The sequence below is a fragment of the Protopterus annectens genome, chromosome 9.part0, assembly GCF_019279795.1.
Source record: "Protopterus annectens isolate FY-2018-M chromosome 9.part0, PAN1.0, whole genome shotgun sequence".
NCBI classification, from domain to species: Eukaryota; Metazoa; Chordata; order Ceratodontiformes; family Protopteridae; genus Protopterus; species Protopterus annectens.
Genome location: NC_056743.1, coordinates 1,608,414,255 through 1,609,384,254, shown reverse-complemented (window position 1 = coordinate 1,609,384,254; position 970,000 = coordinate 1,608,414,255). Strand labels below are relative to the sequence as shown.

At 41.1% G+C, this 970,000-nt stretch overlaps 2 protein-coding genes and 1 non-coding gene across 3 annotated transcripts in view; 1 reads left to right on the top strand and 2 right to left on the bottom strand.

Moving 5' to 3' along the window:
* The window catches only part of NDUFB7 (NADH:ubiquinone oxidoreductase subunit B7), a 194,294-nt gene extending 133,327 nt beyond the window's left edge, over positions 1-60,967 (top strand). The window contains exon 3 of the mRNA XM_044084550.1: positions 60,785-60,967. Within this exon, the coding sequence (XP_043940485.1) occupies positions 60,785-60,869 (85 nt within the window). The 3' untranslated portion in view covers positions 60,870-60,967. The remainder of the gene's footprint in view (positions 1-60,784) is intronic.
* A 153,071-nt stretch (positions 60,968-214,038) lies between these two features.
* TECR (trans-2,3-enoyl-CoA reductase) lies at positions 214,039-937,016 on the bottom strand. The gene is made up of 12 exons (XM_044084549.1): positions 936,511-937,016; positions 765,409-765,460; positions 697,087-697,131; positions 595,330-595,433; positions 576,422-576,537; positions 550,321-550,426; positions 474,947-475,019; positions 467,743-467,786; positions 349,610-349,667; positions 303,161-303,249; positions 292,294-292,339; positions 214,039-219,236 (listed from the first exon to the last, which is right to left on the bottom strand). Exons 1-12 carry the CDS (start codon positions 936,685-936,687, stop codon positions 219,109-219,111), a joined length of 1,038 nt encoding a protein of 345 aa, XP_043940484.1. The 5' UTR covers positions 936,688-937,016; the 3' UTR covers positions 214,039-219,108.
* On the bottom strand, positions 254,601-254,673 carry TRNAM-CAU. Its single transcript has one exon. It is a non-coding gene; the product is annotated as a tRNA-Met (tRNA).
* Positions 937,017-970,000: the final 32,984 nt, after the last annotated feature.

The window sequence follows — 970,000 nt, the reverse complement described above, 5'->3', positions numbered from 1 at the left end:
CTATACAGTGTAACCAAAGACAACTGATAATGAGCCATTTGCTAGTTCCAGAGCAGTTTAGAGCACGTATAATTAAGTCTGCACAGAGTTGCATTTTGGGTGATCATTTGGGATTGGATAAGATTACAGTTAGGATTTTAACTACATTTTATTCACTTGGTGTAATGAAGGACATTTAAAACTTTTGTGCATTTTGCCTAGAATGTGAGAAGATGGCACCAACTCCTGATATTCTTGCCTGTTGTGGCAGTCCCATTTAAAAGAACAATGGTGGGTAGTGTAGATTAACTTTGCATGTCAGATAAGGGACAGCAGTGTATCCTGACATTCACTGATTATACAGCAAGATTTCTTGAGGTAGTACTCTATGAAGAGCTGATCCAAAGTCAGTAGCAAAATAAATGTACAGCTTTTTTCTTGCTAGGAATTTCCTGAGAATCCGTTCCTAAGATACGCCATTCATGTCCAGAGTGATGCTTGAACCTTGTCATGTTCTTTTAAACTGAAACTGATAAGGATATCTGTATCACCTTCGGGCAGATGAGTTAGTAGTTCAGCACTTTTAGCTTTATGTTACAAAATGTTGTAGAATTGGGTGATATAAATTGGGGTCAGCTACTTCCATATCTTCTCTCTGCTAAAAAGAAGTACCTCATGCTTTAACTGGATTTGCACAATTTGAACTCCTGTATGGCAGACCCCTCCAATGCTTGCTAGATATGGTAAAAGAAACTTAGGAGAAAAACGCCCCTTTTGAAAGTGTGTGTTAACAGCATTTTGCAGACCCACAGGATAGGTTTAGAAAGTACAGCTGTGTAAAATCTCACCATAACAGTAGATGACTTTCTCTTTACTGTTGCAGTATTCTTAACATTAGGAATCTCCCGCCCAGGGCAGTCCAACATTTGGCCAGTATACCAAAGCTTAATGATCTTGTGTGCTCCATATGTCACACGTATGCTCCCTGTAGAGAATGTAGGGCATAAAGTGAGATATGGACACAATAACCCAGGACATCTTTGTCATTGGTCTGAACACCTTGTTGCTGTGCTAAATATCTAGCCGTTAGGTAAGTACCCCGTTGGGGTTGTTTGTATTTTTCCCCCTCTTTTCTTTGGTCTAGTATTTTCTTTGATTACCTAAAGTTCATGTCATCCAAGAAGGAAAATGTCAGTGTGTGAGGCAGATTCCCCATACGGATTGTCACGTACAGTGTCTCTTTTGTTTGGGTGTTTCCCACAACCATATCTGTTGTAGTATCTGTAAGATGTTTGTGCCCAAAATACTCAGAAGCAGTTTGTTTTCCCTGACCATTTATCTTGAAAACCAATGGCTTAAACAGTTAGCCCAGGGTAACATGGCAGAATCCTTTAACCCCGAGATACTCCCACTATGTAAGAAGGTGGCTAAGAAGTCTCGGCTGGATTCTTTAGCTGTCCAACTTTCACTGGATGTCCCTTTGCAAGCAGGTAGTAGTTCTGTAGGCTGTTTGGTGTCTACATCAGATTCCTCTGCCGTGACCCTGTCACAAATAATAAACTAAAAATATCCATCTTTTTGCACATCCTCTGAGGCTTTGCAGGCATCTGCTCCGGACGTCATGGAGGAACCTCATTTGATTATCTTGGAGGGTCCTAGATGGATTACATATATATATCTTGGTCAGGGAGGAGTTTCCGGGTTCTCTTATCCAATATTGCCAAGGGTTGGAACCTCCAGCATTTCTTAGGGCTGATGTCCCTTCTATGAAAAGGAAAAAAAATGAAGCATGTTTTGTTCTGTCCTGAGGACCCTCAAAGGAAATGACAAGGGTTTACGTGGGGCTTCTTTTCTGCATTGATGTCCCCAAAGCCTCCTCAAGGGGTTTCAGTGCCTGCTCCTCCTTGGAGGGGAACTGGATTCCTCAGATGAGGACTCAGTGTCTGATGAGATGTCTGTGTTCTGTTCTTCACAGATTCCTTTGCCATTGTTTTATGGTTCAGATGAGGAGGAGTCTGTTATCCATGAGTCTCCTTTCCTTTTGAGGAATTATCCCTTGGGGGGACAGTTGCTAGGATGATGGAATACTGTAAGTGGGATTCTTCTCAAGTGTCTGATATTCAGAGAAAATGTTATTAATTGCTTCAGGTGGATACTCCTAAACCATCTCCATTTCCTCCTGTGCTGGCTGCCTTGTTAGGCACTTTCATTGCTACTTCCAAGTCTGCTAATTCTCTAGGAAACCAGTTCCATGAGGTCCCTGAGGATTGTCCATTTTTATTTAAATGCCCATCTGCTGATCGTGCTGTGGTGTCAATCTCTTCTGGCAAGCCTTCTAAGCTCTTGCCTTCCTCTACACATTTGCTTTCTGATGAGGATAGTATGGCAGTAGAGAGGAATGTTAAAGTTTATACTGCTTTACTTTGACCTTTAGGACTGTTAATTACCAGAACCACATGACCGGGTATGTTCTGGTCTTGATTGCTCAGGCTTGTCAGGTTATTTCTGACCTCCCTGATTCTAAAACCAAATACTCTGCCTTATCTACTTTAGGTTCTGCTTCTCAAGTAGCTCACCCCTCTAAGTGTAGCTGTGATACCGCTGTTGCTTCTTCAATGGCTGCGGGTTTTGGGTCTGTCATGAGGCATTTGCTTCGACTCCAGTCTTTGCTTGAGGACATTAGGGCCAAACTGTTCGATGCTCCTTTGGGAAATAAACATCTTTTTGGGACTGCTGCTGCTGACTTATTTAAGTCTCTTTAAGAGAAAGGCAAAGCACTGCAGGACATTAAACATATTTTTGTCTCTCATACCACTAAGTTCCAGAGGAATTATCTTTGTAGGTCTTCTTTTGTTCGCAGGCAACCCCACCGGGCCAACAAGGGAAGGAAAGGTGGTAGGTGAGCCCCCTCTGCTAGAGATTCTCAGATTTATGTGGGCCACAAGTCTCCTTTATCTGATAAGCCTGCTTCTCTTTGACAGTTTGCCCCCCCCTCCCCCAATAGACCAGGTTACTTTGCCCCTTCGGATTTCCATTTGTCTTCCAAATTGGCTTCTCATCACTTTAGACTCTTGGGTTCCTTCTGTTATCTATCAAGCCTACTTCATGGTATAGAAGTCTCTTCCTCCTTTTTCAGGGATTCCTCAGCCTTCTCTAGAACAACTTCCTCATTTCCCAGAGGTCCTAGGGTCCCTGGTGAACCAAGGAGCCATTCAACCTGTCCCAGATTCCCAAGAGGGAAAGGATTTTTATTCCAGGATGTTCCTGGAAAGGAGGGCATTTGGAGAACTATTCTGTATGACTCCCTGCTCAAAACCTTTCTCAAGATCCCTTCTTTTCGGATGTTTACTCTTCTAATCCTATTTCCTCTTTTACTGCCCCAGTTTTTTCTGGTGTCTTTAGATCTGAAGGCTACTTAAATTCATATCCCTATTCACCCTCTTTTCAGGAAGTTTTATGTTTCTCTGTTTCTTCCTTTTATATTCGGTTCCCTGCTTTGCCCTTTAGCCTCTCTACTGCCCAAAGGGTATTCATAAAATGCCTGGCTCCTGCGATTGCTTTCTGCAGGCTCTAAGGCATTCAGATTTTTCCATATCTAGATGACCTGTTACTTCAGGCGCCTTTTCCCAGTTGCCTGTTGTAGGATCTGGAGTTCACTGTCTCTTCTTCAGTCTGGGGTTTCCTGTCAACTTCCAAAAGTCTGTCCTGACTCCCTCTCTGAATCATGTGCTGCTGGGATACAGGATTCGGACAGTGCCAATGTTGGCCTTTCTTCCACCTCCAAAAATGTTGCCATTGACAGCCTTCTTTCAGTCTCTTCTTCCTCTGACTGCCATGCCAGCCATAGTTTTCTTCAGGCCCTGAGATTCATGGCCTCTTCTATTCCAGTGCTCCCTCTTGCCAGACTGAATATGCAGAAGCTTCACTGGTACCTGAAGTCACTTTGGCTGCAGCACTGCAGTCCTCTGGATTTCAGTGTACCTCTCTTTTCTTGTCTGAAGAAGGAATGTGAGTGGTGGATTCAACAGCTTACACTCAACCCAGGCCTACCCTTTCAGCTTCCAGTCCCTTCTCAAGAACTGTTCACTGATGACTCAGGCATGGGGTGGGGGGCTTAATTTGGTCACCTGGAAGTTGAGGGTCTCTGCCCTCCTCCTCACAAGTCAGATCACATCAACATCAAGGAGATGAGAGCTCTGATTCTGGCCCTTCAAGCTTTTCACCCTATGCTCTCTCCAGGCCCCTTGAAGGTGTAAACAGACCACATTACAGTGATGTGGCATGTCAACAAGCAGGGAGGCACAAAATCTTACTTCCTCTGCAGGACAGCTTTTCAGGCTTGGGAGGCTGCTCTCGATTATCAGTTAACTCTTCAGGAATTATACATTCCTTCAGAGCAAAATGGCAGACTCTCTGAGTAGGTCCAAAACAGACTTATGAATGGATGCTTTACACAGACGTGTTTTTGGACTTGTCCATCAGTGGGGTATTCCTAGTGTAGATATTTTTGCCTACCCTATGAACAGACAGCTCCTTCTCTTCTGTTCCAGAGTGCCATGCCATCTGGCGTGGAAGATGGAGACAGTTTCTTTTCCTTGGAAGGCGGTGTTTGTTCATGCTTTCCTCCTCCTTCCTCTACTTCCAAGAGTCCTGCAGAAAATTCAGCTGGACTCCTCAAAAATCTTGCTAGTGACTCCCTTTTGGCCAAGAAGACAGCACTGGTTCTCTCCTCTTAATGTATCTGGTCAGGGACAGTCACGATAAGTCCATAAGATGATGTCCTTCATGGATGCATCTGCAGTCATAACAATTGTTTAACCTGTGGGAAACAAATACCTCATAAAGATTTACCTCAACGATTTAACGCTTAGCGCGCCGGTCGGAGTTTGCAGAACAGTTTTTAAACATGAGTCTCTGTTTTCGGCCAAACGAGAAAACTGCTCAAAGTACAGCTGAACCTATTCTTGACTTATCAGACACCATCCCAGCTGCCATGTCCATAAGGCCTTCGCCAGGGCTAAAGCAGCCAAGACTACTAAAACAGTGCCTGTTAAACCCCCACATCCAGGCCCCTCTCTAGTTCTCAAATGCTTGAAGATTTAATTTCTTTAATTAGAGGATCTCAATCTCACCCAGACAGGGCCTCTCAGCCCCAGAGAAGAGTGAGCCAGTGTCTTCTGATGATTCTGCTGATGAATCAGACATAACTGACCAGCCTGAGGCTCCCTTCTCCAATTTTGAAGATTCTGATGCTGAAGAATCCATTCCAGCTGCTTCCCACCAGAAGAATTCTCCTTAACAGTTCCAATGGCAGCAACAGGATTTTTCAGACACCTTTCTGCACCTCCCACAGCACAGGCCCTTAGCTATACCTCCTGTTCTCTGTGGTGGATGATGCTTTCAATGATGTTTGAGATTCTTTACCCCAGCCCCTGCCAAACCAGACAGATTTTACAGGGTGCCAGATACTCATCACCACCTTTACAAGGCCCCACTTGCAGACCCAGACACTATATCCCCCTATTCCTTCTGAAAGGGAAGCAAGGTCACTAGACAGATGGGGTAAAAGGTCTACACTTCAGCTACTAGCTAGAGCTTTAAACTGTCAGTTTCACATGATACAATACCAAGAGTTTATGCTTGATCAGTTAACTAAAAACTAACCACTGATGAATCTCTTGATAAGAAATATGTATTAGAGATGGTAAATAACATACAACAGGTTAGCAACCATTCCTTAAAATGTGGCTATGATGCAATTTAGATCAGCCATGACAGGCACAGTGATAAGAAGGTGCATGGGGCTAAGAAACAAAGCTTTACCGGATCATGTTAAAGCTAAGTTGCTAGATGCTCCTATGGACAAGACAAGTTTGTTTGGTACACCTGCCCAGCAGGTTATGAAGAAAATGGAAGAAAAGGCAAAATCTGTTCAAACTGTTAAAGATTTCTTGCAGGTTCAACCCCAAGGTTTAGGCAGGAACTGGCCTGCCAAAAATTGGTCCTTTCCTGACTCCACAAAATTTCAAAGGGGCAGGAATAGACGCTCCAGAGGCAGAAACCAATCCAGAGGAGGTGCCTAGAGGACATACAGTGGCAAGGTAACAACAGAGGCACAGACACAGCCACTGCCACTACATCAGCACAACCAGGGAACAAATAGCAGCTCCTCTAGGCGGAAAGTTAACCTTATTTTCAAAGAACTGGCACTACATAACAAAAGACAAGTGGATTTTACAAACCATAGATCAAGGTTACCGGTTTCACTTCCACACTTTACCAGTCAAAAGAGGAATGCCAAATCTACTCCAAATCAAAAACAGAGGCTCTACGCCAGATAATGGAGTTAGCAAACATGAGAGCTGTGGAAAGAGTGCCAACAGCAGAACAAGGAAAGGGTTCTACTCCAGACTATTCCTAGTTCCAAGAAAGGAAAAAGTTGGAGACCAATTGTCCACCTTAAATACATACATCATTGTCCCAAAATTCAAAATGCTGGGCAAGGAGTCTTGGCTGGTAACTCTAGATCTCAAGCTGCAGAAGATACCTCAGATTTCTTGCAGGATCAGAGCACTATCAATTCTCAGCATTGACAAAATGCCTGGCAAGCTGACAACAGATTTAGAAAGGGTCATTTACTTGCTACAAGGACTGGGATACACAGTCAATTTACAAAAGTCAAGGCTGATACCATCCCAAACAAGGACATTCTTGGCGCGGAATTGGACACAGTACAACAAATGGCATTCCTGACTACAGAAAACAAAAAGAAACTCTTTTACTTCTTGGCACTTACAAAACTGAACAAGTTAACAGCAAGAAAAGTTCTGCAGGCCTTGGGCTTCATGGCATCATGCATAATCTTGGTCCCATTTGCCAGACTACATATGAGGAAACTACAGTGGTACCTAAAGAATTTATGGTCCCAACACAGACACAGTCTAGAAACAGAAATCCCACTAATTCCATGCTTAAAACAGGAGTTCCTATGGTGGGCTCAGGCATGCCAGTCAACCCACATGCTGGACAAATGCGTGCAAGGATTGTGGACACAGGATCAACTTCACCTGCACATCAATCTAAAAGAAATGCTGGCAGTAAAACTGGCAATCCAAAAGTTCAAACCATTTCTCAAAGAGGGCCAGTTGATAAGGACAGACAACACCACAGTCATGTGGTACATCAACAAACAGGGAGGCACTCATTCATACCCCTATGCAGAATGACCTTGGAGCTGTGGACCCTGGCACTCAGCTACAACATTCAGTTACAGGCAATATTTGTACACGAATGGAAGCTGCACCCGGACATCTTCAAGACCATCTCAAGAAATGGGGAATGCCACAGATAGACCTATTCGCATCACCTCTCAATCACCAGCTCAAAAATTCTGCACAAGGACATTCCACCCACTAGCATGGAAAGTGGACTCACTCTCCTTCAACTGGAAAGGCCTAACAGCATATGCATTCCCACCTCTTCCTTTGATACACAAGGTACTACTAAAAATCAAGGAAGAACGTCCAAGGATAATCCTGATAGCTCCAAACTGGCCAAGACAACACTGGTACCCACTACTGAAGAGCATGTCTCGAACAATATGTGGCCAATACCCTGATGCCTTTGATGTTAACTCAGAACAACTACAGCATCATACATCCAAACCTAAAACGCTGCAACTGACTGCATGGAACATCACATAGCAGCAGCTAATCCAGAACTTTCCCAAAGAGTTAAAGACATTATTCTTGAGACCTTCAACAAGAAGGAACTATGCTGGAAAATGGAAAAGGTTTGTCATTTGGATGGAAAGAGGAAAAGATGTGTCAAACATAGATATGCCTAACATTCTGGAACTTCTTCATTCAGGCCTGTCCTACTCCTCCATCAAGATACATGCATCAGCTATTTCAGCAGAATACAGCTTTGATCCACCTGTTTTTCGCCTTTACCCTTTGCTCAGGCAGTTCCTCAGAGGAATCAAGAATGTAAAACCTCCAAGGAAACCACCATTACCAGCTTGGGATTTAAACTTTGTGCTAGAAAAGTTGACACTATCACCCTTTGAACCAGCAGCAACAGCAGACCTACAACACCTGTCATGGAAAACTGCTTTCCTACTGGCAATTACTTCAGCAAGGAGGGTTTCAGAACTACAGGCCTTAATGGCAGTGCAACCCTTCCTAATCTTCCACCAAGATAGAGTGTCCATGAGGACTAATCCTACATTTATGCCCAAGGTGGTATCCAGAGTGTCTTTAAACCAGGCAATCCACCTACCTACCTTCTTTCCCAACCCACAAAACAGAGAAAAAATACTGCATACCTTTTGATGTACATAGACAGCACGCTTACTACTTGGACAGAACAAAAATAGCAGAAAGACTGACCAACTTTTGTTGCCTATGCAACAGGAAGGGAAGGAAAAGCTATTTCCAAACAGACAATCTCCAAATGGATAGGAAATTGCATACGATACTGTTACTCCTTCCATGGAAAACCAATTCCACAGAACATAAGACCTCATTCTACAAGGGCAACAGCCACTACCACAGCCTTCGTGGCAACCAAAGACATTATTGCTACTTGGACCTCCGTGCATACATTTGCCAAGCATTATAATTTGCCTCTATATTCCAGATCCCGAGCAGGGTTTGCCACTGCTGTACTGCAAGGGATCCTAAACACACCATAATCTACTTTTATCCTCCTCCCTAGTTGGCTATGGTATTCTACCATGACTGCAGATGCATCCATGAAGGACATAGTACAGTTTTGTACCTACCATAAATGTAGATGTCCGAACTGGATAGCATCTGCAGTTCCTTCCCTCTGTGGTACTCCTAGGGTGTTTACCCTCCTAATAGCTAGCTGTTGGGGAGTCTTTATGGTGTATTTGTTTGTATATATGTACATATATGCTTATTGCTGTGTTTACCTCTATCTATTTGGAAACATTGACATCTATCCAAATTTTTAGCCTGCAAGAGGGCTACTGGCATCTGGGGCAAGAAACACTGAGGAAAATGGCATCGGCTGATGCTTTATGCCACCAGGTCCACAGAGACGACTGGTGTGGAGCGGCGACATCAGCGCCGACCCGGACTCTTTCCAATCCCGACTGCAGGGCTGCCTGACGACAGGACAACCCACTTGTTATGACTGCAGATGCTATCCAGTTCGGACATCTACATTTATGGTAGGTACAAAACTGTACTTTCTTCGTGTTTCACTGTTGCAGTCATCACATTTGGGTTATCTGCTTGCAGTAGCCCTCAGTCGACCTGATTATGAAAGTCTTGGGTCCTGTGTCGGTTGCTGTCTCATCTTCTGTGATGTCAAGTAGTCAGGGGTATAAAGCATGCAGTCGACGCCATTACATCAGTCTTTCTTGCCATGCGGTGCCCGAAGCAGAAGCAGTTCGTAATTGCCAATCGTCCGACTCCTGAAATTTTCGTTTTCGAGTTTCAGAACCGAAGTCTTCAACTAAAGCTAAGTACCCTGTTGGGGAAACTTTTTCTTGCTCTAAACCGATGTCATTAAAAGTAAATAATTGTATTTCTTGTGGAAAGCAAATACCCCATATAGATTTTTATTCGTACTGTATTCCTTGCCTAGGCCCTGATCACGGCGTACCTCGCTCTCGGTTTTGTGCCTTATTTAAACCACAAACTATTCGTCGTCGGTACATTTTCGCTTCTAAATATTTTGGTACTCAGTTCAGTTATCCAGATATGTCTTCCGTAAGCCTACCGACATTCCGAAAAAACGCAAAGATAAAGACAGAGACAGGCCGCCTAGGTCCAAAGCTGCCGACGACACTTCTCCTAAGCTAGTCGCCAGTTCGCTGGTACTCAGAGAGGTGCTTTCGCAGCCCCTAATACCCGCTACTTCAGATTGACAGGCCTCTACTGAGACCCCATTCATAGTCTAGTATGCTGCGAGATGCTTCAACTATGGAACCTGCGGATATCTTTACCTTGGATGGGTCCGAAGCTGCTGTGCAGGCACCAGCTTTTGAGGGTGTATTCAGGCCTACTGACTTGGATATTAAACCAATGCCATCTTCTTCTTCTAGGCCTAAAACTCGAACCATGCCTAGGAAACAGACGCCCAGACCGCATGGTCAGGCTTCTATGCCTAAAAAACAAATGATAAGAATGGCTGAAGACCTTATTACTTTAATCAGGGGAAGTCAACCTCTTCCCCCTCTAAGAGACCTAGGACTGAATTTGCTTATGATACTTTTGACCAGGATTCTGAAATTTCTGTCTCCTCTGATGACCAGGATTTACCTTTATCTACCTATGAAGATTCTGATGCAGAGGACTGTATTCCCTCTGCTTCACCCCCAGAGGATTTTTCTTTTGGTGAAACCTTGCATACTCTTAGGGAACATTTTCACTGGGAAAGCCAGAATTACTCTGATTCTAAAAAGAGGCTTAGAGATTTCTTACTCGTGCCCCAGCACAGGCCTTTAGCTATCCCTCCTGTGCTGGACATTGTTGACGATGCCTTTTCGGAATCTAGCTTGGCCCCTGACTCTTTACCTCCTGTTCCCAGAAAACCTGATAGATATTACAGGGTTCCTGATTCTCATAAGTTCCTTTTTAAAAATCCTACTGCAGACCCGGATACCATTTCACAGGGACCCAAGGGCATTAAGGCTACTACTGCCAAAAATCCTACCCCCTCTGATGGAGATTCCAGGGCCCTGGATAGATGGGTAAGAAACTATACACGTCTGCAACCTTGGCCATCAGGGCCTTAAATTGCCAGTTTCATATGTTGAAGTATCAGCAACATATTATTGGATTGACTAAACAGAAAATGATGATGATCCCTGATTTGTGCTGAAAATAAGGATTTACAGGATTTAATGCATTCTGCTGAACAGGTTGGAAAACATACTTTGCAATGTGGTTTTGATTCACTAGAGGCATCTTGCAGGGCTGCTGTCACCGGGTTTGTACTTAGAAGGCATGCTTGGCTTAAGGAGCAATCTTTGCCAGATCATGTTAAAACTAAATTGCTGGATGCTCCCTTAAATCAGGACCGCCTGTTTGGCGACAAAGCAGAAGTAGTTAAAAAGATGGAGTAAAAAGCTAAATCTATGCAAACTGTTAAAGATTTCTTACCAATGCAGCCTCCTAGATTTAGTAGGCATTGGCCCTTTAAGAATTGGTCCTTTCCTGCCTCTTCCACGCCTTTTCAGTTCAAACCCAGAACCAGCAGAACACCCAGGCTTCATTCCCAGGGTACGCACAGGACTAAGCAGTGGGGGGGCTCCCACTTCCAAATCAGGGAGTAGTAAGACCCCCCCCCCCCCATGGTAAGCTGTCTCAATGACTTAACTTTAAAACTTCCAAGCACTTCTCAACTGCCTGCCCCTTTAGGGGGAAAGATTGCTCTGCAAGCAAAAAAACTGGGAACTCATTACCCAGGGCAAATGGGTTTTAAACCGTTTCCCAAGGATACAGATTTCACTTCCCCATACTGCCAACCCCAAATGGTTGGCCAGATCTACCCACAAATCAGTGGGCAGAGGCTCAAAAGCAAATACTCTCTCTCTTAAGATTAAAGGCTATTCAGACTGTACCAGAAGAGGAAAAGGGACCAGGTTTTTGCTCAAAACTTTTCCTGTTACCCAGAAAAGACAACTCATGGCATCCTATCCTGGACCTGTCTATCCTAAGCACCTTTTTGGTGATTCAAAAATTCAAGATGCTAACTCTTCACCAGTTGCTTCCCATGATAGGCAAAGATGCCTGGTTGGCAACACTGGCTTTAAAGGAAGCCTACCTGCGCTTCCCAATCAGGGAATCTTGCAGAAAATACCCACACTTCAAAGAAGGCTGCATGCACTATCAGTTCTCTGCACTGCCCTTTGGCTTATCTACTGTGCCCAGGGTATTCATAAAGTGCCTAGCGCCAGTCATTGCATTTTGCAGGCAAAGAAATATTCAAATATACCCATACCTGGATGATTGTCTAATTCGGGCAGAAAGCCAGGACATGCTTCTGAATCATCTGGCATTTGTACAAAAGGTGTTAACTTGTCTGGGGTACACCATAAATGAAAAGAAATCACATCTAGTACCCTGTCAGCAAATTATATTCCTGGGAGCAAGCTTGAACACAACTTTCCAGATGGCTTTCCTTATGCCAGAGAAACAAATTCATTTGACAACTTACTTTAAACTAGTGACCACAAAAACCCTGCTGTCTGGAAGGCAAATACTGCAATCCTTGGGGTTCATGGCCTCATGCAGTCTACTAATTCCATATGAAAGACTGCATATGAGGAAGCTACAACAGTATCTAAAAAGCCTATGATGTCAACATTCTCAGGATCTAGAAGCAATGATTCCTATCAAACCTTGCCTACAGTTAGAATTCCTTTGGTGGGCAGAGGCCTGCCACCAAAACAAAGGACAACTATTCACTCTACCCCATGCCGCCCAAACCCTAACAGAAGCATCAGACTATGCATGGGGTAGTACACCTGGCTGGGAAGTGCATTCAGTGCCAATGGAACCCAAATCAACTGGACCTGCATATCTTTCCAAAAAGAAATGTTAGCTGTACAGAATGCTCTGACAGCCTTCAAGGACCACACCAGGACAATTAATGGTAAAGACGGACAACACCACTGTTATGTGGTACGTAAACAAGCAGGGGGGTACCCATTCTTACCCCCTCTGCAGACTAACCATGGCTTTGTGGAACACAGCCTTGAGCTACCAAGTGCATCTACATGCTCAATTCCTGCCAGGAAAACTAAATACACTGGCAGACGAACTAAGCAGAAATCTCATGGACCCACATGAGTGGAAACTGGAACCAAAGATTTTCAACATGTTGATCTACAAATGGGGATCCCGGATATAGACCTGTTTGCTTCCCACCAGAACTACCAATTGGACAAATTCTGCACAAGGACTCCCCACAAACAAGCTTGGAAAGTGGATGCTGTGTCCTTCAGCTGGAAAAATTTACCAGTTTATGCCTTTACTCCTCTGCCTCTCCTCTCCAAAGTGCTACTAAAGATCAAACAGGACAAGCCAAGGATGATACTGATTGCACCAGACTAGCCACGCCAACGCTGGTACCTCCTATTGCGCAGTGTGTTCCAGCTGGCCCCATGGCACCTACCTCAGACCCCCTACCCTGCTGTCTTAGCAGGAGAGACAGATTCTGCACCCCCCAACTTCAAACCCTGAACCTGGCAGCCTGGCTAATTACCTAATCTCTCCGTTACCACCCCTCAGTAAACAAGTGTTGGATGTCATTTTGGAGGCAAGGAGGTCTAGTACTAGAAAATCTTATGCTGAAAAATGGAAAAGATTCTGTGCCTGGAACCAAACTCAAGGGATGGCCACAACAGCGCCCAGTTTACCTCAGATTCTTTAATACTTAACTGAGATGCTTCACAAGGGCCTTTCCTTTTCCTCCATCAAAATTCACGCCTCAGCCATTTCAGCTCATTACAACACAGAACCATCCCTCTTTTCTCACCACTGCACAAACAGTTCCTCAGAGGGGCCAAAAACTTAAGACCACCCAGGAGAGCCCCAACTCCAGCCTGGGACCTTAATTTTGTATTGGAAAAATTCAGCCTTTCCCCTTTTAAGCCAGCTGCAACTGCAGAGTTAAAATTCCTTTCTTGAAAAACAGCTTTCCTTTTAGCAATCACTTCAGCAAGAAGGGTAACTGAATTACAGGCCCTTACGGCAGTGGAATCTTTCATGCAGACAGGGTGTCCCTCAGAACCAATCCATCCTTCATGCCCAAGGTGGTATCCAGTGTGGCTCTTAATCAGTCCATTCATTTGCCAACCTTCTTTTCCAATTCACAGAACAAAGGGGAACGATTACTGCATTCTTTAGATGTGCACAGACAACTTGGATATTACTTGGACAGGACTAAACCTCAAAGGAAATCTGAACAACTGCTGGTGGCATTTGTTGCAGGGGCAGAGGGGAAGGTTATTTCAAAGCAAACTATTTCTAATGGATAGGCCATTGCATTCATTTCTGCTATAAGCACCATGGCAAACCTATCCCACAGGGGATTAGATCCCATTCAACCAGGGCTGCATCTACCTCTACAGCCTTTCTCAGAGGTGTCCCTTCCAGAGACGGTCTAAAAGCTGCTACCTGGAGTTCTGTACATTTTTTCACCAAGCATTACCATTTGCCAATTTTCTCTGAATCCAGAGCTGGCTTTTCCACTGCAGTCTTGCAGGGCCTTATTGCTGGTCCTAATGCTATCTAAATTCCTCCTCCCATCCTTAGCTTTGGGAATCTACCCAAATGTGATGACTGCAACAGTGAAACACGAAGAACATAGTACAGTTGTGTACACTTACCATAAATGTAGAGGTTAGAGCATATTCACTGTTGCAGTCCTGGTTACCCTCCATCCAGCCCCCCCTGACTTCCTTTGGCTATACTTCTATTCTCCTTTACTATACTTAAAAGATTTTTGGTGTATTTGCTTTTTTGTTGGAGGTATAACCTTGTGTGTGTGTGTGTGTGTGTGTGTGTGTGTGTGTGTGTGTGTGTGTGTGTGTGTGTGTGTGTGTGTGTGTGTGTGTGTGTATATATATGTATGTATATATATATGTATATATATAGATAGATATATAGATATAGATATATATATATATATATATATATATATATATATATATATATTTATTTATTTAATTGCTTCCCATTAAGGGGGGGGCACCTGATATCTGGGGCAAGAAAAACTGATGTAATGGTGTCGGCTGCATGCTTTATACCCCTGACTACCTGATGTCATGGAAGTTGAGACAGCAGCCGACGCAGGACCCAAGACTTTGATAATCAGGCCGACTGTGGGCTAATGCAAGCAGATAACCTAAATGTGATGACTGAAACAGTGCACTCGAACATCTACATGTAAGGTAAGTGTACACAACTGTGCTTTACCTTACCGGTTGGACCTCCTCACACTTGGACAAGGTATCTCTCATCCATCTTCATTTGTTCAATCTTTAACTGACACTGTGGGTGATAGGGTTATGTTCCCTTTCAGGCGCATCTTTTCTCTGGACCTGCTCAGGGATTTACAGGAGGCATGGAAACCCTCAACCAGATAATCTTATATGTCCAAATGGAAATTATTTTCTGTGTGGTGCCATACTCATAACCAGGACCATTTTTGGTGGAGGGGGGGTCCCCCTGGTCTTCTCTTATTTGTGTGAGTTACTCCAGTCTGGCCTGGTCTGGTCTTCTGTGAAGGCCCATTTGTCAGCCATTTCTGCTAATCTGCCCTTGAATCCTTCTTTGGCTTCTCGCTTTGAGGTCAAACAATTTCTTAAAGGTGTCTTGCATATTAGGCCTCCAAGGAAACATATTCCTCCTCCTTAGGAACTTAATTTTGTTTAGGAAAAATTGACTCTGGCTCCTTTTGAGCCTGCAGATTCTGCTTCTTTGCAACATTGAACCTGGACAACTGTTTTGTTGCTGGCTCTTACTTTTGCTCAGAGGGTTTCTAAGCTCCAGGCCCTTATGGCCATTGCACGTTATTTTTTTTTTTTTCCCCACAGGGACAACGTGTCTGTTTATACTAATCCTTTTTATGCTTAAGGTAGTGAATGAGTTTTCCTTGAATCAGTTGGAACAACTCCCTTCCTTTTCCCCTTCTCCTCAGTCTGTTAATGAGATGGTCTTGCATACCTTGGATTTGCACAGACAGCTCAGGTACTATTTGGATAAAACTAAGGCCATTTTTAAGTCTAACCAGCTTTTGTTTCTTTTCATCACAGGACATTGGGTTCATCTTTTTCTAAGCAAACCATGTCCTCCTGGATATCCAGGGCCAGTTCTTTTTGTTCTTTTCTTGACAAGTCTTTGTCTACTTCTGTTGGAGCTCATTCTCCTAGGGCTGTTGCCTCTTCTGGTGCTTTCTTCAAGGGGGTTGGGCACTAATTCCTCCCTTGAAGCTGCTTCTTGGTCTTCAGTCTATACCTTTACTAAGCATTATAAGTTGGTTATGGTTTCTAGGGCCTCCTTAACATTGATTACATGTATAGAACTTCAGTTGTGGGACTGCATACATATCTTCTGACCTCACAAGACCCAAACAAGTGAAAGTTTTGAAACATGAGGAGAATAAATCTATGATGACTTCATTGCATAGTCTAGCAGAAGCATATCGACGTCAAGTGGAAATGGAAATCAAACTAGTAGTAGATAAAATCAGGCAGCAAATGAATGTGCTGAAAAATAAAAGAAAGAATGTAAGGTGAAGGATCAGATGAGAAGGCAAGAAATGTGGAAAATGCATAAATAGATTTGCAAGTATAAAAAACTCCTGGTACAACTCCATATTGTTGAGGATCGAACGCCGGAATGGTTAAGGAGAAGCAAATTCAAACAAAAAGATGAAGGGTTAATCCAAGATAGTGGAATTGCATACACATTGGTTTACAAAGTCCATTGAACACATGGGGGAAACAGATGTATGTTTTGTAAAACAGAATTGGAAACAGTTGCACACCTTGTTGCTGGTTGCAACATACTGATGGCAGAAATAGTGTATACTGAAAGGCATAATAATGTGACACGACTGTTGCACTGGGGATTGTGCAAAAATTGTACTGAGGTAGCTGAATCACACTAGAAACATGAGCCATGAAGCATCATAGAAAATGAAGTCTACATCACATGGTATCACCCACTACCAGCAGTTCAAAAGATAGATGTGAGAAAACCAGATGTAGTGGTCCATGAAAAGAAGACAAAAGTAGCATTGATCATTGAAATCGCTATACCCAGTGACTACAGTGTCTTGTTTAAAGAGAGACACAAAGTCATAAAATATCAGGAATTGCAGGCAGAAATGAGAGCTATGCGGAAGAAAGATACTCAGTTACAGTAGTAGTAGGAGCAACGGGTCTTCTAAAAAAGAATCTACAATTGTATTTAGATATGTTACCAGTATGTGTAACTCCGTACAAATTGCAGAAGGAGTCATTACTGGGCACTTTGCGGGTTCTAGCTAACATCAAAGATTGATCATACTTTGCGAATGGGGTCCGTTCCTGTCATGGTTTTAGAAACACAAAAGACTTCGAGAAATTAAAAAAAAAGGGTCCAAATGGAGAGAGAAGTCAGCAACCAAAGGAGAGTAGTAGTGCTGGAATTGAATTCATTCTCAAGTCTTGGTGAGTACCTTCATGAGGTGGACCCTGTTTTTCCTCAAAGTTTCACCAAGACAACACTGATATGCAGAGTGTCTTTTGTATAGCATGTATCATGGACAGAAGTAGGTTAAAACACAAAAAAGGCAGCTGGGTGAACAAGACCCAGGATAAAAAAAGTGCCCAATCCTAGTTGGCGCACTGGTGCCAGGACTGGAAACAATGACAGTGTAGAATCCTCAAGACAAGGAAACTTTCCTACAGTGGGGCTGGGCCAGGCCCAGAGAAAGGCTGGCCCCCTTGTTGTAGAAGGAAGTAGCAAGACCACAGAAATCACAAAAACTGATAGGCCAAAAAAGAGCCATAAAGACGATAGTGGACTATTGAGGATGAGAGAGAAATTATGTATTGTTACTATTATGCAAGAAGCCCAGCATTTCCAGACAGAAGATATATAAAGACATTGAGAGAAATTTGAGGAAAGAAAAATAATTACATAAGAAAAACTGTCAGAAGCTTCAAGTAAAAAAAAAAAAATGTGTTCATTAATGCAACAGGTTTATGAAAAACATTATATATGTGGGCCATTTAGAAAAAGAAGTGACCAAGGAAGTGTGAAAATATAAAGAACAAAATCTAGAGACTTTTGAAAGGTATACAAAAGAAATATGAACATGGGAAAGAGCTGATATGGTGCAATATTTATGTTGTTCCTTCGGCTTTTCCCGGTTAGGGGTCGCCACAGCGGAACACCGGTCCGCTAATGATTGGCAGTAGATTTTCACAGTGCTGCAGTGCCAGCTCGATGCCCAACCTTCAACGAAGGCATGCCCATTCACGCATGTCTTTCGAATGTCACTCGACCTCGTGGAGGACATGCAGACTCCACACAGAAGGCGCTCCAGCCGAGAATCGAACGGGAGAACCTCTTGCTGTGAGGCGACAATGCTACCGCTGCACCACCGCGGCTGTAAAGCAAATTAATCAACACACAAAGGCAATTCCAAAGATATTCGAAGAGGAATACAGCCAAAGGCATCAAGATGTGGAAAATTTCACAATAAAAAAATAAGAGCACAAAGTGGGAACGTAGAACAAAAGATTAATAAAGTACAAGTTAAAAAAATAGAAGTTGAAGGAGCAAATATCCATACTATCAGCTCCGTTTAATTTGCAAGAGATTCAAAACGCTATTAATAAACTCAAAATAGGCAAATCCCCGGGCCCGGACGGCTTCACTACTAATTTTTTCAAAACTTTTAACTCAAAAATTGCCCCTATCCTCCTAGAAGTATTTAACTTCATAGTGAATCATGGAATTACTGACATACATTGGAACAATTCAAAAACAATCTTACTACTTAAAAACAATAAAGAAAAAACAGACCCATAACTACAGACCCATCTCGCTTATAAATGTTGATATCAAAATTTTCTCTGCCATTTTAGCCAATAGACTTAAACAGGTATTACCATACTTAATATCACCTGACCAAGCTGGGTTCATGTCCAATAGACATACATGGGACAATACATTAACACTAGACTCTCTTATCCAGTTTACCAAAAAAGAGAAAAACCCGCTATATGCCTTAACCTTAGACGCATCAAAAGCATTCGACAGGGTAAACTGGGAATTCCTCTTCTCACGTTAGCACTTTTTAATATACCCACATCCTTCCTAGTTATGATCAGAACTCTCTATTCAAACTCATACACATATCTCTATATAAATAAAAAAAGATCCAATCCTATCCAGATTACTAATGGCACAAGGCAAGGTTGTCCACTCTCCCCCTTTCTTTAATCTATTTATTGAACCTTTTTCTTATTTCTTACTCAAAATACATTTCATAATATTCCAAAAATCCTAAACACTCAAGTAGCACTTTCAGCCTTCGCTGATGATCTAAATCTCTACTTCCAATACCCTAACACAGACCTGCCAAAAATATTAAAAGCAATCTCCTCCTTCTCTGAGGCCTCTGGCTACCAAGTCAATGATAAAAATCACATATTCTCCCAATAAATCCTGAAGCGCATAAACCCTTTTTTCTTCCCTGAATCCCCTTTCACATCACATACAGCCTCAAGTACCAAGGCCAACTTTGAACACAACCAAGCCTCTATGATACAAAACAATCTGTTAAAATCATGGTCAATCATCTGTCAAGACCTACAAAGGTGGAAGTTATTGAATCTATCATTTCTCTCAAAAGTAGCTATTGTGAAAATGAATGTTCTCCTAGACTCCTATATCAATTTAGTGCGACAAATACAATTATATCCAACAACCTTTTTCACAGATTGAAAAACATTGATCAAATTTCTCTGGTTCCCTAAGAATGTCAGGATCTCTTCTTCCAAGCTAAGTCTTCCCAAGGAGAAAGGTGGGTGGGCCTCCCAAACTTCCAGCTGTACTATCTGATCATTAGCTCTAACAGACTGTGGTCCATTGTGAACATGAACAACAAAACCCAAACCCATAACCCAGCGTGGTTAAAGATATGGCACAAACATATCCTATCTAACAAAATTAATCCTAAGGCTATTCCTTCTTATCATCCACTTCTTTGAATAGCTTAAAATTATTCTCTTTACTGAAACACCAAATAAAACTCTTTCAAAAGCTGATTAAAGACATCAATCTTCAATCTATATTACCCTTTTTCAACCATTACACCTCAACCCAAATCTTAAAATTAACAATAAGATGGTAGACCTTGCTGACTTCCCCACATCAAAGACCTTAAAGTTTGGGATATTCTTAAATACAAATCCCTGTCACTTGCGAACTTGATTAACACTCAAGGTTAACAACAAATACTCAGTAATACTATCAACTCAGGGAACTCATCTCTTCACAAACCATCAATACAGCCCCGACATACAGCTAATGGATAAACTAAATCTAATTATCAATACACTGGCTAGCAATAATAAAACAATTTCTTCGCCCCACAAACTATTACACCCCTACTCTACAAAGGAAACTGCCTACTCTCCAAATATTGGGACAATCAAAACCACCAGATTACGGAGGACCAAAAATACTAGCCATAAAACTAGCATTGAATTATCCCCTTTAAGAAACTTCTCTACACTCAACTGATGTTGAATAACAATGCATACCTTACCCCACAAGAATCCACAAATTCAACCCTAATAGCTCTCCGTTATGTACATGCTGTCCAGGTCAAAGCTGATCTTCTACACATTATGTGGCACTGCAATAACTCTTACAAACTCTGGTGTTCTCTCAAAGTGCTCAAAAATGGGCTACTATAGCTCCACCCTCTCATGGGAAACGGCTATTCTAAATATTCCTCCCCATGGTCTGCCCAAGCTTCATCTTCATATCCTAATAACGCTGTGTTTCCTTATAAAACTCTATATTACCCATAATTGGCTGGATCGCCAAATTATGTTGGCGGGGATTTAAGACTATGGCCACCAAATATATCTCAGCACAGAAGTTCATAATAAACGGACCCAAGAAAAGAGCCTACTTCAGTAAACTTTGGAAAAGCCTGTTCGAAGTAATCTTATGTGACTAAGATATGGTTAACCTACAAACCTCTCTTGTGCCCTTTCCCTTTTTTCTCCTTTTTCTTACCTTCCTACTCTCTCTACATACCATATCCCTTGTTCTGAAGGGTCTATCTATCCTACTACAAGCCAAGTAGGGCTGCTACTACCTAACCGTATAAATAGCTTCACTGCTGCCTCCCTCCCTGTCCAACACTGGTAGCTTTGTAAATAGTGTTTAGTTTGGGTTAAGTTGTTAGTTTGTGTACCATGTATACTGCAAGAGATTGTATTTCTTTTTAAGATCATTATAAACATGTCTTTTTGTCCCTCTCATGTACTTATATTGCTGTAAACCATTATGTGTGTTGTATTGCCGTAACTCTTATTGCTTGTACCATCATAGTATGCATGGTTTTATTTTTATTATAAAAATAAAAAATAAAGTTTTAAAAAAAAAAAAAAAAAATAGAAGTTGAAGTTATGAAATACCTGCGAAGTGAAGGATTTAGTGTAGAAAGTCTAACACAGGTTATATCACAGTGTGATGGAACAAGTTCCCCAAGTAAGGAGAAACAAGAAGAGCAGGAGACATCTGAAGAAGAAATATGGACATGGGAAAGAAAGAGATTTAATATGGGGCAATATTTATGCAAAGGAAAAAGCAAAGCTAAGTAGAAAAAAGCAGCACCAATGATATTTCAAGAGAAATACACGCAAAGGCATCTAGGCATGGAACTTTTTACAATACAAAAAATAGGAAAACAGAGGAAAAGTAGAAAAGAGGATTAGTGCTGGAGAAGTTAAAGAAATAAAAACTGAGGTTATGGATTACCTGTGAAGTGAAGGATTTAGTGTAGAAAATCTAACTCTGGTAACATCACAGCAAGATAGAGCAGTGGATTTCGAAATTAAGGAGAAACTACTGGAGTGGTAAACTGCTGATCAGTTGCCATAAGAAGATACTTTGGAGCCTTCCATAGGAAACAAGTACAAACATTCAGTTGGAGTTGCATAGTAAGGGAAGGAACAGGAAACTGTGTCAACTCTGACCCCCAGTCAGTGTTGTGGAGTGATAGGCCAATGAGTTCCCATATGAAAGAGCAGCAGATGACATAGGATGAAACTGAAGAGAATGTGCACAGGAAGTTGTTCTGGAATTTTCTATAGAATGCCCGCATGAAATGGCGAATAAAGAATGTGCCCTCAGTTTACAAGAAAATGGTCTAAGAGAAGAGTTGCTTGATTTAAGATGGACAGACATACTAGGATCAATTAAATAGACTACAGAAAGTCAATAAAACACACAAAGTTATAAGTTTGATAAAACAAATGAACACAGTAATTGACTGTTTATTGAAAGTCATGCAGTATAACAGAAGTAAATAGGATGTATTGCTGTACAGCTAAATTAATAACATATAAAGACTTACCACAAAAACACAGGGTAGTAAGGGAAAGGAAGGGGAGAAATCGAATGCCCTCATGGAAGTATCAAATAGATAAAACTATAAAGCAATTAAAATGAGAAGTGTCACTGTTAGAAGAGTATAGAAGAGGGAACAGATCAACAAAAATATGCAGAAAGATAGATGTGGTAAAAACAACAAGCAGTATCAGAATAGTTCAGGATCTGTCATGCACTACAGCAAATAAACTAAAAATGTCAGCACAGGCAGAAAAACTTAGAAGATAAGTAGATAAATATAAAGGAAAAGTACAAAATAAGCAATTTATTGCTGACCCAAAAAAGTTTTACAGAGAATTGGGAAGTACGGCAAAAGGAATTGAAATACCACCAAAAAAAGAATAAATAGATAAGTTTTGGAGAAATATATTTGAAAATCCTGTGGAACTTATCAAAGATACTAAATGGAAAGAAGAAGTAAAAGAAAAATAGAAAATTCAAATATACTGGATATGAAATGAGATAAAGTAACGGGAAGCAAGATTGAAACAAACTAATAAAAAAAAAAAACTCCTAGTTGGAGAATCTCAGGCCCAAATGCAATACCTAACTGTGTTTAGTGGTCCAGCTTGGTTAAATTATTATTATTACAAAGTTCCACAACAGTGAGAATGTGTCTGGGTGCACGAGTGTCTCTGTTAAAGAAGGGTGGTTGCACTATCTTACTTTTGTCTTGGAAATACGTGTATAATATTCACATGCATTTTTCATATAATACACTTCCTTAATATGTGAGAAGATAACATGGGCAGCCACTTCTTCAGAAAGTGGCATCAATTTTAAGTGAGTAACGAAAAGGGAAAAGTGACACATGTCAGAGTGGTCCAAACTTGTATCCCCTAGTCCTCACCTGAGAACATCTAAACATGTACCTGGATCTCTAGTGAAAGAAACATTTTCCTATTAAGGGTGGTGGTACACTGGATAAATGAACAGGTGGCTAGTGGGGAACTATTTCCCCCTCCTGTTTACAGTGATGATTCTCTCTGTAGTATTTTCTTTTAAGTCTCATGTCAACCATCAGGTACTGCAGCCTGTATATTATTGAGCAGCCTGAAAGTAAATCTTAATGACCTGGCAGCACATCAGCTTTTAGGTAACTCATTATTTTTGTTTGTTAACTGGGTTGATGAACTGTACAAGACCATTTTTAGCCACTGCTCAGGCCAGCAGAAAGGGGAAAGTGACCCATGGCTGACTGGTCCAATCTTGTATCCCCAGATGTTCATCGTGTTTCACTGTTGCAGTCATCACTGTAGGGTTCTTCCTGCCAGCAGGCAGTCCTCGGTCAGCCAGAATCCCAAAGTCTGGATCTGGCGTCGGCTGTTCAGTCATGCTCCCTGACGTCAGAGCGCCAGGAGTACAAAGCTGCCAGCCGACGCCATGTTCTCCAGTCTTTCTTGCCGTGCGGTAAAAGCAGTTCGCAAGTGCCGGTCGGCTGACTCCTGATATTTTTTCGTGCTTCAGTCCGAAGACTTACTTCTTCTCAAAGCTAAGTACCCCGTTGGGGAAACTTTTTTCTTGCTCCAGTCCGATGTCAGAAAAAGTTAATAATTGCATTTCTTGTGGGAAGCAAATACCTCATAAGGATTTCCATTCTTACTGTATTCCTTGTTTAGGCCCTGACCACGACGTAGCTAGTTGTCGGTTTTGTGCTAGATTTAATCAACATACGATTAAGTGGAGGTACGATTTTGCCTTTTACTACTTTGGTAGGCGATTTAATTATAAAATGTCGTCGGACATGCTTCCGACTACAGGAGTTCACAAGCGACGCAAGGATAAGGACAGGCCTCCAAGGTCCAAATCAGACGACGTTACACAACCAGAGCCAGCTTCAGGTTCGGCTGTCGTCAGTGAGGCGCTTTCGCAGCCCCTGTCGTCAGCCATTTCAGAACCGATAGCCGAAACGGACTCCCACGAGGAGCCAACTAGGCCTTTGAGCACTCCAGCTGCAATACCTTCGGACAGTGCTCCCTCGGATGGGTCCGGAGCCGCTGTGCAGGTACCGGCTTCCGAGGGGGTTTTCAGGCCTACACAGCTTCTGATAAAGGCAAAACCAAGGACAAAGACTCCTTCTAAATCTAAGACACCAGCCCAGGCCTCTTCTGATCCGGGACCCAAAACAGTTACTTAAAATGGCGGAGGACTTGCTAACCATGATTAGGGGTTCACATCCCCCTCCAGACAAAAGGCCAAGGCAAGAGTTGGATTATGAATCTTCTGATCAGGCATCTATTTCTTCAGTGTCTTCCTCTGAACAGGAATATTCTTTCCCTCCTTGTGAGGATTCTGATGCTGATGCTGAGGAATCTATTCCATCAGCTTCTCCCCCTGAGGATTTTTCTTTTGGGGAAAGTTTACATGACATAAGGGAACATTTTCACTGGGAGGGACAGGAGTATTTGGAATCTAAGAGAAGGCTCAGGGATTTCCTTCTTCCCCAACATAGACCCCTGGCTATTCCTCCTATTTTGGATATTGTGGATGATGCCTTTTCTGAGGCTAATTTAACTCCTTTCCTCCAGCCCCTGCTAAGCCCGACAGATATTACAGGGTCCCTGACTCCCACCAGTTCCTTTACAAAAATCCTACTGCTGATCCAGAAACCATTTCTCAGGGTCCTAAAGGGGTTAAGGCTGCCTCTGCTAAAAATCCTATTCCGACAGACAAGGATTCCAGAGCTTTGGAGAGATGGGGCAAAAAAGTGTATACTTCTGTTACTTTATCGATTAGGGCTTTAAATTGCCATTTTCATATGCTGAAATATCAGCAATTTCTACTGTCTGTTATGAAACAAAAGTTCGGTACCATTTCTGCATGTGCAGATAATAAGGAATTACATGATTTGATGCATGCTACTGAACAAGTGGGAAAGCATGGTTTACACTGTGGTTTTGATGCCTTGGAGGCTTCTTGCAGGGCGGCTGCCTCTGGCACAGTCATTAGAAGACATGCTTGGTTAAAGGAACAAAACTTACCTGATCAAGTGAAAGCAAAGTTACTGGATGCTCCTGTTCAGCATAATGTTTTGTTTGGGCCTAAGGCTGAAAAGGTGATAAAGAAAATGGAGGATAAGGCAAAATCCATGCAAACGGTTAAGGATTTCTTACAAGTTCAGCCCCCTAGATTTAGCAAAAATTGGCCAACAAAAAATTGGTCTTTTCCCAGCTCGGACAGGTCTCTGAGGGGTAGATATAGGCGCAGCAGAGGGAGGCCTCAAACACAGACCTCTTACAGACCTAGACAATGGAGTGCTTCCACCTCCAGGGGTGGAGAGGACAGACCTCAGTCATATAGAAAACAGGCTCAATGACTCCCCCTGCATGGCTCCAGGAACTTCTCTCCTGGATGCCCCTCTAGGAGGAAAACTCTCTTTTTCAACAAAATTGGACTTACATAACCCAAGACAAGTGGGTTCTGGATGTAGTTTCAAGAGGTTACAAATTCCACTTTCATACCTTGCCAAGACCAAACGGATGGCCAGACCTACCAAAACACCAATGGTCCGAGGCATTAAACCAGATGGGATCCCTCATGGCTATGAGGGCCATAGAACTGGTTCCACTATCAGAGACTGGGCAAGGCTTTTACTCAAGGCTCTTTCTAGTTCCCAGAAAGCAAAACTCATGGAGACCCATCCTGGATCTGTCAGTCTTAAATACTTTCCTGGAGATACCAAAGTTCAAAATGCTTACTCTGCAGCAGCTCGTGCCAATGTTGAACAAAAATGCATGGATGGTGACATTGGATTTAAAGGAGGCTTACCTACACATCCCTATCAGACAGGAGTGCAGAAAATACCTCCGGTTCAAGGCCGGCTCGAAACATTACCAATTCTCTGCGCTGCCCTTTGGCTTGTCTACTGCGTCCAGGGTTTTCACCAAGTGCCTGGCACCAGTAGTAGCTTATTGCAGACTCAAGGGTATTCAAATTTACCCTTATCTAGACGACTGCCTTATTCAAGCAGATAGCAACGATGTTTTACTCCAGCACCTGGAATTTGTTCAAAATCTTCTCAAGTATCTGGGATTCACTGTGAACATAAAGTCAAATTTGACCCCCACACAACAGATAACTTTCCTGGGTGCTCTTTTAAACTCAACAACCCAGATGGCATTCCTGACATCCGAAAAACAACTACAGCTGACTTCCACTTTCAAAACCTTGGCTTCCATTACTCCGCTAACTGCAAGGAAATTCCTGCAGGCTTTGGGTTACATGGCCTCCTGCATCCTTCTCATACCAAGTGCAAGACTACATATGAGAAAAATACAATGGTACCTAAAAAGTGTATGGTCCCAGCATTGCCACAGTCTAGACACACAGATTGCTGTCTTGCCTTGCCTACAAAAGGAATTCCATTGGTGGACCATGGCATGTCTTCACAACAAAGGCAAAGCCTTCAGTCTACCTCCAGCCAGCCAAGTGTTAACCAACGGACGCCTTGGATTACGCATGGGGAGCCCACTTGCAGGGAAAGGGTCTGCAAGGTTTTTGGACAGAGGATCAGAAGCACCTACATATCAATTTAAAAGAGATGTTAGCTGTTCAGAATGCCCTCTTGGCTTTCAGGGATCTTCTACAACCAGGACAACTACTGACACGAACAGACAACACCACAGTTATGTGGTACATAAACAAGCAGGGGGGCTCGCATTCCTACCCCCTTTGCAGACTAGCCATGACTCTATGGAACACAGCACTAGCTTGCAAAGTGGATCTACAAGCTCAGTTCCTGCCCGGGAAACAAAATACTTTGGCAGACAGCCTGAGCAGGAACCTGTCAGACCCACACGAGTGGATGCTAGACACCCACATATTCAAGACAATTACAGAAGCCTGGGGCTGCCCAGACATAGATCTATTTACATCCCCCCCTCAACCACCAGTTACAGATTTTTTGCACAAGGACTTTTCACAAGCTAGCATGGAAAGTGGATGCATTATCATTCAGTTGGAAAAACCTCAAGGGGCATGCCTTTCCACCACTACCTCTTCTACCACGGGTGATATTAAAGATCAAGCAGGACAAGCCCAAGATGATGGTTCTACTGGCCCCAAATTGGCCTTGTCAATTCTGGTACTCAACACTGAAGAATCTATCTCAGGAACCACCTTGGATTTTGCCTCAGATTCCCAATCTTTTGTCCCAACACCAGGGCCAGGTTCTGCACTCTCATGTCAAAACTCTCAGCCTGGCAGCCTGGCGAATTCAGGATATATTTTTAATCCTTCCCTTCCCAAAAAGGTCATGGATGTTATCTTAGAAGCCAGACGGCCTAGCACTAGAAAATCTTATGCAGGCAAATGGAAGAGATTTTGCACCTGGATGCATGCTCAGGATTCGGATCCTCTCATTCCTAATATCCCTCTGATTTTGCTTTACCTAACAGACATGCTACGTAAGGGTTTATCCTTCTCCATAAAAAATCATGCCTCAGCTATCTCTGCACATTACAGCACAGACCCTCCAATCTTTTCGCATCCACTTCTGAAACAACATCTCCGAGGAGCAAAGAATTTAAGGACCCCTAGGACACCACCCATACCTGCCTGGGACCTCAACTATGTTCTGGAAAAACTCACTCTGCCTCCTTTTGAGCCTGCTGCCACAACTGATATTAAATATTTATCATGGAAGACAGCTATCCTACTGGCTTTGACTTCAGCCAGGAGAGTCTCGGAGTTGCAAGCACTCATGGCTGTGGAACCTTACATTATTTTTCACCAAGATAGGGTGTCTTTAAGGACTAATCCTACTTTCATGCCTAAAGTGGTTTCCAAAGTGGCTTTAAATCAAACTATTCACCTGCCAACTTTTTTCACTAATCCACAAAATAAGGGGGAAAGGATCTGATGTACACAGACAACTTCGTTTTTACCTGGACAGAACCAAGGATATCAGGAAAACAGAGCAACTGTTTGTTTCTTATGCAACAAACTCCCAAGGCAAAGCCATTTCAAAACAGACCATTTCTAAATGGATTGCGCATGGAATCATATTTTGTTACTCTCATCATGGAAAGCAAATCCCAGGAAAAATTAGGACTCACTCTACCAGAGCTGCTGCTACTTCAGCTGGCTTTCTCAGGGGAGTACCTACCAAAGATATTTTGGAAGCTGCAACTTGGAGTTCAGTGCATACTTTCTCTAAGCACTGTAATCTCCCTCTTTACTTTAAGTCTAGGGCAGGCTTTGCTTCTGCAGTCTTGCAGGGCCTTCTTGCCACCCCTTCTTCTCTATAACCACCACCCCTTACCTCAGCTTTGGGATTCAACCCTACAGTGATGACTGCAACAGTGAAACACGATGAACATAGTACAGTTGTGTACAATTACCATAAATGTAGATGTTCGAGTGTCTTCACTGTTGCAGTCTGGGTTACCCTCCCTCCTGTCCCCTCTTATATTTTCACTAGTGTGCTTACCTACTGCTCCTTTCTTCTGAGGTGTATTTGCTACAAGCTATGGGGTTTTTGTGGTATGTTATTTTTTTTTTTTTTTGTTTTTTACTATTGGCCTTCATTTTTAAGCACCTGACATCTGGGGCAAGAAAAACTGGAGAACATGGCATCAGCTGGCAGCTTTGTACTCCTGGCGCTCTGACATCAGGGAGCATGACTGAACAGCCGACGCCGGACCCAGACTTTGGGATTCTGGCCGACCGAGGACTGCCTGCCGGCAGGAAGAACCCTACAGTGATGACTGCAACAGTGAAGACACTCGAGCATCTACATTTATGGTAAGTGTACACAACTGTACTTTCTCACCTGGGAACCTCAAAACACATACTTTGGACCTCACACCTGACTTTTTTTGTGATTATTAGATTATGAAGGCTGAAATACTAGCTTGAGTTGGGACAAACACTGCAATGAGGACCCAACATTTCCACTACCTTTCTTGCAAGAAAACTAATATGGTCTCAGCTGTAGAACATTCTTTACTTTAAGAATGGTTATAACCAGAAACCAACTACGTTTAGTCAAGTAATGGTGCTAGTCATTGAGCCCCACTCACCAGTTTGAACAAGGAGAAGGTTACGGTCAGCTGCTTGTCTGGTGCAAGGATTCACCAGATTGCACATCCACTCAAGTCTCTCAACAACAAGTACCTGTATGACTTTGTCATAGTTCATGTTGGTGTGAATGATTTGAGACGTACTTCTCCGGGCTATATGAAGAGAGACATAATTGAGCTCTCTGAATATGTGCCCTAGGTGGGTATGTCCTTAGTTTTGAGCAGCATTTTAAGCTCGCCTAGGATGATACCATAATGTTGTTGTGTCTTTCGGCTTATCCCGGTTAGGGGTCGCCACAGCGGAACTCCGGTCCGCTAATGTTTGGTAGTGGATTTTTACGTGCCGAGTTACCAGCCCTGACGCACAACCTTCAATGAAGGCACGCCCATTCATGCATGCCTCCACACAGAAGATGCTGTAGCTGAGAATCGAATGTGACAGCGTCTTGCTGTGAGGCGACAATACTACCACAGCACCACTACCGCAAAATGAATGACTTCAGTAATTGGCGTAGTTTCTGGTGTCATTCTAAGGGGATCTAGTTCCTGTCATGGTGGATAGACCACACTGCTTTGCCAGAGATGGTCTTCACCTGGCACCTCTAGGCTTTTAGTTGTGGGCTAAGGCACTTGCCTCCCCCATAATGCCTTTTTAGGCACGGTTACAACAACAAAATTCCTGACGTGAAAATGTTAAACACAAAGAAGCTAAGGGTCATGCTGCTTAACGCTAGGAGCTTAAATCAGAAACTGCACACTCTGGAAACACCCCTCTCCCTGGAAGATGTTGACATCTGTGCAGTCACAGAAATCTGGCTCAAGGTCACAGAAAGTACCCTAGCTTTGCAAGGCTACAATGCCTTCCACACTTTCAGACCGCAAATTGAAGGTGTGAGAACCAAAGGAAGTGGAGTGTCTGTCGTCATTAAAGGCAATTACACATCTAGACTGGTTAGACAAGAACATTCTATGGAGCTACTCCAAGTCCAAATTATTTATTTTTTTATTTATCTATTACATTTGTTAACCGGGGAAAATCTGACTGGGCTATGAGCCGCAGGGAGAAAAGCTCCAAAATATAGTACAATGTAATTCTTTGAGTAAATAGCAGTAATTACAGTTAACAGAATAATAAGTAATTTGAATACACCCGTTTTGTTACAACAAATAAGTACAGGCTAGGTGAACAATTGTTTTATACAAATAGCATGTTACAGCAGTAGTATTGTTAGACCAAAATTGAGTTTAAAACAAAGTTACTATTTTTCAATAGTGACTTAACAGTGGTGCCAAATACTGTAAGAAAGGAGGGTTAAAGAAGGACAAAGTAGACAGTAGGAGATCAGGGAGAAAGAGGTAGTAATAGGATGTAATACTTTTATGGTATAGGAAAAGTGGGATGAGGAAATAGGAGGATTTAACCTGGGGTAAGACAGGAGCAGTTCTCAGCTGGTTCATGCCAACACCCCTTGCACACATCAAGTTTGCACACAAATGTAAACTGGGTGTTATTCAGTTATCCACTGTCTCAAAACTGCTCTAATTGGTATTAGATTCAACAACTATGCAAGGACAATGGTTTCAAACTAAAGACCATATAATAAGATTTATTTTAGTGAACACATTTCCACGTCATATACACAGGCCCCAATCAGGCACAGTTGTTGAAGATTCCTTATGACCGTTTTGTCAACAAAGACAAGTAGTTTGGAGGACTTCTTGTCAGATCCATTACTGAATACAATGTCCCTTTTGTCTGAACATGTCACAAACTTGAGACCTCAGAGATTTATGACTAAAGATCAAATGACTTCAAGACCCTCAATTATTTAGACAGACCAGCAGTCTTCTCACTGTATGTGGTCACTTACAGATGCCTATGCAGTGATTAGTGTCTAGCCTTTAAGTAAAAAGTTCCTCTTATACTTTCTTAAAGGAACTAAACCCTCAGCAAACAACAAGGCACACTAACTGGTGTGTGATATTTATAACCCAACTTATCCCCTCAATTCTAGGGCAAACTTCCACTTTATCGGAGTACCACCCCTTCCATCTACAAAGGTAGACAATTTAAAAGCAACCTCATATTCTTCTCAACCTCTCCATTTCAACTTGTGTTGCCCTTGAGGCTGGAGGAATTTTTGAGCAGTTTATACATAGTGGTTAGTCTACAGACAGTTACAAGACTGTGTTTTTGTTTATAGGAAAAAGTCACCAGTCAAAATGGATACAGTCACAGATCACAGGCATTTTCATGGACAATGGCCTCTCAACTACCTCAAAACTGGTTAGAAAATCTTTCTACCTGACCTTGCTAATTACTAAAGGAATATCTTCCAGGTTAAGAAGTTTGTAGACCCCTTCTAATCTGCTTATTAGACCAAAATTGAATGCAATGCTTCCTTTACCATATAGCTGTCTAAGCACTTGGTTCAACTAAAACCCGAATTTATCACCAAACCTCGGGTATGAGCTTCCTAAGCATGTAATGTCCAATCTTGTGCCATTGAATCATCTAGTGTTTTTTTTTTTCCTTTGGCTTCTATGGAGCAGGCAATCAGTGGCTGCTGTCATATCTCCTCAATCTCTGGACAGTAGGAGTTGCTCCTAATCCCACTCCCAAACCCAGTCTGAACTCCGCACTGCCTGAAAGGAGACTGGTATATACCTATCAACCTGAAAAGAAATCTGGACAAAGCCTAAAATAACAGGGGGGCGGGGGGAAAGAGGCCCAAAATAAGAACAGATTTTAAGTACTGCTCTTACAAACCCATGGGGGGAAAGAGGCCCAAAAATAAGGACAGATTTTAAGTACTGCTCTTACAAACCCTGAAAGTTGCTAGAACAGCAGCATTTGTATTAGCATGCATTTTATTTTCTGAAGGATATGAAGTCTAAAACGTAAATGTATGCAACTTAGTTACTTCAGTCCTCAGTGATTTGCCAGAAAACCACACATTTTGGAGGTACAGACCAAAAGTATGAAGCAAAACTCTGGACATTCTACAGAAGTCTGTACAGTGGAGAGAAATGCTCGGGCATCCTAGTGTAGGGTCATACTCTCACATGGACTTATTGACTCATACGCTTTACCCATTTACCCAACTCAGCCCCTAACATGCAATGAGACAAGGCTGATGTGGCCGGGAACATTTGTCAGTGCATGCCTTCAGTATCTGCAAAAGCAAGGGATGCATACTCCTGGTATCAACGTCAGACCTGCCATCCTGGCTTATGACAACCCCTTCCACGAACAGATAAGCATGTAAAACAGCAGTAGCTTTCCTCTCACCACCCCCCCCCACAGTTACCCTCTCACAGATCTACATTTGTAGAATTGCAACCACCACACTCTAATCTACATCATAATACATAGAAGAGGACTTGCTGGTGAGAGACCCCCCCCCCCCAATATCCCCTTCTTCTAGGGCAAGCCCCCCCCCCCTCACTCCATGTCAAACAAGTACAAGGGTCTCTCAGTCACAGGTACAGTGTGTCAGCACTCTGAGATTTGTCTCCTGTCACTATGACCACCTGGACGCTGGGAGACCTCTTGATAGGACGCCGAGGCCGAGTATCGGGTCGACCTGAGCAGTATGACACCTTACCTCTACAATGATGTCATACCTCCTCAGATGACCAATCAGCACAAATAATTGGATTGATAATTGGAATTGGCTTAAATTTAAATTTTCAATTCTGGGTGATCCACTGTCTCTGCACAAGGATCCGCCTGGGCACAGGCCGGCTTTGTCCTGTGGGCGGCTTGGCTTGCATGCTGGGCGGCTCACCTTTCCCCCCTTAGGCAAAGGCCTTTGCCACCCCATTCAAAACCCCAAGCTTCAACAAACCAAAAAGGAAAAACTAAGGCTAGAAAAAAAAAAAAGGAAAAAACTCTCAAGATGCCAATGCTCGAGGAGACTCACTCTGAATGCAACACTGATGTCTGTGCTGTATTCTCAACTATGTTCAAAAGCCTCTGTCACAAAACCCTGGTCCAGGTTTCACAAGAGCACCAGCACTCGCCCCAAATCATCACAACGGCATGAATCCCAGGACAAACAACACCAAGAGGGTGTCAAATCCATATTCACATATAAAGTACACGCCATTCAAGGTTGATGGCAAACGCCATGATGCATCCCAGACCATCCAGGTGCAATTAAATTTAGGCAAGACTACAGGCCACCCTCCTCAATGTTACAGGCCACTCTCTCAAACGGCACACCACATGGCCTTCCTGAAAACATTGAGGGAAAACACCATCATACAAACACCATCATACTAGGTGACTTCAACTACCCTATACACTACTAGGACTACTACTCCAACCTCTTCTAGCCTCTCAAAGATTCCTTGGAATGCCATCACCCAAATGCCAACCATCCCCACAAGACCCCAAACATACCAAATCTCATCTGATCGTCACATCTCATCAACATGGGATCAAATGTTCAACAACGGAAGTATACCCCTCACTGGTGAGATCAGATCAATAAACTAATCTGGCTGGAGGTCCTCATCCCCGCCCCCCACCTGAAAAAAAAAAACCACAGTGAAAATGATTTCACAAAGCCGATTTCACACTGGTAAAACTAGTGTGGTCTCCTTTAAGGGTAAACACACAAGAAACAGCTGAATCACTTACAAATGCCTTCTACCAGCACCTACAGGGACTGCATGGGACAGGGCAATCCCAAAAAAACTAAGACTCTGTGTAAACAAAAAGGCAGCCGGCAGTCTGGTGGACCCCAGCCATAAACACTCTACAACAAAAAAAAGGAAGCTACTACAAGATATAGAGCAAAATCCTTGAAAGGTAAGACACCCTTGATCATTATAAGTAAAAAAACTAAGAGCTCTCATAAAATCATCCAAGCAAAATTTTGGAGAGAGAAAATCAGGAGGACTCTAAAGACAATCATAAGGCCTTCTCCACTTGTTCTTTTCTTCTTTTTTCTGTACAACAAACAAACACAGGAGGGTTGACATGACAAAGTTTGCAGATGACTGCAACTGGGCCATAGTTTTAAAACACATCTGACACAGATATCCTCCAGAAGGGCCTCACAGAATGTACTTCACCTCATTAGACCTATGATTGCCCTGCTCGAATGTATCTGAATGTATCTGACCAGACACCTGCAGCTTGAAAAAAGTTCAAAGTTCCTCAAAAAAAAAATAAAGGGTCTCAAAAATATGTCTTATGCTGCCCGACTGAAAAGAACTCAGCTTTATTCAGTCTCATACCGCTTGCTCAGAGGTGACCTGTGCCTGACATATAAGGCCATGTCAAACCCAGATTTGATGAATATCAAAAAATCTAGGCAATGAAAATGATAGGCATTTTTTTTTTTTATTCAAAGGTGGCGAAAAGCCACATAACTATGGGCTAGGCTTATAAATGCCCTTGGGCAGATAGCCTAGTATGAACCTATGAACCTATGAACCTAAGTGAACACTTTACTCTTTAAATGTAGATGACTGAACAGATTAACTTGAACTGTCGCACCTAGGCTCCTAACTATCTTTGCAGTCAACTCTAGGATGAACCTTATCCAGTTCAGGATTACAAAGGAAGTATACATAGACTTAGGTCTTTGACACCAAGCAGTCCTAAACCAGCAGCCCCAAGTTACTGTATCCACAGAACAGGACACCACCCCAAGTAGACGACCTTCATGCTGTATTTCTGTACAGATTTTATAAATTCCTTGTGACCACTAAAGAGTTTTGGCATGGAACTACAATGCCTCAGATATATGCGTGCATATGTGTATATTATCCACAAACAAAATTACAGAGGTGGGAACACACACACATTTTTCAGTTTTTTTTTTATTCACGCTTATTAGCCTATAGAAGGCCTTCTAAGAAGTTAAGACCCCCCCCCCCCTTCATGTCATGGTACATTACAGGTCCCCCTTCTATGAACCAAAATGCCCACACAGCTTATGTAGACCTACTTGGGACAATTAAGGGACAACCTTAACTCCCTAGTCATGGGTGACTTCAGCTATCCTTCCATTAACTGGGAAATGTATACAAGCCCAAACTCACTTGCACAAAAGTTCCTGGACTTTAACTCAAATGACCTGGAACAAATAGTGCACCACTCTACAAGGAGCTACCAGTATGAGTGACCGATGCAACGTTTCAAGTGTAAGTACCGCACTTGTTAAATCTGACCATAAATCAGTCATTTTTGAAGTAGTAATAGCACCAGAACTCCCCAAAGGAGAAGTCAGGCTAGAAACCTTCACCAAAGTTAACTATACCCTCCTAATAGAAGGTATAACCAACTTCCAAGCTCTGGTTTCCACAGGTGGCATTGATGGCTATACTAAGGTATACACTGATGCCCTGTATAAACATCTACACAAATGTATAGACACAGCTATGCCATATAGGATTAACACGAGATCAACAAGAGAAACAAACCATCCTGGTGGATGTCTAGCATTAATAAATTACACAATAAGCAAAAGAAGCTGCTGTTTAAAAATACAAGCATGAGATCCCAGAACTGGAAGACCATCCTCCTCAGCCTAAACAAGCAAATAAGACAGCTCGTAAAATTGAACAACCATAGCCAAGGATAACCCTAAGGCTTTCTTCAGCTATGTCTGCAACCTAAAAGTAGGACTCAGATGTGTGCTGAATGAATTGTGAATGGCCTCATACACACACTGACCCTCCGGAAATCACAAAACTGCTAGCAGACAGTTTTGGCGAAAATTTCACCCCCTGTCCCCCCAAAGTGTACCACAAGTCATATCTTTACCATCTCATGATCCCTGCATTTCCTAAGAGCAAGTCATCAATGCTGTCTCCAAGGCTAAGAACATAGCTTCCATGGGACCTGATGGCATTCCAAGCTGCATTCTTAATGTTCTAAAACAAGTGCTAGCTACTCCATTAGGCAGTCTTTTCAACCACAACCCAGGTAACTGTAGACCCATAAGTTTAATCAGCCTTATCTGTATGCCAATGGAACAAATTATTATGGACCTCATAAATAATTATATAGGTGGCCTCCAAACCCTGGATCCATCCCAGTTAGGTTTTGTCAAGGGCAAGTCATGCTTGCTAAACCTGGTGGACTTCAAGAACGTGACCAGAGCCATAGACAAGTGCAAAATCATGCACACAGCCTAGCTTGACTTGGCCAAGGCCTTCAACACCATCTCACATTCGGGCATCATTGACTAACTTGGTTGAATATCAACCCTGTGTTGTCAGTTGGGTTGCAAACTGGCTCACAGATCGACAAAATTTATTTATTTATTTTATTTTTTTTTATTTATTTTGACATTTGTTAATCAGGTATATCTGACTGAACAAGAGCCTATTTTCAGTGGAGGCGGGGGGGGGGGGGCAGGTACATACAGAATCCAAATTACAGACACTTCCAAATTACAAGACATTTTAAGATGCATGAATTTTTAAGTACAAGTTTGACACAGTTAGATTAAATTCACATCAATACCTTATGTAGTGTGTCAGTCAAAGTGGGAGACTTAACCTCTACCAGCAGACCTGTCACCAGTGGGGTCCCACAAGGGTCAGTGCTGGGCCACCTCTTGTTTGGCATGTACTTCTCAGAAGTCCAGGCCAAACGGAGGGGCTGTGGCTAACGAAGTTTGTGGATGACTGCAAATTAGTTGCTATCATTGATTTCCCCTAGCGATGTCAGCTGACTTTAAAATGGGCTTACACAGACCACTGTTTGGTGGCAAAGCCATGGTCTTAAACTAAATGCTAACAAATGCGTCATCATTCTCTTCAGTAAAAACAATGTCCCTGCTGATTATAAAATAAATACCAGAAGTACCAATTCGGTAGTGAGAGACATGGGAACACAAGTTGACTGTAACCTCAACTTTGACCACCATGTGTCTACTGTGGTGAGGAAGGCATTCGACGTTGCTCACCTGATTAGCAAAGGCATCGACTCAAGAGCAAAACAGGTTATAACTCCCATGTACTCGGCCCTCGTCAGGCCTGTTATTGAAAATAATGCTCCCTTTGGTATGTACCGTACCAGACACCTGTAGCAACTTCAGAGTCCTCAGAGAATTTTAACTAAGAAAATTCATGGCCTTCAGCACATGCCTTATATGGCAGACTGAAATCACTGACACTGTATTCAGTAGTGTGTAGATTGCTTAGAGTCGACTTGTGTCTGGTTTACAGGGCTATCTCTGACGCAAAGCTAATGGAAATGCTGCACATCCGTAAGTCAGATTGGTCTAGAGTCACCCATTCCAGGGACATCAGTCTAGCCTGCAACATAAACAGATACATATCTCAGGAGTTTGCCACTCCTCTGGAATAGGCTTCCAGTCTGTATCAAGCAGAGCACCTTTATGACCCTGTTTAAGTGCAGCCTGGACGACTGGATAGGAAATCATAAATTTCTGCTGGATAGGAAATCATAAATTTCTGCTGGGGATTGCCCCGGCTTCTCTCCTGGACATGGGTAGCCCTTGCTAGGAAAACCTTGGGCATAGACGATGTCTCTCATGTAGTATATTGGAATTTAATGACTAGGCTTATAAAGACCCCCTTGGGTCAATAACCTAGTAACATCCTATGAGTCAAGTTAGTAGCATATTCCAGAAATGAGCAAATGTCACTCCCAACAACCTTGGTGAACCTAATAACCCATGTGGAGAGGGGTGTTGCACTGATGCAGCTAAACTCCTTGTCGGTTTCCCAGTCACCGTACAAGAACTGGCAAGACTGTTCTTTTTAAAGAGTAAGTGGCACTCATACACTGTAGTGTAAATAACACTGGATAGGTGTGGTTGTAGCAGTATGTTGACCACCCACCCATGATGTTCTTCGTTCCACATTGCTGCAGTCCTAACTATTGGGTAGTCCGCTGTCCAGTCGGCCCGAATACCAGAGTATATGGCTGACGTCGGTCAGGGCGCATTAGACTGACGTCAGTACGTCAGGGTACTAATGCGCATGACCAACGTCATATCCTCAGTCTTTTTTGCCGCATGGTCCGATGCAGAAGCAGTTTTGCGAGTGCAGGTTGGCGTTCTGAAATTTTCTGAAGTCGGAGTTTCAGACCGAATCAGAGTTGGCTAAGTACCCGTTGGGAACATTTTGGTTTTTCTTGCCTCAGTATTTAACCGGATGTCAGAAAAGTGAATAACTGTATTTCATGTGGGAAACAGATACCTCATAGGGATTACCATACCTTGTGTATACCTTGTTTAGGGCCTGAGCACGACGTTGTTGGATGCCGCTCTTGTGCTAGGTTTAACAAACGCACTATTAAGAGAAGGTTAGACTGTGCCAGGTTAGTGTTTGGGAAGCGTTGTAATTATAAAATGCCGCCGGATGCTCCGACGCCCGCTTCCAAGAAGCGCAAGGACAAAACAGCGAAGCCTAGGGTTGATGAACCGACAGTCCCGGACGCCGGTTCTTTAGAAGGCTCAGTGGAGCCAGAGGTTTTGCCAGGAGTTTCTTTGGAGTCTCAGGCAGAGACTTTACTGTTACAGGATGTGCCTTCTCAGGAGGTAGGCCAGGCTGAGGGGGCTTCTCAGGTAACTGTTCTTCCCTCTCTTCCCAAGGTAGTTAAAGCCTCTCCTTCTGTTTCCAAAACTTCTTTGAGAGGTAGGCCAAGTTTAGCTTCAGTGGGGCTTCTCCTAGCACTTCAGGTTCTGTGCCTAAGAAACATATGCTTAAAATGGCAGAAGATTTGATTACTATGCTTAGAGGTTCTATGCCCCTCCTGATAAGAGGCCTAGGGTGGAACCTGAGTTTGATAGTTTTGAACAGTGTTCAGAGGCTTCTGAGTCTTCATGGAAGATTTGCAGGAGTATCCTCCTTATTCTGATTCTGATGTGGATGATTCCACACCTACAGCTTCTCCTCCTGAGGATTTCTCATTTTCAGAGACTCTGCATTCCATGAGGGAGCACTTTAAATGGGAAGGCCAAGGTTACTCTGATTCCAGGAAAAGGCTTAGGGAATTCTTGTTTTTACCCCAGCATAGGCCCTTAGCTATACCTCCAGTGTTGAATGTGGTGGAAGATGTTTTTGCAGAGGCTTCCCTGAACCCTGTCTCTTTGCCTCCTGCTCCTGTTAAACCTGATAGGTACTATAGGGTGCCCGAAGCTCATAAGTATTTGTTTGAGTCCTAGGCCCCACCCAGAAACTGTTTCTCAGGGGCCTAAAGGTGTTAAGGCCTCTGTGGTTAAAAATCCTGTTCCCACTGATAAAGAGGCAAGGGCTTTGGATAGGTGGGGAAAGAAAGTGTATACTTCTTCCACTCTAGCCATGAGAGCGTTGAATTGTCAGTTTCACATGCTAAAATATCAAAATTATCTCCTTTCACAATTGAAATCTAAGGTGGATGCTTTGGCGGAAGGTATTGAGTGTAAAGAGTTGCTGGATTTAGTTCATGTGTCTGAACAAGTGGGTAAGCATTCTTTGCAATGTGGTTTTGATGCTGTACAGGCCTCCTCGAGGGTGGCTGCCACTAGTTCTGTTCTTCGCAGGCATGCCTGGTTGAGGGATCAGAATTTAGCTGAGCATGTTAAGACAAGGATTTTGGATGCTCCTTTACAGTCTGATGTGTTGTTTGGTTCGCCTGTGGAAGCAGTTTTAAAGAAAATGGAGGACAAAGCTAAGTCTATGCAAACTGTTAAAGATTTTTGCAGGTGCAGCCACCAAGTTTAGTAGAAATTGGCCTGCTAAGGGGTGGACATATCCTGCTTATGATTCTCAGTCTAGGGGTAGGTCTAGACGTGGTAGGGGCAGAGCTCAAGGTTCTTTTAGGCCTAGAACAGGAGTTCACCTGCTCAGACTTCTGGTGAGGGCAGGGGTCATTCTTTTCGTAAACACACACAATCACCTGCCTTTTCAGCTGCCAGTAGATTCTCGCCTGGCAGCTCCTTTGGGAGGAAGACTGTCTCTTTTCAAAGAAAATTGGGATTTAATTACTCAAGACAGATGGGTGTTGGATATCATTCACCACGGTTACAGGTTTTATTTCCATACATTGCCCCTTTGAAAGGCATGCCAGACGCTCCTCCTCCACAAAGAAAAGAGGCTCACAAGCAAATTTCTCAGTTACTCCAGATGGGGCCATTCAGCCAGTCCCTGTATCAGAAAGGGGCCTAGGATTTTATTCTCGCCTGTTCCTAGTACCAAAGAAGGGGAACACGTGGAGACCAATTTTGGATTTATCTCTCCTCAACACTTATCTGGACATTCCCAAGTTCAAGATGTTGACGTTACAACAGCTTTTACCTCTGCTGGGCAAAGATCACTGGATGGTAACTTTAGATCTCAAGGAAGCTTACCTTCATGTGCCTATAAGGCTAAGTTGCAGGAAGTATCTGCGTTTTGAGCTGGAAATTCTCATTATCAGTTCTCTGCATTGCCCTTTGGCTTATCTACTGCCCAGAGTATTCACAAAGGTTCTGGCTCCAGTGATAGCTTACTTCAGGCTACAAGGAATTCAAATCTATCCTTACTTGGACGACTGCCTGATTCTGGCTCAAGACAAGGAAGACCTTCTACAGCATCTGGAATATGTTATAGCAGTGCTAAGATGCCTAGGGTATTCTGTGAACGAAATAAAGTCCAGTCTAGTACCCTCTCAAGACATGTGCTTTCTGGGTGTGAGACTGAATACAGCAGCCCAGATGGCCTTTTTAACCCCGGACAAACAACAGAGTCTATCACTTTACTTCCATCAACTATCTCATCAGTCCGTGCTGACTGCAAGGACAGTCCTTCAAGCATTAGGGTTCATGGCATCTTGTATTCTGGTGCTTCCCAATGCCAAACTGCATATGAGGAAGCTGCAATGGTATCTCACAAATGTATGGACACAGCACTGCCAGGATTTGGACACTGTCATTCAACTAATACCTTGCCTTCAGAAAGAATTTTTGTGGTGGGCTCAGGAATGTCACCTAAACAAGGGACTCTCTGTGACCCGCCAGAGGCGAGTCAGATTTTAACGACAGATGCCTCGGACATTGCTTGGGGAGCTCATCTAAATGGAAAGTGGATACAAGACAAGTGGCCTGCCAGACTACAGCATCTACATATCAACATGAAGGAGATGTTAGCAGTCCAGTTTGCATTAATGGCTTTCAAGGAGTTACTTCTTCCAGGGCAGGTGTTGATTCTAACAGACAACACAACTGTCATGTGGTACATCAACAAACAAGGGGAACACATTCTTATCCATTGTGCAGGCAAGCAATGATTTTATGGGAGACTGCGCTCAGCTTGCAACTAACTCTTCAGGCAAGGTTTCTGCCAGGAGCACAGAACTCCTTAGCAGATGTGTTAAGCAGACAAATCATGGATCCCCACGAGTGGAAACTGGATCTTCATGTATTTCAAAGGTTGACAGTGTCCTGGGGAACTCCAGACATAGATCTGTTCGCTTCTCCACTAAACCACCAGCTGCCAAAGTTTTGCACAAAGAGGTTTCATCACACAGCTTGGAAAGTGGATGCTCTTTCTTTCAGTTGGAAAAATCTTCATGTGTATGCCTTTCCACCTCTGCCTCTTCTTCCAAAGGTGCTCTAAAGGTCAGACAAGACAAGCCATGGATGATTTTAATAGCCCCAGATTGGCTTCGGCAGCACTGTTACCCATAACTGAGGAGTCTGTTAAAGAAGCCACCATGGCCTTTACCTTTGATTCCACATCTGTTGTCTCAGAAGGACGGCCACCTGCTCAATGTCAAGCTTCACTCACTTCATCTAACAGCATGGCATATTCTGTTTTGAAACACAGCAGGTCTCAACTTCCTCAGCAAGTTTTAAATGTGATTATGGAAGCTAGAAGACCTAGTACAAGGAAAGTGTACGAGAAAAATGGAAGAGATTTTTATTTTGGAGTGCAGCAAAGAATTTGGAGATTTCTGAGCCTAATTTGAATGTGGCTCTTCAATATCTTACTGAGTTATTGGACAAAGGTTTGTCCTTCTCTTCCATTAAGATTCATGCTGCAGCAATTTCAGCTCACTATGATTGTGACCCACCATTGTTTTCGCATCCTTTGTTCAAGCAGTTTCTTAGAGGGGCAAAGAATATAACACACCCACGTAGAGCTCCTACTCCTGCTTGGGATCTCAATTTTGTGTTGGAAAACTTACTCTACAACCTTTGAGCCTGCGGCTACTGCTGAATTGAAATACTTGTCATGGAAGACTGCTTTTCTGTTGGCTGTTACTTCTGCAAGAAGGGTGTCTGAGTTGCAGGCCCTTATGGCAGTAGAGCCCTTTTTGATTTTCCATAAGGATAGGGTATCATTACGTACTAATCCTTCCTTTATGCCTAAGGTGGTTTCTAGTGTGGCTTTAAACCAAACTATTCATTTGCCTACTTTTTATGCAGACCCCCAAAATAAAGGGGAAAAGATTTTGCACACTTTAGATGTACACAGGCAATTGCGTTATTATTTAAGCAGGACTAAGGATTTTAGGCAGTCTCAGCAGTTGTTTGTTTCTTTTGCTTTGAGTTCACAGGGCAAGCCTGTGTCAAAACAGACTATTTCTAGGTGGATTGGGTTTTGCATTGCATTTTGTTATTCCCATCATGGCAAGGAGATTCCAGCTGGGATTAGGCCTCATTCCACTAGGGCTACTGCCACTTCAACAGCATTTCTAAGGGGGGTGGCAACAAAGGATATTTTGGAGGCAGCTACTTGGAGTTCAGTGCATACTTTCTCTAAGCATTATCACCTTCCTCTCTACTCTAAGTCTAGGGCTGGTTTTGCCACAGCTATTTTGCAAGGCATGTTGTCAGCTCCTGCTTCTTTATGATTTGCCAGCCTCCCTTACCTCTGCTTTGGGATTCTACCCAATAGTTAGGACTGCAGCAATGTGGAATGAAGAACATAGTACAGTTTTGTACCTACCATAAATGTAGATGTTCGAGGATCCACATTGCTGCAGTCCAATTTACCCTCCCTCCTTCCCCTCTGTGTTTAGGGGTGGTTGTGTAGGTGAGGTTATATGCTGATATTTTTGTATATATTTTTGTATATATTGTACATATTTCTGGTGCAGGTATTTTGGGCCTTGTCTTTTTAGGGTCTTCTGACATCTGGGGCAAGAAAAGACTGAGGATATGACGTCGGTCATGCGCATTAGTACCCTGACGTACTGACGCCAGTCTAATGCGCCCTGACCGACGTCAGCCATATACTCTGGTATTCGGGCCGACTGGACAGCGGACTACCCAATAGTTAGGACTGCAGCAATGTGGATCCTCGAACATCTACATTTATGGTAGGTACAAAACTGTACTTTTGTAAGTGGAATATGTATAGACTTTGTTACTGCGTTTTTGTTTCTTTAAACTGCTTTTTGTTTTTGATGTCATTTGAGACTGTAAAAAAAGTGACTGTAGAAACAAAGTAATTGTGTGTATTCATGAAAGTTGGCTAGACAGTTTTACTACCAAATTTAGAGTGTAGGGAACCTGATAACACTGCAAGTGTTGTAATTAACTTGGTACAAAAGGTAAAAGAAAGTCAATATTTTCTGTTACGACATCCAAAAAAAAGAGAGTAAAGGTTACATAAAAAAATTCAGCAAAAACTACAAGAAAAGTCAGAGTTCACTGTCGCGATACAACAAATCTCCCCAATTTTCTGTATTAGAGTCACAGGATGCAAATGATCTCTTAAGAACATTAAGCATTTTAGCTGTAGAGTTTTTGAATGTCTGTGACTTTTTACTTTTTCTTTAAGTCTTTATGGATACATTCAGGCCATTAAAGCCAAACCCCACTAGCTATGTATGCATGTTTCGTGTTTTTCTTATAATTTTTACTAATTGGTTCTGTGTAACCTTTTTACTCTTTGGTTTGGATGTTGGTTGAGATATTTTGCAGACCATCTTAGTGGTTATGGACATCAGCTGGGTTTGAAGAGCCTGTGTTTCTAAAGTATAGCTAAACAGTCCATTTATGCTGTACTGATTGTCATAAGAAGACCAAAACATGCATGTCAAAAGCTAGGCAGGTTAGGGTTTATTGGCCTGAATGTATCTCTGGACATTCAGAAGCCATATAGCTGAAACTTTTGATGTGCTTAAGGGGTCCTTTGCATATATCCCATGTGCCTCTATTACTGGAGTTTAAAGGCATCACACAGTGGCTAGGTTTTTCATGTAGTTTTTACTAATTGTTACGGACATGATACACTGGGTAAACAGAGATGGCTAGTGGGGAGCTATTTTCTCCTCCCATTTACAGTGAGTATTCCCCCTCCAGTTTTAAACAAAAAATATTCTTGTGTTAACTATTAGGTATTGGAGGCTGAAAGTAGATCTAACTAACGTGATAACATATTACCTTGTGTCTTTCTAATTATTTGCTTGTTTGTTAACCAGGTTGATGGACTGTACAAGACAGTTTTCAGCCACTACCCAGGCCATAAGGCAACAGAATTGTATGGTATAACAGTGATAAGTATTTAAACATTGATAATATACATACTTAACATTAGTAAGTACCATATCCAATAAAGCACTAACTTGTACAGAATGTTGATTTTGACAGATGTAAGGAGAAAGAGTGCAGAGAACTGTGGGAGAAGTAGAGGCAGAAGTTTAACCGTTATAGAAATCAAAAAAACGTAAGAGTACAGATCCATGGTACAAAAGCAGAACGTATAGTAAATGTTTCAAGTCGCAATTTTACACTTGGAACACATCTGGGTGCTTTCATGCTGCATTAATGACATGCTTGATTACTGGCTTTATGGAAAGACAACTTGAGATTTATCTTCCTTTTTTCTACAGCTAAGGGGCCATTATTTGGTGAGCTGTAAGAGGGGGGAGGTTCTGTTTTATAATCTCAGAAGTAATGGCCTCTAGAGCCACCTAGGATGTAGAGAAGAGGAAGAATCTTGACTCTCCTTATCTCCAAATTGGGTTGTTAATACATGCTTTATGTGTGTGAGTTGAATGTATGAAAGATAAGCACCAGGGATTTATTGATGGGTACAGTGTGCCCCATCTGTTGAATTTCCAAGTGCAAATTCATATATGTTTTTCTATGTGCTGTGTGAACATTTCAGATTTATTTAATTAATTAATTAATTTGAAATTTGTTAGCCGGGAAAGTTAATTGGGCCGAGGTGATCCCTTTTTCAATGGAGGCCCGGGGAGAAAAGCTCCACAGTATACATGTAAATAAAAAATACAGTATGTTTAGATGCAAACAATTTATGGTCAGACAGGAAGCATCACAAAATACAGGAATAAGGATAAATACAGTATGTTTAGATACAGACAATAGAGGGTTAGGCAGGAGGTAATGCAAACAATAACAGTACTTCAGTAGAAGATTCCAAGAGGAAATGCACATATACACCCCCTTTGTCTCCCCACCCCATATGTGGCTGGCAGAAAGCATAATTGAGCTAGGGTAGGGCAGTGTGCGAAGAGGAGGAGTGAAGTTGGGGGTTTAGGATGGGTGAGAGCAGGAGCATTCCCATGAAGAGGAGAGATAAGAGTGCAGCTGTGCCTTGAAAGAGGAAAGATTTTGTGTAGTATGGATGAGGGTAAGGAGTGAATTCCATCTACGTGCAAGGGAGAAGCATAAAAGAAGGTGGCCTGGGCTACTTGATGGTTTGTGTACAGCAAGGAGGTTTTGATTGTTAGATCTGAGGATGTGGGTGGAGAGATGCATAGTGAGGCTGGAGGAGAGGGAGGGGCAGTCAGAAGGGTTGAAAATGAGTGTTTGGGCATTGGAGAGTTGAATGCAAGATAGGCAGTGAGGGAGTTCTAGCCAGTGCAGGGAGTAACAGTGGTGTGAGAGGGATTTAGAGTCAATAGCAAATTTGGCAGTTTTGTTGTAGCAGCGTGCTAGTTTGCCTTTGAGTGTTGCTTGCAGGTTAGTGAGGAGAGGAGCCCAGTACAAGGAGGGAAGGAGGTATGTGGTAGAGAGGGTGAGCTTAGTTGATGGTGTGAGGAAGCGATTGCGCTGTTAGAGCATTCCTAGTTTCTTATGGGTTTCTTAATGTTGGCTTGGAGATAAATGTCAAATTTTAACTGCTAGTCAATAATGACACCAAGAAGTTTAGTATGGGAGACTATTTTGATGGGGGTTTTATTACAGCTAACTATAAAAATTGCTTGCGTGTATTTTGGAGTTTTTAGAAGGGGTAAAAATCATGTTTTTTGTTTTGGATGCATTAAGGGCTAAGTGGTTATTTTGCATTCAAGTCTCTCTGCTGTCAAATGCTGATTGTGTTAATTGAGCCAGTTTTTGTAGGGAGTCGGCAGAGCAAATAATGGTAGAGTTGTCTGCATATTGGATGAGTTTGGCTAAGGGGATACATTTAAAGAAGTCATTTATGAAGATATTGAATAGCAGAGGGCCCAGGATAGATCGTTGGGGGACTCCTGTCTGATTGTTAAGGTAAGGTGAGATGGCATTATTTCATTGGACAGCTTGTGTCTGTCACAGAGATAACTGGAAAACCAATTCAGAGAGGAGGAAGAGAGACTGAGTTGGGTGAGCTTAGAAAGAATAAGAGTGTGGGATATTGTGCCAAAGGCCTTGGAAAGGTCTAGAAGAAGAGCAGAGACAATATTAACAGAATCGCAGGGGGTGGTGGTTGTTTTTCGAGAAAGGATAGGAGGGAGGTGGTGGTACTGTGACCAGGTCTAAATCTTGGGATAAGTAGGTGGTTGTCTAGGAGGTATGGTAAGAGTTGAAGGTGAATACATTTTTCGAGGATTTTCGAGTTGGAGGAGAGGATGGTGATCGGGGGGAAGTTAGAGATGTCAGTGTTGTTGCCTCCTTTATGTAAGGGTATGATGTAGGCTTTTTTCCAGAGAAGGGGTACGTAGGATTCTCGGATAGACCGATTGATTGATATGCAGATAGGGAGTGCAATGCCATCAGCAGCTAGTTTGAGGTAGTTGGTTGGAAGATTGTCAGGGGCATTTTAACAGGGTTTTAGTTTTTGAAGGAGTTTTTTATAGTGGATCGTGGGATGGGTTTGAAGGAGAAGAGAGAGGGGTGGGGAGAGAGAGTGTGTCAGGGGGTGGGGAGGGTATGGGAAATAGGAGTTGCAGTACTAGAGTTGTGAGGTAAGTATGTGGTGAGCTTAGTAATAATCTATGAAGAAGTTGTTGAATTTGGAGGCAGTGCAGTAGCCTATGGAGTAGGGGTCATAGCAGGGATTCATTTTTTTCACCAGGAGTTAGGAGGTTGGTGATATTCCAGAAAATTTTTGGAATGAATTTATGGTTGGTTTGGAGTAGGATTTGCGGTCTGACACAATTAGTTATTTTTACTTTATTGCGGAGTTGTTTGTATTTGGTGAGTGTGTGGGGTGTTTTACGTTTTTGATGGAATTTCCATGCTTTGTCACGAGTATACATGAGGGCTAGGGTGCCTTTAGAAAGCCATGGGGCAGTGGTGGATTCTCCTCTTAATTCTGGGAGGGGCACAGGAGTTTAGAAGTTTAGTAAATATAATGTTAGTGAGTGACTGCGTCATCAAAAGGAAGAGTTTTTGAGGGTTCCAGTTTTAGTTTTAGGTTATCTGAAAAGGATTTTCTGTTAATCTTTTCTTTAAGATTACAGGTTAAGATATAGTATTGTTGTAAGTGTATAGGTGAGGGGGTGCAACAAATGAAGGCAGGCAAGTGGTCACTGAGAGAATCAGGCAAAGTGCCACTGTCTGAGATATTTTTAGGGTGGGAAACTAATATCCAGTCTAGGATGTTTCCTGAAGAGTTGTTTTTGTTAGGAGTATTGACTATTTGAGAGAAGTTGTACAAGTTGATGGCATGGGAGCTGGTGCTTGATTGAATGGAAGACCAGTTAATGTTAACATCTCCTAGAATGATAGATGTAGTGTGATCCTATCTCGCCTCTTTCAATACTGATGGGCTCGGAGCCGAGAATCGGCTTCGACTTTGCCGTTCTGACTAGCACGAAGTCTCTCATTGGCTGGGCCAACCCTATATCCCAGGATGCACCACGCCCAGACCCCCAGATCTCGTTTGCCGCTCTTGGGAGTATCGACGTGGTCTCAACTTGGCTGTGGCTAAGTAACCTTTTTGTGAATTTTTCATCTCTTAGTTTTCTGTAGGAGAATTTGTATTCAAAAGCTATTTTCATAGATATGTTGTGATTATTGACATTGTTGTTTGTGTGGGATTGTTGTTTTCTTGTTGTGTGGTGATCCCTCTGTTTGGCGGGCTAGGCCCGTGTTAGTTAGAGGGCCTTTGCCCTGTCTTGTGTCTCGGCGTTTAACTTAGAGCCCCCCCCCCCCCCCCCCCCAGTGTTTAACTTGTGTTTGACTGGTGTATCATGTCTTCCAAAGATAAAGAACATAAGCCATCCGGCTTTAAAAAATGTGCAAGGTGTAGCTATAAGATATCTTTGACAAACGGTCACGCGATTTGCGTATACTGCCTTGACGCCAAACACTTGCAAGAATCTTACAGTGTCTGTCATGCTTTCTCCTCGAGAGTCTTGCAGGAGAGAAAAAATAAACTTATCCTGAAGGGTTTAATTAAACCCTCCTTTGAGGAAGCTGTTTCTTCTCCCTCTGAAAAGTCTAGGGCTAAGTCCAAAAAGAAGTCCCTGGCTCCGTCCTCCTCTTCGGAGCCGCCGGAGAAAAGATCTAGGTCGATGTCCCCTTCCTCGGCTCCACTGGTCTCAGAGCCATTGGGTATGGGGTCTAAAGCTGTCTCTTTCCTCGGCTCCATTGGTCTCGGAACCGCAGGATTCAGGGTCGACAGCAGGGTCCACTGGCTCGGTTCCATTGGTTTCGGAGCCGCAGTTAATACCTTCCCTTTCGGAGACGGCTTCTTCGGTTCCACAGCTTTTGGCGCCGAAGGAGGTCTCGGTGCTTCTAGAGCCTACTTCAGCTCCGATCATCTTGGAGCCGATTCGGAGCCGTTCTCCTAGTAGTGTCTCGGATCCGATGGAAAAGGTTTCTCGACCCCCTTCTGTCTCCTCAAGGTCCTCCAGGTTATCTGATTTGGACGTAGATAGGGTGGTCCAGAGACTCCTACAGTCACCAGTGTTATCTAAATTATTTTTGGCTTCAGCCCAGTCGGCTCCGGAGCCCACCATTGTATCGGTCCCATTTCTTCTTCCTCCTCCGACACCCTTGGTGTTGAAGTCGGAGAGTGCTGAGTCGAGTCCTTGGGTCTGTTCCGAGACCCCCCACCAGTCTTTCGGTTCCGGCCTTGGCTCCAACCTTCTCTGTTCCTTCTGCAGGTTTTGGTACTCGGGGGGGGTCCTCAGTCGGGCCAGAGGGTGATACATCGGGACCACTGACTTCGGTTCCGAGTCTCCCCTTTCAGACTCTAGGAAAAAGGCTTAGAACCTTTTGCATTTGCCATAGCATAGGCCTTTAGCCATCTGCCTCTCAGTACTTCACTGTTGTGGATGATGCATTTAATGACGCTTGGCACTGCTCCTGATTCTCTTTCCTCTCGCCCCTGCTAAGCCCGATAGGTACTACAGGGTTCCGGACCACGATATCATTTGTATAAGGCTCCTTTGCAGATCCTGAAAATGCTATCTCCAGGGGACCCAAGGCTGTAGCAGCTACCTCTGCCACAAAACCCCTCCCTCTGAAAGGAAATCTAGGGCCTTAGAGAGATGGGGTAAAAAGTTTGCACTTCCGCTACTCTTTCAGCTTAGGCCCTTAAACTGTCAAATAATTCCACATGATTCAGAGTATCAGGAATTCTATGTTAGGATCAGTTAATAAAAACTGTCCTCGGATGAACCATTAGACAAAAAATCTGTTCAGTGAAATGGTACATAACATTCCAGCAAGTCAGTAATCATTCCTTTAAAATGCGGCTATGATGCACTGGAGGCTTTTTTTGTGATCAGCTATGACTCAAGGGCTACAGTGACTCAGAAGACATGCATGGTTAAAAGAGCAGTCCATACCAGACCATGTTAAATCCAAAGCTCCTAGGATGCTCCTAAGTGATAAGCTCAATTTGTTTGGCTCCCCCGCACAGCAGGTGCGCTGAATAAGGTGGAAGAGAAAAGCAAAATCTGTCCAGACGAGTCAAGGATTTCTTGCAGGTCCAGCCTCCAAGGTTTAGTAGAACTGGCCTTCCAAGAATTGGTCCTTTTCCAGACACCTCCAGAGCCCAAGAGGTGGGAATAAGGCGCCAAGAGGCAGGGGTCAATCCAGAGGTGCTTCACAGAGGGGCGCCAATGCAGACTCAACAACCAGCGAGGGTGCTGCCACAGATCCAGCCACCACCACTTCCACAGGACAATCACAGTGACTTGGCTCTGGCACCGCCAACCAGGGAACAACTAGAGAAGCACCCTTAGCGGAAAGCTAGCCTTGGCTTTTCAGTAAACTGGCACTACATCACAGGAGACAAATGGATTTTACAGACAATAGACTCCAAGGTTACAGGTTTCCACTTCCATACTCTACCAGGCGAAAGAGAGGAATGCCAAACCTACCTCCAAATCAGAAAAACAGAAGCTCTACAACAAGTAAATCTACTTACTAACATGCAGGAGCTATAGAAAGGGCACCAGTCTATGGAACAGGGGCAAGGATTTTACTCCAGACTCTTCCTGTACTAAGAACAAGAAAACCAATGGAGAGACCTATTCCTAGACCTTGTCCGCTCTAAACACATACCTCATTGTTTCCAAAATTCAAAATCGTTGACCCTATAGCAGCTTCTTCCCATGCTGGGCAAAGGGAGTCTTGGCTGGTAACTCTAGATCTCAAGGAGGGCATACCTGCATCGTCCCCATCACGACCAAATTGCAGAAGGATACCTCAGATTTTCTTTCAGGATCAGAGCATTATCAATTCTCAGCATTGCTTGCTCTTTGAAGCTTATCTACTTTCTGCGCCCAGAGTATTCACGAAATGCCTGGCATCAGTAATGGCCTTCAGTTGCAGGCTTCAGGGAATTCAAATTTACCCTTACCTGGATCACTGCCTGTTACAAGCGGAGGACAAGCAAAACAAATTAATGTAAAATATTTGGAAGGATCCGTTTATCTACTGCAGAAGCCCTGGGATACACAGTCAATATAAAAAAGTCAAGGCTGATACCATCCCAAAGGATAACCTTCTTGGGTGCAGAGCTGTGGACACATCAAACCAAATGGCATTCCTCACAGCAGAAAAAACAGAAGCACCTCCCTCTCTACTTCATGGCATTAACAAAAGCAGAACCAGCTAACAGCAAGAAAAGTCCTGCAAGCCCTGGGTTACATGGCATCCTGCATAATATTGATTCCACATGCTAGACTACATATGAGAAAGTTACAGGTGGTACCAAGGGAATTTAGCGGTCCTCAGCATTTTAAGCTACAGCCTAGAAACTCTAATTCCAATAATTCCATGCCTGAAGCAAGAATTTGCAATGGTGGGCTCAGGCCTGTCAAATCAATTAACAAAGGACTGCCCTTCCACAGACCTCAACCAAGCCAGACCATCACAACGGATGCCTCAAACCTCGGGTTGGGGGCACACATGTTGGACAACTGCACAAGGTTGAGGGACGACAAGACCAGCTGCACCTGCACATAAATCAAAAAGGAGATGCTGGCAGTAAACTGGCAATTCATTGGACAGTACATTTCCCCGACAGGGTCAATTGCTGATAGAGGACGGACAACACCACAGTTATGTGGTACATCAACAAACAAAGGAGGCCGCGATTCATTCACTCCCTTCTATGTCGGATGGCAATGGACCTCTGGAATGTGGCCTGAGCTTCAACATTCAGTTACAAGCAAGGTTTGTACCAGGAAAAGAAAATATACTGGCAGACATCCTAAGCAGAACTACTACGGATGCCCACGCGAATGGATGCTGCATCCAGACATCTTCACGAAACCATTACAGGGAAATGGGGACTACCAGAAATAGACTTATTTGCATCCCCACACAACCACTAATTGAAAAAAATTCATGCTTGCGAGGGCATACCACCCACTTGCTTGGAAAGGTGGACTCCTATCCTTCAGTTGGCAAAACACTGACAGCATATGCATTCCCACCTCTTCCTTTGATGCACAAGGTGCTATTGAAGATCAAAGAAGACTGTCCAAGGATCATCCTGATAGCTCCAGACTGGCCGAGGCAGCATTGGTACCCATTACTGAGGAGTATGTCTCCGGGAACAAATGTGGCCTCTGCCCTAGTTCCCTTTACTGTTAACACAGAACAACTTCAAAACCCTGCATCCAAACCTAAAAACACTGCAGCTGGCTGCCTGGAACATTGCATAAGACAAAATAACCCAGATTTATCTCCAAAGGTGGTTAAAGACATTATCTTGGAGGCTCTCGTAGACCCTCAACAAGAAAAATTATTCAGCAAAATGGAAAAAGATACCTTTCATTTGGAGTACACGAAGCAAAAGGAGAAAATGTGTCACTGGTAAACATAGCTAACATCCTGGAATACTTGGCAGAGCTCTTCCACAATGGCCTGTCCTATTCTTCCATTAAGATTCATGCATCAGCTATTTCAGCAGAGATACAACATGGACCCCTCCAGTCTTCTCACATCCTCTGCTCAGGCAGTTTCTGGAGGAGGAATTAAAATGTAAAGCCACCCAGGAAGCCACCATTGCCGCATGATGGACTTAAACTTTGTGTTAGAAGAAGTTGACACTCCTCCTCCTTCGGAGGCCAGCAGCAACAGCAGAATTACAGTACTTCATCATGGAAAACTGCTTTCCTGCTTCTGCAGTCACTTCCAGCAAGAAGGGTTTCTGAACTACAGACATTAATGGCAGTACAGCCCTTCCTTATCTTCCATCAAGATAGAGTGTCCATGAGAACTAATCCTACTTTTATGCCAAAGGTGGTCTCCAGGGTATCTTTAAAACAAGCTATCCACCTGCCTACATTCTTTCCCAACCCACAGAATAACAAGGGAGAAAGACTGTTGCATACCTTGGATAATACATAGACAATTGCATTACATACCTGGACAGGACCAAGAGCAATAGAAAACTGACCAGCTACTGGTAGCATATGCAACAGGAATGGAAGAGGGAAAAGCAATTTCAAAACTGACAATCTCTAAGTGGATAGGAAATTGCATTAGATTTTGTTACTTCTCTCACCATGGGAAGAAAACTCCAGAAAACATCAGACCTCACTCTACAAGAGCTACAGCCACTACCACAGCTTTTTACGAGGAGTGGCTACTAAAGACATTTTAGAGGCTGCTACTTGGAGTCTCCGTGCATACATTTGCCAAGCATTATAATTCACTGCCTTATACTCAAGATCCCGAGGCAGGTTTTGCCACTGCTGTTTTAAAAGGGATCTTAACTACACCATAATTCCTTATTACTCCTCCTCCCCCAGTTTGGCTATGGTGATTCTACTGCCGATTTTGTAAGGGACGTGCAGATGCATCCTTGAAGGAAGGATAGTACAGTTTTGTACCTACCATAAAATGTAGATGTCCGGAGAGGCATGCATCTGCAGTCAGGATTACCCACCTCCTTCCCCTCTGTGGTACTCCTAGGGTATTGTTGCCCATCTTGTAGCTAGCTGGGGGAATCTATTATGGTTGTATTTGTTTGTATATATGTACATCCATGCTTATTTTTTGTTTGCATCTCTACTATTTGGAACCATTTGTGATTTTATCCAAATTTAGCCTTCCTAGAGGGCACCTGGCATCTGGGGCAAGAAACACTGAGAGAAAATGGCGTAGGGTGATACCTTTATAACCCAAGAACTGTAGGTATGACGCCGGGTAGAAGTGACAATCAGTTTAGGCCAGACCCAGACTTTGGAATCCGGCCCGACGAAGGGCTGCCTGACGGTTATGGTCAACCCATTTGTAAGGACTGCAGATGCATGCCTCTCGGACATCTACATTTATGGTAGGTACAAAACTGTACTATCCATTCTCCCCTTGCTGGAGAAAGGAGTATGGATGTGCTCCATAGATCTCAAGATAAACAAGGCCTCCAGGCATCATTTACGCTTCCGGCTGGGAGCCAGTCACTTTCAATTCCGGGCCCTGCCCTTTGGTCTCACCACAGCCCCCAGGGTGTTTACCAAATGTTTGGCAGTGGTGATGGCTCACCTGAGACGGCTAGGATTCCAGGTGTTTCCTTATCTAGACGAGTGGCTCCTCACCGCCCCCACCAGGCATCTACTTCTTCAAGCCATGAGAGCCACCTTCAAATGGGGACGTCTGTTAGGAATTACCTTCATTTGGGCAAAATCTGTATTGCTGCTATCACAGCGTGTTGCCTTTATCGGCGCAGAGCTAGACTCTGTAGAGATGCGAGCATTCCTACCCTTAGACAGAATAAAGGTGTTACAGGCTCAAGTTATGGCTTTATTGCCCCGCAAGTAAGCTCAAGCCAGAACAGTTCTGCAGTTGCTGGGAACAATGGCGGCTAGCATCCTTCTAGTCCCTCTTGCCAGATTGCACATGCGAATACTTAAATGGCTCCTTTTGGCCCAGTAGTCATATCAGGATCTGCCCTTGTCCCATCCGATTTTCATTACGGAGAGATGCAGACAAGATCTTTGTTAGTGGCTTTTACCCTCCAATCTGAATCTGGGAAGATTGTTCATCCCCCCCCGTCGCCATGGTAACCACGGATGCCTCCCAGATGGGGTGGGGGGGACATTACCTGGGCAGGACGGTTCAAGGTACGTGGCAAGATCACGAGACTGACTTGTATATCAATGTTCTGGAGATGAGAGCAGTGCTTCTAGCGTTGCAGGCACTCCACAGCTTTCTTCCCCAGGGAACTATTGCAATTCTTTCCGACAATATGTCAGTTGTCTGGTATCTGAACAAACAGGGGAGAACCAAGTCCTATCCCTTTTGCAGGGAAGCCATGAGAGTGTGGAACTGGGCTATCGCTTCCCAGCACTTTCTAGTGGCAACGCACATTCCGGGGAGGTCCAACGTGATTGCAGACAGACTGAGCGGAGCTATTCTGATGCCTCATGAGTCGTCCTTGAACGATCGAGTGGCGGCTCAGATATTTTCCAGGCGGGGTCTTCCCTGCTGCGACCTCTTTGCCAGTCCCCTCAATGCGAAGTGCAGAGATTATTTCACTCTAATCCCTCCTCAAGGGGAGCTGCCAAGGGATGCTCTAGTCCACGATTGGCCCTCCGGTCTGCTCTACGCCTTCCCACCGGTCCCTCTCTTGCCAAGAGTGATTCAGAAGGCAATCTACGCGGGAAGCAGCATGATTTTGATAGCACCACTCTGACCCTGTCAAGTTTGGTTCCCCTTCCTTCGGAAATATGCGGTGGATGGGCCTTGGATCCTGGACCCAGCTTCAGACCTGTTGACTCATCAGTTGGGACAGCCTCATCCATCTCTCCGAACTCTCAGACTCGCTGCTTGGCTACTCCACTTCCTTCCTTAGTCAGACAGCATAACCTTACCCCGGAGGTACTACAGATTCTGTCCTCCTCTCATAAGTCGTCTACTAGAAAGATTTACTCCAGTAAATGGAAGAGGTTTGCTATTTGGACTGAGCAGTGTGACCTTAATCCCCTCACAGCCCCTGTGTCAGCAGTGTTGGATTTCTTGGAGATACTTTTTAGACAGGGTTCCGCTGTCTCCACTATAAAGGTCCAATTGGCAGCTATCTCTAATTAATTATCACGTAGCTCATGAGCCTTCCCTCATGGGGTCATAAACTGTGTAAAGCTTTTCTAAAAGGAGCCTGGTTAATTCTCCCCTCGATTTCGCAACCCGTTCTACCATGGGACTTAAATATGGTGCTCGGAGCTTTGACGTCTCCTCCCTTCGAACCTGCAGCCACTTGCGAATTAAAATTCTTATCATGGAAGACTTCATTTTTGGTAGCCATTACTTCAGCTAGAAGGGTATCGGAGCTTCAAGCCCTTTCTGTCAAACCTCCTTCTTTGATTTTTTACAACGACAGAGTATCTGTAAGACTAAATCCTTCCTTTCTCCCTAAGGTATCTTCTACTTTTTGTCTCCAACAGGCTATTGAGCTACCAGTCTTTTTTCCACAATTTTCTAACAAAGCAGAATACATATTTCACCAGTTGGATGTACATAGACAATTGAGGTTTTATTTGAATAGGACACAACAGGAGAGAAAAATCAGACCAGTTGTTTTGTGTCCTTTTCGGATAACAGAAATGGCAGATCTGTAACCAAGGCTACTGTCGCTAGGTGGATTAGAGATTGCATCTCATTCATTTATGCATTGAAGGGTAGGAATCTTCCCTTTCTAGTGAAGGCACATTCTACCAGGGCTATGGCAACTTCAGTGGCCTTTCATACTAGGCTGTCCGTGGATGAGATTTGTGCAGCGGCTACTTGGACTTCTCCACATACCTTTATTTCTCAGTATAAATTGGACATGACATCTAGAGGTCGTGCTTCCTTTGGTTCCACAGTGCTCAGGAGTGTTTTCCAGTGAGCCTCCCAGGATTTAGGTGCTAGGGACGCTGTCCCATCAGTATTGAATGTAGGCGAGATAGGATCACACTACATCTCTTAGTTATATACTTACCATAACGATAGATGTATGTGATCCATCTCGCCTACATTCTTACGAACCCGCCCTCCTTCCCCCTTCCTGTTGGATTTGGAGGAGAGAAGTATTGTTTGATTCCCATGAGGATATTATTTTTTCTCTCCTCTTACACTTGTCTCTGGTGTGTTCTGTGGGTGCAAGAATGTGTTGGGGCAAACTAGATCTGGGGGTCTGGGCGTGGTGCATCCTGGGATATAGGGTTGGCCCAGCCAATGAGAGACTTTGTGCTAGATAGAACGGCCGAGTCTGAGCAGATTCCCTGCTCCGAGCCCATCCGTATTGAATGTAGGCGAGATGGATCACATACATCTATCGTTATGGTAAGTACATAACTAAGAATTTCGTTGAAGATATTAGCAGAGAACCAAGAAAGTATGTCTTCTAGAATGGGAATATTATTTCCTGGAGGGATGTAAAGGGTTGCTATGGCTATATTTTTGTGGTGGTTGATTTTTAAGAGGGCTAGGGTCAATTCGGCTGTACTAAATTTTGGTATAGGGTTAATATGGCTATATTTTTGTGGTGGTTGATTTTTAGGGGGGCTAGGATCAATTTGGCTGTACTGAATTTTGGTATAGGGTTAATATAGCTATATTTTTGTGGTGGTTGATTTTTAGGAGGGCTAGGGTCACTACGGCTGTACTGAAGTTTGGTATAGGGTTAGTATCTGGTGTTACTGTTAGGGAGGAGGAAAAGAGTAAAGCTACTCCACCTCCTTTCTTGTGGGTTCTGTCATTTCTAATGATTTTATAGTTGGGGTGATTTCGGAGTCTTTCAGATGGGGTTTGACCCATGTTTCTGTAACTGCTACTATGTCAGAGAGGTTATGAGAGAGCCAGACATGGAAGGTAGGTAGTTTGTTAAACATTCTTTGGGCATTAATTGTTGTGAGAAGAAGTGATTTATTGGGAGGGGTGTGAGTAGAGGAAGAAGGTTGATAGAGTGTTGGTTTGATGGAAGACCGGGGTTAGAGGAGGGGAATAGTAGAAGTTAGGCAGATAGGTTAGGTGGAGCAGCAGGGAGAGGGGAAGGAGGGTATGCAGTAGAAAGGTTGCAGGACTGATGTGCATGGCTATGGTAGTGGGCTGGAGGAGAGTTGTGTTAAGTTGTTAGTATAGAGAAGGTTGAGGTATGTAGTGGATTGCTTGGCATGGAGCAGGAGGGAGGGGTTGTATGTAGATAGGGAATTTGTGGTTGTAGGGAGTGGGTGGTGTAAGAGGGGGAGTGGGAGAGAAGGAGTGGAGAGATTAGGTGGATTACAAGAGTAGGTGGAGTTGGAAATGATAGGTTAAGAAAGTTGGGGAGTGGATATAAGGGTTTAGAGGGGGTGGGACAAGTGTGTAGGGAGCTGTGTGATAGGTTGAAAACTGTAGTGGGAGTGCTATAGTAGGTATAAATGTAGAGGTTGCTGGGACGGGTGGGGAATGGGGGCAGGGAGGGGAGTGAAGTGAGCCCACAGGGCGAACAGAGTGGGTAGAGCAAACTAGAAGTGAATTGCGATACCAGGATGTCTGTAGAAACTATCAGTGAATAATGTGCCTGTTTTTTTTGCAGGTAAGCTTGAAAAAGAGTGCAGAGAGTGTGAGGCAGTGGGTAGCAGGGTAAGTACACAGTCGAAGAGGAGTGAGGGATATAACAGAAAGTAGAATGCAGAGAGAATCGGGAGCAGGGCAGTAGTACACAGTAAGTTCTTGCTCCTATGAATGGTGGTGTACTGCCATCTAGAGGCTAAAGTATGAAAGGCTAAAATGTGGGTAGAATAAGCAAAATTTCAGGCAGGGAAAATAGATAATTAGTAGGGTAGGGAGATGGCCTTTAAGCAGCCTGTGTGCACACCATATGTTTAAATAAGCAATACTTATAATAGGCTAAGAGTCAAGGAGCAGGAGGTGCAAGAGGAGGAGCAATAGTCAATTTAGTAGTCTGGGATGGCATTTGCTTCCAGAGTTGTTTTGATCTGGAAATTCAGGTTTTTGTCCTGTACGATGGAGAAGCAGGTCAGACCACTGAATAACTGGAGATAGGGAGCACCCACGGTAAAGGCAGTAGCAATAGTCAGTTTAGGAGTTGGTGAACGGCAGTTGCTTCCAGAGTTGGAGAGGATTGAAAGCATCACTTTTATGGAATGAATAGTGGTTATAGACATTTGCAGTAGGCGTTATATGAAATTTAAAGATGAAGTAGCAGTTTTGAAAGTCATATGTGGGGTTTCTTCATTTTGTTTATAAATACCACAGGCACAAGTTTTATTTTCTCTGACTGCTATAATTCACCACTTTTGGTGTACTATACCTAATCTGACTGTGAAAAAAATCACATAAAATGTCCTCAAATATAACCTGTGATTTTTTTTTTTTTTTAATACATAAGATTCCACTGTGCACACATTCACACTGCCTCTGATAAGCCAGAGCAACAGTTAATTGTTTTCTGATTGTCATCCCTTTTGTTTCACTGTTGAAAAGTGGCACAGTGCCTCCTTCCTTGCCCACCAAAAATAACCACTTTGTCTGGGTTTACCTCTGATGTTTGATTGTGTTCATATTAAAGAAGTAACATCCATGGTAATGGCTTCTTCATCTTGTTTCGCAAACACCCCCACTATCCTGTGCTGATAAGCCATATCACTGTTCATTTAACTGTGATCAGGTAAACCTGGTCCTTGGTTTTCATGCACATCCTGTGTCCCAGATCAACCCTACTTTTTATCAAGAGCTATTTTCTGAATTTGTATACCTTTCGTGGTAGACTGTGGCCAGGTGAAGTAATTGATGACCACAGTAGCATGTTTAGGCATGTGCACTGCTCAGACTGACAGGTCATAGCAGTGAATGTGCAACTATGACCAAGTAGGTTGAATGCCTTTTACTGTGATGTACTACCTAGCTTCTCTTCCAAAAACAGCTAGTTTCTAATTAGATACACCTCTGATGTTTGATTCTAAATAATATTTAGTCTCCTAAGCACAGTGTTTGCTGTCCATTACATCTAGTATCCCACATCACTGTTGAAATAAAAGAAGATTCAAGGATAGTTGCTGTGGACAATGTGCACAGTAAACACTGCCAACAGGTTTATCAAGTATTCTGCCAATACTTTTAGTTTGTCAATACACCTGCATGAGAACCTACACCTGAAGATTTGGAGTGCCTGATCTGTATAGCAGTCTGATAGAATGCAGAGAGATGTATGATCAACAGTGACATCGTTTGCATGTAAGCACACATTGGCAGTGCTTACTTCACACTATGACATGCTGTGGATTAGCTAACCGTGACCTGTTACTGAACACGAGTGAAAAAGAAAAGATTGCATGTTAATGAATAGCATGATCCCTCACTTTTGGGTTCATTTACATCATGTGGGAATCAGGTTTGTTTCAGGTATTTACTTCTATACTGCATTATATGTAATAACAAACTATTTAACTGTGACTAATATCTATGGGTAGGAAACAGAAAGTTTACCCCAGGACTGCCACTATACTACGAATGGACAGATGCATCTCCTAAATGCTTTTTCCCATGCATGGGTTCCCTCAAATTATCTGTGGCATTATCAACAGTTAATCTCATTAGGGGTAATATATAATTATCAACCTTGGGAAAGGTAAGGCCAATCTATAACCAAATGTGATAGGTTATTTCGAGTACAAAAAGGAAACTGGCTAAAGTGGCCCGCAAGTCTAGCTAGTCTAGTACTTACCTATGAACCTTTTTCATCTGAAACTGTTAAGATGGAATTTATTTTTATGTCACTTTTTATAATTTTAAAATTAAAATGAAATGGAGGAAGACGGTGTTATCTTGGCTGCAGAGGTTCTGATCTTGAACTTTGATATCATGGCTACTCACCACTCATAGTAAAGTGTTTGTCATTGCTTATTTGTCTTGTGTTGTTGCTGTAGTTATTGAATTAGAAAAGTATTTTATTTGTAAATATAAAGTACTTTTTGGTTATTTGTGCTTCAGGAAATGTGTACACTTCAGTTTTAGTTAGCTGCAGCACATATTTTTTTAATGCATGCTACCACTAAAATTGTCTCTTTATTATCTATTCCAGTTTTGTTATGCGAATGAAAGAATATGAACGTGAGCGTCGCCTGTTAAAGAGAAAGAGGAGGATGGAAGAGTTGCAGTCTTCTTAAAAAAAACTTAAAACTGGAACAACATCAGAATCTAAAGACAGCTGAAAAATAGTTGTATTCTGCTCTCTCGAGAAATAAAGATCATTGTAAATATCAAACTTATTTTTGTGCATTTATACTGCATTTATTTTAGGTGTAATTACTGAAAACAACTAATGTCTTTAGGGTAGCAAAATAAAGTGTAATAAATCATACTTAAAAATATTTTATTTTGCCTAGTCAGTAACTGCAGATGATGACTGTATCCTTGCTAATTATTATTGTTAAAGTGAATTACCATCTTCATCAACTAAGCATCAGTTCGCTCCTGATAAATATTTACTTATGTGTTTGCTTTTGTTTAATTGAAAGGTCCACCTAGGCTATGCAAGACCTCTTTTCAATGGAGGCTTGGGGAGCAGCAGAAGGATCACAGAAGTATAATACAGGTGGAAAGTTCTAAAAGAATTTTGTGTGTGTGTGTATGTGTATGTGTGTGTATATATATATATATATATATATATATATATATATATATATATATATATATATATATATATATATATATATATATATATATATATATACATACACACACATACACACACACACACATTATTAAAGATCTAAAAAAAGACAGTTATAAAATTATGTAATGCCATTGTAGTCAAATTACATACAAGAGGGAGAGACGTGAGTGGGAAGAGGAAATAATTGTAGCAAGTAATGCAGGTATGGGTGTAAGAGCTTATAATATTGGCCAAGGGTAAAAAAAAGTAACAGATGTGGCCAGTTTACATAGTTGAGTATGCACATTATGTGGAGTAGGATATACAGGAATAAGTAATAGAATATATCATGAAGGGTGAGGAGTTAGTCATACGAGTAAATAAGAGAGAAGCATTTGAGTGGTATAGGGGTAATTTGGCGTTTAACTAGCAGGGGATCAGAGTTAGGGGATTGGTTTAAAGTCAGAAAGGAGGTGGGATCTGTACTCAAGTTCAGATATTGGTATAATTGACTCTTATGTAACTTGGGAGAGGATGCTGTTCTGTATTTTGGATACATGGGATGAAGTACAAGAATCACACTGCGAGTCTTGAGATTTATTCTGGTGAGTGTACCATACTGTTGGGTATTTGTGTAGATGGTGAAAAACAAGGGCGAGTAGCACTGTTAGCAGAGTCAACAAACAAACAGATAAATCTTAAAATAAACAGTTTAATGAGCGCTTTCGGTAGGATCTGTATCCTACCTTCATCAGACAACTACAAAACAATTAATTCGGCATTATATACAAAGGAAACACCTCAATTAGTCAATTAGGTTCATAGGTTCATAGGTTCATACTAGGCTATCTGCCCGAGGGCATTTATAAGCCTAGCCCATAGTTTTGTGGCTTACGCCACCCCTTTGAACTATACCCATTATTTTGCTGTGCCTCTGTCTAGCAGTGACACTGAGGTAATCCCTGGAGTATATCTGTGATCTCCCATCCATTGGTCAAGATTTCTCTTGAACAAGGCCAGCGAGGTGCTCTGCCTCACATATACCGGGATTTTGTTCCACAGCATAGGGAGTCTTTGGGTGATGAATCTATCCCTCCAGCACGTCCTATTAATAGCCGTGTCGAGGTTTAAGTCTCCGCCCTTGTGGCTCTGACGGATCTAGATTTTTGAGGTGAAGCATATTCATCAAATCTGGGTTAGACATGGCCTTGTATGTCAGGCAAAGGTCACCTCTGAGCAAGCGGTGGCGACTGAATAGAGCTGGAGTTCTTTCAGTCGGGCAGCATAGGACAGATTTTTGAGACCCTTTATCCTTTTGGTGAGGAACTTTTGTGGCCTCTCCAGCTGCTGCAAGTGTCGGGTCAGATACATTCCGAATGGGGCATTGTACTCAATCATTGGTCTGATGAGTGATGAGTATAGGGAGACTATGACCTCCCTTGATCTAGATGTGAATCCCTTCATGATAAGGTGGGCAGTGTAGAAGGTCTTCCTAACTACTTTAGCTACATGGGTGTCGAATGACAGGCTACTGTCAACCTGGGTCCCCAGGTCCCTGATAACAACTTCTGTGCTCAGAGGATTACCACCTATATGGTAGCTAGGGGTAACCTTGTTTTTCCCGAAGGGTATGACTATGCATTTTTTGGCATTTAACTTTAGGCCATGGCTCTGGCACCAGTCATCCGTTTCTGTGAGACCCTTCTGAAGGATATCTGTGTCAGATGTGTTTTCGACTACGGCGCCCAGTTTGCAGTCATCTGCAAACTTTGTCAGCCATAACCCTCCTGTGTTTGCTTGTACTTCAGAAAAGTAGATGCCAAACAAGAGTGGGCCCAGGACTGAGCCCTGTGGGACACCACTTGTGACAGGCTTTGAGTCTGACATGGCGCCAGCAACTCTGACCCTGTGGGTTATGTCGCTCAGCCAGTTTGCAACCCATCTTGTGATATATGGGTTAACATTTAAGCTGATGAGTTTTTCAATGATACCCGAGTGGGGTATTGTGTCAAGGCCTTCGCCAGATCGAGGTAGGCTGTATGGACTGCCTTTCCCTCATCAATGGCTTTGGTGACTGTTTCGAAGAAGTCAACCAAGTTTAAAAGGCATGATCTGCCTTTGACAAAGCCAAACTGGGTTGGATCCAAAGTCTGCAAATTCCCTATGTCTTTATTTACGAGGTCCATTATGATCCTCTCCATAGCTTTGCAGATAAGGCTTGTCAAGCTAATGGGCGGTAATTTCCAGGGTCTGTGGAGGCACCGCCTTTGTGAAGTGGGACCACAGTCGCAGTGCGCCACCCCCTGGGTACGTATCCAGAGGTGAGACTATGATTAAACAGCTGTCCTAGCTGTGGGTTTAATTCCTCGTTGAGTTCGTGGAGCACACAGCCTGGGACACCATCAGGTCCCATGGATGCTGTGTTTTTGCTTTGGAGAGAGCAGTTCTCACTTGGGCGTTTGAGATGTTTGGGGCTGCAACCATTTGGTATAGATATCTCTCCTTTGGGGAGGAGAGAAGTTTGCACTGAACCTGTCAGCCAGTATGTTGGCAATGTCTGTAGGATCAGTAATCTTCACATCATTTTGAACTAGTTCTGAGCATATCTGGGAGTTTCCTCCCAGGTTTCTAACATAGCTAAAGAAGGCCTTATGATTGTCTTTTGAGTCTTTAGCTATTTTTCTCTCAAAATTTGCTTTGGATGATTTTATGAGAGCTCTTAGCTTTTTACTTATAGTGATCAAAGGTGTCTTACCTTTTAAGGATTTTGCTCTATCTTGTAGTAGCTTCCTCCTTTTGTTGTAGAGTTTGTTTATGGCTGGGGTCCACCAGACTGGACGCTTGCCCTTGGTACAAAGAGTCTTTGTTTTGCTTGGGATTGCCTTATCCATGCAGTCCTGCAGGTGCTGGTAGAAGGCATTTGTAAGTGATTCAGCGGCTTGAGTACTGTTTTCCGCTGGCTCGGGGCCTTAAAGGAGACCACACTAGTCTTTAGAAGTGTGAAGTCGGCTTTAGAAGTTTTACTGTGGTCTTTTTATTTCAGGTGGGGTGGGATGAGGACCTCCAGCAAGATTAGTTTGTGATCTGATCTCACCAGTGAGGGGTATACTTCGGTGTTGAACATTGTGCTCCCATGTTCGTGATGATGAGATCAAGTATGTTTTCTCCTCTTGTGGGGATGGTGACTAGTTGTTCCATGGCATTTGAGTTTATGAATTCCAGGAACTTTTGGGCTAGGGTGTTTGGGCTTGAGTAGTGTTCCCAGTCTATATTAGGGTAATTGAAATCACCTAGTATGATGGTGTTTGGAGATACATTTATCCCCTCCAGTGTTTTCAGGAAAGCCATGTGAGGTTCCTGAGTTTGTGAGGGTGGCCTGTAACATGCTACAATTTGCAATTTAAAAAGAGTAAATACTTGTCCTTAAAGAACTACTAACTTCTTATTGGTATAATGCCAAAAACATCATATAAAATAAGGTAAAAACAGCCTCATTAGCGTTAATCAATGTTAAGAGACTATTATATAGATCTTTAATAAATTATTATATTACTAGTTGGTAAATCAAATGCATATTATTCCATATAAACTTACTTGTATAAAAGCCATAAAATGTTATATATGTGTGGAACCAAAACACTGTATTCAAGACTCTACTTAAATAGTCACTATTATATAGTATTACTATATTAATATGAGCACACATAAAATGGGCGATCTAACAATTAATATCTCTGATAGTAAACAAGCAAAAGCAGCTATATAGTAACTTTTCAGTACAACTATTATATACCTAATATTTTAAAATCAAATAAAATATGCTATACTATGCTATTTGATTAGCAAACTAGAATTTCGAAGCAAGGAAAAATGTATACATAAATATGTAAAAATAGTACTAATCATTACCATTGGTCGACAGAATGTCAAATCATCTATTCAAGGCTAATCGTTTTAAAATACTTTTTATAGACACATATTCATTTAAGCCAGGATATATATGGGCTTCCTATCTGCCACATGATTTCATCAGTCTCTAAATTCAACTGCCAGGGGCCGCCTCTAGGGTCAAGATGCCTTTGTTGCAGCACAGAGAATTTAAAAACATGATCTAGAAAGTCTATAATGTGTCTAGCCAAAGCATTATTTGTGTCATTTTTACCAATGGCATAAAAATGCTCATAAATACGTTGTTTAAGTTTTCTCTCAGTCTTACCAATATAAAATGCGGAACACTAGAACAGGTGGCTACATATGACTCCTCCATTAATATAAAATATATTATTTTTTATTTTAATTTTATTGTCAACACAAATCAGTCTACATTTGTGGCATGCACCACATTTGAACATGCCAGGGTTACCACAAGGTTTAGACTTTGTCTTTGTTTCTAAAATAGATTTTAAATTTGTCCCTCTTCTAAAAATGATTTTTGGTTTTAAACCCAGAAGTTTTAACAAACCCTTGTCCTCGGAGATAATTGCCCAGTTCTTATATAAAATCTCTTTCATTTTGTGATGGTCCAGAGAATAGGTACAGAGAAAACTAACTCTGTAATCCGGTTCTGAATTATTAGGAACCATGTTGTTAGTTGGCTGTACAGTATTGAGCATAAGGGATAAGTTGTTAGCCAGCAAGGGCTTAAAATGGCCTTCATGCCTTTTATTACTCACTTCTAGGCAAATAGAATCAATCAAATGCTCAGGGTAGCCTCTACGAGTGAACATAGTCTTCAGGAGAGAGCATTCAGCCTGAAAGTCATCACAATCAGTAACCATCCTAGCCGCTCTAACCAGATGTCCTTTAACAACCGCTTTCTTTTGATGAAACGGATGGCTACTGGTGAAATGAAGAAAGGAGTTAGAATAGGATTCTATATATAATGCTGTTATATATACCTACAATTAGTGATGTCTTTAAGTAGGTTAACATCCAAATAATTAATAGCCACTTCTGCTTTATACGTAAACTCAAAGAAGTCGGTCATAGATTGTATACTGTCCATAAAAGCAGGAATCAAAGCTTTTGACCCTTTCCATAATACAAACATATCGTCCTGGTAACTGGTATACCAGGCTACGTTATCTATGAAAAGGTCATTTTGGAAGAGTAAAGTTCTCTCCCGATATGCTATGATGCAATTTGCACACAGGGGGAGCCCATGGCTACGCCAGTTTTTTGTAGGAAAAAACGTCCATCAGAGATCATATAATTATTTTTCAGAACAATTTCAAGGAATGTCTCAACTAAATAAATAGTTTTCTCATCAATGCATTTAAGGGTCATGAAATCTCTGATCCATTATAGGCCAAGAGTCTGAGGGATGACCGTATAGAGGTCCTTAACATCAATAGTAAGGAAGCAGGAGTCATTACAATATTTTAATTTATTAATATTTTCTAAGAAACTCCACGAGTCCTTACATATTTGATCTTCCTGCTCAATCAACGGCCTCAAGATACTGTTCCACATATTTAGCACATCAATATGTGATGGAACCTCTCCCATCGACAATTGGCCTAAGGGGGGGGGTCATAACTTTTATGAATTTTTGGGGATCCAAAAAGTGCTGGTATTTTGGGGGCATTCATTGTTAGATAATGATATGTATCCAAATCAATGGTTCCTTCCAGAAAAAGATCACCCAGTATTATGTTAATTTTCTTATATGCCATATTAATTTCATTAATATTGGCTGGAATGTATGCTCCAGTTTGTAAATATTTATCCATACATGACACACACGCTTTTTGGTCCATAAAAACAAGACCACCCCCTTTATCAGGTTTCATGACCCTAATCCCACAGTCCCGTACTAAGTTCATCAGCTCGCTTTCTTGCTCTGTAATATTGGACTTTCTGTTCCTTCTAAGATTATTGTCTTTACATTTGGATCACAGATCCATTTCACAGATTTTTTCAAAAGTATTAAGAATTGTATGTAGTGGGGGATTAAATAGACTAGACACCCTTAGTGCATTAGTTAAAGATGGCATGCCCCCCATACAAACCTGCAAATTGAGCCTACGTACAAATAGTTTTAGGTCCATAATTGTCCTGACAATGTCCATATCTCTGTCTGGGACAAAGGACAACCCTTTGGAAAAAAAAATCAATCATCGCTTCAAAAACCTCCATGGTAGTATAATTATAAAGTCCCCTTTGTGGCTGGTAAGAATTTGGGGCATATACTGGGATGGGCTTGTCATCTCCTCCGCTGGTTCCATTTGTTCCGTTTCTGGCCCTGATTCCTGATCCCCCTGCGGTTGTTGTTCCTGCCACCCTGATTCATCTGAAAATCCTGTGGATGATTTGGCCCCGACTGGTTGTTGTTACTAGTTGGTCCTTGATGTACGAAATTGGTGTTATTATTTCTATTATTATTAGTGTTATTCAGCCTTTCACTCCTACGTACAGGCTGAACTTCATTAATGTTAATATTGTCTGTATTAGAAGGAGGGTTACGAGTAAATAAGCGAGAAGCATTTGAGTGGTATAGGGGTAATTTGGCATTTAACTAGCAGGGGATCAGAGTTAGGGGACTGGTTTAACGTCAGAAAGGAGGTGGGATCGGTACTCGAGTTCAGATATTGGTATAATTGACTCTTATGTAACTTGGGAGAGGATGCTGTTCTGTATTTTGGATACATGGGATGAAGTACAAGGATCACACTGCGAGTCTTGAGATTTATTCTGGTGAGTGTACCATACTGTTGGGTATTTGTGTAGATGGTAGAATTTTATGGACAGTTGAACTTTTTAAATGTTAAACAGTTATGAAATTCCATCAGTTTGTTTGTAGTATAGTGGCCGTTTCTGTAAGGGAAATTGGTAACAGATGTAGCTGATGTTCTTCGTGTTTCACTGTTGCAGTCATTACATTTGAGTTATATGCCTGCAGGTAGCCCTCAGCCAGCCTGAATACCAGAGTCTTGGATCCCTACGTCGGATGCTATCCTTGCACACTCTTAGGGAGCATTTCCACTGGGAAAGCCAGGATTACTCTGACTCCAAAAAGAGGCTTAGGGAATTCTTACTCCTCCCTCAACACAGGCCTTTAGCTATCACCCTGATGTCCTTCAAGGATGCATCTGCAGTCATAACAAATGGGTTGTCCTGTCGTCAGGCAGCCCTTGATCGGCGGATTCCAAAGTCTGGGTCCGGCTCCGGCTGATGTCGCACTTCACCCGACGTCATCTCTGCTGGTCTTCAGGTATAAAGGCATCAGCCGACGCCATTTTCCCCAGTCTTTCTTGCCGCGCGGCGCCCGAAGCAGAAGCTGTTCGCAAGTGCCGGTCGGTCAGATCCAGAGATTACTACTACCGAATACTACTTCGAAGACTTCTAAAAGCTAAGTACCCGTTGGGGACTCTTTCTTGCCTCAGCCGATGTCAGAAAAAGTCAATAACTGTTTAACTTGTGGGAAACAAATACCTCATAAAGATTTCCACTCTTACTGCCTGCCTTGCTTAGGCCCAGACCACGACGTAGCAGCCTGTTCGGCCTGTGCTTCCTTCAACCGGAGCGCTTAGGCGTCGGTCGGAGTTTGCTGAACAGTTTTTCGGCTCAGAGTTTGCGTACATTATGCCGTCGGATCCTCAGACTACCCAAATTGTTAAACGCAAAGAAAAAGACCGACACTCGCGGTCCGCGGTTTCGGCTGAAACCAGGGTTAAGCAAGCCGCGAGTGTCTCGGTTTCGGCTGAAACCGAGAAAACCGGTCAATCTTCAGCCGAATCCATGACTACTACTGAGGCTCCTGCTACCTTAGTTGAATCGGCCTCAGAAGTTTTGCCTACTACTGTGGTTCCTAGTGATTTATCAGACACCATTCCTTTGGATGTCTCTACCCCAGCACGTGGTGCTGCTAGGCCTCCTGCAGCCATGTCTATTAAGGCCTTTGCCAGGGCTAAAGCAGCCAAAACTGTTAAATCAGTGCCTGTTAAGCCCCCTCACACAGGCCCACTTCTAGTTCACAAATGCTTACTCTGGCAGAGGATTTAATATCCTTAATTAGGGGATCCCAATCTCACCCAGACAGGGCCTCTCAGCCCCAGAAAAGAGACCTAGAGCAGAGCCCCGAGCCAGTGTCCTCTGATGATTCTTGGATGACTCAGACATTACAGATCAGCCAGAGGCTCCTTTTTCTACCTATGAAGATTCCGATGCTGAGGAATCCATTCCATCTGCCTCTCCACCAGAGGAATTTTCTTTTGGGGAAACCTTGCATGCCATGAGAGAACAATTCCAATGGCAGGGACAAGATTTCTCAGATTCCAGAAAAAGGCTTAGGACATTTCTGCACTTACCACAACATAGGCCCTTAGCTATACCTCCAGTACTGCCTGTTGTGGATGATGCATTTAATGATGTTTGCACTGCTCCTGATACTTTACCTCCAGCCCCTGCCAAACCAGATAGATTTTACAGGGTGCCAGACACTCATCACCACCTATACAAGGCCCCACTTGCAGATCCTGAGACTATATCCCAGGGGCCTAAGGCAGTAGCCTCGACCTCAGCAAAAACCCTATTCCTTCTGAAAGGGAATCCAGGTCCTTAGAGATGGGGGAAAAAAGTTTACACCTCTGCTACTCTCTCAGCTAGAGCTTTAAACTGTCAGTTTCATATGATCCAATACCAAGAGTTTATGCTTGATCAGTTAACTAAGAAGCTGTCCACTGATGACTCCTTAGATAAGAAATATGTTTTAGAAATGGTGAATAACATTCAGCAGGTTAGTAACCATTCTTTAAAATGTGGCTATGATGCACTGGAGGCTTCATTTAGATCAGCCATGACTGGCACATTGATAAGAAGGCATGCATGGTTGAAAGAACAGGTCTTGCCGGATCATGTTAAAGCAAAGCTGTTAGATGCTCCTATGGATAAGGCCAGTCTATTTGGTACACCTGCTCAGCAAGTAATGAAGAAAATGGAAGAGAAGGCAAAATCTGTATAAACAGTTAAGGATTTCTTACAGGTTCAGCCCCCAAGGTTTAGCAGGAACTGGCCTGCCAAAAATTGGTCCTTTCCAGACTCCTCAAAATCTCAAAGAGGCAGGAATAGACGCTCTAGAGGCAGAAATCAATCCAGAGGAGGTGCCTACAGAGGACGACAGTGGCAAGGCAATAACCGAGGCACAGACACAACCACTGCCATTGCAACAGGACAATCACAGTGACTTGGCTCTGACACCGCCTACCAGGGAGCAAATAACAGCACCTTTAGGCGGAAAGTTAGCCTTATTTTCGAAAAATTGGCACTATATCACAAAAGACAAGTGGATTTTGCAAACCATAGACCAAGGCTACAGGTTCCACTTCCACACCTTACCAGTACCTCCAAATCAAAAAACAGAAGCTCTAAAGCAGATAGCGCAATTAACAAAGATAAGAGCCGTGGAAAGAGTGCCAATAACAGAACAGGGCAAAGGATTCTACTCCAGACTCTTCCTAGTACCAAGAAAAGAAAAGTTGGAGACCTATTCTCGACCTGTCCGTCTTAAACACATACATCATTGTCCCAAAATTCAAAATGCTGACCCTACAGCAACTTCTTCCCATGCTGGGCAAGGAGTGTTGGCTGGTCACTCTAGATCTCAAGGAGGCATACCTGCACGTCCCCATACGACCAAATTGCAGAAGATACCTCAGATTTCTTGCAGGATCAGAGCATTATCAATTCTCAGCATTGCCCTTTGGCTTATCTACTGCACCCAGAGTATTCACAAAATGCCTGGCATCAGTAATCACTCACTGCAGGCTACAGGGAATCCAAATTTATCCATACTTGGACGACTGCCTGTTACAAGCGGACAACAAGAGCAAGCTGACAACAGATTTACAAAGAGTCATTTGCTTACTACAAGCCCTGGGATACACAGTCAATTTACAAAAGTCAAGACTGATACCATCCCAAACAAGAACATTCTTGGGTGCGGAATTGGACACAGCAAAACAAATGGCATTCCTAACTGCAGAAAAACAAAAACAACTCCCTCTTTACTTCTTGGCATTAACAAAGCAGAACAAACTAACAGCAAGAAAAGTACTGCAGGCCTTGGGCTTCATGGCATCATGCATAATCTTGGTCCCACATGCCAGACTGCATATGAGAAAGCTACAGTGGTACCTAAAGAATTTATGGCCTCAACACAGGCACAGCTTAGAAACGGAAATCCCACTAATCCCATGCCTGAAACAGGAGTTCCTATGGTGGGCTCAAGCATGCCAGTCAAACCCAGGCTTGCCCTTCCACAGCTCTCAAGCAAGCCAAACCATCACAGACGCCTCAGACCTAGGCTGGGGCGCACATGTTGGACAAATGCATACAAGGATTGTGGACTCCAGACCAGCTGCACCTGCACATAAACCAAAAGAAATGCTGGCAGTAAAACTAGCAATCCAGAAATTCAGACCATTCCTCAAAGAAGGCCATTTAATGATAAGGACAGACAACACCACAGTCATGTGGTACATCAACAAACAGGGAGGTACTCATTCATACCCCCTATGCAGAATGACTCTGGACCTTTGGAATATGGCTCTGAGCTACAACATCCAGTTACAGGCAATATTTGTGCCGGAAAAGAAAACACCCTAGCAGACATGTTAAGCAGAACCACCTCGGATGCTCACGAATGGATGCTACACCGGACATCTTCAAGGCCATCACAAAGAAATGGGGAATGCCACAAATAGACCTATTCACATCCCCACTCAATCACCAGCTCAAAAAATTCTGCACAAGGACATACCACCCACTTGCATGGAAGGTGGACTCTCTATCCTTCAGTTGGAAAGGCCTGACAGCATATGCATATCCACCTCTTCCTTTGATGCACAAGGTACTACTGAAAATCAAAGAGGCATAAGGATAATCCTGATAGCTCGAATTGGCCAAGACAACACTGGTATCCATTGCTGAGGAGCATGTCTCAGGAGAATGTGGTCAATACCCTGATGCCTTTGATGTTAACTCAGAACAACTACAACATCATGCACCCAAACCTAAAACCTTGCAACTGACTGCCTGGAACATCACATAGCAGCAACTAACCCAGACCTATCCCAAAGGGTTAAAGACATTATCCTTGAAGCCGCAGACCTTCAACCAGAAGGAACTATGCAGGAAAATGGAAAAGATTTGTCATTTGGAGTACTGAAAGAGGAAAAGATGTGTCGAACATAGATATTGCTAACATCCTGGAGTACTTGGCAGAGCTTCTACATACAGGCCTGTCCTATTCCTCCATCAAGATACATGCATCAGCTATTTCAGCAGAATACAGCTTGATCCACCTGTCTTTTCCCATCCTCTACTCAGGCAGTTCCTCAGAGGATCAAGAATGTAAAACCTCCTAGGAAACCACCATTACCAGCATGGGACTTGAACTTTGTGCTAGAAAAATTGACACTCCCTCCATTTGAACCAGCAGCAACAGCAGATCTTCAACACCTATCATGGAAAACTGCTTTCCTACTGGCAATTACTTCAGCAAGGAGGGTTTGAACTACAGGCCTTAATGGCAGTACAACCCTTCCTAATCTTCCATCAAGATAGGGTGTCCATGAGAACTAATCCTACATTTATGCCTAAGGTGGTATCCAGAGTGTCTTTAAACCAGGCAATCCACCTACCTACCTTCTTTCCCAATCCACAGAACGGGGGAAAGACTGCTGCATACCTTGGATGTACATAGACAGTTACGCTACTACCTGGACAGAACCAAAGGTGACAGAAAAACTGACCAGCTTTTAGTAGCCTATGCAACAGGAAGGGAAGGAAAAGCAATTTCCAAACAGACAATCTCCAAATGGATAGGAAATTGCATAAGATTCTGTTACTCCTACCATGGAAAACCAATTCCACAGAACATAAGACCTCATTCTACAAGGGCTACAGCCGCTACCACAGCTTTCTTACGAGTAGTGGCAACCAAGATCATTATTGAGGCGGCTACTTGGACCTCCGTGCATACATTTGCCAAGCATTATAATTTACCTCTATACTCTAGATCCCGAGCAGGGTTTGCCACTGCTGTACTGCAAGGGATCCTAACTACACCATAATTCTTCTTCCTCCTCCCCTAGTTTGGCTATGGTATTCTACCCATTTGTTATGACTGCAGATGCATCCTTGAAGGACATAGTACAGTTTTGTACCTACCATAAATGTAGATGTCCGAACAGGATAGCATCTGCAGTCAGGATCACCCTCCTTCCCCTCTGTGGTACTCCTAGGGTATTTACCCTCCTAATAGCTAGCTGGGGGGGAGTCTCTTATGGTGTATTTGTTTGTATATATGTACATACATTATTATTTTTTGTGTTTGCCTTCTACTTTTTTGGAAACATTGGCATTTATCCAAAATTTTAGCTTACCAAGAGGGCTACTGGCATCTGGGGCAAGAAACACTGAGGAAAATGGCGTCGGCTGATGCCTTTATACCCGAAGACCAGCAGAGATGACGTCGGGTGAAGTGCGACATCAGCCGAAGCCGGACCCAGACTTTGGAATCCGGCCGACCGAAGGGCTGCCTGACGACAGGACAACCCATTTGTTATGACTGCAGATGCTATCCTGTTCGGACATCTACATTTATGGTAGGTACAAAACTGTACTTTCTGGACATTGTACACGATGCCTTCTTGGAATCTAGCCTGGCCCCAGACACTTTACCTCCAGCTCCCAGAAAACCTGACCGGTGTTAGAGTAACTGACTCTCACAAGTTCCTCTTCAAGAATCCTACTGCGGATCCAGAGACCATTTCCCAAGGACCAAGGGACATTAAGGCTACTGCTTCCAAAAACCCTACCCCCTCTGATAGAGATTCCAGGGCCTTGGACAGATGGGGTAAGAAGTTATACACTTCTGCTACTTTGGCCATTAGGGCCTTAAATTGCCAGTTTCATATGTTAAGGTATCAGCAGCGTGTTATGGGACTACTTAAACAGAAAATTATGTTGATTCCTGACTGTGCTGAACATAAAGAATTACAGGATTTAATGCATTCTGCTGAACAAGTTGGTAAACATAATTTGCAATGTGGCTTTGACTCTTTAGAGGCATCTTGCAGTGCTGCTGTCACTGGGTCTGTACTTAGAAGGCATGCTTGGCTTAAGGAGCAAAACTTGCCAGATCCTGTTAAAGCTAAATTACTGGATGCCCCCTTAAACCAAGACCGCCTGTTTGGCAAGAAAGCAGAGGAATTCCTTAAAAAGATGGAGGAAAAAGCTAAATCTATGCAAACTGTTAAATATTTCCTGCAAGTACAGCCTCCCAGATTTAGTAGGCATTGGCCTTCTAAGAATTGGTCCTTTCCAGTCTCTTCCAGGCCTTCTCAGTCCAAACCCAGGAACAGCAGACCACCTACGTTACAATCTCAGGCTACACACAGGCTTAAGCAGTGGGGGGCTCCCACTTCCAAAGCTGGAAGTAGTAAGACACCCCCTACGGAAAAATGTCAAAATGACTTAATCTTAACCCTTCCAAGCCCTGCTCAACTGCCTGCTCCCTTAGGAGGAAAGCACGCCCTGCATGCAAAAAACTGGGAACTCATTACCCAGGACAAATGGGTTTTAAGTATAGTTTCCCAAGGATATAGATTCCACTTCCACACCTTACTAACCCCAAACGGTTGGCCAGACCTACCCCCAAATCAGTGGGCAGAGGCTCAACAGCAGGTTCTCTCTCTAAGTATCAGGGCTATTCAGCCTGTCCCAGCAGAAGAAAGGGGACAAGGTTTTTACTCAAGACTTTTCCTGGTACCCAGATAAGACAGCTCCTGGCATCCTATCCTGGACCTGTCTATTCTAAACACCTTTTTGGTAATCCCAAAATTCTAACACTTTAACAGCTGCTTCCTATGCTAGGCAAAGATGCCTGGTTGGCAACCTTAGATGTAAAGGAAACTTACCTGCATATTCCAATAAGGGAATCTCGCAGGAAATACCTACGCTTCAGAGCAGGTTCCATACACTATCAGTTCTCTGCATTTCCCTTTGGCTTATCTACTGCGCCCAGGGTATTCACAAAGTATCTAGCTCCAGCCATTGCATTTTGCAGGCAGAGAAATATTGAAATATACCCATACCTGGATGATTTTCTGATTCAGGCAGAAAGCCAGGACATGCTATTAAAACATCTGGCATTTGTAAAGAAACTCCTAACCTGGCTGGGATACACCATTGAAATCTCATCTAGTACCCTGCCACACAAATTGTATTCCTGGGAGCAAGCTTGAACACAACTTCCCAGATGGCTTATCTCATGCCAGAGAAACAAGTTTATTTGACAGCCTACTTTAAACTACTGGCCACAAAGACCCAGCTATCTGCAAGGACAGTTCTGCAAGCCCTTGGGTTAATGGCCTCTTGAATTCTACTAATTCCATATGCAGGACTGCGTATGAGGAAACTACAATGGTATCTAAAAAGCCTATGGTGTCAACATTCTTAGGACCTGGAATCAATGATTCCTATCATTCCTTGTATAAAGACAGAGTTCCTTTGGTGGGCAGAGGCCTGCCACCTCAACAAGGGGCTCCCTTTCAATCTACCTGCTGCTGCCCAAACCCTGACTACAGACTCATCAGACTATGCATGGGGGGCTCACTTGGCAGGGCAGTGCATTCAGGGCAAATGGAACCCGAGTCAAATGCACCTGCATATCAACCAAAAATAAATGTTAGCTGTACAGTATTCCCTTACAGTCTTCAAGGACCACATCCTTCCAGGACAATTATTGGTAAAGACATACAACACCACAGTCATGTGGTACATAAGCAGGGGGAAACCCACTCATACCCTGCCTGCAGACTAGCCATGGCCCTGTGGAACACAGCCTTGAGCTACCAAGTGCACCTACACGCTCAGTTTCTGCCAGGCAAGCTAAATTCACTGGCAGACAACCTAAGCAGAAATCTTATGGAACCACATGAATGGAAGCTGGAACCAAAAATATTCAACCTCTTTAGGAACAAATGGGGGACTCCAGAGAGAGACCTGTTTGCCTCCTCCCAGAACTACCAATTGGACAAATTCTGCACAAGGACTCCCCGCAGTCAAGCTTGGAAAGTGGATGCCCTGTCCTTTACCTGAGAAAGCCTCTCAGTTTGTCATTCCCCCTCTGCCTCTCTCGAAGGTTCTGCTAAAGATCAACAATTCTTATTGCACCAGACTGGCCACGCCAGCACTGGTACCCCCTCTTGAGCAGCATGATACTGCTGGATCCATGGCACCTACCTCAGACACCTTTCCTGCTGTCCCAGCAGGTGGGCCGGATTCTGCATCCTCAGCTTCAAACCCTGAACCTTGCAGCCTGACTAATTCCTTGAGCTCTCCAATAGCATCCCTCAATAAGCAGGTGCTAGAGGTCATTCTGGAAACAAGGAGACCTAGTACTAGAAAATCCTATGCTGAAAAGTGGAAAAGATACTGATGTTCTTCGTGTTTCACTGTTGCAGTCAATACATTTGGATAATCTGCTGGCAGGTTGCCCTCAGTCGGCCTGAATTCCAAAGTCTTGGGTCCTGTGTCAGTTGCTTTCTCCTCTTCCATGACGTCAGGTCGTCAGGGGTGTAAAACAAGCAGCCGACGCCATTTTCCTTAGTCTTTCTTGCCGTGCAGTGCCCGAAGCAGAAGCATTTCACAAGTGCCGGTCGGTGACTCCTGAAATATTGGAGTTTGAGTTTCAGAACCGAAGTCTTCACTAAAGCTAAGTACCCCATTGGGGAAACTTTTTTCTTGCTCCATACTGATGTCAGAAAAAGTTAATAATTGTATTACTTGTGGGAAGCAAATACCTCATAAGGATTTCCATTTATACTGTATTCCTTGCCTAGGCCCTGATCACAACGTGCCTGGCTGTCGCTTTTATGCTAGATTTAACCAACGCACTATTATGCATCTGTATATTTTTGCCTCAAAGTATTTTGGAAACAGATTTAACTACCCAGAAATGTCATCGGATAGCAATCCAACTACCAGAGTACATAAAAAGCACAAAGAAAAGGAAAGAGAGAGACCGTCGAGGTCCAAAATCGACGAAGCTTCTCCTAAGCCAGATACCCACTACTTTTTGAGTTGCAGGCCCCTACCGACACCCATATGGAGTCCGGCGTGCCGCGAGATACTCAAAGTATTGGACCCATGGATGTATCTCCCTCGGATGGGTCCAGAGCCGCTGAGCAGGCACCGGCGTCTGAGGGTGTATTCAGGCCTCAACATTTTTACATCAAATCGACGACAGCTGCAAAACCAAAGACAAAAGCAACTTCTAAAACTAAAAAAAACGACGCATGAGCCATGTGCACAGGCCTCTATGCCTAAAAAACAGATGATCAAAATGGCTGAAGACTCTATTACCTTGATCAGGGGTTCCCATCCCCCTCCAGATAAGAGGCCTAGGCAAGACACTGATTATGAATCTTCAGATCAGGTTTCTGTTTTTTCTGATTCCTCTTCTGATCCGGAATTATCTATACCTCCCTATGAGGATTCTGATGCAGAGGAGTCTATACCATTTGCATCACCTCCTGAGGATTATTCATTTGGAGAAATCTTGCATACTTTGAGGGAGCATTTTCACTGGGAGAGTCAAGATTTCTCAGAATCAAAAAAGAGGCTCCGGGATTTCCTCCTCCTCCCTCAACACAGACCTTTAGCCATACCCCCTGTTTTAGACATTGTGGATGATGTGTTATCGGAGTCAAGTTTGACCCCTGATTCCTTACCTCCGGCTCCCAGCAAGCCTGACAAATATTACAGGGTCCCTGACTCAAACAAATTTTTATTTAGAAACCCTGCTGCTGATCCAGAAACTATTTCACAGGGTCCAAAGGGAGTTAAAGCCTCAACAGCAAAAAAATCCTACCCCTTCTGACAGAGATTCAAGGGCACTGGATAGATGGGGGGAAGAAAGGTTTATACATCTGCAACCTTGGCAATTAGGGCCTTAAACTGCCAGTTTCATATGCTCAAGTATCAACAACATGTTATGGGATTTCTGAAACAGAAAATGATGATTTCTGAAAGTGCAGAAAATAAAGAATTGCAGGAATTATTGCATGCAGCTGAACAGGTTGGAAAGCATACTTTGCAATGTGGTTTTGATTCCTTAGAAGCCTCCTGCAGGGCCGCAGCTACTGGATCTGTGATTAGAAGGCATGCCTGGTTAAAGGAACAAAATTTGTCTGATCATGTTGAAGCTAAATTACTAGATGCACCTTTACAGCATGATACTCTGTTTGGTATTAAGGCAGAAGAGGTTTTAAAGAAAATGGAAGACAAAGCTAAGTCTATGCAAACTATAAAAGATTTCTTACAAGTGCAGCCACCAAGATTCAGTAGACACTGGCCAACAAAAAATTGGTCCTTTCCTGTGTCAGACAGAGCTCAAAGGGCCAAATCCAGATGCCCTAAGGGTTCAAGATACCAGGTGCAAGATTCATACAGGTCAAAGCAATGGGGCGCTTCTACCTCCAAAGCTGGAGGAGATAAAGCGCAAACCTACAGAAAACAGTCCCAATTACTTCCCTCTGCTTCACCAAGCTCTTATCTTTTGGCAGCACCCCTAGGGGGAAAGTTAGCACTTTTTGCTCAAAATTGGCAGCTAATAATCCAGGACAAGTGGGTGCTAAACATAGTATCACAGGGGTACAGATTCCATTTCCATACTCTGCCAATAGCATACGGTTGGCCAGATCTGCCAAAAAAATCAATGGGCAGAGGCACAGAAACAGGTTAGGTCCCTCATGGATATGGGGGCCATTCAGCCAGTACCAGAACTGGAAAAAGGACAAGGTTTTTACTCAAGACTGATGTCCTTCAAGGATGCATCTGCAGTCCTAACATATGGGTTGTCCTGCCTCAGGCAGCCCTTCGGTCGGCCGGATTCCAAAGTCTGGGTCTGGGCTCGGCTGATGTCGCACTTCACCCGACGTCATAGCTGCTGTTTATTGGGTATAAAGGCATCAGCCGACGCCATTTTCCTCAGTCTTTCTTGCAGCGGTGCCCAAGCAGAAGCAGTTCAAGTGCCGGTCAGTCAGATCCAGAGATTTCTACTACGAAGACTTCTAAAAGCTAAGTACCCGTTGGGGACTCTTTCTTGCCTCAGCCGATGTCAGACAAAGTAAATAATTGTTTAACTTATGGGAAACAAATACCTCATAAGGATTTCCACTCTTACTGCCTTCCTTGCTTAGGCCCAGACCACGACGTATCAGCTTGTCTAGCCTGTGCTTCCTTCAACCGACGGACACTTAGACGTCGGTCGGAGTTTGCAGAGGAGTTTTGGTCCGCTTTTGCATACAAAATGCCGTTGGAGACTCTGACTACTCAATTAGCTAAAAGCGCAAGGAAAGGACCGACATTCGCGGTCCGCGGTTTCGGCTGAAACCACGGTTAGGCCAACCGCGAGTGTCTCTGTTTCGACTGAAACCGAGCCCCCGGTTCTTCCTTCGGCCGAAAGCAGCTGCCTCTGCCAAAAACCCTCTTCCCTCTGAAAGGAAATCTAGAGCATTAGAGAGATGGGGTAAAAAGGTTTATACTTCTGCTACTCTTTCGGCCAGGGCCTTGAACTGTCAATTTCACATGATTCAGTACCAGGAATTTTTGTTAGACCAGTTAAATAAAAAACTGTCTTCTCCTGAACCTTTAGACCGCAAGTCTCTTCAGGATTTGGTACATAACTCTCAGCAGGTCAGTAACCATTTCTTAAAATGTGGCTATGATGCACTGGAGGCTTCCTTTAGGTCAGCTATGACTGGAACAGTGATTTGAAGGCATGCCTGGTTAAAAGAACAATCCTTACCAGATCATGTTAAGTCAAAACTCCTAGATGCTCCCATGGAGAAACAAAGTTTGTTTGGCTCCCCTGCACAGGAGGTTCTAAAGAAGGTGGAAGAAAAAGCAAAATCTGTCCAAACAGTCAAGGATTTCTTACAGGTCCAACCTCCGAGGTTTAGCAGAAATTGGCCTTCGAAGAATTGGTCCTTTCCAGACAACTCCAGAGCGCAGAGAGGCAGAAATAGATGCCCCAGAGGCAGAGGTTCAATCTAGGGGTGCCTACAGGGGACGTCAGTGGCAACCTACCAACCAGAGAAGTACTGCCGCAGATCCAACTACAACCACTTCCACAGGGCAGACACAATGACTTGGCTCTAGTTCCGCCTACCAGGGAACAACTGGAAGCACCCTTGGGCGGAAAGCTAGCCTTATTTTCCAACAACTGGCATTACATTACAGGAGACAAATGGACCTTACAAACAATAGACAAGGGCTACAGGTTTCACTTCCACACTCTACCAAAAAAAGAGAGGAATGCCAAACCTACCACCAAGCCAAAGAACAGACGCTCTAAGACAAATCAACAACTTACTAAGGATGAGAGCTATAGAAGAGGTACCACCTATGGAACAAGGCCAAGGATTTTACTCCAGGCGTTTCCTTGTACCAAGAAAAGAAAATCAATGGAGACCTATTCTAGACTTATCCGCACTCAACACATACCTCATTGTTCCAAAATTCAAAATGCTGACCCTCCAGCAGCTTCTTCCCATGCTGGGCAAGGAGTCTTGGCTGGTGACTCTAGATCTCAAGGAGGCATACCTGCACGTCCCTATATGACCAGATTGCAGAAGGCACCTCAGATTTCTTGCAGGATCAGAGCATTATCAATTCTCAGCATTGCCATTTGGCTTATCTACTGCGCCCAGAGTATTCACGAAATGCCTGGCATCAGTAATTGCTCATTGCAGGCTTCAGAGTATTCAAATTTACCCATACCTGGACGACTGCCTAATACAAGCGGACAACAAGGCAAAATTAACAAAAGATTTGGAAAATGTCATACAACTGTTGCAAGCCTTGGGATACACAGTCAACATGCAAAAGTCAAGACTAGTACCATCCCAAAGGATAACATTCTTGGGTGCAGAACTGGATACATCAACTCGGATGGCTTTTCTCACAGAAGAAAAACAAAAGCAACTACCAGTCTACTTCATGACATTAACAACACAAACTCGGCTTACTGCAAGGAAAGTCCTGCAAGCCCTGGGCTACATGGCATCCTGCATAATATTGGTTCCACATGCCAGGCTGCATATGAGAAAGCTACAATGGTACCTAAGGAATGTATGGTCTCAACACAAGCACAGTCTAGAAGCCCAGATTCCAATAATTCCATGCCTGAAGCAAGAATTCCTGTGGTGGGCTCAGGCCTGTCAGTTGAACAGAGGCTTGCCTTTCCACAAACCTCATCCAAGCCAGACCATCACCACGGACGCCTCAGACCTAGGATGGGGGGCACACATGGTGGACAAGTGTATACAAGGCCTATGGACCCAAGACCAGCTGAATCTACACATAAATCTAAAGGAGATGCTGGCAGTGAAACATGCGATCCAGGCATTCAGACCACTCCTTCAACAGGGTCATCTGCTGATAAGGACGGACAATACCACAGTCATGTGGTACATCAACAAACAGGGAGGTACACATTCATATCCTCTATGCCGGATGGCAGTGGACCTGTGGAATCTGGCCCTGAATCTCAACCTTCAACTTCAGGCCAGATTTGTACCAGGAAAAGAAAATTCTCTAGCAGACACCTTAAGCAGAACTACCACGGATGCTCACGAATGGATGCTGCATCCAGATATCTTCAAAGCCATAACAAAGAAATGGGGACTACCAGAGATAGACCTGTTAAGCCTTCCCACACAACCACCAATTGAAGAAATTCTGCACAAGAGCATACCACCCACTTGCTTGGAGGGTGGACTCCCTTTCCTTCAGCTGGAAAAACCTGACAGCATATGCATTTCCACCTCTTCCCTTGATGTACAAGGTTCTACTGAAGATCAGAGAAGATCAGCCAAGGATAATCCTGATAGCTCCAGACTGGCCGAGGCAACATTGGTACCCGCTACTGAGAAGCATGTCTCGGACACACGCATGGCCTCTACCTCTATGTCCCTTACTTCTAACACAGGACAACTACAAGATCCTACATCCAAACTTGAAAACACTGCAGCTAGCTGCTTGGAATATTGCATAAAACAAAATAACCCAGGTTTATCTCGGAGGGTTAAGGACATTATCCTGGAGGCACGCAGACCCTCCACAAGGAAGACTTATTCAGCCAAGTGGAAAAGATACCTCATTTGGAGTACAGCAAAGGGAGAAAATGTCTCATTGGCAAACATAGCACACATCCTGGAATATTTAGCAGAACTGTTCCACAATGGCCTGTCTTACTCCTCCATTAAGATTCATGCATCAGCAATTTCAGCAGAATACAACATGGATCCTCCTGTCTTCTCTCACCCTCTACTCAGGCAGTTCTTGAGAGGAATAAAAAATGTAAAACCTCCAAGGAAACCACCTTTACCTACATGGGATCTCAACTTTGTGCTGGCAAAGTTAACACTTCCCCTTTTGAACCAGCAGCAACAGCAGAATTACAGTTCTTGTCTTGGAAAACTGCTTTCCTGCTAGCAATCACTTCAGCAAGAAGGGTATCTGAGTTACAGGCATTAATGGCAGTACAACCCTTCCTTATCTTCCATCAGGACAGGGTCTCTGAGAACTAACCCTACCTTTATGCCAAAAGTGGTCTCCAGAGTATCTTTGAACCAAGCGATTCATTTACCTACATTCTTCCCCAACCCACAGAACAGAGGGGAAAGACTGCTACATACCTTGGATGTGCACAGACAATTACGCTACTATCTGGACAGAACTAAGACCAGCAGAAAAACTGACCAGCTTCTGGTAGCATATGCAACAGGAATGCAAGGAAAAGCAATTTCAAAACAGACAATCTCAAAATGGATAGGAAATTGCATTCGATTTTGCTACTCTTTTCATGGAAAGACAACTCCTGAAAATATCAGACCTCATTCCACAAGAGCTACAGCCACCACTACAGCTTTCCCTCAGGAGTGGCTACCAAAGACATTTTAGAAGCTGCTACTTGGAGCTCCGTGCATACATTTGCCAAGCATTGTAATCTTCCCTTATACTCTAGATCCCGAGCAGGTTTTACAACTGCTGTTTTGCAAGGGATCTTAAGTACACCATCTTTATCTTAGTGCCTCCTCCCCCAGTTTGGCTATGGTATTCTACCCATATGTTAGGACTGCAGATGCATCCTTGAAGGACATAGTACAGTTTTGTACCTACCATAAATGTAGATGTCCGATAGGTATGCATCTGCAGTCAGGATTACCCACCTCCTTCCCTCTGTGGTATTCCTAGGGTATATACCCTCTTTTAGCTAGCTGGGGGAATCTATTATGGTGTATTTGTTTGTATATATGTATATATATATATATATATATATATATATTTATATTGTTTGCTCTCTACTGTTTGGAATTATTTGCATTTATCCAAATGTAGCCTTCCTAGAGGGCACCTGGCATCTGGGGCAAGAAACACTGAGGAAAATGGCGTCGGCTGATGCCTTTATACCCAATAAACAGCAGCTATGATGTCGGGTGAAGTGCGACATCAGCCGAGGCCAGACCCAGACTTTGGAATCCGGCCGACCAAAGGGCTGCCTGAGGCAGGACAACCCGTATGTTAGGACTGCAGATGCATACCTATCGGACATCTACATTTATGGTAGGTACAAAACTGTACTTTCTTGGTACTCAGGGCAAGGCCTGGCGGCCAATACTGGATTTATCGATTTTTGGACACATACCTGGACAATCCAAAATTCAAAATGCTGACTTTACAGCAGCTTCTGCCCATGCTGGGCAAGAATGCTTGACTGGTAACATTAGACCTAAAAGAGGCATACCTGCATGTCCCAGTAAGGCAATCGTGCAGAAGATACCCCCGATTCAAGGCTGGCTTAATGCATTACCAATTCTCTGCACTGCCATTTGGCTTCTCTACTGCGCCCAGGGTCTTCACAAAGTGCCTGGCACCAGTGATTGCATTGTGCAGACAAAGAAGTATACAAATATATCCTTACTTGGATGACTGTCTCATTCAAGCAGAGAACAAGGACATTCTTCAACACCTGGCGTTTGTGAAAAGGCTTCTAACATGCCTAGGGTACACAATAAACAAAAATAAATCACAACTGGTACCCTCTCAAAAGATAACATTCCTGGGTGCAAGCTTGATTACAACTGCCCAGATAGCTTACCTCACGCCAGACAAGCAAAGGCAACTGACTACTTCAAACTGATGGCAACAAAAACCCAGTTATCTGCAAGACAAATTCTGCAGGCTTTGGGCTTCATATCATCCTGCATCCTACTGATTCCATATGCAAGACTGCATATGAGGAAACCTCAAGGTACCTAAAAAGTTTATGGAGTCAGCATTGTCACAGTGTGGAAACAATGATTCCTCTCATTCCCTGCCTACAACAGGAGTTTCTATGGTGGGCAAAGGCATGTCACCAAAACATGGGACGGCCCTTCAATCTACCCCCTGCCAGCCAAACCTTAACAGATGCATCAGATTATGCATGGGGGGGCCCACATGGCGGGAAGATGCATTCAGGGCATATGGACCCCAAAACAAATGCATCTACACATCAACCAGGAGGAGATGCTAGCTGTTCAAAATGCCCTGACAGTCTTCAAGGACTTACTTCATCCAGGACAACTGCTGATAAAGACGGACAACACCATGGTCATGTGGTACATAAACAAGCAGGGGAGTACGCACTCATATCCCCTTTGCAGATTAGCCATGGCACTGTGGGGCACAGCTTTGACTTACCAAATACATCTTCAAGCTCAATTCCTGCCAGGAAAACAAAATACTCTGGCAGACGACTTAAGCAGAAAGCTTATGGATCCTCACGAGTGGAAACTAGATCCACAAGTCTTCAGCATTATAACAAAGAAATGGGGGAGCCCAAACATAGATCTATTTGCCTCTCCTCAAAATTACCAATTAAAAAGATTCTGCACAAGGACATATCACAGACAAACATGGAAAGTGGACGCCCTATCCTTCATTTGGAAAAACCTATCAGTTTACACCTTTTCTCCTCTGCCTCTTCTTCCCAAGGTCCTTCTAAAAGTCAGACAAGAGAAACCAAAGATGATACTAATTGCCCCGGACTGGCCCCGCCAATACTGGTACTCAATCCTAAGGAACTTGTCTCATTACCCAGCTTGGACCTTACCTCAAAGACCTCAACTATTGTCCCAGCAAACCAATCAGGTCCTGTACAATCAACTCCAGACACTGAACCTGGCAGCATGGCTGATCATATAGTTATACAAACAACACCTCTCAGTAAAGCTGTGATGGATGTCATTTTGGAATCCAGAAGGCCTAGTACTAGAAAATCTTATGCTGATAAATGGAAGAGATTCTGTGCTTGGAATCGAGCACAAGGAACTGATACAGCAGAACCAAATATTCCGCAGATATTACAATACTTGACTGAGATGCTTGACAAAGGCCTATCTTTCCCATCAATTAAAATCCATGCCTCTGCCATTTCGGCTCATTACAGTACAGAGCCACCAATCTTTTCTCTTCCTTTACTAAAGCAGTATCTTAGAGGAGCCAAAAATTTAAGGCCTCCTAAAAGATCACCAGTACTTGCATGGGACCTCAATTATGTTTTGGAAAAGCTCACCCTGCCTCCATTTGAACCAGTGGCTACTGCTGAGATAAAGTTCTTATGGAAAACAGCTCTGCTACTAGCAATTACTTCAGCAAGAAGAGTCTCAGAGCTACAGGCCCTCATGGCTGTGGAGCCTTTTATCATATTTTACCCAGACAGGGTGTCTCTGAGGACAGATCCAACATTTATGCCTAAGGTGGTTTCCAGTGTGGCTCTTAACCAAACTATTCATCTGCCAAGCTTTTATTCAAAACCACAGAACAAGGGCGTGCCTTCGTTGAAGGTTGAGCGTCGAGCTGGCACCTCGGCGTTTTGTAAAAATCTACTGCCAATCAATTAGCAGACCGGAGTTCCGCTGTGGCGACCCCTTACCGGGAAAAGCTGAAAGACAAACAAAACAGAACAAGGGGGAGAGAATTCTGCATTCCTTGGACGTACACAGACGGCTAAGATTCTACTTGAGCAGGACTAAAGCTCTAAGAAAAACTGAGCAATTGCTAGTGATATATGCTGCAGGGTCAGAAGGAAAGGCTATTTCAAAGACCATTTCAAAGTGGATAAGCCACTGTATTCGTTTCTGCTACTTACACCATGGTAAACCTGTGCCCAAGGGCATTAGGTTTCATTCCACCAGAGCTGCAACTACTTCAGCAGCCTTTCTCAGAGGAGTACCAAACAAAGACATTCTAGAGGCTGCTACTTGGAGTTCTGTTCACACTTTTACAAAGCGTTATCATTTGCCTCTCTACTCTAAGTCCAGGGTAGGCTTTGCCACTGCAGTTCTGCAGGGCCTTATAGCCGCACCCAATGCTGTTTAGCTCCAGCCACCCAACCATAGCTTTGGGATTCTACCCAAATGTAATGACTGCAACAGTGAAACACGAAGAACGTAGTACAGTTGTGTACACTTATCATCAATGTAGATGTTCGAGTGTATTCACTGTTGCAGTCCAGGTTACCCACCCGCCATCCCCCCTTTCATTCTGGAGTTTAACTTTCCTTCCCTATTTTCTACAACTTGTGTGGTGTATTTGATTGTAGATGAAGGTAAAGTTTATATTGATGCATGTATATATAGGTTTTATATATATATATATATATATTTGCTACCTTTTTGAGGGCACCTGACATCTGGGGCAAGAAAAACTAAAGAAAATGGTGTCGGCTGCTTGTTTTTTTACCCCTGACGACCTGATGTCATGGAAGAGGAGACGGCAACCGAGCAGGACCCAAGACTTTGGAATTCAGGCCATCTGAGGGCAATCTGCCAGCTGATTACCCAAATGTAATGACTGCAACAGTGAATACACTCTAACATCTACATTTATGGTAAATGTACACAACTGTACTTTTCACCAGACCCAGGGTATGGGCACTGTGATGCCCAGTTTACCTCATATTCTTCAGTACTTAACAGAAATGCTGCACAAGGGCCTATCATTCTCGTCAATTTAAAATTCATGGCTCTGCAATTTCAGCACATTATAATACTGAACCACCACTCTTCTCTCACCCTCTGTTAAAGCAATTCCTCAGAGGGGCAAAAATGTTGACCCCCCACCCCAGGCGAGCCCCTACTTCAGCCTGGGACCTTAGCTTTGTATTGGAAAAGCTTACTCTCCCTCAGTTTGAACCAGCTGCAACTGCAGAGTTGAAATTCCTTTCTTGGAAAACAGCATTCCTTCTAGCCATCACTTCGGCAAGTAGAGTGTCTGAATTACAGGCCCTCATGGCAGTGGACCCCTTCATTTTCTTCCATGCAGACAAGGGTTTACCTCAGGACCAGTCCTTCCTTTATGCCCAAGGTGTTGTCTAGTGTGGCCCTAAATCAGTCCATTCATTTGCCTACCTTTTTCCCTAATCCACAAAACAAAGGAGAACGAATTCTGCACTCTTTGGACGTGCACAGACAACTTAGATTTTATTTGGACAGGACTAAGCCTCTCAGAAAATCTGAACAGCTGCTAGTTGGCTTTTCAAAGCAAACCATTTCTAAATAGGTAGCCCATTGCATTCATTTCTGCTATAAGCACCATGGAAAATCTACTCCACAGGGGATAAGATCACATTCCACCAGGGCTGCATCTACCTTTACAGCTTTTCTCAGAGGGGTCCGTACCAGGGACATTCTAGAAGCTACTACCTGGAGCTCTGTTCATACCTTCACTAAGCATTACCACATGCCTATTTTTTTCTAAATGCAGAGCTGGTTTTGCCACTGCAGTATTGCAGGGCTTAATACCTTGTCCTAATGCTCTCTAACTTCCTCCTCCCTTCCTTAGCTTTGGGAATCTACCCAAATATAATGACTGCAACAGTGAAACACTAAGAACATAGTACAGTTGTGTACACTTACCATAAATATAGATATTCACTTGCAGTCTTGGTTACCCTCCCTCCAGCTCCCCCTGACTTCTGTTGGCTCTACCTTTCCTTCTTGTTTGGTGTATTTGAGCTTTCTGGTGTATTTGCTTTTTGTTGGAGGTGTAACATAACATATAATTGCTTCCCATTATGGGGGCACCTGACATCTGGGGCAAGAAAAACTGATGTAATGGCGTCGGCTGCATGTTTTATACCCCTGACGACCTGACGTCATGGAAGAAGAGAGCATCCGACATAGAGATCCAAGACTCTGGTATTCAGGCTGGCTGAGAGCTACCTGCAGGCAGATAACCCAAATGTAATGACTGCAACAGTGAATGCACTCTAACATCTGTATTTATGGTAAGTGTACACAACTGTACTTTTCCTTTATTGTGCTCTGTATAATGAGGTCAAATTTCAAGTGTGAATCAGTGGTCACTTTGAGTAGTTTGGTGCTAGGAAGTCATGTGTAATTTTCCAAGAAGGTAATGTTGACGTCAGTGTTTACATATTTTAGGGGTAAACAACATGAACTTGGCCTTTTAGGATTGAGTATCAGATATCAGTGTTCGATAGTGGAATTTGAGTTTCGAATGTTTAAGTTAGGGGCTGAACGGTGATAGACGCAATGCATGTTAAATTAGTGTGGGTTGATCATATGACCTTTGTAGGTTGAGGCAAATATTAAATGGCAGTGGTCCTAATATTGGAACCAAGAGGGACTCCAACCTTCACTGGGAGGTAGGTAGACATGGTGCTTTGTCATTTGACACAGTGTCCTGTAATTAGGTTGCTGTGGAAATAGTAATAGTAGTGACATATTAAGTTCAACAAATTTGTGAAGCAGCTTTTCGTGTGAAACAATATTAGGGGCCTTAGAAAGATCTACAAAGCAATATTGCACTGACACGTTTGCCTTTGTTTCTGTTAAGGTTGGTAGTATTTATTAGCATAGCTTGCAGAATCTTACTTTCAGAATCTGGGACAACTCCAGAAATCAGGGATACTTCATTAACTTGAGAAGTTGATAGAATAAGAAATGCCATTTAGCATGCATTCTCTGAAGTAAAAGAAGTCTAAAAATGTAATTATTGTCAATATTTCTTAAATGTAATTCACAAACTTTTCTCCCAAAATTGACAGTTTTGGAAGGGATAGAGCAAAAGTTTGAGACAAAATCAGAATTGTCATAGAAAATCGGTGACAGTTGAGAGGTATGTTGAAGGCTAGCAAAGCAGAGTTAGTCCTGGAGGTTGGATGAAAGCTATGTTGAGTTGGGGGGGGTAGATTTAAGGCAATAAAGCACTTTGTGAGGCTTTTTATATCTGAAAGTTGGTGTAGAGGGTTAAGTTTGTGAGCTGTGGTACAGGATTTGATTCCTTCATCCCTCATTTGCCTGCTGGCAGTATGGTAGTGGTATGATGACTTTTTTTCATAGACCAAGGGGATAGTGCACTTGTTAGAATTGAAACAGGACAGGTGAGGGTGTCAGCAGCAAGTTTTTAACATATTCTGTGGGGAGATTGTCAGCAGTTAGGGTAGGTCAGTCTAATCAGTAGTTATTTGATGGTAGATGAAGGAACTGTTTGGAGAGAAAAGGATAAAGAATTTTTGATAATGGAAGGCAGAGTGTGTGTGTCAACAGGCAAATTTTAATTAAGTGATGAAGTGGGATTTGAATGTACAAACATCATTAGTGTCTGTCAGAGGGTATAGGGTTGGTTTGAGAATTTTTTTTCTGGTGTAAGTAAGTTATTAATGCTAGCCCAGAAGTTTTTTTTGTGGACTGAACATTAGGGAGTTCTGTACATTTTAGGAGAATTTTTTGTCAACATTTATATGGACCTTTGCTTGATTGCACAGCTGATGTAAGCTAAAAGTAGTTTGGAGTTGATTTGTCTTTGTACCAGGTTTTCCACGATGTTCTTAGTGTTTCACTGTTGCAGTCATCACACTTGGGTTATCTGCCTGCCAGTAGCCCTCAGTTGGTCCGAATACCAGCGTCTTGGGATTTCTACGTCGGATGCTGTTGCCTTTTCCATGCCGTCAGGGGTATAAAACATGCAGACGATGCCATTACATCAGCTTTTCTTGCCGCGCGGGAGCCCGAAGCAGAAGCAGTTCGCAAGTGCCAGTCAGCCGCTACCTGAAATTTTCATTGTTCGAGTTTCAAACCTGAAGTCTTCTAAAGCTAATTACTTTCTCTTCTCAGTATCAGGGCTATTCATCCTGTTCCATCAGAACAAAAGGGAACAGGGTTTCTACTCCAGACTGTTCCTGGTGCCCAGAAAAGAGAACTCTTGGTGCCCTATCCTGGATCTGTCAATTCTCAACACCTTCCTGGTGGTCCCAAAATTCAAAATGCTTACACTGCAACAGCTTCTTCCTATGCTAGCCAAGGATGCCTGGCTAGTCACTCTCGATTTAAAAGAAGCTTATCTGCACATCCCCATAAGGGAATCTTGCAGGAAATATCTACATTTCAGGGCAGACTCTATGCACTATCAGTTCTCTGCACTTCCCTTTGGCTTATCTACTTCACCCAGGGTGTTCACAAAGTGCCTGGCTCCAGCCATTGCATACTGCAGGCAGAGAAATATTCAAATTTACCCATACTTGGACGATTGCCTGATTTAGGTGGACAGTCAGGAATTGCTACTTCAGCACCTGGCATTTGTAAAGAGACTCCTAACTTCTCTGGGGTACACCATTAACGAAAAGAAATAACAACTGGTGCCCAGCCAAAAGATTGTATTCCTGGGACAAGCTTGAACACAACTTCCCAGATGGCATTCCTCACTCCAGAAAAACAGGCTTATTTGACAAACTACTTCAAACTAATGGCCACCAAAACCCAGCTATCTGCAAGAAAAATACTGCAAGCCCTAGGGTTCATGGCATCATGCATTCTACTAATTCCATATGCAAGACTGCATATGAGGAAACTTCAGTGGTACTTAAAAAGTCTCTACTGTCAACATTCTCAGGACATGGAAACAGTGAATCTGTTATTGTTAATCCTCGTTCATTCCTTACAAGTGGGTAGTCTGTTCTGACCTTGGAACCGAGCCGGCCAACTTCCAAGCTTGCACCAGCTACAAACATGCGAGTTAAACTCTTACCCAGAATTCCCCTCTCCCTGTTACCCCAGATTTTGTTTGCCGCGTCGCCATTCGGTCGTGTCAAGCTACTTCTCTTGAGCTAAGTACAATATTTTCTTCATACCCAAGTTCTAAGATTGCTTTTTTTCACAAAAAAGTTATTAGATCGTAATCTCTTTCCTTATCGCATATAGCGACAGCCTTTTCCGAATTCTTTCCAACCATTCTTCTCTTCTTACCACGAGGCAATTCCTTTTTTTTTTTTTTTTTTTTTTACCATGGTTGGTAAACCCCTTTCCTTTTTACCTTCGGGTATTTCTTGTACCATTGCTGGTATTTTTCTGGTTTCTCCTCCTTTCCTTCTAACCATGGCAGGTAAAAAAGCTAGCCCAGGGTTTAAAAGATGTTTGGATTGTGGCCATAAATTACCTACTTCTCATGCACATTCCCTATGTGTGTACTGCTTGGGTGTGCCTCACTTAACAGTTGACCCGCCTTACGGGATTTGTAAGAACTTCTCTAACAGGACATTAATTGAAAGGAAAAATAAATTAATATTGAAGGGGCTACTTAAATCTCCCTTTTCAGAGGCTATTTCTGGGTCGGAGGCTTCACCCCCTCCAAGATCCCATAAGAAAATGAGTGATGAACAAAAAAAGGCCAAGTCTCGTCCTTCGTCCCCAGCTGGGGACTCTCAGGAACCGAGACCTAAGAAAGCTAAGCTTTCCAATTCAGATTTGAGTTCTTCGGCTCCAGCCCTTTCAGTGCCTAGACCTTCGGCACCGAGGCCATCGGCGACTTCGGCACCGACTAGTGTGCCCCATTCCACATCGGTACCGAGGAGCGCCTCGATTCAGACTCCCTTACCGGCACCGACTGTTCAGTCAATGCAGACAGTTACGACGTCAATGGATGTTTCGATGCCCATTCCTTTCTCTGCTCCGACAACTTACCCAGCACCGACTACCCTCTCGGTACCGACCATTCAGTTTTCGTCACTGATGTTTTCGGCTCAGGCCTTAGCACTGACAACCACTTCAGTACCGACCTCATTGTCGGTGCAGACCATGCCTTCAGCACCAATTTCCTCAGTGTAGACACCAGTAGAAGTTCATTGTGTTTCACTGTTGCAGTCATTACAGTTGGGTTATCCTGCTGGCAGGCTACCCGCAGTCGGCCTGAGTTCCAAAGTCTAGGTCCGGCGTCGGTTGCTGTCACCTCCTCCCTGACGTCAGTGCGCCAGGGGTATAAAAGATGCAGCCAACGCCATTTTCTTCAGTCTTTCTTGCCGCGCGGTGCCCAAAGCAAAAGCAGTTCGCAAGTGCCGGTCGGCCGACTCCTGAGATTTACAATTTCGAATTTCAGATCCAAAGTCTTCATTAAAGCTAAGTACCCCATTGGGGAAACTTTTTTCTTGCTCCAGACCGATGTCAGTAAAAGTTAATAATTGTATTTCTTGTGGGAAGCAAATACCTCATAATAATTTTCATTCTTACTGTATTCCTTGCCTAGGCCCTGACCACGACGTTGCTAGTTGTCTGTTTTGTGCTAGATTTAATCAACACACTATGAAGCGTCAGTACGATTTTGCATTTCATTATTTTGGCAGAAGATTTAACTATATTATGCCATTGGCGCAACCGACTACCGGAGTTTATAAAAAGCACAAAGAAAAGGACAGGCACCCGAGGTCCAAAACAGATGAGGCTTCCGCTAGGCCTGTCGCCGTTTCGCCGGTTATCAGTGAGGCGCTTTCGCAGACCCTGACGCCCGCTATCTCAGAGCCACAGGCCGCTTCCGACTCCCACGTGGAGCCGACTAGGCCACTGGAAACACAAGGTATTGGACTCTCGGAAACTATTCCCTCAGATGGGTCCGGAGCCGCTGAACAGGCATAGGCTTCTGAGGGTGTTTTCAGGCCTACACAGTTATATGTAAAACCAACTTCAGCTTCAAAGGCAAAGACTAAAGCAGCTCTAAAGACAAAGGAACAAGTACAGCATTCTCCTGGACAGGCCTCCATGCCTAAAAAAAACAGATGCTTAAAATGGCCGAACACCTAATTACCTTGATAGGGGTTCCCATCCCCCTCCTGATAAGAGGCCTAGGCAAGAGATAGAATATGCAACTTCAGATCAGGTTTCCATTTCCTCTGATTCCTCTTCTGAACAGGAATATTCTCTTCCTCCCTATGAGGATTCTGATGCTGAAGAATCTATTCCTTCAGCCTCTCCTCCTGAGGATTATTCTTTTGGGGAAACCCTGCATACTGTAAGGAAGCATTGACACTGGGAGAGCCAAGATTATTCAGAAAAGGCTCAGAGACTTCCTTTTATTACCTCAGCACAGGCCCCTTGCCATTTCTCCTGTTTTAGACATTGTAGATTATGTATTTTCAGAGTCCGGACTGTCTCCTGACTGTCTGCCACCAGCTGCTGTTAAAACCAGACAGATACTACAGGGTTCCTAATTCACACAAATTTCTTTATAGAAACCCTGCTGCAGACCCAGAAACTATCTCTCAGGGTCCCAAAGGGGTCAAGGCTTCCACTGCAAAAAACCCAATACCCTCTGATAGGGATTCAAGGGCCCTGGACAGATGGGGGGGAAAAGATTTATACATCTGCTACCTTGGCTGTAAGAGCTTTCAATTGTCAATTTTATATGCTTAAATATCAGCAATATCTAATGTCACTGCTTAAACAGAAAATGTTGACAAATTCAGAATGTGCAGAAAACAAAGAAATGCAGGATTTATTGCATGCAGCTGAACAAGTAGGAAAGCATAATTTGCAATGTGGTTTTGATTCTCTAGAGGCCTCCTGCAGGGCCGCTGTTACAGGTTCTGTCATTAGGAGACATGCTTGGTTAAAAGAACAGAATTTGCCCGATCATGTTAAAGCAAAATTATTAGATGCTCCATTACAACATGATACCTTGTTTGGTGTTAAAGCAGAAGAAGTGTTGAAGAAAATGGAGGATAAAGCTAAATCTATGCAAACAGTCAAGGATTTCTTACAGGTACAGCCTCCCAGATTTAGCAGGAACTGGCCTGCAAAGAATTGGTCCTTTCCAGTGTCAGACAGGCCACAAAGAGGCAGATACAGACGCCCCAGAGGCAGATCACAGCCCCAAGGCTCATACAGGCCTAAACAATGGGGTGCTTCTACCTCCAAAAGCGGAGAAGAAATATCACAGCCATACAGGAAACAGTCTCAATGACTTTCCCCTGCCAGCACCAAGCACTTATCTTCTGGCAGCTCCTTTGGGGGGAAAACTAGCACTTTTTGCACAAAATTGGCACATGATCACTCAGGACAAATGGGTCTTAAATATCGTATCCCAGGGCTACAGGTTCCATTTTCACACCCTGCCAAGGCCAAATGGTATGCCAGACCTGCCACGCAATCAATGGGCAGAGGCACAAAAACATGTTTCATCCCTCATGGACATGAGAGCCATTCAGCAAGTACCACAGCAAGAGCAGGGACTAGGATTTTACTCTTGGTGCCCAGAAAGGACAAAACCTGGAGACCAGTACTGGGCCTGTCTATCCTGAACACATTCCTGGATATCCCAAAATTCAAAATGTTAACTCTGCAGAAGCTTCTGCATATGCTGGGCAAGAAGGCTTGGCTTGTGACTTTAGACCTAAAAGAGGCATACTTGCATGTCCCAATCAGACAATCATGCAGAAGATACCTCAGATTTATAGCTGGCTCAATGCATTACCAATTCTCTGTACTGCCCTTTGGCTTATCTATTGCGCCCAGGGTCTTCACAAAATGCCTGGCACCAATAATTGCTTTTTGCAGACAAAGAGGCATTCAAATATATCCTTACTTGGATGACTGCCTTATTCAAGCAGAGAACAAGGACACTCTACTACAGCATCTGGTGTTTGTAAAAACATTACTAACAGGCCTAGGGTACACAGTAAACGAAAATAAATCAAAACTCGTACCCTCTCAAGAAATAATATTCGTGGGTGCAAGCTTAAATACAACTGCCCAGATGGCTTATCTCATGCCAGACAAACACAGACAACTGACTACTTATTTCAAAATGTTGGCAGCAAAGACCCAGTTATCTGCAAGAAAAATTCTGTAGGCTTTGGGCTTCATGGCATCCTGCATTCTGCTAATTCCATATGCAAGACTGCATATGAGGAAACTTCAATGGTATCTCAGATGTGTTTGGACTCAACATTGCCAAAGCCTTGAAACAATAATTACCCTCATTCCCTGCCTGCAACAGGAGTTTCAATGGTGGGCAAAAACACGGGACAGCCATTCACCTTACCCACAGCCAGGCAGACATTGACAACAGATGCATCAGATTATGCCTGGGAGGCCCATATGGCAGGAAGATGTATTCAGGGCACATGGTCCGCAAGTCAAATGCATCTACATATCAATCAAAAAGAGATGCTAGCAGTTAAAAATGCCCTGACAGCCTTTAAGGATCTACTTCATCCAGGACAACCACTGATGAAGACGGGCAATATCACAGTCATGTGCTGCATAAGCAAGGGGGCACACATTCCTACCCCCTCTGCAGACTAGCCAGTAATTTGTGGGACACAGCATTGACTTACCAAGTACATCTGCAAGCACAATTCCTGCCAGGAAGGATAAATACTCTGGCAGACGAACTAAGCAGAAACCTAATGGATCCCCACGAGTGGAAATTGGATCCACAAGACTTAAGCATGATAACAAGAACTGGGGATGCCCGGACATAGACCTATTTGCCTCCCCTCACAATTGCCAACCACAAAGATTCTGCATAAGGACTTATCACAAGCAAGCATGGAAAGTGGATGCTCTGTCTTTCAGCTGGAAAAACCTAACAGTATATGCCTTTCCTCCTCTGCCTCTCCTCCCCAAGGTACTCCTCAAGGTCAGACAAGAGAAGACAAAAATTATACTGATTGCCCCAGACTGGCCCCACCAGCACTGGTACCTTATCCTAAAGAGCTTGTCTCAATGCCCAGCTTGGACATTACCTCAAATTCCTTACTTGTTGACCTAACAAGACAGTCAGATACTGCACAGCCAACTCAGGACCTTAAACCTGGCAGCATGGCGGATAATTTAGCCATTCAAGACACACCTCTTTCTAAAGCAGTCATGGATGTTATTTTGGAGGTCAGGAGGCCTAGCCACAGAAAATCTTATGCAGAAAAATGGAAGAGATTCTGTGCTTGGAACCAGGCACAAGGTATTGACTTGATTATTCCAAATATTCCTCAGATTTTGCAATACTTAACTGAGATGCTGGATAAAGGCCTTTCCTTTTCATCAATTAAAATTCATGCCTCTGCCATTTCAGCTCATTATAATACAGAACCACCTATTATTTCTCATCCATTACTAAGGCAATACCTGAGAGGGGCCAAAAGCATAAGACCCCCCAAGGAGAGCACCAGTACCTGCATGGGACCTCAACTATGTCTTGGAAAAACTTACACTGCCTCCGTTTGAGCCAGCATCTGCAGCTGATATAAAATTCTTATCCTGGAAAACAGCTCTGCTCCTAGCAATAACCTCCACTAGACGAGTCTCAGAGTTACAGGCACTCATGGCTGTGGAACCTTTTATCATTTTCCATCCTGACAGGACAGGGTTTCTCTGAGGACAAACCCTACATTTATGCCTAAGGTAGTGACCGGTGTTGCCCTTAACCAAACAATTCACTTTCCTACCTTTTACCCAAACCCACAGAATAAAGGTGAGAGACTTCTGCATTCTTTGGACATTCACAGGCAGCTGCACTTCTATTTGGACAGAACCAAAACTTTCAGAAAGACTGAACAACTTCTAGTAGCATATGCTGCAGGATCACAAGAAAAGCCTATCTCAAAGCAGACTATTTCAAAGTGGATAGGCCACTGAATTCGTTTCTGCTGTTCACAGCTTGGCAAATCAGTGCCTAAGGGCTTTAGAACACATTCCACCAGAGCAGCAGCCACTTCAGCAGCCTTCCTCAGAGGAGTACCAACCAAAGACATCTTAGAGGCTGCAACTTGGTGTTCAGTGCATACTTTTACAAAGCATCACTTACCTCTCTACTCTAAATCCAGGGCTTTGCCACTGCAGTTCTGCAGGGCCTGATAGCCTGTCCTAATCCTATTTAGCACCAGCCTCCCAACCATAGCTTTGGGATTCAACCCAGTTGTAATGACTGCAACAGTGAAACACGATGAACATAGTACAGTTGTGTACCTACCATAAATGTAGATGTTTGAGTGTATTCACTGTTGCAGTCCAGGTTACCCTCCCACCATCTCCCTTTTCCTTGCTGGGACTTATCTGCACTTCTGTATTCTATACAACCTATGTGGTGTATTTGCTTGTAGATGAAGGAAAAGTTGTTTTTTGGTTATGCATGCTTATTGGCATTAGTGAGCCTACAATTTTAGGGGCACCTGACATCCGGGGCAAGAAAAACTGAAGAAAATGGCGTCTGCTGCATCTTTTTATACCCCTGGTGCATTGACGTCAGGGAGGAGGCAACAGCAACCGACGCCAGACCTAGACTTTGGAACTCAGGCCGACTGCGGGTAGCCTGCCAGCAGGATAACCCAATTGCAATGATTGCAACAGTGAATATACTCGAACATCTGCATTTATGGTAGGTACACAACTGTACTTTCAGACCATTACAGCTCCGTTGTTTTCAGGCAGACCTCTCCCGTGGTGGGCACCGAGCTTGCTCCGTCCTTGGATAGACCTGACTCTACCTCAGCCATGTCCGTGAAATCCACTAGAAGCCTCTCTGAACATGATGTGTTGCGTCTTGTGGATCATTTGGTTTGACCAGAGGTATCCCACCCCCCCCCCCAGGACCTATCCTTCCTTGGGAGGTGATCACCCTTTACCAAAGACCCCTTCTTATTCTCCTCCTTCATTGCCTTTGAAGCCCCTTGATATAGCACAGTCTTCCCCCACTACGGTTCCCTTTATGAACCTCACTAAGGAGCTGCAGTTGCCTTTGTGGCAGGAGAGTCTTGCCACAGCCCAGGATGTCAGCTGTGGTGTACGTACTTTGGCGTTTCACAGCCATCCAGGGACTCTGGGTTGGCAGGCTGAGCCACTTGGGCGAGGGGTGACCCCTGCCTGGGTCCCCCACCCCTCTTCAGGTGGACCGGCCATACAGCTAATGGAGAAGGCTCTTGCGTCGGTTGGCGATCCTGTGCAATCACTCTCCCTGTCCTCCTCTGGATCGCAATGTACACAAGCCGCTCCTAGCGGATACCGAGCGCAGGGGCCTCAGAACATACTCCCACAGGAGACCCCTTTTGCACCGTCTTCCCCAGCTTCTCCCTTTGAGGAAGATCATCAAAAGAGCTCCTGCAAGAGGAAGCACATGGACTCCACAGCAGAGTCCCTGACTGAAGACACAGACTTTGATGATGGGGAAGGGTCCCCCCGATCATCCTCTGATGTATTCTTTGGTGATATCCTAGAAATCCTTAAACAGAGAGGTGATTGGCAGCCGTCTAACCCGACCTCTGAAGAGTCTGTGTTCCTGCAGGCCTTTCGTGCCTGACCCCCGTACCTCCTGGGTTACTCCACCTGCTGACGAACTGGTCCGGCACATCGTGCAGCGTGCGTGGCAGGCTCCTGACACCATTGAGGCTATTCCCCAGAGGCCAGATAAAATTTTGTCCCCTACTGCTAGTGATCCCCATTGGTCCAAAGGTCTTCCTGTAGATGCCTTGGTGGTGGCAGCCACAACTAAAAAGGACCTGGCGGAAGAAGAAAGCCAGACTGTCCATCCGCCCAACAAAGAGTCCCGGGCTCTGGACAGAATAGGGAAGCGTATCTTTGCATCAGCGACTTATGCAGTCTGGTCCTTGAACTTTGTGGCACATTTTACCAGGCTTCAAAGAGACTTAATTTCTGAGCTCTCTGTAACTTTGGCTGGAGCTGTGTCTGATGAGGTCCATGACAAAGTGGCCTCTCAGCTAGCCACCATCGAATCGATATCTAACTCCATGCACCTGATATCTCATGCATCAGAAGGAGCAGCTAGAGCGGCGGGTTCAGGCATTGTTCTGAGACGCCATGCCTGGATGCGCTTGTGTAATTTCGCGGAACCCTTCAAGGCTTCCTTTCTCAGTGCTCCCATTGAAGCCTCTTCGTTGTTCGGACCCAAGGTTAAAAGCACACTGGCCAGATGTGAACAGGACAGTAAGACCCTTTCTGCTGTGAGTGTCTGTTATTCTTCCCCTCAATGGGCTTTCTCCAGAAACCAGAAGAGTGGGAAGATATGGAACAAAAAGTCTCAAGGTTCTTTCCGTGACACACAGGCCTAGTTCTCCCCTAGAGACAGAGGGGGAAACTCTCAGGGAAGATGCCCCTTTTGGGGCAGAGGGGGTCCACGTAACCAGGGTTCCAGGGATTCTTTCCCTGGCCGATCCTACCAGCGCTCCTGAAGAGCAGCCCAACTGCTTTTCTCTGGAAGTGGTTGGGGGTCGTTTCTCTTTGTACCCTTCTGCCTAGCTAACCATTACCACTGATTCTTGGGTACAAAGGATAACAACCAGAGGTTATCATATCCCCTTCAACCTTTGTCCTGCTGTCCTAACAAGCTTACCTGACGTTCCACCCAGTCAAAGGGAAGAAGCAGCAATAGAGATTTCAAAGCTGCTAAGAAAAAAGAGTCATCCAAATAGCCGCTCCAGACCAGATAGGTTCCAGATTCTACTCGAGACAATTTTTGGTGCCAAAAAAAAACAGGGACTGGAGAACAATTTTGGATTTCAGTGTATTGAACAAGTTTGTAAAGATACAGAAATTCCGGATGGTCACAATACAGTCTATCCTTCCTTTTTTGGAAAAAGATGATTGGATGTGCTCGATAGATCTTCAAGATGCATACTGCCACATAAAAGTGGACAGACCATCAAAAGTATTCCTTCGCTTCTGTGCGGGAGACGGTCATTACCAGTTTAGAGTACTGCCCTTTGGACTCTCTACAGCCCCCAGAGTGTTCACAAAGTGCATGGCAGTCATCACAGCTCACTTGCAACTACAAGGATTCCAGATGTTTCCATACCTAGACGACTGGCTCACCTCCGTCTCCACCAGACATCTATTGGAATATATGCCCTGGAATACTCTCTTCTCACTGCAGAAAGGCTAGACATAACCATAAACTGGCTAAAATCCAGTCTCACCCCATCTCAGTCCACAGAATTCATAGGGGTCAGATTGAACACACAGAATTGTAGAGCATCCATTCCAGAGCACAGAATTGTAAGGATAAAGCAGCAACTGATTCCAATCCTTTCAAGGTAGAAATCCACAGCTCATTCTGTTCTCCGGTTGTTGGGTTCCATGGCAACCTCCATTACTATTGTTCTCCTGGCCAGGTTTCACATGAGGCTTCTACAATGGCTACTGTTCACCCAATGGTATCCCTTTTAGTACCCTCTTTCAGCCAAGATGCAGGTAACTCGCAGGTGCAAGCAAGATTTAAATTGGTGGACGGCGCACAATCCGTCACAATGGTCTCACCCCTTCTCCCCCCAACAGCCCAAAGTTACAGTGACCACGGACGCCTCCCTGATGGTGTTGGGGGGGGGGCTATTCCATGGACAAGACAGTCCAAGGTACTTGGTCTGAAATGGAGGCTCATCTGCATATAAATGTTCTAGAGCTGAGGGTGGTGCTTCTGGCGTTGCAAGCATTCCATCCCCTGCTGTCGTCTGGGACTGTTGCGATACAATCAGACAACATGGCGGTGGTCTGGTACATCAACAAACCAGGTGGAACCAAATCTTACCCACTCTGTCGAGAGGCCATGAGGATATGGCAATGGCTACCAACTGCTTTCTTCTAGCAACGCACATTCCCAGGAGTTCCAACGTGATAGCAGACAGACTCAGCAGGTGTATTCTACAACCTTACGAGTGGTCCCTAAATCCTTTGATAACGGCGGAGATTTTCAACCTCTGGGGTCTTCCTTGCTGCCACCTCTTTGCGTCCCCGACCAACTACAAATGCAGCAACTATTTCGCCCTGATTTCCCCCTCTGGGACAGTCACCCAGGGATGCTCTAGTCCACGATTGGCCCTCGGGTCTACTTTATGCATTTCCACCTCTCCCCCTCATTCCCCAGTTTCTGAAGAAAGCCCGCCGGTTGAAGAAGAAAGTGTAATCCTCATAGCACCATATTGGCCTTATCAGATTTGGTTCCCCTTCCTTTGGCCTCACCTGCTAGATCAACTGTGGATTCTCCATCCAACCCCGGGGTTGATCTCCCATCCGCAGAATCTGATTCACCCCAATTTGAACAGCCTGAAGTTCACAGCTTGGCTCCTCCAATTCCTTTGATTGCCAGGCAGAATGATCTTTCTTTGCTAGTACGTGGCATTCTTATTGCATCTCATAAGTCTTCCACCAGCATTACATATCTCAGCAAGTGGAAAAGGTTTACTATTTGGCTGAAAAAAAAACGGTAAATCCCTTTTCAGCACCAGTGTCGATAGTACTGGAATATCTGTCTACCTTATTTCAATCCGGTCTACCTTATTTCAATCCGGTCTGCCTCTACCATTAGAGTTCATTTGGCTGCAATATCTAATTTTCATGATGGTGTCCAAGACTCTTCTCATGTCACACAAATTATGCAAGACTTTCATAAAAGGTGTGAATCATCTAAAACCCCCTTTTAGAGAACCTACTCAGCCATGGGACCTGTCATTAGTCCTACAAGCTTTGACAATGCCACCTTTCGAACCAGCTTCTTCTTGCGACCTCAAATATTTGTTATGGAAAACCTTGTTTTTGGTTGCCATTACTTCTGCCAGACGTATCGCTGAACTTCAAGCCTTATGCATCAAGACACCATATTTTATTTTTCATAGAGATAGTGTCATTGAGAACTAATCCTTCCTTTCTGCCAAAAGTGATCTCTGAAATGTCCATTAATCAAACCATTGAATTGCCAGTTTTCTTCCCCAGTCATTCAAGTAGAGGAGAGTATTGCCTACATACCCTAGATATTCACAGGCAAATTTGCTTCTACTTGAACAGGACTAAGGCTTCTTGTAAATCAGACCAGTTATTTTTGGCCTATTCTGGACCTAGATTAGGATGTGCTGTTGCTAAGGTCACACTGGCTAAATGGTTAAAAGACTGCATAACCTTCATTTATAGAGAACATAATATCCCATTAACTACTACCATAAAGGCTCATTCTACAAGGTCGGTGGCAACTTCTGCTGCCTTCCATGCCAGAGCCTCTTTACATGACATTTGTGCAGCTGCAACTTGGGCTAGTCCTCATACCTTCATCAATCATTACAAGTTGGATTTGGCCTCCAGGGGAAGAGCATCTTTTGGTTCTATGGTGCTCAGGAATGTCCTTCCATGAGAGCCTCCCAGGAATAAAGGTTGCTGGGGACTCTGTCCCACACATAAGGAATGAACAAGGATTAACAATATCAGATAAAGAAGTTATGTCTTACCATAACGTTCCATCTGTATTGTTGATCCTTGTTCAGTCATTACGACCCTCCCTCCTTCCCCCTCCTAGGGCTTTTAGTGGATCTCACCATCCGGTTCTGTTAGGTCATTTGACCAGAGGTAGCCTCTACCTTCTTTTGACTTGCAAACTCAATCTGAGGTAACAGGGAGAGGGGAATTCTGGGTAAGAGTTTAGCTTGAGAGTTTGTAGCTGGCGTTAGCTTGGAAGATGGCCAGCTCGGTTCCGAGGTCGGAACTGACTACCCACACGTAATGACTGAATGAGGATCAACAATACAGATGGAGCGTTCTTTTTTCTATCATTCCTTGCCTAAGGGCAGAATTCCTTTGGTGGGCAGAGGCATGCAACCACAACAAGGGACTCCCTTTCACTCAACCCCTCGCCACCCAAACTCTGACAACAGACGCATCAGACTATGTATGGGGGGGCTCACATGGCGGGGAAATGCATTCAAGGCAAGTGGAGCCCAGGAAAAATTCCCCTGCATATCAATCAAAAAGAAATGTTGGCTGTACAGAATGCTCCCTTTACTATCTATTATATAGTCAAAACTATATTAATCAAGACAGAATATATTGTTTTTTATTGTTTTGATATCTTTTTATTGTGTAAAGTTTTTAGAGTACAATTTTATATAATTTATTATACAGTATTTATATTTATATATAATAATTTTTTTAATGTTTTACTTTTAAAGAAAATTTACTTATTGCATTTTTCTCAAGGGGATTTGTACATTTGTTATTTAACAAACCAGTAACTTTACAAGGCCAGCCTACTAGATTATGATTTTGCAACTGATTGTTTTATTGTTTAATTGGTTTTAATTGGCTTCCAAATAAATGTAGTGGTGGAAGCATTCACAAATGGATTCTGAAGAGGTCTCCGGTCCAGAGACGAAAGTGCTAAATCTTGTTGTTTTTATACCAAATAAAGGTTACTAAATATTTTTGGAATTTGGATTCGGAATTATTGGTTTGTACTACTGCCTAGGAAGACTGCCTTTATTGATATCGTTCTGCGACTTTTTTTTAGAAATCTACTGGACCCACACGAGTGGAAACTGGAACCCAGCTCATTCAAACTTCTAATCCACAGGTGGGGGACACCAGAGGTGGACCTCTTTGCCTCCCCCAAAACCATCAGTTGAGTAAATTTTGCACCAGAAGCCCTCACAGTAAAGAGTGGAAAGTGGATGCCCTATCCTTTACATGGGAAAACCTCTCAATTTATGCCTTTCCCCTCTGCCACTCCTCTCTCAAGTACTACTCAAGATCAAACAGGACAGACCAAGGACAATCCTTATTGCCCTAGACTGGCCACGCCAGCACTGGTACCCGCTCCTGTGCAGTCTGACAGCAGTGCCACCCTGGCATCTATATCAGACCCCCTCCCTGTTGTCCCAGCAGGAGGGACAGATTTTACATCCACAACTGCAAACCCTGAACTTTGCAGCCTGGCTTATCCTCTGAAAACACCACCAGCAACCCTCAGCAAACAGGTGCTGGATGTCATCCTTGAGGCCAGAAGGCCTAGTATTAGGAAAATCCTGTTTGGAAAAGTGGAAAATATATTGTTTTTGGAGCCAGTCTCAAGGAAAGGACACAGCCATGCCCACCTTACCTCAAGTCCTAGATTATCTAGCAGAGCTGCTCCACAGAGACCTATCCTTTTCATCAATTAAGATTCATGCCTCTGCCATCGCAGCTCATTACAATACTGAGCCACCTCATTTTTCTCACCCTCTCATCAAACAGTTCCTGAGAGGAGCTAACAATTTAAGGCCCCCCGAGGAGAGCTCCCACCCCTACCTGGGACCTTAACTTTTTAGTAGAGAAACTCACGTGTCCCCCTTTTGAGCCTGCTGCTGCAGCAGAGTTAAAATTCCTCTCTTGGAAAACGGCCTTACTGCTAGCCATCACTTCTGCAAGAAGAGTGTCTGAGTTACTGGCACTAATGGCTGTAGAACCCTTCATTATTTTCCATGCTGACCGGGTTTTCCTCCGGACTAACTCATCATTTATGCCCAAGGTGGTATCCAGTGTGGCTTTAAATCAATCCATCCATTTACCAACCTTTTTTCCCTAATCCTCGGAATAAAGGGGAAAGGATCCTGCACTCCATGGACGTGCACAGACAACTCGGATTCTACCTTGACGGTACTAAACCATTCAGAAAATATTGACCAGCTGCTATTCAGCTTTGCTACAGGGTCAGAGGGCAAAGCCATTTCAAAGCAAACCATTTCCAAATGGATAGCACACTGCATCCATTTCTGCTACAAACACCATGGAAAATCTACCCCACAAGGGAATCAGAACTCATTCCACTAGGGCTACCTCTACCTCTACAGCATTTCTCAGGAGAGTCCCTACCAGGGACATCCTGGAAGCTGCAACCTGGAGTTCTGTACATGCCTTCACCAAGCATTACCACTTAGCTACCTTTTCTAATTCCAGAGCTGGATTTGCCACAGCAGTCTTACAAGGCCTGCTAGCCAACCCTAATATTTATTAACTGCCTCCACCCTTCCTCAGCTTTGGGAATCAACCCAAGTGTGATGACTGCAACAGTGAAACATGAAGAACATAGTACAGTTGTGTACACTTACCATAAATGTAGATGTTCAAGTGTGTTCACTGTTGCAGTCCTGGTTACCCTCCCTCCAGCCCCCTGACTTTTTCTATACTTTCTACCGATCCTCTTTTTGGCCATATCCTATGGCAGTGGTATTTACTTTTTACTGGAGGTGTTCCACACTGTGTAATTGCTTCCTTTTTGGGGGGCTCCTGGCATCTGAGGCAAGAAAAACTGATGTAATGGCATCGGCTGCATGTTTTATACCCCTGACGACCTGACGTCATGGAAGAGGCGACAGCATCCGACGCAGAAATCCCAAGACTGTGGTATTCGGGCCAACTGAGGGCTACCTGCAGGCAGATAACCCATGTGTGATGACTGCAACAGTGAATACACTTGGACATCTACATTTATGGTAAGTGTACACAACTGTACTTTCTGTCTGTTCCTTGTTAGTTTTGTAAAGTTGATAAACTAAGGGTCTGAGTTGGTCTTTCCAGGTTTTTTTTCTCCTGATGGGAGCTGTTTGAGAATGTTTAACAAGATGTTGAAATGCTACAGGTATTCTTCAGCCTGCCCTGTTTCAATAAGCTGAACTGTTTGATTTTTTTTTTTTAATTTTAAATACTGTTTACACACTGAAGTGATAGCCTGGTGTAGCTGACAGTAAGTAAACAAAAGCAGTAGATGCAGCCTTATTAAAAAAAAAAGTCAACGAGAATAAAGAACATATGAAAATGACTGTAGTATTTGAGGGGAAAAAAATCTGTATTTTTTATTTCCTAGTTCATTCACTGTGTATGGATTTGAGTAGAATATTGTAACCTAGCATTAAAAACAGAGGTAGTGAAATGTCAGACATCGTTTTTACAGGTTTGTCATTAAAGTGGTATTTTTAAACAAGCTACTTAGATGTCAAAGTAAGGCTTTGCTGTGTGAAGCTGGGCCATCAGTGGATCGATCACATTTGTGTAATGGTGCCTGCGTGTACTAACTTATTCAGAATGGCATCTGTGGTATAGCTTAACACATGCTGTGTAGCATAGTCTACCATTGTGCCTCTTTTCACTGTTATTCCATCTTGGATGAAAAATAGAAGGGTTGTAAAAGCAGTTGCATATGCTTCCTGTTTGTAGGTCTTTAAAGCAGCAGAACAGCTGCATAAGCAAGTACAAGCTCAGATAAACAATTAATCTTTGGGATGTAATAAGCAAGTTGTCCGTTGCCCTTTATCCCTACTTGTACTGTGTCCTTTCCGTAGGGTACAGCCAATACTTTGTGCTGCAAGGATAGGTATAGCAAAGTCATTCATCCAGGTGACCCTACAGTATAGTAAACTAGGTGCTAAAGTTAGCTATTCAGATCCAACCCACATAAATGCAGGATACAGCATGGGAAAAGAGAGTTAAGGTGTAGAATAAAAGCTAATTGGTATTAAGTTCCAAGACACAAAGGAGGAAGGCTTGGAGTGCTAATTAAAGCAAGAATGTAACTGCTAGAGGATGATGGCTAAATTAAAAAAAAGAGTGCTGGGATGTATAGCAAGAGAAACACAATGAATCAAAGAACAGAGAAGGAAAAATTCTAGTAGACAACAGCAGGGAGTAGAAGAGACAAAAATATGGAGACCCGACTATAAGGTTAAGTTATTCTTACTGGACAGTCAGAGTAATGTAAGGGATTGTTGGAGAGTAGAAGTAGGAAGGCATGCAATTTATATCTTGTGAGCCACATTTCCGTGTAGACAAGAAAATGCTGTTTCATTGAAAGCATATTAAACAAAAGGAATGAACTTTGACTGGGTAGCAGAGACAGTTATGAATCCATTTAACCAGGCATTAAGCAGATATAAGACTGGTATGAGAAAGGGTTGCTTGTGAGTGCCACTTAACTGCAACCAGGTAAACTAAGCAGTATAGTAATCTTCTTAAATATTTATTTTGACGATGTGTAGGCCACAACAAACTACCATCAAGGATTGTGCCACTGGTCAGAATGGAACCACAGCTTACATCATAGCACCAGTATGCACAATTACTGCCAGTAGCTTTGTCCCACTCATTTGCACAGCAAAAGTCAGACCTTTGCCAGAATGCTAGCAATAAGGAGCCATACAGCTGTTATATTGTCTGGCACTCGCATATAGCACTGTTAATGAAAACAAATAATGCAGAGAGGATCTTACTGTTCCACTACAGACTACTACAATAGCTTTCACAAATAAATTCTACCTCATCCATCGCAATGCCAAGTGACAGAATAATGCCAAAACAAAGCAGGCTGAAATGTAGTTCAGCCTTTCTGTGGAAATGTGTCATTTTGGTGTAGCACTTCAGTTGTCTATAAATAGCGCTCCCATGTATTTTGGTAGTGTGGGAAAAGCTTGGTAATTAAATTGGCTGATGAGTGGTTACCATGTTACACATAAGGATTATTTGTCATTAAAAGAAGCCCCTTCATTGTGAAAATCAGTATAAGGAGGTGCTTTAGCATTATTGGCACTAATGGTAAGAAATGTTTTAAAAATACTACATTCTACCACAACAGAAATACAACCAGATGCTCTCTTCCCCTCATAAAAAAATCCTGTAACCACAATAGTTGTGTTCTTCACCACTTGACTATAAGAATTGCCCATTGTCTTTCCTCCCCTTAATCATTGAGAGTCATGTAGATGGTACTCGTGCCAAATAATTACATTTTGCGACCTTAATGTAGAGTGCTGCCTTATCTATAGCATTGGACAAAAGGACTACCTGCTGTTATCAAAGGTAGCACAACTGTCACTGCAGTACTGTAGAGCAACATATTACCAAAGATCTAAACACCATTGGGCAGTAGCAGTTATAAAATGCATGTTCTGCCCCCATCATAGTTATCATTACTGAAGGTCAGTATCTTGTCACAGGATTCAGACCTACAAGAATTTATTCAGTGTTTGTTGTAGAAAAGTATACTCTAATCCACTCAGTTTTCATTTTTTACTCTAGCGGATCACACTGAGGAAAAATAAAAGTAACTACAGATGTTCTTCGTGTTTCAGTGTTGCAATCATTACATTTGGGATATCTGCTGGCAGGTTGCCCTCGGTCGGCCTGAATAGTAAAGTCTTGGGTCCTGCATCGGTTGCTGTCTCCTCTTCCATGACGTCAGGTCGTCAGGGGTATAAAACATGCAGCCAATGCCATTTTATTCAGCAGAAGCAGTTCACAAGTGCCGTTCGGCCGACTCCTGAAATTTTCGCATTCGAGTTTCAGAATCGAAGTCTTCAACTAAAGCTAAGTATCCCGTTGGGGAAATTTTTCTTGCTCCTTACCGATGTCAGTAAAAGTTAATAATTGCATTACTTGTGGGAAGCAAATACCTCATAAGGATTTTCATTTGTACTGTATTCCTTGCCTAGGCCCAGATCATAACATGCCTTGCTGTTGGTTTTGTGCTAGATTTAACCAACACACTATTAAGCGTTTGTATATTTTTGCTTCTAAATATTTTGGATCAAGATTTAATTACCCTGAAATGTCGTCGGTTAGCAGTCCGACTACCAGAGTTCACAAAAAAACGCTAAGAAAGAGACAGACCGTCGAGATCCAAAACCGATGAAACTTCTCCTAAGCCAGTCAGCGGTTCGCCGGTACTCAGTAAGGCGCTTTCGCAGCCCTTGATACCCACTACTTTTTAGTCGCAGGCCTCTACCGAGACCCATGCGGAGGTATGCCGTGAGATTCTCAGAGTATTGAACCCACGGATGTCTCTCCCTTGGATGGGTCTGGAGCCGCTGAGCAGGCACCGGCTTCTGAGGGTGTTTTCAGGCCTCAACATTTTTATATAAAACCGACGCCAGCCTCAAAAACAAGATCAAAAACATCTTCTGTGTCTAAAAAAATGACGCATGAGCCACATGCTCAGGACCCTATGCCTAAAAAACAGATGATCAAAATGGCTGAGGACTTAATTACCTTGATCAGGGGTTCCCAACCCACCCCAGCTAAGAGGCCTAGGCAAGGCACTGATTATGAATCTTCAGATCAGGTTTCCATTTCTTCTGATCAGGAATTTTCTATTCCACCCTATGAGGATTCTGATGCAGAAGAATTCATCCCATCTGCATCTCCTCTTGAGGATTACTCTTTTGGAGAAACCTTGTATACTTTAAGGGAACATTTTCACTGGGAGAATCAAGATTTCTCTGAATCAAAAAAGAGGCTTAGGGATTTCCTTCTTCTTGCTCAGCATAGGCCTTTGGCGATACCTCCTGTATTAGACATTGTTGATGATGTGTTTTCGGAATCAAGCATGGCTCCTGATTCCCTACCTCTAGCTTCTAGTAAGCCAGACAGGTATTATAGGGTTCCTGACTCCCACAAATTTCTATTCAAAAATCCTGCTGCTGATCCTGAGACTATCTCACAGGGTCCCAAAGATGCAAAGGCCTCTACAGCAAAAAATCCTACCCCCTCTGATTGAGATTCCAGGGCGCTGGATAGATGGGGAAAGAAGGTTTATACATCTGCAACCTTGGCAATTAGTGCCTTAAACTGCCAGTTTCATATGCTTAAATATCAACAGCATGTAATGGGCTTATTGAAACAAAAAATTATGTTGATTTCTGATTGAGTGGAAAATAAAGAATTACAGGAATTATTGCATTCAGCAGAACAGGTTGGAAAGCATACTTTGCAATATGGTTTTGATTCCTTGGAGGCCTCTTGCAGGGTCGCAGTTACTGGATCTGTGATTAGAAGGCATCCCTGATCATGTTAAAGCTAAATTGTTGGATGCCCCCTTGCAGCATGATACTCTGGTAATAAGGTAGAAGAGGTTTTAAAGAAAATGGAAGACAAAGCTAAATCTATGCAACTGTAAAAGATTTCTTAAGTGCAGCCACCTAGGTTCAGTAGGCACTGGCTTACTAAAAGTTGGTCCTTTCATGTGTCCAACAGAGCCACTCCAGGCAAATCCAGGCACTCAAAAGGCTCTAGATACCAATCACAGGGTTCTTACAGGTCAAAGCAATGGGGTGCCTCCACCTCCAAATCTGGAGGAAACAAAACACAACCCTACAGTAAGCAGTCTCAATGACTTCCCTCTACCTTCACCAAGCACTTATTTTTTGGCAGCCCCCTTGGGGGGGGAATTAGCACTTCATGCTCAAAATTGGCAGTTAATTGCCCAGGACAAGTGGGTATCAAACATAGTATCCCAGGGGTACATATTTAATTTCCATACTTTGCCAATTCCAAATGGTTGGCCAGATCTGCCACAAAGTCAGTGGGCAGAGGCTCAGAAACAAGTTATGTCCCTCATGGATATGGGAACTATTCAGCCAGTACCAGAAAAGGAAAAAAGGACAAGGTTTTTATTCAAGGCTTTTCCTGGTACCCAGAAAAGACAATGCCTGGCATCCAATATTGGACTTATCGATTTCGAACATGTTCCTGGACATTTCAAAATTCAAAATGCTGACTTTACAACAGCTACTGCCTATGCTGGGCAGGAACGCTTGGTTAGTGACTCTAGACTTAAGAGGCATACCTGCATATCCCAATAAGAGAATCTTGCAGAAGATACCTCCGCTTCAAGGCAGGTTTTTTGCATTACCAATTCTCTGCACTGCCCTTTGGCTTATCTACTGCGCCCAGGGTCTTTACAAAATGCCTGGCACCAGTAATTGCATTCTGCAGGAAAAGAAGCATATAAATTTATTCTTATCTGGATGACTGTCTCATTGGAGATGAGGACAAGGGCACTCTTCTTCAGCATCTGGCGTTTGTAAAAAGGCTTCTAACATGCCTAGGGTACACAATAAACGAAAAGAAATCTCAACTGGTACCCTCTCAAATAATTACATTCCTGGGGGCAAGCTTGAATACAACTGCCCAGATGGCTTACCTTACGCCAGGCAAACAAAGGCAATTGACAGCATACTTCAAACAAATAGCAACAAAAAAACAGTTATCTGCAAGACAAATTCTGCAGGCTTTGGGGTTCATGGCATCCTGCATTCTGCTAATTCCATATGCGAGACTGCATATGAGGAAACTTCAATGGTACCTAAAAAGTTTATGGAGTCAACATTGTCACAGTCTGGAAACAATGATTCCTCTCATTCCCTGCCTACAACAGGAGATGTCCTTCAAGGATGCATCTGCAGTCATCACATATGGGTTGTCCTGCCTCAGGCAGCCCTTCGGTCAGCCAGATTCCAAAGTCTGGGTCCGGCTGATGTCGCCGTCAAGCGCTCAGGGTATAAAAGCGTCAGCGCCATCTTCCCTCGGTCTTTCTTGCGGCGTGGTGCCCGAAGCAGAAGCAGTTCCTGTAATTCAGCTACCGAAGACTTCAAACTTACCCGTTGGGGACTCTTTCTTGCCCTCAGCCGATGTCAGATAAAATTAATAATTGCTTAACTTGTGGAAACAAATACCTCATAAGGATTTCCCTCTTACTGCCTCCTGCCTAGGCCCAGACCGACGTCTCGGCCTGTTCAGCCTGTTCCTCTTCAACCGACGACTCTTAGACGCCGGGCGGAGTTTGCAGAGGAATTTTTGGGGCTAGTTTTTTTACAATATGCGCCGAGACTCCGACTTCACATTTAATTAAACGGAAGGACAAGGACCGACACACAGGCGCTGAAACCACGGCCAGGCCTTCATGGAGTGTCTCGGTCGGCTGAAACCGAGTCCTTGGTGCTTCTGTCCGCCTCAACCGACAACCTCGGCCGAGGCCCCCCTGAAGTCGGTTATTGAATCTCCATCAGAAACTGGTGTCCTGGAACCTTCCGACACCATTCCCCTAGACAAGACTACGCCAGCACGTGGTGCAGCCAGGCCTCCTGCATCCATGTCCATAAAGGCATTCTCTAGGGCTAAAGCTGCTAAACACTCAAAAGCTTTGCCTCCCAGGGTTATTCCTCAGGGACCCACTACAGGTTCACAGATCCTAAGTTTAGCAGAGGACCTAATTTCCTTAATTAGGGGCTCACAGCCTCATCCGGACAGGGGCTCTCAACCTCCTCCAGATAAAAGGCCCAGGGTTGAGCCCTCTGATCCCCACTCCTCAGATGAGGCCTCTGATGGCTCTACTGTTTCGGACTACCAAGAAGAGGTTTTTTCGGCCTACGAGGATTCTGATGCAGAGGAATCTTCAGGGCAAATGGAGCCCTAAACAAATGCATCTGCATATCAACCAGAAAGGGATGCTAGCTGTTCAGAATGCTCTGACAGCCTTCAAGGACTTACTTCATCCAGGACAACTACTGATAGACGGACAACACCATGGTTATGTGGTACATAAGCAGGGGGGTACACATTCCTACCCCCTTTGCAGACTAGCCATGGCATTGTGGAACACAGCTTTGACTTACCAAATACATCTTCAAGCTCAATTCCTGCCAGGAAAACAAAATACTCTGGCAGACGACCTAAGCAGAAATCTTATGGACCCTCACAAGTGGAAACTGGACCCACAAATCTTCAGCATGTTAACACGGAAATGGGGGAGCCCAGATTTGGAAAAACCTATCAGTCTGTGCCTTTCCCCTCTCTGCCTCTTCTCTCCAAGGTCTTACTAAAGGTCAGACAGGAAAAAACAAAAATGATCCTAGTTGCTCCGGACTGGCCTCGCCAGCACTGGTACCCAATTCTAAGGAATATGTCTCAACTCCCTCCTTGGTACTTGCCTCACATATCTCATATACTGTCTCAGCAGAACAATCAAATTCTGCACCCTCCGCTCCAAACTCTGAACCTTGCAGCATGGCTGATCATTTAATTATTCAAACAACACCTCAGTAAATCTGTGATGGATTTTATTTTGGAAGCCAGAAGGCCTAGTACTAGAAAATCTTATGCTGATAAATGGAAGAGATTCTGTGCTTGGAACCAAGCACAAGGAACGGACACAGCAAAGCCCAATATCCCTCAGATTTTACAATATTTGACTGAGATGCTTCACAAGGGCCTATCTTTTTCTTCAATAAAAATCCATGCCTCTGCCATCTTGGCTCATTACAACACGGAGCCTCCCCTCTTTTCTCATCCTCTGCTTAAACAGTATCTTAGAGGGGCCAAAAATTTAAAGCCTCCCAGAAGATCACCAACTTTTACATGGGACCTCAATTTTGTGCTGGAAAAACTCACCCTCCCTCCTTTTGAACCAGCAGCTACTGCGGATAAAAATTTTTTTATCTTGAAAAATAGGTTTCCTCTTGGCAATCACTTCAGCAAAAAGGGTTTCAGAGCTACAGGCTCTCATGGCTGTGGAGCCTTTTATTACATTTTACCCAGACAGGGTGTCCCTCAGGTCCAATCCTTCTTTTATACCTAAGGTGGTATTCAGTGTGGCTGTTAACCAAACAATTCACCTGCCAACATTTTACCCAAATCCGCAGAACAAGGGGGAGCGGATTCTGCATTCATTGGATGTACACAGACAACTAAGATTCTACTTAAACAGGACCAAATCTCTAAGAAAGTCTGCACAACTACTGGTGGCATTTGTTGCAGGATCAGAGGGGAAGACAGTGTCAAAGTAGACTACTAAGTGGATAAGCCACTGCATTTGTTTCTGCTACTTGCACCATGGTAAACCTGTGCCCAAGGGGATCAGGTCACATTCCACCAGGGCTGCCTCTACCTCAGCAGTTTTTCTCAGAGGAGTTCCAACCAAAGACATTCTAGAAGCTGCTACTTGGAGCGCTGTTCATACCTTCACAAAGCATTATCATTTGCCTCTCTTCTCCAAATCCAGGGCAGGCTTTGCCACTGCAGGTCTGCAAAGACTTATAGCCACTCCTAATGCTATTTAGTTCCATCCTCCCATCCATAGCTTTGGGATTCTACCCAAATGTAATGACTGCAACAGTGGAACACGAAGAACATAGTACAGTTGTGTAGAGTTACCATAAATGTAGATGTTCGTGTGTATTCACTGTTTCAGTCCGGGTTACCCACTCGCCATCCCCCTTTTCTAGAGCTTCTCTTTCCTTCACTATATTCTAAAGCCTTTGTGGTGTATTTGCTTTTAGATGAAGGTAAAGTTTATGTTGCTAAAAGTGTATTTACATATATTTCTGTTTATTTATGTACATATATATATATATATATATATATATATATATATTTCTCCCCATTTGGGGGGCACCTGACATCTGGGGCAAGAAAAACTGAATAAAATGGCGTTGGCTACATGTTTTATACCCCTGACGACCTGACGTCATGGAAGAGGTGACAGCAACCGACGCAGGACCCAAGACTTTGTTATTCAGGCCGACTGAGGGCAACCTGCCAGCAGATTACCCAGATGTAATAACTGCAACAGTGAATACACTCGAACATCTACATTTATGATAAGTGTGCACAACTGTACTGTATGTAGCCATGTATTTTATTCAGGTTAATAGTTTCCGCTGCTGAAACCAGCTCACCACACTAAGTGTTCTTTCACAGTACACCACTGATGTAATATTCTAAATTGCAGGTGTTGATAAACACATGGCAGTAGACTCATATGTTTTCTTAGAAAAAAAAAAAAAAGCTTTTATCAGGAAGCGATGGGAGTACTCACTCCATTGGATAAGCTTTGAGCAGGCCCCCTACAGTAAGTATTAGCAGGGATGTACTTCTTGAAAACCCTCCCAAGTTAATTCTTCAAACATCTAATTACTGTGCGAAGTGGAGCATGCATACCCTCACCAGTGCAAATATTGTAATCATTCTACTGACTAAGTAGAATATGAAGGAGTCATCTCTTGGAATAATCAGTATAATGTCGTAAACAGATAAGAGAGTGAGGGGATTGATGGGTAGTTGGGAACAATTGTTTCCTATCTAGATAGGATGAATCAGCTAGGCTTGTAAAGGCTCCAGGGCCATTAGCCTAGTACACACCTATGAACCTAAAAGTCCACTGTCCTCTACCCAGCTGGAAAGAGCCTTATTCTTTCTTTCTTTCTTGCAAACGCATTGACTGCTGGAGTGCCTCACAGCCAGAAGTAGTTTGATGCAAAGACATGTTGAACATCCAGTTTTAGGAGATTATTTGAGTTGTGGCTTAATAAGTCTATGATAAGAATGGAGTCCTCCAAATATGAGCTGCTGTTATGAAAGTGCCTCAAGTTGTGGCTTAATGAAAGATATGCACCGAATGTTAAGAAACCAAACCACTGCTCAGTTGTCTAACCTTGCTTGAACAGGCTCTGGCTTCAAGAGGATCTTCAGTGACTGCACTGTGCAGAGAAAGTTGTAGGGCAGCAGTCATAACAGTAGATCTTCAAGAGACAGATTACTGTAGCAGTAAATTATAATATAGTTTCACTCACCACTGAAGCTGCCTCAGTTCCATCTGTTTTTTCAGAGCTTTATGGTCTCCCTTTGAAGGCTAATCTGATCTCTCAAATCACCACCGTGCATTGGTGATCTCAGTGTGCGCATGGTCCCTATTTAAGTAACATTGACTTGTGCACAGATCAGCTTTTGTCAGCTAGAAAACTTTGCAGATAAATGTGTTTGTGATAGACAAATCATGTCCTGGATTAGAGAACAGGCACAGTCTGCTTTATGTGATAACATAAATAGCCAAATTGGTAATAGGAGAATGGTGGGTGGGTACATTTACTACTCCAGTCACCTTTCTCACAAAGATCTGCAGTTGAGTATACTCATACAAGTGTACAGTCTTAGATTTTAGGGAGAGTAAGTGTAGTAATAAACAGTGGCACATGGGTGGAATATCAAGCAGAGAAGAAAAAAAATTATAGTACACCCTCTAGCACAGCCAGGCTAGAATATATCCTACCTTTAGATTGAAAATCTACCAGCTTGTAATGTCCAGTACGTGTGGACAGCAGTCCATGTTTCATCCTCTAATGTACTGAGTAAAATACTCAGTGAAGAGTGCCTTACCAGTGCTTGAAGTATTTTTGTTGCACTTACTATAACAAAGGACAATACAGTGCACTAACCACATGGACCTGCTTTGCGGTAGGGTTTCTGTTCCCTTCACAAGTAGTAAAAAGTTAGTTCAGACTTTCTGTGGAAAAAATGTCTTTTTTAGTCTAGCTATCTAGCACCTCATTTGTCTGTAAACATCAACTTGTGTAAATAGTGCTTCTATGCACATTGGTATTTTGGGAAAAGCATGGTTATTAAACTGTTTGTGGATAAATTTACCCATAAAAGGATTAGTTATTGAGATTCCTTCATTGTGAAAAAACATAAGGAGATTTAGACACCAGTGCTTGAGCAGTTTTGAAATTCTCTTCCCAGAAATTAGAAATGGTTTTCCAGGAAAGGTACAGATCTGCTGTGTCAAATAAATGAATTCCATGTTTTATAACAAAATACCTTAAATTCTAAAGTGGAGAGACTGCTGATATCTGAGACTGTGTTGAAACTTTTGAAGCTTTTAACAAACTGTGTATGCAAATTCTTTTGTATGCTAAAATGGCTAGCACATGAGCCTTGACTGAGCAGCAATCACTTAACTGGTAGTCTGTTAACTTTCTGCTGTCTGTAGCCCAGGTTTTGATTCCCTCAACTTCCATTTGCCTACTGTATGACTCTGAGTAAATCACTTATTCAGACAGTGCTCCCTGGTCATCACTGCAAATGGATATTTGTATTCATTGGACTTACCTGGTTAACAAATGTGTAAATGTTATGGTGGTGCCCAGTGAAAATCTCCCAACATTTGAAAGTACGATTTTCTTGTAGCAGCCCTTTTGATTTCACTGGGGATTGGAAGACAAGTGCAGAATAAAAATTCTGTCTTCCAGTCTGAGAACTTAAGATATTTTGTGTTTTAGTGAAGCACTTTGCTCTCATGTTGACATAAGGTTAGGATAAGCTGAACTGATTGACAGAAGTTAGGTTGTAGTAGTTCAGAAAAAAAGGCTATTCCTGCAAAGCACCCAGCCTTTTATGTTAGATGTACTTTCTGATGTATTAAGAATGGTATAATGGCAGACATCAGTTCCAGAGTCCAAAGAGAGGGGAATAGTCCAGATACCATAGTATGGGTGATTGACAACATATATGGCAGGAGTTTATAGTTAAATCAGACCCAACATCCTCTGGATTAGTTCTCATCCCCCATCTTTTCTTGTGTATGAATGCTGTACCTGTTGCTGTTTTACTGAATCACATGTACTTTTCAAAATGTGTACAATTTTGAGCAGCTGATTTTTTCCAGGATTATTAGTATCTCCATCTAAAAGTTACTGGTTTGTTTCCTGAATCTGGTTTAGTATAGAACACTGAAAAAATCAGTGCATTGGGAAAACAATGGTAACCCCAATATAAATATCTGAAAAATCAAAGACCCTTTTTTTCAAATCTGTGCAGCATTTAAGAGTCACTGGGGGTGCAGGAGGACTAGCAGAAACACTTTTCCTTTGGTATTTTGTCTTTTTAACCTTTATTTTCTTAGCACATTGAGCAGTGACATGTGATGATTACCTGTGCTGTTGTGGAATAGAAAACAAACCATTTTCATTCATTTCAAGCTTTATCCATGTAGTATTAAGGACAATTCTAGCAAGATCTAACTTTACATTATTGAACATGTTCATCCTGTCTGCTTTCTTAGGAGTAGGCGGGGTATTTGATTTGAACTCCTTTAATCTCATCACATAACAGTAATGCTTTTTTTGTGAGATGCACATGAATAAATATTGAATCTATGTAAATAGTCTCTGCAAAAGTGACATCTCTGAGAGGTTAGCCAGAAGACAGGGTTGTTTTATCATGAAAAAAGGTAGTCATGAATGAATAGGTTTGGCTTATGAAATTCTTCTTCATATGAGCAAGTGGAGAGGGTCTGTCTTCCTTTTCCATTCTGGGCTATCAAAGGTACTGGCAAACTTGTGGACAGCAATGATTCCCCATGATTTGCTACTGTTTCGAAAGTCTCAGACCTCCAATATTGGCTTTATTTGATTGAATCCTTTCTCTAGTTCATCTGCAGCTTAACTTTTCCCCCAGCCCTCTCACCCTTTTCCTGTTGTGATTTGAATGGCCTCTGTCTCTGGCTTCCATCCCTTATGGTAATTTGACTTTCAAAGTACATCTCTCCATCCCCTCTTTCATTGCTATTATCAGTTGTGAAAGCCAGTGGTCTCCAAACGTTTTTTGCTCCACGGACCAGTTACATGTAAGACCATTTTTCAGGGACTGGCCATTGCGAGTGCATTATATGCAAGCAATAATGCCGTGTGTGTTCTGTGTAATTAATGCCTGCCCAGGGGTGTTGAGGCCCGACGCCAGAGGGGAAAGGCCTCTACAGCCCTGTAAGGATGTTAATTACACATTAACACACACCCTGTCAGGCATTATTGCGCTTAGAGAATGGGCTCTCTGTAAAATTGTTGTGTTGTACTTAAGTACTATATTTTTGATGTAAAATAGTTCCTCCGCCTAATGTTGTAGAATATGTTAATGGTGTTGGAGGAAGCATTTTACATCCAAAATATAACACTTAAAAAAAATATCCGGGCATTTGCTGTGTATTTTTTGTTCCCTTCTAAAACGTTTGGTTTGTTGCCAGTCATTGGAGATTGAAGTTGGTAAATAATGGCATACATTTGAGTTTCAGACTATTATTTTATTCATGTGCAAAATGGGAAAAAGGGTTGAGGATGGATGTTCTTCAGAAAATGCATACTGACAGAAATCTTTTTATTTAAGCAAGTTTGTCATTTTATAAGAGCTGTAATTAAAATCTGTCCCTATTTTTGAGCCTTTGTTCCTTTATTTTAAGATTTATCCAGATTCTTCAGCTGAAAGATCTTATAGGTATGCAAACACTTCAGTGCTGATCTCACTTACTCTCTCATGCACATCTCAGTTTCAGAAAATTTACAAATCCTAATAATCAAGTAAAGTATGTTCCTATTTTGAGTCTTTGTCCCCCCGCTTATTTTAAGTTTATCCAGATATCTTGAGCTAAGAGGCAACAAGAGTATACCTTTCAACTGTCCATATTTTTGGCTCGTATGTTTGGTCCCATCCTCAGGTAGGTGTAGGTTTCTGGCAAATGACTTGAGGATTGACGTCATTAAATAATTACACGCATTTGAGTTTCAGACTTCATATTCAGATAATACATGCTAATGGAAATCCTGTTCTAGTAACTTTCTAAGCTAAAACCAGTATTTCAAATCTGTCCTTATTTTTGGTTGTTTGTCCCGTTATTTGTGACACTTTTTTCAGTTTAATTTATTTTTATTTTACACTTGCTGAACAGCAAAAGCGCTGCTTAGCAAGTGTAAAATAAATGCTTGATCGATCTCATTGTTCACTCTCTCTCATATACACATACACAGTCACTTCTGCTTTCACACATGCATACATTCTACTTTCATAACACACATTTATTCACACAACGCTCTCAATCCCTCTCACGCACAGTCTCCTCCCTCTGCTTTCATACATGCATTCACTCACACAAGACTGCTGTCACACTTCGTCTCAATCTCTTACACACACACACACACACACACACAGAGTCTCTTCTGCTTTCGTACACACATTCACTCACACACTCAGACAGAAACATAAACACTCATACACATACATACATGTCCACACTTTTTTCGGAACAGTTGGGCGTTCAACATAAAAAGTGTTTTATTTTTTGTGTGGCCAGGTGGTTGGGGACTAAGCTATTTCCCACACATTGTTTTCCATTGTTCTTTGAGTGCCCCCCAGCAAACAAGTATTGCTCTTGACTAAACCTCCCTTACTACACATGGTCTCCTGCTCATTTTCCCTAAGCTCCCATCTGCTTGGCATCCTCACCACATTCTGAGATTTTCCTGAATTAATCCTACTCCATCATTTGCAGAGATTTATTTTATTGTTCTGTAGTTCAATGCTGGGAGTGTAAACAAGAAACTCCACTTCCTCCAAGCTGCTCTCACCCTCTAAAATGCAGACATCTGTGCAGTTACCACAATGTGGTTTTAATGTCACTGAGAGCACCCCCACTCTGGCAGTGCAAGGCTACAATGCTTTCTACGCATTTAGGCCAGTTACTAAACAGGCAGGGACTAAAGGTGGAGGTGTCTCAGTCTATATCAATAACAAGGTCACCTCAAGGCTGCTCAAACAGGATGATGAGTTTGCCTGTGGTAATTTGGATGTGTCGAAGTTCAAAGTATCATCCTTCCCAGCTGTAGGTTCCCCTCTGACTCAGGAAACCCATAACTCATACTTAAAATGTACTGGAGACGCACACTGTTCAACCCAATACTATATTCAGGGGCTGACATTAACCACCCCACTATAAACTGGGAATTGTACATAGTCCGACAGATTCCTGGATTTTGTAAACACTAACAACCTGAACTAGAAAGTCCACACACCCTAGGGGAGCAAACATGCTACATCTGGTCCTCAGTAAAAAGTGAAAATTCTGCACCACCAAGTGTATTGCCCTGTCTGGTAGGGTTGGACTATATATAAAGCGGTCTCCTTTGAATTGGAAATAAAACCAGTGACCCCAGCTAACCCTACAGCATTTAGAAACTATTCTAAGGAAAACTTCCTATTATTAAATGGCAACTTGAGAACACAATTGCCTATGCAGAATTGTTCATAAATAGTCTATACAGTTATGCTAAATGCATAGAAATAGCTGTGCCTACCAGATATAAGCTCAGAACAAACTAAAAAAAAAGCCATTATGATAGAATCCAAATATCAATAGGCTATACAATATAAGGGAGGAAGAAAGTTATAGTAAAAGTCTTGAAATACAATGCCCAGCAGGATAAAAACTCTCTCATCAATCTATACAAACAACTCAGAGGGCATATCAGGTCTACGAAATCCAGTTTTGAGGTAAAAATAGCCTCCCAGGTCAAGGACAGCCTCAATGTCTGTACACATCAATGTCCAGAGACAATTGTGAATGAGCCACTTACATGGAGCTGGAAGATTTATCAAATCTACTGGCCACCATATTCTGAACCAGTTTTAACCCTTGCCTCTTGATCAACCCTCAGGAATTACAATTGAACATGACCCGCCCCCCAGCCAACAATAGGGAAAAGGTCCTAAATGCACTCTTCAAGGCCAATAACCACATTGCAGGATACCTCCTAAATAGCATGAAACACAACCTAGCAGGACCACTGGAGTCACTATTTAACCATAGTCTCCAGTCAGGCTTCATGCCATGTGAAAGTAGCACTGCAATAGTCATCCCTCTGCATAAGGGCGGTCCTTCAACAGACCCATTAGTCTGACTAGTTATATATGCAAAGCAATAGAAATGATTAGCAATGACATTGGAAACCTCTAGACACTGGATCCAATCCAGCTCGGTTTGTCAGAAGGTCACCAAGGCAATGAATGAGGGAAAAATGATGCATACTGCATATGATATTAGTCAGACTCCTATGTTACATTCTGGATTGCCAGCTGGCTCACAGATGGGACCCAAGAAATAAGGATCGGAAAGTCCTTCAGGGCTCAGTGCTGAGTCCTGTCCTTTTTGGCATTTATTTCTCAGAAGTCAAGACTAATGTTATGGGCCTCTTGCTGACCAAGTCTGCAGATGATTGCAAACTGGGAACCATCATAGAATCCCCCCAAGACATTAGTATCCTGCAGGAAGGGCTTATACAGGCAAATAACTGGTGTCATAGAAACTGTTTAAAATGCAATGCTAAGAAGTGCATAATAGTACCCTTCCGAAGTCAGCTACACTAGGAAACTACACACCTTTAAAAGTAGACCCAGTAGTTAGGGATTTGGCAACATGTGTAAACAGTAACCTAGCCATTGACCATAATTTGTCTAATGTAGTAAGAAAATCATTCTATGTTGTTCAACCTTTAAGTAAGGGTATGGCATCTAGGTCGAATAAGCTAATCATTCCACTTTACTCAGCCATCATCAGACCCATCATTGAGTATAGTGTCCCTTTCAGTATGTACCTGAACAGACACATGAAACAAATGGAATTTCCACAGAGGTTCCTCACAAAAGAATACAGGGAATTAACCTGTCTATGCAGAACACTGTAAATTCCTATCCCTATTCCTGTATTGTCTCCCACAGACACAGGGGTGAACTAGGTCTGGCATACAAGGCATCCCAGGGTCTCATGCTGATGAACCTCTTGCAAATTAACAAACAAACAAAAAACAGAGCTACTCTTCTAGGGAATTAAACCTTGTTTGTGATATACATAGGACAATACTGGAGGGACAGGTATGTCTCAGAGAATACCTTTTCTCTGGAACAGGCTTCTCATCTATGTGAATCAGAGTTCATCCTTGAACCTCTTGAACCATAACAGAGACCACTGGATGGTAAATCGGAAATTCACCTCGCTTTGGCATCAAGGTCTTGAATGGATAAAGGCAACCTATAAATGACCACTAGCTTACATATAACTCTACAATGACCTCTAGGGAATCAAACTTGGATACATTTAGGATGCGTGGCTAGGCTTAAAAAGGCACTTGTGGGCATTAGCGTAATGTATGATATGTTGTCCTATCTCGCCTTAATTCTTGCGGGTTGGGTTCGGAGCTGATCTCGGCCCCGACTCGGCTGAATACTAAAGCTTCCACTGGCTCGAGGCTAACCCCTATCCCATGATGCTTTAGGCCACATCCTCAGATCTCGTTTTCAGCTACAGTTATCGAGAAGTGTTCCTGCTGGCTCGTTGGCTAAGTATAGTTTTTTTTTTTTTTGGTTTAACCTTTCTAAAACTCTTTCCTTCTACTCTTTTTATCTCTAGAGAGTTAGTTTGTCGTGTTGTCTGGGTTAGGTAACGGTAGTTTGTAGTTAAACCCTTTCCCAAACCCGGTGAGAGTTTCCATTTAACTTAGAGGGCTCTCGCGGCTCATTTAAGTCAGAGGGCTGCTTCCCCCATGTTTCCTTGTCCTGTAACTCTAACAGAATCCATTTAAGTTAGAGGATTCTTATTCTTCCTTTCCTTTTTCTGCTTGTTGCTGAATAAAAATAATAAACAGATTTAGAGGTAGTTTCCCCTTAGGTAGTTTTGCCTATTGTGTAGTTAAACATTGTTCTATAGTGTTGGCCTTTTTTCATATTGCACAATGTCCAAAGACAAGGATAGAGAAAGGTAACTCAAGGAGCATAAGCAGTCAGGGTTCAAAAAGTGTGATAAATGCACACAGATGATGTCATGGGCACACGAGCTGTATTTATTGCCTCTGTGCCATCCACTTACAGGACCCCTGCACCATATGTTACGGGTTCAGTAGCAGGGTGCTCCAAGAGCGTAGAAATAAATTATTGGAAAGAGGTTTGTTGAAAGGGCCTTTCAATAAACTTTAGACAGCTCTCAGAGCTCCAAATCATCCTCCCCTTCTTCAGCCCAGTCAGAGTCAACCAAACGACCAGCTACAATAGCTCCATTTTCAGAGCCACCTAAAAAGATGGTGTTGGAATCGAGGGCTGTCGATTCCGATAGACCCGGAACAACTTTGATGCCAAAAGTGTCCATTGAGCCAACAGAAATATCGAGGAGTTGGTCTCCTTTATTCACGTCAGTATCCCCAACGTTGAGATCTCCTGTCCTGGAGAGAGATACCTTCTTTGTCTACCTGTTCTTCCAGGAGTTTATCTGATGAAGATGTGGAGCGGGTGGTGAAGAGATTGCTTCGGACACCAGCCCTGGCAAAAATGTTGTCTCCAGACCCAAAGCAATTCAGAGCCATCCCATATGAAGCCTACTTCATCAATTCCTCCTCCGATCACTCTGGAGTCTTCAGAGCCAGAGAGTTTGGATCTGATAGTGGAACTGTCGGTGCCGAGACCACCTTTGAAATCTTTAGTTCTGACTTCGGCTCTGATGTCCTCGACTCCTTCCGATGTCGAGGAGTCTAGGAGCCTATGCTCTCCAGTCGGGTCCGGGGAGGGGATCCGGTGCAGGCAGTCATCCGACCCGACTGTACCCTTCGGTGCCTCGGCTAGGTTGAGCTCCGCTCTTACCTCTGTTTAGGAGCCACCTGCTCTGCCTCGGAGTTGGCCTTCTGTCTCTCTGCAGCATAGGGTCTGTTCGGAGCGGGGCAGGGAGGCCTTTGAACTGATGGAGAGAGTGCTGTCTCCTCAGACAGCCCCGCTCTCGGAGCAAACTTCTCGCCCCACCCAGGTGCAAATGTCTGTCTTGTCACCACCGCTCCCTCCCAAGCACAGAGACCCAGAACCTCAGGAAACCCCTGCTGGTGGCATTGTCCCTTCCGAAACTTCTCTGGATTACCCCTCTGAGGAAGTCCCTCAGAAGCGACTGTGCAAGAGGAAGCACATAGACTCCCTGAGTCTGTCACTTCTGATACTGATTTGGATGACTGTGAAGGGTCCCCACAGTCCCCCTCTGAGGATGTCTCATTTACGGACATCCTTGAGATCCTGAAACAGAGGGGGTGGCTGGAAGCCCACCAACACTTTATATGATGAATCGTTATACCTGGAGGCTTTTGGGTCTCGCCCTTCCACTTCCTGGGTGACTCCCCCTTTTGACCAACTGTTAGGCATCCTATCTCATAAGGCCTGGACATCGCCTGATACAGTGGAGCCTGTTCTGATGAGACTTAACAAATTTATCACTGCTCCTTCAGAGAAGGAATTTTTGACTAAGGGTGTCCTTGTAGATGCGATGGTTTTGGTGGTGGCGGCCACCAAGGAGAAGATATCTGAGACCTCCTCGCCTGTTCATCTTCCTAACAATCCAGGACTATGGACAGATATGCAAAGCGTGCTTTTTCTTCAGCAGCCTTCACCCTCCGGTCACTGAATTAACTTACCCATTTTATGAGACTTCAAAGGGATTTCCTCAAAGAACTTGGAGATACCCTTCAGGATACCGTAGCTTCATGGTCCATGGACAAAGTATGCTCTCAGCTATTTACCCTCAGTTCCATTGTAAACTACTCCATGTGACCGATTTCATATGCAGCTGATGGAGCGAGCAGCTGCAACAGGAATTTCCTGAGAAGATATTACTGGATGCAGTTTTGCCGAACCCTTCAAGTCTTCCTTCACCAACACCCCATTTGATGGTTCATCCCTTTTTGGACCAAAGGTGAAAGATACTTTGACCAGGTGCGAGCAGGATGGAAAAACCTTGTTTGCAATTGGAGTCCATTTTTCTGCCCCATCTAGACCTTATCCCAAAGGTCAAAAGGGTGAAAAGATGTGATTCTGCAAGTCCCAAAAAGTGTTTTCAGATGCACATGGTGACTCTTCCTCCAGGGGCAGAGGGGTAAGTTATAATGGAAGATGCCAACCTCGCTGCAGAGGGGGTCTGCAGAATCAGGGAGACAGAGATACGTTCTCTGACAGGCCCTTCCAGCGCTCCTGAAGGAAGGCCCGCATGCTCTTCTCTGGAGGCAGTTGGGGGTCAATCGTCACTGTATCCAAGCACCTGGCAGGAAATTTCCCAAGACAAATGGGTACAAACAATAAGATCCAGAGGCTATTACATACCGTTTTCCATTCCCCTACCGCTAAACTGTTCCTTACCAGATGCCCCACCTGGTCAAAAGGACTATGTAACACGAGATTCTCTCGTTACTAGAAAAAAAGAGTCATCCAAAAGGTCCCCGCAGACCAAATTGGGTCCGGAACTTACTCAAGATTCTTTTTAGTACCAAAAAAGACAGGGGACTGGAGATCCATTCTAGATCTCAGCAAACTAAACAAAGCAGTGAAGAAATCAAAGTTCCGGATGGTCACTCTGCAGTCAATATTCCCATGTATCTGGAAAGATGATTGGATGTGCTCAATAGATCTCCAGGATGCGTACTACCATATAAAGATAGACAGGCGATACAGGAGACATTTAAGCTTTCGGCTGGGAGCCAGTCATTACCAATTTTGAGCCCTGCCCTTTGGTTTCACTACAGCCCCCAGAGTGTTCACCAAATGCATGGCAGTGGTCACGGCTCACTTGAGATGCCGGGAATTCTGGGTGTTTCCATACTTAGACGACTGGCTCTCCTCCACCACCACCATCAAGCATCTACTACTACTAGAGAGAGACGAAACAATGTCACTTTGTGCCAGACTAGGCATCACAGTAAATTTTAAAAAATCTGCCTTTTCGACATCTCAGCATATTACCTTCTTATGCGCTGAACTGGATTCAAGAAATATGACTGCAAAGCCCCAGATAGAATACAGTAACTTCATCAGCAAGTCAGAATTTTGATATCAAAGAAGAAAGTTCAGGCCAGATTATGTGATGCAAGTTCTGGGTACGATGGCAGCAGCTATTCTTGTAGTTACCCTAGCATGCCTACACATGAGGGTCCTACAGTGGTTACTATTTGCTCAGTGGTCAGTGCAAGATCTTCCTCTTTCACATCAGATTATCATCATGGAATCTTGCAAAAAGGATCCTCTTTGATGGCTGCAGATAAACCAATTGTATCAGGTCCACCCTCTTGTCTTTCACCAACTGAATGCAGTACTGACCCACAGACACTTCTCAGATTGGGTGGGGGACATTATCTGGGGTGACAGTCCAAGGCTAATGGCAAGAACACAAAAGCCACTTGCACATCAACATCCTGGAGATGAGAGCGGTACTTTATGCATTGCAGGCATTTCAGGACTCTACCCATGGGAACGGTTGCAATTCAGACAGAGACAGTATGTCAGTAGTGTGGTATATAAACAAGCAGGGAGGAACCAAATCTTACTCCACTATGTCGGGAGGCACAACGAGTTTGGCAATGGTCGATCACTTCTCAACATTTTCTGATAGGAATGCACATCCTGGGGAAATCCAATGTGATAGCAGACAAACTCATCAGAACTATTCCGTTGCCTCATGAGGGGTCCTTGAAGACAGAGATTGGGGAAAAGATCTTCCAGAAATGGTGCCCGCCTTGCTGCGAGCTTTTAGCCACATCCATGAATGCCAAATACAGCAACTACTTTTCCCTCATTCCCCCTCCGGGGAAGTCACCCAGGGATGCACTGGTTCATGATTGGCCTCTGGAACTCCCACCCCCTCTTCTTCTAATTCCCAAAGTACTGCAGAAAGCCTGCTTGTCAAAAAGCACTGTGATTCTCATTGCTCCTTACTGGCCTCTGCAAGTTTAGTTCCCCTTTCTTCGGACCCATTTACTGGAAGAATCTTGGATTCTGGATCCATTTCCAGACCTCTCTTTTGGGGGGGTTCCAGACAGCTATCCGAACCCTCAAATTGACAGCATGTCTGCTCCAATTACATGCTTAGCCAGGTGTTACTCCCTTTTCCCTGCAGTGAGTCATATTCTCGCCTTTCCCACAAACCATCCACAAGGAGACTGTATTCCAGTAAGTGGAAGAGATATTCATGCTGGACTGCGGGACAGAACATAGAACCTTTAACAGCTCCTATTTCTGCAATTCTAGAATTTCTTTCTAAACTTTTTGATGAAGGAGCTGCAGCAGTTACCATCAGAGTTCAGTTGGCAGCCATTTCTAATTTCCATACAGGAGAAACGGGAGTTCCTATTATGTCTCATAGACTGTGTAAAGCTTTCCTCAAAGGAACCTTTCTTCTCAGACCCCCGATCAGAGAACTCCCAGTTCCTTGGGATCTGCATCTCGTTATAACCTCACTGATTTTACCACCCTTTGAGCCCACATCATCTTGTGATTTGAAGTGTTTGTCATGAAAGACTGTCTTTTTAGTAGCCATAACCTCTGCCAGGAGGGTATCGGAACTACAGGCTCTTTCTGTTCATATCCCTTATATCATTTTTTACAAGGATGGGGGTATCCTTGAGAACTAATCCCTCATTTCTCCCAAAAGGCTGTTCAGAGAATAATATAAACCAATCCATTGAATTGCCGGTATTTTTTCCGAACTACAGCGACAAGGCAGAATATAAACTGCATCAGTTGGATGTACATAGGCAGTTACATTTTTACCTGCATAGGACAAAGGACCTCAGGAAATCCGACCAACTTTTTGTGTCCTTTTCTGATAAAAAGACAGAATTGCCAGTTTCCAAAGTAACTTTGTCAAAGTGGTTTACTGACTGCATTTCCTTCTCTTACAATAAGAATAATAAACAACTACCAGGGAAGATAAGCGGACATTCCACAAGTTCAGTTTCAACATCCTCTGTTTTTCAGGTCAGACTTCTGTTGATTGTATTTGTGCAGCTTCCACATGGGTGAGACCTAATACCTTCATCACTCATTACAAAGTGGATGTGTCCTCCCAGAACAAGTCTTCCTTTGGATCCACTGTATTGAAGAGTATTTTTTCCTGAGCCACCCAGGGATAAAGGTGCTAGGGACGCTGTCCCAACCTACAAGAATTACAGCCAGATAGGACAACATAACATTAACAAGTTATGTACTTACGTAACTTTCCATGTTTGTTGTCCATCTCACCTACATTCTTGCATCCCTCCCTCCTGCCCCATCCTGTATTCCAGGAGGAACTGGTGGACAACTCTTTACTTATGTACATAGTTGATGATGATTTGGAGTCTGTGTTTTTCCTTTTGGTTTCCTGCCAAAACATCTGTGTATGTGTGTGTGTATAAATATATATATATATGTATATATATATATATATATATATATATATATATATATACATATATATATATATATATATATATATATAGATATATATATAGATATGTATATATGTATATATGTATATATGTATATATATAGATATGTATATATGTATATATATAGATATGTATATATGTATATATATATATATATATGTATATATATATATATATATATATATGGGTCTACTTCTTATGACCTAAATTTCATATGATCAAAATTCATTTGATATGCCCTGTTCCCCACTGTAGTGCGACCCTGGAATTAGAATATATAGTTATGGGGTGTAGGGGCACAGCCCCCCACATTCGGGAGTTGGGGGGTGTAGCCCCCCACAAAGTTTAGTTTTTACTGAACAATATAAAATCAAACCACAGAATATATACTCAAACTAGGTGGGGGGCTATGCCCCCCACACCCCCATAACTATATATTCTAACTCCAGGGTTACACTACAGTGGGGAACAGGGCATATACTTTTTACTTGCTTTACGGTGCTGTACTGACTGCCAGTGCTCATTGTCAGTGAAATGAGTTTTAGGTCAAGTATAATTAACGTCAAATGAAGTTTAGGTCATTTGGTCTCAGTCAAATGAATTTCAATCATATGAAATTTAGGTCATATGAAGTAGACCCATATATATATATATATATATATATATATATATATATATATATATATATATATATATATATATATATATACACGTCTGGCATACTGATTGGGTTGTTCTAAATCTCGCTTGCAAACAAGATCTGGGGATGTGGCCTAGAGCATCATAGGATGGGGTTAGCCTCAAGCCAGTGGAAGCTCTTGAGCTTTAGTATTCGGCTGAGTCGGAGCTGGGATTGGCTCTGTACTCAACCTGCAAGAATGCAGGCGAGATTGACAACAAACATGGAACATTATGGTAAGTACATAACTTCTTATTTCTGAGCCTACTGTCTTCTAAGGGAGAGCTATCAATAAAACCTGAACAAGACTGTGACACCCACCATTGCTACCATTATGTGATGGGCACCATTATATTAATTGGTGACAGTGATGGGATTGTCACATGCTCAGAAATTGATGAGAAGTGGTGTGGATATTGAATTCCTGTAGTCTGTTAGCAGTGGTCACTAAAGAAGGTGTTTGTACTCTCAAGCAGCCACACGGTAGACATTCAGAGTTTCATAGCACAATAGTTTTATTTATTTTCTTTTTGTTAGCTTAGATAGTCAGAGAGAGAAGGCAAGGATGTCAGCAGAGGATTATGGCAAGCTGACAAGGAACCAGTTGGCTGAGATGTGCCAAGACGAAGGACTGAGGCATGCCAGCCTGACTAAAAGGGAAGGGAATGCAGCCCTAATCACAGCTACAGCATGGACTAGCAACCAGAAGGATAACCAGGCTGTTGATGGGGACTTGCAGCTGTCAGAAACAAGACAGTTTAACTTTTTCTCAGAGGACTTAAAAATCCATTTGGAGTTAAGACACCTGAACTGGAGGCCAAATATTTGGAACTAGAATCAGCAGAAAGACTGCAGCATTTGGAGCCTGACGAGAGAGAGACAGACGTCCGGAAGCCGAAGAAAATGAGAGGCAGAGGCAACATGAAAAGGAAATACTGACTCTTCACCAGGGTCATGGAGATAATGGGGAAGGGAGTAACTGTATCCCAGAAGCAATAAAGGTCAGAAAATGTTATACTCAATACCAAGAAGGTGAATTTTTAAAAAATGTATTTATATATTTAACAGTATGCAAACAATATAATGTTCACCAAGGGCTCTGGGTACAGTCCCTCACACCCTTACTCCACGGTCAATCTGTAACTGTTGATGTTCTTCGTGTTTCAATGTTGCAGTCATTCACACTTGGGTTATCTTACTGAAGGTAGCCCTCAGTCGGCCCGAAAGCCAGAGACTTGGTACTTCTGCATCAGTTGTTGTTGCTCCAGGACTAATGTCAGGTCATCAGGGGGATAAAAACAGGCAGCCAACACCATTACATCAGTCTTTCCTGCTGAGGAGCCCGAAGTAGAAGCAATTTGCATGAGTGCCGGTCGGCCGCTACCTAAGATGTCCTTCAAGAATGCAACTGCAGTCATAACATATGGGTTGTCCTGCCTCAGGCAGCCCTGATTCCAAAGTCTGGGTCTGATGTCGCATTTCTCTCCGACGTCAGAGCGGCTGGAGTACATAAGCATCAGCCGACGCCATTTTCTTCAGTCTTTCTTGCTGCGTGGTGCCCAAAGCAGAAGCAGTTGGTCAACTCCTGTATTTTAAGTCATCAAAAAAGCTAAGTACCCCATTGGGGACCTTTTCTTGCCTCAGCCGATGTCAGAAATTACTGAAAAAGTTAATAATTGTTTGTCTTGTGGTAAACAAATACCTCATAAGGATTTCCACTCTTACTGCCTTCCTTGCCTTGGCCCAGACCATGACGTCTCGGCCTGTGCCGCCTGTGCTCACTTCAATAAGCGCACTCTCAGGCGCCGGGCGGAGTTCGCTGAAGACTTTTTCGGCGAAAAATTTGATTATACAATGCCGTCGGAACTACTGACATCACAGACTCCTAAGAAACGTAAAGACCGGGACCGACATCCTCGGCCCGCGTCTTCCACCGACTCCACGCCAAAACCTACCACGAGTGTCCCGGTTCCCTCTGAGGCGGTTATTTCACCGCTCCGAACCGAAGACACCGCATTACCGATACCTCCGATACCGGAGACCACACCGCCGCCAGTTATTGATTTTCCTCCGGATACTGAAACCAAGGAAATGCCCGAGACCATTGCTGTGGATAAGGTCACTCCTGCACGTGGAGCTGCTAGGCCTCCCATGTCCATGTCTATTAAGGCCTACACATGTGCTAAGGCTGCCAGCAAGACCAAGCACCTTACTGCTAAAGCCTTACCTCAGCCTACTCCTGAAGCACAAATCATGACTATGGCTGCAGACTTAATTTCCATGATCAGAGGTTCCCAGGCCCATCCTGAGAGAGGATCCCAGCCTCCTTCTGATAAGAGGCCCCGGGTTGAACCCTCTGACCCTCTCCCTCCAGATGAAGATTCTGAGGACTCTGTCCACTCAGCCTGGAAGAGGCCTTCCAGATCTATGAGGACTCGGATGCAGAGGACTCCATCCCCTCGGCCTCCCCTCCTGAGGATATTTCTTTTGGGGAAGTTCTGCATTCCATGAGGGAACATTTTAAGTGGCAAGGCCAGGAATATTCTGATTCCAGAAAGCGCCTTCGAACCTTCCTTAAAAAGCCCCAACACAGGCCCTTAGCTATACCTCCTGTGCTTGATGTTTTGGATGATTTATACTCTGACTCCAGTGTTACCCCTGATACTCTTCCTCCTGCTCCTGCCAAGCCAGACAGATACTATAGGGTCCCGGAAACCCATTCTCATTTCTTTAGGGCCCATGCTGTTGATTTAGAAACTATTTCACAGGGACCTAAAGGGGTTTCAGCAACCACCTCCAAAATCCTTTGCCTTCCAACAGGAAGCTAGGTCATTAGAGATGGGGAAAAAGGTCTACACCTCCACTACTTTATCTATGAGAGCTCTGAATTGCCTCTTTCATATGTTTCAATATCAGGATTACCTGTTAGATGATTTACAGAAAACATTGGCCTCTCCTGAACCTTTAGACAGGAAGTCTTTGCAGGAGGCTGTACATAATTCTCAGCAAGTTAGCAATCACTTTCTGCAGTGTGGATATGATGCATTGGAAGCTTCATGTAGGGCAGCTATGACAGGGCGGTCATTCGTAGACATGCATGGTTAAAAGAACAACCTCTACCAGATCATGTTAAGGCAAAACTTCTTGATGCACCCTTGAAAAGAACAAGCTTTTTGGTGCTAATGCTAAAGATGTGTTAAAGTCCATCGAGGAAAAAGCCAAGTCAGTTCAGACAGTCAAAGATTTCCTCCAGGTTCAGCCACCCAGATTCAGCAGGAATTGGCCTTCTAAAAACTGGTCCTTTCCTAATCCTGAAAGATTTCAAGGCGAGGAAGAGGGCAATACAGAGGTTCCTACAGGGGACGACAATGGCAACCAGCAAACCAAAGAAGTGACACAGGGGTCTCTCCTGCCCCACAGGAACAATCTCAATGACTTTCCTCTACTTCTGCTGACCAAGGAGCAAATAGAAGTTCCATTGGGTGGAAAATTATCTCTGTTTTCAGACAATTGGCACAGATTGACAAAGGACAAATGGATTTTGGACATTATAGACCAAGGTTACAGGTTCCACTTTCATACCTTACCAAGAAAACAAGGCATGCCAAACCTACCACAAAACCAGAGGGCAGAGGCTATCAAGCAAATTTCTCTGCTTGCTCAGATCAAAGCAATAGAAAGAGTTCCACAACAAGAACAAGGCCAGGGGTTCTACTCAAGACTGTTCCTTGTTCCAAGAAAAGAAACTCAATGGAGACCAATACTGGATTTGTCCGCATTAAACACTTTTCTCATAGTTCCAAAGTTCAAAATGCTGACTCTACAGCAACTCCTTCCCGTGCTGGGCAAGCTGTCTTGGCTGATTACTCTGGACCTCAAGGAGGCATACCTGCATGTCCCTATCAGACACAGCTGCAGAAGATACCTCAGATTTCTTGCAGGGCCAGAGCATTATCAATTCTCAGCATTGCCATTTGGCTTATCTACTAGAGTATTCACAAAATACCTGGCTTCAGTAATTGCTCATTGCAGGCTCAGGGGATCCAAATTTACCCGTACCTGGACGACTGCCTGACGACAAACTGATTTTGACAAAAAACTTGAACTATGTCATACAATTGCTACAGGCTCTGGGATACACAGTCAACTTCCAAAAGTCAAGACTTCAGCCGTCCCAGCAAATAACCTTCTTAGGAGCCAAACTAGACACAGCCTCTCAAATGGCTTACCTGACAGAAGACAAGCAAAAGAAGTTAACTCATTATTTCAAAGGTTTGGCAAAACTCACCCAGATGACTGCAAGGAGATTCCTACAGGCCCTGGGTTACATGGCATCCTGCATTCTCCTGGTTCCATTAGCAAGGCTACACATGAGGAAGCTTCAATGGTACCTAAAAAGCTTATGGTCTCAGCACAGCAACAACCTAGAGACAACCATACCACTCATTCCATGCCTACAAAAGGAATTTCTATGGTGGGCCTCGGTAAGCCAGGCAAACACAGGTATGTCATTCAAAAAACCTCAAATAACACAGACCATGACCACAGACACCTCAGACCTTGGATGGGGGGCGCACATGGAGGGCAGATGTATTCAAGGCCAATGGTCTCCAAAGGAAACACATCTGCATATCAACCAAAAAGACATGCTGGCAGTAATGCATGCCATCGAGGCCTTTCGACAACAACTTCAGCAAGGCCACCTGCTAATATGGACAGACAACACCACTGTGATGTGGTACATAAACAAGCAGGGGGGGCACCCATTCCTACCCCCTTTGCAGACTGACAATGAATCTTTGGGAAAAATGACTGAGCCTAAACATACAGTTGCAATCCCAGTTTGTTCCAGGTAAAGACAATGTGCTGGCAGACAGCCTAAGCAGGAATTTCATAGACCCCCACGAGTGGAGGTTACATCCAGAAATCTTCATACGACTCACCTCGACATGGGGCAGGCCAGAAGTAGACCTATTTGCCTCCCACCTCAACCATCATCTACAAAAATTCTGTTCAAGGACATATCATCCACAAGCATGGAAAATAGATGCTCTTTCATTCAACTGGAACTTCCTGAAAATCTATGCATTTCCACCTCTGCCACTGATGACCACAGTATTACTAAAGATCAAAGCAGAGAAGCCCAAGGGGATCCTAATAGCTCCAGACTGGCCAAGACAACACTGGTACCCACTGCTACGGAGCATTTGTCACAACAAAAAATGGGCCCTCCCACAATGGCCCCAACTTTTGACTCAATACAACTTCAAGACAGTACATCCCAACCTTCAGACGCTGCAGCTAACAGCTTGGGAGATCCCATGAATAACCTCAATCTATCTCTCTCCAAGGAAGTTCAGCGGATGTTAACAGAGGCCCGAAGACCATCCACCAGAAAGGTTTACTCAGCAAAATGGAAGAGATTCAGCATTTGGAATACCAGCAAGGGTCATGATGCATCATTATTGAACATCCCACTCATTCTGGAATATTTGGCAGATATGCTACAGAATGGACTCTCATATTCTTCCATAAAGATACATGCTTCAGCTATTTCAGCTAGATATAACACTGATCCACCTGTGTTTTCACATCCTTTGTTAAGGCAATTCCTTAGGGGAATCAAGAATATTAAGCCACCAAGAAAGGCTCCAGTACCAGCTTGGGACCTCAACTTTGTCCTAGAAAAACTGACTCTACCTCCCTTTGAGCCAGCAGCTTCTGTGGACTTACAATTTCTCTCATGGAAGACAGCTTTCCTGTTGGCAATTACCTCAGCAAGAAGGGTTTCGGAACTACAGGCCCTAATGGCCATACCACCATTCATAATCTCTCACAGAGACAGAGTCTCCTTAAGAACCAACCCCACCTTCATGCCAAAAGTGGTATCTAGGGTTTCTTTAAATCAAGCTATTCACCTGCCTACCTTCTTTCCCAATCCTGACAGCAAAGGGGAAAGACTGTTGCATACCTTGGACATTCACAGACAACTTTGCTACTACCTGGACAGAACCAAGACCAGTAGGAAGTCTGATCAGCTTTTGTAGCTTGGAGTACAAGGAAAAGCAATTTCCAAACAGACTATTTCAAAATGGATTGGACATTGCATCAGATTTTGTTATTCCTTCCATGGAAAGAATGTGCCAGCCAACGTCGGACTACACTCCACCAGAGCTACAGCCACCTCTACAGCATTCTTAAGAGGGGTGCCTACAAAAGACATTCTAGAAGCTGCTACATGGAGCTCCGTGCATACATTCTCCAAACACTACAACCTCCCTTTATATTCCAGATCCAGAACAGGCTTTGCTTCGGCAGTCCTGCAGGGTTTGATAGCCACTCCATCTCTTTCCTAGAGCATTCCACCTCACCCAGCTAAGCTATGGTATTCTACCCATATGTTATGACTGCAGTTGCATTCTTGAAGGACATAGTACAGTTTTGTACCTACCATAAATGTAGATGTCCGATAGATATGCAACTGCAGTCGATCCCTCCCTCCTTCCCCTCTATGCCTTGGGTCCACTCCTATCCCTGTTACTCTTAGCTGGGGATATCTGTTATGGTGTATCTGTTTATTGCTTACTTATGTGTCTGGAAACCTGTTTTTGTCTTACAATTTGATTACAGCCTTCCTTGGAGGGCACCTGGCATCTGGGGCAGGAAACACTGAAGAAAATGGCGTCGGCTGATGCTTATGTACTCCAGGGAGAGAAATGCGACATCAGCGATGTTGGACCCAGACTTTGGAATCGAGGGCTGCCTGAGGCAGGACAACCCATATGTTATGACTGCAGTTGCATATCTATCGGACATCTACATTTATGGTAGGTACAAAACTGTACTTTTTCATTTCCGAATTGAATCATACTGAAGTCTTCTAAAGCTAAGTACCCCGTTAGGGATCCTTTTTTCTTGCTCTAACCGATGTCAGAAAAAGTTAATTGTCTTGCCTGTGGAAAGCAAATACCACACCAAGATTTCCATTCTTACTGCGTCACCTGTTTAGGCCCAGACCATGACGTACCTCTCTGTCAGTTTTGTGCTTTGTTCAATGCCTGAACTATTTGTCGTCGAGCCCTTATTGTCACTAAATACTTTCACTCTCGATCTCTGTATTCCGAAATGGCTTTGGTAAGCCATCTGACTACTGATCTTCTGAAAAAACGTAAGGATAAAGACAGAGACCGCACAGGTCCAAAACTGCAGGCGATGCTTCCGTTAAGCTAGTCACCAGTTCGCTGGTACTCAGTGAGGCACTTTCGCAGCCCCTGATGCCCGATTTGATGGATTTGCAGGCCACTACCGAGACCTGTTCGGAGTCCGGTATGCAGCGAGACTCTTCTTTGACTACGGAACCTTCAGATGTCTCTACCTTGGATAGGTTCGGTGCTGCTGTGCAGGCACCAGCTTCCGAGGAAGCTCTTCGCATTACCGATTCTCGACACAAACCGAAGACTTCTTTTGCATCTTCAGTACTGTCTAAAGCTACCAAGTTTCTAAGGCCAAGAGTACAAGCTACGCCTAAATAAACGGCGACCCTAACTTGAGCACCTGCTTCCTTGCCACAACATCAAATGCTTAAAATGGCAGAAGATCTGATTATGCTGATTAGGGGAAGGCAGCCTTCTCCTGCTAAGAGAAAAAGAAACCTGTCCCCAGCAGCTTTCACTGACCAAGAGTACAACGATTCCGAGGTTTCTGAATATGAAGACATGCCTTTATCTGCTTATGAGGATTCTGATGCAGAGGACTCCATTCCCTCTGCTTCCCCGCCAGAGGATTTTTCTTTTGTTGAAACCGTACATACCTTAAGAGAGCACTTCCATTGGGAATGCCAGGATTATCCTCAGTCCAAAAAGAGATTCAGAGAATTTTTAGATTTGCCATAACATAGACCTTTAGCTATCCCTCCTGTTCTGGATGTTGTGGATGATGTCTTTATGGAATCCAGTCCAACTCCTGATACTTTATCCCCTGCTCCAATGAAACCAGACAGGTACCACAAGAGTCCCTGACTCACACAAATTCCTTTTCAAAAATCCTATTGCTGACCCAGAGGTCATTTCCCAGGGGTCTAAAGGTATAAAAGCAACCACAGCCAAGAATCCCACCCCTTCAAACAGGGATTCCCGAGCTTTAGATAGATGGGATAATAAAGTATAGACCTCTGCAATTCTCGCCATTAGAGCATTGAATTGCCAGTTCCACATGCTGAAATACCAGCAACGTATTATGGAACATATTAAACAAAACATTCTGCAAGCCAAGTCCGCAAGCTTACTTTGCAACGTGGCTTTGATGCCCTGGAAGTATCTTGCAGGGCAGCAGTCACTGGATCTGTACTGAGAAGGCATGCTTGGCTTAAGGAGCAGACCTTGCCAGACCATGTCAAATCAAAATTACTAGACACTCCTTTGAACAAGGGCAATCTGTTTGGCACCAAAGCAGAAGAGCTTCTAAAAAAAAAAAGATGGAAGAAAAGGCTAAGTCAATGTAGACAGTCAAAGATTTTTTGCAAATGCAGCCTCCAACATTCAGTAGGCATTGCCCCTCGAAACATTGGTCCTTTCCAGCCTCCTCAAGGTCCTCTCAACCTAGACCCAGGGGAAGCAGACCCACCAAATTACAGTTTCAGGGTATGCAGAGATCTAAGCAGTGGAGTACCTCCACTTCTAAAACAGGGAGTGCTAAGCCACCCCTTTATGGAAAGAATTCACAATGACTTAATGCCACTCTTCACCACTGCCCAAGTGCTCATGCCTGTAGGAGGAGAACTTGCCCATTATGCAAAAAACTGGACCTCCATCACCAAAGACCGATGGGTCCTCAACACTGTATCCCAGGGGTACAAATTTTACTTCCACTCTCTGCCAACCCCAAAAGGGTTCCCAGACCTTCCTCCAAACCACTGGGCAGAGACACAAAACCAAGTTCAATCCCTGCTCTCCATAAGGGCTAGTCAACCTGTTCCTGCAAAACAGATAGGTCAAGGGTTTTATTCCAGACTTTTATTGGTACCCAGAAAAGAGGGTACTTGGCGCCTAATCCTATATCTCTCAGTTCTAAACACCTTCCTGGTGGTACCAAAATTCAGAATGCTAACCCTTCAGCAGCTTCTTCCTATGCTGACCAAAGATGCCTGGTTAGCCACCCTAGACCTAAAAGAAGCCTATCTGCACATCTGTGTCAGAGCAGGATCTATGCAGTATCAGTTCTCTGCACTTTCCTTTGACTTATCCACTGCTCCCAGAGTCTTCACAAAATGCCTGGCTCCAGCCATTGCCTAATGCAGACAGAGAAAAATTCAAGTTTACCATTATTTGGGCAATTGCCTGATTCAAGCAGACAGGAAATGCTGTTACAGCACCTGACGTTTGTAAAGAACCTTGTAACTTCCCTGTGGTATACTATCAGTGTAAAGAAATCAAACCTAGTCCCCAGTCAAAAGATTGTATTCCTGGGCGCAAGCTTGAACACAGCATCCCAGATGGCATGCCTCACTCCAGAAAAGCAAGCCTATCTAATAGACTACTTCGCTCAAATGGCCACCAGAACCCAGCTATCCGCAAGGAAAATCCTGCAGGCCTTCGGGTTTATGGCCTCTTGCATTCTGCTAATTCCATATGCCAGACTGCATATGAGGAAACGTCAGTGGTACTTAAAACGTCTTTGGTGCCAACATTCTCAGGACCTGGAAACAGTCATACCTTGTCTAAGGACAGAGTTTCTTTGGTAGGCTGCAGCATGCAACCATAACAAGGGACTTCCATTTACTCAACCACACACCACCCAGACCCTAACCACAGACACACCAGACTATGCCTGGGGGTCACATCTGGACGGCAGGTGCATTCAGGGCCACTGGAGCCCAAGTCAAATTCAGCTGCACATCAGCCAAAAAGAGATGCTAGCTGTTCAGCATGCTCTGAAAGCTTTTGGATCCGTACTCTCACCAGGACACCTGCTAATAAAGACAGACAACACCACAGTTATGTGGTACATCAACAAGCAGGGGGGGAACCCACTCTTACCCCCTCTGCAGACTAGCCATGGCCCTGTGGAACACGGCCTCGGACATGCATATTCATCTGCAAGTTCAATTCCTGCTTGGCAAACAAAACTCTCTGGCAGATGACTTAAGCAGAAATCTCCTAGACCCACACAACTGCCAGCACTTTCAGCCTTCTAACCCAGAAATGGGGGACCCCGGAGGTGGATCTCTTTGCCTCCCCCTACAATCACCAGCTCAGCAAATTCTGCACCAGGGCACCTCACAGCAGGGCCTGGAAAGTGGATGCCCTATCCTTCCAGTGGGTAAGCCTGTCAATCTATGCATTTCCCCCTCTGCCTTTGCTCACAAGAATATTACTCAAGATAAGACAGGGCAGACTGAGGGCAATCCTGATTGCCCCGGACTGGCCACACCAGCACTGGTACCCACTACTGCGCAGTCTGTCACCAGTGCCACCATGGCACCTACCCTAGATCCCAACCCTCCTCACTCAGCAGGAGGGGCCGATCTTGCATCCACAACTGCAAACCCTGTATCTTGCAGCCTGGCTTATTCCTTGAATTATCCACCAGTGACCAGCCTAAGCAAGCAGGTGCTGGATGCCATTCTTGAAGCCAGAAGACCCAGTACAAGGAAATCTTGCTGATAAGTGGAAAAGGTATTGTTCCTGGAGTCAGTCTAAAGGAGAGGACATAGCACTACACTCCTTACCTCTAATCCTGGATTACCTAGCAGATCTACTCCATAGAGGCCTATCCTTCTCTTCCATTAAGATCCATGTCTCTGCCATCTCGGCTCATTACAACACTGAGCCACCTCTCCTCTCACCTTTTCATCAGACAGTTCCTGAGAGAGGCAAACAACTTAAGGCCACCAAGGAGAGCCCCCCTGCTTGGGACCTTAACTTTGTACTGGAAAAGCTCACACTTACCTCCCTTTGAGCCTGCAGCATCAGCAGAGTTAAAATTCCTCTCTTAGAAAACAGCCTTGCTTCTGGCCATCACTTCAGCTAGATGAGTGTTTGAGTTACAAGCAGTTATGGCTGTGGAACCCTTCATTATTTTTCATGCTGACAGGGTTTGCCTCAGGACTAAGCCTTCCTTTATGCCTAAAGTGGTGTCCAGTGTAGCTCTAAACCAATATATCCATTTGTCAACCTTCTTCCCTAATCCTCAAAGTAAAGGGGAAAGGAATCTGCACTCCTTAGATGTGCACAGACAGCTCAGATTTTACCTTGATAGGACTAAGCCCTTCAGAAAATCTGATCAGTTACTAGTCAGTTTTGCACCGGGACAGAGGGCAAGCCATTCAAAACAAACCATTTCCAAATGGATAGCACACTGTATCCATTTCTGCTACAAACACTATGGGGAAACCATCCCCTCAGGGGGTCAGAACGTATTCCACTAGGGCTACTTCTACCTCTACAGCATTCCTCAGGGGAGTCCCTACCAGGGACATTCTGGAAGCTGCTACCTGGAGTTCTGTTCACACCTTCACCAAACATTACCACATGCCTATCTTTTCCAAATCCAGGGTGGGTTTTGCAACAGCAGTCCTGCAGGGCATACTAGCCAGCCCCAACTCTTCTTGACTGCCTCCACCCTTTATTCAGCTTTGGGAATCAACCCAAGTGTGATGACTGCAGCAGTGAAACACGAAGAACATAGTGCAGATGTCCTTCATGGATGCATCTGCAGTCATAACAACTGGGTTGTCCTGTCGTCAGGCATTCCAAAGGCTGATGTCGCACTTCACCCTACGTCATCTCTGCTGGTCTTCGGGTATAAAGGCATCAGCCGACGCCATTTTCCTCAGTCTTTCTTGCGGTCAGATCCAGAGATTACTACTACCGAATACTCGCCGAAGACTTCTAAAGCTAAGTACACTCTTTCTTGCCTCAGCCGATGTCAGAAAAAGTCAATAACTGTTTAACTTGTGGGAAACAAATACCTCATAAAGATTTTCACTCCTACTGTTTGCCTTGTTAAGGCCCAGACAGCAGCCTGTTGCTTCATTCAACGCTGAACAGTTTTGGCTCTGATTTGGATCCTCCGACTACCCAAATTATTAAAAAACCATGGTTAACTGAAACCGAAAACTGATCAGAGTACAGCGAATCAATGACTACTACTGAGGTTCCTCAGAAATTTTACCTACTACAGTGGTTACTAGTGACTTATCAGACACCATCCCTTTGGATGTCTCTGCAGCCATGTCTATTAAGGCCTTTGCCAGGGCTAAAGCAGCCAAATCTACTAAATCAGTGCCTGTTAAACCCCCCTCAACCAGGCCCTCTTCTAGTTCACAAATGCTTACTCTGGCAGAAGATTTAATATCCTTAATTAGGGGATCTCAATCTCACCCAGACAGGGCCTCTCAGCCCCCAGAAAAGAGACCTAGAGCAGAGCCCCCCGAGCCTGTGTCCTCTGATGATTCTGTGGATGACTCGGATATTACAGACCAGCCAGAGGCTCCTTTCTCCAATTATGAAGACTCAGATGCTGAAGAATCCATTCCAGCTGCTTCTCCACCAGAAGAATTCTCCTAAACCTTACATGCCATGAGAGAACAATTCCAATGGCAGCAGGATTTCTCAGATTCCAGAAAAGACTTAGGACTTTTCTGCACCTACCACAACACAGGCCCATTTAATGATGTTTGCACTGCACCAGATTCCTTACCTCCAGCACCTGCCAAACCAGATAGATTTTACAGGGTGCCAGACACTCATCATCACAAACTATATCCCAGGGGCCTAAGGCAGTAGCCTCGACCACAGCAAAACCCTATTCCTTCTGAAAGGGAAGCCAGGTCTTTAGACAGATGGGGCAAAAGGTTTACACCTCTGCTACTCTCTCAGCTAGAGCTTTAAACTCTCAGTTTCACATGCTACAATACCAAGAGTTTATCGTTGATCAGTTAACTAAAAAGCTATCATCTGATGACTGTATAGATAAGAAATTTCTATTAGAAATGGTAAATAACATACAACAGGTTAGTAACCATTCCTTAAAATGTGGCTATGATGCACTGGAGGCTTCATTTAGATCAGCCATGACTGGCACAGTGATAAGAAGACATGCATGGCTGAAGGAACAAGTCTTACGGATCATGTTAAAGTTAAGTTATTAGATGCTCCTATGGATAAGACCAGTTTGTTTGGTACACCTGCTCAGCAGGTAATGAAGAAAATGGAAGAAAAGGCAAAATCTGTACAAACGGTTAAAGATTTCTTGCAGGTTCAGCCCCCAAGGTTTAGCAGGAACTGGCCTGCCAAAATTGGTCATTTCCTGATTCCACAAGATCCCAAAGGGGCAGGAATAGAGGCAGAAATCAATCCAGAGGGGTGCTACAGAGGACGACAGTGGCAAGGTAATAACAGAGGCACAGGCACAGCCACTACCACTACAACAGGACAATCACAGTGACTTGATTCTAACAAATAGCAGCACCATAAGAACTGGCACTATATCACAAAAGACAAGTGGATTTTGCAAACCATAGACCAAGGTTACCGTTTCCACTTCCACACTTTACCAGTCAAAGGAATGCCAAACCTGCCTCCAACTCAAAACAGAAGCTCTACAGCAGATAATGCAATTAACAAAGATGAGAGCTGTGGGAGGAGTACCAATAACAGAACAAGGCAAAGGATTCTACTCCAGACTATTGCTAGTTCCAAGAAAGGAAAAAAGTTGGAGACCTAGTGTTGGCTGGTAACTCTAGATCTCAAGGAGGCAGCAGAAGATACCTCAGATTTCTTGCAGGATCAGAGCACTATCAATTCTCAGCAGAGTATTCACAAAATGCCTGGCATCACTGCAGACTACAGGGAATCCAAATTTATCCATACCTGGACGACTGCCTGATACAAGGGGACAACAAAAGCAAGCTGACAACAGATTTACAAAGGGTCATTTACTTGCTACAAGCACTGGGATACACAGTCAATTTACAAAAGTCAAGGCTGATTCCATTCCAAACAAGGACATTCTTGGGGCTGAATTGGACACAGTAAAACAAATCGCATTCCTAACTGCAGAAAAACAAAAAGAACTCCCTCTTTACTTCTTGGCACTAACAAACCAGAACAAGCTATCAGCAAGAAAAGTTCTGCAGGCCTTGGGCTTCATGGCATCATGCATAATCTTGGTTCCACATGCCAGACTGCATATGAGAAAACTACAGTGGTACCTAAAGAATTTATGGTCCCAACACAGGCACAGCCTAGAAGCAGAAATTCCACTACTCCCATGCCTAAAACAGGAGTTCCTATGGTGGGCTCAAGCATGCCAGTCAAACCCAGGCCTACCCTTTCACAACTATCAAGCAAGCCAAACCATCACAACAGACGCCTCAGACCTAGGATGGGGGGCTCACACGCTGGACAAATGCATACAAGGATTGTGGATGCAGGACCAGCTTCACCTACACATCAACCTAAAAGAAATGCTGGCAGTAAAACTGGCAATCCAAAAATTCAGACCATTTCTCAAAGAAGGCCATTTGATGATAAGGACAGACAACACCACAGTCATGTGGTACATCAACAAACAGGGAGGCACTCATTCATACCCCCTATGCAGAATGACTTTGGACCTTTGGAACCTGGCACTCAGCTACAACATCCAGTTACAGGCAATGTTTGAAAGGAGAACACTTTAGCAGACATGTTAAGCAGAACCACCTCGGATGCTCACGAATGGATACATCTTAAAGAAATGGGGAATGCCACAGATAGATCTGGACATTCCATCCACTTGCATGGAAAGTGGCTCCTTCAGCTGGAAAGGTCTGACAGCATATGCATTCCCACCTCTTCCCTTGATACACAAGGTATTACTAAAAATCAAGGAGGAATGTCCAAGGATAATCCTGATAGCTCGAACTGGCCGAGACAACACTGGTACCCATTGCTGAGGAGCATGTCTCGGGACAAAATGTGGTCAATACCCTGATGCCTTTGATGTTAACTCAGAACAACTACAGCATCATGCATCCAAACCTAAAACGTTGCAATTGACTGCATGGCACATCACATAGCAGCAACTAATCCAGATCTCTCCCAAAGGGTTAAAGACATTATCCTTGAAGCCGCAGACCTTCAACTAGAAGGAACTATGCAGGGAAATGGAAAAGGTTTGTCATTTGGAGTGCTGAAAGAGGAAAAGATGAATATAGATATTGCTAACATCCTGGAGTACTTGGCAGAGCTTCTGCATACAGGCCTGTCCTATTCCTCCATCAAGATACATGCATCAGCTATTTCAGCAGAATACACCTTTGATCCACCTGTCTTCTCGCATCCTCTACTCAGGCAGTTCCTCAGAGGGATCAAGAATGTAAAACCTCCTAGGAAACCACCACTGCCAGCTTGGGATTTGAACTTTGTGCTAGAAAAGTTGACACTCGCACCTTTTGAACCAGCAGCAACAGCAGACCTACAGCATCTATCATGGAAAACTGCTTTCCTACTGGCAATAACCTCAGCAAGGAGGGTTTCTGAACTTCAGGCCCTAATGGCAGTACAACCCTTCCTAATCTTCCACCAAGATAGAGTGTCCATGAGGACTAATCCTACATTTATGCCTAAGGTGGTATCCAGAGTGTCTTTAAACCAGGCAATCCACCTACCTACCTTCTTCCCCAACCCACAAAACAGAGGGAAAGAATACTGCATACCTTGGATGTACACAGTACCTGGACAGAACAAAAGTAACAGAAAAACTGACCAGCTTTTTGTAGCCTATGCAACAGGAAGGGAAGGAAAAGCAATTTCCAAACAGACAATCTCCAAATGGATAGGAAATTGCATACGATTCTGTTACTCCTTCCATGGAAAACCAATTCCACAGAACACCTCATTCTACAAGAGCAACAGCCACTACCACAGCCTTCTGGACATTATTACTTGGACCTCCGTGCATACATTTGCCAAGCATTATAATTTACCTCTGTATTCCAGATCCCGAGCAGGGTTTGCCACTGCTGTACTGCAAGGGATCCTAACCACACCATAATCTATTCTTCCTCCTCCCCTAGTTGGCTATGGTATTCTACCCAGTTGTTATGACTGCAGATGCATCCATGAAGGACATAGTACAGTTTTGTACCTACCATAAATGTAGATGTTCGAACTGGATAGCATCTGCAGTCACTCTCCCTCCTTCCCTCTGTGGTACTCCTAGGGTATTTACCCTCCTAATAGCTAGCTGGTGGGGGGAGTCTCTTATGGTGTATTTGTTTGTATATATGTACATACATGCTTATTTTTGTGTTTGCCTTCTACCTTTTTGGAAACATTGGCATTTTACCAAAAATTTAGCCTTCCAAGAGGGCAACTGGCATCTGGGGCAAGAAACACTGAGGAAAATGGCCTGATGCCTCCAGCAGAAGGGTGAAGTGCGACATCAGCACAGGACAACCCAGTTGTTATGACTGCAGATGCTATCCAGTTCGGACATCTACATTTATGGTAGGTACAAAACTGTACTTTGTGTACACTTACCATAAATGTAGATGGCTGTGTATTCACTGTTGCAGCCTGGTTTCCCACCCTCCAGCCCCCTTGTCTCTCTCTCTCTCTCTCTCTCCTTTCTCTGTCTATTGCTCACACCTTACAGGGCTAGTGGTATTTACTTTTTACTGGTGGTGTTTTTCCCAACATAACTTAGCTCCCTACTGGGGAGCTCCTGACATTTGGGGCAAATAAAACTGTTGTAATGGCATCGGCTGCCTGTTGTTATACCCCCGACGACCTGATGTCAGTCCTGGAGAGACAGCAATCGATGCAAAAATACTAAGTCTCTGGTATTCAGGCCGACTGAGGGCTACCTGCAGGCAGATAACCCAAGTGTGATGACTGCAACAGTGAATACACTCTAACATCTACATTTATGGTAAGTGTACACAACTGTACTTTTCTAAATTGTCTGATTGTTTAGATTATGATCAAGTTAAGTGCTGTTTATTACAATGTTTTAAGTTAACACCTGAAGCTTACAGAAAAAAGTTTCATGAGCATAGACTCAAGGCAAATGAAAGTGTCTATGATTATATTGCTGAACAAGGCACTTATTTTCATAGGTGGGTGAGTGGGTGTCAGGCCACCACTTTTGAAAAGCTGGCAGACCTTTTGATGAGGGAACAAGCCCTTAACACTTTGCCTGAGACATGAGACTCTAGTTCGCAGACAGGAAATGCAACTCTGCAGATGAGTTTGGGAAAAAAAGGAGATGAATACCTAGCAAGCAGGGCATCACTGCACAGGAAAGGGATGCCCAGTGCTGCGCATGGATATAAGGGAACCCATGGTGGACAGCCTAAACTGCCCCAACAGAGTCTGCCAGTAACAGGGGAAGTCACTAGTTGAGGTACATGGTCAGGATCAAGGGTTAAAAGTTTTAAATGTAACCAGTGGAGCCATGTAGCATATAGATTTGTACAGAGGCAAGGTGGAGAACAAAAGGTGAGGGAGCCAGCAAGTGGAAATAACAGAATGCCAGTGATACATTTTCTGGAGAAAACAGGGGAACCAAACTACCAGCAGAGTTTATATCCAGTGCTGGTAGATGGAAAACACGCCATTGCCAAGAGAGAGAGACAGCTTCTGATATAACTATTGTGAAGCCTGCAATGGTTAAAGAGTAGCAGTACTTGCTTGGGCAGTCCACTCCAGTCAGAGCTTTAGGAGGGATCCCATTCCGGATGACTTTGGCAAGGGTTCACCTTGACTGGGAGGTGGAAACGAAACAAGCAGGTACATTTGAGGATATCCCTACAGATGTATTGGTAGGGAAATATTTTGATAATGCAGTACATTGTGTGCATGCAGTGACAGTCAGGCCTGGAGACAGGGATGTGGGTCTGGTAACCTGGGGGGAGAGACAGACGGACAGCACACCTGAAACTGATTGATGATGTGGCTTCTTCAGTGGGGCTGCTACCTGTAGCAGTGAGACTTAGTTTGCCACAGCTGCTGGTGACTACTGATGTTCCTTGGACAATGTGACTACAAGGGCAGAGGTGAGTAGTAGTACCCAGGCTGACAGCAAGGCACCACTGTCAGAAGATACAGACTTCTGTGGAAGAGGATTTAGGAAGGGTTGCAAAGAGAGAGTTGACAGGCTCAGATGTCAGATCCTACATTACAAGGCTTGAGGGAGGTAGGTAGGGAGGCACCTGATTCTCAAGGAAAAGAGGAATCTGTATACTGGAACAATGGGTTACTGTATGGAAAGTGGACCTCTGAGGGAGGGCTAGAAGGTGAGGTAATACAGCAGTTGGTAGTGCCTAGAGCCTACCATCTGGCACTTCTAGTCATAGCCCATTATATTCCCTTTACAAGTCATATGGGCATAAGTAATACCATTGACGTATTATGCAGAACTTTTATTGGCCTGGGATTTCCAGGGATGTAACAAAGTATTGCAGGACCTGTGAGCAGTGCCAAAAAGTAGGCAAGGCAGGAAACAAGGTCAAAACTCCTTTGATGCCTTTGCTTGTGATAGAAGAGCCATTTCAGAGGGTAGCTGTTGATATTGTGGGGCCTCTGAGCACCCCAAGTTCCACAGGGAAGTATATCCTAGTGGCAGTAGATTATGCTACTAGATACCCTAAGGACGTGGCTCTATCTTCCATTGAGGCAGAAAAGGTGGTAAATGTTTTGCTAGAGATTTTCAGCAGGGTAGGTTTCCCAAGAGAAATATTGACAGGTGCCAATTTCATGTCAGACTTACTGGCTTGTCTGTGGAAGCACTGTGGGGTGAAGCACCAAAATACCACCCCCTAGCACCCCCAGACTAATGGAGATGTAGAGAGGTTAAATACTACACTAAAGACCATACTACAGATATTTGCAGACCACTTGAAGAGGGAGTGGGACAAATATTTGCCCCATTTATTTTTTGTTTACAGAGAGATACCCCAGGAATCCACAGGTTTTTACCCTTTTGAGTTGCTGTATGGGCATAGGGTGAGGGGAGCTCTAGATCTTATTCGTGATGAGTGGGAGAGTGAATGTGAATCCCAGAAGGAGTCTGTTGGTGCATATGTCCTAAACCTCAGGAAAAGGCTTAGGGAGCTGAGCTCCCTGAGAATCTGGCAGGAGCCCAACAGCAGAGAAAGGTCTGGTTTGACAGGAATGCTCGAGCCAGAATGTGCACTGTGGGACAGCAGATGATGGTACTCATTCCTGTCAGACACAGTAAACTGCAGGCAGCTTGGGAGGGACCCTTCAAGATGGTAAGGAAGGTCAGTGATGTTAACTACATGGTAGAACTGCTAGGCAGGAGGCAGGTGTGCAGATTGTGCCATGTTAACATGATGAAGTCTTACCATGATAGAGAGGCCATTATGCTGAGTATTTGCAATGGATGACAGGAGGAGCCTGAGGGGGATCTAATGACTGATGATCTCAGTGAGGCTATTGACTGACACCTCAGTAGAAGGGGTGGCAATGTCCCAGTGGCTATCCCATATCCAAATTTTAGAAATTCAAGCAGTGTTACAGGAGTTTGGGGACATGTTCACTGGGAAACCAGGGTGCACCACTATGTGGATACAGGGCCCCAAAGACCTACATAGCAGGCCCTTCAAATGGTGCCTGAGTGAGTCAGACACGCTCTGAGGGTGGAGATACAGTAGATGTTGGATCTGGTAGTAGTCTAGGAGTCCGGTAGTCCCTGGGCCTCCCCAGTGGTGCTGGTACCAAAGAAGGATGACAGCACCAGGTTCTGTGTGGACTACAGGAAACTAAATAGTCACACAGCATCAGATACTTACCCCATGCCTAGGACAAATGAATCCCTAGAGCAGCTAGGTGAGGCTAAGTATCTGAACACTATTGATCTTACCAAGAGCTACTGGCAGGTGTGCTTGACTCCCAACGCTAGGAGATGTCCACTTTTTTTTACTCCTTTCGGCTTGTATGAGTTCATGAAAATGCCATTTGGGATGGAAATGTCCCAGTGACTTTCCAAAGGCTGGTAGATCGTATTCTAGCAGGAGATTATGCCCTTGATTACCTGGATGGTTTTGCCATTTACAGCTTTACCTGACAAGAGCATCTTCAGCATGTCAGGGAGGTGCTGGGCAGACTGCAGAGAGCAGGATTGACCATTAAGCCCAGTAAGTGTCAGGTGGGTATGGCAGAGGTCCCTTACCTGGGACATAGAGTGGGGAGTGGTAAGATCAGGCCAGAACCTGCCATAGTGGAAGCCATTCAGGCATGGTCTGCCCCATTACTAAAAAACAGGTGAGGGCATTCTTAGAGACAGTGGGATACTATAGAAAGTTTGTCCCCAATTATAGTACCATAGCTGTTCTCCTCACAGACCTGACTAGACAAAACAAGTCATATAAGGTAGTGTGGACCCCAGCATGTGAGCAGGCATTTTAGAAGCTTAAAAGAGCTTTGGGAGGACCCCTTGTGTTAGCCACTCCAGATTACAGCAAATAATTTGTAGTGCAGGTTGACTCTTCAATCCATGGGGTAGAGGCTGTACTTAGCCAGGTTTCCTCAGAGGGAGAAGAGCACCCAGTGGTATATTTGAGCCATAGACTCCAGCCCAGGGAGGAATGCTATCCACCTGTAGAAAAGGAATGTCTAGTCATAATAGGGGTGCTGCAGAAACTTCAGCCTTATCTGTATGGAAGGAAATTCACAGTAGTTACAGACCACAATCCCTTAACATGTCTACAGAGAGCCAGACAGGAAAATGCCAAGTTATTAAGGTGGAGCTTAGGTTTGCAGCTATATGACATGACAGTACAACACTGTAGTGGGGTCAGCAATGCCAATGCAGATAGGGTGTCAAGACAGGGAAAACATATTCCCAGATAGGCTTATTTTTCTCAAGCCTCATTTTGCTTGAGTCTTCAAACTGGGAGAGATGTGACAATAAGAGGTACTGCTAGCCATGCCAGGTAGAAGTATGGCAGTAGATGTAAGACTTGTGCCTGCACAGCTAGCTGGAATTTATAAATAATTGTATGTCATCAGTATATCAACCTGATCTGTACAGATGTGCTGAAAATGTATTTGTGAGCTCTGCTTGTGTTGTGTTAAAATATATCAACAGTGCACCCTGCTTAAATGAAGAGAAATATATGTGTTTTATAGTAACTGAATTAAATGTATATGTTTCGATAGAGGACACTGGCACAGCAATGTTAAACCAGCTAACTTATTTTAAGAAGAATAAGGGAAATGTACACGAGCTGTTAAATCATTAAACATCACCCCACAGTGTTGAGTAGGCCTGGAGCTAGTAGGTCTGGGAGCAGCCATTATCTGTTAGCTTTTGTAAAGAAGGGCGGAAGTGACTCCAGGAATTGACATAAAAGCTGTAAATGTGTATTGTAACAGTCTGCTAAAGTCCAGTCTCAAACGTCAAAAGGAGATATTCTGAGAACCTAGAGTCAGGTGACCAGATGAGGTCATTCTGCAGCTCATCTTGGATATTATATTTTACAGGAAGTAATCTCAGACTATAGAGTATTCTGTTTGGGGCCTAAATAGAAAGACTGCTCATGTATTTCATCTTGCCTTGCCCAAGTAAGTAACAACTAGGGGAACAGTAAAATTCTCCTAGATTCAGTCAGAAATATAGTGAAGCTTAATTTAGATATTGTTTTTCTTTATTTGTCTGTTCTTTGCAATATTTCCTATGATTTGAACTCCATGGTTTACTGTGAATATATATATAAATTTCAATTCACCTAACTGTCATTTCGTCTAAACTTCATTACATCGACAAGCATTTGCCCCCGTCCCCAATGTTGTGCGACCCTGGAGTTGATATATATAGTTAGGGGGGGGGCACAGCCTAAAATGCTTGTCGATGTAATGAAGTTTAGACGAAATGACAGGTGAATTGAAATTTCGACGAAGTCATAGGGACCTATATATATATATATATATATATATATATATATATATATATATATGAAATATGTTCGTGTTCTTTTATTAGTTATTATTACATATATTTAATAATTGTATTATGGCAGGTTCTTGTAGAGAATATCTAACCTTTTATTTGGTGACACTGTGTGGGCCACTCCAGAAGGCCTAGCCATCTTGGTGAACTACTGCCATTTGTATTAATATTAATATTACAGAGTATAACTGGACACCTTTGTTAAGAGCCTCAGAGTAGCTGATTGTGAAGTGTCTGGTGGCAGTGATGCTGAACTCTGGTGTCACTGTGCATATGTATTTAGTATTGTCTTGTTCTTTTATTATTAAATATATTTAAACCTTTCATTATGGCTGATCTGTGTAGAAATATTTAAGTTTTGAGTGTACTTGTATTATTTATTTGGTGACTCCGTGTGGGCCACTCCTAATAGCCTTGCTCTTGGTCAAACTACCATTTGTATTCATAATAATATTGCACAGTAAGATTGGACACCCTTTGTTAAAGGCCCTAAAATAGCTGATAAGGAGTGACTGGTGGCAGTGGTAACTACCTTATAGTTTGGGCAGAAGGGGACATAGCTAGTAAACCTGTGCTAGCCTTTCCCAGGTGTGTGAAAATTAAATGTGTGTGTGTCAGCTATTTGGGACATGGACACAAAGCACTGGGTGCTGGAGGACTTGGTTTGGACACTTGGCTGAGGACGTAACCCTACAGTTGTACCAATGAAGAGTCTTATCAGGGATCTGGAGGGAGACCAGTATAGAGACATCCAGACCCCAGGCTGAGTGTGTTCTATGTGTGTGCTTAAGGGAAATTGTACTTGATGCAGAGAGGTCTACATCTGAAAATACTGAGTGTATCCATTTGTATTCTAAGTCCACGTCCCTCTCTAGTGTCAGTGCTGAAGATTCAGGCTCCTTGATTACTGGCCCAGTGTGGGGATGACACATAGTGGTGCCCATCACACATTGGTAGCAGTGTTGGGTGTCACAAGGAGTTGCTCTTTTTTAGGAATTTTTTTTCACTTACTCTTTCAGTTCATGCACTTTCATGAGAAATTTTTTCTGTTTCATGTTTTGAAAATAGTTTCTCACATTTGAATACTGTATTCTAACTTAAGCAGGATGGTAGTGTCTTTAAATATCCAAGCTGTGGAACTTCATTCAACATTTTGCAAAGTTGACAACTCATAATTACAATCTGCTTTAGATTAAAAAAAAAATACCAAAAGTAAAAATCTAGTGGGGCATTTGATCGCACAAGTACATTAATATGAATATATCTGTTGAGAATTGAATTAGCTTCCAAGTATCCCTTTTGACAAATGGGGAGAAGCTATGAAATAAACTTAATGTCCTACAGTACAACTGCAAATACCAATTTTAAAATTTAAAAAAATTTAAAATCTGATAAAGATTTAAGGGATTTTATTACTGAAAAACCCATTGTTTACAGGAAAGGGATGAATCTGAAAAATGTGTTTGAGAAACAGGTGGTTTCACAGACCAATGGTACTATGAAAAAGAGGTATAGGGTGAAACTGCAAGTAAAATATTCTTGTTTGTCAGAGAGGGTAGTGTATTGTGCCTTATGCTGTTATTGTGCATGTTTTTATATAGGTAAAACTGACAGGAAGCTTAAGTCACTTATATATGAACATTTGAGAGATATTAAACTTAAAAAAGAGAGAAATTCCCTGTCAAAACACTGTGCAGAAAATGAAGTACATTGTTTTAAATTTATAGTATTTGAAACTTTACAGCTAAATGAAAGGGGTGGAGCATGGTCTTTATTATTAGAAAAATGTGAACTGATCTGGCAGCTATGCTTGAATACTACATGCTGGCCTGGTTTGAATGGGCAGGTTTCAGTTAGCAGTATTTTGAAACTTAAAGTATTGGAGAGATGACTTGTTTGACTATTGAAATATGAATGAATACATATGTAACTTTTTAAAGATAAACGTGCATATATGTATACATTTTATTTTATGTAGAGTTGCTGTAACAAAAAAAGGATTTGTATGGCATTTTTAATCATGACTGGAATGGGGGGGTGTGTCTTAGTATGCTTTTGTAATGATTGACAGTTTTAAGGGGTGTATATAAAGCTGAAGTTTTGGTGCTGATACTTTTATCTGATGAAGTTTCTTTTTGTATGAAACAAAAGTGCTTATCTTTTTTTTTTCAGAATAAATAGTGATTTGTACTTGCCAAGGTCACTGTGGATTTGTTCAGATATAACATCTGTGTGGAAATACTAAGTTTTGTTTTCGCAGTCTGTTTCTAACAGGAGAGACTGAATCAAACTACTTTCTTTTCCTGGAGGCAGCTAGACTCTTCCATTTTGTGAATGAGTGTTCTTAATTTTAATAGGAGAATGGAATGTGAGACTGTTTTGAAGGCTTTGGAAAGGTCTAGAAAGAGAGCAGATTATAGTTTTCCTTCATTCCTATGGGTATGTACAGTATTAGTGAAATGTAGGAGAGCTGTAGTAGTACTATGATGGAGGCAGAAGCCATGTTGAGAGGTGGAGAAGAGGTTGTTTTCAGTGAGGAGCTGGGCATGAATGCATTTTTCAAGAATTTTAGATAAGGACGACAAGATAATAGGGCAGTAGTTACTAAGTTCAGTGTTATTTAATCCTTTATGTAGTAGTAAGGCACAACTTTCTTCCATAGTGTTGGAATGTATGCTTCTGTTTTAGAGGGTTTATGAGTATAGAAATAGGTAGGCTATAGCCTTGGTAGCCATTTGTAAATATTTGGCAAGGAGACTGTCAAGTGCTAGGGTGAAGGGTTTTCGTTTTAATAGAATTTTTTTTAATGTTTGTGGTGGGAAATGGGTGCAATGAGAAGGAGACAGAGTCACAGATGCTGACAAGGATTAAAGGTCTCCTGAGAGGAGTGTTGTGTTTAATTAGGGATTTGACAGTGTTCCTGAAGTGCATGTTAAAGAGAATAGCAGTGCTTTCTGTGCTGTTGGGCACTGTCGGTTTGGGTTGAGTGGCATGGCGTGGTTTGAGGATTTTGTTAATAAACTGATCAGAATGCCTTTGGGTTTTGGAGATTTTGGACTGTAGATTAGAGTAGTATATTTTTAAATCTATTTTGATTTAGTATTTACTGTAATTTCTAAGTTGACAAAATATTTGTAGGTTGTTCTGTGTTTTATTTTTGATCTAGTTATTGCAGGCCTTGTCTCTGAGATTCATTAGATGTTTTGTGGTTCTGATCAGCCAAGGGGTTGGTATGGCTATTACATGTTTTGTTCTCAGAGGGAATAAACTGTTTGTTTTGTTAAGGAAGGTTATGGAGAATTCAGTAACACCATCATCTAAGGGGAGATCCTTTATAGGTTGCTAGTTACAAACTTGTAGGTTCTGGAGAAATATCCTTTTTGAAAGTGTGAGAGACTGTGTACTTCATTAAGGAGGTGTGGTCTGGTGGTGTAGTTTTGAACTCTGGTGACAAAGGTAGGATAACAGTCACTTAGAGCATTAGAGAAAGAGCCATAGGATAATATGCTGTTAGCAGAGTAGATGAGTATCCAAGTATTGAGCCTTTGTTGGTGTTATGTAATGACTGCGAGAGGTAATTAGCTGGGTGTGGCCACAGAGATTGATGGTGTTTTGAGAATAATCACAATTGACGAACAACTAGTCTATATTGAAATCTCTTAAAATGATTTTTTCTTGTGAAATATTAGAGGTGACCCATGATATAAATTCTTTGGTGGCGGTGATGTTACTCCTAGGAGGGATGTAAATTCCCATTATGGATAAGGTTTTGTGTGGGTTTACCTTCAGTAATGATTACTAATGACTTTGGCGTTACTAAAGGCTGGGATGTGGAGAGGGTTGAGAAAGTGATTGTCTGTGGTGTGAGTATATAGGTTGTATGGATGAGCTTGGGAAGGAAGGTCAAGTGAGCTAGGAAAGAAAGAGTTATCAGGATTAGTAGGTGTAGAAAGGCATGGTTGAATGAGAGTGAGGGTGTAGTAAAGGTTAGTTGATAGCTGAGAAGGGAGTTTTAAGTATATGCCGTATAGATGTTGATTTAATTGGTTAGTTGCCTAAATGGGTATTGCCTTTGATGTAGAAGTTTTGGATATGTGGGGGTGGGTGGGAATTAGGGATAGGGTGGGGAGAGGAATGAGCCCAAGCAGGAAGGTAAAGTCACAGAAAACAATCAGTAAGGTGACTTTGGAGCATAAGGAGGTGCTTCCTTTCAGATTATACCAAATGTGTTCATTATTTTATTTGTATCATTAGTCTGTAACTTAAATTAGCTACCACACTGTTAGTCCAGTATCAGGTTATCCTGACTAATAGTGATATGCTACATTAAAAAGCACTTGACTGTTTAGCCAATTGTCTAATGGTAAGGAGGTTTTTATGGACGTCGAAGCTGCCCTCCCCAAAGAGTATCAAAACAATGAGAAAAATACAATACCCAAAATACAGGACTGCAGCTCAAGAAAAAAAACTGTCACAGAACTGAAAGTGGAGGATTGGTATAATGGTTAAGATGTTTATCTAACATACACAGGGTACAGGATTTGATTCTCACCTTTGGAAGGGAAATTGGCTTGGCTTAAAATGGCCTGCAAGGGCAGTTAGCCTAGTACTTACCTATGAACCATGTAGCCCAGTAACTACTTTCAAAGTAACTAGAAGTAAAGTATTAGCCAACACTTTTTATGTAGGAAAGTTGTTGGAGGGGGGCTGCCAGCACTGCCCAGCTTCACTTGTGAATAAACCAAATGTTATTGTTCACTGCTGTAGTAACTCTCCTTCAAATAATATCTGTTCTCAACTCTAGAAGGTGTTTGAGACTGCTCATCTTTTCCTGAAAGAGGCTGACCTGAGTTGAACTCTTCACCCTGTTAAAATAGCATCTTTTGACACTATTTGATGGTCTGGCTGAATAAAAACTGTACACCAACATTCATAAGGATTAACACCCCCCCCCCAAAAAAAAAAAAACAACCTGCACACCATTTTAAGTTCTGGAGAAAAGCCCTTACTGAAATTAAAAGCTCAAGCAAAAAAATAGTCAGCCTCAGTTATGGAGTTGGGAAATGTTTAGCAAAATCTATAATTTTATAGAATAAAAGTACTGCAAATATGTGTGAAACTTGTTTAAGACTAACAATTTTAGTACATTTCACTGCAAAAAAGTGTTTAGTATGGCACAGGTGGAATATGCCTGTTTGTGCCCTTTGTTCAAGTAGCTGTTCTAGGAATTGTGTCAAGGATATGTCACTAGGATCCAATCTTGATGAAATGATTACTTTGTACCCAGTGAAGCACCACTGCATTGATGTGTGTCAGGGAGATTGAGAAAGTTGTGGTCTGAAGGACCATTCCAACAGGCTTAGCAGAGTACAGGTAACCATTTAGCTCTGTGACATTACGCAGGAGGTTAGAGCTCTGGGCTCCTTGGGCCTGTCTTAGGAAAGAAGGGATAATTCGAAAACACAGTCCAATTTCATAACAGGGAAGGATATTTTAAGCAAAATAGGAGCAAAAGTTTTTCCCAAGTGACAGTCATCCCTCTTGCTCCAAATAAAGCAAAGTGCAAGGTAGAGCTTTATACCTACTGAGAAGGAGTCACAATCTCTAATAAAACAGTTCAATTATGCATAATATTCCCAGAGGGCATGAAAGAGGGTTCCCTGACACCTCCTTGAAGATTTATTGGCTGATCTACACTGCCAATGGTCAGCATGATCAGCACTTCCCTGACGTTATAAATGCTAACTCTCTTTCACAAACAGTTCACCATCCTGGTAGGGGCACTAATATTCTGCTTGTCCTCATAAATATGACCACTTATTGGACATTTCCATAAGTATCATGCATTATTAAATCTGGCCATACTTTATGCCTCTGACTTGTACTCCCATTTAAATAGTTGTATTGATAAGGCAGTTCCTTTCTGCAACAAATATAATTAGAAGTTTAATAACCCCCAACATGCAATACCTGTATAAATAAATTATATAATGAGAGGAAGAAACTGTTTAATGCTTATAAAAGGTTTCTATTCTACTCACCTTAAGACTACACTTTAGCAAACTAACAAAGAACTTAAGGGTACCATTAGGAAGTTCAAAGTTGAGGATGAACTTAAAATAGCCACAAAAAAAAGAGCCGTGCATTTTACTTTAACTATGTCAGGAAGCTAAGAATAGACACGCAACAATGTTTGGAGCTATTCCCCAACAATACTACATTCTCTGACAGAAAGGAAATAGCTAATATCCAATAAATATAGTGCAAACATTTACTCTACATACACTTGTAGCTGTTCCACAATCCCTGCCGCTTCCCTTAATTAATATGGAACAAGTTGTTTCAGCCCTTTCAGAAACTAAAAATACTTCATCCATGGGCCCTGACAACATACCAGATTGCGTGATTATCACTGACAAATGTGGCCCTTCTGATCCTCTACTTAGCCTCTTTAAGTTACATTCATGAAGCTTGGAAAACATTGTAATGCCATTACACAAGACGGACCCTCGTAACTACAGACTCATTAGTCTTGTGTCTAAAACTATCGACATTAGTCTAGGCATTTAAAATATCTTAACCCCTGGACTCTCATCAACTTGGCTTTAAGAAAGGAAGGTCCTACCTCTTTTTAACATCATTAATTTCTTTGAAAACGTAAATGAAGGTGGGGATAGTAGTTATACAGAAATCTAGACTCATTGGACCTCGCCTAGGACTTTGACACTATCTCAATGCAGGCATTATTTATAGACTTGTAAATCTGAATATAAACCTTTATAGTGTGCAATGGATAGAAAACTAGTTGACAGAACCTGTGTGGTTAGATTAGCAAGTGCCACTTCTAAAAACAAATAAAGTGACCAGTGGTGTACTATAGGGCTCAGTTTTGGACCCTCTCCTATTTGGTATACATTTCTCAGACCTTAATGCCAGCACCCTGGCCTGTGGTTAACTAAATCTGTAGATGACTGTAAACTGGGTGGTGGTGTTTGATTTTCAACTGACTCACAATTGCTCCAACACAGGTTAAAACATGCTAACAACTAGTTCAAGGAAGATGGTCCTAAATTAATCATTTTGGTAAACAAAATAGTTTAACTTCCCATGTAGGAGATGCACTTCTCCATTTTAATACTGTTGTGATAGCTCTAGGTAGTCTTGTTGATAATTTCTTATCATTTGACCATCATTCCTCAGTAGTTTTAAAAACCTTTTATCTGGCCCACCTAATTAACAAAGCCATCTTCTCTAGATCCAAAGAGGTCTTAATTCCCCTTTACTTGTATCTTATCAGATCCATTAATGAGTATAATGCACCTTTTGGCATTTATTCAGAAAAAAGAGGTTATAACCACCTGTCTTCTTTCTTCATCAGGCCAATAATAGAGTACAATGCTCCCTTTGATATGTTCTTTTTCAAACACCTGCAGCAATTGGAGAGACCACAAAGGTTCCTTACAAAGAAAATTCAGGGTCTTCAAGATCGGTCCTTTGTGGACAAATTGAAACGGTCACTTACCTGTGTGTTATACAGACTGCTAAGAGGCGACCTGCACCTTGCATACAGAGCAATCTCTGACCCAGCTTTAATGGAAATGCTGCACATTCGTAAGTCAAATGGCACATGGGTCACTCGTTCAAAGTCCTTAAGCTGGTATGCAGTATCAACAGAACATGCTAGAGGCACAGATTTGTCTCACAGAAGTTGTCCCACTTTTGGAATAAACGTCCTATTCATGTTAAAGCCCATCACTGGCCCTATTTAAGCATAATTTGGAAGACTAGATGAGCAACTGGAAATTCACCCTGGGGGTTCCACCTGTATCTCTCTCGGACAAGAGCAGCAGGTGCTGATTTTAGTGTCTGCTTGAACCAGACACCCTTGGGAACATGGGTTGAACTTGGCTTGGGTTGCAAGGGCCCTGAGGCTGTCATCCTAGTAATCTCCTGTGATCTATGATTTATCTTATAGGTTCATAGGAAGTTACTAGGCTAATGGCCCTAGAGCCTTTACAAGCTTAGCCTTGTTACACCCATGTCCTCTAAATGACATTGGTTAGATGATCATTATTTGCAGAGTGAGTCTATGATTAGCACCGACTGCCACTGTCCATGATAGATGTAGGTGCCACGCCCAGGGTGAATTTACTATCTCCCATCCAGTTGTCTAGGTTGCACTTCATTGAAGAGCCCTACTTTAAGTGAACTGGGAGTTTACTCCAGCATGTTCTGTTTCTGTCACAGGCTAGGTTGAAATCCCTGGAGCGAGTGACTCTTGTCCCATTTGATTTGCGGATGTGCAGTCTTTCCATTAGGGCAGGGTCAGAGACTGCACTGTAGGCCAGGTACAAGTCGCCTGTCAGCAGCCTGTAGGATACAGAGTACAGTGGCGTGGCTTACAGTCTTTCCATATAGGTCATGTTTTGGAGGACCTGAATTTTCTTGGTGAGAAACTTCTGTGGTCTCTCCAGCTGCTGCAATGCCTGGTGAGGTACATGCAAAAGGGAGCATTGTACTCTATTAGTAGTCTGAAGGTCGATTACAGAGGACTTATAACATCAGTAGTCTTGGATGGGATGCCCTTATGAGAGGAGCAACATAGAAGGCTTTCCTTACCACTGTGGACACATGGTGATTGAAGTTTAGATTGCTATCAATCTATGTTCCCAAATCTTGTACCACTAGGTTTGAGCTTGGGCGGGTGCTGTCAATATTGTAATTTGCAGTGACTTTCTGTTTGCCATAGTGGATAATAATGCACTTTTTTGCATTTAGTTTAGTCTATTGCATTGGCACCAGTCATTTGTCTGTGTTAGCCCCTTTTATAATATGTTAACATCGTTTGAAGACTCGTGATTGCGCCCAGTTTGCATTCATTAGCGAATCTGGTAAGCCACAGGCCATCTACTTTCACTTAGATTGTTTTGGATTGTTTAGTTAGCTGCCTGGGATGTTGTCTGCTGCCACAGAGGCCATATTTTTGGCATTGGAGTGTGCAGATATGACTTGCACTTTGGAGATACTAGGTAGAGGACTGGTGTCAGGTATACTTTGGAGTGTGGCTGGTGGGGACAGGGAGTGAAGTTTGCTCCAAATCTGTCATCTAGCAGGTTGGCAATTTCCTCAGGTTCAATATGAGAGGTACCATCCACTATAAGTTTGGCATTCCCTTTTAAAATTTGGATGTAGTTAAATAATGCCTTATGATTATCTTTAGCTAGGGATGCTAATTTAGCTTTGTAACCAGCTTTAGAAGACTTTACAAGATATCGGATTTACTTATTCCAACTGAGAAGGGTATTCTTCTTCTGCTGAGTAAGTTTCGTCTTGTTCTTAGACATCAGTTTCTTCCTTTTCTTATATATCCTATTTACACTTGAGGTCCACAAGGCCTGTTTTTTTTCTTCTTCCAGGAGGACTTGGTTTTGATCCAGTCAGGTACAGCAATGTGTATACATTTGTTTAGGTGTTTATACAGGGTGTGACAAAAGGGGGGTACTGCCAGCGCAGCTAGCTAGAATTTTGTAAATAATTACATGTCATTTGTAAATATCAAACTAATTTATATAAGATACTTGTGCTTCAAATGTATTAGAACTGTACGTCATGTGTATATCAAACTTTCTGTACAGATGTTTGTGTTGAAAAGGTATTTATAAAGTACTTAAAATGTGTCCACAGTGTGCCCTACTGGAAGAGAACATAAATGTACATGCACTATTGTAACTGTTTAAATGTATATGTTATAGGAAAATGGAGGGTTAACCTCAGTGTAGCAAAGTTTAGAAAAATATTTGAAATGAAATTACTTTATAGGCTAGGCCATAAAGAGGCTATCTCTCAGGTTTCAATACAGCTAAAGCCACAAAGTCTGTACTAGGAAGGTTTCTGTTTTGTCTTTAGGGTGAACTAATCACTACTGTGAAAGCATGAAGGAATGCAGTTGTTTTATGACTTCCAGCATCTGCCAACGATCTGAGCAAAAGCTCTTGTATGAGTATTTTATAGGTAGATACTAAATACTGCCAGATTCAGCAACGGAGAAGTCAGATGACAAGAAGTGATGTCATCGTGCAAGCTATCCCAGCACTAGTATTTTAGATATTATTTTGAGAAGTCTCTTAGTGAGACAGAACATTCTGTCTTGGACCTGACAACAAGAACCATTCACCACATCTGCCTTGCTCTAATGAACTAATTCTCTAGGGAACAGTATAACTCTCTTAGATACAGCCAGGAATGTAGCAAAGCTTAATCTAGATTTTGTTTTTCTTTATTTATGTGAGCCTGTACTGCAATGTTATAAATATTTCATGTGATTCTGAACTCTGATATCACTGTGAATATATATTTAGTATTGTCTTGTTCTTTTATTATTAAATATATTTAAACCTTTTATTGTGGCTGATATGTGTAGATATTTAAGTTTTGAGAGTACTTGTATTATTTATTTGGTGACGCTGTGTGGGCCACTCCTAATACCCTTGCTCTTGATCAAACTACGATTTGTATTAATATTACACAGTAAGATTGGACACCCTTTGTTAGGGGCCCTAAAGGAGCTGATAAAGGAGTGACTGGTGGCAGTGGTAACTACTTTATAGTCTGGACAGAAGGGGCATAGCTAGTAAACATGTGTCTGCCTTTCCCAGGTGTGTATGTGTGTGTGTAAATCTAACCTCAAAGTGTGTGTCAGCTACTTGGGCAGGGACACAAAGCTCTTGTTGGACAGAGAGGGTGATGGAGGTCTTGGCTCAGTTAATCTGCTGAGATCTCAGCTGTATAGCTGTGCCAATGGTGAGTCTTATTGGGATCTGGAGGAAGAGGGAGAAACCAGCCCAGACTGACTGTGGTGTCTGTGTGCTTTTAAGAGAAACTGCACTTGATACAGAGGGCTGCATCTGGAAATACTGTGTATGTAATTGTTATCCTCCCAGTGAACATCCTGCACAGATGCCAGTGGTGAGGAGTGAGGCTCCTTGATTACTGGTTGGCAGTGTGGGGGATCACCACATCACATCACATGTAGGGATTCAGTGGTGTGGATATTGAACTCCTGTAGCCTGTGAACACTGGTCACTAAAGAAGGTGTCTGTATCATCAAGCAGCCATATGGTAGGCATTCAGAGCTTCATATCACAATAGTTTTATTTATTTTTTTGTTAGCTTAGTCAGGGAGAGCAGGCAAGGATGTCAGCAGAGGATTATGGCAAACTGGCAAGGAGCCAGTTGGGTGAGATGTGCCAAGCCAAAGGACAGGTGCATGCCAACCTGACTAAAGTAGAAGTGATTGCAGCCTTAGTCGCATCTGCATCACAGACCAGCAGCCAGTCAGACTGGCCTTGGGGATGTACAGCTCTCAGAAAGTGGACAGTTCAACTTTTCCTTAGAGGACTTAAAAATCCATCTGGAGTTAAAGAGGGAGGCCATAAGTTTGGAACTAGAATCAGCAGAGAGACTGTAGTATTTGGAGGTTGAAGCAGAATCAGCAGAGGGACTGCAGTGTTGGAAATTAGAATCAGCAGAGAGACTGAGATGTCTGGAAGTTGAAGAAAATGAGAGTCAGACACAACATGAAAAGGAGATGCTGACTGTTCGCCAGGGTCATGGAGGTTATGGGGAATGGAATAACTGAACCCCAGAGCAGTAAAGGTCAGTAAATTTCTTCCACAATTTGAAGAGGGTGATAGTTTTATTCATATGTTTGAAATAGTATGTAAACAATATAATGTTGACCAAGGGCTCTAGGTACGGTTCCTGACCCTCTTACTCCATGGTAAAGCTGTAACTGCTGTTTCTAAATTATCTGATATTGATTGCCTAGACTAGAATCAAGTAATGAAATGCCTATTACAGTATTTTAATGTAACACCTGAAGTTTATAAAAAAATGTCATGAGCATAGACGCAAGACAGATGAAAGTATGCATGATTATATTGCTGAGTCAAGCACTTATTTTCATAGGTGGGTGAGAGGGTGCCATGTCACCACTTTTGAAGGGCTGACAGACCTTTTGGTGAGGGAAGAAGCCCTTAGCACTTTGCCTGAGGACATGAGAATCTGGCTTGCAAATAGTGAATGCAACACCATAGATGAGATGGGGGAAAAAGGGAGACCTATACCTAGCAAGCAAGGCATCACTGCACAAGAAAGGGATACCCAGTGCTGCACATGGGTATAAGGGAGCCCATGGTGGGCAGCCTAAACCACTGCAACAGAGTCTGCCAGTAACCGGGGAAGCCACTAGTTCAGGTACACTGCCAGGATCAAGAGTTAAATGTTTTAAATGTAACCGGCAGGGCCATGTAGCATGTAGATGTCCACAGATGGGGGAGCCAGTAAGTGGGAATAAAAGAATGCTAGTAGTAAGTTGACTGGAGACACAGATGGGGGAGCCAGTAAGTGGGAATAAAAGAATGCAAGTGGTAAGTTTACTGAAGACAGCAAGGGTACCAAGCTATCCTATCTTAGTAGATGGGAAACTGGCCACTGCTAAGAGAGATGCAGCCTGCGATCTAAACATTGTGAAGCCTACAGTGGTTAAAGAGGAGCAGTACTTGCTTGGGCAGTGTACTTCGGTCACAGCTTTAGGAGGGGACCCCATTCCAAATACCTTTGGCTAGGGTTCACCTTGATTCTGAGGGTGGAAAAAGGAAGCAAACAAGTAGGTATGTTTCAGGATAACCCTGCAGATGTCCTGATAGGGAATGATTTTGATAATGCAGTACCTTGTGTGCATGCAGTGACACGCAGTCAGGGTTGGAGACAGGCATGTGGGTCTGGTAAGAAGAACAATAGGTCTGGTAGCCTGGGGGGTCCTGGCAGGCTGCACGCACACTTGAAGCCAGGACTGGTGAGGTGGTTACTTTAGAGAGGGAGCTACCCTGTAGCAGTGAGACTGAAGGTGAGCCACAGCTGCTGGTGGGTACTGATCTTCCCATGGACAGAGTAACTGCAAGGGCAGAGGTGAGTAGTAGTACCCAGCCTGATAGGGACCACTGTCAGAGGATACCAGACTTTCTGTAGAAGGGGAACTGGGAAGGGTTACAAAGAGAGAGTTAAGACAGGCTCATCTCTCAGATCCTACATTACAAGGCTTGATCAAGGAAAGAGGAAATCTGTATATTGGGACAAAGTGTTACTGTATAGAGAGTAGACTCCAGAGGGTGGGCTAGAAGGTGAGGTAATACAGCAGTTGGTAGTGCCCAGAACCTACCATTTGTCACTTCTAGCCATAAGCCATGCCATTTCCTTTGCAGGTAATATGGACATAAACCGTACAAAAAGATGTATTATGCAGAACTTTTTTGGCCTGGGATTTCCAGGATTGTAACATGGTACTGCAGGACCTATGAGCAGTACCAAAAAGTAGGCAAAGCAGGAAACAAGATCAAAGCTCCTTTGATGTGTTTGTCTGTGATTGAGGAACCATTTCAGATGGTAGCCATGGATACTGTGGGGCCTCTGAGTACCCCAAGTTCCATAGAGAAGAAATATATCCTAATAGTAGTAGATTATGCTACTAGATACCCTGATGTGGTGGCTCTGTCTTCCATTGAGGCAGAAAAGGTGGCAAATCCTTTGTTAGATATTTTCAGCAGGGTAGGTTTCTCAAAAGAAATACTGACTGACAAAGGTACCGATTTCATGTCAGACTTGCTGTTTTGTCTGTGGAAGCACTGTGGGGTGAAGCATCTAAAGGCCACCCCCTACCATCCCCCGATTAATGGCCTTGTGGAGAGGTAAACTATACAATAAGACCATGCTACGGGCATTTGCAGACCAATTTAAGTGGGAATGGGAAAAACATTTTCCCCATCTGTTTGCTTACAGAGAGGTGCCCCAGGAACTCACAGGTTGTTCACCCTTTGAGTTGCTGTATGGGGATAGAGTGAGCCTCTAGATTTGATTCATGATGAGAGGGAGGGTGAGTGTGAATCCCACAAGGAGTCTGTTTTGGCATATGTTCTAAACCTCAGGACCAGGCTCAGGGAACTCATGGGCTTGGCCCAGGAAAAAGGTCTTGTATGACAAGAATGCTCAATCCAGAGAGTATGCTATGGGTCAGCAGGTTATGGTTCTCACTCCTGTCAGACACAGTTAGTTGCAGGCATCTTGGGAGGGACTGTTCAAAGTGGTAAGGAAGGTTAGTGCCATTAAGTACATGGTAGAATTGCTAGGGAGGAGGTGGGGATGCAAATTGTACCATGTTATCACAGTGAAACTTTACCATGATAGGGAGGCCCTGGTGGCATGTTTTTGCAGTAGAAGGCAGGAGAAGTCGGAGGGGGATCCATGGCTACAGGGAGACAGCCAGCAAAATCCCAAATCAGTATGGTGGAGCCTAGGATTGCAGGCATATGACAGGACAGTGCAGCACTATACTGGGTTCAGCAATGCTAAGGCAGCTGGGAATCTCAAGACAGGGTATGGGGTAAGGTATTCCTAGATATGCTCATCCCTCTCAAGCAAAGTTTCTCATGGGTCACTTGAAAAACTAGCTTGAGCCTCCAAAGGGGAGAAGAATTATGACAAAAGGAGGTACTGCCAGCACACCTAACTGAAATTCATTTGTGAATATCAAACTCATGTATTTAAGATGCTCATGTTACAAATGTATTAAAACTGTATGTCATGTGTATATCAAACTGCTCTGTACATGTGTTGTGTTGAAAAGGTATTTGTAAAGTGCTTGTGCTTAAAATGTATCCACATTGTGCCTTGCTGGACGAGAACAGAAATGTATAGGCACTCTTGTAACAGTTTAAATGTGTATGTTTTAAAAACCTCAGCTTTGGCCAGCTAAGAACTTGGTTATATTCAACTGGACGTATAAGAGAATTTAAGTACCTTTATCTGCACTTTTTAAAAAAAAAATACAGTATTTAATTTGATTTAAACTGTGTTGAAGGAATATTTAACTGAACTGGCAGTTATTCTACTCTTTAGTAACTTGAACTGAAGCTAGTGTTTGCTGAATTTTGTTATTTGCTAGTAATTACAGGTGTGGGGGTAGCCACATTCTTTGATTTCCTGTCCTTTCCTATTTAAGTGGTGCATTGTGAAATATTTTCTGCTTAAAAACCTCAGCTTTGGCCGGCTAAGAACTTGGTTATATTCAACTGGACGTATAAGAGAATTTAAGTACCTTTATCTGCACTTTTAAAAAAAAATACAGTATTTAATTTGATTTAAACTGTGTTGAAGGAATATTTAACTGAACTGGCAGTTATTCTGCTCTTTAATAACTTGAACTGAAGCTAGTGTTTGCTGAATTTTGTTATTTGCTAGTAATTACAGGTGTGGGGTAGCCACATTCTTTGATTTCCTGTCCTTGCCTATTTAAGTGGTGCATTGTGAAATATTTTCTGCTTAAAAACCTCATCTTTGGCCGGCTAAGAACTTGGTTATATTCAACTGGACGTATAAGAGAATTTAAGTACCTTTATCTGCACTTTTTAAAAAAAAATACAGTATTTAATTTGATTTAAACTGTGTTGAAGGAATATTTAACTGAACTGGCAGTTATTCTGCTCTTTAGTAACTTGAACTGAAGCTAGTGTTTGCTGAATTTTGTTATTTGCTAGTAATTACAGGTGTGGGGGTAGCCACATTCTTTGATTTCCTGTCCTTGCCTATTTAAGTGGAGCATTGTGAAATATTTTTTGCTTAAAAAACTCAGCTTTGGCCGGCTAAGAACTTGGTTATATTCAACTGGACCTATAAGAGAATTTAAGTACCTTTATCTGCACTTTTTTTTTTAAAAAAATACAGTATTTAATTTGATTTAAACTGTGTTGAAGGAATATTTAACTGAACTGGCAGTTATTCATTCCTCTCTTTGGTAACTTGAACTGAAGCTAGTGTTTGCTGAATTTTGTTATTTGCTAGTAATTACAGGTGTGGGAGTAGCCACATTATTTGATTTCCTGTCCTTGCCTATTTAAGTGGTGCATTGTGAAATATTTTCTGCTTAAAAACCTCAGCTTTGGCCGGCTAAGAACTTGGTTATATTCAACTGGACGTATAAGAGAATTTAAGTACCTTTATCTGCACTTTTTAAAAAAAAAATACAGTATTTAATTTGATTTAAACTGTGTTGAAGGAATATTTAACTGAACTGGCAGTTATTCTGCTCTTTAGTAACTTGAACTGAAGCTAGTGCTTGCTGAATTTTGTTAGTTGCTAGTAATTACAGGTGTGGAGGTAGCCACATTCTTTGATTTCCTGTCCTTGCCTATTTAAGTGGTGCATTGTGAAATATTTTCTGCTTAAAAACCTCAGCTTTGGCCGGCTAAGAACTTGGTTATATTCAACTGGACGTATAAGAGAATTTAAGTACCTTTATCTGCACTTTTTAAAAAAAAATACAGCATTTAATTTGATTTAAACTGTGTTGAAGGAATATTTAACTGAACTGGCAGTTATTCTGCTCTTTAGTAACTTGAACTGAAGCTAGTGTTTGCTGAATTTTGTTATTTGCTAGTAATTACAGGTGTGGGGGTAGCCACATTCTTTGATTTCCTGTCCTTGCCTATTTAAGTGGTGCATTGTGAAATATTTTCTGCTTAAAAACCCCAGCTTTGGCTGGCTAAGAACTTGGTTATATTCAACTGGACGTATAAGAGAATTTAAGTACCTTTATCTGCACTTTTTAAAAAAATACAGTATTTAATTTGATTTAAACTGTGTTGAAGGAATATTTAACTGAACTTGCAGTTATTCCTCTCTTTAGTAACTTGAACTGAAGCTAGTGTTTGCTGAATTTTGTTATTTGCTAGTAATTACAGGTGTGGGGGTAGCCACATTCTTTGATTTCCTGTCCTTGCCTATTTAAGTGGTGCATTGTGAAATATTTTCTGCTTAAAACCTCAGCTTTGGCTAAGAACTTGGTTATATTCAACTGGACGTATAAGAGAATTTAAGTACCTTTATCTGCACTTTTTAAAAAAAAATACAGTATTTAATTTGATTTAAACTGTGTTGAAGGAATATTTAACTGAACTGGCAGTTATTCTGCTCTTTAGTAACTTGAACTGAAGCTAATGTTTGCTGAATTTTGTTATTTGTTAGTAATTACAGGTGTGGGGGTAGCCACATTCTTTGATTTCCTGTCCTTGCCTATTTAAGTGGTGCATCGTGAAATATTTTCTGCTTAAAATCCTCAGCTTTGGCCGGCTAAAAACTTGGTTATATTCAACTGGACGTATAAGAGAATTTAAGTACCTTTATCTGCACTTTTTTAAAAAAAAATACAGTATTTAATTTGATTTAAACTGTGTTGAAGGAATATTTAACTGAACTGGCAGTTATTCTGCTCTTTAGTAACTTGAACTGAAGCTAGTGTTTGCTGAATTTTGTTATTTGCTAGTAATTACAGGTGTGGGGGTAGCCACATTCCTTGATTTCCTGTCCTTGCCTATTTAAGTGGTGCATTGTGAAATATTTTCTGCTTAAAAACCTCAGCTTTCTAAAAACTTGGTTATATTCAACTGGACGTATAAGAGAATTTAAGTACCTTTATCTGCACTTTTTTAAAAAAATTCAGTATTTAATTTGATTTAAACTGTGTTGAATGAATATTTAACTGAACTGGCAGTTATTCTGCTCTTTAGTAACTTGAACTGAAGCTAGTGTTTGCTGAATTTTGCTATTTGCTAGTAATTACATGTGTGGGGGTAGCCACATTCTTTGATTTCCTGTCCTTGCCTATGTAAGTGGTGCATTGTGAAATATTTTCTGCTTAAAAACCTGAGCTTTGGCCGGCTAAGAACTTGGTTATATTCAACTGGACGTATAAGAGAATTTAAGTACCTTTATCTGCACTTTTTTTAAAAAAAAAATAATACAGTATTTAATTTGATTTAAACTGTGCTGAAGGAATATTTAACTGAATTGGCAGTTATTCTGCTCTTTAGTAACTTGAACTGAAGCTAGTGTTTGCTGAATTTTGTTATTTGCTAGTAATTAAAGGTGTGGGGGTAGCCACATTCCTTGATTTCCTGTCCTTGCCTATTTAAGTGGTGCATTGTGAAATATTTTCTGCTTAAAAACCTCAGCTTTGGCCGGCTAAAAACTTGGTTATATTCAACTGGACGTATAAGAGAATTTAAGTACCTTTATCTGCACTTTTTAAAAAAAAAAAATACAGTATTTAATTTGATTTAAACTGTGTTGAAGGAATATTTAACTGAACTGGCAGTTATTCTGCTCTTTAGTAACTTGAACTGAAGCTAGTGTTTGCTGAATTTTGTTATTTGCTAGTAATTACAGGTGTGGGGGTAGCCACATTCCTTGATTTCTTGTCCTTGCCTATTTAAGTGGTGCATTGTGAAATATTTTCTGCTTAAAAACCTCAGCTTTGGCCGGCTAAGAACTTGGTTATATTCAACTGGACGTATAAGAGAATTTAAGTACTTTTATCTGCACTTTTTTTAAAAAAAAAATACAGTATTTAATTTGATTTAAACTGTGTTGAAGGAATATTTAACTGAATTGGCAGTTATTCTGCTCTTTAGTAACTTGAACTGAAGCTAGTGTTTGCTGAATTTTGTTATTTGCTAGTAATTACAGGTGTGGGGTAGCCACATTCTTTGATTTCCTGTCCTTGCCTATTTAAGTGGTGCATTGTGAAATATTTTCTGCTTAAAAACCTCAGCTTTGGCCGGCTAAGAACTTGGTTATATTCAACTGGACGTATAAGAGAATTTAAGTACCTTTATCTGCACTTTTTAAAAAAAAATACAGTATTTAATTTGATTTAAACTGTGTTGAAGGAATATTTAACTGAACTGGCAGTTATTCTGCTCTTTAGTAACTTGAACTGAAGCTAGTGTTTGCTGAATTTTGTTATTTGCTAGTAAATACAGGTGTGGGGGTAGCCACATTCTTTGATTTCCTGTCCTTGCCTATTTAAGTGGTGCATTGTGAAATATTTTCTGCTTAAAAACCTCAGCTTTGGCCGGCTAAGAACTTGGTTATATTCAACTGGACGTATAAGAGAATTTAAGTACCTTTATCTGCACTTTTTTTTTAAAACAAATACAGTATTTAATTTGATTTAAACTGTGTTGAAGGAATATTTAACTGAACTGGCAGTTATTCTGCTCTTTAGTAACTTGAACTGAAGCTAGTGTTTGCTGAATTTTGTTATTTGCTAGTAATTACAGATGTGGAGGTAGCCACATTCTTTGATTTCCTGTCCTTGCCTATTTAAGTGGTGCATTGTGAAATATTTTCTGCTTAAAAACCTCAGCTTTGGCCGGCTAAGAACTTGGTTATATTCAACTGGACGTATAAGAGAATTTAAGTACCTTTATCTGCACTTTTTTTTTAAAAAAAATACAGTATTTAATTTGATTTAAACTGTGTTGAAGGAATATTTAACTGAACTGGCAGTTATTCTGCTCTTTAGTTATTCCCACCCACCATCCCTGTTTTTGTTTTGGTGTTAATCTTACTGGCCTTGAAACTGCCCGCCCCTCAGCCTGCCTCTGGGTTCATCTCATTTGCTCACTCAACTGAGTGCAGTGAGATCATATTCTGATTTCAGGCACTCCTACTGTGTACAAAGAGAGCATCTGGGAAACAGACAAAAAAAATTAAGCTTATTTCCTGCCTTTCCTGTTAAGTGGTATAGACTATTTGTAGACTTCTGAGCCCCCAAACCCATCTGTGTTTGAGGGAAGCCTTCTAGCTTGTTTTTTTTTTCTTATAACTAGCCAGTTTTCTAGTTTCAACACTTGTTCAGATTAAAAAAAAAATGTTTTCATCTGCTTTTACTGTACTTGTGTTTCTACCTACTTCATTTTACTTTTGCATCATCTTAAAAATACTCAATTGTATTTATTACTGCTTGGTGTAACTCATTCTAAGCCTTTTGGTTTAAACACTTGGGCTTCGGACCAGTTGTTTTGCACTGAGAGGGTTTGTGGTCTGCACTGTTGTCGCAGAACAGGTAGCTTACATCCTTCTAGGTTGGAAACTGCTGATTGAGGTCTCAGTGTCTGTTATTCTAAAAGCTGGTTTAAGCACTTGGGCTTTCAGGCTAGTTATTTTACATTAAGAGGGTTCGTGGTCTGCACTCTTGTGGGAGGAGAGGCTGGACTCTGCCCTTCTGAGCTGGGAATTTCTGGTTAAAGGCTTATAGTCCATGCATATCTGAACTGCTTCTTACTGAAGTTGGTGCGCCTTGTTTGCTGTGGCATAGACTGGATTCGGGCCTGCCGGATCTAGCTTTGTTTGTGTAACTTGAGCACTAATCCAGACATTCTCTAAAGTATTCAATTGTATTTATTACTGCTTGGTTGTAACTTGATTAAAGTGTAGCTATCATTCTAAGTCTTTTGGATTAAGCACTTGGGCTTCAGACCAGTTGTTTTACATTAGGAAGGTTTGTGGTAAGCACTGTGGTGGCAGGACAGGTAGCTTTCATCCTTCTAAGTTGGGAACTGCTGATTGAGAGCCCAGTGTCCAAGTGTATTAGTTCTGGTTTAGGCACTTGGGCTTCAGGCCAGTTATTTTACATTAAGAAGGTTCGTGGTCTGCACTCTTGTGGGAGAGGAGACTGGACTCTGCCCTTCTGAGCTGGGAATTTCTGGTTAAAGGTTTATAGTGCCTGAATATTTGAACTGTATCTTACTGAAATTGGTACACCTTGTTTGCTCTAGCATAGACTAGATCCAGGCCTGCTGAATCTAGCTTTGTTTATATGCTTGTTGTTTGTTTGCTTGTTATTTCCCTGGAAGCTAATTCCACCTAATACGACTTCTCAGCGCTTCTGTGGATCACTAGTGATATCTGCATTGCTTACTGTACTTATTTCCTTATTTCACTTGAAAGAAAGTTACTGTTTGTCATTTTTGCATTTAGTTACTTGTAACACATTGCACTCAAGTTACCTGGCACTTGCTCACTAAAGCAATTATATAAGTCAGCACTAAAAATTAAAAGCACTACACCCTCACTCCCCACTGGCCCTTGTTTTCAATTATAAAGGAATTCCCAATATTATTCTAGCATGTCCAAAGGTCAGTTGTCAATCTCCTCTCCGGTCCAGCTGGTGAATCTGGGAATCTTGAGGCAATCTTATAACTGCCTCATGTACACAGACAACCCTCTCCTCCTCCCACATAACACAAATACTTGCGAGAGATGCAGCTATTTAGCCAAACTGGAGGCTGAGCTCTCTCAACTCAGGACTGGCAAGACCAGACAGGAGGAGAAGGCAACTACACACACCACAAATCCAGCCTCACATAATGCTACCACACCACTGAATCAAACACAAATACACAAAGATATACTCGGAGGCTCTGAGTAAAAATATACCTAAACAGCAGAGGCCTCCAAAGCAGACACCCAAACAACTGCTACCTCAAGACACCCCACAAGCAACACATAAACCACAAAAGCAGTGTGCAAAGCAGTCACAGCCCTTAAGGCCAAATACAACACCAAACATACTTGTCATAGGTGACTCCATAGTCAGACACACTGATGTCCCACTCACCAGGCTGAGCAAGGAGAGGGTCACAGTAAGCTGCCTATCGGGCGCTAGAATCCGCCACATAACACAAGCACTCGGGTCACTCCACGGCAAGTACAAATATGACACAGTCATTGTCCATGCTGGTGTGAACGACCTGAGACGTACCTCCCTGGACTACATGAAAAGAGACATAGAGGAGCTCTCTGATTATGTAGCCCAGGCAGGTATGACCCTAACCCTGAGCAGTATCCTTCCTTCACCAAGAATGATGCCACAATATAGAGACAAGATGATCAGCTTTAACAATTGGCTTAATGTCTGGTGTCATTCAAAGGGGATCCAGTGTCTGCCTGGGATGACATGCTTGACAAGCCACGCTGCGTTAAAGGACGGCTTGCACCTGTCACCCTGGGATTCCGGATATTGGCTAAGGCTCTTGCCACCCCCATAGTGCCTTTTTTAGGCAAGGCTCAAATTCTAAACCTACCACCCTAGAAAACAAAAATTGGAAGAAATTGAGGGTAATTGCTGCTCAATGCCAGAAGTCTAAATCTCAAAATGCACGCACTCGAGGCCCTTCTCAGTATGGAGAACATCGATGTCTGTGCTGTAACTGAAACCTGGTTCAAGGCTCCTGAGAGCACCCCGGCACTATTAGGTTTTACCTCATATCATGCGTTCCAGCCCCAAAACCCGGACCACACCACAAAAGGAGGGGGTGTATCCATATTCATAAAGGATACCCACACCTCCAGGTTGGTGGCAACGCACGAAGCTTCGGAAACCATCCAGGTGCAACTAACCATAGGCAAAACTGCTCTACAAATTGTAGCATGCTACAGGCCACCCTCTCAAATTCAGGAACCCCACACAGCCTTCCTGAAGACACTGGAGGGTATAAATGTATCTCCAAACACCATCATATTGGGTGACTTCAACTACCAGAATATAGACTGGGAACATTACTCAAGCCCTAACTTTCTAGCCCATCGGTTCCTGGAGTTCATAAATTCAAATGCCATGGAACAGCTAGTCACTGTTCCCACAAGAGGAGAAAATATACTAGATCTCATTATCACAAACATGGGGACAAAATGCTCCACACTGGAAGTATATCCCTCATTGGTGAGATCTGATCATAAACTAATCTCACTGGAAATCCACATCCCCCCACCCCAAACAAAAAGACCACAGTGAAGAACTTCTCTAAAGCAAACTTCACACTACTCAAGACTGGTGTGGTATCCTTCAAGGCCCCTGAGCCAGTGGAAACCACAACCCAAGCTGCGGAAGCCCTTACAAATGCCTTATATGAACACCTCCAGGACTGCATGGATCAGGCAATCCCAAATAAAACCAAGACTCTTTCCACAAAGGGCAAACGTCCAGTCTGGTGGACCCCAGCCATTAACAAACTTTACAATAAGAGGAGAAAGCTATTACGTGGTAGAACAAAATCCATAAAAGGGAAGTCACCCCTGATCATTATTAGTAAAAAAATACGAGCACTCATAAAATCAACTAAGGCCAATTTTGAGAGAAAAATTGCCATGGATTCAAAGGACAATCATGAGGCCTTTTTCAGCTATGTTAGGAACCTGGGTGGAAACTCTCAGATATGCTCAGAATTAGTCCAAAATGCTACAAAAATCACTGAACCCAGAGACATTGCCAACATACTGGCAGACAGGTTCAGTGCAAACTTCACCCCCCCTTTCCCCCCCTAAAGGAGAGATAACTATCCCAGCGGACTGTAGCCTGCCAGACATCTCAAATGCGCAGGTGAAAGCTGCTCTCTCTAAAGCTAAAAACACAGCATCAATGGGACCGGATGGTGTCCCCGGCTGTGTGCTACATGAGCTAAATGAGGAATTAAACCCGCACATAAGGCAGCTGTTTAATCTCAGCCTTACCACAGGATATGTGCCCAAGGAGTGGCATACGGCAACTGTGGTCCCACTCCACAAAGGCGGTGCCTCTACGGACCCTGGTAATTACCGCCCCATAAGCTTAACAAGTCTGGTCTGCAAAGCTATGGAGAGGATCATAATGGAGCTCATAAACAAAGATATAGGGGACTTGCAGACATTGGACCCGACCCAGTTTGGCGTCAAGGGAAGATCATGCCTTTTGAACTTGGTCGACTTCTTCAAAACAGTCACCAAGGCCATTGATGAGGGAAAGGCAGTCCATACAGCCTACCTTGACCTTGCAAAGGCTTTCGACACAATACCCCACTCGGGTATTGTAGAAAAACTTACCAGCTTAAATGTAAACCCATATGTCACAAGATGGGTTGCAAACTGGCTTAAGGACAGAACCCACAGGGTTAGAGTTGCTGGCGCTATGTCAGACTCCAAGCCGGTCACAAGTGGTGTCCCACAGGTCGGTCCTTGGCCCCTATTGTTTGGCATCTACTTCTCAGAAGTACAGGCCAACATGGGAGGACTTTGGCTGACAAAGTTTGCAGACGACTGCAAACTGGGCACCATAGTGGAAAGTGCATCGGACACGGATATCCTTTAGAAGGGACTCACGGAAACAGATAGCTGGTGCCAGAGCCATGGCTTGAAGTTAAACGCCAAAAAATGTATAGTCATACCCTTCGGGAAAAACAAGGTAACCCCAAGCTACCATATAGGTGGCAATCCACTAAGCACAGAAGAGGTTATCAGGGACCTGGGGACCCAGGTTGACAGTGGCCTTTCTTTTGACACTCACGTTGCTAAAGTGGTTAGAAAGACCTTCTACATTGCCCACCTGATCATGAAGGGATTCACATCCAGATCTAGTGAGGTCATTGTTCCCCTGTACTCTTCACTTATCAGACCAATGATCGAGTACAATGCCCCATTCGGGATGTATCTCGCCCGACATCTGCAGCAATTGGAGAGACTCCAAAAGTTCCTCTCCAAAAGGATAAAGGGACTCCAAAATCTGTCATATGCTGCCAGATTGAAGAAACTCCAGCTCTATTCAGTCGCATACCATCTGCTCAGAGGTGACATGTGCCTGACATACAAGGCCATGTCCAACCCGGAATTAATGGACATGCTCCACCTCAAAAAATCCAAATCCACCAAAACCACTAGAGCAAGCGACTTAAACCTTAGCACGGATATAAATAGGACATGCTGGAGGGATAGATTTATCACTCAGAGACTCCCTATGCTGTGGAATAGAGTCCCGGTCCATGTGAGGCAGAGTACCTCGCAGGCTCTGTTCAAGAGAAATCTTGACCTGTGGATGGGAGATTGTAGGTTTACCCCAGGAATCATCTCTGTGTCACTGCTGGACAGAGGCACAACAAACTAATGGGCACAGTATTTTTTCATATAAGGGGTGGCGTAAGCCACAAAAATTTGGGCTAGGCTTATAAATGCCTTAGGGCAGATAGCCTAGTATAAACCTATGAACCTATGTTAACAGAGGAAACTGGAGAGTTAACCCCCCGTCTATCAAATTTGAAATTAAATTACTTTATAGGCTAGGCCATAAAGAGGCTATCTTTCAAGTTCCAATATAGCTAGAGATACAAAGTCTACTAGGAAGGTTTCTGTATTGTCTTTAGGGTGAACTAATTGCCACTCTGAAAGCATAAAGGAATGCAGTTGTTTTATGACTTCCAACATCTGAGCAAAAGCCCTTGTATGAGTATTTTTACAGGTAGATGATAAATACTGCCAGCTTCAGCAATGGGGGAGTTTTCCTGGGAACCAGAAGTCAGGTGACAAGAAGTGATATCATCCTGCAAGATATCCCAGCAGTAATATTTTAGATATTATTTTGAGAAGTCTCTTAGTGAGACAGAGCATTCTGTCTTGGACCTAACAAGAACCATTCACCACATCTCCCTTGCTGTAATGAAGTAAGTTTCTAGGGAACAGTATAACTCTCTTAGATACAGTCAGGTATATTGGCAAAAAGCAGCACAGCAAAAACAAATAACTATCAAAAAACAGAATAAAAAATAAATGTCAGTATCTGTAGGCTTACTGGCACTTCAGTAACAAGACAATGACTTCAGTTTGCGCTTTCGTCTCCCTTCACTCCCAGATACTTCTTCAGACAAAATTTATTGTTCATTACATACATTAAATACCCATTCTTGTGATACATCACCCAACAACATCCAATCAAAGTTAAGAAGCCTAGTCACATGATAAAATAGGCTAAATTAAAGAAAAAGCCTAGTCACATGATAAAATAGGCTAAATTATAGAAAAAGCCTAGTCACATGATAAAATAGGCTAAATTAAAGAGAAAACAAAATGTAACATTAAGGGTCAGTTAAAAAGGATAAGCAATCTTACTAAAGATGATAATGTTTTCGTACAAGAAGCTGTAAATTTCTGTAAAAGAATGGAATGTAGAGGGTATCCTAACAAGTATATGAATAAGTTGTCAGGGAAAGAAATAAATGAAAGAGAAGTATCTAAATGTGATAGTACAAAAAGAAGAGAATATACACATAAAACAGCACTAGCAGTGCAAAATAGTGTTGATTCTAAAGCTATAAAAAGTACTATTAGTAGAAATTAGGGTATTTTCAAAGCTAATAATGAACTTATTATAAAGATAGGTACAGGGCCCAGGTTAGTACAAAAGAGAGATAAAAGAGAGCTAAAAACTATAAATATTTCTTTGAGTAAATTGAATAGAAAAATACAAGTTGATGGTAAAAAAGGAATGAATAAGTGTTTCAACTGTAACATGTGCAATTATTTGTATACTAACTCTAGTGAAATTTAAGTGGGAAACTATGTAGTCAGAATACCAGGAAGCTTTTCATGTAAGAGTAAAAATATAGTTTATTTATTAATGTGGGAAGAACTACCAGGGTGCTCAGTAGAAGAATTTATGAGCATAAGTATGCTATTGCCAATGGAGATGAAAAGAATGCTATGTGTAAACACTATAAAGAAAGTAAATGCAAAGTTAACTTTAAATGTTTAGTATTAGAAGCATTGAGTAACACCAAGAATATTATTAACATAGAGGAAGAACTGGGAAGGCTAGTGTACTGTTGGCAAGTTAAATTAAATGCATGTTTTTCCCTGGTCTCAATAATAGAGAGGAATTTGTTATGTACTTAAAAAGAAAAGGGTTAAACACTGACTTTTTTAGAATTTTTGTACAAGATTTATTTCTCTTTAATTTAGCCTATTTTATCATGTGACTAGGCTTTTTCTTTAATTTAGCCTATTTTATCATGTGAATATGCTTCTTAACTTAGATTGGATGTTCTTGGATGATGTATCCCAAGAATGGGTATTTAATGTATGTAATGAACAATGAGTTTTAGTCTGAAGATGTCTCTGAGAGTGAATGGAGACGGAAGCACTAACTGAAGTCATTGTCTTGTTAATAAAGTGCCAGTAATCCTACAGCTACTGACATTTATTTTTTATTCTGTTTTCTGACAGTTATTTGCTTTTGCTGTGCTGCTTTTTGCTAATTTTTTAGAAGTTGCAGTTTGTATCTGAATAGAGAACCAAGCCCTCCCAGGAACTAGCTTCATGGCTCTACCAGCTGGGTGTATGCTGAATGACACACCCACTGGGTCATTTAAAGTTAATCCTGAAGGTACTAGCAGTGTTTTAGCCGAGAGCCAAAGGAGAGGTTAGCCTGAATGGAAATTCAAGTGAAGAGATTTTGAACAGCTGTCTTGCTACACCTTTTAATCCATTCAATACCAACAACAATAGTGTAACAGTGCCTGTGAATACAGTAGTTAACCATGATGAGCTGTTTAAGAACCTGGAAAATGACCTTGTGTCACTCAAACGCTTGCAATGGGACAACTTATTTTTTGAAAACTGCTTACTGAATCAACAGGTCCCAAAGGGACTTAGTGTAATTAAATTGCCTGCTGGCAATGATCTACCCAAAAATCTGGTAGATAAATAGCTCGAGATAAATCAGAGCCGGTCTGCAATACATGGAAGTATTACGTGAGTTCAATAATGCTAAACTTGAGTCTATTACTGAAAACGTGAAAAAGAACTATGCAAGACTTAAAGAAGTGACTTTTAATGATAATTTTGCCAGCAAAATGTATTTAATTCAAGATAATATAATTAAATTCAATGATACTTTAAGCCAAAGAAAAGTTAAAAAATTCTTGAGAGACAAAAATGACTATGCAGGGGGCCTGACCTCAGCATATAGGTTGAAACTGCATAGTGAGAATAGAGCTAGTGTGATGACAGAAGACGCTACTCTAAGAAGTGAGGAGGAAACAAATTCACTAAGAAGGTTGGAGAGACTACATAGCAAGCCTGGAAATCAGTTTGCTACGAGCTCAAATGAGACAGCAAAAGCGAGTGAGAAACATGTTTCAGCAACAAAAAATGTTGAACAAGTCGTCAGACCCAAAGTGAAAGGGGCGAATGCCTGCACCAACTCAGCTCACATTAAGGAAATAGTTACCCACCACAACAGCGAATGCTAACAAGTGGTCAAAGAATATCAGAGAGTTAATAACCAGGAGAGAACATGGGCTGAAGTAACAGCAAGCGGTAGAAATGGAAGGTTAAAAAATTACAAGCAATCAAAAAACGGATATGCACAAGTGAGCCACAATAAGAGACATTGGAAAAAACTGAAATAACAAAGGATGATATAGGTACTGTAACCTTTAAAATAGTTAACCTCTCTAATTATGAATTATCTAGAGAGGAATGTTGTGTACTAAGTAAAGGCTGGAATTTTGCTTTGGCTCAGAGATCAGACAAATTAGTTGCTGTAAATGAACTAAGAGACTATGTTAGAAGCCTTAATTTTGACATAATGTTTAACAAACGCAATGAAGTAAAAAGTGAATTTTATAAGCCTAGTTGTTTTAACCCGCCATTATTTATGGGGTTAGAAATGTTTTTAAACGTATGTGAAGCACAAATAGTTGAAACATTGGACAATAGAGCTGGATATAAGTATTACAACTTGACTAAAATGAGAAAGAATGTTTTGAGAAATTATATAAAAATGAAGTACTGAAATTTAAGGCTGATAATGGGGATTTTTGTTAGTACTAGATAGGGGAGAATATGAGTATAAAATGAGAGAGTTGTTAAAAGACAAAAAATTCTATAAAAAAAAGTTACATTTTCAGATGTAAAAAGGGGATATGTTCTTATAGATTCTTGTATAAAAGAATGGATCTGCACTGACAGAATAGATGAAAAAACAAGAAAGAATCAAACTAATACTAACCCAAAAGTAAGTAGGATCTTTGGTATACCAAAGATCCACAAAAACATAGAAGACCCCACCACTAAGGCCTATTGTTGCAAGTGCTATAAGTAAGACTGAAGGGCTGTTTTTGTGTACAAAATGTTACAAAAAGTGGTACCTAAAACATTACATATGTCAGAGACAGCTTTGACTTTCTGAGTAAAATTGAACTATAGTTGTGAATGAAACTGATGTGTTAGTTACACTGGATATTAATTCCCTCTATACTATGATTCCTAATATAAATGGTATGGAAATAGTCAGAATTGAACTTTTAATATCTAGAATGTTCTCTTCTGATACGGTAGGATTGCTTATGGAAATGGTTGCTCTGGTATTAAGTTACAACTATTTGGAGTTATCAACGGAGTGGCTATGGGAGCAGCTTTAGCTCCCAATTATGCCAATGTCTTTATGCAAGGTTGGGAGACCACTAACATCATCAATAATGAATATAAACTAAAGATGGTTCGCTTTATTGATGACTTTTTTTTTTAATGTGGAGAGGGCCTATTGATATCTTGAATGATTTCCTGAAATATATTAATAATGTATGCTGATATCTTAAATTTACTCACAATTATGACATGCACAGAATTAACTGTTTAGATCTTACAATTTATAAGGAAGACAATAGGTTGATATCTAAGATTTATAATAAAGATTTTCAGAACATGTACTTACATTATTCTAGTCTGCATCCCAAGAAAACAAAAGCTAACAGTGTTAAGGGTCAGCTAAAATGGATAAGCAATCTTACTAAAGATGATATTGTTTTCATACAAGAAGCTGAAAATTTATGTAAAAGAATGGAATGTAGATGGTATCCTAAGAAGGATATGAATAAGTTGTTAGAGAAAGAAATAGATGAAAGTATCTAAATGTGATAGTACAAAAAGAAGAGAATATACGCATAAGACAACATTAGCAGTGCAAAATAGTGTTGATTCTAAAGCTATAAAAAGTATTATTAGTAGAAATTGGGGTATTTTCAAAGCTAATAATGAAATTATTAAAAATATAGTACAGGGCCCAGGTTTGTACAAAAGAGAGCTAAAAATTATAAAGATTTATTTCAGAGTAAACTGAATAGAAAAATACAAGTTGAAGGTAAAAAAGGAATGAATAAGTGTTTCAACTGTAATATGCAATTATTTGTATACTGACTCTAGTGAAATTGAAGTGGGGAAACTATGTAGTCAGAATACCAGGAAGCTTTTCATGTAAGAGTAAAATATAGTTTATTTACTAATGTGCATGGATTGTCATGCTTTTTATGCGGGAAGATCTACCAGGAGCTCACTAAAAGAATTTATGAGCATATGTTGCTATTGCCAATGGAGATGAAAAGAATAATGTGCAAACACTGTAAAGAAAGTAAATGCAAAGTTAACTTTAAATGTTTAGTATTGGAAGCATTGAGTAACACCAAGAATATTATTAACATAGAGGAAGAACTGGGATGGCTATAGTACTGTTGGCAAGTTAAATTAAATGCATGTTTTTCCCCCTGGTCTCAATAATAGAGGAATTTGTTATGTACTTAAACACTGCCTTTTTTTTAGAATTTTTGTAGAAGTTTTATTTCTCTTTAAGTTAGCCTATTTTATCATGTGACTAGGCTTTTTCTTTAATTTAGCCTGTTTTATCATGTGACTAGGTTTCTTAACTTAGATTGGATGTTGTTGGGTGGTGTATCCCAAGAATGGGTATTTAATGTATGTAATGAACAATGAATTTTATTGGGTGGTGTATCCCAAGAATGGGTATTTAATGTATGTAATGAACAATGAATTTTAGTCTGAAGAAATCTTTGAGAGTGAAGGGAGACGAAACTGCTAACTGAAGTCATTGTCTTGTTAATAAAGTGCCGGTAATCCTCAGATACTGCAATTTATTTTTATACAGTCAGAAATATAGTGAAGCTTAGTGTAGATTTTGTTTTTCTTTATTTGTGTGAGCCTGTACTGCAATTTTATTTTAAATATTTCCTGTGATTCTGAACTCTGATGTCACAGTGAATATATATTTAGTATTGTCTTTTATTATTAAAGTTATTTAAATAATTCATTGTGGCTGATCTGTGTAGAGGTATTTAAATTTTAAGAGTACTTATTTATTTGGTGACACTGTGTGGGCCACGCCTAATGGCCTTGCTCTTGGTCAAACTCCCATTTGTATTAGTATTGTACAGTAAGATTGGACACTCTTTGTTAAGAGCCCTAAAGTAGCTGATAAGGAGTGACTGATGGCAGTGGTAACAATGTTATACTTTGGGCAGAAGCTAGTAAATCTGTGCCAGCCTTTCCCATGTTCATGTGTGTCAGCTACTTGGACAGGGACACACAGCACTGGTTGGACAGAGAGAGTGCTGGAGATTTTGGTTTGGTCACTCAGCTGAGATCTCAACTCTATAGCTCTGCCAGTGGACAGTCTTATTGGGCACTGGAAGAAGAGGGAGAAACCAGCCCCAGACTGACTGTGGTCTCAGTGTGCTCTTAAGGGAAATTGCACTTGATGTAGAGGGCTGCAGCTGGAAATACTGTGTACCTGTTATTCTCCCATTGAATGCCCCCCCCCCCCCAAGTGCCAGTGGTGAGGATTGAGGCTCCTTGATTACTGGTCCAGTGGAGGGTTGTCACACAAGGCATTGGAGTAGGCTGTAGTTTGCTTTAGAGAACATTTTCAGTTTTTTTTTTTTTTTTGCTCCTCTGTGGGTCTCAGGTCTGATTGTTATTTTGAATGAGACAAACATGTTCTGATCTTATGGCTCAACAAACTTCATAGATTCATAATTAAAATGATCAGTGGCCTCAAAATTCATAGTTATCTGGAAAGATTGGCAGCTCTTTCTCTGTACTCAATCTCTTACAGACTCCTCCTTGGAATTATGTGTCTAGCCTTTTATACCATAAAAAATCCAACCCTATTTGACATACTCCTTCATTGAAGCAATGATGCATCAAATACTCAGCTGAAGGAACTAAACCTTCGTCAGCAGATAAATTAAGATACACTGTTGTGGTAAATTTGTATCCCTCACCTCTGGAACAGACTTCCAATACATTTCAAGCAGAGTAGCACTTTTGCCACTGTCAAGGTAAACAAAGATATTTGGGTAGTCAGCCTTAAATCCTCTCCTGATCTATATTGTCTTGCTCTTCTTGAGGCCAGAGGGAAGTTTTGATGAAGGGTTTAATTTATTTATTGCTAGACTTGAAATGCAGACTGATTGTCTAGTACTTACCTATGAACCTGTAAGTAACTGCAACTGTACTACTTGCTTCCGGGATGGTCAGAACAACAGTTAGACTCCAAAGCAGTGTTAACATAACCAAGTATTCCCTGTAGAACAGTTGTGCCAAAATCTAACCTACTCATGGATTATGTTTCTAACTTAAGTATTTAAGGTCTGAGCCATAATCTACGTTACAGATTCTGAAATGCCTTTTGCAGAAACATATCAGAGATATGTTGCAGATGTAGCAGCTGCCCATTGGAATATACATGTACTGTGGCCTTGAAGAGGTTTATTTACTATAGCAAAATGCAATACACTGGCCAACCATTAAGGCAGTCTCTCTGTTGACTGCTAGGCCTTCTGTCCTTTTCTTAACTGAGAAAACCTTGTCAACTTTTCTGAAGTCATTGTTCAAATATTGTGCTAGAAGAACTATTTAAGCAGTGGTCCATTTTATTTTGGTAAAAGGAGAACTTTTATATACTTAAAGAGTTAATGTTGATTCAGCTTTTGCCACAAAAGATACATTTGCCTTCAATGATACCCTTGCACTGTGAAATATCAAATGACAAGGGTTGGCCTAATGGTTAAGGTGTTTGCCTTACAAACACAAGGTGCAGGGTTTGAGTCTCACAAGGGATAATTGGCTAGGCTTAAAATGGCTCACAAGGGCAGCTAGCCTAGTATGAACCTATGTCTAAGGGTTTGTAACTCAAATTCTTCTACCTTAAGCCAACAACAAAAAATACTTCACATGAAAATTACTTTAAATCCAACATCTCTGCCTATTCAGAGGCACTAAAGTGAACCTCTCCAATAAAGTGAAGTAAGGATGGTCTTTGTGATCTTGAAACCAGGTAATTTTGTTTTAAAAAGGCCTCAACAGATGCATCTGCTATTACAAATCAAACCACGGGTTAAGCACATGGACATTTTAGGTGTTAACTTTGACAGATAGATTGTCCATGTTAATACTCCAGTAACACTGATATGAAAAATGAAAAAGATATAGGCTTTCTAAAAAAAATATCCAGGAAACAAATCACTTCCACTTTTTTCAGCATAACATTTTTTTTTTTAATTAGGTCTATTAGTTTTCTTTAAGATGTTTAAAATATGCATGAAAATGGACATTCTGCTAGGAATCAAATTGTCCTCCAGCATAACAAATCGTACTGTAATGCAAGATGATTTTTTTTTGTTAGCAAAGAATTATCTAAGTAAATGTCACAATGAAGGAATCCATGGTTGCCTTGAACAAAGAGAGAACTATAAGAATTAGATTGTCCCAGTCGCTGTTTGCTTTGTGCTGTACCTTCTGAATCAGTGAAAACTGAAGGAAGGCATTCATTAAGACTTAATTCTATGAGAAGGAGCAAACTTCCGTATTTCGATATCTCTCATAAGGAATGGGAGGGATTTAGGCCTGCTCTTGTAAAGTCAGCAAAGAAATGGGTCAACTGCTGGACGGCCTTAGCTCTGTAGAATACCTTGGAAATGGGTGAATCCAGTGGCAATCTGTGTGCCAAAGTTGTGCTTCATAAAGCATTTACTCTGCTGAGGGATATCTGGTAAGTTGAAATAATCCTTACCATATCAGGGCAGTTTTTCTGCCCAGCCAGAAGTATTTAGTTCCTCTTTCATTGTACAAAAAGTTACTGTAGTGTTGTCTGTAAGGATTTGAAGGAGTCCTGGGTGAAGTTGTCTTGAAAGGCTGAAAATTACCTTTACGTATCTCAGACTGATGTGAACTTGTTGCACTGCACCAAACAATTGTAGATGGTCCCCAAGCATAATCTGAATAATTTGACATTAGATATTGGACTTTGGATACATTTGTCATATTGCACCTCCACAAGCATTCCTTCTTTACATATGCGTGGAGGATATGACTCATATCTCTTAGAAGTGGTCTAGCTGTAATGTCTTGTTGCCAGAATTCTGTCAGGATTCCTTGAATCTCCATGTGAACAAGTATTGACTTTTATGTGACTATTTAAGATACATCCATCTTTTAGAAAATTTTATTTTCCTACTCTGTAAGTCAAGCTATTTCTAAAGGTCAGGCTTCCTTGAATATGCTACTAAATGTATGGTACAAGTCCTGATTCACCAAGGAATGCTAATACAGGATCTCAACTGACATGACAGCATGCATGAATTAAACTAAAAATTATAGACCAATAATTTGCTTTTCAACAACGTATAAACTATGCACGAGGATTGAGGCCAACAGTTTATAGTCATTTAGAAGAAAACTCAATTATGGCTGTAGAACAAAAGGGCAATAAAAAAAATTTAATATGGAACAAAGGACCAGCTGTTGTTAAATAAAGTCATTAAATAAAGTCATAGTGGAAAATTGTAAAAAGGGGAAGAATCTAAGTATGGCATGGATTGACTATTAAAAAAAAGCATTTGATAGTATCCCACAGTCATGGATAAAAGAGTGCTTAAAATAAAATACACCCTACACTGATCAACTAGTGATAGACCACTTTGCAATTAAGCCATAATAAAGGACAAATTATCCCAGGGAATAAAAATTTAAAGGGGTATATTCCACGGTGACTGTGTCATCACTGCTATTCTGCCTTGCCCTTAACCCATTAAGCTGTCTACTTAACAGCTTAGGCCATGGCTATAATTTGGTTCCTAGAAAACATCAAAGTGTAAAGACGTCTCATCTCCTCTTAGTCAATTACTTAATATTGTATAGCTCATCAGATGAGGAACTGAAAGCACAACTGCAAGTTGTCAAAAGTTTTTCAGATGATACAAGAATGTCATTTGGTCTTGATAAATGTGCAAAAGCAACCTTTATAGCAGGAAAACATCAGTTTAGGATAAGGGGTGTATAAATATTTGGAAATTGATGGAGGAACAAATGTGAATAAAACTTACTAAGGAATATTTCAGAAGAACCTTCATCAGAATGCAAAACCACAAATTGAACGAACCAAAAAAAGAAACCTTGATCGAGGAATGAAAAAAGTGCTGCTGAAAACAATAATAGCGTACTACTGTTTAATAACCGCTTTCGTCAGAAGACTTAAATTAATCCTGAAAACAGCACTCACATCTAGGGACAAAATCCAAGCTATAAACTAATTTGTTCTTGTCCTAACTTACAGTTTTGGAGTGATTGACTGGCCCCAAAATGTGTTGGGTAAATTAGATAGGAAAACAAGGATACTTCATGCTCACCAAATGATTTATAAAAAATTAGTGCATGCCAAAATTATATATTCCCCATTCCGAAGGAGGGTTAGGCCTCCTTGAAATGGATTACATGTATAGCTCTGCAATCATGGGACTCCATATTATCTACTGACCCTCACAAGACCCAAATGTAAGAAAGTTTTGAAACAGGAGGAGATTAAATCTAAGATGACTTCCCTGCTTAGGCTAGCAGAAGCATATCAGCATCAAGCAGGAATAGAAATCAAACCACAACTGGATAACATTCAGGCAAGCAACTGAATGTGCCAAAAAAAAAAACAAAAGAAAGAATGTAAAGTGAAAGACCTGGTAAGAAATGTGGAAAATGCATAAATACAGTTGCAAGTATAGAAAACTTCTGGAAGAACCTCATGTTGATCAGGAACAAGCACAGAAATAGTTAAGGAGAGGGGAATTCAAACCAAGAGATGAAAGGTTAATATTGGCGGTACAAGATAGTGGGATGCATACACATTGGTTTACAAAGTCCAGTGAACATGTGGGAGAAAAAGACAAATGTAGGTTTTATAAAACAGAACTGGCAACAGTTGCAACATAGTAATGGCAGAAGGACTGTATACTGAAAGGCATAATAATGTGGCAAGACTGTTGTACTGGGGATTGTGCAAACATTATTGTACTGAAGTGGCTGGAAAACATGAGCCACAAAGCACCATATTAAATGATGGTCTACATCACATGGGATCATCCATTACCAACAGTTCAAATGATAGATGCTAGAAAACCAGATATAGTGGTCAAAGAAAAGAAGACAAAAGTAGCATTGATCATTGAAATCACCACACCCAGTGACTACATTGTCTTGCATACAGAGACAGTCATAAACTATAAGGATTTGCAAGCAGAAATGAGAGCAATGTGGGAGAAAGTTACCCAGATAGTTTATTATTATTTATTTTACATTTGTTAATCGGGATGGTCCGACTGGATACATGTCCTTTTTCAGTGGAGGCCCGGGGAGAAAAGCTCCAACAGAGTTACATTGATAATTAGGTACAGTAAATGAGCTGAAAGAACTTAACAAAAACATAGGCTATTTACATACAAGTACAAGACTGCCATTACTATTTCTGAGATTACTACAAATGTAACATTAATAACATATTAGCAAGGACGGTAGGCAGTATAATGACATAGAGTTAGACAGGATACATATTTCTTTATCACAGTATACAAAGTACTTATCATCTTAGCTAGTTGTTTATGTTTTAGTTAATGGCACAGAGCTAGTCTGGGTTTGAGCAAGGACATAGCCAGTGTGACTTGAAGTGGAGTTTTAGGCTATTTTTGAATTGACTTAGAGAAGTTGCAAGCGTGATGTTATTTGGGAGAGAGTTCCATATTTTACCAGTGGTGTTGGCAAATAGCGCGTCACCACCTAGGTTGAGAGATTTAGTTGTTTGGACAAGGAGTCTGTTTGCTGAGAAGGCAGCTTAGATTGGAGTAGGGAGGCGTTAAGTTTTTTTAGTGCTGGGGTATTCTCAGGTTGTTTAAGGATTTTGAACGCCTCTATGAGTGGGGACTGGTGAAGAAGGTGTGGGAATTCTATCCATCAAGCTTTTCAGGTTAGTACAGTGGTGTGTTCTGTAGGGTAGGCCTGTATGAACCTGGCAATGTGATTATAGCAGGATGAGAGCTTGGCCAGATCAGATTTGTTAAGGTGAGTGAGGACAGGAGAGGCATATAGTAGGGTAGAGAAGGTGTGAACGGGCTGTGGCTGCCCTGGCATTCAAGGAAGGCTTTAATTCTATATAGGGTCCCAAGTTTCTTGTTGACTGACTTAATGGCTTGGTTGATATGTATATCAAATCTGAGTTTATTGTCAATGTTTACTCCTAATAGCTTTGTATAAGTGTCTGGGGAGATGATGGTCCCATTATTGGATTTTATAGTGAAGTTTTCAGTCGGAGATCTATTGGTTGGGTAGAAGAGAAGTAACTTGGTTTTGTTTGGATTTAAGATCAGGAGATGGTTGGCAAGCCAGTTTCGACTTTGGTGAAGCTATGTTGGGTGGTAGTAGATTTGCAAGAGAGGCATTGGAACATATTATAGTCGAGTCATCTGCATATTGAATGCAGGTGGCTTCAAGGATGACTGTTTGGATGTCATTTATGAAGACTGAAAAGAGGAGAGGTCCTAATATGGAACCTTGAGGAACTCCTATGGTATTTGGTAGTAGGCAGGAGAGCTTGTTTTGCCACATTACTGCTTGTTGTCTCCCAGTGAGGTAAGCTTGAAACCAGTCAAGGGCTGGAGTATCTAGATACAGGGTTTTTAAAGTATATAGAAGTAACTGATGGTTTACCATATCGAAGGATTTCGATAGGTCCAGGAAGAGAGCGGAGGATATTTTTTTATTATTCCGGTTAAGATTAATGTTTTCAGTAAAAGAGAGGAGGGCAGTGGTTGTACTATGATGGGGTCTGAATCCATGTTGAGAGTCTGTGAGTAGTTTATTTTGGGTTAGATAGAACATTAGTTGGTTGTGCATGCACTTTTTTTGGCAAGTGGTGATAGTATGGCTATAAGTCTATAGTTGGATAGTTCTGTGGATGAACCTCCTTTGTGGAGTGGAATAACATAGGATATTTTCCAAATTGAGGGGATTGAGGCCTCGGTTATGGTTCTGTTAATTAGGATTGAGATAGGGTAGGCTACGACATCTGCAGCAATTTGCAGGTATTCAGCCGGCAGAAGATCGGCTGAAAGGGTGGTTGGCTTCAGTTTTTCAAAGGGATCTGATAAAGGATGTGGACACTGGCTGGAAGTTAAAAGAGAGTGGTGAGTCGGGTATAGTGTTTATAGAAGTGTGGGGAGGAGAAAGTTGGTTAGCTAATGACTGGATGGTTTCTGTGAAGAAAGTATTGAATGAATTGGCTATATCTTCTTAGCTCTTGTCAGATAATGTTCCTGGGGTCGGAGTAGTGGATTTGCCTGGTTGGAGAAGTTTATTTATGCCTGCCCAGTACTTTTGAGGGTTATTCTGATGTTTATGTTGCAGATTGTAGAAGTAATTTTTCTTATCTAGTATGATGGCTTTTTTAGTCTCATTTCTAAGTTGTTGGAATTTGATACGATCTAGGGGTAGTTTGGTAGTGTGCCATTTATCCACGCTTTGTCTCTAGTTGTTATTTTGGTTTTGGTGTCTGTTGTTAGCCAGGGTGCTAGTTGAGTTTTAATTCTTATTGAGCGTTTAGGGGCATGCGAGTCAAGTATAGTAAGGAATGAATTGTTAAATGATGACACTGCCTCATCAAGGGAAGGAACTTTAGTTTTGTCCAGTTACATGATTTGAGTTCAAGTTGAAATTTAGTTGGGTCAAAGTTTTTCTTGGATCTGATAGACCTATAAATAGGTAAGCTTGTACAATTAATTTTGTTTTCATGATGTATGTGAGCAGGTGATCACTAAGATCATTACGGAGAGTTCAGACATATAGTTCTGGGGATGACTGTTGGTGAGTATCCAGTCTAGTATACTCTCTTTTGGTTATTGTTACCTGTGCGTGTGGTAGATGATATTATCTGAGAGAATCCATGTAGGTTAACAGGGATGGGGTTGGACTGTGCTGTGCATTGGTTCCAGTCAATATTATCATCGGACAATGGTTTCTTGAGGGTAGTTGTTGGCTATCCAATGTAGAATGACCTCTAGTGTTTCTACATTGTTCCCAGGACGAATATAGGTGACAATTAGGTTTATGCCCTTATGATTATTTAGTAGAATTTTTAGAGCTAGTATTTCAGCGTTAGAGACCTGGGGTGGTTGTATAGGGTTAGTTATGATGTTAAGTGTGCTATTATATAAGATGGCTATTCCACCTCCTCTTTTCTTTACTCTATCTGCCCTAAGTATATTGTAACCAGGAGGCAGGATCTCATTGTCTTTGGTTGATGGCGAGCCACGTTTCAGATAGACACATTATGTTGGGGAGGTATGTGGCTAGTACAGCATGCAGGCTATGTATCTTATTGTTTAGGCTTCTAATGTTTAAGTGGCATATTAGGAGGGAGTTGACCAGTCGGTGGGAGAGTGGTGGGCTGGTAGGATTTTGAGTTAAGGTTGGGCCTGGATTAGGATGGATGTCCCCATCTTTGGTTATGTTTTTCTTAGATAAGCTAGTAGTCTAATAACTTTGAATAGTAGTTTTAGTTCATATTTGGATTTTGGTGTTGATTGGAGTGTTTTTTTAGAAGCAAGTGGTTGGAATTTATAATTTTGGGGTAGTGTAGTAGTGGGCAAGTTCCATGATCAGTGGAGGTAGGGGTCTTGGTTTGGCATTTTGGATAAGAGAAACCTACAATGTGAGATTTTCATAGCTAGTAAGAAAGTATGGCAGAATTAAGAGTGGTAAGATAAGAGGAAGGAGTTTATAATTATTTATAGACATGTTATATGTCATCAATGGGTGGGGTCAATGTGCTTCAGAAGAATAGTAGTGGTTAAACAGTAAAGTGGTGGGGAATTGGAGAGGAAGTTGTGTAGGTTGGAAAGGAAGTAGGGGTGTGGCCTAGTGGCTATAAATGTAGACACAGTGGGGGCGGGTGGGATAAGGGGCAGGGAGGGGAGCGAGCCAGAAGGGCTAAGCGGAGCAGGGCTAACCAGTCCCAGTTTTGGTCCTATGAGTGGGGTAAATAGTCTGATAGTGTAAGTAAGCAGATTGGAGTACAGGCTTGAAATTCAACATAAACATATACAGTTGTAAAATGTCTAATACAATTCAACATAAATAGGCATTTACAGTTGTAAAACACTTACTGGAGAGACACTGAGCCTTCATGGGACCTGTAGCAGAGTGGATTGTAGTTTTACAAATGGTGCCTGCCACAGGTAATATTTATTAACTCCTATGAGTGGGGTAAATAGTCTGATAGTGTAAGTAAGCAGATTGGAGTACAGGCTTGAAATTCAACATAAACATATACAGTTGTAAAATGTCTAATACAATTCAACATAAATAGGCATTTACAGTTGTAAAACACTTACTGGAGAGACACTGAGCCTTCATGGGGCCTGTAGCAGAGTGGATTGTAGTTTTACAAATGGTGCCTGCCACAGGTAATATTTATTAACTCTGGGATTGTCTTAAGGTAATAAACAGGGAAGGGAGGGAGAACAAGGGTGTGAGCAGGCAGTTCTTTGTACTGCTGCTAATGAGCCAAAGCAAGACAAGTATGTGTTAAGAACAATCACAATTGACCAAGGACTGCTCTGAAACTGTAAGTCTTGTCTTAATTTCTCAGGTGGAAAACCATGATAACCTTGTATCAGTAGACTACTGTGGTATAGTTTAAATAAACAAACACACAGTATTGATCAGTTATTGATACTATTTGCTAACAGAAGGGAATAAGAGAAAGTGGAAGATGTGTGTGGTGGTGGTGGGGCTGCTTACAGCCAAAGCACAGTGCTCTCCAGGGGAAAATGAAGATTGACTCAAACAGTTAGACACATACTCAAAGTTAGCTGTAGCTGTTTGCAGACAGTTCAGACCCGGACTGCACTTTTCTTATAGGAATGTTAAAGGTGGTACCAGAGTTGAATACTTAAGAGTGGTGTTAGGTTCAAAGTTAGCTGTAGCTGTTTGCAGACAGTTCAGACCCGGACTGCACTTTTCTTATAGGAATGTTAAAGGTGGTACCGGAGTTGAATACTTAAGAGTGGTGTTAGGTTGGAGAGACACTGAGCCTTCATGGGGCCTGTAGCAGAGTGGATTCATAGTTCCAATAGTAGCAGGAGCAACGGGTCTTATAAAGATGGATCTACAGTAATATTTAGATATGCTACCAATACATGTAACTCCATATGAACTGCAGGAGTCGTCGTTACTGGGCACACTGCGGGTGCTGTGAAGAGCACTTTTGACTATCAGACTGAAACAAGACTAATTTCATGAACTTTAATCATACTTTTACTTAGGAATGAACTCCATTCCCAGCATGGTATTAGAAACCCAAAAGATTTGGAGAAATTAAAAAAACAAACATTTTTGACGTAAGTACATGTGAAAGAACTGAGTGTCACAATTGTTCCTGCCTACTAACAAAACAGAACACATGACAAGAACCTCTGGGCACTTTTTTATGTAAAAGGGCCAATGTATTTATGTATGTAGCTGAAAGGATAGCGTCAAAAAAGATTTATGCTAAATAAATATCCATATAATCTGAAACTACTGAGTGCCATTCTACTGGCATATTACAATTTGTCCTGAGAAATGAGTACTTCCATAAGCACCAACTCTCTATTGCTACCATGTCACCCCCCTCCCCCAAAACAAAAGTTTATAACATATAATTGATTCTTACAGTAACAATGCGAAATATTTCATATGTCCTACAAATTATCCCTATCAGAGCTGATCTTTTACTTAGCACTTCTTTATTCCTTTCTCTTTGCCTATATTCTACCAGTCCCTGATAGAGAAGGCACTCTGTAACCTGCAGTCCAAGATTCTGTTTACTTCCTGTTCCACTCATTTTTCCCCTTCCTGAGTGATTTGCTGCCAATACCTTGGGTCCTTTACTAGTTTTCCCCAGTAAATTCCATCCCCTTCTTGCGTACTTTCTATACTCCAGCTTGTGTTTTATGTTCCCAAAAGGCAACTTTTTTTCCAGCATCTTTAAGTGTTCTCTCTGCCAGGTCACAACGAAAACGTTTAATACATGCCCAGTAGCTGAGGGCTCAAATGTAGAAAGTACATGACATGTGATGCACTTACCAAAGTGGTCTATCTCCCAAAATTCCTTAGTGTAGGGGTTGACTACTGGGCTCTCCCCGCGTCGTGTTTTCTTTATGGTTGCATTACAGCAATGGAGTAAGCTATGGAGCCATACTACAAGATCTGGGAAGCAACAGGATCTTGTCCAGTCTGCTAAGCTTAGATGCCACCCTATGTGGTTCTTGTTGAGCACTCTACCTGACCAAATATATCGGGTGATCTTCAAGGGGATCTGCCCAAGAGGTAGGCAATGTGGTGTTGCAGGACCTTACTTTACCTTCAGAGGAGACTGGTTCAGTAGGTCATAACACCCTCAGGCTATAGCTCTAAACCTTCCAAAATTTTGGATTACAAGAGGATAATGGAAAAGCGTCCCCCACTAAATCTAGAACCATAATGGAGGACACCATAGAGGTTCTTCATGCACTTCCTTTTGCACTTTCTAAGGACATTTGTGGAGGCCTCATCTGTGTCTATGGAAAAAAAATCGGAGACAGATACCTCTGTTCCATCTCTGCAGTGGCTTTCCACCCCTCTTTGGGACTAGGAAATTGGGGCCAAAGCACCATAGAATGAGATGGCATGGTGTGGATGATTGTGCCACCAGCATGGATGGTTTTATCAACTCAGAAGGCTGCATCTACAATTTTTCTGTACCCTGTTATTGACACAAAAAGGTCTTAGTACTGCAGAAAAAAAGTTGTGTCTTACCATAATGTTCCATCTGAGTTGTTGATCTTCTTCCGGTCATCACCGATGAGTTCAGTTCCAAGCCCTCAGAACCGAGTCGGCCTAACACCAAGCTCGCGTATACCAAAAATTCTCGAGCTAAGCTGCTACCCACAATGTCCTTCTTCCAGTTACCTTAGATTGAGGTTACATGCAACATACATAAGAAAACAGAAAATAGAGGCCATTTCTGCGCAGAATTCCTGAAAACACAAGGACCCAGAAGATCCACCAGGAGCCTTTGGTGGGGGACGGGGGGAGGGTGTGATGACTGCAAGAAGATCAACAGCTCGGATGGAACATTATGGTAAGACATAACTTCATCTGAAGTTGTTAATCCTATTCCTATTCATCACTGATGGGACAGACTCCAAAGCTACTTGGAGAACCTGAGTGGCCCTTATGGAAGAACATTCCTGAGGACCACTGAGCTGAAGGCTGCTCTTCCCCTGGAGAACAAATCCAATTTGTAATGCTTGATGAAAATATGGGGTTTAGCCCAAATGGCTGCTCCACAGATGTCATCCATGGAAGCCCTGGAGTGAAAAGCAACTAATGTTGTGATGGCTCTCATTGAATGAGCTTTGATTTGGACAGGTTTAGACTCATTCACTAGGGAGTATGAAAAGGTAATACAATCTCTGAGCCATTTTGATAAAGTAAGTTTTGATACAGCACATCCCATTCTTGGACCAGAAAAGGAGATGAAAAGTTGATCCACCTTGCAGAAAGACTTAGTCCTGTCCAAGTAGAAGCGTAGTTGTCTATGTGCGTCCAGTGAATGTAGACAGTATTCTCCCTTGTTGGAATAATCTGGGAAAACCACAGGGAGCTCAATGGACTGGTTAATAGAAAAGTCAGATACCACTTTGGGCATAAAGGATGGATTAGTACGAAGAGATACTCTGTCTTTATGGAAGATTAGATATAGGCTCTTGATGCATAAGGCTTGTAACTCACATATCCATCTGGCTGATGTGACCACTACCAAAGACAGAGATTTCCATGACAGGAATTTAAGATCACATGTTGCAGCAGGCTCAAAAGGGGGTAGAGGGAGAGCCTGTAGTACCAGAGAGGGATTCCATGTCTCTACAGGTTGCCTGATAGGTCTGCTATGGAAAACTCCCTTGAGAACAGTCTTGCAAAGGTGGGTGGAGATAAGAGAATGCGATCTGAGCCGTTATGGAAATTGGAGATAGCTGCTAAATGGACTCGAATAGTAGAAGCTGCTGCCCCATTGTCAAACAACTCAGAAAGGTACTGAAGTATAGCAGCTGTAGGAGTTGAAAAGGGATCTAGCATCTGATTATTAGACCAGATAGCAAATCTTTTCCATTTGTCTTTGTAGAGTCTTCTGGTGGATGGTTTATTGGGGCCAGAATAATATCGCAGACAGGTGAGGAGAGGGTTTCCTGCCTGGCGACTAACGGAAGTGGAGAAACCAAGCTGTCAGCATGAGACACGACAAATTTGGGGGAGTCAACCCTTGTGGGTGAAATATTAGGTCCTGATGAGTGTTCAGGATCCAAGAAGGTTGTAATAGGTAAGGCCAAAGTAAGGGAAACCATACTTGTCGAGGCCAGAAAGGGGCAATGAGGATCATTTTGCATCTCAACTGAATTGCTTTCTTTAGAAATAGGGTATCAAAGGTATCGGAGGATAAGCATAGAGGAGACCCATGGGCCAATCATGAGTCAAAGCGTCTCTTGGTGATTCCCCATCTGGGGGAAAGATGGCAAAGTAGCTGCTGCATTTTTTGTTTGAAGGGGAAGCAAAAAGATTGCAGAAAGGCTGGCCCCAACAGCTGAAAATTTTTGCCATCGTGTTCGGGTTGAGACCACTCATGTGGACAGAGGATGCATCTGCTCAGCATGTCCACAACCACATTGGAGCTCCCCGGGATATGTGTTGCTATCAGAAAGCGGTTGGAAGCTATCGCCCAATACCAAATTCTCATGGCCTCACGACACAGGGGGTAGGATTTGGTCCCTCCCTGTTTATGTACCAGACTACAGACATATTGTTCGACTGGATTACATTCGTTCCTGACGGAAGGAGCAGATGAAGTTCTTGCAATGCTAACAGCTCCGCTCTCAACTCCAGGACGTTGATATGCAGGTTGGCCTCCAAGTTGGACCACATGCCTTGGACAGTCTTTCCCTGACCCCCGTGGTCACAGTGGTGTTCAGTTGAGGAGTCTGGAAAGGATGGCACCAAAGATCTTAGTCTGCTCTCATCCACCAAAAAAGATCTTGCTTGCAGGAATTGGTGATGAGGATCTGTGAGTTTAGAGGATGGAGATTGGATACCCACTGGGACAAAAGTACCCATTGTAATAGTCTCATATGCAATCTTGCCAGGGGAACATTCGGGATGGCTGCCACTATAGACCCCAGAGCCTGTAGAACTTCCCTTGCTGACACCTTCCTTTGACAGAGTATCACTTGTACTTGTAATCTTAACCTCTTAAGTCTGTGAGGTGGGAGACAGACTTGGCTTATTTGAGTATTGAATACTGCTCCTATAAATTCCAGTTGTTGGGTAGGAGGAAGATTTGATTTTTTCCAGTGTATTTTGATGCCCAAAAACTCTACCAGTGCTAGGGTGTAGCAGGGGGCCATGACCAGTAGGCGCTTGGTGGGGGGGCGGAGAGGAGCCAATCATCTAGATATGAACACCTGGAATCCCTGAAGTCTTAGATAGGCTGTCACCACTGCTAGACATTTTGTGAACAATCTGGGGGCCATCAAGAGACCAAATGGCAGGGCTGTGAATTGGTAATGATTGGCTTCCAGCCAGAAGTGAAGGAGACTCCTGGAGCGCTTGTCCATTTTGATGTTGTAATACGCATCCCGGAGGTCTATCGAGCACATCTACACACCCTCCTGAAGAAATGGGAGAATGGATTGTATCATGACCATCCGGAATTTGGTCTGAACCACTGATTTGTTTAGTTGGCTGAGATCTAAAATGGGTCTCTAGTCCCCGGTCATTTTTGGCACCAAAAAGAATCTTGAGTAAAAACCGGATCCGCATTGGTCTGGGGGGACTTGTTGGATGACTCTATTTTGACACAGCTTTCTTATTTCTGAAGCTGCCTCTTCCCTTTGACTGGGTGTAACAACGGGAAGGCATTTTGGAGGTTTTGGATAAGATATTAGCAGGATGTATTAGCCTCTGGAAATTATTCTCTGCACCAACTGATCATTTGTAATAGAGTGCCAGGCAGATTGGTGCAGAGAGAACCGAGCCCCGACTGCTTCCAGAGGGCAGCGCTTCAAGAGCACTGATAAGGTCAACCAGAGAAAGAATCCCTGGAGTCCTTGTTTCGGGGACCCCGTCTGCCCCTAAAGGGGCATCTTCCACTACTGGAACCCCCTCTGCCTCTGGGGGAATCCTCACCACGTGCACTGCAGAAAGGGCCTTGAGATTTCTTATGCCATATCTTTCCACTCCTCTGTTTCCTGGAGAAGGAGCGCTGAGGTTTGGAAAAATGTAGGCCAGTGGCAGACAAGGTTTTTCCATCCTGCTCGCACCTGGCTAATGAGTCCTTTACTTTAGAACCGAACAAAGCAGATGGTTCGATAGAGGTGTTCAAGAAGGAAGACTTGAAGGAGTCTGTGAGATCACAAATGCGCATTCAGGCATGGCATCTCATAAGTACACCTGCATCTGCCCCTTCAGTTGCATGGGACAGCAACCTCATGGACGAGTTGGAGATAAACTCTAGGGTAGCAGGCTGAGAAGCAACTTTATCGCGTGCCCCGTCAGATACTTGACCCACGAGAGTTCCAGAGATTTCACAGATGAGACCCCTTTGAAGCCTCGTAAAATGTGCCAAATAATTCAGAGACCTGACAGCAAAGGTCGCTGAGGCAAAGACTCGCTTCACTAATCTGTCCACCGCCCGGGACTATCTGTTGGGTGGGTAGTAGGAATTTCCTCTGCAAGGTCCTTTTTTGTGGCGGTCGTTACCACCACAGCATCCAGTAGCAAGCCTCTAGACCAATGGGGGTGTTCCTCTGGTAGAGAAAGTATCTTGTCTGTTCTCCGGGGAATGGCCTGAATGTTTTCAGGGTTCTTCCACGCCCGCTGCATCATAAGCTGGACTAACTCATTGGCAGGTGGGGTCACCCAAGAAGTAGAGGGCTGAGAGCAGAAGGCCTGCAGGAATATGGACTCAGAGGAAGGATTGGAGGGCTTCCAGTCACTCCTCTGCTTCAGTATTTCCAGGATGTCTCCAAAGGAGACATCATCAGGGTTGACCATGGGGACCCTTCCCCATCATCGTAATCCATGTCTTCCGTGAGGGACTCCTCCGGGGAGTCCAGGTGTTTCCTCTTACACACCCTCTTCCGAGGGGGTTCTTCAGTGGGAGCGTCTGAAGAAGACTCAGAATGGAGATTACCCTGTATAGGGGTTTCCTGAGGCTTGCACTCTCGGTGTTCTGGGGAGGTGGCCCGTGATAACTGCAGCTCAGAGGGAGCAGGGGGAAGGTCCAACATAGGAGGAGCACTTCCCAAAGCAAGCACCCTCTCCATCATCCAGAAAGCAGGCCCACCCGAAGAGGAATGGGAGCCCAGAACAGAGGAAGATAATCTTGGAGCCGGGGTCACACCCCGCTCCACATGGCCCGCCCCCAGGGATGGAGCCTCAAGCAAAACTGGGGCGGGTGTTGTCCCTGGATCCGAAGACGGAACCATTGACAACCCTGGAAATGTACCAACAGCCGAGGGTTCTACCCCCAAGCATGAGATTGAGGAAGGGATGGTTCCAAAGGAACCGAAACCCAAAGGGGCCTCAAAACCTCAGAGAAAGTCACTGTCGGCACCAAGGAAAGGGTTCTCCTCAATGACATCAGGGCTATGGGCTTTGGAACCAAAGGATCCAAGGGAGGAGAATAAGTAGGAGTCATGGGGGCGATAGACCCAAAACCCAGAGTGGGATGGATTTTTGGAAAATTTGTAATCCCGCTGGCTGTCAACAGCTTATCAAACAGATGCACCACATTCATTTCAGATAGACTCCTGGTGGACCTTACCAACATTCCTGAGGGGGAGTCAGGTCAGTCCAAAAAAGAGCTGTAAGGTTGTCCTGAAAACAGGTCCAAAGACTGTAAGTACTGGGTCCGTGGTGTAGGAAAAACTGTAACTGAAGATTCCAGCTTTGAGATGGGCAAAAGGGACACTATCAGTGCCGAGGGGGTAGCTGGAGTGGAAGTCATTATCGGCGCCGAAGAAATAGGCGGGACCGACCTTGGAGCAGATATAGGCGAGATCGGTGCCGAGGTTACAGTAGGCAATAAGATTGGAGCCGCCACCACACTTGGCACCGTAGTAGGCACCGATGTGGTAGTCATAGAAATATCCACAGCGACCAGTGGAACTGAACTCGGAGCTGAGGAGGCGATCTTGTGCTCCATGGAGGACTTGTAGGCCTTATGCTTAGGAGGCTTACCCTTATCACCAGCCAGTGAAGAGGGGTCAGAATGAGGAAGTTTCTTGTCCTACAATGGAGGGATTCAGACCTCCAACGCAGAAAGAGCCTCAGAAAAAGGTGAAGAAAGCAGGCCTTTCAAAATAAGTTTATTTTTCCTTTCATTCAGTGTCTGCTGACTGAAAGTGGCACAAATCTGGCAAGGAGGTTTCACAGACAAGTGGGAAACCCCCAGACAATATACGCAATCATCATGCAAGTCGCTGTTGGGGAGTTTACCATTGCATGAAGTGCAATGTTTGAACCCCGCAGTCCCTTTCTTTTCAGACATATCCAGTATACAATAAAACAATCCAAAAAGTTAGAGAAAGAGAAGAGGAGGAAATACCAACAGTGGTATTAAGAATAGCATGAGGGTAAGAAGGGCATTTACCAATGATGGTAAGAGAAAGATACCCATGGGTAGAGCTAGTTATAGATAACAATGTAGAAAGAGTTTTAGGAGAAAAAACTTACAAAATACAGTCAATTTTTAGAAAATGCAACACTTAGCTGGAGAGCTTGGTGAAACACTGATATATGGCTGCATGGCAAATGAGGTCTGAGGTAACTGGGAGAAGGGCATTGTGGGTAGCAGCTTAGCTCGAGTGTTTTTGGTGTATGCAAACTTGGTATTAGGCTGCTCAGAACTGAACCCATCAGTGATGAATAGGAAGAAGTTTAACAACTTCAGATCTGGTGGTTGAGATAGTTACAGCACCTAAAGGGTTGGTACTAATCTCTCCCTCAAAGTCAACATCAACCCACTGGCATTGAGTGTTTTGTCCCATGTGAATGTTTGCATGGGGAAGCTAGGTGCTGAACACAGTTGCAGATGGTTAGGTTGGAGTCTGTGCTGAGGCCAAAGTCTATGTAAAATTTTTTGGTACCGATACATATGGTTCCAAGAGGGAAGATATTTTTCCATTGGAAGCCCTATTAATGGAAACAAAGCTGACTAAATACAATGACAAAATATGACCTGCCAAGAGTGAGGTGGAAACATTAATGGGAGTGTAAGGTTAGGTTTCTAAAGATCCTCGCATATCAAGAGACTGCTAAGTATCTATGAGTCTTTTGGCTGAAGCAAATGGAGTGGATCATGTAAAGAGTTTGGCACAGTTGATGTAGGGAGTCCCTATGGAAAAACTACAGTTGTGCTGTTCATAAAAACATTGTTCTCATCTTCTGCAGAAGGTAACTTTGAAATTTGCCTCCTGAGGGTATCAAGAAAGGAATGGCATAACGAGAATGCAGCAATAATTCTGTTTGCATTTGGATTTACATTTCAGTCAGCTTGCTTTTTTTTTGTATTATTCACAAACTTTTTGAGAAGTTCATTTTCCACAAAAAGATTATTAGTTGTACCATGACTCTTCTGATACTGAGGAGGGAAATGTACATACCTCTTCAGCTCATGTTTTCCAAAGCAACACCGTCATCAGCTGGTTGATCAAATAAGAAATCATGTGTCTCCAGGTGATAAATAAGCTTACTCTCACATCCTCTGTACAAAATTGTTCAAATAATTTAAGTCTCTGCAAAACGTTTCCACAAGTATCCACAGTATCATATGTTCATTTCAGTGTGGCAGTTTAGATCAGAGGATTAATGTTACAAAAACTGTTTAATAAGCATGATCCTGCTATCCTTGGTTTAATTTGCTCAATTTCTAGTTGCAAACTGTGCAACTCTGAGGAAGTCACTTAACCAGGCAACACTCCCAAGGTCACCCCTAAAAAGGAACACTGGTCTCCTTTGGAATTACCTGGTTAACAAATAAATACAATTAAAAAAAAACTTATTTTGTCTATGGCAGCAACAAATTTATCTACTCTCTAATATGACTTCTAAGAAAGACTACAAATTCCTGTAACACTGCCCTAAAACACCATATTGATGTGAAGCCATGTGAGCTACATACTTGTGTCCTAAGGCTATAAATGTGCATACACCAATATATTTGTATTCGCCCTTGTCAAAAAAGGTAGCAGCTTTTTTTTTTCTTCTTCTAAAGAGTGTGTGTAGAAAGATATTTTAAGAAAACTGTGCAAAGCTATCCGAAATAAAATTATACATCCTTAAAAACTTTCTATGGGTCTGGATTGTGTAGCTGAACAATGACTATTTGCTTTTAAATTCACTTTAGTTTAACAAAGTGGTATTATCCTCACTGAATCTGGGAGCTTCATAATCTTGCTAAAAGTTGTATCAAAAATGAGAGATTCTACATAAGCCAAATGTGTGTGTGTGTGTGTGTGTGTGTGTGTGGTGGGGGGCACTATTCATAACAGAAATATATTTGGAGGAGATCCTGAACACTGACAGAAGAATTCTCCTTATCACTATCTCGATAGGAACAATACAGCTGCATCACATTAACATCTTCCTCTTCCTTAAATGAGTCAATAGAAGGACTTTTTTTTTTTAAACCTTCATTAACATGTACAGGTACCTACAAAACTCTCTCATGTCAGCTGATTAACTTGAAGGATAAAGCCCTTACTATGACTCAGGTGCTCCGTCTTTGGGTAGTAGCATGTATGCATGACAGAGCTGGCAGAGGAGAATGGGAGTGAGTGTCCCCTTCTAGCTTATCCATCCTCAGGGTGGAAGTGATTCTGGCTCACGGTGATATCTACCAGCAGCACAAGCCTGTTTAGCATGAGCTGTCACAGAAGCTGGGAGATTCAACATGCAGATGCATCTCCTTGTGGCTTGCAGCACACAGTAGAAATCAGGAAATTACTGACAGGGGTGTCCCACTCTAGGTGGGTAAAGTCACTCTACTGGACCAGTAAGCTGGCCCACTCTCTACCCCAGCCAATTTGCATTGCCGAGGAGCTCACAAGTCAATAGGGCTACCCAGTTAAAAATGCTTCTTACCTGGCCTGGATGCACGGCTCCTACCCCACAAAACAAATGGACTGATAGTGTGCAAGCAGAGGAACCAATAAGTGAGGTCCTGTAGAGAAAAGAAAAAAAAAACTGTGTGTGTGTTCTTTCTTCACAGTGGATTGCCTGATGAAAGTCGCATTGTAGGTCCTACCTGTTATTCACTCACTTTGTGCTTGATTTCTGGGACGGTCTGACTGAGCTGTGCAAGACTCTGGGAGAAAATCTGCACAAAATTACACATTATTACAATAAAAAGAAAATAATATACACAATACAGGAAAGCATAATACAATGTGACTTGACAAAATTAATGACCATTTTCAAGAGAAAGAAAAATAGTTAAAGCAGTGTAAGACAGTCTGTAAAGAGAAGGCAGTATTATTAAATGAGAAATTGCTGGAGTGGTTTACAGAAAGTGATTTAGTATAAGTGGAAAGATAACAGTTTAGAGTTAGAAACGAGAGTAACACAGGAGGTTTCTAGGATGATAAATGGCAGAAAGCATGATTAGAGAGAAAGAATGAAGTTAAAGGAAATAAAATTTGCATATCAACAGTTGTGAAAGAAAAGAGATGCAATGTTAAGGCTGAGTTTAGCCAGGTGAATTGGAATAAGAGCAGTACCAGAAATTAAATGGGCAGTCCTTTAGTTTGATCTTGTAGCAGATGGGGAAGGATATTAGCCTAACAGTAGCAGGGAAGGAATTCCACAATTTAGATATATAGGTGAAATACAGGGAGTAGTCTCCAAAGGTATGATTATTTTGATCTGAAGTAGATGTGTCTGACAAATGTAGGGGCCTTGTGGGAGCCCTGTTTCGCACAGTTTCCACATACTCTCTAATAATGGTCTTAAAAACAAAGGAAAGCTGCAAAACAGCAAGAGCTGAATTAATTGTAGTTATGGTGGGCCTAATCAATGGTTAAGCATTCATCCACTGTTGTGATCTCTGGATCCAATATGAATCACAATTATACTAACAGAACTAGTTTGCAGAAGCAGTGATATCAGATAGAATTTTAATGCTTTTGATAATGACTTGTATTTGAGTTTTGAGGAAGCTGTAGATTGAGTCAAGTCAAAAATTCAGTTGTGGCAATGATGAGTCAACAAAAAAAAAAAAAAAAAAAACGCAATCCATCGTCAAAAAAAAAAAAAAAAAAAATCTTATCTGAAGCAGAAAAAAGGAGTTTCTTACAGAAGTTTGTTTTTAGGATATACATTTACTTGGGTTATATGGGCTCAAAAAAAAGGTATATGGGCTAATCTGGCTGGCTAATCAAAAAATTAAAAAATAAAATAATAATATTTACCCTAAAATTCAATATCTCATTCTAATTATTAAAAATATAAATCTATCATTCATCATAACTACAAAAAAACATCTAAAAAAAAAAAAACCAAAAAAATACTAAATGTGCATTTATTTTACATAAGTCTCATAAAATGAATTTTAGGAGGAATAAAATGTTGCTCTTTAGAGGACTAAAATCCAGTACCACTAAAAATAGTGCAGTTAGTAAAATTAAAAATGTACAACATATTCCTCCTTTTACAACATAAATGATAATGTGCCTCTGAATGCAGTAGGCAGAGTGAAACCCCTGAAGAGACTACTTGAAAACCTTAAATACTTCATAGCTAACAGTTAGCTACACAGTGAACAGCAAATTCAGCAAGAATGAACATTTTAATGAACATTATTAGCGGTTATATTAGCGCGCCGCCCTGTATGCACTCCCGCCAACGAAAAAAAAGCGAACCAACAACAACAACAACATTCATCCATATCTATTGCCAGCCATTCATTAACTGTATAAACTAGTCTCAAATGTTGCTTAGTGGAGTAAACACAGCAGTGCAAGTGATGGATAGTGCCAGACTTTAAGCTTCTGATTCTGTCCTTACATCCCCATCCTTGCAGTATAATTTAATAACTTCCTCCTCTCAGTAGATTTAGATAGATATGCTTTTCCTTGCTTTGCCACTGGTCGTGCAGCATCATGGTCCTAAATGCTGTTCAGCTGTTTAACATTTGACGGCATTTTGCGCACGCGAACTTACCTGGAGTCAATCTGCACGCCTGTGTGTGGTTTTGTGTGTGTTTGTGTTTTGTGTGTGTGACACACACACACACCACACGCCCAGCAGTGGTGCACAGTGTGCAGCCTACATTTTGCCTCAGACCGCTGCAGGCACAACTCACTGCATCTGTGCACTGCCTTCCAAGTCTACCAACCAATCAAACTACAAACTTTTGTAATGCACCAGCCATTTTGCATCACTGTAGTTTTAAAATATTTAATACTTAAAATTATTGTAGCTGTTTTATAAAAACTGCAAACTCAGTGGATGTACAGTACTGTGTTTATATGTAGACTTAAAATTTCAACTAGTCAGCTGACAGATTGCTTTAATATATATATATATATATATATTATTGCTGCAAAAAAAAATCCCTGACTACAAAGCATGTGGTACAATATTGCTTAAATGGGTATGATATGGTAAATAAGTTTTTCAAAGTCACTTTTACAGGCCCATCACACCACACACACACACACACACACACACACAAATAAGACTACATAAATTCATTAGTTTATTAAACTTTAGTGAATTTGATCAGCCCAGTGAACCCAAAGGCATGTAACTTTTAAGACATGCACAAATACAAATTTAATTATTATTAGAGCAAATCTAACATCTGTTTTACATATTACATACATACATAACATAATTAATAGTGCATCTCTTTTTTTTAAATGTCATTAATTCTAAAACTAGCTTCAGCTCAGCTTCAGCTCTCTTGTTATTTGACCTGGTTTTACTGAACTAGAATGAAAACTGAAACTTTTTTTATTTTTTTAATCTAATCTGCTATTAACAAAATAAGGTCTACTCTAACGACTTTACCTGTTACTGAGAGAGATAGTCAGTGTGTATGTATTAATTTAAATTAATAAATATATAATCCCCCCTTGCCATCACATCCTCCCTTCCTTCAAGCTGTTACAAAAGCTAAAGCGGACGGGAAAAAAACACAAAAAAAAAGTTTAATTACTAGCTCTGAGAGGGGTCGCGGTCGTTCAAGCCGCGGGTTGGACACAACTGCTGTAGATGTAATACCGTCTTCCTCAGAACTGGTGTAGGAACTGGGGATTTTAAACTTTTTTATCTTGCTGACTTTAACCATATTTCTGTTCTTATACATTATTTAAAAAGTAATTTATTTTGACATTTGTTGACTGGGAATGTCTGACTGAGCATGAGCTGTTTTTCGGCAGAGGCCCAGGGAGAAAAGCTCCACAGACAGATAGTGATAATCCAAAGCTTTAAAAACAATGACATATGTAAATACAGAAGTAATAATACATGCAAACAGCAATGTATACAACTACAGTACATTATAGGTCAGTCAGCAGGTAATAGAGTATATTTATACAGACAAATAAAGGAGGTTACAGAGAAAGGTAGAAGAAAGCAGGTAAGTAAGTAGTGTAGAGAAGTTCTTATACGGAAAAAAGAAAGTAAGGATAATGGAAAAAAAAACAAAGGTAGAGAGGAGAGTTAGGTTGGGTTTAGGCAGGGGCAGATCCAGAGTTCCGTAATTTTTTTTAAAGACCTTTTTGAATTCATGAGTGTTAGAGAAGGTACGGATGGACAGGGGTAGTTTATTCCAAACAAGGGCAATTGAATAACTGTACGAATGTTGACCAATTGTTCTTTTAAGTTTGTAAATTTCCAAGTGTGGTTGATCAGAACTCCTGACAGTCTGAGTCAGAGTATTATGAGGAAGGAGATGTTGGAGCAGGAGGTAGGTTTGTTGAGAATAGAGTGGATGATAATCAGTTGAGGAAGTAAGAGCTGGTGTGAAAATTCTATCCAGTTTATAGCTTTGAGAGAAAGCAATGGTGGGAGTTGTGGGGATGGTTTTCAGCAAACCTATCTACTTTGTTGTGAGTGAATTCTAGCTTGATTTCTAGAGTGGATTATATGTTAGTTTTTGCGAGCCATAAAACAAGAAGAGCTGCAGAGGCTATGGAGAGCCCTGAATCTGTGGAAAGGAATTTTATTTCTATAGAGCAAACCATGTTTTTGGTGCATCTTTTTTATTCAGTGATGGATGTGTAGGTCAAACTTGAGTTGATGATCGTAATTGCACCTAGGAGCTTGGTATGTCATTCAACATTATTGACAGTACTATTAAGAGATGAGATAATGTAGGTTGAAGATAAGTGAGGGATTTGGGGAGGAATAGAAGTTAGTTTTTTGGGGGGATTGAGAATGAGCTGAATATCAGTAAGCCAACTTTCAACAGAGTTGAAAGAATTCTGAGTTAAGCTGTGGAGGTCAGAGATATTATCAGAAATGATTGTGGAATAGTCAGCATATTGTATAAGAGAAGAATTAGAACAGGAAGTGCGGAGGCAGTTAGTAAAGATGGTAATGTTAAAATGTAAAGGACCTTGAATGGAGCCTTGGGAAACACCTGTCTTAATAGGGAGAAAAGGAGAGCGATGAGAGCCATTTTACAGACTGCTTTCCATCAGTGAGTTAGCTAGAGAACCAGGAGATAGGATTAGAGAGACTAGACAATTTTGAAAGGAGCTTGAGGTAAGATACTGTATCAAAGCTTTGGAGAGTTCTAAGTATAGACAGGAAACAAGTTCATCATCTCTGGCTTGAGAGAGAGTTGTGTGAAGAAAACAAGAAGTATAGTTGTGCTGTGATTAGGACGGAAGCCATGTTGGGTGGTAGTGAGTCAATTTTCTTGAAGATAGTCCATGAGCTGCTTGTGTACACATTTTTCAAGTATTGTAGAAATGGAGGACAGAATGGCTATAGGCCAGTAGTTTGAGAGTTCAGTGGAGTGACCTCCCTTATGGATTGAAACAGTGTAAAATTGTTTCCAGAGTGTGGGAAGAGCAGATTCACATATAGATTGATTAATAAGAATCGAGACAGGTTATGTAATAGAGTTAGCAGCAAGCTTAAGGAAGAGGGTAGGAAGATTATCTGCAGAAGGAGAGCATGGCTTTAATTTGCCAAGTACAGTTTTTATATAACTAGTGGGAACAAGTTTAAGTGAGAAGGTGATTTTCTGTCTGGAGGGAGGGAGGTGATCAGAAAGGTTATAAGAGTTACAATTCTGAGTTAATCTACTGAGTGAGTCAATGAAGTAGGAGTGTAATACAGTGGTAGTTTCAAGGTTAGGTGTAGAGGGTTTACCTGGATGGTGGATCTTAGTGTTCCAGAATTTCATAGGGTTGCTGTGATGGTTAGTCTGATGATTTATGTGGAAGTTCTTGTCCAAATTAACATTTTTATGTCTGATTTTGAAGTTCTTTATAGGGTTGGAGATGAAAGGGGGATTTTGAAGTTAGCCCATTTTTCCAGGCATTCTCTCTTAAGAGAATAAGTGAGCAAGTAGATTGTCTCAGCCAGGGTGCAAGGAGTGATTTAACTCTTAATTTTTGTAAGAGGAGCAATGGAGTTAAGGATATCAATAAAAATATGGTTAAATTCATTTACATCAACTAGGGGTAAGGAAGGAAGGACCAATCAGTGGAAGAGAGTATATGATTAAATTCATCAGGATCAAAATTTAAAGACTGTGACAGTCTTTGAAATTATGAGGCTTAATTTGTTGGAGAGTATCTTTGAATGCAAGTTGGACAGTGGTCATTTATGGAATCAGGAGTGGTTTTAGGGGGGTGGTGGTACAGGTCTGGATTGGATACAAGGATCGAGTCAAGAGTAGAGTTTGGCTTGCTAAAGTGGGTAGGAGTACAGATTAGTAATCTTCACAGTTTTACACAATTTAAGACTTAGGGGAATTAGAGGTTACGGTTTGTCAATCAATGTTGACATCACCTAGTGTAATGATTTCATTAGAAATGTTATGTGTGATCTACGAAAGAATATGTTCCAAAATGGGGATATTATTACCTTGGGGATTTATAGAGTGGCAATTGCTTAGCTTTTTGTGATTACTGAGTTTGCAGTTAACTATTAGGAGTTCTGCAGGGTGAAAATTGGGAAGAGTAATGGCCAAAGGGGTCAAGTTGAGATGATCACAGTAAATTATGGCTACTCCACCACCTTTTCATGAATTCTAAGTGGATGATGATGATAATGTAACCAGGGGAAATAAGTTCCTTATCTGAGATGAGGGGTCTGAGCTGTCAGAGTTATGTCAGGAGAGTGGTGGAATAGTAAATGTAAAGAAGAGCAGCATATTACAGACAGAAAGCATGTCTGAGAGGAGAATGGCTATAGTGTGACAGAGAGAGGGGGTGTAAGCAAATATGTAGATGTAGGTGAATATAGGAAGTAAAGCAGAGGTAAAAGGCTGTACTTATAAGTGGAAGTACTGAGACAGGGAAGAGAGGTAGGACAAATGAGAAAGGTGTTTTCTACAGGACAATTTGAGGATGAAGAGATATTGTTTGTGAAAAGCAAAGTGGTGTGTTGAGTTTATGAAGTAGAAAAGAGGGGAGATGTGTGAAAAGATATTAAATAAAATAAGGGAATAAAGGTAGAGGGGCATAGTAGGGTGGGAAGAGGATAGTTTATGCAGTTACCAAATGGACTATGGGGGAGAAGTTAAAAAAGAAAAAATGCAGTAGAAGGGAAAGCTAAGGGAGGAAGGAGGCAAAAAGGAGAGAAGTAGAAAGAGGAAGTTAGGTTTCAACAGTCACACCATTAAAAGTACTTACAAAGGTACAACTCCAGTAATATTACGAGAGAGAGTTGGCCCATATAGTGCTATACAAGTAAATAGCTACTAAAAAAAACAGTAGCAAATAGAGTCCCATTTACAGTGCAGAATACCTATGTTAGCACATTTAAATCCACTTTGAAATATTGGAATTGGCTAAAAAGGTCAGTATGGAGAGTGTGACTAAGTTTAAGTTAGGAAAAATATTGTTTCTGCACTAGAAAGTGCATATATCATATCTAATACAATTTTATAGTCTAGAGAAGAACTCTCGGTCACTCATTTAAATTTTAGTAAGAACTATTAGGATGGAGAGTTGGACATATTAAATATTTTGAAAATACTCTCTGTAATACGAAAAAGTATATACTGCTTCAATCACGAGACAAAGTCACTACTTCCAAGAACAGAAGTGTAGTTACTAATACAGTTTTTAAGGAAAGAGCTCATAAGGTGCAATACAGGACATTCATAAGTATAACAGTACTGACTTGGGGACGTGAAATTTTATGTAGGTGGTATGGTTTATGTATTATGAAAATGGTGCAAACAGCTTCCTGTAATTAAAAATAACTTCAAATATAAAGATGGAAAGAGAAAGGGATGAAAAGTAGAACAATAGAAAGTGTGTGTGTGTGTGTGTGTAGATATATATATATATATATAATGTGGTTGTGGAAAAGATGGAACTAAAGACGTGATTGGATGCAAGTACTGATAGGAAGTGGCTAGAAATAGGTAAGAGTACGTATATGGGAGTGGACCACAACACATATCAATGAAATTAAGCAATGCCAGTAAAGCCAACCAAGTAATATACAATTACAATGAAGAAAGTGGAAGGAGAAGAAAGCAAGATACTTGACAGCAGACAAAAGTGCTTGGTGATGTGTAGGCAGCTTTACAATAAACGGAAAAATTTGTAGTAGAAAAAATAAACGAATGTCATACATTAATAATACATGAACTTCTGTAGGACCAACCAGCCAAGACTCTGAGGAGGATTAATGTACTCTTCTGCTGATTGTCAGGGATTACAACATTAACAATAAATGAAATTCTGCAGAACCGGAGAGCCAAGCCTCCAAGCAGGATTAATGTACTCTTCTGCTGATTGTCAGGGATTACAACATTAACAATAAATGAAATTCTGCAGAACCGGAGAGCCAAGCCTCCAAGCAGGATTAATGTACTCTTCTGCTGGATGTCAGGGGTTAGAACCTTAGAAAGCGCAGGTCAACAAAATACAGGGTAACACAGTAATAACTGCTCATGCACACCACTGAGACAGGGAGAATAAAAGACGAGCCACATTAAAATTAAAATGAAATTGAAAGAACTTCAGAGAAAACAAATGGTTGAAATACACAAACCTATATACAAATAAAGTTATTTGGATGATGTTGTGGAAAGTGAAACAATAAGAGCTATGACCAAAACAGAAGAAAGCACCTAGCAATGTTACTTATTTATCAGTTCCTCTCACATCAAGCAAAGTTTTAAAGAATGTAAAGACCTTTCTCGACATATAGGAGGCACATATACTGAAAACTCTGGAAGAGCTCATAGGGTGGGCAAACCCAAATGCTATGATTTATTATTATAGAAACTCCGTTCAAAGAAAATCTCCCCGTCTTCTTTAGAACAAAGCAAAGGAGTGACTAAAAACCAGTTACTTGCTTCAAAGGCTGGCAGAGGCTTTGCAGCACCTTTACAATTGATAAATTGGACTATACAATCAGATCTTTTTACTGACATCCCATCAGAGGAGGTCCAGATAGAAACTCACCATATAGCTCTAAGGAATATTAATTGTTGACCATGTCCAATGCATGCTTTTCTTGAAGGACTGTTATGTGGGCCTGGACAAAGCCAGAGACTTCTTTCCCATGGACAGTCCTGGCTGGTAATATGGACAGCCGCAGCACTGCTTTCAATACCAGCTTCCTAACAGACTTGGTAGAAACTGGGGGCAAATGTTCCCAGTGCTTGCGTGGTCACCTCTGCTTATGATATGAACACCTCCTTTTGGGCATATGAGGCATTCTTAAAGAAGAGACTGGATCAAGTAGGGACTGAACCTACCTTAAGACAAAAGTTAGCACATCCCCACCTTCTGTACCCTCCCAATTAATATGCAACATGGATTACCCCATAGCATAAATTAGTACAGCCCGGTGAAGTTCTTTAAAAAAAGAAGGGCAATCGCAATCATCCATTTGGGTCACACTTGTGGCTATCAGCTACATCAATGCACTAAAAGGCACACTAGTCCATATGGAACTCAAATGACAATGCCAAATTAAGACTCTTTTTTATGGGACCATTAACTCCAAGAATAGGGAATTTGAAAATTATGCTTAAACAGCCTGATTAGGTCTGGTACAAGGAGAAGCAATGCATACACTTGAAAGCAATCATTTCCAAAGAAGTAGAAAACCCATTTATAACTTTGGACAATTTGATGGAAGCATGAGCAAATCTGGGACAAAGAAATAAAACAAGAGTCAGCCTTTGGGTGGTTACGCAGCACAGAAAACTGATAAGGAGATGACCTACATAGGTTATCCACATTTTAAGAGACAGAATGCTTTGCATTAGGCTGCAAAGATGGCAATCATAAGGGTCTGTGCCAAAAAAAGGATGACACAAGGCACCTCATCCTTCATCCTAAAGTACTTACCTTGCCCCTAGTAGTCTTTTCTGAGGAGGAGGAGGAATAATCAGCTAGACCACACAGTATATCAAAGCTTGAGGATGTACCTAAAAGAAAAATCATCCAGGAAGTTCTAGTGGAGGGGAAAGATCAGGATTCTTACCTATGAACTTACTAACCAATTTAGAGTCCCAATATTCTGAGTATGAGAATTTTGAGATAAAATACATGAATGGATGCAGTCATGGCCCTTACCCATAGCTGTACAGACTTAAGAGGCAAAACTATTTGGTAAAGAGATGCAGCAGACAAAGGCTCCCTAGCAGATGAAGGTATGGGAGGCATATACCCAACAGAAAACATTCCTTCATTCTCAGATTACCCAATTAATTCAGTGCAAGGTTGCAGTGGAGCTGAAGTTTATCCTATGCCCTCTGGATACAAGGCAGACGCAGCCTTATACTCGGACTGTATGTACACCTACTGGCAATTTTGTTAAATGCCACTTTATCTATTGCGTGGCTTTGGGGTGTAGGAAGAAAAGGACTCTCAAGACAAAAATCCATGAGTGCACAGAAAGAATACACACACTACAAACATAGAAGACATATAGTCAACAGCTAAACTGAAGAACCAAGCACTGTGAAGTAGCAGTGCTAACTGTTGCACCACCATGCACCAATCACATGGAAAATGAGTCAATAAATTATTTTCATTGCACTTAGCATACCTTGTCTTAAAAGTCTGCCATTCAGAATTCTGCGATCAGAATATGTGTGTACTTTTATCTGGAAGAATCATTATCCCTGCCCATCTCACTGACAGGTACTTGCTCTCCTCAAAACACCCTGCACACAAGAACTCATAGGAGGAGCAAAAATGCTTCCAAGTGCCACAGCACCTACAGGGGATGACTTGTGCCCTTCTGCAACATCAGCCACATGAAATACAACAAATACAAATGCAGGTGCGAACACAAGATTCCCAACATGAGGGGAGATATTTGCCTGAGGCTTTTTACCAGCATAAAGTGATACTCTTAAGACTGTGCACTCCTTTATTGGCCATCTCATGACAGGTGTCAAACAGCCTCAGCAAGTCTAACACTACAGGGAGATCAAGGGTTTGGTAAAGTGCAAGATGGCCTGGTGAGGTCCAGCTCAACTCTTGGAGAGCTGGACTCTGCTTGGGAGACATGGCAAAGTAACTTGACACCCAAGCTCAAGCTTAAAGGCATACCATGTATACTCAAATATCCACTCCAGTGAGGTGGCCAGCCATGCTCCCAATAGATGGTGCCAGAGTGTATTTTTTAATTATCTTTGCTATAATTATCTGAAGGAAACTGGTGGCAGACTTAGTACCTGGCAGAGGATTTCGTTGCACTGTGGGCTATTCCTTTTTTATTCATTGGGCTTCTGTGGTTCGTGCCTGGGACTGTTTATGAGACCCTCATGAGCTTTTCACAACACTACGAGTGCCTGGGTGCTAAATCTATCTCACACCACCATCCCAACACTCGAGCATCTACAGTTCCAGTTGAACCTAGGTTGTACTGCAGGCAAGCACCCACTGGACTAGCCAGTACTTTTTGTATGCCATCAGTCAGGTAAACTAAAGAAACTGCAAATGAATTTTAGAAGCTCACTAATATAACTAATATCACACACAAACAGCTTAATTTTCACAAATTATGCTTTACAAATTTAGATGACTATTTTCTTTAAAAACAATGTGGTGAGAAGGGAAGGCCGCATAAATGAAGCCGTATCCTGAAAATGGTCAGTTTAAGTGACTAGAATAAAACAACACTCAACAAATCAACGTCATTTTCTAAAAACAGGAATCTTGTAATAGTTGTTTTAATGAGTTCTGAGTTGCACAATTCATGTTAAAGAAAACAAATTTTATTTATCTGCTAGTACTTCTCATTTCATAACAGATGGGAAACAGTTTTAAACATTTATGTTATGCTGTTCATGTTGCTTTTTTCTACATTCTTGTATTTTCTGCAGCAATAACAGTGTTGTTTATTCCATTCTTCCTGCCCCATTCCCTGGTCTGAATGTATGGTATTTGAATTAGAACACCATGCATGCGTGACACTTTTTGTTTTTTTTAATGACACATAGCATGCAAGGTCGTGTGTGTGTGTGCATGCAATGGTAATACAGTGGTTCCTTGTCTCTCATCATTCAAAACTTTCACCTCATACAGCTTAGTCTGGTACAATTCTTCAGCAGTAACACCGTGTCCATCAAGCACTGAGGAAAGCAGTCATCTGAGCACTTGATTTTTGGTCTGCCCCATGAACTTGCTCAAAATTCTACACAAACATGACTGGAATAATATTGCTATACTGCCACTGAACTTGCTTATCCAACCTTTCTTTCACATTTAAATACATTTAAATACTAAACTCAAACTAAGTTTAATGTACCTGTGCAAAGTAGTACTTTTCTTTTTTTGCTAATTATCTGTATCATGCACATGTAAAAGCATAAAGAAAGACCAAAGGGAGTCCTAGAGGTTTGCTGACTGCATTAATAAAAATATAAATGTGCAGAGACTACAGCAGCACAATTTATTTCACAGACAGCAGAAACAGAGTGAGGTATGCCTGACAGTTGCTAGTACTGAACAAAGGGAACGTAACAAGAACAGAGCTTCACTGGATATAACAAGCATCAAAACAAAATGTCATGAATTTGGTTAAAAGCAAATAAAGAATACCGGAAGAATATACCTTTAACATCTCGCCTGAAACTGTGGCAGAGTTAAAATTGGTTAAGTAATGCCAAGCATGCACTGGACAGGAAAACAGGGAATGACAAGTGAAGGATGGGACACCTGCTGACTGCATATTAAGTGTTCATGAGTAAAATCCAGTACAGACCTAATAGTTGGATTCGTATGTCTATCTCTGTGGATAAAATTTTGCATATGTTCCCCTCCACTTCTTCCTTACGATTACACAAATCCCCTCTCCCTAGCACTTGTTGCCAATCCTTTATATTCACCTTATCACTCTTGCACATTAGAAATACTAGTATTTTCATATACAGAACAGCAGCAAACAAATATTTGACTTAATACTGCTAAACCGATATTCCAGTTATTTAATAGCCCCTTTCCAGCAGCACATGATTTGTTTCTTGTGCTTATTCAAAAATAATTCCTTTTAAAACATTTCTTTCCTTCTGTAAATTTGTTACATCGACTCCACAAATCTCGTCACCCTCTATGAGATGTCTCAACTAACTTCCTTTGAACCAGGATTTCATGTACATATGTATACATAAGAACACAAAGTAACAAACATAAAACCTGTCAATTCCAGCAGCTGGCCTGCCACATTTTTTTGAGTAAATGATGCTCATTTATGGGTTAACTCCCATATGTAATGGTTATTTCTTGTAAAGGGTACTAGACTGTAAAAAATAGAAAATAAAATCAGATGACTCATACAGGAGAGGAAATAATTCACACTCACAAAACAGTGGATTAAAGTGTGAACCATCTGCACTTACGTACAAATACTCTATTCCTGGTGTGCTTTAATAAGGTAATTATATTCCTTGCCTCTTATGCAATTTGTCTTATATAACCCAATCTTCTGCAACCAGCTAACTTTGCATAAATGAAAGTGCTTGCATCCTTCCTAGTTGACAATTTGAACAGCCACATTAAATATTTTAAGCAAGTCAAAGGCTCAGTAATAGAGGTGGCAGCCAATGATTATGTAAGATAAAAGTCTGTAACAGCTATCTTTTTCCCCCCAGAAAACAGCATGCAAGGAAGAAAGCACATGGACAGTCTAGCAATGTACTGGAGATAATCTATTATATTAAATTGAAAACAAGGGAAGCTTACAGTCAAGCAAGACACTGACTGAACAAAATACAGGTTCTTACGTTAAGAAATCTGCTTTCAAATGTAGGTTTCTGTGCAGGCAAGAGAGTCTTAAAGATCATGTCTAGAGCCGCAAAATGAAATTTCTTTCTTCGTTATCCTTTGTTGGCTGGGTGACTCCCACTAGGCTAGTAGCTTCTATTCAGGGGAGACTTGAGATGGTATTTATACTATAGAGAAAATTTGGCCAGGGCATAAGGGAACTTCTCCAATTCTTTTAGATAGGTGCCTTGTGATCTTTTCATCCACCTGAAGTTGCCACTAAAATCAGTAGATGGGGCATCGGTTTAATGTCTCTTTCAAAGGAAGACACACTCAGGAGTGCAGCACCCCCACTATGCTGCACTGCAGTGTCAGTTTATTGTCATTTTTATTCATGTGAACACTTTGCTGTGTAAAAAGAAAAGTTCATTATGCAGCCTTTAGAAAGTTATAAGGTTTTAAATATAGCTATCAAAAACTAATGATTATTATTATTATTTATTTATTTTTGCTAAACTGTTAATTTAACAGTTTGGCAATTACTTAACTAATGCACAATTAATTTCCTATGCTAATCCAGAGTAATTAGCGCTGGCACCCAGAGTGACAGCAACACCTCCCACCCAGCCATTAATATTAATCATGTAAATAGTGCTCCACATTTTTAGTCTTCTGTGTGTGTAAGCTATATTTAAAATCTTTTAATTCTCTAAAGGTTGCAAAATTAACTTTTCTTTTTACATAGAAAAGTGTTTGCATGCATTAAGATGCATGCACTTTTTGTGTGAAAAGAAAATTTCCTTTTGCAACTTCAGACATGATCTTTAAAAGGTATTGGGATGAAGGTTATACAGATCTGATAAGACAACTTAAGTTTCTGTTAGCTATGTGTCTAAATTATGAGCTTTCCCTTCAGCATCTCATACTACTGAACATTTTGTAATACATAATTAAGCATCTCAGACAGTGAATGATGTAACCAGTGTTATGGAATGTCTTAAAACTAAAAAGCATGAGTGGAAATCTGACCAAGACACACAGAAATTAAGGTTACAAGTAGATGCTCCACAATTCTGACACAGGACCATGTCCATAATAAACAGCAGAACCACAAAAATGGTCTTCTAGTATGTTCTGACAAACAAAAGAGCACACATACATTAGTTTTAAGTTGTACACCAGTAATATAATTCCATAAAGTTGTATGCAATGAGGACTGGTAGCAAAATTCAGCTGCACACTTACTCCACAGAAAAGCTGCTTAACCAACATTTTCTAGCATCACTGTTCTGTAAAATCACTCTGTCAGGTCTTAGACCCACTAATTACTATACTTGGATGAAAAACAAAAATCCAAGAGGCTGTGGTGGTAAGAACATCTTGATCTGAGAACCTTTGAAGAGGACAGAATAACAAATTTAAACTGGTTAGATTGTCTCTTTATATTCCATTCTGATTTACAAGTGTATTGGTCACTTTCTGAAGTATCTCTGTTTTACAAGTACTTTCATTTCCAGTTATGCTCCTCATGTTAAAGTCGCACGCTATTTTGCAAAAAGTGAAGACTGTATTATGTTTGATTTTTTTTATTTTCACTGTTTACTCAGTTGTGCTCTATAACCACACCAACAAAATGATGTCATGGTAGGTAATAGACTGACACAAATGCAACACATTCTAGGTAAGAAAGACATTTTACTTCTTTAGAAAGGTGGCTTCCTACATACATTATGATTTCACTACTACATTATCACATATTAATTTTCAGTTAAGTTGCACCTGCACGACTCAGTTGATAACTTGTCCATAAGAAAACGGTTTATTCCCACCCTGACAGCCTTTTGATTACATGGACTGGTCATCATTGTAAAATAAGTGTATGACCTATTTTTTGCATATTGGGGGGGGGGTTGGGGATGAAGAACCTTAAGTGTTCTACCTACCATAAGAGAGATTCAGCTACACAAAATTTAGCTTGCCACTTACATGTCCAAGGATGGTAAACCAGTAGTGTTCAGCAAACTAATGCTGATCTACTTAGCATGAAAATATATTATTGTATATATTAACTTACGTAGTAAGGCATTATGAGTTCATTTTTCCCATGTTGTAATGCCAGGGATTTTCAGCATCCTAAAAATAATCAGAGGACTGTCCTTATCAACAAAATAAACAACACATTTTTTATGCATCAAAAACTACACCATACTGCATATAGTAAGGAGGTTATACCCATCTTCAAGTATTTGTTAATTATTTTTGCTTCAGAACATGACTGACACACTAAGTATGACTTCACACTTAGACCTTCATCATACTACATTATTATGAAAAAATAATTTGTACAATATATATTTTTGTTCCTGTGATAGGATTGTCATTAAGGAAATAATTTTCAATGAGGGCAAACAAAGCCACAGCCCAATGAAAAGAATTCAAAGACAAATGCCTAACGAGAGGTGGTATTTGTGTACAAGTAAACACTAAACACTGAAACAATAAGAAAAAGAAAAGAAACTCACAAAACAGGAAATATTAAACCAAATTCTGGTCTGTTATGTGTACTAGAGAGGGCTAGTCAAAAATGTGGGCTGTGAGCTACAGTGGTATCATTCTGTTTAAGCATTAGAAATGGTAGCAAAATCAGTGTGATGCTTCAGGACTTGTAATTAGAAAAGTTCTGGCTCAAAGGAAGTCCTACCCAACTAGTCTGAGAACAAAGAACTTTATGAGAATTATTTCTTAAGACTCAGTCTGCTTAATGCACACGTAGCAGAGACTAGATCATTTTTTCCTAATTTTCAATAATATGAGTATGCTAATCTTGGGCACACTGTTACATTTAGGGCAAACAATTTGTTTTACATAATCTCACAGTTCCAGTTAAGCAGTTGTATGTGTGTGTTTGTTATCCCTATGTAGTATTTAAGCATGTACAGACAAGGCTGTGACCAGAGGCAGCTTGACAAAAGGGACAGGAACCTCTGTTAGTTCCAGATTTGTGGTAATCTAAACAGTTAAAATATGATCCATCTTTCTTAAACTCAGCTAGTGATTCATTGACTTTTTATAGTATGAAGGGCAGGATTGGTGATCTGAGTGGTGGGTAGTCACGGAATTCCTTCAAGTAACTGCGATGTTTGCCTTTTGCCCATATGGTCATTTGGATGAACCCAACAAGAGTGAAGAGACCAACTGTAAAGGAAAAAAAAAAAGAGACATTATTACAAAATACACAAATTTATGTTTTTAAAGAATTACTGTATTCCAATTTCCAGACAGAATAACACTGAAAAATTAATCTTAAAGAAAGATAAACACTCTTGGCAGCATATCAATGCAAATGTGTCTACTTGTGCATGAATAAATGAAAATTACCAACACAAAATATACTAGTTTCTGAATTCTCTCCTCTCCAGCTAATGGCTCTTGCAAGTCCTTTTTGTTCCTTGTTATTCTTAATATCTCCCTTTGTACCATCACCATGTCCACTGTGCATTCCATGAAAGTAATACAGCAGCCCGTGTTTTCTGCACCCTTTCTTCAAGACAAAATACTTTGATGTTTTTGAGTTCGCTCAAAGAAAGCACACCATGGTTGTGATATGACAGATTTAGTTTTCACTGACAAAGTTGGTCACTACCTAGTTAACTAAAGAGTATTTCTAAATATCTTTCTGATGGATGAAAACATGAAGCAAGTATGTGGTTTCACTACCTCTGGCTTATGCTTGCCAGCATCACCCCTCTATTTCCATAAGTTAGGTGCCACCTTTAATCATGCCAGACAAAAGACTCAAAGTCCTCACCCACTGAAAGAAATCTGTCCACAAGATAATTGTTTATTCTCACCCTGGTAGTCTTTTGATTACACAAACTGGTCATCATTCTAAAATAAGAGTATGACCCAATATGGGGGGTGGGGGGTTGTGGGACCTTAAGTGGTGTACCCTAAGGGAGATATAGTAACATAAAATTAAAATTTTCACCTACATCTCCAAGATGGTAAGCCACTAGTACTGAATATTCTTCTCTCTCTCAAAGATGCTACTGAAATTCAAAGAAAAAACAACTTGTCTACAATATTTGGCCTGTTAAATGGTGTTATTCTAAGAGAACCAATGTGTCTGTCTGCTTGTGATCAGATGGTAAACAACTGTCCTGCTTTGCCAGGAATGGCTTGGATCCCTCATCACATGTTTATCCCATGCTGGCTATATATTACAGTTATGTAAGAACTTACCTCAACACTAGATGTCCTACTGATTACTGTTGCAGTATTCCAAACTGATGTTTTTTCACTGCTGATTTCAGGCTCTGGTACCAAAGCCTAAACCTTGCCAGAAATGTACATCCAATGTATGACCTCAGGTCACAAGCACAGGGGTATATAGGTGGATGTAAGAGTGCAATTCCTCAGGCTATCTCCAAGCCAGCAGCCTGAAGACTTTTGAGAGACACGTAGCCAGCTAGGTGGGGCATAGCAGGAGAAGGGGGGCCCCCCTTGGTTCTAGAGTTTGTCAGACAGGGCAGGAGTGAAACTGAAGAACCGGAAATGGCCAGAAGGGGGAAAGAAGGGTAGGAAGGATTCCTGCAACAGTGACCGGTAGGACATCTACCTTTATAGGTAACTACTAAGATAACTGTTCTTATAGACAGTTTTAAGCATAGCCAATTTCTCTCTTCAAAGGTGAGAATATGTGTTTAATTGGTGTTATGGTAAGTTCTTCCACAACTGTATTATGTCCTGACTGAAGTCACTGTTGCAGTATTACAAACTGATGGGTGTTTCACAACACTTAAGGAAACGAGGATGGCTGAGAAAGGTGAGAAGTGTCCAAGAGGCCAGAAAGGACTGACTTTGCAAAGATCATCCAAGACCTGGAAAGGCATAATTTCTGTAGTGTTTAGTGAAAGTGCGCACATGAAACTAGTAGCAACATCCTGGATAGTTGTGGACTCTACCCCTTTGTAAAATGCCCCAGAAGAGGCTACTGCTCTAGTAGACTGAGCCCTTGGGCAAGAGGGAAATGATTTGCCATGGTTCGAGTAACAAAAGAAAATGGACTTAGAAATTCAGCTTGCAATAGTTTATTTGGATACTGGCTGGCCCAACTTAATAGTCCATGAAAGAGACAAATAGTTTATCTCACTTATGAAAAGAATTAGTGTTGCCCAAATAGAACGTTAGTTGTCTGTAAACTCCTAGGGAATGAAGAAGTCTTTCTCCCTTGTTCTATAAATTGGGAAAGAAAGTAGGCAAACTGATGGCCTGATTGAGGGACATATAATTTATCACTTTTGGCATGAAAGAGAGGTTGACTGTCAGGGACACACTTGTTCTTATGGAAAATGAGAAAAGGAGGAACATCCATGAATGCCTATAATTCTGAGACTCTCGTAGCAGAAATGAAAGCCAGCAACAAAAGGGTTTTCCAGGTACAGAATCTGGGAGTAGAAGAAGCAAATGGCTCAAAGGGAGGCAGAGTGAGTTTTTCTAGCACAATGTTGAGATTGCAAAGGAGGGGGCAGCTGTTTGCTTACAGGGTTTAAGTGCAGAACCCCTTTTAAAAATTGTTTGACCTCAAGCCTGGACAAAACAAGCAGATCAAGGGGAAGATGGGATGAAATGGCTGAAAGGTGGACTTTAACAAAAGAATAAGCCAGACTGCTTTTCATGAGCTCAAACAGGATAACACAAGAGGAACGTCTAATTTTATAGGGTCCTGATTAATCTCCTGATAAATCTCCTCTATTTGGCTATGTAGAATTTTCTTATGATGTCTCTCCTTGCCTCCTGGAGAACCCAAAGCATGTCCTCAGAAAATTGTGTCTGGAGGGAATCAGAATCCTATTGTCCATAGGCTTAGGTTGAGGAATAATTAGTCAGGTTAAAGCAACAAGCCCTTCTGTTATGTGATCGGGTCCACTTTGTGGGGTAGCTTGTGACAACTGCCACTAGTTAAATTACAGAGAAGGGGGAACCCAAAGTTACCTCAGCCAAAAAGGGGTCACCAGTAGAATTTTTTCTTTTTTGATCTTTAGCAGAGCATTTGACAGTAGAATTAATGGAGGGAAGGCATAGAGAAACCTTGTCCACTGAAAGGATAATATATCTGTGCTCCAATCCAAAGGGCAAGGATTCTTGGTGCAAAGGGGGGGGGTGCTGTTTGTTTCAAGTCGAATGCATCTATCTGTGGGTTTCTCACCTGTGGACCATATCTAGAAAGACCCATTTGTTGAGCTTCCATTCATGGAGGTCTTCTATGGACCTACTGAAAGAATCTGCCAGGGCATTGTCCTGAGACAGAGTGTATATTGCTTGAAGGGACATGCTTGCCTTGGTGTCTAGGTCCTAAGCAATCTGAACCAACCTGCAAAACTGGTGTGATCTGGTTCCTCTCTACTTATGTACATAACAGTTGTGTTGTATGTGAGTACTCTTGGGTCCTGGTTTCCACAGGTGGGTGAAGACTAGTATAGCATGAATGAGAGCTTTTACCTCTTTCAGTATAATGCGTTCTTCCTTGAGGTTGGACTGCCAACAGTCCTGGACTTTGTGGATTCCAATCTATGCCCCCGGTCTCAACTGAGGCATCTGTGTACAGTTGTTGTTGTGGTGTCTGTGCCTTGTACTAGACTGAGAGTCACCTGTGTCACTCACCACAGGATCTCCTTCTTGAGACCAGACACGAGAGAAATGTGCGTGTCCAGGGGGGCATGTTTGTTGACAGCATACATTTTTCAAGTACCACTGAATTTTCCTCATATGCAACCGCGCCAAAGGAAGCACTGGTATGGTTGTTGCCATGAATCCTAGTGGTCTGAGAGTCTTGCTGGCTGAACTAGGATCAAGGCCTACTCTACCAGGACCATGGCTTCATCTATGGCTTTTTTTGGAAAGGGTTAGATTCTGGAAGTGTTCTAGAAGTTGCAACTTGGTCCTCTGTATACAAAGCACTACAATATTAACTCCTTATCTAGATACATATCAAACTTTGCTAGGACCATTCACCAAGGGCGGATGGACTCTTCTTCCACCTCCCAAAAGTAATTAGCTACTGTCATCTACCCATATAGTTAACACTGCTGGAGCAGTGATCAATATGATGAACATAGTACAATTGTACAAGTAAAACTTACCATAACAGTAGATACTCGAATGGTCACTGCTGCAGTAGCCACTCCCTCTTGTTTTTTGGTGTGTGTTTTTATGCCATGGTGTGGACATTTACTTTTTTTTTTTTTCCTAGCAATTTCCTTTCATGGCTCAGTCCCCCTCTGTCTGCTGGCAGGAAAGTTCTGAAGGGCTTCACACCCAAACCTGTCTTTTTAGTTAGCTTAGATTGAGCTGCCTGATAGGTTGGGCTCATTTCATGTGTCCTGAAATTATGGAAGTTGGCAAGCTGTTAAATCCTTAGCAGAATGTAAGTCATACAGCTAAAATAACTGCAGCAGTGATGATCTGAACATCTACTGTTAAGTTTTACTCACACAACAGTACTTTAAAGATAGTCCATGGACCGGGGCATTTACTCTCATTACAAACTTATACATGTATACGTGAATTAAACAAATAAGCAAATGTGACATGCAACACTTTCAACCTTCTAATTTTAGCAGTCTTGTTAACTTTTTACAGGGAATGTAACCATTTATATTTTGAGAGGCACAAAGGCAAACTACATACTGTGAATGCAATTTTTTACTTGCTTGTTGAGTAAGACAAAAACGCTTGTTAGCAGACTTGTGTATGATACCATTAGATTAAAATTTAAGAATATTTTGTCTATCAAACACTGAAAAAATCAAACCTAAAACTATTATGGATAAAAACATGAATATATATTTGTGTCCAATAAACAATGAATGCCAAAAACTGACCAGGGCACAAACCTGGACTCAGCAAAGCAATTAATGGTTGCCACCAGCATCAATAATAATTGAAATGCAAATCTGATGCTGCTGGTTACATAGAGAATCATTGTACCTCTGTTAAGAAGAGGGAATACATGGAAGGAAATTCAGCAATTTTGGAATCACACTGTTGGAAACTCCTGGTGTTCTGGCTGAAGTGTGATTCTCAAACAATCTGGAAATATATAGCTGATTCATAAGTATATTTCTTGGCATTTTAATCTTTCAGAGTTCTGCATTGTCTTAATTTTGCCTGACTGAATTATTTTATATATTTTCTGGCATTGTTTTATGTTTCTCATCTGTCCTGAAACTGCTTTTCCCCCTCTCCCCCACCTTATTCTTCTAGTGTTGTTATAGTTGGTGGCTTTGCAGTTGCCTGCCCCTACTGTAAATTTGATCTGGAACACCCCTCCCAGTCTGGCGTTCATTCTACTTAAAACAGACAGAATATATGAGAAGGCCAACACACTTAGGTTCTTAACCTAATTTTTCTTCTGCTCCTCCTTCCCCTCTCCTTGCACTTTACTAAAAAAAATTGCACTTTGTTTTGCTTTTGCCTCTTTTTAAAAGTACTCAATTGTATTTATTCTGCTGCATTTGTTACTGCTTGGTAGTAGCCTGATTAAATTGTAAGTGTTATTCTAAGCCTTTTGGTTTAAGCACTTGGACTTTAGACCAGTTGTTTTACTTTAAGGTTTGTGGTCTGCACTGTTGTGGCAGGACATGTAGCTTACATCCTTCTAAGTTGGGAATTGCTGATTGAAGGCTGGCTCAGTGTTTGTTATTCTAAAAGTGTATTAGTTCTGGTTTAAGCACGTGGGCTTCAGTCCAGTTATTTTACATTAAGAAGGCTTGTGGTCTGCAGTCTTGTGGGAGGAGAGGCTAGATTCTGCCCTTCTGAGCTGGGAATTTCTGGTTAAAGGATTACTGTGCCTGCTTACTTTAACTGTTTCTCACTGAAATTGGTGCACTTTGCTGTAGCATAGACAAGATTCAGGCATGCTGTATCTAGCCTTGTTTGTATAACTTGAGCACTAATCCAGGCCATCTTTTTTGGAGAACGTTCCCTGCACCCTAGTGGTAGGAGTGTGCAGTTAGAACTTGTCTGATTGAAGACTGCTGGAGCAGGGCTCACTTTTGAGCTTTTTTACTTGTTAATTGGGTAATTTATTTAAATCGGTTTGCTCATTTTCTATTGTTATATAAAAAAATTGCAGTTTATTCATCTGCTTTTACTGTTTTTGTGTTTCTTCCTACTTTATTGCATTTATTCTGCTTGTTAGTAGCCTGATTAAATTGTAACTGTTATTCTAAGCCTTTGGTTGAAGCACTTGGGCTTCAGACCAGCCATTTTACATTAAGAAGGTTTGTCACCCAAGACTGGACTAGACAGTCAACAGGAGAAGTTAAACACTTGCATCACACCACACTCACATAGTCCCTCAAAACCTACACCACCAAAACACACACAAAGCAACACAAAACACACACCTACATTCTAGGAGGCTCTCAATAAAAATCTGTTTAAGCAACAGAGACCTCCAAACCAGAAACGCAAGCAACCTCCATCCCCAAACACAACACAAATGACACATAGCCCACAAACTCAGTGTGCCACTCAACCACAGCCCATAAGGCATAACAACGTACCCAACACTCTATTCATAGGTGACTCTATAATCAGGCACATTTATGTTCCACTCACCACGCTAAACAAGGAGAAAGTTACTGTCAGCTTCCTGTCGGGTGCCAGGATCCGCCACATAATGCAAGCACTCAGGTCACTCCACAACAAGTACAAATATGACTCTCTCATTGTCCATGTTGGTGTGAATGACCTGAGACGTACCTCACTGGACTACATGAAAAGAGACATGGAAGAGCTCTCCGATCTTGTACCCAGGCAGGTATGACCCTAGCCCTGAGTAACATCCTGCCATCACCCAGAATTATAGCACAGGACAAAATGATTAACTTCAACAACTGGCTAAGCTTCTGGTGTCATTCTAAGGGGATCCAGTATCTGTCTGCCTGGGATGACATGATCGACAGACCACAATGCTTTGCCAGAGATGGCCTGCACCTGTCACCCTTGGGATTCTGGATACTGGCTAAGGCTCTTGCCACCCCTATAGTGCCTTTTTTCGACAAGGTTCAAATTACAAATTCACCACCATAACAGGGACAAGCAAGCATAATCTGAGGATAATGCTATTCAATGCTAGAAGTCTAAATCTCAAAATGCAGTCACTTGAGGCACTCCTTAAAATGGAGAACATCGACATCTGTGCAGTGACAGAGACCTGGTTCAAGGCTCCAGAAAGCACCCCTGCATTACCAGGCTATAATTCATTCCACACCTTTCGGCCACCTAACCTGGACCGAAACACTAAAGGCGGAGGTGTGTCCATATTCATTAAAAATATCCACACCTCCAGGCTAGTTGCTCAGCATAATGCATCCGAGATTATCAAAGTGCAAATAACTCTGGGCAAGACCGTAATCGAAATTGTAACTTGCTACAAATCCCCCACCATGCCCCAGGATTCCCGCTCCTCATTTCTTGATACACTGGTTTTCCACACCAGAGGTAAATTCCTCATTGGTCAAATCCGACCACAAGTTAATCACCCTAGACATCCACATCCCGCCACCATTAGGAAGCCACCGTAAAAAATTTCTCCAAAGCCAACTTCATGCTTCTTACGACAGAAATGGCAAACTTCACAATACCCATGCAGATGGGCAATAGAGGTACGACTGCTGAATCCTACACAAATTTATTTTATAAGCACTTACACGAGTGCATGGATCGTGCTATCCCTAACAGAACCAAGATGCTATCCTCCAAAAAAAAAGGAAGCCAATCTGGTGGTACCCTACCATAAACAAACTCTACAACAGAAGAAAGAAACTGTTGCATAAAAAGGGTAGAATCCCATGATTGGAGGAACTCCCTGTTCAGCCTCAGTAAGAAGCTGAGATCCCTCATAAAATCCTCCAAAGTTAGTTACGAAAACAAAATTGCCACTGATTCTAAAGACAACCACAAAGCATTCTATAGCTATGTCAAGAATCTCAATGGCAACACTCATATCTGCTCTGAGTTACAGCACAATGGCACTAAATATACAGAACCAACTGATATTGCCAACATACTGGAAGATAGGTTCAGTGCTAACTTTACCCCCCAACCCACCCCCTAAAGGGCCCATCTCTATACTGGAAGAATGCAAAGTTCATGTAATCATGGCTGCACAGGTAAAAGCCACACTCTCCAAAGCCAAGAATACAGCATCCATGGGAGCTGACAACATCCCAGGCTGTATTCTACACAAACTACATAATGAACTGGCACCCCAACTAAGCACCATGGTCAATCATAGCCTCACCTCAGGCTTTGTGGCCACTGAATGACACACAGCGATGGCTATCCCACTCCACAAAGGGGAGCCACCACGGACCCCAGGAACTACTGCCCCATTAGCCTAATGAGCCTGGTCTGCAAGGCCATGGAACGTATCATCATGGAACTTATAAAAAAGACATTGGTAATCTCCAAACTCTGGACCCTAGCCAGTTTGGGTTTGTAAAAGGCAGATCATGTCTCCTAAACCTGATAGACTTCTTTGAAGCAGTCACCAAAGCCGTAGACGAGGGTAAGGTGGTTCACACAGCCTATCTAGATCTCGCCAAGGCTTTTGACACCATCCCTCACTCTGGAATTATAGATAAACTCACTAAACTAGGTATAAATCCCAATGTCACAAGATGGGTTCCCAACTGGCTCACTAACAGAACCCACACTGTGAAAGTAGCAGACTCCAAATCCATCTTCAGACCAGTGACAAGTGGAGTACCACAGGGTTCAGTCCTAGGTCCTCTCCTGTTTGGTATCTACTTTTCTTTAGAACAGGCAAACACAGAAGGTTTTTGGTTAATGAAGTTCACAGTTGACTGCAAACTAGGAGCCATAATCAAAATGTACAGTTTTGTACCTACCATAAATGTAGATGTTCGAGTGTCTTCACTGTTGCAGTCATTACACTTGGGTTATCCTGCCGTCAGGCGGGCCCGCAGTCGGCCTGAGTTCCAAAGTCTTGGTCCAGCATCAGTTGCTGTCACCTCTTCCCTGACGTCAGTGCGCCAGGGGTATATAAGAAGCAGCAGACGCCATTTTCTTCAGTTTTTCTTGCCCCAGATGTCAGGTGCCCCAAAAATGGTAGGCAATACATATTGCTAATAAAACATACAAAAAAGGTAAAAATAGAACCTTCAGTAACCAGCAAATACACCACATAGGTAGTATAGGTTAGTCCCAGATAAGAAAGAGGGGCTGGCGGATGGGTAACCTGGACTGCAGCAGTGAAGACACTCGAACATCTACATTTATGGTAGGTACAAAACTGTACTATGTTCATCGTGTTTCACTGCTGCAGTCATTACACTTGGGTAGAATCCCAAAGCTGAGTTTGGGTGGCTGGCACTATAGAGAATTTGCTGTGGCTATGAGGCCCTGCAGCACTGCAGTGGCAAAGCCAGCTCTGGATCTAGAATAAAGAGGCAAATGGTAATGCTGGGTAAAGGTGTGCACTGAACTCCAAGTTGCAGCTTCCAAGATATCTTTGGTAGGTACTACTCTAAGGTAGGCAGTGGAAGTGGCAGTTGCCCTGGTGGAATATGGTCTGATATTACTAGGCACAGGCTTCCCATATTGTGTAGAGCAGAACCGGATACAGTGTCCTATCCACTTGGAAATGGTCTGCTTTGAAATAGCCTTTCCCTGTGATCCTGCAGCATATGATACAAACAATTGTTCAGATTTTCTGAAAGTTCTTGTTTTGTCCAAGTAGAAGCGCAATTGCCTGTGTATGTCCAAGGAATGTAGAAGTCTCTCCCCTTTATTCTGGGGATTTGGATAAAATGTTGGCAAGTGAATAGATTGGTTAATTAAGAGCCACACTGGATACCACCTTAGGCATAAAGGTAGGGTTTGTTCTTAAAGAAACCCTATCTTGGTGGAAAATGATAAAAGGCTCCACTGCCATTAGTGCCTGCAGTTCTGAGACTCTTCGTGCTGAGGTTATTGCCAGAAGCAGAGCAATTTTCCATGATATATATTTTAACTCTGCTGAATTGGCTGGTTCAAAAGGAAGCAAAATGAGCTTTTCCAAAACTAAATTAAGGTCCCAAGTTGGTGCTCTCCGGGGTGGTCTTATGTTTTTAGCCCCTCTGAGGTACTGCTTTAGCAATGGGTGAGAGAAAATAGGAGGATCTGTGTTGTAATGAGCCGAGATGGCAGAAGCGTGAATCTTAATGGATGAGAAGTATAGTAATTTGTCCAGCATCTCAGTCAAGTATTGTAGCATCTGAGGAATGTTGGGGACCAGAGGATCAAGGTTTTGAGCCTGGTTCCAGGCACAGAATCTCTTCCACTTTTCTGAATAAGATTTCCTGGTGCTAGGCCTCCTGGCCTCCAAAATGACATCCATAACTGCTTTAGAGAGAAGTTGTCTGTTTGGCTAATGAATCTGCCATGCAGCCAGGTTTAAGGTTTTGAGCTGACTGTGCAGTATCTGATTGTTTTGCTGAGTCAGAAGGTGTGGAATTTGAGGCAAAATCCAAGGTGGGCCTTGAGCTAAGTTCTTTAAGATTGGCTACCAATGCTGGCGTGGCCAGTTAGGAGCAATCAGAATCATCTGTGTTTTTTTCTTGTCTGGCTTTTAGGAGTACCTTTGTAAGGAGAGGCAGAGGTGGGAAGGCATAAACATTTAGGCTTTTCCAGCTGAACGAAAGAGCATCCACTTTCCATGCTTGTGTGTGATAAGTCCTTGTGCAGAATTTTTGTAGTTGGTAATTCAGTGGTGAGGCAAAAAGATCTATATCCGGGCACCCCATTTTTGCATTATCATGCTGAAGACTTGTGGATTTAATTTCCACTCGTGAAGATCCATGATGTTTCTGCTTAAGTCGTCTGCCAGAGTGTTTTTCTTTCCTGGCAGCAATTGTGCTTGCAGATGAACTTGATAGGTTAGAGCTGTGTTCCACAAGGTCATGGCTTATCTGCATAGGGGGTAAGAATGAGTGCCCCCTTGTTTATGTACCACATTACAGTGGTGTTGTCTGTCTTTAATAGTAATTGTCCTGGATGCAGAAGATCCGTGAAAGCTGTAAGGGCATTTTGTACAGCCAACATCTCTTTTTGATTGATGTGAAGATGTATTTGGTTTGTGGTCCATTTGCCCTGAATACATTTTCCTGCCATGTGTGCTCCCCAGGCGTAATCCGAGCCGTCTGTTGTTAAAGTCTGCCTGGCTGTGGGAAGAGTGAAAGGCTGACCCTTGTTGAGGTGACATGCCTGTGCCCACCATCGAAACTCCTGTTGTAGGCAGGGAATTAGTGGTATTACTGTCTCCAGGCTGTGACAATGTTGAGACCAAACACTTTTTAGGTACCATTGTAATTTCCTCATATGCAGTCTTGCATATGGAATTAGTAGTATGCAGGATGCCATGAATCCCAAGACCTGCAGAATTTTTCTTGCAGGGATTTGGGACTTTGTTGCCATCAATTGACAATACTGAGTCAGTTGTCCTTGTTTGTCTGGAGTGAGATAAGCCATGTGGGCCGTTGCATTTAAGCTGGCACCCAGGAATATTATCTCATGTGAGGGCACTAGTTTTGATTTCTTTTCGTTTACTGTGTACCCTAGGCAACTTAACAATCTTTTTACGAACGCCAGGTGATGTAGAAGAATATCCTTGCTCCCTGCTTGAATCAGGCAGTTGTCCAGATAAGGATATATTTGAATTCCTTTTTGTCTGCAAAATGCAATTACTGGTGCCAGGCACTTGGTAAAGACCCTGAGCACAGTAGATAAGCCAAAGGGCAGTGCAGATAATTGGTAGTGTATTGAACCAGCAATGAATCTGTGGTATCTTCTGCAATTTTGTCTGATTTGGACATGCAAGTATGCTTCTTTGAGGTACAAAATAACAAGCCAAGATTTCTTGCCCAACATGGGGAGGAGCTGTTGTAATGTCAGCATTTTGAATTTTGGAACATCCAGGTAAGTATTTAGAGTGGGAAGGTCAAGAATGGGTCTCCAGGCTTTGTCCTTTCTGGGTACCAGGAAAAGTCTTGAGTAAAATCCTTGTCCTTTTTCCTGCTGTGGTACTTTTTGAATAGCTCTCATGTCCATGAGAGCTGTAATTTGTTTTTATGCCTCTGCCCATTGATTTTTGTGGCATGTCTTGCATTCCTTTTAGCCTTGGAAAAGTGTGAAAGTGGAACCTGTAACATTGAGACACAATATTCACACCCATTTGTCTTGCATGATTGCTTGCCAGTTTTGCGAAAAAGTGCTAGTTTCCCCCCTAAGGAAGCTGCCAAAAGGGAAGAGTTTGGCATTGGAAGGGGGAAGTCATTGGGACTGTTTCCTGTAAGGTTGTGACTTGTCCTCACCTCCTTTTGGGTTTGAAGCACCCCACTGTCGTGGTCTGTAAGATCCTTGTGGCTGAGATCTGCCTCTTGGGTGTCTGTATCTGCCTCTTTGTGGCCTGTCTGACACTGGAAAGGACCAATTCTTTGTAGGCCAATTTCTGCTAAATCGTGGTGGCTGTACCTGTAAGAAATCTTTCACTGTTTGCATAGATTTTGCCTTATCTTCCATTTTCTTTAATACCTCTTCTGCCTTAATACCAAATAAATTATCTTGCTGTAAAAAAGCATCCAATAATTTTGCCTTAACATGAGCTGGTAAACTTTGTTCTTTTAACCAAGCATGCCTTCGAATCACAGATCCTGTAACTGCTGCTCTATAAGAAGCTTCTAATGAATCAAAACCACATTGCAAAGTATGCTTTCCCACTTGTTCAGCTGCATGCAATAAATCCTGCATTTCCTTATAGTCAGGTTGCTCTGCATTTGTACTCATTTTCTGTTTTAATTGAGACAGTAAGTATTGTTGATATTTAAGCATGTGTAACTGGCAATTTAGAGCCCTCACTGCTAAAGTTGCAGAGGTGTAAACTTTCTTTCCCCATCTGTCTAATGCTCTAGAGTCCCTATCAGAGGGAACTGGATTCTTAGCCATGGAAGCCTTAACCCCTTTGTGACCCTGGGAAATGGTTTCTGGGTCAGCAACAGGGTTTTTATAAAGAAATTTGTGAGAGTCAGGGACTCTGTAGTACCTGTCTGGCTTGACTGGAGTTGTGGGTAAAGAATCAGGATTTAAACTAGATTCAGAGAACACATCCTCCACAATGTCCAACACTGGCGGAATAGCAAGGGGCCTGTGCTGAGGCAGTAAAAGAAAGTCTCTGAGCCTTTTCTTGGATTCTGAGTAATCCTGGCCCTCCCAATTGAAATGTTCCCTCATGGTATGTAAAGTTTCCCCAGAAGAGTAATCCTCAGGAGGAGAAGCTGAAGGAATTGATTCTTCAGCATCAAAATCCTCATAGGGGGGTAAAGAATATTCCTGGTTTAAAGAGGAATCAGAATATACTGAAACCTGGTCAGAGGAATCATAATCTTATTCTGCCTAGGCCTTTTATCAGGAGGGGGATGGGCACCCCTGATAAGAGTTATCAAGTCTTTGGCCATCTTGAGCATCTGTTTTTTAGGCATGGAGGCCTGTCCAGGTGAATGCTGTACTTGCTTCTTTGTCTTTAATGTAGGTCTGAAAACACCCTCAGAAGCCGATACCTGCTCAGCAGCTCCAGACCCATATGAAGGGTTAATCTCCGTTGGCCCAACACCTTGAGTATCCAGAGGCCTAGGCACCTCCACGTGGGAGTCGGTAGTGGCCTGTGGTTCTGAGGTAGCGGGTGTCAGGAGCTGCGAAAGTGCCTCACTGAAAACCGGCGACTGGCCTAGAAGAGGCTTCGTCGTCAGTTTTGGGCTTTGGATGCCTTTCCTTATCTTTATCTTTGCGTTTTTTGTGCATTCCGGTTGTCGGTTGTTCCGACGGCATTATATAATTAAACCTTCGCCCAAAGTAATGGCGAGCAAAATCAAACCGACGTTTAATAGTGCGTTTGTTAAATCTAACACAAAACCAACAACTAGGGACATTGTGATCTGGGCCTAGGCATGGAATACAGTAAGAATGAAAATCCTTATGAGGTATTTGCTTCCCACAAGAAATACAATTATTAACTTTTACTGACATCGGTCTGAGGCAAGAAACAGTTTCCCCAATGGGGTACTTAGCTTTATTGAAGACTTTGGTTCTGAAATCGAATTTGAAATCTCAGGAGTCGGCCAACCGGCACTTGCGAACTGCTTTTTCTTCGGGCACCACGCAGCAAGAAAGACTGAAGAAAATGGCGTCGGCTGCTTCTTCTATACCCCTGGCGCACTGACGTCAGGGAAGAGGCAACAGCAACCGACGCCGGACCAAGACTTTGGAACTCAGGCCGACTGACGGCAGGATAACCCAAGTGTAATGACTGCAGCAGTGAAACACGATGAACATCTCCTAATGATGTGGACATCCTACAAAAGGGCCTCACGGAGACAGATGCCTGGTGTCAAAGCCATGCCCTCAAGCTCAATACCAAAAAGTGCATTGTCATCCCCTTTGGTAATAACTCTGTACCCATGAGCTACCACATAGGTGGTAGCCTACTTAACACCGAAAGTGTGATAAAGAGACCTGAAATCCTTCTACGTGGCACACCTCATCACAAAAGGTTTCTCATCCAGGAAAAAAGAGGTAATTGTTCCCCTCTACTTGTCACTCATTAGACCCATTATAGAGTACAATGCCCCTTTTGGTATGTACCTCTCAAGACACCTACAACAACTGCAACTGGAAAGGCCACAGAAATACCTCACAAAGAGGATTACTGGCCTCAAACAGATGCCCTACGCAGACCATCTAAAAAAACTCCAACTTTACTCCATCGCATATAGCCTACTCAGAGGCGATCTCTGTATAACATACAAAGCTATGTCAAACCCAGAGCTGTTGGACATGCTTCACATAAAGAAATCTCAATCCCTCTGAGCTACACTCTCTAGGGACCTAAACCTTGTCACCACAATAAACAGAATATGCTGGAGGGGCAGAATCCTGTCCCCGAAACTTCCCATACTCTAGAACAAACTACCTATCTATAGCAAGCAAAGCTCCTCATTAGCACTCTTCAAGAAAAATCTTGATGACTGGATGAGAAATAGGAAATTCACCCCAGGGATCACCTCTGTGGTTCTGCTCAACAGGGGCACAGGAAAATAATTTTCTTGAGTGGCGAAAGCCAGGATACCCTTTTTGGCTAGGCTTATATAGGCCCTAGGGCCAACAGCCTAGTACCTCCCTATGAACCAATTTATTGTTCTCTAATCACATTTAAACTTTCACGGTTCTGAAGATTACACTTTATGAATCTTGAATGTGCAACAAGAATACTTTGAAAAGGCTCTACCCAGGGATACTTAAAAACATAACAAAAAGAAAAAAAATGTTTAAATGTCACATGTACCTGGACATGTCTTCAGAGAAAGACCAACATCTTCAATATTATGACGCCTGCTTACCATGTACACTGCATGGATCTCAAGCAAGTACTGGTTAGATAAGGCAGTTTCTAAAATGATGCCTGGGAAATGTTAGCTAACGAACTGAGGTACTTCAAAAAGCATTAATTAGTCTGATGAAAGTATTGCTGTGTAAGAACTTACCATATCCTTAGATGTCCTTCTCTTCTGTATGCTGCTGTATTCATGACATCAGGAAGTTTGCCTCTGGTGAACTCTCGTACGTCCGGCGGTTTTGGCCAAATAAATCCTGAGCTTTATGTGTACATCTAGAGAGTGAAGTATCCTCTCTGCTCAGTTCTGCAGAGAGGGGAAAAAGGTTAGCAGACAGATTGTCTGAATTAAGGACAAATCATTTACTACTTCGGGCATGAACGTGGAGTTAGTACACAAACATACCCTGTCCTTGTGGAAGACAGTGAAGGGGGGGTATGCCACAAGGGCCTGGAGTTCAAAGACCCTTCTGGTAGAGGTTATGGCCACCAAGAATATGGTCTTCCAAGTGCAGTTTTGGAGGGAGCAGTCTTTGGCTGGTTCAAATGGTGATAGAGTCAATTTTTCTAGGACAAAATTAAGGTCCCAAGGAGGTGGAATGGGCTTCCTTGGTGGCCTGAGGTGTAGTGCCCCTCTCAGGAAGAGTTTGACTTGTAATCTAGATGCAAGCTGAGATGGCAGATAGGTGGATTTTAACTCGGGGGAATATTATAGTCTGAATTTCATAGGGCCACACAGGTAGGACAAGACCACTGGGGCTCTGCTGTCAGTGGTTGTAGGTTGTTTTTCTGACACCATAGGGAAAATGTCTTCCACTTTGAGAGGTAAGATTTTCTAGTAGTTGGTTTTCTGGCATCCTGCAGAACTTGGAACACGTCCTCTGTATATAGGTGTCTGAAGGGAATCGACGCCCTATCACCCACAATGTGAGGTTCAGTGTGGGCAGTTGAGGGTGTAAGAGTGTTCCCTTGTCCTGTGTGAGCAGGTCCATTCTCTGGAGTAACTTGTGGTGATTGCCCTTGGCTAGGTGAAATAGTAGGGGGAACCAATGCTGCCTTGGCCCGTAAGGAGTCACCAGCAAGATTTGTGGCTGTTCCTTCTGAATTTTCAAGATGACTCTTTGAATGAGAGGGAAGGCGGGGGGGGGGGAGCATATGTGCAAATCCCCTTCCAAGAGATTGATAGAGCATGCATCTTCCAAGCTTCTGAGTGAAGTGCCCTGTAGTATAAGGTCGTGAGCTGTATGTTCATTGTTCATGGGGGAGGCGAAGAGATCCACATTCAGAATACCCTATCGATGGTCGTGTTCCAGAAACACTTCCCTGTTCAGCATCCATTCGTGAGACATCATCATAGTCCCTGCTTAAGGAATCTGCTATCACATTGTTTGCAGAGGGGGGATATATACTGCTTGGAGAAGGATTTGTTTCGCCCGTGCTATTTCCCAAGCCTGTAGTGCTAGTCTGCAAAGGCGGTAGGACCTTGTCCTCCACTGTTAGTTGATGTACCACAGCATAGTGGTGCTGTCTGTGTATCACCTCAGGGTGCCTGGGAGAATTTGACCCTTGAAAATATCCAAAGCTAGTATCAAGGCTCTCTTTTCCTTGATACTGATGTGATCTTTCTGTTGAGTGAGGGACCACATGTTCTCACTCTCCTATGTCTTAGGGTTGCACCCAGCCGGAGTCTGAAGCATCTGTGAAGAGATCTTGGTTTGGGGGTGTGGGCTGAAGGGGCAGGCCCAGATTTAACCACTTCAGTTCCTTGGACAGGCAAGGAGGTATGGGGATCATGAACTCTAGAGGATGTAGGTGTTGTTTCCAGATATTTCTCAGATACCACTGGAACTTCCTCATGTGTAGCCTTGCTAGGGGGACCATGGGAATAGTCAAGGCCATGAATCCTAAGATTCTGAAGAATTCCCTGGCTGAGATAGTTCTGAGAGGAAGGACTGCCTGGAAGAAAGATGTGAGGGTCACAATCTTTTCTGGTAGCAGGCAAGCCATCATTTCCCTTGTCAGAATATGACATCCTAGAAACACCTGGTCCTAAGAGGGTGTCAGGGAGGATTTTTTGTGATTTATGGTGAATCCCAGACCTGTAAAGAGGGAGATGGTGAACTACAGGTGTTGCAATGCCATGGAACTTGAAATAGCCTGGATAAGGATGTTATCTAGATAGGGAAAAAGCTGTATTCCGTTCATCCTAGTGAAAGCCATGACTGGGGCCAGACATTTTGTAAATACTTTTGAGGCTGTAGAAAGATCAAAGGGTAAAGCATAAAATTGTTACTGTGCAGAATCCACTGAGAAGCAGAGGTACTTTTTGAATAGTGGATGGAGGGGGATGTGCAAGTAGGCATCCTTTATGTCCAAAGACACTAGGAATGCCTGAGGCAGAATGAGCGGAGAAAGGGTCGGGAGAGAGAGCTTCCTGAAGGAGGGGACTCAGAGGAAGGTGTTGAAGTGGGATAGGTCCAGTATAGGCCTCCAGTGACCTTCCTTCCTGGAGACCAGGAAATTCTTGAGTAAAATCCCTTTCCTCTTCCAGAAGACAGGACTTCTTGAATGGTTCCCTGAGCAAGAAGCTCCTGCAAGATTGGAGGGAAAAGTGGGATTTGGTCTCTGGGCAGGGGAGCAATGCCTTTGGGAGAGGGTCTGGTCTCCTAGGTCATGAAGTATCCCTCTTTTATGATCGATAGGCCCCAGGAGTCCTGGGTAACCTGCTTCCAAATCGGAAGGGATAGGAGCATGGAAAGAGGGGTGTCTGGGTGGAAGGCCTGGTAGTCACAGACTACCAGGCTTTCCCTGAAAATACTGTTTAGAGGGTGGAGTAAAGGAGAGAGACCTGGAAGAGTGCTGTTTCCTGTGGTCCTTTCTAGGTTTAGCTTGCAATCTCTTTGCTGTGGACCTAACAAAAGAAGTTTTAGCTGAGTAGTTTCTCTGAAAGCCTGGAAATGGGGAGACAAAGATATGTCTCAGTTCCTACAGTTCCTTGTCTTTGGTCTGGAGGGTTTTAAAGAGTTCAGCAGCTGCTGACTCAAACAGGATTTTGTTGTCCAGGAGAGCATTTGAGAGCTTGGCTTTGATGTCATCAGGGAGGGGTTGCAATCTTAACCAGGAGTACCTCCTGATGAGAGAAACAGAGGCGGCAGCCCTCGCAGATGCTTCTACAGCGTCATAGCTGTACTTGATGAAATGTTTGGTCACTTGTGCGAAGGAGTTCAGGACAGAGGAAATCTTGGCTTTAGCAGGGGAGTCAGTGAGCTCGCCCAGTTGCTTGACAACATCTTCCAAGAAAGTCAAGGAATAGTTGGCCATGTGCATCTGGTAGATGATTGCTCTTAATGCTAGGGTGGCATAAGTATAAGCTTTCTTTCCCAGACATTCCATCATTCTGCTCTCTACATCAGACGGCAGTAGAGAGGTGAGGTGAAGGGTAGTAACTCTGAGGTTTTGTCAGTGGTCACAGAAATAACTGCAGGGTCTGCAGAAGGGGCTCTGTACAGGAAGATTGCTTCCTCTGGCATCTTATAGAATCTGTCTGGACGCTTGGGTGCTGGGGGCTGTGAGTCAGGGTTTTTAGAAGCAGCCAAGAAGTCATCCACAAAAGCAGGGTGTACTGGGGGCACAGCAGAAGGGCTGGGAGACTCCAGTTGTAGAAGTTCGTAGTATCTCTTTTTGGTCTCATTGGCCTGACTGCTGTCTCATTTGAAAGAGTTTTACATTTTGGTGATGGTCTCACCAAAGGTGAGGTCCTCACCAGGGAAGTCAGTGCCATTGGACTCCTCCTCTGGAGGAGCATATCCCAGAGGAGAAGCAATCTGAGAAGAGTAGGTGAGGGATTCATCATCAGATGAATCCTCTTCTATGTCTGGAGCAGGCCCCTTAGAGGTAGAGGGTGTAGGGGCCTGTGCAGGTGTCGGGCCCTGACACAAGGCCAGAAAAAGGCATGGAGCAGGCCTTGGGTGAAGGCCTGCCAATCTGGAAGCTGTTCGACAGGTGAAACAGGCAGAGACTGAGAAACAGGTTTCATTTTTGGTTCCTCTTCTTATAGGTGTATGGGGGAGAGGATTCAGAAATGCGGTGGAGGGTTGGATGCCAACCGACACTCCACTACATCAGAGACTATGTCCTCACGTACTACGATTTGGGAGATGCCACGTGGACCCTTGGATAAAATGAGTCTCAGTTCCCACTCCGCGATCAAATCGAATGCCTGAGATTCCTTCAGGGATGTGACGTCGGGCAAAGGACAGATTTCCTCCGGGCCTTCTGCAGAAAGAAGCTCTGAGGACTCCAGCTCAGACTCCAGGCCTTCACTAGCCTCAAAAGCAATGGCTGAAGTGGAGGGTGCAGCAGTCTGTTCGGGGCTACTCTTTTTGGCCTTCTTGACTGGGGGCTCGTCCGAGGGTTTCGATGTTGGGTCCATCCTAGAAGCTAGAAGTTTGAGTCTCTGATTTTCAAGGTATAGTTTTAAGGCTGCCGAGACAGTTTCTGAGGGTCTTGGGGACAAAGACCTGACAAATACTACAGGTGGTTATGGTAGTGTTTACGGCCTAGACAGAATAGGTAGAGCTCATGCAAATCCTTATGTGGAATTTGCCTTCCACACTTACACTTGCCTTTCCTACCTGACATGTAACCGAAAACAGTAGCAAGTAACAAATAGAACCCCCCCCCCAGGGGTACTTATCTAAAGTCGGATGAAGAAAATGCTTCTACTGGCAATGTGATGACCGGAGCTAACAGTCACACAGGCTGCAGAGACGTTCTGAAGAGGTGCTTGCTGACGTCTGCTTTATACCTGACGTCCGTTTATGATAGATGTCTGAGAGAGGCGCAGGACATCACGTGCATCCTATCAATAGCATTTAACTTTTGTATAATGGTCAGGCATGCGAGTCTTCACCAGAGGCAAACTCCCTGATGTCAAGAATACAGGAGCATATGAATAGAAGGACATCTAATAAGTCTCTGATAAGAGTGTAACTTCATAATATCTGGTTAATGAAATTCCATGGCTCCCTACTCCTCCTCAACTTTTAATAATACAGCAGAAAAAGATGTTCTATCTGGAAAGATGAGATGGTGCTGCAGATGTCCGTATTAACAAAATAAATATTTGGAGGGGGAGAAAACAAGAAGTACAATACCATCCGAACTTCTCCAGAAGAATACACAGGAAGCAATTTCTGATGTGAAGTCAATAATTAAGGGTACTATTAGTAACTACCAAGGAGTACAGAAAAAAACTAAATAAAAATGTGAGCGTGGCAGTGTGCAGCTGGCACACTGATAATGCAAATACAGCAGAGAATGCAAAACATCCCCATACATCAAAGCTGAATGATCTAAAACTGTTTAAGGAGAGAAGTGCAGCGGCAAATTACTACAAATGATGACTTAAGTGGCATAAGTGCAGATACTGTCACTGCCAAGTATGTATTTATTTTTTCCAGATATTTTTATTAAAATTTTTAAGATTCATATAACATATCATAATTCAGAATTAAAATCATACATATTGATTTATCAACCACACAAGAAAGAAAAACCTACATAACAAAACAAAAACTAATTGCAATGGTGTCGAAAGTAACATAATATGTATTTGTTGAAGGAAAAGCATGAGACTCAAGACAGAACTGATATTTACTAAGTTACACAAGTCACATCACATAAAACACTGACCTTACATTAAAGAAAGTTCACTGCCTGCACTATGCAAGTGCATTCAGGCCCATATGTTAGCACATTACTAAATCATTTTTCATCACTAACTGCATATGTCCTAACTAAAACAGTCATTATTTTGACAGGATGGAAATAAAAGTGGTAGCTTACTTAATGAGATTACCAGAGAGTCAGGTAGTATAAATTAAGTTTCTGCTAAAGCCAGCAAAAGGAGAAGGGAGGGAGGGGCTTACTAATCAGTCCTAGGCACAGTTAGGTTTAGTTTCTTTACAACTAAATTGTGGTGTGATTAGGAAAATTAGATTTTTTGTGATGACACAGAGCTGCTGTAGTGTCATAAACGAAGAAAGCAGGCTTGTCAAACCTGAAAAAAAAAAGATTCGAAAGGCTATTAATTGAAAGTCCATACTTGGGCAAACAGTATGTAATGCACACTAGATGAGGGGTTAAAAATAATAAAAAGCTCACAATCTTAAAGTAGAAACACTAAGTGAAATGAATGACAACTGCTTTCATTGGCTTGCAGGACTCGCACATTTAACTAACCAGGGACATAAATCTTTCTGATTGTGATTAGTATTCCTATTAGCTGATCTAAGAGATGAGCATTCTCAATAGCTCAACAACTGGGTTCAGCCTCTCTTCTAATTTGTTCACACTAATTTAGCCAAATTCATTAATGACTTCAAATCATTCTTCTGAAGTGATATTTCATTTATTTTGGTAAAATATTTATAAATATTTGCCATTATATTTTTCCATAATAAAACACAATAGGTGATGCAGTGGTGCAGCAGTTAGAGCTGTTGCCTCATAGCAAGAGGTTCTCCTGTTCGATTCTTGACTAGGGTGAATTCAGTGCGGAGTCTGCACTTTCTCCCTGCAATCGTGTGGGTTTCCTCTGGCTGCTCCGGTTTCCTCCCACATTCCAAAGACATGCATCTGGAGTGTTTCTCCCTGGGCCTCCACTGCAAATGGGCTCTGTCCCAGTCGGACTTTTCTGGTAGACAATTGTTAAATAAAATAAAATAAATAAAAACAGATGAAAGTAACACTGAGTTTGTTTCACCTGGACTTTGATACCATCTCTAGCCATTTAGCAAAACTTCCCTGTTGATTCTCCAGTTGTTTTATTTTTATTTATTTTGATACTTGCTTTCTTTCAACTTTCTATATTATGTTTCAAATGATACAGTTTTAATGATATACCTCTGTCAGATTCTACTGGTAATAAACCTTGGCGTGACAAGACTTTTAGCTTACTCTTGTAGGAGCTTAGTTTTCCACTATTCTGTTTAATGTCACAGATCTGTGGCACTATGGTTTATGTTAATTTTGATCATTTTACTATTTCATGATTAACTCGATCTGATTTTTTTTCAAGACTATCCATAGTTCACAGCATTGCGATCTTCATTATTCTTACATGAATGTGACTTAACTGTTTTACTAAACATTAGTAAAACAGTTAAGGCATTTTACTCCATTTATAGATTACAGCAGGGACCTTTTAATGGTCATCTGTCCTCTGATCATCCAAGGGAATGTTTTATCATCTGTAGGAGGTATCTTATTTGCAAAAATCAAAGGGATCATTACTGTTTTCACTCTGGTCAAGCGGCTCCTGGGCAGAGTCTGTGATTTTGATTTCTGAAGTACCTCACTGGGGCAAAACATCTTGCTGTCCTGCACTATGTAATGCTGTACAATAGACCAATGACTCCTGATAACTATCTCAGGCAAAAGTGGAGACCTGTGGTCCAGATTCCTTATGTGGGTACTATATTACAACTCCAAGTTAGTGCAGAACAAGGCAGAGATCATCTCTATCCAGTTGATGCATTACAAACCTGTGAGTGGAGGTAACAGATAACTGGCTCAGTAACAACTCTGGTAAAACTCTGGTGTATATCATGCCCCCAAGGTTTCTGTTATCTAGCACCCCTACTCAGATATGACTGGGGAAGAGGATGTCATGTTTTATCTGTTACTCTTACCACTATCCTGGACATCTGGTTGAATTAGCCAACTCCCTTGAATATATCATAGGCACAGGAGCAAATTATCACCTCATCTATTGTCCACTATGTTGTGGAAGTACATTCCTGTAAGAGTTCAAGGACCTCATCATCATCATTTCATTTCTGATTAGTCTAAGTTAGTTAACAAGGAGTGACTTCAGCATTCAGGTCAACAAGGATTCTGAGGCCCTTCTAAAATATTTTTTTGTATTATAAAATTATTCTGATTTGCTCACATACTTATCTGTGCAACCCATACATGTAGCTGTATTCCATCATGGTGTGATTACCATTGACCTAGGCATGGAACCTGTCTCAGGTTCTGACCAATGCCTTGGTACATGTGTGGGTGGGATCTCCTGGGTGGTATTCCCCAATCCTGGTTTGGAGTAGTGCAGGAATTTTAAATCTTGTTAACCTTTAAGTCCTTTGTTCTCTTCTACATCCAATTTCAGAGAAGACCAGTGTAAGTGACCTATATGGATTAGTCTCTGGCACTTATTGCCTACTGGGTATACCTGGTTTACCTCATGGCTTGTCAGTCATGGCATTATTCTGACCTCCAAACATTAAAGATACTGGAAAAAGGTTTCAGCACAGATAATGACAAACAACTGTTGGGAGGATAAACTTAGAGTGGAGATGCAGTACTCTGTACCAATCAGAAATTTCCCTTAAGGAAACTACTTGTTTTGTAACTCTCTTTTGACACCTTTAGGGAACATGCACTGTAGTCAACTTCTGACCATCACTCAGGACTGAAGTCCCACAGGGTTCTAGTTTCACAGTATCTTGTTTGGTGTACCTTTTTGTTCTCTGGGTAATTATACACAGAGAACAAGCTTGCAGTACCACAGCTATGTTGATGACATGCAGCGCTACTTCTCCTTCCTTTGGAATACCATGTTGGTCATGAATTTCCTAGTGGATGCTCTGGATGGTAAAAATGACTGGATGGTTAGCAATCAGCTTAAACCTACAAAACCAAGACAGTTGCCATAGCTCTACATGGCATACTCAGGGATTCAAATTTACCTCTTGAGCACCTGGAATACGTAAAAGAGTAAAATGTTTCAGTTTGTGTCCATAACAGATTGTTACCCAAGTAATCAAATGATGACAGGCTTATAATTAACAAATATGTGTCAGCCGTTATTAAGTTTTAATGCTTCTGTCTAAGGAATACTGCCTGGATCAAGCACCTTATTCCACTTGATGACCTGGGTGGTGGTGTTCGCATCTTGGTTCCTCCACATCTAGGTTATTGTAACTCCCTATACCTGAGGCTTCTGGACAGCGAACATGATTGTTTGCAACTGGTGCAAAACCCTGCTGCCAGGCTACTGTCTGGTCCTTCAAATTACCATCATACTGCACCAATCACTTGGTGCCTCCCAGTGGTGGCTTGTTTGAGCTTGTATTATCTACAATGTTTTGATTTTGGTGCACCTGGCTCACAACCTGAAAAGGTTACTTGTTTCTCACCATCTGGCCTATGCCTTATAATAAACCACCTTGGGGACTCCTGATCACTCTTTAGAATGTAGTGTGATTCCTCTGAAATTTGCTACTTTGCTTATAAGGCTCTGCTCTTCAAATACTCCATAACTCTGCTATTTTGAAAACGCTACTCTCAATTCATGTATTCTAATTAACCTTTTAATATTATTCAATTTTTATCTAGTTATTCTATCTCATTCAGATTTTACCAGCAAGTGATGTTCATGTTTTGGACACACTTGCATTTGTACTCAATCTAATTTTAAGTTTATTTTACTGCAGAGTATTTATCTACAAGCACTTAAGCATGAACTTGATGAATAACTTAAATGGCTACCAAGAATTATGTTTTTTGTTCTCAGTTTCATCAAAATATAGCAAATCTCCTCATCATGTATGGGGGGGGGGGGGGGAACTCCACCATAACTGGTCATAAACAAGCTTACACAGGTAGCAGAAGGGGCTGAAAGAGCCAACAGGCAATCTCAAAGCAAGTGACTTGAGGTCATGCAAAAGCTGGGGACAGAAAACCATTAAAAAAATAAAGTATCTTCATGTATGCTACTGTTTTTTGCCTCAGCTGGATGCCTAGGTCATGTCTGAAAAGGTTAACAATATTAATTTACCCATCATAAAAATTAAATTATTACTATTAAATATATGATCTACTACACCTCCAATTCACTATCCAATATCTTCTCTATGTGCACAATCTGTGACTATCAACTTATTTCTCCAAATACCTTAATGACAAAGCTCATGTGTGCCTAGCATCAGTCATCTGGCTATGCACAGTAGCCCAGTTCATCTAACAGTATAGGGAAGAACTGTTAAGGACAAAGGTCAAAGGGAAGACAAAAAAAGTTTTCTCTTAATGTGAAAATAGTCCTGCCTAAAGCTCACCCATCATAGGAAGAGTAACCTTTGCTCAAGAGGCAAAAAAAAAAACTGAAGGTGACAATTCTGTCTTTACAACTGAAGCTCCTACTGCTGCTCATAGCATACATCACTACCTGCTCAACTTAAGGATGTCAGAACATGTAAAGATAGTCATTACACTGATGCTTACTTCTCGCAGAATCCCATTCCTCTTATCAATCTCCTGCAACAATGATTCTTATGACGAATATCATAATTATTTTCCATTCAGATGAATGATGTCTAAAGACAGAATATCTGCAAGGGAATTCTTTATTTTGGGAATATGGATCATTGCCATGAAAAATCAAGTCAAAGATATTCTTTATAAAGAGATGGAGTATAAATTAAAGTATCACCTTGTATGTTTAGAAACCAAATCACTGTAAGGCTGCCTAACCTTTTCAGCAAGTGGCTCGGCTTATGGAAGAATTACCATCTATATAGCACACATATGACCATTTAGAAAACTCAGTCAAAGGGTAAGTACCCTATCAAGGCAGGCACTGGCTCTGACAGTTTATTTTAACCAGGGTATGGTGCCATAAACATCAGGGTATGGTGCCATAAACAGGGCCCTCATCTGAAAATATACTGGGAGGAGGTGATCAAGCGCAGAGAAATGTCAGATGACTAGTAATTGAAGAAGATTGCAACCAATGACCCAATGACTCATGGCAGGCTAGTGGAGATGTACTGAAAGATGTGCCAGTGGGAGTAAGAAAATGTGAGGCACCATTACAGCCAAACAAGCTGAGCAGGAACAGAGTTTCAATCATGCAGTTCTGAGCTGAAGGTGGTTCTGTAGTTGGGTGGTAATGACTGGAATGAACTTCCCAACCTGTCAAAAGCATCATGCAAGTAAACAGAACTACTACATGAGGCAAACAGTGGACAGGAGATTTGAGACAAAACACTTAACCTGCAGACTAAATAATTTCAACTTGAATGTATTACTTATTTGTTTGTTTACTAGGTGGACAGACTGATCAAATTGGACCCTTTTCAGTCATGACTCAGGCACAAGGCATTAAATGATAAGTATATCATTAGCAATATTAACTAATTTATCACTGTTTCTGCATTTTCTGTGTGTTTCTACCAAAAAAAAAAACAAAAAAATAATCCTTGTTTTCCCGCCTTCCTCGACTAGTTTAGACCAGTTTACAGGCATTGCTGTACTGTGCGCTGTGGTGTAGTTCCTGTGTTGTCCATTACCTTACTTGGATAGAAGGAAGTTTCTTTGCTCACCAGTGGGAGTGGGGAGCCTTGAGCAGCCTACCTGTCCTTGGGGGAAGTGACCTCAGCACAAGAAGCTGTAGTAATTGGTTGTTTGGGACCATTTCCAGCTCTTTTGTAGTTCACTGTTTAAAATCGTCGTACGCATAGCGCAGCACCGGTTAAACAAGGTTAAACTTTTTGTGGCTCCGCCAAGTCTGTTCTTCAAATTTTCCCCTAAGGAAGCTCTACTCTTAGTATAACCAGACTACTCACTGTATTATAAGCCTAGCACTTGTTCTCAATACTTCTCGACTAGGTAAGCACTCTCGTACTAAGTAAAGCACTACATCTACTTACCACCCCTGTGAATACCCACTTCCCTTAAAGGTATACCACTCCCTTATACTGTTCTAGCATGTCGAGTGGTAGATTACTGGCATCGTCTCCAGTTCAGCTGGTCAATCTGGGCATCTACAGACATTGCCAACATACTGGCTGACAGGTTCAGTGCAAACTTCTCCCCCCCTCCCCCCCAAAAGGAGAGATATCTATACCAAGCGATTGCAGCCCCCCAAACATCTCCACCGCCCAAGTGAGAACTGCTCTCTCCAAAGCAAAAAACACAGCATCCATGGGACCTGATGGTGTCCCCGGCTGTGTACTCCACGAACTCAATGAGGAATTAAACCCACAGCTAGGACAGCTGTTTAATCAAAGTCTTACCTCTGGATCATTCAGGAGTGGCGCACTGCAACTGTGGTCCCACTTCACAAAGGCGGTGCCTCCACCGACCCTGGAAATTACCGGCCCATTAGCTTGACAAGCCTTATCTGCAAAGCCATGGAGAGGATCATAATGGACCTCATAAATAAAGACATAGGGAATTTGCAGACTTTGGATCCAACCCAGTTTGGCTTTGTCAAAGGCAGATCATGCCTTTTAAACTTGGTTGACTTCTTGAAACAGTCACCAAAGCCATTGGCGAGGAAAGGCAGTCCATACAGCCTACCTCGATCTGGCTAAGGCCTTCGATACAATACCCCACTCGGGTATCATTGAAAAACTCATCAGCTTAAATGTTAACCCATACATCACAAGATGGGTTGCAAACTGGCTGAGTGACAGAACCCACAGGGTCAGAGTTGCTGGCGCCATGTCAGACTCAAAGCCTGTCACAAGTGGTGTCCCACAGGGCTCAGTCCTGGGCCCACTCTTGTTTGGCATCTACTTTTCCGAAGTACAAGCAAACACAGGAGGGTTATGGCTGACAAAGTTTGCAGATGACTTAGTAGAAAACACATCTGACACAGATATCCTTCAGAAGGGTCTCACAGAAACGGATAACTGGTGCCAGAGCCACGGCCTGAAGTTAAATGCCAAAAAATGCATAGTCATACCCTTTGGGAAAAACAAGGTTACCCCTAGCTACCAAATAGGTGGCAATCTGCTGAGCACAGAAGAAGTTATCAGGGACCTGGGGACCCAGGTTGATAGTAGTCTGTCATTCGACACCCATGTAGCTAAAGTAGTTAGGAAGACCTTCTACATTGCCCACCTTATCATGAAGGGATTCTCATCTAGATCAAGGGAGGTCATAGTCTCCCTTTACTCATCACTCATCAGACCAATGATTGAGTACAATGCCCCATTCGGGATGTATCTGACCCGACACTTGCAGCAGCTGGAGAGGCCACAAAAGTTCCTCACCAAAAGGATAAAGGGTCTCAAAAATCTGTCCTATGCTGCCCGACTGAAAGAACTCCAGCTCTATTCAGTCGCTTGCTCAGAGGTGACCTTTGCCTAACATACAAGTCCATGTCAAACCCAGATTTGATGAATATGCTTCACCTCAAAAAAATCTAGATCCATCAGAGCCACAAGGGCGGGAGACTTAAACCTCGACACGGCTATTAATAGGACGTGCTGGAGGGATAGATTCATCACCCAAAGACTCCCTATGCTGTGGAACAAAATCCCGGTACATGTGAGGCAGAGCACCTCGCTGGCCTTGTTCAAGAGAAATCTTGATCAATGGATGGGAGATCGCAGATATACCCCAGGGATTACCTCAGTGTCACTGCTCGACAGAGGCACAGCAAAATAATGGGTATAGTTCCCCATACTAAAGGGGTGGCGTAAGCCACAAAACGATGGGCTAGGCTTGTAAATGCCCTCGGGCAGATAGCCTAGTATGAACCTATGAACCTATCTTGAGACAATGCTACAATTGTCTCATGTACACAGACAACCCTCTCCTCCTCCCAACAAACACAAATACATGTGAGAGATGCAACTATATAGCCAAACTGGAGGCTGAACTCTCTCATCTCAGGGCTGGCATGACCAGACAGGAGGAGATGGCAACCACACACACAACAATCCCAGTCCCACATAGACCTACCACAACTGCAAACCAAACACATAAAAACATAAAGAGATACTCGGAGGCTCTAATAAAAAACTTACCAAAACAACAGAGGCTCCCAAAGCAGACATCCAAAAATCCACCACCTCAAAACACATGCAACACATACTTCAATAAATCAGTGTGTCGACCAATCGCAGCCCTTAAGGCCAAACACCTTGCCTGATACACTAGTAATAGATGACTCCATAGTCAGACACAATGATGTCCTACTGACCAGGCTGAACAAGGAGAAGGTGACTGTGAGCTGTCTATCGGGAGCTAGGATCCACCACATAACACACGCACTCAGGTCACTCCAAAGCAAGTACAAATATGACTCTGTCATTGTCCATGCTGGTGTGAATGACCCGAGACGTACCTCCCTGGACTACATGAAAAGAGACAAAGAGGAGCTCTCCGATTATGTAGCCCAGGCTGGTATGACCTTGACTCTGAGCAGCATCTTGCCCTCACCAAGAATGATACCACAATACAAAGACAAGATGATCAGCTTTAACAATTGGCTCAAGTACTGGTGTCATTATAAGGGGATCCAATGTCTGTCTGCCTGGGATGATATGTTGGACAAGCCACGCTGCCCAAGGGATGGCTTACACCTGTCACCACTGGGCTTCTGGATATTGGCTAAGGCTCTTGCCACCCCCATAGTGCCTTTTTTAGGCAATGCTCAAAAGACAAACCCACCTCCTTAGAAAACAAAAATGGAAAAAAACTAAGGGTAATGCTGCTCAACGCCAGAAGTCTAAATCTCAAGATGCAGGCACTTGATGCACTCCTCAGCATGGAGAACATCGACGTCTGTGCAGTAACTGAAACCTGGTTCAAGGCTCCTGAGAGCACCCCAGCGCTACCAGGCTATACCTCGTATCATGCTTTTCGGCCCCAAAACCTAGGCTGAACCACAAAGGGAGGGGTCCATATTCATAAAGGACACCCACACCTCCAGGTTAGTAGCAACACATGAAGCATCAGAGACCATATAGGTGCAACTAACCATAGGCAAAACTGCTACACAACTGGTAGCATGTTACAGACCACCCTCCCAATCTCAAGAACCCCACTCAGCCTTCTTGAAGACATTGGAGGATATGAATGTATCACAAAATACCATCATACTGGGAGACTTCAACTACCCAAACATAGATTGGGTACATTATTCTAGCCCTAATACCCTAGCCTAAAGGTTCCTGGAATTCATAAATTCAAATGCACTGGAACAACTAGTCACCTCTCCCACTAGGGGAGATAATATACTAGACCTGATCATCACAAACATGGGGACAAAATGCTCCACACCGGAAGTATACCCCTCACTAGTGAGATCTGACCACAAAGTAATCACCCTGGATATACATATCCCACCTCCACCCCCAGCACAAAAGACCACAGTAAAAAGCTTCTCAAAAGCAGACTTCACTCTTCTTAAGACTGAGATGGTATCCTTTAAGCCCACTGTGCCAGTGGATACCAAATCCCACAATGCCGAATCCTTCACAACTGCTTTCTATGGACATCTCCAAGAATGCATGGATCATGCAATCCCAAACAAATCCAAGTCCCTCTCCACCAAATGTAAGCGTCCTGTCTGGTGGACCTCAGCCATAAACAAATTGTATAACAAAAGAAGGAAGCTACTGCACGTCAGAGCGAAATCCCATGAAGGGAAGACATCTCTGATCAACATTAGCAGAAAACTACGTTCTCTCATAAAAACATCCAAGGCAAACTTTGAGAGAAAAATCGCTAAGGACATTAAAGATAACCACAAAGCCTTCTTCAGCTATGTTAGAAACCTGGGCGGAAACCCTCAGATATGCTCAGAGTTGGTTCACAACAACAAAAAAATACACTGAACCCACAGATATTGCTAACATTCTGGCTGACAGGTTCAGTGCAAATTTCTCGCCTCCTTCACCCCAAAAGAAGAAATACGTATCCCAGCTGAATGTAATCTCCCTGTCATCTCAGATGTCCAAGTGAGAACGGCCCTAAACAAAGCAAAAAACACAGCATCAATGGGACCTGGCGGTATCCCGGGTGCGTGTTCGTGAACTCAAGAGGAGCTAAACCCACACATAAAAATGCTATTTAACCTTAGCCTTACGGGATATGTACCTGAACACTGGCATACAGCAACAGTGGTCCCACTCCACAAGGGGGGTGCCTCTACAGACCCTGGAAACTACCGCCCCATAAGCTTGACTAGCCTGGTCTGCAAAGCTATGGAAAGAATCATTATGGAACTCATAAACGGAGACATAGAGGACCTACAGACGCTTGACCCCACCCAGTTCGGCTTTGTAAAGGGCAGATCCTGCCTTTTAAACCTGGTTGACTTTTTCGAAACAGTCACTAGAGCCATTGATGAGGGCAAAGCAGTCCATACAGCATACCTGGACTTGGCTAAGGTCTTCAACACAATACCCCACTCAGGCATCATAGATAAGCTAAACAGCTTAAAAGTAAACCCTTATGTCACTAGATGGGTTGCAAACTGGCTAAAGGACAGAACCCATAAAGTTAAAATCGCTGGAGCAATGTCAGACTCAAAGCCAGTCACAAGTGGTGTCCCACAGGGATCTGTCCTGGGACCCCTCTTGTTCGGCATTTATTTCTCAGATGTTAAAGCAAACATGGGAGGGCTGTGGCTGACAAAGTGCAGATGACTGCAAACTAGGCGCCATAGTCGATACACCAGCAGATACAGACATCCTACAAAAAGGCCTCACTGAAACGGACAACTGGTGCCGTAGTCACGGCCTTAAACTAAACGCCAAAAAATGTATAGTCATCCCTTTTGGAAAAAACAACAAAGTACCCACAAATTATCACATAGACAGCAACCCACTGAATACGGAAAAAGTAATCAGAGACCTAGGGACCCAAGTAGACAGCGACCTCTCATTTGACGCCAAAGTGGTTAGAAAAACATTCTACCTTGCACACCTCATCATGAAGGGTTTAACATCCAGATCCAAGGATGTCATTGTACCCCTATATTCCTCCCTCATCAGACCCATGATTGAGTACAATGCCCCATTTGGTATGTACCTCACCCGGCACTTGCAACAGCTGGAGAGACCACAAAAGTACCTCACCAAAAGGATCAAGGGTCTCCAACATATGTCTTATTCTGCCAGACTAAAGAAACTTCAGCTCTATTCAGTAGCATAACTCCTGCTCAGAGGTGATCTCTGCCTGACGTACAAGGCCATGTCCAATCAGGATCTGATGGACATGCTCCACCTCAAAAAATCCAAATCCATCAGGACCACGAGAGCTAAAGACTTGAACCTCGGCACAAGTATGAATAGGACATGCTGGAGGGATAGATTCATAACCCAGAGGCTTCCCATGCTTTGGAACAGGATCCCAGTTAGTATTAGGCAGAGCCCCTCACTGACTCTCTTCAAGAGAAATCTTGATGAGTGGATGGGAGATCGTAAGTTTACCCCAGGGGTCACATCTGTGTCACTGCTAGACAGGGGCACAGTAAACTAATTCTATTACATAAGGGGACCTTCACTGTGTCACTACTAGACAGAGGCACAGTATTCTAGATTTATTCTGTACATTTTTGTACCATTTCATGGGGTGGCAAAAGCCACATCACTATGGCTAGGCTTACAAATGCCCCAGGGCAGATAGCCTAGTACTATACTATGAAACTATGAAAACATCCACACATATAAAGGAGTGCTGCATCTTAACACATGTACAGAAAGATGGTGTACAGTGAACATTACACATCAAAATACAGGGTAAAAGAGAAGACATTTTCTATAATTCTCCACCTGAATACTGAAGGTATATGAACTGTAATGCACCGGATGACCTATATACAGGGATTAAAAAGTAAAAATGATTATATGGAGACTGACATTATACAGCACAATAATATGTGCACAAAAGTGGTGTACATAAGCAAAAGTATATAACAGTATACAGGATATCAGATGACAGCTTCTATACTAAGTACCCAAAGGCAATGCTGAATTTCAGCACTTGATACAACCTATGACTGAGATTCAAAATTATCTGAGTTTATTGAAAACAAGCTCAGATTTGTAGCAAAGTAGCTTTACTTCATTATGGTCAAAAACAAGTTCACACTGTTTCAGTTATGTAAACTGCCCATCTGCTGCAGATAACATAGGTTAGAGCTAGCAACAAAGCTTTGTGTAATGTAATACAAAAGCTGTATCAAAGGTGCCAGCTGCCTGTTGAGTAAATCAGTAACGGGTTGCTAACTTTACAAAGTATGCGGATGGCACAAAGATGCAGTAAGTAGTACTGCCACCTCACAGTAAGAGATTCTCCAGTTTATTCTTGGATGGAGTGCTTTTTGTGCAGTATGCATGCCTTCCATGCATCTGTATGGGACTTTTCCTCCACTTTTTAAAGACTTGCAGACTGATAGGATGATAAGGCAATATTACCAAATCCCTTAAGGTGTATGAGTAGTATAGATGTGCATTCTCCTATTAACTGGTGTCCTTCAAAGCTTTGCACTCAGTGGCTGCAGAATAGGCTTTGGCATTCTTGTGACATTGGAAAGATAACATCAGTTACAAAAAACTGACAGAAGACTTGACCATTTTAAGAAACTCAGCTGTACACAGCAGTATTCTCACTTCTGCAGACAGCACTCTCATACAGTATGGTCTATAGAGGAAACAGAGTGTTACTTTATGGTAAGTGCATGCTTTGATACAGTTGGGCAGCTTCACATAGCAGGGTGATCTTATACTCCTTTCAGGTAAGGTATTTTGTTTATGGAGATTATGGAGAGCAGATATTCTAGAAGATTTTATATTACGAGTGCAGTCTTGTCGTTGAAAATTCATTTGTTTAAATAAGAAAAAAGCAGGTATGTGTTATCAAAAAGTCATTTTTTCTTTATCATTCATTCAGTTGATGCTCAAGATGTTATGCTTTTACTCTATCATTCACCCATTTAGGTTAGGAGGTGTGTGTGTGTATACACACTTTATATATATATATATATATATATATATATATATATATATATATATATATATAAAATGTGTAGATATACATACGCATGCACACACACACACCTCCTAACCCAGAACCCAGCAGAAACATAGTAGAAAGTGTGCTTGTTAGTTGTTGTTATAGGTGGAGAGGATGTTATTTACATATGCATTGCAGTTTTTAATGTTATGGTCTCAATGTTATGAAATTCAACAAACACCCAAATAATGACATCTGTTTTGTTGATACAGTTTGGTTGACAAGTGTGCAGGACTGATAATCTTGGGGTTGGGGAAAATGGCTCTTCCTCAGGGATTGTGCAATCTCTGAGTTAGTTTATACAATTAGTGAACAGCAATTTTCTTTTGCATGAACCAGTGCTGTGCTTCGGAGCATGCTCATTAGGATGTCAAGGTTTTTTCTCCTCCCCTAACCTTTTGAGGTCAGTGTTTTTAGCGTTGATCTACTGAAATTAAGATCAACTTTCATACATCTGTATAGCTATATATTCATACATATGCATGCATACGCACTCATACCTCTCAACTGTCCAGATTTTTGCCTCATATTTTTGGTCTGTTTCTCATAAAACCTGTGGTTTTCTGGCAAATCACTGAGTGCTGAAGTTACTAAATGACGACACACATTTAAGTTTCAGACCTTCTATCATCCAGAAAATGCATGCTGATGCAAAAACTGTTATTCTAGCAACTTTTTAAGTTTATAAGATCAATAATTAAAATCTGTCTCTATTTTTGGACCTCTGTCCCCCCCATTATTTTTGGCTTTGCCTAGATTTCTTGCAGTAACAGGTTGAGAGGTCCGATACACACAAATACATATGGCATTTTCTGATGCTAGTGCTGTGACTGTTATTCCACTTTCTGACTGCAGTCAGAGGACATTGTGAGCTATGATGCTCCTTTCTAGCAGTGACAGAAACTAAGAAATATTGTAGGGGGCTCTAAGCAAAATGCTGATTTTGGTTTATGCTTTTTAATATGCCATTTAAAAGAAGATATGGGATCAAGGTGGATTTCCAAGTATTTGAATGAAGACACATTCTCAATTTTCAGGTTTGGTGCAGTAAGTTGTCCAGGTAAAATGCACCAATGAGCACAATTATTGTTTTCTCAAAGTTAGTTTGGAGCTTACGTGCTAGGTATCCCTGGGAAAGTTAGGCTACATCTTGCCCTATATCATAGCAAATGTTATCAGGATTAGTGTACGCTAGTACTACAGTGCCATCCACAAAGTGATACATTTGCATACAAAACACCTCCCTAAGCAATAGGCCAGAGGAGTAGGAGAAAGGTTGAGACTGCCCTATGTGAGGATCAAACTCACGACCTTCAGATTATGAGACTGACGTGCTACCTACTGCATTAACAAGGTTTCAAAAACTTCAGGGTGCATCTAATGGGGATAGTAGTAGGACTAAAAGCAAATCAGTATAGAGTTCTGCAGGAAGTTAAGTTGATACAATATATGTTTTACATTTGAGAATGATATCCCTACTTTCAAGACAGCTGCTTAACCACTTAGTAACTTGCAGGGCACTACCCCATATGTCCAGCTACAACAGGGTAGGTTGTTTACTTTACTAAATATCCTTTTTAGCTTAATAAATAGACCCAGTCAGCTGATGATTCATTATAAGAAAGTATTTCAAGAATTTTAAGAACTTAAGTTATAGTAACCCTTTTAAATTGGGGTGGTATATAAAATTCTCTTGTAAGTGTGAAAAGTTAGGGTTAAACTGAGCCAGTTTAGATATGCCTTAGGTTCAGTAGGATGAACAAAAAGTTCTGTCAATAAGAGGTCTGCAGAAAACGAAAGGGAAACTACCTGTTGTAAAAGGATTCTGAAGCTAGATCATTGACAGTGGAACACTTCTGAACTCGATAATCAGGTAATGCAAGGCTGTGCGATATTAACCTAGTCTTTGGGTGTCCATCCTTACCTCTGTTGACTGGGAGCTGGAGCATCGGAATTCACAGTATTGGATAAACTGCTGCACTACTTGCTTTAAAACTTGACATCATTATAAAACATAGTACCTGGCAAGAGTTGCCCGTGGGGGTAGGAAAGAATGAAACAGATGCATGTCAATTTGCTGAAGGAACTTTCATGGAGTGCTGAAACCAAAAAAAAAACTCACTGACCAGTGGAAGAGATCTTTGGCTTGTACCATTGGACTTCCTGTATTGCTAGTAGCTTGAAAGCACGCCATTCTTAGCCATCAAGGTTTTATGAGGGTAAATTCTGGCCTTTCTTACATGAACTGTGTGATATACAAGGAATCATCAGGAATGTATATTGGAATCTTCCATGCTACAGAGGAAGAGAACATGCCCAAAACACACTCTCAACTTGCCCTGCTGAACAAAGCAGAAGAGCAGGGAGGGTAGCATGCTCCAAAGAGGCAAACAGCTCAACCTCTGGAGTGCCCACCACTGAAAGACACTGGCTGTGAATCTACAGCTCAAGGACAAAATACTCAGAATCAACCAACTTGTTCACATCCTAGGATAAGTAAACTGTTGAGAATGTAATGACTCTGTTATGGTCCACTGCATGATAATTAGTGGCTCTTCAGACAGTGAGTAAGACTTTGTGTTTCCTTGTTTATGTACCAGATGATGGCCTCGTTTTCTGAATAGATAGAAAAAAACTCAGCATGGGAAGAAAGCATACCTCATGCACCATGTGAGAGCTTAAGTATGCCCCCCAACCTACAAGCAAAGCACCCACCCCAGAATTAGCTGTGGCTGTGACAACACAAAAGGAAGGCGCGTCAGAAGACTGCTGAGGACTGCCAACCATTTTGGAGCTCAACAACAATGGCTCATCATCAAAAATGGTCCATGACCAAGTGTTGGCCCTGAAGTCACTGACATTTGCAATCCAGTGAAACACCTATATTCTCAGGAGTGCAGATGGCACCATGAGGATTGCGGCAACAATTAAGCAAAAAATCACAACAGATTCCATGCCTGGGTCATGTGCTGCATTCTCATGCAGTCAGCAAAGGTCATGTTCTGCTGGGCCCTAAGGTCAGTAACAACACTGGAGAGTGCCAGCCATATGACAATTATCACAATCCTCTAAGAAGAATCAGAAGACTTCAAACCTATCGTTACTTTTAGGGATTACATCCATAGGAGTACCCATGCAAAGACATTTCCAAGGAGTCACTCAATGAGGCTACCAGACAATTTGCCTTGGAAGTGATGACCATCCACAGCAAACTGGAAGAATATTCTAAGAGATACTGATGTGCTAAAAGTGTCCATCTTATCCAATGATGTAATCCATGCACACAGTGGCAGCAACGGTACAAGCCTTAACTGGGTGACCTACTGAAACTGAATAAACTGTGATGGATGTGCCAGTTAGAGTCAATGAGACCCAGAATAGTCCACAACTCATTTGCTCCCTTCAGTACAAGAAAGGGGCACAAGTAAAATCCCTGAACCTCTTCTGAAACAATGTTACTTTTTAAACCTCAGCTTTGGCCGGCTAAGAACTTGCTGTATTCAACTGGACGTATAAGAGAATTTAAGTACCTTTATCTGCTTTTTATTTTCAAAAAAATACAGTATTTAAATTGATTTTAACTGTGTGGAAGGAATATTAACTGAACTGGAAGTTAGTCAGTGTTTGCTGAATTTTGTTATTGGCTAGTAATTACAGGTGTGACACATTCTTTGATTTCCTGTCCATGCCTATTTAAGTGGTACAGTGTGAAATATTTTCTGCTTAAAAACCTCAGCTTTGGCCGGCTAGGAACTTGCTGTATTCAACTGATAAGAGAATTTAAGTACCTTTATCTGCTCTTTTTTTCCCCAAAAATACAGTATTTAAATTGATTTTAACTGTGTGGAAGGAATATTAACTGAACTGGAAGTTTTGACTCTGCTCTTCAGTTAGTGGCCCCTCTTGTAAATTTGTGTTTGGATACTCCTTCTTGGCCCATCTCATTTGCTCACTCAACTGAGTGCAGTGAGATCATATTCTGATTTCAGGCACTCCTACTGTGTACAAAGAGAGCATCTGGGAAACAGAAAAAAATTTTAAGCTAGTTTCCTGCCTTTCCTGTTAAGTGGTATAGACTATTTGTAGAAGCCCTTCTGTGTTGGAGGGAAGCCTTCTAGCTTAGATTTTTGCATCATCTTAAAAGTACTCAATTGTATTTATTACTAGTTGTTTTGCACTGAGAGGGTTTGTGGTCTGCACTGTAGTGGCAGAACAGGTAGCTTACATCCTTCTAGGTTGGGAACTGCTGATTGAGGCATGCATATCTGAACTGCTTCCCTGCTGGATCTAGGTTTGTTTGTGTAACTTGAGCACTAATCCAGGCATTCTCTAAAGTATTCAGTTGTATTTATTACTGCTTGGTAGTAACTTGATTAAAGTGTAGCTATCATTCTAAGTCTTTTGGATTAAACACTTGGGCTTCAGACCAGTCGTTTTACATTAGGAAGGTTTGTGGCATGCACTGTGGTGGCAGGACAGGTAGCTTTCATCCTTCTAAGTTGGGAACTGCTGATTGAGAGCCCAGTGTCTGTTATTCTTAAAGTGTATTAGTTCTGGTTTAAGCACTTGGGCTTCAGGCCAGTTATTTTACATTAAGAAGGTTTGTGGTCTGCACTCTTGTGGGAGAAGAGGCTGGACTCTGCCCTTCTGAGCTGGGAATTTCTGGTTAAAGGTTTATAGTGCCTGAATATTTGAACTGTATCTTACTGAAATTGGTACACCTTGTTTGCTGTAGCATAGACTAGATCCAGGCCTGCTGAATCTAGCTTTGTTTATATGCTTGTTGTTTGTTTGCTTCTTATTTCCTGGGCTTCTGTGGATCACTAGTGATATCTGCATTGCTTACTGTACTTATTTCCTTGTTTCACTTGAAAGAAAGATACTGTTTGTCATTTTTGCATTTAAGTTACCTGTAACACATTGCACTTAAGTTACCTGGCACTTGCTCACTAAAGCAATTATATAAGTCAGCACTAAAAATTAAAAGCACTACACCCTCACTCCCCACTGGCCCTGGTTTTCAATTATTAAGGAATTCCCAATATTATTCTAGCATGTCCAAAGGTCAGTTGTCAATCTCCTCTCCGGTCCAGCTGGTGAATCTGGGAATCTTGAGGCAATGTTACAACTTCCTCATGTACACAGACAACCCTCTCCCTCCTCCCAACAAATTCCAACACATTTGAGAGATGCAACCATATAGCCAAACTGGAGGCTAAGCTCTCTCAACTCAGTACTGGCATAACCAGTCAGGCTCACTACAATTCCAGTCTCACATAGACCTACCACGACAGCAAACCAAACACATAATCACAAGGCTCTAAATAAAGATCAAAACAAAACAAGTGCAACACATATCTCCAGTCACAGCCCTTAAGACTAAACAACACACCTGATACACTTGTAATAGGTGACTCCAGGCTGAACAAGGAGAGGGTCACGGTGAGCAGCCTGTCGGGCTAGGATCCGGCACATAACAGAAGCACTCAGGTCACTCCAAGGCAAGTACAAATATGACTCAGTCATTGCCCATGCTGGTGTGAATGATTGGACTACATGAAAAGAGACATAGAGAACCTCTCTGAGCATGTAGCACAGGCCGGTATGACCCTGACCTTGAGTAGCATCTTACCCTCACCAAGAATGATGCCACAATATGAAGACAAGATGATCAATTTCAACAATTGGCTTAAGTACTGATGCCATTCAAAGGGGATCCAATGCCTGTCAGCTTGGGATGATATGCTCGCACCTGTCACTCCTGGTAGTGCCTTTTGACAAACCCACCTCCATAGGTATCACAAAGGATAAGAAACTAAGAGTAATGCTAAAGTCTAAACCTCAAGATGCATAAACTCTCCTTAGCATGGAGAACATCGATATCTGTGCAGTAACAGAAACCTGGTTCAGGGCTTATTCATCAAAGATACCCACACCTCAGGTTGGGCATCAGAGACTATCCATGTGCAACTAACAGTGGGTAAAACTGCCTTCCAGTTTATAGCCTGCTACAGACCACCCTCCCAAACAAAGGAACACTGGAAAATATGAAGGTCTCTCCAAACACCATTATAAACATAGACTGGAATTTATAAACTCAAACAAGAGGGAAAACATACTGGACCTGATCATCACCAACATGGGGACTCTATGCTCCAGACCAGAAGTGTATCCCTCACTGGTAAGATGAGATCATAAACTAATCTCACTGGATATTCAAGAAAACCACAGTGAAAACTCCTCAAAACTGAGGTGGAATCATTCTATGAACACCTTCAGGAATGCATGGATCATGATCCCAAAAAAAAACCAAGACCAATCCTCTCAAAGGCAGGCGTCCTGTCTGGTGGACCCCAGCCATAAACAAACTATACAATAGAAGGAGGAAGCTACTAAATGATTTGCACAGGACACTAAGGATAATCACAAGGCTTTCTTTAGTTATGTTAAGAACCTGGGTGGTAATTCCCAGATATGCTCAGAATTAGTCCAAAATGACAAAACAAATATCTATCCCAGCAGAGTGCTGCCCCTGACATCTCAGATGCTCAGGTAAGAGCTGCTCTCCAAAGCAAAAACACAGCATCAATGGAAACATAAAACTACTGTTCAATCTCAGCCTTACTACAGGATATGTGCCCAAAGAGTGGCGTACAGCAACAGTGGTCCCTCTCCATAAAGGTGGTGCCTCAACAGATCCTGGAAGCTATCGCCCCATAAGCCTGACTAGCTTGGTCTGCAAAGCTATGGAAAGGATCATCATGGACCTCATAAATAAAGATATTGGGGACCTACAAACACTGGATCCTACCCAGTTCGGCTTTGTTAAAGGCAGATCCTGCTTCTTAAACTTGGTTGATTTCTTTGAAAATCACCAAAGGCCATTGACGAGGGAAGGTGGTCCACACAGCCTACCTGGACCAAAGCGCAAGATACAATACCCCACTCGGGCATTATAGATAAGCTCACCAGCTTAAATATAAACCCCCTATGTCACTAGATGGATTGCAAACTGGCTCAAGGACAGAACCCACATGGTTAGAACTGCTGGAGCCATGTCAGACTCAAACCAGTTACAAGTGGTGTCCCACAAGGCTCAGCCCTGGGACCTCTCTTGTTCGGTATATATTTCAGGTGCAGGCCAACACGGAAGGACTGAGATGACTGCAAACTAGCATCCTCCAAAAGGGCCTCATAGAAACAGACAACTGGTGCCATGGCCTCAAGCTAAATGCCAAAAGTGTATTGTCATCCACAAATTACCAAATTAGGGACCTGGGGACCCAAGTTGATAGCAATCTCTCATTTGACACCACTTGGCCAAAGTGGCTAGAAAAACATTTTATATAGCCCACCTAATCATGAAGGGATTCACATCTAGAGCAGGGGCGTTGCCTCTTTACTCATCCCTCATCAGGCCCATAATTGAGTACAATGCCCCTTTTGGGATGTACCTTACCAGACACCTGCAGCAACTGGAAAGACCCCAAAAGTACCTCACCAAGAGGATCAAAGGGCTCAAACAGATGCCATATGCTGCCGGTTAAAGAAACTCCAGCTCTACTCAGTGGCATACCGCCTGTTCAGAGGCAATCTGATGTCCAACCGGAATTAATGGACATGCTGCACCTCAGAAAATCCAAATCCCAAACCTCAGCACTAAAATAAATAGGACATGCTGGAGGGACAGATTTTCACTCTGGAATAAAATCCCAGTCCAGGTTAGGCAGAGCGTCCCTCATTGACTCTCTTCAAGAGGAATCTTGATGAGTGGATGGGATCAATTCTGTGTCACTGTTAGACAGAGGCACAGTATACTAACTCTCGAAAAAGGCATAGCAAAATTAATTTAAAATGGGTGCACATTCTGGCTAGGCTTATAAATGCCCTAGGGCAGATAGCCTAGTATGAACCTATGAACCTACGAACCTATGAAAAGCAGAGCTTGTACAATCCCAACAGTTCTGCTAAGGCAGAATGATCCACTTTGTGATGCTTTCTGAGGTAGGACCGGTGAATTCAAAGACATGATCTTGAGTAACTACAATTAGAACTAGTTGGTCATTGGTGATGGTTCTCCAAGCTGGTTCAAACTGTGAGTACAACCTTCTATAAATGCAGCTCCTGACAGGAAACAAGACGGTTGCAAGGCATAAGGTGGGACTGTCTTCATAAGCAGCTTATCTGACTTCAGAAGAAGGGAAAGGCTGTGCAATGACTCAGTCCCTTTTTCAGAATGCAGTAAGGCATCTTTCTTTTTTGGGATAAGAACTCTTAGAAGAGGAAGAGGTGGAGGTGGTATGAGCCAGGTTCCTTCACAGGAGATCTCAGGGCACGTCCTATGTGAACTGGTTAAATAGCATTCTCTCAAGAAGTGGGCATCCAGGATCTTGCTCCTGAGTCCCCTTTCAGGGAGGACAACCCTGGCCATAGTGTATAGGCACACGTTTAAACATGGTGTTTTAGACAAAGCATTAACACAATCAAAAGCATTATTAGATATGATAGCTGACTGTGGAAGTTGTAGACAAAGACTGAGCTACTTCCTCCTACAACCCAGATTCCACAATGTAACTGAAATGTATATGCAGCTTTCCCAATGAAGACGCATTGGAAATGGGACAGATGAGGGTTCCAGACCCCAATATCCAAACTGACATAGGAATAAATTCTCTTGCTACTCATGCTCAAAGTTTTAAACTCCTTACTAGGTTTCCTCTGCTCTGGTCTCTGGGACCTGTGCTAGACCAAAGATGATACGTAGGAATCAGCACTATGATGTGTGATCAACTGATCTACCCCTTTAGTGTGGGACTTGAACAGGACATCCTCCATTTCAGGTGGGGGGAATGAAGGCATAGATTCAGGGTATCTCCAGACTGGTCAGATAGCATCTATAAAGTCTAGGTCAATGAATGGGTGAATGCAGCAGTCGGTGGAGATCAAACCACCCAAGGAAGCTTCAAGGAGGATGCTAGATGACGAATGTTAGATCTCCCATTTTTTTTTTTTTTTTTTTTTGAGAAGTGTGAAAAGACAATACAATTTCAAAACCGTCTTGACCACTTGGACTAGCCTGTTCTCGGCTTTGCAGAGGAGGACCTGAATGTATTTCAACAGTTCCTGAAAAGCAATATGTTTCTGTAGGAAAGGGATGCACTGTCATAAGACTCTCCTGCTAATTCCAAACAATAGTCTAGGGAATGCTCTGCTTTATTGAGAAGTCTGTGGTAACAACATCTAAATTTCTAAGAATGATACAAATCTCCCATCTACCTACTTGCTGCATCCCTGTACAAGCACTGCTGAGGTAGCCATGAAAGCAGAAAAGTGGCCAGTTCTTTTAGTGGACTCGGGATGGGGAACATGAAGGAGAGAGGTTAGCTTGACACACAGGTGTTTTGCTTACTGCAGCTCTAAAGTTTTGTTTCACTGAATGAATTAGTAGGGTTTTCAGACCATGGCAGATTAAAAGTTCTACCACAGTAGACATAGCTCAGTTGTTGACAGCAGCTTGGGAAGGTTCCCCATAGAAAACCTTATTCTTAAATGGTACGAAAAATGTGTCAACGCATTTCCTTGTGAAATGAGAGCAGACTACTAGCTTTGCAAGCACAATGTCAGTAAATGATAAACAAAAAGTAACATCAATCAGATCTGTATGTAAACGTTTACAACAAAAGAGCTTGAGTAATGTTTCTGCTTCACCATTTCCCGTAAGTCTGGAAACAGGACTACTTTACTCAATGATTTGGCTGTCAATGAAATACAGAGCACCCAGATGAAGCAGGCTGCTAAGGGGGCAGAGCATCAGTGTAGCAGCTCTATATTTCTTGTTTGGCTTGTCAAAGCTGTGAGACGATGCTGGGCTGAGGAAGTGATAATGAAATCCAATCTTCTGTTTTTTATAAATAATTAAAATATTAGGATCTGCTCTTTGTAACTGGTTCACCTTTTGGTAAACTAATGGAATACACATGAGGTGCTTCTAAGCTTTGAACATTGCATCCAAAATAACAGGCTTTGGTGAGACAGTAACCTAAGATTTACATAATTCTGACTTACTGAGTCACTTTTTTAAAAGAGACAAGGTGCTCTGGCTAATCCATGAATTCTCTCAACATAGTCATAATATCACAAAAATAGGAATCCTCTTGTGGGGAAAGAAAATGTGCACAGTACAGGACATACATCTAAAGAAATAACAAGGAAGAAGCCTCGTATCTGAGGGACAGATGTGGGTGATGTCTGTACCAGTGCAAATATGCAGGATACTGATGCCAAGCCTATCAGTAGGAGAAATCCTCTTACTGAGAATGACTGCATTAATTAGCTTAATGAACATTCACTACAATAAGAAAAAGAGAGTCTCAAGTCAATAGTTGATGCTGACAAAAACACCAGACCTAAACAAGGTAACAACTGACGATTATTAAAAGCTCAAAATGGTGAGTGACCACAGCTTCTTGAGGAGACGTTAGCAGTAGTGGCTGTGGCTCAGAAAACATGCCCCATCATCTTAGCTGGGTAAAGTGACAGGGACTCCATAATCAGGCAAGGTGTGATCTTGACAGACACATATTGTGCGTGTGTGTGTGTGTGTGTGTGTGTGTGTGGGGGGGGGCTAGCAACCGAACTTTGGATTGCTAGACACTTAAAAAAATCATCTTTTCAGTGATGGCCCTACCTCTAGTCTTCTCCAGACAAGATACAGTCTAGGAAAGTGATGAGCACTGGTGTCAGCAATTAGTGGCTCTAACATCAACACTCAAGAAGGGTCTGAGGCAGTAAATTCAAAAGCTGTGATTGTGCGTTACCTGAAAACTATACTAGTACTTTGCAGGCTTGGACATGGTAAGGCCAGATTTTGTTATCTTCACCACTGAAAACAGGAATTTTGTTGTGCCGGCTGCTAGGAGTGCATTCTGCGAGTGAAAACAGTAGGAAACTGGTGCACTGGCACAGAGCATATATTCCTTAACTCAGGAGCAGTGGTGTGGTTGGTACAGAAACTAGTTTTCCAGTTTGTGAGACAGGACAAACATGCCTAGGGCAGCAGATACCACTGTCTGGCCTACTACTGAATGCATATATGTATTTATTTATATTTGTTCATCAAGAAAGTCCATCTGGGCAAAAAAGCCCCTTTTCAGTGGAGGCCTGAGGAGAAAAGCTTCAAAAAGAATTACAAAGTACAGTAGTAAAATACAACAGGAAATAAATTACAATAAAAACTATATTAGAGAATAACTGCATGTTTTTAGTAAAACAGCAATAAGGAACCCATGATCAGGTGTATTAAAAGGGGAAAGTAGTGACGGAGACTGGTATAGAAAGTGAGAAGAAAGAATGAAAACAGAATACAGGTGAAGATTAACAACAAGAGTGGAGAAAGAGATAATCATATGAAGAACTAGGTAGTGAAGGAGACAGATGTAAAGAAATAAGTTAAAAAAGGGGGAGGGATAGAAGAAAGACAGAGGAGAGATAAGATAGGAGAGTCAATCCAATCACTTTACTAGCCAGCCTTCCAAGATTAACCATATTAAAAGCATTGCCAAGCACCCAGGCTCATTTTTCAGGACTCAGTTTTATAATACATTAACAGTATTATTTTTGGTATACATCCATCCATAACCCCTTTTTCCCATTTTTGCACATGGGGTCAGGGTGTCACTTCAACAGTGACAATCATCTATAGCCAAGGTTCAAATTAACAATTTCTTAAATCAAGATATTGAACCAGTCTACTGAAACAAGCACATGTAAGTCTGATTACTGCTGCTGCAAAAGTTATTATATCCCACTACCTAAGGAACTTGCACAGCTGAATTTTACTGCAGTTGTAAAAGTTCACAAGGAGCAAATAACTGAGTTAAATCTATGTAAGACAATTTCTAAGACTCAAACTAATAACTTACTTTGTTAAGTCATGCACTAGTGTGCTCTGTTTGGTCTGCTGGAAGGATATCCCCACCCACACTCACAGGCCTTTTACTGCTGAAGGTGAAGTTACATTAACACTTCAGTATATTTTACTCTTATCAGTGTAATATATCCCTAGAAAGACATTTTAAAAGCCCATAACTATAAAAATTATATGCTGTAAATTGAGTCAAGTATTTGTAGAGTTCAGTCACCTTGTCTTTGCATTCATGAACATTCTACCTCACTGATTGTTTATGGTGGTAAGCCATCGTGGGGGGGGGTAACTGCTTTTCCACTGAAGGAACTGACTGCTCCTCATTGCATCTCAGCTTGATGTTCTTCGTGTTTCACTGTTGCAGTCATTACACTTGGGTTATCCTTCTGGCAGGCTACCCTCAGTCAGCCTGAATTCCAAAGTCTAGGTCTGGCGTCGATTGCTGTCGCCTTTTCCCTGACATCAGTGCGGTAGGGGTATAAAAATGCAGCTGACATCATTTTCTTCAGTCTTTTTTGCCGTGCAGTGCCCAAAGCAGAAGCAGTTCGCAAGTGCCGGTAGGCCGACGCCTGAGATTTTCGTGTTCGAATTTCAGATCCGAAGTCTTCATTTAAAGCTAATTACCCCATTGGGGAATACTTTTTTCTTGCTCCAGACTGATGTCAGAAAAAGTTAATAATTGTATTTCTTGTGGGAAGCAAATACTTCATAAGGATTTTCATTCTTACTGTATTCCTTGCCTAGGCCCTGACCACGATGTTGCTTGTTGTCGGTTTTGTGCTAGATTTAACCAGCACACTATAAAGCGCCGGTACAATTTTGCTTTTCACTGTTTTGGTAGAAGATTTAATTACACGATGCCATCGGATAACCAACCGACTACCGCAATTCACAAGAAACGCAAAGAAAAAGAAAAGGACAGGCATCCGAGGTCTAAAACCGACGACGAGGCTTCTTCTAAGCCAGTCACCGGTTCTCAGTGAGGCGCTTTCGCAGCCCCTGATGCCCGCTATTTTGGAGCCGCTACAGACTCCCACGTGGAGTCGCCTAGGCCACTGGAAGCTCAAGGTATTTGACCTTCGGAAACTATTCCCTCAGATGGGTCCGGAGCTACTGAGCAGGCATCGGCTTCTGAGGGTGTTTTCAGACCTACTCAATTGTACATTAAAGCGACACCAGCTACAAGAGCAAAGACTAAAGCATCTTTAAAGGCAAAGAAACAAGTGCAACAGCCTCATGGTCAGACCTCCATGCCCAAAAAACAGATGCTCAAAATGGCCGAAGACTTAATTACTTTGATAAGAGGCCTAGGCAAGAGGCAGAAAATGAATCTTCAGATCAGGTTTCCATTTCTTCAGATTCCTCTACTGATCAGGAATACTCTCTTCCTCCCTATGAGGATTCTGATGCTGAAGAATCTATCCCTTCAGCCTCTCCTCCTGAGGATTACTCTTTTGGGGAAACCTTGCATACCATGAGGGAACATTTCCACTGGGAGAGCCAAGATTATTCTGAATCTAAGAAAAGGCTCAGGGACTTCTTTTTACTCCCTCAACACAGGCCCCTAGCTATTCCGCCTGTGTTAGATATTATAGATGATGTATTTTCAGAGTCCAGTCTGACTCCTGACTCCTTACCTCCAGCTCCTATCAAGCCGGACAGGTACTACAGGGTGCCTGACTCTCATAAATTCCTTTTCAAGAACCCTGCTGCTGACCCAGAAACTATTTCTCAGGGTCCCAAAGGGGTCAAGGCATCCACTGCAAAAAAACCCTACCCTCTCCGACAGGGATTCTAGGGCATTAGACAGATGGGGAAAGAAGATTTACACATCTGCTACCTTGGCTATACGGGCTTTAAATTGTCAATTTCATATGCTCAAATATCAACAATATATTATGTCACTGCTTAAACAGAAAATGTTGATAAATTCTGAAGGTGCAGAAAACAAAGAAATGCAGGATTTATTGCATGCAGCTGAACAAGTTGGAAAGCATACTTTGCAATGTGGTTTTGATGCTTTGGAGGCCTCCTGCAGGGCCACTGTCACTGGTTCTGTCATTAGGAGGCATGCTTGGTTAAATGAACAAAATTTACCAGATCATGTTAAAGCAAAATTATTAGATGCTCCATTACAGCATGATACTTTGTTTGGTCTTAAAGCAGAAGAGGTGTTAAAGAAAATGGAGGACAAAGCTAAATATATGCAAACAGTCAAGGATTTCTTACAGGTACTGCCTCCAATATTTAGCAGACACTGGCCTACAAAGAATTGGTCCTTTCCAGTGTCAGACAGACCACAAAGGGGCAGATACAGATGCCCAAGAGGCAGATCCCAGCCCCAAGATTCATACAGGTCTAAACACTGGGGTGCTTCTACCTCCAAAAGTGGAGAAGGCAAATCACAGCCTTACAGGAAACAGTCCCAATGACTTCCCCCTGCCTGCGCCAAACACTTATCTTCTGGCAGCACCTTTAGGGGGAAAAACTAGCACTTTTTTCTCAAGACTGGCACATCATAACCCAGGACAAATGGGTCTTAGACATATTGTGACAGGGCTACAAGTTTCACTTTCATATCCTGCCAAGGGCAAACGGTAGGCCAGATCTACCAAAAAAACAATGGGCAGAGGCACAAAAACAAGTCTCATCCCTCATGGATATGAGGGCCATTCAACAAGTACTGGAACAAGAGCAGGGACAAGGATTTTATTCAAGACTATTCCTGGTACCCAGAAAGGACAAAGCCTGGAGACCAATACTGGACCCATCTATTCTAAACGCATATCTGGATATACCAAAATTCAAAATGTTGACCTTACAGCAGCTTCTGCCCATGCTGGGCAAGAAGGCTTGGCTTGTGACTTTAGACCTAAAAGAGGCATACCTGCAAATCCCAATCAGACAATCATGCAGAAGATACCTCAGATTCAAAGCTGGCTCATTACACTATCAATTCTCTGCACTGCCCTTTGGCTTATCTACTGCGCCCAGGGTCTTCACAAAGTGCCTGGCACCAGTAATTGCATTCTGCAGACAAAGACGAATACAAATATATCCTTACTTGGACGACTGCCTCATACAAGCAGAGAACAAGGACATTCTACTACAGCATCTGGCGTTTGTAAAAAGATTACTACCATGCCTAGGGTACACAGTCACTGAACAAAAATCAAAACTAATACTGTCTCAATAGATAATATTCCTGGGTGCAAGCTTAAATACAACTGCCCAGATGGCTTATCTCACGCCAGACAAACAATGGCAACTGACTACCTATTTCAAACTGTTGGCAACCAAGGCCCAGTTATCTGCAAGAAAAATTCTGCAGGCTTTGGGCTTCATGGCATCCTGCATTCTATTAATTCCATATGCAAGACTGCATATGAGGAAACTTCAATGGTACCTAAAAAGTGTTTGGACTCAGCATTGCCACAGCCTGGAAACAATAGTTACTCTCATTCCCTGCCTGCAACAGGAGTTTTGATGGTGGGCGAAGGCCTGTCACCAGAACAAGGGACAGCCATTCACTTTACCCCCACCCACACAGACACTGACAATGGATGCATCAGATTATGCCTGGGGGGCACACATGGCAGGAAGATGTATTCAAGGCACATGGCCTGCCAACCAAATCCATCTACATATCAATCAAAAATAGATGCTAGCTGTTCAGAATGCTCTGACAGCCCTCAAGGACCTACTTCATCCAGGGCAACTACTGATAAAGACAGACAATACCATGGTCATGTGGTATATAAACAAGCAGGGAGGCACTCATTCTTACCCCCTCTGCACACTAGCCATGACTTTGTGGGACACAACATTGATTTACTAAGTACATCTGCAGGCACAATTCCTGCCAGGAAAGATAAGTACTCTGGCAGACGAACTAAGCAGAAACTTCATGGATCCCCACGAGTGGAAACTGGATCCACAAATCTTCAAAATGATAACAAGGAAATGGGGATGCCCGGACATAGACCTATTTGCCTCACCTCACAACTGCCAACTAAAGAGATTCTGCACAAGGTCTTATCACAGACAAGCATGGAAAGTGGATGCCCTATCTTTCATCTGGAAGCACTTAACAGTATATGCCTTTCCTCCACTGCCTCTCCTCCCCAAGGTACTCCTAAAGGTCAGACAAGAGAAGCCAAAGATGATACTGATTGCCCCAGACTGGCCCCGCCAGTACTGATATCCAATCCTAAGGAACTTGTCTCAATGCCCAGCCTGGACCTTACCTCAAATACCTCACCTATTGTCCCAACAAAACAATCAGATCCTGCACAGCCAACTCAAGACCTTAAATCTGGCAGCATGGCGGATAATGTAGTCATACAAGACACACCTCTCACTAAAGCGGTGATGGATGTCATTTTGGAGGCCAGAAGGCCCAGTACTACAAAATCATATGCCTGAAAATGGAAGAGATTCTGTGCCTGGAACCAGGCACAAGGAATTGACACAGCAGTACCAAATATTCCTCAGATTTTACAATACTTAACTGAGATGCTGGACAAAGGCCTATCATTTTCATCAATTAAAATTCATGCCTCTGCCATTTCGGCTCATTACAATACAGAGCCACCAATCTTTTCTCATCCTTTGTTAAGGCAATACCTCAGTGGAGCCAAAAATTTAAGGCCTCCAAGGAGATCACCAATACCTGCATGGGACCTCAATTATGTTTTGGAAAAACTCACTCTGCCGCCTTTTCAGCCAGCCGCTACAGCTGACAAAGTTTTTATCTTGGAAAACAGCTCTGCTCCTGGCAATAACCTCTGCAAGATGAGTCTCAGAGCTACAGGCACTCATGGCTGTGGAACCTTTTATCATTTTTTATCCAGACAGGGTTTCTCTGAGAACAAACCCGACATTTATGCCTAAGGTAGTTGTCCAGTGTGGCCCTTAACCAAACTATTCATCTGCCTACTTTTTATCCAAACCCACAGAATAAGGGGGAGAGAATTCTGCATTCTCTGGACATACACAGACACCTACGCTTCTACTTGAACAGAACCAAAGCTTTCAGAAAAAATGAGCAACTACTACTGGCATATGCTGCAGGATCACAAGGAAAAGCTATCTCAAATCAGACCATATCAAAGTGGATAGGTCACTGCATTCGTTTCTGCTAATCACAACATGGCAAGCCAGTGCCTGAGGGCATTAGGCCACATTCTACCAGAGCAGCAGCCACTTCAGCAGCCTTCCTCAGGTGAGTACCAACCAAAGACATTTTAGAGGCTGCTACCTGGAGTTCAGTGCACACCTTTACAAAGCACTATCACTTACCACTCTACTCTAAATCCAGGGCAGGCTTTGCCACTGCAGTTCTGCAGGGCCTCATAGCCGCTCCTTATGCTGTTTAGCTCCAGCCTCCCAACCTTAGCTTTGGGATTAAACCCAAGTGTAATGACTGCAAAAGTGAAACACGAAGAACATAGTACAGCTGTGTACACTTACCATAAATGTAGATATTCGAGTGTATTCACTGTTGCAGTCCAGGTTACCCTCCCACCATCCCCCATCTCTTTTTGCTGGAACTTAGCTGCACTTCTCTAATCTATACAACCTATGTGGTGTATTTGCTTGTAGACGAAGGTATTATATATTTTGGTGCATGCATATTTTACTGGCATATTTTTAGCCTTCCCTTTTTGGGGGCACCTGGCATCTAGGGCAAGAAAAACTGAAGAAAATGGCGTTGGCTGCATCTTTTATACCCCTGGCGCACTGACGTCAGGGAAGAGGCGACAACAACCGACGCTGAACCTAGACTTTGGAATTCAGGCCGACTGAGGGTAGCCTGCCAGCAGGATAACCCAAGTGTAATGTCTGCAACAGTGAATACACTCAAGCATCTACATTTATGGTAAGTGTACACAACTGTACTTTCTCTCACTACATTTGCCATTGTGGCTCCAAACTCAGAATCACTTCACTACCCCATGTCCCAAGTGTTCTCTCCATCCAGCCGCTTCACTCTACAAGACGTACATTGGATTCTTGTATTATCTTAACTGTTATGGTTTATTTTATTTTGGTTCAACCTTGTATGAGAAAAATACAACTAAGATTTCACAGTGTTTAATACTGGCTAAATGTGTCTTTTGCTGTTAATGTGTAGTAAATATATCAGCATGTTTCTACTGACTTTTTACTCTAGGTTTCATTAGTAGCAGCTAAGTGTTGTCTTTCTGCTGTTAATAGTGTAGCAATTATATTAGCAAGTTTCTACTGGCTGGCTGTTTTACACTAGGATTCAGTGAAACTATCATTTTTATTTTGTTTTGTTTTTTTGCTGTTTGTACTGCAGTTACATCAAGTAAGGCTGTTGCCATCTGGCTAATTGTTTTTTTATTTTGTTTTCTCCCTGCTAATCTGTAGTGCATATGTTTATGTTATGAAAATATATATTTCTACCCCCTCCTATGAAGGCTTCTACTGTAATACCTGATTTTATGTTTGCATGAACAGCACAGTTACTGGATATTGTAGGCAGTTGTTAATATATGACAGTTTCTGTTTGTGAAGAGTTTTGTTATTGGCTAGGGCTTGCTGCTGCTTTTTTTCATATATGCTACACACACTAGCGGACTGCCCTTCCTAAGTGCTTAAATATCAGATTTACAGACTGCAAGTTGTGTAGCAAAGAGTGGGAAAGTACAGTTGTTAAACTTACCATAAATGTAGACGTTAGAGTGTATTCACTGTTGCAGTCATCACCTGTGGGTTATCTCTGCTGTGGTAGCCCTCGGCCAGCCCGAATACCAGAGTCAATGTTTTTCTGCATCGGCTGCTGTCACCTGCTGTCTGACGTCAGATCGTTAGTGCTATAAAGGAAGGCAGCTGATGCCATTACATCAGTTTTTCTTGCCCTAACCAGTCAGAGGCCCAAGTAAATATGTTAAAGTGGTCCTGGTGGCTAAAAGCCACAGTTAGAAACTTATGTCTCTCTAAAGAAAGAAGATAAAAGGGGGAAGGAGGGTGGGAAACCAGGACTGCAACATACACTCGAACATATACATTTATGGTAAGTGTATACAACTGTACTATGTTCTTCGTGTTTCAGGTGGTAGCTTCCAGGATGTCCCTGGTGGGAACTCCTCTGAGGAATGCTGTGGATGTGGAGGCTGCCCTAGTGGAATGGGTGCGAACAGACTTAGGGGAAGGGGTTTCCCATGCAGTCTGTAGCAGAAATGGATACTGTGTGATATCCATTTGGAAATGATTTGTTTGGAAATGGGCTTCCCCTCTGCCCCTGGGGCAAAGCTAACAAGTAGTTGCTCTGTTTTCCTAAAGTGTTTAGTACAGTCCAGATAGTATCTGAGCTATCTGTGCACGATAAGTAAGTGCAGAATTCTTTACCCCTTGTTTTGAGGGTTAGGAAAGAAGGTGGGTAGATGTATGGCCTGGTTGAGAGTTACATTAGATACCACCTTGGGCATAAAGGATGGATTAGTCCTCAGGGAGACCCTGTCTGCATGGAAGATGATGAAAGGCTCAATGGCCATCAGTGCCTGAAGTTCTGAAACCCCTCTGGCTGAGGTGTCTCCTTCCTTATTCTGATCAGTACCTTGGGAATAAGAGGCAGAGGAGGGAATGCGTACACAAACAGGGTGTTCCAGGGGAAGGTCAAAGCATCCACCTTCCACGCCAGGTGGTGATACTCCTTGGTACAGAATTTTTTCAGCTGATGGTTGAGATGCAAAGCAAAGAGATCCACCTCCGGAGTCCCCCACACCTGAGTGATTTGTAAAAAAATTTTTCTGTGGAGCTGTCATTCATGGGGGTCCATAAGGTTTCTGCTTAAGTGGTCTGCCAGGGTGTTGTTGATCCCTGGTAGGTATTGGGCTATTAGGTGTAATCCCATGGAAGAGGCTGTCAGCCAGAGGTTCACAGCTAGCCTGCACAGAGGGTAAACTTGGATCCCTCCCTGTTTGTTGATGTACCACATTACTGGGGTGTTGTCTGTTTTGATAAGGACAACCCCTGGCTTGAGATGTGATTTGAAGGATGTCAGAGCCTTTTGTAATGCCATCATTTCCTTCTGGTTGATGTGCAAGGGAAAGTGCTGGGCATCCCAAAGACCTTGCGTGCACTTGCCTTCTAGGTGAGCGCCCCAAGCTATGTCTGAGGCGTCGGTGGTAATGGTCTGCCCGGTTGGGCGGAGGGCAGAGGAAAGACCCTTTTTCTGGACACAGGGCCCTGCCCACCAGAGAAACTCTGCCCTTATACAGCGATCAAAGGGAGAGAGATCTCTAGAGGTTGAGTGTGCTCACACCAAAGGCTTTTTAGGTACCACTGATGTTTTCTCATGTGAGGCCTGGCCAGAGGAATTAGAAGGATGCAAGAGCCATGTACCCGAAGGCTTGCAGGAACTTCCTTGCAGTGAGGTGACTTCTGGAAGCCAGCTGGGATAGGAAGGCCATTTGGGATGCTGTGTCTAGCAATGCTCCCATGAAAATGATCTTACTGGAGGGTGTTTGCTTTGATTTCTTCTCATTGATGGAGTACCCTAAGGAAGTTAGGAGGGTTTTGACAAAGAGGTGGTCCTTGAGGAGATTTTCTTTGCAATGTGCCCGAATGAGGCAGTCGTCCAGATAAGGGTAAATCTGTATACATTTCTGTCTGCAAAAGGCTATGTCCAGGGCTAACCATTTGGTGAATACACTGGGAGCAGTAGATAAGCCAAAGGGTAGTGCAGAGAACTGAAAGTGTTGTGAGCCTGCTCTGAAGCAAAGGAATTTCCTGCAGGATTTTCTTATGGGGATGTGGAGGTACGCATCTTTTAGATCTAGGGTAACTATCCAGGCATTTTTGGTCAGCAGGGGCAGCAGCTGCTACAAAGTTAGCATTTTGAATTTGGGGACCACCAGGAAGGTGTTCAGAATGGATAGATCCAGGAAGGAGCGCCAAGTGCCCTCTTTTCTGGGAACAAGGAATTGTCTTGAATAAAAGCCTTTGCCTGTTTGATCTGAGGGGACAGGTTCTACTGCCCCTTGGGATATGAGAGTTTGGACTTGTTTCACTGCCTCTGCCCACTGATTTGGCGGTAAGTCTGGGTACCCTCTTGGAATTGGGAGTTCACTGAAGCAAATTTTGTATCCTTGAAAAATTATCTTTAAGACTCATTGGTCCTTTGTTACAGAAAGTCAATTTTCTTTGCAGGGGGAGAGCCTTCCTCCTAGTTTTTGATGAGTGAAAAGTGGGCATTGGGGGGAGAGAGAGTCATTGAGAGTTTTTGCCATAGAGGGATGGCTTAGAACTCCCTGCCTTTGGAGCGGAAGTGGTCCACTGTTTGGTTCTCTTCTGTCCCTGGGATAGGAGTCTTAGTGGTCTGTCCCTGCGGGGCTTACCTTGCCCCTGTCGCTAGGTGCAGGAAAGGACCAGTGTTTTGAGGGAAAATTCCTGCTGAACTTAGGAGGTTGCACCTGAAGGAAATCTTTTACTGTTTGCATAGATTTTGCTTTGTCTTCCATCTTTTTAATTACCACTTCTGCTTTTACTCCAAATAAGCAGTCCTTATCTAAGGGTGCATCAAGTAATTTAGATTTAACATGATCAGGGAGAGGCTGTTCCTTCAACCATGCATGTCCCCTAATAACAGATCCTGACACTACTGCCCTGCTTGAGGCTTTTAGGGCGTCATATTCACACAGTGTAATGACTGTTTGTCCACTTGACAAATAGAGTGCAGTAAATTTGCTAACTCTTTCAAATTGGTACAGTCATGAAAGGTTGAAATCTTTTGTTTTAACAGTTCCAAAGTCTGTTGTTGATATTTTAACATGTGGAACTGACAGTTGAGTGCTCTGACAGCTAAGGTTGCAGAGGTGTATACTTATTTACCCCATCTGTCCAGAGCTCTGGAATCCTTGTCAGAAGGAATAGGATTCTTGGCAGAATTAGTCTTAGCTCCTTTAGGTCCCTGTGTAATGACCTCTGGGTCTGCAGCAGGATTTCTGTATAGGTATTTGTGAGAATCCAGTGCTCTGTAATACCTGTCAGGTTTTCTGGGAGCAGGTGGAAGGGCGTCAGGAGCTAAGCTGGATTCATGGAAGAAATCATCAACCACCTCTAAGATTGGAAGGATGGGTATGTGCTGAGGCAGGTCTAGACACACTTAGTCTTTTCTTAAACTGAGGTAAGTCCTGGGATTCCCAGTGGAAATGTTCTCTGAGGGTGTGAAGGGTTCCCCCATAGGAAAGATCTTCTGGTGGGGGGGGGCAGAAGAAATGGATTCATCTGCATCTGAATCCTCATAAGCAGCTATTATTTGTTGCTCCTCTTCAAAATCTGAATAACCAGACTCCTCAGAATCCTGTTCTGTCAGTATTTCAGGAGAAAGGTCTCTTTTTCTTTTAGAAGTTGTGGCCTGACTACTTCTGATAAGGGTGATCAGATTCTCCACCATTTTATGCATTTGAGCTTGGGGTGGTGGAGCAGGAGTAAAATAGTGGCTAGAGAAAGTTTTCCAAGCAGTGGCCTTGCTTCTAGGCCTAAGAGTATCCATTGGTAGTCAGAGGAGAAGACGTTTTTTTGTCTAGATTAGGAAGTGCGAAAAACCTCCTTGGAAGTTGGTGCCTGCATTGTGGCTCCAGACCCAACCAAGGCAGAGACAACCAAAGGTTCAGAAGATGAAGAAGATTTCTGCAGCATACCAGACTCCAAAAGGGTCTGAGTAGAGGCCTGTGAAGGTATCAAATCGGGCATCAGGGGCTGCGAAGGAGCCTTAATGAATTCCGGAGAACTGACGACCTGCTTAGCGGTACAGTTGTCAAAAGGCTTAGCCTTGTGTGGTCTGTCTCTATCTTTATCCTTATGTTTTTTCAGAATGTTTATGGATTGTTGGCTGATGGACGTCATTTTGGAATGCAAAGACGGAAGACGTAAATACCTGGCTACAATAAGAGCTCTAAGATGAATGGTTCTTGCATTAAAGAGGGCACAGAACCGGCAACGGGGGCCGTCGTGATCTGGGCCTAAACAAATGACGCAATATGAATGGAAGTCTCAGTGTGGTATTTGCTTTCCACAGGCAAGACAATTGTTAACTTTTTTGACCATCGGTTAGTGCAAGAAAAAAGGATCCCCAATGGGGTAGTTAGCTTTACATGTTTTCAGCTGTAATTCAAATTCTGGTAGCGACTGACCGGCATACTTGCAAACTGCTTCTACTACGGACTCCACGGCAAGAAAGACTGATGTAATGGTGTCGACTGCCTTCCTTTATAGCACTGATGACCTGATGTCGGCAAATGACAGCAGCCGACCCAGAAAATACTGACTCTGGTATTTGGGCCGGCCGAAGGCTACTACAGCAGGGATAACCCACAGGTAATGACTGCAAAAGTGAAACACGAAGAACATCTAACAGATAGGCATACTACCTGTGTCTCTAACATCTGTAAACCTACATTTCAATAACCCCACACTTGCATGCAAACATATATCTCTTGTTAGTTTAGTTTATTTTTCTTTCTCTCCTTCTATACTGTGGAAGCCACCATTTTTGTTTTTAGTAATCACAAACGTGCATACCTACAAATATCTCCTGTTAGCTTTCTTACTGTCCTCTTTAAAGGCTAGACAGTTGAAATGCACAACTGTGAAATATAGTGCATTACTCGTTTGCTAAACATTATTTAATGTGGATGAGTATAGCCGAATAGTACTGTACCTAATTCAACCATCAAGAAATCCTTATTAACTTTCTCTCTCTCTCTCTCTCTCTCTCCCAGTGAAATAAGTACATAGCAAGTCTGACTACTGGTGCTGCTGCAAAAGTTATCATATCTCACTACCTAAAGAACGTGCACAGCTGAATTTCACCTGCAGTTGCAAAAGTTCACAAGGAACAAATACACTGAGTTAAATATATGTAAGAATTTCCAAGACTCAAACTAACAACTTACTTTAAGTCATGCACTAGTGTGTTCTGTTTGTAGTGTTGAATCTGCTGGAAGGATATCCCCACCCCAACTTACTCAGCCCAGACTCACAGACCTTTTACTGCTGAAGGTGAAGCTACATTAACACTTTCGCATATTTTACTTTTATCAGTTTAATATATCCTTGGAAAGACACTGAAAAGCCCATAAAAATTAAAAATTAGATGCTGTGAATCAAGTCAAGTATTAGTCACCTTGTCTTTGTATCCATGAATATTCTACCTCACTGATTGTTTATGGTGGTAAACCACCTGGGGGGGGGGGCTCCGTTCGCTTCGCTCACTCTGCTCCCCTGACCTTCCCCCATATCCCATCCACCCCAAGCACCTCTACTCATATCTCAAGCAAACCACTTTCCCTCATTCCTATGATCCAAGTATATACAACTTTGCCTTGTCCACACCCACATTTCATTCCCACCTTACCTTCTTTTATTTAACCAAACTTATCTGCTTTCCCTTACAGCCATCACCTTGAATTCTCATCCCCCCCTACTATAATTCTTTGCATCTTACTCTACTTTACCATCACAATACAGTCACCACCTTAAACTGTCTTACATTAACTCCAGACTTACCACCTTTTCTTCTGCTATACACACAAACTAACACTGGACCATAATTTTACTACTGACCAGTCACATCTCCCTCACCCCTCCTTATCACAAACAGCAAGGCAAAACATCTAACCACATTGTTAGAGCGCACCCTGAAGTCAAAACATTTCCAACCTTACCTTCAGCTGCACATATATCACAAGATAACAATCTATATTTACACCTGATATTACATTCTAACACATAAATACTACTTTTACTATTTTAAACCACCGTCACAGTTGACATGCTCCTCCTAACTTGCTTAGCTTCTTTACTCTTAATTCACAACCTTGCTACCGCTATATACTTGCTCACCCCCACACACCAATATACAACCTCCTCCTCCAACCATCACCCCAATAAACAACACAGCTTCTCACATATCTCCTCCCAGCTTTTCCCCTATACTCCCGTGTATTATTCACGCCACAAATTGGCCTCCTCACCTCCTATGAAACCACACTTGACAACAGTACCATCACCTAGGAATAAAAAAAACACTTTCCATGGTACTCATTCCTTATTACTTATTTACTCAAATGCGCAGACGTACATCCTAACCCTGGCTCACCCTCTAATCCTAACCACAAGAGTAACGCCAAAGACTGAAACATACTTACACTGAATCTTTGAAGTATATGTAATAAAATAGCCCAACTGCATGCCTGGAGTGATCAAAATAAACCTGACATACTTGCCCTTATGGAAACATGGCTACACCCCAATGTAAAAGACTCAGAAATAATACCTCTAAACTTTGCAATAACCAGAAGAGATAGATATGAAAAAAGGAGGGAGGGATAGCTCTTCTATATCCCTCTACACTCAATATCCAACCCTATGCCAGTAATATACCCACCTTTTCCAATGCTGAGGTACTAATCTCTTATTTGAACCTCAACATATCAAAAATAATTTGCATACTAGTAATATATATCCCACCAGGAAACAATATATCACTGTTGGAAAATATTTTATCCTGGACATCCCAAACAATAAACCTCAAAACGATAATCTTAGGAGATGTAAATATAGATTGGCAAACCACAACTTCCAACTCCCCCACAAATGGTATAAATCTGTATGTTTTTTCTCAGCTTATCAATACTCCAACAAGATACAACAAAGATCTTACCTGCCAACCCACCCTAGACTGGATCCTAGTATCCCACCCTGACAATTACCCCTCCTCCAGTACACTGTCTAGCTTCCTCAGCAATCATCTGCCAGCTTATTCACTTAGACAATTTCCAACAATTAAGAGTACGCACTGTAAAATCAGTTAGGAATTCAACTAAGTTTTGTCAGCACAAATTCAACAATCTCCTACATGAAATAGACTGGACACTCCTTAAACAACTACCCCTTAATGATGCTGTGCTAGACTTTAATAATACTTTCCTTCACATACTTAATACCCTAGCTCCCATTCGTATGAAAAGAATCAAAAAGAACTCAGCACCATGGCTCTCTAGGGAATGTAAACACCTGATGAAGCAAAGGGATCTAACCTGGAAAACCTGGAAACTAAACAAAGATGAACAAAATCATGTCAACTTCAAAACACTATGTAACAAAGTGAAACAATTAATCAACAGAGATAAGAAGTCATATTATAGCAAACTTCAACTCCAACATAAAATCAACCCCAATAAATTCTGGCACTCCATATCTTCTCTACTCAACCTTGGAATAAATAGAGAGCATACCCTATCACCCCTCCATCTCAAACAGCCGAAAACTTTAACAAGCACTTCATAAAATCAATATCAGACCTACTAACACCTTTAATGCTGCCCCCCCCAACCTATTCTGACACCAATCCCAGACCATCAGCTACTTCTAACCTTGTCATTAATAATCCCCCTACTCAACAAAATGTCATACAAACCCAATTCTCATTTCAGCCCATACCCACGGACACCATTAAGAAACTGCTACAAAAACTAAAACCCTGCTATACCACAGCTGATAATCTTCTGCTAATTCAATCATCTACCCAATCAGTATCCTTATAAATAGGTCTTTATCTGAATGAGAAGTACCTACCATATGGTAACAATCTCACATCACCCCCATCCACAAAGGAGGCAACTCTTTTGATCCATCCAATTTCCGTCCTATATCCTTCTTGTCACCCATATCTAAACTTCTCTAGAGAGATGTCCATCAGCAGGTAATGCAGTATCTATTGCAAAACAATCTTTTAACCAAAACCCAACATGGCTTCCTACCTAGCCACAGCACAGCTGCAGCCCTATTATCTTTTACAGACACTGTGAACAAGGCCAGAAATGCAAGATACTATACAGCCTCAACATTCCTTGATCTGTTCAAGGCCTTTGACACAGTGTCTCACCCCTTACTATTGAACACACTGCCTAACTTAGGCTTCTCACATAATACAGTAAAATGGTTTCAGAGCTACCGCAAGGATTGTAAACAAGCAGTGAAATAGTCCAATGAACTCTCACCCTTTCTCCACGACTCTGCTGGAGTCCCTAAAGGCTCCATCCTAGGACCCCTACTCCAACATTTTCACAAACAACCTTCACACTACCTCTCACCCAGGGACCCTCATTCAATTAACTGAAGATTCCACCATAATCTGTGCTGCTCAGTCACTACCAGAACTACTTTTAAAAACGTAACAATCCTTTACTGCAGTCGAATCCTGGCTAAAAATGACCAACTCTTTCTTAATCCAAAGAAGACAAAACAAGTACTCTTTCATCCCAAAACACCTCCCCTATCACTGATCATTTTAACATCCTTGCATCTGACAACACTGTCATAGAAATCAAGAAACCAAACTTCTAGGAGTTATCACTGGCAATAAAAAAGAAGTTATGTACTCACCATAACGTTCGATGTATGTAGTCCATCTCGCCTTACATTCTTATCTCTGGGTTCGGAGCCGAAACTTGGCTCCGACTCGGCCATACTCTAGCTCAAAGTCTTCAATTGGCTCGTGACTAAGAGGTATCCTATCATGCCGCAGGCCCATTCCCCAGATCTTGTCTGCTGCAAGCGCACACACACACAGATACTGAGAATAACCCCAACCAAAAGGACCACTGTCACCTAGAGACTATACCTCCAGGTCCTCAAGGAGGGGGGTAGGAGGGAGGAGTTAGTAAGAATGTAAGGCATGATGGACTACATACATTGAACGTTATGGTGAGTACATAACTTCTTGATATTATGTAGTCCAATCTCGCCTTCATTCTTACCCCTGGGACAGCGACCCTAGCACCTTGACCTTGGGTGGCTCAGTGAAAAATACTCTTGAGCACTGTGGAACCAAAGGAAGATCTGCCTCTAGAGACCAGATCTAATTTGTAGTGACTAATAAAAGTATGAGGCGAAGCCCATGTTGCTGCAGCACAAATATCATCCATAGACATCCTAGCCTGAAATGCAGTAGAGGTAGCCACAGATCGTGTAGAATGAGCCTTCACTTTAAAGGGTAATTCTTTGCCATTGGAACCATAAATAAATGAGATGCAATTGGAGATCCAGCGAGACAAGGTTACCTTAGAGATAGGAACCCCAAGTCTAATGTTTGAAAATGATCCAAACAGTTGATCTGATTTCCTGAAATCTTTTGTCCTATGTAAATAGAAACGCAATTGTCTATGAATGTCTAGCTGATGAAACTTAAATTCTGCCTTGTTAGAAAATTCAGGAAAAAACACAGGCAACTGAATGGATTGGTTGATATTCACAACAGAAGCAACCTTTGGAATAAAATAAGGATTGGTTCTTAAGGAGACCCCGTCTTTGTGAAACACCAAATAAGGTGGCTTAATCGATAAAGCTTGGAGCTCAGAGACCCGCCTCGCTGAAGTTATGGCTACCAACAATACTGTCTTCCATGACAAAAATTTTAGGTCACACGTAGCTGCAGGCTCAAAGGGAGACGAAGTGAGCTTCTGTAAAACAAAATTGAGGTCCCATGGCATTACTGGATCAAAGCCTGGAGGTCAGAGTAACATTGATCCTTTCAGAAAAACCCTACAAAGCCTATGAGCCATAAGGTTGGGCTCATTAGCAACGTGAAATGTAGAAATCACTGCCAACTGCACTTTAATGGTTGCTGCAGCTGATCCCTGACTGAACAGCTGAGAAAGAACTTCTAATATTGCCAAAATAGGAGCTGTATAAGGATCAATATGTCTTTCATGGGCCCAAATGGAGAATCTCTTCCACTTACTGGAATAAATCTTCCTGGTAGAAGGCTTGTGGGAAGAAGACAGGATGTGGACCACTTCCCGGGAAAAATCATGAAGCCTAACTAGGGATGGAACTGGAGCAGCCAAGCTGTCAACTTGAGGGTCTGGATGGAACAGTCCTGACATATGAGTCAGCAGATCTGGATCTGGGTCCAGAATCCAGGGATCGTCCATTAGATAGGGTTGAAGGAAGGGAAACCAAATCTGACAACGCCAGTGTGGGGCAATCATGATCATTTTGCTTCCCAAGACTGTGCTTTCTGAATTACCTATGATATCAGAGGAAATGATGGAAAAGCATAGAGAAGACTGGGGGGCCAATCGTGAACCAGAGCATCCCTGGGTGTCTCCCCCTCCAGGGGGATAAGGGTGAATTAGCTACTGCATTTGGCATTGAGAGGGCTGACAAATAGATCGGAAGGCTGACCCCATCTGCGGAATATCTTCTCTGCAGCATATTTGTTCAGGGACCACTCGTGAGGCATTAGGATAGCTCTGCTCAGCCTGTCGGCAATCACGTTGGACTTCCCCAGTATATGCTTTGCAACTAGAAAGCATTAGGAAGACACTGCCCACTGCCAAACTCTAAGTGCCTCCCTGCAAAGGGGGTAAGATTTAGTTCCTTCCTGCTTGCTCAGATACCACACCACTGACATGTTGTCCGAGTGGATTACAATTGTCCCTAGAGGGAGAAAGCTCTGAAGTGCTTGCAACGCTAATAGCACCGCTCTCATCTCCAAGACATTGATATGCAAAAGGGTCTCGTGATCCTGCCACGTGCCTTGGACTGCCCTGCAGAGATAATGCCCCCCCACCCAATCTGGGAGGCATCCGTGGTCACCGTGGCAACTGGAGAAGATGGTACAAAAGGCTTGCTTACGTTGAGATTGCTGGCCTGAAGCCACCAGCATAGATCCTGCTTGCACGTGTCCATAATCAGAATAAAATGGGAGAGTGGAAGATACTGTAGTGACCATTGGGCAAAAAGCAGCCACTGAAGAGCCCTCATGTATAATCTGGCAAGGGGAACTAGCATGATTGTGGCAGCCATGGTCCCCAATAACTTGAGGACCACTTTTGCCTTGACTTTCTCAATGGTAGTAAGGCGTAGACCTGCTGTTGTAGAGCCTGAATTCTCTCTTCTGGTAAGAAGGCCCTCATGAGCACTGTATCTAGTTTGGTGCTAATAAAAGTGACATGCTGTTAGGGCAACAAGGCAGATTTTTCCCAATTTAGAGTAATTCCTAACCTTTGGCACAGTGTAATGGTGGCTTCCCTGGTCTATAACAGTAGATACCTGGTGGTGGCAGAAAGGAGCCAGTCATCCAGGTACGGAAACACTTGGAATCCCTGACGTCTCAAGTGAGCCGTTACCACTGCCAAGCATTTGGTGAACACCCTGGGGGCTGTGGTGAGACCAAAGGGCTGGGCGGGAAACTGAAAATGACTGGCTCCCAGCTGGAAGCGTAGATGACTTCTCGATGCCCTGTCCATCTTGATATGGTAGTAAGCATCTTTGAGGTCGATGGAGCACATCCACACATCTTTCCTTAACACAGGGAGTATTGACTGTAAGGTGACCATGCGGAACTTGGACTTTTCTACATGTAGGTTCAATCGGCTGCGATCCAAGATGGGTCTCAGGTCCCTTGTTCTTTTCGGCACCAAAAAGAATCTGGAGTAAGTCCCTAATCCTACTTGGTCTGAGGGGACAGGCTGGATGGTTCTCTTTGAAAGCAACTTTTTTATTTCTAAAGTTGCACAATCCCTTTGACCGGGTGGAACGTCTGGAATTCTCTTGGTTGGCAGGGGACAAGAGAAGGAAATATGATAACCTCTGGAAATTATCTTTAAAACCCACTCGTCTTGGGTGACATTTTGCCAGGCTTCTGGGAATAAAGAAATGCAACCCCCCGACCAGCTCCAGAGACGCAGAGTTGAGCCTCCTTTCAGGAACGCGCTGGTAGGGAGAACCGCAAAAGGAATCACTGTCCCCCTGGTTACGCGGGCTTCCTCTGCTTCTAGGGTGGCGTTTACCTGAATTTCCACCCCCTCCCCTGCCTCTGGAGGGGGAAATCACTTTGTGCATCCTGAAAAAAACTCTGCGACATCCTGAACCACATTTTACCACCCTTCTGGCCCTTGTGGTAAGGTCTAGAAGGCATGGAAAAAACGGACTCCCATGGCAGACAGGGTTTTTCCTTCCTGCTCGCACCTAGTGAGAGTGTCCTTCACCTTGGTTCCGAACAATGATGAGCCGTCAAATGGGGCGTTGGTGAATGTAGACTTGAAGGCCTCCGCGAAGTTACACAGGCGCATCCAGGAGTGTCTCCTAAGAGCAACTCCGAAACCCGCTGCCCTGCTCGCTCCGTCGGCTGCGTATGAGATCAGCTTCATGGAGAAGTTGGCAAGGGAATTTAGGATAGATATCTGTGCATTGACTTTCTCTGCCATGGCATCAGAAACGTTACCCTGTAGAGAATCTCCTAGCTCTTTTAGGAGATCTCTCTGGAGCATTGTAAAATGCATCAAGTAGCTCAGCGACTGCAGAGTAAAGGCCACTGAGGTAAACACACGCTTCCCATACCTGTCCATGGCCCGGGACTCCTTGTTAGGTGGATGGACGGTAGACGAAGTTTCAGCAGGTTCCTTCATGGTGGCTGCTGCCATCACCATGGCATCTACTGGAATGCCTTTCATCAGATATTCCTTGTCTGTGGGAGCGGACAAAAATTTATTGGGTCTCCTAGGGACTGGTTCCACAGTGTCAGGAGTTTCCCACACCTTTCGACAGATGAAATCTAGTAGTTCATCGAAAGGGGGAGACACCCAAGAGGTGGAAGTTTGAGACCCGAAAGCCTTCAGGAACACAGACTCCTCATCAGAAGGGGATTTGGAGGGCCAGCCACCTCTATGCTTTAAGATCTCCAGGATATCTGAAAAAGAGATATCTTCAGAAGACAACTTGGGGGACCCCTCTGACTTCTCGAGGTCGGTGTCTGACGTGAGAGACTCATCCGGGGAGTCAACGTGCTTCTTCTTACACAATCTCTTTCTGGCGGGCTCCTCAGGCAAAAACTCTGGGGAAATGTCAGAAAGTTGGGGACCACTCATGGAGGTATCCTGAGGCCTTGGGTCTCCGCTGTCCATGGATCAAGGGTGATCTGAAACTGACACCGGTGCCGGAGGGGGCAGAGTTTTAGTGCCGTGGATGCAGCTGACAACCTGGCCAGCACGCTCCTCATAACCTCGAAAGCCGATCCCCACTTCTCCGAAGGTGGACTAACCATAGAGTTAATCGCCCTTGGCGTCAAGGAGATGAGGTCCGAAGCAGATGTTGGGTCCAAGTTCACCAGAGCCGAAGCACCGAGAGGAAGGCTAGGAACCGATGAAGATTGATCCGAGCCCCCCCACCCGGGTCGACTGGGGAACTGTGGACCCTCGACCCCGTGGATGGAACAGACAGGGTCGGAGCAGAAATCAGTACCGAGAGGCCAGGCAAAGCTACTGGAACCGACTTAAGGGCACCCGACGGAACAGACAACTCTGGCTCCGAGGGCCGAGAAAGACTCTGAGGAGAAACAACAAAAGATGAAGGGGCCATGGTCTCCAGAGCTGACTAGGTTGGAGCTGAAATCAATTTGGCCAGCACTGATGACTGAAGCAGTTTCTTCACGACTCTATCAACGTCCTCATCGGAAAGAGACCTTGAGGACCTGGAGGATATAGTTGGAGATTTGGATCTCCCTACAGAGGGAGACTGACATGAAGGAGAACCCGGTCGAACAACTGGAGACCGGCTCCAAACCAAAATATCCATGACCAGCTCCGAAAGGCTGAGAGTCTATACAGACTTAGTCAATACATCACCTTCTGTCGGCGCCGAAGGAGGAGAAGCTGTTCTAACAACTTTCTCTGGTGGCTCCGAAGAAACAGACTGAGCTGGAGAGCACTTCTTAGCAGTCTTTTTTAGCTAATGAGGATATGGTATTGGAAGACTTAGCCAAGTCTTCCTCGAAGGAGTATTTAAGCAGTCAGGATGAGCTTGTTCTTCCTCTCCTGTAGCATGCAAGGGACTGAAGGAATGACAAAACAAGCAGGACTCTTGGAGATGAATAGCCCCCAAGCAGTACACGCACAGAGTGCCCATCAGTCAAAGACATTTTATTGTTGGATTCAATACACTTCTTAAAGCCGGAAGGCCTGTGTTTCTTAGAATCCTTAGACATGCTGTATAAGGAGTAAACACAGACAAGCTGCAAAACCACACGTATACACAAAAAACCTAACTGAACCCCACACGGGAAACTACAGCCTCTAACTAAAACGGCCTAGTAACCAACGGGAACAAAAAACTACAGGGAGGACTAGGTCCTCTAATTTAAATGGGCCTAGCCCGGGGAAAATAAAGGCAGGATAACACCACTATCAAATGACAAAGACACCAAAAAGTTGCAAGTAACAGAAGCACACCTCAGAGACCACATGGAAAACAATGGGGAGGGCTAGGTCCTCTAACTGAAACGGGCCTAGCCTGTGGGAAGAAAGGGAGTGGACGGGATACCAAAAAAACAGCCAATGAAAAGGCCACACAATCAGCCTAGAGAGACACACAGTAGCTATGAAAATAGCCTTTTTAGATCAACAATATCCAAACATTTTAGGAAAAAAAGTATACTTAGCCACGGCCAAAAGCAAGACCACGCCTGTGAGTAACGAGCAGCAAACGTGATCTGGGGAATGAGCCTGTTGCATGATGGGATACCTCTTAGCCACGAGCCAATTGAAGACTTCGACCTCGGCTCTGAACCCAGGGGTAAGAATGAAGGTGAGATTGGACTACATAACATATTTCATTCAACCCCCATATAAAGCAAAATATAAAGAAAACTCATCAAAAACTGGTACTCTTGTATAGAAACAAACATTTCTTTACTGCAGCAACCAAAACTACCCTTGCAAAAACATGTTTACTTCCCTCCCTTCTTTATGGTGCCCCTTTACTAACTTACAAACTTCTACCATAAGCAAGATGGAACAGTGCTACAACAGAGTTGCAAAGTTTGTCACAAACTCTAAATATCACACACCACTGTAAACCACGCCTAGAATGAAAATATCTTGAACTCCCCAACCAATTTGCCTTTATTCAGCTATCCACCTTGCACAACCTTATTTTCAAGCCTACTGCCTTGCCCTGCACTAGCCAATGTAGTTGCACCTTACACACCAAATAGATTAGTACGATCAGAAGACAAAAAACTCTTAGCCATGTCAAAACCCACAAGAAAACCTATTTGTATTCATACTGTCTCTATACTTTGGAATTCACTACCTCTAGCTACCAGATCTATACCTGGCCTAACCCATTTCAAAGCCTCTTTAAAAAATCATCTCAGAAATACATGGCTCTGCTCCTGCATAAAGCCTGCCTAATCCTCAGCTCTTCCTCTTCTTCTACACTAGCCTCATCCTCCTTTTTTATAACAATTCAATCCCTCATAGTCTGCAAGATCCTAAGGCTCTTCTAACTCTTTTACACTTCCGAACCCAAAACCTGGAACTCGAGTTGAGCTAGTAGATGTAAAACTCAATAGAGCTGGAAAACGTGTTGGTAAAAGAAAAATCCTTCGCAAGTTAATGCCAAATGTTTATTCCACGAAACATGTAGAATGCAATACGAATCCAAAAAACATGGACAAGGCACAAAACAGATAAGCAAAGCAGTCAAACTGATGTAAATAGTAGATCGGTTAAGCGCTTTCATCTGCCGATAGCAGATTTCATCAGAACAAAGATATTTTCTACATCACTTCTTTAAATACCCAACATTTTGGCGCCAAACATTAATTGATATTACTAATTGTTACTTAAAACTGAAATTGCCAAAACAATTCCTTGTTTGCCTAAACGTTTCACCCAGAAATTCAATGTAATTATGGTCAAGAATAAGTTCCATCATACTCGTAATAAGCTGTATTTTGTCCCAAGTGAAACCAGAATATTTCACCAAACTGTTGTTAAAATATTCAAGTCCTAAATCTTTAGGTATGCAGGAAAACAAATCCTTGACATCCACTGTTATGAATGTTAGGTCCACATCCCAAACATCTTGGTTCAGTTTTTTTAACAAATCCCAAGAGTCCTTGATTAGGTGTGGGACTTTTCCATATATATGTTTAGTCCAGTGGTCCACTGTAACACCTAGGTTAAATGTTTTCGACTTAGACCCAGATATAATAGGTCTTAATGGAGGGTTCTGAATGTTTTTATGGATCTTGGGAATACCAATAATATGTGCCAAAATGGGGTATTACATTGAATTTCTGGGTGAAACGTTTAGGCAAACAAGGGGAGTTGCTATGGGCGCATCATGTGCGCCCATATTTGCAAATTTAGTCATGCTGGAATGGGAGAACCAGTATATATTTACCAGTGAATACTACAAACAAATGTTGCTGTACACACGGTTTTTAGATGATATATTAATCGTGTGGAAGGGAGAAACGGAAAGTATCCAGAATTTTATTAACTACATCAACAACACAACTGCATTCCTAAAATTCACTCACACTATAGAGAAAAAAGGAATAGCATACTTAGATATATATATTAGTTCTGATGACCATGGATATATTTCCAAATTATACAGAAAACCCACATTTTCGAACGATTATATATTTTATGGGAGTTGCCACCCACCCCATATGTTTAAGAATATAGTAAAGGGTCAATGTGTGAGAGCTGCACGGATGTCATCTACAAGAGAAATTATGTCCAAAGAACTTGACACTATACAACAGCTATTTTTAGATAGAGGATATCCTAAAGTTATGTTGACTGATGTGCTTAACTATGTAAAATCCCAATGGGGAAAGAAATATAAACCATTATTAGGCCAAGTTGAAATTGGAAAACAAGTCATGAATACATTAAATAGACGTGTATGTGTTATTATGTATAACCCATTCACCAACATCATTAAGGAAATATTACATAGACACTGGTATATGTTTAACCTTGGTGTTGAATTTAAGAATATAATTGGAGATACCCCTAGTATCATTTACAAATCTGGTTGTAATTTAAAAAGAATGATTGAAAGAAACAATAAAAGTGCCAAGGGGAAACAAAGAAAAACTAAGGGTACAAAAAAATGTGGTACATGTAAGCAGTGCCAATATATTAATGAAGAGTACTGTATAAAGTTGGTGAATACCACCCACAGTACTTGTAAATTTAAATCAGGAAATTGCAATAGTCATGGGATAGTGTATTTAGCGACATGCATAATATGCAACGCATACTATGTTGGTAAAACCGAAAGAAAGCTAAAAACCAGGATCTATGAACATACGTATAAGATGAAAAAAGGTGATGTGAAAAATGCATTAAGTAAACACACCATAACTAATGGCAAGGACCATGGTTTTAAATTTGCCATATTAGATCAGGTAGATAGTACTGAGGGGAATGGTAATTGGAAAGCTAAATTGGGAGCCATGGAAAGTAAATGGCAAATTATGTTGGATGCAACCACCCATCCAGGAATTAATGAATATATCAGCATTAAGCCTTTTTTAATTTTAGGATGCCCATGATATGTGAACAATTAGACATTTTTTTCATCTATAGATTCAATTTTTTTATTTATAGATTGAATGTCTTTTTTATAAGCTGTCCATTTCTTGTTGTTAGTGGATGTAAAAGAGTCCAAATATATACACCCACTCTGCATACCCTACAGTTTTATTGTAACTCCGTGTCATAGTTATAGAATTTATTTAGCACCAGTCATATTGACTATGGTACACTATAGTCCTTAGAATACAGGGTAGTGAGGACCAAGAATTACATTATCCTGACAGGTTGCAAACTAGAAATATTTTTCTGACAGGGTGTAAATTAGGAATGTACTGTCCTGATAGGATGCAAATTAGGACTATATATATACCATTTAAGAGGGTTGGAGTAAGTCTCATGCTTTGTATATTGTATTTTATGTATCTATTCATTTTATATATCAGTCATGTAATTTGTCCTGCTATCATTGTGAGATGTAAACATATTGTGCAATTAATTTTTCAAGCAACTATACATATATATATAATATATATATTTTTTAAGTAACTACATATATATATTTTTTTTTAAGTAACTACATATATATATATATATATATATTTTAAATATATTGTTTTAGCAATTTCAGTTTTAAGTAACAATTAGTAATATCAATTAATGTTTGGCGCCAAAATGTTGGGTATTTAAAGAAGTGATGTAGAAAATATCTTTGTTCTGATGAAATCTGCTATCGGCAGATGAAAGCGCTTAACCGATCTACTATTTACATCAGTTTGACTGCTTTGCTTATCTGTTTTGTGCCTTGTCCATGTTTTTTGGATTCGTATTGCATTCTACATGTTTCGTGGAATAAACATTTGGCATTAACTTGCGAAGGATTTTTCTTTTACCAACACGTTTTCCAGCTCTATTGAGTTTTACATCTACTAGCTCAACTCGAGTTCCAGGTTTTGGGTTCGGAAGTGTAAATTTGTTGTTGTGCTACGTTTTTATTGTTCTTCTAACTCTTTCTCTGTTCCTATACCATATCCTTAAGCTACTGCTCAGGTTTTATTGCTTCTATTCTTTTTAACTCTCGCACTATCTTTCTGCATCACTAACTTTCTGGCTATTATTTTCCTAACTGAAACTAAAATTATTTTTTTTCATGTACTACAGCAATGTCGCACACTACACTACCTATGTACTATTTTTTTAGACACTGTATCATGTATGGTGAGAGTGACTATTATTGCCTATATTTTAACTCTATAAAATTGTCAAGATGTGTAGTATACATTGTACCATCTTGTAAAATAGGTTGTTCTTTCAACTTATTTTTGTACACTACCTCTAATGTCATTTGTATTTTATCGGATTTTACTGCATTTGTATTGTACTGTATGTGGAGCTTTTCTCCCCGGGCATCTGCTGAAAATGGGTTCTGTAGATCCAGTCAGACACTACACTGGTAAACAAATGTCAAGTGAATAAATAAAGTAAATAAAAACAACTGGTTAGCCCTGCTGTGGTAGTTCTTCCATTCCACACACCTACAACCAATTTAGTGCGTCTAATCCATCTACTGCATATTTTTGGATTGTTGGGAAAATACTGGGCCACCTGGAGAAAACCCACAGGAACACAAGGAGCTTGCTTAGGAAAATGCAGACTCTTCACAGAGGGTACCCCAGCCAAGCATAAAACTAGAGAACCTCTTGCTGTGAGGCGACAGCGCTATCCATTGTACCACCCCAGTACACATGTTTTACTTATTTACCCATTTATTTGAATTTATTAACTGCAGTAGAGCACTGATCACAAATGGCACAATTTCAGTGTAAGCCTCGGGAAAAGTACAGCAACAGAATGACTGTATACAGTACAGCTGGAGTGTCACTGCAATACAATCTGTACAACAAGGTTAGAGTAATGCAACAAAGTACAGTTAAGTACAAAGTATGAGAAATTCTTCACATTATACAAAAAAAGAGAAATCTTCACAAAGTCATCATTCTGACCACAAACCTGGAATGAAAATGTAGCAGTAAATTAAGGAATGAAAACGTAGCAGTAAATTAAAATAAGAAGTAAAGTATGACTTTTCCTAAGCAAGCTCCACAAGGGATGTTTTGACCATGACAAAGCCCCAGATGACCAGAGTATGATTAGCAGTCTGAACACTGAACAGTCTAGTTAGTAAGGCATAGGAGTGAGTGCCTGACACAGTCTCATCCTTTCCTGGGGCAATGTGGCTGAGTCATGCTGTAAAGCTCCATGTGAAAGAAGGTCAAGGATTTCATCTGTCACAACAGGGACATGTGGAAGAGAGGCACAAGCCTTGCCAAACACTGCATGGGACACAGCTGGGAGCAAAGTAGGTTCAGTGTAGCACACTTTCCAGCTACCTGATGGGAGTGTTGGGAGCATTCCATATTTTTTCCATACTACCACAGAATGATAGCCACAAACAGAGGCTCATGCCTCCTTCTCCAAGAGTCCTACAATGGCAGGGGTAGGAAGAACAAATGGTCTGATAGGGTCTTGATAGCTATGGAAGGAATGGCACAAAAAGTATACATTTTTCTTCACTGTCTACAATCAGAATGATAATTAAAAGATCTAAATGTTGAAATCATAATGCTAAATAAACATACTCTACATTTCAAGCTTAACAATAAATGCCAGACTTACCTGGTAGACACTGTGTCATGATAGTGAAACCAATCCAGGAGCCAACCTGAAAACCAAAATAGATATTTGCTCACAAAGATGGACTAAAACTACTCAGTGGATACCAATGAGTGAATATAATACAAGAGATATTAGTGTGAAAAAGTATGTGACCAGTTCACAGTTATCTATACACAAGTCATAAATCTAGATTTAATTTTATTTATCGTACTGAAGTAATCTGGTCTCCTCCCATCTCTGCTTGCCAAATATACACAGAAATTTAAGACTCGCTCACGTGGATTTTAGTGTTCCACATATCACCACACTGTTTGACTTGCTTTGCAAAATATAGCATTTGTAACTAATAAAAACAACAAAACATTATACTGGGTTTATATTATAAGATTGACGGTTGAAGACATCGACTACCACATGGTCGATGTCTTCAAAAGATAAAAAAAAAAAAAAAAGAAAAGAAAAAAGTACCCTAATGGGTTTAAGCAGAGGGCAAGCCCCACTGCACCCCCCCGCTACTTAAATATACGAACTCTGAGACTGCACTACATTGCAGTAAACAGAAATCTCCCCTTATGGAGACTTCCGTTTACAAGTTTGATGTGCGCTTTCGCTATTCTCGTGTCGACAATATCAACTTCGATATCGTCTGCTTTCGAGGATATAATATAGACTCCATTATACCTTTACACTGTGCATAACTGGCAAAACAGGCCATGAGGAAATCACTGTGATGTGATTCAAAATTCAGCAATAACCGAGTCTTTATTCCCAAAAAAAATTTGAAAGTACAACAGCAAGTGGTTACTATTTTTATCTTTGAAAATGTGTTAAAAATATATTAGCAACTTCTAAATCCAATGAGAAATCTGGATATAATGTTATATGTAGATGCCTTCCCTTATCACTGTTGTAGTATTCCTTACTAACAGGATATTCTGCAGCAGATAGCTGAATGTTCAGCATAGCAAAACCTTAGCTCTTTCCAGGCAGTGTACATCAGACGTATAGCCTATGTCTAAGGCAAAGGTATATAAGTGACGTACGCTTGCCTAAATTCTCAAAACTTCTTTGCCTCCAGTCCAAATGCTACTTTTTGAATTCAGTCTGCAAGTTGCTGAGCCTCTGAATAAGTACACTTCTGGTGTCTCTTCCTTTCTTTTTATCTGTGGTTGTATTGTCTTTTATGTGCCATCCAGTAAGGAAATGTGACTATGGGAGGCAGATTCCCCATAGAGATACACAAGAGAGGTGCTTTTTTTGTCTAGGTGCTACTCCCAACCAAAAACTGGAAAATATGTTAACAGTCCATGTTCTTTTTCCATATACTTATAGAGCTAATATCTGAAGCTATTAACTCAGGGAACTATGGGTTTTGACTCCACCTGTCCTGAAGTTTAGCCGCTGCTTTAAAAAAAGTCTAAAAAGATGCATATTTAGACTTCTGCTGTCTAGTCTCTTCCAAATGTCTTGTCTGGGTTCAATGAATAAACTTGAGGACTGGCTGGTTCAGATGACAACCACCTCTGTCACAACTCAGGTGGAGGCCACCACAAGACTGCCTACCCACATGTCTGCTGAGGTCATGCCTATGTCTGCTGCAGAAGAGGGAAAACCATGGCTGATTTCAGAGGGGCCTAGGGGTTTCCCCACATTCCTGTTAGGGAAGAAATTCCTAGTTCTCTTATTGAAGTCAGGCAGGGGTCTGAATCCACTCGGTTTGTCAGGGCTGATGTTCCTTTAAAAAAAAAGGAAAAACAAAAACAAACATATGGCTCCTGTGGTTAAGGACCCACACAAAGAATGACAGGACTTCACTCAGGGTCTTTTCAATTTTTTCAAAGCCCTTATGGCTTTGAAGACTCCACAGAGGCTATCTGTTTCCTAGTCTTCTACCCCTTCTAAATGCCCTTGGGATTCTGATTCCTCTGATGATGATGTGGAGTTGGATTTTGGGTAAGAATCTTTGGCCTCCTCTTCTCAAATCCACTCCTCCCTTGGCCTTCAGTCTCAGGAAGAGGAACCCATTTCCCCTGACTCCCCCACTGAGGGATTATCTTTTGGGACACTACTGCTTGCAAGATGGAACCCTTTAAATGGGACTGTTATGATATCTAGAAGAGGTACTATGACCTTTTGCAGATTGACTCATCCCAGCCTTCGGTAGTTCCTCCAGTGTTGGATGCCTTCTTAGATACTTTCTTCTGCTTCACAAGCTTCTGACTCCCAACCTCCTGCCCCAAATAAACATGATAGGTTCTATAAAGTGCCTGAGGCTCAAGGGACAATCATCACAAGTTAATTCACAGGATGGAGCTTCTCACACAGGATAAGGGATCTCTCATTCACCCTCATTTACTCATCCTTCATTTGACTCTTTGGTTGATAGGATTTTGATTCCTCTTAGACACTACTTTTCTGAGGATATGCTTTGGGTTTTGCAGGAGGCCAGAAAACCCACTAGAAAATCCTGGGTCTATATTAGATAATCGAAGTTTCAGAACTTCGAACACCATATGGTCGACCCCATATGATCGAAGTACTGAAACAGAAAATTAGGAAAAAAAAAAAAAAGAGTAACTGCTTTAAGTAGGGAGCAAGCCCCCCTGCACCCCCCACACCCCCTGCTACTTAAATATACCAACTCCAAATTTGCACTTTAACGGAGTATGGTGAGGAAAGGGAAGATTTCCCTTTCCTACGCTGTAATGTGATCTCGAAGTTGGTATATTTAAGATGTGGGGGTGCAGGGGGGCTTGCTCCCCTGCTTAACCCCTTTTAGTTTACTTTCCTTTTTTTTTTTTTTTTTTTTTTACATGGTTCGATGTTTTGTAACTTCGATCACTAGCCAAGTGGAAAGTTTTTTATAATCGGTGTCTCAAGATGAACTTGACCCCTTTTTCTGTGGGTATTCTTAATGTTCGTTCTTATATGTGCGAGCTGCTCAATTCTGGCCTGACATTCTCATCTGTTAAAGCTCATTTGTCAGCCATCTCTGCTCCTCTGCTCTTGAATCTTATACTTTCTTCAAGATTTGAAGTCAAACCATTTCTGAAAGGTGTACTTCATATTAGACCCCCAAGAAAGACTGTTCCTCCTTCTTGGGACCTTAATTTTGTTTCTGAAAAGCTGACTCTGCCACTGTTTGAACCAGCAGTTTCTTCTTTTCTGCACCTTCATACTTGGAAATTTGTTTTGTCGGTGGTTTCTACTTGTGCAAGAAAAACCCGGCCAAGCCAGAGTTTTGTTTCTACTTGTAGTTTTTACTGAATGGTTTATCTATGTAACCTTTTAGCCTTTAAGTTTCGATGTTAGTTGCGATATCTTGCAGACACTTTAATGTTTATGGACATCAGGGTTGATTTTAAGCTTTGTATTTCTAAAGTACAGCCAAATACTCCACTTATGCAGTGCTGATGAGGTCACTAAAAAGGCCTGAACAGGTTCATATTTAGTGGGGGTTGGCTTTATTGGCCTGAATGTATCCATAAAGACTTAAAAGTAAAAAGGCATGGACATTCAGAAGCTATGTAGCTAAAACACTGTATGCCCTTAAGGGGTCGTTTGTATACATCCTATGGAGATCCATTTCAGGCAGTTTAAGGTTTCATATAGGGAACACACAACCACACATGCACATCTTTGGGAGAAATGCTAATGCCATATACAGGGCAACTTTTTAAACCAGCCAATCAACCAGCAAGTTTTGGGGGCTGGAGGATACCAGAGTACTCTGAGAAAATCCATGCAAAAATGTGACAAGCCCATAGGCTGTAACTGGTGGTTATGACTGAACCACGGACCTACAGCTCTAAGGCAGAAATCTTAAGCACTGAGCTACCATGCTATCCTTTATAATGTATGCTATCTTTTGTTACAGGGTCTTGCATGTGGTTCCTTTAGCTTGTGCAAAATTACACTTAAATGAGATTGCATCTGGGACTCCAAGATCTGATCATAAACTCCTGCTAGAAGAGCTGCAGTGGCTTTGAGTTCACTGCAGAATTTTCTATAAAATAACTTTCTTAGTGTTCCTCTCTAGCTAACTGTAAACTACAATTGCCTTATTTATAGATGCATATAACTCAGCATGGCAGCATCACACCATTTAGTGATACTGCTAGAAACTGAACATATTAGAATCTATAAGGGGCACACACTTCTTTCAATGACCCCACTTTTTGGAACTATTGCCCTTGTAGTTGCCCCAGTAAAAACCAATAGATGAACGAAAAAACACCAAAAAATGAAGAAATCATCCACTGATAAGGTGGCCAGGAAGAAACAATTACAACACTATTGGTTTTATTACGGAGCACTTTTGTCCAAAGGACTGCTTCAGAATAAAACTATACCAATATCTACTCAGTTTTAGCAAAAAATCAGGCAACCAATTAACCAATCAGTACAACAATAAAGTGACAATACATAAACAAGTTACACAAAAAACATTTAATACATATAGTGTCATTGAGTCCTGGATATTTGTCAGATTGCATTCTCAACTGCCACAATGTTTCCCTTTTCAGCAACTGTTTTTTATAGTCAACACCCCTATAATCTTCAGACATATGGTCAAGAACACACAAAAAAAAATTGTAATGTTTTTTTAAAGGAAACACAAACTAAAGAACGTCTGTAAAGTGTATTATTTTTGTCTTTAGATATAATCACATATAAATGCTCTTTGACCCTTCTTTGTAACTTCCTGGTGGCCATCCAAAAATAGAAAGCCTCACACTATGAACAAATAGCAATATATACCAAGCCTGTGGAGTTGCAGTCATAATAAGCATTAATGCCAATGCTTCTATCCATGTGAGAAAGCATGACGCATGGTCCTTCCCAGATGTAACTATAAACACTGCAAAACCCACATTTGAACATTCCATGTTTTTTTCATAGAAATTGCTCAAGGCTTCATAGTGTTGTCATTTTGCAAAGAATGCTTGATGGACTTTGACTTTTTACATACAAAATTAATAGAAACACCCACTGTCTTAAAAACAGCAGGACTGCCATGAAACACTTTCTAGTTCTGACTGATGATGTCCCCAATGCTCCAGTCATCCACTGCCATGTGTAGGATAAACCTATTAGTTCAAATAATTTCATCAGTAGCTGCATCAGTGATGAAAAACAAGTCATCCACAAATCTTTTGTATATTTTAATATGTGCCGTAAAAAATGGAATCAATTTAAGTATTTGGGTTTCCCACCACCCCATAATGATTTTAGTGAACTAGAGTGCCCCTGTGGCTCCCATGGCAACCCCCTTGTTTTGTTGGTAGCACTTGCCATTAAAAGTGAAGAAATTATTCTAGAACATTACTTCCATCAATTCACAAATGGTAGTGATGGTACCCCCTGTAAAATTAGTGCACAACTTGTTTTTCATCACCAATGCATCCACTGATGAAATTAAGCAGTTTATTCAGGATGTTAACAACAGTGTACAGTTTTTAACCTTCACTTTAGGTGGTTTAGGTGTGAATGTACTTTTCGGGATGACACAATCAGTTGGGACGAGGGGTTAAATAAATTTTCCAGCAAAATTTACAGGAAACCTTGCTTTTCAAACAATTATTTGCACTATTTAGGTGCACACCCCGTTTATACGAAGAAAAACATTCCTAGGGGCCAGATGATTAGGGCTTCTCGGCTCATCACTGATGTGGACATCTTTCTAGAGGCTTTAAAGGAAATTATTGGCATGTTCAGTGCTAGAGATAGGAATTAAACTTGTTAGAACGTACCACTGATTAAATCAAACAGAAGAGATCAGACGCTTTTTCTCTAGTGGGGAGTATGCCAGAAAAAACTGTTAATAATAAGAATGATAAAAAATTTACTAATACTTTTATCCTATACATGGCAGTGGACGATGGGAGCATTTGGGACATCAATCGGAAATGGAAAGTGTTTCATGGCAATCCTGATGTTTTTAAGGCAGTGGGTGTTTCTCTTAATTTTGGATGGACAGCACCACACAGATGTAATATACCTGCATACATATTGTTACAGAACTAGTTATATCTGCAAGGTAAACTATGTCAATGCTATTATTCAAAGTAATTGGAACATGTTTCTCTATTACAAAGTACAGTTGTGTACACCTACCATAAATGTAGATGTTGCCATCTTCTCCAGCCTTTCTTGCCCTAGATGCAGAAGTCCCCCACAAATCAAAAATGAATCCAACAAGGAAACACAAATACACCACAAATAAACATCTACATTATTTGTAGGTGGTACACTGTGTACTATGTTCTTCGTGGTTTCACTGTTGCAGTTGGAATCCCAAAGCAGTGTAGGGGAGGGAGGCTTTAGATAGAAGAAGGGAGGCAAGAATACCCTGCAAGACAGCAGAGGCAAAGCCTGCCCTAGACTTAGAAAACAAGGGGAGATTGTAGTGCTTGGAAAAAGAAGTGGCAGCTTCAAGATATCCTTGGTAGGGACTCCTCTGAGGAAGCTGTAGAAGTAGCAGCTGCTCTAGTAGAATGACTTCTAATGGTCCCTGAAACTGTTTCCTGATGAGTGTAACAAAATCTGATTCCATAAGCAATCCATTTGGAAATAGTTTGTTTAGAAATAGGTTTTCCAAGAGAACTGGAGGCAAAGGAAACAAACAATTGGTTAGACTTTTTCTGAAATCTTTAGTCTTGTCCAAGTAAAATCGTAACTGTCTGTGCACATCCAATGAATGCAGAATCTGAGGATTTGGAAAGAAAGTAGGAAGGTGAATTGTCTGATTTAAAGCCACTTTCAAATCATCTTAGGCATGAAAGTAGGATTGGTCATCAAGGATACTCTGTCCTGATGGAAAATAAGGTCTGGTTCCACAGCCATGAGAGCTTGCAACTCTGAGACCCTTCTGGCAGAGGTCAATGCTAGCAAAAGAACAGTCTTCCAGGATAGAAACTTAACATCTGCTTCACCAAAGGATGTGAAAAACAGGAGGATTAGAACTGTAATGCAAAGAAGCAGAAGTCTTAATGGAAGAGAAAAGGAAAGTCCTCCAGATAAAAAAAGGAAAAAGGTAAAGCAAAATAGGGAGAGATCAGGAACCTTGAGGATCAGAGCCTCGTCCTGCATCCAAATAGAAATTACACTTTTATAGGTTCATAGGTTCATAGGGTAGTACTAGGCTAACCGCCCTTGCGAGCCATTTCAAGCCTAGCCAATTATCCCTTGTGAGACTCAAACCCTGCACCTTGTGTTTCTAAGGCAAACACCTTAATCATTAGGCCACCCTCCCAACCCTATTGATTAGCTTTATCCACTTTTCTGTTCGCAGTCAACTATTAGTTGTTGATCTTGGTGGGCATAAATGCTTTACATTTCATAAATTAATTCTGCAAAGAAATGGCTAAAAAGGTAAAACAGATGGAGACTTGTTTGAAAAATATGAAGAGGTATGCATTAAATGGACTAAATAACACCTTGTGACCAATAGTGGTGGCATTTGGTGATATTATCCCTGATTAATAAAACAAATCTTAAAAAATGGTTTCAATAAATCACTGAAAAAATCTTTAAAAATTATTTCTATGAAAGCACTCACAGGAAAAGCAAAAACTCAGATCATCGTTTGTTTTTCCAACACCACATTCACTCAGCTTAACTGACAGTGGTTGTTTGACACCTGTTAAGTTGCTTTTTTGATTTCTTGCCTCGTGGAACAGTAAATTCCTCCAGGCCACTTTATGAAATGTGAAGTAAATAACTGAGGATATGGAAAATAAAAATTAATTTAACTAAACTGTAGTGCATGAAGCTTTTGGGATTTTTTTTTTTTAAACACAAATGCACAGCACGTTACTAGTATAGATATTTAGTACGTGATGAGACAGAATCTTAAAGTACAAATTAAACTAACAGAGGACCAAGATGCTCAACATTTTATTTTACACAATAAGGTGTGTGTATATACAATTCTCCAGAGAACTGGTAATGAGGAGTTTTTGTATAGACTTACTTCTGCATCCATGAACAGCTGTAACATTAAGATCATCTCTACATTTGCTGATAATGGCATAACTGTGTGTGTGTGTGTGTGTGTGTGTGTTGGGGGTGAAGATTTAATGTACTGTGGCAAGAATGATTTTTTTCTCACTCTCATTTCTGGTTCTTTTGTTTCAACTGCATGCAATCAAAATCTGTTTATTTGAAATTTTTTAACCAGAGAAGAGCATTCATCTCAAAAGACAAATTTCAGTATCGGCCTGGAGAGAAGTAAATAAAGAAAACAAAGAAACAAAAACATGTATATAGATTATTCAGTATAAGGTATCTTAAGTGAAGTAGTTCACAGTAACATGTACAATGGCATATTAGATGGTTGATTATTCTCTATCCTGAAAACACTGACAGCAGGAACAGATGCAGCTCTTTCCGCCTGCCCATACCTACAAACTTATCTGTTTAAATTCTTGAGATCCACTAATCATATGCTTCTAATATGTGCTGGATGTGATTTCTAGTACCAAATGGTGTTCAAATGCATTTTCATTTCCTTAAAGGGAAACAGTATGAGAGATTATATCTGCAGAAAATATACCAGGGATACTATTACTGTGCAAATAATAATTCTAGCAATGCTATCTTTTTTTAGGAGCTCTTTAAGAAATGAGAGTTTTCATACATTTTGATTTCAACTTGTTCCAAGGTCACCAAGTCTTATAACCATCAACTCCTTGCCACTACTCCATCTCATGCCTCACCTCCTTTCTCCAAGGAAACCACACCAGTCAATCGCCACAGTAAATTTGTGGCTACCCATCCAGTCATGTAGCTTATGTCTAAAGGAAGATAATGAGTCACATTTCTTAGCATGCAGGTGAAGTTTATTCCAGAATTTGGGAAATGCAAAGTTATAAATCTATGTCCCTTCACAGTGTGTTATCTATTTGTTAGTGAAGCTGTAGGTCTCTGATTCTAATACTGGTGGAGTTATTGGACTTGCAGAAATACAAGAGGTCCAGGACATGCGTGGCTCTAATGGTCCAGCAAGTGAGACAGAAATCTCCACTTAAAAGTCTAAGACACTGAATAAGTGACAGAGATTCCAGCCTCTCTCAGTAGCTCGGGGACCTTAGACATGTAATCTTTTTTGGTTTGGAACCTTTATCAAGTCTTTCTAATGTTTAACATGTTTAATGAGATACATCCTGAAGGGGATGTTGTACTCAATAATTGTCCTGATCAAAGCTGAGTATAAGGGACTGATTACATCTTTCGACCATGATGCTATTCCTCTGGCAATTAGCATTGTTAAATAAAAGTACTTCTTGATAACCATTGTCACATGATGGTCAAAAGACAGAGTTATAAATCCAAGTTCCTAGGTCCCCAACTACTGGCCAAGTTACTTGTTTGTGATCAGACTTCATTGGCAGAAATGAAATTCCAGAAGAACAGTGCAAGAGGCAACCATCTTTGTAAGAATCAGGTCAAGAATATAGTGCCCTGTAGTAAGTTTATCTACCAACTGCCCAAGAGAATTTTTGCTAATTTAGTACAAGAATTTTCTGGCATTTCCTATCTTATTAAAAAGTAGTTAACATAACCCAAAATAATACAGTTTTTAACAGGCAGATCATTTAGAACACTGAGGAATCGTATGTGCTCATTATGGGACAAAGATGATATTTTGTAACAAGATAGTACTTGATAATCAACTGGACCATGCTGTAAAAAAGGTTCTAGGAGTAGCAAAGGCTTTAGCCAGCAAGCAGGAGCCTTGGAGTAAAAGCTGTAGGCCCTCCTTATTGAAGCAAGCTGGACTGTTAATTATCTTAGCCAATGCTGATGCATTCCTCTGGAGTTACACCAAGTATTTAACCAGTTACTGAAGCCAATTATTTTTTCTTTGCATCTGTGAATCATTTGAGGTGCAGGAAGAATTCCATTCAGGATTAGTGTCTTACTTGCATTTGTAACATGCATGGGAAGTTCTGACATGTCTCTCTGCATGTCCCTTAGGGATTTATGCCTCAAATCGATCACTCCCACCTGTGCAACTAACATGTCATAGTCGTATTTGTCAAGAGTTAGGGTTGTTAGAGCCCTAAAGTCATAAATTCTGGCATCTGAAGAGACAACTCGATGTAATCATCTCCCGCCTGTTGCTAAAACACTTATGTTGGTGCTGTGGTTCAAAGCTCAGGGTGACTCGTGTGGTAAGTACGAGGTAGATAAGTGGCCTGATCTTGCTGAGATTTAGTCTTCATTTTACTAGGAGGCTTTGGGAGTGATTCTTTTACAGCCCCAGCATAACACATTTTAGTTTGATTAGTGAAGGAGTGTGGTGGTGGTAGTGTATGAAGATGATAGGGCAAGTTTGTAAGTTAGACAGAAGCCTCCAGATTATTTAAGAGTTTACACCTCTCAGCAATGGAATTTCTTAATGTGCAGTGTATGTTCATTATCTGCAAGTATAAGACAGTTTATGCACTCTCTTAAAAGACCTAGTGCCAAAAGGCTGGCAACAGGAAAGTAGCAGGCTGAGCTTCCATATTGTCTAGTGCTTAGCCATTTAGATGAGGAATGTAAATGCTGCAGAAGGCATATATAATTATGGAAGAATACACAAATTATGCAGAAGGTTTATGGATGTTCTAAGCTTACTGACAGCTTACCATTTTAGTGTTCGAGATACAGTGCAACCAACCTACAGGTCACTGTCTTATTCATACCAAACATTTCTATGATGCCCAGCACATTACTGTTTTAATCTATGAACTTAAGGCACATCACTGTTTTACATAACAAGACAGGTTTTATCAACTAGTGCAACCTTCCCATCAGGGGTTATACAAAAAGTGGAACAACTTTAAGATTATTAATTTAAAATGTCAAGAAGTCCTACCTCATAAGTATAATTAGGACAAGATACCAATAAGAAAAGCCAAGTGAAGGGATTCTTGGTTGGAAATGGGATCTTCCTTGTTTTTGACCCTAAAAATAGGGAACAGAAAACAATCAGACATTTCACAATCAAAGTACTTTGTACCAATGTCATCATAAGAACAGACAAAACAGTACTTGCCCACCCTATCATACTAAGTAAAACTGTATTTGTATACATGCTAACTAATAACTGTCTTTGCAACAAAACCAACATATCACAGTGAATTAATATAATGACTAAAAAATATCAACGAGCTGTGAAAATGATGTTAAAAACATTCACAGTAATCCAATATTAGGTTTAAAATCTCAAAGTAGTACAGTAGCAAGTACACTTTCCACAGCACAGCTTTGAGAAGGCGTCTCAGTCACAATAAAACACACGGTTACACTCATCTGAATTAAGTCAACTCCTGACCAGAAAAGTACAGTTGTGGACACTTACCATAAATGTAGATGTTCGAGTGAATTCACTGTTGCAGTCATTACATTTGGGTAATCTGCTGGCAGGTTGCCCTCAGTCGGCCTGATTAACAAAGTCCTTCTTTCATGACGTCAGGTCGTCAGGGGTATAAAACATGCATCTGACGCCATTACATCAGTTTTTCTTGCCCCAGATGTCAGGTGCCCCCTAATGGGGAGCAAATAAAATTAAAAACACAAAAATATACCTTCAGCCAAAAGCAAATACACCAAAAAGGCTTTTAAGCATAGTAAAAGAAAATAGAGGCATAGCCAGAGAAAAGTAGGGGGCTGGAGGGAGGGTAACTAGGACTACAACAGTGAATACACTCGAACATCTACATTTATGGTAAGTGTACACAACTGTACTATGTTCTTCGTGTTTCACTGTTGCAGTCATTACATTTGGATAGATTTCCAAAGCTATGGTTGGGAGGAGGAGTTTATACAGTATTAGGGCCAGCTATAAGGCCCTGCAAGACAGCAGTGGTGAAACCAGCTCTGGATTTGGAGAAAATTGGTAAATGATAATGCTTGGTGAAAGTATGTACAGAACTCCAGGTAGCAGCTTCTAGAATATCCCTGGTAGGAACACCTCTGAGAAAAGCTGCAGAAGTAGATGCATCCCTGGTGGAGTGAGATCTGATCCCCTGGGGGATAGGTTTTCTATGATGCTTATAGCAGAAATGAATGCAATGGCTTATCCATTTAGAAATGGTTTGTTTTGAAATAGCCTTCCCTTCTGCCCCAGCTGCAAATGCTGCCAGCAATTGTTCAGATTTTCTTCGAGGTTTAGTCCTGTCCAAGTAGAATCTAAGTCTGTGCACATCCAAGGAATGCAGAATCCATTCCCCTTTGTTCTGTGGATTGGGAAAGAAGGTTGGCAAATGAATGGACTGATTAAGAGCCACACTGGAAACCACCTTGGGCATGAAGGATGGATTGGTCCTCAGAAATACCCTGTCCGCATGAAAGATGATGAAAGGCTCCACTGCCATAAGGACCTGTAATTCAGATATCCTTCTACTGAAGTGATTGCTAAAAGGAAGGCTGTTTTCCAAGAAAGACATTTTAAGTCTGCAGTAGCAGCTGGCTCGAAAGGAGGTAGAGTAAGCTTCTCCAAAACAAAGTTCAGGTCCCAGGCAGGGGTAGGAGCTCTCCTGGGTGGTCTCAAGTTCTTTGCCCCTCTGAGATACTGCTTGAGCAGGGGATGAGAGAAGAGGGGTGGTTCTGTGTCATAGTGAGCTGAAATAGCTGAAGCATGGATTTTAATAGAGGAAAAAGACAGGCCCTTATGAAGCATCTCAGTTAAGTATTGCAAAATCTGAGGTAAATTGGGTGCTGCTGTACTCATCCCTAAAGACTGATTCCAGGCACAGAATCTTTTCCATTTGTCAGCATAAGATTTTCTAGTACTAGGTCTTCTCGCCTCCAAGATGACATCCATCACAGGTTTGCTGAGGGATGATAAGGGCGAGTTTAAGTGATTAGCCAGGCTGCAAGGTTCAATGTTGGAAGCTGAGGGTGCAGAATCTGGTTCTCCTGCTGCGACAGCAAGGAAGGGGTCTGAGGCAGGTGCCAAGGTGATATTTGTGATACACTGTGCAGGAGTGGGTACCAGTGTTGGTGTGGTCAGTCTGGAGCAATTAAAATCATTCTTGGTTTGTCCTGTTTGACCTTTAGCAGAACTTTGGAGAGCAGAGGCAGGGGGAAAGGTGTAGACTGATAGGTTTTTCCAGCTGAAGGACACAGCATTCACTTTCCAGGCTTCTTTGTGGGGAGTCCTTGTGCAAAACTTGTTCAACTGGTTGTTCTGGGGGGAGGCAAATAGATCTATGTCTGGGCTCCCCCATTTGCTTGTCAACATGTTGAAAATCCATGGTTCCAGTTTCCACTCGTGTGGGTCCATGAGATTTTTGCTTAGTCCGTCTGCCAGTGTATTCAATTTTCCTGGCAGGAAATGAGTTTGTAGGTGCACTTGGTAGCTCAAGGCTGTGTTCCACAATGCCATGGCTAGTCTGCATAGGGGGTAAGAATGTGTACCCCCCTGCTTGTTTATGTACCACATAACCATGGTGTTGTCCGTCTTTACCATTAGTTGTCCTGGATGAAATTAGTCCTTGAAGGCTGTCAGAGCATTCTGTACAGCTAACATTTCTTTTTGATTGACGTGTAGGTGCACTTGATTTGGGTTCCATTTTCCCTGAATGCACTTCCTTGCCAGGTGTGCCCACCATGCATAGTCTGATGCATCTGTAGTTAGGGATTGGGCGGCAGGGGGTAGTGTGAATGGCAGTCCCTTGTTTTGGTGGCAGGCCTCTGCCCACCACAGGAATTCCTGGGATAGGCAAGGTATGATAGGAATCATTGTTTCCAGGCTGTGACAATGTTGACTCCATATACTTTTTAAGCACCACTGTAGTTTCCTCATATACAGTCTTGCATATGGAATTAGAAGAATGCAGGAGGCCATGAACCCCAAGGCTTGCAGTATTTGTTTTGCAGATAGCAGAGTTTTTGTGGCCACTTGTTTGAAATAAGTTACCAAATTAATTTGCTTCTCTGGCGTGAGGAAAGCTGTCTGGGCAATTGTATTCAAGCTTGCACCCAGGAATGTAATCTGTTGAGAGGGTACCAGTTGTGATTTCTTTTCATTTATGGTGTACTCCAGACAAGTTAGAACCCTTTTTACAAACACCAGATGATTTAGAAGTATGTCCTGGTGTTCTGCCTGAATTAGACAATCATCCAGGTATGGATATATTTGAATATTTATTTGCCTGCAAAATGCAATAACTGGAGCCAGGCACTTTGTGAATACCCTGGGCGCAGTAGACAAGCCAAAGGGCAGTGCAGAGAACTGATAATGCAAGTAGCCTGCTTTGAAGCGTAGGTATCTTCTGCAAGATTCCCTGATTGGGATGTGCAGGTATGCTTCTTTTAAATCTAGAGTTGCCAACCAGGCATCTTTGCCTAGCATAGGAAGTAACTGGTGAAGAGTCAGCATCTTGAATTTTGGAATGTCCAGAAAGGTTTTTAGAGTAGACAGGTCCAGAATTGGACATCATGATTTGTCTTTTCTGGGTACCAGGAAGAGCCTGGAATAGAAACCTTGTCCTTTTTCCTCTTCTGGTACTGGTTGAATAGCCCCCATGTTTAAGAGGGAAAGTACTTGTTTTTGAGCCTCTGCCCACTGATTTGGGGGCAGATCTGGCCACCCGTTTGGTGTTGGCAACGTGTGGAAATGAAATCTGTATCACTGGGGCACTATACTTAAAACCCATTTGTCCTGGGTTATGAGTTCCCAGTTCTTTGCATGAAGAGCAATCCCCCCCCCCCCCAAAAAAAAAATGGCAGCTAAAAGGTAAGTGCTTGGTAATTTTAAAAGGAAGTCATTGACACTGTTTACCAAATGTGGGGTGTCTTGTTATTTCCAGATTTGGAAATGGAGACCCCCCCATTGCTTAGTTCTGAGAGACCCCTGGGACTGAAACCTGGTGCTTTTGGTGTGTCTGGGTTTGGCTTGAAAGGAGCTGGAAAAAACAATTCTTAGTAGGTCAGTGCCTACTAAATCTTGGAGGTTGCACTTGTAAGAAATCTTTAACAGTTTCCATTGATTTAGCTTTATCTTCCATCTTTTTTAGAACTTCTTCAGCCTTACTGCCAAACAGACGGTCCTGATTCAAAGGAGCATCCAACAATTTTGCTTTAACATGATCAGATTGCTCCTTAAGCCAAGCATGCCTTCTAAGCACAGACCCAGTAACAGCAGCCCTACAGGAGGCCTCTAAAGAATCAAAACCACATTGCAAAGTATGTTTTCCAACTTGTTCAGCAGAATGCAATAAATCCTGTAAATCTTTATTTTTCACACAGTCAGGAATCAACATAATTTTCTGTTTAAGCAGTCCAATAATATGCTGTTGATATTTTAACATATGAAATTGGCAGTTTAAAGCCCTGACTGCCAAGGTTGCAGAAGTATAAACCTTCTTACCCCATCTATCCAGCACCCTGGAGTGTCTATCAGAAGGGGTAGGATTTTTAGCAGTAGAAGCCTTAATGTCCTTGGGCCCCTGAGAAATGGTTTCTGGATCTGCAACAGGATTTTTGAAAAGGAACTTGTGGGACTCAGGAACCCTGTAGTATCTGTCAGGTTTACTAGGAGCCGGAGGCAGGGAATCAGGGGCCATACTGGATTCCGAAAACACATCATCAACAATGTCTAGTACAGGAGGTATAGCCAAGGGCCTATGCTGAGGTAGAAGAAGGAACTCCCTAAGCCTCTGTTTTGAGTCAGAAAATTCCTGACTTTCCCAGTGGAAATGGTCCCTTAAGGTATGTAAAGTTTCCCCAAAAGAAAAATCCTCACGAGGGGAAGCACAGGGAATGGAATCCTCTGCATCAGAATCCTCATAAGTAGGTATGGACAAATCCAGGTCATTAGAAGAATCAGAAGAAACAGAAACCTGATCAGAAGAATCATAATCAAGCTCAGTCCTAGTCCTCTTGTGTGTGTGTGTGTGTGTGTGTGGGGGGGTTGACTACCCCTGATTAGAGTAATTATATCGTCAGCCATTTTGATCATTTGCTTTATATGCATAGGGGCCTGAACATGTGGCCTGGGCGTCAGTTTTTTAGACACAGATCGAGATTTAGGCCTTAGTAATGAAGGTGGAATCGATTTAATATGCAAGTCTGTAGGCCTGAATACACCCTCAGAAGCCGGTGCATGCACAGTGACTCCGGACCCATCCAAGGTAGAGACATCCGCGGGTTCCATAGGTGAAGCCTCTTGTGGCATACCGGACTCCGAATGGGTCTCAGTAGAGGCCTGCGAATCAGAAGTAGTGGGTATCAGGGGCTGCAAACGCACCTCACTGAGTACCGGCGAACTGGCGACTGGCTTAGGAGAAGCGTCATTGGCAGTTTTGGACCTCGGCGGCCTGTCTCTGTCTTTATCTTTGTGTTTATTTCAGAATCCCGGTAGTCGGATGGCTAACCGAGGACATTTCTGGATAATTAAACCAAGAACCAAAATATTTAGAGGCAAAAATGTACCGACGATGGACAGTGCGCCGATTAAATAAAGCACAAAACCGACAGCAAGGTACAGCATGGTCAGGGCCTAGGCAAGGAATACAGTATGAATGAAAATCTTTGTGAGGTATTTGCTTTCCACAAGTAATGCAATTATTAACTTTTACTGACATCGGTAAGGAGCAAGAAAAAGTTTCCCCAACGGGGTATTTAGCTTTAAGTTGAAGACTTTGGTTCTGAAACTCGAAAATGAAAATTTCAGGAGTCGGCCTACTGGCACTTGCAAACTGCTTCTGCTTCGGGCACCGCACGGCAAGAAAGACTGATGTAATGGCGTTGGATGCATGTTTTATACCCGACGACCTGACGTCATGGAAGAAGGGACAGCAACCAACACAGGACCCAAGACTTTGTTAATCAGGCTGACTGAGGGCAACCTGCCAGCAGATTACCCAAATGTAATGACTGCAACGGTGAAACACGAAGAACATCTGCATAAGCAGTAGCGTCCTCCTTCCCTAAAGATACCAACACTGAGATCACAAAATAATGCAATGATGTGGGTATACCAGTTGTTGCCTTGTACATATCATTTAGGTGAACATTGTCTTCAGGTCTTGAAGATAATTTCTCACAGGGAAGAATGCACTTTGCATACAGAGCTCTTTTTTTTATATCTTATTAAACAGCTTGAACTATGTTGTAATCAGACTTGAAGAGCACCGACTGTGCCGAGCAATAACATATCTCTGTAAAAAAATAATAAACTATGAAAAAAAAATAGAAACAGAAACAATTACTACAGTATAAAATAATTAGATGAGAAAAAAAAAGTTCAGATCCCCCGAGTCAAAATACAAAACAGTAGCTAGAAAATAAATTTTTTTGGAATAGTAATCATGGTAATAAAACACCATGTATACAGTAAGAAAATCTGATCCTAGATCATCACACTGCTAGCTACTACACTGCCTAGCTGTTATACTATTGACATCAAGGCAGCCCCACTTATCTGTTACTACTAAAAGACTTTTGTCGTCTGCTAATATATATATTTTTTGTTCCTTCTGCACTTCATTGATAAGCTTTATTAAACGTTGATCTGCTATGAAAAGTTTATGCATAAACCCACCAAAAGCAAACTAGACAAGTCAAACTCTTAGAACAATACACCCACTGAAATTGCAAGTGAGAAGTTTGAACATCATATTTACCAGAGGCAAACCCATTTCACCCTCACATGTGGAGGGGTTTGCCCCCATACCCTCCTTACATATACTAACTCCATCTCCATGATCACACAACCATAGGGCAAACAGGAAAACAAAACTAAAGAGAGAAAAGCTCACACATTACATACCTCTCAACTGTCCAGATTTTCACAGAATGTCCAGATTTTTGCCTCATATTTTTTGGTCTGTTTCTCCTAAACTTTGAGCTTTTCTAACAAATCACTGGTTAATCACGGAGGACTGAAGTGAGAAAATAATGGCAGATGTTCGAGTTTCAAACTTCATATCCTTCAGAAATTTCATGCTAATGCAAAACCTGTTATTCTAACAACTGTCTAAGACTGTAAGAACAAAATTTATAGTGTCCTTATCTTTGGGCCTTTACCCCCCCCCCCCCATTATCTGTGGCTTTCTCCAGATTTCTTGCTCAAAGAAGTTGAGAGGTATGATCTGTGATCTAGTAGAAGGGTTCAGGAAATGTGACTTTGGGGAGCCTGCCTTGTGCCAATTACCATTCATCAAATGGTTGATCTCCTACTGCATTTAAAGTAAAAGTTATCAACCACTGGATATAAAGTTATTTTCAGGGGTGACCCCTGGAGTAATGTCTGGTTATGTCACTTGTTCAGTTACAAAGCATGGAAACAGAGGCTATGGGAATTAAACTTAGAACTGATGTAGGATCTAGGTCTAGCAGAACATAGTTTTAAACCATTGTACCAAAAAGAGTTAGCTATTTAAATATATATAAATCTGAAAGTACCTGACAATTCACATACCTAAAGACCACTTTGAACAATAAAGTTTGCAATACCAATTTCAAAACTATCCACAAAAGCATGTTCAAAGAATAAGTGCATTTTCACATAAAATGCAATGCACTACACAACTTAACCAAGACAACCGTAGAAATCTACTAATTCTATAAGACAGAGACAAAACTAAGATATAGATTACTTCAGAAAGTTTTGCTTAAACAAACTATCAAGATCTAATAAAAAAAAAAAAAAATCATATGTTTTACTGACAAAATAATCGCAACAAAATCAGAGCACAGGAGCAAAGCAAAACAAAGCAGAAGCCCTGTTTTGAATTACATAAATTCAACAAGTAGTAAACATTAAAACAATAGCATAGCTTAAATACAACTGTTTTGTCCAGTTGGTAGGTCTGAGCAGGGGGTCAGTCCTATTCTTGTGGATTTAGGCAGTCCTCTTATAACTGGAACTATCAGGTGCTCCACATTGAAAAAAATCAAATAATTTGATTAATCAACATGTCTTCCAGACTTCTCTTGACTTCATCAATGATATTCCTGACTTCCAGGACTGAAACAACACGATAGGTATACCTAAGCCCAGTGTTCCCTCCTGTAGCAGTTCCTATGTAGGAAAGACTAACAGAATGTTCAAACAGCGCATTCAGCAACATATTGGCGATATTAGGAACAAGTCTGAACAGAATCCAATTGCACAGCATGTTATCAATAAATATGGACATGCTTTTTATTTTATGGAGTTTCAACAGACTAAGAGATCAGAGAGGAGGGGATTTGATCAATAAAACAGAACTTGCTGAACTAAGACGGATAGCGGACCTACGGGTGGATGGTACACCTGGGTTGAATGGTGCATTTCCTTTGAAACCAGCCCTTACAGGGTAGAGGTGATTTTCTGCATTTTGACTGGTGAATTATACAGGTGTGTCTGATGTATCACTACTATTGGCTGCTATGAATTAATGGGCAGAACTGACTGTTTAGCTTTTGCTCAGTCTTAATCATTTATTATTTATAACTGATTTTGATTAGTTATTTTGATTTTTAAACAGATGTTCTTAGTGGTGTTAAGTTATCTGATGAAGGGCGTTGGGCCTGAAATCGCTAATCTACATTAAACAGATTTTTAGTATATACACAGTGTGTTGGTCCTTGCTGGCATTTTTTTCTTGGTTATTCGTTGTTTGTGCCTTTGTGAACCTTCAGTGCTTCTGAGTTTTGCTCTGTGTATAAGTTTACTAACATGGTTGAATCATTGTGTCAAATCTGTATGTCGACTGTTCAGAATGTCGAAACTCACTACCACGAGGGTCGACATTCACAACAATTCGAAATAACGTCACCTATGAGAAGGTAATGTCAGACCCTCAGGCTGTTGTGGTGGAGGCACCGTAGGAAACATTACATTTTGTTTTACATTTCTGCAAAGAGGGAAGCCTCCCTGCACCCCCCATGTGGAGGGCTGCACCCCCACACCCCCTATGATTTATATATACCAATTCCAAGATCTCATCACAGTGAGGAAAAGGGTAAATTTCCCAATCCACACTGTACTGTGATCTCCATTCAAAATGCCAAACTCATAATAGTGAATCGAGCTTTACTTTCTCTATTATGAGTTTGTAACATTACAGTTCAGCATTGTGAAAGTTTTAAAAAGATGCATTTGAACACATGGTTTTCAAAGAAGTGCCTTTCAATATTTTATAGTAAACCGTTCTGCCTAGTTTACAAAACCCATGCAAAAGTACTGGAGCACAGCGTCAAAAATGAAGTAAACCTTTCCTCCAAGACACTGTACCCACCTAAAATAATAATGGTAATTTAAAAATCTCTGGAACAAAACTTTTTTTCTCAACATAGTTTTCTAATTTTTGTATCAATTTTTCCTATTTTTATCAGTTCCACCAAATTATTCTTTTTGGATTTTTTTTTTTTGTTTACCAGTGACCCCCCCCTTTTCTCAGAAATAAGACCAATGACTTCTGTCATCTTACCTAGGTAACCTGCTTGAACATTCCACAGTGTTTATTCTTATCAAGAATGTGATATGGACAATAATAAAAAGGTCATTGAGACGGACAGCTTTTCAGTCTATTGGCCTACTATATCTGCACTTATTTCATTGATTCTTCTATTGTGAAGTAAACAAAAGGTAGTAAAGAAATAAAATTCAGCTAACGCAATAAAAATAAAAAAAAAAAACAGCAGAATTGCAGTAATTTTTATAAGAAGCTGAGAGAGATGTAAAAAAAAAAAGAGAGAGAGAGAAAATGAACAGACCCAAGCACCAGTGTGAGATATCTAAGGCAGCTATGCGCACAACTACAGCAGTACCTTCCAGCAGTCAGGGAATAGACCTAGGGAAGGAATTAAGCTTGAAATTCTTTGCAAACATGTGTACAGAGGGCCAAGTTGCTGCTTCTAGAGCACTTCTAGAATCCAACTCTTTCCAAAAAGCCATAGATGTATCCAAAAAGTACAGTTTTGTACCTACCATAAATGTAGATGTTCGAGGATTCCCTTGCTGCAGTCCTGACAATTGGGTATAGTCCGCGTCCCAGTCGGCCCGAATACCAGAGGCGCATGACCGACGTCATTTCCACAGTTTTTTCTTGCCCCAGATGTCAAAAGACCCAAAAAGACAAGTCCCAAAAACAACCTGCACCAAAAAACATGTACAATATATACAGTAATATATACAAAAAATATAAGCATGTAAACTCACCTACACAACCACCCTGAAACACAGAGGGGAAGGAGGGAGGAATCCTCGAACATCTACATTTATGGTAGGTACAAAACTGTACTATGTTCTTCGCCTTCCCTTGCTGCAGTCCTGACAATTGGGTAGAATCCCAAAGCAGAGGTAAGGGAGGCTGGCAAATTATAAAGTAGCAGGAGCTGACAACATGCCTTGTAAAACAGCTGTGAAACCAGCTCTAGTCTTAGAGTATATAGGCAGGTGATAATGCCTAGAGAAAGTATGCACTGAACTCCAAGTAGCTGCTTCCAGAATATCCTTAGTTGCCACCCCTTAGAAATGCTGTTGAAGTGGCAGTAGCCCTAGTGGAATGAGGCCTAATCCCAGCTGGAACCTCTTTGCCATGATGGGAATAACAAAATGCAATGCAAAAGCCAATCCACCTAGAAATAGTTTGTTTTGACACAGGCTTGCCCTGTGAACTTAAAGCAAAAGAAACAAGTAACTGCTGAGACTGCCTAAAATCTTTAGTCCTGCTCAAATAATAACGCAATTGCCTGTGTACATCTAAAGTGTGCAAAATCTTTTCCCTTTATTTTGAGGATCTGCAAAAACGAGGCAAATGAATAGTTTGGTTTAAAGCCACACTAGAAACCACCTTAGGCATAAAGGAAGGATTAGTACGTAATGATACCCTGTCCTTATGGAAAATCAAAAGGGCTCTACTGCCATAAGGGCCTGCAACTCAGACACCCTTCTTGCAGAAGTAATAGCCAACAGAAAAGCAGTCTTCCATGACAAATATTTCAATTCAGCAGTAGCTGCAGGCTCAAAAGGTTGTAGAGTAAGTTTTTCCAACACAAAATTGAGATCCCAAGCAGGAGTAGGAGCTCAGGGGTCTTATATTCTTTGCCCCTCTAAGAAACTGCTTGAACAAAGGATGCGAAAACAAAGGTGGGTCACAATCATAGTGAGCTGAAATTGCTGCAGCATGAATCTTTATGGAAGAGAAAGACAAACCTTTGTCCAATAATTCAGTAAGATATTGAAGAGCCACACTCAAATTAGGCTCTGAAATCTCCAAATTCTTTGCTGTACTCCAAAATAAAAATCTCTTCCATTTTCTCTCCTAGTACTAGGCCTTCTAGCTTCCATAATCACATTTAAAACTTGTTGAGGAAGCTGAGACCTACCATGCTTCAACACAGAATATGCCAAGCTGTGAGATGAAGAGATTGAAGCTTGACATTGAGCAGATGACCGTCCTTCTGAGATAACAGATGAGGAATCAGAGGTAAAGGCCATGGAGGCTTCTTTACAAGACTCCTTAGAAGTGGGTACCAGTGTTGCCGAGGCCAATCTGGAGCTATCAAAATCATCCTTGGCCTGTCCTGTCTGACCTTTAATACCTTTGGAAGAAGAGGTAGAGGTGGAAAGGCATAGACATGAAGGTTTTTCCAACTGAAAGACAGAGCATCCACTTTCCAAGCTGTGTGATGAAACCCTTTGTGCAATACTTTGGCAGCTGGTGGTTTAGTGGAGAAAGGAACAGATCTATGTCTGGAGTTCCCCATGACACTGTCAATTTCTGAAATACATGAAGATCCAGTTTCCACTCGTGGGGATCCATGATTTGTCTGCTTAATACATCTGCTAGGGAGTTCTGTGCTCCTGGCAGAAACCTTGCCTGAAGAGTCAGTTGCAGGCTTAACGCAGTCTCCCATAAAATCATTGCTTGCCTGCATAGAGGATAAGAATGTGTCTCTTGCTTGTTGATGTACCACATGACAGTTGTGTTGTCTGTCAGAATCAACACCTGCCCTGGAAGAAGTAACTCCTTGAACGCCATCAATGCAAACTGGACTGCTAACATCTCCTTCATGTTGATATGTAGATGCTGTAGTCTGGCAGGCCACTTGTCTTGTATCCACTTTCCATTTAGATGAGCTCCCCAAGCAGTGTCCGAGGCATCTGTCGTTAAAATCTGACTCGCCTCTGGCGGGTCACAGAGAGTCCCTTGTTTAGGTGACATTCCTGAGCCCACCACAAGAATTCCTTTTGAAGGCAAGGTATTATTTGAATGACAGTGTCCAAATCTTGGCAGTGCTGTGTCCATACATTTTGAGATACCATTGCAGCTTCCTCATATGCAGTTTGGCATTGGGAAGCACCAGAATACAAGATGCCATGAACCCTAATGCTTGAAGGACTGTCCTTGCAGTCAGCACGGACTGATGAGATAGTTGATGGAAGTAAAGTGACAGACTCTTTTGTTTGTCCGGGGTTAAGGCCATCTGGGCTGCTGTATTCAGTCTCACACCCAGAAAGCACATGTCTTGAGAGGGTACTAGACTGGACTTTATTTCGCTCACAGAATACCCTAGGCATCTTAGCACTGCTATGACATATTCCAGATGCTGTAGAAGGTGTTCCTTTTCTTGAGCCAGAATCAGGCAGTCGTCCAAGTAAGGATAAATTTGAATGCCTTGAAGCCTGAAGTAAGCTATCACTGAGCCAGAACCTTTGTGAATACTAGTAGATAAGCCAAAGGGCAATGCAGAGAACTGATAATGAAAATCGCCAGTTCGAAACCCCAGATACTTTCTGCAACTTAGCCTTATGGGCACATGAAGGTAAGCTTCCTTGAGATCCAAAGTTACCATCCAGTGATCCTTGCCCAGCAGAGGTAACAGTTGCTGTAACGTCAACATCTTGAACTTGGGAATGTCCAGATAAGTGTTGAGGATAGATAAATCCAAAATTGGTCTCCACCCTTCTTTGGCACTAGGAACAGGCGAGAATAAACCAAGCCCCTTTCTGACACAGGGACTGGCTGAATAGCCCCTATCTGGAGTAACTGAGAAACTTGCTTGTGAGCCTCTTTTCTTTGTGGAGGAGGAACATCTGGCATGCCTTTGAAAGGGCATTGTGTGGAAATAAAATCTGTACCGTGATGAATGATATCCAGCACCCATCTGTCTTGAGTGATTAAATCCCAATTTTCTTTGAAAAGAGACAATCTTCCTCCCAAAGGTGCTGCCAGACGAGAGTCCACTGGCAGCTGAAAAGGCAGGTCATTGGTTCTGCTACGAAAGGACTGACCCTGCCCTCACCAGAAGTCTGAGCAGGTGAACTGTCTGATCTAGGCCTAAACGAACCTTGAGCCCTGCCCGTCCCCTACCCCTAGACTGGGAACCATAAGCAGGATATGTCCACCTTAGCAGGCCAATTGCTACTAAACTTCGGAGGCTGCACCAGCAAAAAAGCTTTAACAGTCTGCATAGACTTAGCTTTGTCCTCCATTTTCTTTAAAACTGCTTCCACAGGCGGTCCAAACAACACATCAGACTGTAAAGGAGCATCCAAAATCCTGGTCTTAACATGCTCAGCTAAATTCTGATCCTTCAACCATGCATGTGAAGAACAGAACTAGTAGCACCCACCCTCGAGGAGGGCTGAACAGCACCAAAACCACACTGCAAAGAATGCTTACCCACTTGTTCAGACACATGAACCAAATCCAGCAATTCTTTACACTCAATACCTTCCGCCAAAGCATCCACCTTAGATTTCAATTGTGAAAGGAGATAATTCTGATATTTCAGCATATGAAATTGACAATTCAACGCCTCATGGCTAGAGTGGAAGAAGTATATACTTTCTTACCCCACCTATCCAAAGCCCTTGCCTCTTTATCAGAGGGTACAGGATTTTAACCACAGAAGCTTTAACACCTTTAGGCCCCTGAGAAACAGTTTCTGGGTCTGGGACTCTTAAACAAATACTTATGAGCTTCGGGCACCCTATAATACCTATCAGGCTTAACAGGAGCAGGAGGCAAGGAATCAGGGTTCAGAGAAGCCTCTGCAAAACATCCTCCACCACATTCAACACAGGAGGAATAGCTAAGGGCCTATGCTGGGGCAAAACAAGAATTCCCTAAGCCTTTTCTGGAGTCAGAGTAATCTTGGCCTTCCCATTTAAAGTGCTCCCTCATGGAGTGAAGAGTCTCTGAAAATGAAAAATCCTCAGGAGGAGAAGCTGAAGGAGTGGAATCATCCACATCAGAATCAGAATAAGTAGGAAACTCTTGCAAGTCTTCCACAGAAGACTCTGAAGCCTGTGAACACTGTTCAAAACTATCAAACTCCTGTTCCACCCTAGGCCTCTTATCAGGTGGGGCATAGAACCTCTAATCAGAGTAATCAAATCTTCTGCCATTTTAAGCATATGTTTCTTAGGCACAGAGCCGAAATGCTAGGAGAAGCCCCTACAGAAGCTGAACTTGGCCTTCCTCTAAAAGAAGCTTTGGCAACAGAAGGAGAGGCCCTAACTACCTTGGGAAGAGAGGGAAGAACAGTTACCTGAGAAGCCCCTCAGCCTGGCCTACCTCCTGAGAGGGCACATCCTGTAACAGTAAAGTATCTGCCTGAGACTCCATAGAGACTCCTGGCAAAACCTCTGGCTCCCCTGAGCCTTCTAAAGGACCGACGACGACCGACGCCCGGTTCCTCACCCCTAGACTTCACTGTTTTGTCCTTGCGCTTCTTAGATGAAGCAGGCCGGAGCATCCGGGCGCAGTATATAATTACAGCGCTTCCCAAACACTAACCTAGCACAATCAAGCCTCCTCTTAATAGTGCTTGTGTTAAATCTAGCACAAAGGCGGCAACCAACAACGCCGTGCTCAGGCCCTAAACAAGGTATACACAATGTATGATAAATCTGCTTCCCACAAGAAATACAGTTATTCACTTTTTCTGACATCCGTTAAATACTGAGGCAAGAAAAACCAAAATGTTCAACGGGTTACTTAGCCAACTCTGTATTCGGTCTGAAACTCGCTTCGAAAATCTCAGAACGCCAACCTGCACTCGCAAAATTGCTTCTGCATCGGACCATGCGGCAAAAAGACTGAAATGGCGCCGGTCATGCGGATTAGTACCCTGACGCACTGACGCCAGTCGCGCCATGACCGACGTCCAGCTTTATACTCTGGTTCGGGCCGACTGGGACGCGGACTATACCCAATTGTCAGGACTGCAGCAAGGGAAGACGAAGAACATCCCTAGTAAAGTGAACCTTGACCCTGCCTGGAATAGTTTTGTTATGGTGAAAACAACAAAAGACAATGGTCTGAGATAACCATTTGGAAATGGTCTGTTTTGACACAAGTTATCCCTTTTTATTACCTTCACAAGAAATGAAAAACATGATCCAAAGATCTAAAAGTTTTTGTTCTGTTAAGATAGTACCAGAGTTGTCTGGGGACATCCAAGGTATGCAGTATCATTTCTCCTTTTTTTGGGTTCAGGAAAGAAAACAGGGAGATAGATAGCTTGGCTTAAAGTAAATTTGGATGTCATTTTAGGCATAAAAGGAGGATTAGTTCTCAATGAAATCCTGACTGTGAAAAATGTGAAGGTTGACTCACCATAAGGGCTTGTAAGTCAGACACTCTTCTTGCAGAGATCAGAGAAATCAGTAAAACAGTTTTCCATTTTAATAAATTCACATTAGCCTGATTAGCTGGTTCAAATCAAGTAATATGTTAGCTTTTCTAACACAAAATTAAGTTCCCAAGAAGAAGCCAATGGTTTTCTTGGAGGTCTCTTATGCAAAACCCCTTTCAAAAATATGTTCACATGATAATGCATTGAAAGTGGGGGATCTATGGGTAGACATGCTGAAATGGCTGACAAGTGAACCTTGACAGAGGAGTAAAACAGGCCACAATATAGTAACGAACACAAATATTGTAAAACCAGAGAAACACCAGCCCTGAATAGGTGCTGGTTATGTTGTGGGCACAAACTATAAACCTTTTCTGTTTGCCAATATGATTTTCTAATAGCAGGTATCCTTGCCTCCATCAGTACCTGCTGCACGTGCTCAGTAAACAGATGCCTAAAGGGAATTAAAACCCTATTATTCAGGCAGTCAATTGAAGTTGCTTATGGTCAGGATGGCTCAAACACACTGTTTTTGTATGAGTAGATCCATTCTGTGAGGGAACTTATGATAACTGCCCCTGGCCATTTCCAAAAGTAGGGAGAGCTACTGCTGCCTGGGTTAGAAGGGAGTCAATGATCTTGAGGGATTCCTTCTGAGTTTTCAGAAGCACCCTGCATATCAGTGGAAAGGGTGGAAAAGCCATTCCTGTCCAATGAAAGGAACCAACATCTGTCTTTCAGGTCTTCCTGTATGGAGTCCATGTGCAGAATTTTGTCAGCTGATTGTTAAGAGGAGGCAAAGAGGTCTAGTTGATAAACTCCCCACAGATGGATCATCTACAGGAAGAACCCTTAAAGGAAGAAGGGAACTCTGGCAGCATCACAAATTGGTTTAAGAAAGATAAGTCCTAAACTGATCTCCAGACATTGTCTTTCTTTGGTACCAAAATCATTTTGTAAAAATCTTTTTCAGGCTGGGAAGGAGGAACTGGCTCTATTACTCTCTGAGACAACATATGTTGAAGGACTGGGGAAATAGAGAAGTTTGGTCTAGTGGATTACTCCCAGAAAGTGAGGACTTGCCTTCTGCTGCTATTTGTAACCTTGATGAATAATCTTCAGAACCCACTTGTCTAAAATTATCTGCTGGCAAAGAGAATGAAATGGAGGGTCAGACTTTCTAGAAGGGATAAGGAACTGCCAGGGGGAACATGGTCCCCTTAAATAGTCATCATGACTTGTTTGAATATCCTTTGTTTTGGGGGATTCCTACCTCCTTTTTTGGAACCCCTTGCCATTGCTTCTTAAATGTCTGTTTACTGGCATTTTGCTGAATCTGTTTATTTTGTTTCTTGCCAAAACTGGAAGATAGGTTGGAGAATCATTTGGAGAAGGATGAAAAATCTCACAGATTCTCTGAATCAGTTTATTCCACTGAGTCCTCTCATCACACTTTTTGATAACCTATAAGCATTCCTCTCATCACACTTTTTGATAATCTATGAGCAGGACCAGATACATGTTTAGTTATCTTTTTTTTCCGACAGGGAAATTGGGACCAACAGGTTTGTTAATTGTAGCAGCAACTTCCCCAGGGATGGGCACAACACTATAGTTAAACACCAACAAGAATTTCTCTACCTTGCCAACTAAGGAGACCCACAACAGCTGCAGAGGACATGGCTAACCCCCAGTCCATAGTGGTTGTACGTGCTCCACCATAGGGATCAGCGGAAAAAAACGAGTGGTGTGAGGACCCAGCTGAGACAAATTGCTACCCTGCTGTGGTGGTAAAGGATATTTGCTTAACTTTTTTCTGCTTGTGTCTGGAAGAAGGACTGACTGTGGTACTGGTAGTTTGTGCCATGGCGAAGCCAAAAATGATGCCTCTTTCCTGGGGAAATGAAGCAACACAAGCTGATAAAAATTCAAAGTCCCAAATAGTCACTTTTTCCAAGAAAAAACACAATAACATGTGCTTTTATATACTTTATCAGACCCAAAAAGTAAAATAAACTGAGTTTTTTTTTCCAGAGGAAAAAAATAAACTGTTTTAAAATGGTTTTAACAACTTTTAAACTGATAGGAAAAAGTGCACTCTCCTTTAAAAGTTCAGTTAAGTTCATAGGTTCAAAGTTAGGTACTAGGCTATTGACCCTAGGGCCTATATAAGCCTAGCCAAACGGTACCCTGGCTTTTGCCACCCAAGAAAATTATTTTCCTGTGGCCCTGTCAAGCAGAGCCACAGACGTGATCCCTGGGGTGAATTTCCTATTTCCCATCCAATCATCAAGATTTTTCTTGAAGAGTGCTAATGAGGAGCTTTGTTTGATACAGATAGGTAGTTTGTTCCAGAGTATGGGAAGTCTCTGGGACAGGAATCTATCCCTCCAGCATGTTCTGTTTATTCTGGGGACAAGGTTTAGGTCCCTAGAGCGTGCAGCTCGGAGGGATTGGGATTTCTTTAAGTTGAGCATGTCCAACAGCTTTGGGTTTGACATAGCTTTGTATGTTTGGCATAGATTGCCTCTGAGAAGGAGATATGCGACAGAGTAAAGCTGGAGTTTTTTGAGATGGTCTGCGTAGGGCATCTGTTTTGAGGCAGATAATCCTCTTTGTGAGGTATTTCTGTGACCTTTCTAGTTGTAGATGTCTTGTGAGGTACATACCAAAAGGGGAGTTGTACTCTGTAATAGGTCTAATGAGTGGTGATGAGTAGAGGGAAACAATGACCTCTTTTTTTCCTGGATGAGAAACCTTTTCTGATGAGGTGTGCCACGTAGAAGGATTTCCTGACTACTGTGGCGATGTGATTATCAAAGGAGAGACTACTGTCCCCACCTGTGTCCGAAGGTCTCTTATCACACTTTTGGTGTTAAGTAGACTACCGCCTATGTGGTAGTTCATGGGTACAGAGTTTTTACCAAAAGGGATGACAATGCACTTTTTGGCATTAAGCTTGAGGCCATGGCTTTGACACCAGGCATCTGTCTCAGTGAGGTCCTTTTGTAGGATGTCCACATCGTTAGGAGTTTTGATTATGGCTCCTAGTTTGCAGTCATCTGCGAACTTTGTTAGCCAAAGACCTTCTGTGTTAGCCTGTACTTCAGAGAAGTAGATACCTAACAGCAGAGGACCTAGGACTGAACCCTGTGGTACTCCACTTGTCACTGGTCTGAAGTTAGAGCCTGCTACTTTCACAGTGTGGGTTCTGTCAGTGAGCCAGTTGTCAACCCATATTGTGACATAGGGATTTATACCTAGTTTAGTGAGTTTATCTAATATTCCAAAGTGGGGGATGGTGTCGAAAGCCTTGGCGAGATCTAGATAGGCTGTGTGAACCACCTTACCCTAATCTATGGCTTTGGTGACCGCTTCAAAGAAGTCTATCAGGTTTAGGAGACATGATCTGCCATTTACGAACCCGAAATGGGTAGGGTCCAGAGTTTGGAGATTACCAATGTCATTGTTTATAATTTCCATGATGATACGTTCCATAGCCTTGCAGACCAGGCTCGTCAGGCTAATGGGGTGGTAGTTTCCGGGGTCCGTGGTGGCTCTCCCTTTGTGGAGTGGGATAACTGTTGCTGTGCGCCATTCAGTGGGCACAAAACCTGAGGTGAGGCTATGATTGAACATGGTACTTAGGTAGGGTGCCAGTTTGTTCTGTAGTTCATGTAGAACACAGCCTGGGATGTTGTCAGGTCCCATGGATGCTGTGTTCTTGGCTTTGGAGAGTGTTTTTTTTTAACCTGTAAAGCCGTGATTACAGGAACTTTGCATTCTTCCAATATAGAGATGGGCCCTCTAAGGGATGAGAGAGGGGTAAAGTTAGTACTGAACCTATCTGCCAGGATGATGGCAATATCAGTTGGTTCTGTATATTTAGTGCCATTGTGCTGTAACTCAGAGCAGATCTGAGTGTTGCCATTCAGATTCTTGACATAGCTATAGAATACTTTGTGGTTGTCTTTAGAATCAGTGGCGATTTTGTTTTCGTAACTAGCTTTGGAGGATTTTATGAGGGATCTCATCTTCTTACTGAGGCTGACCACGGAGTTCCTCCAATCATGGGATTTTACTCTTTTTTTGCAACAGTTTCTTTCTTCTGTTGTAGAGCTTGTTTGTGGCAGAGTACCACCAGATTGGCTTCCTTTTTTTTGGAGGATAGCATCTTGGTTCTGTTAGGGATGGCACGATCCATGCACTTGTGTAAGTGCTTATAAAGTGCAACTGTATAGGATTCAGCAGTCGTACCTCTACTGTCCGTCAGCATGGGTGTTGTGAAGTTTGCCACTTCTGTCTTAAGAAGTGTGAAGTTGGCTTTGGAGAATTTTGTTACGGTGGTTTCCCTAATGGGGGGTGGGATGTGGATGTCTAGGGTGATTTGCTTGTGGTCAGATCTGACCAACGAGGAATTGACCTCTGGTGTGGAACACCGGTTGCCCATGCTGGTAATGACCAGGTCTAGGATATTGCTGCACATGGTGGGGGTGTGGATAAGTTGATCCAAGGCAATGGAATTTATGAATTCCAGAAAACGTTGAGCACAAGAGTTGGTACATAAGTATTTTTCCCAGTTAACGGTAGGGTAGTTGAAATTGCCCATTATTAGGGTGTTGGGTTGTACCCTAATATTTTCCAGTGTATCAAGAAATGGGGAGTGGGAATCCTGGGGCATGGTGGGGGATCTATAGCAAGCTACAATTTGGATTGCGGTCTTTCCCAGAGTTAGTTGCACTTGGATAATCTCGGATGCATTATGCTGAGCAAATGCATTATGCTGAGCAAGTAGCCTGGAGGTGTGGATATCCTTAATGAATATGGACATGCCTGTGCATTTAGTGCTTCGGTCCAGGTTAGGTGGCCGAAAGGTGTGGTATGAATTATAGTCTGGTAATGCAGGGGTGCTCTCTGGAGCCTTTTACCAGGTCTCTGTCACTGCACAGATGTCGATGTTCTCCATTTTAAGGAGTGCCTCGAGTGAATGCATTTTAAGGTTTAGACTTCTAGCATTAAGTAGCATTACCCTCAGACTTTTGCTTGCACCTGTTACAGTCGTGAATTTGTCATTTGAATCTTGCCTAAAAAAGGCACTACAGGGGTGGCAAGAGCCTTAGCCAGTATCCGGAATCCCAAGGGTGACAGGTGCAGGCCATCTCTGGCAAAGCATCGTGGTTTGTCGATCATGTCATCCCAGGCAGACAGATACTGGATCCCCTTAGAATGACACCAGAAGCTCAGCCAATTGTTGAAGTCAATCATTTTGTCCTTGTACTGTCGTATCATTCTGGGTGATGGCAGGATGCTACTCAGGGCTAGGGTCATACTTGCCTGGGCTACAAGATCGGACAGCTCCTCCATGTCTCTTTTCATGTAGTCCAGGGAGGTATGTCTCAGGTCATTTACACCAACATAGACAATGACAGAGTCATATTTGTACTTGTTGTGGAGTGACCTGAGTGCATGCATTATGTGGCGGATCCTGGCACCTGACAGGCAGCTGACAGTAACTTTCTCCTTGTTTAGCCTGGTGAGTGGAACATCAGTGTGCCTGACTATAGAGTCTTGTGACAGTCCATTTAAAAACAAACTCGTAGAGAAAAAAAAAACTTCCCTAATCAGGAATGTAAATATAAACAATAAAAATTAAATATGAAAGGATTTTCACCAAATGGAACTTATCTGCCCAGAATTGAAACAGCTAATTGTCATTCCTTGAAAGCTTGCAGAGGAGCTCTATCTTCACAGGCAGGAAAGCCTTGGTGCCCAAAACCTTAGACAGCTCAGCTCGAGCTGCCTAACAGTTTGGGATGTGGAAGGTGCCCTGAAGCTTTGGAAACTGGCCATTTGTTATATCCTTGGCAGGAAATAACCCATATAGCTTTGGCTACTGCAGCAGTGATCAATATGATGAACATCTAATATTCTTGAATCTGTTCAGTCTTACAAATGATAGTATGCTGTTCTGAATTAATTTTTCCCTCTCACTCTGCCCACTGACAGGGGTGCAGGAAAAAGAAAACTTTCCAACATACTGAGAGCTTCCTAAAAGATGTCTATATTCTTCACACTGACATGTCATATCCAGAGTAAATGGGTGCCAATTCCAAGCACTGAAAATGCCCTTCCTTTTACTGGTTTACTTGAAGTCTGACATTTCTAGGTTGCAACCTCCTTAAAAAGTTTGTCAGATTCTTGTACATCACTTTGGCAGGGTGGCTTTCAATTCATCTCCAACCTGCTAATTTTTGCTTCTCATTAAATCAACAATATTCTCAGCCGTTGTCATTGTCCTTTCATCAGAACAGCACTTTCTAAGTCCTTCCCAGGACAACATGCTCCATCAACTCCCAGCTTTTTTAGAATACTGCACCACACCCTAAGAGAAGAGAGAAATGCTTTATAAAATCTAGGACCTAGAACCTGAAATTCCCTTCTGTACAGCACCAAAAATCTTCTCATTGTACTATCCTTCCTGACAGTACTCAAAATTATTAAAACGCAGCCCAACTGTAAAACATTCAGCAATGTAATGTTAAAACTTCTGTTACATATAGGGGTTTATTATACTAGGCTATCTATAAGGCATTTATAAGCCTAAACCTAAAGTTTTAGTAGGCTTACCCACCCTTATATAGAAAAAATACTGTGCCCATTAGTTTTTTTGTGCCTCTGTCCAGCAGTAACACAGAGATGATTCATGTAGGCTGAGATTAAACAGCTGCCCTGCGTGCGGGTTTAATTTTAATTTGCTTCGTCTAGCACACAGCGGGGGGGGATCCGTCCCATCCCATTGATGCTGTGCTTTAGTTTTAGAGAGCAGCTTTCACCTGCGCATTTGAGATGTCTGGGAGGCTACCAATGTTATGTCGTTGGTTTTTTTTCATTTCTGTGGGTTTCCAGCCAGGTTGGGAGTTTCCACCAAGGTTCTAAATATACTGTTCCTTACCTTTTCCCTCCCCTTCTGAAAAACCCTTTTTTTTGAAATTAGTTGAAATCTATTTGTATTTTTAGATGCAATTTTACTCTTTTAATGATCAGGTGTATTCCCTTTTTTTGTTTTGATGTTTTCATGTGTACAATAGCTCTCTTTTTTGTTAATGGCTGGGGTGTTACCTGGACGCCACGCTGGACTTTGCTTTTGCCCTTCTTGGTTTGATTTTGTTTTATTTGGATCATCCTGTCCAGTCAGTTGGAAGGAGAAGAGGTTTTGTAGGGCTTTTCTGTTTTTTGCAGTTGTGTTTTGTAAGGGCTAGGGGCCTTGCCTTACCACCACACCAGTCTTGAGTGTGAAGAAGGAAGTAGTAGTCTTGAGAAGTGTCTCATGTTTTTTCTTTTGTTTAGGTGGGGCGGGATTTTCAGTGAGATTAGTTTATGATCAGATCTAGATCTCACCAATGAGGGATATACTTCCAGTGTGGAGTCCCCATGTTTGTTCATGTGAGATTGAGTATATTTTCTCCTCGTGGGAACAGTGGAACAGTGACTCCCTGTCCCATGGCATTTGAATGAACTCCAGGAAGGAGCTGCCATAGTAAGAAGTTGAGGCTTGAGTAATGTTCCCTATCTATAGTCGGAAGAAGTCACCAATATGATGGTGTTTGAGATACATTTTTACCTCCCAGTCTTCAGGAAGGCTGTGTGTGGGTGAGTTTGAGAGGAGAGGGTGGCCTGTGCTACAATTTGTGTTTTTTGCTGTTGGTTAGTTGGTATGGTTAGTTGCACCTTGATGGTTTTCGTATGCCACCACCCTAACCTGAGGTGTGGGGGGTATATGAATATATGGATACACCCCCTCACACACACATCCACTTCAATATCAATGTTTCTTCTTTGTACTAAATCCCAACCCAAATACCTCTGGTAAGTCTGACCTACTGGTCCTCTGGTCCAGAAAAAACAAATAACTATATGTCTACCTTGTATCCTTACAACTGAATTAATTTCATAGTTCAAATTTACTCCCACCTAAGATAGCCCTCCAGTTACCTCCTTTACTCATCCATCTATCAAGCTTTTTCACCAGGTCCCTCTGTAAATGGGTAAAGTGTGCCAGGTAGTTCAACGCACTCAGCAAGAAAGTGGCTGAGGGGTAAATGCACTTCCCAAACCTGTCCATCACTCTGGACTCCCTCGGCAGATGGACAATGGAGATTAGCTTTGCTAGTTCCTTTTTAGGGCTGCTGCCACAACCATGGCACCCACTGGAATACCCTTACTCCAACAAGGTCTGTCTTGGGGGGGGGCAAAAATTTGTTGAGTCATTTGAGGATCGGTTCAACTGAGTCCGGCTCCTTCCAGATCTGACTAAACACCAAGTCCACTAATTTATCTGCTGGGGAACCACCCAGGATGTAGATGGGCCCATCACGAAGGCCTCCAAAGATATGGACTCCTCAGAAGAAGGAGGCTGGGCTGATCAACCACCTCTCTGACACAGGATCTCTAAAATGTCCCCAGAAGGAGACATCCTCCGGTGGTGATCTGGGGTATCCTTCCCCTTTATCAAAATCCATATCTTCAGTGACGGACTCCAAGGGGGAGAGTCAAGGTGTCTCCTTTTGCACGTCCTCTTTTTGAGGGATCTCCTCTATGGGGTTCTCAGGGGAGGTCTCAGAAGAGGAGGGGGTTCCTTGTGGGAGAAGAGTTTGGAGGCCAGTCAGGATGGGCTGACTCAGGACAGGAATGACAGGCTCAATTCTCTTATCCAAAGGGAGTCAGCGAGGCAGATCATGGCTCAAAGGGACCAGATCCCTGTGCGTACAGAAAACCCTTTTTACCACTAAGAAAGCCAACGGACCCAGAGAATCCCTTCCCAATTCCACCAGAGCCAAGACTATACAGGAAGAAAGGATCAAAATCCCTGGAGCCCTGGGTCTCTGATAGAATTGGCATGAACTGTCCAGCCCCGAAGTGCCAAGGAAAATTGACAGCTCCGACAACATAGGAGAGGATCCCCTCCCCCCAGATCTGATGGGGACCTCTCATATCAGAGACTTGCTTCGATCCGACAATAATACAACCGAGAAAGTCAAGCCAATGGCTGGAGTGGGGGAAGGTACGCTCTGTATACTCAACTCTGGATCCTAGAGCGGCTATGACCCTGTGACTCCGAAACTGAAGTATGGTTCAGAAAAAAAGACTGAACTTGCAAGGGAAGATTCAAAGAACCTGTGAGGGATGGAGCCGAGATGAACACAGCTGGATCAGAGTCTTCAGGATCTTCCTAATCATCCTGTCCACACTGGCCTCTGAAAGACTCCTGGGAGACCTGGAGGAAGCCACAGAGGGGGGTCTGGAGTGCCTGGAGGGAGTCTGCTGAAGACCATGGAGAGAAGACAACTCAGATCCAGCACACATGTAGGGTCCCTCACTGTAGGATCCAAAGCCTTAGGATCTGAGGAGGAGGGGGCGGCAGTATCTGGAGAACTGGTAATCACCAGATCCAAAGCCAGCTTCAAATCCGCCGGAGCAGATGTATGCCTCAGATCTGAGGAAGTTGGATCCAAGAGCCTTCCAACCTTGGCAGGCAGCTCTGAAGATGCCCTTGAAGACTTGTGAGGGCACTTCTTGGAATCTGAGGCTCCCACATGACTTTTAGAGGGGGTTTGAGCCCCTGGAGAGGAAGCAGGCAAAAGGCCCTTCAAAATCAACTTGTTTCTGTGGTCGGCTATGGCTCTAGGGTTAAAACTTTCACAAATAGAGCAGGCCAACTGCAGATGCTCTGCACCATAGCAGTAAACACACAACAAATGTGCATCAGAATGCGGGAACTTAGGTCCTCATTCCCAGCATAGTTTGAAACCAGATGGTTTGTCAGCCATCACAGATATAGGAAAACCAAACTTCACACACACACAGACAGAAAACCTCCCGAAATCCCCAACAGAAAGGCTAAGGAGTTTTTTTTTTTTCTTTTGGGAAAATATAGGGAGAAAGGAAGCCCAAAGGCCACAAACGGTTGCACACAGTGTGGGAAAAAGGTTTCAGTACCACAGGAGTGAAAGAGAACACTACATGCACCCTTTCTTTAGGGCAGGGGAGGAATACAACAAGCAAGAAAAAAAAAAGAGAAAAACATTCATCTGGTAGCAGATACCCCCAAAATACCAAGAACACACTTGAGAATCAGGAGACCACTTCTGAGACCGCTGGTGGCAAACGAGATATGCAGGGCATTGTGGGTAGTGGCAGGAGCTCAAGACTTATATCCTAGTCTGAAAAAAAACGTGACCAAGTCAGATCTGAGCACTGATCCATAACCGATTTGTGAGAAGAAATGGAAGAGACATCAGATCTAATATTATACAGCCACAGATGTCATTGCTATAACTGGTTGTTTGGGGTGGAAATGGCTGGGTAAAATTAACTGCCCCACTTGTCATTTGCTCATTTTAAACAGTCACTATCTGTCTTTTTAGGACTAGCGTGCATTTGTTAAAGTGGGACAGAGTTCTTAACAGGATACATATGTGCAGACAAATTAAGTATAACTGTTGAGGAAATAACTAGTTGTCTGTTGCTGTTTGCTTATTATTTTAGCTTAGCAGCACTAATGTGAATATGTAAAGCAATATGCAATATTTTAATGAGTGGCAACTGTTTGTTTAGAGCAAAGATGAAATACATTACAGAGTCATCCTGTTTTATCACAATCAAATGTCCAAACTGTATAGAGAAAAGTGTCTAACTGCCTGGTTGGGGTTGCCTGGATGAAATAACAAACTGTGCAAATGACAACAGAGTAACAGTCATCTCAAAAAATAAGGGATAAATGCATTACAAAATAACTAGATAGTCAGACCTTCTTGGGGACTGGTGGTCCCCACATACCAAGGCTGTATAAGTGGATTTTGACAAGGGCTTAACTGCATCTGCCCCGAACCCCACCTAATCTAAAACCAGCCCTGCTTACTGGTGTACAACGAAGGTCACTGTACTTGTGTGGGGGTTGGGGACAATGTAATTATTTCTTTAATATTTCTCCCAAACCTCACAGGTCAAATCCTGTTCCTGGGCAGGGGACAGTGTGGTCATTATATCTTTAACTTTCCTCACAAACTTTAATGGGATGCATGGAGGGTCACTTTAAATTGTATGGGAGAACTATACGGTCTGTAGAAGTAACATGTTGGAAACATTACTGAAATAATTTTTTCCTTCATTTTCCTTACAATCAAGCTTCCGATGCATATACAAGTGGCTTTCTTTCTTGGTAGAGTAAATAAGTGTGCTGTTTTTAGATGTGTGACAGCAAGTATGTTATGTTCTGTTTGTTCAGTTCTGTTATGTTCTGCTTGTTCAGTTTTGTCTCAATCTGACATCAGAAGGTATACAGAAGGTGGCTGTCTTCTGGGTGGGTAGAGGGCAAAGAGACATGCTTTATATGAATATGATAGCAGTAGCACTGGGTTGAATTATGACTGTGGGTATTTGGGCCTTAATTTTAATCCCAATTTAACACCAGATGGGGATACACAAAGTCACTACATATTTTGAGGTGTGGAGCTAAGGTGCACGTACTATTCCCAGATATGATGTATGTAGCCTCACAAGCATAGTCTTTTCAGTCTATTGTGAAAAAAGTTATGTACTCACCATAATGTTCCATGTTTGTAGCCCATCTCGCCCTTCATTCTTACATGTGGGTTCGGCTCTGACTCGGCTTATTACAAAGCTCAAAGTCTCTTAGTTGGCTTGTGGCTAGGTAGGTATCCCATAGTGCACTAGTACAATCCCCAGATCTTATTTGCTGCTAAACTATAGAAAGATAGAACTAAGGATTATCCAAAAAGAACAATAATGAAATGTCTCCACCCTACCAAGCTAACACTATCCTGTCTCCAGATCCTTCCAGGACGGGGTAGGTGGATGGGTTCGTAAGAATGAAGGGCGAGATGGACTACAAACATGGAACGCTATGGTGAGTACATAACTTCTTTATGTTCTGTAGTCCTATCTCGCCTTCATTCGTACATATGGGACAGTGCCCCTAGCACCTTATTCTTGGGTGGCTCATGGGAAAATACTCCTGAGTACCGTGGAACCAAATGAGGCTCTACCCCTTGAGGTCAGGTCCAATTTGTAATGAGTAATAAAGGTATGAGGGGTAGCCCAAGTTGCTGTTGCACAGATACTGTCAACTGGAACTCTGGCTTGGAAGGCAGCAGATGTAGACTGGGATCGTGTAGAATGAGCCTTAATCTTTAACGGTAAAGTTTTTCCACTGGAGGAGTAAATGAAAGAAATACAGCTCGAAATCCAATTTGATAGGGTCACTTTAGAGACTGGCAGACCTATTCTAGATTCAGAAAAGGAAACGAACAATTGGCTTTGAGTTCCTTAGTCTTGTGAAGGTAGAACCGTAACTGTCTGTGAACATCCAGTTGAAGAAATTTGTATTCTGCGGTGTTAGAATAATTAGGGAAAAAACGCAGGTAATTCTATGGTTTGGTTCAAATTAGTGTGAGGGCAAACGTTAGGGATAAAGGAAGGATTTGTACGAAGGGAAACTGTCTTTGTGGAAAATCAAATAAGGAGGCTTAATAGACAGTGCTTGTAACTCTGATACTCATCTAGCTGATGTGATGGCTACTAGAAACAAGGTATTTCAAGACAGAAACTTCAATAGGCACAAATGTGCGGGTTCAAAGGGAGGTGAAGTTAGTTTGTACAGAACAAAGTTTAGATCCCAAGGAGATACCGGTTCCTGAAAGGGAGGTCTCAGCAAAGTAGCTCCTTTAAGGAAGATTTTACACAATCTGTGGGACACCAGGTTATATTCATGTTGTCCCAAATGAAAATTAGATATCTTTGCCAATTGGACCCTAATTGTGGCAGTGGCAGATCCCTGATGGAAAAGTTAGTAGTTTGATGAAGTTTAGATAGATCCCAAGGGAGATACCGGTTCCTGAAAGGAGGTCTCAAGTTAGCCTTTTAAGGAAGATTTTTACACATCTGGTGGACACCAGGTTATATTCATGTAATTGGACCCTAATTGTGGCAGTGGCAGATCCCTGATGGAAAAGTTCAGACAAAAATTCTAAAACCATTCAGATGGATGCAGTATAAAGATCTACATTCATTTCTTTAGCCCAGATAGAAAACCTTCTCTATTTGCTGGTGTATAACATCCTAGTGGAAGGGTTTATGCAAAGACGTAAGGATGTGGGTCACAGCAGGTGAAAAATCATGAAGCCTGACTAGGGCTGGAATTGGAGCGACAACACTGTCAAATTGAGGGTGTGGAGGCAAGGGTGAAGGGAGTCTGACATGTGTGTCAAGAGGTTTGGCACTGGGTCTAGAGTCCATGGATTGTCTAGTAGATGAAGCCCGAGAAAGGGAAACCAAATCTGACGGGGCCAGTAAGGAGTGATAAGAATCATTTTGCTTCCCAATAACTTTGTTTTCTGAATCACTTTGGATATGAGAGGAAAGGGAGGGAAAGCACAGAGAAGTCCCAGGGGCCAATCGTGAACAAGTGCGTCTCTCGGTGACTCCCCCAGAGGGGGATAAGGGAGAAGTAGCTGCTGCATTTGGAGTTGATTGGACTGATGAAAAGATCGCAGCAAGGCTGTCTCCATTTGCGGAAGATCTGTTCCACTATTTCCTGATTGAAAGACCACACATGAGGCATCATGATTACCCTGCTCAGCTTGTCGGCTATCACACTGGTTGTCCCCGGGATATGCGGTGCCACTAGAAAGCATTGGGAAGAAAATTGCCCACTTCCATACACGAAGGGCCTCTCGACAAAGGGGGTAAGATCTGGTTCCTCCTTGCTTGTTGAGATACCATACCACTGACATGTTGTCTGATTGGATTGCTATCGTCCCTACAGGAAGAAAGTCGTGAAGTGCTTGCAACGCTAGAAGCATTGCTCTCATCTCTATATGCAGGTTAGCCTTGTGATCTTGCCATGTGCCTTGGACAGTCCTGCCTAGATAATGCCCCCCACCCCTATCTGTGAGGCATCCGTGGTCACAGTAGCAATGGGTTGGCGAGGAAGGAATGGAGTGCCTGTTGTCAGCTAGTCGGGTTAAATCTGCAAATGAAGGTCCTTTTTGCAAGACTCTGTTATGATGACATGGTGAGATAGAGATAGTTGTTGAAAAGCCACTGGGAAGATAGAAGCCATTGGAGAATTCACATATGTAATCTGGCTAGAGGGACTAATGTTATGGTGGGGGCCATGGTCCCTAAGAGTTTCAGCACTGTCTTTGCCTTGACTTTCTGTAGAGGAAGTAAACTGAGAATTTGCTGTCTGAGGTTTTGAATTCTTTCTGCAGGTAGATGAGCTAACATGGTGACTGTGTCTATTTCTGCGCCTATAAAAATCACAAACTGAGAGGGCGATAAGGCAGACTTTTCACAATTTATCGTAATCCCCAGCTGCGAACAAAGCTGGATGGTGGAATCTCTGGTTTGTAGGAGTAGATGCCTGATGGTGGAGGTCAGGAGCCAGTCGTCCAGGTACGAAAACACTTGGAATCCTAGACTTCTCAGGTGAGCTATCACTACTGCCATGCATTTGGGGATCACCCTGGGGGCTGTGGTGAGACCAAAGGGTAGAGCACGAAATTGGTAGTGACTGGCTCCCAGCCGGAAGAGTAAGTCACTCCTCGATGCTGTGCCCATTTTTATATGGTAGTACACATCTTGGAAGTCTATGGAGCACATCCAATTGTCTTTCCCTAACAGAGGGAGTATAGACTGCAGTGTCACCATCTGGAACTTGGCCTTCTTTACAGATTCGTTTAGTTTGCTGAGGTCCAAGATGGGCCTCCAGTCCCCTGTCCATTTTGGCACTAAAAAGAATCTGGAGTAAGTTCTGAATCCTTTCTGGTCTGCGGGGACGGTTTGGATGACTCTCTTTGCAAGCAACTTTTGCACTTCTACAGTTGCTCGATCCCTGTGATTGGGTGGAACATCCGGGATCTTCTTGGGAGTGTGGGGTGGAAGAGAAAAGGGTTTGCAGTAACCTCTGGTGATTATTCTTTCTACCCATTTGTCTTGGATGATGTTTAGCCAGACTTCTGGATGCAAAGATAGGCGACCCCCGACTGGCTCCAGAGAAGTGCAGCCGAGCCCCACATCAGGAGTGCTGACAGGGACGGCCTCGAAAAGAAATCGCAACCTCCCTGGTTTTGTGGACCCCCCCCCCCGCCTCTAAAGTGACGTCTACCATTAGCTCCTCCTCCTCTGCCTCTGAAGGAGGAGTCACCCTGTGCATCCGGGAAAATCTCTGGGACTTCTTGAACCACATCTTACCACCTCTCTGACCCTTGGGATATGGTCTAGAGGGGACAGTAAAACGTACTCCCACAGCAGAGAGAGTTTTCCCTTCTTGTTTGCACCTGTGAGTGTATCTTTTATCTTAGGTCCAAACAATGATGAACGGTCAAAGGGGGCGTTGGTAAAGGCAGACTTGAAAGGCTCCGCAAAATTACATAAGCACATCCAGGAGTGTCTCCTAATGGAAATTCTTGAATCCGCTACCCTGCTCGCTCTGTTAGCTGCATAGGAGATCAGCCTCATGGAGGAGTTCACAATGGAATTTAAGGTGGACAACTGAGCAGACACCTTCTCAGGGACTCCTTCAGTAGATGTATCTTGAAGAGTATCTCCGAACTCCTTAAGGAGATCTCTTTGAAGCCTAGTAAAATGTGTGAGATAGTTCAGCGATCTGAGAGTAAAAGCTGCTGAAGAAAAGATATGCTTCCCGTATCTATCCATTGTTCGATACTCCTTATTCTGCAGATGGACAGATGAAGTCTCCGCTAGCTCCTTCTTAGTGGCCTCCGCCACCAGCATGACATCTACAGGCATGCCCTTGGACAAAAAATCTTTCTCTTTTGGGGCAAACAGGAATTTATTGGGTCTTCTGGGAACTGGCTCCACAGCATCATGAGTCTCCCACACCTTCCGACTAACCAGGTCTAAGAGTTCATCGAAAGGTGGAGACACCCAACAGGCTGAAGGTTGAGACCCAAAAGCCTTCAGGTACACTGACTCCTCATCAGAAGGGGTGACAGTGGGCCAGTCCCTCTCTGCTTAAGCATCTCTAAGATGTCTACAAAGGAGACATCATCAGAGGATGACTTCGGGGACCCTTCTGACTCCTCGAGGTCAGTGTCTGAAGTGATGGACTTGTCCGGGGAGTCTACATGCTTCCTCTTGCATGTCCTCTTCCGAGGGGGCTCCTCAGAAGGGTACTCTGGGGAGGTCTTGGAAGACTGGGGGCCACCCAACGGGGGTTCCTGAGGCTACGGGTCTCTGCTCTCTCTCTCTCTCTCGAGTAGGTGCTGAGACAGAGGTCAGTGCTTGAGGGGGAAGAGCGTCTGTACCCTTGCGTGGAGCTGATGAGCGAGACAGCACACTCCTCATCATCTCAAAAGCAGATCTCTCCAGCTCCAAAGACAACCCCGGTTCCGAGAAAACGGAGGTAGTCAGCGGCTCCAGAGCGACCGCTCTGAGATGGATGCATGGTCCGAGCTCACCCTAGCCGATGCACCGAGAGAGAGACTCGGAACAGAAGAGGTTCAGGTTCAAGTTTCCCTGTCGGGGCAGACCAGTGATATTTTGGCTCCTAGACACCATGTATGGCACCAAAGGTGCCGGAGTGGAACTCGGCTCAGAGTCAGCCACAAGGAGAGCTGGAACCGAGGGTAGGATACCAAACGGAGAACAACAAGGGCCAATGGCCAACAAGTTCTCAACATACTAACTAATTTAAGGGCAAAAAACCCCACTTCTAACACTACTAAACACTATCTAATAATAAGATAACTAGCTATAGAATCAGTAAAGTTTTAATAAAGACAAAAAGTTTGAACTTAGCCACGGCCAAGCAAGAAGCACTTCTGAACTCGTAGACGCAGCAAACAAGATCTGGTGATTGTACTAGTGCACTATGAGATACCTACCTAGCCACGAGCCAACTAAAAGACTTTTGAGCTTTGTAATAGGCTGAGTCGGAGCCGAGGATTGGCTCTGAACCCATATGCAAGGATGAAGGCGAGATAGGACTACAGAAAATATAGTGGTTTGTTAGCTTTGAGGAATAAAAGTGGAACACAATTTCTTTCTTGAAATAAAAAGTAGGATTGAATTTCTTTTCCACAAGCATGGTTTTTGTTCTGGCCATTATTGTTTCAAAAGGTTGGGAAAAAAGCTTTAAAATGCACCTCAGAAAATATATAATCCTGTGGCTTCTGAGTGCATAGCAGCTCCCGAGTCCCAGACCCCAGCTTAATCTTATTACAGTGTAGTTTTGTTCAGTTGGAATGTGCTGAAAGAATGCAGAAAATAAAGTTGAAGGATATGAATACATTTTTTTTTATCATATTTTTTGTTCAGGCAATCACTGGATGAAAAAGGTAATTTAAAACTCCAAAAAGCACTTCAGAGCATCTAGAAGCCCATGGCTTTGTGCCTATCAGACCCCCCCCCCCTGCTTAATGCAGTCATTTCTACTGCATTTATTACAGTGTAACCTTGGTCAGTTATCAACACTACAATAAAAGCTGTTAATAAAAAGATTGGATCCCTATACAGAATAAAGCCCTTCCTCACACCTGAAGCTAGGATAACCTTAGCCCAAACACACCTTCTCTCTACCCTTCTGTATGCTTCATCTATTTACACTAATCTATCCAAAAGTAACCTTAAGAAACTTACTACATCTTACCACAATATTGCCCGCTTTGCCACCTCCTCCCAATTCAGAACTCATCACTGTATAAACCTAAAGCAACTACACTGGCTGGAACTCCCTAACAAGCTCATCTTTCAACAGCTCTTAATAGCATACAAAATTCTACACCAACCTTCTAAAACACCAGCTCTTTCCAACCTCCTGACTCCTTATATCAACCTGAAACAACTACGCTCCTCTGATAAGTCACTTGTTAATAGTACCAAAATTATGAATTCAGCAGGCAATTCCTTTTCTCTAACTCAATAGGCAAAATATGGAACAATCTTCCATCCACTTTGTCCTCTTTGCCTACTCTCCAACTATTTAAGAAACAACTTTCCACACACCTTAATAAATTCTGGCTTTGCTCTTGTACCAACCCAGACTAGCCTGTAGACACCCTCATATTTGTTATAAACTCTTTCAACCACTTCCTTTTCATCTTTTACTCCAACTGAGTTATTATCCCTTTGTTGTAAATATTACTTAACTCAAAAAAAAAAAAAAAAAAAAAAAAATTTGTGCTCAGATTTGATACCTTATTATATTGTTTTGCTACTTCTAACCTATGACCTCACTTAATTAGTTAAAATATTTAATATTTGTACTTACATTTCTTCTCTTTCTATAATACAATTGTATTTCCAATAACTGTTTTAATCCTCTGGAGCTTTTCTCCCCGGGCCTCCACTGAAAATGGACATTAATCCAGCTGGACTAGCCCGGTCAACAAATGTAAAATAAATAAATAAATAAAAATAAATAAAGTTAGGATGTGTTAAAAGGAGAAGAAAAAAAAATAAATGGAAGAGTAAAGGCTAAATCTCTTCCTTTGATGATAATTTTCTTCACACAATCACTGGATGATAAAGGTTGTTAAAAGGTTGGGTTAGGAGGGTGGCCTAATGGTTAAGGTGTTTGCCTTGCAAACACAAGGTGCAGGGTTTGAGTCTCACAAGGGATAATTGGCTAGGCTTAAAATGGCTCACAAGGGCAGTTATCCTGGTACTAATCTATGATCCTATGATCCTAAAAAAACTCTAAAATGCACCTTAGAGCATTTAGAACCTTTATGGCTTCGCCCCCCTCAGCTTAATGCATTTGTGTCCTCCACAATTATCAGAATGCAGTCTTAGAACAAGTTGGCTGAATGAACGATTAACTGCAGGGAAAAAAAATGAAGAGTAAGACATACTGAGAAAAGGTAAGGGAAAAGTAATCTGGAGTGTTAGCAGGCTTAGGTGGGGTGGGGTGGAGGGGGGCACCGTGGAGCTGTTCCAACTAGGGTGTCACATTACCTGGTGCCAACTCTGGGAAAAACATGCAAACTCCAAACAAGCATTGGCTGGTGGTTAGGATCAAACCCTGTACTTTGCTTCTTCGAAGGCAAATATCTTAACCATTATGCAAACTGTCTTTCTCCATGTAGCTGCATTTGTGCCATTCCATCTGTCTCTGTCTCCATGTAAACACACTGCATTATTATTATGCTAAATTTTGGAGTACTTGTCTGCTTTTATCATAGGACTACAATAAAGTTATGCGTCAAAACGCTCCTGTGTAGCCCAAGGGAACTTGCCTGTACAAAATAAATAAAATAAAACAAAACAAATTAGTTGACTGGCTGAATGTTATGCAAAAACAACAAAGCAATCCACCTTTCAGTTTTTCTATAAAGAAGTCCAAACATCAGAAGGCAGACATGCAGAAGTGATTTATTCATTTGAATTTGTTTAGTTGGGTAGAATACTGAGCAATTCGTCTGATAAATTTTAGTCTCAGGTCAGGGTCAAAAACTGATCAGACATATAAATAAAGTCTTTGAAGCCTAGTAAAATGTGTGAGATAGTTCCAGTGATCTGAGAGTAAAAGCTGCTAATGAAAGATATGCTTCCGTGATCTATCCATTGTTCGATACTCCTTATTCTGCAGATGGACAGATGAAGTCTCCAGCTAGCTCCTTCTTAGTGGCCTCCCGCCACCAGCATGACATCTACAGGCATGCCCTTGGACAAAAATCTTTCTTTGGGGCAAACAGGAATTTATTGGGTCTTCTGGGAACTGGCTCCACAGCATCATGAGTCTCCCACACCTTCCGACTAACCAGGTCTAAGAGTTCATCGAAAGGTGGAGACACCCAACAGGCTGAAGGTTGAGACCCAAAAGCCTTCAGGTACACTGACTCCTCATCAGAAGGGGTGACAGTGGGCCAGTCCCTCTCTGCTTAAGCATCTCTAAGATGTCTACAAAGGAGACATCATCAGAGGATGACTTTGGGGACCCTTCTAACTCCTCGAGGTCAGTGTCTGAAGTGATGGACTCGTCTGGGGAGTCTACATGCTTCCTCTTGCATGTCCTCTTCCGAGGGGGCTCCTCAGAAGGGTACTCTGGGGAGGTCTTGGAAGACTGGGGGCCACCCAATGGGGGTTCCTGAGGCTACGGGTCTCTGCTCTCTCTCTCTCTCTCAAGAGAGAAAAAATAGGTGCTGAGACAGAGGTCAGTGCTTGAGGGGGAAGAGCGTCTGTACCCTTGCGTGGAGCTGATGAGCGAGACAGCACACTCCTCATCATCTCAAAAGCAGATCTCTCCAGCTCCAAAGACAACCCCGGTTCAGAGAAAACGGAGGTAGTCAGCGGCTCCAGAGCGACCGGCTCTGAGATGGATGCATGGTCCGAGCTCACCCTAGCCAACGCACCGAGAGAGAGACTCGGAACAGAAGAGGTTCAGGTCCAAGTTTCCCTGTCGGGGCAGACCAGTGATATTTTGGCTCCTAGACACCATGTATGGCACCAAAGGTGCCGGAGTGGAACTCGGCTCAGAGACAGCCACAAGGGGAGCTGGAACCAAGGGTAGGATACCAAACGGAGAACAACAAGGGCCAATGGCCAACAAGTTCTCAACATACTAACTAATTTAAGGGCAAAAAACCCCACTTCTAACACTACTAAACACTATCTAATAATAAGATAACTAGCTATACAATCAGTAAAGTTTTAATAAAGACAAAAAGTTTGAACTTAGCCATGGCCAAGCAAGAAGCACTTCTGAACTCGTAGACGCAGCAAACAAGATCTGGGGATTGTACTAGTGCACTATGAGATACCTACCTAGCCACGAGACAACTAAAAGACTTTTGAGCTTTGTAATAGGCTGAGTCGGAGCCGAGGATTGGCTCTGAACCCATATGCAAGGATGAAGGCGAGATAGGACTACAGAAAATATAGTGGTTTGTTAGCTTTGAGGAATAAAAGTGGAACACAATTTCTTTCTTTCTTGAAATAAAATGTAGGATTGAATTTCTTTTCCACAAGCATGGTTTTTGTTCAGGCCATTATTGTTTCAAAAGGTTGGGAAAAAAGCTTTAAAATGCACCTCAGAAAATCTATAATCCTGTGGCTTCTGAGTGCATAACAGCTCCCGAGTCCCAGACCCCAGCTTAATCTTGTTATTACAGTGTAGTTTTGTTCAGTTGGAATGTGCTGAAAGAATGCAGAAAATAAAGTTGAAGGATGCGAATACATTTTTTTTCTGATCATGTTTTTTGTTCAGGCAATCACTGGATGAAAAAGGTTATTTAAAACTCCAAATGCACTTCAGAGCATCTAGAAGCCCATGGCTTTGTGCCTATCAGACCCCCCCCCCCTGCTTAATGCAGTAATTTCTACTGCATTTATTACAGTGTAACCTTGGTCAGTTAGGATGTGTTAAAAGGAGAAGAAAAAAAATAAATGGAAGAGTAAAGGCTAAATCTCTTCCTTTGATGATAATTTTCTTCACACAATCACTGGATGATAAAGGTTGTTAGGTTAGGAGGGTGGCCTAATGGTTAAGGTGTTTGCCTTGCAAACACAAGGTGCAGGGTTTGAGTCTCACAAGGGCTAATTGGCTAGGCTTAAAATGGCTCACAAGGGCAGTTAGCCTGGTACTAATCTATGATCCTATGATCCTAAAAAAACTCTAAAATGGACCTTAGAGCAATTAGAACCTTTATGGCTTCGCCCCCCCCCCCCCACCTTAATGCATAAACCACTTTAGGCATAAAGGAAGGATTAGTACGTAATGATACCCTATCCTTATGAAAAATCAAAAAAGGCTCAACCGCCATAAGGGCCTGTAACTCAGAAACCCTTCTTGCAGAAGTAATGGCCAACAAAAAAGCAGTCTTCCATGACAAGTATTTCAGTTCAGCAGTAGCTGCAGGCTCAAAAGGTTGTAGAGTAAGTTTCTCCAACACAAAATTGAGATCCCAAGCAGGAGTAGGAGCTCTACGTGGGGGTCTTATATTCTTTGCCCCTCTAAGAAATTGCTTGAACAAAGGATGTGAAAACAATGGTGGGTCACAATCATAGTGAGCTGAAATTGCTGCAGCATGAATCTTAATGGAAGAGAAAGACAAACCTTTGTCCAATAACTCAGTAAGATATTGAAGAGCCACACTCAAATTAGGCTCTGAAATCTCCAAATTCTTTGCTGCAGTCCAAAATAAAAATCTCTTCCATTTTTCATGACACTTTCCTTGTACTAGGTCTTCTGGCTTCCATAATCACATTTAAAACTTGTTGAGGAAGTTGAGACCTGCTGTCTTTCAAAACAGAATATGCCAGGCTGTTAGATGAAGAGAGTGAAGCTTGACATTGAGCAGACGACCATCCTTCTGAGACAACAGATGTGGAATCAAGGGTAAAGGCCATGGAGGCTTCTTTACCAGACTCCTCAGTAATGGGTACCAGTGCTGCCGAGGCCAATCTGGAGCTATTAAAATCATCCTTGGCTTGTCTTGTCTGACCTTTAGAAGCACCTTTGGAAGAAGAGGCAGAGGTGGAAACGCATACACATGAAGATTTTTCCAACTGAAAGAAAGAGCATCCACTTTCCAAGCTGTGTGATGAAACCTCTTTGTGCAAAACTTGGCAGCTGGTGGTTTAGTGGAGAAGCTTAACAGATCTATGTCTTGAGTTCCCCAGGACACTGTCAACTTTTGAAATACATGAAGATCCAGTTTCCACTCGTGGGGATCCATGATTTGTCTGCTTAACACATCTGCTAAGGAGTTCTGTGCTCCCGGCAGAAACCTTTGCCTGAAGAGTTAGTTGCAAGCTTAGCGCAGTCTCCCATAAAATCATTGCTTGCCTGCACAATGGGTAAGAATGTGTTCCCCCTTGTTTGTTGATGTACCACATGACAGTTGTGTTGTCTGTTAGAATCAACACCTGCCCTGGAAGAAGTAACTCTTTGAAAGCCATTAATGCAAACTGGACTGCTAACATCTCCTTCATGTTGATATGTAGATGCTGTAGTCTGGCAGGCCACTTGTCTTGTATCCACTTACCATTTAGATGAGCTCCCAAGCAATGTCTGAGGCATCTGTCGTTAGAATTTGACTCGCCTCTGGTCGGGTCACAGAGAGTCCCTTGTTTAGGTGACATTCCTGAGCCCACCACAAAAATTCCTTTTGAATGCAAGGTATTATTTGAATGACAGTGTCCAAATCCTGGCAGTGCTGTGTCCATACATTTTTGAGATACCATTGTAGCTTCCTCATATGCAGTTTGGCATTGGGAAGCACCAGAATACAAGATGCCATGAACCCTAAGGCTTGAAGGACTGTCCTTGCAGTCAGCCCAGACTGAAGAGATAGTTGATGGAAGTAACTGGAAAGATTCTTTTGTTTGTCCGGGGTTAAAAAGGCCATCTGCTGCTGTATTCAGTCTCACACCCAGAAAGCACATGTCTTGTGAGGGTACTAGACTGGACTTTATTTCGCTCACAGAATACCCTAGGCATCTTAGCACTGCTATGACATATTCCAAATGCTGTAGAAGGTCTTCCTTTTCTTGAGCCAGAATCAGGGAACCGGCCAAGTAAGGATAGATTTGAATTCCTTTTAGCCTGAAGTAAGCTATCACTGGAGCCAGAACCTTGTGAATACTCTGGGCAGTAGATAAGCCAAAGGGCAATGCAGAGAACTGATAATGAGAATTTCCAGCTCAAAACGCAGATACTTTCTGCAACTTAGTCTTATAGGCACATGAAGGTAAGCTTCCTTGAGATCTAAAGTTACCATCCAGTGATCCTTGCCCAGCAGAGGTAAAAGCTGTTGTAACGTCAACATTTTGAACTTTGGAATGTCCAGATATGTTGAGGATAGATAAATCCAAAATTGGTCTCCCACGTGTTCCCCTTCTCGGTACTAGGAACAGGCGAGAATAAAATCCTAGGCCCCTTTCTGGCACAGGAACCGCTGAATGGCCCCTATCTGGAGTAACTGAGAAATTTGCTTGTGAGCCTCTTGTCTTTGTAGAGGAGGAATGTCTGGCATGCCTTTGAAAGGAGGCAAGGTATGGAAATAAAACCTGTAACCGTGGTGAATGATATCCAGAACCCATTTGTCTTGGGTAATTAAATCCCAATTTTCTTTGAAAAGAGACAGTCTTCCTCCTAGAGGTGCCGCCAGGCGAGAAGGTACTGGCAGCTGAAAAGGCAGGTCATTGGGTCTGCTTACGAAAGGACTGACCCCTGCCCTCACCAGAAGACTGAGCAGGTGAACTCCCTGCCCTAGGCCTAAAAGCACCTTGAGCTCTGCCCTCACCACGCCTAGACCTACCCCTAGACTGGGAATCATAAGCAGGATAAGTCCATCCCTTAGCAAGCCAATTTCTACTAAACTTAGGAGGCTGCACCTGCAAAAAATCCTTAACAGTTTGCATAGACTTAGCCTTGTCCTCCATCTTCTTTAAAACTGTTTCCACAGGCGAACCAAACAACACATCAGACTGTAAAGGAGCATCCAAAATCCTTGTCTTAACATGCTCAGCTAAGTTCTGATCTCTCAACCAGGCGTGCCTACGAAGAACAGAACCAGTGGCAGCCACCCTGGAGGAGGCCTGCACAGCATCAAAACCACATTGCAAGGAATGTTTACCCACTTGTTCAGACACATGAACTAAATCCTGCAACTCTTTACACTCAATACCTTCCGCCAGAGCATCCACCTTAGATTTCAACTGTGAAAGAAGATAATTCTGATATTTTAACATGTGAAACTGACAATTCAACGCCCTCATGGCTAAAGTGGAAGAAGTATACACTTTCTTTCCCCATCTATCCAAAGCCCTTGCCTCTTTATCAGGAGGGACAGGATTTTTAACAACTGAGGCCTTCACACCTTGAGGCCCCTGAGAGACAGTTTCGGGTCTGCCCTAGGACTCTTAAAAAGATACTTATGAGCTTCAGGCACCCTATAATACCTATCCGGTTTAACTGGGGCAGGAGGCAAAGAACCAGGATTCAGGGAAGCCTCTGCAAAACATCTTCCACCACATTCAAAACAGGAGGTATAGCTAAAGGCCTATGCTGGGGTAAAATAAGAATTCCCTAAGCCTTTTCCTGAATCAGAGAAATCTTGACCTTCCCATTTAAAATGCTCCTCATGGAATGCAGAGTCTCTGAAAATGAAAAATCCTCAGGAGGAGAAGCAGAAGGAGTAGAATCATCCACATCAGAATCAGAATAAGGAGGGTACTCCTGCAAGTCTTCAGCCGAAGACTCAAGCCTCGAGCATTGCTCAAATCTCTCAAACTCAGGTTCCACCCTAGGCCTCTTATCAGATGTGGGCATAGAACCCCTAATCATAGTAATCAAATCCTCTGCCATTTTAAGCATATGTTTCTTAGGCAAAGATCCTGAAGCACTAGGAGAAACCCCCACAGAAGCTAAACTTGGCCTGCCCCTCAAAGAAGCCTTGGAAACTGAAGGCCAGGCTCTAACCACCTTAGGAAGAGAGGGAAGAACAGCCACCTGAGAAGCCCCCTCAGCCTGGCCTACTTCCTGAGAGGATACATCCTGTAACAGTAAAGTCTCTCCCTGAGACTCCAAAGAAACACCTGGCAAAACCTCCGCTCCACTGAGCCCTCTAAAGAACCGGCGCCTGGGACTGTCGGTTCCTCCACTCTAGGCTTTGCTGTTTTGTCCTTGCGCTTTTTAGCGAAGCCGCGCCGGAACATCCGACGGCATTTTATAATTACAACGCTTCCCAAACACTAACCTGGCACAGTCTAACCTTCTCTTAATAGTGCTTGTTAAATCTAGCACAAGAGCGGCATCCAACAACGCCGTGCTCAGGCCCTAAACAAGGTATACACAAAGTATGGTAATCCCTATGAGGTATCTGTTTCCCACAAGAAATACAGTTATTCACTTTTTCTGACATCCGTTAAATACTGAGGCAAGAAAAACCAAAATATTCCCAACGGGTACTTAGCCAACTTTGATTCGGTCTGAAACTCTGGCTTCAGAAACTTTCAGAACGCCAACCTGCACTCGCAAAATTGCTTCTGCATCGGACCATGCGGCAAAAAAGACTGAGGATATGACGTCGGTCATGCGCATTAGTACCCTGACGTTCTGATGTCAGTCTAATGCGCCCTGACCGACGTCAGCCATATACTTTGGTATTCGGGCCGACTGGACAGCGGACTACCCAATAGTTAGGACTGCAGCAATGTGGAATGAAGAACATCAACAAAGCAATCCACCTTTCAGTTTTTCTATAAAGAAGTCCAAACATCAGAAGGCAGACATGCAGAAGTGATTTATTCATTTGAATTTGTTTAGTTGGGTAGAATACTGAGCAATTCGTCTGATAAATTTTAGTCTCAGGTCAGGGTCAAAAACTGATCAGACATATAAAATAGACCAGAGTACAATAACATTTAAGTGACAATAAAACAGTGCAATGGTAAGAGTAATGCTCTGGATACATAGTACATCTGTTGTATGAATTTAGAGTATGTACACACGTTTCAGAATATCTGCAAAATCAGAGTAAAACAAAAACAATTAGTAAAAACTACAAGAAAAAACATACCAAAGCTAGAGTTTTCACTGTATGATACCTTAGCCTTCCTGTAATAGAGGCCCATGGGATATATGCAAATGACCCTTACAGACCAAGTGTTCCAGCAATATGGCTTATGAATGTCCATGATTTTTTACTTTTTCTTTTTAAGTCTTTGTGGATACATTCAGGCCAATAAAGCCAAACCCCACTAGCTCTAGGCATGCATGTTTCAGCCTTCTTATGACCTTGTCAGCACAGCATAAGCGGAATGTTTGACTATACTGTAGAAACACAGGGTCTATAACCCAGCTGATGTCTATAACCACTAAGGTGTCTGCAAAATATCCAAACTAACATCCAAACCAAAGAGTAAAAAGGCAGAGATGTGAAAAGGAGCAAAGGATCTTAGTGGTTGAGTTAGAGTGGAGAGCAGTTAAAGTAGACTTAAGTGATGTAACCTGAGGAATAACAGGTGCATTTTGCTTGACTGATTAAATGTGATTTTAGTACATAACAGGATGAGTCTTTAATTTCAGGTGGGCCCAAGAATTTAGAATGAATATTCAGAGATAAGTAGTTTGGAGTGGGGGATTTGTGTTTATGGACCTGAGTGGTTAAGGTTTCTTAGGTTGTATTTAGGGGTGCGCCTTACTAGTTTTGAAGTTAAAAGAGGAAAAATATGTTCATGTAGGAGTTTGAACAATCTGATCTTATGAACAGGTCTGATCATTGGCTAACCGGGAACGAGTTTCCTTTTTTAGTGTTAAAACTGTGGTGTTCTTTTCTTCGGGAATGTGTAATAAATCTACATATTTTGCTTTCTAGTTTTTGAATGGTGATGGAATTTTTAGCACAGGCTGCTGATATACAATTAAAAATAAAATATAAATTAGGATGCATAAATAGTACCCTATAAAACTAGCTCTAAAGAAGGTGGGGGCTCAAGACTTTTGTTTTTGCTGTAAACAAGTACTTGACAGCTTACTTTGAAAACAATAGGGGTGTTCTCATTAGTCTAAGGTAGCCATTGCCCTGTGGATCTCTCAAAGGATAGGGTTTCAAGACGCGAAACGATAAATGAAAACAGTTCATCATATCATAGCTGCCCATTTTCTAACTCCTTAGTCTATATGGCCAATGGTGTCAATGATGTAAGAGGAAGAAGAGCTTCCCCTCTGTGTATCCGACATAAAGCTAACAATCAATATCATCAAGAAGCATTAAGGAAGAAAAGCAAAACCTGAGGAAGAGGCACCATTGTGACCATGCACACTTTTAACAGGATGCTGTTAGGCCAACTCTGACCAGGAATGTTATCTGTGAAACTATAATCAAAGCATGCACTGCCAAAACCCACTTGGCCCTAGCCACTTGCTTCAACTTGCACTTAAAACTAATTCACTCAGATTTATCAGGTAAGAAAAAAACTTTCAAAATAAATTGCAAGTGAAAGCATGACAAAGGGCTGGCTGAGAGGAAGCCAGGTATGGTCTGGCAAGGAAAACTATGAACTCTGATTGAGACAGATGCAACACGTGATGATACTATGAAGAAATCCTCTTCAGAATGGTGTCAGATATCAGTCCTTTAGCAAGCAGGCTGTGTGTTAACCCCTATATTACCATTATATCATCAAAGTTCCTGGGATGACTGCTAGGTTACGTTCTGGAAAGTATTGTCAGTGGGAAATAACCTGTGACTGTATACCTAAATATACCATTAACCCAAATGTGCATAGAATGCAGGCTAGGCCAGTTTTCATTAATGTGATTAATGATCTGTATTAAGATGCAGAGCAGAGAATGAATTCCATCCTCCAGCTAGTGCTGGTGACGAGGATGCATTGAAAGATGGAAAGAGAGAGAAGCTAAAAAAAATGGGGAGGAACATATACAAAAAGCTGTAACAAGTGAATCAATAAAGCCATTTTCTATGTTTGCCACAAAGTAATATTCAGGAGAGAAAGGGCTTAATCAAGATGGACTGGTCAGCATAAAAGTGCTCACAGGACAGGAGCTCACAGTTAATTTCTAATGTCTGGCAAACAGCAGTGAAGGCAATTTGACTTTTACTTTTTTCAATTGTTCTGAGTATTTGTTACTTCTCATCCATGTATGCTGTTCATGCATACACATTTTTAGTTTTAAAGTGTAAAGAAAAGGAACAAAAAATGGAACTGGTTTTAGGGTGGTAAAATTCATATGAGAATCTAAAGCAACTGTCTCAGGATAAGCGGAAGCTCTAAAACAATGATGTCTCTACAGACATGACTATCCAAATTTCCTCCTACAGTATTACCTGTGTGATGGTCTGTCTACTCTGGGCCAGTAATCACCTCAATCGTAATCATTGACACTGGTGAGAGAGAGTCAGTAAAAACAGGAATGGATTTACACAGTATTTTCAGATGCAGCTCTCTGCATCAAGCACAATTTCCTTCCAAGATCACGCAGGCAACATGCTCCAGACCTGGGACTGGACTCTTTGTCTCGCCAGATCCTAAACAAGACTCACTTTGAAACACTGTGTCCCAGTTCCAAGTAGCTGACACGCCCACACCTGGGTATTTGATTTTCACACACACACACACACACACACACACACACACACACACACACTCACACACACACACACACACACACACACACACACACACACACACACACACTTGGGGAAAGGCTGGTACAGATTTACCAGTTGTACCCACTCTGCCCAGATTATATGATAACCACACTGCCACCAGTCAACCACAATAAGGCCCTTACAATGGTATCTAATTATACTAAGTAAAACAATACTAATATAAATGGTAAAGTCTAACCAAAGCAGCAAGTCTTTTCGGAGTGGCCAAGGGTCACTAAAATAAGCACAAGTACTCTCAAGATATTAAAAGTATTCTCTAAAAGACCAGCTACAATGAAAAGGTATAAAAATATTTAAGAATAAAAAAAGAAAACATGAGAATACTAAATATTTAAGTACAATACACACCAGAGTTTCAATCACAGGAAAAATAAAAACAACATAGTTGGAGAGATTCGCACAGATGCAGAAAAACAATACTCAACTAATCTCACTGTATTTCCTGAATGTCTAAAGAATAACTGTTCCCTAGCTAACTTTATTAATACAGCAAGGTAAGATAGGATGTTGAGATGCTTACTTCCTCAAGGCAAGGTGATCAGGTTCTATCAAACTGAACCGGACTGGACTGAACTGATAACTGACAGATCTTTTATATCAGGTTCCAAAGAAAAAAAAACAAAACAAAATTAACTGCTGTGACAGTTCCATCCTCTCAGTGCTGGTTATAGAATGACATCACATTTGATCACCTGGCTCTGGTACAATACACACTCAGAGCTTTGCTAAGATCTGTTTCAGTATCCGAAAGCTATAGAACAATTTCAAAAACTTCTACTCTTACCTTCCAGAATTCTCTGTTTAAACATATACATTTGGGCGGCACAGTGGTGCAGTGGTTAACATTGTCGCCTCACAGCAAGAGGTTCTCCGGTTCGATTCTTGGCTGGGGTGCCTTCTGTGTGGAGTTTGCATGTTCTCCCTGTGTTCGCGTGGGTTTCCTCCGGGTACTCCGGTTTCCTCCCACTTTCCAAAGACATGCATCTGGAGCATTTCTCCCCGGGCCTCCACTGAAAACAGGCTCTGTGGAACCTAGTCGGACATTCACGGTCAACAAATGTTAAATAAAAAATAAATAAAAAAAATAAAAATTTAATCAGTTATAACAACACTGTTGATACATTTTAACACAAACATCTGTACAAATCAGTGTGACAGTCAAATGACACAAAATTATTTACAAAACTCCAGCTAACTATACTGGCATATGTTACATATGCACCGCTCTGTTCTCCCTGGCACAGATGGCAATACCTCATATCGTCACAACCAGTCTTCTGGCAAAATGGATAATTGTCTTTTACTGCAGCATAGCCTGATGACTAAAATCTGGGATTATATAGTGCACCGCACAAGTCTGTGTGTGACTGTTCATGGCTACTTCTATTAAAACATTTCCATAAATACATGGCTTCAGTCATATCTATTTCTGTTCAAACACTTTCACTAATACAGGGAAAAAGGTTGATAAAGCAGTTGCTGGACTGAGCTTTGACTGGACTCAGTCAGTATATCACATTTTTAAAGCTAGGTAATTCATAAAAAAAAAATCTTACCTGGTGGACGTAGGTTTCGAAGGGCAATATGAATGGAGAAGTTTCCAATCTGACAGAACTACAAACAAAGGAAAAAAAATCATAATTGCTGTCAACAGTAAAGCATTGCACTTAAAGTTTTGTATTGTGGTCAAATCATGGACAAGAGGAAAGCCTGATGCATTTTTTTACTGGCAGCCCCACATCAGATTATGTACAGTGGAGTAAACGAGTCTATATTAAAATGACGAAAGTTCAGAATTTCGAATGCTCACATGAGCGGAAATTCAGGAACTCAATGTTATTTTTTGATTGCAGTACAGTGAGGATCGGAATATTTGCCTTTTCCTAACTGTAGTGCGATCTTGGAGTTGGAATATATATTTAGCACAGCCCCCCCCCCACAATAGAGATTCTGAGTTCTTGAATTTCCACTTATGTGAGCTTTCAAAATTCTGAACTTTCGTTGTTTAAATACAGACCAGAGTAAACTGGGATGGTAAAACAGCTGGCATGCACTACAGTTCATGAAGTACAGAAATTTATTTCATGGCAACATTGTAGAGTACAAAATAATATTTACACTTCAAAAGAACATTAGATGAATGCCTGTGAAACCTGACAGCAGCATAATCTGATGCTTGGCAGGCAAAGAACCTGCTTCAGAACACTGAAAACAGAACAAAAATCTGTCACCTCAGCTACCTTGTATCAACAGTTTTTACACATTTGGTTTCTAGTAAACTCAAGTCCAAGCAGAAGGAGTTGATGTAACTGCAATGTTGCCAGCACAAATCCAAATATAGGCAAAGGCAGCAGCTTGGAAACAAGCATATGACAAAATATACAGTTGTGTAAGCGTACTCACCATAACAGTAGATATTTGACCACATTTCCATCTCTCCCAGATACAAAACAGTTATTGCACTTGAAAGGGTGCTACACTGGCTATAGAATATTTCAGGTTTTCTTGATCATGACATCCAGAAGGATTCAAGGTCAGTTAGTTAAGCTTGCAGTGACAGACCCGTTACAGTACTATGAAGCGACTGTCCTTAGTACTAAAGCCCAGTTTTCTTATATGTCGAAAACATTATTATGATCCCATCTCTGTTCCAATATATTAGCATGACACACAGGCCATCTTATGCAATCATGCCTAATTAAGGCACATATAAAAACTGCTACAGAAAATGTCTATGTTATGCTATAACTACTGCTAAAACTGCATCCTGTACTTCTATATCTACTTCCATTCTTATCCCCAATATACACAAGACCTGATAGACTTGTTTAGTCATTGCAACATCCAAAAAGTAAAATCAGCAAACAACTCAACACAGCACTAACAAAAACATACAACATACAATAAAATCAGAAACCTAGGAGAAAGGTGAGTGGAAACACTCGGACTGGAAGGAATGAAGTCAAGTATCTAGTGTTATGATATATACCTTAAAACGGTATTATTTCCACTGCTTTACACTACATAACAAATGGGTAAAATGGTCAACCGTATTATCTATAAATGGGATGAAGCTATATCTGACATTCCCATGAAAAAATGCCACTCTAAAGCCACCTCTGTCCATAAAACTGACAGTTCAGTTTGTAATGCAGGGTAAAAGCATTAATTGAAGAATAAGTTGCCTCAACATAGAGCTCTCTCATTAAAACATCCCTTTGAAAGAGGCTGCCAAAGGATGTTGCTGCCTTGCTGGACTACACTTTAACTGGAGCACCACAAAAAAACCCATTTGAACTGCCACCACCAGTCAAGAAACGTAATAGGACATTTAGCTCTTTCGTTCCTCTTTTATTAATTTATAATGGAACTTCTTCAGAAAATAATGTATACATAAGTGTACACTTTTATAAAACAAAAAATGTAAACAATGACCTGCCAAATTTTAATTTGTCCTATCAAATTATGCAATTTCAATTACAATACCTTAACGTCCGTTCTTAATTTACCTCACTTTAAAAAAATCACTATGGCAAAAATAAACATATTAAAACTTGTCTGTCGGTGTGCCATAATAAAAACTACTGAGTTTAACTTCTAATATAAAATACATCTAATATGAAAAATTAGAAAGCTTTTAATTTAAGTAAACATTTAATGTTTATCATCTCATTCAGTCTAGGAGCACAGTCGAGTGATTGTGGAGTTGCAACGTTTTCACCAGGAAATTCAACTGTTTCTAGCAGGCAGACTATTACTGGTGGTCCAAATGTTAGTGGCAATAATTCTCTTTTGAATTTGTACAAAGTTCTGAAGTTAATACTTTTGTCAGTCTGGATTTACTACTACATCGTCTGGAACAAATTCCACCAATGACACCACTACAAACTGCAAATCTAGGGAATTTGATTTAGAGAAAAAAATGTTTTTGGTATAAAACCTTAGAATATGATCATTTTTATTTGCATAGGTGTCTAGAGTTACAGCAAGTTCTGAAAGGTCTGAGAGTGTACAAGTTTCCAAATGATGTTTCCTGAGAAGATAACATTTATCAAGAACTAGGTCAAACTTTATAATGACACTGGTTTAGAAGCTATTAAGAAATGATTAGTTCACAACGAGAACAAGCTAGCTACTATTAAAATAAGAAGTTATGTCTTACCATAACGTTCCATCTGTATTGTTGATCCTAGTTCAAGCCTTATTGATGGGTATCGGTTCTGACCTCGGAACCGAGCCGGCCATCTTCCAAGCTCGCGTCAGCTACAAACTCTCGAGCTAAAACTCTTACCCAGAATTTCCCTCTCCCTGTTACCTCAGCTTGAGTTTTCAAGTCAAAAGAAGGTAGAGGCTACCTCTGGTCAAATGACCTAAAAGAACTGGATTGTGAGATCCACTAGAAGCCACAGGGGGGGGAAGGAGGGAAGATCATAATGACTGAACGAGGATCAACAATACAGATGGAACGTTATGGTAAGACATAACTTCTTTATCTGATATTGTTAATCCTCGTTCATTCCTTACGTGTGGGATGGAGTCCCCAGCTACCTTTATTCTTAGGAGGCTCTCATGGAAGGACATTCCTGAGCACCATAGAACCAAACCATGCTCTTCCCCTCGAGGCCAAATCCAATTTGTAATGATTGATGAAAGTATGAGGAGTAGCCCAAGTTGCAGCTGCACAAATGTCATGTAAAGAGGCTTTGGCATGGGAGGCAGCAGAAGTTGCCACCGACCTTGTAGAATGAACCTTTATGGTAGTAGGTAATGGAACATTATGTTGTCTATAAATGAAGGTCACACAGTCTTTTAACCATTTAGCCAATGTAACCTTTGCAACAGCACATCCTAATCTAGGTCCAGAGTAGGCCAAAAATAACTGGTCTGATTTACGAGAAGCCTTAGTCCTGTTCATGTAGAAGAAAACTTTGACTATCTAAGGTATGCAGGCAATACTCTCCTTTGTTTGAATGATTGGAAAGAAAACTGGCAATTCAATGGTTTGATTAATGGCCATTTCAGAGATCACTTTTGGCAGAAAGGAAGGATTAGTTTTCAATGACACTATCTCTATGAAAAATCAAATATGGTCTCTTGATGCATAAGGCTTGAAGCTCAGAGATACGTCTGGCAGAAGTAATGGCAACCAAAAACAAGGTTTTCCATGACAAATATTTGAGGTTGCAAGAAGAAGCTGGTTTGAAAGGTGGCATTGTAGGACTAAAGACAGGTCCCATGGTTGAGAAGGTTCTCTAAAAGGGGGTCTTAGATGATTCACGCCTTTTATGAAGGTCTTGCATAACTTGTGTGACATAAGAGAAGAGTCTTGGGCAACATCATGAAAATTAGATATTACAGCCAAATGAACTCTAATGGTAGATGCAGATAGACTGGACTGAAATAGGGTAGACAAATATTCCAGTACTATCGACAATGGTGCTGAAAAAGGATCTATTTGTTTTTCTTTCAGACAAAAAGTAAATCTTTTCCACTTGCTGAGATATGTAATTCTGGTGGAAGACTTATGAGATGCAATAAGAATGTCACGTACTGGCAAAGAAAGATCATTCTGCCTGGCAATCAAAGGAAATGGAGGAGCCAAGCTGTGAGCTTCTGGCTGTTCAGGTTGGGGTGAATCAGATTCTGTGGATGGGAAATCAACCCCGGGGTTGGATGGAGAATCCACAGTTGATCTAGCAGGTGAGGCCAAAGGAAGGAAAACCAAATCTGACAAGGCCAATATGGTGCTATGAGGATTACTTTGCTCTTCAACCGGTGGGCTTTCTTGAGAAACTGGGGAATAAGGGGGAGAGGTGGAAATGCATAAAGCAGACCCGAGGGCCAATCGTGGACTACAGCGTCCCTGGGTGACTGTCTCGGAGGGGGAATCAGGGTGAAATAGTTGCTGCACTTGTAGTTGGTCGGGGACACAAAGAGGTCGCAGCAAGGAAGACCTCAGTGGTTGAAGATCTCAGCCGCTATGAAGGGATTCGGGGACCACTCATGAGGGTGTAGAATACACCTGCTGAGTCTGTCTGCTATCACGTTGGAACTCCCGGGAATGTGCATTGCTAGAAGAAAGCGGTTGGTAGCCATTGCCCATTGCCATATCCCCATGGCCTCTCGACAGAGTCAGTAAGATTTGGTTCCACCTTGTTTGTTGATGTACCAGACCACCACCATGTTGTCTGATTGTATCGCAATAGTCCCAGACGGCAGCAGGGGATGGAATGCTTGCAACACTAGAAGCACCGCCCTCAGCTCTAGAACATGTATATGCAGATAGGCCTCCATTTCGGACCAAGTACCTTGGACTGTCTGTCCCTGAAATAGCCCCCCACCCCATCAGGGAGGCGTCCGTGGCCACTGTAGCCTTTGGCTACTGGGGGGGAGACCACTGTGACGGACTGTGCACCACCCACCAATTTAGATCTTGTTTGCACCTGTGAGTTACCCAAATAATGGCTGAAAGAGGGTACTGAAAGGGATACCATTGTGTGAACAGTAGCCACTGTAGAAGCCTCATGTGAAACCTGACCAGGGGGACAATCGTAATTGAGGCTGCTATGGAACCCAACAACTGGAGAACAGAATGAGCTGTGGATTTCTACATTGAAAGGATTGGAATCAGTTGCTGCTTTATCCTTAGATTTCTGTGCTCTGGAATGGATGCTCTGCAATTCTTTGTATTCAAGATGAGCCCTATGAATTCTGTGGACTCAGATGGGGTGAGTTTGGATTTTTGCCAGTTTATGGTTATGCCTAGCCTTTTTGCAGTGAGGAGAGACTATGCCAGGGCTTCTTCCAATAGATGTCTGCTGGGGGTGGAGATGAGCCAATCATCTAGGTATGGAAACACCTGGAATCCTTGTAGTTGCAAGTGAGCTGTGACGACTGCCACACACTCTGTGAACACTCTAGGGGCTGTAGAGAATCCGAAGAGCAGTAGTCTGAACTGGTAATGACTGGCTCCCGCACAGAAGCAAAGGGATCTTCTTGATAGTCTGTCAACTTTTATGTGGTAGTACGCATCTTGAAGATCTATCGAGCACATCCAGACTGTATTGTGACCATCCGGAATTTCTGCACTTTTACAAACTTGTTCAATACACTGAGATCCAAAATTGGTCTCCAGTCCCCGGTTTTCTTTGGCACCAAAAATAGTAGAGTAGAATCCGGGTCCTATCTGGTCTGGAGGGACTATTGGGATGACTCTTTTTCTTAGCAGCTTTGAAATCTCTAATGCTGCTTCTTCCCTTTAACTGGGTGGAATGTCAGGTAAGCTTGTTGAGGGACCGGGACAAAGACTGAAGGGGATATGATAACCTCTGGTTATTATCCTTTGTACCCAAGAATCAGTGTTAATGGTTAGTCAGGCAGAAGGGTACAAAGAGAAACGACACCCAACCACTTTCAGAGGAAAGCAGTTGGGCCGCTCTTCAGGAGCGCTGGTAGGACTGGCCAGGGAAAGAATCCATGGAACCCTGGTTATGCAGACCCCCTGTGCCCCAAAAGGGGTGTCTTCACTGAGAATTTCCCCCTCTGCCTCTAAAGGAGAACTCGGCCTGTGTGTCACGGAAAGAACCTTGAGACTTTTTGTGCCATATCTTCCCAGTCTTCCGGTTTCTGGAGAAAGCCCATTGAGGGGAAGAATAATGGACACCCACAGCAGAAAGGGTCTTACCGTCCTGTTCACATCTGGCCAGTGTGCTTTTAAACCTTGGGTCCAAACGACAACGAGGCTTCGCTGGGAGCATTGAGAAAGGAAGCCTTGAAGGGTTCCGTGAAATTACACAAGGGCATCCAGGCATGTAGTCTCAAAACAATGCCTGAACCTGCCACTCTAGCTGTTCCTTTTAATGCGCGAGATATCAGGCACATGGAGGAGTTAGATATCGATTCGATGTTAGCTAGCTGAGAGGCCACTGTCACAGACCTCATCAGACACAGCTCCAGCCAAAGTTTCAGAGAGCTCAGAAATTAAGTCTCTTTGAAGGCTAATAAAATGTGCCATATAGCTCAGGGACCTGACTGCAAAGGTTGCTGATGCAAAAGTACACTTCCCTATTCTGTCCAGAGCCCGGGACTCTTTGTTGGGCGGATGGACAGTCTGGCTTTCTTATTCCACCAGGTCCTTTTTAGTTGTGGCCGCCACCACCAAAGCATCTACAGGAAGACCTTTGGACCAATGGGGATCACTAGCTGGAGGGGACAAAGTTTTATCCAGCCTCCAGGGAATGGCCTCAATGGTGTCAGGAGTCTTCCAAGCATGCTGCACGACTAGCAGGACAAGTTCGTTGGCAGGTGGAGTAACCCAGGAGGTAGGGGGCCAGGCATGAAAGGCCTGCAGAAACATAGACTCTTCGGAGGTCGGGTTGGAAGGCTGCCAGTCACCTCTCTTTTTACGGATTTCAAGGATATCACCAAAGGATACCTCAGAGGGTGATCGAGGGGATCCTCCCCCATCACCAAAGTCTGTGTCTTCAGTAAGGGACTCCTCTGTGGAGTCCATGTGCTTCCTCTTGCACAAGCTCTTTTGATGATCTTCCTCAGAGGGAGAAGCTGGGGAAGACAGCTCAAAAGGGGTCTTCTGTATACATTGCAGTCCAGAGGAGGGTGGGGAGAGTGATAGCACAGGACCGCCAACCGACGCCAGAGCCTTCTCCATAAGCTGGAATGCCGGTCCACCTGAAGAGGGATGGGGACCCAGGGCAGGGGTCACCCCTCGCCTGTGTGGCTCAGCCTGCCGACTCGGAGTCCCTGAATGGCTGTGAACTGACATCCTGGGCCATGACAAGACTCTCCTGCCACAAAGGCAACTGCGGCTCCTTAGTGAGGTCCATAAAGGGAACCGTAGTGGGGGAAGATTGTGCTATATCAAGAGGCTTCAAAGGCAATGAGGGAGGAGAATAAGTAGGGGTCTTTGGTAAAGAGTGATCTCCTCCCGAGGAAGGATAGGTCCTGGGGGGTGGAATACCTCTGGCCAAAAGCACTTGATCCACAAGACGCAACACATGTTCAGACAGCCTTCTAGCGGATTTCACAGACATGGCTGAGGGAGAGTCAGGTCTATCCAAGGATGGAGCAAACTCGGTGCCCACCACGGAGGTGGTCTGCACTGAGAACAACGGAGCTGTAATGGCGATGTGGCAAACGAAATCTGAGGTAACATGGAGAGGGGAATTCTGGGTAAGGGTTTTAGCTCGAGAGTTTGTAGCTGACACGAGCTTGGAAGATGGCCGGCTCGGTTTAGAGGTCAGAACTGATGCCCACACATAAGGAATGAACGAGGATTAACAATATCAGATCATATATTATGCAGCTAAATTAATCTGTTGTCAAAATCAACAATTTTCTTTATTTCTTTACATGACAACATTAGTATTAAATTAAACAGACATATTGCACATAATTAAAAATGAAAAATAAAAAAATACAAAGGATGCCTTAGTTTATCTAAATTGTCAAGCCTATCCCCTCAAAGGAAGACAATGGTTTAATTTTTTGAACCAACTAGATGAATTTTCCATTGATGTTCCTGCACACGGGTCTTCTTCTTTTGATGCCGACACTAGTCTGGATCCTGTAGTCATATCTACCACCGATGAATCAGCTGAACCCAATGCGAGTTGGACTTTATCTCCATTTTTTTTGGATAGAGGCAAGACCAAAGTTATAAGATAACAACAAAAGAAGAAAACAAAGAGGAAGGGTAAAAGCCAATAATAAAGAAATAATCAGCGCTGTTTGCCCAGTCTACAAATGTAATCTCATGTTTTTTCTACTGATGAACTCAATATTTTGGAAAAGGGACTAAAGAGTTCAATATACAGATTTGATTAATGATTTTAAATTATTTCTTTGTAAACTTAATCTTAAATATTTATTGCATAATGTGAATAGTTTCTTCTAGTTATTTAGTTAAAAAAACAGTCTTTTTAATCCATCACTGAACAATATATTGAAAGTTTTTAGTAAAGCATGTGAATATGATTTTATTAAACTTATTGAAAATAGACCTCTTAGAAAAATGTACAATTTAAGACTGAAAGAACAAAAAGCTTTAAACATGTTATGTAATTGTCATCATTTGAGATTCATGAAAACTAATAAAGACTGCAGTTTAGTTGTAATAGAACAAAAGAGGTATGAAAATGAAATGCTGCAAATGTTAAACAATCAAGATCATTACTGTAAAGTTAGCAAGAATTTTGTTAACAGGTAGATATTTTATTTGAATTTAGTAATAGATGCATAGAATTTTCAGTAATGGAATATCTTACTGTTGAAGAATCTGAATTAGGAAAGATGTTTGGTATTCCAAAACCCCCCAAGAGCTGCAACAACCCTCCATACAAGCCTATTGTATCAGCTCCTAGACATAAGACAGTTACTTTGTCAAATTTCCTAGATAAACTTTTAAACCCTTTAATGGAAGACGGTCACTATTATTTAAAGGACTCTTAGACCTTGCTAAATTAAATAAAATTACATTTTACAGGTGAAGAGTTCATACTTCGTACACTGGATGTTAATTCCCTTTATAACAGCATTAATTAGGATGAAGGACTTGAATTTCTGGGTTTATATTTTTAAACGGTTTGTAAATGTGATAATTCCTTTATTTATATAATCAATGTTTTAATGGAGGTAGTGTTAAAATATATATATTTTTTCTTTTTGGTACAGATATTTACCATCAAAAAAGTGGTGTTGCTATGGGGGCCATATAGCCTCTTCATTTCCAAACATAGTAATGTGCTGTTGGGAATGGTGGCATTTAAGAAATTTGCCATCATTTAAGTTAGTTAAGTTCTACAAACAATACATAGATGACTTTTTTTTTATTTGGGCAGGTGTCATAGAAGAGCTGGAGCAATTTGTTTTACAAATTAATAACAGTGTGAAGCAGTTAAAGTTTACTTTGGGAAATGTAGGAGCTACTGTTTCATTCTTGGTCTTGGATATTAGTTTAGATGAAGCACATTCCTTTCATAGTAATATTCATAGGAAGGCCACTTTTGTAAATAATTATTTATATTTTTGTAGTCATCATGAAATACAATATTTTAGTGGCTAAATAATACATCTTAGCATGCTAGTAAGTAGTGACTAGATTTTTCTTCATAAGGTTGAATTTTTAACTAAGTTGTTTAAAGATCGGGCATATCCTAGTAAGAAACTTGGAGAGATTTGTTGATGGATTTGTTATTTCAAACCAAGGAGCTAAAGTGGAGACAGTCTATAGATCATACTTGTGCCTTTCCTTGCCAATTAATGTTGACAGTGGAGTAACACTAATCAACAGAATTGGAGAATAATACAAGGAAATGATGATTTAATTATTAATAATAGTAGTAGTATTACATTCACACATTTAAATATTAAAACTATTCAATTTACACAGCTCAGAATGTGAGGATTTCTTAGTGATGTAACAGATTGATCAAATTAGCTTTGTTTCAGGGTGCAACAATGTAGTGACTGAATGACATGATAAACATTAAATGTTTACTTAAACTAAAAGCTTTCTAATTTTTTTATATTCGATTTTGTTTTATTTTAGAAATTAGACTCAGTAGTTTTTTTATTTTTATGGCACACTGACAGCAAAGTTCTAAAATGTTTATCGTTGCCATAGTAATTTTTTAAAGTGAGGTAAATTACGAAATGAATTTAAGGTGATGTAACAGAAATTGTTTAATCTGACAGGACAAATTAAAATTTGGTGAGACACTGTTGAAACCTTTTTTGTTATATAAAAGTGCACACTAATTTTTACATAATATTTTCTGAAGAAGCTCCATTATAAATTAATAAAAGAGGAACAAAAGCGTTAAATACTACTGTCGTAGTCAGTTTCTTGGCTGTTGGTGGCAGTTCAACCATTTTTTTTATGTGCTTGGACTATTCTTTACTTTGGCTTCAGGTGTGTTTATGTACACTTTAACTGGACTCTGGGGGATGCTTCCCAATACAATCATAACGGAGTCTGATGCTGCTAGCCAACCAACTGAAAACTGTCTGCTTCCCCAGATGAACAGCCAGCCTCTCAGGAGTAAAGGAAACAGAGTTGATTTGACCTTTTGCTACTTTTTTCTTTTGGAAATGATGAATGTAAGCTGCCTTCTCAGAGAAATATATAGGAACTGCACTTTCACAATTAGTGCAAAAGGAAGACAAATTGATCTTCTTCAAAGCTACATCCTCACTACATCCATGTGTTTCACTCTCGTTTCCCACACCAACTTTGTTTCCTTTACTGTACTATCTCTTTAACTCTCAGAGTTTATAAAAAGTCCCCTTTGCACCCTCTTGCACCATTTTTGCTCTACCCCACTTCACATAATTTCCTTTACTACCTCCCTTCCTCCTACCTCCTAACCCCAGGTCTAGGACAACAGTAAGTTTGTTTTCTCACATGTACATTTGTTGCAGTCTGTCGTCAACTCTCCTTTACTTTGAAGTTTAATAATTCAGCTTAGTGCTATATCCTAAATAATGATAAAAAGATAATATTGTCCACAAATCAGTACCACAGCTTATTACTCATGCTGTCCACAATTCAAGATCACAGCTTCCTACTCCTGCTGTCCACATTACCCCTAACAACCTAATCTGGTAACAGAAAATCTAAGAATAGAGTGCATTAATATCAGCAGTATAAACAGTAAAAGGAGCTTACTCAAATCTTGAATAAGTTCATAATGGCTGTGCATAGTAGCAATAACAGAATCCTGGCTAAAAGATGATTTTTTTCCATCAGCTTGTGTTCAGCAACATCACTATTCACATTTCACATTGATAAAAGACTTGGCCAAAGAACTGGCGTTGGTGTGTTGGTGGTGGTTGGGGGGGGGGATGAACTCCTCTCTCTCATAAGTCAAAACTTCCCTACTGAAACATCACATATTCAAATATATAATTCCCCACATAACTCTCCAACCTGGTTGAAAGCAAATATCATGCTCGATACACATCTCCATGCAGGAGAAGTCTTTGTCCCATCACCTTCTCTGCTGTCATTCGAGAAAAAGAACATTTATTCCCTGAATATATATATATATATATATATAAAAAAAAAAAAAAGCAACAAAACAAAAAAACCCACAACATATTATTGTATAACTTTAACCTGAATGTACTTGGCCCAGCAGCCCCTCATCTCCAAAGATGCCACAGCTTAAATGGTCTAGAAGCTATAAGACCCAACAGGAACACATTAATAGAGCTTGCATTAATTAATATATCATACAGGTTATTCAAGGTAACAGACTACCCCTACATCAATAAATTATCACTACCCAGTGTGTTGCTAGACTTGTCTTTTGAATCCCCTAGGAAACTTTGGCAGTTTACAGTACACATAACATCCAAAAGCATGGACTCAAGCCTGCATACTACAATACAGGCCATGGACTGGTCACTATTTACAGAGACAAATTCTAGCAATGCCCTGTCTTACTTTCTCACTCATCTGCCAGCAATACAGGAAAAAAAAACGTTCCCGGAAATACACAGGTGGATAAGAGGACAAATATATCCCTGTAATAATAGTGGTTATTAAATAACTAATTAGAGTCTGTAAAACATGGAAGAAAAAAACTTGGATGGTAATAACCTTCATCACAGACACTTAGAACTGAGAAAACATACAGAACAGTGATAAAATCAGCACAGGCAAGACATATATGAGCTTAGCAATTAACTCTCCCGGCTTCAGCCAGACTCTTCTGGAAATCCATCAAACAGTTAACCAGTCAAATCATTGATTGTTCTTGACAAAACACTATGTAACAACTGACAGACATGTACTTCAATCGGTACTGAACTAGCCTCACTAATCACAATCCAAACTTAGATGGCCACTACATCAGTCACCCCTCCCCCCTTCAAGGTCATACTTACCCTCTCTCACACAAATCAGCTCCGCATTCTACTTCACCTCTTAAAAAACAGGACAAAAAGTCAAGTGTTAGACTAAGTAAGCTGCATCATGTGCTCTGTATAATGGTGGCAAAGTATTTTGACAGACCACTGCTTTGCATATGTAATTTCTCACTGGTATCAAGTACGGTGATGACCCGCTCAAGTGTGCAATTGTAGTACCCTTGCCCAAAATCCAAGACCTAGCCTCATGACAACTTTACGGTCCCAGTAACAACGTATGCCCAATAACAAAAATATTGAAGAAATTAATATACAATCAGATACTTGATGACAAACATTTGATCAGGTCTGTGATGTTTTGCAAGTCTTGAAAAGGCTTTGGAACTACAGTTGCTCCTTAAATAGGAAATGATAAAAACCTACAATAACATAAACAATGGATGCATTCCAACCACTTTACTGCTAGACATAACCAGAACCTTGAAAACTACATATCATTCCCCTCTTACTTAAAATACTAGACAAAACCTTTGGACCCAGCAATGTTTACCTTGTGTAAGAGTTACACATCGAATCCAGCTTTCTCTGTTCAACAGAAACAACTAATTTTGATGCTCCACGAGTACTAGTATTAGTCCCACTGTTTTTTTTTCACTGCTTATTAAAGGAATCTCTACAGACCTTTCATCGCTTAAATGAATACTTTAAGCTGACAACATACTGTTAATCAAGTCTGACAGGTCAGTATAAGATCTACATAAATGGATGTAAGTGAACTTCAGTCAACCATGTATGTGGACAAAAGAACTTTTTTGCGAATTCCAAGAAATAGTACAAACAAGCAACAAACAGTACAGTTGTGTAAAATCTGTAGATGTCTTTCTCTTCACTGTTGCAGTATTCTTTACTATAGGGATCTCCTGCCTAGGGCAGCTCGATAGTTGGGCAGTATACCAAAGCCTTATGATCTTGTATGTGCCATACGTCACTCATATGCTTCCTGCAAAGCATGTAGGGCATAAAAGTGATTGTATGGACGCAGTTAACCAGAAATGAATTGCCCCAGCAGAGAATAGTCTCCACAGGACAAAGGAGCCCATACATATCTAGAAGGGGAAAATACAGTTAAAAAGGGACACCTTCAGCCAGAGGCAAATCCAAAACAAAATCCAGAGCAAACAGGGGGGGGGGGGTTGGAGGAAGGGACAGAATACTGCAACAGGGAAGAGAAGGACCTCTACTGCAATGGTAAGATTTTGCACAACTGTACTACATCCTTCTATACCACTGGCGTAGTATTCTTTATTAAAGGGAGAGTAAAAAAGCTCAAGAAACAGAATGGGAGGTGGAAGGCTGAAAAGAACCCTCAACAAACCCATACAAAATGGCTCTAACAAAACCTGCTCTGGTCCTAGAAACCACATCCAATCTATAATACTTAGTAAAGGTATGCACTTAAGACTAAGTAGCATCTTCAAGGATGGAATTAGTGTTCAACCCCTTGAAGAAAGCACTATAAGAGGCAATAGCCCTAGTGGAATGAACTCTAGCAAAAGTAGACAAAGATTTGCTATGAAAAGAACGACAAAAAGACATGGTCTTAGATATCCAGGAGGAGATGCTTTGCTTAGAAACAGCCAAACCCATTGTCCTGGGATGAAAAGAAACAAAAATCTGGTTAGACTTATGCATGGCCTTAGTTTTATCCAAATAGTACCTGTGGTGTCTGCGCAAATCCAAGGTATGCAAGATCCTCTCACTAGCAGACTGAGGAAAATGGAAAACGGAAGGGAGTTGTACTGACTGATTCAAGGACAACTCGTTTACTACTTTGGTTATAAAAGAAGGATTAGTACAAAGGGACATCATGTCCCTGTGAAAAAAAATAAAAATGGAGGCATGGCCATAAGGGCCTGAAGCTCAGAAACTCTCTGAGCAGAAGTAAGAGCCAACAACAAGACAGTCTTCCAGGTACAATGTTGCAAAGAAGCAGACTCTGCAGAGTCAAAAGAAACTTGAGTCAATTTTTCCAAAACAAAATGAAGGTTCCAAGGAGAAGGAGTAGGTATCCTTGGAGGCCTAGGATCCAGGATTCCTTTAGAAACTGTTTGACCTCAAAACAAGAAGCCAATGGAGGACTCAAGGCAAACAAGCAGAAATGGCTAGCAAATGGGCCTTCACAGAATAGTATGCCAAGACAGACTGGAGCAACTCACACAAATAGGTATGGACCAGACAGACCACCAATGAAAAAAGGTCCTGGTTACGAGCATGGCAGACAGAAAATATTTTCAATTTGGACATATAAGATTTTCTAGTTGAGGATTTCCTTGCTTCCTGTAAAACCCTGAGCATGTCCTCAGAAAAGAGGACAAGTGAGGGTGGATGAGAGGCCCTCTTGTCCTGTGTGAGGAGGTCCAACCAGTGAGGTAATCTGTGGTGACTGCCTATGGCCAGATGCATTAAGAGGGGGAACCAGTGTTGTCTTGACAAAAATGGAGTCACTAGCAAGGTTTTTGAGGAGTCCAACGGAATCTTCTGCAGGACTCTTGGAAGCAGAGGCTGAGGAAAAAAGCATAAAGAAACATTCCCCTCCAAGGAAAAGAAAGGGTGTCCATGTTCCATGCTAGATGGCATAGCACTCTGGAACAGAAAAGATAAAGCTGCCTGTTCAGAGGGAAGGCAAAAAGAACTATATGAGGAATACCCCACCAATGGGCAATGTCCAGAAACACTTCTTTGAGAAACATCCATTTGTGAGCTCGTGTTTTGGATGTGCTAAAAGAGTCTGCCACTAGATTGTTTGCTGCCTGACGAGTTAACTATAAACCTAGAGCCACCCTGCAAAGGAAGTAAGATTTTGTGCCTCCCTGTTTGTAGACATGCCACATCAGTGCAGTGTTGTCTGTGTACACCTTCAAGGTGCCTGGATAGCACATGCGGTGAAAAGCCTGAAGGACCATAATCAGAGCTCTCATATCTTTCATGTTTATTTGGGCTGACTTCTGATGGAGGAGCTAGAGACTCTGAACTTTCAGTTGACCACGTGAAGCCCCCACCTCATGTCTGAGGCATTATGTTTGAGGCATTGGTGAACAGTTTTTGAGAAGGGACTGGAGGCTGAAAGAGCAGGCCTGGGTTAATGGCACCACTCAAATTCCTTTTGTTTGACAAGAACAGGTACAATGAAATGCAGAGGGTGGCAATGCTGCAGCCAAACCGACCTGAGGTACCATTGAAGCTTCTGCATATGTGGTCTGGCAAGAGGGAGCACTGGAATAGAAGAGGCCGAGAATCACATTGCTTGAAGAAACTCTCTGACTGGAATGGCAGTCAGAAGAAAAAGAGACTGAAAGAAGACTGTCAATGACAAAACATTTGGAGGTGGAAGAGAGGTCAACACTGGCACTGATTGTCCTGTATCCCAGATGTACATAATCCTGAGAGGGAGTCAGTATGGACATTTGGAAGTTGATAGAGAACCCCAGACTTTGAAAGAGAGAGATGGTGAACTCCAGATACTGTAACAAGTGACTGGGAGAAGGTGTCTGAAGCAACAGGTTGTCTAGATAAGGAATAATCTCAATGCCTTGGAGCCTGCAGAAAGCAATCATGGGAGCTAGGCATTTTGTGAATACCCTTGGGTTAGTACAGCAGCCAAAGAGCAAAGCAGAACTGAAAATGACAGGAAGAAACAGAAATGTAAAAATGTCAGGAAAAGAGGGTGAATAGGGATATATGTAGGTAAAAATCCTTCAGATCCAAAGACACCAGAAAAGCCTGGGGTAGTAAAAGAGTTAACAGAGTTTGAAGAGTAAGCATCCAAAAACAGGGGACCTTGAGAAAGGTGTGGAGCAGTGAGAGATCCAGAATATGTCTCCAGGTGCCATCTTTAGAGGACCAGGACCATCCTGAAATAAAACCCTTTCCCATTTGGTTAAGAGGAAGAGGCGAAATGGTTCCTTGGTTCACCAGGAACCCTAAAACCTCCAGGAAATGAGGAAGGTGAGGAATTCCTGAAAAAGGAGAGAGACTTCCATTCCATGAAGTAACCCTGATGGATGATAGAAAGAACCCAAGAGTCTGAAGTGATGAAAATCCAGTTTGGAAGGCTGAAAGACAAATGAACCTGGTTAAGAGAGAGAGAGAGAGAGAGTGTGTGTGTGTGTGTGTGTGTAGGGGGGGGCTTGTCAAAGAGAAGCAAGCTTATCAGATAAAGAAGGCTTCTGGGCCATGGAATCTGAGAAGCCTTAGCAGAGGAGGCTCACCTGCCACCTTTCCAGCCCTTGGAGGCTTGGCAGGGCTACCTGTTGTCAAAAGCAGATCTAGATGGATAACTCTTCTGGAACTTAGGGATAGGGGAGACAAAAATATGTTTAAAGTCCTGCAAAGCTTTGCCTTTCTCTTAAAGATACTTAAACAGTTCAGCAGCAGCAGTCCCAAAAAGATGTTTATTACCCAAAGGAGCATCGAACAACTTGGCCTTAATGTCATCAGGCAAAGACTGGACACAAAGCCAAGAATAACACCTTATGACAGACCCAAAAGATGCAGCCTGGGAAAAAGCATCAGCAGCATCACTTGACAGAGTAGTGAATCACTTGAGAAGTAGAACCTAAAATAGATAAGGTAGAAGATTTGCCTTCAGAATCAGGGAGGTCAGAAATAATCTGACAAGCCTGAGTAATCAAGGCCAGAGCATACCTGAGTCATGTGGGTCTGGTAATTAATAGCCCTAAAAGCCAAATCAAACGCAGTGTAAGCTTTCTTTCCAATCCTCTTCATTGCCCTACTATCCTTATCAGAAGGCAAAAGCTTGGAAGAGGGCAAGAGCTTGGAAGGTTTATCAGAAGAGTGACACCACAGCAGGATCAGCAGGACATTAAAGCAAAAATTAATAATCCTCAGGGACCTTATTGAACCTATTAATTTTCTTAGGAGCAGGAGGCTAAGAATCAGGAGACATGGAAGAAGCAATGAAAGTGTCTAACAAGGCAGCCAATACAGCAGGAACTGCAGAGGGTTTAGCAGTATCCACTTGAAGCAACTTATAATATCTCCTCTGAATATCATACGCTTCAGAAGAATCCCACTTAAAGTAATCCATCAACCTAGCAATTGTCCCCCCCTAAGGACAGTTCCTCAAAAGGAGACACAGAGCTAACTGGCTTATGGTTCTGATGAGGAGGTGCCTAGCAAACCCATTTGTGAGGAAAAGAACAAGGAGCCCTCATCAGACACTGAATTCTTATTTGAGGAATCCGGTTGCCTAGGCTGTTTAGAAGGGGTCGAGGTCCAAGGAGGAGCAGGCAGCAAAACCCTTTGAGGACGCTTCAGGGCCATCAAGGCAGAAAACAAGCCCCAAGTAAACTCTTGCCATTCCCTTTGAGGATACTTAGTACAAACTGAAACATGCTTTGTCTTTTGTCTTTTCTTGGAAGGGATATCATCCCTAACAAATAGTGGAGGTTCTGAACCCTGGCGAGATTCAGTAAGAGTACCCGGAAAGTACAGTTTTGTACCTACCATAAATGTAGATGTTCGAGGATTCCCTTGCTGCAGTCCTGACTATTGGGTATAGTCCGCGTCCCAGTCGGCCCGAATACCAGAGTATAAGGCTGACGTCGGTCATGGCGAGACTGCGCATGACCGACGTCATTTCCTCAGTCTTTTCTTGCCCCAGATGTCAGAAGACTCAAAAAGACAAGTCCCAAAAACAACCTGCACCAATAAACATGTACAATATATACAGTAATATATATACAAAAATATAAGCATGTAAAGGCACCTACACCACCACCCTGAAACACAGAGGGAAGGAGGGAGGTAAATTGGACTGCAGCAAGGGAATCCTCGAACATCTACATTTATGGTAGGTACAAAACTGTACTATGTTCTTCTTCCCTTGCTGCAGTCCTGAAGAATCCCAAAGCAGAGGTAAGGGAGGCTGGCAAATTATAAAGTAGCAGGAGCTGACAACATGCCTTGTAAAACAGCTGTGGCAAAACCAGCTCTAGACTTAGAGTATATAGGCAGGTGATAATGCCTAGAGAAAGTATGCACTGAACTCCAAGTAGCTGCTTCCAGAATATCCTTAGTTGCCACCCCTTAGAAATGCTGTTGAAGTGGCAGTAGCCCTAGTGGAATGAGGCCTAATCCCAGCTGGAACCTCTTGCCATGATGGGAATAACAAAATGCAATGCAAAAGCCAATCCACCTAGAAATAGTTTGTTTTGACACAGGTTTGCCCTGTGAACTTAAAGCAAAAGAAACAAGTAACTGCTGAGACTGCCTAAAATCTTTAGTCCTGCTCAAATAATAACGCAATTGCCTGTGTACATCTAAAGTGTGCAAAATCTTTTCCCCTTTATTTTGAGGATCTGCAAAACAAATGAATAGTTTGGTTTAAAGCCACACTAGAAACCACCTTAGGCATAAAGGAAGGATTAGTGCGTAATGATACCCTGTCCTTATGGAAAATCAAAAGGGCTCTACTGCCATAAGGGCCTGCAACTCAGACACCCTTCTTGCAGAAGTAATAGCCAACAGAAAAGCCGTCTTCCATGACAAATATTTCAATTCAGCAGTAGCTGCCGGCTCAAAAGGTTGTAGAGTAAGTTTTTCCAACACAAAATTGAGATCCCAAGCAGGAGTAGGAGCTCGGGGGTCTTATATTCTTTGCCCCTCTAAGAAACTGCTTGAACAAAGGATGCGAAAACAAAGGTGGGTCACAATCATAGTGAGCTGAAATTGCTGCAGCATGAATCTTTATGGAAGAGAAAGACAAACCTTTGTCCAATAACTCAGTAAGATATTGAAGAGCCACACTCAAATTAGGCTCTGAAATCTCCAAATTCTTTGCTGTACACCAAAATAAAAATCTCTTCCATTTTTCTCTCCTAGTACTAGGCCTTCTAGCTTCCATAATCACATTTAAAACTTGTTGAGGAAGCTGAGACCTTCCATGTTTCAACACAGAATATGCCAAGCTGTGAGATGGAGAGATTGAAGCTTGACATTGAGCAGATGACCGTCCTTCTGAGATAACAGATGAGGAATCAGAGGTAAAGGCCATGGAGGCTTCTTTACAAGACTCCTTAGAAGTGGGTACCAGTGTTGCGAGGCCAATCTGGAGCTATCAAAATCATCCTTGGCCTGTCCTGTCTGACCTTTAGTAATACCTTTGGAAGAAGAGGTAGAGGTGGAAAAGCATAGACATGAAGGTTTTTCCAACTGAAAGACAGAGCATCCACTTTCCAAGCTGTGTGATGAAACCCCTTTGTGCAATACCTTGGCAGCTGGTGGTTTAGTGGAGAAGCGAACAGATCTATGTCTGGAGTTCCCCATGACACTGTCAATTTCTGAAATACATGAAGATCCAGTTTCACTCGTGGGGATCCATGATTTGTCTGCTTAATACATCTGCTAGGGAGTTCTGTGCTCCTGGCAGAAACCTTGCCTGAAGAGTCAGTTGCAGGCTTAGCAGTCTCCCATAAAATCATTGCTTGCCTGCATAGAGGATAAGAATGTGTTCCCCTTGCTTGTTGATGTACCACATGACAGTAGTGTTGTCTGTCAGAATCAACACCTGCCCTGGAAGAAGTAACTCCTTGAACGCCATCAATGCAAACTGGACTGCTAACATCTCCTTCATGTTGATATGTAGATGCTGTAGTCTGGCAGGCCACTTGTCTTGTATCCACTTTCCATTTAGATGAGCTCCCCAAGCAGTGTCCGAGGCATCTGTCGTTAAAATCTGACTCGCCTCTGGCGGGTCACAGAGAGTCCCTTGTTTAGGTGACATTCCTGAGCCCACCACAAGAATTCCTTTTGAAGGCAAGGTATTATTTGAATGACAGTGTCCAAATCTTGGCAGTGCTGTGTCCATACATTTTGAGATACCATTGCAGCTTCCTCATATGCAGTTTGGCATTGGGAAGCACCAGAATACAAGATGCCATGAACCCTAATGCTTGAAGGACTGTCCTTGCAGTCAGCACGGACTGATGAGATAGTTGATGGAAGTAAAGTGACAGACTCTTTTGTTTGTCCGGGGTTAAAAAGGCCATCTGGGCTGCTGTATTCAGTCTCACACCCAGAAAGCACATGTCTTGAGAGGGTACTAGACTGGACTTTATTTCGTTCACAGAATACCCTAGGCATCTTAGCACTGCTATGACATATTCCAGATGCTGTAGAAGGTGTTCTTTTTCTTGAGCCAGAATCAGGCAGTCGTCCAAGTAAGGATAAATTTGAATGCCTTGAAGCCTGAAGTAAGCTATCACTGGAGCCAGAACCTTTGTGAATACTCTAGTAGATAAGCCAAAGGGCAATGCAGAGAACTGATAATGAAAATCCCCAGTTCGAAACCGCAGATACTTTCTGCAACTTAGCCTTATGGGCACATGAAGGTAAGCTTCCTTGAGATCCAAAGTTACCATCCAGTGATCCTTGCCCAGCAGAGGTAACAGTTGCTGTAACGTCAACATCTTGAACTTGGGAATGTCCAGATAAGTGTTGAGGATAGATAAATCCAAAATTGGTCTCCACGTGTTCCCCTTCTTTGGTACTAGGAACGAGAATAAAATCCGAAGCCCCTTTCTGACACAGGGACTGGCTGAATAGCCCCTATCTGGAGTAACTGAGAAACTTGCTTGAGAGCCTCTTTTCTTTGTGGAGGAGGAACATCTGGCATGCCTTTGAAAGGGGCATTGTGTGGAAATAAAATCTGTACCCGTGATGAATGATATCCAGCACCCATCTGTCTTGAGTGATTAAATCCCAATTTTCTTTGAAAAGAGACAATCTTCCTCCCAAAGGAGCTGCCAGGCGAGAGTCCACTGGCAGCTGAAAAGGCAGGTCATTGGTTCTGCTTACGAAAGGACTGACCCCTGCCCTCACCAGAAGTCTGAGCAGGTGAACTGTCTGATCTAGGCCTAACCTTGAGCCCTGCCCCTACCACGTCTAGATCTACCCCTAGACTGGGAACCATAAGCAGGATATGTCCACCCCTTAGCAGGCCAATTTCTACTAAACTTGGAGGTTGCACCTGCAAAAATCTTTAACAGTCTGCATAGACTTAGCTTTGTCCTCCATTTTCTTTAAAACTGCTTCCACAGGCGGTCCAAACAACACATCAGACTGTAAAGGAGCATCCAAAATCCTGGTCTTAACATGCTCAGCTAAATTCTGATCCTTCAACCATGCATGTCTGCGAAGAACAGAACTAGTAGCAGCCACCCTCGAGGAGGCCTGAACAGCATCAAAACCACACTGCAAAGAATGCTTACCCACTTGTTCAGACACATGAACCAAATCCAGCAATTCTTTACACTCAATACCTTCCGCCAAAGCATCCACCTTAGATTTCAATTGTGAAAGGAGATAATTCTGATATTTCAGCATATGAAATTGACAATTCAACGCCCTCATGGCTAGAGTGGAAGAAGTATATACTTTCTTACCCCACCTATCCAAAGCCCTTGCCTCTTTATCAGAGGGTACAGGATTTTTAACAACAGAAGCTTTAACACCTTTAGGCCCCTGAGAAACAGTTTCTGGGTCCGCCCTGGGACTCTTAAACAAATACTTATGAGCTTGGCACCCTATAATACCTATCAGGCTTAACAGGAGCAGGAGGCAAGGAATCAGGGTTCAGAGAAGCCTCTGCAAAAACATCCTCCACCACATTCAACACCGGAGGAATAGCTAAGGGCCTATGCTGAGGCAAAACAAGAATTCCCTAAGCCTTTTCTGGAGTCAGAGTAATCTTGGCCTTCCCATTTAAAATGCTCCCTCATGGAGTGAAGAGTCTCTGAAAATGAAAAATCCTCAGGAGGAGAAGCTGAAGGAGTGGAATCATCCACATCAGAATCAGAATAAGCAGGAAACTCTTGCAAGTCTTCCACAGAAGACTCTGAAGCCTGTGAACACTGTTCAAAACTATCAAACTCCTGTTCCACCCTAGGCCTCTTATCAGGAGGGGCATAGAACCTCTAATCAGAGTAATCAAATCTTCAGCCATTTTAAGCATATGTTTCTTAGGCACAGAGCCGAAATGCTAGGAGAAGCCCCTACAGAAGCTGAACTTGGCCTTCCTCTAAAAGAAGCTCTGGAAACAGAAGGAGAGGCCCTAACTACCTTGGGAAGAGGAAGAACAGTTACCTGAGAAGCCCCTCAGCCTGGCCTACTTCCTGAGAGGGCACATCCTGTAACAGTAAAGTATCTGCCTGAGACTCCATAGAGACTCCTGGCAAAACCTCTGGCTCCTGAGCCTTCTAAAGGACCGGCGTCCGGGACTGCGGTTCCTCTCCCTAGACTTCACTGTTTTGTCCTTGCGCTTCTTAGATGAAGCAGGCGTCGGAGCATCCGGCGGCATAGTATAATTGCAACGCTTCCCAAACACTAACCTAGCACAATCAAGCCTCCTCTTAATAGTGCGCTTATTAAATCTAGCACAAGAGCGGCAACCAACAACGTCGTGCACAGGCCCTAAACAAGGTATACACAATGTATGATAATCCCTATGGTATCTGCTTCCCACAAGAAATACAGTTATTCACTTTTCTGACATCCGGTAATATACTGAGGCAAGAAAAACCAAAATGTTCTAACGGGTTACTTAGCCAACTCTGTACTCGGTCTGAAACTCCGGTTTGGAAAATCTCAGAACGCCAACCTGCACTAAAATTGCTTCTGCATCGGACCATGCGGCAAAAACTGAGGAAAGTCATGCGCATTAGTACCCTGGCGTACTGGCGTCAGTCTAAGCGCCATGACCGCAGCCTTATACTCTGGTATTCGGGCCGACTGGGACGCGGACTATACCCAATAGTCAGGACTGCAGCAAGGGAAGACGAAGAACATCTTCCCAACAGACCAATATTTGTGGAATCCCTCTAGGACCCTCCGAGATAATCAACTGTGGCCCCCCCTCGATGTCCTGAGCAGATGCCACAAAGCCTCAGAGTATATGTGAAAAGACAGATACATGTTGGCCTCCAATAGAGTCGGAGCACATGAATTTGATGTAGATTCCAAATGGCCTACAGTGGTATTAGCCGCTTCTAGATGGACATCTGGTGGAGGCTGGACAGCTAAAGCATCCAGCCAAGACTTCTTGGCTTTCTTCATTCCTAGTGAGAGTATCTTGTGGTTAATTGGCTCCCCCAGTGCTACCCTGGGAACTGTTTAAGCTATTTGTTTTCAAGATAAATGGCAAGAGAAGACAAATGGCTTCTTAGTGTCTTAGGCATAAATGCATTTTACAGAAGAGGTATGGTTGCAGGAAGCACCCAAATAAGAGAGACACTGTTTGTGATGATCCGTATGGGGAATCAGCATCTCACATGGAAATATTTCCCTCTTGGGTGACATGAACTCTAGGTAAGCAAAATAAACAAAAAGAAAAACCCCAGAGTGCACTTATCTGACAGCTAGGTATTCAGACCGCTGAGCAATAATGGCATTTGGATTGGCAGTAAAAATTTGGATTGGCAGTAAAGAAGTTCAGGGTAATTGCATCCACACTTCACTTTTATACCCTACGTCCTGTGCAGGGAGCATATGTGTGACATACGGTGCATACAAGATCATAAGGCTTTGGTATTCTGTCCGACCATCGGGTTGCCCTAAGTGGAATATCCCTATAGTACAGAGTACTACAACAATGATATAGAAGGACATCAGCTGTGATGTTGTTTGCTCCAACTCAATAACAGTAAGATAATGGCCTTCCCAGACACAAATATTGCAAAATTAATTCTCAAGGATACTTGGGTAATATTCCCGTGGTGATTCAGCCGAGATACCTTGGACTCGTGCCTGATACGTCACCCTCATTTAAACCGCACAATGAGATAGCGGCACACAAAATTTCACAGTTAAAATTATGCAACGATATTTCACATCCCTCATCACGTGAAGGCATTTAGCCAAGGGGGAGTACTTGTACCATACCTCTCAATTGTTCAGATTTTCATAGAATGTCCAGATTTGTGTCTCCTATTGTGGTCTGTTCCTCATAAAATGTGTGGTGGTGTGGCACATCAATGAGGACTGAATTCACTAAATAATAACAGACGTTTGAGTTTCAGATTTAATAGACTTCCAAAAAATGCATAGTAACAAAAAAATATTTTATTATAGCAATGTTCTTAGTTTATAAGAGCAATATTTAAAATCTGTTCCTGTTTTGGGGCTTTGTCCCACCATCACTTTTGGCTTTGTACAGATTTCTTGTACTAATAGGTTGAGAAGTATGGCTTATAGCCAACTTAGAATATTGACTCCAAATTGTCACACTCCTCTCAGCAAGCAACACTCCTATCTTACCACAAAAAACTGTCAGTAAGTTGCTTTGCTTACCCTACAAGCCAGCTTACTCATCACTGTCAGCTCCTAAACAGACTTCACTGGCTGTTTATCAGTAGGATGGCACCCCTCCTGCTCGATACCCTGCTATTTGTTAGAATAGATCTTACTCTGAAAGCCAGATGGGACAAGATGAAATACAAGCATTTTTGCAACAACTGCAGTGACTAGATAAAGCTATTAAATTAAATGTGATTGCTACAGCAAAGACAGCAGAGGAAGCAGCACTTTTAGAAATTAGAGGCAGCTCTTCCAAGCATGCCATGCAAGTAACAGAATATTTTCTAAAGAGAGAAAAGTAACAGTTGTTAAACAGAATGCAAATAACACCGCTACAGGAGAAAATATATCTACAACTGAATTTTCTGTAAACAAGTTGAATACATTAAGAAGCAATGTCCTAAATGCTGGACATGGAAGAACAAGCATATTGAGTCTGGTATTGATGAAGCATTTCCAGTTATTCTAACTAAAAACAGAAAGGTCAGGAAATCGGAGAACAAGTTGTAATTTGTGAGGTTACAGTTACAGAAAGATCACAACATAATATTTCATTATTTATGCTAAAGGAATTATGGAATAACCAGTTTCAGTTACTAACAGCCCCCTACAGGAGGCCACAAGTACAGGTATGATGCTGCAAGGATTTAAAGGGTCAAAGATAACAGCAGTGAGCAGCAGACCTTTGGAGATTAGATTTTTGTTAAATAAAATTAATCATCCTGGACAAAAGGTAACAGTAACGTTTTTGTTGTATTGTATGACAGTACCATACTAGGTGTGGACATACCACAATTAGGTGTTGTTTTAAACTTCAATAACAAGATTGCGTGCAGAAATAAAGATGCTACCGTATGTACAGTAGTGCAAAAAGAAGAATTTGTAAACATATTGTGTACAACAGCTTGTGAAGATGATGCAAGAGATTAAAAAAAACAGTTGCTACAGGAATGCCAAGATCTGAGGGCTAAAGACAAGACAGATTCTGGTTTAGTTGCCATAGCTGAAATAAGTGACTCAAAAGAACGAACAAACTATGTACTCAACGACAAAGTGAAAAGCCATCAGCTGGAGACTAAATAAATTTATTTTGTACAAAAACAAGAAACGAACTTTGAAATTTACAAGAACCCAAATATTAAATAAAAATAATGTAAGCGCTTTTGTTTAATTAATATTAAACTTCATCAGACAGTGTTTTAAAAATCGTCACTTCCTTTTATAATCTCCTGTAATTCAAAAAACCCGCCATATGGCTCTTAAAACCTTGCGCATGCCTAATGATACTATATGGGAAGACAGAATAAAAAATTATTCTCTTTATATTAAATCTATTTAAACTTTATGGTTATAAAATTACACCTCCATTATGAATCAAATATCCAAATTTTATTATAATTAACTATGTAAACAATCCATTATTATTTAATTAAAAAATTCTTAAAATTGCAAATATATATATATATATATATATATATATATATATATATATATAAAAATAAATATATATAAATATCTAAAAAAATCGGTTAATATATTAATATATGATGCCAGCTTCACGAAATAGTTTTAAATTCGAATAGTACTATTGACATTTTCTATACAAGAATTATATATTAATTATGGATCATAAATAATAATAAATTAACAATTTTTTATAATATATATAAAAAATAAATAAAAATATAAATATAATTTAATTTAATCTTTGATTTTCTTTCCATTTAATGCCTTAAGTTTTAAAATTGAACTACGTTGATTAATTCCTGGCCATGTATCTGCTTGCACTTTAATTTGCCATTGAAACTCTTTTTGTTCTAAAAATAAGTTCCAAGGACGTTTATCTTCTATTTCTACATGGTCAATATCTGTAAAATAAAACTGATGATTAATGAATTCATTAATATGTTTTGCTAAGGCATTATCTGTTTTATTTTTCTTTATAGAATATTCATGTTCATAGATACTTTGTGATAACGCTCTCTCTGTTTTTCCTATATAAAATATAGGGCAAGAGTTACACATCGCTAAGTATACTACTGCTTTAGATTTACAATTATATTTGCTTTTTAAATAGTATTTTTTTATTTCTTAAATAAAAATAATGTCCTTCTTTAATTTTGAAATACCAGTTACAGGCTCCACATTTATTCATCCCTTTAACTATATTTCTATTTTTTATTATTATACGGGATTCAGTTTTTAGTATGTCCTTAAAACTTCTACCTTTTCTATAAACTATTTTGGTATATCTCCTATATACTTTTTACATTGTGGGTCATCCATAAGTATTGTCCAATTATTAATAAATATTTCTCTTAAATAATATTCTTGAGAAAAAGTAATAATTAAGGCTTTTGCAAAATTATTCTTTTTATCTTTACTTATCACAGCAGTGTTTTGATCATTTATTTTATTAGATGTATCGGTATTTATACTCACTACTAAATTTTGTTTATGTAAAATGGGCTTAAAATGACCACTTAATCTTTTATGCGTTACTTCTAATATTAATGCATCGACTAATACTTGTGGATAACATTTATTAATAAACATACTTCTTAAAAAATTACATTCTATTTCGAATTGTTCAAAATTGGTAATCATTCGAGCAGCTCTGACTAATTGTCCCTTCACTATGAATTTTTTCTGATGTTCAGGGTGAGAGCTGTTATAATGAAGAAAACTATTCGAATATGATTCTTTTCTATGAATTGCTGCAATATATATTTCATTTTCTAAATCTTTCGTAAATTGTATATCTAAACAATTGATACTATGTTCATTAATATTTCATGTAAATTAAAAAAATTCTGTAGTTCCATTAATATATATTAAAAATTAATTTAAAACTTCTATAGTACCATTCCAAATGATGCAGACATCATCTTGAAAACGGTGATAAGATTTAATGAATGTAAAATATTTACTATTAAGAACATATTTTTTCTCTCAGAAAGCCATAACAAGGTTTGCATATGTGCCTCCACACGGAAAGCCCATTGCAATACCTTTTTTCTGCAAGAAATATTTTTTATCAAACATTATAAAATTATTATTAAAAACTATTTCCAAAAGTTCTATTATAAGGTTAATTAATTCATGATTGACACGATATTGTATTAATAATTCATTAACCCATTCAAGACCTATTATTTGGGGTATAACTGTATAGAGATCACATATGTCTATTGTCACTAAAACATCTTTCTTATTAAATTCTACTTCATTCATATGTTCTAAAAATGTCCATGAGTCTTTACATATGTATTTTTCATTTTTTATAATCTTTTTTAACTCATAGTCAACATACTTAGCACATGCTGACGTAATAGAATCTCTCCCATCTACTAACGGTCACATAGGTGGATCTCTTATATTTTTATGTACTTTTGGGTTTCCAAAAAATATAGGGATTCTGGGAGATATAATATTAAGACAATTAAATAAATTTATATCTATACGCTTGTCTAAAAACATATATATTTGAGCATATATTTTTTATATTCTATATTCAATTCATTTATGGATATCTGTTCATAAGTATCAGTTTCCAAAATTAAATTTAATTTGTGGTTATATAATTCATTACTCATGATTACAGCTTCTCCACCTTTATCTGGCTTCATGATTCTAATTTTTTTTGTTTTTAATGTTGTTAAAATCTTTTGCTTTTCATCATTCAGATTTGATAAACTACTGGTTTCTCTACCAAATTTATCTAAACATTTCAATTGATATTCACACATTTTTTCATATAATAAAAGTTTCGGGTGCAAAGGTGGATTAAAGGTACTACTAATATTAAATTTACTAGACTCATTATAAATATTATCATGATATATTAAGGTAAATTTAATTTTCCTTAAAAATAATTTTATATCTATCATTACAGAGGTAAAATCAAAAGGTTTTGAAGGAACAAAAGGTATAGCCCTTAGCTAATAAACTGGCTACATCTTGATTAATTTCAATTTCAGAAAAATTAAAGACTTTAAAATCACCACCTTCATTTACCATAATATGTTTAAAATCATCACACATTGTTACACTGTTGTTACATATTTGGATATCGTTCACAACATTAACTTCATTTGGATCCAACCAAAAATTACTGTTTAAGTTCTCCAATGTTTGCCCTTGGGTTTGGCCCCTTGAAACCCCACTGCTTGATGATTCAGATAGGGGGTTTTATTTTTGAGTCTTTCAGACCTTCTCAATTCTGGGAATTCTTCTTCCTATGTCAAATCAATATGTTGCCCAAAGTCTCTATTTTCATCTGTTCTAATTTCTTTATTCGATTTATTGTTATTATAGACATATGGTTTATTTGCACTGGGTGTGACGAGGGTGGACAGGATTAGGAATAAGTATATTAGAGGGTCAGCCCAGGTTGGAAGGTTTGGAAACGAAGCCAGAGAGGCATGATTACGTTGGTTTGGACATGTGCTGAGGAGGGATGCTGAGCATATTGGGAAAAAGATGCTAAGGATGAAGCTACCAGGTAACAGGAAAAGAGGAAGGCCTAATATAAGGTTTATGGATGTGGTGAGAGAGGACATGCAGGTGGTTGGTGTGACAGAGCAAGATGCAGAGGACAGAAAGAAATGGAAACAGGTGATCTCCTGTGGCGACCCCTAATGCGAACAGCCGAAAGAAATTGATGATAGACATACGGTTTATTTCTTCTTTGCCCTCCTGGAGGTTTCGGGTATGCTATTCCATTTGCATACTGATTAAGGTCTCTCTCTAATTTATTTGTTTTCCCAATTTTTAATTTTGTTATCTGTTGTTCGATACTGTTATATATCCTAAGCATCTCATATTGAATATTATCATAAGAAACATCAGCTCTAATGTCTTTATCAAGTCGATCCAAATCAACCATAAGTTGTTCGATATCTATTTGATTATATTTTATTATTAAATTAAGTAGTTCTTTCCCGCTCTTATCAAACAATTGCAACAGTTCTGTGTGAAATGGAGAATTATAAACGAAACTTGTGGGGAAGCGCCAAAACCGCAACCCCTTAGGTATAATATTATGTTTAATGCATTCTTTTAGACATGCATTCTCTAATTGCAATTTTTTACACTTATGCAGTTTATAATCATAGTCATTTAACTTTGAGTCTAGTGATATAGTACCTTTATTCAGTCCACCTGAAAAGGCAAACGATGATTCCAGCCATTCATTTAAAACTGGAATTTCATTCCTTATACCATCTTTGTTCTTAGAAAAGTGCCCCAAAGCATGAGACGGCTGGTATCCTCTATTATTCCCTTGCAATTGCGAATCGGTACTTTGCATCTGGTCTTGCAAACCAGTTCCAGAATTATTATCAATATTAAGATGATTACCATTCCCCAGGCATGCGGGCGTCAGGTTAAAATTACAGGAACCATTAGCTGTCACAGCGTGCAAGCTCCCGTTTGCACTATTAATTTCTGAAGCATTAAGTCTCTCATATAAACCATCTACTCGCTGAGTAAGCTTCATGATTAAGGCTGTTAGATTTCCAATCGACCCTTCGGTCCTGTTAGTAGCGTCATCCAGGTGTACGGCACTTTCGCTAACATTTGTAGACATGACTCAAAAGAACGAACAAACTATGCACTCAACGACAAAGCGAAAAGCCACCAGCTGGAGATGAAATTAATTTATTTTGTTCAAAAACAAAAAACGAACTTCAAAATAAATTTATTTCATCTCCAGCTGAGAATATTAATGAACATAGTATCAATTATTTAGATATACAATTTACGAAAGATTTAGAAAATGAAACATATATTGCAGCAATTCATAGAAAAGAATCATATTCGAATATTTTTCTTCATTATAACAGCTCTCACCCTGAACATCAGAAAAAATCCGTAGTGAAGGGACAAGTAGTCAGAGCTGCTCGAATGATTACCAATTTTGAACAATTTGAAATAGAATGTAATTTTTTAAGTATGTTTATTAATAAATGTTATCCACAAGTATTAGTCGATGCATTAATATTAGAAGTAACGCATAAAAGATTAAGTGGTCATTTTAAGCCCATTTTACATAAACAAAATTTAGTAGTGAGTATAAATAACGATACATCTTATAGGTTCATAGGTTCATAGGTTAGTACTAGGCTAACTGCCCTTGCGAGCCATTTGAAGCCTAGCCAATTACCCCTTGTGTGACTCTAATAAAATAATAAAATAAATGATCAAACACTGCTGTGATAAGTAAAGATGAAAAGAATAATTTTGCAAAAGCCTTAATTATTACTTTTTCTCAAGAACATTATTTGTTAAGAGAAATATTTATTAATAATTGGACAATACTTATGGATGAACCACAATGTAAAAAGTATATAGGAGATATACCAAAAATAGTTTATAGAAAAGGTAGAAGTTTTAAGGACACACTAAAAACTGAATCCCATATAATAAAAAATAGAAATACAGTTAAAGGGATGAATAAATGTGGAGCCTGTAATTGGTGTTTCAAAATTAAAGGACATTCTTTTTATTTAAGAAATAAAAAATACTATTTAAAAAGCAAATATAATTGTAAATCTAAAGCAGTAGTATACTTAGCGATGTGTAACTCTTGCCCTATATTTTATATAGGAAAAAGAGAGAGAGCATTATCACAAAGGATCTATGAACATTAACATTCTATAAAGAAAAAATAAAAAAAAAATAATGCCTTAGCAAAACATATTAATGACTTCATTAATCATCAGTTTTATTTTACAGTTATTGACCATGTAGAAATAGAAGATAAACGTCCTTGGGGCTTATTTTTAGAACAAAAAGAGTTACAATGGTAAATTAAAGTACAAGCGGATAATATGGCCAGGAATTAATGAACGTCGTTCAATAGCCCCAATTTTAAAACTTAAGGCATTAAATAGAAAGAAAATCAAAGATTAAATTAAATTATATTTATATTTTTATTTTTTTATATATATTATAAAAAAATTGTTAATTATTATTTATTATCCATAATTAATATATAATTCTTATATAGAAAATGTCAATAGCACTATTAGAATTTAAAACTATTTTGTGAAGCTGGCATCATATATTAATATATTAACTGATTTTTGAGATATTTATATATATTTACTTATATATATATATATATATATATATTTGCAATTTTACGATTTTTTTAATTAAATAATTATTGATTGTTTACATAGTTAATTATAATAAAATTTGGATATTTGATTCATAATGGAGGTGTAATTTTATAACCATAAAGTTTAAACAGATTTAATATAAGAGAATAATTTTTGATTCTGTCTTCCCATATGGTATCATTAGGCATGCGCGAGGTTTCAAGAGCCATATGGTGGGTTTTTTTGAATGACACATTATAAAAGGAAGTGACTATTTTTAAAACACTGCCTGACGAAGTTTAATATTAATTAAATGAAAGCGCTTACATTATTTTTATTTAATATTTGGGTTCTTGTAAATTTCAAAGCTCGTTTCTTGTTTTTGTACAAAATAAATTTATTTAGTCTCCAGCTGGTGGCTTTTTGCTTTGTCGTTGAGTACATAGCTGAAATAAGGGCAAAACATCTCAAATATAAATTACCACCATATTAGAAACAATATCACATTTGCAAAGAAGCAATAGAAGACATTCATAAATGTATTACAGACTGGGAGGAAAAGGTATCATAATAAAAGCGTCAAGTCTATCAAATTTACCTATGTGCCCACTACATTACAGACTGGGAGGAAAAGGTATCATAATAAAAGCGTCAAGTCCATCAAATTTAACTATGTGGCCACTACATTACAGACTGGGAAGAAAAGGGTGTCATAAAACGGACAAGTACATCAAATTTAACCATGTGCCCACTATAGGAAAAAAAGATTGCAGTTCTTGAACAGTACTAGATTTGAGAGCAGTAAATAAGTACACAATTCCGAATATTACATATTATGCCTGGTACACTGGAAATGGCAGTCGAGTTAGATCCACAGAGTAAATGGTTTACAGTTATAGATTTAGCAAATGACATTTTGGCTATACCACTAGCTAAGGCATCAAAGAAACATTCTGCTTTCACCTTTCAGAATACAAAGTATCTAATGGCATGTTTGCCTACAGGTTTTGTAAATGATCCAGTATTGTTTAATCAGACATTGTCATGGGTGTTAAGACCATTAAATTATGGTAATAAGGTATTACAATATACACATAACATGCTGATACAAACAGCAAAATAAATACAGTTACTGATACTAAATGATGTTTTATTAGCCTTACAGAATTATGTTATTTAAAATCAATGCTAACAAGATGCAATTAAGACAACAAACAATTACATTTCTGGAGTGACAGTACAGCCACAGGTTCAAATCCATGCAAGGAAAGACTGCAGTCTATTTTAAGTATGCCATTACCTACAAATATTCAAGATTTGCAAACTTTTTTTTTGGGGGGGGTTATAAATTACACTACAGAATTTATAGAAGTTTATGCAGTTTTATCAGACTCTTTGGATAAAAATGACTGATATAAAGTTACCCAGTACTACGATTCTAGTATGGCCAAAAAAAAAGGAAAAAAAAAGTCAGTGGAGATACTGAAACAAAAGCTTACAGTAGTTACTGAACAGATTATGCCATCTGCAGAATATCCTTTTAATTTGCAAGCAACAGCAACAGAGAACAGCACTGATGCTGTCTTGCTTCAAAAATGTCCACATACATAACATTTGGCTAAAAAATTGGTTTTTGCTGTTGTAATCAGTGGAGAAGGGTTATCATCATCATTGTATAAAGGCTTTATTTGCTCTTCATTGGGGAATTCAGCAATCAGAATTCATTGCACAGTCCTCTTCAATAACAGTACACAGACCACATCAAACAGTTAAGACTTTATTGTATTTAGACAGGCAAAGACCTGTAAATCAAGCTACACTTTCTAAATGGATCATAGCTTTAGAGAAGAATGACTGTTATAGAAATCAGAAAATACATTATCACAACACTTGTATGAAGGAATTCCATGTGCTTGTGATGAACAGATAGAATACCATGCTTGCCTTTCTCAGATCAGTTTAACTTCAGTTGCAAATGTAAAAGCAGATGGTTGAAGATTTTATGAAGGAGGTGCATTTTACACAGGATTTTCAGTTTACACATAAAGCACACCAGAACCAGAGACCTACATGCTTAAGTTACCAGGTTACATGTCAGCTCAGCAAACTGAATTGGAAGCAGTACTGTATTCTATAAAACAGTATGGAAAAGATCAGTTAAATATTATTAATCACAGTTCTTATGAAGTAACAGCTCTTTCAATTTATCTGGTGGTTTGGACTAGAGGAGGACTTGCAGAGAGTAAAGGTAAACCCTTGGAGCATGCAAAGGTACTGAAAGCGTTAAATGACTTAGGCTGGAAGAATTTAAACAAATGGAGCAATTGCAGAGCCAATTCACATCAGGCAATAAGCAATAATTTTGTGCTAACACAGCAGCAAAAAAAGACCACCAAGGAGAAAATTCCTTCGTACAAAGAGCAGAATGAGGAAAAAGTAAGTCATTACAGATGTAGGTCAACAGAATTCAACAGCTGAATGAAAAAGGAATCTTGACGATTGGATGGGAGAAAGGGAATTCACCCTGGGGGTCATGTCAGTCGCCATGGTAGACAGGGGTCCAGGGAAGTAAATAGTGTGGGAAGAAATAGCCAGGGAATTGTTATGGCTAGGCTTGTATAGGCCCCTAGGGCTGACAGCCTAGTACCAACCTATGAACCAACAATGAAAATTGAAAAGATGCAAGGAGATGCTGATGAATTAGCACAGTGTCAAGTTACTACTTTACTGCCTAGAGTAAAAATACAGATGAATGAAACGCAGCAGTTTTTGCATTACATACCAATGCCATTAGAAAACAGTTAATCAAATATAATCAATTGTTGGGGCATTTAGGGTTTCAAAAACACTGACCAATCAAAAAACATAAGTTTTGAAATCCTCCTTTGAAAAAGTGGTATAAAGGAATACAGAAGGAATGTTTGACATGTTCACATACACACATCCTTCATTAAAGAAACCTAAACTACAAAATAGTACTAGTTTCAGAAGGGGTATGGTACAATATACAGACAGATTTTGCAGGACTACTACCCCCAGAAAAAGGGGATACCAATAGTGCTGCTAGTTGTAGACATTTACTAAATGGGTGGGAGCAATTCCCACAAAGAACATGATAGCTGAAACTACAGCATCTACACTGGAATAATATTTTTTCACATTGGGGATGGCCTCAGACTTTTGAATCCGTTATTGGTGCACAATTCCCTACTTAGGCTATAAAAGAGATTTATAATTTGCTAGGACTACAACAAAGATTTCATGTTGCATACCATCCACAGTCTAACAGAATGGTAGAGAGAATGAAAAGAACTACAGAGGCGAAACTTACTAAAAGGTTTATACAGAAAGGGACCCAACTGGGTCATACATCTGTCAGCTAATTTAATGGGTGTAAGAGGATCTCCAAAAGTAAAATCAGGAATTTCACCATTAATGAAAGGAAGAAAAATGCCACTGAATTTTTCATTTAACCCAATAATGGGGGTCACAGCCTTTCTACTTCCCTACTGCACATCATCAGACTCAGTTGCAGACTTTACCATAAACTAAGAATAATGTAAATTTAAGCTCATGCAAGATAAATGTATAAAATACTTGTGAATACAGCTGAAATAGTACAGCTAAACCAGTTCAACAGGTCATGTTCAAACAATTTGTGTTTGGAGGTTGTTTTGATTCACACTTGGAAGAACCAGACACTGCAGTCAGACAGATATGCCCTCTAGTTTACCAAATCCAAAAAACCATAGGGATAAAGGCGTTAAACTGCATACATTGATTAGCACAGACTTAAGTTGCAGATTTTATTGAGAAATTGATACTACTTTTTTTGTACTTTTGCAACTATTCTACCAGAAGGACAAGTTGGCCAAGGAAACTGCATTTGAATACTAAAAGAAAATTCAATCGCAAGTTTGTTGAAGAGTTCAGAATTTGAAAATGAGTAACTTAGAAGACAACCAGAAAGTACAGTTAAAAGTGACACACGGCCTTGAAGTACACGGGATAAGGAGGGCTAGAAAGCCAGATATTTGTATACAGTGACTCAGCAAGGGACAAATGGACTCTAGGGTGGCTTTTTCAGTACCTCAGCAGTAACTTAGGACAAGAGAGAGTAAAGCTCACTCTATTACATGTTCTGAAAATATTCTCAATTGATTAAATTGTGTTATACAAGTGCTGTTGTGTACAAATCACGTAACAAGACCACTGAATTATGTAGAGAAAACCATGAAGTGAGGACCATGTGTGTGAATCAGTTTATTATGTACATAGTAACACTACAGAGACAATTTAAAGTTTTTCAATATTTTTATATGTATACATGTGTGTGTGTGTGTGTGTGTATATATATATATATATATGTATATATATATATATATATATATGTATATGTATATGTATATGTATATGTATATATATTGTTTGTCTTTTCGGCTTTTCCCAGTTAGGGGTCGCCACAGTGGAACTCCGGTCCGCGAATGATTGGCAGTCTATTTTTTTTTATGGTGCTGAGTTGCCAGCCCGACGCCCAACCTTCAGCGAAGGCACGCCCATTCATGCATGTCTTTCAGAGGTCACTCGACCGCGGGGAGGACATGCATACTCCACACAGAAGGCACTCCCTGCACACTACCTGAGAATCGAATGGGAGAACCTCTTGCTGTGAAGCAATAACGCAACCGCTGTACCACCGCGGCTTCACTATATATATAAATAAAGAATATTAATAGTATAAACATAAAACTACAGTTGTGTAAAATCTTACCATAGCAGTAGATGTCCCTCTCTTCACTGTTGCAGTAGTCTCAACTTAAGGATCTTCTGCCAAGGACAGCCCAACATCCTGCCAGCATATCAAACCTTTAGTACTTACAGGCATTGTAAGCCGCACATATGCTGTCCATGCATTATGTAGGGAATAAATGCGATGTACAGACACACACACACACAGAACTGGAAAAGACCCAAAGACCCAGGGGAAACAGAATGGCCCTAGGGACAAAGAAATTATGTGCATCCAGAAGGAGAAAAAGGAGAAGAGCTGCATGACCAGGAGGGCAAGAAAGAACAGGCCAGAGCAGATGGGGGCAGTAGGTAGGGAGCAAATGCTACAACAGTGAAGAGAAAGACATCTACTGTTATGGTAAGACTATACACAAATGTACTATGTCCTTCCGTATTACTGTTGCAGTATTCATAACCTAAGACAGAGTACAAAAACCCAAGAGGAAGTCTCTGGGAGGAGGACAGCACAGAAGAGTCCTCCAGAAACTCATGTAGGACAGCCCTGGCAAAGCAAACTTTGGCCCTGGAAATAACATCCAACTTGTAATGCTTAGTGAAAGTATGAACAGAGGACCAAGTAGCAGCCTCAAGGATGGACTTGGTATCCAGCCCTTGGAAAAAGCACTAGAGAAGGCAACAGCTCTGGTACAAGAAGCCTCTACTGATGAGGAAAGGCATTCTGCATGAAAAGAATAACAAAAAAATGACCTTAGAAATCCAAGAAGAGATGGTTTGCTTCGAAACAGTGAAATACAAAGACCTGAGATGAAAGGAAACATAAAGCTGCTCAGATATGTGAATAACTTTAGTTTTATCCAAATAATATCTGAGCTGTCTATTCAAATCCATTGTGTGCAGAGCCTTCTCACTGGCAGACTGCAGAGAAGGAAAAAAGGAAGGAAGATGAACAGACTGATTAAGGGACAACTCATTGGCTACCTTAGGCATAAAAGAAGGGTTAGTATAAAGAAACACTCTGTCTCTGTGGAAAACTAAGAGAGGAGAACAGCCATGACAGCCTGACGTTCAGGCATTCTCTTGGCTGAAGTGACAGCTAAAAGAAGAACAGTCTTCCAAGTACATTGTTTTTAAGAAGCAGGCTCAAAAGGACCCAGAGTCAAATTTTTAGGTACAAAGCTGAGGTCCAAAGAAGGCAAAATAGACTTCCTGAAAGCCTTATATGAAGGATGCCTTTAAGAAATTGCTTGACTTTAAATCTAGAGGCCAGAGGAGAAGGCAAGGGCAGACCAGCAGAAATTTCTGACAGGTAAGCTTTAACAGAAGAATATGTAAACTCAGCATGAAGCAGATCACACAAATAACAGAGAACAAGAGGAACCTCCGCATATAGGGAATTCTGATGGTGAGAGAGGCACCAGACAGAAAGTCTTTTCCATCTGGGCATGCATGATTTCCTGGTAGTAGGTTTTCTGGCCTCCTGCAGAAACTGAAGCACATCCTCAGAAAAGAAATGCCTAAAAGGGATCAAAACTCTATCATCCACAGCATCAAGTGAAGACTGTTGAAGTGAGGATGGATGAGAGACGCCTTGACTTGTGCGAGAAGATCCAACAGCAGTAAGTAAAAAGGAAATATAAGAAGAACCCCCACCAAGGCACTTATCTAAAACACGGCTTGATAACCAGCACAGCAGAAGGGTGGTCAGACCGATTCAAATAAGCTCTGAGCGTGTGCCTCCGTACGTCACTTTTATGCCCTATGCCTTGTGCAGCGAGCATACATGTGAGAACGATGCCTGCAAGTACTAAAGTCTTTGATATGCTGGGCAGCTGTTGTGCTGTTCTTAGCAGATCATCTCAAGTTATGATCAGCGCAACAGTTAAATTCATAGATTATTCAGTACACGAACAGTATACTAACTGAATTTATGCAGATTTAACTCAGTTGTCCAAAGGAAAGTATGCCTTACACTTGGAACAAGTATGTAGTACAGACGCAGATGTGCACTCATGCAGAATAGTGACATCACAACTTGAAGTATTCCATGCCAAATTTCAGATTCAACTTTTATGTCCAGACCATAACACAGAAAGGGGGAAGTACTGCAAAGGGAAGACTGGTATTCATCTTATAATATATACACCAAACTTCAGCTCACTTACACACATGCCTTCAGTTTGTACCGATATTTGATTTGTGTTCATGTGCCACTGGCAAGAAAAGGTATTTAGTCAGTTTCAGTTAGTATTTAGGATGTATCAATCATGCTTGATAGGCTATACAATGAAAAAGAAAATGGGTTAAATGAGAACTATTTTTGAAAAGATTAATCAATACCTAATTTCGGAATCTGTGGACAGCATAAAAAGGTTTATTAGCAATAAAAAGAAATATTGTGGTACAATAAAAAAAGGTCTGGAATGCAGAAAAAAAAAGTACTAGTTGGTGTAATTTTACTATCATGGTGCACAAAAATCTGGAGGGAAAATATACAGGATTATTAGTTTACACGCTACCAAATAACTGAAGATTTAAAGAAACAGGATGAAATAGTAGACAGTATTTTCTTCATGTTAATTTTGGAGTAGCAAAGTTAGCATACTAGTTATGCTTTAAGGAACATATATTGTGTGTGCAGGGAGGAGCTTATAAATGGCTACCACCAAACTGGTACGGCTCTTATTAGATAGGTTATGTAATACAAGCTATAAGACGCATTAAATAATTCCTCAGTCAGATTAGTTTTAGAAATCATAAAGTTAAAACAGACATGAATTCCAAAGACTTTCAAAACAATGTACAGGTCATGGACACTTCACACTCTCATTAAGAATTTAAAGACATTAGAAGTTATGGATTTAGGTGACAGTGTAATTGCTGGAGCAGGTATATTTCCTGAATATGGAGCTGTCAAAGCTATTTGGGAACTGCTCAAATTATCCAAATTTTCTGAAGTGTTAGCTAATAATACTTTTGAGTCTATTAAAGACATTGCAGTGGAAATGACTATGTTGCATATGGTTATGCTCCAAAATAAAATGGCACTTGATTACCTATCAGTGCCGTGACACAGGACTTGTGGGCTACTGATATAGGAATGCTGCACATATACATCAGATAAAAGTGAAAGTATTAAAACACATTTGCAAGTCATAAATGATGTCATGACACAGACACAAATTAGTTAACACCTGCTGGAAAGATTGCATTGCAAATGTATTTACCATCTGAGATGGAGCTATTTTAAAATATCTTGTGGTTGTTACACTAATTACAATAATATTAATCATTGAAGTTTCAGTTTGCAGACTGTGTATTACAAAAACCTTGACCAGAACTGACAAAAAACTATTTAAACTACATTACAGCAGTTAATACTAATGATATAATATACTTATGAGGTAAATGCAGAAACAAATTTCTCATGAATTTCAGAAGCTGCTGTTAGAACAAATCTTACATAAATACAGTTCTCTCTCTCTCAACAGTCATGGAAATGTATCCATTTTTAAAAAGACCTTAATTTTACAAATTTCTATTAGGCAGTCCCAGTGGAAAAGTACAGCTGAGATGTAGTCAGTGACTTTCTGGTCAAACACTAATAAAGACCTACAGCACTCTCGGTTTCTCTTGAGAACATTTTTGTTGCGTGTCACAGTGACTTTACAGAGGTAGGAACAGTCAGTCTGGAAACATCTGTAAATTAGAGCATTTCGGCTAACATCATCAGGTTTTGTTATTAAGACTGATCGTTTCAAGTTCTGAGAATCAAGGCTGAGAAGGTAAGTCCAAGCAACAGAAAAAAGCTAAAAGACATATGAATTAAAGACAGAAAGTAGTACAAGGAACGCTGTCATTTCAGAGCAAATGCCTGACAGTTCAGTTGCAAATAACTATCTTTATTACAGCCACTGTAATGAAACCTGCTTGTCAACATTCTTAATTTTGCTGTTTGTTGTATAAGTAAAGGCTACTGATTATGAAAATGTCTGAATTAATTTTATGTTGAAATTACATGTTACATGTAGTCAGCCATTTATTTGGGAGTTTTATAATCAAATAGATAAATCTTTCATTATATAAAATATTACAATTACAGCACTCCCAACCCCTACACCATACATTTTCAAAAGTAACAGTGATGGTTGAAATCCGCCAAGATGACCACCATGATCTAAGTAAAGGTGAAAAAGTATTTTTCAAAAATTGGTACAACCTCCTGGAATCGCATAACTGAAAACAGTAGAATGCATGTAAATACGTCAGAGAAAATGGCTAGTAAATCTCTGGATCATGTCCTGGCGTAAATGTATGAAATGACGACTTTTGAAACTGCAGTAGAAGTCAGCTGATCAATAATACTTAAAATGTAAATACTGTCCATAGTATAAAGGAAAAAGTACAGTTGTGTAAGAATTTATCAAAGTACAGTTGTGTCACACTTACAGTAACTGTAAATGTTTGAGTAGATTAGTTTTGCAGTACTGATTTGTGGGTCTTCCAGGCATGCAGAAGCCCACAACTAGCTCTATTTCCAGAGTGTTTACATAATCTCTTGGCAACAGACATCTAAGGGACGACAAGTGGGCATCAGGATGTAAGAAGGTTGTCTGTCTGCTCCATCTTCAGTTCTTTCTAAGGAATGTGCAAGTAGTTTGATTCCTGAGGACAACACAACCTCCCAGATGTCTGGATTAGCAAGGGTAGTAATATACAAGTAAGGAGGAGAGGGGATCATGAAGGATCTACCTGCAGGAGTCTCCTCTATCCTCTGCACCCACCAAGGGGGAAAGGAACGGAAAGGGTCATCAGACAGAGATGCTGGAGAGTGGGAGCGTGTACTGCAACAACTGCACTATGTTCTTCACAGTCAATGTTGCAGTACTGATTCTAGGGAGGCCTCTCAAAACTAATGAAAGGGTAGTAGGAGAAGCTGTTGGCCCTTAGCAAATAAGGTTTTGCAGGATGGCTGAAGTAAACCCTGTTCTACTTCCTGAAACAATGCCTTAATGGAAGTGTTTTGTAAAGGTGTGCACTGAGTTCCAGGTGGCAGCTTCTAGAATGGACTGTATAGGAACTCCTTTGAGGAAGGAAGTAGTAGTTGCCCTGTGCCTGCTGAAACTGGCTTTGATACGACTAGGAAGAGGTTTTCCATGGTGAGTGCAAAAGAATCTAATGCAACTGTCTATCCATTTGGATATGGTTTGTTTGGAGACAGTTTTGCCCTCTTTCCCCTCTGGAAAAGCCACGAACAGGTCTTCTGCTCTATTTGGGGGTTTGTCTTGTCTAAGCAGTACCTCATTTGTCTGTGTACATCCAGAGAATGAAGGATTTGCTCTGCTTTGTTCCTAGGGTTTGGAAAGAAAACTGGCAGGTGGGCAGCTTGGTTTAGTGAAAGTTCTGATACCGCCTTAAACACGAAAGATGATTAGGTTCTAAGGGTCACCCTATCCCTGTGAAAGGCTCTTTGTACATAATGGCTTGTAGCTCACATTTCTTCCTTGCAGAACAGATAGCAATTAGCAAGGTGGTCTTCCAAGAGAGCATCTTTAACAGAGCAGATGTTGCTAGTTCAAAGGGAGACAGGATGAGTTTTCCTAGCACTTAATTGAGATTTCAGGTAGGAACTGGCTTATTCTGAGTGCCCTCAAGTGAATGACCCTTTCAGACATAGCTTCAGGTAGGGGTGAGAGTAAATCAGAGGGGAATGGGGTAGGCAAGCTGAGATGACAGAAGGCATGTAACTTAATGCTAGAATAGGAAAAGCCCGGGCTGAATGTGAAACCTGAAAGGTATTGCAGGAATGAATTGATGTCTGCCTGAGGAGGACTTGTGTTCTTGATGTGGTACCAAATAAAGAATCTCTTCTAATACAGTCCTTCAAAAAAAAAAAAAAAATGGAACAGTGTAAGGAAGGTTCTTTAGCACCGGAGGGGTTGAAGTATAAATTAAGACAAAAAGAATCCACTTTTATTTTAAAATATAATACCTTATGTCCTAAAGGTCTAAATAAAGAATGTAATTGGAAAAGCTTCTCATAGTGGGTCTCATAGTGGGTCTTTAAGATATATTCATGTATAATTGGAAGACTGGGGGGTGTGTCCATCTTCTTTATATAAAAGAAGCATGTGTTTTACTGTTGAAATATACTCTGAAAAGGCTGTGGAAGCAGAGGCGCTAGAGGATTTGGTCTGTTTTATATTGCTGAAGAAGTTTTTGCTTGCTGCTTGTCTTTTTAATTAAAGAAGAGAAAAAGAAAGAGCCTGGTGTGGTTCGTGTTATTTCCTCACGGTTCCTGTAGATTTACTGGCCTATTGGTGTGTGGTAAAAAGACTGTTTCTCTTCAGTGTGGTTTACATATTTTGCTATGGCCAGTGAGTCTTTTTCTTCATTACTTCACCTGTTCTGTGAAACAGGGATAGATTTATTACAAAAAACGATGGATGGTTTTCTACTTCAACAGGATGAACCGAACGGTCCTGGTAAAGCGGTTGGAATAGAGGGTATGTCAATTAACAACTCTAACTCTACCCACAGTATTTATAGAAAATGGGAAGAGGAAAGAAATAACAAATGTATTAACCCGTTTGCTACTGTGGGTAAAAAACTTGACATTTCAGTCATCCCCAAGGTACAAGCAATGTTTGAGCAATTGGACAAGGTTATTTTTAAGGAGACAGTTGTATTTTTAAATATGCAGACTTTAAAACGGTACCAAAAGCTTGAGATCACACCTAGGGGTCTAAGAGCCTTAAAAATCCCTTGACTCCGTTCGATCTAAGTATGGAGGAGGATAAGGCTTTTTGTGACAGATGGGTTAAAGCAGAACATCAATGTAGCCGGGAATGGGTCAGCATCCTTATAGAAAGGGATGCGTTGAAAAGGGACAAATTGAAGAATGAAGCTAAAAAAAATATGTGCTGATATTATAAAAGACAATAACAATGAGTCGCTTGATGCTTTTTTACATAGTTTGAAAGACAGACTGGCATTTTATGAGAAGCAACTGGTGAATCGAAAAAAATCCAAGCTTAATAGAGACTTAAGGGATTATGAACGTAAAAAGGCGTTCATGATCTCTTCAAATTAACAAATGCCATGTCATTGCATTAGATTCAGTAGGGAGCAGGAAGTGAAAACGGCCCAACAATGCTATACATTGGCAGAAAGTGTGGCATCTTCTACTGAAGGGGAATATGAGGAAAATATGGAATATCCAGCATTGCCAAGACTGAAGGATGAGGATTACTTTAAAAAGACTTTTCATGAACAACAAGGCTCCTATTATGGGGGCAAAAAAAGAACTTGGTATGGGCAGGACTACCAAAAAGAACAGGAGTTTGGCCCACGTTCCAGTAAAAGAGGTAAATGGACTTATTAAATCTTTAAAGTCCGTCAATGTGGTCAAAACTGATGATTATATTGTTAATTTATCACAATATGTATTTAATGAGACTGAAAACTATGTATTGAACAGGGGTTTAAAGTTCATCCCGACTGCTTTGCCAAGATTGCATGAGCTAAAAAGCGATGTTTTTAATTTTATTAGGAAATTGCATTTACGTAATTTTTTTAAAAATGGAAAATGTGGGGAGGAAAATGTCTTTGTCAATGAAGATGTTGAACCTAGTGATGACAGCTTTTATTCGTGTCATTCTGAAATGGGGATGGAAGAAAATGCGTATTGTTGTTTTGACACAAGTAGGATTGAAGTGCATAATAATTTCATGCCACCATTTAGAAATGAAAACATTCAACAATTGTACCACGTTTTGAACCATGTAATTGAAAATTAATACTATGCTTTTTTTTAAAAAGGAAATATAATACAATATAAGTAAACAGGAGTGGCTGTGTTTAAAAAAGTTACGTGAAAATCATGAACCTATAAAAAGGGCACAGTATACTCAAATCAAGGGGTGGCATAAGCCAAACACAATCGGGCTAGGCTTATAAATGCCCCAGGGCAGATAGCCTAGTATGAACCTATGAGTTGGTATTCAAACCAATGGATAAAGGGGGGAAGTTGGTTGTTATGCATTTTGGGCAGTATTGGGAAATGTGCAATCAACATTTGAGTAATGAGAATGTCTAAAAGAAGTACACAAGGATGTATATGATAAAGCTTTATGTGAGTATGATGAACTCATATGTAGAGGAGTTAGATTAAAATATTTTACATCTGTGGATAAGGAAAGGAAATTTTGTAGAAAAGATTGTACTATGGCAACATTTTTTTTGTCTACCCAAGATCCATAAAAATGCAACCAACCTCCCCAGAAGACCTATAGTATCAGCCTGTAGTTACTTTACAAAAAAAATTATCTAATTTTTTACATGGTTATTTTGTTAAGGAGGAAGTAAAATTACCCTCCTATATTAAGGATTCGTTTGATTTTCTAGAGAAATTAATAGTGGTTAGGTGGGAGAAAGATATGTACTTTGTGGTAATAGATGTGGTCAGTCTGTATGCGAATATTAAACATACTTTTGGGATGGAAGCCTTGGAATTTTTTCTAGGTACTAGTCCTAGAAGTGAATATATTAAGGAATTGAACCTTTTTTGTTTAGAAAATAACATTTTTGAATTTGATGGTATGTTATATAAACAGATGCAGGGAACGGTGATGGGGACAGCATTTGTCCCCATGTACGCAAATCTCTTTATGGGCTACTTTGAAAATTTATAAATCTATCGTAGTGAATTTTATAGAAAAAATGTGCTTAGACATTATAGATTTATAGATCTCATTTTTACATGTAAAGGTGCCTTTGAAAAGCTGGAGGAATTTATAATGAGCCTTGAGAAGAACAGGTCTGATATAAGCTTTGATGGCTTGTAGTAAGGAACTGTGGTTAATTTTCTGGATATTACCTTGGAAGGTAGTAATAAGGAAGGGGTTAGAACAAAAGTTTATAGAAAATGTGAAACCCAAGATCATATATTATTTGACACTAGTTGCCAACCCAAACACGCTGTAGTTGGTGTAACAATCTTCTTTTATTGCATTCTGGTACCTCGGCCTTTGCCTTCTCAAGGAATACATTCATCCTACATACCACCACACCTTTTATATCCTTAACCAAGTCAAACTGACATAATTGATTACAATCAAACAATTGAACAATTGAACAATTAAACAACCATTAAGTGAACCTGCCCTTGTGATTTACAAAATTTTACTAAATACATTGTTAAATACATTGTTTTTGTATGTTATTTTAATTTTTAACTTCAAAAAATTGGTAATAAACACTGAAAAAATGCATTATATAATTTAACACCTATATTATAAATAACATTTCCTTTCTTAACATTTAAATAATTAATGCATAAAAATATATGCTTTCTCAAAAGTTCTATGCAAAACTTTATATTATGAATTTTTAATAAACTCTAAATATGTAAATAAACTTTTATATATCTCCACTATCATTATCCTTAAGCTTTAATTACTCATAATGTAAAGATTCATATTTCAATGTTCATGCCATTTGGAAAGTAAGTATTATAATTCAAAATAAATCTGGATTCCATTTCCAATAATCTATTATGAAATCCTGCATCACCCTCTAAATTTATGGGTTTTCCTAACACACAATATATGAATCCTTCAGGAGTCCCCCTATGAAAGTCCAAAAAATGTTTAGCCACAGGACTCTCCAATCTTCTATGCTTGATGTCGCCCAAATGTTCCATGATTCTGAGTTTCACTTTTCTAGTAGTTTGACCGATATACCATTTTTGTTTGCCACAACCACAACCTATAATGTACACTACCCCTACCGAATTACAATCATAATATTCTAAGGCTTTATAATTCACATTGTTAATCTTAGTACCATCTAAATTCCTAACTTTACTGCAAACTTTACACTTGCCACATCTATGTGTTCCTATTTTTTCTGTTCTTGAGTTTTTTCCCAAACTGTGCCTTGTGCTCAAAATCCCTTTTAAATTGGGATATCTGCCATACGAAAAGATAATTTTACTTGGGAAAAGATTCCCCACTCTATCGTCCCCCAAAACTATTGGCCACAAATTTAAAACTGTTTCCCTTAAGATCACGGAAAAATGGGAAAACTTGGTGACAAAAAATATCTTGTCTTTTTTAGCAAATTCTGATTCACTGCTTTCTGACCAATTTCCTTGAAAAACATGTGCCCTTGAATGCTTGTTTCTATCCATGTTTCTCTCTGAGCGTTCAGGGGTTATCAGACCCAATTCCTTCTCCACTTTTACCCTAGCTGATTTAATGGTAGCCACGGAATAACCTCTCACAATGAGTTTCCTTTCAATTTTGTCAAATTCATCTCCCACTTTGGTCAGCTCGGAAATATTTGCACCAATACGTTTGAATTCCCCCAAAGGTAAAGAGTTTAATAAAGATCCGCTGTGCATGCTGGAGGCATGCAGAAAATTATCAGCGGCTGTCTCTTTATGAAAAGGTTTGAATTGAATTCTATTGTTGGACCCTACATAGAATTCAATGTCCAAATATTGTATACTCTTACCCCCTTTGGTATATGTGAAATCCAAACCACATGGATTGTTCTTAATTTCCAAAATAAATATGTCAAACTCCATGGGATCACCTCTACACAAAAAAAGAAGATCATCTATGAATCTTTTATACTTGATTACCTTCATCCTGAAGAAGTTGTTTGTATAAATGAAGGAATTTTCAAAATGGGCCATAAAAAGGACCGCATATGAGGGCGCATAAGGTGCCCCCATAGCTGTCCCTTCTTTTTGCAGGAAAAACTCTCCCTCAAACTCAAAACAATTATGAGTTAAGCAAAATTCCAAAAGCTGTATAATGTAATTTGTTCTTGGTCCTTCCCCCAACATCTTTTCTATAGATTCCAAACCCCAATATTTATTAATACTTGTGTATAATGATTTTACGTCCACACTGGCCCAGTAAAACTCCTGTTCCCAGATGATGTTTCTCATATCTTCACTTACTTCTCTCGTGTTTTTAACATGGGCTTGTACCTTATGTAAATGTTGTTTTAACACTGAGTCCAAAAAAAATTCCTACGTTCTGCAAATATGAGCCCTTGCCTGAAACTATGGGGCGACCTGGTGGATTTCTTAAGTCCTTGTGGACTTTTGGAATGATAAAAAACCTTGCATTCCTTGGGTTCTCTATATACATACTTTTTACATCTCTGGATGTAAAAAATCCTAACCGTTCACCTCTTTCTAAGACCTCTAATAGTGCAGAATTAAAAACTTTTGACATATTAGAGACCAACCTAGTATAAGTTTTATCATCATTTAAGAGCTCCAATGCCGCCGTATTGTACCTATCTCTGGGTAAGATAACCCAATTACCCCCTTTATCTGCTTGAGTGAAAACAAGATGTTTGTTACAGTCTTTCAAAACTGATAAAGCAGTCCATTCACTCTTACTCAAATTATACAATTTTTTGCTTTTTACAAACTTATCATGTTCATACTCTAGCTGCTTACATAAAGTTTTTTCAAAAACCTGTATAGCTACATTACTTCTAGGCGGATTAAATTTGCTTTCGTAGGGCATTCTTGGCACATCAAATTTACCATAACCCGTATCAAACCCATCATCCATCACATTTAATACATTTTCATCATCAGAGAAAATATCTACTAAATCATTCTGATGTAAAGAAATGTCCATTAAAGAACTGTCCAAAATAGAGTCTGTTATATCATTTAGTTCTCTAGTTTCCGTTTCCCTTTCCATTCTGTTTTCTGCAAAAAATATTCTTAAATACAATTTTCTGCAAAACTGTTTTACATCCATTAGAATGTCTGATAAAGAAGGGAAGCGTGTCGGAACGAATTTAGGCCCTTTATATAGCACATTTCTACTTTCATCGGTGATATCACAATCAGAAAAATTCAAAATGCGACAAGACTCACCTCCCATAGATTGTTCCTGTGTATCACTAACAGTCTCAGTGGTATGTGGCAATGAAACCTCCTCATGTGCGACATCCCTAGCATTAGAAAAACTGGAGATACTGGAAACGCTGTGCCCTATGAAACAAGCATTATCTTTTCCTGCTTTTGTTCTGAAAACGGCGCCCCCTTCCTTTGTTCTGCGCTAAATTTTGTCCAGAATTGTCTGCAGTTTCACTAGCCCTTGTATCCATATCTTGTTCCAAATTCAAATCTTCGAACGAAACGCTCTTCCTTCCTGTAGACTCCGTGTCGACTGAAGATACCGTAGTATCCCCAACTGAACCACCTCTAACAGATCCTCTGACGTCACGCCTGGCTCCGCGCTTTCTTTTAAAGCTATACTGCCATGAAAACAACTTGCCAGATTCGTGGTCTTTAATGTCACGGATATGTTTCTTTTTCTTACATGTAATCACCTCCGACTCGACTTTGGATACTCTAGCTTTGATGTCAACCATGTTCCCCTCAAAGACAACACTGGAACTTTCATTTATCAGTTCTTTTTGCAACTGCAAAATGGATGAACGGACACTGTCAAGTACCCTTGGAACTGTGGTTAATTTTCTGGATATTACCTTGGAAGGTAGTAATAAGGAAGGGGTTAGAACAAAGGTTTATAGAAAATGTGAAACCCAAGATCATATATTATTTGACACTAGTTGCCAACCCCCCACATACTATCAAGTCAATTCCATATGGAGAATTTATGAGTAAAAATAATATGCAATAATGTTGAGGATAGAAATATTGAAACAGAAAAGGCAATAAAAATATTTTATAAGAGAGGATATGATGAGGAACAAATTAATGAAAGAATAAAGAAAGTAATGATGATTAGTGAGGGGAGTAATAATAACATTAATAAAAATAGATATTTTGGTAAAAATAATGAGAAAAAAGAAGATATTTATTTTATATCCAAATATACTCCCTTTTTTGTTGAACTAGAAAGTATAGTGAAATATTACTGGAAATTTGTGAGAAAAGAAGAACAAGTAGCAAAGGACTTAGAGTTGAAATGTACATATAGGAATGGGAGAAGTATAAGGGATTTATTGATGCATGGAACTTTTGAGAGACCTTTAGATATGAATTCACAAGTTTTATTAGGAAAGGGCACATTTACTTGTGGGAAATGTGTGGTTTGCCAATGTATTGTGAGAACCTTTCCAGAGATTAATGGTAAAAGGTACCAGGAACAAGGTTACTTTACCTGTAATAGTGTAGGTTCATAGGTAAGTACTAGGCTATCTGCCCGAGGGCATCTATAAGCCTAGCCAGAATGTGTTGGCTTTCGCTGCCCCCCTTAGATTAGTTCCCTGTGCCTCGGTCCAGCAGAGCCATTAGTTCCCACATGCCTCTGTCCAACAGAGCCACTGCAGTGATCCCCGGGATAAATTTTCTGTTTCCCATCCACTCGTCAAGGTTTCTCTTGAAGAATGTTACTAAGGGGCTCTGACTAATGCAGATAGGAATCCTGTTCCAAAGCATGGGGAGTCTCTGGGACAGGAATCTATCCCTCCAGCATGTCCTATTTATCGTTGTGGTGAGGTTTAGATCCCTAGAGAGTGTGGCTCTTGGGGATTTGTTTTTTTTAGGTGGAGCATGTCCATCAATTCTGGGTTGGACATGGCCTTCTATGTCAAGCAGAGATCACCTCTAAGTAAGCAGTATGCAACCAAGTACAGCTGGAGTTTCTTTAGTTGGACTGCATAGGGCATATGTTTGAGGCCATTAATCCTCTTGGCGAGGTACTTCTTTGGTCTTTCCAGCTGTCACAGGTGTCTTGTAAGGTACATCCCAAATGGGGCATTATACTCTTATGATGGGTCTGATGAGTGATGAGTGGAGGGGCACAACAACCTCTTTTGTTCTAGACTTCTGGAACAGAACCCCTGCAGTTGTCATTTGGTGGGAGGCAAAAAGATCTACTGAGGGAATTCCGCATTGTAAGGTTAAGTCCAGGAGAGTTTTCCTCTTCCATCCATTCATTTGCGTCCAGAAGATCCCTGCTTAAGGAGTCTGCCAAGGTATTGCTCTGTCCAGAAATGCAGAAAACTATAAGAGTCAGTTTTAGGCCTTGTGCTAACACCCAAACCTTCATAGCAAGACTATACAAGGTTCATAGGTTCATACTAGGCTATCTGCCCTAGGGCATTTATAAGCCTAGCCAGAATGTGTATGGCTTTCGCCACTCATTTTAAATTAATTTTGCTATGCCCTTTTTCGAGGTTAGTATACTGTGCCTCTGTCTAACAGTGACACAGAAGTGATACCCGGGGTAAACCTACGATTTCCCATCCACTCATCAAGATTCCTCTTGAAGAGAGTCAATGAGGGACTCTGCCTAACCTGGACTGGGATTTTATTCCAGAGTGAAGGGAGCCTCTGGGTTATGAATCTGTCCCTCCAGCATGTCCTATTTATTTCAGTGCTGAGGTTCAAGTCCCTCGAGCGCGTAGCTCGATGGGAGTTGGATTTTCTGAGGTGCAGCATGTCCATTAATTCCGGGTTGGACATGGCTTTATCGTCAGGCACAGATCGCCTCTGAGCAGGCGGTATGCCACTGAGTAGAGCTGGAGTTTCTTTAACCGGGCAGCATACGGCATCTGTTTGAGCCCCTTGATCCTCTTGGTGAGGTACTTTTGGGGTCTTTCCAGTTGCTGCAGGTGTCTGGAAAGGTACATCCCAAAAGGGCACTGTACTCAATTATGGGCCTGATGAGGGATGAGTAAAGAGGCACAATGACCTCCCCTGATCTAGATGTGAATCCCTCCATGATTAGGTGGGCTATATAAAATGTTTTTCTAACCACTTTGGCCACGTGGTTGTCAAATGAGAGATTGCTATCAACTTGGGTCCCCAGGTCCCTAATTACTTCTTCTGTACTTAATGGATTACCACCTATGTGGTAATTTGTGGGCACTTTGTTTTGCCAAAGGGATGACTATACACTTTTGGCGTTTAGCTTGAGGCCATGGCTCTGGCACCAGTTGTCTGTTTCTATGAGGCCCTTTTGGAGGATGCTTGTGTTGGCTGGAGAGTCTATTATGGCGCCCAGTTTGCAGTCATCTGCAAACTTGGTCAGCCACAGTCCTTCCATGTTGGCCTGTACCTCAGAGAAATATATACCGAACAAGAGAGGTCCCAGGACTGAGCCTTGTGGGACGCCACTTGTAACTGGTTTGGAGTCTGACATGGCTCCAGCTATTCTAACCATGTGGGTTCTGTCCTTGAGCCAGTTTGCAACCCATCTAGTGACATAGGGGTTTATATTTAAGCTGGTGAGCTTATCTATAATGCCCGAGTGGGGTATTGTATCGAAGGCTTTTACGAGGTCCAGGTAGGCTGTGTGGACCACCTTCCCCTTGTCAATGGTCTTAGTGACTGTTTCAAAGAAATCGACCAGGTTTAAGAGGCAGGATCTGCCCTTAAAGCCGAACTGGGTAGGATCCAGTGTCTGTAGGTCCCCAATATCTTTATTTATAAGTTCCATGATGATCCTTTCCATAGCTTTGCAGACCAAGCTAGTGAGACTTATGAGGCGATAGTTTCCAGGATCCGTTGAGGCACCACCTTTGTGGAGAGGGACCACTGTTGCTGTACGCCACTCTTTGGGTACATATCCTGTAGTAAGGCTGAGATTGAACAGTAGTTTTAGGTTTGGGTTTAGCTCTTCTTGGAGTTCATGTAGGACACAGCCCGGGACACCGTCTGGTCCCATTGATGCTGTGTTTCTTGCTTTGGAGAGGGCAGCTCTTACCTGAGCATCTGAGATCTCAGGGGGGCAGCACTCTACTGGGATAGATATTAGCCCTTTTGGTGGGGAGGGTTTGCGCTGAACCTGTCAGCTAGGATGTTGGCAATGTCTGTGGGTTCGGTGTATTTTTGTCATTTTGGACTAATTCTGAGCATATCTGGGAATTCCCACCCAGGTTCCTAACATAACTAAAGAAAGCCTTGTGATTATCCTTAGTGTCCTGTGCAATTTTTCTCTCGAAGCTGGCCTTAGACGATTTTATGAGTGCCCGTAGTTTTTTGCTAATACTGATCAGAGATGCCTTCCCTTTTTGGGATTTTGCTCTATCATGTAGTAGCTTCCTCCTTCTATTGTATAGTTTGTTTATGGCTGGGGTCCACCAGACAGGACATCTGCCTTTGGAGGATTGGGTCTTGGTTTTATTTGGGATTGCATGATCCATGCATTCCTGAAGGTGTTCATAGAATATGTTTATAAAGGATTTTGCGGTCTGGGCCGTATTATCCACAGGCCCGGGGGCTTTGAAGGATTCCACCTCGGTTTTGAGGAGTGTGAAATTTGCTTTAGAGAAGTTTTTCACTGTGGTTTTCTGGGCATGGGGTGGGGTCGGGATGTGAATATCCAGTGAGATTAGTTTATGGTCTGATCTTACCAGTGAGGGATACACTTCTGGTCTGGAGCATAGAGTCCCCATGTTGGTGATGATCAGGTCCAGTATGTTTTCCCCTCTTGTGGGAGTGATAACAAGTTGTTCCATAGCATTTGAGTTTATAAATTCTAGGAACCTTTGGGCTAGGGTGTTGGAGCTAGAGTAATGCTCCCAGTCTATGGTTGGGTAGTTGTAGTCACATTATATAATGGTGTTTGGAGAGACCTTCATATTTTCCAGTGTTCTCAGGAAGGCCGAGTGGGGTTCCTGGGTTTGGGAGGGTGGTCTGTAGCAGGCTATAAACTGGAAGGCAGTTTTACCCACTGTTAGTTGCACATGGATAGTCTCTGATGCTTCGTGCTGTGCCACCAACCTGGAGGTGTGGGTATCTTTGGAATATTGATACTCCCCTCCTTTTGTGGTTCAGTCCAAGTTTTGGGGCGAAAAGCATGGTATGAGGTATAACCTGGTAGTGCTGGGGTGCTCTCGAGAGCCTTGAACCAGGTTTCTGTTACTGCACAGATATCGATGTTCTCCATGCTAAGGAGAGTTTCAAGTGCGTGCATCTTGAGGTTTAGACTTCTGGCGTTGAGTAGCATTACTCTTAGTTTCTTATCCCTTGTGATACCTATGGAGGTGGGTTTGTCTTTTGAGCCTTGCCTAAAAAAGGCACTATGGGGGTAGCAAGAGCCTTTGCCAATATCCGAAAGCCCAGGGGTGACAGGTGCAAGCTGTCCCTAGCGAAGCATCGTGGCTTGTCAAGCATGTCATCCCAGGCTGACAGGCATTGGATCCCCTTTGAATGACACCAATACTGAAGCCAATTTTTGAAATTGATAATCTTGTCTTCATACTGTGGCATCATTCTTGGTGAGGGTAAGATGCTACTCAAGGTCAGGGTCATATCGGCCTGGGCTACATGCTCAGAGAGCTCCTCTATGTCTCTTTTCATGTAGTCCAGGGAGGTACGTCTCAGGTCATTCACACCAGCATGGACAATGACTGAGTCATATTTGCACTTGCCTTGGAGTGACCTGAGTGCTTGTGTTATGTGGCGGATCTTGGCGCCCGACAGGCAGCTCACCGTGACCTTCTCCTTGTTCAGCCTGGTGAGTGGGACGTCAGTGTGCCTGATGATAGAGTCACCTATTACAAGTGTATCAGGTGTGTTGTTTAGCCTTAAGGGCTGTGATTGTTTGGCACACTGACTTTGTGAGCTATGTGTTGCACGTGTTTTGTTTTGGGGTAGCGGTTGCTTGGGTGTCTGCTTTGGAGGTCTCTGCTGCTTAGGCAGATTTTTATTTAGAGCCTCCAAGTATGTTTGTGTGTGTTTATGCGTTTGGTTTGCTGTCGTGGTAGGTCTATGTGAGACTGGAATTTTAGTGAGTGTGGTTTTCTTCTCCTCCTGACTGGTTACACCAGTACTGAGTTGAGAGAGTTTAGCCTCCAGTTTGGCTATATGGTTGCATCTCTCACATGTGTTGGAATTTGTTGGGAGGAGGAGAGGGTTGTCTGTGTACATGAGGCAGTTGTAACATTGCCTCAAGATTCCCAGATTCACCAGCTGGACTGGAGAGGAGATTGACAACTGACCTTTGGACATGCTAGAATAGTATTGGGAATTTCTTTATAATTGAAAAAAATGGCCAATGGGGAGCAAGGTACTCCAGGGGGAGTTTGTGAGGGTGTAGTGCTTTTCATTTTTTAGTGCTGACTTATATAATTGCTTTAGTGAGCAAGTGCCAGGTAACTTAAATGCAAAAATGACAAACAGTAACTTTCTTTCAAGTGAAACAAAGAAATAAGTACAGTAAGCAATGCAGATATCACTAGGAATACACAGAAGCGCTGAAAAGCCTCGTTTTAGGTGGAATTATCTTTTCAGGGAAATAACAAGCATACAAACAAAACTAGATTCAGCAGGCCTGGATCTAGTCTATGCTACAGCAAACAAGGTGTACCAATTACAGTAAGAAATAGTTCAAATATGCAGGCACTATAAGCCTTTAACCAGAAATTTCCAGCTCAGAAGGGCAGAGGCCAGCCTCTTCTCCCACAAGAGTGCAGACCATGAACCTTCTTAATATAAAATAACTGGCCTGAAGCCCAGGTGCTTAAACCAGAACTAATACACTTTTAGAATAACAGACACTGAGCCCTCAATCAGCAGTTCCCAACTTAGAAGGATGTAAGCTACCTGTCCTGCCACCACAGTGCAGCCCACAAACCTTCCTAATGTAAAACAACTGGTCTAAAGCCCAAGTGCTTAAACTAAAAGGCTTAGAATAAGTTACACCAAGCAGTAATAAATACAATTGAGTACTTTTAATATGACGCAAAAGCAAAATAAAGTAGGAAAAAACACAAATACAGTAAAAGCAGATAATTTTTTTACATAACACATGACTGTGGTATTGTCTGTCCAAATCTGTACAGTTAATGGTGTTAGACTCTGTTGAAAGGCTTTTATGGCTAGGTAGATTGCTAACAACTATTTATGGTTAATATCTGATCTGGGGTCCAGATGCCCTGCACCCTCATGGTCCCTAGGTGAGCCAACCATGCTATGTCTGAGCTGTCTGTAGCAATAACCATGTCTGCCTGTGACAGAGAAACTTTTGAGTCTGGATTCTGTAAAATGGTGTTTTTTCTGCCATAGCAGCTAACATTTTTTGGGCATGGAAGAAGAGGCAGAAATATTTTGAGGGGCCGAGAATGCTGTTGCCACAAGTTTTTAGGAACCACTACAGCTTTCTCATGTATAGCTTTTTAGGGGGATCATGAGTATGCAAGAAGCCATGTACCCCAAAATCCCGAGAAATTGTCTTTCTGTGATTTGTTGATCTGGCAGTAATCTGAGCAAGCAGTTTGCCAGGAAAGTTTTTTTTTCCTGTAGAAGGGAGGCTTTTTGCTGCAAGGAGTCTATAAGGGCTCTAATAAAGAAAATCTTTGTCTGTGGAGACTTATGTGAATTGTGGAAATTTACAGTGAGACCAACCTTCTGGAAGCAATCCATTGTGGCCTGTAAAGTGTTTTAGCATCTGATCTATGGATTTTCCCAGGATGAGGCAGTCATCCAGGTAAAGGTAAATGTGAACCCCTAGGATTCGACAGTGGGCTATCAGTGGAACTAAGCACTTAGTAAAAACTCTTGGAGCAGCAGACAGACCAAATGGTAACATACATTACTAGTAATGCAAGCCTGTTGCAACAAAGCAGAGACACCTTCTGTGGTAGTGTGCAATTGGATGTGAAGGTAAACGTCCATTAGTCTACAGTAAACATGTAGTCATCCTGGAAGATCAAGGGGAGTAATTTTTGTGAGGTAAGCATTTTGTATTTTAGAATATAATTTATTTATTTATTGACATTTGTTGACCGGGAAAGTCCACTGTGCCAATGACCCATTTTCAGTGGAGGCCCGGGGAGAGAAGCTCCATACAGTCACAGAAATTTTTACATAACATCAGCTTAACTTTGAAAGTCAAGAAAGAAAACACAGTGCGTTAGATTTTTAGTAATTATGTTTGTATATTCTCGTAAGTAAGAGTACTGTTTAATCAATTCTGTTTATTCAGCCACAGAAATAACGAAAGCAAGAGAGATTGGATACGAAGACAGATAGTGTAAATTGTTAACTATATTAAGTTAGTAAAAGTATTTGTAATGTATAGTGGCCACAACATTTAAGGTGGTTTAATTATATGACTACAACAACAGACAAGGTTATTGAGATAGCTTTCATTTAGTGCAAATTTAAATGTTTTTAAATAGTCTGAGTAAGACAGAGAGAGAGAGAGAGAGCGCATTCCAAAGTTTGGCAATGGCATGGGAATACAGACATTGTCCAGCTCTTTTGTTGGGTTTAGTTATGGTTAAGAGTTGTTTGTTAGAGGACCTAAGATGCCGAGTAGGGGTGTGTGTTTGTATTATAATTTGAAGGGATGGGCAGGAGTTTGGATTATTTAGTAGTTTGTGGGTGATAGTAAGTTGGGAGTAATGTAGTGAGAGAACTCAAACCAGTTTACAGATTTAATGGCCAGGCAATGATGTGTGCGAGTTGGCATGTTGGAGACAAACTTGGCTATTTTATAGTAACACGACTGAAGCTTGTTCAGGAGAGATGTGTGTAGGTTTGTGAAAATGGGGCAACCATAGAGGTGGGAGGGTAGATGTAGACTTGTCCAAATAGAGGTTATGCCTATAGAGTTTGCCAAGCTTAAAATGGGTCTTTTTAATGGAGTATATGATTCTCAAAGCATAGTTTGTCATCAATTGTGATGCCAAGTAGTTTGGCTGTTTTTACAATTTCAATTTCTGCATTGTTTTGAGAGAATATTTTAAAGTCTAGAGTTAGAGATTTGGTAGTGAAGAGTAAAAGCTTTGATTTTTTTGGATTCGATGGAAGTAAATCCATTTTGTGTTAACTTTAGATCTGAAATGTTGTTAGAGGATGTAATTATTGTCGAGTTGTCCATATATTGAATGAGTGTACTTTGCAGGGATGCCTTATGGAGATTATTAATAAATATGTTAAAAGGCAAGGGCCCAAGACCAGACCCTAGGGGAACACCTGTGTTGTTAAGTAGGTAATCGGATTGCTTACTTTGCCATCTAACAGATTGTTTTCTGTTGTGTAGATAGTTATGGAACCAAGATAGCGTGTGTGGGGAGCAGTTTATGGTCTCAAGTTGTAAAAGTAGTTTTGAGTGTGACACTGTATCAAAAGCTTTTGACAGGTCTAGTAGCATCACTGAAGTTAGTAGGCCTGCATCAACAGCTTTATATACAGTGTTGGTAAATGACAGTAAGGCTGTTGTTGTGCTGTGTGCTGGCCGAAAACCAGGTTGGGTGGGTGTGAGTAGGTTATGGTCTGTGAGATGTTTTAGCAATTGAGAATGAATACACGTTTCTAAAATTTTAGATAGAGGTGAAAGTATGGAGATGGGCTGGTAGTTAGATCAATGGTGTTACCACCTTTGTGAAGGGGAGTAATAATTGAGTTTTGAATCTGTTCAGCCTTGACAGGTCTAAGAAAGGCCTCCAGGTGCCTTCTTTTCTCGGTACTAGAAAATCCGTGAATGAGTAGCAGAGCTGCTACAGAAGAGCTAAACACCTGGCTGTATTTGATTCTACAACCATCTGGATATACCACGCTGATATAAGTATACTTTTCTGCACTTGTTCTGTTTCAGTGATGGTTAACAGAACTGTACTGCATTTATTGCTTTGCTTCATTGTTTATTGCTGGCCTCATCTGTCTGCATTTGGTTTCTCAGGGTTGTTTAGTGGCTAATTTCAGGGTGGGGACTGCTTTGCATTCTGTGGAGTTGGCCCACCTAAGATGTTAGCTACTGCCCAACACCTCTGTGTTATCTGATTGCCTGAGGCTCTATTTTCTCTGTTGTATTTCTAGTACAAAGACTTAGATTTCTGTGAATTTGTGTTCAGTGGCAGAGCTGATATAGCAGAGCTGAATACCTGGCTGTATTTGATTCCACAGCCATCTGGATATACCAAGCTGATATAAGTACACTTTTTGCACTTGTTCTGTTTTCAGTGATTGTTAACAAAACTGTACTGCATTTATTGATTTGCTTCACTGTTTATTGCTGGCCTCTGTCTGTCTGCATTTGGTCTCACTCTCCCACCCAACTGTTTTACTCTTAAACTTGGCTTTGAAATTGCCCGCCCCTGCTGTAAAATTGATTTTGGTCACTCCACCCATTCCCATCTCATTTGCTACACAGTAGCAGTAAGATTGTTTGGGAAGGACTACCCCCTTGTTTCTTTGATTTTGGGCACTCCTCCCAGCCCCATCTCATCAGCTCAGTCTAGTGAGTACAGAAACAGCACTTGAGAAACCAACCCCCTTAGTTTCTTAATCTTCAACTATCTTATGTTTCTTCCCTCTCCACCTACAAAAACAAATAAATAAATAAATATACACACACACACACACACACACATATATATATATATATATATATATATATATATACATATAGCTACACTTTATTCAGCTGCTTCTACTATAATTGTGTTTTTCCTACTTTACCTTATTTTTACTTTGCTGCATGCTCTTAAGTGTTCAAGTGCTTTTATTCTACTGCATTTATTACTGCTTGCTAGTAGCCTGATTAAATTTATCTGTTATTTTTAGCATCTTAGTTTTGCTTTTAGCACTTGGGCTTCAAGCCAGTTACTTTACATTTAAGAAGTTTTTTTGTGGTCTACATCCTTGTGTACAAACCCTTATCAAAACCCCCTTTCCATAAGTCCAACCAAATAATCGGAACACTATATCTGGACAATTCCAATCAGTTTCTCCTGCCAGCCTGGTCGACAAGGGCATACTGAGACAGTGTAGCAACTGCCTCATGTTTACCGACAACCCTCTTCTCATAGCACATAATTCTTCTACTTGCAAGAAATGCATCTACATTAGTAACCTGGAATCTATGCTCTCTCATGCCACAGTCAGTACACCTGACAAAGAGGAGATTGCTAGCACAAACACCACACCACCCACATCACACAACCAAGCACAACACACACCCACCTATGCAGAGGTCCTCACTGAAAGCTTACCTAAACAGCAGAGACCTCCAAAGCACACGCACAAACATTCTACACACAACACGAAATACATCACATACAAAATCACACGCACAAACATTCTACACACAACACGAAATACATCACATACAGCAGACAACACACCAGTGTCTCACAAATACAGCCCATAAGACAAAACAATAAACCAACACAGCCCATAGGGTATAACAATAAACCAAACATACTAGTCATTGGTGACTCAGTTGTGAAACACACCAATGTCCCCCTCACCAGGCTCGACATGGAGAAGGTCAAGGTCAGTTTTCTGTCTGGTGCCAAAATCCACCACATCACGCACGCACTTAAGTCTCTCCACATGTGCAAGTATGACCCTGTCACTGTCCACGTTGGTGTAAATGAAATGAGATGTACCTCCCTGGACTGTATGAAGAGAGAGATGATTGAGCTCTCAGAGTATGTGCCCCAGGCAGGTATGACCCTTGAGCTAAGCAGCATCCTACCTTCTCCAAGAATTATACCACAATACCAACAAAAGAAAAATTGACTTTAACAATTGGATTAGTTTCTGGTGTCATTCCAAGGGGATCCAGTATCTGTCTGCCTGTGATGACAGGCCTTGATGCTTTGCCAGAGATGGCCTCCACCTGTCACCCCTGGGATTCTGTATACTGGCCAAGGCTTTTGCCTCCTCCAATGTGCCTTTTTTAGGCAATATCTCAAAGACAAATTTTCCAACATAAAAGATCTGTCAAAAAGCAAATTGAAGGGCATGCTGCTTAATGCTTGTAGCCTTAACCTGAAAATGCACTCACTGGAGGCTCTCTTCATACTAAAAGATGTCGACATCTGTGCGGTCCCAGAAACTTGGTAAAGGGCTGCAGAGAGTAACCCTGCCTTACCAGGCTATACCTCACTTCACACATTCAACCCCAAAATGAGGCCGGGAAGACTAAGGGTGGTAGAGTCTCTATCTTCATTAAGGTCAGATACACCTCCAGACTGGTTTGCCAGCATGACGGACTGGAACTACTCCAGGTGCAAGACACCATTATAGCAAGACACCCATCCAGGTTATTGCCAGCTACAGACCCCCCTCCATGACTCAGGACACCCACTTCTTCTACCTGGATCTACTTGACTCCATCAAGGTACCCCCTAACACCCTAATCCTTGGTGACTTCAACTACCCCACCCTAGACTGGGTGAATTATTCCTGCACTAATGCACTCACCCAACGATTCCTTGACTTCATCAATTCTAATGCACTAGACTAGCTCATCTCATCCCCAAGGGGATTTGACATTTTGGACTTGGTTCTCACCAACAAGGGTGACTGCTGCACCGCTCCCATAGTATGCTCTTCCCTGGTGAGATCAGATCATCTATCTGTCTCATTTGAAGTTTCTATGCCACCCACCCCACCCCCCCAGCCGTAACCAGACTAAAAACTTCTCAAAAGCTGACTACAACCTCCCAAGGGAGGCCATCAGTAGCTTCACACCACCGCCCCCCCTCACAGGATGTAGACAACTATGCTGAACAGTATCTCAATGCAGTATACAAGTACCACTACAAATACATGGACTCAGCCATACCCAACAGAACTAAAACCTGCTTCTCAAGGAAACACAAACCTGACTGATGGACATCCTCCATCAATAGGATTTACAACAAAAGGAAGAAACTGTTGTCCAAGGGTAAAAAGGAACAAATTCCAAATTGGAAAAACTCCCTCCTTAGCCTCAGCAAGCAAATTAGATCACTAGTGAAAACCTTCAAAGCCAGTTATGAATCGAAACTAGCCTCCAAAACAAAGGGAAACCCACAAAGCCTTCTTCAGTTATGTCAGGAACCTCCATGACAAACCCCAGGTCGGTACCAAATTAGTACTTAATGGTAGCACTTACACTGATCCTGTTGACTTGGCCAACCTGCTAGCAGATAGGTTCACCCCCCTGTCACCCCGCAAAGGCCCATTCGACATACCTGACACTTGTCCCTCACCTCACATCTCTGCAGATCAAGTGTTAAAGGCCCTATCCAAGGAAAAGAACACAGCCTCCATGGGACCTGATAGTATCCCCAGGCTGCATTCTGCACCATCTTCAGGAAGAACTAGCTTTGCTATTGAGCACCCTGTTTAACCACAACCTGAGTACAGGCTTCTTTCCAGCACAGTGGAGAACTGCCATTGTCATCCCCTTGCACAAAGGTGGTGCCACTACTGACCCTAGAAACTATTGCCCCATTAGCTTGACAAGCCAGATCTGTAAAACAATGGAAATTATTAATATTGAATTAAAAAAAAAATACAGTATTTAAATTGATTTAAACTGTGTATGAAGGAGTGTTGAAGGAATTTTTAACTGGTTATTCTGCTCTTCAGTAACTTGAACTAAAAGCTAGTGTTGGCTGAATTTTGTTATTTGCTAGTAATTACAGGTGTGGGGGTAGCCACATTCAGTGATTTCCTGTCCTTGCATATTTAAACTGGTGCATGTGAAATAATTCCTGCTTTAAACATTCAGCTTGGCAAGCTAAGAACTTGGTTATATTCAACTGGACGTATAAGAGAATTTAAGTACCTTTTTATTCACGTTTTCTTTTAAAAAATACAGTATTTAAATTGATTTAAACTGTGTATGAAGGAGTGTTGAAGGAATTTTTAACTGGTTATTCTGCTCTTCAGTTATTCCCACCCACCCTGTTTTTGTTTTGGTGTTAATCTTAGTGGCATTGAAACTGCCCGCCCTCAGCCTGCCTCTGGGCCCATCTCATTTGCTCACTCAACTGAGTGCAGTGAGATCATATTCTGATTTCAGGCACTCCTACTGTGTACAAAGAGAGCATCTGGGAAATAGAAAAAAAAAAAAAATTAAGCTTATTTCCTGCCTTTCTTGTTAAGTGGTACAGACTATTTGTAGGCTTCTGAGCCCCAAGCCCTTCTGTGTTTGAGGGAAGCCTTCTAGCTTGTTTTTTTTTCTTGTAACTAGCCAGTTTTCTAGTTTCAGCACTCAAATCTGTTTCTTTGATCTCAGCACTTGTTCAGAAAAAAAAAAAAATTCATCTGCTTTTACTTGTGTTTTACCTACTTCTTTTACTTTTGCATCATCTTAAAATACTCAATTGTATTCATTACTGCTTGGTGTAACTCATTCTAAGCCTTTTGGTTTAAACACTTGGGCTTCGGACCAGTTAGTTGTTTTGCACTGAGAGGTTTGTGGTCTGCACTGTTGTGGCAGAACAGGTAGCTTACATCCTTCTAGGTTGAGAACTGCTGATTGAGGGCTCAGTGTCTGTTATTCTAAAAGTGTATTAATTCTGGTTTAAGCACTTGGGCTTTCAAGCCAGTTATTTTACATTAAGAGGGTTCGTGGTCTGCACTCTTGTGGGAGGAGAGGCTGGACTCTGCCCTTCTGAGCTGGGAATTTCTGGTTAAAGGCTTATAGTGCATGCATATATGAACTGTTTCTTACTGAAGTTGGTGCCTTGTTTGCTGTGGCATAGACTGGATTCGGGCCTGCTGGATCTAGCTTTGTTTGTGTAACTTGAGCACTAATCCAGACATTCTCTAAAGTATTCAATGGTATTTATTACTGCTTGGTTGTAACTTGATTAAAGTGTAGCTATCATTCAAGTCTTTTGGATTAAGCACTTGGGCTTCAGACCAGTTGTTTTACATTAGGAAGGTTTGTGGCAAGCACTGTGGTGGCAGGACAGGTAGCTTTCATCCTTCTAAGTTGGGAACTGCTGATTGAGAGCCCAGTGTCCAAGTGTATTAGTTCTGGTTTAGGCACTTGGGCTTCAGGCCAGTTATTTTACATTAAGAAGGTTCGTGGACTGCACTCTTGTGGGAGAAGAGGCTGGACTCTGCCCTTCTGAGCTGGGAATTTTCTGGTTAAAGGTTTATAGTGCCTGAATATTTGAACTGTATTTACTGAAACTGGTTCACCTTGTTTGCTCTAGCATAGACTAGATCCAGGCCTACTGAATCTAGCTTTGTTTATATACTTGTTGTTTGTTTGCTTGTTATTTCCCTGGAAGCTAATTCACCACACGCAACTTCTCAGCGCTTCTGTGGATCACTAGTGATATCTGCATTGCTTACTGTACTTATTTCCTCGTTTCACTTGAAAGAAAGTTACTGTTTGTCGTTTTTGCATTTAGTTACTTGTATCACATTGCACTCAAGTTACCTGGCACTTGCTCACTAAAGCAATTATATAAGTCAGCACTAAAAATTAAAAGCACTACACCCTCACTCCCCACTGGCCCTTGTTTTCAATTAAGGATTTCCCAATATTATTCTAGCATGTCCAAAGGTCAGTTGTCAATCTCCTCTCGGTCCAGCTGGTGAATCTGGGAATCTTGAGGCAATGTTATAACTGCCTCATATACACTGACAACCCTCTCCTCCTCCCACATAACACAAATACTTGAGAGATGCAGCTATTTAGCCAAACTGGAGGCTGAGCTCTCTCAACTCAGGACTGGCAAGACCAGACAGGAGGAGAAGGCAACTACACACACCACAAAACCAGCCTCACATAATGCTACCACTCCACTGAATCAAACACATAAACACACAAAGACATACTCGGAGGCTCTGAGTAAAATTTACCTAAACAGCAGAGGCCTCCAAAGCAGACACCCAAACAACTGTTACCTCAAGACACCCCACAAGCAACACATAAACCACAAAAGCAGTGTGCAAAGCAGTCACAGCCCTTAAGGCCAAATACAACACCAAACATACTTGTCATAGGTGACTCCATAGTCAGACACACTGACGTCCCACTCACCAGGCTGAACAAGGAGAGGGTCACAGTAAGCTGCCTATCGGGCTAGAATCCGCCACATAACACAAGCACTGGGTCACCAGCAAGTACAAATATGACACAGTCATTGTCCATGCTGGTGTGAACGACCTGAGACGCACCTCCCTGGACTGCATGAAAAGAGACATAGAGGAGCTCTCTGATTATGTAGCCCAGGCAGGTATGACCCTAACCCTGAGCAGTATCCTTCCTTCACCAAGAATGATGCCACAATATAGAGACAAGATGATCAGCTTTAACAATTGGCTTAATGTCTGGTGTCATTCAAAGGGGATCCAGTGTCTGTCTGCCTGGGATGACATGCTTGACAAGCCACGCTGCTTCGCAAGGGACGGCTTGCACCTGTCACCCTGGGATTCCGGATATTGGCTAAGGCTCTTGCCACCCCCATAGTGCCTTTTAGGCAAGGCTCAAATTCTAAACCTACCACCCTAGAAAACAAAATGGGAAGAAATTGAGGGTAATGCTGCTCAATGCCAGAAGTCTAAATCTCAAAATGCACGACTCGAGGCCCTTCTCAGTATGGAGAACATCGATGTCTGTGCTGTAACTGAAACCTGGTTCAAGGCTCCTGAGAGCACCCGGCACTATTAGGTTTTACCTCATATCATGCATTCCGCCCCAAAACCCGGACCACTCCACAAAAGGAGGGTGTATCCATATTCATAAAGGATACTCACACCTCCAGGTTGGTGGCAACGCATGAAGCCGAAACCTTCCAGGTGCAACTAACAATAGGCAAAACTGCTCTACAAATTGTAGCATGCTACAGGCCACCCTCTCAAACTCAGGAACCCCACACAGCCTTCCTGAAGACACTGGAGGGTATAAATGTATCTCCAAACACCATCATATTGGGTGACTTCAACTACCCGAATATAGACTGGGAACATTACTCAAGCCCTAACTTTCTAGCCCAACGGTTCCTGGAGTTCATAAATTCAAATGCCATGGAACAGCTAGTCACTGTTCACGAGAGGAGAAAATATACTAGATCTCATTGTCACAAACATGGGGACAAAATGCTCCACAAGTATATCCCTCATTGGTGAGATCTGATCATAAACTAATCTCACTGGAAATCCACATCCCGCCACCCCAAACAAAAAGACCATAGTGAAGAACTTCTCTAAAGCAAACTTCACACTACTCAAGACTGGTGTGGTATCCTTCAAGGCCCTGAGTCAGAGGAAACCACAACCCAAGCTGCGGAAGCCCTTACAAATGCCTTCTATGAACACCTCCAGGACTGCATGGATCAGGCAATCCCAAATAAAACCAAGACTCTTTCCACAAAGGGCAAACGTCCAGTCTGGTGGACCCCAGCCATTAACAAACTTTACAATAAGAGGAGAAAGCTATTACATGATAGAACAAAATCCATAAAAGGAAGTCACCCCTGATCATTATTAGTAAAAATTACGAGCACTCATAAAATCAACTAAGGCCAATTTTGAGAGAAAAATTGCCATGGATTCAAAGGACAATCATAAGGCCTTTTTCAGCTATGTTAGGAACCTGGGTGGAAACTCACAGATATGCTCAGAATTAGTCCAAAATGATACAAAAATCACTGAACCCACAGACATTGCCAACATACTGGCAGACAGGTTCAGTGCAAACTTCACCCTCTCCCCTAAAGGAGAGATAACTATCCCAGCCGAGTGTAGCCTCCCGGACATCTCAAATGCGCAGGTGAAAGCTGCTCTCTAAAGCTAAAACACAGCATCAATGGGACCGGATGGTGTCCCCGGCTGTGTGCTACACGAGCTAAATGAGGAATTAAACCCGCACATAAGGCAGCTGTTTAATCTCAGCCTTACCACAGGATACGTGCCAAGGAGTGGCGTCACGGCAACTGTGGTCCCACTCCACAAAGGTGGCCCTACGGACCCTGGTAATTACCCCATAAGCTTAACAAGTCTAGTCTGCAAAGCTATGGAGAGGATCATAATGGAGCTCATAAACAAAGATATAGGGGACTTGCAGACATTGGACCCGACCCAGTTTGGCTTTGTCAAGGGAAGATCATGCCTTGTGAACTTGGTCGACTTCTTGAAATAGTCACCAAGGCCATTGATGAGGGAAAGGCAGTCCATACAGCCTACCTTGACCTTGCAAAGGCTTTCGACACAATACCCCACTCGGGTATTGTAGAAAAACTTAACAGCTTAAATGTAAACCCATATGTCACAAGATGGGTTGCAAACTGGCTTAAGGACAGAACCCACAGGGTTAGAGTTGCTGGCGCTGTGTCAGACTCCAGCCCGGTCACAAGTGGTGTCCCACAGGGCTCGGTCCTTGGCCCCTATTGTTTGGCATCTACTTCTCAGAAGTACAGGCCAACATGGGAGGACTTTGGCTGACAAAGTTTGCAGATGACTGCAAACTGGGCCATAGTGGAAAGTGCATCGGACACTGATATCCTTCAGAAGGGACTCACGGAAACAGATAGCTGGTGCCAGAGCCATGGCCTGAAGTTAAACGCCAAAAATGTATAGTCATACCCAAAACAAGGTAACCCCAAGCTACCATATAGGTGGCAATCCACTAAGCACAGAAGAGGTTATCAGGGACCTGGGGACCCAGGTTGACAGTGGCCTTCTTTTGACACTCACATTGCTAAAGTGGTTAGAAAGACCTTCTACATTGCCCACCTGATCATGAAGGGATTCACATCCAGATCTAGTGAGGTCATTGTTCCCTGTACTCTTCACTTATCAGACCAATGATCGAGTACAATGCCCCATTCGGGATGTATCTCACCCGACATCTGCAGCAATTGGAGAGACCCCAAAAGTTCCTCACCAAAAGGATAAAGGGACTCCAAAATCTGTCATATGCTGCCAGATTGAAGAAACTCCAGCTCTATTCAGTCGCATACCGTCTGCTCAGAGGTGACATGTGCCTGACATACAAGGCCATGTCCAACCCGGAATTAATGGACATGCTCCACCTCAAAAATCCAAATCCACCAAAACCACTAGAGCAAGACTTAAACCTTAGCACGGATATAAATAGGGCGTGCTGGAGGATAGATTTATCACTCAGAGACTCCCTATGCTGTGGAATAAAATCCCGGTCCATGTGAGGCAGAGCACCTCGCTGACTCTGTTCAAGAGAAATCTAGACCTGTGGATGGGAGATCGTAGGTTTACCCCGGGAATCATCTCTGGGTCACTGCTGGACAGAGGCACAACAAACTAATGGGCACAGTATTTTTTCATATAAGGGGTGGCGTAAGCCACAATAATTTGGGCTAGGCTTATAAATGCCTTAGGGCAGATAGCCTAGTATAAACCTATGAACCTATGAACCTATAAACAAGCTTACAGACTATCTCCAAGCACTTGACCCACACAGTTTGGATTTGTCAAGGGCAGATCTTGCCTGTTGAACCTGGATGACTTCTTTGAGACTGTCACCAAGGCCCTGGATGAGGGAAAGTCAGTACATAAGCTGATCTTGATTTGGCCAAGGCCTTTGACACAATCCCCCACTCAGGCATCATCGAAAAGCTAACACAACTTGGTGTAAATCGTTATCCCATCAGGTGGGTGGCCAACTGGCTCACCAACAGGGCCCACAAGGTCAAAATAGGTGCCTCCACCTCTGATAACAGACCTGTCACTCATGGAGTTCCCCAGGGATCCGTCCTGGGAGCCCTACTGTTTGGCATCTACTTCGCAGAGGTCCAGGCAAAGAAAAAAGGCCCGTGGCTGACCAAGTTTGTGGATGACTGTAAGTTGGGTGCTGTCACCAACTCCCCAAATGATGTTAATATACTGCAAGAGAGTCTTACAGCAACTGACTGGTGCCAAAGTCATGGCCTCAAATTAAATGCAAAAACATAGACCCTACTGATAACCACATCTACGGCAACCCCCTAAGTACGCAACCTATGGTGAGAGACCTGGGTACTCAGATTAACAACAATCTCACATTCGACCATCATGTAGCAGCAGTGGTCAGAAAAGTCTTTTACTTGGTTCATTTCATAAGTAAAGGGATTGCATCTAGAAAAAAGAAGGTTATTACTTGTCTATACTCCTCCATCATTAGACCTAGAATTGAGTATAATGCCCCGTTTGGTATGCACCTCTCCAAACATCTGCACCAACTGGAAAGGCCACAGAAATACCTCACAGAGAATCCATGGCCTACAACACCTGTCCTATGTGGACATACTCAAATCACTATCACTCTACTCGGTATCATACAGATTGCTCAGGGGTGATCTGTGTCTCGCCTACAAGGCAATCTCGGATCCTGCCCTACTAGAAATGCTCCATATCTGCAAGTCTAACTCCTCGCATATTATCCACTCAAAAGGCCTGAATCTAATATGCGACATCAACAAAACCTGCTGGAGAGATAGGTTTGTCTCCCAGAGGCTGCTCATCTCTGGAGTAGACTTCCCATACACGTCAGCACCTTGCTGACCCTCATCAAGCACAACCTTGATGAGTGGCTGGGAAACCACAAATTTGTCCCAGGGGTTCCACCTGTGTCCCTTAGTGACAGGGGTGACAGGTGCTGACTTGAGGTTTCTTTTTTGGGGATAAAGTCTTGGCTAGGCTAGTAAGGGCCCTAGGGCCATTAACCTAGTAACCTCCTATGATCCTATGAAAACATATTCCCTCCTGACTAGAGAAAAGGTTGAATGGCTCCGAATGGCTCGAATAAAAGGATAAGTGGTAAGAGAAACTCCTGCTCTTCTCATGGGTTTGGTATGCCTAGTGAGAAGGGTGCTGCATACAGAGAAGGAAAAATGTTGAGTGTGTATTTTACTTGAAATATGCTTTCATCTCAAGAGAGTGTTTTTCAGCCTCTCTCTGATGATTTATTTCCTGCCAAGTTTGAAAAACTGTTAGCAAGGCAAAGTGTAGCAAGTTCTGTTCTCTATAGACAGTTAATTTATGGAATTTGGAACTTATGCCCAATATGGAAACTCAGAGAGAGTCAAGCAGATCTTGGTTAAAATAATTAATGCTGTAGTTTTAATTTTTAATTGGTCAGCGGTTATTCTACAACTGTTCCAACAATATTACTTTTAATCAGAAACTGTATAAAAATGTACAATTCTACTGTTCGAGGAGACAGAATCTTAATTTCCTAGTCTCCCATGTATGTACCTTTCTTTGTAATACAGGAAGTAATTATTCTCTGCTGAACTGTGTTGTATGAAATGTATTTGGCACCTAACCCTAGGAAGGGGAGAATTTCTATGAAATGTTTTACCTCCTCTCCTCCATTTTGTTTTCTGTATTAAGAAATCTGTTTGGCCTAGTGTTTTTGTTTTATGTGGAGATTGACTTAAATTATCTAGGCTGCACATTTCACATTTTTTAATTGGTTATTTGTCTCTTGACTGACACTTAAAGACACAGTGAATTTCTGGCCCTTTGTCTTTTGCTGAAAAAGTTTCAAGCATGCAGAAACTAAGGCACTGCTGGGGATTCCCTGCTTGTGGTTTCTACCCACTCGCACCTTTGTTGGTTTGCTTTTTAAACCTGGTGATTTTTAAGCTGCCCACCCCTACTATAAACTGAGCTTAATAAGTTCCTCCCTTTCTACACTGCTGTTGGTAAACTGAATTATTTATTTCCCTTTCCTTTTGCTCGTATTGAAAAATGTGCATTTTCACTATCATTGTCTGCTCTACTGATTTACTTGATCTGAATTCATTATATATGTAGCTGTTGGATAAAGTAGTGTAATTTTATGCGTCTATATTAGATATCAACTGTCATATGGTCAACACCATATGATCAAACTTTTAAAAGTTCGAAAATCTAATTAAAAAAATAAACTAAGCAAATAACCTACCTGAACATTTTAAGCAGGGGGGCAAGACCCCCCCCCACACCCCCCGCTCTTTAAATATGCCAACCCCAAGATCGCACTACAGTGCAGAAAAGGGAAATCTCCCCATTCTGCGCTGTACGGAGATCTCCGTTAAAACATTCGAACTTTCAAAAATTCGATCATATGGTGTCGACCATATGACAGTCGAACTTTTGAAAGTTCAATCATCTAATATAGACCCTAACTTTACACTCTAGCAGGTACTTGTTTTTACATCAAGAGGTCAGTGGATTTTCCATGTAGTGCACTGGGAGGTAGCCTGGTCTGTTTAGTTTGGTGAAACATTTGAGACTTCTTCATTTAGTTTCACTGGCTGAAGAGCTTATTAATCAGCGAATCTTGTTCTTACCACCTTTATAAATTCTGTACAATTGAGTGACTCGACTTATTTATTCAAAGAAAAGTACTTTTACTGAATAATGACACTTTTATAAGCTGTTTAAAGTACACTGCTATATCCATATCTTTAAGCTTGTTTGTGGTAGTATTTCACTCTGGATACTCCTTTACTGTGCTTTTACATTGGGAGGACTAGGACTGTTTGTTTGGTGGCAGTAGGTGCTTGCCTCGTCTCTCTGAGTTGGGAAATATACAAAATGATACTATGTAGTTTTTGCACTTATTTTACATATTTTCACTGTACTTCAGCAGTTTTCAAAAATTGTACTGTCTGCTGCTAGTTTAAGTAGGTAATTGTACTCTATTACATTGTATCTGTTAGCTGTTATAGGTAGTTTGTATGGTCTTGTTACACACAGGTTTCAAACCAGCTACTCCACATTAAGAAGGTGTTTCTGCACCCTTGTGGCAGAAGTGTGCTGATCTGCTGCATTTAACTATTTTACTGCATTAATTGGTACCTTTTTGACCGTTTTTTTTTTCCCCCCGTCTGCGCCTGCTTTATTATCCTCACTGGTTTTCCACTGTAATATTGCTTAGACAACATAGACTAGATCTGAACTTGCTGGATCTAGCCTGCTTTTTATACACTTGCATTCGCATCCAGACATTTTACATTAAGAAGGGCTCCCCTGCATCCTTGTGTTAGAAGAGTGTGGATGTAGCCTTGTCTGAGCTGGGTATTGCTGGAGAAAGGATCAATGTGCGATTTCCTATTGGTAGATTAGTTTAAAGCTGTTTAACTTCACCTGTATATAAGCTTTTCACACACTGCACAGTGGAGGAGGGGGGTTAGTGGTGCCCTGTATAGTAGCAAACTCCTATAAACTATTTTTCCCTAGATATTTGTCAGTTGAACCCTCCCAAGCTTCTCTACTGTATTGCAGGCAACTCAGCTGAGCACTGAGCTGCATCACCACACTCATTTCACCCTTAATCCTCAACAGAATAAGCCTAAGCCCCCTTATTTAGTTAGTTGAAACAGTCCTAAAGCAAAAGCTAATCCAACTTGCCCACTCCTCAACTAGTACTTACAGTTTAACCTGCTGCAATGGGCAGCCAGTTTCCCAACATTTACCAGCTAGCCTGATTGACTTGGGCATCCTAGGGCAATGAAGTGATTGTATAATGACAACACCTTGATCCTAAAGCAAACAAATACAGCATGTGAGAGATGTAACTATACCATGAAGCTGGAATCAATCCTGTCATGTAACAATAAACAACACATCAAGCAGGTTTGTCAGCACACACACCTCTCCTGTCACACAAGACAAGGTCACGTTACATAGATCCACCTATGCAGAAGTACTCACTAAGTGCCTACCAGATCACACATACTTGAACATAAACAGACCCCACTCCACATAGCAACACACATACAAGTGTGTCAACAAATAACAAGACATTGTTTCATCCTTTCAAAAACCTAACTGCAGTTACTTAATGTTGACATTGATGCTTAACCTAACATGCACTATGTAATAATGCCAGGTATAAACTTCTCCATCTCTACTGTCAGAAATATCTGTAATGTCTCTCTTTACCTTTGTTAATTTATTATTCCAGTGATACAACCAATTGTTAATATGTTATCTTTGCTGTTTATACTCTTGTATATACTCATTATATATATATATATATATATATATATATATATATATATATATATATGTGTGTGTGTGTGTGTGTTTACCATCAGAAGGTTGAACCTGACCCCATCGAATGATAGAATCATCGACCTACTTCTGCAAAACCGAAAATATCGGAATACGACTCACCATAAACCTCGGAATGGTCTTTAACATGACATGGGCAGAGATTCGTACCTCAACAATGTCGGGTTTGACATTGTCGCCGTTCGGAATCCTGACTTCGACTGAAGTGGGTATGTATGTGTGTATATATATATATATATATATATATATATATATATATATATATATATATATATATATATATATATACACACACACAAAGTATATACGCTTATATTTTTTATTTGTGGAGCTTTTCTCCCAGGGCCTCCACTGAAAATGGGCTTATAATGGCCCAGTGGACTACCATGGTAAACAAATGCAACTAACTAACTAAATAAATATGCCCCATAAGGCAAAACACCTCAAAACCTAATGCCCTGGTCATAGGCAATCTATAGTGAGACACAGATGTCCCCCTCATCAGGCTGGACAAGGAGAAAGTTAGCTGCTTGTTCAGGTGCCAGGATTCATCAAGTCACGCACACAATCAAGTCACATAACAACAATTACTATTACGACTCTGTCATAGTATGTGTTGGGAGTGAATTACTTTAGAAGTACTTCTATGGACTATATAGAGAGAGACATGAGAGAACTCTAAGATTATGCATCCCAGGCAGGTATGTTCCTAGCACAAAGTAGCATTTTGCCTTCACCCAGGATGATGCCACAATATACACAAAAATGACGGACTTCAATAATAGGCTTATCTTCTGTTACCAGTCCAAGGGATTCCAGTATCTGTCAGCCTGGGAAGATATGGTTGAAGGTTTACTATCAAGCTGTTGAAAGACGCAGCATTTTTGAGTCACTTATTTGACTCAAATGGTTGAATTTGTGAAAGCCATTTTTACCGTATTTCGAAAATGGTAAAACAATGTTTGACATTTGAACCAGTTCAAATGTTGCTTTAAAATCATTGTTCAAGTCAATGGCAATTTTGCAAGAGCCAGTCACTTCCTTGCTTTCAGTTTAACACATTTGGAAGGTTTCTGTTTGCTGTTTTTACCAGTCTCTCAAGTGATTACGCAAATTTGAAATCCGCGTTGTGTCGTTCAACATGCTGATAGTAAAGCATGGTTGACAGACCATGCTGCCTTGCCAGAGATCATCTTCACCTGTCTCTTCTGGGCTTTCGGATACTGGCAAAGTTGCATGCCTCCTCCATAGTGCCTTTTTTAGGAAATCTCAAAATCAATAAAATTCCCGAAGTAAAGAAATCCACTTGAGATAAACTCAAGGTTATGCTAGGAGCCTCAACAGAAAACTGCACTCCCTGGAAGAATTCCTCACCTTGGAAGATGCTGACATCTGTGCAGTCACTGCGACTCGGTTCAAGGACGCAGACAGCACCCAGGCCATACAAGGCTACAATAACTTCTACACGTTCAGACCCCGAAAACAAGTGTGAAAGAACCAAAGTTAGAGGTATATCCATCTTTATAAAATCCAAATACACCGAGACTGGTTAAACAGTACACCTCCCAAGAGCTACTCTAGGTACAATTAAATATAGCTAAACCCCCCCTACCACATCATCGCTAGCTACAGGTCCCCACCATGAACCAACAGAAGCACACCAACTACCTGGATGTGCTAGAATTACTTCCTATACAGCCAAACACTTTGGTCATGGGAGATTTCAACTATCCTTCCATAGTTTGGGCAGCATACACAAGGAGAAATGCAATCACCTTGAGGTTACTGGACTTTGTTAATTCACACCTCTAGAACAGTTAGTTCACACATATATGGGAGAATAGGAAATTAAGATCCTGTCTCCTCGAACAGTAGACTTGTACGTTTTTATACGGTTTCTGATTAAAAGTAATCAGATATCTTGTAAAGTACTCTAAAGCAATTATGAGGCTAAATTAGCATCTCTAACTAAAGACAATCATAAGGCTTTCTTTAGCTATGTCTGAAATCTTAAAAGAGAATGCCCAGCGATGTGCTGAACTGATTGTGGACTGTACTACTCACACTGAACCCAAAGAAACTACAAACCTCCTGGCAGGCAGATTTGGTGCAAATATCACCCCCCTTGTCCCCACAAGACACAAACCAAAGCACCCCTGTCACTAGTTCACTACCTAGCATCTGCAAACGGGTCCATATTAGAACATCGAAAGTTTAATGGTTCAAATCACTAAAGGTCGACCTTTAATGACCGAACCATAACATTTTGAATGTCCAGGAAAAAAAAAGAAAATCTAAAGGGTGTAGGCAGGGGGGCAAACCCCCCTGCGCCCCCAACACCCCCTGCAACTTAAATATACCAACTCTGAGATCACACTACATTGAAGTAAATGGAACTCTCCCCTTACAGAGATTTCCATTTACCCGTTCGACGTTCTGCACTTTCGCTATTCTCGTGTTGACAATGTCGGATTCGACATTGTCGGCTTTCGAGAACACAATAGGTAACCTCTGCAAACAGCAGGTCATATCCACCCTCTCCAAGGTGGAAAACACAGCCTCCATGGGACCACATAACATCCCGGGCTGCTTAATAAACAATCTAAAACAAGACCTAGTGGAACTGCTTTGCACTCTCCAACCACAGCCTGAACACTGGCTTTGTTCTAGCAGAGTGGAGAACAGAAACAGTAATCCCATTACAGAAACGGGGGTCCATTAAGCAACCCTGGGAAATATATACCCATAGGCCTAACCAGCCTTATCTGTAAGGCCATGGAAAGACTCACCATGGACCTTATCAACAAGAATATAGGCGACCTCCAAACTCTTTTGACATGACACAGTTTGGCTTTAAGGCCACGTCTTGCTTATGGACTTCTTTGAGAATGTCACCAAAGCCCTGGATGAGGGCAAAGCAATACATACTGTTTATCCTGACTTAGCCAAGGCTTCAATACAATCCCCCACTCAGGTATCATTGAGAAACTCTCCCTGTTGGAGATTAATTTGGCTTTTGACTTTACATAAATATTCCATCATATCAAATCTCTCTCTCTTTCCTATGTCCATACTTCTTTTTCATACTTTTCAAAAATCTCTAGGTTTTGTTGTTTATATTTTCGCACTTCCTCAGATGCTTTTTTTCCAAACAGATCAAAGTTTCTTTGTCTATATAATGTTGTTCACAAATCTGTTGTATTAATGAACACAATTTTTTGAGACTTCCGAAACTTTTTCTTGTGGAAGTGTTTATTTTCCTCTAATTTCTCTCAATCTTTTTGTATGTCTTGTGTCTGGAAAGTCTGGGCTTTTTGCATAACAGTAACAATACATAATTTCTTTCTTATCCTCAACAGTCTGCTCGACTGTCCTTATGGCTCCTCAGTTTTTATGATTTTTGTGGACGGTTACTTCCAACAAGGGGGCAATATGGTGCAATATTTATACAAAGTCAAAAGCCAAATTAATCAATACAAAAACAGCAGCCCCAATGATATCTGAAGAGAAATACAGGCAAAGGCATCCAGATAAGGGAAGTTTCACAATAACAAATATTACAAAGAGGTAATGTAGAAAAGAAGATTAGTAAAGCAGAAGTTAAAAAAAATAGATGCTGAAGTTATGGAATGCCTGTGAAGTGAAGGATTTGGTGTAGAAGGTCTAACACAGGCTGCCTAACAGCATGATGGCATGAGTCCCCAAAGTAAGGAGAAACAGGAAGATCAGGAGACATCTGAAGAAGAAATATAAACATGGGAAAGAAAAGGAGATTTAATATGGTATAATACTTACGCAAAGGAGAAAACAAAATTAATAATACAGAAAGAGCATCACCAAAGATATTTGTAGAGAAACACAGGCAAATGAATCTGGACATGGAAAACTTTACAGTACAAAAAATAAGAAGACAAAGAGGAAAAGTAGAAAAGAAGATTAGTAATGGAGAAGTTAAAGAAATAGAAACTGAGGTTATCGAGTACCAGCAAAGTGAAGGATTCAGTGTAGAAAATCTAACTTAGAAAGTACCACAGCAGGATAGAGCAATGGACATCCAAATTAAGGATAAATCAGTGGAATGGGAAGCAAATGGCCAGTTGCCATATGACGATATTTTGAAGCCTTCCACGGGAAACCAGTATAAACATTCACTTGAAGCTGGACGGCAAGGGAAGGAACACGAAACTATGGCAACTTTGACAAAGTCAATGTTGAGGAGTGATAGGCCAGTGAGTTCCCATATGACAGAACAATGCATGACACAGGATGGAATTGAAAGGAATGTGCCACAGGAAGATGCTATAGAACTCTCTATAGAATGCCTGCAGGAAATGGAGAACAAAAATGTGCCCTCAGTTTAGAAAAAATGAGCTAAGAGAAGAGTTGTTTGATTTAATAGAGATAGATATATTAAGATCAATGAAAGAAATAGACTGCAGAAGGTTAATAAAACCTAAAGTCAGAAGTTTGATAAAATAAATGAACACAATGATTAGGGCTGGCCATAGAGATCTATGCGATATAACAGAAGTAAATAGGATACATTACTGTGCAGCTAAATTATCAGATAAAATTCTACCACAAGAACACAGGGCACTAAGGAAAAGAAAGGAGAGAAATCGAATACTATCATGGAAGTATCATATAGAGAAAAATATAAAGCAATTAAGACAAGAAGTGTCACTGTTAGAAGAGTACAGAAGAAGGAACAGATCAACAAAAATACTCAAAGATAGACGTGATAAAAGCAACAGTATTATAATGGATCAGGATCTGTCTTGCACTACTGCAAATAATAAAAAAACTCTCAGCACAGGCATAAAAACATAGAAGAGACACAGATAAATATAAAGGAAAAGTACAAAATAAGCAATTTACTGATGACTCCAAAACGTTCTATAAAGAGTTGGAAAACAAGGCAAAAGGAATTAAAAGATTACCCAACAAAGAAAAAAAAAAGATACATTTTGGAGAAATATCTATAAAGATCCCGTAGAACATGACAAAGATGGTAAATGGATAGAAGAAGTCAAAGAAAAACTAAGAAGTTCAAAGGTGCAAAATATGAAATGGGATGAAGTAATGGCCAGAGAGATTGAGATAAAGTTAGGAAAAGCCTCCAACTGGAAAACACCAGGCCCAGATGCAGTATCTAACTTCTGGCTAAAAGTATTAACATCTTTGCATGAAGATTTATCCATGAGTAAGAACTATTTTTATGCACACCCCAGACAGACACCAACTTGGTTAACAGGAAAAACAATGATCCTACTTAAAAGCGAACCTGAAAGTTATCCTAACAATTATAGACCAATAACTTATAGTTTCATAGGTAGGTACTAGGCAACAAGGTTCCCTGGCTTATGCCACCCAAGAAAGTATTTTCCTGTGCCATTGTCGAGCAGAGACACAGAAGTGATCCCCAGGGTGTATTTCCCATTTCCCATCCACTCATCAAGATTTTTCTTGAAGACTGCTAATGAAGAACTTTGCTTGACATAGATGGGTAGCCTGTTCCAGAGTATGGGAAGTCTCTGGGACAGGAATCTATCCCTCCAGCATGTCCTGTTTATTGTGGTGACAAGGTTTAGGTCCCTAGAGCGTGTAGCTCGGAGGGATTGGGATTTCTTTAGGTGTAGCATGTCCAACAGCTCTGGGTTTGACATGGCTTTATATGTTAGGCAGAGATCACCTCGGAGTAGGCGATATGCTATGGAGTAAAGCTGGAGTTTTTTGAGGTGGTCAGTGTAGGGCATTTGTTTGAGGCCAGTAATCCTCTTTGTGAGGTACTTCTGTGGCTTTTCCAGCTGCTGCAGATGTCTTGTGAGGTACATTCCCAGAGGGGCATTGTACTCTAATTCCAATTACGTATAAACTATACACCGGAATTGATGCTGATAGAGTTTACAGTCATTTAGAAGAAAATTCAATCATGGCAACAGAACAAAAGGGTACTAAAAGAAAGTCATATGAAACAAAGGATCATCTGTTGCTAAATAAAGTCATAATGGAGAACTGTAAAAAGGGGAAGAATCTAAGTAAAGCATGGATTAACTACAAAAAAGCATTTGATAGTATCCCACATTCATGGGTAAAAAGAGTGCTTAAAAATGCATAAGATACACCCTACACTGATCGACTACATTACAGTGACCATGAAACAGTGGCAGACCACTTTGCAATTAAGCCATGATCATCATCATCTTCTTTCGGCTGTTCCCATTAGGGGTCGCCACAGCGGATCACCTGTTTCCATTTCTTCCTGTCCTCTGCATCTTGCTCTGTCACACCAACCACCTGCATGCCCTCTCTTACCACATCCATAAACCTTATCTTAGGCCTTCCTCTTTTCCTGTTACCTGGTAGCTTCATCCTTAGCATCCCTCCTCAGCACATGTCCAAACCAACGTAATCTTGCCTCTCTGGCTTTGTCTCCAAACCTTCCGACCTGGGCTGACCCTCTAATATACTTATTCCTAATCCTGTCCAACCTCGTCACACCCAGTGCAAATCTTAACATCTTTAACTCTGCCACATCCAGCTCAAACTCCTGGCCTTTTTGTCAATGCCACTGTCTCCAACCTATAACACCTAGCTGGTCTCACTACCGTCTTGTAGACCTTCCCTTTCACTCTTACAAGTACTAGTCTGTCACAAATCACTCCTGACACTCTTCTCCACCCACTCCATCCTGCCTGTACTCTCTTCTTCACCTCTCTTCCACACTCACCGTTACTCCGAAATATTGAACCCAAGTATTTAAACTCATCCACCTTCGCCACCTCTACTCCTTGCATCCTCACCATTCCTCTATCCTCCCTCTCATTCACACACATATATTCTGTCTTAGTCCTGCTGACCTTCATTCCTCTTCCCTCTAGAGCATATCTCCATCTCTCCAGGGTCTCCTCCACCTGTTGAAAAACAACTCTGAAACAATCCACAAATCCACAGAAAACAGGCAAGTTTATTCCTCTGACGTCTCGGCTTGAGCCTTCAAGGAGTAAAGAACAGATAAAACACAATACATTTATATATACAAAGTTAATTGGTAAAACAATAAATCAATAAAACAATTAGAAATGATGAAATTTTAAATAAATACTCTCCAATTTAAGTCTTCATTAAGACCTTGTGGATACATAGTGTTAAATTTCAATATATACATAGCTTCCTTATATATTAAAACTTGTTTAATATTTGAAATGTTGTGCCATGAACAACTTATTTTTTCTAAAACTGTAGCTTGAAGTTCTTCATTTTTGCTGTTATGAAAATCCCTGAAATGCACAGCTACAGAACTTGCTTCTCTATTATTAATAATGTCCCTAGCATGTTCCAACAACCTGACTTTAAATGACCGTTTGGTTTCACCGATATAAAATTTCTTACACGGACATTTAAGGGCATAAATCACCCCTTCAGAGTTACAGTTGAAGGAACCAAGAGTGTTAAATCTAACATTATTAATATAGGAAAATTTATTAACCACAAAACTACAAGCCTTACATCTCCCACACTTCAAGGTAAAAAGCCATTAGGAAACAAATTTCGTTTGTAAACTAACCTCAGGCATCTCAAATCTACTCTTTACTGAAAAATCTTTAATATTCCTGCCTCTTCTATATGAAAATCGTAAATCCACATCCAACCATCCAGACACATTATGTAAGGAACTAAAATAATTCCAGTAATGACTAACTAAACGAGACATTTCACCACTAAAGCAACCATAAGTAGAAACAAAATATAAAATATCTCTCAAATTAACTTTACTATGGGGTACATTTAGACAACTATTATAAGTTTTGGGAACAATTTTTTTATACCTGTAACCACAAAACTTATAACTATCTTGTATAACTTGCTTATTGTAACCCCTTTGACTAAAAGTACGCATTAGTGAATTCAATTCCTTATTAAAAACAACCTCACTATTACATAATCTAGATGTTCTAAGAATTTCGCAGTATGGCAAGGCTTCCAACGTGTGTGGGGGATGACAACTAGTGCCATACACATACTGTGTACCACCATCAGATTTCCTATTAACAGAAGTTACTAGGCTCTTACCATCAACAATATTCAAAATAATGTCAAGGAAAGGAATAGATGTACCTTTTTTCAACCCATCAAATTCCAAAGAAAACCTATTTATATTTAGGTCTAAAATAAAATTATCTACTAAAGTCTCACCACCTTCAACCAAAAAAATTAAATCATCCACAAACCTAAAATATTTAATAACATAATTTTGAAAAAAATATTTTCTATATAAAAATTCTGATTCAAATAAGCCCATAGCTAAATTTGCATACGTGGGGGCAAAAGCTGCCCCCATGGCCGTACCTCGTTTTTGTCAATACAAACAATTATCAAATTCAAAAAAATTGTTAATCAAACAAAAATGAATGAGCTCTAAAATATATTCTGTAACAGGATAATCGCCTAAGAAAAATCTAACAGCCTCCATACCAAATTGATGACTGAAGTTTGTATATAGGCTTTTAACATCGATAGTAATCCAATACATTTGCTCATTCCATTCTACTTCATTAATTTTTTCTAAAAAATCAAAAACATCAGTGATATATGAAGGTAAAGTTTTGACCTTAGCTAACAAAAAACTATGTAAAAAAAGACCTAAATTATGCAAAAAATAGTTACATCCTGACACAATAGGTCTTCCTGGAGGTGAAATTAAACTTTTGTGTATTTTGCGAAGGCAATAGAAGTATGCCATTTTACAACCTTCACTATTAAATTTTTTCTTTAAATCCATGTGAGAAAAATATCCTAACCTTACACCTTTTTCAAGTAATTCATCATATTCCTTTAGAGCATGGTTGTACAGAGCATGTGTTGCCTTTTCATAAACATTTTCATCACTTAAATGTTCTACACATTCTAATATATTGGGAATAGTGCATAACAACAAGCTTATTACCTTTATCAGATGGCTTAAAAACAATTTCATTCATTTTACTCAATTTAAGTAAAGCCTGCCATTCCTTAAAACATACATTATATTGTATGTCAGCTCTATATTTCATATATTCTTCAAATGCATACTCACTAGAAAAATTTAGTAAATTAACAAAATGCATAACATCATTATTTAGGACAGGAGGAACAAAATTACTATTTTGCTTAATACAATTAGTATCAAATTTAAAATAAGCATCATATGTATCTTCCGATGCACATGTATGAAAACTATCACATGAAGAATTAGAATTATCTAAAGAAGACACAGCATTGACATTATTATAAAAAAAACTTTTATGCTGAAGCTTCCTACCAAATCTGTAAATGTCCTCTTTTCGGAACACGAAACTATGGCAACTTTGACAAAGTCAATGTTGAGGAGTGATAGGCCAGCGAGTTCCCATATGACAGAACAATGGATGACACAGGATGGAATTGAAAGGAATGTGCCACAGGAAGATGCTATAGAACTCTCTATAGAATGCCTGCAGGAAATGGAGAACAAAAATGTGCCCTCAGTTTAGAAAAAAAATGAGCTAAGAGAAAAGAGTTGCTTGATTTAATAGAGATAGATATATTAAGATCAATGAAAGAAATAGACTGCAGAAGGTCAATAAAACCTAAAGTCAGAAGTTTGATAAAATAAATGAACACAATGATTAGGGCTGGCCATAGAGATCTATGCGATATAACAGAAGTAAATAGGATACATTACTGTGCAGCTAAATTATCAGATAAAATTCTACCACAAGAACACAGGGCACTAAGGGAAAGAAAGGAGAGAAATCGAATACTATCATGGAAGTATCATATAGAGAAAAATATAAAGCAATTAAGACAAGTGTCATTCTTAGAAGAGTACAGAAGAAGGAACAGATCAACAAAAATACTCAAAGATAGACGTGATAAAAGCAACAGTATTATAATGGATCAGGATCTGTCTTGCACTACTGCAAATAATAAAAAAAACTCTCAGCATAGGCATAAAAACGTAGAAGAGACACAGATAAATATAAAGGAAAAGCACAAAATAAGCAATTTACTGATGACTCCAAAACGTTCTATAAAGAGTTGGAAAACAAGGCAAAATGAATTAAAAGATTACCCAACAAAGAAAAAAATAGATACATTTTGGAGAAATATCTATAAAGATCCCGTAGAACATGACAAAGATGGTAAATGGATAAAAGAAGTCAAAGAAAAACTTAGAAGTTCAAAGGTGCAAAATATGAAATGGGATGAAGTAATGGCCAGAGAGATTGAGATAAAGTTAAGAAAAGCCTCCAACTGGAAAACACCAGGCCCAGATGCAGTATCTAACTTCTGGCTAAAAGTATTAACATATTTGCATGAAGATTTAGCCACGAGTAAGAACTATTTTTATGCACACCCCAGACAGACACCAACTTGGTTAACAGGAAAAACAATGATCCTACTTAAAAGCGAACCTGAAAGTTATCCTAACAATTATAGACCAATAACTCATAGGTTCATAGGTAGGTACTAGGCAACAAGGTTCCCTGGCTTATGCCACCCAATAAAGTATTTTCCTGTGCCATTGTCGAGCAGAGACACAGAAGTGATCCCCAGGGTGTATTTCCTATTTCCCATCCACTCATCAAGATTTTTCTTGAAGACTGCTAATGAAGAACTTTGCTTGACATAGATGGGTAGCCTGTTCCAGAGTATGGGAAGTCTCTGGGACAGGAATATATCCCTCCAGCATGTCCTGTTTATTGTGGTGACAAGGTTTAGGTCCCTAGAGCGTGTAGCTCGGAGGGATTGGGATTTCTTTAGGTGTAGCATGTCCAACAGCTCTGGGTTTGACATGGCTTTATATGTTAGGCAGAGATCACCTCGGAGTAGGCGATATGCTATGGAGTAAAGCTGGAGTTTTTTGAGGCGGTCAGTGTAGGGCATTTGTTTGAGGCCAGTAATCCTCTTTGTGAGGTACTTCTGTGGCTTTTCCAGCTGCTGCAGATGTCTTGTGAGGTACATTCCCAGAGGGGCATTGTACTCTATAATTCCAATTACGTATAAACTATACACCGGAATTGATGCTGATAGAGTTTACAGTCATTTAAAAGAAAATTCAATCATGACAATAGAACAAAAGGGTACTAAAAGAAAGTCATATGAAACAAAGGATCATCTGTTGCTAAATAAAGTCATAATGGAGAACTGTAAAAAGGGGAAGAATCTAAGTAAAGCATGGATTAACTACAAAAAAGCATTTGATAGTATCCCACATTCATGGGTAAAAAGAGTGCTTAAAAATGCATAAGATACACCCTACACTGATTGACTACATTACTGTGACCATGAAACAGTGGCAGACCACTTTGCAATTAAGCCATGATCATCATCTTCTTTCGGCTGTTCCCATTAGGGGTCGCCACAGCGGATCACCTGTTTCCATTTCTTCCTGTCCTCTGGATCTTGCTCTGTCACACCAACCACCTGCATGTCCTCTCTTACTACATCCATAAACCTTATCTTAGGCCTTCCTCTTTTCCTGTTACCTGGTAGCTTCATCCTTAGCATCCCTCCTCAACACATGTCCAAACAAACGTAATCTTGCCTCTCTGGCTTTGTCTCCAAACCTTCCGACCTGGGCTGACCCTCTAATATACTTATTCCTAATCCTGTCCAACCTCGTCACACCCAGTGCAAATCTTAACATCTTTAACTCTGCCACATCCAGCTCAAACTCCTGGCCTTTTTGTCAATGCCACTGTCTCCAACCTATATAACATAGCTGGTCTCACTACCGTCTTGTAGACCTTCCCTTTCACTCTTACAGGTACTAGTCTGTCACAAATCACTCCTGACACTCTTCTCCACCCACTCCATCCTACCTGTAATCTCTTCTTCACCTCTCTTCCACACTCACCGTTACTCTGAAATATTGAACCCAAGTATTTAAACTCATCCACCTTCACCACCTCTACTCCTTGTATCCTCACCATTCCTCTATCCTCCCTCTCATTCACACACATATATTCTGTCTTAGTCCTGCTGACCTTCATTCCTCTTCCCTCTAGAGCATATCTCCATCTCTCAAGGGTCTCCTCCACCTGTTCCCTACTCTCACTACAGATCACAATGTCATCTGCAAACATCATAGTCCACAGGGACTCCTGTCTGATCTCATCTGTCAACCTGTCCATCACCATTGCAAATAAGAAAGGGCTCAGAGCTGATCCTTGATGTATCCCCACCTCCATCTTAAATGCATCTGTCACTCCCACTGCAGACCTCACCGCTGTCACACTACCCTCGTACATATCCTGTACCACTCTTACATACTTCTCTGACACTCCTGACTTCCTCATACAATACCACAACTCCTCTCTAGGCACCCTGTCATATGCTTTCTCTATGTCTACAAAAACACAATGCAACTCCTTCTGACATTCTCTGTACTTCTCCATCAACACTCTCAGAGCAAACATCACATCTGTAGTGCTCTTTCCTGGCAAGAAACCATACTGCTGATCACTAATCATCACCTCCCTCTTTAACCTAGCTTCCACTACTCTTTCCCATAACTTCAAGGTGTGACTGATCAATTTAATCCCTCTGTAGTTATTACAGCTCTGCACATCACCCTTATTCTTAAAAATCGGTACCAAAACACTTTTTCTCCATTCCTCAGGCATCCTCTCACTTTCTAAGATTTCATTAAACAATCTGGTTAAAAACTCCACTGCCATTTCACCTAAACACTTCCATGCTTCCACAGGTATGTCATCTACGCCAATAGCCTTTCCATTCTTCATAGCTATCCGTACTTCCTCCTTGCTAATCCATTGTACTTCATGATTCACTATCCCTACATCATTCAACCTTCTCTCCCTCTCATTCTCTTCATTCATCAACCCCTCAAAGTACTCTTTCCATCTCCTTAACACACTCTCCTCACTTCTGAGTATGCTTCCCTCATTATCCTTCATTACCTTTACCTGCTGCACATCTTTCTTAGCTCGAGCCATGATAAAGAGCAAATTATTATTCCAGGGATAAAAATTCAAAGAGGGATATTCCAAGGTGACTCCCTGTCATCACTGCTATTCTGCCTTGCCCTTAACCCATTAAGCTGTCTACTTAACAGATTAGGCCATGGCTATAATTTGGCTCCTAGAAAACAACAAAGTGTAAACCTCCATCTTCTATTTGTCGATGATTTAAAAACTGTACAGCTCATCAGATGAGGAACTGAAAGCACAACTGCAAGTAGTCAAAACATTTTCAGATGATATAAGAATGTCATTTGGTCTTGGTAAATGTGCCAAAGCAATCTTTAAAGCAGGAAAACTGCAGCACCAAGACAATATCAGTTTGGGACAGTAATGTGATATATAAGAACTTGAGCAAGAGGAAGTGTACAAATATTTGGGAATTGATAAAGGGTCAACAATAAAACATGAACAAATGTGAATAATACTTGGTATGGAATATTTTAGAAGAGTTAAATTAATCCTGAAAACAGCACTGACATCTAGGAACAAAATTCAAACTATAAACCAATTTGCTCTTACTGTCCTAACTTACAGTTTTGGAAGTGATTGACTGACCCCAAAATGTGCTGGACAGATTAGGCAGGAAAACAAGGAGGATGCTTCATGCTCACCAAACGATTTATAAAAATCAGTGGATACCAAGTTTACATATTCTCCGCTTTGAAGGAGGTATGGGCCTCTATGAAACTGACTACATGCATAGATCTACAATTGTAGGACTGCACACATCTGCTGACCTCACAAGACCCAAACATAGTGAAAGTTTTGAAACATGAGTGGAATAAATTTAAGATGACTTCCCTGCTTAGTGTAGCAGAAGGCTATAGCATCAAGCAGGAATGGAAATCAAACCAGAAGTAGACAAACAACAGGCAGCAACTGAATGTGACAAAAAACGAAAGAAAGAATATAAAGTGAAGGATCAGATGAGAAGGCAAGAAAGTTGGAAAATGCAAATAGTTGCAAGTATTGAAAAACTTCTGGAAGAACATCCTGTTGATCAGGACTGAATATACAGGAATGGTTAAGGAAAGGCAACTTCAAACCAAAAGATGAAAGGTTAATACTGGCAGCCCAAGATCATGGGACATGTACACATTTGTTTACAAAGTTCATTGAACATGTGGGAGAAACAGACAAATGTAGGTTGCATAAAACAGAATTGGAAAGAATCGCACACCTTATTGCTGGTTGTGACATACTAATTGCAGAAGGATTGTATACTGAAATGCATAATAATGTGGCAAGACTATTGCACTGGGTATTATGCAAACATTATAATATTTAAGTAGCTGAAAAACACTGGAAACCCCAGCCACAAAGCATCATAGAAAATGATAAAGTGTACATTAGATGGGATTACACATTATCAAAAGTAGTTGGGAGAAAACCAGATACAGTGGTCCATGAAAAGAAGACAAAAGCAGCACTGATCATTGAAATCGCTACACCCAGTGACTACAGTATCTTGGGTACAAAAAGAGACAAAGTCATGAGATATCAAGATTTGAGGCAGAAACAAGATCATTGTGGAAGAAAGATACCCAGGAAGTTCCAATAGTAGTAGGAGCAACAGGTCTTATAAAAAAGAATCTACAATCGTATTTTAGATATGTTACCAATACATGTAACTCCATATGAATTGTAGGAGTCATAACTGGACACATTCCAGGTGCTGCAAAGAAAACTTTTGGCTGACATCAAAGATTGAAACAATACTAATTTCATGAACTTTAATTGTACTTTGACTTAGGAATGGGGTCCATTCCTGTCATGGTATTAGAAACAAAAAAGACTTGGAAAAATTAAAAAAAAAAGGGGGGGGGGGAATTAACCCATACATCACTGTACTCTGTACCTACAGGCTGCTGACAGGTGACCTGTGTCTGGCCTACTGAGTGTTCTTTGATAAAAGTCACTCAGTCCATGGATCTTAGTCTAGCCTGTGACAAACAGAACATGTTGGAGAGACAGATATGTCTCCCAGAGGATGCCACTTCTCTGGAATAAACTCACACTTCAAGTGAAGCAAAGCTCCTCAATGACCCTATTTAAGCGCAACCTTGACAATTGGATGGGAGACTGTAAATTCACCCCGGGGGTGGCACCGATGTCCCTCATGGAAAGGGGCAGTCAGTGCTAATTACTGATTTGCTCTAACAACGACCACCTAATCCTGATCAACTAGGGAACAAGGGTATCACATGGCTATGCTTTTTTTAAGGCCCAAGGACCATTAGCCTAGTAGCCTTCTATGAACCTATGAATGAAGTAGCCCCTTTCATTGATTTGGAGGACCCACTATTCCTGTAGGAAGGAGGGACGTCTTCCTGCCAGAGGGCAGGAATGGAAGATGGGTAGGAGTACAGGAGTCAGAGGCTTAGGGTAGTCACAAATGGTTTCTGGGTTGGATGGGCTCTGTGTTTGTTCTGGTTGCTACATTCTGGACTGTCTGGCGTTCGTTGGATGAGAAGGCCTCTTCTTGCCCTGTCGGGGGGGGGGGGGCATAGCTTGGAAGAGTTGTTCCTATTACACCTAGATGCAAGTAACAGGTAAAACACTTTCACTGTTTTAATTTGTTTTCTCTTTATATATTCGAACACCTTTTCCACTGGGGATCAGAACAAGAATTTATATGCAAGAGTATCAACTCTGCCTTGACCTGGTCTGGTCTGAGGTAAGTCCTGAGCCATGCATATCTGCGAATGATTGAGCCAGTGGCAGCTGCTCTACATGATGCATCTACTGCATCATATCCGTTTAAGGAAAGTCTGGAAATGCATAAGGCTGCTCTAGCCATCTCTTGAATTTCCTTAGAAAAGGTTTTGTCAAGAACAGTCTCTACCTTAGTAATAATTTGGTCATGAAGGGATTGCAAGTACTTAAGCATGTGGAACTAGCAATTAAGTGCCCTCATGGAAAGGATAGCAGGAAATGTGTAGTTGTGCCCTTTGGCATTCCTTTATTGGATTCAGTACAAACTACTGAGGTAGCTGCTTTAGAGTTTTTGTAAAGGAGCTAGTGTGAACCGAGCACTCTACCTGTCAGGCTTTCTGGAAACAGGTGGCAGGGAATCTGGGTGTCACACATGCAATGGGGGGATATCTAGTGGTATAGGTGAATGTAAACCCAGTAATTCCCTATAGTGAGCCAGAGCTTGTGAGAACTCTTTCTCAGTTACAAGCCTCCTTCATTTTATGAAGGGCATTCCTGAAGTAGTTGTAGTAACATCTGAATTCGAATAAGGTACTCAGTGTTTGATAATTCCTTTTCATACTCAGAGTTTGAGAATTGTTAATCTTCTCATAAAGCCACCTCTCTAGGCCTCTTGGATGGGCAGGCATCAGGGTTAATTGTCTACGTGTGGCTGGTTCCCTAGATTTTATGAAGGACATGGTCTCCTAGGAGATTTTCAAAAAGTCTTGGGCTTCAGTTTGAGCTGAAGTAACAGAGAGCTGAGGAGATGAAAAAGGAAGGTTGACTTCATTTTTTTTCTTTTTAAGTTTAGGCTTCCATTTTGTCAAAGTAACCAGAAGATGCAGTCGGTCAACCTCAATGTCAGTCTGGGTTACCAAAGCTGAGGAGGCAAAATAATCTGCCTCAGTACATGTAACACGAACGTTGGAAGCAATGGCCTGCACAACAACCTCAGACCCGACTGACGCTAATGTCATAGAAGTTAGCAGTAGGCCTAGAATCATGGCGGCCTCCATACGGTTTTGGCTTAGAAGTTGCCGGACCAGAGGCCTAGGAGGAAACCTCAACTGAGTCATGTGTAGGCATGATAGCATGGGCCAATACACTTGCCAAATCTTCAGTGTCTTTCTTTGAATTTTTTGTCTTTGCATTTTTTTTTTTAGAATAACGCTGGCAGAAGATGGGGATTACGAAAATGCAGAGAGAACAAAACTGAAGACTCCATATGAGCAACAAGGACTACAGTCCTGTGTTTAAGGGTCTTTGCTGAGAATTTAACACAATCAGGACAATTAGCGATGTCCTGCTGAGGTCCCAAACACAACAGACAGGAATGAAAATCTTTATGCAGGATTTTCTTTCCACACTTCAAGCAATTGTTAACCTTTTTAAACATTAATTTAGAAGAGGAAATTCCCCAATGGGTACTTATCTGACTGGAGGAGAAAAAAAACTCTGGAAAAGGTGGGCCAACTGATGGAGTTCATGTGTATTGTATATACAGTGAAGCAGATCAGACTTCACAGTTAGAAAGAACAGAAGATAGCGCCAACAGATGACTTTCTTGTAGCTTGATTTCCTTACATCAGTCCTTAGACATCCTCCAGCTAGGGATGATGTGAAGACTAGAAATTGGGCCAGTCATAGGCTTTAGCATGGCAGAAAAAACAAAGAATCAGTACTGAAACACTGACTACAAAGATCATCAGTAGATTATCCTACTCATCACTGTTGCAGTATTCCCCTACTACTGGGATATCCTGCCAAGGGTAGCTATATGTCCGGCCAGCATACCAACGCCTGGGGCCTTCCATGTGCCATATATCAGATGCATGTCCAAAGTGCAAATATGCAAGGCACACAACTGATGTACAACTGCAAAACTCTCAGGCATGAATTGCCCTAGAAGAACAGGAGCAGCAGATGAGGCACAAAAGTACACAGTACATATACACTCAGAAAAAGGAAAAGTTACCACTTTGATCAGAAGAGAAATGAGAAAATCAAAAGGCGGAAGAAGGGATGGATACAGAATTGCAACAATGATACGTAGCTCATCGACTGTTATGGAAAGTTCTTGCAAAACTGTATTATGTCCTTCCTTAATCCCTGCAGTATTCTTTACTATTGGGAAAGTACTAAAGCAACTGCGAAGAATGGAAGGAAGATGAGCCCTCCAAAAGGCATAGAGAATGGACCTACCAAAAGATGCTCTAGCCCTTGAAAACACATTTAACCTATAGTTCTTAGTAAAGTATGCACAGAAGACCAAGTATCAGCTTCCAAAATAGATATACCATCAAGACATCCTAAACAAAGCTCCTGAAGAGGCAACCACCCTTGTAGAATGAGCTCAAACAAGAGGAATATGTTTCCCATGAAGACTTTAAAAATTTAAGATTTTTTTTTCTTGGAAACTGCCAAACCCAATTTCTTGCCATGAAAAGAAACAAACAGCTACTCAGATTTTCTACTGTCTTTAGTCTTATCTATAAAGTAAATGAACTGTCTATGAAAATCCAAAGAATGAAGAATCATCTCACTTCTATTTTGAGGAGATGGAAAGAAAGAGAAAGATTAATAGTTTCATTCAAAAACACACAGACAACCTTAAACGCAAAGGTAGGATTGGTTCTAAGAGAAACACTGGCTCTGTGGAAAAGTAGAAAAGGAGGAATGGCCATAACAGCTTGAAGTTCAGAAACTCTTTTGGTAGAAGTCAGTGCCACCAACAAGACAGTTTTCCAAGTGAAAGTCCCTACTCGGTCAAAAAGTGTCTTGGTCAGCAACATAGCTCAGGTCCCAAGAAGGTGGAAAATGTTTTATTGCAGGCCTGATATTTAAGGCTCCTTTTAGAAACTGTTTGACCTCAAATCTAGAAGAAAATGGTGGATCCAGTGACAGTCAGTCAGAGATGGCTGACAAATGAGCTTTAACAGAAGAATATGACAGACCAGAACTGAGCAACGCATACAGATAGGACAGAACAGTTAGAATTTCCACAGAATTTGTTGTGACATCAATAAGAAAATGTGTTCTATTAACTACACAATATTTTCTAGTATTGGGTTTTTATGCCTCCTGTAAAACCCACTGCACATCCCATGAAAAATAGTACCACAAAGGAATCTCAACCCTATCACCCAGAGAGTCAATTGTACAGTGAGAAGATGAGGGTGAATGAGACAGCCTTTGTCCTGTGTGTGTGGGATCCATCCTCTGGGGTAACTTGGGATAAATGATCTTGGCCAAGTAACAGAGAAGGGTAGACAAATTTGTCTGGGCCAAAAGGGATTCACAAACACGATTTTGGGCCTGTCCATCATAATCTTGTGAATGACTTTTTGCAACACAGGAAAAGGGGGAAATGCTTACAGGATCATCCCACTCCAAGAGAAAGACATGGTGTCCAGTTTCCAAGCCAGATGACTTGGCACTCTGGAACAGAACTTGATGAGTTGCCTGTTCTAAGGGGAGGCAAACAGGTCCATCTGAGGAGTATACACAAATGAACGATGTTACAGGGAAAACCTCTCTGTGCAACATCCACTTAAGAGTTTGCTGTCCTGGATCTATTCCAAATGTCTGTGACTACATTCTTTTCTGAGAGAATATAGACTGCCTGAAGAATTGGCTGGTGATAAATGGAAAGTCCCAAGCTTTGATGGCTAATTCGCAAATGCGGTAAGACTTTGCACTGCCCCCCCTCTTTGAATGGTTGTCTTGTACATAAAGGTGCTGAGTGGTCCTGGAGACCAAAGATAATGCAGGGCCTGAAGAGCCAAGATCAGTGCATTCATTTCCTTGACACTGAAGTTCTTGGTCATCTCTTGAGAAGACCAAACTCCCTGGACCCTGATACTGCTGGGAGAAGCCCACCAGGTTAGGTCTGAAGTATATGTATACACCTCCTGATTGGGGGGGGGGGGCAGAAAAGAAAGACCTGCATTTACAGATATCTTGTTGATTATCCACAGAAATTCCTTCCTTAAAGGAAGACAGGAATTCGGAAATCCAGAGGATGACAATATTGAAGCTAAACTGCCTTCAGATACCACTGAAACTTCTGCATATGGAGTCTGGCAAAAGTAACCATTGGGATAGTGGATGCCATGCACCCTACAACTCTTAGAAAATCTCTTGCTAAAGAAGATGGTAATGAAAGAAAGTTGTCAGAGAGGAGGACCTTGGGAGGAGGAAAAAAAGCTGTCATAGTAAGAGTTTGAATTCTGCAACCCAAGAAAGCCTGATCCTGAGAACCTGAGAAGGTGTCTGAACCTTCTTTTTTTTTTTTTTTTTTTTAGATTTAGAGTAACGTCTACACTATGAAGCGAGAGCACTGAAAATTCCAAGTTCTGCAGGACAGAAGGAGCATGAATGAGAAGGTCAACCAGATAAGGAAAATTCTGTAAACTATTAAGTCTGCAAAAAATGATAACGGGCTAGACATTGGGTAAATATTCTTAGGGCTTTAGAAAGACTAAATTACAAAGCACAGAACTAGGACTGATAATGTGAGGAAGATACATAAAAATGTACAAATCTCCTGAAAAGAGGATGAACAGGAATATGAAGACAAGCATCCTTCAAATCTAAATAACCCAGAATGTTGTATGCAGCCAGAATAAGAAGAGCTATCAGTATATGCTAAAGAAAATACACAACAAATAAAGTAGAAAATATTTATTCTAAAAAATGTGGTAAGGTTAAACACTTTCCTCCACTGACATCAGTACTGGACTTCGTCAGAACCAGAAAAATAAAACATTTTTAAATGTGCAATCACACGCTACGTACACTAATGCATGACCTAAAACCCTTTCCCAATTCATCACATTAAAGGTGCAGTGGTTGGCAGCAGATAGATAAATAAACAATGCATAAAAATCCATAATAGGTGCTGAAACATTAAACATTCATAAAAATCCACATTATACAATAAATTAATCATATGACTAAATCTTCAAAAAACCATCTTCAACACAGTTAATTCTAGCACATTCATTAATACCAGGTGCTTTCAAAGCCTCGCGGGTCTATATTATATTTTCGAAAGTTTCAAACATCCAACACCATATGGTCAACACCATATGAGCGATGTTTTAAATTTCGAAAATATAATAAAAAAAAATAAAAAACTATACTTACCCAAACTCTGTAGGCAGGGGGGCAAGCCCCCCCCCACACCCCCAATACTTAAATATTCCTACGCCAAGATCACACTGCATTGAAGTAAAGGGAAAATATTCCCTACGGTGATTTCTGTGTTAGCGCACAATGTTTCGACCAATCGGGTTCGCTCAATATTCGTTCGCCATTTGCAATTTTCGATCACGCAATAGGAACCCCATTTAACTGCATATCTAGCCAAAGCACTCATCGCCCTGCTTTGAAACTAAACAGTCATGTTGCCAAATCCCTTTACGGAGCGCATTCTCTGTTTTTCCTGCATAAAATGCACCACAAAAGTCACACACAGCCAGATATACCAAACTAGTACTGGAACAGTTATGTTTCCTGGGCTTTCTCCACCTATGAATAATATCAAAAATCCTACCATCTTCATGCAAATTAATATACTGGCATTGATTGCAATGAATGACCGAATTTTCTTGTTTGAAGACTACTACTTTCATCATATTGTTTGGATTTAACCGCCATTAATTTCTTCAAATTAGGTCTCCTGTTAAAGACTACCGATGGGGGAGCTCCCATAATGTTCAAGGAAAATTTGTATATTTAAAAAATCTCCAATGTTTAAGAAAAATTGTTCTTAATTACATGACTGTGGAATATGGGAAAATAATGGGTCACAGACCTGAATCATTTCCACCATGCCCCCCCCCCCCAGGTCAAAATATCCAATCCAAAATTCAAAATAGGACCATAGGACAAGTCCCTTTTGGAATAAACCATCTATTAAAACATTAACCATGGCAAGGGTAACACCCTCTCTAAGGAGTCTACATTAGATGAATGAATGAGTACGACATGCTTGACAGCTTTTAAGCGAAAGTTCTTCTAAGCGAAACCCCATAATGTCAAAACAAAGATTTTCAAAAAGTTATAGTTGGCCAGCCATCAGGAAGCTGACGGCTAAAATGTACTGTACACCATTAACCCCCCCCCCCCCCAAATAAACCCAAAAAACAAAAACAAATCAACAAACAAAATAAAGTGGGGGCTTCACTCCCACACCCCCCCCAATGTTGGGGGCTGTACCACCCACACCCACCTACTTAAAAATACCAACTCCGAGATCGTACCACAGTGGAGGACTGTCATAACATTACACAGGGTGAATGACGAGACCGCACCACAGTGGAGAACTGTAAGAACAGCTATACAAAGTGAACGCTTTGATGTCAGCCACTGGCTTCCTGACGGCTGGCCAACTATAACTTTTTGAAACTCCTTGTTTCGACATTCTTAGGTTTCGCTTAGATGAACGTTCACTTAAAAGCTGTCGAACATGTCGTATTCAACATTTTAAGCATTTGTTCATCTAATAGGGAACCTCTCTAAGCACTATCATTGCAGGTTAACCTGGATGCGCGTATTAATTGACTCTTGACAATGCTCCATTTCATAGAAAATGGGTAGCAAGTAGTAAAGTACAAAAAAGAATCACAATAAGTGGGTTTGTGGTAAACTGTAATACTAAAACCTGGACAATTATTATTTTTTCTAAGTTCAACATCCAAGTAAAGGATACATATTCCTTATTAACATGATAAACTTATAGAACTAGATAAATCATAACAAATACGATTTATCTAGTTCTACAGATTTTTCAATTTTGCATACTATGTTAATAAAGAACATATCCATTAACCTCCGATGACAGTGCCTTTTTGAAAGCAGTTGAATTTTTGAAAGACATGTATTCAGAGAGGGGTTACACTCCCCCCCCCAGAATGTTTTAAGAGATTAAGTTTGTTCGAAAAGGGACTCAACCTAGGCCTTATTTTGAATTTTTTATTGGATGTTTTGACCAGTGGGGAGAAACAGAAGAAGTGATTCAGGTTGCAAAGCTTTTGAGGATGTGTGAGAAGCAGGTTCCATACTGGCCTCTGAGAAGGTCACTGCAGAAGAAACCGAAGGCAATACTGGACTGTCTTCCTGGATCTCAAGTACCTCAAGAGAGATGTCCAGTGGAGGCTGGAAAGCAGCAGATTCAGGCCTAGACTTCTTGGCCTTCTTGAGCAGCAGCTGTACATCAGGGTGAGCAGATTCTGCCAAGCTATCTTGGGTCGACAGCTTGAGATTCTGGTTCTCAAGATAAATGGAAAGGGAAGAAAGTATTGTAAATTATTGGTTACAAAAGCCTGACAAATGGAACACTGAGTGTGGTTGTGAGACACCTAAGAAGAACAGGCACTTATAGTGGTGGTCCTTATGGGGAATCTGCCTCTCACAATGACATTTCCCTTTCCTGGATGACATATAACCCACTGAAAAATATTATAAAAAGAAAAAGGAACCTCAATGGGTGCTAATCATCAAGACATGCAACAAGCAAAGTGAATGACGTTCAGACCGAAGTATGATAATGGCATTCGGACTGGCGCCAATGAAGCTCTGGATTGAGTGTGTATGTACCTCACTTTTTTGCCCTATGCTTGTGATGGGAGCATATGTCTGATGTATGACACTCCTAGGTAATAAAGGGTTTGGTATACTGGACGGATGTTGGGCTATCCTTGGCAGGAGATCCCAGAGGTGATAAATACTGCAACATCAGTATTCATCAGTAAATATGTTACAAAAATGTATAAATGAAAAATCCCACTCCTGGGGCATGTATCCATTAAGACAGAGAAATTATCAGTCAACAACCAGAATCATCAGATGCTGACTGACTTCCATTACCTTCTGCACCTCTCCACCACATGGCCCACCACGTCTCAAGAAGCTGATAGTTTTCCTTCTCTTTGAAGGCAGGTAGAGATGACTTTTGTAATAACAGCTACCACTTCCCCAGATACAGCCCAAGTTACTTCCAACACTTCATGTCACCCCTCTGGGTCAGAAGACTAGACTCAGCAATGGCATTCAGTCCCCACTGTAATATCTTCAGATGAAATTCTAATGTGTATAGATAACAAAGATAAACAATTGTATCATAGACATAAATATGGAACAAATGCTAAACAAGTGGTACAATTAAAAAGATTTCCTAGCAAAAGTACATCAACAAACACTAAGACTTTGGGTACAATTAAGCACACTATTACCCAATTTCCTACTGATATAGACAGGGAGTAATATCAGTGGGAATCCCCTGGAAGGTAAACTACAGGAGAAGAGAGAGATTCTGACTCTTCTATTGATTGCAATAAACCTTCTACACAGATGCGCCCTTTGTGAGAAGTACCAAACCCTGTAACAGCTAGAGATATAGAGGCTGAATCTACTATTAGAGTGGTACGGCCATGGACTGCAGTGGATTTTCAGACCATTGTAGATTCTCTCCCTCCCATTAGTGCACACTTAGTAAAATATGCAAAGATCTTACAAGGGCATTTAACAGTTACAAACCCTGTGATCAAAGACCTGCCAGCCGTATTAAAAGCCTCCACACCTCCTGATATTTTTAGGAAAATATATGGAAATCTAACCTAGGTGCTGAATTTCTAGTTGCTAGAAATAACCTTTTAAAAGCCATCATCACAGTATGACCCACTGCCCCTAACTGGGCAAGAATAAAAACTATTATGTAAGGACAGAGAGTGAATCCATTGATGCATATTTGCAACATGTGAAAGACACATTTGAAGCATTCTCTGGTCATCCAGTGCCTTCTGAAGGTGTGGCAACCAGCGGGTTGTCAGCAGCTTTTGTAGAGGGCTTATTACTACCAACACAAGAACATATTAAAAAGGTTTGTTTAAACTGACCAAGTTTAGGCAGCCATGAATTTGTAAATCAGGCACAATGTGTAGCAGACAATATACTTAGGGAAGAAAAGGAACAAAATAAAAAGTTAGCAGATATTCAACTCCAACAGTTCAATACCAACTTCCAAGGGTGAGGATGGAGAAGAAAGAAATTTTAGGGCAAGACGTAGAGTCCAATTCTTTTAGTAAGTCCCAGGACAGTATCAGCAAAATTATCACCCCCCCTGGCTCATCAGAGGCACCACAAGGTGCACCATGTTTAAATACTTGTTTTAATTGTGGTCAGACAGGGCACTGATTAAATGAATGTCTATTAACAAGGTAGCAAACAAGTTTGCCAAACACTCAAATACCACAGCAACCTGAAAGAAACCTCCTGTATGGATAACTGCTTGACAGCCACTGTTGTGACAGCAAACTCACTAGACAGCCACAAGTAGGAACTACAGTTATTTCCATTTGACTGACTATAGTGCTTTTGCCATTGTTACAGTGCAAAATACATCTGTCCCATTTCTTGTAAATACAGGAGCTACTCCATCTAGGATTATTTCAGAAGATGCTAAACACCTTTCCACTTTCTAAACATACACTTCGGGGTGTAGGTGTCCGGAGTTCCTTTAGATTGTTTGGAAAATAAACCTGTTTCTATTCAGATTGGTTCAGCTGGTTCACTAAAAGGACAGCATGCTTTTACTATAGGCAATTTGGACCATTTAAATCAGTTAGGTAGAGATTTGCTATGTAAACTTAGATGTACTGTTAATTTGCACACCTGATGGTGTATTTTTAGATATTTTCAATTAATTTTTAGGATTACATTCTAATTCTATCTGTTCAAATTAAAATGCCCTTTTTGCTTTCATAACACTATAGTAGAAAGTAGAAAATGCTGATATGGAGGAATTGAATGTTATCAGTCTGCAGCTCTGGACTACCCATGAAAATGAGGAATACAGGACCCACAGCCTGTCTGTACAACATTAAAACCTTACCTGCCTATGGTAGTTCAATATCCCTTGTGGGTAGAAGAGGAGAAAGCTATGAAACCTGTTATGTCTCCCGTGTTACAAAAAAATATCATTGTCCTAACTCTCAGTCCCGGTAATACTCTTATTTAACCAGTGAAGAAACTGGGAATAAGTACATATACGTTTATGCAAGACTTTGTGCAGTTAATACCATAGTAGTGTCAACAATTCCAGCTGTTTTTTTAACCCGGCAACAATACTGAATTTCATCCCTTCAGATGCCACCACCTTCTCAGTGATATACATTTGATCTGCCTTTTCTAACCCTATACATCTAGACAGTCAATACCAGTTTGGTTTTACTTATAAAGGTGACCAGTACATTTGGACTAGATTAACGCAAGGATATGTAAAAACTCTCAACCTTTTCTTTAGAGAAATGAAGAAACAATTAGATAAGATAAAATTTCTTTGTGGGTCTACTTTGATTCAACACATAGAGGGTTTGCTTTTAGCTTCAAGAACAGTAAAGGATTGTAAACAACACTTTCTTTGGACTCAGTCAGCAGAATTAAGATTTAAGGTTAATAAAAAACTAACTGCAGTTATGGAAGTCGCAGGATCAATATTTGGAACATCTTATTTTAGAAAGTGCTAGGTAGATTCGGCTTCCATGAATTGTTGCAATCCAAACTGCAGCACACCTTGCTACATTGAAACAGCTGTGAACTTTTCCAGGTTTAACAGGCTACTGTTCATCAATGGATTTTTAAATACACAGAAGTGGTAAGAGCTTTGTTAGAACTGTTAAAAAAAGATAGCCCTGAACCTTTACCAATGTAGTATTATCCTGAACAACTAAAAACATTACTTTTAAATCCTCCTGCACTTGGGTTACCATATTATTCTAAGACATTTTTTTCTGTTTTGAAGTGAAAGAAGCAAAGTAGCATTAGGGCAACATAGAAATGATGATTTTAAACATGTTGTTTATTTCACTACAAATCTTGATCCTGTAGCTGCTGCCCCCCACCCCACACTGCCTTAGTGCAGTGGGCTAAACGGCATGCATTGTAGACACGGAGGCTGCACTAACTCTCAGCCACAAGACTTTTGTGGCAGCTCCATATTCTGTAGCAGCTCAGTTACTGAAGACTAAAGTGCAATATTTATCTGCAGCATGACTGTCCAAATATGAATTATCAAATTATCTTTACTTAATAACCCTTCTTTACAGATTGATGTCCACCACAAACCCGGCTTTTTTAATCTCTGCAGAGGACAAAGGAGAGTCTCATGATTGTGTATTTGTTACTATCACTGTGCTTTTTATAGAAAGATGTTCCTTTGCAGAATCCAGACCTCATTTTTTTTCATAGATGGCTCCTGTGTTCAAAGAGATGATGGTGATCTTGCAGCAGCCTTTTCGGTTTGCATCCGACAGGATTTTATTAACTGGACAATTAAATGGAAACATATCTGCTCAAATAGCTGAACTAGTAGTTATAACTAGCATGTAAGATTGGCAAAGATCAGTCCATCTCATTTTTACAGGCTCACACTATGCATATAGTGCTGTTCAAGATTTTGGTACACTCTGGAAAGAAAGGAGTTACTTAACATCAGCAGGGATAGTTATTAAAAATGTTGTTATTGTTAATGAACTGCTAGATGCTTTATTATTGCCAAAAGAAATGGCTGTAGTAAAATGTCCAGCATATAAACCAAATGAGAGTCTTAAAACCATAGGTAACATTTTTGCAGATATGGCAGCAAGACAAGCTGCATTGTTTTATTCTGTTCATGCTATATGTTTGCAGCAATTACATGAAAATAAACTTTCTTTACACGAGTTATTAAGACCAGACAGAAGACTCGGAGGAGGTGAATAAAGCAATGGCTGTAGTCTCTCTCTGGACCTTGTATAGCACCATCCTGATGGTAGACTAGTAGGCCCACTAAATTTTCCAAATCATTTGGTTAAAACCTGTCATTCACCTTTCCATTTGGGAAAAATGCATTAATAGAAGAAATTCCCACTGAATGGAATGCCCCGCATCTCAAAGAAGTCACTCAACATTTTGCAAATACTTGTGTAATTTGTTTAGAACGTAACATGTCTATATTAGTACCCGCACCTGTTCAGTTATTAAAAAGTCTTGGGGATCTTTCTGTTCCCTTCAGTGGTAGTTTGTTGAGCTCCCTCAAGTACAGAACTTTCAGTACGCACTTATAGTAGTCAATATTTTTCTGGATGGGTAGATGCATATCCATGTCTTAAGAATGATTCACAGACGGTAGCAAAGAAGCTACTTGCAGAATTGATCCCTAGATTTGGTGTTCCTGTAGTATCCAGTCTGATCAAGGATCCCATTTTACTAGTCAAGTAATACAGCAGCTTTGTATAGCTCTAAATGTTAAATTACAGTTGCATTGTCCCTACAGACCACAAGCATCTGAGATGGTACAGAGAGCTAATCAGACTATTAAGCCTAGACTAGCTAAAATGTGTGAAGAAACTGGTCTCAAATGGCCAGAAGCATTGTCATTAGTTTTATATAGTATTAGAAATGCAGTTAGTGCCCCTATAAAATTGTCCCTTCATGAAATTGTCATGGGCAGACCCATTAGAATGCCTACCATTCACCTTCCCTGAGAATTTAGAATTGCAAGATAGTGAGACCACACTTTCCTATTGCAAATCCTTGTGTTCTCTGTTGCAGAAATACCATAGTGTCATTCTGCATGAAGCACAACAACCCACAGAGCAGGATCACCATGACCAGCATCCCAGAGACAACGTCTAGATCAAAGTGCATTCATGAAGAAACTCTCAGTCTCAGATGGAAAGGACAATACTTGGTTTTGCTTACAGCTGCTTCTGCCATCTGTTGTGAGGGCCTCCTCAACTGGATCCATATGTTGCATGTCAAAAAGACACTTTTGTGAGGAGCATAACCAAAACACCACTAACGTCAGACCATGTGAACCAATCACCAACAAAACCAGACAACAAACCAGGGAAATCATTGCATCTGAAAGTGAGAACCCATGTCTTATCATCCAAACAAAATCCAGAACCACCTGTGAACTGTTTGACATCCAACCAGACTCCAAAACTGTAGTCCAGCTCATATCCATAAATGAATACAGTTCAGCTACCCTTGCTGCCTGATCAGGAAGTTAAATATCATGATTTTGCTACCTCATCCTGGTCTGATTCAACTTACAGTGATTCTTCAAGTCCAACAATATTTTTTCTTGCTTTCAATTCCAAAATTACTGAATCATCCTGCCTTTTGGACACCAGTTTGGACATTGCCTTATCCAAACAACATTCCCTTTTGAAATCATCTGCAATTAAGGCCCTTGATCTATGACATTTTAGTGAGTGATTTTGTCTGAACAATGAACAGCCCACCCTACGATCTTGTTTACAATTTCTTCACAATCCTCTCCACCCCCAACCTGCTAATTGTCCTGGGGACCACTCATCACTAAAGTATTGTGTTTTTCATCATCATTTTGTTTCACCTGGTTTTGCCACCTGGAACCGTAAGTGTGTCACAGATTGCTACCACTGTAACTGTAAGCACTGAATAATTTCTTAATAAACATTCATGCTTTGCTAAAAATAGACACAGGGGTTTGGTTAGAATTGAACCAAGAACACCTGATTGGCATCCTCAATTTAGTACTTTTTCTGCTGCCTTGCATACTTTTTGCACACCCTCAACATTAGTAACCTTGTGCATACTACTACTGCACATGAAGGGGGGGTATTCCATTGATTCCTATAACAATGACTCATTCTGAGCTGCATACTGCATTTTGCCTTATTTTTCTTGCTAAAAATCATAAAAATAAACACGTTTCCCCACCCTTTGCTGTAGTGCCACTTCAACTAGTAATGACTGCTAAAGGCTATGTTGGCTACTGTAAAAATGGAACACTTTTTGTCAGAACTGGTATTTGCAATTTTACTTGGAACATTTATGATGGGGCTGGAGGGCACAGCATGGCTGTATATTACATGAATATTACATTTGTGGAAATCAAGCTTATCCCCAGGTGGTCTGGTCTGTTTTTTGTTATATTGGTCATTATAAGAATTGAAAAGACTGTAGACTACTGGAATAAACTGGAAATTACTGGAAGAAACTGGATTGAGGCTATAATAAATTTATTTATCCCTTAATTACCCAGAACTGTGCTTAACAGGTGCTAGTATCTCCTTTATGTGCCAAATCTTCTTGTACCTTTCAGAATAAACGTCTGCATACACTATAGTTCAATTAAGAATATTTTATTATATACACTGGAGGTACATGTTAATCTCCAAATCAAATGTTACACTCTTCAATAACAGTGCTGATAAACTGAAATAGACTGAATTATAATGTAAGTAGCTTCTGCACTCATACACAGATTTATTTCTTTCTCCTGAATAATATAATCAATATTCTGGAATGCCGAATATTTGACCTGATTTCTGCACTCACTCCTGTCTGTACCAAATTTCTGTGGACTGTACTGTAACTCACTCACTTCTGTGTCTGATGTATGTTTCTTATTCCAAAAACCCAGTAAATATCCTACAAATTCTACATGCCTCTTTAACCTTGGTTCCCAGGCCTGTTTATACTTTATGTACTGCATATTCTGTTACTACATTTTATTCTTAACAGAATTCTTGACTGAAGGCTATTAATTTGTACTGAAACATTCCTTATATATATATATATATATATATATATATATATATATATATATATATATATATATATATATATATATTTATTTATTAACTGGCTATGTCAATGTATCAAGCCTGGCTAACTCTCTCTAGAATGTGTAAAAATCTGTTAACTAGTTTACTGTGTAATTTAATTTAATCCTGACTTGCGCGCAGGATTAACTGTAACCTGTGGAACTTGTTTACTTATGTAATCTCTGTAAATAGTCTGTTTGTAATATGTAATGCTGGTATAATGTAATGCTGTATCTGCTTACCCTTGGAGCTTTTCTCCCCGGGCCTCCGCTGAAAATGGACTTGAATCCAGTCGGACTATCCCAGTCAACAAATGTAAAATAAATAAAATAAAAATAATAATTAAAAAAAAAAAAAAATATATATATATATATATATATATATATATATGTACATACACACACAGATAGACAAGTGCATACTCTTCTGCCTCTCTGTATCCTGACTCACCCCCATAGCTCACTGATAGTTTTCTTAGGGAATCTTGTCACTTCTTTTAGTCACTCACTGTGGGTGTCAACCTGCTATGCTCGGGCATACTTGATATATTGCATATTCTGGTACCACATTTTATTCTTAACAGTATTCTTGACTGAAGGCTATTAATTTGTACTGAAACATTCCTTATATATACTGCGGTGGTGGTGCTGCGGTAGCGTTACACTGTTAGACGTTTCTGTGTAGCAACATGCGTGAATGGGCGTTCCTTCGTTGAAGGTTGTGCATTAGGCCTGGCAAACCAGTACGTAAAAATCTACTGACAGTCATTAGCGGACCAGAGTTCCGCTTTGTGACCCCTAACCGGGAAAAGCCGAAAGACACAAACAAACATATATATAGATATATATATATATATATATATACACACACACACACACACACACACACAGATATATAAGTCCATACTCTTCTGCCTCTCTGTATCCTGACTCACCTCCATAGCTCACTGATAGTTTCCTTAGGGAATCTTGTCACTTCTTTTAGTCACTCACTGTGGGTGTCAACCTGCTACGTCCAGAAAAAACGCAACCAGTAACCCGAGGATATAACCACGATCCACAAAATTTTCCTTTAAAACAAGTTTATTGCTCCAACCAGAAGTCTTAACACGATTTGTTAAGCGCTTTCATGTATACACATACACTTCATCAGAACAGAGTAAAATATCAAAGGCTGTGATTTAAATACTAAAAAAAACGCCAAAACATCCACCAGATTGAATGTATTAGACTTTATCAGCGTTTCTATTTAAAGCAACAGCATCTGTTTTAACCTAACAAGTCCTGCTATTGTGAATACTATTCACAATGCTCCAAGCACATATAATTCATGCTGATAGCAGTTGGATAACTTGTGAAAAATAAATGGATATTAGTAAAACACAATACAAACAGGACAAGCCTTTCAAATAAAAATAAAAGTGCATTGAGTCCCAGATTACATAAATAAGCATAAGAAGAAAAAAACAGTGTGTAAACACACACCATCCCTCATAACCATAAATAAAAACACTTTATAAATATGAATATAAAAAATACTAATTCCATATACAATGAACAATTCATACAATAATTATCAACAAATAATTTTTTAGTATATGTGTGCAATCGACTTGTCATAACTTTTGTGTCAGCTTGTGTTTTATAAAATATTTTTTAATTATTTTTATAAGTGGTTTGGTGGGGATCACCTCATTTAAACCTGGATGGCATGAAGCGTTGAGCTTCAATTGCCATTTAATTTCCTTCTCACCCACCCAACTTTTTATATCACCCCTCTTGGGTTGCCTTGAGCCATGTCCAAAATAGCAAACTTTAATTTTTTACACGTGTTACTACCCATGATCTGACGCGACAAAGCGTTGTTCCCATCCTGTTTTTTTATACAATACACATGATCGTATATCTTATTTTTAAGCTTCCTGTCAGTTTTTCCGACATAAAAACAGGGGCATGAACAACACATGGCTAAATAAACCAAATGTCGAGACTGACAATTCCCATTGGTGAACCAAATTTTGTTCTTGTTGATGTTCTTAAGTGTATAACAGTTCCCCTCAAAAATATACCCACATTGTGAGCAACAACCACATTTCTTAGTTCCTTTGTTGTTGTTAAATTTATTTTCATTTTGCTTACGGGATTTCAACTCAATAATTCTTTTGATGTTGAACCCAGTTTTATATACAAAAGTAGGCCTCTCAGAAATGTAGGACTTAATGTCCTCATCGCTAGTGATAATGTTCCAATTAGTGTTAATAATATCTTTAACCTTACCTACATGTTTACCATATTTTGAAATAAAGGATTTCGAAAATCTTCCGCCACTTTTACTTTTTACCAACATGTCATTTGTGTTGTTGGTCCCACTAACATGGGGATCCGGAAGGGATGTTGTAAACCCTTTCCCCAATAATGGAGTATATTTTCTACCCCATTCACTGACCACATACTGTGTCACATCCTTAATCATGTGTATGGGGTATCCTTTGTCTTCAAACATCTTCCCAATAAATTCCATTTCATGTTTCATCTTACTTTCCACAGATGTCATTCTTGCGGCCCGTATGCACTGTCCCTTCAGTATACTACGTTTCTGTGTATATGGATGTGTACTACTAAAATCAAGGTATCCACTGCTAAATGTGTCTTTTCTATATATGCAGGACTGAAAGGACGTGCCATCATTGTAGATGAAAACATCCAAATAATTTATACCAACTCTGTTAAATTGATATACAAATTCCAAAAAGGAGGTGGTATTGTTGATGTAGTCAATGAAACTTTTGAGTTGTACTGTGTCCCCATTCCACAAGATAAATAAATCGTCCAAGTAACGGACGTAACAAGAAACATGGAAGTGCCAAACACAAGCCACGAACGGCAGGCTCCTTCAGCCAAAGTCAACAAACCACAGCCTTCTTCAGCCAAGGTCAACGGACCGCAAAGAATTAGCAAGTCAAAACCAACAGCAGCTTCGCCAGTACTTTAAATATTTTATTCCACAAAACCAAGTTGCGTGAAACGCATAAATCGTTTTTCGTTTGAATCAGTGTTCAAACTTCATCAGACAAACATTGGTTTTCGCGCCAGTACACATTTAAGTAAGACCATGTAGTGATGTCATAAAACCTTAAACAAACAGTCATCCTGTTAAAATCAATCGATGTACATCTAATTTATACCTAAACCAGGTATATATTAATATAAAATTGTATAATTATTACATTAGATGTATAATGCCAACTCTTACAAATAGTTAACATTTTTAAACATTTTTTTAAAAAAATATATGTATATATACCCCCCTAAAGCCAGAGTACAATATTATCCTAATAAACCCTTCAGGGTTGTGTACTATGTACTATTGTGTACACGGATTCAAACGAAAAACGCTTTATGCGTTTCACGCAACTTGGTTTTGTGGAATAAAATATTTAAAGTACTGGCGAAGCTGCTGTTGGTTTTGACTTGCTAATTCTTTGCGGTCCGTTGACCTTGGCTGAAGAAGGCTGTGGTTTGTTGACTTTGGCTGAAGGAGCCTGCCGTTCGTGGCTTGTGTTTGGCACTTCCATATTTTGTAGTTCGGAGTTTGTGGTGCTTTGTACTATAGTTCCTGGTTTGTTCGGAGGGCCAGCCGTCATCCACGAAGGATGGATTCATCAACAGAGGGGGACTGTCTCTCACAGGGCAACTTAACACAGTTGCTTGAATTAATAAATAGACGTTTGGATACGCTAACCGAAAAAGTGGATAGCGTAAGCGTATCTAGCTAGCAGCAAGCTGTTTCAGCTTCTACAAGAATCGGGAAAAATAATTGGGGACAAGGAAACGGAACAACTAAAGAGAACCGAACATCGGCCCCTAATGAACAACCAGGGGAACGTATCAAGGGAAACACGAGGGCACTGGATGATGCCTTTGATACTGGGAATTGGCTTAGTAAGGAGCTTACTTTTGATGGAGAACAAAGTGTTGGTGCAGACGTAACTGATGCAGTAAGTACGTCCAGCTTAACAGAAAAGCTAAAAATGTTTGACGTGAATTTATTTAAAATGAAAAAGGCACAATTAGAACTTAATTATTTAAATAAATGTATCAAAGAAAGTATAGTACCAAAGGGACTTAGACTGTTTTCTTACCCAAGTGGGTTAGAATTCGGGTCAGCCTTTTTCAACGAATTGACAGGGTTATACAATCAACATGGATTGGAAATCCTAAGGTGTATGACCAAACATTATCAAATAGCTCTGGATGTACTGATAAAAGAAACTACTGCTTTAGAAAAGGACATTAAAAGTGATTTAAACTTTCACAGATATGAGTATGAGTTTGAAAGAACACTTACAAGTATCGCACAACAAATGGTAAAATTGAAAACTGTTAAACTTAAAAAATTAAACAGAGATTTAAAAGCCTATGGGGAGGGGTCAGCTTTCCCGAAGCCACCGAGTATACTAAACAACAAAAATGGGAGACCCAAAAATTCCCATCTTAACAAATTTTATGACTCTGAAAGACACACTTCAAAACACAATGACCAGAATCATAGTGAAAATGTTCAAAATTTAGACTTGGATTTTGAGGCTACTGGAGATGACTGTGTAATAGAAGAAGAACATGTCCAAGATGGAACCTTTAACAGAGGGAATAACACAGACTGGCACTCGGAAGAACACTTCCAGCAGCCTCAACGACAACAACAAAAAAACTACAGAGGGGGGAGGGGGGCCACTTGGAGACCACAACCAGGCAATGGACAGAGGAGACAGTACAATACCAGGAGTACGAACAAACAGTGGGACTGACACTATTAGAGACTATCACAAATCAAACTGGGGATTTCACAATTTACAATTTTACTGGATGCTACATTGATAAAACTTTAGTTGAACTTTTTGCTAAGGGATTAACCTTTGTGCCAACAAAGGGTTGTAATATAGTAGAATTACTGATTGACTTTAAGATGTTCATGCGGAAATTGAATTTAAACATCATGTTTGGTGGTGTAAACAATAACACCACAAATGAGTTACACGTGACTAGCAGTTTTAATCCACCACAGAATCCCTTACTATGTATGTATGAATACTTATGTGAAAATGAGTTCAGGAACATAGTAAGAAGACAGAAAAGGAACCAAAACATAAACATCACAAGAGAAGAAAATAGTCTTCTTCTCTCCCTTAGGAGTTTACCAATAAGACTGATGAAACCTGACAAAGGAGGAGGTCTAGTGGTAGTATACAATGTAGACTATTCCAGATCAATGTTAGCTTTGTTAGAGAAAGACACCTATGAAAACTCCAGTAGAAATGAATTAAACCAGGCCCACCAAAATATAAGATCAATTATTAATGACTTATATCTGGAGGGACTAATCAGTGTAGAACAAAACCACTACTTAACCATCCCAGCCCCAAGGATTCCAAAAATCTTTGGCATCCCTAAACTCCATAAAAACCTGAGAAATCCACCCTTCCGTACCTTGGTAGATGCAAGGCAATCGATAACATACCCTTGTGCTAAATTTGTAGATGGACTCCTAAAAAAATATATAGGAACCCAAAAACAGATCTTAAAAGATTCTTGGTCTTTCTTGGGGGATTTGCAAGACACACCATTTGACCCATCACTTCATTTTGTGACTATAGACATTTGTGATTTGTACACTTGTATACCACAAGATTTGGGGATCAAATGGGTAGTGGAGTTTATAAAATCAAAAGGAGCAACACAAAATGAATGTAGGATTGTGGAGAAATTATTGGATTGTATACTTAAAAACAACTTTGTTTCCTTTGAAAACAGGTTGTATGTGCAAAAGTCTGGGGTGGCAATGGGGTCCCCAGTAGGAGGTAGTTTTGCAAACTTGGTATTAGCATATTGGGAAACTACATATGTGTTAAACCAATCTTGGAGTACTGACATTCACATGTATAAGAGGTTTCTGGATGACATTTTCATTCTAACCAAAGGACAAGAAAAGGAAGCAATAGAGTTAGTTGACCAACTTACAGCTACCACAACCTTCCTTAAGTTTACAATGAATTTTGATAAAATGAAGGTAAACTTTTTGGATATTGAGTTAAATAAAACCAGATATGGTTATGTATCTAAGATACATAGAAAGGAAACCTTTTCAAACACCTACCTTCATTTTTCGAGCCAACACCCCCTTCACCAAAAGAAATCAGTGGTGAAGGGGCAACTTGTGAGAGCAGCTAAAATGACTACCTTGAACCAAGATTTTGAGACAGAATGTAATAATTTACACCTAATGTTTTTACACAGAGGCTATACAGCCAGTTTTCTGGAAGGTATTTTCAAGGAAGTAATAGGAAAAAGGGAAAAGGGAATTTATAAAGCAATTTAACCGTGGTATCCCAACAAGAGGGTGTTGTTAGTAGTGGTGACATCGAAATAGGGGAGGTCAACATAGAACATCCCGCTACAGCAGGGTTAGAAGTGGAAATTATTGGTGGAAAAGACAAGAATTACAATACAGCATTTATTTTTACCTATTGCCCAGAAGCTAGTCAGATTTGTTATACAGTCAGGAAGTATTGGTCTAGTTTGTCATTGGATAGGGAACTAGCGAAAACTTTAAATGACGGACCTGTTATCACGTACAGAAGAGGTAAGAATTTAAAACAATTGTTAGAAAGCAAAGCATATATTACTAAAAGAAAGGGCGGTACTAAGAAGTGTGGCTCATGTAGGTACTGCAGTTATACAACTTCTGCAGATAGTTTCACTATTGGGAAAGAAACATACCCTATAAAAGGAAATTATAATTGTAATAGCAAGAGAGTGGTGTATTTGGCCCAATGTGAAAAATGTCCGTCATTTTATGTGGGGAAAACGGACAGACGGCTTAGAGATCGGATATACGAGCACACTTACGCTATCAAGAAAAATAAAGAAAATGCTTTGGCAAGACATTGCAATATAAATACAGGACACACATTTAAATTCATGATTATAGACCAAGTACAAACAAACTACATGGATTTGATACATGAGAATGTGTTGAGGTTGTACCTTGAGAAAAAAGAATTAGAGTGGCAACTTCGTTTGACATCTTGTAGGGACCCAGGGTTAAACGAAGTTTGTTCAATTACCTGTATACTAAAATTAAAAAGTCTACTTAGGTAATATAACATCAGTTATTGTGGGATACATGTGAACGTTTAAAACATTTTAAACAACACAAGTTTATTAAAGTCAATAAATAAAAATTAGAGTTTATTATATCACTTACTAGTTATAGTTTAGGGGAGAAATGTAAACCATAAAATCAAAAGTAAGACAAGCCTTTATAGTAAAAAACTTTTGGCATAAGGTTGTTATAAGTTATTTATAAAATATTAGTTATTCATAAAATATTTGTTGTCCATTCACTTTGTTGTTATAGGTTTCCTTGTTCTAGTTACCATATGTGTTTAAGAATTTATAGTATTAAACAACTTTTTAACATTTTAAAAAATAAATGATTTTAAAACATAACATAGTACACAACCCTGAAGGGTTTATTAGGATAATATTGTACTCTGGGTTTAGGGGGGTATATATACATATATTTTTTTTAAAAATGTTAACTATTTGTAAGAGTTGGCATTATACATCTAATGTAATAATTATACAATTTTATATTAATATATACCTGGTTTAGGTATAAATTAGATGTACATCGATTGATTTTAACAGGATGACTGTTTGCTTAAGGTTTTATGACATCACTACATGGTCTTAACTTAAATGTGTACTGGCGCGAAAACCAGTGTTTGTCTGATGAAGTTTGAACACTGATTCAAACGAAAAACGCTTTATGCGTTTCACGCAACTTGGTTTTGTGGAATAAAATATTTAAAGTACTGGCGAAGCTGCTGTTGGTTTTGACTTGCTAATTCTTTGCGGTCCGTTGACCTTGGCTGAAGAAGGCTGTGGTTTGTTGACTTTGGCTGAAGGAGCCTGCCGTTCGTGGCTTGTGTTTGGCACTTCCATATTTTGTAGTTCGGAGTTTGTGGTGCTTTGTACTATAGTAATAAGAAACATGTTTCATCCAGTCAGTGTTGAAAATAAACTCTTCTTCCCAGTCCAGGAGTACCAAATTGGCATAAATGGGGGCACATGCTTGTTCATACTTTATGTACTGCATATTCTGTTACTACATTTTATTCTTAACAGAATTCTTGACTGAAGGCTATTAATTTGTACTGAAACATTCCTTATATATATATATATATATATATATATATTTATTTATTAACTGGCTATGTCAATGTATCAAGCCTGGCTAACTCTCTCTAGAATGTGTAAAAATCTGTTAACCAGTTTACTGTGTAATTTAATTTAATCCTGACTTGCGCGCAGGATTAACTGTAACCTGTGGAACTTGTTTACTTATGTAATCTCTGTAAATAGTCTGTTTGTAATATGTAATGCTGGTATTATGTAATGCTGTATCTGCTTACCCTTGGAGCTTTTCTCCCCGGGCCTCCGCTGAAAATGGACTTATATATATATATATATATGTACATACACACACAGATATACAAGTCCATACTCTTCTGCCTCTCTGTATCCTGACTCACCCCCATAGCTCACTGATAGTTTTCTTAGGGAATCTTGTCACTTCTTTTAGTCACTCACTGTGGGTGTCAACCTGCTATGCTCAGGCATACTTGATATATTGCATATTCTGGTACCACATTTTATTCTTAACAGTATTCTTGACTGAAGGCTATTAATTTGTACTGAAACATTCCTTATATATACTGCGGTGGTGGTGCTGCGGTAGCGTTACACTGTTAGACGTTTCCAGTTCGATTCTCAGTTTTTGCGTCTTCTGTGTAGCAACATGTGTGAATGGGCGTTCCTTCGTTGAAGGTTGTGCGTTAGGCCTGGCAAGCCAGTACGTAAAATTCTACTGACAGTCATTAGCGGACCAGAGTTCCGCTTTGTGACCCCTAACCGGGAAAAGTCAAAAGACACAAACAAACAAACATATATATATATATATATATATATATATATATATATATATACACACACACACACACACACACACACACACACACACCCACACACACACACACACAGATATACAAGTCCATACTCTTCTGCCTCTCTGTATCCTGACTCACCTCCATAGCTCACTGATAGTTTCCTTAGGGAATCTTGTCACTTCTTTTAGTCACTCACTGTGGGTGTCAACCTGCTACGCTCGGGCTCACTTCGCTCGCCTCCCACCCCTCATATTTCTTTTGTACCTAACCACTTGTCACCTCCTCCCCTTCCAGTTCCTCCCCAACACTGCACCTCATTTCCTGCATCTATCAGAAAATATAGCTATCTTACCACCATTATCAAAAATATTAGAAAGAGTAGTTCATACTCAACTTATGCAATGCCTCCAGAATAACAACCTACTCTCCACATCCCAGCATGGCTTTAGACCTTCCCACAGCACCATAACAGCATTATCATTTACCAACATAGTTAACCACCACAGAAACAAGGGTCCATTTACTTCTTCCATATTCTTAGACTTATCAAAAGCCTTTGACATGGTTAACCACAGCATGCTTCTTGCAACTATCTACCCTAAATATAAGTCCCTCCTCTGTATCATGGTTTAACAGCTATGTCAGATCGACAGCAAGCTGTCCTACAGCAAGACCAATTGTCCCCCCTGCTACCAGTAACTATAGGAGTCCCTCAAGGGTCAATCCTCGGCCCTCTGTTGTTTTCCCTATTTACTAACCAGATATCTTCATCCTTGTCAACTGCCTCCGCAGTACAATATGCTGACGACACCACCCTTATATGTGCCATCCCCACAATAAGTGAACGACAAACCCTAACCCAAAACACCTTCACCCTAGCCGAAACCTGGTTCACTAACATCAAACTTCTTCTTAACCCCAAAAAAAACAAACTAATTCTCTTTGGCCCAGGTATATCTCCTCCCCGAACAACAACTTCATCATCAACTCCAAAGAAAACATTCAAATTAGTCCAATCACACATGCCAAACTGCTAGGCATAGAGATAGACAATAACCTGAAATTCGACATCCACATAGCACACACCATTAAGAAAGTTAATAAAAAGCTAGGCCTCCTCTACAGGAACAAACAGTTTATGAATAAACATACCAAAGTCACCATCACTAGGACTCATCTCCTATTCACCCTCCTCTACACCTTTCCCATCTTGATTAATCTACGCCAAACCGAACTGAATAAAATGGAATCTTGCTATAATAAGATTGCCAAGTTTGCATCTAATGCTTCTTACAGGTCCCACCACTGTATCCCTAAAACAGCTTAACTGGCTTGAGTTGCCTCATATACTCATGCTCAATCAACTCTCTACAGCTCACAAGCTCTACTACCTCACAGAGTTAACCCCAGTACTTCAGCATTTAATACAGCCCCACATTACCACTAGAGCCCTGCGATCTAACAGTCAGAACCTAATAACTGCCATCCAACAAAAAAAAGCAACATTGGTAAATCACTCTTTGCCAGCACCATTGCCAAAACCTGGAACATACTTACCAATCCATACATCTTCTAGCACCTCCTTCAATCATTTCAAAAAACTAATTAAAACCCACTACTTAACTAACTGGCTATGCTCATGTTACACTCCAGGTTAAATCTAATTGTGTCACATGTTCAGATAAGTATAAACAGATTTGCGCTAAAAAGCTTGTAAACCCAGATACTGGCAAAAAAAAAAAAAAATGTATTTTTTTTAATGTTTTTGACTATGTACCTCAATGTTTTTACTATGTACTTCAATGACTGTCTACTGTACTAACTAAACTGGTAACTTCTAACCTATTATGTATTAAAATCAATTGTATGTTCTATATTTTGTTCTCTCATGTACTGCATTCTATTGCACTGTGGGGCTTTTCTCCCCGGGCCTCCTCTGAAAATGGACCTGTATCCAGTCAGACTTTCCCGGTAAACAAATGTAAATATATATATATATATATATATATATATATATATATATATATATATATATCTATGCTTTAATATGGCTGCATGTCTATGCCTATGCAAAGAGAATACTGCATTTATGTCGAACTTAAATGCAGTTTGACAAACACAGTACTCTCTTTGCATAGGTGTAGAAATGCAGCAACCTAATCTTACAGTCATGTTGTTCCATATATTCAACATTACTGCTGCTTTACCCGAAGGAAAGATTTGCAATGCTCATCACAAGAGAGACAGTAAAGACATTCCTAACCCAGCTGGTAAAATAGATGCCTCCTGGGTATATCATAATACTGTACAGCAAACTGCTTTTAAAGGGCTTGCTCACATGGATCTTGGTGATGGGGTCATTTCATGAGCAGGTATTATACCCTGCTTGTAGGGTGGTGAATTCCATCTGGAAACTTAAGAAATAATCTAAGTTCCTAGAAATATAAAGTAATTCCACTTCTGAGTCTATTCATTTGATAGACCAAGAACTGACTGCAATGCACAGTATGGTGCTACAGAACAGCATGACACTTGACTTTACCCTCGCATCTAAAGGGAGCACCTGTTCTCTCATTCAGACAGTACTGCTCTTCTGCTCCCGAAAACACCAGTGCCATCTGTAGTCACCTAGAAATAATTCAAAAAGTTGCTGAATATTCACAAGGCAAAGATGCTGGTCCCCAATGGACACGGTTAACCAACCTTTTCTTTGGATGGGGAGGTTTAAAGTTTTTCATGCTTACAGACATAATAATGTTAGGCTTACTTCTCTTTATGCTTAAAGTATGCATTTTAAAATTGTTAGAATCTAGAAGAACTAAAATCAAAACTGTCCCACTGACCACTATTAATAAAAAACAAAGTACAGTAGAATAAGAAAATAAACTGTTGCAAGACTTTAGTAAGATATACGACAATCTATATAAACGATCTGCAGAATGTAAAAACATACATAGCATTGAATGTATTACTGATGGTTATTTACAGTATTCACAAAGTATTTCTGTTCCATCACGATGTAGGCATGTTTTCATTGCAAATAAGACTATCTTTTTAAAACAACTGTGCACAGATTGTGCACGTTAGGGACAGAAAGAAACAGATGTGAAAAATGTCTAATAGCAAGTGAAAAAAAGCCTGCTTACCTGAAAACTTGTAGTCATTGTCCAGTCATACAAATACATTACGAGTCAGGTGAAGTTATACAGCAACAGGTGTGTGTGTGCGTGTGTGTGTGTGTGTGTGTGCGTGTGTGTGTGTGTGTGAAGGGTGAGAAGTTCAGAGAAGGGAAAAATGTTAGTGCATACATTTCATTTCTAATGTGCTTTCATAGGTTCATACTAGGCTATCTGCCCTAGGGCATTTATAAGCCTAGCCAGAGTGTGTTTGGCTTTCGCCACCCATTTTAAAATTAATTTTGCTATGCCCTTTTTCGAGGTTAGTATACTGTGCCTCTAACAGTGACACAGAAGTGATACCTGGGGTAAACCTATGATCCCCCATCCACTCATCAAGACTCCTCTTGAAGAGAGTCAATGAGGGACTCTGCCTAACCTGGACTGGGATTTTATTCCAGAGTGAAGGGAGCCTCTGGGTTATGAATCTGTCCCTCCAGCATGTCCTATTTATTTCAGTGCTGAGGTTCAAGTCTCTCGAGCGCGTAGCTCAATGGGATTTGGATTTTCTGAGGTGCAGCATGTCCATTAATTCCGGGTTGTACATGGCTTTATACCTTGAGTGCCCTTCAGTATGCATCTATTACTTTGCTTCCTGCCCAATATTAGCAAATGCTGAAAGGGTAAGAAAAATGTTGCAAGCAGAAAGTTTTATCATGGAATTTGGAACTCATGCCTAATATGGGACATCATAAACAAGCGGTCAAGAGATCTTATTTAGCAAAATTAATGCTGCAGTGTTCATCTCTAATTAGTCTGCACAGGTTTATGACTGTTACGATAATGCTGCTTTTAAAGAAAAAAGGTATAAAATAGTACAATTCTTGTAACTTGAGGAGACAGGCTATTGACATCCTAGTGTCCCAAGTCCATGACTTTCTGTGCAATAAAGGAGATTGTTATTCTCTGCTGAACTGTCTCATGTGAAAATTATTTAGTACACTAACACCTGCCAGCTAAAAGGGAAAGGTCTTCAGGTTTAAGACCTTATAGGTGAGGGAGGCTAAAAGTAGGATGCACCTTTCTCACAGTGGCAGCTTAATTACTTATCTATATCTCTTCAGGCCCGAAAAGATGGAACAGAAAAAGCGAGGGATAAGCTGGGTAGATACTACAGAATTCCCTTGGCCTAAAACCATGACATGCATTGAATACAAGGAACTTAGTTTCCACCCGTGCATGAAAAAGTGATGGAACAACCAACATCGTCACAAAGTCCTATTAAAAATATATACCATCAGCTTTTAGATAATTTCTTAGTAAACAAATCAGCTTATGTGCTCAAGTGTCTAATACCAAAGGAATTGAACATGGCAGGAACTGAAATCAAACACAGAGGAATGCTCAGAATGTAGAACCATGTATGTCAGACGGTACAGGTTTTTAAGAATTAGCAAGCATTAAAATAATCAAAAACACCTAACAATTTTTAAACATGCTTTCCCCCCCTCTGTGTCAACAGACAATTCAGCCTTTTTCAGCCCATTCACTTTGCCAGTGCAGGTGAGTCTTCTGCACCTAAGGGAAGAACAGTCTGAAGGCAACTGTCATCTAGGCAGCCACAGCAGAGTTTGCAATCTGACCTGTCTCTCAGAGTCAGACAATGAGGGCATTTCTACTGGGCACAATCCCTATCCCTTTGTGGTTGATATGGGAGCTTTCATCACAGAATGGATGTGCTATGCCCTCCCCTTGCATGTGCGTACTTCTACGTTCTACTCCCATCCACATGCTCAAAAAGGACTACCATCATTAACCTAGTTGCACAATGTCCATGTCCCTGGGTCTTTTCTTGCCTTCATGGGTAATCACATGAGATTCCAGCCACCCTTTCCTCCCCTCCCTCCCCCATCTGGCTCCATAAGCTTCAGAGCCACTACATGAACTCAGGTCATTCGGGCAAGGCTTTACTACTTCAGATCACTGATGCTCTTTAACTAAGATGACCTCCATAAGCTCCCAAAGAGAAAAAAAAATTAAGCACTCTAGTGCAAAAGGCTGTTGCTATACTTAAGAGTAACCACTCAACAGCTAAGCAGAAACACCCACAACCTCACCTTCTATAAACAGGAAATGAAGACTGACTACACTAAAATGGTATTTTTTGACAACAAAATGCAACAGTCAAAATCTCAAAAAATGCAAGGAAAGAAAGCTGTATGGATATTGTGCAAAAGTGTTTAGTCACCTGAGAAAAGGTGAACTAGGGCACATTAAAGGATAGAACTTGCTTAATGTACCATGACTTTTTGAAGTGTATGTTTTAATTTAAGCATTATCAAGACTGTCTTCTAATATATAAATAACATGACCAAAAGAAACACAGGCATTTTCGGGGTACTGCAAAGATAAATCCTGCAGTGTCATACATTCCTGGTGCACATCCAGGGAAGGGGAGATGACAGGTTTAAAGCTATGAACCACATTAAAGAAAACATATTCAAAAGAAAAGATGGCTAAGATAAGGAATTCCTTAAAAAAGAATAAAAAAAATTTCTAATGATTTTGTTTACTTACGAGGAAAACAGAGTAAGAAAAAATGACGGTTTTAAGTAATAACAAGTAGCAATGCCACCAAAATACGTGATGGTATGGAGTTAAATCTCAAACATATCACATGAGCAGAGGTGTGAGTCTCAGGATCCCCACCACTGCAAAATTATATAATATGGGAGGAATGAGTGGCCTTAGCTCTTGTGCACAGGTTTATTTTGATGGCACGGACTGGATTTAAACCTTATATTTATGTCTGCTCGTCATATCAACAAACCAGTATTTTATCTGTATGTATGTATGTATGTATGATGCCTACTTTTTTGTAACTAAATGGTGACAACTTTATTCAAGAGTACAGCAATCTAAAACACAACAGATGCTCTGACTTCTGGTGTATTCCTGATTATATGACAAGGCATGACCCATGCTGCTTCCAATGCAAACGAAATGCACATTCATTTATGCTTTTCTAGAGAAGGGTCTCCAAGGTATAAAAATCCTACCTTCTTCTCCAAGCCCTCTCAGGCCTTCAGATGAAGCTAGGAGATTATCATCATTACTGTTAATTTCCAAAATGTATGGCCTATTTTGTAACAACGCTGTTACAGTTTTTATGTATGTTAATGTTGTGCTGGTCTTGTACTTTATTAGTGCAGTTTATTTTTAGCTACCCCATAAAACTATACTACTTTGTTAATTAATTAATTCACTCTAAAGAAAAGCATTATGGACATTTTTGATTTAATTATATAAGCAAGCGACCAAACATTTTTAAAGCAAGACCTATTTCAACTACTTGCACAAATCACTTACCAAGAATATTATAAGAGCTATTTGCACCTGATCTTCTCCATAACCTGTCAAAAAAGAAATAAAATGACAAATGATTAATACTGAAACACAAGAATCCAGATTAAGAAATCTTTGTAATACAAAGGCTCAAAAATGCTACAAATGGGACTTCATTGCTGGACAACATTAACACTGCTCGCCAATAAGTCAACTCTGTTTAAGCATCTAATAAGATCACATTCTGTCCTTTGGCAAAGTCATTTCAACCTTTACCTGAGCTTCTGTAGATGACGGTTCATACATTACTGGCAGTGCACCATATACAAAGTCAACACTGATGAAAAATGTCGGTGGACCACTCTCCACCACCTACTCCAACATGAACAGGGCATGGCAGAAGAAAAAAAATCGACATTCACAGGAAAAACTGCCAGGATCTTCAAAAAGGTCATTAAGTCAGCAGTCAGAAAATACAGAAACTATTACGAGCTCAAAATGGCCAATGATATAAATCTTTATTCAATTACATTAAAAAAAAGCAAGCAACATCACCTATTTCTCAAAACTGATTCACAATGATGCCATCCATTCTGCTATCAAAGAAGCAGCTAATATCCTAGCCAATAAATTTAGTGTGAACTTCACCTCACCTGATATCAAAATTGCCTCTTGATTAAATTACTCAGTACTTGACCCCATCCACACCAAGAACACTATAGTGCAAGTCCATTCCAGTAGTCCTTTCAAGAACAAAGAACACCATGCCTCTGGGCCATAACAACAGACCAGGAAACTTCATGATTATCATCAAATATAGCCTCTTAGGGCCACTCTGGTGGCACTGACTGTGATCCAGGTGATCTAGGTTTGATTAGGGTCTTGGGAGAATGAAGGAACAGTGAGGAGGGATGGATGTGCCCATCCTGGGGGGAGGGTGTATGTGGTTGTCTCCTAATGTTGATCTGCGATGGAGGCTAGGGACATTGCCAAAGCAGGTGTATTTGGGAGGGGCAATGAGACTTAGCTGAACTGCCACGAAGGCAGGGTGATACATCAAGGATCCTACATTGCATGACACCCCCAGGACCGTACTACATTGCCACAAAAGGGCAAGAGAAATAACAGGGTATGCCAAAGTGAGACCCTCCTGGACAGAAGGTCAGACATGCTGAGTCCCATTTCATGTGATCCATGACTGGCTCTAACGATTACCGGAATAAGTCCGAGGGGGCATGGAGTAGCTAGGTGTCCTGGCGTGGATAGGGCATGAGGGCTGGGCCAGTAATAATAAATGAAGGGTGGGAGGAAAAGGCAAAATAAATGTATAGCTTATGAGAACTTGCATTAAATTTTTTTAACACGAGTCTTGCAATTGGCTAAAACCATGAAGCCAAGAGAGTAACCATCATGATTACCCCTACGCAAGGGAATTACAACCACCAACCCTGGTAATTTCAGAGCCATATGACTCACCAGCCTTGTTTGTAGGGCCACAGAATGTATCTTTTCTGTCCTCAAACTTCAAGATTGATATTCTCCTCGAGTCACATCAATTTGGCTTTTTTTTAAAGGCAGGATATGTCTTCTTAACCTTGTAAACATCTCTTGACAATGTAACTGAAGCAGCTACTGGCCAAGACATTCAATACTATGACCCATGTGGTCATCACTGACAAACTGGTGAACCTAAACATCAATCTCCATGTAATTAGGTGGATAGCAAACTGGTTGCCTGCCAGAACACATGCTGCTAGAGTTGCGGGCATCACCTCTAAGTAAAAATTTCACAAAAATGGAGTTTCCTCAAGGCTTGATGCTGGGTTCTCTTTTATTTGGAATTTATTTCTCTGACATGAAAGCCAAAAAAATCAAATTGTCCAAAAACGTGCAATCTGCTAACAATTCTGAAAGTACACGTGTGTAAGTAAACTTACCACAGCAACAGATATTCAAAAGATCACTACTGCAGTAGCCTTAGCTATATTTGTTATATCCCGCCAAGGATACAACAAGCTGGCCAGCATCTAAAGCTTCAGGTTACCTTACATGTGCCCAAACCATTAGTTCAAGTTGAGCTGACCAAAAACACAGGTTTGGGTGCTAAGCCCTTCAGAGCTTTCATGCCAAACGAGAGAGGAAGGCTGAACCCTGAAATGACAATGCTAGGAGCAAAAAAACGTGTCCACACACAACAACCAAAAAACAAGTACGGGTGGAGTGAGAGAGTGGCTACTGCCTTGTAAATATGTGTATAGAGGGCCAAGCTGCTGCTTCTAGAACACTTCTAGAATCCAACCCTTTCCAAAAAGCGACTGATGTATCCCAAGGACCTGTTAGACTGGGCCTTGACCCTGCATAGAACAGTTTTGTTGTGATGAGTATAACAAAGGGTAACAGCCTGAAGATAACCATTTGGATATGAGGTTGTCCGTTCTTACCTTGACAAGAAATGAACAACTGATCTGAATATCTGAAAAATTTAGTTGTGTCAAAATGTACCAGAGATGTCTGTGGACTCAACAACAATAAATAACACAGACAATATAGCAACCCAGTCCAACTTCCACTTTATAAACACTATAACCTCTCTTACTAAACAAGACTCTTCCACCACCCTCATTATCCAAATCTCATCTAACAGTAAAACAATAACGTTCTCTTTCCACCCAGTCCTAACTACTACCATAGAAAAATATAAAGCCTCAAACCACAGCAGGCTTTGGCTGATAACCTGCCAAAAGAATGCGTAAATCTCACTGTCAATGCTCTAGCCTTTCCGTTCTCTATACTAATTAACCAGTCAATAACAGAAAGCCATGTCCCAACAACCTGGAAAAAAATGTTTTCATAACACCACTACATAAATGAGGAAATTCAACTAAACCTCACTAAAAGAATCACAGGCCTAAAGCAGACGCCCTATGCTGACCGTCTAAAAAAAACTCCAGCTATACTCTGTGGCATATCGTCTACTCAGAGGTGATCTCTGCTTAACATACAAGGCCATGTCAAACCCTGAGCTGTTGGACATGCTACACTTAAAGAAATCCCAATCCCTCAGAGCTACACACTCCAGGCATCTAAACCTTGTCATCACAATGAACAAAACATGCTGGAGGGATAGGTTCCTGACCCAGAGACTCCCCATACTCTGGAATAGACTGCCCATACATGTCAAGCAGAGCGCCTCCTTGTCCCTCTTCAAAAGGAACCTTGACAATTGGATGGGAGATAGGAAATTCACCTCGGGGATCACGTCAGTCGCCCTGCTAGACAGGAGTCCAGGGAAGTAAATATTGTGGGAAGAAATATCCAGGGAATTGTTATGGCTAGGCTTGTATAGACCCTAGGCCGATAAGCCTAGTACCAACCTATGAACCTATAAACCATCCAGTTGCAGACTATAGCTAAACTGCCACTTCTATCAAAATTTAAAAAAAAAATGTATCCACTCCCAACTCCTCAAACATCTTAATGACAATAATCTTCTAGCCACAACCCAACAAGGTTTCCACCCCGGTCACTGCATAAAAACTGCTCTTCTTAGCTTTACACAATATTATCAAAGAAAATAGAAATAATAGCAGTCTAGTATTAGTGCTATTCTTGGATCTGTCAAAGGCCTTTCACACAGTGTCCCATCAAAACCTTCTCACTGAAAGTCTATCTAGATCTCCGTCTATCTATTCCCACCTGGTTTCACAGCTATTTCACAAATATTCAATCAGCACTATGGAAACACGAGATCGCCTCCTTTCTCCCAGTCACAGGTGAGTTCCCCTACCTTTCTCCCAGTCACAGGTGAGTTCCCTGCCTTTCTCCCAGTCACAGGTGAGTTCCCTGCCTTTCTCCCAGTCACACTTGTAGTTCCACAAGGCTCAGTTCTGGGCTTACTCCTATTTAACATATTCCTTAACAACCTGTATACTGCCACCAACAGGCAAACATAGTTCAGTATGTAGATGATACAACAACCATCATAATCTTGTTCTGTCCCAACACTAAAAATCCTCCAAGAGTCCTTGTCTGTAGAATCCTGGCTAAGCAGTGCAGACTTACTCCTAAATGCAAAAAAGACCAAATTAATGCTCTTTAACCCAAAACAATATAATGATCAGTAACAATTTCCATATTGTCTCATCTTACAGTACAATAATGGAAACTATGACAGAAGCCAAACTACTTGGAGTACTTAAAGATGACAAATCAAATACGACCAACATATTCTCCAAATTAAAAAAAGATGCACAAAACACTATATATATATATGTATATATATATATATATATATATATATATATATATGGGTCTACTTCATATGATCGAAATTTCATTTGACTGAATTCAATTGAGCGAGACCATACAATCTAAAGTTCATAATACTGAAAACTCACTTGACTGAAACTCATAACACTGACACCTTACAATGCTAAATTTCACCAAAGTAGTGGCAGTGTGTATAAGGTAAGTAAAAGGTATATGTCATTTTCCCCACTGTAGTGCAATCCTGGAGTTAGTATATATAGTTAGGGGGGGGTGTTTGAACCATAGACATACATACAAGTCCAATAAATTGCATTTTTCAGAACACAATATATGCCCAAACTATGTGGGGGGTGCCCCCCACCCCCTAATATATATATATATATATATATATATATATATATATATATATATATATATATATATATATAAAATATATAGCAAAGCAATGTCATACAGTATCCACAACGCATCCTCCATTTTCACAAATCTTAACATTATCCTCATGTCCAAACTTGAAACATGCTATAATAAAGTAACTAAATTTGCAGCATACCCATCCATCAAAACTCATCACTGCACAGCTCTGAAGATCTTAAACACCCTAACTAGCCAACCTATTCTCACTACAGCCCACAAACTTATCCACAGACCAAGCAGCTGACCCTCTCTAAAAAAACATACTGCAACCATACAGTAGTAGCAGAACACTGCACTCTAATAACAAATCCTTCCTAGCTGTAAGTAAATCAAAAACCTCTGCAGGAAACTCACTCCATTCTTACTGTGTTACAAAACCATGGAGCTCCATTCCACTATAGCTAAAATTTACAGAAAACAGCAAATACTTAAAAGCCTACTAAAACAGCATCTACAGCACACCTGGCTCTGCTCTTGCTCTTCATCTAGTTACCCTAGTTACCATAGTTACTAGATACCATACTAAACTTATCATGCTACAGTACCTTTGTCAAAGCTGTATCAATCCCAACTTCCTAACTTTCCCTTTCTCTCCTACTGTAACAAAAAAATCAATAATTCTCTATTTCTTTCCTCTCCTCTCTGCTATTTTTCTTCTTCTCATCAAGGACCGACTGTGGGACCAGTAGTTTGTTCCATGGTCAAGTCAAAAATGGTGGTGCTTTTCCAGGGAAGATGAGTAGCAAAAGCCAATAAAAAAAATGAAAGTCTTAAAAAGTAAATTTTTCACACAAAACAGTAAAAAGCAATTTAAAACACTTTCCCAGCCCCCCCCCCAAAAAAATTCTCCACAGGAAAAAAGTCATCTTCAATTACTTTAAACAACTTTTTAAATTGACAGGAAAAAAGTGTGCTCTCATTTAAAAGTAGTCAAGTCTTATGACAGTCCATTGAAAAACAAACTCCTGCTTAAAAATAACTTTAGTAAATTGGAAAGTACAATAAAAACATTTTTTTAATGTGAAAAGTTTTTTCCCAAAGGAAGCTTCTCTTCCCAGCAAAGGAACACCACAAGCTAACAGTTGATCCTCAATAGCCTGCAGTGGAGTGCTCTCTCCGACAGCAGGAAAGTTCTGAAGGGCTTGGTGCCTAAACCTATCTTTTTAGTCAGCTCAGCTTGAGCTAGGAGTTTGGGCACTTGGATGCTGCCCTGAATCTTCGGAAGCTGTCCAGCTGTTATATCCTTGGCAGGATATAACCTATATAGCAAGGCTACTGCAGCAATGATCAATATGATGAACATATAAGGGTTGTTATGGAACTTAACATCCATCAATGTAACCATACTTCAGGATGGGCTGGACTGTACAAACAAGTGGTGCAAGGGCAAAAGCCTCAAAATAAATCAAGTATAGTCTACTCTGATAACAGAAACAATCACACTACACAGATGACATATACTGTTTAAGAATGATAATGTCTTTAGAGATCATGGCACCCTTGCAGACGGCTCCATATCCTTTGATCATCATGTTTCCACTACAGTTAGAAAATCTTCCTGTCTGGCCCTACTAATTACTGATGCATCTCATCCAGAATGCAAACCTTAATGTTAATCAACTGGAGAGACCTCAGAGGTTCCTAACCAAAAAGTCACAGGCATCAATTCACTTAATTAACCAAACAGACATTCGGTTTCTAAAAGACTACTCCTTGATCTGTGTTAGGCCTTTCAGGCCATGTGAGATCCCTCCTCCTAACATAACAGATCTTCAGAGAACTAATGGTTCCTCAAACAAACATACAAAGGACTTTGATCTCCTAACTAATAGGACATGATGTGACAAATTCTTTTCCCACTGTATTCCCTCAGCTATGGAACAAACTATGCCCTGTACATTATTCATTGTAGTAACCCAATTACATTTAAGACTATCCTAGAAAACTAGATGGGCACTCACAAATTCTCCCCAAGTGTATCTTTTCTGAACCTGTTTGAAGTAAGAGTCAATTCTTGTTGGGTGTTCTGGGCTAGGCTGTTAACGGTCTAATAACTGATTGCCTAGCATCTACTTATGACTCTATGAACCTGAAGAAAGTGTTCATTCGACATACACACACACACACACACACACACACACACACACACACACACACACACACACACACACCATAAAAAAGCCAACTGCTACTCTTTCCCTACATGCTTATTCCAGCCAGCCCAGCAGCAAATACCACTCGACTGACTACATGCCAGACATATTTGATGAAAACATTTTCCTATAGTGTACTAACGTTACCACACCACAACTCTACATAAATATTAAAGCTGCAGGTTTGGAGCTTTTTTCTGTGTCCACATGCATGTGTGAGTGTGTGAGTGTACTTATCTTCCTGCTGCATCCTACATCTGTCAGTCCACATCTCTGGCATGATAATAATGTCTGCGACAGATAAGATGCAGAATTTTACTTTGTGTATAAGCTTTTCTATTGATGGGGAGGCAAATTAAGAATGGATACTAAAAATGGTTTTCACTTACCTGGTGGGGTATAAAGTGGGTGGTTGATGTAGTATGCCATCCAGGCTGCAAATCCCCAATAATAAGAGCAGTTCTACAAAAACAAATGTTTTATGTAAGCATCTGTTATGTTCACAGTCACAACTGTTATTCGGCTTTAATGGAACTATAACCGTGGTAAGTCACATACATAACATTTACCAAAAAAAGAAAGGCATGACTCTTACATGTAGTGACATTCAACTCACAGCACTCTGTCAATCTCAAACTCTTTCTTTACTCAGTATATATTGGGGAAATTTTAAGTAAACAGTAAATGAATTTTGCAAGCAGGAAGGGTAACAAACTACATCACTAACTTAAGTTTATTCCGCACCTTCCAACTGATGATGCACAAAATGGTGTACATACCATAAGAAGTCATCTCTTATGTACTTGGTAGACTGCCAAGTTAAAACAAAAGATGTCACTAGGTATGCTGATTGCTACCTACACAAACTCATGCCACTCTGAAAGCTTTACCATATACAAACTTAATCACACATAGTTGCTGATTAATGGAGCATATACCTCTACCAACTACCCAGTAAACAATACTCAAAATAATGTGTTTATAAATCATTAGCATAACAAACACATTTATCAACTACAAAAACTGCACAGCATTAGTAAGAAATACTCCTGTTTATCCTTTTAAAAAAATGGTATTTGTATGTTCAGCATCAAATTCTCACTGTGATTAGGGAGCCGCCACAAGCTTTTGGAACTGTATACCAGCTTCTAAAATGTATCCCAGTTCTTCCAGACATAGTCCCCCCTCTTATCCCAGACAAGTGCATATTTTGGATAGCACACCTTTTCATTTCTATGGAAAAAATGTTGAAATCACAGACCCAAGAAAAAATGGTTTCAACCAACCAGACACAAAAGCCAGTAATGAGAGAACAGGGCTGTATCCACTGGTACCTAGTTTGTCTTCTTGTAAAATAACCTACAGCCTTGTACCTCCTTGCATATTTTTTTTTCAAAGTGGAACAGAGTTTTGCTGTTATGGCTGTTTATGATAGGCACCATGCATGACAACTGCCTTGCCACTTTTGTTTGCTTTATGTTTTGATTGTTTTTATTTGTTGAATAAGGCATACTTGTTTACAAACTTAATGTAATAAAAATAACAGTAAAGAAGTCAGTTTTTAATTAATGTAAATTATATAAAATAATTCAATTATTCTAAAGTGTACTCTACTGCATATTTTGAAAAAAAAAATGCTTGGCTCAAAACCTGCAACACGCTCCAGTTCTGCCCTTTTTACTGCAGTGAAAAATACCCCGGCTCAAAAACTGCAATAAAATGATGGATATGAAAACATATAAAAGTTATTCATATACACAAACTATTCAAAGCAATAAACTATGACTAAGAACAGTAGGCCAGAAATTTTATCTACATAACTATTCTTAAAAGAGACAATGAGGTAAAAAGTTATTTCAACTAACTCCAACAAAAATTATAAACCTGTAATAAATTCATATAAATTGAAGAATAATGTAAGACAGTAAGCACATCACTGTGGTAGATGGTTATATTATTTAAGAATCTGACTACAGTATGTACCTCACATAACTGTATTATGATAATGTGCGTATGACTGTAAAGTCAGCAAAGGAGAGTAGTAGTGCTGAAATTGAATTCATCCTCAAGTCTTGGTGAGTGCCTTCATGAGGAGGACCCTGTTTTTCACAAAATCTCACCAAGGTGACACTGATATACAGACTGTATTTCTATAGCAAATATTATGAATAAAAGTAGGCAAAAACTAAAAAAGATAGCTGGGTGCACAAGACCCAGGATAAAAGAGTGCCCAATCCTGGTAGGCACACTGGTTCATAGGTAGATACTAGGCTATCTGCCCTAGGGCATTTATAAGCCTAGCCAGAGTGTATTTGGCTTCCGCCTCCCTATTAGATTAGCCTACTGTGCCTCTGTAAAGTAGGTCACAGAAGGTACCCTTTTAAGATTAGTTTACTGTGCCTCTGTCTAGCAGGGACACAGGAGAGATCCCAGGGGTGAATTTGCGATTTCCCATCCACGCGTCCAAATTTCGCTTGAAGAGGCTATATCTAACATGAATTGGGATTCTATTCCAGAGTGAGGGGAGCCTCTGGGAAATGAATCTGTCCCTCCAGCATGTCCTATTTATTTTTGTGCTGAGGTTTAGGTCCCTGGAAAGTGTAGCTCTAAGGGACTTGGATTTTTTGAGGTGGAGCATGTCCATTAATTCTGGTGCCAAGACTGGAAAAATGACAGTATAGACTTCTCAAAATACAGAAACATTCCTATAATGGGGATGGCCCCGCTGTTGTAGGAGGAAGTAGCAGTCCACAAAAATCGCAAAAACTGATGGGCCAAAGAAGAGCCATAAGGACGATAGAGTTGACTATTGAGGATAAGAAAGAAATTATGTATTGTTACTATTATGCAAAAAGCCCAGAATTTCCAGACACAAGATGTACAAAAAGATTAAGAGAAATTAGAGGAAAGAAAAATACTTCCACAAGAAACACTGTCAGAAGTTTCAAATAAAAATTTATGTTCACTAATATAATATATTTTTGAAAAACAGTATACAGATCAAGAAACTCTGATCTCTTTGGAAAAAGAATCATCTGAGGAAGTGCAAAAATATAAACAACAAAACCTAGATATTTTTGAAAAGTATAAAAAAGAAATTTGGACAAGGAAGAGAAAGAGAGTTTTGATATGGTGCAATATTTATGCAAGGAGAAAGCCAAATTAATCAATATAAAGTAGGCTGCCCCAAAGATATTCAATGAGAAATACAGGCAAAGGCATCCAGATATGGAACATTTCACAATAAAAAAAATATCATCACAAAGATGGAAGGTAGAAAATATGATTAGTAAAGTAGAAGTTAAAAAAAAATAGAAGTTGAAGTTATGGAGTGCCTGCGAAGTGAAGAATTTAATGTAGCAGGTCCAACACAGATTACATCACAGCAAGATGCAGCGAGTCCCCAAAGTAAGGAGAAGCAGGAAAATCAGGAGACATCTGAAGAAGGAATATGGACATGGGAAAAAAAAGAGAGACTTAATATGGTGTAATATTTATGCAAAGGAGAAAGCAAAACTTATCAATGTAAAAAGAGCAGCACCAAAGATATTTAGAGAGAAATATAGGCAAAGGAATCAGGATATGGAAACTTTACAATATGAAAAATAAGAACACAAAGAAGAAAAGTAGAAAAGAAGATTTGTAATGGAGAAGTTAAAGAAATAGAAATTGGGGTTATGGAGCACCTGCAAAGTGAAGGATTCAGTGTAGAAAATGTAACGCAGAAAGCACCACAACAGGATAGAACAACGGATATCCAAATTAAGGGGAAACCAGTGGAACAGGAAGCAAATTTGTCAGGTGCCATATCAAGATATTTTGGAGCCTTCCACAGAAAACCAGTATAAATATTCACTTGAAGCTACACAGCAAGGGAAGGAACAGGAAACTGTGGAAACTCTGATGCAGTCAATGTTGAAGAGTAACAGGCCACATGACAAAGAAACGGATGGCACAGGATGAAACTGAAGAGAAGGTGCCACAGGAAGATGCTATAGAACTTTCTATAGAATGCCAGCAGGAAATGGAAAACAAGGGATGTGCCCTTGGTTTGGATTAAAATGAGCTAAGAGAAGAGTTGCTTGACTTAATAAACATAAATAGATATATCAAGATCAACGAAAGAAATACACTACAGAAGGTCACTAAAACAAATGAAAACAGTAATTAGGACTATCCACAAAGATCCATGCAATATAACATAAGTACACAGCATATATTACTGTGCAGCTAAATTAATAACTGATAAAGTTATACCACAAGAACACAGGGTAATGAGGGAAAGGAAGGGGAGAAATCAAATGCCATCATGGAAGTATCAAATAGAGAAAACTATGAAGCAATTAAGACAAGAAGTGTCACTGTTAGAAGACTATAAAAGAGGGAACAGATCAACAAAAATACTAAGAAAAATAGATGTGATAAAAGCAATGCATGGTATTATAACAGACCAGGATCTATCATGCACTATTGCAAATAAACTAAAAATTTCAGCACAGGTGGAAAATCTTAGAAGATATGAAGATAAATATAAAGGAAAAGCACAAAATAAGCAATTTACTGATGACCCAAAAAAGTTCTACAGAGAATTGGGAACAAGGTAAAAGGAATTAAAGACCGCAAAAAAGAAGAAACAGATGCATTTTGGAGAAGTATCTATGAAGATCCTGTGGAACATAAAGATGCTAAATGGATACAAGAAGTTAAAGAAACAATGAGAAGTTTAAAGGTACAGGATATGAAATGGGATGAAGTAATAGCCAGAGACATTGAAATAAAGTTAAGAAAAGCCTCTAACTGGAAAACCCCAAGCCCAGATGCAGTAACTAACTTTTGGCTAAAAGTATTAACATCTCTGGACGAAGATTTAGCCATGAGTAAGAACTATTTTTATGTGCACCCCGAACAGACACCAACCTGGATAACAATAGGAAAATCAATGCTCCTACTTAAGAGTGAACCTGCAAGCTACCCTAAAAATTATAGACCAATAACTTTGCCTTCCGACGACGTTTAAACTATACATGGGAATTGGTGCAGACGGAGTTTATAGTCATTTAGAAGAAAACTCAATTATAGCAGTAGAACAAACGGGCAATAAAAGAAACTCATATGGAACAAAGGATCTAAAGTCACGGTGGAGAATTGTTAAAAGGAAAAGAATCTAAGTACGGCATGGCTTGACTACAAAAAAAAGCATTTGATAGTATCCCACATTCATGGATAAAAGAGTGCTTAACATGTATAAGATACATCCTACACTGATTGACTACATTACAGTGACCATGAAACAGTGGCAGACCACTTGACAATTAAGCCAAAATACAAGAAATTATTATCCCAGGGATAAAAATTCCAAGGGGATATTCCAGGGTGACTCTCTGTCACGAATGCTATTTTGCCTCCCCCTTAACCCATTAAGCTGTCTACTTAACAGCTTAGGCCATAGCTATAATTTGGCTCCCAGAAAAAAATAAAGTATAAAGACTTATCTTCTCTCTGTCGATGATTTAAAACTGTATAGCTTATCAGATGAGGAACTGAAAGTACAGCTGCAAGTTGTCAAAACCTTTTCAGATGACATAAGAATGTCATTTAGTCTTGATAAATGTGCAAAACCAGCCTTAAACGCAGGAAAACTGCTGCACCAGGAAAACATCAGTTTGGGACAAAAATGTGATATAAAAGAACTTGAATAAGAGGGAGTGTAAAAAATATTTGGAAATTGATGAAGGATCAGCAATAAACCATGAACAAATGTGAATAAAACTTAGTAAGAAATATTTCAGAAGACTTGAATTAATCCTGAAAACAACGTTGACATCTAGGAACAAAAAGAGAAAATGGCACAAATGGAGAAAGAGAATTCCCAATATATGCCCAAACAACAATGGCGATTCCACAGTAAAAGCACTGCAAAAAAAATGTTTATTGCAAGAAATACGTCGGATCCACAAGAATAAAACAAGCTTTCGTCCTTGCTCAATCAAGGACTTCCTCAGAATAACTTAATTACTACTATCTTCTACTTTAAATAGCAATTAGGCATATGAAAAAAAAACGCGTCCCCTCCCCATATGTCCAATCATAAAACTTCAATATATAATATAATCAGAAAATTAGTGCTAAAACAATAATAGAAAGAAAATAGAAATCACATAAGGTTCAAAACTCATATATATAAAAAATATTTTATATATATATATATATATATATGTGTATATAAACACATAGTTATTAATTCATCTCTGTAGTGCTTTTAATTAAAAAAAAAAGCATGCAAGGGAAAAGCAATAATTTAGCCTTGGCCAATGTAAGGCATTCATTTTCAATTGTCAGAAGGCTTCATACTTTTCTAACAAGTGCACATGGGCCAGCCCTTGCATCCAACATATTTACTTCAAGTATTATAAATTTAAAAGTATGATCAGAGTATTCCATGTTGCGTCTAGCCACAGCATTAGTTTCTTTTCTAATTTTTATGTCCCTTAAATGTTCATAAATCCTGTTCTTCAATTTTCTCTCAGTTTTACCTATGTAAAAACAGGGACATTTCATGCAGGCTGCACAATACACAACTTTCTCTGTATTACATGAACATTTTTTGTTAATTTTCACTGTTACATTATTAATATTAAAAGAACAACCTTCCCAGGTGTAAACACAGTAGTGGCGAGAGCCACATTTCTTCATGTAGCCATTTCGTGGACCAACATATGTATGTTCCAAAATTTTTTTTTAACTTTCTACCTTTTTTGTACACAATAACAGGGGATTCTCCTACTATCTGTCTAGTATCTTTATTCTTAGCTAGTACAACCCAGTTTTTAAATAAAATGTCAGTAACTTTTTTGCAACTGTTGTTAAATGTTGTGACAAATGCACTGCAAAATTATTTTCAGAAACCTGTGTGCTAGTATCATTTTCATCAGAATAAGGATGCAGATAATGTTCAGTGGTATTGACTATAACTCTGTCATTTTGGTTTATACACTCTTGTTGCCCTTGATGAAGCAGGGGTTTAAAAATGAACCTTTCCTGCTTAGTCACTACTTCTACCATTACCTCATTAATCAAAGAACTAGGGTACCTCCTCTTTTGAAACATACCTTTAAGGATATCACACTCATCTAAAAACCTTTCGAAAATAGAAACCATCCGTGCAGCCCTAACAAATTGCCCCTTAACCACAGCTTTCTTTTGTTTAAAAGGCTGGGAACTACTGAAATGTAAAAACTGTTCTAATATGTTGATTTCCAAAATATTTCTGATTTAAACACCCTAAAGGCTTTATCTTTAATTAACCTTAAATGGAGATATGAGATCGCATCAGAATCAACACTATATGTGAATCTTAAAAAATCAGTAGAATCATTTAAGTATTCAATAAATTCAGGTATAGTTTCACCAGTACCCTTCCAAAAGATAAAAAATGTCATCCAAACATCTCATATAACATGTACAATGGGAGAAATATGGTGAGTTAAATAAAAACTTTTTCTCCCATTGCAACATGACTATATTAGCATATGTTCCCCCACAAGCTGAACCCATTGAAACGCCTTCAGTTTGCAAAAAGCATTCTTTGTCAAACAAAATACAATTATTGTGCAACACAATACTTAATAGGTGTTCAAAAGTATTTATAGACTCCTGTGGCATACCTTTTTCTAGAAGATATTCACAAAACCACTCCAAGCCTATGTTGTGAGGTACTACAGAGTAAAGATCTTTTACATCGATGGTGATAAAATAGTCATTTTTCACTACAGTTTAATAAATTTACTCTCGTTAGAAAATTAGATTAGATCATTTGCTTTTAAAAATTAAAATGGACAATATGTATTTTAGGGAGTGCTTGCGATTAAAACTGCATGTGGCAGTTCCCCACGGGCTTGGTCTGCAACTCTCCTTTTCACCGGGAACTTTTAACTATGTTCGATTGCCATGGCTTCGAGTATATGGAGCTGGTAATCATAACCAAACTGATATAGGAATTTTAAGTAAAGAAGCAGAAGATCTCGACAATGTTATTTCTAGTGATGCATTACATACAGATAATTTATATGAATACAACTGCATTTTCAAGAGTATTGAAAATCAGTTGGAAATCATTAAAAACCAGAAATTAAAAAAGATAGAGACAGAGTTGATTATGCCAACAAATGTGCTTACCCAGAACCGCCAAGATCACAAGTTTGGGGCAGCAGGCATAGATTCAATCCTGTATCTACCGAAAATGATTGTGACAATGATTTTTTAAGTCAAGAAGAGTTTCCATTTTTGAGGCGTTCAGAACACCTAAAAGCCAGGAACATCCAGGACCCAATACAACAAGAAGTCCCTCAAGTGAATTGGGGAGGGAGAGGCAATTACAACCACCAGAGAGGGGAATATGAGAGGGAATTACACAGGGAAGAATTGGGCCTGGAATTACAACTTAGGCCTTACCCTACTATTCATGAAAATTCCACTAAAGACTTTACAGTATTTAACTATTCTGATGCATTTGTTGATCAGCATTTATGTCATCTTTTTTCTAAAGGTCTTTCCTTTGACCCTGAACAAAAATTGAATGTGAGCAAGACAATTGTGGACCTGAAACTATATGTCAGAAAGTTGAATCTAAATATGTTGTTTCATAATGTGGAATATACAAAAAAACCTTTATCTGTGTCTAGTACCTATAATCCACCCACACACCCCTTCTTACAGTTCGAAAATCTCTGTGAGATTGATTTTCGAAATTTAGAAAAGAACACTTCTAGGCATGAATTGCATAATCGATCTAATGAAGAAAGTGACTTGTTGAGAACATTTCAATGTAATAAGGTAATTAGGATCATGAAACCAGACAAGGGGGGAGGGATTGTTATTATGGGTATGGAATCTTATAATATGAAAATGAAAAATATATTGGAAAGTAATTCATATAAAAAAGTTTCATTAAATGAATTTAATGGTGCACTGAGGAAAATAAAAAATGAAATAAATGACCTCTTTATAGAAGGCAGTATTGCCATAGAAGAATTAAACCATATGACAGTATCCCGCCCCAAGGTTGCTAGTATGTTTGGTTTACCTAAATTACATAAAGATTTACAAAATCCCCCCATGAGACCCATTGTAGACACCCGTGGTTCAATTACACAACCTATAGCAAATGTTTTTAGACATCAAACTTAAGAAGTTTCTTTTAGAAGAAAATTGTGTATGTAAGGACTCGTGGGATTTTCTAACGAGAGTATAGTGAAAATGGCTATTTTATCACCATCGATGTACAAGATCTTTACACTGTCATACCTCACAACATAGGTTTGGAGTGGTTTTGTGAATATCTTCTAGAAAAAGGTATGCCACAGGAGTCTATAAATACTTTAGAACACCTATTAAGTACTGTGTTACACAATAATTTTACTTTGTTTGACAAAGAATACTTTTTGCAAACTGAAGGCATTTCAATGGGTTCAGCTTGAGGGGAACATATGCTAATATAGACGTTGCAGTGGGAGAAAAAGTTTTTACTTAATTCACCATATTTCTCCCATTGTACATGTTATATGAGATTTCTGGACGACATATTTATCTTTTGGAAGGGTTCTGACGAAACTATACCTGAATTTATTGAATACTGTGATTCTACTGCTTTTTTAAGATTCACATATAGTGTTGATTCTGATGAGATCTCATATCTCGATATAAGCTTAATTAAAGATAAAGCCTTTAGGGTGTTTAAATCAGAAATCTTTCAGAAATCAACATATTCGAACAGTTTTTTACATTTTAGTAGTTCCCATCCTTTTAAACAAAAGAAAGCTGTGGTTAAGGGCCAATTTCTGGGCCGCATGGATGGTTTCTATTTTCAAAAGGTTTTTAGATGAGTGCGATAACCTTAAAGGTATGATTCAAAAGAGGGGGTACCCTAGTTCTTTGATTAATGAGGTAATGGTAGAAGTAGTGAATAAGCGGGAAAGGGGTCATTTTAACCCCCTGCTTCATCAAGGGCAACAAGAGTGTATAAACCAAAATGATAGAGTTATAGTCAATACCACTGAAAATCATCTGCATCCTTATTCTGATGAAAATTATACTACCACACAGGTTTCTAATGAGAAGAATTTTTGCAGCACATTTGTAGTGACATTTAACAACAGTAGCAAAAAAGTTACTGACATTTTATTTAAGAACTGGGTTATACTAGCTAATAATAATACTAGACAAACAGTAGGAGACTCCCCTGTTACTGTGTACAAAAAAGGTAGAACTATAAAATATATTTTGGAACATACATTTGTTGGTCCACAAAATGGCTATATGAAGAAATGTGTAACAGTGAAAATGAACAAAAAATGTTCGTGTAATACAGATAAAGCTGCGTATTGTGCAGACTGTACAAAATGTCCCTGTTTTTACATAGGTAAAACTGAGAGAAAAATTGAAGAAAGTACAGTTTTGTACCTACCATAAATGTAGATGTTTGAGGATCTCCATTGCTGCAGTCCTTACATATGGGTATTCCGCTGTCCACAATCGGCCCGAATACCAAAGGGCTAGAACCGGCGTCGGTCATCGGCGCCCGAGACTGACGTCAGTACGTGCCAGTACAAATGCGCATGACCGACGCCATAACCTCAGTCTATCTTGCCTCAGACGTCAGAATGCAAAAAACACCACCCAAACCCCAACCTACAAAGAAAAAGGGGGGAAGGAGGGAGGGAAAATTGGACTGCAGCAATGGAGATCCTCGAACATCTACATTTATGGTAGGTACAAAACTGTACTATGTTCTTCGTCTCCCATTGCTGCAGTCCTTACATATGGGTAGAATCCCAGAGCAACGGAAAAAAGGGAGGCTGGCCAACTAAATAGCATTAGGAGCTGCTAACATGCCCTGTAAGATTGCAGTGGCAAACCCAGCCCTAGACCTAGAATAAAGAGGTAAATGATAATGCTTTGTAAAGGTATGTACAGAACTCCAAGTAGCTGCCTCTAGAATGTCTTTAGTAGCTACCCCTCTCAAAAAAGCAGTAGAGGTGGCCGTAGCCCTAGTAGAATGAGGCCTGATCCCAAATGGAACATACTTTCCATGATGAGAGTAACAAAAAGCAATACAATGGCCAATCCACTTGGAAATAGTTTGTTTCGAGACAGCTTTCCCTCGTGAAGTCAAAGCAAACGAAACAAATAATTGTTGAGATCTTCTGAACTCTTTGGTTCTGCTCAAATAATACCTTAACTGCCTATGTACATCCAAAGAATGCAAAACTTTTTCCCCTTCATTTTGGGGGTTAGCATAAAAAGTAGGCAAATGTATAGATTGGTTCAATGCCACATTAGAAATCACTTTAGGCAGAAAAGTAGGATTAGTACGTAAGGAAACTCTGTCCTTGTGAAAAATCAGAAAAGGTTCCACTGCCATGAGGGCCTGTAATTCAGATACCCTTCTAGCAGAAGTAACAGCCAATAAAAAGCAGTCTTCCAAGACAACAACTTCAATTCAGCTGTAGCTGCAGGTTCAAAAGGAGGCAGAGTCAGCTTTTCCAAAACAAAATTAAGATCCCAGGTAGGAGTAGGAGCCCTCCTGGGGTCTTATATTCTTTGCCCCTCTAAGAAACTGTTTAACCAATGGATGTGAAAATAAAGGAGGGTCACAATCATAGTGAGCAGAAATAGCTGCAGCATGCACTTTTACAGAAGAGAAGGACAAACCCTTGTCCAATAAAATAGTCAAATATTGCAATGTACAACTCAAATTAGGCAATGTGACATCAAAGCCTTTAGCTGAACTCCAAAGAAAAAACTCTTCCATTTATCAGCATAAACTTTTCGAGTACTAGGACGCCTGTCTTCCAAAATAACATCCAAAACTGGTTGAGGGAGCTGAAGGCCCTCCTTCTCTAAAACAGAATGCCAGGCTGTCAGGTGTAGGGATTGCACCCTGACATTGAGAAAATGATTGTTTTCCTGAGACAATAAGTGAGGAATCTGTGGTAATGGCCAAGGTGTTCCATGAATTAGGCTCCTCAACAGAGGGTACCAATGCTGACGAGGCCAATCCGGTGCTATAAGGATCATGCAAGGTTTGTCCCTCCTGACTTTCAACAGCACCTTTGGAAGAAGAGGCAAAGGAGGAAAAGCATACACGTGAAGGTTGCTCCAACTGAAGGATAGTGCATCTATTTTCCAGGCTTTTGGATGAAACAGCCTTGTGCAAAACAGTGGCAGTTGGAAATTCAGAGGAGAAGCGAACAGATCTATGTCTGGAGTTCCCAAGCCATGGTCAACTGAAGAAATACCTGAGGGTCCAATTTCCATTCGTGAGGATCCACAATCTGTCTGCTCAGAACATCTGCTAAAGAATTTTGTGCTCCTGGCAGAAACTGTGCTCGAAGAGTGATGTGCAGATTCAAAGCAGTTTCCCATAACAGCATTGCTTGTCTGCAAAGAGGGTAAGAATGAGTTCCCCCCTGCTTGTTGATGTACCACATGACAGTTGTGTTGTCTGTTCGAATCAACACCAGCCCTGGTTGAAGTAGGCTCTTGAATCCTTCCAAAGCAAATTGAACTGCCAGCATCTCTTTCATGTTGATATGCAAGTGAAGTAGCTCTGGGGGCAAAAGGTCTTGAATCCATTTTCCTCTGAAATGAGCTCCCCAGGCTGACTCCGAGGCGTCTGTCGTCAATATCTGACTTGCCTCTGGTTGGGTCACAGAGAGCCCCTTGTTTAGGTGACATTCCTGAGCCCACCACAGAAATTCTTTCTGAATGCAAGGTAGAATCCGAATGACAGTGTCCAAATCGTGGCTGTGTTGAGTCCAAACGCTTTTGAGATACCATTGTAGCTTCCTCATATGCAGTTTGGCATTGGGAAGTACTAGAATGCAAGATGCCATGAACCCAAGGCTTGAAGGACTGTCCTTGCAGTCAGCCTGGACATTACTGATAGCTGTTGGAAGTATAGGTGAAGATTTCTTTGTTTGTCCGGGGTAAGAAATGCCATCTGAGCAGCTGTATTCAGTCTTACACCCAGAAAACACATCTCTTGTGAGGGTACTAGACTGGACTTTATTTCGTTCACAGAATACCCTAGGCATCTTAAAACTGTCATTACATACTGCAGATGTTGAAGAAGTTCGTGCTTGCCTTGAGCCAGAATCAAACAGTCGTCCAGATAAGGATAAATTTGAATTCCTATTAGTCTGAGAAAAGCTATTACTGGAGCCAGGACTTTTGTGAATACCCTGGGCGCAGTAGACAAGCCAAAGGGCAATGCAGAGAACTGATAATGCAAATTCCCATTCCGAAATCTCAGGAATTTTCTGCAGCTGGGCCTGATAGGAATGTGAAGATAGGCCTCTTTGAGATCCAGAGTCACCATCCAGTGATCCTTGCCCAGCATAGGTAACAGCTGTTGCAGTGTTAACATCTTGAATTTTGGAATTTCCAGAAAGGTGTTTAGAATGGACAAATCCAGAATTGGTCTCCAAGTATTTCCTTTCTTTGGCACTAAGAAAAGACGGGAATAAAACCCTGTGCCTCTTTCTGCAGAAGGTACTTCCTGTATTGCTCCCAACTGAAGCAGAGAAGAAATTTGTGCCTGTGCTTCCAGTCTTTGCTGATGAGGCACATCCGGCATACCTTTGAAAGGAAGGAATGTGTGAAAATAAAATTTGTAGCCTCGATTTATTATGTCCAATACCCATTTGTCTTGGGTAACCAAATGCCAATTCCTTTTGAAAAGTCCCAGTTTTCCTCCTAGAGGAGCTGCCAGCAAGGCAGAGTCCGGCAGCTGAAGACACAGGTCATTGGGTCTGTTTCCGAAAGGACTGACCCCTGCCCTCCCCAGCAGAAGGGGTAGAAGAACTCAAAGACCTAGAAGTAACAGGGCCCTGAGAGGAAGCCCTACCTCTACCTCGCCTGCCCCTAGATTGATAATCCGAAGAGGGGAAAGACCATCCCTTAGCAGGCCAATTCCTACTGAACTTAGGGGGCTGAACCTGTAAAAAGTCCTTAACCGTCTGCATAGACTTAGCTTTTTCCTCCATTTTCTTCAAAACTGATTCTACTGGAGGGCCAAAAAGAACATCAGATTGCAGAGGAGCATCCATAATTCGAGCCTTAACATGCTCTGACAAGGTCTGATCTTTAAGCCAGGCATGCCTGCGCACAACTGAACTAGTAGCAGCCACCCTGGAAAAAGCCTGTAAAGCATCAAAACCACACTGCAAAGAATGCTTACCAACTTGGTCTGAAGCATGCACTAAATCCTGAAGCTCCTTACATTCAATACCTTCAGCTAAAGCATCTACTTTACATTTCAATTGGCCCAGCAAATAATTTTGATACCTGAGCATATGAAACTGACAATTTAAAGCTCTCATAGCCAAAGTAGAAGAGGTATACAGTTTTTTACCCCACCTATCCAGGGCCCTAGCATCCTTGTCCAGAGGAACTGGATTCCTAACCACAGAAGCCCTAACACCTTTGGGGCCTTGAGTAATAGTTTCTGGATCAGCCCTAGGACTCTTATATAAGTACTTGTGAGCTTCCGGAACCCTGTAGTATCTATCTGGTTTAACGGGGCAGGAGGCAGAGAATCTGGGTTAAGGGCAGCCTCAGAACATACATCCTGGACAACATCCAGTACAGGGGGAATAGCCAAGGGCCTATGCTGAGGCAAAAACAAGAATTCTCTTAGCCTTTTACGAGAATCCGAATAATCCTGGCCCTCCCATTTGAAATGTTCCCTCATGGAATGCAAAGTCTCAGAGAAAGAAAAATCTTCTGGAGGGGACGCAGAGGAGTAGTGTCCTCAGCCTCCGAATCAGAATAGGGAGGAAATCCTGAAGTTCTTCTACAGAGGAATCTGACTCATTGGAAGACTGAACCAAACCCTCCAACTCTGTCTCTACCCTGGGCCTCTTCAGGGGGGGCATAGAACCCCTAATTAAAGTAATCAGATCTTCTGCCATCTTTATCATGTCGTTCCTAGCTGCTGGACCCTGGGAGCTAGCACCAGCAGGGGCAGACTTAGACTTAGAAAGGGCTTTGCTTTGAGAAGGAGGAGGCCTAACTACCCTATGAGGGGAGGGAACCACTGACATCAGAGAAGCACCCTCAGCCTGGCCTAACACAGGAGAAGCCACTTCCTGTAGTAACAAAGGCTCCCCTTGAGACTCAGGTAAACTTTCAGAAGGAGCCGCTGAAGTAGTCAGTGGTTCTACAGAACCGGCGTCCGGAGTGGACGACTCATCCTGTTTGGACCGCAAAGCCTTCTCTTTGCGTTTCTTAGAAGAACCAGGCGTCGGAGAATCCGACGGCATGTTGTAATTACAACGTTTACCAAACACCAGCCTAGCACAGTCCAACCGACGTTTAATAGTACGCTTGTTAAAAGTAGCACAAAAGCGACACCCAACAACGTCGTGCTCAGGCCCCAAACAAGGAATGCTGAGTGAATGGTAATCCCTATGAGGAATCTGTTTCCCACAAGAAATACAGTTATTAAATTTTTCTGACATCCGTCAATACTGAGGCAAGAAAAAGACAAAAGTGTCCCCAACGGGGTACTTAGCCCAACTTGGTCTCCGGTCTGAAACTCGAAAACCGACAATTCCAGAACGCCGAACGGCACTTGCAAATGCTGCTTCTGCTAAGGACCACGCGGCAAGAAAGACTGAGGTTATGGCGTCGGTCATGCACATTTGTACTGGCACGTACTGACGTCAGTCTCGGGCGCCGATGACCGATGCCGGTTCTAGCCCTTTGGTATTCGGGCCGATTGTGGACAGCGGAATACCCATATGTAAGGACTGCAGCAATGGGAGACGAAGAACATCAGTATTTATGAACATTTAAGGGACATAAAAAACAGAAAAGAGACTAATGCTTTGGCTAGACACAACATGGAATACTCTGATCATACATTTAAATTTACAATACTTGAAGTAAATATGTTGGATGCAAGGGCTGGCCCATGGGCACTTGTTTTAGAAAAGCATGAAGTCTTATGGCAATTGAAAATGAATGCCTTACAGTGGCCAGGGCTAAATGATTGCTTTTCCCTTGCATTAAAAGCACTAGAGAGATGAATTAAAAACTATAAGTTATTTATATATATATATATATATATATATATATATATATATATATATATATATTTTTATATATATGAGTTTTTAACCTTATGTGTTTTCTATTTATCTTTCTATTTATTATTTTAGCACTAATTTTCTGATTATATTATATATTGAATGAAGTTTTATGATTGGACATATGGGGAGGGGGACGTGTTTTTTTTTTTACATATGCCTAATTGCTATTTAAACTAGAAGATAGCAGTAATTAAGTTATACTGTAAAAGTAGCAGACTCCAAATCCAGTTCCAGACAAGTGGAGTACTTCAGGGTTCAATCCTGGGACCACTCTTGTTTGGCATCTACTTCTCTGCAAGTACAGGCCAATACAATGGGACTCTGGCTAACAAAGTTTGCAGATGACTGCAAACTGGGAGCAATTATTGTATCTCCAAATGATGTGGATACTCTATAAAAGGGACTTACAGAAACAGATGCTTGGTGCCAGAGCCATGGGCTCAAGCTCAATGCCAAGAAATGTATAGTTATCCCCTTTGGGAAAAAACATGTACCCGTGAATTGCCACATAGGTGGCAGTACACTAAACAAGTGTGATAAGAGACTTATGGACACGGGTGGACAGCGGTCACACCTTCGATAACCACATCGCCACAACAGTCAGGAAATCCTTCTATGTGGCACACCTCATCACTAAGGGCTTTGCATCCAAAAAAGGAGGTCATTGTCCCACTGTACTCATCCCTCATTAGACCCATTATAGAATACAACGCCCCATTTGGTATGTACCCCTCAAGACACCTGCAACAACTGGAAAGGCCGCAGAAATACCTCACTAAAAGAATCACAGGCCTAAAGCAGATGCCCTATGCTGACCACCTTAAAAATCTCCAGCTATACTCTGTCGCATATTGTCTACTCAGATGCAACTTCTGCTTAACATACAAGGCCATGTCAAACCCAGAGCTGTTGGACATGTTACGCTTAAAGAAATCCCAATCCCTCAAAGCCACATGCTCCAGGGATCTAAACCTTGTCATAACAATAAACAAAACATGCTGGAGGGATAGGTTCCTGACCCAGAGACTCCCCAGACTCTGGAATAGACTGACCATACATGTCAAGCAGAGTGCCTCTTTGGCCCTCTTCAAAAGGAACCTTGACGATTGGATGGGAGAAAGGAAATTGACCACGGGGACCAGTCAGTCGCCCTGTTAGACAGAGGTCCAGGAAGTAAACAGTGTGGGAAGAAATAGCCAGGGAATTGTTATGGCTAGGCTTGTATGGGCCCTACGGCCGATAGCCTAGTACCAACCTATGAAGTCATTGACTGAGCAAGGATGAAAGCTTGTTTTACTCTTGTGGATCAGACATATTTCTTTTAATAAACATTTTTTGCAGTACTTTTACTGTGGAAACACCATTGGTGTTTGGGCATATATTATGAATTCTCTTGCTCCGTTTATGCCACTTTTTCTTTTGGTTTTGTGTTGCTTTTTTAACTGTTATCTAGGAACAAAATCCAACCTATAAACTAATTTGCTCTTCCTGTCCTAAATTACAGTTTTTGAGTGATTGACTGGCCCCAAAACGTGTTGATAGATTAAATAGGAAAACAAGAAGGATGCTTCATGCTCACCAAATGATTTATAAAAATCAGTGTATACCAAGATTATATATTTCCCATTCTGAAGAAAGGATGGGCCTCCTTGAAATTAATTACATGGACAGATCTGCAGTTGTGGGACTCCACACTTTCTGCTGACGTCACATAACCCAAACGTAGTGAAAGTTTTGAAACATGAGAAGAATAAATCTAAGATGACTTCTCTGCTTAATCTAGCAGAAGCATATTGGTGTCAAACAGGAATGGAAATCAAACCAGAAGTAGATAAAAATCAGGCAGCAAATGAATGTGCCAAAAAACAAAAGAAAGAAATGAAGGTGAAGGACCAGATGAGAAGGCAAGAAATATGGAAAATGCATAAATATAGTTGTAAGCATAGAAAACTTCTGGAAGAACCTCATGTTGATCAGGAACGAATGCAGGAATGGTTAAGGAGAGGCAAATTCAAATCCAGAGATGAAAGGTTAATACTGGCGGCACAAGATAGTGGGCTACGTACACATTGGTTTACAAAGTCCATTGAACATGTGGTAGAAACAGACAGAATTGGAAACAGTCTCACACCTTGTTGCTGGTTGTGACATACTAATGGCAGAAAGACTGTATACTGAAAGGTTTAATAATGTGGCAAGACTGTTGCACTGGGGATTGTGCAAACATTACAGTACTGAAGTGGCTGAAAAACACTGGAGGCATAAGTCACAAAGCATCACAGAAAATGAAGAAATCTGCATCACTTGGGATCATCCATTATCTACAGTTCAAAAGATAGACGCTAGAAAATCAGATATAGTGGTCCAAGAAAAGAAGACAAAAGTATCACTGATCATTAAAATTGGCATACCCAATGACTACAGTGCCCTGCATACAGAGAGATACAAAGTTATAAAATATCAGGATTTGCAGGAAGAAACGAGAGAAATGCGGAAGAAAGATACCCAGATAGTTCCAAAAGTAGTAGGAGCAATGGGTCTTGTAAAAAAGAGTGTACAATCATATTTAGATATGCTACTAATACATGCAAATCCGTATGAACTGCAGGAGAAGTCATTACTTGACACATTGCGGGTGCTGTGAAGAGCACTACTGGCTGACATCAAAGAGTGAAACAATATTAATTTCATGAACTTTAATTATACTTTGACTTAGGAATGGGGTCCATTCCCGTCACGGTATTAGAAATTCAAAAGATTTGGAGAAATTAAAAACAGGGAGAATTGTATTATATACACCATAAAAGATGCCTTCTGCTGTATAGTATTCCTTCCTGCTGAGCCGAGTAACAAGCAGTGTACCAAGTCACACCAAAAAAAGGAGGATGAAATTTATATTAGTGACTAGTAAGAACACTTAATTGTGCCACAACCTCAATGTAAATTAACAAACCTTTACCCTACTACTGTAATGCACCTTACTAAATGGCGGTCTGTCTGCAGAACAGCAGCAAAACAGTTTACAGTCTAAATTAAAATCATTCAGTAATACTGGTAATTTAAATTTAAACTAACATCATTTACTATGTACATTTATTTAAGATTAAAATTAATAATTATCTGTAAAATTTTTTCTATCATACTTTTAACCTCTCCTTTAACAAACAGGGAATGATTAAGGGGATGTCAACTCTACCTTAACAAATGATAAGAAAGAGATACAGTTTGGGTATGCTGTTGATGGGGGGGGTGATCTTGCATTATACAAGATTTGTGCATGCAGCACATTCACAGAGCATACATGCAAAACATCCCTCCTCTGTAACTAAGCTCATACCATGAAATACATACAAGAAGTCAACTACAAGTCTGTCTGAGTACTGTAAACAGCCCAGGGCAGCTGCCTTTCCGTCTTCCATCCTATCATGCCAAGATGATAGGATGGAAGAAGTGCTTCCTAATATCCAGAATGCACTGGATTCAGTCAATCACTTAGCCAAGTCACTGCGATTTCTTCCTATCCAGCCTTATCCCATCATATTCTCTCGTATTAGCTGCCTTGTATACTCCTACTATGACCATGTTTCCTCAATCCTTCCTCCTTTTTAATGAATAATAATACTAATAATAATAAAGTTCCCTAAGACAGTCTTCATACAATACTTTCCCTATGCCTCTCTCTCTTGCCCAGGTTTCCTCTGTCCGTACAGTCTTCAGTAGTGTAAGCCCTTTCTCACCGGAAGACCAGTATCAGTGTTATATGGTTATGATACAAAGGCATCATTCACCACCTAATCTCTTTTTCTACACCCTATCATTTTGATTTTCTTTGTAACTGCCTTCTTGCAAACAGCGTAATAGCTTATGTCTTCAATCACAATAATCCTCAAGTCCTTCTCTTGCTTTGGATTTTTGAGGCCAACTTCTGAGCATATACTATATCCCTGGACCATTGCCATGGAAGGACTGAAGTGAAGTTGTCACTTTTCTGGCCATGTCTCCAGCTTCTTCAGGTCCCCATTAACTCAAAACCAGCAAAATACATGCAGTACACACTTTTTTATAAAAAAATAAATAAATAAATAATTTAGTTGAGCACATTTGTCATGTACATGTCATTAGAGCAATCAAAGACAAACTCCATATACTTAAGAACATGGCATATGACTAAAATAACTAAAATTCACCATCTTTTTATCATAAAAGACCTTTATCTTTTTTGCTGCAATTTGAGATTAACAATGCTTTTTACTGAAATTATTTTATTTTTTATTTTACATTTGTTAACCGGGGGGTGTCTGACTAAGCCAAAAAGGCCCTTTTTCAGCAGAGGCCTGCACAGAAAAGCTCCACATATAAAAATTACAGATACATTTAGTTATTTAGACATGATCAGCATATACACACAAATTACAAAAGACATGTTTTTACAGTGGTATGCAGCACATCAACAGTTACAGTGGAGAGAAACAAAAAAAATATTAATTTAAAAATAAAGGTAATTAATAGATTTGTGATGTACAGCTGAAATTTGGAACATAGGAAGAATACATATTTAGTACACAGGTACAGTGCATCCACTGTAGATTAGCCAGTGTTTGTGAGTAAAACTGAAAACTATTATCAAGTACTCTAGGTTTAATATGTGTACCTGTACCATGTATAACAATTCAACCCCTGAAGTGACGCAACAGTCAAGCTGAGCTGCCACTCATACTCTTGTTTTTCTAGTAATGAGTTAAAGTCACCATCTCTCACTTATATCGTCCAAAACACAAAATTAACATTTTCTACATTCAATACATTTAAGACTCTGTTTATACAGAGCACTGTCCATTTGCTTTGTTTTCTGTGCCTGACAACTTTCATAAATTTGTACTGCAACAACTGTCAACAACCAAACAAACCAAAGTTTCGCTGTGTAGAAGCAATAAAGGCTGTCCTCCGCTTTTGTGTTAAATACAATGAGCGACACTGTGTGAATAGTAAAACAACTTTAATGCTCGAAAAAGTACATCACAAACAGATTTAGCTCGCTTTCATCTCACCACACTGAGACTTCATCAGAATCATCTGTTTCTCTCTAAACATCCATATAAATAACCTTCCACTCCATTCTACTGACTCCCATTCGTGCTTATTTTATGAATTAATAATTTAGTAAATAAGTAAAACACTCAAAACAATTACAATGTGGTATAGTCCATCATTCATCTATGCAGTGTGTATATATATATATATATATATATATATATATATATATATATATATAAAACTATATATATAAAAAGGCTGACTGAAAACACATATTGAAACTAAGGCACATGATAAATATAACTGCAATTCTTCTAAAATATTTCACACTATTGTATAAGATAAATGCATGAGCGGCTAAGTAGGAATAAATTAATTGTACATACTACCACTCATCACAAGGGATAAAATATATATATATATATATATATATATATATATATATATATATATATACATATATATTATATAAAACAATGTAGTATAAAACATATATAGACAGTAGCTGACTCTCTTGTCAAAAGTGCATAGGTGCCTGTATAAATACTATAATCACAAACCATATTAAATTCATAAAATTGATTGAATTATCTATTTCAAAGACCTTTAGTGCTATTCTAGAATAAATAGTGTATAATGTATGTAAAATAAAAAATATGACATACATATTATAACAAAACAAGACCTAAGGATGTAATATACTACTAAAAAAACTAAATATAGTTTTAGGAGAAATATGAACCTAATATACTACTAAAAAAAACTAAATATAGTTTTAGGAAAAATATGAACCTAAAAAATATCCTGGAGAAGAAGAAATGTGAAAATAATGAGGGGGCGCATGCAAAAATAGGTACTCACAAATGTGGGAGATGCGCACAATGTCCATTCACAGCTGGTGAAAAGGAACTATGTATTCCTAATGTTGGGTTCAAATTGAGGAGTCACACATATGCTAGTTGTTATACAAAAGGAGTACTATATTTGGCATACTGCAAGACATGTTAGGCATATTATGTGGGGAAAACCGAACAAAATTTAAGAATTCGTATTTATGAACATGTAAGGGATATTAACAAAAAGAATGAGAGTAATGCCCTTTATAGGAATACATTAAAATGTACAAATATGAATATTAAGTTCTGGGTACTGGAAGAGGTTAGACATAATGACAGGGGTGGGGATTGGGAGACATTTTTGGAATTTCGTGAAATGATATGGCAGATAAGATTAGATTCTTGTACCTATCCAGGAATGAATGATCATATCTCTACTAAGCCAGCAACCCCAAGAGATGTTTATAAGCCACTTATATGTGGTGACCAATATGTCTTTGCACTATGGTTATCTCCTCTTTTCTTACAGCTTTTTAGCAGTTTTTTTAGTAGTATATTACATCCTTAGGTCTTGTTTTGTTATAATATGTATGTCATATTTTTTTATTTTACATACATTATACACTATTTATTATAGAATAGCACTAAAGGTCTTTGAAATAGATAATTCAATCAATTTTATGAATTTAATATGGTTTGTGATTATAGTATTTATACAGGCACCTATGCACTTTTGACAAGATCGTCAGCTACTGTCTATATATATATATTTTTATACTATATTGTTTTATATAATATAATATATATATATATATATATATATATATATATATATATATATATATATTATCCCTTGTGATGAGTGGTAGTATGTACAATTAATTTATTCCTACTTAGCCGCTCATGCATTTATCTTATACAATAGTATGAAATATTTTAGAAGAATTGTAGTTATATTTATCATGTGCCTTAGTTTCAATATGTGTTTTCAGTCAGCCTTTTACACACACACATATATATATATATATATATATATATATATATATTTATTTCTATGATATACATATATATATATATATATATATATATATATACTGCATAGATGAATGATGGACTATACCACATTGTAATTGTTTTGAGTGTTTTACTTATTTATTTTACTAAATTATTAATTTATAAAATAAGCGCGAATGGGAGCCAATAGAATGGAGTGGAAGGTTATTTAAATGGATGTTTAGAGAGAAACAGATGATTCTGATGAAGTCTCAGTGTGGTGAGATGAAAGCACGCTAAATCTGTTTGTGATGTACTTTTTCGAGCATTAAAGTGGTTTTACTATTCACACAGTGTCGCTCATTGTATTTAACACAAAAGCGGAGGACAGCCTTTATTGCTACTACACAACTTTCATAAATTTAATGATTAAGTTTTTGAACTATTTTGCCCATACAGTAATGTCACACATATGACAATATGCTACATAAAATACCTCACAGATATGTGTGTGTGTGTGTGTGTGTGTGTGTGTGTGTGTGTGTGTGTGTGTGTGTGTGTGTGTGTGTGTGTGTATGTATGTATATATATATATATATATATATATATATATATATATATATACACATATACATACACACACACACACACACATTTTAACTACCAATGACCAATTTGTAACCCTTTACACAAATGTAGGGCCCACTGTTAATTTAACTGTAGTACTGACAAAAAAAAAAAAAAAAAAAATCACAACCCAATGTACTCCTAGGTTTACTTGAAATTACTTTTTTTTTTGTATTTTGACTGTTCTAAAAGCAGTGTGGTCTTTTGTTAACATAAATAAAATAGTTTTCGATCAATGATTTATAGAAAATCTAATTTTATTACTATGTATCTCTTTGCAAAAAGTCATCCCAAATTTGATAAAAACAATGCAATAGAGTCATTATCTGGGCTGATAGCAGAAAATGTGTTTGAACACGAGCTGATACTTTTAAAGATATGTTTGATGCATAAGCTCTACTACTTGAAACAAATCATCATAGCCTTGTAAAACAACATTCCAGTTATTCAAACAGGTTTTATTGAACCCACACCTAAACTGTAACCTATGGCCATAGCTACATTCCAATTGCAACTCATTTTATTGCAACTATTCTGTCATGATCTATGTTCCGTATTTTAAAATGGGGCCACAGACATCCGTTTTATTGATTCTAACTTGTTCAAACATGTTAGAATATCATTAGGAATTTACCCTCTGGCAACAAAAAAGACGTTATGTACTCACCATAACGTTACATGTTTGTTGTCCATCTCGCTATTCATTCTTACTTGGATGGACTCGGCTGAATACACAGCTGGAAGTCTCAAACTTGGCTCATGGTAAGGTAGGTATCTCATGATGCAGTGGTGCAACTCTCCAGATCTTGTTTGCTGCTAACATACTAATGAGTAAAAAAAAAAAATATATATATATATATACACATTTATGACCCCATGTCAAGGAGAACAAACAAGTCAAGGAGCTCATGTAAAGAGGTCCTCTAGGAGTCCTTGGACAGGGGAAGGAAGGAGGGGTCATAAGAATGAATGGCGAGATAGACAACAAACATGGAACGTTATGGTGAGTACATAACTTCCTTATGTTATGTTGTCCTATCTCACCTTCATTCTTACTTGGATAGGACAGCGTCCCTAGCACCCATTTCCCAGGTGGCTCATGAGAGTACACCTTTGAGCACAGTGGAACCAAAGGAAGCCCAGTCCCTGGAGGCCAAATCCACTTTGTGATGAATGATAAACGTATGAGGATTGACCCACGCAGCTGCAGCACATATACTGTCCATAGACATTCTGGCCTGAAAAGCGGAGGATATAGCTAATACTCTGGTTGAGTGACCTCTAATTCTGAATGGTAACTTTCTATTATTGGAGGTATAGATAAGATGATATAACATGAGAGCCAATTTGAAAGGGTGACTTTAGATACTGGCATACCCTTTTTTGCCTCAGAGAAGGAGATGAATAATTGATAAGATTTCCTGAAATCTTTAGTTCTATGCAAATAGAATCTGAGCTGCCCATGCACGTCCAATTGATGGAGTTTATACTATGCCTTGTTGCTATGGTTGGGGAAAAACACCAGGAGCTCAATGGATTGATTGATAGTGGACTGAGATCAAACCTTGGGTATAAAGGCTGGATTAGTTTGTAATGATACCCAATCCTTATGAAACATCAGATATGGAGGTCTGATTGACAGTACTTGCAACTCTGAGACTCTTCTGGCAGATGTTACAGCTACTAGAAATATGGTCTTCCAGGAAAGAAATATGAGGTCACAAGATGAAGAAGGCTCGACCGGTGGTAATGGCAGTTGAGACATGACAAAATTTAAATCCCAAGGAGAAAGGGGTTCCTTAAAAGGAGGTCTCAATAAGGAAGTGCGCCTTTTAAAAATGCTTTACACAACCTGTGTGACATTAAGTTAGGAGAATGGTCACCAATGTGGAAATTCAAAATTGCAGCCAGCTGGACTCTAATAGTTGCTGCAGCCGAGCCTTGCTGGAAGAGTTCTGCCAGAAATTCTAAAATAGACTGAATAGATGCAGAAAAAGGGTCAATGTTTCTATTTTGGCCCCAGTGAGAAAATATTTTCCACTTGCTAGTATATAGTTTTCTAGTAGAAACTTTGTGAGAGGACATCAATATGTGTTTGACTGCTGGAGTGAAGTTTTGAAGTCTGACTAAATTAGGAAGTGGAGCAGCCATGCTGTCAAGTTGAGGGTGTGAAGAGAAGGATGAAGTTCTCCCGACATATGTGTCAGAAGTGGGGCAATGAGAATCATCCTGCTTCCCAAAGATTTTGCTTTCTGGATGACTTTGGGTATGAGGGGAAAATGGGGGAAAGGCATAAAGAAGTCCTGAGGGCCAATCGTGTACAAGTTCATCTCTCGGTGTCTCCACTGGCGGGGGAATTAGGGCAAAGTAGCTGCTGCACTTGGCATTCATGGGATTGGCAAAAAGATCGCAGCAAGGCTGACCTCATTTCCGGAAAATCTCTTCTGTTATGTTCTGGTTCACAGACCACTCGTGAGGCATTAATATTGCCCTGCTAAGCTTGTTGGCTATCACGTTGGCTTTCCCGAGGAAGTGCGTTGCTACTAGAAGGCATTGGGAAGAAATTGCCCATTGCCAAACTCTCAGAGCCTCACGACAAAGTGGGTATGATCTGCATAGGTGCCAGAACCATAGGGAGAGGGTGAGGGAGCTCAGGGAGCAATCCCCTACACTTTTACAGCTGCCAGACCTGTAACAACAACTCATGCGTGCACCGCACGCTAATGTAATTTAAACACAAAAGTGCGCGGAAAAACTGTTCACATCATTGCTGCTGGTGCACAGTCCTCCAACCTTGTCTCTCAAATGTCCCTTTTTGTAGTATTGCAGGCACAAATTATTGGACAAGAGCGAGCTACTCTAAGCTTCCTGTTTGCACTGTCTTGTAAATGGATAGAAGGTAGGCGGTGACAGTTTGAGTGGCAGTCAGAAAAGGAAGCGAGAGAGAGAGATCTTGCGAGCGCGAACATTGAAGGAACTGCACCTGTTTAATTGGCTTAAGCGAGAAATGTTCAAGCTGTTCTGTGAATGATTTTAGTCATTGATAGGAGAATTATATATTCCTTGTGGGTAATACGAGAATTTTGAGCATCGCAGAAAGGGGATCAGCAACAACAGTCCCATGAAAAACGTGTGCAATATAAGGAATGACTACGCTAATTTGGAAACCCTGAATTATCAAACTTTTGGATTAAGTGTTAAAATAAGGTATAGTAGTTATGTTTTGGAGAGTATCTGTTGGCTGATGTATGGCAGTGTAATTTATATAACTTATATAATAAGCTGAATATTGATGGTGCAATTCTCATTATTTCAATGACGACTCAATGTTGCTGTATTGTTAACTAGAACTGTACGTGTGGAGAAACTGAATTAATTTAACTGAAACAAAAATCCTCCAACGTTTAAGTTCAGTACAGTAGTTGTATTTGTACAAGAGTGGCCTGCGTAGTTTGTTTACTGGAGATCAGTGCTTTTTATTTTAGTACACAGCATCAAAACTAAACGTTAAAACAGACAGCTCACTTTTGCTGATTAAGTGTAGAGGACAGTGCCCTACTTCATCCAGTATTCATGTTCTTGAAAGTTGTGTGGACATTTCTAAATTGTATTTTGCATGTACATTGGAAGTAAATAACTTTTTTTTTCTTGGTGAAGAAAGGAAATCACCGTGGTCACACATGTGAAAACCAAGTTATACAGTTTTGTCTTATGGATAAAGTTGACCAGTCCATGCCTTATTATCAACTGTAAAACTGAAAGAAAAAGAACCACATGCACACACCCAGGCACACACTCCCAACAGTGAGCTAGTTTAGGTTACACGTATGTCAGGCTATTTGTAATGGAGAAGGTTTGTGATGTATGCCATGAGAGTCAGATCAGGTTTCTTTTGATAACTCCTGTAAGTTATGTTTGTGCTATGGGACCGTTTAGTGTCATGCCCTGTCAGAACTCTGGTTCACCCGTGGAAGCCACATTTCTGTCTTTTGACATTCTAACTCTGGAGAGACAGGTCTGGTTTCTTTTAGTGCTTCCTGTAAATGATGTTTGCGCCATGGGACTATTAGTGTTATGCCTTCATAGCCCCAGTCCACCCTTAGAAACAGCTTTTTAAAAACCTCCTAGAGTAGACTGTCTTTTTATGTTAATCATATTTTGCAAAAGAGGATACTGAAAACATTTTACCAGTGTTTGCAATATTTTGTATTACTACAACTTGTTCTCATGTATGCAAGTTCCTGTCATTAAAAAAAATGAAAAGAAAAAATCCTGTATTTTCATCATGTCATACATAAAGAGCTGTTTAAGACTGGTTTGTCAAATGCTCACAATATATAATAGCAGTATAGTTGTTTATCGGAAAACTCATTTATAGCCTAGCTGCTCATACGTCTGTAAAGTGGAAATACTTTTTTCATGAATTTCAGTCTTAATGTAGAAGCATGAATGGTCTGGAGAAGCTCATAATCCATAAAGATTCTAACATAATGAAAGGGTGTAACACTGATGAAAGAGATTCTGGTGTGGGGTCAGACTTCATGTGTTAAAAAATCAGATAACTTGGCAAGAAATGCTCACAGTTCAGTATGACTGACACCAAAGGTCTGAAAACTGTAGTTTCCTGTTTCTGTATTGTATTCTAGTAGAAAAGATTATACCTGCATGTAATTATTCTGAACCCAAGGAGGTAGTAAATACAGGTGTAATCGTACATGTTTTTACAAATCACAGTCATCTTTATTTTGGGAAGATGATACTTATCAGACTGGACTTTTATTAGCCTATTATTTCTGGTTAGCAAGCAATAAAACAAATAAAATAAAAAATCTCATGCATGTGGTTACATTAAGGGAGAGTTGATCCTTTGCAGAGTGAACATGTGTTCCACTGAAAACTGCTCTTTGTTGGCAGCAATGAACTTGACAAGGTTTCCTGTGGCCCAAGAGAGGCTGCTGGAAGAATTAATTTTGTTTACAGCTCTCAGGAATACAATTAAAGATATGAAAAGTGTGTGTGTGTGTGAAATGCCCCAATTACTTATAACTGATGGTTAGAATTACCCCAGTTCAAACCTCGAACCTTAGGTACAATGGCCTGCATTCTCTACCCACTCCACCACTTGTGATTCAGGGAGTCAAAATTTGTGGTTTTGTGACAAATCAGTAACAATGGAATTCACTAAATAATGACAGCCTTTTAAGTTTCTATCTTCTGTCTTTTTTGGTAACACAAAACACTATTTCAGCAACTTTCTAAAATTATACAAATAATATTTAAAATATGACCCTAGTTTTGGGCCTTTGCCCCCCCAAAAAGAAATTTTGGCTTTTTCCACATTTCTTCTGCTGTGAAATTTAGAGCTTTAGATGTGTTAAGTGTATTATATGGTAGTGTTGTTGTCTCACAGCAAGAGGCTCTCTGGTTTGATTCTTGGTTGGGATGCCTTCGGGTGGAGTCTGTATGTCTTCCCTCCCTGTGTTTGTGTGGATTTCCTCCCCTGTTACAAATGCATGCATGCATGCATCTGGAGCATTTCTCCCCGGGCCTTTGCTGAAAGTTGTCTTTATTCCAAGTCGGACTTTCCCAATAAACAAATGTTAAATAAATTTTACAAGGAGCTGAGAGCTTCAGGGGAAGAGAAGTTTAGTGCTGCTTATTCCAAGTCTGTTTGCATTGTTAGAAGCACAACAGGTAGTAGCCTTACTTTTGATGCAGACGGCTGTGGGTTCTACTCCCACAGTATGCAGATGGATCACTGATATTGTACTGTGTTGCAATTTAAAGAGAATGGATGCTGCAGTCCTGTGAATGTCCTCCTTTGGAGGAGTTACCCAGTAACTATGAACCTGTTATCAGTTTGCCATCCATTCCCTATTGCAATATTACTAGCCTATCATTTTTTAATGTAACATAGGCAATTTATTCTTCAAGGGCAGCAGCCACTTTATTTGTAGATGAAACAAAGTTGTTTCCTAGTTAGAGATCCCTTAAATGTGGAATTATTTAGATGACTGACTTCTGCAGAGATTTTGCATATTTACTGATACTGGTGGATTGTAATGACAGACGTTTGGCCTTTTATGGTTGAAATTTTCTGAAATGGGTAGTTTTGTCATTATTGGTTCATACATTTTGTTTCATTGCTTACTAGAAGACTGTTCACAACTACAAATTTAAAACACATTCTAACTGGTGCTCTACTACACAAGGAACATAATTTAAAGCAGTCAGGAAGGTGAATCAAATAATGCATACATGTATGCATGGCCCTAAAAATGTGTTTGAAAACAGTCCAGAGGAAAATGTGAAAGGCTCAAAATCATGGGCACATTTTAAGCTTTACTGTTGTTACCAACGCAATGGATGAAGGTAAAACAGTTCACACCACATTACCTTGACCTGTCAAGCCTTTTGAAACAGTCCCCTACTCAGGTGGAGTACAAAAGATGAATAATGTAGGAGCAAACACTTGCATCACTAGCTGGATTGCCAACTTGCTCACAGTATGCAGGAGATCAAAATAGGGGAAGAGACCAGTCACCAATGGAGACCCGAGGGTTTGGTGCTGAGACTTTTTCTGTTTGGCATATACATCTCAAAAGTAAAAGGAAATACCAAAGGGCTTTGCCAGCTAAGTTTGAGATGACTGCAAGCTAGGAGCAGTTATTGAATCCCCAAATGACTTAACCATCATGTAGGAAGGTTTGTCCCAAATAATAACTGGTGTCAAAATCATGACAATGCCCTCTGAGAACTGACCCAGCTGTTTGGCATTTGGGAACTTGTGTGTACAGTGACCTAACTTTTGACCAACATGTGCTCAGAGGTATAAGAAAGCCTTTCTATATTGCACAGCTTATAAACAAATTGATTGTGACTATATCTAGAGATGATGTTGGCACCCTTTACAAAGCTCTCATTAGGTCAGTCATTTTGTATAATGCACACTTTTGCATGTTTCTGTCCAGCCCCATGCAACTGGAATACCTTCAGAGATACAAAGTATACAAGTCCTAAAAAATAGGTCTTGCATGGACCACCTCAAAGATTTATTACTATACTCCGTATCCTACAGAGTGCTTAGAGGTGACATGTCTGGCATACAAGGCATTCTCCGACCTAATACAGATGGACCTATTAAACATCAGCAAGTCAAATGGCATCAGAAATAGTCAGTCCAAGTATCTAAACTGAATGTTGTGGAGAGATGGATATATATCACAGAGACTACCACTGTTCCAGAACATGCTATCCATAAAAATAAAACAAAGCTCATCTGTCCATATTCAAATGCAACTTGGATCTAAGGATGGGTAATAGAAAATGTACTCCAGGATTGCCCCTCATGCCACTAATGGCTAGAGGCAGTTCCTAAATGTTACATCCCTTACATGGGTCCCCTCAAATTATCTATGGTATGATCACAGTTATTCTCACTAGGGCTACTATACAATTATCAGCCATGGGATAGGTAAGACCAATCAGAAAATGTTAATTCAAGCACCAAAAGGGAATTGGCTAAGCTTAAAATGTCCTCCAAGTGAACCTATGTTGTGGCAGTAAATAGTTATAAAAATTGCCCTGTTTAGATCACTAAATGCCCCTCTCACTATACGCCCCCCCCCAGTCTTCAACAGCTTCTGGTGCCTATGATGATCTGGCTCCTCTTTGTTTGTTCATGTACCAAACCACCGACATTATTGTCTAACTGTATTGCAATCACCCTCAGTGGAAGAGAGTCGTGAAGTGCTTGCAACGCCAGAAGCACTGCTCTCATCTCTAGAACATTGATATGCAAGTGGGCCTGGTGGTCTTGCCATATACCTTGGACTGTCCTTCCCAGATAATGCCCCCCCACCCTATCTGGGAAGCGTCCGTGGTCACTGTAGCAGCAGGCTGTTGTGGAATAAAGGGCCTCCTGATAGTCACATGGTTGGACTGAATCCACCACCATAGGTCCTTTTTGCATGACTCCGTTATTCTGTCCAGGTGGGACATAGGAAGATCTTGAAGTGACCATTGGGAGAATAGGAGCCATTGAAGGATACTCATATGCATCCTCGCGAGGAACTAGTGTTATGGTTGAAGTCACTGTCCCTAGAAGTTTCAGAACTACCTTTGCCTTACCTTGTCCTTTGGAAGAAGGTGAAGTATTTGCTGTCTGAAGGCTGAAATTCTGTCGGTTGGAAGATGTGCCATCATGGAAACACTGTCTAGGTTTGCGTCTATGAAGGTAATATGCTGACAGGGCAACAAGGCAGATTTTTGTAAATTGACTGTTATGCCTAACTGAGCACAGATTTCCAATGTCACATTCCTGGCCTGTTGGAGTAGATGTTTGGTGGTGACAGTTAGGAGCCAGTTGTCCAGATACGGAAATACTTGGAATCTAAGTCATCTCAAGTGAGCCGTTACTACTGCCATGCATTGGTGAACACTCTGGGGGCTGTAGTGAGCCCAAAGGGCAGAGCTCGGAACTGATAATGACTGGCTCCCAGCCGGAAGCGCGACTCCTTGATGCTCTGTCCATTTTTTATGTGGTAGTACACATCTTGGAGGTTTACTGAGCACAACCAATCATCTTTCCATAAGAAGGGAAGTACTGATTGCAGTGTCACTATTCAGAACTTCGACATTTTGACAGATTCATTTAACTTGCTGAGCTCCAATATGAGTCTCCAGTCCCCTGTTCTTTTTGGCAGCAAAAAGAATCCTGAGTAAGTTCCGAATCCTGTTTGGTCTGCAGGGACTTCTTGGATGACTCTTTTGTCCAGGAACTTTTGGATTTCTATAGTTGCTTGCTCCCTTAGATTGGGTGGAACATCCGAGATTGTCCCGATTTGTGGGTCAGGGTGGCAAAAGGGAATGGAATATCCTCTGGACATTATGCTTTGTACCCACTTTTCTTTTGTGATACTTTGCCAGGCTTCTGGGTACAAAGACAAACGTCCCCCGACTGCCTCCAGAGTACAGCAGGAGGGCCTCCTTTCAGGAGCACTGACAGGGACATCTGCAAAAGGAATCACGATCACCCTGGTTTTGCAAACCCCACCCTCTGCCTCTAGGATGACATCTACCATTGTTGCCTCCCTCACTGCCCCTGGGGAAGGATTCACCTTGTGCGTCTTGGTAAGCTCCCTGAGATCTTTTGAACCACATTTTTCCACTCTTCTGACCTTTAGGGTAAGGTCTTGAAGGTATAGAAAAACATACTCCAACAGCAGAGTGTTTTCCCTTCCTGCTCGCATCTGGTGAGTGTGTCTTTTACTCTGGATTCAAAAAGTGAGGAACCATCAAAGGGGGCATTAGTAAAGGTAAACTTAAAAGGTTCCACAAAATTACACAAGTGCATCCAGGAGTGTCTCCTCAAGGAAACTCCTGAACCCGCTGCCCTACTCGCTCCATCTGCTACATAAGATATCAGTCTCATGGAGGAGTTGACAACAGAATTTAAGGTGGATAGCTGGGAGGAGAATTTGTGTGTCAGCCCCTCAGCTAATGAACCTTGTAGAGTATCTCCTAGCTCTTTCAGGAGATCTCTTTGCAGCCTTGTAAAGTGTGTGAGGTAGTTCAGTGATCAAAGTGTAAAAGTCGCTGATGAAAAGACACGCTTCCTGTATCTGTCCATCGTTCGAGAGTCTTTGTTCGGAGGATGAACAGATGAGGATGTCTCAAAGAGTTCCTTCTTGGTGGCTGCTGCCACCACCATAGCATCTACAAGTACACCTTTGGTGAGAAAATCTTTTCCATAGGGACTGACAAAAACTTGTTTGGCCTCCGAGGGACTGGTTTCATAGTGTCAGGTGACTCCCATGCCTTTTGACTGACCAAGTCCATTAGTTCATCAAAAGGCGGAGACACCCAGGAGACTGAAGGTTGAGATCCGAAGGCCTTCAGGTACACAGACTCCTCATCAGAAGGGGTGATGGTTTTCCAGCCGCCTCTCTGCTTTAGGATCTCCAGGATATCTGCAAATGAAATATCTTCAGAGGACAACTGTGGGGATCCTCCTGACTCCTCGAGGTCAGTGTCTGAGGTGATGGACTCATCAGGGGAGTCTATATTCTTCCTCTTGCATGTCCTCTTTCGAGGGGGCTCCTCAGAAGGGCATTCTAGGGAAGCCTCAGAAGAGAGGAGTTCGCCCACTGGAGTTCCTGAGGCTCTAAATTTCCGCTATCCTGTGGATGTGGTGGTGCCAAGACAGCAGCCAGTGCCTTGGGGGGACGAATGCCAGTATCCATATGTAGAGCTGTAGAGGGGGACAGCACACTCATCAGCTCGAAAGCAGAACCCACCGGTTCCAAGGATATCTTTGGCTCCAAGGAGTCAGAGGACACCACCGGCCCCAGAGAGACCATCTCCGAGGCTGATGTAGGAGCCGAGCTAACCAGAGTAGATGCACCGAGAGGTAGGCTTGGAACCGAAGTTCAGGCCCGAGCATCCCCCCAGGAGCTGACCGGAGAACCTCTGCTCCCAGACACCCTGGACAGCCCCAAGTGTGTCAGAGCAGATATCGGTTCCGTAATCTCTGAAGGGGGTCACAGAACCGATGGTTCTACAGTAAGCAGTACCAGGCACTCCTGGCTCTGAAAATCCAGCTTGGCTCAGAGGAAGAACAACAGTGGATATAAGAGTCTTGGAAGGCTCCAAGACCTGATGGGGTTGGAGCAGAGAACAATTTAGCTAGCACCGGCGACTTCAACAGCCTGCGAACCTCCCACTCCACATCATCATCAGATAGGCTCCTAGTAGATCTGGAGGATAGAGATGGTGAATAAGATCTCTCCAAAATGGGAGACCGGTGGAATATTAATGGACCGGCTCCGAGACATGTATCTTGTGTCTCCGAAGAATCAGGCTGGTCAATAATGATGACCTCCGTCGGTTCCGGGGCCTATGGAGCCAAGGAGGCAGATGGCTTAGAAATTTTTGACAATTTTTCTGGGAGCTCAGACTGAGCCAAAGAGATAGGAGATGGCCTTTTAGATGGTGTGTCCCTCTTAGAAGAAAAGGATGAAGAAGAAGAAGCACTCTGCACAGTTTCCTCAAAGGTTGGTTTCAAGAGCCCCTTGACAATCGATTTGTTTCTCCTCTCCTGTAACACATGTGCATTAAAGGAGTGGCAGAAACTGCAATTCTCCTGGAGATGTATAGTCCCTAAACAATATACACAAATGACATGTCCGTCTGTAATTGACATCTTCTGGGTACATTTCTGACATTTTTTTACAGCCCGAAGGCTTATGCTCTTTCTCCCTGGTGTCTTTAGACATGTTTAAAAGAAAGAAAGGTCCCAAAAGGATTACAAATAGCAAATAAACTCAGTACACTGCTAGATATATAAACACACACTAACCTGACAAACACTGCACATCTAAGAAATATAATTAGAAACTAACTTTCCTCTGACTCCAAACGAGCACTAGGACCTCTAACTTAAACAGACCTAGATGCAAAAGATAGAACACACTAACACTAAAAGCCGTCTAACTAAAACGGGCAATTAGCTCTCTAATTTAAATGAGCTAAGAAACAAACTAGCTAACTAAGAGTGTAGACAAAAAACAACACGCAACACTACATGTATCTTAATAAGGCACCACTACAGTTATTAACTATGGGATATAAATGCAGGCCTGCGGGAAAAAAACAATGGCAAACAACAGTAGAATAGGAGATAAACTAAGCTACACACTAAATCTAACTATCTCAGCATGCAAAACACTAACTAATGTACGAGTCCTAAAAGTTTAAGCTAGTAAAACGTTGTTGTCTTTCGGCTTTTCCCGGTTAGGGGTCGCCACAGCGGAACTCCAGTCCGCTAATGATTGGCAGTAGATTTTTACGGTGCCAAGTTGCCAGCTCGACGCCTGCCCCTTCACGCATGTCTTTCGGAACGCCACTCGACCGTGGGGAGGACATGCAGACTCTACACATTAGTCACTCCGCGCACTTCAGCCGAGAATCGAACGGGAGAACCTCTTGCTGTCAGGCAACAACGCTAGTAAAATGTAAAAGACAAAAAACATACCCACGGCCAAGAAGAGCACATCCAACCTCAAAGTGGCAAACGAGATCTGAAGAGTTGCACCACTGCATCATAAGATATCTACCTTGCCATGAGCCAAGTTTCAGACTTTCAGCTGTGTATCTGGCAGAGTCCGAACCCATCCAAGTAAGAATGAAGGCGAGATAGGACAACATAACATATCTTTTAAAGGCAGCAACTCATATTTAAACACACCATCTTCTGCAATCAACTCAGATAACTTTACAGAAAGAACCTGTTATATTGTTTTTATTAAATTTCAGATGACTTATTGCAAAGAAATACATAATAAAAGTAGGTTGTCTAGAAATCATGAATAGAAAATGTTATTAAAGTTCTTCTGTAACATATCTACAAATTCTGACTGCATGAATATTTACATGTAAACCTCAAAACTTTTATAGTGTTACATAAATACGTGAATAACTTTTCCAACTGCTGTTCATTACCAGGCCCACACAACAGAAATATCTATGAAATTACCATAAATGTCAACAAACTGTACAAATTCCAAATTAAATACAAAAACTGCGTTCCCACATACTTAATATGATGTTAGGGTATGCTGAGGCAACCACAGCCACTGTACTACATGCTCATTTGTTCAAAGTAATCATAGTTGAATGAAAATAATTGTGTTTCAAGGTCAAATTCACAAAATAACAATGTTACTAGCTGCATTAGACAAATCACTATACAAGGTTAAAAGGTCTCTCAATTAGTCCAGCCCAAAATCATGAGGGATAACAGTGTACAAATCCTTGATGTCTACAGAAACCAAGAATGACTCGTGTGAAGTTAACAGTTCTAAGTTTAACTGAAAATCCCAAGAGTCTTTAAAAATTTTTAGTACTGGACACGTAAATGATCTAATTACATAGCAAAGACTATGTTTTAGAGTCCTTGGCCAAAGCAATGGATTTGAATAGTGGGTTGATAGCATATTTGTGAATTTCTGGAATGCTGAATATCACTGGTACCTTAGGAAATTCCAACTTAAGAAAATTGCACATTTCTAAGTCAACTAAACCAGAGGAGAAGGCATTCAATAAGGTGTTATTAGTGTATTTACAACCAATATTAATCTCATTAAAACCCATTGTGTTGTTATTAACAGTATCAGATAAAAGTGAAGTGATACTGACATATATAAAAGGTCTAATTCCATAAAGCTTATGTAATGCCTTCTTTTCAATAGGATTTAAAAAGTAAAATTTTCAAGCAGCCATTTTTTTCAGCAACTTTCTAATATCTGATTGACAGACACTTACACACATTGCCAGGGTTTGAGTTAAGGATGGGTTACACAACTATTTTCTCTTAAAAGGTTACTTACATAATTCAAATCCTCAAGACATGGCATACATAGCACAAGTAAGTTTCAATTTAATTTCCTTACGAAGCGCTTCAGTTCAATTAACGTCTTCATCGTTCTTGCTCATCACACTGGTACAAAACAGGAACCTATTGGGAGCAGTTGCTTACCTTAGTCATCGACTGAGGTTAGAAATCTCACAGTTACTGGAAGACCCCTCTAATTCTTCCTGTTTCTTTTCCTATTCACAACCTCTCAACATAAATGATACCTGTTGCAGGTATTTGAACTGTGTCTTAATTTCTTTCTAATGATGAAATTGGGTTCTCATAGGTCAGTAGTGACTTGCAGACCTTGTTGTTTGATGCAAGTCATCCCTTGAGCAAACCTCACAGATCTTCAGGAAACACCTTGATTCTATAAAAAAAAAAAGCTTCACTGTTGGAGAGAGGAACAGTGTCTGGGCCCATCACTGATGGACTGTGGCTGGCTGAATTAAACTTCTACTTACAAAAAGGGTAAGGTTTACAATCCCCATAGTAATTTTTATCTTGATTAAATTTTTAACCTTCATTGCTTTAATGGAATTTTCATGCTGACCAATGTGATTGAGCATTTAGTAATTTCTCTTAAGTCCTTTGGGTGCCCTTACAAAAGCCCACAGATATCAGTTGTCCCAATGTAAAGATTTAAGTTAAAATGCTTGATTTTTCAAAATCTTTAATAAATCTGGAAGGTTGTCAGCCATGTTTTCAGTAAAGTACAGTTTTGTACCTACCATAAATGTAGATGTTCGAGGATTCCATTGCTGCAGTCCTTACTATTGGGTATAGTCCGCATCCAGTCGGCCCGAATACCAGAGCATGACCGCGCCATATCCTCAGTCTTTCTTGCCCCAGATGTCAGAAGACCCTAAAAAGACAAGGCCCAAAATACCTGTACCAAAACATGAACAATATATACAAAAATAGAAGCAGGTAAACTCACCTACACAACCACCCCTAGACACAGAGGGGAAGGAGGACTGCAGCAATGGAATCCTCGAACATCTACATTTATGGTAGGTACAAAACTGTACTATGTTCTTCGTTTTCCATTGCTGCAGTCCTAGAATCCCAAAGCAGAGGTAAGGGAGGCTGGCAAATCATAAAGAAGCAGGAGCTGACAACATGCCTTGCAAAACAGCTGTGGCAAAACCAGCCCTAGACTTAGAGTAGATAGGAAGGTGATAATGCTTAGAGAAAGTATGCACTGAACTCCAAGTAGCTGCTTCCAAAATATCCTTAGTTGCCACCCCGTAGAAATGCTGTTGAAGTGGCAGTAGCCCTAGTGGATTGAGGCCTAATCCCAGCTGGAACCTCCTTGCCATGATGGGAATAACAAAATGCAATGCAAAAGCCAATCCACCTAGAAATAGTTTGTTTTGACACAGGCTTGCCCTGCGAACTCAAAGCAAAAGAAACAAACAACTGCTGAGACTGCCTAAAATCCTTAGTCCTGCTTAAGTAATAACGCAATTGCCTGTGTACATCTAAAGTATGCAAAATCTTTTCCCTTTATTTTGGGGGTCTGCATAAAAGTAGGCAAATGAATAGTTTGGTTTAAAGCCACACTAGAAACCACCTTAGGCATAAAGGAAGGATTAGTACGTAATGATACCCTATCCTTATGGAAAATCAAAAGGGCTCGACTGCCATAAGGGCCTGCAACTCAGACACCCTTCTTGCAGAAGTAATAGCCAACAAAAAGCAGTCTTCCATGACAAATATTTCAATTCAGCAGTAGCAGGCTCAAAAGGTTGTAGAGTAAGTTTTTCCAACACAAAATTGAGATCCCAAGCAGGAGTAGGAGCTCATGGGGGTCTTATATTTTCTCTAAGAAACTGCTTGAACAAAGGATGCGAAAACAATGGTGGGTCACAATCATAGTGAGCTGAGATTGCTGCAGCATGAATCTTAATGGAAGAGAAGGACAGACCCTTGTCCAGTAACTCAGTAAGATATTGAAGAGCCATACTCAAATTAGGCTCAGAAATCTCCAAATTCTTTGCTTTACTCCAAAATAAAAATCTCTTCCATTTACACTTTCCTTGTACTAGGTCTTCTAGCTTCCTAATCACATTTAAAACTTGTTGAGGAAGTTGAGACCTGCTGTGTTTCAACACAGAATATGCCAGGCTGTCAGATGAAGAGAGTGAAGCTTGACATTGAGCAGATGACCGTCCTGCTGGGAAAACAGATGTGGAATCAAAGGTTAAGGCCATGGAGGCTTCTTTACCAGACTCCGTAGTAGAGGGTACCAGTGTTGCCAAGGCCAATCTGGAGCTATCAAAATCATCCTTGGCCTGTCCTGTCTGACCTTTAACAGTACCTTTGGAAGAAGAGGCAGAGGTGGAAAGGCATACACATGAAGGTTTGTCCAACTGAAAGACAGAGCATCCACTTTCCAAGCTGTGTGATGAAACCCCTTTGTGCAAAACTGTGGCAGCTGGTGGTTTAGTGGAGAAGCGAACAGATCTATGTCTGGAGTTCCCCATGACACTGTCAATTTCTGAAATACATGAAGATCCAGTTTCCACTTGTGGGGATCCATGATTTGTCTGCTTAACACATCTGCTAAGGAGTTCTGTGCTCCTGGCAGAAACCTTGCCTGAAGAGTTTCTCCCATAAAATCATCGCTTGCCTGCATAGAGGATAAGAATGTGTTCCCCTTGTTTGTTGAAGTACCACATGACAGTTGTGTTGTCTGTTAGAATCAACACCTGCCCTGGAAGAAGTAACTCCTTGAAAGCCAGCAATGCGAACTGGACTGCTAACATCTCCTTCATGTTGATATGTAGATGCTGTAGTCTGGCAGGCCACTTGTCTTGTATCCACTTTCCATTTAGATGAGCTCCCCAAGCAATGTCTGAGGCATCTGTCGGTAAAATCTGACTTGCCTCTGGCCGGGTCACAGAGAGTCCCTTGTTTAGGTGACATTCCTGAGCCCACCACAAAAATTCTCTTTGAAGGCAAGGTATTATTTGAATGACAGTGTCTAAATCCTGGCAGTGCTGTGTCCATACATTTTTGAGATACCATTGTAACTTCCTCATATGCAGTTTGGCATTGGGAAGCACCAGAATACAAGATGCCATGAACCCTAATGCTTGAAGGACTGTCTCTGCAGTCAGCACGGACTGATGAGATAGCTGATGGAAGTAAAGTGATAGACTCTTTTGTTTGTCCGGGGTTAAAAAGGCCATCTGGGCTGCTGTATTCAGTCTCACACCCAGAAAGCACATGTCTTGAGAGGGTACTAGACTGGACTTTATTTCGTTCACAGAATACCCTAGGCATCTTAGCACTGCTATAAGATATTCCAGATGCTGTAGAAGGTATTCCTTTTCTTGAGCCAGAATCAGGCAGTCGTCTAAATAAGGATAGATTTGAAGTCCTTGTAGCCTGAAGTAAGCTATCACTGGAGCCAGAACCTTTGTGAATACTCTGGGCAGTAGATAAGCCAAAGGGCAATGCAGAGAACTGATAAAGAGAATTTCCAGCTCGAAACAGATACTTCCTGTAACTTAGCCTGATAGGCACATGAAGGTAAGCTTCCTTGAGAACTAAAGTTACCATCCAGTGATCTTTGCCCAGCAGGTAAAAGCTGTTGTAACGTCAACATCTTGAACTTGGGAATGTCCAGATAAGTGTTGAGGAGAGATAAATCCAAAAGCAGTCTCCACGTGTTCCCCTTTTTTGGTACTAGGAACATGCGAGAATAAAATCCTAGGCCCCTTTCTGATACAGGGACTGGCTGAATGATGTCCAACACCCATCTGTCTTGAATAATTAAATCCCAATTTTCTTTGAAAAGAGACAGTCGTCCCAAAGGAGCTGCCAGACGAGAATCTACTGGCAGCTGAAAAGGCAGATCATTGGGTCTGTTTACGAAAGGACTGACCCCTGCCCTCACCAGAAGTCTGAGCAGGTGAACTCCTGTTCTAGGCCTAAAAGAACCTTGAGCCCTGCCCCTACCATGTCTAGACCTACCCCTAGACTGGGAATCATAAGCAGGATATGTCCACCCCTTAGCAGGCCAATTTCTACTAAACGTGGCTGTACCTGCAAAAATCTTTAACAGTTTGCATAGACTTAGCTTTGTCCTCCATTTTCTTTAAAACTGCTTCCACAGGTGAACCAAACAACACATCAGACTGTAAAGGAGCATCCAAAATCCGTGTCTTAACATGCTCAGCCAAATTTTGATCCCTCAACCAGGCATGCCTGCGAAGAACAGAACTAGTGGCAGCCACCCTCGAGGAGGCCTGCACAGCATCAAAACCACATTGCAAAGAATGCTTGCCCACTTGTTCAGACACATAAACTAAATCCAGCAAGTCTTTACAATCAATACCTTCCGCCAAAGCATCCACCTTAGATTTCAATTGAGAAAGGAGATAATTTTGATATTTCAGCATGTGAAACTGACAATTCAACGCCCTCATGGCTAGAGTGGAAGAAGTATACACTTTCTTACCCCACCTATCTAACGCCCTTGCCTCTTTGTCAGTGGGAACAGGATTTTTAACCACAGAGGCCTTAACACCTTTAGGCCCCTGAGAAACAGTTTCTGGGTCTAGGACTCTTAAACAAATACTTATGAGCTTCGGGCACCCTATAGTACCTATCAGGTTTAACAGGAGCAGGAGGCAAAGAATCAGGGTTCAGGGAAGCCTCTGCAAAACATCTTCCACCACATTCAACACAGGAGGTATAGCTAAGGGCCTATGCTGGGGTAAAACAAGAATTCCCTAAGTCTCTTCCTGGAATCAGAGTAATCCTGGCCTTCCCATTTAAAGTGCTCCCTCATGGAATGCAGAGTCTCTGAAAAGAAAAATCCTCAGGAGGAGAAGCCAAGGAGTGGCATCATCCACATCAGAATCAGAATAATGAGGATACTCCAGCAAATCTTCCGCAGAAGACTCAGAAGCCCCTGAACCCTGTTCAAAACTGTCAAACTCTGGTTCCACTCTAGGCCTCTTATCAGGAGGGCCCATAGAACCTCTAATCATAGTAATCAAATCTTCTGCCATTTTAAGCATATGTTTCTTAGGTACAGAACCCGAAGGCTAGGAGAAGCCCCTACTGAAGCTGAAGTTGGCCTACCTCTAAAAGAAGTTTTGGCAACAGAAGGAGAGGCTCTAACTACTTTGGGAAGAGAGGGAAGAATAGTTACCTGAGAAGCCCCTCAGCCTGGCCTGCCTCCTGAGAGGGTACATCCTGTAAAAGTAAAGTTTCTGCCTGAGACTCCATAGAAACTCCTGGCAAAACCTCTGGCTCCACTGAGCCATCTAAAGAACCGACGTCCAGGACTGCCGGTTCATCAACCCTAGGCTTTGCTGTTTTGTCCCTGCGCTCGGAGCATCCGACGGCATTTTATAATTGCAACGCTTCCCAAACACTAATCTGGCACAGTCTAACCTCCTCTTAATAGTGCGTTTGTTAAACCTAGCACAAGAGCGGCAACCAACAACGTCGTGCTCAGGCCCTAAACAAGGTATACACAATGTATGGTAATCCCTATGAGGTATTTGTTTCCCACAAGAAATACAGTTATTCACTTTTCTGACATCCGGTTAAATACTGAGGCAAGAAAAACCAAAATGTTCCCCAACGGGTACTTAGCCAACTCTGATTCGGTCTGAAACTCGAAATATTTCAGAACGCCAACCTGCACTCGCAAAACTGCTTCTGCATCGGACCAAAAGACTGAGGATATGACGCCGGTCATGCGCGTAGTACCCTGGTTGCTGGCGTCAGTCTAATGCGCCTGACCCGACGTCAGCCTTATACTCTGGTATTCGGGCCGACTGGATGCGGACTATACCCAATAGTAAGGACTGCAGCAATGGAAAACGAAGAACATCCATAGTTTCACCACCTCTTCTCCAGATACTGAAGATTGACTTAAGGGGTTAAATGTAATTTCTGTATGTAACCTGTAATTACTCCAATGTTCTTCCAAAAATGTATTAATTATGAAACTACCTGTATGCTCAGTGAAAGACCACAGCCTCATTTTCAGGCTGATTATCTTTTTTTTGTACATCAGATAGGGATTGGCTAGCATAACTTATAACTCTGACGCCTGTCTTGCATATGGCTTGACTGCCCATAAATCCATGCTGGTTTGGGTTCAAGGTCTGTATGTCACTTACGTCATTGCTTATCAAGGCAATTATGCACTCCATAAGATTACATATGATACTTGTAAGACTAATAGTTCCACTTCTAAGAATGCTGGACTCCGTTGATCAAACTATGACATCAGTGTGGCCACAATTAACTTGTTTTTCATGTCTCTTGTTGCTTTTTATATCTTTTTGGATATGCTCCTCTAAGTGGCCTTACTGATATCCTTTATAAAACTAGAGCTATAACTGGCTGTACCTAAAAGACATTTAATTAGAAAAAGGTATCATGTTGCTTAAGCTTCTTTGAGGTCTGGTAATACACCAGTCCAAGAAAATATAAATCCACTGGCAGAATAAAAAGAAATGTGATTTGGATAATACAGATCAAAGCACAATGAATTAATATATGGAAAAGTGGATAGAATAATGGATTAGTAATATATTGATTGAAATTATGAAAAATTACCAGAACTGAATGTATATCACATCAGTCTTACTCCAGAGGTAAATAGGACAGTAACAGACAAATAAAAATCCCTTGCCCTTCCACTTCATGTCCCTTCAAGCCCTGCAGGCCCTACTAAGAAAGACAACCTTTTGCTACAAATGCTTTGTGTCACAGTTGGAGTAGCTTGCCACTGCAACTGTTTAATACACAAACTGTTGCTTCTCAGTTCTTGTGTGCATTAACCAAACTTGGGGAAAAGACTAATGTCTTATTTGGTTACTTTTCATCTTACACTATAATGTCATTATGAAAGTACTTTTTGTAGTTTTAATCCCTTGTATTTAATGTTACATAATAAGAAAACTTTCAGCTGCAGATCTTACTCCAAATATCAGTCTCTTAGATTTCATTAAGTCTACATTTGATGACAAAGTTGTAAATCCAGTCATACCTATTGATTCTGTGCCAATCTCTGATGCAGTGCTCTCTCAAAAAAAAAAAACAGAAAGATCCCTCCATATTTGAGGACAGTGAAAAAAACTCTGACCACAAATGCACTATTAGCATTCATCTGCAGTAAATGTTTGCACTATTCATTTCATTTAAGGAGCAAGGTGTCTCACTCTGCACAGCTTTACTGGCCAATCGCTACATAAATATTGATTACAACTTCAACAGCAGAAAATGAAACACGAAGTAAAGCACAAAAGTGTCAAACCAAAGAGACTCACTTCAGGCTAATACCCAATTTAATGAGCGCTTTTTCTTTTATCAATAAAATAACTTCATCAGACGTCGGATGAAGTGTTGTAATGAAAAAAACAAAAGCGCTCATTAAACTGGGTATTAGGCTAAAGTGAGTCTCTCTGGTTTGATGCTTTTGTGCAAGTCCTGAAATAATGCCAAAATAATGCCAGTTTTTATAAAACTTGGCAAACTTCTCTTCCCACTTTTTCCTCAAGTGAATGGGATCCTTTAGTGATGCTAACCTCTGCTGGAGCTACCTTTGCAGAACTGTATGCAACTTCAGCTGAAGTGCTTTTTCCCCTCAGTTCCTTTAAATCTGTGTATTCATTCAACAGTTAACATTGTCACTGTCACCTGTATTCATTCTTATACCCACTGGCGGATCATTGGAGTAACTCACAGTAGGTTTGTTTATAGGTTCATAGGTGCAGCCCAAATCTCTGACGAATTCTGATAGCCTTGATAAGTGTAAGCATTGGCTTGGGAGATGACCCATTTACAGGTTTGCATCAGAGACATAGATGCCAAACCAGGGATGAATTTCCAGTTTCCCATCCAACTGTCCAAGTTACACTTGAGCTAGATTAGGGAGAAACTCTGCTTCACATGGCTGGGGAGCCTGTTCCATAAACAGGGTAGTCTCTGCGATACATACTTGTCTCTCCAGCAGGTCCTATTTATATCACAGGCAAAGTTTAAATCTTTAGAACTGGTAATTCTGGTACTGTTTTGTGGATATGTAAGAGGTCCAGAGTGGGGTCTGACAATGCCCTGTATGCCAGGCATAGATCTCCCCTCAAAAGCCGGTAGCAGACAGAATACTTACAGGGATAAGGCATTGAGGCAGTCTGCATAGGACATATTACTTATGCCCTGTATTCTTTTAGTGAAAAATCTCTGTGGATGTCCCAGTTGTTGGATATGCCTGGTTAGGTACATACCAAAGGGGGCATTGTGCTCTGTGATAGAGCTGATGAATGCTGAATACAGTGGAACAATGACTTTCTTCAACTTACAATGCCATACCTTTGTTTATACGTTGTGCAACACAGAATGATTTCCTCACCACTGTAAACACGTGATGATCAAACGCTAGATTACTATGTGTGTGTGTGTGTGTGTGTGTGTGTCTAAGTCCCTGACTACTGGGTCAACTCTAAGGGGTGTGTTGTCAGTATGATAGTTACCAGGGGATGGATGACTTCCCAAAGGATACTATTATGCATTTCTTGGCATTTAGTGTTAGTCCATGACTCCGACACCAATTGTTTGCCTGTGTCAGCCCCTCCTGGAGAACATTTGTGTCAGTGTGAGACTCAATGATAGCTCCTAATTTGCAATCATCTGCAAATTTAGTCAGCCAGAGACCACTGACATTGGCCTTGACTTCTGAGAAGTAAATGCCAAAAAGGAGAGGTCCAAGGACTCCCCAATTCTAACTTCCTTGGTCCTGTCTGAAAGCCACTTGGCTATCCACTGGGTGACATACGGGTTTGTACCTAACCTCTTCAGTTTGTCAACAATGCTTGAGTGGGGTACTGTGTCAAATGCCTTGGCCAGGTGAAGGTAGGCAGTGTGAACGATTCTGCCCTTATCCATTGCTTTGGTGACCTTGTCAAAGAAGTCCACCAGGTTGAGTAAGCATGATCTACCCTTTACGAAACCAAACTGAGTTGGGTCCAGTGTCTGAGGGTTTACTATATCTCTACTGATAGTCTCCATTATAATTCTTTCCATGGCTTTACATATAGGACTAGTGAGACTTATGGTTCTGTAGTTTCCAGGGTCTGTAGATGGCCCACCTTTGTGCAGAGGGATAATTATTGCCTTTCTCCATTCATGAGGCACGAAGCCTGTTTGGAGGCTACAGTTAAATAGCAATTCTAGAGGCCTTGATAGGTCATGTTTCATGCTATTTAGAAGGCATCCTGGGATATTGTTTGGGCCCATTGATGCAGTGTTCTTGGTCTTAGAGAGAGCATTAAGGACCTGTCCCCTAGTGATAGTAGAGGGAGTTATATTTGCTGATATTTTCTGAGGGAAGATTATGGGGGAGAGAGGAGTAAAGTTGGAGATAAATTTATCGGCCAGGAGGTTTGCTATATCTTCTGGCTCAGTACAGGTGGCTCCATTTACAATGAGCTCTGCACACAATTGTGTATTGCCTTTGGGGTTGTGGACATAGCTAAATAATGCTTTGTGGTTGTCCTTGGCCTTGGAGGCCAAACTTACTTCAAATTTGGCTTTGGTAGACTTTATTTGTCCTCTGAGTTGTTTGTTTAGTTTAATGAGAGTGCTTTTATCCTGCTGGGTGCTGTACCTCCTAATTGTTGCCATGATTTTCTTCCTCCTGCTATATACCCAACTGATTTTGTGATTCCACCAGGGTGGTTTGTTTTTTGAGTTAGTTCTGTAGTTCTTCCTGGTGGGTACAGCTGTCTCTATGCAGCTATTAACATGTTTGTACAGGGTTTGGATAGGCAGAAGTGCTCTCAGGGTTTATAGGGGCTTGAAATTTTGCCAGGTTCTCACTTAATAGCAGGCGGTTAGCCTTAGAATAGCTCCTGAATATTTCTGATTTAGCTTGTTCCTCTTCCCAGCAAGCTATTAAATGGAGCTGTAGTCAAGTTTTCTTTCTTTACTTTTATATTGTGGAAAAGCTTTTTATCTGGACTGGATTTATTGATCTGTATCATAATTTCTAGTATCTGGCTTCTACATTGTAAGATGAGTTTGTCAACTTACTGCAGAATTTCTTGGATATCTGCTTATTGATGTCTGCATCAATTAACATTTATGACTCTTGTTTTTGTATTCACATTTTTTTCTGGTTTTCTAGCAATGCTATTGTCATTTAAAGTGTAGACAATTGTGTTATTTTCTTTGCCACCACCCTGTTTACAATGTTGCTACTATCATTTGTCATAATCTTTACAAATGCATTTCTGCTCTGCTTCAATGGGTATTTTTGTTTTTAAGATTACATACTTGAGCTGCAACAACTTTATTACAAGCTGAGATAAGTACAAACTTGCAGTTTTATAAGACAGTACTGCATTTTTTTCTGTTTTATTGTTCATTAAATATTGTGTTAAAAATAGTACTGCATTTATCTGCTTACTTATTTGTTCACTGAAAATTGTGAGTTCTCTCTGTGTCTGCAGTTAGTTGGTTTATTCTTCTCACTTCAATGATATTCGGTGTAGAAGTCTTAGCCTAGAGGGCTTCTCTGTGCCTTAAAGTCTTAGTCCCTTATCTCTGAAATTATTTCTGCTGAATAGTTGCATACTTGAGCTGCAACAACTTTATTACAAGCTGAGATAAGTACAAACTTGCAGTGTTATAAGATAGTACTGCATTTTGTTTATGTTTCATTGAATATTGAGTTAAAATAGTACTGCATTTATCTGCTTATTTATTTGTTCACTGAAAATTGTGAGCTCTCTCTCTGTGTCTGCTGTTAGTTTTCCCCACACACCCTCCTTGTTCTTGTTTTGGTATTAATCTTGATGGCTTTGGAATTGACTGCCCCTCTTGTAAATTTGTGTTTGAACACTCCTCCTGGGCCCATCTCATTTGCTCACTCAACCGAGTACAGTGAGGTCATATTTTGATTTCAGACACTCCCACCATTCCCATCTGTTCAGCCCTGTCCCAGCTCTATCCTAGTCTAGTCTCATTAGCTCATCCTGCCTAATACAGAGAGAACATCTGAGTAGGCATACTCACTTAGGCCCTGAACTTGTCTGATTGAAGACTGCTGAACTAGGGCTCAGTTCTGAGTTTTTTTTTTACTGGTTAATTGAGTAATTTGTTTAAATCAGTTTGTTTGTTTGTTTTCCATTGTTATATTAAAATAAATAAATAAATAAATTTGCACTTTACCTGCTTTTACTGTATTTGCATTTCTTCCTACTTTATTACCTTATTTTGCCTTTGTCTCTTCTTAAAAGTACTCAATTGTGTTTATTCTGCTGCATTTATTACTGCCTGGTAGTAGCCTGATTAAATTGTAACTGTTATTCTAATTCTTTTGATTAAAGCACTTGGGCTTCAGACCAGTTGTTTTACACTAAGAAGGTTTGTGGTCTGCACTGTTGTGGCAGGACAGGTAGCTTACATCCTTCTAAGTTGGGAATTGCTGATTGAAGGCTCAGTGTCTGTCATTCTAAAAGTGTATTAGTTCTGGTTAAGCACTTGGGCTCCAGGCCAGTTATTTTATATTAAGGTTTGTGGTCTGCACTCTTGTGGGAGGAGAGGCTAGTTTCTGCCCTTCTGAGCTGGGAATTTCTGGCCAAAGGCTTACTGTGCCTGGTTATTTGAACTGTTTTTTCTGATATTGGTGCACCTTTTCTGCAATAGCATAGACTAGATTCAGGCCTGCTGAATCTAGCTTTGTTTGTATAAGTTGAGCACTAATTCAGGCCATCTTTTTTGGAGAAGGTTCCCATGTACTCTAGTGGCAGGAGTGTGCGATTAGAACATGTCTGATTGAAGACTGCTGGAACAGGGCTCAGTTTTGAGTTTTTTATTGGTTAGTTGGGTAATTTGTTTAAATCAGTTTGCTCATTTTCTATTGTTATAAAAAATGCACTTTATTCATCTGCTTTTACTGTAATTGTGTTTCTTCCCACTTTATTACCTTTTTTGCTTGTGCTTCTTTTTAAAAGAACTCAATTGTATTATTCTGCTGCAGTTATTACTGCTTGGTAGTAGCCTGATTAAATTGTAACTGTTATTCTAAGCCTTTTGGTTTAAGCACTTGGGCTTCAGACCAGTTGTTTTACATTAAGAAGGTTTTTGGACTGCATTGTTGCAGCAGGACAGGTAGCTTACATCCTTCTAAGTTGGGAATTGCTGACTGAAGGCTCAATGTCTGTTATTCTAAAAGCACATTAGTTCTGGTTTAGGCACTTGGGCTTCAGGCCAGTTATTTTACATTAAGAAGGTTTGTGGTCTGCGCTCTTGTGGGAGGAGAGGCTAGATCCTGCCCTTCTGAGCTGGGAATTTCTGGTTAAAGGCTTATTGTGCCTGCTTATTTGAACTGTTTCTTTCTGAAATTTGTGTGCCTTGTTTACTGTAGCCCTGGGCTAATTTCTATCTCTTTCATTTCCCTGCTATAAAAACTGCATTTGCACGTTTTTTTTTTTTTTTGTGCTTGTATTCAGCTCAGCGAGTGGGCGGCCACGGTGGTGCAGTGGTTAGCATTGCCGCCTCACAGCAAGAGGTTCTCCGGTTCGATCCCCGGCTGGGGTGCCTTCTGTGCGGAGTCTGCATGTCCTCCCTGGTGCGCGGTGGGTTTCCCTCGTGCGTGCGGTTTCCTCCCACATCCCAAAGACATGCTGCAGGTGGATTGGACACTCTAAATTGGCCCTAGTTGTGCGTGCGAGTGTGCCTTCTGTGGAAGGTTGGGGCGGGGGCTGGCCTTCGACACCGTAAAACTCCACTGCCAATCAATGTGCGGACAAGGTGATCCGCTGGAAAAAGCCGAAAGAAGAAGAAGAAGAAGATTCAGCTCAGCGAGTGCCTGCCAGGTGTCCTGCAAAGGTCTACAGCATCAGAGAGACAACAGAGAGATTTTGGAGTGATTAAGTATCATTTTTCTGCATTTTCTTACTGTCTTAACTAATTCCGCCTAAAACGCCAATTTTTAGCGTTTCTGTGATTTAAAAAGTTTGTTTCTGCTACATATTGTACTTATTTGCTGCCTGCACTTGAACTAAGTAATTTTTGTGTTTAAATAATCTGTTTAATTGTTGTAGGCTATACACTAAAGTGTGATAGCCATTTCTGTGCATTTAAAGCATTTTTTTTATTGTATCTGCTTTATTTTCTGAAAAAAATAAAAAAAATATATATATATGCTTGTTTCCAGCCTTTCTGAACTAGTATAGTCCAGTTTTCAGGTTATTGCTGAATTCAGGGCTGTATTACAAGTTTCTGTATTGCCCATACCTTACTTGGATAGAACAAAGTTTCTCTGTTCACCTGTGAGAGAGGGGAGATTTGAGCAGCCTATCTGTCCCTGTAGGAGTGGTTTCAGCCCAGACGTTACAAGTTTATTGGTCATTTTGGGCTAATTTCTCTCTCTTTCATTTCCCTGCTATAAAAACAGCATTTGCGCACTGGCGGTTAGCTAGGGTTAAACTATTCCCGGCTCCACAAAGTCTACTGTTCAATTTTTCCCTTGGAACTAGACAAACTTTCAACTTAAGCACTCAAACCATTCATTTCACAGCCCAGCACTTGTTCAAAACTCATACCAAGCACTAATTAACCGTAGCACTAAACCACCCTACACTGTCCAGAAGGACAAGGCTCTCTATTCGTCCCTACTAGCCAACCAGTAAAACAGCTCACTTTACCTATTCAGGCATGTCCAACAGGCAGTTTCAGATGTACTCTCCAGTCCAACTGGTGAATCTGGGCATTTTGAGACAATGTTACAACTGCCTCATGTACACAGATAACCCCCTCCTCCTACCACCAAACACTAATATATGCGAGAGATGCAATTATACAGCCAAACTGGAGGCAAAGCTCTCACAACCCAAGACTGGAACTGACAGTCAAGAGGAGAAGGAAAATACTTGCAACATACCACCAGTCTCACACAGACCTACTAAACCAACACCGGCAAATAATACACACAAATACACGAAAACATACTCGGAGGCTGTAAATAAAAATTTTCAAAAGCAACAGAGACCTCCAAGGCAGACATCCAAGCAACCTCCACACCCCATCACAAACCATGAAACACATACTTCACATAATCAGTGTGACATGCAATCACAGCCCTTAAGGCAAAATAACATACCCAACACACTAGTAATAGGCGACTCTATAGTCAGGCACACTGATGTCCCACTAATTAGGCTGGACAAGGAGAAGGTTACAGTTGCCTGCCTGTCAGGTGCCAGATCTGCCACATAACACAAGCACTCAGGTCGCTCCAGAACAAGTACAAATACGAGTCCGTCATTGTCCATGTTGGTGTTAATGATCTAAGACATACCACCGTGGACTACATGAAAAGAGACATGGAAGAGTTCTCTGATCACACAGCCCAAGCCGGTATGACCCTGACCCCGAGTAGCATCCTGCCCTCACCAAGAATTTCAGCAATTGGCTAAGTTTCTGGTGTCATTAAAGGGGGTCCAGTATCTGTCCGTCTAGGATGACATGCTTGACAAGCCACGTTGCTTCGCAAGAGATGGCTTGCACCTGTCACCCTTAGGCTTTCGAATACTGGCCAAACCTTTTGCCGCCCCCACAGTGCCTTTTTTTAGGCAAGGCTCAAAAGACAAACCCACCACTGTAAATAGCACAAGTAACCAAAAACTAAGGGTAGTGCTACTCAATGCCAGAAGTCTAAACCTCAAAATGCATGCAAATGAAGCACTCCTCAGTATGTAGAACATCGATATCTGTGCAGTAACAGAAACCTGGTTTAAGGCTCCAGAGGGCACCCCAGTACCACCAGGCTATAACTCATACCATACTTTTCGGCCACAGAACCCGGACCAAAACACAAAAGGCGGGGGTGTATCCATATTCATCAAGGATGCCCACACCTCCATGTTTGTGGCACAGCACAAAGCCTCAGAGATCATCCATGTGCAACTAACAACAGGCAAAACTGCAATCCAAATTGTAGCTTCCTACAGATCACCCACCATGACCCAGGACCCCCATTCCACGTTTCTGGAGACACTGGAAAATATGAAGGTCCTACCAAATGCCCTAATATTGGGTGATTTCAATTACCCAAATATTAACTGGGAGAATTATTCAAGTACTAACTCCTTTGCCCAACGGTTCCTAGAATTTATAAACTCGAACGTCTTGGATTAACTGGTCAACACCCCCACCAGAGGTGACGACATACTGGACCTGGTCATCATCAACATGGGTGACTGGTGTTCTACACCGGAGGTCAACCCCTCGCTGGTTAGATCAGACCATAGACTAATCACTCAGGATATCCACATTCCACCCCCACCCCCAATCAAGGAAACCACTGTGAAAATTTTTTCAAAAGCAAACTTCACGTTATTTAAGACCGAGGTGGAAAGGTTCACAGCCCCCATACAAAAGGACAACACTGTCCAAGTTGCTGAATCCCTTACAAAGGCACTCTATGAGCACCTGCAAGAATGCATGGATTGTGCCATCCCAAGCAAAACCAAGACTCACTCCTCCAAAAAAAGGAAACCAGTCTGGTGGACCCCTGCCATAAACAAGCTATACAATAGAAGGAGGAAACTAGTACAGAAAAAGAGTAAAATCCCAAGAAGGAAAGACATCCCTGATCAGTATCAGCAAGAAACTAAGATCCCTCATAAAATCATCCAAGGCTAGCTTCGAAAGAAAAATTGCCAAGGACTCCAAATATAAACCACAAAGAGTTCTTTAGCTATGTCAAGAACCTAAGTGGAAACTGTCAGATCTGCTCTAAGTTAGTGCAGAATGGCACAAAATACACTAAACTGACAGATATTGCCATTCTGGCAGACAGGTTTAGTGCAAACTTTACCCCCTAAAGGGCCCATAACCATACCAGAAGAATGTAGAGCCCTGGCAATTACTGACACACAGGTTAAAACAGCCCTATCCAAAGCCAGAAACACAGCTTCAGTGGGACCGGATGGTGTCTCAGGCTGTGTCTTACATGAAATGAACTAACCCCTCACCTAAACACCCTGTTCAAACTCAGCCTTTCTACAGGCTACGTACCCATAGAGTGGTGCACAGCAACAGTTATCCCGCTCCACAAAGGTGGAGCCACAACGGACCCCAAAAACTATCGCCCTATAAGCCTGACTAGCCTGGTCTGCTAGGCTATGGAGCACATCATCATCATGGAACTCATTAACAGAGACATTGGGAACCTCCAAACATTGGACCTAACCAGTTTGGCTTTAAGTGCAGATCATGCCTCCTAAACCTGGTGGACTTCTTTGAGACAGTTACCAAGGCTTTAGACAAGGGAAAAGAGGTCCACACAGCCTACCTAGACCTCGCAAAGGCTTTTGACACCATTCCCCATTCTGGTATTATAGACAAGCTCACCAGCCTGAACATAAACCCCTATGTCACAAGATGGGTTGCCAGTTGGCTCACGGATAGAACCCACATGGTGAGAGTTGCAGGCTCTAGGTCCGACTCTAAACCAGTTACAAGTGGCGTCCCCCAGGGCTCAGTCCTGGGACCCCTCCTGTTTGGTATATACTTCTCAGAGGTACAGGCAAGCACAGGAGGACTATGGCTGACCAAGTTCGCAGACGACTGCAAACTGGGGGCCATAATTGACTCTCCAGCTGATACAGACATCCTCCAGAAGGGTCTCACTGAGACGGATACCTGGTGTCAAAATCATGGCCTTAAGCTTAATGTCAAAAAGTGCATAGTCATCCCCTATGGAAAAAACAAAGTGCCCACGAACTACCACATATGTGGTAGTCCCCTAAATACAGAAAATGAAATAAGGGATCTGGGACCCAAGTAGATAGTAATCTCTCCTTTGATAATCATATTGCCAAGGTGGTTAGAAAATCCTTCTATGTGGCCCACCTAATCACAAAAGGGTTTGCATCTAGAACAAGAGAGGTTATTACGCCCCTCTACTCATCAAACCCATCATAGAGTACAACGCCCCATTTGGGATGTACCTTAGAAGACACCTGCAACAGATGGAAAGACCACAGAAGTACCTCACCAAGAGGATTACTGGCCTCAAACAGATGCCCTATGCAGCCCGACTGAAGAAACTCCAGCTGTACTCAGTTGCATACCGCTTACTCAGAGGTGATCTCTGCCTGACATACAAGGCCATGTCCAACCCAGAATTGATGGACATGCTCCACCTGAAAAAAAAAATAAATCCCCACGAGCCACACCCTCTAGGGACCTAAACCTCACCATAACGATAAATAGGACTTGCTGGAGGGATAGATTCCTGTCCCAGAGACTCCCCATGCTTTGGAACAGGATTCTAATCTACATTAGGCAGATCCCCTCACTAATACTCCAAGAGAAACCTTGACGAGTGGATGGGAAACAGAAAATTTACCCCAGGGATCACTGTTGGACAGAGGCACAGGGAACTAATGGCTCTGCTGGACAAAGGCACAGGGAACTAATCTAAGGGGGTGGCGAAAGCCAACACATTCTGGCTAGGCTTACATATGCCCTCGGGCAGATAGCCTAGTACTTAGCTATGAACCTAAGATCTGTAATCTTTTCAGAACTGGATCATGGCCAAATAGGGCCCAAGGCAGGGTAATAGATCATCTACCCCCTCTCACAGCCATTCCAATGTCCCATTACCCCCCCCCCAGTTACTATAAACACTGCTCAAACCTGTCAATGTCCATACTACATCTTCTATACTTCTACAATGATTACAGATATTTTGATTTAATTTACAACTTTTATTTCAATTATGTCTAACAATCTCGCAATGAAAACAGACTTACCACGAGCAGCAGTAAACTTCTCTGACCTTAAAACTCATTCATTGAAACCCACATTCATGGAAAATTAATCTGGCCAGTGGTGTATTCACTGTACCTTTGTGCTGTTTTCAAACCATGGGTCCCCTGCACACATTTTTAGTACCATGCTTAAATGCAGGTGTACTTTGACTTACCTTCCTGCTTGCATTAAATTATGTTTCTTGTTTAATACAGCACCACTTGTTAGTGTGTTTTCTAAATTTGTACATTTGAACATTTTCTAGTAAGCAGTGAGATAAAACATATGAATCAATGACAAAAATACCCATTCCAGAACATTTCAACCATAAAAGGCTACACAAATTGCTATCATTGTAATCTCCAATATCAGTCAATCTGCAGAATCTCTGCAGAATAAAAGTCATCTGAATAATTTCACATTAAAGAGAACTGTAACAGTAAAGAGGTTGCTGTTGGCAAATAACTTTGCAATTCAGTGTTTTGTCTATAAATTCGGTGCCTACTGCCCTTGAAGAATAAATTGTCTAGGTTACATTAAAAAAAAAAAAAAAAAAGTTGTGTGTTGGTGATTTGCAACAGGGAATGGCTGGCAAACTGACAACAGATTCATAGTTACAAAGAATCTCATCCAAAAGATGAAACACTCAGGTGTGCAACACAAGCCCCCCACCCAACTCTGCACAGTAGTGTCAACAATTGATCTACCAAGTGTGAGAAGAGAACCCGCAACCTTCTGCACCACAAGCAAGTGTGCTACCTGTTGCACCACTGACACTGAACACAACAATAAAAAAACTCTATGAATGATACTGATAGACTGTAATCCTTAGTGATTTACAATAAATAAATTAAACGAGACCTAGCAGTTGGAGTGGAGGTTCAATGCACTTGCCTGCTAACAATTAAGTTTCAGGGTTTCACTCTGAGCAAAGTCACTAAACTAGACAGTGACTCTAACTGGGGCATCAAACACATACCCTTTTGCTGTAATTGCAGCTGTACACTCACTGGAACGGAGCTTGCATCAAAAATAATATAACAGTATTACTACATCATCATGTTAAATGTGAAAGAGACTGGGAATATCAAAGCTACATCAGTCTACTTGTCTTATCACACTCAGTTTCCCTTCTGCTTGACAAGGGACTGTTCTTCAGCCACAAGGGTCACAACCTGTGACTCAAACCCAAAACCTCTGATAAGGTAATAGTGACCTTCAATTGCTTTCACCTAAGCTAAAATACAAATGACATCCTTAACTTTCCTTGTCATTTTATTTACCCAGAAAAAGCCAGAAGAAAACCTGAAATAATCAAATCAGTTCATATACACCTGTGTACAAATTTTATGAGGAACAGACCAAAAAATGAGACAAAAATCTGGACATTACAAACTTTCACAGAAAGTTGAAAAGTATGATTTGTGTAGAACATTTTTCTTGGTGTATTTATCGAACTATCAGCCTCCTCCTTTTAAGCCAGCAGTGGATGTTTTGTTGAAAGTAAACTCTGAGAGCTGAAGGGCGTTCAACTCATTTGTTGACAGATCTCCTACACACTGTAAATTATGGCTCTGGGTGCCTGTATCTGTTTGCTTAGACTTCAGTTTAAGAGCTAAACGCTGGAAACCTCCCAAATAGTTTTGATCTCCTACAGTTTTCTAAAGATTCTATGCTTGTCATCCTTATGGAACTTTTCTAGTGCCCCAACACTGGTGTTTCTGTGCTTGCTGTTCTTGAAGTTCTCTTGTGAGGTCCTAATGCTGGGCTTGTTGCTTGCAGTCCTTATGAAGTTCTCCTATAAGGTCCTAACACTGCATTTATTTATTTATTTTTTTATTTACAGCTTTTTTTTTTTGTTATAGCAAAGCTGACCCCCCCCCCCCCAGCCAATATGGGTCCTGACAGCTACCCGATTTGCCTAATGCTGGAGCCGTCTCTGAATCTTTATATTCTGCCGTGCCACATGTAATTATAAATATCTCTGCAAAATTATTGTGATTCCTGCAATGACCTTCTAACTATGGTCACTTCGGGTACAGGGGTTTTTATATGGCTAGGCTTGTAAACGTCACATGGCCATTAGCCTACTAACCTCCTATGAACATATAAAGTCCTTAGTCTGTAACATCTAGAAATAATTAGCATAGCAGGATAATTACTGAATCCTGTTGTTCCTTTCTTCTAATGCGAGTTTATGCCGTGAGGCCACAGACTATGCCAAACTGAGCAGGGTTGGAAACTCTAGTGGCATTTTCTCATTACACATTATTCACCTTTCTACTTTTATTGTTCACTGCATCACTTGTTTGTGTCTTAGTCTCTTAGGCTCCCCTTGTGACAGATTATGAAAAATGAGCTCCACGTCCACTTACCTTTTTTCTTGTATGTAGTGTTTTTTTTTTTTTCAGTTTCTCTCCTTCTGCAGCAAAAAACATGAACTTGCCAGATAAAATACAACAACAAACTTCTTCATTGAAAAATACTTCTTTTAACTAATACGGTAATCATCATCACCACAGGCAGCTTCTGCACTACTTTGTAGAAAGACTTTTAAAAGTGAGCAGATCACTGTGTTTTACCTGTTCAAGGTAACTACACAAAATATATGGTACAGTAGAGATTACAAAGTGTAATATGCACACAATGGGGTGCGACAAATGTGCTACCTTCTCTGCTTTTAAAATAATACTCAGGCCTAGGACAGGTTCAACCCACAGGAGTCACCTTTAACAAATGAGACACAGTGCGACTTATGCTTCAGTACTAAAAGGTGTCTGAATTTATATGTGCCTTCTACATTCTGTATTTGCTTGCAATTTTAACAGAGAACACACAATGTATTCTGGGCTAAGACATGACAAACTTCCTGAATTAACTATCACACTTTCCAGTGTTAACTTCCTAATTCAGTACTCAGCCCAAAAATTTCTCAGGCCCATGCTTTCTAACAGTCAGAAAATTTCCATGTGATCCTTGGAGTAAAAAGTCATTTCCAAGACAACAGCAACTCTTCACTACATAAGCAACTGTTAAAGGATTCCTGGCCGTAGGATCCAAGCTTAAGCAAGCTTTGGCTGCATGTCTGTGCCACTGGATTTCCTTAATGAAAATATATTTTTAAATTAAAAGACACCATATATTTTAGGAAATTAAATTTTTTGTCCTGTTTTTAGCAAGGTTCCCCCTCAATGAACAGTAAACCCCCATCCTAGTCATACACTGAATCCCTCTTCTCCCTAGGCAACAGCCTTAGAGCCCATTCATTCCATGGGTAAGCATTGTGAGTATCAGGAGGGACAGCCATCTGCATGTTAGGGGATCTTTTTTTTTGTACTAAGTCCTACCATCTGCCTGTGTATGTTCCAAATATCTATGAGTTAAGCATGCAATGGACTAAGCAATTTATGCTCACATATACATATCCCCACCTCTTGCAGACACTCCCCCCCTGATCCTCAATTAAGATTCATCTACAGTGAGCATGTCTAGAAACAAGGTTACCACCCCTGTCCCTGAAGACAGGCTACACCTCATCGTACCTGTCCTTCCCTGATACCATTTCCAACTTCTCCCAAACCACTAATCAAACTCATGTTACCTCTTTGTAATCAGCACTTTCCCCCATTGTCAACAGACATGGATTACTTTAGGGATTTTACTTTTGTTTAACTACTTGGCATGTGGGACTAAATTTTACATTACTGAGAGGCAAGAAAAATGGTTGAAGGACCTAACCAAGTCTCAAAATTGGAAAGGAGAACATCCTGCTTAAAGCTTAAGACTCTTTGTCAAGTGGCAAGACAGCAATACACTATGGTCTCTGTGACTTCTGCTGGACTGAAAAGCTCACAAAGAAATTCAATTTTTACTGAACATCTTTCCCAATTAGAGTCTGCTGTTTTGTATTATCTTCCAGCAGAAGTCTGACATACTGAGCACTGGGTAACAATTAAATTCCTACTCCCGTAAGTGGAAGTCTCAGAACAATAATACAGAACATTTGAAAACAACTCTGAAGAATGACAATCTTGGAGTTTAGTGTATGTAAATCTTGGAGTTTAGTGTATGTAAGTACTTGGAGGGGGGGGGGGCAAGGTGACTTGCTCCTGTGCACAAAAAAAAAAAAAAAAATGAACATTATCTGTCAAGAAGCACTGCCCCTTTATTATAATTATGTGCAATTATGTATCTTGGAAATACAATAAGAAGCATGAGCGCTTCCTAGGTTATTTTTCAGAAATGAACATGGTAAACAAGACATGCTGCAATACTGTTAGTATATAACAATTCTATGCTTTGATTAATGTGACATCTTTTCATTTTCAACCAAATTTTATTTTTCTTGATCTATTTTAGTTTTTTATATCAGAACTGTATTACTTTGGCTCAGGAGGTGACTGAAAAGAGTTCCTAGACCAGTTCACTTACCCATTTAAACTAAAATAAATATCAAGTCAACAAATTAATATATAAACCACAACTAACTAAATCTAAAACTTAGGATACAAGTAATATGACCCCACAAAACCAGAAAAGACTAAAATGGTAGAAATGACAACCAGTGGGAAAAATATGTAATCATGGTAATAAAAAAAAAAAATTCATATTGTTCAATAAATTTAACCAGTGCCAACTTCTGACTCACTGCAGGAGACAATGCCACCACAAAGGGGCAGTGTAATCTCAAGAGGGCAGTGAGAAATTTCGTAATCTAAAAATGAACCGACTGTCACAATGATCATGTACTACATATGAAATAAGTGAATAAAGGCACTCAAAAACATTGTGACTTGATAGTGGTATAACAGAAAGTCCATTTTTAGAGCCAAAGACCATAAGGTCTCTAAAGATTTCCTTAGGTTCATAGGACAATACTAGGCTATTGGCCTGGAGGCCCTTATAAGCCTAGCCAAGAATTTCACCCATGTTCCCACAAAGTCAGCACCTGTTTTCATTGTCCAGCAGGGACACAGGTGGGATCCTAGGGGTGTATTTTCTGTTTCCCATCCAGTTGTCCAGGTTCCTCTTAAAGAGGGCTATTGAGGTACTCTGTTTGACATGGAGAGGAAGTCTATTCCACAGACAGGGGAGTCATTGGGACACAAATCTATCCCGCCAACAAGTTCTATTAATGTCGCTGACCAGGTTGAGACCTCGTATGCGGGTTGCGCGAGTGGAGCTTGACTTATGGATGTGCAGCAACTCCATAAAGGCAGAGTCTGAGACGGCCTTGTATGCCATACAGAGGTCACCTCTGAGCAGTCTGTACGAGACTGAGTAGAGAGACAGGGCTTTCAGCCTAGCTGTACAGGATAGGTGTTTGAGACCCTGGATTTTCCTGGTCAGGAACCTCTGTGGTCTCTCCAACTGCTGCATGTGCTTGACAAGGTACATGCCAAAGGGGACGTTATACTCGATAATGGATCTGATAAGGGAGGAGTACAGGGGAATGTTATGACCTCCTTGTTCCTGGATGAAATACCCTTACTTATGAGGTGGGCCATGTAGAAAGCCTTCCGTACCAAGGAGGCAACATGGTGGTCAAAAGACAGGTTGCTATCAACCTGGGTGCCCAAGTCCCTCACGACTGATTGTGTGTTTAGTACGTTATTAATGTGATAATTAATGGAGACACCATTTTCCCCAAAAGGGATAATGATGCATTTCTTGGCATTTCTTTTGAGGCCATGCTTCTGGCACCTATCATTAGTTTGGTTAAGGATCTGTTGGAGGATGTTCACATCACTAGAGGAATTTATGACAGTGTTCACCTTGCAGTCATCTGCAAACTTGGTCAGCCACAGGCTTGCACCTCAGAAAAGTATATCCCAAACAGTAGAGGCCCCAAGACCGATACTTTGGGTACGCCACTTGTTACATGTTTACTACTAAAGGTGGCTTCCCCTATTTTGACTGAGTGGATTCTATCAGTGAGCCAGTTAGCTACTCATCTGGTAACATATGGGTTGATGCCTAGCTGGGAGAGTTTATCCATTATGGCCAAGTGGGGAACAGTGTCGAAGGCTTTGGCTAGGTCAAGGTAGGCGGTGTGCACTGTCTTAACCTCATCCATGACTTTGTTGGCTGTTTCGAAGAAAGCGACCAAGTTTAACAGGCACAATCTCCCTCTGACAAAATTAAACTCTGTGGGATCAAGCGTTTGGAGGTTACCAATGTCCTTGTTTATAAGGTCCATGATAATATATTCCATGGCCTTGCAGATCAGGCTAGTTAGGCTGATGGGCCTATAGCTGCCTGGGTTGGTGGATGCTCCACCTTTGTGCAGAGGGATGACGGTGGCTGTCCTTCATTCTGCTGAGACAACTAATTATAATTTGGCAGACCCCAATCTATATACACTTGAAACTGAAATTGGATCATTTAGACCAGGAGGAGCCTGTGTCATTCAATTTCAAATGCCACACCAGCTCTCTATATTATAATAGATATTCCCATGCTTCCCACCTATAATTCCTATATACTTTTTCTAGATTAAAACATGAGACTTAAATGCATTACATTTCAAAATATGTTTATGTAATGTACTGATTTCTTTTTCCAAATGATTTAACAATGCTCCAATTCTGCTACATAAATTTCAGTTGGTTTTCTCCCACATAGAAACTCAAGCAAGACAAACACATGGCAAAATACACTACCACACTTGTCTCATATTTATAATACCCCTAACAGCTAATGCATTTATCATAATCCACCACAATAACTTAAGGTCCTTCATGAATATATACAAAATATTTGCAGAGTCCACAGAACCATGGATTGCACTCGTCTTCCTACTATATTAATTTTAAAATTTCTTTCATATTTTTCTCTCTTAAATAATAAAATGAGTTTACCCCCCCCCCCCAATTTAGACTAAAGTTCGTCTCCAAATGCTAATGCCCAATTCCTTATAACTATTAATCTACTTTCATAAGAATCATATGCATATGGTAGGACTAAAACTTTAATTCTACTTGTATTAGCTAGCTCCTTAATATCAGTAATACTAAAATTATCATCTTAAGTGTCTAACTCCTAAAATTTCATCATACATTTTAATAAACTCTGTAGGTGAAAATTCTCGCTTTCATTTCTAAAACTGTTGTCGTCTGTAATTAGTCTAAATAAACAAAGTCATTGTCCTTTGACAATATTTAGTTTCTGTGAAAAGGGATGATTACTTTTAAAATGTAAATAACAGCTTGAAAAAGTCTCTAATAAAAACATTTGCTATAAACCATTCCGATTTTATACCCTTAAAAAATCATAGCATCTAAAAAATTAATGTTCTTAAAATTGTACTTCAAAGTAAATTTTAAAAATGCAGTAAAGGTTTCAATATATTTCAAAAAATCGTTTAACTCGCCCAAAATTTCCCTTCCATAAAATAAAATTATAATTGAGAAAACTATTATAGTAATACAAATTATTTTTAAACTGAAAAAAAAAATACAAGTTTCCTTTCCCAAGCTGCCAGTATAATAGCATATAACGGGGTGCAATCTGCACCCATTGCTACTCCAGATGTTTGGTGGTAGTAAATCACCTTTAAAAAATAATAATTATACTTTAATGCAATTCTATACAAATATGTACATTCATAACATCTCTATGATTTAATTCACTATCTGAAATCTAAAAACTCTAAAACATTAGAAATTTGCAATGTCAACTATAACCAGTCATATGGAATCATTAAGAACTAAAAACGTCACACATCCTTAAGTATATGAATTTGACCCTTAAATACTTGCTTTAATTTTTTATTAATAAATACAGCCAAGGGTTTTGTTTTTGAACTTCTTGCTCCTATAATCGGACCTAATGGGCGATCATTTGTTCAAATCTTTATGAATTTTGCGTCTGACGAAGTCTTTAGTTATGTGAAGAGATGAAAGTGCTTAATCCTGTGTACTTAAGGTGGTATTCTTGAGAATGTGGTTAGCACCCTGTTCTCTGTTTTTATAGTTCACAACTTGTGCTGGTCTCGGCCAGTCAGTTACAGAGCCGAGGTCTAAGAATAGTCTCATCATCTTAAGCTGTGAATACTGTGTTCCTTTGAAAATAATTTGATTTGTGATTGTTCCAATACATACAGCAACAAAGATAACTGACAATTTTTCATTTTCTGATCTGTTTTTAAGTTCTTTTTAAAGTCTGTATCTGTTTTACATAAAGTTTTTAAGTCTATACTAGTAATTCCTGTGAATGTAAGTGGCCTAACTGCCAATATTAAACCCTAGTTTGTTTCTTATGTGAGGTCCGATACCCAGGTTAGTTCAGAACTTGTGTTAGCATTAAGGCAGTTCCAGGTCAGTCAGTTACAGAGCTAAGTAATTTAAGAATATTTCCCTTATCCTACGTTATTGTTGTGTTCTTTGAAAAGCTGTTGACTTAAGATAATTCCAATACATATACAGTGGATATAAAAAGTGTACACAGCTGTTAAAATGCCAGGCCTCCGTCAATAAAAAAACAGACCACAACAAATCACTTCAAAACCCCTCCCTACCTTCAATGCAACCTGCCAACTGTTCAATTCAACTGAAAAACTAGCAAATCTGTTAGGAGAAAAAAGACAAAAAAAAAAAAAAATCCCATTAAAGCCACATTTGCAAATCTCTTGATGACAGTATATTCCAGTGATCCTCATATATGCAGCCATCTGGTCTGAACTCCACATATGGTTGGAACACAGAGATCAACATATTCTATCTACTACAGCATCTGGATCCAGTGGGGTTTACAGCTGCTTCCAATGAAGAAGGAAGTCAGTGCACAACCATTCCATTCAAATTATTCGGTCAAGAGAAACTTTACTAAACATCCTTTTGGATAGAGAGCTACAATAGTCTGTCATTCATATTTGTATACTTATGTAACTATCCTGCCTGCTTCACTACAGAAGCTATGACAATGGCCCACAAAGCCCCACATGCATACATGCTTGTTTTAAGAATATTCAGCACATACAATAAAACACATTCAAAGATAAAAACCTGACGCAACACAGAAAACAGAACTATACAGAATGTAAACAGAAAACAACCCATTTTTCCACAAAAATCAATAAGGCTATAGTTTTGCTCATGTTGCCAAAACCATATCTGACATAACACATCAAAAAAAGGTTAGTTTTCAAAAGTTCTAAAACAATGAATAAGAACATCCTTCTCACCTTAAATATATTCCGAAGTGGCATTGTACCATGAGAGAATCGATGTACAAATATTGTTTCCAGAAGGCGTTTAATGTAATGAAAAGAGTGACATATACATGCAAGGCTGGAATAGAAAAAAAAACAGTTGTTCTGAGCCAGACACAATGATTTTCTTTATTACACCTTATCACTAAAAACTCTAGTAAAAAGAATGTCAGAAAATTATTAATTTGCAGTAAAACATTTGACAAGAAGTGAAAACAAGCATTTACTGCAGCAGTGCATCTTCAATGGCATTTGTCTATCACTGGTTCATAGGCGGTTACTAGGCTATTGCCCCTAGGTCCTTTATAAGCCTAGCTATGTTATACCTTTGTTCCCTTACCGATCAAGTTGTACGGTCTATATTTGCAGTGCGATTCTATGATCAGCACCGACTGCCCTTATTCAAGAGGGATACAGCTGACACCCCCGGGGCAAATTTATGGTCTCCCATCCAGTTGTCCAAGTTACCCTTAAATAGGGTCATTGAGGAGTTCTGTTTTACGTGAATTGTGAGTTTATTCCAGAGGAGTGGCAATCTCTGGGAGACATATGTCTCTCTAGCATATCCTGTTAATGTCGGAGGCTAGGTTAAGATCCTGGAGTGACTGAATCTTGTCCCATATGACTTATGTATGTGTGGCATTTCCATTAGGGCAGGGTCCGAGACTGCTCTGTTGGCCAGGCACAAGTCTCCTCTAAGCAGCTTATAAGACAAAGTATAATGACGGGGCTTTCAGTGTGTCCATGTATGTCACGTGTTGAAGGTCCTGAGTTTTCTTGGTGTGAAACCTCTAAGATCTCTCCAGCTGTTGCAGGTGTCTGGTGAGGTACAGACAGAAGGTAAAACAGTACTCCGTTAGTGGTCTGATGAGGGATGAGTACAGTGGAGTTGTGATGCTCTTATTTATGAGATGTGCAACACAGAAAGCCTTCCTTTCCATTGTGGACACATGGTGATCGAAGTTAAGGTTGCTATCAACCTGTGTTCCTAAATCTCTCACCACAGGGTTTGAGCTAAGGGGGGTACTGTTAATAATGCAATTTGCGGGGACTTCCCCTTTGCTGAAAGGGATACGACTTTTTTTGCGTTTAGTTAACGTCTGAAGCTTTGGGACCAATCATTTGTCTGTGTAAGCATTTTTTCTAGTATGTCAGCATTGCTGGGGAACTCTGTGACTACACCCAGTTTGCAGTCATTGGCAAACTTGGCAAGCCACAGGCCATCTATTTTCACCTGGACTTCTGATACATAGACTCCAAACAGTAGGGGGCCTAGCACAGATCTCTGTGGTACACCACTGGTAACTGGTCTGCTGGTAGACGTGAAATTCCCAACTTTGACTGTATGGGTTCTGTCGGTGAGCCAGTTGGCTCCCCATCTATTGACATATGGGTTAATTCCCATCTGGGTGAGTTTTTCAATGATGCCTGAATAGGGAATTGTGTCAAAAGCCTTGGCTAAGTCAAGATAGGCTGTATGTACTGTTCTGCCTTCATCCAGGGCTTTGGTGACATTCTCGAAAAAGTCTACTGGGTTTAATAAGCATGATCTATCCTTAACAAAGCCAAATTGGTCGGGTCAAGAGTTGGAAGGTCACCCATGTCTTTGCTGATAAGGTAAATGATGATTCTCTCCATGGTCTTTCAGATAAGGCTGGTTAGTCTTATAAGTCTATAGTTCCCAGGGTCAGTTGATGGACCTCCCTTTGTCCAAGGGAATTACTGTTGCTGTTTTCCACTCTGCTAAGACAAAGCCAGTACTTAGACTGTGGCTGAAGACAGTGACAAGTGGTTCCACTAGGTCCTGTTTTAGCCCATTTAGCAGGCAGCCTGGGATGTTATCCAGTCCTATACAGGCTGTTTTTGGCCATGGAGGGAAAAACCCTTTTTGGGGGATTTTCCCCCGGGGGGTTTAAAAGGGGAAACCTTTCCCTTGTGGTTTTTTTTTTCCCTTTCCCCAAAATTGGTTTTTTGGCTTTTTTGGGTGTTTTGGCCCCAAAGGGAAAACAATGCCAAAGGGAAAACGTTTATTACCAAAAATTTAATTTTTTTTGGGGGGGGAAACTGATAAAAGGGGGAATTTTGATTTTGGGGGTTCCCTTGGTGAAATTACCCTTTTATGGGTTTGGGCCAGAAAAAAAGGTTTTCCATTAGGCCCAAAGGTGGAAAACAGGTTTTGGCTATCAATGGGTGCCCGTCCCTCACCTGACTTTTTTGGGTTTTAAAAAGGGAAATTTAAAAGGAAAAATTTTTCCCAAAAATTTAAACTTTTTGGGGGTTTTCCTTTGGGAGGTTTCCAAATTCCCTTGTTTTTAAGGCCCTGTTAAATTTCCATCCTTTGGGGTTTTAGGCAGTTTAGGCTTAAAATTGGGCCAAGGTTTGCCCTGGGTTTGGTGGACCCCCAAAACCCTTTTTCCCGGGGGGGATTGGTGGTTTCCCCTTATTTTGCTGGGGGACAACTAATTAAAATTTGGAAAAAGGGACCCCAATTTATTTTTTGGGAAAGGGGGAAAGGGGAAACTTTGGCCAGGAAGGGGGCCGTGCATTCTTTAAACCCACCAGTTTTTCTTTTAAAAAGGGAAATTCCCAAAATTTTCCCCCCAAAATTCCTTATCTTTTTCCAGTTTAAAACCATAAATTAAATATTCCATTTAAAAATATGTTTAGGGGTAATGTTTGGTTTCCCCCTTTTCCAAATGATTTTTAAAAATTCTCCAACAAATTTAAATTTCAGTTTTTCCCCCACTTGAAACTAAAGGCAAGCCCAAACCTGGAAACTTTTCAAACCGTCTCATTTTTAAAATAATACCCCTTTTCCCACCTAAATTCCTTTTTTTTCAAAATTTAAAAAAATAATTTAAAGGTTCCTTTCAAAAATTTTTAATTACCCAAAATATTTCAAGCCCCAAACAAATTTTTCAGTTTTTTACCCCCCATAAAATTAAGCAAGACCACTTTGGCTCATCCACATTTGGGGTTAATTTTTCCCTCGGTTCCCCCAAAAAACCCAAAAAAATAAGGTCCTTAAAATTTAAAAAAAAAAATTTTTCAGGGCCCAGGGTACAAATCCTTTGAGGCGCCCAATTTTCCTCATTTTTTTTCCTTGGGGCCCCGTGCCCCAAAAGACCCAAAAAGAAATCAAAACCCCCCCCCAAAAAACCCCCCCCCCCAAAAAAACCCTCACTAATAATATGTACAATATATACAATATACACAAATATTTACCCCCCAAACCCCACAAAACCCCTTAACTACAGGGGGGAAAGGGGGGGGGACTGCAGCAATGTGGATCTTGAACATCTACATTTATGGTAGGTACAAAACTGTACTATGTTCTTCATCTCACATTGCTGCAGTCCTTACACTTGGGTAGAATCCCAAAGCAGAGGTAAGGGAGGATGGCACAACTATAAAGAAGCAGGGGCTGCAAAAATGCCCGGAAAAACAGCGGGGGAAAAACCAGCCCTAGTTTAAGAGAAAGGGGGAGGGTGATAATGTTTAGGAAAAGTATGCACTGAACTCCAAGTAGCTGCCTCCAAAATATCTTTAGTTGCCCCCCCCTTAAAAAGCGGGAAGTGGCAGTAGCCCTAGTGGAATGAGGCCTAATCCCAGCTGGAATCTCCTTGCCATGATGGGAATAACAGAAAGCAATGCAAAACCCAATCCACTTAGAAATAGTTTGTTTTGACACAGGCTTGCCCTGAGAACTCAAAGCAAAAGAAACAAATAACTGCTGAGACTGCCTGAACCCTTTAGTTCTGCGCAAATAATACCCAACTGCCTGTGTATACCCAAAGTGTGCAAAATCTTTTCCCCTTTATTTTGGGGTTTGCAAAAAAGGGCAAATGAATAGTTTGGTTTAAAGCCACACTAGAAACCACTTTAGGCATAAAGGAAGGATTAGTACGAAAGATACCCTATCCTTATGGAAAATTAAGAAAGGCTCAACTGCCATAAGGGCCTGTAATTCAGAAACCCTTTTTTGCAGAGGTAATGGCCAACAAAAAGCAGTCTTCCATGATAAATATTTCAACTCAGCAGTAGCTGCAGGCTCAAAAGGTTGTAGAGTGAGTTTCTCCAACACAAAATTGAGATCCCAAGCAGGAGTAGGAGCCCCCGGGGGGTCTTATATTCTTTGCCCCTCTAAGGAATTGCTTAAACAAAGGATGAGAAAACAATGGTGGGTCAAATCATAGTGAGCAGAAATTGCTGCAGCATGAACCTTAATAGAAGAGAAGGACAAACCTTTGTCCAGTAACTCAGCACGATATTGAAGAGGCACACAACAATTAGGCTTAGAATCATCAAATAGCTTTGCTGCACTCCAAAAAAAAAATCTCTTCCATTTATCTTACACTTTCCTTGTACTAGGCCTTCTGGCCTCCAAAATAACATTCAAAACTTGTTGTGGAAGCTGAGACCCTCCAGGGTTTAAAACAGAATATGCCAGGCTGTTAGGTGAAGGAGTGAAGTTTGACATTGAGTAAATGACTGTTCTCCTGAGACAGCAGGTGTGGAATCAAGGCAAAGGCCATGGAGGCCCCCACCAGACTTCTCAGTAATGGGTACCAGTGCTGTCGAGGCCAATCTGGAGCTATTAAAATCATCTTTGGCTTGTCCTGTCTGACCTTCAAAGTACCTTTGGGAGGAGAGGCAGAGGTGGAAAGGCATACACATGAAGATTGCTCCAATTGAAGAAAGAGCATCCACTTTCCAAGCTGTGGGATAAAACCCTTTTTTGTGCAAAACTTTGGCAGCTGGGTTTAGTGGAAAAGGGAACAGATCTATGTCTGGAGTTCCCCATGACACTGTCAATTTCTGAAATACATGAGGATCCAATTTCCACTGGGGGATCCATAATTTGTCTGCTCAACACATCTGCTAAGGAGTTCTGTGCTGGCAGAAACCTTGCCTGAAGATTTAGCTGTAAACTGAGAGCAGTCTCCCACAAAATCATTGCTTGTCTGCATAGAGGATAAGAATGTGTTCCCCCCTTGCTTGTTGATGTACCACATGACAGTTGTGTTGTCTGTTAGAATCAACACCTGCCCTGGAAGAAGTAAATCCTTGAAAGCTATTAATGCAAATTGCACTGCTAACATCTCCTTCAGGTTGATATGTAGATGTTGAAGTCTGGCAGGCCACGTGTCTTGTATCCACTTTCCATTTAGATGAGCTCCCCCAAACTTTGTCTGAGGCATCTGTCGTTAGAATCTGACTCCCCTGGCCCGGGGCACAGAGAGTCCCTTGTTTAGGTGACATTCCTGAGCCCACCACAAAAATTCCTTTTGAATGCAAGGTATTATCTGAATGACAGTGTCCATATCTTGGCAGTGCTGTGTCCATACATTTTGAGATACCATTGTAGCTTCCTCATATGCAGTTTGGCATTGGGAAGCACCAGAATACAAGATGCCATGAACCCCAAGGCTTGAAGGACTGTACTTGCAGTCAGCCTGGACTGATGAGACAATTGATGGAAGTAAAGAGAAAGATTCTTTTGTTTGTCCGGGGTCAAAAGGCCATCTGGGATGCTGTATTCAGTCTCACACCCAGAAAGCACATGTCCTGAGAGGGTACTAGACTGGACTTTATTTGTTTACAGAATACCCCAGGCATCTTAGCACTGCTATCACATATTAAATGATGAAGAAGTTCGTCCTTTTCCCTTTAGGGCCCGAATCAGGCAATCGTCCAAATAAGGATAGATCTGTATTCCTTTTAGCCTGAAGAAAGCTATCACTGGAGCCAGAACCTTGTGGGAAAACTCTGGGGCAGTAGATAAGCCAAAGGGCAATGCAGAGAACTGATAATGAGAAGTCCCAGCCCAAAAAAGATACTTCCTGCAACTTAGCCTGATAGGAACATGAAGGTAAGCCTCCTTGAGATCCAGAGTTTACCATCCAGTGATCTTTGCCCAGCAGAGGTAAAAGCTGTTGTAACGCCCAAAATTTTGAACTTGGGAATGTCCAGATAAGTGTTGAGGATAGATAAATCCAAAATTGGTCTCCACGTGTTCCCCTTCTTTGGTACTAGGAACAGGGAGAATAAAATCCTAGGCCCACTTCTGGCAAAGGGGCCGGTTTTATGGCCCCTATTTGGAGCAGCAGAGAAATTTGTTTGTGAGCCTCTATTCTTTGTTTAGGAGGAACCGGCATGCCTTTGAAAGGAGGCAAGGTATGGAAATAAAACCTGTAACCTTGGTGTATGATATCCAATACCCATCTGTCTTGGGTAATTAAACTCCAATTTTCCTTTTAAAAGTGCCAACCTTCCTCCCAAAGGTGCTGCCAGATGAGAAGGCTCTGGCAGCTGAAAAGGTAGGTCATTGGGTCTGTTTACGAAAGGACTGACCCCCGCCCTCACCCAAGACTGTGCAGGTGAACTCCCTGTTCTAGGCCTGAAAAAGCCCTGAGCTCTGCCCCTACCACGCCCAGATCTACCCCTAGACTGGGAATCATAAGAAGGATAGCCCCCCCCTTGGTAGGCCAATTTCTACTAAACTTGGGGGCTGCACCTGCAAAAAATGTTTAAGAGTCTGCATAGACTTAGCCTTGTCTTCCATTTTCTTTAAGACTCCCTCAAGACGTCAACCAAACAACACATCAGATTGTAAAGGAGCATCTAAAATCCTTGTCTTAACATGGTCAGATAAATTCTGATCCCTTAAACCAGGCTCCTGGGAAAAACTGACCCAGTGGCAGCCACCCTAGACGAGGCCTGTACAGCATCAAAACCACATTGCAAAAAATGCTTACCCACTTGTTCAGAGACATGTACCAAATCTTGTAACTCTTTACACTCAATAACCTTCCCCAGAAGAGAAAGTAGATAGTTTTGGTATTTCAACATGTGAAACTGGCAATTCAAAGCCCTCATAGCTAAAAGGGGGAAGAAGTATAGACTTTCTTTCCCCATCTATCCAAAGCCCTGGCCTCTTTATCTGGAGGAACCCGGGTTTTTAACAACAGAAGCCTTAACACCCTTTTGGCCCCTGACTAACAGTTTCTGGGTCCGCCCTAGGACTCTTAAAAGATACTTTTTGAGCTTCAGGCACCCTTTAAAACCTATCCGGTTTAACAGGAGCAGGAGGCAAAGAATCAGGATTAAGAGAAGCCTCTGCAAACACATCTTCCACAACATCCAGAACAGGAGGTATAGCCAAAGGCCTATGCTGGGGTAAAACAAAAATTCCCTAAGCCTTTTCCTGGAATCAGAGAAGTCCTGACCTTCCCACTTAAAATGCTCCCTCATGGAATGAAAATGAAAAATTCTAAGGGAGGGAAGCAGAAGGAGTAGAATCATCCACATCAGAATCAGAATAAGGAGAATACTCCTGCAAGTCTTCAGCCAAGACTCTGAAACATCTGAAGCCTGCTCAAAACTCCCAACTCAGGTTCCACCCTAGGCCTCTTATCAGGAGGGGGCAAAGAACCTCTAATCAAAATAATCAAATCTTCTGCCATTTTAAGCATATGCTTCTTGGGCACAGATCCTGAAGAACTAGGAGTGACACCAACTGAAGCTAAACCTGGCCTGCCTCTGGGAGAAGCCTTGGAAACAGAAGGAGAAGGGGCCCAACCACCCTAGGGGGAGGGAGAACAGTAACCTGAGAAGCCCCTTCAGCCTGACCTGCCTCCTGAGAGGCCACATCCTGCAAAAAAGTCTCCCCTGGGACTCCAAAAAAACCTCCGTGGAACCACCGGGTCCACCGACACCTCTAAAGAACCGGCGTCCGGGGCGGGTTTTTAACCTTTTTTGGGCCCTTAAAAACTGGGGTTTTAATTCCCCCTTGCCCCGGCCCCCTTTTCGAAAGAAAAACGGAACCCCCGGGCCCCCCAAAAAAGGCCAAAAATTATAATTTTTCACCCCCTCAAAGAACCTAAACCCTGGGGGAAAAAAAAAATTCCCTAACCCTTTTCATGCAAAGGGGACGTTATACTCGATAATGGATCTGATAAGGGAGGAGTACAGGGGGATGTTATGACCTCCTTGTTCCTGGATGAAATACCCTTACTTATGAGGTGGGCCATGTAGAAAGCCTTCCGTACCAAGGAGGCAACATGGTGGTCAAAAGGCAGGTTGCTATCAACCTGGGTGCCCAAGTCCCTCACGACTGATTGTGTGTTTAGTACGTTATTAATGTGATAATTAGTGGAGACACCATTTTCCCCAAAAGGGATAATGATGCATTTCTTGGCATTTTGTTTGAGGCCATGCTTCTGGCACCTATCATTAGTTTGGTTAAGGATCTGTTGGAGGATGTTCACATCACTAGAGGAATTTATGACAGTGTTCACCTTGCAGTCATCTGCAAACTTGGTCAGCCACAGGCTTGCACCTCAGAAAAGTATATCCCAAACAGTAGAGGCCCCAAGACCGATACTTTGGGTACGCCACTTGTTACAGGTTTACTACTGAAGGTGGCTTCCCCTATTTTGACTGAGTGGATTCTATCAGTGAGCCAGTTAGCTACTCATCTGGTAACATATGGGTTGATGCCTAGCTGGGAGAGTTTATCCATTATGGTTAAGTGGGGAACAGTGTCGAAGGCTTTGGCTAGGTCAAGGTAGGCGGTGTGCACTGTCTTGCCCTCATCCATGACTTTGTTGGCTGTTTCGAAGAAGGCGACCAAGTTTAACAGGCACAATTCTCCCTCTGACAAAATTAAACTCTGTGGGATCAAGCATTTGGAGGTTACCAATGTCCTTGTTTATAATGTCCATGATAATGTATTCCATGGCCTTGCAGATCAGGCTAGTTAGGCTGATGGGCCTATAGCTGCCTGGGTTGGTGGATGCTCTACCTTTGTGCAGAGGGATGACGGTGGCTGTCCTCCATTCTGCTGAGACAACTAATTATAATTTGGCAGACCCCAATCTATATACACTTGAAACTGAAATTGGATCATTTAGACCAGGAGGAGCCTGTGTCATTCAATTTCAAATCCCACACCAGCTCTCTATATTATAATAGATATTCCCATGCTTCCCACCTATAATTCCTATCTACTTTTTCTAGATTAAAACATGCGACTTAAATGCAAAATATGTTTATGTAATGTACTGATTTCTTTTTCCAAATGATTTAACAATGCTCCAATTCTGCTACATAAATTTCAGTTGGTTTTCACCCACATAGAAACTCAAGCAAGACAAACACATGGCAAAATACACTACCACACTTGCCTCATATTTATAATACCCCTAACAGCTAATGCATTTATCATAATCCACCACAATAACTTAAGGTCCTTCATGAATATATACAAAATATTTGCAGAGTCCACAGAACCATGGATTGCACTCCAGTCTTCCTATTATTAATTATAAAATTTTTCATATTTTTCTCTCTTAAATAATAAAATGAGTTTACCCCCCCCCAATTTAGACTAAAGTTCATCCCCAAATGCTAATTTCCAATTCCTTATAACTGTTAATCTACTTTCATAAGAATCATATGCATATGGTAGGACTAAAACTTTAATTCTACGTGTATTAGCTATCTCCTTAATATCAGTAATACTAAAATTATCATCTTAAGTGTCTAACTCCTAAAATTTCATCATACATTTTAATAACCTCTGTAGGTGAAAATTCTCGTTTTCATTTCTAAAACTGTTGTCGTCTGTAATTAGTCTAGATAAACAAAGTCATTGTCCTTTGACAATATTTAGTTTCTGTGAAAAGGGATGATTACTTTTAAAATGTAAATAACAGCTTGAAAAAGTCTCTAATAAAAACATTTGCTATAAACCATTCCAATTTTATACCCTTAAAAAATCATAACATCTAAAAAAATTAATGTTCTTAAAATTGTACTTCAAAGTAAATTTTAAAAATGCAGTAAAAGTTTCAATATATTTCAAAAAATCGTTTAACTCGCCCAAAATTTCCCTTCCATAAAATAAAATTATAATTGAGAAAACTATTATAGTAATACAAATTATTTTTAAATTGAAAAAAAAAATACAAGTTTCCTTTCCCAAGCTGCCAGTATAATAGCATATAACGGGGTGCAATCTGCACCCACTGCTACTCCAGATGTTTGGTGGTAGTAAATCACCTTTAAAAAATAATAATTATACTTTAATGCAATTCTATACAAATATGTACATTCATAACATCTCTATGATTTAATTCACTATCTGAAATCTAAAAACTCTAAAACATTAGAAATTTGCAATGTCAACTATAACCAGTCATATGGAATCATTAAGAACTAAAAACGTCACACATCCTTAAGTATATGAATTTGACCCTTAAATACTTGCTTTAATTTTTTATTAATAAATACAGCCAAGGGTTTTGTTTTTGAACTTCTTGCTCCTATAATCAGACCTAATGGGCGATCATTTGTTCACATCTTTATGAATTTTGCGTCTGACGAAGTCTTTAGTTATGTGAAGAGATGAAAGTGCTCAATCCTGCGTACATAAGGTGGTATTCTTGAGAATGTGGTTAGCACCCTGTTCTCTGTTTTTATAGTTCACAACTTGTGCTGGTCTAGGCCAGTCAGTTACAGAGCCAAGGTCTAAGAATAGTCTCATCATCTTAAGCTGTGAATACTGTGTTCCTTTGAAAATAATTTGATTTGTGGTTGTTCCAATACATACAGCAACAAAGATAACTGACAATTTTTCATTTTCTGATCTGTTTTTAAGTTCTTTTTAAAGTCTGTATCTGTTTTACATAAAGTTTTTAAGTCTATACTAGTAATTCCTGTGAATGTAAGTGGCCTAACTGCCAATATTAAACCCTAGTTTGTTTCTTATGTGAGGTCCGATACCCAGGTTAGTTCAGGACTTGCGTTAGCATTAAGGCAGTTCCAGGTCAGTCAGTTACAGAGCTAAGTAATTTAAGAATATTTCCCTTATCCTACGCTGTTATTGTTGTGTTCTTTGAAAAGCTGTTGACTTAAGATAATTCCAATACATATACAGTGGATATAAAAAGTGTACACCCCTGTTAAAATGCCAGGCCTCCGTGAATAAAAAAACAGACCACAACAAATCATTTCAAAACCCCTCCCCACCTTCAATGCAACCTGCCAACTGTTCAATTCAACTGAAAAACTAGCAAATCTGTTAGGAGAAAAAAAGACAAAAAAAACAAAAATCCCATTAAAGCCACATTTGCAAGTCTCTTGATGACAGTATATTCCATTGATCCCCATATTTGCAGCCATCAACTCCACATATGGTTGGAACACAGAGATCAACATATTCTATCTACTACAGCATCTTGATCCAGTGGGGTTTACAGCTGCTTCCAATGAAGAAGGAAGTCAGTGCACAACCATTCCATTCAAATATTCTGTCAAGAGAAACTTTACTAAACATCCTCTTGGATAGAAAGCTACAATAGTCTGTCATACATATTTGTATACTTATGTAACTATCCTGCCTGCTTCACTACATAAGCTATGACAATGGCCCACAAAGCCCCACATGCATACATGCTTGTTTTAAGAATATTCAGCACATACAATAAAACACATTCAAAGATAAAAACCTGACGCAACACAGAAAACAGAACTATACAGAATGTAAACAGAAAACAACCCATTTTTCCACAAAAATCAATAAGGCTATAGTTTTACTCATGTTACCAAAACCATATCTGACATAACACATCAAAAAAAGCTTAGTTTTCAAAAGTTCTAAAACAAGGAATAAGAACATCCTTCTCACCTTAAATATATTCCGAAGTGGCATTGTACCGTGAGAGAATCGATGTACAAATATTGTTTCCAGAAGGCGTTTAATGTAATGAAAAGAGTGACATATACATGCAAGGCTGGAATAGAAAAAAAAACAGTTGTTCTGAGCCAGACACAATGATTTTCTTTATTACACCTTATCACTAAAAACTCTAGTAAAAAGAATGTCAGAAAATTATTAATTTGCAGTAAAACATTTGACAAGAAGTGAAAACAAGCATTTACTGCAGCAGCGCATTTTCAATGGCATTTGTCTATCACTGGTTCATAGGCGGTTACTAGGCTATTGCCCCTAGGTCCTTTATAAGCCTAGCTATGTTATACCTTTGTTCCCTTACTGATCAAGTTGTACGGTCTATATTTGCAGTGCGATTCTATGGTCAGCACCGACTGCCCTTACTCAAGAGGGACACAGCTGACACCCCTAGGGCAAATTTATGGTCTCCCATCCAGTTGTCTAAGTTACCCTTAAATAGGGTCATTGAGGAGTTCTGTTTTACGTGAACTGTGAGTTTGTTCCAGAGGAGTGGCAATCTCTGGGAGACGTATGTCTCTCTAGCATGTCCTGTTAATGTTGGAGGCTAGGTTAAGATCCTGGAGTGACTGAATCTTGTCCCATATGACTTATGGATGTGTGGCATTTCCATTAGGGCAGGGTCCGAGACTGCTCTGTTGGCCAGGCACAAGTCTCCTCTAAGCAGCTTATAAGACAAAGTATAATGACAGGGCCTTCAGTGTGTCCATGTATGTCACGTGTTGAAGGTCCTGAGTTTTCTTGGTGTGACACCTCTGAGATCTCTCCAGCTGCTGCAGGTGTCTGGTGAGGTACAGACAGAAGGGAAAACAGTACTCTATTAGTGGTCTGATGAGGGATGAGTACAGTGGAGTTGTGATGCTCTTATTTATGAGATGTGCAACACAGAAAGCCTTCCTTTCCATTGTGGCCACATGGTGATCGAAGTTAAGGTTGCTATCAACCTGTGTTCCTAAATCTCTCACCATAGGGTTTGAGCTAAGGGGGGTACTGTTAATTATGTAATTTGCGCGGACTTCTCCTTTGCTGAAAGGGATAAGACTTTTTTTGCGTTTGGACGTCTGAAGCTTTGGGACCAATCATTTGTCTGTGTAAGCATCTTTTCTAGTATGTCAGCATCGCTGGGGAACTCTGTGACTACACCCAGTTTGCAGTCATTGGCAAACTTGGCAAGCCACAGGCCATCTATTTTCGCCTGGACTTCTGATACATAGACTCCAAACAGTAGGGGGCCTAGCACAAATCTCTGTGGTACACCACTGGTAACTGGTCTGCTGGTAGACGTGAAATCCCCAACTTTGACTATATGGGTTCTGTCGGTGAGCCAGCTGGCTACCCATCTAGTGACATATGGGTTAATTCCCAGCTGGTTGAGTTTTTCAATGATGCCTGAATAGGGAATTGTGTCAAAAGCCTTGGCTAAGTCAAGATAGGCTGTATGTACTGTTCTGCCTTCATCCAGGGCTTTGGTGACATTCTCGAAGAAGTCTACTGGGTTTAATAAGCATGATCTATCCTTAACAAAGCCAAATTGGTCGGGTCAAGAGTTGGAAGGTCACCCATGTCTTTGCTGATAAGGTCCATGATGATTCTCTCCATGGCCTTTCAGATAAGGCTGGTTAGTCTTATAAGTCTATAGTTCCCAGGGTCAGTTGACGGACCTCCCCTTTGTCCAAGGGAATTACTGTTGCTGTTTTCCACTCTGCTAAGACAAAGCCAGTACTTAGACTGTGGTTGAAGACAGTGACAAGTGGTTCCACTAGGTCCTGTTTTAGCCCATTTAGCAGGCAGCCTGGGATGTTATCCAGTCCTATAGAGGCTGTTTTTGGCCATGGAGGGTGCAGTTATGACCTGCTCTTTGGAGATACTAGGTAGAAGACTGGTGACAGGTATGCTTTGGGATATGTCTGGTGGGTACAGGGGGTGAGGTTTGTGCCAAACCTTTCTGTTAGGAAGTTGTTGATGTCTTCAGGGTCAGTATGAGTGATACTGTCCACTACTAGTTCAGCACAATGCTAGGCCTTCTCTTTTAGATTTCGGTCATAGCTAAAGAATGCCTTGTGATTTTCCTTAGCTACGGATGCTACTTTAGCTTTATAATTGGCTTTAGAGGACTTGCAAAATATCTAATTTGCTTGTTCAAGCTGTGGAGGGTGTCCTTCCTCTGCTGAGTCAGATCCCGCTAATTCTTGGACATTAGTTTCTTCCTGTTCTTGTATAACACATTTATGCTTGATGTCCATCAGTGCGGCTTGCTTTTTGTGAGGATCTTGTTTTGATCTGTTTAGGTACAGCTGAGTCTATACATTTGTACAGGTGTTTATACAAGGCATTTGTGCACACCTCTGTATAACAGTCATTGTTGACAGTGGTAGCAGGGGTTTTGAAATTATTTATACCATCACTTAGGAGGCTACAGTTTGCTTTGGAGAAATGTTTAATCCTTTTTGCTCTTGAGGAGGGTCGGGTACAATTGTTACTTCGAACAAGACTGATTTATGATCAGACATTACCAGGGAGGGCAACACACAGAGGGTGGTGCAGAGACCCCCTATGTTGGCGTGTACTAAGTCTAGAACATTAGAGCCCCTTGTGGGGGTGTAGATTATCTGTTCCAGAGCATTTGTATTGAAGTCTAGGAATATTTGGGAGTCATATATGAGCATGAACACACTCACCCTATCAATGGAAGGATAGGTGAAATCACCCATGACCAAGGTTTTGGCTGTATAGTGCCCTGCAAGCAAGTCAGTTGTAGGTCCAGGTAGTCAGAGTGGTTACTGTGGTTCACAGGGTGAACCTATAACTAACAATGATATGGAAGGGGGTTTACCTACAGTTAGTTGGACTTGGAGTAGCTTTAGGGAGTTGCACTGTTTGACCAGTCTTGAAGTGTATTTGTCTTTAATGAAGATAGATACACCTCCGCTTTTGGTTCTTTCATGCTCGTTTTGCGGTCTGAACATGTGGAAGGCATTGTAGCCTTGCATAGCCAGGATGCTCTCTTCAGCCTTGAACCATGTCTCTGTGATTGCACAGACATAGACATCTTCCACGGTAAGGAGTGCTTCCAGTGACTGCAGTTTCCAATTTAGACTCCTAGCATTAAGCAGCATAATCTTGAATTTGTCTCTAGTGGATTTTTTTGCATCAGGAATTTTGTTATGGTATTGCCTAAAAAAGGTACTATGGGGGAGGCAAGTACCTTTGCCAGTAACTGACAGCCAAGAGGTATCAGGTGAAGACCATCTCTGGAAAAGTAGTGTGGTCTGTTGACCATATCCTCCCAGGCTGACAGATACTGGATCCCCCTGGACTGACACTAGAAGCTAAGCCAATTGTTGAAGTTAATCATTTTTTGTTTATACTGAGGCATCATCCTGGGTGATAGTAGAATGCTGCTTAGGGCTACGGACATACCTGCCTGGGACACAATCTGAGAGCTCAGTCATGTGTCTCTTGAGTGAGAGGATGTGTGTGAATTCCCCAAAGAAGTCTGTTGGGGCATATTGTCCTGAACCTCTGGACAAGGCTCAGGGAACTCATGTGCTAGGCCCAGGATTAATAGTAGCATTACACAGTAAGACTGGATACCCTTTGCTAACGGCCTTAAAGTAGCTGATAAGTAGGGGCTGGTGGCAGTGAAAACTACCTCATAGTCTGGGCAGAAGGGGCATAGCTAGTAAACCTATGCCAGCCTTTCCAAGGTGAATGTGTGTGTCAGTTACTTGGGTCAGGGAAACAAAGCACTGATTGGACAGAGGGTGCTGGAGGTCTTTGCTTGGGCACTCAGCTGAGATCTTAACCCTATAGCTGTGCCAGTGGAGAGTTTTATAAGGGATCTGGAGAAAGAGGGAGAAACCATCCCCAGACTGACTGTGGTCTCTGTGTGCTCTTAAGGGAAACTGCACTTTACTGTGTGTGTACTTGTCATCCTCCCAGTGTGTACATTCCCCACTGTTGCCAGTGGTGAGAAAAAGAAGTTATGTCCTTACCATAACGTTCCATGTGGAGTGTTCATCTCGCCTTGGTTATTACACATGGGTTCGGAGCCGATCCTCGGCTCCGTGCCGGCCGACTGCAAGCTCTGCATCGAGAAGAAGCTCGAGGACATCTAATACCCACAATCCCCCTCTGCCTTTACCTCAGATCTAGTTTGCAAGCAAACCAGACATAAAGCACGCACACATGCCAACTATATACATAAAAGTACATATATACAAACATACCAAGAGTATGATAGAAACACTAATACTGCAACAGCAGAAGGAGAATACTCCAGACCAGGCACCAAATTGAACGTTCTTCCTAAGGGTGGGAAGGTGGGAGTGTAATAACCAAGGCGAGATGAACACTCCACATGGAACGTTATGGTAAGGACATAACTTCTTTATGTGAGAGTGTTCAATCTCGCCTTTGTTCTTACACATGGGTAGCGTCCCTAGCTCCATGATCCTGAGGAACTCAAGGGAGAACGTTCTTGAGCACAGTGGAACCAAAGGTTGCCCTATCCCTAGAAACCCTGTCCACTTTGTAATGAGAGATAAATGTATGTGGTTTAGCCCAAGTAGCAGCCGCACAAATAGTGTCTAAAGGTAAGCGAGCTCGTGAGCCAAAGATGTAGAAACTGATCTGGTAGAATGTCCTCTGGGTTTTGCTGATAATGTTTGGTCAGAAGCTTCATAAACATAAATGATACAGTCAGTTAGCCACTTAGAAAGAGTTCGTTTCGTAACTGCAAGACCCTTTCTGCTGTCAGCAAAAGCTACAAATAGTTGATCAGATTTCCTGTGATCTTTTGTTCTATCCAAATAAAATCTGAGTTGTCTATGGACGTCTAGTTTGTGCAACATATACTCCAATTTATTAGAGTGGTTCCTTAAGAAGGTGGGTAATTCAATGGACTGATTAATATTACTAGAAGAACAAACTTTGGGAAGAAAGGATGGATTAGTGCGTAGGGATACTCTGTCAGAATGAAAAATTAAATAAGGATGTTTGACCGAAAGGGCCTGAAGCTCAGACACCCGTCTAGCAGATGTAATGGCCACTAGAAATAATGTTTTCCATGACAAAAATTTCAAAGTGCAACTTGAAGCTGGTTCAAAGGGTGGTAACATCAATTTAGAGAGCAATAAGTTTAAATTCCACGGTGATGTCGGACTTCTGACTGGTGGTCTGATATGAAAAGAACCTTTTAAAAGGCTTTACAAAGTCTGTGAGCCATAATAGGCACCACTTTCTTCTACATGATAGTTAGAAATGGCAGCTAACTGTACTCTTAAAGTAGCCGGAAGCTCCTTCATGAAATAACTCAGTCAAGAATTCTAAAACCTTGTTCAACGGAGCTGTAACAGGGTCCAACTGATGTGACTCTGCCCAGAAGACAAAACGTTTCCACTTACTGGTGTAAGTCTTTGTAGTGGAAACTTTATGAGAAGCTACTAAAATATCTTGACCCGCGATGTAAGGGGAACCGACCTGGCTAGAAAGGGAGCAGCCAAGCTGCTAGATGGAGAGATTCTAGAGATGGGTGAGGAACTCCTGACGAGTGAGTCAGTAGATCTGGCTCTGGGTCCAGCATCCAAGGTCCCAATGCGGTGATGCAATAGAAAGGGGAACCAAATTTGACGAGGCCAGAACGGAGCAATGAGAATATTAGTCCTCTGAAGGTTGTTTGCTTTCTGTAGTAACTTTCCAATCAGGGGAAATGGAGGAAAAGCATATAGGAGACCCGGGGCCAATCGTGCACCAGCGTCCCTGGGGACTTCCCTGGAGGGGTAATAGGGCAAAGTAGCTCCTGCATTTGGCGTTCATTGGAGCAAACAGATCGCAGGTAGGCTGGCCCCATTTGCGAAAAATCCTTCGCAACTGACTGTTTGAGGGACCACTCGTGAGGCAATAGTATTGCCCTGCTCAGCCTGTCGGCTATGACGTTGGATGACCCGGGATGTGCGTTGCGATCAGAAAGCGACCGTGGACTCTGCCCATTGCCAAATTCTCATGGCCTCTCTGCATAGTTGGTAAGACCTGGTTCCCCTTGCTTGTTTATGTACCAGACTACGGACATGTTGTCTGTCTGAACTGCAATGGTCCCTGGAGGAAGAAGGGGAGCAAAGTGTTGCAACGCCAAAACACTGCCCTCAACTCCAGAACATTGATGTGCAGATTGTACTCCAGATTGGTCCATTCGCCTTGGACTGTCTGTCCCTGAAAGATGCCCCCACCCTATCAGGGAAGCGTCCGTGGTTATCGCTGACGGTGGGTAGCACAAATGGTCTTCCGCTGGATAGGTTGCAAGTCTGTAACCACCACATTAGGTGTGATTTGCATGTTTTCGTTATCAATATTTCGTGAGTCAGTGGAAGTTGTTGGAATGACCATTGTGCAAACAGAAGCCATTGTAGCACTCTCATGTGCAGTCTTCCCAATGGTATCGCAATGAGAGAAGCTGCCATGAGACCCAAAACTTTCAGAACAATTTTTGCTGGGGACTTCCTGGACGACAGAAGAATGGAAATGTTGAATTGAAGTGCTATTATTCTTTCTGTAGGAAGTTTTAGAACCAACTGACGCGTATCTAATTCCGCTCCTATGAATAAGATATGCTGTGATGGCTGTAGCAACGATTTTTCGAAATTTACTGAAACGCCAAGGTGTGTACAAAGTTGTAGGGTGTAATCCCTGGCCTCTATCAGTTGACGCCTGGTGGTGGCAGACAGGAGCCAGTCGTCCAGATACGGAAACACCTGGAATCCTAGGCGCCTCAGATGAGACGCTACCACTGCCATGCATTTGGTGAAGACCCTGGGGGCTGTGGTCAGACCAAAGGGCAGGGCTCGAAACTGATAGTGACTGGCTCCCAGCCGGAAGCGCAAATGATCCCTGGACACCCTGGCCATTTTGATGTGGTAGTATGCGTCCTTCAGATCTATTGAGCACATCCAGTCGTCCTTCTGTAAGAATGGAAGGATCGATTGAAGCGTGACCATTCGGAACTTTTCCTTCTTGACAAAGGTGTTGAGATGGCTTAGGTCCAGAATTGGCCTCCAGTCCCGTTTTCTTTGGAACTAAAAAGAACCTTGAGTAAGTTCCGAATCCTATTTGGTCCGCTGGGACTGGTTGGATGACTCTTTTTTCTAGCAGCTTTGAAATTTCTGTAGCTGCTGGCTCTCGCAGATGGGGTGGTACATCTGGGAGTTTTCTTTTTGGAATGGGGGTGGATAGAAATGGGATACTGTAACCTCTGGTAACAACGCTTTTTACCCAATTGTCTGAAGAAAGGTTTTGCCAGGCCTGAGGGTATAAAGCTGCGACCCCGACTGCCTCCAGAGCAGGACAGTCGGGCCTCCTCTCAGGAGTGCTGAAAAGGTTTGCCAGGGAGGTTATCCCTGTCACCTTGGTTTTGCAGACCCCCTCTGCCGCCAGGGCGGCGTCTTCCACCTCTGCCCCCCCCTCTGCCTCTAGAGGGGGCATCACCCTGTGTGTTTGGGAAAGATCCTTGGGGTTTTCGAAACCACATTTTCCCACCACGTTGCCCTTTGGGGTACGGTCTGGAAGGGTGGAAAACGGACTCCGACAGCAGACAGAGTCTTTCCCTCCTGTTCACACCGGGTAAGGGTCTCCTTTACTTTAGGGCCAAAAAGTGTGGCTCCGTCAAATGGGCGTTAGTAAAGGAAGACTTGAAGGCTTCCGCAAATGAACATAAGCGCATCCAGGATTGCCTACGAAGAGCAATCGCTGAAGCCGCTGCCCTACTCGATCCTTCGGCTGCATAGGATATCAGCCTCATGGACGAGTTCACAATGGACGTAAGGGTGTTGAGATGCGCTGTAACTTTCTCTGAGACAGCGGCATCTGTAGCACCCTGGAGGGTATCTCCCAACTCTTTGACTAGATCCCTCTGTAAACGTGTAAAATGAGTCAAATAGATCAGGGAAGGCATAGAGAAAGCCGCTGAACTGAAAATGCGCTTCCCGTATCTGTCCATGGTCCTAGAATCTTTGTTAGGCGGATGGACAGATGAGGAAGACTCCATCTCCTTTTTCGTGGCCGCTGCCACCACCATGGCGTCTACTGGAACTCCTTTGGTGAGGTAAGCTTTGTCCTGCGGTGCCGTGATGTACTTATTGGGCTTCCTAGGGACTGGTTCCACCGTGTCAGGAGTCTCCCACGCCCTTCGAGCAATCAATTCCATTAACTCATCAAAGGGCGGAGTGACCCAGGAGGAGGAAGGACGGGCACCAAATGCCTTCAGCAAAACTGACTCATCCTCAGAAGGGGAGGGCTTGCCAGTCACCTCTCTGTTTTAGGATCTCAAGATGTCAGAAAAAGAGACATCCTCTGAAGGTGACTTAGGGGACCCTTCTGACTCATCTAAGTCAGTATCAGATGTCAAGGATTCCTGTGGAGAATCCAAGTGTCTCCTCTTACACAGTCTTTTCCTAGGAACTTCTTCGTGGGGAGCATCCGAAGAGGCCTCCGAGGAAGAGGGGGCACCCTCCAGGGGTGGCTGAGACACTGGTGCCCGGCTTGGGCGTGGCCGTGGGTGCAGAGGAGGATAACGGTCCTTTGTGGGGAGGAGAAGCTGTACCTGCTGATGTGGTTGTCTGGGTAGACAACACCTTCCTCATGAGGTCGAAGGCCCCCGGGTCCCGAGTCGAGGTATCTCCCGGTTCCGAAGAAATGGGAAGAATCCCCGAAACAGGAGCCGAAGGCACCGACCCCGAGGACGGAACCGAATCGATCCGTGCCGAGGCCCCGAGAGGGAGCGTCGGAACCGAAACATCGGTCCGACTCTCGGTCCCGGAACCAAGGACGGATCTTCGGCCCCGAGACTCCGGTACCGGATCGGATGGAGTCAAGGTGAACGGTGCCGACCGAGAAAAAGACGGTTCTGGCACCGAGGGCTCCACAATCATCAGTTCAGCTTCTTCCGGCTCCGAAGACTGGACAGGTCTCGGAGGAGGAACAGATGGAGATAGTGGCAGGCCTTCAAGTCTCGACATCAACTGAGAGGAGACCGAGATAAGCTTGGATAGGGCCGTATGCTCCATCAGTTTCTGCACCACATGGTCCACATCGGTGTCGGAAAGGGGCCTAGAAGAACGAGTCGAAGGGATCGAAGACGGAGCCGACCTCAGCAGAGTCGGTGGAGGGAGCTCCGTCACCGGTTCCAAGACTCGAGGCTCGGAAACTGCCAATAGCTGAACACTCGGCCCCGAAGTCTGTGGAACCGGTGATCTAACTAGACCCGAAGAGCTCGGAGCCGATGACTTTGGCTCCGGCCTTCGACTTCGAAGACTTGGATGCCTGGTCTGAAGCATCCAGAGCCTCCTGGAAAGAGGGTTTCAACAATCCTCTATCCATCAGTTTCCTGCGCCTATCTGTCATGACCCTCCCACTAAAAGAGTGACAAATAGAGCAGTCCTCTTGTAAGTGGAGAGGGCCAAGACAGTAGACACAGGAACTGTGGTTGTCTGTGACCGACATCTTTTGGCCACACTGACAACGTTTGAAGCCAGATTTTAATTTTTCAGACATAATGACAAAAGAAAGACAGTCCAGTCCAGTAAAAGTCAAATCCAGTAACAATGTCAAATCCGGTAATTGAAAGTCCGATTGATAATTGCTTAAAAAGCAAGACTACAACAAGTTTCTAGTCAAAAAGTGTCCAAGTAGGGGTGGTAGGCCCCGAAAAACTCTATACCCTAAAGTTAACTAAGTTAAACTATTCTAAGGTACCGAGAATTCCTAATCCACTCACACACCGTACTCTTCTAACTTTAATTAACTAGATTTAAAAGAAATTTTTTGAAAATTTAACAGAATAGATAAAAATCTTATCTGTAAAGCCTCGAGCTAGCCTCCAGCGATGCGTATGCAGCAGCGGCAAACTAGATCTGAGGTAAAGGCAGAGGGGGATTGTGGGTATTAGATGTCCTCGAGCTTCTTCTCGATGCAGAGCTTGCAGTCGGCACGGAGCCGAGGATCGGCTCCGAACCCATGTGTAAGAACAAAGGCGAGATTGAACACTCTCACATCTGAGGTTCCTTGATATTACTTTGCCAGTGCTGGGGCATCATACCAACATCCTGGAAGAAAGCTATGGTAAAAATTTACTTCATCCACCTTCATATAGGTCCATTTGAATTCTAAACTATGATTATAAAGCATTTATGTCTATAATGGTTACAAAAATGACAAAATTGATGCAAAATTGATAAATATAGATCAATGTGGTTTTGTGGAGGGGAGGCAAACATTTGACAACATAGCAGAACCATGATGATCCAGCGGGAAGCAGAATGTAAGAAAATACAGGTGGGTCTTGATGCAGAGAAAGAATTCAAAAGAATACGCTGGGATTTTATGAGTAGGGCAATGGAAGCAATTGCATTCTCTGACACAATAATAAGGTTAATTAGGAGGATATATGAGGAAAAGGAGGTAAAAATTAAAGTGGGCACTTCTTCTCTAAGTTCTGTTTGAACAGAAGAACCAGGTTTGCAGGAGTGTCATCTTTCCCCTTTGTTATTTGCATTACATTTTGGTCCACTGACAAAGAAAATAAGGGACCAAGAAACTCAAGGATATAATTGGTGTGGTAATCAAGAAAAATTGGCTTTATTTGCATATTTTACTATTTTGCACCTGATAAAACCATAAAAGGACATTTCAGTGATGTGGAATATTCTGAGACAGTTTCAAGTCTTTTCAGGATACAAAATTCATGAATACAAAACAAAGACAATACTATAAACTATGTACCAAAACACAAATTGGTCTAGCAATACCCATATTTATGATGACAAGATAAAATGAAGTACTTAGGAGAATGGGCTAAAAAGGATTCTGTCATGGCAGCTAAGGAAATGTGGGAAGAGACAATACAAAAGATAATAAAAAAAATGAGAAACAGAAAACTCTGTTTTATGGATATGGATAGCAAGATACCAGCAGTGAAAATGTTTCTAGTCTCTTTAGTTTTATCCTCAGATCACGCATATTTTTTTATCAACCGGGGAGAAGTTGTTGATAATAATTAATAAACAGTCAAAGGATTTTATCTGGGAGAGGAAGAGGGCATATACAATACTGCATGATGACTACAGCAATCAGAGGGTATTAGAAAGGATTGGAAAGATAGATTGGATAAGGAATTCACAAAGAAACAATGAGGGGATATATGTATGGCTCCCAAAAATGCCACAAAGTCTACAAGATTTAGGATTTGTGCTTCCCTTACACAGGGAATACATAAGGACATCAACGTCTCCTCCACTGCTTTACTGGCTTTAAAGCTGGCACAAGATGTCAACCTCTCCTCCATTGCTTTACTGGCTTGAACGCTGACACAACACATTGCCTTTTTAAAAAAAAAAACTTACTTTTGAGTAATTTGCAGTGAATAAAGAAGACAAGTCTCTATGCACTACAAAGAATTATGAGCGCAAGGCAGCAGATAATAACTACACGTGTGTTCTCGACATGGATGCCAACAAATTCAACTCCTGAGCTTCCTGAAGAGATAGATTTCTTGGAATCTATGTCTCAAAGACACAAGTGAGTTATGATCAGTGACCTGCTCATAATCCTCTTAGCATTGGCTAGTTGTTGAATTGGTTTCTGCCAGTTTTTCACTTTTAGCTCACCTTTAGTGGCTTTTACATTAAGAAGACTTGGGATTACTCAATTAGTGGCAGTAGGGGGTAGTCTGATCTGTCAAAGACAGAAAACACAAAGAAGGCTTAAATAAAGATAGTTTTTTGGCCAGAGGGTTACTGGCATTTAGAAGTCCCTTGTAAAGAAGCAGGCATTTAGAAACTAAATGTTCCCTATAAAACTACCTCTGAAACTGTACCCTGTATTTCAGTTGCACAAAAAGCAACTGGTTTGTGCTCAGAGGAAAAATCTCCACGAATCTACTCTTACATATACTAGTTTTTGCTTCTGTCCTCAGAAGAATACAAGCTAGCCTGCTATTAACTCTTCTCTACCACACCCTTGTAGTTTACAGAGAAGGTGCAGACATCACAGATATGCATTTTCCCAATTTCTCCACCATCTTCTATTGGATATGAGCATCCTAAGACAATGTAGCAATTGTCTCATGTTCACCACCAACAAACTAACCCTTACAGAAACCTGAAACATGTTACACAATGTCAGTGAAGGCAAGACTCTTGCATACAAGCACTCAAAATAATCAGGTTGTCAGCAATGCACACACTACACCCACCATACACTGTATGCACCAGACACATGGACCAACATATGCTGATGCACTGAAAAACTCTTCTTAAACCCCAAATACCTCCCAGACACTCAACCCACATCAGTTATCCTCAGCAAACCCAAAAGCACCCTACCAAAACACCACACATACAGACACACTCTATGGACCCCCAACTACAAAGCCCACAAGGCAAACCAACACTACCTAATACTCTAGTGATAGAAAACTGCATTGTGAGACATAATGGATGCCCCACTCACCAAGCTGAAAAAAGAAAAAAATCATGGTCAGTTGCCTATCAGGGGTCAGGATCTGTCAAGTCACTCACACACCAGGTCTTTAAACTACAAATGCTAGTATGACTCAACCATGGTCAATGTGGATGAAGATAACCTAAGTAGTACCTCATTGAACTATATGATAACAGACACTGTGGAACTCTCAGTCTGCGTGTCCCAGGCTGGTGCAAACCTAGCTCTGAACAGCATCCAAATTTCACCAAGGCTGAAGCCACTATACTACACGATTACTAACTTAAATAATTGGCTTAACTTCTGGTGTTACTCAAAGAGGGTACAATATTTGTTAGCATGGGAGGATATGGTCAACTGACCACATTACTTTGGTAAGGATGGTATGCACTTGTCCCTGCTAGGCTTTTGAATACTGGCTAAAACACCGTCTTCCCCTAAAGTTCCCTTTTTAGCCAATATCAAACTGACAAACCTTTCAACTTACAAAACTAATGCAAAAGGCATCTAAAATTGTTATTGCTCAATGCTGGGAACTTAACAAGAAACTCCACTCCCTCCAAGCTCTCCTCACCTTGGAGGATGCAGAAATCTGTGCAGTTACTGAAACATGGTTTAAAGCTGCAAACAGCCTCAGCGGTGCAGGGATACAATACCTTTCATACAATAAGCCCGGTTACTGCCCAAGCAGGAACTTAAGGTGAACATGTCTTGATCTATATCAAAAACACACAGACCTCAAGGCTGGTCAAACAGGATGACATGCTTGAGCTTCTCCATGTCCAAATAACCACAGACAGAGTCCCATATATTCTTGCAAGCTAAAGACCACCCTCTATAATCCACAAAACCAACAGCTCATACTTAAACTTACTGGAGACACTTACCATTCAAGCCAATACAATACTCATGGGAGACTCACTATCCCTCTATAAACTTGAAATCATGCACAACCACAAACTTGCAGGCCCAGAAATTCCTGGATTTTGTAAACACACAAACACCCTGGTCAAGTTAGCCCATTTGCCCACTGAAGTGTAAACAGACTGGATTTGGTATTCACAGATAAGGTAGAATGCTGCAATCCTCCAGAGCAGTGTCATTTCTGGTAAGGTAAGACCATAAGAAGCCTTCTTCAAAATAAAAATAAATGCTGTAAACCCCAGCAAAACGTTTAGCTGCTGGGAACTACTTTACTGCAAAATACTTATTAAGAGATTACCTGACAAATTTTCAAGACCCTTCAAACCCAGATAATACAGCTAACTATGCAGAACTGTACAAAGAAACCTTATACAATCATGTTAATAGATGCATAGAGACAACTATGCCTACCAGAAACAGGCTCAGAACAAACTCAATAACAGCCACCCTGGTGGAATCCAAATGTAAACAGTACAACAAAAGGAAAAAAAAAATCATAGCTAGATCAGGGAGTGGAATGCCCAGCAGGATAAAACTTTCTCATCAGGCTAAACAAAACTAAGACGGCAAATAAGTCTACCAAAACCACATTACTTTGGTAAGGATGGTCTGCACTTGTCCATGCTAGGTTTTTGAGTATTGGCTAGAACACCATCTTCCAATAAAGGTGACAAGCCTCCCAGGCCAAGGATAACCACAAGGCTTTATTTAGCTATATCCAAACCCCATAGGTACTACACAACAATGTGCAGAACTGGTTGTTAATGGAGTTACTCACTTGAAGCCAGAAGATGTAGCAAATCTGTAATTCAGCTCCAGTTTTACCCCTCTCTCCCCCACCCTTTGGCTGCCCCCCCTCAAGTAATACCATCAAATATTTCTCTGCCAGAACTATCACTAGGGAGCAGGTCCTAAATGCATTCTCTAAGGCTAAGAACACTGCACCAATGCTCCCCAATAATATCCCAGCACGCCTCCTAGATAGCCTGAAGCATGACCTATCTGAAGTCACTATTTAACCACAGCCTCCCGACTGGCTTTGTGTCATGTGAATGGAAGACTGCAACTCTCATCCCTCTGAACATGGGCAGTCCATCAATGGACCTGGGAACTAAGACCTATAAGTTTGACTTGTTTCATATGCAAAGCCATGGAAAGAATTATCATGCATATGATTAATAATGATATAGGAAATCTTCAGAGACAGAATCCAACCCAGACTGGCTTTCTCAAAGGCAGATTATGCTTGCTCAACCTGCTGGATCTCTTTGAAAAAGTCACCAAGGCAATGGATGAGGGGAAAACGGTGCCATACTGTCTACCTTGACCTGGCTAAAACATTTGATACAATACCCCACTTTGGCACTGTAAAAAAACTTATGGAATTAGGCATTACTCCCTGTGTTACTCATTGGCTAGCCAGCTGACTCTCCAGATAGGACCCAGGAAGTTATGATTGGGGAGACCATATCTACAAAGACACTGGTCACTAGCAGGATCCCTCAGGGCTCTGTGCTCGGCCTGCTTCATTTTAGCATTTATTTCTCATAAGTCAAAACCAATGTTAAAGGCCTCTGGCTGATCAAGCTTGCAGATGACTGCAAATTAGCAGCAGTCATAGAATCCCCCCAGGACACTAACATTCTACAGGAAGGGCTAACACAGACAAATGACTGGTGCTAAAGCCAAGGCTTAAAACTCAATGCCAAGAAATGCATAACAGTAACCTTTGGGAAATCAGCTACCCTAAAAAAACTCCTCACTGCTAACACACACCCTAATGGTGGACCCAGTAGTCAGGGATTTGGGGACATATGTGGATGGTAACCTGGCTTTCAACTAACATGCATCTAGGGCAGTAAGGCATTCTATGTTGCTCAACATAAACAATGGCATGACATCTAGGTCCAAGGAAGTCATGGTTCCTTTATATTCATCCCTCATCAGACTCAGCATTGAGTAGAACATCCCCTTTGGTATGTACTTGACCAGGCACCTGCAGCAATAGGAACATCCACAGGAGTTCCTCACAAAAAGAATACAGGGTATAAATAACATGTCCTATGCAGATCACCTCAAAGCTCTCTTTCTATACTCAGTTTCCTATAGAATGTTGAGAGGCAATATGTGCATGGCATTCAAAGTAACATTAGGTGCGATATACCTTTTCCACATCTGCAAAACAAGTACCATCATAACTACTCAATCTAGGGACTTGAACTTTGCTTGCAAAATATACAGAGCATGTTGGAGGGACAGGTATGTGTCTCAAAGAATCATTTTCTTCTGGAACAGACTTCCCATCCATGTGAAGCAGAATTCTTCTCTAGCCCAATTCAAGCATAACCTGGACCCACCAGAATCAGTTTGCATGGGAAATCAGAAATTCACACCAGGTCTAGGCACATGTCTCTCTAATGGACACAGACATTCTTATAAATCATACCCTAGCTTACATATACCTCTTAACATAACCTCCATGGGTCAAAAACTTGTGGGATACATTTAGGATGCATAGCTAGGCTTATAAAGGCTCCAGTGGTTGTTAACCTAGTATACTCCTATGAGCAAACTGAAAGATAAAGTGGATGTGGATGAGGACTTTAATGAGGATGGTCAACTAACAGACAAACTGGTGTTAACTAAAACATGATCATGATAACTAAAATCAAGAGATATGGTGCTCCTTAATTAATACAAGATAAATGTGGTAAAACTCCTTGTCATAACATCACTCAAGTTAAAAGGGCAAATTTTAAATTACAATGATATCAAGTAAGTTTTTACTCTAAATACTGCAATTATGGGAGAAACACTTGTCCAAGAAACAAACACTGATTGTGTTTTGGAAGAAGTCATGTAAAAGCATACTGTTTTCCCACATTGCAGAATACCCAGTTCATGGTCAGTCACAATTGTGATTACTCTGTGAGCTTGGAAACCTTTGCCTGACGAACCCTAGCTGCTGCCCAACATGCCTGTGAAGTAATAAATGCTTCAGACATCTTTGAGACTCTTGTAAAGTTAAGACTATTCTGGACTGTAACTTAAGGACCCATCTGATCTTAGAAATAAGCCACCTTGGTTTAGTTGGATATTCAATACTAGAAGAGTTGGAGTATTTAATACAATGTTAAATATTTCTTTCTATCACAACAACAAATAAACTGAATAGATTTTTTTTCGATTTTACATACTGATTTTTGTGAGACTGGGACTGGCAAATGCCTCATAATATTGGACAATTTAGGGCAGATAATTTCTGGAGCACCGATGTATCCCATGGCACAAAAACCATAGACATTTCACCTAATACCATAACATAGCACAGTTTAGGGCAGATAATGTTTAAAACACTGATGGATCCCATTACAGATGGGGACAAGCATTTCCATGAAACTGCTTTTAGCATATAAATCATTTCACAGTGGTTTGTATTGATGCCAGCAAGTCTATTAACAAAGGTACGGAAGGAAATTCCTAGGTAACAAAGAGGAGACTTCAACTATAGGCATATTAGGCTAATGGGAGAAGATTTCAATTCAGTGACTGTTTTTTAATTGGAAACATTTCTGTTTTTGAACTATTCAATTTTGATCTGGAAAAGTGGAAAAGAGAGGGGGAAAACACTTAACACAATGTGTAGCTCTAGAATTTCCCTCAAGTACACTTGCTACATTACACAGTAATCTGCAAACCCTAATAAATGAACCTCCTCACTGCCCATGTCCCATATGGAGATGTTAGGCAAGGTTTATATCCACTAGCGTAAAAACTGAATATCTAAAAGAAACAGAATACAGGACTGAAGAATTATTTTCCTAGCACACTTCATCAGTGAGAAAGGTGGATACAGCTGTATTCATTAACAATGTGACCACACAGGCAGTATAGAAAGATTTAATTGCTATGACACCCTAGTGCAGAATGGTGAAAGCAGCTACAGGTTCCTGTAAACATGTCTTGGTGATTGACTTTAAGGAGACTTCTGAGTTTACCATTAAAACAATCACATATTTTCTATGCTTTTAGGGCTCACAGACAATCATGATTTAGATGACTGAGACAACTGAGCGCTGGTTGACTTCTCAGGACTAATATTTTGGCATATTGTTTGAGTTCACGTTTATATGTACAATGGGTTGGTAGTTTGTCACTTCCACAGACTAGGATGTGTACGTGGTTTAAGTGTGCATACAATAATCTTTATGTTACGGATCATTTTAACACTAGTTTTCGCATCTACAATAGATATACTCCCAACAGTGTACTACCTGTAAGTTGTGCAGTGTGTGACATCAGTGACATTTTGTTATGCAGGTAAGACCAAAAAAGGAAGTTAAAAGAATAAGTGAACATTTTACGTGTTCAAGTCAAAGAATGACATGAATGCTTTTTACAAGCATTTTGTGGGTTGTGTGGATTTCACGTTAATAGATAAATACTAGGCTAGCTGCCCTTGTGGGTCATTTTAAACCAGGTTGCCCTGAGGAAGGCTCTTCAGCCAAAACTGGTATGCTATCTTTGCTCCCACTGTCGATATGTTTATCAAGTATTTAAAAAGAATTGTGCTGACAATGTGTGTGCTAGCCTTTTGTCTTCATTTGTGGATTCTGATTTTTGGCCATGCACCAGGATCGTACTTGCGTGACTTTGGATGTAGTATCATTTTAAACCTAGCTAATTTCCCTCAAAGATAAGAATCAGACCATGTTCATTGTGTCTATGAGGTAAACACCTTAACCGTTAGGCCACCTTTTTTGTTCTAATTCTGTTAAACATCTATCCTTTGGCTGAGACTTTAAACAGAGGGCCTCCCATCTGCTTGAGATGGTGGTAGCTCAGGTGGATATAAATGATCCCACAGCACCTAATGAAAAGAATAAAGGAAGATCCCCAGATGCCCTGATCTGATTTCCCCTAGTAGAACAAATACCATTAAGCTACTAGGCTCTTTTCAGGAGTGACAAGCAATGGTATTTATACTACTAGTATCTCCGCTTGATCTGCACCCTGGAGCCTAAATGGACTTCACATAGCATTAAGGAATTCATTGTGATAAAAGAAGGTGCCCTCCCCCAAACTGAGATTAATATGAACAGTCCAGCACTCCAAAGGAAAGTGATAAGGGAGTAACACCAAGACGCAAATCCATACAATTAGGGTGAATCTGCAATCACTGACAACTCAGTCAGATTGAGTACCCTCATCCAAAGTCAGTGGAATCGTGATGATGATGGCCACCATCAGGCAAAAGAGACAATAAACAGTGTCAGCTTTCCCTAACTCTGCAGACCCAACCATGGGGCCAAGCTAACTCACTCCCTGATCCTCTCAAACAGAAATAACTGGCAATACAGAGTCTTCTCTTCCTAAGTGAAGGCAATCCACAACCCTGCAACTAAAACTGACTTCTTCCAATTTCTGATGATACCCTGAGACTGAAAAGATGGCACAAGCCCAAGACAAAACTCTTGCCACAGTCCAGAGAAGAAACCACCAGAAGCAAGTCATCCAAGTACTGGAACACTGGAAAAACTTTCTCTTATAAGACTTCTGCCACCACAGCCAAAATTAGGATAAAACCTTTTGAAGGCAGATGACAGGCAAAGGGAAACAGCATTGTCCTAGAAATGGTGCTGATGCAGGATGAACTAGAGAAACATCTGATAGGCTTTGAGGCATTTATGTGCCAGCGCATGTCCATCAGATCCACTGATACCACCTTGACACCCCCTTCCCATGGCAGCACAGGCAGGACTTCCTAGAGTATTGCCATCCTGAACAAGGTGTATGAATCTGCTGGATCAGGATTGGATAAAACCATCCAATCTTTTTTAAACAAGTAACTGACTGGAACAGAATAACCTTCTTTTCAGAGGAGGAAATGACACTGGTGATGTCTTTGTGAAACAGAATCTGGGACTGTTCCAGGAATTCTTCAGAGGCTATTTGAATCTTCTACAGCAACTTTAAATAGAAATAAACCTAAAAGTCGTGATACGTCCTTTTAAGACCACATATGAGACCAAATCCAGTACGCACGTATACTCTCTGAAATCTCTCTAATCTGGACAAACTTGGACAATCAGCCTACCACATTTAATCCTAAGAGGTTGCCAGGACTGCTACAGAACTGCTTGTTAAGCCTGCCTCATATAGTACATTAAATAAGCAACCCAAAATAGGGCACATCTATCTGGAACATAAGGACCTTTTCATTTTGTGTTGTCACCTCACAGCAAGAGGCTCTCCGGTTCAGTTCTCGGCTGGATTGCCTTCTGTGCAGAGTCTGCATGTCCTCCCTGCAGTTGAGTGAACGTTAAAGATGTGCAGGTAGGTGCGTGCGTGTGTGGGTGTTCCTTCTTTGAAGGTTGGGTGCCAGGGTGGCAACTCGACACTGTAAAAATCCACTGCCAATCATTAGCGGACTGGTGATCCTCTGTGGTGACCCCTAAACTGGAAAAGCTGAAAGACTTTATATGAAATTATTATAATTACAAAGGTATCGAAATATGTTTTTCATTCAACAAGAGAAATGAGGTCTGACTGTATCACTTTCGCATTCTCATTCTAGCTAATTCCAACTATAACCTCCTTGATGTATAGTTAATTCAGCCATGACTTTGACTCTCTTGTACACAATAGTATATAATCATTTTTTGTTCCTTCTGCATTTGATATCTCATTGTGTGTTTTCACTGTTCTATTTTCTTTATCGTATCCCGGGCTGAGACTGAAATTGGCTATCTGTGATCATAACTCTACTCCAGTTAACAAATAAACAAACAAACAAAAAACAAACAAGGTTTCACATCAAGAAATAGGCTTCCAAGTCCAATGAATACCAGGCAATTAGAAAAACTAAGTGAAAGCCATGACAAACTAATTTCTGGCATTACAGGTTCATAGGAGATTACTAGGCTAACTGTTCAAGAGCCCTTACAAGCCTAGCAAGTATAACCCAGATTTTATCCAACTTTCTATCCCTAGCGGAAAGATAAGGATCAGCAAGCAGGGTTTTTCCAATTTTTACAGACTACCTCTGTCCATAAGGGACACGGTCGCCACCCCAGGAGTGAATTTGTGATTTGCCTTCTATTGTGACCACACATCATTTTGGAACACAGACAAATATTGAAGTAATTAATATAGTGGAAATTACTATTATCACAACAATAAAAGTCAAACTAAACTAAAGCATGAGAAAAGTATTTTTTTTGTGCAGAGAGACTATCGCCCTATACCCACACCCCTACAGTAACTCCACAGTCACTCAGCCATGGGGAAGTCAGTAGCTCCATGAATTGTGCTACTCTCTCTAATGGCAGAGTTCGTTTTCACATAACAGGCCATTACACACTTTGATACAACAGAACTTCATTATAAAATAATTTTGATGGCTCTACTTTATACCTGATGCCTTTAATGCACAACAGTTCAAATTCAACATTTGTTCCTGTCTAACTACATACCTGCCCAGCTTGCAAAGGATTCAACCACAACTGCTGAATGGTGGGACTAGTCCAACCTAGGTGAACAGCAGGACAACGAACATCCACCACAAACGACTGCTTTCAGACCAGCCGATATACTGAGCACACATCTTTTACACCTGACTTCAAGGGCTACCAGCAATGCAAAGTGGATAACTCCTAGACAAAATGAAAACTAGAAGGAAGCCAGGGAAAGGTGAAAAGTCAAAAGTTTAAAAGGTCAAGTCCTGTGATGATGCAGTACTAAAGAAGGCCCAACTACTGGAATGGAGGTCCAAACAATAATCCTTGGTGAAGACGTGAAATAATAAAGTGGTCCATGAAACAAATCTCCACAATGCAGACATTCTTGAAGCAGGCACTAAAGGGAACCGTACCTCTGGTGAAATAGACCTAGACAGCATCCTCCTCCAAAAGGCAATAAGCTACCTGGTGGCCAAACACAGTGCCTTAAACAATCCATAAGGAAAAGGTTTACATGGTTTCAGCAAGCACCCTGCAGCAAAACAGCAAAGCAGTTGTTTCATCTCACTAAACCCATGCACCTTTTTCAGGTTAAACCTGAGGTGGCAATGCAAGTCCATGGTATGAAATGCTCTCTTTCTTCAAGTCTCCAACCCAAAAAGAAAACAATGAGATGCAATGACTAATTTAAAGAACAGTCCAAATATCACTTTCAGCAGGAAATGTGGGTTAGTCTTAAAGAAGCCTGATCTTTGTAAAGTCTAGACATGGTTCCCTACTGATAAGAGCCTAAAGCATCATTTAAGGCTCATATACATAATGCAAACAGAAAGCTATAATTCAAAGTAGAAAGGGATGATGATGAAAAAGGGATGAAATTCAAGAACTAAGGACAGAGTGGGATTTTGGATGCAGATCCTAAAGGAGAATAACAACAGCTACAGAGAATATTACATCCATAACATAGCAGAAAGTATTCTAAGAACTAAGTCAAGATGAAAATGAAGAAAGGGTATTCTGTCGATAGGGCTGACTGCAAGTAAGGGTACACAGAATAAGCAAGAGGGGGCTGGAGTTTATTGGAGAAAACTGGTAAAGGAAACAACGTACTTGTGAGCAAATAACTAGAGGGAAAGATAACAGAATGGGAAGAGGCCAAGAAGACATTTGGACTGCAGGCTAGAGACCGACTTTCCTGATATCAAAGTACAGGCAAAGAGAAAGGGATAGACTGATCTTAAGTGAACACCTGCTCTGGTAGAATTTTTTAGCTGAATATAGAACAGAAGCTGCTGTTAAAAAAGGGATAATTAGTAGGTCATATTGCATGATAACTAAATGGAATCAATTAGAGGAGGTTAGGAAAGATTGGGAAGATAGACCGGATAAGCATTTCTCAAAGAAATAATGGAAGAACATATGTATGCAACAAAGTCTATAAGATTTAGGATTTTTGCTTTGAAGTGTTTGCATAGGTATTTTTATCCTCCAAGCAGACTCCAAAGAATTTATCCTCGGGTAGATGGCAAATGTTGGAGGTGTGGTGGGGAAGAAAGAGGTAACTGAGGACATATATTTTGGGAGTGTAATAAGTTGGCAGACTTTAAAAATTCCCTACAGAGTATTCTGTCTGAAATATTGGGTAAACAAATGAAGGTAACTGAGGAAATAATTTTTTTGAACTAGGCTACAAGTTCTGAATTGCCTGGATATAGTAAGGCCTTGCTAAGTTTTAATCTGGTGGCTACAAAAAAAAAATTACTAGAAAATGGAAATCAAAGTGTAGACCAACTGTATAATAAGGAAACACAAAGGTAGCAAGACTTCCGACAGACATAGCACCAGGGTGAAAAATTCTCAAGCAATTTATTTCAAATTTCTCCATCCGACCGTCATCAGAACAGGAACCCCATAGGTCATCTTTAGATAGTTTCTTTCACCCTGGTGTTATGTCTGTCTGAAGTCTTGCTACCTTTGTGTTTCCTTATTATACGTATTGTGGAGTGGAAGTGGCTGTTTTTTCTTTGTGCTGATGGCGCAAGCTTCGACAACTAATATTCCACCTCGAGGAATATGGAAAAAATAGGGGTTGCTGGAGGTCCTCTACTCTCCGTAAAAGGGACTTTGAGATGCTGCATAATCAAGTAGGCATTTGACCAGAATCCTGCACCCCACTACATCATGATGGACAAAGATGCCACATATATACCATGAGATAACTGAAAAAGTTGCAAAGGTTTCAAATGGGTCAAGATCCTATAAAAGACTGACTGAAAGAAGTGATGTGGAATTTAATTGCTTTACTGGCTCCCACTTCATCTATACCTGGTGTTTGAGTGAACTTAAGTGTAAGGGCTTGAATTAAGTGAAACTACATTTTGCGCTAATCTTGTTTAAGCTCTGATGGAATGATTATAACAACGAAGGAGGAGGCAAGTGGAAAAGCCTCCTGTGTGGGGACTATAAAGGGCTTGCATACTCCCTCACATAAAATATGTTTCCCATTTTGATTCCATTCAATGACATGACTCTGTTTAACTGGGTCATACTGAAACATCACTTAAAAAATATACTACATATGAAGGATATCTCTCCACCCAAAGACAGAATATGACACCTTAGATGGAATCGCTGTTGGACAGAAGTCAGATATCACCTCACCTGGGAGGATTTCCTTGGTTTGTATTGGGATAGTCTTCTGCTATACCTGGGATGTGACAGCCTAATTGCAAACCCTTCCTATCCACCCTGGGACAAAAAGGATGAGTTTTGGCATCTAGTGAAACTTGCATGAGGTGAAGATTCAAATAGAATAGTGAAAGAGTGCAGAGAAATCTTTGAACCTCAGGAGAGAGAACAGGTCTACCATAAACTCCCCTTAAATGCCAAATGAACAGAAAAGGGGAAGAACACATTCTCCTGAATGGCAAACAAGTCAATCTCTGGAGTGCTCCACTGCTAAAAGACTCTAACCAGATAGGATTTTTGAATCTTTAGCTCCAGAAAAGGGCTGAAGATGTGGCTCAGGAAGTTCACCAATACATCCTCTTTTCTTAGGATAGAGCAGCTGCAAGGAAGAAGCCCCTTCTCTACCCTCTTTTACCAGATGTACATCACCTCTCTGCACTGGAGTATGAGTTTATGTCAATCTTTTTATTTACTTACTACAAGATGGACTGGCTGTCTAAACAAAATAGAAGAGGTTGGGGTCTCACTTCCTTACAGAATCCCTTGAGGACCAGAAACACTGCCATAACAGTGTCATCCAAATGAGATATATAATCCCATTATCTTCTGGAAGGTCCATTTCCTCTGAGGTATGCAGTAGAAGATGATGCCCCCCCAATCCTATTAGTGAAGCACTTCCACAACTTAATGCATCTTTGAGGGAAGGCTGTACACATGTTTTCCAAAATAAAACTCAAGACAGTGCACTTGTAAGATTTCTCATGTCAACCTTTGAGAGTGGTATTTGTAAAAGGCATGACTTTTCCTCCTGTTTTCTTACAGTACTCCGGGTCTTATCACTGTACATACACAACTGTGAGAAGTCGTCCTTTTGAAGAAGTCCAGAAGACACTCATTCATACCTCAACATGGAAAGCTGAAATTACAGTATTAGAAGCTTTCAAAGACTGGTAGTGAACATAAATGAATGAGTAATAGAATCCCTAACTGTGGTTTTGCATATAATTTCCCCATAAAAAGAAGACTGTGACACATTTATCACTTACCTACCTGCAGGAAGTTACAGTTACTGAAGGATGTGCAGGAAAAATGACCATTACCACATTACAAGGAGGAGAAGAAATCATTTACACATGACATATGTTAAGTAAAACTTACCAGTATTATGTAGAGAGCTGTGCTCCATCCCTACCTATCGGGGACAGTAACCATGGAGATTAGATAAAACAGAACAAAAGGGGTGGTTATTTCTCATTGCATCTACTTTCATCACACACACTGCAGTATACTGATATCTCCAATTATACTGCTCCTCTACATATTTTTCAGTTCCTGAATGAAAAAGACCGGAATATAATACACAAGTCTTGCATGCTTAGATAAAGTTAACTAACACGGGCAAAAAAGAAAAGTGCATTCTTAAAATGACATTGATAAGAAGAAAGGTTTTCAGTGACAAGAAAATAAATCCTATAGTTGCTAGAACCACCCCCTTGAACTGAATCTGATTAAAATTAGGACTTTTTTGTCCAAACTGTTTTTATTTTGTAATTTAATCAGTACAGATTGCAATGCAGTGAAATATGAAACAGAATAATACATTTTCCAAAACATTTTAACATAATAGAAACTATACACAATATTCAAGAGATCAAAATAATAGACATCTGAAATTAACTACACCTTTGGGGCAGCCAATACCATACAGCATGCATGCAGCTGTAAAGTACTCATAAGGATTCTTGGTGTATAAACTAGTTTTATGTCACAGATACTAATCTTATAAATGTACAAGTGTAATTTTTTTTTACAACAAAATCTGCATAAAGTCTCCTTTCTGAATGTAATTAATTGTGTACTTATGAATATAATGATGCTGGCACTGTTCTTCCTAAATCCCTTTCCAGGTCCACTCTCTGGCTTTAAACAATGCGAAGCTCCATTTACTAAAAAAGGCATTGCTTTAGTTCTCTAACAGTTTCCAGGGGAGTTTAACAATGCACTTCTAGGACTGGCATTTATAATTACCTTGGTCCTCATTCAGCCAAACAGAATACAATAACTTGTGATATGACACAGCACACATTATGTCTGGCATTCTTCTTCTATTCCCTAAATGTTAGGTTTATGCAGCAAACTACATATATTTAATGCATAAGGAACTATATACAAAAAAGAAATAAATATCTCAGATAAATGAATCACCATCACACCTGTACTTAAAGATGTAGGTCACATACGAATAATGCAGAATGTGTCATCAGGAAAGGCAAGGAGCACAACAGTTTAAAAGACCAGTTCCATTAGCAAATTATGCCTAAAAAGGGCCAATGCTCTGGGGCAAAATATGAATCTCCAACCGAAGGCATGGTCAGGGATTATTTCTCCTAGTAGCTAGTAGTCTTGTTACGGACAGAAATTAATTCTCCTGCTCTCCATTCAAAATTTCAGCCAAAAGTTATTAAAATCATACTCACTGTACTACCCAGTGCTTGCTTGTTGTGAAGTCATACTTAGGGCCATAAATGAAGGGCACTCGGAAGTAGAAAAGCAAGTAAATCAGAAGCGGACCAGCATACTCAGTGAGGAAAACCTATAACCCAGTGAAAAGAAAAAGACATGTAATAGTCAAACAGCTGTTCCAACAAAACGCAACTAGTCAGGTTTTGGCAGGTAAGTCAGACAGTATAATTTGAGGCAATGACATTATAAGCTTAAACATTAGGTTTGAATTCACTTCTAAAATAAATATGCATATTACTTCACGAAAAGGAAAAGGTTTTGCATCACTTTCACTGAAGAACTTTACATGGAATTATGGCCAGTTGATGCAACATGTAGACTTGACCGTGTGTACAAATGGTTGCAAGCAGTGCAACATATGATGGGGCACAGTCCCCTATATAACATTTTACATATTTAATTAAAACATCCCTGTTATTATTAAGGAGACAAGGTTTAAAGCCATAATGACTAGCTAAAAATGACAAGACTTCATAAATGAGATTTCTCTCCTTATGTATTAGGTTGAAACTACAGTGTTGCTAAATAAGCCATGCATAAAGGTTAGCATAATCTTCAGTGATTATTGTGGTACATGGATCACTACTATTAGCTATGTAATGCATGTTATCCTGAAATACTGCTAAACACTACTGATAACCCCCACAAACACCCATACAACTATAGAACAAAATGATAAAAGCATTCATTGCCAGATTAAAACACTGAATGTGCTGAAGGGGAAAATCATCTGCAGGCAACAAATCAATTGCTATTTTTATAATGCAGTATCAACACTATTTTTCAAGGAGATTTTCTTATCAAAGACATTCTGACTTTTGGCTGAGGTAGGGATCATTTAACATGCTGAATGATGAGCTCCTCTTCCCACCAGTTAATAAAAGAAGTACTTACAGACCTCTACCATAAAATGTTCACATATGGAAAGTGCAAACATCTCATGCACAATAAGCTCACTTTAAGGAGAAAGCATCAAAATTCATCAGTAACTGTTTAGGGGAACCACGTGGCTTAATTGCTGATCTGAGTTAAGACAATTGTTTGATAAGTGAGAAAGTGGCTAACCAGCTAAATGACATGCATAGTACTGGGTTCTAGAAACAATTAGATCGTATAATTAGATAATATACAGGAAATTAACGCTATTTTATTGGATTATTAACAGTAATCTGACTAAAGTATGTCAGAAACAGAGACCGCAATTAAAGTTCATTCTAATCAGCTGGTACTAAAGGATGTGGAGGTTAAAGATTTAAAAGAAATTAGTTACAGGAGAAGAAATGCTGGAATTACTTAGAGCCTGGTAGCATTGTTACCTCACAGCAAGAGGTTCTCCCGTTCAATTCTCGGCTGGAGTGCGGGGAGTGCCTTCTGTGTGGAGTCTGCATGTCTTCCCCGCGGTTGGGTGGGTGTTCGAAAGACATGCGTAAATGGGCGTACCTTCATTGAAGGTTGAACGTCGAGCTGGCATGTCAGTGTTTGTGAAAATCTACTGCCAATCATTAGCGGACCGGAGTTCGGAAAGCTGAAAGACGACAACAACTTCGAGCCTGGTTAACTGATGAAGAAGACTGGGAAAGAGCAAAGAATTTAAGATTTGTTGGAAAGCAATAGGAGGAACAGGGACTGGATTTTAAAGGCTACATGAGAGGGAGAACTGCATACCCTAGCTGAAGAAGTATGTAATGTGCACACAGCCTGTTAATTCCTCAGCATCTAAGGGGCAGAAGGTCACAACCAATATTAGTCAAATATGAAACTTGTGCACTAAGAGAAAATGGTCTAGAGCAGCAATCTGGGCCCCAAGGAAATCATTAAAATAAAGGAAAGCAAAGTATTCCATAAACAGGACTTTTCCAATGAAACTGCAACAAACAGAGTGGCTTTCCTTCTTGCTATCAAAGACTGCCATTCCCAATACTGGAGATTCCATATGATGTATCCTGCAAAGTTACCCCCCCAGAAGTCCATTCACCTTATTTTTGGCAGAAAATGCTTTATTGAAGCTGCAACAGTGAAACAGTTACAAGGACACTCAAAAGGAGGAATACCTCAGAGATGGTCGCTGTGGGTGTGGCTTGTGTGTCTGGAACTACTGAGTGACAGTATCACTGCAGTGCGATATCATACATTTCTAAACCACAAATTTTAACCCTTACCTGCCCAGTGGAATTTAACATTACTCGAAGTGCTACATTTCTTTTACGGGGGGGGGGGGGCCTGCTCATGTACTGTGATGTGGGATACATTAAATACATGTGGGCATGCTACTTTAAAGGGTCTATGCTGATTCATCTAAAATCACTGTCTACATTCAATGCATCTAAACTCATTTAATCTAAAGCTGAAAACATCAAAAAAAACTAAAAAATGTGTTTTTGTAGGGGGGCACTCCCCACACTCACTGCTAAATATATATTCTAACTACAAGATTGCACAACAGTGGGAAAACAGCAAACTCCCATAACCCACTGTGTGAGATCTAACAAAGAACACCCATGTTTCAGCATACCTATAGCTGTGTGAGTCTAACCCAAGATTCACTTACAAAAATATGAAAAAACCTAAATGTACATGGTAAAAAACACATTACTCTATGAAACAAACATCAGTGTAATACTAAAAACTCAAACTTACAATAAAAGTATTTAGACCAAATACCAAATTAATGAAGTCTAAGTTTTGACCAAATGACATTAGATGAAATGCACGCAACTCATTTTAAATGTGCAGGGTGTGTCACTCTGGGGTTGTGTTGCAGTGTGGAGACTGACAACAGTGGCATTTGTAGCTTTGGGTTTGGAAAGAAGAGCAACAGTCCAGACCGACATATCTTGCATCATAATCCTGTCCTACTGTTGACACGAAGGCTTGTGATGTAGTAGTATTTGGTTGTCAGGGTGTCTCTCTAATAAATACTGCAAAGTGATACTAACCTAACAATAGAAGTATAGCTTACCAGTTCATACAAGGTATCTCAGCCAATATCATATACAAGACTGACCAAACAACTGAAGTAAGTTCATGTAAATGAAGGTTATAGGAGCACACTACTGGTAAATCCTATAACCAAGTAGACAGAGAAGAGATAAAAGTGTAGTTTGTGGACAGGATCATTATTGACTATACCAGGAATTGCTTGCTTGGAAGCAGTGTGGTGCTCTGATTTTAGTTAGTCATAGATTTGAATTCATTCAGTTAATGGCCATGTTCTCTTAAAAATACCACTGTATCACTTAATTAAGGAGTTGTAAAAGTGTCACAGAAGGTGAATAAGTCTTTACAATTAGTAAATGGAGGAACATTTCATTAAAAGGGATAATGTGACATTACCTCTGTATAGCCTACTAATTAAAACAGAAACAGAGTACAATAACCTTCATGACATTTTATCTTAGCAGTGATTCATGAGGCATATTATACCAACATTTTCTTTTATTCATATATGTTGTATATTATATGCATAAATTGTATCAATTATGGGTTGGTACTAGGCTATCGGCCCTAGGGCCTATACAAGCCTGGCCATAACAATTCCCTGACCATTTATTCCCAAACTATTTACTTCCCTGGACCCCTGTCTAGCAGGGCGACTGACGTGATCCCCGGGGTGAATTTCCTTTCTCCCATCCAATCATCAAGGTTCCTTTTGAAGAGGGCCAAATTGGCACTCTGCTTGACATATATGGCAGTCTATTCCAGAGTCTGGGGAGTCTCTGGGTCAGGAACCTATCCCTCCAGCATGTTTTGTTTATTGTGATGACAAGGTTTAGATCTCTGGAGCGTGTGGCTCTGAGGGATTGATGCAACTTGTATGGGAACTCTGAGTGGGCATAAATAAGCTGGAGACTATTGTCAAAGACGTACTGAAGACGTGGTTTGCTACTGTACATTTTGGTGTGTCATTCTGAACAACTGCTGCTGAGCTCTTTTCAATTTTTAGGCGAAGAAAGACAGAAGAAAAGAAGACAGCAGCGTTGTCTGCAAGACAAGACAGAGGAACTGAAAGCTGAGCTGCAGAGGAAAAGATGATCATCTCCCTGGGAGAAGGTGAGCAGAAAAAGTCAAGGAGAAACTGTTCTTACATAAAACTGAATTGCAAAGTTAGAGGAACTAATTTTACTCGCACACAAAATAGTTAGAGAGTAAGTGGACTTTTTTCTACTTTTACATTACTAAAGTGCAAAGGATACGCATTCCACATTGCAATCCTTTGCATTCATGGTAATTTCAATACTAACAAGTACAAAAAGTTGCTGCTTTCAGAGGAACAAAGAATGAGAGTAAGCATGGTTGGTTTAAGAGCCAAGACACTAGTTATCTTACTTTTAACTCTCAATTACAGAGTAAGTCATGTAATGACAGCTGGCACGAGGGTCTTATTAGACCTGCAAGTGTCTTAAAAATGGTGATGGCAAATCTTTAATCATAGTAAAGAACCTGCTGCTAAGGCTCTCACACTCTGTTCTAAGTACATAATGGCTGCATGGTAGCATTCACTGAGATGAAATTCAAATGATTTTTACTTTGTTGTGTGTTTGTGGGAATATGTGTGTTGGGGGAGATGTACATACTGGGTCAGTTTCTGACTTTGTTAGCTGTTAATGTGAGATTGTTAATAGTGGGATAAGGAGGGGGCCCGTCCTGTACAAAAAAAGTTCAATTTTGTTCGATATTCTATTTTTTTTTTAAGATTATATAGATTTTGTATATTGAAAAGTTGAATTAGTGAAATTTAACGATTCGTTATAGTTCCTCACTGCAGACTAAACGTCCTCTTGCTAAAGTATCAACAGTGCACCTAATATCCCAATTATATGATTATGTACTACAGCTGAAGAGTTTTAAGGAAGCAACTAAAGGAAACTAAACCAACATTAAGAAATGTATAAGGAAGAGCATGAACTAATAAAGATTAGTTGTGTAAAATCTTACCATAATAATAGATGTCCTTCTCTTCTCTGTTGCAGTATTCTTAACAGGAGGGAGTTTCCTGTGGCGACCACCCAACGTCGGCCAATATACAAGAGACTGTTACTACTAGGGGTGCATGGTATGTTGCATGTAGGCTGCTGTCAGAAGTTGGCCCTAAAAGTGATGTACGCACACTCCCTCCTCAGAACTGAGTGCCCCAGGAGAAACACCCATCTAAGGGAGTATGTAGGTCAAGTACATTCAAGAACAAACAAAGTCAAGGGAAAGGAGGGTGGGATGGACTACTGCAACAGAGAAGAGAAGGTCATCTATCATTATGGTAAGATTTTACTTAACTAAATTATGCCCTTCTATTCCTCTGTTGCAGTATTCTTAACATGAGAAAGAATACTAAAGCTCGTGAGGAAAGGGAGGAAGTAGGGGCAGAGCAGCTTTCCATGACGCCATGGAGAATAGTCCTTGCAAACCCTGCCCTACATTTGGAAATGTTCTCCAACTTGTAATGTTTGGTGAAGGTATGAACTGAAGAGCAGGTGGTTGCCTCCAGAATGGAGATAGTGTCCATTCCTTTGAAGAAGGTGCCACAGGAAGCAACAGCCCTGGTAGAATGTGCCTTAATAGGAGAAGGCAGGCTCTTTCTATGGTGCTTGAAGCAGAAGGAAATGGCTTTAGAGATCCATCTGGAAATAATGTATTTAGAGACAGGGAACTCTAAAGTTCTAAGGTGGAATGAGACAAATAACTTGACGATTTCCTGATATCCTTTGTTTTGTTAAGGTAGAATCTAAGCTGTCAGTGCACATCCAAGGTGTGCAAAATCCTCTCCATAGAGTTCTGTAGAGTGGGGAAAAAGTAGGTAAATGGATGGACTGGTTGAGGGATAACTCATTTACCACTTTAGGCATAAAGGTAAGTTTGGTGCAAAGACGCATTTTGTCTCTGTGGAGCACCAAGAAAGGAGGGGAAGCCATTAGGGCCTGTAGTTCAGAAACCTTTCTGTTAGTGCATGCAGCAAAATAGTTTTCCAGGAGCAAAATTACAAGAAAGCAGAAGCTGTCAGTTCAAACGGAGCAAGGGTCAGCTTCTTTAATATAAAGTTAAGATCCCAGGGGGGTGCCACAGGTTTCCTTCTTATGTGAAGGACACCTTTTAAGAATTGTTTAGCCTCAAATCTGGAAGCTAAAGGAGGAGATAGAGGCAGACAGGCAGACATGGCTGACAAGTGCACTTTGACTGAAGAGTAAGTTAAGCCAGCATCTAGTAATTCACACAGATATGAGAGAACCAGAGGGACTTCCACTGTCAGTGGGTCCTGGTTTCAGGAAATACAGATGACTGAAAATTTCTTCCATTTGGATAAGTAAGACTTTCTTGTATTGTGCTTCCTGGCCTCCTGCAGAACCCTTAGCACATCCTCTGAAAAACGGTGTCTGAAAGGAATTAAGACCCTATCACCCACAATGTTAGCTGAAGGGTAGACAAGTGCAGATGGATTACAATTCCATTGTGTTGTGTGAGAAGGTCCCCTCTGTGGAGTAACTTGTGGTGATTGCCCTTGGCTAAAGGCAGGAGCAGGGGGAACCAATGCTGTCTTAGCCAAAAGGGTGTCTCCATCAATTTTCTTGGTTTCTCCTGCTGAATCTTTAGCAGGACTTTTGGAATGAGAGGAAGGGAAGGGAATGCATACAGAAACATCCCCTTCCATAAAAAGATGAAGGCGTCCACCTTCTAGACCAGAGGATGAAGATATCTGGCACAAAATCATGGAAGCTGTTTGTTCATGGGGGAGGCAAAAAGGTCTACTTGTGGTGCATCCCATCTGTGGACAATGTCCAGCATCCATTTGTGGGATTATGTTTTGGACCTGCTCAATGCATCTGCCACTACATTCTGACTGGAGGGGAGTTTGAAGTTTGACAGCCAATTCCCAGACTTGCAGAGCTAGCCTGCAAAGGAGATAAGACTTTGTCCCTCCCTGACTGTTTACATACCAGAGAACAGTCATGCTGTCTGTGTAAACTTTTAAGATGGCCTGGGATTAAGAGGGTCTGAAAGGTCTGAAGAACCATAGCAGGAGTGCCCTTATTTCTTTTACACTGATGTGTTCCTTCTTTGAGAGGGGGACCAGGACTCTTGTGCTTTTATGGAGCGGAAAGCTGCTCCTCATCCTGTGCCTGAGGCATCTGTGAACATCTCCTGAACTGGTGGTAAAGGATGTAGTGGGAAACCTGGGTTGACAGTTAGCTGTTTAATCCACCAGGCAATTTCCCTCTTCAGGCAAGGAAGAAGTGGAACCTGGGAACTCTAGGGAGGTGTGCATGTGGCATCCACACTAATTTCAGGAAACACTGTAGTTTCCTTATGTATAGTTTTGCCAGGGGAAGCACTGGGATGGTAGATGCCATAAAGGCCAGGCTTCTGAGAAAGGTCCTGGCCATGATGCAAGTTAGTGGGATGAGGCTTTGGAAAAAGGAAATGAGCTCATGAACCATCTAAGTGGGGAGGGAGACCTTCATATCTGGTCCAGAAATGGGGAAAGAGCAGATTTCTGAAAGTTGATTTTGAACCCCAGAGATTGTAGGATGGAGATGGCAGAGTTTAGATTGTGTTCCAGTGCTCCTGGACTGACTGATTGAAAGAGAAGGTCTTCCAGGTATGGAAAGGCCTGAATGCTTTGAAGTCTGCAGTAAGCAATTACTGGGGTAGACATTTTGTGAATACCCTTGGGGCAGTGGAGAGACCACAGGTAAGGTCAGAGAACTGAAGGTGCTAGGAAGCCACAGAGAATCTTAAGTACTTCCTGTAACTGGGATGATGGGGATGTGTAGGTAAGCATCCTTTATGTCTAAGGAAGCCATGTAAGCTTGTGGGATGACCAACGGGAAGAGAGTTTGAAGGTTAGCATTCCGAATGTGAGTACTTTTAGGAAGGTGTTGAGGTAGGAGAGGCCGAGGATGGGTCTTCCATGGGCTCTCTTCCTTGGCACCAAAAACTTCCTTGAATAGAACCCTCTTCCCCTTTATTTGGATGGTACTAGTTGGATGCTGCCTTGTTCCAGTAGATCTTGTAGCACCTTTGGGAAATGTGGCAGTTGGTCTCTGGGAGGTTGAGGGATGCCCCTGAAGGGCAGGAGAGAAGTCCACACCATAAAGTCAAAGTAAACTTTACTGTCCTACAGATCAATACAGAGGAAAAAGTGAGCATCACTGCACGAAATTTCGATACTCAGGCTCGTACCATAAGAATAAGAGTTTACAGAAGGAAGATATATTAAATTAATAAAAAATTTAAATTAAATAAAAAATAAATAAATAAATAAGATACAGCAAATTTGAAAGCTCTATTTACATCAGAAACACAACAAATACAACAGCCGTAGACTCAGTAGAAATATAAGGATATGCAAAAAACAGTACTATAATAAATAACAGAGGCATACATGTAAACTTACCTACCACCAATATATACCATAGACTTACAGTTCAGTTTTTCTAGTGCAGATAAAGATGTATTAAGTGAGCTATTCAGAGAGTTGATGTAAACAATGACATATTGCACACGAATAATGTTTTACCCATGTAGTAAGTTAGGCTATGGGTTTGTTACCCAGCAGTCTGACAGCATGTGGGAAGAAACTATTACGGAATCTGGATGTTCTGCATCTAATGCTTCTGTAGTGCTTCCTTGCTGGCAGGAGTTTGAACAGTCCATGAGACAGATGGTGTATATCCCTCAATAGTTTTTGGACTCTGAAATAGCATCTGTTTGAATATATGTCCTGTAGGCTTGAAGGTTGGAGCCAATGTGTTTTTGTGGACTGTTTAACAATCTTATCCAGTGCATTCTGATCAGTTTGAGAGCAATTTCCATACCAGACAACAATGTTGTTTGTCAGTACACTCTCAATTGTGGCTCTGTTGAAGGTGAGTAGGGACCTGTGGGAAGAGGTTAGTTCTACAAAGTCTCCTAAGGAAGTGGAGATGTTGTTGGGCTCTCTTTACAAGGTAGGAAGCATTTGTGCCCCAACTTTGGTCATGCGAGATATATACCTCTAGGAATTTAGTGCTGTTTACTCTCTCCACTGTGGCACCATCAATGATAATAGGGGTGTGTGGCTTTTTCTTCTTCCTAAAATTGATGATGATTTGTTTTGTTTTCCTTGGTTTTCCCAACATTTAGTGCTAAGTTGATGTCAGTTCACCAATGAATGAGTTGGTTTACTTCTTCTATATAGACCCGCTTGTCTTCCTTCTTGATAAGGCCGATTACTGTGGTGTTGTCTGTAAATCTGATGATTTTATTTGACTGATGCATAACTGTGCATTCATGTGTTAGAACTGTGAAAAAAAGTGGACTGAGTACACAACCTTGTGGGACCCCCGTGTTTAGGGTGATGCTGTTTGAGTGATGCTTTCCAGCTCAAACTATCTGTGGCCTTTCAGTTAGGAAGATGAGGATCCCAGTTGCATACTGTGTTTTCTATGCACAGTTTACTCAGCTTAGACAGCAGCTGTTGTGGAATAATCATGGTGAAGGCCGAGCTGAAGTCTATGAACAGCATGCGTACATAGCAGTCATTATTTTCCAGGTGGTCCAAGGTATGATAAAGTGTTAAGGCTATGGCATCTGCAGTAGAACGATTTGGCTTGTATGTAAATTGTAAATGATCAGATGTAGCAGGCAGGCAGGATGTTATATGATCCTTGACCATTTTTTCAAAACACTTCATCACTACTGAAGTAAGTGCAATGGCTCGGTAATCATTTAATGATGCTGGAGATGATTTCTTGGGCAGAGGGATGATGGCGGTCTTAGAGCATTTGGGCACTTTTTCCTGGCTGAGAGATATATTGAAAATGTCTGTGAAAACTGGTGCCAGCAGATAAGATGAAGTAGCTCTTTTTTATGATGGAGAGCACCCAGGCATCCTGTGTTATGTTTTCCCACACTGGAAAGGAAAGAGAAAGGTGGTGGTGGTGATGGGGCTGGGGTCCAGTCAGTCAGATGGACCCTGGTCTGTCTGGAAAGGACCGTTTTTGAGGTGAGGTTTGTAGTCGAGTCCTAAGGTGCTGAGGTCTCTTGCCAGATTTTTTTGACTTAGCTGGGGGAGGCCTTGCCTGCCTTCTAACAAACACTGACTTAGAAGGGTAGTTCCTTTGGAATTTTGGTACAGGGGAGGCCAGGATGTGCTTTAGTTCCTGCATCTCTTTTCCCTTCTCCTGTAAGGCTGTGAACAATTCTGCAGCAGCAGGGACAAATGTGGCTGAATTGTCTCGGGGGGCATACATGAGTTCGAATTTAATGTCCTCTTTTAGAGGATGTAGTCTCAGCTAAGCAAATCTTCTCAGGACCGAGCCTGTGGCAGCTGCCTTAGCTGAAGCCTCCACAGCATCATAGCTACATTTTATGGAGTGTTGGGCCACTTGAAAGGAAGATCCAGTCAGGGATGATACCAACAATTTATTCTCAGGGTCTGCCATATAATCTTAGAAAGTTGGGAGGGGAGTTCCAAGGTATACTTGGCTATGTGTGTCTGACAGTTTATAGCTCTAACAGCGATGGTGGCAGATGTATATAACTTTTTTCCCAACCTCTCCATATGTCTGCTGTCTTTGTCAGAGGAAAGCAGGGTGGTTGACAGAAGCAGCCTAGAGGCCTTATCAGAAGCCATAGTGATGACAAAAGGGTCAGCAGAAGTGGCTCTGAACAAGAACTTATAATCCTCAGGCACCTTGTAGAATCTGTCTGGTTTCTTAGGTGTGGGGGGCTGGGAGTCAGGAACCTTACTGGAGGATGCAAAAACATCTAAGAAGGCAGGAATGACAGCTAAGGGACTGGGAATGTCTACCTGAAGTAGTTCGTAGTACCTTTTTTAGAAATCAGACATCTGATAGCTGTGCCATTTAAAAAGCTCCCCCATCTTACTTAAGGTCTCACTAAAGGTAATTTCCGCCATTGGAGAGTCAATGCCATTGAAGTCCTCCTCCGGGGAAGCATAATTCAATGGGGAAGGGTCTGAGATGAGTATGCTAAATACTCATCCTCTGAAGAATCTTCCTCCTCGGAAGAAACCTCTTCCCTGCCCTTTTCTGTGGAGAGGTAACCCAGGGTGTAAACCCCAGGAGGAGACCTACGACACATGAGGGCATTAAAAATACCCTGTGTAAAATTTTTCGAAGTGGATCAGACGGAAGTGCCCCAATTGGGCACTTATCTGAAATGTTGAGACAACCACTTTGGTGAGCAGACATACATACAGGTGAAGCATCCTGACTGGCCACAAAGAAGTTTTGGGGAGGGTGCATGTGTGTGTCACTTTTATGGCCGAAGTCAGACAGCAGCCTAAGTGCAACGTACCGATGCACCCCTAGTAGTAAAAGTCTTTTTTATACTGGCCAACGTTGAGTCATTGTGGCAGGCAACTCCTTCATGTTAAGGATACTGCAACAGAGGAATAGAAAGATATCACATATTTCTATTATAACCCTAGGCCCCTTTTAACAGAATTGGCATTTTTTTTTTACAGGAATTGGATAAAATACTCAAACGCAATGGAGAGATACAAGGCCAGATTCATTAACACCTGCACTAAGTGTTGGCATTAATGAATCTTAGGGATAGTTTATTTTCTTGTAATGCAAATGATCAGCCCTATTAAAAGGAATAAAATGATTGACTACATAAATAAGTATAGACCATGGCTTCTGTAACTGTAAAAGATGCATTTGGCAAATGCAGAGGACTTCAAACTTATACAAATTTGTGTATGTGGTTAGAAATTTTTCCTATTACAGGTCAGGTGGCAGAAAGGGAGTTATAACCTTGATTGGTGGGGCTAGGAGGAGTCCAATTTCAGTTAATAGAAAAGATAGCAGAGGTAAATATAGAGCTATCAATGGGAACTTGGAAGAGACTGAAATAATGGTTATAAATATCTATTTGTCTCCATGGCTGAAACAACTTGATTGTGCATGGATCATACGAGAATGGTTAAGTCTACAGGGAAGGGATAAAAACAATATTTATTTATTTCAGTCTGATGACCAAGGAAGTATATGGGGCCAAGAAGAGCCCGTTTTCAGTGTTGGCCCGGGGAGAAAAGCTCCAAGGATAATTACAAACATACATAAAAAGTTACATACATATAGTAATATAGTTAGTTTACAAACATACATAATGCAATACAGTTGATATACAACAGGCTGAGAATACAGTAAAAATGCATGTGAGGTATAATACAGTTATTCAAAGAAATACAGAATATTATTACATCTAAGAATTACAAATAATAGGTGATTGTTGTCAGTTTTGTTTATGCAGGGTTAGATAGTTTCTGGTGCAGGATGATCTGACAGCGTTAACCAATATGGGCATGGGACTGGAATTTGGAGTTTGCAGGATGAGGTATATTCAGGACATCTGAGTATACTCACTCCCACAGCTGGCAAGTTTACAGGAAGGTATATCGGAATGAGTATGACAGATATACATAGGGTTTTACAGTTACCTAGAAAGCGAGTGAGCCAGAAAGCAAGCGAGTAAGAGCCAGATATATCTGTTTTCTTATAGGTACCAATTCCTTTCACGGATGAACAAAGTCAATATAACAAAGGAACATGATCACATATAGGAATCTTTGGGCACCCTCTGTTTTATTACAGAGCACGCACCTATGAATATACAGTTACAACTGCATGGAGCAAAATGGAGAGAATGGGGGGAGGTAACCTGTACTTATGCGAAGATAAACAACTTAAAGAGAGTATTGGGAAAGATGTAAGGAATTGGCAAATAAAAAAAAAAGTACACAAACCTTGGATGATTCAGCATCAGAGTGGGACGGGTTAAAATCAGATTTATTTGCTAGTTTGACAACTCAGACTACAGGGATGTTACTGCAAATGAGAAGTTGTTTCATGGAATTACAGGAAGTGCTGTTGAAAACCTAAAGCAAGCTAATGACAGTTATAAGACAGATGGACACATCATTTAAATACTTCAAAGAGAACACACAAAAAAATCACTGCAATATAAGGTGGATGAAGCCAAAAGGTTCTTTAACTTAAGGAACTTTAGAAAACACTGGTCAGTGAATAATGTTTGATCCTTCGGCATAAGTAGCAGAAGGTGTTAAGGGTGATGTGTAAGATATTAGTATCAGCAAGATAATAGCTTTCAGCACGCGGAGTACTACAGAGGGCTGTACCAGGAAGAATCTAGAGAAGGGTCAAAAAAATCAAAAGCCTACTGTGAAATTTTGGACATTAGGAAGTTAATAGTCACACTTTTAACAAAGGCTGTGACCAAACAGATGGACTTAATAATGGAGCAAAAAATGTGATGATACCTGGGCCAAAAAATACAGCAAGAGAAATGTGTAAGTGGTAGAAAGAAGACTTGAAAGAGAGATTTCATGGAGTTAGCTAATCACATTATGACAACTGGTCAAATTCTATCGCTGTGGAAGCTATCCACTGTTACAAGTCATATTAAAACCCAGGAAAGGCCTCGCACACACAAGATCTCACAGACTGATATCCATGCTGAATCACAATTATAAATTACATACAACATTACTGGCTAAAGGTTAACAAATATATTATGCATGCTTATACACCATGATCAGACTGAAATTATCTCTGCAAAAACAACTTTTAACAATTTGTTTAAAACTTATTTGGTAATGCAGAAGCAACTAGACCAGCTAAGCCATTGGAGGTAGCTATTACGGAAGCAGAAAAAACATTTGCTCATATAAACTGGATTTTTCTCTTTGCAGTTTTAAGGTATATGGCATTCCCCATCAGTCATTGTATAAGGATGATAAAGGTTACAATAAAAGTAGGCACATGGGTTTCAGGGGTGATGAACTTAATCAGAAGTACAACGTAGGGATGCCTGTTTTCTACCTTATTATTCACATTATACCTAGAAACACTGAAGATGTTATAAAGACAATTTACTTATAAGGGGTGCACAGTAGAAGATGCATTATGCAGAATGTTAATACACTATAGATACCACTTAGCATATCTGTCTGATCCAGATGAAAATTTACAGAAAGTGTTCTAAGAATTAAATAAATCTGGGGAGATTCTGGAAATGAAGCATACAAAAAACAAAAGAAATATACATTAATTATAGCCCAGGCCCAGAAAGATCTGTTTTAGCAAAAACATTACGTGGAAAATTGTCTATATAAATGAGGATGGAATCTAAGGTTCAGAATTAGGTGGTGGTGGGGGAGCACTGTACTGAGGCACATCTTAGAGTGAGAAAATATTTAAACCTTTCCCTGGCTCAGTCATATAACCGAGTAAAAATGGTCTTGGTCCCATGCCAGCTCAGTGGGGGTTTTTTTGCCTCCTATGTGGAAGCAAGTGGAAGAAAGGGTATATGTAACAGATATACTAGCATAAATAAATGTTATATTGAATTCTGAAAGATAGAATGTTGGTTATAGTTGAATGTTTTGTTCTAATTCTGAAAGACATAATGTTGGTTATAGCTAAATGTTCTGTTCTAAACATGGTTTCAGAATGTTGTGTAAATCTTCACCCAAGCACTTATGACCAGGGTCAGAAATGGTCTCAGGAGTTTATAAAACATTTCAAATACAACCCTAGATCCTCAAGGATAAAAACTGAGTGAGAGGAAGGGGGCCCTTTTGACAGAATAGGGACTTTTTTATATACAGGAGACCCAGAAAGAGGGAATACCCATTTTCGAAGGGCTCTATATTGCTTACCGAAGCATAAATCTGACTAGTTCCCTAGCAGCAGAAAGAGGGAATACCCATTTTCGAAGGGCTCTATATTGCTTACCGAAGCATAAATCTGACTAGTTCCCTAGCAGCATCAGCTTAATTAACTTAAAGTCTTGATTCTTTTTAGGAGATGGAAACAGAAGGTTTGGACATCATGCAAAGAATACATGCTTCACACCAATTGTTTTACCACTGGTTCTCTAAACTGCAAAAAGTCCAATTGTGTCCCCCATTTGTCACAACTGGAATGACCACAATGTTTTTTCATTAAAAAAAAATCAAGGGTCTAAATCATAAAAGCTATGGAGATAATCTCAAAGCCTTGTCCCTCTTCTCTTACAGAAATCTTCATACAGGCTTCTATGATTCACCATTTGCTTTACTTATACAACTTCAAGAGACCTTGTTAGACCTATTAGACATTTACAAGTCCGGTGATATCATAAACACCCACTAAAGGTACTTCAATCTTGTTTGCAAAATAAATCTAAAATGATGGAAAATTAGCTTTGTATCAAACAGAACACTGTACGGAACTGCCTTCCATGCCACATAAAGCAAAATTTTCCTCTTACACTGTTTAATCATAATTTAGACAAATGTATGGGAACCACAAATTCATCCTCAGTTTAACAGCCTTGTCCCTCATGGATGGGGAAAACATGTAAATATTTCAGCATATACTTATTCAGCTCATCTCTAGATTAGTTGCATACAAAATATAAGGGTTAAAAATGACTATAGGAATGTAACGCTAGGGTTCTTAAAATCATCAGAGATCAACAGTCTAGTAAGTACCTATGAACCTATAAGATAGGAAAAGGTTAAAGGGGTTGTATATGATATTGAATGGAAAAAAAGAGAAAGGGGGATCAAGGGCAACAGCAGACATTATAAGGGGAAGTAATTCGGTCATGAAGGAGACAAAAATAAAAATATGGCGAAAGAGCTATCACAAATAAACATAAATAAGCAACCCCCTCACAATGACCATAAATAAACAGATGATGTACATAGTATAATCTTTTCAGCTGGGAGCAGTTTGAAGATAAATATGGGGCAGTAATGCTTTTAAAAAGATGTATGGACTGCTGATTACAGTTCTTAAACAAGTTAAACTTCACTAGTAAAGAAGGAAGATCGGCTCCTATGGGTTAAGTTGGTCAGTGGGAATTATAACTTTGCATCAAACTGAGAAAGGAATGGTTAGTGAAGTACATGAGATTTTTGGTGGGTGTCATTGTAAGCAAAAATGAACAGATTAGAAAAGAAAGATGGGTAGGGTTAGTGTCTATCTCTAGATATGATAATAGGTCCAGAAAGTTCCAGTTATTTGGGTGAAAAAAAATTAAGAATTTTTATAAACTTCGATTGACACAAAAGTCTCCTTCAGTTTCTCCTTGCTGCTGAAGATGCAAGATGGATGAGCTGGGAGATTGGATGCATATACTTTCAAACTGCAAAATTCTTAACAGTTGCATAATCAAACTTCAGAATTTATGTGATGATGTAATAATATTATAACATTTATACAACTTTACAATCCTAAAAATGTGGTGGACCAAAAGGGTTAATTAGGAGGATATGACAGGTTGGAGGCTAAATTAAGGGGAGAAGTTTCCTCTCCAATAATCTATGTTTGAACAGAGGAATCAGGGCTGTTCGTTTTCCTCTTTATTTGCTTTATATTTAGAGTCACTGGCAAAGACAATAACAGACTCACAAATTCAAAGATAGAACTAGTATGGTAACCAAAAAAGGCAGCTTTATTCACAGATATTTTGCAACTGATAAATCCAAAAAAGGACATTTCTGTGTGGTAGAAAATTTTGCGACAGTTTCAAATTTTTCTAGATATAAAATAGATGAAGGTAAAAGAAAGGCTATAATAGTAGACTATATACCTATATGCAAATTGGTTCAGTAATACCAACATGTACGGGGACACAATAAAATAAAGTATATGGATTAAAAAAAATTCTAGTATGCCTACAAGGATATGTGGGAAGAGACTAAACAAAAGGTGATACAAAATTTGCTAAGCTGGAAGCTCTTGATTATGAATATGGATAATAAGATATAATCAGTGAAAATGCTTCTAGTCCCTTTAGCTTTATATATAGGTCAGGCATATTTTTATGGAGAAACTGTGGACCATAATTAATAAACACCTGAAAGAAAATGTTTGGGAGGGGAAGAGGACAAGAGTTAAATGGGATAAGTTGATTCTCCCCATAGAACAAGGTGGTTTAGGATTATCTGATTTGAAGGAATAACTTACAACTATGCAATTAAGGCTCATGTACATAACACAAGCAGAAGGTTATAAATCAAAGTGAAAAAGGCTGATGATGAAACAAAGGGGAAGTTGAAGAAGTAAGGAGAGAGCAATATTTTGGATGCAGGTCTTTCAGAATAACAACCATACAGAATATTATATTCATAAAGTATTAAAAAACATTCTAAGAACTAAGCACGTGAAACAAGAAAGGAGATTTTGCCAATAGGCATGACTGCAACTAGGGCATAGAAAACAGGCAAGATGGGTCTGAAATGTACTGGAAAAAATTTAGCAAAGGAACCAAGGTACCTTGAGAAAATAACTAGAGAGAAGAAAATAACAGAGTTGGATGAGACCAAGTACAAGTCTGGACTGCATGTTACAGACTGCTTTCCCTATCACGGATTGCTAATGGTGTATAGGCAAAGAGAAATAAACAGGGGAGTGCCAAGTGAAGGACCAGCAGTAGTAACGTTTTTATTAGAGTCTAAAAAATAAAATAAGTTGGTATTAAAAAAGATAATTAGAAGAGCGTGTAAACAATTAGTGTAGGTTAAAAAAGATTGGAAGGGAGAATGGAAAGGCAGTACACAAAAGAACAATGGGAGGATATCCGTATGGCTTCTAGTATGCAACAAAGTCCAGAAGGCTTCAGATTTGTGCTTGACAGGGTTTACAAATGTATTTTTACAGACCAAGAAGATTTCAGGAGAACTTTTCCTCAAGTAGATAGTAAATACTGGAGGTATGATATGACAGAGACCCACAATTGGGAACGTATTTTTTGAGATTGTAATGTGTTGGCATACTTTAGAAATTCCCTAAATAGTACCTTCTCAGAAATATTTAGGATGCAAATAGTTGTAACTAAGGAACTAATTCTTTTAAGCCAAGATGCAGAATCTCAATTGCCCAGACACAGTAAGACCTTACAAAGTTTAATACTATTTGCAGTCAAAAAAAGCAATTACTAAAAAATAGAAATCAAAATAAGAACTGGAGATGGAATCTTTAGAAAAGGAAGAAGCAAACTACATAGAAATAAACAGAATTTGTGGGAAGAATATTTGCAGAACAGTGTTCAGGACTACGGAGGGGAATAAGGTTTAAGGGAAAGCAGGAAATGAGCAGTTTATGGATGTTGGGATGAATAATAATTGCTAAAAATAAAGTATAATACACAAAAATGAAAAAAAATGTTATGGTTTGCTTTCTTTTCTATTATTATATCTGTATTATGTATTGTCGACAATGTAAGAATTTAATAAAGGTGTTACAACATCAAATGATGCTATGACTGAAAAACATGCAACACATCCAAGATTTGCAATAATCAGCAAAGGATCCTAATATTAAACAAAAAACTGAATTCATGGATGGTTTATTTTTTGCATACAGACAGTGAAATTACTGCTCAATAACAAACTGTATACAGTGTCTAGGAAAGGGAATCAGTGCATGAAGAAAAATGTGTACTGAGTGAAGAATGAAAAGTACTGTAAAAATGAACATTGATGATGGGGGTTTTAGGTTGCAAGTATGTGGATGTGCTTAAAAAGTAAACTCTGTTTGACTGAGTGCTAGGCTGGTTATTACTTGTTAAATATGTTTACTGTTTGGTTATTTATGGTTTAATAAGGTCAACTTTTTCCTTGTTTAAAAAAAGCTGAAAAAAGAATTATAAGGAAATTCATACAGAAAACCAACATGGGTTAAAAAACGTAAGTATAAGCCAGTTTCAAACTTTTTAATAAGTCTTGAAAACACAATCTCTTGTACAGTTTCATAAAATATATTTGTGTGTATTAGAACTCATCTAATATAGAAGGCATAATGTATTAAAGTACTACAACCATTACAAAAGCCACATCTATACTTACAGTCACCCAGCTGATCTGTGCTCCAAGGTCCCTGAAATATAGGGTAGCAGTTGTTCCTACCGGTAGGTTTTGTAAAACATCTTCATCCTTTACTGATTTTCCCTCTGTAATAAAGACACAGACATAAAGAGCTAGTATAAACTTAATGTCTTAAGTAGCCTTCCTTCCAGAGCCTTATGAATATTGATAAATACGGTATTTCTGTGGGGGTTACATATAGTCATTCACAGACCAGTGAAATCAAAGACTGAAGAAATGCATCTGAAAAAAAAAATAAGCATTCTTCTGCCATCACTGTACCCCTTTTCCCCAAATGCAATGATCTTTGTTATTATACAAATAACTGTGGGTAGCTATATGGGGATTGGGGGGTCCCCATGCTTTGTCAAACTACCAATTTACTAATTCAGTCAAAATAATCATCTCTGAGTGGTCTGCAACAAAACCAACTATATCCTTTTGTTTGTGCCCAACTCAAGAAAATCTACAATAGATACAATCAGATGCAAGATACAAGAACCACCAAGAAGAAAACAGGGATGTCAATTTTACATGCATTTTTATACAAAAACATGGAATGTATAGCAATACAAATCCAGTAATTATCATTGATGCGAAATTACATAAACAATTAATAGTAGTAGTCATTTATTCCGGCTGCCCTTACATACAATAAAATAAATAATCTGAAAGCAAAAAGAAAAAAAATACTAATCTTCTCCCATAACCCCATACAAATTCTACTAAAGCAATATAGAAGCCACTTTTTTGACACAGGAAGGCCAGACTCAATAAGGCACTTAACATAAAAATTTAGAAAACATAACAGGCAACAAACTAAAGAACGACTTTAAATATTCAAGGTATTCAAAGTGTTCTCAACTTCCCAGCAAGTGAAGCTCACAAATGTTACCCATTTTCTTTTCACATTTTAAGTAAAACTTTTTTCACAAACGTGCACCAGAAAATGAAAGAAGTAACACAGATTATGACATGCATACCTTCCGGATAAGCAACCACTACTACTTAACCAACAGCTTTTTTTATTTTCATTTTCTTTTACCAGAAAGCATATCCGGTCCATACAGATTACAAAATATCTTGTGATAGAAGGCCTTTTAAGACAGATAATACATCTCTGGAGAGAAAATAAAGCTATATCAACTGGAGATTCTCAATGCTTTCAGACTGACAGATGTAGGACTCCCTCTTCCTGTAGGAATAACGGCTTGTTGTGAAGAGACAAGATGACTGGCTGTGCAAATGACTTGTATGTTGGAAAGATGAACCATGGTTGTCTTGGCCAGCATGGAGCTAGGGAGAAGGAGGTCTTGTCTCTTATCTTCCTCACTCTGGGCCGCAAGACAAAAAGTACAGTTTTGTACCTACCATAAATGTAGATGTTCGAAGATCCACATTGCTGCAGTCCTAACACTTGGGTAGTCCGCTGTCCCAGTCGGCCCGAATACCAAAGTATAAGGCTGACGTCGGTCAAGGCGCATTAGTCTGACGCCAGGACGTCAGGGTACAAATGCGCATGACCGACGTCATATCCTCAGTCTTTTCTTGCCCCAGATGTCAGAAGACCCTAAAAAGATAAGGCCAAAACCAAAAAACACCAAACACTCCTGTACCAAAAATATGTACAATATATACAAATTTACAAAAGTACAACCCCACCCACACAACCACCCCTAAACACAGAGGGGAAGGAGGGAGGGTAAATTGGACTGCAGCAATGTGGATCTTCGAACATCTACATTTATGGTAGGTACAAAACTGTACTATGTTCTTCATCCCACATTGCTGCAGTCCTAACACTTGGGTAGAATCCCAAAGCAGAGGTAAGGGAGGCTGGCAAATCATAAAGAAGCAGGAGCTGTCAACATGCCCTGCAAAACAGCCGTGGCAAAACCAGCCCTAGATTTAGAGTAGAGAGGAAGGTGGTAATGCTTAGAGAAAGTATGCACTGAACTCCAAGTAGCTGCCTCCAAAATATCCTTAGTTGCCACCCCTTAGAAATGCTGTTGAAGTGGCAGTAGCCCTAGTGGAATGAGGCCTAATCCCAGCTGGAATATCCTTGCCATGATGGGAATAACAAAATGCAATGCAAAACCCAATCCACTTAGAAATTGTTTGTTTTGACACAGGCTTGCCCTGAGAACTCAAAGCAAAAGAAACAAACAACTGCTGAGACTGCCTAAAATCCTTAGTCCTGCTTAAATAATAACGCAACTGCCTGTGTACATCTAAAGTGTGCAAAATCTTTTCCCCCTTATTTTGGGGATCTGCATAAAAAGTAGGCAAATGAATAGTTTGGTTTAAAGCCACACTAGAAACCACCTTAGGCATAAAGGAAGGATTAGTACGTAATGATACCCTATCCTTATGGAAAATCAAAAAGGCTCAACCGCCATAAGGGCCTGCAATTCAGAAACCCTTCTTGCAGAAGTAATGGCCAACAAAAAGCAGTCTTCCATGACAAGTATTTCAATTCAGCAGTAGCCGAGGCTCAAAAGGTTGTAGAGTAAGTTTCTCCAACACAAAATTGAGATCCCAAGCAGGAGTAGGAGCTCTACGTGGGGGTCTTATATTCTTTGCCCCTCTAAGAAATTGCTTGAACAAAGGATGAGAAAACAATGGTGGGTCACAATCATAGTGAGCTGAAATTGCTGCAGCATGAATCTTAATGGAAGAGAAAGACAAACCTTTGTCCAATAACTCAGTAAGATATTGAAGAGCCACACTCAAATTAGGCTCGAAACCTCCAAATCCTTTGCTGCACTCCAAAATAAAAATCTCTTCCATTTTTCTGCGTACACTTTCCTTGTACTAGGTCTTCTGGCTTCCATAATCACATTCAAAACTTGTTGAGGAAGTTGAGACCTGCTGTGGTTCAAAACAGAATATGCCAGGCTGTTAGATGAAGAGAGTGAAGCTTGACATTGAGTAGATGACCGTCCCTCTGAGACAATAGGTGTGGAATCAAAGGTAAAGGCCATGGAGGCTTCCTTACCAGACTCCTCAGTAATGGGTACCAGTGTTGCCGAGGCCAATCTGGAGCTATTAAAATCATCCTTGGCTTGTCTTGTCTGACCTTTAGGAGTACCTTTGGGAGGAGAGGCAGAGGTGGAAAGGCATACACATGAAGATTTTTCCAACTGAAAGAAAGAGCATCCACTTTCCAAGCTGTGTGATGAAACCTCTTCGTGCAAAACTTTGGCAGCTGGTGGTTTAGTGGAGAAGCGAACAGATCTATGTCTGGAGTTCCCCATGACACTGTCAATTTCCGAAATACATGAAGATCCAGTTTCCACTCGTGGGGATCCATGATTTGCCTGCTTAACACATCTGCTAAGGAGTTCTGTGCTCCCGGCAGAAACCTTGCCTGAAGATTTAGTTGCAAGCTGAGCGCAGTCTCCCACAAAATCATTGCTTGCCTGCATAGAGGATAAGAATGTGTTCCCCTTGTTTGTTGATGTACCACATGACAGTTGTGTTGTCTGTTAGAATCAACACCTGCCCTGGAAGAAGTAACTCCTTGAAAGCCATTAATGCAAACTGGACTGCTAACATCTCCTTCATGTTGATATGTAGATGCTGTAGTCTGGCAGGCCACTTGTCTTGTATCCACTTTCCATTCAGATGAGCTCCCCAAGCTATGTCTGAGGCATCTGTCGTTAGAATCTGACTCGCCTCTGGCCGGGTCACAGAGAGTCCCTTGTTTAGGTGACATTCCTGAGCCCACCACAAAAATTCCTTTTGAATGCAAGGTATTATTTGAATGACAGTGTCCAAATCCTGGCAGTGCTGTGTCCATACATTTTGAGATACCATTGCAGCTTCCTCATATGCAGTTTGGCATTGGGAAGCACCAGAATACAAGATGCCATGAACCCTAAGGCTTGAAGGACTGTCCTTGCAGTCAGCCCGGACTGAAGAGATAGTTGATGGAAGTAAAGGGAAAGATTCTTTGTTTGTCCGGGGTTAAAAAGGCCATCTGGGTTGCTGTATTCAGTCTCACACCCAGAAAGCACATGTCTTGAGAGGGTACTAGACTGAACTTTATTTCGTTCACAGAATACCCCAGGCATCTTAGCACTGCTATCACATATTCCAAATGCTGAAAAAGGTCTTCCTTTTCTTGAGCCAGAATCAGGCAGTCGTCCAAGTAAGGATAGATTTGTATTCCTTTTAGCCTGAAGTAAGCTATCACTGGAGCCAGAACTTTTGTGAATACTCTGGGCAGTAGATAAGCCAAAGGGCAATGCAGAGAACTGATAATGGGAATTCCCAGCTCGAAAACGCAGATACTTCCTGCAACTTAGACTGATAGGCACATGAAGGTAAGCCTCCTTGAGATCTAAAGTTACCATCCAGTGATCTTTGCCCAGCAGAGGTAAAAGCTGTTGTAACGTCAACATTTTGAACTTGGGAATGTCCAGATAAGTGTTGAGGATAGATAAATCCAAAATTGGTCTCCACGTGTTCCCCTTTTTGGTACTAGGAACAGGCGAGAATAAAATCCTAGGCCCCTTTCTGGCACAGGAACCGGCTGAATGGCCCCTATTTGGAGTAACAGAGAAATTTGCTTGTGGGCCTCTTTTCTTTGTAGAGGAGGAATGTCTGGCATGCCTTTGAAAGGGGCAAGGTATGGAAATAAAACCTGTAACCGTGGTGAATGATATCCAATACCCATCTGTCTTGGGTAATTAAACTCCAATTTTCTTTGAAAAGTGCCAGCCTTCCCCAAAGGTGCTGCCAGACGAAAAGGCTCTGGCAGCTGAAAAGGCAGGTCATTGGGTCTGCTTACGAAAGGACTGACCCCTGCCCTCACCAGAAGACTGAGCAGGTGAACTCCTGTTCTAGGCCTAAAAGAACCTTGAGCTCTGCCCCTACCACGTCTAGACCTACCCCTAGACTGGGAATCATAAGAAGGATATGTCCACCCCTTAGTAGGCCAATTTCTACTAAACTTGGAGGCTGAACCTGCAAAAATCTTTAACAGTCTGCATAGACTTAGCCTTGTCCTCCATTTTCTTTAAAACTGCTTCCACAGGCGAACCAAACAACACATCAGACTGTAACGGAGCATCCAAAATCCTTGTCTTAACATGCTCAGCTAAATTCTGATCCCTCAGCCAGGCGTGCCTGCGAAGAACAGAACCAGTGGCAGCCACCCTCGAAGAGGCCTGTACAGCATCAAAACCACATTGCAAGGAATGCTTACCCACCTGTTCAGAAACATGTACTAAATCCTGCAACTCTTTACACTCAATACCTTCCGCCAGAGCATCCACCTTAGACTTCAATTGTGAAAGTAGATAATTTTGGTATTTTAACATGTGGAACTGACAATTCAAAGCCCTCATGGCTAAAGTGGAAGAAGTATACACCTTCTTTCCCCATCTATCCAAAGCCCTTGCCTCTATCAGGAGGGACAGGATTTTTAACAACAGAAGCCTTAACACCTTTAGGCCCCTGAGAAACAGTTTCTGGGTCTGCCCTAGGACTCTTAAAAAGATACTTATGAGCTTCAGGCACCCTATAATACCTATCCGGTTTAACTGGGGCAGGAGGCAAAGAATCAGGGTTCAGGGAAGCCTCTGCAAAAACATCTTCCACCACATCCAGAACAGGAGGTATAGCTAAAGGCCTATGCTGGGGTAGAAACAAAAATTCCCTAAGCCTCTTCCTGGAGTCAGAGAAATCTTGACCTTCCCATTTAAAATGCTCCCTCATGGAATGAAGAGTCTCTGAAAAAGAAAAATCCTCAGGAGGAGAAGCCGAAGGAGTAGAATCATCTACATCAGAATCAGAATAAGGGGGATACTCCTGTAAGTCTTCAGCCGAAGACTCAGAAGCCTCCGAACACTGCTCAAAACTCTCAAGCTCAGGTTCCACCCTAGGCCTCTTATCAGGAGGGGGCATAGAACCTCTAATCATAGTAATCAAATCTTCTGCCATTTTAAGCATATGTTTCTTAGGTAAAGACCCTGAAGAACTAGGAAAAACACCCACTGAAGTTAAACCTGGCCTGCCTCTCGAAGAAGCCTTGGAAACAGAAGGGGAGGGCCTAACCACCTTAGGAAGGGAGGGGAGAACAGCTACCTGAGAAGCCCCTTCAGCGTGGCCTACCTCCTGAGAGGACACATCTTGTAACAGTAAAGTCTCTCCCTGAGACTCCAAAGAAACTTCTGGCAGAACCTCCGGCTCCAGCGAGCCTTCTAAAGAACCGACGTCCGGGACAGACGGTTCTTCCAACCTAGGCTTTGCTGTTTTGTCCTTGCGCTTTTTAGACGAAGCGGGCGTCGGAGCATCCGACGGCATTTTATAATTACAACGCTTCCCAAAAACTAACCTGGCACAGTCTAATCTTCTCTTTATAGTGCGTTTGTTAAATCTAGCACAAGAGCGACATCCAACAACGTCGTGCTCAGGCCCTAAGCAAGGTATACACAAGGTATGGTAATCCCTATGAGGTATCTGTTTCCCACAAGAAATACAGTTATTCACTTTTTCTGACATCCGGTTAAATACTGAGGCAAGAAAAAACCAAAATATTCCCCAACGGGGTACTTAGCCAACTTTGATTCGGTCTGAAACTCCGACTTCAGAAAATTTCAGAACGCCAACCTGCACTCGCAATACTGCTTCTGCATCGGACCATGCGGCAAAAAAGACTGAGGATATGACGTCGGTCATGCGCATTTGTACCCTGACGTCCTGACGTCAGACTAATGCGCCTTGACCGACGTCAGCCTTATACTTTGGTATTCGGGCCGACTGGGACAGCGGACTACCCAAGTGTTAGGACTGCAGCAATGTGGGATGAAGAACATCATGTGTATGTTGGGTGGAGGGGGCAGACTTTGCTGTTTTCATGCAGTTCAGTTTTGGGATCCATCACTTACTTGGTCATCAGATAGTAAAGTAAATGCAGATGTACTTAAGGTGAGTTATTTAGAGTACAGATGCTGAATGATTCTGCAGAGATAGAGGAAACAAATACTCTAGACTGCAACTCTGACTAATGGCAAATACATCTGTTGCCCACAACTGACTGCAGGGTAATGTGGTACAAAACAGAGGGAGTCAGTGATTCAGATGGGGGAGGGGCAAACATCTATGCTTGGCATAGTTCCATTCTTCATTTACCAGGAAAAAGTTCTGCATGCCCAGTTTTCACTCATGAGAGACTTAGATTCCTCTGCTGAAGGGTCAACCAGGGTGTTTTCCAAACTAAAATAGGATATACTATGACAACTCAAACTATGGCAATTTATAAAGACAACTAACACTGGGCATTCAAATCCTGAAACTCTTACTGCCCACCTTACACAACTTGTGCAACACACAAGTATATACATAAAACAAATTACTTCCTATTATGTACTTATTTTACAGACAAAACTCCCTATACCCTTCATGTGGAGGCTACATCCCCTATAACCCCTTATTTTATTTTACCTCCAAGTCATTACTGGTTCAAGGAGCTAGCAAAGCAGCTGACCAAGTAAAACCTCTGTTCTACTTTCTTCCCTCTATATTTCCCTGAGAACAAAATAGCTGATGCATTAATTGAATAAAAAAGTCAAATCTTCAGCTTGTAAAAATACTTAAACTTTTTGCTGGGATCAGGCCTCCTAAAACCTGAACAACCCCCTATTTACATACATCAACTCCACAGCCACACAACTGTGGAGAAAACAGAAAAGACTATATACTACAAATCTTTGACAGTACACAAACCAAAAACATAGCAGTTCATAGATTCAAACTAGGTTATTAATCTTACATTCCCATGGTAGTTTTTAGCCCTTATATTTAGCTTACAAATAATCCCGAGACTGGCAGAACAAAGACATGATGGGACACTTACTTGTTGCCACTATCTATGAGGGACATGGGTGATAAATAGGGAATGAATTTGTGGTTGCCTATCTATCGATCAAAATTACATTTTAACAGAGTAACAATGGCACTTCGCTTTATGTGGAGAGGCCTTCTCCAACAAACAGCAATCAATAGTTTTAGCATCAGCAATTTAAAATCAACACATTGAAACTTCAATGAGTTCACATTCCACAAAAAGTAGCACGATGCCTATAATTTACATCATTTTTACAATGCAGTGCAAAATTATTGTGGGTTCTGAAAATCATCCCTTGAAGAGATGTACCATCATGAATCTAGGCCCAGACAGGTGCCATATGATCACCTCATCTCATGGAACTAATTTAAATATTCAAGTAACAAGACAATGAAAATAAAAATTCACATTCAGTTTTTAAAATCACAACTAAACATTTCAAATATTTATAAAACAGCACATTATGTTGCACATATTTTTATTTCAATATGAAACTGCAAAGGACAAGTTTTGTGAGCAAGAGCTGCTCCGTTTAAAAGAACATTAAGGAAAAACATGAGTCTAGATACAAGACTAACCTTATTGGAATAAATGCCTTGACAGTCTTTTGAAACAGAAAAGGAAGATTTTCTCTGTCTGAAGGATATGTTCTACAAGTCCAAATATAAGTAAACAAAACTGTATCACAAGGCAGTTGAAGGATGAGGAATGATTACAAATCTCAATATGAATTTAGGATGGTTTTCAACATTAACAATACATTCTCCCTCAAGTATACAGACTCCAAACTGGGAATGACTGAAGTTAAAGGACATTTAAATCAAAACAATGTGATAGTTAATGCTCCTTGTTGAATGGTGCACATTTTTAGTGATTATTTTGCATGCTGAGTTTCGCATCAAGCTTCTTGGTCTTGTAAACTGCATCATATTAATTATAATGTTCAGTATCCTGTATTTGACAAGGATACAATATGTTTATACTTTTAATGGGTGAAATCTTCTGCCAGTTTTGTTCCAGATGGTTTGTTGGATTATAAACTTCATACACTGAGGGACAGTCTCTTGCATACTTTGCCAGTGTTATTTAATAATCTGTTACACACTATTACAGTTGATGAAAGCTTTTCTATATAGTCCCAGTTTATAAGCATGATGTATATATATTAGATGAAAATAATTACCCCATATATTTGGCCATTATACTGAGATAATATTTTGAATATTGCTTTCTCTAGGTTATTACGCAAAGTAATTCCTATCCACTTAAACTTTATTGTTTACCAGCATCCATTTATTTCAGATAAAGCCACTCTAATTGCTATTTTTAGGTTTTCATGACACACTGTATGTCTAGAATTAGCCAGGGCATTTGACACATTTCCACATATTATTTTGCCAAGTCTTGATACCCATGGAATTATTTCAAATATAACAACATGGATACATGCGTGGCTTACTGGTAGGAAGCAGAAGGTAAAAGTACTGGGAGACCTATCTAACTTGCCTGTCTATACAAACATACACTCATAGATATACAATCTGGCACCCCCAGGGCTCTGTACTGGGACCAGTTCTGTTTACATTTGTTTTTGCCTTTTTTACTCCATGGTTGATTATTTCTGGCTGCTCACATATGCTGACTACTGTAAAATACAGTCTCCAGTGACTAGTACTGCAAATGTCAAAATTATTAGTTATGACTGCAAATTAATAGCAGTGCAAGGCAGTTGGGTTTAAGGTTCATTGTCAGCAAATGTAAAATTACATTGTTTGGTACCTTTTGATTTTAAATGCCTTACATTTAGATAGTCAAATTCTATCAAATGTTACTTCCATGAAAGATCTTGACATTAATGTTGAGAACAACTACATGTATCTATATTAAAGGACCCTTTATCTCACGTTAGTTAGCACTGTCTTTAGGACATTTTCCCCAAGAAAACTTGAGGTTTTGTGCACCACATACACAGCCCCTCGTTCAATGTATTTTGGAGTATATCTGCCCCTTCTGTTTCCTCAGTCAAGCTGATATCAGAGCTTTAGAGATGCTCCAAATAAAATTTACTAGAGATATTCCCTGTCTGAAAAATATGACTTATATGGATGGACTTGTTAGGTTAAAATCTTTATAGTTCAGCATACTGAATAATTAGGAATATGCTGTGTTTAGCATTCACTCTCGGGTCTATATTATCCGATCGAAACATGAAAACCACGAACACCATTTGGGCGACACCAAATGGTCGAAAATGGAAAATGTCACGCACGTAAACGGAAATCACCGTAGGGAAATTCTTCCTTCACTTCAATGTAGTGCGATCTCGGAGTTGGAATCTTTAAGTAGGGGGGGTGTGCAGGGGGGCTTGCACCCTGCATAAAACAGTTAGTTAGACATTTGGTTTTGTTTTTTTCCGGATTCGATATTTCCGGTTTTTTGCTCATTTGGTGTCGCTCAACATGCATTAGCTGTTTTCATCTTTCATTCTCATAATATAGACCCCACTCTCTATAAAGACTTTATCCTTCAAGCTCTAACAGATCAGGAAACTCAAAATCTGTCTCATTTTGTTATGACAACTAATATTAACTTTCCTACCATAGTGAATAATACCAAAAAAATAGAAAGAAGATTATTACGAAGGCCATTTCAAGGTTATGGGGTGCCCTCCCATTAAATATGAAATAGTCTGAAAACTTGATCTTCTTTAAAATCTAACTTGATATTTGGGTTGGAACATAAAAACATGGATAATCTGAATAAGTGTTATGTTTCTTGATGATCACCTTACCTACAATAACATGAATCTTTATGAAAAAAAAAGAGTTCAATAGGAATAAAAATAGAGTGAAGAGCTGAGATGATTTATATACATCAGTTGCACTCTGAATGGCTGAATGACCCCTCCCCCCCAAACAGATCACATATGGCTTGGAGTGACACTTCTGCCTCAAATGCCTTTTCTTAGATTATCACAATTAGTCTGAAAAGAGGATAAAAAAGGATCCTCTCGTTTGTTGATGTACCACAATATTGTTGTGCTGTCTCCAGCAGTATGAAGGGTCCCAGCTTTTAATGTTCATTTGAAAGCATTTAAGGCCAGGTGAAACTTTTTAGGGATTATCTGCTCTTCTTTCTGCGATACAAACTCGGGCCTTGCACTTTGAGATCATGTTGGTTGTTCTCTTGTGGATTCTGAAGAGTACGTTGTAAGTACCTCTCCTGTAAACAGAGAAATAAAGGGGAGTCTTTGGTTGATGGGATCTTATTCTGTTACCACTACATTTTCTTCAGAAAGGTTGGTAGTAACACAAAACCTCAGTCCAGAAGCTGAGCAGTTTAATTCCATATGTTCCTGCAGTACCACTTCAACTTCTTTATGCACATTCTTGTGCCAGGGACACACAAGGACAGAACAGGCCTTGTTACCTCAAAAGCCATCAGAAATGCCCTTGGTGTCAACATCATCTGTGCAGACATGCAGGGAATGCCATTATCAGTTGTATCCTTTCATGCAATAAGGTTATCACGGAAAATTTGCTATCTATGATTGCCTGTAAAAATCTTCCATCAGAGAAGGAAATAAATCTAATTTTATTTTGTTGAGTGAGAAACCCCCAAATGGAAGCAGTGAGGAGTTTACAGAACTACAAGATGTAAGCTCTGAACGCAGCTTGCCTGAATCAGCCAGTTATCTAGATACATGACCTTCTCAGTCTGAGCTGAATAAATAGAGCTAGGCATTTTGCAAATAGTGCGAGTGCAGAAGAATGACAAATGGCAAGGAAGTAAATTTGTAAAGGAACTTTTCTACATAAAACCCGAAAAACTATCCATTTGCATTGTAAATGGGGATAAGCTGGTAAGCACTTTGAATGCCCACTGTTATTATAAATGCATTCTTTATTAATACAGGGTGAGCAGCTCATACTGCCTATATCATGGAATTCGTAGATTTGATACAGTGGTTTAACTTTGCAAAATTCAAAATGGGTATCCACTGGCCATCCTTCTTTAGCACTAAAAAGAATTTGGAGCAAAATCACTTTCTCTGCTTTGTCAGAGTCACTGGTTGTACTCAGTTCACAATAAATGTATAGAACGTTAATGGTTAGACTGCAAGCCTATCAGTAACTACTGAATTAAAGGAAGAGGCAAGTGGTTCTGATCTCTAAAAGGCCCTATAAATGGGGTTACACACAATTCTGTGCTACAATCTATTGACACAAGCCCTCTAACCTATTTGTCAGTTACAAATTTAAACCACTGAACTGTAAAATCGCTCCCCATGCCACCTTACTTGCCTGCTAACCCAAACCTTGCCACTGTTCCTAACCTCAACTCTATGAAGTACAGTACGAAAAACCTTTTCTCTAACAGTACTACTAGTTATTCAAAGTAGCTCTGTAGGTGCCATTAGGTTTACTTATTTTTAATGATCAGAAAAAGAGAGCATTTGTTTTTATTTTTCAACCACTGTAGGTCTGTGATTTTTTTGTTTTCAACTTCTGATAATGTTTATTAGTTTGTTTATAAACATTGATATTGATAGTTCTATAACACACACACACAAGTATATGGTTCCACAGGCCACAAAGATTCTGTTTATTTTGCTACTGACCTTCGCCTGCACCAGGACACCTTCTCATTCATTTGGATTCACTGGGTCTAACTGAGCACTCCTTTTCTCCTCTCGACCTTCTATGACCCATCCTCAGGACCAGTGAAAAGACTATAGGCTCTTTATGCAGCATCATATTTCTGACCAAGGAGTTTTTTTCTATGATGTCCTATCTTTCCCTGCTTTGTGCACATCTCTTGAATGTCCAGGGGTGAACATACAATGTGCATAAGCCAATACCTCTTGCCTATTCTCCTTTAGGGCAATGCGCTCTTGCCTGTCTCCAGCTTCTGTCAAAGACAGGTTATGAGGTGGGCCCAGGTGCTCACCCATCATTCCCTGCCAGCACTTCAGACAAACAAGCTGCTAAATGAACCCGGGTTGCCTGTCTGTAGTCAAGGCTTTATGCCTCTACACCATGCAGCTGGCTACATCGTACCTTGTTTTACTGAATATAACTTTGCAGCATTAGATCAAAAAATTTTGGTCAAATGATAAAGTGTTTGAATACTTGCAGGCTGTTTCTTTTGTTAGTGTAACTGAAGCTTGAATAGCTTTTTGCAACAAAACTAAGTACTCCTGCACAATACTGTATACCTGGGGTAAAGGCATTCATGCCATATATGTCTGAGATTTATGTGACTGGCTAGCAAGGTTTTCGCTGGTGATTTATAAACGTTAGTAAAGATGAGGGTCTGGTGCCCTGTCAATGTCCGATTCCTTTATGTCCACATAGCAATAGACTAGAAATCACTCCGTGTATGAAGAGAAGCAGGCACACATGGAGTCTCTCAAGCCACAGATTTAACAGTTGCAATGTCAGGTGCAATACCAGCAACTGGGAACTTTGTCCAATGTAGAGATGGTCAGTGAGCCTCTTAATCTAAATAAGTAGAGCCCTAGCATTAGAGACAATTTTTACTACCATTTTGGCAGTAAGATGCTGGGAAAACAGAACTACAGCATACGTCAGTCTGAGTTTTGGGAATGAATCCAAAGCCAGCCATTTGGTGAATGACACCCAGCTGCTGAGGCACTCCATTTATCAGCTCCATTCTGATTTTAAATTTAACAGAATGTTTCACTGGGTTTCTTTTCTTTCAAAAGATTTCCTTTTTAAATATTTTTAAATGTTTATACTTTAAAACAGGACTTCCAATTAACAGAATTAGATCCAAAAGAAAAAAATAAGAAAAATGAGCAAAAACCCTTTAAATTCTTATGCGGTTGTCAGCAACCAAATGGTATACTCATGTTTACAGATGCAAAGGTATGCTACAATATTTAGTTGAAGAAGCAGTTTACAAAGTCAATAAAGGTTAAAATCAATTAAATGTTTTGAAAGTAGTGCAGTTTTAAACAAAGTACAATGGCGTGAGTGTATTTATTATAACAATAGAAGTTTGAAGGAATCATGGACAGTAGACATAACATATAAGAATGAAGGAGAATCAGCATCAGTTAAAATGCGGGAGGACTACCTCATGCAGGAAACTTTAAAACAAGCCCATAAAATGCCTACTTTAACCTGTAAGATATTTCCAAAAGAAAAAATCTTCATGGAGAGAAGCCCATACATCATCAAAAACTATAGTCAGGAAATAAATCCTAGGACGGAATGTGAGGTGCCTGTGTTCTTTTAACAGCCAAGCTGAATCAGTAAAGCAAAGGACTGTGAGAAAAATAGAAAATTTTATTTTTAGAACAGGCAGGTAATCTGGCCCAGTTTAAATCAAATCATAAGATTGATGACACCACTCATAGTTCTTAGTTGTGTTTGTTTACTAGTTTTACTTAAAACTTTACTCAATGAAACAAATTTAAATTTCAAAGGCATCTAGAATGATAGCAATACAACTGTGTAAATCTGTTTCAATGTTTCAAAAATGCAATTTATCACCTGAGAGGCATGTATTAGAAGGTTTTACTGAACTATACTTAGGGATAGACAGACGTCTACAGCTTTGCTTTTTAGTAAAATTCATTGTCAACTACTCAACAGGAACTATGGGAACACTGACTCCCCAACAGCCAACTACTAGTTGCCACAAGCTCCTCTCCTTGTTCACAAGGTCTACTGGACAGAGGACCCACCTTGGCTCTACCCAACCCCCACATGGACCCAGTAAGGAGATGGAGGACTCGGATTCATCATCACACAGCTGCTGGGGAGTATTTTTCTATTATGCCCTAGCACACACCCACAGCAGCCTTATGAGAACTGCTATGGCTACCTTTGGGAGATGCGTGCAGTCTTCATTGCATATGCAACCTCACAATCAAACAGGTCACCACTTGCAGTGTTGGGATTACCATATTCTTCATGCTGCGAATGGGGCAAGCTAGGCTGCTTCCTCTCCCAGGGCAGGTGAGCCAGCATTTGCCTTTCACGCTCATGCTGTTACTCCTAGTCCCTCCAGTGACTGCGCCATCAATTAACCATGGGTCATCTGAGGTATAACCAGGGCTTTATCCTTCTGTGCCATAGGGCCTACTGGTGAAAATGTTTAAATACGTCGCTGCACAAGATACTTGACAAAGAAGTGTACAAGTGCATGTAATTGTTATTATCCATTTGTCTGAACAGCATGTCGATTGCCTGGGTTGACTATTTTTAAACAGAGATGTAATAAGGAACACATCCTTGGAAGAATGTTGAATGGGTGACTTTGACTGGTTGCCCTGAATGCTTTACAACCTTCTTGTGTATGACACCTTTTATACTACCTCTTCAGTTAAGCATTCATAAAGAAATTACTAAGAACACTGAAATAATATTTAGGCAACAAGACAATAAGAGTAAAAACAAACCAACGCAAAACCAAAAGAAACGGACTTGCTCGACAAAAGTATAATGAAACAAAATCCACAAAAAACGAATGTCAGGCTAAGTAAATGCTCGACAAAAGTTTAATGAAACAAATCCACAAACAGCGAATGTAAGGCAATATAAAATAAGCGCTTTCGTTTGGCTCCTGCCAAACTTTTACAAAACAGTTACACATCACTTCCTGCTGTTTAAATAATTTTAGTCAGTGATGTAAGCAATTAAACTTGTTCAAAATGTTAAAGAAATAGCATGCCTACTTAAAAAACTTTAAAAACAGTGCTTGCAAAGCAATGTTTTGACAATCAACGCAAATGCTATTTGCGCAAACAATATATTTGAATCTATGCATAACAAATACTTGTTAAGTTACCAAGAATTGTATTTAAAAATGTATATGAGAAGTATACTAAAATGTGTAAAAGATGTACAAGATATACACCCAAAGGAACAGCGTATGATAAAAGTACACTCGCAAATCCAACCCCGCATTTAAAGATATCAAAATGTATAGAATGTATACAACATGATCTGATGAGTGTATATGAATAGGAATAGACGTCTCTTTATGTCCACTTACGATAAAATAATAAATATTATATAGTAATGTACAGTATGTAATAAATTTCATGTAACTAATATATAATAATTGTGATGTATAAAATATTATATATATAAAAAAGTTGAATTAACTTCTCAACAATTATAATGCTGACAGTAGTAAACTTATATGAAGTACTCAACCAATGTTCATGAGGCTCTATTAACAGCCTCTGACATGGTCATACAGTGAAACTGTATTTGTTAATTCGTTCCATGAATGATGTTCGCAATATTAATTATAAAATGTGTGTATGTTTGTAAATACCTAAAATACCAACAATCATATACATGTTTTCTTAATTGACCTACGAAAATATCTCTGAAAGTAATAACGAAACATTATTAAAAATAATGCAATAATGGATAGTAAATAAATAATTAATTTAATTAATGATCTTTAAAAATTAAATGTAAAACATGTGTGTGCATATAGATATACACATTAGATCAATTTTGAAGGTGAGATAAAATGTTTGGTATGAAATACTTATTATGAGAAATGGTAATAAATAATTAAATAATTAAATAAATAAATAAATATTATATTAAATAGCAATAAAAGGAGATTTTTATCTCACTAGTGATTTTAAATTTAAAATACTACCAATAGATAAACAATTATTCAACCCTGGCCAATTGTTAGCATTCAATCTTAATTGCCATTCAAGCTCACGTCTTTCTAATAATAATTGCCAAGCACCACCTCTAATGTCTACTTTCAGGACATCCAGTACTACAAACCTAAAGTTGTAAGATGTGTTTGTGCTAATGTGTTTAGCTAAGGCATTTAATTAATTTCCATCTCTTATAGCCCTTATGTGTTCACCTACACGTTCTTTAAATTTCCTTTCTGTTTTACCTATGTAAAACGAGGTACAATCATTACATAAGGCACAATAAACAACTTTTTCTGTGTTACAGCAAGCTTTGTCTTTCAAACAAATCTTAATGTTGTTTATCATCAATTTATTTGTTTCGAATACATAATTACAATATTTGCATCTACCACATCTAAAAGTTTTTCCATATTTTGTTTTATACGTATTTTCCAAATGTTTTTTCAAATTCATGCCTTTTTTGTACACTATGGATGGAGTGTTAGCAAAAAGAGAATGTAATGTTGTATCCGCCTTAATAAGCTGCCAGTTCTTCATTAAAATATTGTTTATAGAAACACTGTCAGAATTAAAAGTTGTAATGAAACTCTTAGCAAATTGTGGCGCTCCTGTATTGTTTGATGTTTCAATGTTGGTTTGAATCATTGTTATTTGATTATTAGTGTCATTGTCCAAGTTTACTACATTTGAACTTGATGTGTTGGGTGTGGTTTTTACTACCTGGTTTAATAAAGGTATAAAATGTAAATTATCTCTTTTATAAACTACTTCGTTCATAATATTGTGTATTAATTTATCAGGATAACCTCTATTTTTAAACATATCACACAGATTCAAACATTCAACTATGAAATCATCTCTTTTACTAATCATTCTAAAGGCCCTAACAAATTGGCCTTTTAAAACAGCTCTCTTCTGAGTGTAAGGATGACAGCTGTTAAAATGCAAAAAACTATTGCTGTATGTTTCTTTTCTATATATTTTAGACTTGAACTCTCCTTTCGTAATGTCCTTTTCCAATAATACATCTAAGTAAGATATAGAGGTGGAATTAGTGGTGGCTGTGAATTTTAAAAAGGTGGTTGTTGAGTTGATGTAGTTTAAAAATTCATCTAGTTTATCACAATTACCATCCCACAAAATAAATATGTCGTCCAAAAACGTAGATAAATTTTACAAAAATTAAAAAATGTTGAATTAAAAACATACATTTTCTCCCACATGTACATTACTATATTGGCATAAAGGCCTCCGCACGGAGACCCCATAGCCACTCCTTCACTTTGCAAATAAATGTTATTATTAAAAATTATAAAATTATTCCTTAAAATGATATCTATAAGTTGATCAAACAAATTAATTCCAGTTTGGTTTAAACCCTTTTCATCCAAAAATAAATTAAACCAATCTGTGCCAATATCATGAGGAATGATGGAATATAAATCTTTAACGTCGATAGTAACAAATATATCATTCACATTGTATTCAGTAGAACCAATTGTAGATAAAAAATCCCATGAATCTTTCAGTAAATGTCTTTCAGTGTATATATACTTTTTAAAATTGTTGTCAATAAATTTTGCTATAGGATTTGTGATGGACCCTTGTGCATCCACAACTGGTCTAAAAGGGGGGGGTTAAATCTTTATGGATTTTAGGCACTCCAAACATTGCTGGAGTCCTGGGGTGACAAATATTCAAATAATTAAATTCATCTATGTCAATGAGACCTTCAATAAATAGATCGTAGATGATGCCTCTAATACTTCTATAAGCTGTGTTTAGTTCATTAAGTGAACTCAACGTACATGTGTTACTGTTTAGTATTTTTTCTAATGCAATATTATAATCACAAGTGTTAAATATTGCCATCCCCCCCCCCCCTTGTCTGGTTTAATGAATCTAATGTTTTTTGCCTCCTTTAACATGTTTAAAGTACTATACTCATTTCTTGTCAAATTATAGTTCTTGTTCTTGTTACTATATGTGTCAAGAGCACGAAAATCAAGTTCACGCATCCTTTCAAATGTGTCCAAAGTTGGGTGAAGAGGAGGATTAAAGGAACTGGAAACATATAGTGGTTTCATTACTTGATCATTGTTGTGAAATAATAAGCCTAAATTTAATTTTCTAACAAATATTTTCAAGTCAATAATAGAAGACACTGTGTTCATTCTGTTGCTAGGGATGCACGTTTGACCTTGTGAAAACAAGTCACAAATATTATGATCAAAAGTGAAATCAGAGTAATTGTACACAGTGAAATCACCAGTAATGTTAGTGTACTTAATGGGCTTCTGGTTGGACGACATGTCAAACAACATATCGCAATCTAATGCCCCCTCCACTGGCCCCTGTTGTTGTTGTTCCGCCCTCTGGAAAAAAGTTCCACGTATGTAAGTTTGATTCTGTGGCCCCCAGTTTTTCTGATTTTGGTGTTGAAAAGTTTGTTGGCGTTGAACTAATCTTTCTGATCTCCGGAGAGGTGGAAACATATCTGTCTCTAAAAATGTGTTCTCCTCGAATTCGCTCTCGTCATCCATGGTGTTAGAATTAAAGTTATTAATATTGTTACTGTTTCCACTAGCATTAGATGTTAATTTCACTCCCCATTGTTGAGACAAAGGGGGTGCAGGATACGCTGTGCCTTGACCATAAGAATTAATGTCACATTCAAGTTTTTTAAATTTTCTGTCTTTTATGGTCTTCATTTTTTCATCAATAGATTTGAAAATTCGATGGTAATCAAAATCATTATTACTGAAGGCTGGATCGTTTTTTACTATTAAATTCAATTCATTGGCTTTTTCAGTCAATAATTCAGTAGTCTTTTTGTTATCACATATGACCAAATTCATATAATCCATACCAAATTTATCAAATAATTTGATTAAATCTATGTGTAATGGTGAATTAACCATAAGCCCTGTAGGGAATCTCTATACTCGTAGTCCCTTTGGAACAATGTTTTTCTTAATGCATTCATGAAAGTAATTATTGTCCATTTGCAATTTTTTTATTTTAAGAAGAACATAGTCTAAGTCAGATAATTTATCGTTGAATGACTTTTGCATACCTGTAGTAGTCTTCGTAGTCGCAGAAAAAACATAAGTATTATTTAACCACAAAGAAATTTCATTGTTCCTGTTTGTATTTAAATCAACTGAAGTAGATGGTTGTTCACTTTCTCCTACACTGGTTCGCCTGTCCAGTGGTAAATGACTAGTAATTTGTTCATTAGTTCCAGTCCCATTAATGTCTACAAAAGGAAGTATTTTGAAGTGACCTTACTTAGGGGCACAAAGATCTGTTTTTTAATTAGCTTTTATGAACTGGAGACTTTGTCATGTACATACAAAATGTTGTAAAGAATCATCATCATCAACCCCTTTCCCCATTTTTTACATGGGGGTCAGTTTGTTGGATCAGCTGTTGTCACACTTCTAGATTCAGAACCACTTTGTCACAGGTCTTATCACACAATCCTTACATCTCGACTGGTCATCCTTGTCTCCTCTTGCACGCTTCCTGTTTCTCCCAAATCTTCTTTACCAAATTGTCTTCTGTTTTCCTGCATGTGATCAAACCACCATTCTCCTTGAATTTCTCTGCAAGTGTAGCTACTTTTCCTTCTACTCTGATGTCTTAATTTCTTTGTTAGTCCCACAGTGCACATCTTACTACTGTCAGGCACTTCCTCTCCATCACTTCATGCTTCCTCGGCCAGACAGCCTTCAATGCTCAGATTCTGTGACATACTGAAGCACTGGTCACATTACTGTTTCGTACACCTTATGAATCAACGTTTTGGCCTTCTTCTGCCATACACCACTACTGTCATTTTATGTCAGTTGGCTGCAGCACCTCTGGATTCTGTCTTTGACTTCTCATTCAGACTTCTTGTCTCCTTAGCTACACCTCCCAAAAAGTTGAAGCTGTAAAGCTGTTGCAGTATTTTCCCTTCTATCTCAGTTTTCAGCTTCTTCCCACTCTCCCATTTCCCAAGATTATTGTTTTGTCAGTACACAGTTTCATCCCATGTGCCTTCCCATCTTGCACTCCATTCCCCTCTCATTAAGCTCCAGTTCAGATTTTGCTTGATGTGTTACATCTGTATACAGTAACTTTGCTGATCTGTACTATCCAACCTGCTTGCTAATAAAGTCCATCACCAGTATAAACATGAATGGGCTCAGAGCTAAATCCAGATGTAGACCCACTCCCACAGGGAACCACTCCGCAAGTCCAAATGCTGTCAATACTTGTGCCACTGGGTACTCATACAGATTGACAACAGTTTGATACCTCTGTACTATACACGGTCATAAATGCTCCCTTTGTTCTTGTACGTTGTTACTATAATGCTTACTCTAGCCATCTGGGATACATGCACATTTTTAGATGTGTTTTACAACTGTGTTCAGTGTGTTTTAAACTACTTATTTATTGTGACTGGTTGATACAATTAGCTGATCAAGAGAGTTTTATAAAATCACTTCTTTTTTGCTTTTACCATTGTTTACACTTGATGAAGCATGTAAGCGCAAAACATTGTGTTGTGAACCTGTACTTCTCTACATTATATCTGAAGAGGGTTAGGGAGCTACTTTGGTTAATATAAAAGGGAAGTCTGTTACAGAAGAGAGGAGAGGAATTGTTTGAGGAAGATATATATTCCATCAGCAGGTTCTGTTTATTTTACAGTGGAGGAATAGATCTTTTTAAAAGGTAGCCATGGTTTTACAAGTTTTACAGATATGCAGGTCACAGGCAAGACAGAGACAATACCTTAGGAGTCTTTATGAGATGGAGAAGATATATATTTCTTGAAGGCAACCTAAGCAGCTCATGGAAACCATGCCCTTAATTCTCTTGGTGAGGAAGCAATGGGATTTCTCTAGCTGGATCATATGTTTGGACAGATGCGAGTATTGAATGCACATAAAGGACATTTGTGGATCATCCTTTAAAGAAATCATAATAAAATCATGAGGGAATTAAAAGGGTTACTCGTGTACTAAATTGCACTTGTCATTGACACTGCTACTAGAAACTTAATTGCAGACCAGTGCTGAATTCAACCCCACAACACTACTCCTTCAGTACAGAGTTTTGACCATGGCATATTCCTCTTAAAATGTTCATTTTTTGGAGAACTACATATTTTGTGTGTGTGTATGTGATGTGTACACACACACACACACACACACACACACACACACACACACACTTCTATTGTAATGATGATTTGACAGAGATTTGGTCTGGTCTTGTGCTGTATTCTTCACCATGAAAGGTTGTCACATACTCACCCCAATACAAAAAAAAGAATGCAACGCAATGTCCTGTGCTATCAATGTCAAATACTTGCAAAATCGTAGTACCTATATACAGGAGGTTGTATAGTGCCCTTTGTTGAGAGTTCTTTAACTACCAAAGGGGACTAAGGTGCAAAATTCACCAAGCATTCTTACTCTTTATGTCCCTTTTAAACAGTGTACTGCATACTAGAATACAAACATTGTATTTATTATTTTATTTATTTAACATTTGTTTACCGAGGAAGTCAGACGGGGCTAGTTTCCCATTTGCAGTGGAAGCCTGGAGAGAAAAGCCCCACACAAAATAACACAATATTACAGATCAGCAAACATTTTTACAGAATAAAAACTTGTATAGAAAAAGTTTTACAGTATATAAACTTACACAGAATATGAAGAAGGCATGCTATACAAAGGAATACTATTCAATTATGTTTTTCTACTTGCATACAACAACATCCAATAACATTTTTGAAAGTTATATAAACATCAGAGTAGTAAGTGGGAGAACAGTTTTTTTCTAGTTGCATACAACATGCAATAAATTTTTATTGCAAGTTACATAAACATCAGAACAGCAAGTGGGAGAAGAGTTTGGGGGTGGGCAGAGGTGGAGAAGAGAACAAAAAGTTCACCCTGGTGAAGAACAAGAGCATAACCAGTTGCTGTTTAAATAGATCTTTAGCAGGTATTTGAATTGTGCTGGGTCTGTTGTATTTAATATATTCTGAGGGATAGTGTTCCATGCTTTAGAGATGTGATTAGAATAAAGTAAGTCTCCAAAGCTGCTGTTAGATTTTGCGACTTCTAAAAGTAGTTTGTGGGAGGACCTCAGTGCCCTGTTGTTGTGGTGGATTTTTACTAGTTTGTGTATGGCTGGGGATATGGCAGGCTAATATACTATAGAGTGGGTTAGCGTAAGCTGGTTTAAGGATAGAAAGTTAGGTAGTTCTAGTCATTTGAGTTGTTTAGAGCAAGACAGTGATGGGTTCTTTAGGGTAGGTTTGCAGCAAATCTGGCTATATTATGGCAGCATGTTTCAAGTTTAAGGTCAGTTTTCCTAAGGTTTGTGAGTATAGGGGAGGTGTAATATACTTGTTAAATCAATGGACTTGATCCACAGCCTAAATTTTCACATGCTGTGCTTTCTTGAAATCTCCCACATTTTAAACCCCTTGCCTCCTGAAAGATGGCATTCTGTCCATCTACAAATGTCAGTGGAAGATATTTCTTCAAACTCCTTGAAGTCTGGTCTTTTTGCTCTGAAATCTGCCATCAGATACAGATCAGAGATTACAGCAGAAAACACACAGAAATCTTCCCAAAGATAAAAACAGAACAGATCCTTTACCAGCTCTCGCCAACTCGTCCTGCTGAGTAAAGCAAAACCAAGGGAAAACAGTATTTGCATATGTACAAAAACTGTTGATCTCATACTCCACTCGTGGAAAACCTTTGCCAGGAAGTCTCCCCTTTTCCTCAGTTCCAGAAAAGGAATGGAAGTTTTGCTAAGAGTGTCTACTAGTGCATTCACTTTCACGGATATGTAGAGGATGCAAGGAAGATGTCCCAGCTGATGGTCTGCTGTTAGAGCTGCACCAAATGCACATGGGGTACAAGTTCATGAAACACTTACTACACCACAACTGTATAAAGATATATAGTTATATATATACATGTATGTATACATTAAAAAAGGAGAATGCATGACTACAAAGGTAAGGAACAGATAACCTCCTCTTCCAGTCATAATGGAAAGGTTTGCCATGCCACTAAAGATGGGGGGCAGAAAAGAGGGAAAGGATGAACCAGACAGACAGACAGCATGGATCTATTGTTATGGCATGTAAATAACTTTCATAACCAATGTTGTCTGTTCCACCTGGTTTCAAACTGTGGGACATAATTCCCAGCCAAGACAAATTCCTCATGAATAACTAAGGAAGGATATTCCACAACATGGTGGAGTCAAAGGAAGCTCTACATGTATATCATTATTATTATATCTAGAGCTATTTTTGCAAAATTTCTCTGCCTTAACTTTAATTTTTCAGTGCTCCTTTGTTGTTCTGGTGCTAAAAAGCTGCTTTTTGAAAGATTAATGTCCCTAATTTGTAAGGGTATTAACAAAACAGCACTCTGTTACCTTCTGAGGATGTGTTGTTTAAGGTTTTAAGCCAAGTGGCCCCATCACAACACTGTCTTTCAGAAATTAATTTCTATATTTACTAAGCAATTACTTACAATGTCAGTGCATCGAAGCATTCTCAAAGTAGGCTCATCCAAAAGGTAGTCTGACTCCACTCAATTCACCCACGATTTATTTGGGACAAATTTTGTACTACCTCTGCTCTTGTGCTTTAAGTAAGCATTAGGGGCATCGATAGGTTCATTGGTGTTTACTAGGCTAACAACCACAAGGGCCTTTTTAAGCCTAGCCATGCATCCCAACTCTCTGACACATTCTATACCCTTGATAAGTGTAAGCAGTCATTTACAAGCAGGGGCCTGGGAGATGAACCATTTACAGGTTGCTTGTGCCCATTAGAGACATAGGTGCCAAACCAGGAATTAATTTCATGTTCCCCATCCAACTGTCCATGTTGCACTTGAACTGGGTTAGGGGAGAACTCTGCTTCACATGGATAGAAAGTCTGTTCCATAGACGGGGTAGTCTCTGGGATACATACCTGTCTCTCCAGCAGGTCCTATTTATATCACAGGCAAGGTTTTAAGTCTTTAGAATGGGTAATTCTGGTGCTGTTTGTTTTGTAGATATGCAGGGTATCCATCAGAGTGGGGTCTGACAATGCCTTGTATGCCAGGCATAGATCTTCCCTCAAAAGCCTGCAGGAGACAGAATACAGGGATAGGGGCCTTGAGGTGATCCCCATAGGACATTTTAATTATGCCCTGTATTCTTTTACTGAGGAACCTCTGTGGACATTTCAATTGTTGGACATGCCTGGTTAGGTACATACCAAAGGGGGCATGTATTCAATGACTGGTCTGATGAATGCCGAATTCAGTGGAACAATGCCTTCTTTGGACTTGGATGCCATACCTTTGTTTATAACCTGTGCAACATATAATTATTTCCTCACTACTGTAGACACATGATGGTCAAAGGTTAGATTACTATCTATGTGTGTCCCTAAGTCCCTGACTACTGGGTTAACTCTAAGGGGTGTGTTGTCAACATGATAATTACCAGGAGTGGATGACTTCCCAAAGGATACAATTATGCATTTCTTGGCATTTAGTTTTAGACCATGGCTCTGACACCAGTTGTTCGTCTGTGTCAGGCCCTCCTGGAGAACATTTGTGTCAGTGTGGGATTCAATGAGAGTTCCTAATTTGCAATCATCTGCAAATTTAGTCAGCCAGAGACCACTAACATTGGCCTTGACTTCAGAGAAGTAAATGCCAAAAAGGAGCAGTCCAAGAACTGATCTCTGAAGGACTCCAGTTGTGACTGGCCTCTTTGTAGTGGTGGACTCCCGAATTCTAACCTCCTGGGTCCTGTCTGTGAACCAGTTGGCTATCCACTGGGTGACATACAAGTTTGTACTTAACCTCTTGAGTTTATAAACAATGCCCAAGTGGGGTATTGTGTCAAATGCCTTGGTCAGGTCAAGTAGGCAGTGTGAAGCATTCTTCCCTCGTCCATTGCTTTGGTTACCTTCTCAAAGAAGTCCACCAGGTTGAGTAGACACGATCTGCTCTAGGCAAAACCAAACTGGGTTGGGTCCAGTGTCTGGGGGTTTACTATATCTCTGCTGATCATTTCTATGATGATTCTTTCCATGGCTTTACATAAAAGACTAGTGAGACTTATGGGTCTGCAGTTTCCAGGGTCTGTAGATGGCCCACCTTTGTGCAGAGGAATGACTGTTGCTGTTCTCCTTTCATGAGGCAGGAAGCCTGTTTCGAGGTGGGAAGAAAATGAAAACACTCATCTCTGTTAGCATGTCTGGCAGGAGATTTCTGTATATTCTGGATTAACTTGTATGGTATGCCAGCATGTCTACGTGTGAAAATGTAAAGTTTTAAAATGTTGAGTATTTCCCTATTTATACAGAATGCTTAGACAATCTGTCAGCTTTTTGATGCATTTCTAATTGCGCATGTTTGAGAGGGACATTCTAAAGTTCTGTGGAGAATCAGCTAAACAGTGAGTGATGTCATTAGAATGTTCCTAGTTGTTAACTGATTATTTAAACATCTGATTGAAAGAAAAATAACTTTTTCAAACAGCTGACTGTTATTTAAAAAAAAAAATGGTAGGACTACAGTTTGTCAAGTGGTGGGCAGATTTGTGAAGTACAGTCAGTTACAGTGTTGTGCAATCAGTGGACACCCAGAAAAGAGAACTCACGAAAAACTGTAAGCTTTCCTTTGTCTTGCTGTTATGTGCTAGATTAGATCAGGGACCATATACTTTAGTTAGATTAGGAAAGCCTAGTTGTTACGGTAGAGTTTTTTTTCTAGAATAATGGACTCCTTATCCTGCAGTTTAATTTTACACTGTAGAGGTTTTTTTTCTAGAATAATGGACTCCTTATCCTGCCGTTTAATTTTACATTTCCGGTGAATGAGTTCTGGTGTTTATTGAAAGCTACTGATTTATATTCTTGGGATCATTTTACTTACTATTAAATGTTTTTCATTACTTTACACTGTGGCTTGAAATCAGTGTTTTTTTTTTTTTCCTTTACAGCTCAGAGAGTGCTTCTACCTGACTGATATTCCCCAGGTCACCTCGAAGACCTGGTTGCTTATGGTCATAGCTATTAATTTTCATAATTGGACACCCCTTTAAAAGGGCATAAAGACACTCTGATTGGTGGCAGAATTACCATATTATTTTAGGGAAGGGACACAGCTGGATATTTGTGGCAGGTTTTCCCAGAAGTGTTTGGTTGCGTGAGATTTAAATTTACTTTAAGGGTGAGTTGTATCAGAGGTCTTAAACTGGGACACATTGGTCTGAAATGTGTAATAAGAGCTACATTTGGGGTGGACAGAGGTATATAGTCCAGTCCCAGGAAAACAGACAGTGTTCCAGTTGTGCACTTAGGGGAAAGTTGTGAAGTATGACTCCTGTTTAAGTGACAGTCTTGTGTTGGAGTCAGTAGTGAGGAGTGAAGCTCCTTAGGTTACTGACCCAGGATAGTAAGGGATGTCACATTAATTGTTGGTAGTCCGGTGGGATACAGCCGGATGTCACATTAATTAGTGGGATATAGCCAGAAGTCACAGGAGGCTACAGTTAGTAATTCCAGAGACCCTGATAGGTCATGTTTCATGCTATTTTAAAGGCATCCTGGGACACTGTCTGGGCCCACTGATGCAGTGTTCTTGGTCTTAGACGGACCAAGAAGGACAATTAATGTTTTTATAACTATCCATTACATTTGAACTTCAAAAGAAGTATGAAAGTATTAAATGCATAGTTGGTATTATTTGTTTTTTCTTAGATTTGTACAACCATACCTGGACTAATATCATTGTATTTTGCTCATTACCAGTCTCATAAGTGTATTGTACTTGTTTATAATTTACCTTGCTTTTATCTGTGGAGCTTTTCTCCCCGGGCCTCTACTGAAAATGGACTTTGATCCAGCTAGACTAGCCCGGTCAACAAATGTAAAATAAAAAAATAAAATAAATAAAATAGTACTGGGAGTTATATTTGATGGTATTTTCCTGAGGGAAGGTTGAGGGGGAGAGAGAGGTAAAGTTGGAGCTGAATTTATCAGCCAGGAGGTCTGCTATATCTTCTGGCTCAGTATAGGTGGCTCCATTTTCAATGAGCTCTGCACACAACTGTGTATTGCCTTTGTGGGTGTCCTTGTCCTGGGAGGCCAAACTTACCTCAAATTTGGCTTTGGTAGACTTCATTTGCCCTATGAGTTGTTTATTTAGTTTGATGAGAATGCTTTTATCCTGATGGGTGCTACACCTCCGAATTTTTGCCATGATTTTCTTCCTTCTGTTATATAGCCTACTGATTTTGTGATTCCACCAGGGTGGTTGTTTTTTGAATTAGTTCTGTACTTCTTCCTGTTGGGCACAGCTGCCTCTATTGCAGCTATTAACATGCTTGTACAGGGTTTCTGTGAATAATTCTGCATAGGCAGCAGTGTTCTCGGGGTTATGGGAGCTTGAAATTTTGCCAGGTTATCACTTAATAGCAGGAGGTTAGCCTTAGAGTAGTTTCTGAATATTCCTGGTTTAGCTGGGGGTCCAGGTTTTATTTTTACTTCAAAGTAGACCATTTTATGGTCTGATCTTACAGTAGGGGGTGGACAGCACTCTCATACATTAGTGAGGACCAGATTCAGTATGGTTGCACCCCTGGTTAGTGTACTGACCACTTGGTCCAGGAAATTTGTGTTTACTAAATCCACAAATCTTTTCTTCTTGTATTTCAGCCTGCACAGTGATTAGTCTGAAGACAAGTGTTTCAGTGTCCTAGTCTGTAAGCAATAGCCTTGCAGTCTGTAATCCTTCCTCCACAGACATTCTGCTGGTCAGCTTTTATTCTCTACTTCCTAGCAGACACTGACATTTACTCTTTACTGTTTTTTCTTTTATACTTTTTCACTTCTTCTAGACTTGCAACTCCCATTATTTATATCCTCCTGTCTTTTTTTCAGTGGAACTGCATTTCTTTCAAAGAAGTCACCCTTGATCTCCCTTCCTTTCTAATTTCTCCTTGTCTGAGGCCATTATTAAACCACTTTCAGCTATGAGCTAGCATTTGTATACAGTCACCATTGACTCAGTGCACTCAGCAGTCTCTTTAATGTGTTTTTATTTTTCTATAAAAGTGTCCCTGCACTCAAATAGATATGTATGCAACAGTGAATTCTGGAATTTGAACAACAGTCTGTGGGCTATATTTTTATGTAAATTATAATTGTTACGGCAGCCTAAAACAAAGAACTTGTTCCACTATAATGGCTCCATCTTCTTAGACCACAGTAAGGCTTATTTGCCGAAAGCGCTTATCGGAAGACTGAGGACTGCTTATTTTATGTTATATTCTTTTTATTAAAGTTTTGATTTTACTATTAAGTTTTACTGCCGTGGTGGACATCAGGAGTTTTTAGTAGTGTTTGCCTTTTCTCTTCCTCATTGGTGTCCTTCACAGTGTAAGAAAGTTTTTTACCTACAGTAGTCTCGTTGGTATTTTTTTCTTCAGCTGTGCTCCAGTGATCGCTTTTAGCAGTCCTCTGTCTCCCTTCCTTAAGTTTATTTCTCCTTTGCCCCTCATGCTTGTGCAATCACTTTCAGTTCTAAACCAATATTTTTCCACAGCTGGAGTCCTGAATTTTGGTTTACTTTTTCTTATTGTGTTGCCGCTCTTTGGTGGTGGGGTGGACTTTGGACTTTGCATTTCAAAGTTATAGAAACCTCTTTGCCATTACACAGATGTTCAGTCAAGTGCATTTTTTACTGTTATATAGCACCATTAATCAGGTTAAGGTAATATTGCACTAAATCTCCTATTAAAACTGTGCCCTAAAGCCTTCAGAAATACAAGGCTTTAGGCCCCAGCACAGCACCACTACTACTCTACTACATTTTACCGGTATAATAAACCAACATAGAAATGATGGTCTGCTTGTGCCCACCACAAGACTTTCATCAACTGACACAGAGGCCTTTTAAACTGCATTGTTCCTTTTACTTATCTTTCTCAGAAGATTTGTGGCTGTCTAAGTTGACTCACTGATTGTTTTTCCCCTCTCTTTGCCAAGTTTTCAATCCATTTAATTTGCTAACACTCAGGCTCACTCGGCTCCCCATCCCCAGTTCCCACCCTTCCCTTCTTACTCTACATTTATCCTTCCATAGCATCAACCACATATTCCTCAGTCCAATACCATCAGTTCCCTCTAGAAGAAAAATAATCAGCAGAATTACTTCCAGCAGTAACATCCACTCTAGTTTATCAGCCAAGACATTCTTAAACTGTTCTACTTCTAGCCCCCTACTATTATCACATTACATCTTTACAACCAGCCCAGTACCCTCCTATTTTCTAATCCTAACTTACAACAAAGATAAAACCCAAGTCAAATAAGATGCCCTCAACTCAGATTGTTTTACTATTCCTCCTCACTCTACTAGCCTTCATGACCAATTACCAAATCCACTTCATTCAAATACTTAGGACTTCAACCAATCCTCACAAAGAATATCAACATTTACCCGGCCTGTCTTTCTCCATAGCACCCTGTCTCTGCAAGCAAACCACATCCAATTTATTTATCTATAAATATCTCAAAAATAAGTACCCAAATTTACGATCAAATACCAAACCAAGACCAAACTATAACTGGCCACACTCTTCCCTCACTAAAATATCAATTAAAAAAATTAGTGGAGATATTCACCCCAACCCTGATCCCACTGTTCATAAAATCATCACTTACAACCCCAAAATAAACCAGGCACCACAATACCTCTCTCAACAGATAACATAACCTAAACCCACCTTACTAAGTATAAACTTAAGTAGTATGTGCAATAAAATCCATGGCATACATACCTACCTTGCCACATGCACTCCTGATGTAGTCAGACCTACTGAAACATGGTTAAAAAAGAAATAAAGGATAATGAGATCACCCCCACAAGGATAGAACATACACAGGCATGACCGACAAAACAAGCGTGTAGGTGGTGAAACAAAAGTCTATAAAAATTGCCTAACCGTCACCTTACTCTTACAGGAAATATCCAAATTTAACAGTGCTGGACGTCTAACAACACTCTTAAAAATCAACAATATGAAAACTATATGTTTAACAGCAATTTATATACCACCAGGGAATAAAATTGATACTGCCGAAAACATCCTGTATTGGGTACCCAACAAATTAACCATGCAAATATAGTACTTGGAGACGCAAAGACTGGCAACTAAAATTCCATTACCCCCCCCCCCCCCCCAATGAATCCATAAACTTGCAGAACTTCAAGTAATTAATAACCACACCCAAAAGAATCAATAAAACTTCAGTAAGACACTCAGCATTAGACTGGATCATTACGAACAAACCAGACAAAGTGACAAAAACTTGGCTGGCTCTCAGGTAGCATACGTGACCACATACCAACATATGCCATTAGAACTCACCATAACCTAAATAAACATATTATCTATAATCAAATATGAAATGCAACCAATTTCAACAACGATATTTGGAATGAAACACTAAGACAACATAACTGGAATGTACTTAGAATAATGCCACAAGATACTGCTATAGAACACTTTAATAACATATTCTTACAGACCTTAAATAATCTAGCATCAATACGTAATAAAGAGTAAGGTCCCACCTTGCACCATGGCTAACAAAAGAAACAAAAAACTCAAGAAATAAAGGGATACAGCTTGGAAAAATTGGTATAAAAATTTAACTCAAAATGCTTTCCAGCAATTTAGACATCTTAGAAACCTTGCAAAATTCCATTGCCGCCTCACAGCAAGAGGTTATCCGGTTCAATCCTCGGCTGGGGTGCCTTCTGTGCGGAGTCTGCATGTCCTCCCTGTGGTCGCATGGGTTTCCTCCCGGTGGTCCGGTTTCCTCCCACATCCCAAAGACATGTTGTAGGTGGACTGGACACTCTAAATTAGCCCTAGGTGTGTGTGCGTGTGTGTGCCTTCTGTGGAAGGTTGGGCACCAGGCTGGCAACTCGACACTGTAAAACTCCACTGCCAATCATGAGCCGACAGGTGATCTGCTGTGGCGACCCCTAACCGGGAAAAAGCCAGAAGAAGAAGAAGAAACCTTGCAAAACTCCATGTCAAACAAGACAATCAAAACATACTACACACCAACCTACAAGAAAAACATCAGAACATCCCAAACCTTTTTTGGTCATCACTAAATAAATTACTCCGCCCTGGCAAGACCTCCACTCCCTCTCCAGAAACAAAATACAACAGACTTTATACAATCAATAGTATTTCTCTCTTAGACACTTATACATCTGCCTCCCTTCCCTCTACCCCATCTGACCAAAACCACCAACAGCTCTTCAATTTATTCTAGTACCCACCTCACTAATAATGAAGTTGCTCCTTAAATTAAAAACTGTTTCCATAGCTGTAGACCAACTACCATCAGATTACCTAAGAATGGCTGCAAAAGTAATAGCCTTCAGTGCGCCCAAACCAATTAACAGATCTATAGCAGAAAGATATCTGACATCACTGTGGAAAAAAATTCTACATCACAGCACTGCACAAAGGCGGCACATCTACAGAGTTTAATAATTATAGACCAAAAGCAACCCCCCCCCCCCAACAGCAAAATATTAGAGAAATGGATCCATATGCAGCTGATGCAATACCTACCCTCACATAACCTGCCTTCAGAAATACAAGGCTTTAGGCCCCAGCACAGCACCACTACTACTCTACTACATTTTACCGGTATAATAAACCAACATAGAAATGATGGTCTGCTTGTGCCCACCATGTTCTTAGACTTGTCAAAGGCATTTGAAACCGTCTCACACCAGCAACTGCTCATTCAAATGTCCTCAGCAGGCTTTCAGAGTACTCCTTTTACTTACCTACCTGGAAAGCAACAAGCTGTTAAATGGCAACAAACCTACCCATCCTTTCAACCAGTTACAACAGGTGTCCCACAGGGCTCTATATTCTGGGCCCTCTCCTATTTAATATACTTATTAATCACCTCCGCACCTCCACTCATCATGCTAGTTTAGTTCAGTACGCAGAAAACTCAACATTAATACGTGCAGCTTCAACAATAAATAAACTCCAAAACATTAACCAAAAACATTTCTTCTCTGTAGAAACCTTGTTCAAAGAATTAAACCTCCTACAAAACTCCTAAGAAAACTATGTTGATGTTTATCCCAAAAAGTTGCCAAAAATCAAAAACAATCTTTTACCATAAAGTCAGCAAATAATACCATGACTGAAACTGTGACTCGCAGTATACTTCTAGGCACTAGACTAGATGAAAACCTCAGATATGACCAGCATATACTACACACCACTAAATCTACACACCAGAAACTAGGCTCCCTGTAGGATCAACGGATTCCTTACAGATGCTGCAAGAAATACTCTAGCCACCACTTTCTTACTGCCAACTCCTATCCTAAAAAACATAAACAATAATCAAAGAAAGAAACTTGCCACCTGCCACAATAAAACAGCTAACTTTGTCACCAATCTCCCTCATAGAACCCAGCACTGTCATAGCTTAAAGCAATTAAATTGGCTTGAACTGCACAACTACCCAACATATTCACAGTGAACTACAGCACACAAACTCATTCACCATCCTGAAAAATGCCTTGCACTACAAAACTTACTACTGCCCTACTGTCCAGCAAGGGACCTCCATTCTAATAATAAATTCTTACTATTCAAAAATAAGTCAAATGATGTTTCAGGAGACTTGTTGTACTCCCAATATATTCCTAAACTCTGGAATAGTATCCCTACACAAATAAAACTCTATGACAAACTCAATGGTTCTAACCCATTGCTTAAACAACATCATAACCACTCCTGGTACTGCACATGTTCATCACCAGGTTAAGACTTTGTGCTCACCATATAATACTCTCCAATTACTCTTCTTAAACAGAATACTCTCAACCTCTTTCTGAAATGACAAAACAATTTTTATACATAACTGCTGCCTGTACAATCCACCAAGTTGCACGTGGGCCTTCTCTTTAGTAATTTCCAACTCTGTAGAATCTTAGAATGTACAAATGCAACTACTGTTTGTGTATAAATGGAAATGGAAATGCAGCTACTCTGTGTTTCACTGAAACCAAGTATAATACAATGTAAACAAATGGAGCTTTTCTCGCCAACCTCCACTGAAAATGGGTATTACCCAGTCAGACTTTCCTGGTAAGCAAAGACAAATAAATAAACAGACTGAACATCCAGCTTATAACGCAACACAAAGGTGTGGCGACCCAGCCAAGTAGCAGCTGCACAAACCTCATCCATTGATACTTTAGGAAAGAAAGCTGTAGAACTAGCCATACCGCTTGTTGAATTACCCTTAGACTTGTGAGGAAGAGTCTTGCCTTTCAAAGAATATGCAAACAGAATATAATCTGATAGCCACCTGGATAAAGTTATGTTACAAACAGGTGAGCCCAGCCTAGATTTTGAAAATGAGAAAAATAATTGGTTAGATTTCCTGAAATCTTTTGTACAATCCAGATAAAATCACAGTTGTCTATGAAAGTACAAACAATGTAGAATGTATTCTCCTTTACTGGAGAAAATGGGAAAGAATACAGGAAGAAGAATGAAACTGTTTAGGTTATTCTTGAAAGTTACTGTAGATAAAAAGAAAGGCTTTGTACAAAGAGAAACCTTGTCTTGATGAAAAAAAACAAATAAGGAGGTGAAGAATCAAACGTTTGCAATTCCAAAACCTTTGTGGCAGAAGTAACTGCTACCAAAAGCTTCAATTCAGAAGTAGTTGAAGGTTCAAATGGAGGGCCTGCAAGGACCTGCAGCAATAAAAAGCTAATTCCAGGGAAGGACTGGTTCCGACACAAGGGAAGAAGAAAAAAGTATCCTTAAGGAATGCCTTGGATATTTCAAGGAAAGCCAAAGGCACATTCTCTCTGCCAACATGAAAACTAGAAAAAGCCACCGGTTGTACTTTAATAATCGAAAAACTGGAACCTGACAAATAACTCAGTGAGGAAATCCAAAACAGATTCCAAAGGGGCAGAAAAAGGAACAAGACCACGAGATTCTGCCTACATAACACACCTCCTCCATTTACTAGAATACAGTTTTCTGGTGGAAAGTTTTTGAGATAAGAACAAAATATGAACAACAGTCTGTGAAAGCTTGTGATTTCTGGCCATCAAAGTACCTGGAGGAACCATGCTGTTAACTTGAGGGACTGCAGGTTTGGGGAATCCAGACCTGTTGGGTCAGAAATGAGATCCAGGATGGAATTCAGTACCCAACGTGAGTACTTCAGAAGAGGCCAGAGGAAGGGAAACCACAGCTGATGAGGGGAAAAGAGGGCTAGGAGGATCATAGTGGCTCTGCAGAGGGCTGCTTTCTGAAAACAAAAATGAGTAAAGGAACCAGGGGATACGTGTATAGGAGCCGGGGAGGCCAAGCATGCAGCAGAACATTCCCAGATGACTGTCCCATGTGGGGACTAGGATGTAATAACACTTGCGTTTGGTATTGGACTGGAAGGTGAAAATGTTGAGTGCCCCAATGCTGAAAAATCACAACTCTCGGATTTAGGCACCACTCAGATAACAGAATGCTCCTGCTGTGACTGTCTGCCAGACTGTTGGATTTCCCTGGAATGTGCGTTGCCATCAGAAACAGCTGAGAAGAAATCACTCATTGCCAAACCCTTCTGGCTTCTCAACAAAGAGGATATGAATGCATTCCCCTCTGCCTTTTCAGATAGCAGAAGCCTTACACAATATCCTGAAAAGCTTGCAATGCAAGGAGAACTGCTCTCATCTCTAGAACAATGATGTAAAGATGGGTTTCTGCAGATGACCAGGTCCCTTGAACTGTCCTCCATTTGAAATGACCCCATTCCAGAAAGTAGGCATCCATGGTAACCATGACTGATGGAGAAGGAAGAACGAATAGTCTCCCGTTGATTACTAAAGGAGACTGCAACCACCACCAAATTTAGTCATGACATACCCTTGTCAGTCATATTGGAAAGTCCACTGGAAATGTTAGAAAAGACCACTGAACTATGGGTGCTGCCACGTGACCTAAAAGTTTCGTAACAACTTTGGCTGTGGGTTTTGAGATGGCAAGCACTCATAAGGCTTGAGCATTAAGATTGGACACTCCTGACAGTGGTAACCTGGCTATTTGACTGACTGTATCTAGGTGGCAACCTATAAACTGTAAAATTTGAGCTGGCTGAAGGATCGACTTGACTTGGGTAATTGACTGTAATGCCTAACTGGTCATACAGATGGAGTAAGGAATCCCTGGCCATGATCAAAGATGCTCTTGTGGGGGGGGGGGTGAGGAGGCAACTGGCTAGGTATGGAAAGACCTGAAAACCCTGCAGCTGGAATCAGGCTGCTACTACTGCCATGGCCTTGAACAAAAACCTCCTGGAGCATCTGTCTATCTTGATAAGACAGTAGGTGTCCTTGAGGTCTGTTGAACACATCCAATCATCCTTCCTCAGAGTATGTAAGATGGACTGCACTGTGACCATCTGGAAATGGGTCTTTTTCATGAACTGATTCAGTCTGTTGAAATCCAAAATGGGCCTGAGGTCCTGTGTTCTTTTTGGAACTAAAAGAATCTGGAACAGACCCAGTCTCCTTGCTGGTCTGGTGAGACCTCCTAGATTACTTGGTTTATGAGCTGTTTGTGGATCTCTGCTGCTGCCTGTGATTTCTGATGGGGTGGAATGTCTGGAAGTTGCTTTTGATGAAAATTTGGAATGTCTGAAAAGGGAATGAAGTAATCTCTATAAATGAATCTTAGCACCCATGAGTTTGAGATGATGGCCTCCCAAGCTATTGGGTGCAGATCGAAACAACTCCCGACTGCTTCCAGAGTAGGACAGTCAGGAAACCCTTTAAGATTACTAGGGGGGGGTCTGTCAGAGAATGCCCCATGGAATTCCTGATTCTGCGGACCACCCCTGCCTCACAGACAGGGTCCATTATGATCCCCCCCAAGTCTCAGAAGGAACCCTCTGAAAGTGTGTCCTGAGAGGACTGCTGCAACTTTCTGAAGAAGAAATGCTTTCCTTATTTCTAGTTCCTTGAAAAGGTCCGTTGTAGGGTGGCAAAGTGCACCCTCTATGGTGGACAGTGTCTTCCCATTTTGCTCACTCCTCAGAGTATCCTTGACTTTTGTCGCAAAGAGAAAAGAGCCTTTAAAGGGGGCATTGACAGAGGATGCCTTGAAACAGTTCACAAAGTTACATAAATGCTTCCAAGAGTGGCGCCACATGACCATATCGGGGCCAGCCGCTCAGGAAGTTCTATCTGCCACATTCGAAATGAGCTGCATGGACACACTGGTTACAGAAAGCAGGGTAGAAGACAGAGTCCCCACTCTCTTCTTAGTCTCTAGACACTGCTGTGTCTTAACAGTCCTTGACACTTCTGACACCAAACTGCATTGAAGCCTTGTCAAATGAGACAAATAATTAAGCATTCTCAGCATAAAGTGGTCAAGGCATATTAGCATTTCCCCAAATGGTCCAAATACCGACACTCCCTGTTTGGGAGATCTCCTCAGAGATCTTCGTGGTGGCTGCTCCACCACAATAGCATCTACGGCCAAGCCCTTACTCCAATGTAGCTGGACTTTGTGGGAAGCAAGAATTTTGTCCGGTTTCTTGGGAATCACCTCCACAGTGTCAGGTTCGTTCCATGCCCTCTGGGATACTAGGTCTATAAGAGTGTCTGGAGGGATAACCACCCAAGGTGTCAATGGGCCTACGCTGAAGGCGTCCAAGAATACAGACTCCTCCAGAGGAAGTAGTTCTATTGTCCAGCCTCTGAGTTGGTGAAGCAGCCCAATATATCACCAAAAGAGGTGTCATCCCATAGAGACTTAGGGGACCCCTCTCCTTCCTTGAGGTCACTATCTTTTGTGAAAGACTCCTCCCGAGAGTCCAGGTGCTTCATCTTACATGTCCTGTTTCCTGAAAACTCCTGCTCTGGTGAAGCCTGGAAGGGAAGAGGTGGAATCCCTACTGGTGGGCAGTATAGAAACCCACTGATGCAGACTGTTGACTGGTCACAGGCCCAGATGAATACGGGGAAGAGATACCAGCTGGTGAAACCTGACCCTTCTCTTGAGTAAAGAACATCCTCATTACGACATAGAAGACTGAAGAAAAAGCTGGCTTCTCAGAACGAAGTGTCCCAGCACTCAAAGGAACCCAAGGTGGCCACAGAACTGAGGGAGCTACCACCAGCCCTGACAATGAGATCAGTGCTGAGCTGTCTAAAGACGAAGTCCAGAGTGGGAGAGAGGATCCTGACCCAAACACCACTGCTCTGATCCCACAGCTCTGGTCCCAACAGCCCTGAAGGAGTTGGAGTTGAAGCAACCAAGAATGGGTTGGAGCCAAGGATGGCCAAGCCATCGAATCTGACCTTGAGGGTGGGAATGTAGCCAGGCCCGAAGAACTTGGACCCAAAGGAAGAGAGAGAGGAAGCCAAGCAGAAGAAGTCGACGGGCATGGGATCTGGCCCAGACCCGAAGGAATAAGTCCTAATTGCATCTCTGCCTGTAAAAAGGACCTCATCAGACGCTCCAAATCTGAAGTTTTGATGCTGCCCACTGACCTCATCAACTGAAAAGATAAGTAAAATAGAAGTCACTGGAACCATAAGCAGCTGCTAATTAAGTGGTTCATTAGACTCAAAACAACTTTTAAAACTTCTAGCAAAAACTTTTGTCTTAAACAAGGCTTCTTTAGGCATATCTAACAAATAATACATCTACCATTTATATAATATCAAAGGGAGTCACATGACGACAATCAGGCTTGCTTATGTTTCTCTTTCAATAAAGGCTTAAAAAATACATAGCCATTTAAACCAGGTAAAATATGTGCCCCCAAGTGTAAAATCCAATAAATTCTTCTTTTTCAGTAAAATCATTAATATTACCCCCATGTATATTATTGTCGATTACTCTTAGAACTGAAATTTTAAAACCATGTCCAGAGCCACTCTAATGTGTTTATATAGTACATTTGTAACTATTTGTCTTTTAATCGCAGACAGGTGGTTGCAAATCTGATCTTTTAACCTCTGGTTTGTTTTACCAACATAGTATGTGTGACATGCAACACATCTAGCCAGATAGACATTTCTAGTTTCACAATTACCATATGCATTGTCTGAAGGTCTTGTTAGAAACTGGATGAGTACACTATTTATCACAACAAATGAAACTACAGAAAGTACATCTGTCACATTCAGAGATACCATTCTTAATTGGCCGTGTTTTCCTAGATATACGTGTCTGTTTATAACAAACAGCTTCAAACTTCGATTGTTCTTATAACAGAAGCATGGTCTCTCATTGGCTGCCATCTGTAGTTTTGGTATATCATGTAGAATGTGTCAGTATTTCTCAATGATTTTTTTTAACACCGGCAGTATTTCGATTATATGTTAACATGCATCTAACTTTACCTTGTGAACATTAATTCAATAGTACTTCTTGGCTAACTTCTGAAAACAGTGGCTTAGCTCTGATAGATCTACAACTCTTAACATCCTCATAAATCTCTAGTACTTCCCGCTTATTATAACCTCAATTAAACTCTGCAGCAGTGATATGTACTTGCAACTGTATGCTCTCATCAATTGTGTTCAGTGTTGTAACTCTATAAAGTTGATTCCTAACTATGATGTCACACAAACTGCGGGTGCATACTGTTATGATGTAAATATGCATTTCTCTTAACCTGTTTTCTACAGAAATGAGTATTTAAAATATTGTTGATGTCTCTAAACACTGTTATGTCCAAAACGTCAATACTCTCAGTTGATGATGTTTTTTTTTTTAAACGTAGAAAGGAACATGTGGAGGATAAACATTCATAAAACATATTAAAAAAAGAAGTTATGTACTCACCATAACATTCCATGTTTGTAGTACATCTCGCCCTTCATTCTTACATGTGGGTTTGGAGCCGATCCTCGACCGATTACAAAGCTCAAAGTCTCTTAGTTGGCTCATGGCAAAGGTAGGTATCCTATGGTGCACTAGTAAGAATCCCCAGATCTTGTTTGCTGCTAACTATAAAAAGAGATAGAAAAGGTTATCCAGAAAGAACAACAATGACAGGTTTCCACCCTACCAAAGGCAACATTATCCTGTCTCCAGATCCTTCCAAGATGGGGGTAGGTGGGTGGGTTCATAAGAATGAATGGCGAGATGGACTACAAACATGGAACGTTATGGTGAGTACAAAACTTCTTTATGTTCTGTAGTCCTATCTCGCCTTCATTTTTACATATGGGACAGCGTCCCTAGCACCTTTTTCTCAAGTGGCTCATGGGAATATACTCCTGAGTACTGTGGAACAAAAAGAGGCTCTACCCCTGGAGGTCAAATCCAATTTGTAATGAGTAACAAAGGTATGAGGGGTAGCCCAAGTTGCTGCTGCACAAATACTGTCAATTGGAACTCTGGCTTGAAAAGCAGCAGATGTGGACAGGGATCTTGTGGAATGAGCCTTAATCTTAAAAGGGAAGTTCTTTCCATTAGAGGAGTAGATAAAGGAAATACAGTTGGAAATCCAATTAGATAGAGTCACTTCAGAGACTGGTAGACCTTTTTTAGTTTCAGAAAAGGACACGAACAACTGGTCTGATTTTCTAAGTTCCTTAGTTCTATGAAGGTAGAACCGTAACGGTCTGTGAACATCAAGTTGATGAAATTTATATTCTGCACTGTTGGAATGATTAGGAAAAAATACAAACAGTTCAATAGTTTGGTTCAAATTAGTCTGACAGCAAACTTTACGGATGAAGGAAGGATTTGTACGAAGGGAAACTGTCTTTGTGGAAAATCAAATAAGAAGGCTTGACTGACAGTGCCTGCAACTCTGATACCCGTCTAACGGATGTGATAGCTACTTTGTCTTCTAAGACAAAAACTTCAATTGACACGAATGTGCGGGCTCAAAAGGCGGGGAAGTTAGTTTGGACAGAACGAAAATTAGATCCAACGGTGGGGTACAGGTTCCTGAAAGGGAGGTCTCAGCAAGGTAGCTCCTTTAAGGAAGGTTTTACATAATCTATGGGCCATCAGATTAGGCTCATGTTGCCCCAAATGAAAGTTTGATATCGCTGCCAGTTGGACTCTAATTGTGGCAGTAGCTGATCCCTGATGGAAAAGTTCAGTTAGAAATTCTAACACCAAAGGAATGGATGCTGTGTAAGGATCTACATTTTTCTCTTTTGCCCAGATAGAAAATCTTCTCCATTTGCTAGCATATAACTTCCTAGTGGAAGGTTTGTGCGAAGACATAAGGATATGGGTCACAGCTGGTGAAAAACCATGAAGCCTAACTAGGGATGGAAGTGGAGCAGCCATGCTGTCAAGTTGAGGGTATGGAGGCATGGATGAAGGGAGCCTGACATGTCAAGAGGTCTGGAACTGGGTACAGAGTCCATGGATCGTCTAGGAGATGAGGCCCGAGAAAGGGGAACCAATCTGATGAGGCCAGTAAGGAGTGATCAGAATCATTTTACTTCCCAAGAACTTTGCTTTCTGGATCACTTTTGATATGAGCAGAAAGGGGGGAAATGCATAAAGGAGTCCCAGAGGCCAGTCGTGAACAAGTGCGTCTCTTGGTGACTCCCCCAGAGGGGGATAAGGGAAAAGTAGCTGCTGCATTTGGCGTTGATTGGGCTGGCAAAAAGATCGCAAGGCTGTACCCATTTGTGGAAAATCTGCTCCACTACTTTCTGATTCAGAGACCACTCATGAGGCATCAATATTGCCTTTCTGAGCTTGTCTGCTATCACATTGGCTGTCCCCCAGGATATGTGTTGCTACTAGAAAGTGCTGAGAAGATAACGCCCACTGCCAAACACGAAAAGCCTCTCGACAAAGGGGGTAAGATCTGGTTCCTCCTTGCTTGTTTAGATACCATACCACTGACATATTATCCGACTGGATTGCTATCGTCCCTAAGGGAAGAAAGTCGTGAAGTGCTTGCAACGCTAGAAGCACTGCTCTCATCTCTAGGACACTGATATGCAGGTGAGCCTCGTGATCTTGCCATGTGCCTTGGACAGTCCTGCCTCGATAATGCCCCCCCCCACCCTATCTGGGAGGCATCTGTGGTCACAGTGGCAACGGGGTTGGCGAAGGAGAAAGGGTGTTCCTGTCGTCAGCTGATTGGGCTGAATCCACCAACGAAAGTCCTTTTAAGCAAGATTTTGTTACGAGAATATGATGAGACAGAGGCAGCTGTTGAAGAGACCACTGGGAAGAGAGTAGCCATTGAAGAATTTGCATATGCAACCTGGCTATTAGAACTCGATTTATGGTAGTGGCCATGATCCCTAAGAGTTTCAGCACTGTCTTTGCCTTGACTTTTTGTAGAGAAAGCAAGCTGTAAATCTGTCATCTGAGGTTTTGAATTCTGTCTGCAGGGAAATGAGCTAGCATGGCGACTGTGTCTACTTCTGCGCCTATAAAAGTCACAAATTGAGAGGGCGACAAGGCAGACTTTTCCCAATTTATCGTAATCCCCAGCTGGGAACAGCACTGGATGGTTGAATCCCTGGCTTGTAGGAATAGGTGCCTGGTGGTGGCAGTCAGGAGCCAGTCGTCCATGTACAGAATTCACTTGGAATCCAAGATGTCTCAGGTGAGCTGTCACTACTGACATACATTTGGTGAACACCCAGGGGGCTGTGGTGAGACCAAAGGGCAGAGCACGAAATTGGTAATGACAGGCTCCCAGACGGAAGTGTTGATGACTCCTTGATGCTCTGTCCATTTTTATATGGTAGTACGCATCTTGGAAGTCTATGGAGCACATCCAATTGTCTTTCCATAACAGAGGGAGTATAGACTGCAGTGTTACCATTCCGAACTTGGCCTTCTTTACGGATTTATTTAGTTTACTGAGGTCCAAAATGGGCGTCCAGTCCCCTGTTCGTTTTGGCACTAAAAAGAATCTGGAGTAAGTTCCGAATCCTATCAGGTCTGTGGGGACGGTTTGGATGCCTGTCTTTGAAAGAAACTTTTGAACTTTTACAGTTGCTTGATCCCTGTGATTGGGTGGAACATCTGGGATCTTCTTGGGAGTGTGGGGTGGAAGAAAGAAGGGTATGGAGTATCCTCTGGTGATTATTCTTTGTACCCACTTGTCTTGGGTGATGCTGAGCCAGGGTTCTGGATACAAAGATAAGCGACCCCCGACTGGCTCCAGAGAAGTGCAGCCAGGTCCCACATCAGGAGCACTGATAGGGACGGCCTCGAAAGGAATTGCGGCCACCCTGATTTTGTGGACCCCCCCTGCCTCTAGGGCAATGTCTACCATTAGCTCCTCCTCCTCTGGCTCTGAAGGAGGAATCATCTTGTGCGTCTGGGACTTCTTGAACCACGTTTTACCACCTCTCTGACCCTTGGGATATGGTCTAGAAGGGACGATAAAAAGTACAGTTCTGTAAACTTACCATAAATGTAGATGTTCGAGTGTATTCACTATTGCAGTCATCACATCTGAGGTTATCTGCTTGCAGTAGCCCTCAGTCGGCCTGATTAAAAGTCTTGGGTCCTGCGCCGGTTGCTGTCCCTTCTTCCGTGACATCAGGTCGCCAGGGGTATAAAACATGCAGCCGACGCCATTTTAATCAGTTTTTCTTGCCCCAGATGTCAGGTGCCCCCCTAATGGGAGGCAATTAAATCTATAAATATACACGGTTATACCTCCAACAAAAAAGCAAATACACCCAAAAGCTTTTGAGCATAATGAAGGAGAGTAGAGGTATAGCCAAAAGAAGTACGGGGGCTGGAGGGAGGGTAACCAGGACTGTAACAGTGAATATACTCGAACATCTACATTTATGTTAAGTGTACACAACTGTACTATGTTCTTCATGTTTCGCTGTTGCAGTCATCACATATGGGTAGATTCCCAAAGCTAAGGATGGAAGGAGGAATTTAGATAGCATTAGGACCAGCTATAAGGCCCTGCAAGACTGCAGTGGCAAAGCCAGCTCTGGATTTAGAGAAAATTGGCAGATGGTAATGCTTGGTGAAAGTATGTACAGAACTCCAGGTAGCAGCTTCTAGGATGTCCCTGGTAGGGATGCCTCTGAGAAAGGCTGTAGAGGTAGATGCAGCCCTGGTTGAGTGGGGTCTAATCCCCTGTGGGATAGGTTTTACATGGTGTTTGTAGCAGAAATGAATGCAATGGCCTATCCATTTGGAAATGGTTTGTTCTGAAATAAAGTTCTCCTCTGCCCCTGCAGCAAATGCCACCAGCAGTTGGTCAGATTTCCTTTGAGGTTTAGTCCTGTCCAAGTAGAATCTAAGTTGTCTGTGCACATCCAAGGGGTGCAGTATCCATTCCTCTTTGTTCTGTGGATTAGGAAAGAAGGTTGGCAAATGAATGGACTGACTGTGGGGCACACTGGATATCACTTTGGGCATGAAGAAGGGATTGGTCCTGAGAGACACCCTGTCCGCATGAAAGATGATGAAAGGCTCCACTGCCAGGAGGGCCTGTAACTCAGATACCCTTCTTGCTGAAGTGATTGCTGAAAGGAAAGCTGTTTTCCAAGAAAAGAATTTTAAGTCTGCAGTAGCAGCTGGCTTGAAAGGAGGAAGTTTTTCCAATACAAAGTTAAGGTCCCATGCTGGAGTTGGAGCTCTCCTGGGTGGTCGTAAATTTTTGGCCCCTCTGAGGAACTGCTTGAGTTCTGTGCTAAAATGAGCTGATATGGCTGAGGCATGAATTTTGATGGAGGAGAAAGACGGGCCCTTGTGAAGCATCTCAGTTAAGTATTGTAAAATCAGAGGTAAATTGGGCACTGCTGTGCTCATCCCTTGAGATTGGTTCCAGGCACAGAATGTTTTCCATTTTTCAACATAAAAATTTCTAGTACTAGGCCTCCTTGCCTCTAAAATGATATCCATCACTGGTTTACTGAGGGATGGTAAAGGAGAGATTAGGTAATTAACCAGGCTGCTAGGTTCAGTGTTTGAAGCTGAGGGTGCAGGATCTGGTTTTCCTGCTGAGACAACGGGGTAGGGGTCTGGGGCAGGTGCCATGGGGCCAACAGTGACACACTGCGCAAGAGGGGGTACCAGTGTTGGTGTGTCCAGTCTGGTGCAATCAAAATCGTCCTTGGTTTGTCTTGCTTGATCTTTAGTAGTACTTTGGAGAGCAGAGGAGGAAAGGCATAAACTGAAAGGTTTTTCAGCTGAAGGACAGAGCATCCACTTTCCAAGCTTGTTTGTGGGGAGTCCTTGTGTAAAATTTGTCCAATTGATAGTTCTGGGGGGAGGCAAACAGGTCTATATTTGGGCTCCCCCATTTGCTTGTCAACATGTTGCAAATCCTTGGTTCCACTTTCCACTTGTGTGGGTCCATGAGGTTTCTGCTTAGTTCATCTGCCAGTGCATTCAGTTTTCCTGGCAGGAATTGAGCTTGTAGGTGCACTTGGTAGCTCAGGGCTGTGTTCCACAATGCCATGGCTAGTCTGCAGAAGGCGGAAGAATGTGTACCTCCCTGCCTGTTTATGTACCACATAACAGTGGTGTTGTCCATCTTTACCATTAATTGTCCTGGAAGAATGTGGTCCTTGAAGACTGCCAGAGCATTCTGTACAGCTAACATTTCTTTTTGATTGATATGCAGGTGCATTTGATTTGGGTTCCATTTGCCCTGAATGCACTTCTCTGCCAGATGAGCCCCCCATGCATAGTCTGATGCGTCTGTTGTTAGGGTTTGGGTGGCAGGGGGTGGTGTGAATGGTATTCCCTTGTTTTGGTAGCAAGCCTCTACCCACCAAAGAAACTCTAGGCGTAGGCAAGGTATGATAGGAATCATTGCTTCTAGATCCTGAGAATGTTGACACCATAGGCTTTTTAGATCCCACCAAAGAAACTCTAGGCGTAGGCAAGGTATGATAGGAATCATTGCTTCTAGATCCTGAGAGTGTTGACACCATAGGCTTTTTAGATACCACTGTAGTCCTCATATGTGTTCTTGCATATGGAATTAGAAGAATTCAGGAGGCCATGAACCCCAAGTCTTGTAGTATTTGCCTTGCAGATAGCAGGGTTTTTGTGGCTACTTGTTTTAAGTAGGTTGTCAAATGAATTTGTTTTTCTGGCATGAGGAAAGCCATCTGGGAAGTTGCATTCAAGCTTGCTCCCAGGAATATAATTTGTTGGCAGGGTACCAGGTGTGATTTCTTTTCGTTTATTGTGTACCCCAGACAAGTTAGCACCCTTTGTACAAAGGCCAGATGATTCAAAAGTATGTCCTGGCTTTCTGCCTGAATTAAACAATCGTCCAAGTATGGGTATATTTGAATATTTCTTTGCCTGCAAAATGCAATGACTGGAGCTAGGCACTTTGTGAATATCCTGGGCACAGTAGATAAGCCAAAGGGCAGTGCAGATAGTGCGTGAAGCCTGCTTTGAAGCATAGGTATCTTCTGCAAGATTCCCTGATTGGGATGTGCAGATATGCTTCCTTTAAATCTAGTGTTGCCAACCAGGTGTCTTTGCCTAGCATAGGGAGCAACTGGTGAAGAGTCAGCATCTTGAATTTTGGAATCACCAAAAAGGTGTTTAGAGTAGACAGGTCCAGGATAGGATGCAATGAACTGTCTTTTCTGGGTACCAGAAAAAGTCTCGAGTAGAATCCTTGTCCCTTTTCCTCTTCTGGTACCAATTGAATAGCCCCATGCTTAAAAGAGAAAGTACTTGCTTTTGGGCCTCTGCCCACTGATTTGGGGGTAGATCTGGCCATCTGCTTGGTGTTGGTAATGTGTGGAAGTGAATCTGTATCACTGGGACACTATATTTACAATCCATTTGTCCTGGGTAATGAGTTCCCAGTTCTTTGCATGAAGAGCAATCTTTCCCCCCAAAGGGGCAGTTAGTTGAGAACTGCTTGGAAGTTTAAAAAAAAACAAAAAACAAAAAAAAAACAAAAGAAGTCATTGAGAGAGTTGACCTTAGGAGGGGGTTTTATTACTCCCAGATTTGGAAGTGGAGGCCCCCCACTGCTTAGTCCTGTGCGTACCCTGGGACTGAAGCCTGGGAGTTCTGCTGGATCTGTTTTTGGACTGAGAAGGTCTGGAAGAGGCAGGAAAGCACCAATTCTTGGAAGGCCAATACCTACTAAACCTTAGAGGTTGTACTTGTAAAAAAAATCTTTAACAGTTTGCATAGATTTTGCTTTTTCCTCCATCTTTTTAAGAACTTCTTCTGCCTTGTTACCAAACAGGTGGTCCTGGTTTAAGGGAGCATCCAGTAATTTCGCTTTAACATGATTCGGGCAAGGATTGCTCCTTAAGCCAAGCATGCCTTCTAAGTACAGACCCATAGCAGCCCTGCAAGATGCCTCTAGTGAATCAAAACCACATTGCAAAGCATGTGTTCCAACTTGTTCAGCTGAGTGTAGTAAATCCTTATTTTCAGCACAATCTGGAATCAACATAAATTTCTATTTAAGCAATCCAATACTACGCTGCTGATACTTTAACATATTAAACTGGCAGTTTAAAGCCCTAATGGCCAAAGTTGCAGAAATGTATACCTTCTTACCCCATCTATCCAGCGCCCTGGAGTCTCTATCAGAAGAGGTAGGATTTTTGGCAGTAGCAGCTTTAAAACCCTTTGGTCCCTGTGAAATGGTCTCAGGGTCCGCAGTACGATTTTTAAAAAGGAACTTGTGAGAGTCAGGGACCCTGTAATATGTCAAGTTTTCTGGGAGCAGGAGGTAAAGAGTCAGGGGCCAAGCTAGATTCCGAAAAGGCATCATCAACAATGTCTAGTACAGGAGGTATGGCTAAAGGCCTGTGCTGGGACAGTAGTAAGAAATGCCTAAGCCTCTTTTTAGAATCAGAAAAATCCTGACCTTCCCAATAAAAATGCTCCCTGAGAGTATGCAAGGTCTCACCAAAAGAGAAATCCTCTGGGGGAGAAGCAGAGGGAAAAAGAGTCCTCAGCATCAGAATCCTCACAGGTAAATAAGGGTAAATCCTGGTTATCATAGGAAACAGAAAATTCAGAATCCTGGTCTGAAGTATCATAAGCAAACTCAGTCCTAGGTCTCTTAAGCGGAAAGGCTGGCTTCGCCTGATTAAAGTAATAAGGTCTTCAGCCATTCTTATCATTTGTTTTTTAGGCATAGGGCCTGACCATGTGGTCTGGGAGTCAGTTTTCTAGGCATGGTACGAGTTTTAGGCCTTTAAGAGGAAGATGGCGTCGGTTTAATAGGCATGTTAGTAGGCCTGAATACACCCTCAGAAGCTGGCGCCTGCGCAGCGGCTCCGGACCCATCCTAGGTAGAGACATACGCAGGTTCCTCAACTGAAGCATCTCGCTGCATACCGGATTCTGAATGGGTCTCAGTAGAGGCCTGCGAATCTGAAGTAGCGGGTATCAGGGGCTGCGAAAGCACCTCACTGAGTACAGGCGAAATGGCGACTGGCTTAGGAGAAGCATCATTGGCAGCTTTTGTAGCTTTGGACCTAGACAGCCTGTCTCTGTCTTTATCTTTGTGTTTTTTCAGAAAGTCGGTAGTCGGATGGCTTGACATAGCAGGATAATTGAACCGAGCACCAAAATATTTAGCAGTGAAAATATACCGACGTCGGATAGTTCATGGTTTAAATAAGGCACAAAACCGACAGAGGTACGTCGTGGTCAGGGCCTAGGGAAGGAATACAGTACGAATGAAAATCTTTATGAGGTATTTGCTTTCCACAAGTAATGCAATTATTTACTTTTACTGACATCGTATTAGAGCAAGAAAAAGTTTCCCCAACGGGGTACTTAGCTTTTAGTTGAAGACTTTGGTTCTGAAACTCGAAAACGAAAACTTCAGGAGTCGGCAGACTGGCACTTGCAAACTGCTTCTGCTTCAGGCACAGCACGGCAAGAAAGACTGATTAAAATAGTGTCGGCTGCAGGTTTTATACCCCTGATGACCTGACGTCATGGAAGAAGGGACAGCAACCGATGCAGGACCCAAGATTTTGTTAATCAGGCTGACTGAGGGCTACTGCAAGCAGATAACTTCAAATGTGATGACTGCAACAGTGAAGCACGAAGAACATCATACTCCCATGGCAGAGAGAGTTTTCCCTTCTTGTTCGCACCTAGTGAGTGTATCTTTTACATTTGGTCCAAACAGAGAAGAACTGTCAAAGGGGGCATTGGTAAAAGTAGATTTGAAGGGCTCCGCAAAATTACATAAGCGCATCCAGGAGGGTCTCCTAAGGAAAACTCCAGAATCCGTGGGCCTACTCGCTCCATCGGTTGCATAGGAGATCAGCCTCATGGAGGAGTTCACAATGGAGTTTAAGGTAGACAACTGATAAGTCACCTTCTCAGAGAGTCCTTCAGTTGATGTACCTTGAAGAGTATCTCCTAGGTCCTTGAAGAGATCTCTCTGAAGCTTAGTTAAATGTGTGAGATAGTTCAGAGATCTGAGGGTAAAAGCCGTTGAAGAAAAGATACACTTCCCATATCTATCCATCATTCGGGACTCCTTGTTCGGTGGATGGACAGATGTAGAAGTCTCCACTAGCTCCTTCTTAGTATTTGCCGCCACCACCATGGCATCTACAGGCACACCCTTGGGCAAGAACTCTTTCTGCTTTGGAGCCAAGAGAAATGTGTTGGGTCTTCTGGGGACTGGCTCCACAGCATCAGGAGTTTCCCACACCTTTCAACTAGGTCCATGAGTTCATCAAAAGGTGGAGACACCCAAGAGGCTGAAGGTTGAGACCAGAGAGTCTTCAGGTACACTGACTCCTCATCAGAAGGGGTGACAGTAGGCCAGCCACCTCTCTGCTTCAGGATCTCTAAGATGTCTACAAAGGAGACATCAAAGGATGACCCGGGGGAACCTTCTGACTCCTCGAGATCAGTGTCTGAGGTGATGGACTCATCCGGGGAGTCTACATGCTTCCTCTTGCATGCCCTCTTCTGAGGGGACTCCTCAAAAGGGTATTCTGGGGAGGTCTCTGAAGACTGGGGGCCACCCAATGGGGGTTCCTGTGGCTGCGGGTCTCTGGTATCAAGGGAGAGAGAGGGTGCTGAGACAGAAATCAGTGCTTGAGGGGGAAGAGCATTGGTACCCTTTCACGGAGCTGATGACTGGGACAGCACGCTCCTAATCATCGCAAATGCAGATCTCTCAGGCTCCAAAGACAGTCCCGGTTCCAAGTAATTGGAGGTAGTCCTCGGCTCCAAAGCAATCGGCTCTGAGATGGATGTAGGGTCCGAGCTCAACCTAGCCGACACACCAAGAGGTAGACTTGGCACCAAAGAAGTTTCGGGTCCAAGCGTCCGGGCTGACTGGTGAGCTTCAGCTACTGGTCACCACGGATGTCGCCGAAGGTGTCAGAGCGGAACTCTGCTCCAAGACAGCCACAAGAGGAGATGGAACCGAGGGTTCCACAACAAGCGGTACCAAAATCTTCGCCTCCGAAGAACCATCTCAGTTCGGAGGAGGAACCACAACAGGGAGAATGGTCTTAGATGGCTCCAGAGCCGACAGGGTCAGAGCTACCAACAATTTGGGTAAAGCAGATGACTTCAAGAGTCTAAGCAATACTCTCTCTAATTCCTCTTCCGAAAGGCTCTTGGAGGATCTGGATTACAGGGTAGGCGACCTAGATCTCTGTAAAATGGGAGATCGTAAAGTTGGGGAGACTGGCAAAAGCTCTCTGGACCAGCTCCAATGCAATTTTTCAGTAGTCGGCTCCGAGAAACTCAGGGCCGACACTGCAGTGTCAACATCGACAACCTCGACCGGCTCTGAGGACAGTGGAGCTGAAGAGGTAGAAGGTTTATCCAATTTTAAGGTTTTCTGAGGAGGTTCAGACAAAATAGTCGGCGCTGGAGAATGTCTCTTGGCCGACTTGACCTTCTCTTTTCTTGATGAATGAGACTTGGAAGATGAAGAAGAGCTTGCTAAGTCCTCCTCGAAGGAAGGCTTAAGGAGACCTTTCAGAATTAATGTGTTCTTTCTTTCCTGGAGAACTCTGGAGCTAAAGGAGTGACAGAAAGAACAAGTTTCCTGCAGGTGAATGGCTTCGAGGCAGTAAATGCAATTACTGTGACCATCTGTAATCGACATTTTTTGGGAGCACTTAAGGCACTTTTTAAAACCCGAAGGTTTATGGTCTTTGGAATCCTCTGACATGACTACAAGGAGTTCTAGGAAACAGGAAAAAAGAGGACAAGGTCCTCTAACTTAAATGGGCCTAGCCCTGTTGAGGAAAGAGTTAAAGATAACAGAGGAGTAAATCCTCTAACTTAAATGGTCCTAGCTATGGAAAACAGAAAGGAAGCTAGCTGGAAATACCAGAAATCTTAAACGGCAGGCAAACTATTGAAAATTAGTAAACAACACTGCACACAATATACTAAACTATTGGAAAATAATCAAAACAAGGTCCTAACTCAAATGTGGACCTACAGTAATAGGAACTATATCAAAAACTAGCACACAGAAGGATGCCACACAGAGAACAACAGGCCCAAAACTGCCAACAAGTTCTCAACACTGAGTAAAGATAGCAAAAAACACTACTAACTACCTATGAAAAAAAACTATCACTAAAATTAAGTATAACTAGCTATTTATATGAGGAAATAACAGTAAAAATACAATAATAATGAAACATAGCCACGGCCAAGCAAGAAGCACATCTGAACTCGTAGACGCGGCAAACGAGATCTGGGGATTCTTACTAGTGAACTATGGGATACCCACCTTTGCCATGAGCCAACTAAGAGACTTTGAGCTTTGTAATCGGCTCCAAACCCATATGTAAGAATGAAGGCGAGACAGGACTAAAGAACATCTAATGTTACGGGATAAGAGCAGCTTATTAAAATGTATATTACATTCAGTTTCATTAATGATACTATAATCTGATTGTTAAAAGGCAAATATAACTTGTATGCAGGGCTTTGGAAAAATGCAGCTTCATAAGCTGAAGTTACTGCTGCATTTTAACTCCATTTTTTTAATATGTAACAAGGAAAAGTAAGTGTGGTAGGAGCAGAGGTATGTTAGAAAGGAATTTGTTAGCCTGACTCCACCAGGCTAGGAGTGCATTGTTGCTAGGGAAGGTTTGAAACATCCAAGGTCAGAAAACAAGACCCCTTGAAGCAGGCGGGTCATGTATAGGAAGGTGTTCACCTGAAGTCAGAGGCAACGAGGGACGAGAACATTTTCAAAGTCATTTATATGCTGCAGTCATTGTAAACGCAAATGTTTGCATAACTGATTTGATATGAAAAGTATATAAAATATGCAGTTTTTATTTGTTCAGAGAGACTGATTTACCAACTGCTATGAAGATTGTCTCCCAGCGCTGTAAATAAAAATTTCTGCTCATAGGTTAGTACTAAGCTAACTGCCCTTGTGAGCCATTTTCAGCCTAGCCAATTATCCCTTGTGAGACTCAAACCCTGCACATTGTGTTTGTAAGGCAAAAACCTTAACCATTAGGCCACCCTCCCAACCCTCTGAGGGTACTACCATGCATCCTGAAGTGTTGTTCCTGACTGAAGGCATATAAGGCAAACTGATAATATTATTTATTTATGACTAACATTTTGGTGCCATGCTCTGGATCTGAACTTTGGTATTGCTGCAAGGCAGTTCTGGAATAGGGCTCATCACAGATTTTCTGCGAATTCTACACTGCTTTGTATGGAATAGTCAGAGACCCAGATGTGCAGCTATTCAGGGTGTACAAACATACTAACCTTGGCAGGGAAATTGGTTTGTAAGGGAAAAAGGGTTGGTTTGTTTTTTCCTCTCTCTTGCAGACAATTTTAGCAACATGTAAAATAAGTGAATGACTGTGTTTTTTATTTGACTGAGTTGTTTGTAAGGTATACAAAGCAACAGTGTGAGGACACCACAACAAATGTGAATAGTAAATGTATGTGCACATACAGTAAAGGACAAATTAACACAAGGAGGCACCTTGTGTTGAGGGAGGTACCCTCAGGATTGAAAGGTAAGAGGTACAGTATGAGAGATGTTTTATTCTGTCAATGTATGAATGAATGAGAGAAAAAGTTAAAGATAAAGTTAAACAAGTTCATGAGCCCACCGCATGATTGGGACGTAAACTATAAACTGTTAAAACAAATTCATGAGCCCACCACATGATTGGGATGTAGAAATATGCATTGTTAAAATAAATTCATGAGTCTATATCACGCTGGGACGCAAGTGTGATTGCATGGTAGTACCCTCAGAGGGTCTGAAAGAATAGTCAGTTATGGATACAGTACCTATTCGCCCTGTTATCTTGATTGCAATGCTGGAGCTGCAACTTTTGAGCTCACACAGGGACAAAATCAAGGGGTGTGGGAAAAGGCTGATCGAAACCTCTCCTCTGTTGTTGCACGCCAACGGACTTCCTACCCTTCCCTTCCCTCCCTGCATGGTGTGTGGATTACTACAGTTATTTTCTGTCTTCGGAACTACCAGGATCCAAGATTTGTAAGGTAAGCCAAACATTTTTATTTATTTATAAAAATGGGTGCAAAGATAAGCAAGCAAGATCAAATCCCTGAAAAGGGAACACCTGCATATTTTATGTATTGTAAATATTTGCATGACTGGTTTCAGCTTACTAAGAATTGCTCTGGTGGGGTATTTCCATTAAATGGAACTTATGATAAGACTAAATTGATGACATTGAAAGGTATTTTGGAAGAAAAGAAAAGCAAAGTAGGTGGGGAACAAATGACAGCATTTTATTCTTGGTATAGAATTTTATTCTTGGTACAGTGAAGCACTTAAAAGGAAAAAAGAGTCAGCATTAAGAGGGTTGCAGGATGCTAAAAAGAAATTGTTGCAACAGGTAAAAGAGGTTAAAAAGACAGCACAGACCAGTAAAAAGGGATCCCTTTATCCTGTCCTAGCAAGTATGGAACAAACTGAGGATGGCCAAAAAGCAGAAACTTCTGAACAGGATGATAACCCTCCGGTAGCTACTGCATCCCCACCCCCATATGCGCAGGTACGGGCACCTCCTGCACAAGAATGTTGTTTCTCAGACCCCTACCTTTCAGTCAACTGTCCATTGGGAACCCAATTTGCATGATACTGTACATCTCAGACTAATTCCCCTGTTCAATCTTCATCTTCTGAACAGGCATCTGCAGGTGGGGGGGGGGGTCTTCTTCCTATCCTTCTCAGATAGCTTCTACTTCCCCACAAAGGCATTAGTATTTGACACTCCTGTATCTCACCATACATGCTCACATGGCAGGGTACAACAGGAGACTGGGACCTCTGGAGGGGATCTTTGGCACCTCTCTGGGAAATTCTGGGGGCTAACAATAAAGAACTTGTTCATGATCCTTGGACCCCAACTGATTTGCATACTATGCCCAAAATTTCTCCAAATGTTAGAGAGGATCCATTAAAATTCAAAAAGGAATTAAAAACTATAATAGAATGTTACAATCCTTCTTTGACAGATTTAAATCAGCTGCTTAGGGAAGTTACTTCAATGAAATAAGGAAGCAGTTACTGGAAAAGCCTGAGATAACAGATTTCATTCTCACAGGGATTGCGTTAACAGATAAACGGACAGCATTGCTAAACAAAATTATGGACATGTGTTAAGTTAGGACTGACTGGTCTACAATACAGGCATGTAAACAAAATAAAGGGGAAGCCCCTGCAGACTATTTGAGTCATCTTAAAACAGCATTTGCTAGACACTGAGGAATACCACACCCAGAAGAGCATGCTAAGCCAGCTATTGCAGCAGCCTTTGTTCAGGGTCTGCAAGCCCCTGTACAAAATCAAATAAAGCTAGTGCTCATAGACTGGCAAGGAAAGGACTTGGAGTTTTACTAAGTGCTGCAAATCACTGTACAGAGTATCAGGAAAAACAGAGAAAGGATACTGAGGATAAGCTGTTAACTTTACAAATCAAACAGCTGGAAAACCCAAGGGATCGAGGCAGATGCAGGGGAAGGGGTAGAGGAATTGCAAGAGGATTTAGTAAAAGTACTGGCCAAGGGGAACAAGGTGCAGCTGGTTGGCAACAAGCTGGCAGTGCCCCTCCGTCTTCATCTAACACATCTTACTTCAACTGTGGAGAAGCAGAACACTGGAGAGGGGAATGCCCACACAGGCAAATGCAGAGAGTCCAAAATACTTGGACTGAATGGCAACCTAATTATAATAATGCAGTTTTTCCTCCACCACCTCCTCAGACTGGAAGGAGTCAGGAAGCCCCATACTGACTAGGTCCAGGAAATAAAACAGAAGTAAATCTTAATCCTCTACTGCCAATAGATCAAAAAGGGCCATATGTTAAGATGGAAATAAATTCAAAGGAAATCCCATTTTTGATGGACACTGGAGCCACTAGGTCAGTGTTAAAAAGTACTTCAGATAGACAAACAGCAGTGACAAATGCTACTGTTACGTATCCTGTTTCGGAACCCATCCCCATTTCTTTAGGTCTGCACCAGTAAATCTTCTAGGAAGAGGTTTGTTACGCAAGCTGGGTTGTACTATTTACTGTACCCCAGATGGGGTGTATCGGGATGTTCCGACAGAATCAGAGGAGGAGTATTGGCAGTTTTAGCAGAAGCTGAGGAACAGCCTGTTGAAAGCATACAGGCAGATGAAAGGTTACTACAGCAGGTACCTGCCAACTTGTGGGCTAAACATGCAAATGAAGAAGGTATATTAAAGTCAGAAGAACCAGTAAAAATAAAAGTAAACCCATCAAAACTTCTCACTGGAGTTCCACAATATCCACTAAAGCCGGAAGCAGAGCAGGGAATCAAACCTGTAATTCAGACTCTGTAACAGCAAGAAATAATAATACCAGCTAAAAGCCATTGTAATACTCCTATTTTCCCAGTGAAAAAGCCAGGAAAGGATACTTAGAGATTTGTACAAGATTTAAGGGATGTAAATAATGCAGTATTGCCTACTTTTCCTGTTATTCCAAATCCAGCAACAATATTGAGTTGCATACCACCTACAGCTAAGTACTTTTCCATAATAGATTTATGTTCAGCATTCTTTTCTATACCTATTCACCCTGGGAGTCCGTTTCTGTTTGCTTTTACTTATCAGGGACAGCAATATACCTGGACATGGTTGCCACAAGGATATAATGAATCTCCTTCATTATCTTCTCAAATTCTGAAAAAAAGATTTGGAGAATGTGACATTTCTGGGTGGGTCTGTGTTAGTACAATACATAGATGATTTACTAATAGTATAAAAGTCTTTTCAGCAATGTCAGCAGGACACCTTGCACCTTCTGACTATCCTTATAGAAAAGGGACACAAGGTGTCTAGAGAAAAACTGTAATTGTGGTCACCCCAGGTACTTTATCTTGGTCATTTAATATCTCAAAGAAGCAGGCAGGTGTTACAATCTCCTACTGAGGCAATATCTAAGGCCCCATGTCAGACTACTCAGTGACAGCTTAGTTCTTTCCTAGGTATGACAGTGGATTGCTAACTACACAGAAATTGCCAAACCCTTGAAAAAAATCTCTTAAAGCAGGATACACCAGAGCCTCTCCTTTGGAATAGTGAAGAGGAAAATTCATTTCAGAATTTGAAGCAAGCTTTAGCTACTGCCCCAACTTTAGGGTTAACAGACTATCATAAGATTTTTATTTTATTCTGTCATGAAAGAAATGAATTTGCTCAATGAGTACTTGCACAGAAACATGGAGACAGCTATCACCCATTAGCTTATTACAGCACGGCACTTGATTCTATTGCAAAAGGTTTTCCATCCTGTTTAAGGGCAGTTGCCACTGCTACCACTCTAGTTAATCTTGCACAATTGCTGGTGCTTGGGCATGATCGCACAGTAGCTGTCCCTCATTCTGTATCATCTCTTTTGCTTAAAATGAAAACTCAACCACTTACGACTGCACGTCTAACTAAATATGACCTTTGGCTTCTTTCTGATCCATGTATTTTTCTGATCCGCTGTCCTGTTCTAAATCCTGCATCTCTGTTGCCTACTGCTGAGGATGGTGAACAGCACGAGATGTGTGTGTGTGTGTGTGTGTGTGTGTGTGGGTGTGTGTGTGTGTGTGTGTAATTAACTATTTGCTTTCTCCTAGGAAGGACTTACCCAATGCTGACCTGAACTTGTGTGTGGATGGTTCCCGTGGAAGAAATCAAAGGGGGCAACTGATTGCAAGAACAGCCATTTGCACCAAAGAGACAATATTGTTGCAACAAAGACTAGAGTGTGTTCACTCTGCTCAAATAGCTGAATTAGTGTCTCTGCAAAAAGCCTGTGATTTAACCAAAGACAAGGTGGGCAATATTTTCACAGACAGCCATTATGCTTTTGGGGTGGTACATGATTTTGGGCAACTTTGGAAAGAGACAAGGTTTTTGACCTCTTCAGGAAATCAAATTAAGAATTCAGGGTACATAAAATAACTGTTAGATACACTTTTGCTACCTAAAAGGCGGCCTGTAATCAAATGTGCACATCAAAAATGTATAGATCATGTAACAAAGGGTAATAATTTGACAGACTAAGCTGCTAAATAAGCAGTGGTAGATTGTTGTAAAAATCTGTGTATGCTAACTATAAGAAACTACAACAGTAATGATGCGTTTGATTTTGGAAAGTTGTCAGCTTTTCAAGCTGAAGCACCACAGGGATAAGCTCAGAGGTGGCTCAAGGATGGATGTACAAAATCCTCTGACGGCATATGGCGACATCCAGAAGGCCAACTGGTGGTGCCTGCCTCTTTGCTACCTTACCTGGTAAGGGCATATCATCTACCGGCCCATGCAGGTAAGACAGCTTTATTTAATCAAATTACCCGAGGTTGGTATGCCCCTCATGTCTCCTCTTTGATACTTCAGTATGTAAATCAGTGTGGTATATGTCAAGAGTATAATGTTAGTAAAAATGCCAGCAGTAAAACTGCATGTATACCATCACCCTGGGGACCTTTTGTTAACATGCAGCAGGACTTCATCCATATGCCAAGGACTAAATCTACAATTTATTTTGATGGCGGTGTGTATGTTCTCAGCATGGGTGGAAGCTTACCCATGTCGCAAAGCTGATGCAGTTGCAGTTTTAAAAAACGTATGTATGATTACATACCAAGATTTGGTATACCATGTACTATCAACAGTGACCAGAGAATACATTTTAACAATTCCTTAGTAAAAGAATTGTGTAAAATTTTTAATACTAAGTTGTCTTCACTGTCTCAACCATCCACAGTCATCTGGATTAGTGGAAAGGGTAAATAGGACCCTTAAAAATAAAATTTCGAAGATTTGTGCTGAAACTCACTAAAGTGGCCCGAAGCCCTCCCCTTAGCATTAATGAGTGCGAGGGCCTCACTGAATGCCACCAGAAAGTTGAGTCTGTATGAAATATTAATGGGGAGACCAATGGCCCTTCCAGCTACCCCTCCCTTGGGAAATGCCGATTTAACCTTGTTAGATGATGCCAAGATTTCATATTGTAAGAACTTGATTCGTATTTAGCAGTAATATTATCGAACAGTAACAGCAGCATTACCCAAGTCTCCTGACCAGCCCTGTCATCAACTACAACTGAGTGATTGGGTTTACGTCAAAATTTTCCAGAGGAAGAACGGCCTCAGCCCGAGGTGGAAGGGTCCTTTCCAAATAGTGCTAACAACCCTGACTGTTGTTCACTGTGCAGGACTACCAACATGGATCCATTTGTCTCACTGCAAGAAGACCTGCCATGTGGGGACCCCAGACGAATCATTGCAGCCAACAGAGGAAGATCGAGGTGCGATTGATAAACCATCTGCCCAGTGAGGAAGTCAACTTCAATAGCAGTCCTTGATGAATCCAGTGACAACAGGTACCTTTGCTTTGTTTTTGCTGCTGTTTCCTTCTATAAACTGGTCAAGAGAAAACAGTTTCTTGCTGGTTCTTCGGCAATATGCCAGAAATTTAAATATAACAAACTGCTGGATATATTCACATATGCCTCATCATTCTAAGGCACGGATTCCTATGATTCCTATCCCTGCATCACAGGTGTCATTTGAAAAGGACCTCAATAACATCAGTCCAACCTGGTGTAATGTAACTGATTTTTCAAAGGTTGTGTCCCTTCAAAGTGCAACCACACATCATGGAGACATATGTTATGCCAGAAATGGGACTATACCAGTAGGAAAAAGCAAATGTAATAACACCAGGCATGAAAGTGTGTTGGACTCTTTGCACTTAAAAAGCTATGACTGGAGGCATGGCATGAGCATGATAAGTGACCATTACTACATCTGTGGTGATCGTGCCTACCCCAGTTGCCTACAAACTGGTATGGATGTTGTTTTGTAGGCTATATTACTCCTACTATTCAATATTTTGAAAACCCACAAGCAGGTAGACTGAGAAATAAGTGAGCAATCCACTGAGCAGATCAAGTATTTTCAATTTTTAATCCTGGGTATGAAGTCCAAAGGACAATGCTTGAATTCACCATGCTTGCTCACATTCTACAGGAGGTAGCCAATGAAACTTCACATCATATCAGGATGGCAAATCGAGAAATGGCTGAAATGCGAACTGTGGTGTTACAAAATCGAATGGCACTTGCTATAATGCTTGCTGCAAAGGGGGGGGGGGTCATTGCTATTCATATGTTAGTGACTATCATGATGAACAGGAAAAAACTGGCAAATTTCATGGAGCAAAGGGCCAAAGATTTGGACAGCACATAAAACAATGGACATTTTTTTGGACTGTTGGGCGGTATTTTTGGTAACCTGGGTATTGTCACTGTACTTTTTATTATATCTGTGATCATTTTGGTATTTTTTATTCTAAAGGCTATAATTACAAGATGTTTAGCCTGATCTGCACATGAAATGATGCTGCACATACCAATCAATGACAGTTCTATTTTAACAAATGATGATTATTATTATTATGATGCTGAAGCTTATTTTATCAAGTTAAGAAAAATAAAAATATAATTACATGTATGGTATGACGCTGATACTGTCAAAGGGGGGAACTGTTATGGAATAAGATCAGCTTATTAAAATGTACATTAATTTCAGCTTCATTAATAATGCTATAATCTGATTGTTAAAAAGCAAATATAATTTATATGCAGGGCTGTGGAAAAATACAGCTTCATAAGCTGAAGTTAACTCCATTCTTTTAATATATAACAGGAAAAGTAAGTGTTGTAGGAGAAGAGGCATGTTAGAAAGGAATCTGTTAGCCTGACTCCTCCGGGCTAGGAGTGCGTTGTTGCTAAGGAAGGTTTGAAACATCCAAGGTCAGAAAACAAGACCCCTTGAAGCAGGTGGATCATGTATAGGAAGGTGTTCACATGAAGTCAGAGGCAAGAATCACGAGGGATGAAAACATTTTCAAAGTCATTTATTTGCTGCAGTCATTGTAAATGTAAAAGTTTGCATGATTGTTTTATAAGAAAAGTGTATAAAAAGATGCAGTTTTTCTTTGATCAGAGAGACTGATTTACCAACTGCTATGAAGATGGTCTCCCAGCGCTGTAAGCAAAAAATATCTGTTTGCAAATTCTGAAGTGTTGTTCCTGACTGAAGGCATACAAGGTAAATTTTTAATGTTATTTATTTACGACTTTAACACTATCAATACTACCTCTCCATATCTACAGTAAAAAATAACATTGCTTGCTAAACCATTATTTGTAGATGGAATAAAATTTAGTTTCCATTACCTGTTTGTTATTTTTATTTTTGTAGTCACTGGATTTACTCGCGTACTGTCTGTATTGTTCTACCTCCCCAACAACTGAACAGATGATGCCACTGATGGGGGTTTGGAAGGTCTTTGGAGGAAAACAAATCTGTCCATTGGATCAGAGCCAGGGAGGGAGAAGACTCTGGAGATGGCTCCAGTGGCATGGAAGGGAAGAAGGGGGAAATTGCTCTACCAGATGGACCCCCTTTAAGTAGAAAAGGTGGAAAATTCGAAGTGGAGACAAATCCTTACTAGTTGACAGTAACAACTGAGATCTGCTCCAAGGAGTTGGAGCAGATATCGGTGCCAGGAAACCTGAAATTCATGAAATCTTTGGGTCGGGGAAACCCAAAATAGAAGGACCTGGGACAGCCAAAGAATAAGATCTCTTTTGATCCCCTTTCGATAACTTGGAGTCCCATGGATGATGCTTCTCCTATCTAGCCTTTGGAGCCAAGGAAGAAGCACCTGGAGGGAAGAAGTCCTTTGAGAAACAACTTAGCCGTGATTTGTTAAGGGCTCTAGACCCAAACCCCACATGACTGGAACACCCAGAGTCCAAGTATGAAGGTGCAAAGCAATACACACCACTTAAGGTGTACTTTCTGCAATGGCAATTTGTGCCTGCAGACCACACATTTCTTAAAACCTTGATCCATTCTCAAGCCACCATAAATGCCAAAGCACAAGACACTAAAAATGCACTACACTCACTCACCAACTACAAGAACATTCTAACAAAAACACAAGAGCTAGGCCAAAAAAGGGTAGGAAACACTAACAGAAAGAACAGAGTAATTACAATCATGAAAAACTACCTATCTACCTGCCTAGCTATATACAACACACACAAGAGCTATCTTAGCAGTAATACAGGGTAAGGGAGTAAATTTTAGGAAGAAAAGGCACTACACTAATGACACCACAAAGAATACACAAAGCAAAGCCACAAGCAAGCTGCTGACCTGGATGGCGGCAAACTAGATCTGGAGATTAGGGTGTTTATAGGTAAGGGAGGCACAGCCAGGCAAGTAGAAGACTTTGGAATTGGCCAGTGTTGGATCTGAAGTACCACAGGCTGAAACCTGATGGAGCAAATGACATTGGATCCACATTTCAGGGAGTGTCTGGAGATCTATAAGGCTTCTCTTGCTATGTCTTGAATATCCTTTGACAAGGTACTATCAGCCCCAGTCTCTAAGAATTTGTCTTGTAAAGATTCAAGGAACTTTAACATATGAAATTGACAATTTAATGATCTCACTGAAAGTGTAACAGAGTTATAAGCTTTTTAGATAAATCAGTCTAATAGTCTACTTTACAGCTATCATTTGGTAGCAGATGTCTAGCTGGCCCCTTAGTACACATTTTGTGGATTCAGTAATGACTACTTGAGGGGTCAAGCTTTAGTATTCTTGTAGAAGAGCTTGTGTGAGTCAAGCACCCAGGAAAACCTTTCAAGCTTCCTTGGAGAAGGTGGGGGAGAATCAGGGTACATAGAAATGTCTTCAAAGACATCATCAAGCACTACACATTCAGGAGAGAGGATAGTGGCTTGGGTGAAGGAGAACTCAGCAATTTCTTGTAATGGGTTGGCGCCTGTGAGAATTGTTTGCTTTCACAAATGAAGGCCTCCATTAGTCTGTGAAGGGTATCCCCAAAAGAAAAGTCCTCTGGGGGAAAGATGGAAGAGAGGTTATTATCAGAGTCAGAGTCAGGGTAAGGCAGCGGGTGGTAAGTGCTCGGAGTAGGACAACTCCTTCCCATCTTCTCAGCCTGAGGAATCAGATTATTCATAAAAAGCCATCTCTGTGCACCTTTTAAAGGGGCATGCTTCAGGAGCAGTAGTCACAGAGTGGGAGGGCTCCCTGGATTTCATGAAGGCCACGAATTCTTGTGCAATTTTAAGAGATCTTGGGCTTTGACCTGAGCTGATGTGGCAGAAGGTTCAGGAGAAGAAAGAGGAAGGCTGGCGGTATTTGTTTAGAGAGGGTGCAGTCGTCTAACTGCTACCTCAGTAAGAGGTACAGTAACTGATGCAGAGCGGGTGTCTTCCTCGTTAATTGTAACACTAATGTTGGAAACTGAAGTCTGCTGAGTAACTTCAGACCCATCTGGCGCCAGTATTGCAGAACACGTGAATGGTAGCACGAGAACAAATGCAGCTTCCTGAGAGGGTGCACCAGAGGGTGCTGGCCGAGAAGCTGATGGACCAAGGGACTGCAAGAGCACCTCACCTGAGTTGCCCGTTGACTTGCTAGCATGGGTAGGAGCTCCTGGGATATCATCAGTCACTTTCCCTGACATTTTTGCCTTTGTGTTTTTTTGGAATGATGGTGTCAGAAAGCAAATGTCTGTAATTAAAGAAATTATACTTTTGAGCTGGAACACATGATCTGAATTTTTTTAGACAAGGTAAGGCTTTATTAAGTTTAATTCTGTTGGTTGATAAAAAAAAAGTAATTACTAGAAAATGGAAATCACAGTCTAAAGCAATTGTATTTGAAACAGTAAATATTATAAAAGATATTTAAAAAAATGGAAGCGGGATCTTTTGAAATGGGAAGGAACAAATTACATAGAAATAAATGGAAAGCGAACTTCTGCCACAACAGTGCAGTCAGAAAACTCTCTAAATGTAAAAATGCTGTTTTTACAGCTTAAGTGCAGGAAAACCACACAACCTAAATACTACAGTCCTGTAAAACTAGGAGGCACAATGCAATTAACTACTACAGCAGCAGTGGAAACAGTTCAGGTTTGAAACTCTACTAATGTGCGAGAAATGTAACTATTAAAACAGGATTCTTATGAAATACAATAAATACAATCAGCAGAAGTGCAAAATGATACTTATTTTTGTTCATTTAGCAGCAGATAGCTTTAGATGCAGCAGATTTTTTGTAACTCTCTAATGAAGCAGCCAAACAAAGAGCAGCTCTGAGAAACTGAGTTTTTGCCTATACTTTGATATCAATACCTAGCAGGGAAAGCAGTCTCTTGCCTTTTGTCCAGACATCTTCTGGGCCTCATCCCACTCTGTCATCTTTTGCACTCCAGTTATTTGTTTCCATTACTTAGCTCCTTTGACAGTTTTATCCAGTAAATTCCAGCCAGCTCTTGCCTGTTTTTTGTATCCCTACTTGCAATCATCCCTATTGGAAAAAATCTCCTTTCTCCATTCTCATATTGGCTTAGTTCTTAAAATATTTTCTGCTACTTTATGAATATAACATTCTGTACGGTTATTATTATCTTTAACAATCTGCATCCAAAATACCACTCTCTTATTTCTTGAACTTCCACCCAGCTTCATTATCCCTTTTTCTTGTCTCACAGAAGAAGGGTTTACTTTTATCTAGTTTCTCAAAAACTTTCTCAGCTGGGGTACCAAAGCGGAACTCCTTATCCAGTGGGGCATCAAAGTGTTCCACCTTCACCTGGTCCAAGAGGGGTAGTGTCCTCAGCCATATGTCTTTGCATGAAAGGTGTAATAGCAGCTGCCCTACATGATACCTCCAATGCATCACATCCACATTTCCGTGCGTGCCTGGACACCTGGAGGGTTGATCTAGCTATCTCCTGTATATTACTTTATGGGTCTTGTCCGAGATCACCTCTGCCTTAGCAATGATCTTTTTCTGTACTTTAATATATGGAATTGGCATAACCAGGTTAGTTGATGTACAAGTCTTTTTACAAATCTATCAAGCATTCTGCTTTCTCTGTTATTTGATAAAGGATTTCTGGGTGCACCCTTGGGGACTCCCTTGGTAGATTCTGTAGTCACTACGGAGGGATCTGCCTGTGGATTCCTGTATTGGTGCTTGTGGGTGACAAGCACACTATAGAAATGATCTTTCTACCTAGGAGCAGAAGAAAGGAAGTCAGGGTGAAGACAGATGTCCTCAAAGACATCATCCAGAACCACATTTAAAGGTGGGCCTTAGAAAACTTTTTGCTCTCCCAGTTGAATATCTCTTTCATTTTGTGCAGAGTTTCTCCAAATGATAAGTCCTCGGTGGGTAGGAGGTGGGGGAGGCAGGGAAAGGGTGTCATCAGTATCAGAGTCTGGTTATGGCTGAAGAGCAAGATGTTCTGCATAAGACAGGTCTTCTTCCTCTTTGGATTCGGAGGAGTTTGAATCTTCCTGTGGAAAGACAGCTCTTTTTCTTTTACTTGGAGGAGCTCCTGGTCAGGCACTGGGCCCCCCTGGACTTCATGAAAACCTGACACAACTGACCAAGGTCCTGGGTAAGCTACTTGGCCACTTGGGTTTGGGTGTCCAAGGTTTTGGGATCAAGGTCTCAGGATGTGGATGGGCGACTGCAACATCTGTCCAGTTCATCTCCTCTTGTACCATTATCAAGGGAATAACACCCAAGCAAAATAAACAATATGAATGAATATCTTTATACAGGATTTAATTCCCATACTTTAAGCAATTATTTACTTTTCAAAATATTATATAGAAGGAAACTTCCCCAACGGGGTACTTATCTGACTACATATTGGAGAGACGTCTCGAAAATGAGCCAAACAATGCCTTGGGGCATCAGAAAGATGGAGTAGCACATCAGTATGGTCAAAAGAAAAAACATGAGACTTGTGTGAAACATCAGTACCTCCAGAGTCAGATGACAAGGTGTATGACTAAGGGAGACCTGTCAGAGCATAATGGTTTTACAACCCCCCTGCTACACTATATCATCAAGCAAAGCATTCATATGAAGGCAGGTGAACGGGGTAGTGAAAATGTGGCTCCCCTAAAGCACAAAATTCACATAAGGGTTACAGCCTTGACCTACCTCTGCTTCATTATGGAGTGTGTGGATTACTGGATCTTTTCTGAAGGCAAGAATAACTAATAATGCAAAGTGTCTAACTCCACCCTGAAAAATGGACTCCACTGTGATGGAACTAAAGATGACTTTTCCTAGTCTATAGTGACCCATCTTTGGGGGCCTGCAACACAGAAAGGACTTAGAAGTGTTGCTACTATGCAGTACCCCACTTCATCAATACCTTTTCTACCATAGCTAGGACCCTAGTAAACAATCATGGCCCAGATGACAGACCAAATAGCAGCATCTACAAGGCTACCAAACAATGTCAGAAGGCATACATCCTATCCAATACCACCATCTACTCCCACTGAAGAGGCATGATCCTGTGGTAAGTCACCATCTAGGCCCTGAAGTACGAAGTCTCAGATCTAGGATGGGATGGATTCCTCCCAACACACACACACAGACACACACAGACACATACATTGCTCTTTAGAATGAGGAAGCAGCAGGAAGAAATATTTTTCCTCTTTCCAAAGGCGGAACAAAATGTATATGCGCAATAAGAATCATTGTACGTACCTGCTCCAGAAGGAGAGGGAAGTCTGGTTCCATAAAACAGATCCTGATGGGGGAAAATGTAAGAAGTCTAAGATGTGGCCAAACAAGAAACTACCAGGTCTTCAAGTCTAAAAGCTGGAGAAAACTCAGAGAACCAGTCTCCTCCACATGCAGACTTGTGGAATAGTCAGGACTCCTGCAATACCTCCCACAAAATCTGCTAAGAGACTTAGGAGGAGGGACACAAAGTGACAAGACTACCTGCTGCCTGACTGATGTTCTTTGCTGCTAGATGGCTTTTTCTCTGAGTGCTGAGTTAGTCTAAAAGAAAAAGTAGTAGACAGGGAGATGTGAGAAACCTTCTAAAAAGTCAGTGTCTGTTTGCTCTTTGTGATCTTTACTGATGCCCTGAGATACCTGCCCAAATAGTTCTCCATAAAAAGAGATGTCCAAAATACCTAGCTTCAAGCTCACCCTTAAAGGAAAAAGGCTTAAACCATGTGATCTAAATCAAGTGCATCCCAGATGCTGATGCCCTAACAACATCAACCAATTCAAAATTAAAGAAGGCAATATAGAAGCCCATTGAAGAAATTGTTGCAGAGGGAGTGTCTCAGAAGTAGGGAACTCTGCCAGCATTTCCAGATGCTTACCTACAAGGGAGTAATGGACCTGGGACATATGTCACAAATAATTCAGGTTCTCTGTGTCTAATAGTACAAGATAGATTAAAAGAAAAAAAAATACCTTTGTCCACCTTGTCTAAAACCTTGGACTTCATCCCCGGACTCAAGTTGAAAAGTGTTGCAATCTCCAGGACCTATACTACCGAAAATAAGTCATATAAATTTCTGCTCTCCAGGATGTTTATTAATTCCCTTGATAGGGTTTACAGTGAACATCAGCTGTTTTAGAATCATTAGGATGGCTATCTGGATGTGTCCCATATTTCAAAAAATGTATCCTTATAGCTGGTTCTATATGAGGAGATGAGTCAATGATCCTCAATCAAATTTTTCAATTTCTAGTTAAGCCTCTTGTAGGGGAGAGAAGTTACAAATTAGAGCAAAGAAGACATCAATGCCCTGAATACATCGCCAAATATGGTTTACATCTGCTAAGGAGCTACAAGTTGATAACATTTCCTTGTCTTCGTCTAAGACAGAAGAACTTCCAAATCTCCTTGCTGGGCAGATTCAAAAGGGAAGTAAGTTATCTTTCTGGAGTAAACTCAGTTAGAAGACGGCCTGCACTCATCTGTGTCTGAGGTACTGGACAAGTGTCAGATGGCAGTTGCATCAGGCAGTGGGTCCTCGGTGTTCATATGAGACATATACTGAAGGAAGCACTTGTTCATGGGAGGCATGGATAGGGCCCTTCACGGACATCAAACTGCATTCTGTAAAAGTGCACTTCTGCAACTGCACTGTCAATACCGCAAGGCATCAAAAATGCTTGCATGATCAAAATTCTGGATATGACTGAGGTTCTCAACAGGTCTGACACAGAAAGCAAGAGTCTTTTCAATTTTCAATGGAGGAGCAAGGACCAGGGAAAAGAAACAGTTGAAGGTTCCATAGGTCAATAGCTGATTACTAAGTTAACAACTCTAAAAGGCTTTTTAAGCCTAACTATGCTTCCTAACTGTATTTTATAGGGGTTATAACTTTGGTATGACTGGTTGAGCATTTACAACCTTCCTCTTTCTAGTATGGACTTAGGTGGCAGACCTGGGGTAAAATTTACGATTACCCATCCACTGATCTAACTTAGACCACAAAGCCCTTGGTATGACTAAGGGAGGAAGCAAACCAGCTAAGCAGCAGCCTCCAAGATACTATGGGACATGCCTCCAAAGATGACTACCAGAGAAATGCTTCTCATGCCTCCTTTTGGCCATCATCTTACTGGAGGACTACAGTGTGATGATAGGTGGCACTGCCAGCCAAGCCAGGAGAAATAGGGCAGTGGATTTATAACATATGCCAGCAACGTTATCTGGAATTTTGTAAATAATTATATGACATTTGTATATCAAACTGATTTGTACAGATGTTTGTACTGAAAATGTATTTGTCAGATTTTCTTGTCTTAAAATGCATCTATCCGTGCTCTTCTGTGCATTTTTGATTTTTTGAGGTTTCTGTGTTCTAGTCAGGTATCATATAACTGATTTATTTCCAGTTAAAAGCATTCTCTAGTCTCTCCTTGCTCCTTGATCTGTTTAAAACCTTCATTTAGTGGCTACAGCTAGTAGCTGTAATAGGTTTCCATCAACCCTCCCTATTGTTGTCTTGTTCTTATACTTTGGTGGCTTTGCAGTTGTCCGCCCATACTGTATATTTGATCTGGGACACTCCTCCCAGTCTAGTTTCATTAGCTCATTCTACCTAACAGAGAGAGAGCATTTGTGAAGGCCAACCCACTTAGATTCTTAACCTTAAATTAACTTCTGTTCCAGCTTTCTCCTTTTCCACTTTACTTAAAAAAAAAAATCTAAGATTGTTTCCCCCCTTTCCAGTAATGAGTGTAGTCCAGACACAGATTTGCTGTATCCAGGGCTGTTTGTAAGCTCCTGAGACCCCAAGCCTTTCTGTGTTGGAGGGAAGCCTTCTAGCTTATTAGTGGGAGTGGTAAGCACTAGGTAATCTATCTAGCACACGAGGAGTGGTTTCTGGCCCAGATTTGTGGTTTATTGGCCTTTTGGGCAGTTTCTTTCATCTCTTTCAACTTTCTGGCTTAAAAAGCTTGTGTTTGCGCATGTTCCCCTCTTTCCTGTAACTAGTCTAGTCCAGATACAGATTTGTTGTATCAAGGACTGTTTGTACACTTCTGAGCCCCCAAGCCTTTCTGTGTCGAAGAGAAGCCTTCTAGCTTTTCAGTGGGAGTGGTAAGCACTAGGTAGCCTATCTACACCAACAGGTGTGATTCTTGGCCCAGAAATTGTAGTTTATTTGCCGTTTGGACAGTTTTTCCACCTCTCTCAACTTTCTGGTTTAAATGCCCGCGTTTGCCCTTGTTTCCTGCCTTTCCTGTAACTAGTCTAGTCGAGATACAGACTTGCATCCAGGATTGTTTAAAAGCTTCTGAGCGGTGCCAGAGCCTGCTCTTCAATTTTTCCCTTAGATCTACTAGTTCTCTCCTCTCCTGCACTTGTACTAGCTTATTAGTCTTGTAGCAATTACTGTCGCACACAAGTGCTACCAGCACTAAACGTTCTACAAGGAAACAGATCTAGTACTTATTATCAATGCCCACCCCACCAGGCATGTCTAAAGGTCAGTTCTCAGTGCTTTTTCCTATTAACCTGGTGAACTTGGGCATCCTGAGGCAATGTAGCAACTGCCTCATGTACACTGACAACCCTCTCCTCTTAACTTCCAATATTCAGACTTGCGAGAGATGCACTTATATATCCAAATTGCAAGCCACGCACTCTCAAGCCAAGATCGGAATAGCTGGTCAAGAGGAGGTCACCACTTGCACCACACCACATGGAACACATAGCTCTCCAGAATACACACCACCACTGCCTTCACATAAAAACACAAACCACACACCCACCTTCGCGGAGGCTCTCAATAAAAACCTACCCAAGCAGCAGAACCCTCCAAGGCAGAAATGCACTCGACTACCACAACACAACACTAATCACGAGACACATAACTCTCCTAAACAGTGTGCCACTCAACCAAAGCCCCTAAATCAAAACAGCATGCCCAACACATTGGTCATAGGTAACTCGATAGTGAGGCACACTGATGCCCCACTCACCAGGTTGAATAAGTAGAAAGTAACAGTCAGCTGCCTATCAGGTGCCAGGATACGACTCATAACGCATGCACTAAGGTCGCTCAACAACAGGCACAAATATGACTCTGTCACTGTACATGTTGGTGTGAATGACCTGAGACGTACCTCCCTGGACTACATGAAGAGAGACATGGAGTAGCTCTCAGATTATGTAGTCCAGGCGGGTATGACCCTAGCCCTGAGCAGCATCCTACCCGGAAAGATACCACAGTACAAGCAGAAAATGATTTCAACAACTGGCTAAGTTTCTGGTGTCATTCTAAGGGGATCCAGTATCTGTCTGTCTGGGATGACATGACTGACAGACCTCGATGCTTTGCCAGAGATAGCCTGCATCTGTCAGCCCTGGGCTTACAGATACAGGCCAAGGCTTTTGCCACCCCTATAGTGCCTTTTTTAGGCGGTGTTCCAAAGACCAAATTACCACTGTAACAGCTGCAAACAAATGCAATCTGAGGGTTATGTTGCTCAACGCTAGAAGTCTAAATTTCAAAATGCACTCGCTCGAGGCACTCCTTAAAATGGAGAACATCGATATTTGTGCTTTAACACAGACCTGGTTCAAGGCAGCAGAAAGCACCCCTGCACTGCCAGGCCACTCATTCCACACCTTTCGGCCCCAGAACTTAGACTAAAGCTCCAAAGGCGGTGGTGTCTCCATATTCATAAAGGATGCGCACACCTCCAGACTGGTACCCCAACATAATGCATCAGAGATACTTCAGGTGCAGCTAACATTGGGTACGACAGCGATTCAGGTCGTAGCCTGCTATAGGCCCCCAACCATGTCCCAAGACTCGCACTCCACGTTGCTAAGCACCCTGGAGAATATTAGGGTCCAATCTAACACTCTCTTACTAGGTGACTTCAACTACCCCTCCATTAACTGGGTAAACTACTCATGTACCAATACACTTGCCCAACATTTCCTGGAGTTCATTAATTCCAATGCTTTGGCCCAGCTTGTTCTTACCCCCAACTAGAGGTAGCAACATACTTGACCTGGTCATTACTAACATGGGCGACCGTTGCTCTACACCAGTAGTCAGCTACTCCCTGGTTAGATCTGACTACAAACTAATCACCTTGGAAATCCACATCCCTCCCACCCCCAGCAAAGGTAACCACCATGAAAAACTTCTCCAAAGCTAACTTTAGGATCCTAAAAACAGAGGTGGCTAACTTCACGGCACCCATGCAAATGGAGAACAGTTGCGTGACTGCAGAATCAAACACCAATGCACTGTATGAACATGTACACAAATGCATGGATTGCGACATACCCAATAGAACCCTGCCATAAACAAACTCTACAACAGAAGGAGGAAACTGATGGGGAATAAGGTGAAGTCCCAAGACTGGAAAAACTCCCTTATCTGCCTCAACAAAAAGTTGAGATTCCTCATCAAATCCTCTAAAGCTAGGTATGAAAACTGAATTGAAGCAGATAGTAAAGACAGCCAAAAGGTCTTCTATAGTTATGTAAAAAATTTCCACGGCAATACCCAGATTTGCTCTGAGCTACTGCACAATGGTACCTCCTATACCGAACCAACAGATATTGCCAGTATACTGGCTGAAAGAGTCAGTGCCAACTTTACCCCCCCTCTCCCCCCCAAAGTACAATCACAATACCAGTAGATTTGCCAGGCACCCAGTATTACTGCTGCACAGGTTAAAACAGCACTGTCCAAGGCCAAGAATACAGCTTCTATGGGACCTGTCAATATCCCCTGGTTCTGTTCTACATGAACTACAGAGTGAACTGGCACCTCACCTGTGTGCCCTGTTCAATCACAGCCTCACTTCAGGCTTTGTCCCTGACGAATGGTACACTGCTACAGTCATCCCTCTCCACAAAGGAGGAGCGACTACAGACCCTGGGAACTATTGCCCCATTAGCCTGACGAGTCTGATATGCAAAGCTATGGAACGCATCATCATGGACCTAATAAACAAGGATATAGGGAATCTCCAAACTCTGGATCCCATACAGTCAGGTTTTGTGAAGGGTAGATCATGCCTGCTCAACTTGGTCAACTTCTTTGAGTCAGTCACCAGAGCTGTGGATGAAGGCAAGGTGGTTCATACAGCCTACCTTGATCTGGCCAAGGCTTTTGATACCATTCCCCACTCAGGAATCACAGAAAAACTTTCTAAGCTTGGCATCAACCCCTATATCACTAGGTGGGTTGCAAACTGGCTCACAGATGGAACCCACAGAGTGAAAGTAGCTGACTCCAAGTCAGACTGCTGATTAGTCACGAGTGGAGTTCCACAGGGGTCGGTCCTGGGTCCTCTCCTGTTTGGTATCTACTTCTCTGAAGTCCAGGCCAACATGAAGGGACTCTGACTGACAAAGCTCTCAGACGATTGCAAGTTGGGAGCTATTATTAACTCCCCAAGTGATGTTGACATCCTACAGGATGGCCTCACTGTGACCAATGACTGGTGTCAGAACCACGGCCTTAAGCTCAATGCAAAAAAATGTGTCATCATTCCCTTTGGGAAAAACCTGGTTCCCATGAATAACCACACTGATGGTAGTCCACTGAACACAGAAGACGTTATAAGAGATCTGGGAACACAGGCTGACAGCAACCTCTCTTTTGATCACCGCACTGCCATTGTGGTCAGAAAGTCCTATGTGGCACTTCTCATTACTAAGGTTTTTGCATCCAGGAAGAAAGAGGTCATTGTCTCCCTCTACTCTTCCCTCATTAGGCCAATCATTGAGTACAATGCCCCATTTGGCATGTACCTCACCAGACACCTTCAACAACTGGAGAGGCCGCAAAAGTACCTCACAAAGAGGATCCTAGGCCTTAAGCACTTGTCCTATATGGACAGACTAAAAAACTCCAACTATTCTCTGTCTCATATTGCTTACTTAGAGGAGATCTCGGATTGACTTACAAAGCCATGTCTGACCCAGCTCTGTTAGAAATGCTAGATCTAAAGAAATCCCATTCCCTCTGCACCAGAAGCTCCAGAGACCTCAACCTCATTACCACAATTAACAGAATATGCTGGAGGGACAGGTTCATAACCCAGAGACTGCCCATGCTATGGAATAGACTTCCCATACATGTCAAGCAGAGCACCTTGCTGACCCTCTTCAAGAGGAATCTTGATGAGTGGACTGGAAAAAGAAAATTCACCCTGGGAGTAACACCAGTGGCTCTACTCGACAGAGGCACTGGTAACTAAGGTCGGGTGGCACTATGCCAGGGTAATCCTATGGCTAGGCTTGTAAAGGCCCCAGGGCCATTAGCCTAGTACACACCTATGAACAGTGTGCCCTGCTAGAAGGAAAAGAGATGTACATGCATTACTGTAACAGTTTAAATGTATATGTTGTAACAGCGTATACTGGAAGTGAAGAGGTTAATCTTAATCCACCTGACTTTTCAAAATATATCTGAAATTAAATTAGTTTATGGGTTAAACCATAAAGATGTTACCCCACAGTTTTGAATGGAGTCAGAGACGCAATATCTAGGCTAGAGAATAGTTGGTAGCTCCTGTAGGAAGAGTGGAATGGTTTTATGACTTCCAGCAGCTGTACCACATCTGAGCAAAGCTTTATGTGTGTATTGAAGTACATAGCTGCTAAACCCTGGTGGCATCTAGTGATAGGGATAGTGCGGGAAATAGAGTCAGATGACCATATGTATGTGATGTAATTCTGTACAGAAATAACATTTTAATATTAGAGGAGACTAAAGTCTCAGAAGCATTCTGTATTCGATCTGAAAACAAGGATCACTCACCCATCTTGCCTTGCTCTACTCAGTAAGTAGGAACAATAATTTTTTAGTCAATCAGGAATAGACAGACTAGCTAAATACTGTTTTTTTCTATAATTGTGTGAAACTTTAGTGTAAATAGGTATTTAGTACTTGTATGTTCTTTTATTACTTATTAAATGTATTTAAATTTCTCATTGTGGCTGGTCCTTTTTAGAAAATATTTAAGCTTTGAGAGTATTTGCATATATTTATCTGGCCACTCCTGAAGTATGACTTCTTCAGAACAAAAAAAAAAACAGTCAAAAGAACAAGTTTAAATACACAATGTCAATTTGCCATTGGTTCAAATCTGGCCAATGCTGTCAATGAAAGTTGGTTACTCATGAATTATATGAACAGTCGAGGCTAAAATGGTTTTTACAAAAATACAAATATAAATAATTTGCTCAACAACACACTAACTTCAAAAAACATTTCAGCATACATCTATAGTTGCTAAAAATCAACAAGAATTCGTAAAAACTCACTGCTCTGTTGCCATATGCAACAAATTAAAAAGTACTTGTTAAATGCTACTTATTTGATATACATAATCTTTTAAACTAAAAAATATAAAGATGTTGGTGATGTAAATATTTCCTTTTAAACCACACAAAAACAAATGCATACAAAGTATATTAAATTTCAAATTAATATACTATTCACAGGTCTTATAATATATTATGCTATTAGACTAGATCTGCCCTTTCCTTTAAAATAGGCAGTATAGTTACATGTTTATTCAATCCTGGTGGATAATCTGCGGCCAACCTTAACTGCCACAAAAGCTCCTTTTTATATAGTGCATTTTGCCAGTCTCCACCTCTCACTTCAACAAATACAAAATCAAGAATAGCAAACTTAAATCCTACAAAATTAATACACGAGATACTGTGCTTATATAAAGCATTAGTATCTTTTTTATTCTTGATATCATATAGGTGTTCATATATCCTGGTCTTAAACAATCTCTCCGTCTTACCTACGAAGAACAGGTGTTGCACTTTGCTATATATACCAATTTACTAGAAAAACAATTACCACTTTTTAAGAAAATATAACTTTTGTTCTGATTATCAATGGTAATAGAACTGTCTTGTAATATGTAGGAACAATAAGAACACCTACCACAGGGTTTACTTCAACCCTTTCTAACTTGCATATTTGTTGAAGTACTGCCCCTCTCTAGTAATGATTTTAAATTGGGTCCTACTTTTGTAGAAAATATAGGTTTGTCACCCAGTATTCGAAATACCTCGCTATCAGTTTTAAAAATGTTCCAGTTTTTGTTAATATTCCCTTAATCTGGGAATATAAGGGGCTGTACTGTATTACACAAGCTTGTTGAAAATCAGTTTGGTTCTGGACTTCTGAACCCTTCACTAAACTGTCAATATGGTCACCACCACTACCCAATAAGGGCATATATATATTACCCCATTTATCAAGAACAACTGAAAGTACTGGGTCTATGAAATAGCCAGGGTAACCTCTCTCAATAAACATGTCCCTTAAATATTCAAACTCTTTAATCACATCACTTTTCAACGATGTCATCCTGGCTATTCTGATAGCCTGACCCTTGATGATACTTTTTTTCTGAAAAATAGGGTGATGGCTGTTGAAATGTAGATAGCTGTTACAAAAAGTATTCTTGTGGTAGATCTTGGGAATATATCTGTCCTGGGCTTTAATTATCCTTGTATCCAAAAAATTGATCTCTTGTTCATGAAACTGAAAAGTAAATTTCAAAAAATCAGTAGTATCATTTAGATACTGGATAAAGACAGGTATTTGATCTGATCCCCCTTTCCACAATATAAAAATATCATCCAAAAATCTACCGTAGAATATAACATTAGATAGAAAGAACTTACTTGGAAAGACATGTTTGGTTTCCCACCCCAAAAGAACCAAATTTGCATACAAGGGAGCACAAGCTGCTCCCATGACAACTCCTTTAGACTGCTGAAAGTATTCCCCCTCGAAGTATATATAGTTGTTTTCTAATATAAGATTCATGAGTTCACATGTCAACAAAATTTCATCTGTAGTACAGGATGAATGGGTAAAGAGTACCTCTTCAAAAAAACACATACCTTCTTGTTTAGGAATGCATGAAAAAAGGTTCTGAACATCTATAGTTAAAAATAAGCATTCAGAAACCCACAATTCTTTCTTTATTTGTCCTAAAAAATCCCATGAATCCTTTAGTAAGTGGGGAAATTTGTTAGTAATATGTTTTAATTTTTTATCAATATATACTGCCAAGTTATGTGTTTTGGAGCCCGCAGCTGCTACAATGGGCCTAAAAGGTGGTTTTTCCAGGTTCGTATGTATCTTAGGTATTCCAAAAAGAACTGGAATTTTGGAGTGTTTATTCAAAAGAAATTCATAATCATTTTTTTGATATCCTCTGGTCCACTAAATATGCATACAAATAACTATCCAATCTGTGGTATGAGATGTGAATCTCATTTTTAGAACATAAAGACTAATTGTCCACATTAAATAGGATATTTTGCATAACATTTGTATAATCCTCTGAGTTGTACAAGATAATCCCTCCATCTTTGTCAGGTGTCATTACACGTATTCTCTTATCTTCCCTTAAGGTTTTTATGAGATATATATATATATATATATATATATATATATATATATATATATATATATATATCCGTTCTGGTAGTTATGTCAGAAAATATAATATTCAGATTTAGTTTTCTCAAATACAACTGTAAATCAACCATCACTGTGGCTATATCAGGTATTCAAGTCAGAACAAATTTAAACCGCTTGGAGAATAGAGAAAAAAATTATTTTGCAATAGTAACCTCAGAATAATTATATATGTTGAAACCATTTAAGGTGTATTGAATGTCATGTTTACACTTTACTGAATCTGAAGTATCTACCACCTTGAATGGCCCTTGTACTGCTGTGTTGCCTTGCTGTAGGTTTTGTATATCCCTTGTTTGCGGTTTGCTATTCTCTCTGAGCGTCTGAGGGGTGGAAAATCCTGAAAATCCCCCAAATTGTTGACATCATCTTCCCTATAATTTTCACATTCCAAGTCAAAATCAAAGTTAGAATTAACCTTATCCAACTCATCCATTGGTATACGGGTTGTGGGACCATATTCACCTTCATAGAATACTAATTTATCTATAGGATATACTCTGCGTTGTTTATACTGCCTATTATCTCTAATTTCTTCATTTTTTTATTAAATATATTGTCACATTTCTTGTCCACTCTGTTGATAATTTTGTAATACAAATTCTCATATTGTGTAAATAACAAATCAGTAAAAATTTTTCATTCACGTCATTAACTTCACCACAAAGCCTTTTTTCCATTGTCTCATAAAAAAAAACAGTTTTACCTAATAACTCAAGTCCCCATTTATCAAACATATCAGTAAATGCTTTAATAAGATCTGTGTCATAATAAATTCCAAAAGGGAATTTAAAAACCCTTAGTCCCGGTGGAACTACTTGTTTTTTTATACATTCATTTAAATAACAAATCTCCATTGGACACATTTTATATTTAAATAACTTTTTTCCAAAAGTGTAGATCATATCTCTCAATGATCCATACCTAGAAAGTCCAGTTTCCCTGTTAACCAAAGCACCATTACTATTTTTAGGACTAGAAGTTGAAAATGCAAAATACTTTTTAACTAGAGTACCAAAATGTCCAACATTGTCCTTTGAAGTTAAATTTTCTTTACAAGTACAAGACTAACATGTTTTACAGTTGGATTGCACATGTTCTCTTTGCCCAGTGCATTTATCTTTAATACAAGGTATGCTGTTGTTTTTAGGTATACCGTTCAAGTTAGAATTAACAGTACCTGTCGAAGTAGTTTCCTTCTAGTGTACTGGATTCTTGTTAGAATGTTTGTCCGAGGCGGGCTCGATATCGCCCTCAAATTGGACAACACAGTTACTTTTAAAACTTTGTTTTAAACGAGGAAGACCCTGACCACCACTCACATCTCCAGGATAGTCAGCGTTACAGGGAGAACGCCATTCTGTCTCCCCATGATGAACTTGTGCCGCCGCAATGACATCACCAACTTTCTTAAAACGGCATGGCAGTGTATGAATACCACCAACAACAGTATTCTCATCAATATTGGAATTGCCCCTTTTAGAGCCTTCCGAAACCACAATACAGTCACATTCTCTTTGCCTAGGCTGAGAAAACAATTCAATAAGCCTGGTCAATTCTCCCTTCAACTTGGCCACATCTTTTTTCAAAGACATGAAGTCCGCCTGTCCAGAATCGAAAATGGGAGAAAGATTAAAAGATTCTGGGGACCCCATAGCGACACGCACCACGAAAAAATACAAAGTCCAAACAAATGGTGCAAATAGTGCTCTGAAAAAACTAGATAACCACAAAAAGCACCAACGTTGCGAGTCCTCAGTGTAGTTTAATAAATATTGTTAAGTGCTTTCATCAATTAGTATGACTTCTTCAGAACAAAAAAACAGTCAAAAGAACAAGTTTAAATTCACAATGTCAATTTGCCATTGGTTCAAATCTGGCCAATGCTGTCAATGAAAGTTGGTTACTCATGAATTATATGAACAGTCAAGGCTAAAACGTTTTTTAAAAAAATACAAATATGAATAAAAACATTTGCTCAACAACACATTAACTTCAAAAAACATTTCAGCATACATCTATAGTTGCTAAAAATCAACAAGAACTCGTAAAAACTCACTGCTCTGTTGCCATATGCAACAAATTAAAAAGTACTTGTTAAATGCTACTTATTTGATATACATAATCTTTTAAACTAAAAAATATAAAGATGTTGGTGATGTAAATATTTCCTTTTAAACCACACAAAAACAAATGCATATAAAGTATATTAAATTTCAAATTAATATACTATTCACAGGTCTTATAATATATTATGCTATTAGACTAGATCTGCCTTTTCCTTTAAAATGGGCAGTATAGTTACATGTTCATTCAATCCTGGTGGAAAATCTGCGGCCAACCTTAACTGCCACAAAAGCTCCTTTTTATATAGTGCATTTTGCCAGTCTCCAACTCTCACTTCAACAAATACAAAATCAAGAATAGCAAACTTAAATCCTACAAAATTAATACATGAGATACTGTGCTTATATAAAGCATTAGTATCTTTTTTATTCTTGATATCATATAGGTGTTCATATATCCTGGTCTTAAACAATCTCTCCGTCTTACCTACATAGAACGAAGAACAGGTGTTGCACTTTGCTATATATACCAATTTACTAGAAAAACAATTACCACTTTTTAAGAAAACATAACTTTTGTTCTGATTATCAATGGTAATAGAACTGTCTTGTAATATGTAGGAACAATAAGAACACCTACCACAGGGTTTATTTCCACCCTTTCTAACTTGCATATTTGAAGTACTGCCCCTCTCTAGTAATAATTTTAAATTGGGTCCTACTTTTGTAGAAAATATAGGTTTGTCACCCAGTATTCGAAATACCTTGCTATTAGTTTTAAAAATGTTCCAGTTTTTTGTTAATATTCCCTTAATCTGGGAATATAAGGGGCTGTACTATATTACACTGTATTCTCATTGTGACTGGTCCTTTTTAGAAAATATTTAAGCTTTGAGAGTATTTGCATATATTTATTTGGTGACAGCTATGGCCACTCCTGAAGTCTTGCTGTTTTGGTCAACATTACCATTTGTATTAATATTAATTTTAGTGAGTATAATTGGGTACTCTTGTAAGAGCCTTAAAGTAGCTGGCAGGGGTTCTGGTGGCAGTGATAACTACCTTATAATCTGGGCCGAAGGGGGCACAGCAGGATAATCTGTGCCAGCCCTTCCCAGGTGTGTGTGTGTGCGCATGTGTGTGCACGTGTGCGTGTGTGTGTATGTGAATCAAATCTCAAAGTGTGTGTGTGTTAGCTGCTTGGAGCAGGGACACAAAGCACTGATTTCACAGGCAGGATGTGGGAGGACTTAGCTCGGAAACCCAGCTAAGAACTCAACTCTAAGCTGTGCCAGTGGGGAATCTTAGTGGGGGTCTGAACAGATATAAAGAGGAATCAGCCCCCAGACTGAGCATGTTCCCTGGACGCTCTTAAGGGAAATTGTGCTTTATGCAGAGAGGTCTGCATCTGGACATACTGAGTGTATCCATTTGTATTCCAAGTGAACATCCCTATCTAGTGTCCGTGGTGAGGACTGAGGCTCCTTGACTACTGGTCCAGCATTGGGATGTCACATGGAGTGAGCCTGATTCCATACCATTAATCAAGGGAGGGCTCACAATCTGCAAATGTGTACAAGGCCACAATGCTGGTGGACATTGCTGGAGCAGGCTTTAACCAACGTCTGTTCTCAAGCTCCCATAGCTTATCCCTTCACTCATCACTCAGACTCATTTCTGGGATTCAGGGAAACCATTCTGACAAACTCTATGGAAGCTACCGTCCAAGCTTGCCATTTGGTAACCAGTCAGAATGACCAAACTGACCTCAAGATTCTCTTGCCTTCTCCTAGAAGCTGGGTTAAATCACTAGCGCTTGTGACATTTGTTTACATTGTACTACTTTTGCTATGGATTACAGAAAGCATTAGTGCAGATCTTGAGTGGTGTTCTAATGAGCAGAAAGACATTTAAGAGTCAATTCTCCTTGGCAATGACCATAGAAAATTTCCCAAAATGAAAATTAAATTGAGAGTATAACCCTGAAAGTAGCATAAAAAAAATGGAGTGGGTGTGATCTTCTGGATCCAGTGTATTAAGTCTGGAGAAGATCCATGCAGGCACATTTTCGGAGATAAAGAATGTATGAATTTGTGACAAGAAAGGACCCTTAGAAGATGATATCTCAACCACTATCCACTAGAGAGACCTCACTGAAATAAATATAATGGTACCTGAATTAAAGTATATTTTACTATAACGACAGTATTAACTTCCAGAAAAACATGATGCAGGGGAGTGCTGAAGTGAAATGCTTGGCCTGTCAAAGTTCTCATTCCCTTCCTACTTTATATGCTGCTCTACATTTTTTCCATCTCTCACCTTAACAGTATTGTCTCATCTGTGCTATGCATTCCTGAAAGTATCCACTTTTAAAAAATGTATTAGGCTCTGCCTACTCATATTTCCTTCCCAGTGTCAGAGAAAAGAATATCTCTTCACTTGATTTGTGTCAAGCGGTTAATTTTGATTGGGCGAGGACAATTTACAGCCAAGACACAGAGACAAAAGCTCCAAAAGACCATGACAATATGCATTCCCATACAAACATTCACAATGGTAGACATGCAAAACCATGTACCCTATACATTTAAACAACAAAAAAATCTAGAAGTTAAACACAAGTAATATGCAGTCGATATTAAAATATTTATTTTTTTTTGGGGGGGGGGGTAGTGAGACCTCCATATTTGTTGAATACTTGCAAAACTTCTTATGTTGAGTAAGAGTTCATTATCTGTGTGTATAAGGCAGTCACTACACTGCTTAGGGATACCAAGTGTTATGAGGCTGCTAACAGAAGGGAACACAAGCAGGCTGACATTCATAGGTTGGTACTAGGCTATCGGCCCTAGGGCCTATACAAGCCTAGCCATAACAATTCCCTGGCTATTTCTTCCACCAATATTTACTTCCCTGGACCCCTGTCTAGCAGGGAGACTGATGTCTCCTTCCAAGTTTTCTAGGTATCCTTTACCTCCAAGGCTGAAAAAGCATAGCAATTTCATACAAAGTATCTTGGGACTATCAAAATCCATAAAACTGAGCCAAGTGTGCTGGCACACCACAATGACACCAGGCTCGGTCCAGAAATGTATATACTCTTGGTATATACACATTGATTTTTATATATCATTTGATAAGCGTGAAGCATTTTTCTTCTTTTTGTATCCAACTGATCCAACAATTTTAGTCTTAAATATTCTTTACTGAGTTTTGTTCTTATTTATTCATGTTTTACTGTCAAACCCTTTGTGAATTCTGAAGTATTTATGCACTTCCTCCAGCTCAAGTTAATTTAATCACATTCCTGTCCCAGACTGAAATTTTCTTGGTGCTGCAGCTTTGCTGCTTTAAATGTTTTTTTTTTTTTACACATTTATTAAGACCAAATGACATTCTTTTATCACCTGAGAAAGTTTTAACCACTTGCATGTGTGCTTTCAACTCCTTATCTGATGGACTACACCGTTTTAAGTCTTCTACAAAAAGAAGATGAGAAGTCTTTAAACTTAGTTGTTTTCTGAGATCCAAATTGTAACTATGACCTAATCTGATAAGCAGGCAATTTAATGGTTAAAGGCAAGGCAAAAGAACAGCAGTGACAGACAGTCGCACTGAATATCCCCTTTGAACTGTTATCCCTGGGATAATAATTTGTCCTCTATCATGGCTTAGCTGCAAAGTGGTTTGCCACTGTAATGTAACTGATCAATGTAAGATGTTTCTTATACATTTGTAAGCACTCATAGGTTCATAGGTAAGTATTAGACTAGCACGTTAGGCCATTTTAAGTTTAGTCAATTTCCCTCAAAAGTGAGGGTCAAACTCTGAATCTTGTGTCTATGAGGTAAATGTGTTAACCGTGATACTACCTCTTTATCCATGATTGTGGGATTCTGTCAATTGCTTAATTTGATTCTTCCCCTTTTTATAATTCTCCATTATGACTTTATTTAGCAAAAAAATGATCCTTTGTTTCATGTGACATTTTTCTGTTACCCAAAAAATGATCCTTTGTTTCATGTGACTTTTTTCAGTTACCCTTTTGTCTTACTGCCATGATGGAGTTTTTTGTCTAAATGTATATAAATTCTGTCAACATCAATTCCAACATATAGTTGTACATCATTTGTAAGACTGCGGTGGTGGTGCTGCGGTAGCATTGTCGCCTCACAGTAAGACGTTGTCCTGTTCGATTCTCAGCTAAAGCGTCCTCTGTGTGGAGACATGCGTGAATGGGAATACCTTCGTTGAAGGTTGTGCGTCAGAGCTGGCAACTCGGCACGTAAAGATCTACTGCCAATCATTAGTGGACCGGAGTTCCGCTGTGGCGACTCTTAACTGGGAAAAGCCAAAGGACACAACAAGTTGTACATCATTTGTAGGCAAGCTATTGGTCTATAGTCTTTAATTTTTTAGGATAACCTGCATGTTTACTCTTAAAGAAGAGTATTACTAACTAGGTTAGTGTCTGCTCAGGATGTGCATACAAGTAGTTCTTACTCAGGGCATAATATTTGTGTAAAGATGTTAATAATTTTAGCCTTAAGTACTGCATCTGGGCCTGGGGTTTTCCATTTAGGAGCTTTTCTTAATTTTGTTTCAGATTCTCTGGCCATTACTTCATCCTGTTTCATATCCTGTACATTTGAACTTCTATCCATTCAGGATCTTTACATTCCACAAGGTCTTTGGAGATATTTCTCCAAACTGTGTCTATTTCTTCTTTTTTTGGTGGTGGTTCTATTTGTTTTGCTTTGTTTCCCAATTCTCTGTAAAGCTTTTTTGGATCAATGAATTGCTCATTTTACACTTTTCCTTTATATTTCTCTGCATATCTTCTAAGCTTGTCTGCCTGTGCTAATATCTTTAGATTATTGGTAACAGAGTCCAATATATCCTGGTCTGTTCTGATACTGTGTATTGCTTTTATCACAGCTATCTTCCTAAGTATCTGTTCCCTCTTCTATACTCTTCTAACAGTGACACTTCTTGTCTTAAATGCTTTATACTTTTCTCTATTCGATCTTTCCATGATGGCATTTGATTTCTTCCTTTCCTTTCCCTTATTGCTCTCTGTTTTTGTGGTAAGAATTTATCTGTTATTAATTTAGCTGCACATTATTATAGCCTATTTACATCTGTACTATCACATGAACTTCTGTTAATAGTCTTGATTACTCTGTTCATTTGTTTTATCAGACTTTTAACATTTTGGGTGTTATTTGCTTTCTGTAATCTCTTTCAATGATCTTACTATGTCTAGCCATATCTGTTAAATAAAGCAACTCTTCCAGTAGCTCATTTTCTTGTAAACTGAGGGAATGTTTTTTTGTTCACTGCTTCCTGAGGGCATTCTACAAAAAGTTCCAGAATGTCTTCCTGTGACATTCTCCTGCATCATCCATTGCGCTTTCATACTGGAACTCAATGGCCCATCACTTCACAACATTGACTGCATTAGAGTTGCCACTGTTTCCTGCTCCTTTCCCTTGCTGTGCAACTCCAAATGAACTTTTGTACCAGTTTCTTACTGAAGGCTTCAGAGTATCTCCATATGGCAAGTGATAAAGAAGTTATGTACTCACGTTCCATGTTTGTAGTCCATCTCGCCCTTCATTCTTACATATGGGTTCGGAGATCCTCGGCTTCGACTCGGCCGATTATAAAGCTCGAAATCTCTTAGTTGGCTAGTGGCAAGGTAGGTATCCCATAGTGCACTAGTAAGAATCCCCAGATCTTGTTTGCTGCTGTCTATAAAGTGATAGAAGGTATTTCCTCAAGGAAAAACAAAGATGAAAGGTCTCCAACTCAAGGGAAGATAGACACTATCTTGTCTCCAGATCCTCCAAGGATACATGGATGTGGGTAGGTGGGTGGGTTCGTAAGAATGAAGGGCGAAATGGACTACAAACATGGAACGTTATGGTGAGTACATAAAGTCTTTATGTTCTGTAGCCCTATCTCGCCTTCATTCTTACTTATGGGACAGCGTCCCTAGCACCTTTTTCTCGGGTGGCTCACGGGAATATACTACTAAGAACTGTGGAACCAAAGGGGGCTCTACCCCTGGAGGCCAAATCCAATTTGTAGTGAGTAATGAAAGTATGAGCGGTAGCCCAAGTTGCTGCTGCACATATACTGTCCATTGCAATTCTGGCTTGAAAAGCAGCAGATGTGGATACAGATCTCGTAGAATGAGCTTTAATTTTAAATGGGAGTTATTTGCAATTAGAAGAGTAAATAAAAGAAATACAATTTGAAATCCAGTTTGATCACGTTATCTTGGAGACTAGCATACCTTTTCTAGTCTCCGTAAAAGATACAAACAATTGGTCTGATCTCCTAAACACTTTGGTTCTATGTCGATAGAACCTTAACTGTCTGTGTACATCAAGCTGATGGAACTTATATTCCACTTTGTTTGAATGATTAGGAAAAAAGACTGGGAGTTCAATAGTTTGACTCATATTAGATTGAGAACAAACCTTGGGGATGAAGGACGGATTTGTACGAAGGGAAACTCTGTCTCTATGAAAAATCAAGTAAGGAGGTTTGACTGAAAGTGCTTGCAGCTCTGACACTCTTCTGGCAGATGTAATGGCTACTACAAAAATGGTCTTCCATGAAAGAAAATTTAAATCACAAGTATGTGAAGGTTCAAAAGGCGGAGAGGTACGTTTTGAAAGAACAAAATTTAGATCCCAGGGAGATGCAAGCTCTTGAAAAGGAGGTCTTAGCAAGGTAGTGGCCTTTTAAACATGATTTACACAATCTGTGAGCCATAAGATTAGGTTTGTGTTGTCCCAAATAAAAATTGGAGATAGCTGCTAATTGAGCTTTGATTGTAGCAGCAGCTGATCCCTGATGAAAAAGGTTGGTTAGAAATTCTAACACTAAGGGAATGGAGGGTGTGTATGGATCTATGTTTTTAGCTCGTGCCCAGAGAGAAAATCTTTTCCATTTGCTGGCATACAATTTTCTTGTATAAGGTTTGTGAGAAGATGTCAGGATATGTGTAACTGGAGGGGAGAAATCATGAAGCCTGACTAGGGATGGAAGTGGAGCAGCCACTCTGCCAAGTTGAGGGTGCGGAGACAGGGATGGAACATACCTGACATATGTGTCAGAAGGTCTGGTACTGGTTCCAGAATCCATGGATCGTCCGGAAGGTGAGGCCCGAGAAAGGGGAACCAAATCTGACAAGGCCAGTAAGGAGTGATAAGAATCATTCTGCTTCCCAAGGTCTTTGCTTTCTGGATCACTTTCGATATTAGCGGAGAGGGGGGGGGGAAGGCATAAAGAAGTCTTGAGGGCCAATTATGGACAAGTGCATCTCTCTGTGTCTCCCGGGGGCAGGGGGGGGGGTAATGGAGAAGTAGCTGCTGCATTTGGTGCTCATTGGGCTGGAAAACAGATCGCAGCAAGGCTGTCCCCATTTGCGGAAAATCTGTTCTGTGACTTTCTGATTCAGAGACCACACATGAGGCATCAGGATTGCCCTGCTGAGCTTGTAAGCTATCACATTGGTTGTCCCCGGGATATGCGTTGCAACTAGAAAGTGTTGGGAAGATATCGCCCACTGTCAAACATGAAGAGCCTCTCGACATAGGGGGTAGGAACTGGTTTCCCCTTGTTTGTTTACATACCATACCACTGACATATTGTCTGACTGGATTGCTATTGTCCCTAGAGGAAGAAAGTCGTGAAGTGCTTGCAATGCTAGTAACACTGCTCTCATCTCTAGGACAATGATATGCAAGTGAGCCTTGTGTACTTGCCATGTGCCTTGGACTGTCCTTCCTAGATAATGCTCCCCCACCCTATTTGGAAGGCATCCATGGTCACAGTAGCAATGGGTCGGCGAGGAATGAATGGTGTCCCTATCGTTAGTTGATTGGACTAGATCCATAAACAAAGGTCCTTTTTGCAAGAACCTGTTATTAAAATGGGATGAGAAAGAGGCAGTTGTTGAAGTGACCACTGGGAAAAGAGTAGCCATTGTAGAATTCTCATATGTAGTCTGGCTAGTGGAACTAGAGTTATAGTAGAGGCCATGGTTCCTAGATGTTTGAGCACTGTCTTCGCTTTGACTTTGTGTTGGGGAAGCAGGCTGTATATTTGTAGTCTTAGATTTTGTATTCTGTCTGAAGGAAGGCGAGCCATCATTGCGACTGTCTCTATTTCTGCTCCTATAAAAGTCACATATTGAGAGGGCGACAAGGCAGACTTTTCCCAATTTATAGTAATCCTTAGCTGAGTGCAGACTTGGATGGCTGAATCCCTGGCTTGTAGAAGTAGGTGCCTGGTGGTGGCAGTCAGCAGCCAGTCGTCCAGGTACAGAAACACTTGGAATCCAAGACGTCTCATGCATTTGGTGAACACTCTGGGGGCTGTGGTGAGACCAAAGGGCAGAGCACGAAATTGGTAATGACTGGCTCCCAGCCGGAAGCGTAAAGGACTCCTTGATGCTCTGTCCATTTTTATGTGGCAGTACGCATCTTGGAGGTCTATGGAGCACATCCAATTGTCTTTCCCTAACAGGAGGAGTATAGACTGCAGTGTTACCATTCGGAACTTGGACTTCTTCACTGATTCGTTTAACTTGCTGAGATCCAAAATGGGCCTCCAGTCCCCTGTTCGTTTTAGCATAAAAAGAATCTGGAGTAAGTTCCAAATCCTATCTGGTCTGCGGGGACAGTTTGGATGACTCTCTTTTGAAGCAAATTTTGGACTTCTATAGTTGCTTTATCCCTGTGATTGGGTGGAACATCTGGGATTTTCTTGATAGGATGAGATGGAGAAGAGAAGGGTATGGAGTATTGGAAATTATTCTTTGCACCCACTTGTCTTGTGTAATGTCGTGCCAGGCTTCTGGGTACAAAGATAAGCGACCCCTGACTGGCTCCAGAGAAGCGCATTCGGGCCCCACTTCAGGAGTGCTGATAGGGACGTCCACAAAAGGAATCATGGCCACGCTGATTTTGCGGACCCCCCCCTGCCACTAGGGGGATGTCTACCATTACTTCCTCCTCCTCTGCCTCTGGAGAAGGAATCACCTTGTGCATCCGGGAAAAATCTCTGAGATTTCTTGAGCCACATTTTCCCGCCTCTCTGACCCTTAGGGTATGGTCTAGAAGGGAAGCAAAAACGTACTCCGATGGCAGACAGAGTTTTCTCTTCCTGCTCGCATCTGGTGAGTGTGTCTTTTACCTTTGGTCCAAACAGAGAGGAAACATCAAAGGGGGCGTTGGTAAAAGTAGATTTGAAGGGCAGCGCAAAATTACATAAGCGCATCCAGGAGTGTCTCCTAAGGGAAACTCCTGAACCCATTGCCCTGCTTGCTCCATCTGCTACATAAGATATCAGCCTCATGGAGGAGTTAACAATGGAATTTAAGGTAGACAACTGAGCAGTAACCTTCTTAGGGACTCCTTCAGTTAAAGTACCATGGAGAGTATCTCCTAGCTCTTTTAGGAGATCTCTTTGAAGCCTAGTGAAATGGGTGAGGTAATTCAGTGCTCAGAGTGTAAAAGCCACTGAAAAGAATATACGCTTCCCGTATCTGACCATCGTTCCAGACTCCTTGTTCAGTGGATGGACAGATGAGGAAGTTTCCACTGGTTCCAAGATTTGTGGCTGCTGCCACCACCATGGCATCTACAGGCACACCTTAAGTCAAAAACTCTTTTTCTTTGGGAGCTGAAAGAAATGTGTTGGGCCTTCTGGGGACTGGTTCCACGGCATCAGGAGAGTCCCACACCTTTCCACTGACTAAATCTAACAGCTCATCAAAAGATGGAGACACCCAAGAGGCTGAAGGTTGAGACCCGAAAGCCTTCAGGTACACTGACTCCTCATCAGAAGGGGTGACAACAGTGGGCCAGCCGCCTCTCTGCTTCAGGATCTCTAGGATATCTAGTGTCTCCTAAGGGACAGAGGTCGGAGCTTAAGGGGGAAGAGCATCGTTACCCTTGTGTGGAGCTGAAGACCTAAACAGCACACTCCTCATCATCTCAAAGGCAGAACTGTTTGACTCTGAGGACACCCCCGGTTCCGAGGAAGCGGAAGTAGCCCTCAGCTCCAGAGCGATCGGCTCCGAGATAGATGTAGGATCCGAGCTCAGCCAAGCTGATGCACCAAGATGTAGGCTCGGAACCGAAAAAGTTTGGGACCGAGCGTCCCTGTCGGGGCCGACTGGTGAGCTTCGGCTCCTAGACACCAAGGATGACACCAAAGGTGTCTGAGCGGAACTCGGCTCCAAGACAGACAGTAGGGGTGCTGGAACTGACGGTTCCACAACAAGTGGCACCAATAGCTCTGGTTTCAAAAGACTGACATGGCTCGGAGGAGGAACAGAAGCAGGTAATATGGCCTTAGACGGCTCCTGGACTGACTGGGTAGGAGCCGGCTACAAATTTGCTAGCAACGATGACTTCAAAAGTCTAAGCACTACCCTCTCTACATCCTCTTCAGAAAGACTCTTGGAGGATCTGGAAGACAAGGTAGGTGATCGAGATCTCTGTAAAATCGGAGATCTGAGTGTTGGGGACACCGGTAATAAATCTCTAGACTGGCTCCGAGGTAAGAGTTCAGTAGTTGGCTCCGAAAAACTTGGGGCCGAAACTGTGTCAATGTCAATAACCTCGACTGGCTACAAAGGTAGAGGAGCTGAAGAGGTAGGTTTGTCCAGTTCAGTAATTTTTTGTGGAGGTCCAGATAAAACAGTTGGTGTGGGAGACTTTTGACCGACTTGACTTTCTCTTTTTTAGAAGAGGGAGACCTGGAATGAGGTGATGAAGAGCTGGCAAAATCCTCCTCAAAGGAAGGTTTAAGGAGACCCTTCAAGATCAATTTGTTCTTCCTTTCCTGGAGAACCCAAGAACTAAAGGAGTGGCAAAAGGTACAATTCTGCTAAAGATGTATGGCTCCCAGGCAATAAACACAAATACTATGTCCGTCAGTCAGGGACATTTTTTGGGAACATTTAAGACACTTTTTAAAACCCGTAGGTTTATGATCTTTTGATTCTTTAGACATACTGTCACAAAAACAATCACAAAAGGTATACGTAGAGAATGACAGGAAGAAAGGACAAGGTCCTCTAACAAACAGGCCTAGCCCTGCTCAAGAAACACTGCACACAAGGAAAAAAACAACAGAGGACTAGGTCCTCTAATTTAAACGGGCCTAGCTCTGCTCAAGAAACAACACACAAGGAAGAGCAAAACAGAGGACTAGGTCCTCTAACTTAAATGGGCCTAGTCCTGGTGAGGAAACAACACACTAGAGAGAAGGCAATCGAGGACTAGGTCCTCTAACTTAAACGGGCCTAGCCTTAAACAGAGGAGTAGGAAAAAGCCTGCGGAAGTGACGGCCAACAATTTGCAACAACAATTTGCAATAAATTCAGCAAACACACTAACTAGATTAGTACTAGATAACAAGTGTTAAGCTATTAATTTTAAACTACTATTACAGTCAAACACAGGCTAGAATAGGTCCTAACTAAAACACAGACCTACGCCTAAGAGAAAAAAATTTGCAAAAACTACCACACAGAAAGACGGGATACCACTAAGAAAGAAAAGGGCCTGCGGAAGTGACGGCCAACAAATTTGCAACAACAATTTGCAATAATTCAAAACAAACATGCTAACTAAATTACTGCTAGATAACTTTTAGTTATGTACTCACCATAACTTCAGATGTTTGGGATCCATCTCGCCTACATTCTAACTGATGGGTTCGGAGCCGATCCTCGGCTCCGACTCGGCACGCTTATGCCAAAGAGCAAAGTCTCTTATTGGCTGAGCTTACTATATCCCAGGATGCACCACTACCAGTCCCCCAGATCTAGTTTGTCCGCATACATGCACACACGCATGCACTGCTTATATAACATTGACAGATGATACAAGATAAAAACAGTAGAACCCAAACCGTTCAATCTCTTCTGATCTCCAAGGCAGGGGGAAGGAGGGTGGGTATTAGGAATGTAGGCGAGATGGATCCCAAACATCTGAAGTTATGGTGAGTACATAACTAAAAGATGTTATGTGATCCTATCTCGCCTACATTCTGACTGATGGGACAGCGTCCCTAGCACCTAAATCCTGGGTGGCTCACTGGAAAACACTCCTGAGTACTGTGGAACCAAATGATGCTCGTCCTTTAGATGCCACATCCAATTTATAGTGGGAAATGAAAGTGTGCGGGTTGGACCAAGTAGCCGCACAAATTTCAGAAATAGCGAGCTTGGAATGGAATGCAATAGAGGTAGCCATAGCTCTTGTAGAGTGAGCTTTGACAGATGTTGTAAGTTGCTTATTTGAAGAGGAATAAGCTTGAGTTATGCAATCTCTGATCCATTTGGCAATAGTAGCTTTAGTGATGGTTTTACCCAGTTTATTATCTGAAAAGGACACAAACAATTGATCTGTTTTCCGAATTTGCTGAGTCCTATCTAGATAGAAGCGTAATTGCCTGTGAACATCCAACGTATGGAAGGTATATTCCGCTTTGTTTGAAAATTTTGGAAAGAAAACTGGTAGCTCTAAAGATTGTTGGAGACAGAGATTAGAGCAAACTTTTGGGACAAAAGATGGATTAGGTCTAAGTGATACTCTATCCTTGTGAAAAATCAAGTACGGTGGTTTGATAGATAGGGCTTGAAGTTCTGAAACTCTTCTTGCAGAGGTAATTGCAATTAAGAAGGCAGTTTTCCAAGACAGAAATTTCAACTCACATGTAGCAGCTGGTTCAAAGGGGGAAGATGTTAAGGCACGAAGTACCAAATCAAGATCCCACGGAGGCGCAGGATGAAAAACTGGGGTCTTAAAAGCACAGCACCTTTCATGAAAGTTTTACATAATCTGCTGCTCATCAACGGTGGGTCTATGGATTCGTGAAATTTGGAGATAGCTGCTAGTTGGACTTTAATAGTAGAGACTGAAGATCCTTGATTAAACAAGGATGTTAAAAATTTCAAGACCTCTGGTATCGGGGCAGTAATAGGGTCTAAGCCTCTGAGTTGAGCCCAGATAGCAAACCTCTTCCACTTACTGTGATACAATTTCTTAGTGGTGGGTTTGTGGGCTGAAGATAAAATGTGAATAACTTCCGGGTCCAAGGTGTGATTTCTGACTAAAGTCGGAAGTGGAGGAGCCAAGCTGTTAATTTCAAAGTGTGAAGGGACTGGTGCTGTTGTCCCGACTGATGAACCAGAAGGTCCGGAGTTAGATCCAAGAACCAAGGACCGTCCAGAGTATATTTCTGTAGGTAGGGGAACCATACCTGACGAGGCCAATGGAGCAATTAGAATCATTGTGGACCCCAATTGGGAAGCTTTCTGGATGACTTTGGGGAGGAGTGGAATCGGAGGAAAGCATAAAGCAGTCCTGTTGGCCAAGGTTGGACTAGAGCATCCGTAGCTGCCTCCCTTGACGGGGTCAAGGAAAAGAACCTTTTGCACTTCGTGTTTTGTGGTGTTGCAAACAGGTCGCAGCACAGAATCCCCCATCTTTTGAAAATCTGAGCTGCTACTGTTTCGTTCAGAGACCACTCGTGAGGAGAGAGAATAGTCCTGCTCAGTCTGTCTGCCAATACATTGGATTTTCCTGGAATGTGGGTCGCTACCAGGAAGCGCTTGGTAGCCACTGCCCATTCCCACACCCTCATGGCCTCTCTGCAAAGGGGGTAAGATCTGGTCCCTCCTTGTTTGTTTAGATACCAGACCACCGACATGTTGTCTGAGTGGATGGCGATAATGCCTTGAGGGAGAAACTTGTGGAGGGCTTAGGGACAGAAGTACAACCCTCATTTCCAACACATTGATATGGAGAAATGTTTCGTTTGGAAGCCAAGAACCCTGAACTGACCTGCCCAGACAATACCCCCCCCCCACCCAGTCTGGGAGGCATCCGTTGTCAAGGTGGCCACCGGAGGGGGTATAACAAAAGGTCTTCCCTGATTCAGATTGGATGGCAGAAGCAACCAGCGGAGGTCCCGTTTGCACGTTTCTGTAATCAGTATGTGATGATTGAGGGGGAGATCCTGAAAAGACCATTGTGTCGATAACTGCCACTGAAGAATCCTCATGTGCAATCTTGCCAGAGGAACTAGGAGAACCGTGGCAGACATTGAACCTAAAAGTTGCAGGACCATCCTGGCTGGGGCTTTGGATCTTAGAAGCAGGGCTCGTACTTGATCTTGTAATGTTTGTATCCTTTCGGTAGGAAGGAAGATTCGCATTAATTTTGAGTCTATCTCTGCTCCTATGAATCTTATGCGCTGAGAAGGCAGCAAGACAGACTTTGACCAGTTGAATGTAATTCCCAGGAAGCACCCAGGAGATGGTGGCTTGTAGGTTCTCTAGTAGTAGATGCCTGGTGGTGGCAGTCAGGAGCCAGTCGTCCAGATAGGGAAACACTTGGAATCCGAGACTCCTCAGGTGAGCAGTCACTACTGCCAAACACTTGGTGAACACCCTGGGGCTGTGGTGAGACCAAAGGGCAGTGCACAAAATTGGAAATGACTGTCTCCCAGGCTGAAGCGCAGATACCTCCTGGACGCCTGATGTATCGGTATGTGATAATAGGCGTCCTTGAGATCTATGGAGCACATCCAAACATCTTTCTCCAACAATGGGAGAATGGATTGTAAAGTGACCATTGAATTTGGACTTCATGACGGACTGGTTTAGTTTGCTGAGATCCAAAATGGGTCTCAGGTCCCCTGTCTTTTGGCACTAAAAGAACCTTGAGTAATTTCCGGATCCGATCTGGTCTGTGGGGACGGTTGGATGACTCCTTTTTCTAGCAGCTTTGAAGCTTCTACGGTTGCAATTTCCCTTTGACTGGGTGGTGGGTCCGGGATTTTTGGACGGTGGGGGTGAGTGTGTGAAGGGAATGGTGTAACCTCCGGCAATAATCCGAAGCACCCATCTGTCCTGAGTAATAGACTCCCAGGCTTTTAGGTGCTTGGCAACGGCACCCGACTGGCTCCGGAGCAGCACAGCCGGGCAATCCCTCATGGAGTGTGGGAGGCTGAAGAGCCACGAAAGGACTCGCGGTCTCCAGTGTTGCGGGGCCTCTGCCGCCTCTGGGACGCGTCTCCCAGAAAAATTTCCCGTCCTCTGCCTCTGGAAGGGAATCTTCCTGCTGTTGAGGAAAGAATTTCTGTGATTTGCGGAACCACATCTTCCCTCCTCTTTTAGCCTTGGGATAACGCCGAAGGGAGTGGAATAACGTGCTCCTACGGCAGATAAAGTCTTTCCCTCCTGCTCACAGCGGGTAAGAGTGTCTTTACCTTGGGTCCAAACAAAGAGGACCCATCAAAGGGAGCGTCGGCAAAGGAAGACTTGAAGGCCTCCGCGAAATGACACAAACGGAGCCAGGCTTGTCTCCGGAGAGCCACGCCTGTGCCTGCCGCTCTGCCCGCCCCTTCGGCCGCATATGAAATGAGCCTCATGGACGAGTTAGAAATCGAGGTAAGGATAGCCAACTGAGAGCTAACCGACTGGGCTAGCTGCTCAGGTAGGTTACCTGAGAGGGAGTCTGAGAGCTCCTTGACCAGATCCCTCTGTAGTCTGGTGAAATGTGCCAAATAATTCAAGGACCTCAGAGTAAAGGCCGCTGAAGACAGGGTGCGCTTCCCGTACCGGTCCATGCTCCTAGACTCCTTATTAGGAGGATGGACAGACATTGAAGCCTCTGCCACGTCCTGCTGGGTAGCAGATGCCACCACCATGGCATCTACAGCCACGCCTTTCGTTAAGAACTCCTTCTCGGGTGGGGCAGACAAAAATTTGTTAGGGCGAGAAGGCACTGGTTCCACAGTATCTGGATGTTCCCACGCCCTCCGACAAACCAAATCCAGGAGCTCGTCGGGCGGAGACACCCAGGAGGCGGAGGGCTGAGCCCCGAAGGCCTTGAGGAACACCGACTCATCAGCGGAGGGGGGTTTGGAATTCCAGCCGCCTCGTTGCTTGAGGATCTCTAGAATGTCTGCAAATGAGACATCATCCGAGGACGACTTTGGGGACCCCCCCTCCGCATCATCAAGATCAGTGTCCGATGTAAGAGACTCATCGGGGGAGTCCACGTGCTTCCTCTTGCACGATCTCTTCCTTGGGGGCTCCTCCGAAGACAACTCCGAAAGACCCTCAGAAGGAGGGGAACCCCCAGTGGGGGTAACCTCAGGCCCCGGGGCTCTGCTGCCTAGAGACAGGGGAACTGCCAAAGACCCAGTCTCCATGCCCAGGGAAGGTGCCGGTAAAGCCGTAGAGATGGCCGAAGAAGACTTGGCCAATGCACTCCTCATAGCTCTGAAGGCCGGACCCCCAGAATCCTGGGAGGGTCCAGTCTCCGGAGCCATGATAGCAGACGGAAGTCCCGCGGCTGAAGCACCGAGAGGGAGGCCTGGAACCGACAGCATTGGTCCCGAAACGTCACCCCCGGGTCCGGCCGAAGAAGTCCGCGTGCTAAACTCGGACCCGAAGGCCGGGGCTGGAGTAAGGGTCGGAGCCGACCCTAGGATCTCCACTGGCTCCATCAGCACCTGCTCCGACGGAGCCGAAGCGGTCGGAGGAGGAATGGCAATGGAATGGGCTATCGGCTCCGAAGCCAATTGGGTCGGAGCCGAAACAAATTTCTGAAAGACTGGGGACTGGAAAAGTCTTTGGAGCACCCTGTCTATGTCCGAATCTGACATCCTTGATGACCTGGAAGAGACCGAATGGGTCCGAGTAGGCCTCTCCAACGGCTCCAAGGGACTAGGGGACCGGCTCGAATCGACTCGACAATTATCGGCGCGAAGGAATGTCCAAACCAATTTCCATCGGTGCGAAGAGGGCTTCGCGCCGAGGAGGAAGTGTCTGGCGGACAACCTTCATCGGCTCCGAGATCAGTGGAGCCGATGAAGGTGACCCGCCTCGATGCCCCAGACGTCGGCTCGAACCCAGAGGAGTCGAGGCTGGAGGCATCGAGGCAGACCGTTCGCCCTCGGCTCCAAAGTCCTGGAGCCGAAGGAGAAGCCTGCCTATGTTTTTGGCGGTCGGTTCCGACGGACTGGTCGGAGCCGACGCCTTTTCTTTAGCAGGAGAAGGAGAGGAAGCTAATGCCTCTTCAAATGAGGGTTTAATAAGGCCTTTTAAAATAAGTTTATTTTTCCTCTCTTGGAGGACCCTCGAGGAAAACGCGTGACACACACTACAGGACTCCTGCAAATGTTTGGCGCCCAAACAGTACACACAGAGAGAGTGGTCATCTGTAATAGACATTTTGAAGCTGCACTTAGTGCACTTCTTAAAACCTGAAGGCCTAGGAGCCTGAGACATTATGGCAACCAATCAAGTGTAACAGCCAAAAACAAAACACACTAACTATCAAAGAGAAAAAACTTTTCTCTCTTTTTTTTTTTTTTTTTTTTAACCAAGAACTGTCACAAAGAAGAAAAACTATAAAGGATTCAAGAACCCTTAAATAACAACGGAACTTAAGACAAAGTGACTGACAGGGGAAGGCCCTTCAACTGAAAGGGAACCTCTAGTCAGAAAAAAAGGCGCAATCACCACACAAATACTTCACAAAAATATCCAGTCATACACAAAAAGAAGAAATAGCCGTTAAAACAGCTTTTTGTTGAAATTCTAGGAAATCCCTGACAGGAAAGTAAGTGAAAAACACTACTTAGCTCAGCCAGCTCGAGACCACGTCTTTGCTTGATAGCGGCAAACGAGATCTGGGGGACTGGTAGTGGTGCATCCTGGGATATAGTAAGCTCAGCCAATAAGAGACTTCGCTCTTTGGCATAAGCGTGCCGAGTCGGAGCCGAGGATCGGCTCCGAACCCATCAGTCAGAATGTAGGCGAGATAGGATCACATAACATCAATTGTTAAGCTATTAATACTAAATTACTATTATAGTCAAAAAAGATCACTATAGAAAAAGGACAGTTGTGTACACTTACCATAAATGTAGATGTCCGAGTGTATTCACTGTTGCAGTCATCACATTTGGGGTTATCTGTTTGCAGTAGCCCTCAGTCGGCCTGATTAACAAAGTCTTGGGTCCTGCATCGGTTGCTGTCCCTTCTTCCGTGACGTCAGGTCGTCAGGGGTATAAAACATGCAGCCAATGCCATTACATCAGTTTTTCTTGCCCCAGATGTCAGGCGCCCCCTAATGGGAAGCAATTAAATCTACAAATTAACAAGGATATACCTCCAACAAGAAAGCAAATACACTAAAAAGCTTTTGAGCATAGTAAAGGAGAGTAGAGGTATAGCCAAAAGACGTAAGGGGGCTGGAGGGAGGGTAACCAGGACTGCAACAGGGAATACACTCTAATGTCTACATTTACGGTAAGTGTACACAACTGTACTATGTTCTTCGTGTTTCACTGTTGCAGTCATCACATTTGGGTAGATTCCCAAAGCTAAGGATGGGAGGAGGAATTTAGCTATAAGGCCCTGCAAGACTGCAGTGGCAAAGCCAGCTCTGGATTTAGAGAAAATTGGCAGATGGTAATGCTTGCTGAAAGTATGTACAGAACTCCAGGTATCAGCTTCTAGAATGTCCCTGATAGGGACGCCTCTGAGAAAGGCTGCAGAGGTAGATACAGCCCTGGTTGAGTGGGTCTGATCCCCTGTGGGATAGATTTTCCATGGTGTTTGTAGCAGAAATGAATGCAATGGCCTATCCATTTGGAAATGGTTTGCTTTGAAATAGCCTTCCCCTCTGCCCCTGTAGCAAATGCTACCAGCAGCTGTTCAGATTTCCTTTGAGGTTTAGTCCTGCCCAAGTAGAATCCAAGTTGTCTGTGCACATCTATGGAGTGCAGTAGCCGTTGGCAAATGAATGGACTGATTAAGGGCCACACCGGATACCAATTTGGGCCTGAAGGAGGGATTGGTCCTGAGGGACACCCTGTCCACATGAAAGATGATGAAAGGCTCCACTGCCATAAGGGCCTGTAATTCAGATACCCTTCTTGCTGAAGTGATTGCTAAAAGGAAAGCTGTTTTCCAAGAAAGGAATTTTAAGTCTGCAGTAGCAGCTGGCTCGAAAGGAGGAAGAGTGAGTTTCTCCAATACAAAGTTAAGGTCCCAGGCTTGAGTTGGAGCTCTCCTGGGTGGTCGTAAATTTTTGGCCCCAATGAGGAACTGCTTGAGCAGTAGATGAGAGAAGAGGCGAGGTTCTGTGTTATAATGAGCTGAAATGGCTGAGGCGTGAATTGTGATGGAGGAGAAAGACAGGCCCTTGTGATGCATCTCAGTTAAGTATTGTAAAATCTGAGGTAAACTGGGCACAGCTGTGATCATCCCTTGAGATTGGTTCTAGGCACATAATCTTTTCCATTTTTCAGCATAAGATTTTCTAGTACTAGGCCTCGTTGCCTCTAAAATGATATCCATCACTGGTTTACTGAGGGATGGTAAAGGAGAAATTATGCAATTAGCCAGGCTGCTAGGTTCAGTGTGTGAAGCTAAGGGTGCAGAATCTGATTCTCCTGCTGAGACAGTAGGGTAGGAGTCTGAGGCAGGTGCCATGGGGCCAACAGTGACACACTGAGCAAGAGGGGGTACCAGTGTTGGTGCAGTCAGTCTGGTGCAAGCAAAATTGCCCTTGGTTTGTCTTGTTTGATCTTTAGTAGTACTTTGGAGAGCAGAGGCAGAGGAGGAAAGGCATAAACTGATGGGTTTTTCCAGCTGAAGGACAGAGCATCCACTTTCCAAGCTTGTTTGTGGGGTGTCCTTGTGCAAAATTTGTCCAATTGATAGTTCTGGGGGGAGGCAAACAGGTCTATATCTGGGCTCCCCCGTTTGCTTCTCAACATGTTGAAAATCCTTGGTTCCAGTTCCCACTTGTGTGGGTCCATGAGATTTTCTGCTTAGTTCGTCTGCCAGTGTGTTTAGTTTTCCTGGCAGGAATTCAGCTTGTAGATGCACTTGGTAGCTCAGGGCTGTGTTCCGCAATGCCATGGCTAGTCTGCAGAGGGGGTAAGAATGTGTACCTCCCTGCTTGTTTATGTACCACATAACAGTGGTGTTGTCCGTCTTTACCATTAATTGTCCTGGAAGAATGTGGTCCTTGAAGGCTGTCAGAGCATGCTGTACAGCTAACATTTCTTTTTGATTGATATGCAAGTGCATTTGACTTGGGTTCCATTTGCCCTGAATGCACTTCTCTGCCAGGTGAGCCCCCCAAGCATAATCTGATGCATCTGTTGTTAGGGTTTGGGTGGCAGGTGGTGGTGTGAAAGGTAGTCCCTTGTTTTGGTGGCAGGCCTCTTCCCACCAAAGAAACTCTAGGCGTAGGCAAGGTATGATAGGAATCATTGCTTCTAGATCCTGAGAATGTTGACACCATAGGCTTTTTAGATACCATTGTAGTTTCTTCATATGCAATCTTGCATATGGAATCAGAAAAATGCAGGAGGCCATGAACCCCAAGGCTTGTAGTATTTGCCTTGCAGATAGTAGGGTTTTTGTGGCCACTTGTTTGAAGTAGATTGTCAAATGAATTTGTTTCTCTGGCGTGAGAAATGCCATCTGGGAAGTTGTATTCAAGCTTGCTCCCAGGAATATGATTTGTTGACAGGGTACCAGGTATGATTTATTTTCATTTATGGTGTAACCCAGACAAGTTAGCACCCTTTGTACAAAGGCCAGATGATTCAAAAGTATGTTCTGGCTTTCTGCCTGAATTAAACAATCGTCCAGGTATGGGTATATTTGAATATTTCTTTACCTGCAAAATGCGATGACTGGGGCTAAGCACTTTGTGAATACCCTGGGTGCAGTAGATAAGCCAAAGGGCAGTGCAGAGAACTGGTAGTGATTCTAGCCTGCTTTGAATGATAGGTAGTTTGCAAGATTCCCTGATTGGGATGTGCAGGTATGCTTCCTTTAAATTGAGTGTTACCATCCAGGCATCTTTTCCTAGCATAGGGAGCAATTGGTGAAGAGTCAGCATCTTGAATTTTGGAATCACCAAAAAGGTGTTTAGAGTAGACAGGTCCAGAATAGGACGCCAAGAATTGTCTTTTCTGGGTACCAGGAAAAGTCTTTAGTAGAAACCTTGCCCTTTTTCCTCTTCTGGTACACTTTGAATAGTCTTTATGTTTAAAAGAAAGAGTATTTACTTTTGAGCCTCTGCCCACTGATTTGGGGGTAGATCTGGACAACCTTCTGGCGTTGGTAATGTGTGGAAGTGAAATCTGTATCCTTGGGACACTATATTTAAAACCCACTTGTCCTGGGTAATGAGTTCCCAGTTTTTGGCCTGCAGACCAATCTTTCCCCCTAAAGGAGCATTCAGTTGAGAGGTGCTTAGAAATTTTAAAATCAAGTCATTGAGACAGTTTTCCATAGGGGGGAATCTTACTGCTCCCAGGTTTGGAAGCGGAAGCCCCCCCACTGCTTAGTCTTGTGCTTACCCTGGGACTGAAACCTGAGATTTCTGCTCTGTCTGGGTTTGGATTGAGAAGGCCTGGAAGGAGCCAGAAAGGACCAATTCATAGAGGGCCAATGCCTACTAAATCTTGGAGGCTGAACTTGTAAGAAATCTTTAACAGTTTTCGAATCAGAAAAATCCTGGCTTTCCCAGTGGAAATGTTCCCATAGAGTGTGCAAGGTTTCACCAAAAGAAAAATCCTCTGGAGGGGAAGCAGAGGGAATAGAGCCCTCTGCATCAGAATCCTCATAAGTAGATAAAGGTAAATCAAGATCATCAGAAGAATCAGAAAAATCAGAATCCTGGTCAGAAGATTCATAAACAATTTCAGTCCTAGGTCTCTTAGAAGAGGGAGGTTGGCTTCCCATGATTAAAGTTATAAGATCTTCAGCCATTCTTAGCATTTGTTTTTTTTTAGGCATAGAGGCCTGAGCATTGGTTTTCTAGGCATGGTTTGAGATTTAGGCCTTAAAGAAGAAGGAGGCGTTGGTTTAATATGTAAGTCCATAGGCCTGAATACACCCTCAGAAGCTGGTGCCTGCACAGCAGCTCCGGACCCATCCAAAGTAGAGACATCCGCAGGTTCCACAACTGAAGCATCTCGTGGCATACCGGACTCTAAATGGGTCTCAGTAGAGGCCTGCGAATCAGAAGTAGCGGGTATCAGGGGCTGCGAAAGCGCCTCACTGAGTACCGGCGAACTGGTGACTGGCTTAGGAGAAGCGTCGTCGGCAGCTTTGGATCTAGGTGGCCTGTCTCCATCTTTATCCTTGCATTTTTTCAGAATTCCGGTAGTCATGGCTTACCAACGACATTTCTGGATAATTGAACCGAGAACCAAAATATTTAGAGGCGAAAATATACCGACGACGGATAGTGTGTTGATTAAATAATGCACAAAACCAACAGCAAGGTATGTTGTGGTCAGGGCCTAGGCAAGGAATACAGTACGAATGAAAATCTTTGTGAGGTATTTGCTTTCCACAAGAAATGCAATTATTAACTTTTACTGACATCGGAAAGGAGCAAGAAAAAGTTTCTCCAACGGGGTTACTTAGCTTTAGTTGAAGACTGGTTCTGAAACTCCAAAACGAAAATTTCAGGAGTCGGCCGACCGGCACTTGCGAACTGCTTCTGCTTCTGGCACTGCATAGCAAGAAAGACTGGTGTAATGGCGTCGGCTGCATGTTTTATACCCCTGACGACCTGATGTCATGGAAGAAGGGACAGCAACCGACGCAGGACCCAAGACTTTGTTAATCAGGCCGACTGAGGGCTACTGCAAGCAGATAACCCCAAATGTGATGACTGGAACAGTGAAACACAAAGAACATCTGAATAATGAAAAAATTCCAACTTAGCCACGTCCAAGAAAGAGAGTGCACTATGGGATACCTACCTTGCCACAAGCCAACTGAGAGACTTCGAGCTTTGTAATCGGCCAAGTCAGAGAGAAGGATTTTCTCCGAAACCATATTTAAGAATGAAGGTGAGATAGGACTACAAAACATCATATGTTTCCCATTCCACCTGTTTCTCCCTAATTTGGGGACTCATTGTTCTATCATGCTGTGACATTATCGGAGTTGGACTTTCTACACTAAATCCTTCACTTCGCACGTAACACAGAACTTCAGTTCATATTTAACTTCTCCATTACTAATCCTCTTTTCTATGTTCCCCCTTTGTTTTCTTATTTTTTATGTTGTGATATTTTCCATATTTGGATGCCTTTGCCTGTATTTCTCTTTAAATATCAAACACCAAAGCCAAAGAACCAACCATTGTTAAACCAACCTCAAAACAGCACACTAAGGAAAATAACTGCAGGTAACACACTGGTGGGGTGCGAAGCCTTCTGACCATCCCAAATTTAATATACCAGTTATGAAGTTGTACCATCTAGGCAGAGAGTAATACTAAAGGAGAGCTGTCTCATGCAGCAATACTTTCCCTATGCTCCAAATAAACTCCATTAAAAAAGCAGTACTTTTATACTGTGTACCTTTTTAAATCAGCAATGCAGCAGTCCTGGAATTTCACTGTTCTGTGACTTTGTAGTACACTGGTTCTAGTAATCCTTTCCAAAATGCATTAGTAATTTGCTTAAAGAAATGAACTCTCCAATATAACAGTTTGATATATTTCAGTAATGTTAGACAAAGATTACCACTGTAGAATAAATACATTAACTTACTTGGGTCAAGTCGGAGGGACTGCCGAGCTGGGTACCACTGAGGATCTACAAAGAATACAGAAAAAAAAACATTAAAAACTAAACATAGCAAAGCATAACCTATGGCAGAAGTGGGACAAAACAATTAATAAAAAACGAAGGCAACTCCCAGCAAAAAGACCAATAACCAGAAAAACAGCAGCTCTGGGAATAAAACGAAAGGAGTTGACTGTATCAGTCCATTTGGTGTACGAAGTCAAGCATAAACACAGATCCAAAACCAGGATATGTAAATCACATAAACGCCTTTTATTCTACCAGTACGTTTTCGTCCTTCCACACAAAGTGACTTCATCAGATGTAACAAAAAACACACTCCCTTAACATCCATTTATATACCTATTTACATTAATTACTTAATTAAAACCATCATTTATTCAAATAAATTAGTTTAAAAACAACCTATCAGATCTCAACATTCATGAATATTTAATCAGAAGCTTTCTTCTAACCTAAAAGTCATACAAAACTATTAATGCCCTTTCACAAAAACATATTACAACCAAGAATAGATTATATAGACATTATCAAAAGTCATGTTTGTTGTAGAACAATTCTATAATAGTAATAAAAACATTTCTAAATAAAATTATGATGTTTTATTATAAAAAAATTAAAAATAGAGTTAATCATTCAAAATGAAAGGTATGCAAATGTTCATATTTCATAAAAATATGTGTTAATAAAATTATTACTTTAAATATTATACTTCATAATTTTGCTGATCTTAATTTCAGTAGTGGCATGATGGAAATAAATTCATTTAGGCCAGGGTGATTGGTGGCGTTTAAATTTAATTGCCACCAAAGTTCTCGAAATTCAATTCTCTCTTCCCATGGCCCTCCTCTACCATCTATTTTAACCTGTTCTAGCACTATGAAAAGAAATTTAGCATCAATACAAGTAATTGAGTGTTTATAAAGTGCGCTAGTGTCTTTCTTAATAGAGATGTCATAATAGTGCTCGTAAATCCTCCTTTTTAGCTTTCTTTCTGTTTTGCCTATATAGAAGGATTTACAAACTATGCACCAAGCCAAGTAAACTAGTCCTTTAGACTCACAATTGTGGTATTCATTGCTACCTAGCCACTTATTCCTGCTTTCCAAGTAGAATTTTTCTACATTCATAATATACTGGCATTGGTTGCACCTACCACATTTGTAGGTCCCAAACTTATTCCTATTAGGTTTATTAGGTTTATTTTCCAGAAGTAATCTTAAGTTCCTGGAATTTTTGAATGTTATTTTTTGTGAACCTCTAGGTATTTTTCAATGTCTGTAATGGACGTAGAATGTTCCCATTCCTTAAGAAACTTTTCTTTATTATATTGTTAAGTCCGTTATACTCTAATATTAAAGTTTTCTCAAAACCAGTAACATTATTTTCCTTTTTTGTAAATTTAGTTCTTTCTAAGTGGGTAGTATTTATAATAGGTTTAAATCTATCACTTCTACCGTTAACTACTTCTTCCCTTATTTCCCTAATAAGTTTATGGGGGTATCCCCTTTCCAGAAACATAGTTTCTAACAAGTTGCACTCCTTCTCAAAATCTTCCTTTCTACTAGTCATCGACTCCTCTAACAAATTGTCCTTTTATTATATTCTTTTTACAATGTAGAGGTGCACTATCATAGTGCAGAAAGGAATTACAAAAGGTGTTTTTTCTAAACACCCTAGTCTCTAACTTGTTGTTATGTTTGTAAATTTCTACATCCAAATATTGTACCTTGTTTTCTGTAATCTTGTGAGTAAATTTTAAAAAAGGACTAGTTGTATTAAGCCATTCCAGGAATTCCTCTAGTTTTTCTCTACTACCATTCCAAAATATTATGATGTCATCTAAAAAGCGACGGTATAACTTCCAATACTTTCTAAATTCGGTAGTTTCAATATTTTCTTCCTCCCACCTGGTGAGAACTAAATTGGCAAATGTGGGGGCGCATGCTGCCCCCATAGCAACCCCTTGCCGCTGTTGGTAAACTTCTCCTTTGAAGTATAGGAAGTTATTCCGTAGCACTAAATCCATAAGCCAAGTGGAAGTAAGTTTTTCCTTCTGACTCAAACTATCTTCCTGATATATTGTATCTTCGAACATCTTTATACCTTCAACCCAGGGTATTGAGGAGAAGAGGTCAATGATGTCAATGGTCACAAAAATAGTTTCCTCATTGTATAGATCTATTGTTAAGGTTTTTAATAAGTCCCAAGAATCTTTAAGTATTAAGGTCTTACTCATCCAAATATGTTTAAGCTTGAAATCAATATATTTCGCTAATGGCTGAGTCTTGGACCCCTCAGCAGAAACAATAGGCCTAAATGGGGGGTCCATTTCATTTTTATGAATTTTTGGGATTCCGAATAAGGATGGAATTCTGGGTTTCTCCACCTTTAAATACTTGTATGTTTTAAAGTCAATTAATTCCTCCTGCATCATATCAAATAGTCCAGAATCTATCTTTTGATAAGCTAAATTAACTTTGTTAATAGATACTGTGGAATATTTTTCGTGGTCCCAAAGAATGTTATTAATTTTACTTTCATATTGGATGGATTCCATTATAACTACCCCTCCCCCTTTGTCTGGTTTCATAACCCTGAGGAGGTTTTGATTCTTTAATTTCTCCAAACAATCTTTTTCTCCTAAATTCAGGTTATTTTTATATCCCTTGTAATAGGCGTCAACTTTTCTAACTTCCTTATCCATTATTTTTTCAAAGTTTTTAAGTTGAGGGTGCAAAGGTGGGTTGTAGGTAGTTCTTCGTTTTAACTCATTTTTATCATCATTCATATTGCCCTGATCTTTAGGTATAATTAGGTCCAGGTTAATTTTTCTTAAGAACATTTTGATGTCCATTAGTGATTTGGCTACATCATCTTTGTTAAAGGGAATAAATTTAAGTCCCTTTGATAACAAATCAAAATGTTCCTTCTCCAAAACCAAACCACTAAAATTGTATATAGTAAAGTTATTGTACGTAAATTTGATATCGTTGTGTGTAACTATGTCCAATGTGTCTGGGTTAGGTGAGGCGGTGGGCTGAGGTGTATCTAGTAGGGGTAGTTATAATGGAATCCATCGCTTTTTAGATGACATCATAATATTTTGGAATGGTAGTAGAGAAAAACTAGAGGAATTCCTGGAATGGCTTAATACAACTAGTCCTTTTTTAAAATTTACTCACAAGATTACAGAAAACAAGGTACAATATTTGGATGTAGAAATTTACAAACATAACAACAAGTTAGAGACTAGGGTGTTTAGAAAAAACACCTTTTGCAATTCCTTTCTGCACTATGATAGTGCGCACCCTCTACATTGTAAAAAGAATATAATAAAAGGACAATTTGTTAGAGGGAGTCGTATGACTAGTAGAAAGGAAGATTTTGAGAAGGAGTGCAACTTGTTAGAAACTATGTTTCTGGAAAGGGGATACCCCCATAAACTTATTAGGGAAATAAGGGAAGAAGTAGTTAAGGGTAGAAGTGATAGATTTAAACCTATTATAAATACTACCCACTTAGAAAGAACTAAATTTACAAAAAAGGAAAATAATGTTACTGGTTTTGAGAAAACTTTAATATTAGAGTATAACGGACTTAACAATATAATAAAGAAAAAGTTTCTTAAGGAATGGGAACATTCTACGTCCATTACAGACATTGAAAAAATACCTAGAGGTTCACAAAAAATAACATTCAAAAATTCCAGGAACTTAAGATTACTTCTGGAAAATAAACCTAATAAACCTAATAGGAATAAGTTTGGGACCTACAAATGTGGTAGGTGCAACCAATGCCAGTATATTATGAATGTAGAAAAATTCTACTTGGAAAGCAGGAATAAGTGGCTAGGTAGCAATGAATACCACAATTGTGAGTCTAAAGGACTAGTTTACTTGGCTTGGTGCATAGTTTGTAAATCCTTCTATATAGGCAAAACAGAAAGAAAGCTAAAAAGGAGGATTTACGAGCACTATTATGACATCTCTATTAAGAAAGACACTAGCGCACTTTATAAACACTCAATTACTTGTATTGATGCTAAATTTCTTTTCATAGTGCTAGAACAGGTTAAAACAGATGGTAGAGGAGGGCCATGGGAAGAGAGAATTGAATTTCGAGAACTTTGGTGGCAATTAAATTTAAACGCCACCAATCACCCTGGCCTAAATGAATTTATTTCCATCATGCCACTACTGAAATTAAGATCAGCAAAATTATGAAGTATAATATTTAAAGTAATAATTTTATTAACACATATTTTTATGAAATATGAACATTTGCATACCTTTCATTTTGAATGATTAACTCTATTTTTAATTTTTTTATAATAAAACATCATAATTTTATTTAGAAATGTTTTTATTACTATTATAGAATTGTTCTACAACAAACATGACTTTTGATAATGTCTATATAATCTATTCTTGGTTGTAATATGTTTTTGTGAAAGGGCATTAATAGTTTTGTATGACTTTTAGGTTAGAAGAAAGCTTCTGATTAAATATTCATGAATGTTGAGATCTGATAGGTTGTTTTTAAACTAATTTATTTGAATAAATGATGGTTTTAATTAAGTAATTAATGTAAATAGGTATATAAATGGATGTTAAGGGAGTGTGTTTTTTGTTACATCTGATGAAGTCACTTTGTGTGGAAGGACGAAAACGTACTGGTAGAATAAAAGGCGTTTATGTGATTTACATATCCTGGTTTTGGATCTGTGTTTATGCTTGACTTCGTACACCAAATGGACTGATACAGACAAAACAATTAAGCACTCCTGCACTTAATTTTTTATTAATTTTTCTATGACTAATACAATGGCAGACAATTAAAATGCTGCTCAGAGTTTTAAAACAAATGTCACATAATTAATCTAGAACAGGGGTGTCCAAACTTTTTGGCTCAGTGGTCATTTACCGTAGAGTTCAGGGGTCACTTACCATACTTGGCAAGGTTTGGGGGCCATATTACATTGTCCAACATGTATATCTCCATTCAAACCAGTTTGTTATAGGACATACTGAGGGTCAGATAAAATGCTGGGCCACATGTTGGATACCCCTGATCTAGAGCATTTACATTTCAAATATATACATAAATAAAAACTCGGTGCGTTTCCTTCTGTAATAATCAAGGTCTGAATTAAGACTTCTTGCAGTTGCCTTTAGGGAAAATATATATGTTCTGCAATGCTTCCCTGACTTCCAGAAATGTTAACAAGGTATGTCATACTGCTTCATACACAAGTATTAATAGCACCCCGTCTACATCCAGCTTTTAGGAACTCAGTTCACAAAAATATAATGATATTTCCATTTGACCTCCAAACAAGATGTTCAATACAGAAGCTTAAATTACAGCATGCGTAGTCATTCTACATCTGAAGTGCAACAGCTTTCATCCTTTGGCCAAGGTCAAAGCTGAAATGATTCTTCAGACCAGTGCACCTCACTGGTTACCAAATAAATAAATACATCTTTTTTTAAATAATATTATGGCTTTGCCTGGAATATCCAAAACACACAAACACAAAAGGGAAAGATAGTGTGAGTTTCTCTATTAGTATAGGTGGTAACAGTGCTATCCATCCATTCTGGGAGACAGCATTTACCATAAATGTTTTAAGGTCATGCAGTGAAGGTTCCCTTATTAAGAAAGGCAGTAAAGTTTGATCAAAACAGTGATGTCAATAATGTTATAACAATACAAAATTAACCTGTTTTGGTTGATACAGACCAAATTTGAAGCTATCCTGTCTGACAAAAGAAACTACTACCTACAATTCCAGCACACTCATCATAATAAACCACAAAAGTTCTGGGCAAGTATTAATCCATTATTACACCCAGGTCAATCCCCATCACACCAATCCCACAAGGTACAGACCAAGAGAATCCCAAGCAGACTGCTAATGCCTTTAATACCTTTTTTACTGAGGCCATTCAAACTCTTGCCAGTCAGTTATCTACTCAGGACTTAACTATATCCAACTCTAACTCTAATCCACCCTCTCCATTTCTCTTCCAACCAGTCCCAACAACATATATTCTTACCCTTATCCAAAAACTGAAACCATGCACTCCTTCAGCAGACCAACTACCCGCTGAATATCTACAAAAGGCAGCCAAATCCATCGCCTATCCCATTTCCATTCTCATCAACAGAACCATCAGTGAAGGACACATCCCTAGAATATGGAAAGTCTCCCATATTATCCCCTTCATAAGGGTGGAAACTCTACTGAACTCTCCAATTACCGTCCCATAGCCCTACTGTCTCCCTTAGCAAAGATCATGGAAAAATGCATCCATAGACAATTGCTAGACCACCTAATCCAAAATAACTTACTTTCCAACTCTCAAAATGGTTTCAGATCTTCCCACAGCACCACTACTGCCCTCCTTTCCTTTACTGACTGTATTAACAAAAAAAGTTACCTCAACATGCTTTTCTCTGCACTGTTTATAGATCTGTCCAAGGCATTCGATATGGTAAATCACCAGATACTTATACATATCCTCAAATCTCTGTCACTAGATGCATTAGCTATAAAATGGTTCCAGTCTTAATTGGACAACAGACAACAGGCTGTGCTTTGGCATAACACTCTATCTACCCATCTGCCAATTAGCATTGGTGTCCCTCAAGGGTTCATATTAGGACCTCTCCTATTTTCTATATTTATCAACAACCTTCACCTAGCAATCCCCCAAGCTACATGCATACAATACGCAGATGATTCCACACTTACATGCTCAGCCACATCTATATCTGAACTTCACTCCCTTACCCAAAAGGACTTAAAAACAGTTGAACAATGGTTTACACAATGCTGTCTCCTTCTGAACCCCCAAAAAGCTAAACTCCTCCTTTTTACTCCTACTTGTAAGTCCCCCCAATAGACTTCACAGTAACATCCAATAAGAGTACTCCCATATCCCCAGACAAAACTACCAAACTACTAGGTATCACCATAGATAACAACCTTAACTTCGACACCCATATTAACAATACCCTAAAATCTGTTAATAGAAAACTGGGCGATCTCTACAGGATCAAACTTTTCCTCTCTCCTGCAGCTAGAATAACTACTGCTCACATCCATTTAATTTCTACTCTCCTCTATACCTCACTCATATATACTAATCTCTCTAAAAACAACCTTAATAAAATGGAATACTCCTACAATAACATAGCAAGATTTGCTACGGGTAACCCTTTCAAAACCCACCACTGTTTTAATCTAAATCAGCTAGGATGGCTTGAATTACAACATCAGCTCAAATTCCACCAACTTACCATTGCCCATAAAACCCTTTACCAACCTACCAATACCCCTATACTATCTACCCTCATTATCCCCTACAACAATCAAAAAACCTTAAGATCATCACATAAACTTTTTGTAAATCAAACAGGGCTGGGGGCTCTCTTTTCTCTAATAGTGTTGGAAAATCCTGGAACCTTCTTCCTAGTGAACTTTCCTCTCTTCCCTCTATATCACTCTTTAAAAACAAACTGAAACTTTTCCTCAAAACACACTGGTTGTGCCCCTGTACTAAACCTGACTGATCAGCTAGCTCTCTTACTTGGATCTACCTACTCTCCTCTTCTCAGTAATCTTGTTCCTTTTGTTAACAACTGACCTTGTCCTTCTAGATACTTTTACTTCCATCCTCAGAATCTCATTAAGGAGACTACTTTTACTAATATATTGTATAATTCAGCTCCTACTTTTTCTTTATGACTACTTGTATACTAACATATTGTATAACTCAGCTGCCATCTTTTTCTTTATGATGTATTGCAACTACATTTGTATTGTACTAATTGTATCTATATATTTTGCACTATGTTATGAACAAATGACCTATTTGATTATTCTCTGTACTGTACCTGCAATGTTCATTGTATACATTATTTTTTTGTATGAGTGATTTTATTTTGTTTCCAAGGAGCTGATCTCCCCGGGCCTCTACTGAAAATGGACATATATCCAGTTAGACTAGACCAGTCAACAAATGTAAAGTAAATAATAAAGTGTCTCAGAACAACAGCACCACGAAATGGGAAGAGAAATAGTAAGCAACAAGCTAGCTGACAAATGAAATGTAAACTACCACTAACCCTATGTACAAATCCTAAGCAGTACCAGCAACCATCTAACAATTTGCCTTTGAGACCACTGGCTTTCAACATACAAGCTGCCTGCCACTGGAGATATACAATGTTAAACTCACAAAGACAAACAGATGGCCCTGAATACAAAAGAAGGCACTAAAAATTTACAAGAGCCATTTACAATGTTAGCTCCCTTTAAAGGGCAACAACTCAATATCTCATTTATCCTGAGTCCAGCTCAAGATCAGGTTGATAGGAGACTGAAGAGAATCCCAAAAACTCAACTCTCCCACACCACTCCATATTCTTCTGCTGCTGTACTCTGCTTTGTATCAGTGGAAGGGTCTGACATAGGGAGAAAATGGAAAATGAATTAGCTTTGGCACAAATTAGTTGCCATTCACCAAATAAGCTCATTAAGAAAAGTTAGAATGCAGGATTAAAGCTCTGAGCTGTTAACAAGCTACTTCATGTAGTCCAGAGTGCAGAGTTTGATTCTTTCCATGTCCATTGTTCTATTGTGCGATTTTTAGCAAGTCACTTAACCAGGCAGTGTGTTCCCAGGCCACTCTTGAAAAGGGACTTGTGCCCAGTGGCCTTACCTGGCCAATAAGTGGAAAAAAACAGATGGGAAGGCAGTATACACAAAATAATAGATATCCAAATCTTATCTATACACTACCCTAGATTATATAGCTATTAGGAGAAAAAAATGTAAAATATTAGAAGGAATTACACTAACACCTATAGGTGTCAAACCACAAGCCACATTCATAACTTTAGTGTAGTCCTACCTCCTCTTATAAGGACCAACTTTAAGTGTTTTAGCTGAGAATTACATAGTCATATATGAGGAGTTGCTACAGCCTACCATTGTCATGTGGTTATGTTCATAGGTTCACAGGTTTATACCAGGCTAATGACCACCAGGGCCTTTATAAGCCTAGCACTGCAACCCAACCCAAATATGTCCTATGTCTTGGGTGCTTATTAGCAGAGGGTATGTTAGTTAGGAAGTGAGAGGGGAATGTTAGTTTGGGCATTTGTACTTGTTCACAGAAGCAGACAGTAATAACTCATTAATGCTTTTCTACCCTGCCTGACTCCTGCAGCACACAATCCAGTATTCAAACTTTGGTCATCTGAGTCAGAAACACAATTTTATTAATCTATGTAACACAGCAGGACACCAATCATGCTTCTTAATGTCTGTGGCATTTCAGAAACTTTCAATAACTAAAGGATCACTTAAAGACCCCCCCCCCCATGAATAACCTAAACGTCAAAACATTACCAGCTATGAGAAATGGTATAAAGTTCTGGGCCTTTAATGTGTTACACTGGTAACATATGCCAAATAAACCAGCTGCAGTGTACCAATCTAAAAATTAAAGCTACTGAATGCTCTTAGGATGACATTCAAAATGCTTTTGCTTTAGATTAGAATTTTATTTTTCAGTCTAATAGTTCATAACATTTTTGCCAATATTTAAATGAGTGCTTAATACGCAGCAATTTTAAAAGATATATAATTTGCTATGTTTAATAAAAGTCATGTTTATTAAATAAAATGTTCTGTGTAGTGCTAGATTATGGCCCTCATGGGCCTGGAGCTGAAAAGTATAAAAGGTCTATTATAGCAATAACCCACACCTGAGTGTGGGTAATGCTGGATTTACCCACGGTTGGCGTGGTTTGGTCATGATGGCGAAACCCGAGTGGCCAAACAAAGCCAACCGTGGGTAAATCCAGCATTACCCACACCCAGAAGTGGGTTATTGCTATTATACAATGACATTATTTAAGAAAAAAAATAATTACTTTTCTTAAATAATGGCATTGTATAATGCCTCCTTGCTGCCCTTGCACAGCTGTCTGGTATTCTGCGGCAGTTCTGATGTACTGCACATGCGTATGCCTACGCAGTACATCAGAACTGTGGGCAAAAGCAACTGACAAAGCAAGATCTCCGTTGCTTTTTACTGTTTCGCTATGTTAAATGGGTTTAACATAGCAAGACAGCTTTAAAAAAAGCAACGGAGAATCTCCGTTGCTTATTTTAAAGCTGTCTTGCTATGTTAAACCCATTTAACATAGCGAGACAGGTTTAAAAAAAAGCAACGGAGAAAGCAAGATCTCCGCTGCTTTTTACACACTGCCTCGCTATGTTAAGGGAGTTTAACATAGCGAGACAGCTTTAAAAAAAGCAACAGAGATGTCCGTTGCTTTTTTTTAAAGCTGTCTCGCTATTTAAACTCCTTTAACATAGCGAGACAGTGTTTTAGAAAAGACTTATAGTAATGGGAAAAGTCCGGGCGACCGGACCTTTTTCCATTAGTATAAGTCGATTTACAATGTGCACACTGACCAATCAGCGTGCACGTTTTGGAATATTAATGGGGGGTCATGGTATAATTGTTGAGTTAGCAGCACAGGATTTCAGAGTGACATTGGAAAAGAAACAGGAGGACCTGTTTCATACATGTGGGCCTGGACTTGCAGCTCCATAATTCTTTTGTTAATCTAACCATTACTTTGTATCTGCTTTTCCATTTGGTCACAGTAGTCAGAGTTCTTTCTTTTTATTATGCTTAGCTTTTTGCTTTTCCTGAACATTATCAGATAAAGTCCTTTTATTTTATTTTGTTAAGCAGAGGCATAGTTAGATAGTTTTTGTGCCCAGTGCCATCCACTAATCTGACCCCCCAACTTTACGTTAAGGAGCAACAAAAAAAAAAATATATATATATATATATATATATATATATATATATTTTTTTTTTTTTTTTCTCTGTATAAACTGCAGCAAATTACTTACTGTTTTAACGATCAGCTGCTATAGTTTATGCCTCACATGGAGCACTATGGAGCTTAGGTTCTGACCATAAATGCAATGCCAGCATTTACTTATAAATGATGGTATGCACTGAAAACAGATTGGGATCTGCTGATCATGCCTACTAATGCTTTTTGCTGCAGCAGCTACCCCCATCATTCCACCCTAACTACCCTTGTGTTGTTGAGTGCTAATAACTCCAAAACTTATTTTATGCTTCCTTTCATCAAAATGTTCTCTTTACATGAATGTACATTTTGGGCAGGTGCTGTTAAGTTTTCAGCATGCCTAGCTTTTATTTTCTGGAGACACAAGTGTCGTTTTTCAGTTTAAGGCAGCTCTTGTGTCTACTTTCTCCAGTCAAACTCTGACTTGCATGAAACAAAGTTGATTGCTTTAGAAAAAATGAAACTATGTTCAGTGTTTTCTGAGCATTTTACTTATAGTCAAATATATTAAACTTAAGGAAATTAAGCTTTCTTACAAGTGTCTCACTTCAGTTTTTAAAGGAATTCCACTAAACAGCTTCTATTTTCAAATCAGATCTTATAAACATTGAATTATTATCTGATACCATGCTTTATCCGAATCAAAGTTCAGGGATAGCAAACTATTTCAGTACTCACAGGAAAGAAAGAAAAAAGTAATAATAATCTCATACAGGGCACCTGTCTATCACAGGATCTATCACAAGTATACATATAATGCATATATGCACATGCATACTTATAGCCAATTTAAGGAATTATTTCAGCTGAGGCATGCATTTGGGATATGTTAGGAATCTTGAGCACCTGAAAAAAAAACACACACAAGGACAAAAAATGCACACAAAAGAATCTCCATTCAAAAATGAAACAGAAGCATATCAGCATTGTTGCTTCAAAAATCTTAGTTGTCCTCTTTCATTTTTGACTTACAAATTGCAATTTAATTCTGCATGTTGGCTATTATGCTGCTAATGCTGGTTAACCAGTGAAGCCAAGATCATTTAATGTGTGAAATACAGAGTGTGAAATTTGTAGTTGCTTTAGTTTTATCTGATGATCCTATACAAATCTTACAAGCCAACTGCTGTCATCATGACATGGGCCTAGTGTGGAATACACATATCCTGATTAAGGTTCCCGTTCCCTCTTAAATTCCAGATTTTTCCTTCACTTCCTATCCCAGTCTCTTTTTTAAATAAAAAGCACTATTAACACCAAAGTTAGATGGCATTTCATTTGTTTCAAATGGTGCCTTAACAAGTTAACACATTGCAAATCATGAAGGGGTGCACTGCACATGTAATTTAACAATGACTGACATGAAAGCAACATGACCAAGTACTGCTAATAGTACACCATTCACAGAATATAGAGGACAGGTTTCATCAAAGAAATCTGTGTTAGCTAAATAAAAGTTGGCAAGTATAAAGTAACGAGTCATCATAAACCTTGGCATCACAATGGACTTCTAAAGTACTCCCAAGGGCTTGCTACCCTAGAGTGACACTACAAGTACTTCATCACACTACTTGGTATACAGAGGTAAATCATGAAATCTCCGATCTCAAAGCATGTTACTGACCACTGAGTTTTCAGGCCTTTTGCTGCAATTATAAAAAGATGCAAGTGGGAAAGAGATATGAATTTCACTGTCTTACATTTAAGCTTGTAACACTGCAAATGATCATTTTAAATAAACTTACGATATTTATTTCCCCATCATCCTAAAGGGGAGATGAAAACCTTTTGGGATGGTAAAGTGTCATACATTATTTAACCCATTAAGTACAAGTCCTGAGTTACCGCAGCACAACAGTAAAGGAAAATACTTAAACTATGGGTCTTAAGATAAACCAGTTTTTATGCATCTAATTTTAAAATTGTCATCAAATCAATTTTAGAATAAAAACAAAGAATTCCATCTCCAGGACACTTGTGGAGTAAATATTTCATTAACATATTAATTGAACTAATGATACAATTTTCTTATAGACTCACATTAAAACAAATGGGAATCTGAACCCAAAAATGAGGTGTCTTGCCATTTATTTAATTTTATTTCTCCTTTCAACCCAGACAATGACAGGACATGGCCAGCCAATCCGTGCTGTTACCTTGTAAGGCAAGCACCTAAGACAGGTTGCTGTGAGCAACCAGTGTCACTGATTACCAAGTGATTTCTAGCCATTTCACTACAAAAAGTATACCAATATTCATGAGCAGTTTTCTCTTGCACGTATACTTCTTTTAACAAACACTGGCAGCACATCAAATATAACTGTGATTAGTGGTAAAAGTACACACTGCCAACAGCAAATGTATATTCAGAGTTTAATTTTATTTACTTATTATGATAATTGGTGTGGTAGAGTGACTCAGTATCAACAGCAAGCCAAACTTATGTGGTGATTACTTCTTTCTTTAGCTTAGTGCCAAAAGTGTGTCTTTTTTGGGTCAGTCTGTATGTGAAAGCAAAGGGTAGTTATATAATCACAGTGAAAGTATCATTAACAGGCTTGCTGAAGGGGGGGGGGGTCCAGCACTTTTGTCGATAATGGTTTTGATGAAACAAGAACCTCGATTCGTGCCATTTCATCAAAGACAACCCACTGAGCAGAGCAAGATCACTTAACACTGGGATAAGGAAGTTTCTACTTCTCCCCAAATGGTGTTAAAAATGGGGGACCTGAATGCTCATACTGGAACAGACAGAATAGGATATGTGGACTACATGGGGCCACATGGGTGGGGCAACAGGAGGTGGCCATCTCAGACTTATGTCTGGCATATGGATTGATGGTGGCCAGCACACTGTTCAGCAAGAGAGACAATCACAAGATAACATACAAGACTGGCCAAAATGCAACTCAGGAGGACTTCATCCTAGTAATAAAACAGCACTGTGGTAGAGTCACAGACTGCAACGTTATCCCCAGTGAAACAGTCAGCCCACAGCATAAACCACTGGTGGTTGCAAGAAGTTGTCAGGGAAGGGTCCAAGGTGAACAGAGCTTAAACTGAATACCTGGAGGAGGGCTAGAGAGAATATACTACAGTTGAAGGAAATACTCAGGGCACCTCTAGCACTTTAGAAAGAAGAGAGTTGAAGAATGGCAGCATTTCAAAAAAACATGTGTAGGGACTACAGAACAAAGATGTGAGGAAAGTCAAGCCAAGCATGGAAATAAGATACATTAGGAAGTCTGGTGGTGAAATGCAGATATGGTACGTGAGAGATGTATTTACACAATGTCAACGGAGGCAAAGCTCTCACATAAAAGCACTCCTAATGTCAATAATGTTGTCAGTAGTACACACACTGCACCCATCACACACAATTCAAAGCATTCACATAGACCCACGTATGCTGATGCACTTAACATAAACTTCCTAAACCTCAAAGACCTCCTAGACAAACTACACATCATAAATACCCTCAGCAGCCCCGAATGCACTTTTTCAAAACAACACCCACACCAACACATACAGCCACATTGCATGGAGCATCTATTTCTAAGCCCATAAGGCAAGCCACCACACAACACAACATTCTGGTCATTGGAGAGACTATTGTGGACACACTAATGGCCCGCTCACCAGGTTGAGTAAGCAGAAAGTCATGGCCAGTTGCTTATCAGGGGCTAGGATCCACAACATTACTCACGCACTCAGGTCATTGGACCACGAGTACCAGTATGACTCCGTCATAATCCATGTGGGTGTAAATGAACCTTGATGTACCTCCCTAGACTATATGAAGAGGGTCATCATGGAGCTCTTGGAATATGTATCCCAGGCTGGTGTGAGCCTAGCACTGAGGAACATTTTACCTTCTCCAAGGATGATGCCACATTACTAACAAAAGATGACGGACTTTAATAATTGGCTTAGTTTCTGGTGTCATTCTAAGGGGGTGCAATATTTGTCATCATGGAAGGAGATGGTCAATAGATCACGTTGCTATGCCAGGGATGCTCTGCACCTCTTCCCTCTAGGTTTTCGTATGTTAGCCAAAACATTGCCCTTCCCCATAGTGCTTTTTTTAGGCAATGCCAAACTGAAAGTACTTCTGACATAGCAAATTAAAACCAAGAAAATCTAACAGTACTGCTGCTCAGTTCTAGGAGTCTAAACAAAAAACTCCACTCCCTAAAGCTCTCTTTCACTCTAGCGAATGCTGATGCCTGTGTGGTCACTGACACATGGTTTAAAGCTGCGGAGAGCACACCGACAGTGCAAGGTTATAATGCTTTTCACATATTTAGAATAGCTACTACAAAGACAGGGACTAAAGGTGGCAGTGTCTCGATCTACATCAAAAATAAATATACCTCAAGACTGGTCAAACAATGCAATGCAGTTGAGCTTCTCCATGTTCAAACCACCATAGGCAAAATCCAATACCACTTCCTTGCGAGCTACAGGTCCCCCTCTATGAACCAGGAAACCCATACAATATATTTAAACTTATTGAAACACTCAACATCCAACCCAATACCATATTCGTGGGTAATTTTAATTATCCCACTATTAACTGGGAATCCTATATGACACCAAACATACAGGCACAGAAATCCCTGGATTTTGTAAATACAAACTCCCTAGACCAGTTTGTCAATACACCAACCAGAGATGCAAACATATAGGACCTGGTCCTCACTAATATATGAAAGTACTGCACACTCCCTAGTGTAATGCCTTCTCTGGTAAGATCAGATCACAAAATGGTCTCCTTTGAAGTAGAAATAAAACCTGGAACCCCAGCTAACCTTGGAATATTCAGCAACTACCGTAAGTCTAACTTCTTTCTAAGTGATAACCTAGCAAAATTTCAAGTCCCCATAAACCCTTAGAACACTGCTGCCTTGCAGAACTGTTCACTGAAGCCCTACACAAGTATGTTAATACCTGCATACAGGCAGGTGTACCCCACCAGGAAGTAGTACAGAAAGTACAGTTTTGTACCTACCATAAATGTAGATGTTCGAGTGCGCATACAGCTGCAGTCATCACACTTGGGTTATCCTGCCGTCAGGTGGGTCCTTGGTCGGCCGAATTCCAAAGTCTAGGTCCGGCGTCGGTTGTCGTCACTTCTTCCCTGATGTCAGTGTGGCAGGGGTATAAAAGAGGCAGCCGACGCCATTTTCTTCAGTTTTTCTTGCCCCAGATGTCAGGTGCCCCCAGAAAGGAAGGCAAAACATGATGTTATGCAATCATACATAAGTAGATAAAACAAAACAGTAGTTGCAAGTAAATACACCATAAAGGAATACCCCAAATAGGTTGTATGATAAAGGTGTTTGGCATAAGCCCTGTCCTAAGAGGGGAGGGAGGGCAACCTGGACTGCAGCTGTATGCGCACTCGAACATCTACATTTATGGTAGGTACAAAACTGTACTATGTTCATCGTGCATACAGCTGCAGTCATCACACTTGGGTAGAATCCCATAGCTAAGTAAGGGTGGCTGGTACTAAGCGGAATTAGGAGGGGCTAGAATGCCCTGCAGGACTGCTGTGGCAAAGCCCGCTCTAGATTTTGAGTATAGTGGAAGGTGGTAGTGCTTGGAGAAAGTGTGCACTGAACTCCAAGTTGCTGCTTCCAAAATGTCTTTGGTAGGGACCCCCCTGAGGAAAGCTGCTGAGGTAGCTGTAGCCCTGGTGGAGTGGGATCTGATGTATACAGGCACTGATTTTCCATGAAATGAATAACAAAAGCGTATGCAGTGAGCTATCCATTTTGAAATAGTCTGTTTGGAAATAGCCTTTCCTTGAGCGCCTGTAGCATAGGACACAAAGAGTTGCTCAGATTTTCTGAATGACTTTGTTCTGTCCAAATAATAACGAAGTTGCCTGTGAATGTCCAAGGAATGTAGTAGCCTCTCTCCTTTGTTCTGTGGATTTGGATAAAAGGTAGGTAAATGAATAGTCTGATTCAAAGCCACACTGGATACTACCTTTGGCATGAAGGTAGGGTTGGTTCGCAAGGAAACCCTGTCCTGATGGAAAATGATGAATGGTTGCACAGCCATGAGGGCCTGTAGCTCCGAAACCCTACATGCTGAGGTAATAGCCAGAAGGAAGGCTGTTTTCCATGACAAGTGTTGTAGCTCTGCTGTAGCAGCCGGCTCAAAAGGAGGCAGTGTCAGCTTCTCCAATACGAAGTTGAGGTCCCAAGCTGGAGCTGGTGATTTCCGTGGGGGTTGTATATTTTTTGCCCCTCTGAGGAACTGCCTTAAAAGAGGATGTGAGAATAAAGGAGGATCTGTATTGTACTGTGCTGAAATGGCTGAAGCGTGGATCTTGATGGAAGAGAAGGAAAGGCCACTGTTTAACACCTCAGCTAGGTACTGTAAAATCTGAGGTATATTTATTACCCATGGATTCTGACCCTTAGCTTGATTCCAGGCACAAAATCGTTTCCATCTGGCGGAGTAGGTTTTTCTAGTAGAGGGTCTCCTGGCCTCAAAGATGACATCCTGGACCTCCTTGGAGAGGAGAGTATGTTGGCAAATTAAGGTATTCTCCATGCAGCTAGATTTAGAGTTCTGAGCTGGCTGTGAAGGGTCTTGTAATTGTGCTGGGACAAAAGAAGAGGAACTTGTGGAAGGATCCATGGTGGTGAGTGTGACAGGCTCTTTAGGACAGGATACCAGTGTTGTCGTGGCCAGTCTGGTTTGTAAAAGGACTTTGGCCAGTAGAGGTAGAGGCGGGAAGGCATAGACTGTCAATGTTGTCCAACTGAAAGAGAGTGCGTCCACTTTCCAGGCCTGCGGATGATAGGTCCTTGAGCAGAATTTCTCCAACTGGTAATTTCTGTGGGTAGCAAATAGATCTATGTCTGGCTGTCCCCATGCCTGAGTTATCTTTGAGAAGACTTGAGGATGCAACTTCCATTTGTGTGGCTCTGTCATATTTCTGCTTAAGTTGTCTGCCAGCGTGTTTTCCTTCCCTGGCAGGAATTGTGCCTGTAGTTGAATTTGTAATTCCAGTGCTGAGTTCCACAGGGTCATGGCTTGTCTGCACAGGGGGTATGAATGCGTTCCCCCCTGTTTGTTTATGTACCACGTGGCTGTGGTGTTGTCTGTCCTTATTAATAGCTGGCCTGGATGCAGTAGGTCTTTGAAGGTCATAAGAGCATTTTGCACGGCTAGCATCTCCTTTTGGTTGATGTGTAGGTGCATCTCTTTTTGGGACCATTTTCCCTGAATACACTGACCTGCCATGTGTGCTCCCCAGGCGTAGTCTGAGGCGTCTGTTGTGATGATTTGAGTTGCTTGTGGTAAGCAGAAAGGAAGGCCCGTGTTTCTTTGGCATGCTTGAGCCCACCACAAAAATTCCTTTTGGAGGAATGGAATGAGTGGTATAATTGTTTCCAAGCTGTGGCTGTGTTGAGACCATAAGTTTTTTAGGTACCATTGTAGTTTCCTCATATGCAGCTTTGCAAATGGTATTAGTAGGATACAAGATGCCATGAACCCCAGAGCCTGCAGGATTTTCCTTGCAGTTAGCCTGGTTAAAGTTGCCATTCTGTTGAAGTATTGAGACAGTTGCCCTTGTTTGTCTGGCGTGAGGTAGGCCATCTGGGTCGTTGTGTTTAAGCTGGCACCCAGGAAAGTTATCTGTTGAGAAGGTATTAGTTTTGATTTCTTTTTGTTCACTGTGTACCCCAGGCAGTTTAACAGTTTTATTACAAACGCCAGATGTTGCAATAGAATGTCCTTCTGTCTGCTTGGATCAGGCAGTCGTCCAGATATGGGTAGATTTGGATTCCTCGTTGTCTGCAGAAGGCAATTACTGATGCCAGGCATTTCGTAAACACTCTGGGCGCAGTAGATAAGCCAAAGGGCAATGCAGAGAATTGGTAATGGGTTGAACCTGCAAGAAATCTGAGGTATCTTCTGCAATCTTGTCTGATAGGGACATGCAGGTATGCCTCCTTGAGGCCCAAGGTTACCAGCCAAGACTCCTTGCCCAGCATGGGAAGAAGCTGCTGTAATGTGAGCATCTTGAATTTTGGTACCTCTAGATATGTGTTTAGAATAGATAGGTCTAAGATGGGTCTCCAATCTTTGTCCTTCCTTGGTACCAGAAATAGCCTTGAATAAAAACCTTGACCTTGTTCTTTTGCAGGTACCTCTTGAATTGCTGTCATATCCATGAGAGCGGTAATTTGTCTTTGTGCCTCTGCCCATTGATTTTGTGGCAGGTTTGGCATGCCTCTCATTTTTGGAAAGGTGTGAAAGTGGAACCTGTAGCCTCTGTCTATAATATCCAGAATCCATTTGTCTTTTGTAACAATGTGCCAATTTTTTGAAAATAAGGCCAGTTTTCCACCCAAAGATGCTGCCATTATAGCTTTGCTTGGCAGGCATAGGGGAAAGTCATTGCGTCTGTTTTCTAAATGACTGTGGTCTATCTTCTCCACCTCTTGGGGCTGGTGTTTGCCACTGTCTAGCTCTGTAAGATCCTTGAGGTTGTCCTCTACCCCTTGGGCGTCTGTATCTGCCCGTGGCTGGAAAGGACCAATTTTTTGAAGGCCAGTTTTTGCTGAAGCGTGGAGGCTGCACCTGCAAGAAATCTTTAACTGTTTGCATAGATTTCGCTTTTTCCTCCATTTTCTTTAGTACCTCCTCAGCTTTAACACCGAACAATACATCTTTTTGTAGTGGTGCATCTAATAACTTTGCTTTGACATGATCTGGTAAAGTTTGCTCTTTGAGCCAAGCATGTCTACGTATGACAGACCCCGTGACAGCAGCTCTACATGAGGCCTCTAAAGCATCAAAACCACACTGCAAGGTATGTTTCCCCACTTGTTCTGCTCCATGCAACAAATCCTGCAACTCTTTCAAGTCTGGTTGTTCTGTTTGCGTCATTTTGCTTTTCAGCTGAGATAGCAAGAACTGTTGGTATTTTAACATATGAAATTGACAGTTTAATGCCCTCATGGTTAAAGTGGCTGATGTATACACCTTTTTCCCCCACCTTTCTAATGCTCTGGAATCTCTCTCTCTGAAGGTAAAGGGTTTTTAGCAGTAGAGGCCTTAATCTCCTTGGGACCCTGTGAAATTGTTTCTGGGTTAACAGTATGGCTTTTATAAAGGAACTGGTGAGAATCAGGAACCCGATAATATCTGTCTGGTTTAACAGGGGCTGGAGGTAATGAGTCTGGATTAAGACTGGCTTCTGCGTACACGTCATCCAAAATATCTAAGACAGGAGGAATAGCCAGGGGCCTATGCTGGGGAAGTAGTAGAAATTCCCTGAGCCTTTTCTTGGAATCAGAGTAATCTTGGCCTTCCCAATGGAAGTGCTCTCTCAATGTATGAAGGGTTTCCCCAAAAGAGTAGTCCTCAGGGGGGGAGACCGAGGGAATAGACTCCTCAGCATCAGAGTCTTCAAATGGGGAATAGGCGTAATCCTGGTCTTCAGAATGGTCTGAGGTAATAGAAGCCTGGTCTGAGGAAGGGCAGTCTTCCTCCAACCTGGGCCTTTTGTCTGAGGGGGGTTGAGAACCCCTGATGAGAGTAATCAAATCCTCAGCCATTTTAAGCATCTGTTTCTTAGGCATGGGGCCTTGAGAGGGGGTCTGAGGACCCTGTATTGTAATTTTCATAGCAGCTTTAGATTTAGTGAACAATTTAATAGAGGAGGTGGTAGGCCTGAAAACGCCTTCAGAAATGGCAGGCCTCGCTAAATTTTCTGTTTCCCCGCCAAGAGTGGCGTCGGTATCTGCAGTGGGAATGGAGACCAAGGATCCTGCGACTTCGGGTAATGAAGTCGCCGGTAAAGTAGATTCATCGGTAGTCAGGGGCTGCGTAGGCGCCTCGCTGAGAACCAGAGAACCGGTAGTCGGCCTAAGCGTGATCTCAGTACTTGGTGCAGGCCTCGGATGTCTGTCCTTATCCTTGCGTTTTTTGCCTAAAACTGGCGTCGGTGCATCCGACGACATGATATAATTAAATTTTTTGCCAAAATAATGAAGGGCGAACTCCGCCCGGCGCGTAATAGTGCGCTTGTTAAACCTAGCACAAAAACGGCAGGCTGAGACATCGTGGTCTGGCCCTAAGCAACGTATACAGTAAGAGTGAAAATCCTTATGCGGTATTTGCTTCCCACAAGAAATGCAATTATTAACTTTGTCTGACATCGGTCTGAGGCAAGAAAAGTTTCCCCAATGGGGTACTTAGCTTTAAAGAAGACTTCGGCTGAAATACTATTCATAAATCTCAGGAGCTGGCCGACCGGCACTTGTGAACTGCTTCTGCTTCGGGCACCGCGCGGCAAGAAAGACTGAAGAAAATGGCGTCGGCTGCCTCTTTTATACCCCTGCCGCACTGATGTCAGGGAAGAAGCGACGACAACCGATGGCGGACCTAGACTTTGGAATTCGGCCGACCGAGGACCCGCCTGACGGCAGGATAACCGAAGTGTGATGACTGCAGCTGTATGCACGATGAACATCAAACTCAAAACAAGCCACTTTGGTGGAATCACAAAATCAATAGGCTGCATAACAAAAGGAAGAAAATCATGGCAAAAATGAGGGGGTGCAACACTCAGCAGGATAAAAGCACACTCAACAAACAACTCGGAGGACAAAGCCAACCAAAGCCATGTTTGAGGTAAATTTGGCTTCCCATGCCAAGGACAACCACAAGGTATTTTTTAGCAATGTCCACAACCTCAAAACCAATACACAATTATGTGCAGAGCTCATTATAAATGGAGCTACCTATACCGAGCCAGAAGATATAGCCAACCTACTGGCAGACAAATTCAGCTCCAGCTTTACCACTCTCTTCAGCTCTACCTTCCCTCAAGAAATACCATCAAATATAAGCCCCCCCCCCATCCCACTATCACCAGGGAACAGGTTCTTAATGCTCTCTCTAAGGCCAACAACACTACATCAATGGGCCCAGACAGTAGTCCAGGATGCCTTCTAAATAGCATGAAATGTGGCCTATCAGGTCCTCTGGAATCACTATAACTGTATCCTCCAAACAGGCTTTATGTCTCATGAATGCATAACAGCAAGCCATTCCTCTGTACAAATGTGGGGCATCTACAGACACTGAAAACTACAGACCCACAAGTCACACTAGTCTCATAATACAAAGCCATGGAAGGAATTATCATGGAAATGATCAATAATGGCATAGTAAACCTCCATACACTGGACCCAACCCAATTTGATTTAGTCAAGGGCAGGTCATGCCTACTCAATCTGGTGGACTTCTTTGAGAAGTTCATCAAAGCAATGGATGAGGGCAAAATGGTTCACACTGCCTACCTTCACCTGGCCAAGGCATTTGACACAATAGTCAACTCAGGCATTTTGACAAACTCAAGAGGTTAAGTACAAACCCTTATGTCACCTAGTGGATAGCCAACTGACTCACAGACAGGACACAGAAAGTTAGAATTGGGGACCCCACCTCCACAAGAAGGTCAGTCACAAGTGCAGTCCCTCAGGGATTTGGTCCTGGGACTGCTCATTTTTGGCATTTACTTCTCTGAAATCAAGACCAATGTCAATGGCCTCTGGTTGACTAAATATGCAGAGGATTGCAAATTAGGAGCAGTTATTGAATCCCACACTGACAGAAATGTTCTCAAGGAAGGGCTGCCACAGACAAACAACTGGTGTCAGAGCCATGGACTAAAACTAAATGCCAAGAAATACACAATAATATCCCTTCGGGAAGTCATCCACCCCTGGTAACTATCCTATTGATAACAGACCCCTAAGAGATGACCCAGTAGTCAGGGATTTGGGGACACGCACAGATAGTAATCTAGCCCTAAACCATCATATGTTTACAATAGTGAGGAAATCATTCTATGCTGCTCAACTTAGAAACAAAGGTGCGTCATCTAGGGCCAAGGAACTCATTGTTCCACTGTTTTTGGCATTCTTCAGACCTATCACTGAGTACAAGGTCCCTCTGATACATACCTAACCAAGCATGTCCAACAACTGGAACATCCACAGAGGTTCCTCACTAAAAGAATACAGGGTATAAGTAACACATCCTATGCAGACCACCTCAAGGCCCTATCCCTGTATTTTGTCTCCTACAGGCTGTTGAGGGGAGATCTATGCTGGTATACAAGGCATTGTCAGACCCCACTCTGATGGACCTCCTGCATATCTGCAAAACAAACATCACCAGAATTACCTGTTCTAAAGACTTAAACCTTGCCTGTGATATACATAGGACTTGCTGGAGAGACAGGTATGTGTCCCAGAGATTACCTCATCTCTGGAACAGGCTGCCCATCTATGTGAAGCAGAGTTCCTTCCTAACCCAATTTAAGTGCAACTTGGACAACTGTATGGGAAACAGGAAATTCATCCCTGGTATGGCACCTATGTCTCTAATGGAAACAGGCATCCTGTAAATGTTTAATCTCTCAGGCCCCTGCATGTAAATGTTTCTGCTCCCAAGCCACTGCCCTTATCAAGAGTACCAGAACTTGTTTGAGATTTGGGATTCATGGCTAGGCTTAAAAGATCCTTGTGGTCGTTAGCCTAGTAAACACCTATGAACCTATAAGAAGAACCCATACTTGAAGATGAAAGAACACCACTATGGAAAAATAAGTCAGTGGAAGCAGCAGGCTTAGAAGAGGTCAAAGCAGATATGATCAAGATGTTAGGAAAGTTAGGGAAGAAATTACTTGAACAGTACCCACTGCAGTACGGAGAAAAATAATATCTCAAATGACTGGAGAATAGGCATCCTAGTGCCAGTGTACAAGAACAAATAAGACACTGACACACCTACACTTTGAACAGTTTTGAAATTCGTGTCACATTTCCTGAAAGCGTTTGAGAGGGTGATTAATAAATAACTACTCAGAGTACTAGAATGTAAGATGCGATGTGAGCAGTTCAGATTCAGATCAGATCAAGATGCAGCAAAGCATACGACAATGTCCCACCCAAAAAAACTCATCTGGGCAGTCCTGTGATGCTTCAAAGTATCAGAAATGTTGGTAGCATTAGTGCAGGTTATGTACAAGGACTCAGTGACACAAGTACAAAGAGTGTTTGGACTCTCAGAGGGGTTCAGCTCTGAGCCCAGTGTCATTCATACTTGCGATGGACTACATTAGCCAACATGATGGAAGGGATAGATCAAAAATCTCCTACATGCATTCAATGTGGCATTACAAGCAGACACTGATCAAGAACTTCAGCAAATGATAAGGGACTGGAGCGCAAAACTGAAGGCACGAGATGATACTTAGTACAGACAAGACAATTGTCTTTGCAGCAAATGGTGGAAATCAGAATAAGTTGAAAAACTAACAGAGAAGGGAAAATAGTGAAACAGAAGAACAGTTTCAAGTATCTATGAGGGGTGGTTGAGGAGAATTTAAGTCTGACTGTGGAGGACAAAGCTAGAATCATAGGGACCGCATCCAACAGGCATAGTGTGTCATGGATAGTATGTGACAGAAGAATGTCAAAAAAAGTGAAAAGAAAGATGTATAAAAGAGTGGAGCAACCTGTACTACTGTATGGTACTGGTCTGTATCTTACAATACTAGTGTATGGTACAGAAACCTGGGCAGTAAACTCAGAGCAGCTGATGAAGTCAGAGGTGATGGAGATGAAGTGCCTGAGATGGATGGTAGGATGGATACACATTGCAGACCAGATGAAGAAATGAGGACAACAGAGTAGAAGCCAAATTAGCTCCAATTGCAAAGAAGGTCAATGATAAGACTATGATGGTATGGGCACATGCGCAAGAAAGCAGAACACAGTGTGGTGAAGAAGATTTGCGAGAGATAGGAAGAAGGCAAGAGAAAATGAGGGTGCCCAGCAGACAGATGGACTGTGTGAGAGAACAGCTGCGACAGTCAGGCATGAGCATTAAAAGGGTAAGCGAGTGGCAATGAACCGAGGGAGATGGCAAAAGTTGACCTGACACCTCAACCCATGCACAAAATGAGAAAAAAGTACTGAATATGATTGATGATGATGATGAAGATGATGACTAGTTTAAGTGGAATCAATGCAAAGGATTTCTTTTTTGTTTTACAGTAACTGTTTATTTGAATTGAAACTCTCCTGCTTCAGTCTCTGCTGGGGTTGAGGTTTTCTAAGGGCAGAGTTTACAAGAGGTACATATGTATGAATGGTCTGCGACTGTTGAGCCAAAGATACAGTCTTGCTTTGTGCATCTTTGAGGGACAAGCAGAGTTGATGAATTCCTTGTAAGTTACCTTGTTCCTATTTGATGTACATAGAAGAAATAGATTCATTTGTGTTGTGGACTTGGATAGTTTTTTTTAAATGCTGCAGAAAATGTGGGTAGTTACACAATCAATGATTTACTAAAATATGACCATGATAACAGTTTATGCTCTTAGTATGTTCAGTCATTAAGGGAGAATAAACCTGTAATCCCACAATTAACTGACACTTGTGGTCAGAGATTCTTCCTTAGAGAGCACTGAAATTAAGTAGTATTGTCTAGATGTTAATTAACAAAATGGGAAAAAGGTATTAACAGATGCTATGGGCATGTGTACATAAACATGTTATGAATTCATAGGCTTATAGGTTTATACTAAGCCTACAGCTAAAGGAGACTATCAAGAAGCTTAGCCACATAATCCAATACTGGTGGGAGACTAGCATTGTCCCCCATTAAGAAGACCTCCTTCACATAACACCTGGTGAAAATTTGAGATCACTCATCCAGCCATCCAGGCTGGTTTTACAGGACGGTAGGGAAGTACTCTGCTGGATCGCTAAAGACAGCTTATTCCAGAAATGGGGGATATGTTGGGTTAGGTATGTATGTGCCATGCCATCCAGTGTTGTTGACTTGGCAGTGTAGGTTTAAATCTCAACAGGTGTTTGCTTTAACACTTGTTCTACTTGGGGACAGCAGCTGAAAGAGTGCAGGGTCATTTATAGAGTGGAAAGCTAAGCAGGACCACCCTTCAGGAGTCTGTATGAAGGACTCAAGATGTTGACCTAGCAAACACTACACCCATCTTAGGCATTGAAAGACTGATTAATAGACAGAAGCCCCATTCCTTAGTAAATTATGGTCCCACCCTAAGTGACACAAAAGATGTATAGAGTATGCTCAATTTTCTAGGCAAACCATACAATCTGTAAAATAAAAAGTATAGGTTAGATCAGATGTAGTAAGAGACACATTTTGATAGTGAGGGGGAATATTGTGAATGAGATTCTAATGATAAACAGAAGTGGTGCAAGTAGTGAGGTTGGTGTAGCCCTCAGCAGTCCTTGTATACTGAAGCATCACTGACTATTTTTTTAAACAAGAAACATCTTAAATAAATTATCACTTATGACACAGGCAATCGTACATTTATATAAATGAAAACAAATCATATGGACATATTTTTAATTATAAACATTACACATCACTTATAATCTGTCCAGTCATTGTCAGTCAAACATTGCATAGCTTATTTAAATCCTGCCTTCTTTTAAATCTTATTCCTCTACAAAATGTTATTCCGCAAGTATTGTTCCCACGATTTCTATTTTTTCTATGTAATTTGTTTCTACCCTTTTCTAATGATCTCATTTCCAGTTGTTTATCTCTTTTACTATATTCACTACTTCTAGTTGTTGTTGTGTCTTTCGGCTTTTCCCGGTTAGGGGTCGCCACAGCGGAACTTCGGTCCGCTAATGATTGGTAGTTGATTTTTACATGCCGAGTTACCAGCTCTGACGCACAGCCTTCAACGAAGGTACGCCCATTCATGCATGTCTCCACACAGAAGACGCTCTAGCTCAGAAGTTGGTTTAAATTTTGATTTCCTTTTTCTAGCAATTGCTTTTTTGGCAGCCACCATAATTAGACTCAGCAAGGCCTTACTATGTCTAGGCAATTCCGATTCTGTATCATAGCAGAAAAAAAAATAATTTCCTTAGTTATGCCAATTAGCTCACCCAGTATTTCTGACACAGTGGTCTGCAACAAATTTTTAAAGTCTGCTAACTCAATTACACTCCCAGAAAATATGTTCTCAGTTGCCTCTTTCTTCCCCATCACACCTCCAACATTTGCTCTCTACCTGAGGAAAAATTATCTTGAGTCTAATTAGGGTATAAAATACCTATGTAAACACTTACAAGCAAAGATCCTAAGTGTTCCAGATTTTGTTGCATATTTGGGAGGTATAAATATACAGGTATGCTCCGTTTTAACATCCTTCCTCAATGTCTGACCATATTTATATCCATACTGTACAACTGGACGTAAATGCAATTGGCTGTTGTGCAGAGAGACGTTAAGCGAAGCCCAATACAAAGTAGAGGGTTGTTTATGTAACGTCTGTGCCACTGAATGTTCTATGGGATAGAACCTATCCCGGACATTAAGCAGTGCATACCTGTACCCCTCTCCCATTGTTTCTTTGCGAATTGCTTATCCAAGCTCTCTTCCCAATCTTTTCTAACCTCCTCTAATTGATTCTTATAGTTATCATGCAATATTTTATATGCTCTACTAATCATCCCTTTAACAGCAGATTCTGTTCTACATTCTATTAAAAATGTTACGAGTGCCAATCTTTTGTTTAGGATCCCCCTAATTTTTCTCACTGCCTATACTCTTGATATCAATCCTTGACAGGGAATACAATGTCTAGCCTGCAGTCCAAATACATTTTTGGCCTCTTCCCATTTTATTACCTTTCCCTCTCTAATATTTGCTCCCAATATCTTTGTTCCTTTGCCAGTTTTCTACAATACACCCCCCCCCCCTCTTGCCTATTGTCTGTATCCCAAATTGAAGTCATCCCTACTGGCAGAATCTCCTTTCTCCGTTCCCATTTTGGCTTAGTTCTTAGAATACTTTCTGCTACTTTATAAATATAATATTGTGCAAAGTTATTGCTATTCTCCTTAAGGATCTGCATCCAAAACCCCAGTATCTCCTTGTTTCTTGAGCTTTCCCTTGTTTCATCACAGGTTTTGCCTTGTGCTATGTGTAGGAGCCTTAACTATGCAGCTCTGAAATATTCCTTCAAACCAGGTAATCCCAAACCACCTTGTTCGACTGGAAGAATCAGCTTATCCCACTTGACTCTTGCCGTCTTCCTTCCAGATAAAATCCTTCAGCTCTTTATTAATTGCTATCCACAACTTCTCCTCTGGTTGATAAAAATATCCCTGACCTGTGTATAAAATTAAAGGGACTAAAAACATTTTAGCTTCTTGTATCTTGCTATCCATAACCATAAAATAGAGCTTCCAACTTCTCAGTTTCTGTATTATCTTTTGTTTAGTCTATTCCCACATATCCTTAGCTGCCACAAAGAATCCTTTTAATCCACACTCCTAACTACTTCATTTTATCATATCCCCATAAATATGAATATTGTTGAACCAATTTTTATGTGGGTACACAGTTTACAGCCATTGCCTTCATTTAAGCTTCATTAATTTTGTATCATGAAGACTTTAAACTGTCTCAAAATGTTCCACAGCACTGAAATGTCCTATTCTGGTTTTATCATATGTAAAATAACATCATCTGCAAATAAAGCCAGCTTTTCTTAACTACTATGATTCATACAGCCTACCTTGATCTGGCCAAAATTTTTGATACCATTCCCCACTCAGGAATCATAGAAAAACTCACTAAGCTAGGCATCAACCCCTATATCACTAGGTGGGTTGCAAACTGGCTCATAGATAGAACCCACAGTGTAAAAGTAGTTAATTCCAAGTCAGACTGCCGACCAGTCACGAGTGGAGTCTCGCAGGGTTCGGTCCTGGGTCCTCTCCTGTTTGGTATCTACTTCTCTGAAGTCCAGGCCAACACGAAGGGATTCTGGCTGACAAAGTTCAGAGACGATTGCAAGTTGGGAGCTATTATTAACTCCCCAAGTGATGTTGACATCCTGCAGAAAGGCCTCACTGAAATCAACAACTGGTGTCAGAACCATGGCCTCAAGCTCAATACCAAAAAATGTGTCATCATCCCCTTTTGGAAAAACTCGGTTCCCATGAATGACCACATTGATGGTAGTCCACCGAACGCAGAAGGCGTTATAAGAGATCCGGGAACACAGGTTGACAGCAACCTCCCTTTTGACCATCACATTGCCACTGTGGTCAGAAAGTCCTTTTATGTGGCACATCTCATTACTAATGGTTTTGCATCCAGGAAGAAAGAGGTCATTGTCTCCCTCTACTCTTCCCTCATTAAGCCAGTCATCGAATACAATGCCCCATTTGGCATGTACCTCACTAGACACCTGCAACAGCTGGAGAGGCCACAAAAGTACCTCACAAAGATGATCCTAGGCCTAAAACAGTTGTCCTACATGGACAGACTAAAAAAATCCAACTATTCTCTGTCTCGTATCGCCCACTTAGAGGCGATCTCTGTTTGACTTACAAAGCCATGTCTGACCCAGCTCTGTTAGAAATGCTATATCTAAAGAAATCCCAATCCCTCTGCACCACACGCTCCAGAGACCTCAACCCCATCAACAGAACAATCAACAGAACATGTTGGAGGGACAGGTTCATAACCCAGAGACTGCCCATGCTATGGAATAGACTTCCCATACATGTTAAACAGAGCACCTCACTAGCCCTCTTCAAGAGAAATCTTGATGAGTGGATGGGAAATAGAAAATTCACCCCGGGGATCACTCCAGTGGCTCTACTCAACAGAGGCACTGGGAACTAATGTCGGGTGGCACAATGCCTGGGTAATCCTATGGGCTAGGCTTCTAAAGGCTCCAGGGCTATTAGCCTAGTACACACCTATGAACCTACCATATCAGTTATATCCTTCAATTTCTGAGTCCTTAATTTTCTTTGCCAATGGTTCTAAATGTAATGTAAATAACAAAGGAGAAAGAGGACATCACTGCTTGGTTCCTCTGCTCAAACAGAAATCATCACAGAAGAACATACCCAATTTAATCTTAGACACCCTCATATACCCCCCTAATCAACCTTATAATTTTATGTGGGAATACAAATGCTTCCATTGCCCTGCTCATAAAATCCCAGGTTACTCTGTCAAATGCTTTCTCTGCATCAAGACCCACCAACATTCTGCTTCCCTATGGATCAGTAATGTTCTGTTAATGTTGCCAAATGTTTGCTTTTCCTCCACAAAACCACAGTGACCCATATGTATCAATTTTGGCATAACTTTTGCCATTCTTTTAGCCATTATAGATATACACACTTTATAATTATGGTTTACAATTTAAAAGGGCCTATATGAAGCTGGATCTGATGGGTCTTCACCCTCTTTAAATATTACAGCCACTACCACTTTCTTCCAGGATGCTGGTGCTTTTCCTCCTCATAAAATACTGTTAAACAAAACCTTCCAGATCTTTTATCATTGTTTCCCTTCTAGCTTCCAAACTTCCACAGGAATACCACTTATTCCTGGGGACTTTCCTGTAGATTGCTTATACATTACCATTTTTATCTCATCTCCTCCAAGCCTATCAATTAGTAAGCGAGCTTCGTCTACATCTAACTTTGGCATATTTAATTCTTCATAAATATTTCCATTTGTACATTTTCTTGATTTCCATATTTCTCTGCTTTATACAGATTTTCATAAATATTTACAAAAACACTTGTCCATCTAACTACTTAACTGAGCAAACTACTGAAATGTTCAACAAGGTGTCTTTATTCCTCTACCAGGGAGGGTAGCATCTTAGATCAGCTAGCTAAAATGATTTTATCTGGCCTAATCCTTTACACTCTGTTTCTTGTTAGTCCTGTCACCCTCTGGATCACATGTGGGATACGAGACTTCACTCGAGCCCTCTGGATTACCTATGTTATCTTTGATATCTTCTCATTAGTGAACCAGCAACAGCTGCTATGGATACAGCAGCAGTCTTAACAGCACTTCAAAGGGTGTTTGGTTACATGAGAAAAGGAAGCTATTAAAGGATTCACAGATGCCTTAATCCGTGAAGAAGGGAGGTTAGCAGTCAGCCTTGTCATATTTTCAAAAGAAAGCAGCAGATACTTTGACATATCAACCTAACAATTAAAAATTCTGAAGGCTAAAGTAGAAAATGAATATAATTTCTTTCCAAATCTAGCAAAAGCATCCCCATATTTGTTAGAAGGCATAGGGTTATCATTCACCAGTTTTTTGGCAACAGATGGCTTTGCCAAATAACTGATTGTCTGATTTTGGATTAGAAAACAGTATTTATGGGTCTGGGGACCTTATATAATTTATTGGATATTTTTAGGTGCTGGAGGTTGGCTGTCAAGCATCCTGTAGGCTATCAAGAAATCCACTAATGCTGGTGAAATTGGAGGAACAGGTGCGGCTTGAAGAAATCCCTGCTGTAATAAGTTATACTTTTGTTGGGGTACTAGAATTTCATTCTGTTCCCACTGAAGCAATTCTTTCATTCTGGCTATTCTTTCAGAAAAAAAGATAACTCTTCAGGAGGAAATCTAAAGAGAAAACTTTCATCAACTTCCCCTTTCTATTGCACAGGCACCAGAGAAATACAATCCTATCTAATTTCTGTTCTTCTGATTGGGAATCAGTATCTGAAGGATAGGGAATTTTCTCTTTTAAAACTCAGAGAGGAATTAGAATTTAAAGAACTGAACACTTGAAATAAGTGAATAGCAAAATCCAGCTAATATTTCTTGTCCATTTTATGGGAAACAGAAGAAGTCATATACCTAATGTTCTGTTTTCTTTTCCTAGGAGGCCCCCAAGTAAAAGACAGACACAAAGATGGTGCTCTTCCTCAGGAATTAGGTGCCTTAGGTCGGCTTCATGGTAAAGCATCGTCCACTCCCTCCTCAGAGACAGACAACAGTTGTTCCCCCTTACTCGAAAAGGTCAACTCAACCACAGAGGACATGCCTAACTCCTGAACCTTAGCAACTTCTTGAGGAACAATGCCAGTGGGATCAGGAGGAAAAGCAGACCAAGGTATCTGATTTTGCCACAGCAAGTCACTCAAAGGCAGCTGAAACAGTGAGGAAGCCAGCTTGACTGATGTAAAACTTTCTTCTTGCAGATGGGAGAGACAAAGAGCCTGAAGCCTGCTCCATGTTCTAGCCAAGAAAAGTGCCTGATAAGCCTTGACCAGCCAGTGAACCATCTGACAAGAATTCTACAGTTCTGAGGTAAACACTTAAATGGCAACTCCCAAAAGTATAAGATCAAGTCTCAATCTTTTATTTTATTTTTTGAAAAAACACACAATGACTTTATTAAAAAATATTTAAAATCAGTTTTCCCCAAATAGATACACTGTAAAAAAAATAAATAAATAAAAAAAAACTTTTTTCTGAAGTAAATTGTTAGTGAAAAGCACTAAAAACACACCTAGCATAAGCATATTTTTTTTCTGCAGGGCAATTAAACTTTTCCTCAGAAATTCATGTCAATTGGAAGGGTTTTCCCAGAAGGTTATTTAACCTCCCAGGCAAAGGAGCCCGCAGGATTTTTTGCAGGGGGGTGCAAACCCAGAGCCCTGCCCACAGAGCTCCACCCCCTCCACTCATGGAGCCCCACCCCCTCCACCCATGGAGCCCCAACCCCACACAGCCATTACAGGGTCCCATTACTTGGCTATTTCTCTCCAGTTGCCATAAACACTGTTCAAAATTCTCAGTGTGTATACTGTCTTATGCTTTACTTCTACAATGATTACAGGTATCTAAATTTAATTAGGAATCCATGATAAGTTTTTTTACATACCCCATGTACATTGCAACTAACTCAAGCGAACTTTCAGCTGGCAGCTCTTTTGAATTCTGATCAAGAAGGCTTGGCTGTTCAGTTCTCTATACTGGAATAATTTCTCATTCATTGCTAATAATCATTTTATTTACTTGGGTACTAACAGAGTTTTACTTTTTACCTATCATAAAGACAAGATATTCGTTTTACCTCAAAATACTTCCCCTTGTTTTATTTATTTATTTGTAAGTGACTTAGAAATAACTACTGGGGAATAGTGTTCATTAGCTCAGTATTTTTCATGTAGGACACTAAACTGAGTCTCATGAGCCTGTTCAGATTATACAGATTTAAACAGATTAGTTTATAACACTAGTGTTCTTTGGCTTCCAAGATTAGCTCTCAGTAACACAAGTTGCTGTTTAAATAAAAGCTGGCATTCTGTGCTCCGAATGCACGATACGTTATAGCTGTATTTAATAAACTGTGTGCAGTTACTAAATTATGTATATCTTTTAATTAATGCTTAATCAAGCATTTCTTCATAATCCCAACATTGAAATAGTTGCAAATCATCACTTCAACTTTTTATAGATAATTCCAATAGCCCTAATATATGCACATTATTAATTATTTTTTCAAGATTAGTTTTACTGAGTGGGCAAGGGAAATTCTGGGTGTTTTCTGATTTTGTGTGGTTGACCCTTAGTTATATGAAACTGGGTCTGCATTATCACTGATGTGAACAACTTCATTATATGCTTAACTAAAAGCTTTAGACCTTTTTTCTTGACACAGCCATTACAGTATCCTTCCTGTTACTGTGATAAGCAAGAGTAGCCATGCATAAGAATTGTACATATTTATACATATGATTATGCACGATTATATACAGATTGTATTAATTATAATGTAAATAATTTAATTATATCCCTTCTATAATACAGCGCCACTTGTTAGACTGTGTTTTAAATTTATAGTTTTGAATGTTTTTCCAGCAAGCAATGAAACAAAACATATGAGCCAATAATGACAAACTGCCCAATTCAAACCATTAACCATAAAAGGCCACTTAAACTTTTGTCATTACAATCCATCAATGTCTGTCAGTATGCACAATCTCTGCAGAAGTAAAAGTCATCTGAATAATTCCACATTATAGATATCTGAAACTAATGAAGAGGTTGTTGCTATAAACAACTTTATACTTCAGCATTTCATCAACAAATTCAGTGCCTGCTGCCCTTGAAGAATACATTGCCTATGTTACATTAAAAATGGTAAGCTGGTATATTTGCAATACAGAATGGGTGGTAAGCTGAAAAACAAGTTCATAGTTATTAGGCATCTCATCCAAAGGAGGACAGAGCCAGGACTGCAGCACTCCACCCCCTTAAAATACAAATCTACATGCTGTGGGAGTAGAACCTATAGCCCTCTGCATCAAGATGCAAGTATGCTACCTGCTGTACTACTAACACTGCTTTAAAATTCTATACCACAATAATGATACCATTTGCTAAACAAAACAGTTGCACATTTTAAGCAGACTTAGCATGAGCAGCAGTAAACTTCTCTTCCTTGAAGCTCACAATTCCTTGAAACTACACTTGAAAATAAATTCCACCTGCTAACTCTAAATAGGGCATTTCACTTTCTCTCACACCTCAACCTCTGCAAGAAATCTGGACAAAGCCCAACATAAATAGGGAGAGATTATAAATATTGCTCTCATGAACTTAGAACATTGCTAGAATAACAGGATTTATGTTAGTATGCATTTTATATGATGGACAGAAGGAAGGTTGGTATATTGTGTGTGCAAGAGTCCAGATGGAAGGGGAATAAGGCTAGGTGTATTGGAGGTGGGTTCAAATTGTTTAATCATGGTGTGGATGGGAGGAGAAATGGTGTAGGGGTTATCCTGAAGGAACAGTATGCTAAGAGTGTTTTGGAGTTGAAAAGAGTGCCGGATAGAGTGATGTTTATGAAGCTGGAAATTGATGGTGTAATGATGAATGTTGTTAGTGCATATGCTCCACAAGTTGGGTGTGCGATGGATGAGAAAGAAACATTTTGGAGTGAGTTGGATGAAGTGGTGATGATTATACCCAAGGGTGAGAGAGTGGTGATTGGAGCAGATTTCAATGGGCATGTTGGTGAAGGAATCAGAGGAGTGGATGACGAAGTGATGGGTAGGTATGGTGTTAAACAAAGGAATGCAGAAGGTCAGATGGTAGTGGATTTTGTGAAAAGGATGGACATAGCTGTGGTGAATATGTATTTTAACAAGAGGGAGGAGCATAGGGTGACATACAAGAATGGAGGAAGATGCACACAGGTGGATTATATCTTATGTAGGAGGGCCAGTTTGAAGGAGATTGGAGAATGTAAAGTGGTGACTGAGGAAAGTGTAGTTAGGCAGCATAGGATGGTGGTTTGTAGGATGACGTTGGTGATCAAGAAGAGGAGGAGGAGTGTGAGGGCAGCACCAAGGATCAAATGGTGGAAATTGAAAAAGGGTAATTGTGAGGTGGAGTTCAGGGATGAGTTAAGACAGGCACTGGGTGGCAGTGAAGAGTTACCAAATAGCTGGGTAACTACAGCAGAGGTAGTAAGGGAGATGGCTAGAAAGGTGCTTGGTATGACATCTGGACAGAGGAAGGACGATAAGGAGACATGGTGGTGGAATGAGGAAGTACAAGAGAGTATACAGAGAAAAAGGTTTGCAAAAATACGTGGGATTGTCAGACAGATGAAGAAAGTAGACAGGAGTATAAGGAGATGAGGTGCATGGCAGAGACAGAGGTGGTGGAGGCTAAGGATAAGGAGTATGAAGAGTTGTATGAAAGGTTGGATACTAAGGAGGGAGAAAAGGACCTTTACCGATTGGCTAGACAGAGGGACCAAGCTAGGAAAGATGTGCAGCAGGTAAAGGTGATAAAGGATAATGAGGGAAACATACAAGTGAGGAGAGTGTGTTGAGGAGATGGAAAGAGTACTTTGAGGGATTGATGAATGAAGAGAATGAGAGGGAGAGAAGGTTGGATGATGTGGGGATAGTGAATCATGAAGTACAATGGATTAGCAAGGAGGAAGTAAGGATAGCTTTGTAGAGGATGAAGAATGGAAAGGCTGTTGGTCCAGATGACATACCTGTGGATGCATGGATGTGTTTAGGTGAAATGGCAGTGGAGTTTTTAACTAGATTGTTTAATGAAATCTTGGAAAGTGAGAGGATGCCCGAGGAATGGAGAAAGTGTTTTGGTACTGATTTTTAAGAATAAGGGTGATCTGCAGATCTGTAGTAACTACAGAGGGATTAAATTGATCAATCACAGCATGAAGTTATGAGAAAGAGTAGTGGAAGCTAGGTTAAGAAGGGACATGATGATTAGTGATCAGCAGTATGGTCGCATGCCGGGAAAAAGCACTACAGATGCGATGTTTGCTCCGAGAGTGTTGATGGAGAAGTACAGAGAAGGTCAGAAGGAGTTGCATTGTGTTTTTGTAGACTTAGAGAAAGCATATGACAGGGTACCTAGATAGGAGTTGTGGTATTGTATGAGGAAGTCAGAAGTGTCAAAGAAGTATGTAAGAGTAGTACAGGATATGTATGAGGGTAGTGTGACAGATGCGTTTAAGGTGGAGGTGGGGTTACATTAAGGATCAGCTCTGAGCCCTTTCTTATTTGCAATGGTGATGGACAGGTTGACAGATGAGATCAGACAGGAGTCCCCGTGGACTATGATGTTTGCAGATGACATTGTGATCAGTAGTGAGAGTAGGGAACAGGTGGAGAAGACCCTGGAGAGATGGAGATATGCTCTAGAGAGAAGAGGAATGAAGGTCAGCAGGACTAAGACATGTGTGTGAATGAGAGGGAGGATAGAGGAATGGTGAGGATGCAAGGAGTAGAGGTGACGAAGGTGGATGAGTTTAAATATTTCGGATCAATAGTTCAGAGTAACGGTGAGTGTGGAAGAGAGTACAGGCAGGATGGAGTGGGTGGAGAAGAGTGTCAGGAGTGATTTGTGACAGACGAGTACCAGAAAGAGTGAAAGGGAAGGTCTACAAGAGGGTAGTGAGACTAGCTATGTTATATAGGTTGGAGACAGTGGCACTGACAAAAAGGCAGGAGTTTGAGCTGGATGTGGCAGAGTTAAAGATGTTAAGATTTGTACTGGGTGTGACGAGGGTGGACAGGATTAGGAATAAGTATATTAGATGGTCAGCCCAGGTTGGAAGGTTTGGAGACAAAGCCAGAGAGGCAAGATTACGTTGGTTTGGACATGTGCTGAGGAGGGATGCTGAGTATATTGGGAAAAAGATGCAAAGGATGAAGCTACCAGGTAACAGGAAAAGAGGAAGGCCTAAGATAAGGTTTATGGATGTGGTGAGAGGACATGCAGGTGGTTGGTGACAGAGCAAGATGCAGAGGACAGGAAGAAATGGAAACAGATGATCCGCTTCGGCGACTGAAAGAAGATGATGATGATGTCTGTATGCATTTTTCTATAGGATATGACATCTAAAACTCAAATGTCTGTCATTATTTAGCAACTTCAATCCTTTTTAGGAAGAATATGGGGCAAAAAATCTGGACATTCTGCAAAAACCTGGACAGCTGAGGGGTATGCTACCTCCTTCTTATACAGACAATATTTGTTTCTTATCCAGAAAAGACCTGCTGCCTGACACAACTATCTACTTGGTTCATGGGGAAGACATGGTCAAAGTAAAAAATGAACAGCAAGCAAGAAACAAGCTCAAGATAAATTGTTTAAAGGATTCGTGCACAAGTTATGGACCACACATGACAGCTTGGCATTCTGTTTAGTTTACGGGTAAGCCTGCAAAGATGACCACAAGTCTCCAACAAAAGATGACTGCAAGTCTCCAACAAATGTAATGAGCTTCTGAAAATATTGTAATTCTGTCCTTTTATTACAAATACTGTCATATGCATTTCAATACCCAAGGTTTATACATTATCTAGTTCTGTAAATATTCTCGGCATGGCAACAATGAAAAGGCTTTCAATGCTGGTAATTCTTTAACAGTATGCTTATTAAAGCTTACTTGCATCTTACAATCTCCAACAAGCTTACCTGATGGTCATTAAATCATTGCTACTTAAAACAGAGCAACAGGGCATTGTGACAGCATGCATTTCCTGAATAATAAGAAGCATAAATCAACAGTATAAAAATATGACAGAAAACCAGAACATTCTGCAAAATCAAGGACAGATGAAAAGCCATGGTCGTACTTGTGGTCTACCTTGGATGGGGGAATACTCTGCACACTTACACTGCATAACTGCTCCTTGCCTTCCTTGGACACATCCAGAGCCACTACAATGGGGAGTGGGGTGCAACAAGTATGTCACAATTTGAAATGTCTCTGGCTGACAGTGATGGCTCTGACACTCATACCTTTCATCTTCAGAGCAAGAAATCTGGACAAAGCCATACATAGAACTAGAAGAGGGACACAGGACCAAAAATAAGGACAAGTTTTAAATATTGCTCTTATTAACTTAGATAATAGAACAGTAGTAGGTCTTGCATTAGTACGAATTTTCTGAAGGGTATGAAATCTGAAACTCAAATGTCTGCCATTATTTTCTAGCTTCAATCTTTAATGACTTGCCACTAATTTGCCAGAAAACCACAATTTTATGAAAAACAGACCAAACATGTGATGCAAAAATATAAAGTTGCCTCACAATACAGCTGGGAACCTGTCAAAAAAGGGACACCTTTTTAATAGTAACACTGTTAACTTGAGCAGCTAACAAAATAAGAGTATCTACATGCATTTCTGAAATAAAAGTAATAACTCTAATCATTACAGTTATATATAATTGTAAACCCTCCACGTTTTCTTCCAAAATTGCCATTTTGAGGAGGGATTATTAGGGGAGAGCAACATTTTGAGCCAAAATTGAGGACAATGGAGAGGTTTGGAAATTCCTAATTCTACAAAGTGATTTGTACATACCTCTCAACCTCTTAATGTAGGAAATCTGGACAAGGCCAAATATATTTGGGGAACATACAAACACTACTGAAAATTGCTCTTGTATAAACTTAAGACAGTTGATAGAATAACAGGTCTTGCATTAGCATGCATTTTTCTGAAGGTTATGACGTCTGAAACTCAATGTCTTTTAGTGACTTCATTCCTAAATGATTTGCTAGAAAACCACAAATTTTATGAGGAACAAACCAAAAATAAGAAGCAAATATCTATTCATTCTGCAAAAATATAGACAACTGAGAGGTATAGTTCAACCAGGGCTGTCTGAGTTTGCTACCCTACCCCCCCTCACAACCCCCCCCCTCACAAAATCATGGTCGAATGGAGCCTCTCCCCTGTAGCCATTCCAATGTCCCATTCCTTGGTTATTTTGCCCCATTTACCATAAACACTGTAATGTGCATACTGCTTTACTTCTGCGATGATTTAGATTTCATTTGAAAGTTTTATTTTGCATTTTACAGCACAAACCCTAATAGATATCTGTTAAACAAAGCAATGCAGTCTCACAATGAAAACAGACTTAGCATTAAAACTTCTCTGCCCTTGATACTCACATGCATTGAAACATCATTGAAACCCACATTCAAAGAAAATACATTTTGCCAGTGGCAGATTAACTCTGGGCTGTTTTCAAATTGAACATGAAACATACACATGCTCTTTGATACACCTTCCTGACTGTATTACATTATATTCCTTGTACAATACAGTACAGTTGTTAGAGGGCATTTTAAATTTATTGTTTTGAACATTTCTCCAGTAAACAATGAAACAGAATGCATACACCAATGACAAAACTGCCCAATTCAGAACATTTCCATCATAAAAAGTCTACTCAACCTTCTATAGTCCACCAGTATCAGTAAATATGCACAATCTCTGAAGTAGTAAAATCCACATTAAAGAAATTTGTAACTAATAAAGAGGTTGCTGCTAGCAAACAACTTTATATGTCATTGTTTCATCTAAAATAAAGTGCCTGTTGCCCTTGAAAAATAAATTGCCTATGTTGCATGCATTAAAAAAATGATATGCTAGTAATACCGCAATAGGGAATGGATAGCAAACTGATAACAGGTTCATAGTTACTAGGTATCTTTGCCAAAAAGGACTGCAGCATCCACCCCCTTTGCAACACAGTACAATATCAGCAATGCATCTACCTACTGTGGGAGTAGAACCCACAGCCTTCAGCATCAAAAGCAAGTACACTACCTGTTGTGCTATTAACAATGCAAGCAGACTAAGCATAAGCAACACTAAACTTTTGTTCCCCTGCAGCTCTCAGCTCCTTGTAAAATCTATTCGACACTCAGCTGTATCTCTGAACTTTGCAGCACAAGAAATCTGGAAAAAGCCAAAATGTATTGGGGGGGGCCAAAAGGCCAAAAACCAGGGACACATTTTAAACATTGCTTGTATAATGTTGGAAAGTTGCTAGAATAAAATGCTGCGTTACCACCATACATTTCACTGCCACGTCTTGAACCCAGGGGACCCTATGCAAAACAGTCAGAGCAACATACCACTATGCCAAATCAGCTGTTTTGTGAAAGAGTAAGACGGAAACTTAAATGGCTACCAATTAGTGAATTCAGTTCTCACCATTGCACAGCTGTCAACCTCTTAGCACAAAACACCTGAACAAAGCCAATAATGGGTGAATACAGCCCCCAAATATTCAGTGAATTCAGTTCTCACCATAGCTCTCAACCTCTTAGCAAAAAACACCCGGACAAAGCCAGTAATGGGGGAATATAGCCCCCAAACATATTCAGTTCTTACCATAGCTCTCAACCTTAGCACAAAACCAGGATGAAGCCAATAATGGGGGAATACAGTCCCAAAAATAGGGACAAATTTCAAATATTCATGTTATACACTTAGAAAATTGCTAGAATGAAAGCTTTTGTGTTACCATGCGCTTTCTGAAGAATATGAAGTCTGATATTCAAATGCGTGTCATTTTTAACATTTGTTAACCAGGAAAGCCTGACTTGGAACAAAAGCTAATTTTTAGTAGAGGCCCAGGGAGAAACACTCCAGACAGACACGTCTTTGTCATATGGGAGGAAACAAAAACAGGGAGGACATACAGACTCCACACAGAAGGTAAGACACCCCAGCCAAGAATCAAACCAGAAAACATGTAGCTGTCAGGCAACAATGCTACCGCTGCATCAATGCACTACTTGGCTTTGCAAGGACACAAAAATACAGAAACCACAGATTTTATGAGGAACAGAACAAGTATGAGGGAAAAATCTGCAACATTTTTACAGAGGGTGGTGGGTTGGGAATTCAGCCTCCTGCCACATGGGCCCAAGGTACAGGGTTCAAGCCTTATTCTCTACCCACCACCATGTAGCACCTGGGGCACTACACACACACACACACACACACACACACACACACACACACACACACACACACACACACACACACACACACACACACACACTTCAGTGAAGTAAACCCATCTGAAAACACACACACTTCAGTGAAGTAAACCCATCTGAAAACACACACACTTCAGTGAAGTAAACCCATCTGAAAACACACACACTTCAGTGACGTAAACCCATCTGAAACAACACACACTTCAGTGAAGTAAACCCATCTGAAAACACACACACACTTCAGTGAAGTAAACCCATCTCAAAACACACGCACACACACTTCAGTAAAGTAAACCCATCTGAAAACACACACACACACACACACTTCAGTGAAGTAAACCCATCTGAAAACACACACACACTTCAGTGAAGTAAACCCATCTGAAAACCGTTTCACACACACCTACCTTACTCTGTATGTTATCTTCAGTGAAGTCCTCCTCACAGGTAAAGTAAACCCATCTGAAACTGTCCGTTTCAGTTCCCGCTCGCACAGGTAAAAGTAAACCCATCTGAAACTGTCCATTTCAGTTCCCGCTCGCAAACTGTGCACTGGGCGATGATGTCAGCATCTGCGCCTGGACTTGAAGGGTGTTCTTAAAGAACACCACCCAATTAACTTTTATAAAATTTTAAATGAAAAGATTAACTAGTCAGCAGATTCCAGGGGGGTGCAAGTGCACCCCCTTGCACCTGCCTGTGTGCGCCCTTGCTCCCAGGCTTGAAGTACTATTTGACTGTCAATAGGTTCACAGGTTGGTACTGGGCTATCTGCCCGAAGGCATATATTAGCCCAGCCATGTTGTGTGGTATTCACCCCTTTAGCAGTTCCCTAGACCCTTGTACTAGTAGCTAGTACCCTTGGCCCTATCTAGTAGTGATGTTGGTGTGATCCCCGGTGTTTACTTTCTGTTACCCATCCACTCATCAAGGTTCCTCTTGAAGAGTGATAGTGAGGGGCTCTGTCTTATGTAGATCGGGACCCTGTTCCATAGTAAGGGAAGTCTCTAAGAGGAATCTATCCCTCCAGCATGTTCTATTCATTGTTGTGTTGAGGTTTATATCCCTAGAGTGTGTAGCTCGAGTAGATTTGGTTTTGCTAAGATGGAGCATGTTCAACAATTCTGGGTTGGACATGGCTCTGTACGTTAGACAGAGATCGCCTCTGAGAAAGCGGTATGCAACAGAGAACAGTCTTAGCTTTTTCAATTGTGCTGCATAGGGCAACTGTTTGAGGCCAGTAATCCTCTTGGTTAGGTACCTCTGTGGTCTCTCCAGCTGCTGGAGATGTCTAGCCAGGTACATTCCAAATGGTGCATTGTACTCAATAATGGGTCTGATGAGGGAAGAGTAGAGGGGCACCATTACATCCTTAGATCTTGATGGGAACCCTTTCGGGATCAGATGGGTCACATAGAAGGATTTTCTAACCACTTTGGCAACTTGGTTATCAAAGGAAAGCTGACTATCTACTTGGGTCCCTAGATCCCTTATTTCTTCTTCAGATTTCAGGGGATTACCTCCTATGTTGTAGTTTGTGTGTACTCTGTTTTTTCCAAAGGGGATTACTACGCATTTATTTGCATTTAGCTTGAGACCATGGCTTTGACACCATGCATCAGTCTCATTTAGGCCCTTCTGGAGGATTTCCATGTTGGCCGGAGACTCTATTATAGCACCCAGTTTACAGTCGTCTGCAAACTTAGTCAGCCACAGCCCTTCTGTGCTTGCCTGTACTTCTGAGAAGTATATGCCAAACAGGAGGGGCCCCAGGACAGAGCCCTGAGGCACACCACTCATTGCTGGTCTGGATTCGGACATAGATCCCGCTACTCTTACTTTATGGGATCTGTCTGAGAGCCAGTTTGCGATCCATCTTGTGACGTAAGGGTTTATGCCCAGACTGGTGAGCTTATCAATAATACCAGAATGGGGAATGGTGTCAAATGCTTTAGCAAGGTCAAGGTAAGCCATGTGTACCTCCTTTCTCTTATCTATAGCCTGAGTAACTGTCTCAAAGAAATCCACCAGGTTCAGGAGGCATGATCTGCCCTTGACGAAGCCGAACTGTGTGGGGTCCAGTGACTGGAGGTTCCCAATCTCTCCATTTATGAGTTCCATAATGATTCACTCCACAGCCTTACAGATCAGACTGGTCAGGCTTACTGGTCGGTAGTTCCCAGGGTCAGTTGTGGCCCCACCCTTGTGTAGCGTGACCACCGTTGCTGTGCGCCATTCTATGGGCACATATCCTGTGGAGAGGCTGAGACTGAACAGGGTATTAAGATGCAGGGTTAATTCCTTTTGGAGCTTGCGTATGACACAGCCTGGGACACCATCTGGTCCCATGGAGGTAGTGTTTTTAGCTTTAGATAGAGCCTTGGTTAACCAACGTATCAGTAATAATTGGACTTACACAACCCCCTGGAATGGTAATAGGCCCTGTAGATGGTGAGGGGGGGGGGGATTTGCACTGAACCTGTCAGCAAAGATGTTGGCAATGTCAGAAGGGTCAGTGTATTTTGTTCCATTTTGTACTAGTTCAGAACAGACCTGAGCTTTGCCATTTAGGTTTTTGACGTAGCCATAGAAGGCCTTATGGGTATCCTTGGTAACTTTCTTTTCAAAATTAGCTTTAGTTGACTTGATGAGGGCCCTCAATTTCTTACTAATGCTGATCGGGGATGATTTTTCTATGTGAGTTTTAGCCTTTTTTTGTATAAGTCTCCTCCTTTTATTGTAAAGTTTGCTTATGGCCGGGGTCCACCAGACTGGTTTCTTCTTGCTTGAGGAATGAGTCTTGGTTTTATTTGGGATAACACGGTCCATGCAATCCTGAAGATGCATACAGAGTGCCTTGGTGCTGGATTCCGCATCCTGGATATCATTACCCTTCTGCAAGGGAATAGTGAAGCTTTCCACTTCAGATGCAAGTAGTTTGAAGTTTGCTTTGGAAAGTCTTTGACTATGGTTTCTTTGACTGGGGGAGGTGGAGGGGTGAGGATGTCCAGGGTTATCAGTTTGTGGTTGGATCTGACCAAGGAGGGAGTGATAACGGGTGTGGTACAATGGGCGCCCATATTTGTGATGATTAAATCCAATATGTTGTCCCCTCTAGTGGGGGAACATACTACTTTGTTCAAGGGCATTTGAATTTATAAATTCTATGAATCGCTGAGCATAGGAGTATAAACATTGGTAGTTCGCCCAGTCTATAACAACGTAGTTGAAATCACCCAAGATTATGGTTTTGGGTAGGACCTTTATATTTTCCAATGTCTCAAGGAATGCAGAGTGAGCATTTTCGGACATGGTGGACGATCTATAACTGGCTACGACTTGAAATGTGGTTTTGCCTGCTGATAGTTGCGCACGGATGATCTCTGGGGCATCATGCTGCGCTACTAACCTGGAGATATGTGTATCCTTGATGAATATGGATACACATCTGCCCTTTGTACTGTGATCCGGTAACTGAGGCCGGAAGGTATGATAATCACTTACAATCACTTGTAAGTACGGAAATGTGCACTTTGATGGCAAGTCCTGACACTTTGGCACCCTAACCACTATTTTATAAGAGCCCTTCAGTGGTTAAAGAATGTGGAAGATGTCCTAAAGCTTTGGATTCTGGCCAGCTGTCAAATCTTTGGTAGGATATAACCCATATAGCTTAGTCTACTGCAACAGTGATTTAATAATGACCATCTATTCTGTCCCTAAATCCCATTCACAAAAGGCAATTGTGTGATATTATGCAGCATAGATTTAATGCAAGAAGACTGAGTCAAAGTAATTTCATCAAGTTCTATTCCAATGTGGAGGACATCTTTAAAAACAATCTCTCAGTATAAGTGATTTATTTAGATTAATTAAAAGCCTTTGCTTCTGTGTTGGTGCATTCTTAGGGTAATGGAAAGATTGATAAGAAACAACTTTATTACTGAGAGGATCAGGAATTGGCTGCGTGACAGAAGCTACATAGTCAGAATAAGCTATAAACGTTCAGATGAAGCAAATGTGAACATTGGAAAGCCTCAATTTGTTCATGTCCACAATTCCTTTTCTGAAGATACTTAGATGAGTAAATATGAAGATAATATTAAGCTCACGTGAGTGGTTAGGAATATCAACTACACACTGCTAAAGTACACAATACATAAGGTAAAACTACAATGGAGTAGCGTTTTATTCTAAGAAATGTGAGATACATTTTGGAAAAACTAACAGTTGTTATCCATACGCAATAATAAACTATTCCAGCTATGCCATCTGTCAAGGACCTAGGTGTGACTGTTGATCTTCTACTTCTTTCAGCTTTTCCCGGTTAGGGGTCGCCACAGCGGATCACCTGTCCGCTCATAATTGGCAGTGGAGTTTTACAGTGTTGAGTTGCCAGCCCAGTGCCCAACCTTCCACAAAAGGCACACACATGCATACATTCATGCCTAGGGCCAATTTAGAGTGTCCAATCCACCTAACAGCATGTCTTTGGAATGTGGGAGGAAACCGGAGCACCCGGAGGTGACCCACATGACCACAGGGAGGACATGCAGACTCCGCACAGAAGGCACCCCATCCGAGGATTGAACCGGAGACCCTCTTGATGTGAGGCAGCAGTGCTAACCACTGCACCACCGTTTATTCCTGAAACTGAATTTTTCATCAACAGGTGTGACTGCTGATGAAAAATTCAATTTCAGGAATAGTGTTTACTGGTGTTGAGCACATATGCACTGGCATTATGAAGAATATATTGAGAATTATTAGTAGGGACAGTATGGTGATGATTCTCTTATACACTGCCCTTGTTAGAGAATATAATTATGGTGGGGTTGCTAGCATGTTGACGTATATGCGACTTGACAAGATAAAGAAACATTCACAAGGAAAATATGCGGCCATCAAAGAATGGAATACAAGGATAGATTAAAGGCACTAGAATTAATTTTATCTTTTGCTGACTGGATTAGTCCCACTTGTCTAGTAACCTATTTTCAGGGAGAGACCTGAAGAGGTATTTTCAATACTAAGGGGAAATTTGACCAGGACATCAATCAACATCTCCTACTCTTTTTGATGAGAAACATGATATATTTTACATCCACCTGAGCTACCACCAACTCAGGAAGATGGCATTTTGGTTTTTAATTTCATCCAGCAGATGGATTACACATAGTAGCATACAGATTAATGGAGAGAAATTGTTTTATTGTACAAATGTCTCAATTAGGAAACTGTGCCATCAGTTTATGTTGTAGAGTTTTCAGATCACAGTATAAATACCAGAAATAAAAATATTTTTTCAGTGTATTTTAACACTTTTATTAAATAATCATTAAAGATGTAGGCAAACATACATTAACATAAAAGATAAACCATACTAACATTTTCCAGTTACTTACATTATATATCACATACTTAACTCAACATTACATAACTTGCTCAATTCCTGTCTTCCCTTAAGCCTCACTTTTCCTCCTCCTGAATAGTATTCTGCAAGTATTAGTTCCATGTATTTCTCTGTAATTAGGTTTATAGTATAAGACCGAAAGTGCATATGTGCGACTACATAAAAGTCGACCCATAATGCATGAAACCTAAAAGTGAACGGCCACGTAAGCAATTTTTTCCCTAAGGAAAAAACTTACGCGGCCATTCTCTAAAAAAATAATTTAACACCATAAACAGGTGGGGAGCTTCACCCCCCAGACTCCCCAATGTGGAGGGCTCTGCTCCCCACACCACCCTAACTAAATATACCAACTCCGAGATCGCACTATATGGGAAGGAAAGGGCAATTCCGTGAAGTTGGCCAACTATCTCCTTGCCCTATGACATATTCATCGAATTGCTTAAATGCAATTTGATGACTATGTGTCGCTGTTTCCGTATTCGCTCAGAAGCATTTTCGTGCTTCTAATACAGACCCATGTAATTTGCTCCACTCAAGATCCTACTTCAAGTTCTTTTATCCCGGTTACAATATTCAATACTTCAAATACAGTTAGTTTAGACTTTGATTTCCAATTCTGTTATCTGCTTTTTTAGCAGTCACCAGAATTAAACTTAGCAGGGCCTTACTACGTATAGGCAATTCAGATTCCCTTGTCCCTGAACAAAGGAATCATTTCCTTTGTTACACCCTTTGCTCACCCAGTATCTCTGACAGAGTACTCAGTATGGAATTTTTAATGTCTGCCAACTTATTACAAACCCAGAGCACGTTCCCAGTTGCCTCTTTTTTTCCCCATTGTACCTCCAACATTGCCATCTACCAGAGGACAAATTCTTTGGAGTCTGCTTGGGGTATAAAAATACCTATGAACTTTCCAAGCAAAAATCCTAAACCTTCTCGATTTTGTTTCACACTTGGGAGCCGTACACTTGTCCTCCCATTGTTCCCTTGCAAACTGCTTATCCAGTCTCTCTTCCCAATCTTTTCTAACCTCCTCCACTCATAGACTCTTACTTTGCATGACATACTAATTATCCTTTTAACAGCAGCTTCTTTTCTAGATTAAACTAAAACTCCAAATGAGGTCTTTCACTTAGGATCCCCCTATCCCTTTCCCTTTGCCTATACTTTGATATCTCCCTTGTAGGGAAGGCAGTCTATCTAGCATGTAGTCCAAATGTCTTCTTGGTCTCATCCCATTCTATTACCTTTCCCCTTTCTCTGTTATTTGATCCAAATCTCTTGGTTCCTTTCACAGTTTTCTCCAGTAAATTTCGGCCACCTCTTGTCTATTTTCTGTACCTTAGTTGCAATGATTCCAATTGGCAAAATCTCCTTTCTCCATTCTCATGTTGGCTTACTTCCTAGAAAACGTCGTGCTACTTCATGAATATAATATTCTGTAGAGCTGAAATTCTCCTTAAGGATCTGCATCCAAAATCCCACTCTCTCCTTACTTCTTGACCTTCTCCCCACCTCATCTTCGTCCCTTTCAACTTTGAATTATAACTTTCTGCTTGTGTTATCTATATGTGCGTTAACCATGTAGCTCTAGAATATAAATTCAAATCAGGTAATCCTAAAATACCTTGTTCTTTTGCAAGAATCAGCTCCTCTGAGATACTGCCTTAGCAGTGGATGTGAAAAAATAGGTGGGTCCGTATTGTAATGAGCTGAAATGGCAGAGGCATAGATCTTAATTGATGAGAAGGATAGGCCTTTGTCCAGCATCTCAGTTGGATATTGTAAACTCTGAGGAATAGTTGGTACAAGCATGTCCATTCCTTGTGCCTGGTTCCAAGCACAGCATCTCTTCCATTTTTCTGCATAAGATTTTCTGCTGCTGGGCCTCCTGGCCTCCAAAATAACATCCATAACTGCTTTAGAGAGAAGTGTGTTCTGAATGGTTACATTATCCGCCATGCAGCCAGATTTAGGGTTCTGAGTTGGCTGTGCAGGATCTGATTGTTTTGTTGGGTCAGCAAATGAGGAATTTGAGGTAATGTCCAGGCTGGGCCTTGAGACAAGCTCTTTAGGATTGGGTACTAGTGCTGGTGTGGCCAGTCTGGGGAAATCAGGATCATTTTTGGCTTCTCTTGTCTGACTTTTAGGAGTACCTTGGGGAGGAGAGGCAGTGGGGGGAAGGCATATACTGTAAGGGCATTCCAGCTGAATGATAGGGCGTCCACTTTCCATGCTTGTTTGTGGTAAGTCCTTGTGCAGAATCTCTGCAGCTGGCAGTTGTGAGGGGAGGCAAATAGATCTATGTCTGGGCATCCCCATTTCCCTGTTATCATGCTGAAGATTTGTGGATCTAGTTTCCATTCGTGAGGATCCATGAGGTTTCTGCTTACTTCGTCTGCCAGAGTATTTGTCTTTCCTGGCAGGAATTGTGCTTGCAGGTGTACTTGATAAGTCAATGTTGTGTTCCACAAACTCATGGCTTGTCTGCAGAGGGGGTAGGAATGTGTGCCTCCTTGCTTATTTATGTACCACATGACTGTAGTATTGTCCGTCTTTATCAGCAGTTGTCCTGGATGAAGTAGGCCCTTGGAGGCTGTCAGGGCATTCTGTACAGCTAGCATCTCTTTTTGATTCATATGAAGATGCATTTGGCTTGCGGGCCATGTGCCCTGAATACATTTTCCTGCCATGGGTGCCCCCCAGGCATAATCGGATACATCTGTTGTTAGTGTCTGTCTGGCTGTGGGTAAAGTGAATGGCTGTCCCTTGTTGTGGTGACAGGCCTGTGCCCACCATCGAAACTCCTGTTGCAGGCAGGGAATGAGAGTAATTAATGTTTCCAGGCTGTGACAATGTTGAGTCCAAACACATAGTTTCCTCATATGCAGTCTTGCATATGGAATTAGTAGAATGCAGGATGCCATGAAGCCCAAAGCCTGCAGAATTTTTCTTGCAGATAACTGGGTCTTTGTTGCCATCATTTTGAAGTAAGAAGTCAGTTGCCTTTGTTTGTCTGGCGTGAGATAAGCCACCCGTGCAGCTGTATTTAAGCTTGCACCCAGGAATATTATCTCTTGAGAGGGTACCAGTTTTGATTTCTTTTCGTTCACTGTGTACCCTAGGCAAATTAGTAATCTTTTTACAAATGCCAGATGCTTTAGTAGAATGTCCTTGTTCTCTGCTTGTTTAAGGCAGTCGTCCAAGCAGGGATATATTTGTATTCCTTTTTGTCTGCAAAATGCAATTACTGGTGCCAGGCATTTTGTGAAGACTCTGGGCGCAGTAGATAAGTCAAAAGGCAGTACAGAGAATTGGTAGTGCATTGAGCCAGCTATGAATCTGAGGTATCTTCTGCAAGATTGTCTTATTGGGACATGCATGTAAGCCTCTTTGAGGTCCAAAGTTACAAGCCAAGCCTTTTTGCCCAGCATGGGCAGGAGCTGCTGCAGAGTCAACATTTTGAAATTTGGAACGTCCAGAAAAGTGTTTAGAATAGACAGGTCCAGTATTGGTCTCCAGGCTTTGTCCTTTCTGGGTACCAAGAAAAGTCTTGAGTAAAATCCTCGTCTCTGCTCTTGCTGTGGTACTCGTTGAATAGCCCTCATGTCCATAAGGGATGAAACTTGCTTTTGTGCCTCTGCCCACTGATTGTGTGGAAGGTCTGGCATACCTTTGGTCTTTGGACGGGTGTGAAAGTGGAACCTGTAGCCCTGAGATACTATATTCAAGACCCATTTGTCCTGGGTGATCATGTGCCAATTTTGTGAAAAAAAGTGCTAGTTTTCCCCCTAAGGGTGCTGCCAAAAGAAGAGTGTTCGGCATTGGCAGAAGAAAGGCATTGGGACTGTTTCCTGTACGGCTGTGATATGTCTTCTCCGCTTTTGGAGGTAGAAGCACCCCACTGTTTAGGCCTGTATGAGCCTTGGGGCTGGGATCTGCCTCTAGGGTGTCTGTATCTGCCTCTTTGTGGCCTGTCTGACACTGGAAAGGACCAATTCTTAGAAGGCCAATTCCTGCTAAATCTGGGTGGCTGTACCTGTAAGAAATCCTTAACTGTCTGCATAGATTTTGCTTTATCCTCCATTTTCTTCAACATCTTTTCTGCCTTAACACCAAACAAAGTATCATGCTGTAATGGAGCATCCAATAATTTTGCTTTAACATGACCAGACAGATTCTGTTCCTTTAACCAAGCATGCCTTCTAATGACAGAACCCGTGACAGCGGCCCTGCAAGAGGCCTCCAGTGAATCAAAACCACATTGCAAAGTATGCTTTCCCACTTGTTCAACTGCATGCAATAAATACTGCATTTCGTTATCAGAACATTCAGAATTTGTCAACATTTTCTGTTTTAGCAATGACATTAAGTATTGCTGATATTTAAACATATGAAACGGACAATTTAAAGCCCTTACAGCCAAGGTAGCAGAAGTGTAAACTTTTTTCCCCCCACCTGTCCAGTGCCCTAAAATCCCTATCAGAGGGACAGGGTTTTTTGCAGTGGAAGCCTTGACCCCTTTGGGACCCTGGGATATAGTTTCTGGGTCAGCAGCAGGGTTTTTATATAGAAATTTATGAGAGTCTGAAACCCTGTAGTATCTGTCTGGCTTAATAGGTGCAGGGGGTAAAGAGACAGGAGACAAGCTGGACTCTGAAAATACATCATCTACAATGTCTAGAACAGGTGGAATAGCAAGAGGTCTGTGCTGAGGTAGTAAAAGAAAGTCTCTGAGCCTTTTCTTAGATTCTGAGTAATCTTGGCTCTCCCAGTGAAAATGCTCCCTCATGGTATGCAAGGTTTCCCCAAAAGAATAATCCTCAGGAGGAGAGGCTGAAGGAATAGATTCTTCAGCATCAGAATCCTCATAGGGAGGAAGAGAGTATCCCTGTTCAGAAGAGGAGTCAGAGGAAATGGAAACCTGATCAGAAGAGTCATATTCTGTCTCTTGCCTAGGCATCTTATCAGGAGGGGGATGGGAACCCCTGATCAAAGTAATTAGGTCTTCGGCCATTTTAAGAATCTGTTTCTTAGGCATGGAAGTCTGTTCAGGAGAATGCTGTACTTGTTTCTTTGTCTTTATAGCTGTTTTAGCCTTTGCCTTTGAAGCGGAGATTTGCTTGACATATAACTGTGTAGGTCTGAAAACACCCTCAGAAGCCGATGCCTGTTCAGCGGCTCCGGACCCATCTGAGGGAATAGTTTCCGAGTGTCCAATACCTTGAGTACCCAGAGGCCTAGTCGGCTCCACGTGGTAGTCGGAAGCGGCCTGGGGCTCTGAGGTAGCGGGCGTCAGGGGCTGCGAAAGCACCTCACTGAGAACTGGCGACTGGCCTAGCAGAGGGCTTGTCGTCGGTTTTGGACCTCAGATGTCTGTCCTTTTCCTTTTCCTTGCGTTTTTTATAAACTCCAGTCGTTGGTTGTTCCAACGGCATTATATATTTAAATCTTCGGCCAAAGTAATGAAAGGCAAAATCGTACCGACGCTTAATAGTGCGTTGGTTTATCTAGCACAAAACCGACAACTAGCAACGTCGTGGTCTGGGCCTAGGCAAGGAATACAGTAAAAGTGAAAATCCTTATGAGGTATTTGCTTCCCACAAGAAATACAATTGTTAACTTTTTCTGACATCGGTCTGGAGCAAGAAAAAGTTTCAACGGGTACTTAGCTTTATTGAAGACTTTGGATCTGAAATTCGATTTGAAAATCTCAGGAGTCGGCCGACCGGCACTTGCAAACTGCTTTTGCTTCGGGCACCGCGCGGCAAGAAAGACTGAAGAAAATGGCGTTGGCTGCATCTTATATACCCCTGGCACACTGACATCAGGGAAGAGGCGACAGCAACCGATGCCAGACCAGGACTTTGGAATTCAGGCCGACTGCAGGTAGCCTGCCAGCAGGATAACCCAAGTGTAATGACTGCAACGGTGAAACACGATGAACATCTCTTGTTCTCTTCCTCTCACATATAAATTCCTTCAACTCTTTATTAAATATTGTCCACGACTTCTCCTCTGGTTGATAAAAATATGTCTGACCTCTACATAAAACTAAAGGGACTAAAATACTTTAACTGCTTGTATCTTACTATCCATACCCATAAACAAGACCTTCCAGTTTCTCAGTTTTTGTACTATCTTTTGTTTAGTCTCTTCCCACATATCCTTAGCTGCCATTACAGAAGCCTTTTTGATCCATACTCCTAAATACTTCATCTTATAATGTCCCCATAAATATGGGTATTGCTGAACCAATTCATACGTAGGTACATTATTTACGGTTACAGCCTTTATCTTCATTGGTTTTATATTCCAAAAATCTTGAAACTGTCTCAGAACCAACACTGAGATGTCCTTTTCTGGATTTATCAGTTACAAAATAATATTACCTGCAAATAAAGCCAGCTTTTCTTGATTACCATATCAATAGTATCCATACATTTCTGAATCCCTTATTTTCTTTGTCAGTGGCTCTAAATGTAATGTAAATAAAAAAGGGGAAAGAGGACATCCCTGCCTGCTTCCTCTATTCGGACAACTTATCAGAGAGGACCCCCCCCCCCCCAATAATTAATTCTTGCCTCTAATCCCTCATACATCCTCCATATTAACCTTATTATTCATTAGGGAATGCAAATGCTTCTATCACCTTACGCATAAAATCCCAGATTACTCTGTTGAATGTTTTCTTTGCATCAAGACCCACTAAGAACAGAGGTATTTCCTTACACTCTACTTTCTTCTGGATTATCACTGTTCCAAGTTGTCAAATGTTTGCACCCCCTCCGCAAAACCACAACGACCCATATCTATCAATTTTGGCAACACCTTTGCCATTCTTTTAGCTAGCATAGACATACATACTTTGTAATAATGGTTTAAAATTGAAAAGTGTCTATATGAAGCTGGGTCTGATGGGTCTTTACAAACCAACAAAAAAGAAAGAGCCAGCACCCAAAATCCACGTGTAGCCTTCCAGCAAAAAAATTTTATTCCATGAAGACTGAAAAAATAATTAGACCAGTGAGGTCATACCGGTTTTGGCAAAAGCCTTCCTCAGCAACCACACATCAAAAAAATATGTATGAACTATTAATTCACAAGCCCTTATATGCAATATGATAGCACCTTCTAGTGAGTAAAAGGTATATTACAAAATTATATGACAAATATTACAAAATATTTCAATGTCACAAAATATCTGTATGCACAGGAATTCATATTAGATATAAAATGATAATCCACTACAAAATATTTCAGAATTGGTCATTCAACCCAGGTGAAAATAAGGCTCCCAATTTAACTATCCACATTTTTTCTTTGTTCGTTAATAATTCATGTAGTACATGAACCTCATTATTCCTGAACCTGATACGGTCAATGACCATGAAGCTAAAAATCCCTGTTGATGTTTGAGTATATGTTTATATAAAGAAAGTACAGTTTTGTACCTACCATAAATGTAGATGTCCGATAGGTATGCATCTGCAGTCCTAACATATGGGTTGTCCTGCCTCAGGCAGCCCTTCGGTCGGCCGGATTCCAAAGTCTGGGTCTGGCCTCGGCTGATGTCGCACTTCACCCGATGTCATAGCTGCTGGGGTATAAAGGCATCAGCTGACGCCATTTTCCTCAGTGTTTCTTGCCCCAGATGCCAGGTGCCCTCTAGGAAGGCTAAATTTGGATAAATGCAGATAATTCCAAACAGCAGAGAGCAAAATATATATACATATATATACATACAAACAAATACACCATAACAGATTCCCCCAGCTAGATAAAAGAGGGGTAAGTACCCTAGGAATACCACAGAGGGGGAGGAGGGTGAGTAATCCTGACTGCAGATGCATACCTATCGGACATCTACATTTATGGTAGGTACAAAACTGTACTATGTCCTTCAAGGATGCATCTGCAGTCCTAACATATGGGTAGAATACCATAGCCAAACTGGGGGAGGAGGCACTAAGATAATGATGGTGTAGTTAAGATCCCTTGCAAAACAACAGTTGCAAAACCTGCTTGGGATCTGGAGTATAAAGGAAGATTATAATGCTTGGCAAATGTATGCACGGAGCTCCAAGTAGCAGCTTCTAAAATGTCTTTGGTAGCCACTCCTCGTAGGAAAGCTGTAGTGGTGGCTGTAGCTCTTGTGGAGTGAGGCCTGATATTTTCAGGAGTTGTCTTTCCATGAAAAGAGTAGCAGAATCTAATGCAATTTCCTATCCATTTTGAGATTGTCTGTTTTGAAATTGCTTTTCCTTGCACTCCTGTTGCATATGCTACCAGAAGCTAGTCAGATTTTCTGCTGTTCTTAGTTCTGTCCAGATAGTAGCGTAATTGTCTGTGCACATCCAAGGTGTGTAGTAGTCTTTCCCCCCTGTTCTGTGGGTTGGGGAAGAATGTAGGTAAATGAATAGCTTGGTTCAATGATACCCTGGAGACCACCTTTGGCATAAAAGTAGGATTAGTTCTCAGAGACACTCTATCCTGATGGAAGATAAGGAAAGGCTGTACTGCCATTAATGCCTGTAACTCAGACACCCTTCTTGCTGAAGTGATTGCTAGCAGGAATGCAGTTTTCCAAGATAAGAACTGTAAGTCTGCTGTTGCTGCTGGTTCAAAAGGGGGGAGTGTTAATTTTTCCAGCACAAAGTTGAGATCCTATGCAGGTAGAGGTGGTTTCCTTGGAGGCTTTACGTTTTTGATTCCTCTCAAGAACTGCCTGAGTAGAGGATGAGAGAAGACAGGAGGATCCATGTTGTACTCTGCTGAAATTGCTGATGCATGAATCTTAATGGAGGAGTAGGACAGGCCATTGTGGAACAGTTCTGCTAAGTATTCCAGGATGTGTGCTATGTTTGCCAATGAGACATTTTCTCCCTTTGCTGCACTCCAAATGAGGTATCTTTTCCATTTGGCTGAATATGTTTTCCTTGTGGAGGGTCTGCGAGCCTCCAGGATAATGTCCTTAACCCTCTGAGATAAATCTGGTTGATTTTGCTTCATGCAATATTCCAAGCTGTTAGCTGCAGTGTTTTCAAGTTTGGATGCAGGGTCTTGTAGTTGTTCTGTGTTAGAAGCAAGGGACATAGAGGTAGAGGCCATGAGTGTGCCCGAGACATGCTTCTCAGTAGCGGGTACCAATGTTGTCTTGGCCAGTCTGGAGCTATCAGGATTACCTTTGGCTGCTCCTCTCTGATCTTCAGCAGGACTTTGTACATCAAAGGAAGAGGAGGAAATGCATATGCTGTCAGGTTTTTCCAGCTGAAGGAAAGGGAGTCCACCCTCCCGGCAAGTGGGTGGTATACTCTTGAGCAGAATTTCTTCAATTGGTGGTTGTGTGGGGAGGCGAACAGGTCTATCTCTGGCATTCCCCATTTGTTTGTTATGGTTTTGAAGATATCTGGATGCAGCATCCATTCGTGAGCATCCGTGGTAGTTCTGCTTAAGGTGTCTGCTAGTGAATTTTCTTTTCCTGGTACAAATCTGGCCTGCAGTTGAATGTTGAGATTCAGGGCCAAATTCCACAGGTCCATTGCCATCCGGCAAAGAGGGTATGAGTGTGTACCTCCCTGTTTGTTGATGTACCACATGACTGTGGTATTGTCCGTCCTTATCAGCAGGTGACCTTGTTGGAGGAATGGTCTGAATGCCTGAATTGCATGTTTCACTGCCAGCATCTCCTTTAGATTTATGTGTAGATTCAGCTGGTCTTGGGACCATAGGCCTTGTATACACTTGTCTTCCATGTGTGCCCCCCAGCCTAGGTCTGAGGCGTCCGTGGTGATGGTCTGGCTTGGATGTGGTTTGTGGAAAGGCAATCCTCTGTTTATCTGACAGGCCTGAGCCCACCACAGGAAATCTTTTTTCAGGCATGGAATAATTGGAATCTGGGCTTCTAGACTGTGCTTGTGTTGAGACCATACATTCCTTAGGTACCATTGCAACTTTCTCATATGCAGCCTGGCATGTGGGATCAATATTATGCAGGATGCCATGTAACCCAGGGCTTGCAGGACTTTCCTTGCAGTAAGCTGAGTTTGTGTTGTTAATGCCATGAAATAGACTGGTAGTTGCTTTTGTTTTTCCTCTGTGAGAAAAGCCATCTGAGTTGTTGTATCCAGTTCTGCACCCAAAAATGTTATCCTTTGGGATGGTACTAGCCTTGACTTTTGAATGTTGACTGTGTATCCCAAGGCTTGCAACAGTTGTATGACATTGGCCAGATCCTTTGTTAATTTTATCTTGTTGTCCACTTGTATTAGGCAGTCGTCCAGGTATGGGTAAATTTGAATTCCCTGAAGCCTGCAATGAGCAATTACTGATGCCTGGCATTTTGTGAATACTCTGGGCGCAGTAGATAAGCCAAAGGGCAATGCTGAGAATTGACAATGCTCTGATCCTGCAAGAAATCTGAGGTGTCTTCTGCAATCTGGTCGTATAGGGACGTGCAGGTATGCCTCCTTGAGATCTAGAGTCACCAGCCAAGACTCCTTGCCCAACATGGGAAGAAGTTGCTGGAGGGTCAGCATTTTGAATTTTGGAACAATGAGGTATGTGTTCAGTGCAGACAAGTCGAGAATAGGTCTCCATTGATTTTCTTTTCTTGGTACAAGGAATAGTCTGGAGTAAAATCCTTGGCCTTGTTCCATAGATGGTACCTTTTCTATTGCTCTCATCCTTAGTAAGTTGATGATTTGTTTTCGAGCCTCTGTTTTTTGGCTTGGTGGAAGGTTTGGCATTCCTCTCTTTTTTGGTAGAGTGTGGAAGTGAAACCTGTAGCCCTTGTCTATTGTTTGTAAAGTCCATTTGTCTCCTGTAATGCAATGCCAGTTGTCTGTAAATAAGGCTAGCTTTCCGCCCAAGGGTGCTTCCAGTTGTTCCCTGGTAGGCGGAATCAGAGCCAAGTCATTGTGTCTGTCCTGTGGAAGTGGTTGTAGTCGCAGCTGTGGCAGCACTTCTCTGGTTGGCAGGTTGCCACTGACGTCCCCTGTCGGCACTCCTAGATTGACCTCTGCCTCTTGGGCGTCTATTTCTGCCTCTCTGTGCTCTGGATGTGTCTGGAAAGGACCAATTTTTCGAAATCCAATTTCTGCTAAACCTCAGTGGTTGGACCTGTAAAAAATCCTTGACTGTTTGGACAGATTTTGCTTTTTCTTCAACTTTCTTTAGAACCTCCTGTGCAGGGGAGCCAAACAAACTTTGTTTCTCCATAGGAGCATCTAGGAGTTTTGACTTAACATGGTCTGGTAAGGCTTGCTCTTTTAACCAGGCATGCCTTCAAATCACTGCTCCAGTCATAGCTGATCTAAAAGAAGCCTCCAGTGCATCATAGCCACATTTTAAAAAATGATTACTGACCTGCTGAGAGTTATGTACCAAATCCTGAAGGGACGTACAGTCTATAGGTTCAGGAGAGGACAGTTTTTTATTTAGCTGGTCTAACAAAAATTCCTGGTACTGAATCATGTGAAATTGACAGTTTAAGGCCCTGGCCGAAAGAGTAGCAGATGTATAAACCTTTTTTCCCCATCTCTCTAATGCTCTAGATTCCCTTTCAGAGGGAAGAGGGTTTTTGGCAGAGGCAGCTGCAACACCTTTAGGGCCCTGAGAAATGGTTTCTGGGTCTGCAACATGAGCCTTATACAAGTGGTAGTGAGTGTCCGGGACCCTGTAATATCTGTCAGGCTTGGCAGGGGCCGGAGGAAGAGAGTCAGGGGCAGTACTGGCATCATTATATGCATCATCAACAACTGACAGCACAGGAGGTATGGCTAAAGGCCTATGCTGTGGTAAGTGTAAAAAAGTCCTTAGCCTTTTCCTTGAATCTGAAAAATCCTGGCCCTGCCGTTGGAAGTGTTCCCTCATAGAGTGTAGGGTTTCCCCAAAAGAAAATTCTTCAGGAGGAGAAGCAGAAGGGATGGAGTCTTCTGCATCAGAATCCTCATAAGGTGAATATGGGCCTTCCTGATGGTCAGAAATATCTGAGTCATCCGAGGAGTAGTCTGTAGAGAGAGGTTCAGGGGGTTCAGTCCTAGGCCTCTTATCTGGAAGAGGTTGAGAGGCCCTGCCTGGGTGAGGTTGGGATCCCCTGATCAAAGAAATAAGATCCTCAGCCAAGCTGAGTATCTGGGAACTAGAGGTAGGCCTGTGAGAGGGAGCTTTTGTAGGTAAGGTCTTAGAGGTTTTGGCTGCTTTAGCCCTGGAAAAGGCCTTGATATACATAGAAGCAAGGGGTCTAGCAGCCCCACGTGCAGGAGTAGAGATGTCTAAAGGAATAGTGTCTGACAAATCCTGGGTGCCTGCTTCTGCAGCAGTAATTTCTGTAGCCGATTCAGCCATGGCCTGTGTGGCTTCGGTTATCGGAGGCATGCTTTTGGCCGAAGGGAGAACCGAGGACTCGGTTTCAGCCGAAACAGAGACACTCGTGGTTGGCCTAACCGCGGTTTCAGCCGAAACCGCGGGCCGCGAGTGTCGGTCCTTTTCCTTGCGCTTTTTAGCTAATTGTGTAGTCGGAGTCTCCGACGGCATTTTATATGCAAAAGCGGGACCAAAAACTCTTCTGCAAACTCTGACTGACGTCTAAGCGTCCGTCGGTTGAAGGAAGCACAGGCTAGACAAGCTGATACGTCGTGGTCTGGGCCTAAGCAAGGAAGGCAGTAAGAGTGGAAACCCTTATGAGGTATTTGTTTCCCACAAGTTAAACAATTATTTACTTTGTCTGACATCGGCTGAGGCAAGAAAGAGTCCCCAATGGGGTACTTAGCTTTTTTAGAAGTCTTCGGTAGTAGAAATCTCTGGATCTGACCGACCGGCACTTGCGAACAGCTTCTGCTTCGGGCACCGTGCGGCAAGAAAGACTGAGGAAAATGGCGTCGGCTGATGCCTTTATACCCCAGCAGCTATGATGTCGGGTGAAGTGTGACATCAGCCGAGGCCAGACCCAGACTTTGGAATCCGGCCGACCGAAGGGCTGCCTGAGGCAGGACAACCCATATGTTAGGACTGCAGATGCATCCTTGAAGGACATCTTGAACCTTCCTTGTTTCTGATATCACTTAAATGTTCACCGACCCTTATTTTAAAGGGTTGGGAAGTTTGTCCCACATAAAATGCCCGACAGCTATATTGGGCTAAATAAATAACCCAACTGGTACTGCAATTAGAAAAAAGTGAAACATCGGAGTTCCGCTGTGGCGACCCCCAACAGGGAAAAGCCGAAAGACACAACATAAACATCTTGAAAATTGCGAGAATTGAAATTGTCGGACTTTAGCACCCTAGGACAACATGAGCAATGCCCACATGGATAGCAACCCAGTGTGAATTTTTCAGTTATTGTTGTTTGTAAGTTGAATTGAGAGGATGGTTATATACCCTTTTGTAATGACTAAATAAGGATCCCAAAAATGCGGTGAACAAGTTAAGCGTTTAATGCTGTTGCTTCTGTTTAATAAAGTTGTAGTTAGTACTATTGGAGGCTCCAAGTGCTTCATTTTGTTACTTATACCAATGACCACCCCTTCTGAAAGGAATAAGAACACCGATCCTTGATATAATTATTTAATGTGTCATTTGACTGTAATAAATGCCAATGTCTTTGAATGATGTTCATAAAACTCCTGGTGTTTCTGCCATAAGTGGTAACCAATCTAGGCTCCTGAGATTTATCTGTACCCTTAACATGAAATAACAACAACTGTGACCTATCTTGTTGATTGGCAAACCGACTGGCCCTAGTAATGCCACCCACTTGATATCCCCTGTTCTTAAATCTGGATATTAATTCCTGTCGATGATAGGCGTACGTGGAGGAATCAGAACAAATTCTCCTAATATGGAGAAATTGTGATTTGGGGATATTCCTTATGACATGTTGTGGGTGGAAGCTTGTAGCATGAAGCAGGGTATTGAACTGAGGAAACTTTCTAAACATCTCACTCTCCAAAGTGTCCAATTCTGTTTTCCTAATAGACACATCCAGAAAGGTGATCTCCGACCTATTATAAGTTAACTTAAATTCCACACCCGACTTGTTGCAATTCAAATACTCCATGAATTCAAACAAGAATTCCTCATCTGCTCTCCACACCAACCAACAGTCATCAAGATATCCCATTATTCAGGGCCTTCCAAAGATACACAAGGATAGTCACAGACCACCTTTGAGACCTACTGAGGCTAGTTGTAACTGGAGTATTGATCCTTTCTCCATCTTTGTAGAAAAACATCTATGCGCTGTCTTAAATACAAATGTAATGGTGTTGATAAACAATTTCTCAATAATCTTTATGATTTTATTAAAATTCAACCATTAGATTTGAGGTATCACCTGGTGACCATGGATGTTCAATCGTTATTTACAATGATTCCTAACCACCTGGGTATTACCTACGTCAGGAATTATTTATTTAAACATGGCACCTATGACCAGTCTTGTATTGACCTGATCAGTTTTTGTATGAAAATTGTGCTAGAGAATAATATATTCATGTTTGATGGGGTATATTACATGCAGAAAGATGGCATAGCTATGGGCACATTGAGTACCAATAGCTATGCCAATATAGTTATGGCACCTTGGGAGGAGGAATACATGTTGCCTACACATTGGTTTCGACAGCCTGTTCCTTTTTACCGTCAATTTCTAGATGACCTATTTGTCATTTGGAAAGGTGAAGTTGATGAGTTGGTCAAGTTTTATGACAGTTTAAACTCTTCTACATCTTTTCTTATGTTTACTTTAGCACATTCTGAAACATGTCTTGAGTTTTTCGATGTCTTGCTATGCTGACAGGCTAATGGCCTTCTAGACACCAGGAATTTTAGAAAATCATGTTATAAAAATATGTTACTACATAGGCATAATATGCACCCTCCCCGTGTGTTCAAGAATATAGTCAAAGGACAAGGAATGAGGGCATCGAGGCTGAATGCGTCAGATACAACCTTTATTTCTGAATTATCAAACCTTAAGGATAGGTTATTGGCCAGGGGGTATAGAGAAGAAGTTGACAATTTTTCCTAGAAACTAATATGAACAGGAAAATAACAGTCTCAACACTAGACACTGTCATCCAAAACAGAAAATATAAAAAAACACCATTTTTTTGCAGGTGAGACAAGCCTCCTGAACCCTCCACACCCCTGCATCTCTAAATAGTATCTTAACTCTTGAGACTGCACAACTTTGGGGATAAGGAGAATCTTTTTTTTTTTACACTCACTATTTACAGTTTCACTCAATTAAACACTGCTGTTTCATTGCTGCACAGAAATGTATGAAACTAGTTCAATGATTCTAATTTCTTCAGAGTTTCGTCAGAAGATCAATACAAAACTTTACCAATTTATGTCATCACCATGCCAACTGCTCTTGCTTTTGAGTCATCAAAACAGTACAACACAAAGACATATGCATCAATACTAATCTTGTAGAGTTCCAGCACTGAAACCTGTAGCATTCCACTGTTAACCGTCTTTGTTAATGATGGTTCCCCTATAATGAGCATATATTCTCTTCCAGTCAAACAGCTACTTTCCAATCAACTTCGCCATTGAGATATACCTCCATATACAGTAATATCCTCACAGCCCCTTTGACAGGCACAATACCAAAAATATTTGTTGATGTTTCTGTGCACTACACATAGTGGGAGTCCCTTGCCACCTCAAGGATGATCCAAGTACAAAACTGGATCAGGAAGTGGTATAGGACCTCTACTGGGTGAAGCACTGCTATCAACAGTCAAGAGATACTTATTGAAGAACTCCAAGTTTCATCATAAGATCTCCTCTGTCAGCTTCCCTGCAATAAAACTGAGACTTCTGCGGCACTGCTCAACAGAGGCACAGTGGCAAAAGCCAGAGAACCTTTTTAGCTAGGCTTATATAGGTCCTAGGACTGATAGCCTAGTACCTACCTATGAACCTATGACCCAGCTCATTCCTAGATCAAACTTTATGCAAATAATCTATTACTCAGTCTCGTACCATTACATTAACTGTTATGGAGAAGTCATAGAGTTCTACCAGTGGTTCATCAAGTATCAATGCCAGTTATTATAACATGGTGGAAACTGCTTCATATGGATATTGTGCTATAACTCCCCCAAAATTATGAATTTCTATTTCTTCCTTAGCCACAGTTTTATCTGTCTCTTCCATACCTGCACCATTTTCATGTGGTGACATTCTACCTTCACAATCTCATATAAACTTAAAACTGAAGAATAATTTCAGCAATTTTCAAACTTCCTTCCCCTCCAGTAATCTCTTGCCAATTCCTCAACATTCTGGTTTATCTGCAGTATATTTTAAGCTCATCCTTTACCTCCCCTTAACCATCTCTTTCTCAAAGACTCCCCTGACCACTGGATAAGCTTTGAGGTAGACTCAGACATTTTTTTTTTCTCAAGCTCTGCTCTCTTTACCATCTTTCCATAGGTCTTCCTTTTTCACCAGTAACTTTTATGTCTCCTTAACCACTGCAGTTGTCTCATCTTCCTTCATTTCTCACTTCATCAAGCCAAATAATTTAATTTCTTTTCTCATGCCTCCTACAATTCATTCCCTCACATCCTCCACTATACTCTGTTCCTCCGTATTTCAACATTTACCATTATATTTAGCAGTCCAAAGATAATCCCCGTAATCTCAAATCTTTGTACTTGAGCATGCCACAGTATCACTACAGGAATAGCACACTATAGAGCAGAATGGCCACTGCTGACTTGCAGCTATCCTACTTGAACTACATTTATGCAAATGTAAAGATCTTCATGTGTGTTAATACAGAATATGAATGCACAAGTAATGGGGAATTGTGTATGTTAGAGGAAATTAAGTTTGGTGATGAAACCCTGTTGTCACAGGAGTCAAGCAGAAAGGAAAACTAATGAATAGTGAGATGCATGCTTCTCTTTTCGCAGGAGAAAGAGGGTGCAGAGCATAGCACAGCTGCACAGTTCCTGAAGGAGGGCAGGAGACCAGCAGCTAAATTCTTCATTAGAACATGTGAGGAAAATGGTAGAATGTCTATGACACACCAAGAGGGCCTACTAATGTATGTACACACTTACATAGTTTGCACTTTTTTCTCTGCAGCTGCTAACTATCAAAACGCATCTAATATATAATCCAGGGTGCATGATCTATAAGCAGATGAAACACTTCTCACCAACGGGCCTTCCATTATCCACAAAAAACATAAATGTACAACAGACATTCATAAAGCTGCAATTAAAATGTAACTTTTATGTAAAAGTTAAGTTTGTAATACAGCTCTGTGGACGTCTGGTATGCATTTATATTTTAATATGATCTAAGTAGCCTGCACAGACAGATTTCTTTCCAGGTCAAAGTGTGAATGTTTTAAAGTACTTCACACTATATTCTTCACAGGAAGCCAAGGAATCCCTCATGGAAGAGCATTAGAGTATGCCAAGGCCAGAAAGAAACAGTAAGATGAGACTGGAAATAAAAGGATAAGGGGCAGCCAGAGGAAGACAGATATAATGTACTCCTGCCTCATGTACACAGACAACCCTCTCCTCCTCCCAACAAATTCCAACACATGTGAGAGATGCAACCATATAGCCAAACTGGAAGCTAAGCTCTCTCAACTCAGTACTGGCGTAACCAGTCAGGAGGAGAAGGAAACCACACTCACTACAATTCCAGTCTCACATAGACCTACCACAACAGCAAACCAAACACAAACACACAAAAACATACTCGGAGACTCTAAATAAAAATCTGCCTAAGCAGCAGAGACCTCCAAAGCAGACACCCAAGCAACCGCTACCCCAAAACAAAACACGTGCAACACATAGCTCACAAAGCCAGTGTGCCAAACAGTCACAGCCCTTAAGGCTAAACAACACACCTGATACACTTGTAATAGGTGACTCTATCGTCAGGCACACTGACGTCCCGCTCACCAGACTGAACAAGGAGAAGGTCACGGTGAGCTGCCTGTCGGGCGCTAGGATCCGCCACATAACACAAGCACTCAGGTCACTCCAAGGCAAGTACAAATATGACTCAGTCATTGTCCATGCTGGTGTGAATGACCTGAGACATACCCCCCCGGACTACATGAAAAGAAACATACAGGAGCTCCCTGAGCATGTAGCCCAGGCCGGTATGACCCTGACCTTGAGTAGCATCTTACCCTCACCAAGAATGATGCCACAATATAAAGACAAGATGATCAATTTCAACAATTGGCTTAAGTATTGGTGTCATTCAAAGGGGATCCAATGCCTGTCAGCCTGGGATGACATGCTCGACAAGCCACGATGCTTCGCTAGGGACAGCTTGCACCTGTCACCCCGGGCTTTCGGATATTGGCAAAGGCTCTTGCTACCCCCATAGTGCCTTTTTTAGGCAAGGCTCAAAAGACAAACCCACCTCCATAGGTATCACAAGGAATAAGAAACTAAGAGTAATGCTACTCAACGCCAGAAGTCTAAACCTCAAGATGCATGCACTCGAAACTCTTCTTAGCATGGAGAACATCGATATCTATGCAGTAACAGAAACCTGGTTCAAGGCTCCCGAGAGCACCCCAGCACTACCAGGTTATACCTCATACCATGCTTTTCGGCCCCAAAACTTGGACCAAACCACAAAAAAAGGGGGAGTATCAATATTCGTCAAAGATACCCACACCTCCAGGTTGGTAGCACAGCACGAAGCATCAGAGACTATCCATGTGCAACTAACAGTGGGTAAAACTGCCTTCCAGTTTATAGCCTGCTACAGACCACCCTCCCAAACCCAAGAACCCCACTCGGCCTTCCTGAGAACACTGGAAAATATGAAGGTCTCTCCCAAATACCATTATATTGGGCGACTTTAACTACCCAAACAGACTGGGAGCATTACTCTAGCTCCAACACCCTAGCCCAAAGGTTCCTAGAATTTATAAACTCAAATGCTATGGAACAACTTGTTACCACTCCCACAAGAGGGGAAAACATACTGGACCTGATCATCACCAACATGGGGACTCTATGCTCCAGACCAGAAGTGTATCTCTCACTGGTAAGATCAGACCATAAACTAATCTCACTGGATATTCACATCCCGACCCCACTCCCTGCCCAGAAAACCACAGTGAAAAACTTCTCTAAAGCAAATTTCACACTCCTCAAAACCGAGGTGAAATCCTTCAAAGCCCCCGGGCCTGTGGAAAATACGGCCCAGACCACAGAATCCTTTATAAATGCATTCTATGAACACCTTCAGGAATGCATGGATCATGCAATCCCAAATAAAACCAAGACCCAATCCTCCAAAGGCAGACGTCCTGTCTGGTGGACCCGAGCCATAAACAAACTATACAATAGAAGGAGGAAGCTACTACATAATAGAGCAAAATCCCAAAAAGGGAAGGCATCTCTGATCAGTATTAGCAAAAACTACGGGCACTCATAAAATCATCTAAGGCCAGCTTCAACAGAAAAATTGCACAGGACACTAAGGATAATCACAAGGCTTTCTTTAGTTATGTTAGGAACCTGGGTGGGAATTCCCAGATATGCTCAGAATTAGTCCAAAATGACAAAAATACACGAACCCACAGACATTGCCAACATCCTAGCTGACAGGTTCAGCAAACTCCCCACCAAAAGAGCAAATATCTATCCCAGCAGAGTGCTGCCCCTGACATCTCAGATGCTCAGGTAAGAGCCGCCCTCTCCAAAGCAAAAACACAGCATCAATGGGACCAGACGGTGTCCCGGGCTGCGTCCTACATGAACTCCAAGAAGAGCTAAACCCAAACATAAAACTACTGTTCAATCTCAGCCTTACTACAGGATATGTACCCAAAGAGTGGCGTACAGCAACAGTGGTCCCTCTTCACAAAGGTGGTGCCTCAACGGATCCTGGAAACTATTGCCCCATAAGCCTGACTAGCTTGGTCTGCAAAGCTATGGAAAGGATCATCATGGACCTCATAAATAAAGATATTGGGGACCAACAGACACTGGATCCTACCCAGTTCGGCTTTGTTAAGGGCAGATCCTGCCTCTTAAACCTGGTCGATTTCTTTGAAACAGTCACCAAGGCCATTGATGAGGGGAAAGGTGGTGCACACAGCCTACCTGGACCTCGCAAAAGCCTTCAATACAATACCCCACTCGGGCATTATAGATAAGCTCACCAGCTTAAATATAAACCCCTATGTCACTAGATGGGTTGCAAACTGGCTCAAGGATAGAACCCACATGGTTAGAATTGCTGGAGCCATGTCAGACTCCAAACCAGTTACAGGTGGCGTCCCACAAGGCTCAGTCCTGGGACCTCACTTGCTCGGTATATATTTCTCGGAGGTACAGGCCAACACGGAAGGACTGTGGCTGACCAAGTTCGCAGATGACTGCAAACTGGGTGCCATAATCGACTCTCCAGCCGACACAAGCATCCTCCAAAAGGGCCTCATAGAAACAGACAACTGGTGCCAGAGCCATGTCCTCAAGCTAAATGCCAAAAAGTGTATAGTCATCCCCTTTGGCAAAAACAAAGTGCCCACAAATTACCACATAGGTGGTAATCCATTAAGTACAGAAGAAGTAATTAGGGACCTGGGGACCCAAGTTGATAGCAATCTCTCATTTGATAACCACGTGGCCAAAGTGGTTAGAAAAACATTTTAAATAGCCCACCTAATCATGAAGGGATTCACATCTAGATAAGGGGAGGTCATCGTGCCTCTTTACTCATCCCTCATCGGGCCCATAATTGAGTACAATGCCCCTTTTGGGATGTACCTTACCAGACACCTGCAGCAACTGGAAAGACCCCAAAAGTACCTCACCAAGAGGATCAAAGGGCTCAAACAGATGCCATATGCTGCTCTGTTAAAGAAACTCCAGCTCTACTCAGTGGCATACCGCCTGCTCAGAGGCGATCTGTGCCTGACGTATAATGCCATGTCCAACCCGGAATTAATGGACATGCTGCACCTCAGAAAATCCAAATACCATCGAGCTACGCGCTCGAGAGACTTGAACCTCAGCACTGAAATAAATAGGACATGCTGAAGGGACAGATTCATAACCCAGAGGTTCTCTTCACTCTGGAATAAAATCCCAGTCCAGGTTAGGCAGAGTCCCTCATTGACTCTCTTCAAGAGGAATCTTGATGAGTGGATGGGAGATCGTAGGTTTCACTTCTGTGTCACTGTTAGACAGAGGCACAGTATACTAACCTCAAAAAAGGGCATAGCAAAATTAATTTAAAATGGGTGACGAAAGCCAAACACACTCTGGCTAGGCTTATAAATGCCCTAGGGCAGATAGCCTAGTATGAACCTATAATCATAGGTGCCCTCATGAATGGAAGTAGCGGGTACATATTCTCAAAAGAAATTTACTCGGTGAAAAATATTTCTTGGCAAGCAATTTGTGGCAAAATAGAATTCAAAGAACCTCTAAGTAAATCTTCATGCTTATTACAGAACATTGTAAATGCCCCTAAGAAGCAGACAGGTAACTAGACAAACTGATGCAAGAAGACAAATTATGTATGCAGGTTACTGTAGAGACCTTAGGACACAAATAATTAAATTATAAGCCCAAAGTGCTCTTTGTTACTGGGTGTTAAAGTATTGCCCCTTACAAAATACACAGTCATAATTATCTATTTAAAAAAAGTAAAGAAACTGAAATTTCACTACAGCTTATACTAATAAATGCAGATGTGGACAAAACAAATACTCACGAGATTTATGAAACATCGCTTTAATCTCCCCAACAGTAGCATTAGGTTCCACCTGGAAAGCAACACAAATATTGAAATCATCACATAGATATTTAATTATGAATACTAGCCAACATTTTCATAACACAACTTAGATGCACTTGTGCAAAGATACAACATAAAATACAATGGGCAGTAATTTTTTACTTTCTTAAATACAAACTTGCACTTTTGCAGTTGAATGGTATAAAAGTTGCATGACAATGTCAAACTGGCAAGGAACAAAAGAAAAAATGAATTACTGGCCGCTCATATATTTTAAAAAAAATTGTTATCCCGGATCACCTGAAACAGGCTAGGGTGTAAGATCACATTCTAGACTATGTAACACACAGAGAACTTTTTCAAATAAATAATGTAAAGCAAAAAAGCAAACTTATAAATATTTCTGCTTGGCTGAACAAATGTTAAATAGTACAGCTAATGAGTATGATTCACTAGAGTAACAGATGTTTACATAGCAGGATCACTACTATAGAAAATTACAGAAACATATTGAATATTAGCTGAAGGTGAACATTAGTCTCCAACCTGATCTCTTCAGCAGGCAGCAGTTATATGCGTGCAGCAATATAGTCTCAAGTCACAGTCAGTAAATAAAGCCCAGATAACCATCAACCCACCACAGGTTAAACACAATTAAATGCACTAATGACCAGAAAAAATTGTTCCTGGCACAAAAAGGAAAATTATGTTCTTCCAAGAAGTCTGATTGCACACTGATCAACAGGTTGATTAAAACTCTCCCAATGTGGAAACAAATTGTGGGAGCTAGTATTTACTCTGCACATGGAAAAATAGAGAAAATCAACCAGAAAAAGAGAAGAATAAGAAGTTATGTACTCACCATAACGTTCCACCTGAGTAGGTAGACTTCATTTGTCTGCAACCTTTGGGATTCGGATCCGAGCCGGCAATCTTTCATAGCTTAGATCCGAGCTCCTAGCTCCTCCCCTTCATCCATAATCCCCTGCCATCCCTGACTGACCTCAGATCAAGTTTGCCCATAACCAATAAGGCTGAAAAAGGAAACTAACTACCTTCCTTAAAGTGCAGAGTAAAAACTTCTGGCCAAATAACATCCGAAGGTCAGGGGGAAGGAGGGTGAGACGGTTGCAGACAAATTAAGTCTACCTATTTGGATGGAACGTTATGGTGAGTACATAACGTCTTAATCTGAAGTAGTTAACTTGGGACAGAGTCCCCAGCTACCTGTACCTTGGGCGGTCTTCATGGAAGGATGTTCCGGAGCACAGAAGAGCCAAAGGATGCTCTCCCTCTAGAGATAATATCTAATTCATAATGGTTGATGAAGGTATGAGGTGAAGCCCAAGTGGCTGCTGAGCCAATATCATCCAGGGGTACTCTAGACTGAAAGGCAGCAGAAGTAGACATGGACCGAGTAGAGTGGGCATGGACTCCCTGAGGTGCGTGCCTGCCAGAACTTTCATAATCCAAAAGGATGCATTGTGAAAACCACCTCGACAAGGTGACCTTCGACACGGATTTACCTAAATTAAATTTGGCAAAGGAGACGAACAACTGGCCGGATTGTCTATGACCAGCCATTCTATGAATGTAAAAACGCAGCTGTCTATGCAAATCTAAAGAATGTAGTTTGTATTCTCCTTTGTTCTAGTATTCAGGAAAGAAAACTGGCAGATTAATGGACTGGTTAATATTTGCCTCGGAAGCAATCTTAGGAAGGAATGAGGGATTGGTCCTGAGGTAAACCCTATCCTTGTGGAAGGTCAAGTAAGGAGGTTTTACACATAGGGCTTGAAGTTCAGAAACCTTCCCTGCTGAAGTAATAGCGACGAGAAAGGCTGTTTTCCATGTCAAATGTTTGAGATCAGCTGAAGCTGCAGGTTCAAAGAGGGGAGCTGTCAAGGCCTAAAGTACTAAAGTCAAATCCCAGGGAGGCACTACTTCCTTTATTGGAGGTCTGAGTAGGAAGGTGCCCTTCAGAAAGGTCTTACATAACTTCGTGGTGATCAATGGACCCAGTTCATGTCCCACGTGGTAATGAGAGATAGCTGCTAGTTGAACTTTGACTGTGGAACAGCTAGCCGCCTGATGAAAAAGCCCTGAAATGAAATCCAAGACAGCGGGCAACAGAGCTGTGAAAGGGTCTAAGTTCTGACGCTCCGCCCAAATAGCGAAACGTTTCCATTTACTCCTATAGACTTTCCTAGTAGAGGGCTTGTGTGCTGCTACTAGGATAGCGTTAACTGAGGAGGAGATACCGGGAGTCCTAGCTACGAGTGAAACTGGAGCAACCAAGCCATAAGCTTGAGATTGTCCAGGTTCGGGACTGGGAGGCCTAGGGGGTGGGAAATCAGATCCGGGAGGGGATCTAGAATCCAAGGCGGATTCACCAGATGAGACCAGAGGTAAGGGAACCAAGCTTGACGAGGCCAGAATGGGGCAATGAGGATCATTTTGCTCCCCAACCGAATGGCTTTCTGTAGAAGCTTCAGCATCAGAGGTAGAGGAAGGAAAGCATAGAGTAGACCGGGAGGCCAAGCTTGCACCAGAGCGTCTCTCAGGAATTCCCCGGCGGGGGGAATTAGAGCGAAGTAGCTGTTGCATTTCGTGTCTGAAGAAGAGGCGAAGAGATCGCAACAGGGATGTCCCCATATGGCAAATATCCGCTTCGCTAGCTGGGGATTGAGAGACCACTCATAAGGAGACAGTATGGTGCGACTGAGTTTGTCCGCCAGGATGTTGGACCATCCCGGAATGTGCGTTGCAATAAGAAAGCGGTTGGTGGAGATCGCCCATTCCCACACTCTCATAGCTTCTCGACAGAGTGAGTAGGACCTGGTTCCCCCGTTTGTTGATGTACCAGACCACCGACATGTTGTCTGACTGAACTGTTCCTGTAGGAAGAAGGCTCTGAAGTGCTTGCAACGACAAGAGCATTGCCCTCATCTCTAGAACATTTATATGCAATGAGGTCTCTGTATCGTTCCATGTGCCTTGGACCGTCCTGCCCGCATAATGCCCCCCCCACCCGAGGCGAGAGGCGTCCGTGGTCACCATGGCGAGTGGAGGGGCCATGGAGAAGGGGCGTCCCGCTTGGAGGTCCGGTGATTGTAACCACCATGCGAGAGCCCTTTTGCAAGCCTTGCTGAGGGGAATGGGGTGACTGAGAGGGTATCAACGGAAGGACCATTGGACTTGGAGAGTCCACTGCAAAACTCTCATGTTCACGCGAGCCATGGGGAGCAGGGTAATTGCGGACGCCATGGAGCCCAGTGCCCTCAGGACCAATCCCGCCGGGGGAGCCGACTATAGTAAAATGGCCCGCACATGTAGCCTCAGGGTGTGAAGTCGTTCGGTGGTTAAGAAGGCTAGTAAGTTGTTGGTGTCTAATCTGGCCCCGATAAAGTCTATCACCTGAGTCGGGTAGAGAAAGGATTTGTCCGTGTTGATGGTGATCCATAGCCGGGGAGCAAGGTGGAGAAAGTAATTCCTGGCTGAGCAGAGTAGATGCCTTGTTGGGGCGGTCAGGAGCAAGTCGTCTAGGTATGGAAACACCTGCATTCCCTGAAGCCTCAGGTGGGCCGCTATCACTGCTAATACCTTGGTGAACACCCTGGGGGCTGAGGTGAGACCGAAGGGAAGGACCCTGAACTGATAATGACTGGCTCCTAGCCAGAAGCGGAGAAACCTCCTGGATCGTTTGTCCATCAAAATGTGATAATACGCATCCTTGAGGTCTATTGAGCACATCCAGTCGCTCTCCTGCAACAGGGGGAGAATGGATTGAAGGTTGACCATCCGGAACTTTTCTTTGGTTACTGACAGGTTCAGGAGGGCAAGATCGAGGATTGGCCTTAGGTCTCCCGTCTTTTTTGGCACCAAAAAGAACCTGTAGTAGTAACCCCATCCAAACTGGTCTGGAGGGACGTGTTGGATGGCTCTTTTTCCTAAGAGCTGCTGAATTTCCGCAGCTGCAGCCTCCCTCTGATCAGGTGGGACGTCAGGGAGGCATTTGGGTTGGTGAGGGATGTGAGAAAAGAGAATTTCGTATCCTCTGAATATGTTGCGAAGCACCCAGCGGTCTCTTGTGATGGACTCCCAAGCTGTAAGGTGCCTCGAAAAACATCCCCCGACTGCCTGCAGAGAGGAGCAGTCGGGCAACCCCTCAGGGTCACTGGGTGGGCCTGTCAGAGAAAGCTTCTCTGTACCCACCATTCCTCGGGCCCCCTCTGCCTCTAGGGCGGCGTCCACCCTGTCCTCCTCTGCCACGGAAGGACTGGGGATCCAGAGCAGACTGGGACTGTTGCGACTTCCGGAACCACATCTTCTTCTGTCCCTTTTGGTTCTTGGAGAAGGACCTCTGGGGAGCAGAGAAGCGGACTCCGACGGCAGACAACGTCTTCCCGTCCTTTTCATTCTGGACCAAAGTCTCGCGAACGGTCTTGCCAAACAGGGCAGAACCATCGAAAGGGGCATTTGCAAATGATGCCTTGAAGGGTTTCGCGAAATCGCAATGCCAGAGCCAGGCCTGATGCCACATGACGAAGCCTGTTCCGCTGGCTCTAGCGGCTCTCTCTGTGGCATGGGACAACAGACGCATAGAGGTGTTAGATATGGACGTGAGAGTGGCCATCCGAGTGGAGTACAACCGGTTGTCCTCCACCGACATGGACTCCAGGGGCGACGCAGCGTACTCTTTGATAAGGTCCCACTGCAGTCGAATAACATGTGCCATGTAGTTCATAGACCTCACCAAGAAGGTCGCTGAACTAAAAGCCCGCTTCCCTAAATGGTCCATCAAACAGGACTCCATGCTTGGTGGATGGACCGAGGGACTCTCCTGAGCTAATTCCCTCTTGGTGGCCGCCGCCACCAATATGGCATCTACGGGGGACCCTTGCTCCAATGGGACCTCTTGGAGGGCGGACTAAGGATCTTGTCCGGGCGTTTGGGGACTGGCTCCACAGTGTCCGGCTCCTTCCATGCCCTAGTGGTAATAAGGTCCACTAAGGGGTCGGGTGGAGGGGACACCCAAGAGGTAGATGGGCCTGCTTCGAATGCCTCCAGGAACACGGATTCATCCGAGGAAGCCTTGGGGGCAGACCACCCCCCTCTTATCCTGAGCATTTCCATGATGTCTCCGAAGGAGACATCCTTGGGGGGTGACCTAGGGGAGCCTTCCCCTTCATCCAAATCCGTGTCATCAGTCAAGGACTTGGGGGAGTCCACGTGCCTCCTCTTGCACTTTCGCCTGTGAGGGACGTCCTCGGGGGGGGGCTGTCCGAGGACGTCTCACCAGCCACGTCCTGTTCCACGGGAACGACCTGGGACATCGAAGCAGGCTGTCCCTGGGGCCGGGTGATGGAAGCCGGACCCAACAGAGGGGGAGTGCGGGGCGGAGCCGAAGCAAGGACCGGGGGCCTGGAAGCACTCGACAGTGCCCTCTCAACAACATCGAAAGCCAAGGGAGAGCCGCTCTCTCTGGGATCCGAGAGCAAACCCTCGCTCAGATCCAATGGATGGATCGGGGTCAGCGCCGAAGCCATCAGATCCGACGGACCAGTGTGCTCCGACCTAGACGGAGCTGAAGACACACTGATTCCCTCGGATCCGACGCTCAGCACACGGCTCCAAGAACTCGGATCCAACAAAAACGGACCCGACAGGCTCGAGGGAAGAGTCAGCGCCGAAGTACCCGATACCGTCGGCGCCGACCCACCTCCGGCTCCAAAGCTGCTCGGCTCCGAACCTGGGAAGCGGGTCGGAGAAGGAGCTATCGGGGCAAAGAAAGGTGTCAAGCTCCCCCCCCCGGAGGGGGGTGGGGGAGGCAGGAGCACTCCCATCTGCAGTTGGGCCTGGAGAAACCTTCGAATCATCTGGTCCAAATCTGCATCGGAAAAGGCTACGAGTCGATCTCGACGAGGCCACCGAGGCTGGCCGGGAATGCTGCCTTGATGACCTCGACGGAGATCGGGTCTCCTCCTCCTCAGGGCCTGGTGAGAAGCATGGAGACCGGATCCGAGAAGGGGGATACTGGGAAGCCCTGGAGGGAGAAGACTGCTTAGCCGGGGGGGGTCGAAGCGGAGGCCTCGGCCCGCCGCTTGTGGTGCTTCTCCCTCCTTTTTTCTTTCCTGGCCTCCCTCTCCTCTGGAGCTGCAGCAGAAGTTTGAGTCCCGACCGGAGGGAGAGAGACAGGAGTGGCCACCGCCGAAGCTGGGGAGGAGGCCACAGAAGCACCGGAGGCCAAATCCGGGGGCAAAAGTCCCGCTAGGATCAGCTTCGACCTCCAGTCCTTCAGTGCCCTGGTGTTGAACGCCGTGCAAATGGAACACCCAGAGGAAAGGTGTTCAACCCCAAGGCACCGTACACACTGAGTGTGGCCATCCGCTGGGGAGAGCTTATGGCCACACTCGGTGCACTTAGAAAAGATGGGTTTTGGGGCCTCAGACATCTTAAAGAAAAAACACACTCGTTAGGCCCCAAACACACAACACACAGAAGCTACGACCAGCGAAGGGGAGGGAGGGTAAGTTTAACTAAAAGGTATTAGTTTTAGCCAAAAAAGGGAAACCTGACCACAAAACACACTCGTACACTTCAGGGGATAATAAAAAAATTCAAAAACTCTCACAGACCCTACGAAACCAGGAGCTCAAAAACCTAGCTGCTGACAAGAAGCGCGGCAAACTAGATCTGAGGTCAGTCAGGGATGGCAGGGGATTATGGGTGAAGGGGAGGAGCTAGGAGCTCGGATCTAAGCTATGAAAGATTGCTGGCTCAGATCCGAGGTCGGATCCGAATCCCAAAGGTTGCTGACAAATGAAGTTAACTACTTCAGATCAAATCTTGCTGGGAAGAATCTTGTGACTGTTCAGCAAAACACAGTTCAAGTTTCAGCTTTAGTACACGAGATATAAAAAAGTAAATCAAATGCATTCAGAGATGTTCAAAATAAGTGCAACACTGAATGAATATATAAAGTTAAATAAGAAAAGGTGGAAAAAATAGAAGCTTTAACTGCCAAGTCAGAAGAATTGATAACTGCAAAATCAGAAGTTTTAATGAAGAAAAGGCTGACTGTGCATGAGGCTTTTCAAGAAGAGTTGTTTCAAACAACAGCAGAGTTAAAAAAACACAGCACGCAGAGAAAAACAGATTTTCTGATGTACCAAATAACCTGGAAGGAACAGACTGCATTAGTGTTATGAAAGTACAGCAGGATTTAATTGTGAGAGCACACTGAGTGAATACTCCAAATCGTACCACAAGAATGCAGCCAAGACCTATATTAATAAAGATGCAATCACACCAGCATAAAGAGCTGCTCCTGATAAAACTGTGTCAGAAAAGAAATGCATTAAAAATAAGGTACAACAGAATGTTTGAGGAAAATGATAATTCATTATGCATTAGGCCAAAGAAAAGCAATATTGAAAAGCAGGTATGACATTCAAGCTGATGTATCCAGCAGTCTTCAGAATATTTTTTCTTGGAGAATCAGATTTTTTTGAATGCAGAACAAGCTAAGGAGGAAGTAAACAATTTAGCCAACGAGCAGAACAGAATTATGTTTCTCATTCTTCTGACAATAACAAATCTCACAGCCAGTGAAACATTTTCCATTGTTCCAAATGTAAATGCTCAAGTGACAGAAAAAGTTTAGGAGCTGACTAGAAAAAATCGGAAATACCCTGAACTTGAACCAAAGACTGGTGTTGGAAGATTGAGATTATCAGGAAGAAAAATGACAACTTTAAGAAATTATTAAATAAATGGGAGACTATAAAGCATCACTTCCATTAAATACAAGATTAAACATGCGAAATGTGGCTTTTCAAGAATAAGAAGTGGCTAACATAAACAGATTGTATTAAGCTGGTAGGTGAACTGTAAAGCATAAACGTCAATAGGATACTGAAGTACCTGAATAAGTAACTAAGCAAAATAGTTTTTGCGCATACTAATATCTGCAATAAAATTCATGATACAAATTACATGCTATATTGCAAAAGCAGTTTTGTATAGCGTGCAGTTGGGAGTATTTTAAATTTTAAGTGGTGAACATTATCAGCGACTACCATATATTTTAAAGCTGCTAAAATAAGAAAGCACTTTTTCAAAGTTGCAATGTATCCAGGATTTATAATGTAAAAGGTAAGGAAGGCTGGAAAGAATCAGGTTAATGTTAATATGATAATATTGTAATCTTGGGCTGCTAGGGTAGAGAGATGTAAAAGTGCACTGAAAGGATTGTAAGTAGAATTAAGATAATTTCTGCTGGTTTTACAGAGGTGAATGTTTAAGCTTTACACAAGAAATAAAACAAAATTATAAAAGACATGTAAATAGTAGTTATTTCTTGCATTTGCAAAACCCTTAGCTATCTCCCCATTTGCAAATGCTTTCAGTGGGAAACAAGAAGTCAACAGGTGCAAACAATTAATCATGAGGTCTTAGCAATGTATTCTGAGTGAACTCCATAGTTTTTTTTCATGCTGGTGTCAAGTTACTAGCTGATTTTTCATTACCAACTTCTTTCACTTGGAGATGACCAGTTGCAGGAGCAAGCATTTAATTATGCAAGATCTGAACAGTGTGTGTGTTCAGTGAAATGTACAAGACATTAACAAAGAGCTCAATGAAAATAAATGAATTCTGAAGTGGTTAGCAATTTAATTCAATAAAAGTGCACAGTTTAAGTTATTTATTTAAAGGTGGCCAGTGCATTTTTCATAGAGCTAAATGTTGACAGCATGCAAACTATTTTTTCATATATGAAAGTGGGAAAAAATACAAAAAGAACAGACAGCAATCCGTGTAAGTGGAAACATAGGTTTAAACATGAGCTTTAGTGTGGGTGAACTTAATTTTAGAATAGGTAATGCATACGAGTGCAACCATTAATTTGAGGCAACTGTTCTTGGCTAGAAGCATAAAATTCATTTTCTTTTTGAAAATGTACATTTTTGTGTGTTTGTTGCAAGTTAAACAGGGATGGAGGGTTCTGGATATCTAGTGAGTTTTTTGAGTGACTTTACTGAAGCAAAAAGCCTTGAAAATAATGTGACATGGGTTCAAATGGAGATGAGAAGAAACAGCTACAAAAGAGATCAGTCTGCCAAACAGTGTGTGCATCTAAGCTAAAAGCTGGAAACAAATTCAGAAGTGTCATTTATAACTGGTGGGAGTAATAGCTTTTTATCACAAATGCTACTCGGTCAATATTACCATGGAATGTAAATGGCCTTACAGGTATCAACAAAAAAATGTAAACAATTTTAAACTATATTAAGAAATGCAGGATGGAAATAGTAATGTTACAGTAGACATACACGGATAAAAATGAGGATATGAATTGACAAAGAAATTACTTCAGAAGGGACATTCAGCAAAACATCAGGGACAATACTGACTTCTAGAGGAGCTTCAATACTTACAAAACAGGAAAATAAAACAATTGTAGATTTATGGTAGTAGGAATTTAATGGGTAGAGGAGGAGGATTACACAGGCATGCATTTATATTCCTCCTACAACTACCATGGATCTTAAAAGAGAATTTTGGGAGAAGTAATATGTTTTCAGCAAGAAATATTTATGGGTGGGGAATGGAACCTGATTTGCAATAGTGAGGATATATTAAGGAGGACATAGAAGGGAAAACATAAGAAAAGAAGATAGATTTCTGAAGAAATACATGAGAACATCTGGTATGAAAGATACAAAGTCAGTAGCCTGAACTCTGATAGACTTTACATATTATTCCCCAAGGTACATTAACTGGGCTAAACTGGACAGAAGTTGCATTTTATAGCAGTATGCACATTTATTTATTTTTCTCTCTTTTTGTTAACTGAGAAAGTCCAACTGGGCAGATCTTATTTTCATGCGCAGGCCTGAGCAGAAAAGCTCCACCACAGACAGTGGATTTATATAATTAAGTGAAATGCAAATAATTCACAGAAAAACAACAGTTACATTTCTCATTAAAAACATAACTACATGACAGGCATATACAATAAAATATTTACATCAATAATTATAAGGCTATACAGTTCTTGTAGCTCTAAAATCTTGCAAGTAAATAGATTGATACTGCAGAAGGAAAACATATAGAAGTTTAGTGTTCTTACATTTCAGTAAAGAAAGGTTTGCAATGAGTTCAAGACACAGAATGAAGTTATAAAATTATGTAGTAAAGGTGAATCTGAAGTAGGAACTTCATTTGTCAGCAACCTTTGGGATACGGATCCAATCTCGGATCCGAGCCGGCAACTTTTACCACAGCATAGATCCGATTCTCCTAGCTCCTCCCTTTACCCATAATCCCCTGCCAACCCTAACTGACCTCAGATCTAGTTTGCCGCACTTCAAGCCAACAAGCTAGATTTTGAGCTCCTGGCATTTGGAAGTTTTTTTTGTGAAAAAAAGCTAAGAAATTTTGCATTTTCTTGTGTGATTGAGTGAGTTTGTGTAGGTTCCCTCTTAAATATCTATTTTTTGTTAAAATTTTTTCCTCCCTACCCGCGCTGTTCCGTAGTGTGTGTTTGTGGTGTGTTAGGGACCTAGTGAGTGTGGTTTACGTTAGATATGTCGGAGGCCCCTAAAGCCATCTTTTCAAAACGTACCGAGTGTGGCCATAAGCTCTCACCGGCAGATGGCCACACCCGGTGCGTTAGGTGCCTTGGGGTTGAACATCTTTCTTCGGGATGCACGATTTGTGCAGCGTTCAACTCCAGGGCACTTAAGGACCGGAGATCAAAGCTGATTCTGGGCGGGCCTTTTGCCCCCGGACTCGGCTCCGACCTCTGGTTCTTCGGTGGCCACTACCCAGTCCTCGGTAGCGACCACCCCTGCCTCCCTTCCTCCGGTCGGGACTCAACCTCCCGTTTTGGCTCCGGAGGATAGGGAGGCTGGAAAAACCAAAAGGAAGGAGAAGCACCATAAGCGGCAGGCCGAGGACTCTTCCTCGGCCCGGCCCACCAAGCGGGCTTCTCCACCCAGGGTTTCTGGATTGCCTCCTCCTCGGCTCCGGTCCCCTTGTTTTTCACTGGGACCTAGAGAGGAGGCAACCCGGTCCCCGTCGAGGTCATCGAGGCATCACTCTAGGTCTGCCTCGTGGCCTCTTCGAGGTCTACTTTTAGTATGTCAGATGCAAACATGGACCGGATGATGAGGAGGTTCATCCAGGCCCAGCTGCAGATGGGAGTGCTCTTGCCTCCCCCCCTCCGGGGGGGGGGGAGCTCGACCCCTTTTTTTGCCCCAATCGCTCCTTCTCCGTCTCGCTTCCCGAGTTCGGAGCACTCGGAGCCGAGCAGCATCGGATCCGGGGGTGTGTCGGAGCCGACAGTACTAGTTACTTCAGCTCCGACTGGTCCCTCGAGTTTGTCGGATCCGACCTCTCGGAGCCGTGGGCGGAGCTTCGGATCCGAGGGACTTTGTGTGACTTCGGCTCCGTCCTGGTCGGAGCACACAGGTCCTTCGGATCCGAGGGTCTCGGCCCCGGATCCGTTCCCCGCTTCGGATCCGAGTGGGAGACGACTCTCGGAGCCTATTGAGAGCAGCTCCCCCTCGGCTTTCGCGGTGGTGGAAAGGGCACTGTTGAGTGTATCCGGACCCCCGGTCCTGGCTTCGGCTCCTCCCTGCACTCCCTCTCAGCTGGTCCGGGCTCCCATCACCCGGCCTTCGGGACAGCCTGCTTCGATGTCTCTGGGTGTTCCTGCGGAACGTGATATTGCTGGTGAGTCTTCCTCGGACAGCCCCCCCGAAGAGGTCCCTCACAAAGCCAAGTGTAAGAGAAGGCACATGGACTCCCCTGAGTCCCTTACCAAAGATATGGACTTAGATGAAGGGAAAGGCTCCCCAAGGTCACCCCCCGAGGATGTCTCTTTTGGAGACATTATGGAGATGCTCAGGATTGGGGGGGGTGGTCTGCCCCTAAGGCTTCCTCCAATGAGTCCGTATTCCTAGAGGCGTTCGAAGCAGGGCCATCTACCTCTTGGGTGTCCCCTCCCCCCGATCCCCTGGTGGACCTTATTGCCACCAGGGCTTGGAAGGAGCCTATCCCCAAGCGCCCGGACAGGATCCTGAGTCCCCCTGCTGAGGGAACCCAGTGGAGCAGAGGTCCCCCTGTGGATGCCATGTTGGTGGCGGCGGCCACCAAGAGAGAGCTGGCTCAGGAGAGCTCTGCGGTCCACTCTCCGAGTACGGACTCTCGAGCAATGGACCACCTGGGGAAGCGGATCTTTAGTTCAGCAACCTTCTCCATGAGAGCGCTGAACTATATGGCACATGTCATCCGGATGCAGCAGGATCTAATAAAAGAATACGCTGCATCCCCCCCAGAGTCCATGTCAGAAGGAGACAAGCATCTGTACTTCTCCCAAATGTCTACTCTACGCTCAGTTTCTAATACCTCTATGCGGCTCTTGTCACACGCCACTGAAGGAGCCGCTAGAGCCGGTGGAGCCGGCCTGGTAATCAGGCGCCAGGCCTGGCTCCGACACTGTGACTTCTCGGAACCCTTTAAGGCGTCATTCGCGAATGCCCCCTTTGATGGTTCTGCACATTTTGGCAAAACCGTTCGTGACACCTTAGTCCAGAGCGAGAAAGACGGGAAGACGTTGTCTGCCATCGGAGTCCACTTCTCTGCTCCCCAGAGGTCCTTTTCTAAGAACCAAAAGGGTTAGAAGAAGATGTGGTTCCGAAAATCGCATCAGTCCCAGTCTGCTCCGGACAACCAGTCCTCTCATGGCAGAGGAGGACACCGCCCAAGAGGCAGAGGGGGTCCCAGAAACTTTGGGTCCAGAGAACCCTAATCTGAGAGGCCCACGCAGAACCCCTGAGGGGTTGCACGGCTGCTCCACTCTGGAGGAAGTCGGGGGGGCATCTTTCGAAGCACCTAGCAATGTGGGAGCCCATAACAACAGATCGCATCATATCCAGAGGTTACCAAATTCCCTTTATTGTAACCCCCAAAATCAGAAGCCTCCCCGACGTACCAACCAATCAGAGGGAGGCAGCTGCTACAGAAATCCAGCAGCTTTTACAAAAAAGAGCCATCCAACCCGTCCCCCCAGATCAGTTTGGATTGGGGTTTTACTCCAGGTTCTTTCTGGTGCCTAAAAAGACGGGGGACTTGAGACCCATCCTCAATCTCTCTCTCCTGAACTTGGCAGTACCCAAAGAAAAGTTCCAAATGGTCACCTTACAATCTATTCTCCCCCTATTACGGGAGAACGATTGGATGTGCTCGACAGACCTCAAGGATGCGTACTACCACATTCTAGTGGACAGACGTTCCAGGAGGTTCCTCCGCTTCCGGCTGGGAGCCAGTCATTTCCAGTTCAGGGCCCTTCGTTTCGGTCTCACCTCAGCCCCCAGGGTGTTCACCAAAGTCTTGGCGGTCATAGCGGCCCACCTGAGGCTTCAGGGAATTCAGGTCTTTCCGTACCTGGATAACTGGCTCCTCATCGCCCCAACAAGGCATCTACTCTGTTCAGGCAGGGAGTACTTCCTCGACCTTGCTCCACGTCTAGGGTTAACTATCAACATGACCAAATCTTCTCTAGTCCCCTTACAGGTGATAGATTTTATAGGGGCCAGATTGGATTCCAGGATAATGCTTGCCTTCTTAACTCCCAATCGGCTTCAGAACCTGAGGTTGCATGTCAAGGCCATTCTCATTCTTTCTGCTCCACCTGCGGAATTGATCCTGAGGGCTCTAGGATCCATGGTGGCAGCTATTCCTCTACTACCCCTAGCCCGCCTAAATATGAGGGTTCTGCAATGGACCTTCCAAGTGCAATGGTCCCTGTCTCGCAACTCCCTGTCTCATCCTATTCCCCTAAGCAGGGCTTGCAGAATGTCGCTCATGTGGTGGCTCCGGTCCCCGAGTCTCCACATGGGACGACCATTTTCGATGCCTTCCCCTGTCGCCACAGTGACCAAGGACACCTCTCGCCTGGGGTGGGGGGGCACTATTCAGGCAGAACAGTCCAAGGCACGTGGAACGACACAGAGACCTCCTTGCATATCAATGTCCTAGAGATGAGGGCGGTGCTTTTGACGTTGCAGGCACTTCACAGCCTTCTACCGACTGGGACAATTGCAGTACAGACGGACAACATGTCAGTTGTCTGGTACATCAACAAACAGGGGGAACCAGGTCTTACCCCCTTTGTCGCGAGGCCATGAGAGTGTGGGAATAGGCGATTTCTACCAACCGCTTTCTTATTGCAACTCACATTCCGGGATGGTCCAACATTCTAGCAGACAGGCTCAGTCATTCGATCCTGACTCTGTAAGAATGGTCTCTCAATCCCCTAGTAGCGAAACAAATATTTGCCCTATGGAGGCAACCCTGCTGCAATCTTTTTGCCTCTCCTTCAAATACCAAATGCAACAGTTACTTCGCTCTAATTCCCCCTCAGGGGGAGTCCCCGAGAGACTCTCTAGTACATGTTTGGCCTCCTGGTCTCCTTTACGCTTATCCTCCGTTGCCCATGATGCTGAAACTCCTACAGAAAGCCATTCGGCTGGGGAGCAAAATGATCCTCATTGCCCCATTCTGGCCTCGTCAAACATGGTTCCCGTACCTGTGGTCTCACCTAATTCATCCACCATGGATTCTGTATCCACTCCCGGATCTCATTACCCACCCTCTGGGTCTCCAGACCCCCAACCTGGTCAACCTCAAGCTGACGGCTTGGTTGCTCCAGTACCACTCCTGATTAGGACTCCGGGAATCTCCTCACCAGTCAAAGCCATCCTAGTAGCAGCACATAAACCTTCCACCAGAAGAGTCTATCGAAGCAAGTGGAAACGTTTCTCCGTCTGGGTGGAGCACCATCACCTGGATCCTTTCATGGCGCCTCTCACGTCGGTTTTGGAGTTCTTAACTACCCTTTTTCATCAAGGGGCTAGCTGCTCTACAGTCAAGGTGCAACTGGCAGCGATTTCGCATTATCATGTAGGGCATGATGACTGCTAAGCTTTGTAAAGCGTTCCTCAAGGATACTTTCCTTCTCAGACCTCCAGTCAGGGAGGTAGTACCCCCATGGGATTTGTTCTTAGTTCTCCAAGCCTTGACTAGCCCCCCTTTCGAGCCGGCGGCCACGGTTGATCTTAAATATCTCTCTTGGAAAACAGCCTTCTTAGTGGCCATTACTTCAGCTAAAAGTGTTTCTGAACTTCAGGCTCTATGTGTTAAGCCGCCTTATTTATCCTTCCATCCAGATAGAGTTTACCTCAGGATCAATCCGTCTTTTCTACCTAAGGTGTCTTCAGAAGCTAATATTAATCAATCCATTAATCTTCCCGTGTTCTTTCCCCATTACCAGAACAAAGGAGAATATAAACTGCATTCCTTGGATGTGCACAGACAATTACGTTTTTATACTCATCGAACTGCTGGTCATAGGCAATCTGACCAGTTGTTTGTCTCCTTTGCCAAAACAAGTTTAGGCAAGTCAATTTCTAAAGTTACTCTATCACGGTGGATAGCTAATTGTATCCTCTTTGCATACCAGAGTTCGGGAAGGCCTGCACCTCAAGGGGTTCAAGCTCATTCTACTAGGGCCGTCGCTGCTTCGGCGGCTTTTAAATCTAGGGTTCCCTTAGATGATATTTCTTCTGTAGCCACTTGGGCCTCATCTCATACCTTTATCAGCCATTACAAACTGGATGTTGTCTCCAGAGGTAGGGCGTCCTTTGGCTCTGCAGTGCTCCGGAATGTTCTTCCATGAAGGCCACCCAGGATTCAGGTAGCTGGGGACTCTGTCCCAAAGGTTGCTGACAAATGAAGTTCCTACTTCAGATTTAGAAGTTATGTACTCACCATAACGTTCCATCTGAGTAAGTATCTCCATTTGTCTGCAACCATCCCCCCCTCCTTCCCCCTGACCTTTAGGATCTGTCTTGGATTAGCCCCTTCCGGGGCACCTTTACATTGCTTATGTCGGGCAAACTTGATCTGAGGTCAGTTAGGGTTGGCAGAGGATTATGGGTAAAGGGAGGAGCTAGGAGCTCGGATCTATGCTGTGGTAAAAGTTGCCAGCTCGGATCCGAGATCGGATCCGTATCCCAAAGGTTGCAGACAAATGAAGATACCTACTCAGATGGAATGTTATGGTGAGTACATAACTTCTAATTTTAGTATTGCATAGGGCTGCAAAGAGTTCAAGAGATATAATGATATAAAATTTAAGTATTAGTGGAGGGAAGATAGAAGTATTGTATAGAAAAATAGTGCTAATAGTATACGACTGACAGAACATGGATTAATTCTATTCCGACTGCCTGTTCTAAATTGGTGTATCTATGTTTACAACTGAATTACACAGCAGATGCATAAGAAGGGTACATTGGTAGAGGGGGACAGTTAAAAAAAGAGAAAGATGACAAGTGTTGTTTACGAGAGGGTGAAACAGGATGTTTGGATTCAAATGTAGGAGGGAAAGTTGTTAGGGGTGTAGTGATTCAAGTAGTGGAGGGCAATATGTTAATGCTAAGCAATAAGTTTGTTCTTTCACTAGAGGTCTCAACCTGGTGATGAACATGAGTATGACCAGGACTGTGTAAGGTATTGTCTGAGCTGGATTTTATAGCTTGAGAGTTTGTTAGCCATTTCTACTTGTGTATGGATAATGTTCCAGAGTTTGGAGATATAAGAGTATAGTAAGTCTCCTGATTATTTGCTTTAATAGTGCTTAGTGGAAATTTACCACCACAATGGAGGTCCCTTGTGGGGGTGCAAGGCAATAATAGTTTTTTAATGCAGGGCATTGTTCAGAATAATATATCACTTTATATGGCATAATGAAATGAAAATATATTATGTAGATGCTAATCTCTAAACCAATTTAGTTGTACTAAGGTTTGGCAGTGGTGAGTTAGGTGTGCAGTGCTGGTAGCAAATTTAGCTACTTTGTTGCAACTGGAGGCTAGATTATATTTTAGTGTAGAGCTTAGGTTTGCAAGGGATATGTCAGGTATATAGGAGAGTTGGAAGCAAACAGGATGAGGTTAGGGTTTTTCTTGCTGGATCTGTAAGGTACTGTTTTGCCCTGTCAAGAGAGCTAAGTCTTTCTAACTGTTTGAAGAATATGTTGATGAAATTTAAAACTATTAGAATGCCCAGTACTACCTCAATTTTAACATTATTTGCCAATGTAATCAAGAAAGATTGTTTTTGATGGAGATGTTTTTGGTGAAGAGCATCAGTTTTGTTTTACTGGGATTAAGAAGCAAGTTTGAATTTTTTCAACCAGGTTTTGATTGAAGAGAAAAAAAATTCAGTGATTTCTTGTAGTCTGGGTATTGTGGAAGCTGTACATATTAAAATTGAATAATCTGCATACTGCACTAAATTTGCCTGGTCTATGGCAGTGTGAAGACCGGTTATAAAAATATTAAAGAGAAGGGGTCCTAGTAAACAACCTTGAGGGACACCTATGGTAAATGGAAGAGAGGTCCTGTTGCCATATGACTGCTTGTTGCCTTCTAGATAGACAACTAAAGAATCATTTAAGGGGAGATCGAGGAAAAAAATACAAAAGAGTTCAGTGAGTAAACGGTGTGACAAAGTGTTAAAAGCGTTAGATAAGTCTACGAACGTAGTTGACACTAGATTACCATTGTTCATATGCCAGTTTACAGTGCTGATGAAGTGAAGGAGGGCAGTGGTTGTGCTGTGGTGAGGTCTGAACCCATGCTGTGTTATACAGAAGCTGAGCATGAACACAATTTTCAAGTATTTTTGATAAGGGGGAAGAGGATTGCAATGTGCCTCTAGTTATTAAACTATGCCACCTTTGTGTAAAGGTATAATAAAGGATGTTTTCCAGATTGAGGGTATTTTTCGGATATAGATATATTTATCAATACAGAGACCAGAAAAGCAATTGCATCTGCAGACATTTTAAGTAGTCTGAGGGGAGATGGTCAGCAGCTACAGCAGCTGTTTTTAGCTTATGTAAGAGTGTTTTAAGGGTAGAGTTAAGTACTGGGCTGAAGTCAAACAGCTGAAAATATTTAGCAGAGGCTGGAGGTACTGACAGGTAGTGGAAGTATTAATGTTTTTAGGGACAATATAGTCTGTATAAAATAATTGTTAAAACTGTTTAGGAACTGAATTAGTAGTATTGTGCTGGATGTAAGGGTGGGAGTGGTATTTTGGCCTGGATGTAAAAGTTTATGGATGGCCAGAAGAGTTTTGGGTTGTTATGCTGTTTGTTTTGAAGGATGTTATAACAGGCTTGCTAGTTGTGTTTTATTTGGTAAATATACATATATATTTAACTATTCTATATTACCAATCAAACCATTTTATTTCATCTTTCTAAAGCTTTTAACTTAAGAATTTAGGTTTCAACAAGTAATTGTTTTATGAAAGGACCTTTTGAGTATTTTTTGTATAATGAATTTACATTATCTTATCCTTTCTGCCTACTCCATACATATTTCAATATTCTCAGACTAAATTCATACTTTCCTTCCTGTCCTTCTCTGTACACTCACTGTTCACTTCATTTTTACTTATCTTTTTTACTTCATTTCCAGCTTAGTGACCATTACTTCAGCTAAAAGTGTTTCTGAACTTCTGGCTCTATGTGTTAAGCCGCCTTATTTATCCTTCCATCCAGATAGAGTTTACCGCAGGATCAATCCGTCTTTTCTGCCTAAGGTGTCTTCAGAAGCTAATATTAATCAATCCATTAATCTTCCCGTGTTCTTTCCCCATTACCAGAACAAAGGAGAATATAAACTGCATTCCTTGGATGTGCACAGACAATTACGTTTTTATACTCATCGAACTGCTGGTCATAGGCAATCTGACCAGTTGTTTGTCTCCTTTGCCAACTGTGTTCCCCCAACCTTCAGTACAGCTGCCACGCTAACATTAAAAGGCTTTCCAACTGCTGTCCCACCTCAGTGTGTATGTGCCTATATTTAGTTTGTATAACTGTGTTCCTTGCAATCTACTTGCATTGTGCGCACCTGCAGTGGCCGTTTTCTCTATTGTCTCCCTGTTAGCTCCCACTGTCCCATTCAAAGCATTAGTAAATTAAATGAAAAGTACAGTTTTGTACCTACCATAAATGTAGATGTTCGAAGATCCACATTGCTGCAGTCCTAACACTTGGGTAGTCCGCTGTCCCAGTCGGCCCGAATACCAAAGTATAAGGCTGACGCCGGTCAAGGCGCATTTGTCTGACATCAGGACGCCAGGGTACAAATGCGCATGACCGACGTCATATCCTCAGTCTTTTCTTGCCCCAGATGTCAGAAGACCCTAAAAAGATAAGGCCAAAACCAAAAACACCAAACACTCCTGTACCTAATATATGTACAATATATACAAATTTACAAAAATAGAACCCCACCCACACAACCACCCCTAAACACAGAGGGAAAGGAGGGAGTAAATTGGACTGCAGCAATGTGGATCTTGAACATCTACATTTATGGTAGGTACAAAACTGTACTATGTTCTTCATCTCACATTGCTGCAGTCCTAACACTTGGGTAGAATCCCAAAGCAGAGGTAAGGGAGGATGGCTAAACTATAATGAAGCAGGAGCTGCCAAAATGCCCTGCAACACAGCAGTGGCAAAACCAGCCCTGGATTTAGAATAGAGAGGAAGGTGGTAATGCTTGGAGAAAGTATGCACTGAACTCCAAGTAGCTGCCTCCAAAAATCCTTAGTTGCCACCCCTTAGAAATGCTGTTGAAGTGGCAGTAGCCCTAGTGGAATGAGGCCTAATCCCAGCTGGAATCTCCTTGCCATGATGGGAATAACAGAATGCAATGCAAAACCCAATCCACTTAGATATAGTTTGTTTTGACACAGGCTTGCCCTGAGAACTCAAAGCAAAAGAAACAAACAACTGCTGAGACTGCCTAAAATCCCTAGTCCTGCTTAAATAATAACGCAACTGCCTGTGTACATCTAAAGTGTGCAAAATCTTTTCCCCTATTTTGGGGATCAGCATAAAAGTAGGCAAATGAATAGTTTGGTTTAAAGCCACACTAGAAACCACCTTAGGCATAAAGGAAGGATTAGTACGTAATGATACCCTATCCTTATGGAAAATCAAAAAGGCTCAACCGCCATAAGGGCCTGCAATTCAGAAACCCTTCTTGCAGAAGTAATGGCCAACAAAAAGCAGTCTTCCATGACAAATATTTCAATTCAGCAGTAGCCGAGGCTCAAAAGGTTGTAGAGTAAGTTTCTCCAACACAAAATTGAGGTCCCAAGCAGGAGTAGGAGCTCTACGTGGGGGTCTTATATTCTTTGCCCCTCTAAGAAATTGCTTGAACAAAGGATGAGAAAACAATGGTGGGTCACAATCATAGTGAGCTGAAATTGCTGCAGCATGAATCTTAATGGAAGAGAAAGACAAACCTTTGTCCAATAACTCAGTAAGATATTGAAGAGCCACACTCAAATTAGGCTCAGAAACATTCAAATCCTTTGCTGCACTCCAAAATAAAAATCTCTTCCATTTTTCTGCATACACTTTACGTGTACTAGGTCTTCTGGCTTCCATAATCACATTCAAAACTTGTTGAGGAAGTTGAGACCTGCTGTGGTTCAAAACAGAATATGCCAGGCTGTTAGATGAAGAGAGTGAAGCTTGACATTGAGTAGATGACCGTCCCTCTGAGACAAAGGTGTGGAATTAAAGGTAAAGGCCATGGAGGCTTCCTTACCAGATTCCTCAGTAATGGGTACCAGTGTTGCCGAGGCCAATCTGGAGCTATCAAAATCATCCTTGGCTTGTCTTGTCTGACCTTTAGGAGTACCTTTGGGAGGAGAGGCAGAGGTGGAAAGGCATACACATGAAGATTTTCCCAACTGAACGAAAGAGCATCCACTTTCCAAGCTGTGTGATGAAACCTTTTCGTGCAAAACTTTGGCAGCTGGTGGTTTAGTGGAGAAGCGAACAGATCTATGTCTGGAGTTCCCCATGACACTGTCAATTTTCAAATACATGAAGATCCAGTTTCCACTCGTGGGGATCCATGATTTGCCTGCTTAACACATCTGCTAAGGAGTTCTGTGCTCCTGGCAGAAACCTTGCCTGAAGATTTAGCTGCAAGCTGAGCGCAGTCTCCCACAAAATCATTGCTTGCCTGCATAGAGGATAAGAATGTGTTCCCCCTTGCTTGTTGATGTACCACATGACAGTTGTGTTGCCTGTTAGAATCAACACCTGCCCTGGAAGAAGTAACTCCTTGAAAGCCAGTAATGCAAACTGGACTGCTAACATCTCCTTCATGTTGATATGTAGATGCTGTAGTCTGGCAGGCCACTTGTCTTGTATCCACTTTCCATTCAGATGAGCTCCCCAAGCTATGTCTGAGGCATCTGTCGTTAGAATCTGACTCGCCTCTGGCCGGGTCACAGAGAGTCCCTTGTTTAGGTGACATTCCTGAGCCCACCACAAAAATTCCTTTTGAATGCAAGGTATTATTGGAATGACAGTGTCCAAATCCTGGCAGTGCTGTGTCCACACATTTTTTAGATACCATTGCAGCTTCCTCATATGCAGTTTGGCATTGGGAAGCACCAGAATACAAGATGCCATGAACCCTAAGGCTTGAAGGACTGTCCTTGCAGTCAGCCCGGACTGAAGAGATAGTTGATGGAAGTAAAGGGAAAGATTCTTTTGTTTGTCCGGGGTTAAAAAGGCCATCTGGGCTGCTGTATTCAGTCTCACACCCAGAAAGCACATGTCTTGAGAGGGTACTAGACTGGACTTTATTTCGCTTCACAGAATACCCCAGGCATCTTAGCACTGCTATCACATATTCCAGATGCTGAAGAAGCTCGTCCTTTTCTTGAGCCAGAATCAGACAGTCGTCCAAGTAAGGATAGATTTGTATTCCTTTTAGCCTGAAGAAAGCTACGACTGGAGCCAGAACTTTGTGAATACTCTGGGTGCAGTAGATAAGCCAAAGGGCAATGCAGAGAACTGATAATGGGAATTTCCAGCTCGAAACGCAGATACTTCCTGCAACTGAGTCTGATAGGCACATGAAGGTAAGCCTCCTTGAGATCTAAAGTTACCATCCAGTGATCTTTGCCCAGCAGAGGTAAAAGCTGTTGTAACGTCAACATTTTGAACTTGGGAATGTCCAGATAAGTGTTGAGGATAGACAAATCCAAAATTGGTCTCCACGTGTTCCCCTTTTTGGTACTAGGAACAGGCGAGAATAAAATTCTAGGCCCCTTTCTGGCACAGGAACCGCTGAATGGCCCCTATCTGGAGTAACAGAGAAATTTGCTTGTGAGCCTCTTTTCTTTGTATAGGAGGAATGTCTGGCATGCCTTTGAAAGGAGGCAAGGTATGGAAATAAAACCTGTAACCGTGGTGAACGATATCCAATACCCATCTGTCTTGGGTAATAACACTCCAATTTTCTTTGAAAAGTGCCAGCCTTCCTCCCAAAGGTGCTGCCAGACGAGAAGGCTCTGGCAGCTGAAAAGGCAGGTCATTGGGTCTGCTTACGAAAGGACTGACCCCTGCCCTCACCAGAAGACTGGGCAGGTGAACTCCTGTTCTAGGCCTAAAAGAACCTTGAGCTCTGCCCCTACCACGTCTAGATCTACCCCTAGACTGAGAATCATAAGAAGGATATGTCCACCCCTTAGTAGGCCAATTTCTACTAAACTTTGGAGGCTGAACCTGCAAAAAATCTTTAACAGTCTGCATAGACTTAGCCTTGTCCTCCATTTTCTTTAAAACTGCTTCCACAGGCGCACCAAATAACACATCAGATTGTAAAGGAGCATCTAAAATCCTTATCTTTACATGTTCAGCTAAATTCTGATCCCTCAGCCAGGCGTGCCTGCGAAGAACAGAACCAGTGGCTGCCACCCTCGAAGAGGCCTGTACAGCATCAAAACCACATTGCAAGGAATGTTTACCCACCTGTTCAGAAACATGAACTAAATCCTGCAACTCTTTACACTCAATACCTTCCGCCAGAGCATCTACCTTAGACTTCAATTGTGAAAGGAGATAATTTTGGTATTTCAACATGTGAAACTGGCAATTCAAAGCCCTCATGGCTAAAGTGGAAGAAGTATACACCTTCTTTCCCCACCTATCCAAAGCCCTTGCCTCTTTATCAGAAGGAACAGGATTTTTAACAACAGAAGCCTTAACACCTTTAGGGCCCTGAGAAACAGTTTCTGGGTCTGCCCTAGGGCTCTTAAAAAGATACTTATGAGCTTCAGGCACCCTATAATACCTATCCGGTTTAACTGGGGCAGGAGGCAAGGAATCAGGGTTCAGGGAAGCCTCTGCAAAAACATCCTCTACCACATCCAGAACAGGAGGTATAGCCAAAGGCCTATGCTGGGGTAGAAACAAAAATTCCCTAAGCCTTTTCCTGGAATCAGAGAAATCTTGACCTTCCCATTTAAAATGCTCCCTCATGGAATGAAGAGTCTCTGAAAAAGAAAAATCCTCAGGAGGAGAAGCCGAAGGAGTAGAATCATCTACATCCGAATCAGAATAAGGAGGATACTCCTGCAAGTCTTCAGCCGAAGACTCAGAAGCCTCCGAACACTGCTCAAAACTCACAAGCTCAGGTCCCACCCTAGGCCTCTTAACAGGGGGGGGCATAGAACCTCTAATCATAGTAATCAAATCTTCTGCCATTTTAAGCATATGTTTCTTAGGCAGAGACCCTGAAGAACTAGGGGAGACCCCCACTGAAGTTAACCCTGGCCTGCCTCTAGAAGAAGCCTTGGAAACAGAAGGGGAGGGCCTAACCACCTTAGGAAGGGAGGGAGAACAGCTACCTGAGAAGCCCCTTCAGCCTGGCCTACCTCCTGAGAGGACACATCTTGTAACAGTAAAGTCTCTCCCTGAGAATCCAAAGGAACTTCTGGTAGAACCACCGGCTCCACCGAGACCTCTAAAGAACCGACGTCCGGGACAGACGGTTCTTCCACCCTAGGCTTTGCTGCTTTGTCCTTGCGCTTTTTAGACGATTAAGCGGGCCGGAGCATCCGACGGCATGTTGTAATTACAACGCTTCCCAAAAACTAACCTGGCACAATCTAATCTTCTCTTAATAGTGCGTTTGTTAAATCTAGCACAAGAGCGACAGCCAACAACGTCGTGCTCAGGCCCTAAGCAAGGTATACACAAGGTATGGTAATCCCTATGAGGTATCTGTTTCCCACAAGAAATACAGTTATTCACTTTTTCTGACATCCGGTTAAATACTGAGGCAAGAAAAACCAAAATATTCCCAACGGGTACTTAGCCAACTTTGATTCGGTCTGAAACTCCGACTTCAGAAAATTTCAGAACGCCAACCTGCACTCGCAATACTGCTTCTGCATCGGACCATGCGGCAAAAAAGACTGAGGATATGACGTCGGTCATGCGCATTTGTACCCTGACGTCCTGATGTCAGACAAATGCGCCTTGACCGACGTCAGCCTTATACTTTGGTATTCGGGCCGACTGGGACAGCGGACTACCCAAGTGTTAGGACTGCAGCAATGTGAGATGAAGAACATCTATGTTCCCTCTATTTTATTCTTTTTACTTTTAACCTTATTTTTAACTTAGCCACGAAGTGGCGCTACATACCCCCTCTTCATTACATCGGAGCGATATTGTAACTTATAATCACCTGCAACCCTCAAGAGATTTGAAACAGGCTTCTAGAGTATTTTTCTTTTGTACTTGGTTTAATCCCCTCACCAGAAATGGTAGGAACTCACAGTTTACATTTTCTGTTTGAGCTTACCTCTGGCAGGCCAACAGATCTACGTGTTTCCAAGAGACCGTGTGGCTGATTGCTTCTCAGATTTCTTCCCTCTTCCCTTTCTCAGCTCTACCCACTACATTCGCCCTGCGGGCTCACTCTGCTCCCCTACCCTGCCCCCAAATCCCGGGTCTATATCATATGTTCGAAGTTTTATAACTTTGAACATTAAAATATTGAATTTAAATGTATAAAACTTCGAACATATGTATAAAAAAAAAAAAACCAGACCCAAAACTAACAGCTGTAAGCAGGGGGCACTACTGCACTGTAGTGCTGTCTCGGAGTTGGTATATTTAAAGAGCGGGGGATATGGGGGTGCAGTGGGGTTTGCTCCCCTGCCTACACTAGTCAGGTAAGTTCCGTTTTTTTTATTATTATTATATGTTCGATGTTTGAAACTTCAAACATTTAAATTCAATTATTTAATGTTCAAAGTTTTCAAACTTCAGACATATAATATTGACCCCCAAATCCCACCAGCCCCAAGCACATCTACACTTATACCTCTCTGACCACTCCCACACTAGAATTACCCTATTAAGATCAGCCCCACTCACTCAGTAACTTTCTACCTCCACTTTTTCTATGTAGTTCCTCCTACTCCCTGTACTACACCCACCCCCTCCCTCTATAACACTACACTCTGTAACATTATAACCTATCCTGTATTAATTTTCCCTTCATTTACCTACCCATCACCCTACATATTCTTCCAAACATCACCCCACTTCTTATAATCTAACTCCAATCATGCAAATAAAACCCCCACAGCCTCTACTCGCTATACTCCAATCCCTCATTCTCCTGTACCTACCCCCACCTCACCACTTTCTCCCAATTCTCTTATTCACCCCTTCATACAACTTCCACATACTTTAAAAAGAATCACCATCCACAGTCTATAGCAATTCCCACCTCCACTTCCTTAAGAATTCTCTCCTCTTTATTAGAAAACTCTTCCCAGTTATCATAATCCACCTCACATACTTACCAACCCAGGCACTATAAGCTCTGCTACCCCAGCTTACAACTCCAAAGAATAAAAACACCTATCCTACCTACTTTCTCAACTAATCTTCCTCCTTTCTGGCGACATACACCCTAACCCTGAACCCTCACACAATCACCCCTCCACCCCCAAACTTAAAACGTACTCCCCCTCCCCATAAATCACTACTCTTTGCTAAAATCAGTCCCCAGAGCCTATGCAATAAAATACCTGATTTCTATGCCTGGATCTGACATAACAAACCAGATAGTCTCTCTCTGTCTCAGAAACATGGCTAAAGCCTGTAAAATATGAATGGTCAAAGCATGTGTTCAAAGGAGACTGAGTATGTGAGAACTGTATGTATTGATTTGAACTCTGTATTATGAACTATTAAGTAAACTGTGAATAGTGGAAAAGTATTGAAAAACAAGAGCCTGTTTGATAGCAGGAAATGTGCCTTATATGGTAGTGTATCAGATTTTCTTTCTCTGCCTAGAGATGTAGTAATGTGAACTGCTTCAAGCCTACGGGTAAACCACTGATTGGTTAATTGTCTTCTTTACTATTTTAATTGGCTAGTTTAGATTTTTGTACTGTCAGCAACATCACCAGCATATAAGCTTATGCATTCCTTTGTTCAGGGAGTCTCCCTGATACTTTCCAGTAGGCTCCCACACATGTGTAATAAATATCACTGAAAGAGAGGAAGAAGCGTCTTGTCTTCATTTAAGGTAAAAATGCAAACACAACAATTGGTGCCGTTTACTTGGATCTGAATTGACAATGGCTGCGGTAGCTGGGGACTGAACGAAATACTGCTAGTAAAAGGGCCCATGACAGAATTTTCTGTTCTGGCAGTGTTTCTTTCATTTCCTGTACTTATCCGCTTCACAAATTTGATATTGATAATTTTATAGAAATGTAATAATTCCTCTCATTCAGTTGTTTGAGGTAAGTGGCATGTATTTTTTTTTTCTTTTCTCTTTGCTATTGATTGTACAGTATGAGAGTGGGATAAAACGAAACACTGGCGACATAAGAGTGAAAGGAGATACAAGAGTGGGGAAAACAATGTTTACAAAACGTCATAGCTACCTCTGTAAAATACAGAATAGCTTATTGTGTGAAAATGGGAGAGAGTGTGGGAACCATAAAAGAGCCAGAAACAGGTACACCAGCTGGTTATATGTATTTTCGTGTGTCCCGGGACAGCTGTATGTATATAAGTCAGTGGGTTGCCCTCACTGAGAACGATGGTAAACTCGCCTTTCCAAAGAATGGTAGTTTTAATAAAAATATTTTGCTTAATCTTCAAGGGAAATTAAAAAGAAAAGGGAGAAGAATACCAGGGTTGTGCTGGGCAGCATTTAATGATTGGATGACAGAGGCGAAAGAAAGAGAAAAGGATTCGGTTATTAGAAGTTTAAAGGATAATCAGCAGAAATTAAAAGAGCAACTGAAAGAATTACAATAAACTGCTTGTAATTTAGATATAGTAAACGGTAAATGTTTGAAGGGACCCACCCTTTAAGGAGCTTTATCCTATGAAGGAATTAGCTAAATTACAGATAACTGAATTGTCGGAAGACGATAATGCTTGGCTCCCCCCACCACCAACTGCACCCCCGCAGTATCAGCCCCCCCTCGCTCAACAAGGAGCGGAAGCACAGAAGCCAGATTCCACCACTAAAGACTCCACCCCTAAAGAAAGGGAATAAGTAGTGGATAGTCACTCTAGTGACTCAGATCCAGACCCAAGCGATAGAAAAAAAGGGACCAAAAACTCGTAGTTAAGACTCATAAAGAAGCAAAAGCTGTAATGTATTTTAAAGCTAAACCCTACTATAAAGGTAAAGGAAAATGACATTTACACCAACGAAGGCATTTTGGTCAGTTCCCCAGTATAATTGACAGTGGGGACGGGTATTTTGGACCAGATAAATTTAATCCAGATTCAGGATCAGAGTCGTCAGAGGACAGATTGTTACCATTGAGAGAGGTACCTAACCCGGCTCATGCTAGAAGTGTACAGGAACCACTGACCATTGTAGTACCTAGGGCATGGTCGGTGGTTGATTTTCAAGTCATTACTAAATCATTACCACCTATTCGTACTAATCCAGATAAATTCCAACGTGTGCTGGCAGGACATATTTGTTTACAAAATCCTACGATAGAAGAAGTTAAGGCAGTTCTTCAGTATGCCATACCGGCTGATCTGATGAAACGGATTTGGGACCATGCCAATGTCCCTACTCAGATTCCAAAACATGACTCACATGGACATAATGGGTTCGAAGCGGTTAGACAGCGTATAGTAGATGCTATCACAATAATAGTTCTACCCACACCTAGCTGGTCCAAAATCAAGTCATTTCTTCAAAAAGAAGACGAACCTGTGGACAACTATTTAAATCGTCTCACTGAAGCCTTTGAGGCTTATTCTGGGTACCCCAAACCCACCGAAGGGCCGGCACAAAGTGGATTGTCGGCTGCTTTCTTAGATGGGTTATGCCCTCAAGTACGGGATAAGTTAAAAGAAGTGTATTTAAACTGGCCTTGTCTTGGATTGCACAAATTAGTTACACAAGTGCAATACCTCTCCGACCACTTAGCACAGGAAAAAAAGGACTTACAAGAGAAATTGGTTAAGGCACAAATTCAGATGTCTACTGCCTTCGGGAAGTGTAGACGGGGAAGAGGGAGAGGTGGATGCCAAGGGGCTGGAAACCATAACAGATAAAACTGGCAGGAAGATTGATCATCCACACCCCAAAATCAAACAGAAGGTTTTAATTGTGGCCAAGTAGGCCACTGAAGAAATGAATGTCCGTATCTGGCTGAGTGACCTGCCCCACCCACTGATACGTCACCTCAGTGGAATTCTAATTGGACTCCATCCAATCAGCAGTCATCACAATGAACGTTCCCCTGAGCAAGGACAACAGCAGTTATGCCCTTTCATACCTGTAGATCAAGATAGACCACATGTTATGTTACTTGTCAGTACCCCTTCTTGATTGATACTGGAGCATCCAAATCTATATTAGCCGGTGAAGCAGTCATAAATGTCCACCTCTCCAATAACATAACCAGAGGGGTAGGTGTCTCTGGCATTCCTATTGAATATTCTGAAACCATCCCAATCCCAGTGACTTTGGGACCTTTGCAAGACAATCATGCATTTTTAGTAGGACCCTCAGCACCTTTAAATCTATTGGGAAGAGATTTACTCTGTAAGATGGGAGCAAGTATCTTCTGTACCGCTGAAGGAGTGTACTTACAAGTACCTTCAGACAAACAAGATAGTATTTTGGCTACTTTAGATAAAAACGTCAGTCTGCAAACAGTGTGTATGCAGTCTGACCTTGATATGAATAAGCATTTAACCTCCTTACCCTCTCATCTATGGACCACTCATGATAATGATTTTGGGTTTCCAATTTCAGTCACTCCTGTTAAATAACCTTAAAACCTGGAGCAAAGTTACCTCGGGTACCACAGTACCCTTTGACGGTAGAGGCCACATCTGGTATTGCCGCAGTCATTTCTGCCCTAGTACAACAAGGAATTATTGTACCTACAACAAGTCCATGTAATACCCCAATTCTACCAGTAAAGAAACCTGGTAAACAAGCTTACAGATTTGTGCAAGACTTGCGAGAAGTCAGTAAAGCTGTCTTGCCTGTTTTTCCAATCGTACCAAACCCAGCTATGATTTTAAGCTGTATCCCATCTACAGCATGTTGTTTTACGGTTATAGATATTTCATCAGCTTTCTTCTCTATCCCAGTACATGCATATAGTCAGTATTTGTTTGCATTCACTTATAAGGGCCAACAGTACACTTGGACCCGACTACCTCAAGGGTATGTAGAATCTCCAACCTTGTTTTCCAGAGAGATGCACAGACAACTGCAGGATTTACAATTACCACCACGTTCAGTATTAGTTCAGTATGTAGACGATATTCTTCTTGCTTCACAAGATACCCAGTGTTGTACAGAGGACTCACTTCTAGTTTTAAGATTTTTAGCCAACCGAGGTTTTAAGGTAAATAAATCTAAACTGCAGTTTGCTCAAGACAACATACAATACCTGGGACATATTTCCACAGGTTCACGTCAAATACTTCCAAGCAGAATCACCTCAATTCAGACTGCTCCCCGCCCTGTAACTCAGAGACAACTCAGGGGATTCCTTGGCCTAGCAGGTTATTTTAGACAGTGGGTGCCCAATTTTTCAGAAATTCCGGCCCCTCTGTTACAGCTTTTAAAAAAGGAGGTCACAGACCTTCTGCCTTGGTCCCCTGAGCATGAAACCGCCTTTCAGGCTATTAAAACAGCATTGATTAACCCACCTTCCCTGGGGCTCCCAGATTATTCTAAACCCTTTGTTTTCTTCTGTTGCGAAAGAAATAAAATGGCCCTGGGCCTGCTGGCACAAGAACGCACAGGAGGCTATCGACCTATAGCATATTACAGTACTCAGTTAGATCCTGTTGCTTCCGGCTACCCATCTTGTTTACGTGCAGTAACAGCCGCTGCTGTTTTGATAGATACGGCAGCACCATTGACATTAGGGCATGACACTATATTAGCAGTACCTCATGCGGTACAAGCATTACTTTTAAAAACAAAGACTCTATCTTTCTAATGCTCGCCTCACTAAATATGAGTTACGTTTATTAAGTAATCCCGCTATTCAAATTACACGTTGCCCATCACTAAACCCTGCTTCATTCATTCCAACTAGTGACGAGGGTGAACCACATGACCGCGTGCTTGTAGTTAACACTTTTATATCCTAGATTAGATTTGCAAGATGTTCCTTTGCTTAATCCTGATTTAGTTCTTTTTGTGGATGGATCATGTTTACGAAATAATTTTGGCGAACTTCAGGCTGCATGGTCAGTCTGCTCGCCATCTCAGGCTTTGCAAACTGGACAATTACTGCCTGGCACTTCATCATAAGCCGAGGAATTAGTGGCACTTTCGCATGCATGTAAAATGGCCAAAGACAAATCTGTTACTATTTATACTGACTCACGTTATGCCCAATGGTGTTACTCATGATTTTGGCACCCTATGGATGGAAAGGGGGTTTTTGACATTCTCTGAGGGCACCAATAAAAAATTACCTGTATATTGATCACCTCTTGCAGGACTTATTATTACCTTACAAAATTGCTGTTGTCAAGTGTGCAATGACTCCCTAGTAGCTAAGGGAAATAATTTAGCTGACTGGGCTGCCAAGCAGGCTGCTCTTTCAAATACTGTTCAGGGAAAATTTTTGCAGCCTATTTTACAAACACTTAGTTTTGACTCTACTGTATTGAAAGCTTTACAAACTGAAGCATCGGAATCAGAAAGAAAAACATGGCTGGCCTATAACTGTTTCCAATGCTCTTATTCAATTTGGCAGCACCCTGATGGCAGATTAATTTGCCCCACATCCATGTTAAATTCTCTTATAAAAGCGTATCATTTGCCAGCTCATGTCTGGGTACAAGCATTGATTAAACAAATCCAGAAGGATTAGTTTGCCCCAGGACTTTCTGCTTTTGTGCAACATTTTTTGAGCACGTGCTCCATTTGTTTACAGCATAACATTTCAAAGGGCACTCTGGCTCCCACTCAACCTGTGCCAAAACTAATGGGACCATTTTGTGCCTTACAATGGGACTTTATTGAACTTCCACCTTGTGCTCGTTTTAGATATGTTTTGACTATTGTTGATATTTTTTCTGGGTGGTTAGAAGCCTACCCAAGTGCTAAGAATGCTATTTCAGTTGCAAAAAAGTTGTGTTATGAATTAATACCTCGTTTGGTGTTCCTTGTCAAATATATTCTGACGGAGGGACACATTTTATTGCTAAGTTAGTTGACTCATTGTGTACAATGTTAGGCATTACTTTGAAATTTCATTGTCCATACAGACCACAGGCATCAGGTATTACTGAACGTATGAACCAGACTTTGAAAACCAGACTTGCTAAAGTCACTTCAGAAACAGGCCTAACTTGGGTACAGGCCTTACCACTAGCTTTACTTTCTATGCGGTCACAACTGCATCCTACTAAGGGTCTTTCTACACATGAAATCCTCATGGGTCGCCCTTGGCGTATGCCCATGACACCACCACCACCTTTTTCTGAATATGATGCATTTGATAATGACGTTCTTTTGTATTGCAAATCTCTTGTTTCTTTCTTACAGTTTCACCACCAAGTAGCAGTTGCTCAACATCTGCCTGATCCTTTTCTAGCATCCGTTTTGCAACCAGGGGATTGGGTCTACGTTAAATCCTTCTCTAGAAAAACAGCGCTCAAGCCGCACTGGAAGGGGCCCTTCCTGGTTCTTCTAACTATGTCATCTGCTGTGCGACTGCAGGAATCTACAACTTGGATCCACATTTCACACATCAAAAAAGTTGTGCCGTCTGAAGATCAACAGCCTTTACCTTTTTCAACTCCAGATTCGCCTCCCGTTGCTACACGTACTCGCAGTAGAACTGTTCCGGTACCTGACAATGCCTAATATTTACCCTTTTGGAAAACTTCAAACTTCTGATACTACACAGACTCAACCACCATTTCCATACAAATACTGGACAATCATCTTGGTGTTCATTCTTGTTGTACTATTATTTTTGCTGTGGCCATTTTTATTTCCTGCTCCATCGATGCATCACACCAAATGAGCCATGTGGCACCCACCTTTCAACACCTATCAAGCCATCAAATATGTTTATGCTTCTACATTCAACGTCTCTAACTGCTGGATCTGCACTTCTATTCCCTCGTACATGGGGGATTGTCATTGGCTGCGGCTCAACTAAGTATCAATGATAAATGGAAAGGTTTACTTGACAACACTGCTAACATTACATCCAGTAAATCTACTGCATTACAACTTTCTCTCCATCGCAATGGCACTCTGTGTTTCCGACAGAATTACTCAAGTCAACATCACTGGACTCGAAAAATGGGACAAAGTATCTGCAACACGACAATCGAATACCAGTGCAATTATACAGAAGGAAAAGGCTTAGCCTTGGGCTGTCGAGTTTCATTTGATGCCATTCAGCCAATATTGAGAAATGCCTCATTATTTGGTTCTCGTAATAGCGTATTTCTTGCCATATTCCATGGCATAACTACGGGCAGTGACCATACTTCAAATGTTACCACCCTGGTGCAAGACTGTTATTTTATATGCGGAAGAAGGGCCTATAAATGGCTACTGGAGAACTGGTCTGGTAGCCGTTTCTTAGGTTATCTAGTTCCAGCCATCCAACATGCATCTGCCTTACCCCAAGGAAAAATTCAGAATGCGCGAGAGGTTAAAAAGCCTACCAATCCGTTAGGCCAAATTGATGCATCATGGATTTATCATCATGACTTAGCTCATGCTGGCACCAAAGGACTATCTCATATGGACTTGGGTGATGACGTCATATCATGGGCTGGTATAATCCCAGCATACGGAGCAGCAAAATCAATCTGGGAACTGAGAAAACTGTCTAAATTGCTTGAAGTATTAAGCAATGCCACATTTTCTGCCTTAGAACTAGTGACTGATGAACTGACTGCCATGAGAGCTGTAGTCCTCCAAAATCATATGGCTCTTGATTTCACCCTAGTGGCGAAAGGCAGAACTTGCGCTTTAATCCAGGAGGAGTGCTGTACGTTTATTCCTGACAATCAGCACGAAATTGGAAGTAATCTCAAACTCAATCAGACAGTCTCCGAACTCTCTAAGGCCAAGGAGGCCGATAACTCAACGTGGGCATGGCTAACTAACCTGTTCACAGGTTGGTTAGGTGGACTTTTAAAGTTAATCCTATTAATTGCAGTATTAGCTCTTATTACTTTTCTTGTTGTGTTTTTAATCAAAGCATTGCTTTTGAAGTTAATGTCTTTCAAGACTACTAAAAAGGTGCCAAAGTTTTATATGTCTACAGTTATGGATGATGAAATATAAATATGTGACAATGTTGAAGGAACTAGCCACATGGTTGTGTTAGACTTAGGACAAATGTATGATAGACTAAATGGTGATGCTTACACAGCATTAAATGGGGGATTGTAGAATATGAATGGTCAAAGCATGTGTTCAAAGGAGATTGAGTATGTGAGAACCTGTATGTATTGATTTGAACTCTGTACTATGAACTATCAAGTAAACTGTGAATAGTGGAAAAGTACTGAAAAACAAGAGCCTGTCTGATAGCAGGAAATGTGCCTTATATGGAAGTGTATCCGATTTTCTTTCTCTGCCTAGAGATGTAGTAATGCGAACCGCTTCAAGCCTACAGGTAAATCACTGATTTGTTAATTGTCTTCTTTACTATTTTAATTGGTCTAGTTTATATTTTTGTATTGTCAGCAATATCACCAGCATATAAGCTTATGCATTCCTTTGTTCGGGGAATCTCCCTGGTACTTTCCAGTAGGCTCCCACACGTGTGTAATAAATACCACTGAAAGAGAGGAAGAAGTGTCTTGTCTTCATTTAAGGTAAAAATGCAAACACAACAAGTCACATATAAAAGACACTGAAATAACCACACCCAACTACAGACTCATAAGAAATGATAAGATTCCCAAAAGAAAGGTGGTGGAATAGCCTTACTTTTCTCTTCCTACTTGACAGTGACACCCTATACTAAGCCTATACCCCAGTTTGCTACTGCTGATTGTGACTACCGTGCCTTGGCCCAGCAATCAAGAAGCCTCAATCCTCAACACCAACACCAGAGATGGCGTTTCATATAAGAGGAAAGGATAAATACACACAGTAAAGTACAATTTCCCTTAGGTGCACACAGAGATCACAGTCAGGCTGGGGCTGGTTGCTCCCTTGCTCTCCAGGTCCCCAATAAGACTCCCCACTGGCACAGCTATAGGGTCCAGATCTCAGCCTAGCTGGCAAGCTAACCTCCAGTACCCTTCTCTGTCCCACCAGTGCTTCATGTCCTTGCCTAGGTAGCTGACACACCACACACACAAACTTTGAGATAAGTATTTATACAACTTCACAGACACTCCTGGGAAAGGCTAACACAGATTCTCCAGCGGTGCCCCTTTACCTGGAGTATACAGTAGTAATTTCTGCCACCACCAGCTAATACTTACCAGCTACCCAAAGGCCCTTAAAAGGGTGTCCAAGTATTACTGTGCAATATTATTATCCAATTGGTAATGTGACTATTCAGTCTAAGGCTTATTAGAGTGGCTTATTACAATAAACTCTATTAATATGCAATGTACTCTAGACCCTACTTATCTCTACACAAACCAGCCACAGGTAAAGGTTTTTAAAAGAGTTAATAATAAATAATTAAAACACAAGACAATACTACTACACCACAGTGATATCTAAGAGTTCAGAGATCACACAGAAACTTAAAAAAATACAGTAGGATACGTCTGATGTCAAAGAAAAACACAATCTAACTTTCTAATATTTAGCTATTCTTAAGAGAAAACACAGTGCTACAATCCTACTTACATACATATAGAGCATAAGCAGTGCTAGCATTGATGGTCCAAGACGAAATGCTTACAGTCTCTCTCTGAACAATAGTTTTTAAACTCACTAACAAGCATCTTTGCTAGGCCCTCCCAAATTACATCATTTTGACACTTAGGTTTTCCCAGTATACACATTACATCATTTTGACACTTAGTCTGGAGATCCCAGGCCAACAAACTGCATTATTTAGCAATCTAACACCTGCTCAGGAAACTACAACAATAAAAGACATTTCACATGTACACTCTAGCAATTATTCCTTAAGTTAAGTCAATAGAAAGAATGTCTTCAGCCAGCCACTTCAGCACTACTATTTATATAATTTTACTTCCTAGAACATTTGAAATGCTTGGCTTAGTTTTCCATACAGCAGATGGCAATGTTGCAACAATCTTGAAGTTCACATTTTACAGTGTTTTCTTTCATTTAAGAACACAAGCCTGTATTTTACATTTATATATACAAATGATAGAATTATGTATCAAATTCTATTTGACTAAGCTGGCAGCCTTCGCCCATCTTTCCCCAATCTTCACACTGAGCTATCCTTGGCCCACCTAAAAGGTAATAATCATTTATGCATAGCTACCCTTTACATACCTCCAGGTAACAATATCTTTATTCTGGAGGATATTCTCTCATGGTTCACCACCAATAAATAATGAAACAATTATCCTGGGTGACGTTAATATTTAATGGTCTTCCATACACTCACCTACACCCTCTCAAAGTATTAACCTTTATAATTTCACACAGTTAATCACCACCCCTACTAGACCAAACAAAAATAGCACCACAGATAGTATTCTAGATTGGATACTTGTTTACCACCCAAACTTGATTTCTGCCAGTGGTACCCTCCCTGACCCCCTCAGTGATCATCTTCTTGCTTTCGTATATCGCTTCCCTTCTCCACTCCATCTATAGCACAAATATATCACAACCCGCACCTTAAAAAACTTCAAACCTTCTTCAACTCCTTAAAACAGACTAACTGGAACCCTCTACAGACCCTTCCTCTGGATGCTACTGTCTCTCACTTTAACACAGTATTCACTAATCTACTTAATTGCTTTGCCCCCTCCAGAACTAAAAGAATCAAATCCAATACTGTTCCCTGGCTAACCAAAGAGACTAAAACTCCAAGACAAAACATGGAAATGCCATCAAAAATTCAAAACACCCAACTCCCTGACTGAATACAAGCAACTTCAAAATCAAGTAAAAAAAACAATAGCTACTGATCAAAAATCCTACTATTTTAAGCTTCAAAACAACCACAAAACCAACTCCAAAAAATTCTGTAGTAGTAACTCCTCGGTCCTCTGTCCTGGCAAAAAAAAAAAAAAAAAAAAAAAAAAAAAGAGAACAGCTGCCCTGACCATGTCCTAGCTACTCAATTCAATTCCTTTTTAATTGATTCCATAGCCAAACTTACCTCATCTTTCTCAAATAATACCTCATCCAATACACCCAAATCCAGTCTCTTTAACTTCCAATATCACTCTTCATCCTCTCAATTCTGTTCCTACACATACCGTAAAAAACTTCTACTAAAATTAAAACCTTGTTCTAATGCCACTGACAATATTCCAATATTATTAACTGCCGCTGGCATAGCTCTGCCTATCTGCATCCTAATACATCACTCTATTCAAGAGTCCTATGTACCCCTCCTTTGGAAAAAAGCCTTCATCATTCCCCTGCACAAAGGGGGTAGCAACTTTACAATCTCCAGTTTTCGCCCAATAGCTATCCTGTCCCCTATCTCTAAAATTCAAAATGTATCCACCTACAACTCTTACCCTACCTGTTAGACAATCAACTACTGACCCTCACACAACACGGGTTTAGACCTGGACACAGCACCACTACTGCCCTGCTCTCCTTTCTTGAAATCATTAACTCTGCTCATGATTCTGGTAACATAGTATCTACCCTTCTTCTTGACTTATCCAAGGTCTTTGATATGGTCTCCCACACTCTCCTCCTGTCCAAGCTCTCTCATCTCAATCTTTCATCTTCTTCTATCAACTGTTTCACCAACTACCTCTCAGACAAGGAACAAGCCACAAAGTGGAACAATTGCACTTCCTCCTTCCTCCACACTCCAACAGGTGTTCCACAAGGCTCCATATTGGGCCCCTTACTATTCAACATTTTTATTAAAGACTTCCATGAGAATTACAGGGAGCAGTACACAAGCCCAGGAAGGCTAAGCAAAGATTTACATGTGTGGTTACATATTTATTAACTGCATGATACTGCAGTAATAGAAGAAAAGGAGGAGGGATTAGTCTGAATATGTAAGTAAAGCAAACAGTCTGTCCCGTTTCTGGGGGGGGGGGGGGGAGTAACCAGCTATGTAATGGTGTTATTCTGGACTACACAAAAACTTGTTAAATTGACTGCCCATTACTATTGGTTGTAATACATACTAGTGGTATAGGTGTTGCTTGGGGTTATATGGAGCCACATCCTCTAGTACAGAATATACAGAAATACAGCTACCTACTTCAAGTGAGTATACATAGACTCTCAGCTGCCCCTATAGTCTGATTCTACAAGCTTTAAGTCTTGTTTTATGTTAATTTTACTGGATTCCACATACATATCTACTTTGACTGCATAATATCAATCCTTTCAAGGATGGACTTCAGGCTTGGGTATCAGTTGTTGGAAAGTGATAATTCTTATGTAACCTGTACATTGTATTCAATGGGGCTGATTTGGTCAAGGTCGACAGAGGAGTAGAAATGGATCTAGTACAGTTGTGTAAAATCTTACCATAACAACAAATGCCCTTCTCTTCACTGTTGCAGTATTTACAACAGTAGGGATCCCCTGCCAAGTGTAGCCCAATGTCTGGCCAGTATACCAAAGCCTTAAGTTGCAATAGGGACATCATATGTCACAAATGTGTTCCCTATGCCCAGCACAGGGCATAAAGGGGACATACAAATGTACCATCCTCAGAACTGGAGGGCCCCAAAAGAAACAACAGTCCAAAGAGAAAGGATTAGCATGTGTATGGGAGGAAATACTGCAACAGTGAAAAGAAGGGCATCTACTGTTATAGTAAGATTTTACACAACTGTACTGTTTGTTCTTCCATATCACTGCTGCGGTATTCCTTACAGTAGGGAAAGTACAAAAGCTTAGGAAGAAAGTTGGGAGGAGGAAGGCCCAGCAAAGCCCTCGCTAAAACAGTGCAGGACAGCCCAGGCAAATCTGGCTCTAGCCCTAGAAACAACATATAACTTAGAGTGCTTGGTAGACGTATGCACAGAACTCCAAGTAGCTGCATTATGAATAGAATTAGTATCCAAACCTTTCAGAAAAAGCACCAGAAGAAGCCACAGTCCTGGTAGAATGAGCTTTACCAGAAGAAAGAAGCCTTTTCCAATAAAAGGAGTAACAGAAGGATATGGCCTTAGATATCCAAGATGAAATAGTTTGCTTACAAACAGCCAAAACTAAAGATCTAGGGTGAAAGGAAACAACACTGCTCAGATTTATGAATGGCTTTAGTTTTATCCAAATAATGCCAGAGCTGTCTACGCAAATCCAAGATGTGAAGAACCCTCTTATTAGTAGATTACGGAGAATAGAAAAAGTGGGCAAATGAACAGAATGATTAATAGACAACTCATTAAACACCTTGGGCATGAAAGAAGGAATAGAACCAGGAGACACCCTGTCCTTATGAAAAAACAAAAATGGAGGAACAGCCATAAAGGCCTGCAGCTCAGACACCTGCATGGCTGAGGTAAGGGCTTAAAGAATAGTCTTCCAAGAGCAATGCAGTGAGGAAACCGAAGCTGCAGGCTCAAAAGGAGCTTAAGTTAATTTTCCAGGACAAAATTTAGCTCCCAGGAGAGAGGAATAGGTTTCCTGGGAGGTCTGATATGAAGGGTGCATTTAAGAAATTGTTTGACCTCGAATCTAGAAGACATAGGGGGAGTCAAAGCAGACAAGCAGAAACAGCTGACAGGTGGGCTTTAACAAAAGAGTATGCCAACCCAGCATTGAGCAATTCACACAAATAAGTGAGAACCAAAGGAACTTCACAGAAAGTGGATCCAGTTACTAGTAAGACACCAAACAGAAAATATCTTACATTTGAATAAACAAGATTTCCTAGTATTGAGTTTCCTGGCCTCCTGCAGAACCTGAATCACATCCTCAGAAAAAAAGGTGCCCAAGAGAGAACAAAAAATTTATTATTCACAGTGTCAGTTGAAGAGTGGACAGGTGTGGATGAATGACAGATCCTTTGTCTTGTGTGAGCAGGTCTACCCTGTGAGGCAACTTGTGATTATTGCCTTTGGTAAAATGCAGGAGGAGAGAGAAACAATACTGTCTGGGCCAAAAGGGAGTCACCAACAAAATTTTGGGAGCATCCTGTTCTATCTTGAACAGGACCCATGTTATGAGAAGAAGGGGAGGGAAAGCATAAAGAAACATCCCCTTTCAGTAAAAAAATTGGGCTTCCAACTTCCAAGCTAGAGGACATGGGACCCTGGTGCAAAAGACAGGAAGCTGTCTGTTCAAATGAGAGGCACAAATATGCACTTGAGGAGTACTCCACTGGCGGACAATGTCTAGAAATGCATCTCTATGAATCATCCACTCATGAGTTTGTGTTATGGACATGCTCAGAGAATCTGCCACAGTGTTCTGATATGAAAGAATATAAACTGCCTGAAAAGTCACCTGATACTGGACAGCTAGATCCCAAACCTGAAGAGTTAGCCTGCACAAGAAGAAATACCTTGTTCTCCCTTGCTTGTTGATATACCACATCACTGTGGTATTGTCTGTAAAGATTTTGAGTGGCCCTGGAAGGAAAGGAGAATGAAAGGCCTAAAGGGGCAGAAGAAGAGCTCTCATCTCTTTGATTTTGAGATGGCCTTTCTCTTGACGAGGAGACCAAAGGTCCTCAACTTTCAGAGGACTGAAGGAGGCTCCCCACCCCACGTCTGAGGCATCTGAAAAGAGTTCCTGAATGGGGACTGGAGGTTGAAAAGGTAGCTATGGGTTTAGGGACAATTGATGAATCCACCACTGAAGCCGTAGTTTGAGGCATGGGAGAAGGTGAATGGGAAAATCCATAGGATGAGAATGTTGAAGCCAGACTGACTTTAGGAACCACTGGAGCTTTCTCATATGAAGCTTGGCCAGAGGATGCATAAGAATGGTGGAAGCCATCTAACCCAGACCCCTTAGAAATTCCCTGACTGTAATGAAGACCAGAGGAAGAAGGGAGTGAAAGAAAGCAATCAGAGCTAAAGCCTTGAGAGGAGGCAGGGATGCCAGCATCAGAATAATCTGGAGCCTGCACCACAGAAAAACATGATTCTGAGAAGGAGTTAAGAATGATTTTTGGAACGTCACTATAAACCCTAGACTTTGCAGGAGACAAATAGCATAGTGAAGATGCTGAAGCAAAATGTCTGGAGAGGAAGCCTGAATGAGCAGGTCGCCTAGATAGATCTAGATTGCCCTCATCCTGCAAAAAAGCAGTCACAGTAGTGATGCATTTTGTGAAGACTGTTGGGGCAGGAGAGAGACCAAAGAGCAAAGCAGAGAACTGAAAATGCAAGGAAGCAACAGAGAAACATTAAAAACTTCCTGAAAAGGGGATAAAAAGGGATATTGAGATCGGCATCCTTAATATCTAGAGAAATTAGGAAAGCCTGTGGAAGTAGAAGAGGAAACAAGGTGTGAAGGGATAACATTCGAAAGGAAGGAATCTTCAAAAAAGTGTTGAGCTGAGAGAGATCCTGAATGGTTCTCCAGGTGCCTTCTTTCCTGGGAACCAGAAACATTCTGGAGTAAAATACCTAAACCTTTTGAGGAGCCGAACTGCCTGAACTGTCCCTTGAGACAAAAGGGCAGCTGTACCTGAGGAGATTGAGGAATGCCAAAAAGGGAGGAAGGATTTCCATACCATGTAATACCCCTGATGAATGACGGATAGAATCCAAGAATCTTGAGTGATCCTTAACCAATCTGGAAGAGACTAGGAAAGATAAAGAGAAAGACAAACAAGACTGAGGAGTGGGGAAAAAAAGACAGACCCTGACTTGTCTGGAAAAGAAGGCTTGTGAGTTGCAGGTGTTTGAGTAGACTTAGTAGGAGGACCACCACCCTTTTTACCCTTAGGAGGAGGACAAGACTGCCTATGGACAAAGGCAGGTTTATTATGATAGTTACTTTGAAATTTGGGAACAGGGGAAACAAAAATATGCTGCATAACCTTACCCTTCTCCTGAATAGACTTAAAAAGCTCAGCAGCTGCAGAATCAAAGAGATTTTTATTATCTAGAGGCGCATCCATCAGCTTGGCTTTATCAGACAAAGGCTGAAGATGAAAGCCAGGAATACATTCACAATATAGAACCAAAGGCCGCAGCCCTAGAAGAGGTATCAGCTGCATCATAACTGCATTTAATGGAATGATGAGCTACTTGAGAACAGAACCTTAAAGAAAGATCTGAATTCTTTCCCTCAAAGTCAGTCAGGTCTGAAATAACCTGAAAAGCCTGAGACAGAAGAGCCAGAACATACCTGGCCATGTGGGTTTGATAATTTACAGCCTGAAAGGTCAGGGTAGCAGCAGTATACACTCTTTTACCCAATATCTCCATGGTTCTGCCATCCTTGTCAGAGGGGAGCAGCTTTGTAGAAGGTAAAAGCTTGGATAGCTTATCAGGAAAAAAGGAACAACAGAAGGTTAGCGGAGGGACACTTATAAGGTACCTGAGGATTTCAAGTTCCTTTACAAAACCTATCCATTTTTTTAGGAACAGGGTCTGAGAATCAGGGGCCTGGGAAGCTGAAGAAAAGTGACTAGCAAGGCAGCAAGAAGAGGACTGATAGCAGAGGGCTTGGGAGACTCCATTTGAAGAAGTTCATAATACCTGTGCTGGACATCTGATACCCAAGTACAGTCCCACTTAAACGCCATCATACGGGAAACCAACTCCAAAGAAAATCTCCTCAAAGGGAGAATCAGGACTAAGAGTATTTTCCTCATAACTATAGTCTAAAAGAGAGGGAATATGAGAAGAATAGGCCACTGATTCTTCATCAGAATCAACATCTTCATCAGACAAAATCTGCTCCCTAGGCCTCTGAAGAGGAGTGGGGGGGGGGGCTTTAAACCATAAGAATATTAAATAAACCCCATGTGAAATCCTGACATTTACGCTGAGGGGACCTTAGGGGCAGGAGAAATATGCTGAGTTTTCTGCTTCTTTTTCAAGGGGATGTCAGCCCTAAAGATTTTAGGAGGCTCTGCCTACATTCAATAAGCATAGTACGAATCTCCTCCATAACAAGGACTTGTGAACACCCCTTGGCCATTTGGCAATAATTAGCTGTGGTTCCCCCTCAAAAGCCAAAATAGATGTCTGCAAGACCTCTGGAGACATGCGAGAAGCTGGATCCATGCCAGCCTCCGAAATGGTTGTGGCAAAGGAATCCAATTGAAAAAACTGGCAATCCTCCAGACTTTGACCAGCCTTGAGAGAGACATCCAATGGAGGTTGTACAGCTGAAGAATCTGACAGTTTTCTTGACCTTCTCCTTCATGGATGGCTGACCTTCGGGCCACAATTATTCCACCATAGTACCCTGAGCCAATAATTTAAGACATTTGTTCTCAAGATAAATGGCTAAAAAGGAGAGATGACTGCACAAATTCTTTGGAACAAACACCTGACAAATAGGACAAGATGTATGGTCAGAGAAGCACCTAAACAAAACAAACACCATTAGTGATGGCCCTAATGGTGTCTCCCACACTGGCATTTCCCCTTCTGGATGACATGAAACCAATAACCACAAGTAAAAAGATAAGAAAGCCTTCAAAGGGGCACTTATCTGAAAAACAACTTGGCAAACAGCAGATGAACAAGCATTCAGACCAAAAATCAAAGCTGGTGTTCAGACTGGCAGCAAATAAATTGTGAGGATGGTATGTCTGTACATCACCTTTATGCCCTACGCTGAGCACAGGGAGCATACATAGGTTCATAGGTTCATACTAGGCTATCTGCCCTAGGGCATTTATAAGCCTAGCCAGAGTGTGTTTGGCTTTCGCCACCCATTTTAAATTAATTTTGCTATGCCTTTTTTTGAGGTTAGTATACTGTGCCTCTGTCTAACAGTGACACAGAAGTGATAGCCGGGGTAAACCTACGATCTCCCATCCACTCATCAAGATTCCTCTTGAAGAGAGTCAATGTGGGACTCTGCCTAACCTGGACTGGGATTTTATTCCAGAGTGAAGGGAGCCTCTGGGTTATGAATCTGTCCCTCCAGCATGTCCTATTTATTTCAGTGCTGAGGTTCAAGTCTCTCGAGCGCATAGCTCGATGGGATTTGGATTTTCTGAGGTGCAGCATGTCCATTAATTTCTGGTTGGACATGGCTTTATACGTCAGGCACAGATTGCCTCTGTGCAGGCGGTATGCCACTGAGTAGAGCTGGAGTTTCTTTAACCGGGCAGCATATGGCATCTGTTTGAGCCCTTTGATCCTCTTGGTGAGGTACCTTTGGGGTCTTTCCAGTTGCTGCAGGTGTCTGGTAAGGTACATCCCAAAAGGGGCATTGTACTCAATTATGGGCCTGATGAGGGATGAGTAAAGAGGCACGATGACCTCCCCTGATCTAGATGTGAATCCTTTCATGATTAGGTGGGCTATATAAAATGTTTTTCTAACCACTTTGGCCACGTGGTTGTCAAATGAGAGATTGCTATCAACTTGGGTCCCCAGGTCCCTAATGACTTCTTCTGTACTTAATGGATTACCACCTATGTGGTAATTTGTGGGCACTTTGTTTTTGCCAAAGGGATGACTATACACTTTTGGCGTTTAGCTTGAGGCCATGGCTCTGGCACCAGTTGTCTGTTTCTATGAGGCCCTTTTGGAGGATGCTTGTGTCAGCTGGAGAGTTGATTATGGCGCCCAGTTTGCAGTCATCTGCGAACTTGGTCAGCCACAGTCCTTCTGTGTTGGCCTGTACCGCCGAGAAATATATACCGAACAAGAGAGGTCCCAGGACTGAGCCTTGTGGGACGCCACTTGTAACTGGTTTGGAGTCTGACATGGCTCCAGCAATTCTAACCATGTGGGTTCTGTCCTTGAGCCAGTTTTCAAACCATCTAGTGACATAGGGGTTTATATTTAAGCTGGTGAGCTAATCTATAATGCCCGAGTGGGGTATTGTATCGAAGGCTTTTGCGAGGTCCAGGTAGGCTGTGTGGACCACCTTCCCCTCGTCAATGGCCTTGGTGACTGTTTCAAAGAAATCGACCAGGTTTAAGAGGCAGGATCTGCCCTTAAAGCCAAACTGGGTAGGATCCATTGTCTGTAGGTCCCCAATATCTTTATTTATGAGGTCCATGATGATCCTTTCCATAGCTTTGCAGACCAAGCTAGTCAGGCTTATGGGGCGATAGTTTCCAGGATCCGTTGAGGCACCACCTTTGTGGAGAGGGACCACTGTTGCTGTACGCCACTCTTTGGGTACATATCCTGTAGTAAGGCTAAGATTAAACAGTAGTTTTATGTTTGGGTTTAGCTCTTCTTGGAGTTCATGTAGGACGCAGCCCAGGACACCATCTGGTCCCATTGATGTTGTGTTTTTTGCTTTGGAGAGGGCGGCTCTTACCTGGGCATCTGAGATGTCAGGGGGGCAGCACTCTGTTGGGATAGATATTTGCCCTTTTGGTGGGGAGAGGGGGAGAAGTTTGCACTGAACCTGTCAGCTAGGATGTTGGCAATGTCTGTGGGCTCGGTGTATTTTTTGTCATTTTGGACTAATTCTGAGCATATCTGGGAATTCCCACCCAGGTTCCTAACATAACTAAAGAAAGCCTTGTGATTATCCTTAGTGTCCTGTGCAATTTTTCTCTCGAAGCTGGCCTTAGACGATTTTATGAGTGCCAGTAGTTTTTTTGCTAATACTGATCAGAGATGCCTTCCCTTTTTGGGATTTTGCTCTATCATGCAGTAGCTTTCTCCTTCTATTGTACAGTTTGTTTATGGCTGGGGTCCACCAGACAGGACGTCTGCCTTTGGAGGATTGGGTCTTGGTTTTATTTGGGATTGCATGATCCATGCATTCCTGAAGGTGTTCATAGAATGCGTTTATAAAGGATTCTGCGGTCTGGGCCGTATTTTCCACAGGCCTGGGGGCTTTGAAGGATTTCACCTCGGTTTTGAGGCGTGTGAAATTTGCTTTAGAGAAGTTTTTCACTGTGGTTTTCTGGGCAGGGGGTGGGGTCGGGATGTGAATATCCAGTGAGATTAGTTTATGGTCTGATCTTACCAGTGAGGGATACACTTCTGGTCTGGAGCATAGTGTCCCCATGTTGGTGATGATCAGGTCCAGTATGTTTTCCCCTCTTAAGGGAGTGGTAACAAGTTGTTCCATAGCATTTGAGTTTATAAATTCTAGGAACCTTTGGGCTAGGGTGTTGGAGCTAGAGTAATGCTCCCAGTCTATGTTTGGGTAGTTGAAGTCACCCAATATAATGGTGTTTGGAGAGACCTTCATATTTTCCAGTATTCTCAGGAAGGCCAAGTGGGGTTCCTGTGTTTGGGAGGGTGGTTTGTAGCAGGCTATAAACTGGAAGGCAGTTTTACCCACAGTTAGTTGCACATGAATAGTCTCTGATGCTTCGTGCTGTGCCACCAACCTGGAGGTGTGGGTATCTTTGACGAATATTGATACTCCCCCTCCTTTTGTGGTTAGGTCCAAGTTTGGGGCCGAAAAGCATGGTATGAGGTATAACCTGGTAGTGCTGGGGTGCTCGGGAGCCTTGAACCAGGTTTCTGTTACTGCACAGATATCGATGTTCTCCATGCTAAGGAGAGTTTTGAGTGCGTGCATCTTGAGGTTTAGACTTCTGGCGTTGAGTAGCATTACTCTTAGTTTCTTATTCCTTGTGATACCTATGGAGGTGGGTTTGCCTTTTGAGCCTTGCCTAAAAAAGGCACTATGGGGGTAGCAAGAGCCTTTGCCAATATCCGAAAGCCCAGGGGGTGACAGGTGCAAGCCGTCCCTAGCGAAGCATCGTGGCTTGTCGAGCATGTCATCCCAGGCTGACAGGCATTGGATCCCCTTTGAATGACACCAACACTTAAGCCAATTGTTGAAATTGATTATCTTGTCTTCATATTGTGGCATCATTCTTGGTGAGGGTAAGATGCTACTCAAGGTCAGGGTCATACCGGCCTGGGCTACATGCTCAGAGAGCTCCTCTATGTCTCTTTTCATGTAGTCCAGGGAGGTACGTCTCAGATCATTCACACCAGCATGGACAATGACTGAGTCATATTTGTACTTGCCTTGGAGTGACCTGAGTGCTTGTGTTATGTGGCGGATCCTAGCGCCCGACAGGCAGCTCACCGTGACCTTCTCCTTGTTCAGCCTGGTGAGCGGGACGTCAGTGTGCCTGACGATAGAGTCACCTATTACAAGTGCATCAGGTGTGTTGTTTAGCCTTAAGGGCTGTGACTGTTCGCACACTGGCTTTGTGAGCTATGTGTTGCACGTGTTTTGTTTTGGGGTAGCGGTTGCTTGGGTGTCTGCTTTGAAGGTCTCTGCTGCTTAAGCAGATTTTTATTTAGAGCCTCAGAGTATGTTTTTGTGTGTTTATGTGTTTGGTTTGTTGTCGTGGTAGGTCTATGTGAGACTGGAATTGTAGTGAGTGTGGTTTCCTTCTCCTCCTGACTGGTTACGCCAGTACTGAGTTGAGAGAGCTTAGCCTCCAGTTTGGCTATATGGTTGCATCTCTCACATGTGTTGGAATTTGTTGGGAGGAGGAGAGGGTTGTCTGTGTACATGAGGCAGTTGTAACATTGCCTCAAGATTCCCAGATTCACCAGCTGGACTGGAGAGGAGATTGACAACTGACCTTTGGACATGCTAGAATAGTACTGGGAATTCCTTTATAATTGAAAAAAAGGGCCAATGGGGAACAAGGTACTCAAGGGGAGTTTGTGAGGGTGTAGTGCTTTTAATTTTTTAGAGCTGACTTATATAATTGCTTTAGTGAGCAAGTGCCAGGTAACTTAAATGCAATGTGTTACAGGTAACTTAAATGCAAATCGACAAACAGTAACTTTCTTTCAAGTGAAACAAGGAAATAAGTACAGTAAGCAATGCAGATATCACTAGGGATCCACAGAAGTGCTAAAAGGCCGCGTTTTAGGTGGAATTAGCGTTTCAGGGAAATAAACAAACAACAAGAATACAAATAAAGCTAGATTCAGCAGGCCTGGATCTAGTCTATGCTACAGCAAACAAGGTGTACCAATTTCAGTAAGAAGCAGTTAGAATATGCAGGCACTATAAGCATCTAACCAGAAATTCCCTGCTCAGAAGGGCAGAGTCCAGCCTCTCCTCCCACAAGAGTGCAGACCGCAATCCTTCTTAACGTAAAATAACTGGGCTGAAGCCCAAGTGCTTAAACCAGAACTAATACACTTTTAGAATAACAGACACTGAGCTCTCAATTAGCAGTTCCCAACTTAGAAGGATGTAAGCTACCTGTCCTGCCACCAAACTGCAGGCCACAAACCTTCCTAATGTAAAACAACTGGTCTGAAGCCCAAGTGCTTAATCCAAAAGACTTAGAAATGATAGCTACACTTTAATCAAGTTACTACCAGCAGTAATAAATACAACTGAATACTTTAAAGAATGCCTGGATTAGTGCTCAAGTTATACAAACAAAGCTAGATTCAGCAGGCCTGGATCTAGTCTATGCTACAGCAAACGAGGTGTACCAATTTCAGTAAGAAGCAGTTCAAGTATGCAGGCACTATAAGCTTTAACCAGAAATTCCCAGCTCAGAAGGACAGAGTCCAGCCTCTCCTCCCACAAGAGTGCAGAACACGAACCCTCTTAATGTAAAATAACTGGCCTCAAGCCCACATGTGATGTATGATGTCCCTATTACAACCTAAGGCTTTCGTATACTGGCCAGAAGTTGGGCTAACCCTGGCAGGGGATCCCTACTGTAAGAATACTGCAACAATGATATGGAAGGACATCTACTTTGACTGGATACTCTCGGTCTTTTCAAGCTTGGGTGTCAATTGCTGGACAGTGATCATTCTTATTTGACTGAAAGTTTTGAGACGTAAATAGCTTTTTCAGATCATGCTCCGATAAAGTTGGATAAAAATTAAAAGAAATGAAAATGGGACTCTGGTGTTTTCCGACTCCTCTATTAAAAATAGAGGAATTTAAAAAATTGGTAGTGGAAATGATACAAGTGTGATTAGCGAAGATAATTAGTGGGATAAAATGTAAAAAAAAAAAAAAAAAATAAAAACATAACAGAAATAAAACAGGAAGAAATATGGGAAAGAAGTAATAGAATTATTTACAGTTGTTGACAAAGATTAAAGTATTGCAGAATAAGAGAAGTACCACAGAACAAGAGAAGGAACAACTGCAGACCACTAAAGAAAAAAACAAAGCATTTAGGTAATACGCACAAATTTAGAAAAGTTGCTTTTAAATAAGTATTTTTTTGAAAACAAGAGCTCAAAAACATTTAGCACAATGACTTAGGCAAGAGAAAACAAAAGGAGATGTTGTGAAGCACAAGGAGTCAATGACAAAAAAACAACCAGAGATCACACGGGTACTTCAGAAATTTCATGAAAAATCATATAAAGCAGAGGAATATGGAAACCAAGAAAAGGCATAAATGAAAATATATATGAGTTAATTATGCCAAATGATACAGGAAGACATGGTTAACAATTAATAGCACAGATTGGAAGAGATATGATAAAAATGCTGGTGTATAATCAATCGATAGGAAGTCATCAGGAAAGTAAAGTTGTGTCATACTTATCATAATTGCAGATGCTCAAATAGATCAGTGTTGAAGCACTGATTCTTTGGTCTTCCTACCATACAGAAGCCACAGACCAGCCCAATTTCCAGAGTCTTTACAGCACCCCTAGTTGATGAAAAAGTGAAGACTGGAGTCTGGACATCAGGGTACAATAAAGTCATCCATCAGCACCATCTTCAGGTCTTTCTAAGCAGTGTACAAGCAGTCTGATACCAGAGGACAGCACAACCTTCCCAGATGTTTGGGTTAGCTAGCGTAGCAATACACAAGTAAGGGGAGAGGGAGATGATGAAAGAACTACCTGCACGAGTCTCCTGTCTCTCCTGCACCCAGCAAGGGAAAAAGGAAAGGGTCATCAGACAGAGGGGATGGAGGATGGGAATTTATTCTGCAACATTTATCTATTCGAACATCTACATTTATTGTAAGTGTCACACAAGTGTTCTAGGTTCTTTGCAGTCAATGCTGCAGTAATAATTCTTGGGAGGACTCCCAAAACTAGTGGAAGGATGTTAGGTGATGTTGTTGGCCCTTAGGAAATAAGGTTTTGCAGGATGGTTGTAGCAAACTCTGATTTAGCTTGAGGCGATGGCTAAATGGTAGTGTTTAGTAAAGGTGTGCACTGACTTGTAGGTGGCAGCTTCTAGAATGGGCTGTGTAGGATATCCTTTGAGGAAGGCAGCAGTAAGGCCTAGTGGAATGGGTTTTGACATAACCAGGAAGAGGTTTTCCATGTTGAGTGTAACAGAACCTAATACAACTGGCTATCCATTTGGATAAGTTTTGCTTGGAGACAAGTTTGCACCCTTTCCCCTCTAAGAAATCAATGTACAGTGACTCTGCTCTACTGTTTTTTTTGTCCTTTCTATGTAGTATACGATTTGTCTGTGTACATCAAGGGAATAAAGGATTCGCTCTGCTTTGTTCTGAGGGTTTGGAAAGAAAATCGATAGGTGGATAGCCTGGTATAAAGAAATTTCTGATACCACTTTAGGCATGAAAGATGGATTAGTACCCTATCACTGTGAAAGACTGAAAGGCTCTTTGTACTCAAGGACTTAAAGCTCAGATACTCTCTTTACAGAAGTGACAGCAATTGGTAAGGTGGTCTTCCAAGTGAACATCTTTAAAGGGGTATATGATTGCTAGCTCATAGGAAGGCAGGGTGAGTTTTTCTAAAATGTAATTGAGATGCCAGTTAGGAACTGGGTCCCTTCTGGGTGAACTCAACTGACTGACTCATTTTACAAACAGCTTTTGGTGGGGTTGGGAGTAAATGGGAAGGCAGTGTCGTAGGCAAGCTATGATGGCAGAAGCATGCACCTTAATGCCAGAATAAGAAAGGACCCGGATGAGCAGAACCAAAAGGTAACGAAGGACTGAACTGATGTCTGCCTGAGAACAGCACATGTTCCTGCTATGACACCAGATAAGAATCTCTTTTATATTGCCATGTATGATTTGCTGGTGGTGGGCTTCCTTGATTCCTTAAGGATGGTTACCACTTCAAAGGAGCAGTTGACATTTTTTGGTGTTAAATCGCAATCCTCCAGGCTGTTAGGTGAGTGTGGCTAGGTGAGGATGGAATACTGAGTCCTTGACCTGGCTGAGGTCTACCACCTGTAGGAGAGGGTGGAAACTCCCTTCACTGAGCGTCAAAATGAGGGAAAAGCAAGTATGGGGCAATGAGAATCATGTTTGGTTTGTCTAACCTGACCTTTATCAGTTCCTTGGGAATCAGGGGAAAGGCATACAGAAACAGGTTAGCCCATCTGAATTAGAAAGCATCTATTTTCAATGTTTCTGCCTGTTGGGTCCTGGAGCAGACCCTCTGAAATTGCCTGTTTTGGTGGGAGCAAAAAGATCTATTGAGGCAATTCCCTACTGTAACATTAATCCCAGGAAAATCTCCCTCTTCAGCATCCATTCATTGGGGTCCAGAAGATCCCTGTTTAAGGAGTCTGCCAGGGTACTGTTCGGTCCTGAAATGTAGGATGCTATAAGAACCAGCTTTAGGGTTAGTAAACGTGCCCCCTTGTTTGTGTACACACAAATGTGGTGTTGTCTATCCAAATCTGTAAAGCTCCTGGTGTTAAGCTCTGTTGAAAGCCTTTCACTGCTAGGTAGACAACTAGCAACTCCTTTGGTCAATATGCAACTTCCTCTGATCTGGGGTCCAGATGCCCTGCCACTTCATGGTCCCCAGATGAACCCCCCCAGACTGTCTCTGAGCTGTCTGTAGTGATGATTTTGCCTGCCTCATGCAAAAAGAATTTTGCATTTGTATTCTGTAAAATGGATTTTCTTCCACCATGGCAGCTCTTTTTAGGCACAGGAGGAGAGAAAGGAGTTTTTCCAGGGGCTGAGAATGCTGTTCCCAGGAGTTTTTTTAGGAACCACTGCAGCTTTCTCATGTGTAGCTTTGAAATGGGGATCATCAGTATGCAATGAGATATATACCCATAATCCCGAGAAACTCTTGCTGTGAGCTGTTGCTTTGGCAGTAAACTCATCATGTAGTTTGTCAGGAAAAGTATTTTTTTTTTCTTGTGGAAGGAAGGTTTTTGCTGCACAGGGTCTATGAGGGCTCTGAGAAAGAGAATCTGTCAGAAGAAGAGTTTGAAAGTTCCAAAGGTTTAGGATCAGCCCTACCTTCCTGAAGTAATCCACTGTGACCATAAAGTGTTCTGTGGATTTTCCATGTATGAGACAGTCGCCCAAGTAAGAGTAAGTGTGAACCACTAGGGTCAGCAGGGGGCTATCAGTGAAGCTAAGCACTTGGTGAAACTTTTGAAGCAGTAGACATACCAAATAGTAAAACACAGAATTGGTAGTTCAAGGCTGCTGCTACAATACTCAGATACTTTTGGTGGTATTGGACAACTGAAGTGAAGGTAAGCATCATTAGGTTTAGAGTAACCATGTACGTATCCTGGAAGATCATGGGGAGTAACTTTTGTAGAAAAATCCTTGAATAAAAACATTTCCTTCCTGACCTGCAGGAACAGGATGGATGGATGGATTCTTGTAGCAAGTCTATTTAACAACAAATGATCCTTTGTTCCATATTACTTCCTTTTATTGTCATTTTGTTTTATTCCCATAATTGAGTTTTCTTCTAAATGAATATAAACTCTGTCAGTATCAGGTAAGAGACTCTCCTGCTCTTCTAGTTCTTTTGGTATTCCTAAGAAGGGGGAAATTTCTCTGAACTGAATGGAGAAACACCTTTTGATGATCTGAAGGATCCACTGGTCCTTTGTAATGGTTTTCTATTCTCGTAGGAAGGAGGACAGTCTTCTTGCCAGAGGGTAGGGGTGAGTAGGGTTTTGACGGGTCAGAGGCTAAGGACGGTCACAGTTGGTTTCTGTGCTGGGTGGGCTCTTTGGAGTTCTCTGGTCTCTGTGTTTGTTCTGGTTGCCACCTTCCAGATTATCTGGCTTTCTTAGTATAAGCAGGCCTTCCCTTGTCCTCTGGAAGGGGGGGGGGCATGGGTTAAAAAGGTATTATACCTAGATGTAGTTGAAAGATAAAACTCCTCATGGTTTTAATCTGTTTTCTTTTTTGCCCAGCTTTTCGAACACCTTTTCAGCTGGGACTCCAAACAGGAAATCGTTGTCTAGAGAAGTATTCAACTCTGCCTTGACGTTGTCTGACAGTGGGTGAGTCCTGAGCCATGCATGTCTGCGAATGACTTAGCCAGTGGCAGCTGCTCGACATGATGCATCTACTACATCATACCCACAGTTTAAGGAGTGTCTGGAAATAATATCACACAGATGGAATGTAGAAAAGAACATTAGTAAAGCAGAAGTTAAAAAAAAATAGAAGTTATTGAGTACCTGCGAAGTGAAGGATTTGGTGTAGATGGTCTAACACAGGTTGTATCACAGCATGATGGAGTGAGTCCCCAAAGTAAGGAGAAACAGGAAGATCAGGAGACATCTGAAGAAGAAATATGGACTTGAGAAAGAAAAAGAGATTGAATATGGTGTAATATTTATACAAAGGAGAAAGCAAAACTAACCAATACAAAAACAGCAGCACCAAAGATGTTTGAAGAGAAATACAGGCAAAGGAATCTGGACATGGAAAACTTTACAATACAAAAAATAAGACAAAAAGGAAAAGTAGAAAAGGAGATTAGTAATGGAGAAGTTAAAGAAATAGAAACTGAGGTTATGGAGTACCTGCAAAGTGAAGGATTCTGTGTAGAAAATCGAATGTAAAAAGCACCACAACAGGAAAGATCAATGGATATCCAAATTAAGGGGAAACCAGTGTAACAGGAAGCAATTAGTCAGGTGCCATATCAAGATATTTTGGAGCCTTCCGCAGGAAACCAGTACAAACATTCACTTGAAGCTAGACAGCAAAGAAAGGAACAGGAATCTGATGCAGTCAATGTTGAGGAGTAACAGACCAGTGAGTTCCCATATGACAGAGCAATGGATGGCACAGGATGACATTGAAGAGAAGGTGCCACAGAAGACACTATAGAACTTTCAATAGAATGCCCTCAGGAAATGGAAAACAAGGGATGTGCCCTACGTTTGGAAGAAAGCGAGCTAAGAGTAGAGTTGCTTGATTTAATAGATATGGATTGATACAATAAGATAAATGAAAGAAATAGACTGCAGAAGGTCAATAAAACCCCAAAAGTGAGAAGTCTGATAAAACAAATGAATGCAGTAATTAGGACTGTCTACAGAGATCCAGTCGATATAACAGAAGTAAACAGAATATACTACTTTGCTAATTTAACAACTGATAAAGTTTTACCAAAAGAACACAGGGTAGTGAGGGAAAGGAAGGGGAGAAATTGAATACCATCATGGAAGTATCGAATAGAGAAAACTATAAAGCAATTAAAACAAGAAGTGTCACTGTTAGAAGATTATAGAAGAGGGAATAGATCAACAAAAATACTAAGAAAGAAAGATAGGTGTGATAAAAGCAATGTGCAGTATTAGAAAAGACCAGGATCTATCATGCACTATCGCAAACAACAAACTAAAAATTTCAGCACAGGGGGAAAACTTTGATGATACACAGATAAATATAAAGGAAAAGTACAAAATAAGCAATTTATTGATGACCCAAAAATGTTTTATAGAGAATTGGGAAACAAGGTAAAAGGAAGTGAAAGACCACCAAAAAAGAGGAAATAGATATATTTTGGAGAAGTATCTATGAAGATCTTGTGGAACATAAAGATGCTAAATGGCTAGAAGAAGTTAAAGAAAGAATAAGAAGTTTAAAGGTGCAGGATATGAAATGGGATGAAGTAACAGCCAGAGAGAATGAAACAAAGTTAAGAAAAGCCTTTAATTGGAAAACCTCAGGTCCAGATGCAGCATCTAACCAAAAGTATTAACATCTTTGCACGAAGATTTAACCATGAGTATACGCACCCCAAACAGACAACAACCTGGCTAACAACAGGCAAAACAATGCTCCTACTTAAGAGTGAACCTGCAAGCTCCCCTAAAAATTATAGACCAAGAACTTGCCTTCAGACTATGTATAAACTATACACAGGAATTGATGCTGACAGAGTTTATAGGCATTTAGAAGAAAACTCAATTATGGCAACAGAACAAAAGGGCAACAAAAGAAAGTCATGTGGAACAAAGGATAGTTTGTTATTCAATACAGTCATACTGGAGAAAGTACAGTTTTGTACCTACCATAAATGTAGATGTCCGATAGGTATGCATCTGCAGTCATAACATATAGGTTGTCCTGCCTCAGGCAGCCCTTCGGTCGGACGGATTCCAAAGTCTGGGTCTGGCCTCGGCTGATGTCGCACTTTCCCCGACGTCAGAGCGTCTGGGGTATAAAAGCATCAGCCGACACCATTTTCCTCAGTGTTTCTTGCCCCAGATGCCAGGTGCCCTCTAGGAAGGCCAAATTTGGAGGAATGCAGTAAAATTCCAAACATTTTCCAAAAAATATATACATATATATATATATATATATATATATATATATACAAACAAATACACCATAATAGATCCCCCAGCTAGCTAATGGAGGGGTATGTACCCTAGGAATACCACAGAGGGGAAGGAGGGAGGGTAACCCTGACTGCAGATGCATACCTATCGGACATCTACATTTATGGTAGGTACAAAACTGTACTATGTCCTTCAAGGATGCATCTGCAGTCATAACATATGGGTAGAATACCATAGCCAATCTGGGGGAGGAGGTACTAAGAAAAGGATGGTGTAGTTAAGATCTCTTGCAGGACTGCTGTAGCAAAACCCGCTCGGGATCTGGAGTATAAAGGTAAATTGTAATGTTTGGCAAATGTATGCACGGAGCTCCATGTAGCAGCTTCTAAAATGTCCTTGGTAGCCACCCCTCTTAGGAAGGCTGTAGTGGTGGCTGTGGCCCTTGTTGAATGAGGCCTGATGTTTGCAGGAACTGTCTTTCCATGAAAGGAGTAACAAAATTGAATGCAATTTCCTATCCACTTTGAAATTGTCTGTTTGGAAATTGCTTTTCCTTGTACCCCAGCAGCATATGCTACAAGGAGTTGGTCAGTTTTTCTGAAACTTTTAGTTCTGTCCAAGTAGTAGCGTAGTTGTCTGTGTATATCCAGAGTGTGTAGAAGTTTTTCCCCTCTGTTTTGTGGATTTGGGAAGAATGTAGGCAAGTGAATAGCTTGGTTCAGGGATACCCTAGATACCACCTTTGGCATAAAAGTAGGATTGGTTCTTAGTGAGACTCTGTCCTGATGGAAGATAAGAAATGGCTGTACTGCCATTAAAGCTTGTAACTCAGATACTCTTCTTGCTGAAGTTATGGCCAGAAGGAATGCAGTTTTCCAAGACAGAAACTGTAGATCCGCCGATGCTGCTGGTTCAAAGGGAGGAAGTGTTAGTTTCTCCAGCACAAAGTTGAGATCCCAAGTAGGTAAAGGGGGTTTTCTTGGAGGATTGATGTTTTTGATCCCTCTCAGAAATTGCCTGAGGAGAGGGTGCGAGAAGATAGGTGGATCCACATTGTATTCTGCTGAAATTGCTGAGGCATGAGTCTTTATGGAAGAATAGGACAGGCCGTTGTGGAACAATTCTGCTAAGTATTCCAGAATATGTGTCATAGTCGCCACTGTCACATCTAAGCCTTTTGTTGTGCTCCAAATGAGAAATCTTTTCCATTTTGCTGAGTATGTCTTCCTTGTGGAAGGCCGCCGAGCTTCCATAATAATGTCCTTTACTCTCTGTGATAAGTTATTGTGAGGGGGATTTATGGAATTTTCCAGGCAGTTAGTTGCAATGTTTTCAAGTTGGGATGCATGATCTTGAAGTTGTTCTGTGTCAGAAGAAGAGGCCATAGGGGGAGAGGCCATGGTTTCGCCTGTGACATGCTCCTCAGTAGTGGGTACCAGTGCTGCCTTGGCCAGTCTGGAGCTATCAGAATCACTGTTGGCTGTTCTGCCCTGATCTTCAGTAAAACCTTGGACATTAATGGGAGAGGTGGGAAGGCATATACTTTTAGAGCTTTCCAGCTGAAAGAGAGGGAGTCCACCCTCCAAGCTTTTGGGTGATACGTCCTTGAGCAGAATGTCTTCAGTTGATGGTTGTGGGGGGAAGCAAACAGATCTATCTCCAGCTGTCCCCATGCTTTTGTTATGAGTAGAAAGATATCTGGGTGCAGCATCCATTCGTGTGCATCCATGGTAGTTCTGCTTAAGCTGTCTGCCAGTACATTTTCTTTTCCTGGCACGAACTGGGACTGTAGTTGAATACTGAGTTTCAGGCACAGCTCCCATAGATTCATAGTCAGCCTGCATAGGGGGTAGGAATGTGTGCCTCCCTGCTTGTTTATGTACCACATGACTGTGGTGTTGTCTGTCCTTATTAACAGGTGACCTTGATGGAGGAAAGGTTTGAAGGCCTCGATTGCGTGTATCACTGCCAGTATTTCCTTTTGGTTTATGTGCATGTGCAGCTGTCCTTGAGACCATAGGCCTTGGATACATTTGCCCTCCATGTGTGCTCCCCATCCTCGGTCCGAAGCGTCCGTGGTGATGGTTTGCTTTGTTCTTGGATTGTTGAAAAGCAACCCTCTGTTGGACTGGCAGGCATGAGCCCACCACAGGAATTCCTTTTGAAGGCAAGGAATAATTGGTATCAAAGCTTCTAAACTGTGACTGTGCTGAGACCATACACTCCTTAGGTACCATTGTAATTTTCTCATATGCAGCCTGGCCTGTGGAATCAGAATTATGCAGGATGCCATGTAACCCAGGGCCTGCAGGATTTTCCTTGCAGTTAGCTGAGTTTGTCTTGTCAGATTCATGAAGTAATCCGGAAGTTGTTTTTGTTTTTCTTCTGTGAGAAAGGCCATTTGGGTGGTTCTGTCTAGATCTGCACCCAAAAAGGTTATCCTTTGGGATGGAACAAGTCTTGATTTTTGGATGTTGACTGTGTATCCCAAGGCCTGTAGTAGGTGGATGGCATATGCCAAGTCCTTTATCAAATTTTCTTTGTTGTCCGCTTGTATAAGGCAGTCGTCCAGATATGGGTAGATTTGAATCCCCTGAAGTCTGCAGTGTGCAATTACTGATGCCAGGCATTTCATGAATACTCTGGGTGCAGTAGATAAGCCAAAGAGCAATGCTGATAATTGATAATGCTCTGATCCTGCAAGAAATCTGAGGTGTCTTCTGCAACTTGGTCAAATAGGGACATGCAGGTATGCCTCCTTGAGATCTAGAGTCACCAGCCAAGACTCCTTGCCCAGCATGGGAAGAAGTTGCTGTAGGGTCAGCATCTTGAATTTTGGCACAATGAGGAAAGTATTTAGTGCGGACAGGTCGAGAATAGGCCTCCACTGATTTTCTTTTCTTGGAACAAGGAATAATCTGGAGTAGAATCCTTGACCTTGTTCTGAAAGAGGTACCTTTTCTATGGCTTTCATTTGAAGTAAGTTGTTGATCTGCTTTAAAGCCTCTGCCCTCTGATTTGGTGGCAGGTTTGGCATTCCGTTTCTTCTTGGCAAAGTGTGGAAGTGGAACCTGTATCCTTTGTCTATTATTTGCAGTGTCCATGTGTCCCTTGTAATATAATGCCAGTTTTTTGAGAATAAAGAAAGCTTTCCTAAGGGTGCTTCCAATTGAGCCCTGGTAGGCGGAATCAAAGTGAAGTCATTGTGTCTGTCCTGGAGTAGTAGTAGTTGTTGCTGTTGCTGCACTACCTCTCTGGTTGGTAGGCTGCCACTGACGGCCTCTGTAGGAGCCCCTAGCTTGCCCTCTACCTCTGGGACGCCTGTTCCTGCCTCTCTGGGCTCTGTCTGAGTCTGGAAAGGACCAATTCTTAGTAGGCCAGTTTCTGCTGAATCTCGGTGGTTGTACTTGCAGAAAATCCTTAACTGTTTGCACAGATTTAGCCTTTTCTTCAAACCTCTTGAGCCGAGGAGCCAAATAATTTTTGTTTTTCCATTGGAGCATCCAGGAGTTTAGCTTTAACATGGTCTGGCAGGGATTGTTCCTTCAGTCAGGCATGCCTACGAATAACTGCCCCAGTCATAGCTGACCTACATGAAGCCTCCAGTGCATCATAACCACACTTTAAGAAATGATTACTAACCTGCTGTGAGTTATGTACCAGGTCCTGAAGGGATTTACGGTCAAGGGGTTCAGAAGAAGTAAGTTTCTTATTCAGTTCATCTAACAAATACTCTTGGTACTGTATCATATGAAATTGACAATTTAATGCCCTCACAGAAAGAGTTGCAGAAGTATATACCTTCTTTCCCCATCTCTCTAAAGCTCTAGACTCCCTTTCAGAAGGGAGAGGATTTTTGGCAGTGGCAGCTGCAACCCCTTTAGGGCCCTGAGAAAGTGTCTGGGTCTGCGGAATGGGCCTTATACAGATGGAAATGAGAATCCGGGACCCTGTAGTATCTATCAGGTTTGGCAGGTGCCGGGGGGAGAGTATCAGGGGCTGTACTAACATCATTGTACACATCATCAATAACATGCAAAACAGGAGGTATAGCTAAGGGCCTATGTTGAGGCAAATGCAAAAAGGTCCTTAATCTCTTTCTAGAATCAGAAAATTCCTGACCCTGCCATTGAAAATGCTCTCTCATGGAATGTAGAGTCTCACCAAAAGAAAACTCTTCAGGAGAGGAGGCCGAAGGAATAGATTCTTCAGCATCAGAATCCTCATAGGGGGAATAAGCCTCCTCCTGGTGGTCTGTTAACTCAGATCCATCCGTAGACTCATCTGAAGAGTGTTGGTCAGAGGGCTCAGTCCTGGGCCTTTTGTCTGGTGGTGGGTGAGAGCCCCTGTCCGGGTGAGGCTGAGAACCTCTAATTAAAGAAATAAGATCCTCTGCAAGGCTGAGGATCTGAGAACTAGAAGAAGAAGGCCTCTGGGAGGTGGTTTTGGGAGGCAAAGCTTTAGTAAGTTTGGCAGCTTTAGCCCTGGAAAAAGCCTTAATGGACATGGAAGCAGGGGGTCTAGCTGCCCCACGTGCAGGAGTAGATTTGTCCAAAGGTATGGTGTCGGACATTTCCTGGACACTGGTTTCGGTAGGTAGCTCGGTAGCCGACTCAGCCGGGGCCTCCAGGGCCGCGGTAGTCGGTTGAGTGGATTCGGTTAAAGGAAGCTCCGAGGACTCTGTTTTGGCCGAAACTGAGACACTCGCGGTAGGCCTTACCGTGGTTTCAGCCGAAACCGTGGGCCGCGAGTGTCGGTCCTTGTCCTTCCGTTTTTTCACCAAATGCGAAGTCGGAGTCTCCGATGGCATGTTATATGCGAAATTAGCCCCAAAGAATTCCTCTGCAAACTCCGACCGACGTCTTAAGAGTTCGTCGGTTGAAGGAAGCACAGGCTGAACAGGCCGAGACGTCGTGGTCTGGGCCTAAGCAAGGGAGGCAGTAAGAGTGGAAATCCTTATGAGGTATTTGTTTCCCACAAGTTAAACAATTATTTACTTTATCTGACATCGGCTGAGGCAAGAAAGAGTCCCCAACGAGGTACTTAGCTTTTTCGAAGTCTTCGGTAGCTGATTTTCTTCTTATCACAGGATCTGACCGACCGGCACTTGAGAATTGCTTCTGCTTCGGGCACCGTGCGGCAAGAAAGACTGAGGAAAATGGCGTCGGCTGATGCTTTTATACCCCAGATGCTCTGACGTCGGGGAAAGTGCGACATCAGCCGAGGCCAGACCCAGACTTTGGAATCCGGCCGACCGAAGGGCTGCCTGAGGCAGGACAACCCATATGTTATGACTGCAGATGCATCCTTGAAGGACATCTGTAAAAAGGGGAAGAATCTAAATATGGCATGGATTGACTACAAAAAAGCATCTGATAGTATCCCACATTCATGGATAAAAGAGCGCTTAAAAATGTGTAAGATACACCCTACACCGATCGACTACATTACAGTGACCATGAAACAGTGGCAGACCACTTTGTAATTAAGCCGTAATAAAGGACAGATTATTATCCCAGGGATAAAAATTCAATGGGGGTATTGCAGGGTGACTTCTCTGTCACCATTGCTATTCTGCCTTGCCCTTAACCCATTAAGCTGTGTACTTGACAGCTTAGGCCATGGTTACAATTTGGCACCTAGAAAACAAGGTGCAAAGACTTCTCATCTTCTTTTTATTGATGACTTAAAACTGTACAGTTCATCAGATGAGGATCTAAAAGCACAACTGCAAGTTGTCAAAACTTTTTCAGATGATATAAGAATGTCATTCTTATTCTTCATGAAAGCTGATCTGGGCAGTACTGCGGTGGTTTGAAGTCCCAGAAACATTGGTAGAATTAGTGCAGGCTATGTACAAGGACCAAATGACTCAAGTACGAACAGTGTTTGGCCTCACAGAGGGGTTCCGAGTGGGGGTATATCAGGGTTCAGCTCTGAGGCCACTGCTGTTCATAGTGGTGATGGACTACATCAGCACACAAGTTGAAGGGGACAGATCAACAAAGTTGCTGTTTGCAGACGATATGGCATTACAGGCAGACTCTGATCAAGAACTTCCGCAAAGTACAAGAGAATGGAATGGAAAACTCAAGGCACATGGGATGAAAGTAAGCACAGGTAAGAGTGGTAATGGCAGCAAATTGGGGAAATCAGAAGAAGCTGAGAATAGAGATTGAAGGGAAGATAGTGGAACAGGTAAACAGCTTCAGGTATCTGGAAGGGGTGGTTGAGGAGAAGGGAAGATTGAATGAAGAGGTCAAAGCTAGAATCAGAGGGGCTGCAGCCAAATGGCACTGAGTGTCAGGTGTAGTCTATGACAGAAGAATGCCAAAGAAGCTGAAAAGTAAGGTGTACAAGACAGTGGTGTGACCAGTACTACTATATGGTACAGAAACCTGGGCACTAAAAGCAGAACAGTTGAAGAAGCTAGAGGTGATGGAAATGAAGTGCCTGAGAAGGGTGGTATGATGCACACTGTGGGACAGATGAAGAAATGAGGACATAAGAGCAGAAGCCAAAGTAGCTCCAGTTGCAGAAAAGATCAAAGAGAACAGATTACGGTGCTTTGGACATGTGCAGAAAAGCAGAAGACAATCTGGTGATGAAGATTTGAGACTGACAGGAAGAAGGTAAGAGGAAGTGAAGACATCCAGCAAAGAGGTGGATGGATTGTATGAAAGATCATCTGCGACAGTCAAGCATTAGTGTTGAAGAAGGTAGAAGTGTGGCACTGAATCAATGGAGTTGGCAACAGTTAACACGCTACCTCAATCCCATGTAGAAAAAATGTGAAGAGGGGGCTGATGATGATAACACTGTCATTTGGTCTTGATAAGTGTGCAAAAGCAACCTTTAAAGCAAGAAAACATCAGTCTGGAACAAAAATGGAACTTGAGCAAGAGGGAGTGTATAAATATTTGGGAACTGATGAAGGATCAACAATAAAACATGAACAAATACAAATAAAACTTATTAAGGAATACTTTAGAAGACGTGAATTTTTTTAAGTAACTTTTTATTCATTTGTGCATCAAGCATTCACAGTAAACATATGTTTACATAATGTTAGACATATTGCTGAATGCAACAGGTTTTCAAATATTATAAAAAACAGATTATTTTCAGTACAGACTAACTACCAACTATGTACAATATATACAATAATGCTGCTAAGTTAAATCTGAGAGAATGAGGGATAAAGAAATAAGCCATTCATCATATATAATTCTGAGATTTAAGCATGAAAAAAAATAAAGATATATACTGTTCATTTGTTAATTCCATGTCAATGTCACGAAAATGGTCCATATGCAGTAGTTAGTGTCCGGTAGTCAGAATTTTTCTGATGTAGATTTACACCGTTATCAAACAAGTAGAATCTTTTCGAAGAGTAAATTCACATTTTCTGGTAGTAGGTACGTTTCTTAGGATTAATTATAATTATTTTTTGAGATGATATGTAGGTTGTGGCCATAGCTTGGAAATCCCTCCAGGATAACTTGGTGTGGTCTAACCACTTTTTGTTTATGTATAATTTAATAAGTGAGCATATAATGACTAAAGTATGCATTTGTAGCTTGGAGAGTTTTAGATGTGTGATATAAAGAATTGCTAGTTCCCAACATAGAGTTGATTTGTGATACCCCATCTTTTCCAGCTGTACCTTAAGCGAGTCCCACAGGTTCCATGAGTACTTACAAAACCATAGAACATGCAGGAGATCTGCCTGTGGGTAAGGACATTTACGCGCTGGAGAGGTTTTGGGGTTAAATTTACTTAGAATCATAGGTGTGTAATACACATTGTTATTAATCATCAATTGTACACCTATTAATTTTTTAAAAGGAGAATAGTTGATGGTGGATTGATAGCTCTAAGTTTCTGCTCTTTTAAAAATATATTACCTCTATTATCCCAGTAGTTAGAAAAAAGTAATGTGTTCTTGTAAATGAAAGATCTAACAAGTTTGTATGTGTTTGAGATTTTTGAATCCCTGGCAAGCAAAAAGAAAACAATTTCCAAGAGCTTCATCAAGTCTTTCTCATTACCAAATGATTCCTCAATTATTGCTGAAAACATCTCCCTAATGATATATTTTGTGTTAACTTTTAAAGCTTCTCGTAGGTCTTGTAATGTTTTATCACAATGGTTTGTATATGTCCCAAACTGTGCAGTCCTTGATTAATGGGTATTCCAGTAGATTTAGCATCTTATTTAGTTTGATATTTGGATTCAAATGGAGTGGTTGAAGAAGGGGTAGGTTCTTGTCAAGTTTTAAGGTTTTCACCCATTCCTGAAAGTTCTTTACACTGGTTATTAAGTTATCATTTAGACTAAGGTTCCTAATATTATTTGCAGTAATGAAAGGTATGGCTTTAGGGTTGACTACAGTTAAGTATATGTTGGTGCCAGATTTTTACCCACCCTGGTGACCAATGTTCACTATGTTTTGAAAAGTTAGATATTAATGCAAGTCTGAGCGCATTAGTAATTTTATAGTAAATCAGTGGATCGGGAAGGTCTAGACCCCCCCTCCCTTTTTCCTCGGGGCACATTAATTTTGAATATTTAATTCAAACTGATTTAAGATAACATATGAACCTGGCAAGATCCTTATTTATTTTATGAAAAAAAGTGGTTTTGTATCCTCATCATTGTAGCATTAAAGTGATATAACAATTTTGGTAGGACATTCATTTCAATGATTGCCGCTTTTGATGTGATGGATAATTTAAGTAATTTCCATCTGTTAAGATCTTGTGTGATGCTATTCCATGTTTTAAGTAGATTTTGAAGCATAGATAAATGGTTATGTTCATAGTTTATCCCAAGATATTTAATGGAATAAATTTTGAATGGGGAGTCTGTAAATAGGCCTTCTTTATGGTTTGGGGGATTGATGGGGAATATATGCAAATTTTTCTGATTGATTTGATAAATAGAGATGTGTGCAATAATTTTCCCAAGATCTGTAGTGGGGCATTCAAATTAAATAATTAAGTCATCCGCAAATACGGATAGAGTTATTTTGGAGTTAAATATTTTTGGGATTGAGTGAAAGGTTCTCTGTGATATGTAAAGGAAATAGGGTTCAATTTAAAGGTTAAATAAAAGTGGGGAGAGTGGGCATCCCTGTCTTGTTCTGTTGGTTATTTTAATTGGACTTGACAGAGTTTTGTTTACATATAAATATGTATGCGAATGTTTATATAAGGTTTCTATAAGGTTTATGAAATCTTTTGGAATATCAAAACAGGATAGGGTTGTAAATAAAAAATTACAACTTACCCTGTCGATAGCTTTGCATGCATCTAGGGCTAATGTATATCTAGGACTTTTCTCTTTCTTAGTCAGTTGGATCACAGAGTCCAAGATTAATTTATTATCCCATGTGTGCCTATTAGCCATGAATCCAGATTGTTCTTGAGAGATGATAGAGGGCATGACCTTCATTAATCTTTCTGCAAGTAGGGAGGCTAGTATTTTGACATCTACATTCATCAGGGCATTAGGTCTATAGTTACGGGGATTGGCTCTGTCACTTTTACATTTTGGAATCAATATTGTTTTGGAACTATTTAAGTGGGGATCATTTATCCCATTTGTTCTAATGTAGTTAAATACCCTTAAGAGTATTGAGGAAATCTTCTGATTAAATGTTTTATAGAATTCTGATGTAAATCCATCAGGGCCTGGTGCTTTGCCTGCCTTTAAGTGATTAATTATCTCAATTATTTATTGTTGTTTAAATGGGTCTGATAGAATATTTGCTTGGGTAGTTGTAATTTTGGGGAATTCAAGATTTTTTTAAAAAGTTATTTGCTTCAGGTTTAGAGGTTTGCTGAGTGTTCATATTATAGACTTCAGTATAAATTTCTTTAAATATTTCTATAATTTGTTCATCTGTTTTGAATGTTCTATCCTGATATTGTAAGAGAGTTATTCTAGAAGCTCTTTGTTTATTATCTATTATTCTTGCAAGCGTTCTGGATGGGACCTGTGCCCCTTCATAGTATTTGGCTATAAATTTTAATTCTAGTATTGAGTAATTTTGTGGGTGCAAGTCAAACAATTATTTTTGTAATTTGCTTATTTGGTTTTCAAAGTCACGGCCTTGGGTTATTTGTAATTTCCTTTCCAAGTCTTTAAGTTCATTGATTAGGTGGGTCTCCTTTTGTTTCCCCATTTTCTGGAAGTAAGATGCTTTTTGAATCAGGAAACCTCTGATTGTTGCTTTACATCCCGCCCATTGAGTTATCAGGGGGAATATTAGTATTGTTTAGGTTAGTATCTAGCTCTACTAGGATGTCAGAGTTGTTTTTAATAACCTCAGATTTAAGATGAATGCTATTATTTAGGGACCAATTGCAACTTTAGTGTCTGGTTATAGGGAATGAGTCTGTCCAGTTAATGTCTCTCATAATTTTGGAGTGGTCTGAAATATCTAGGTTCACTAGAGTATCAATCTCTGAGGAATTTGCGAGAGGGAAACTAAGAAAAAGTCTAGTCTGGCCCATGAGTTATGGCATTTAGAGTAGTAGGTATAGTAAGTGTCTTTCTGTGAGTTTTCTTCAAAGGAGATAGGGTCCAGTAGGAAGAAGTCTGATATCAGGTCTGTTAGGGCTAGAGATGATTGGTGATTGTGCTTGTTTGATTTATTTGAGCGATCAATGTGAGGATTTATCACTGTGTTCCAGTCCCTCCATTATAAAATAATGCTGTGCGAATTTGCTTACTAGGTTGTGAATTTCAGAGATAAAATTTTGTTTTGAGCAAGGGCCACATATAGAAATAAGACTGGCTTCAATAGTTTGGGATTTAATGTTGTGAAGTAACACCATCTGGCATTTATATCAGACTTAAAGTCAATTATAGGGTCTGGGAATTATTTATTGACTATGATGGCAAATCCTTTGGAGTTTGAGCTATCTCCAGAAGCAATGATGGATTTGACCCACTTTCTATTTATGTCCCCCTGCCAGCCATCTTCTATTAAGTGGGTTTCTTGCAAGAAAAAGATATTAGCTTTGGAGTGAAATATTAAATGCATCAGTAGTTTCCTCTTTTTCTTATCTTGCAAGCCCCTCACATTTCATGAATTAACTGTCCACATTTGACTTATTTTGTTGGGGTCTGGGCACCAAGCTTTTTGTCTCTGGGTCTATAGTTGGGATCTGCATTTTATGCACACATATTATAAATATAAAAATGAATAACAACCTTCTTTAATAGGATAACCTATATTTTTGGTATGATGACAGATATAACCAGCTTCTTATCGCAATCTTGACTACCATTTCATTTTTTATCGTGGAGGGGTTTTGATAATTGAGTTCCCAGATTTTCCCTCTTCTATTATTTTCCAAATTATAGTCAAACTTATAACCCTTCCTGGACTAAATCTGTGCCTAACCACTTACCAGCCATTTCCAGAAGGGTTTGGAAGTAAAAGGCCATAGGATAGACTAATCCTGAGATTCTGTTAGTTAAAGTTGAAATAAAACCTATAAAGTTTAAGTTTGCCGGAACAAACTTCCCAACCTGTCTAAAACTGTAATACATCAGTATATCTATTCTAAGATACATCACCCTGTACCCTACTTAAAATCCACTCATCTCCTTGTTGAATATGTTGCCAGAGTAGAACAGAGTATGTTTACTTCACATTAATTCATGAAAATAATAGTGGCAGTAATTAAAGTTTAGCAACTAAGATTATCCAAGTTTATTTATCTGCTTACCTGGAATGAAAAATAAATGTCAGGATATATGATAGATAGGATCTACTAGTTTATCAAGAATTACATTCTAAAAGCTTTACTCTATGAGTTTAGTTAGCTTAGTTCTCTCCCTTGGGTTAAGGCTTGGTAGTAGGTGCGTGTGGAGGTAAAATGCAATCATAGTTTAAATTATAGTGACAGCAGTCTCTATCTATTACAGGTAACTTTGAAACATCTTTAAGATGACTATTGTGATATATAACAAGCATATCAAGAACAGCTAAGTGTATTCAAATTACGGAGGTGTTCCGTAGATTTAGAATTCTTCTCATTACTTACAGATCCCCATATCATAAAACAGTTAGGATTTGAGAAAAACAAAGCTTTAGTGAACAGATAATTAGGATTAATAAAAGATTAAACTTTAATATATGAGGAGTTACCCCATATCCTGTGAGGTACTTGCATTAATCATTAGTTTAATAACACATGTACATTTACTCTTTTAGAGCATTCCCCTCACCCTCATCATATTTACACAATCCTGATTATAGCAAAGTGACATATCAAAAGCTTTGCATTAATAAAAAGGAAAAGAAAACGCACCAAAAGACTGGATGGTAAAATATCAAAAACTGTCAGTTTTTTTCCCTCACTCATGCTCAATCAATCACATTCACGTAATAAGAAATCTAAACCAGAGGACCAGTCTATCTTCACTTTTTTTCATGTGGCTAAGATCCTTACCCTAGCTTCTACATTCACTATATTACAGTAGTAACATATCATTATAAAAGTTCAAGTGCTATAAACTGTGGTCAAAGAGAAAAAGTGTTAGAGTTCATAATGATTTTAACCAGGATAAAGAGGGGTTAGCTATAAGAATTCTGTCTACATGTCCGAGCAGGATAAGCTGAGTAAAATAAGAATATCAATTCTTACATTCACATACGGTGCTTACTTCCAGATTGTGTTGTTATTTTACTTTTTTTTTTTTTATTTTTTATGCCCTTTTATGTCCCTTTCTTCCTTTTTTTCCTCTTTCCTCCTTTCATTTCCCCCTTGTTAGCGATCAACGGTTCGACCTTACAGCTGCATATGTATATAGAGAGCATACACGGCTTGAGATAAGACTTGATGTGATTAACATAGGAGGGTTAGCATTTTACCACAGATAGCTTCCAGTTGCTATCGTCTTAAAAGAAGACAGGGATGATAGTGTCCGGAAGTTGTTACATTCAAAACTTGTTGCTTCAGTGGGATATTATTGCATGCCCAGGAAACTTTGAGGATGGTCCAGGAAGTTGTCACCTTTCCTTGTTCCTGCTGTGTACAGTGACTGAAGCTACCGTTCCCATTTGGCTAAATTATACTATTAAGTGTACTTCCAGTTTAGCAAGGAATAAAAATCTGAGATTTTGATTGCTTCGCTAATGAAGTGTATAATAGCAATAGAGTCCATCTCATGTAGTGGATTTTGGTATGTTATTAGCGGATCTTTAAACTTCTGGTGCTTTGCCAAATAATTTGATGAATGCTGCCTTCGCTTCATTAGGTGAGTTTACAGATATCCTGTTGCCATTGTTATAAAAGATGAGTGTGTTTGGGTAACGCATCTGAAATGCTATTTTCCGTTTAATAAGTTCAGCACAATAGGGTGAGAGAATTTGCCGTTTCTGTTTAATTTCAAAGGGAAGGTCTTGTGCTACAGTGATTTTACATCTGTTCCATATTAGTTGCTTTTGTTTGGCAGCTGAAAGTATTCTCTGTGTGTCTTAACAGTTCAGGAGTTTAACATATATCTGTCTTGGGGTATCGGATTCCTGTTTTTTGCCCAAGTCTCTGTGCACTCTCTTGACCACAATTTCATTAGTATTTACATCTAAATGAAGCAGCTTGGCAAATATTTGTTTAGTAACTGTCATGAGTTGGGTACTGTCATATTTTTTGGGAACTCCTCTGAGTAAGACATTGTTTCAGCGACTTCTAGCCTCTAAATCTATGTTTTTGTTGGATCTCTGTAACTGCAGTGCTTTTGGTGCAAAGTTCCTCTGAGTTTCTCGATCTGGAATTCATTTTCAAGAGTGTTAGCTTCAACTTTGTCCATCTACTCTGCTATTTGGTTGATAGTAGTACCGAAGCTTGTTAGCTGCTCAGAGAAGTTTTGTACTGCTGTCTGGAGTGGCAGAAGTGCTTGCTTAAGGTCCTCCATTTAGATGTTGGTTTCGGGCTTTGGCTTAGGTGGTGCCTGGTGTTGTTTGGATGTTCTCTGTCTCTTGAACAGCGTTTCCTTTTCAGGGGAAGTAATTGCTGATAGTTTTGTCTTCGTGGTCTGCATGTCCATTGCATCAGTTTCTGGTTCTTTAGACATCCTCTGATGATCCGATGCCCGGTCGCGGTTTCTCTTCTTCAAATGCTGTGTAGTAGCTTTGTGGCCTGTTTTACACATGTTCAGGAGTCTCGGAGCTGTCCAGCATTCAATTAAAGCTATTTACCTCAGTTAGTGTTGAGAGAAGAAAATGTTTTTTGTACAGATACCGTTGCAAATTTGATTATCTTGAGATTAGTTGCCTCTTCTTGCTGAAATATTGGCTATTCTTCTTGCTGAAATATTGGCTATTGATGCAGTTAAATTGTTTTTCTTTAGGAGCTTCGTGGAGAGGGTGTTTACTGGATGCCTGCCATCTTGGAATCTACTCTAGAAGACTTAAATTAATTTTGAAAACAGCGCTGACATCTAGGAACAAAATCTAAGCTATAAACCAATTTACTCTTCCTGTCCTAACTTACAGTTTTGGAGTGATCGACTGGCCCCAAAACGTGTTTGATAGATTACATTGGAAAACAAGAAGGATGTTTCATGCTCACCAAATGATTTATAAAAATCAGTGTATACCAAGATTATATATTCCCCATTCTGAAGGAGGGGTTGGCCTACTTGAAAGTGATTACTTGTACAGATCTGCAATTGTGGGACTCCGCACATATCTGCTGACCTCAAGACCCAAATGTAGTGAAAGTTTTGAAACATGAGGAGAATAAATCCAAGATGACTTCTGTGCTTAATTTAGCAGAAGCATATCAGCATCAAGCAGGAATGGAAATCAAACCAGAAGCAGATAAAAATCAGGCAGCAACTAAATGTGTCAAAAAACAAAAGAAACAATATAAGGTGAAGGACAAGGTGAGAAGGCAAGAAATGTAGAAAAGGCATAAATACAGTTGCAAGTACAGAAAACTTCTGGAAGAACCTCATGATGATCAGGAACGAAAGCAGGAATAGATAAGGAGAGGCGAATTTAAACCAAGAGATGGAAGGTTAATATTGGCAGGACAGGATAATGGGCTACGTACACACTGGTTTACAAAGGCCATTGAACATGTGGGAGAAAGACAAATGTAGGTTTTTGTAAAACCGAATTGGAAACAGTCGCACACCTTGTTGCTTGTTGTGACATTCTAATGGCAGAAGGTTTGTATTCTGAAAGGCATAATAATGTGGTAAGACTGTAGCACTGGGGCTTATGCAAACATTATGGTATTGAAGTGGTTGAAAAACACTGGAGACATGAGTCACAAAGCATCATAGAAAATGAAGTTTATATCACATGGGACTACCCATTATCAACAGTTCAAAAGACAGATGCTAGAAAAACAGATATAGTAGTCCAAGAAAAGAAGACAAAAGTAGCAATGTTAATTGAAATCGCTATACCCAAAGACTACATTGTCTTGCGCAGAGAGACACAAAGTCATAAAATATCAGGATCTGCAGGCTGAAACGAGAGCAATGTGGAAGAAAGATACCCAGACAGCTCCAATAGTAGTAGGAGCAACAGGTCTTGTAAAAAAGAATCTACAATTGTATTTAGGTATGTTACCAATCCATGTAACCTCGTATGAATTGCAAAAGGAGTCATTACAGGACACACTGCGGGTGCTGCAAAGAGAACTTTTGGCTAACATCAAAAACTGAAATAATACTAATTTCCTGAACTTTAATCGTACTTTGACTTAGGAATGGCATCCATTCCTATCATAGTATTAGAAACCAAAAAGATTTTGAGAAATAAAGTGTGTGTCTAGAAACCTGTAAGACTGCTCTAGTTATCTCCCAAATTTCCTTAGACAAGGCTTTGTCAGAAACATTCTCTGCCTTAGTAATAATTTAGTCCTGAAGGGATTCTAAGTACTTCAGTATATGGAACTGGCAATTAAGTGCCCTCAAGGAAAGGCTAGTTGAGGTATATGACTTTTTGCCAAACTTGTCTAGAAGTCTGCTTTCCCAGTTATTAGGCAGGCAAAGTTTAGTTGTACCCTTTGGTATCGCCTTAGTGAATTCAGTAGAAACTACTGAAGGATCTGCTTTAGGGTTTTTGTAAAGGTGCTTGTGTGAGTTAAGCACGGTGTAAAACTGGTCAGGCTTTCTGGAAGCAAGTGGCAGGTAATCTGGGTGTAAAGACATGTCTTTAAAAACATCATCAAGCACCACATGCACCTTGGGGGGGGGGGTGTAGCTAGTCTAGGTAAAAGTAAACTCATTAATTTCCTGTAGTGAGCCTGAGCTTGAAGACTTGTTTGCTTTCTCAGTTAAAAGCCTCCTTCATTTTATGAAGGTTATCCCTGAAAGATAGGCCCTCTGGGAGACAGGCTGATGACAGGATATCATCATAGTTTTAGTCCAGAAAAGAATGGACTGGAAGGTGCTCAGATGAGGATAATTTTCTTCATCCTTAAGAGTCTGGGGATTGTGAATCTTCTTGAAAGGCCACTTACCTAGGCCCCTTGGATGGGGAGGCTTCAGGAGAAGTGGTCTAGGTGTGGCTGGGTTCCTTGAATTTCATAAAGGCCATGACCTTCTGGGCAATTGTCAAGAGGTGATAGGCATCCCTTTGAGCAAAAGTGACAGAGGACTGAAGATTTGGTAGAGGAAGGCTGTTCTTTTTGTTTAGGCATCAATTTTGTCAAAGTAACCGGAGTATGCGATTAGTCGACCGCTATGTCAGTCTAGGTTTCCAAGGCTGAGGAAGTTAAGATGTTGCCCTTGGAACCCATGACACAAATATTGGAAGTTGTGTCTTGCAAAGTTACCTCATGCCCAACTGACACTGATGTCATGGAAGAAGTGAGCGGCAAGCTAGGAACCATGGCAGACTACTGAAGGGTCTTATCAGAGGGTTGAGCCTAGAAGTCGCTGGACCAAGGGGCTGCAAAGGTACCTCACACAAGTCAACAGCAGGGGAACACTGGATCTATCTTCAGTGACTTTTTCTTTAAATTTTCTGTCTTTGTGTTTTTTTTGGGATAATGCTGCAGGTTGCAAAGACATGGAGGGAATTAAAACTAAGGACTCCATAGGAGCGGCTAGGGCTTTGGCCCTGCTTTTAAGGGTCCTTGCTCAGAAAAGACACAATGAGAAAAAAATCTTAATGCAGGACTTGCTTCCCACACGTCAAGGAATTAACCTTTTTAAACATTACATCAGAAGAAGAAAATACCCAACGGGGTACTTATCTGAATGGAGGAAAGAAGAAACTCTGGAAAAAAAACAAGCCGAAAGATAGTTTTGTGAGTGTTTTATATACACAGTGAAGTGCATCGAGCTGCATGGCTAGAAATAACTGAAGATGGTGCAGACAGATGACATTCTTATACCCAGATGTTGGACCTCGGACAAACAGTGATGCAAAGAATCTGGAAATCGGGCCAGTTGCAGGCTTCTGCATGGCAGGAAGACCAGAGAATCCGTCCTGCAACATTAACTACAGGGAACATCAGATGGCATTCCTGAGGAAGTTTGGAAATTAGCAGTGGAAAAAACAAAACTTTCCAGATCTTTATGAATTTAACAGTATTCTAAAAGAGATTGATTATCACCATCTTGGAAGAAAACTGTGGTGGCTACATCATTTAAAGAGGGTAAAGACTCTTCAGACCTAGTGACATACACTCATTTGAATATTGTTGGCAAATTTGATAGATACGGATCAATGCTGTTTTGTGGAAGGGAGATGAACATTGAACAACATTACTAGGAAGTACAGTTGTGCTCAAACTTAGCATGACAGTACATGTTCAAAAGGGCAGTAATACAGACAGATGGGACATATCCTGTCAAGGATACTGTACATCCAGCCACTACACCAAAGCTTAGGTGCTCCTTCCACACCAACTGTACATCTGACCACAGACCTATGTAACAGGCCGACATGCAGATTCTTTACGGGCATAAAAAAATGAGAAGGGGAATGATAGGGAAATAGGGATTCCATATCAGGCATAAAATGAAAACTAAAGTAGAACTAAGTAGATGGAAAGAGGGTGCTGTACTGTAATAGTGATCTGTTAGGACATCTACTGCTATGACAAATTCTTACACAGTTGTAATACTTTTGTTAGATTAATACTGCAGTAACACTGATAGATGGGATATTCCCAAAGCTTTTAGGCAAACTGGGAGGGAGTGACAGGAACAGAACTGGAGTCCAGTAAGCCTTGAAGTACAGTTTTAGAAAATCCTGTTTTGACTCAGGACAAGTCTTCAATTTTAAAATGTTTGGTAAAGGTGTGAAAGGAAGACCAAGTAGCTGCCTCTAAAATATATTTAGAATCAAGCCCTTGAAAAAAAAATCTGAATAAGTTACAGCCTTTACAGAATGAGCACCGATATGACCTCAGACAGATTTATCATGGAAAAAATAAAAGGAAATGGCCAGAAATATCCTTCTGGGAATATGCTGCTTGGATACTGGAAGGCCATGCTTTTTACCCTCACAAGACAAACAATTGCTTAGATTTTCTAATGTCCTAATAAAATCTTAGTTTGTCTATGTACATCAAACAAATAAGGTATCCTTCAACCCTGAAAAACATTTCAGTAACCACCTTTGGCATAAATGACAAGTTCATTTTACGGGAAATTCTGCCCTTGTTTAAAACCAAAAAGGTGGAAGAGGGTTTGCAACTCAAAGTCCCTATTAGCAGACATTAAAGCAGAAGAACGTTTTTCCTTACCCAATGCTTTAAAACTGTAGAAAAAGCAGGTTTTAAAGGTGGTAAAGTCAGTTTATCCAGAACACCATTCAGATCCCAAGGAGGAGGAGGAGGAATATATTTTTCTGAGGGGTTTGATGTGTAGAATGCCTTATAAGAACTGCTAACCTCAACATGTGAAGATGGAGGCAAATCCTTAAGTAGAAAAATAGAAATGGCTGAAAAAATGTGCCTTAACAGAGGTATAAGCTAAGCTAGAATTGAGTACCTCACACGAATACTTGAGGATAGAAGGTATCCCTGCTTGACAGGGATCCAGTTATCTGTTTGGCACCAAAAAGAACATATTTTCCATTTTGAAATTTATGATTTTCAAGTTGCAGGTTTTCTAGCATTCTTTATCATCTGCAGTATGCCGTCGGACTAAAGTTGTCTAAAAGGTATAAACAAACTGTCATCCACATTGTCAGATTTAATGTCTTCATGTTTGGATGAATTAGTGTGCTGTGTGAGCTGATCCATCCTGTGAGGCAATATGTGGTGACTGCCCATAGATAGATAGAAGAGAAGGGAGAATGTTGTCTTAGACAAAACAGGGTCATCCAAAAGTATTTTGTGGTGGTGGTTCTGAATCTTCAGGATGACCTTTTAGATGAGATGAAATGCATATAGCAAATTCTCTTTCCATGGGAAAAAGAAAATATCTGTTCTTCAGGCTTCCTTGTAAGGAATCCTGTAGCAAAACAGTCTAAGATGATTATTCAGAGAAGAGGGAAAAGATCTATCTCTTTCTATCTATCTCCACTAATGGACAATTTGAAGAAAGACCTCTCTGTTTAGCAGCCATGCATGAGGGTTTGCTCTGGATCTGCTCATGTAGTCTTCCAAGCTGTTCTGTTCTGAGGGCAAGTAAACTGCTTGAAGAAAAAGATTGTGATGAACTGCAATATTCCAAGCAAACTGCATAAGTGGTAGGACTTTGTGCTCCCCATTTGTTGATGTACCATATGACTGTGATACAGTCTGTCAAAACCAAAAGGTGATGGAAAGATTGGAGAGTAAGAATCAGTGCTTTCATCTCTTTCGTTTTTATATGCTCCCTTCTGTCCCTTTTTCACCTATGTTCCTGTATACTGAAATGCTTTAAACAAGCCTACCTGGATATGTCTAATGCACCTATTGAGACCTTTGGCAGAGTAAGGTGGGCTGGGTTTGCACTAAAACACCTCAAGTTGGTTTAGCCCTGGATGGTGAGGTAATGTTTTTTTAAGAAAGGTAATTGTTTTACCAGCAAAACAGTATATCTTGCTAAGTGTAATACATGTATGGCATTTTATGTTGGAAAAACTGAGAGGGCTCTCAAATCCAGAATATATGAGCATTTACATGATGTAAAAAAACAAGAAAGAAACTAATGCTCTAGTCAACATAGTTTACATTGTGAGAACTTTACTGGCTTTAAGTTTGCTATTTTGGATGTTGTGCAAATTGATTCTAGAGGGGAAGATTGGCAAAATGTATTGTACAAAAAAGAATTAATGTGGCAGTTAAGGCTGGCTGCTAATATATATCCTGGGCTGAATGATTGTATGACTATCCTGCCAGTTTTGAAAGAAAGAGCAGGCCAAGTCTAAGCTAATTTTTTGTGTTTCCACCTTGTAAACAATTAATATTTATGACATAGTGATTGTTAATTTGTTTTAATATATTAATAATTCATAAGGTATGTTGGCTATTGTATTTTGGTTGGTTGGTTCCTGACCAATTTTTAAACATTTTTTAAGAAGCTTCTTTGTTCTGATGAAGTCAACTTTGTCTGATGAAAGCGCTCAACTGATTTTGTAACAATAAATGGATTTGAGTCTCACAACCTGGGTGCTTAATTTCATTTTAACTGATGGATGCCATATACCTCAGGGCTCTCAGAATTTCTTATGCAGAGGTCAGAGAAAGATTTGTCAGGAATAGCTTGTCTGAAGAAAGAAAAGGCCACCTTCAGGGATGTGCTGAGATGGTACTCTAAAAACTTCAGAGAATATGACGAAGAAAATTGGACTTGTTGAAGTTAAGAGAGAAAGCTAGGTTCTCAAAGAGGTTGACTCCAAACTTAAGTTTTTAATTTTCTGAAAGCAAGTAGCTTAAATTAAGTCATCCAGATAAAGACGCATGTGGATACCTTGAACTCTGCAGAATCTACGACAGGGGCTATACATTTTGTGAATGCTGTCTCAGAACAGGAAAGAGCCCAAAGGACAAAGCATAAAACTGAAAGTGCAATCCCAAGACACATAATCTTAATTTTTTGTGAAGTGGATACATGGGAGTAAGAAGATAAGAATCACTGAGATCTAAGGTGACCAGAAAAGTTTTGGGAAAATCAGAAGGAAAAGATTTTGGAGTATTAACATCTTTACTTTTGGAATCTCCAAAAACTGTTCAAGGAAGACAAATCCAAAATTCCACTCTTTTCTTGGAATGAGGAAAAATCTGGAGCAGAATCTTTCCTTTTTGATAGGAAGGAACGGGTTCTATTATACCATGATTTGAAATGATAGAAGGATCAGGCGTTGCTGGGTTGAGGGTACTTGTGGAATTGTGTACTGAGCAGGAAGTCAATTTCTCTGTAGTTTGTACCCTTTCTGAATGTTTTTCAAACAAGAATTTGCTAAGACTGTTTTCCAGATAGCAAGTCTGACAGTTTCATGGGGAGTCTGGAAGGCACGGGGTAGTCAGAAATGAGAAGGCTTGCCTGAGAAAGGTACATTTGTTCCTTAAAATAAGATTTGGGCTTGTCCAACCACTTTTTTGGGGGGGATTTTATGCCTTTCTGTTGATTATTTTTTTTATGGTAGAAAGGGCTGGGTTTGGAGAGCGAATTTCTTTGAAATTTTGGAACAAGGCTAAGAAAAAGTTGCTTTTGCTTAAGCTCCTGTACAGTTTTACCCCTTTCCTTCAATTTCTTTGAAAATCTCAGCAGTAAGGGGACCTGAGAGGTAATCTTTATCCAAAGGAGTGTCTAAGTTTGGATTTGACATCCTCTGGGAGAGACTGGAGTCTCGTAGCCAGGAAAACCTTCTAAGAACAAATCCAGTAGCAGAAGCCCTGGAAGATACAGCAGCCATAGCTTAACATATGCACCCTTAACGGGATAACCTGCAACCCTGGAAGATGAAGCAATATTTTGAACATCAGCTCGAGAGTTACAATCAGGAAACTTAGGAATAGGTTCGGCCACATCAAAAAATTGATAAAAGGTACCTGATCACATGGGTTTGATAGTTAATAGCAGAGAAAACTAAAGTAGATGAAATATAAAATGTCCTTCTGTAAATGCCCAATGCCCTTACTATCTTTATCTTTAGGTAAGGCATATTTGGATGGAAAAAATTTAGACAGCTTGTTTAAATCTGTAGAAGTTACTGAAAGATCAGATGCAGATTCTTGCAAAGGTATTTGTGGACTAAGTTTGTTTACCTGGGTTATATAATGATCACAGCAGACACAAGTAGTCAAGACTATGGAGCTAAAGAAACTGAAAGTTTCTAATACCAGAGAGACAGCAGAAGGCTTGGGACCTTCTTTAATAAAAGACTAGAGTATCTCTTTTGAGATTTAGTGAGTTTTCCCTCCTCACAGTCCCAATTAAAATGTAATTTTTTGAATTGTGCCCCCAAAAGAAAGTTTTTCTTGGGGTGGGTCTGAGGATAATGAGTATAACAGAGGAATAATCCAGAAGCTCAGAGTACGATTCAGAAAAATATTCCTCAGAGAAAGTATCCCTCTTTCTCTTTAGAGGAAAGAAAATGTAGAGACAAAAACTAGGGTGTGTGGTTTAGTCCAGGAAGAAAGGGCTGCTTAGTTAAATCTCTCTCACTGATGACTCAGCGATATTGCTGTCAATACAAGTAGAAACTGAGGAGTGAGCCAGCAGAAATCAAAGTCAAAATGCCTGGAACATCAAATCAAACAGAAAATTCAGAATTAAAGCTGATAATGTTTTTTGAATATCTTTCTGCGATTGTTGATGACATGGAGGCTTACCATTCTACTGTGCCTCATAGTCAGGAAATATTTCCCAGCAAGCAAAGGCAGATTACTTTAGAGAAGAATACATAAATTTCAGGGTATTAATTTCTGCCAGGCTCAAACATGCTTGGCGACCACTCCACCGTGTACAAAGAATCCTGAGTGAAGCAAAATGCCATCTTACACTGGAGAAGCATCTTGCATTATTAAGCTGCATTTTTTATCAAGTTGTTTTTAATTACCACCGTCATTCCTGTACATTATTTCTGTGCATTAATTAAGTTTTTCACTCTAAATCATTTTACAGTGCTGGTTTTACCAGTGCATTTTAAACTTATTTTTCTGTACTCCTGCCTTCTTGCTGTTTCTCTGGCTGGATTACTGTTTAGTTACGATATTTTGTTGCACTGCAGGTTGTTTCACTATTTAAGGTAGTTAGTTATTCTCCTGCACTTCAATTTCAGTTTGTGGTTAGGAGACTGGAAGGGTTAGTACTGCTCTCTGGTGGCAGCTGATGGTAACCTGTTCAACCTGTGTGCTGTAACCCCTCCTTTCTGACATCTATTCTCATAAGTCAAGGCCATTAAGGGCCTCTGGCTAACCAAGTCTGCTGACAACTGCAAACTTAGAACAGTTACAGAATCCCCACAAGACACTAACATCCCGGAAGTGCTAACATGTGAATACACACGAACATCTACATTTATGGTAGGTACACAACTGTACTATGTTCATCGTGTTTCACTGTTGCAGTCATTACTCTTGGGTTGAATCTCAAAGCTGAGGATGGGTGGCTGGGCTAAATAGGATTAGGAGAGGCTAAGAGGCCCTGCAGAACTGCAGTGGCGAAGCCTGCTCTGGACTTAAAGTAGAGGTAAGTGGTAGTGCTTTGTAAAAGTGTGCACTGAACTCCAAGTTGCAGCCTCTAAGATTTCTTTGGTTGGTACTCCTCTGAGGAAGGCTGCTGAAGTGGCTGCTGCTCTGGTAGAATGTGGCCTAATGCCCTTAGGCAATGATTTGCCATGCTGTGAATAGCAGAAACAAATGCAATGGCCTATCCATTTAGAAATAGTCTGCTTTGAGATGGCCTTTCCTTGTGATCCTGCAGCATATGCCACTAAATGTTGCTCAGATTTTCTGGTACTGGGCCTCCTAGATAACATCAATGACAGATTTTGAAAGAGGAGTGTTCTGAATGGCTGCATTATCCGCCATGCTGCCAGATTTAAGGTCCAGAGTTGGCTGTGCAGGATCTGATTATTAGGTCCAGAGTTGGCTGTGCAGGATCTGATTATTTTGTTGGGTCAGTAAGTGAGAAGTTTGAGGCAATGTCCAGGCTGGACCTTGAGACAAGTTCTTTAGGATTGGGTACCAGTGCTGGTGTGGCCAGTCTGGGGCAATCAGCATCATTTTTGGCTTCTCTTGTCTGACCTTTAGGAGTACCTTGGGGAGGAGAGGCAGTGGAGGAAAGGCATATACTGTTAGGTTTTTCCAGCTGAAGGATAGGGCATCCACTTTCCATGCTAGCTTGTGATAAATCCTTGAGCAGAATCTCTGTAATTGGCAGTTGTGAGGGGAGGCAAATAGATCTATGTCTGGGCACCCCCATTTCCTTGTTATCATGCTGAAGACTTGTGGATCCAGTTTCCACTCGTGGGAATCCATGAGGTTTCTGCTTAGTTTGTCTGCCAGAGTATTTATTTTTCCTGGCAGGAATTGTGCTTGCAGGTGAATTTGATAAGTCAATGCTGTGTCCCACAAAGTCATGGCTTGTCTGCAGAGGGGGTAGGAATGTGTGCCTCCCTGTTTGTTTATGTACCACATGACTGTAGTATTGTCCATCTTTATCAGTAGTTGTCCTGGATGAAGTAGATCCTTGAAAGCTGTCAGGGCATTCTGAACAGCTAACATCTCTTTTTGATTGATATGAAGATGCATCTGGCTTGCGGGCCATGTGCCTTGAATACATTTTCCTGCCATGTGGGCCCCCCAGGCATAATCTGATGCATCCGTTGTTAGTGTCTGCCTGGCTGTGGGTAAAGTGAATTGTTGTCCCTTGTTGTGGTGACAGGCCTGTGCCCACCATCGAAACTCCTGTTGCAGGCAGGGAATGAGGGTAATTAATGTTTCCAGGCTGTGGCAATGTTGAGTCCAAACACTTTTTAGATACCATTGTAGTTTCCTCATATGCAGTCTGGCATATGGAATTAGCAGAATGCAGGATGCCATGAAGCCCAAAGCCTGCAGGATTTTCCTTGCAGATAACTGGGTCTTTGTTGCCAACATTTTGAAGTAAGAAGTCAGTTGCCTTTGTTTATCTGGCTTGAGATAAGCCATCTGGGCAGTTGTATTTAAGCTTGCACCCAGGAATATTATCTCTTGAGAGGGTACTAGTTTTGATTTCTTTTCGTTTACTGTGTACCCTAAACAAATTAGTAATCTTTTTACAAACGCCAGATGCTTTAGTAGAATGTCTTTGCTTGAATAAGGCAGTCGTCCAAGTAAGGATATATCTGAATTCCTCTTTGTCTGCAAAATGCAATTACTGGTGCCAGGCATTTTGTGAAGACCCTGGGCGCAGCAGATAAGCCAAAGGGCAGTGCAGAGAATTGATAGCGCATTGAGCCAGCTATGAATCTGAGGTATCTTCTGCAAAATTGTCTGATTGGGACATGCAGGTATGCCTCTTTTAGGTCCAAAGTTACGAGCCAATCCTTCTTGCCCAGCTTGGGCAGTACCTGTTGCAGAGTCAACATTTTGAATTTTGGAACATCCAGAAATGTGATTAGTATGGATAGGTCCAATACTGGTCTCCAGGCTTTGTCCTTTCTGGGCACCAAGAAAAGTCTTGAGTAAAATCCTTGACCCTGCTCTTGTTGTGGTACTTGTTGAATGGCCCTCATGTCCATGTGGGATGAAACTTGCTTTTGTGCCTCTGCCCATTAATTGTGTGGCAGGTCTGGCATACCTTTTGCCCTTGGCAGGGTGTGAAAGTGGAACCTGTAGCCCTGAGACACTATGTTCAAGACCCATTTGTCCTGGGTAATAATGTGCCAATTTGGTGAAAAAAGTGCTAGTTTTCCCCCTAAGGGGGCTGCCAAAAGATAAGTGCTTGGATCTGGCAGAGGAAAGTCATTGGGACCGTTTCCTGTATGGTTGTGATTTGTCTTCTCCGCTTTTGGAGGTAGAAGAACCCCATTGTTTAGGCCTGTAAGAGCCTTGGGGCTGAGATCTGCCTCTGGGGCATCTGTATCTGCCTCTTTGTGGCCTGTCTGACACTGGAAAGGACCAATTCTTTGTAGGCCAGTTCCTGCTAAATTTGGGTGGCTGTACCTGTAAGAAATCCTTAACTGTCTGCATGGATTTCGCTTTATCCTCCATTTTCTTCAACACCTCTTCTGCCTTAATACCAAACAAAGTATCATGCTGTAATGGAGCATCCAATAATTTTGCTTTAACATGATCAGGCAGATTCTGTTACTTTAACCAAGCATGCCTTCTAATGACAGAACCTGTAACAGCGGCCCTGCAAGAGGCCTCCAGTGAATCAAAACCACATTGCAAAGTATGCTTACCCACTTGTTCAGCTGCATGCAATAAATCCTGCATTTCCTTGTTATCTGAGCATTCAGAAATTGTCAACATCTTCTGTTTAAGAGTGACATTAAGTACTGCTGATATTTAAGCATATGAAACTGACAATTTAAAGCCCTTACAGCCAAGGTAGCAGAAGTGTAAACTTTTTCCCCCCATCTGTTCAGTGCCCTAGAATCCCTATCAGAGGGGACAGGGTTTTTTGCAGTAGAAGCCTTGACCCCTTTGGGACCCTGAGATATAGTTTCTGGGTCAGCAGCAGGGTTTTTACATAGAAATGTATGAGAGTCTGGAACCCTGTAATATCTGTCTGGCTTAGCAGGTGCAGGGGGTAGAGAGTCAGGAGACAGGCTGGACTCTGAAAATACATCTACAATGTCTAGTGCAGGTGGAATAGCAAGAGGTCTGTGCTGAGGCAGTAACAAAGTCTCTGAGCCTTTTATTAGATTCTGAGTAATCTTGGCTCTCCCAGTGAAAATGCTTCCTCATGGTATGCAGGGTTTCCCCAAAAGAATAATCCTCAGGAGGAGAGGCTGAAGGAATAGATTCTTCAGCATCAGAATCCTCATAGGGAGGAATAGAGTATCCCTGTTCAGAAGAGGGACCAGAGGAAACTGAAACCGGATCAGAAGAGTCATAGTCTGTCTCTTGCCTAGGCTTCTTAGGAGGGGGATGGGAACCCCTGATCAAAGTAATTAGGTCTTCGGCCATTTTAAGCATCTGTTTCTTAGGCATGGAAGTCTGTCCAGGAGAATGCTGTACTTGTTTCTTTGTCTTTAGAGCTGTTTTAGTCTTTGTCTTTGAAGCTGAGGTTGGCTTGACATATAATGTGCAGGTCTGAAAACACCCTCAGAAGCCGATGCCTGCTCAGCGGCTCTGGACCCATCTGAGGGGATAGTTTCCGAGGGCCCAATACTTTGGGTATCCAGAGGCCTAGTTGGCTCGACGTGGGAGTCGGAAGCGGCCTGTGGCTTTGAGGTAGCGGGTGTCAGGGGCTGTGAAAGCGCCTCACTGAGAATCGGCGACTGGCCTAGCGGTGGTCTCGTCGGTTTAGGACCTCGGATGCCTGTCCTTTTCTTTGCGCTTTTTATAAACTCCAGTCGTCGGCTGTTCCGATGGCATTATATAATTAAACCTTCAGCCAAAGTAATGAAAGGCAAAATCGTACCGATGCTTAATAGTACGTTGGTTAAATCTAGCACAAAACTGACAGCTAGCAACATCGTGATCAGGGCCTACGCAAGGAATACAGTAAGAATGAAAATCCTTATGAGGTAATTGCTTCCCACACGAAATACAATTGTTAACTTTTTCTGACATCGGTCTGGAGCAAGAATAAAGTTTCCCCAACGGGGTACTTAGCTTTAATGAAGACTTTGGATCTGAAATTTGATTGTGAAAATCTCAGGAGTCGGCCAACTGGCACTTGCGAACTGCTTTTGCTTTGGGCACCGCGCGGCAAGAAAGACTGAAGAAAATGGCGTCGGCTGCATCTTTTATACCCCTAGCACACTGACGTCAGGGAAGAGGCGACAGCAACCGACGCCGGACCAGGACTTTGGAATTCAGGCCGACTGCAGGTAGCCTGCCAGCAGAATAACCCAAGAGTAATGACTGCAACTGTGAAACACGATGAACATCATGGAATGTTTAGAAAACAGAAGCTGAAAGTGCAATGTATGAATTGCTGGTGTACCTGAAAGTCTAACTAGTCAGGAATCATTGCAATTTCTGGAAGGTATGATCAGAGAGAGGATGAAACTTTCATCTACGTTTGTTTTCAGAAGGATCAGGAGGAGGAAATTACAACTGGATAATCCTAGACATGCGCTAATGGGCCCTCAACTTCTCCATAACAGACTAGATTATACAATGCAGCAGAGAAAACAGAGGGCTTCTTTGCCAAAAAGCCACATTAAATTTGTGAAGGACTTTTCTGCAGACTTGCATCAACATCACCAGGAAGCACACTTTGTGAAGACGAAGTAATTAACAAGGCTTTCCCACCGTAATTTACCCAGCTGCATTAAAGGTAACAGCATGGGACAACGTGAGGAGATCCACATATATTGTAGAGACACGGCAGCTTTACAAAGAAGAGTAGGGGGGAAAAAAGAAATGAGAGGTTTGGGACATATTATATACAAGGAAATGGAATGGGAATTAAGTCGAGATGAATACAAGATGTAAGCTATACCCAGTCAATGAGAAAAAAAATCTAGCAAGATGAAGATGTCACAGATAACCAGGCGAAAACTGTGTGGGAAAAATCCAGAGGATAATAAACTCAATACATAATACAGTCACACCAGACAGAACATTTAGACATAAATACTGGCAGTAATAAAACAGCAGAAATAAGCAGTAATATGGCACAGCTGGAAACTCGACTAAAACCAACAGCAGAAGATACAGCTCCTAATAAAAATAAAGCAGAAACCAAGTAAACAGCATGGGTACAGAACAGGTAAGTGAGGCAATGGAGTAATAGACATGATAAACAGCTACGGAAGAGGAGATCTGACTCTGATGCACAAGATAAGTACTGCTGGCATATGAGAGATGGATTTCAGAGACTTGATAAGGGAGCTGTATCACCAGTTTTCCTGTCAGGACAACACTCCCCACAAAGGTAAAGAGAGAAATCCTGGAAGTAAGTGTAAAATAAGTACAGGTTTATCAGCACTGGCTGAAATGATATAACAGTCACAACTTTTGGGTGATACCCCTCTTCAGTGTGTAAAAAAACAGACGTGGATATAAAATAAACCTGTGTTTCGTTGTCTCAACGTGTCTGCTATTTATACAGTAAACTCTCAGTTATCCAGAACTCAAGCAACCGGCACTCTCAAGCAACTAGCAAAAAAATTGAAGAAATACAGTACAATTTTCATGTGTTGTACACCACAGACACATACCTTATGTTTTTAGACTTTGAGTTTTAAAAGGAATATAAGAAAAGATGAGAATAAATTCCCTCTCTCTTCAACCTGAGAACAAGTCAAACCAAAGAAATAGTATAGGGTACAGTATTAGTCAGGCCTATTTTTAATAGTAATACAGTTATCCGGCATTTACCAATAACAATCCCTATTGGTGCCAGTTAACTGAGAGTTTACTGTAGATGTTCCAGAGTTGTAGTACTGTCCAAACTTAGTACTCTCCACTTCTGTTACTGTAGCCTGGGAGTGCAGCAGTGTCAGGCATTTGGTGTTCTTTTGCTGCTGTGACGTGACTGTTCAACTGGTTGCTGTTAACATGAACATAAGGAACTTAAAATAAAACTGCAGTTTTATTATAATGTTGATTTTTAAGCATGCCATTTTACCCACTTTGAGGATTATGTATTGCTGCTTTAACTCAAGTGATTTTTAAAATCTGAGGACAGTTTTGTTATAAAGTCCAATTATACAACAAAATAGCAGCGAAATCTCAATTTGTTTTAAATGGCTACGCCTCACAGTAAGACGCTGTCCGGTTTAATTCTCAGCTAGAGCGTCTTCTACGTGGAGACATGCATGAATAGGCGTACCTTCGTTGAAGGTTGTGCATCAGGGCTGGTAACTCAGCATGTAAAAATCAACTACCAATCATTAGCGGACCGGAGTTCCGCTGTGGCGACCCCTAACTGGGAAAAGCCGAAAGACACAACAACACTGGTGCTGTTCGTTGCTGCTGTGTTTTTCCACCCATGTTAACGCTGTACCTTGTTGATTTACTTTAGAAGAAATGTACTTTACATGGTCTGAAAATTGTACCAAGACAATATTCTGGTATTATATTGGAGAATCTATGACTACGTGGTTGTGAAGTATGGTATCTCTAATTCAACCTGTCATTACAAATTTTTCTGCCATCTGTTTTGCCTGTCAGTTAAACATTTGAATAATGTCAGATTTCAGGAGGATTTTGACTATTCGGTTCTTACAATTTACTGTTTACAATCTCTATTTTCATTTTTAATCTGTCTGCCTACTATGGCAGTGGAATAACCCAGAACAGACTAATTTTAGCAAGAGCCCAAGCAAAGTGTAGATGTTATTAAATGTTATACGACAGTGTAAACAGGATCAAATTACAAATAAATAAGGTTGTGCAAGAACAAACAACTGATAAAATATAATCAGATCCTGCAGATAGACTAGTGGTGGACCGTAGCTGGGATAGCTACTAAATTTCAAAAAAATGACACGGATATATGAAACTTGAATTATGTCACTGATAAAACAGAACGAAAAAAAGATGAAAAAACACTTCTTTTAAATCCACAGAAACCTCACTGCTTAGCCGAATTGGCAAGATGTTGAACTAAAGTGTAACAAAAGACTGTGACACACTGATGTTTAGCAGTTCAAAGTTAAGTAGGACTAAATCTGTTTATATCCCAGGCATATACATTCCTATAACTCTTCCAAATGATGCAAAGTAACTTGAACACAACTCACAACAGTCTGTGTGGGGAGACCATAACAAGCATAAAAAAGTACCTTAGAATGTTTGTAAAAGCTGATGAAATGTTGTAGAGCAAATGCCTGGTTGCTCAGGAAGTCCTGACTATCCGTTTAGCTTGTGGTAGAGAAAACTCAATCCAATACTTTGTAGTTAGAAAAACACAAGAAGCTTCCCTTTGCAAACTCAATAGTTCCAAACTTGCAGGAAGCAAATGAAGCACTAGAAGCACTAGCACAATTGCTATGTAAACAAACTCAGAAGTTCCAAACTCATGCACTGTTATACACTGATGTTTAGAAGTTCAAAAGTAAAGTAGGACTAAATCTGTTTATATCCCAGGCATATACATTCCTGTAACTCTTCCAAATGATGCAAAGTAACTTGAACACAACTCACAACAGTCTGTGTGGGAGACCACAACAACCATAAAAAGTACCTTAGAATGTTTGTAAAAGCTGATGAAATGTTGTAGAGCAAATGCCTGGTTGCTCAGGAAGTCCTGACTATCCGTTTAGCTTGTGGTAGAAAACCCAATCCAATACTTTGTAGTTAGAAAACACAAGAAGCTTCCTTGGCAAACTCAATAGTTCCAGACTTGCAGGAAGCAAATGAAGCACTAGCACAATTGCTGTGTAAACAAACTCAGAAGTTCCAAACTCATAGGAAGCAAAAAGGCGCTGTAGACTGAAAATAAATCCTTTATTACAACGATAGCATTCCTTAAGCACTAGTTGAGCTTTCATCTGCACCATCGCAGACTTCATCAGAACTAGTGCAAAACATTTAATTAACTCATTTAAAACAGTTTTTGGCCAAAACTTTGTTACTCAATTTAAAGAAACAGTACTCCATTTTAACATAACTAATATTGGACCTATATAAAAACATATAAATCTTGGTGATTTATGTATATCAGCATTCAAAAGTAAATACAAATGTATATATAATTATAAATATTGATTTTAAAAGTCACTAAAATAATTATTCTTATGGTATTGTGATTGAAATACTAAAACATGAATTAAATTCACTATGTACTTACATTTCATCAAATATTGCAGCCATAAAAATATTATGTATTAAGAATTAAAAATGGTTTTATACTTATAAAATCGTTAATACCTGGATTCCTAGTGGAATCAGTTAAAATCTGCCACTTGCTTTCTTTACAGGCCAGTCTTGTTTTCCAATCCTCCAAAAGGAATTTCCTTCACCTCATCTATTATCATAAAGGAGAATGTGTGTCCCTCACCATATTCCTTGATGTGTCTGTATAGGCATTTTACTATCCATTTTCCTAATTTTATAATAATGCTCATACTTTAACTCTCTTTCTGTTTTGCCTATATAATAGGCTGGACATTTTTTGCACAGAGCTAAATATACTATGTGCTTGGTGCTGCAATTTCCACCTATGCTCCTAATTTTGCTGTGATTAATGTCATTCAAAACAATATCACTGTTGGTGTTTATATGTGTACATTGTTTGCATCTTCCGTGACTTTCTGGTGAAAACCTTGTCTTTATTATTGTTTCTGCCTTTCCCTAACTTGGAATGTTCCAGTAATCTTTTTATGTTGGGACCAGTTTTGTATACTATCTTGGGTTCCTCACCCAGTATATTTTTGTTGACATCTGATACTGTGATAATGTCCCAATATTTCTTTATAATGTCCTTAATCTTGGTGCTGTGAGGGGTATAGGTCAGAACACACACACTACCCATATTTGCTTTTTGCAAGTTAGCGTTCATCTCTTTATCAAGACCTAGCAGTGGTTTGTATTTTATTCCCCATTGGGATTTAACAAATTCAATGGTGTCACTAATCATGTTGCTGGGATATCCTCTCCTTTCAAATAAATCTGCTAACAGAACCATTTCTCCTTCCATGAATTCTCTAGTTGATGACATTCTGGCACATCTAATGCACTGTCCCTTCATAATATTTTTGAAAATGTGTGGTGGATGTTCACTACCAAAAAATAGATAATCATTAGAGAATGTGCTTTTTCTATGTATCTTGGATGTAAAACCTTCCTCATTGGAACCTATGAACACATCCAAATATGAAATACCTGAGTTATTTGTTTCATAGGTAAATTTCAAATAATTGGTAGTTTCGTTGATGTATTCAATAAATTGTGGTATTGTCTCGTTGGGTCCCTTCCACAGAATGAATATATCGTCCAGAAATCTTACATAGAAGGTGATGTAGCTGGAGAATGCACAGTTGGTAATGAATTCATTCTCCCAATCAGACATAACCAAGTTTGCAAATATGGGGGCACAAGAATAGCAACTCCCTTGCTTTGTCTGAAAAATTCACCCTCGAAAGTAAGATAATTGTGATCCAACACTAGGCCCATCATATCCATGATTAGATTTATTTTATCCCAGGTCAATGTAGAAAACTTTCTAAGACTCCTGGCAAATCTCTCTAGTCCAGGAATACATGAAAATAAGTCACATACATCAATGGTGATGAATGTACATTGTTCTGTCCATTTGTCAGGACTGAGTTTACTCAAGAAATCCCATGAGTCTTTGATGATGAATGGTACATGTGTATAAATATGTTTCATCCATCTATCGATCGTTACTCCTATGTTATATGTTTTGACTTTGAACCTGAGATGATGGGTCTGAAGGGTGGTTTGGTCAGAGACTTGTGAATTTTCGGTATTCCTATTATGCAAGCCATCACTGGATGATCAACTTTTAGAAACCTATATACTTCTTCTGTGATGCGGTTATCAATAAAGTATTCTTCCAAAGCTATGTCAATTCTTCTAAAACCTTGGTTAATTTGATTGATTGAAACCTGTTGGTAATTCCCAGAATGGTATAAAATATGGTATATCTCAGTGATATAATCTTTTTGGGGATAAATAACTGCCCCTCCCCCCTTGTCGGGTTTCATTATTCTTACGTCTTTTTTATACATATATTCATTCAGTATCGCTCTTTCTTCTTTGGAGATGTTATCTTTTGTTAATTCCTGTTTTTTCCGATATTCTCTTGTGATTTCATGGTTGAGTAGATACAGTTCTTTACATATCATTTGTTCAAATACATTCACTTGTGAATTGTACTGAGGTATAAATGTACTTTTTCTTTTTAATTCAGTGGGTATATATGTGGCCTCATCATCCTTTCCTTTTTCAAACAGCAGAGCCAGGTTAAGTCTGCGACTATATAATTTGATTTCTTTGATATGATCTACTAGATTGAATTTCTGTGTAGGGATGAATTTGGTTCCTTTGCATAAAAGGGAACATAATTCTTCATGAATAGGGACATCTGTGTAGTTGTACACGTTGAAGCCTTTATAGTGCGTGATACTAGGTTTTTCTTTTTCTAATTCTGATGTATCTACCTCCTGTATGTCTATTTTCACAGTTTCATCATGTCCATCATTTGAATTTTCATTGTTGATGTTGAGGGGAGATGGGACCACGTCAATCTCTCTAGGTGGAACTAAAATGGCAGGAGGAGAGACAGTATAACCTCCAACTGTCGTTCTAAACTGACAAACTCTGGATTTTACTTGTATTTTCTGCTGCTCTGGTAATTTGTTTTTCCATAATTTTGATGGTGTCTTCCTCCCTGAAAATTTTCCTGTCTGTCCACCTGTCTTCTACCTCTTACATGTGTATATCCTTCATCTAATCTTTCTTTCCTATCTTGTGGCCAAACATATACCTTACAAGTTCTATATAGCTCCATATCACGCTCTAATTTTTGTTTTCCTTCGGAAAATATTTTCCGCTGTGGTTTCTGCCATTTGAATTGTTTGTGGTATAAATCATACCACTGTTCAAATGCAGGGTTACGAAAATAAATTCATTAACATGCTCTACTACATCAAGGAGTACATTCAACTTATCCTCGTAACACTTCAATAACAAATTCATATAACAAATGCCAAAATCATCAAACAAACTGTTGAAAGCTGAAATTGTACTCTCATTGTATTCTAGGCCCATAGGTAGTTTGAAAACCTAATCCCTTTGGGAACTACCTTCAATTAATGCATTGCTTCAAATAAGCTTTATCAACTTTAATATTCTGTATTTGTATTAAAATGTTTCCCATTTTGTATATACTACTTTTGATGGATTCATTTTGATCATCATCCCCATATTTTTTGTTAATAACATTATCATGATGTTGAAACATTTCATTAGAGTGTGATGGATCAAAAGCATAATCATTTTTGAGAAACTTATTAAACGTGGAATAATTATTATCAACATGTTTTCCTTGTGTAACTCTCTTGTTTCTTACAGTATTTTCATTGTGTAACAAGTTAGAATTACTAGGTATAGTACATTGAGTTTTAGTATTTGGCATGCATGCCATAGCAGAATAGGTTTTCTTGGGGGGTGCATGTTTCGGGGCCCTCTATAGTCCATTTCAGCTCTACTGTGAAAAAGCTGAAATCGAAGGTAAAGTCCTTTTCAGGTATCGATAGGTCATCAACGCCTTGGGTTCATATCTATATTGCCCTCTGTGTGATGACCCTGTTTGATTTAAACACCCCTGTCCATTGGGTATTTCAACATTGGTATCCACTGTCAATATCAAGTCATTCTCGCTGTTATCCTGAATCCTGGGTATGTCCTTGTGGGAAGATGTTCGCTCATGTTTACCGTTAATATGTGTAGATTTAACAATCGTGACTAATTCCGTGAGCTTGCTGACATCTTGGTGTAATCTGGCTACTTCAGCCCTTAAAGTAGAATTTCTTCACCATCCAATACAGCCGGCCCCACAACCACTGCTTCCGCCATCACTGTAAGGCAACTAATAAGGTTGTGCAAGAACAAACAACTGATAAAATATAATCAGATCCTGCAGATAGACTAGTGGTGGACCGTAGCTGGGATAGCTACTAAAGTTCAAAAATGACACGGATATATGAAACTTGAATTATGTCACTGATAAAACAGAACGAAAAAAGATGAAAACACTTCTTTTAAATCCACAGAAACCTCACTGCTTCGAATTGGCAAGATGTTGAACTAAAGTGTAACAAAAGACTGTTACACACTGATGTTTAGCAGTTCAAAGTTAAGTAGGACTAAATCTGTTTATATCCCAGGCATATACATTCCTATAACTCTTCCAAATGATGCAAAGTAACTTGAACACAACTCACAACAGTCTGTGTGGGAGACCACAACAAGCATAAAAAGTACCTTAGAATGTTTGTAAAAGCTGATGAAATGTTGTAGAGCAAATGCCTGGTTGCTCAGGAAGTCCTGACTATCCGTTAGCTTGTGGTAGAGAAAACCCAATCCAATACTTTGTAGTTAGAAAAACACAAGAAGCTTCCCTTTGCAAACTCAATAGTTCCAAACTTGCAGGAAGCAAATGAAGCACTAGAAGCACTAGCACAATTGCTATGTAAACAAACTCAGAAGTTCCAAACTCATGCACTGTTATACACTGATGTTTAGAAGTTCACTCAAAATGCAAAAAGTAACTTGAACACAACTCACAACAGTCTGTGTGGGAGACCACAACAACCATAAAAGTACCTTAGAATGTTTGTAAAAGCTGATGAAATGTTGTAGAGCAAATGCCTGGTTGCTCAGGAAGTCCTGACTATCCGTTTAGCTTGTGGTAGAAAACCCAATCCAATACTTTGTAGTTAGAAAAACACAAGAAGCTTCCCTTGGCAAACTCAATAGTTCCAGACTTGCAGGAAGCAAATGAAGCACTAGCACAATTGCTGTGTAAACAAACTCAGAAGTTCCAAACTCATAGGAAGCGAAGCTGTAGACTGAAAATAAATCCTTTATTACAACGATAGCATTCCTTAAGCACTAGTTGAGCGCTTTCATCTGCACCATCGCAGACTTCATCAGAACTAGTGCAAAACATTTAATTAACTCATTTAAAAACAGTTTTTGGCGCCAAAACTTCTACAACATTTCATCAGCTTTTACAAACATTCTAAGGTACTTTTTTATGCTTGTTATGGTCTCCCCACACAGACTGTTGTGAGTTGTGTTCAAGTTACTTTGCATCATTTGGAAGAGTTATAGGAATGTATATGCCTGGGATATAAACAGATTTAGTCCTACTTAACTTTGAACTGCTAAACATCAGTGTGTAACAGTCTTTTTGTTACACTTTAGTTCAACATCTTGCCAATAAGCAGTGAGGTTTCTGTGGATTTAAAAGAAGTGTTTTTTCATCTTTTTTTCGTTCTGTTTTATCAGTGACATAATTCAAGTTACAAATAAATAAATAAAAAATAAAAATAATGAAAATCTAACAATGACATAAAAAGTACAGTTTTGTACCTACCATAAATGTAGATGTCCGATAGGTATGCATCTGCAGTCATAACATATGGGTTGTCCTGCCTCAGGCAGCCCTAAAGTCGGACGGATTCCAAAGTCTGGGTCTGGCCTCGGCTGATGTCGCACTTTCCCCGGCGTCAGAGCTTCTGTGGTATAAAGGCATCAGCCGACGCCATTTTCCTCAGTGTTTCTTGCCCCAGATGCCAGGTGCCCTCTAGGAAGGCTAAATTTGGATAAATGTTGAATGTTCCAAACAGTAGCAAAATATATACATATACATATATACAAACAAACAAATACACCATAATAGATTCCCCCAGCTAGCTGAAAGAGGGGTAAGCACCCTAGGAATACCACAGAGGGGAAGGAGGGTGGGTAATCCTGACTGCAGATGCATACCTATCGGACATCTACATTTATGGTAGGTACAAAACTGTACTATGTCCTTCAAGGATACATCTGCAGTCATAACATATGGGTAGAATACCATAGCCAAACTGGGGGAGTAGGTACTAAGATAAGGATGGTGTAGTTAAGATCCCCTGTAAAACTGCAGTTGCAAAGCCTGCTCAGGATCTGGAGTATAAAGGTAGATTGTAATGCTTGGCAAATGTATGCACGGAGCTCCAATTAGCAGCTTCTAAAATGTCCTTGGTAGCCACCCCTCGTAGGAAAGCTGTAGTGGTGGCTGTGGCCCTTGTGGAATGAGGCCTGATATTTTCAGGAGCTGTCTTTCCATGAAAAGAGTAGCAAAGCGTAATGCAATTTCCTATCCATTTTGAAATTGTCTGTTTGAAATTGCTTTTCCTTGCACCCCAGTTGCATATGCTACAAAAAGTTGGTCAGTTTTTCTGCTGGTTTTAGTTCTGTCCAGATAGTAGCGTAGTTGTCTGTGTATATCCAAGGTGTGCAAAAGTTTTTCTCCTTTGTTCTGTGGGTTAGGGAAGAACATAGGCAAATGAATAGCTTGGTTCAAGGATACCCTGGATACCACCTTTGGCATGAAAGTAGGATTGGTTCTCAGAGACACTCTATCCTGGTGAAAAATAAGGAAAGGCTGCACTGCCATTAATGCCTGTAACTCGGATACTCTTCTTGCTGAAGTGATTGCCAGAAGGAAAGCAGTTTTCCAAGATAAAAACTGTAAGTCTGCTGATGCTGCTGGTTCAAAAGGAGGTAGTGTCAATTTTTCCAGCACAAAATTGAGATCCCATGTAGGCAGAGGGGGTCTCCTTGGAGGTTTAACATTTTTGATCCCTCTCAGAAATTGGCTGAGAAGAGGGTGAGAGAAGATAGGAGGATCCATATTGTATTCTGCTGAAATTGCTGAAGCATGAATCTTAATGGAAGAGTAGGACAGGCCATTGTGGAACAATTCTGCTAAGTATTCTAGGATGTGTGCTAGGTTTGCCACTGTGACATCTGTGCCCTTTGATGTGCTCCAAATGAGGAATCTCTTCCATTTAGCTGAGTATGTCTTCCTTGTGGAGGGTCTGCGAGCCTCCAGGATAATGTCCTTGACCCTCTGAGATAAGACAGTTTGGTTTGGTTTTAAGCAATTTTCCAGGCAGTTAGTTGCAGTGTTTTCAAGTTTGGATACAGGGTCTTAAAATTGTTCTGCGTTAGAAGAAGAGGCCATAGGGGTAGAGGCCATGAGCTCGCCTGAGACATGCTTCTCAGTAGCGGATACCAGTGCTGTCTTGGCCAGTCCGGAGCTATTAGTATCACCTTTGGCTGTTCCTCCCTGATCTTCAGTAGAACCTTGTACATCAATGGGAGAGGTGGAAATGCATACACTGTTAGGGCATTCCAGCTGAAAGAGAGAGTCCACCCTCCAGCCTTGTGGGTGGTATGTCCTTGAGCAGAATTTCTTCAGTTGGTGGTTGAGTGGGGAGGCGAACAGATCTATCTCTGGCATTCCCCATTTCTTTGTTATGAGTTTGAAGATGTCTGGATGCAGCATCCATTCGTGAACATCCGTGGTAGTTCTGCTTAAGCTGTCTGCTAGTGAATTCTCTTTTCCTGGTACGAATTTGGCCTGCAGCTGGATATTGAGATTCAGGCCTAGGTTCCACAGATCCATTGCCATCCGGCATAGAGGGTAGGAGTGCGTGCCTCCCTGTTTGTTTATGTACCACATGACCGTGGTGTTGTCTGTCCTTATCATCAGATGTCCTTGCTGGAGGAATGGTTTGAATGCCTCGATTGCATGCTTCACTGCCAGCATCTCCTTTTGGTTCATGTGCAAGTTTAGCTGGCCTTGAGACCATAGGCCTTGGATACATTTGTCCTCCATGTGTGCTCCCCATCCTAGGTCTGTGGCGTCCGTGGTGATGGTCTGCCTTGGTTTTGATTTGTTGAAAGGCAACCCTCTGTTGGACTGGCAGGCCTGAGCCCACCACAGGAATTCCTTTTGAAGGCATGGAATGATTGGTATCATGGTTTCTAGACTGTGCCTGTGTTGAGACCATACATTCCTTAGGTACCATTGTAATTTCCTCATATGCAACCTGGCATGCGGGATCAAGATTATGCAGGATGCCTTGTAACCCAGGGCCTGCAGGACTTTCCTTGCAGTAAGCTGAGCTTGTCTTGTCAAAGTCATGAAGTAATCTGGAAGTTGTTTTGTTTTCTTCTGTGAGAAAAGCCATCTGAGTTATTGTGTCCAGATCCGCACCCAAAAAGGTTATCCTTTGGGATGGCACTAGTCTTGACTTTTGGATGTTGACTGTGTATCCCAAGGCTTGTAACAGGTGTATGACATAGGCCAAATCCTTTATCAATTTTGTCTTGTTGTCCGCTTGTATTAGGCAGTCGTCCAGGTATGGGTAGATTTGAATTCCCTGAAGTCTGCAATGTGAAATTACTGATGCCAGGCATTTCATGAATACTCTGGGCGCAGTAGATAAGCCAAAGGGTAATGCTGAGAATTGATAATGCTCTGATCCTGCAAGAAATCTGAGGTGTCTTCTGCAATCTGGTCGGATAGGGACGTGCAGGTATGCCTCCTTGAGATCTAGAGTCACCAGCCAAGACTCCTTGCCCAACATGGGAAGAAGTTGCTGTAGGGTCAGCATTTTGAATTTTGGCACAATGAGATATGTGTTCAGTGCGGACAAGTCGAGAATAGGCCTCCATTGGTTTTCTTTTCTTGGTACAAGGAATAGTCTGGAGTAAAATCCTTGGCCTTGTTCCATAGATGGTACCCTTTCTATCGCTTTCATCTGAAGTAAATTGTTGATTTGTCTTAAAGCCTCTGGCTTCTGGTTTGGTGGAAGGTTTGGCATTCCGCTCTTTTGGTAAAGTGTGGAAGTGAAACCTGTATCCTTTGTCTATTGTTTGCAATGTCCATGTGTCCTTTGTAATGCAATGCCAGTTTTTTGAGAATAAAGCCAGCTTTCCGCCCAAGGGAGCTTCCAGTTGTTCCCTGGTAGGCGGAATCAGAGTCAAGTCATTGTGTCTGTCCTGTGGTAGTGGTTGTAGTTGCAGCTGTGGCACTACTCCTCTGGTTGGCAGGCTGCCACTGACGGCCCCTGTAGGCACCCTTTGATTGACCTCTGCCTCTAGGGCGTCTATTCCTGCCCCTCTGTGCTCTGGAGGTGTCTGGAAAGGACCAATTCTTTGAAGGCCAGTTTCTGCTGAACCTCTGAGGTTGGACCTGCAGAAATTCCTTTACTGTTTGCACAGATTTTGCTTTTTCTTCCACTTTCTTTAGAATCTTTTGTGCAGGGGAGCCAAATAAACTTTGTTTCTCCATTGGAGCATCTAGGAGTTTAGCCTTGACATGGTTTGCTCTTTTAGCCAGGCATGCCTACGAATTACTGCTCCAGTCATAGCTGATCTAAATGAAGCCTCCAGTGCATCATAGCCACATTTTAAGAAATGATTACTGACCTGCTGAGAGTTGTGTACCAAATCCTGAAGGGATTTACGGTCTAAAGGTTCAGGAGAAGAAAGCTTTTTATTCAGCTGATCTAACAAATATTCTTGGTACTGTATCATATGGAATTGACAGTTTAATGCCCTGGCAGAAAGAGTAGCAGATGTATAAACCTTTTTACCCCATCTCTCTAATGCTCTAGACTCTCTTTCAGAGGGTAGGGGATTTTTGGCAGTGGCAGCTGCAACACCTTTTGGGCCCTGAGAAATAGTTTCTGGGTCTGCAGCATGGGCTTTATACAGGTGGAAGTGAGAATCCGGGACCCTGTAATATCTGTCAGGTTTGGCAGGGGCCGGGGGAAGAGAATCAGGTGCAGAACTGACATTATAAACATCAATTACAGTTAGCACAGGTGATATGGCTAAGGGCCTATGCTGGGGCAAATGTAAAAATGTCCTTAATCTTTTTCTAGAATCAGAAAAATCCTGACCCTGCCATTGAAAGTGTTCCCTTATCTCCCCAAAGGAAAATTCTTCAGGAGGGGAGGCCGAAGGAATAGAGTCTTCTGCATCTGAATCCTCATAAGGCGAATAGGCCCCTTCCTGATGGTCTGACAAATCAGATCCATCCGTGGACTAATCAGTGGAAAGAGGTTCAGAGGGTTCAGTCCTAGGCCTTTTGTCAGGTGGAGGTTGGGAGGCCCTGTCTGGGTGAGGTTGGGAACCCCTAATTAAGGATATAAGGTCCTCAGCAAGACTGAGAATCTGAGAACTTGAGGAAGGCCTCTGTGAAGTAGATTTGGCAAGTAAAGCTTTTGAAAGTTTGGCAGCTTTAGCCCTGGAGAAGGCCTTAATAGACATATAAGCTGGGGGCCTAGCTGCCCCACGTGCTGGTGTAGAAATGTCCAATGGAATGGTGTCGGACAATTCTTGAGCGCTAGCTTCGGTAGGGATTTCTGAAGCCGACTCAGCCGGGGCCTCTCTGGCCTCGGTTGTCGGAGGTATGGTTTCGGTCGTAGTAAGAACCGAGGACTCGGTTTCAGCCGAAACCGAGACACTCGCGGTAGGCCTAACCGTGGTTTCAGCCGAAACCGCAGGCCGCGAGTGTCGGTCCTTTTCCCTGCGTTTTTTGGCCATATGCGTAGTCGGAGTCTCCGATGGCATTTTATATGCAAAAGCAGTTCCGAAAAATTCTTCTGCAAACTCCGACCGATGTCTAAGAGTCCGTCGGTTGAAGGAGGCACACGCTAAACAAGCTGATACGTCGTGGTCTGGGCCTAAGCAAGGAAGGCAGTAAGAATGGAAATCCTTATGAGGTATTTGTTTCCCACAAGTTAAACAATTATTTACTTTGTCTGACATTGGGCAAGAAAGAGTCCCCCAATGGGGTACTTAGCTTTTTTTTCGAAGTCTTCGGTAGCTGAAATCTCTGGATCTGACTGACTGGCACTTGCGAACAGCTTCTGCTTCGGGCATCGCGCGGCAAGAAAGACTGAGGAAAATGGCGTCGGTTGATGCCTTTATACCCCAGAAGCTCTGACGTCGGGGAAAGTGCGACATCAGCTGAGGCCAGACCCAGACTTTGGAATCCGGCCGACCGAAGGGCTGCCTGAGGCAGGACAACCCATATGTTATGACTGCAGATGCATCCTTGAAGGACATGAGAAAAGCAGGACAGCAGATCAGCTGATCTGTCAGAGTGATGTAGAAACATTTGAGTAAGAAAGTGACAAGGAAGTATAGCAAATATCAAACATAATTAGCATCACATTCTAAACAGCATTAGTATGTTAAAGAATTTGTTGTAATCATGGATGTGCAACATTCAACTGGAGCTGCAAGTATGCTATTAAGATGAAAGAGAATAGGAACAGACTTCAAACACATATGAAGTTGAGTTCATTACCCAATTTAAGCGCAACCTAGACCAGTGGATAGGAAACAAGAAATTTATACCAGACCTAACACCTGTATTCCTTATGGATAGAGGTGACTTATAAATGCTTGTTCCTCAATGTCTTATTTGGACACAGGATATCATTATTCTTTTGAGAAAACTTGGCTAGGCTTAAAAAGGCCCCCTGGGTCATTAGCCTAGTAACAATCTATGAATCTACTATGCAGTAACAGGAAATGTGAACCAAGAGTAAAAAGACTGGTCATTTAGTAATGGTTTTAGTATGCTGTGGACACCAGAGAGATTCGACAAGTTTTGATTTCTGGTAACAGCTCATCCCAGAGTTTTGCAACAAGGACTGAAAATGCACATTTCCAGTAGGAAAGACAGCTTTGAAATCTAGACCAGATGGCTGCATTTGTTTGAAAAAACAGATAACATGGAAACATGGCCACAATTCCCCTTCAATAAATCCAAACACGTCTGACAGGACAAAAGATGAAAGACACATAATAGTCTGCTTTGGGTACAAACGTAGTTGAGAAGGTATTTCCAAGTGAAGAATCAGAATATTTGAGACACAAAACAATCTCAACCACTGATCCTTATCAGTCAGTACTGCAAGCTTCATTTCCAGACACATTTCAGGCCACTTTTCACATGCAAGCACAATTTAGCCAATAACTTACATATCCATTTCACCACATATTCCCTATTTAATTCAAGACTTCTACCTCCAGAGAGAAATTGCAGAAAAACAGGTTTGTCCTCAAGTGTCAGTACCACCCACTTAAGGGTCCAAAGCATACAGTTTAGTTATAAACATCTTAACCAGTGCCCCAGAAAAACCCACACAAGTTACATTTGTTGCTTTGCATCTGTTAAGATGTGATTTTCACTGAAAAAATGTTAAAATGTTACTTTTTTTCTGATACCCATCTCCTTCATGCTCTCGGCTGCAGCAGACATTAACAGGTAGTGATACCTGATAATGCCACACAACCAGTTCCCATTTTCACTGTTCTTCTTGTCTTTAATCAATGTCTGGACAATTTTACTGAATTTTTTATATCCATGCGGATTACACAAATTTATGTCCCACTCTTCCACTTGTCCAAGTATTCTTTGTTTTTTATGTAGTCTCCCTGCTGGTCATCAAACTTCGCCTTCTGGGCCATTCTTCTGACTTGTTGAGTCTGCAGAAGTGAGAATCTTACGGCTCCATTCATTTCCCTGGGGTAACAGTTAAGCAAGCTGGAAGTGGAAACAGTCATTCCTGCACTAGAAACTTGGGTTCATCATTCAAGTCCTATTATCTTCATATATCCACAGTGACCAGGGGGTTGGCATGCAATGCCCCCCCCCACTATGTATATATACACCTCACATATAAATGATCAAATGAGCTTAACTCTCATTTCTGATCAGTGGTCTTTACCAAGGATTCTATTGTGGAAAATATATCCAGGTGCATTTCTCATGTCTTCCCTCCAAGAAAGGTGAGGTGACATCACTTTTGTCCTTTTCCACACAGGATCCAAATGGTGCCCAAACCACTAATCAAAGTCTGATCACCTGGTTCACAGTCAGGTCTTTATCTCTCTATATAAGCAAGAACTTGCCTACTTGTCTGTGTATTCACATTGCACAGCACTACAGGTAACTGCATGTCTGCCTTTTACTCCTGCACGCTAAATTAACTGAGCTGCTGCTGCAGCAGAGATGCAGGTTTGTTGTCCTTTAAAGCTGCTCCTTCTTTACACAGTGATGCATATGGAATAATGACATTTGCAAAAAAAATGTTAGAACCATTTCATTTTGTTGTTGACCACGGTAGAACACTAATCCTAGTGGACAATTTTCAGGTTCAGCCTGAGGTTCTTTATTTCCGAATGAAAAAGACTACAGTGGAGAACACTGGACCTCAATGTAAATGCAGATCCAGAATTCATATGACATGATTACACTATCAGAAAGAATTACCTGTTGCTACCTCAGCACCTTTTTTCTACCCATGTGGTACTGCAGTATTCGTTTTTCTTTTTTGGCAAACAGCAGTGAATTAGAAATGCAGACAACAGCTACACAGACAGACAACAGATAGATTTTTCCCCTCACAGTCTAGCATTAATTTTATTTAAATCATTAGACAGATACACATACAGACAGACAAGCAGGCAGATAAAACAGAGACAAATGGTTACTTAAGTCAAGTATTTTTTTTAAAGATTTAGAAGCAGGGAGGTTGTTTGGTGCCATTCCCTCAACAAATGGAATTAACCAGAACATAAAAAAGCATCCAATCCAGTCTCTACAGATATTAGAATGACATGCAGCTGTCTAACTAGGCTGGGAGAATAACACTCTAACAGCTACGGAGATGAATTAATGAGTTCAATGTTTTCCAGTGTCATCATAAAAAAGATCAATAGCAAGAGAATCTGAGGAGTCCAGCACTATAAACTAATGATTACAACTCCCTCTCCCCACCAAAAAAGCCAGCATTACTGGAACCATACAAAGAGGAGCACCGTAAATCATGTGACCCATGTGAAGGTTATCTATATTGCTATGCTTTTCTCCACAGTCCTTGCTCTTAGTTAAAACCTTTTACGCACACTGTGCATAAAGGTTGAGGTCTTCGCCTCATAGAAACAATGTACATAGTTTAATTCTGACCTCGGTTTATTGGCTAGGCTTAAAATGGCCCCTCAGAGCACGTAGCCTAGTATTCAGCTATGAATCTTTGCTCTTTGCCCCACTGCTATGTGCTGTAGTAAATGGAAATAAACTGAAGCACTACTAAAAGGAAGTACATTCAACAGGGTGCTATGAGGGGTTTGATCTGATTACTTTACTATTACAATAGACAGTGCTTTCATTTGAGTACTGAAACAAAAGGGTTACTATGCCACTGTTGGGCATGCATCCCGGTGATTATCCTCCCATTTGGAAAGAAGACAACTTTTAAGCATCTTTTTGACATAAAAATGTGCTTAAAGTTTTGCTAAATACTTCTCAGCTCTGTTAAGATCCAGTCTTATGCTAGAGCATAACAGCCATCAGTACCCCCTTCCACAGAAGAGCAGTAAGAAGCTAAACCAGCTTTATCAGCTACAACAAACTACACACACACACACACACACACACACACACACACACACACACACACACACACACAAACACGCACTTGATTCTGGCAAATGAGTGGCTACAATAAATGTTTTGCGGCTTTCAAAGCTGTAAAACATTTCTCACTGTTGTATCTTTTTTCTGTAACTAGTAGTACATCCCAACATCTAATTCCAAGTACTACAAAGAACTGTGATCAAGTCTTAATGATAGTTAACTCAGTTATGTATTCTTAACATGGATGTTGAGACTTCCCTGTAGAGCTTAGTTTTGCTCTCAAGCTGAATTCAGTAACATTGATGTCTTGAATGCATAAAAACTTGATTATGATAACACACCTAATTATAATTCTTTATGTTGAAAATAAGAGGACATAATTGCCATGGGCTCTACTATTTGCATTTGGTTAAAGTGGGGGAAGCTGACTATTGTATGCCTGATTTCCTCAGTGACACTGCTACTACTGGGAGTCTGAGAGGGAGATGGTCCTGCTGCATTACAGTGTCTTATGAGATGAAATTAATTACTTTGGATGGCACCAATCACATTTTGTCATACAAACATATTCATTGTACCCAGTGGTCATGTGCTGACTGATGTCATGTAGTAACTAACTGGGAATGAAAACTAAATTGATGCAAAAAAAATAATGAAAGGGAGACAGATCTGAAGTGTCCAGCAACACAGTCAAAAACCTATAATCAAAATAATAACCTGAAATCCATTAACTTACTGAAGAATGAACATGATTTTGACACCAACATCCTGGTTGGATCTACACTAAAGTAGAAAATATGCATCTAATAAACCTGACTCTATCAACTTAAAGTTAAGTTCCTAAATTCATTCAGTATATGGTGCTGTCTATAAATCATAAATCACCAACTAAAAAAAAATTATGTCACTTATATAAGGCAATTAAACTAGATCTAGAAAAAATATCAGATAATTAATGGAATTATTTCTCCTTAATTAATAATCATCCCCAAACAGAGAAAGACAAATTACATATATTACAATCTGCTAGTGTAACCACTTCTTCACGAAGATGGAAAATGTTCACATGGAGATATTTGCATAGATCTTTTATAACCCCACTTTTTTTAAGCAAATTTAATAAGAAAAATGTTAACTGCTAGAGGTGCAATAATGTAGTTAATGCTGATTGGGCCCATATGGTACTTGATTGTACAGAATTAAATAATTTCTGGAAAAACATTAATTACTTTTTACAAGCAATTTTCACAGATAATTTTTACTCTCAAAATCTTTAGTTTTGTTTAACACTCCTGTTCCTAATTGCATTACAGAAACTAATCAGCCTCTGCTCTGGTCCTTTTTATCAGTAGTCAGGAAAACGGTTACAAGAAACTGGAAGTCTAATCTTCTCCCTCAGTAAATTAATTCAAAAATCTACTTTTTGAAGTATGGAATTTAGAGATACTGACCAAAAGAGCAAGATCTTCTAAGAATACTGTTGTAAATAATATGTGGAAGTACCTTTATGATTTGTTAGACAAATAATTTAATAGTACTGTATCAATATTTATAAGAATTTTAATTTGCTAACATGTATTTGTGGAAAGTGTCATTGTATATAGTTTAAATGTGTTTGTTTTTTTCTTCACTGTCATTAGTAAGCATATTAAAAATTGCACATAACTTAAGATGTTTGTTTTATCTATTTCAATTCAATAAAGTTGTTTTTTTAAAAAAAATAAAATCAACAGGTGCAGATCTCACAAAAACAGATGCAGATATTTCAAAAAATGACTCCCTAGAATCTAGCAACCTAGTGAGGAAATAATGCAATGGAATCCCGTGCAAGACTTCAGACAGAAGAGACAGCAGCAAGCATTCAAAAGAAAATCCTAACAGCAGAGGACATACTGGAAAAAAGAAGTATTTGTTTTAAAGTATTCAGTTTGCTCACTAAGGTTTTAAATAATGAGTTGTTTGCACTACAAAACATACTCTTATTTATTTCAAACAGAAGAACAATGCTAGTGGATATAATTACAGAATTAAAGCATTTTACACATATGCCTGACTTGTATACATGTCTAAGGGGACTAAAAACATTTTCATTGCTTGTGTCTTACTCTTCATACCCATAATTAAGAGCTTTCAATTTCTCAGTTTTGTATTATCTTTTGTTTACTTTCTTTCCACATATACTTAGCTGCCATAACAAAATCCTTCCTAATGCATATACCTAAATGAATCATTATGTATGTCATTCATGCATGGATACATAGTTCGTCATAAACGGTACATTTTTTTTCATTGGATGTTTATATAAATGCATTCTCTTGTCAGTTATGCAATTTCAAGCAATCAGTACGAGTTAAAATACATACAGATCTATCTATCATATATATATATATATATATATATATATACACATAAACCTTTTTTGAGATTAAAACATTTTAACATAAGAAAAGTACTATGTATACTACATACAATGGTTGCCCATGGTATAAAAGTTATTACACATGACAAATTTGATTGGTCTCAGAGTCCAATTATATAATATGCAGAAAAATATGACTTGTTAAAATTTAATTTCTTGACGATATACAAGAATCATTCTTAATCAGTTGCAGTATTTTTAGATCATGAATTAATTGTAGTCATCCTCTTGCTTTTCCTTGACGTTTTCACTTCTAGTTCCTTAAAGACTGTGGTTGGGAGAAGTTGTACAAAGTCTTTAAATTGAAGTTCATTGTCATGTGTCTGTTTTCCAGTAATATTTTTTTCCAGTTGCCAGGATAAAGCAAAGAAGAAGAAACTGATTTGGTTTCAAAACTTTTAGTATAGCAGCACTGAATAATATCAGTTTATCAACGGATATGTTATCATTCAAAATGGCATGTATAAATTAATATTTTCCCAATAAAAGTTAAAAATGAGAACATGTAAACATAATGTTTCCAGTTGGCCTTCAGACCCTTTTTTCTATATCCAACAAGCTATTTTAGAACTTTCAGCTAATTTCTCAATTCCATCAGGTATAAATTTACATGCATATATTTTCCAGAATTGTAAGTGTCAAGTGTTCCCTATTGATTTCGAAAGTGAGAATTATACCAGTATCAGTTATGTTGTATTGCCCCTGCTGAAAACTAAAACGTCAATATTTATAATTTGTGCAAAATTTATATTGATTTATGATTTTATTATAAAAATATGTGAAGATGTGGTCAAATATGTTATTAGTTCTCAAAAATGTACTATGTGTATACAGTGTAATTTCCTGAAGAGATTCTTTATCATTATGTCCAAGGGCATATTCATTGAATATGTTTGCCATATCTTTTGAGTGTTTTATAATTAAAACAGTTGTGCCAGTCTAAGAAACTGTTCCCAATCCAATATTTAAGTTTATGTTAATCTATAATTTAGTAAATCCTTTAGAAGCAGAAAAAAGAAATCCAGATAATTTTTAAGTTCAGACGGGCCAAGGATGTTGTCACGGGGTATATTTCCGAGATTAAAGTAAATTCAAGAAGATATCGTAACTGTCATGCTTTGACCTCTCTAGTAACTGCTTTGCACTCCGTACTGCACATTCAGCAAGGCCATTTGACTAGGTATTCAGGATCACTAGTAACATGAAGTCCCACTCTTTTGCAAATCTCTCAAACAATTGACTGGTAAACTGAGAAACGTTGTCAGAAATAACTTTATGTGCACTACCATGAACTGAGAAATGAAGTTTCATCTTAGTAATAACAGCACTGGATGTTAGGTTAGGTAGCAAATCAATCTCAAACCAGTTTGAATATGAGTCTACCAACACTAAGTAATGCTGATTGTTCCACTCAAACATGTCCGTGGATACTGCTGAACAAAGTATCTCAGGAATTTGGCTTAGCTGAAGTGCCTCTTTTTGCAAATGCGGCTTAGTACTGTTGCACACTGAACAAGAAGAAAGCACTTTATCAATGTCTTTCCATAGAGAAGGCCAAAATACTAGTCCTCTCGCCCTTCTTTTTAGTAGAATCAGAACCTGGGTAGCCACGATGCAAAACCTGAATGTATTCACACTGTAAGGCCATAGGAACAATAACTTTGTGACCTCTGAAAATGATACCATCTTCCAACAGTATCTCATCTCTGTAAACATGTACCATACACAGATAGGCTAAAAGCCCTATCCCTCTACTCAGTTTTCATACAGACCCCTCAGAGGTAATCTCTGTCTGGCATACAAGGCAATTACAGACCCCACCTTGACAGGACTGCTGCATATCTGCAAGTCAAGCTCCACTCAAGTAACTCGCACACGTGGCCTCAACCTTGTCTGTGACATCAACAGGACTTGGCGGGATGGATTTCTATCCCAAAGACCATTTATGGAATAGAATCCCTCTTCATATCAAGCACAGTACTTCTTTACCCCTTTTTAAGCACAACCTGGATGACTGGATGGGAAACAGAAAACACACTCCTGGGATTCTACCAGTGTCCCTGCCGGACAGGGGCATCAGGTGCTGACTTGCCAAAACATGGGCTAAACTCTTGGCTAGGGTTATAAGGGCCTCAGGGGCAATAGCCTAGTAACCTCCTATGATCCTATGAATGGAAAATAAGGTTGTACTTCTGGCGGTACACAGGATTGCTTGAATTGAACTTTTGCAAAACTGAATCAGTCTTTGTATGCTCTCTCAGCTCATCAAGTCTCGTGGCAGAAACATTACGCACTTCCCTGACATCAAAGTCAAAATTCTCTGCATCAAGCTGTTCCATGGTATTTCTGGGCAATATGGATAAGGTATCAGCCAGATAAGAAGTTTACCTTCTGTAAAGACCATTCTGAAATTATACTTTTGTAATTTGAGCATCATTCTTTGTAGTCTTGCTGGAGCTGAATGCATAGGCTTCATTAAAATAGTGAATAGAGGTTGATGGTCAGTTTCTATTTGAATCAGCCATAAATATAATCATGGAACTTAGAACATGCAAACACAATTGACAAAAGTTCCTTCTTAATTTGAGCATACTGCATCTCAGTTTGGTTGCGTTCAGGATGCATAGGCAACAGATCTTCCCTGTTGAAGAATAAGTGCATCAAAACCGAACTTTGTAGCATCATAGGAAAGATCTACTGTTTTGTGGACATCGTAGTATCTTAATGTAGGTGGGTTAGCAATTTGCTGTTTGAGGTTATCAAATGCTCTCTGGTGTTAACCATGACCAGGCAATATTTTTGCGTGTCAGCTCTCGTAAAGGCACTGATAACTCACTAAAGTCGGGAATACATTTTCCAAACTAGTGAAACATACCAAGAAAACACTGTAGGGCTTGGACATTGTCAGGAGCTGGCTTCTCAACAATGGCTGCTTGTTTGGAAGGGTCTGGTCGTAAGCCTGTACTGGTAGATAAATGACCTACATAAGTAACTTCTGGTAGTCTGAATATGCATTGCAGAGGAGTGAGCTTTAAGTTCACTTCATGCGCTCTGTCCAGAAAGTACAGTTGTGTACACTTACCATAAATGTAGATGTTCGAGTGTATTCACTGTTGCAGTCATTACATTTGAGGTAATCTGCTGGCAGGTTGCCCTCAGTCGGCCTGAATAACAAAGTCTTGGGTCCTGCGTCGGTTGCTGTCTCCTCTTCCATGACGTCAGGTCATCAGGGGTATAGAACATGTAGCCGACGCCATTTTATAAATTTTTCTTGCCCCAGATATCAGGTGCCCCCCCATATATAAATGCATTTTTAGCAACATAAACTTTACCTTCATTTAAAAGCAAATACACCACAAAGGCTTTAGTGTATAGTGAAGGAAAGAAAAGGTACAGAAAGGGGGATGGGCAGGTGGGTAACCCAGACTGCAACAGTGAATACACTCGAACATCTACATTTATGTTAAGTGTACACAACTGTACTATGTTCTTCCTGTTTCACTGTTGCAGTCATTACATTTGGGTAGAATCCCAAAGCTATGGATGGGAGGATGGAACTAAACAGCATTAGGAGCGGCTATAAGGCACTGCAGAACTGCAGTGGCAAAGCCTGCCCTGGATTTGGAAAAGAGAGGCAAATGACTTGCCTAGTACTAACCTATGAACCTATGTCTTTGGTTGGAACCCCTCTGAGAAAAGCTGCTGAAGTAGAGGCAGCCCTGGTGGAATGTGATCTGATCCCCTTGGGCACAGGTTTACCATGGTGCAAGTAGCAAAACGAATGCAGTGGCTTATCCACTTAGAAACAGTCTGCTTTGATACAGCCTTCCCCTCTGATCCTGCAGCAAATGATACCAGTAGTTGCTCAGACTTTCTTAGAGATTTGGTCCTGTCTAAGTAGAATCTCAGTTGTCTGTGTATGACCAATGAATGCAGAATCCGCTCCCCCTTGTTCTGCGGATTTGAGTAAAAAGTTGGTAGATGAATGGTCTGGTTAAGAGCCACACTGGATACCACCTTAGGCATAAAAGAAGAACTGGTCCCGAGGGACACCCTGTCCGGGTAAAATATGATAAAAGGCTCCACTGCCATGAGAGCCTGCAGTTCTGAAACCCTTCTTGCTGAAGTGACTGCCAAAAGAAAAGCTGTCTTCCAAAACAGAAATTTTATATCCCCAGTAGCTGCTGGTTCAAAAGGAAGCAGGGTGAGTTTTTTCAGCACAAAACTGAGGTCCCTTGCAGGAATTGCTGATCTTCTGGGAGGCCTTACATTTTTGGCCCCTCTAAGATACTGTTTAGCAGAGGATGAGAAAAGAGGGGAGGCTCTGTATTGTAATGAACCGAGATGGCAGAGGCATGGATTTTTATTGAAGAAAAAGCTAGGCCCTTGTCAAGCATCTCAGTCAAATATTGTAAAATCTGAGTAATATTGGGCTTTGCTGTGTCTGTTCTTTGTGCTTGGTTCCAAGCACAGAATCTCTTCCATTTATCAGCATAAGATTTTCTAGTACTAGGCCTTCTGTCTTCCAAAATGACATCACAGATTTACTGAGAGGTGTTGTTTGAATAATTAATTGATCAGCCATGCTGCAAGATTCAGAGTTTGGAGATGAGTGTGCAGAATTTGATTGTTCTGCTGAGACAGTAGATGAGGTATTTGAGGCAAGTACCATGGAAGAAGTTGAGACATATTCCTTAGAAGTGGGTACCAGTGCTGGAGAGGCCAGTCCGGAGCAACTAGGATCATTTTTGTTTTTTCCTGTCTGACTTTTAGTAAAACCTTGGAGAGTAGAGGTAGAGGGGGAAAGGCATAGACTGATAGGTTTTTCCAGCTGAAGGATAGGGCATCCACTTTCCATGCTTTTTTGTGATGAGTTCTTGTGCAGAATTTGTCCAACTGATAATTCTGGGGAGAGGCAAATAGATCTATGTCTGAGCTCCCCCATTTCTGTGTTAACATGCTGAAGATTTGTGGATCCAGTCTCCATTTGTGCGGGTCCATAAGATTTCTGCTTAGGTCATCTGCCAGAGTATTTTGTTTTCCTGGCAGGAATTAAGCTTGAAGATGTATTTGATAAGTCAAGGCTGTGTTCCTCAAGGCCATGGCTAGTCTGCAAAGGGTATAGGCATGTGTACCCCCTGCTTGTTGAGAGCAAGCTGCAGTTGATCAAAAAGACTGTTTAATGTAAGCGCTTTCGGCTCGGTCACTACCAAGCCTTCATCAGACAAAACAGCAAATGGTGAGAGCAGCACGCATGACTTCTGACAACTTAGATTTCGAACATGAGTGCAACTTGTTACAAAGTATGTTCTTGAATAGGGGTTACCCTTCCCATATAATAACAAGTATCAGGCTAGAGGTAGAACATAAAAGAGCATCTGTTTTTTTTAAACCATTACTAATTTCTGACCAACATTTGGATTATAATGTGGTGAGCGAATCTTTGCCTCAAACTAATCCTTGTAATAACAACTTGATTGAACTCAACCTAGATTTTCCTAACTTCCAAAATAAAAGCTCATATTATAAAAGCTTTTTGCACACTTATTCTCTCGATTTCAATTTTATCAAGGAAATTTTATTTAAAAATTGGACTTTAATTAAAAGTAATGAACAACTTTTAGAAGTTTTAGGGGACAAACCTAAGTTAACTTATAGGAGAGGTTTGAATTTAAAAAATATATTAGAAAAAAAAGCATATTTGTCTAACCCATTCAAAAATTAAAGGCATGTTCAAGTGTGGCTGTTGTTCACAGGGTAAACATATGTTGGTCAGTAATGATTGCAATATTAATGGTAAGAAATACTTCCTTAAATCTAGATTCAATTGTGACACCAAAATGGTGACATATGCAGCATTATGTCAGTTCTGCAACGCGTTTTACACTGGTAAGACGGAAAGGAAGTTTAGATAGTGAGTATATGAACATTGTTACGCTATTAATAAGGGAGATCCTAATAATGCTGTTGCAAAACATATTGCCCAGAATTCAGCTCATTCGTTCAAGTTTATTATTTTGCAACAGAGACCCTTAAACATTAGAGGAGGTCCCTGGCAGTTAAAGCTTGAACTAGATGAATTGAAATGGCAGATTATCACAAATGCCCATTCATTCCCAGGTTTAAATGAAACCTTGTCCATTAAATGTGTTCTAAAATTATTATCATTGAATAGATAAAATAGACACCTAAGACTGTATTTCTATTATTTATATTGCATTTTGTTTTTATTATATTGTCTTTGATAAAATGAGTTTACTATAGTAATTTTCATCATTTTGATAATGATATAATTCATCATTTTAGTTTATTCAATTAACTTTGCAAATAATATTAATAACATTATTACTGTAAAATATTAGGTGGTAAGTTAACATTCAACATTTGTTACATTTTATATATACATATTTATAGAAATGTGATATACATATTTTTTCTTTCATATATTATCAACTATGCCTTTTTACAGCGGTAGATTTATTATGCATTTTAATTTTTGTCATATTACTTATATGTTCTTTGTGGTATTGCTCTTTTAAGAATTAATTGAGTTGTAATTAAGTCAATTATTTAAATCCTAACTGACTTGAGTATACGGCTTTGTCTGATGAAGGCTTGGTAGTGACCGAGCCGAAAGCGCTTACATTAAACAGTCTTTTTGATCAACTGCAGCTTGCTCTCATCGTTTCTGGTTACATCTTTTTTTTGTGATTTACCACTGAAGTTTCCTCATATGCGGTCTCGCATATGGAATCAGTAAAATGCAGGATGCCATGAAACCCAAAGCTTGCAGAATTTGTCTTGCAGATAACCGGGTTTTTATTGCCATTTGTTTGAAGTATACTGTCAGTTGTCTTTCTCTGTCTGGCGTAAGGAAAGCCATCTGGGCAGTTGTATTCAAGCTTGCACCCAGGAATGTAATTATTTGAGAGGGTACCAGTTGTGATTTAGTTTCGTTTATGGTGTACCCTAGGTATGCTAGAAGCCTTTTCATAAATGCCAGATGTTGAAGAAGAGTGTCTTTGTCTTCTGCTTGAATGAGACAACCGTCCAGATAAGGATAAATTTGAATGCTTCTTTGTCTGCAGAATGCAATTACTGGTGCCAGGCACTTTGTAAAGACCCTGCGTGCAGTAGATAAGCCAAAGGGAAGTGCAGAGAATTGGTAATGCAAAAAATCTGCTTTGAAGTGGAGGTATCTTCTGCAAGATTCCCTTATTGGGATATGCAGGTAGGTCTCTTTTAAGTCTAGAGTTACCAGCCAAACATTCCTGCCTAGCATAGGCAGTAGCTGTTGTAAAGTCAGCATTTTGAATTTTGGAATGTCCAGGAACATGTTCAAAATCGATAAGTCCAGTATTGGACGCAATGAATTGTCTTTTCTGGGTACCAAGAAAAGTCTTGAATAAAAACCTTGTCTTTTTTCCTTTTCTGGTACCGGTTGAATAGCCCCCATATCCATGAGGGGCATGACTTGTTTCTGGGCCTCTGCCCACTGATTTTGTAGCAGATCCAGCCATCCGTTTGGAATTGGCAAAGTATGGAAATGAAATCTGTACCCGTGGGATACTATGTTTAATACCCACTTGTCCTGGGTAATTAAATGCCAGTTTTGAGCATGAAGTGCTAGTTTTCCCCCCAAGGGGGCTGCCAAAAGGTAAGTGCTTGGTGATGGTAGAGGAAAGTCATTGAGACTGCTTACTGTAGGGTTGTGCTTTGTTCCCTCCAGTTTTGGAGGTGGAGGCACCCCACTGCTTTGACCTGTAAGAACCCTGTGACTGGTATCTGGAGGCTTTTGAGTGCCTGGATTTGCCTTGAGTGGCTCTGTTGGACACAGGAAAGGAACAATTTTTAGTAGGCCAGTGTCTACTGAACCTGGGTGGCTGCACTTGCAAGAAATATTTTGCAGTTTGCATAGATTTAGCTTTGTCTTCCATTTTTTTAAAACCTCTTCTGACTTATTACCAAACAGGTATCATGCTGCAAAGGAGCATCCAACAATTTAGCTTTAACATGAGCAGGCAGATTTTGCTCCTTGAGCCAAGCATGCCTTCTAATACCAGAGCCAGTAACGGCAGCCCTACAAGAGGCCTCCAAAGAATCAAAACCACATTGCAAAGTATGCCTTCCAACCTGTTCTGCTGAATGCAATAATTCCTGTAACTCTATTTTCCACACAATCGGAAATCAACATAATTTTCTGTTTCAGTAAGCCCATAACATGCTGTTGACATTTAAGCATATGAAACTGGCAGTTTAAAGCCCTGATTGCCAAGGTTGCAGACGTACAAACCTTCTTTCCCCATCTATCCAGCGTCCTGGAATCTCTGTCAGAGGGGGCAGGATTTTTGGCTGTTGAGGCCTTTACACCCTTGGGACCCTGAGAAATAGTCTCAGGATCAGCAGCAGGATTTTTGAATAGAAATTTGTGGGAGTCAGGAACTCTGTAATATTTGTCTGGCTTACTAGGAGCCGGAGGCAGGGAATCAAGAGCCATGCTTGATTCCAAAAACACATCATCATCAATGTCTAATACAGGAGGTATTGCCAAAGACCTAAACTGAGGAAGGAGGAGGAAATCCCTACATCCCTTTTTTGATTCAGAGAAGTCCTGACTCTCCCAGTGAAAATATTCCCTTAAAGTATGTAAAGTCTCTCCAATAGAGTAATCCTCAGGAGGAGATGCAGATGGGATGGATTCCTTTGCATCAGAATCCTCATAGGGTGGAGCAGAAAATTCCTGATCAGAAGAGGTATCAGAAGAAATGGAAACCTGATCTGAAGATTCATAATCAGTGCTTTGCCTAGGCCTCTTAAGCAGGGGGGGGTTTGGGAACTCCTGATCAAGATAATTAGATCCGCAGCCATTTTGATCATCTGTTTTTTCGGCATAGGGGCCTGAGCACATGGCTCTTGCGTTGGTTTTTTAAACATAGAAGTTGTTTTTTACCTTGATTTTGAGGCTGGCGTTGGTTTAATATAAAAATGTTGAGGCCTGAAAACACCCTCAGAAGCCGGTGCCTGCTCAGCGGCTCTGGACCCATCCAAGGGAGAGAGATCCACGGGTTCAATACTCAGAGAATCTCGCGGCATATCAGACTCCGAATGGGTCTTGGTAGAGGTCTGTGACTCGAAAGTAGCGGGTATCAGGGGCTGTGAAACTGCCTCACTGAGTACCGGTGAACCGGTGACTGGCTTAGGAGAAACTTTGTTGTCGGTTTTGGACCTTGACGGTCTGTCTCTTTTTCTTTGCGTTTTTTGTGAACTCCGGTAGTCGGATTGCTAACCGATGACATTTCAGGATAATTGAATCTTGATCCAAAGTATTTAGAAGCAAAAATATACAGACGCTTAATAGTGCGTTGGTTAAATCTAGCACAAAACCGACAGCAAGGCACATTGTGATCTGGGCCTAGGCAAGAAATACAGTACAAATGAAAATCTTTATGAGGTATTTGCTTCCCACAAGTAATGCAATTATTAACTTTTACTGACATCGGTAAGGAGCAAGAAAAAGTTTCCCCAACGGGGTACTTAGCTTTAGTTTGAAGACTTCGGTTCTGAAACTCAAATGCAAAAATTTCAGGAGTCGGCCGAAAGGCACTTGCGAACTGCTTTTGCTTCGGGCACTGCGCAGCAAGAAAAACTGAATAAAATGGCGTTGGCTGCATGTTTTATATCTCTGATGACCTGACGTCATGGAAGAAGAGAGAGCAACCGACGCAGGACCCAAGACTTTGTTATTCAGGCCGACTGAGGGCAACCTGCCAGCAGGTTACCCAAGTGTAATGACTGCAACAGTGAAACATGAAGAACATCCCTGTAGTATCAGGTCTTCTGGAAGCAGGAGGTAAAGAGTCAGGGGCTATGCTAGATTCCGAAAAGGCATCATCAACAATGTCCAGTACAGGAGGTATAGCTAAAGGCCTGTACTGGGGCAGGAGTAAGAAATCCATAAGCCTCTTTTTAGAAATAGAGAAATCCTGACTTTCCCCAACAAAAATGCTCCCTGAGAGTATGCAAGGTTTCACCAAAAGAGAAATCCTCTGGGGGGGAAGCAGAGGGAATAGAGTCCTCAGCATCAGAATCCTCATAGGTAGATAAGGATAAATCCTGGTCATCAGAGGAAACAGAAATTTCAGAATCCTGGTCAGAAGTATCATAAACAAACTCAGTCCTAGGTCTCTTAGAGGGGTAAAGTTGGCTTCCCCTGATTAAAGTAATAAGATCTTCAGTCATTCTTATCATTCATTTTTTAGGCATAGAGGCCTGACCATGCGGTCTGGGCATCAGTTTTCTAGGCATGGTTCACGTTTTAGGCCTTGAAGAAGAAGATGACGTCAGTTTAATATGGAAGTCAGTAGGCCTGAATACACCCTCAGAAGCCGGTGCCTGCACAGTGGCTCCGGACCCATCCAAGGTAGAGACATCCGCAGGTTCCACAGTTGAAGCATCTCGAGGCATACTGGACTCTGAATGGGTCTCACTAGAGGCCTGCAAATCTGAAGTAGTGGGTATCAGGGGCTGCGAAAGCGCCTCACTCAGTACCAGCGAACTGGGTGGCCTGTCTGTCTTTATCTTTGCGTTTTTTCAGAATGTCGGTAGTCGAATGGCTTACCGAAGACATATCAGGATAATTGAACTGAGCACCAAAATATTTAGAAGAGCAAATATACCGACGACGGACAGTTCGTGGTTTAAATATGGCACAAAATTGACAGCAAGGTACGTCGTGGTCAGGGCCTAGGCAAGGAATTCAGTAGGAATGAAAATCTTTATGAGGTATTTGCTTTCCACAAGAAATGCAATTATTTACTTTTACTGACATCGGTTTAGATCAAGAAAAAGTTTCCCCAATGGGATACTTAGCTTTTAGTTGAAGACTTCAGTTCTGAAACTTGAAAACGAAAATTTCAGGAGTCGGCCGACCGGCACTTGTGAACTGCTTCTGCTTTGGGCACTGCGCGGCAAGAAAGACTGAATAAAATGGCGTTGGCTGCATGTTTTATACCCCTGATGACCTGACGTCATGGAAGAGGAGACAGCAAACAACCCAAGACTTTGTTATTCAGGCCGATTGAGGGCAACCTGCCAGCAGATTACCCAAATGTAATGACTGCAACAGTGAAACATGAAGAACATCCCTGTAATATCTATCAGGTTTTCTGGAAGCAGGAGGTAGAGTCAGGGGCCATGCTAGATTCTGAAAAGGCATCATCAACAATTTCCAGTACAGGAGGTATAGCTAAAGGCCTGTACTGGGGCAGGAGTAAGAAATCCCTAAGCCTCTTTTTAGAATCAGAGAAATCCTGACTTTCCCAACGGAAATGCTCCCTGAGAGTATGCAAGGTTTCACCAAAAGAGAAATCCTCTGGGGGGAAGCAGAGGGAATAGAGTCCTCAGCATCAGAATCCTCATAGGTAGATAAGGATAAATCCTGGTCATCAGAGGAAACAGAAATTTCAGAATCCTGGTCAGAAGTATCATAAGCAAACTCAGTCCTAGGTCTCTTAGAGGGGTAAAGTTAGCTTCCCCTGATTAAAGTAATAAGATCTTCAGGCATTCTTATCATTCGTTTTTTAGGCATAGAGGCCTGACCATGCGGACTGGGCGTCAGTTTTCTAGGCATGGTTCGAGTTTTAGGCCTTGAAGAAGAAGATGGCATCAGTTTAATATGGAAGTCAGTAGGCCTGAATACACCCTCAGAAGCCGGTACCTGCACAGTGGCTCCGGACCCATCCAAGGTAGAGACATCCGCAGGTTCCACAGTTGAAGCATCTCAAGGCATACTGGACTATGAATGGGTCTCACTAGAGGCCTGCGAATCTGAAGTAGCGGGTATCAGGGGCTGCAAAAGCGCCTCACTGAGTACCGGCGAACTGGGCGGCCTGTCTCTGTCTTTATCTTTGCATTTTTTCGGAATGTCGGTAGTCGAATGGCTTACCGAAGACATATCAGGATAATTGAACTGAGCACCAACATATTTAGAAGTGCAAATATACCGACGACGGACAGTTCGTGGTTTAAATAAGGCACAAAACTGACAGCGAGTTACTCCGTGGTCAGGGCCTAGGCAGGGAATTCAGTAGGAATGAAAATCTTGAGGTATTTGCTTTCCACAAGAAATGCAATTACTTACTTTTACTGACATTGGTTTAGAGCAAGAAAAAGTTTCCCCAATGGGATACTTAGCTTTTAGTTGAAGACTTCGGTTCTGAAACTCGAAAACAAAAATTTCAGGAGTCAGCCGACCGGCACTAGCGAACTGCTTCTGCTTCTGGCACCGCACGGCAAGAAAGACTGATGTAATGACGTCGGCTGCATGTTTTATACCCCTGACGACCTGACGTCATGGAAGAAGAGACAGCAACCGACGTAGGACCAAAGACTTTGCTAATCAGGTCGACTGAGGGCTACTGCAAGCAGATAACCCAAATGTAATGACTGCCCGACTGAGGGCTACTGCAAGCAGATAACCCAAATGTAATGACTGCAACAGTGAAACACTAAGAACATCAGGGAAGTACATCTTAGGTCATTAACATCCATGCGAACTATGCAAGAGTCATACTGGCACTTGTGGTTCAATGTCTTGAGTGCATGTGTGATCTGTCAGATCCTTGCCCCTGCTAGGCAACTGCCCATGACTGTTTCCATGCTCAACTTGGTGAGGGGTGCATCAATGTGTCTCAAAAAAAAAAAAAAAAAAGAGAGTATCCAATAAGCAATATATTGGGTCGCCTGGCAGTCTGCCTTAAGGGTGTAGAGGGCCAGACATTGTAAGATGTGGTTGTATGCATCCAGCAGATTGTTGCCTTTGTAGAGTGTTTGGGAAGTTGCTGAAAGCAGCCTATAAGAAGTCTTCGAGGTTTGAGTAGTTTTCATTTAAGAGCCTCAGTACATGTGGGTTTACATGTCTGATCCATAGTAGGTGTACTATATGTATGTTACTAGTAGCCTATTTGAAATACCTGGGCCTGTATGAGAGTTTGCCTTCAAAGACATAGTGTAATTACATCTTTCACATGATTTACCAGTCTGCTTAAGAATAACGTGTTGCCAGTAAACATGAGACAAATGTTGCATAGTCTCAGGATGTCCATTTCCACCAGGCTCGCTAGAGACAAAAGTTAGGATCCACAGCCATGGATGTGCACTTCTTTTTTTGTGATCTACAAGGGGTGGTGCAATCAGGGTTTGGAGTTGCTGGGCTGGGGGAAAGAGGCCTAGAATTGATCTAAAACAACACTCTTGGGACAGTTCTTCTCAGTGGGCAAACACGTTGCTTAACATTCAGCTAGATACTTGAGAAGATAGCAGAGGAAGTTTTATATGGAAAATTACAACTCTAGGTGCCGATGAGTATACAGGGCACTGCAATGCTGCACAGCTCACCACTGGTTATAGGAGATAAGTTACAGATGAATCCAAATCAGTAAACAATAAAAATGCAGTATAAGTGTGTGCATGTGTGTGGCTATGTATAAACGTGCGTGCGTGCACACACACACATATACACACTGCTCAGATCTTACAGCAATTAACAATTCTCTCGCTACTGTGAGTGACACTACAAGACTAGAATAAGGTCTCCAAACTAAGTAAAATGCAAAGAGAAAAAAATGCAGTAGAAATGGGAGCTCAGATCTTGCAGCAATTCACAATTACACTACAAAACTAAGGCCCCCAGACCAAGTAAAAATCAAACAGTAAAAAAGCAGTAGAAATAAAATAAATGAGGCTCAGACCTACAGCAACTCACAATGTTTCCACTACTATGAGGGATACTACAAGACTAGGGACCCAGACCAAGTTAACAATGCAAACAGTTGGTTTTTGGTTAAAACAAGGAAAAAGGGAACAAAATAACAATACACAATTTAGTTTAAAACACTGAATATTGCAGTGTGTACATCTGAAATGAGATGATATAAAACACAGGGTAACTCGAGCTTTAAGAATCTAACTGGAGTACCTTATCAGTTTGAGCTATCAGGATCCAGTAGAAATAGCACTGTGAGGGGTCTGCAAATGCAGGTAAAAAGCATAAGAATGGGGAAGGTGGTTGAGAAAAATTCCAAAAAAAAATCAATGCAGTTAAACAGTAGTTTTAAATTCAGACCTCTTGTAGCTGAACAAAAATGTAGGTAAATAAGTTAAATTAAAAAAAAAAAGTTTCTTAGCTCCTCTTAAATAAAAACAGATGTTTCTCAGCTTCTCCCACTAATTAGCTACAGATAATTCACATACTAACAATGAATGCAAAAGACACGTTTCCTAACTTGTCCTAGTCAATAACATTTAAGACATCAAGAAAGAAAAACTTAGTAAAGAAAATTAAAAAAAACAACACTACAAGACCAAAATCAAAAAGTAATGGAAATATCCAAAACTAAAATGTAGAAAATCCAGAAATCTATGCAGTCAAATGGCAGTTTTAAACTCAGAGCTTTTGTAGCATGAGTAACCTTAATTTTAGGTTAGGTAATGCTTGTGGGTGCAGCTGTCTATCTGTGGCAAATGTTCTGATTTTGATGGTTAGACTTGATTTTTTTTTTTTTTGAAGATGTATATAATTTTTTGTGTTTGTTGTAACCTAGTAGGTTATGGGGGTGTTCTAAAAATGCATTTAGTTTTTTTGTTTGTTTGTTTGCAGGTTTTCATTAAACCAAAAAAGTCTTGGAAATATGACACAAGTTCAAATGGGAATGAAAAGAAATGATTGTATAAAAGATCAGCCTGTGAAACATTAGTGTGCGCATGTAACACAAAGTAGGGAAGGAATATTACGTTGGGATGTATTTACATTCTACCAAAAAGTGCTATTATGGAACTTAAAATAATTTGGGAGAAACAGATCAGCTTTCAGAAGGGAATATTACTTATAGGTGGAGCTTAGAACTTGATTTGCAACAGTGAAGATGTATCTGGGGGACATGCAAAGGAAATATAACAAAAGAGGAGAGATTTCTAAAGAAATTTATGACAATACTTTGTATGGAAGACATGAATTCGGTAGTAGGAACTCATAGAATTTACATATTATTCCCCAAAGTACAATAAATGGGCTAGACTAGATAAGAATCATACTTCACAGGGAAATCTGCATTCAACTAAAAGCTTCCACACACATCTAATAGCTATTTCAGGTCATGCACCAATAAAAACTAATATAAAAAATGCAGGGTAATGAGGTGAAAATGAAACACTGGCTGTTTCCTACCCACCTGCTAGAGAGAAATTTAAGGAATGGGTAGTGGAAATTATTCAAGAGTTATTAGGAAAGATAGAAATATATTTAGAAGTTATAGCTAGTGACTGGGATAAAATGAAAATGAACTGTAAAATAGGGTAGAAATATAAGAAAAAAGATATGGTTAAGAAGTAATATAAATTATTTAGAGGAGCTGACAAAGGTTAAAGTACTGCAAAATAAGGGGAATCTCACAAGACAAGAAGAGTTTCTACTCTAGAGTGCTAAACAGAAAATAAAGGAGTATCTAGATAATATGCAGGAGTTTAGAAAGATTGTTAAGCAACTATTTGTGAACTCCAGAAAAACTTTTTAGCACAATAGCCTAGGCAAAAGAAATTGAAAAGTGTTTTCACCAAACATAGGGAGCCCAGAGATCCTGTAGAGGTATTAGAGGTTTTGAAAATGTTATGAAGATTTATATAAAGCAGAAAATGGGGAAATCAAGAAAGCACATATGGAAATATTTATGGAAGACTTAGCAACACCAAGGCTAGAGGTAGATGAGGCTCAACAATTAACAGTTAACATTGGACACCAGATAAAAACAGTGATGTATAATCAATCTGCAAGAAAGTCTCCAGAGTTATACAGATGGTATTCCTGTGGAAAGCGGTTAAGAGGGAAGAAAATGATAAAGATCTGGAAGGTTTTCGTTAACAGTATTTTAAAAGCGGGCAAGCACCAACATCTTGGAAGAAAGCTGTTGTGGCTGTAATACCTAAAGACACTAAACACCTGCCAGACCTAGCTTCATACATACCCATTTCAATTTTAAACCATGATTATAAAAAGCATTTATGTCTATACTAGCTAAAAGAATGGCAAAAAGAGACGCCAACATTTAGAGATATGGACCACGGTGGTTTTGTGGAAAGGAGGCAACATTTGACTACATTAATATAACAACGATGAGCTAGAGAAAAAGATACTGTAAGAAAATACAACTACTCTTAGTGGTCTTGATGCAGTGAAAACATCTGACAGATTAAGCTGGGATTTTATGAGTAGGACAATGGACGCATTTGGATTTCCTGATACACTAATAAAGTTACATAGGAGGATATATTGAATGCCATCATGGAAGTATCGAATAGAGAAAATTATAAAGCAATTAAGACAAGAAGTGTCACTGTTAGAAGAGAACAAAAGAGAAAACAGATCAACAAAAATACTTAAAGACAGACATGATAAAAGCAACACGCAGTATCAGAACAGAGGAGGATCTATCGTGCACTATTGCAAATATTAAACTAAAAATATCAGCACAGGGAGAAACTTAGAAGATATGTAGATAAATATAAAGGAAAAGTACAAAATAAGCAATTTACTGATAACCCAAAAAGTTTTATAGAGAAATGGGAAACAAGGCAAGAGGAATTGAAACACCACCAGAAAAGAAGAAATAGACATACTTTGGAGAAAATCTATGAAGATCCTGTGGAATTAAAGATGTTAAATGGATAGTAGTAGTAAAAGAAAGACATTCAAATGTAGTAACGGCCAGAGAGATTGAAACAAAGTAAAGAAAAGCTCCTAATTGGAAAACCCCAGGCCCAGATGCAGTGCCTAACTTCTGGCTACAAGTATTAACATCTTTTCATGAAGATTTAGCCACGAGTAAGAACTATTTATATGCATACCCTGAACAGACACCAGCCTGGTTAACAAGAAAAGCAATACTCCTGCTTAAGAGTGAACCTACAAGCTATGCTAAAAACTATAGACCAATAACTTGCCTTCTGATGGCGTATAAACTATATACTGGAACTGATGCTGACAGAGTTTATAGTCATTAAGAAGAAAACTCAATTATGGCAATAGAACAAAAGGGTAATAAAAGAAATTCAAATAGAACAAAGGATCATTTGTTGTTGAAGTCATAATGGAGAACTGTAAAAAGGGGAAGCATCCAAGTATGGCATCGATAGACTACAAAAAAGGCATTTGATAGTATCCCACATTCATGGGCAAAAGAGTGCTTAAAATGTATAAGATAAACCCTACGCTGATCGATTACATTACAGCGACCATAAGCAGTGGCAAACCACTTTGCAGTTAAGCCATGATAAAGGACAAATTATTACTCCAGGGATAAAAATTCAAAGGGGGATATTCCAGGATGACTCTCCATCACTGCTGCTCTTTTGTCTTGCCCTTAATCCATTAAGATGTTTGTGTAACAGATTAGGTCACAGCTACAATTTGGCTCCTAGAAAACAACAAAGTGTAAAGACTTCTCATCTTTTTGTACACAATTTAAAATTGTGTTGTTCATCAGATGAGGAACTGAAAGCACAACTGCAAGTGGTCAAAACATTTTCTGTTAAGTCATTTGGTCTTGATAAATGTGCAAAAGCAACTTTTAAAGCAGAAAAGCTGCAGCACCAAGAAAACATTAGCCTACGAAAGGAATGTGATATAAAAGAACTTGAGCAAGAGTGAGTGTATACATATCTGGGAATTGATGAAGTATCAACAATAAAACATGAACAAATACAAATAAAATTTAGTGAGGAATATTTTAGAAGACTTAAAATAGTACTGAAAACAGTGTTGACATCTAGGAACAAAGTTCAAGCTATTAACCAATTTGCCCTTCCTGTCCTAACCTACAGTTTTAGAGTGGCTGACTGGCCCCAAAAGGTGTTGGATATATTGGACAGGAAAACAAAAAGGATGCTTCATGCTCATCAAATGATTTATAAAAATCAGTGTAAAACAAGTTTATATATTCCCCATTCTGAAGGAGGTATGGGCCTCCTTGAAATTGATTACATGTATAGATCTGCAATCATGGGACTGTATGCATATCTGCTGACCTCACAAGACCTAAACGTAGTGAAAGCTTTGAAACATAGAGGAGAACACGTATAAGATTACTTCCCTGTTTAGTTTAGCAGAAGCACAGCAGCATCAAGCAAGAATGGAAATCAAGCCAGAAGCAGATAAAAATCAGAAGGCAACTGAATGTGCCAAAAAACAAAATAAATAAATAATGCTAAGTGAAGAATCGGATAAGAAGCCAACAAATGTGGAAAATGCATATAGTTGCAAGTACAGAAAACTCTTGGAACCACCACATGTTGATCAGGATCGAACACAGTAAGAGTTAAGGAGAGGTGAATTTAATCCAAAAGATGAAAGGTTAATATTGGCAGCCCAAGATATTGTACTACGTACACGTTGGTTTACAAAATCCATTGAACATGTGGGAGAAACAGACAAATGTAGACTTTGTAAAACAGAATTGGAAACAGTCGCACATACTGTTGCTGGTTGTGAAATACAAATGGGAGAAGGACTGTATACTGAAAGGCATAATAATGTGGCAAGACTGTTGCATTGGGGATTGTTCCAACATTATAATACTGAAGAAGCTGAAAAACACTGAAAAATGAGCCACAAGGCAACATAATTAATGATGACGTTTATATCACATGGGATCATCCATTACCAACAGTTCAAAAAATAGATGCGAGAAAATCGGAGATAGTAGTCCACGAAAAGAAGACAAAAGTAGCACTGATCACTGAAACTGCTTTTACCCAGTGACTGCAGTGTCTTATGCAGAGAGAGACGCAAAGTCATAAAATACCAGGACTTGTAGGCAATGTGAAAGAAGGATACCCAGAAGGTTCCAGCGGTAGTAGGAGCAATGGATCTCAAAAAAGAGAATTTACAATTATACTTTGATACGTTACCAATACGTGCAACTCCATACAAATTGCAGGAGGCGTCCTTACCTGGCCAGATTGCGGATGCTTCGAAGAGCGTGTTTGGCTAACAAAGATTGAAACAATACTAATTTCATAAACTTTAATCATATTTTGACTTAGGAATGGAGTTCATTCCCGTCATGGTATTAGAAACCCAAAAGTCTTGGGGAAATATAAGAGAGGATATAAGAAGGATCAATGGCAAGAATTAAAATGGGAGAGTTCCTTTCTAATTAGTTGTGTCTGAACAACGGAACCAGGGAGGGATGTCCTCTTTCCTGTTTATCTGCTTTATGTTTAGAGCCACTGGGAAAGAAAATAAGGGACTCAAAAATTCTACAATATAACTGGTGTGGTAATCAAGAAAAGTTGACTTTCTTTGCAGATGACATTTTCTATCTGATAAATCCAGAAAATGACATCTCAGTGGTAACATTTCGAGACGGTTTCAGGTCTTTTGGGACATAAAATTAAAGAAGATAAAGCAAAGGCTACAGCCATAAAATATATTACCCACACATGAACTGGTTCAGCAATACCTGTATTTATGGGGATATGAGGTGTACTAGTATTTAGGAGTATAGATCAAAAAGGATTCTGTTATGACAGCTAAGGATATATGGGAAGAGACTAAATAAAAGAACACAAAAACTGAGAAACTGGAAGCAATTGTTTATGGATACTAGGATACAAGCAGTAAAAATATTTTTAGTCCATGTAGTTTTATAAACAGGTCAGGCATACTTTTATTAACCACAGGAGAACTTGTGGACAATATTTAAAAAAGACTAGAAGGAATTTATTTAGGAAAGGAAGAGGGCATATGTTAAGTTGATCCAATAGAACAAGCTGGTTTAGGATTACTTGATTTGAAGGTATATTTTAGGAGTTACACAATGAAGGTTCATATATACATAACACAATCAGAAGGTTATAATTCAAAGTGGAAAGAGATGATGATGAAGCATGGGGAGGGATCAAGAAATAAGGGGAGAGTGGAATTCTGGATGCAGCTCCTTAGGGAGAATAATAACAGCCATACAGAATATAATATTCATGAAGTAGCAGAGAGTATGCCAAGAACTAAGTCAACACGAGAATGGAGATGAGAGAGATTTTGCAGATAGGGATGGCTGCAACTAGGAGAAAAGGCAAGAGGGGGCTGGAATTTACCGTTGAAAACTGGCACAGGATTGGCATTGGGAGCAAATAACAAGAGAAGGAATGGGAACAGAATGGGATGAGGCCAAGAGGACATTTGGCATACAGGCTAGAGACTGCCTTCCCTACCAAGGATTAATATCAGAGTATGGACAAAGAGAAAGTTATAGGAGAATCCTAAGTGAAAGACCTGCTCTGGTGGAGTTTTTTGCTGAATCTAGAACAGAAGCTGCTGTTAAAAAGGGATAATTAGTAGGGCATCATATACTGCATGATAAATGAATCAGTCAGAGGAGGTTAGAAAAGATTGGGAAGACAGACTGGATAAGCAGCTTACAAGGAAACAATGGCAGGACATATGAATGGCTCCCAAGTATGCAATGAAGTCCAGAAGGTTTAGAATTTTTACTTGGAAGTGTTTGCATAGGTATTTTTATACCTCAAGCAGACTTTAAAGAATTTTTCCTCAGGCAGATGGCAAATGCTGGAGGTGTGATGGGGAAGAAAGAGGAAATTGGGAATATATATTTGGGAGTGTAATGAGTTGCCAGAGTTTAAAAATTCCCTACAGAATACTCTGTCAGTAATACTGGGTGAGCAAATGGCGGTAACTAAGGAAAATATTCTAATGAGCTTGGACACAAGATCTGAATTGCCTAGACATAGCAAAGTCTTGTTAAAAATACTCCCTTTTTGTAAATTCTTGCATATCACTGCTAGAATCTCCTTGTGTTCTGAGAGTGCTTCTCAAACAGTTATGATTATTTTCTGGTTGGGAAGGCCTTATGAAAAGGACAATATGATAATGAATCAATTTTTAAAGGGTTGTGTCCCACAGCTAACCTAGACAGAATGGAGATATTAAAAGCACATCAGCCTACTCCCTTCTGGCTCTACAGAGATTTGAAAATCAGATATACATAAAACCTCTGAACAACCTGGTTATGAAAGCATCTCAACAGAACCCATTGTTGCAGAAAATCAGGGTAAAGCATTTTTTGCATTTGCTACTAGGTTGAGAAGTGAAAATAACCTACAATGAAAAACCTCACTGCTGAAATGTCAAGCACTGTTATCTGTTTGTACAGAAACCATTCATAGAGAAACAAGTCATTGTGAATAAGTCTGTTGGAATGCAGCTGGTTATTAGTGATATAAGCACTGTGGACCATCCTGTTTCTTGTTTTAGTCCACACCACTGCTAGTTTGAGGGGATAAAACTTACCTAATGGTGAATAAAATATATAAAGTTCTGCAGAACCAGTAACACAACCCTCATTTCTAGCACATTTATATTCAGTAAAATTTCTGTTTATAATCAAATGCGATAGATCAGTTGGGCAGATATTGGGCTCTCCAGCTCATATGAGAAGCAGCCGTGGCAATATGGATTCCCTGTGACAGACTCTAAGTTACACACTTATAATATGACAGATCTGCATGGTCACTGCTGATCCACTTCAACAACAACTAATGCTGAGACTATAGATGGGGGGGGGGCTTTCCCAGGCTCTAACTACCATCCTTAAATACAAAGCCTCACACTTTTTCACTACTACCCAGATATGAAGTATGCTGCTCAACAGCACAGCATAAATGCGACAGCAAGAAAAAAACATCTACAGGGTACACTACTACAAATCCTCTTCTACCAAGCCTATCTACCAAGCTAAATGGAGAGTAAGTATTTGGAAGAGGACAAGTCCTGACCATGCAGATCTGTCATAATGCTAAGTACATAACTTTCATATATGACACAGTCATGGTTCATTCTCTTCAAAAATCATTAGGACAGAAGCCCAACTCTTTCTACTGGGTGACATAATGAAAGAATACCAAGTAACACCGCGGCTCCAAAAGAAAAACAAGACCATAAAATCACATCCTGTTTATAATGTCTTGCAAAGGTGTACAGAGAAGCTTATGTTGCATCTGCACAAATATCAACTCTGAATGCATTTCTAAGAAATGCTTGGGATGTAGCCACTGATCTAGTGGAACATGTTGTAGGCAGGTATGGCAAACTCTTGTGTTCGTTTAAAAAAAAAAACCCTGACAACAACCTAGACACAGTGGTCTTAAGACACTTTGGTGCCCAGTCTGTTGGGGATAAGGAAGCAAACCACTAGGGATAATTTCTGATTTACTTTTTTTTTTAAAGAACAGATGCAGAGGTGCAGCGTCACAGCAAGAGGTTCTCTGGTTTGATTCTTGGCTGGGGTGCTTTCTGTGTGGAGTCTGCATGTCATCCCTGTGGTTGTGTGGGTTTCCTCTGGGTGCTCCGGTTTCCTCCCACATTCCAAAAGACATGCTGTAGGTGGATTGGACACTCTAAATTGGCCCTGGGTGTGAGTGCGTGCATGTGTGCACCTTCTGTAGAAGTTTGGGCGCCGGGCTGGCAACTCAACATCGTAAAACTCCACTGCCAATCATGAGCGGACAGGTGATCCGCTGTGGCGACCCCTAACAGGGAAAAGCCGAAAGAAGAAAAAGAGGCTGGACACAAAGCATGGAATTTCTAAATCCTCCTTTCAGAAGTAATGACTAGAAGCAAGATGGCTTTTCAAGAAAGGTACTTCAATTCTGCTTTGGACACTGGTTCAAAAGGAAAGTTAACATTTCCAAGATAAAATACAAGTCTCACGGAGGTATCATTTTTTTGAACATAGGCATGAAAACTAATTTTCCCCACAGGAATGTGCTGCATCCTAGTGAGGCCAAAGAAGAATTATGTAATGCCTGATGAAAAGCTTAAGTTCATGGCCAGAAAAGCCTTAACAGAAGCATAAATAACAGTATCATAATTTTGAGAAAGACAGAGAAGGTAGCTAGTCAGTTTCAGGAGGTCCATATTTCAACAAATGTATCCATTCTTATAATTTTTCCTGAAGTCAGGCAGCTGAGCAGAAGTGAGACTCTGAGTGACCAGAGGAAAGTAAACGGCATTTTTACCACTTCTAGTGATAGCCAAATATATGTTGCCAGCATGAGGGAGTAGAGGTCTGGGTGAGACTTGCTAGAAGATAAATCAGTGTCCTTGAACAGCTCAAGTCTGAGTGATACCTCTCAAAGAAGAAATCAAAATAAAGAAAAAGAACTGCACTTGTCAATGTCAATAATGGGTTATAAAAATGATCTTGGACTTTTTCTGTTTGGCTTTCAGCAAAAATCTGAGAATCAGTGGAACCAGGGGAAAAGTGAACAGAAATCAGCCGTGCCTGTACCAATGCATCCCTAGGCTATGTCCCACGCGAGGATGATATGGGAATTCAGGGAACAGATTTTGTTGCATTTTGCACTGATCATTATACAAACAGATCACAGTAATGCTTTTCTTTGTAACAAAAGAGGTTCATGTTCTGTGCTACTGACAAAGACTAGCTCTGTAAAATCTTACCATAACCATAGATGATGTTCTCTTCTATGCTGCAGTATTCTTTATATATGGGTAATATTCCGCCCATCAACCAGACGTCCAGCCTGTATACAAAAGCTTAGAGTCACTGCCTGTACGTGGGATGTCACACAAAGGCACAGTCAACATCAGCCATAAAAGGGATGTCTGTACGTACAGTCTTCAGAATAAGAAAGCCCCATAAGGAAAAAGAGTCCAAAAGGCACCTAAGGAGATCATCCTAGGAAAGAGCAAGTTGTAAGGGAAAGGGGGAGGGATACAACACTGCAACATAGAAGAGAAGGACATTGATGGTTATTGTAAAATTTTACACAACTGTTCTATGTCATTCTATTCAATGTTGCAGTATTCTTTACATAAGGGAGAGTGCCAAAGCTGAAAGGGAGACCAGGGCAGCGGCAGAGTAGGGAAAATCAAAGAAAAAGCATTTTTCAGGAATCCATGGATGATTGCCCTTGCAAAACCTGCCCTGGAAACAGTGTCCAATTTGTAATGTTTCGTAAAGGTATGAACAGATGACCAAGTGGCAGTTTCCAGGATGGAATGAGCATCTAGACATTTAAAGAAGTCCCCTGATGATGCCAGTGGAATGGGCCTTAATGGAATTCATAGCAAAACACAATAGTCTTAGAGATCCATGTGGAAATGGTTTGTTTGGATACAGGCAAACCCAAAGCTCTGGGATGAAAGGAAACAAAAAGTTGGTCGAACCTCCTAATGGACTAGTTTTGTCAAGATATAATCTGAGTTGTCTATGAACATCCAAGGTATGCAAAATCCTCTCACTGGTGACTGTAGAGAAGAGGAAAAAGTTAGGCAATTGGATGGACTTGATTAAGAGACAACTCATTCACCACTTTGGGCATGATGCTTGGATTAGTTCTCAAGGATACTCTGTCCCTATGAGAAACTAGGAAAGGAGGGGAAGCCATCAATAACTGAATCTCAGATACCTTTCTAAGCAGAGGTTAAGGTTACTAGAAGCAGAGTTTTCCATGTGCAAAACTTTAGAGAAGCAGAAACAGCTGATTCAAAAGGGGCCAGAGTAAGATTTTCTAACACATAGTTAAGATCCCAAGGAGGAGGAACTTGTTTCCTGGGGGGTCTTAAATGTAGGATGCCTCTAAGAAAAAGCTTACCTTCTACCCAAGAAGCTAAGGGAGGAGTTAAAGGCAAACAGGCAGACAAAGCAGAACAATGGACTTTAACTAAGGAGTAGGAAAGACCACTGTTGAGTAACTCACACAGGTAAGAAAGTACTAAGGGAATGTCTGCAGCAAAGGGATCCTCTTTCATTTTTTGGCACCAAATGGAAAATCTTCTCCACTTGGAAATATATGACTTTCTAGTACTGGGTTTCCTGGCCTCCTGCAAAACCCGTAGCACATCCTTAGAAAATGGGTGCCTAAAAGGGATCAAATGTTGATCACCCATGAGGTTAGCTGTAGGGTTGACACATGGAGGGGTGAATCAATGATCCCTTGTCCTGAGTGAGCAGGTCCATCCAGTGAGGTAACTTGTAGTGCTGACCCTTGGCTAATTGCAGAAGAGGGAACTAGTGCTGTCTTGGCCAAAAGGGGGTTTACTAGCTAGATTTTGGGCTTCTCCTGTAGAATTTACAACAGGCCTTTCTGAATTAAGGGGAAGGGGAGTGCATAGAGAAACATCCCCTTCCATGAGAAGGATACAGCATCCACCTTCCATGCTTGAGAGTGAGGGACCCTTGCACAAAAGAGATGAAGTTGTCTGTTCATATGGAAGCAAAAAAGGTCCATTTCTTCAGTACCTCACTGGTGAACTTGATCCAGGAACACATCCCTGTGAAGCATCCACTTGTGAGATTGTGTCAATGACTGCTTAATGCGTATGCCACTGAGTTCTGAGCTGAGGGGAGGTACACAGCATGTAGTCACACATTCGCTTGAGTAGCCAATTCCTAAGCCTTGACGGCTAGGCAGCAGAGAAGGTAAGATTTTGTGCCCCCATGCTTGTTTATATACCAAACGACTGTGGTACTGTCTGTGAGGATCTTGAGAGGTCCAGGCTGAAACAGATAGTGGAAGGTCTGTAGAGCAAGAAGTAGAGGCCTCATTTCCCTGATGTTGATATGCTCCTTCCTTTGAGAAGGTGACCAAAGACCCTGAACTTTCCTGGAAGCAAAGGTTGCTCAATGCTCCCCAATCCAAGTCTGAGGCATCTGTGAAGAGTTGCTGAACTGGTTGATGTATCTGAAGAGGTAGGCCAGAGTTCTGATGGAGTTGCTGCATCCACCACTTTCAGACTGGAGCAGGGGAATCAAGACACCTAATGGATGAGCATTCTGGGACCAAACTGTATGCAGAAACCATTGGAACTTCCTCATGTGTAAATTGGCAATGGACAGCATGAGAACAGTAGAGGCCATGAACCCCAGCAATCTCAGAAACTCCCTGGCCGTGACAGAAGGAAGAGGCAGAAGAGCCTCCCTGAAGTTCTTGAGATAAGTTACTATTGCCACAGTAAGAAAAAACATCATCAAGTCTGTGCGGAACCTACACCCCAGGAAAATAAGATCTTTACTTGGTAAAAGGGATGATTTTTTTTTTTTAAATTGATCGTGAAGCCCAGGGTCTGCAGAAAGGGACCAGTTATGTTCAGATGCTGGGTTAAAAAGTCTGGACTGTTGGCCAGAAATAGCAGATCATCCAAGTATGGGTAGACTTATAGGCCTTTTAGCCTTAAATATGCAATAGCTGGGGCCAGGCACTTTGTGAACACCCTTGGAGCAGTACAAAGGCCAAAGGGCAAGCCAGTAAACTGATAGTGGAAAAACTTCCTGAAGTTAGGATGAATAAGGACATGTAGGTATGCATCCTTGAGATCCAGGTAGGCAAAAATGCTTCAGGAGGGACAAGGGGAAGTAAAGCAAGCAGGGATAGCATTTTGAAAGAAGACACCACTAGGAAAGTGTTCAATAGGGGAAAATCTAACATAGGCCTCCAAGGGCGATCTTCCCTTGGAACTAGAACCATCCTGGAGTAGAATCCCCTCCCCAGTTGGTCTGGAGGGAGAGACTGGATGGTGCCTTGATGGGAAAGCTGAGCAAGAATGGAGAGAAACAGATGTAGTTGACTGTGGGGGAGGGGGTTGAGATATTCCCTGAAAGGGAGGGAGAGTCTCCCAAGACAAAGCATCTGCTTCGGAAAATTGAAATCACACAGGAGTACTGAGTGATTTCCATCCAAGCAGAAAGGGAGAGAGAGAAAGAGGCGAAGAGACAAGTGGGTATGACTTGAAAGAGGGGTCAGATTATCACAGAGGACTTTGTCTGGGCTGAAAGGGCTGCTGAGAAGGGGCAACAGCAGTAGGAGTAATAGCCTTAGCCTGTGGTTGTCTCCTAGAAGACTTACAAGGCCTAGTTCCAGAAGAAGCAGAAGTGCAGGAGCGAGCAGGTTTCATGACAAAGGGAGTCTTGGCAGGAAAGTTCCTATGACATTTTGGAACTGGAGGAACAAGCAAGTGTTTCAACTCCTGAAACTCCTTACCTTTTTCCTGCAGTGATTTAAATAACTCTGCAGCTGCTTTGCCAAAGAGGGAGGAATTATCTAGAGGAGCATCAAGCAATCTTGCTTTTATGTCATCAGGGAGTGCCTGGAGACGTAACCAGGAATGCCTTCTGAAAACAGATGCAGAAGCTGCTGCTCTGGAAGAGGCCTCAATTGCATCATAGCTACACTTGACTCAGATTCTAGCTACCTGGGAAGAGGCTGATAAAAGTGAGAGCGCCAATAATTTAGCCTCTGATTCAGGCAATGGGGAAAGAGCCTGGGTAGCCTGAGTGAGCAAGGCCAAAGCATGCCCAGATATGTGTGTTTGATAATTTAGAGTCCTGATAGCCAAAGTGGAAGCGGTATACACTTTCTTACCCAGTCTTTCCAAAATTTTACTTTCCTTATCTGAAGAAAGTTTAGTTGAGAGAGCTAGCCATAAAGATTTACCTGAAGTAATGGAAACCACAGCTGGGTCAGGTGAGGGGCATTTAAAAAGAAACTTGCAATCCTCAGGGACCTTACAGAAGTGATCAGGTCTTTCAGGAGCCTGTGAGTCAGGGATCTTAGATGCTGCCTTAAAGGCATCTAAGAAGGCTGGCAGGACTGGTGGAACTACTGAAGGTGCAGGGACGGCCAGCTGGAGTAGCTCATAATATCTCTTTTGTTCTTCTGAGATTTGAGAGGAATCCCACTTAAAGAATTCCCTCATTTTATTAATAGTTTCCCCAAATGAAAGCTCTTCAGTGGGAGAGTCACCCCTATTAGACTATTCCTCTGGGGAAGCATATTCCAGAGGAGAAGGAATCTGGGTAGAATATGCTAAGGAGTCTTCATCTGAGGAAGACTCCTCAGAATCAGTGTCATGAGTTTGGAATTCCACAGACTGCCCCAAAGAAGGTCCCTGGGACCCTGGGGTAGCACTGGGGAGGAGGAGAAGGCCAGGTCGGCTGCAGGAGAAGCCGGAGCCTCAGAGCCATCAGAGCCTTAACAAAACCCTGTAAAAAAACTTTCAAATCTGACACAGGGGTAGGAGGAGCAGGAACATGCTCAGTTTTTTGCTTCTTTTTAACATGTTTTTCCTGTTGGGGAGAAATGGTGGATGTAGGCCTTGCCTCTGACACCTCCCTAGACAAAGGAGCTGGAACAGTCCCACAGTCTTCTGAAATAACGAGCCACAGTTCCCCCAAGTCATCCGAATCAGATGTCTGCATAACCTTGGATGTGCTAGGATCCGCACTCCTGATGGCTTCTATACTGGTACCCACCAAGGGAGCAGACCCTACCTCCGGTCGTACCGTCAGGTTTTCATCAAACTCAAGGGGGTAAGTCAGAGGGAGTAGGCACAGCTAAAGAGGATTCCAGCCTAGCCTTGCTAACTTTTCTCTTAACAGATGGCTCAGAAGCACTCTCGGAATTTTCCACAGTGTCCCTAGCCTTTGGTTTTCTAAATAAAGATTCACGGCCGACAGATGACTGAGCAATGTTTGAGGAACAAAGGCCTGACAAATAGAGCAGGCTCTGTGGTCGTGATTAGGTCCTAAGTAAAACAAGCAAAGCTTGTGACTATCTTTATGTGGAATTTGCCTTCCACACCTACACTTGCCCTTTCTGGATGACATTAACAAAAATGAAAGACAGTAGCAATATATTAAATTCCCTATGGGGTACTTATCTGAAGCTGGAAGACAACACCAATGGTATCCAATGGCAGACCGAACGTATGAGTCAACCTTTCCAAATGGTGGCAAAAAAGTTCTAAAGATTGTATGTGCGGATGTCCCTTTTACGGCTCACGTTGACTGTGCCTTTGTGCGACATCCCACATACAGGCAGTGACTCTACACTTTTGTATTCAGGCCGAACATCAGATTGAAGGACACAATACAACCCATATGTAAACAATACTGCAACACTGAATAGAAGAACATCCTAAGTGACCACTTGTGTGGCATCAGCAGGTAATGGCTGAGCCTGTCTGTACTGGAGCAAACCTCCACAGTAATACAAAAGTAGCTAGCAAAAAGTTGTTGGACAACACGACCCAATGCAAAACCGCATGGTGCCTCAACAAAGGAATATGAACAAGTTCCACTCTAATGACATACCACACCACAGTCATGTTGTTACATCGTGTAGCAATCATGACTCACGGTAGGAATTCCCAAAATGCCTGTGCAGATTAGCCTTGAATTGTGACATAGCACTAAGGCCCATCTGCACTTGGCAATACTCCTTGCCCAGGGTTAGGCTGAGAGTGCACAACCACCATCACAGATGTTTTCAACATATGTTGGAAATCTGAGTTTGGTCAGGAATAAGGTCTGTGCACTACAACCATTGCACTTTTATCATCTGATACTGGGAAAAAGGGATAAGACAAACAATCCCAGTGTCTTAAGACACAAGGCTGCTGAAACAATGGTGAAAGAACTGAGACATCGTGTTCTGAATGAAGAAACTCCTGTCTACAGGAAGACTGGCTTTGTAAAGTACAGCATCTAAAGCACAACCTGCAAAACTGAGGGCAGGCAACAGCCTCATCTGTGACTTCACAGTGTTCAATGCAACCCCTAAGGATTGGAAGAGCCAGAGTTGAGAATCCCATACACAGAGCAACATCTCTATCACTGATAGAGCAAAAAGACAGTTATCCAGGTATGGAAGCAACTAACTACCGGAAATACTGGGATTCAAAATGTAGAGTCCCATAATGCAGAGATGTGATGGCCAAAAATCTGAACTTGCATATACCAAATCTGAGACTGCCATTTCTCAAAATAGTCCCTTTTCTCTGAGGTTTGGCAGTCTCAGAATGCATATACATAAATTCAGGGTGTGGGGGACAAGACTCCTGCATCCCTCATTGTGGGGGGCTTGCCCCCTGCAAAAACACACATCTAACGGAGAAGACTTCTTTGAGGCAGTCACCAAAGCCGTGGATGAGGGTAAGGTGGTTCACACAGCCTATCTTGACCTTGCCAAGGCTTTTGACACCATCCTCCATTCTGGAATTATAACTGAACTCACTAAACTAGGTATAAATCCCAACGTCACAAGATGGGTTGCCAAATGGCTCACTGACAGAACCCACACTGTAAAAGTTGCAGACTCCAAATCTGACCTCAAGGCAGTGACAAGTGGAGTGCCACAGGGTTCCGTCCTGGGACCTCTCCTGTTTGGTATCTACTTCTCAGAAGTACAGGCTAACACAGAAGGCCTCTGGCTGACTAAGTTCGCAGATGACTGCAAACTAGGAGCCATAGTCAAGTCCCCAAATGATGTGGACATCCTACAGAAGGGCCTCAATGAGAAAGATGCCTGGTGGCAGAGCCATGGCCTCAAGCTCAATGCCAAAAAGTGCAGTGTCATCCCCTTTGGGAAAAACTCTGTACCCATGAACTACCACGTAGGCAGCAATGTACTTAACACCAAATGCGTGATAAGAGACCTTGTGACCCAGGTGGACAGTAGTCTCTCCTTTGATAGTCACATCACCACAGTAGTCAGAAAGTCCTTCTACGTGGCACACCTCATCATAAAAGGGCTCTCATACAGGAAAAAAGAGGTCATTGTTCCCCTCTACTCGTCACTCATTAGACCCATTATAGAGTACAACGCCCCTTTTGGAATGTACCTCACAAGACATCTGCAGCAGCTGGAAAGGCCACAGAAGTACCTCACAAAGAGGATTACTGGCCTCAAACAAATGCCCTAAACTGACCGCCTCAAAAAACTCCAGCTTTACTCAGTAGCACATCACCTACTCCGAGGTGATCTCTGCCTAACATATAAAGCTATGTCAAACCCAGAGCTGCTGGACATGCTACACCTAAAGAAATCCGAATCCCTCCAAGCTACACGCTCTAGGGACCTAAACCTTGTCACCACAATAAACAGGACATGCTGGCGGGATAGATTCCTGTCCCAGAGACTTCCTATACTCTGGAACAAGCTACCCATCTAGGACAAGCAAAGTTCTTCTTTAGCACTCTTCAAGAAAAATCTTGATGAGTGGATGGGAAATAGGAAATACACCCAGAGGATCCCTTCTGTGTCTCTGCTGGACAGCGGCACAGGAAAATAACTTTCTTGGTTGGCATAAGCTATGGTACCTTGCTGGCTAGGCTTACATAGGCCCTTGGGCCGATAGCCGAGTACCTACCTATGAACCTATAAATATTTAATCTTCTCCTGCATTTTCTGTCTTTTCCCCCCTACATGTTAGGACTCAGCACTCCAAGTTCCAACATTTCATTAGGAAGCCATGGAAACAACTGAACATCATGCAGACTCTGGTTCACTATAACTATAATCATGTAATTTGTAAACATCTTGGGCTAACATGAGTCAAAATGGCATAGTCCAGAACTGATAGTCACTGACCACTAAGTAGAACTGACGGCACCTCCTTGAATCCTTGGCAATCTTTATTTGGAGATAGGAGTCTTGGACATCCAAAGAGTACATCTAATGTCTTATTGACAACCAAGGAATAAGTGACTATACTGCAACCATCTGGAACCTTTCTTTAGGAATAAACTCATGTAGGCCACTGAGGTCCACAATCAGGCCGAGGTGCTTCGTCTTTGGGGACTAAAAGATTCTGGTGTAATACTAGGATCTATTTTTGTCCGGTAAATCATTTTAGATGACTTTTTTGTAGGAGGATCATGATTTCGAACTTTACCACTGTCTCCTGACAGGGTGGAACATCAGGAACAGTGTGGTTGGAGAGAGAGCTGCAGAAGGGGGTTTTACAACCTCTGGCTAAAAGTGTCAGAGTCGATCTAGACTCCATGACAGCCAGTAATGCTGAAAGGTAGAGGAATAAATCACCCCTGACTGCCTCCAGAGTGGGACAGTCAGGCAATGCCTCAGAAATTCTGCTGCTGCTCTGTGCCTTGGATTGAGGACTGTGATTTCTCTGGATGGGATGAGAATTCCTATATCTTCGTGGATGCCCATTCTAGAAATTATCATAACCACATTGGTTTATTCCACAATTTTGCAAAGTTGCACCTATAAAACAGCTGCCACAGATTTGTAAGTATCCCCAAAAAACACTGACGATTGCTAGAATGTTCCCTACCTTCTCAGCTTCTACAAATTATCCTTAACTTTAGACCAAAAACTTCTAAGATGACTGCACACTGATTAACAGACTGATTAGAGCTCTCCCAGTGTGAAAACTTCAATTGTAAAATAAAAAACATTAAAAACTATAAATGTGTGTAAATTTTAATTATAGCTCATAATTACACTGCTGCATACACAGAAATCCTGAGATTTTTTTTTCTGTACCAGAGAAATTGGAATGAACAGACTAATTTTATGTAAGTACAAATAAAAGCTAGACTGGTGTTCCAAATTAGGATTTGTTAAATGACAGAGCACACTGTGTGTATGCTCCAAGCCTCCCCAGGAGAAAACGGCCAATACTTCAATTAGTAAAGATGTGGTCATAGCAACAGAAAGAGAAGCTCCTGACAAAACAGTGGCAGAAAAGGAAAGTATTAAAAATGGACAGCAGAGTATTTGAGGAAAGGTTTTCACCAAGCAGATGAGAAGCAAGTCTATAGCAACAATCAGAGAATGCAGAGAAGTAGGTCTGCGATTCAAGCTGCTATATTAGTCTTGATTCAGACTATTTTTTCTTGGAGGCTCAAAGACATTTTTAAATGCAGAACAGGTTAAGAAGGAGACAGAATAGTTTAGTTAAAGAGTGAGCCAGCAATCAGGGACTTTGCTTTCTTCTGGCAATAACAACCCCACACAGAGACTTTGTCAACTAAACCTTTTCCGTTGTTCCAAAGGAAAATACATGAGCAAAAATAAGAAAAAAGAAAGCACAGGATCAGACTAGAAGAATCAGGTTTTGAACTAGAGACAGGTGTTGGGAGATAGAGATAAGAACAAAGACATTGTGAAATTAGTGAATAAATGGGAGACTCTAAGGCATCAATCCTACTAGATATAGAGTTAGTCTCAAATGTACTGTTGCAAGAAGACATGCTGATAGACTGGAACTTTATTGACAATGTTAAACTGGAGGGTGAACTGCAAAGCATTAAGCTTGCATTAAGCAGTTTTGTGTAGGTTGCAGTCAGGGGAATTTTAAATGTGAAGGGGACTGAAGTCTTACCAGTGACTGCTGTATATGCTAAAGATAAAAAAGCAAGAAAGTTCCTTTTCATAGTTTTAAAGTATCCAGCCTTTGTTCTGTAAAAAGGTAAGAAAGGCTGACAAGAAATTAGTTACAGTAATATAATGCAGTGAAAAATAGGCTCATGGTGTGAGGGATTTAAATGTATATTGATTGCCTTTATCTGTAGAATTAAGATAATATTTTCCCCTGTTTTACAGGGTTGGATGTCTAGATTGATGTCCTTGGTTTAAGGTCTAAACAAAATCTTTTCAAGCAAACAGGCTTGAAGATTAACACAACATGACGAAAGAAAAAAAAAATTTTTTTTTTTGCATTTTCAGTCATTATTTACTTTGCATTAGCAAATGTTCTTGATAAGAGACAGGAATTCCACATGCACAAGCAATTCTCAAGCTGATATCTGAACAGTGTGTTCAAGTGAAATTTACAAAGATTCTTTCCTGCATCTGCAAAGTTACCAGCTTTTTTCTGTTGTTACAGACTGATTTTATTTGAAGATGAACTATCTGCAGGTCCAAACAATTATCATGGAAGCTCTGAACACTTTATGCTGAGAGAAATGTACAAGCTACAGTATAATTAACATTTCAAGGTACAATGGCAAGCAGTTCAGTGAAAAATAAATGAAGTCTGAAACTGTAGGAAGTGAATATGTTACGCAAGTAGCTGTTTTCCCAGCAGCCTTAGTACTTTATTGCATACATTATAACAGTACAGAATTTATTTATGTTTTTAAAGATAGCCAAATGTACTTTTTTTCTTGGGGCTAGAAGTTAATCTTTACAGAAATCATGCAAGTTTTTCACATCTGGGAGGGGAAGAGAGATAAGAAAAGAAAAGAGAGCAATCAGTATAAGATGGGAACACTGATGTCCTTTTGCATGGCTAGCCTTAATTTTAGAATAGGTAATGCCTCTGGGTGTAACTGTCAGTTTGGGGTAACTGCTCATATCTAAAGGGCAAGCTTTATCTTTGAAAATGTACAGAGTTGTGCGCATTTGCTGCAGGATTAAGGGACTCTGAAAATTTAGTTCAAGTGTTTTCACTGAAGTAAAAATTCTTGACAATGTGACAGAAGTACAAACAGTGATAAAAAAGCAAATGCACAAAAATGCAGCCTGCCAAACAGTGAGTGCATGTAAGCTGAAAGTGGAAAATGCACATTTAGAAGAACTGTCATGTATAATATGTGGAAACAGTAGTTCTCTGTCACAACAGACAAAAATTATTGAATAAAATTAAAATGCAGGGTGCATAAAGCAACATTTGGACTGAATTGAGCATGTGAATTTTACAAAAATGATTTTTAGGGTGGAGATTCAGCAGAATGCCAGGAACAAAGGAAAATTGGGAGCAATACAATTGACTGCTGGAGGAAGTCAAAAGAATAGAAAAAGACAGTAATAACAGATTTGTGATCGTGACTACTATCAGGGAAGGATAATTTATTGTCATGTATTTCAGTTTGACCTAAAACTGCTATTATGGAGCTTAAGAGAATTTTGGGAGATGTAATAAGCTCTTGGTAGGGAATACTATCACGGGTAGATACTGGAACCTAATTTGTAACATTGAGGAAGCATCAATGGACCAATAAAGGGACATATAACAAAATAGGTTCATAGGTTGGTACGAGGCTATCGGCCCTAGGGCCTATGCAACCCTAGCCATAACAATTCCCTGGATATTTCTTCCCACAATATTTACTTCTCTGGACCCCTGTCTAGCAGGGCAACTGACATGATCCCCGGGGTGAATTTCCTATCTCCCATCCAATCATCAAGGTTCCTTTTGAAGAGGGCCAATGAGGCGCCCTGCTTGACATGTATGGGCAGTCTATTCCAGAGTATGGGGAGTCTCTGGGTCAGGAACCTATCCCTCCAGCATGTTTTGTTCATTGTGATGACAAGGTTTAGATCCCTGGAGTGTGTGGCTCTGAGGGATTGGGATTTCTTTAAGTGGAGCATATCCAACAGCTCAGGGTTTGACATGGCCTTGTATGTTAAGCAGAGACTGCCTCGAGTAGACGATATGCCACAGAGTATAGCTGGAGTTTTTTTTAGACAGTCAGCATATCGCATCTGCTTTAGACCTGTGATTCTTTTAGTAAGGTATTTCTGTGGCCTTTCCAGCTGTTACAGATGTCTTGTGAGGTACATACCAAACGGGGCATTATACTCTATAATGGGTCGAATGAGGGATACGTACAGTGGGACAATGACCTCCTTTTTTCTGGATGAATAACCCTTAGTGATGAGGTGTGCCACATAGAAGGATTTCCTGACTGTTGGGGCGATGTGATTATCGAAAGTGAGACCACTGTCCACCTGTGTCCCTAAGTCTCTCATCACACTTTCAATGTTTAGTGTCCTGTCACCTATGTGGTAATTCATGGGTACATGTTTTTTTCCAAAGGGGATAACTATACATTTCTTGGCATTAAGCTTGAGCCCATGGCTCTGGCACCAGACGTCTGTTTCTGTAAGGCCCTTTTGTAGAATATCCACATCATTTGGGGATTCAATAATGGCTCCCAGTTTGCATTCATCTGCAAACTTTGTTAGCCAGAGTCCCTTAGTGTTGGCCTGTACTTCAGAGAAGTAGATGCCAAACAAGAGTGGTCCCAGGACTGAACCCTGAGGTACTTCACTTGTCTGGAGCTGGATTTGGAGTCTGCTACTTTTACAGTGTGGGTTCTGCCAGTAAGCCAGTTGGCAACCCATCGAATGACGTAGGGATTTATGCCCAGCTTAGTAAGTTTATCTATGATTCCAGAGTGGGGGATGGTGTCGAAGGCCTTGGCAAGGTCCAGATAGGCTGTGTGGACTACCTTACCCTCGTCCACAGCTCTGGAGACCAATTCGAAGAAGTCAATCAGATTCAGGAGACAAGATCGGCCCTTCACAAACCCAAACTGGGTGGGGTCCAGTGTTTGAAGGTTGCCAATGTCTTTGTTTATAAGTTCCATGATAATGCATTCCATGCCCTTGCAGATCAGGCTTGTCAAACTGATGGGACTGCAGTTCCTGGGATCCAAGACGGATCCTCCTTTGTGGAGCGGGATAACTGTAGCTGTGTGCCACTCAGTGGGCACGAAGCCTGAGGTGAGGGTATGATTAAACAGGACACTTAGGTGAGGTACCAGTTCATTTTGTAGTTCATGTAGTACACAGCCTGGGATGGCATCTGGTCGCATGGATGCTGTATTCTTAGCTTTGGAGAGTGCGGTTTCTACCTGTGTGGCCATGATTATCGGAATTTGGCAATCTTTTGGTATTGAGATGGGCCCTTTAGGGGGTGAGAGGGGGGTGAAGCTGGCACTAAATCTGCCAGGATATTGGCAATATCCTTGGGATCAGTATATTTAATGCCATTCTGTTGTAGCTCAGAGCAGATCTGAGCATTGCCATTTAGATTCTTGACATAACTATAGAATGCCTTGTGGTTGTCTTTGGAATCTTTGGCAATTTTATTTTTGTAACTAGCTTTTGAGGATTTTATGAGGGATCTCAGCTTCTTACTGAGGCTATTGAGGGAGTTTTTTGCATCCTCTTTTCTGCAACAGTTTCTTCCTTCTGTTGTATAGTTTGGTTATACTAGGGGACCACCAGATTGGCTTCCTTTTTTTGGAGAAGAGCATCTTGGTTCTATTTGGGATGGCACAATTCATGCATGAGTGGATGTGCTCGTACAGTGCCTTAGTGTAGTCCTCTGCAGTCCTACACTAAGGTAGTAGACCTACCCTACACTAGGGTAGATTTCTGAAGAAATATATGAAAATGTTTGATGTGGAATATGTGAATTCAGTAGTAAGAACTAAGAACTAAGACAGAATTTGTATACAACCCCGCACGACTGGATAGAGATATTTCACAAGAGCATGTGTATTTAACTGAAAATGTTGACAAAGATTCAGAAACTATTCATGACATGACTGATAAAACTAAGATAAATATGAAGTGTACGTGAATAAAAAAAAACATTGGTGCTTTACTATTTACATATTTAAAGGCGAGTAATTTAAGAATGATTAGTGGAAAATCTTGAAGTGAGGGATGTAAATTTAGGAAGTTATTAACCTTATATGAGGTTATTTTTAAAATTTGCTTTATTATTATCCATGCTTGTTATGAGCTTGTCACATGCCTATGTAATAATAAAATAAACTTTCTTGATTGTATTACTATGCATTATGTTTTCCACTATTACTACCATATGTTTTTTAAACTAAATGTTAAACTTTATGCTTAAAGTTTTCTTCTATACTTAAATGCATTTGTAAATGCTGGAGTTTTGTATTACACCTATTTCTTTACTGTATTTGTTAATTTTGATTATGTTTTTGCAGTATGTGCACTGGCCACCCCCCATGGCTGAAAAGGGTCCTTGGAGCAGTCCACTTACCCAGTTAACAAATGTTAAATAAATACATGATTTCAGAGTTATTAAAGATCAATACTTCTTAGGAAAGGATAGGTAGTGAATGGGATAAAATAAAGATGGAGTTTAAAACAGAAACAAGAGAGAGAGATATGGACAAGTAGTAATAGGAATTTTCTGTAGAGGTTGATAAAGGTGAAATTTTTGCAAAATATGAAGAATCTCACAGAGCAAGAAGAATCTGAATAAGCATGAGTTTGACCACTTTTTAAGAGTTCTAGAGCACAAAAATGTTTAGCACAATAAGTTAGATAACAAAAAGCAGAAATGTTTTTTTCCAAATGTAGTGAGCCCATGACAAGAAAAATAACCACAGACCCTCTTACAGGTATTACAGATATTTCAGAATTTTATGAAAATATGTATAAAGCAGAGGAATGTATAAAATGAAAAGGCACAAGTGAAAATATTTATGAAAGACTTAATTATGCTAATGTTATAGGAAGATAATGCTCAACAATAGCTAACAGAGGAAAATAGGAAGAGATGAGATAAATAATGATGTATAACCAAGAGGAGCCTCCAAGAACAGACAGCCTCCCTGCAAAAGCTGTGAGGGAAGAAACTGATAAAGACCTGGAAGATTTTGTTTAACATTATTCTTAAATGGGGAGGAAGTACCAGCATCTTGGCAGAAAGCTGTGGTGGCTATCATCACCCAGAAAGGGTACAGACCCTTCAAATTTTAACCATGATTGTACAATGTTTGTCTATACTGGTTAACAGAATGGCAAAGATGCTACCATAATTAACAGGTGTGGATCAATCCAGTTTCGCAGAGGGGAGGCAACAATTTGACATCATCAACAGGATAATGATGATCAAGAGGGAAGCAGAACATAATTATTCTAATTGCCGGATTCTAATACAAAAAATCATTTGATAGTGTCAACTTGAAATTCTAGAAGGAGGGCAATGACAGGATTTGCATTCCCCTGATAAAATAATAGGGTTAACTAACAGGATATATAAAAGTCAGAGCCTAGAATAAAGGGGGAGGGTCCCTGTCTGACAAGCTGTGTTTCAATGTTGGAATAAGGCAAGCATGTCCCCTTTCCTCTTTATTTGCTTTATATTTAAAGCCAGTGACAAATACAGTAAGGGACTTGTAAATTCAAGGATATACATAAATGCTACAGTGATCAAGAAAAAATAACTATTTATAGATTATATGATTTTATATTTGAAAAGTCCATTAAAGGGCATCTTTAAAGCTATAAAATTATAAAATATATAAAATGAATGAAAACAAAGCAAAGGCTACGCACCAACATATACACTGGCTCAGCTATTGCCATATTTATGGGGACATTATAAGATGAAGCACTTAGGTGTAAGAATTAAAAAAAGATTCCGATATGACAGCTTATGATATATGGGAAAGACTAAACAAAAGATAATACAAAAATTGAGAAATTGGAATGTCTTGGGTATGGATATGAATAGTTAAGATACAAGCAGTGAAAAGGTTTATTCCCTTTACTTTTACATAGGTCACATATTTTTGTCAAATGGAAGAGACAATACGGAAATAATTAATAGAGTTGAAGAAGTTTATTTGCAAGGGAAAGAGGACAAGCATTAACTGGGATAAACTGATCCTCCATAACACAAGGTGATTTAAGATTACTGATATGAAAGGATACTTTAGAACTATGTAGATAAGGTTCATATCCATAACGCAAGCAGAAGGTTATTAATCAAAATGGGAAAGGGTGATGGTGAAATGGGGAGGGGGGATAGTTTGAGGAATTAAACGAGAGAGTAGGATTGTGGTTGCAAGTTCTTAAGGAGAATAACAACCATCATACAAACTATTATATTCATAAAGTAATTTAAAGTACTGTAATAACTAAGCTAACATTCGGATGGAGGAAGGAAATTCTGTCGGTATGGTACAAAAACAGGCAAGACAGACCTGGAATTTATTGGAGAAAACTGGAAAAGGAATCAAGGGATTGGGAGTAAATAACTGGAGAAAGAAAGGTAATACAGAGAGTTAAAACCAAGTAGATGTTTGAATTGCAGCTTAGAGACTGCCTTCCCCTACTAGGGTTTGACAGAGTATAAGAAATGAGAAACAGATAGAGGAGTGCTAAATGAACAACCAGGTCTGGCAAGAATTTTGATATGAGATTTTTAGTCAAGTCTAGATCAGAGGTTTCTATTAAAAAAGGGATACTTACTATGGCATATAAAATACTACACGAAAATTACAAGAATCAATCACAGGAGGTTAGAAAAGATTGGTAAGAGAGACAGAAAAGGCAGTTTGCTACATATTTGGGAGTCAAGCAGATATTGTTCTATTGTTTACTTGTAAAGTCCAAAATGTTTAGGATATGCACAGGTATTTTTAGACTTCAGAGAATCTTTCCTCTGGTAGGTTCCAAATCTTGGGGGTGTGAAGGGGGGGGAAAGAGACAGGAGACTGTGGAACATGCTTTTTGGGAATATAATGAGCTGGTGTACTTTAAAAAAATTCCCTACAGTGTACTTTCACAGAAATGTTTGGGGAGCAAATGGTTGTAACCAAGGAAATTATTATTTTGCACTGGGACACAGCAGCTGAATTGTGCTTAAACACAGTAAGGCCTGTAAGTTTAATACTACTGGTTGCAAGTAACAGTTACTACAAAATGGAGAGTTGGGAGGGTGGCCTAATGGTTAAGGTGTTTGCCTTACAAACATAAGGTGCAGGGTTGGAGTCTCACAAGAGATAATTGGCTAGGCTTAAAATGGCTCACAAGGGCAGTTAGCCTAGTACTAATCTATGAACCTATGAACCTATGAAATCAAAATCTAAACAAATTGTAATTGAAGTAGAGATTATTGTTAAAGACATCAAAAAAACTGGAGGTGAGATCCTTAGAAAAGAGAAGAGAAGGAGCAAACTACATAAAAATACATGGAATTTGTGGAAACAATACATGCAGAATACTGTTCAGGAAGAGAAGTGAAGCAATTTACTATAATGTTAAAAAGAGAATACACACACTTCTATTACCTGTGTGTGTGTGTGTGTGTGTGTGTGTGTGTATATAGATAATATACACATCTATTACGTGTGTAATTTTATATATATGTATATATACACGCATACATAAACACACACACACACACACATATATATATATATATATATATATATATATATCACACACACACACACAGACTGATGTAGATATACATGCACACACACACACTGTATGAAAATAATGCAAAATGTCAAATGTTTTTTCTTTTCTATTAATGTATGTGTACCTATGTCATTGCTGAATCTGTGATTTAATAAAGATGTTTGAAAACAAAAGCCTATACCAATAAATAGGGTATTTAAGAAAACCTCTAAATTCTTATCAAAATCATTTAGAAGCAACCAGGTGTGACATTGTATGGTGACCCTGATGCCTGTTTTCTCTGCACCATCCACTGCATTGCATACCAAAAACATGAAAAGAGCATGTATCATGGATAAATTCAATGTCCGAGAGGAAATCTGAAAGAGCCCTTCAGCAGACAGCATCTCTAGCATTTTGTCATGTCCGCAATACCATGCTCAAACAAATATGAGAGATGAATAACTGAGTGTCATAAATAAAAAGATCAATGATGCATATACTGACTTCTTCAAAGTGGCACACATTTCTAGACTCTTCCTATGGAGAATAGCCTGCTAGGCTTTGGAAGAGTGGATGCCTTTTATAGCCATACAGCAACAATGGCATGCAATAACAGGGTTCCTGACCCAGCATTTCCAGTCTTAGGAGATTAGAAGATTCTTTCTAGTTCTCCTCTGCATGGGACCCAGTGTAATGCTCACTTTGTTCCTCAGACACATATTCTGAGATCTCCATCATGTCTCTGTTCATATTATCCAGGGAGGTACATCTGAAGTCATTTACAAGTACATGCACTATGACTGTGTCATGTGTACTTAAGGTGCAAGGACTTGAGTGCATGCTTTATGTGGCAAATTCTTGCATCTGAATGGCAACTGACCATGAACCTCTTCTTGCACAGCCTGGTTAATGGTACATCACTATGTCTCAGTATGGAATCACCTATGACTAGGATATTGAATGTGTGGTGGTTTGCCTTATGGGCTTCTGAACTGAGTCTGTGTAACTCTGAGATGCAGGGCTCATGGTGGGTGCCACCCTTGTCATGTACTTGTGAGGTTGCTGAAGGCATGCACCTTTTTAGGTTATATTTAGAAGGCCTTTATGGTTTAGGTAGGTTACTTTTAAGAGCTTCAGGATACATAGGCACTGTGTTTGGTCTGAGCTGTGTGTTATTGGCATAGTGCGGTATTTTGCAAGAGTTTTGCCTTTAGTAAAATTATATAACTACATCTCACACACACTGTGTCAATTTGTTTAAGTATTACATGGCTGCCAGTAATCACAAGAATGTCCATTTCAACCAATATGAAAATAGACATGCTTGGAGAGTGCAAATCCATGGCTCCCAATGCTTACTAATGTGGACTGAAGTGGGAGTAATGTCTACAAGGTTTTAGTTGATTACTGGAGGTGTTATCTTCTCTGGTATTGGGGAAAATGCTGGTGTCAACACAGCTGCATGCAGCTAAGAATCAATGAGCATTTGCTCCTTCCCTCACCAGAAGTAAAAACAGTAGCATTAATCCCAAGCTGCTTCAATAGTAGTATTATCCCAGATGTTGTTGGGTTCAGTACAAGTACTATAGTCTTCTTTTGGTAGACACCCTGGATAGAACCTACAGCAGCTGGACGCAACAGGAAGCCAAGCTGCACAAAGACCCTAAAAAAGTTCTCAGAAAAACTCCAACCAGACCATTCAGTGAAGTCACATATATGCTGCCCAGTCATAGACCAGTAGAAAGCAACACCCTTCTGCTCATTCTCTCACCAAGAGCAAAACAGTAGCTTTAATCACAAAACAGCTGATAAGAAGCAATGTTGAGGCTTTCCAGTGATTAGCAATCTCTATGAAGGCTAGGGAATAATTTCCCTCTGCTCCTTCTCTCGCCAAAAACAAAGCAGAGGCAATAATTCCAAGCTAATTCCTTAGAAGCAGCTCATACCCTCTACCAGAGAGATAGTCTAGTCCCAGATGTTACAGATTTTAAAACTTAGGTGGAAAATGTGATTAATACTCTGAATATTGCAGTGTGCACTAAGTGAGAGGGAAGACGTAAAACAAAGGCTACCTGAAGCTATAAGGAGTTGGCCTTCTCAGCTTGATTATTTAGTGCACAGTGGAATGAGCAAATGAGATGAAATGAGAAAAGCTTTCATATTCAAATATACAGTAGGACTGGGCAGCTCAAAAGCCACCAAGTTTAAAAGTACTACAGGAGCCGGAGAGGAAAAATCTAATGCAGTCAGACACTAGCTGTAGTCTCATAGCACCTACAGCTAAATAAGAATGCAGCTAAATTAGAATCACACATCTCTAAGATGATGTATGCTTTTGTCACACACCTCTAACCTTCTTCTTCTTTCAGCTTTTCCCAGTTAGGGATCGCCACAGCAGATCACCTGTCTGCTCATGATTGGCAGTGGAGTTTTACAGTGTCAAGTTGCCAGCCCGGCATCCAACCTTCCACAGAAGGAACACACAAAGACACGCACTCACACCTAGGGCCAATTTAGAGTGTGTCCAATCCACCTAGAGCATGTCTTTGGGATGTGTGAGGAAACTGGAGCACCTGGAGGAAACCCATGGGACCACAGGGAGGACATGCAGACTCTGCACAGAAGGCACCCCAGATGAGGATCGAACCGGAGAACCACTTGCTATGCTGTGAGGTGGCAATGCTAACCGCTGCACCACTGTGGCCACCCTTGTCACACACCTCTAATGACGGTGATAAAAACTCTGAACCACAACCTGTTGGCACCTGTCACTGACTATATGGGAACCACAAGAGGTAACTGTACCACATCTACAAGTCTTCTAGCTTTTGCCAATAAAAACATAAAAATAAAAACTTCTAAGGCTTCCGATATTTCCAAACATTCTCCACCTTTTAATTTTGTTGAGGAGTGCTTCCATCAAACAAACTTTATCATATTTACATTTTTCAGGTTATCAATCTTAGATTTAGAGAGTTTGTAGCTTAGTCATGGGGGTGAGATGCACAACAGTAGCAGTCACTCTAAGTGGAGGAGGTAGAAGTAGCAGCCAGTCATGAGTGGGTACAGGCTGACCAGGTATAGGGTGGCAGGATCATCCCCATTTGCCTAATTAATCTCCTTTATAACATCAGTCAATCCTCCCCTAGGGCAGCTCTGTTATTTGAATGTCCTCTGATTTGCCAACATTTTTTGTACCATTCTCTCTTCCAAGTGGATAAATACTATAAACCTCCACCTGAAAAAAGAGTAGGGAAATTTCCCTGGTGTCCTAGACAAATTTCCCCCACTCAATATAAATGCCACCCTGGAGCTCACATGAAGAGATGCCACTGGCCTAGTGGAACTAACCTGGTCAACAAAGGATGGCTGGATGAACAGATAGACAGATACATACATACTTGCATTTCTCTTGGATATTCACTGAATATGCAACATCTATAAAGGTTAGAAGATTGCATAGTTGAATGTGAATGCATGTGCAACATCCTAGTTGTACAAGTAGGTTTACAGTTTAAAATGAGAACTGGGAAATATGAATGCTAATTAAGGAAGAAATGCAAAGTACAGTTGTGTACACTTACCATAAATGTAGATGTTCGAGTGTCTTCACTGTTGCAGTCATCACTGCAGGGTTCTTCCTGCCGGCAGGCAGCCCTCGGTCGTCCAGAATCCCAAAGTCTGGGTCCGGCATCGGCTGTTCAGTCATGCTCCCTGACGTCAGAGCGCCAGGAGTACAAAGCTGCCAGCCGACGCCATGTTCTCCAGTTTTTCTTGCCCCAGATGTCAGGTGCCCAAAAGTGAAGGCTAATAGTAAAACAAAAATGTAACATACAACAAACCCCATACCCTGTAGCAAATACACCTCAGAAGAAGGGTGAAGTAGGAAACCACACTAATGAAAGTATAAGAGGGGGCAGAAGGGAGGGTAACCCAGACTGCAACAGTGAAGACACTCGAACATCTACATTTATGGTAAGTGTACACAACTGTACTATGTTCGTCGTGTTTCACTGTTGCAGTCATCACTGTAGGGTTGAATCCCATAGCTGAGATAAAGGGTGGTGGTTATAGAGAAGAAGGGGTGGCTAGAAGGCCCTGCAAGACTGCAGAAGCAAAGCCTGCCCTAGACTTAAAGTAAAGAGGGAGATTATAGTGCTTAGAGAAAGTATGCACTGAACTCCAAGTTGCAGCTTCCAAAATATCTTTGGTAGGTACTCCCCTGAGAAAGGCAGCTGAAGTAGCAGCTGCTCTGGTAGAGCGAGTCCTAATTTTTCCTGGGATTTGCTTTCCATGATGAGAGTAACAAAATCTGATTCCATGAGCAATCCATTTAGAAATGGTCTGTTTTGAAATAGCTTTGCCTTGGGAATTTGTTGCATAAGAAACAAACAGTTGCTGTGTTTTCCTGATATCCTTGGTTCTTGTCCAGGTAAAAACGAAGTTGCCTGCGTACATCCAAGGAATGCAAGATCCTTTCGCCCTTGTTTTGTGGATTAGTGAAAAAAAGCTGGCAGGTGAATAGTTTGATTTAAAGCCACTTTGGAAACCACTTTAGGCATGAAAGTAGGATTAGTCCTTAAAGACACCCTATCTTGGTGAAAAATAATATAAGGTTCCACAGCCATGAGTGCTTGTAACTCCGAGACTCTCCTGGCTGAAGTCAAAGCCAGTAGGATAGCTGTCTTCCATGACAAATATTTAATATCAGATGTGGCAGCAGGCTCAAAAGGAGGCAGAGTGAGTTTTTCCAGAACATAGCTGAGGTCCCAGGCAGGTATGAGGGGTGTCCTAGGGTGCCTTAAATTCTATGCTCCTCTGAGATATTGTTTCAGAAGTGGATGCGAAAAGATTGGAGGATCTGTACTGTAATGTGCAGAGATAGCGGAGGCATGTATTTTTATGAGGGAGAAGGATAAACCCTTATGTAGCATGTCTGTCAGGTAAAGTAAAATCAGTGGGATATTAGGAATGAGAGGATTCGAATTCTGAGCATGCATCCAGGTGCAAAATCTCTTCCATTTACCTGCATAAGATTTCCTAGTGCTAGGCCGTCTGGCTTCTAAGATGACATCCATGACCTGTTTGGGAAGGGTAGGATTAATCATAGACCCTGAATTCGCCAGGCTGCCAGGCTGAGAGTTTTGATATGAGAGTGCAGAACCTGGCCCTGGTGTTGGGACAAAAGATTTGGAATCTGAGGTAAAATCCAAGGAGGCTCCTGGGATAGATTCATCAGTGTTGAGCACCAAAATTGACAAGGCCAATTTGGGGCCAGTAAAATCATTTTGGGTTTGTCCTGCTTGACCTTTAATAACACCCGTGGAAGAAGAGGTAGTGGAGGAAAGACATACCCCGAGAGGTTTCTCCACCTGAATGAAAGTGCATCCACTTTCCATGCTAATTTGTGAAATGTCCTTGTGCAAAAAATCTGTAACTGGTGGTTGAGGGGGGATGCAAACAGATCTATGTCCGGGCAGCCCCAGGCTTCTGTAATTATCCTGAATATTTGGGTGTCTAGCATCCACTCGTGTGGGTCTGACAGGTTCCTGCTCAGGCTGTCTGCAAGAATATTTTGTTTCCCTGGCAGGAACTGAGCTTGTAGATCCACTTTGCGAGCTAGAGCTGTGTTCCATAGAGTCATGGCTAGTCTGCAAAGGGGGTAAGAGTGTGAACCCCCTTGCTTGTTTATGTACCACATAATTGTGGTGTTGTCTGTCCGCATCAGTAGTTGTCCTGGTTGTAGAAGATCCCTGAAAGCCAGGAGAGCATTCTGTACAGCTAACATCGCTTTTAAATTGATATGTAGGTGCTTCTGATCCTCTGTCCAAAAACCTTGCAGGCCTTTCCCCTGCAAGTGGGCTCCCCATGCATAATCCGAGGCGTCCGTGGTTAACACTTGGCTGGCTGGAGGCAGACTGAAGGCTTTCCCTTTGTTGTGAAGACATGCCATGGTCCACCAATGGAATTCCTTTTGTAGGCAAGGCAAGACAGCAATGTGTGTGTCTAGACTGTGGCAATGCTGGGACCATACACTTTTTAGGTACCATTGTATTTTTCTCATATGTAGTCTTGCATTTGGTATGAGAAGGATGCAGGAGGCCATGTAACCCAAAGCCTGCAGGAAGTTCCTTGCAGTTAGCTGAGACATTAAGGCCAAGGTTTTGAAAGTTGAAGCCAGCTGTAGTTGTTTTTTGGATGTCAGGAATGCCATCTGGGTTGTTGTGTTTAGAAGAGCACCCAGAAAAGTTATCTGTTGTGTGGGTGTCAAATCTGACTTTATGCTCACAGTGAATCCCAGGTACTTGAGTAGATTTTGAACAAATTCCAGGTGCTGTCTGCTTGAATAAGGCAGTCATCCAGATAAGGGTAAATTTGAATTCCCTTGAGTCTGCAGTAAGCTACTACTGGTGCCAGGCACTTGGTGAAGACTCTGGGCGCAGTAGACAAGCCAAAGGGCAGCGCAGAGAATTGGTAATGTTTCGAGCCGGCCTTGAACCTGAGGTATTTTCTGCACTCCTGTCTGATAGGGATGTGTAGGTAAGTCTCCCTTAAATCCAATGTCACCATCCATGCTGCAGAGTAAGCATCTTAAACTTTGGTATCTCCAGGAAAGTATTTAAGACGGACAGATCCAGGATGGGTCTCCATGAATTTTGTTTTCTGGGAACTAGAAAGAGCCTTGAGTAAAAGCCTTGCCCCGTCTCTGATTGTGGAACCAGTTCTATGGCCCCCATAGCCATGAGGGACCCCACCTGGTTTAATGCCTCTGCCCATTGGTGTTTTGGTAGGTTTAGCCATCCGTTTGGTCTTGGCAAGGTATGAAAGTGGAATTTGTAACCTCTTGAAACTACATCCATAACCCACTTGTCTTGGGTTATGAAAGTCCAATTTTGTTGAAAAAGAGAGTTTTCCTCCTAGAGGGGCTTCCAGGAGAGAAGTACCTGGAGCCATGCAGGGGGGAGTCATTGAGCCTGTTTTCTATAAGATTGAGGTCTGTCCTCTCCACCCCTGGGGGTGGATGCACTCCACTGTCTAGGTCTGTAAGAGGTCTGTGCTTGGGTCCTCCCTCTGGAACGCCTATATCTACCCCTCTGAGGCCTGTCCGAGCTGGGAAAGGACCAATTTTTTGTTGGACAATTTCTGCTAAATCTTGGGGGCTGAACTTGTAAGAAATCCTCAACCGTTTGCATGGATTTTGCCTTATCCTCCATTTTCTTTATCACCTCTTCAGCCTTAGACCCAAACAAAACATTATGCTGAACAGGAGCATCCAGTAACTTAGCTTTCACTTGATCAGATAAGTTTTGTTCCTTTAACCAAGCATGCCTTCTAATGACTGTGCCAGTGGCAGCCGCCCTGCATGAAGCCTCCAAGGCATCAAAACCACAGTGTAAACCATGCTTCCCCACTTGTTCAGTAGCATGCATCAAATTGTGTAATTCCTTATAATCTGCACATGCAGAAATGGTACCTAGCTTTTGTTTCATAACAGACAGCAGGAACTGCTGATATTTTAGCATATGAAATTGACAATTTAAAGCCCTAATAGATAAAGTAGCAGAAGTGTACACTTTTTTGCCCCATTTCTCCAAAGCTCTAGAATCCTTATCTGTCGTAATAGGGTTTTTAGCAGAGGCGGCCTTAACACCTTTAGGACCCTGAGAAATGGTTTCTGGATCCACAGAAGGATTTTTGTAAAGGAACTGGTGGGAGTCAGGGACCCTGTAATATCTGTCAGGCTTAGCAGGGGCTGGAGGAAAGGAGTCATGAGTTAAATTAGCCTCAGAAAAGGCATCATCCACAATATCCAAAATAGGAGGAATAGCCAGGGGTCTATGTTGGGGAAGAAGAAGGAAATCCCTAAGCCTTCTCTTAGATTCAGAGTACTCCTGTCCTTCCCAGTGAAAATGTTCCCTCATGTCATGTAAAGTTTCCCCAAAAGAAAAATCCTCAGGGGGAGAAGCTGATGGAATGGATTCCTCAGCATCAGAATCCTCATAAGGAGGGAAAGTATATTCCTGTTCAGAGGAAGACACTGAAGAAATAGATGCCTGATCAGAGGATTCATAATCCAATTCTTGCCTTGGCCTTTTGTCTGAAGGGGGATGTGAACCCCTAATCATGGTTAGTAAGTCCTCCGCCATTTTAAGCAGCAGTTTCTGAGATTTGGGTCCCGGATCAGAAGAGGCCTGGGCTGGTGTCTTAGATTTAGAAGGAGTCTTTGCCTTTGTCTTTGGCTTTGCCTTTATCAGAAGCTGAGTAGGCCTGAAAACCCCCTCTGAAGCCAGTACCTGCACAGCGGCTCCAGACCCATCCGAGGGAGCATTGTCTGAAGGTCCTGCAGCTGGAGTACTCAAAGGCCTACTTGGCTCCTCGTGGGAGTCCGTTTTGGCAATCGGTTCTGAAATGGCCGACAACAGGGGCTGCGAAAGTGCCTCACTGATGACGGCCGAACCTGTAGCTGGCTCTGCTTGTAAAACGTCATCTGATTTGGACCTCGGAGGCCTGTCCTTATCCTTGCGTCGTTTGTGAACTCCGGTAGTTGGAAGCGTGTCTGATGACATTTTATAATTAAATCGCCTGCCAAAGTAGTGAAAAGCAAAATCGTACCTCCGCTTAATAGTACGTTGGTTAAATCTAGCACAAAACCGACAACTAGCTACGTTGTGGTCAGGGCCTAAACAAGGAATACAATAAGAGTGGAAATCCTTATGTGGTATTTGCTTCCCACAAGAAATGCTATTATTAACTTTTTCTGACATCGGACTGGAGCAAGAAAAAACTTTCCCCAACGGGGTACTTAGCTTTGTGAAGAAGAAGTAAGTCTTCGGACTGAAGCACGAAAAAATATCAGGAGTCAGCCGACCGGCACTTGCGAACTGCTTCCACCGCATGGCAAGAAAGACTGGAGAACATGGTGTTGGCTAGCAGCTTTGTACTCCTGGCGCTCTGACGTCAGGGAGCATGACTGAACAGCCGACGCCGGACCCAGACTTTGGGATTCTGGCCGACCGAGGGCTGCCTGCTGGCAGGAAGAACCCTACAGTGATGACTGCAACAGTGAAACATGATGAACATCAGGTAAATAATGTTAGATTATCGATAGAGTAAAGTAATGTCATCAGAGGGGGGCATACTGGATCATGTGCAGAAAGAACAAAACTACAAAAACACTAAATTACTTTATTGTAAGGCATGAAAAATAATCTGTAGTATTTCTGTGCACAGCGCTGAAGACCAGTGTAATTGGGGGAACTGGAATGTATGTGAGCATAAGTGACAGAATACGTGCTGAAGCAGCAGATTATAAATGAGAACCAGAAGGCAATTAAGTATGCTGGAGGTCACAACTATCCAACCATTCTTCTTGGAGGAAGACTTTCTTGCAGTGTTGTGACCAAAAAAAGGTACATTTTTCTAAGGCTATTCATCCTATATGACTTGTGGGGTGGGATAAAATGGAGACAAAAGTAGAATGTCCACAGGTGGTAATGTCAAGAGTCAAAACAATTTTGCATCCTTGGTAACTCTGCCACCAGAAATTCCCATACTCTCTACAATGTAAGGGAACATTTATTCATTTATGTATTTATTTTATTTCTCGACTAGGAAAGTCTGACTGTGCAGAACCCATTTTCAGCTGAGGCCTAGAAGAAAAGTTCTATCACAGTACATTTATATTAACAAGTGAGTTTCAGACACAAACATAATTATAATACAGGTATACACAATAAAGTATTCGTATCAACATAGGTAGTGGTAATAGCATTTTAGTGAATCAGTATGATATAGGATTAGTTCCATCTAGGCTGCCTATTCCAAACTGATGTGCAGTGAAGCTTCTTAACTTGGGTATATAAGGAATGCATGACAGGGGTAGCATGCAGGATGGTGGCAGTTAGAGAAAGAGAAGGATGAGAAGTAGTGTTTAAGATGGGGTGAAGAGGGGTGCAGGTGGGAAAGTTGGTGTAATGATCCACGTATAGGAGGAGAAAAAGTTAGTGATAGGCAATAAGAAATTTGTGGTTTCACAAGTGGATATAACGTTGGGGGTTCTTCACTTGCCAGTGGAACAAGTGCCTTCTCTTTACAATCCATTCCTCCTCCCACCTATTTCTTGATCTTGTAAGCCCACTGAAAAAAGTGTCCTTTGGCAGGGGCAATTCATGAGCAATATAAAATTATCCTAAACTGAGAAATAAAATAAAAAACAACAAAGACCAGCAAACCAAATTTATTATATATTTTATGCCTAGGGGTTTGTATTGTCACACTGAATGTATTATTTAGGCCTTAATGTGTTCCTGTAAAACGTTTTATATAGGTGAAAGCAAGAGGGCTTCCAAACTGAGACTGCAAGAATGGCACATCAAGGACATTAAGAATGTTAAGACGGAAAGCCCTCTTGCTATGCATTTTAAATTGTATCATAACAGTGACCTAGCAGGACTCAAGGGTACAATTTTAGAACAAATTAATATGCAAGGTGGGTGTCTGGACATAAAGAAAAGGAGTTTATATTTATTTAAAGTATACAACCCTGACCCCTGTTGGACTGAATGTGGAATGCAACTGGAAGACTGTGATTTGATTGTACAACTGAATGATGGATAATTGTGGGTTAGGTAATTGTTGGATTTATTTAAAAGTTTGGTTTTACCTGTGTTTTTACTCCTTGAAGGCTTTTTTGAGCCGAGGTGCTAGCAATTCATGAGCAATGTCTGGTCAAGTGACTTGCTCAGAGTCACACAAGAGGCAAATGAAGCTAGAAAGAATCAAATTCTGTACCACAGGCACAGAAAGCAGCTCACTAACCAGATTTAGTCTTTTGGCCAGACTTAAGTCACATCATAACTGTAATCAAAATTTCTGCAGCACCAGTGTAGTGGCTTTGGAAAGGTGCCCTACACTGCCCCAGATGCATTTGGCATCTCATCTGCAGACTAGCAGGAAAGGGTCAGTAGCTACTTCACTGTCTTTGCTAATGTGGGCGCTGTTACACACAGAGGCCATCCTGCTGTTCTGTATCTGCAGTCATAAACACTAGGACAGCTGCTAGTAATATTCGATGTGGGTTGCATCTTATAAGGAGGGGGTTGGGGGTTGGTATAATAGTTAAGAGTATTTACCTTGCAGACACAAGGTAAGTTGGATTTTCACCTTTGAAAGGAAAATTGGCTAGGCTTAAGATGGTCCACAAGGGCAGCTGGACTAGTACTTACAGTACCTATGAACCTATAAAGTGACAGATAAAGTACAGTTGTGTACCTACCATAAATGTAGATGTTCAAGTGTATTCACTGTTGCAGTCATTACACTTGGGTTATCCTGCTGGCAGGCTACCCGCAGTCGGCCTGAATTCCAAAGTCCTGGTCCAACGTCGGTTGCTATCACCTCTTCCCTGACGTCAGTGCACCAGGGGTATAAAAGATGCAGCAGATGCCATTTTCGTCAGTTTTTCTTGCCCCAGATGTCAGGTTCCCCCAAAAGGGTAGGCTGTAAAAATTATGATCACAAAAAAGCATGCACATAACCTTCATCTACAAGCAAATACACCACGTAGGTTGTATAGAATAGATAGGTACAGATAAGTCCCAGCAAAGAAAAAGGGGGATGGTGGGAGGGTGACCTGGACTGCAACAGTGAATACACTCGAACATCTACATTTATGGTAGGTACACAACTGTACTATGTTCATCTTGTTTCACTGTTGCAGTCATTACACTTGGGTTGAATCCCAAAGCTGAGGTTGGGCGGCTGGGCCTAAATAGAGTTTGGAGTGGCTATGAGGCCCTGCAGAACTGTAGTGGCAAAGCCTGCTCTGGATTTAGAGTAGAAAGGTAAATGGCAGTGCTTTGTAAAAGTGTGCACTGAAGTCCATGCTGCAGCCTCCAAAATATCCTTGGTTGGTACTCCTCTGAGGAAGGCTGCTGAAGTGGCTGCTGCTCTGGTAGAATGTGGCCTAATGCCCTTGGGCACTGATTTGCCATGTTGTGAACAGCAGAAATGAATGCAGTGGCCTATCCATTTTGAAATAGTCTGTTTTGAAATGGCTTTTCCTTGGGAACCTGCAGTATATGCCACTAAGAGTTGCTCAGTCTTTCTGAAAGCTTTAGTCTTGTCCAAGTAAAAGCGTAGCTGTCTGTGTATGTCCAAAGTATGCAGAAGTCTCTCCCCCTTATTCTGTGGGTGTGGATAAAAGGTAGGCAAATGTATGGTTTGATTAAGAGCCACGCTGGACACTACCTTAGGCATAAATGTCGGGTTTGTCCTTAGAGAAACCCTGTCCTGATGGAAAATAATAAAGGGTTCCACAGCCATTAGTGCTTGTAACTCTGAGACTCTTCTTGCTGAAGTTATTGCTAGGAGAAGAGCGGTTTTCCATGACAAGTATTTTATTTCTGCTGTATTGGCAGGCTCAAAAATGAGGCAGTGTGAGATTTTCCAAGACAAAATTGAGGTCCCATGTAGGTAATAGAGCTCTCCTTGGAGGTCTTATGTTTTTGGCCCCTCTGAGAAACTGTCTTAGGAGTGGATGAGAAAAAATAGGTGGGTCCGTATTGTAATGAGCTGAAATGGCAGAGGCATGGATCTTAATTGATGAGAAGGATAGGCCTTGCATCTCAGTTAGGTATTGCAAAATCTGAGGAATATTTGGTTCAAGCGAGTCAATCCTCTGTACTTGGTTCCAAGCACAGAATCTCTTCCATTTTTCTGCATAAGATTTTCTGGTGCTGGGCCTCCCGGCCTCCAAAATAACATCCATAACTACTTTAGAGAGAGGTGTGTTCAGAATGATTACATTATCCGCAATGCAGCCAGATTTAGGGTTCTGAGTTGGCTGTGCAGGATCCGATTGTTCTGTTGGGTCAGCAAATGAAGTATTAGAGGTAATGTCCAGGCTGGGCCTTGAGACAAGCTCTTGAGGATTGGGTACCAGTGCTGGCGTGGCCAGTCTGGGGCAATCAGTATCATTTTTGGCTTCTCTTTTCTGACCTTTAGGAGTACCTTGGAGAGTAGAGGCAGAGGAGGGAAGGCATATACTGTAAGGGCTTTCCAGCTGAATGAAAGGGCGTCCACTTTCCATGCTTGCTTGTGATAAGTCCGAGTGCAGAATCTCTGTAGCTGGCAGTTGTGAGGGGAAGTGAATAAATCTATGTCTGGGCATCCCCATTTTCCTGTTATCATGCTGAAGATTTGTGGATCCAGTTTCCACTCATGAGGATCCATGAGGTTTCTGCTTAGTTCGTCTGCCAAAGTATTTGTATTTCCTGGCAGGAATTGTGCTTGCAGATGTACTTGATAAGTCAATGCTGTGTTCCACAAAGTCATGGCTTGCCTGTAGAGGGGGTAGAAATGTGTGCCCGCTTGTTTATGTACCACATGACTGTAGTATTGTCCGTCTTTATCAGTAGTTGTCCTGGATAAAATAGGTCCTTGAAGGCTGTCAGGGCATTTTGTACAGCTAGCATCTCTTTTTGATCGATATGAAGATGCATTTAGTTTGTGGGCCATGTGCCCTGAATACATTTTCCTGCCATGTGCGCCCCCCCAGGCATAATTTGATGCATCTGTTGTTAGTGTCTGCCTGGCAGTGGGTAAGGTGAATGGCTGTCTCTTGTTGTGGTGACAAGCCTGTACCCACCATTGAAATTCCTGTTGCAGGCAGGGAATGAGAGTAATTACTGTTTCCAGGCTGTGGCAATGCTGAGTACAAACACTTTTTAGACACCATTGTAGTTTCCTCATATGCAGTCTTGCATATGGAATTAGTAGAATGCAGGATGCCATGTAGCCCAGAGCCTGCAGATTTTTTCTTGCAGATAACTGGGTCTTTGTTGCCATGTCTTTGAAGTAAGAAGTCAGATGCCTTTGTTTGTCTGGTGTGAGATAAGCCATCTGGGCAGTTGTATTTAAGCTTGCACCCAGGAATATTATCTCTTGCGAGGGTACTAGTTTTGATTTCTTTTCGTTTACTGTGTACCCTAGGCAAATCAGTAATCTTTTTACAAACGCCAGCTGCTGTAGTAGAATATCTTTGTCCTTTGCTTGAATAAGACAGTCGTACAAGTAGGGGTATATTTGAATTCCTCTTTGTCTGCAAAATGCAATTACTGGTGCAAGGCATTTTGTGAAGACCCTGGGTGCAGTAGATAAACCAAAGGGCAGTGCAGAGAATTGGTAGTGCAGTGATCCAGCTATGAATCTGAGGTATCTTCTGCAAGATTGTCTGATTGGGACATGCAGGTATGCCTCTTTGAGGTCCGAAGTTACAAGCCAAGCCTTCTTGTCCAACATGGGCAGAAGTTGCTGTAGAGTCAACATTTTGAATTTTGGGACGTCCAGAAAAGTATTTAGAATAGACAGGTCCAGATTTGGTCTCTAGGCTTTGTCCTTTTTTGGTACTAAGAAAAGTCGTAAGTAAAATCCTTGTCCCTGCTCTTGTTGTGGCACTGGCTGAATAGCCCCATGTCCATGAGAGATGAAACTTCTTTGTGTGCCTCTTGCCATTGATTGCGTGGCAGGTCTGGCATACCTTTTGCCTTTGGAAAGGCGTGAAAGTGGAACCTGTAGCCCTGAGAGACTATATTTAAGACCCATTTGTCCTGGGTGATCTTGTGGCAATTTTGTGAAAAAAGTGCTAGCTTTCCCCCTAAGGGTGCTGCCAAAAAATAAGTGCTTGGCATTGGCAGAGGGAAGTCATTGGGACTGTTTTCTATAAGGCTGTGATTTGTCTTCTCCGCTTTTGGAGGTAGAAGCACCCCACTGTTTGGGCCTGTACAAGTTGTTGCCTGCCTCTAGGGCATGTGAATCTGCCTCTTTGTGGTCTGTCTGACACTGGAAAAGACCAATTCTTAGAAGGCCAGTTCCTGCTAAATCTGGGTGGCTGTACCTGTAAGAAATCCTTTACTGTCTGCATAGATTTTGCCTTATCCTCCGTTTTCTTTAACACCTCCATCGGCCTTAACACCAAACAAAGTATCATTCTGTAATGGAGCATCCAATAGCTTTGCTTTAACATGATCAGGCAGATTCTGTTCCTTTAACCAAGCATGCCTTCTAATAACAGAACCTGTAAAAGCGGCCCTGCACGAGGCCTCCAGTGAATAATAGCCACATTGCAAAGTATGCTTTCCCACTTGCTCAGCTGCATGCAATAAATCCTGCAAATCTTTGTTCTCAGAACATTCAGAATTTGTCAACATTTTTTGTTTTAACAAAGACATTAAGTATTGCTGATATTTGAGCATATGAAATTCACAATTTAAAGCCCTTACAGCCAAGGTAGCAGAAGTGTAAACTTTTCTCCCCCATCTGTCCAAAGCCCTAGAATCTCTGTCTGAGGGGACAGGGTTTTTGGCAGAAGCAGCCTTGACCCCTTTGGGACCCTGTGAGATAGTTTCTGGGACAGCAGCAGGGATTTTGTAAAGAAATTTATGGGAGTCTGGAACCCTGTAGTATCTGTCCGGCTTAACAGGGGCTGGAGGTAAAGAGTCTGGAGACAGGCCTGACTCTGAAAAAACATCATCTACTATGTCTAGAACAGGGGGAATTGCAAGAGGTCTGTGCTGAGGAAGTAAAAGAAAGTCTCTAAGTCTTTTCTTAGAATCGGAATAATCCTGGCTCTCCCAATGGAAATGCTCCCTCATGGTATGCAGGGTTTCCCCAAAAGAATAGTCCTCAGGAGGAAAAGCTGAAGGAATAGATTCTTCAGCATCAGAATCCTCATAGGGAGGAACAGAATATCCCTGATCAGAAAAGGAATCAGAGGAAATGGAAACCTGATCAGAGGAATCATATTCAGTGTCTTGCCTGGGCCTCTTATCAGGAGGGGGATGGGAACCCCTGATCAGGTCTTCGGCCATTTTGAGCATCTGTTTCTTAGGCATCAAAGCCTGTCCTGGAGAATGCTGTACTGGTTTCCTTGTCTTTAAAACGGTTTTAGACTTTGTCTTGGTTGCTGAAGTAGGCTTTATATAAAGTTGTGTAAGTCTGAAGACACCCTCAGAAGCCGATGCCTGCTCAGACCCATCTGAGGGATTAATTTCCGAAGGGCCAATACCTTGAGTATCCAGAGGCCTAGCTGTCTCCACATGGGAGCTGGAGGCGGCCTGTGGCTCTGAGGTAGCAGGAGTCAGGGGCTGCGAAAGTGCCTCACTGAGCACTGGCGACTGGCCTAGAAGAGGCTTCGTCATCAGTTTTGGACCTCGGATGCTTGTCCTTGTCTTTATCCTTGCATTTTTTTATGAATTCTGGTCATCGGTTGTTCCGATGGCATTATGTAGTTAAACCTTCTTCCAAAATAATGAAAAGCAAAATCGTACCGACGCTTAATAGTGCGTTGGTTAAATCTAGCACAAAACCGACAACTAGCAACATCGTGGTCAGGGCCTAGGCAAGGAATACAGTAATAGTGGAAATCCTTATGAGGTATTTGCTTCCCACAAGAAATACAATTGTTAACTTTTTCTGACATCGGTCTAGAGCAAGAAAAAAGTTTTCCCAACGGGGTACTTAGCTTTACTGAAGACTTCGGATCTAAAATTTGATTTAGAAAATCTCAGGAGTCGGCCGACCGGCACTTGCGAACTGCTTTTGCTTTGGGCACCGCGCGGCAAGAAAGACTGAAGAAAATGGCGTCGGCTGCATCTTTTATACCCCTGCCGCACTGACGTCAGGGAAGAGGCAACAGCAACCGACGCTGGACCAGGACTTTGGAATTCAGACAGACTGCGGGTAGCCTGCCAGCAGGATAACCCAAGTGTAATTAGTGCAACAGTAAAACACGAACATCATCAACTGTTGTTCTGAAAAGGTAAACCGAAACAGAATGTTACCTTAATAAAATATCAACAATTGTAAAATATGTTTATGTTTACAATATTAGCTAAGTAAAATAAGTCTGTACTAACCAAAAAAAATCACAGTTTAATTCCTGCACAACTGGCAGTTACTGGTTTAACATGTAAAGACTTCCTGTACACATAGTAATGTTCAAATAGTAACATTGTATTTCAACAAAATATACAAACAAGTATTTCATGCGTTCATTACATAGCACATAAAGCATATTAACTGTGTTTCACAAAAAAAATGTAAACATTAGTAAATTTATAGTTAGACATATAAAACTTTCATTTTTAGAGAGGGTGGAATGTGATCTGTTGATTCTTACTACATTTAAATAAGAGTGTTACTACTTGCTATTAGTAAACTGTAATCACAGTTATATTAATTCATACATCACTTTGCAGAAATTGTATTTTCTAAGACTATAAGACATGAAAGCATTACATTTTTGTGAAACAGATCTGCAACTAAGTATACTGTAGTGATTCCTTCCAAATTCAGCTGAAGAAATATGTCACACAAAAACAGTTCTAATCACTAGTCCAGTGCCAAAGAAACATCTGACCATAAATAAGTAACAACAGAGTGAGTATATTGCTAAAAATGGCATGCATATCACTCAAATGGTTAAGACACAAACTAAGCTTAGTTACAGGCGCGTTTAAAAATGAAAAATTGTACATTTACTTTTTCTGCTATCATTGAAAGATCGGAGACAAAAAGTAAGTAGTAAGACTATTTTCAGAATTAAATACAGTGCAGCAAAAAGGAGCAGTACAAATGACATTTACATGCTTCTGCTTCTAACGATATAATCACTCAGTAAAATGAAATACTTTATTCATTTATTGTAGCTGCCATTTATTTTACACTGATACTGACTGAAGCCTGACTAATTTGTTAAAACAGACAGTCAGTTGACGGAATTTATCTGGGAGGGGAAAAAGGCAAGAGTTAAATGGGATAAGTTGATCCTCCCAACAGAACAAAAAACTCATCCATCTACCTAATTCACTGACTAAACTCCTTGAAACTTTAACAAGGCATCTTAATTCCTCCTACGGGAAGGGCATCAGAGAGAGAAGTCTCCTACATATTTAGGGGGAGGGTGGCCTAATGGTTAAGGTATTTGCCTTGCAAACACAATGTGCAGGGTTTTAGTCTCACAAGGGATAATTGGCTAGGCTTAAAATGGCTCGCAAGGGCAGTAAGCTTAGTACTAATCTATGAACCTATCTGCTAGGTAAAGTAATTTTCTCTGGACTAATCCTTTGTACTCTGTTCCTTGTTAGTCCTGTCACCCTCTGGGTCAGAGGTGGGATACCAGACCTGACTTGAGCTTTCTTAATTACATCTGTTTTCCCAATAGAACAAAGTGATTTAGGATTATCGGATTTGAAGTAATATTTTAGGGGTGCATAATGCAAGCAGAAAATTATAATGCAAAGTGGAAAGGGATAATAATGAAGCAAAGGTTACCTAATCTATGGAAAAAAGTTCACTTCTTTGAAAAAACAAACCCTGTCCCTCACTCACACCAAAAAGAATATGGATAAATGGATGGGGAACCCTTATGGACAGAGGCAGTCTGTAAAATAACTCGGGGCTCCAACACCCAAAGACCCACTACATTGATACTACTGCATCCCATATCAGGGGGAATTAAGATATAATTTGGCATATCCTGGGTATTATTGGCTAGGCTTGTAAAGGCTCTTGTGCCATTAGCCTAGTAATCACCTATGAACCGATGAAGCAGGGGAGGGGGTTCAAAGACAGAGTGGGCTTTTAAATGCAGGTCATTAAGGGGAATAATAACCACCATACAGAAAATTACATTCATAAAGCTGCAAAAAGTACTCTAAGAACTAAGCCAACACAGGAACAGAGAAAGGAAGGGACTAGGCGAATCTTAAGTGGAAGACCTACTCTCGTAGAGTTTTTAGTTTAATCTAGAACAGAAGCTGCTGTTAAAAAATGGATAATTAGTAGATCAGATAAAATACTACACAATAACTACAAGAATCAGAGAAGGTTTGAAACGATTGTGAAGAGACGCTTGAAAATCAATTTAAAATGGAACAATGGGAGGACATACGACTCCCAAGTATGCAACAAAGTCAAGAAGGTTTGGGATTTTTGCTTAAAAGTGTTTGCATACGTATTTTGTATACTCCAAGCAGACTTCAAAGAATGTTTCCTCAGGTTGGAGGTGTGATGTGGGAAAGTAACTGGGAGCATATTTTTTGGGAGTGTAATGAGTTGGCAGATTTAAAAAAAAAATCTTTACAGAGTAATTTGGGGAGCAAATGGCTGTAACTAAAGAAATCATCTGAATTGCCTAGACGCAGTAAAGCCTTATTAAGTTTAACTCTTTGGACTGCCAGAAAAAACAATTACTAAAAAACAGAAATCAATATCTAAACCAACTAAGTACTGAATACAGTAAAAGAGGTAAAATAATTGGAAGACATGTCTTTAGACAACCTAGATAACTAGATGGGAGACTGCAAATCCTCCCCTGGGGTAGAACCCATGTCCCTCTTGGACAGAGGTAGCCAGTGTTGATCACCGACCTGCTCTGTTCATAAATTCATTCTGCAAAGTACCTTAAAAGAACAAATGAGGATGCTTGGGATTAACATGGATAGGCTTGTAGGTCACTGCAATCCTGACTCTGGCATAACTTCTTTCAGTATGACTGTTTACTGTTTTTAGCATTCCCTATGCATTTCCAGGCTTTTCTACATAGAGAAAAGTACCCCTTGAAACTTGATTTTCTCCAAGAGGGGTAAAGCTAGGAAGCTGAACTCTCTCTAGGGCCACTAGCCAAGTAAGCTCCTATGAATCTACACAAGTTTACTTTCACAAAATTTAACATTTGACAAGTACAAGACGGTATGTAAAAAATATATATGTATGCAAAAAATATAAGCTAACACCAGACATCTCACATTTAAAATTTTTAAGTTGACATTTTAATGTAAGAGTTTTGTTTTAAAAAACAGCAACTGATAAAATTAATAAAGACATATGTGCAGCAAAGGAAAAAAATAGGGTTATGTAACGACTATACATTTTATGGGTAAACTTGTTTAAAAATGTTACAAATTTAAGGGGAAATTGTCAGGTTCAAAGTGAGATGCATCATTCCTCTGTCTCTTTGAAATGGATTTGTAATGTTTTTCCTAATAGCAAATACAAGTAGGATGAGCTTATGATACCATTAAAGGCACTGTATTCTTGCTTTTAGTTAGAAAATTTGTACCATCTTGTCTACTGTAGCAGCTATGTAACTGCAAGTTCAACATAAAAAAATCTCACACACAATAAACTGGCAATACATCTGAATGAAGCAAAGTGTCACTCTCAACTGAACACCAAAAATTCTAAAAGTAGGTATCATCAGCAACAGAGTATATCATCCTGTATCCCTTCTTCCTTCTTATTCCGAACTCTAAATATTTCTCCAAGGCTGCAGTCTGACAGGACAGAAGGCAGCTGAAGAATCTCCCTCTTTCTTCATCAACAATAGGTAGTAGAGTTCTAAAAACGGCTAACATTTTTGTACTTTTCCTGGGCCAGAACTTTGTATCCTTGGGCAGAGGCCAGACCATTAGGTGCCACACGGCCCTGAATTATGGAGGTTCACAACTACTGCTGCTACATACAGAGCAGTAGAACATACTGGAGTTTTCCTGGAAGGGTCATGGCCTTACCAAGTGGAACTATGGAAAGGCACAACATTCACAACTGTATTGGCTGAAGGGGTGGCTTGTAAGATGGAGTGGTCCTAAAGGTGTTACTCTGAGAGATCAGTCTCTCCTGGATTGAAAAATTTAGTGCAAATCAGCTAGTGATGCCTACATTTCAGAAGTCTGCAGTCCCAAACATTTGTATATTTTTTGAAGTTACATCTCTATGTGCTATATATAAACCTGTGTCTATTTCTAATGAATGTTGAACACTGTGTTTATCGATGCATGCCATGTACATGCTCTGTTCCTAAATGCTTATGCAAACTGTTGCATTTTTTTTCTCTCATGTATGTACACTTACCTACAATTTGTATTCCTTCTGTGATCATGTAACTGCATTTTATGTATATATCACAACCATTGTTAAATGCAGAGCTTTTCTCCCTGGGCCTCCTCTGAAAGAAGGGACTTTACCTGCAAAGATAAATAAAATAGTAATTTAGAGGGACAGATATTGGTCTAGAAGCAATCTCTAATGTCAGATATCCCTGCACTAGGTATCCCGATGTTGGATCCAGACCTTGGAGAAGCCTAAAGTCTGTTGGACAATGGAGAATGATGAAAGAGTGGTGGCATCCAGAAGCTCAGTATCAGAGTATCTGATTATCTAAAGGAGTCCTAGAGACGCACGCACACCTGACACCTTGCCTGGCAATTAGCACAGCTTAGGGTGAACTATATGAACAGGTGAGAAAAGTTTGGGTTGTAACTACCAGAAAGCCCTAGAGGATTAAAAATCATAGCTGCTTATAATCCACCTTATTGGACAGAGGTGCTGAAGAATGGCAAATGGGTTAAGAGAAAACATGGACAGGTCATCCTATCATCAGATCCTGCACCAGTAACAGGACTGAAAGGTCTCACTAATGGTACACTATGGCAGTGGAGTGTTAGGTAGACAAAGAAAAACACTTTAGTATGGCCCACACTAGGAAAAGAGTGTTCCAAAACTACTTAAACATCCTGCTCACAATAGAAATCCTAAGCAGAAGGTATTGCGCTGTGAGTTAGCACCTGATATGACAGTGCATTTTAGAAATACGATGGGGCTGGAGATGGTTTTTACTGTCTTTATTCCATTCCCATTTCTCCCTGTCGCAAGGCTTTTGTTCTCGATCCTTCTTTAAGTCTGTCTCTAGTAGGAGTAACCTCAGCCAAAGTGCCATGACTAGACAAGGCATGCCCAGAAGTATTGGTCCTACCAAAAGTACATTATGTCAATGAATTGTTTACATATTCAATAGGCTTTAACGATGTGCTCAAGGCCTAAAAAATATATACAAACCTTATGGTCTGTTTGCAGTGGGAATCTGTTAATCCTCTACTTCTCAGTGAGCATGCACAATGTTGACACCTGTTTGGTCGACAGAAACAGATGGTTGATGAGCACAAAATCGACAGTCCCCAGGTAGAGGAAATTTCCCTTTTCCCGGAGATTGTGCTATCTTGGATTCAGTATATATAATTAGAAAACGTAAAACAACAGTATTAGTGCAGTGATAAGTCTATTACTAATAAGGGAAGACTAGCAAAACAAAAAAGTAACTGGAACCATAAGCAGGGATAAACAGGAGTTCATTCAAAAAATTCAAAGTCCACAACTTACTTGAAGAATTGCTTTTTAAAAGTAATAGTTGTTTATTCCAAGAGCTTAAAATCCATAATGCAGTTAGAAGTGCTTATTCCACAAGTTTAAGATCCACAATGTACTTAAAAAGTTGCTGCTTATTCCACAAGTTTAAAATCCACAAACTTACTTAAAAAGTTGCAAGTCCAGAAGACACTTTCACCCAGATAGGCTTCATCAGGCAAAGAAACTGAACAACACATTATGCTTAGCTTATATAATCAAGGTGTAGTCACATGTTAAAATTGTAGTCACATGGTAAGATAAAATGAAGTAAAATTGTATGCATAAAAATGTAGGTGACAATAACAGTAAGACATGTAATAATGAAGGTACCTGTAAAATTTTGATTTTTCAATTTTTTAAACATATAGAGTACAGACAAATACAAAAAGTTTAGTGTATTTGAGTAAGTAGGTACTTCAAATAAGGCGTAGTGGTAACCATGTCATTCAAGCTAGGGGGTATATTTGCCTTAAATCTAAAAATCCATTGCAATTCTATCCTCTCTGTGTGTAACTTTGTCACTCCCTCTAGCAGTGCACAAATAACTTGAAAATAGCAAATTTAAAAGTATGAGTTAGATCTGTATTAAGAATATGTTTATATAAGGCATTTGTTTGAACACTCCTCCTGATGTCTGACATGTGTTGACCTATTCTCTCTTTAATTTTCTATCTGTCTTGCCTATGTAGTATGCTTCACACTTGGAGCAGTTTGCTATGTATACTAAGTGCTGTATGTTTTAATTACCAAATGCTCAGTTCAAAAGCTGCATCTTTGGCTGGATGTCTAACAAACTTGTCAGTGTTAATGTACTTGCAAAAAGTGCAATCATTATGTACGTTCCTTGCTTTTTAGTGTAAAAGCAAGATGTATTTTTTGGATGTTCTTTATAATAAAGAATGTTCTTTAAATTACTAGCTCTTCTGTAATTAAAATGTGGTGAATCTGATACGATATTCCTTAGCTCAGGTATCTCAGCAAGTACAGACCAGTATTTTTAATAGTGTTCTTTATGAATGGTTTATTTCTATCATGAGTGTATCGTAGTTTGATATGATTATGACTGGTGGACTATCGTACGTCTCTGTTGTTGGTTAGCAGAGGCGTGTATTCTGAGGATCTCTTGTTTATAATATCATTTAATTGTTTTAACTTGTTGACTATAACCTCTCTGTATGAATTCTGAAGCAGTCTTCTCAAGTTGCTGTTCCATTAGTGAATCATTTGCATTTAATTTAGCTACCCTAACCTATGAACCTATAACAAACTGATTTTTAACAATGCTTGGATAGATATGTGATGGGTGTAAGCTAGTTGAATTCTCTGATTATATACAGTGTCACACTAATGTTATTTGTGAATTATTGGACATTATAATTACCGATAACATCTTTTTATATCAAAAGAAGTTTTACAAACAGGCAAGAGGTGTGGTGATGGGTACCCCAGTCACCAACACCTATGCCAATATTGTAATGTACCAAACGGAGAAACAACATATAGTCACTGAAAATAATCCCTATCTCAGAAATGTGAAATGTTATAAAAGGTGTGTGGATGACCTTTTCTTATTACGGGAAGGTACACTAGAAGAATTCGGGAAATTTGAGTCATACATCTCTACAACTACTGATTTCTTAAAATTTAAATGTGAAGTATCCTTTCATACAATTAATTTTCCTGACATAACTCTAAGCAAACTTCATACTGGTCAGATAGATACGACTATGTACAGAAAACCATCCAAGAAAAATACATATTTACATAGAACCAGCTTACACCCATCACGAGCCTTACACATCTGTAAGGCTATGGAAAGGATCATTATGGAATTAATAAATAATGACTTAGTTGATCTATAAACTCTCGACCCAATCCAGTTCGGATTTCTCTAGGACAAATCCTGACTTCTTTGAGAAAGTTAATAAAGCAATGGATGAAGGGAAATTGGTACACTGCATATCTAGACCTTGCAAAGGAATTCAACACCATCCCACACACAGGTATCATAGATAAACTATCTCAGCTGTTAATCCCCATGTAACTCACTGGATGGCAAACTGGCTCACAAATAGAACCCAGGAAATTAGGGTGGGCTGCTCTACCTCTGCCAAAAGACTTGTCATTAGTGGTCGAACCCAAGGTACAGTCCTTGGGCCATTCTTCTTTGGAATTTACTTCTTGGAGATCAAAGCTACTGTTCAAGGTTTTACTACCTGGAACATAAGTAGACAATGAACTGTCCTTCAATCACCACATATCCACTGTTGGAAGAAAGCCCTTTTTCATTGCACAACTTATTACCAAGGTTATGGCATTCATGTCCAAGGGTGTGATCATTCCACTGTATCTTTCACTCATCAGGCCAGTCAGAGTATAATGCCCCCTTCACTATGTATCTGTCCAAACATCGAACACAACTTGAATGCCCACAATACTTTATTAGGGAAATCAAGGGCTTAAATCATAAAAAATACATAGCCCATCTTAATACCTTGTCCGTCTACTCAGCTTCATAAAGGCTATGGAGGAGTGATCTTGGTTTCTCGTAATGAGTCTCAACAGACCCTCTCCTATCAGACCTACTACACATTCACAAGTTTATTGGGGATTTAAACACCCATTCAAGAGATCACAACCTCTTTTGTAACCTAAATAGAACATGTTTTAGGAACAGATCTGTATCACAGAGACTACCATTTCTTTGGAATTGTGGTTTGCTCCACATAAAGCAAAATATTTCTATTTCACTATTCAAACAATCTGGATGAATGGATGCTTAACCACAAATTCACCCCTTCCTTACCACTTTTGTCCCTCACAGACAGGGGCAGCATGTAAATGTTCTGCTCATCCCTGGGTTATTCCTACTTAAACTAAGGGCTAAAAGCCTCTAAAGGTCCTCATGGATCAACAGCCTAGAAAGTACCTATGAATGCTGCATTACTTAATACACCTGTTTATAGAAAGCTAGAAGATGACCCTTCTGGTATACTGTAGTGTCATCAATAACTTCTGTCACCTGATTTAGAACACATTTTTAATAAAGAACTATGAAGTCATGCAATGCATGGCAATCACTATATCATCATTTTTTTTCAAAAAGACATAAAAGAACAGAAGAAGAATTAAATAGGAGACCGTGTCTCATTAAACAATGAAAAAGTTATGTAACAGTCAGATTATTCAAATGTATTTCAGAAAAAAGCTGAAACATTAGAACTGCAATTTATATGAGCATTTTACGGTGAAATCATTGCATCACTACTCCATACACACATACATGTTTGGTTTGTCTGTGTGTGTACACCAGAAATGGTACCATAATTTTAAACTACTCTCATCTTCAGCCTACAAGCATTCCAAGCTGAAAACCTGTAGTTATAATATACTGGCCATCACTTCCCCCTCTAAGATCCAGACAACATGCTGTTTAATCCTAGCCTCCAGATGCTGTCTAGGAAGACAGCATTTTCTTACCTTGTATTTAAATATACATCACAAATGCTGTGTCTGGCCTAAGACTGGTATTTATTTGTTTGACTGGATCATTTTTCAATTAATCTCAATTGTTGAGTCTGCTCTACTTAATAAGCTTAAGCCTGCAAATTATGTAGGTTGCACAAAGATTTTGGGAATTCACAGGTGGTCAGAGCCCAAAGCAACATGCATGAAGGGATGTACTTGTCTGTCCAGCCACATGACAAGCTTGTAGTTTCAGCCTTTTCAATGGAATGGGCTCTTACGGGTCAATGAAAAATAAACATACCAGATCCTTACAAATACCCGTAAGTGGTCCACTACTCACAAGTGCCACCTACCATACAATGTACTTCTTATCTTTTCAACTCTGTGCAGATCCCCTTATTTAATTCCTTTGCTGTATACTGGTTTGACAACAGACCCATCTTGCCTGCATTTTGTTTTACTCCTTCAATGTAATTTTTTTCAAGGAATGACAATTAGTGATACGCAATGCCCTGCACAAATCTTTCAAAAATAAAGACCTACTAGGCAATCAGACGAACAAGCAATTACTGGTGTGATAAGCTAACTGCAATATTAATTTAGCACAAGTCTATGCATTTTAAAGTAAACAAAGAGCTTATGAGCAACAGCACATAAACCACAGCCTGTGTTAAATGCCTTTAATTAAGCATCACAAAAACCGAATGACATTTTACATAAAATCTAATGCAAAGTAAACATGTACTAATTCTTTTTTCCCTGCATTTATAGTAGAGCAATTCCTGAAATTGTGTACATTTTTTTAACAAAATTATACAAATGTTTAAAATGTAATGACTGACAGTTTCAACACTAAACAAGTTTACAGACATCCGGACAGTTTAAAGATAAAAATACAAGTATATTATTTTGGACCACATAATTAAAAAAAGTGTAACTTCTTACCTTATCCAAGAAGCACAGCTTCTCCTTGGTCTTGGCATCCAGGATCTCCACCTCAAAGAAAACAACAGCTTTTTTAGTTTTTTTTTTAGACTGTGGAGTTCTTCTTGGAAAAACAATAATATCAGTATTCTTTTTGGAAGATGGTGCAGTCTCTGGTAATACCATGTCCAGTTCCATGTTTCCCTAATGCTTTAACCTGATACAAGAATTTTCAGCTTCTTTCAAGAACACTAGGCATAAAATAAAGACTTCTTAAAGGATACTTCCTTAGCCCTTCAAATTCATCCTAAACATAGTAAACGTCAGCTTTCTAGCTCAGAATAGGCTGAAAATTAAATTCCTCAGTTGACTGAAAAGTAATACACTTAGGGTGATTTTTAGAACTAACTTGCAAACTTGAAAGAAGCTGAAAAGGGCTAAAAGGAAATCCCTGTTAAATTAATAAATATGCTGCCAATGCATTATTGAGAGAAAGTTCCTGCTCCCCGTCTATGCTCAGAGCTTCATTCCGAGGAGTAACCTGATAGTTGTCTGAGAGATGGCATGCTACCACTTTCAGCTAAATATAAACACCAGCCCATCACAGCACTCTCTGGAACCAGGTCCAATACCTTTTTACAGCTCAAGAGATTTCATACACTATCACAAGTTAGATTCTCTAACTACTGTTTAATAATGAACTGACCAGCTAAATCATTAGTTCAGCTATCAACAGCTTATTTGTCTGGGGTCTCAAGGAAGTGGAAATAATCAGTGGGTTAGTGCATTCAAGTATAAATAACACACAAACTGAGATGCAAAAAAATAAAGCAGCCTCCGTTTAACATAATCTAAACAAATGAACACATTACATATGAAGGAAGAACCACCACCATGGCAGAAAATGGGAGTCAAGAGAGAAAAATGATTACAACTCCTGGTTAGTGAGGCTTCATTTAATTTGTACCATTGTTTCACCCCGTAACTGGCAGATACCTTAAGTAAAGGGATAAAGAAGAAAAGAAAAAGCAACTGATAGCAAGATCAGCATATTCTCTCCAAGACCAAATCAAATGATTCTAGTATGGTATCACATTTATTTATTTTATTTTACATTTTTTGACCGGGCTAGTCTAGCTGGATATATTTCCATTTTCAGTAGAGGCCCGGGGAGAAAAGCTCCACAGTATATATAAAAAACATACAACATTTGAAGTGTAATACAACAAAAACACCAGGATAATTGTAAAGACAAAAAAGAAAAATTTGCATGCAAAAACAATTTACTAATAGGAACTAATATCATTACCTATAAACAAACTAAACTACAGAGAAGCAAAAAATCAGGGAAAGGTGAGTAGGGAGGAGAAGTGTGAGGAAAGTAAGAGTAAAGTAAAAAAGAAAGGATAAGAAAGGATTAAACAAATTTTCAGTGAAGGGGAAAATAGGTAAGTAAAAAAAGATAAATTGTTCAGGGAAGGGGAGAATCCAAATGATTATTATAAAGCACTGCTGTTCTTACTGCCTAACACTGCTGCAGCACATTTTTATTTTGCCTCACGACAGAAGGCAATAAATAGTCTGTGATGTGTACTCTTGTCTCTACTGTCCACAAACTGCTGCTACAACAGGATGTCAAAACCCCATTTTGATACTAAATTTTAGGTTTTTTACACTGTTCTAAGAGAAGATAGCTTTCAAGTGCAAGTCCCTTCCACCTTCCAAATGTATGGACATCATCTCATAGAAATGCATAATGACAAACAAGTACCAAAGTCTGCCACACTGGCAAGCTGAAGATAACAGATGGCTACGGTAATTAAACAGTTTAGCTCCTCCTTGCACTATCTACTGTCACTGTACTTCTGAATTTTTCTCTCTCTGTTTGTATAAGAATTTCAGAGTAGTTACTTAAACTTATGACCCTTGCGTCTGTTGCATTCACTGAATGACACAATATCAAAGTGGTATTCCTTATGTACGCTTGTAACAACCCAGCTTGCCCAGGATGTTGTAGAAAAATGGTCCGATGAGCAGCCCACCAACCACTCAAAGTTAATAAAGATGTACTCAAGCTCCTCTCCCATCACCAACCACCTACAAGATCAGACAGCATAAAGATAACTCCCACTGAAGAAGAGAGTGGATGCAAGATGCAGCCAGACGCAATGAGAAACAAACAGGCAACAAAGTAAATTGTAAGGGCTTGATGGTTGGAAGGCACACAAGGCAAAAACTGCATAGAAAATGTGCTAAAACATACTGCCTACACTTCCTTCTTCCTTTTCTGCCCTTTCTGTTAAGGATGGCCTCATCATGCTGCCTCATATACATGTGCATGCTTATATTCTCCCATGTTTTCTTCTGGTTCCTAAGAACAGCCTCAGCTCAGACCAGTCTCTGGTCACATCTTTTTTCTTCCATCCCATGAACCATTTATGGGGCATTCTTCCATACTCATTTCAGCAGCCTGATGTCCCCTTCTATGTAAAGATTCCATAACTACATTCGGTGCTCATTCTGTGGCCTGATTAGGGTCTGGTAAGGTGGGAGCATTACCTTTGTTGAAGGAATCCATCATCCTTAGAGTATATACCAGCATTCTAAGTTCTGTCACTGCCATCTTTATTTTGCTCTTGGTAATCCAAGATATCAGATATCAGATCTATTTTCCAACTCTGGTGCTATCAATTCTACTCCCTCAGTTGATATTTCATACAAATTTTACTGTGGCCCAAGTCCAATACTTTGCAAAGGTCTACATTAAACCTCAACTACCACTTTTCTGTCCACTTGTTCAGCCTTTCCAAATCCTTCCTCAAACCTCATACTCTGTCATCACCAAAGGAGCTGATTGATCTTGTTTACCCCCGCCGCCCAAAAAAAAAATTCCGTGATGAGTACTGAACTCAGGATTGACTCCTGCAGATTTCATTAGTCACTATTTCCTCGCAATTTCATTCCTTCTCAATTTAGTCAGCGATGTCTTACCCCTCAACTATGCAGGAATCCAGTTCCCTCATCATGGTCTCACCCCTAAATCCTCCACAATCTTCCTAGCAACCATCACTGAAAGACCAAGTCAAAGGCCACAATGAAGTCTAGGCAGACCATGTCTACTAGTAATCCTCCAGCAGGGTTTCTTCTAACTATGTTAGACAACTAGATCAGATGTGCATGATGGCTCCTTAACAATACTGGCTGCTGCCTTTGAAATGTTGTTCTTTGGGAAAGCACCTAGCTTTCCCTTGGAATCATCTTCCAGCCTTCAGGTAATTCTGCAACAGTCAGTGATCTGGTAAAGATCTCTGTCAAGTGATGTGGCAACACATTGACCATGTTCCTTGAACTCTGATATTTTACTGTATGTGGTCCTTGTACCTCATCATCCCCAACAGTATACAGTTACCTCACAAACTCCTCTAATCTGGTCTCTATACCCTTATTTTGTCTAATCTTCCCTGCCTCCACTTCCAGCATGACATTATTTCCTCATTTTCCTTTATGAACACTTGAGCAAATTTATTCATTCAATATCTCTGTTTCTTTCCCATCAATGGTCAGCCTGGCCAGGTCTGTCCATCCCTTCCTCCTCCTGCTATAGAAAGAAAAATCTTGATTCCCTTCCTGAAACCTTCTACCAACACCTATTCAACATGCACTTTTGCTAACCTCACTAGATTTTATTCCCCAGCTACTAACTTCCTTGTGCCATGTTCCCTCCACCTCCCCAATCCCACTCTTTCCACCTCTTCTATGCCTGCTTACTAGCACTGAACTTCTATGCAGCCACACTGGCTTTCAACTTTTTGTTTTTTTGCGTCTTCATCAACCCTATGTTCACCACCCTACAGAATCTATCCCCGAATCATTCCTATAGCTTGTTTATTCCCTAGATTTGCTTCCAGTCTGTCCCCTAACATGTCTTAGACATACTTAATAGCCTCAGCTTAAAATCATTCCTCTAAAATAACATGCAATTGTCATTAGCCAGTATTGATCATGCCACACTGGTTGATTTAGACAAGGTTAACAATGCAAAAGTATATTCACTAGAGCACCCATATCCATTTGCCTTGGCTACAACAACCCCCGAATTCTAACTTTCTTGCCAGGTTTGTACCAGTTTGCAACATCTTTCCTGGTCCAAGATCTCAAACAAATCCAACTCACTCTGTACCCTACAGCTTATAATCGCCAGGCCTGTTCCTGGCAGATTCAAATTTCCACAGGCACTAACCTTCTTACACCTACCCCAATTCTTAATTCTCTCCTCCAGCCTCTCATCCTCCTCACCTGATGTGTCTGTGGATCAATACAGTGTTGTGATCCACCAGCATTGCCCAAGTCTTGTACCTCAACTGCCAGTGCACCTGCTAAACCATTCCCTAGAATCGTTCATGGGGTTGGGTTCCTCCTTCTGTATTGCATCACACTTGATGCCATCCTTTACAGTGATTGCTTTGCACCTCCATCCTTACCCCTGATCATCCTCAGTAGTCTGTATTCAGATACCTTCATGCCCCACCCATCAGGCCACTGTCTCTGTGATACAAATAATGGCTATGATCACTGGCATTGTGTCTCATAGTTTCCTCATTTTCCAACCCAAACTCCTAAAACCAAACAAAACTACCCAGTTATGCTAATTCACCTTTGATCACTCCTCTACATTGTGCATGTTTTTCACCTTATGATTACTGCCTGTTTTACTACAGTTACTTGAAGTAACTGCAGTGTTAAAACTAATTAAAACATAACAGATAAGATACATCCATCCAGCCTCTAAATGTGCTTGCCCTGTTAAGGTTTGGAGTGATAGCTAGCTCAGTAGGAAAGACCAGATTTTACTATCCCAAACAGTTTCTGACTTGTGAACTTATACTAGTTAAAAAGTGCAATTGGGAGGTTGTCATAATGGTCAAGATATTTGCCTTACAGACACAATGTGCAGGGTTTGATTCTCACATGGGTTAATTGTCTAGGCTTAAAATGGCCCACAAGAGCTGTTAGCCTAGTACTAGCCTATAAACCCATTATAATTCCTCCAGTGTGTCTTTGGTCTGCTTAGGAGCTTTGTCTCAGTGGGATATGCCTAGTACACCTCCTCACTATATCCTCAAGCTTGTATTCAGACAGGGCTAGATGGTATTTTGGATTCCAGTTTTCCTCATAATCTACCTGCAGTATGACTGCCAGTGTACATACTTTTTCACCATTCTCCCAAAGCCCTTTTCCTGTTTTTAATTCTTCAATCATTCATCTTTGTATACAAATTTTTACATAAAACAATGATTCTCCCAACCCCCTCTTTTGCCCTCCAGTGACTTCTGAGAACATAGCAATTTGCAGTCTCGGTAGCTCAACAGGAAGCACATAAACACACCTTTGGTACAAAAAGCTGTTGGTTCTATTACCACACCAGGTATTTGGATTCATTTTTCCAATACTGACACTGCAGTGCATTATAAGGGGAATGCTGCTCTCCTGAGTGTGCCGTCTTTCAGATGAGATATTAAATAGAACCCCACATGCCTCTGAGTTGGTGGTAGCTAAGGTGGATGTAAAAGATGCCACAGCACTTACTGAAAAGAGTAGAAGTTTCCTGATACCCTGGCCAAATTTTCCGTAGTCAATATAAATACCACCTTGGGCTTCCCTTGAAGGGAGGTCACTGGCCTAGTGGGACTAACCAAGTCAACAAAGTGCAAATAAAATAAAATAATTAAGCAATTAAAACAAACCAAACTACTACATCGCACTACTACGTTTTAACTGCCAAAGTCCTTACGATTCTGGTGGTATTGACTTTGTTACATACCCCAACAGCCTCCAGTTCCTCCTTTATTTCAGGGCCCCATGTAACTAGAAAAGCATCACTTTCCAATTTTTTTTCCTCCTTTCTTTTCTCAACAGCCTTCATGCTCACTGCTTTTTCTATTGGTTCTCTTTCAGATGCCTCTCTACTTTTTATTTCCTTCCCACAACCCTTCACCTCTATTTAAAGGCATGACTGTTTCCACATAATTCTAGATCTACTATTTTAAGTGATAAATGCATTTCTCTCATGAGTTCTTTTAAGCAATACTGCATTTCTCTCCTGAGGTGAAGCCCAGCCTACACCAAGCTATCCCGCTAGACCATGCCTTCCACCTTTCCCACAGACTTGTATCAGTTATCCTCTGCCCACTTTGTAACTATGCCACAATGTGTAGCCACAGCCAGTGTAAAACTACTCAAAGTGAACTCTCAGACTTCTGATATCCTTGGACAATCTCTTTTGGTCTTAGCTACATCCCCCACTGCCCAAGCTATAATATCACTGGCCCAAAGATGCACCATGACACTGGGCCTGGTCACACTTTCTCTACTACCTTTCCTATCTCGTCCATTATCCTTGTCTAGGGTTGTTCCTGACCATTTTTACTGGGACCAGATGAGCACTATTCTCCACTATTAAGGTTCTCGTCCTGTTGTTTTCAGCACCTTGCTTAAACCCACAATGTTAACTCCTCAGTCTTACCTAACTCCCTACACTCTAGTATTAGAACTCATGTCCTCATCTATTCCTATATCCCTTTGTCTCCTCCTGGTTAGCTACTGGTCCATTACATTCCCCTTCCTCTTCTTCTGATCTGTTCCACAATCATCTGTACCATCCACCTTCACTTTAAATACAACACTACAGCAAAAGTACCGGAACAAGTCCCAAGAACAAGGTTTGATGAGCAAATACAAAGTTGCAAACAAATCCCAAGACCAGCAAGAAGGCAACAGTATCATACAAATCTGATTGTGTTCACAAATGCTTTATTCTTTGCGTAAGTGCTTTCATAACACAATGTTATTTCCTCAGAAGCATAAAAATGAATGGTTACTACCTTACTTATATACTGGAACCAATTTAAATCATTCCAAAATGTACATATTTCCCTCCATTTCACAGACTAATAAATTCAACAATGTGACGAATTAAAAACAGTTTAAAAATTATAGGAACATCCACAAACATTTTGTCAAATAACTAACTTCTATAAAAACTATACATCACAGTAAGCAGGATAAGTGTTCATTCTGTCACTAAATCAACGCTTGAGCCTCCTTTCTTTCAATATTGGTTTAAGGGGTACCATGTCATTCAGTCCAGAGCCCCGACATGCTCCTAGACATAAAATCCATTTCAACTCATATGATTCAGTCTTGTTGGCTACATCCCCCATTCTCATGCTTTCCTGTACAACCCGAGTCTGAGGAAGTAACATTGCTGGGTCTTGGGATTTGTTTGCAACTTTAAATACAACACTGGTTAAGTGGAAACTTTTATTCATTAAAATAAACACTCTCATACCTTTAATAAATACACTATGAAACTTCATCAAACTACAGAAACACCACACACGCTTTTAAAATAATCAATAACATGAGCAATCAGGTGGTTACAAATCCAATTATTTTTCCAATTTATTACAGAAGTTAATAATAGGTCAGTTTTGTTACACCTACAGCTGAGACTAGACTGGCAATTCCAGAAGAAAAAGGGCTATAGCACTGGAGAAAAGACGACTAAGATAATGTCTTAGGAAAAACTGAAGTGCTGGTAGGGCATGGGCCTCAAAGGTACAAAGGAAGCATGATTTACCCAGATATTTACCAACAAAGTGTACAGTCTTAGACTGACAGATGATCTGGGCAAAACACCTATAAAGATGCAGTCATTATTGATGGACTTGGGGGGGGGGGTAAGACCTATACATGAAACACACAGTGAGCAGAATACACTATCCAGTTAAATACTACAGAAGTGGAAAACAAACAGGATGGAAAGTTTTGAGAGAGGAATTTGACTTACAAGCATATGAAAGAGTATGATAAATGGCCAGATATGCAACAAAATCATGCCATTTTGTGATATTTGTATACACCACAAAGACTGGCAAAGATGTTTAAAATGTGATGCTAATTGCTTGGCATGTGATGAAGGAAAATTAGGTTAATGACAACATTTTTTGTTAATTGTGACAAAAGAAGATACTTCCAGCACAGCTATCTGGAATTTTGTAAAGAATTATATGTCATTTGTGAATATCAACATGATTTATATAAAATGCTTGTGTTACAACTGTATTAGAACTGTATATCATGTGTACATCAAACTAGGTTTGCACAAACATGTGTGTTAAAAAGGTATTTTATAAAGTGCTTGTGCTTAAAATGTAACCAAAGTGTGTCCTGCTGGAATAGAATATAAATGCACATGCACTACTGTAACTGTTTAAATGTATATATTTAAACAGTGGAAACTGGAATACAGAAGGTTAACTTCAGAAAAATAACTGAAATTAAATTACTTTATGGCTATGCAATAAAAGATGATAAATTTCAGTTTCCAATGCAGCTAGAGACAGAGTCTGTGCTGAGAAGCTTTCTGTACTGTCTTCGGTGTGAACTAATTACTTATTAATTATGGGTGGAGCAGTGGTGCAGCGGTTAACGTTGTCACCTCACAACAAGAGGTTCGCCAGTTCGATTCTCGGCTGGGGTACCTTCTGTGCAGAGTTTGCATATTCTCCCTGCATTTGCATGGGTTTCCACCAGGTACTCCGGTTTCCTCCCACAATCCAAAGACATGCATCTGGAGTGTTTCCCCCCGGGCCACCTCTAAAAATAGGCTCTGTCATAGTTGGACTTTCCCGGTCAACAAATTCTAAATAAATAAAATAAAAATAAATTACTACCTCTAAAAGTATGAAGGAATGCACTTGTTTAATGACTTCCAGCATCTGCCAAAGATATGACATCTATGTATTTTCACAGGTAGATGCTAAATACTGCCAAGCTTCCAGCAGTGGGGGTTTCATCTGGAATAGAGTCAGTTGACAAGACATTATGTCATTCTGCAAACTATCTCAGCAGAAATATTTGAAATATTAATTTGAGGAGTCTCTTAGTGAGACAAGGCATTTTGAATTCTGTCTTGGACCTAACAAAAAAACATTCACCACACATCTGCCTTGCTCTGTAAGCAAGTTTCTAGGGTATAGTAACTCTTAGATAGTCAGAAATATAATGAAACTTAGTTTAGATATTTTTCTTTATTTATTTGAAACTGTCCTGCAATGTTGTTTTAAACATTTCCTGTGGCTTTGAACTCTGATGTCACTACAAATATATACTTAGTATTTTCTTGTTATTTCATTATTTATTATTAAATATATTTAAACTTTTCATTGCGGCTGATCTGTGTAGAGATATTTTAAGTTTTGACAGTACATGCATATTTATTTGGTGACACTGTGTGGGCTCTTGGTCAAACTATCATGTCTATTAATATCAATATTATATTGTAAAACTGGAGACCTTTTGTTAAGGGCCTTAAAGTAGCTGATAAGGAGTTGGCTGGTGGCAGTGATAGCTACATTATAGTCTGGGCAAAAGTGGAGGTAGCTAGAAAACCTGTGCCAGCCTTTCCCAGGTGTGTGTGTGTGAGCTACATGGGCAGGGACATGAAGAACTGGTTGGACAGAGATGGTGCTGGAGGTCTTGTGTTGGCTTGGCTATTCAGCTGAGATCTCAACTCTATAGCTGTGCCACTGGGGAGTCTTATTCGGGATCTAGAGAAAGAGAGAGAAACTAATCCAGATTGACTGTGGTCTTTGTGTGCTCTTAAGGGGAAACTGCACTTAATGCAGAGAGCTGCATCTGGAAATACTGTGTGTGTACTGGTTATCCTCCCAGTGCATGTCCCCCACTGTTGCCAGTGGTGAGGATTGAAGCTCCTTGATTACTGGTCCATTAGTGGGTCGTCACAGTATTGTACTGGTTTAACTGTTTTTAATGAGGAATTGAAGGATGTATTATCAGGGCTTTACAGTGTAACATTCATGTTATGAAAAAACTTATGCTGTGGGGTATGATAGTGGAAATACAATGTAGTAAAATAAGAAAAGATAAAAGTGTATCTTGTGATGTTGATAGCACAGAAGGTAGTAACTAGAAAATTGAAAACTAGAGGCATCAATCAGCAAGGAACAATTTTATATTACTGATAGAAAACAAGCTACAAAAAATGCACCAAGGGGAAAAATATGGATCCAGATGATTACCTTGGAAATGCATAAGGAAACAAGGGACAAATGGATTAGGATAACTGTAATGATGTTACTACAGACTGGGGACATAACCTTATGGAAAATGTTTTAGTAAAATACTTTTAGTGGTCTAAATTAATAATGAGCCTTACTGGTATGCTGAAAAAAATATAACAGCCAAGCTAAAATAATGCTTCTTTATTGTTTTATTCAGTTATAATGTTGTAATTAGAGGTAACATTACTGTTTATGCTACTTGTATTGTATGAAATTCTGTCGGGGTTGATAATCTGGTGTCAAGAGTGATGGAAATGAATAACGGACTAATTGAAGTTGGAGAGAGAGGGTATCATCAGAGTGCACGAAAAAATACTGCCATTCAAAGAAGAAAATGTTGCAATATGCACAGAAGATGAAGTAAGATGTGAATGTAAAACTGGTACACATACTTGAAAATGGTTTGTGTTTTTTGATTGTGTTACAGTTGCTCTAAATAAAGATGTTTAGAAAAAATGGCATTTAAGGACAGGGGATAAGTCTTCTCTCAGTTTAGATATTTTTCGTTATATTTTTGTCTCATACCTGTTGTCCATCAAGCATCATATTTCAAGCTCATATTTCAGAGTCTTCTGGGGGGCATTTGTTCATGCAGTCATGATGGTTGTTCCTGTCCTTGCCAGCGTACTGGCAATGAAAAAAATATTATTTGGCCTACCCCCTTCTCATGGTGGGAGGACATGCAATCTGCATCAATGAACAAGTCACAATTCCTTCTTCAATGCAAGTGTACATTCCTGAGTACCAGCTTGATAGAGGGCAACTGCTCATAGGCAGCTAAGTGAGCCATAAGACTGCACCAAGGTCATGGGTCCACCTCATTCTTCTGGAGGAGTGGCAACTCATGACTGACTCAGACCTTCCCTCTTGAATGAGCAAATCAATCCTCCCTGCCAGCTCTGTCAAGTGCCAAGCCACTATTCCAGCTCTGGTCAACTGGTCTATAGTCAGGGCTTTATCTCCTTGTGCCCTTCAGCTGGCTTTCAACTAGTTTAAATCTAATTGAGCAATAATTCTGATCATGATTCCTATGCTGGGGTAACTGTGTCCGTTGCATGGGGTAAATTATCCTAAAAGCATTATCCCTTGCAACTCTCTTGCCACACCAGTTCACAAGGATTCTGGTTTGGATATCTCACTTACTTAGACTGGCTAAAGAAAATCAATCTAAGAAGGAAAATGCTTCAGGAGTGAGCACCTTCAGCTTCTGGAAATTTATGTTAATTAAATACAAGAATTGAAAATCAGAATTAATGCACATTAAATGAAATACAGAAATGTAACGCAAACCACCACAGAGTAAACCAATTAAAATGCATTACTTTCTCAAGCCCCTACTATTTAATTCTGGTTTTAAGGGGACTACATCATTAAGACCAGAAGGACCAAGGGACCATTTATATTGCACCAACAAAGTGTTAGAATATAGTGCATTAGCAAAATATGTAGCACAGGAGGAAAGCCTACATAAGTTTATATTTCAGGTGGTGGATGTGATAAGAACAGATATGAGGTTGGTGATACAATAAATAATACTGAGCGTAATGAAACTAAATGGATTCTTAGACTGAGAGCACATAAAGGCTCTGGTCTTAATGATGTAGTCCCCTTAAAACCAGAATTAAATAGTACAGGCTTGGGAAAGTAACGTTGTTCTTAATATATATGAATTTATTTGCATGTATTAAAACTGGAATTAAATAGTAGGGGCTTAAGAAAGAAACGGTGTTTTGAATATATATGCATTTATTTGCATGTATTTTTAAAATATTATTTGGAATGTATGTCATTATATTTATTTTATTACAAGATGAGTGTTCTTTTACGCAGTTTTTTTGATTATGCTGTTTTAAGTGTCACATGTTTTAAGTATATTGATAGGCTGCCTACTTTAATTGGTATTAACTGTTTAGATATTTATATGAGGGTTCTCAGTTCTATTCTTTAATCTGAAGAAGCAACTGGCAAATTGTGAAAGCGCTCATCTCTTTAAAGTTGTGCGTCAGCTACAAAGCTTGGAACTTGTGTTTTTCAGCTCTGGAACTGCACTTGGCGTGCTGTTTCATTTATGATACACCATAATGTCGACACACGAAAAGTCTGCATTGGAAATTCCAACACTAAACTATGCTTGTGTGAGTAAAATCATTGCTGCAAGCAGCTAACAAAACAACATTGTTTTTTTGTAGGGGGCATGCCCCCCTGCACCACCAATCTCCACACCCCCTGCTAATTGTATGCATTAACTCAGACATCACACAATCCCCAGGGAAAAGGAATATTCCTTCTCCCAGGGACGGTATCTCATGCAACTGTCATCCTTTTGCATATGTCGACCTTTTGCAGTCGACTTTCTAAGCTGTCGGCAATGTAGTGTGTTGACCTACTGAGGTGTTATTCTATATATGTATAAACACAAATATGGTTTATATAGAATTGTTGATTCTTAATCATTGACTATTCAATACAAAGGACACAAAAAAAAAAAAGTGTTTGAAGCTCACTGTATCCCTCTACTTTAAATATATCAACTCTGAGATGACAGCACTGGATAAAAAGGCAAACATCCTTAATCTGTTTGCAATCTCAGATGGCCTTCACACTGAGTCATGAACTATAAACAGTATAATGAATGAGAATGAGTCAGTTACACTGCTAAAAGTGAAGTGGATGCAGATGGTCACTTAGTCTGTTCACATCAATGCAATGCAGTCAAAAAGAGATTCAACCAACTGTCTCTCAGCTGAATGTAGGGTTAACTTGATATGCTGAAGCACGGTACCTCTGACAGTAAAACAGCTCTTTACTGTGCTTTCTTGCTTTTTACTCTCCCCATTCACCCTCGCCCACCCACCTAAACATGGGACAAAATGTTAACTGTAAATTCTGTATTTGGCCTTGTGATAGCTGCTGTCTGCTAGTTTAGCTCATGGGTTAAGGCTACGAACTGCTAGAGTTCCATCTTGTACTTCAGGATTTGATATATTTGCACATGAAATTGTAAGACTTTTAAAAAGTCAGTTAAATAGACAGCCCTAACAGTTCACCCCTAAACAAGACACGTATGCCAAGGGAACTTTAATGGCTAACAGATTAATAAAGCATATAAACAGCTAATGTGCTTCTCTGCCCTAGCAATAAACAGCAGGATTATCTGCAGGGCTCAATTACACATGCAAAGTATGCAACCTTTCTTGGATGACCAAGTCACAGCTAAATGCTAGTGGCTATCAAGGACCCAGTGGCAGGTATAACAGTAGGTGGCTTACAACAGAAAGAAAGAGGTTAATGTTATAGGCATACATTTAAGCAAGAAGGCCACAACAGAGTTTACGAAGTCTATCTAGCAAGCCTAACATTCTGCAGACAGACCATTCTTTGAAGTACAGTTTACTTACAGCGACATATGACTTGTAACTGATAAAAGTTCATTTTTTTTAAGCCTTTAAATGAAATGCCAGTCCTTAGCACTGTGGCTCTAGTCAAGCTCCTTTGCAATCCCAAATATATTCACAGACAAGCTCTTGGTGCTATACAAGGGACTCCATAGTTAAGCTCCTGGAACTCCTTCAATAGAGCTACAGGGCTTCCAATGACTTTCTTGGTATATTCATGGCTACTTCTGGTCAGGGTCCTTTAAGGGCCTCGACTCATGGACTTAAAATTTCTCACTGTGAGAAGCAAATGACTCTGACATTATGTGGATTATGTCACTTTTAACATCAGTTCTTCAAATGATTCACATTACACAATGCTATTATATACTTTTACTACCATAATATACTGAGTAAGTGTGAAACCATCGACTTTTTACTGTAATTTCCAGTCTATATGCAGTACATCAAAAGTCTTTTCTGCCCCCAGATGTCAGAAGACCCTAAACAGAAAGGTCAAAGGCTTGCCCCTGAGAACCCAAAGCAAAAGAAACAAGTAACTTTATTTTGGGGTTTGCATAAAAAGGGCAAAAATGAATAGTTTTTAAAAAGCCCACACTAGAAACCACCTTAGGCATAAAGGAAGCTGCAGGCAAAAAGGTTGTAGAGTGAGTTTCTCCAACACAAAATTGCAATGGTGGGTCACAGTCATAGTGAGCAGAAATTAAATTAGGCTTAGAAACATCAAATGCTTTGCTGCACTCCAAAAGGCTTGTCCTCTCTGACTTCAGAAGTACCTTTTGGAGGAGGAGCAGAGGTGGGGAAAGGCATACACATGAAGATTGCTCCAATTGAATGAAAGAAGCGTGTAAACTGAGCAGTCTCCTACAAAATCATTGCTTGTCTGCATAGAGGACAAGAATGTAACCAACACCTGGAAAAAAAGTCCTTCCTAAAAGCTATTAAATGCAATTGGACTGCTAACATCTCCAGTCCCTTGTGTTAGGTGACATTCCTGAGCCCCACCACAAAATTCCTTTTGCCTGGCAGTGTGTGTGTACATTTTTTTTTGAGGATACCATTGTAGCTTCCAATATTAGAATTGGGAAGCAAGGACCAGACAGAACAAGATGCCATGAACCCCAAGCTTGAAAGGGCTGTCCTTGCAGTCAGCCTGGTGTAAATGATGAAGAAGTTCGCCTTTCCTTGAGCCAGATCTGTTCCTCTCTAGCCCTGAAGAAGCTATCACTGGAGCCAGAACCAGATACTTCCTTAGCCTTATAGGGAACATGAAGGAAAGCTCCCTTGAGATGAGAGGAGGAGTCACCATCATCCATCTTGCCAAGCAGTAAAAAAAGCTGTAACGCCTAAACATTTTGAACTTGGAAATCCCAGAGATAGGTGTTGGATAGGATAAATCCAAAATTGGTCTCACGTGTTTCCCTTCTTGGTACTAGGAAGAACAGCGAGAATAAAATCCTAGGCCCACTTCTGGTAGAGGGACTAAACTGTAACCTTAGTATATGTGTATGACACCCAATTGTCATCTGTCTTGGTATCCCAAACTCAATTTTCCTTGAAACCTTCCTTCCCCAGGTGCTGCTGCCCAGGCAAGAAGGATCTGCAGCTGAAAAAGGGGAGTCATTGGGCTGTTTACTTAAAGGACTGGCCCCTGCCCTCACCTGAAGATTGTGCAGGAGAACCCCTGTTCTAGGGTGAAAGAGCTCTGAGTTTCTGCTGCTCTGCCTAGATCTACTACCCTGAGAATCAGAATCATAAGAAGGGCGTCCACCCCCTTAGCAGGCCAATCCTACTAAACTGGAGGCTGGACTTGCAAAAATCTTTTTTTCAAGAGACTGACCACAGAGGTGAACCAAACACATCATCAGACTAAAAAGGAGCATCAAAATCCTTGTCTTAACATGTTCAGACAAATTGCATCAAAACCATTGTAAGAATGCTTACCCACCTGCTCAGAGAGATGTACCAAATCTTGTAATTCCTTCAGAGTGAGAGTCCCACTTTCTAAAAAAATGTTCCTCATGATGAAGAGAGTCTTGAAAAAAAAAAATCCTCTGGAGGAGAAGCAGAAGGAGTGGAATCATCTGCTCTGAAAAAAACCCCCCCTCTGGTTGGTTCCACCTAGGCTCTTATCTCTGAGGCAAAGAACCGAAACAGAAGGAGAGGGCCTAACCAGAGGGAGGGGGGAGGAAGGAAGTTGAGAAGCCCCCCTTCAGCCTGACCCGCCTCCTGAGAGGCCACATCCTGCAATAACAAAGTCTCCCCTGGGACTCCAGAAACAAGGAATACACAAAGTATGATAATCTCTACAAGACATATTATATTTTTTTTTTCTGACACATCCAAAAACCACTGAGCAAGAAAAACTAAAATATTCCGACGCCCTGATGTCAGTCTTCAGCATTTCTGACATTTTAGTAGTGACTTTTCTACAAGGGATGCATACCTTTGGCAAGAAAGAAACACATTTTGATCATCAAGTATCAACAAAACAGTACACAAAGCATAACAAGAAATCTATGCCTCTGATGACATTCATCCTACCTCAAGATTACCACTAAGTAGCAATGTTAAAGTTAAGTTATGTGTGCACTTAAAAAGAAAGATGGGAAGTTTATGACCTCACTGTAATGTCACTGGACACTGTGGGAAAAAAATGGGATATCTGTTGTAACTGGAAGATGGAAGATTTATGTCAAGTTTCAGCTAAGTATTTTTTAAACAGAGACAGTGATGTAAGCCAGCAAATAATTTCCTGAAGAATACGGTAGTAGTAAATACAAGGGTGATATGGATGAGTAGAGAATGAAGGTGGTGTTTTGTAGGAGTGTATTTACTAAGGTTGGAACAGACAGAATAAAATTGTTAAATGGCTGGAAGGGTGCTGCATTTACTGACATATGTCAGATATCTTGGGAACAGAGTTTGTAAGGCTGGTACAGTATGTTCATAGTTCAGGTCCTGGTTTTCATATACAGTGTGCAGATGTACAACAGCATCTTGCACAATATGTCTTGTAAGTCACACAGCCCTAACAGTCCACCCCTAAAAGAGACACATGTGACTAGGAGACTTAGATTGTTAAATTAATAAAGTAAATAATATATATATATGTATATCACAGTAAAACTCCAGGGCCATAAGGCTATCCCGATTCATACATGAGAACCTGGGTAGTGGGTGCCAGAATACAAATGCAGCCCCATGTTCTTGAATAGCACACAAGAGTGCCAAGTACACCATAGTATACTGGAGGCTCCTGCGCTCAGGATATGTAACAGTGCCGTGTAGCAAGTGCAGCAGTGATAGGCAGCACAATAAGACATTCTATACCTTACTACAGAGCTAGATATAGATCCCGCAGTAAGTTATTACATACTATAATGCAGGGGTCTGGTGCTCTGCAAGCTCACATTGGTGAAAGATCACTAGCATCACTAGAAAGGGGCAGTACAAGTTTAAGCTGCAATAACAGGTCTACCTGCATCACATGAAACCCCACAGACAGAACAGTTCTTCCTACCATGCAATAAAGCTTTTCTAAAATTATTCTAACAGCCCTAATAAGTTGCTCAGTTCTTTCAGCTGAACAGCATATCAACAACTGAGGGAAACAGCTGTGCTGCCAGGGTCAGTACCATCTGATGATACACAGCTGAATTACAGTGGGTTAACACCAATTGGACAAACCAGTGCTCTGATGTTCGTGTTTTTAGGAATGACATACATTCAAGGAAGGGTTGTTTTGCATATGTAGTATGTGCCTGTGCAGTGAAGCATACAGTGTATTACTCCACTGAGCTACTACTTTTATAAATCACAAGTTTTAGTATGCCAATCATCAATCTACAGTGTACCAAGCCTTTTCCACAGTGCATAGTGTTTACGAACAGTATCTTTAGTCAAACTTTAGGACCCCTTCAAAATCAAAAAGTGTGCGCGTGTATATGTTTACATAACTCCCCCAACTCTCCTTAGTAAGGGGTGCTAACCCTAATCTGAATGCTAATGCTGCCTCGTCCCATAACACTAACCTTACCTTACTAAAACCTTCTTGTAAGACTGCCACCATCTAGGAGAATCTGAGGCTAGTTTACGGAGGGGGTGCTATTAATATCAGGAGAAAAAATAGTTAAATACATTTAATCATACAGAATAGTACCACATACCTACACATTAAACATATGTGGTTTGTGAGAATGCACATGTATGTATATAGCAAGGAGGTCTTTAAAGATGCATTGCTACTTGTCGGCTTCAAAACTCAAATTTGATATTTGTCACATTTTGACAAGAAAAAATCTTTGCGGTATTCGCCATTTGTTTGTCACTCATGCTTGCTAGAACAGGTCTGCTGTCACTTTCTTGTGCTTTTTTTTTTTTTTTTTTTTTAATTCTTGTGCTATTCTTTGTGCAAAGAAGTACAGTATTGTACTGTATAATCATGGGTCTTAAGAAGGTTAGTGATAATCAACAGAAAAGAAAATTAGTTAGAACCACGATAGAGAAGAAAAAAAAGACAATACAGAAATATGAGACTGGTAGCCACGTCTAATCTTACTACAGAATACCAAATGCCAAGAACAACCATCTCCACCATCGTGAATAGTAAATGAACAAATGAATCCATGTAAGCCAGTAAAATCACTCCTGAAAAACAAAGTGTAAGAAAACAGGAATATTAATATATGAAAATAGTAAAATTATCCAGTAAAATTCAAAATGCATCATCACCAACAACATTTCCTATAGAAGTTACATTATCACAGAATAGAGAATACAGATCATATTTTTCGCTTTACGGCTCTACAAATAATAGATCCCAGTATAAGAAGAGGAGATTTTAAAGGTCTAACTGAATTTGAAGAAACTAAATGGATTGCTGACTTGAGGGCTGATAAAGCACCAGGGCTTAATGAAATGTTACCTATGAAACCAATTCTGAGAAGGCGGCGGCTTAGATGATGAAACTGATTGGGAACACCTCTCTTTTTGCCTATGGGATTAACAGAAGTGAAATTTGCACAGGAAATGATGTAGTGATGATTTAACGTCTATAGGAAATTACCTATAGGAAATTATGGTAGTGATGATGCATTATTTTAGTATTTAACTGAGCATTAGATTTGTAAATGCAGATCTGAAGAAGGCGAAAAGCCAAAAGCGCTCATCTCTTGCTTTTAGTGCCTTTACAAGTACATTAGAATTTTAATAAATACGTTTTGCCGTGGTATTATTTCCTGTTTTCTTACACATCGTGAAAAATAAAGAGGCCATCAAAGCAGCTGATGTTGGTAAATGAGCGAAAACTGTGACCAAACAAAGATCACAGACACCAGAAGTGGAAAATTGTTGTTGATTTGGGTAAATGGAAAATAGCTGGTGATAGTATTTCAGAGGCCATCATTTGTAGAAGGAAAAAAAAGCAAAAGTGTTGCATGCCAATCTGTTGGAAAACAAGCCTAGAATGAGTGCTGACAGTACTGAAGTGTTTAAAGCTAGTCATGGGTGGTTTGAAAACTTTAAAAAGAGAAGTGGCATACATAGAGTAGTGCGACATGGAGAGGTAGCCAGTGCCAGTAAAAAAGCTACCAATGAATTTGTTCAGAAGTAGAGGCTGAGGGTTTCATTCCCCAACAAGTGTTCAATTGTGACAACACAGGCTAGTTCTGGAAAGAAATGCCCAACAGGACCTATATCACTCAAGGCATTACCTGGGCACAAGCAAGGGACAGGCTAACACTGTTGTGTGGGAATGCAAGTGGGATTTAAAACTTAAGCCTCTGCTAGTCTAACACAGTGAAAATCCCCAAGTTTAAGAAAAATAATATGATAAAAAGCAAATTACATGTGATGTGGAGGAATAATAGTAAAGGTTGGTTCACCAAGCATTTCTTCACAGACTGGATGAACAAAGTGTTTGGCCCATCTGTGAAAAAATATTTATTGGAAAAAGATTGGTCTCTGAAGGCTTGTTGGAGGAGTTTAACTTCATCAATGTGAGGTTCTTGCCCCCTAAGACAACTCCTCTGATCCAACCCTGCACTAGCAGGTCATCTCTAATTTAAAAAAACTGTACACAGTGGCAATTTTCCAGAGATGCTTTGAAGAGACCTTAGATACAGAGATGACCTTGAGAGAATTCTAGAAAAAACATTTTTATATCCTCTAGTGCCTAAATCTTATTGATAAAGCCTGCAGGGAAGTCTATCACAGGACCACAAACTCTGCCTGGAAGAAACTGTGGCCAGAAACTGTAACTTGGAGGGACTTTGAAGACTTTCAGACTGAGCCTAGGCTTACAGGTATTGTGGAGGATATTATGACTCTGGGGCAGTCCATGGGCCTGGAGGGTGGAAGTGCAAAACTTTGCTGAAAAATATCATCCTGATAAAGCTCTAACAAGCCACAATGTTGATTTGTTCAATGACCAAACAATTTTCCACTTTAGAACCATCTTGAAATGCAGGCAAAAACAAGGATAATTGGAAAGGTTTCTAGTGAAAATTAAACCTGGTGAGTCTCAAGCAGGGTTTTGTGGTAATAAGCGACAGAAAACAGAAAACAGGAAGGCAATAGCCCAAAGTTTTTATGGAAGGGGACTCTACTTCCAAACAATAACATCTCTCCTCCTCACCATCTTCCTCACCACCAACCCTTTAGGCCATGTACTGTTTATTAGTTAACTTATAATGTTTATTAGTAAAATAAAACTCCATTAATACACATAATGCCTTATAAAATGTGTATTTCTGGGGGTCTGGAATGGATTCATTTAATTTACATTATTCCTTATGGGAAAAAAATTGTTTGGTACTCATTTTCGCCACCCGTTGTGCCTTCTGGAACAAATTAACGACAAGTACCAAGGTACCACTGTATTTAACCTCTTTGTTACAGATAACATTAATGCATTTCCCAACCTTGAAAGGTGCTGTTGTAATTGACCAAGCTTGATATTTATGCAATACAAAGACACTAATTTATATAACAGATGGATATCTGCTGGAATGTATGGCATGCATTTTAGTCTACATTTACATTTCACCCATACTCATATACTAATAAGAAGGGTTCTTTTTATGTACACTTGAATTGGTAAGTGCAGATCAAGATAAGGTTCATGCTTGAAATGCAGATCCATGCTGCAGTGTGCCAGTGAAATGAACTCTGAAAACAATACTGACTCATGAGAAAGAATATCGTAAAGGGTCACTTGCCCTTGAAGCTGGGAATACAGCATCTTGCATGGGTATCTCCAAAAAGAGACAAACTGCTTCATGGTCACAGCCAAGTGTAGCTTTGAAACAGGGAATGTAGATTCTGGAAAAAAACTCACATGCAAGCAGACAAGCTTTTTTTCCCCAGAAGAACTAGTTGAAACTATTTTTTTACTACATTAGATGAATTAGAAAAGTACATTTACTGTGTGATGTGATGTGTTTTAGTACAGGGAGCAGGAAGACTTGCTAAAACGCCCCTCAGATTGGAGATCCATCTTGCGTCCAGACATAACAAGATGCAGTGTGGTTACTGTGAGTATTCAAATAAAACATTTTACTTTTTTCTAAAATATCAACTGATGTATTGTAGCAGCACATACTGTCAGTGCATAGAAGTTATTTTTTACTCAACTTTGTTTTACAGTTCTGATGACTAGGGTCAACCTGAGAGACATTAATCACAAAACACAAAAAAAAAATTAAGAGCAGATTTCCAGATCCAGAATTAGAGAAACTAAATCCAACAAAAGTCACTGTTACTGATACAAATTACATGAGTCTAAGTCAAGTTTTGCAATTTGTACCTAACCAAAATCAATAACAGAGATTTTAGTTGGACTTCAAGTGATGAAGCAGAACTTACAATGTATAGGCTTCTTCTAGATGCAATATGCATCTATTAAGTAAAAGCAGCATTACATTCTGTAACATATCTCTTTATAGAAGGTAATTAAAATTTATAATGACCTGCTCAAGACATCCTGCATGATTCAGTGTATTAGATCAAAATATCTCCTTCCCAAATTAGGTCAGTGACCACTTTTAAAGAAGAAAAACCTAAACAAAAAAAAGCTATGTATTCATCTTTATCATAACGTTCCATGTGTGTTGTACATCTCGTCCCTTATTCTCACAGTTGGGGTCTGATCCAGTCCATCGGATCAGTCTCGGCCTTTTTGCTAGCTGGAGGGCTTTAATCAAGCTTGTGGGGTCATACCCTTCCCATGATGCACCTGGACAATACCTCAGATCTCGTTTACCCCCTTACAAATTACATAGCTATACGTAAATCCCTTACAAGAAGGTAAAAATACAAGAAATGCAGACAATCAGCAAAAAGGCTTTCAGTTACAAGGTTCTGCAAAGAATATCTTCTTGTTCTACCAGATAAAAGAAGGGGGTTGGAGGGAGGGATGTGAGAATAAAGGATGAGATGGAAAACACACATGGAACATTAGGGTGAGTACATAACTTCTTTATGTGATGTCAATCTCATCCTAATTCTCACAGATGGGGACCGCGTCCCAAGCAACCTGACTCTTGGGTGGATCATGGAAGAATATTCTTCAGAACCATAGAATCAAAATCCACCCTACTCCTGGAGGACAAATCTATTTTGTAATGAGTGATAAAGGTATGTGGGTTAGCCCACGTGGCTGCAGCACAACTAGAATCTAATGGCATCCTTGCTTAGAATGCTGCAGATGTTCCTACTGATCTGGTAGTATGAGCTCTTATTTGGAAATGGTATTGGCTAGTTTTCACATCTGTATACAAAAAAAATGCAATGGGATAACCAGTTTGACAGGTAACCTTTGAAACTGGAAGGCCCTTCTGGGTATCTGAATATGATATAAATAGTTGGTCAGATTTCCTGAAATCAGAGGTTATCTGTAAATAAAATTTCAATTGTCAGTATACATCAAGCAAATGCAAGGTATATTCTCCTTTGTTTTGAAAGTTAGGGAAGAAAACTGGCAGCTTGATATATTGATTCAAATTTGTTTCTGATATAACTTTGGGGAGAAAGGTAGGATTTGATCGTAAGGGCACTATCTTTGTGGAAAGTGAGGTATGGGGGTTTAATAGATAGAGATTGCAACTCTTAGTCCCTTCTGGCAGATGTAAAAGCTATTAGAAATAAGGTTTTCCATGTCAAGAACTTGAGATCTGAAGTTGCTGAAGGTTCAAAGGATGTGGAGATCAGATTAATAAGAACAAGATTAAGGTCCCAAGGTGGAGTAGGGTTCTTGTAAGGGGGTCTTAAAAACAGTACATCCTTCAAAAATGCTTTGCAAAGCCTGTGTGCCATAATACGACAGTCATTTAGGCCTATATGAAAATTGGAAATTGCAGTTAAGGAAACACTGATAGTGAAAGCATCTGCACCTTCGTGGAATATTTGAGAGAAAATTCAAGATAGAATTGATTGGTGCAGAAAAGGAGTTTATTTGATGATTTTCAGCCCAAACAGCAAATCTTTTCCACTTGCTGGTGTAAAGTCTTCATGTGGAGGGTTTGTGAGAAGATAGTAGGATTTTCTTCACTGGAGAAGACAAAACAGGATACCTGGCAATTAAGAGAACTGGAGCAGCCAAGCTGTCAATTTGAGATTTTCAATGTTGGGATGAGCCATTCCTGATGGGTGTATCAACAGGTCCAGAGTTGGATCCAGAATCCATAGTTCTTCCAGGAGATGAGGCTGTAGGAAGTGGAACCAAATTTGTTGAGGCCAGTGAGGGGCAATAAGGATTATAGTGGTCTCCAACAAATTTGCCTTCTGTAATAGCTTGGAAATCAGGGGACTAGGAGGAAAGGCATACAGTAGTCCCAGAGGTCAATTGTGAACAAGTGCATCCCTCGATGACTCTCCCTCTGGGGGATCAGGGCAAAATATTTGCTGAATTTGGCACTGGCTGGGGAAGCAAAGCGATCACAGCAAGGCTGGCCCAATTTCTGGAAAATGGACTTCGCTACTTTCTGACTGAGGGACCACTCGTGTGGCCAAAGGATGGCTCAGCTCAATATGTCTGCAATCATGTTGGATTTCCCTGGGATGTGCATCACAACTAGAAAGCGGTTGGAGGATATCATCCATTGCCAAACTCTTAAAGCTTCTTGGCATAGGGGGTAAGATCTGGCTCCTTTGTTGCTAGTTTATGTACCACACTACGGACATGTTGTCCGACTGGATCACTATCGTCCCTAGAGGGAGAGAGTCCTGAAATGCTTGCAACACCAGAAGCACAGCTCTCATAACTAGGACATTTATATGCAGATGAGCCTCGTGATCTTGCCAGAAACCTTGGACTGTCTTTCCCAGATAATTTCCCCCCCCCCCCATCTTGGAGGCATCAGTGGTTACAATTACTACTGGTTTTGGTAGGATGAATGTTCATCCCTGACAAACTAGAGAAGAATGAATCCACCATTGGAGGTCCCTTTTGCAAGTGTTTGTAATCAGAATTTTGTGAGACATGGGAAAATCCAGTAAAGACTAGTGAGCTGATAAGTAGCCATTGTTAATATTCTCATGTGGAGACCTGCGAGGAGAACAAGAATTATTGAAGCTGCCAGCTTTCCTAGCACTTGTAGAACTTGTTTCGCTGTTGGGTGAGATTTTCTGATTAGTCTCCGAAATATGGTAGCGAAGATCTTGTACTATTTCTTGGGAAAGTTTTGCCATCACGGAATTGGTGTCTAATTCTGCTCCAATGAAGTTTAAGTTTTGAGATGGTTGCAGAACAGATTTTTCAAAGTTTATTGTGAAGCCTAGGAAGGCGCAAGTTTGACTGCTGTAGTCCTTGGCTTGTAGCAGTAGATGTCTGGTTGGGGCAGCGAAGAGCCAGTCATCTAGATAAGGAAACACACTGAATCCTGAGCCGCTATCACTGTAACACATTTAGTGAACACTCTTGGGGTCGTGGTGAGACCAAAGGGCAGGAATCTGAACTGAAAATGACTGGCTCCTAGCTGAAAGCAGGAGTGCCTTCTTGACTGTCTTTCCATTAGTATATGGTAGTATGCATCCTGTAGGTCTATAGAGCACATCCAACTCCCTTTTTCCAGCAATAGAAATACTGACTGCAGTGTTACCATCTGGAACTTCGTCTTCTTTACAGATTTGTTTAAATCGTTGAGATCTAAAATGGGTCTCCAGTCCCCGGGTTTTCTTTGGAATGAAAAAGAATCTTGAGCAAGTTCCAGATCCTCTCTGGTCTGTGGGAATTTCTTGAATGACTCAACTTTTGAATCTCTAATGTTACTTATTCCTGCTGACTGGGTGGAACATCGGGAACTGATTTTCTGACCACGGTGGGGAAACAAAAAGGGATTATATATCCCCTGGAAATTATATCAAACACCCATTTGTCTGTGGTTATATTTTGCCAGGTTGTTAGATGCAAGGACAAGCACCCCCCCCCCCGACTGCCTCCAGAGGTGGACAATCAGGTACTCCTTCATGAGTGCTGAAAGGGCCTACCAAATAAGGTATCTCTGGAGCCCTGGTTTTGTGGACTTCCTCTGGCATGTGGGTGTGGCATCTTCAGTTGTTGATTCCCCCTATGCCTTTGGCAGAACTTTCACCTTGTGTGCCTTGGTAAGATCTTTGGGGTCTCCTGAACCACATTTTCTCACTTCCTCTCTGACCTTTGGGAAAGGGTCTGGTAGGGGCGGAAAAACATACTCTAATGGCAGACAAAGTCTTACCCTCCTTTTCACATCTGGTGAGAGTCTCTTTTGCTTTAAGCCCAAACAGTGATTAGCTGTCAAATGGAGCATTAACAAATGAAGATCTGAAAGGTTCCACAAAGTCACAAAGGTGCATCCAGGCCTGCCTCCTGACGGAGATGCCTGAACCTGCAGCTCTACTCGCTCCATCTGCAGCATATGATGCAAGTCTCATGGAGGGCTTCGTAACTGCATTGAGGGTGGCTAGCTGTGCACTGACTTCTTCTTTTGACTGCATCAGCAACCACTTCTTGAAGAGACTGACAACTCCTTAATCAGATCTCGCTGCAATCTGATAAAGTGGCTAAGGTAATTCAACGATCGAAGAGAAAAAGTCGCTGAAGAGGACACATGCTTTCCTTATCTATCCATCATCCTAGAATCCATATTAGGAGGGTGGAGGATAGATAAAAGAACTAGTCTCAGAGAGTTCTTTCTTAGTTGCAACATCCATGACATCCACTGCTACACCCTTTGTACAAAAAGTTGTCCTTCAGGGCGGTAATTTACTTATTTGGCCTCTAAGGAGTAGGCTCTATGGTATCTCCCAAGCCTTCCGAGAGAGCAGGTCTATGAGCTCATCAGAAGGTGGAGTTGCCCAAGAGGTTGAAGGGCGAGATCCGAAGACCTTCAGGTAGACTGATTCTTCGGCAGAAGGAGAGGAGGGCTGCCAATCACTCCTTTGTTTTAGAATCTCCATGATCTCTCCAAATGAGACCTCCTTAGTGGGTGATCATGGGGATTCTTCTGTGTCATCCAAGTCAGTGTCTGAAGTGACAGACTCCTCAGGAGAGTCTAGGTGCTTTCTCTTGCAAGTTCTCTTCTGTGGGACTTCCTCAGAGGGATATTCTGGGGAAGTTTCGTAAGAGGTGGAGACCCTCCACCTGGAGGTTCCTGAGGCCCAGGATCTCTGTGATCATGTGGAAGGGGATGAGGAGATTGAGACACCTGTGTAGGGGAAAGAAACTCTGAAGTAGCTTGTTCGGTTGACTGGGAAGAAGTCATAACTCTCTCCATAGCCTCAAAAGCAGTCTGACTCAGCTCTGAAGAGCCCCCTGGAACTGACAAACAAGTTGTCAGATCCGAAGGAGCCTCTGCAGCAGAGGACAGCTATCTCGAGGTAATAGTAGGAACCAACCTCATCCATGCCAATGCCCCAACAGGCAGAGTAAGATCCGGGGAGATCTGAATCTGCTCAGAGGATCAGAGCAGAGAGTGTCGGATCCTAGAGGTCTCCTGATCTGAAGAAGCAGAGACACTCCAAGCAGATGTCAGATCTGAAGAAATAGGAGGAGTTCTCGGAGCTGATGCCGAAACAAACTTGATCTCAGAAACTTCTGCTCCAAAGTGGAAGATCAGATTGAAGGAGGAATAGGTGCCCTGGGGGTTTGCTCTGGCTCTCTTGGGCTTGGATCCAGGGTGAGCTTGGCCAAAGCAAGGGTCTTCCAATAGTCTCTGCACCACCCTATCCACCTCATCATCTGAAAGGGATCTGGAAGAACGAGGAGACAGACTAGGAGACCTAGATCTGGCTAAAATTGTAGAAGGTGGTCTGGAGGTCACAGATTCTAATTATGTAGATTTTTGAAGATTTAGAAGGTCTTGTCTGATCCGACTGGGATCTAATTAAAGTGGTCGCAGAGTTTGCTTTTGGAGCCAACAATTTCAATACTTTCTTTGATGGCTCTGAATATTTATCAGAAGTCGTCCTTTTTGGAGACTTGTCTGGCTTGTCTGCTGAAGACAGGGCTTCTGCAAAGGGAGATGGAAGAAGACCTTTTGAAATCAATTTGTTTTTATGCCCTATCAATGCCCTTTGGTTAAATCGATGGCATACAGAGCAATCTTCTTGGAGATGCAGTGGTCCAACACAACAGACAAAGGGAATGAGAGTCACTCATCGGCATTTTCGTCTTACATTTTGAACACTTTTTGAAGCCAAGAGGCTTGTGTTCCTTTTGAGACATAGTCACTAATCAGATTCACACTATTAAGCTACTTAAAACCAAACACAGCAAAGGGGAAGACTAGAAAAACACTGCTCTACAATTAACAACAGCAGTAGAAACACACTAAAATATGAAAACTTTTTTTTAAACTATAACAGCAAGTGAGAAACAACAAGCCCTCTAACTAAAAACACAGCAAGAAGATTAAGAGAAGCCATATAAATTTGAAAAGGGGGAAGGGAAGAAAAATGGCCCTCTAATTTAACCGGACCTCAAAGTGCAGGAACTTATGATGACTATGCTAGAGATTCAAAAAACAATTATAAGGCAAATTTATTGAGAAAAGTTTACTTTTAAGGGTAAAAGAGATAAAAAAAGATAAAAGTCTTAGCCCGGAGCTGATTGACGTCCTCCACGCAGAGCGGTGAACGAGATCTGAGGTATTATCCAGGTGCATTATCGGAAGGGTATGAGCCCATGAGCTTGGTTAAAGTCCTCCAGCTAGAAAACAGGCAGAGACTGATCCGATGGATCGGATCAGACCCCAACTGTGAGAATTAGGACAAGACTGACAACATCACATCATTTTTTTCTTATCAAATGTCCTTAGAACTACCTTTGTTGACTGCATATGTAACAATAAACATAAATCAGAAGATTCTGAGTGGCTCTCTAATCACAATTAAGTTGTCATATGCTCAAACATTGGGTGCCAAGAAATTCAACTCAAGAATGGTGAAAAATGAAGCTCAAGAGGTGAACCATAACATTAATTCAAGAACTTGCAACAACTGGGTCATCATAAGAGAGATCCAATCATAATTCTTTGTAGTTCATGGAGATTTACATGCTCTGGGTATTACCAGTTAGTCAGCGAGAGAGAGAGAGAGAGAGAGAGAGAAATATATACAGGAGATCCAAGTGTTTCACAACTTTCAAAGCTGTAACAAAGTTAGTGCTGCCAAATACGTGTTTGCAGAAAATGCAGCTTTAGCTATTTCAATGTGGTACAAAACAGAGACAAAAGAAAGAAAAACTGTAGCAGCACAAAGTGTTTTACAGCTTTGAAAGCTGTGATGCACTTAGCATTGCCTCACAGGCAGTGGCCAGAAGAAAAGTGCAAATTTGTTCCTGCAACAGCTTTACTATAGTTGTACTACACTTTATGCTGTCACATGCAAGAAATTAAATGCATCAGTCCAAAATGCATTTTACAGCATTTAAAGCTGTTTTAACTTCTCAACATTCCTCTGTGATGGCTGCCATTTAAGCTTTAAATGCAAAATTAAAGCTTAGCAACACAGAAAAGCATTTAACAATCTTTTGTTTCTCGTATCACAAAGGTGCCCAACAAAAGCCACTTTTTTCCTGAATTCAGGGCATACTCATGAACCCACCAAACAGTAATACTTTTCAAGTCAATCTTAATATCATAATGTATCTACATTTCATGCAACTACAAATTTTATATGCAGTCATCATTAGTTACCGTTCACGTGTGCTCTCCTGATTTTACATCGTGAATAAAATCACCAAATTATAAAGGCACAGAACCATAAGGCACACTTGCCTATGGTTTCTGATTCTTCTACAAATCACTGGGGTAGCTTAATCTGGTTTCCTTCTGTAGAGAAAGACGTTTACTTCACTTAGGTCTGTAAGCTATTATCTTTAAAATGTACCAGCCTTTCAACAACACCATAATATGGCACAATGTTGAAATTTCTGACATGTTTAGGTGGGCTGTGCAAACTGTTAATCCTTGATCAACTGCTCTTGATAAATTACCTAAATCATGACAGAAATAAAAAAAGAAAAAAACACTTCCATTAAAGCAGTACTGATCTTGATCCAGTATGAGTAAATGCCTCTTTTCACTGATAAAATATACAATTGCATGTTCCAGTCCTTTTTACAACTCAGATCAAGTTTAATTAACTGCATATTGCTAGGTCAGTTTTAGAATCACTTCTATAGACCAGTGCTATGAACATCCATTCCCAAAATATAACATGATGTTGAATGCAGATGCTTTATTAATTAGCAGTTCTAAGGGTTCACCCGTATTGAGCCTTACATTGTTAGAAAATTCCCTCACATACTATTCAGACCAACAATAAGGCTGTGTTTAGTTTTTATTAAAGTTTCAGACTTTTCTCAATTTACCAAGAAGGGGGATCAGGTTTTTATTTTTTAACACCTTTACTAAATTATCACTTAAGACATAGACAAACATATAGTTACAGAAAAATAAAATAAAATAATATTTTTCCATTTACATACATTACCCATCACATATATTTTGCCATCAGTTCAACATTAAATTGCAGAATTCCTGCCTTCCCTTAAACCGCACTCCTCTTTCTGAATATTGTGCATGTATTGCTCACAGTTTCCATTTATTTCTATGTAATTCGCTCCTTCCCCTTTTCTAATAATCATTTTCCAGTTATTTTATAATATTCAATACTTCAAATACAGACAGTTGACTTTGATATCCATTTTCTAGTAATTGTTTTTTTTTTGGCAGCCAACAGAATTAGACTTAAGGCCTTATTATTAGTGTACAATTCAAATCCTGTGTCCTGTCTCCACATAATTTCTTTCTTAGTTACAGCCATTTGGTCACACAATATTTCTGACAGAGGATTTTGTCAGAGAATATTAAAAGTCTGCCAGCTCATTACTCTCCCAAAACATATGTTCCCAGTTACCTCTTTCTTTCCCATCATAACTCCAACGTTTGCTCTCAAACTAACAAAAAATTCTTTGAAGTATGCCTGGGGTATAAAAATACATATAACAGTTCAAAGCAAAGATCCTAAACCTTCTGGACTTTGTTGCAGACTTGGAAGCTGAACACATCTTCCCATTGTTCCCTTGTAAACTGCTTTTCAAGTCTCTCTTCCTAGTCTTTTCTAAGCTCCTCGGATGGATTCTTATTGTTAGCATGCAATATTTTACATGCCCTACTAATTATCCCTTTTTTAACAGCAGCTTCGGTTCTGGATACAACTAAAAACTCTACCTGTGCAGGTCTTTCACTTAAGATTCCCCTAACTCTTTCGCTTTAACTATACTCAGATATCAATCCCTGTTAGGAATGGCTGTTTCTAGCATACAGTCCAAATATCTTCTTGGCCTCTTCCCACTCTATTATCTTTCCATCTTTAGTTATTTGTTCCCAATACCTTGGTTCCTTTGCCTGTTTTCTCCAATAAATTCCAGTTCCGTCTTATACCCCTACTTGCAGTCATCCCTACTGGCAAACTCTCCTTTCCCCATTCTCATGTTGGCTTAGTTCTCAGAATATTTTCTGCTACTTTATGAATATGTAATTTTTCTTCAGAAATCTACCCTCTTCTGTATGATTTTTATGGGTCTATGGTTAATCATCAAATGGCTGTTCATTGAATACTAACTGTTGAAACCTCTGTTAATCAAATAGCCATATCACTGTAATGATTGTCATCGAACGATAATAGTTGGCCAACATAAAGGAAGTGTTATCAAATACTTACCTGTAATGTAAATATAGGGAAACCTGCCCTTTCCCCACTGTAGTGCGACCTTGGAGTTGGTATATATAGTTATAATAATTATAAATATAACTCAGAGTAGATATTTACTTGATGTTATTTTGATGTTACTTTCATGCTATCTTTTGATCACATGTCAAATAATCCCCTCAAGGATAGAAAGAGTAAAATACCAGAATATAAGACCAGAAGGCCTCTGGCTAATGAAGTTTGCAGACTAGGAGCAATAGTCAAGTCCCAAACTGATGTGAACATCCTACAGAAGGGCCTCTCTGAAACAGATGCCTGGTGTCAGAGCCATGGCCTCAAGCTCAATGCCAAAAGGTGTAGGGTCATCCCCTTTGGTAAAAACTCTGTACTCATGAACTACCACATAGGCAGCAATCTACTTAACACCGAATGTGTGATAAGAGACCTTGGGACCCAGGTGGACAGTAGTCTCTCCTTTGATAGTCACATCGCCACAGTAGTCAGGAAGTCCTTCTACGTGGCACACCTCATCATAAAAGGGTTCTCATCCAGGAAAAAAGAGGTCATTGTTACCCTCTACTCATCACTCATTAGACCCATTACAGAGTACAACGCCCCTTTTGGAATGTACCTCACAAGACATCTGCAGCAGCTGGAAAGGCCACAGAAGTACCTCACAAAGAGGATTACTGGACTCAAACAAATGCCCTACACTGACCACCTCAAAAAACTCCAGCTTTACTCCGTAGCATATCGCCTACTCAGAGGTGATCTCTGCCTAACATATAAAGCTATGTCAAACCCAGAGCTGTTGGACATGCTACACCTAAAGAGATCCCAATCCTTCAGAGCTACACGCTCTAGGGACCTAAACCTTGTCACCACAATAAACAGAACATGCTGGAGAGATAGATTCCTATCCCAGAGACTTCCCATACTCTGGAACAGGCTACCCATCTATGTCAAGCAAAGTTCTTCATTAGCACTCTTCAAGAAAAATCTTGATGAGTGGATGGGAAATAGGAAATACACCCTGGGGATCACTTCTGTGTGTCTGCTCGTCAGTGGCACAGGAAAATAACTTGCTTGGGTGGCGTAAGCCAGGGAACCTTGTTGGCTAGGCTTGCATAGGCCCTTGGGCTGTTAGCCTAGTACCTACCTATGAACCTATAAGTATTAAGAAATCATAATAAGATACTTGGGTAAAAAATACTCAAAAATGCCATTCCACCCCAAGAAATTCAGTGCTTCACACTTTTTACTCACATGGTAGAACACTGCCTTTGTCAGATCATGAAGTTCAGACTTCAGTCTGGATACAAAAGGTTGCCTTCCCTGACAAACTGTTTATGACTATTTATGCTAGTGCTATAACAACTCGGTATTGATACGTTCTGCACATTTGTTACATCCTACCTTTTGAGGGGAGGTCATAGAGCCCTTCCCAATAGAAACTGGATATGATGCCAGACTGACACCTAAAGTCCTCCAAATCATTGCATTTTGAATCTGTGTAAGATGTCATACGTCCATTCTTTTATGAAAAGCTGCTAAGAAATTACATAAGGTAGGTGCTCTCCCAGCAGGTAGACCTTCCCAGTACAGGTCTGAAAGGAAAGTTATGCAGACTGGCAGTGTTAAAGAAAAACAAAATTACGAGACACTTGTATGCAAAACACATTACATACGGTTATCGTACCCTCGAGGATATCATTCTGTCTCAATACTTATTTACATGGCATCACATTAGCTTTGTCAGTACATGAAGTTCAGTCTTCAAACTATATGCAGTAACAAATTTTGCCTCTTTTACTGAAATACGTATCACTTTTTACTTCTGATGCAATGGCAACTTAGTACACCTTTGTTCTGCACATAAGTTTCACCCTGCCTTTTGAACAACAGTCATAACAGACTGATATCAAATGCCATTTGAAACATTTGTCTTTTAACTTGTGTTTGAAGAAATATGTGAGTTTCCTTCATGACATTTCACAATAAAAATTTGAGGAAATCCTACTAAGATACACGAGTACAAACTTTTCTGAAACATGCCACTCTAATGTCACACATTTCACTGCACCTCAGTCCTGATTTATACAGCAGCACTGTGCCTTTGTCATTACATGGCACTAACGTCTCCTCCCACATGCTGTAAAACAAATGTTATCTTGTCTGGAGTTTTTTTTTTTTTTTTTTTTTTAGAATTATGAAATGCAACACAATAAAAAAATTCTGGAGAAGTATCCATTCTGCCACCCTGAGCAAAAGATGTATACTCAGACATAAAAGAAGCTGAGTATTATTTAGTATGCCAGCCTGGCAGTTACCAGTGGCCAAGTAAGTCAATTGGTAGATGCTATTAAACACAAGTTTAAAGCTCCTAACCAATCTGACATTTTATAGTAATTTTTTGGACAGCGAATCTGGATATTCATTTACAGACTGCATTTCTGTTGTGCTTCAAGGTTCAGGGATAACACATGCACACTGAATTTCTGAGTGTCACTTCACACTTACAGGTGATGCCCTCCTTTTTTTTTTCTTCATATAGTAACATTGCCAATGCTGGAAATCATCACTGTCAGGAACAAAGAAAAAAGTAAGTTGTGTAAGTGAACTTACCATAACAGTAGATGATGATGTAACAGATCACTGCTGCAGTAGCTTTATCTGCTTTATTTATTTAATAAGAAGTTATGTACTCACCATAATGTTCCATCTGAGTAGATAAACTTCATTTGTCAGCAACCTATGGGTGTCGGATCCGACTGGTAA

What these genes read in the sequence shown, in the direction of transcription:
- TECR (XM_044084549.1), bottom strand. Translation starts at nt 936,687, where the DNA reads ATGGAACTGGACATGGTATTACCAGAGACTGCACCATCTTCCAAAAAG. An exon ending in CACTTCGGAATATATTTAAG is followed by an intron (nt 475,020 to 550,320) that starts GTGAGAAGGATG and finishes TTGTTTTTGTAG; the next exon opens with AACTGCTCTTATTATTGGGG. An exon ending in TAGCTCTTATAATATTCTTG is followed by an intron (nt 349,668 to 467,742) that starts GTAAGTGATTTG and finishes CTTTGTTTGTAG; the next exon opens with TTCTGTCAGATTGGAAACTT.